Genomic DNA, 1,109,222 nt, shown 5'->3' with positions numbered 1-1,109,222 from the left:
TGGGTGCCCACGTGGGACTGCTTTGAGGTGGGTGTTAAGTAGCAGGCCTGCCCCTTTGCAGACCTTGATGCCTCTGGAAGTTCTGCCAGGAAAGAAACAGGTTTACAGACCTAGTGAGCTCTGGCTGTATGTCCACTAACAAGATAGCATCTTTTTTTGGGATACCTTCTTACCTTTTAAGAAAAATGAACTATTCAGTCTTTATATGCTGGATAATTTTTTCCTTAAAAGAAAAATAAATGTTAATCTATAACATTAAATATTTATGGATAGGGATTCATAAAATATTATGGAACTATTGATGCTGCATTTAAAATCTAAGAATTATTTAGATAAAACCTTTCTAGAATAAAGGTAATAATTTTTGTTTTTTTTTTTGCCTCAGAATATTTTGACAGTTTAAGTAGGATGGGCCTAATATACTGACTGCTTTTTGGGAAATCAAGCATCTTCTGAGTTGTTGGGGCTGTCCTACCACTAATATCCACAACAGCCAGCCAAGCACAAATAGATTCCTTCTACAGTCATTCTGAAACATACTTGGAAAAGTTTTTTAATCTGAGGGACAAAAACAACATAGTTGAGTTGGACAAAACACGTTAAATGCTTTTTGCATCTATTTAGAAGTTTATTTCTTTCCAATAAACAAGATGGCATTTTGAAAACTAGCAAACAGCTTGCAGCTTTCCTTCTGTTTTAATGTCTCAAAATTCAAGCCAGTATGAAAATAATTTCCAAAGGAAATTCATTTTTATTCTTTAATCTTATTACTTCATTAGTTAAATCAGCAATTCTTTTTCAGTCCAGTTCTTTCATGTATGATGTCACTGTGAACTCTTTGAAATCTTGCAATGGCCTCTACCTACTTTTACAAGGAAGAATTTTCATAAAGAAATCAGAACAAAGGAAATATCAAACCACCCACCTTCCATTTGGAGGAGAGAATGTAAAGTTGCCAGCAAGGAGGTGCCTGAAGGGGTCAGGGTGGCTGGGGTTGGGCCATGTGGGTCACTGTGCTGGGCACCTGTCACTTGCCGACTGCCATCCTGCTACTGAGAGGGTTTGCTCTGTTTTTTCTCCACCTGTGAGAACTATAAATTCCGTTCCTGAAGTCTTACCATGCATTGACTTGTCATAAGGGAACTCTGCAGAGTTGCTTGTTTTCAGTGAAGACAGAAGCAGGTATGGTGCCAACACCGTGGAGAGAAATTCTCTGGATTCTGTTGTTTTTGCTCATGAGTGAGGAAAATAACGACTTTTCAGTTCCAGCCTTGAGGGTCATCAGTAGTCTTCTGGAATCCGCCTGACTGGGAAGATGGTCAGGCCTCCTGCCCTCCACAGTGATAAGAGTGCTGGGAGCGAGAAGGGACAGCTGTCCATCCTGGCAGCCTGATGCAGGAGCGTCACACTCTCCAGGCTGTGGTTTGGGGACCACAGGTGCCCGGTAACCTGTGCGGCTCTTTGTGGAAAAGCAAAAGGAGAGGGGCGCCCGGCCTTGGCTGTGTCACATTCCCTTCCTTTTCCGTGAGCTCCAGAAGTGAAGTGTCGCTGGTCGGTAAATGGGTATTTTTCCACAGCAGCAAGTGTTAAACACATCAGCCTATAAACATGAAAAAAAGTCTAAAAAGAAAGTAAATTAATGTAATACCCATTTCTGAAAGTTTGTGCTTTTTTCCATGGATAAATGAAAACTGGAAAATGACTTCAACAGTTTACTAATATGAATTGGATATAACAGCACTAATTTTAAAACGTTTTGCTCTTTAGGCAGTATTAAAAGTTCAAGTATCAGTATGAAAACAGAACTTTTTGGGACTCTGATAATTGTCAAAACTACCCACCACTTAAGAGAAAAAGACTATAGTTATAACTGAGTATGGAGGTTGGGGGGGAAGCTAACAATTTTAAGTTGGCATCATTTTCTATTCATGATGGAAAAATGAAAAGATTTCACCTTTAGAGCATGAAATTGGTCATAAGTTGTGAAATTTACCATGAAAAAAGGATACAAGATGCCCCTCAGTCAGGTCTCTGCCTCCTTAAAGGGACAGGGCACCCGTGACAGCCCTGTGCAGTTTTCATTGAGGACACATGCGTGGTTAACCTAGAGAAATGCACGCCACTGTGCTGAATGTAGTTGACTTTTCCATATTTATAAAGGAAAGAGGGTGGCAAATGCTGATTTATCAACAATTATTCTAAATCAGATCATTCCTTTTTTGTTAGTAGCAGAGTTTATTCTGTAATTGCAAATGATGTTAATAGGTGGAGATAATTTGATCTGTTTAATGGATGATCTCATTTGCTGAATGATTTAAGAGTAAAATTAGCCACTGCGTGGCTTCATGTATAGTAAACGGGTTTTGTTTCACACCCTCTGTATTTGAGCCTCTTACCTGCAGTGGAAAGCAGAGCACAGAGGAGGCAACAACTGGAGATGTCTGATGAGTTAAAATATTACTCCTGCTGTTAAGTCTGTAGTTGGTCTGAATGAGACAAAACTAAGTACAAGTTAATCCATCTCAATTTAGTGTTTTAATAAATAAGACTCCGGAAATTAATGGAAATGGGTCTCAGACATGTCTACAAATATGGGTACTATTTTTATGCCCGTGTATTTTCACATTTAATAAAAATATTTATGGTCAAATGAGTACTTTTGGCCTTCAGTCTTTTGGAGGAGTCTATTTTCCAATTTTGCTTTATACATAGTCAGCAACTGAGGTGACAAAGGGCTCTGGCTTGTCATGAGCTGAAGGAAGAGCTCCAAAAGTGAAATGATTAAAATCTAGGACAGCGAGGCCTTAATGAGTGACCAGTCCTTCACTTTCAGTACCATTAAAATCTAACTTTTAGGCTGGCTTTGAGGACCTTCCCTTTTATACCGTAAGGTGTACATTTCTGTTAAAGTTCTGAAAGTGGGTGGGGTGGACACTGCTGCTTATCTCAGATTTCTAGCTGCAAACAAAAGTAGCTTTCTTTTTCATATATACCACCTGTTGCAAAAGTAGCTGATCCCCTCCCCCTCCTGCCTTCACACCCAAAGCAGGGTTTCGTGATCTATCAAGAAAAAAAAGTCACTTTAATCTTAAGGTACATAGGTCACACCCTAGAAACCTGCAAACCTCTATCCACCAAGTCGATCCTTTCTTGGGATCAAGAGATCAGCAGCAGAAGCAAGAGATGCACATTCATCTGTCACTACCTTATACTAGGGTTCAGTTTCTAAGGAGGAGGCGTCCAGGGCTTCCCTGGTGGCTCAGTGGTAAAGAATCCACCTACCAATGCAGGAGATGAGGGTTCGCTCCCTGGTCAGGGAAGGTTCCACTTGGCAAAGGAGCAACTAAGTCTATGCGCTGCAACTCCTGAAGCCCCTGCACCCTAGAACCTGTGCCCTGCAACGAGGAAGCCACCACAGTGAGAAACCCGCGCTGCGGCTAGAGAGTAGCCCCTGCTTGCCACAACTAGAGAAAAAGCCTGTGCAGCAACGGAGACCCAGCACAGCCAAAAATAAAAAATAAGGCATCCAGCTGACAACTCCGAGGTTGCGGTCTTGTTCAGAACACGTTTCCAACCTTCACTAGGGTCCGTGTACTGGGAGACGTGCCTCCTCTGATTTAGCTGTTCCAGGGACCGAGCTGCCAGATTTGGAAGGCCACTAGCAAAGCGAGTTCCAAGGTCTTCCTGAGGAAGCTGGAGTTATACATTGTTAAAAAGCACGAGGAAGAAAGCACTGCTTGCAGGATTTCTTAGGGAATTTAAGTTTGTGTTCTTTGCATGCTTCCCTGCTATTCCAGGAGATTTCTATAAGCATAGTGTCTCATTTGTATGTGTGTGTGTATCTGTGTGAAGGGTTTTTGTTTTTTTTTTTGTTATTTTTTTAAAAAGACTGGTCTTCCTAAACGGATGTGATTTTTCTCTCTGGTGTGAGAGAGTCTTTAAAGATAGCAAAGGGTAACTCTTCTAACAACCTTTCACCATCATTACAGTTTTTTAGGGTTTTATTAATACTCCTTCCTATATACCACCTGTTGCAATGTTGTATTTCCTGCAGTGTTTATGCTTTTGTTACCTCAGGTTACAAACACCTCATAAAAGTGGAAAGACTTCATTCCACAGTTGTACAGTTTTAGGGCAAACAAACCAGCTTCTCTTCCTCCTGGTGGGTCCACACGCAGGGAGCGCCTGTACCCTGCTGTCTTAGGCCGGGGAAGTTTGTTTTGGACACTGTGCAATGAAAAATGGCATCTTCAGATCCCATATAAGTCTATCTGTTCTTATCCAAGAGCTCTTCCCCAATATAGTAAGGACAGATGTTATGAATAAACGTAATATTAGGAAACATGCTGGCATAAAAATACCCCCTGAGAGATTCTGGATTAACACCAAGGAGTATGAGAGTGCTTCACTGCACGTCAGGAAAAAGTCACCAAGCCTCTCCACGTGCTTTACAACCCCTTCTGTGTGACCTTGTGTGCCAGCTCCAGTCCCCCACACCCATCTTCCTTGTCTTCAAAGGAAGAAACCTACCTCAACGCTGGCTCTGCCTGGCTTGCACTTCCTCCTCTTGCACATTGCATCCAATGTCACTTCTCCAGGCCTTCTGATGCTTTCCCTTTCCAGCATTTTCATTTGAATATTTAATGCCACTTACACTTGTAACTTCAAAAGGACATGTCAACTGTTACACAACAGGTCATTAAAAATCTGCTGGGTTTGTGCAGGTTAGGAAGACCTAGATTACTGGCCTTTAAACAAAACTGGAAACATTTTTCTGGTAGAAGCAGACCGTGGGAACACAAAGCGAAGTCTATACACCAGTGGTGGGTCTGTTGACTTGTATAAAAGGGAGTTTGAGCACAATGCTCTGAGGCTAGACACCACTGTATGGTCAGTTGTGTCTACTTCACAGTTTATCCTACTCAAGACTGGCACCAAGATTACTCCTTCTCTAGCTCTGCCCCCAGTTTTAAATTGAACATTAGGTTTACCTGGGGCCGTCTCCATTCAAACATTTGGGTTTTGAACCAGTCTTTTAGAATTTAAGGATGAAAAGTTATCCAGATTTTAAGCAAAACCTTTGATTTTAAAGTGAAACCACATATTACAACTACTGAAGCCCATGCTCCCTAGAGCCTGTGCTCCCCAAGAGAAGCCCCGACAAGGAGAAGCCCAAGCATACAGAGAGTAGCCCCCACTTGCCACAACTAGAGAAAGCATACACACAGCATCAAAGACCCCGCACAGCCAGAAATAAAATTTTTTTAAAAAGTGAAATCACATCAGACAGGATACAAACCTTATACAGTTGGGCAGGATTACATGACTAAAGTAAATAACTTAAATGCAAGTAATTATGAACTGTAGGGGACAAGATATTCTCCAAATCAAAGTTGTTAACAGCAGGTTCTAGGTAGAGACCTCACTCTAGAATTTCTCAGAAACTAGAATTTTACATTTGATACTGGGCTAATAAACTGCAAAGATAATGGGAACAGCTGTCCCATTATCTAACACTTCAAGAGTCATTTTTTGGGTGGTTACAGGGTGGGCTGGGTGCCCCTAACCGTGTGCTGCCATCACAGAGTTGCCTGCATTTTGAACGTGGATCAATCCGAGTCCTGGTCCTTTGTGCCTCAACTCTTTAACTGCCACCAAAAGTAAGATCTTAACCAATCAATTGATTATTTGGAAGAGGGTGGTTGCTGTTTAGTTGCTAAGTTGTGTTCAACTCTTTGTGGCCCCACAGACTGTAGCCCGCCAGGCTCCTTTGTCCGTGGGATTCTCAAGGCAAGAATACTAGAGTGCATTGCTGTTTGCTTCTCCAGGGGATCTTCCCAACCCAGGGATTGAACCCAGGTCTCCTGCATTGGCAGGTGGATTTTTTTACCGCTGAGCCACCAGGGAAGCCCCTTGGAAGAGGATGGACCCCCTTACTACTGAACAGAAATGGGCAAGAGGGGCTGGGGAGTGACAGATTTTGTGGCCCACTTACCACTTGCTCTGTGAACCAGGGATCTGAGACAGATGTCAGAGCCCCTCGATGAATAGTCCTTTCTGTTCTAGGGGGAAGTTAAATGCTACTATCTTCTTTGCTGCTGAATCTCAGAGATGCTTTAGTGACTGAAGACAGTCTGACTTGACATACACGTGTTGCCTTGAACGCTATTCATCTGGGTTTCTGACACCTCTCCTGGGCAGTAGCAACTGCATGTCTGGTTGTGTCCCAGGGGCTGGGCCTGGCCCTGGCCCGTAGAAGCAACCATTTCTATGGGCAGCTCCCATTTGTATCAAACTACATATTTATACAGAAAAGTCCAATTTTATCTGTAACTCCAGGCTGATGGCCTGTGGTGCTTCCTGGAAGTATTCTATTCTCTCCTTCAAGGAGCTACATTGTTCCCTGTACTTGAGCACTCCATTTCATCACAGAAAAACCCAAATAAATAACCAGGGAGGGGCGTGGTTACTGGAAAAGGGAGTGAGGTCTTGTGATCTCTTATCAGGAAGAAGGAAGCTGCGAGGAGCTGAGCAGTTATTTTCAAATGTTATGGGCTGTTATCCAATAGAGAAGGGTAGATTTGTTCAGAAGAGTTCAGAGGAACAAGCATAGACCCATGGTAGACAGCTTCTGGCTCACCATGGAACTCTGCACAGACCTGTCCAAAGACAGAGCAGTCCGGCTCTAGGAGCAGACAGTTCCATATGGCCCTGGAAGCTTCCAGGATGGCATGAGGCTCCACCTGGCAGGGCCTTGGAAGCGGGGCTGACACACTGGCTGGAGGCTAAACTCTATTAACTGGTCCTCAAACCTCACTTATCAACAGGGTCATCCGGAACAATCATGATTTCCCACACTCACCTCAGCCCCAGTGAATCAGCTTCTTCAGAGGACAGGGTCCAAAATGACACAGGTCTTCTCCTGTCCCAAGATCCTATGATTCTAGAGTAGCTGGACAGTTTTTTTGAACATTTACTATTCCTATTCATCTAATATAAAAGAGAAAAGCTGTTTATATTCTTAACTTAGTTTCTATAAAACTAACCAGTTCTTTTTTAAAAAGCATACATACATATCCCATAAGCCCACGAATATAATTTTATGAAAATAAAAATTAGAACCAGTAAAAAAAAAATATAGGATTAAAACATCATATGGTTTAAGATAAATAAACTAAGTGGTTACAGTGTGGCACTAGTTTCATTTTAAAACAAATAGTTAAGGTACAAATGGGCTTAATTTTTAAAAATACTATTCAGAGATAACCATAAGTCCTTCTTTCTCAGAAGAAAAAAACACAAAATAGGTCTCTCGAATTTAAATGCATCTTTTGAATAAAGAAATATATAAATAAATACAGCTGGAATATTCAAAGATGTAGATGGTTTGATAAATCCCCATGAGGACCAGCTAGTCAGATATGTTCAACCTGGTTATCTGGCAAAATTATCACTTTAACTGATGAAAACCCAGTGTTTTATGCAATCAGGAAAGAGGAACCATCTAATTTTAAACACTCAATGGTCATTTCTTACAATATATAACTTAAATTTATTCAATACATTAAATACATGTTACTTTTAAATAATATAATTTAAATCCAAGAATATGTCACTGATCCTTAATGAAACTTGGACAAGTCTTGGAAGTAGTTCCACATTTTCCCAGCAGGTGGCAGATTTCTTGTCATACTTTCTCATCTTCTTACACAAGCCAGGGCTAGAGTTCATCATGTGTCAAAACTGTAGGGGAGGAAAGTATATTTAGCTCTTGAAATCTTAAATATCAAATTAGCTTAAACCTCACTGAGGCATGAATTAACATAAAGTGTAGGTGCTCACTGAGGATCTTCCTGTTTGTTAGTTTAGTACCTACTCGCTTCATTAAGTGACAGTGAGAACAGCTCATAGATCTATAGATCTATAGATCCCTATTGTGGTGTGTTTAAATCGCTCAGTCGTGTCTGACTCTTTGTGATCCTGTGGACTGTAGCCCGCCAGGCTCCTCTGTCCATGGGGATTCTCCAGGAAAGAATACTGGAGAGGGTTGCTATGCCCTCCTCCAGGGGATCTTCCCGACCCAGGGATCGAACCCAGGTCAGCCGCATTGCAGGCTGATTCTTTACCAACTGAACCACCAGGGAAGCCCATGGCCTCGATCATATGGGAGCACAACTACTTGCCCTTTTACCCACCTACAAGTGAGCTCCCATGAGTCTATTAGAACAATACTTTATTCATCTTTGTTATCTCCACGACCTAGCACCCTGATGGTGAAAAATAGATTTCTCACCAGGTACAAAGTATGCTGTCATTAATGTAATGGAACAACAAAAAGCAAAAGATATATGTGGTCTTTGTCTAAGATGGGCAGGCAGAGCATTCAAACGCAGGAATAAATACTATATAACTGTGAGAATCAAAGTCAATACCAGTGAAGACTTAAGAGTTCAAAATGTTTTTTTCTCCTGAATCAATGTGCTACACATACTAACGGATTTAAGACATGTGAGAATTCAAAATGATATTTTCCAGGCAGAAATTAACTAAAACACAATTTAAACGGATCCTGTTCCACAATTCGAAATGGCAGACTTTCTCTCTCTCTCCACTAAATTCCACTGGAATTATGCAACCGATCAATCCTCTATTGTTGGACAGATTCTATGTCATTATTAAAGACAATGTTGTGACAAACATATACACACACATATTTTTGTTTAAATGTAAGTTTCTGATGAACTCATGGATCAAATGGCATGTATTTGAATTTTTATGTATATTACAAAATTTACTTAATTTATACAGCTACTATATGTATGTATATACACGCTTGTCAATACTCTTGCTAGTGCTAGGTATTGTTTATCCTTTAACTCTTTCCAATTTGATAAGAGAAACATTTCATCTCAATGTTTCATGCATTTATATTTTATTGTGAGGTAATTATGTGAGTTTTCCTTTCTTCTTTCCTTTTTTAGTTTCTTTTCTTCTCTCCCTCCGTCCTGTCTTATCTTTCTCTCCCTTTGAAAACAGTTATGCCACTTACATAATAATCTTTCTCCTGAACTGAAATGGCACCTTTATATTATTAGATTATTAAAAATACTCAGGTGTGTTTAAAATACTGAACTTCTTCGATAGCACACATTGATTTTGTTAAGGAAAACAGAGTCAATATAAAACACAATTTCATGCTTATGTGAGGAAATTCAGCCTCCCTAAAAAGTAAAGTTGAGGACAACAAGAATTATATTCTGAAATACTGGAAATTATGATGAGGATTAATTAGTCTAATCAGTGAAAGTCTTTAACATACTGACTGGAACACAACAGCAGCTCAACCCTACTTTTATTAATTTTTTTTTAAGTTTTGTATTTTTAATTTTTTTATATTTTATTATTTTTTTTAACTTTACAATATTGTATTTGTTTTGCCATATTATCAACATGAATCTGCCACAGGTATACACGTGCTCCCCATCCTGAACCCTCCCTCCTCTCTCCCTGTACCATCCCTCTGGGTCATCCCAGTGCACCAGCCCCAAGCATCCAGTATCGTGCATCGAACCTGGACTGGCGACTTGTTTCATATATGATATTATACATGTTTCAATGCCATTCTCCCTAATCATCCCACCCTCTCCCTCTCCCACAGAGTCCAAAAGACTGTTGTATACATCAGTGTCTCTTTTGCTCTCTCGTATACAGGGTTATTGTTACCATCTTTTGAAATTCCATATATATGCATTAGTATACTGTATTTGTGTTTTTCTTTCTGGCTAACACTACTTTTAAAAAGAGCAAAGAACAATAGAGACAGGTACTGACCAGGAAAGGGAATCATGAAGGAATCAAGAAGTTGATATCAGCTTTAAAAGAATATCCAACACACATTTATTGGTGTTAAGGGTTTATGTAGGGTGATAAAATGCTAAGGTAATTTCAGTTTTTTAAATCTAAGAAATGGAAACTAATTCAAACCATCCTCTGGTCTGTGATAAAGGCTACTGGAATAAGGAACCAGCTTTCTATGAGGAAACATACTATGTATGTCACTAATTAAGGAGACAGGAGGTAATACTCTATTTGGCTGTGTAAGGCTTTTATTAAACTTCGGGGCTTGGATTTTCATATTTAGGAAATTCAGTGTATCTTAGAGTGTTTCTTTTATTTATTTATTTTTTAACCTCTATCTTAGGTCAGGAGACTAATACTATACTGCTTATCTATTTGATGATATGAAGCTATATCCATAGGGGAATAGATTCTCTATCCATGTTTTAAATTTGTGAACTTAGTCCACATAAAAAGAAAATCTGTAATCATGTCACAGACTTTGGTAAAGAAATTCTGATGTAATCATTTGATAACCATTAAGAAATGATTTTGTAATCTATTCTAATTTCACTTAGTGCAACATGTGGTTCATACACAACTGCAGAACAACTCACCTGCATTTTTCTTCTTGTTCTCAAGGTGATCTAACAGTTGCCGTATCTCAGTATCATACTCCACCCATTCTGGGACAATCCTGGCAGCAGCTTTTAGTTTAGGTTCTTTTGTTTTGGGGTTATTGCACTGAAAATATAAATATTAGAATTAGTTTAATAGAGAAAGGATCAACTGAAATGACAAATTGCAGTTTATGTAAGCAGTGTTTAATGCAAACACTCAATGAGAAGTTTAAACAAAAATTTGAAGATTTTCTGATGGTTCGTAAGAAATCTGTCAAACAATTCTATAAAATATTTGGACAAAGAAGCCAATTATATGACCATTCTGTAAAAGAGTACAGCAGACTATATTAATAAATATTTTCTTGCCTTTTCTTTGGACTAAAACCTGGTTTTACATAGTTTTTTTTTCATACGTAGAACTAATTGTCAGCCTTTAGAAATGTCTCGAGTTTCTTTGGCAAAAGCATTTGTCCTCTTTCCTATGCCTCTGTTTTGATTAGAAGCTGTGGTATTAAAATCAGTTAACTGGAATTCATTTGGCAAAATACTGATAGTTGTGAAATTCAGAGTAGCCTATAAATCTCCATGCCTTAAGAATATTTAAGTAGTCTGTTTAAGAGGCACAGTGGAAAAACAATGGACAGGGAGGGATCCTCGATCCTCATGGTTCCAATTCTTACTAGCAGTTAGACTTGGACAGTCCCACTTAAACTAGTAGGGAGACCTGTAAACATCACCAAACTGTGTGTGCGCGTATGTGGGCACCAGTGGCAGAACCTGTCTTTTCACTGGCAAACGAGGAAATTAGAACAACGTTATCTCCAAGGTTCCTCTAATACTTGATCAGTTTTAATTAGCAATTGGGTCTACTATCAAGTTTCTTGGGAAATTAAGTTTAAAAGGTAAAAAGCAAAGGCAGAGTTTAAGGAGGGTCTGACTCTGGATGTATGTGAAGATACAGCTGACAGGATTAGTGCTAGTGGGCTGGATGTGAACTGTGAGAAAGAGAGGCATCAAATATGACCCCAGTGTCTTTGGCTTGAGGAACGTAAAGAAAGGTTACAGGAGGAGCACAAACTTCACAGAGCTACACAGACATCCGTCTGCTCTTCACAAAGCACACTAATAGAGCACGTGTCCTGCAGCTTACTTCTACGTGGCACTTTCTCATGGTAGCCCCAACCTGCTTCATCTTTCATGCCTTATGGGAAAGCTTATTTATGAGCCATAAGCCTGGTATCTTAATCCTTTCCTCACCAAATATTTCCAGTTCATTCCATTGTGGATTTTTTCCTACAGTAATGTATTTCTGAAGTAAGTGGGTAACAGGAACTTCTCTGTACAAATTAACTTCACAGATAATGTGTTCTATAAACAAGATAACGGATTTTCTGTGTCAGAAACAAAAAACAAAGTACTATTTTTTCCTTAGCTTATGCTACAATTGTCGATTCTTTACCTGCTAAGCCATTGGGAAGCATAATCTCTATCAGCAGTGCTTCAATGGGGCAATCATGTCCCACAGGGGAGCTGTGGCCAGGTCTGGAGGTACTTGATGGCTGTAACTGGGGGCTGGGGGGCGCTATCGCCATCTAGTGGGTAGAGACCAGGGATGCTGCTAAACATCCTATAATGCACAAGTTGGCCCTCACAACAGAGAACTATAGTTCCGAAGGTCAATAATGCTTTTTCCTCTCCATTAGGCCATTTCCTGATTTTCCTTTTTAACCTTTCCCCTAAGATGACCAAAAACAGCATGTTCTTTTTTATTTTAAATGTTTCGAAGAGATGATGTTGTCCACCAAAATCTATGCCACCCATCCATTTTCTCAGTAGACCTACTGCTAGGAAGTGGCTGCCCATCCAGGAATGATGATCCTCAGCTCTTTTTATAACTGGATGTAGACACACAACCAACTGCCACCACGGGGCCAAGGTCTTTAGGATCAGGATGCATCCTCCACCCTCCTTTCTTCTTACCCTCCAGATCAACACTACCCAACAGAAATATGATGGAAGCCACAAATGCAGTTTTACATTTTCAAACAGCCAAATTAAAAAAATGTAAAAGGAACAGGTGGAATAAATTTTAACACTGTATTTCCAAAATGTTATCTAGTCAAAATGTAATCAATATAAAAATTAGTAATGAGATATTTTTACATTTTTATTGAGTCTTCAAAATCTGATGTGTTTTATACCATAGAGCATACCTCAATTTAGACTGGCAACATTTTAAGTACTTTATGGCTGCCTGTGGGAAGTGGCTGCTATACTGGATGGATCGGCTTCAGATGGACACAGATGATGACAGGACGCTGGAGGATGAAGAAGTCCCAGGATGGATGGAGACTGGTCCCTGAGTCATGATGTACAGGGAAGCCACTCACTGACAGGACACCCACTTGGGCCTGGGTGTACGTGAAACCACAGAAATTTGGGCATTTGCTAGAGTAGCTCATGTTAATTTAAGTACTAAAAATCCCAAGGAGACTTATGTCAACTAACGGATGAGTCACATTCTTATACAACACAACCTTAACACTGTAATGTCCTTATCCACTCTTTAGAAATTTCCCTTGTTTTTTTCCTGACCGATGACCACTTGTTTCTGCTACATTCTATCACCTATGATTGCAATCTAATTATATTTTGGCATGCTACTTTCTATACATATCTGGAAAAACATCCCTTTATTTTGTTATCCAGTCTTACTTTGTTAAAAACTATGAGGTCTAAAATTTTGACAGTTTGTTCTTCCAAGAAGATCTTGTGTACAAGAAGATCTTGTACACAATTATTCTAAACTTATATCACCACAGAAAAATATGGTCAGGAAAAAAATGATAATATCTTGTACTACTAGAGAAAATATACAGTATTGGAATATAATGTCTACATATGGACAAGAAATCAACTAGTTTAAAATATTTCATGTCTGGATTTAAACTGTGTAGAATAAACTGCTTACAATGAAAACCTAAGAAAAAAATTTCTCAAAAATAATGAATAAAAAGACGTATAGGATAATTTAAGTATTGCCAGAGAAGGCAATGGCACCCCACTCCAGTACTCTTGCCTGGAAAATCCCATGGATGGAGGAGCCTGGTAGGCTGCAGTCCATGGGGTCGCTGAGTCAGGCATGACTGAGCAACTTCACTTTCACTTTTCACATTCATGCATTGGAGAAGGAAATGGCAACCCACTCCAGTGTTCTTGCCTGGAGAATCCCAGGGATGGCAGAGCTGGTGGGCTGCCGTCTATGGGGTCGCACAGAGTCGGACACGACTGAAGCGACTTAGCAGTAGCAGCAGCAAGTAGCTGGAATTATTCTGGCTGTCTTTATTTGGGGAAATTATTGGCATAAGAACTAAACTGATGATATGTTAAGATGATAACTCATCATATGTTTAGTTTATGACATTTCAGCCAGTTGATGGCCTTTCTTTGAAAAGGCCTTGTGCAGAAAAGAACACAGCAGGCTACTATTAACACAGAGGCTGCTATTCTGAGAGGCCTGTGCTTACAAGGCTGGCCCTTGGCTGGCTTCTGGGAACTTGGGTTTCAGGTGTGTTCCCACCATTCCCTGATAAGAACAGCTCACTGTGCCTAAACTGTGCAAACTTGTAATTTATGCTGACCACCTGCCTTTTTTCTAGATATGGGGAATTTTGGCACATGCCAGGCTGAGGGGTTGCTTACATGACCAGCTCCCAATAAGAATTCTGGGCACTGGCTTTCTGGTAAGCTTCCCTGATAGACCACATTTCACACGTGGTGTTGTACTTCTTTGAGCTTAAGGAATGAGGGTTGTCCCAGGTAACTTCACAGGGAGAGGACTCTTGGAGGCTTGGATCTGGTTTTCTCTGAACTTCACCCCATGCGCCTTTTCCTTCTGCTGATTTCACTTTGTATTCTCTCACTGTAATATTTCCATAGCCATGAAATATTCTGAGTCCTAAGAGTCCTCTTATCGAATCATCAAACCTGGGGTGGTCTTGGGAGCCCCTGATACAGCCCTATACCTGCCAACGTAGGTAAATAAAACAATAAATTACAGACTGAGCCACAGGGTGCCATGCCATTTGTAAAATAGAAAATACTTCTATTGGAACATTTTCATATCTGCTTATACAAAGGAAAATGCAAACACTCACCAGATCAATTGTTTTGGCTCTTTTCTTGGATTCATCATCACACCAGGTTTCACACCACAACCATTCTTGGGGAAGAGACTTGATGGCAACTTGGTAAATCATATTATTGGGAAGATCCTATTAGAAAAAGAATGATTTCAACACAGAGGAATTTCAATTAGAGTCAGAGTGGAAGAAGTTGAAGCTGTCATTTAGATTATAAATGGATTCTATAAAACATACCCAAATCTGAGATATGGTCATATTTTTAAGCTTTAAATACTTAATTTGACCCAATGGTCTCATATCTTGAATGAGCCTGTGCACTGGGAGGAAGCACACACCTGCTCTGGACTTGACTCCTGCCTTGGGGGTGAAGAGGGGGGCCCAGAACCCACCTTTGCAATTCCCTTTCTACTTCCAACTGCCTGGAAAAACACCAGGATTAATCACTTACACCGTATCTTACTGGTTATGTGGTCACCACCACACTCTCCAGATTCTGAGGTGACTTTTCAGTTCCCTATCAGGAAACTTCTGCACACTCACAGCTTTCTAAGCAAAGACTGCTGGCACCCGGGTAAAAGGATGTTTAAATGGCAAATGAACCTAGTAAGTTAAGGACAGATCTCTGGAGACATCAAGAGACCCTTTTCACAGAGGTATCTGTTTACATGTCAAGGGTTGTAGAGCCCATCCCTATGTGTCCACAGAGAGTATCCGTTTGCATTCCGGAGCAAAGGGCATGTTTCCTTTCTCTCCCAGAGGGCACCAGGGGTACGTGTGTTGGATGTCCCATCTAAGGTCCAAGATTCATCATTTTAGGGTTCTTCTCACAGCACTCCTATTAATCATAATACTCAAAGTCCTAGCCGATGCAACATGATAGGAAAAGGAAATATAAACCAGTATACAGATTGGAAAGGAAGCGATAAAACTGTCTTTGTTTGACGATGACAAGAATCAATAGCAAACTCCTGCAATGAATAAGCAATTATAACAAGGTTTCAGGATACAAGGTTAATATACAGAAAGTCAAGTGCTATATACCAGCAATGAACAAGTGGAATTTAAAATTGAAAGCATACCATCATTTACATTAGCACAATCCACCCCCCACCCCAAAACCCCACCAAACAAACCCAGGTAAAAATCTAAAAAGAATGTTCCTCTACATAAGGAAAACTAAAATTCTGATGAAAGAAACTTAGGGACATCTAAATAGATGGAGAGGTATTTCATGTTCACAGATAGAAAGTCGGACACGACTGAGCAACTTCACTTTCACGCGTTGGAGGAGGAAATGGCAACCCACTCCAGTGTTCTCGCCTGGAGAATCCCAGGGACGGCGGGGCCTGGTGGGCTGCCGTCTATGGGGTCGCACAGAGTCAGACACGACTGAAGCGACTTAGCAGCAGCAGCAGCAATATTGGTATGATGTCAGTTCTTTCCAACTCAATTTATAAATTCAACACAATCCTAATCAAAGTCCCAGAAAGTTATTTTGTGGATATCAACTGATTCTAAAGTTTACATAGAAGGCCCAGAATAGCCAACCCAAGGTTGAAGAAGAATAACAAACAGGACGATAATACTGAATTTGAAAATCTTCATATAAATTCTCTAGTTAATTAAAACATGGAGATTTGTAAAAGAATAGACAAACACAGCAATGGAACAGAATAGAGCCCAGAAATATGAGAATTCTTTGTACTTTCTACTCATTTTTTTCCCTGTAAGTCTAACACTGCTCTAAAACAGTCTTATCAATTAAAAAAAAATAAAAGTTTGACTATTCCTTCTTTGAATCCCCTTTTCCTGGAAATCCATTCTTTAAATCCTTAAAAAACCAGGTCTGTCATCTTAGCCACTTTCTCCCGTCATACTCCCACTCTCTGACTACCTCTAGATTTTCAGCTTACTCCATCAAGTACTCAGATATCAACATCCTTCGATCCCCTTTGGGACCTGATCGCACCACTGTTTCACTGTCATTTACCCTTGATGTCTTCACTCTCCTTTCTTCAATTTCCACGGTTAATCCTTATATTTAATCCCTTGAATAGATTCTCAACTGTCTTATCCTTCTCTCATTTAGTTGGATATGTTTGGCAAAATAGTCCTGGTTAAATCCAAACTCTGACCTGCCCCCATCCAACTAAACATGGCTGGCAAAACACACAGACACATACCCTACACTATTTTGCATTCTCATCAGCAGTGTATGACGGTTCCACTTTCTCCATATCCTTGCCAATGCTGTTATGGACCATCTTTTTCTTATAGCCATTCCAGTGAGTATGACGTGGTATCTTGTAGTTTTAATGTAGTACCTAGTGACCAATGATGCTGAGCATGTTTTCATGCATTTACTGGCCACTTGTGTACCTTCTGTGGAAAAATATCTATTTAAATCCTTTGAATATTTAAAAAATTGGTTGTCTTTTTGTTATTAAATTATGAATCCTTTATATGTTCTGGATACTAGTCCCTTATCAGATATATGATTTCAAGTATTTCCTTCCATTCTGTGGGTTGTCTTTTTCACTCTGTGTTCTTTCATGAACAAAGTTTTTAATTTTGATGCAGTCCTATCTGTTTTTTCCTTTAGTTGCTTATACTTGTTTCATACCTAAGAAACCATTGCCTAATCCGAAGTTAGAAAGATTTATGTCAATACTTTATAAGAGTTTTACACTTTATCCTCTCACATTCAGGCATTTGATCCATTCTGAGTTAAGTTTTTATATATGGTGTATGGTGTTAGGAAGGAGTCCAATTCATTCTTTGCAGGTAGACATCTTATTGTTCTAGCACCTTTGTTGAAAAAAACTATTGTTTCTCCTTTAAATTATCCTGGTATGCTTGTCAAAAATCTAGTGAGCATAGATACATGGACTCTCAGTTTATTTCTGGACTCTCGATTCTATACCATTGATTTATATGTCTAACCTTATGTCAGTCCACTCACTGTACATATTTAAAGGGTACAATTTGATAAGTTTCACATATTAAATATTCCTGTGACACTATGACCACAATCAAGCTCATTGAATATATACATAACCCCCAAGTGTCTTGTGCCTTTTTGCAATCCTTCTGGGCTGTCCTTTCTACATACACCTAAGCCAGTTCTTGGGCAAACATGAACTGCTTTTTGTCCAAGTGGATTGGTTTACATTTTCTAGAATTTTATATAAACAGAATCACACAATATGTATATTTTTGGCCTGGCTTGTTTAATTAGATCAGCATAATTTTTAGATTCATTGAAGTTGTTATGTGTATAATGAATAATTCCACCCTTTTTACCGTTCAGTAAATATACCTTTTTACCATTGAGAAAATCTTTTTTATTCAATCTGGTTTTGATAGATATCAGGGTTTGTGGCAGGAAGCTTCTGACATGGCCCCCAGTGATCCTTGCCTCACAGTACTCATTCTCTTGTGCAAGTATTCCTCCTAGAGTGTGGCTGGACCCACTGACTTCCTTCTAATAACAGAACATGCAAACGTAATGGCATGTCACTTTTCTGAAGAGTGTGTGGAGAACTGATATTATTTCTTTCTTTAATACTGGGTAGAATTTCATGTAAGTTTGGTAGAAATTAGAAGCTATCTGGGCCTGGAAAGTTGTGCTAAATTCAATTTCTTCAACAGATACAGTGTTCTTCAGGTTATCTATTTCATTCTGAGTGCATTTTGATAGTTTGTCTTCTATGTAATTTGTCCATTTCATCGAAGTTGTTTATTACCATCAAGTTGTTCATAACAGTTTCTCATTATTCTTTCAGTATCTATAGATATTGTGCTATCATGTCTCTCATTTCTACATTATATTAGTAATTTGTGTCTTTTATCTTTTTCCTGATCAGTCCGGCTAGCAGTTTGAGTTTTGCTAATTTTATCAAAAAACCAGCTTTTGTTTGTAAGAAAACCTACTGAAACACATAATTTTTTCCATTTTTTCATTTCATTGATTTCTGCTTTCATTGATTCCACTCCACTTATTAATTATCCCCTCTTTTTTACTCTGGTTTAAAATTTGCTTTTTCCCCCTAGTTTCTAGGTAGAAGCTGAGGTTATTTGAGACCCTTTTTCTTTTCAATATAGTACTTTGTGCTACTGCTTTTCTAAGAACTATTTTAACTACTTCAGATGATATAACTTATCATTTACTTATATACAGAAGAGAAGTAGCCTAAGGCTAAAAAATACATAAATTCATATGAAATGGTGAATGGCTTGGTTGATTGGTCAGGGGCCCAGAAAGGCAAGGACATGGGTTCAAGGGGGCAAAGTAGAAGTGACCCTGCTTATCCCTCCCAGTGAGCTTCCTGGGGAAGCTGTGCTTATTATCCTCATAACTCTGGGAGGCTCTGGGTCATATCACTAGGTTCAGGGAATCTAGGTGAAGGAACAAAGATCCAGCCCCCCTGAACAAACTGTGACAATCAAGAAAGGCCATATCAGCTTTAGAGCCCCCTGTAGGGGTTGTCTGAGGCCTTTGTTGAATTTGTAGAATTTGCCCAATTCTGCTTCCTTTCCTTCTCTAAGAGCTATTGGTCCTGAAAGCACGTCCTAATAAACTTCCTGCAAGCTAATTTAGAGTCAGTTTGTTTACTGGATAACCTAACCTGTAACAGGCAGCTCAATAGTATCTGCTGATGTACGGAATAGTGGAAGAGAAATGTAGCTTGAATTTTGATTTTTAATTTCAGAAATGTTCTGGGCATTACTGTGTCTATTTCAATAGATTTAATATATGAGTCCGGCATTCAGAGGAGAGAGAAGAGCCAAAGATTTGGGAATTCTTGATAGAAAAGCTGTGAATTAAAACCTTGAGTGTTTGTAGGAATGCTAATAGAGTGGGCACAGAATGAGAAGTGAGCCACGAGCAGAAATTTAGAGGACAGCAACATATAAATAAGAAGTAGAAAAAGAGTAGCTCTAAAATAAATTGCAGTGGGAAAGTCATGGACATCAGAGAAGCAGCAGGGAGATTTGGTATTATGAAAGCCAAGGGAGTTTCAAAAAAGGTGAGGTTGAAAACATTTGTGTTGCAAAGAAGGTAAATAAGCAAAAAGTGTTCACTGGATAAGAAGATATTATTCTGACTTCAGAGAGAAGCATTTACTGGACTGGCAGGAACAGGAGTCAAACATCAGAGAAAGGACAACTATTCCCCAAATATAGTGATGCTGTTCTGGGAGAGTTCCTGAGATGCTTGCTGAAAAACTGGTCTTTTCTTCAGTTATCCACAGGCAGATAGGGTTCCTTATGATTAACCCACCAGGGAAATGACTGAATTATAAAAATGTGGTATTCATAATCTAAATCTGGAACATCACTGGGGTTTACTGCGGACTCAACATCATTTTTTTGGTAAACTAATTGGCAATATTGCAGACACTACCTTGCATTTGCACACATACATATGGTGAGTTCTCTCAACTTTCAAGAATGATTTTTTTTTTAAATCGGTCCTTCATCACTGTGGTCTTGAATCAATCATTAGTATATTACATTTGCTTGACTTTTAAACAAAGGGCCTCAAAGTTTCTGTGTTATCTAGACCCTCTGTCACCTCTCTTCCCTTACATCAGACTATTTTCTCCCCATCTTTACTCTTCCTCAAACATGTAAGACCCACTCTCACCTTGGGACCTTTGTATTCGATAGTCTTTCTGTTTGGAATTCTTACCAGTATCTGCACAGTCAGCTCTTAAGCCTTCATTGGAATATCACCTTCATATAGGTCTACAGCCACTCAATTTACAACAGCAAACTCTAACCCTTGTTCACCATTCTGAACTCTATCATGTTTTCCTGTTTTACTTTGTCTCTGAAGTACGCATTACCTTTAAATACTGTTCATTGATTTATTTGGTTATTTTACCACTAGAATGAAAGCACCAAGAGCTAAGGATCTCTGCTTTGTTTTCTGATGTCCCAGGGCCTAGGAAAGTATCTGACACATTGTAAGTATTTAGCAGATACTTGCTGACTGAATGAACAAATATGTATGGTTCTAATAAGAACTTATATTTGCTATTCACTGGAAAGAAGGAATAGCAGAAACTAAGGACTGCAGGGTCTATTTGTTGTTGTTGTTGTTAGTTGCTAAGTCGCGTCTGACTCGTTTGTGACCCCATAGACTGTAGCCCGCCAGGCTCCTCTGTCCATGGGATTTCCCAGGCAAGAATTCCTTCTGAGGAAATTAAGGGTACCAAAGTGAGGAAATAAGAGGACATGGGAAAAAAGTATTTGTCTGTGAGGAAAAACAAAATGTAAGACAGTATCCAGGGAGGGCAAAGGATGAAGGGAATTTATCTTAGAGATCAGAGAGAATGAGAGAAAGGAAGAGAAAGGGGAAGAGTGAGGGAGGGAGACAGACACGTTTAAATGACGATGGAGGCAAGTGAGAAAAAGACAGGTAACATAGTGAAGACACACGGTGGAAAGAGGTTTAAGAATGGAAAAGTCAAGATCAAACACTCAGTTCTGACAATGCTGGGCTTAAAGTGAAAAAATATGTACAAAATTGTATAAAGGGAAGAAAGGTTGAAAATACAAGATTTAGATGTTTATAAGCAGGGGGTTACAGCAGTCTATGTGTACTGAAAATTATTCCATAAATATTTCACTTACCTGATCTAGGTTTGAAAGACTGTTTGGATCTTGACTGAGAGTTTGGTACTGGCCCCGGAGCCTGTCACCTGCAGCAATTCTCCTGAACTTCTTAAGATCCACCACGTATAAGGCGCTGCAAGAAATGTATACTCCTTGACAGCCAGTGTTGTTTATGTATATTTACTTTCCTCTAGTATCTACCCACTCCAGTACTCTTGCCTGGCAAATCCCATGGACGGAGGAGCCTTGTAGGCTGCAGTCCATGGGTCGCTAGGAGTCGGACACGACTGAGCGACTTCACTGTCACTTTTCACTTTCATGCATTGGAGAAGGAAATGGCAACCCACTCCAGTGTTCTTGCCTGGCGAATCCCAGGGACGGGGGAGCCTGGTGGGCTGCCGTCTCTGGGGTCGCACAAAGTCGGACACGACTGAAGCGACTCAGCAGCAGCAGCAGCAGTGTCTTATCTACAGTGATGGTATCAACTTTAGATGTGCTTGGGTCTAACAACAATGAATCCTTTCATAATTTTCTCCCCATGTCTAATACTATTTCCAAGGAATTTGAGGTTTGATTTGATGCTGTTAGGATCCACATCCTCTTAGGGTCACTACTAAGTTTTTCTAAGATCTCCTGAAACTCATGGCCCTACAAAACAGTAATAGCTTTTTTTTTCAAATTAAAAAAAAATTTATTTGGCTGTGCTAGGTCTCAGATGTGGCATGTGGGATCTAGTTCCCATAACAGAGATTGAACCTAGGTCCCCTGCATTGGGAGCGTGGAGTCTGAACCACTGTACTACCAGGTAAATCCTCATAATATCAGCTTTGAAGACAGTATCTTCATTCTGTTACGTGATAAACAAAGTTTAAATCTTCTGCAGTAGTTAGGAACAGACAGTAGAGTCAGGTTACTTGGGCTTAACTCCTGGCTCAGCTTTGGACTAGCAGCGTAAGCATGGGCAAGGTACAAAAATGCTATATGCCTCAGTTTTCACATCTATAAAATAGGGATGATAACAGTATCAAAAGGCTGTCATAGAGATTTTATGAGTTAATAGATTTTAAATCTTGTAAGAGTGACTGGCATGTAATAAGCACTATATAATTGGTTGCTGTTATTTTAGAATTTCAAAGAAAACTGATCCTTGTGATTCAAAAAGTTATTTACTCAAGGATAAGAGTATGAATTTTCTTACCTGATATGGTATTTCCTTCTTAGAAGATGTGATGCCCAGTAGCCTGTTTTCCAGAAGCGGTATCCATCCATTTCTGTGCGGCTATCACAGAAGGGAGTATACCCATAGGGAGCTCCACCTAGGTCAAAATCTCGAAGTTCTTTCAGGTCGTGTCTCACAATCTAAATAACAGAACAGTTTCTCTGATGAAGACTATAAAATAATAGAAGCCCTTTTAATGTGACTCTCAAGTCATTATTATCTTGTTGTAGAAAAGTCAGAGACCTGAATTTTCCCCACAGTTCCTTCATCCAGCGTGAGTTTACCAAGTTTCTACTTTTCCCCCTTATCCTCACAGGTTAAAAGAAACCTAAAATGTACTTACCTAGTCTGTATGTTAGTGGTTTTATTCATTAATAAGAATAGTTAGTTACATCATTTTTAATAAAGATATTTTAAAACTGAAGTACAGTTGATACATAATAGTATATAAGTCACAGGTATATGATAGTGACTCACAATTATTAAAGGTTATATTTCATTTATAGTTATTATAAAATATTGGTAAATCCCTCATGTTGTACAATATATTCTTGTAGCTTATTTTATACCTAAGAGCTTGTACCTCTTAATCTCCTACCCATATATTTGCCTTTTCTTCCTTCCCTCTCACCACTGATAACCACTAGTTTGTTCTCTATGAGTCTGCTTTCTGTTTTATTCACTAGTTTGTTGCACTTTTTAGATGCCACATATAAGTGATATGATACCATATCTGTGTTTCTCTGTCGGAATTATTTCACTGAGCATAATGCCCTCCAAGTCAATCCATGTTGCTGCAAATGGCAACATTCCATTCTTTTTTTATGGCTGAGTAGTAATATGTATTACATTCTGTATTCATTCATCTGTTGATGGACACTTAGATTGCTTTCATATCTTGGCAATTTTAAATAATGCTGCTATGAACATTGGGGTATATATGTCTTTTTGAATTAGTGTTTTTGTTTCTTTCAGCTATATACCCAGGACTGGGATTTCTGGGTCACATGGTTGTTCTATGGAAAGTTTTATACTATTTTCCACAGTGGCTATACCAATTTACATTCCCACCAACAGTGTAGGAGGATTTCCTTTTCTCCACATCCTCACCAATATTTGTTATTTGTGCTTTTTGATGGTAGCCATTCTGACATGTGTGAGGTGATATCTCATTGTGGTTTTGATTTAAAATCAAGGTATTCTGAACAAAACATATTTTGGCAAGGAATTAAATATATAAGTACACAGCTCTTAATTTCTCAAGGTATAGATTAATAATTCAAAACAATTTTATGGTATATATCTATTACTGTAAATATATTGGCAAATGTTAGTTTGAATCATAAAGAAAAATCTTCTGATTATTCTCAATGGCTTCAATGAAGTAGTATTAGCATGTTTGATTTTGTAACAGACTCTAGCCTGCTAGAAAAATATTACTGCATATATAATGGGAAAGAGAAATCAATTTTATGTTAGTATGTTTGAAAATACTTCATTACACTTTTGCCTACTTTCTTAGTTTTTCATTATAATTATTCACATTTATCAATTTGGAAAACAATACAAAGATAACAGAATTTAGGATATATAGATATAATATAGAAGTATATTATAAAATAGGATTTGAAAATATACTTTAGTACTAAACAATATACTAATTTGTGCATTTAACTAAAATAACACTTATATTTACATACTATTGTTTTTAGAAATTCTGTGTATTTTTAAAGGCTTTAATAAAAATTCTGTGTATTTTAAAAGTACTTATTATTATTATTTTTTACCATTCATGATTACAAAGGCAGGTAAGGAGGGAAGGGTAAAAATCATAAAAATTTCTGTTGAAAGCTGAGGACCATAATTTTTTTTGGCCAAATTAGGCTTCTTTTAAGTGCCAGAATAATGGGATTTGGTTATTGCTAATTGCCAAAGAATGTTGCTGAAGGGGGAAAAAAGAGAGGTGAATGTGTGTAATTGCTAACTTTTCCAGCAAGAAGAAACAGTTCACTTTAAACAAATTTTAGCTCATATCCACAGGAATTCATATAGCTACTTTTATTGTGATGATTTATATAAGTATTTGTTTTATTTTTAACTACCAAAAAAAAAAAAACCTACCTCAGAGGAAAAATTGCCATGTCTTAAGGAATAACTGGTACTTCTGGCAAAACTTTTGATTTTCCCCTGGAACGCAGATTATCTTTAGAAAAGATACTTTCCTTATATATCAAAATTATGTCTTATGTTTACATAGCATGGCAACAAAGACAGCAGTAAACAGCAGCAACATAAAGTGTGTCCTAGCATATTCAAAAGCAGAGACATTACTTTGCCAACAAGGTCTGTCTAGTCAAGGCTATGGTTTTTCCAGTGGTCATGTATGGATGTGAGAGTTGGACTGTGAAGAAGGCTGAGCGCCAAAGAATTGATGTTTTTGAGCTGTGGTGTTGGAAAAGACTCTTGAGAGTCCCTTGGACTCCAAGGAGATCCATCCAGTCCATTCTGAAGGAGATCAGCCCTGGGACTTCTATGGAAGGAATGATGCTAAAGCTGAAACTCCAGTACTTTGGCCACCTCATGCGAAGAGTTGACTCATTGGAAAAGACTCTGATGCTGGGAGAGATTGGGGGCAGGAGGAGAAGGGGACAACAGAGGATGAGATGGCTGGATGGCATCACCAACTCTATGGACATGAGTCTGAGTGAACTCTGGGAGTTGGTGATGGACAGGGAGGCCTGGCGTGCTGCAATTTGTGGGGTCGCAGAGTCGGATATGACTTAGAAACGGAACTGAATACTTAGAAGTGTGAAAAAGTTAAAGTACTCTTAAAAACAATAGTTAATCTTATTACCTGGTCAGCATCAACAAAAATGATTTTGTCCACTGCAAGAGGAAAAAGGACATCAAGGAAAAGAATCTTATAACCCCAAATAATCCGCTGTTTTTCTGTCTGCTGATGAAGCCACCGGGGCCACCTATACTGGACTAGTTCATATTGGAAGCCATACTTCTCAGCCATGTGCGGGATCACTTCCTAAAACACACATACAAATCAAAGAATATGTTTAAGGAACAGAAAGTAGTTTTTGTTTCATAGAAAAATGTTAACATTTTAAAAGTTAAGAGTTTACTACATATCGTTACAAATGAATTGGTAAAATGTCTTAAATGGTTGTCATCTACAACTTATACCTATTAATAAGAAATATGATGATGCTGACAAATATAAAAATATAAGTATACATGAAAAGTGAAAAAAAGTGTTAGTCACTCAGTTGTGTCTGACTCTTTGAAATCCCATGGATGTGTAGCCCGCCAGGCTTCTTTGTCCATGGGATTCTCCAGGCAAGAATACTGGAGGGGGTAGCCATTCCCTTCTCCAGGGGATCTTTCTGACCCAGGGATTGAACCCGGGTCTCCTGAGTTCCAGGTAGATTTTTTACTATCTGAGCCACCAGGGAAGCCCTTGAAAGACATTAAAAAAATAAGTACACTACATTAATTAGCAGGGTTATTAATTAAGATAACTGTTCCTCTAGTTTTACTACTAATGTCTGACCTGAAAACTTAATGACAGAAAAGAAAGCCTCTGGATCTTGGAACACCTATGAATCAAACACTTCATGCACATGTCCACATGCTGGTTGATCAGAGAGACAGAAGATGTGAAAGGTGTTAAAAAAAAAACACACACACAAATGAGTTGTAAACTGATAAATTATATTCTTGATATAAGTATCTGAGATTTATGACTATTTGCTTCAAGGATTAAAAACCCAACCCCCAATAAAAACCCTGTACACGAGGTCTGAATGGGCTTCTTTATTTAGCAACACTCCATGTATGCTGCCGCAGTTCTTCTAGGAGATGCAAGCTCTGTGCACACAACTCCACTGGGAGAGGAAAAGGAAAGCTTGGTCTGGTCTCCCCTGATTCTGTCCTATGCGTCTCTTTGCTTTGCTGATTTTAATCTGCATCCTTTTGCTGTAAAGAACTATGTAACTCTGAGTGTAACTGCTTTTCTGAGTTCTGTGAGACCTACTGGGTTCTTGAACTTAGGGGTGGTCCTGGATACCTCTCAATTGTGCAAGTCAGCTGTATAACTTCTGAGTCTTGGTTTTTCTGGGAATAGCACTTTATGCAGAGCAACTGAATAATGGAGGTAAAGTACTCAGAAATGTACCTGGCAATACCAAGGAATAAAAGCATGGTTGACTGTTTTTATTTCTGCTTTCACCACTGGTTTGGGTCTAGAAAGAGAACTCCTTTAACTGCTGTCGAAACAGACCCTAACTTGCCAGGAATCTGATTAATAGGAAGAAACAGGGCAAAAGTGTGGGGCTAAGCAAAGGGGAACAGACGTGCTAAACATAAAATGCCACAGACACTAACTGTAGTGCCCGCAGGACCACAGCAACCACGCACGGCATGCGACACCAGAGCCTTCACTCTTCTCAGCTTTATCAAACTATTTCCTGCGGTACAATTTTCATATGTTCTGGATACTACTGTTCTTGCCTTTCTTTCTAAAAATATAACAAAAATCTAAGTTTTAAAATTAACAATCTGCACATATTTTTCATTGCTAACTTTTATCATGAAAATCCACTAATCCTAATTCTGAGTTTACTTTAAACCATCTCCTGTTGTCCTTTTCATCAATGCTTTAAATAAAAGCTGCACAGAATTTTTAAGCCAGATAAAAATATTGAATACCAAGTTTTAATTGATTATATATAATAATTTGAGTAAATATACATTTCAAAACACATTCTAAAAAGAGAAATGTTATGTAAATGTTGCAATGATATAAATAACTTACTATTGAAATATTAACCACTCGATATAAAAAATTAATGTACTTACTTTAAATGTTGGTGAGAGATAATTTTTAAGAAACCAGAACTTCACTGGTGTTTTTGTGTTCCGTAAAACAGAAAGCATCATAATTCTGCATAAAACAATAAACTCACATTAATAGGGTTTCATCCTACTTCTCTTAAGGCATTTAAGTATTTAAAGATATTAACTAGTTTTTCACTATAAATTATGCAGAAATAGAGTGAAGTGTCTTCAAATACTATGGCTGCTCATCAGTATGTAACATATAAGAATATAATATAGGTGTATATATATAGATACACATACATATGTGTGTGTGTGTGTGTGTGTGTATATATACATATATATACCTGATATAGACTAAATTGATTGCTTGTTTGTTCCAGCTGACAAGAGAAAGAAGCAAGTCTGAAGCAGTATTTAGTTTAACTAAAGTCTAATCTTTAGTTAAGAGACTTAGGAGAAAAGGAGAAAAGGAAAGATATAAGCATCTGAATGCAGAGTTCCAAAGAATAGCAAGAAGAGATAAGAAAGCCTTCCTCAGCAGTCATTGCAAAGAAATAGAGGAAACAAAAGAATGGGAAAGACTAGAGATCTCTTCAAGAAAATTAGAGATCCCAAGGGAACATTCCATGCAAAGATGGGCTCGATAAAGGATAGAAATGGTAGGGACCTAACAGAAGCAGAAGATATTAAGAAGAGGTGGCAAGAATACACAGAAGAACAGTACAAAAAAGAGCTTCACGACCCAGATAATCATGATGGTGTGATGACTCACCTAAAGCCAGACATCCTGGAATGTGAAGTCAAGTGGGCCTTAGAAAGCATCACTACGAACAAAGCTAGTGGAGGTGATGGAATTCCAGTTGAGCTACTTCAAATCCTGAAAGATGATGCTGTGAAAGTGCTACACTCAATATGCCAGCAAATTTGGAAAACTCAGCAGTGGCCACAGGACTGGAAAAGGTCAGTTTTCATTCCAATCCCAAGAAAGGCAATGCCAAAGAATGCTCAAACTACTGCACAATTGCACTCATCTCACATGCTAGTAAAGTAATGCTCAAAATTGTCCAAGCCAGGCTTCAGCACTACGTGAACCGTGAACTTGCAGATGTTCAAGCTGGTTTTAGAAAAGGCAGAGGAACCAGAGACCAAATTGCCAACATCTGCTGGATCATCGAAAAAGCGAGAGAGTTCCAGAAAAACATCTATTTGTGCTTTATTGACTATGCCAAAGCCTTTGACTGTGTGGATCAGAATAAACTGTGGAAAATTCTGAAAGAGATGGGAATACCAGACCACCTGACCTGCCTTTTGAGAAATTTGTATGCACGTCAGGAAGCAACAGTTAGAACTGGACATGGAACAACAGACTGGTTCCAAATAGGAAAAGGAGTACGTCAAGGCTGTATATTGTCACCCTGCTTATTTAACTTATATGCAGAGTACATCATGAGAAACGCTGGACTGGAAGAAACACAAGCTGGAATCAAGATTGCCGGGAGAAATATCAATAACCTCAGATATGCAGATGATACCACCCTTAAGGCAGAAAGTGAAGAGGAACTAAAAAGCCTCTCGATGAAAGTGAAAGTGGAGAGTGAAAAAGTTGGTTTAAAGCTCAACATTCAGAAAACGAAGATCATGGCATCCGGTCCCATCACTTCATGGGAAATAGATGGGGAAACAGTGGAAACAGTGTCAGACTTTATGTTCTGGGGCTCGAAAATCACTGCAGATGGTGACTGCAGCCATGAAATTAAAAGACGTTTACTCCTTGGAAGAAAAGTTATGACCAACCTAGACAGCATATTCAAAAGCAGAGACATTACTTTGCCAACAAAGGGCCGTCTAGTCAAGGCTATGGTTTTTCCTGTGGTCATGTATGGATGTGAGATTTGGACTGTGAAGAAGGCTGAGCACCAAAGAATTGATGCTTTTGAACTGTGGTGTTGGAGAAGACCCTTGAGAGTCCCTTGGACTGCAAGGAGATCCAACCAGTCCATTCTGAAGGAGATGAGCCCTGGGATTTCTTTGGAAGGACTGATGCTAAAGCTGAAACTCCAGTAGTTTGGCCACCTCATGTGAAGAGTTGACTCAGTGGAAAAGACTGATGCTGGGGGTCTTTGGGGGCAGGAGGAGAAGGGGACGACAGAGGATGAGATGGCTGGATGGCATCACTGACTCGATGGACGTGAGTCTGAGTGAACTCCGGGAGTTGGTGATGGACAGGGAGGCCTGGAGTGCTGCGATTCATGGGGTCACAAAGAGTGGGACACAACTGATCGACTGAACTGAACTGAAAGTCTAATCTTGGCTCTATTACTGTGTCATTATCTCAGTCGTGTCCAACTCTTTTGCAACTCTACGGACTGTAGCCCACCAGGCTTCTCTGTCCATGGGATTTCCTGGGCAAGAATACTGGAGTGGGCTGCCATGCCCTCCTCTAGGGGATCTTTCCCGACCAGGGATTGAACCCGTGCCTCCTGCTCTGCCGGCAGATTCTTTACTGACAGCCACTGGGGAAGCCCTGTGTCATTAATAGAAGGTATATAAACCTTGAAGGCCTGAACAGCCTGTCTATCTTGATAAATTCACTGGATAGGCCATGTGTTTTGTTATTCTAGACCTCTGCTTGGAGAAGATACAGATGTATCTAAAGTACCATCTTAAAATGTCAACATCTTCAAATATTTTTGAGGCATTCTCTATGATCCTTCTATATATACAGTTAAAAAAAATAGCCCTTTGTAGTTTATAAATATTTCTCCCTCTTCTCAGACTCCTCCTCCTTTTTATAAAACAAGGTATTTCTTTACCAGAAAATTTACTATATATTCTTTTTTTCTCACATCTTACTACAAAATATGTCCGTTTTCTAACCTTAAAGAATATTGACATTTCAAATCAAGCTTAAAATATCATTGTATTTAGAAAATACACATCTCTCATAATTTTAGGTTAAAAAAAAAAAAAGCAAGGTGCAAAGCAGTATGTACTGTGTTGTTATTTCGGTAAAAGAGTTAAAAAATATACATTTGAGCTTGTCTATACATATCTTTGGCAGGTATGAAAATAATAACATTGGTTTCCTGTGAGAAAGTGAATGGGGGATCAAGGGAACAGAGGTGGGAGATTTTTTTCACTGTAATTTCTTTCCTTCTTTTAAACTTAAAAAATTTTTTTCAGACCATGTAAGTGTATTCCTTTCCAAAACATTAGATTAAAAAAATACCTACCTTAAAAAGCGTTCATATAAATGGCCAGAAGCAACTGAAAAAATGTTTAGAACATCTTTTTCCTTATTATCTTCTTGTTTATGCAGGCTCCTTGTGAAACTTGGAATAAAAAAAAAACTACTGATCATTAGTTTCTTAAACACATCTGCACACTTTACATACCTAAATAAAGTACTGAATTTGATAAGAGATAAAAAACAGGAATGCTTTTCAAAATGAATGGTTAGTACACTGAAATAAGTACTTACCCTAAAAATTATGGTTTATATTTAAACGTGACAATATAACTTGAAATTTTATGATTTTTAAAAAATGGACAACATAGAATGCAATTATATTGTAGGTTAATGAGATAATACTTTTGAATCTTTGTGAGTTACAAAAGTTATCTTAAGAGCACAGAATGAGTTGCAGCATGCTATGGCCACATGCAATGTATTGAGGCTTTTGTTACGACAGAGGTATTTTTGAAATCTTTTCTCACTGTAAACCCCCAACTAAGCTGATTCAGGGAGGGGAAGAAAAAAATCACTTGAAGTTAGGATTAAAACTAAGATATAAAAGTGAAAGCACTCTAACATACACTTATGTATCTGGAGGAGTCACCATCCCCCAAGACTCATCTTCTCTCTTTCTAACAAAGCAGTGCTTTGTTTTGGTGTCCCTTCTGCATAGTAAGTGGCTACGCCATAGTTTAACAATATCTTTATTCCTTTCTGTCTCTACCTTCTGGTTTCAATGGAAGCTAATGAACAGATACTCTGTAAAATGCCCAGATTCTAAACAAGTCTACACAGAACTCATCTCAAAAGGAGTGAGTTTGAGACTTTCTCGATCGGGAACCAGTTCAACAGCATACTGGGACAGTAACATCATTCTTCTCATCAAACAAGAAGTCAACTTACAGAAAAAGAGGCCTAAACTGGGCAAGCTCTTTCTTGTAAACATTTGTCTGAAAGTGAAGGCAGCACAGATAACAGAACTATATGTTGGAGAAAGAGTTTCTGGGCCACATCACCTGAATGCTCAAAGTCAGCTCTGCTCCTGAACTCTTTAGATGTGTGAGCCAATATATTCCTTTTCTGATTAATACAGGTCCCAACCTAACTTAAATATTTCCCATAATATTTAACATCTCAGCTAACCTGGGCTACTTCCTGTTCTGTGAGAAACATACCCAATCTTTCTGACTTCAGGTAACCAGGTACCTTCTCTCTCTGTCCATCCTTTAGAATATATCTTAGCCATGCACTCCTCCACAGTCTTTTCTGAGGTTCCTTCTCTTTTCCTATCCTGTATCAGTAACATTTATGTATTTGTCTTATCCTTTCCAGAGAAGATCTGTGCATAACTTAAATGTTTACCATGTGGAGGGCTTCCACACACTAGACTCTTGATGGGTCTATAGTTATAACATATGTTAAAACATCCATTAGTAACTACCTTTTAATGGAATCCCACATTCCTCTCTTCTTTTCACCTTTATCGGAAAGGATATCTTCCTTGATTTTATCTGGCTTTTTCCGTACCTAGATAGCATGGTAAAGAAAAACTTTAGAATTTTACAGATTTAAATATTATGCTGCATGGATAGAAATATCTTGGGCAGGTGACTCTTGTAAATCTAAGATGTGGTTTAGTCACTAAGTCATGTCTGACTCTTTGTGACTCCTTGGACAGTAGTCCACCAGGCTCTTCTGTCCATGGGATTTTCCCCACCAAGGGATCGAACCTGGGTTTCCTGCATTGCAGGTGGATTCTTTATCAACTGAGCCACCAGGGAAGCCCTAAATAGTTACAGTAAATGAAGCCAAAAAAGATTTTAGTACTTTATAGACACAATCTGGTTTCAACCATCAGTTCAGTCTCGTTTTCAGTTCTTTTGTGATAACCTCCACACTGCTAAATAATGTGCTTACACTTGCACTTACTGAGTTATCAACTGTGGATGTCATCTGCCATATATCTGACTCACAGAGTTTAAACATTACTCGTTCTTTGTAACAAAAAGACGAGTAGCTTACTTGTATCACTTTTCCCTTCCCCTCTTTGTCCGGAGGTTCTAGTACTATTATCTTTATCATTAGTTTTTCTACTGAGTATTTTTGTAACTTTAAGTAATCCTTAAATCTATATTTTTTATTCCAACAAATTCAACAGTTTCTCTTGCACATATCCTATGATACAGATACTAGCATCTCTACCTTTTCCCTTTGTCTCAACTTACATTAGCTAAACCTTTACTTTAGCATTGTAAATATGGATAAAATTTACATTTACCTTGGTCAATATAACTATCTTTTGCATTGTTTATTCTACAACTTGAAAAATCAATAAAAAGTACGTATCGTGACACTGTAAATACTGCTCAATTAAGTCTCAAAGGTTACTACATTTCCTCCACAGTTACAAAGGTATGACCACCATACTCTTCTTGGTTCACACGGATTCTGCTTTCTCACATCAATAGATAAGTATTTTTTTCTTGGAATTTTATTGTATTTTTCTTGTGGAAAGATATTTCTTATCATATACCTAATATTTTCCAGTTTATTATTCATCATCTGGAATTCCTATCTTCTTGAAGACATTTTTCTTGGGGCTTAACAATGAACTGCCTCTTTCAAGCATTCTTTGCATTGGTTTTCACATTAATTTCATCATTTCTTGAAATACCCATTTTCCTCTTTCTTGTTCTTTATTCTCTTTGTGATGGCAAACACCTTCAAGAACAGATGTGAAAGGTAATTTTTCTAAATCTTCACCCTTCAGATAATATTTGACTAAAGAATCCCAGGTTCAAAATAATTCTCCTCAAAACTCTGAAGTCTTTGTTTTGTTGTCTTGAAAAATAAAACATCGGATGCTACTGTTAAGAGTCATTCTAAGGTCACTGAAGTGACTCGTCTTTTCTCTTTGGTAGTTTCTAGGCTCTTGTGTGGGCCATTTCTCACTCATTCTGATTTGTGGAGCCCTTGATGCGAATATGTTTGCCTCTCTTTACCTGTGGAATACTCTGCCGCCTCCATTTTCTGTTCTCCCTTCCTGGAATTCCTAACTGGTGAGCTACTGGAATTCATGCGCTGACCCTTTATGTTGCTTATCTTTTCTCTTCCCTTTTTCCCATCCTTTTGTGTAATGTGGAAACACGGAAGGTGAACAGATAGAACTGTTATTAAAAAACAAGTAAAGGACCTAGATATGGTCAGGCTGTAGAACGTATGCTTCAGGCATGGCATGACTATCACCCTCAACAAAGATTTGATGACTTTGGTGAAACAGTCAGACCTGCTCTATACCAGGCAAGAATACGTAAAATTAGAGCCAATATGGAGAGTGAAAAAATTCAGCTCATCAAAAAGAAAATTTAATAATTTTTCAATGGTCAAAATTCCTCAAATTTAAAACACCTCAAGTCTCCCAGCAGAAATAATATTTTCCTTTCCTGTTTGTAGGGCTAGGATAATACTAGCTGGAATGCTGGTCCTAAAGGGCTTGGGTTGACTTGGTAACTTAAGGAGCTGCTCTGAGTTTATGGGGTTTTCATTTGAAATGATTAGAAGGAAATGTATCAAGGCCAGAATGTAAGTTTCCATTTCTGAGAAAAGAAGCCAAGGTCAATACAGGAAAAACAGTATCAAAGGTGAGTGTAATATGCCAGCAAATTTGGAAAACTCAGCAGTGGCCACAGGACTGGAAAAGGTCAGTTTTCATTCCAATCCCAAAGTAAGGCAATGCCAAAGAATGCTCAAACTACTGCACAATTGCACTCATCTCACATGCTAGTAAAGTAATGCTCAAAATTGTCCAAGCCAGGCTTCAGCACTACGTGAACCGTGAACTTCCAGATGTTTAAGCTGGTTTTAGAAAAGGCAGAGGAACCAGAGACCAAATTGCCAACATCTGCTGGATCATCGAAAAAGCAAGAGAGTTCCAGAAAAACATCTATTTCTGTTTTATTGACTATGCCAAAGCCTTTGTGTGGATCACAAGAAACTGTGGAAAATTCTGAAAGAGATGGGAATACCAGACCACCTGACCTGCCTTTTGAGAAATTTGTATGCAGGTCAGGAAGCAACAGTTAGAACTGGACATGGAACAACAGACTGGTTCCAAATAGGAAAAGGAGTACGTCAAGGCTGTATATTGTCACCCTGCTTATTTAACTCATATGCAGAGTACATCATGAGAAACACTGGGCTGGAAGAAGCACAAGCTGGAATCAAGATTGCCAGGACAAATATCAATAACCTCAGATATGCAGATGATACCACCCTTAAGGCAGAAAGTGAAGAGGAACTAAAAAGCCTCTTGATGAAGGTCAAAGTGGAGAGTGAAAAAGTTGGTTTAAAGCTCAACATTCAGAAAACAAAGATCATGGCATCCGGTCCCATCACTTCATGGGAAATAGATGGGGAAACAGTGGAAACAGTGTCAGACTTTATGTTTTGGGGCTCGAAAATCACTCTGGTGATTGCAGCCATGAAATTAAAAGACGCTTACTCCTTGGAAGAAAAGTTATGACCAACCTAGATAGCACATTCAAAAGCAGAGACATTACTTTGCCAATAAAGGGCCGTCTAGTCAAGGCTATGGTTTTTCCTGTGGTCATGTATGGATGTGAGATTTGGACTGTGAAGAAGGCTGAGCACCAATGAATTAATGCTTTTGAACTGTGGTGCTGGAGAAGACTCTTGCGAGTCCCTTGAACTGCAAGGAGATCCAACCAGTCCATTCTAAAGGATATCAGCCCTGGGATTTCTTTGGAAGGAATGATGCTAAAGCTGAAACTCCAGTACTTTGGCCACCTCATGTGAAGAGTTGACTCATTGGAAAAGACTGATGCTGGGAGGAGAAGGTGATGACAGAGGATGAGATGGCTTGATGGCATCACTGACTCGATGGACATGAGTCTGAGTGAACTCCGGGAGTTGGTGATGGACAGGGAGGCCTGGCATGCTGTGATTCATGGGGTCGCAAAGAGTCGGACACAACTGAGCAACTGAACTGAAACAACATGAATACACTGATCAAGGATAAAAAGCAGAGGTGATAAGAAATAGGTTATAATGTGGGATTCAAGGCAAATTCTGATTAATTTGGTAGTTTAAGATCTATGCAGTATATAAGTTAAGGGTTCTGGTTGCCTACTATTATGCTTCAAATAATACTTGTACCTCATTCTGTCTTTCATCACCTTCTTGAACCCCACTTAAATGGATTTTATTAAACACTCAAAAGTATTTTATAAAGCTTAATTACCTTACCCTTATAGTAGACATATAAGGAGGATTGCATTATTAACTCTGTATTATAGATAAGAAAAATGACATAGAAAGAGTTTAAGCAATCTGTCCAAGGTCACACAGCGAGCGAGTAGCAGAGCCAGGTTTAAATGTAACCCTGATGTCTTAGATTTCACACTCTGTTCTCTATGCCTTTTATATAGTTTCTGTTGTATATTCCTCTTTTTCCATGTCTCTGTTGCATATGGGATACTTCTTTTGGTCTATTTTCCAACTCACTATCTCCTGAGGCCTGTTAAAGCCAAAAACTGAATTTTCTTGTCATTGTATTGCTCAGTTCTAGAAGTTCTACTTTAAAAAAAGTCAGATATGCACTTTTTATAGTTTTTTATTCCCTGTAATTGTTTTCAAGCTTGTCTTTTATTTCTTAAACACTGTAGGCATAGTTGTTTCAGAGTCTCTGTCAATAATGCTGATATATGGAGCATTCGTATATCTGCTTTCTGTTACTCACTGTTTCTGCTGGTTTTGTGTATTTGGATATAGTCTTATTCCAGAGATATATGGATATTTCTGTCAGATGCCTGTAAAACCTTATCTATCTGGAACCATTTTAGTACAAATTCAAGGTTCAGGGTTCCCTCGATTGCTTTGTTGTTGTTATTCAAACAATAACATGTTGTTGTTGCTAAGTCATATCTGCCTTTGTAACCCCATGGGCTGCAGTGTGCCAGGCTTCCCTGTCCTTCGCCATTATTTAGATGCTATTAATTTTCCCTAAAAGACTGTGTGGTATGCTTTACTATGGTTCATCCTTCCCCTGAGCTATAGCCAGCTTATAGCAGAGAGGGTCTTCTAATAGATTACCCACTTTGTAAGGGTCAAGGGTTTTAATTTCTGTCCCCATCACCTTGCAAATTAAATCACAGTGATAGTTCAAGTGAATCAAAATGGACAAATGTTCGACGGCAACAGCAGCTTTCTTGGGTTATAAGAATCTTCTGCGCTTGCTCATTTCACTAGGCTCTCATTTTCTATTTAATTTTGGTTTTGTATTTCCTTGTTATCATTACTGTCAGCTCCTCATTGCTTTTAAAATGTTAATAAACATTTCACCCAACAAGTTTTTGTTTTTTACTGATTTCAAGTATTAAGTAGGTGGGTTCATCCAAAAGAATTAATGCTGCTATCATTAAAAATTTTACTGGTTTTTGTTTCTGTCAAGGAAAGAAAAATCACTGTTTTTCCTGTTGAAAGGGATAGCTTTTCAACATGCATTCCTAATCTCATCTCCAAAGCCTAATTTATAATATCGTGCTCACTCGCTTCAGTCATGTATGACTCTTTGTGACCCCATGGACTGTAGCCCGCCAGGCTCCTCTGTCCGTGGGATACAACAGCAAAGAATACTGGAGTGGGTTGCCGTGCCCTCCTCCAGGGAATCTTCCTGACACAAGGACTGAACCCATGTCTCCTGCATCTCAGGCGGATTCTTTACTGCTAAGCCACCAGTGAAGCACAGTTTATAACATTATTTGGCTGCAAATATAGTAGATACATCATAACTTAAAAAAATTCTTTTCTTCTATGTTTAAGTGTGCTGCTTTCCCTTCATGATTTAATTCTCTTCCTCCTTCCATTGCCAGAGTTTCAATATGACATTTTAGGTAGTAACACTGTGAAATTATTTGTAAAATAAATTGAGAACAAAAAAGATAATTCTTAATATTAAGAACAAAGTCTATGAAGTGCTTTGGCCTCACACACTTGTACTTCCAGTATTTTGCTTTTGAAGCTATTTAAAACAACGACGACATCTTCTAGGTCTGGTGGAGAGTCAGTTCCTTCATGCCTAGAAGCACAAAAACATGTAAATGTTTATGCCCAATTTAAGAAAAGACATACAATTATAATCATATAAATCACAGAATAAATTCATTCTGAAATAATCATAAGTATAATCTTATTGGTACATATGTAATATTTACTGTTTGTATAGTCAATTAAGGTATGCTGCAATATACTATAATTTTCAAAATTACCCAATTTTAACTTTTTTTTTTTTTTTTACATGTGTTCCCCACCCTGAACCCTCCTCCCTCCTCCCCCCCCATACCATCCCTCTGGGTCGTCCCAGTGCACCAGCCCCAAGCATCCAGTATCGTGCATCGAACCTGGACTGGCGACTCGTTTCATACATGATAGTATTCATGCTTCAATGCCATTCTCCCAAATCTTCCCACCCTCTCCCTCTCCCACAGAGTCCATAAGACTGTTCTATACATCAGTGTCTCTTTGCTGTCTCGTACACAGGGTTATTGTTACCATCTTTCTAAATTCCATATATATGCGTTAGTATACTGTATTGGTGTTTTTCTTTCTGGCTTACTTCACTCTGTATAATAGGCTCCAGTTTCATCCATCTCATTAGAACTGATTCAAATGTATTCTTTTAATGGCTGAGTAATACTCCATTGTGTATATGTACCATAGCTTTCTTATACACAAATAACTCACTAAATTTGATATCGCCTAACTCAGAAAAGTAGATTATAGCTTATCTTTAATACTGTATATTAAGATTATCACAAAAGTAATCTTTCATATATTACAATGATAATTAAAATATGAATATTTTCTAGACTGTCAGTTGTTTACAAAGCATAACAAAAGGAACTGCACACCATACAACTATTTTTCAGTATCTATTAGCCATTTTCAAATACCAAAATTTGAAGCACATTGTTAAACTTCTAAGACTGAAAATATGTCTCTCATGTCCATCTGCATCACTTGAAGTTATTTTATATTACACATTATGCATTTCACTGTCAGTTTTCAACACTGCATAAGTCAATCAAATATGACAACTTTGCTCAAAAAATTTTTATAGTATTTTCACTATGAACTGAAAAATGCTACTGTAAAAAACATTTACAATAAAACTGAATTTTTTCAAAGAGGGAAAACAACAGATGTCAAATTAGTAGATACTTTGCATTCAGTCAGAGTTATAATACACGCTTGAAAATTTTTCTAAAATGAAAACCTGGGGATTCTAGGGCTATGCTGACTATCATATGCCTTGACTCTCACTCCCAGTTCCTCTGATGAGGTGCCTAAACCACAGTAGGAGACACAGCCCTGCCCAGGAATATAATCACTAGGAAAAAAAAAAAAGTACTCCAACTTATGAAGTAGAAATAGCCAAAGCCACAGTGAGTGAGCTATCACCTCACTCCTGTCAGAATGGCTATCACAAAAAAAAAAGAACACAAATAACAAATGTTGGCAAGGGTATGGAGAAAAGGGAACCTTCTTACACTGTTGGTGGGACTGTAAACTGGTACAGTCACTATGGACAACAGTATGGAGATTTCTCAAAAAACTAAAAATAGAACTACCATATGACCCAGAAATTTCACTCCTGGGTATATACCTGAAAGAAACAAAAACACTAACTTGAAAAGACAGATGTTCACCCCATTGTTCATAGCAATATTACTTATAATTGCCAAGATATGGAAACAACCTAAATATCCCTCAACAGATGAACGGATAAAGAAGCCGTGGGGGTGGGGGTGGGCTGTCTGTGTGTGCAGCCATTTAATCATTAAAAAAGAATGAAAATTTGCATTTGCAGCAACACAAATGGACTTGGAGGGCATTATGTTAAGTGAGATAAGTCAGACAGAGAAAGACAAATACTGAACTATCTCTTATTTGTGACATCTAAAAAATACAACGAACTAGGGAATAAAACAAAAAAGCAGCAGACTGACTGATATAGAGAAAAAAGCAGTGGTTACCAGTGCGGAGAGGGAAGGAGGGCAGAGCACTAGAGGAATAGGGAAAAGAGTTATTATGGAATTATATGAAATTATGTGTGTGAAACTTCTGAAAATTGTAAAGCACTCGAGAATTTAAAGACTCTTTTCATTCAATAAAAAATAAAAGCACTAAAAAAGAATTGAGCATTCTCAGCTTTGTGTACTTAAATTATTAAGCATGTTTGCTGAATGACACCATGTTCTAGGCACTATAAAGAAAAGGGGAAAAACAATGGACAAAAGGCACAATAACCCCTACCCCTATATTATCCTTTTTGAGCCTACTGCGTAATAATAGGTGCTCAATGAATACTTGCTGAAATAAATGAAAAATTAAAGACATTAAGCCTGGAGAAGGAAATGGCAACCCACTCCAGTACTCTTGCCTGGAGAATCCCATGGACAGAGGAGCCTGGCGAACTACAGTCCATGGGGTCACAAGAGTTGGACACGACTTAATGACTAAACCTCCTCCTACAGATATTAAGAGGTATAAAAAAGTTTACTAGGTGTTGGCAACCCTTTCATGGATTAGAACCTTGTTGTGGAGAAGGAGCTTGCATAACTCAATGAAGCTATGAGCCATGCCCAGGAGGGTCACCCAAGACAGTCCCATGTTTTCATGGCAAACAAAAGGAGAAAAAGTGGAAACAATGGCAGGTTTTGTTTTCTTGGGCTTCAAAATTACTGCAGATGGTGACTGCAGCCATGAAATTAAAAGACGCTTGCTCCTTGGAAGGAAAGCTATGACAAACCTAGACAGTGAATTAAAAAGCAGAGACATCTCTTTGCCAACAAAGATCTGTATAGTCAAAGCTACAGTTTTTCCAGCAGTCATGTACAGATGTGAGAGTTAGACCATAAAGAAAGCTGAGTGCTAAAGAATTGATGCTTCTGAACTGTGGTGTTGGAGAAGACTCTTGAGAGTCCCTTGAAGAGCAAGGAGATCAAACCAGTCAATCCTAAAGGAAATCAACCCTGAATATCCAGTGCAAGGACTGACACTGGAGCTGAAACTCCAATACTTTGGCCACCTGATGCAAAGAGCCGACTCATTAGAAAAAACCCTAATGTTGGGAAAGAGTAAAGGCAAAAGGAGAAGGGGACAGCAGAGGGTGAGATGGTAAGCTAGCATCACTAACTCAAGGACATGAATTTGAGCAAATTCCAGGATATATTGGAGGACAGAGGAGCCTGATGTGCTGCAGTCCATGAGGCTGCAAAGAGCTGGACAAGACTTAGCGACTGAACAACAGGTGTTGGCAAACTATGGCTGGTGAGCAAAATCAAGTTGGTGGGTGAGTTTTGTATGGCCCCTGCACTAAAAATGGTTTTTACATTTTAAAATGGTTGTTGAAAAAAACAATATTGGCAAAAATCATATGTGCCCTCAAACAGTAAATATTTACTATTGGTTCCTCATAAAAAAAATATGATGATATCTGCTTTGTACTAGGCTCATTGATAAGTAGGAAATTTATTGAGACACCAATTCTTATCTATAAGAATGAAAAACTGAACATAATGAAAAGATAATGGCTTTTCTAGATAAGATATACATATTATATAATCATTAAACAATAAATATGTTTACACTGTTAACATGGAAAATTCTACAGAAAATAATAAGTAAAGGAGATGGAGTAAAGAACAACATGTATACATTAGGCATACCTTTTATATTTTTGAAATAAAACAATAAGAATAAATGTTACAGTTTTATAAGGAGTTTTTGTTTTATAATAATGATATTTGTGAATGTTTTAGCTGTTTTGATGATCTTTGTTATGTCACCCTAAAAACTTTTTTATATATAAAAACTTTAAAGTTGTTTATATAACTCACCCAACTATTTGATAAATATCTTCAGATCTTCCTTGGCGTAATTTCAGTATCCAAGCACCTGGGTTTGCTTTTAACTGAAAATATCCCTTTTAAGATGAGAAAAATATGATCACAGTTACATGAATGAAAACAACATCCAACTGTTCAAGAAATATTATTCATGAGTACTCCAACAGTATTCCATTAACTGTGGAATAATTTTCATAAATGAATTCCAAGAAAGAAGATTTTATAATAACCTATAAAAGCATTTTCTGAATGTACAACTCCCTTCATTTTTAATTACCATATTAAGGTTCTTTTCCCCTGGGAGCTATAAAACAACAGCAGGATAAAAATGATTTCATCTTATTATTAGGAAAACTTAGAGGATTTCACCGAAATTTCTCATTGAGTACGTATGTACTTACGAGATTGGCCATCACTATTGTATCTACTACAACAGGTTTATTTTTTGTGCCCAGAGTAAACTGCAGACCCCGAGGAGGTTGGTCTGTCGTTAAGTCAAAGCAATGTCCTTCGAGTAGTAGATATTCTAGTTCATATTCTGCTGTGACAGCTTTCTCAATCTAGGAGGACATAGGTCATTGTTTTGGGGTTAGTAATTCTGATAATGTAAATTCTGTAATAAATACACATGATTATTTTATTATTAGCCAAAGTATTTTCAGGGGCAGTCTCAAGTCTTCCTTGTAGCTGAGTGAACCTAACAGTTGAGTGAAATTCTTGAACACTAAAGCTTATGATTAATTTTCTTCCATTCCTGTAACACCAGCTCTACTCCACCATCATCATATATGCACCACAATCATAAAAGAGATGTGAGCACAGATGGGTGCTCGCTGAGTCCAGTTTATAGTTTTTAAGAACAAAAAATAAGTAGTTTCTTGAAAACAGTACTTGTTTCAACAACTTTAGCTGGGTTCTTAACCAGTTGTTGAATTATTACTACTCTAGCGATGAGCTTCATATACTTCATTAACCTGTATCCATAATCCCTAAAGCATTTTGTCTTTCTTTATATAACTTTATAACTTACATCTTTTAAATGAATGTTATCAAGGTCACAGTTGCTGTGTACTATTTCAACCAACCAGCCTTCAGGAGTGATCATATTGAGGGTTAGAAGGGGTGATTCAGGGATATCCAAGAATTTTGCCACTGGTCCAGTAATATCATTAACTAACATCAGTTCCGGTTCCAGAACAAAACGGTAAAAGCTGTTGGCAGAAACAGATAAAATATATACTGCAATCAAAACTGAGATTTCTTCTAAAATATTTTAAAATCGCAAATGGCTTAAAAACATGACCAGAAAATCTTAAAAAGACTAAAAACACACTATACTGAAGTTAATGCTTATGTAAGTGGTAGACAATCATTATTATTGTTTATACTATTATCTAAGACTGTGTATATTATATACCCTTGTTAATTATTTCTTAATGAATATGAATCCCTTTAAGATACACTGACTTATGCAGGTTCCAGGAATTTATGATCTGAATTCACTCACTGATCCTTCTTCAAATGTGACCACGGTCTATTTTTAGTGATTTTATTAGCTCTTAGCTCTATTAATAATATTAAGAGAAATGATAAGCAGAAAGCAAGTAAAATTTAAGCTAAAGTTCTGGTACTAATTTAAAAAGTGCAATTAAAAACAAACAGGAGTGAGTTCAAAGCAGCTGCTTATTAACAGAACTTTCAGAAGTATCAGCAATTATTGGTGTATTTTAACCTTATGTCTTATGTCTTACATAGTGTATTTTAACCTTATGTCTTACATAGTAAGAAATAGTTACATTACTAAGAACAGTGACTTTCACTATTTTGGGACTACAATCAAGGTGTCAGCTGTGCTGTGGTTATCTCAAGACTCCATGGGGGAGGAATCCACCCCCAGGCTCCTGCAGCTCCTCACTAGTCCTTGGCTGGAGACTGCACTCAGTCCTTAGCACAAGAGCATTTCCAGCAAGCTTAGCGAAGCACACAAGAGCAGGAGAGAGAGAATGCCAGCAGGACAGAAGTCACAGCCTCTTATAACCTAATTGCAGAAGAGACATTCCCTCACTTTTGCCATATCCTATTCATTAGAAGCAAATCATCGCATACAACCGGCACTCAAGGAGAATCTAGGTAGGGTGTGAATCCCCAGAGGCAGAGTCAAAAAAGAGAGAGTAAGAGGAGACGGTGAAGAGAACACAGTCCAAACCAAGTACCGGGTACTATCAAAGGCAGCAGAAATGTCATTAAGAAGTATCCTATGGATTTTGCGAGCAGCAATTTGTGAATTAGTAAAAATAATTCAGTGGCAAAGAGGATAAAGACTAACTTCAGTGGGAGGTACAAGTGAATGAGAGATGAAGAGGGGGGCTGGCCACACTTAAGAGAACCTAACATGACCAAGAATGGAGAAGAGAAGGAAGAGGCAGGGCTCTAGAGGAGAGGAAGTTAGGGGAGCAGTTTATTTTCTTTTTAAAAATTGAATAACTCTGAGACTAAAAGAAAAGGGCTACTAGAGAGGTTAGAGACATGGAACAAGAACTATGTGATAAAAGGAAGGATCTAGAAATAAATGGCGAAACACAGGATCACCTTAACGAAGAGGAAAGATGACAACTCTTCCCATACCACACAGGAAGCCTGGAAAGGTACAGGAGACAGGAGGAACTGAGAGAATTCCTGCCCATAACCTCTGTCATCTCTGAGAAGAATGAGACAGTATTTTATAAGTTAAGGTCTATGAATTGTAAAAAAAAAAAAAAGAAAAAAAGTTAATAAACAGAAACCTCACAATCAGGAGACTACACTGGGCAGTACTCACAGCCTCTGATGGTAACATAGCCCAACAGGAAGAAGAAAGACTTCTCTTCTTCCCTGGCAAGGACACAGACATGAGAAGCCATGGGCTCATTGTTTACTACAGACCCCCCTACCCCGACTTCCTTTCCTCTCTGAGTTCTCCTTCCTCTGCCTTGTGTAGAGACTTGTACATGGCACTCTGTGCTTGCTGACCATGAATTGCAACTCTCCTGATCCTAAATAAACCCATATTTTCTGGAGAAATATCTAACAATCTATTTGTTTTAGGTCAACAGAATTAATATGTCAACTAGTTTCCTTAATATATGCTACTAAGTATATAAGACTGTTGAACTCACAGGTTAAAACAAGTTCAACAGTTTTTCTCTAATGCACTGTTATTAATCACTTGCAGCATCTATCTGGTATATTAGGTGTTATTTCACTTTAGAGAAGTCAAGTTCTTTCCCTTCTAACAAACTGTGCTAGATTATGTTTAATATTCTCACTCTTTATCATATATCCCAAAGCTTTACAGAGACTTTGTGGAGAGGATTCCTACTTGTGTGAGTAAAAACTGTACTCATGGAAAGAACTCTCAATTAGTGGCTAAAATGAGATTTAGAAACACATAATAAAATCTGAAATACAAAAGAAAAATAAGTAGGAAAAATGAATGAATTACGAGGACAAAAATCTTAGTAAGGTAATAAAGTCACCTATACCTTCATTTGTGTCATATTTTGGATTCCACACATAGTGATATCATATGGTATTTGTCTTTCGACTTACTTCACTTAGTATGATAATCTCAAAGTACATCCATGTTGCTGCAACCCACTGTATACTTCTAAATAGGTACTTCTAAATCAAATTTTTAAAAATACCCATAGATGAACATAATCCATGTAAATTCTGCAATTATATTGGGTGAATTTTACTGGCTAGGTTACCTTAATTTTATATCAATAAACTATCTCTGATCTATTTCAACTAAGCATTTTGTGAAGGAAAAAACAGGTGTAGTAATTAAGTTTTTTTCCCCTTGTAGCATGTGCAAATTTTTCAAAATGAAATTATGTTCACATAGACCAACCTCTTTAAAGGGGCTTCTGAAAGTTTACTCCTGCAGTTCATGAACAACTTTAACTTCATGTTGATAATCTTTCCAAGGACCTATTGGAAAAAAAGTCCCATATTTGAAATTAATATTAATAGCTAACACTTACTGAGTATTTACTATGCACTAGGAACTATATTTGGAGAAGGCAATGCACCCCACTCCAGTACTCTTGCCTGGAAAATCCCATGGACGGAGGAGCCTGGTAGGCTGCCGTCTATGGGGTCGCTACAAGTCGGACACGACGGAAGCGACTTAGCAGCAGCAGCAGCAGCAGCAGGAACTATATTAATACTTGACATCTGTTAACTCATCTGATTCTCACAACGTCCTTCTGAGGTAGCTACTTTTATAGCTGAGGCACAGACAAATGTAGCAATTTGCCCATGATCACACAGTAAGTCAGGGCAGAGGTCAGATTTGAATCCACACAGTTGATATCATTGCCCAAAGGTTATACTGCCTACCTCTTGCCTAGTGTGATTTCCTTTCATGGCATTTAAATTTCTTCACTACTGAAGAACAAATAAAATAATTATTAGAATCTCAATCAGTTCAATTCAGTCGCTCAGTCATGTCCGACTCTTTGCGACCCCATGAATCGCAGCACGCCAGGCCTCCCTGTCCATCACCAACTCCCAGAGTCCACCCAAACCCATGTCCATCAAGTCGGTGATGCCATCCAGCCATCTCATCCTCTGTCGTCCCCTTCTCCTCCTGCCCTCAATCCCTCCCAGCATCAGGGTCTTTTCAAATGAGTCAACTCTTCACATCAGGTGGCCAAAGTACTGGAGTTTCAGCTTCAGCATCAGTCCTTCCAATGAACACCCAGGGCTAATCTCCTTTAGGATGGACTGGTTGGATCTCCTTGCAGTCCAAGGGACTCTTAAGAGTCTTCTCCAACACCACAGTTCAAAAGCATCAATTCTTCGGTGCTCAGCTTTCTTCACCGCCCAATTCTCACATCCATACACGACCACTGGAAAAACCATAGCCTTGACTAGATGGACCTTAGTTGGCAAAGTAACGTCTCTGCTTTTGAATATGCTATCTAGGTTGGTCATAACTTTCCTTCCAAGGAGTAAGTGTCTTTTAATTTCATGGCTGCAGTCACCATCTGCAGTGATTTTGGAGCCCCAAAAATAAAGACAGCCACTGTTTACACTGTTTCCCCATCTATCTGCCATGAAGTGATGGGACTGGATGCCATGATTTTAGTTTTCTGAATGTTGAGCTTTAAGCCAACTTTTTCACTCTCCTCCTTCACTTTCATCACGGGCCTTTTTAGTTCCTCTTCAGTTTCCGCCATAAGGTTGGTGTCGTCTGCATATCTGAGAGAACCTCAATGTGCAAATACAAAGTAGTGACCTCACAACTGTATGGCAAGGGTGCCCTGATCCTTACGGAATTTCATCTACGTTGTAAAAGATATAGGAAGGTCTTGGCTACATACAGATAAAATAGTCTCTTTTCATTTTCCTAGAGCATTAAAGTAGGAGAATTTTTAATTCTGATAGTCCTTACATCTATACAGGCAACAAGTCAGTGAAGATTTGAAAATATTAGACAACAAAGGACAGATGTAAAAGGAGAATAAAACAGATATATGGAACGGAAAGGATACATGTTTGAGGAGGAATTACAATATACAGACTAAGCATTTAAGAGCTCTGAATTTTAATTCCCATTCTATCATTCTTCTTATTAGCTACAATGGAGGCTGCTGAGCCATTGTTTCTCCCAAGTGTTAAATGAGACACTATCCATTTCTTCTAGTAAATTAATTTATGCTTTATAGCACAAAATTATAGCATAAAATTTCTGTATAGAATGAAATAAGGTATGTGAAGTTCTGAGCTGCTCTGAGATGAAGTATGCTACTATTACCAATGATATAAACTAGAATATAATTCCATATCTTGTATTTCTGTATAATCCATATTTCTTACTCTTAAAATCCATGTTTACATAAAAGCTTCAGAGGTAAGCAATTTTTTCTGAATAATGAGTCTCCATAGGAATAGGGAATTTATATACTAAAATGCATCATACTACCTCCATTCCTTATTAGTATGATTACTGATTTCTATTTTCCACAGAATAATATTGTGCTTTAAAGAAGTTAAAGTTTGAAGGTACAGAAATGCTGAAAGAATAAGGCAAGTAAATAAACTACAGAATTAACTTTGCCCTAGTTATACACTGAATAGGTATAATGGCAAAGGGGATCCAAAACTGCTTGTACACATTAAGAAATGCATTTATAAGAGATACCTATTACCCACTTTCCCAGTATGATTTGGTAGGGCACACCAAATTCGGAGAGAAACAGCATTTTGAAATTTTGATAGAATGTATCAGTATGATACATCAGTATGTATGATGTATACATACATCACTATGACCCAGCTTGATCATTTACTTCTTTTCCCAGACTTGATACCTAATTATTTTTGCTTGTTTCCAAAAGTAAATGGTCATAGAATAGTTTCCACTTCGAGAGTATTTTTTGATATGTCTTTTAAAAATGCACCAACTAATTTCAAACAGGAGTATCCAAAAATTTTGAACATCACTAGAAAAAATATGCCTTCCAACATAAGTAGCTTATTCAAATTTTTTTTTAATTTTATTTTTAAACTTTACAAATTGTATTAGTTTTGCCAAATATCAAAATGAATCCGCCACAGGTATACATGTGTTCCCCATTCTGAACCCTCCTCCCTCCTCCCTCCCCATACCATCCCTCTGGGTCGTCCCAGTGCACTAGCCCCAAGCATCCAGTATCATGCATCGAACCTGGACTGGCAACTCGTTTCATACATGATATTATACATATTTCAATGCCATTCTCCCAAATCTTCCCACCCTCTCCCTCTGCAACAGAGTCCATAAGACTGTTCTATACATCAGTGTCTCTTTTGCTGTCTTGTACACAGGGTTATTGTTACCATCTTTCTAAATTCCATATATATGCGTTAGTATACTATATTGGTGTTTCATGTACACCTGTGGCGGATTCTTTTCGATATTTGGCAAAACTAATACAATTTTGTAAAGTTTAAAAATAAAATAAAAAAAAAACAAAAAACAAAAAAAACAAAACAGTGATTAGATGCCACGAAGTAGGTGGCAATGCCTTAACTGTATGCGTGTTGTCAGGCCCGAGCCTCTTCCATCCTTGTCAAGGGGAGTGCTAACCTTCTCTCCTTTCATACAACACAGCTTATTCAAATTTAAGTACTGAAAGCTGCATCACAAATTGAATCTTTTAAGATTATAAGTACAGAAAAACCACAGAATGTTCTTTCAGTGTCTGCTATCTGTATTCTAATATTCACTCTCTACTTCCCACTGATGGAAACTATAGGCTTCCCTTGGGGCTCAGGAGTAAAAGAATCTGCCTGCAATGCTGAGACCAGGGTTCTATCCCTGGGTAGGGAAGATTCCCTGGAGAAGGGAATGGCAACCCACTCCAGTATTCTTGCCTGGAAAATCCCATGGACAGAAGAGCTTGGTGGGCTATAGATCATGGGGTCACAAAGAATCAGACACAACTGAGCAACTAACACACCACTTCCCAGTGAAGGAATCTTCAGGTTTACACATAGTTGTCTGCCCCCCACCCCTTGTGACTAGATGCAGCCGGCTGGCTGGCTAGTCTGGTCAATGGGATGTGACTGGATGGAAGATATTTGGGGCTGGGGTTGCATCCTTGTCTCCACTGCCTGCTGCAGTGATAGAGATGATGTTGTGATCTTAGACTGCCACAGAGAGGCTGCTTCATGAGGACAGCTGAACAGTACAGAAGGTGCCCGAGTCCCTCACACTGTTGAGCTTCCCTGGCACCTTCACACGGTTTATACTTGGAAGGTGAGATGACAGAAATCACTTCAGACTTGAAGGTACTTTGCTTTTGTTCAGTTCAGCTGCTCAGTCGTGTCCGACTCTTTGAGACCCCATTAATCGTAGCACGCCAGGCCTCTCTGTCCATCACCAACTCCTGGAGTCCACCCAAACCCATGTCCATTGAATTGGTGATGCTATCCAACCATCTCAGCCTCTGTCATCCCCTTCTCCTCCTGCCCTCAATCTTTTCCAGCATCAGGGTCTTTTCAAATGAGTCAGCTCTTCACATCAGGTGGCCAAAGTACTGGAGTTTCAGCTTCAGCATTAGTCCTTCCAATGCACACCCAGGACTGATCTCCTTTAGGATGGACTGGTTGGATCTCCTTGCAGTCCAAGGGACTCTCAAGAGTCTTCTCCAACACCACAGTTCAAAAGCATCAATTCTTCAGCACTCAGCTTTCTTCACCATCCAACTCTCACATCCATACACGACCATTATGAAAAAACCATAGCCTTGACTAGACGGGCCTTTGTTGACAAAGTAATGTCTCTGCTTTTTAATATGCACAGACTGGTTCCAAATAGGAAAAGGAGTACGTCAAGGCTGTATATTATCACCCAGCTTATTTAACTTATATGCAGAGTACATCATGAGAAACGCTGGACTGGAAGAAACACAAGCTGGAATCAAGATTGCCGGGAGAAATATCAATAACCTCAGATATGCAGATGACACCACCCTTATGGCAGAAAGTGAAGAGGAACTCAAAAGCCTCTTGATGAAAGTGAAAGTCGAGAGTGAAAAAGTTGGCTTAAAGCTCAACATTCAGAAAACGAAGATCATGGCATCCAGTCCCATCACTTCATGGGAAATAGATGGGGAAACAGTGGAAACAGTGTTAGACTTTTATTTTTTTGGGCTCCAAAATCACTGCAGATGGTGACTGCAGCCATGAAATTAAAAGACGCTTGCCCCTTGGAAGGAAAGTTATGACCAATCTAGATAGCAGAGACATTACTTTGCCAACAAAGGTCCATCTAGTCAAGGCTATGGTTTTTCCAGTGGTCATGTATGGATGTGAGAGTTGGACTGTGAAGAAGGCTGAGCGCCGAAGAATTGATGCTTTTGGACTGTGGTGTTGGAGAAGACTCTTGAGAGTTCCTTGGACTGCAAGGAGATCCAACCAGTCCATTCTGAAGGAGATCAGCCCTGGTATTTCTTTGGAGGGAATGATGCTGAAGCTGAAACTCCAGTACTTTGGCCACATCATGCGAAGAGATGACTCAATGGAAAAGACTCTGATGCTGGGAGGGATTGGGGGCAGGAGGAGAAGGGGACGACAGAGGATGAGATGGCTGGATGGCATCACTGACTCGATGGACATGAGTCTGAGTGAACTCTGGGAGTTGGTGATGGACAGGGAGGCCTGGTGTGCTGCGATTCATGGGGTCACAAGAGTCGGATACGTCTGAGCGACTGAACTGAACTGAACTGAGGTTGGTCATAACTTTCCTTCCAAGGAGTAAGTGTCTTAATTTCATGGTGCAATCACCATCTGCAGTGATTCTGGAGCCCAGAAAAATAGAGTCAGCCACTGTTTCCACTGTTTCTCCATCTATTTGCCATGAAGTGATGGGACCAGATGCCGTTATCTTTGTTTTCTGAATGTTGAGCTTTAAGCCAACTTTTTCACTCTCCTTTCACTTTCATCAAGAGGCTCTTTATTTCTTCTTTGCTTTCTGCCATAAGAGTGGTGTCATCTGCATATCTGAGGTTACTGATATTTCTCTCAGCAATCTTGATTCTAGCTTGTGTTTCTTCCAGCCCAGCGTTTCTCAAGATGTACTCTGCATACAAGTTAAATCAGCAGGGTGACAATATACAGCCTTGATGTACTCCTTTTCCTATTTGGAACCAGTCTGTTGTTCCATGTCCAGTACTAACTGTTGCTTCCTGACCTGCATACACGTTTCTCAAGAGGCAGGTCAGGTGGTCTGGTATTCCCATCTCTTTCAGAATTTTCCACAGTTTATTGTGACCACACAGTCAAAGGCTTTGGCATAGTCAATAAAGCAGAAATAGATGTTTTTCTGGAACTCTCTTGCCCTTTCGATGATCCAGCAGATGTTGGCAATTTGATGTCTGGTCCCATGCCTTTTCTAAAACCAGCCTGAACATCTGGAAGTTCACGGTTCACGTATTGCTGAAGTCTGGCTTGGAGAATTTTGAGCATTATTTACTAGTGTGTGAGATGAGTGCAACTGTGCAGTAGTTTGAGCATTCTTTGGCATTGCCTTTCTTTGGGATTGGAATGAAAACTGACCTTTTCCAGTCCTGTGGCCACTGTTGAGTTTTCCAAATTTGCTGGCATACTGAGTGCAGCACTTTCACAGCATCATCTTTCAGGATTTGGAATAGCTCAACTGGAATTCCATCACCTCCACTAGCTTTGTTTGTAGTGATGCCTCCTAAGGCCCAATGACTTCACGATCTAGGATGTCTGGCTCTAGGTCAGTGATCACACCATCGTGATTATCTGGGTTGTGAAGATCTTTTTTGTTCTTCTGTGTATTTTTGCCACCTTTCTTAATATCTTCTGCTTCTGTTAAGTCCCTACCATTTCTGTCCTTTATTAGCCCATCTTTTCATGACATGTTCCCTTGGTATCTCTAATCTTGAAGATTAGAGATAGTCTTTCCCATTTTATTGTTTTCCTCTATTTCTTTGCACTGATACCTGAGGAAGGCTTTCTTATCTCTGCTTGCTCTTCTTTGGAACTCTTTGGAACTTTGCTTTTGTTACAGTGGCCAAACCTCTTGAATTCAACTTTTTTGCTTTTTCTTCCACTAGCTTCCCCTGTATGGTCAATGTTACTTAGTACTTTCTAAACTTTTCATACTCATTAAGCTTAGACATCTGCTTCTCCAGAAGCCATTCTCCACACCAGGGGAAAGAAAGATGACCATGGGAAGACACTTGTATCAGTTAGCTCAGGCTGCCATAATAAATCACCACAGACCAGGTGGCTTGAACCACAGAAATTTATTTCATGTCAGAGTGTTGACAGACTCAGTTCCTGAAGAGGGCTCTCTTCCTGGCCTTTAGGTGGCTGCCATGTTGCAGTGTACTCACATGACCTCTTCTCTGTATATGAGGAGAGAATGATCTCTTCTCCTCTTCTTATAAGGCTATTCATCGTATTGGATTACAGCCCAACCTATAACACTTCATTTAACATTACTTACTTACCCAAGTCCCTATTTCCAAATACAGTCACATTGGAGATGAGGGTTTTGGGGTGATGGGGACAACAATTATGTCCTTATTAACATCTAATCTGGTCCTGCCATAATACTCCAGGCACAGCTCTATCATTTCATTTTTTACATTGATATACGACAATCTATTTAGAATGCTGCATGAAATAAAGAATCAAGACCAAACATTTGATTATACTTGAAAACAAACCTGAAAAGATTATGAATTTCAAAATAAAAGTAGATAATAAATATATGTATACTGTTTAATAAAATGTAAAATTATCTTACAATTAATAACTGTGCCATCTTCTGTGCTTCTCTTGTCAATGGATCAACAATAGCAATGACATCAAAGGACATATCATTCTCTACAGAATTTATCTTTATAATGCTAGAAAAATAAGATGAAAGATGATCAGTTAAGTCTACTCAATTACCGAATTAATCTTAATCTTAGCTATGTACACGGAGAAGGCAATGGCACCCCATTCCAGTACTCTTGCCTGGAGAATCCCATGGACGGAGGAGCCTGGTAGGCTGCAGTCCATGGGGTTGCTGAGTCGGACACGACTGAGCGACTTCACTTTCACTTTTCACTTTCATGCATTGGAGAAGGAAATGGCAACCCACTCCAGTGTTCTTGCCTGGAGAATCCCAGGGGCGGTGGAGCCTGGTGGGCTGCCATCTATGGGGTCACACAGAGTCGGACACGACTGAAGCGACTTAGCAGCAGCAGCAGTAGCAGCAGCTATGTACATTCTTATAAATTTCTTTCTCACTGGATTAAAAAATCCTGGCTATTTCTTCATAGAAGAAAATGCAAATTTAAAAGTTTAATGTCTGCCTTCAATAAACCAGAAAATCCAAATTAGAGAAAATGAAAGTAAGAAATTATGAATCAGATCAGATCAGATCAGTCGCTCAGTCGTGTCCGACTCTTTGTGACCCCATGAATCGAAACTCTTCAGAGAACAATACTATTTTAGTGGAAAAAACTCTGATAATTTTAAGCTCCTCAAATTCTCATGGATCATACAATGTAAAAAATAAAACAAAGATGCTTTTTTGTTAAGTTAATTGTATTTCCTTAGATTTGAGAATGATAAAATTACTCAGTACTTTTATTAAATTTAATAGTTTTTAAAACCCAACATATTATTAACAGGAAAGCTCAGGGGAAAAACACCCGAATGTATCATATTATCTTGACCTCAGTCACCCTCTCCACACTTCCTTTCCTCTGTCCTTTCCATTCAGTCTTTCACTGAAACAAGTTCCAAGACAGAAGATGAACTATACGTTAAAGTAAAAAGTTGGAAAAATTATTTAAAGTACAGAAAAGGCCAGTATGAGATAATAAATCCTACATTTAATTCAATGAAAAGTTTAAAGTATATATTTAATTCAAAGTACAGAATAGTCCAATTGAGTTACTGTTTTAACATTGTAACAACATAGGAAGTCAGGTATTTTTTTTTTTGAGAGGTATAAAATTGGAAAATAAGGAAGGAAGTGCCAGCCATTTTAAGTTTATGATAAACTAATTTGTCTCAATTTAGTTTTATAAGAGCACTGATTGGAAAAAGATAATAAAATCTATAGTCACATAATGTCTAACCGATTATTTTTTCCTATTCTCAGTGGTCCTTAAATTAAAAAAAAAATTCCAGCTGTGTACCCAGATAATTGTATGAATTTTATTTCAAATATCTTAGAGTAGAAGTATTATATAGTGCAATTATAAACTAGTTTATTATTCTAAAACAGTATTTCTCTGATGGCTGTTTTTAGAAATCTAATTTTTTAAGGAATAATAAATTTTTAACAAAGAAGTGTTCCACGAATAGTTACTCAACTGCACAGTTTACCCAAAACGAACCTTTTGTTTTCTTTTAACTACACCACATCTCATAATTGTCAATATATGGATGCACACTGAAAATCTCACTCCTCCACCCCAAAGGGTAAAGTATTCTCTAAATTTACTTGACTAGATAGGTTCTCCCTCAGAAGATATTTGTCAACATCTCAGAGTAATGTTCCATAGAACACATTCTGGGATATTCTTTTGTACATGTCTACACTTAATTAAGCAGAATTCTTTGGTAATGGAGTCTTTTATACAGTGACAACATAAAGCTATTATTATTTATAATGATTATACTGCAAAAATTTCAAATGAACTTGAGTGTGGAAGAAAGATGAGAGTAAGACAAATCATATTAGGTTTACTTACTTGAAACTTTATATCATATATATATATAATAATTTATTTACCAGAATACAATTGACTAGAATTTGTTTCCTAATCTTATCAAAAACATTTATTGTCTAACAACTTTTAATTCTACTTTAACTTTGGCTATATCATGAAGACAAATGTAACCATAACTAAGTACAGGATGCAGTGACAGAAAACACAGCACTAATATATTCTTACCTGCGACTCTCCTTAAGAAATGTGATGTCATACCGAGAGGCACGTTTAGGCAAAGAGGAAACAAGAGCATCAATTTTCATAACAAGGTCACTCAAGCTAGAGAAACAAGATAAACAATGAATGAATTTTGGGGGAAGAAAGGTCCATATTTCATCTATCATATAACACCTTAAGAAGGGGGAATTTACTGCAAAGTATCTCTAGTAGATAAACTGTATGTAAAAGACTTTTCTTCCAAACTTGTAGATTCTATCAAAAGTGCAATGACTGCTGCTTCTAAGGTCAACCTATTTTTTATCTTTGATATGATTGATAGCTAAAGCACATAAGTGATATTCCTAATAGTGCCTATAATGATATAAGAATCATTCAATTAGTCAAAATTTGCTGAGTTGCTGGTTATGTATCCAAGCACTTAAGACCCATGTAGGGAAGAAAGAAGAGCAGGCAGGAAAAACAAAAAGTAAATGGTAAGATATGTACTTTCACAGAATTTTTAATATAGCTAAGCAGCCCAGATTTCTACAGTTTCAAATTCATTCAAAAACTAAAAATGTACAAAATAAACACCTAGATTAAATATAATCAAATTCATAAATCTATGACAGAGAAAATGTGTAATTTAATGATATGCTGATATATCATTAAAATATGAAAATGTGTATGTTTAATGATAACAGAAAATGTTAGCTGAAATTTAAGTAAAAAAAAAATAAAAATAGAAAAAATAGGCATCTCCATTTTATAAACAAAGAAATTCAGAGTCAGAGTGGTTGAGAACCTTGTCAGTATTTCTCTACTGCATCATTTTTTGCTGGATATATAGTTCCTGTACACTTTATATTATTTCTATTTGTAAACCATATCTTTCACAGAGCATTGCATTTAATTGCCACTTAATAAACATAAAATAAAAGAATTAATCAAAATCATAATCTACTCCTAAACTTCCTTAAAGGTTTAGAAACTTAAGGTTAAATTAGCCACACAATCTCTAATATGTAAAATTGTAGGCACAATGGAGGAAATATTTATGGACAACATGTTCCCCATGTTTTTTAAACTGGGCTGTTTCGTACTTAGAGGAGAGGGAGACAAAAAAAAGAAAATTTTTGAGGCCACCAACAAACTTTTCCTAGATTTTCTGAATTTTCAGCTATCCAGGTCAATTTTTGTCTTTTTGAAAAGTGCTTTGAACTAAAGAGAGGAAAAGTGAACGTGTTAATCCCTTAGTCGTGTCTGACTCTTAGCAACGCTATGGACTGTATGGGATTTCCCAGGTAAGACTACTGGAATGGGTTGCCATTCCCTTTTCCAGGGAATCTTCCTGATGGAGAGATTGAACCTGCGTCTCCTGAATTGGCAGGCAGGATTCTTACCACTGAGTTACTAGGAAAGCCAGATCATAAGTACTAGGGATAAAGTTAAAAACACATGTGTAAGACTTCATGGGGGAAAAAGTGGAAGCTTCACTGAAGAATCTAAAAGGAACACTGTGCTATGCTTAGTTGCTCAGTTGTGTTCGACTCTTTGCAATCACATGAACTGTAGGCCGCCAGGTTCCTCTGTTTACTGAGATTCTCCAGGCAAGAACACTGGAGTGGGTTGCCAAGCCCTCCTCCAGGGGATCTTCCCAACCAGGGATCAAACCCAGGTCTCCTGCACTGCAGGTGGATTCTTTAGCAGCTGAGCCACCAGGGAAGCCCAAAAGGAACTCTAAAGACCCTGAATAAGTACATCTGTCTACCTACTTATCTACCTACATATATATATATGTATGTATGTATGTGTAGTTTCATATAAATAATAGATGTATATATTTAATGGGTAAGATAATACAATATCACATAAAGATGGCAACTCTTTTTAAACAATAAATTCAAATAAATTCCCATAAAAATAGCAGGAAGGTTTTCTGTAGAACTTGTTATTCTGGTCCTAATAATATTTATATGAAAATGTAGCCAAAAAAAAAAAGGTCAAGAAAATTTTGAAGAAGTAGCAGGAGTAATTTTCACTATCTGATATTGAAATTTATTATAAAGCTGTGGTAGTTAGAACGTGGGACTGCATAAGGCAAGACATCAGTGGAACAGTATAAAGATCTAAGAAGAATTAAAGACATACATCAGAAAAAAGCAAAACTGTAAAACTTTTAGAAGAGAATACCTTTATGAATTCAGACCAAGGGAAATATTTATACACCCTATACACACACACGAGTACACACCCTTCACTTGACATACAGATCACAGATTACAAAGGAAAAACCCAGAGAATATTTTGACATTAAAAAAGAACTTCTCTGTAAAAAGTTACAATTCAACAGCCAAGCCACAAACTGGAATAGTGTATTTTATTACTGATAAAAGATATATATACCACATGTTTATAAATCGCTGAAAGAAAACCCAACAAATAATTAAGCAAAAAGCATGAACATATCTTTTACAGAAGAGCAAACTAAAACAATCATGTGAGAAGATATTCAACTTTACTAGAAGACAAGGAAGTAGAATTAAAACAAGATGCACTTCCTTGTCTTCTAGAAAGGAATTGTAAATTAAAACAAGATGCATTCAAGAGGGAGGAGACATATGTATACCTATGGCTGATTCACATTGATATATGGCAGAAACTACTACAATATTTAAAGCAATTATCACTCAATTAAAAATAAATTAAAAAAATCAAGATGTAATTTCATATCCATAAGATAGGCAATGAACAGGTTGGGTAACACCAAGTATTGGTGAGGACTTCAGGAAACAAGAACTAATGCATTTCTGGTAGGAGTCTTAACTGTTCCAACTCCTTTAGCAATATCTGATAAAGCTGAAGGTATGTCTATCCTAAACCCAGTAACAACACTCCTTTAGTCTAGAGAAACTCATACATTGCACAAGGAGACATGTAAACTAAGTTCACGATAGCATTTGCATAATAGTATTTTTGGGGGCTCCAAAATCACTGCAGATGGTGACTGCAGCCATGAAATTAAAAGACACTTGCTCCTTGGAAGGAAAGTTATGACCAATCTAGATAGCATATTCAAAAGCAGAGATATTACTTTGCCAACAAAGGTCCATCTAGTCAAGGCTATGGTTTTTCCAGCGGTCATGTATCGATGTGAGAGTTGGACTGTGAATAAAGCTGAGCACTGAAGAATTGATGCTTTTGAACTGTGGTGTTGGAGAGGACTCTTGAGAGTCCCTTGGACTGCAAGGAGATCCCACCAGTCCATCCTAAAGGAGATCAGTCCTGGGTGTTCATTGGAAGGACTGATGCTAAAGCTGAAACTCCAATACTTTGGCCACCTGATGCGAAGAGTTGACTCTTTACAAGCAATAAATGCTGGAGAGGGTGTGGAGAAAGGGGAACCCTCTTGCACTGTTGGTGGGAATGCAAACTAGTACAGCCACTATGGAGAACAGTGTGGAGATTCCTTAAAAAACTGGAAATAGAACTGCCTTATGATCCAGCAATCCCACTGCTGGGCATACACACTGAGGAAACCAGAAGGGAAAGAGACACGAGTACCCCAATGTTCATCGCAGCACTGTTTATAATAGCCAGGACATGGAAGCAACCTAGATGTCCATCAGCAGATGAATGGATAAGCAAGCTGTGGTACATATACACAATGGAGTATTACTCAGCAATTAAAAAGAATTCATTTGAATCAGTTCTAATGAGATGGATGAAACTGGAGCCTATTATACAGAGTGAAGTAAGCCAGAAAGAAAAACACCAATACAGTATACTAACACATATATATGGAATTTAGAAAGATGGTAACAATAACCCTGTGTACGAGACAGCAAAAGAGACACTGATGTATAGAACAGTCTTATGGACTCTGTGGGAGAGGGAGAGGGTGGGAAGATTTGGGAGAATGGCATTGAAACATGAATACTATCATGTATGAAACGAGTCGCCAGTCCAGGTTCGATGCACGATACTGGATGCTTGGGGCTGGTGCACTGGGACGACCCAGAGGGATGGTATGGGGAGGGAGGAGGGAGGAGGGTTCAGGATGGGGGACACATGTATACCTGTGGTGGATTCATTTCGATATTTGGCAAAACCAATACAATATTGTAAAGTTTAAAAAAAAAAAAAAAAAAGGAGAGGAAAAAAAAAAAAAAGAAAAGACCCTGATGCTGGGAGGGATTGGGGGCAGGAGGAGAAGGGGACGACAGAGGATAAGATGGCTGGATGGCATCACTGACTCGATGGACATGAGTCTGAGTAAACTCCGGGAGTTGGTGATGGACAGGGAGGCCTGGCGTGCTGCTGCGATTCATGGGGTTGCAAGGAGTCGCACACGACTAAACGACTGAACTGAACTGAACTGAACTGAATGGGACCAGATGCCATTATCTTAGTTTTTTAATATTTAGTTTTAAGCCAGCTCTTTCACTCTCCTCCTTCACTCTCATCAAGAGGCTCTTTAGTTCCTCTTCGCTTTCTGCCATTAGAGTGGTATCATCCTCATATCTGAGGCTGTTGATGTTTCTCCTGCCTATCTTGATTCCATACAGGGTTCCTTGTTCCTGTCTTGTAACTCACCCAGCTGGGTATTCCTCATGATTTGCTCAGCATATAGGTTAAACACACAGGATGACAGCAGACAGCCCTGTCGTACTCCTTTTTCAATCTTGAACCAATCAGTTCTTCCATACAGGGTTCTGTTGCTTCTTGAGCCACAGTTTTCTTAGGAGACAGGTAAGATGGTCTGGTATTCCTATATCTTTAAGAGCTTTCCACAGTTCGTTATGATCCACACAGTCAAAGGCTTTAGCATAGTTGAAGAAATGGAGGTAGATGTTTTTCTGGGAATTTCCCTTGCTTTCTCTGTGATCCAGCAAATGTTGGCAATTTGATTTCCGGTTCCTCTTCCTTTTCTAAAGCCAGCTTGGACATCTGAAAGTTTTTGGTTTGTATAATGCTGAAGCCTCACATGCAAGATTTTGAACATGACCTTACTAGCATAGGAGATGAGTACAATTGTCTGATGGTTAGCACATTCTTTGTGCTACACACATAAATCAGATAGCTTTTTTTTTTTTTTTTAAAAACAAACTTACTTTGAAATAATTATAGACTCACAGGCTAGTACATAGAGGCTCTTCAACCCTCCATCTGGCTTCCTTCAAAGGAGACACTCCATATACCAACCCAGGACATCACCATTGAAACAATACTGTTTACTGGACTACAGATCATGTTCAGTTTTCGCATGGACTCGTGTGTGTGTGTGTGTGTGTGTGTGTGTGTGTGGTTTTATGCAGTTTCATTGCCTGTTTAGGTTTGTATTACCACCACGACTGCTCCATCATCACCAGGCAGTTCCCTGAGATAGGTGGATGGCATCACTGACTCGATGGACATAAGTGTGGGTAAACTCCGGGAGCTGGTGATGGACATGGAGGCCTGGCGTGCTGCGATTTATGGAGTCGCAAAGAGTCAGATACAACTGAGCGACTCAACTGAACTGAACGAACTAAAGGCAAGTTAATTGTACTTCAGTAATGGAGTATATAAATGAATTGCAATATATTCACAAAATACTAGAAAGAAATTGAAGTGAATAAGTTCATTCTATATACATGAAAATGGGAAAATGGATAAAGTTCCTACAGAGGCAGATTGCAAAAGGAGCCTAAGTATAATAGCAGATCTCTAAAAAAGTCAAGGCTTTAACACAATAAACATTAATAATAGATAATTACATATGAAGCAGAAGTATAAAGGCAAATAGAGGAATCATGCATACAACATTTGAGAAAATGGCTACCTCTTGGGGAGGGGGGAGAATGGGACAGATGGAAAGAAAACAAAAGAGATAGATCCAAGGCAAATAAAATAATAACATCTACAGTTTGGTAGTGGTGAGCAAATGGTATTTTTTATTATTTCTTTATATTCTCTATATGTCTTTTACTGTATCTTTGGTTGGTACCTGAAACAGTTTCTAATCTTAAAAAGAAATCAGAGGCAAAATACCAAACTCCAAAATGAAATGCTCTTATGATTTTAAATACTTACTTCTTTGAGTTGATTTCTGTATTTTTAACAATGTCTTCAATGTTCGCTACAAACTTGGTAAATGTTATCTTTTCCAACAAGTAAAAATCTTCTGCATAGAAGTCTTCACCTAAAGGGCCTAAGAACTTAAAAATAAAAACAATTATATTATTGTGTGTCTTCTGCTGCTGCTAAGTCGCTTCAGTCTTGTCCAACTCTGTGCGACCCCATAGACTGCAGCCCACCAGGCTCCCCCGTCCCTGGGATTCTCCAGGCAAGAACACTGGAGTGGGTTGCCATTTCCTTCTCCAATGCATGAAAGTGAAAAGTGAAAGTGAAGTCACTCAGTCGTGTTCGACTCTTAGCGACCCCATGGACTGCAGCCTACCAGGCTCCTCCGCCCATGGTATTTTCCAGGCAAGAGTACTGGAGTGGGGTGCCATTGCCTTCTCCAAGATCCTAATCTGTGACAGATATTTTCTTATCAAACAGATATTTCTTTAAACAAAAACTGATTAAACAGATAGTGGTTATTTATCCCTTCATTTTACTATATCCACTGGGAAACATGAGAAAAGTATTTCCTCACTTTGAGATTACAAGTTAACATTTGTACAAATACCAAAATCAACATGGCAAAAAAAAAAAATCAGCAAATTATTTCTACTTGAAAGTTTTACTTTGAAACATAATGCTTTCAAAAATCTAAGACTTTTCATTTTAAAGTAAATTTTTCAAATAATTATCTATATTCCATAAATCTTTTACTTTCAACATTTACTATTTAATCTCTTAGTTGTAGTCCATATTATACATATATGAATATATAAATAAGCCATAAAAGATCAAAACCAAGAGACAAATCACATAATTTTTTAATAATATCAACCATTCTTCATCTAACTGATGTATAAACTTGCTGGAGCACAGCAAGGTCATGTAGGTTAGTTTTAAATCAGTAACTGCAGAAGTGGGAAGCTGTAAACTTGCCAGACACCTAATTTCTCAGGATGTCTATTCCATCAAAACCACTCCAACTGTGCTACTATTATCATTTTTGGGGGAAGCTAATATGTGCATCATCATCATAATAGTATGACCATAATAAGCCTTGATATAGAAGGTGAGCTCTGGCACAGTCTTATGAACAATTAGACTTAAAGACAATTAGAAAACATGTCAACCAGAATTTTCTTTTTTCCCTTGGCAAAAGACCACAATGAAACAGTTGCAAGTGGACTTCCTTAATTCCCCTTCATATGCTTCTGCAATTAATATTTTATAAAAATTAATAAAGTATAGTTCTTCAATCTTTTCTCATTTGCTCATAACAAAGGTGAAATTAGCTGGAATACTGGCATCCAGCTAAACAAATACCACATTTCACTTTAAACATAAAACCTGGTCTCTTAAATGTACAAAAAATAGGTGTATAATACTAAAAGTACACATATTAACACTTCATTTCCTTAAGATGGCTGTCAATTTTAAGGTTAACTTTCCAAGCACTTTCAATGTTATATTTTTTGGACTATGGTTGGGATAGGCCTGGAAAATAGCTGAATTTTATCTATACCATTTCTAGTGACCAAGTAGTTTTTTGTTAATAACTCAAAAAAAGGAAATAAAATCTCAAATTATTTTCCTTGGGGATTAACAAGATTGGGAATCTGTACTGATTAAATTCACCAGAAAATTGGCACTATTTTACCTATGTAAGTTCAAATAGCTAGCAGAAATTCTATTTTTTCTGTGCTTTAGTTCTTCTACTTAAAGTTGAATATAATGTTTGTGGAATAAAATGTTAGTGTAAAATCACATAAGGGCCAAATTGAGAAATGGAACATTAGATTTGAAAATCATGTAATAGTACAATAAAACCTATCTGGAGCTTAAATCTTTACAACATTTTAGAAATGTGACTTCAGTTAAACAGAATAACTGCTATAACAGAAATGTACTATCTCCTTTGACAGATCATTAACATTTTTGAAAACATTTTTGAAAATCTGTTAAAATGTTCATCCACATACTGAGTAAAAATCTCTCTCTACTTGTTGAAGTTTCATCCATTGGCCCTGACTCTATACTGACTCTCAATGAACATAAAATCTGTGAAAAGTGAAAGTGAAGTCGCTCAGTTGTGTCTGACTCTTTGCGACCCCATGGACTGTAGCCTACCAGGCTTCTCCGTCCATGGGATTTTCCAGGCAAGAATACTGGAGTGGGTTGCCACTGCCTTCTCCAAGAGATCTTCCTGACCCAGGGATGGAAACCAGGTCTCCCACATTGCAGGCAAATGCTTTACCCTCTGAGCCACCAAAATCTGTTCAAGTACCCAGTATTTCTCATGATAGCCTTCAGCCATTCTATGTGTTTTTGGTATAAAAGCATATTTAATCCTCTGACAACTTTGTAAAACATACTATTACTTTTTCTATTGTCCTAATGAACAAATTTTATGACAAAGGTCATATAATTAATGGTGTAACTGGAATCTGAATCCAAACTGTCCTGCTAAACAAAAAGGCCATGCTTGTTTCCCTACTCTCTGCTGTGCCATGTCTTTCAGTAATTTGTAAATATGTGGCACAACTGTTGTTCAGTCACTCAGTCATGTCTGACTCTGCAACCTCATGGACTACAGCATGCCAGGCATCCCTGTCCTTCACCATCTCCCAGAGCTTGCTTAAATTTATGTCCACTGAGTTGGTGATGCCATCCAACCATCTTGTCCTCTGCTGTCACCTTATCCTCCTGCTCAGTCTTTCCCAGCATCAGGGTCTTTTCTAATAAGTCAGTTCTTCTCATCAGGCGGCCAAAGTATTGGAGCTTCAACATCAGTCCTTCCAATGAATATTTAGGACTGATTTCCTTTAGGACTGACTAGTTTGATCTCCTTTCAGTCCCAGGACTCTCAAGAATCTCCAACATCACAGTTCAGAAACATCAATTCTTCAGTGCTCAGCCTTCTTTATGGTCCAACTCTCACATCCACACATGACTACTGGAAAAATCACAGCTTTGACTATAAGGACCTTTGTTGGCAAATTTATTTATTTTATTATGTGGTGTAATAAGAATAAGTGTAATTATATTGGGTTAGCTACAAAGTTCATTCAGATTTTTCTATAAGATGTTATCGAGAAACCTAAACAAACTTTTTGGCCAAACCAAGAGCAACAGTATTATTTAGGGTTTTATTTAATATTAAAATAGATTTTAAATTCTTTAGCATGTCAGTAAGAAAGTATGAGATCATCAATATTCCCTAGTTTTGATCATTTATAAACAATTTTAACTTTGAATATGTTATATGTTTCAATTTTAATGTACATTTGCAAAGGTTCAAAATGAAGACTGATTCTAAAATGTCAGAATTATTTTGAACATTAAATTATCTGGTTCAGAATTATAGCTACCTGCTACAATTGCTATGATTATTGTGTTTTATAAAAGCATTACTCTTGAGACACAGTGATAAGCTAAATATTACATTATAGTTCAGAAACCACAGTACTTATTTTCAGATATATCACACTTTTCTATTCAAACCACAATCCTACAAATACAAAGATAATCAAAATTATAATTTTTCATTACTCAACATAAAAAGTCAACATATTTGACTTCCTAACTATCTCCAGTTCTGACCTCTTCCCTGAACTTAACTCATGTCCAGTTGCTGACTCAACCAGTCTACTCACAGGTCCAGGACAGAACACTGAGCTCTTACTATGTGCAGAACTAAATTCTCTATCTGATCTTCCTTTTCTTCTGAACAAGCCCACTCCTCCTGCAAGTCTTCCTTACTTTAAAACAATGCAACTTCATTCTGCTGGTCATGCAGTTCTCTCACATCCCACAGCAAATCTGTAAGCAATTCCTGTTCACCCTTCCTTCAAAATACATCTCACGTCTACTTCTCTCTATTTCCACTAGAGCCATTCTGGTCCAGGCCACCATCAGCTCTCACTTGGTCTACTGTAATAGCTCCTAACTGGCTTCCCAACCTCTACAGTCTATTCTCAATGTAATAGCCACTAATGATCCAAATAAAATGTAAGTCAGTTTATGTCAATCCCCTCTCCAGAACAATGAGCTTCTCAACTCATTCAGAGTAAAACCACATCTGATCTGGCCCCCAGCTACTTCTCTCCTGTTCTCCTCATATCTGCTATTCTTAGAACACACAGACATAAGCTCATCTCAGGACTTGGTACTCCCTGTTCCCTCTACCTAGAACATTCTTCCAGATATGCAACACAGTTTGCTCTCTCACATCTTTTGGTTCTCTGTCCAAATAACCCCGTATAAATAAGGATACTATTTGTTTTTGTTCCCTGAGCATCACAATGTAAACTCCACAAAAACATGTTTTTTCACTACTATACTCTTGGATTCCAGAAGAATGTTTGGTTCATGGAAAGATCACAGCTAAATCCTTTTGTCAATTTCAAGGAAAATGAGAAGAAAAGAGTTCTAAAAGAAATAAACTGAACATAACTATAATTTTATCACTAATATTGATAATAATATCATGGCTGAATTATATTAAGCCATGACAAAGAAAACATAGAGTAGCTTTTCCATTATGTATAACCAAAAGGCAAATTAATAGATACAGCAGGCTGTAACTTTTTCCTTTTTATCCCTTAAAATGCCTGACAAAGTCAAAGGTAGCTTTATACTTTATAAAATTGTTCTAAAAAGTTTATTTCTTCCCAAAGCAATTGCTAAAGAAAAAAAAAAGCAACACCATTTTTAGGCTTTCAAATAGCTATCAAAATTCACTAACACTTTACAGTATTGTAATCATAAATGCAATCTGTTGTCACCAATTTTACAGTAGCACTGTACACTGATGCACCTGAGTCTAACTACCTTTAGGAACTAACACAATTAGCACAAGAACTGTTACACTGAAGAAGAAATACCTAATTTGTGGATGATAGAGTCCCTCATTATTCTCCAATTTCTATTATTTACAGACTCAAATAAGAAAGAATAAAAAAGCATAATTTTAAGGGAATGATGATGTGGGAATGGAGCACAGAGGAACAGAACTCATAAAAATGTAGAAAACTGAGCTTTGATGATGACTTGCTGTTGCTGCTGCTAAGTCGCGCCAGTCGTGTCCGACTCTGTGCGACCCCATAGACGGCAGCCCACCAGGCTTCCCCGTCCCTGGGATTCTCCAAGCAAGAACACTGGAGTGGGTTGCCATTTCCTTCTCCAATGCATGAAAGTGAAAAGTGAAAGTGAAGCCGCTAAGTCGTGTCCGACTCTAGTGACCCCATGGACTACAGCCAACCAGGCTCCTCCGTCCATGGGATTTTCCAGGCACTTTACTGGAGTGGGGTGCCATGGCCTTCTCCGTTGATGATGACTTAGGGATATACAATTTGATGGTTCAAGCAGAGGTATGTCAAACATAGCTGATTTCTAGTAATACTTTTTTTTTTTTTTAAACTTTACATAATTGTATTAGTTTTGCCAAATAGCAAAATGAATCCGCCACAGGTATACATGTGTTCCCCATCCTGAACCCTCCTCCCTCCTCCCTCCCCATTCCATCCCTCTGGGTGGTCCCAGTGCACCAGCCCCAAGCATCCAGTAATACTTAAGCATCAGATTCAATTTTTAAAAACTTAAATCACACCTGTGAAAGAAAACTAGACTATCATACTAAAAATATTAATAAGTAGCTATTGTCCACTAATTTTGTATGTATATATTACAACTCCCTAATCAACTGGAAAAATATTTTTAGTATATTAAGAGAAAAAAGTGTGATTATAATTATGTATTTAAAAAACAGACAAGGCTATGCAGAGTAGAAACAAAGGATTTGAAGGTAAAACCTCGAGGGTGGGATGGTATGGGAGATAGGAGAAAGACTCAAGAGGGAGGGGACATATGTATACCTATGGCTGATTCATGTTGATGTACGGCAGAAACTAATACAATATTGCAAAGCAATTATCCTCCAATTAAAAATAAATAAATTTAAAAAAATCTTTATTAGGATGGTGGGAGTAAGAGTGACTTTCCCCACAGTTTTTAAAAATTATATTAATACATATAACTTTATACCACAACACTTACAAAGGTATTATCAATTGTAGAAAAAAGCTACAAAAAGAAAAAAGATGTTAAAATGTACTTTATACACACATTTACAACAGTGATTCTCAATTACACGTTGTAATATATACTAAACTGCTTGTTCTAATAACTTACCTTATAAAAGCTATCCCCAAAGAACATCCTCAGCCACATCCAATGTTACCACCGATGGGGGTAGGGGTGAAGACACAGGGTGTGTGCCATGAACTAGATTATCTCAGAGGTCAGTTTATTTATGCTGAGACCTGTCTGGCGTGAGCATCATCCTCTGTGTGTACTGCATCAGGTGTATTGTAATAGAAAATGTTTGAGACCTTTGTATCACAGTGTCACTGAAAAAAGTAAGTAATCGCTTTTTCTACTTACCCTCCCATTGCTGACAACACCTTTTTCTCCAGGACTCAATTTAAGTACATCTCGGCAGAACAAGTGGTGAGTTCGAAAAATATTCACTCCAATGGTATTATATTTTTTCTCAAAGGCATTTTTATCCATCCCCTAAGGCATAAGTTAAGAATGATAAAACCAATAAGAGAACAGTAAAAACACAAAATAATTTTAACATAGCTTACTTTAATAAGTCATTATAAAACTTAAAATTACATTAACTTTTGATTTGTAAAAGTACCATCTTGTTCTGAAATCACATTTTAAAAATAGAATCCTTCTTGGCAAGGCAATGACAATATTTGTAAATCCTGTTATAAGTAGATAGCTTGCTATCATTTGTTGAGAATGTGGGGTGGATTACTGATTAATAAAATGCTAGGGAACATCATTTAAAAAAATTTAACATTAAAAAATAAAATACCATGTTTATTAAATTCTGAACTCAGTACTTCCATTTTGGTGTGCTCAACTAAAAAATACTGGTTAGAATAAAAATACTCGGTCTCATTCCAATCCCACAAAACCAGTTTAGTAATAGTGCATTTAAATTCTGAAATACAAAAGTAATATTATCCATCTCAGTGTGTATCAAACATTAAGTGAAAGTCACTCAGTCATGTCCAACTCTTGCAATCCCACAGACTATACAGTTCATGGAATTGTCCTGACCAGGATGCCAAAGTGGGTAGCCTTTCCCTTCTCCAAGGCATCCTCCGAACCCAGGGATCAAACCCAGGTCTCCCTCATTGCAGGTGGATTCTTTCAAACATTAATATGTATACAAATCACTTGGGTGTCTTGTTAAAATATAGATTGTACGGGAGTAGATCCAGGGTGGGCCTTGCCTTCTGCATTTTTATCATGTTCCTGGAACACCCACAATATCAGAAAAGGTTCCCTGCCTGCCCAAGCCACAGGTGGGTACTGAGCTCTAGAAATCTGGCTAGTATGACTGAGAAATTTTCTGTAATTTTATTTAAATTTAAAACAGCCACATGAAATTGGTGGCTACAGTATCAGACAGTGCAGCCCTAGAACTTCACTTTCAGAATCTCTCAGTCAACTCCTCTCTGATCACAAGCTGCTGACCCTCCAGCTCATTCACTCCAGTGTCACCAGAACAACCATTAGTCAACCCTTCAGTCCCTTGATCCAACCACTTATTGTCTATTGTGCTTTCCATATCATAATTTTCCTCCTAACCAAGCTCTACCTCAGAGCCCTTTACCATAGCAAAAACAGTGCATACTCAGTTCCCTTGAATGCCTCCTCTCAGTTATAATTACCTGGCAAAACCTCAGCTCTGGTTAAACATAAATCTGTTTACTCTGTGACAGGATCCAAACAGTGTTAGGATGGCTAGAGAAACACGTGCAGCCAATACTGATCTCACTTTCAGTTATGGTCACTAATCTCAAGAGAGCCCTCAGAAATTTTCTTATACCACTGCTGATTCACTTTCTCACTCGCAGAACAATAGGAAAATACTTGACAGTCTCTCTTCTTCCCTCCAACCTCTAAGAGCACCTCAGTTCAGTTCAGTTGCTCAGTCGTGTCTGACTCTTTGCAACCCCATGAACCGCAGCACGCCAGGCCTCCCTGTCCATCACCAACTGCCGGAGCCTACCCAAACTCATGTCAATCAAGTCGGTGATGTCATCCAGCCATCTCATCCTCTGCCGTCCCCTTCTCCTCCTGCCCTCAATCCCTCCCAGCATGAGGGTCTTTTCCAATGAGTCCCTGCTCCCATCCTAATACTTGGCTAATGATCTGACTTTTTTTTTGAAAACAGAATCAATCAGAAGAGAAGTACTCATCTTGCTACCACCAAATAAATCTACCCTGTTCTTAAACCAATACTTACAACTTGTGCATTGGGTCCCAGCACCTCTTTTCTACTCAAGAAACATCCTCTGACTTTGCTCCCTTCTCTCCATATCATCCTTTCTCATATTTGGATGGACTGTTTTCATTAGCATACCAAAAAAGTAAAATCCTTCCCTGACCTCAAGTCCTATTCTAGCTACACAATATTTCTCTGTTCTCCGCATAGGAAAATTCCTTTAGAAAGCTATGAATACTTGCTGTCTCTCTTTTCTGATTTCCCTTTCTCTCTTGACTCTGCTGCTGCTTCTGCTAAGTCGCTTCAGTCGTGTCTGACTCTGTGCGACCCCATAGACGGTAGCCCACCAGGGATTCTCCAGGCAAGAACACTGGAGTGGGTTGCCATTTCCTTCTCCAATGCATGGAAGTGAAAAGTGAAAGTGAAGTCGCTCAGTCGTCTCCAACTCTTAGCGACCCCATGGACTGCAGCCCACCAGGCTCCTCCGTCCATGGGATTTTCCAGGCACGAGTACTGGGGTGGGGTGCCATGGCCTTCTCTTGAGTCTAGTTCACCTTTATACCTACTACTTCATTGAAACTATTCTTATCAGTCACCAACGACCACCTTAACAAATAAAATGGTCCCTCATGAAGCTTAATTTCAAGACATCTGGCATAGTTGACCATGTCCTCCTGTAAATACTTTCTTCAGATCCACTGTATTCTTGAATCTGGTACATTCCTCTTACAGACTTTCCATGGCTTGATTTCTCATTTCATTCAGAGCTTTGCCCAAACAACAGCTCTTTAGAGATGCCTTCCCTTGACCACTCCAGCTAAAAGAACATCCCTCAAACAGTATACTTTCTTATAATTTTTTTTCTAGCACCATTTACCTTTTCTTTCCCATTACAATGTAAGTCCATAAGAACAGGGATTCTATCTGCTTTGTTCACAAGTATTATCCCCATTGTCTGGGAGTCAATCGATAAATTTTTTGAATAGATTAATGATTCTTTCTTCCAGAGCATCAGCTTTTACCTTAGAATTTTTCCCTGTACTGGATCCCTTCGGTGAAATAACTGAGGATTATTCACATGTTCTTTTAACTCCCAATTCTTCACATAAATACATATCCAAACTAGAAAGCCATTAACTTTAAGATCATTGAGTAGTAGCTGAAATATCTGAAATTTGATATGTTCAGTGCTTCTATGTAAAGCCATATCATTTAATGAGGACATTTCCCACTGTAAAGCTTATGATACCCATTTGATTATACTTATTGATTTTTTGGCAACATATCTCCAAGCACACTGAAATATTTTTGAAATATGCAACAGATAGGTATCTATTACTTCAAACAAATAGCTACTAACCTCAGTAAGCAACGTTTTAATTTTATTTCCAGAGTAAATAGCTGCAGCAGTTTTTTCTTCTGCCAGTTTCCTGAGAAAGTTTCTCAAAAAGCTGTTTTTCAGAGTAAGAAAAGCTGCCAGAATTCCTCTAGAAATAGTTGTGTTTTCTTCATCTATTTTTGATGTAGGATTATAAATAACCCCCAACCGACTATGACCACTTGTTTTCTGCAAAACACATTTAAAGGTGATAAAGATCAGTATTTTACATATCCTTTTACAATGGACTTTTGTAAATTTCATAAAATTTTCCAAGACTAAAATCATACAAAGTACACTTGACCCCTGAACAATGCAGGGGTCAGACACACTGACCCCCTGAGCAGTCTTAAATCCACTTATAGTTGGTCTTCCGTATTCAAAGTTCCACATCTGTAGAGTCAGCCAACCACAGATGACATAATACTGTAGTATTTACTACTGAAAAAAATTTGTGCATAAGTGGACCCATGCTGTTCAAACCCTGCAGCTGAAAGAGCAAAAGTATATTCTTTGACTACAGTATAATTAAGTTAGAAATCAATAACCAAAAGAAAACTAGAACATCAGTCCAGTTTTTATGAGATTTGGTTTACAGCCCAGCATCTACAAATGTTTCTTAAATATTACATTCGTGCTTTGTAAGAACATATACTATGCAATGTGTATTTTTCTATCAATATTCATTTGGTAAAGTTTGGGGATTTTATTATTCAAATCATCTGTACATCCCTATTGATTTTCTGTTTACTTGTTTTACTTATTACTGAGACAGATAATGTAAAAAACTAGTACAATATGGAGGCTGGCAGACCAAGATCAGTGTGCCAGCATGGGCAGGTGCTGGTGAGGACCCTGTTCTGGTTGCATTTTCTAATTTCTCCTTGGATCCTTACATGACAGAAAGAGAGCAGGCTAGCTCTAGGACCTCGTCTTATAAGAGCACTAATCCCATTTATAAGGACTCCACCCTTATGACCTAATTACCTCCTAAAGGTCCCATCTCCAAATATCAGCATATTGAGGATTAGATTTGAACATAAAATTTTTGAAAGAAAAGAAAAAAGTGTTAGTCCCTCAGTAGTGTCCGACTCTGTGTGATCCCATGGACTGTAGCCTGCCAGGCTCTTTGGTCCATGGAATTCTCTAGGCAAGAATGCTGGAGTGCTTTGCCATTGCCTTCTCCAGGGGGATCTTCCCCACCCAGGGATCAAACCTGAGTCTTCTGCATTGCAAGAAGACTCTTTTACCATCTGAGCCACCAGGGAAGCCCTATAAATTTTTTGGGGGACACAAACATTCAGTACATACATGCTACTAGACATGTACATGTAAGTCCAACAGCAAGTACTAGGAGAGAATATACAAGTCATGAATCACAGAAGACATGCAGGGCTGTCTTTTCTGGGGCAAGGTCACTATCGTACATGCAGAAAGAATCTGAATTCCTGCCTTAGCACCATGTTCTAACCAAGTTAAGGAACTGAAAATGTTAACATGAAGGAAAATAAAGACTTAATGCACGTTTTTCATACTGCTTTCTCAAAATTACAACACATTAATTTTTGTAGAAAGTGTCCAAATACTCACCATGTGATTTAATGCATTAAAAAGCAGTTTTCTCCCAGATGGTTTGTCAAAATCAGCAACAATCCAGAAAGTAACTGAAGAAATTACATCATCATCTGAAAGTTTCAAACAGTATAAACTAATTCTTAAAATCAAAACAAAGACAGGAACATTTCCAGTTAACAAAATACATAAAAATAATAGTTTTTAAAATGAATCATTTTGAAAATAAGAAAATATTGGTAAAAATTAAACACACACAGAGTGAAATACATAGAAAATGTTAAGAGTAATTCATTTATAAACTTTGTATAAATTCAGATACCAAAAAGATAGAATAGTCACCAAGAAACACATCTATGGGATACTTCTGCCAGTAGAGAAAATTGTATTATGCTTATCAAGATTCCACTGTTGGCATGCAAAATTGCCTTCCAGCTACATATGTAAAAAAAAAGTGATATTTATGCCTTACATAATGTAAAACCACACACAATAAATTATTAGCAGATACTGGAAACGGCAATATTTTATTAGCTTATGATTCATGTATTTCAAAAATTCTGGCTATTGTTAACTTAGTCTAATTCACATCATCTTATGCCAAAAACATCAATACATTTTTTTTCCAGAAACATTTGAAAATCTGGAAGCCACAAGATGAAACAATTTTTAATTCTGCAGTCACAGTTAAATTGGTTTAATTTCATCCAACCTCAGCATATAAAATCTGAAATAATACTTGTCTGGCTATCATTGAACCTATACAAAAATTAGTCCCTTAGATCATATGACCCACTTAAAATAACTGTAGAAAGTTTGCCTCACCAAAAACTTACACCTGAATAGATGTGAAGTTACAGTTCTATCACTCTTGTTCAATCACTAAGTCGTGTCCGACTCTTTGTAACCCCATGGACTGCAGCAAGCCAGGCTTCCCTGTCCTGCACCATCTCCTGGAGTTTACTCAAACTCATATCCACTGAGTAGGTGATGCTATCATACCATACCCAGTAATATATAATTATGCAAAAGCTGGCTTTGGTTAATGAAACAAATATGCAACAAAATGGACACACTGATTCTCCTTGCAATCCTTGAGAAGCAATTTAATAGTAATGCAGTGGTGGCACATTCTTTTCAAAGAAGAAAGGTAAAGAATTCTCATGCCTTCTTAAATGTCAGCATTTTTACAATTACAAATAGTAAACTGAGAAATACTCCAAAAATGCTAAGCAAGTTTCTCCCAATTTTATATTTGTTTCAGTTCAGTTTAGTTCAGTCACTCAGTCATGTCCGACTCTTTGCAACCCCATGATCGCAACAAGCCAGCCCTCTCTGTCCATCACCAACTCCCGGGTCCACACAAACTCATGTCCATCAAGTTGGTGATGCCATCCAGCCATCTCATCCTCTGTCGTCCCCTTCTCCTCCTGCCCCTAATCCCTCCCAGCATCAGGGTCTTTTCAAAAGAGTCAACTCTTTGCATGAGGTGGCCAAAGTATTGAGTTTTAGCTTTAGCATCAGTCCTTCCAATGAACACCCAGGACTGAGCTCCTTCAGAACGGACTGGTTGGATCTCCTTGCAGTCCAAGGGACTCTCAAGTCTTCTCCAACACCACAGTTCAAAAGCATCAATTCTTCAGTGCTCAGCTTTCTTCACAGTCCAACTCTCACATCCATACACTGACCACTGGAAAAACCATAGCTTTGACTAGACGGACCTTTGTTGGCAAAGTAATGTCTCTGCTTTTGAATATGCTATCTAGGTTGGTCATAATTTTCCTTCCAAGGAGTAAGCGTCTTTTAATTTCATGGCTGCAGTCACCATCTGCAGTGATTTTGGGGCCCAAAAAAATAAAGTCTGACACTGTTTCCCCATCTATTTCCCATGAAGTGATGGGACCAGATGCCATGATCTTCGTTTTCTGAATGTTGAGCTTTAAGCCAACTTTTTCACTCTCCTCTTTCACTTTCAACAAGAGGCTTTTTAGTTCCTCTTCACTTTCTGCCATAAGAGTGGTGTCATTTGCATATCTGAGGTTATTGATATTTCTCCTGGCAATCTTGATTCCAGCTTGTGTTTCTTCCAGCCCAGTGTTTCTAATGATGTACTCTGCATATAAGTTAAATAAGCAGGGTGACAATAAAAGCCTTGACGTACTTCTTTTCCTATTTGGAACCAGTCTGTTGTTCCATGTCCAGTTCTAACTGTTGCTTCCTGACCTGCATATAGGTTTCTCAAGAGGCAGATCAGGTGGTCTGGTATTCCCATCTCTTTCAGAATTTTCCACAGTTTGTTGTGATCCACACAGTCTAAGGCTTTGGCATAGTCAATAAAGCAGAAATAGATGTTTTTCTGGAACTCTCTTGCTTTTTCTATGATCCAGCGGATGTTGGCCATTTGATCTCTGGTTCCTCTGCCTTTTCTAAAACCAGCTTGAACATCAGGAAGTTTACGGTTCACGTATTGCTGAAACCTGGCTTAGAGAATTTTGAGCATTACTTTACTAGCGTGTGAGATGAGTGCAGTTGTGCGGTAGTTTGAGCATTCTTTGGCATTGCCTTTTCTTGGGATTGGAATGAAAACTGACCTTTTCCAGTCCTGTGGCCACTGCTGAGTTTTCCAAATTTGCTGGCATATAGACTGCAGCACTTTCACAGCATCATCTTTCAGGATTTGAAATAGCTCAACTGGAATTCCATCACCTCCACTAGCTTTGTTCGTAGTGATGTTTTCTAAGGCCCACTTGACTTCACATTCCAGGATGTGTGGCTCTAGGTCAGTGATCACACCATCGTGATTATCTGGTCGTGAAGATCTTTTTTGTACAGTTCTTCTGTGTATTCCTGCCACCTCTTCTTAATATCTTCTGCTTCTGTTAGGTCCATACCATTTCTGTCCTTTATCGAGCCCATCTTTGCATGAAATGTTCCCTTGGGAACTCTAATTTTCTTGAAGAGATCTCTAGTCTTTCCCACTCTGTTGGTTTCCTCTATTTCTTTGCATTGAACGCTGAGGAAGGCTTTCTTATCTCTCCTTGCTATTCTTTGGAACTCTGCATTCAGATGCTTATATGTTTCTTTTTCTCCTTTGCTTTTTGCTTCTCTTCTTTTCATAGCTATTTAAGGCCTCCCCAGACAGCCATTTTGCTTTTTTGCATTTTTTTTCTTGGGGATGGTCTTGATCCCATAAAAATAAAGAAATAAGGTGTTTCTCAGTTAATTATTCTTTTAAATTGAAAGAGATTTAATCTAAGGGCATTAATTATAGGCTAACTTACTCTATTCTGATGCCCCGAAGCAATTTTTGAAATACAATCCAGAACCTGATAAATATACTTCTATTTTTTTATTCCCTGTTTCTCTACTTTTCCCTTCACTTGACACATTCAGGACCTTAGCCTGCCATACAATGGAACTGAATTATATTTTATTATTTGTTGAATTTCTTGTAGACAGACCACTTTATGAACATAAAATCACAGATCTGTTAGAAAGTAACTCAAAGGTGATCTGGTCCTAATTTGGATTCACCCCATAGCATTCTCAAAAACTAGCTGTCTGCTTAAATCTCTCTCATATATAAAAATTACCCCTTATTTCACAGTAATTTCATCTTTAGATCACTCATTGTCAGAAAGTTACCACTTTATATAACAACATAAAAATCAGCTTTCTTTTATGTTTCATGCATGGGTTCTCTGTGTTCTCTCCAGAACAAAGTGGGTCAAACAAAACAAAGTGAAACTCAAACCAACCAAACTCCATTATCTGAAGAATTCATGGTATCTCACAAGTCTGCAGTCATATTGCAGTTTTCCTATCTAGGCTAAATCATTATTTCCAAAGATGTTCCTGTCTTGGTCCCCCTTCCTTTGGATATGACCGCTATCCTAAGCAAAACATTCAGACACTGTTTAACCAGAATGCAGAACTAGTCTCCTCTCATCTGGGGATTACACTTTTATTCATGCCTTATAAGATTATCAGGTTACTTAATCTTGGAAGTGTTTTACCACCTTCCTAAAAAGGAGAATAACAGAATAGCTAGCTTTAAAAAAAAGGCAAAGAAATAAGATTAACCCCCTGCATATATGATTAGCTAGGACAGGCGGCATCATTTTTCTCAGCAAAATCCTTTTATCCTAACAATTTACAAATTCTCAAATTGAAAACCAGGCCTCTAATCAAATATCAACATACAAAAATGTGTTATGCAAACATTTAATAAAATTATTAACTTTTACCATTTAGGAATAAATTCAGGAAAATAAAATATGCTTATTACCTCCTTCAGTTACATAGTGCATGTTCTCTGCAATTACAGCACTCTTATCTTGTGTATCCAGGAACAAGAAAGTAGAGAAATCTTCAACATCAGCAGTTACTAAAAATTTTAATGTTAAATGTTAAATAATGAATTAATAAAATATTCACAACTCAATAAACATTTGTAGAAAAGGAAGGATTATTTTACCTGATGTAGATATCAAATTAAGGTACTGCCATTTATTGTGCAAAATCAAAGGATTTATACGGGGCACAACATTATTTTTACCCATTAGGAAGTCAACTGCATTTATTCGATCATTTAAGGTACCCTAAAATAACAAAATATTATTTAGGCAATATAGGCAATTTATATGCATATGTTTTAATATGATGCAGAGAATACATTTAAAGATTGCTTAATCTAAAATAAGTCAATTTAAGATTCTTATAATAAATTTTCCTGTAAAACTTTGGAGTTTATTTCCAATTAAGCAATTTTTAGATGTAATTATGCACAGATAAATTTAATTACTACTTTAAAAAGCACTACTAAATGATTAGAATGGAAACTTTTATGCAATTGACTTTAGCTATTAAGATAGTTCTAATACAGAAATAATTTATAAATATCATTCATCAGACATTTTCTCATACATGCTTACCTACCATAAAAACTTCCTTTTGTAAATATGCAGTTGTATCCATCATTCTGTGAAGAACAGCCATTTCTAGTTCCTTAAAATTCAGCTCTTCACGGTCAAAGGATTCACCATTATAAAGAGCTTGAGGCAAAGGACCCAAGCCAGTCATCTTATAAAAGTTTGTTCCTGCCTACTCAATTAAAAAAATACCAGAGAGTTAAACAGAATATGTCTGTTTGAAAAAGAAATACATAAAGGGACTGCAACATTTTTGTATGTCATAGAAAAATGTCAGTTTTGCTAATTTTATCTGTTCTTTGCAACACCACTTAAAGGAAGGTAATTTACCTACAGAGAACAAGTCAGAAAACTTTTTTTAAAAGGGCCAGACACATATTTTAGGTTTTGTGAGCCATCTGGTCTGTAACACAACTACTCAATAGTGATGTTACAGTGCAAACTAATGTTACAGTGTTGTGTGTTACAGTGACACACAACAAATGAATGAATGAACCTGGCTGTCTCCAACAACCTGTGTTTATAAAAACAGGTGGAAAAACAGGTGGTGGAAAGCCTGGATTTGGCTTGGGGCCTGTAGTTTTCTGGCCTTTGATAAAAGGGTATGACTTTACTTTAAAAAAATACATCTACCTGCATAAGAGGTTAATTTATCTCTATGTTCATTTGTTTAATAAACATTCATTGAATTCATGTGTTTGGATAGACTCTGTGAGTACAAAGCTAAAATATCTGCCTGAATATATACACATATATACAAGCAAAACTGAGGCCATATACCAGGTTTTATGGGAGCCCAGAAAAGAAGTGACAAAGTTTGAGTGTGGAGAGAAGGGATCATAGAAACCCTCTTCAGGGAATAACAGCAAAATCTTAAAGGACAAGTAAAAATTTGCTTGTCCTTTAAAAGTGGAGAAAGACATTCCAAGCAAAAACAGACAGCACTGCAAGGAATAGAAGGGAAAAGAGAATATGGTATATTCAGGTAATGGCAAACAGTTTCCTGTGTTTACAGTGGAAGGAGTTATTAATATGTAGGGAGAAGATATTAGGCCAGAGGGGTGGAGAGGCTAGATCATGAAGGTCTTCAGCATCTGGATTTTATCTTGTATGATACAGTATCACTAATAATTCATTCACTACTCAACACTATGTATCAATAAAATTGTCATGATAGCCAACATATTAATAATTACTCTCTGAAGCTAAGTACTATTATTATATTCACTTTATAGATGATGAAACATACAGAGTCACTTCCAATGTCATATAACTACTACATTTTGGAAACAGAATTTGTACTTACAAGTGTGTGACAAATAGTCTGAACTTGTAACCACTGAACTAGATTATCTGTGAGCTATATTACATATATATATAACTGTATATATATGCCGGGAGAAGTATCAGTAACCTCAGATATGCAGATGACACCACACCTATGGCAGAAAGCAAAGAAGAAGAGCCTCTTGATGAAAGTGAAAGAAAAGAGTGAGAAAGTTGGCTTAAAGCTCAACATTCAGAAAACTAAGATCATGGAATCTGGTCCCATCACTTCATGGCAAATAGATGGGGAAATAGTGACAGACTTTGTTTTTTTGGGCTCCAAAATCACTACAGATGGTGACTGCAGCCATGAAATTAAAAGATGCTTGCTCCTTGGAAGAAAAGTTATGACCAACCTAGACAGCATATTATTGGAGAAGGAAATGGCAACCCACTCCAGTGTTCTTGCCTGGAGAATCCCAGGGACGGGGGAGCCTGGTGGGCTGCAGTCTATGGGGTCGCACAGAGTCGGACACGACTGAAGCGACTTAGCAGCAGCAGCAGCAGACAGCATATTAAAAATCAGAGACATTACTTTGCCAACAAAGGACCATCTAGTCAAAGCTATGGTTTTTCCAATAGTCATGTATGTGAGAGCTGGACTGTGACAAATGCTGAGCTGTGGTGTTGGAGAAGACTCGAGAGATCCTTGGACTACAAGGAGATCCAACAGAGAAATATCAATAACCTCAGATATGCAGATACCACCACCCTTATGGCAGAAAGTGAAGAACTAAAGAGCCTCTTGACGAAAGTGAAAGAGGAGAGTGAAAAAGTTGGCTTAAAGCTCAACATTCAGAAAACGAAGATCATGGCATCCGGTCCCATCACTTCATGGGAAATAGATGGGGAAACAGTGAAAACAGTGGCTGACTTTCTTTTTCTGGGCTCCAAAATCACCACAGATGCTGACTGCAGCCATGAAATTAAAAGATGCTTACTCCCTGGAAGGAAAGTTATGACCAAGTTAGACAGCATATTAAAAAGCAGAGACATTACTTTGTCAACAAAGGTCCATGTGGTCAAGACTATGGTTTTCCCAGTGGTCATATATGGATGTGAGAGTTGGACTATAAAGAAAGCTGAGCGCCGAAGAATTGATGCTTTTGAACTGTGGTGTTGGAGAAGACTCTTGAGAGTCCCTTGGACTGCAAGGAGATCCAACCAGTCCATCCTAAAGGAGATCAGTCCTGGGTGTTCATTGGAAGGACTGATGTTGAGGCTGAAACTCCAATACTTTGGCCACCTGATGTGAAGAGCTGACTCACTGGAAAAGACCCTGATGCTGGGAAAGATTGAGGGCAGGAGGAGAAGGGGACAACAGAGGATGAGATGGTTGGATGGCATCATCAACTCAATGGACATGGGTTTGAGTCGACTCCAGGAGTTGGTGATGGACAGGGAGGTATGGCGTGCTGCAGTTCATGGGGTCGCAAAGAGTCAGACACGATGAGCGACTGAACTGAACTGAAGGAGATATGTATATTCACAATTATATCTTCTTGGACTGATCCATTGATCATTATATGATATCCTCCTTTGTCCCTTATTTCAGCCTTTGTTTTAAACTCTATTTCATCTGACGTAACTGGTCCCCGGATTTCTTCTGATCGCCACTGCATGAAATACCTATTTAATTCCCTCACTTCAGTCTGTGTGTATCTTCAGATCTGAAGTTAAGTCTCTTGGAGGCAGCTTATACACAAGTCTTGCTTGTTTATCCATCTGGTTACTGTCCTTTGATTGAAGCATTTAGTCCATTTACATTTAAGTAATTATTGGTGGGTATGTACATATTGCCATTTTGTTAATTGTTTTAATGATTTTCTACACTATTAGTTCTGAGAAGTAACTTTTTTGATGTCAACAGTGGTAACTTAAACACTGTATAAAACGTGTCATTCAAAGGTATAAATTTCCCTTTTTTTAACGTTTAAAATCTAAATCTGATTGTAGAGTTAGTTATATAAAGATCATTTATTCATGAGATAATAAAAGCTTCTTCACCATATTTTTAAAAATTTGCATTCCAACTTACCTTTCTTTCACCATCATATTTAGAATCAATTCCCAAAATATCCCAAATATTAGCATGAGGAAATTTATTTTGGAGAACACGCTTGACATTGTTCACAGTGAGTATTTTGTGATTCTCCACTTCTTGGTACACCTGTGAAAATAAAGATATTATGATTTTCATCTTACAGTAATTAGTTTTATTTCTTTTCCTTAGCATGAATATTTACAAAGAACTTATTTTATATTTTCTAGGTTCTAAGCATATTACATACATTCATTTATATATACACACTTACCCCCACATACAGAGATAAGCAAACTATTTTAACAATAAAATCTATCATCTTCTAACTAAAGTGGTATTGTGAATATTCTATAGCTTTCAAAATACCGCATCAAGTTTCTATGTTAGTCTATTTTGATTAAGCCAGACCCTATAATTCTTAATAAAACAATGGTTACCTTTATTTAAAAAAAAAAATCTATATTTGGGTTTCCCTGGTGGCTCAGAGGTTACAGTGTCTGCCTGCAATGCGGGAGGCCTGGGTTCAATCCCTGGGTTGGGAAGATCCCCTGGAGAAGGAAATGGCAACCCACTCCAGTATTCTTGGACAGAGGAGCCTGGTGGGCTACAGTCCACGGGGTCACACACACAAATAGTTTAAATGACTTATTTCAGAAATGCTTATTTTCATATCCAATTGTTTTTTAGTAAATATCTTAACTAGCTTTTTTTCTATACATCCATTCTTTCTCCAGTCTCAAAATACTTTAATCATACTGGCATAAAGTAAGCTGTTACCCCTTTATTTTTTTCCCCATTTCCCCTTTCACTATAGATCGTCTACCATGACCCAGACACTGTTCCACATGGGGATAACAGACAGCTCTGCCTCAAGAAAGATGGTATTTCTGAGCAGATGATTTACTGAAACATTAACGTGAACCTGAGCCAAGACATTCTGGGGAAAGAGCCTACCAAGCAGAGGGGAAAAACTAGTAAGTACAAACATCATTAGGTAGTATTTTGATATATCAAATAAGAATATTATTTTTAGTCCCAATTCACTTGAAGTATTATTGCCAGAGACAATCCTTATATTATGACTGACAGAATCTTCATATTATTCTGCAGAGTAAGGAATTAGCATTCTGCAATTTCCTTTTATCACTATAAACTGTGTAACCTATCCCTTTAAGAGGTGACAGATCTAAAAGTAGCTCTTAGACTTTGATTTTATGAGTCTCTCAGTTTATGAGGCAGTTTTCTCCTTACATTGAAGTAGAACATACTATGATCTTCAGTTCAGTTCAGTCGCTCAGTTGTGTCCAACTCTTTGCGACCCCATGAATCGCAGCACTCAAGGCCTCCCTGTCCATCACCAACTCATGGAGTTCACCCAGACTCACGTCCATCGAGTCAGTGATGCCATCCAGCCACCTCATCCTCTGTTGTCCCCTTCTCCTCCTGCCCCCAATCCCTCCCAGCATCAGTCTTTTCCAATGAGTCAACTCTTCACATGAGGTGGCAAAAGTACTGGAGTTTCAGCTTTAGCATTCCTTCCAAAGAAATCCCAGGGCTGATCTCCTTCAGAATGGACTGGTTGGATCTCCTTGCAGTCCAAGGGACTCTCAAGAGTCTTCTCCAACACCACAGTTCAAAAGCATAAATTCTTCGGCGCTCAGCATTCTTCACAGTACAACTCTCACATCCATACATGACCACTGGAAAAACAATAGCCTTGACTAGACGGCCCTTTGTTGGCAAAGTAATGTCTCTGCTTTTGAATATGCTATCTAGGTTGGTCGTAACTTTCTTTCCAAGGAGTAAGCATCTTTTAATTTCATGGCAGCAATCACCATCTGCAGTGATTTTTGGAGCCCAGAAAAATAAAGTCTGACACTGTTTCCACTGTTTCCCCATCTATTTCCCATGAAGTGGACGGACCGGATGCCATGATCTTCCTTTTCTGAATGTTGAACTTGAAGCCAACTCTTTCACTCTCCACTTTCACTTTCATCAAGAGGCTTTTGAGTTCCTCTTCACTTTCTGCCATAAGGGTGGTGTCATCTGCATATCTGAGGTTATTGATACTTCTCCCGGCAATCTTGATTCCAGCTTGTGTTTCTTCCAGTCCAGCATTTCTCATGATGTACTCTGCATAGAAGTTAAATAAACAGGGTGACAATATACAGCCTTGATGTACTCCTTTTCCTATTTGGAACCAGTCTGTTATTCCATGTCCAGTTCTAACTGTTGCTTCCTGACCTGCATACAAATTTCTCAAGAGGCAGATCAGGTGGCCTGGTATTCCCATCTCTTTCAGAATTTTCCACTATGATCTTAATAACTCAAAAAAAGGGGGAAAGTACAGCCTTCTGTAAAACATAAACTGATTAGAAAATAAGATTCTGAATAAAGCAAAAGTTATATATGAAAAGTCTTTGAGGTCAGTCATTTTACTAATTTGTTACTTTAAAAATATTAGGTATTCCTAAGGTATCTAAGTTAGCTAGAATGTCTTACATAAGCTACTTTAGATACATAGCAATTCAATCTTCTTATATATAATTTCAAAAATTTTTTTGAGGAATTTGCGATGCCATGCAATTTATTCACATTTTAGATAATATAGTTTATATGCAAATGTTTATTAAAAATGCAATCCTTTTTTAAACCAACTCTGTTCCTATGGAAAGCAAAAGACTGTGTGTAATCTAAATATATTAATACACTATGAGAATTTGAGACCTGAAATAAAAATATAAGTCCTTTCATTTTCATTAACATGTGTATGTAACATCTTGTAAGCACAAAAGAGAGATTTTCAATTTTGTGAAATTTATAATCTAGTTAGGAAGGCAAACTTGCAGATATGTAAGTACTTTAACCCAAATATTACAGACTTACACCTTTGAACATCATACATAAATTTCAAATTTTTGTGATTTAATCTCCAATTGCTTGGCTTCAGAATGTCTAAATTCTTCCCCCAAACTTTGAACTTTCTATTTTGTATTGGGCTATGGGCTTCCCTGGTGGCTCAGATGATAAAGAATCTGCCTGCAATGCAGGAGACCCAGGTTTAATCCCAGGGTTGGGAGGATGCCCTGGAGAAAGACATGGCAACCCAGTCCAGTAGTCTTGCTTTGAAAATCCCAAGGACGGAGAAGCCTGGGAAGCTATGGTTCATAGGGTTGCAAAGAGTTGGACATGACAGAAGTGACTTAGCACACATGCATAGTCTATTAACAATGTTGTGGTAGCTTCTGGTGAATAGCAAAGGGACTCAGCCATATATAATTTTAAGAAATGTTATGTAACTTGGTAAGCAAAAAAAGTATGGGACATTGTGAAGTATAACTAAAAAAACGAACCATCTCCACAAACAAACCAGATAACACTGAAAATGAACATCACTGTGGATTATAATATCAGTTCAGTTCAGTCGCTCAGTCGCGTCCGACTCTTTGCGACCCCATGAATCGCAGCACGCAAGGCCTCCCTGTCCATCACCAACTCCCTGAGTTCACTCAAACTCACATCCATCGAGTCGGTGATGCCATCCAGTCATCTCATCCTCTGTCGTCCCCTTCTCCTCCTGCCCCAAATCCCTCCCAGCATCAGTCTTTTCCAATGAGTCAACTCTTCACATGAGGTGGCCAAAGTACTGGAGTTTCAGCTTTAGCATCATTCCTTCCAAAGAACACCCAGGACTGATCTCCTTTAAGATGGACTGGTTGGATCTCCTTGCAGTCCAAGGGACTCTCAAGAGTCTTCTCCAACACCACAGTTCAAAAGCATCAATTCTTCGGCGCTCAGCTTTCTTCACAGTCCAACTCTCACATCCATACATGACTACTAGAAAAACACAGCCTTGACTAGACGGACCTTTGTTGGCAAAGGAATGTCTCTGCTTTTTAATATGTTGTTTAGGTTGGCCAAAACTTTCTTCCAGGGAGTAAGCATCTTTTAATTTCATGGCTGCAATCACCATCTGCAGTGATTTTCGAGCCCCCAAAAATAAAGTCAGCCACTGTTTCTACTGTTTCTCCATCTATTTCCCATGAAGTGATGGGACCAGATGCCATGATCTTAGTTTTCTGAATGTTGAGCTTTAAGCCAACTTTTTCACTCTCCTCTTTCACTTTCATCAAGAGGCTTTTTAGTTCCTCTTCACTTTCTGCCATAAGGGTGGTGTCAACTGCATATCTGAGGTTATTGATATTTCTCCTGGCAATCTATTGGTGAAGCACAATTTTCCTCCCAATGTCATCTCCCTCTGTTTCTCAGAAGCAAGCATCATCTTGTTTATGTTTACCATTTCCTTACCTTTTAAGTTCTAGAGTTTTATCTGAATGTATTTCCAGGCACTATGATATTTAGTTTTGTTTGCTTTTTGAGCTTTATACAGTACATGGTAATATTTCAGCCTTCTATACTTTCATTATGCCTCTAATACATCCATAATTTTAGCATATCATGATCCATCATGTGAAATGATTAAATTTTACTGATTAATATGGATTATATATATATATAGTATACCAATATACCATATATATGTAGTTTGCAGTTTGTTGCTATTGTGCATGATTCTGCTAATAGTCTCCTACAGCAACGATTTGTCTCAAAGTATGTGTGTGTGCATGTGTGTAGGGAATATGCAAATTTAACCTCAAATTTTGAAGAACTACAATTGTTTCTCAAAGTGGTTATACCAATTCATATTCTTATAGGCAGTGTAACAGCAGAAAGGAATTTCCATTGTTCTCCATTCTCATTAATGTATGATACTGTCAGCTTTCTTAATTACTGCCAAATTATAGGAGATAAGATATATCTCAGGGTAAGCTTTATTTGCATTTTTATGATTTCCGAGATACTCAGTTACCATTAATTGTAATAAACATTTACTTACTTTAATAATTTCAATACATTTTGGCTTAACATTAATGTATCCTCTAATATTTTGAAAAATCTCTTTATGTATTTTTTTCACTGGGTTTTCAATTTGCAGGAAATCTAATACATATCATGTACTGCAAATATTTCTCTTCCTTGGAACTTTTTCCTTCACTACTTTGTGATATCTGTTTTATGATATCTGATGAACAATGCACTGGGTTTCATTTGTAAGTAGCTAAATCTATCAGTATTCTCCTTCAGACTCATAATTTTTAAAATATTATTGAGGAACCTTAACTCCTTTGTGGTCCTAATTTCTTTCTAACATCTTAATGCTTTGTTTCTCACACTAAGTTTTTAAACTACCTGATATTATTTTTTACATAATGTGTGAAATCCTATCTGTTTGTACCACATTATCATTAACTGCCCAGCTACGAGCTGTTTAAGTCCATTCCAATATGATAGGAAGTTGTAATAACGGTTGACAAGCCATAGAACAATAAATATAAAAATCAATAGAAGATTTTTAAAGCTATAATCTGACTCTCTTAACACCAACAATACAGTTCTTTAATGCATTTATATTTCCATTATGAGCCATAAGAGAACCACCATTATAAAATAATCTTCTTACCTCATGTTACTTCCTTAATCAGATTCTTACCAATTTCTTAGTTTGTCAGATTCAGTATCAATCTTATCATTTATCATTCTGATACCAATTTGCTGCCGTGAAGTTTTCCTCCTTTGAAAATCTCTACGAAGTCTTATAAATTTTGCCACTTAGAACATTTAAATTTGAAATAATCTTCTCCACTCATGATTTTATTCAAAACCCAGTTCAAGAATTCTCTAATTATTTTCTATCAATATGCCTCCTCTAAATTTATGTATACAATTTATGTTCCTTTATCAGTTGGGTAAACCTAAATAAATTCAGATTTTGGCAGAGCCTCAGTTGCCTTGTTTATAAAGTGGGGACAATATTGTGTACTTAAGCTGAGAGTTGCAAGAATCAAATTCATCTTGTGCACTAATCTATCATGACAGTTTTTATAAACTAAAATGTTAAAACAAATAGTAATAATGATAACAACACAAAAACACTCTACATTCTGAAGAAACTATATGTAGTGCATTAACTCACATGTACTATGAACATAAACGCTTGTGATACACCATTCTCTTCTGCAATATAATTGAAAGCTCGCCAAAGGGCAACTCCAACATCATTTTTTCCATCAACCTCATCATCTGTATTAACAATGAACACAAAACCAATTCTAGGAAAGAAGATGAATAAGAAATGTTACAACTCCCTCTTGAACCATAACAAACCACTGATTTTAAACATTATTAGACTTCAACATCTAGATGGAGGGAATGAGTTAACAGATGGGGTAAAGAAGAGTATCACTGTTTGAAAAGGTTTGATTTGTAATGACTATTCACCAAAATTCTCATCTCTGTAGGAGTCTTCCAAAATGTAAAACTCTCTGGTAGTGACATTATCAAGTGGCTACTTTTTTTTCCAGAAAAAAAAAAAGAGGGGGGGCCGGGAAGTGTACTCTTAACACAACCATAGGAAATGGATCTATCTTGAAGCACCCAAAGTGACAAGATCATTCTCTCAGGAAGGTAATACAGTAAACAAGATTAGCAAGCAGGTGTGATTAACAGAGTCTATCATAAGGGTGTATGATTCTTCACAACATACAGCACTGAGATAACATCACTTTGAATTCCACATTAACACCCTGTGTAACACAACGTGAACATCACTGGATTTCCTTCAATTGACAGTTATAAATTGACAATTACCTAAGAGGAATTTTATGATGATAGAAAAGTTCAGCAACTTTTATAAAATCCACGGTATATTCTTGAGCAGGATCAATAAACAGAACCTAAAAAAAAGTAGACAGTCTATAATCACCATTTTAACACTTCAGAATTTTTATGAAATTGAAATTTAATATAATTTCTGTAACTAAAAGTATGAAATTCAAGGTACAATTTCTTAAAACTTTCTAGTAAAGAATTTTGAGGAATGTATATAAGAGTTTCATAGTTTATGATGAATTTCTAAAAGCTATCCACCCCAATATAATAATACATGAAATTTAATCAGATTACTCATCTTCTTTTTGAAGCACAGCTCAAAGTAAATGTTTTTGTTTTTTGTTTTTTTTGGAAGTGAAATATCTTATTCTAAGTATTCACTGGGTTTTCTGTGATAAATTTTTAAAAAAAGAAACAAATTGAATTTTGACCAAAAAAATAATGGCTTAACATCTGCTGTAGGAATTAAGATATTCACTTACTATGTGAAAAACTGTAAAAGCCCTAGATGTTTTCTCCACAGTTTAAATTTCTATAAGGTTACCTAACACTGTAATAATGAACATTTATATGCACAGATTACAAAGTAGTATTTATTTTTCCCTTAAATGTACTGAAATTTATTAATTCTTATAGAAGTAAAGTTTGATCATAAATTCCTTTTAGAAAATTTAACCATAACCCATCAACTTAATATTGGTATTATAAAGGTACATGGGGATAAAACAATAAAAGGCAGGTATAAACAATAAAACAATAAACAGGTATAAAACAATAAAAGGCCTGATAGCTTGTGAAACCTAGTCAGCCATGCCACCTCAAGCTTATTACAATTAGGCAAATACTTCCTTATTACTCAGATGCCTAATTACCAACAGCAAGGTAGTACCAAAAAACCCAGTGATATCTTTATAAAAGATGCACACAAAATTTCAAAATATAAAACTCACCAAATTATGAAAATTACGCCTTATGAAAGGTATACTTCCAGGGAATACTGGTTTCAAAAGTTCCTGGTAACTTGAAGGCCATGTTAAATACATCTCATCAGTTTCTAAGTTATTAACCCACTAGAAAAGAATCCAGAAAGCTGTGAAAGCTATATTAATACTTAAATCATTTTCAAAGCCAAATCTGACTTTATCAAATAGCAAGTGAAATATACCTAAGATTTTCTACATTTCTGATTAAGTATAAGAAGCTAGATGAATATTCTATAAGGAACAAACATTATGTGCAACAATTTTACATTCCCATAGCCTTTACATTACATTTCCTTTGAAACAACTATTTACTTGCTTGTTTTTCATATTAAAAAATTAAACTATATTAAATAGTCTTCATAAACCATTTAAGGTATAGGAGGCAATGAGGTCATTCACCTCTCTAAAATTTAAAAGCTTGGACATAAGGAAAATAAAATGACTTAGAAAAATTAAATTTTTAAAACCAACACTTAGGACATCCAGTTCTAATCAAGGTGGAATAGCTTATATTTAACTGGCCCTCTCTCCTGAAACAATAACAGGAAGAGAAAACCATTGTTTAGAGGCTTGGAGGTATGGGTCAATCAACAATCAAGAACTAAGGAGCTACAACCCTTGAAAGCAGGAGGAACATGAGGCAAGCACCACGTTCGTCTCAATTTTGTTCCTGGGGGCATTTTCACAACTGCAGTCTGAAGGAAGATAATTCAAACAGCAAATGACAGTCCTATCTGGCTCTACAATACGGAAAAGATATATGATGTGAGTATCTTATCCCTTGGTGGTGAGTTATATTTTTTTTATTTCAAGTGAGAAACCAGCATTATGCTTTATGCATCAGTCCCACTGAACTTGAATTCACGACTGGAGGTTGAGTAGCTTTTGATGTGGATCAAAACAGCTGAATGGGTTTATTTAAAATTCAGATTCCTTGGCACCACTTCAGACCTACTAAATAATTCCCATTCAAAACAAGTGCCCTACGTGATTCTTATCACAAATACTAAAGTTAGAAAACTATAGAAATGACACAATTTATGGCCATGAGTGCTGGGTGAAGCAGTTGAGGTGATATCTGGATCCGTTTTAGAGAACTACTGACAACACAGGAAATCACGTTGACTAGGTTCCCAGACACTGACTGCCCTGCCTCTAGTCTCAGGTGAGCATACACACAGAAGCAGCAACAGGAACTAGAAGGGTGCCTCACAAAGTCGTGTGCAGAACTAGCACTGACAGTCCAAAGATCTACCTCCATCTGTTCTGCTGGTCATAACTCAGGCCCTGGCTATCTACTAGGCTTCCAAGATACTGAAAAGAAGATGTTGTCATTTATTGATTAGAACCTGTAAAACAACCTCAACATCCAGGGAGTTATACAAGTCAACAAAGAATCACAGGATAGGTCAATCTGTTAGAGGCTGATACTCATTCTGAGGGAAGCAAAGACTTACAGTTCACATCTTTTGAGTTCTTTTGGGGGAGTGACATTAGCTAAAACATCTGAGTAAGAAATTCCAAAACTTCATCCTTATATAAAAGCATGGAAAAACTAGAAAATCTGTGGGAATGATCATTTTCAGAACCATGAAAATCAATCAAAATTTTACAGCAACCCTGAGAGTGTTTATTCAAGAAAAAACTCTGAATCTCAGTAAGAACACTGAGATTTGTGGTACTGTAATAATTTACCTCAATCCCATTTACTGCTACCAGCCTAAACAGTAGCCTTGAAAATGACAGCTCACATTCCAGTACCAATATTGGAAGCAGGAGAATGGGCTTTATTCTGAAAGAATTTTAAGTTTTTGTCTGAACTGTCTGGTGACTTCCTAGAAAACCTTCTGAAAAGTCTTGCCTTTACCCTGCCTCACTCATAATTTGCCTAGTATGAAAGCTGTTACTCTAATTGATGTAAAACGTTTACTGGAAAATGTTTAGACACTCCTGAAATAGAAAATCATTGGAATACACGTTGAAGTAACTACAAACCTAGTGAGGAAAGGTTGGGAAATGGGAAACAGGGCTTTGAGAGGTTCTGATGAACTCCTGGGAATGTACAAGGCCATGGACATGCTCAGGAAAGACCGAGAGAAGGCCCTACATTCTCACTTCTGGTTGACTTTCAAGCTCTATGCAAACAAGAATTGAAGGCGAATGCAGAGATGCAGACCGCCTGGTTGAATGTTCAGTGTGTGCTACTCTCCCTCCCTCCACGTGTGACACACACAAAGCACCTCTGTCAAGATGCAAAGATTGGGAGATTTTCTGGTTCCAGGTATTTAAGTAAAACCTCGGTCCAGTAGTTGGCAGATGAATAGGCTAACCTAACAGAGATTTCTGTGGCCACACATGAAAAAGAATACAGACTCTATAAAATGAGTCACTATTAAACAACAGCAAACAGCAATAATCACAAATCCCAGGGAGGGGTGAGAATCTGACTTCTAGGAAGTGCCACAGTATTCAGTACTTCAACAACAAAAAAATAAAAGGCAATGAAAAATTCTAAATTAAACATAAGGAAACAATTCCATTTATAGTAACATCAAAAAGTGTAAAATACTTAAAAATAATTTAACAACCCTGAAACTTACACTGAAAGCTGCAAAACACTGTTGAAAGAAATTATGCTAAATAAATGGAAAGGCACCTCACATTCACGGACTGGAAGATGTCTAAATAGCAACTGTAATATGTCTAAATGGCAATATTCCTTAAATAATTTATCGATTCAACAAAATCTCAATAAAAATTCCAGCTTGTCTTTTTTTTTACAGAAATGGACAAGCTCATTCCATAATTCAAAAAGAAAGGAAAAAGGTGTAAAATGCCAAGACAATCTTAAAGATGAAGAATAAAGTTGTAGGACTTTAAAAATTAAAAATTCACAATTTTTAAAGTCACTGCAAAGCTACAGTAAAAAAAATAAACAGTCTGGTGCTGGAGATGCAGATCAACAGAACTGAACTCAAAGTCCAGAAATAAACCCACATGTCTAGTCAACTGATTAACAGCATCATTATTGGACAAGGACAAGGAAATTTGCCTTTATGACTGTGGGGTGTGGTTGTCAAGTTACACTCTTAACTAAAATACAAAAATAGTTGTAAGGGTAGTTCTGCTACAATATGACCAAAGACCCCATCACTGTGGGTGGTCTGGCACCTTGAACTAAAAAGAAATTATAATCCAGAGGAGCCAAACACATAATCCTATGATAGTTTTTACTGACTCTTCACATACCTGAGGTACTATATAAAGGCTGCAAACACACAGCAATTAAAGTAGATAAAATCTAAACTGTGACTCCTGAAGTCTGAGATAGAGAAACCTGAAATGATAAGTCAGGGATGGAAGAAAACTAATAACCCTTAAGTTCTTCCTCAATTCTTAACCAGACTTTTAAGAAATAAACTGCCAACCGCTCATATTTTGAGGGGGACGGTATAAACACAGAAATCAGAAATGACTTAACTCAGAGACTCAGCTTTGTCTGTAAAGACAAAAACTAAGAAGAGAGAGATTCGGGGGGAAAACAATTTAAAGCAAAGTACTGCATTCATTCATGAATAACTTTGTTTTGACATTAAGATATTCAGCAATTTTGGGGGGGCATACTTCCTATTAAATAAGATGGTTTTTCCTGTGGTCATGTATGGATGTGAGAGTTGGACTGTGAAGAAGGCTGAGCGCCAAAGAATGGATGCTTTGGAACTGTGGTGTTGGAGAAGACTCTTGAGAGTCCCTTGGACTGCAAGGAGATCCAACCAGTCCATTCTGAAGGAGATCAGCCCTGGGATTTCTTTGGAAGGAATGATGCTAAAGCTGAAACTCCAGTACTTTGGCCACCTCATGCGAAGAGCTGACTCATTGGAAAAGACTCTGATGCTTTTGAGAGGGATTGGGGGCAGGAGGAGAAGGGGACGACAGAGGATGAGATGGCTGGATGGCATCACTGACTCAATGGACTTGAGTCTGAGTGAACTCCGGGAGTTGGTGATGGACAGGGAGGCCTGGCGTGCTGCGATTCATGGGGTTGCAAAGAGTCGGACACGACTGAGAGACTAAACTGAACTGAACCGATGTATGTTGACAGTATTTAACAAAGTCCTGGAGTGGGGGGCACTTACATTCCATTGGAAAAAGATTATAAACGAATACATATCATAATGGGTGGTAGCAAATACTATGAAGCAAAAATAAAGCTTACGTGTGAGCTAATTTTGCTGCTCTAACAGACCAAGTTGAACAGTGCTGAGACCTCAGAGCTCTGCATTTTCTGCCAGTTAATCTTTCTGGAAGTAGCTAGAGAATTAAGTCTCAGAAACAACTTTCTATTCAGACAGGCACTTTCCAAGTAGAAAAATAGAAGCATCTGAGACATAAAGCTTCCCTTAATAGTACGTAAAATAGATACTTTAAAAATTACTAGCCTAAAAAGGGATGAAATTCTTATACGTGCTACAATATGGATGAACCTTGAAAACATCATGGTGAGTGAAACAAGTCAGGCATAATTGGACAAATATCATATGACTACCCTTACATGCAGTATGGGAATAGGCAAATTCACAGAGACAAAAAGTAGAACAGAGGCTACCAGGCATTTAAGGGAGAAGGGAATGGGTGTCTATTTGAAATGATGAAGTTCTGGAAACAGATAATGGTGACAGTTGACAAGACTGTGAATATATTTAATGCCAATGAATTACAGACTTAATTACTTCCAAGAAGTTCCTTGGAAAAGAATGCCTCCTCAAAGTGTCCAAGAGCTGGGCAAGAGAGGAGTCTTTATAGCATACAGGAGGAGACTCTGTGGGCAGTGCAGGCAACGGGAACAGCATCAGGGGACTGCTCCCCCCATGTGACTGACCATCTTCCACAGCCAACCTTGGAGGATAAGGATGCTATTTCATAAATGGAGTTGGAAAGTTTCTTTACAGGTCTATTTCTTATGTTCAGAATAGCTTTGAAAATTACTTCCCTCATTTTATCTCACCCCAATTTTTGTGAAAATGGTCAAAAGCATAAATGCTTAAAATAAAAGGCACAAAGTATTAAAGTAACTATCATGGTCATTCCTCTTACTGATAAAAACATTATTAGAAAAAGATATCTGTTATTGAGTATAAAGAGATCCAAGTAAGAGTAAAATTCAGTCAGTGAGAGGACATGATCTAAACAGTAGTTAAAACAAACAAACAAACAAACAAACCTGGAGCCAACAAACAAGTAACTTATAAAACTGTCCTAGAAAATACAATGGTCCAACTAACAAATAACGGATGTAGTTTGTCTTCAGTCTGAGGTCTCTGATGTTCAGGCAACGCAGCAGTTCTTCGGTGCTGTTATCATTCCCTGATTCCTGGATGGCTGACTAACTCTATAGGTGGGAAGATTGTTCTGGCCGGAAAAGGAGGAAGTAAGCCATTTCCACCTATTAGGCCATACCATGGACTATTTTTATGCTTTAAAGAAGGAAAAGTGATGTGATCGGATATCAAAAAAATTCACTTAGGCTGTAATACATGGACCAGAACATCAGGAAGCCACCGCAAATTGTTGGGCAAGATTTTCACTATATTAAGGTGGTATTCATATATTCCTCAGGTATTAACCATTTGGTATTTTGTTGCTGCTGTTGCTTAGGCAGTTATTCTGTTGTTCTCATTTTATCTTTAAAGCTGGAAAGGAAAAAAAAAAAGAAAAAAAAAAAGCTGGAAAGGATACTGAATGAGCTGAGTAGATATTCTCCTGAGGAAGTACAGAGAATACAAGAAGGGGGAAAGGAAGATCTACGGGGGAGAAGGAATGAGTCTAGTTTTACTTTTTCTTCTCACTGAGTTTTACTTTTTCTTCTCACTCCTATAACCTCTTTCAAAATGCTTAAATTAATTCTTTTTTTTTAAATTAATTCTAAAGTCTGCCAATATCTGGTTTTAAGTCTTAAGTCTACTAAAGATTTTAAAGTGAGAAATTACAGGAGCACTTACCATGATAGAAGAATGTCTAATATCCAGTGCATAGGTATGATCCCAACTATGTGCGCTTAATTTTAAAAACTTGCTCATATCTTCTCCTTTGAGCCCAAGACTGTGAAGACCATTCATCATTTTTCCTTCCAGTTTCAGCATATCCAAAAGACTTTAGGTTTAAAGAAAAGAAATGTTTTACTTTGATTTGCCAAAATTTTTTATTGTATCCTTAAAGTTCATAGATATCTCAAAGCATTAGAAACAAGTTTCTCTGGTATTTTTATTAATATCAGAAAAACACATTATTAAACTCATTAACAAATAGGACAAGAATTTCTAATTAGTTATCTAGTGTAAACTATGCTGAGTTTTTTTTTAAGTTATAACAAAATCTTCTTTAAAGGGCAAGACATTAAGGTATATATATATTATATTCCTTCACCAAGGAAGTGAAAACATGTTCATTCCTGAGCAAGCCAAAAATGAAGGGAAAAATACAGTAGAGGTCATTCTCTTGATACAAAAAACAAGATCAAACATGACCTAAAACACAAAGTTTCATAAAAGTATGAAAGTTCACATATGTTTAGAATACATATTAAAATTTCTAATTGCATATATAATAATTTGATAGCTCTTAGTACTACTACTGTTAGAAAATATCATTGCTAAAAGTAACATTATCATCAGTAAAGGACCTTACTGACAAAGAGTCAGGGCAATTTGATACTTTAAACCACTGCTTATCAAGTTTACTCTGGATCTCATAACAACCTCAGGAAGTCTCAAGAGATGCCAATGAGACTCAGAGAGATGAAACCTCCTGCCCAGGAACTCAGCCAGTAGACTCACAGAGCTGAGACACGAAGGCCATCTGCAAAGATAGGTAAGGCTGTACAGACCATGGTAAAGCATGTTCATGTTGGGAAAGGTAAAATCTACTAGGCAAGGAGGAATTCTGATTATTACTTTTTGAAACCAAGTGTTTCTATTTATTATATTTAACCCAAGTGCTTCATTCAAAAATCCATTCATGGAAATCACTTTGCCTTTCAGAAATGAACAGAATCAGAATAAAGTGATATATGGGCTTTAGATATATATTCTTAGGGAGGACTATAGAAATCTACATTTAAAGAGAAGAGATCTAATATCTAAACTCCTAAGAAGGCTGTTTTAGAAGTATTTCAAGCTGGCCCATATGACATCAGCTCAGCATGTATTCCTAGACAGTTCTGACTGTATTACAAAGCAGACTTTTTACCATTCCCTCCAAATGTATTAGAAGATGAGTGTGATAAAAAAAGCACCAGCTTAAATATCATAAATTACCAATAATAAGATTTAGTTGGGGCTATAACACTGCACTGAGTGTAGCTTCTTAAAGTTCTTAATCCCTTTAAATTTTCTCATTTGTAAAATAAGAATTGTGGATGGCACTGCCAATGTTCTCTCCATTTAAAAAATGTTATGATGCTTATTGAAGAGATACTTTTTATGTGATAGAATTATAATACTCTTCATAGCTTCTGTAACTACCATCTTTGTTATCACAACCTAGTTTTCAAGGAAACATATCAACAGAAAAACTATATAGAGCTACATGGTGTGGTACACTGAAAAGGGCATGAGATTTCAAACCTTGAAAACACTTGCTAGTTGTGTCCCTATCTTTATGTGAGATCTGAGTCTTTGTTTCCCCATACATAAAAAGAGAACAGTAATAATCACCTGATAGAGTATTACGATTAAAGGAATTTACTACTAAGCACACAGTTGCTCTCAACACCATCAGTTTCTTCCTTGCTCTTTTCAAATATTGAATTTTGGATACAAAATAAAAAAAAAAAACAAACCTGGTTCTTGAAATATGATACGTTTATCAGGAAAACTGATCTCTGGATTGTTAAATAATAAAAACTATTTTTCATGCTTCTCTTTTAATAGTTACTAGGAAAACAATAGAATGAAAAAGACTACAGAGATCTCTTCAAGAAAATTAGAGCTACCAAGGGAATATTTCATGCAAAGATGGGCACAATAAAGGACAGAAAAGATATGGACCTAACAAAAGCACAAGATATTAAGAAGAGGTGTCAAGAATACTCAGAAGAACTATTTAAAAAAGATCTTCATGACCCAGATAATCACGATGGTGTGATCACTCACCTAGAGCCAGACATCCTGGAATGTGAAGTCAGGTGGGCCTTAGGAAGCATCACTACAAATAAAGCTAGTGGAGGTGATGGAATTCCCGTTGAGCTATTTCAAATCCTGGCAGGTGATGCTGTGAAAGTGCTGCACTCAATATGCCAGCAAATTTGGAAAACTCAGCATTGGCCCCAGGACTGGAAAAGGTCAATTTTCATTCCAATCCAAAGAAAGGCAATGCCAAACAATGCTCAAACTACTGCACAATTGCACTCATCTCACACACTAGTAAAGTGATGTTTAAAATTCTCCAAGCCAGGCTTCAACAGCATGTGAACCGTGAACTTCCAGATGTTCAGACTGGTTTTAGAAAAGGCAGAGGAACCAGAGATCAAATTGCCAACATCTGTTGGATCATTGAAAAAGCGAGAGAGTTCCAGAAAAACATCTATTTCTGCTTTATTGACTATGCCAAAGCCTTTGACTGTGTGGGCCACAAAAAATTCTGGGAAATTCTGAAAGAGATGGGAATACCAGACCACCTGACCCACCTCTTGAGAAACCTGTATGCAGGTCAGGAAGCAACAGTTAGAACTGGACATGGAACAACAGACTGGTTCCAAATTGGGAAAGGAGTATGTCAATGCTGTATATTGTCACCCTGCTTATTTAACTTATATGTAGAATACATCATGAGAAATGCTGGACTGGATGAAGCACAAGCTGGAAGCAAGATTTCTGGGAGAAATATCAATGATCTCAGATATGCAGATGACACCACTCTTATGGCAGAAAGCAAAGAGGAATTAAAAAGCCTCTTGATGAAAGTGAAAGAGGAGAGTGAAAAAGTTGGCTTAAAACTCAACATTAAGAAAACTGAGATCATGGCATCTAGTCCCATCACTTCATGGGAAATAGATGGGGAAAAAATGGAAACCGTTATAGAATTTATTTTGGGGGGCTCCAAAATCAGTGCAGATGGTGACTGCAGCCATGCAATTAAAAGACGCTTACTCCTTGGAAGAAAATTTATGACCAACCCAGACAGCATATTAAAAAGCAGAGACATTACTTTGTCAACAAAGGTCTATCCAGTCAAAGCTATGGTTTTTCAAGTAGTGTATGGATGTGAGAGTTGGACTATAAAGAAAGCTGAATGTGAAAGAATGGATGCTTTTGAACTGTGGTGTTGGAGAAGACTCTTGAGAGTCCCTTGGACTGCAAGGAGATCCAACCAGTCCATCCTAAAGGAAATAAGTCCTGAATATTCATTAGAAGGATTGATGCTGAAGCTGAAACTCCCAATACTTTGGCCACCTGATGTGAAGAACTGACTCACTGGAAAAGACCCTGATGCTGGGAAAGACTGAAGGAGGGAGGAGAAGGGGACAACAGAGGATGAGATGCTGGATGGCATCACCGACTCAATGGACATGAGTCTGAGTAAACTCCGGGAGTTGGTGATGGCCAGGGAGGCCTGGCGTGCTGCAGTCCATGGGGTCACAAAGAGTCAGACACGACTGAGCAACTGAACTCAACTGATCATTAAATTTGCTTAGAACCTTTCACTGGCTCCTCCTGCCCTCAAGATAAAAGGCCAAAATGTGAAACCTGGTTCCAATATCTGTCCACCTGTGCAACCTAAGTACCTTCCAGCTCCTCCTCACTGCATACTCTGGCCATATTAGACCATGCATTTTCTCAAATATGTCATGTTTGCACAACCTCCACTCTCTACTCTGCCTGATTCATCCTTAAATATCACTTCCTTGAAGAAAACTGATATCCACTGCCCCCATCAAGAACAAGTTTAAAATTCTCAAAGCACTACACTTTATCTTTTAGAAACCTTATCACAATATAATTATTATTAAATTTCAATTATCCTACTAGACCCTAAATTCTGTTTAAGACATTTCTGTCTTGTTCACCACTATACCCCCAATACCTAGCAGTCTCTATACCACAGAAATCATTCAGACATTAGCCAAATCGAAATTTATTATTGAACTGATTTTACCACATTGAATTTTAAAGCTGCCCGCTTTCAGTTCATTTCAGTTCAGTCGCTCAGTCATGTCCGACTCTTTGCGACCCCATGAATTACAGCACGCCAGGCCTCCCTGTCCATCACCAACTCCCGGAGTTCACTCAGACTCACGTCCATTGAGTCAGTGATGCCACCCAGCCATCTCGTCCTCTGTCGTCCCCTTCTCCTCCTGCCCCCGATCCCTCCCAGCATCAGAGTCTTTTCCAATGAGTCAACTCTTCACATGAGGTGGCCAAAGTACTGGAGTTTCAGCTTTAGCATCATTCCTTCCAAAGAAATCCCAGGGCTGATATCCTTTAGAATGGACTGGTTGGATCTCCTTGCAGTCCAAGGGACTCTCAAGAGTCTTCTCCGACACCACAGTTCCAAAGCATAAATTCTTCAGCGCTCAGCCTTCTTCACAGTCCAAATCTCACATACATACATGACCACAGGAAAATCCATAGCCTTGACTAGACGAACCTTTGTTGGCAAAGTAATGTCTCTGCTTTTGAATATGCTATCTAGGTTGGTCGTAACTTTCCTTCCAAGGAGTAAGCGTCTTTTAATTTCATGGCTGCAGTCACCATCTGCAGTGATTTTGGGGCCCAAAAAAATAAAGTCTGACACTGTTTCCACTGTTTCCCCATCTATTTCCCATGAAGTGATGGGACCAGATGCCATGATCTTCATTTTCTGAATGTTGAGCTTTAAGCCAACTTTTTCACTCTCCTCTTTCACTTTCATCAAGAGGCTTTTTGGTTCCTCTTCACTGTCTGCTATAAGGGTGGTGTCATCTGCATATCTGAGGTTATTGATATTTCTCCCAGAAATCTTGCTTCCAGCTTGTGTTTCTTCCAGTCCAGCGTTTCTCATGATGTACTCTGCATATAAGTTAAATAAGCAGGGTGACAATATACAGCCTTGATGTACTTCTTTTCCTATTTGGAACCAGTCTGTTGTTCCATGTCCAGTTCTAACTGTTGCTTCCTGACCTGCATACAGGTTTCTCAAGAGGTGGGTCAGGTGGTCTGGTATTCCCATCTCTTTCAGAATTTTCCACAGTTTATTGTGATCCACACAGTCAAAGGCTTTGGCATAGTCAATAAAGCAGAAATAGATGTTTTTCTGGAACTCTCTCACTTTTTCCATGATCCAGCAGATGTTGGCAATTTGATCTCTGGTTCCTCTGCCTTTTCTAAAACTAGCTTGAACATCAGGAAGTACATGGTTCACATGCTGTTGAAGCCTGGCTTGGAGAATTTTAAACATCACTTTACTAGCATGTGAGATGAGTGCAATTGTGCAGTAGTTTGAGCATTGTTTGGCATTGCCTTTCTTTGGGATTGGAATGAAAACTGACCTTTTCCAGTCCTGGGGCCAATGCTGAGTTTTCCAAATTTGCTGGCATATTGAGTGCAGCACTTTCACAGCATCATCTTTCAGGATTTGAAATAGGTCAACTGGAATTCCATCACCTCCACTAGCTTTGTTCATAGTGATGCTTCCTAAGGCCCATTTGACTTCGCATTCCAGGATGTCTGGCTCTAGGTGAGTGATCACACCATCGTGATTATCTTGGTCGTGAAGATCTTTTTTGTACAGTTCTTCTGTGTATTCTTGCCATCTCTTCTTAATATCTTCTGCTTCTGTTAGGTCCATACCATTTCTGTCCTTTATCAAGCCCATCTTTGCATGAAATGTTTCCTTGGTATCTCTAATTTTCTTGAAGAGATCTCTAGTCTTTCCCATTCTGTTGTTTTCCTCTATTTCTTTGCATTGATTGCTGAGGAAGGCTTTCTTATTTCTTCTTGCTATTCTTTGGAACTCTGCATTCAGATGCTTACATCTTTCCTTTTCTCCTTTGCTTTTCGCTTCTCTTCTTTGCACAGCTATTTGTAAGGCCTCCTCAGACAGCCATTTTGCTTTTTTGCATTTCTTTTCCATGGGGATGGTCTTGATCCTGTCTCCTGTACAATGTCACGAACCTCATTCTATAGTTCATCAGGCACTCTATCTATCAGATCTAGGCCCTTAAATCTATTTCTTACTTCCACTGTATAATCAATAAGGGATTTGATTTAGGTCATACCTGAATGGTCTAGTGGTTTTCCCTACTTTCCTCAAATTAAGGAAATTCCTCAAATTGCCTGAATTTGGCAATAAGGAGTTCATGATCTGAGCCACAGTCAGCTCCTGGTCTTGTTTTTGCTGACTGTATAGAGCTTCTCCATCTTTGGCTGCAAAGAATATAATCAATCTGATTTTGGTGTTGACCATCCAGGGATGTCCATGTGTAGAGTCTTCTCTTGTGTTGTTGGAAGAGGGTGTTTGCTATGATCAGTGCATTCTCTTGGCAAAACTCTATTAGTCTTTGCCCTGCTTCATTCCGTATTCCAAGGCCAAATTTGCCTGTTACTCCAGGTGTTTCTTGACATCCTACTTTTGCATTCCAGTCCCCTATCATGAAAAGGACATCTTTTTTGGGTGTTAGTTCTAAAAGGTCTTGGAGGTCTTCATAGAACTGTTCAACTTCAGCTTCTTCAGTGTTACTGGTTGGGGCATAGACTTGGATTACTGTGATATTGAATGGTTTGCCTTGGAAAGGAACAGAGATCATTCTGTCGTTTTTGAGATTGCATCCAAGTACTGCATTTCGGACTCTTTTGTTGACCATGATGGCTACTCCATTTCTTCTGAGGGATTCCTGCCCGCAGTAGTAGATATAATGGTCATCTAAATTCACCCATTCCAGTCCATTTTAGTTTGCTGATTCCTAGAATGTCAAGATTCACTATTTATCTGCCCACATTACAGATACATATTTATCCAGAGCTCAAACTCTGAGCCAGAGAACTTCACTAAGATACAGAAATAATTACACGAGTGGGACCATCAAGACACCTTTGTGACCTCTTTCTTTCTGGTCGTTATACTGTACTGATGTTAGTCAAGTCTGAACAGGCTGGCTATCAAAATAAGTAACATCCAATATGTTACCAGAGTCAATTTCTTGGGCAGTTCTACTCGACCAGACTCTGGTCACTCTGATGCTGGGGTGACTATTAAGTAGCTCTATGGTAGATGTATCTAAGGTAGATACATAAAATACATTCATGGAACTCCTCTAGTTTATTTGGTCCTATCTGCCTTCTTCCCTAGTCACTGCGCCTGTCTCCTACTGCCCTAGTCTCCCTGGGGGTGAGAGTAAGGCTTGGGTACATGCTGTGTGAACCAGTGCTGGCCTGACCCTAAGCATGGGGGCTTTGGCTCCTCTGGGATCACAGGAAGAAAGGTTGGGCTGTGGGCATGACATCAGTTCTCCACAACCCCAAAATGCAGAAGATAGGAAGAAAGAGAAAAATTATTCCTCCTTCCCTTTCATTCCCCAAATTCTACAGTACTGGTTGCACAGCACCTCTCTCCAGATCTAGGACATAACTTCAATATTAGGACATTTTCCTTCCTCTCCTCTTTCTTGCATCATTTTCTTCCATTCATCAGCCTCTTCACACTGTTTTTTATCTGACATTCTCTGATCTTTCCTGAGAACCACTTTCTTTGACTGTGATATAAATATCCTCACATATTTTCTTTTCTCTCCTTTAAGGGAATTACAGTAGTTTCAACTAGTGATCCCAACAAGAAGGAACAATAATGTATCACACATCATGCAGATCACTAATTACCAGGAGAGGACCCAAGAGGGTTCTATTTCTCAAATAATCTGTAGCCTTTCCATTGACAAATTACGTCTCCAAGTGTTCCTGCTATAAAAATTTCCCCATACAATGCCACAGAAAACTTTTCAAAATCTACGTACCAATTCTGCCCTCTTTTAAATCTATTTTCACTGTTCTTGAGCACAGATGTAATTTCTGTACTCTGAAGCTTACAGCCAGGAGCTAACAACTGCTCTTCTCTATGTGTAGTATCTATCCTTCACATCTTAGATTAGCATTTTCCCAATATTAGGGGCAAAAACTCAACTAAATAAAGATAAAAGCTCCACTTGAATCCAACTTCTCAATCTTTCCTGTGTTTTCCTATATATTTCTAAACTTGCTAAGAAAATGAAAGTTTACATTCAAAAAAGGCAAACTGAATTCAATTAAAACTAAATATTTGAAATAAAGTATATTGTGTTTACTAAATTCATCTTATAAATAATTATGAATTTTTAAAGTAGTTTTATGACTCTCAAAGGAAAATAAATTCACTTTGATTTCTCTTCTGTGGCCCATGTCTTTTCATTTACAGGTTAATGGCCAAGATAAATACAATACTTTCTAATTCTGCACTAGAGCATTTTGGGGAACTTTTTTGACCTAAAGAGACAGTATCGAGCAATCTATCATTTCCTTCTTTTGGCCACACTGTGCTGCATGGGGGATCTTAGTTCCCCAACCAGGGATCAAATCCATGCTCCCAGCACTGGGAGCATAAAGTCTTAACCACTGGACTGCCAGGGAAGTCCCTAGCAATCTAACATTTCAAGTTTACTTTCTGATGGATACAAGCACTTAAAATTCTTCCTGCTTGTTTCTTTATTCTGGGAAAACATCTCATACTCCTTTCACATCTTTTCTGAAGGGTACAACTCCCTAGCTACTCAGCTCTGGCCCAAGAAACTTTCAAGCTAATGATAGACCTACTTGTCAATCAAAGACAGTTTCAAATAATAGGACAAGAATAAGTCTAGGATTCAGAAACTTCAATTTTATCACCTGAATAAACTTCTCCAAGGTTTCTTTCAGCTCTGATATTCAAAGACACTTAAGAGAATATTCTACCAAAATAACAGAGTTGCTTAGCGAAGTCAAAAAGATATATTTGCTTTAAAGTGAATATCTGCATTTCAACAAATACTAAATTCAGAACAAAAGTGCACCTTTACACATAAACCAGAGTTTCTATCAGTAATTTAATACTTACCTAAAAGGATCAAAGGAATCCATATCAACACGAAGTCCATTTATATACAGACCAGCATCGCCTGGCTGAATATCAAATTTATCTTGAAGATGCTGGAAATAGAGAAAATAATTAACCAAATGATATAATAATAGTTGATCTGTGTCAGGAGTTGGCAAACTATTTCTATTGAGTCGGATAGTAAATATTTTTAGGCTTTACCAACTACTCAACTCCATCCTGCAGCACAAAAGCACCACAGACAATCGACAAATGAGCATGATTATGTTCCCAATAAAACTTTTATGCGTTAAGACAGGCCGCAGCCCGTATTTGGCCTTTATGTGGGTAGTACTGCCCACACTTGATGGGAATCTTATAAAAGGTTAGAGACAATACTTGAGTATTTTGATTTTGTAATATGTGATATTAATTTCCTAATGCTACAACTACTACTTACCTATTACATTTTATACTCTATGTGCATGTACACACAAACACTTAGCATTTGACAGCTGGCACATTCCTATTCTTTGATAGCCCAGAACTCAAAACTTTGGTGTATGTGTAAATATTTAGCAATCACTCTAAATTCATAAGTTTCCATGAAACAAGTGTTTCAATGTTCACTTTTAGTTAAAACTTCACTTTTATTGATATAAATATTGATGTAAAAATTCTAATATCTTATGCTTTCAAATGTTGTCAAGAATTTTTACAATTTTGATGTATTTTTTCTTCTACTTAAGAGTAAACAGGTTTTAACCTTCAAGTGAATAAACTTTTTCTGACTTTGTTACTGATTTCTAGTTTGCACTGAGACTGAGAATTTTTTCCTATTTATTCCACTTCCTGGAATTTTTACAATTACTACTTTCACTTGGTCTTCTATATCTTTACTCACTTTCTGACCATTTCATTAGTCTGAGAGAGGTAAATTATACTTCTCCTTCCATTTCCTGTAGTTTGTTTCATGATGGTGCTGCAGTGTTTTGATGTAAAGCTATCTTAAACTGCTCTATTTTCATTATGAATTGTATCCTTTAGTGTTATAAAGGGCCATTTTTGGGTCATTAATATTTTTAGAACTGAATTTGGCTTCATGGCATTTTAAGATCATACCCTTAGAACATAGTATTTGCTTGATATACCTTTGCACATCCTTTCTTTTTTGACATTTCTGAATCATGTTAAGGGTTTTTATTTCACATACAAACATTAGGTGTGTTTGTTTCACACCTAATGAAACAAACAGAAAAATTTTGCTAATATGTTAAGCTTATTTACATTTATTGATATCCTAGACTTGGTTAGCCTCAAATGGGATTCTTTCATGCTGTTTACTCTTTCAAGATGCATTTTTAAAGTTCTTTTTTTTTTCTTGTTCACTCAGCTCTCTTCATGCTTCAGAAGATTTAGACTTTTCTCTACTAGTTACTATCAAACATGCATATTTATTTAATACCCTCCATCATCTTTTTAACCAATAGCTAATGATTTGTTGCAAAAAAAATAACAGAATAAGCCTTTAAACTTTTCCTGCTGCTTTTCCTCTTGGACAATTTTACTCAATAGTTTTTAGTCATTAGTGGTTAACTATGTACTTTCTAATAATTTTAGGCTTTCACTGCTTGATTTTTCAGCTTTATATCCTTGATTCCTGTGTTTACAGTTATGGAATCAGCAAGTTTATTCTGTTTTCTACCTTTCCCCTTATATTTACCAGTAGCAATATTTTATCTTTGTCAGAATAGGTACTGTTTTCATACTACACTATTACCCTGTCCCTCACTTTTTAGTTTCAGTGTTCACACAAACATATTCAATGCCCAAAAGGCAGTTGTTCTGCCCAGGAATCTTCAGTCAGTTCTTCGCCCAAAGAAATTCCTCAGAAAGTGTTCTTGGAAGCAATATCCCCTGAATTTTTGGATGTTTAACATCTTTGTAGCTGTATATTCATATCTTCTTGAATGACAATTTTTCTTTCCTTGAATATCTTATAAGTAGAGCTTCATTGTTTCTTGACATTGAATTTGTTTTTGAGAAGTCTAACACCAATCTGATTTTCTTTCATTATAATCTTCTTAAATAAATCCATAAATAATTAATTCCCTTTATTTCCTATAAAGTTCAATAGTCTATGTTTCCATTTTGACCATTCATGGTCAACTGTACCAAGTTACACAGTGCATCTTTTAATTTGTGGATTTGTATCTTCATTTCAGAAAATTTTCTAATTGTAGTCTTAAGCACTTATTCTGTCCATTGGTTTTATTTTTCCATTTTGTGACTCTAGTATAGGTATGTTGGATTTCCTTTTCCTGCCTGTACTTTATCATTTTCTCTTGAATCCTGTTTCTTTTTTTTTTTTCTCCGCATTTATTATTTCTATCTGTCTTCTACTGTGCTTCCTATAGGGTCAGTTCTCCTTTGTGCCACTTATTATTTTAGTTTTTACTTCAGAAATGCTTTTATCTTTACTTTGTATATCTTCACAAAGTTCTTCCAGTTCTAGCCCAACTTAAACCACTTGAACAAAGACCTTCTCTAACCTAAATATTCTATCCTAACGTCCTCCTTTTGAGACACTAACAAGAGTCTATCAAGGTTGCTCTCCTTCACTGCAGCCAGTCTACTAAACTCAGCTTTGCCTGTGCAACAGTTTCTCTGCTGAGTTCTTGTTGAGGAGCTGACAGTCTATATCAACCTCTTCCTTCCCACTTGGTTTTATTTAAATACATTTCTCTAGCCCATTGTACGTTTTTCTTCTGGCAATGGGAAATACTGAAAAAAATTTTTAGAAGAAAAGTGACTAGATCAAATTTCTTAATTTCCTCAAATATCTTTCCAATCACCTATCAAGATGACTGGCAATTGAAAAATTCAGAATTCTTATTAAATTGTTCCGAAATGAGCTGTAAACCAGGGCACAAATTCTGGTTCCATCTTGTACAAATCCTGTGACCCAGAATAAATCACTGGATTTCAGTTTATACATTAGGATATTTACAACAGCTACAATATATAAAACATCTTAAAAACTACATACTGCTAAATACAGACTGTTTTATAAAGGGAAGTCACGCTCATTCATGTCCAACTCTTTGTGATCTCATGGACTGTAGCCTACCAGGCTCTTCCGTCCATGGGATTTTCCAAGCAAAAATACTGGAGTGGGTTGCCATTTCCTTTTCCAGGAGATCTTCCCTGACCCAGGGATTGAACCCGGGTCTCCCGCATTGCAGGCAGACGCTTTACCATGTGAGCCACCAGGGAAGTTGTTATAGGTAAACTAAATATTCAAAAGTTTTCAATTCAACAAATATCTCTGGTGGAATGCTCTGTGCCAGATACTATGGCCATTCAAACCTCTAGGTTCAGAGTTTTCTGATTTACTCATTTCCCCTAACTTTCATTTCCATTCTACTTTAGCAGCTAGCTTTAGCTGTCATCCTGTGATTATGTCATCAAAAGTGGTCTATCTTTGAAACCATCCCATTTGAAAGTGAAAGTTGCCTAGCCTGCCAGGCTCCTCTGTCCATGGAATTCTCCAGGCAAGAATACTGGAGTGAGTAGCCATTCCCTTCTCCAGGGGATCTTCCCAACCCAGGGATCAAACCCAGGTCTCCCGTGTTGTAGGCAGATTCTTTACCATCAGAGCCACCAGGGAAGCTCAAGAATCCCATTTGGTCTTTCCAATTATCTCTTTTACTCCCACAATATCACCTCTTAAACCTCATGAAACTCTTCAGCCTCTGGAATTAAAATCACACAGAGCAAAGCTTTGATGACCAGGAACAACCATTTTGGACTCTTAACTGAGCAAAAAATAAATTGGATTATGTGATGCCACTGATACACTGGCATTCCTTTCTTTCCCCTTCTTTCCCAATCTCTCTTCCTTATTGTAAGTGGCATTATTCAAACAAAAACAGAAATGCTTTTAAAAAATGCATTTTGCTTGAAGAATGGTGAAAGCAACTAGGAAAATTACAGAAAGGAGTAATACTTAGTTTTAAAGGATAAGCAAGAATTTGTTAGGTGGTCAGTGAAGCAAAGAATATCCCAGGTAGGGATGATGTGTTGTGGCTTCTACCACTTGGTCTCCAATGAACCGTGCATCTACTTCATTATCATCATTGTAGTTCTTCGTCATCATCAAAACAGCCTGTATTTACTAAGAGCTTACTCTGTCTTAGTGTGACAGACACTGTTAACTGGCTAACCTATCATCATCTCTAGCCCATTTCTCCTCTTATTGCCTCAATTACTAGAAAAGTAAAAGACGCTTGCTCCTTGGAAGAAAAGATATGACCAACCTAGACAACATATTAAAAAGCATAGACATTACTTTGCCAACAAAGGTCTGCCTAATCAAAGCTATGATTTTTCCAGTAGTCATGTATGGATGTGAGATTTGGATTATAAAGAAATCTGAGCGCCTAAGAACTGATGCTTTTGAACTGTGGTGTTGAAGAAGACTCTTGAGAGTCCCTTGGACTGCAAGGAGATCCAACCAGTCCATCCTAAAGGAGATCAATCCTGAATATTCATTGGAAGGACTGATGCTGAAGCTGAAACTCCCAATACTTTGGCCACCTGATGCAAAGAACTGACTCACTGGAAAAAATCCTGATGCTGGGAAAAACTGAAGGCGAGAGGAGACGGGGACGACAGAGGATGAGATGCTTGGATGGCATCACTGACTCAATGGACATGAGTTTGAGTAAGCTCCAGGAGTTGGTGATGGACAGGGAAGCCTGGCGTGCTGCAGTTCATGGGTTCGCAAAGAGTCAGACCCGACTAAGCAACTGAATAGAACGGCGCTTTACTAGTTCCCTCGTAGCTAGAAAGAACCACATTACAAAATTTTGGCCAATGAGACAGAAGTCAAAGTTGGCTGAAGTGTTCTAGGAAAGCTTTAGTCAAGATGAACATGGTTAATCTTCCTACCTCTTTCTGCTTTAAATATAGATAAGCAGTCTGGAACTGTGGCAACCTTTTTGCAACCAGAAAAGAGAAAAAAAAAAAAAAAAACATGTCTGTGGCAACCTACTTTGAGACTTCTTTTTAATGTGAGAAAAGTGAACTCCTACTGTTTAAGGCCCTGTGTGCCTGGCATTATATTACTTAAAGCCAAATTAAGTCCTATGTAATAAAGCCAGGCAGTGTTCTCAAGCACTCCCTAAGTATTTACACAATTAGGATCATTTAGAGTCTTGAGGTAGGTAATTTAAGAGACCATTTAGCAGAATCTTATCAAATTTGTGATCAACTGTATACTATATGCTATAGGATTCTAGTAACATTCCAGTGGTTTAAATTTTTCTCAATCTTCACAAGCTTTTAAGCAAAACTTTTATAGGAAACAGAAGATTTATCTCATAGCCTTTATTCTCTATTTTGTGAAGAAAACCATATAGCATGGGCAGAAAATTTGGAGTATGTAAGGTTAATTAGACAGTAAGTAGGATCTATGTCAGGAAAGATTGGCTAGAATAACAAACTGTATGCTATATAAAGCAGACAATATAAAAATGGAACAACCTGAACTGTTTTAATAATCAAAAAGTACAAGCTAATATTTTTTGTATGAAAATTAAAGACCCAAAGTCTAAAATACAGTGTTATTAGTGTAGTAAATTTCTTTAAAAAAGGAATTCAAACTAACCTTTTGATTTTCCTGTATTTCCTCCCTCATAAGCTGATTTACAGCAATTCTGGTCAGATATCTGGGAACACAAAGAGATACAATTCATTCTTCCTTAAATGTTTAGGACTCAACTATGATTCAATGCAAGATAATACTCTGGATGAGGAACTAAAACTCTAAAGGCATTATAACTGAGAAGCACACATTTCCATACAGCCTATTTGATGGATGCCACAATGGCTTTCACTTGACAAGGTATTTGATTCATGTGGAACAGAGACTGTAAAAATGTTCATGCACACCCACTGCATGCATTATATACTATCAGGGCTTCTTTACTACTAGGTATTTATTTTTCAAGTATTCTTGATTGAAAATGTTGTTTTGTGTTGTTTTGCCCATAGGGAGAAATTCTGTATGAAATTACCACTGTCATTATATGTGCTGCTGCAAATAAGAAATTTTAGAATATTTTTACATAAAGAATTTTGGTTAACCTGAGATCTAGACCAGAGTATATAAGTTCTAAAATACTGATAATATTGACTTCATATATTTACTCTTGAAGAGCTTATAACTCCTTTATAATTTAAAAACAGCACAAATGTTTTTCAAATAAGTCTATTGATTATATTTATTTGACCTAATAATGCCTAAGAATGCTTAGTTATATGTCTGCCAATCTTATGCATAGAAGAAAGATTTAAAAGTTAAAAGACTGTTAATTAAAGTTTACATTAAGTAAAACTCAAACAGAAAGGGTATCTTAAAACAATCCATAATAAGTGTGTATTATTTCCTAAAATTTGGCAGCATTTGAGATAAAACTACAACTAAAAATTTGATAATGCAAACTTTTTCATTCATTTATCAAGTATTTCATTTCAATGAACATTTCCTGGTTGTCTACAGAGTGACTTTTTTTTTTTTTTAAAGAAAAACGAAAACCTTTTATTAAGTCTGAACATAAATAGAGGCAAGATTTTTAGTCTTGGGGATTAATTATGGTTGCGCCATTGATGGGGTCTGGAGGAAACCAATGCAATCTGTTTCATCCTCAGACTGAGGAAGCATCCACAAGTTCATGGAGCAATGAATCATCAGAGTAACTGGAGAGATGTGATCAAGAGTTCCATTTTGTAGTATGTAACAACATGCATGCACAAGACAATATTTTGCTCTAGTTTAAAAAAAACCCAATATACAGAATACAGACCCTCATTCTACAAACACTATAGATACCAGAATTAACTGGCATCATTAAGTTGAATGAAATCAGCCATTTTTATAAAATTTATTTAATGGAAAGAGTTCTGGCTATCATCCAATCAATAACCTTTAATATACCTGGCTTTTATGGGGAAGTTCTGTGAAATGTCTTTCATTAATTTTATGGCATCATAAACTGGAGTGGACATTATTTGAGAAGCTGCTTGAAAACTAAGATCTGGAAGGAAAAAAAAATCATTAAAGAAACTGACATGTTAGACCATGTAATTTAAATAACCCTTCTTGCCATGTATTCATATATAGAAACATTAAAAAACACTCATACTTACCATTATTCACAACTTTTAAATGAAATGGAAAGCTATCACTTCTATCCAATTAAGATAAGTTTTACACTTACCTTTACTGATAAAATCTGAGATAGTGTAAATAACAAGTAAATGAATATAATATTATCAGAGTCCATTACCAGCTTTTGCTTTTCTCTAAACTGTTCCATACCTAGATGACTCAAATTGTTATTTAAGTCTTTCACTTTGCCTCTCAAATCCAGATTCTCATATTTAACTGTCTTCTTGGTTTTATCACTTGGATACTTCAAAAGCAACACGTTCAGTAACAAATTTGTGATATTCCTGCCCAACTTTGCCCAGATCTGGTCCTCTTTGGTCTTCTCTTTACAACAAATCCACCACTGTCCATCCAGCTGGGTAAACCATGAATCCAGCAGTTGTTCCTGGTGTCTCTTCTCCCTCACACTCCATTTCCAACACTCACAAAGGTCTTTGATACTCTCTCTAAATAACCCACCCTCAAATTTATTCCAACCCTTCATCAGACCTCTATTCAATCACCCCTTCTTGAAGAAGCCTCCTTTTTCTGTTACCCCTTCTCTGCCCCTATCTCACCACTCAGATCTTCCTGACATATGCTTTTCTTAATCTTTTGTTCCTTTATTCTGCAGCAGTTGTGATAGTGATTTTTAAACTGGTTTTTAAAATTGTTTACGTTTATCCACATCCTTTGAAGAAATGTGATGTCTGTTTTAGCTCTTTTTACCTTTGGAATATGTGTTTTCCAAAGTGTCAGTTGCAACCCATTAGTCAGTAGTGAAATCAGATTAATGGGTAATGCGAAGGTTTTTTTAATCAAATGAAACAGGGTATAATAAAAGAAAGTTTTATCAGAATTAATAAAATGTAGTATTGGGCTTCCCTGATAGCTCAGTTGGTAAAGAATCCGCCTGCAATGTAGGAGACCCCGGTTTGATTCCTGGGTAGGGAAGATCCGCTGGAGAAGGGATAGGCTTCCCACTCCAGTATCCTTGGGCTTCCCTTGTGGCTCAGCTGGTAAAGAATCCGTCCACAATGAGGGAGACCTGGGTTCTATCTCTGGGTTGGGAAGATCCCCTGGAGAAGGGAAAGGCTACCCTCTCCAGTATTCTGGCCTGGAAAATTTCAAGGACTGTATAGTCCATGGGGTCGCAAAGAGTCAGACACAACTGAGTGGCTTTCACTTTCAGTAAACATATATGGGGCTTCCCTGGTGGCTCAGATGGTAAAGAATCTGCCTGCAATGCAGGAGACCTGGGTTCGATCCCTGGGTTGGGAAGATCTCCGGGAGAAGGGAATGGCTATCTAATCCAGTATTCTTGCCTGGAAAATCCCATGGACAGAGGAACCTAGTCAGCTACAGTCCATAGGGTAGCAGAGTCGGACACGACTGAGCGACTAACACACATATACACACACACAGTAAACATACATATCTATAGTGAAGTTTTTTTTTTAAGTGTATCTATGTATTAACGCATTATACATTTGTTGTATGGTCTTGATGTAAAATATATTTCCTACTCCAGGTGTCAGCCAAAAATTATAAAGCCATGGTTATAGGGACATTACTGATTGCTAGCAGAAATTCAATAAATATTTGTTAAATCAATCAAAAAAGGAAAAGAAAAGGTCTTGATCACTTCCCTTCTCCTGAATCTATTTCCTTGGCTTCTGTGACATGCTCTTCCATCTCTCATCATCATTCCATTGTGTCTGCTTGTCCAACATAAATGAGCAGACTCTCCCTTGTGCACTAATCTGGTTACTCTGCACTTTCAGTTAGCACCTCCACCTTCAAAAAACCTCTATGCTAACATTTTCCACTTTTAAAATCTTCTCCTTTCAGTATAAGGACTTTGTATTCACCCCACCACTGGAACTGGTCATCTGGATATGTCACAATTACTTTAAGTCAATTTTTTAAACGCCAGTCTGATTATTTCTGAGCCCTGTATTCAACCCCAAGCATGTTTTATATTCTCTCTACAGAGGCTCCAAGCTGGAAATTTTAAAGTCATCTTTGAGTCTTTTAATCTCCTGAATATTTGCTAAATCCAGCCTGCCCATCTATGTCTTTACCACAGCAAAGGTTCTGTCTCTCACTATACTAATTCAATGATGTCTTAACTAGACTTCCTATTTCTAGTCCATTCAAATATACCTTACACAGACATTACGGAGGTTAATTAAAACTAAGCTAACTATGCATGTTCTCTGTTTACCAGTCTTTAAAAGCACTCTATTACTTACACTTTTCTAAATTATGGGTCCCTTGGAGAACACTTTGGGTTTCCCTGGTGGAAAGCAACAGTCTACTTTCTCCTCCAAAATGTTCTCCACCATGCCCTCCTTCAGGGGATCTTCCCAACCCAGGGACTGAACCCAGGTCTCCCGTATCGCAGGTGGATTCTTTACTGTCTGAGCCACCACCACCAACAGTGTGCATCCTTGTGCAATCACGTCCATGGGGTTGCAGAGAGTCAGACACGACTAAGCATGCACATTGGTGGTGGTGGTGGTGGCTCAGACATTAAAGAATCCACCTGCAACATGGGAGACATGGGTTCAATCTCTGGGTTGGGAAGATCCCCTGAAGGAAGGCATGGCGGAGAACATTTTGGAGAAGAAAGTAGACTGTTGCCTGTCTACAGCTGGAAGAGTTGGAGAGTCATGGAAAGTGGCTGAATATGGGTATGTTGGTTTCTTTGGGGAGGGGTGAGGAAAATACTCTAAAACTGATTGTGTGTGCTGTGCTAAGTTGCTTCAGTCATGTCTGACTCTGTGTGACCCTATGGATTGTAGCCTTCCAGACTCCTCTGTCCATGGGATTCTCCAGGCAAGAGTACTAAAGTGGGTTGCCATGCCCTTCTCCAAGGGATCTTCCCAGCTCAGGGATCAAACCCGCAGCTTCTGCACCTCCTGTACTGCAGGTGGTTCCTTTATCACTGGGCTACCAGGGAAGCCCTAAAACTGAGTATGGTGACAGTTAAAAATCTCTAAAAATATACTACACTTAATTCTACTCTTTAAATGGTGAACTGTATAATGCATCAAGTATATTTCAATTGGCTGTTGTATTAAAAGAAGTTGATGAGATATAATAAAAGTTATGGATTCCACAGAAAAAGGACATCACTATGACCCACCAAAAAGGACATCACTATGACCCACTAGAAATTATAAATAAAATAGAAAATTAAAAACTGAAAAGGAATTACAGTTTAATCCAAACTAAATTTTGGTCTCAAAATACCTGCTTATAGGATGTCAGTACAGAAACTATTTTGAGGTCATAATGAAATATGCAATGGTCTCTAAAGATGAAAATTTTAAAGAGAAGAAAACTAAGATTTAGTTCTGATTTCTCTTAACTTACTAATCAGCATTTTTAACCAGTGCTATAGATACCCTGAAACATAGTTTAATATTTGAGATGAACATACAAGATAACTCATACATACTTTAAAAATGATTAGGTAATATCAGATAACTGCACATCATATAATTTTAAATCTTACAGAGATAAAATATAACTTACTTGATAAATAACATTTAAATTAAATTTTATGTCCACAAAAAGTAATGCATATTAGTCACATAATTAGTAATTATTGCCTAAGAAATAATTTACATCATGTTATATAAAAGCATATTTAATAAAACAGAGATCAGTTACCAATATGCTATTTTAACATAGACTGAAATACTGTACCTTGTAGCTCCCAGACTTTCAAAGGCATCATTTCTTTATTACTCTCAATCAGGTATTTTTGGAATGTTGTCAGATTATCTCTAAGATCTGAATATCTTTCTCTGTATTAGAATATTAAGTAATGTTAATTATCATCACATATTATAAACCACTATTATACAAGCAGTATATTTTTGAAATTATCTCTTCCTAATACTTAAACACAAACTAATGGTTCAAGATAATAATAATGATGCAGCTATAGTGACAGAATTTAAAAATACAGAAGGAGACATGCATGTCTTCTTTTTTTCAATGTATAAAACAAAACAAAATATGGAGATATATGCTGTCATTTGTTAACATTACCTATAAGGTATCCAAGGGTGAGGACAGAATTATTAGTTTTTATGTTATACACTTTTTCTTTAACACTTTATAAATTTCAAGTCTTGCTTTTATAATTAAAAACAAACATTATTTTATAAAGACATCAATGTGTCCCATAAAATTTTAGCTTATTTCTGAAAAGTTCCATCTTTGAAACTTATAAAGAAAACTTAAATAAGATAATTTTGCCCAATTAAACATATCTACATATTCTTATAATTTGCTGATCATGATGATTCATTGGATCATGGAAAAAGCAAGAGAGTTTCAGAAAAACACCTACTTCTGCTTTATTGACCATGCCAAAGCCTTTGACTGTGTGGATCACAATAAACTGTGGAAAATTCTGAAAGAGATGGGAATACCAGACCACCTGACTTGTATCCTGAGAAATCTGTATTCAGTTCGAGAAGCAACAGTTAGAACTGGACATGGAACAACAGACTGGTTCCAAATCAGGAAAGAAGTACGTCAAGGCTATATATTTGCACCCTGATTATTTAACTTATATGCAGAATACATCATGCGAAATGTTGGGTTGGATGAAGCACAAGCTAGAATCAAGATTGCCGGGAGAAATGTCAACAACCTCAGATATGCAGATGACACCACCCTTATGGCAGAAAGCAAAGAAGAACTAAAGAGCCTCTTGATGAAAATGAAAGAGGAAAGTGAAAAAGTTGATGTAAAACTCAATATTCAGAAAACTAAGATCATGGCATCTGGTCCCACAACTTCATGGCAAATAGATGGGGAAACAGTGGAAACAGTGACAGACTTTATTTTTGGGGGCTCCAAAATCACTGCAGATGGTGACTACAGCCATGAAATTAAAAGACGCTTACTCCTTGGAAGGAAAGTTATGACCAACCTAAATAGCATATTAAAAAGCAGAGACATTACTTTGCCAACAAAGGTCCATCTAGTCAAGGCTACGGTTTTTCCAGTAATCACGTATGGATGTGAGAGTTGGACTATAAAGAAAGCTGAGCACCGAAGAATTGATGCTTTTGAACTGTGGTATAGGAGAAGACTCTTGAAGAGTCCCTTGGACAGCAAGAGATTCTACCAGTCCATCCTAAAGGAAATCAGTCCTGAATATTCATTGGAAGGACTGATGCTGAAGCTGAAACTCCAATACTTTGGCCACTTGATGAGAAGAACTGACTCTTTTGAAAAGACCATGATGCTGGGAAAGATTGAAGGCATGCGGAGAAGGGGATAACAAAGGATGAAATGGTTGGATGGCATCACTGACTCAATGGACATGGGTTTGGGTTTGGGTGGACTCCGGGAGTTGATGATGGACAGGGAGGCCTGGCGTGCTGCAGTTCATGGGGGCACAAAGAGTCGGACATGACTGAGCAACTGAACTGAACTGAGGTATTCTTAAAGACTGACAAATAATAATGCAGAAGAATGGCATTTTACCATACATGTAATAAAAATTATCATCTTATTCTCCAATCTCTCATGAACTCAACACATAGTACCACTTCCTATTATTAGAGAGAATTCTTTTCAAAAAAGTTTATCTAGCTATTGGCACAATTTATAAATAAATTTTGTATTTTCAACAGTAAGGAGAAATGAGTATTTTAAAGTGAGAGAAAAACTAAATGTACAGAACATGCATACATAAATGGAGTCATCTTATAGTTAACTGTAATACATGTACTGCAATGTTCTATGTTGAAATTTTATTCCAATGTGGGACTACATTTTAAAAACTAATCAAGACTGCTCTTACAGTGAAAAAGCAATAGAACTTCTTTGAAAAGAGGTTCATTATGAATTTACCACTCCTTTCACAATATTTTGTTACAGAGTAATATTAAGTTTGTAAGAGCTGTTGTGTTGCTTTTCATCTTTAATCATAAGCTTAATGATAATTTTCACTGGTAAAATTATGTATGTAATCCAGGCAAAAAGACATTATTCATACAATACCTCAAAGCAAAAGCTTTTTGCTTAAATCAATTATGTAAAACCTGGGTACTTCCTCTCCAAAAAAACTAATATCCCAGGGTTCCAAAGGCTTTTTGGAATACAAGCAATTTATTCCCATAAATAGTTATGTTTAAGAAAGTATGGATTCTACAATGTGAGACATAGCTGGAAATGGAATAAAAATGTTATCTACTAAATAAAAACCTTCCTTAAATCCATTTTACAAGAAGCATTAACAGATTACAAGCATAGAATTGTCCAGCAAACTACAGAAATGTAATTCAGTCATCTGTATAAAGCAATATAATGTCCAAAAATGTTGCCCTTGCTCTGTACAATTGTCTCCTCACAGAACTGATGTAAGTATCCTTTATACATATTTGTAATATTAAATAAGAACTAAAGATATTAATAAAAATGGTTCTTTATTTTTAATTAATTTTGCCTTTATAATGGAATCACAAACTTGCCCTTCTTGTTAGTAAGAAAAACCACACATAAAACTAAAATTCCCATCTGTTAACATTCAGAGAGCACTCACCATCCTATTCCTTGTCTTCATTCAATGATGCAGGAAAAGCAAAGCAGGAGAAGTTTACTTTTGGAAAGGTTACTTATATGTGTATATAAAATGAAGACCAGAAGTTAAAAGGTATTTAATATGGCAATCTTGCGACAGAAATTTAGGGAAATAAATATTTTCTCTTTTAAGACATAAAAGTGCTGATTTTTTTATGCTAAAAAGGCAATAAAAACTATGAATTGTGTAACCCATCAGAAAAGATTCTACAGGTTTTTTTTTTTTAGTTTTTGCCAGAGATAACTCTGATCATTTTCAATTTCCATTATCTCTAATCATACTCATTATCCTGTGGAATTAGTGATTATTTTTCAATTTTGAGCTTTTTTGCATTAACCCTGTGTTACTTTTGTAATAAAAACAGTAATATGTACATTCAGAATGTGAAACATATGCCAACACAACATATTGAATCTATTTCTTTAAAAACAAGTTTAATAGTATAGTAATAGTTTCATTTCTATTCAGACTTACTTTAATTTCCCAAAAAGAAATCCTTGAACTTCATTTGTTTCAGTAACATCTTCTGCAGTAGTATTAGCCACAGCTATATTTTGGAAACAAAAACATAAAATGAACATATTTCAGACTGGAAGAGGAATATGTGATAAAAAATTAGAACTCAAAATCAAATTGCATTTTTTTTACCTTCTCTTTCATGGATCAGTCTAATGATACAAGAGTGTGCTCTCTTAGTAAACAAGCTTGACTACTAAATACTTTACAACCAGCTATATGCTCTATAGATCATCTTGTAGTCAAGCTTTATTTTATACTAGAGTGATAAACCAAGAGACTGATCCAGACTTGCCCAAAGTGTCCAAGTCTCCAGCAGAGGCATGGGTTGGCCTCTGAAGGGTGGGGCGCACTGAGTGTAGCAGTGCATGCATGGGACCTTTTGAAGGAGGTCACCATTATCTTCATTACCTTCACCATAGTTTGGTCACAGGTAAATAACAAGGGTGTTTATTGGAAGGACTGATGGTGAAGCTGAAACTCCAATACTTTGGCCACCTCACGTGAAGAGCTGACTCACTGGAAAAGACCCTGATGCTGAGAGGGATTCGGGGCAGGAGGAAAAGGGGAAAACAGAGGATGAGATGGCTGGATTGCATCACCAACTCGATGGATATGAGTTTGGGTGAACTCTGGGAGTTGGTGATGGACAGGGAATCCTGGCGTGCTGTGATTCATGGGATCGCAAAGAGTTGGACATGACTGAGCACTGAACTGAACTGAAATAACAAGAAGGGAACACAGCCCCACCCATCAACAGAAAATTGGATTAAAGATTTACTGAACAAGGCTCCACCCATCAGAACAAGACCCAGTTTCCACCTCAGTCAGTCTCTCCCATCAGGAAGCTTCCATAAGCCTCTTACCCTTCTCCATCAGAGCAGACAGACTGAAAACTACAAGCACAGAAAACTAACCAATCTGATCACATGGACCAGAGCCTTGTCTAACTCAAGGAAATTATGAGCCATGCCATTTAGGGCCACCCAAGATGAACAGGTCATAGTGGAGAGTTCTGACAAAATGTGGTCCACTGGAGAAGGGAATGGCAAACCACTTCAGTAGTCTTGCCTCGAGAACCCCATGAACAGTATGAAAAGGCAAAAAAATAGGACACTGAAAGATGAACTCCCCAGGTCAGTAGATGCCTAATATGCTACTGGCGAACAGTGGAGAAATAACTTCACAAAGAATGAAGAGACAGAGCCAAGGCAAAAACACCACCCAGTTGTGAATGTGTCTGGTGACAGAAGTCAAGTCTGATACTATAAAGGGCAATACTGCATAGGAACCTGGAATGTTAGGTCCATGAATCAGGACAAATTGGAAGTGGTCAAACAGGAGATGGCAAGAATGAACATTGACATTTTAGGAAGCAGCGAACTAAAATGGACTGGAATAGATGAATTTAACTGAGTTCAGTTCAGTTCATTTGCTCAGTCATGTCCAACTTTTTGTGACCCCATGAACCGTAGCACGCCAGGCCTCCCTGTCCTTCACCAACTCCTGGAGTCCACCCAAACCCATGTCCATTGAGTCGGTGATGCCATCCAACCATCTTATCTTCTGTCATCCCCTTCTCCTCCTGCTCTCAATCTTTCCCAGCATCAGAGTCTTTTCAAATGAGTCAGCTCTTTGCATCAGATGGCCAAAGTTTTGGAGTTTCAGCTTCAACGTCAGTCCTTCCAAAGAAAACCCAGGACTCATCTCCTTTAAGATGGACTGGTTGGATCTCCTTGCAGTCCAGGGGCTCTCAAGAGTCTTCTCGAACACCACAGTTCAAAAGCATCAGCTCTTTGGTGCTCAGCTTTCTTTATAGTCCAACTCTAACACGCACACACAACTGCTTGAAAAACCATAGCCTTGACTAGATGGACCTTTGTTGGCAAAGTAATGTCTCTGCTTTTTAATACGCTGTCTAGGTTGGTCATAACTTTCCTTCCAAGGAGTAAGCGTCTTTAATTTCATGGCTGCAATCACCATCTGCAGTGATTTTGGAGCCCAGAAAACTACAGTCACTGTTTCCCCATCTATTTGCCATGAACTGACGAGACCAGATGCCATGATCTTAGTTTTCTGAATGTTGAGCTTTAAGCCAACTTTTTCACTCTCCTCTTTCACTTTCATCAAGAGGTCTTCAGTTCTTCTTCAATTTCTGCCATAAGGGTGGTGTTATCTGCATATCTGAGGTTATTGATATTTCTCCTGGCAATCTTGATTCCAGCTTGTGCTTCCTCCAGCCCAGCATTTCTCATGATGTACTCTGCATATGAGTTAAATAAGCAGGGTGACAATATATAGCCTTGGCGTACTCCTTTTCCTATTTGGAACCAGTCTGTTGTTTCATGTCCAGTTCTGTTGTTTCCTGACCTGCATACAGGTTTCTCAAGAGGCAGGTCAGGTGGTCTGGTATTCCCATCTCTTTCAGAATTTTCCACAGTATACTGTGATCCCCACAGTCAAAGGCTTTGGCATAGTAAATAAAGCAGAAATAGATGTTTTTCTGGAACTCTCTTCCTTTTTCCATAATCCAGCAGATGTTGGCAACTTGATCTCTGGTTCCCCTGCCTCTTCTAAATCCAGCTTGAACATTTGGAAATTCACTGTTCATGTATTGCTGAAGCCTGGCTTGGAGAATTTGAGCATCACTTTACTAGCGTGTGAGATGAGTGCAATTGTGCGGTAGTTTGAGCATTCTTTGGCATTGCCTTTCTTTGTGTTGGAATGAAAACCAACCTTTTCCAGTCCTGTAGCCACTGCTGAGTTTTCCAAATTTGCTGGCACATTGCATGCAGCACTTTCACAGCATCATCTTTCAGGATTTGAAATAGCTCAACTGGAATTCCATCTCCTCCACTAGCTTTTTTCGTAGTTATACTTCCTAAGGCCCACTTGACTTCACATTCCAGGATGTCTGGCTCTAGGTAAGTGATCACACCATCTTGACTGTCTGGGCCATGAAGTTTTCTTTTGTATAGTTCTTCAGTGTATTGTTGCCACCTCTTAATAACTCAGATTAACATTGTATCTACTACTGTGGGCAAGAATGCCTTTGAAGAAATGGAGTAGCCATTATAGTCAACAAAAGAGTCCAAAATGCAGTACTTGGATGCAATCTCAAAAATGACAGAATGGTCTCTGTTCATTTCCAAGGCAAGCCATTCAATATCACGGTAATCCAAGTCTATGCAGATGACACCACCTTTAAGGCAGAAAGTGAAGAAGAACTAAAGAGCCTCTTGATCAAAGTGAAAGAGGAGAGTGAAAAAGTTGGCTTAAAGCTAAACATTCAGAAAACTAAGATCATGGCTTCTCGCAGAAGCACCTCACGGCAAATAGATGGGTAAAGAGTGGAAACAGCAGATTTAATTTTTTCAGGCTCTAAAATCACAGCAGATGATGACTGCAGCCATGAAATTAAAAGATGCTTACTCTGTGGAAGGACAGTTATGAACAACCTAGACAGCATATTCAAAAGCAGAGACATTACTTTGCCAACAAAGGTCCCTCTAGTCAAGGCTATGGTTTTTCAAGTAGTCGTGTATGCATGTGAGAGTTGGACATTAAAGAAGGCTGAGCGCCAAAGAATTGATGCTTTTGAACTGAGGTGTTGGAGAAGACTCTTGAGAGTCCCTTGGACTACAAGGAGATCCAACCAGTCCATCTTAAAGGAGATCAGTCCTGAGTGTTCATTGAAAGACTGATGTTGAAGCTGAAACTCCAGTTCTTTGGCTACCTGATGCAAAGAGCTGACTCATTTGAAAAAACCCTAATGCTGGGAAAGATTGGAGGTGGGAGGAGAAGGGGACGAAAGAGGATGAGATGGTTGGATGGCATCACCGACTCAGTGGACATGAGTTTGAGTAAACTCTGGGAGTTGATGATGGACAGGGAGGCCTGGCGTGCTGCGGTCTGTGGGGTCACAAAGAGTCAGACATGACTGGGTGACTGAATTGGACTGAACTGATATTCTGACCAGTAATGCTGAAGAAGCTGAAGCTGAACGGTTCTATGAAGACCTACAAGACCTTCTAGAACTAACAACCAAAAAAGATGTCCTTTTCATTATAGCAGACTGGAATGCAAAAGTAGGAAGTCAAGAAACAGCTGGAGTAACAGGCAAATTTGGCCTTAGGGTACAGAAAGAAGCAGGGCAAAGGCTAACAGAGTTTTGCCAAGAGAACGCACTGGTCATAGCAAACACCCTCTTCCAACAACACAAGAGAAGACTCTACACATGGACATCACCAGATGGTCAATACCAAAATCAGATCAATTATATTCTTTGTAGCCAAAGATGGAGAACTTCTATACAGTCAGCAAAAACAAGACCAGGAGCTGACTATGGCATTGACCATGAACTCCTTATTGCCAAATCCAGACTTAAACTGAAGAAAGTAGGGAAAACCACTAGACGATTCAGTTATGACTTAAATCAAATCCCTTACGATTATACAGCGTAAATGAAAAATAGATTCAAGGGATTAGATCTGATAGACAGAGTGCCTGAAGAACTATGGATGGAGGTTTGTGACGCTGAACAGCAGGCAGTGATCAAGACCATCTCCAGGAAACAGAAATGTCTAAAGGCAAAATGGTTGTCTGAAGAGGCCTTACAAACAGCTATAAAAAGAAGAGAAGCAAAAGGCAAAGAGAAAAGAAAAGATATATCCATTTGAATGCAGAGTTCCATAGAATAGCAAAGAGAGATAAGAAAGCCTTCCTCAGTGATCAATGCAAAGAAATAGAGGAAAACAATAGAATGGGAAAGACTAGAGATCTCTTCAAGAAAACCAGAGATACCAAGAGAACATTTCATGCAAAGATGGGCACAATAAAGGACAGAAATGGTAGGGACCTAACAGAAGCAGAAGATATTAAGAGGAGGTGGCAAGAAGAACAAAAATCTTCATGATCCAAATAAACACAATGGTGTGATCACTCATCTAGAGCCAGACATCCTGGGATGCAAAGTCAAGTGGGCTTTAGGAAGCATCACTACAAACAAAGCTAGTGGAGGTGACTGAATTCCAGTTTACCTATTTCAAATCCTAAAACATGATGTTGTGAAAATGCCGCACTCAATATGCCAGCACATTTGGAAAACTCAGCAGTGACCACAGGACTAGAAAAGGTCAGTTTTCATTCCAATCCCAAAGAAAGGCAATGCCAGAGAATGCTCAAACTACCGCACAATTGCACTCATCTCACACGCTAGTAAAGCAATGCTCAAAATTCTCCAAGTCAAACTGAACAGTATGTGAACCGTAAACTTCCAGATAGATGTTCAAGCTGGTTTTAGAAAAGGCAGAGGAACCACAGGTCAAATCCCAACATCTGTTGGATCACTGAAAAAGCGAGCGAGTTACAGAAAAACATTTACTTCTGCTTTATTGACTATTTCAAAGGCTTTGACTGTGTGGATCACAAAAGACTGTGGAAAATTCTGAAAGTGATGGGAATACCAGACCACCTGAGCTGCCTCTTGAGAAACCTGTATGCAGGTCAGGAAGCAGCAGTTAGAACTGGACATGGAACAACAGACTGGTTCCAAACAGGGAAAGGAGTATGTCAAGGCTGTATATTGTCACCCTGCTGATTTAACTTGTATGCAGAGTACATCATGAGAAATGCTGGACTGGATGAAACACAAGCTGGAAGCAAGATTTCTGTGAGAAATATCAATAACCTCAGATATGCAGATGACACCACCCTTATGGCAGAAAGTGAAGAAGACTAAAGAGCTTCTTGAGAGGAGAGTGAAAAAGTTGGCTTAAAACTCAACATTCAGAAAACTAAGATCATGGTCTGGTCCCATTACTTCATGGCAAATAGATGGGGAAAGAGTGGAAAGTGACACTTTATTTTTGGGGGCTCCAAAATCACTGCAGAAGGTGACTGCAGCCATGCAATTAAAAGATGCTTACTCCTTGGAAGAAAAGTTATGACCAAGCTAGATAGTATATTAAAAAGCAGAGACATTACTTTGCCAACAAAGGTTCACCTAGTCAAAGCTATGGTTTTTCCCGTAGTCATGTATGGATGTGAGAGTTGGACTATAAGGAAAGCTGAGCATTGAAGAATTGATGCTTTTGAACTGTGGTGTTGGAGAAGACTCTTGAGAGTCCCTTGGACTGCAATGAGATCCAACCAGTCCATCCTAAAGGAAATCCGTCCTGAATATTCATTTGAAGGACTGATGCTGAAGCTGAAACTCCAATCCTTTGGCCACCTGATTCGAAGAACTGACTCTCTGGAAAAGACCCTGATGCTGGGAAAGATTGAAGGCACGATGAGAGAGGGACGACAGAGGAGAAGATGGTTGGAGAGCATCACTGACTCAATGGACATGAGTTTGAGTAAACTCCAGGAGTTGGTGAGGGACAGAGAGGCCTGGTGTGCTGCAGTCCATGGGGTCGCAAAGTGTCAGACTCTAATGAGCAATTGAACTAGAGTGAACTGATAAACCAAGAAGTCTGCAAGAAACCCTGGGCTTACTCTTATGCCAACAAGAAATCTAAACCCTAAAACATACAGGAGTTTTCACATATTTCTGACACCTTCAGACATAATCATGAAACCTTTAGATTGACACCAAAACTCATGGTCTCAAAGGATAAAGATATATTTTATATTCATTTCCCTTCCCCTCTCCTTTACTTACCAAATTGTTATAGTATACAGTGTAGTAAGGGTGTATTTAAGGGTACTTCAGGTTGTAAGAATCTGTGACCTTTTACAGCAAGGGGCTATGTTTCATCAGAGGGCATAAAGTACACTTTTCCTTTCTTATTCGTCTGAGAGTCTGGACTTCTAAGACCACAACTAAAAACCCTGGAATGCTTTAATCAGGTAAACATTTACTGACTGCCTTCTATAATGCCCACTGCCTGCCAGATAGACACCATGAGGAGACATGCAAAAGACACAAACCTTACTGGGTGGTAAATGAGAGAGACAAACAGACAGCTTTAACAGACTGTTTAAAACTTTTCCAAAAGGAAGGACAAAATATATGGAATACAGAAAATGGAAAAATCCTCCTCTGACAGAGCAGGAACATAGGCAGCCATCTCAGAGGTACTGACTGAGACATATAATTCTTAAAAGATGAGCAGGCCTTAGACAAGTAAGAGGTGGAAGGAAGGTTTCAGGCAGAGGAACAGCATATGCTAAGGGATGAAAGTACTCCAGAGGTCATAAAGCCTTGGCACAGAGCAACACATGGACCCATCCAGGAAACAGAAAATTGTTCTGTACAGTAGTGCAGTGTTACAGGACCACAGGGTACAAATGAGAGGTCTGAGAGGCAGTAAGAAGGCCGAAAGAGGCCAAGCTGTGGAAAGCTCCATTGTGTTACAGGACTTTAATTTATGAGGAGGTTACAAGGAACCACTAGGGTTACTTAGTTATTTAGGTAACTAAGGGTTTTTAATTGGTAGAATCACAAAGTCAGAAGTTCTGATTGAACACAGGAAGTTCAATCAGAAAGTACTGTGGATTTAGAGAAGAGCTAACACCTATCCTGCTCAAACTCTTCCAGAAAATTGCAGAGGATGGTAAACTTCCAAACTCATTCTATGAGGCCACCATCACCCTAATACCAAAACCTGACAAAGATCCCACAAAAAAAGAAAACTACAGGCCAATATCACTGATGAACATAGATGCAAAAATCCTTAACAAAATTCTAGCAATCAGAATCCAACAACACATTAAAAAGATCATACACCATGACCAAGTGGGCTTTATCCCAGGGATGCAAGGATTCTTCAATATCCGCAAATCAATCAATGTAATACACCACATTAACAAATTGAAAAATAAAAACCATATGATCATCTCAATAGATGCAGAGAAAGCCTTTGACAAAATTCAACATCCATTTATGATAAAAACTCTCCAGAGAGCAGGAATAGAAGGAACATACCTCAACATAATCAAAGCTATATATGACAAACCCACAGCAAACATTATCCTCAATGGTGAAAAATTGAAAGCATTTCCTCTAAAGTCAGGAACAAGACAAGGGTGCCCACTTTCACCATTACTATTCAACATAGTTTTGGAAGTTTTGGCCACAGCAATCAGAGCAGAAAAAGAAATAAAAGGAATCCAAATCGGAAAAGAAGTAAAACTCTCACTATTTGCAGATGACATGATCCTCTATACATAGAAAACCCTAAAGACTCCACCAGAAAATTACTAGAACTAATCAATGACTATAGTAAAGTTGCAGGATATAAAATCAACACCCAGAAATCCCTTGCATTCCTATATACTAATAATGAGAAAACAGAAAAAGAAATTAAGGAAACAATTCCATTCACCATTGCAACGGAAAGAATAAAATACTTAGGAATATATCTACTTAAAGAAACTAAAGACCTATATATAGAAAACTATAAAACACTGGTGAAAGAAATCAAAGAGGACACTAACAGATGGAGAAATATACCATGTTCATGGATTGGAAGAATCAATATAGTGAAAATGAGTATACTACCCAAAGCAATCTATAGATTCAACGCAATCCCTAACAAGCTACCAACAGTATTCTTCACAGAGCTAGAACAAATAATTTCACAATTTGTATGGAAATACAAAAAACCTCGAATAGCCAAAGCGATCTTGAGAAAGAAGAATGGAACTGGAGGAATCAACCTACCTGACTTCAGGCTCTACTACAAAGCCACAGTTATCAAGACAGTATGGTACTGGCACAAAGACAGAAATATAGATCAATGGAACAAAATAGAAAGCCCAGAGATAAATCCACGCACATATGGACACCTTATCTTTGACAAAGGAGGCAAGAATATACAATGGATTAAAGACAATCTCTTTAACAAGTGGTGCTGGGAAAACTGGTCAACCACTTGTAAAAGAATGAAACTAGAACACTTTCTAACACCATACACAAAAATAAACTCAAAATGGATTAAAGATCTAAATGTAAGACCAGGAACTATAAAACTCCTAGAGGAGAACATAGGCAAAACACTCTCTGACATACATCACAGCAGGATCCTCTATGACCCACCTCCCAGAATATTGGAAATAAAAGCAAAAATAAACAAATGGGACCTAATTAACCTTAAAAGCTTCTGCACATCAAAGGAAACTATTAGCAAGGTGAAAAGGCAGCCTTCAGAATGGGAGAAGATAATAGCAAATGAAGCAACTGACAAACAACTAATCTCAAAAATATACAAGCAACTCCTACAGCTCAACTCCAGAAAAATAAATGACCCAATCAAAAAATGGGCCAAAGAACTAAATAGACATTTCTCCAAAGAAGACATACAGATGGCTAACAAACACATGAAAAGATGCTCAACATCACTCATTATCAGAGAAATGCAAATCAAAACCACTATGAGGTACCATTTCATGCCAGTCAGAATGGCTGCGATCCAAAAGTCTGCAAGCAATAAATGCTGGAGAGGGTGTGGAGAAAAGGGAACCCTCTTGCATTGTTGGTGGGAATGCAAACTAGTACAGCCACTATGGAGAACAGTGTGGAGATTCCTTAAAAAACTGGAAATAGAACTGCCTTATGATCCAGCAATCCCACTGCTGGGCATACACACTGAGGAAACCAGAAGGGAAAGAGACACGTGTACCCCAATGTTCATCGCAGCACTGTTTATAATAGCCAGGACATGGAAGCAACCTAGATGCCCATCAGCAGATGAATGGATAAGAAAGCTGTGGTACATATACACAATGGAGTATTACTCAGCCATTAAAAAGAATACATTTGAATCAGTTCTAATGAGGTGGATGAAACTGGAGCCTATTATACAGAGTGAAGTAAGCCAGAAAGAAAAACACCAATACAGTATACTAACGCATATATATGGAATTTAGAAAGATGGTAACAATAACCCTGTGTACGAGACAGCAAAAGAGACACTGATGTATAGAACAGTCTTATGGACTCTGTGAGAGAGGGAGAGGGTGGGAAGATTTGGGAGAATGGCATTGAAGCATGTAAAATATCATGTATGAACGAGTTGCCAGTCCAGGTTCGATGCATGATACTGGATGCTTGGGGCTGGTGCACTGGGATGACCCAGAGGGATGGTATGGGGAGGGAGGAGGGAGGAGGGTTCAGGATGGGGAACACATGTATACCTGTGGCGGATTCATTTTGATATTTGGCAAAACTAATACAATTATGTAAAGTTTAAAAAATAAAATTAAAAAAAAAAAAAAAAGAAAGTACTGTGGAGAACAGATGGATTATTCTCTTTTGGAGATGAGAGGATTAAGGGTCCTGAAGAGAAGGTCAGTTGGAAGACTGATAGTCATAAGCAAAGCGGGGAAAAAAGAAGTGAACTAAAGGAGTGGCAAGTAGAATGGAGAGAAGATATATTCCAAATATATGATAAAAGTTAACCTGCAGTTTGTAATATAGGTAATATATGTAATCACATGACTTTTTTTTAATTGTTTTATTGTTGAATATCACATGACTTTTTAAAGAAACTTCTACAAGCCCAAGGACAGTTAGAAAATGCCTATGTAAAGTTTAAAAATAAAATAAAAAAAAAAAAGAAAATGCCTATGTTACTACCATGACTGTTAAATAAGATGTGTGTGTGCATGTGCGTGTTGAGTCACTTCAGTCATGTCCGACTCTTTGCAATCCTATGGACTGCAGGCCGCCAGTCTCCTCTGTCCACAGGATTCTCCAGTCAAGAGTACTGGAGTGGGTTGTCATGCTCTCCTCCAGGGGATCTTCCTGACCCAGGGATTGAACCCAAGTCTCTTATGTCTCCTGTTCTGTCAGACAGATTCTTTACCAGTGGGAAGCACTAAACAAGACACTAAATTATAAAGCACTGTAGAGCAATATACAAGCTATATGGAAATATAAAAAATCTGGGTATTACTATTTCTGCTATACTTTTTCAGTAACCAGCAGGATTTCAATTGCAATAATACAGATGTTGATCTGTAGCACACTCAGTAGGAGGGAGTAGAGCTAAGCTGTAATCAGAGCAAGGCCTCCAGGACCAGAGCTTGAATAGAAAAACAAAGTGGAAGCAGAAGCAGCATCAGAGAGCATGTAACAGAATGAATTAGAAATTCTTAACCAAGAATCAGGTATAAATACATTTCCAATGAGCCAGGTAATAAAAGATTTCCATAAGAATCTGAAAAGTTCTTTACCGTTTTTAGGTCTCCAGATTCTTTCATCTAGAGCATGCATTCAGTACACAGAACACAGATACTGGATTGGTAGATTGCAGATCTAATCAATCTAATCAAATATTCACAGGACTTTCCCATCCCATTTCAAAACAAAAACACAACACAAAACTAACTTTATTAAAAATAAATACTTCAGACCAAGCTTTGTAAAGCAGTGCTTACCAGTGAGTTTCAGGTTTACCATGACACAACCCCTTTAGATCCACAATCTTTGCCCCCAGGGGATGATTAGGTACATCACAGGCCAGTCTGAACTGGGTGAGCCCCCTCGTAGTCATAAGCAGCCTCATCTATTGCTTCTACAAATCCTATATGTAGTATCAATTTTTATATGTTGCTGAAAATGACTGGGAAGCCATTGAATATAACCAAAATAATATGCTACTTCCAAATTTTTGAAATTTCTAAGAGCATAATAACATGAAATACATTTTAGTTTAAAATTAAATTGCCTCCAGCCTCAAATTAACATGTGTAGGATTAAATGGAAGTATGTAACCCTCCAAATTTTTTCTACACAAATATAGAGAATAAACTTACTTTTGACTTGAGTATCATCCAATGCTTTGTATTCTGTACTCTTAATCGCTAGCTCCACACCATAGCCAGATAAATACATTTTCTGTGAGGATGGTTTCTGTTCAAACACATTTTTTTTTTTAAAAGAAAGAAAATATTTTGTCAAACACCTGCTTTTGAATTCAGAATGACTGTGTGTTAGGACATGAGGGTAAATCATTAATACTGAAGTTTTTAATCACTGTGAAATACTGCTATTCAGGGGATATTTATATTCTCTTTAGAGATAGTCTATCAAGGAACTAGAAACTTGTTGATGACCACTTCTTTACTTTCTAAAACCTCTGTCATGACACTAATGTTTTAATTACTCTTACAATGAAAAAAAGTATCTGATCTTTTTCTGTTATACCATGATAATTTTGCCATCCTTCCCATGAGTTAATTAACAGAGGATCCAATACAAGTGAGTTTCAACAAAACTGTACTCTTTGGGGAGAACTACACAACATTTCCTAAACCAGTAAGTGCTTTCATTTGCTAGTTGTCTTGATGGAGTGCAACTAGAATGTCCCCAAAAGCAAATACTGGAAAGTAGAGGCAAAGGAAACAAAAAAACTCAGTGCCTTGAGCACCCTATTCAGTTCTTTCTTCATGTTTCTCGATGATTAAAATATACCAAATGCCACAGGTTAGCACATATCCTTGCAGTGAGAGGTCACAATTTGCCTAAAACTGAGTTGTCTGAAGTATTTGTGATCAGAATTTGGTACCTTACTTTCTTTCACCTTATATATTAAGGGCAAACATAAAATGTACTTCTAGAAATTACCGTAAGAAGAAAAAGAAGTCATATTTTTTTAAAAAGTAAGCAACCTGGATGAATACATGTAAACTTTAGAAGATGTTTAAGGTTCTTTCTGGCTTCTAGACTGAATTCTTATCAGTTGTGCTATAATCATTACCATTTGGCATATTTTTCCATGGGTTAGAAAACCTATTTAACCTAGTACTTAGCAAATTCCTGTGAAGATGGACTGATGTTGAAGCTGAAACTCCATACTCTGGCCACCTCATGCGAAGAGTTGACTAATTGGGAAAGACCCTAATGCTGGGAAGGATTGGGGGCAGGAGGAGAAGGAGGAGACAGAGGATTAGATGGCTGGATGGCATCACCGACTTGATGGATATGGGTTTGGGTAGACTCCGGAGTTGGTGATGGACAGGGAGGCCTGGCGTGCTGTGATTCATGGGGTCGCAAAGAGTCGGACACGACTGAGTGACTGAACTGAATTATGAAGATGTTATGCCTTGGCTTAACTAAGATCTGGATGAGGGCAGTTTTCCAATCCTACACATGACAGAGGAAGAGGCAAACACCAAATGGAAAGGAAATCTTAATAGTATACTACTCTTTTAACTCTTTTCTTTATTCCCTAAACTTCCCCAAGTCTTAAAAATAAGTAAGTATATAACCTGAGTGACTATTCCTGGACTGTTTTATTTTTAAATAAGATGATGTAAGAATTAGCTTCAGATATGCAGAAAGTGTTTAACATTGCTGCCCACACTAAAATTTAATTTGCTAATTTCTCAGGCACATGCTATAATAAAAGATAGCATAAGAAAACTGGGTTGTTTATAATTAGAGTAATCTGGAAAAGTTTAAAGTCTTTTAAAGAGTTTTCAATTTCATACAGCTCAATTTAAAAATACATTTTGACTGTCCACTCAAAAGACAATTAGTTGGTGGCTATGCTCTAAATTCACATATCTTGTTATAGTTCATGAAAGAAATGCAATTTCACATAACCAATTTCTATCATCAGTTCTGGAACAGTATTAGCTCCTCAGTAATAAAGATAAATGGTCATTAATTTCATATTTACTTTCTCTATTTGAAAATGCATTAATATAAAAATCTGAATTGTAGTTTAATAACTTTGGATTTGCAAACCAAAAATTCTCACAAGCTAAATCAACTGTTGAGAGGAATCTTTCTTAATTATCCTATTTCTTCTTTCCCTACAAAAAAGGCATCTGTTCAAAAGGCAGCATGAATAACTCTGTTTTTATTAGAATTACATGTTAACTAGATTTACAGTATAAATATTTTGGATGCACAATATGTAATTAATTAAATAGGTTAAAATTTGATGCTACAAAGTACCCAGATAACTGTTGAGTATGCTTTCACAGAGGTATATTTAATGGTCACATTCTCCAAAGAACAGCCTGGGACACTGATTCTTAATAGATGAAAATGCCACCCAGCAGGAGCATATTAAAATCACTTGGGGACTTCTTTAAAAAAGATAAACATATACTGTAACCTCATATTCTTTTTCTGATATAATTGAAATATAACATTGTATTAGTTTACAGCGTATAATAAATATAATGATTTGATATCAAATCAAATCAAACCTTTGAACAACATAGGTTTGAACTGTGTAAAGTGCAATGATCAAATTATACAAGGATTTTCTTTCCAATTGTAAACTACACTATCACATAATCCTTGGTTGGTTGAACCTGCAGATTCTGAACCATGGATACAGAGGAATTGTATATTAATACTTAGCATGAATATTTTGGGAAGTGCAAATTAAAACACTCTTTCCATGTTTGGAATATAGAAATAAAAAGAAAAGTCCTTCTAAGAGCCATTTTAGTGTATGAGGTGAGCGTTTGGTTGTATGTGTGTGTTGGTGGGGGGTGGAGGTGTTAAATAAAATTTGACATAGCATAGTAGTAAGTTTTATGAAGTCATTAAAAATAGAAAATGTGGTAGAGTGTGATAGCAGTGAGAGTCGGGAGAGTGGGGGATAATACTACACATTTGATCTGAAACTTGAATAAGTAAGCAGCCTTTCAAACAGATTGGTTTGAGAGCATTCGTATACAATGCTTAGCACAATGAACTAATATATACTATCAATATATCAAGTTAGATTTCCTCATTATGGATACATTTTAATTAAAAATAACTATGTTTATTAGTCCTACCAAATATTATGCATCCTATTGTTGTATGGTTTTGTTTTTTATCCAAGTTGTAAATCTGTTCCAGATATATATATGATAAGGGAAAGAAACATAAACAGGATACTTTCCAGAAAAGACACAGAATCCCAATATATTTTTCCACATAAAATTCACATTTGATAGTTGTGTTATCAGATATAAGTATTCTAGGAGAAGTTATTATGTAAAATCTAGTAGAGAAATTATAAAAAGTAGTTATAAAAAAGTTTTTATAGCCAAAGTAATCTTGAATAAAGCAAGCATGTACCTGAATGTAATGCCGAAGAACATAAAGAATTTCCCCATTTTGAGCTTTTTCAGACAACACTGTGTGAAATTTACGAAACGCTCTTGTACCCATTTCTGCATAGAGAATAATCACTGGTAAATTCTCTTTGTCTGTAGGAAATTTGTGATCTCCTTTAAACAGATATGGTCTGGGCCTAAAATGAAAACAAAACACAAACAAGAACTGAAAGTAAAGAGCATATGAGAAATAAATCATGAAACCAAAGAGTGGTGCCTCTAATCTGCCAGTTGGTCATCTTCCAAGCAGCAGACCAGATAGGTAGGCCACTGGCAACAGCCCAGGGTCAGTAAAAATGTAGCAAGTTTCATTAGGGGTCAAGGATTCCTCAGGGATAAGAGAACTGCCTTGAATTCTGCCCATCTGCTTTTGGTTTTACATAGATGCAGCCTGGATGAGGGCTTCCCAGTTGGCATCAGTGGTAAAGAACTAGCCTCCCAATGCAGGAAATATAAGAGATGCAGGTTCAATCCCTGGGTCAGGACAATACATAAGAGAAGCAGGTTCAATACCTGGGTCAAGAAGATGCCCTGGAAGAGGGCGTGGCAACCCACTTCAGTATTCTTGCCTGGAGAATCCCATGGACAGAGGAGCCTGGCAGGCTACAGTCCATGGGGTGGCAGAGTCAGACATGACTGACACAACTTAGCACACACAGAGCCTGGATGGACAGCAGCAGAAACCCTAAGACACCATCAACTTCAAACTGAGCTGAATGTATCAATAACTTGATGCAAGCCTTAAGGGAATAACAGAACTGAGGGCCCCACTGAGTCAGAAATTTTACTTCAGGTAAGGGACTGGGGCATGTGCTTTGTCCCAAAGGAGAACTGCTGCCCCTTTACCATGTAACCCTAAGATCACAAAAGGTCAAAGCAACAGTGCTCTTGAATATACTATTTTCACTTGACCAGAGACAATTGCTGGGTCCCTTCCACCCTATTAGTCATTGAATCCTAGTTGACTTAGGCCAAAATGTAAACATCAGATAGTAGAGTTACAAGGCTTCCTGAGTCAGCAGTTCAGTTTCAACTAAAGCTTAGCAGTAGTTATCTTTTTAAAAGGGGTGTACTTGATGGCTGAGTCAGGCAGGTGGTGCTGTTGTACTCAGAAACTGCATTCTTTTGCACTCAGGCAGCCATTCAGTCTGTAACTGAAGTTGTGATTTCCTCTTCTCCTGGGATTCTATGTTGTTTCTGTTGGACCACCTGGGAATGTACTACATGTGGTAGTCTCCCAATGAGAGATTCTCCCTTTAGACTTCATAAGCATTCACATCACTCAAAGCATATACATGTACTATATCAATACCAGTTACAGATTCAGATGTGGGAACCAAAACAGTAAAAATAAAAGTACATTGAATTGGCCTAGTGTGCATGCTAAGTCGCTTCAGTCGTGTCCGACTCTTTGCAACCCCATGGACCATAGCCCACCAAGCTCCTTCGTCCATGGAATTCTCCAGGCAAGAATATTGGAGTGGGTTGTTCTCCTCCAGAGGATCTTTCCAACTCAGGGATCCAACCTACGTCCCTTACATCTCTTGCACTGGCAGAGGGGTTCTGTACCACAGCACCACCTGGGAAGCCCGAATTGGCCTACAGATCATTTTAATTCCCTTTCCCATTATGCACATATTCCAAACCACATCAGTTGAGTCTGGGTGCCTTTTCCTGAAGTAACAAAGACCTAAAACTCTGTAATGAGGAGCTACAATAGCAGGTTATCAGAAGACTGCTATCACCCAGCAGAGGCACAGGGAGTGAAGAACAGCAAGGGGAGAGAGAGGGGAGTCTCCCAAACCCAGGGTGCCCTTGTCCTTCCTTTCCCAGAAAGCCACGTTGTCTGTCAACATTCCACCCTTGTTTCTAAAACTGTCAAGAAATGTAAAAGGGCTATGGCTTGGTTTCAGCTTACTTACAAAGTAATAAGTTGGGCTTCTGTCATGCCTCATGTCTGGCAGAAGTCCCATGTCTGGTAGAAGACATGAGACTCTTGTGTCAAAGACAAAGAACTTTATTGCTCAGGACATAGCAAGCAGAATCAGCATTACACCTGCTCCCCAAGTTTCACAATAGGGTGTGTGTAACAAAATATGGACCCAAATGGATACTACACAAACACTGGGTGTACAAGGAACACCATACCTGGGAAATCATCCTTTTATAACATGCCCACCCTTCTTTCCAAAAGCAAAATTTTTAAATTTCTTCTCAAAATTAGGAATTATGTAATTCCTCAAGGTTGCTCACTACAAACACAACCATGAAAAATCGTTCAAGTAAAAAGCGGTCCAGATCTTGCCTTTTTTACTTGTCAGACCCAGCAAGAATATGCAGGAATTCACAGGGTCTATGGCAGGGTGCCTCTCCTAACAGCTTGATGTTAACCTTGTGTTAAATCTTATATTAATTTAGACTTAATATCTAAATATTAAATATTTAAATTTAATTTAATATTAGTTTCCATAAGAAAATTGAAACATCAGACATCAGAAGTCAGAAACCGATAGCAATTATAAACTAAAAGTTATCAAAATTCCCTTTATGAAATGAACTAGGGAAAAAAAAACACATTAGGGCTGACAATTTTGGAGTCAGTCTATTAATGCTTTAGAGAAATATATAATTCCTATGCTAAATTAACTTTTACAGAATAACATGGTTGCCTAATTCACTATATGAAGTTAGAATAACATTAAAATTGGCATAGTTTAAATAACAGCTAATCTCATTAAAGTAGAAAAATGAGCCTTAATAAAAGCATAAGCAATCAACAAAAATTAACACCACACAATTAACAAAGTTTTCCCTAGCAACACTATGAAGGTGTAATAGTTTAAAATATATTACACAATATGTCCAAAGAGAGAAACTTTGAATTCATCTTAATAGGTGAAAAACAGTTCATAAAATAAAACACTTATTTCTTATTCTAAAAACAGACGAGTATAAAACTTCAAAGTTTTAAAAGAAGGAGTGAACAGAAGACATATGATGTTATACACTGAGATTTGATATAGTAAACATTTAAATTCTTTAAATTAACTAATAGATTTAACATAATTCTAATTAAAACTCTACCCAGGTTTTTTAGGGAGTCAGTTTGACAGGAGAAAAAGGACTCTGGTGTTAGTTTGAAAGCATCAATGAGCGCAGAGCTAAGAACTTTTGGAGGGGGAAAAAAAGCAGCTATGAAGAGGAAATTGTCCTGTGAGACACTGAATAAATTATTAAAGCAATAAATACTAACAACAAAGCACTGTTACAAGAAACATAACAGTATAAAACAAACAGTTATAAAATAGATCATAGCATAAATATGATGACTATAACAACTGACTAGCACCTGAAGGGGGGAAAGATCTGACTGGATCCTTGCCTTCCTATGAAAATAAATTATATATATATTAAAAGTTTAAGGTAAAATAAAAACTTTAAGAAAGCTACTGGAAAATATTAGTAAAATCTCTTACTTACACAGGTTTGGAAAAAACTGTCTCAGTATAAAAACATACACACATAAAGGAAAAATCAGGCTACATAAAAGTTTCTGTACATTAAAATTAATATGAAATATAAGAAAATATTTGAAAGATTCCAACAAAATAAGTACTAATATGAATTACTAAATATACATTACTAATATATAAATAACTCTTTCAAGATTAGAGAAACAACTTTAATACTGTTTAAAGTATAAACAATCAAGCAGTAAAACACTTACTGGTGGGTACTACTCTGTAAAAATCACTACTAACTTAATAATCTCCTTCTTACTTCTCATATTAATTTGCATTAAATACTTGGAAGAAGAAAAATGTTTTGAATACTGTGTTTATAAAAAGGTAATTCTGTATTTTTGTTATTAATTTTTAATTTCCAAGGTACACATTCAATTTATATTTAAAGAGATATAGTCTAGATAAATGCACAGTTTTGTATGTTTACAGGCATACCTCGTTTTATTGGGCTTTTTGCTTCATTTATTGCACTTCACAGACAACTGCATCAATCACTGAAGGTTTGTGGCAGCTCTGTTGAATGAGTCTATGGTACTATTCTTCCAACAGCACTCGCTCACTCCCTGTCTGTGTCACATTTCTGTAATTCTCTAATTCTCGCAGTATTTCACACTCTCCTTCAGCAAAAAGATTAAGACTTGCTGAAGGCTCAGATGGTTAGCACTTTTTAGCAATAAAGTGTTTTTAAGACAAAATGTTAATTTGTGTCTTACACAAAAATGTGTAAGACACATTTTTTAGACAAATGTCATTTGTACACTCAACAGACTATGGTTTAGTGTAGACGTAACTTTCATATGCACTGGGATACCAAAAACTTCAAGTGAATTATGGCAGTATTCACTTTATTGAGGTGGAAATGAAGCCACAATATCTTTGAGGTCTGTCTGTATTTGAAAAAAATAACTTATGTATATAAAATATCTCTGTCATGTGTTTTATGGTATTTTGGTATTCTAAAATCAAAAGCTAATCAAGACAAAATATTGAAAGTACTTATATATTTTAGAGAAGGACTTAAGACTCAGATGAATATTTAGAGCACATTCTTTTTAAATACAGTCTTAGAATATTACAATTTTTATTGCAAGAAATTTCTATTTCAACCTTCATCTCTCTTTATAAACTGCTCCTTTTACTACAGGCTATCATTAATTTACCTTGAAGTAGCCTTCTTCAGCAGCTTTTTAATCTCATTAATTTTACAGGTGTATTTCTTATGGATAACCACAAATGCAGCACAGCCTTCTGGTGGGGGCTCATCAGCTGCAATCTAAGATTTCAAAGATGACACTTAGCTACAGTAGCTGGTAATTACAATATCACTTTTAAAACTCACACATTACTTTGATTAAAATAGCTTATCAACTACTATTAAGTTATTGCTAATTAAAGTAAAAATACCTATACACAGGAAAAATCTAACAATTTAACAAAATCAACTTTATAGTACAAAAATATGCTTTGAAATTATTGAAAATGTACCACTAAACGAAAATATTCTTTATAGTTAATTTCAATGGTGATTTGTCCTCATTATTTCTTTATCTCAGTTCAGTTGCTCAGTTGTGTCCAACTCTTTGTGACCCCAAGGACTGCAGCACACCAGGCTTCCCTGTCCATCACCAACTCCCAGAGATTACTCAAACTCATGTCCATTGAGTCAGTGATGCTATCCAACCATCTTTTCATCTGTGATCCCCTTCTCCTCCGGCCTTCAATCTTTCCCAGCATCAGGGTCTTTTCCAAGAGTCAGTTCTTCACATCAAGTGGCCAAAGTATTGGAGTTTCAGCTTCAGCATCAATCCTTCCAATGAATATTCAGGACTGATTTCCTTTAGGATGAACTGGTTGGATATCCTTGCAGTCCAAGGGACTCTCAAGAGTCTTCTCCAATACCACAGTTCAAAAGCATCAATTCTTCTGCGCTCAGCTTTCTTTATAGTCCAACTCTCACATCCATAATTGACTACTGGAAAAACCATACCTTTGACTAGAGGGACCTCTGTTGGCACAGTAATGTCTCTGCTTTTCAATACGCTATGTAGGTTGGTCATAATTTTTCTTCCAAGGAGTAAGCCTCTTTTAATTGCATGGCCATCTCCAGTGATTTTGGAGCCCAAAAAAATAGAGTCTGCCACTGTTTCCACTGTTTCCCCATCTATTTCCCATGAAGTGATGGGACCGGATGCCATGATCTTAATTTTCTGAATGTTGAGTTTTAAGCCAACTTTTTCACTTTCTTCTTTCACTTTCACCAAGAGGCTCTTGAATTCTTCTTTGCTTTCTGCCATAAGTATGGTATCATCTGCATATCTGAGGTGGTTGACATTTCTCCCGGCAGTCTTGATTCCAGCTTGTGCTTCATCCAGTCCAGCATTTCTCATGATGTACTCTGCACACAAGTTAAACAAGCAGGGTGTCTATATACAGCCTTGACATACTCTTTTTCCTATTTGGAACCAGTCTGTTGTTCCATGTCCAGTTCTAATTGTTGCTTTCAGACCTGCATACAGATTTCTCAAGAGGCAGGTCAGGTGTCTGGTATTCCCATCTCTTTCAGAATTTTCCACAGTTTGTTGTGATCCCCACAAAGGCTTTGGCATAGTCAATAAAGCAGAAATAGATGTTTTTCTGGAATTCTCTTGCTTTTTCAATGATCCAGCAGATGCCGGAAATTTGTTCTCGGTTGCTCTGGCTTTTGTAAATTCAGCTTGAACATCTGGAAGTTCATGGTTCACGTACTGTTGAAGCCTGACTTGGAGAATTTTGAGCATTACTTTACTAGTGTGTGAGATGAGTGCAATTGTGTGGTAGTTTGAGCATTCTTTGGCATTGCCTTTCTTTGGGATTGGAATGAAAACTGACCTTTTCCAGTCCTGTGGCCACTGCTGAGTTTTCCAAATTTGCTGGCATATTGAGTGCAGCACTTTCACAGCATCATCTTTCAGGATTTGAAATAGCTCAACTGGAATTTCATCACCTCCACTAGCTTTGTTCGTAGTGATGCTTTCAAAGGCCCACTTGACTTCACATTCTAGGATGTCTGGTTCTAGGTGAGTGATCACACCATCGATCTGGGTGGTGAAGAACCTTGTTGTATAGTTCTTCTGTGTATTCCTGCCACCTCTTCTTAATATCTTCTGCTTCTGTTAGGTCCATACCATTTCTGTCCCTTTTTGTGCCCATCTTTGCATGTAAAGTTCCCTTGGAATCTCTAATTTTCTTGAAGAGATCTCTAGTCTTTCCCATTCTATTGTTTTCCTCTATTTCTTTGCACTGATCACTGAGGAAGGCTTTCTTATCTCTCTTTGCTGTTCTTTGGAACTCTACATTGAAATGGGTATAGCTTTCCTTTTCTCCTTTGCTTTTCGCTTCTCTTCTTTTCACAGCTATTTGTAAGGCCTCCTCAGAGAACCATTTTGCCTTTTTGTATACATCAAATAACTATAAAATTACATGAAATATTTAATTATATTATAATCAATGCTAACAATGAAAATATAATCAATGATAGGCTATGGAACCAGGTTTATAAATTTGTAGATCTTTTTTAACTAAAGATATTCACATTAAGAAATTTATTTACGTTCTAGTATGCTTCTTTGTCAAATACAGTCTGGGTATTTTTACATACTTGTTGAAACATCTGAATAGTTGGAGAGTATGCCCTTATAGAGAAAGCAAACTTTAAGAGATTGATATGTAAATTGTCCAAAAATTGTCCAGCTTTCTTCAGGATTAAGTTGTTGTAAGAATAATCTGATTCTGTAAAAAGAATTCAAAAGAAAAGGATGTTAGTATTTTGTATTTCAACACATTATCACATCTCTCAGTGTACAGCTAACTAAACTAATACCATATTTTAAATTTAGAATAGAAGGTGTTACAGAAAAAGGGAAAATCAAGATCTCCATTTTATTATTTACTTCATTTGTACCTTCCAGTGAAGTCCAGGCAATCAATACAAGTCTAGATGAAAATAATCTTGCCCTTAAAATCTAAGTGGAAGACACCAACATTCACTCCCAGGTTGCAGAGTTATAATACATGGATAAGATATACTGCTGCTGCTACTGCTAAGTCTCTTCAGTGGTGTCCGACTCTGGAAGCCCACCAGGCTCCTCCATCCCTGGGATTCTCCAGGCAAGAACACTGGAGTGGGTTGCCATTTCCTTCTCCAGTGCATGAAAGTGAAAAGTGAAAGTGAAGTCGCTCAGTCGTATCCGACTCTTCGCGACTCCATGGACTGCTGCCTACCAGGCTCCTGCATCCATGGCTTTTCCAGGCAAGAGTACTGGAGTGGGGTGCCATTGCCTTCTCTGGGATAAGATATAGGCCCTACTTAAAATTTAAGAGGAGAATAAGAACAGCATAGAACTCTATACCATCTCTAGACCAATTCTTAAACTGCAATTAAAAATTATTTGTATAATTATTTGTTTAATGCTGTCCTTCCCATTAAGCTAAGCTGTTGAGGCAGGAATCTTTTCTAGTCTTTCAATTATACCTTTCTACTCTTGGCACACAAAATAGACATTTAATACATTTATGGAATTAATATTTAAGAAGTGAATAGACCTTTTCATTAAGGCCAATAATACTTTCCTAAACCTGTATTTCAAAAAGTCATCATATGAGACTCAGTGTGCTCATTCACTTCTACTTCAACAAACTACAGGTGATTTTTCAGGAAGTTATACTGAGTTTCCCTCCAACAGTCAAAAAAATAATGCAAGATTTGCTTTGGTACTAAAAGCAACAAAAAGCAACTAAAGAAGAGATATTATCTTAAAAATGGATCTTAAAAAATCCTAATTACTACAGGGTCAATAACATAGTCAAAATTTAATCACATAACAAAAATAAGACTACATCAGTCAAAATGGATTGGTTTTACATGAAAATATAGAACTGAGTCAACAGAAACAAATCTGAGTAGTACCAGGCAGAGACATCAAAATTTGTCAAGGTCACTGTTAGTTGCTCAGTCCTGTCCTACTCTCTGTGACCCCATGGACTGTGGACCGCCAGGCTCCTCTGTCCACGGGATTCTCCAAGCAAGAATACTGGGGTGGGTAGCCATGCCCTCCTCCAGGGGATCTTCCTGACCCAGGGACTGAAACCACGTCTCCTGCATTGCAGGCAGATTCTTTACCATCTGAGCCACCAAACTGTCTCTAATGTAGTAACAGATATAGGATTCAGGGGTTTACAGAAAGTAAACATGTATTTTAGGCTTAACTTGCAAGACAATCATGAATGCATTTGACTATTTTATGTTTTAGGTAATGTTTAAAAATAACTAAATCCTTGCTCACCAACAAACCTGCCAATAATGATTTTGCTCTTTCAATATTTTTCATCTTTAGTTTCACCTTTCACTCAGTTTTTTACATATTGGCATTTAATATACATAAATCACTCATTTTTTCTTTTTTTTAAGTCACAGCAGCACTTGATGAGTTAGGTACTGGCTCATCAATGGCACCCCACTCCAGTACTCTTGCCTGGAAAATCCCATGGACAGAGGAGCCCTGTAGGCTGCAGTCCATGGGGTCGCGAAGAGTCGGACACGACTGAGCAACTTCACTTTCACTTTTCACTTTCATGCATTGGAGAAGGAAATGGCAACCCACTCCAGCGTTCTTGCCTAGAGAATCCCAGGGATGGGGGAGCCTGGTGGGCTGCCGTCTATAGGGTCGCACAGAGTAGGACACGACTGAAGCGACACAGCAGCAGCAGCAGCAATCCTGGAAAATTTAACAATACTTTATCTCTAGTTCTTCAACTTACTATAGTTTTTCAATACTATACCAGTAAAACTGCTCTCAAACTCATTACTAATTTTTCTGTTGCTTAAGGTTAATATTTGTATTACTTGGTTCATCTTTAGTATTTGATAACATCTATCACTTATCACTCAACATGGCTTTCATCATACCACATTTTCTAGGTTTTTGCCTACCTCCACTGGTACTCCTTAGACTCTATCTCATGTTCTTCTCTGGTTATCTCTTAAACACTGGTGTTCTTTATCTATTTTCTTCTCATTCCATCCTTTCTCCCTATAACTGCCACTACCTTCTTGGTGTTGCTAATTTCCAAATCCTATCTTTTAGCTTAGATTTTTTAACCTAAATCTCTCACTAGTATCAGCTTACTGGATATCCTCACTTGGATATTCCACAAGCATTTCAAATGTGACACATCCAGACAGCAAACATTTTCCTACCCCAAACCTGGCTCTCAGTTATAATTAATTAAGCTAGAAATGTCATAACCTTTTCTAAAAATCTTTCCTTTAAAATATATAGACAACTTTATTTGTGTAGAAACTATTAAAATCTTTATGGACTTTCAGAATTTTTATATGCTGAGAACATGGAAAAATGAAAATAGACCGACTCTGGAGTCAGATAAACCTTGGTTGACATTTCTGATTCACCACACAAAACAACACAGGTTAGCTAACTATCTTGAGACATCAATAAATACATAACTCTATGGCAGAACCATACAAAATCATTTAAAAACAGGTAATTCAACATTTAAAAGGTTTTAATATGCTGGCACATAATGTAAACTGTCCTCATGAAATAGCAGGAAACTAGCACCTGAATTCAAAAAGTTAATGTTCAACATCTATCATTTGTTTTAGGCAAGTGTATCACTGAAATTATTCTTCAGTGAAGAGTACTTAAAAGGCCTCATGGAGATTCAACAACCTAGAAAATTATAAGTAACTAAGGGTTTTAATGTATCCTATAGAATGACTTGAAAACAAATTCAGTGAAGTCTGATAGTTTTAAACATATTTAATTCCTCATATATACCATTTATTCCTATGCCTAGCAAGATCAGCAATGAGGCAGCAATATGCATTTGACTCTCACCATTATGAACAACTTCAACAGAATTATATTTTTGTTAGTAAATCTTAATACAATTCATTTTAGCTGTTCAACCTTGAAATACATACATATCCTATGCTTAAGTTTAGGTATTCCTGAGCTTATATTCCAACTTGTTAATGACCTGCCTCCAGTCTGTCCAGACATGATGTTTCATTTAGGTATAAAATATGCTAATAAACCTAAGCAACTTAAAGGGTTCAAAATTTATAAAAGTAATTTTCAACACAGCTTCTCCAATAGAAAATGTCACCAAAGAAGTCCATAAACATGTACGGAGAAGAAAAAATTTGAGATAGGGACACTCAGGATTTTAAGTGAGAGCCAGAAAATCTGGTGTTAGTTTCTTTTTTTTAACTATCACGAAAACCTGATATATTTATTTAGCTTTTTTAAAAAAAATCTCAAATAGCAAAACTAAAATTACTATTCAGTTCAGTTGCTCAGTCACGTTTGACTCTCTGCGATCCCATGGACTGCAGCACACCAGGCCTCACTGTCCATCACCAACTCCCAGAGTTTACTCAAACTCATGTCCATTGAGTCCGTGATGCCATCCAAGCATCTCATCCTCTGTCATTCCCTTCTCCTCCCACCTTCAATCTTTTCCAGCATCAGAGTCCTTTCAAATGAGTCAGCTCTTCGCATCAGGTAGCCAAAGTATTGGAGTTTCAGCTTCAGCATCAGTCCTTCCAATGAATATTCAGGACTGATTTCCTTTAGGATGAACTGGTTAGATTTCCTTGCAGTCCAAGGGACTCTCAAGAGTCTTCTCCAACACCACAGTTCAAAAGCATCAATTCTTCGGTACTCAGCTTTTTTTATAGTCCAACTCTCACATCCATACATGACCACTGGAAAAACCATAGCCTTGATTAGACGGACCTTTGTTGGCAAAGTAATATCTCTGCTTTTTAATATGCTGTCTAGGTTGGTCATAACTTTTCTTCCAAGGAATAAGCGTCTTTTAATTGCATGGCTGCAGTCACCATCTGCAGTGATTTTGGAGCCCACAAAAATAAAGCCTGACAGTGTTTCCCCATCTATATGCTATGAAGTGATGGGACCAGATGCCATGATCTTCATTTTCTGAATGTTGAGTTTTAAGCCAACTTTTTCACTCTCCTCTTTCACTTTCATCAAGAGGCTCTTTAGTTCTTCTTTGCTTTCTGCCATAAGGGTGGTGTCATCTGCATATCTGATATTTCTGCATATTTCATCTGATATCATCTGCATATTTCTCCCAGAAATTTTGATTTCAGCTTGTGCTTCATTCAGCCGAAGTGTTTCTCATGATATACTCTGCATAGAAGTTCAATAAGCAGGGTGACAATATACAGCCTTGACATACTTCTTTTCCTATTTGGAACCAGTCTGTTGTTCCATGTCCAGTTCTAACTGCTCCTTCCTGACCTGCATACAGATTTCTCAAGAGGCAGGTCAGGTGGTCTGGTATTCCCATCTCTTTCAGAATTTTTCACAGTTTGTGGTGATCCACACAGTCAAAGGGCTTGGCATAGTCAATAAGGCATAAATAGATGTTTTTCTGGAACTCTCTTGCTTTTTCGATAATCCAACGGATGTAGGAAATTTGATCTCTGGTTCCTCTGCCTTTTTAAAACCAGCTTGAACACGTGGAAGTTCACAGTTCATGTACTGTTGAAGTCTGGCTTTGAGAATTTTGAGCATTACTTTACTAGCACGTCAGATCAGATCAGATCAGTCGCTCAGTCATGTCCGACTCTTTGCGACCCCATGAATCGCAGCACTCAAGGCCTCCCTGTCCATCACCAACTCCCCGAGTTCACCCAGACTCACATCCATCGAGTCAGTGATGCCATCCAGCCATCTCATCCTCTGTCATCCCCTTCTCCTCCTGCCCCCAATCCCTCCCAGCATCAGAGTCTTTTCCAATGAGTCAACTCTTCGCATGAGGTGGCCAAAGTACTGGAGTTTCAGCTTTAGTATCATTCCTTCCAAAGAAATCCCAGGGCTGATCTCCTGCAGAATGGCCTGGTTGCATCTCCTTGCAGTCCAAGGGACTCTCACGAGTCTTCTCCGACACCACAGTTCAAAAGCATCAATTCTTCGGCGCTCAGCCTTCTGCACAGTCCAACTCTCACATCCATACATAACCACAGGAAAATCCATAGCCTTGACTAGACGGACCTTTGTTGGCAAACTAATGTCTCTGCTTTTGAATATGCTATCTAGGTTGGTCATAACTTTCCTTCCAAGGAGTAAGCGTCTTTTAATTTCATGGCTGCAGTCACCATCTGCAGTGATTTTGGAGCCCAGAAAAATAAAGTCTGACACTGTTTCCACTGTTTCCCCATCTATTTCCCATGAAGTGGTGGGACTGGATGCCATGATCTTCGTTTTCTGAATGTTGAGCTTTAAGCCAACTTTTTCACTCTCCACTTTCATCAAGAGACTTTTGAGTTCCTCTTCACTTTCTGCCATAAGGGTGGTGTCATCTGCATATCTGAGGTTATTGATATTTCTCCCGGAAATCTTGATTCCAGTTTGTGTTTCTTCCAGTCCAGCGCTTCTCATGATGTACTCTGCATATAAGTTAAATAAACAGGGTGACAATATACAGCCTTGATGAACTCCTTTTTCTGGTTGGAACCAGTCTGTTGTTCCATGTCCAGTTCTAACTGTTGCTTCCTGACCTGACTAGCACGTCAGATGAGTACAATTGTGTGGTAGTTTGAGCATTCTTTGGCATTGCCTTTCTTTGGATTGCAATGAAAACTGACCTTTTCCAGTCCTGTGGCCAGTGCTGAGTTTTCCAAATTTGCTGGCAAATTGAGTGCAGCACTTTCATAGCACCATCTTTTAGGATTTGAAATAGCTCAACTGGTATAAATACAAAACCAACAATCTCCCATTGCTTTACAAGTAGACTTCTAAGTGGTCATAGTTTCTCCTTGCAATCTACTCCTGTTGTCTCTTCTGCTTGTTTTCCTTTCCCTATGATTTCACTAAATCCTGTCATCCAAACTCAACTCCAGCCCTTACCACTGGAAAGGTTGTCATGTTCTCTGAAATACTGACCAGGCCCCTCTTTACATATTTCCATGTTACACGTATCCATTCCTAGTAAAGCTGTGATCACTTACTAGTACATGTAGCGGTTCTGCTGTTTCCATCATATTACAGGTTTGGAGAACACAGATCACATTTATTCATGTTTGCATTCTCAGTATCTAAAGCAGTGCATACTGTCTCTCATGATTCAAATAATGATTATCGAATAATGAAGGTTTTTAGTAAGTTTTTTCAAAGAGTAAATTACTTGTTTTTGAAAATAATTTCAGTTTACAATATTAAAGGTATGTCTGTTCTCTTTATCTTAACCCTATCTTATAAAATCATAAAATTGTTGAACTTAAAGGCCACTTAAGCCAAACAAGCTCTAGTAAATGAACACTTAAAACATTCAAAACCATTGTTCATCTTACATTTACACTCAGGAATAAAATCCTAAACTACTTAATCATCCTACTATGAAGTTTTCTCTATGCTTAAAAGGTGAGAAAATTCCTCTTGAGGGTTTTAATGTTAACATCATTTATTCTATTCTCTGTAGAGACAGTAAACTAATCTTTTTCTTTAACCTTTCCTTATAACAATAATTAACCTTTCAGCCTCCACTGCTAAAATCTAATTTCAGCATCTGATATTCCCTAAGAAACACAGTAATAAACACGTGTTCATTCTAAAACTATGTATGTATGTGTATATGTGTGTGTGTGTGTGTATAGGTATAAAAAGCAGGAATGATTAACTCCATTTTCTAAATTATGAAATGAAAGTATACAGGTTATCTGACTTGTTAAGGGCAAAAATTAAAAATCTGTTTTAAGAGTTCAGGAGTAAAAGTATTATGGCAAAAAAAATTATTTCACTATTATTACATGCAAAACTAATACTATTTCAAAGAAATCTAGGTAAAAAGAAAACCATAATTCAACAATTTCTATTTCTTGATTATAATGTAATAGCCAAACGCCGCTAATTATAAAAGTTTTCTTATAATAAAGTATTAAAACCTTATACGTTTGGAAATGGATGATTGGAATAGTTTCCATTAAAATATCTTCAAAGTTAATATTCAGATTTACTAGCCTAATTAAGTATACACACTTAAACATTACCATTAAAAACAGTAAACATGTCTAACATAGGCACAAAAATATGTATCTGGAAAGCTGAAATATGTACATCACCTACCTGTTTGCTTATAAATTGCTAATTCTTGTACAGTTTCCAAAAACTGCCAAAATTTTTCATTACTTTCTTCTGCTATAAATTCACTATTAAAAATAAAAGTAATCAGTTAATAGCTAGAAAATAAAAAGTGATTTTGATACTATAAAATGTATTTCAGAGCCAAATTACAGCTTCTGGTAAAAACCAAAACTCCCAAAACTAAAGTTATCGATTTCCATCTACTATAATGCAAAAAGAAAACACATTGATGATTCTTACCTGAGTTTTCATTCTAAACTATAGGCATATAATCGTAACTAGAAAAGACTATATGACAAATTACTTTTGGTTTTTCCTCTTTATTAGGTAAAAAATGGATAACTTATTTTGTCCTCTATGTGAAATGCCCTGAGAAGTATAACTTAATGGCAATATAGGGTTTGATCCCTGGGTCAGGAAGATCCCCTGGAGAAGGAAATGGCAACCCACTACAGTATCCTTGCCTGGAAAATCTCATGGACAGAGGAGCCTGGTGGGCTATGGTCCATGGGGCTGCAAAGAGTTGGACACGACTGTACTGACTTAGCATGCACACATGTGTAATGCCCTGAGAGGTATAATTTAATGGCAATACAGACAGTGTTATATAAAAGTAAAAAAGGTAAAAAATAGCCTATTTTTCACAAACAAAACCTGGTCTTATAAACATCTTTAGAAAGCAATATTATTATTTTTATTTAGCTACGTATTTGTGTAGACAATCTTATTTCAAACAGAAAATATCTTAATCAAAAAATTAACAGAAAATTGATACACTGCATTAGGTCTTTGACCTGGAAACCCCCAAAAAACTGCCATTTATCCAAAGAGCATAGGTAAGAAAAATTAGCCAAAGCAATGTAAAGCCTTTTGGAAATAGTGAAATAAGTGAAAGGTTATTCAGTCTTGTTTAGAACAAAGTGCAAGACACCAAAAACAAGTAGATCTAACTATTTAAACTAGAAAAGATATAACCAAACAGACGGTACAGATTCTGCTATTGCCCACCTTATCTTTTTTTTAGCCTCAGTAAACCTAATGATTAATATAAATGGTAAGTATTGAGGAGATTCAAGACACATGCAAAGTTAGCTAATTCTTGTAAGTCTGAGATGATCAGTAAAGGCAGAAAAGGAGGTGAGAAAACTGATTAATTCATCAACATACTAAACATGACAGGTATATGAATTTAAAGCACTAACTTCAAGGCAACCCTTGTTATTAATGGTGTCCAACTCAATGGCATTAAAACAGGCAAACAAACACACAAAAAGGCTAAAAGGAAGGAAACTATGGGAAACACTAAATAGATGTGACCAAAAAGTGATGGTACAAAACCTTTAGAAAAGTAGAGCACAACACTTATTATTTAACTGACTTGACCAAACACTATTGACAATGCTCATATATTGTGCAACTATGGGAAAAACACTTCTTCCATATGTCAGAATTTATACATATGAGTATGATCCTTCAAAGTAATCACCTTACTAAAGTATTCCCTTACAATTACTCCTTCACTATACCACTGCTCTAACACTTTGAGAACGCTTCTTGAATTACTCTCATGGGCAATTTGCCAGTCACTACTCTTAGAGGAGAAAATATCCTTGATAGACCATCTAAATCAGCATCTCACCTTCCAAAAATGTAAGTTATTACTTTGGTCAAAATTTTTAAAAGGAAAAAAAAATTCAAAATTCTGGTATTTCCAGTTTGTTTACTTGTTTTATATAATCAGATCAGATCAGATCAGTCATTCAGTCGTGTCCGACTCTTTAGCACCAAATAACAAGGTTTCTTCCCAAAAGAATTTTATCTATTCTAACATAGATTAAAAAAAAATTCCGTAGAGGATGATTTTACACATACTAAAGAGCTGGACAGTAATTATAAGTGTTATTTCAAAAAATATTTTCAGTAAGAGCAACACCAGTGGAATAAATACAGTTTAAATTATGGTATATGTGTTGAAAAATTTAATCTCACCAGCCTATAAACATCCCTAGCAAATAGTACTAAATTATAAATGTCTTAGGGCCTCCCTGGTAGCTCAGCTGGTAAGAATCTACCTTCAATGCAGGAGACCCTGGTTTGATTCCTCGGTCAGGAAGATCCCCTGGAGTAGGGATAGGCCACCAGTATTCTTGGGCTATCCAGCATTCCTGGGCTTCCCTGGTGGCTTAGATGGTAAAGAATCTGCATGCAATGTGGGCAACCTGGGTTCCATCCCTGGGTTGGTAAGATCCCCTGGAGGGAGGCATGGCAACCCACTCCAGTATTCTATATTTCTGCCAACAGTCTCCTCAAGGCAATCTGGGCTTTTTCTACCACTAGAAAATCTAGGCTTTTTTTGCCTCTCAAAACTCTTCCAGCTTCTGTCAGATTCAACAGATAATTCTACATTTTTAGGTATTTGTTACAGCAGTACCCTACTTCAAGGTACAAAATCAAATCAGTTTCCTATTGCTGCTGTAATAAATTATCAAAAATTTGGTGACTTAAAACAACAGAAACTTATTGTCTCAGTTCTGGAGAAGTCCAAAATCAAGGTATTGGTAGGGCTACGCTCCCTCCAAAGGCTCTAGGGGAGAACCTTCCAGGTTCTGAAAGCTTAAGGTGGTCCTTGGCTTGTGGCTACATCAATCCTATCTCTGTCTCTATTCATATATCCTCCTCTTCCTGTGTCTTCTCTTATGTATCTTATAAGCGTATTGGACTTAGCACCCATCCAGATCCATAAGAATCATGTCTTAAGACCCTTAATTACATTGTCAAAGAGCCGTTTTCCAAATGAGGTAACATTCACAGGTTCCAGGGGTTAGGATGTGGACATATCTTTTTGGAAGCCATCTTTCAACCCACTACAAGTTATGGGGTTGGTACATCAGAGTGGGACTAGACTGTGAAGAACCCAGGGATGCTCCTTAGAGCATCCTATGGGAGTTCCAGTTCTCAGACTCTTGAGGCAAGTAGAAATTGAAACACTCCAACTGCCAGTCTAATACTGGAAGAAGTTAGACTGATTTGGAACTGAGTGTGAGACCATATCCATGCAAAGTATGGAAGAAACTGGGGAAAAGGTAGAGGAATAGGACATATTTTAAACTAGAATATTTTGTTTAATAAAAACTGTTTTATTGTAATTTCTATACTACATCTAAATATCTATATATTGTAACATCTATACAGATGTATCTATACCACAGAAATTTAATGGATCACAAGAGACTATGAACAATTAAACAACAACAAACTGGGCAGCCTAGAAGAAATGAATAAACTTCTAGAAACATACAACTTATCAAGACTGACCCATGAAATAGAAAAATCCAAACAGACTTATTATTAGTAAGGAGACTGAATCTGTAATCAAAAGCTTCCCAATAAACAAAAGTCCAGAACCAGATAGCTTCATTGTTGAATTCTACCAAACATGTGTGACAGAAACCAACACAATATTGTATAGCAATTATCCTTCGATTAAAAATAAACTTAAAAAATAAAATAAAGAATATCAATCCTCAAACTCTTTCAAAATAAAACACTCTCAAACTTGTTTTATAAGACCAGCATTATTCTGATACCAAAACCAGAAAAGGACACAAGAAAATTAAAGGTCAACATTCCTGCTGAACATAAATGCAAAAATCTTCAACAAAATATTAGCAAATTAAATACATTAAAAGGATCATACACCATAATCAAGCTATTCCAGGGAGGCAAGGATGGTTTAATACCCACAAATATACAAATGTGAAATACCACATTAACAAATTAAAGATAAAAATCACATGATCATCCCGATCAGATCAGATCAGATCAGTCGCTCAGTCGTGTCCAACTCTTTGCAACCCCATGAATCGCAGCACGCCAGGCCTCCCTGTCCATCACCAACTCCCAGAGTTCACTCAGACTCACGTCCATCGAGTCAATGATGCCATCCAGCCATCTCATCCTCTGTCATCCCCTTCTCCTCCTGCCCCAATCCCTCCTAGCATCAGTCTTTTCCAATGAGTCAACTCTTCGCATGAGGTGGTCAATAGACACACACAAAAAAAAGCATTTGAAAAAAATCAGTATCAAGATGAAAAAACTCAAAATGGGTATAGAGGGAATGTCCTCAACATGTGCTGTGCTTAGTTGCTCAGTCATGTCTGACCCTTTGCGAGCCCATGGACTGTAGCCTGCCAGGCTCCTCTGTCCATGGGGATTCTCCAGGCAAGAAAAGTGGAGTGGGTTGCCAAGCTCTCCTCCAGGGGATTTTCCCAAACCAGGGACTGAACCCAGGTCTTCCGCATTGCAGGCAGATTCTTTAAAGTCTAAGCCACCATGGAAGACCAAGAATACTGGAGTGGGCAGCCTCTCTCTCCTCAACATAATAAAGGCCATACACAACAACAACAGCAACAAAAAAAACCAAAGAGATGGGCTTGCCTGGTGGCTCAGTGGTAAAGAATCCATCTACCAATGCAGGAGACATCAGTTCAATCACTGATCTGGGAAGATCCCACGTGCCGCAGAGCAACTAAGCCCGTGCACTACAGCTATTAAGCCTGTGCTCTAGAGCCTAGGAACTAGAGAAAAGCCCATGCAGCAATAAAGACTTAGTAGAGCCAAAAATAAATAAAATTATATATATATATAATCATATAAATATAAAAGACAAGATAACAAGTGTGGTGAGGCTGTGGAGAAAAAGGAATCCATGTGCACCCTTGCTGGTTATGTAAACAGATAAGGCCACTATGGAAAACAGTTTGGAGGTTCATCAAAAATTTTTACAAACTCAGCCATTAAAAAGAATACATTTGAATCAGTTCTAATGAGGTGGATGAAACTGGAGCCTATTATACAGAGTGAAGTAAGCCAGAAAGAAAAACACCAATACAGTATACTAACGCATATATATGGAATTTAGAAAGATGGTAACAATAACCCTGTATATGAGACAGCAAAAGAGACACTGATGTATAGAACAGTCTTTTGGACTCTGTGGCAGAGGGAGAGGGTGGGATGATTTGGGAGAATGGCATTGAAATATGTATAATATCATATATGAAACGAGTCACCAGTCCAGGTTCGATGCACGATACTGGATGCTTGGGGCTGGTGCACTGGGAAGACCCAGAGGGAGGGTATGGGGAGGGAGGAGGGAGGAGGGTTCAGGATGGGGAACACATGTATACCTGTGGCGGATTCACTTTGATATATGGCAAAACCAATACAATATTGTAAAGTTAAAAAATAAGATAAAATTAAAAAAATTTTTTTTTTACAAACTATCATATGATCCAGCAATTCCAATTCTGGGTGAAAACACTAACTAAAATACAGGCAGTCCTATGTTCAGTGCAGCATTATTTACAATGGCCAAGATATGTTAACAACCTAAGAATCCACTGAATGATAAATGAATACAGAAAATGTAGAGACAGGAAGATGGCAGAGGAGCATGTGAACATGGAGTGCATCTCTCTCCATGGATGTATCAGGAATACCCCTTCAGACACAGAAGGTCTTGCAGAACATCAGCTGAGAGTGGGCAAGAGTCCCTGACCACTAGAAAGGAATATACAGATCCATGCAAAATTCGGCAGGATGAAAGGAGAAGTGGGAAAAAAGGAGAGTGAGCAGGACTGTACCTGCACATGGGAGGGTGGGGGACCTGAAGCAGTGGTCAGTTCCCCTTATCAGGGAAACTGTGCCGGACACTGGAGAAGCATTTGGGGCTGTTGGAGAGTGCAGAAAATGTACACACACACACAGACGAGTATTATTCAGCCATAAAGAAAGAAAATACTGCTATTTGTGAGAACTTGGACAGACCTGAGGGAATTTTGCTCAGTGAAATAAGTCAGAGACAAATACCCTATGAAATCTTAAAACAAACATAACACAGTAAGGAAACGAGCTCCTATACAGGGAACAGATTGGGTGCCGGAAGCAGGGAGGTGGGAGAAACGAGTGAAGGTGGTCAAAAGGTGCAAATTTTTGGCTACAATATAAATAATCGGTCATGGGGATGTAACGTACAGCATGGTGACTATAGTTAAAGAACTGCATATTGGAAAGCTGCCAAGAGAGATCCTAAAAGTTCTCATCACAAGAAAAGAAACCTTTGTAATTATGTGTGCTGACAGATATTAACTGGACTTATGTCCATGGTGATAATTTCACACTATGTGAACACATCATCAAATCATTATGTTGCACACCTGAAACTAATACCTTACATAAATTATAGCTCAATTAAAAAAAAATCTGTTTTCGTATCTTATATATGCAACTTCACGGAGGTGATGAAGACTCTTTGGAACCAAAAGCTATGGCTCTGGTGCAGTATTAATACAAAAGCAACTGGCATTAAAACTTCATGCCAACAAAACTTCATGCCGGTTAAAAAAGGAAAAAGAAAATTCAAATTTTGTTTAGCTACTGGAATACTAAGATTAAAATTCATTATCTCCCAGTTTTGTTTCTCCACATAAGGTACATGATACCTTATGCACTAACTCCAACTGAGGAGATTCAGAAAGAAGTCAGAGCTTTGGGACGCTCTCTTCTCCATAGAAAGCCATCGTATGAAATTAGGTGCTTCAACTACCGGTTCCTAAAAACTAGAACTGCCTCCATCAATTGCAGAGCTTGCACTAAACGCCACAGTCCACCTCCCAGTCTTCCTTTTCTCTCACGTAAATGCTAAGAAAATCCAAAGGAATTAAAAATTTTCAAACCCGTGGGTGAGGCAAAGAAGGAATGGAGGGGAAAAGGAGCCGCAAGTGAGTGCGGCGCCCAGGGTACCAAGAGGAGGAGGTGATGCTCTGAAAGTCAGGCGTCCGAGGCGTCGTCGAGGTCCCGGGGCGCCCACAGCCCCGCCGCACCCTCCCTCCGCGCGGGCTCGGCGGAGGGTCCGGCCCGCACTCCCTCACCTGGCCTCCAGCAGCAGCGGGGTCTCCGGCCACTTGGCGGCCAAGTGGGCCGTCACCGCCTTGGACGCGGAGGCCGTCCGGGCTCCGAGCAGCGAGAGCCAGAGCGCCGTGAAGCCCAGGAGCAGCCGCACTACGCCGGCGGCCTTTGCCATGGTGCGGACAGGGAAGCGCGAGCCCCTCAGACCCGGCGCCTTCAGCCCACAGCCGCCACGCTACAGCCGGCTCCTCCCGTCGCGCGACCGCCCACTTCCGGTGGGGGGAGCGCGAGTCCGTTACACGGGCCGGGGCCTGGCGGGTGCCGAGCGCATGCGCCGAGCGCTCCGCCGCTGTCCCGGGAGCCCCCGAGGGCGGACCCCTGGGCCACGTACGTGCAAGGCGGCGCCGGAGTGCGGAGCTTGGCTGGTACCCTGGCCGTCCCGCCACCGGGACCTCAGGCTCTCGGCCCGAGGATGTGGGACACCGGGAGGGGAGACTGAAGTGGGATTTTGGCCGACTAAGTGTGGCTGAAGATGGCAAAATCTGGACGCGAAGGCAGGAATCAGCGTGGAAAAAAGGCTTTCTTTACATAGGCGAAAAAGAAGGTCTTCCAAAAGTTAAATACCTCCCTCGTGGGGTTCTCAAGTTTTATTGCATATCTGAGTCACCTGGTAGAGCTTTTAGACAGCCCGTTTCCCCAGACCACAACACGCACAAGTTACAAGGGACTATCTGGGGGTGAGATTCGGTCTTCAATAAATAGTATTTTACCCGGCCTTCCTGCCAGGTGTTTCGAGTGTGTTCGAAAAACAGTGACATCACCTGGAGGGCTTGCTAAAACACAAGGTGCTGGGTCTCATCCCAGTGTTTCTGATTCAGTAGGTCTGGTGCGGGGGTCTGATAATCCGCATCTCATACCCATCAAGTTCCCAGGTAATGCTGATTCTGCTGTCTGGGAGCTGTGCAAAAGCCTTCGTCTTCAAAAGTGGTCCACATACTTGAAGCGTCAGCATCACCTGTGAGCTCATTAGAAATGCAGGATCTCAGGCCCCACCTCAACCCTATTGAATCCAAACCCCTGGCGTAACAGGAACCTCACGTGATATCTGTGCTCATTAAAGTTTTCAGAAGAGCTAGTTTAGAGAAAAAACAGGTGAAAATGCATAGAAAAGTGATAGTTGCTCTTGTCATTATCAGCCAAAATCATTATCAGCTGTGATTGAAACTCACTTTCAATCAAGGACTGTCTGACCCCCAAAACTCTTTTTTTTTTTTTTCCCCCAAAACTCTTGAATTTAGTACATCCAGTTCAATGCCAAAGCCTTGGAGCCGAGTTAACTGTTTTTCCAGTAGGTATGACTCAGTAAGTCAAAATATTCAGTTTTATTTAACTGGGCAGAGGTGGAGCCTCAAGATTCTGGCTCCTAGTCAGGAATGATCCTTTTTCTATTCAGAAGAGAGTAAATTTATTGTATATATTACAATATATGGTAAATAGAAGCAGCAGCTGGGATAACTAGTTTAGGGATTGCTCGTGGGCCATTCCTTTCTCCCCCCTTACTCTTTTGCACTATAGGGAATCTGGGTCTCTCCAAGTTACTGAAACATGATCATTCCACTTTTTCTTTTCCCCTCATCCTTGTAAACATACTGGTTCCTTGGAAGACCTTGCTCTGGAAATTCTATTCAGGTCTCACTTCCTGAGGTTAGCTTTCATTTCCTGATTTCTCCCACTTGGTATGATCTATCCCTCCTCTAAATTCCCATAAGTTCTTTATTTTAACTGCCATATACCACTTATAATTCTCACTTTAGAATTTGAATACAGTGCTTATTTATTCTCCTCCTAGAGATGATATATTCCCTGAGGGCTCATGCCTTATTCATTTTTAGCATCTCTTGCAGTACCTAGCATAGTACATGTTATTGAGGCTAAATAAATATTGAAGAGTTCCTGTTTTATGGGTCAGTAGGCAGAAATCTAAGGCAGATGAGTAAGGAACTTTATTTCTGTCCATAGAGCATAAGAAAAATATATATATTATGAACTCTTCACAAACATTTGCTTTAATTAACTCCTCATTTACTTATTTTTGGACTGAATTTTTGACCGAGATTGTGGGATAAAGGAAATAAACTATTGGCAGTGAATGTCAAATATCAGCATATCTGATGGGTTGCAAATCTTTAAGAAATGATTCCCCATATAAACAGTCACATGAAATACACTATTAAAGGATACTACTGCTACTGCTGCTGCTGCTAAGTCGCTCAGTCGTGTCTGACTATGCGACCCCAGAGATGGCAGCCCACCAGGCTCCACCGTCCCTGGGATTCTCCAGGCAAGAACACTGGAGTGGGTTGCCATTTCCTTGTCCAATGCATGAAAGTGAAAAGTCAAAGTGAAGTCGCTCAGTTGTGTCCGACTCTTCGCGACCCCATGGACTGCAGCCCACCAGACTTCTCCATCCAGGGGATTTTCCAGGCAAGAGTACTGCAGTGGGGTGCCATTGCCTTCTCCAAAGGATACTACTAAAACATATTAAACATTCCAGTACATTTGAGTTCAGGATAGTAAGGAATACTACATTTCTCTTTTAAAGAGAATGAAATTAATCAAATGCAGGGCTATTTGTTTACATAAATATTATACATTTTAGTTTTTATAGTATTTTCCTAGACACATAAATGGATTTGAAATATTCCTCAGACAGGTCATTCCTGGGCATTCCTCTACTGCAGAACAAAAGAAAGAGTAGGACTAAATGATATTTCAATGTTGGAGAAGGTCACCAAGAGGACATGACCACCAGCTGATCTTTAAGCGGGACCTGGTCAATCAGAGACACCTAACCCCTGCCCTGTCCTTGGATGTACATTTCACCCACTGTTCCCACGCTAGGAACCACTCTAAGGACGCAGCCTTGAGAAAATAATGTTATTGAGGCCATCTGGATTGTATCCATGCCTGAACCCCATTAAGGTCTCTATGAATTTTTAAGATACTAGCAGGTGGGTGCAGAGTTTGACTCATCTTATAGCTGCCCAAGACAAGCCTGGTATGTAAGTTCTCTTGCTGATAAAAACTGCCACCTACTGATCTGGAGTGGTCTTTCTAATTCTCTGGTCTCTCTTTGCCATCTGTATCTGGGGGCCAGATTCTAATTTCACCTGGGGAACTTCTGAGGTTCTGAACCAACTTTGAGGTCTCTTTCATATGTCATTTCTAAGGACACATAGAAAAACTTAAAATGCAAAAATCAAGTGACTCAAAAAGGTCACTCAAGTTAGTGGAGCAACAAAGTATTCCAACCTTTATTATCCATAATCCTTTGGCACAGATTGGCTGTAAACTGAATGCAGTTCAGGGATACAATTGTACTTTAATGTTGCTTAGCAAAATGTTATTCAAAGTTATTCACATCAGAGTACTATAAATGAAAATTGATGACATTAGCAGTTTTCATTGTACGTGGAAGAAGTGATTAATGAATGCTATATAATAAGAATATTGTGTTTCATAGAATAAATCATATTGACTTTTTTTAGACAGCATAGGCTATACTTACTTAATGAAAATAGTGGCGCTCTGTAAGGATAAAGTCACTGCCCAATCATCACATAGTAAGTAGAATAAAACTTCAATTTTTTCACCTAAATAAAGTCTCAGAGCTACAGCAGCTTTTTAAAATTATCACTCCTACGTCTTCCAGATTTCTTTTATTAAAAAAGACCCTATTCTCATTTGTTAATTTGAGTATCTTAAATACAACAATGTTCCCTTATCCTTGGTGGTTATTTTCCAAGACTTCTAGTGAATGCCTGAAACCATAGATAGTACTCCCACTATACTATATTTTTCCTATACACACACACTTAGAATAAATTAGACACAGAGATTGACAACAATAAAACATAATACAATAGAATAATTATAACAGCATACTATGATAAAAGTTATATTAAGGTGGTATCTCCTTCTCAAAATACCTTATTATACAAATATAAAGCCTTTTCCACCTTAACTATTTATCAGGCACCGTGGCCATCACTTTTGCAGCTTGAGATGTGACAGCAAAACTAGCATAAATTTCTCTTTCCTTCTTCACCGTTTCATGGACAGTAGAGTCATTCTTACCATAGATGTTAGCAGCCTCATGCTGTCAGCGGTATATGTGATTTTTTTTTCCCTTATTAGGGCAAGAACTAAAAAAAGTCAATATGATTTTTTCTATGAAACACAATATTCTTATTATATAGCATTCATTAATCACTTCTTCCACATACAATGAAAACTGCTAATGTCATCAACTTTCATTTATAGTTTGCACTGAAACAAAGCACTTTATGGTTTCTCTTTGGCATATGTGATTTGCCAGCATCACTACTCTTATGCTTTGGGGCCATTATTAAGTAATATAGAGTGTGTGTGTGTGTGTGTGTGAGTGTAAAGCACTACGATATCCCAACAGTTGATCTAATAAGCCAGACAGACACTTACTAAGTGACTAACTGGCTGGATTCACTGGACAAAAGGCTGATTCACCTCTTTCTTGGGTGGGATGGTTCAAGATTTCATCCCACTGTCGGGAATGGAGTGAGACTTAAAACTTATGAATTGGTTAGTTCTGGAATTTTCCCTTTAATGTTTTGGACACAGTTGATCACAGATAACTGAAATCTGAGGAAGGCTTTCTTATCTCTTCTTGCTATTCTTTGGAACTCTGAATTCAGATGCTTATATCTTTCCTTTTCTCCTTTGCTTTTTGCTTCTCTTCTTTTCACAGCTATTTGTAAGGCCTCCCCAGACAGCCATTTTGCTTTTTTGCATTTCTTTTCCATGGGGATGGTCTTGATCCCTGTCTCCTGTACAATGTCATGAACCTCCATGCATAGTTCATCAGGCACTCTATCTATCAGATCTAGGCCCTTAAATCTATTTCTTACTTCCACTGTATAATCAATAAGGGATTTGATTTAGGTCACACCTGAATGGTCTAGTGGTTTTCCCTACTTTCTTCAATTTAAGTCTGAATTTGGCAATAAGGAGTTCATGATCTGAGCCACAGTCAGCTCTTGTTTTTGTTGACTGTATAGAGCTTCTCCATCTTTGGCTGCAAAGAATATAATCAATCTGATTTCGGTGTTGACCATCTGGTGATGGCCATGTGTAGAGTCTTCTCTTGTGTTGTTGGAAGAGGGTGTTTGCTATGACCAGTGCATTTTCTTGACAAAACTCTATTAATCTTTGCCCTGCTTCATTCCGTATTCCAAGGCCAAATTTGCCTGTTACTCCAGGTGTTTCTTGACATCCTACTTTTGCATTCCAGTCCCCTATAATGAAAAGGACATCTTTTTGGGGTGTTAGTTCTAAAAGGTCTTGGAGGTCTTCATAGAACCGTTCAACTTCAGCTTCTTCAGCGTTACTGGTTGGGGCATAGACTTGGATTACTGTGATATTGAATGGTTTGCCTTGGAAACGAACAGAATCATTCTGTCATTTTTGAGATTGCATCCAAGTACTGCATTTCAAACTCTTTTGTTGACCATGATGGCCCCTCCATTTCTTCTGAGGGATTCCTGCCCACAGTAGTAGATATAATGGTCATCTGAGTTAAATTCACCCATTCCAGTCGTCCATTTTAGTTCGCTGATTCCTAGAATGTCGATGTTCACTCTTGCCATCTCTTGTTTGACCACTTCCAATTTCCCTTGATTCATGGACCTGACATTCCAGGTTCCTATGCAATATTGCTCTTTACAGCATTGGACCTTGCTTCTATCACCAATGGCATCCACAACTGGGTATTGTTTTTGCTTTGCTCCATCCCTTCATTCTTTCTGGAGTTATTTCTCTACTGATCTCCACTAGCATATTGGGCACCTACTAACCTGGGGAGTTCCTCTTTCATTATCCATTCATTTTGCCTTTTCATGCAAAGAAATAGAGGAAAACAATAGAATGGGAACGACTAGAGATCTCTTCAAGAAAATTAGAGATACCAAGAGAACATTTCATGCAAAGATGGGCTCGATAAAGGACAAAAATGGTATGGACCTAACAGAAGCAGAAGATATTAAGAAGAGGTGGCAAGAATACACAGAAGAACTGTACAAAAAGGATCTTCATGACCCAGATAATCACGATGGTGTGATCACTCACCTAGAGCCAGATATCCTGGAATGTGAAGTCAAGTGGGCCTTAGAAAGCATCACTATGAACAAAGCTAGTGGAGGTGATGGAATTCCAGTTGAGCTATTCCAAATCCTGAAAGATGATGCTGTGAAAGTGCTGCACTCAATATGCCAGCAAATTTGGAAAACTCAGCATTGGCCACAGGACTGGAAAAGTTCAGTTTTCATTCCAATCCCAAAGAAAGGCCACCCCAAAGAATGTTCAAACTACTGCACAAATGCACTCATCTCACACGCTAGTAAAGTAATGCTCAAAATTCTCCAAGCCAGGCTTCAGCAATACGTGAACCGTGAACTTCCTGATGTTCAAGTTGGTTTTAGAAAAGGCAGAGGAACCAGAGATCAAATGGCCAACATCTGCTGGATCATAGAAAAAGCAAGAGAGTTCCAGAAAAACAACTATTTCTGCTTTATTAACTATGCCAAAGCCTTTGACTGTGTGGATCACAATAAACTGTGGAAAATTCTTTAAGAGATGGGAATACCAGACCACCTGACCTGCCTCTTAAGAAACCTATATGCAGGTCAGGAAGCAACAGTTAGAACTGGACATGGAACAACAGACTGGTTCCAAATAGGAAAAGGAGTTCGTCAAGGCTGTATATTGTCACCCTGTTTATTTAACTTATATGCAGAGTACATCATGAGAAACACTGGGCTGGAAGAAGCACAAGCTGGAATCAAGATTGCCAGGAGAAATATCAATAACCTCAGATATGCAGATGACACCACCCTTATGGCAGAAAGTGAAGAGGAACTCAAAAGCCTCTTGATGAAGGTGAAAGAGGAGAGTGAAAATGTTGGCTTAAAACTGGACATTCAGAAAACGAAGATCATGGCATCTGGTCCCATCACTTCATGGGAAATAGATGGGGAAACAGTGTCAGACTTTATTTTGGGGGGCTCCAAAATCACTGCAAATGGTGACTGCAGCCATGAAATTAAAAGACGCTTACTCCTTGGAAGAAAAGTTATGACCAACCTGGATAGCATATTGAAAAGCAGAGACATTACTTTGCCAACAAAGGTCCGTCTAGTCAAAGCTATGGTTTTTCCAGTGGTCATGTATGGATGTGAGAGTTGGACTGTGAAGAAAGCTGAGCGCTGAAGAATTGATGCTTTTGAACTGTGGTGTTGGAGAAGACTCCTGAGAGTCCTTCGGACTGCAAGGAGATCCAACCAGTCCATTCTGAAGGAGATCAGCCCTGGGATTTCTTTGGAAGGAATGATGCTAAAGCTGAAACTCCGTACTTTGGCCACCTCATGTGAAGAGTTGACTCATTGGAAAAGACTGATGCTGGGAGGGATTGGGGGCAGGGAGGGATTGGGGGCAGGAGGAGAAGGGGACGACAGAGGATGAGATGGCTGGATGGCATCACTGACTCGATGGACGTGAGTCTGAGTGAACTCCGGGAGATGGTGATGGACAGGGAGGCCTGGCGTGCTGCAATTCATGGGGTCACAAAGAGTCAGACACAACTGAGCGACTGAAATGAACTGAACTGAAATCTTGCCCTTCGTTCCAGATGGGAAGAATTTATAGACTTAGTTACTGATTTGTTATGCTTGTCTTCCCTGAGCAAGATCACCCCCCAATCATAATCAAACTGGGCTTCCCTGGTAGCTCAACTGGTAAAGAATCCACCTGCAATGTAGGAGAACCCAGTTCGATTCCTAGGTCAGGAAGATCCCCTGGAGAAGGCATAGGCATACACACTCCAGTATTTTTAGGCATCCCTGGTGGCTCAGATGGTAAAGAATCCATCTGCAAATTGGGAGACCTGCATTTGATCCCTGGATTGAAAAGATCCCTTGGAGGAGGGCATGGCAACCCACTCCAGTATTCTTGCCTGGAGAATTCCCATGGACGGAGGACCCTGGCAGATTACAATCTATAGGGTCGCAAAGAATTGGACAGGACTGAGTGACTAAGCACCCGTACATAATCAAATTACTAATGGTTTAGTTTCCTTTAAGTATCAGCAGTAAGTTTGATCTTTACAGGTTTGTATATTTTATTTAAAATAGATTACAAATGCTTCATAAATGTGTGATTTAAGGAATGTTTGATGAAATTTTCAAACAGCAAATTAAGTATGTGAAATATGTAATTTTTAAATTAATTATTTGGGGCATGATATTAGAACTTTAAACCTGCTTTTTAGCAGCTTTCTATTCTTATATATATGGTCAGTATTTTATGATTATGTGTTCAAAGTTTGCTAAGTTTGTTTCTTCAACAAAACACTCAGGATTGAATGGTATTGGTGGAAGACAAAGAAATGTATATTCTACTTTTACATCTTCTAGTAGAAGTTTGTATAGTTATGTGCACAGAGTCATTATTTTCTTCAAGATAAATTGTATGTCATCTATGGGAAGGTAATTGCATCAAAAATTGGAAAAAATTACTGAGATAAAATGTTTAATGTCTTCCAAGGCCATAGTAAGGATACAAGAACATATATTGATATATTATTACAAAGAAAAGTTAATAAAATTTTACGAAACTCCAAAAGATACATTTTAGAGAAATCTTGTTGAACCAATAAACAAATGAACAGCTTTAGCAAATTTTCCCTTTAAAGTTATTTACTGTTTAAATCTAGCCCTTTAAGAAGCTGCACAAATTCTTTCAGTCACCAATGAAGCATCTGAAATACATTGCCATGATTTTCAACCACAAAAATAGGCATGTGTACAGCAGCTACTTTACATTTGTCATGAATATTGTCATTTGGTTAGAAAGGTATATAATAGTGCAGTACATAAAAAGTAACTAATAAGAAGTTTTATGTGACAAGATCTGAAGTTCTGGCACATTATAATAACTGACGGGAATTAAAGGAAAAGACTGTCTCAAGAAAAGCCTCACAGAATAGGAGAACACAGAACACTTTGAGGAAAGTATGGATGACTTAGATATCAGCCTTGTCACTGCAGCGAGAGTGCAACCACAGACTGTATGTAAAGAAATGGATGGGGATGTGTTCCAAAGAACTTTACTATGGACTCTGAACTCCCTATTTTCACATATCACAAAATAATCTTCTTTTGCTTTTTTAAAGATTAAAAAATATATAACTCTTGGGTTATACATATTTGGCCCATGAGCTACAGTATGTCCACCTTTGCTTTAAAGAAAGTTTTACAAGAAATTTATGCAAGGGAGTTCATAGAATTATTCTTGGTAACAACAACAAAACTGGATGCAGCTCAAATATCCATTGAAGTAGAATGATAAATTGTGGTTCATTCATTCAATGGAATACTAACAGTGACAATAGAGTCACAGCTATATAGGTGAACATAGATGAATCTCGAAAACATGTCCATGAAAAAGCAAGTCATCAAAGAATACATGTACAAAGAATCTATTACATGGGGTTCAAATTGAGATAGTACCAGATGATATAAACTTTAGGGATACATCCAAACTAATGAAAGGAAGGGAATGATTAACACAAAATTCAGTATATTTATTGTCTCTGGGTAAGAAAAAAGGTAAGATCAAAGATGAGCCCACAGAGAGCTTTTTAAAGATAATGGTAGTAGTCTAAGTCTTAGGAAAGGTGGTGGGTACATGGGTCTTACTTGTTGGTGACATGGTTCATATTTTTTACAAAGTGAAAGAAAAAGCCGCAAAATGCATTTTGTCAATGTCTTCCTTAAAAAACCTTGATGCTTCTTCATTGTCTGCAAAATTAAGATGAAATTCCTCACATATACACTGCTTGAAAGACTTTAGATTTTAAATAACTTTGGGACCACATGGGCTTCCCAGGTGGTGCTAGTGGTAAAGAACCTTCCTGCCAATGCAGGAGACATGAGATGTGGGTTCAATCCCTGGGTCAGGAAGATCCACTGGAGTCAGAAATGGCAACCCACTCTAGTATTCTTGCCAGGAGAATCCCCATGGACAGAGGAGTCTAGCGGGCTACAGTCCATAGGGTTGCAAAGAGTCGGACACAACTGAACTGACTCAGTATGCATGGACTGTAGCCTGCCAGGCCCGTCTGTCTGTGGAATTCTCCTGGCAAGAATACTGGAGTGGGTAGCTATTCTCTTCTCCAAGGGATCTTCCCAACCCAGGGATCGAACTCAGGTCTCCAGCATTGCAGGTAGATTCTTTTCCATTTGAGCCACCAGGGAATCCCATAATTGAATATTATCTATGTTTTCTCATTTCCTGGAAGATCCTCTGCTGATGTTCTAAATCCTGCCATGTTGTTTAGAAATACCCTCTCCTGGAATGGCTAAGTTTTTAGAGAATCTTTCTATAGCTATTTTATTTTCCTTGTGTTTGAAAAAAAATTGAAAAAAATTAACACTCTGATACCATTATACCCGTATATACCTTTGTTCTCAATCACATTATCATTTTCCTTATTCTTAAAATTGTTTCCCTTTTCTTAGCTTAGCAACCCATTTTATGTATTCTGTTTAATGCGAATTTTATAACTTTTAGTTGGAATTCACTTTCATTCTTTTGCCTCTAGTCTGACAGGAAAGTCCATGCTTTTTTTAATTTTACTAGAATATAATGTCTTAGTCACCATTTATCTCCAGTTTAGCTTATAATAAGTGCTCAACTAATATATATTGAATGTTAAGTGAGGAATGGAATAGAATTGTAACTTCTCTACATTCTTTCAGTTTGTCAATAATTTTCAGTGATTTCAATGAAATGCGTATCCCAAATGACTATAAAGCAATGAAATGAATTTTAAACAAACATTTCAGAATTTATCTATTGAAACAAACACCCTAGAAAGTCCCACTTCAGTGGATATGTACTTCATCAGATGCAACAACTGGCAGAAATATTTTTTTAACTGTGGTAAAATGCACATATATAAAATTTGTCATCTCAACCATTTTTAAGTGTACAGTTCAGTAATAAGTATATTCACATTGTTGTACAGCCCATCTCCAGAACTTTTTCATCTTGCAAAACTGGAAGTCTTATACCCATTAAACCACAGCTCACCCTGCTCCCCCATTCCTGGTCTTCTCAATTACCATTCTACTTTCTGTCTATATGAATCTGTCTACTCTAGAAACCTCATATAAGTGGAATTATGCAGTATTTGTCATTTTATGGCTGGCTTACTTCATTCAGCATAATGTCCTCAAGGTTCATCTGTGATGTAGAACATGTCAAAGTTTCCTATCTTTCTAAGGTGAATAATATTTCACTGTATTTATACACATTTATTTATCCTTTCATCTGTTGGATATCAGGGAGGCTTTCATCTTTTGGCTATTGTGACTAGTGCTGCTATGAACATGGGTGTCCCTTAGAGACACTGCTTTCAATTTTTCAAATTTTTGGATACATAAATATATACCCAGATATATAAATATAAATATATACCTAGAAGTGAAATTACTGGATCATATAGAAATTCATATCGGGCTTCTTCAATGGCTCAGCAGGTAATGTGGGTTTAATTGGTTGAAAAATCACTTACAAGTCAGATGGCTGTAAGTTAAGACATGAGTTTATTTCAAAAATACTATGATTCAAATGTAACAAAATATCAAAATTTAGTATGAACTGTTATCTTCAATCTGTTATATTTGAAGCTGAAAATGCTAAAAAGTCACTTTGTCTAAAATTAATTGTATCAAGTATCATAAGCCAAGAAAACTTAGGTCATTTGTGTTATTCTGGTTTAAAATTCTCCTGACCCAGCAACTGATCTTGATATAACAAATAACTGTTTTATTTCAAAAGCCAAAATGATTATTCTTGCCTAGCTAGAGGAAGACCAGGGAAATTCATTGTTCCCACTTACTTTCTCTTCTGATTCTGAGGGTGTAATTCAGCTCTAGCATTAGGGAGGAAGGATTCTGGAAAATAAAGAAGCGTGAAGGCATTTCCAGTAGCACATCAAATAGGGAATTTACGAGTATGTCACAGGGAGACGGTGAGTGAGAAACAAAGGTGGAGAGAAAGCGAGAGGGGGTTTTACAATATTGGTAAACTTTTTAGTTTCTTTTTTCGCCTACATTCCACTTTGGGGCCCCATCTCTTCTTTTTTCCCCTTCCACTGTTAATCTGATATCTCTTATTTTTAATTTAGTGTGAATGCATTTCCAAACCTAAGCTAGAGTTGCTGGGGGCAGAGGGGAGGGGCGGTTATTTGGAAGAGCTGTCTGGCATGTTTGAAGGTCATTCACTGTTCCTGCTCACAGCTACCCTGTAAGAAAAAGGGATCTGGACATGACCTGAGAGAGCACAGGTTATTCACCTTTATAGGATCCCTGCTTTATCCATTTTTGGCTTCTACACTCTTTCCCCTGTAGCTCAAGCTTCTCTCTTCACAACAGCCCCTTTTAGTTCAGTGGTCCTGCTTCCTCCTTCCAAACTATATAAACACCCAGTAGACTAGCACTTTCATCTTTTGCCCCATTTTTTTTGTTCCGAATCATTTTGCATCCAGAATGTGTGGGGCTAGAACTTCTAAAGGTAGGTGAGATGCAGATGAATGTACTTCTCTGAAACATCTCAGAGGGTGCTAAGGGTATGTGTTGGTCGCTCAGTCGTGTCTGACTCTTTGTGACACGTGGACTGTAGCCCACTGGGCTCCTCTGCCTGTGGAATTCTCCAGGCAAGAATACTATAGTGGGTTGCTATTTCCTTCTCTAGGGAATCTTTCCGACCCAGGGATTGAACCTGGGTCTCCTGCATTGTGGGCATGTTCTTTACCATCTGAGCCACCAGGAAAGCCCTCCAGAGGGTGCTAGGCAGTAGGTAAATATGAATCAGAGGGTGCATCATGGCTGGGTGGCAGTGATGTGCAGCAAAAATTTCCCAACAGTTGGCTACTGGGGATTTAGGTATTTTAGTGCATTATGTTACTATATTAACATATGTGATTATAGTAAAGATTGAACTGCCAATGTGAGCACTTTATGGATACTCAAACAATAAACAGAGTATAAGAACTCTAAGAACAATGGCACTGCGTGTTGACTTGGGAGAACTTCTCACTGTTACTTATATCATTGCAATGCACCTCAGGTCATATGCGTAAAATTTCATTAAATAAAATAAAATAATCTCTAAAGTGCCTCGTGCATGCCTAGTACATGGCAGGCACAAAAAATGCAAATACATAATTGATCATATCATCCTATTATATGTTTATCATATTATATAACAATTATATCCTGTTATAATGCAATATATCACTTTATCATTAATAGATGCTATATGAAGTTATCTTTCAGTTCCTTATTGTTATAATTTTCATATTCCTATCACAAAGTTTTCTGTTCATGCATTTCCCTAACTGGTGGGTACGTTAGTGTGGAGTTTTATTAATCCCACTGAGAATTATAAGTCATATCTTCATCTAAAATTTATGTTCCAAGTTTCTTTAATTCAAAATGTCAGAATAATTTCTGTCATTGACTCAGGAGGTATCTCATTGCCGATCAGTTTCTCTGCTGTTTTGTCTGGATTTATATTTAAGCATTTGGCTTTCATTTTTATCTCGAGTTCAGCAAGGCTGGAAGAGTAGAATAGTAATACCAGCTGGCATAGAGTTGAGCCTATATCAGCATATTGATGTTCCTGCATCAGCATATTGATGCTAGTGACACCAAAATGTCTCTCTGTCTCACAAAACTGCTGCACATCGGTATTAAGCATTATAGTGACAAAAGGCAGCAGATAGGAATCATCTCGTAGAGTGGATACACAGTTACTGTTGGAAGAGAGAATATTTCGCAGGGAGGGGCTGCATTATCACAATGACATGAAACAAATCAATAAATTCCAACTATCTGTAATAAATGAGTATGGGACTTTCTTCAGGTCATCGGTGATTAAATATTAAGAGCAGAATGCTTGGTTTTGAGTGTAATTGAAACAGAAACTCACCATGATGAAGGGGTTCATAAAAAACTGAAATTATCACTCAATCCTAATAGGAAGGTAACTGGCTAATTAATTATGTTTTAATTTAATTGACTTTTAATCGAAAGAAAATATATACAGAAAAGTGACCCCATATACTTGTATAGCTCAATGAATGTTTGCACATCTCTCATATTCATGGAAACTCTACCAGAATCACAAAATAGTACATATTGGCAGTATGCACCCCTCCCACCTCCTAACAGTCATTACCCAAGGCTTTCTCTGCAAAGGTAGCCACCAACCTGAATTTTAAAGCAGTGCATTAGTTTTATTTGTTTTTGAACATAATTCTACGCCACATTTGAGAGTGGTTTCAGGTGGAGAGTATATTATCAGACATATGTGAAAGGTTATTCTGCAGCAACACGAAGAGCAAATCCAAGCCCCAAAGTCCAGAAAAGAGATGACTGAGGGACTTCCCTGTCAGTCCAGTGGTTAGGATTCTGCACTTCCACTGCAAGGGGCATGGGTTTGATTCCTGGTCAGGGAACTAAGATCTTAGACACCCTGCAGAGCAGCCAAAATAAAAAAGAATGATTGAAATAGTTCAGTAGAGTAGGACTGGAAAAGAAAAACACAAAGGTGTCTGATTTGTATGGAATATGAGGGATCCAGATGGACATGCGGTTTCTAGGCCTGACAACTTGATGGAGGGATTTCTATTCACCTAGAAGATGGGGCAGGTTTTAGAGGAAAAAACATGAGTTCAGTATTGGACATGCTGAGTTTGAGGTGCAATGTGGTGAGGAGATGGGTAGGATTCAAGATATTAGGATGTTCGGTTCAGTTCAGCTCAGTTGCTCAGTCACGTCCAACTCTTTGCGACCCCATAAACTGCAGCACTCCAGGCCTCCCTGTCCATCATCAGCTCCCTGAGTCCATCCAAACCCACGTCCATTGAGTCGGTGATGCCATCAACCATCTCATCCTCTGTCGTCCCCTTCTCCTCCTGCCCTCAATCTTTCTCAGCATCAGGGTCTTTTCAAATGAGTCAGCTTTTCACATCAGGTGGCCAAAGTATTGGAGTTGCAGCTTCAAAATCAGTCCCACCAATGAACACCCAGGACTGATTTTCTTTTTTTTTTTTTTTTTTAATTTTATTTTATTTTTAGACTTTACATAACTGTATTAGTTTTGCCAAATATCAAAATGAATCCACCACAGGTATACACGTGTTCCCCATCCTGAACCCTCCTCCCTCCTCCCTCCCCATTCCATCCCTCTGGGTCGTCCCAGTGCACCAGCCCCAAGCATCCAGTATCGTGCATCGAACCTGGACTGGCAACTCATTTCATACATGATATTTTACATGTTTCAATGCCATTCTCCCAAATCTTCCCACCCTCTCCCTCTCTCACAGAGTCCATAAGACTGTTCTATACATCAGTGTCTCTTTTGCTGTCTCGTACACAGGGTTATTGTTACCATCTTTCTAAATTCCATATATATGCGTTAGTATACTGTATTGGTGTTTTTCTTTCTGGCTTACTTCACTCTGTATAATAGGCTCCAGTTTCATCCACCTCATTAGAACTGATTCAAATGTATTCTTTTTAATGGCTGAGTAATACTCCATTGTGTATATGTACCATAGCTTTCTTATCCATTCATCTGCTGATGGACATCTAGGTTGCTTCCATGTCCTGGCTATTATAAACAGTGCTGCGATGAACATTGGGGTACTCGTGTCTCTTTCCCTTCTGGTTTCCTCAGTGTGTATGCCCAGCAGTGGGATTGCTGGATCATAAGGCAGGTCTATTTCCAGTTTTTTAAGGAATCTCCACACTGTTCTCCATAGTGGCTATACTAGTTTGCATTCCCACCAACAGTGTAAGAGGGTTCCCTTTTGTCCACACCCTCTCCAGCATTTATTACTTGTAGACTTTTGGATCGCAGCCATTCTGACTGGTGTGAAATGGTACCTCATAGTGGTTTTGATTTGCATTTCTCTGATAATGAGTGATGTTGAGCATCTTTTCATGTGTTTTTTAGCCCTCTGATTTTCTTTAGGATGGACTGGTTGGATCTCCTTGCAGTCCAAGGGACTTTCAAGAGTCTTCTCCAACACCACAGTTCAAAAGCATCAATTCTTTGGTGCTCAGCTTTCTTTATAGTCCAACTCTCATATTCATACATGACCACTGGAAAAACCATAGCCTTGACTAGATGGACCTTTGTTGACAAAGTAATGTCTCTGCTTTTGAATATGCTGTCTAGGTTGGTCATAACTTTCCTTTTAAGGAGTAAGCGTCTTTTAATTTCATGGCTGCAATCACCATCTGCAATGATTTTGGAGCCCCCCAAAATAAAGTCAGTGACTATTTCCCCATCTATTTGCCATGAAGTGATGGGACTGGATGCCATGATCTTAGTTTTCTGAATGTTGGAATGCAAAATCTTCATTGGTTGAATGTGTAGGGAAGAATACATTAAAGAAATAACTGTGTGAGTGCTGATCCTTAGTACTCCAGCTTGGGCAAGTTGATAATCCCTGAACAGGGAGAACTGATGAGTTTTTGATATACTGAGTTTGAGGGATTTGTGAGGAATCCAAACAGAGACAGGTTATGGGTAGTTGGGTTATGGATCTGGACTCAAAACATGGATTTTTTTTGAAGATTAAAGTAAAATATTTTAAATCACTCTGAAAAATATAGAGGGCTCCAGAGACTAGCTATTATTTTTGGTTGACTCCATTTAAAAAGGCCCTGAATGTGATAGCCAACTAGTCCATGATTAATTGCTGGGAGTAAAACATCATTTGTGGTTTTGTGGAGGTAAAAGAAGACATCAGCATTTTGTCACTGATGACAATGGCATTGTGCCAGTCTTAGAAGTCATTTTAGCCAGTGTTCATCAGACATTATTCACCTGAATTTTAACTGTGAGGCAATTCAACCCTGCAATTTATTCTTTAAAATTGGTTACTATCAACTGTGGATGAGGACACTGCCTTAACCAAGTGACCACATTCAGCATCTCAGAGTGGGACAAGGGGCTTTCCAAGTGGCTCAGTGGTAAAGTATCCACCTGCCAATCAGGAGACGCAGGTTCGATCCCTGGGTTGGGAATGATTCCCTAGAGAGGAAATGGCTACTCACTCCAGGATTCTCACTTGCAGAATTCCATGGATAGAAGAGCCTGTCAGGCTACAGTCCATGTGGTTGCAAGAGTCAGATATGGCTTAGTGACTAAACAACAGAGTGAGGCAATGTGGTGTCATGTACCTTCTCATGAGGTGAAATCAGATGTTTTCAAAATCAAAGATGGAGTATATCTAGCCAAAATGTTAAGCCTGAATCTGTTAAAAACTCTCAGCCTAATTTCCACTTTAGAGGAACTATATGGAAGAGAGAAACAGGTTAAACAACGTTGTGAGAAACAACCAAACAAATTTAGGAGCTGGCTGCTGCTGCTGCTAAGTCGCTTCAGTTTTGTCCGACTCTGTGCCACCCCATAGATGGCAGCCCACCAGGCTCCCCTGTCCCTGGGATTCTCCAGGCAAGAACACTGGAGTGGGTTGCCATTTCCTTCTCCAATGCATGAAAGTGAAAAGTGAAAGTAAAATTGCTCAGTCCTATCTGACTCTTAGTGACCCCATGGACTGCAGCCTACCAGGCTCCTCCGTCCATGGGATTTTCCAGGCAAGAGTACTGGAGTGGGTTGCCATTCAGGACCTGGGGGTATCTCCAATAGAGCCAGCCTGAACTTCTGTAGGTTAATGCCTTATGGGGAAAAATGATGGGACTGTCATAGATTAAAAGAGATTCAAGAGAGGTAGCAACAAAATACAATGTCAGAGCCTTGACTGGATCCCTGTTTTTAAAAAACAAAAACTACTAATAGTTGTTAAGGACATTTTGGGAAAAACTGGGAGGAAATTTGAGCATAAGTGGGATATTTAGATACATTGTAAAACAGTTTAAATTAATTTAATTAAATAATTTTCTTAGTTGTGATAAGGAAACTGTGGTTATATAGGAGAACAGATTTATTCTTTGCAGATGCACAAAGTTTAAAATGTCTGTGACACACTTTCATATGATCAAACTATGGTGCATAGATTTGGCAAAATTATTGAAAAGAAATTGAGGGTTTATAAGAGTTCATGAAATTAAAAGATGCTTACTCCTTAGAAGGAAAGCTATGACCAACCTAGATAGCATATTAAAAAGCAGAGACAGTACTTTGCCAACAAAGGTCCGTCTAATCAAGGCTATGGTTTTTCTAGTAGTCATGTATGGATGTGAGAGTTGGACTGTTAAGAAAGCTGAGCACCGAAGAATTGATGCTTTTGAACTGTGATGTTGGAGAAGACTCCTGAGAGTCCCTTGGACTGCAAGGAGATCCAACCAGTCCATTCTAAAGGAGATCAGTCCTGGGTGTTCTTTGGAAGGAATCATGCTAAAGCTGAAACTCCAGTACTTTGGCCACTTCATGCGAAGAGTTGACTCATTGGAAAAGACTCTGATGCTGGAAGCGATTGGGGGCAGGAGGAGAAGGGGACGACAGAGGATAAGATGGCTGGATGGCATTACTGACTCGATGGACGTGAGTCTGAGTGAACTCTGGGAGTTGGTGATGGACAGGGAGGCCTGGCGTGCTGCGATTCATGGGGTTGCAAAGAGTCGGGCACGACTGAGCAACTGAACTGAACTGAACTGAAGAGTTCATTACACTATTCTTTCAAGTTTCATATATGATTAAAATTTTTCAAAATAAAAAATTTTAAATATTGTAAATTAGAAGAGAGCTTAAAATGATATTTGATCTTAGCACAATCATTTTCATGCCATTACGGTCTCATTATATTTATAAATGAACCATAACATCTATCTATACAAGTTATTTCTTGAATTCTATTTGCACAATTTAATTTCCCTGCACAAGCATACTTAATTTTTCCTTTATGGTATTGTGAATATACTATAGCTTAATGACTATGTGTGTGGGCTCTGGAGTAACTTTTCTGTTTCAGTTTCCAAATTCATGAACAAGGACTTTGTTCTTTTTACTCCTGTGTCCCCAAGGCTTAGAACACACATAGGTAATAGAAAGTGCTCAAATAATACTTCAAAAAATTTTAATTTTGAAAAATTTCCAGACTTACAAAAAAGTTACGAAAGTGGTGGAGTTCCACTTAGCCTCCACCAAGCATCTTTAAATGTTAGCCTCTTGTATAACCATAGCACAATGATCAAAACAAGGTAAATAACATTGAGAAGTGCATAATCTACATCAAATGATACTTTTCAAATGAATCTGTAGAATAAACAAATGTTAATAATAGTTGCTACCTTAAGCACATAAACCTCAGTAAGTGTTCACTATCCCTTATAATAAAAGCATCATTCTGATTACTTCAGCCCTCTAGAGTTTCTACGTAAAAGGCGCAGAGGGGCATAATCTGGTGGCAAGCTGACCTAGGGGACTTGAAGATGCATTTACAGAGCAAACATTATTTGTGTTTAGCTTTTAGTTTTTCTGGCACTGCTATCACACCTGCCCTGTCAAATTCTCTAGGTCCTGGATCACTCTAGATTAAACATAATAGGGTGTTTAACACAGCACTCCATTCTGTGCTGCAAGGATTTATTCAAAATTTATTGAACCCCCATTATAAGCCCTGAGCAAATCCATGACTGAATGATCAACCAACCAACCAAATATGTGAACAAACAGGCTAACAACCAAACCAAACAAAAGAACAAATGCAAAAGCCCTTCCCTTCAAGAAATTTTCAGTCTAGTTGGTGTAAAAGATAAACAGCCAGTGATAAAAATAATGAGTAAAGCAAATGTAATCACAGAAGTCACTTCCCCAAGACCCCAATGAATGTCTCAGGGAACCAGGAGAAAGCTGCTGACCGCAGGTAACAAAAATTACAGAGAAGCTAGCAGAATTCTGAGGAAGTTGTGCTCATGTTTCCACCAAAACAAAGCGGCACCGCCTCAGAAGGTTGGGTTTCCTCATCTTGGAAGGATCCTGCCTCAAAGATCAGATGGAGTCTTAAACAGTCCTTTACATGTTGGCTCAGGGCTTCCTGTGTCAGGTTGATGATTTACTTCCTGATTTTAGCACCCCAGACTCTTGGTGATGCCTGCTCTCCCTTGCCTGTCATCAGATCTTCTGGACTTTAGACCAGCAGGGGTGTTGGCCTGTATTACCATGACAAGGTGGTTTTAAATCCCTCCAACATCAATAAAATATCACCTGAGCCCATTCCGGGCTCCAATTCTGGGTCTGCTGGGTGACAGCGCAATGTTTCACATGTCACCATAAAGTAATATCTCTAACAGACATCCTCAGACTTTCTGGTCTTATTGTACGAGACGGTTCTTTTCTTAACTTTCTGTAGATGGCTCTCTCATGCCATGTATAAACGGAGACTACACCATACTCAAGCAAAAACAAGCAATAACATTATTCTCCATTTGCTGCTCTTCAACGCACCACTGAGATTTCTGGGTGCTGAATTTCCAGTGAGGATAAGAAAGACATATTGCACAAGTTCTGGTATTATATTCAGCTTTAGCCAAATGAGGATTGAAGCTCATGTCCCTATTAAAATCAAATCCTCATATATTTCAAATGCAGTAAAACAAAACTGGAAAATATACTGATAAGTAAGTCCAAGACATTCTCAGGCAATCAGGATATCTGATTCATGCTTTGGGAAATACAATAAATCACATTCTGATTATAGCATTTCAAATTGGTAGACTAAAGAATCCATTTTGAATTAAATATTTTCTTCTCAAAAACATTGAGTCTATATAACAACTTATGATTTTCATGATTTTAAACATAGCATTTAACTTACAGTCATTTAATCACAGAGTCCATGCAATTGCTTATTTTGAACACATCTATGGTGAACATGTAACAGTTACTTTTCAGTAACATAAATGAACATCTCATATCTTTTCCCTTTAATTTGAATATGTAAAATTTTCAACTGAGCTTATTTACATAGGGTCATGGTTATAAAACATCCAAGAAATAGCTTTAAAATCACTGCAAAATGAAAAAGGTATATAAGAATGAGTGAGAATAAAAAAACTGCAGCCATGAGCTATTAAACATGTAATTAAAATGGATTTATCACTTTTGGCTTTGATTTTTTTCCCTCTCTGTTATTGAATCATTATGGGGATCCCTTGAGTTCAATTATAATTATACACATACACATTATAATGTTTCACATATACATACAGTACATATATAGTCTTTAAAGCTGAAATAATAGAACAATATATATGCAAATTTAAATGTGTAAAATCCAGGTAATTAAAAATTATGATTCCCTAAGCAGCATTAACATACAGATAGTTATGAATCACTGCACTGTATATTAAATTTATATCACAATACATCTCGGTGGCGAGGTGGATTTATGGTGTATGTGGTGAATTCTTTAAACTTCATAACTTACATTCTTAAAGTATTAGGCATAGATAGATGTCTATGCTTAATAATTCTATTCTATATTTATAGGCTTTCTTTGTGTCCTGGACAGTCAATCACTTCCTGCACTGGATCCCCTGCCATGCAAAGTAGCCCTAGATGGTTGCATAAGTTTAAAGGGCCATAGTAACATCTCACGACCCTGTTCCCTTGGCCACAGATGAGGTAAAGGGTGGACAGGCTCCCTCCCCAGCTTTCTGCAATGAATGGACTTGTCAAAGGCCTGAGTTGTGATTAGAATTGAGAGTTTTGCACAAGAGAAGAGCAGGTAACTCATTAGAATAATCATATTCTCTGATTTTGAATGTGAGCTTCAGGGAAAGCTGAGCAGTTGGTAGGTGGAACAAAATTATTAAAAAGGTGAGAAGAAGCTGCAAGATGTCAATAGGGGGAAATTGTTAGAAGGATCCTTAAAGTTGGTGTCCCCTGAGATGGTAGCAAGGTAAGTCACTAGTCACTAGAGCTAGTTCTCCACAGTCTTCCAGGTGAGATTCTGTTCTGAGTTGAATTGTGTTCTCCCCAAAACAAATGGGCGTCCATGATAGCTCAGTTGGTAAAGAATCCTCCTGCAATGCAGGAGACCCTGATTCAATTCCTGGGTTGGGAAGATCCACTGGAGAAGGGATAGGATACCCACTCCAGTATTGTAGGGCCAAAACAAATGTTGAAGTCCAATCACCTGGTCCCTGTGATTGGGACCTTATTGGAAAAAGGGTCTTTGCAGATGTCATCAAGTTAAGATCAGGCTGTTAGGGTGCGCCCTAATTTCTTGTGACTGGTGTCCTCAAAGGAAGGGAAGAACACCATATGAAGGCAGGGAAGGAAGGGAAGAACGCCTTGAAGAATATGAAGATGGAGGCAGAAACTGAAATGCTGCAGCCGCAAGCCAAGGTATGCTAGGAATGGCCAGCAAACACCCAGGAGCTGGGAAAAGGCAAGGAAGGGTTCTCCCCTACTGGTTTAAGGCACCTTGATTTCTGACTTCAAGTCTCCAGAACCACGAGATGATACATTTCTGTTGCTTTAAGCCTCTCAGTTTGTGATACTTTGCTCTGGCGGCCCTAGGAAACCAATCTGCCTCTTTGAGTCAACTTGCCCAAGTTTCCTGTCCTCTCATGAAGGAAGATTGGTTGTCTGACTCCTAACAGTACCAGTGAAGTTGCTCAGTCATGTCTGACTCTTTGCGATCCCATGTAGCCTACCAGGCTCCTCCATCCACAGAATTTTCCAGGCAAGAGTACTGGAGTGGGTTGCCATTTCCTTCTCCAGGGGATCTTCTCGACCCAGGGATCGAACCCAGGACTCCCACATTGCAGGCAGACGCTTTACTGTCTGAGCCACCAGGGACGCCCTGTCTGACTCCTGCTGCTGCTGCTAAGTTGCTTCAGTCATGTCCGACTCTGTGCAACCCCATAGATGGCAGCCCACCAGGCTCCCCCATCCCTGGGGAGCTTTCCAGGAAGAACACTGGAGTGGGTTGCCATTTCCTTCTCCAATGCATGAAAGTGAAAAGTGAAAGTGAAGTCGCTCAGTCATGTCCGACTCTTCCCAACCCCATAGACGGCAGCCCACCAGGCTCCCCGGTCCCTGGGATTCTCCAGGCAAAAACACTGGAGTGGGTTGCCATTTCCTTCTCCACTGCATGAAAGTGAAAAGTGAAAGTGAAGTCGCTCAGTCCTGCCTGACTCTTAGCGACCCCATGGACTGCAGCCCACCAGGCTCCTCCATCCATGGGATTTTCCAGGCAAGAGTACAGGAGTGGGGTGCCATTGCCTTCTCCTCTCCGGTATGACTCCTGGATCCCATCAAATATGAAGTGAATGGACTCTACAATCCTTGCAACCAAAATATGAGTATCAGCTGGATCCAGGAGTAGGACTGTATGCAACAGAGGCTGACAGAAACTGAAAGACATGTGGAAGTGGTTATAGTGATGAAGCAGGATAATGGCAATGAGAGTTCCCTCCATATCATGGCTGATGTGCTGGTCATCTGCACTGTCTGGTGACGGAAGAATTCATTAATCCATAACATGCTGCTTCTAGATACTTATATAACATGTCCACCAAAGGTAAGTCTTAGAGGGTTTTTGTAACTCTAAAGACGAGATTCCCTGGAGAAGGAAATGGCAATCCACTCCAGTGTTCTTGCCTGGAAAGTTCCACGGACAGAGGAGGCTGGTGGGCTACAGTCCATGGGGTCGTAAAGAGTCGGACATGACTGAGCACACAAGCAGGTCCAAAAGGCCTATAGAATTGTAGGGTCAGCTAAATTCCTGATTAGTCCATATCTCCATGCAAGAATTTAGGGCATAGGTGGCAGAGTTTGGAATCCAAATAATGAGAAAATCTGGGAAATAGGGGAGGTTAAATGTTATGAGCTCAAGCTCATAACAATTTTATAGTGTGTGCATTTTACCACAATTAAAAAAAATGAATAAAAGCACTTAGCTTATTATGAGTCAGGCAAAGAGGAGTAAAGTTAGTTATTTGAAATGTGAAAGGATGTATCTAGGATTATATGTATCAACATTTAAGGCTGAAGTTGGAACAAGATCAGTGCCAAAGGCCTTGCATTCTCCACCAAATGTGATCTATTAACCAATGAAGGATTTGTCCCTGTGGAAGTTTTATTATTACAATGTGCGTGTTTTGCCGAAATGTCCTAGTGGAGAATGGAACAAAAATTTAGGATAGTCTAATCTTTATGATCTCGAAAAATGGGGAGTGTCTTATTGCATCTAATACTTTGGAAGTACTGGGGGAAATAAAATGATAAAAGACATAAAGAGGTAGTGATCAAGTACTTATTTACTTTTTAATACATTGCCTAAAAGAACTCACAGAATTCAGTTCCATAGTGTTTACCTGAAATAGGCAGTTTGTTTATCTGAAATATGGGCTTCCCTGGTGGCTCACATGGTAAAGAATCTGCCTGCAGTGTGGGAGACCTGGGTTCGATCCCTGGGTTGGGAAGATCCCCTGGAGAAGGGAATGGCTACTCAATCCAGTATTCTTGCCTGGAGAATTCTATGAACTGAGTAGCCTGGCAGGCTACAGTCCATGGGGGTCTCAAAGAGTCAGACACGACTGAGTGACTAGCACTTTACCTGAAATATGAAAGGACAATTTGACTTTTCTAGCCCATATATATCCTGTGTATCCCTGTTGCCAGTCTGTTGCTTAAACAGAGGATTCAAAACAAAGGTAAACACCTTAGTGTTGTCATGTACTGTCTTTGTCCCATTCTCTGGGTGTCCCATTCTTTTAAATATAATTGAACTTTAGACCTAAGCTTGATTCCTGAAAAAGAAGGGAAGATAAAGGATTCTTTGTTTTTCTCTCGGTAGAATAAAAATCATACTAGCCTGTAAGGTCTCTCTTTTGCCCCCACATCAAACCAACCAACCAATGAGCCAACAAATCCAAATTCTTGTACTAAAAGCTCCTTTGCTTGTCTGAGCATCTTCTCACATTATTCAGAGATTAGTCCCATTCTAAAGACAAATTTTTGACACTTCATCAAGAAAATGCACATGTTTAGAAGATGCTAATTGTCAAGGATAGGCAAGAGACGGGAAAGGGGGAACAGACATTTTTCAATGGGCAACTCTTCTTTTAAAGCTTTCAGTCTCAGCATGATGTAGGAAGGACTATCTCCATGTTACAGAAAGAAGGTGTTTACTCAGTCTAGATCGCTTAGCTAGTGAGTGACAGAGCTTGTTCTGTCTGACTCCAAGTCAGGTCAGAATATCACCCAGGCTCTCATATTAAGAGAATGTGTATTCAGGGATAAAGTGGATTTTTATTTAACAGTTTCCGTAAATATCCTGCTTTCCTCAGATTTTGCAACAGCTAAAACCTCTTTTCTTAGGATAGTTCACTAGTATCCATGCACACACAAACACACACATACACATACCCCATAAGTCATAAAAATGAAAACAATCTGCTAATTGGTGATTCCCGAGTTTCCCAAGTGTCTCTGATATTTGTAATACATCAACTTATGCCAATGAATGCCTTTTTAGGCTTAGCAGCTGGATGGTGCATATTTTGGAACAGTGATGATAACCAACAATGATAAGGCTCCCACTGAAGCTGTCTAATGTTTGATTTTATATGAAGCACTGCCTTTGAATTTAGAAAATCTTTAGTAAGCTGATCTTGGAAAAAATAGACCATTCTTTAATCAACACATATGATGCAAGCTTTGCTATTTTAACTTTACTGTATCTGCTTTCTCTTTTGCTTATTAATCAAAAGCAATTCTGTTTCTTGGCTTGGAGGAGATGATGCTAACAAAATATACTGTAATTGTTTAGAAGTGATTTTCTCCTGAGATCCAGGAAGCTTAAGTAGTTGAGTTTCCTATTACTTTCTGCCCCCTGGGTTTTACGTTAGTTCTGCACTGACTTTCTTGTCTAGTGTGTTTGTAGGAGTAAACGATTAGGCAGGGGAGGCTCCAGGGGACTGTTCTTGGCAGGAGCAGGTTGTGCTTAACTACCTTCTACTTGCATGCACCTGATGCAGTCGGTTATTAACAGGGTTTGTGGAATCAATGAGTACAATATCTCTTTGCTTAATAGGTGTACGCAAAGGAAAAAAAAGATGTAATAACATTTATCTGCAGGTGCGTCCTATGGTCTTAATCCAAGAAACAGAATTTTGTAGAGTTCTTGACAGCTGTTTTCCTTGTTCTCTGTTTTCATTGCACAGGTTGAGCCATGAATATTCAAAACATGGTCTGCCTGACTATGCCACCCATGGGAAAAATCAACAAGAAGCGATGTATATGGTAGAAAGGAATGAGCGACAAAGGGTATTGCAAATAGAGAGGTAGGAATTAAGCGTAGACAAGCTGGAATAATGGGAGAGACCATCAGGGCAGGATTTTACAAGATGATAGCTTGATACCAAGCTTTAATACCAAGTTTTAATATCAACCAGTGCTCTTGAAGGGCTTCCCTGGTGGCTTAGACGGTAAAGAATCCCCCTCAATGCTGGAGACCTGGGTTCGATCCCTGGGTTGGGAAGATCCCCTGGAGGAGGGCATGGCAACCTACTCCAGTGTTCTGGCCTGGAGAATCCCATGGACAGAGGAGCGTGGCAGGCTACAGTCCATGGGGTTGTAAAGAGCTGGACACAACTGAGCAATTAACCACACACCCAGTGCTCTTGAATACATGGAGGACCCTGACGGCCTACAATTCATCCACACTGTCTGAATGCTGGAGATGAACCCAAGTTTTATGACTGTTCACAGAAAATTTGAAGTCTAAGTATTTGTAACCTTGTTTTATCATCTTTCTAGCAAAGAAATTATTTACCTTTCCTCCCTCTCTTTTTCTTTCCTTGTTTTCCATCCTTACCTTTCTCTTCCATCTCCATCTCCTCCTCCTCTTTTTTGACTCATCTTCCTTTTCTTTTTCTGAAGCTCTGAGGCCCTCTTTGCTGCTAGTTGGGAAGAAAAATTGGAGACAATGAAAGCCACATGGGCCTTTTTTTAATTGGAGTATAACTGCTTTACAATGTTGTGTTAGTTTGTGATGTACAACAATGCGAATCAGCTATATGTATACATATATCCCCTCCCTCTTGAGGCTCCCTCCCACTCACCCCGCAACCCATCCCATCCCTCCGGGTCATCACAGAGCACCAAGCTGAGCTCTCTGTGCTATACAACAAGTGAGTCTTCATGATAAAAGGGGAGGGAGAACTTCGGAAGGAAAAATCTAGTAAAGGGGTTGAAGGCTAGAGGAGTGATTGCCCACAAGAGGCTGGGAGAGGGAAAAAGAAGTATATTCTGGTGCAGAGGACTACAGAAGTGGGCAGCTAAATGGCAGCGGGAACTTCTAGGGGGGGAAGGAAATGCGTGGTAAAGGTTGCTCTGGGATGCACGACGTAATCTCCATATCTATAGATTGTGTTAGTCACTCTGTCGTGTCTGACTCTTGTGACCACATGGACTTGTGACCACCAGGCTCCTCTGTCCATGGAATTCTCCAGGCAAGAATACTGGAGTGGGTTGCCATTTCCTCCTCTAGGGGATTTTCCTGACCCAGGGATCGAACCCGGGACTCCTACTTTGCAGGCAGATTCTTTACCATCTAAGTCACCAGGATATTTCTCCGTATCTATACTTCTAGTCGAACTACTGAATGCTGCGCGAGCGTGTGTGTGTGTGTGTGTGTGTGTGTATCTGTCATGTCAATACAGACTACTGAGCATTAGGTAAAAGCAGAACTGACCCAGTAAGACCCAAGGAAATTTTTTTCTTTAATTCCTATCCTCTGATTGCAGAAATATTATAAAAATTATTTAAAAATACGAATTACTTGGAATTTCCCTGGGGGTCCAGTGGTGAAAGCTGTGCTGCGAATGCAGGGGCTGCAGTTCGATCCCTGGTCGGGGAACTAAGATCCCGCATGCCGTGCAACATGCCCAAAAGATTTTTTAAAAAATTATTTTTTTTTAATTAAAAAAAGAGAGAAAAATAGGAACACTTTTTTGAGTGTCCTCTAAATGACCTACTACAGTCAAATGAGACTACTCACAGATTCCTGAGCTTTTTGCCCCTTCTTATCTCTGCACTTTTGTGCTTACGTTTTAACCTTAATATCCTCTGTCACTTCCTTTCCTCCAGGCCATTAAAATCCTTCTAAACTTATAGAGTTTAAATACCAACTTTTCTTTAAAGCCTTCTTTGACTCCCTGACTGGAAATTATTTTCCTCTTTAATTCCTATCCTCTGTTTGCAGCTCTTTCAACTCACTGTCCTGTATTACAGCCACACGAGTGGATGTCTCTATTCTGAGCATGTGAACCCCTGCTATGAAGATATCCTTTTCTATGCATCCCAGAGTCCAGCCTAAATCCTCAATCAGTAAGTACACTTAGCAGATGCTCAGTAAACATCTAAAGAACAATACGTGCTTGGTTCACCAACTATAGTTTTTTTTTGTTTGCATTTTCATTTAGAATTTACGGGTTATTTTTTAAAAGCTATTTTGTGGGTAAAATTTCCTTCCCAAAGTACAACCCTGAGAGGTAACTTTGGCAATAACAAATTGCAACCGTCATTAGAGTTCTAAAACAGGCAAGTTGAAAAAATAATCAAGAAATCCTTTAGAGGATACTATTTGTATTTCAATAACTAAATTATAATAGGTGCTCATCATTTGGGAAATATATTTACAAAGTAAAATTGTGTGGAAGTGAAAGGCAGCAAACGTGTCATTCTAAAGAATTTTATGAGCCTGGAAGGGGGTCCTTGCTGTTATCTATCTGTGTCTTAAATTAAAAGAAGAATTATAAAATGCAAATTACCCCTGAGTCAGAAAATGTAAGTAACCTGAGGTGATAATTAGAGGCGGTTTTCATATTTCCCCTGTGGAAAGAATGGATACTCGTGGCTGTGCACATTTCTCAGTTTTCAGATTGTCCCTGTGCCCTCTGGCAAAAAGTTAGAAGAGAAATTCTGACTTGAGACACTGCGTGGAAGAAATAATAGGCTCTCAGAAAAATGCACGACAGCTATATATATCAACACAGATGAATTTCAAAAACACATTGATTAGTGAAAAAGCAAATCACAGAAGAAAATGGACAGGATGAGTCCCTCACATAAAGTTAAAAAACAGAGCAAACAAAACAATATGTTGTTGAGAGATATACGCATAGTGTTAAACCTTAGAAAAGAGGAAATAATACAAAATTGAAGAAGTGAACTTTATACCTCTTTGAAGAGGTGGAAGGGAAGGTAAATTTAGGAGGAAATAATATGGGGCTTCAAAGATACAGATAATATTTTCTTTCTTAAGCTGGCTGGGTGGCTTTGTAAAACTATATCTGTATGTTATATACATCTTTGTGTATATGATATTATTAATGTTTAAATATAAATATAAATCATAACTCCACAGTCCCATTGCAAAATTGGTGTGTGTGTATATATATATCAGCTTGGTAAAAAGTTGTGTTAAGGGTTATGCAGGAGTATAGCGTAGATACAGCATTTGAGATGTAGCATTTTAGTCAAAGTGTTGTGGGCAAACATTTTAAAATGAAGTGAAAGTGAAAATGAAGTAGCTCAGTCGTGTCCAACTCTTCGCGACCCCATGGATTGCAGCCCACCAGGCTCCTCCGTCCTTGGGATTTTCCAGGCAAGAGTACTGGAGTGGGGTTCCGTTGCCTTCTCTGTATACTGCAATATATAATGGAATAAAACAAAGCACTTGCATGAGCTTTCTAAGATAAAATATATGTCTTGCCAAGAAAGTTGTTGTTTGCAGTGAGCCATTTTAAGCTTGACCCCACATCAGGCAAGATGTTCATTCACTGTCCTCTATGGTAATGGATGGTGCAGGGAAAGAATTTGGGAAGCAATCAGAGAAAGGTGTGTTGCCAGAGCCAACAGGGAGAGTAGATTCATGCCTTGTCTCAGAATACAGCAAAGGGGTATTTATACATACAACCCTGTAGCATATGGTGTTACATAAACTTGCTTCCTTCTTGCTATTTTAGAGAACACTGAGCAAATTCCTTTGCAGTCCCTTTGCTGAAATAGCTGTTGTTTCTGGTGCCCCCTAGAGGTTATTGGTGATACAATAATAAATTAGTCTCCAGTTCTCAAGTGACATTTGTACCAAGCCATTTCTAGCAGAGGGAGTGAGAGTTTCAGGAGAGTTTATAGGGACATATAATACACCTCAGACTGAAGAGCTATTAACAAGGAAAAGGAAACTTCGGGATGCAAGAAACAGGCATCCTTAAAATGCTGAAAGACTTTCTTACTATCCTTTGTCCAAATATGAATTGAGCTGTCTCTTGCCAAAATAAGGGATGTCAGTCTTCCTAATGTATGCACATAATGAGTGCATACAGACCAGAGTAAAAGTTGTATTTCTAGATGAGCAGGGTAAGGATATTCAGGAAGTCTAGATTCAATCATTCTGCAAATATTTATTGAGTGTTCAATATGTGCCAGTGCTGGCCAATAGTTACACTGATGAGTAAAAACATCATTACTGCCCTTTGGACAGTGATGCCCTTTACTAGACGTATGTCTAGTACAGAAGAGGAAAATAATTAACCAAATAACATGCAAATAAATATACAGTTAAAAGTAGTGAAAATGCTGTGGAATGAAGGTGCGTGGTGCTAGAAGAAGAGGTGTTGTATAAGAGAAGGATTAGATGTGGTGGTGGACTGGATCTACAACTTCTCTGAAGAAATGACGTTTAAACTGAGACCTGAAGAAGTAGAAATTAACTTTCTGCATTGGGGAAAGGTGATATTGTGTTCTAGGAGACACACCATACGTGCAAAGGTCCTGAGGCAAGATGCAATATCCATGGTAGGTCTAGAAAATGAAAGAAGACCCTTGTGCCCATAGTACAGATAGTGAGGGGGCTGAGGCAGGCATAAAGAGGGCCTTGAGGGCCGTTTTAGGGATTTAGGTCATTATCTTCACAGCAATGAGAAGCCATTGAAGCATTGTACACAGGAGAATAATACGGATCAGATATATGAGGAGAGTATTATAACTTAAGGGTAAGGAATAGATGGAAAGACACAGAATCAGGAAAAACAGGATGAATTGTGAACTAAAGCAGTGGATAATGGTAGTTCAGCTTATTATGTTCTAAGGAGTATTTAGAAGGTTAAATCTACAGGGCGAGTGCTGTCATTGGAAAAGAAGCAGTTGTCATTTGTTCTTTCTGGGAGAAGGAGGTGTTTGGTAATTGTGTGGTTGCACGGTGTTCAGGCTTGTTTATGGAGTGGTCGTGTTTTCTATCTTGTTCATAATCATGGAGTCCTCACATGATGATGATATTAGGGGAAGCTGTTTATATAAAACAGGAAAACACCCTGGCTTAGCTGGTAGCAATAAAGCCAGGTACCGGCGGACAGCTGTCAATGCTGTTCTTGTTTCTTACCAGACACGTTGGGATCAGGTCAGGGTAGGGATAACAAAATGGTCAAGGGTAGATTAGGAATGAGGAATGGAATGGGAGTTAGAAACTTGAACAGAAAAAAAAGAAAAAAGAAAAAACTAATATAAACAGACATAGTATGTCTGCTACACTTGTTCAGCTCAGAAAGGCCCATCAATCATTTTATAGAATGATTTTTCTTTATTTATTCTTTCCTTTATTCATTCTCTGAGAATTCATTTGTCCTTGAATGGACCATGATACCAACCTTTTTTCCAATTATTATATTTCTTTCTCTTTCCTTCCTCCCTTCCTTCCATAACCTCATTCATTAATTCAAACCATTTCATCCAATAACTAACCAGTCAATATTTTATTATGCATCAGGCACTGGGCTAATGCATACTTTTCTATTGCAATATAACAAATTACCGCAAACATAGTGGTCTAAAACAAATCATAATTCCGTAGGTAATAAGTCCAGGCTGGATTCTCCAATTAATTACTCACGATCACTCACTAAAATCAAACTGTCATCTGGGCCAACTTCCTGTCTGGGGTGTCAAGGAAGAATCTGCTTTCTAGCTCATTCAGGCTTTGACAGAATATGGCTCCTTCAGGCCATGTGACTGAGGTCCCTGTCTTCTCACTGGCTATTGGTCAGGGACTACTCTCAGCTCTTGGAGGCTGCCTGCTGTTCCATGCCACGTGGTCCCTCATGGACAATTCACAACATGATTATTGCTGCTTTCTCCACGTTAGCAGAAATGAATCTCTCTGATTTATTCCTCTACAATCAGCTGGAGAAAACTTTCTGCTTTCAGAGGACTCAGGTCTCACTCGAATTATCTCCTTTTTTGCCATTTAACATAACAGAATCACCACTTTGGCCCACACTGAACAGGATGGGATGAAACCAGGGTGAGGGGCATTGGGAGTCACCTTGAAACTCTGCCTGCGTGCATGCATGTGTGCCGAGCCACTTCGGTTCTGTCTGACTCTTTGTAACCCTATGGACTGTAGCTCGCTAGTCCTCACTGTCCATGGGATTCTCCAGGCAAGAATACTGGAGTGGTTACCATTTCCTTCTCCAGGGGATCCTCCCGATCCAGGGATAGAATTTGCATCTCTTGTACCTCCTGCAATGGCAGGCGGATTCTTCACTAGCACTAACTGGGAAGTCCAAAATTCTGCCTGCTGCTGCTGCTTAGTCGCTTCAGGTGTATCCAACTCTCTGTGACCCCGTGGACTGTAGCCCTCTAGGCTCCTCTGTCCATGGGGTTTCCCAGGCAAGAATACTGGAATGGGTAGCCATTCCCTCCTCCAGGGGATCTTTCTGACCTAGAGATTGAACTCAGGTCTCCTGCATTGCAGGCAGATTCTTTACCACTGAGCCACCCGGGAAACCCAAAATTCTGCCTACCTCTGCTACATAGATGCAGAGATCAGTAATCAATAGAGCCTGCCTACAAGCAGTTCACAATCTCATTTAGTAGTCAGTCATTTGAATGTAATTTAAATACAGAACGGTACTAGGGCTACATTTCATCCTCTGCCACTGTGAGGATGGGAGGGTTGGATGGCATCACCAACTCAGTGGATATGAACTTGAGCAAACTCCGGGAGATAGTGGAGGACAGGGAGGCCTGGCATGCTGCAGTCCATGGGATCTCAAAGAATCAGACACGACTTAGCGACTGAACAACAACAACTAGAGCTACATAACAGTAGTGAGGTGGAAGAGAGGAAGGGATAATTAACTTCATCTGCAACAGAAGGCTTCTGGAGTGTCCAGGTGGCTTTACAGAAGAGGAGATGTTTCAGCCGAGTGTGGAAGGGTAAGATGGATCCTGAGTGGAAGACTCCTATCGACCTATGCCAGGAATTGTGTGTGTCGGGGTGGAGAGAGGCACGGGTCTTTGTCACCAGAATGTGGCAGAGGGAGACAAGGGGACTTGACGACCCCATCTAGAGAGATAAGTATACAGGTTGGTTTGAATAAGTAGCCATTGTCTGAAGCTTGCTCTATCATTTTGTGTTTTTGACAAACAGAACTTCTTACAACAAAGACCCATTAAGACAGATGTTTCAATTTCTTTTTTTTCCCCCCAGGGGAATGAGATGTTTCTGCATTTGCTATATTAGGACATAGGACAGCACTTTAGTGTTAGATACGTAAATGATGTATCATTGTCTTATAAAATCACAAGAACAACACTTAACTAACAGTAGTTGGGAAGAATTAGCATAAAATGCTTAAGAGTGATTCACTGAGAAGAAGCATCCACAGACAGTTCCATTTGTGAAGAGAGGAAAAGGAAAGAGCAACTGTTTTGAAACAGCTTTTTCTGCAAAAAAAAGTATATTGAATTTGGGTGTCTGGAGCACAGTTAAGAATTAATTGGATGAAACCCCATGCATTTCATAGCCTGATTTTAAAAACACTTATGTTTTTAATTGAATAAAAATAGATACACGCTTCTGAGGTTGTGTGTAGGACCTTGACTTGAGTTTGAGTAGGCAGGTTTGTAGCTACATTAAACAGTTGTGGGGTTTTTGTTGTTGTTGTTCGTTTTTCACTTAGAATATGCGTTCTTGATAAAACACAAAACTAGAACAATAATGAGAAGAGTTGAAAGTTTTAAGAAAATTCTTTGAAGATAATAAGTGTTTACTGACTGCTCAGGAGTAGCCATCATGGTCAACAGAAGAGTCCGAAATGCAGTACTTGGATGCAATCTCAAAAAGGACAGAATGATCTCTGTTCAAGGCAAACCATTCAATATCACGGTAATCCAAGTCTATGCCCTGATTAGTAATGCTGAAGAAGCTGAACAGTTCTATGAAGACCTACAAGACCTTCTAGAACTAACAACCAAAAAAGATGTCCTTTTAATTATAGGGGACTGGAATACAAAAGTAGGAAGTCAAGAAACACCTGGAGTAACAGGCAAATTTGGCCTTGGAGTACAGAATGAAGCAGGGCAAAGGCTAATAGAGTTCTACCAAGAGAATGCACTAGTCATAGCAAACACCCTCTTGCAATAACACAAGAGAAGACTCTACACATGGACTTCACCAGATCGTCGACACTGAAATCAGGTTGATTATATTCTTTGCAGCCAAAGATGGAGAAGCTCTATACGGTCAGCAAAAACAAGACCGGGAGGAGACTGTGGCTCAGATCATAAACTCCTTATTGCCAAATTCGGACTGAAATTGGAGAAAGTGGAGAAAACCTCTAGACCATTCAGGTATGACCTAAATCAGATCCCTTATGACTATACAGTGGAAGTGTAGATTTATAAATAGATTTAAGGGACTAGATCTGATAGACAGAGTGCCTGATGAACAATGGACTGAGCTTCGTGACATTGTACAAGAGACAGAAATCAAGACCATCCCAAAGAAAAAGAAATGCAAAAAAAGCAAAATGGCTGTCTGAGGAGGCCTTACAAATAGCTGTGAAAAGAAGGGAAGCGAAAAGCAAAGGAGAAAAGGAAAGCTATACCCATTTGAATGCGGAGTTCCAAGAATAGCAAGGAGAGATAAGAAAGCCTTCCTCAGTGATCAATGCAAAGAAATAGAGGAAAACAATAGAATGGGAAAGACTAGAGATCTCTTCAAGATAATTAGAGATACCAAGAGAACATTTCATGCAAAGATGGGCTCAAAAGGACAGAAATGGTAGGGACCTAACAGAAGCAGAAGATATTAAGCAGAGGTGGCAAGAATACACAGAAGAACTGTACAAAAGAGATCTTCACAACCCAGATAATCACAATGGTGTGATCACTCACCTAGAGCCAGACATCCTGGAATGTGAAGACAAGTGGGCCTTAGGAAGCATCACTATGAACAAAGCTAGTGGAGGTGATGGAATTCCAGTTGAGCTATTTCAAATCCTGAAAGATGATGCTGTGAAAGTGCTGCACTCAATATGCCAGCAAATTTGGAAAACTCAGCAGTGGCCCCAGGACTGGAAAAGGTCAGTTTTCATTCCAATCCCAAAGAAAGGCAATGCTAAAGAAAGCTCAAACTACTGCACAATTGCACTCATCTCACACACTAGTAAAGTAATGCTCAAAATCCTCCAAGCCAGGCTTCAGCAATACATGAACTGTGAACTTCCAGATGTTCAAGCTGGTTTTAGAAAAGGCAGAGGAACCGGAGATAAAATTGCCAACATCCACTGGATCATTGAAAAAGCAAGAAAGTTCCAGAAAAACATCTATTTCTGCTTTATTGACTATGCCAAAGCCTTTGACTGTGTGGATCACAATAAACTGTGGAAAATTCTGAAAGAGATGGGAATACCAGACCACCTGATCTGCCTCTTGAGAAATCTGTATGCAGGTCAGGAGGCAACAGTTAGAACTGGACATGGAACAACAGACTGGTTCCAAATAGGAAAAGGAGTACGTCAAGGCTGTATATTGTCACCCTGCTTATTTAACTTATATGCAGAGTACATCATGAGAAATGCTGGGCTGGAGGAAGCACAAGGTGGAATCAAGATTGCTGGGAGAAACATCAATAACCTCAGATATGCAGATGACACCACCCTTATGGCAGACAGTGAAGAAGAACTAAAAAGCCTCTTAGTGAAAGTGAAAGAGGACAGTGAAAAAGTTGGCTTAAAGCTCAACATTCAGAAAACTAAGATCATGTCATTCGGTCCCATCACTTCATGGGAAATAGGTGGGGAAACAGTGGAAACAGTAGCTGACTTTATTTTTCTGGGCTCCAAAATCACTGCAGATGGTGATTTCAGTCATGAAGTTAAAAGATGCCTATTCCTTGGAAGGAAAATTATGCCCAACCTAGACAGCATATTAAAAAGCAGAGACATTACTTTGCCAACAAAGATCCATCTAGTCAAGGCTATGGTTTTTCCAGTGGTCATGTATGGATGTGAGAGTTGGACTATAAAGAAAGCTGAGCGCCGAAGAATTGATGCTTTTGAACTGTGGTGTTGGAGAAGACTCTTGAGAGTCCCTTGGACTGCAAGGAGATCCAACCAGTTATCCTAAAGGAGATCAGTCCTGGGTGTTCATTGGTAGGACTGATTTTGAAGCTGCAACTTCAAAACTTTGGCCACCTGATGCGAAGAGCTGACTCATTTGAAAAGACCCTGATGCTGGGAAAAATTGAGGGCAGGAGGAGAAGGGGACGACAGAGGATGAGATGGTTGGATGGCATCACTGACTCGATGGACATGGGTTTGGGTGGACTCTGGGAGTTGGTGATGGACAGGGAGGCCTGGCGTGCTGCAGTTCATGGGGTCGCAAAGAGTCGGACATGACTGAGCGACTGAACTAATTGAACTGCTCAGGGGAAAAAAGAAATAACTATAAAAGTTTTGAAGATAATCACATTCTGTATGATACCTTTTAGAAGGTGGTAAAAATAATTTTGTCTAATAGCTAATTTTGTCCTATATGCTTCCATGGCAAAGTGACAAGTCATTTTGATGAATGAATATATATATATATATATTAGAATTTAATATATATAACATATTAGAATGTTTATCTATATTAGAATTTTGCTTTTGTATGGTATAAGTTATCAGACTTTAGGAACATTGGTTGAAATAGTAGCAAAAGGTCATACTTAAAAGACTTTTATCAGTACATTTGGCTTTTGTATCTGCTCACTTCATATTTAGGGATTCAATGAATGAAAATTTGGTTGAATCTGTAGATGGGAAGCCCACAGACACCAAGGGCCAACTGTGTTCAATGTACTCTGCTGTTTTATAAAAGGGACTCTGATCGTCTGGGGGTTTTGGTGTCACTGGATAGCATGGAATGACAGTAATAGTAGGAACACAATTGAATAACTTGCCAAAGGAATGGATGCTTTTTTTTTCACCGAACATGGAGTTTGAGGCTAAGCACACATTAGGAAGGGAGTTTGTGAAAACTTATTTGCAGTTTAAAAGGGGAGCATGTTTATTTGTAACTTATTCAAAGAACATTTATTCAGATGCTTATTAAGTGTAAAGCACTGTGCTAAGTGATTTTGAACGAGTCTTACTTAAAGGCTGCCTTCAGGGAGCTTTCCCTCCACCTGTGTTTCTGTCTTGTTGGAAAATGCCATCCTAATGGAGCAAAACACAACTGCTTCCAATATCTCTTAGAGTTTGCTTTAGATATTTGATTTCTCATCAGTCATACAATAGAGATGTATCTTAGGTCTCTCTCTCTGAGGCTGAGAGACAGACACAGAGAGAGAAAGGGTGAAATTCATTGCCAATGTGGAAAAGTGGAGCAATGCATCCTGATTTATCATATGAAATGTTAGAAAAGAGAAAATAGTCTTTACAAAACATACTTCTATATAGACTTTAGTTTCCAAAGCTAATAATTAAACTAAGTTTATCTGGCTTACTGCAGAAAAATGAAAGTCTATTTTTAAAGCCGTCTTCCTTAAAATGAAATGTAAATGTTTTGAAGCTCAAACCCTTTTGAAAAATGCAAACATTTAAATTTGCTGAATGAATTAATAATTATCTACACTGATTTCATTTTCAGTCCTTTATTTGTTTCTCCTCCCATAGTAATGGTATTACTACTCATCTAGCTTTCCCCACTAGAACATCCTCACTTCTATTAAGATGGCTACTATTGAAAAAAAAAAGATAGGAAAGAACAGTGTTGGAAAGGACATAGAGAAATTGGAACCCTTCTGCACTAATGGTGGGAAAGTAAAATGGCACAACCATTCTGGGAAACAGTATGTCAGTCAGTTCCTCAAAAAATTAAAAAAAATACAATTATGTATAATCCAGCAATGCTACTTGTAGGTATAACTGAGGTCAGGATTTTTAAGAGCTTGTTATACACTCATGATTATAGTAGCATTGTTCACATTAGCTGAAATGTAGAGGAAACCCAAGTGTCCATAAGCCAAATGTGGAATATACCTATAATGGAATGTTATTCACCCTTTAAAAATAAGGAAATTCAGTAATATACTAAATAACGATGAACCTTCAGGACAGTTTAATAAATGAAATAAACTGCCAAAAAGGCAAAAAAAAAAAAAAAGTCATCCTCAATTTCCTCCTCTCTCACATCTTCAGACTTAGTCACTAGATCCTATTGATTCTGCCCTTGGAATATTTCTCAAATTTCTGCTCTTTCATTCCACTACCACTCCTTCTGTTTATGTTTCGCTTGGACTATAGTAACTGCTTACTTAGTCCTTCAGAGGTTCCTTTAACACATATTTACAGAGTACTCACTGCTATACTATTAAGAGACATTTCTAAGTATAAAGGCAGGTCAACTTAAAAACTATCAGCAGATACATGCTTGACTTTATCTTATAATCTATAGACAATACATTAGAATAACTTGATCCAAAGCTGACATCAGAATTCACCCTTCCCGAATCACCAGCCTCCCATCTGATTTCTCCTTTATACATAGCTTATCAGTAAATGACTTCCCTGGTGGCTCAGATGGTAAAGCGTCTGCCTACAATGCGGGAGACCTGGGTTCAATCCCTGGGTCAGGAAGATCCTCTGGAGAAGGAACTGGCAACCCACTCCAGTACTCTTGCCTGGAAAATCCCATGGACAGAGGAGCATAGTCCATGGGGTCACAAAGAGTTGGACATGACTGAGCGACTTCACTCTATCAGTAAATACAACTGTTAGCATCCTAGTAGCTCCAGTGAAAAACCTCAGAATTATCTCTGACTTACCCCTTGTCCCCTCCCCCTTATCCAGTCCTATTGATTTGGCTTCCAGCTTCTGTCTGGGAGAAGCTGGTTTCCCTGGTGGCTCAGATGTTAAAGCAACTACCTGCAATGCAGAAGACGGGGGTTGGGAAGATTCCCTTGAGAAGGAAATGGCAACCCACTCCAGTATTGTTGCCTGGAAAATCCCATGGATGAAGGAGCCTGGTAGGCTACAGGCCATGGGGTCGCAAAGAGTCCGACTGAGTGACTTCACTTTCTGTCTAGGATCCAGTCACTTGCTCCATCTCTGAAGCAGACCACCAGGTTCAAAATGAAGTACCATCATTTACTAGCTATGAGACCTTGGGTAATTAATGTCCGGAAGTCCTGGTTTCAAATGCAAAACCACACTAGGTATTCTATTTTTTAAAAAATTCTAACAGTGTGATTTTGCCTATTAGGAATCAAAGTCTGACTGAGTAAGGAAAAAAATGAGTGCTGATTTGGTCTCTTTATCTCCCCCAAACCGATTTATACTGATAGTGGAAAGAAATGGGAGTTACCAGAATCTTTGCATTTGAATGTAGAGTTCTAAAGCAGAGCAAGGAGAGATAAGAAAGCCTTCCTCAGTGATCAGTGCAAAGAAATAGAGGAAAACAACAGCATGGGAAAGACTAGAGATCTCTTCAAGATAATTAGAGATAACAAGGGAACATTTCAAGCAAAGATGGGCACAATAAAGGACGGAAATGGTATGGACCTAACAGAAGCAGAAGATATTAAGAAGAGGTGGCAAGAATACACAGAACTGTACAAAAAAGATCTTCACTACCCAGATAATCACAATGGTGTGATCATTCACCTAGAGCCAGACATCCTGGAATGTGAAATTAAGTGGGCCTTAGGAAGCATCACTACGAACAAAGCTAGAGGAGGTGATGGAATTCCAGTTGAGCTATTTCAAATCCTGAAAGATGATGCTGTGAAAGTGCTGCACTCAATATGCCAGCAAATTTGGAAAACTCAGCAGTGGCCACAGGACTGGAAAAGGTCAGTTTTCATTCCAGTCCCAAAGAAAGGCAATGCTAAAGAAAGCTCAAACTACTGCACAATTGCACTCATCTCACACACTAGTAAAGTAATGCTCAACATTCTCCAAGCCGGGCTTCAATAGTACACGAACTATGAAATTCCAGATGTTCAAGCTGGTTTTAGAAAAGTCAGAGGAACCAGAGATCAAATAGCCAACATCTGCTGGATCGTAAAAAAGCAAGAGATTTCCAGAAAAACAACTATTTCTGCTTTTCTAACTATGCCAAAGCCTTTGACTGTGTGGATCACAATAAACTATGGAAAATACTGAAAGAGATGGGAATACCAGACCACCTGATCTGCCTCTTGAGAAACCTGTATGCAGGTCAGGAAGCAACAGTTAGAACTGGACATGGAACAATAGACTGGTTCCAAATAGGAAAAGGAGTACGTCAAGGCTGTATATCGTCACCCTGCTTATTTAACTTATATGCAGAGTACATCATGAGAAACGCTGGGCTGGAGGAAGCACAAGGTGGAATCAAGATTGGCGGGAGAAACATCAATAACCTCAGATATGCAGATGACACCACCCTTATGGCAGAAAGTGAAGAGGATCTAAAAAGCCTCTTGATGAAAGTGAAAGAGGATAGTGAAAAAGTTGGCTTAAAGCTCAACATTCAGAAAATGAAGATCATGGCATCTGGTCCCATCACTTCATGGCAAGTAGATGGGGAAACAGAGGAAACAGTGACTGACTATTTTTGGGGGCTCCAAAATCACTGCAGATGGTAACTGCAGCCATGTAATTAAAAGACGCTTACTCCTTGGAAAGAAAGCTATGACCAGCCGAGACAGCATATTAAAAAACGGAGACGTTACTTTGCCAACAAAGGTCTGTTTAGTCAAGGCTATGGTTTTTCCAGTGGTCATGTATGAATGTGAGAGTTGGACTATAAAGAAAGCTGAGCACCAAAGAATTGATGCTTTTGAACTGTGGTGTTGGAGAAGACTCTTGAGAGTCCCTTGGACTGCAAGGAGAGCCAACTAGTCCATCCTAAAGGAAATCAGTCCAGAATATTCATTGGAAGGATTGAGGCTGAAGCCAAAATTCCAATACTTTGGCCACCTGATGCGAAGAGCTGACTCATTTGAAAAGACCCTGATGCTGGGAAAGATTGAAGGTGGGAGAAGGGGATGACAGAGGATGAGATGGTTGGATGGCATCACAGACTCAATGGGCATGAGTCTGAGTAAACTCCAGGAGTTGGTGATGGACAGGGAGGCCTGGCGTGTCACTGTCCATGGGGTTGCAAAGAGTCGGTCGCAACTGAGTGACTGAACTGAACTGAACTGAACTGAACCAGAATCAATAGGAGTGGTATTAATGCCCTGGTGGTGTCTGGGCTTCTCACAAGAATGTGGAGACTCTACTGCATTTATTTGATGGTTGCAATGAGAGAATTGTCTTGCTTCTACATGACTTTTAAATATTCCACTACATTTTGAAATCGGAGTAGCCTTGATGTATAGTATGCTTTTGAGATAGAAAGTAGATTTATTTTGAGATATTTTATATTATGGATAAGTATTTTGATCCAACATTGAAAAAGAAAATCTAGCTCATTGATGAGAATCACACTTCGTTATTTTCCTCACTCCAAAAATCTGCGATTTGTCTTGGTGTATTATTTTTGCTTCTTCTTCTTATCATATGTATATTTATAAATCAGGGCTATTCTTACTTATTCTAGCACTATTTTAAATTCTAGTATCCACCAACACCTCTGATCTTTCAAGTTCTTCTTGAAAGGGATGGCTTCTGATCTTACTTCTCTTGTATTCAAACAAGGTATTTAAGAGACAGAAGCATCTGACTACTTCTCTATGTTGTCTACTGAAGTCAGGTCTGAGCCTTTACACTTTAAAATATACAGTGTTCTACTATTAATTAATTTTTGTATCTCAACATTACAATTTGGGCTTTTTATGTTAGTTTGGTAAACTATGTGTGTAGATGTGTGTGTGTGTGTGTATGTGTTTGTTAGTCTCTCAGTTGCGTCTGACTCTTTGTAACCCCATGGACTGTAGCCCACCAGGCTCCCCTATCTGTGAGATTCTCCAGGCAAGAATCCTGGAGTGGGTTGCCAGTCCCTCCTTCAGGGGATTTTCCTGACCCAGGGATTGAACGCACATCTCCCACACTGCAGGCAGATTCTTACAGTCTGAGCCACCAGGGAAGGTGCAAGTATGTAGGTAGATTCTATTATCTATGATATTTAAAATTAGATTATTAAAGGAATTATTTTAAAACATTGGTTCAATAAAAATGAGTGCTTTGTCTGGTGGGGTTAAAAACCACTGATTTAGATGGAAGTGTGCCCTTGAGAAGAGGCCAAAGGAAAAGCCAAAGAGACTAGCAGACAGAAAGGGCCCCACAGTATGGTTGAGTAAGATGTAGATCATGTGGACATGACAACTGAGGTCATAAAAAGGCAGCAGAGGACCCAGCAGAAATCAAGACCTCCACTTGAGTCCAGGTGAGACTGACTGTACACTGTGGGGGGAAAGGCTGTGGGAATAGGATACTCCCCACAGACTGTATCTCTTTCAGGCTATGCAAAGATGCTCCGTAAACTCCCTTAGCTCAGATCACCCTAGAGGAAGGCAAAGAGAAAGAGAAGGGGGGAAGTACCAGCATCACAGTTTACTTTAAAGAGAAAGGGTAACTGAGAAGAGAGTGAGTTAAGTTGAATGCTTTCATTGTCCTCTTTCTCAGGAAATGGAATCCTGAAGGCAAAATTTCTTTCTGTTATTCGAAAATGAAAAAAATGACTTCTTTTCACACAGATTGTGGACTCATGACTGTAAATTATTTCCTCCACTGTTCATTCTCTTCCAAGTTCTCATCTTCTCTTGCTCAGAAAACTGTACTCACCTCTTAGCTGGTTTCCTGGCTTTCTCCTTCCTAATGGTAATCTATTCTTCATAGAACTGAGTGAGCCTTTAATATCCATCAGTCACATCATTCTCTTACTTTGAAGTTTCCCCGATGGCTCCTTTGCACCATTATCCTGGCTCTGAATGATATTTCCCAACCACTGTCTCTTGTGTTGTTATTCAGCTGCCAAGTCGAGTCCAACTCTTTGTGACCCCATGGACTGCACATGCCAAGCTCCTTTGTCCTTCACTATCTCTTGGAGTTTGCTCAGATTCATGTCCATTGAGTCAGTGATGCTATCTAATCATCTTATTCTCTGCTGCCCACTTCCCCTTTGCCTTCAATCTTTCCCAACATTAGGGTCTTTTCTCATAACTGTACATGACTACTGGAAAAACCATGGATTTGACTATACAGACCTTTTTTGGCAAAGTGGTGTCTCTGCTTTTTAATATGCTGTCTAGGTTTGTCATAGCTTTCCTTCCCTGATGTTGCATTTCTCCCTTGAGCCTGCCAATTGTTTTCCTGCTCCAGACCTCTGCACTTGTTGTTCTGTGTAGAAAGCTCTTCTCTAGAATGCTTGGCATGGCTGATTCCTTGTAATCATCCAGGGCTCATCCTCTTGGGCTCTGAATAACAACAGTCTTTTTTGACTGCCCAGTGGAAATGACTGTCTCCTCCTCTCCATCCCTGCCATCCATGCAGTATCACATCACCCTCCTTATTTACCCTGATAGCACTTGCAATGGTCTGTCTCAGCTGACATCCCAGTTGATGGCGACTCCATCTTTCCAATTTCGAGGGCTCCAGACCTTGGCATCATCCTTGGCTCCTCTTTCCTCCAATACCCCACATTCAATCCAACAGGAAACACTGATGGTTCTGTCCCCCTGAAAATGGGGGCAATTGACCATTTCCCAATGTCTCCTTTGCCTCCTGACTTGGTCTAAGCCATATCATCTCTCTTGGCTATGGAATACAGTTAAGTCCCCTACATGCAAAGCTTCAAGTTGCAGACTTACAAAGATGTGAACAAGGTTTCCATCAATGTCAGGCACGAGTAAAATTGCAGCTTGCCCTTCGTCTTCTACTGCTGATGATCTTTTAGTTCTACCATCTCCATCTCCCTTTCCTCTTCTAGTCCGAAACTCTTCTTGCCTGTTCTTGATGCCAGGCCCTGTATGCCAGCTGCTGTACTATACTACTGTACTTTTCAAGGTAATGTACTGTAAGGTTGAAATTGTTCTTAAAATTTTTTATGTTTGTTTTTTATGTATTATTTATGTGAAAAGTATTATAAAGCTATTATAATACAGTACAATATAGCCAATTGTGTTAGTTGGGTACCTAGGCTAACTTTGTTGGACTTATTAACAAATTGAACTTATGAAGGCACTCTCAGAATGGGAGTCATTTGTATGTAGGGGACTTACTGCACCACTTCACTGCTTTTCCTGCTTCTACGTTGGTCCTCCTACAGTCTATTCTGAACAAAACAGTTAAAATGACACTTCAAAAACTGTTCAACCTCCCCCCATTGGCTCCCTATTTCTTTTGCACTAAATGTCTTACAATAGCCCACAAAGGCCAGCTATTTTACCCTGCTTGCATTTGAACTCTTGAGGACAAAAATTGTAGTTTCTGGTGTTCACTAAAGTTTCCCAAGTACCTGGAAGTACCTGGTAACACAGTAGGGGCTCAATAAATAACCTTGGCGTAAATGGATGATTCCTGTTTCCTTTTTCATCATTTATTTTTTCCCTGTTGGAATGAAAGCTGCATGAAGGCAGGGTCCTTATTGGTCTTTTTAATGGGATATACAAAGCACCCAGAAGAGCACCTGGTGTATACTAAGTGCTTAATAACTTTTTCTTAAAGGAATGTGCATATGTTCTATGAAAATGGTATTGCATCTGCTTATGTAATACTGAGTTAATGAATATATTGTGCACACAGGTAAATAACTTCCATTCATCACTTTCAGGCACCTATCAGTGGTGGATGAAGAGTGTCATACAATAAAGCAGGAAATGAACTGTTCACATACATAGAACTTTATGGGAAACCATATGTAAGGTTGTGGTTGCCCCAAAGTTACAATCATGTAGTGAACTGGAATACATTCAGTAAACATCACCATTCTTCCTGCAATTTCCCCTATCTATACAAACTCTTCTGCTTAGCTTCCTTTGGAAAAAGAAAGCTACTGCTTTGCTGGTTATTTGCAAAACTGCTTACCCAAGAGGGCTTTCTTTCTTTTTTTGGCAGGGGGTTTGTTTACAAAAATGAAAAAAAAAAAGTGTTATTTCAGTGTATAAAAGTACTTTGTGTTCTTGAAGGAGAGATATATGATGCCAATGACTTGTATAGTCTAGTTTGTTTTTCCTCTGTATTGAAGGGCATTCATATCCATATACTCCTGTGTGCAAATGTAGGGGATCTGAAACCATTCTCTGTGATTGTTTGGATTGTTAATCTCTCCAGGGTTTCTTCAACATTCTCAAAGGCAGTTTCTCGCACCAAAGGGAAAGGGAGAAGTTGAAATGCAATTTTATCTCCCAATTGAACTTGATTAAATGGGGACTGTTCTAATCAAAAGTTTGAATCCTACGGGACTGCAGTGTTGTTAACAGGTTTGAGAATATTTGAGAAGAACCGGGAGGAAGAATACCAAAGTTAAGGTAGAGAAGACATCAGGCAAGAAAATAACTGTAAAGCTTATTAATAGGCTTAAAATTAGGTGAACAAATTGCTTCACAGATAGTGTCAAGCTCATCGTTAGACTGGCAGAGAAAGTGGAAGAAAGCTCTTTGAAAACATTATTTTTATTATTTTAATAATTTGTGTAGGAATCATAGTAGCTGCTATCTGTTAGCCAGAAACAATTGCCAGCTGGTGTCATCGTGGAGTAACTATAGCAGGCTGAATGCAAACATGTTTTCCCTTTTACCTGGAGAGCATTCAATTTTATAAAGTTTCTATTCATTTTTGCCTGAATGTGAGGCCTGCCCACGTAGATAAGGAAGCCTGTTTATTGCTCGTGATTTAAGAGCTTTGATTAGGTTCACACCAAGTTCCACAATTATAATAGAAAGAGCACACCTGAGACTGACTGTTTACACAACTAAAGTTACCTATCATTAAAAACGAATGCTTGGGTCTATGCCTGAATTATCGATGTAATTGCGTGATGCTACGGATTGTTTTTCTTGTGTCTGCCTGAAGGAAATGGTGGCACTCCATTAGTTATTCTACTGAAAGCAGAAACAGATCTTCTGGGATAAGGTTCTTTGAAAAAGGTTAAAAGTGCACTTATTTATAGAAACATACATTTTGTTAGCAACATAGCTGTTATATCTGTTTGCTGTAATATCTACTGAAATTCTCCTAGGTAACCTAACAATGACCTAATCACGTTAAAATTGTCATTGTCATTCCCTTGTTTATCTGGAAAGTCACAGACTAGGTTCCACAACAACGCAAGATGTAGAGATTGCTCAGCTTTGCCTACTAAGCCAGAGGGAGAGAGAAAAATAATTTAATTGTTCTATTGCAGTTCTGTTGTCTCTTCCTGCCTCTTGACTCAAAGGATCTCAAGAGAGGAGAATGGAAATTATGGGCTCTGTTGTTGATGTTCATCGGATTTCTTAAATGGTGATTTGAATGCATTTCAGGGATGATAGTGGTTTCTAATTCTGGTTCTGTTTTCACCTAGTTTTCCTTGGTTAAGTTTCCTCATCTCTGAAAAGGCATATTATTCAGTTGGCCTTCTGTATTCCAGGTTCCTCATCCACAGATTCAACCAACTAAGGACTGAAAATATTTGAAAAAGTCCAAATAGTTCCAAAAAGCAAAACTTGAATTTTATGTGTGTCAACAACTATTTACATAGCATTGACATTGTATTAGGTATTATAAGTAATCTAGAGTGATTTAATGGAGAAGGCAATGGCAACCCACTCCAGTACTCTTGCCTGGAAAATCCCATGGGCAGAAAAGCCTGGTAGGCTGCAGTCCATAGGGTCGCTAAGAGTCAGGCAGGACTGAGCGACTTCACTTTCACTTTTCACTTTCATGCATTGGAGAAGGAAATGGCAACCCACTCCAGTGTTCTTGCCTGGACAGTTCCAAGGACAGGGGAGACTGGTGGGCTGCCGTCTATGGGGTCGCACAGAGTTGGACACGACTGAAGCGACTTAGCAGCAGCAGCAGCAGCAGAGTGATTTAAAGGTACATGGGAAGATGTGTGTAGGTTATATATAACTACTTTGCGGCAAAAAGAAACAGCGGAAACGGGGACAGATTTTATTTTCTTGGGCTCCAAAACCACTGCAGATGGTGACTGCAGCCATGAAATTAAAAGATGCTTGCTCCCTGGAAGAAAAGTTATGACAAACCTAAACAGCGCTTTAACAAGCAGAGACATCACTTTGCTGACAAAGGTTTGTATAGTCAAAGCTATGGTTTTTCCAGTAGTCATGTATGGATGTGAGAGTTGGACTATAAAGAAGACTGAGTGCCAAAGAATTGATGCTTTTGAATTGTGGTGCTGGAGAAGATTCTTGAGAGTCCCTTGGACTGCAAAGAGATCAAACCAGTCAATCCTAAAGGAAATCAACCCTGAATACTCACTGGAAGGACTGATACTGAAGCTGAAGCTCCAATACTTTGGCCACCTGATGGGAAGAGTCGACTCACTGGAAAAGACTCTGATGCTGGGAAAGATTTGAGGGCAGGAGGAGAAGGGGGTGACAGAGGACGAAATGGTTAGATAGCATCACTGACTCAATAGACATGAATTTGAGCAAACTGCAGGAGACAGTGAAGGACAGGGAAACCTGGCTTGCTGTAGTTCATGAGGTCGCAAAGAATTGGACACGACTGAGCGACTGAACAACAACAGCACCATTTTATATAAGGGACTTGAGCATCCCAGGATTTAGGGGAGGGATCTTAATACCAACCCTTTTCCCCCCAACTATAAAGAGGGAGGGTTGTACTTCTCTTATCTCCTTGTTCCAAGGAGCAAACAAGATATGGCTAGGAAAGTGCTTTCCACTATAGAAATTGCCACCAGTACTCAGGTTTTCCATTTGGGTAGCTAATGAAGTTATATTTATCCATGTGATATCAAGTGATTTTATAGAAAACAAGAAACTTCTCAAATAAAGTAATACAACAAGGTATAACAGGTTTTTACTTTGCTAATGCAAAGACATATTTTAAAATATAAGTAACACCATTAACTAGATGCATTCAGGAAATAATTGTTGGGTTTCATTGGGATTTGTTCTATCACAGTTCCTGGCTTTGGAGAGTAGTGTGATGCCATTAATAGGATTTTAAACTTTAAGTGTGAGAAAAAGAAATGGGATCAAATAAGCTTTAAAGAAACTGATTCATCTTACCCAACACCTTTCTTACTCATGTAGTCTCATACAGTGTCAGGAAGGACACTGTGGTTGGTTTAATGGAGTTGAAAATAGGAAAGGAAGTAGCAGAGGGAAGTTCATTAGAAGAGTCCAACCTGCCTAGAACAATATAAATGGCCTCTTTTGGGCAAGTGTTAGCAACCCTGAAAGAGATCTGGATCTTAACTAATAGCTGTGATGGGGACAGTCTGACAAATGAAAGAAATCAGCACAGTGTCTCAGGAAGAGACAAATAAGGGATAGATCCATGAAGAGGCCAGGAGGGAACCCTGGTTGCTACGAAGACTGGGATGTTGGGGCTGGGAGACTAGGACTGGCAGGGCACCCAGGAGGGACACGTTGGCCTGAGCCACGGACTCAGGCTGCACTGTGTCCACCTTCAGTACACTGCCACTCTCAACTTGGCATCGAGCAAGTCCAGGCATTGGGGAGGGGCAGTTATTTCAATTTATTTTTTACTCCATTCATTATCTGAAAAAGATAAACTGTTATTAAACAAAGAATTGCTTCTCAGATAAATGCAAAATAAAGATGTTTGACAAAGAAAGTTAAAATCTGCACCTAATCAAGAGCTTTTTAGCTTGTGAAATACAGGTGGAGATCTTATCGTCCATATTGGGGTGGGGGGAGGGGCGAAACTTGCATATCGGGGAGCTCGGTGTGTGGTAGTCGGAATTTTAGGAGGAAATTTAGTGGGAATTTTAGGAGGTGACCCCTAAACTCCTCTCTGGTTGTGGGCTGGACTGTCTGGTACTGGAAGCATTGAAGTGTGCCGTGAACACAAAGCCAGATCCACAGTAGGCGCCTAATGGATAATCGATGAATAGATGCTGGTTGAATAAAGTTGTAGAATTGAACACACCGAGTCTGTACTTGTGGAAGGACCAGAATAAAACTTGAGGACCAGTTAGAACGTCTTGTGTAGAGATGAAAAGCAATCCTGAGCCAATATGCCCTGCCAGCAAGGGACCAGCCAACTTGTGCGAAGTCCTGCCTAGGTGGGTCTGCCCAGCAGTGGGCACGTGTTATTCGTGCAAATCGCCTGGCCAGATTTCTGTCCACTCTCAGATGGAGAAAGCTGTGGATTTGGAGGTCTCGGATTAGCGCCAGTGACGACCAGCTCGCATCCTCTCCTTGCTCTGCTTTTGCCTTTCTTCCGAATCTCTCCACGCTCAAGGCTGAAGGGATTCCCACCCCCAGTTGCCTGCTCGGAGCCCCGCGGAGCCACGGACTCCTCCCCTGGAAACTCCTCGGGGGCTGGGGAAGGCTTTGGCGCATGCTCCGTACCTAGGGCAGGTTTTTTTTTTTTTTTTTTTGCTGCGGGTAGCAGGGCTCCTGTCACACCGGCTGGCGGGTTGTGGCGGTGCCAGCCAGTGTGTGCGAGTGTGTCTGCGTGCCCGCGCCTGGGCGGACCGACCCGGAGCAGCAGTGCGCCTCGCCCGGGGGAGGCGGCTCCGTACCGGCGCCTCGCCCGCAGCCGCTGCGGGGGGCTCCTCTGCAAACTTGCGGCGGGCGCCGTGCGTCCTCGTGGCTCCCGCACCTGGTGATCCGAGGGCAAAGGCGCCTGGAGCGCGTGCGGATCGCGGGGCCCGCGGGCTGCCGGGTCGGCGGGGCCGCGCCGAGCCTTCGCCCTTGGCCAGCGCCCTCGAGAGCCCCATGCAGCCCCCGCGCTCGCGGCCTCAGCTGCTTGGCTGCCCGGGGCAGGTCCGGGACCCGAGCCGCGCTCCCCAGGACCTGAGCGCCGGCGGCGGGATGCCCTGCGCCGCCTGAGAGCGCGCGCCGCGCCCGGGGCGGGGAGCCGGGAGCCGGGCGCCCCCGGGAGAGCAGGGCGCCCCACGCCGCCGCCGCAGCCGTGCGCCGGCGCCCGTCTCCCCGCTCGATCCACAGGCCCGGCTCTGCCAGCCCCGGAGCGCCGGAGTGCCGCGGGGCTGCCAGCCAGCAGCTCGCCCCGGCGTCAGGGGCATGGAGGAGCGGCGAGCTCGGAGCCGCGCCCCGGAGTCCCCGAAACTTCCGAGCTGCCGCGCGTCCGCGTCTCTGCCGCTGTCGCCGCGTAGCCTGCCGGCCTGAGAGCGGGACCATGGATGAAAGGTTCAACAAGTGGCTGCTGACGCCGGTGCTCACTCTCCTCTTCGTGGTCATCATGTACCAGTACGTGTCCCCCTCCTGCTCCAGCTCCTGCGCCAACTTCGGGGAGCAGCCCCGCGCCGGAGAAGCCGGACAGCCGGCCGCCCCGAGTCCCGCCCGCCGGGCACAGGCGCCGCCCGAGGACTGGGAGCGGCGGCCCCAGCTGCCCCCGCCACCCCGGGGGCCGCCCGAGGGACCTCGGGGGGCCGCGGCGCCGGAGGACGAGGATGAGGAGCCGGGGGAACCCGAGGACGAGGAGGAGGAGGCGGAGGAGGAGGAAGAGGAACCGGACCCCGAGGCCCCCGAGAACGGCTCCTTGCCCCGGTTCGTGCCGCGCTTCAACTTCACCCCGAAGGACCTGACCCGCTTCGTGGATTTCAACATCAAGGGGCGCGACGTGATCGTCTTCCTGCACATCCAGAAGACCGGGGGCACCACGTTCGGCCGACACCTGGTGAAGAACATCCGGCTGGAGCAGCCGTGCAGCTGCAAAGCCGGCCAGAAGAAGTGCACCTGCCACCGGCCCGGCAAGAAGGAGACGTGGCTCTTCTCCCGCTTCTCCACCGGCTGGAGCTGCGGGCTGCACGCCGACTGGACGGAGCTCACCAACTGTGTGCCGGCCATCATGGAGAAGAAAGACTGTCCCCGCAACCACAGCCACACCAGGTACTGTCCCCCCGCCGCGTCGTCTCGCTTCCGGCCACCTTCCTTCCCCCTCCAGCCCACCCCGCCGCCCCCACCCCAGTTCCGACCATCCCTCCGCCCCAGGCGACCCCGCGCTCCCTCGGCTGCGCCGGGCGGGTGGTTCCCCAGCATGGTCCCGCGATGCGGGCAGAGGTTTTAGGAGAGGGAGAAGAAACCTTTGGAAAGTGTCCTGGTCTTGAACTCGCTCCTCCCCTAGCCCCCATCGCTCTCTCCCCCGCCCCAAAGGTGTCGAGAGCTGTCGTCGTTGTGTGTGTGTGTGTGTGTGTGTGTGAGAGAGAGAGAGAGAGAGAGAGAGTGAGTGAGAGAGAGAGTGAGAGAGAGACATTTCTTATGCCTAGCACGGTGTGACCTCTGTCTGTGCGTGGAACCCCTGGAATGGCCAGGAGGCCTGGGTTAGACCAGCGAGGTCGAATCTTGAACCTAAGTTCTGCTAGTGGAAACTCAAACCCGGTGAAAGGCAGAGGGAGCTGGACGTAGAGAGACAGGGTAGGAGTTTTCCAGGCAGGGCGAAGCCAGAGACGAGTCTCATCCCTCTGTAAGTGGCTCCTTGGTGGCTGTTCTCAAGGCTCTTGTTGCTGCTTTGAAGACATACGTTAGAATTTCTGCTCCACTTCCATAACCCTAATTCTAGAGATGAGCTCTGTTGCTGAGCAGCGCCAGTATCTGGACTCCTCCTGTTCTCGGCAATATTTCCACTCTTCCCCCCCAGACCAATCATTCAACTCATTCTGAAAGCATTTGTTAAAGGCTTCCTGTGTGCCTGGCAGTGTGCTCAATGCTAGATGCATACAAAGATGTCAGAAACAAATCCCTAGCTTCCTCTCCCACCTCTGTCCCCACCCACTTTAAAGTGGTAAGGCCGCTGAGAATTAGGAAAGTTTGAAATCTTAATAGCCAATGAAACGGCTTACCTTATTAACATCCTTGCAGAGAGGCACTGGGCTTGAGAATTTCAGTTTAATGTTCTTTCTGCCCATTGCAATTTGAAGATTAATCTGACATGCTTGCTCAAGGGACTAAAATATTAAAAGCTTGGAACACTGGTTTATTGAGGTTTTTTATCTCAAAGGTTTCAAACAGTTTGGTGTAAGGAAATAGGAGTTTAAAAACTCAAGCTCAATATATTGATATCAGATAGCTTTTGCCTCTGACATTATGGAAAAGCTTCATTTACTGGAAGCTACCCAGATTCTGGAATTCACCACCACTGAAGCATCTAATTCTACTTCATTTCTCCAAGAATGAGCAAAATTTCATTATGGGAGTTTTTACTCTGGCAGTTTTCAAATACTTTCTCTCCTCCCTGCTCTTTTGCCTGTTTAATGGAAATTGCTTAGAATAAGAAACTGGTTGGACTTGGAATGAAAGCACAGGTCTCCTTCCTTAGCGTATTTTAAGGTCCTTTAACTTTTCAAGATTTCTAATTGTGTAGTGTTTTAGATCCTGCCCCTGTATTTTAGCTTGCAACAGTTTTTCAGTTGATAATGACTGCCAAATTTCCTACCAAAGGAGGCTATTGTTTCAGTGAGAGACAGTCTCTGCTACATTTCATCACAAATTATACTTTTTGTATTTGTACCTTTATGTAGTAACTCCTGAATGACCCCAGAGAGTTTACTAGTGTGAATCTCAGCTTCCATTTCACTTAAACTAGAGACTAATTATCACATAGACCTAGCTAGTGATTCTTCAGTAGAGATGGGCATTATTTTCTATCAATGTCCATAAAACCTTTAGCGAATAGATGAAGCTTTTGGAGCAATTAGAGACTAGGAAATTTAAGAATACTTGGATTTTTGCTTAGTGATGACATGCTGCTGCTACTGCAGATCCTGCATAGGTTACAGCAGCGAGGTCTTACTTCTACAGGAAATACTATTTCAAGGGCTTCCCGGGTGGCTCAGATGGTAGAGGAAATACCATCTTTCTGCTGGGTAATGGAGGAGAATGCCACCTTGGCTATTTGAACATAAGGTTTCTATTGCACAGTCAAATGCTTGTCTTTGTTAATGATAGATTCTTTTCTTTCAGAATCAGAAGTTTTCAGATAAACCTGCACTGGTTTGCTTGTTAAAAAAAATTCTCTAATAATGTTTTTTGGGGGGACACCATTTTTATAATCTTTCTTTCTCTTCATCCTCACCCCCTCTCCCTTTTCCTGTTATTCTCAATTACTTTTCTCCTCTGGATGCTGTAGGGAGGAATATCTGTGGTGTATGTAAAGGACCCTGCATCAAAAGTGATAGGGAAAAAGTTGAAGAGATGTTCAGCCGCATCTTCCTCACACAGAAGATCGAATTAGTTGTCTGTCATTAGAGTATCTGTGTACAGTGTTCTACAGTCAACTAGATTAGCCTGGATAATGGAGGGTACATTTCCACAATGCAAAATGGCAGATAATCTATTGCTACATAATGGGAACAAGGTTCTACTTCAAATAGGGCTGACTCTGAGCAAAATCAAGAAGTAGATCACGTTGACTTTGGTGCCCTAGTCTCTTTGCTTTGGGTTCCTCCTCTGTACCCCCTCTCCATTGCTTACAGGGATCAATGTCCTTGTGGGTCGTGGAATACCTGTAAGAGTGAGGATTCTGGAGTCAGGTCATGTGGCTCTTGTGCTTATTAGCTGTGTAAATTAGTAAGTTGCTCTTTTTGAGCCTCAGATTCTTCATCTTATATGTGGATAATAATTGGTACTTAACCTCTTGAGGTCTTATGAGAACTAAAAGAGCAAATGCATGTAAAATGCTTCACATAGTGTTATCATAATACCTGTGCATAGTATAATATGTTGATACATAGCACCCAATACTTGCTGCTGCTGCTAAGTCACTTCAGTCGTGTCCGACTCTCAGCGACCCCATGGACGGCAGCCCACCAGGCCCCTCCGTCCATGGGATTTTCCAGGCCAAGAGTATTGGAGTCAATACTTGGTATGGAGATATATAGTAATATTTAAATATTAGTTGTTAATTGTAATAGCAGTATTTGCCCTAATCAAGGTCTTCTTCCACAAAAGGATATGAGGTCATTTCCTCAAGCAGCTTGATGCAAATGGGCCACCTTAATCTATAGATGCCATGTTATGATTATTTGTGTGGAGACAAAATCCTAAGTTCAAAACACTGATCAATAAATTGAAAATTATGAACATTTGGGCATCAGTCGTTGCAGAGTTCAGGCTGGGAAACAGGGACGGGAAAGCACACCGTGTAACTGAGTGGATTCTGTGGGTGCCAAAGACAAACTGTCTGGAATGGTGAGTGAGGAGTTGGGAACGGCTGGGACCAAAGGCCAAAGCAGGAAGCCAACTCTGGAAGGAGATTTTTGGCAGAGTGGAAGGAGCCATCCTGTGTATTTTAAGGGGCCAGAAAGGAGCAAGGCTCTGGGGCTGGCAGTTTAGGTCCAGAGGGCATTTCTGAGCATAGGAATCGGTTAGAATAAGACAGGAAGGTAATAGGAAGATGGCTTGTCTAAATGACCTCTTTTATCGTATTAGTGATGATTTCTCCCCTTTTTCTTTCTTTTCTCTATTATTTCTTTAGTAGGTTATTGTTTCTCATCTTTATGCTTCCTTCATTATCTCAGTATGTTTCACATTTTTGTCTGCCTGCCTAAGTCTTTAGAAGTCTCTTCATTACCTTTGGTGGAGTATGGATAGACTCCTAATATTTTATGGCTAAAAAAGACTGAAGAGATAATCTGGTTCCATAATTTGTGTGGTCAATGGGTTATCTAATATTAAGAAGATGTGAAATACATCTTAGGTTTCCACAGGGAACTCATGTCTTCATTTTGATCATTTATATTCAATGTTTTGCCCACCGTTTCTTCTGTTCACTTTAACAAGTATAGTGGAGGGTGTCTTAGGCACCTACTATGTGCCAGGCCCTGTGATAGGTCTCAGAATATAGTTTGAGCAAATAGTGTCAGCCCTATGAACTTAGGTGTTTAGGCAAGATAGACCTTGATCTTCTTCAGTAAGTGAGTATTGCTCTCATTCTTAAAATTATGATGGAAGGAGATTCCATCCATCCCTTTTGTAGGGTGGGATGGCAAATTTTTTCTGACTACATTCTGTTGGTCCTGTTAGACTGCTTGCAAGGTTATGAATGTTGTCTTCAATAGGACCCTCTGTGTTGCAGATGATACAAACTTGACTCAAACTCAGTTCAGACAAAGGGGAAATTCTAGCTTAATAACCAGAACACAGGAAAGACAGAGGTACACCCTGTCTTTCATATTGGACCCTTTTCCACACCCCTTTTCATATTGGACTCAATATATCAAAATGGCTTATTCCATGAAATGAGTAAATGGCTATTGAATCTAATAGATCTAGGGTTAAGAGGAAAGCAAGCCTTCTCTGAGTTCCAATTGGAAACCTTGGGGAATGACTCTGATTGGTGCAGCTTGGAACTTTTGACTGTTCTTTCAGCCAATCAGTGTGGCCAGGGAGATGAGGTTCTCTGACCCAATTTGTGTCACATGAATGGTGGTGATGGAGGTAGCGGGGTGTGTGTGTGTGTTTGTGTGTATCACAAGAAGGGGAGCTAGCATAAACACAGCTTCTGGGAAGATCACTGGGTTCTGGATAGTCATCGTGATTGTGTCAGTTATGCTTGTAAATAAATGAGAAATAACCTTCAGATCTCTTTTAAAAATTTTTTAAGAAAAATTTTGAGTCATGCTACAATTCTAGTTTATTTGCAGCATCTGGAAACCATGTCATAGGAGGAATAATTGAAGGAGCTGGTAATATTTAATATGGAGGTGGGAAAAATAGGAGAGACATAAGGATTGCTTTCAAATACTCAAAGAAGGAAGATATGGAAAGTGTAGGAGATTTGGTCTGTGTTTCGCCAAAGGATGAGATTAGGATAAGGAAGAGAGAACTGAGAGGACAAGGATTTCAACTTAGAGTAAGAAAGAACTTCATAAAGCATGTAACTGTCTACAAGAGAAGGAACTCTTTTGTGAAGTGGTGTGCTCCCCAGCAGTGAACATTTTAGCTAATTAACCACTGATGCGGAAAGGAATTTCTTTCTCGGGAAGGGCTTAACCTGTGTGGCCTTTTATTTGAAGGTTCTGTGTTCTAAGCTGAGTTCAGAGCATCTTTCGCCTCTCCTTTCTTGCCTTGTACAGAGAAAACAAAACAGCCCCCATCGCACACACAGAGGCACAAAAGGATTCTCAATGGACTAGTCAGTTCTTGAAGATTTGTAAACATTTCTACCAAGGAAACTTTTAGTACAGCATGATTTGTTGGTATAGACTATTTTACATATTCAGTGCCAAAAGAAATAATTAGGTCCTGTATATGAGGATGTCTGCTTCTTCATAATAAGTATAAAAAGGTAAGATGAGAAAATATAACACAACTTGGCACGTAAAGCCATAACTGCTTTGAAAGATCATCTGGTTATTGCTTTTCCTTTAGACAGCAATCTAAAATACACAGGAAGCAGCAGAGCTCTGTTTCAAAGGCTATCTAGAATATTATGGCCCATACTGCTTTCTAAGGGATAATCTTTTTGATGTCTCTTCTAATTAGAAACGTTGAACTGCAAAGAAGGTTAATTTTCACCATCAGGTTTGTGTGCAGTATAAAACCAAGGAGATAAGAGATTGTTCTGTCTATATGCCATATCCACTTATATGCTCATTACAGGGTCTCTTAAAGTATGGCTTCTGGTTCAAACCTCTGATATTTGCTATAAATCAGAAGGAAGTTGAATTAAACTCATTCAGTTCTTTTTTTTTTTTTTTTTGAGTTGTGAAGATAAAACTGGAAATGGTAAATGCTAAGATATGGCTTATTCTACGTTTTCCTTGCTGGTTACCTTGGGGTTTTTGAAAGGGTTGAATTCAGAGAAATATAAATGTTTGTGTAATAATTGGAAGCTAAGTAAATTTAGCCACTAGCGACGTGGATTTGCCTAATCTTAGACTGTTATAGTATTATTCCCCAAAGCTAATTATTACCGTCTCATTTTGACTAAGGACAATCAGAAGCTTATGCCATTTGAAAGTTATTTATGCTTGATAATGAATTAAACAGGTTTAATTGAGACTGGCAAATCCTAATGTGATTTTAAGAGTCATGAAATAAATTATTGGGCCAAGGAATAGGTTTAGTATGAAAACAAGTAAATGGGGAACCCAAATTAATATTTTGTATTAATCAATTATCTTATTTTCGAGTTTGTTAAATTATGGATATATTCCTGTTGATTTTAATTGGCTAATAGAACTTTGTTTTAATTATAGCTAAGCATTTAAATATGTGTTGGGAAGTGTACCAAATACTTGTTAACCTAGAGAGTCTTATTTGTTTGTATCTTCCTCTAGCAAATGCAGTAAAACATATGTGAAGTTCCCAGCACAGAGACTGACCTATAGAAGTTCAATGTTAGCTAAACATATACTCTATGTTCTAGATTACTTTTAAAAAATATCAGCATAACTTGACAAGACTTTGGTTCTTTGAAAGTTGGGATTATCAAACATTTGGCGTCCTGCCTCTCTTATTTTGTGTCATGCAAATTTGAACTGTTAATAGTTGCCTTTCATAATTAGCAAGATGTCAATTCCTCTTATTTGCCAGAGGAGTCGTCAAAGTAAGTATTCAGCCCAGGGCTTATTAGAACATTCTAGGGGGTCTCTCCCCTTAATATACCACAGATCAGAAATTCATCTGGGTACAGACAGATGGTCTTGCCTCTTGGGAAGGTTTGCCTCATCGTTCATTCTCACTGTAGGAAAAGAATGTGCCGAAACCAAGAGCATGGGAACTCTGATGTAGGATGGGTGGAGGAGAAAAGTACCAATAATGTAGACTCTGAATTATTCCTGGTTAAAGCCAGATGGTCGAGGTGGTTGCGGTTAGCAATAGTCATCTTGGAGAGCAATTAGGAAAAAAGTCCTTAGCAGAAATTGGAGAAAATCCGTGAAAAATACACTGCTGCTGCTAAGTTGCTTCAGTCGTGTCTGACTCTGTGTGACCCCATAGAATGGCAGCCCACCAGGCTCCCCCATCCCTGGGATTCTCCAGGCATGAACACTGGAGTGGGTTGCCATTTCCTTCTCCAATGCATGAAAGGAAAAGTGAAAGTGAAGTTGCTCAGTCATGTCTAACTCTTAGCGACCCCATTGGACTGCAGCCTAGCAGGCTCCTCCGTCCATGGGATTTTCCAGGCGAGAGTACTGGAGTGGGTTGCCATTGCCTTCTCCAGAAAAATACACTAGCCTCTGAATATTCCTGAAAATCATGCTGATGCCCAGCTTGTGAATGCAGTTAGGGTCATGTGTAGATTAGGGGCTGTGAAGTCAGATTAGCTCAATTTTAACCGGGTTCAAGCACTTGCTGTCACGTAATCCTGAAGAAGTCAGTTACCTGCTCTGGAAAATGGGAGGAATAATAATGATATTATCTCACGGTGAGTGCTAAGAATGCATGTGGCATTCTTCAGACAGCCTGGCACAGAAAAAGTCTCTTTTTAAAAAATTTTCTCAAACATCTGTGCTGTTCTGTGTAAAAATAAAATGATAGGTAAACCTGTATGTTGTGTTTTGAATCTGCAACTTTTCATCCTCAATGATGCAAAAATGAACTTGCAAGGTATGATGCAAGAGAAAAGCCATAAATGATAAAAGTAAGTGTTAATTCTCTGGATACCATGGGCATGCAGTGGGCACTTAATGCTGTGCTTAGAGACTTTCGTCCTTTCTTTTCTTCAGCATATCATTTTATTTTTTTATGGGATATTAATGAAATAGCAACAAAAATGTTTAAACACATACGATTAAATTCATAAATGAAGCAATCCTGCGGTGAAATTGAATTAGTTGCCCGTGGGCACATAAATATTTGTAGTTCATTGCTATTATTAATATAGCACCATGCTTTTATTGGTAAGTACTGGGTCATTTATTGTCAGAAGCTTGCCTTTAATACCACATGTTCACGGTTGCCTCTGCATTCTAGTTTCTTTATAAACAAAGGAGGGTAGAAAAGCTAACCACCTTGATGGCCTCCATATCCATCTATTATGTTTTACAGAGTATTTCTTCCAAAGAATTCAAGATTATGGATGTAAGACTGTAAACCTGGATGGCAGCTTGCGTATTTTGTGGGCTCTAGTTAGGAACCTGCAGAATTGCATAGATTTACTTAAAATGAAAACATAGACCCAGAAGAAAGAGTAACCATAACTTGAAACATCAGTATGTGGTAGCTTGGCCTGTGTGTGGAAATCTGCAGTTAGGACCCATATAACACAGTAAAGAACAAGGTGACGTGTCAAGGAAGAGAGAACAGACAGTGATAATGCAGAGTGTAAATTAGAAGGATGCTGCCGAGGAGGGTGAGGAGAGAAGGACAAAAGTAGTCAAGGCGAAGTTTGAAATCCTTAAAGAACTGAATCAGAAAGATGGTGATATTGAGAGTAGAGGTCAGAGATGCATCTTGTATGCAATGATTTGTCTCATCAGTACACTTATGGGGAGCATTAATAAGCACCTATCTAAGAGGCCATCTGACTTGCAGCCTGGTGTATTTGAATGCTGCTGCTGTTCTTGTATTTACTTACACATTCTTATTCTGTATCAGGTTGCTGTCTCAAACATGGGTAGCTGTATTGTAGGTCCTGGCAGCAAACAGGCACCCTTTCTGATTGCCAAGGGACTGTTAACAGAGGTAAGGATTGAGGAACAGTACAAACATTGGACATAAGGTTCATTGTAAGTAATAACAAGGAAAGCAGTTAACCGCTCTGGGTGTGAAGTAGCAGAGTTGGGCAGGCAGTGTCAACACTCCATGTAAGGTGTCTTACAAGAAGAGCTACAGTCTCAGCGGTAGGAAGGGCTGCCTGCCGGCATATGGAGCGGAGGCAGAGAGGAGGGGGTGAGGAGGAAATACCTCGTCTCCTTCCCCTCCCACCTGTCCTCCCACTGTCTTCCAGTGGCTGGATTTACCTGGCAGCTAAAGGACATGTGTGATTCTCATTCCACATGCTTCACCAGGCAGAGAAGGGTGGAGAATGGATTTGGGGTTGCCGAGGTAGCAGGTATGAACGTGGACAATAACTTGCACAGTGACTTAAAATAGTTGGAAGTTTCTTCTGATTCATTTTATGAATGCCCCGTTCAATCCTACACATGAGCCTGAGAACAAGTACCCTTTCCTTTAGAACCTGTAGCACATGTTTTCTATATGGACCGTTAGTCTCCAACCCAAAGAATGGTGAAAGAAGCAAAGAAAGCTCAGAGCTGTCTATGGGGCTGTCACCATAACAAGTGACTTTTCACTGAGTAATAAAAACAATTCTGAATTCGGGTGTTTTGTCCCCCTGGTGTCCCAGAATTGACTGGCAATCATGACATATTTGAGCAGTTAGATCTGTATCAGATCCAGATAATATACATCTTAAATTATATCTCTGTGTGGTACTTTATACATTTGAAGTTACATAACAATACTGGTTAAGTCACTACAAAAAAATTTGCAGAACTGGCTCCAGTTTATGAGATGAGATGCTTTCTGCTGCTTAGATTTTCTTGTAAGAACATTAAGCACATTAAAAATAATATTAATGTGACTTTAAGTCTCTGAAGGGAACAGGTGAGGGAGGAAAAAAATTATATCACACTTGAAACTATTCTAATGTTTTCAGTTTTAATTTTAAAAGGCTTTTGAAACCCTATTTCCATCTTTATTTGAGGGGGATAGGATGTACTTGGGGCTTCCTTGGTGGCTCAGTGGTAAAGAATCCACCTGCTAAGCAGGAGGCATGGGTTCATTTCCTAGGTTGGGAAGATCCTTTGGAGAAGGAAATTGCAACCCACTCCAGTATTCTTGCCTGAGACAACCCATGGACAGAAGAACCTGGTAAGTACAGTCCATGGGGTCGCAAAGAGTCAGACATGATTTGGCGACTAAACAATAGCAACAAGGATATACTTGAAAGTAAATATTCATGAAACTCTGTTTAAAAACATTATGAACCTGGAATCTCCTAATATTAGATGTGGGCTTCCCTGGTAGCTCAGTTGGTAAAGAATCCACCTGCAATGCAGGAGACCCCGGTTCAATACCTGGGTTGGGAAGATCCACTGGTGAAGGGATAGGCTACCCACTCCAGTATTCTTGGGCTTCCCTGGTAGCTCAGCTGGTAAAGAATCCGCCTGCAATGTGGGAGACTTGGGTTCGATCCCTGGGTTGGGAAAATCCCCTGGAGAAGGGAACGGCTACTGAAAAATAGTGAAGTGAAGTTGGTATCTGAGAAAACTCAGTAAAGATAAAGAAAAAGAAATCATCAGTTCCCTGCTTGAGTTTACAGAGTCATAAAGCCATGAGCAAAATGCTGTTCAACATTTGAATTTGTAGATGACAAAAGCCATTTTTAGTACAATGTCTATACCTAGAGCTTGCATTGAGATTGGTGTTAAGTTCATTTCTCTGATCTGTAGGGTGGATTTTGTGTTGCTGGGAGCACCATCCACCGTGAGGAACACACCAACCTCCATCCTCTTTCACGGCCCTTCTTATGCACAATACATTTTTGTCGTTCTCTGGGACAGCATTTTATGACAAGGTTAGAGTCAGCAATGCTCTGTAAACGCAAGGGTCATCTTCAGGCCCGTACATCTGTATGAAAGTGACTTGCCCTGAAAAAATGGGCTTAGGGCATTGTTTTCTCCTGGCTTTGAAAGCCATTAGCAGTAAGGAACCTGCATGCTGTTCAACTGGATTTAAATCCAGTCAACTGAAGGATTCTGGGAGAAGTTTCAGAGAAATTTTTCTTCTTCACATAGCTTCACTAAATTTATCATTGTGCTTTCCATATAAGATGAAAGAGGTAGATTAATGGATTGTTCTATTTCTAATATTTCTATTTATAAATATGCTATTAATACTTTTCTTGATAAATGAATATCAAAAGCATTATGTATAAAAACGTCTGGCAACACAAAGGAACTTAGCAACGTTGGAAGTGTCAAATGTATTACCTGATGCATTTTTAGTCTGGAAATATTTGTCAACTATCCTGATCCATTCTTTGTCTTTTAAATTCATACTTAAGGCTACAATCCACTACGGTAGATAAATTTCTTTGCTTTGAAAGTTTTATTCTCCTAGTTCCTTATGTGTGCTATAAGGAATAATTAATGTAATGAAAAAATCAATATCATGTATAAATTATTTAGGCTTTACTATCATTGTAATTTTCTCTTCAACACCTATTGATCAGCAACAATTCATTTGTTAATTTCTTCCTAATAGGATATTCATTGTATTAGGTCTGTAGTAGTGCTGTTCCTGCACTTTTCCAAATAAGTCATGAATTACTAATGATACACGGGACAGGTTAACTTGCCAGTGAGTGCTGTGAGGTAGAAAACAGTTGAGGGCAGTCATCTGAGATGCTGTCCTACAGAAACTCTGTGTAGCTGGACAACTGCTGATAGCTAAATGAGCAGACTCTTGCAAGACATTCATTTTGTACTTCCAAACTTAATGTGAACCTATTTTTTTTCCAGGTAAAGAAAGACCTTTACCTGGCTGATTCTGTCTCAACAGCATTTCCTAGATCCAGTAAAGCCAAGAGGCAAAGAACATCAGTTCTGAAGCCCAGATTTGGGTTTAGGCCCTGATTCTACCCACCAGGGCTTCCCTGGTGGCTCAGCCTTAACGAATATGCCTGCCAATGCAGGAGAAACAAGATACATGGGTTCCATCCTTGGGTCAGTAAGATCCCCTGGAGTAGAAAATGGCAAACCTCTCCAGTACTCTTGCCTGGAAAATTCCATGGACAGAGGAACCTGGCAAGCTACAGTCCCATGGGGTTGCAAAGAGTCAGACATGACTGAGCAACTGAGTACACAGCACACTTAGACCTGATCCTATCATGAATTACTATGTGAATTAGCTCACATTCACACACTCAATCTGTAAAACAGTGATGAAAACCTTCCTACCTGGTGTTAGTGTGGGTTTGCAACCTGGGGGACTTGCCAGGTGAAATCTGAAGGTGGCATCACACATGGTGAGCAGGGAGAGACTGAAGGAAGAGGTAGATCACTCCAGGGTAGGTGGCAGGTGTAATAAGCAAGGAAGGTCACACGTGAGGTTTGTCTTTAGTGGTAACAAGATAGGTAGACCTGTGCGCCCACCTACTAGAATCTTTATATAGAGGTTTTATATAGAAGTTTTAGTGAGGTTCATGCATGGAGGCTGTCCAGATGTTCTCAACAACACCCTACTGTCTTGAGACTGTGTCTTTGAAACAGCTTCGAGGGTGGGAACAGTGGATGGTACTTCCATTTCAAGGACCAAGGAATGGGAGAGGAGCCTCTGATTGCTTGGGTCCAGCTCTTGGGTCATCCTCTAGATGACACCCTCCAATGATTAATGATGATGAGCAAATGAGTGAAGGCACACAAACACTCACGTGTGCATATGTTACTTTTGTAATTCAGTTTTTATCTCCATGGGTCTCTTCTTTGGGGGAATATAATAGTGTCCTAAATGTGTTGGTTATTAAATGCCATTTTGACTGTTGTCCATTGGATTATTTCAAGAGAGTGGACAAAAGTCTGAGACCTTTTGGAAACCCAGTGAGATTCAAGTCCAAGGAATCAAACTGTCCACAAACTGTCTTCATGGCAAAGAGAACATTTGCATCAGTGAATCTGGACCAGGAAGGCAAAGTGGTATCCTGTAAAAAGCTCTACAGTTGGGATCAGGCAACCAGAGTTTGAATCTAGACTTCCTCATTGATTTGCTGTTTATTGTTTGGCCTTCCTGCCAAAATTTAAGTTTCCTGAAGATGGTGACTGTTTTGTTTCCTTCTGCATCCTCAGTGCCTAGACTAGTGCTGGTACATTATGGCTGTCAAGTAAATGACTGAATAAAATGAAAACAAGCATAAATAAATTTGCAGGTTTATTGGACAATTTGGATAAGACTGTATATCCTATCTTTTTTTTTAAGAGTTGTTGTGGATTAAGGAAATGACTCTGAAGGCACTTCATAAAGTATAAAGTACTATACAAATTTAAATTTATATTGACAGTGAGAATCCATTTGATATAGAATGGAGAAGGAAGGAAAGTTGAATTTTGGAAGTGCACTGCATATATAATTCAGCTTTTATAGAGAGCTTCAAAAATTGGGAATGACAAAGATGCAGTTGAAAAATATGCAAAATACACATTCAGCTCAATAACTTGTTGAAGTAATGAGCACTTTCTTTTAAAACAGGACATAATATATCTTAAAAGGCTTGTTAGAACGCATAAGTCTTTTCCTTAGACTATCAGGAAACCCTTTTTTCCCCCAGGGATTTGGCACGGATCAAGGTACAAAAGTTTCTCGATGCCCGATACTGGATGCTTGGGGCTGGTGCACTGGGACGACCCAGAGGGATGGTATGGGGAGGGAGGAGGGAGGAGGGTTCAGGATGGGGAACACATGTATACCTGTGGTGGATTCATTTTGATATATGGCAAAACCAATACAATATTGTAAAGTTAAAAAATAAAATAAAATTTAAAAAAAAAAGTTTATTTTCTCTCCCATTGCTTTACCCTTTTGAGAAAGTTATCCAGGAGTTAATATTTTAAATTTTGTATCCATTCTTTTTCATTATTTTCACATGTCAGCTATAAATTAAGGCTATTGGTTAATAATATGTCTTGCAAGTGAGCTCAGAATGTAACTTCTTCATTTGAGCTGATTTAGGATATGATAATCCACTGAGCTCTTCACTATATAACTTGGTTTTGCAACTAATTATGGAGAAAGAAAGAACATAAAATAAAATCTTCCAGAGGCTAGAGTTTGCATGATAATACACATCTATTAGGAGAATAATTTTCCTTAGTAATGAGTTAATTTTTATACATGAGGCAATGCCTGATTGCTTCCAGAGGATATACACACTTGCATGGGCAGAGACCCAGAAGCACACACAGCTCCTGACCTAGGGTGGAGTCTTGGAAGAGGTTCAGCAAACTGATGGAAAACCATGAGAGGTGTGATGCCTGTGGTAGGAGGTGATCTGGCAGAACTGATGGTGGCATGATCATTTATTGAACTCTTCGTCTTAACAGCAGCCCTCGGAGGCCCGGAGAAGTGTCCCATTTTGAAGATGAAGAATCTGTATATGTTTATTAGGATGCCATCAGCAGCATTTAGCAAAAATTCAAATTCAAATTGCCTTAATAAGACATTTTAAAATCTCATAACAAGCCCAGAGGGAAGTGATTGATTCTGTCTCAGTAGCATTTTCCAGATCCAGTTAAGTGAAGAAGATAAATTCTGGAACTCAACCCTGGGTTTAAAGCTTGACTCTAGCATGTATTCACTATGAGATTTTGCTCAAATTGCTGAATTCTTCAGGCTTCTTTCTCTTTGTGTAAAACAGTGATAAAAAACATTCCTACCAGTTATTAGTGATGAGCATCATACGATCTTTTTTAAAAATTATCTGTTTATTTTTGGCTGTCCTGGGTCTTCGTTGCTGCAGGTGGGCTTTCTCTAGTTAAGCTGAGAGGGGGCTCCTCTTCGTTGTGGTGCATGGTTCTCACTGCGGAGCTTCTCTTGTTGCAGAGCACAGGCTCTAGGCATGTGGGTTTCGGTAGTTGCAGCTTGCGGGCTCTGGAGCATGGGTTCAATAGTGGTGGCATGTGGGCTTAGTTGCTGCACAGCAGGTGGAACCCTCCTGGACCAGGGATCAAACCCATGTCCCTGGCACTGGCAGGTGGACTCTCAATCACTGGACTACCGGAAAGTCTGTATATATGAGTTAATGCACACAAATATTTAGGAGAATACCTGAAGCATAGTAAGCACTTGTTTAATGTTCAGTCAGTTCAGTTCAGTTGCTCAGTCATGTCCGACTCTTTGTGACCCCATTAATCGCAGCACGCAAGGCCTCCCTGTCCATCACCAACTCCTGGAGTTCCCTCAGACTCATGTCTATCGAGTCAGTGATGCCATTCAGCCATCTCATCCTCTGTCGTCCCCTTCTCCTCCTGCCCCCAATCCCTCCCAGCATCAGAGTCTTTTCCAATGAGTGAACTCTTCGCATGAGGTGGCCGAAATACTGGAGTTTCAGCTTTAGCATCATTCCTTCCAAAGAAATCTCAGGGCTGATCTCCTTCAGAATGGACTGGTTGGATCTCCTTGCAGTCCAAGGGACTCCCAAAAGTCTTCTCCAACACTACAGTTCCAAAGCATCAATTCTTCAGTGCTCACCCTTCTTCACAGTCCAACTCTCACATCCATACATGACCACAGGAAAAACCGTAGCCTTGACTAGACGGACCTTTGTTGGCAAAGTAATGTCTCTGCTTTTGAAAATGCTATCTAGGTTGGTCATAACTTTCCTTCCAAGGAGTAAGCGTCTTTTAATTTCATGGCTGTAGTCACCATCTGCAGTGATTTTGGAGCCCCAAAAAACAAAGTCTGACACTGTTTCCACAGTTTCCCCATGTATTTGCCATGAAGTGATGGGACCAGATGCCATGATCTTCATTTTCTGAATGTTGAGCTTTAAGCCAACTTTTTCACTCTCTTTCACCTTCATCAAGAGGCTTTTTAGTTCCTCATCACTTTCTGCCATAAGGGTGGTGTCATCTGCATATCTGAGGTTATTGATATTTCTCCCAGCAATCTTGATTCCAACTTGTGCTTCATCCAGCCCAGCATTTCTCATGATGTACTCTGCATATAAGTTAAATAAGCAGGGTGACAATATATCTCTCAAACAGACTGTTAAATGTTAGCTGGTGTTATTTTACTGAGGATCCAGGTGGTTTTCCACATCTTTACTCTGCCACCCTGAGCTTGCTGACTTGGGCCATAGGCTGCCTCCCTTGTGGTTACTAGAACGCTGTGGGAGCACGGAGAATTTCCTGGCCACATGAACAATGACTAGAGTGGAAACGGTGACATCCCCATTGGGAAACCAATTGCTGGCAATGGCTTCGGACCCTCCAGGATTTGTCCCTGAAGATGGGGCTAGGATTTCCCTCCCCTGAGTCACATGTGGACAGCAGAACAAATTGGGGGCTCTCCCAGCAAAGGAAAGGAGGGATGGATGTTGGAAAGGCTATCAATACCATCTCCATCTTGTTTTAGAGAGTCACATGGGATTAAATTGTAAAGCTAGACTTCCAGTCCAGGGCTCACTTCCAAGTTCTAGCCTGTTAAATATTCTAACCTGTGTCTGCTAAAAGTGTTGCATTTATGTGATTGGTCAAAGAACTGGGATTGTTATTATTTTAAAAAATATTTATTTATTTATCTGACTGCACTGGATATATGGGTTCCCTCATGGCTCAGATGGTAAAGAATCTGCCTTCGATGCAGGAGACTTGGGTTTGATTTCTGGGTTGGAAAGATGCCCTGGAGAAGGGAATGGCAACCCACTCCAGTATTCCTGCCTGGAGAATTCCGAGAACAGAGGAGCCTGGCAGCCTACAATCCATGATTGCAAAGAGTCAGACATGACTGAGCAACTAACATTATAAGAAGGGTTCTAATCAGTATCACCACTTGCTTACTATTTTCTTGGAGAAGGAAATGACAACACATTCCAGTATTCTTGCCTGGGGAATTCCATGGACGGAGGAGCCCAACAGGTGACAGTCCATGGAATTGCAAGTCGGACATGACTTAGCGACTAAACCACCACTGGATGTTAATTGTGGCATATGAGATCTAGTTCCCTCATGAGGGATTGAACCTGGGCCCCCTGCATTGAAACTGTGGAGTCTTAGCTGCTGGACCACCAGGGAAGTTCCGGGACAGGGGTTGTTTATTGATCTTTTTTTCTTCTATTGGTTCAGTTACCTTCAACATATATTTATTGAGTATCTACTGTGTACCAATTACATACAGTTCAAGTTAAGGGAAGTCAGAGGGAGAAGAAAAAGTGATTACTGCTGCCATTTTGACTGGTTACTCTGTTCTAGGCAAAGTGATTTATGGATATAAATACTTGCATTGCTGTTGCTGCTGCTAAGTTGCTTCGGTAGTGTCCGACTCTGTGCGACCCCAGAGACGGCAGCCCACCAGGCTCCCCCGTCCCTGGGATTCTCCAGGCAAGAACACTGGAGTGGGTTGCCATTTCCTTCTCCAATGCATGAAAGTGGAAAAGTGAAAGTGGACTCTCTCAGTCGTGTCCGACTTCTAGTGACCCCATGGACTGCAGCCTACCAGGCTCCTCCGTCCATGGGATTTGCCAGGCAAGAGTACTGGAGTGGGTTGCCATTGCCTTCTCTGAAGTACTTGCATTAGGTAGGTGGTATTATCATCTCCATTGTACAGATGGGAAAATGAAGTTCAGTGGTATTAAGTGACTTCTTCATGGTTGCAGAACTAATCACTGGGGAAGCAGTTAGGTGTTTCAACCCAGGTGTGTCTGATTTCAGGACCCCCTCCCTTATCTGAGGTTGTGCTGATACTATGTGTATTTGACTGCTATCTAGGCAAGAAGTAAGAGCACCAGCAGGAGGAAGGCAGGACCAAGGTAGACCTAGGTGGGCTACTATAATGGCCTCATTTTCTAGTTTTTGTATTTTGTGCTTTGACATCTGGGGCCTTGCTGATGCTTGAGGGATTGCTTCTACCTCAATTTGCTTCATTTTTTCAGCTAATAAATGAGCATGATTTCATATGCAAACCAACCAATCCAGAGCCCATACCCACAACTGTTTTCTTTTTCAAGCCTTTATACTCCAGGCCACTATCCCCTCTGCCCTAATCACCCAGGGCTAGGTATCAGGCAACTTGGGATGACCCTTCTTCCCCAAAGCCCACTAAAATTTTTCAGACTAGCCAGTCCTGCCTGAATCCACTCACTCTGCTTCACTTGCTCTTCCCTGGGAAACCACAGCAAAGGCTCTTGCCCACATTCCCCGCTTGCTTCCTCATCTCCTGAATGACCCTGGTGCTTCTGTCTGTGGCCCTGTGTGGCATACTGTGCCTCTTATTTCTAGATATGAAGTCATTTTCATGTCAGCTTGTCTTCAGTTCAGTTCAGTCACTCAGTCGTGCCCAACTCTTTGCGACCCCATGGACTGCTGCACGCCAGACTTCCCTGTTCATCACCAGCTCCCAGAGCTTGCTCAGACTCATGTCCATTGAGTCAGTGATGGTATCCAATGATCGCATCCTCTGTTGTCCCCTTCTCCTCCTGACTTCAATCTCTCCCAGCATCAGGGTCTTTTCCAATGTGTCGATTTTTTGGATCAGGTGGCCAAAGTGTTGGAGTTTCAGCTTCAGCATCAGTCCTTCTGATGAATATTCAACACTGATTTCCTTTAGGATGGACTGGTTGGATCTCCTTACAGTCCAAGGGACTCTCAAGAGTCTTCTCCAACACCACAGTTCAAAAGCATCAATTCTTCAGTGCTCAGCTTTCTTTATAGTCCAACTCTCACATCCATACATGACTACTGGAAAAACCATAGCTTTGACTAGATGGACCTTTGTTGGCAAAGTAATGTCTCTGCTTTTTAATATGCTATCTGGGTTAGTCATATCTTTTCTTCCAAGGAACAAGTGTCTTTTAATTTCATGGCTGCAGTCACCATCTGCAGTGATTTTGGAGCCCCCCAAAATAAAGTCTCTCACTGCATTGTTTTCCCATTTATTTGCCATGAAGTGATGGGACTAGATGCCATGATCGTCATTTTCTGAAGGTTGAGTTTTAAGTCAGCTTTTTCACTCCTCTTTCACTTTCATTAAGAGGCTTTTTAATTCCTCTTTGCTTTCTGCCAAAAGGGTGGTGTCATCTGCATATCTGAGGTTATTGATATTTCTCCCAACAGTCTTGATTTCAGCTTGTGCTTCATCCAGCCCAGTATTTCGTATGATGTACTCTGCATAGAAGTTAAATAAACAGGGTGACACTATACAACCTTGATGTACTCCTTTCTGAATTTGGAGCCAGTCAGTTGTTCCATGTCTTGTTCTAACTATTGCTTCTTGACCTGCATGCCGATTTCTCAGGAGGCAGGTTAGGTGGTCTGCTATTCCTATCTCTTGAAGAATTTTCCATAGTTTGTTGTGATCCACACAGTCAAATGGTTTGGCATAGTCAATAAAGTAGAAGTAGATGTTTTTCTGGAGCTCTCTTGCTTTTTCAATGATCCAGCGGATGTTGGCAATTTGTTTCTGGTTCCTCTTCCTTTTCTAAATCCAGCTTGAACATCTGGAAGTTCTTGGGTCACATACTTTTGAAGCCTAGTTTGGATAATTTTGAGCATTACTTTACTAGCGGGTGCTGCTGCTGCTGTTGCTAAGTTGCTTCAGTCGTGTCCGACTCTGTGCAACTCCATAGATGGCAGCCCACTTGGCTCCTCTGTCCCTGGGATTCTCCAGGCAAGAATACTGGAGTGGGTTGCCATTTCCTTCTCCAATGCATGAAAGTGAAAAGTGAAAATGAAGTTACTCAGTCGTGCCCGACTCTTAGCGGCCCCATGGACTGCAGTCTACCAGGCTCCTCTGTCCATGGGATTTGCCAGGCAAGAGTACTGGAGTGGGTTGCCATCGCCTTCTCCATTGCTAGTGGGTGAGATGAGTGCAATTGTGCCATAGTTTGAGCATTCTTTGGCATTGCCTTTCTTTTGAATTGGAATGAAAATTGACCTCTTCCAGTCCGGTGGCCACTGCTGAGTTTTCCAAATTTGCTGACATATTGGGTGCAGCGCTTGCACAGCATCATGTTTTATGATTTGAACACACTATCGTGGTTATGTGGCTCATGATCTTTTTTATATAGTTCTTCTGTATTTTCTTGCCACCTCTTAATATCTTCTGCTTCTGTTAGGTCCATACCATTTCTGTCCTTTATTGTGCCCATCTTTGCATGAAATGCTCCCTTGGTATATCCAATTTTCTCAAAGAGATCTCTATTCTTTCCCATTCTATTGTTTTCCTCTATTTCTTTGCACTGATCACTGGGGAAGGCTCTCTTATCTCTCCTTGCTTTTCTTTGGAATTCTTCATTATGATGGGTATGTATTTCCTTTTCTCCTTTGCCTTTCACTTCTCTTCTTTTCTTGGCTATTCTTAAGGCCTCCTCAGACATCTTGCCAACTTGCCTTTTTGCATTTCTTTTCTTGAGGATGGTCTTGATCACCACCTCCTGTAAAGTATCACAAACCTCTGTCCATAGTTCTGCTTGCCTTACCCTACCAGATTAAAACAAATTCCAGGTATCCTTAAAGCCATCCCCAAGATTGGAACTCAAACATAGAACAAAGAATCTACTTAATCAGAAGCACAAAAGTGATGAAAAGTGGATTCTGAATCAATGTAGAAACCAGGTGTCAGAGTACAGGTGCAAGGTCAAGTTGAGTCTGGATTCAGGATTAGAGTAATCAGCGCCCTCATATCCATGATCAGGATTGTGGATTGGTTGCAGAGATGGGAATGGGACCAGGTCTTTAAGCCAGATGGTTCTAAGCTGCAGGAGGACATAGATAGCAGAGGCAGGGAGAGAAGGGAAGGGGTATAAAGCTCAAAAGCAAGCAAAATTTGAGACAGCCCATTACTTATAATTTTAAGCAATGTTGTAAAAAACACCGACTGGTTAGCAAGAGAGATATAACATATCTAATTTTATTTTGAGGTCATTTTCTTTCTAGCTAGCTTGATTGATTGGTTGATTCATGATTGTACATAGCTAACACCAGGCACTGGAGAAGACAGATTGAGAAGAGGACTCGGTCCTGGCTCTCAAGGAGTGAAATCATAGTATATGTAAGTCATAGATAAAATGAGTTGGAAATATTTACATCACAACATTTAAATCAGTTCATGGTGTTATAATCAGAGCTAGATATAGAAATTCTGAAGAAGATGTGCTCAAAGAAAGAGGGTGAATGTGTGCAGGAGTGAAGAAGGCACATAATAAAGGCTTTGAACTGGCTGAAGAGTCAGGTGATACTGGGGTGGATGAGGGGTGGTTTATGGAGACCCCTGAATATATACTAGATTGAGGAAGTGATTCTGATTCAGTATCAAATTTAGAATAATGTTAAATTCTTAAACAGTGATGGTTTAACAAATATGTCCATAAATTCTCTGATGCTCCTCTCTTCCAGAGGTGAAGCTCTGTTCCTGTCTCCACTCTCAGTGTTGACTTCGCTAACTTGATTCTAATGAGTCAAATACAACCAGAGGGATGAGATGCCATTTCTGAGGTTGGATTATAGAAGGATTGTGGCTTCTGTTTAGGTGTTCTCTCTTTCTCTCTCTCCTTTGGATCCTTTGTCCTGGGTGAAGCTGTGCTCTGTGCAGCCTTATGGAGTGGCCCACATGGCAAGGAAATGAAACCTCCTATAAATGAGCTTGGCAGGGGGTTCCTTCAGGCCTCATCTAGTTTGCAGAGACTGCAACCTTGTCAGGGCACCTGAGCCATGTTTAAAGGCTCACAGAAATGATAAAGCAAGGACAGGTGATGGTAGGAGTGATGTTTCTAAAATGAGAGGTGATCTGATCACAGGACACAGGATCTCATCTGTTTTCTTCCCTTTTGAGCAGAAATGAAGGCAGAGCATTTGTGTACTGATACGGGAAGGCTGGTGAATTGATAGTTGAAGGATGAGGTCGTTCTAATCTGATTGCATCTCTTTTCTCTGTGAGGTATGAAGCAAGGTCATTAGCTGAGAGTGGGGAGGAGAGGAAGGAATGCTGGATATTTGAGAACAGAGAAGATATGAATAATGATCTCGGAAGTTGGGAAAACACGTTCCCTAGGGAAGTAAGCTGTCTGACAGAATTGAATTCTGTTTTCAAGTCCTGTGATTATACATTTGAAACCAGTCCATTTGGCATGTGGTTCTGGGATTTTCTTCAGCAACATTAAGCTGCTCTGGTGGAGGCATGGGCTAAGTACACAGTTGGGTTTAACCAGGATTGGGGTTTTACCAAGGAAGGAGCAGGAGGGTTATGGCTGTTTACCTAGAGGCATTTATAGTGTGGGGTCATGTCATTTGGGTTGGTTAGGAGAGAAATGGCAGAAAGTGAAGAAGAACTAAAGAGCCTCTTGATGAAAGTGAAAGAGGACAGTGAAAAAGTTGGCTTAAAGCTCAACATTCAGAAAACTAAGATCTTGGCATCTGGTCCCATCACTTCATGGCAAATAGATGGGGGAACAGTGGAAACAATGGTAGACTTTATTTTTTGGGGCTCCAAACTCACTGCAGAATGGTGATTGCAGCCATGAAATAAAAAGACACTTGCTCCTGGGAAGAAAAGTTATGACCAACACAGACAGCATATTAAAAAGCAGAGATATTACTTTGCCAACAAAGGTCCGTCTAGTCAAAGCTATGGTTTTTCCAGTGGTCATGTATGGATGTGAGAGTTGGACTATAAAGAAAGCTGAGTACTGAAGAATTGATGCTTTTGAACTGTGGTGTTGGAGAAGACTCTTGAGAGTCCCTTGGATTGCATGGAGATCCAACCAGTCCATCCTAAAGGAAATCAGTCCTAAATGTTCATCAGAATGACTGATGCTGAAGCTGAAATTCCAATACTTTGGCCACCTGATGCGAAGAGCTGACTCATTTGAAAAGGAGAAGGGGACGACAGAGGATGAAATGGTTGGATGGCATCACTGACTCAATGGACTTGAGTGTGAGTAAACTCTGGGAGTTGGTGATGGACAGGAAGGCCTGGCATGCTGCAGTCCATGGGGTTGCAAAGAATCAGACACGACTGAGTGAACTGAACTGAACTGAGGAAAGAAATGAGGATATAAGGGTGGATGATGGATAGGAAGAAAAGCGGTAGGGTTCACAGTGTGTTGATAGTAGAGGTATGTTTGCGGAGTTGTAATAGGAGAGCTGGGGTGGTGGTCTAGAAGAGATCATGGCCAGAGAACAGGGTGTTTGGAGTTGAGATGCTGGAGGGAGGGCTGTAACTTTTGTGATCCATGTGAAGGGGGCCCTGAAGTATGGGGGGAAGTGATCTTTGGAGCTGAGAAGGTGGAAGAATGGCAGGGACAAGATGTTGCATAGATTATTCATGGGAAGGTTGAAGTCAAGAATGATGACAAAAGTTGAGTAGGAGAGGAAAATTGAGAGCCTGGTGAGGAAGGTGAGGAGGTCCATGATGGGTTAAAGGTGATAAGGAATGACACGTGGGCAGGGGACCCTCAGGTCAGACTGTTAGGCTGTTGAGTTGATTCTGTGATGAATCAAGAAGGAAAGGGACAAAGGAGAGAGGAGAGAGCAGAGAATAAAAATAAGATAAGAACGAAGTAGAGATAGGAAAGTAAAAAAGAGGTGGTAGGACCCAAGTATGTCTGCAAGGAAGGGTAAAGCTCCTCCTCCTTCAGTTAGGGGCATAGAAGCTCCAGGACAGTAAGGTCAGAGGGCAGAATTCCAGGAAAGGTGAAGTCTAATGACTTCCATGATCTTTCTTGATGTCACTTAATTGCAGTGATTGAAAGACAGTTTTGGGGACTTCTCTGATGGTCCATTGGCTAAGACTCTGCACACCCAAAGCAGAGGGCCTGGGTTTGATCCTTGCTCGGTGAACTAGACCTCACACATCACAACTAAGTGTCCGTCCGGATGCTGCAACTAAAGATCCCAAATGCTGCAACTCAGATCTGGCACAGCCAATGAGTAATAAAGTCAATAAATATCTTTAAAAGAGTTTTATTAGGCATTCTCTATAGCAGAAATGTGAATAATACTAGTAAAGTTTTCTATCTAAAAACACTTTTTATTTTAAGCCTTGGTGCCAAAGGGACTGAGATTCTATTATGCCCCTTGTGGGCCTAACACAGCACAGCTCTGTCCCTATATTACTGGAATCATGAGATTTTCTAATGGACAGATGACCTCAGAGGAAATAAAGTGTGACCATGGATACGAGCTGGGCCCTAGAATCTGGAAACACGCTGTGACTCAGCAGATCCTATGGCAGTATCTGAGTAGATGGGTTTCTGAGAAATAAAGGTTTCTCGAGGAGACAACTCACATTCATAAAGGAGGGTCAGACTATTTCAAAGCACTTGTGGTTTTGATGAGATGCACCAGGAGAAGGATGCATTAAGGGGTAATTACTATGGTTTCCAACAGGTCTTGCATTGCCTATATATGGAGGCAGCCTTGTTCATAGATGGATTGGCCTGTGTTTTGTCTAAAGCTGGATTCTTTTCACATTTGGAGAGCTACTTACATTTATCCAGAATCTGATATCCTCTTGTTCTGTTGTGGAGAAGGCGTGCAGGTGGTACAAGAAGTTGCACTGGTGTTCGTGACTTTTCTATTTGGGTGTGCCAGGTCTTAGTTGCAGCATGCAGGATCTTTATTGCAGCTTGTGGGATCTAGTTCCCTGATCAGAGATTGAACCCAGGCCTCCTGAATTGGGAGCGTGGAATCTCAGCCACTGGACCAGCAAGGACGTCCTGGTGTTGGTGACTTTGAGGCATCAAAAAGGCTTAGAGGGATCAAGAAAGGGCCTAGGAATAAGATCCAAAAATGGCCCAAGAAAGCTTGAATAAGAAGGTAGTAATGACTGAGGGGGTATTTCCCTGAGGCCCCAGTGGTCAAGACTCTGTGCTTCCAATGCAGGAGCATGGGTTCGATCTCTGGTCAGGGAACTAAGATCCCACATGCTGGTTGGTGCAGTCAAAACTAAATAAAGAATTTTTAAAAATGGTGGAAAGGCACAGCACCCAGTATTTGATAAACCCTTTCCCTTGATGTTTGGTCGTATACGACAGGTTTGGGCTTGCAGAGGTGGCTAAGGCCCTGCTGATAAAAAAAACCTCTCTCTCTTAGTGGGGGACAACAGTATGAATAATTAGGATACAGTGTGAGGAGATGGAAAGTGCTAAGTACTGTGCTGGGTGCGGGAGATCAAGGGTGACTCAGACATTGTCCTCATTCTCAAGGACCTTACTGTGGACAGACTGAAAAGCGGACAATTGTAATGAAACGAGGGATGGGCTGAAATGTAGGTGAAGTGCAAACAGAGTAAAGGGGTGAAGCACAGCCTATATGGGCAGGAAAGGCTTGCCTGGAGGGAATGGAGTAATAATAAAGAGTCATCAGAACTCAGGATAAAGAGAGGAGGATTTTGTCCAAAGGTTATGGTAAAGACTTCACAAGTTACGATTCAGGATCTGCACATGACTTCACCTTGTCAAGGAACTTCTCCAAAATAATTTTCTGCCCATTCTTCACCCATTTGTGTCCAGATGTGTCTTGATGCCATGCTGTTTGCTACACTTTGACCAGTTACTATGTGGGACCATAAGTGACTTATAGCCAAAAATATTGGAAGCACCAGTTTATGAAAAATGATTTTTTTTAAAGACGAAAAAGGATCCAAGGTGACCTGTGGGATTATACTTAGGTTCTGTAATGCTTTCTTGAGTATGTTATAAAAGGGTAGATTTAGAGTGTGTCCTGAGGAAAAAGGTTGATTACTCTGTTTTTAGCATATATAATTAGGAACAGATGAACAATACTATTCAATTATCATACAGCTTAATTACTTGTGAATGTGCATATTAAGGTACACAACCTTCCTAAGCAAACTGCCTACCTCCAAAGACAATTTAAGGTGGATTACAGAATTAAAATGGGACAATTAAAAATATGGGTAAAACCAAAACCAGTTAAAAGGAACAGAAAAATGTGTGTGCCAAGCATGTAAATTTAGTTCACTTGTGTAGTTAAACATGAACTTAAGCTTTTAATATCTTGGCTTCTAGGACAAAAAGCAAAATACTTAGCTTTTGTCATTGGGTTAAGTTTGACTCAGGGGAAAAATAAACCTTTCTGACCTCTGGAAGAAATTTATTGCTTAAAAGGATATGGAATGACACTAAGAACATGTTTCCATGATAGTTTTGCAGAAGATACAGAACATTCTTCAAAAGGCTGTTACTTACGTCAACTCTATAAAACAAAGATTTTGGCATATTAGCAATAAATGACTGTAGAATATAATGAAAAGATCATACTCACTGTAATGACAAAGATATAAAATACTTGAAAGTGAAAGTGAAGTCGCTTAGTTGTGTCTGACTCTTTGTGACCCCATGGACTATAGCCTACCAGGCTCCTCTGTCCATGGGATTTTCCAGGCAATAGTACTGGAATGGGTTGCCATTTCCTTCTCTGGGGGGATCTTCCCAACCCAGGGATCGAACCCGGGTCTCCTGCATTGCAGACAGACACTTTACCCTCTGAGCTATCAGGGAAGTCATAAAATACTTAGGAATTAGCTTTATTAGGGATCCCTAATAAAGCAAACTACAGCACTTCATTGGAGATATACTTGAAGCATAAATGAACAGAGAACTGTTTCCTGAATGGAAGAATGACTATAATAAATATTGTAAATTTTTTACCAGTTAATTAATAGGTTTCAGAATAAAGAAAATCTGCTAGGTCTTTTCTTGATAAAATCATTCTAAAACATTTTGAAAAAAATAAACCTCAGCCTACCAGAAATATCATTCAAAGAGAAAAGTGAAGAGGTGCAGTTACTCCATGTTATAGTGGAGTAACCACATTAGAAAGTAAATAAGTAAAATTGCATCTACAGTCTTACACAAGCATCTGAATATAGAGCTGCTAGCATGGGTCCATGTGTCAAATTTTGCTGAAGCCTGGAAAACACTTGTGAAAAGTTGGAAAAAGGTTATGGTACCAAAACTCATGTCATTTTTGTCACCTTTTAAGCAAATATTCTATGCAGATCAATAGTCTACTTATTTATTTTTTTAAAGTACTGTTTTTTTATATTTTTTATTGGTTGTACTGGGTCTTTGTTGCTCCACGTGGGCTTTCTCTAGGTGCAGCGAGCAGAGGCTACTCTCTAGTTGAATTACATGGGCTTCTCGTTGCGGTGGCTTCTCGTTGTGGAGCACAGTCTCTAGGGCACACGGGCTTCAGTAGTTGTGATGCACGGGCTTAGCTGCCCTGCAGCTTGTGGGGTCTTCCTGGACCAGGGATTGAACCAGGATTCTCTGTGTTGGCAGGCAGATTCTTAACCACTGGATCATCAGGAAAGTCCTGCTCATTTATTTCTGAGAATGCTTTCTTTTGAATTTCCTTTCCTCTCAATGTGGTTTCAGAAACCAGTCCATTAAAAATTAATCCTTTTCATGGGGTAGAAGAATATAATATTCAGAGTGGTCAAATTCTCAGGTTCAAAGATACAATTTTTTTTTCTTTTTCTGCAAATCTTATTTTCAGCTAATTGCCTTGTGACTAATGACAATCCATTACCTTCTCTATTGTATAGTTAGATACTGCGTTGTCCACACAATATGAAACAGCATTAAAATTCTGTGTTGAAAAAATTCTAAAATGTACATTTTTTAAGTTTAAAAGTTTAAATTTATTTTACAGTAAAAATAGTAGGAAATTTGCTCCTTATAAGTTCTGAGGGATCGTTATTATATAAAATTTATAGCAATTGTGAAAAAACTATATCTATTGATGTATAGCTGGAAATTTACATAAATAGGATGGAAAAATCCAGAAATTGATAAGATTATATTTGTGAATTGAATGTATGATGTTGTAGTTATCACAGAACAATAGGAAAAGAAGTAGTCGCTTCATAACCAGTCTCCCAACAACATTTAGGACAGACTCTTTCAAGACCATATTACATATCACAGAACCAATTATTTTCCAAATGAATTTTATATTTAAGCATACAAAAGTACTATAATATAAGCTTTGAGATAATATAAAATTGGGCATATTTGAGTGCCTTGGAAAGAGTGATCCTTTCCAAAAATGAAGCAATAAAGGAAAGCACAAGAAAAAGCCTGCAAGATTTATCTCTGTTAAAAATGTGAAGCATGTACAGTGAAAACAATAGAACTGTAATAAAATGGGAAAGAAGAGGGCTGGGTTCCTGTAGGAATACCACAGATACACACCCACACCAGAAGATTAGATTTTTAGTTGGCCAAAGAGTGAGCACATAACTCAGTTCTATTTACTAGCTGTGGGGAAAGCTACTTACCATTTTTGTGTCTTAGTTTTCTCATTTATTAATTGGGGGTAATAATAGCACCTGTGTTAGACAGTTGTGAGAATTACATGAGTTTATATTTGGAATGTGTTTAGAAAAGTGCCAGGCATATGTAAAGCACTGTGTCAGTATTAGCTGTTAGTGTACTGTTGATTCTAATAAGATATAAAAGACTAGAAAAATCCTCCAATAAAATGCTGTTCTCACAAAACACCATCCCAAGGTCTAATAAATAGGCGTTGACTTCTCATAAATCTTTGTGTGGGGCTTCCTTGGAGGCTGAGTGGTGAAGAATCTGCTTGGCAATGCAGGAGACATGGGTTTGATCCCTGATCTGAGAAGATCCCACATAGGAGGAGCTCCTAAGCCAGTGTCACGACTATTGAGCCTGTGCTCTAGGGCTGGGGAGCTGCAACTGTTGAGTCCATGTGCCTCAACTACTGAAGCCTGTGAGACCTAGGGCCCGTGCTGCACGAGAGAAGCCACCGTAATGAGATGGCTGAGCACCGCAATTAGAGAGTAGCCCCCACTGTCCACAACTAGAGAAAAGCTGGTGCAGCAATGAAGACCCAGCACAGCCAAAAGTGACTAAATAAATGTGCTCTGTGCTCAGATGCTCAGTCATGTCTGACTCTCTGCAACCCCATGGACCATAGTCCGCTAGGCTTCTCTATCTGGGTGATTCTCCTGGCAAGAATCCTGGAGTGCAGTGCCATTTCCTTCTCCAGGGGATCTTCACGACCCAGGGATCCAACCTGTGTCTCTTACATCTCCTGCATTGGCAGGTAGATTCTTTGCCACTGTGCCACCTGGAAAAAATAAGCAACAAATCTTTGTGTTGAGAGCAAAGACTTTGGGGCCAGACTGTGACTTTCACTAGCACATGGACTTTAATTTTATCCATTTCTATAACATGCTGGGTCATGGCAATCAATAAGTGTTTTTTGACTGAATTGCCCAGATATGTGACTTTTTGATGATCTGGCTTAATAGTTGGGCAACCATAGGAGTTTTTCCTCTTTGAACTTGTGCCTCTTTTTTCTCCCTCCACCTCTGTGGCTTTGCTCATCCTACTAGTTTTTCAGGACTCAGTTGAGGAGTCCTCTGTTGAGGCTCGATCAAGAACTCTTTCTTGACAAACACACAGCTCTACTGATAGGTTTGTTATATCATTTATCACATTCGACTTACATTTTTGCATTAGTTGGGGCTCACCTACTTCCAAGCGACAGAAATTAATCTAACTAGCTCATACAAAAAGTGATGCTTGTTTAAGATTCTGGCAGGCCACAACAATGTTTCTGGAAAGCAGACAGTAAAGCAACAGTTTTTTTGTTGTGTGACAGGTGTCAGGAAGAGTCATTAGAATCTACATTTGGGCACCAGACAGCAGGAATCATGAAACCTAATTTTCCTTCATTGACATGGCTACATATTTTTTTCCTTGTTTTGGCTTCTTTTCTACTGCTACTACCTGACATGCTTCTCATATGCCTGTTATAAATTTTCGGCTGAGAACTCTAACTGGCCCACCTCACCTGACCCAACTAGAGTGTGTGGGTGATGGGACGGAATGACATAGCGATGAGGTACACGTGGCTGTTTCCTAATCATCAGAGATGTAGCTTGGGGCAGGTTCCTTGAGAAGGGAACAATGATACAACAAACATCTCCATACATGTTTCATGTGTCGCAATCTCCCCTCCCCACTCAATACCCAAATCACAATCATCCATGTATCTTAAACCACTGGTGTGGTCTCTGGCATGCAGAAAGTACTCAGTGTACATTTATTGAACTGAACTTTCAAATGTCTTCTAGTTCATTCTCATAGCAAGTGCTAAATTGCTATGTACATTTTCCAATGAATGCCTGCACACTACTATTTTAAACTTGATTAAAAATGAAAGCTAGAGAGGTACAGGTGCAGAACCACAGTCCTGTTGTGATTTTGGTGTGCCTGACTTGTGTTCTAATCATTTCCCTTCTGCAGATAGGCTTAGGGGAACTTGGAGGTAGGTCTTAATATATTTAGGGATCAAAGGGAGTTTATAGGAAGTCATGGGAAAAGCATAGGTTTAGGAGTATACAAATTCATTTCGAGCCTGAGCTTTATCATTTACTACATATAGGAACTTGAGAAAGTCACTAAGTTATCTGAGCCTCAATTTACTCATCTGTAAAATGAGGTAGATAATTTAATACAGTTTATAGGATTGAGTATTAAATGAGATTGTGAAATAAATTTTCTAGGATGCAGTAGGTATTAGTAATTTAATTCCTTTCCCTTTCTCTCTTCTTGCTTCCTACCTCCTTAAGTACTTTGAGAGTTCTCAGTGGAGTCCTAAGAGTCTTGATTTCTGTAGCATGAAAGAGACTGAATATTTCATAAGACAAAGACTTCCAGGAAAATGCTAAAAGGATTAACATGGTAAAATGCCCTCTGTGGTCTAAACATATCATAATAATAGCAAGAGAATTACAGAAATCATAATAAGTATCACGGAGGGAAAATAACCTTTAAAAGCAATAGACGAAAATTTAAAATAAATTTAAAAAACAACCAGATCTCACTGTGAAAAGATTTTAACACCAAAGAGGAAGAGCACATTTGTATGACCAAGTATTTGCACTGGTAGAAGTGGAAAAAATATTAAAAATGACAAAGATACAATGTTGAATGATTGTATCCACTTGAGAAGACAGAAAAGAAGGTATATTATCTATAAAAACATGTAGTGAAGATGAATGACTGCAGCACATGGAAATGCTGAAGAAATACCCAGAAAATAAGATAGGGTGCAAAGGATATGCTTAGAGTGCTGGAGTGAAGATTACATTAGTTATAAAAGGTAGCACTATGTGATTGAATTAAAAATATATAATAGGTTGCTTGAATATAGAAAATAGATTGAGATAAATCTCTAGAGAATAGGGATACTGTAATGAGCTGCCCTGTGTCTCCCCAAAATTCATATGTTGAAGTCCTAATCCTGACATCTCAAAGTGTGATTATTTTTTGAGATAGGGCCTTTAAAGATGTAATTAAGATTAAATGAGCTCATTGGGGGAGCTCTAACACAATATGATTCCTTATGAAAGAGGAAATTAGGACATAGATACACACAGAGAGCAGACAATATGAAGACAAAGAAAGAAGATGGCCATCTACAAGCTAAAGACAAATCCCATAGAGTGAAATCAACCCTACCAGTACCTTGGTCTTGGACTTCTAACCTCCAGATCTGTGAAGAAATAAATTTCTGTTGTTTAATTCACCTAGGCTATGATAGTTGATTACAGGAGCTCTAGCAAACCAAAACACGAAAAGAAAGAGTGATGATGAAAACCATAGGAAGGAAGTAGAGACTTCTTCTAGCCTGGAGAAGGAGAACTTACGAAAGGAGAACTAGGAAAAGTGTTGAACTTACCTCTATCAATACTCCTAATCAGCAGTATTAGAGATGCTTGTCACAGGACTATGAGTGGAAAAACATGAAGGACCAGCTAAATAACATATGTTACTAAGTACAGACATCATTGTATGTGTAAAAATCAGCTGAGAAAACTACTAAAAAACTGTTACAGTAATAAGAGTTCAGTACAATTATAACATAAGATAAATCCATAGTTTTTAGTACTTCATCCACCTGTGGCATCCATACACCTGTGGCAGAAAGTGAAGAGGAACTAGAGAGTCTTTTGATGAGGGTGAAAGAACAGAGTGAAAAAGCTGGCTTAAAATTCAACATTAAAAAACTGAGATCATGGCATCCAGTCCTATCACTTCATGGCAAATAGAAGGGGAAAAAGTAGAAACAATGACAGGTTTTATATTCTTGGGTTCCAGAATCCCTGAAGATGGTGACTGCAGCCATGAAATTAAAAGACACTTTCTCCTTGGAAGGAAAGCTGTGACAAATTAGGGAAGTGTATTAAAAAGCAGAGGCATCACTTTGCCGACAAAGGTCCATCTAGTCAAAGCTATAGTTTTCCCATAGTCTTACTTGGATTTGAGAGTCAGACCATAAATAAGGCTGAGTGTCGGAGAGTTTATACTTTAGAATTGTGGTACTCTTGAGAGTCCCCTGCACTGCAAGGAGATCTAACCAGTCAATCCTAAAGGAAATCAACCCTGAATATTTATTGTAAGGACTGATGCTGAAGCTCCAATACTTTGGCTACCTGATGTGAAGAGCTGACTCATTGGAAAAGACTCCAATTCTGAGAAAGATTGAAGGCAATAGGAGAAGTGGGTAGCAGAGGCTGAGGTGGTCAGAGAGCATTACTGATTCAATGGACATGAATTTGAGCAAACTCTGGGAGACAGTGGAGGACAGAGGAGGCTGGCATGCTGCAGTCCACAGGGTCACAAAGAGTTGGACATGACTTAGCAACTGAACAACACCTCTGAAATGCAGTAAAAATTAATCACTTTATAAATGTAAAATTATATAGAATAACTATCAATTTACAAGGTGTAAAAGCTATTTATTTATTTATTTTATTTATTTTTTAAATTTTATTTTATTTTTAAACTTTACATAATTGTATTAGTTTTGCCAAATATCAAAATGAATCCACCACAGGTATACATGTGTTCCCCATCCTGAACCCTCCTCCCTCCTCCCTCCCCATACCATCCCTCTGGGTCGTCCCAGTGCACCAGCCCCAAGCATCCAGTATCGTGCATCGAACCTGGACTGGCAACTCGTTTCATACATGATATTTTACATGTTTCAATGCCATTCTCCCAAATCTTCCCATATTTAAAGGAATTTAAAATAATGGGAAACATTAAAAAACTGGGAACAAGAGAATAGTATTTTACTCCAGAATGATTTTACTAAGTATACTAATGACTGTAATATATCTTTATTAAATAGAATTAAATATAATAGATATTTATGTACTTTATAAATTATAAAGATTTGGATGCTAGATATTCTTTTATCATTAGAATTTAGGATATCAAAATTGAGACTTAAGATAACTTTTAGGGGGAAGTAGATTTTAAAATGCCAACAAAGGTCTGTCTAGTCAAGGCTATGGTTTTTCCAGTGGTCATGTATGGTTGTGAGAGTTGGACTGTGAAGAAAGCTGAGCGCCGAAGAATTGATGCTTTTGAACTGTGGTGTTGGAGAAGACTCTTGAGAGTCCCTTGGACTGCAAGGAGATCCAACCAGTCCATTCTGAAGGAGATCAGCCCTAAGATTTCTTTGGAGGGAATGATGCTGAAGCTGAAACTCCAGTACTTTGGCCACCTCATGTGAAGAGTTGACTCATTGGAAAAGACTCTGATGCTGGGAGCGATTGGGGGCAGGAGGAGAAGGGGACAACGGAGGATGAGATGGCTGGATGGCATCACTGACTTGATGGACGTGAGTCTGAGTGAACTCCGGGAGATGGAGATGGACAGGGAGGCCTGGCGTGCTTCGATTCAAATGGGGTCTCAAAGAGTTGGACATGACTGAGCGACTGAACTGAACTGAGATTTTAAAATAGTCAAAAATACTTACTTGGGCTTCCCTGGTGGCTCAGTGGTAAAGAACTTGTCTGCCAGTGCAGGAGGTGCAGGAGACACGAGTTCAATCCCTGGGTCAGGAAGATCCCTTGGAAGAAGAAATGGCAACCCACTCCAGTATTCTTGCCTGGAGAATCCCATGGACAGAGTAGCCTGGCAGGCTACAGTCCATAGGTTCACAAAGAATTAGACATGACTGATCATGCATAAACTCAAAATACTTAATGATTGAGATAAATAAAGAATGCCTAATTGGTCAGTGACCAACTATTTTGAATCTTTGATTAAATGGAATCTGCCTTGCTGCTATTCCATTCCCTACTGTACAGGATGGTTAATCTCAAAGTCTATGGAACTAGAGAGCTTGGCAGCTCTTCTTGTATTTTCTGGACGCTGGTTGGCAGTTATTTGCTATTTCTGCTCAATTTTCACTCTATAAAGTGGGGATGAGGTTGTTGTGAGGACTAAAGGGCCCTGAAATAGTACATCAAGATTAACATTACTTTCACAGACTATTGTTGTTCAGTCACTAAGTGTGTCACTTTTTGTGACCCCAAGGACTGCAGCATGCCAGGCTTCCCTGTCCGTCACTATCTCTTGGAGTTTGCTCAAACTCATGGCCATTGAGTCAGTGATGTTATCTCATCCTCTGTCACTCACTTCTCCTGCCCTCAATCTTTCCCAGCATCAGGGTCTTTTCCAGTGAGAAGGCTCTTCACAGTGGTTGGCCAACATACTGGAGCTTCAACATCAGTATCAGTCCTTCCAGGGAATATTCAGATTGACTTCCTTATCTGCATTAAATATAACAGTGAAAAAAAGAAATTGTGTTCTACCATAGATGCTTTCCAGGTGGTACAGTAGTAAAGAATCTGCCTGCAAGGGCAGGAGACACAAGAGACTCAGGTTTGATCCCTGGGTTGGGAAGATCTCTGGGAGGAGGAAATGGCAACCCACTCCAGTATTCTTTTTTTTTCCAAAAGAACTTATTACTTTTATTTTTTAATAAATTTATTAATTTGAGGCTAATGACTTTACAATATTGTAGTGGTTTTGCCATACATTGCCATGAATCAGCCACGGGTATACATGTGTTTCCCATCCTGAACCTCCTCCCACATCCCTCCCCATCCCATCCCTCTGGGTCATCCCAGTGCACCAGCCCCAAGCACCCTGTCCCATGCATTGAACCTGGACTGGCGATCCATTTCACATCTGATAATACACATGTTTCAGTGCCATTCTCTCAAATCATCCTACCCTTGCCCTCTCCCCACAGAGTCCAAAAGACTGTTCTATACATCTGTGTCTCTTTTGCTGTCTCGCATAAAGGGTTATTGTTACCATTTTTCTAAATTCCATATATATGCATTGCTGCTGCTGTTGCCAAGTCACTTCAGTCGTGTCTGACTCTGTGCGACCCCATAGACGGCAGCCCACCAGGCTCCCCCGTCCCTGGGATTCTCCAGGCAAGAACACTGGAGTGGGTTGCCATTTCCTTCTCCAATGCATGAAAGTGAAAAGTCAAAGTGAAGTCGCTCAGTATTGTCCAACTCTTAGCGACCTCATGGACTGCAGCCTACCAGGCTCCTCCGTCCATGGGATTTTCCAGGCAAGAGTACTAGTGTACTGTATTGATGTTTTTTTTTTTTTTTTTTTTTTTTTCTGGCTTACTTCACTCTGTATAAAAGGCTCCAGTTTCATCCACCTCATTAGAGCTGACTCAATTGTATTCTTTTTAATGTCTGAGTAATATTCCATTGTGTATATGTACCACAGCATTCTTATCCATTCGTCTGCTGATAGACATCTAGGTTGTTCCATGTCCTAGTTATTATAAACAGTGCTGCAATGAACATTGAGGTACATGTGTCTCTTTCAATTCTGGTTTCCTCGGTGTGTATGCCCAGCAGTGGGATTGCTGGGTCATATGGCAGTTATATTTTCAGATTTTTAAGGACTCTCCACACTGTTCTCCATAGTGGCTGTATTAGTTTGCATTCCCACCAGCAGTGTAAGAAGGTTCCCTTTTCTCCACACCCTCTCCAGCATTTATTGTTTGTAGACTTTTGAATAGCAGCCATTCTGACTGGCGTGAAATGGTACCTCATTGTGGTTTTGATTTGCATTTCTCTGATAATGAGTGATGTTGAGCATCTTTTCATGTGTTTGTTAGCCATCTGTATGTCTTCTTTGGAGAAATGTCTGTTTCATTCTTTGGCCAGTTTTTTGATTGAGTCATTTATTTTTCTGGAATTGAGCTGCAGGAGTTGCTTGTATATTTTTGTATATTTTTGAGATTAATTCTTTGTCAGTTGCTTTGTTTGCTATTATTTTCTCCCATGCGGATGGCTGTCTTTTCACCTTCCTTATAGTTTTCTTCATTGTGTAAAAGGTTTTAAGTTTAATTAGGTCCCATTTGTTTATTTTTGCTTTTATTTCCATTACTCTGGGAGGTGGGTCATAGAGGATCCTGCTGTGATTTATGTCAGAGAGTGTTTTGCCTATGTTCTCCTCTAGGAGTTTTATAGTTTCTGGTCTTACGTTGAGATCTTTAATCCATTTTGAGTTTATTTTTGTGTATGGTGTAAGAATGTGTTCTAGTTTCCTTCTTTTACAAGTGGTTGACCAGTTTTCCTAGCACCACTTGTTAAAGAGATTGTCTTTAATCCATTGTATATTCTTGCCTCCTTTGTCAAAGATAAGGTGTCCATAAGTGCATGGATTTATCTCTAGGCTTTCTATTTTGTTCCATTGATATATATTTCTGTCTTTGTGCCAGTACCATACTGTCTTGATGACTGTGGCTTTGTAGTAGAGCCTGAAGTCAGGCAGGTTGATTCCTCTAGTTCCATTCTTCTTTCTCAAGATTGCTTTGGCTATTCGAGGTTTTTTTGTATTTCCATACAAATTGTGAAATTATTTGTTCTAGTTCTGTGAAAAATACTGTTGGTAGCTTGATAGGGATTGCACTGAATCTATAGATTGCTTTGGGTAGTATACTCATTTTCACTATATTGATTCTTCCAATCCATGAACAGGGTCTATTTCTCCATCTATTTGTGTCCTCTTTGATTTCTTTCATCAGTGTTTTATAGTTTTCTATATATAGGTATTTTGTTTCTTTAGGTAGATATATTCCTAAGTATTTTATTCTTTTCATTGCAATGGTGAATGGAATTGTTTCCTTAATTTCTCTTTCTGTTTTCTCATTGTTAGTGTATAGGAATGCAAGGGATTTCTGTGTATTAATTTTATATCCTGGAACTTTACTATATTCATTGATTAGCTCTAGTAATTTTCTGGTGGAGTCTTTAGGGTTTTCTATGTAGAGGATCATGTCATCTGCAAACAGTGAGAGTTTTACCTCTTCTTTTCCAATCTGGATTCCTTTTATTTCTTTTTCTGTTCTGATTGTTGTGGCCAAAACTTCCAAAACTATGTTGAATAGTCCACTCCAGTATTCTTGCCTGGAAAATCCCATGGACAGAGGAGCCTGGCGGGCTGCAGGCCAGAGATTGAAAGGAGTCAGACACGACTGAGCACTCACACATATACACACACACATGCATGTGTGCACCATAGAAGTCTTTAAAAAGTTTGAGTCCTGTCTTCTCTCCTTGAAAATATGTTGAAATACTAACCCCCAGTATCTCAAAATGTGACTTTAAGCAGGTGCAGTTGGTTAACATGAGGTCAATCTGGAGTACAGTGGGAGCCTAAGCCAGTGTAACTGGCGTCCTTACGAGAGGATGACTGTGTGAAGACAGACATACTTGTGATGGTAAAGGGAAAGATCGGAGTTATGCTGCTACAGGCCAAAGAATTCAAAGATTCTCAGCAACACCAGAAACTAAGAAGAGAGCTAAGAAGGATTTCCCTGGAGGTTTCTGAGGAATCATGATCTTGCTGACACCTTGATTGTAGATTTCCAGCCTCCAAAACTGAGAGAGAATATATTTCTATTGTTTTAAGCCACCTTAGTTTGTGGTATTTTGTTACAGCAGCCCTAGGAAACAAATTCAAGGACTCTGCTGTTTTTGAAGACATTTAAAGCAGGTTATTTTTAAAAATATGTATTTTAATAGATTTATTTAATTGATTTCAGAGAAGGCAGTGGCACCCCACTCCAGTACTCTTGTCTGGCAAATCCCATGGACGGAGGAGCCTGGTAGGCTGCAGTCCATGGGGTCGCTAGGAGTTGGACATGACTAAGCGACTTCACTTTCACTTTTCACTTTTATGCATTGGAGAAGGAAATGGCAGCCCACTCCAGTGTTCTTGCCTGGAGAATCCCAGGGACAGGGGAGCCTGGTGGACTGCTGTCTATGGGGTCACACAGAGTCGGATACGACTGAAGCACAGTGCTGGGTCTTCATTGCTACATATGGGCTTTCTCTAGTTGTGATAAGAGGGGGCTATTCTCTAGTTGCGGTGTGTGTCCTTCTCTTTGTGGTGGCTCCTCTGATTGTGGAGCATGGGCCCTAGGGCCTGTGGGCTTCAGTACCTATGTTGTGTGAGCTTAGTTGGTCCATGGGACCTTCCTGGACCAGGGATTGATCCTGTGTGCCCTGCATTGGCAGGCAGATTCTTAACCACTAGATGATCAGGGAAGCCCTAAAGCACATTCTTGAGTATTTTAAGGATATGAAAAAAATGACCACAATATATTAATCACTGAAAAGGTGGTATGTAAAATAGTCTGTATGCTCTAACTCCTATCATCTAAAAATACACAAATGGACGTAGGTATAGTCATCCAATTTGTATTCTATACATCATATTGTCAAAACTTGTTTTCTATGACAAGAAGCATTTAGGACAATTTTTTTTCATTACATTTTTTGGAATTTTTCAAAGTTTATAAGGAGGCAAAAATCTGTACATGTGAATTTCTTGAAGAAAATGTATTTTACTTGGCATTATCTTTCTGTGACTTAGGCAACTATGCTCTCTCATGAAAAATACACAACTCTAAGCAATTTTTGAAATTTAAATTTCTATGCAAGGAGCTTGGCAGAGCCATTACCAGCTCTGGCATGCAAGAGGCCTCACACTAACAAATCATTTAGAATGTATAAAATATAGGAAGCTGACATATCTGAAGAACCTGTATTACAAAGAAAAAATCGAGAAAGTTATACATTAAGACATAGCAAATCAGTCTCATCTGGAAACTGGATAAATTTGGGATGAATATGGGAGGTTCTGAAACTAATGGAGATTCATTGGCCTAAAATGAAATGGTATGGCGTGGGCTGGATAGGAAAAGCGCCTAATAAAATTTGGACACCAAGAATTTCATTTCCCAAATCCCAGACCTTTTAAAATAGAAACTGTTCAAACTGGTCACAGAGGATTTAAATTCGTTTGCACACCTATCTGAAGAATATTTTTAGTTATTTGTTAAGTGTGTTCCCAACCACCCTTTGGGGTTTTGAAGTATGCCATTTCAGAGTTACTGATTTACTAATATTTTGAATTGGGACTAATTTAATTTAGCTGGACTGAGATATATCCAAGTGGGTAGGTTTTTATGGACTTCTGGTACGGTTTATCAGAGGTTTATTAAGAAGTCAAGCAAATGCACAGAGGAGCTAGGATATGTGAAGAGAGGGTCACCCCAAGTGGTACAGAGTGCAGATGTCTGGAGAAAAGGCATACTCTGATTGCTGTTATTAAGTTACAATGTAGGTTGACATCTGTGGCCACTCTCCTTCCCTCTGGGCAGCTGGAACCTCTTGATGCCACAAGGAATGGGGAATAATGAGGCAGCAGATGGATACAATTGCTAAAGGCCCGGGCCAGGTCATAACAGCCACCTGAAGAGGGAGCTTAGTTCTCCAACTATCCAGGGTCTCTTCCTGGTGGCAATGGTTGTAGTTATGTATCAGATCAGATCAGTCGCTCAGTTGTGTCCGACTCTGCAACCCCATGAATTGCAGCACGCCAGGCCTCTCTGTCCATCACCAACTCCTGGAGTTCACTGAGACTCACGTCCATTGAGTCAGTGATGCCATCCAGCCATCTCATTCTCTGTTGTCCCCTTCTCCTCCTGCCCCCAATCCCTCCCAGCATCAGAGTCTTTTCCAATGAGTGAACTCTTTGCATGAGGTGGCCAAAGTACTGGAGTTTCAGCTGTAGCATCATTCCTTCCAAAGAAATCCCAGGGCTGATCTCCTTCAGAATGGACTGGTAGTTATGTATAGGACATTATATATTCATGAACACTTGGCTTATTTTTATTGGCTTCAGTCACTCTGTTTGGAGGAGCAGCTGGCCTTGGGGCTGCCCCCCAATTTTCCAGATGCTGGACTTCTGAATCACCTTTCACTTACCACCCAACCTCTTCCTCAGATGAACTCATTCTTTTGTCCAGTACTCAAGCTCTCCCCAAACTCATCCCAACCCTGAAGAAGAACTCACAAGACCCCTTCTTACTCTATACTGATTACTGACTCTTGCTTTGTATGGGATGCCCCAGTGGCTCAGTGGTAAAGAATCCACCTGCAATGCAGGACATGTGGGTTTTATCCCTGGGTTGGGAAGATCCCCTGGAGGAGAGTATGGCAACCCACTCCAGTATTCTTGCCTGGAGAATCCCATAGACAGAGGAACCTGGTAGGTCACAGTCCATAGGGTCACAAAAGTTGGACATGACTGATGTGACTTAGCATGAATGCACGCTTTATATGTTGTGATTTGTACTCATTACAATGGCAGTGGCGTGAGCAGAGGATCCTGTCAGTGGGAAGTAATGTTTGTGCAACTTGTCATCCAAGATTTTTTTCCTTTTGGTCATACTCTAACTTTCACTCTTTCATTTTTAATAGTTAAAAAATGTAAAGCATTCCTATGATTTGGCTATCATAAGAGATATATATGCTGGTAAACTCTTAATCATCAATATAATCCTTTCAGCTAGGGTTACTATTATTTTATTTCTATCATTGTCTCTATTTTGCAGATGTGGAATTTGAGGCACAAAGAGGAAATTTTCCTAAGATGACAAAGATAGGAAGTGGTGAAGCCAGGATTTGATCTCGGGAGCTTGTACATTTACCTCTTAATGCATTTTGCATTTGATCATAATAGCCCAGAAACTTAGCTATATGTATTTGTTTCTTTCCAATTACATCTTTGATGATCATCTTCCAATGTTACGAGATAAAGACATATTCTTATAAATCTATGATTATAGTATGTTATATTTCTATTAACATAATCTCGTGATTATACTTTTGCAAACCCTGTAACCAAATACATCACACATATTTTCTGTTTAACCTAATTCTTTCCCCACTCACATTGCTGTATGAGAAGTTACACTGTAGCCTCTCAATACAATACCCAGAGACTACTGAAAAGAAAGGCTCACAGATAAAAAAAAAAGATGACCCAATCACATGGTTTGTTAAATCAGTTTAAGATAAATAATGAGAATCAAGAGGAAAAAGGTGGGGTAAGTTCATGCATTCATGATAGTGTTCAGTTGGGGTGAAAGGAAAATCACAACCTGAATTCTAGGTTATACAGTGTTCATATATCTTACCTCTTCTTTGCTGAATCAGCCTCCAAACTGGTGCTGTGTTCATGAAGATGAGACTGTGGTTTGAGAAAGGGGTTCTGACAGACAGATGGCAGGTGTCTGGGGGCACATACTTGCTCTGTCAAAGAGATGCAAGGGCAAGCATGCCTGCCAATAGCTTTGCTTGCCAATTAGTCTGCTGAACAGCTTTGGGTTTTGTCTGTGTTCTTTTGGGGAGAACACTTTTGGCGCCAAAATGGAAGCATGTTAGACAGATTAAGGATAACATAGTTGTCAGCCCAGAATGATGTGATGTTACCTTAAAACTTGGTCCTTCTGAACCTTCCAATCCAAAAGTAATAATCCTTGTTCTGCCATACATTCCATTTATTCTATTAATATCTCTAACATGTCTTACGGGTTACTAACTTACTATTTGTATCATTATATACCTTGTCTCATAAGCTACTCATTATTTATATTTAATGCATCCTCTAAGTTTTGCCTCTTCACTTATGCTATTAGCTTACTTATTTTCTGTGCATCACATTTCTCGAGTTCCAAACATTCTGTTCATTTGGCTTGTCTTTTTTTTTTTTTAAAAATTGAGTCTTCTTAAATAATAGGGTGAACACATATTCTTCAAGTGCAATAGATTCCCTCTCTTCCCATCAGCTGGTGAGTAAAAAGTACTTAGACTGAACAGACTGAGCCTTAGACAAATGGTCTTGTAAATGAATGACATTTTTGGTAGAAATAGAAAAATTTTTAGAAAAAGAGAATTGGAGCTGATGCTTTGGCTCTTCAGATTGGTTAGTTTTTTTTGAACTGCTTTATGTCCACTCATGAAAACCTTCTGTCTCCCTTATTGAAAGCTATATGACTGTTAAAGAAAATTTTCAACTAATTTTTAAAGTTTTAATTGGAGGATAATTGTTTTACAATGCTGTGTTAGTTTCTGCTGTACACAGTGTGAATCAGCTATAAGTATACATATATCTCCTCCTTTTGAGCCTCCATCCTGCCCCTCCATCCCTCCCTTCTAGGTCATCATAAAGCATTGAGCTGAGCTCCCTAGTTTCCCACTAGCTATCTATTTTACACTAGTTTTTGTTGTTGAGGAAAAATATTCCTGGAAATCCAGCATTTAGTATAGCTAGTAAAAGTGGAAGTTTCTCAGTTGAATCTGACTCTTTGCGACTCCATGGACTATATGGTCCATGGAGTTCTCCAGGCCAGAATACTGGAGTGGCTAGTCTTTCCCTTCTCCAGGGGATCTTCCTAACCCAGGGATTGAACCCAGGTCTCCCGCATTGCAGGCAGATTCTTTACCAGCTGAACCACAAGGGACATTCAAGTATAACTAGAATATACATAAATTCTCTTTGCTTGAAGGAGTCTGGAATTATCAAATAGAGTTTATTACCAAAGGAGTTTTGGCATGATAGCTTTTGTGAAAAGGGCAAAGCCAAGGCTTTGATTACCTTTATACCTAGCTATCTGTTAATTTTCATGAGCAAAGGATGCAGATAAAAGATTTATATGATGGAAAATTCCTTTTGAAGCTTATTCCAGAGAAGCTGGTTTGAGAATTCAAAATAGTGTGGATAACAATCCTCTATTGTGCCTCCCTCATGAAAACATTATAGAAAAGGACCACCTGCTTGTTTTTTGAAAATTAAAAATGCAGAGCTTATCGAAACGTTAGTTGTTGCATACCTGGGCTGATAAGGAGGTTTGGCCAATATCATAAGGTTAAGCCTGTTGAAGATCATGGACTTAAGCTCTCGTATTTGTCATATAGGGACTGAATGATCCCAGATATTAAAAAGAAAAGAAAGTAAAACGTTCAGAAGCTTTCCTTAATAGTTTTTAGAAGTGGAGCTTATTGCTCTCTTGATGGCAATTTCTAGCCCATTGTTCCACTGAATTGCCAGGAACAGCGATTTTAGATGTGAAGTTATTAACCATCTCAAGAGGGCTATCCTTTAGGACAAGGAGACCACTGGAGACTTGAATTGGAGAACTGGTTTCAGATATTAAAGGTCCCTGTGGGAAATATCATTCAGCCAAGCATCTTTGGCAGATGGACCCCACCAGTCTGCTGCCTAACTTTGGTACTTCCCATTTCTTATTTAGTTGAATACATGTGAAAACCATTCAAATCCCCCATAGCAATGTATACAAAATAAAGATAAGCAGTGTGATGGTAGGATTTTCAATTGCAGTCTTCATAAGAAATGCAGAATCACTTAATGTGGTCATTTGTTATTGACTCATTAAAATTACTAAAATGAAATAAATGAAGTTAAAGGGAGAAAATAAAGTAGAAATTGTTTTATTCCCATTTCAATAATGAAATGTGTAAGCAACCTTTACTTAAAAGGCCTATAAGCATCTAATGGCAGGGGCGATGGGTAATCCTTTGGTATGGTATTAGGGGTTACTCTGAATTTCTACTGTTGAGCTAGAGGCCCACAGGTGACTTGCTAGAAGCTTCTTGTTGTTCGCTAAGCCAGGTCCGACTCTTTGCAACCGCTTGGACTGCAGCACATCAGGCTCCTATATCCTCCACTATCTCCCAGAGTTTGCTCAAGTTCATATTCATTGAGTCAGTGATGCAATCTAACCATCTTATCCTCTGCAACCCCTTCTCCTTTTGCCTTCAGTCTTTCCCATCATCAGGGTCTTTTCTGAGGAGTTGACTCTTTGTATCAGGTGGCCAAAGTATTGGAATTTCAATTTCAGCATCAGGCCTTCTGACGAATATTCGGGGTTGATTTCCTTTAGGATGGACTGGTTTGATCTCCTTGCAGTCCAAGGGACTGTCAAGAGACCCATGGGTTACTGGATGGCGGCATAACCAAGTAAAGACACATTTTGCTGATCTAGCGAGTCACCTGTATTAAGAGCTAGTATAAATAAGCAGTTTCCTTTCCTAACTTTCCTTACTTCCAGCTATTAAAGATTCTTCTTTTTGATGATAGGGTACAAATAAACAGTGGCAGGTAGGGTGCTGACAACAAGAAAAGTGTGCTGACAAGCAATACAACTTGTAGGTCTAACATACAGAATGTTTTCAATGATATTCCACTTGTAAAAATAAACCGATAAATGTAGTGATATGCCAAACTCACAGAGGATATTTCACCTTGTCACAGTCTGCCATGTGTAGAAAGGTAAGAGAAAAGATTTTAGAATAGGATACATTGAAAAATAATTTTTAAGGCATGAAACTAACTATGGAGATGGCAGTTTTAAGTGAAAGGTCTAGTGGCTATCAGGTCCATGTCTTTTACTTATCTTAAATTTATTCTGTTATGCTTTTTATAACTTTGTAAGTTATTCTAATCCCTCAAAGCATAAGGTACAGTATAGACAAAGATAAGCAATGTGATGGAATGATCTTCAATTGTAGTTTTTGTTATGTATGCAGAATCATTTAATGTGGTCATTTATAATTGATTATAAAGTTATACAAGTAACAGCATGTGATCAAGCTTCTGTTAGGCCATTTTGGCCAATGGCCACGACTAATTCTAGTTCTATAAATGCATATACTTCCTTCCTGCCTCAACTCTCATAATTCCACTCCCACTGTACTTGCTTCTTGACTTCAAGTAGATCATTAATCGCTTAGCTTCTCTCCTTTTCCTCCATCTACCAATCATTCCCCTCTTGATTTCTATTCCTTTCTAACTTAGTAGGGATCATGTGTTCTATCATCCAAACTATTATTTCTTCACCAGCAACTTCAGCTGTGCTATCCTTCAGTTCAGTTCAGTTCAGTCGCTCAGTCATGTCCGACTCTTTGAGACCCCATGAATTGCAGCACGCCAGGCCTCCATGTCCATCACCAACTCCCGGAGTTCACTCAGACTCACATCCATCAAGTCAGTGATGCCATCTAGCCATCTCATCCTCTGTCGTCCCCCAATCCCTCCCAGCACCAGAGTCTTTTCCAATGAGTGAACTCTTCGCATGAGGTGGCCAAAGTACTGAAGTTTCAGCTTTAGCATCATTCCTTCCAAAGAAATCCCAGGGCTGATCTCCTTCAGAATGGACTGGTTGGATCTCCTTGCAGCCCAAGGGACTCTCAAGAGTCTTCTCCAACACCACAGTTCCAAAGCATCAATTCTTCGGCGCTCAGCCTTCTTCACAGTCCAACTCTCACATCCATACATGACCACAGGAAAAACCTTAGCCTTGACTAGATGGGCCTTTGTTGGCAAAGTAATGTCTCTGCTTTTGGATATGCTATCTAGGTTGGTCATAACTTTCCTTCCAAGGAGTAAGCGTCTTTTAATTTCATGGCTGCAGTCACCATCTGCAGTGATTTTGGAGCCCAGAAAAATAAAGTCTGACACTGTTTCCACTGTTTCCCCATCTATTTCCCATGAAGTGATGGGACCAGATGCCATGATCTTCGTTTTCTGAATGTTGAGCTTTAAGCCAACTTTTTCACTCTCCACTTTCACTTTCATCAAGAGGCTTTTTAGTTCCTCTTCATTTTCTGCCATAAGGGTGGTGTCATCTGCATATCTGAGGTTATTGATATTTCTCCCAGCAATCTTGATTCCAGCTTGTGTTTCTTCCAGTCCAGCGTTTCTCATGATGTACTCTGCATATAAGTTAAATAAGCAGGGTGACAATATACAGCCTTGACGGACTCCTTTTCCTGTTTGGAACCAGTCTGTTGTTCCATGTCCAGTTCTAACTGTTGCTTCCTGACCTGCATACAGGTTTCTCAAGAGGCAGGTCAGGTGGTCTGGTATTCCCATCTCTTGAAGAATTTTCCACAGTTTATTGTGATCCACACAAACTTTGGCATAGTCAATAAAGCAGAAATAGATGTTTTTCTGGAACTCTCTTGCTTTTTCCATGATCCAGCGGATGTTGGCCATTTGATCTCTGGTTCCTCTGCCTTTTCTAAAACCAACTTGAACATCAGGAAGTTCACGGTTCACATATTGCTGAAGCCTGGCTTGGAGAATTTTGAGCATTACTTTACTAGCGTGTGAGATGAGTGCAATTGTGCGGTAGTTTGAGCATTCTTTGGCATTGCCTTCCTTTGAGATTGGACTGAAAACTAACCTTTTCCAGTCCTGTGGCCACTGCTGAGTTTTCCAAATGTGCTGGCATATTGAGTGCAGCACTTTCACAGCATTATCTTTCAGGATTTGAAATAGCTCAACTGGAATTCCATCACCCCCACTAGCTTTGTTTGTAGTGATGCTTTCTAAGGCCCACTTGACTTCACATTCCAGGATGTCTGGCTCTAGGTCAGTGATCACACCATCGTAATTATCTTGGTCGTGAAGATCTTTTTTGTACAGTTCTTCTGTGTATTCTTGCCACCTCTTCTTAATATCTTCTGCTTCTGTTAGGTCCCTACCATTTCTGTCCTTTATCAAGCCCATCTTTGCATGAAATGTTTATCCTTGGGCAAAAGGTATAAGTAGACTTAGACTTAGTCAGCTCAGCAAAATCTGGAATCAAGATTGATGCTACAATTTGTTTCTCTCCCCGTGACCGTATTTGCTGAACCCCGATGGAGAAGACCACACAACTGTGTAGGCTGCTGCCATGACCTTAGGATTCTGGCTCAGCTGAACCTCAGTGTCACCAGTTCATCCATACTTGTTGTCTCATTAATAACGAGCCCCAAGTCTTACCTGTCTCTTGAGGCTCCCCCTTTAACCTCTGCCTCTTACTGTCAACCCTTAGTATATAACATTGTGTCACTACTGCATCAAGAAAACTGGCCCATCAAGGTTATCCCCACTTCTTCCCGTGCCCAGTTATGTGTTTATAGCTAGTAGACTTGAGGCAGTCTTAGATTCTATCACATGAGGCACTAACACTATGGTGACCCAGAATATTTCAAAGACAGGGATTTTCTGAGTGTCCCATAGCTGTCCTCTCACAGACAGTATCTGACTTTGAGCAATGCTGGAACTTGTTGCACCCAGGGTTGTTGTTGTTCAGTTGCTCAGTCCTGTCTGACTCTTTGAGACCCCATGGACTGCAGTACATCAGGCTCCTCTGTCCTCTGCTGTCTCCCAGAGTTTGCTCCAAGTCATGTCTATTGAGTTGGTAATGTCATCCAACCATCTCATCCTCTGCCACCTCCTTCTTTTTTTGCTTTCAGTCTTTCCCAGAATCTTTTCCAGTGAATCAGCTATTCATAGCAGGTGGCCAAAGTATTAGAGCTTCAGCATCAGGCCTTCCAATGAATATTCAGAGTTGATTTCCTTTGGGATTAACTGGTTTGATCTCCTTGCTGTCCAAGGGACTCTCAAGCATCTTCTCCCGCACCCCAATTTGAAAGCATCAATTTTTTGGTGCTCAGCTTTCTTTGTGGTCTAACTCTTGTATCCATACATGACTGCTTGGAAAAACCATAATTTTGACTATATGGACCTTTGTTGTCAAAGTGATGTTTTTGCTTTTTAATACACTATCTAGGTTTGTCTTAGTTAAAGTACACCAGAAGAAAACTAGATGGTTATTTCCTATAACCCAGAAGTCAGCTGAGGAACTAGATGGTTATTTCCTATAACCTAGAAGTCAGCTGAGGAGCTCCATTCTCCCTGGCTCCTTCTGGAAAGCTGAATGGTTTTGCTCCACGTAGTTGCAAAGCTCAGCTCCATTCAAGCTCTCAGAGCTCCCGCTTCCTTTTGTGAGTTTACTGGTGATTTGAGGGTTCAAGTGGGAATTACATCTTGTGTCCTGCAGCCTTTCTAGTCTTCCAGTTCTCCACTTTCTCTGCTTCTCTCCCTTCTCTATCTTCCCATCATCCTGGTCCTTTTCTCTGCTAAGAGCTTTATACATTCCCTTCCTTGCTTGATGCAGGGAGCTTAATAATGATCATTTAAAAATCTGAGTGAGCTTGTGACTTTCCCTTCATCGTAAAAGATTTTTCAGATTTTTTTTTTCGTGTCCTTTTCCTAAGAGGAATTCTGGAAATAACATTTTCTCTGTCTTGCTTTCTAAGATGTCTCCTTCAAAGCTGTTTCTTAAACATGACAACTGTGATGGGCTGTAGCCAATATTGTGAGTGGTTTCTTCTGGGCACGATTGTTTTGTTTCTGCAAGAAGTTCATTTTTTACTTCTCAAGAAGCATGTTCTGGCAGGCAAGCATGTGTCCAGATAATCTAATGACTAAATTACAGACTGTAGAAGCTGCAGCATAAAGTTTTGCTTTACATAACTGGAAGTTTTATTTGTTGAAACACATTCTATTTTGATTCTTGTGATTATATTACAGTAAAGTCATTTAAAGTCTCTGGGATCTATATCTTTGCTGCTGCTGCTGCTGCTGCTAAGTTGCTTCAGTCGTGTCCGACTCTGTGCGACCCCATAGACGGCAGCCCACCAGGCTCCCCCGTCCCTGGGATTCTCCAGGCAAGAACACTGGAGTGGGTTGCCATTTCCTTCTCCAATGCATGAAAGTGAAAAGGGAAAGTGCAATCGCTCAGCCGTATCCGACTCCTAGCGACCCCATGGATTGCAGCTCACCAGACTCCTCCATCCATGGGATTTTCCAGGCAAGAGTACTGGAGTGGGGTGCCATTGCCTTCTCTGATATCTTTGCTAGTTTGTATGAAACCAAGAATGACCTGGGACCAAGCATCAAAGTTAATTTTGGAGCATTTAGTTTTATCTTCAAAAAATTCATCTGGATTAATATTATAAGTGGTAGTAATAGTCATGTATACAGATATATCTGTTGTAGTATGTGTTACAGGTTAAACTGTATCTCCCCCAAATTCAGATATTGCAAATCTTAGCCCTCAGTTAGAACTCAGAATGTGACCTTATTTAGAGATAGAATTTTTTTCCAAAGTGATAAGAGGTTTCTTTTATAAGTGAAAGTGTAAGTCACTCAGTGACTAACCCAGGGACAGAAGCCGGGTCTCCTGTATTGCAGGCAGAGTCTGTACCACCTGAGCCACCAGGGAAGCCTGAGGCTTGATTAGTTGTTGACACTCAACAACCAGGTTGCTGTGCTGTGCTGTGCTGTCCTTAGTCGCTCCGACTGTTTGCGACCCCATGGATTGTAGCCCAGCAGGCTCCTCTGTCCATGGGGATTGTCCAGGCAAGAATACTGGAGTGGGTTGCCATGCCCTTCTCCAGGGGAACTTCTAACCCAGGGATGGAACCCAGGTGTCCCTCATTGCAGGCGGATTCTTTACCATCTGAGCCACCAGGGAAGGGGTTACCACATCCTAGTTGGGCAAGGTTTTAGGGTCTATGAAACATGGGGTGAATATCATGGGGAGAAATAACTAACCAATGTTTGTGAACTTGTCTTTCTTTGATTCGTTTTTCTTGAAGTCATGCCAGAAGCAAGCATATCCCCAAATCTGCATTCATTATTGGCCCTATTGGTTAAGCCTTGGGCTTTTCAGTGAGCTCTGTAGTATTGCATTAAAAACTACTTATAAAAGGATTTACATTTAATGAATTTCTCTGCAGCTTTCTCTGAGCTCTTTATCCTATCCAATCTAGTCTGGAACTTCCTCCTTCAATTATCACTGCTCTCAGATTTTCAACCTTCTCCTCTCTAATGCCTTATTCCCTGTATTACTCAAAATGTTCAAGCTTTACCCAAACACCTCCATAGAGCCCTGCAGTCCATCTCAACTGCCTGAATTTTTAATCATTTCTTCACTTCCCTCTTTTTACCCCCAAGCAGGGTATTTGAGAAGCAGATGATGTCAGAGCTTGGGTGAGAATGTGCCATGAGAAGTGTGTTGTTTCTGATTTTTCTATGCTTTATCAGTGACCTTGGCTTTCCAATTTAAACCATCTTGAAATCCTTTGCCAGGGACTGTTATGTCTTGGAGGGTGAAATCTATACATCTGTTGCCTTTGCGCTGAAGTCAAAACACATTCTTAAATGTGTCCAAGAGACGCATGTATCTTTACTTTAGTAAAGAACATCTATTTGCTTAAACTTACTATATTCCTTAGCATTGTTTGTCTTAGTTTATTAGTCCACTTAATGCTTTTTTCTCTTTAATGCATATTTTCTCTTTAAAAATTAAAAAACTCCCTAGTTTAACTTAAAAAGCCTTCTATTTTGTTATTCTTTCATTTCTTTATCATATTAATTTTTTTGTTAATTTATTGTAGAAAGAACACTTATGAGATCTATGCTCTTAACAAATTTTAGGTGTACAATATATTATTGTGATAGCTTCCCTGGTGGCTCTGATGGTAAAGAGTCAGCCTGCAAAGTTCCTGTAGGTACAATGTTTCACAGCAGATCTGAAGAGTTTATGCCTATTATTTGATTGAAACTACTGTTGCTTGGACTTCCCCAGTAGCTCAGTTGTTAAAGAATCCACCTGCAATACAGGAGAAGCTGGTTCGAAACGTGGGTCAGGAAGATCCCCTGGAGAAAGAAATGGCAACCCACTCCAGTCTTCTTGCCTGGGAAATCCCATGAACTGAGGAGCCTGGTGGGCTGCAGTTCATGGGGTCGCAAAAGAGTTGGACAGGACTTAGCGACTAAATAATAACAACAACAAGACACCTGTTGATTAGTGACTCCACATTTCCCCTCCCCCTAGGCTCTGGAAACCACCATTCTGCTCTTTGATTCGATGAATGTGATGATTTTGGCTACCTCATGTAAATGGAGTCATGCAGTGTTTGTCTTCCTCTGACGGGCTTATTTTCACTTAGCATAATGTCCTTAAGGTTCATCCATATTGTCACATATGGATGTGAAGTGAGAGTCGCTCAGTTGTGTCCGACTCTTTGCGACCCCATGGACTATAAAGTCCATGGAATTCTCCAGGCCAGAATACTGGAGTGCATAGGCTTTCCCTTCTCCAGTGGATCTTCCCAATCCAGGGATCGAACCCAGATCTCCTACATTGCAGGCAGATTCTTTACCAGCTGAGCCACCAGGCTGAACATTATTCCATTGTCCATATCAATTTACCATATGTCTTACGTATATCCAGAGAAGACAATGGCACCTCACTCCAGTACTCTTACCTGAAAAATCCCATGAATGGAGGAGCCTAGTAGGCTGCAGTCCATGGGGTCGCTAAGAGTCGGACATGACTGAGCGACTTCACTTTCACTTTTCACTTTCCTGCATTGGAGAAGGAAATGGCAACCCACTCCAGTATTCTTGCCTGGAGAATCCCAGGGATGGGGGAGCCTGGTGGGCTGCTGTCTATGGGGTCGCACAGAGTCGGACATGACTGAAGCGACTTAGCAGCAGCAGCATATGTATATCATATGATATGTATATATATTTTGCTTTTAAAAAAATTTACTTTGTTTTAATTTAAATGTCTTTTAATCTTTTTCTTAATTATTTCAGCTAGGACTTCCAGTACTATAAGGAGGTAACAGTAGTAAGAGTTGCATTTTTCCTGATTAAGAGAAAAACTTTTCAATGTTTCACCATTGAATATAATGTTAGCTGTGGACTTGTTGTATACACCTTTATTATGTTGAAGTACATCCCTTTTATACTTAGTTTGTTGAGAGCTTATCATATTAATTTTTAAAAAGTCAAAATCTCTTATACTTATCTTAGCATATTTACATTCTTAAATGTCTCAGCTTATGGCCTCAGGTATCTTTAATATTTGAATTTCTTTTTCAAATTCTTTTAATATTCTCTATATAATTATTATTTTTCACTTGTCTTATATTCTCCCCACTTTTTTTAGTGTTGTAGTTTTTCATCTTCCTTTAATCTCTTTGATATTTTTACTTTTGCTCTTTTCCCTTGATTATTATTTTTTGCTCATTTATATTTTATCAATATAATAGGTTTTCTCTTTATTTTGAGGTTTTGAGTTTATCTATTTTATAGATTTTAATTTTAGTAATTCCTTGCATTGCAATCCTCCAAATCCTTTCACATTATTGGTCTATTTGTTGGCTTCCTATTATAGTATTTAAATTTGTTTTATTATTATTTTTTAGAAATTATAGACACCTAAGCATTTGGTTGGGGGCAAAAATTCTAAGAAATTTTTTCTTATTAATCAGTGTTTGGATGTTTTTCTCCTGACTGTCCCTAATAGTTGCTCCTTTGGCTTTCTTGAAGGGAAGTATTTCCCTTCAGTGTTGATACTCCAGGAAAAAGTAATATTATCATTGACATCTGCAGAGTTGCATATGATAAATTTATTATCCAAAGGCAGTCATGATCCTCCTGATGAAGAGGCACATTTTATATTAAAATTAGTGAGCTTTTCTTTCCTTGAATTTCATATTGGCCTATTGTTTATTGAGGGGCTGGGTATTCTCACAACCATTTTATCTGACACAAGCATTGTTCAGCAGGGTGTCGTGTTGCTCAAAAAAGAGGTCAGTAGGGGAAGAGCACCTCCATGGCCTGGCTTTGCTGAGAAAACTTTCAAAAGCCCATTCTGGAAGGAGACTTTCTGGTGAAACAACATTCATGCCCTCATGCTCCTGAAATCTGTTCTATGTCAGCCTGCTTTGTATGTTGAGTTTGACCTGTCAGCCCTCTTTGCAGGTTTATGGGAGTATCTTGGGTATGTCTGCTTCTCACATTATGGAGGACATGTGAGCTGTGATAATCATGAAGAAGTTTCCTTTTCGTTTTTGAAAACATCAAATAGAAGTGTGGATGAGGGAACATAGAACTCCGCTGCCCTGTGTTCTGATTAGACCACATATGGAATCATTAAGTCTGATCTGGACATACACTTTAAATAGAATAGTGAGGTGACTTAAAAATCATGCTGCATGAGGAATAGTTGAGGGAACTGTTTAGTTTAATTATAACAGGAACTTAAACGAGATTTGTCTACTCTTGGCAGATAGCCCTGGACTGACATGGAAGAGGGGGTTGCTAAATAGGGCGGAACTCGATGCAGTGGGTGAAATTTACAGGGAGCCAACCTCGGCTGTGTTTGTGGAAGAAAAGCAATTCAGATATGGAAACTGTTCAGCCATACACCATATTGCTTCAAAATGATCCACAACAGGCTTATTTGAGAGGGGAGTTGGAAGGTTCTGTGACTCTTTGGCCTTATGTTCATTTTTACCTGTGGCCTTAAATCAGATTGTAAATGATCGGATTAGCTTATTTCAAATAGGGTGTTTGACTTTTAAATAGGTTTGCTCATTTAATTTTAATTATTTTTTGTTAGTGAGGAGGAAGTCCTTTCTCATCAGCATCATTGGGGAAGCCCTCCCAGATGACTGAGTGGTAAAGAATCTGCCTGCCAATGCAGGAGATGCAGAAAGAAACACAGGCTCCATCTCTGGGTCGGGAAGATCCCCTGGAGGAGGAAATGGAAACCCACTTCAGTATTTTTGCCTGGGAAATCCAAAGAGTTGCGAAAGAATAGTGACTGAACATGCATGCATGTGATGAGTTTTGACCATTGTATACAACCCTGTAGCCACTTCTTGAACGTTCCTTCACATCCCTTTCTAATTGATTTCGTCTCCATCCTCACTCCTATAGATCCTACACTTTCTGACTTCTGTAGCTACAGTTTTGCCTCTTCTAGGGCTGCATATAAATGGAATCCTATAACCTTATCCATTTGTGTCTGGCTTTCTTCACTCACTGTAGTGTTTTGGAGGTTCATCATTCATGTTAATACAGGATCAGTAGTTTGTTCCTTTTTATTGTATTTCATTGTCAATTTGCTCCTCTGGAGATTTTATTTTTTTTGAAACCTAAAGGGACAATGTTGAACATTCCCAAAAGACTTTGCATTCTGTAGTTAAGCTTCTTCCTGACCTCATTACCTAGTATTGTCATATTTTTACTTCATTTTGCCTATTTTTATTGAAAGAAACAAATAAGATAGTTGTGTAATATAAATTGCGAATACAGTCTCTAGCTCAGAAAAAGTCTTCAATGAATGTGAGCTCTAGTGACAGCAATTAGCAGTTTACCTAATTTTGTCCAAATAGTTTTTAGTCCTGAACTTCAATGGTATAGTGAATAGGTTAGTAAAATGAGTTTCAGAAGAATTTAACAACATCTGTTGCAAATTGCACAGGAATTGAAATCTCTTTATCAAATCCATGAATCTGCTTTAAATATGCAAACTATTCTCTTTGAAAGAAAGTGGTGAATTATATTTGCCACTTTATTTATAATTGCTAAACATTGGAACCAACCTACTGTCCAATAGGAGAATATTACAGAAATAGTTTTATTAGCTTTATAAGCATGATTGACATATAATAACTGACTAGTTTGGTGAGTAATTGTGAAATCTGATACATTTTTACATGTTTGCACCATGAAGCTATCACCACAACTAAGATAACGAACTTATCCATCATTTCCAAAAGTTTCCCTGTGTCCCTTTTAAATTTTTCTCTCCTGCCTTTTCTCCTACCCTCAGTAACCACTGATTAGCTTTCTGTCATTATATATTAATTAGTTTTAGATAGAGTTTCAGTAGCAGATTGTTAAAATAAGTTATGGTACATTTATATTCTGTTCGAATAATAATCTTGAAGAAAATTATAGGGGAGGTATTCATAAACTAGGTGCAAAAATTGATGTAAAATTATAAATATGTAATGACTTTAAATCTACATACCCTAAGTACCTTTAACATAAATAGAAAAAAGATAAACATTCAAATCATATGTTTATTTTGGGGTTTGTGGGATTGCAGGTGATTTTATTTAATTTATACTATTTTTCTAATTTCTAAATTCAGTGTAATCAGAATACATTATTTTACAATGAGGAAAAAAAACCAAAATAAAGAAATCGATGAACGAGGTGGTCTGTGTCTCCAGTGAGCTCTTTATAATACATTTCTGCTTGACTGAGAAGCTTTCACTTAGGGATTTTAACTGTAAATAGTGAAGAATGTGTCTCTGTGTTAAAGGAAAAATTCTGATAAAGAGCATTTTCTTTTTCCTGGAAGTATTGGAGTGCCTTGCATATTAATATAATTTCTCTGAGTAATCATGTTAATAAGTATGGTATGTAAAATAATTCCTACAGTATCTGACTGCTTATCCTCCTGGAACTGAACTGAAAGCATTAAGGGAGCTCTCTTGGTAATGAAGGTCACAAATCAAAAGAAAGAATATATGAAAAAAGGATTAGAACAAAAAGAGCTAAAGCCATAACTCTACATCCCTGTTATAATGAATCCTATAATTTGACAAATGTAAGAGGGTAAAAAATGACACTTAATGAATTAAGGATGAACTGCTGTTCCTGATTGTCAATTGGGAATAAAGACTTTTTTTCCTGAAATCCTGAAAGATTCAGCAAAAAAAGCACATATAAATTAAAATAAGTTAGATATAAGCAAATTACATTTTTATAAATAATATTCATTGTAAAAAGTAATTTTCTTCTTTAGTTTTGTGTAGAACTTGTAGCATGTGTAATATAAATAAAAATAAAGTTTGTATATTTATTTTTACTTCTCTATTTAGCAAACTAGTAATTACCTATTAAGTGTTAGTAGGCTTCTCGTCAGTGCTATGAAAATTATAAAAATGAGCAACTAATATGTCTGGTCACAAGACATGTAGAGTTTAGTGCATTCTTTTAGGTGTAGTACTTAGGCTTTAAGCCAAGTATCTATTTTGAGCCAGAAGAAATGAGTATTTGCAAGTCTTATTTTCACCCATTAGTATAGCAGTCCATGGGGTCGCTAAGAGTCGGACATGACTGAGAGACTTCACTTTCACTTTTCACTTTCATGCACTGGAGAAGGAAATGGCAACACACTCCAGTGTTCTTGCCTGGAGAGTCCCAGGGACGGGGGAGCCTGGTGGGCTGCCGTCTATGGGGTCGCACAGAGTCGGACACGACTGAAGCGACTTAGCAGCAGCAGCAGCAGTGTAGTAGGAGGAAATGAAAGTGACAGCATAGATCAATACTGTTATCAATTTCCATTAAAAGTTAGGTCATTAAAAAAGAGACTGTATTCTATAAACAAATGAAAATCACAGCATTTTTTTTCTTACTTATTTTTAGTAGTAGTATTGTTTCTTTCTTTTGGATAAATCATTCTCCTGGAGAACACTTTTTGCAAAGAAGTAATAATTTATTATTTCGCATTCAAATTCCAGATTAGTGTAAGTAAAATGAGACTGAATCTGGGATCAAGTCAATAGCTGAAAGAACTGATACAGTTATTACAGTCTTCAACGAAAGTGTAAACCAAGAGTGCATGAAAGATAATATTCACCAGGAAGAGGATAATATTCAAAGGAAGAGGATGGTCCTTTGCACAATAGGGTATATATTTTACTTTCTTTTACCTGTTGTAATAAGGTATGTGAATCATGAATACAGGCAATTTGGATTTGGATGCACATGACAATGTCTTATAATAGAATTGTTCTAGAAATTTGTAAACATGGTAAAGATATATGCCAGAAACAAAGGCATATCAGGAAAGTACAGTTAATGCAATTAAACACTTTTTCCTTTCTTTGTGCTTCTGGTTTAGTTTTCTTCACAAATCCTCCCACTTCTTAATGTGAACTCATTTTCAGGGATGCATTAGAAAAATCAAGAAATAGGAATATGATATTTCAGTAATGTCTTTAAAAAGAGATATTTCTGAGTTAAAAGTGCTGATGCTCTGAGAGCTTAATTGTATTTAAAAATAAATGAAAATCTGATGACTTACATCTTTCACCTCCCCCAAACCTTCCTCTAATGTAAATGCTATTTCATATAAAACTCCTTAAGCAGAACTTGACATGTTTTAAAATCATTCACTATCATAACATAATGTAGTCTGTAAATGTTTTTCACTTCATTTGAAATGACTGTGTGGATGAACACAGACCCTATTGATAGCAGTCACTGAACGCTTCACTCTCATTGCGTCATGGAGCTACTATCACTATGAAACGAGACAATGAGCTTTCAGAATGCACAGAGCTGCCCCAAACTTTTCACAGATCAAAACAAAAACTTGGAGTAAAAATAGTGATACGTAAAGCTTTCCTCATAGCTCAGTTGGTAAAGAATCTGCCTGCAATGCAGGAGACCCTGGTTCGATTCCTGGGTAGGAAGATCCGCTGGAGAAGGGATAGGCTACCCACTCCAGGATTCTTGGGCTTCCCTGGGGCTCAGCTGGTAAAGAATCCACCTGCAGTGTGGGAGACCTGGATTTGATCCCTGGGTTGGGAAGATCTCCTGGACAAGGGAGAGGCTACCCACTCCAGTATTCTGGCCTGGAGAATATCCATGGGGTCACAAAGAGTCAGACATGACTGAGCAACTTTCATTTTCACTTTGAAATATTCATTAACCTCTTTAAGTTAATGATCCTATCTGGATGTATTAACAGGGTAGTTTCTTTCTTTTTTTTTTTTTTGACAAGGTAGAAAGTCTATTCTGACCTTAACTTTTGTCATATAATAAGCCTTTTGTGAAGGAAGTTCCTTCAATATTATACATATAGAGTTTCAACATATTTCTGGCATTTTTTGTGGAAAAGAAGTAAATTCAATGGATATTTTTCTATTAGGCTATTTCAAGATGAATAATTTCCGAGTTTCTCTGCGATTGTGGGCCTGCTACAGAGCATGTTTATCGTGAGACTGTGTCTCAGCTGCTCCTACGTATCTGCGGATGAGCGGCTTTTCTTTCTTTCTTTTTTTTTAATATAAATTTATTTATTTTAATTGGAGGCTAATCACTTTACAATATTATATTGGTTTTGCCATACATTGACATGAATCCACCATGGGTATACATGTGTTCCCCATCCTGAACCCCCCTCCCAACAGGGTAGTTTCACGAATAATCTTAAATACTTGGATATGGTTTACTGCAAGTGACTAGAATTGATTCCCTAAATTATTTAAGTTGAAGAGATGTGTAAAAAAACACTTCGTAGGATTTAAGAACTTGAGGTCATTTGTCACTTTTAAAATGAATATGGTTTACTGAAAAAATAATGAAGACTGCTTTGTATTTAAAATGAATTGTTTTGTCTTTCTAGATAGCCTCTAAACAAATCATTTAATGCAGTTTACAACTGATTGTTTGTGAGGTGCTTATCCAGTTTGTAAGATTATTCAGACCCTTTCTATTTCTCTTATTTTTCTGGCTGCTGTCTACCTTCTGTTCATATTAGTGTTTATACCATCCTAATGGCGTTGGGTGATAGAGGCGAAATGCCTAAAAAACAGAAGTTAGATGAGTCAGTGTTTTTCTTATTAACGTTAGCAAAATGTTTTTCCCAAAAGCTGTTGGTTAAAATCAAGTTTTCAGTGTACTGTTGATTTAGTTTATAGTATGTGTGTCTTTCATTAACTTAGAGGATTCTAAACTTAATTGAAAAATAACAGCAGCAAGATATAGTGAAAAGTTTTGAAATTGGACACTGCTGCTGCTGCTGCTAAGTCGCTCCAGTTGTGTCCAACTCTGTGCAATCCCATAGACAGTAGCCCACCAAGCTCCTCCGTCCCTGGGATTCTCCAGGCAAGAACACTGGAGTGGGTTGCCATTTCCTTCTCCAATGCATAAAAGTGAAAAGTGAAAGTGAAGTTGCTCAGTCATGTCCGACTCTTTGCAACCCCATGGACTGCAGCCTACCAGGCTCCTCCATCCATGGGATTTTCCAGGCAAGAGTACTGGAGTGGGGTGCCATTGCCTTCTCTGGAAATTGGACACAATGGGGTTCAAATCCCAGCGCTGCCATTACTAACTGTAGGACTTTGGAAAGGTAATTTATTTTATTAGCTTCTGTTTTTTCATCAGTTCATGGAGGATAAGATATCTGTCATAAAGAGTTATTTTGAGAATTAATAATAATATATGTTAAAATCTGGTATACAGCATTGCACAATTTTTACCTGATGTGTTTCTCAGTTTATTACAACATATTCAGTACTAGAGACTTGTTACTTGATTATATTGATTGCCAACTATATTGTGAAAAGTAGTTATCAGAAATATCATTGGTCAGAGTTTTAACACATAAATGTAATGACCCGTTACTTACATAATCCTATGAAGGTGGTGTGGAGAAGGCAATGGCACCCCACTCCAGTACTCTTGCCTGGAAAATCCCATGGATGGAGGAGCCTGCTAGGCTGCGGTCCATGGGGCCGCTGAGAGTCAGACACGACTGAGCGACTTCACTTTCACTTTTCACTTTCAAGCATTGGAGAAGGAAATGGCAACCCACTCCAGTGTTCTTGCCTGGAGAATCCCAGGGATGGGGGAGCCTGGTGGGCTGCCGTCTATGGGGTCACACAGAGTCGGACACGACTGAAGTGACTTAGCATAGCATAGCATAGCATGAAGGTGGTGGTTCTCAGTCATAGATAAGCAGTTTTACCAGTTTTATTTAAGATGTACCAGTTTTATTTAATGCACAGAGGATTTCCACGAATTAGGAGACAAACACAGAAGGGAATGTTCAAAGTGATAACTCTAGAGACCTCAGTTTTTCCTTAGGTTGTACTCGCTGTCAAATAGTCATGTATAAAAAGATATCAATTTATGTAACTTGTGGACCAGATATGATCCTGGAATTGGTTATATATAAAATTCTTTTGAAAAAGTAGAAATTTAAATATGTTAGAAGACCTTGATGTTCAAAGAAATCAGAAACTTCTGATAGATGCTCTGGAGTATATTTTTGGATTTCTTGAAAATGCCGTTATAAATCATGTCACAGAGATTACGTCTTATTCTTCTCATTCCTGCCTGGCTGTGCCTCCTAGGCCTCTCATGCTCACCTGGGAAGGAAGCAATTTCATAAACTAGTTCACATCCAGGTGCAATCACTTTGTGGAGAAATCTCTTGGAAAAATTGTTTTTCGAGTGTATTATAGTTTATTTAAAGTTATTTTTAAAAATTCAGAGCACACAGTGCCTAGTTCCTGTAACACGAAATGGCAACCCACTCCAGTATTCTTGCCTGGAGAATCCCATGGACAGGGGAGCCTGGTGGGCTACAATCCATGGGGTCACGAGAGTTGGACACGACTTAGCGACTAAAGAGAGAGAGATTGCATTAGTGAGCACTGAACTGTTAAATGGGGTGTCTCAGATAGCGCCAGTGGTAAAGAATCCACCTACCAATTAAAGAGATGCAAGAGACATGGGTTTGATTCCTGTGTTGGAAAGACTGGAGGAGGAAATGACAACCCACTCCAGTATTCTTGCCTGGGAAATCCCATGGACAGAGGAGCCTGATGGGCTAAAGTCCATGGGGTCACAAAGAGTTGGACATGACTGAACATACATGCATGCTAAGTTGCTTCAGTTGTATCCGACTCTTTGTGACCCTGTGGACCGTAGCCTTCCAGGCTCCTCTGTCCATGGGATTCTCTAGGCAAAAATACTGGAGTGAGTTGCCATGCCCTCTTCTGGGGGATCTTCCTGACCCAGGGATCAAGTCCTTATCTTTTATGTCTCCTGCATGGGCAGGCTGGTTCTTTACCATTAGCTTCACCTGGGAAATCCTAGCATGTATGCATGAACTGTTAATGGAATTGAACTGTCAGTGAGGCAGGAGGTAGTGTTGGCTGGGAGAATAGTGCTACAGGAGACGATTGCTGTACCATCTATCATCAAGACACAAGGAAAGTTCAGTGTAGTCTCCAGATAAGGAATTGAGATGCAGAGAGGCAGAAGAGCCAGTGGAGTGACTCAGTGTGGTTGAGGGACCTTTTAAAAGTACAACTTTTATTTTCTCAAAATCTGTATATATTCAATACTTTCCCAGGGCAGATGTGTTTTGTCGTTCATAATAGTGATCAACTGAGCACCTTGTGAAGGATTAGCTTGATTATTGATCACTGCAGGGAGTTTCTTTCATAAAAAAATCCACATTCATTAAAGCTGTATATTTTCCCCATTTTACCCTGTATTTTTCAGGTTACTTAGTGACCCTTTGACCAGTTTATTAGCTATCTCTCACAAATGTTGTAAAGTTTCAGCTGAATAGATAAGTCATAATGAGATTGAAGACTCATTAGCCATCAGCCTAAGTGCATATTGGACATAACTATTTATTTAACAGGGGAATTGTAGCACAGTCAATGAAGTAATGGCAGGAGAGTCTATCTGGAACATAGTCAGATAGGAACACGTCTGAGTAGGCTCTGGGGAGAGAGGTGAGACTGTGCTGTGTTTACCTCTTCTTGATTTTTGGCCTGCATACCAAAACTATTTCTTTAATGAACATCTCAGTTAATTAAGAAACTTCATATAAAGGTTGGTAGTCTTTGTGTAAACTTGAAAGAAGTGAAAACAGCAATGTTAAGAAAATGAATTTCAGGAAAGTCAACTTCAGTAAGCTTAAATAAATTATAAGAAAAGGATCTGTAAGTGGAAGAATCCATGCAAACGAGATTACTTCTGAAATCAGTGCTCATAAAGTAGCGAGAGGACAGGAAAGCAGGATGAACCCGGGGTAGGTATGCAGAGCTGCAGTTTTCAAGGGCCGCGAAGAGTAGAATTAGAAAGGAATAGTAGACCAGAAACAGGGCGTATCAGTGAGGGCAAGTGAGAATAAAACCAGGAAACACGGTGAATAGAACAGGAAGTACACCAAAATTGACAAAAAATATTCTTTAAGTATGCACGGAAGACTGAAAAAAAAAAATTCCTCTATTAGATGCAAAGAAAGAGAGATTTGGTACCAAAACAGAGAGCAGAATCCAGTTGTTCATTAAGAAAATGGAGACTTTTTGATGAAAGTGTATAATTTGGAAAATGAAATTGCAAACTATGGCTGAAGCGCAAGGTAACAAACTCAACTTGACAGGAAACTGATCAAAGATCACTTAAACAAACAGATCCTGATGACCTTCAAATTAGAATGCCAATTATTGATGATTCTGGCTCTGTGGCGCTAAAAATAACATCTTTTTGTTACAGTAGAAAACTATTCTTAGTGATTTTTACATCACCGTGAGCTGTTAGTGCCTGCTTCATTATGCTTTATGTCAAAGGACACAGAAGGAAATTTAATTTTTTATTATGAAAGTAGTTCATGATCATTTTTGTCAAGTGCCTTCATTTTTATGGCATTTTCCCTCCACAACGTAGTGTTATCTCCATTTTCCTGTATCGATGGGATATGATGGGACAAAAGCTTGCCTCATTTTAGGGTGATTTGTGTCCACAGTAAGAATTATAGATTTGTCTCAAGCAAGAAAAGCCCATCTGTGTGTCCCAAAGCATCCAGGCCATCAGAGAGGAGGGGACCAAAAGATGAACCCATGGCCGTACCCCTCTTTAAGCATATTATTTTTATTAGAGCATAGTTGGTTTATAATACTATATTTCAGATGTACAGCATCGTGTTCAGTATTTTTGCAGACTACACTTCATTATAAATTATCCCAGGATGATGGCTTACTCTCCAGTCTTATTTTCAAAAAGCAAGCATTTTATTTGGATCGATTAAAGAAAAATATATAATGTATCTATTTAAAAAAAATTATATGATCCTCCCCTGTAAAGATGGCTTTTTTTTTATGTCCATGACAGAATGCAGCGTACAACTTTATATTTTGCAATTACAGGGATTTGAAGAACCTGGCAAACTTCCATGAATAGCTTCAAAGATCCCTCACCAGCAGCCTGTGGGTGTGCTTAGTTGCTAAATCGTATCCGACTCTTTGAGACCTTGTGGACTGTAGCCCACCAGGTTACCCTGTCCATGGGAATAATGCCTACACATATAATTTAATATGTATTTGCTCTTAAGATGCCTGAGAATGAATCAGTCCCGTGGAGGATAACCTATTACCTAAAGACAGCTAGTTATCTGGAGGCATCTAGTTTTCACTAGTAGTGGAAGTTGATTGAATATATTCACTTTTTTTAAAAAAATAGAAATAAACTTCTGGTAAAGATCTACACTTTATCTAGAAGCTGTAGAGGAAGGTCCACATCATTGTTTAAAGTAGTTCTCTTGCCATAAAAACAGCATACTGAGCAGTAGCAGCAGTGGAAATAAGACTGCATTCCTATCTGAGTGGTTCTTGTGACTCTGGCCAGGACACTTCAACTCTCTGTCCTCATATTGCCCTAGGCTAGGTGCCCCTGAAAGACCCTCTGAGGCACTCGGATTCTCTTTTGAATTCTCTCTCTTTTTAAAAAATTAATTTATTTATTTTAATTGGAGGCTAATTACTTTACAATATTGTAGTGGGTTTTGCCATGCAATGACATGAATCAGCTATGGGTGTACATGTGTCCCCCATCCTGAACCCCCCTCCCACCTTCCACCCCATCCCATCCCTCAGGGTTATCCCAGTGCCCCAGCCCTGAGTGCCCTGTCTCGTGCCTTGAACCTGGACTGGTGATCTATTTCACGTATGGTAATATACATATTTCAATGCCATTCTCTCAAATCATCCCACCCTCGCCTTCTCCCACAAAGTCCAAAAGTCTGTTCTTTACATCTGTGTCTCTTTTGCTGTTTCTTCTTGAAAGTTTGTGTAAAGAATCTACATATGAGATCTAAATGGACCAGACTTTTGTGTCACTCTCTGTATGTATATACATATCTCCATATTCTTAAGGGGAAATTGAATGAGGAAATGTGGATGGCAAATCTCTTACCATTTCCTTTTGGCCTGTGGGTTAATGGCTTGAACATATTTCTAGGTAGATGCCTCCTAAATGCTAAAGATGCCCATTGGTAGGAAATTAAATTATGGGACTTCTATGTGATCCCTAGTATGCTAAGTAAAGAATATCTGGATATGAAATAATATAAACAACGCACATTCCTTTAAATAATTACACACACACACACACACATATGGTTTGGGTGGATTTATACCCAGTGTCAATAATCTTTGATGGAGGGGTTATAGGTGACTATTTTTGCACTTAGGGAAAAAAAAAACAGTAAATATTAAAAAAGCAATCACCTATTAGTTTCTTAGGGCTACTGTAACAAAGTACTGCGATTTGGGTGGCTTACAACATCAGAACTGTACTGTCCCACAGTTCTGAGGTCTGAAGTCTGAAATCGGGGTGTCCAATGGCTGTGGTATCTCTTTGGAACCTGTAGGGGAGAATCCTCCCCTGCCTCTTCTGGTTTCCTGTTGCTCTCCAGCCTTGTTGGTCCTTTCTGGGGCACCCTTCCAGTCTCTCTGCCTCTGTGTGCATGGCCATCTTCCCTCTGTGTGTCTGTGTCTCCATGTGGCTTTCTCTTCCCTGTGTGTATTTCTCTTCGTATAAGGACACCAGTGTCAGTTAATTGGGAGAGAAGTTCATCAGTTAGAGGCAGTGAGCATTTCTTTTTCAAACATAGTTTTTTGTTTGTTTGTCATTTTTTTTTTTTTGCTTCTGTAGTAGCTCAGCTGGTAAAGAATCCGCCTGCAATGCAGGAGATCCCAGTTCGATTCCTGGGTCAGGAAAATCCCCTTTAGAAGGCTACCTACTCCAGGATTCTTGGACTTCCCTGTAAGCTCAGATGGGGAAGAATCTGCCTGCAAGGTGGGAGACCTGGGTTCAATCCCTGGGTTGGGAAGATTCCCTGGAGAAGGGAACAGCTACCCACTCCAGTATCCTTGCCTGGAGAATTCCATGGATAGAGGCGCCTGGTGGGTTACTGTCCATGGGATCGCAGAGTCGGACACGATTGAATTACTTTCACTTTCATTTAGGTTAGATGTTCTCCAGTTTTCTCATAGCCCATGCTGTCTTTTTACCAACCTTGCCTGGAATGGGAAGAGGATTTTCCACCCCCCCCCCCAATTGCGGTAGTTGATACAATGGTCTTGGGTAGCAGTTTGTGCTTGCTTTTAACATTAGTGTAAGTGAAATACTGAATATAATAATGAGTCTTTTCCTGAGGCTTATAGTTTGTTTCCAGTTATGCCAAGAACAGACTAATGCATATGCATAGAAAAGACATATGTTTGGTGTTATGTGCATAGATAGATGCTCCTGGCTGATAAAATGGCTGAGAAGGCTTATAAGGTACCTTTTCTTTTTTTATTCTCTCTTGCACTGTCTACATGCAGGCACTTTGCACAGTTTGTTCTCTCAAACCTCGGTATGGCTCCCTCACAGTCAAGCATCCACCCATGTTCTTTGCAGCGAGGGAGATGTGTGAATCTGATGGGACATCGGGGTTTTGATATCAAGCCACTCATTTTTGATTTGGGGAACAGCATCCTCCCCTGAACGGCGGTCTTCCTACCAGTGGTCAGAATTCTATCACACAGCCACTCTAAGGAAACATGTTTTGTAGCCGAGGAGAACACTTAAGAAGATATTTGTGAATGGCTGATGTTGCCTGAACTCGTGCACAGAGCCTGATGAAAAGGACATTGCAGAAGGTTACATGACTGAACTCAGGATTGTGTGGCTGGTGCAAAAATAAGTCGTTTTATTAGGGGACTGACTTCATTGGGACCGATTCCCTTTCTCTGTTGTGTGTGAATCCTGGTGTCAGTCCTTGAAGGGTCATCAACTGAGAGAATATAAGATTATAATAATATAGATGACGATAGTGATCATTTGTATTTCTTTGAACTTGTTAAGAATATGAGTTTCTCATATAATGGCCCCACTCCAAAAGTATGTAACCATACTTTCAAAGGAACAAAAAAGTAACCAGTCATACTGGATTAAGGACCTACCCTTTTCCACTATGACCTTATCTTAAATAATTAATCTGCAGTGACCCTATTGCCAAATAAGAGCACAGTCTGAGGAACTGGGGGCTGGGACTGCAACATATCTTTTTCAGTAGGGGAGGCAATATGGAGATTCAACCCAGGGCAGTCACCATATTCAAATTGTATCTAATCATCTGTTTATCTCCAACACAATCTTCTCTTGAATACTTTCTTTCCATCTCTCATCAGCAAGATATAAAGTTATTTTGACTCTTTTGGGGCTTCCCTGTTGGCTCAGATGGTAAAGAATCCTCCTGCAGTGTGGGAGACCTGGATTTGATCCGTGGGTTGGGGAGATCTCCTGGAGGAGGGCACGGCAATCCACTCCAGTGTTCTTGCCTGGAGAATCCCCATGGACAGAGGAGCCTGGCAGGCTGCAGTCCATGGTCACAAAGAGTCAGACACGACTGAACGACTGAGCACATGACTCTTTTTAAAAAAGTATTTCTTTGACTGTGTTGAGTCTTAGTTGCGGCACGCAGGATCTTTCGTTGCAGTGTACTGACTCTCTAGTTGTGGTGGGTGGGTTCAGAGGTTGTGGCACTCAGGCTCCAGAATGTGGGCGTCAACAGTTACCGCCAGTGTGTGAGCTTAGTGGCTTCACAGCATGTGGGATCTTAGTTCTCTGACCAGGGATCAAACCCATGCTCCGTGCATTGCAAGGCTTATTCTTAAACACTGGACCATCAGGGAAGTCCCACTTTGACTCTTACTTTACCCCTGTATCCAGGTAATCCCACATCACCAAGACATGATGGGATAAAATGTTTCTCAAATCTCCTTTTTGTTATTATTGCCACTCCCAGTTCAGACTCTTGCTCTTCTAGCTGAGATATTAGAGTATATTTTTCATTGGCCCCTTCCCTCTTTTCCCCCATTTCCTAACACCCGTCTAGTCTATGTGCTTCTCTATGATTTCCAGTGCAATATATTCCATTTCTAAAGTGCATCTCTGTTCTTAATGTGCCCTTGCTCAAAAACCTCCACTGGCTTCTCCTAGTTAAATCTCCAGAGCATCCTTCTACAATCAAGGTCTTGCATGACCTGGCTCTCTCTGCCCTTTCCAGCCTCAGTTTTCACAATTCTCACACAGGTATTTTGTGCACTAGTCTGGCACAAATGCTTACAGATCTCCAAGAATGCTCTGCCCTTTTCCACATTCTCAGTTTAACTGGTAGTAGTGGTGTTAGTCGCTCATGTCCCACTCTTTGTGACCCCATGGACTGTAGCCTGCCAGGCTCCTCTGTTCATGGGATTCTCCAGGCAAGAATACTGGAGTGGGTAGCCATTCCCTTCTGTAGCGGATGTTCCTGACCCAGGAATTGAAGCTGGGTCTCCTGCATTGCAGGCAGATACTTTACTGTCTGAGCCACCGAGGAAGCCCCAGTTTAGCTCATACTGGTTGCTTTTATTGAAATGGCCTCCCTCTCTCCCTCCATTACCTGTTAAATTTTCAACCACTCTGCCCTGGCACCTGAACTATCATCACCTCTTGAAGTTTCTCCTGATTCCACCAGTAAGATGTTCTCTCACCTTCATTTGGGTCTCCAAGTGCATTGAGGTACTTGACTTGAGACATTTATCTTCTAAACAAGTCTTGCTCTACTCACGTCCCTGTCCAGGGTGAGAACGTGGATGCATGCATGCTTAGTTCAGTTCATTTGCTCAGTCGTGTCTAACTCTTTGAGACCTCATGGACTACAGCACACCAGGCTTCCCTGTCCATCACCAACTCCCAGAGCTTACTCAAACTCATGTCCATTGAGTCAGTGATGCCATCCAACCATCTCATCCTTTGTCGTCCCCTTCTTCCCCTGCCTTCAATCTTTCCCAGCATCAAGGTTTTTTCAAATGAGTCAGTTCTTTGCATCAGGTGGCCAAAGTATTGGAGTTTCAGCTTCAGCATCAGTCCTTCCAATGAATATTCAGGACTGATCTCCTTTAGGATTGACTGGTTGGCCCTAAATTTTAAAGCCCTTGAAGGCAGCATGTCCACTCTGTGTCTTCTGCCAGTGGCCAAGGATGCTGCCTTGATCCTGTTAGCCCTTTTCACAGGATTTGAGTTATTAGTAATTCGAGCACGTAAGAGGATGAAATAGACTTCTGAAGCATTAGTTCAATCAACAGAAATCTGAATGCAGATTACCAAACATGGCAACCAACTTATTAAATGCATTGGCTGCTGGGACTATTCTGTTGAGAGGGAGCGGCTTTGGGGAGCCACTGTAGGGGATCACACGTTGATTTCCACATGGGACATCTCCCCACCAGCTAGACTGGGCTTCTGGTACTCATCCTTTTCCCTGAGTGTGGGCAGTGGCTTGAACTTCCTCTGAAAAGGGCTAAGCAGATGTAGCAATTGGATCAATGTCCAGGACATGTAGTTTACCTGGATCCACCTAATGTTCAGTATGCCAAATATGTCAAAAACAATGTATTTAATTTGAGAAGTTGATGTTATTTACATAAGTGTTATTGCTACTATTATAACTAGTATTAAAACAGTATTAAAAATCCCTCTTTAAATTTTAGCAAGTTATATAGGCTAAACTTAAAAAAATGTTATCAGTGGTGTTGACCCTTATTAGTGAAGGAATTTCCAATCAGAATACATAGACTAAATGCATTGGATAAAATGTCTGTTTCTATAATAAGTTTCTTTTCATCTGTAGTAGTGAGTACACAGTATCACAGTGATAAGAGCTACGTGAATATAAGGCCAGATACTTAGTGGTGAGGGGAACAGGTCATGTGTTTGCATTCCACTCCAGCATCTGTTAGCTGACTGGCTTTGGCTAGGTGGTTAGCCGTTCTGAACCCACGCTTCTCAGTTGTAAAGTGGAGTGGCTAGTATCCATCTGAAAGGTTTATTTTGAGGATCAAAATAGATAATTTATCTAAGCCACTTTGCATGTTCTCTGGTGCTTAGGAATTTTTCAGTGAATGGAGGTGATTAATAATAATGCTAGTATTAAATAATGTCAGATACTTTGAGATTTAGTATAAGCATCAGTTTTAGTGTGGCAGAATCATCGGTTTTATTTGCATTAATTGAATTGTTTCAACAATGCATTAAAAGGTCAGGGGAAGGATAGAGAATGAGACAATTTGTCTTTAATTGGCTGGTGTGACATGTTTGGGGAAAAAACCCTTTATTTTAATTTCAAAGGATAAGTATAATTATAATGGGTGTCAGAGAAAGTAAAGACTTTCAAAGCCTTCAAATTGTCCCTCAAATAATGTCAGAACTAGGTGTTAAAGCATTCCTAAAATACTTTAATTTTCATTTATTAGTGACTGTGATTTCACTACTTAGCTTAGTGTAACATCAGCAAAATGTCAAGGATCCTTCTAATATTATTACCTCTAGTATTAAATAATTTTATGAGTAAAGGAGATGGCCTCATACAAATCAATGAAAAACTGAGCTTTCTAATAGATGGACAGATAAAGATAATGAATAGATGGCTCACAAAGGAAAAGTAAAACTGGAAAATAACCATAAGAAGAAAATGTTCTCTGTAATAAGGTAAGTAGAAACGAATACAGCAAAATGTCTATTTTATGTCTTGCCTATTGTGATAGGAAAATTTTTGCTACAGAGAATTGGGGTCTAGAGATACTGATTATTCACCTAGGTTATAGTAGAATTGGTGAAACTATTTTCTCTCAGTTTGAGAATTATGTGTCAAGGGCCTTGTAAATATTTGCACCTGTAGACTCTCAATTCTACCTTTGGAAGTTAAACCTAGACAATAATACAAAGATAGGGGAAGGTATATGCATGAAATGTTCATCACCATACTATTTAAAACTGTGAAGACTGGGGACTTCCCTGGTGGCTCAGTGGATAAGAATCCATCTGCCAATGCAGGGGACATGGGTTTGATCCCTGGCCCGGGAAGATCCCACGTGCTGCAGAGCAACTAAGCCAGTGCACCGCAACTACAGGGCCAGCGCTCTAGAGCCCGCCAGCTGCAACCGCTGAGCCTGAGCATTGCAGCTGCTTAAGCCCTTGCCCCTGGAGCCTGTGCTCCACAGCAAGAGGAGCCACTGCAATGAGAAGCCTGTGCACTGCAATGAAGAGCAGCCCCTGCTCGCCACAGCTAGAGAAGGCACGCACAGCAGTGAAGACCAGTTCACCCAAAAAATTACTAAAAACTTATGAGGACTGCAACAGTGTTAATGTCCACTAACCACAGTAGTGGACATTAACATTGTTATATATATATAGGCTTATAATGGCACCCCACTCCAGTACTCTTGCCTGGAAAATCCCATGGATGGAGGAGCCTGGTAGGCGGCAGTCCATGGGGTCGCTAAGAGTCGGGCACTACTGAGCGACTTCACTTTCACTTTTCACTTTCATGCATTGGAGAAGGAAATAGCAACCCACTCCAGTTTTCTTGCCTGGAGAATCCCAGGGATGGGGGAGCCTGGTGGGCTACTGTCTATGAGGTTGCACAGAGTCAGACACGACTGAAGCGACTTAGCAGCAGCAGTATATATATATATATATATATATATATATATATATATATATATATATATATATATATAGGCTTCCCTGGTGGCCCAGATGGTAAAGAATCAGCCTGCAATGCAAGAGACCTGGGTTCTATCCCTGGGTTGGGAAGATCTCCTGGAGAAGGGAATGGCTACCCATTCCAGTATTCTGGCCTGGAGAATTCCAAGGACTGTATAGTCCATGGGGTCCCAAAGAGTAAGACATGACTGGGCAAGTTTCACTCATATATATATACATACATATATATATATATATATATCTATATACACACATATATATATATATATATATCAATAATAGTGTTGAGAAAAACAGAATGTATAGCTATATATATACCACAGTTAAAGTTTTATAAAAATATATGTGATAGCAATACAGGCACACCTCAAGAAACAAGAAAAAAGTCAAATAAATAACCTAACTTTACACCTAAAGCAACTAGAAAAGGAAGAAATGAAGAACCCCAGGGTTAGTAGAAGGAAAGAAATCTTAAAACTTAGAGCAGAAATAAATGCAAAAGAAACAAAAGAGATCATAGCAAAAATCAACAAAACCAAAAGCTGGTTTTTTGAAAGGATAAATAAAATTGACAAACCATTAGCCAGACTCATCAAGAAACAAAGGGAGAAAAATCAAATCAATAAAATTAGAAATGAAAATGGAGAGATCACAACAGACAACACCGAAATACAAAGGATCATAAGAGAGTACTATCAACAATTATATGCCAATAAAATGGACAACGTGGAAGAAATGGATAAATTCTTAGAAAAGTACAACTTTCCAAAACTCGACCAGGAAGAAATAGAAAATCTTAACAGACCCATCACAAGCATGGAAATTGAAACTGTAATCAAAAATCTTCCAGCAAACAAAAGCCCGGGTCCAGACGGCTTCACAGCTGAATTCTACCAAAAATTTAGAGAAGAGCTAACACCTATCCTGCTCAAACTCTTCCAGAAAATTGCAGAGGATGGTAAACTTCCAAACTCATTCTATGAGGCCACCATCACCCTAATACCAAAACCTGAGAAAGATCCCACAAAAAAAGAAAACTACAGGCCAATATCACTGATGAACATAGATGTAAAAATCCTTAACAAAATTCTAGCAATCAGAATCCAACAACACATTAAAAAGATCATACACCATGACCAAGTGGGCTTTATCCCAGGGATGCAAGGATTCTTCAATATCCGCAAATCAATCAATGTATACACCACATTAACAAATTGAAAAATAAAAACCATATGATTATCTCAATAGATGCAGAGAAAGCCTTTGACAAAATTCAACATCCATTTATGATCAAAACTCTCCAGAAAGCAGGAATAGAAGGAACATACCTCAACATAATAAAAGCTATATATGACAAACCCACAGCAAACATTATCCTCAATGGTGAAAAAATGAAAGCATTTCCTCTAAAGTCAGGAACAAGACAAGGGTGCACACTTTCACCATTACTATTCAACATAGTTTTGGAAGTTTTGGCCACAGCAATCAGAGCAGAAAAAGAAATAAAAGGAATCCAGATTGGAAAAGAAGAGGTAAAGCTCTCACTGTTTGCAGATGACATGATCCTCTACATAGAAAACCCTAAAGACTCCACCAGAAAATTACTAGAACTAATCAATGACTATAGTAAAGTTGCAGGATATAAAATCAACACACAGAAATCCCTTGCATTCCTATACACTAATAATGAGAAAACAGAAAGAGAAATTAAGGAAACAATTCCATTCACCATTGCAACGGAAAGAATAAAATACTTAGGAATATATCTACCTAAAGAAACTAAAGACCTATATATAGAAAACTATAAAACACTGGTGAAAGAAATCAAAGAGGACACTAACAGATGGAGAAATATACCATGTTCATGGATTGGAAGAATCATTATAGTGAAAATGAGTATACTACCCAAAGCAATCTATAGATTCAATGCAATCCCTATCAAGCTACCAACAGCATTCTTCACAGAGCTAGAACAAATAATTTCACAATTTGTATGGAAATACAAAAAATCTTGAATAGCCAAAGCGATCTTGAGAAAGAAGAATGGAACTAGAGGAATCAACCTACCTGACTTCAGGCTCTACTACAAAGCCACAGTTATCAAGACAGTATGGTACTGGCACAAAGACAGAAATATAGATCAATGGAACAAAATAGAAAGCCCAGAGATAAATCCACGCACATATGGACACCTTATCTTTGACAAAGGAGGCAAGAATATACAATGGATTAAAGACAATCTCTTAACAAGTGGTGCTGGGAACTCTGGTCAACCACTTGTAAAAGAATGAAACTAGAACACTTTCTAACACCATACACAAAAATAAACTCAAAATGGATTAAAGATCTCAATGTAAGACCAGAAACTATAAAACTCCTAGAGGAGAACATAGGCAAAACACTCTCTGACATAAATCACAGCAGGATCCTCTATGACCCACCTCCCAGAATATTGGAAATAAAAGCAAAAATAAACAAATGGGACCTAATTAACCTTAAAAGCTTCTGCACAACAAAGGAAACTATTAGCAAGGTGAAAAGACAGCCTTCAGAATGGGAGAAGATAATAGCAAATGAAGCAACTGACAAACAACTAATCTCGAAAATATACAAGCAACTCCTACAGCTCAACTCCAGAAAAATAAATGACCCAATCAAAAAATGGGCCAAAGAACTAAATAGACATTTCTCCAAAGAAGACATACAGATGGCTAACAAACACATGAAAAGATGCTCAACATCACTCATTATCAGAGAAATGCAAATCAAAACCACTATGAGGTACCATTTCACGCCAGTCAGAATGGCTGCGATCCAAAAGTCTACAAGCAATAAATGCTGGAGAGGGTGTGGAGAAAAGGGAACCCTCTTACACTGTTGGTGGGAATGCAAACTAGTACAGCCACTATGGAGAACAGTGTGGAGATTCCTTAAAAAACTGGAAATAGAACTGCCTTATGATCCAGCAATCCCACTGCTGGGCATACACACTGAGGAAACCAGAAGGGAAAGAGACACGTGTACCCCAGTGTTCATCGCAGCACTGTTTATAATAGCCAGGACATGGAAGCAACCTAGATGTCCATCAGCAGACGAATGGATAAGAAAGCAGTGGTACATATACACAATGGAGTATTACTCAGCCATTAAAAAGAATACATTTGAATCAGTTCTAATGAGGTGGATGAAACTGGAGCCTATTATACAGAGTGAAGTAAGCCAGAAAGCAAAACACCAATACAGTATACTAACGCATATATATGGAATTTAGAAAGATGGTAACAATAACCCTGTGTACGAGACAGCAAAAGAGACACTGATGTATAGAACAGTCTTATGGACTCTGTGAGAGAGGGAGAGGGTGGGAAGATTTGGGAGAATGGCATTGAAACATGTAAAATATCATGTATGAAACAAGTTGCCAGTCCAGGTTCGATGCATGATACTGGATGCTTGGGGCTAGTGCACTGGGACGACCCAGAAGGGATGGAATGGGGAGGGAGGAGGGAGGAGGGTTCAGGATGGGAACACATGTATACCTGTGGCGGATTCATTTTGATATTTGGCAAAACTAATACAATTATGTAAAGTTTAAAAATAAAATAAAATTAAAAAAAAAAAAATATATGTGAAAAACTTGAAGGAAAAGCCTAAATTATACCTAATAGAGGTGTTATGCTGATTTTTTCCCCTTGTATATTCTCCAGATTTTCTTTGTTGTAGTACTTATATTTTATGCAAAATGTTTTATAAAATAAAGATTCTCTCCTCATCAAGATTATTATTGATTATTGGGCAGATAGATTCTTGCCTTGTGGACAAGTTTATCTTGGCCTCCAGGGCAAAAGCTGGATACTTAAATAGGTATTAATGAGCCCTGGATTCAGTAGTAGGAGAGGATGAAGATGTCAAAGGTTAACACAAATTTTGACTGGGTTGATTTACACAATGAAAATACATGTCCATGCTATTCTGGCAACTTTTCCTTTAAGAAGCTTGAGGATTTTTTTTTAAAGCTATAAGTGGTAGTCATTTTTAATAATGAAACATTGACAACAGAAAAAGGTTTCTGTATATACCAAGTACTACAATTTTCCATGGCCAACAATGTAAGTACAGTTAGTTTATCTTGGTCTGTAATTTATCATACTACTTTCCTGTCAAAACATAGGAGATTTAGGATTGTGTTTAATCTTCCAAAAATGTTCCCCTGAATAAATAAAGAGGAATTGTAAGCATGCTACATTGTTTGTTGAATAAGTCATCTAGTCAAGAAAACTTCTTTTAAGAACACCAAAGACCTCCCCGAAACCAAACCCAAAGTTCACTTTTTCAGTGACTGTTATGGACTGAATATTTTTATCCTCCCCAAATTCATAAATTGAAGCTCTTATTCCCAGTGTGGCTATATTTGGAGATGAGGGTTCTGAGGAATTAATGAGGTCTATAAGAGGTCCTAGAGGTGAAGTCGTGATCGGATGGATTAGTGTTATAAGGGGAGACACAGAGAGTTGGCGCGCTCTCTCCCTGCATTTATGCACTGAGGAAAGGCCATGGGAGCACTTAGAGAGAAGGTGGTCATCTTCAGTCTAAGGGGTGAGCTCTCACTAGACCCCAAATGGTGAGACTGCTGGCACTTCAGTTTTGGACTTTCCAGCCTCCAGAACTGTGAGAAAATAAATTTCAGTGTGTGTTATTTTGTTCCAGCAGCTCAAGCAGACCAATACAGTGACCTTTGAAAGGATCAGGCACCTAATTTCTTCTTCTTCTTTTAAGTATGGCTTCCCTTTAGCTTCCAGGAAGCTACATCCTCATGATTTTCCTTCTGTTTCTCTCTTCTCACAATTTGGAGTCATCTAACAATCTGTAAACGGAGAAGGTGATGGCACCCCAATCCAGTACTCTTGCCTGGAAAATCCCATGGGCGGAAGAGCCTGGTAGGCTGCAGTCCATGGGGTCGCTAAGAGTCGGACACGACTGAGCGACTTCACTTTCACTTTTCACTTTCATGCATTGGAGAAGGAAATGGCAACCCACTCCAGTGTTCTTGCCTGAGAATCCCAGGGACAGGGGAGCCTGGTGGACTGCCGTCTATGGGGTCGCACAGAGTAGGACACGGCTGAGGCGACTTAGCAGCAGCAGCAGCAGCAGCAGCAACAATCTGTAAAATATCTAGCGAATATCTAGTGAACTTTATTATGTAGATGGCACCATTCTATATAATCAGAGAAGCTGGGGTAGGCAGGCTCATCATCCCATTTTATAGACGAGTAATAAATTGAGACCCAGAGAGGATAAATGACTCGTCCAGGTCATACTGTACATGAGAGACCTGGGATTGGAATCCAGTCCCCTGGTTTCAGAGCCTGGTGCTTAACACCTGCACTCCCTGTTTCTTTCAATGCCCCCCCACCCCACCCCCACCCACCCCCAGGGGCTGAAAACCCAGAAGTGACTCATTGAGGGCAGGCTTTGCTATGAGAAACCCAGAGAGTGAATGGTACAAGATGCTCTGACTGGACAACATTATAGTAAGATGTTTTAGAACTCCTGGAAGATGCATAGGATCGAGTATAACTTGCTACAAACAAATTTCAGAATGGGAGAGCTCAATTCCTAGGGCTGTTCCCTCCCAGGCAAGGTCCTGCTGATTTAGGGCAGCACTGGCCATGCAACCATCAAAGGAGGCAGCCGCATTGGTTTTGAGAACACAGTCTGCATCACTCTCTGGGAGGTCTTGACTTTGTTTCTGAACTGTTCTAAAATTCATTTGCTTACAAGGCGATACATCATACTGCCCCATTCATAAATCATTCATGCTAAGTTGTGTCCGACTCTTTGCCACCCCATGGAGTGTAGCCTGCCAGACTCTTCTGTCCATGGGATTTTCCAGGCAAGAATACTGGAGTGGATTTCCATGCCCTCCTCCAGGGGATCTTTTGGACCCAGGGACTGAACCTGCATCTCTTAAGTCTCCTGCATTGGCGGGCAGGTTCTTTACCACAAAAATGTATGAAGGCTCTTAGCACAGTGCACAGAATAAATGCAGGCAGAGTTTAGCATTGATGTCCTCTTATGGGAATAAGGATGGTTGACTAGGAACTGCTTATCAACAAGCAGAGGACCTGCAGGCAGGTCGGATTTTTTGAGACGATTCCTTCAGGTCACTCCAACATATGGCAAAAAGGCTACCATTTATTATGTGGATAACCTTGGACAATTATTGAACCTCTCTGAACCTCAGTTTATTGATCTGTTAGACAAGGATAATGACATTTACTTTGATGGAGATGAAAGTTAGATAATAATGTCTTTAATCGCTGACTTACTTTCTTATTTCTTTAGTATTGAAGCCGTTTAGTAAATGTTATCATTGGAAAGGTCTTTGGCTGTCATTTTTTTCCAGTTTTAATTTTATGGCCATCTTACCTGGAACTCAGTTTTGTCTTTCTGCCATTCAGTGGGATCATGAAATGATAGAGATTTTAATTCCCCCAAAGTTTAGAAATGAGGGCGAGTTTATCAAAGAAATTACATCCTGAAAAATAAGAGAGGAGAAAAAGGATTATAAGACAAAATGTAAGCTGGCAGAAAGAGGTATTTCCATTGGTTTAAAATGAGGCAAAACTGAGTTGGAAAAAGCATCAGCACTGACATTTCAGAAAGCAATGAAGTATTTGCCCAGGGACCTGTGAGATAATTTGTCATTTTGGACTTTTAAAGTAAGAGTTAAGAAAGCAGGAGTGAACAGTTGGCTGACTTGGGAAACTGATTGGTGTTCTCAGAGAATCTGTTTTCTTTGTTCAGTGGGAGTAACCTTCTCTGAACAAGAACCTTAAAGGGTCATATTTTGTGACAGTGTGTTTATTTCAGGAGGAAAACAATGTTCATTACCTCTTGGATTTTTTTTTTTTTGATGTCTTATATGATGAATTATTAGAGTTCAAAGGGACTCAAAAATCCCGTAATATAAGACCTTACCCTTGAGCAGGATTATATATAAACATAACCAGATGGATGGATCAACTTAATGAAACAGACATCTTTGAAGACCTACTGTGGGCTAGGCAATTGATCCGCAATACACAAAGTACAGAGGGGAAATAACACAGTCTGTTCCTTCTAGGAACAGTGAAGACAAGATGAGGAGTGAAAGGGGACAGGACTACAAAGTTACTATAGTACCAACTGGTTAAACACTATAAATTACTGGTTTATACATAGTGCTTTGGAAACACTGAGGAGGAACTGAATATTTCTAAGAAGGATTAGAAAGCTTCACAAAGTATGTGACACATGAGCAGAAATCCGAAGGCTGAAGGCTGTATGGAGTGAATGAAACAATATGTCTAAAGGTACAAAACCTATTAGAATAAAAAAAAGAATCACATAGCATGGGTAGCAAAAATTTTGTGCCTCTCTTTTTTTCTCAGGCAAATGATGATATCAAAAGCCCAGAACAGTATCTGCTCTATTTACTGTCCTCTCTGGAAAGAACTCCAGAACCAATCTTTTGGTTCCCACACTTGTCACTCCCCTAATTGTCAAGGAGTAGAAGATGAAGAGTTGGCTAAAGCTGAAATTTGTTTGTCAGGTTGGTTCTTGACAAACACAGGCACCATTTTTCTTACAAACCTTTGTAAAGAATCATCAGGTAAGGGTCTTTAGTCCTTTCTTCATCTCTTCAACATGGAACAAGTTTGGAGATTTCTGGAGCTGTGGGAGATTGTGGAAATATTGCAATCCATGAAAACAAAAATAACTTCTTCTTATAAAAAAAAAAAAAAAGCTAGTGACTATCCAGCCTGAGGACTAGGACTCTGGTATGCCTCCATGGTTGCTTGGTTACATGAGTGATAAGAGTGAGTGATAAGAGGTGAGGATACAGAAGAAAGTGTGGAAAAGATTTCAAAATGACAGGGTGGTTTCTTTTTGGGAGATGGAGTGGATCTAGGTTGGGGCAAAAAGAAGGAGTGACTTTAAAGAGAGAAAAGCTAACATGGCTTTGAGTTGTTTGAAGTATGTATTGGGAAGAGTAAAGCAAGAAGAAAAATGAGGAGCTTGAACTCTTGGAAGGAAAGGTCAAGGAAGAAACCTGGGAAGAGAAAGTAGGAAGGGTTGGAGAGGAACGATCGTAGAGGTAGGAAGGGAACCAGGATAGTGCAGCCCGAAGGAATCACAGAGAGAGCATTTGAGAATGGAGGAGGCAGCATTAGCACAGACTAGGGGGAATTGAGTTGGATGAGAACTCAGAGTCCAGGAGGTAGGGGGTCACTGGTGACATTGCTGAGAATGAGTTTGGAGAAATGAGAGCAAGAACCAGGCTACTTTGGAATGATGAATGGGTGGAAGGTGAGCCAATGGAAGCAGAACATATTTCTTGGTTAACCCTTTGGCAGAGAAGAGAGGAGAAAGGAGGGGCAGAGAGGTCCATGGATGTTGAGTGTATGTCAATGCAGAAGAATTGAGCGTGTTTGTATTTGATCTGAGAGCTGCAGCCAGGAGGGAGGGAGCTACGGAGGATGCTGAGAGAGGGAAATTTACAGAGGAAGTTTCCAGAGGAGGTGGCAGAGGTTGGGATAAAGAGTATGAACAGGAGGATTACGTCTTGAAGAAGCAGGGCACTTTTTCCTCTAAGATAAGGAAAGACACAGGGATCAATGAAGGTGGAAAAGAGGACAGTGGATTGTATGAAAGCCTTAGTTTTTAAAGATTTACCAAAAGGCACATTTGCTCTCCATACTAGCATTTGGTAGCATTTATTTTATTTTACTCTATTCTTAAAATTGCATAGTTTTCTTTTTTCTTTTGGTTTGCATTTTAAAGGAAATGGAAATATCATACTAATAAATCCTTGCAGCTTTGCAGAAACCAGTCATTGTCTGAAGCTCTATTACAATGCTGATCTGGAAAGGGTTTTCTTAGGGGGAGATTCCCAGTCACATCTTGCCAATGTGTTTCTTATATAATCAACCTTCGATCAGAATTGGAGATTTATTTAAGGGACAGACTGGTGTTTATGTCTTATTGGTTCTACAATTTGTAATAATAACATTTTTAGGAGTCGTTAAATACATGCACTGTACAAAATAAAAAGAAAATAATACATTGGCAAGGAACCAAAAGCTGTGGATATTAATAGTAGAATAGAATATTTACATTCTACAATGGCACCCCACTCCAGTACTCTTGCCTGGAAAATCCCATGGACAGAGGAGCCTGGTGGGCTGCAGTCCATGGGGTCGCTAAGAGTCGGACACGACTGAGAGACTTCACTTTCACTTTTCACTTTCATGCAGTTGGAGAAGGAAATGGCAACCCACTCCAGTGTTCTTGCCTGGAGAGTCCCAGGGACGGGGGAGCCTGGTGGGCTGCCGTCTATGGGGTCTCACAGAGTTGGACACGACTGAAGCGACTTAGCAGCAGCAGCAGCAGCAGCATGAACCATTTGGCCATTTTTGATCTACAAAAGTAGCGGTTTCATACGGTTCCACCTGATGATAATGTTAAACTTATGAGAGTATCTGAACACATATATCCTTCCAGTGGACGCTAATGTGAGTCAGTGCCTGTAATGGGGAGAAGCCAGGACTGTGGCCCCAGAAAGGACTGAAAACTATTTTCATCTCCATCTCTTATTAGCTGAATGACCTGGGGCACGTTTCTTCATATCACTGAGCTCTTGTTTTCATTTTTAAAATGTGATAATGATAGTACCTAATGCATAATGTTTTTATGAGGAGTAAATAATTTATGCACCTTTTAGTAACATGCCTGACGTAGTAAACACTCAATAAATAGCTAATAAAATGAATAATAAGAGCAATAATAATATATATGAGGCTATATAAGATTTTAGTAGAAGTATCTTGCTTGTAGTAGAGGATATTGTGTGTAATGAAAATGCTGAATTGGTAGAAATTAACATACACTAAATCGGGTAATATTTATAGCTTTTTAAAGTCCTTCTGAACAGGTTGAATTAATATGGTTGCCCTGGGTATCTAGAACTGATGCCATGCTGATCAGTGTGTGGCTGACAACTTTGTTTGTAATGTTAATTATGTGCCAGAAGCTCTCAGAACAGAACTCTGGGGGTTACCTAAAGGTTAGTTGGTTTCCCTGGTGGCTCAGCTAGTAAAGAATCTGCCTGCAGTGCAGGAGACCTGGGTTCAATCACTGCATCAGGAAGATCCCCTGGAAAAGAGAATGGCAACCCACTCCAGTATTCTTGCCTGGAAAATTCCATGGACAGAGAAGCCTGGTAGGTTGCAACTCATGAGGTTGCAAAGAGTTGGACATGACTGAGTGACTAACATTTTTATTCACTGTGTTATTGAGGGGTATTTTAAAGAGCTTCAAATTGTCCATTTTCTTTTATTCCTGACTTATATTATATAAGAATATTTAGAAATATGGTGATTAATTTCAGGAAGACCTAAATTTCACTACCAAGTTCCTTTCTCCTGTAATCATGAGTTCATTTAACCTGAATTTACTCTGGCTATCTACCGGAATATGAGAATAACAGCTTTCCTTATAGCTTGGGACTATTCTGCAGACAAATAAGGGATGTGATATTTAAGCACTTATTTAGTCAAAGCCTTTCTATTTATGCTCTGATAAACACTGTATTTGAGTTCTGCTCTCAGAGAGGATATAATCTAGTAGGGTAGATGGATATACAGACAGTTGCACTTTGGGTAGTAAATATGCGGTGAAAGAGGCAAGAATGCAGTAGACAAGCCCAGAGGAACTGGGCTTTTTAGAAAGGGAGACAGTACTTGAGGCTGGTATAGATGTAGAATTTCAAGAAGCAAAAATTTCTTTTTCCTATAATTGAAGGCTACAATACCAAATCCTAGTTTGAATGTCTTGATTTCCTTTAATTGCTTAATTTCTTGAATTTAATTTTACGAGTATATATTTGCTACACAGCACTAGAGTCACTGGAACAAGGGTCATGTCATCTTTCCTTTGAAAAATGTTGAGTGCCTACTGTGTGCTGAACATTATGCTAGATGCTGCTTGAAATATGGAAAGAAGTGACAAATAACCTTTGCCCTTAAGAAGTTATGGCCTAGTTAGGGATTCTAATGCATTAAGGCAGAATGAGATAAGTGCAGCTACAGGGAGTCGGGTAATGTGTATAGGAGGCTGAGATAATGAAATGTCCATAGTATATGTGAGGTTTCACAGAATAGATAGTGGGAATTTATCTGGATCTTTGCAAGTGAATGGGACATGGAAGTGAAGTGAGCTTCAGCAAATGCAGGGAAGCATGAAATTGCATAGATTCTCTGAGTAGTTAGGATGGCTAGAGGGTAGTGATTTTAAAACAATGAAGTAGGGAAGTAGATTGGAAAAGGAGATGGGGCTAAAATTTAGGGGTTTTACCCTTTGTAGTCTCTGCTAAAATCTCTACTATAGAGTTCTTTTTTCTATTGAGAATGAAGGATCTAAAAATATGTTTTTAATTTTACTGTACTTCAGATGACAAAATCACACCAAACTCAATGATCCGGTCCTTAGCAGAGCCTTTAATAATAACACTGGTTGCATTGCGATTTGAACTCGTGGGAAGGAGAGGTGAATTAGGAGGGTACTGTCCAAACACTCTGAAAGGGTGATAAGTGACCTTTAATTCAAGATGGGTGAGAAAGCATATATAGAAAGCTTCTATTCCCACACATAACTCAGGGAAATATGTAAAAGAGAAGACTGTCATACAGAATGAATAAGTCAGAAAGAGAAAAGCAGACATCGTGTATTAACGCATGTATGTGGAATCTGAAAAAATTGTATGTGTGCTCAGTTGCTAAGTTGTGTCTGACTCTTTGCGACCCCATGGACTGTATAGATACTCTTATTTACAAACCAGAAATAGAGACACAGACGTAGAGAAAAACATATGGATACCAAGGGGGAAAGGAGGGGATGGGATGACTTGCGAGATTGGGATTGACATATATACACTTTTAATACTATATATAAAATGGATAACTAAGGAGAACCTACTATATGCACAGGCAACTCTACTAAGTTCTTTGTGGTGACCTAAATGGAAAAGAAATCCAAAAAAGAGGGGAAATGTGTATACATATGGCTGGTTCACTGTACTGTACAGTAGAAACGAGCATAACATTGTAAAGCACTATACTCCAATAAAAATAAAATCTTTATGCAAGAAGGCCAAAAAAACAAAACCTCCAAACAAAACCAATTGTTATATATCTCCACTAAAAGAAAGAAGTAGATGAGGTTAAGCATAAGAACACAAGCGAAAATTATCTCCCATTAAAGAAGAAGTCAATAGGGAATTATAAGGACCTGAGAAAGAATTCTATCCTGAAAGAGATCAGAATTACTTACACACACAAAGATTTGCTTGTAAGGAAACAGAGATAATTGAATAGTCTGAAAAAGAGTGTAAAATGAAAATATTGAATACTTTCAGAGTGATAAATGTCTTCACACTTATAAAATCAAGACAAGTATTTGTAATATAAGAATAGATATTTGGAGATCTTGGAAATAAACAATAAAATTATTAAAGTGAAATTATAGCTGGTAGACTATGTACTAGCTTAAGTGAAAGTTGCTCAGTGGTGTCTGACTCTTTGCGACCTCCTGGACTGTAGCCTGCCAGGCTCCACTGTCCATGGACTTCTCCAGGCAAGAATATTGGAGTGGGTAGCTGTTCCCTTCTCCAGGAGATCTTCCCAACCCAGGGATGGAACCCAGGTTGCCTGCATTGAAGGCGGGTTCTTTACCATCTGAGCCACCAGGTAAGCCCATGTGATAACTTGGACACAGCCTAACCCTAACCCTAACCCTTAATGGTTTATAGTAAACTGTTCCTTACTATTCCTTAATAGTAAACCTAAGGATTTCCCCAGAATGAAGCAGAAATAAAGATATGGAAAATGATAGAAAATTTAAACTTAAGAGATATAGAGGATGGATTCATAAATCCCAACATCCATATAATGACATGAAAGTACAGAAGGTAAAACGACAAAAGAGAAAGTGGAGAAATGGGAATACAAAAGAATGGACTGAGTTGTATTGAATGGTTGAATATGCGAGAAAGTTGGAACACTTGTCAAATGTTTGGGTCTAGGGTGTGTGTGAAGATGGAAGAGTTGAAGAGGCTTTTAAGGGAATAAATAGGTGATGATGCCACTGAATTTAGGAAGAAAAAAAAGTTGTGTGCAATGCATTTCAGTTAGGTTCTGGATTTTTTTTTTTTTTTTTTTTTTTTTGGTTTGAAAATGCAGGAAAAATAGCTATGTGGACATTCTTAAGGAAAGATATACCCATTTGAATGCAGAGTTCCAAAGAATAGCAAGGAGAGATAAGAAAGCCTTCCTCAGCAATCAATGCAAAGAAATAGAGGAAAATAATAGAATGGGAAAGTGTAGAGATCTCCTCAAGAAAATTAGAGATTTCAAGGGAATATTTCATGTGAAGATGGGCTCAATAAAGGACAGAAATGGTAGGGACCTAACAGAAGCAGAAAATATTAAGAGGTGGCAAGAATATACAGAAGAACTAAACAAAAAAGATCTTCACAACCCAGATAATCACAATGGGGTGATCACTCACCTAGAGCCAGACATCCTGGAATGCGAAGTCAAGTGGGCCTTAGGAAGCATCACTACGAACAAAGCTAGTGGAGGTGATGGAATTCCAGTGGAGCTATTTCAAATCCTGGAAGATGATGCTGTGAAAGTGCTGCACTCAATATGCCAGCAAATTTGGAAAACTCAGCAGGGGCCACAGGACTGGAAAATATCAGTTTTCATTCCGATCCCAAAGAAAGGCAATGCCAAAGAATGCTCAAACTACCACACAATTAAAATGCTCTGTGAATTTCCGGATGTTCAAGCTGGTTTTAGAAAAGGCAGAGGAACCAGAGATCAAATTGCCAACATCCACTGGATCATGGAAAAAGCAAGAGAGTTCCAGAAAAACATCTATTTCTGCTTTATTGACTATGCCAAAGCCTTTGACTGTGTGGATCACAATAAACTGTGGAAAATTCTGAAAGAGATGGGAATACCAGACCACCTGACCTGCCTCTTGAGAAATTTGTATGCAGGTCAGGAAACACCAGTTAGAACTGGACATGGAACAACAGACTGGTTCCAAATAGGAAAAGGAGTACATCAAGGCTGTATATTGTCACCCTATTTATTTAACTTATATGCAGAGTACATCAAGAGAAATGCTGGGCTGGATGAAGCACAAGCTGGAATCAAGATTGCCAGGAGAAATATCAATAACCTCAGATATGCAGATGACACCACCCTTATGGCAGAAAGTGAAGAACTAAAGAGCCTCTTGATGAAAGTGAAAGTGGAGAGTGAAAAAGTTGGCTTAAAGCTCAACATTCAGAAAACTAAGATCATGGCATCTGGTCCCACAACTTCATGGCAAATAGATGGGGAAATGGTGGAAACAGTGGCAGATTTTATTTTTGGGGGCTCCAAAATCACTGTAGATGGTGACTGCAGCCATGAAATTAAAAGATGCTTACTCCTTGGAAGGAAAGTTATGACCAACCTAGACAGCATATTCAAAAGCAGAGACATTACTTTGCCAACAAAGGTCCGTCTAGTCAAGGCTATGGTTTTATCCAGTGGTCATGTATGGATGTGAGAGTTGGAGTATAAAGAAAGCTGAGCACCAAAGAATTTATGCTTTTGAACTGTGGTGTTGGAGAAGACTCTTGAGAGTCCCTTGGACTGCAAGGAGATCCAACCAGCTATCCTAAAGGAGATCAGTCCTGAGTGTTTTTTGGAAGGACTAATGCTGAAGCTCCAATACTTTGACCACCTGATGCAAAGAGCTGACTTATTGGAAGAGACCCTGCTGCTGGGAAAGATTGAGGGCTGGGGGAGAAGGGGACGACAGAGGATGAGATGGTTGGATGGCATCACTGATTCAATGTACATGAGTTTGGATAAACTCCAGGAGTTGGTGATGGACAGGGAGGCCTGGCGTGCTGCAGTCCATGGGGTCGCAAAGAGTCAGACACGACTGAGTGACTGAACTGAACTGATTTAGAAATTAAGTCTGGCAGCACAGAGGCAAGGTAAGAAAGAGATCATGGAGGCAGTTCTTAAAGGAGTCCAAGTGCATAATCCGATGGGAAATGTGATAAAATATGGTGTGAAGAATTCTGTTTGATATACCATTGTTGTATTGTGTGGTTTTAGTTTATTAAATCAAAGTTGGTTGTGGTACAAAGAGGTCTGTCTCATTAAAAATTGATCACAGGGAAGATGAAAGGCAATGTGTTTTGTTATCTGGCAGTTCCTTTTCATATTTTATGTTTGAATTATGTTGTTTAGTTTAAGTTTGATATGTTAATTAACTATTGCCTTTGATTTTTACTAATGTTTTCCCATATAGACCATAATGTGTCTTTTCTTGTTCTACCTCACTCCTTTCCCAAAAGAAACGTGTTTAAATCATCATAGCTACTAAATTGCTCAAGTAAGAGGTCTCCTCCCCAAATCTGATATATATAACACATGAGTTTTAGTCGCTTAATCATGTAGTAGTGTCCAACTCTTTGTGACCCCAGGGACTATAGCCTGCCAGGCTCCTCTGTCCATAGGGTTCTCCAGGCAAGAATACTGGAGTGGGTTCCAATGCCCTCCTCCAGGGGATCTTCCCAACCCAGGGATCAAACCAAGGTCTCCTGCATTGCAGGCAGATTCTTTACCTTCTGAACCACCAGGGAAGCCCATATAACATATATACAACCTAATTTTATGATTTGACCCCACACTCCTAATGAGGCTCCTGCTGTTGCTGCTACTAAGTCGCTTCAGCCGTGTCCAACTCTGTGTGACCCCATAGACGGCAGCCCACCAGGCTTTGCCGTCCTTGGGATTCTCCAGGCAAGAGCACTGGAGTGGGTTGCCATTTTCTTCTCCAGTGCATGAAAGTGAAAAGTGAAAGTGAAGTTGCTCAGTGAGTGTCTGACTCTTCGTGACCCCATGGACTGCAGCCTACCAGGCTCCTCTGTGCATGGGATTTTCCAGGCAAGAGTACTGGAGTGGGTTGCTATTGCCTTCTCCACCTAATGAAGCTGGAATAATCATATTCATCAGTTCTTAAGAAAGCAGGAGAGATATTGATTTTATAAAAATGCTCTTTTGGTTTTGAAGCATGCTGTTTTCATGGGACGGTGGGTGTAAAATCATAATTTTTTTCTGTGTCGTTTTAATGCATTCGTTATGTAAATGTTTCTGATATAGTTTTTTTTTTTTTTTAAAACCAGACCAGTACACAGCTTTTTTTTTTTTTTTTTTTTTTTGGTGCCTGACCTGTTGGTGTGTTGAACTAACAGTGCTCTGTTCCAAAAATGCCTTTGAAATAATGGCAGAGGATGAATTTATAGTGTATTTAATGTATCCATAGCTTAATTAAAAAAAAAACCCTTCCCCCCTTTAGCCTTTGAATATATCATTATTAAATTACTACAGCATGGCATGAAGTACTTAGATCCCTCTGTTGTGGTAAATTCTTCTCAGCAGAAGTTCTGAATCTGCCAGTGTTGACAGTTCTTTATTTGAAAGTGTAGTTGCTAGCAGAGGTCTTTTTAAGAGAAGAGTTTAGATATATTACCCACGAGTTGTTAAATATGTATAAAACTGGGAAAACGCTTTACGGCCTTGTTGGCATTCTAAGATACATGGTTTGAGCGCTGGGGGACACAGTTCAGTCTTCAGCGGTGCCCTTGGCCGATTCCAGGTGCTTTCCTATCATTACTGCACATATTGGCACAGGGAGGCGTTGTCCCCTGGGTTTGGAGAACAGTAACTTCAACTGGGATTAGGCTCTCTGCTCACACTTGTTTTGTGAATCCAGAAAGTACCCCGGAGAGTCAGCCTGCCCGTCTGCTTCTTTGTTACAAGCACCACAACTGTGTTTCATGTGTGTGTGAAACATCTTCTTTTTTTTAAAAAAATAAATATTTATGTATTTAATTTTGGCTGCACTGGATCTTCGTTGCTGTGCGTGGGCTTTTGCTAGTTGCAGCAAGAGGGGCTGCTTTTCGTTGTGGTGCATGGACTTCTTACTGCGGTGGTTTCCTATGTTGCAGAGCGCGGGCTCTAGGCACACGGGCTTCAGGAGTTGCAGCTCCGGGACTCTGGAGCATGTGCTCAGTAGTTGTGGCGCTTGGGCTCAGTTAGTCCACGGCATGTGAGATCTTCCCAGACTAGGGATCGAACCCGTGTCCCCTGCATTGGGAAGCGGATTCTCTACCAATGGACCACCAGGGATGTCCCAAAACATATTCTTGGAACACAGGCATGCACACCTTCCAGGGGTACTAATGTATGGGTAGATTTCATGATTTGCAGTAACATGCTGCTTTCAAGATTTTCAACTTCCACACAGATTCTTTTCTAAAATTGCCTGAGAAAGTGTCTGCCTTGCACATTTCTCCTCTCACTTTACAGTGAAAGGCCATCTGATGTGTAAATATAGTACATTTGCTCCAGCATTAGAAACCTCCCATACATCAAAAGGAAAAAAAAAGGATAATTAGAAATATTAGTTTTGGAGGACGGCTCCTTTAATGATTCATCAAGGAAACTTAGGCCTGGTCGATTTCTTGCCTTTCTGTATCTTACATGTAATTCTGATAAGGATAAGCTGGTCCTTGCTGTGTAGGTTAGCGAGGTCGATTCTTTTGAACACAACACCTGTGTTTTCCGGGACTACCAAAGTTTTAAAGATACATTGGATAAAACCACAAATACATATTTCATGTGGTTTCTTTGGGATTCAGTGCAGTTTTCAATATGATAGTTAAAGCTTATTTTATCAAAGTATGTCATGAAATATTGATTTCAAAGTTGATCCTCCTCATATTTTATCTTATAAAATATTTACTATTTCATATCTCCTACTAACAAAAAACTAATTTTAAACTTATGAAAATTTGGGGGTGACAATTTAAAAATGTGTAAAAAGGGTGCATATTTTTTCTCCCCAAAATTCTTATAGGAGGAATGCAAGCAAAGTATTTTGAATAACACTGAAAAGAGGTCTCCTTAAACGTTATCTGGGATTCTCCAGAGACCTCAGTTGGTTTCTTATTCATACAAGCTTACCTTTTTTGGTGGATCATACTTGCTGCTTTTAAAGCCCTGCTGTTCACCCTGTGTTCCCTCTGGGGTATTTTATCCAGGAGGACTTCCGGAGCTTACTGCTAGTTGATGGAAAGCAGTGTCAGAGGGCATTCTTCCCAGCGACAATTGGTTTATTCCAGAGCTGCTTCTTTGTGGTGCCAAGGGTCAGAATGGGTACGTCAACAGTCAAGACTGCTGGTTGTGCTCTGGTAACAAATGACACCAACATCTTAGTGGCTTTTGACAGCCAAGATGTATTTTTTGCTTACACTGCATGTGCACATATGGGTCACCGCTGATTGTGTTCCTATCCTCTTCACTTGAGAATTCAGGAGGATGGATCCGCCTCTGGTAGAGAGGAGACGGTGCCAACTACAGGTTAGGTCCCAGACCTCTTTGCCTCGGATGGCATGGCCTTGCAGCTCACTTTTCATTGATCAGAGCGAGTTCATGGGCCAAACCTGGTTTCAGTAGAGGTGAGGAGTTATGGTCCTTTTTCAGGGAGGGTCAGCCAATATTATCAAAGCAGAATTTATGCTGACAAAGTTACACAGACAAGGAAAACTTTATTCAGGACTATTGCAATAGGAGAAAGAGACCCAGTCACAGTCTGCAGGCGATTCTGCGTGAAACAAAGGGCAGGGTTTTGATTTTTTTAAGGACTAGAGTGGGGGTTAGGGGATCATTGGCCATCTGTGTTTCCTAACTGGTCTTATCCATACAAAAGGAAACCTGAAGTTTCTCATTTTTTTGGACAGGAGGTAGTTTTACAACAGGAATGATGTACTCACAGGCTTTTTAGGCTCCTACCCTCCAACCCCCGGCAGGGCCTGGGTTGGGGCGCCCTGTCCTCTCTCATGATTATATTTCAAAAAGATGGCTCTCAGGTCCTGGAGGAAACAGTCTAGGGTTGTGAAACTGGCAGGAGGCTTTTGGAAAGGTTAACATCTCACAGGGGCAGAGAAAGAATTTATAGTTACAAGTTTTCTAAACTGAATATGTATAAGAAAGGGGAGGTCAGGAGCCTGGAGTCAGGAAGAAGCCTGTGTAAAGTTTATTCAAGCTAAGGAGACTGTAAAAGCTATCTTGGTGAACATTTGAGAACAGTAATACAGTCTGACTGTCATAGTGTAGAGTGTGTGTGTGTATATATGCACACGCATGTGTGTGTGAGTGTGTGATTTGCTTGATTGGAGACAACAGAAACCAATACTGGCTGCCATCAAAAGAAAAAGGCATATTTGTAAACTACTGGGGGCTCACGGAATTAATGTGAGTTGAAGAACCAAATTTGAAAAAACATAGATGGCAGCCCCCCACCTTTTGGCAAAGACAGTACAGCCAGGACTGTCCACTGCTGGGTAGATGTGGCTGCCACCATCCAGTACTGCAGCGGCTGTGAATACAAGCTGCCCCTCCTTCAGTTTTGGCCCAGAGCCCAAGTGTGGCTTAGAGCAGAGCCAGGGCCACACGCCCTGGGTAATGAGGAGGGGATTATCTCTCTCACATACCCTGGCCCTGGCCCTTGGGTATGGGGAAGGAGTGAGCGCTAACTTGGGCTTTGGTAATGGGCAGTTGGGTACAGCAAGTCCCCTGCATACTAGCCTTCAAGCTGTGACCTTTCAAAGATGCAAACACGTGTTCCATCAAAGTCAGGAGTGAGTGAAATTGCAGCTTGCTCTCCATCTCCCATTGCTGCCAATCTCTCAGCTCTACCATCTTCCACCTTCTCTCCCTCTTCACTCAGTAACTCTTCTTTCCTGTTCCCGCGATGCCAGCCCCTGCGTGCCAGCTGTTGTACCATACTACTGTACTTTTTAAGATACTGTACTGTAAGATTAAAAGTGTTGTCTTTTTTTTGTGTGTTTGTTTTTATGTATTATTTGTATGTAAAGTATTATGAGCCTCAGTTCAGTTCAGTCGCTCAGTCATTTTCGACTCTTTGCGACCCCATGAATTGCAGCACGCCAGGCCTCCCTGTCCATCACCAACTCCCGGAGTCCACCCAAACCCATGTCCATCGAGTCGATGATGCCATCCAACCATTTTATCCTCTGTTGTCCCCTTCTCCTCCTGCCCTCAATCTTTCCCAGCATCAGGGTCTTTTCCAGCGAGTCAGCTCTTCGCATCAGGTGGCCAAAGTGTTGGAGTTTCAGCCTCAACATCAGTCCTTCCAATGAACACTCAGAACTGATCTCCTTTAGGATGGACTGGTTGGATCTCCTTGCAGTCCAAGGGACTCTCAAAAGTCTTCTCCAACACCACAGTTCAAAAGCATCAATTCTTCGGTGCTCAGCTTTCTTTATAGTCCAACACTCACATCCATACATGACCACTGGAAAAACCATAGCCTTGACTAGATGGACCTTTGTTGGCAAAGTAATGTCTCTGCTTTTTAATTTGCTATCTAGGTTGGTCATAACTCTCCTTCCAAGGAGTAAGCGTCTTTTAACTTCATTCCTGCAATTGCCATCTGCAGTGATCTTGGAGCCCAGAAAAATAAAGTCAGCCACTGTTTCCACTGTTCCCCATCTATCTGCCATGAAGTCTATTACAGTACAATACTATATAGCTGATTAGTTGGGTACCTGTGCTAACTCTGTTGGACTTATGAACAAATTAGACTTACAAATAGGCTCTCAGAATGAAATTTGTCCGTATGTAGGGAAATAGCTATAATGAGTTCCACTAGGACTGAACATAACTGAAGATAACCTCCTTTATATCCACCCACAGGGAAGGCAATGGCACCTCATTCCAGTACTCTTGCCTGGAAAATCCCATGAACGGAGGAGCCTGGCGGGCTGCAGTCCATGGAGTTTCGAAGAGTTGGACATAACTGAGCGACTTCACTTTCACTTTTCATTTTCTTGCACTGGAGAAGGAAATGGCAACCCACTCTAGTGTTCTTGCCTGGAGAATCCCAGGGGCGGGGGAGCCTGATGGGCTGCCGTCTCTGTGGTCGCACAGAGTCGGACACGGCTGAAGCGACTTAGCAGCAGAAGAACCAGCATACCCACCCAAGGGGAAGGTTGGATGGACAAAACAAAGCAAAGCAAAGCAAAACCCAGAAGAACCATGTAACCTCTAAGGTCCACCACCTGGAGGATGGTGTGTTGTAAAGAAAGTTGGGGCAACTGTTTGCCCACTTCTTTCCTGTCTCTTGTGGGATCCCCAATGGCCAACAAACCCCTAGACTTCTCTGACCACTCAATTCCTACTGTAATTCCCTGGCTCACCAGGACAGCCTGCAGGTCTCTGAATAGTCTTCCAGTACTTCATGGAGGAAGCTCTCTCTCCTCTCAGCTCTTTGCAATAAGGTGGCATGAATGTATGTGTGAGGTTTGCAAAACCTCTTGTGTTTATCAGCTACAAATATAAAAATCTCTCGTAAGAGTACAGATTTTCCAACAGTTCCTTTAAAGAAGAAGCCAGAGCATAGTCTTTGAAGTTGCAAAAACTAGGGCTCAGATCTCTGTTCCTTTTCTACCTGAGTTCCAGGTTCCCATCAGAGAAGTGGTGTTTTCATGCATATTTTGCAGGGAGTTTTAAAGAAAGTGTCAGATAATGTCTGTAGAGTGCACAGCGCTGGCACCTAGTGGGAACATATAAATGGTAATGATTATTAGGAAAGGGACGTCTCTGACTCTTCTTCTTTCCCCTCTGCCAGAGTTATTTCCCCACAGCAATCACATTTCCAGTATTTTGTTCAGGAGGCACAGATCAGGAACACAGATCTATTTTTGAATTGGTTTCTGGGGGCTGCAGAATGCCACGTGTTCTGGCTCTGTCTTTCCTCATAGCCCGAGGATCTCCCATGCCACTCGCCTGGCCTCAATCAAACAGGACCAGAAGAGGCTGGATCTTGGGCAGAACAGATTGAAGCATTTCTGCCAGACCACTGGGTCACTTACTGAGCTGCAGTGCTTTGCAAATAAGAAGCATCTTGAGGAAGGGTTTATTAGACAGTCTTTACTGAGTCCTCACACTCAATGCTCGTTAATCATCCAAATTGTGCAAGGCCCCAAGTGGTTCATGAATAGGTAATTAATTAAAATGTTATATGCAGTGTCATGCAGTATGTGAAGGTTTTTATGGAAATTATTAACATTTCTTTGAAAATTTCTCTTTGGGCCTATTTATAAATATATGTCTAAAGATATGATATCTTTGATATATAAATATACTCTGTGTGTGTGTGTGTGTATGTGTGTATGAGTGTGTTAAGATTTTATTGGTGTGGACTTAGATTATAAAGATGCAAGTTAACACCAAAAATTTTCCCAAGTGTCATTAAAATGTAACACCATTATTTTTTCCAGTTTTAAAGAATAACTGTCTTACAAAATTGAACAAATCAGAAAGTTTTATTGGCAGTGATATTGTGTTGCTTAAACTCTGGTTGCCTTGGTTACTCTTGAAATATTAAAATAATCTGGGCTTTTAGATAGTGATGTGTAGTCTTCTACTTATTTTGGGCCCATGATGGTATTAATTAAACACTCTCTAGGGCTGGGGAAGAGGAAATTTATGAGCTGTCTAGAAGGGAGGATGGCTATGGCAGCCAGCAGTTTGGTTAATTTCTGAGCCCAAAAGACAATAACATCATTGATACGGAGGATCATTGTCGTTGAGACCAATATAAGTCCTTTTCTGAATGTTTCCGGTGCACAAAGGCACATCTCTGACCGATTATTTAAAGTTATTATTTTAGAATAGATCAGGGAGCACCCAGTGGTCCTTACCCATGTCTGTTCATTTGTTCTTTATTATCCTTCTCCACCCTCACCCCTTTCTCAGAGATAACCTGCTGAAAGTGGCGATGGTCACAGATCACTTCTGAAAAGGTAGCCGTTCCCACATGTTTATTTCAGGCCTGTTGTTGTGACTACAATGATGACTGGCCGCAGCCTTACCCCAGAATCAGAATTTCAAAGCTGAAATGAAACATAAGTGTTTGCTGAGCTCGGCCCACGTTTCTCAGATCAGGTGACCGACGATTAGAGAAGTGCATTTCAGTTCTGAATTTCAGATTTCCAGCATAGTGTTTTTGCTCTCATTCCAGTTGAGACTGAAGACAATCCTGCCTTTTCCATGTAAATCAAAGTCTCTTATTTAAATAACACCACTGTAGGAAAATTGTATGGTAGGGTTGGAGTTTTAGAAGTTGTCTTGGTAGAGTTATGAAATCACCGAGTGGAAAGGAACCTTGAACAAATATATAATCTATCACTCCAGTCCTGGATTCCAGCAGACTTCTAATACCCACATGCTCTCTTATTCCCTTCCAATGAAAAGCTCTCAAAATGTGTGGGGGAACTTCCCTGGAGGTCCAGTGGTTAAGACTCCGTGTTTCTACTGCAGGGGGCACGGGTTTGATCCCTGGTCGGGGAGCTAAGATCTCATATGCTATGTGGCACTGCCAAGAGTGAAAATAAATAAGTAAATACAACAGCAATTAAAAAAACATGTGTATGGGGTGCAATGTGAGTATAGCAGGGCTTAGAAGCAAGGGAATCTGTGTAAAGAAGCTTGTTGTGCTCATTTAGCCCATTTTTATTAACCCATCTAGTTAGAATTATTGCTTATAGTATTGCTGAAAGATGGGAGCATAGCTTTGAGGAAGAATTAGAACTTGCTTGTGATAAAAATAAAATGACCTGACTTGTATGTTAGTCTTTACATTCTTATTGTTTTATGTTCAATTCAGTTCAGTTCAGTCGCTCAGTCGTGTCCGACTCTTTGCGACCCCATGAATCGCAGCACGCCAGGCCTCCCTGTCCATCACCAACTCCCAGAGTTCACTCAGACTCACATCCATCGAGTCAGTGATGCCATCCAGCCATCTCATCCTCTGTCGTCCCCTTCTCCTCCTGCCCCCAATCCCTCCCAGCATCAGAATCTTTTCCAATGAGTCAACTCTTGGCATGAGGTGGCCAAAGTACTGGAGTTTCAGCTTCAGCGTCATTCCTTCCAAAGAAATCCCAGGGCTGATCTCCTTCAGAATGGACTGGTTGGATCTCCTTGCAGTCCAAGGGACTCTCAAGAGTCTTCTCAAACACCACAGTTCAAAAGCATCAATTCTTCAGCGCTCAACTTTCTTCACAGTCCAACTCCAACTCTCACATCCATACATGACCACTGGAAAAACCATAGCCTTGACTAGAGGGACCTTTAAACAATTGTTTTACATAATCCATCACAAAATCCATACTTATAACTTGAGTTGAATTGATTAGCAGTTAATGAATACACAATAGCAGCTAATGAATAAACAATATCAAGAGTAAACAGCCCAAGAAGGGGAAAACTGACAGTGTGTGCTGTGTTCTACCTGTGGGTCACTTATATTCCATCTTTACCCTCAGGTGAAAAAGGTATTATTGTCTTATAGATGAAGACTCTGAGAATCAGAAGGTTTCCTGTCCTTCTTAAGGTGACAAGGCTAATGAGTGATGATGGTGGAATTTGAACCTCGCCCCTTGCCTCCAGGAGAAGAAAAGATGTCAAAGGTCAGAGAAGAGCATCTTGTCATCAGCACGGTTCAGCCTACTTAGGTTTTCGTCCTTTTGCCTGAAAAATAAGTCATTTCATATGATCATCTTACTTAACTGTTCCTGCCGAAGCAAAGACGTAACCTAGGAGTTTTTTTTAAGTTTTCAGATCTCCTGAAGCTTAAAAATGGTGGGAGAGTGGATTTTATAAAAAGCTAACAGCTGGAGAAAAGCCGATGAGTAAGGAAGAACTTAGGACACAGATTGATAAAGTCCTCACTGGCACTGTCAGGGGGAACTCTGGAGGAGGAAGATGGGGGTGGAAAATGGGGATGAGAAGCTAGTGAAACTATTGAGCTGAATATCTGGTAAGTGTGGGAAGTGGCAGAAAGGAGTTTTTCTTCCGGAAGCTTAAAACCCCCAAATGATTAATCGGACGATTGACAGAAAGTAAGGCCTTGCTGTAGCACAGAAACTAGGTAGAGGGAACTCTTGAATTTCTGAAAATAGGAATGATAGACTGACTAAGGGGTTTATGTTATTTAAAACACACACAAACACATACACATACTAGGGAGGTCAATGAGATTGTATTGAAATTATTTTAAAAAAGAAAGATTGTGAGAGCTTTAATCTCAGGCCAGCTTTAATCTCAGTAATAAGAGCGGACTTTTAAGTATATATTAGATGAATATCTTTTAATGAAGAAATGTAGAACTTAGATTTTTCATTAAGCCTGCTAAATAACAATTTTAGGATCCAGTATGACAGGAAATGCCCAGATGTCAAATTAAGTATTCTTACAGAAAGTGGTTGAGGGCAAAGTTGCAATGACCATAAAATCCTGAATTTCCGAACATTTATTATGGCCTCCCTCCACCCCCAGTCACCCTCTGTTTACCTCTTCTCATCTCCCATCTCTTCTATCAGCCCTGCGTGTGTAGTTTCATAGTCTGGAGCTGGCATGGTGTGTGCAAGTGGTTTTTCTTCCTTTCTTCTGTCTTAGGGAAGCCCTGTCTGATCTGCAGGGTTTGTTCTTAGGGAACGTAAATACCCTCTGAGAGTTTCATTTATACACTCTGATTCAGCCTCCAAGCATCTTGCTCAGGCCTCTCTGCTTCCTCGAGTATCTTTTCTTTTTTTAGGGCTGCAACCTGGTACGTGAGGGATCCCAGTTCCCCAACCAGGGATCGAACCTGTGCCCCCTGCACTGGGACCATGGAGTCCTAACCACTGAACCACAGGGAAGGCCCCTCGAGTATTTTTTTTCTTTGACTGTACTCTTCTCTCAGTGGGCCTCCAGCCAATCTCACAGGACTTCTTGGCACATTAACACCTTTTGTTTTCTACATGCGATAATGTGGTTTGCTTGTAGCTCATATAGCAGAGGTTCCCAAACCTCATTGGTTCCTGGAGCCCTTAGGCAAAGACCAACCAAATAAACAAACTTAATAATTCTGCTTAAGCAGTTAGGTTCAAACAACTTAATGAGTATTTATGTCCTAGCAGTTGTGGCTATTTAAAAAATTAATGCTACCTTTCATTAGGTAGTTACTTTTTGTTAAGTGCCAAACATTTTACATGCATTATTTCATTTAATCATTCAGCAATAAACTTCATTCAGTCATTTATTCAGTAACATTCATGGAGCAGCTGCTGTGTGCCAAGCATCATTTTAAGGGCCACGGGTATATCTGTGAATGAAATAGGTGGAGCCCTATCCTCAAGGAACTTACAATCTAGTATGGGAGACAGGTAGTTAACAAAGGGAAGAAGAGAGAAATAGTAGGTAGAGATAAAGACAGTGGTTAAGGAAAACAAATCAGGGACTTTCCTCATGGTTTAGTAGCTAAGACTCCATGCTCCTGGTTGGAGAACTGGGGTCCAACATACTGCAACTAAGACCCAACACAGCCAAGTACATAAATATTAAAAAAAAAAAAAAGAAATGTAAATCAGATGAAGGGGACAGAGAATTTTGGAGATGCTATTTTAGAAAGGGTGGTCAGGGATATACTGTGAAATAGGTGGTATTATCCTCATTTTATGGAGAATGAAACTGAATCTCAGAGAAGTTAAGTTACTTGTCTCTGGCGTGCTCAGTTGCGTCCGATTCTTTGTGATGCCATGGACTGTAGCCTGTCAGGCTCCTCTGTCCATGGGATTTTCAGGTAAGAATACAGGAGTGGGTTTCTATTTCTTTCTCCAGGTATAAAGACTTTAAGTGGGATTCAAATATTTCTAATCAAGGAACTGAGGCAATGCAACCAAGTCTTGGATGAATTCAGTGATAAAATTAGGAACATTCTTACTGAAATGTGTGAGTGGATGTATCATTGTGAGTACCTGAGATTTCCTGACATTAACTCCCACCTGTAAAGAGCTGAGAACTACACGGGACTTGCCTGGATGTCCAGTGGTGAAGGCTTGGCACCTCCAATGCAGGGGGCATGAGTTTGATCCCTGGTCAAGGAGCTAAGATCTTACATACCACACAACAAGGCCAAAAAAAAAAAAAAAAAAAAAAAGAATTGAGAACTACAGAAAATCAGTCTCTTTTACATACTTATCAAGGAGATAAAACCTATTATCTTGAGGGTGGAATCACTGAAGACAAGCAAGCATTGCCTGGTGTGATAGTGCAAAGTGATTTCTCTGAGGACAAATAAGACTTGGCTTCTTTGATGAGGTAACTTCTCACGTTGGAAAAAAAAATGGAGTCTGGAGGAAAATAATATTTATTTAGTTCAAGAAGGAGAGTGCTTTTTCATGTTGATTGGTGGCTAGTAATAAGAGAAACATCAAGTGGGAATCACATTTCAAATTAAACAACTTAATTTCATTTTCTGTGAAAGTAAAGGAAAATATTCCACTCACCTGAATTTTTAAGGGATAATATAAGAAAGACCACCTACAAAGGATAGTAATGTATTTTTTACTTATTGTTTTTCTGATGAGTACAGTGGAAAAGAGAGCAGGAGAGTGATGGACAGGAGACTGAGAAAGCTCCAAGGGAGACGTGTTAGCTGTAGGTAAATCACACTTGTCACACTGTGTTTTGGGCATCAGAGTAAGTTATCACCTGTTAGCACTACTCTTGGAAGATTTTCAGCAGATAAGAATAGTCTTCTGTTCCTCCGTGCTCTGGGAAGCATATTGCTAATGAAAGCATATAAATACCAGTTCACATTTTTAATTCATTTTCATATTTTATGTTTAATTAAAGTATTATTATGAAAACATTCTAAGTATGCAGAATGGGCTTAAATGAAAAGTACACAGTTTTGCAATTCTAGTACAACTCCCCAGAGCCAACTGCTTCCAGATTTTTCAGTTAATACATTAACATTCTAGGTATATAATGGGTTATACGTTTATCCCCTACTGTATCAACCTGAGACAATATCTACTGATCCCAATAATGAAAGAGGAATTGATCTCAAACATCCTTTAGGTCATATTTTTACTTTTTTCTCACATCTCCCACATTTTAAAAGTAATTTAGTCTTTTTTTTTAAATTTGCAATAATTTTATTATAATTGAATTGGCAAGAGGCAGCCCCAAAGACTAAATACAAGGAGTTTTGAATCTGGCATTCTTTCCTTTTGTCTCTCATTAAAAAAATAATTTATTTATTTTAATTGGAGAATAATTGCTTTACAATATTGTATTGATTTCTGCCATATATGAACATGAATCAGCCATAGGTATACATGTGTCCCCTCCTTCCTGAGCCTCCCTTCTACCTCCCACCCCGTCCCACTCCTCTAGGTTGTCACAGAGCACCAGATTTGAGCTCCCTGTCTCTCTGTCTCTCTAAAGGTCACTCAGTTGTGAGCTCCTTGTGTCAGAGTAAATTTCCATTGGCTATCTAATTTTACATATGGTAAGTATATGTTTCTAAAAGCAGTTTATTCTTATTTTCTGACTGCAGTATTCACTTGATTTTCTCTGAAGACACTAGTTAGATTTTACATTAATATTATTTTCATAATATAATATTAGATTAAATTTTATATTAATATTATTTTCCATAATATTAACATTAGATTAGATTTTTAGTTAGATTTTTATATTAATATTATTTTCATAATATTACTATTACTAAGTAATAGTAATATTACTTTCACTGAAGCCAGTTTTTCTCCCTGTTCCTCAGTCTTCTTGTGTTTTTATTTTTCTCCCAAAATTTTGATGACATTTATTTCTCTGTTTGTATTTTAAAACAGAGGGATACCCACTTGTAGGAAATGACAAAGGCATGGAAATATGTATTATCCAGGCTATTGTTTACAGCACTGTTTGTAGTAGGAAAACATTGGAAATTATCCAAATGTCTGTCAGTAGGGGACTGGTTGAACAAAACAGTGAAACATCTTCAGGGTGGATCCTGTGTGATACAATAGAGAAGATGTTAAGAAGGATATATATATATATATATATATATATATATATATATATTCATGGAATGATCTATAGGATATATTGTTAGATTAAGAAAAAGGCAAGGTGGAAAAAGCATGTATAGTATGATACTATTTACTGCAAAAGGGGAGATATACATATATACACACATCCTGGTGTTTTAAGAATTGGAAGAGTGAACTATGAAATCTAAAAATATGTTAGCTTTTGGGCAGAGAGGATATAAGTCAATGCTATTTGTGAGTATGACTTTGGGACCATGTATGTGTTTTCATGACTATAATAAAAATTAAAATATAAAAGATAATCCCCCCATGTCAGTAGTAAGACAAAATCAATGAATCTGATTGTATATTCAGTTAGCAGTAGAACCAAACAGGGATGAACTATTCCAAGTGCTTTAAAGCACAGTGATCTGTATCTCCTCAGAGAGATGCATCTCAAGGAAAAAAATAATTAAAGAATATCCTAAACTGCTTCATCAATTACATTGTTGATGGCAGTCTCCAAATCTGTATTCTGAGGTTGTTTTTTGTGTCGTATACAATATAAAGTTGATTGATGGCGAGAGGAGAAGGGGATGACAGAGGATGAGATGGTTGGATGGCATCACTACTCAGTGGACATGAGTTTGGGCAAACTCTGGGAGATAGTGAAGGACAGGGAAGCCTGGTGTGCTGCAGTTCATGGGGTCACAAAGAGTCAGACCCGACTTAGTGACTGAACAACAACAGCAGTATAAAAAAGTAGTAATTATGTTCTTACGCTCTGGGACTTTTGATGTGGAGGATAAGTGTTGAGAGATATCAGATCAATGAGATGAATTAAAGCTCTGTGGTCCTGACTTTAAAGTGGCAGTGTCATCATGAACTCGTGAGGTGTTTTGTGTGTGTATGTATGTATGTGTGTTTTACTAGGTCTCTCCTCTGGAAAACTGCAGAAACAGTGACCAGTCCAGTAGTCATGAACAACCCCAGTGCCTAGCTTGTTGTTTCAAAATACTATCTCTCACTACAATGAAAGAGTTCCTTGCAAAAAAAAAAAAAAAAGTTGATTCCTGGTCAAGGGTAAGAAATGGTTTTCTTGGTGGCACAGTGGTAAAGAACCCACCTGCCAATGCGGAGATGTAAGAGATGCAGGTTTGATCCCTGGGTTGGGAAGATTCTCTGGAGGAGGAAACGGCAACCCACTCCAGTATTCTTGCCTGGAAAACTCCATGGACAGAGTAGCCTGGTGGGGCTACAGTCCATGGGGTTGCAAAGAGTTGGACACAACTGAGCACACAGACCCAAGAAATATAGAAGATGAACCAACAATATCTTGTCATTCTAGAAAGCAAGGAAGCTAGCAAAGAGCATCGAAAGGGTTCTAGGCCAACTAGTATAGGCTCCTGCTGGACAAAGCTAGGATGGTTTACACATCAAAAAGAATAAATAAAGTTAAACACATCAAATACATTTAAATCCTTGGGTTCATAATAAAACACATCTCCCCACCAGAAATCCCCCAAGTTCTATCAAAACTCATTTTTCTTTGAAGAAACTAATGGATAAAGGAAAGAATTGATTTTCACTTTCTTTTATAAAAAGTTCCCCAGGATAATCAAATATTTGATGAGAGGAAGCTTATTTTTTTTAGACATATTCCAGATAGTGAGTGAAGAAGGCATGCTAGAATAAGAATATCATCTTTATGCAATTCTAATGAATGAGTTGGTTTAAGTTATCAATGACTGCTAACTTTGTAAAAAGAGATAATCAGGCATTATATATTTCCTGTGGAAAGCATACACACTGTGTTTGAAGTGGTCTTACCGAGAAAAGAGAAAAAAGACCCAGTAACAGATCAAGCTTTCAATAAATCTATCAATGAATAAGAAATACCAACGATAAAGGAACATGTGAAGTGACTCCATGGAGAGGTGGGCAGTAAAATCCAGATTTTGAGAAACTGTACAGGACAAACAAGGTGATTTCTTCAAGAAATGTAAAAGGCAGGAAGAAAAAAATAGGAAATCTATAGACTATAAGAAACCAAGAGTCTTGTCAACCAATTATATTGTATACTCTTCCCTGATAGCTCAGATGGTAAAGAATCTGTGTATAATGCAAGAGACCTGTGTTCGACTCCTGGATCAGGAAGACCCTTGGAGAAGGGCATCACTACCCACTTCTGTATTCTTGCCTGGAGAATCCCATGGACAGAGCAGCCTGGCAGGCTACAGCCCATGGGGTTGCAAAGAGTCGGACACGACTGCTCTGCTAATACAACCACCAACCTTGTTTTCATACTGATTCAAATAAATTACATTTTTAAAAAGATCATTTTTAGAACAACCAAGGGTATGAACACTGAGTAATGTAACATCAATTTTTTTTTTTTTTGGGAAGCTGTGATTTAGATACTGTGGTCATGATTTGAAAAGGGAATCTTTGTCTTTTAGTGATACATACCTAAATTTTCATGATGGAGTAGCATAATGTCTGGAAAATTTTAAACAGTTGTGTGGATTGGGGGAGCAGGTTGGGTCATATGGAAAACAAGATTGGATATGAATTCTTGAATTAATATTTTGAAGCTGGGTTTTGGGTATATGGAGGGGTGCATTATACTATCATCTACCTTTCTTATGTTTGGAATTTTTCATAATTACAAGTATAAAAGAATAAAGAACAGAAAACCTGTTTGGGTTAAAAATAGGTAGCTAGCACAGATTTCTTTGGTAATTCAGAGGAACCTTTTTAGTCACCAGACCTTTGCACTGTGGGGAGGACTGACTTTGAGCTCCTTGTAGATGGCTGGGGAGTTTTAACTGGCAGAGTTCACTTGAGGCATATGCAAAGGCTGACAGAAGGAGGGGGGCCCCCACTCCTGCCCTGAAACTATAGTCTGCCTTGGTAAATTCCTTGCAGACAAGAGCTTAGGTTTCATTTTGGGACAGATACCCTATCTATGTGAGGGTGGGAATGTTCTAAAAATAATTCTTTCCACATGCACCCCAATGTTCATGGCAGCACCTTTCACAATAGCCATGACATGGAGACAACCTAAATGTCCATTAACAGAGGAATAGAGAAACAAGATGTGGCACATATATACAGTGGAATAGTACTCAGCTGTAAAAAGGAATGAAATTCGGTCATTTGTAGAGATGCGGATGGACCTAGAGACTGTCATACAGAGTGAAGTAAGTCAGAAAGAGAAACAAAAATACTGGATATTAAGGCATATATGTGGAGAAGGCAATGGCAACCCACTCCAGTACTCTTGCCTGGAAAATCCCATGGATGGAGGAGCTTGGTAGGCTGCAGTCCATGGGGTCTTGAAGAGTTGGACACGACTGAGTGACTTCCCTTTCACTTCTCACTTTCATGCATTGGAGAAGGAAATGGCAACCCACTCCAGTGTTCTTGCCTGGAGAATCCCAGGGACGGGGGAGCCTGATGGGCTGCCGTCTGTGGGGTCGCACAGAGTTGGACACGACTGAAGCGACTTAGTAGTAGTAGTGGAATCTAGAAAAATGATATAGATGATCTTATCTGCAAAGCAGAAATAGAGACACAGTTGTAGAGAACAGAGGTATGGACACCAAGGTAGAGAAGAGGGCGTGGGTTGAATGGGGAGATTATAACCAGTAAGAAGCTACTGTATAGCTCAGGAAACTCTACTCAATGCTCTGTGGTGACCTAAATGAAAAGGAAATCCAACAGAGAGGGAAAAAGAGGAATCAGTTACAGATTTCATTTTCTTGGGCTCCAAAATCACTGTGGATGGTGACTGCAGCCACAAAATTAAAAGACACTTATTCCATGGAAGAAAAGCTATGACAAACCTAGATAATGTATTACAAAGCAGATATATCATTTTGCTGACACAGGTTCATATAGTCAAAGCAATGGTTTTTCCAGTAGTCATATACAGATGTGAGAGTTGGGCCATAATGAAGGTGGAACACTGAAGAATTGATGCTTTCAATTCATGGTGCTGGAGAAGACTCTTCAGAGTCCCTTGGACAGCAAGCAGATAAAACTAGTTAATCCTAAAGGAAATCAATGCTGGATAATCACTCGAAGGACTGATGCTAAAGCTGAAACTCCAATACTTTGGCTACCTAATGCCAAGAGCCGACTCACTGGAAAAGACCCTGACCCTGGGAAAGATTGAGGGCAGGAGGAGAAGGGGTCGACAGAGACTGACCGCATCTCTGACTCAATGGACATGGGTTGGAGCAAACTCAGGGAGATGGTGAAGGACAGGGAGGTTTGGCATGCGGTAGTTCATGTGGTCGGAGAGTCGGATGTGACTTTGCAACTGAACAACAAGTGTTACGTATAGCTGATTCACTTTGCTGTACTGTATAAACTAGCACAACATTGTAAAGCAGCTATCCTTCAATAGAAACTAATTGGAAAAATAAAACTTTCAGTGAGTTAGCCTGATTGCCATCCTGTAGTCCACTGAGAATGCAGTCTACCTGAGATCTCATAGTTTGGAGTATTATCTCTCTGATTCCAAGCATCATTCCCATACGACAGCTAGGAAATGTTTTGCCCTTGCTCTTTTGCAGATCAGGAATACTTCTTTATGGGCAGGAGTAGAAAACAGGGAAGCCCAGGTGGCTCAGAGGTAAAGTATCTGAGCCAGTGCAGGAGACTCAAGAGATGCAGGTTCGATCCCTGGATTGGGAAGATCCCTGGAGGAGGAAATGGCAATCTAATCCAGTATTCTTGCCTGGAGAATGCCATGGACAGAGGAGCCTGGTGGGCTACAAGGGGGTTGCAGAGTTGGACACAACTTAGCAACTAAACAACAAGAGAACAGGGAAGGTTGGAATTCTCTTCTGGGAAAAGACACTGTTGCCTCATGAAGGACATGTCTGATGAAGTTAAAACTCACGCTGGATCTTTTATTTAGATTTGCAAAGTTATTGACCAGGTTTTATATAGAGGAATATTTTAAAAGCTGAATTATATTGACTTTGGGCCAAGAAATGGTGCTATTGGCTGATACTAAGGAAATACATGAGTCTTTCAGTGGATGAAGTTAGCAGATTAATAAAATATGAGTGTGGAGATTCTTAGATTTTCACAGAGGTAATCAAGAAACAGGTTTGAACAGTGGACTTTCAGATTGGGATACGGCAAACTCCACTAAGTAGTAAAATGATAAGGTGGTCAGCCTAAATGGAGAAAGTCTTGATGGGAGTGGATTGAAGAGTGTGAGTTGAGGGTGACTGTGCCCTGGGAGAAGTTATGTTTTCAAAAAAGACATCCGGACTATATTTTTAATAGTCAGAATCCTATTTTATCTGGATTCTTTCATTACACTGTAAGATGGTACTGTTGAAGATCTCATTAACTCTGTATTCTGCAAAAACATCAGCAAACTTACTGCATCAATAACTAAACCCTATCCTTTGCATTCTCCCTGTTGCAAACTAGCATCATATTTGTATTTTTCCCTGAAGTTCCTGGTAATGCTGTCTTTTCAGGGCTCATCATCTTGAAATAATTTATATATTCACTCATTTGTTCAGCATATACTTATCATTGCTTACATCTCCCAGGTTCTATGCTAGGTGCTGGGTCATTGTGGTAAATTAAGTAAACAAGGTCTCTGCACTCATGGAATTAAGAGCTTGCAGAGGTCGCCCATGATCCTTCTTCCCTCTTGGACCATTGTACAGGGATTTCTACTATGTCAGTTGCTCTCAATTTTATTGCCTTTTACTTGACATCTCTTTTATTTATACTTACCAAAGTCTGTCTTGGATTATAGTTATCTGTCCTAACCTAACCTATAGTTATCTATCCTAACCCATTAGGTTAGGAACACAATTTGTTTGTTATGTATTATTATTTGCCACCTTCCAAACTGTTATTTATATATTTTATGTTTCCTAGTTTTAGGATGCAGTTATGTGACTTCTTAACTACAGACACACACACACACACCCCCCCAAACCAGCCAACCAACAGAACCCCGTCATGCCCAGTAGCGAGAGACTCTAAAGCACACGGCCAGATGCCTTACACTACATCGTGGCTCCCTCAGCCGGCAGCTTGATGCCTTCCTCCATATTTTTCAGCCTCCTCCTACCAGGAAGAGAGTGAAAATGATGTCTATCTGCTTTCTCTGATACTGAGCCTTATTGTTAGAACACTGCCCCCTCAATTACAGTGTTCTGTTTTTCTTTAGAATGCTTTCATTCATTAAACTCTAGGGGTTCCTTCTAGAAAGACAGACACAAGAAAGGGTTAATAAATATTTATAAAGAACTTTTCAGGTGTTCTAAATGATATCAATAGAATCTTGAAAACCGTGAGATTAATTGCTTTGTAGCAAGCATCTGACACATAAATGAGAATGATTGAGGGTTTGTATGTACCTGGCACTAAGCCAAGTCCTTTCTGTGGAGTACCTTATTTAATCCTCAAAACAATTCCGTGAGGCAGGTACCTTTCCTATCTCTATTTTACTGCAGATTAAAGACATTAAATAATATGGCCATAGTTATCAAGAGGTGAGTCTGTTGTTTCAACTAACCTTAACAGTTTTATCAAAGTATCACATATAAATCTTCCTTCTTTCCTTCCTTCCTTGGCTCCTCCCTCCCTCCTTCCTTCCCTCTCTCCCTCCCTTCCTCCCCTCCTTCTGGTGTTAAGGAGAGTACATATACCATGACCTACTTAATAAAAAAAAAAAATGACATTCAGCTTAAGGTAATAATGTGTATGTTATTTGCTCAGTCATGTCCAACTCTATGTGATCCCATGGACTGTGGCCCACCAGGCTCCTCTGTCCATGGAGTTCTCCAGGCGAGAATGCTGGAGTGGGTCGTCATTTCCTTTTCCAAGGGATCTTCCTGATCCAGGGGTCGAACCCAGGTCTCCTGCATTTCAGGCAGATTCTTGACTGTTTGAGCCGCTGGGGAAGCAAAGATCCCCTGGAGAAGGGAATGGCAACCCACTCTAGTGCTCTTACCTGGAGAATTCCATGGACAGAGGAGCCTGGTTGGCTAAGGTCTATGGGGTCTCAAGAATTGGACATGATTGAGGCAACTTAATATTCTACTATCACATGCATTTATCATGTAGTGAACAGTAGTAGCTGGCTGGATTTCACTTGCTACATTTTACTCTGCATGTAGTAAAGAAACACAACTATCATCTTATTACATGAGTTACTCAATACAATTGAATTTAGAGATTTTATTTTTCTGTAATATTTTTAATAAAATTTGAAAAAAAGCCTACTCAAAATCATGATATATTACAGAATTTTTTTTTTTTAACTTGCAACTGTGGGCAGCTTTGGAAGCACATTTCCTCACAGGAGGAGCAGTTGGTCTTTGAATGTATGCCCATTTATATTTCTTACTGCAAGTCATTTACATTTCCATGTTTTAGCTATTGAGTCGTGCTCCTGAAATGTCAAATGCAATTATCATAGTTAGCAAGGGCTGGAAAAAACTTCCCTACAAATATTTTTCCTCAGGAAAGAAGAGACTATTTTTCTGCCTTGTTTGAGCTCAGCAGCCAGAAGCTTCCAGGTTGTATAGCTGTCCTCAGGCCTCCTCACAGACCTTCTCGGGCACATGATCTGCTTTTCAGAACATCTTGTGGCAATCCATGTCCCAGGAGGTGAGATATGCCCTGGAAGGCTGATTCTACATGGAGAATTTCACTTCCATTCAGAGCTCTGGAGACCACCCAACAGTCTCCTTGGACAGAATCCATGCCTCTGGACTGACCTCGGGTTCCTTCAGCCTCACAATGGTTAGAATTCCTACATTTTGAAAACTATTTTTCGAGACTGAAAACAACCTCTGAATTTGTACCCACACCTCTGACCTTCTGTGTTTCAGTTTATCTGTTTAATCTTACACAGGCTATCATATGATTTTTACTTGATCATTTTTACCCAGTAGTTATTTTTACTTAATAATCCGAAGGATTGATGCTTTTGAACTGTGGTGCTGAAGAAGACTCTTGAGAGTTCCTTGGACAGCAAGGAGATCAAACCAGTCAATCCTAAAGGAAATCAATCCTGAATATTCATTGGAAGGACTGATGCTGAAGCTCCAATTCTTTGGCTACCTGATGCGAAGAGCCAACTCATGGGAAAAGACCCTGATGCTGAGAAAGATTGAAGGCAGGAGAAGGGGACGACAAAGGATGAGATGGTTGGATGGCACCACTGACTAATGGGCATAAGTTTGAGCAAACTCCAGGAGATAGTGAAGGACAGGGAAGCCTGGTGTGCTGCAGTCCATGGGGTCGCAAAGAGTCAGACATGAACAACAACAACAGCTTTATAAGTTTAGTAATTTCTGGTTTTAAAAGCACTTACACCTACCCTATTTTGTTCTATCTGCCCCATGAGCCTGTGAGTTTGCAGAAAAAATTCTATCAAGTGAGAAACTACAGCCAGGAAGAACGTCAGGGACTAATGTAATGACATGCTTGCTGGTGAAGGAATCAGAGCATCAAGCTTAGAATTTGTAACATCAGGGTTATTGGCCCTGAGACTAGACCATGCTGTTGATATAAAACACTTTCAAAATAACAATTTTCATGAATTGATCCCTTCAATTAATTTGAGTTTCTGAGGCTTTGCTGTATTGCCAACCCCTTGACTTTTGCTGAAATGATTTCGAACTCTGCAATTCAAAATGGCTTCTAGGGCACTGTGATTCCAGCAGTTTCTTAAAGTATGCTTGGCCATAAAGACAGTGTCTTAATGATTTAAGACAAGAATCCTTTATTCCTAAAATAATTCTGCTCACTAATGTGATCAGGGAGTTCAATTTCAGTTTGACAGAGGTTTCAAAATAGAACTTCAGGAGGGAAAACTGCTATTAGATATTCATGGGTAATATTCTTAAGTTTGGGAAGTAGAATATTAATGAAGAGGGGTATCGATTTTATTTTACTTTAATTATACTACATTTGCTGTTATAGCTGCTGCAGATTGTAAAGCCCTTGATATTTTTACTTTGCCTTCTCTTCTTGTTTGGTAGCTGTTGTGAATAAAGGCACAGACTTCTTTGCACTCTGCAGCAGAAGTAACATCAAATGTAATAGACCTGTTGTGCGTAAGCAAATAAAATCCTTAACAAAATTCCTTGTACCAGTACTTATTTGCAAAATAGTGTCATAGTCTTTCCTTCTTATCTCTGAAGGCTCTCCTCTGAACTGGAGACCTCTGCCAGATTAGGAATCAAACAGAATAGCAGAAAAATAGCCAGCCCAGTCATTCAAACCTAAATTATTAGCTTCCTTTCAAAGTCTTCTGCAATTTCTTTCTTTATCCAGCATTTGGAGATTAAGGATTTCCATTTCGTGGAGGAGAGCGGTTGTCATGAGGCTCCTCCTGGGTGAATGAAGGAAGTGATAGAAATTGTTTGAGAACTGATTCTAGATGGCAACAGAGGCTCACATGGGACCTGGCCCCGTTGTTTTTCTGTTACGGAATGTTGTGGATAATAACGATCATTTTGATAACCTCCATTTTCTCAGAAAATGATTGAATTGAAAATATAAGCTTGGAAATTACAGAGTGCTATGTTAAAGCCTTTGGGGGGGAAACTTGTATAGAAGTTGGTTTTACTTTACCTTTGCTATTGACTGGTTCCAGTCGCGTGTTTGGTGGGAGAGACTAAAATAAAGCGTGTTGATTTCCTCAGGGTCTTACCCCAGTGTCAGTGACCAATAGAAACTTAGACGCTTCAGGTGGGGAAAAAAACCTTTGAATGATCTCCACCTTAGTTTGTGCAGACTCAGTGTGTCTTATGAGAAATCACTGTGGGTACCTGGAGGTGTTTTTCAATTCTCCTCCCCCATCCTGAGAGTTTATTTGCCCTCATTCTTCTTCCATTAAATTTCTGCCCAGATAGACTCTGCTCCTGGTTCATTACTCTTTCTATGCCCACATCATAAAAATATCTTCTAAAGGAAATTGTGCCACATGCTACAACATGGATGCACCTTGAGGACAGTATTCTCAGTGAAATAAGCGAGTCACAAAAGGACAAATACTGTCTGATGCCACTTCTATGCAGTACCTAGCATAGGCAAATTCATAGAGATGGAAAGTACGGTGGTGGTTTCCAGAGGGTTGGGGAGGGAGATGAGGAGTTATTGTTTTATGTATACAGACTTTCAGTTTTGCAAGATGAAGAGTTTTGAAGGTGGAGGGTGGTTGATGGTTGCATAGCAGTATGAATGTACTTAATGCCAGGGAACTGCATACTTCAAAATGGTTAAGATGATCAGTTCATTTCAGTTCAGTGGCTCAGTTGTGTCCAACTCTTTGCCACCCCATTGACTGTAGTAAGCCAGGCTTCCCTGTCCATCACTAACTCCTGGAGCTTACTCAAACTCATGTCCATCGAAAATGTTATGTGTATTTTACCACAATCAAAAATAATTTAAAAAATCTATCATGCCATCTGTTGGATCTAGAATTTCTTTCCTCAACTAGATAGACTCACCTTTTCTAATTGTTACCTACAAAATATTCACCCAGGTACTCAATGCAATTTTAGACTCCAAGTCTAAAATTAATTGCAAGTAAAAGTTAGGATTAATATAGGCTTCCCAGGTAGAGCAGTGGGAAAGAATCCATTTGCCAATGCAGGACCCTCAAGAGATGTGGGCACGAGACATGGGTTTGATCCCTGGGTCAGAAAGATCCCTTGGAGTAGGAAATGGCAACCTGCTCCAGTAAGCTTGCCTGGAAAATTCCATGGACAGAGGAGTGTGGCAGGCTGCAGTCCATGGGATCGCAAAGTGTTGTATACAACTGAGCGACTAAGCACACACAAAAGTGAAAAAGTCGAAGACTATATAATCCAAGTCAATATACCGCAGTAAAATTAATTCTCAAGGAGAATCACTGTGTTTTGTAAATTTCCTGTCTCTCATCTCATACATTCAGTGTATCCCCAAGTCTGGGTGATTTTGCTCCGTGATTTTCCTCCTGAAATAAATCTCTCTGTTCCATCCACTTTCTGTCTGTGCCACAAGGGGCCTATACTAGACACCATCCTCTCTGGGGCTCAGGAGGTTTAGCAGAGAAGATGAGATCTCTGCTCTCATGGAGCTTATATTCTTCTCACTCCTGGGCTCCTGCAACAACCTCCTAACTGGTCTCTAACTAAGTCTTTTTCAGCTTCTTCTGAGTCGCTTCTTGTACCAGAAGCAATCTTCCTCCATCGTTTCACTAGGCTGGCCTTTCAGGTCTTCTGGCAAAGATACATTTCACAGAGGACCTCTCTCACCATCTTTTCTACCTGTTCCTTCTCCCTCCCCTTCTTCCCTAGCCTCAGGTATGTTGCGCTCTTAACCCATATTTATTTTCTTCAGCACACTTACCACGTGATGTCCTTTTCCTGTTTGTTTGGTTAATTATTGGCTATCTCTTCCAGAAGGATAAAGCTCCATGAGGGCAGGGATCTCATCTTCTCTGCTAAACCTCCCGAGCCCCAGTTCAGGGTGCAGAACATGGTCAATCTTCAGTGAATTTATTGAATGAATGAACAACAATATATATATTTGTACAACTTTTTGTCTTTCACAGGTTACAGATAATTTCCTTTAATGTTTGAGATACATCGCATAGTTCATTGTGCTAGCATAGATATTCATGGACTTGAAGAAATTGTGTGTTTGTAGTTTGTTTCAAAGATATTTAATATATAAGACCTTAGTAACTAATAATTATAAAAATGAGGAATTGTGTTTTCAGAGAAGCAAAGTAGAATCAGCCAGTTGCCAGTTTGGATGTTGCAGAACATTAAGTCTGACGTGTGACTGACCACCCTGAACCTCTTTATGAAAGTTGGATAATGATAGTGTCTCATCCCGTTTAGCGTAGTTATAAAGATTATATTTTTCTCTTTCTTATTTGTAGAGTGCTTTAACATTTACAGAATGTTTTCTTATTTGTGCCTCATAGCCATGCAGTGAAGTAGGTACAATTATCTGCCTTTTATAGAAGAAGAGCTTAATTTCTGAAATTCCAGCGCTAGTGTACAGCAAGGGTGGGTTCAAGCCGAGGTCCGTTGGCTGTGTGTCTGTTATTCTGTCTTTGGTATGACAGCTGCCTGCTTTTTGTACTCAAGCTGAGCAACGGAGATCATTTGAAAGTGTTGTAAAACGATGTATCGTTAGGGTTTTTAATTGTTGTGAGTTTTGCATGTATAAGTTTGCTGCGTTTTCTTACATGTTAAATGATTAAGCACCTGGGCAGTAGACAAAAACACACAAATATATACTCTGTTCTGACTTTTTCATCAGCAATGGCTCAACTGCAAAATTATATATTTTGCTTGAATTTATAGAAAAATAAAGAGAAAATAAAGTCACCTACAGTCATTTAACTTTCTGAATTTGACTCTCTCTTTCTGTTTGCTTTTACTGCACATAGTTTTGGCCGTGTGAGGGTATTTACCATGTGATGTTTGTGATTGGAAACATTTATTCACACATACGGAGTCCATCTGCTTCTCCCCAAATGGGCAGAGATGCTACAAAATAGAGTAGGTCTTAATGAAGTCATATAATGTGTGTATGTATGTATGTGTGTTTCTATGTCTATGAGTGTGTGTATATGCATATATGTGTATATTTTTACATGTATATATTGTTTATTTAAACATTTTTTATTTTATACTGGAGTATAGTTGATTAACAATATTGTGTTAGTTTTCAGTTCAGTTCAGTTGCTCAGTCGTGTCTGACTCTTTGCGACCCCATGAACCGCAGCACACCAGGCCTCCCTGTCCATCACCAACTCCCGGAGTCCACCCAAACCCATGTCCATCGAGTCGGTGATGCCATCCAATCATCTCATCCTCTGTCGTCCCCTTCTCCTCCTGCCCTCAGTCTTTCCCAGCATCAGGGTCTTTTCAAATGAGTCAGCTCTTCACATCAGGTGGCCCAAGTATTGGAGTTTCAGCTTCCACATCAGTCCTTCCAATGAACACCCAGGACTGATCTCCTTTAGGATGGACTGGTTGGATCTCCTTGCAGTCCAAGGGATTCTCAAAAGTCTTCTCCAACACCACAGTTCAAAAGCATTAGTTCTAGGTGTTAGTTTTAGGTGTACAGCAAAGTGATTCAGTTATACATATAAACATATCTATTGTTTTTCAAATTCTTTTTAGTTATTACAGAATATTGAACAAAGTTCCCTGTGCTATACAGTAGGTACTTGCATGCATGCTAAGTCACTTCAGTCGTGTCCAACTCTTTGCAACCCTATGGACTATAGCCCACCAAGCTCCTCTGTCCATGAGATTCTCCAGGCAAGAATGCTGGAATGGGTTGCCATGCCCTCCTCCAATACAGTAGCCCCTCATTACACACATTTTATATATACATATACATATACATATATATATATATGTACACAGTAGGTCCTTGTTAGTATACATATGTATGTATATACACATACACACACACACACAATGTGGGTATATGATATATACAAATACATATATACTCATGTGTGCATATATATTTAATGTGCATATGTTGTATATATGCATATAATGTGTATACATGTATATTCACAAACACAGATACATACATGCGCATACGTACATGTGTATAGTTATATGTGCATGTATGTACGTGTATATATTTTTTTCCTCCTGACGAACAAACTAGCCTTGCTGTTTTTCTTGAGGCATCACCTTCCATCTGTGCAGTGAAAATAGAGGAGGTCCTCAAAGTATGTTCCCTCTGTGAAAAGAGAAAGAGGAAAGGTAAGCGGGCTTAGAGCACAAAGAATACAAGCTCCATCATCTCAGGGTCAAGATCTGAGGAAGGTGGAGCTCCAGGGATGTCATTGGAATTTGCTCTATCGGGTCTTCTGGAGCAGCAGGACTCCTGAGTGCGGTAGCACGCGTGGTTGTAGACAACGATCAAATGTTTCTTTCCCATGTCTCTAGTGACCTTTCTCCTGCTGAGCCGCGTGGCACACGTCCACAAGTTTAAGCTTTGACTTTACATCGTCATGCACCCAGTGGTTGTTCTGTGGATGGGTCTTGCAAGTTTGATGTGATTCAAAGTAATGCTTGGATGCCTTCCACTATGGAGACCTTTGTGTGTGGGTATAAAACACCCTAGGACTTAAAGCTTTATCTAAAGATATTTGAAAATCCAAGTAAATTGTGCACAGTTGACTATTTTCTGTCATGTTTGACTCTGCGGGCCAATATGTAAAACACTTTTCTGAGAAAAGCTACTCCCCCTGCCCCCAAATGTTCCTTTAAATATCTATTTCTAATCAGCCTCTCTGATAGATAAGTTCCCTTTCCTGTTTTATAGATCTAAGTGTGAACTCTCATAACTCTCAGTGTGTGTTCTTCACCTTTATTCACAGTGGACCGATGGAGACATTTTTTAGTTTATTGTCCTTCAAGTTCAAGGATGCTGCTGTCTGTGATGAGGCTTGTGTTGTGGGTGGATGTGACTGAAGAGGCCACTGTGATTAACCGTTTCTGCGATGTACTTTGCTATGAAAACTGTTTCTCGGCTTGTGGCACAGGGCCCTCTTGGCTATGATCAGATCTGATTTACCGGAGGTCCTGGCTTTCGTTCTCACAATCTGTCTAGCACCGCTGCTGCAAGGGAGGCATCCTAACATGTTCTGTGGCTTGGTGGTGGCGGCAGCGGCTGCTTATCAGTGGTTTGCAGGGATAAACGTGCTCTTTGAGGTTGTTCTTTAGTGTGCTTTTAAAACACTTTTCTGCTGCCTTTTGTACTTGCCTGAATTCTGTTCACCTTGCAGCAGCTTCTGCAGTATCACATTTCTATCCGATATCTGGTGAAGAGTAAGTATACTGCTGAGAACACCACTTCCAAGCTGATCAAATGATTAGGGACATAAATAACTGTCGTCTGCTGGGTACTTTCTAAATGTAGTTCTGGGCATCTTACCTACGCTATCTCATATATTCTTTGCCAGAAAGGCAAGGCATTATCCCCATTTTACAGATGAGGAAATTGAGGTTCAGTGTCAATTTGCTCAATATTTTCCAGTTTGTACATTTACACTTGCAAAATCAGTTCAGGCCCCAGGTCTGTCAAGACATCGAGGCCCAAATTTCTCCTGATGACAGTGCCCCATGGCTTATGGGTTACATAATAGGTTCTGGCACTTGGTTGTTGGCTATACGACTCTCTGTAGTTAAGCATGACCAGTTTGCAAGACTCTAACTGTGTTGTTTATGGCAGATCTCCACCACCTTGACGCACTATAGATCTGACACCAGGAAGTGCCCTTTGAACAGTAGATCAATGCCATGTTGGTGTCCTAGTCTGTCTGCCAGTCTGCTGAAGGACACATTGACATTTCTGATTTGGCTGGCTACTTCTTTATCTGTCAAGCTGCTGTCAAAGTGCTTGTTCCCCAGGTAGCAGAATTCAGGGACAATTTCTTTCTTTCCATTGATAATGAACACCTGTAAATGAGTTTACATTCTTCTAAGCAGAGGTTGGTATCTAGGCTGATTTTCTTCTGGCAACTGCCAGCTTTTAGCAATTCAAGTTCTAATCATTTCATTTGCAGAGTGTTGCTGGTTAGATAGTGAATTTCTTACCGTATATATGGTAGAAAACAAGTATATACCTATTTTCTGCTGTGCCCTCTTCCTTCTGCAGCACTGGGTCATGGGAGTTGCATCTGGCCCACATCCCTGGGATAATCATCTCTCTCAAGTGATGCTGACCATCTCTTATGTTTCATTTAACAAACTTTAGACAGTGAGACATTGTATGTTATATAGGGCTATAGTTTAGTAAGTATGGTGATCATAGTAATTTTCAGATAAAGCTGGATATCAGTCCTCGTTATAATTTATATAGAATATTGGTTTTGCTTCAAAATCAAAGTAAAATTTCTAGAAAATAAAGTAAGACTTTAGTTAAGCTTCTTAATCTTTTTCTTGAGTCATTTTCCTTAAAACAGAAATAATATATATGACTCTTATTTGCTGTGCTCACTCAGTTGTGTCCAACGCTGCAACCCCATGGACTGTAGCCTGCCAGGATCCTCTGCCTAAAGAATTTTCCAGCCAAGAATACTGGAGTCAGTCACCATTTCCAACTCTAGGGGCTCTTTCCAACCAAGGAATCAAACCCAAGTCTCTTGCTTCTCCTGTGTTGGGAGGCAGATTTTTTTTTTTTTTTTAAACCACTAGTACCACTTGGGAAGCCCTTGCTTATTTAGACACTGTTAAAGAAAGGGCTTTCCTGGTAGCTCAGCTGGTAAAGAATCTGCCAGCAATGCTGGAAACCCTGGTTCGTTTTCTGTGTTGGGAAGATCCCCTGGAGAAGGGATAGGCTACCCACCCCAGTGTCCTTGAACTTACCTGGTGGCTCAGATGGTAAAGAATCCACCTGTAATGTGGGAGACCTGGGTTCTATATCTGAGTTGGAACGATCCCCTGGAGGAGGGCTGGCAACTCTCTCAAGTATTCTTGCCTGGAGAATCCCAATGGACAGGGAAGCCTGGCGGGCTACAGTCCATGGGATCACAAAGAGTCTGACGCCAGTGAGCAACTGAGAGTTTCAGGTTTTTTTTTGTCCGCATGCTTATGGCCCTTTGTATTATTGCTTTCTACTCAAACATCACTCATACATTTTTTAAAAATCTGTTATACTTTTGGTGGAAACATATAAGTTTTACTTTCTTAGCAAATTTCAATTATACAATACTGTGTTATCAGCTGTAGTCATCATGTTTTACATTAGATCCCCAGACCGTGTTCATTGCATAGCTGAAAGTTTATATCCTTTTTCCAACCTCCCAATTTTCCCTACTTCCAGTCCCTGGCAACCATTTTTCTACTCTGTTTCGCTGACAGAGGGTGAGATGGTTGGATGGCATTATTGACTCAATGGGCATGATTTGAGCAAACTCAGGGAGATAGTGAAGGACAGGGAAGCCTGGGGTGCTGCAGTCCATGGGGTCATAAAGAGGCAGACACAACTGAGTGATTGAACAATAACAACTCCCTGTTCTACAAATTTACCTTTTTTTTTCTTTCTAAGATTCTACATATAAATGATGCCATGTAGTGTCTTTCTCTATCTGGCTTATTTCACTTAGCATTGCCATGAGGATTAAATGAGATAATGAAAGTGCTTAGAAAATTGCCTGACAATTATTACTACTATTACCATTAGTAACACTAGAGACTTGACTATTTTCACCAAGGGTTATAATGTCAATCAAATATGATAATTTTTAAAAGGCAATAGTAAATAAGTATAGGAATGTATTTAGTTTAATGACTTGAAAAGGTTGGGAAGAAGTGAAAAATGGGACAATATGTGGAAAGGTTAAAGTGTTTCTGTGCTCTCCCAGAAGTATTATGACCCTCAAGAGTCTTCAGAGAGGCGACTTCTCCAGCAGTCCAGTGGTTATGACTTCGCCTTCCAATGCAGGGGGTGTAGGTTCAATACCTGGTTGGGGAACTAAGATCCCAAATGCTGTGTGGATGCAGCCCTCCAAAAAAAAGAGTCTTCTGAAAGGCCTTGGACTTCTGCTTCCTTCAGCGCTGCTCCTCTCTCAGCAGATTGCAGAAACACGAAGTCCATTACTTCCTCCACTGCAGCCCTCTCTTTAGTACCCCTCCTGGTTCTTCTGATGTGTTTGGCTCCAGGTTTCTGTTTAGAGCTAAATAAGAGAAGTCAAGGTTGTCATGGCCCAGAGATCTTTCTTAGGTGTTAGGTGAACCCAGTGGATTTTCCCACCTCTGTCTTGTCATTAACCAAGATGCTCATGTTTTTATTGCTGGAGTAGAATCATCTAGTCAGAGCTTATGGGAATCAGAAGGAACATTGATCCACGGTTCAATTCCATTCCAGCATTTTTAAGTTCCCATTGGGTACTTGAGTCTATATTTCTTGCAGATGTCAATAAGCTAGTATAAATAACTAAGGGAGGGAATAAGTGCTTGAGTAAAAGCAGAGGTACAAAAAGTGAAGGGAGCTTTGGTGTAAGTTTTCTGAGAGAGCTGTGAAACAGGGGATGGTGATGCTAAGGATAAACAAAGGGCTGAACTCTCCAAATGGCAATCGATTGAAAGAAGTCAGAGACTGTGTTGTGGGTATGTTCAAAATGTAGGATGGTGTGGAGTATGGGCACACTTTTCAAAATTGGATATGTTACAGATTTTTAAAAGGGCGTTAGGGGAGGAGAGAGAGAGAGTTGAAAATAATAATGATCAAGCCTATGTCTTTGTGTTGGCAGTTGCTTTGGTATTACCTGAGCATGCATTGTATTGAGTGCACAGGGCATTTAGAAAGAACAGTATTGGAGTTTCTTATGGGATTTCATTAAGGCCCTTCCTAGCCATCTTATTATTTTGGAAATTGAATAAAGTCTTTCAGGACACCAAAGCTAATTAATACACTTGGTAATCTGCTACTTCATTAAGTGTAAATCCTTGAGGAGCCCCTGAAGCTTCAAAATGTGCATTCTAGGAATAATTTTGTTGCTTTTCAGTAGTAGTAACAATAGACATGAGCGATTGACATTGACAACGTGCTAGGTACTGGGCTCAGAGCTTTATACAATTCCCCATTAATCCTCACAGCAATCCTATTTGGAGAATTTCCCCAGCCTGTTTCAAAAGCCTTGTTCCCCTTATTTGCTGCCATCTTGCTACAAACATATTATAGTTGTTGCCCTGGTGTCCTCATCTCATTATGTATATGAAATTGTAAAATGAAGAGGGGACCCAAAACTCTGCTTGCAGGAAATGTATTGTGTCTGCCTAACCCAATGGCCATGAAACGAAACCAGAAAGTGAGAGGTAGAAGAGACAGAATACATCTGAAGATATTTAGTCCTGGTCTCTGAATTTTTCAGGTAATTCCTTTGATGTATTTTGTCAATTATAAACCCAGAGAAATATGGAGATCTTTATTTCCTAGGCTTATCTTTTTGCCCAGAAAATTAATTTTATTATGTTCCTCTTATTTCTGTTAATTCCCCTTAGCCTTTCTTATAACAATTATCTATCATTCCTATTAGGTAAATTGATCCCATTTCCAAACTTTAATTAACATTTTGTTATTGATCAAACTTGGAGGTCATGTGCTACTCATGGAATTAATGTGAATATTATGTGCGATGGTTATTTTAAAATGCAATTGTATCGATTTCAGATATAAAACCATTACTTCCTTCAAGAGAGCAATGTGCTGGGTGAAAAATGATGCCATCACTGCTACCAGTTCAAGATGTGTCTGCCAGTTTCAAGGATTTTCATTTTGAAATGTCAAAACTAAAAAGGGAAACAAAAATAACATTAACAGCGCCACATAGGAAATTATATTATTTGAGGATGTCAAATTGGAAGATGGAACATGTTTTTTTGCAGACTTCTCTGCTGCCTGAAAATAGCAATGAATAACAGAGAAAATCTTTAATGCCATCTTTGAGCTTCTGCTTGATAAAAAGAACTACTCTATAGCTTCGAAGGTTTAAAAAAAAAACAAAAAAAAAAAACAACTATTTGCAGAAATAGTTTATCCTTTCCAGAGCATCTTCTTGTCTCTGTGCATAAGTGCACTCCCAGTGGCATGCTTAATCCATCTTCACAGCCCTACATATCTTCAAGTGTGTGCATAAATTCTGTCAGGAAGGAACTACGACCTCATTGTGAATAACTGCAAGCTGCACCGTGTGTGGGGCTTGATGTAAAACATGGCCCCAGATGATCACTCTGTACTTAGTTTTTTAGGGTTATAAGGTTGGCTGTGAGCTCCTCGCCATGCTGGTCAACATCACTGAATGTTTGCTGTAGAGCGGATGCCTGAAAAGCATCCCTTGGTCCATTTCTATAAATTCTCCTCCACCCCCCAATGACTCCAAGTGTTCAAAGACAGCATAAGGTACTTTAACCTCTGTGCCTCAATTTCCTTCTGTGCCAAGCATGGATATTATTTTATCTCACAAATAAAGTTATTATGAGATTAGCTGAAATAAAACATGCAGAACATCCTGAACAGAGTGCATGGCACATAATAAAATATGCTCTCAAATGTTAGTTTAAGGCAGTTTTTTTTTTTTGCTTTGCTTTTAAGAACAGGCTCCTTGAGTTCATCAATCTCAGGAACAAATGATTTCTTTCTATTTTTGTGTGTGCTTTTACTTGTGTGCATTTTCCTGAAGTAGAAGGCATAATTTTGTACTCTTCCAGTAAACTTCTGAGAGCATAGATGTAAGTGAAAGTGAAGAATGATTTAGAGTACGAGTGTCACGCTGGGTCAGCACGTTAACTGCTTGCTCTCTTCAATCCATGGAAAAGGCTGAGAAAGCCACCACCGGGGCCCCACAGAATAGCCAGGGCCACCCACGCTCCCACCCTTCTGTTCAGATCTGTCCTTGTATCTGGCCTTTATTCTTCTCATCCCTTTGGTTTCTTAGCTGCTCTGTCCCTCTTTGCCTCACCTGTTTGGATTATCCATCTATCACATGCTCAGTCGTGTTTGACTCTTTGTGACCCCATGGACTGTAGCCCACCAGGCTCCTCTGTCCTTGAGATTTTCCAGGCAAGAATACTGGAGTGATTTGCCATGCCCTCCAACAGAGGATCTTCTTGACCCTGGGATCAAACCCAAGTCTTCTGTGTCTCCTGTATATTGCAGGTGGATTCTTTCCTGCTTGAGTCATCGGGAAGCCTGTTTGGATTATGGCTCGTGTATATTTATGTTGGCTGTTGGATTTTTTAAAAAAGCTTACTTAGCTGTGCTGGGTCTTAGTTGCAGCACACAGAACTCTTACCTGCAGCATTTTGGGATCCAGGTCCCTGGCGAGGGATTGAGTCTGGGTCCCCTGCATTGGGAGCACAGAGCCTTAGCCACTGGACCACCAGGGAAGTCCCTGTGTGTTAGATTTTTGACTGGATCTCCCTTTAAGCCTCCTTGGCTGTCTATTGTCAGAAAGGAGAAAGGCACTGCGTTGATCAGAATCCCCACAACAGCCTTGTGCTGTAGGCGTTTATTATCCTCTTGCACAGTTGATGCTAAACAGCATAGAGAGAATGAATAACTTCCCATGGCCATAGGACTGACGAATGACTTGCTAGGTCTTGAGGACCACAATTGAGAGTGGTTGGTGATTGGTAAACGTACAGCTCAAAGTGGGCTTCCCTTGTGGCTTAGCTGGTGAAGAATCCACCTGCAATGCAGGAGGCCTGGGTTCGATCCCCGGGTTGGGAAGATCCCCTGCAGAAGGTAAAGGCTACCCACTCCAGTATTCTGGCCTGGAGAATTCCATGGACTTTATAGTCCATGGGGTCACAAAGAGTGGGACACAACTGCGTGACTTTCACTTTCACTTTTCACAGCTTAGAGCAGGGACTTGGGAAGACAATAGTGAATGTTCCTCCCTCCCCCACCACACAGTGGTGCCGATTTAGGGAGAGCTGTCCCAGGCGGACACCAGAGATTTCCAAGGGACCTTTCTAAGAGGATCATAAGTGAAGCAGAGCTCCACAGATGTAGCAGACACAGCTGGCTTCCACCTAGTAATCATTTCTCCTTTCTTTATTACAGGACCCCAGTTTTTGGCTCCTCACATTCCTATCTGAGGGGCTTCGCAGGTGGTGCTAGTGGGAAAGAACTCGCCTGTCAATGCAGGAGACATAAGAGATGGGGGTTCAACCTCTGGGTTGGGAAGATCCTCTGGAGGAGGTCATGGCAACCCTCTTTAGTATTTTTGCCTGGAGAATCCCATGGACAGAGGAGCCTGGCAGGCTACAGTTCATGGGGTCACGAAGAGTTGGACACGACTGAAGTGACTAAGCACACACACACACACACACACACACACACATACCACCATCTGAGATCGAAGTCTTTCCTCTGGCTTCTTTGTAGCTAGATGGGGTCATGTCACAGTTTGCTTGGTGAGTTGTGAGTGAAGGGTTGTGTGAGGCAACCGAGAACATTGTCTAAAGCAGGGATCCCCAGCCTCCGGGATCTAATGCCTGATGATATGAGACGGGGCTGATGTAATAATAATAGAAATAAAATGCACAATAAATGTTGCATGAACCATCCCCAAATCATCTCCTGGTCCATGGAAAAATTGTCTTTCACAAAACCAGTCCCTAGTGCCAAAAGGGTTGGGGACTGCTGGTCTAAAGGGATCTGACTGACTAGAATGCCCTATCTCCTTTCTGACATCCCTGCTTCTGGCCTATGGCTCAGATGTGATGATCTTAAGGGTGAAAACCCTCGCGTTAGGAAACTGGGTCCCTGGTGACCCAGCACACCGTGGAGCTGTGCTACCAGCCTGGGACTGCTTCTCTGGGCTACTTTTAGGTAAGAAAGAAGGACACTTCTGTCTTTTTTGTCACTAAATTTATAAAACAAAACACAGTGAAGTCCATGTTAAGTCTACAGCTACACAAAACAGCATCTAGAAGAAAATTATAAAAATATAAGATAGGAGAGGACAGGCACAAGCTGCCACTGCTGCTGCTGAGTCACTTCAGTCGCGTCCGACTCTGTGCGACCCCATAGACGGCAGCCCACCAGGCTCCCCATCCCTGGGATTCTCTGGGCAAGAACACTGGAGTGGGTTGCCATTGCCTTCTCCAATGCATGAAAGGGAAAAGTGAAAGGGAAGTCACTCAGTTGTGTCTGACTCTTTGCGACCCCATGGACTGCAGCCCACCAGGCTCCTCTGTCCATGGGATTTTCCAGGCAGGAGTCCTGGAGTGGGTGCCAGTGCCTCCTCCACCAGGCACATGGGACAAGTGCAAAGAGGCACCAAAGGCCAGACACCAGAAAATCTTTCCAAGGACCTAGGGTCCTGAGGAATGTACCGAGGATCTCTGACCACTCAGGAGTCCTGGATGTGAAGAGGGTAGGCAAGCACTACCTGTACCCACCACCACTGGGTCAGGACACGGGAGTCAGCACTAGGCTAGACTCTCACTGATTCATTGTCTGACACCAGAGACCCCTGAGAATGACAGAACTGAGCCCAGCTGTGGGAACTGCCTGCCAGATGTGCAAACAATGTTTTGGGCAAAAGGCCCTGTGGCTTGTATGCTTGTATTTGCTCATTGCTCCCGGCTATTACTGCACTGGACACCAGGCAGATCATAGCCCAGCTTCGCACGGTAGCCACCGGGTGGGCACCCAGTGTGGGCCACAGTGGAGTCCCCTCAAGCCTGACTGTTCAGTGCTTCTGGACATGATGAAATGAAAGTGCCAGTTGTTCAGTTGTGTTTCACTCTTTGTGACCTCATGGACTGTAGCCTGCCAGGCTCCTCTGTTCTTGGAATTCTCCAGGCAAGCAATACTGAAGTAGATTGCCATGCCCTTCTTCAGGGGATCTTCCCGACCCAGGGATCAAACCTGCATCTCCTGCATTGAAGGCAGATTCTTAACATAGCCACCAGGGAAGCCCTTCTGAATGTAATGAGGCTGAGTTTATTCATGCTGCATAGTCCTATTTTCCTTTGACCAGTGGTACAAACCCAAGGCCCTCTGGTCACTCGCCACGACCAACCTATTGTCTTCGTGAGCCAACCCTGCACTCTTCTTTCTCTTTATTCCGTGTCTGTCTCTAGATGTTTTTCTCATCTCCTTGACTTGAACTGAAACCTGGCTGGTCCCCAAGGTCATGGCTTCTCTTCAGCCCTCTCAATGGTCAGCTGCCAGTCATCTCACAGCCTTTATTTCTCCGGGTTAGGAAATGCCTTCCTTGTTCTGAAACACAGCTCTCTGAGCAGTGTTTCTGTACCATCCTGAGGTTCATGTTGCTAGCTCTGTTGCTCTTTCTCTGTGTGACCTCCAGATGGATCTATATGATTCATGCAGGACAGGTTCACTGACAACAACATGACAGGTAATCTAATATATTTGATAAGTAGATGATGGACACTATCTTTGGCTTTTAGGGCCAAAGTATGTCTAAATACAAGGAATATGTAAATTAGTTTGCTTCACTGAGTTCAAATAGAGCTTTGGCTACAGGCAAATGTATTCATAGATGTTGTTGAACAATTGTAGTGAAGGTGAGATTTTGTGTACAGGGTAGTGATTGCTTTATTTGAGAAAAGAATAACCACAGAAGATCTCTGGATAGTTACATATTTTCTCTGAAGTACATTATTTTTAAAATTAATTATAAGCTCACTGGATGGGAATTAGTGGGCTGTTATGTGGCTAAGTGCCTAGTCAGCATTAATTCATTTTCATAACTGAGTGTTAGCTATAAAGAAATGAGAATCATTAAACATTTATTGATTTTTTTTTTAGCTTCTGATTTCTGCTTTGCTTCTGTGTGTATCATTTTATTTTTAATTTTAAAAGCTGGACTATAACTTGTTCAAAAGGCTGAGACTTTTGTAGATTGTAATATATGTTACCTGAAATGTAGAAGCTTGGCTTACCAGGAAAACAACCCCCTGACAGTCTTACTCAATTTTGGTAGAGAAAAGCCCAAGAATGCCCATTGGTTAGCCCTGAAGTCCAATGACATGCAGATTCTGATTTCCTCTGATTGTTTGAATAGCTTGCTAGCAGCTTGAAGGAGAATAGGATTACAATTAAACTTTCTCAAAGTAGCAGACTTCTGTGTCTGTTCTACAAGTTCAAACTGATTTCTGACACCGACAATGAATTACATTCACGTATTTCAAGTCTCCTAATAAAACATCTTTAAGAACTACAGACTATGCCTTGTTCCATGCTGTGTGTTAGTTGCTCAGTCGTGTCTGACTCTTTGCGACCCCATGGACTGTAGCCCTCCAGGCTCCTCTGTCCATGGGATTCTCCTAGCAGGAAGACTAGAGTGGGTTGCTGTTCCCTTCTCCAGAGGAGCTTCCTGACCCAGGGGTTAAACTCGCGTCTCTTGCATTGGAAGCAGATTCTTTACTGTCTGAGCCACCAGGAAAGCCCTGAAAGTGAAAGTGAAAGTCACTCAGTGGTTTCCAGCCCTTTGTGACTCCATGGACTATACAGCGCATGGAATTCTCCAGGTCAGAATACTGGAGTGGGTAGCCATTCTCTTCTCCAGGGGATCTTCCCAACCCAGGAATTGAACCCAAATCTCCTGCATTGCAGGCAGTTTCTTACCAGCTGAGCCACCAGGGAAGCCCAAGAATACTGGAGTGGGTAGCCTATCCCTTCTCCAGTGGATCTATCTGACCCAGGAATCGAACCGGGATCTCCTGCATTGCAGGTGGATTCTTTACCTACTGAGCTATCAGGGAAGCCCTTATCTTGTTGATGATAGTCTCCAAATCTGTATTCTGAGATTATTTTTTGTGTCGTATACAATATAAAGTTGATGGAGGGCAAGAGGAGAAGGGTTGACAGAGGATGAGATGGTTGGATGGCATCATCAACTCAATGGACATTAGTTTGAGGAAACTCTGGGAGATAGTGAAGGACAGGGAAGCCTGGTGTGCTGCCATCCATGGGGTCGCAAAGAGTAGAATATGACTTAGTGACTGAACAACAACAGCAATATAAAAAAGTAGTAATTATGTTGGTGTTATTAAGCACTGGGGTTTTTGATGTGGAGGATAAGTATTGAGAGATATCAGATCAATGAGATAAATTAAAGCTCTGTGGTCCTGACTTTAAAGTGAAAGTATCATCATGAACTTGTGAGGTATTTTGTGTATATATATGTATGTATTACTAGCTCTCTCCTCTGGAAAACTACAGAAACAATGACTAATCCAGTAGCCATGAACAACCCCAGTGCCTAGCTTGTTGTTTCAAAATACCATCTCTCACTAAAATGAAAGAATTTCTTGCAAGAAAAAGAAATTGATTCCTGGTCAAGAGTAAGAAATGGCTTTCCAGGTGGCACAGTGGTAAAGAATCTGCCTGCCAATGCAGGAGATGTAAGAGATGCAGGTTTGATCCCTGGGTTGGGAAGATTCCCTGGAGAAGGGCATGGCAACCCACTCCAGTATTCTTGCCTGGAAAACTCCATGAACAGAGTAGCCTGGTGGGGCTATAGTCCATGGGGTCAAAAACAGCTGGATGTGACTGAACACACAGACCCAAGAAATATAGAAGATGAACCTACAGTATCTTGTCATTCTAGAAAGCAAGGAAGCTAGCAAAGACCATCAAAAGGGTTCTGGGCCAACTTGTTTAGGTGCCTGCTGGACAAAGCTAGGATGGTTTACACATCAAAAAGAATAAATAAATTTAAACACATCAAATACATTTAAATCCATGGATTCATAATAAAACAAACAATTCTCCCCACCAGAAATCCCCCAAGTTCATGGACCATCTTTGTAGTATATAAAACTCATCTTTCTTTGAGGAAATTGTTGGATAAAAGAAAGAATTGACTTTCACTTTCTTATATAAAAAGTTCCCCAGGATAATCAAATATTAGATGTGAGGCAGCTTGTTTTTATAGACATACTCCAGATAATAAGTGAAGAAGGAATGCTAGAATAAGAATATCATCTTTACACAATTCTAATAAATGAATTGGTTTAGGTTATCAATGACTGCTAACTTTGTAAAAAGAGATAATCGGACATTATATACCTCCTGTTGAAAGCATACACACTGTGTTTGAAGTGGTCTTACCAAGAAAAAAAAAAAAGAACCAGTAACAGATCAAGCTTTCAATAATTCTATCAATGTATAAGAAATGCCAACAGTAAAGGAACATGTGAAGTGACTCCATGGAGAGGCGGGCAGTAAAATCCAGATTCTGAGAAACTGTACAGGACAAACAAGGTGATTTCTTCAAGAAATGTAAAAGGCAGGAAGAAAAAAATAGACAGGAAATCTATAGACTATAAACCAAGAGACTTATCAACCAATTATAGTGTATACTCTTCTCTGATAGTGCAGATGGTAAAGAATCCATCTATAATTCAAGGGACCTGGGTTTGATTCCTGGGTCAGGAAGACCCCTGGAGAAGGGAATGGCTACCCACTCCAGTATTCTTGCCTGGAGGATCGCATGGACAGAGGAGCCTGGCAGGCTGCAGTCCATGGGGTTGCAAAGAGCTGGACACGACTGAGCAATTGCACTTTCACTTTTTTTTCATGTTCACGTGTGCTAATTCCCTTAAGTCCTCCTTAAGTCTATGCTCAAATGTCACATTCTCATAGTTTGCCTGCCCTGACCCTGAGTCCCCAGGTGGTGCTAGTGGTAAAGATCCTGCCTCACAGTGCAGGAGATGTAAGACATGAGGGTTTGATCCTTGGGTGGGAAAGATCCCCTGGAGGAGGGCATGGCAACCCATTCCAGTATTCTTGCCTGGAGAATCCCATGGACAGAGGAGCTGGGCAGGCTACAGTCCATGGGGTCACAGAGTTGAGCACGACTAACGTGACTTAGCAGGCAGGATCTTGACTCCCCAGCCAATAGTTATAACTTGCCAACTTTCTCCTTGCTCTCCCCAAACCCTGCCACACCCAACCTTCCTCATTCTGCTTTATGATTTCATTTTGTCATGTTACTTCCCATATTACAACTATATTATTTTCCTATTTACTCTATCTCCTGCTTTTATAGTCTTCCTCAAGCTACATAAGGACAAAGATCTTTGCTCACTAATATATCTCAAGTACCTGGAGGATCACATGGTTGTGTTTACTGAATGGGTGACTACAGAGTATATGTCATGTCCCATTCACAATGCCTCCCATTTGAATTCCTCACAAGTTACCCTTTTGTTTGGTATGTGATCTGACTTTGCTTTGGACTGTGACTGTCATTCATTCCCAGCTTGATCCCACAATCCCCTTCTCGTGTGTATTCTGGGGTTACCCATGAATGGGTCTGTGAGGCCAGAAAGCCCAGGCCAAACACTTATGGCTGCAAGCTCATGGCGGGTGGCCGTGGTATTCTGCCTGGTTGTCTCTGAGATTATAGACTCAGTTGATAAATGACAACCTGCCAAGCATCTATTACCGCATCCCAGCTGTGCATGGGCTGGGGGTGCATCCCTCAGACTGCTCTATTGCAGATGCACCTGTTTCACTCTGAGTTCTGGCGTGTCTCAGAATTTTTGATGATGGCAGCTAAATAGATGGAGCGATTTGGGACCTGATGTAAGGGGCAACAATCCTTGTCTAAAAGGAAGCCTGGCCTATAAAATGGTATCATCAGAATTTCAGATGAGAGCTGATCTGCTTTCCAATTAGTTTCCCTTTCAAATTTCTAAATCCCTCGCATGGAGGAAGCCATCCTAGATTAGGCTGGTTGGAATAATGATATCTTCCACCCCAGGTTTCTGTGACTAATATTGATCTCTACTTGTGAAATCCACAAGAAATGCAACGAAATAGAAACATTTAGAAATTGATATAGAAAGTGAAAATCCATCATTTTTATGGAGAGTTGTGTTTTGGTGCCATTGCATGAATAATGCTGCATTAATGTTTAATTCCTGTTGCCACAGGATTGCTCCAGTGCTCCAGGTACATGGCTCTGTGAACTGCAGAGTACGCTGGTGTTAGCACTATTCTTGGAGTGTGAGCTTCAGATCTGAAAGGAAAGATACTAAATAATGAGCTGAGGACTCTCTGTATCACTTTCTTTTATAGCACTTGGCAAGCACCAGGTGGAAACTATATGAATGCTTTTTCATGAAATTGATGAAGGTGGGTATTTAATATTTATTAGGTAATAAGAGTAGTACAGTTTCATTTCAGGTTTCAATATAAAATAGATTTCCATCTATATATTCATTGAACTGTAAATGCACAGAAATACTTGTTTGAATATGTATATGTATGTACAAATAGATTATTTACGCCAAATACTGGATGGTTGTATCAAAGGAATTGTGACCTTCAAATTAAGAATTTGTATGTTGTGAAATAAAGTGAAGCATTTAGTTAAAATTAAAATTGTGATGAATTTAAACATCCAAACCATCTTAATATAGATCTGTTTTTAAAATAAGCCCTCTAAGATTAACACCTGCATGTTGCTGAGTTACCATGACACATTGCAGTGGCTATAAAAGATTATTTCATCCCCTAAATCCTCTTTTCAATGTCTTTTAAAAAATGAATTGATCTTACAGTAGTGAAACCTATTATAATGAATCACATCAGAGAACTACATTTTAATGCCTGATGCCCCATCACACGTTTAAAGGGGTAAAGGGGAAATGCACTTTCCTTATTCGGGTACTTCTCATATCCATCTAAATTTCTGATCAAAGGTTTTAATGCTTTCTACCTACTATCCTCTCTGCAATCTACTTCTTTTTTTTTTTTAATTTTATTTTTAAACTTTACATAATTGTATTAGTTTTGCCAAATCTTTATGTAATTGCACTGGTTTCTTCAAACGCCTCAGTCCTTATTTCCTGCGTTTATCATCTACAACCACCTACACCAGTGTCCCATCTCTAAATGATGTTCCGTGTCATCTCCTCCACCCAGTGGTACTGTGGCACCTTGCTCACTGCCTTATGATATTTTGTGCTTCAGCATTCCTGATGCAACTCTATGATATTCAGTTGGAGCAGCCATCCCCATTCATCTACCACAGCTCCTTCCAGGATTCCTCCAAGAGGCAGAGAACTGATCCGTGTAACCTTTCCATCATCTTTTCCATCCCAAGAGCTCTCAGAGAGCTTTCACCTTTCAGAATTTTAGGAACCAGTCTCAAAGGTTAGAGAGTCTAATCCTGCTTGATTTGCTGGGCGTTTAAAACTGACTTGCCCATTGAGGGAATTACTCAGGTCAACGGAATAGAAAACCTGTAACAGTTTCTGGAGACAACTCAGTTCTGCTCTTTATTGTCACACCTCTCTGACTTTTTAGAGATCTTTTTTGGCACTTGATCAGCTCCAAGGTGATAGTAGGAGGCAAAAATTCATTGTATTTAATAGGTTATGGAGAAGGCTGAAGACATGGATCAATGATAAAGCCCTCCACCCATTCATCCAATTCATTCATATTCATCCACTCCTTTATCCATTCATTTACTCTTTGTCTCTTATGGTGCCAGCCACATTTCTTCTTACACAGGCATTTGGTGCTTAATCCTTTCTTTTAATATAAGCCCCAATCCTGTTACACTATCTTAGACTAGATTTAGTCTTTTTTAAAGTTAATTCATTTCTACCATCTGCTTTCTCTACTTCCAAATTAGAGCCTCACACCCCTTCTTACTGGGATGGCTTTCTTGGAAGCTAACTTGCTGATGTGAGAATGGTGCTATAAGCCATATTCTGTATGTCAGAAACCTTCGATGATGCTTAGAGGCAAACATGGGCAGTGAATTTAGTCTTGTACATTCTTCATGAAGCTGAGTTCAAAGTAGGGTTCAAATTAAAAGTAGCTGAAAATACATAAAAGTAGGAAATACTACACAGAATTCCACCTCATTTTTGGTCTTGTATAAAGAAATGAAATAAACCAGAATCCATGTGCTGCTGCTGCTTAGTTGCTTCAGTCATATCCAACTCTGCACGACCCTCGGACTGTAGCCCTCCAGGCTCCCCTGTCCATGGGATTCTCCAGGCAAGAGTACTGGAGTAGGTTGCCATGCCCTCTTCCAGGGGATCTTCCCAACTCAGGGAATGAACCTGGGTCTCCTGCATTGCAGGTGGATTCTTTAGCACTGAGCCACCAAGGAAGCCCTATACATCCCTTTAATCCTACATCTCAGAGATTACTGTATATAGTATTTATATTCATAAATACTGTACTTAGTAATATAGTATTATGTATAATATAATATGGCATGTGGTGCTTAGTTATGTCTGACTCTTTCCAGTCTCTTGGACTGTAGCTTTCCAGGCTTCTTTTTCCATGGAATTTTCCAGGCAAGAATAGTGGAGTGGGTTACCATTTTATTCTCCAGGGGATCTTCCTGACCCAGGGATTGAACCCAAGTCTCGTGTGTCTCCTCTACTGGCAGGTGGATTCTTTCCCACTAGCACCACCTGGGAAGCCCCTTATATAATATATAGTATTTATATTCGATAAATAGTTTATTTGGCAGGCAGATTTATCTGCAAGAAAAAAATATTTATTTGCAGGCGGATTCTTTACCAGCTGAGCCACAAGGGAAACCCAAAGCTAGAGGGGGTAGCCTATCCCTTCTCCTGCAGATTGTCCCGACCCAGGAATCAAACTGGGGTCTCCTGCATTGCAGGTGGATTCTTTACCAGCTGAGCTATCAGGGAAACCCATTTATAGTCTGTAAATACTCAATATATAGTATTTATATTCATGTTGTTTAGTTGTCAAGTCACGGCCGACTCGTTTTGCAACCCCATGGACTGTAGACCACCAGGATCCTCTCTCTGTCCATGGGATTTCCCAGGCAAGAATACTGGAGTGGGTTGCCATTTCCCTCTCCAGGAAATCTTCCCAACCCAGGGATTGAATCCCCATCTCCTGCATTGGCAGTGGATTCTTTACCACTGAGCCATGAGGGGATCCCCATTTATATTCATATCCATATCTTAAAGTGTTGCATAAGATTTTAAGTCATAAAAGAAACAAGGTTAGATATTTGTATCTATCAAAAGGAACCCAGTTGAGTAAGTTTGAGTCCATTCATATAGTGAAATATTATGTGATGATTAAAAGAGGGTGGTATTGTACAAGCTACTATACCCAAAATAGATAAGCAATCAGGATTTACTGTATAACATAGGGAACAATATTCAATATCTTGTAGTAACCGATAATGGAAAATAGTCTGAAAAATACACATAACTGAATCACTTTACTGTTTATCTGGAACTAACACAATATTGTACATCAGCTCTACCTCAACAAAAAAAGTTAAATGGAAAGAAGAGGGTAGTTTTTGGCTTAAAAGTAAATTTCACATTAGTATGTGTCATAAGATTTAATTTTGGTTAAAAATGTGCATACAATACAAATCATTAAAAAAAGATAGATAATACACACCAAGTCACTGAAATAGTTTTATCTGTTGCTTTATTTTTTGAATATTTCAAAAGTATATATCACTTTTATAATTATAAAATAATAAAATATTAAAGTGCCCTCTTCCACATCTTATTTTTTATTTCCCTTCAACAGTCAGTCATGCTAAATATATTGGTCCTCAACTTGCATTTTTCATTTAATACATCATAAAAAAATCATCCTTTTCATGGCTGCCAAGGATCTAGTGTATGTATATGTCACTCCTTATTGAATCATTTTGCTATTGGTGGACTTACAGGCCACATTTAGATTTCTGCTGTCAGTTGCAATGTTGCACAGAGCATTATTGTCTAGATAGGCACATATCTACGCAGTTATTTCTGTAAGATGAATTATCAGAAATAGAGTTGCTAGAAATATACAGTTAACATTTTAATACCCTTCCTAATTTCCTAGGATTCAATTGATTCCTCAGAGACTAAGTAGTTTCAAGTCTTTTAGGAAATATTTTCTTTCCTTTTGATGATTATGCTGATTGTTGTTGGGGCCGAAGAATGAGTACTTCTATTTTTTATTTAATGTGGTTGAGTTTGAAAGGAACCGCTGTGTAAGGATAGCATATGATTTTCATTTTATGTTTAACTCAAAACACAACATTCACCAGTGTTAAATGGCAGCAATCCTTTTATTTGTTATTATTATAAATAATGTACTTTGATATCCCTCAGCTAAAAGGGTACGAGGCGAAATGAGAATTATCATGGTTCTTTTGTTTATTCTCATTATTTTGGGAATAGATGTTAATACATCTATTAAGAGTAATACATCTTATAGAGAGTAAGGCAGACGTTTTCTGTGTACAAGCATCTTCTTGGAAATACAGAATGTGTAGAGAAATTAGCAAGAACCATTTTGGGAAGTGAAGCTACTATTTTTTAAATTACTGCTTCACTGAGTGCCTTATTAAATTCATGAGTTTATGCACTCTCCAAAATCATGTAACAGATCATTTCTGATTTTTTTAGTTTGGCTTGGGATACCATACTACCATAGGCTTTCGACTGTTAACAATAGAGATGTGATGCTGAAGTCAGTATAGTAATAAAGATAGAAAGGCAGTTTAGCTATACACTTGATCTTATAAGTGAGAGAATCAAGAACATGAGATGTTAAATAGTTCTTGGAAATCCTGAGTGAGCAATGGCAGAGCTCATACTGGAACCAGGTCTCTGACTCCTAAGCCAGTGTTCTTGTCTCCCAACCATGTTGGATTTTTGGAGGGAAGGCCTGAGGTCATTGAATTAATACTACATTAGATCACCATTATGTAATATGTGTTTGATGCTTTCCAACTATTTTTTGATTGCCACAGAGATTAAAAAAATTACTTGGCTATTGTTTATCCCTAAGCTATTCCCAAAGTCCATCATCTATGATAGATAAGAATCCAGGAAAATAGATTTAGGAATAGTGAGCCTGATAGTAGTGAAAGCAATTGATATCTTTGGGGGGTATCTGTGGCAAATGAGTGACATTTGCCCATAGTGGTGTCAGCGGGCTCCTCTACAGGTTTCTGGGTGGTCCAGGCCACCTCTCTTACCTCTTCTCATGCCATTCATTCACCTAGGCTTTTATGTCCTCAAATACCCCGACTTTGATCCAGCTTAGGGATACAGTTTTGCTGTTACTGTTCCCAGATACACTCTGCCCCAGAGGCAGCATGACTGTCACCTCCACGGTATTCAGGAACTGGCTCCAATTAAAAGGGGCACTTGTGACTACCCTATATACTGTAGCAGTGGCATTTCCTCCTACCAGACTATCTTTTTCTTAAAGTCCTTTGCTGAATTATCACTGTCTAAAAATATCAGGACTTCCCTGGTGGCTCAGATGGTAAAGCGTCTACCTACAGTGCAGGAGACCTGGGTTCAATCTCTGGGTTGGGAAGATCCCCTGGAGAAGGAAATGGCAGTCGGTTCCAGTACTCTTGCCTGGAAAATCCCATGAACAGTGGAACCTGGTAGCTACAGTCCATGGGGTCACAAAGAGTCAGACACAACTAAGCGACTTCACTTTCAAAAATATCAGGTCTATTTATTTGTCACTTAATTGTCTGTCTTTTCTTAGTAGATTGTACCTCTGTGAGAGCAATGTGGATTGGTCTTGTTCATTGCTGCAGAATATAGTACGTGAAAGTGAAAAGTGAAAGTGCTAGTCGTGTCTGACTCTTTGCAACCCCATGGACTATAGCCCGCCAGGCTTTTCTGTCCATGGGATTCTCCAGGCAAGAATACTGGAGTGGCTTGCCATTCCCTTCTCCAGGGGATCTTCCCGACCCAGGGGTCGAATCCAGGTCTCCAGCAATTGCAGGCAGATTCTTTACCATCTGAGCCACCAGGGAAGCCCAGCCACCATGGAGTCTCAGTGAACTTCATTTTGGCATGTCTGGGGGTGTGTTTTTGGGTCCCAGGAGATTCACCAGTGAATATATACCCATATATACATATATACTCACATATATACCCATAGCCTTAGTAGAAGTCAAGGTGAACAAATGTTTCTTCCTGCATTTTTTTTTCTTCTATGATACCAACTTAATTGCCTATTTATATCATCATCATTATTGTTGTTATTTTGTCAGTTTTTGTTATCGTGGTTATTGTTTGGCTTGTGAGGTAAACTTCTGACCCTTAGGCTGCTGGAAACCTTATCACTATCAGTCCTCAGCCAGTCCTGTCTTCCCAACACCTACCCACTTCAAACCATGGTCCATGATCCATCTGGAGTTGGGTAACTGGTGACCACTTCTAGCAATTACATCACGGTTACAAATTCTCAGCTTGCTCTTTTACATTTGCATAAGTGTCTGTACAGCAGCTTTGCTGAATCCCAGGTCAGCAAGTACTTCGCAGGAACTGAATTAGCTACTCCAATTTTCAGAGAACAGAGTTATGAGTCCCTTGGACTGCAAGGAGATACAACCAGTCCATCCTAAAGGAGATCAGTCCTGGGTGTTCTTTGGAAGGACTGAAGCTAAAGCTGAAACTCCAATACTTTGACCACCTCATGCAAAGAGTTGACTCATTGGAAAAGACTCTGATGCTGGGAGGGATTGGGGGCAGGAGGAGAAGGGGACAACAGAGGATGAGATGGCTGGATGGCATCACCAACTCGATGGATATGAGTTTGGGTGAACTCTGGGAGCTGGTGATGGACAGGGAGGCCTGGCATGCTGCAATTCATGGGGTCACAGAGTCGGACACGACTGAGCGACTGAACTGAACTGAACTGAACTGAAATGTCTTTTATATTATGAGAATGCTGGAATCTTTTAAATATATTGTTTTCTGTTATTTTATTAGATACTTTCTTACTTCAAAAAATCTTTATTTTCTTCTCTGGTAGGAGAGGAAAAAAGATAATACAGAGGATGCTATTTTCCTGTGAAAGTACAGCTGTCTTTATATTGTGTTTCTGGGAAACTTAAAATTTTACATCCAGGTTGCATGAAACTCACCTAAATGTCTACACATTACAGTAATATACCACTGCCTTTCTTTCACTTACTCTCTTCTGGTCAAGAAAACACAAAACCTTTTATAGATATTAATTCTCTATAACCCCAGAGGATGAGATAAATGGCAACTGAGAAGAAAGCTATAGAAGAGATAGACAGTTTTCTTGACATGATAGAGTTTATCAGAAGTGAGAAAGTTCTGTTAATTTCACAATTTCTCAAACCAGAGCATTTCGTAATTAGTATTTCTAGCAATTTGGAAATATCCTACAAACTTAAAAACTGACATCAAAAGGGGCTTTTATCTGACTGGTCAATTGCTGCCAGGCACATTAATAGGAAAATATCTCTAGGGCAAAAATGAAAAGAAAGCTTTTTGTAGAATTTTGGAAATATTATAAAAGAAGAATTGAATTGAAATACTGGCATCAGTTTTAGTGCCTGCATATTATAGTAATACATACAAGAAAACATGAAGTCGTTATATTCCTAGGCATGTAGTAGGTGCTCAATACATATTTATTGTTTTGAAAATTCCTTTGAAAGCCTATTTCTATTGTGTGGTATTTCACTATTGTTTAAAAGTTGAAATCATATTTAACTTTCTTTAAAAGATAAATGTTATCCAGGATTAGTCTTTGTGTGTATCTGTGTCTCTCAGTAACAGTGTCTCCTTACAAAATTTGAGAAAATTTGGCAAATTCTCTGAATCCGTTTCTGGATCTAGCCCATGTGTGTGCAAGTTATATAAATGTAGTCGATTTTATATTTTCAGGAAAACTCAAAATGTATTTAGATTTGAAGACGGGTCGCAAATGCTACGCTGCTTTCTAGAGTTTGGATGATTTTATTCTCTTTGATTGGTTGATTCCCTTTGGGAGGGCAAAGAGGTCGAGAAGCAGGAAAGCAGGAGGACCAGGGCACAGTGCACTGAACCGCAGATGTAATACAAGTGAAGAATTTCAGTGGTGAAGAGTTCTATTACTGAACATGGGAAACTCACACGTTCGAATAATAGTATTTCATTTTTCATTGCTCGATATAGTAAGTGACTAGATTAACTATTGAAAATATATTTTCTCTCTCCAGAATCCAAAGAAAGAAGAAAATTTCACCAGCTAAATTTATTAACTTGCACTGCTAAAGCAGATGGTATGATAGGAAAATATTGATTTTTCTATACTGACAGAGCCACTGATAACTTATTTTCGGTTTGACTTAATGTATAAACTGTGAGTTAGGTCAACGGATTTTTATGCTATTTTGTACTGGCTTATCTTGGACTTTACAAATCCAAATATTGACTTTTCAAAAGGAAAAACAAATCTAATTTAACTCATTGGAGTTTTCATAACACAGCCACAGAGTTTCCTTAAAATCTTGGCCACCTTGTACATGCCCTTGTCATTTATTTCCCATAATGTAGCCATAGAAAGGGCACAATTCATTATTGGAATGTACTTCTGTGTCCACACATATTGCTCTTTCTGTGGTCCCTCTCTTCCTTTGCTCTTTTCTTTGAATTTGCTGGAGATATATGTTCATCCATTTCTCCCACCCAGACCTAAAGATTTTGTGCATTATCCTTCTGTGGGTCTCCTTTTTCCTCCCTGTGCATTGTGAAGTGAAGACCAGGGTAGGTGAATTGATGTCCCCTACTCTGGGGTCTGTCGGAGAAGACAATGGCACCCCACTCCAGTACTCTTGCCTGGAAAATCCCATGGACGGAGGAGCCTGGTAGGCTGCAGTCCATGGGGTTGCTAAGAGTCGGACACGACTGAACGACTTCACTTTCACTTTTCACTTTCATCCTTTGGAGAAGGAAATGGCAACCCACTCCAGTGTTCTTGCCTGGAAAATCCCAGGGATGGGGGAGCCTGGTGGGCTGCCATCTATGGGGTCGCACAGAGTCGGACACGACTGAAGCGACTTAGCAGCAGCAACTCTGGGGTCTGTAACTGACTCCTGCCCCAGGGCAGGACATTTGGTCCCAGAGAGCAGTGAATCTCAGTGTGTATCTGCCTTTGAAAAACAATGTCCTTTAAAAGGAACAGGAACTTGAGAAGTTCCTAGAATCGCTTTTGTATGTAGATCTAGTGTGTATGTGTTCAAGTTATGTACATGTAGTTGTTTTCCTAGAGAAGCAAAATGTGTTCATTTTTGCAGATGGGTCCCATATGTCAAGTTTGGATATTTTGATACTCAAACATTATTGCAGAGTATGTGTGTCATAGACCTTTATGGCCCTGTTTCACTCATTATACTTACCTTGATGGGTGGGGTTCTTTTGCTGATTATTATTGTGAAATATTTTATGCCTGTAAAAAAAGGTACAGAGAATAGCATAGCATTTTCCTTAAATCCCCAGTTGAAAAAATAAAATCTAACAAATACAGATGATGATCCCTGTGGATTCTTCCTGGTCTCATGATCTTTTTCCCAGATATAATCCCGAGCTCAAGTGTGGTGTGATTATTTTCTGCATATTTTATACTTGCATTACATTTGCATGCAAATATAAACAAAAATTAGATTATTTATATATTTTAAAATCTATAGAAAAGGTATCATGATGCCTACTGTACTTTCACAATTTGCTTTTTAATTTAACATTGTGTTTTAGAGCTCAATCACATTAATACATATATAGTTTAGAATCCCAGGGACAGGGGAGCCTGGTGGGCTGCCATCTATGGGGTCGCACAGAGTCAGACATGACTGAAGCGACTTAGCATAGCATAGCATGCATGCATTGTATGAATTTACGAGATTTTATTTATCCTTTCTCTTGCTGATGGGCATTTATACTTTCCCACTGTAGGCAGTTGATGCAGTGTACATTTCCATGTGCACAAGGCAGAGATTTTCTCTAGGCCATCTACCTGAGTGGGGTCATCATGTTGTAAGGTCTACATGGGGCTTCCCGGGTGGCTCAGTGGTAAAGAATCCATCTGCCAATTCAGGAGATGCAGGAGATTCAGGTTCAATCCCTGGAGAAGTTTCCTGGAGAAGGAAATGGCAACCCACTCCAGTATTTTTGCCTAGGGAACCCCATGGATAGAAAAGCCTGGTGGGCTACAGTCCATGGGGTCACAAAAGAGTTGGATTGCACTTAGTGACTGAAAACGCACGCGCGCGCGCGCGCGCGCACACACACACACACACACACACACACACACACAGAGGTAGACATATCTTTAACTTGACTGAAGTGAAGGGAAGTGAAGTCACTCAGTCGTATCTGACTCTTTGCGACCCCATGGACGTAGCCTACTAGGCTCCTCCTGTCCATGGAATTTTCCAGGCAAGAGTACTGGAGTGGGTTGCCATTTCCTTCTCAAGGGTATCTTCCCGACCCAGGGATTGAACATGGGTCTCCCACATAGCAGGCAGACACTTTACCATCTGAGCCACCTGGGAAGCCCCTCCCCCACTGAATTTGACTAGATATTGTCAAATTACTGTCCAATTTATGCTTGTGCCGGCAGTGTATAAGAGTTCCAGTTGCTCCATATTGTCATCAGCAATGGTATTGTCAAACTTTTTTTTTTGAACCCACCATTGGTGGTCTTGCTCAGCCATTGGTTGGTGCCACAGTGGGCCCTGGCCACAAGCAACCAACTGCCAATGAGGGCCTGTTAGTGAGCCCATTCAGCCAAGGGTCAGGGGAGTGATGGTCATTAGGATCGTGTAGAGAGTGAAGAGGTGGACCCCAGCCTTCTTCTGGGGGCCTCCAGCTTACCCAGCCTCAGGTCAGTAGCTGAGCTGCTGCTGCTGCTGCTAAGTCGCGTCAGTTGTGTCCGACTCTGTTCGACCCCATAGATGGCAGCCTACAGGCTCTGCCATCCCTGGGATTCTCCAGGCAAGAACACTGGAGTGGGTTGCCTTGGGGGCCCAGAAAACAGCTGGGAGTTGTGTCCTGCAGGGCTCGAGAGCCCTCACCAAGGCCACCCATTAGCCGGGCCCAGTCCCTGAGGAGGCGGTGACCCTCTCCCTGATCCTTGCCTCTTGACTTGATAGCAGCGGCAGTGAGCCTGGGTTGCAGTCTGTGGGACCCAGCCCCTCGACCTACCCCCATTTGGCTGGCCCCATCTGAAGAGCCTGAGGGCCGGTAAAGTAAGGACAGCAATGATGGCCCGCAGCATCTGGGGACCTGGCCTTGAGGGGACTGCCGGCTGAGATCTGCCTCTTCCCAGCCGTGACCTGGACCTCAGAGGGTGAAAGTGGTGCCTCAGAACCATGCCCTTTCTTGTTAGAACAGAGAATCACATTTGTTTGGTGGAGGTTAATCGGAACATGTCTGTGACCAGATGTCAAGAACAAAGGATCTGACACCAAGATGCTTACGACAGCTCACCCCACCTCTCCCTCACCTTTCCTAGAAAAGGGCTTTATTAAGATTAAAAAGCAGAGTATTACTTTGCCAACAAAGTTCCGTCTAGTCAAGGCTATGGTTTTTCCAGTGGCCATGTATGGATGTGAGAGTTGGACTGTGAAGGAGGCTGAGCACCGAAAAATTGATACTTTTGAATTGTGGTGCTGGAGAAGACTCTTCCGAGTCCCTTGGACAGCAAGGAGATCCAACCAGTCCATCCTAAAGGAGACCAGTCCTGGGTGTTCATTGGAAGGACTGATGCTGAGGCTGAAACTATTGGCCACCTGATGTGAAGAGCTGACTCATTGGAAAAGACCCTGATACTGGGAGGGATGGGGGCAGGAGGAGAAGGGGACGACAGAGGATGAGATGGCTGGATGGCATCACCGCCTCGATGCAGATGAGTTTGGGTGAACTCCAGGAGTTGGTGATGGACCTGGAGGCCTGCCGTGCTGTGATTCATGGGGTCACAAAGAGTTGGACATGACTGAGTGACTGAACTAAACTGAACTGAAGAGCTTTCAGGGAGTGTGGGGTCTTTAAGGCAGGAGCCACGCATCTCCTTGCATGGCCCTGCAGTAAACCATTCTCCGCTGCAAACTCTGATGTTTTGGTTGTTGTTTGGCCTCACTGTGCATCAAGTGCAGACTTGCATTTTGGTAATACTATTGCAATGTTTAAAAAAGCTTTATTGCTTATAGAGACTGTATTAACTAGGTTAGCTTCTAAGGTAGGCTACCTATCCCCACAAACCATTATTTTAAAGGTGTTTACTAAACACTGTGGAGGTGAATTATTGAGGGCACAGAACTGGTCAGAATATAACTGAGCCTGGAGCCCTGAGTAGATTGTGACCTGAATGTCTGTCCAGTTAGCATAAATAGGAGACCGACAAAGAATAGAAATATTTATCTCCAAAATCTTAAACAGGAAACCAGACAAAGAGGCATATATATGAAAGTAAGTGAAGAGGAGCATTATAACTTTAGGAGCAAAGTTAAGAATTTGAGGTTTAGACTCTTGAAATACAACTGAATTCTGAGAAAAAAGAGAGATGTGATGCTAGAAGGTGAGCTGGGCTATAACAGATATTTGGTGCCAGCCTGAATGTAGTTTGACAAAATTGTATCTAATCCCCATCCCTTCCCTCACCTCCACTCCACCTCATGGAAGGAGCAGGTGATCAGAGATGGAGCAAGGTTTCAGGACTGGATAAGGATGTGGTGGCTCAGATGGTAAAGAATCTGCCTGCAATGCCGGAGAGCCAGGTTCAATCCCTGGTTGGGAAGATCCCCTGGAGAAGGAATGGCTACCCACTCCAGTATTCTTGCCTGGAGAGTCCCATGGACAGAACAGCCTGATGGGCTACAATCCATGGGGGCACCAAGAGTCAGACACGACTGAAGAACTAACAGACACACACGAGGACGTAGTAAAGGCAGTTTGCTCTTCAGATCCTGCCTTTCTCTGTGACTGCATCACAACATCAGCTTATAAATATCTTGGGCCTGTTTTGTCCAATTGGTGATGCTGTGTATAAGCAGTATTCCCCAAAGAAGCAGGGCTCTGTTTTGTGATGTTTCATGTATGGCTTTCTGTTCACCCGGTGATTAGTAATTCTTGGTTCTTAATGGATAATGAGACACAACTTGGATAGCTTGGAGAGAAAATCATTGGTCATTTCATTAAATTGAATTCTAGATGCGAACTGCCGATGGCAGTCAGTTTATCCAACTGATCATATAAAGAAATGTTGCCTTTCCCAAGTGTTACCAGTCGGAATGATTTCTTGGTGACATAAAATTGTGTATGCTCTTTTATGGTAATGCAAGAAATGAATATTAAAAAAGACATAAAAGAAAGCTGTAAAATAAGTTTAAATTTTGTGTTTTTATCTAAAATGTTATATTATCGATACTTTGTAGTTTAAATTGTCTTATTGTTATAAGTAGCTTTCCTTTTGGACTTCTTTTGTTCTTTTATTTATTTTTTTATCAAGGTAATATATATACTTACTGTAGAAGATTTAGCAAATAGTGGAAAGAGGAATTAACATATAGTGTCATGATTAGGACATGAGCTACAGAGTGAGATTTGATTTCTCAGTTCTTGTGTCTTTGGGTGTATCGCTTAACCCATCTAATGCCGAGTTCTCCATCTTTTTATTGAGGTTGATATTACCTACACACAGGTTTGTTGTGAGATCAGTGCTGCCTTTAGCAGTTGGTAGGTCCTGCTATTATCAGCCAGTTTACGGGAGGTAGTGTGGCAGAGAGGTTAAGAGCATCCTCCCAGAACTGACTGCCTGGGCTCAAGTCCCATTTCTGCTGCTTGCTGGTTGTATAACCTTTGACAAATTCCTCAACTTCTCAATTTTCTCATCCATAAAATGGGGGTAATAGGAGTATTTAATCAGAGTTGTTTTGAGAAATAAATTAACATAGATAAACAACATGAAATAAAATCTATATAATAATAAGTCAATGTTTATTATTATTGTGCAATTATTGTGTATTATTGTGCAATTTCTGGGCAATCCCTACTGACATTTTAGCAAATTGTATTGTCCATGGGGTTGCAAAGAGTTGGACACGACTGAGCGACTAAGCACAGCATGTTGCATATAAATTTTTTTGCTGTACTTTTTCCATAGACCCCACAGTGCTAACTTAACTCTTCTAATGACTGCATAGTATTCCACTGAATGGGTGCACCATGATTCTCTAAGCCTTAATATTGATCACTTAAGGATTCTTTCCTTTTCCCTCACTGTTACATAATAATTAGAGACATATTATTCTGCTCACAGTTTGTTGAAAATTCTGATTCTTTTCCAAGGGTATTTTGTCTTAATGTTTACAGTACTTCATATATATCAATACAAAGAAGTACAGAAAATAATATGAGACACCTGTGACTCAACAGCGATTAACACAAGCTGAAGTTTTACTACATTTACTTTAGATTTTTCCTTTGCTAGCAAATGCTGTATCCTGATAGAGTGGAAGGCAGAGAGATAATTGGTGGGGGGAGGCAGACACAATCTGGCAACAGATCCTCTTAGAAAGATTTCAAGTTTGCCTCCATCCCCACCCTTCTTTCTCTCTCACTCTTTATTGTCCTGGCCTGAGCGTGGATGGTCTATTTTTTTTGTTGTTCTGAGGAGGATAAAACAGGTTACAGTTTTCAAAGGGGAATTGGCTTAAAATACACAAGAAGCACGAACAGCCTGATTTTCTGTCTCCCCTGGAGTCCCGTCTGCCTAACAGTCACCGGTGTCTCCACTGTGTCTTCTCTCAAATTCTGGGCTCCCCTGAACGCCAGGATGTGTTTCTGGATCCTGCCTCATCTAGTGCCCTTGCAGGGTGTCAGGGAGCAACAGTGAAGGCAGCTGTTTTCCTGGATCAGGCCAGGAGAAGCTGATTTTGAAGACTGTCTCTAGTCTAAGAAGCAAGGGGTCTGGATTAGGAAGTAAAGAGTCAGAAGAAGAGCATTTTTTGAGTGACATACTGTAGTTGGTGTTTAAGTTATGCAATCTAATTTAACTCTTACACAAACTGCAAGATCGAGTTTATTTTCTTCACTTGATGAATGCGAAAACAATCTTGAAAAAGCACCGTGCCTGGAGTCACCATAGCCTGTTTATAGTATATCCAAGACTTTTCTATTGTCTGTCCCTCTCCATCAGAAGGAAAGCTCCAGGAGACAATAAAAAATGTTTGTGTTTATTCCTGGCTTATTGAGGACTTATCACTAAGGACTTCACTTGTGTTATTTTACTCAATCCTCTCAGCAATCTAAGGAAGTAGCTCCTATTATCTATATATCTATGAAAAGACCCTGATGCTGGGAAAGACTGAAGACAGAAAAAGGGAGTGACAGAGGATGAGATGGTTGGATGGTATCATTGACTCAATGGACATGAGTCTGGGCAAACTCTGGGAGATAGTGAATGACAGGGAAGCCTGGCATGCTGCAGTCCACGGGGTTGAAAAGAATGAGACATGACTGAGTGACTGAACAACCACAATCTATGCTTTATTTTACACATGAATAAACAGAGGCACAGAGAGGTTAAGCAGATTTTCACAGGCTCTTACAGTGGTCAAGAGCAGGGCAGAACTTGGAAACCAGGTAGTTTAACTTCAGAGTTTGTACTGTTAATAACTATGCTATATTGTAGAGAAGCAGTCTGTGCACGTTTGCGTGTGTACCTATATTTGTGAATGTGTGGCTATATGAATATGTATATGCGTGTGCATATTTCTATTTCTTTGCCCATTTTATTTACCACCGAATTTCCAGCAGATATAGTAATGCCTGCCACACAGTAGATATTTAATAAATATTTGTTGAATAAATGAATACTTTTATGTAAGTCCAGGTCTCAGTAGAAAAGATATGAAGGGGATGGTGCTCTCAAAATAATTCAAGATGAATTTATGAAACAACTCATTAAAAAGGTACAGGATATGCATATGTTAATATACAATATTTATCATTCTTCACTCTGTACAATAGGCTCTAGGTTCATCCACCTCATTTCTTTTTTCAAGCTGAGTAACATTCCGTTGTATATGTGTACCACAATTTCCGTATGGATTCTAGAAGGGTAGTATGATGAACCTATTTTCTGGGCAGCAGTGGAGACGCAGACGCAGAGAACAGACGGGTAGACACAGTGTGGGAGGGAGACGGTAGGACGAATTGAGAGGGTAGCATGGAAACATACACATTACTATGTAAAATAGATCGCCGGTGGGAATTTGCTCTGTGACACAGGGAGCTCAACCCACTGCTCTGTGACAACCTAGAGGGCTGGGGTGGGGTGGGAGGTGCGAGGGAGTTTCAAGAGGGAGGGGACCTGTGTGTACCTGTGGCTAATTCATGTTGATGTATGGCAGAAACCAGCACAATCTTGTACAGCAGTTATCTTCCAATAAAAAATTAAAATAAGAAATAAAAGTGAGAGTGAAGTCGCTCAGTCGTGCCCGACTCTTTGTGACCCCATGGACTGTAGCCCACCAGGCTCCTCCGTACATGGGATTTTCCAGGCAAGAGTACTGGAGTGGGTTGCCATTGCCTTCTCCAGGGGATCTTCCCAACCCAGGGATGGATCCCAGGTCTCCTGCAACTGCAGGCAGATGCTTTACCATTTGAGCCATCAGGTAAGCCACCAAGAAATTTAAAAAAAAGCAAAAAAAAAAAAAAAGGTACAGGATAGAAGAGCCATGGATAATCTGGGGATTCAGATTATCTGAATCTGGAAGTCCCCATGCTGTTCACCATCTCTGTGTCCACTGTGATAAGAAGCTGGCGACGGAAGATGGAGGGCTGAGAAGAAAGGGTTTACTGAGATCAGAGATGTGTAAGCAGCTTGAGAGGACCAATGACTATCAGGGGAGGGACACAACAGCTCAAGGGGACCCCGCAGGAATGGGGTCAGGAGAATAAATCCCCAGACCTCTCTCTGCTCCCCTTTCCCTAGTGTCCCTCCAGGGCTCCCCACCTGCCAAGTCCAAGTGGGAGCCAGGGGAAGGGTGCTTCATACTGTAGTCCACACAGGTGAGCCTCCAGGACAGAGGGCAAGGTGGAGAGACCTGGAAGGATCTGGAAGGACCAAGGAACGAGACGTGGCCAAGGATAACTTTGTAGGATGTCTTTTTCTCTACTAACCTGGCTATTTCTAGGACCTCACATTTCCTCTGGGAACATGCCAGTTTTTCTGAATATTAGATACCCTGATCATTTGTTGCCTTGCGGGGAGACAACGGGCATTAGGAGTATGTTTAAAAGCATTAATCAGGAACTGGCCAGTGATGGAGACTGCAAGGAAGAAAGGCAGCCTGGTCCCACTTCATTAGGAAGGCAAGGAAAGGACTGTGACTTCAGGAGCTTCTGAGTGCTTTTGTCTTGTGCTGTCTGGTGTTATTTGCTGCTGTCCATCACTTGACAGATGGTGCTAAACCAAGCTTGAATATGCACCCTTCTTTCTTCATCTCAGTTCTGGCTCTCTTGGCAGGAACAGTGGTGGTGGTGGTGAAGTCACTGAGTCACGTCCGGCTCCGCGCGACCCCCTGGACTGTAGCCCACCAGGCTCCTCTGTCCATGGGATTCTCCAGGCAAGAATACTGGAACAGGTGACATGCCCTCCTCCAGGGAATCTCTCTGAGCCAGGGATCGAGCCTGGGTCTCTTGCACTGAAGGCAGATTCTTTATCACCGAGTCACCAGGCAAGCCCGGCAGGAACAGTCTTTGTCACGAGTTTTGTTTTTCCCTCCAGTCCCCAGCCCATGCTACTTCACAGGAGATAATTTTAGTGAAGAGCCTAGAACTGTTGCTCATGGTTGAGTCTGGTGCGCCATTTTCTTTTCCCAAAAATGCCCCAGTGACTCCCCAAGCTTTCACCTTAAGGGCTGCCGCTTTTCACACGAAGGTGCCCTGGGGACCAGCCATGAGCCCTGGAAGGTTCCTGTATACCCCCTTCCCCTTGAGTAGTCTGCCTACACTAAAATCGTTACATAAAAGTGTATGTTTTCAGATCTCAGATGCTTCACCTGGCTCACAGGTGGTCTTATTTTCTTTTACCTCTGCTTAAGGTTCCCACCTTGGATAATTGTCCTGTTGGATTCTTGGCATTATTCCTTCCTTCTCTCTTATCCATTTTAACTTCCAGTGTAGTTTTATCATCCTTGTGACCGTATTTTAAAGGTAGAACATCATCTAAATAACATGAAAGAAGCGCTGTGTGTGATAGAGGTTGTGTTTCCTGAGAACACAACTTTGTGGTCATTATTTCCTGCAATTATAATTTGAACTCTGTTCTTCCAACATGGCGTGTTGATGAAATATGCCAGAGTGAATAGTGGAGGCAGATGTGAATAGTGGAGGCAGCTCATATTAGCATAGGTAAGATCCTTAAATTCCAGTAGCATCATTCATACATTCATTTATTCATTCCAAAAACATTTATTGATGCCACTTAAGTGCCATACACTTTTTTTTTATTAGATTCTGGCAAATTAGAGATAGACAAAGCAGACTGCAGATGACTTCATGAGATAAAAAAATAATGTCTATCTGGGAGGGTGGTTGTTTGGATGAAACGATGTATATAAAGCAGCCACATAGTGGTTGCTTAATAAATCTCATTTGTCATCCTTTTCCTTCAGATACTAAACATGATAATAAATATATTTTTAAGATTCTTGCAAAAGATCATCTGAAAGGAAAATACTTTGAAAGACCTTTTTAAGTAGATGATTTTAAAGCATCACTAAAGCTTTAAATTTTCTAGTTTGTTTTCTTAGCTTTTAAGTTGTAAAGTAAGATGCATTTCGTAAGGGTGCAAGGTAGAGGAGTTCTCTTTCAGGCATCTAAAGTCACCTTTCTTTTTTTCTGCCTCTCAAACAGCTTTAATTAGAAACAGTGGTGATTTTCTCTTCCTCTAAACCGTCGGCTTATTCCAGCTAGTGAGGTTGTTTGTGACAATCTGCTCTATGCAGACACTTTATCTTAAAGAAAATAGCTTCATTGAAACTTTATTTTAACTTCTTTCCCTTCTCGTGATTTTATATCCCCTAATAAACCTGTGACATTTCATCTAGCCCAGGGATTCTGTAAATTCATGTATTAGAAAACTAAGTCATATGATGTAAAACTTTAAGGCTGTTACACTGAATTCATGAATTTAATCTTGTAATTGTCAACGTTAATGTGGTCTGACAATGTCATGATTTTCCTATTTTTCATGCCTCAGGGTTGAAGCCTTCTGTTCAGGGTAAACGTATTGTTACTATAACCATGACAGTTCACTACAAACCACTAGTCTTATGAAAAGAAATCAAACATCAAAAAAATAATCTTAAAACTATAATAATACTAGAGTATAAGCGAGCATTTGTTTTGTCAACTCCTTTAAAAGTTTTGGCTTAGCCATTAATGATATTTACAAACTAGCCAAAAAAATTTGAGGAAGCCTTCTATCTTTAAGTAGCTAAAAGAAACTCAATACAGAATACGTGAGCAATAAGATATTATCTGAGTGAATCATTTAAGTATCAACCAGCCCATTCTTTGACTGATGCTGTTGATAACTTTTAATTTATAAAACCCATCTGTGCACACTGAGTCTTGTCTGCTTGCCTCTCAAAGTCTCCTGCCTGCCTTTTTCCACCTGCTTAGTCTTGGTGCATTAGTCATCTTGGGCTGCTTAGCAAAATAAAATAGACTGAGTGGGGTAAACAACAGAGATTTATTTTCTCACAGTTCTGGAGTCCGAAAAGTCCAAGATCAGGGTCCAGCAGGGTTTGGTGTTGGGTAGGAGCTCTTTTCCTAGCTTGTGGATGGCAGCCTTCTTGATGTGTGTTCATATGACCTTTTTTTGGTGCATGTGTGTGGAGAGAGCCCAAACTCTCTAGTGTTTCCTCTCATAAGAGCATTAATGCCATAGTGAGGACACTGCTCTCAACCTCATGCAATGCTACTTATTTCCCCAAGACCCCATCTCCAAATGCCATCACATTGGGAGTTAGGGCTTCACATATGGATTAGGGTGGGGACATACATCTGGTCCATGACACCTGGGAAGCTGACCTGTGCATCCCACATCAAGCTGTTCCTTGCCTCTGGCTTACTGATGAATCTGGCCAGTGGGGAGTATCAGGAAGAGATGGAGAAGGGAGAACAGTGAAGTCAAGGGTTGTCATGGACTGCCCGTGCCCCTTAACCCAAGGCCATATTGCCCGTCAGTCAGCCAGCTCCATGCTTCCTTTCACTCCAGTGGCCGTAACCAATGCGTCTCCTTCCCTTCAATCTAGTGGAGGTGACAGCCCAGAAGTTATGGGTCTCAGGACACTGCAGTCCCTGTGCCCTGTGCCTTCTCTGTTCCGTCTCCTGCCTCATCTCTGTAAGAAATCCCTTTCCTCAGCCTCCCTCACATCACTGGACCTGAGGGCTTCTTCTAGTGCCTGCTACAATCCTGACCCATACGCTTAATTTAAAATATTTTAACATTGCTGCTGCTGCTGCTAAGTCACTTCATTCGTATCTGACTCTATGAGACCCCATAGATGGCAGCCCACCAGGCTCCCCCGTCCCTGGGATTCTCCAGGCAAGAACACTGGAGTGGGTTGCCATTTCCTTCTCCAATGCATGAAAGGGAAAAGTGAAAGTGAAGTCGTTCAGTCGTGTCCAATTCTTAGCTACCCCATGGACTGCAGCCTACCAAGCTCCTCCGTCCATGGGATTCTCCAGGCAAGAGTACTGGAGTGGGGTGCCATTGCCTTCTCCGATTTTAACACTGGAATGTTTTAAATATTATTATATGTTAGACTGAAATAAACACACAGCAATAGCTAATAAGAAACTTTGCCTTGCCTGTGTCTCAAATCCTCCTCCTGCCCTCCCCAACCATAAAACAAAGCAAAAACTTCTTATTTTTTAAATGGACGAAAATAGGTGCTGCTTCTTTCATGGGAAAGCAGTTAGTGACACCCTTCCCTTTTGATTGATTGGAAAGAAGCTGGGGTCAGGGAAAGCGTTTGGGGGAAATAATAATCAAATTACCTTCTCTTTGTGTGGGGCAAATATGACCCTTACTCAGATCGTGGTCAGGGCAAAGTGGTATCAATCCTGGAACCTTGCTAGGTGATCACTACTCGCTGAAATTGTCACTTGTTAGTTTCATTGCTCATGGTTTAGTCCCATCTATAGAGTTCAAGATAGGAATTGTGATGGTCTTAAATAGTACAGTGTTCCAGACACAAAGAACAATGCTCATGACAGCTACCAATAAATTCAATTTGTCAAGTGAATTTGTTATCCACATTCCATTGAACCGCAGTATTATGGTGGGGGTTAGAATTTGGAGGAACGGACTCAGGTGAATGCACTAAACAAAATTCATTTAGCAAGCAGCAGTCGAGGAGATATGGTGCTGTTAGCGAGAAGTGGCCTGGGTAACTGTGGCTCAGGGTCTAGCAAGGTAAGAGGTGGTTCCAAAAATCTCATGGGCCAGAGGGAAAGTGACCATAGACATCTACTTGCTTAGAACTCCAGATAGCTGGAGATTTTATCAACAGGTTGTAAGATGTAAGCAACTTGGCAGATTGGAGGTACTGGGGGTGATGGATACAAAGATGATTTGACACAGTCCCTTGTATTCAGTTATTTGTCTGTTTAGCATGGATGATTGAAAACAGTGATTACAGTTGACCCTTGAACCTGAGGGATTAAGACTGCCGACTCTCCACACAGTCAAAATTCTTGAGTATAACTTCATGTTGGGTCTTGGTATCTGCGATTCCTCGTATCTGTCCCTTATCCACAGATTCCACCAACTATGGATCATGTGGTACTCTAGTATTTACTAGTGAAAAAATTCACATCTAAGTGTATCTGTGCAGTTCAAACCTGTGTTTCTCCCTCAAGATGGAAAAAAAGACACATGAGTTATAATATGAAATTTTCCTTTTAGGATAATAAATTGTTATTCTAATTTTATAATTGATTCTAGATGGTTGCACAGTAAACTGTAGCACATTGACTTTAAAATTCCTCAAATTCTGAAATACAGATGGTGAAATTGACAGCATGATGGGATAAAATCAAGATTATTTTTCCATGGGCAACTGTAAAACACCAATCTCAATTCCTTATTTGAAACTTCCTAAGACAATCTGGAGATGCTGAAGTAAATATGATTTTCCTCTTAGCACTTTATGATGTAACAGGGAATAAATTGATTTCCATTCTAACAAGGCACAAATCACCTAAGACAAAGGAGTAATGGTCTTGAAATGCACTTTAATAACTTCCCGGCCTTAGAAGATGCTACAGATGTCGGTGTGGAAAGGTGATGAGCAACATTTCTTATGGTACATCAGCTTCATTTTCCCTGGGCTGAAGATTAATAACACAGGAAATTAAAGCACGTATTGTAGTAAAGCTCAGAGAAAACCAGAGGCAAAATAGCTGAAGCAAGGTCAATATCTAAGCCAGAAGTTAACAAGATCAATGATAGCTGACACCTGTGCCTAGGTATTTTTAATGAAAATTGCCCACTGAACTCCTACCAGGTAAACGGGCTTAGTTATTTTTTCCTCATTCCTGGGGGATTTCATTCTTCGAGCACTCACGTTTAAACAGAAGTGTATTATTCAGGCCTAACAACTAGTAAGTGTCCCAATGACTGAATCAGTAATGGAATAATCAAAATGAATGTATTTATAGAGAACTGTTGTGTGTGTTAGTGAATTTTACATGAATAATTAGGCAGCTTAAAACTTGAGACCTCATATCATGGTTTTCTATCCATTCTTTTCAGAAATTTCTCATTTATCTGAAAGCATGTTTTAGCTTACACACTATTTTTTTTATTAAGTTTATTTTTAATTGGAGGATAATTGCTTTACAATATTGTGTTGGTTTCTGTCATATATCAACATGAATCACTTGTTGGTATACACGGTATGTATATGTCCCCTCCCACTTAAGCCTCCCTTCCATCTCTCACCCATCCCACCCCTCTGCTGCTGCTGCTGCTAAGTCGCTTCAGTCGTGTCCGACTCTGTGTGACCCCATAGACGGCATCACAAAGCCTTGGATTGAGCTCCCTACATTATACAGCAAATTCCCACTGGATATCTATTTTACATATGGTAATGTATGTTTTTCAATGTTACTCTCTCAATTTGTCCCACCCTCTCCTTCCCCCACCACCCCGTCTCCACAAGTCTCTTCTCTACATCTGCATCTCTACAGCTGCCCTACAAATAGGTTCATCAGTACCATTTTTCTAGATTCCATGTATATGTGTTAATATACAACGTCTGTTTTTCTCTTTCTGACATTTCGTTCTATGTAACAGGCTCTAGTTTCATCCACCTCACTAGAATAAACTCACATCCATTCCTTTTTATGGCTGAGTAATATTCCATTGTGTCTATGCACCAAAGCTTCTTTATCCCTTCATCTGTCAATGGACATCTAGGTTGCTTCCACGTTCTAACTATGGTAAATAGTGCTGCAGCCAACACCAGGGTGCATGTGTCTATTAGAATTGTGGTTTTCTCAGGGCAGTGTGCCCACCAGTGGGATTGCTGAGTCATATATGATAGTTTTATTTCTAGGTTTTTAAAGGAATCTCTATACTGTTCTCCATAGTGGCTGTATCAGTTTATATTCCCACCAACAGTGTAAGAGGGTTCCCTTTTCTCCACAACCTCTACAGCACTTACTGTTTGTAGATTTTTTGATGGTGGCCCCTCTGACTTGTGTAGCTCACACAACTTAATGTTAGAAATCTTTTGCAGAGGGGACATCTCTTCCTGTAGTTCTTCCTGTGTATCTGTTTCAGTAGGTTTATGGATATGAATTTGGTAAAAGGTGTCAACCCTCCTCAAAAAGGAGCTTCTGTGACACTGTTACATCTTGAAATGGCAGAATTGAAGGTGTGTTGTGTTTTGGTTTAGAAATAGAATGTAACCAGGTAGTATTCCCTGTATTTGTCCATGATCTGTAGCATGTTTTTACATGTTAAGTAGCCACTTATTGTTGTAAGCTAGAATTGTTTTGAAATGTTTATTTCTTCAAAGAAAAAAAATGTGTTTTCCTGGTTGAATTTTTTGTGTTAGTATGTTAGGTATGAAATCCAGCCAGGACAAGAATGAGATGAATCATGAGTGAAGTTGGAGAAGAGAAGTAGCAATGGAGAGAATGTCACCTTTCTTTTGTCATCAAAAGTGGCTGTTCAGCAGATGCCCTGTTGCCCAGGTGATGGAGTATAGGCATCCTTAATACACTGCTCAGAACAGCACCCAACTTTAGAACAAGACAATCTATTCCAATTCCTTTTGCAATAGGGCTGGCCGTACAGTGGCTCAAACCCACCCCCAACACCATTCAGTTAATTTCCATGTTGGTGCTGGCAGGTGGAAGTACATGGAACATCTTTCTGATGCCTCATTTGGGGCCTGAATCCCAGAATCATCTCCAGTCTTGACATTTATGAATGGACCCAGAGCAATTGCTTTCAGGATGAAATACCTATAATTTGTGGTGTCACAAAATAACCCCTTGGATGTTCTTTCTGGAATGAATTCAGGGGGAAAAACCTTTAAATTAAAAAAAAAGAAAATTTAAGTTATTCCTTTATTTGTGTCTAACTTGGGAATGGTTAAAGAGGGAAGAAGGTGGCTCATATGTTACAATAACATATACACTACAATAGTGTATGCTGCTGCTGCTGCTAAGTCGCTTCAGTCGTGTCCGACTCTGTGCAACCCCATAGATGGCAGCCCACCAGGCTCCCCTGTCCCTGGGATTCTCCAGGCAAGAACACTGGAGTGGGTTGCCATTTCCTTCTCCAACGCATGAACGTGAAAAGTAAAAGCAAAGTCGTTCAGTCGTGTCTGACTCTTCATGACCCCATGGACTGCAGCCTAACAGGCTCCTCCATCCATGGGATTTTCCAGGCAAGAGTACTGGAGTGAGGTGCCATTGCCTTCTCCGACAACAGTGTATATGTAATGGATATATGGGTAATAGTTATATAACTGACCTTAATAGCTGCTACCATAGAAGGTTAAAAAAAAAAAATGCTACCTTTGGATATCTAGTCTAAAGACTCCAGTCTGTCTTTCAGATGGAAGCTAGTTCCCTATATGAGCTTCCCTGATGTTCAGACGGTAAAGAATCTGCTTGCAATATGGGAGACCTGGGTTCAATCCCTGGGTCGGGAAGATCCCCTGGAGAAGGGAATGGCTACCTACTCCAGTGTACTTGCCTGGAGAATTCCATGGACAGAGAAGCATGGATGGCTACAGTCCACGGGGTTGCAAAGAGTTGGGCACGACTGAGTGACTAACACATTTCCTTTCCCTATATAATCTCAAGCAGAATAGTCCAATTATTTTCATTCTTCTTTATTTTCCCCTCCCTTCTCTCTTCTCCCCGCCCCACCCTTTTTTTTTTCAGAGTATAAATTAACTGAATACCTAAGAGCATGACTCAGCCCAACAGCAGCAAGCTGTGTATCCTAGAGACACACTCATTAGCTCCTTTTACATGTTACCTGTGGGTTTTCAAGATGTTCTGATTTCCATGTCAGGATATTGGCTTCTATGGTGCTTTCAGTTACGCTGTGATTCTGAAGGCTAACGGTGGCAAATGAGACTCCAGAGCCCCATAACTGTGAGCACTGCTGGTTTGGACAAGGAAGAGTAAAATTTGAGGCTTGCACTAAATTTTAACATGAGAAACCTGAGATTAAATGTTTGGCATATTTTAGAAATTAAGAAGAAAAGTTTGCATTTTTATATATGTTCACAGTCTTATGTTCTAGGTGGAATATAAATTATCTTTGTTTTAGAATAAAAGAATACAGATTTAGAGATAGCCAGATAGGATTAGCTTAGCCCAAGGTTGCAGAGCCAGGTAATTGTTTCACAAAACAATTTCCCTAGACTAGTGATCTTCCTACAGGGTTCTTCTGGTGAGAATCTTATACTTCCTAGAGATGAATATCTCCATCATCCAGTCATCCATTACTTAGATTTCTTTTAGGCCATTCTTAAATAATTTGGGCAAACTTTTATGTTTGTTTAAGTGGAGCATGTTTGCCTTATTACTGGAAGTGCATTTAATTTTTTCTAAAGGGTAATTGAATTATTCTGAAGTTGAATGCATGGTTTATGCACTGCAATATATTAGCTTGTAAGTCTGCAATTGAGGGAGTCACTAGGAATAAAACATTTCCTCCAAGCATCATAAGTATGAGCTTACAATGTGAATTTTGATCACAGGCATCCTGTGTAGACAGGAGATTTAATTGCTTGTACCTGACAAGTATACCCATACACAAGGCCGTTTAAGAAGTAAACGGGCACTCAATCGAGTTTGGCCTAATTAAATCATCCTGGGGACTTACCTGGTGGGAATACCGATGCTGTCATTACAGATTATCTCCACTAGGAGGTGCAAACAATGAGTTTATTCTGGGACTTGAAATTCTCTTTTTGAATTATCTAATAATTTCCAAAGTCCACAAATTAAAAATAGCAGACTTAACATTCTAAAAGTCACGTTTCTTCCAAAAGTGGCACATTTTTACTGGAAATGAACATCAGTACTTTTTAATGCTTTCCTCACTGCCTAGATAGGACTATTTTCAATAATTATGTTAGATGTGTCCACCTTTAATTTTTTAATGCAAGAAGTGATATTGGAAAAGGCAAAGCAATATATCTTAAAGTTCTTACACATCCGTTCCTAGTTGCATGAGTACATCATTGATAGAACATTTCATTAAAATAACTTCATTTTCCTGTTTTTAATTAGTGATCAGCTTATAAATTGATTGGTTTGTTTCTTTCTTATTAGCTCTTTGCCTGGAAATTCTATTTACCCAGTTTTTTGTTTGTTTGTTTTCATGTCTTTGTGAACAACCGAAATTATTATTGTGTCATTTTTATTTATACATTATTTTTACATTTTAAATTATTTTACTTACATATTTACTTATATGTTAGTTATATATTATTGTGATACTGTTATTATTATTAAGTGACTATCAAGTATCTTGGACTTCCCTGGTGGCTCAGCTGGTAAAGAATCTGCCTGCAATGCGGGAGACCTGGGTTTGATCCCTAGGTTGGGAAAATCCCCTGGAGAAGGGAAAGGCCACCACTCCAATATTCTGGCCTGAAGTATTCCATGGACTGTATAGTCCACGGGGTCACAAAGAGTTGGACATGACTGAGTGACTTTCACTTTCATCAAGTATCTTAAAATTTAAGAAATAAGAGAAAATGTATTTCAGCTGGGGAAAAATTAAAAGAGCAAAGAAGTACTTTATAAGCATGGAATCATTAATTGTGGCTAATCCTGAGATAATGTCTTATAAAATTTATCTTGCCTCTACTGGGCTGATCTTGGAAAGTCATTTTTGGTTGAGTCTCTGGGCTTCTGTTTCACCCTCACTCGGCCTGGGCGTGAGGTTTAAGTGAAGACACAACCAGAAGTGTCACTTTGGTGAAGGATGAATTGATGCTTTTGAACTGTGGTGTTGGAGAAGACTCTTGAGAGTCCCTTGGACTGCAAGGAGATCCAACCAGTCCATCTAAAGGACATCAGTCTTGGGTGTTCATTGGAAGGACTGATGTTGAAGCTGAAACTCCAATACTTTGGCCACCTGATGCAAAGAGCTGACTCATTTGAAAAGACCCTGATGCTGGGAAAGATTGAGGGCAGGAGGAGAAGGGGATGACAGAGGATGAGATGGTTGGATGGTATCACTGACTCAATGGACATGGGTTTGGTGGACTCTGGAAATTGGTGATGGACAGAGAGACCTGGTGTGCTGCGGTTTATGGGGTCACAAAGAGTTGGACATGACTGAGCAACTGAGCTGAACTGAAGAGGGAATGAAACACTAAAAAATGGATTTCATGGGCTAACTTAAAGATTTTCAAGCATTTAAAAACAAGTAACAGCTGGCTTTTATGTCTGTTTCAGAGGGGAACTACCTTGAACAGTTTCAGAATTTAGATGAAGAAATGAAGACATTACATTATCTTTCATTTTGTTGTTGTGATTTTTATTTTGGTCAAAAAAAAAAAGTGAACTCTCTCTTGAAAATGTACCATTTAAATGAAACAACACATGTTATAGTTACAATATTTGTCATATAGAGGGCCTTTTCCTACTTAAGAGAAATACAATGGCACAGTTATGTGCTTGGAGGCCGTAATCTATGGTACACACCTTGGTATGAATGCATATTTATGGCACATGCAGAGAGTAAAATGAAATATTAAGCTAAGATGGGAAATGATATCTTTGCCAGGTACATCACAGGTAAAGCCTTTTAACAATGGATGTTACTGTAGAAACCAACTCATCTTGACATCATTTAGATTAATTGATTAATCTGTAAACAGTCAGTGGCTTCCTGGTGCCCCATTGTGACTTTATCTGGCTAGTGTGCTACATAAATATTTTTATTATATTTAACATTGTGTTTAGTTAAATCCCTGGTTGTTGGGATTAGTCCCTTTACCTTGATATAAACCAGGAATGTTTTTAGCCAATCTCTTTGAAAGAAAAGCTGCGAAACATTGATTTTTCAGAATCCCACGTTTTGCAGGTTCAGTGCAAGAGTAAAAATACGGCTTTCCTCTTAAAGTATGGATGTTCTTCACGTATCAGATATATTTTTTTCTTGTCAACATACTGTATTTACTACCATCTTTGGGATAAATATTTACCCATCTTTTGCTCTAAAAATAGGTACTTAACAGCATTTGCGGAGATCCAGCCCGAACAACAGTAATCAATTTGATCCGGCCTCCAAAACAGGTGTCATTTTGATAAATGGTCCTAATTAAGCTGAGACTTCAGGTAGGAAGCCGATTGAGTTAGTGTGTTGGCACCTATGTGGCCATGGCTGGACAAGTACAGATGTTACAGCGGGGTAAAGGCAGCACTTTATTAACTACTGAGTCAAGTCTCCAAGTTTTGCATTTCCCATCATTTGATCAAAGTATCTCTGTGCCTTAACGGTGGTGCAAAGACACCACTGGCTTTAACTTTCATTTATTCATAGTGTTGCAGGAGAAAGAGGCAGCTATGGAAATTTCCATTGTTTTGGGTCATTTTTCCCACCACCCCTCCCCACTGATCTCTATGCTGCAGTCAGAGACAAGTGCATAAAAATGATTAATTAGAAAAGAAGCCTCATTGTTTCCAATCCATGATTCATATTCCTTCTGTACAACATGGGTTTCAACAGCTGGAAACACAGCTCTTTTATGTCTTCTTGCATTAATTTCAGTATGGATTGTCTAGGTAAAGAATATGGAGGGTACTCTCACCGCTTCCCAAAGGGAGACTTTGGTGCAAAATGATCCAGGGACATGACCTTCTTTCCTGAGTTCAGATTGCTTTGTGATCTCACAGTATCAGATTATGTCATGGACAGTGTTGCAACTGGGGACTCTAAGAGAAGACATCATTTCTTTTTCTTTTTTTCTTTACTTATTTTTGAGGTTTTTTGGTGTTTTTTTTTTGGTGTGATTTTTGTTTTGTTTTGAGGGGGAGATATTTGGGATGAATATTTCAATAATCCAGTGAATTTAATTCAGTTGCTTCAACTTTCTAATGCAGAGATCAGCAAACTTTCTATAAAGAGTCAAATAGTAAATATTTCGAGCTTTGCTGGCCATATGGTTCCTATTTCAACTACATTCTTAACTTCTGTTGTGATGTGAAAACAACTATAGACAATACACACGTGAATAAGCATGGCTGTGTGCCAATGTAACTTTATTTATGAGATGCTAAAGCTTAAATTTCATATAATTTCACAGGTCATGAATATTCTTCTTTTCTTTTTTTTCCCTTGCAATCAATTAGAAATATATAAAAAATATATATATATCCTTAGCTGTGCATACATGCTCAGTCACACAGTCTTGTCCTACTCTTTGCAACCCCATGGACTGTAGCCCACCAGGCTCCTCTATCCATGAGATTTCCCAGGCAAAAATACTGGTGTGGGTTGCTCTGGCTTCCTCCAGAGGATCTTCCCAACCCAGGGATCAAACCGGTGTTTCCTGCATCTCCTGCATTGGCAGGTGGATTCTTTATCACTGGACCACCTGGTTCATTCGTTATCACAACCACCTCTTAGCTTGTGAGTCCTTTGCAAACAGGCAGTGTGCCAGTTTTGGTCTGTGGCCCATTTGTTGACCCTGTTTTAATACATTTCATGAAACACTGTGCTACACACAGAGAATAAAATGTGTTTAATGATGGAATGGACGCATCAAAAATATGAAGTATTATTCTTGCCTTCAAGGAACTTTTCATTCAGATGGAGAAAAAGTCAACTGCTTAATATCAATGTTATAAAAGACAGTGTAATTTAAGACTACACCCCAAACCACAGCAGTAAGGGTAAAGGTGCAAGAGTAAGAGGGGAATGCCAGTGTTCTGAAGTCTGAACTCACAGAGTGGGATGATGGAGGTGGGTAGCCTGAGAGATAACAGTATCCAACAGTGGCTGTCAGTGAGAGGGTAACAGGCAGGAAGGTCAGGGATCTCCAAAGGGAGGAAATAGCCTGCAAGTGTCAGACATTTTTATATCTCTTAAGCGGCAGGAGGAAACAAACTAGCGATATTTTTTTTCTTCTCTATACAAATTTAAAAGGAGTTTTCTCTTAAAATACTGTGTTGCCATAATGACACCTGGTTTCACCTGAAGTTAACTATTCTCAAACCTTGAGATAACCAATGCATTTTTCTTATGGAAATGTTTGTCTTAAGCTGTGCTGATGTACTATGCATTTACCCCAAACTCTGTCTTCAAGTCGGTTCTGCCTAATGGCTCAGAACCTACTTGACAAACCAGTATGTTATACTCAGATATTGTTTCTCTAATCTAAGTAAACGAAACTATTTGTATGGTAATCTGTCCTTCTACAAGATTCAAGTTAATCATTTTATGGCCCAGGATGAACCATTTGGTGCCAAGATTATCCCAAAATGCATCTTATGGGTGAGGGGCCTGGTGCCATTCTGAGTTTTAAGACATTCCTTTCTTTCATTAACAGACTGCTAGTGACTGTATAACTTCCAGCTGAAGACTAACAGGGGGGTACTCTTTCTGTCCCCTTCTGATGCCTATGTCAGAAGCTTTCTCTATCTCCTTTATACTTTAATAAAACTTTATTACACAAAAGCTCTGAGCAATCAAGCCTCGTCTCTGGCCCCAGATTGAATTCTTCTCCTCTGGGGGCCAAGAATCCCAGCGTCTTTTCGTTCAACAACAACCTTTCATCAGGATGGGTTGTCAGAGAAGCGTTCAGACAGATGGCAAAGCTGCGAACTAGAGAAAGATGGATGCCAACACCCTCATCAGCTGTGAGATTGATCACAGGATCACAGTAATGAGGTGATGGGGCTGGGATGGGATAGGCAGATGCCACGTGCCTCTGAGAAGAAGTGTGGGAAAGGGTGGAGAAGTCATGGTTCAGAAATGGCAGAGAAATCTCTACTAAAGAATGCTTGTGGATGGGTGTGAGAAAATGAGAAGGCTCCCACTAAATAGGGAAAACAAATCCTCAGAAAGCAGGGTCTATTTAAGGTAAGGAAGAATCAACACCCTAACATGAGCTTGAGAAGACAGGAATGTGAGTGTGTGGCAAGGAGCAGGGTGTTTCCAAAGGGCCCAGAGGAAAGGATTGGATGGGCATTGGCTATGGGAAGAATCAGTAGGAACGAGAAGGAAGGAATGAGCCTTAAGAAGATGAGAATGAGAGAAGTGATTGGTGCCTAAAGATGTTTAGCTGGGGGCAGTGCTGAAAGATGACAGCAAGGGAAAGGGGCAGAGATGCTGCTGACTGGTCTTGGGGTTCTGACTGAGACTAGAGGTAAAAAAAGATACTTGGAAGGGAATCCGCAAACCTGTTCCCAAGGCAGATGTGTTGGGGTATTTAGGTCCCATATCTTCCGTACCGTATAAGGTCTTGGTTGGACAAAGAAGAGGCCTATTTATTTTATGCATAAAAAACAAAAAAATTGTAAAGAATAAAGTCCATAATTTTGATAAACATATTATGCACTTTTTGAATGATAAAGCAAAATAACTTATTGCTTGATGGATACATCTGTTTTCCCTTATTAAAGTAGTAGGGTTTTTGTTTGTTTGTTTTTAGGTAATATGTTATCCTCGAATTGTGCCATGGAAATATTTCTTTTTCCTACAAATTGGAAAAGAGAAAATTACAATAGATGAAGTTCTAACTTCCCAAGTGGGGCCACTGTCAGGCTTTCAGGAATAAAACCCCATCCAGAGATAGACCCCTTTCTTTTGAAGCTATAAAACATACCACATGCAAAAGGCTTGCCATGTCTCCAGAATGGTTAGGATATTACAATTTGCAGTATTGGTTCTTTGTTCTTTTTATTCCTGTGTTTTGTGTAGTAATACTATCCTACTGAAAGCAATAGCCAGTGGGGAAAGTTATTTTTGAACTTGACAAATATAGAGCATTCCCTTTATTATCCAGGGTTTGAAATAACTAGGAAAGAAACTATAGTTTGAAGAACTTTAGCACAATAAATCTGAAATGGAAAGAGATTCAGTGATGAGGTCTGGAAAAAATACCTGACAAATCAAAGTGATACCAGTTATGAGGAAGAGGGAAGAGACAGAGGAAATTGGGAAAACAATAAAAGAGATAATGAGAAACAATAGAAGAAGATGAAATGACAGAAATTTGTGTTTACCTGGGAGCTTTAATCCAGAAATTAAATTTGACAGGACTGGGGTATTTGGAGAGCTTGGGAAGCAAGCTAAACATGACTTAGATCTAGGAGGTTAGAGATAGGGTCTAAGCAAGTCAATAAACAGGAAATAAAAATTGTGAAGGCATTTAAATTTAATCCAGGGAGCTTTGGGGGGATTTTGTGCAAAGTTAAAAAGACATCAGGGAAGATAATTAGCATTCAGGGTACAGGAGCAGGAAGAAGCTAGAGAAAGGCATGGTAGGGTGAGTACAGGAGATGTTCCCTACTCTGTGTTGGAATGGAAAGTCACGTCAGCCTCCCAGGTTCTGGAATGGAGACTGACTTATGAACAAGATCCTTCCTTTTGGGTCCTTACATATTGATCTGCTAAAATAAAGAAACGTATCATGTATTTGTCTTTCCCTCTCTGGCTTAGTATGATAATTTCTAGGTCCATCCATGTTGCTACAGATGGCATTATTTCATTCTTATTTATGGTTGAATAGGGTTCCATTGCATATATGTATCATGTCTTCTTTATTCATTCATAACCTAAGTGTCACTGGACACTTAGGTTGCTTCCGTTTCCTGGCTATTGTAAGTAGCTCGGCAATGAATGTAGGAGTGCATGTATATTTTCAAATTATGTTTTTCTTCAGATATATGCCCCCATACTCTTCTCCATTGTGTAGGAGGGTTCCTTTTTTCTCTGCGCTCTCTCTAGTATTTATTATTTGTAGACTTTTTGATGGTGGCTGTTCTAACTGGTGTGAGGTGGTAGCTCATTATAGTTTTGATTTACATTTCTCATGTCGAATGTCTTTTCATATGCCTTTTGTTCATCTGTGTATACTCTTTGGAGAAATGTCTATTTAGGTCTTCTACCCATTTTTTAAGCCTTTTTTTTTTGTAGTGAGCTATATGAGCTGTTCGTATATTTTGGAGATTAATCCCTTGTCAGTCACATTATTTGCAAATATTTTTTACCATTCTGTAGGCTTTTTGTTTTGTTTATGGTTTCCTTTGCTGTGCAAAAGCTTATGATATTGCTTATATGTGGAATCTAAAAAAAGGACACAAATACGCTTATTTATAAAACAGAATTAGACTCATAGACAAGAAAACAAATTTATAGTTACTAAAGGGTGGGAGGGAGAGGGGTAAATTAAGTTTGGGATTAAAATATACACACTACTATATATAAGACAGATAATAAAGACCTACTATATAGCACAGGGAACTACACTCAGTATCTTGTTATAACCTATAATAGAAGAGAATGTAAAATAAGAATATATATATATATATATATATAACTGAATCACTTTACTGTATACCTGAAACTAACACAACATTGTAAATCAACTGTATTTCAATAAAAATTTTAAAATACATATTACAGAAAAATAAAAAATAGAAAGAAAGAATACAAATAATATTGACAAGCTTGGCAAGGTACAAGGGAAGCCCTAGATGCTACTTGTACAAACTTTCTTTGAAGATGATTGGATGATATGTCTCAAAAACCCCGAAAGCATCCATTTTCTGTTACTACATTATACTACTTCAAGGGATTGATTATAGACAATGATAATTAGAGATGTCTTCAAAGATTTATGCCTATAGGTGTTTATTACAGCTTTATTTATTATATCAAATTTGGAAACAACCTAGACATATAATGAAAGCACATTGCTTAACTAAATCTCAGCTGATTTATCCAACGTAATACAATGCATTTGTTAATATTCTGTTGTAGAAAAGATTTAATGTTGTTGGAAAATCTTTATGATAGGCTACCAAGTGGAAAAGACGTAGTTTCCTAAACCCAACTGTTGGTACAATACGGCAAGAAATATTTATATGAATGTGTGGATGGATATTGGATATTTTATCATTATGTTTACTAAGAGAAAAATGTATAGTAAAGGAAGGACTGTCTGGAAATCTGCCTTTTAAGAAGTCCTGTGGTTGATCTACAAGATAAGAATTCATCCTGTGTAGGGTACACAGTCATTTGATGTCTGAAGGTGGTCTATTATAGCCCCATCAAGCGGAAATTGCTTTTTCACTCATAGGCCAAGTACCTCAAATATAGGAGAGATAGCTTTGGGGCCAAACATAGAATCAGGAAAGAGAAGGCCATGTCCTGATTCCAGCAGAGGTATGGTAGGATCATCCTTTGTGGCAAATAAATTCCTGTTTCTATACAAAGACCAAAACAGTTTTTTTTTTAAAGAAAGGCATGGGGAGGCATGGGCTGTTTTCCCCTTGTTCTGGCTTACTGTTTTTAGACTGAGCCTTCCCTTTCCCAACATTAAAACCCCTGATCCTTTGAGTGTTACACCAAATAGACAGACTGCTTTCACCCCAAGTCTGTGCTGTCGTCTGTTACTGATCTTCTGGTCACCCATCTTCATTCATTGGAAGTTTTAGCTCCTAATTTTCATAGTCTTATTCCTCTCCCTGAACCGTGTCAGTATTATTTCCTCAGTCTCTGTAACATCCATCCATTCATCCAGCTTGGTTCCTCTACCTTTTGAAGCAAGCATCTCTTGTTTGAATACATTCTCACAGTCCACCCATCACCTCCAATGTACTCTCTTCATTTTCCTCCTTATCCAGTTGAGGGTCCATGGCTGTGTACCCAATTACCTTTCCTGAAAAATCCCTCAACTTTTTTTACCTTTCTCCCTCTGTTATTCATCTCGAGAAAAATTCTGATCCTATGACTATGCTATTCACTGTCTCCTTCCCCGTGTCCAAGCAGTTGAATATTCCTAGATTAAAAAAACACGTAGGAGGGCAGCCTGGTATAACTTTATTTTTAAATGCATGATCACAAACCTCAAATAGTCCATCGCTGCTCCACTGCTCTCTTACTGTATTTCTCTAGCAGACTCACTTTCCCACTTTCTGAATGGCTGTTTCCTACCACCTGCCCTCCTCAAATCTCTTAGAACATTTCATGCATCTTTTGTGGTTGGTGACCCTGCTTCTAACCTCATTGAGAAGACAGAAGCCATCAGGGAGACACTTATTTGTCTTCGTACTACCAAATCTGTACACTCACTTACATATGTCTTTCTTAGTATTATAGGGGAAATAATCTCCTTCTGGGGCTTCCCAGGTGGTGCAGTGGTAAAGAATCCACGGGCTAATGCAGGAGATGCAGAAGATACGGGTTCAACCCCTAGGTTGGGAAGATCCCCTGGAGGAGGAAACGGCAACCCACTCCAGTATTCTTGCCTGGAGAATTCCATGGGCAGAGAAGCCTGGCAGGCTACCATACATGGAGTCTCAAAGAGACTCCGAGTCCCCAAGAGTCTCCACAACTACACACAGCACACAGCATCCCTCCTTCTGTCAACTCCAGTGCTTTTACTTTCCACTGGACTCTAGCTCTAATTTTCTTCCTTCTGCAGGCCTTTCTTCTCTGCCTTCTCCCTTCACCTTGCCTCATTAATATTTTCCTCACTTCCCGATCAGTGGGTAAAATCAGACTGAAAAGTTTGGGTCCCCTATTCTTCTCAATCATTTGCTCCTTTCCTGTTTTCTTGATAATCACCCTCCTTTAAAATAATTGTCTACACAAATTCTAACGCTTCACCTCCACTCTTGTTTAACTGAACACTCAGCTGAAACTGCTCTTCTCAAGGTCACAAATGACCTTCAATTGGCCCAATTCAGTGGCCTCATCTTTGCTCTCTTTGATCTGAGAGTTCACTCAGCACTGGATTCTCTGGAGCACTCCCTTCCTGAAATACAATCTCATTTTGATTTCTTTAACTTTGGACTTTTTTTTTTTCTGGCTTTTTCCTTCTCTCCCTTGATGATTTTTCACTCCTCTGTTACAAAATTTTGGTGTTCCTGCCCATTAAATGTGGGACTCTCTCCCCTCTTCCTTCCCTACACTTTCTCTCTTACGGATTTCACTCTGTCACCATGAGTTTAACATTGTCTCAAACTGCCATCTTGACATCTCCAGTTGATTGTCTTACAGGCTTGTCAAGTATCTCATGTCTGAAATACAATCTTGAATTTTGTCTTCCTCCAAATTTGTCCCTCTTTCAGTCTGCCTTATCTCCATGAGGACCACCATATACCCAATTGTTTGAGAAAAACACTGAGAGTCATCCTTACGTTGTCCCTTTCACCTTTCACATCCAATTTATCACCCAGATCTATAGCTTTCACTTTCTATATATCTCAGAACCATCTATTACTGTCATCTGTTTTCTAAGCCACATCACACAGTCTCTAACTTGAATGACTGCCGCAGTCCCCAGACTGACCCCGCTCCCACTCTTGCCCCCTTTCATTCATTCTTCAGCCAAAAGTGCTTGCTTTTTTAAAGTTAAATCTCATTTTGCTGCTTGGATGAACTGTGGCCTCTTTACTATGGGCAAGAAGGTTCTTTGGTCTGTCATCCCTACCTCATTGTGTGCCTCTATCTAGTTTGCTACTGAGATTTCATTTTTTTAGATCTCAGATTAAATGTAGTTAATTCCAAGAGGCTTTCCTCTAACCTTCTGACAAGAGTTGATCTTCTTGTCATTATTATTCTCCAGCCCAGAACTATTTCAGTTTTCTTAATAACACTTATAATCTCTAATTATATATATTTGTGTATTTGTTCGGTGTCTTGTCTGCTAGGCTGGAAGCTCTCAAGGATAAAACCAAAGCCTCCTCTGGGCCGTGTTTTACCCTGTTCCTGGCACAGTGCTTGTGCATAGTACATAGTGTGTTTTCAATAGGTATTTGTGAACAGAATGAATAGATGACTGTTTGCCAAGTGTTGATTCTATTTGGTGTCGATGATGTGAAAAGAAAGGATAAAAATGATCCAGATTGTAAGATGATTACTGTGATGCCTGGGTGACACAGGATAAGTGGTAAGGATTGGCAGCACGATATGGGAAACGGAAAATGTAACAGTGAGGTTTAGAACTTGAAAAATGACAAAATGATTATATCTTTGCGGGTATGAGGAAAGAGGGCAATGGAAAGGTCTGGGGAAAAAATGCCAGGAGCTCAGTATTCTCTAACTTTTGTGGGAGATCTTATACTTAAAAAATCTTTTGGGCAACCTGACTCAAAAATAGAATTCACAAAACTACCTAGGAGAGAGTATAGTACAGAAAACACGAAGGCATTAAACTTGAGAAAGGTTGTATAGATATTAGGTCCTCGGTAACTACATACCAAGTGAGTCCATGAGTACACACCAAGGAAGTGGTTAAGAGGAAGGTTATTTTCATGACATGCTTATTGATTATCAGAGAATTCCCCTGATGACTGTCTTATGCCTTACAGTTTTCATATGAAAGACATCCCTTCATCTGGCTACATAAATGAAATCAATCATTTAGTAGCAGTTGGCTTATCATATTGCACTACTTTATATGAAAGATGCTATCCATAAAGGCAATCATAATGGGTGGTTTAATAAGGCAAACACTGTTAAAGAATGCAATTTAACTGTATTCTTAGCAAACACAATACTTTTTGCAGTGCACTCATTTGTTTTATTAAAGCCAATTATACATTTGTTTTGGCTTGTTTTTACTGTACAAAAGAAATTTGAAATACTTAATAGTCAATTACTGTGAGTGTGCAGATAAAAATAATGAATGTTATCACACAAGACTTTATATATAGGAGGCAAGGCAGACATGAGTATAGCATATGGAAATTTGTCAGAAATTAATAACTTCTGTTTTAAGCCTTGGTAGAGCATTCAAGGAAGAAAAACCTTTAAATCAATAATATTCCTACCCGGGTCTGTGTTGATGAATGACATGATTATATCTAAATGGGATAATGGTGAAAGCTACAATCAGGGTCCTTTCAAGAATACTGGCTTTTTCCCTAACGGCATCTTTGACACAATAGACAGGTAAATTCTTGGTGCTCAGATCTCTATATTTAGTCACTTTGGAATATTTGATGCTTTTTTTGAGTCATCAGAAAGGAACTCTGAACTTGCCTTCATGAGATAAAGGAGAATTACATACAAATAATTGGGTCAAGGACTGATGACTATACCTATAATAAAATTATGGTTATGAATTAATAAGTAGATGTCTTATTGACCAACCATTTATGTAGCACTCATAATATTTCAGGCACAGTACTAGATATAGAAGATATTTCAGGGTTAGTACTAGGTATATAAAGTAGATACAGTTCTTGCAGTATAAAGTTGAAAATTTCAAGGTGAAACGAAGCATTGAACAGGTTGCTCCAATGACATGTGGTATATGTAGCTTAGAGGAATTAAGAGTACGGAGAGCATTCATCTATGCAGGTTCTACCTCATGGAGATCAGGGAAGGCCTCTTGGAGAAAGTTACAATTAAAACTAAGCTTTCATTTAAGTAGGAGTCAGGCAAAGAGGTGGAGAAGGCAATGGCACCCCACTCCAGTACTCTTGCCTGGAAAATCCCATGGACAGAGGAGCCTGGTAGGCTGCAGTCCAGGGGGTTGCGAAGAGTCTGGACACAACTGAGCGACTTCACTTTCACTTTTCAGTTTCATGCATTGGAGAAGGAAATGGCAACCCACTCCAGTGTTCTTGCTGGAGAATCCCAGGGATGGGGAACTTGGTGGGCTGCAGTCTCTGGGGTCGCACAGAGTCGGACATGACTGAAGCGACTTAGCAGCAGCAGCAGCAGCAGGCAAAGAGGACAGAGGAAAGAGCATGTGTGTAGTTTTAGGTCCTGGCGCCTTTGGAAAATGGAAACTGGCTCCAGACTGGCTGGAGCTTGGAGTGTTAGGAAAAGTGGCAGAGATATGCCCAGGAGATGGATTGAGAATGGGTTTGAATTACTTTATGCATAATAACAAAGGAGTTTGTTCAATTCAGTCACTCAGTCATGTCTGACTCTTTGCAACCCCATGGACTGCAGCACGCCAGGCCTCCCTGTCCATCACCAACTCCTGGAGCTTGCTCAAATTCACATCCATCGAGTCAGTGATGTGCCCCCTTCTCCTCCTACCTTCAGTCTTTCCCAGCGTTTGTGCTTGAATCTAAATGCTGGGATGCCTCTAAAGATTTTAAGGAGGGTCAGAATATGGTCCAGTTTTTTTTTTATCCTTTTAACCAGTGGTTCCCAACCTTTTTGGCCCTAGGGAACCGATTTATGGAAGACAATTTTTCCAGGGACTGGGGGTGGGGGGGTGGCCTTGGGATATAATTCAAGCACATTACATTTATTGTGCATTCTGTTTCTATTATTATTACATCAGCTGCGCCTCAGATCATCAGGCATTAGATCCCGGAGGTTGACAACCCCTGCTTTGAACTATTCTAGCTATAGTGTGGAGAATGAGTGAGAAGGAAATAAACCTGGATGCAGGGAGATGAGGGAGGGAGGGTGTTAATACAGCATCCAGGTAAGAAAGCGTGGTGGCTTTCTTGGGCAAGGATGGGGGTGGGTGTTGGGGATAAAGGCAAGTGGATAGGGTTAGGAAGTGCTGATGAGGTAGAATGGCCAGTAGGTCAGTAGGTGGGTGGTTCTGAATCTCAAGAAAGTAGACTAACCAGAGGTATGTTTGAAAGTTATCAGCATTTAGACATATTGTAGGTGAAGTTATGGGAATCAGTGAAAGGCCTACAGCTGTAGGTACTGAAGGTACCTCTTCTAACTGAGGTACCTGTGCTGCGTAAAGACTCCAAGGTTTCTGTGGGCACACAAATAGTGTAATTTTAAGCGAATCCAGTTGTTAGGTCCTCAAGTTCCATATGTTGTCTTCCTAAGATCAGTGTTCCTGAATAGCCTTCTGTGGTCAAGTAGATTCTTCTTACATCCATCTCCTTTCACAGGGTTCTCCCGTTGACAAAAGAAGGGGAGACCTGCAATTCATTCTTCATCCTCACTCTTCCTGGTTCCTCTGTGAGCCCCATGTAAAAGCAAGAGCATTTATATGGAGAAAGTGACTAACCCAAATGGGTAAAAAAGGGTATGAATTCTTTTGTAACTCCAGTAATTTTTTTTTTTTTTTTTTTGCCTTTCATGAAATGAAAGGAATGTCTAATAGAAATGTCAGCTGATAGATTATCAAAAATCATTTTGAATGCTAGGTGACTATTTGGTTTTTGGCATTTAACTCAGGAGTTTAAAAAATTGAGTGACATTGCTGTAATAAAATCCTTGCATTTCTATCTACCTATTTATGTAAAGAATGTTCTAGGCACATCCATGAAAAATGAAAAACAAACCTGATGTAGAACATTGTCTAATTCTGGCAATAAGTTATATTACCCATGGACCCATGGAATAATTGAAAAAAAACCTCATTTTAATTAATTAATAGTTCCATATAAATGCTCTTTGATATAATTAATAAATATGTCAAAATATAAAATATGTTACATTGTGTTTATCAATTGCACGTAATGGTAATTTAATGAGAATTCAATCCAGAAGAAAAATGTTATCACTTACAAACTTATGGTTCCAGGAGATTAAAAAAATTAAATTTACCAACATATTTTTTTGTAGAGATGTATGATAAGGTGATCAATAAAAGACTTTCAAGCATAAAATATATCACATCAGACTGAAATTTTGCTGGCACAATAGAACAGAATAATAAGTTCCAAGACTGAAAAGAATGATATAACAATTTCTGATGTTAAAGAAGAGCTTATTCATGTATTTGTTTAACTGGATGAAGGTGGGAATAAAATCACTAGTGATTTCACACATTTTAAACATTGGACATATTTAAAAGAATGAAGTACCTGTTGTATTTTTTAACGTGGCTACAAAATTTACAAAGCAGAGGCAATTATATCCTTTGCCAATGATATCTAGTACCCAATTAGATGGTAATTTTTGGATGTCAACTTAAAAATATTAGAAAGATTTTTCAAAATCATTTTAGCAGGTACATGACAATAAACGTTTTAGAACTACTGGCTTAGGATGAAAAGAGAAAGGAGGTTAGGTCTCCAGAAGCGTCATTATTCAAAGGTCTTGGTATCAGTACCTTCACCAGCGTAACGAAGAAAGGAAGCAAAAAAAGGCTTGCTAAATGTAGGTTTGTCGGTTGTCTCTATGGGACCGGAATTAAGCCATTTATGAGAGGGCAGGTGGAGTCGGGAAGAATATCCAAAGAGAGTTTAATGTTTAAACTAGCTGCTATGGAGATGGGAGCTTCAACCAGTGGCTGGGAAGTTTGTCTGCAGATTGGCTGACCATGATCCTAGAGTAGTATCAATCTCTTTGGTATGTGAGAGTCTTCACATGTTTATTGGAAGGAAATTCTCCAAGTCAATAGATAGCATTGACCTTAAAAATTCTAGAAATTACATAATATTAAGGGACCATAGGGTAATTTGAGGCAGAGATGATATATCATTTACCAAAGATTACTTTCAGGAATGGCAGATGGAACTTTAACTTATTGCTTTTCCATTGAAGATGCTATAAACTTACCTTGTACTTCCCTGTGGTGTCTCTCACACTGAGTTTGTAAAGCAGAAGTGAGATGAGAAGTTAGGAAAAGTGTGTGTGTCCCCCCCTGCCTGACTTCAGAACTTTATTTCAACTCAAATGTCCAAACCCCACAAATGTGCTTCCAGGCCAATCTCTCCTCTGCCCCTAGCATTTAATATTCCAGCATCTTTCTGGCACATGTCTTTCTCTCCTCCTAATTCCATCTTCAGAGTCCTCTGGATCCTTTAAAGGTCAGCCACTCTGTGAATTTTTCACACAAGTACCAGTATGCCACTTGTCCTCTATACCAGCCATGTCCAGGAGAAAAAGAACACCAATGACAAATGCAAGTCACTTAGGTAATTTTTATTTTTCTAGTAGCTACATTAACAAAAGTAAAACAAAAAGTTGGAATTAATGTTACTATGCTTTATTTAAATCATTTTATCTAAGATATTATCTTTCTAATCTGTGATCAATACAAAAATTATTAAAGAGATATTTTATATCCTGGGTGTTTTGGGGTACTGTCTTCAAAACCCAGTGTGTATATTACATTAATAGCACATCTTAATTTGAACTGGGTGCATTTCAAGTGCTAATAGCCATATGTAGCTAGTAGCTACCGTATTGGACAGTGAAAATCTGTATGATAATTGTTAGTGGTAAAAGTTCCATTTTTTCTGGCTGATTGTTTCTTGAATGTGATCCTAAAAGGCATTTCATTGATGTGCTTAAGGTGCTGGGCCGTTAATGCTCAGCCATTGTATGGTATCTCCATCTACCACGTGCTGAATTATTTTGATTAATGAAACTTTTTGTTAAACTGCTTTGGTGATACCAGTCTGTTGACTGGCCTTTTGGGAATAGGATAGCCCTTTTTGGAACAACAAAGCTGTCAGACTTTTAAATAATTGACAAGGCTGCTAATAGCTGTTGCTTGTTTAATTAGACAATCATTTAAATTTGTGAGCATCATGAGGGTGGGACTGTGGAGTCTTTTCAGCTACATCCAGTCACAATAGCTTTTATTTTAAGTATGAGCATCTTTCCATACAGATTAATAGTTCTTTGGAAGATATTAGAGGCTCTTTAAAAAAATTATGAGTGTAAATTTTCCCCAGGGTACTTGTCAAGTTGGTTAATATTATCATGCTTATATTTGACTTCTCTGAGAACCTAGGTTTAAAAATAAATTGGCTTAGCTGTACCAATCAGTCCCTTAAAAAGTTTTCATGTTTCTTAGGGGAGGCAGAGAAGAGAAGTTTGCCTAGATTCTGAAAATGTCATTATCTCCTTCCTATAAGCCTTTATATGAAAGTTATGGCCTTCAGGATAAACAAAGTGAAAAAGGGCCCCTTGAGAATCTTAATTTGTTCAAACTCAAATGAATGTAGGGAGATAATAAAGTGGGTTTAAAAAGCTGGTCTGAACTTTAGCACAGTATTTTAAACAATTCCTTTGGGGAAATTACATCACTCTTACATGCAGGGTCAATGAAAAAACAGTAATTATTCTGAGTGGTAGGAATTTTTTTTTTTTAGCCTCCATCATTATGATTGCAGTGATATGAATTCAATCTTGCAAATTCTTAAACTGCAGCTCTGTGACATTAGAAACCTTTGAGGTGTACTGAATAGGGAGGAGGGTTGACAGAGTGATCACTTTGTTCTAATAACTTTATGCTAAAATGAATTTATGATATCAGAATCAGTTCTGTAATACAAATCCTTGGAGCAATTGCAGAGTGCAGGGATTTAAAAAAAAAATTATGACCACTATGTTAAAGCAATCAGGGTGTGCTGATTTACTTTTAACTGATGCAGTTGATTTCCTAAAAGTTTTACCCAGGCGTTGGCAGCGGGTGGGGAGGTGGGGGCAGCAATAGGAGGTGTCATTGTAATGAATCAGAAATGCTTATTCCTATCACAATACAAAGCAAATTGAGTTGTTAAATATTCTATTTTGGTATTAATCAAAGGGAAAAAAATGAAGTGTGTTCTTAATCTTGTTCTAGGTAATTTACAGGTGGGAAAAGGATTATAAGCTAGTTTTAAATTTTTACTAGAAGAAATGGAATTGAAATTTGAAGCCTCTGGTGCTAATTATTGAGGTGCATTCTGCTAGGGATTGAAGTCTATGGGTGGCTCGTAACAGAAGTCTGCCAAATATGGTATATTCTGTACATTGATAATGAACTGTTGTCAGTTTCCCTCAAGGGAAATCTGGATATATTGCATTTTCTCTCTAAGGTAGATATAGCTGTGTTTGAAAATAAAATTGTTGTTGCTGCTAATACCTATTAACTTGAAATGTTATTCACTTGTCTATGCTAGGAAGTCACAGCATGTACTGAACATTAATTTTAATCTCTTCCAGCAGTGGTGAAATTTTACTCCATAAGCCACTTAGATGAATGAGATCAGCTACTGTGGTGCTAATTTTGTGTGTTATTGCTAAATCATCTCAGATGATTGAAATAGAGCTTTCAGTCATGGTTTGCAATCAACACATGACATTGCAAACAATGAAGTAATTTTTGGACTTGACTTAGAGCCAGCTCCTTGGTCATCATGTCTAGTTTGGACCTTACTACTTATGCAAGATTCAGAGAATTGAATCAGTCAGAAAAGTGTATAAATGGTATGGCATTAAGACCCAAGCCTTAGGGCCTCCAACAGATGTAACTTAATTTTTTCCCTTTCAAGTCTTTTGACAATTCAGGGTAATAGCTGTCAATCCAAAGTTTCCCCAGTTAGTCTATGGTTTCTGCTTTTTCATATGTTCCAACTAATTTCTAGGGACCTTGCAGATGCCAAGACATGAAGGTCCATTCTGGTCCTCTCCATGGACCATATGTGTTGGTCCCTGCGGTTTACGCCAAATCTTCTTTGTTTGATTATAAGGATTAGGGGTCTAGGTCCCCCACTTCCTCATCTATCCCGTGAACCCTGGACTTATCTAGGGTTCCTAGACAGCCTGTGCAAATTGTAGTAGTCTCCTGGTTGGTTTGGAAAACAGCGTATTCTTTTCTCAAGTAGGTCTCTTATGCATGCTAGCTCCTTGGCTTTTTAGATGCAAAAGTCCAAGAATTTGCTTCTTTGACTCTCTCCAAAAGTCTACCTGTCTCCTAGATTGCAATAATGTGGGAGTGGAAGAATGTCCTGGGCTAATAAGAAATACAGCTGAACCTGGAAAGCAGGGTTTGGGGAAGAGTATAGGGGTGCTGACCCTCTACACAGTTAAAAATCCACGTGCGACTTATAGCCAATCTCCTTATCTATGGTTCCTGTGTATTTCTTGGGATTCTGCATCCCTGGATCCAGCCAACAGGGAATTGTGTGGTGCTGTTGTATTTACTATTGAAAAAAAAAATCTGGATATAAGTGGAACCACACAATTCAAATTCCTGTGGTTGAAGGATCAACTGATTAGACAGAAAAACTGCATCAGTTAATATGTCAAAAATACTGCTCTCTATAAGAACAAACACACTGAATAGAATTTAGGAAATATTAAAAAAGAATTAGGGTTAGTCAATCTAAGTAAAGGAAAGCTCTCTAAAATATGATTTATATATATCATAATACATATATGAATGACTTTTGTTTGGCTTGTACAAGCCAGTTAGTTACTCTCTCTCAGAGCAGTACCATATCTTTAAATGCAATCTAGTCCAGTAATTTCTTTTAATAGTTGGGAAACAGAGACCCACAGCTTGCATGAAGTCACACAGCAAATATAGAATATAGTCAGTCCTCTGACTCAGAATCTTTTCTCATTTCTTTTCTCCTTGCCTGAGAATGATATTATTTTGCAATTGAAGAAAATTGGGTTAGCTATCAGGATGAACTTTTTTGATCCTAATAGGTTGAAACATTGAAATACATTATCAAGGACATTTGCGGTGGTTATTTTAGAAAATGGTTAGGCAGCTACCTTTTTGCTGTGGCTTGGGGGCAGTCCTGTGGAATGAGAGATGATATGGCTTATTGATGTCAATTTCTGTACCCTGGTTTTTAGATTACATGATTTTAAGGCAGATACTTCAGAAAAGATTTACAAATATAGACTTGATTGAAATATTTACTATAGAAGCTGCCCCTGTAGTTTATCTAAACTCACTGTTATTTCTCGTGTGTGTGTGTATGTGTGTGTAGGGAACTTTAATCTGCCCTTTTAAGCAAATGTAAGGAATTTTCAAGATATTTAAAAACAGAAGAGTGAAATTGTATTTGGATCCCCGGAGAAGAGTGAGCTGCACAGAACTTGAGCTTCTTCCTTACGATGGAATGGATTTCTATTGGGAGAGGATTTATAACTTTATGGGCCAGATAGTGTGAAAGATGTGACAGGCTTCAAAAACAATTTTTCAGTGGGACTATTTCTTGGCAATGGTAATTGATTTTGCTTAGTGTCTGCTAAAAACCAACCTGGAGGCCTGGGTTGCATAAAAAAGAAAAATCTAGAGCAAAGTATTCCCATTTTTGTGAGGATGTGTAGAGATTTAGACAGATTTTAGAGAGATTACTCTGTCTTTCATTACTCCCTGGTGGAGAAAGCTACATTTTGGAAAACGAATCAGACACTTCTTTTTCCTATATCTTAACTTCTAAGAAAAATTTTGCAGAAGAACTTTTCTTTCTCGTTCTGCACCCAGGTCGCCTCCCCAGTTCTTGGGTTCTTTCCTTTTGGTGGCAGGGTGTCTGCTTACCAGGACTTTCTGGGGGAAACACCTGCTTGAATGCAGCTAACCCCACCCCGCCCCCGCCTCCCACCCTTCCTACTTTCCTTCCTCTTTTGAAGTGAATGACGTTGAACTGCCAACATCAAGTAGGTGTTATCAGATGATAACATAACATGACCTATTCCCCTCCCCAGCTTTACTGACATACAAATGACATAGGACATTTTGTAAGTTTAAGGTATACAATGGGATGATTTGATGCACATAAATATTGCAGAATGATTATTGACAATAAGGTTAGTTCACATCACCTCACATGCGTGCGTGCATGCTCGGTTGCTTCAGTCGTGCCCGACTCTTTGCGACCCTATGAATCATAGACCACCAGGATTCTCTATCCATGGGATTCTCCAGGCAAGAATACTGAAGTGGATTACCATGCCCTCCTCCAGGGGATTGTCCCGACACAAGGATCTAACCTGTGTCTCCTGCATTGCAGGCGAATTCTTTACCACTGAGCCACCAGAGAAGCTCTCACCTCACATAATTATCTTTTTTTTGGTGGTGAAAACATTTAAGATCTGCCCTCTTAGTAGCTTTCAAGTATACAATACAGTACTGTTAAACATAGTTACCATGCTGTATATTACATCCTAGGACTTATTCAACTTATACCTGGAAGTCTGTACCCTTTGATCAACATCTCTCCTGTTTCCCCCACCCGCAAGCCCTTGACAACCACCATTCTACTCTCTCTTTCTAAAAATTCAGCTTTTTCTAGATTCTACCTGTAAGTGGTGAGATCATATAGTATTTACCTTTCTCTGTTTGACTTACTTCACTTAGCATAATGCCCTCAAGGTCCATCCATGTTGTTGCAAATACCAGGATTTCCTTCTTTCTTATGGCTGAATAATGTTCCAGTGTATGTGTGTGTGTGCACACATGTGTGCATCACATTTCTTTTATCAATTCATCTGTAACAGAGCATATTTTAATATGATTGAAGCTGAGAATCTATGGTATATAATTTTATTGAATTTGGGAATCTAAACTACATACTACGGCTTAATATTTCAGTATATTTAGTGAATTTGAGGAAGCTTTTAATTTTATGTAATCCCTTTAGGTATAATAATAGGGTTAGTTGTGTTTCCAACATACCTTCCAGCTGTGTTCTCACTTTATGTCAACTCTGTAACATTAATCCCTTAGAGAGAAAAGCCTAAAATGTGGATTTAATTCAGAATTGATATAACACGAGAATAGTTAAGGTTATCTAATTCTCTAGAGTCTTGTTTTCCCTTTGAAGTACACAGGTGTATGTAAGCTTCCATTATTCAAATATTTGCCATAAGGATTTGTAGTCCTTTTTTCCCCTAAACTCACCGTCTGAATCAACATCTCACCGTAATCAATGTGCCTTACGTGTAAAAGAAAACCATTTGTTGTTGTTGAGATCAGGCCAGAGGATGTAGAGTGAGGGGGCTGTAGTCTTTGCGCAGGTTGTTGAAAGGTGTCGGCAGGACTTCCCTGGTGGTCCAGTGGTTAAGAGTCCATGCTCCTAATGGACATAGACCGGGTTTGATCCCTGATCAGAAAACTACATCCGGTATGCTGCAACTAAACATCCCAAAGGCTGCAACCAAGACCCAGCATAGCCAAAAAATTCTTTTGCATTTTTCTCTAAGGATCTTCCTCACCCTTTTGCCGGAGTATTGGCCCCTTCCTGAATCTGAGTTCCTTTCTGCCAGCATCTGGGAGCATTTCCAACCAGGGTCTAATGTAGATACGATCTTTAGTATTTCTAACATATTATGTCATGTCTACTTACATTACAGTATGTATTCCTTGCACATGTAAAAGTGAAACATAATTCCCATTTGTTAGTATAAGAAGGGATTTCTTATGTACTGCATGCAGACATGTCCTCCAAACACTTCATTATGTGTTAAAGAATTGGGTAATTGGTGTTTGAAATGATCTAATTTATATCATTCAGAAATCTTAGGTGGACTTGGATTGCTATATGCATGTTTGCAGGTGTTTTATTGATATTTGGGGAAACTGGATGGGTGTTTGGATGAGGTGGGAACATGTTAATTTTCCCAATTAAAATAACAGTGTGATAGGCTTGCATCCCGCCAAAAATTGCTGTGTAACATATTTTCAGAAAAGAATTGATTCAGGTGAGGGCTGCCTATATTTCTGTTCCAAGCACACACACATGTATATTTTCTATAGCAGGCTATAGTAGTAGTTATCTTGAAATCTTTGGCAAGACTCATCCTAACATTTGTCATCCAGTTTAATTGATGTAGCTACCTATTCTTTTTTTTTTTTTAATTTTATTTTATTTTTAAACTTTACATAATTGTATTAGTTTTGCCAAATACCAAAATGAATCCGCCACAGGTATACATATGTGCCCCACCCTGAACCCTCCTCCCTCCTCCCTCCCCATACTATCCCTCTGGGTTGTCCCAGTGCACTAGCCCCAAGCATCCAGTATCGTGCATCGAACCTGGACTGGCAACTCGTTTCATACATGATATTTTACATGTTTCAATGCCATTCTCCCAAATCTTCCCACCCTCTCCCTCTCCCACAGAGTCCATAAGACTGTTCTATACATCAGTGTCTCTTTTGCTGTCTCGTACACAGGGTTATTGTTACCATCTTTCTAAATTCCATTTATAACCTTTTGTGTATTTCTTGAAAATTTTCTTGATTTCTGGCTGCATTCCTTCCACCTGTGTTCTAAAGGGTCAGCGCCCTTGCGTCTTCTCTCTCCTTTCTGCCCTGAAGACAACTTTTGATCTCATTGCTCTGCTGATCTCTTCATCTTAAACTCTGTTCTCTATCTCATCCCGCTGCCTCCCATTTTCAACTAGCAGCTTTTGTACACTTGTGTCCCAATGCCATTTCAAATATAACATAGCAGGGAGGAAATATATGATCTTAACAGCGGACCCCAGAAATTCCATTTGGGAGGCAGTGGATTTTGTCTATAAAAATGCCCTGTAAAGCCAATTGATGCTGCAAATTGAGACCCTGAGAGAAAAGGATGACAGATGACAAGGTGAGAAAAGGTAACTGAGTCCCCCTAAATATCTCAGGTGGTGCAAAAGTCATGTTGGTTTTGCATTGTTGAACTTTGCTGTTTGATATTGGAATACATACATAAATGTGGTTATGTTATACATCATTTAAATGTGCATTTCTCACTTTATTTTTTTTTTTTTTGCTAATGACTTATTACTTGCTGTGTATTTTATATTTATTTTAGACTCAGGGAAATGATGTTAGACAAAAAGCAAATTTGAGTGATTTTCTTATTTGAGTTCAAAATGGATCATAAAGCAGAAGAGACAACTCGCAACATCAGCAATGCATTTAGCTCAGGAACTGTTAACAAGCGGTGCAAGTGGTGGTTCAAAAAGTTTTCAAAGGAGATGAGAGCCTTGAAGATGAAGAGCATGGTGGCTGGCCATCGAAAGTTGACAATGAACATCTGAGAGGATCATTGAAGCTGATCCTCTTACAACTACATGAGAAGTTGCGAAGGACTCAGCGTCAACCATTCCATGGTTGTTCAGCATTTGAAACAAATTGGAAAGGTTAAAAAGCTTGATAAATTGTTGCCACATGAGCTGATGGAAAATCAAAGAATTGTTGTTTTGAAGTGCTGTTCTCTCTTATTCTACACAACAACAAGGAACCATTTCTCAATTGAATTGTGACATGCGATAAAAAGTGGATTTCATATGACAACCAGCAATGACCAGCTCTGTGGTTGGACCAGGAAGAAGCTCCAAAGCACTTCCCAAAGCTAAACTTGCATCAAACAAAGGTCGTGGTCACTATTTGGTGGTCTGATGCCCATCTGATCCACTGCTGCTGCTGCTGCTGCTAAGTCGCTTCAGTCGTGTCCGACTCGGTGCAACCCCATAGACGGCAGCCCACCAGGCTCCTCTGTCCCTGGGATTCTCCAGACAAGAATACTGGAGTGGGTTGCCATTTCCTTCTCCAATGCATGAAAGTGAAAAGTGAAAGTGAAGTCGCTCAGTCGTGTCCGACTCCTAGCAACCCCATGGACTGCAGCCTGCCAGGCTCCTCCGTCCATGGGATTTTCCAGGCAGGTTTCTAAATCCCAGCAAAACCTCTACATCTGAGGAATATGCTCAGCAAATCAATGAGATATACTGAAAATTGCAACTCCTGCAGCCGGTACTGGTCAACAGAAAGGGCTTAATTCTTTTGCACAACTACTCCTGATGGCATGTCACCATAACCAAGGCTTCAAAAGTTGAATGAATTGGGCTACAAAGTTTTGTCTCATCCATCATATTCACCTGACCTCAGGCCAACTGATTACCACTTCTTCAAGCATCTCAACAATGTTTTGCAGGGAAAACACTTCCACAGCCAGCAGGAGGCAGAAAACGCTTTTCAAGAGTTGGTCAAATCCCGAAGCATGGATTTTTATGCTACAGGAATAAATAAGCTTATTTCTCGTTGGCAAAAATGTGTTGATTGTAATGGTTTCTATTTTGATTAATAAACATGTATTTGAGCCTGGTTATAATGATTTAAAATTGACTCCTAAACCACAGTTACATTTGCACCAACCTAATACAATGACCAGGGATTTGAAGTTAGGAGGGAATGGCAGAAAAGGAAGAGGAGGAGAGAGGAGAGGGAAAGGCTGGAAAACTTACAAAGTAATAGCGAGGCCCGCATTTAATTTATCCCTGTAGCTCTGGTCTCTAGGGCCATGTGTGTGCGCTCAGCCATGTCTAACTCTTTGCATCTCTTGTGTCTCCTGCATTGGCAGGTGGATTTTTTTTTTTTTTACCACTGAGCCACCTGGGAAACCTGGTCTCTAGGGCAGGGCCTTCATAAAGAAAACATCACATACTGGAAAAGCCTAATCATCCTTCTTTTTTGTTTTAAATGCAAAAGTGTGTTTATTATTAAAATTTCAATCATTGTTTACTTTTAGAAAGGGAAGAGGGCAAGTCTTGCCCATAATTCCATCATTCGGAATGTATCCTCCCATTTTCTGGATGTATATAAGTTACTATAAATATATTTTTTCTACAAAAGGGCATATTAGTCTGTGGTGTACTTTTTCCTTTTAAGTACACCATGGACAGCTCTCCTGATTAGTCCTATGGGTCTACCTTATGATTTCCAGAAAGCCTGGCTCTTTGAAATTTGTAGTTAATCTTCACAGTTTCTGCCGGAAGAACAAAGCTGGGGTCTGTCTAAGAAAGTGATGTCATCTGGGGCCTCTAAGGTATAAGAAGTGGAAAGCCTCAAAGGGATGGACAGACTCCAGAGAGAAGCTCAGAAACTGTTTAGCTTGGAGGAACCAAAGAAAGGAGGCTCTTTTTGCCTCAAAGGAAAAGAAAAATTGCTTTTAGAAGAAGGGACTTCAAGTTGTTCTAGAAAAGCGAAGGCTGTGTATTCTGAAGACCCAAAGAAAAAAGCTGACTAGGTTAAATCCTGACCTTGTAGCTTTCTCCGTAGAGTGAATAAGAAAGCCAACTTTCAGCAAGAATTGTAAGTGGATCTCAGCAGTTTAAAAACCAACTGCAGGAAGAGTGAGAGTAAATGGTGAAAGTTAGGTTAGAAAAGACATCCTATGATTCTTGCTTTTGTAAAGATCCTTAACTTTTTAGACTATTTTAAAAATTTATTCAGGAGGCAATTAATAAGTTGCCACCCAGCTAGAACAGGTGAGGCACTGGAACAGGCTGAGAGATAAGTGAATCTCTACCCACAGGGAGCTATGGTCAAAATTAGGGCAGCGGGACCTCCTCTACCACAGGATTGCTGAGAAAGCAAACAATTTTCACTTCATTTTATCTTATTACAGAAAGTCTTGTTGAAAACATGAATGGAAGTCATGTTAAAAAGTTGAGTAACACAGACTGGCAAGTTAAGAGTAGGGAGTTGTGGAGAGTAATCCCACAGAAGTGAAAATGTTGTAAAATCCTAACTATGGCATCATGTATGGTATATGGGTTTTCTTTTTAAATTTTACAATGTATATGTGTCTAACATACAAAAATTATTTTAATATTGACTACATGTATGTGCATGTATTTAAGATATACTTTTCTACCTGAGGCTTTGGGTCTCTCAATTTACTTGGCATGACCTTAGAAGAGAGAGGAAATGTATTTTAACAGTGGGGCAGGTTTTTTGGTTGTAATTTGTTGAGGGATTCAGCAGGCAATTATGATGGTGCCTTGACTGTGGACTTACCAACTTTTATACAAAATTTGCTCAGAGAAGGTTAAAACTAGTCTTTTTCTTCCCTTTATAAGAAATTTGTAGAAAACTGTATCCATATCAACAGCTCTAACAATTTCTGAATCACTTAAATGCTTTCCTGATATTGATCTGTAATCCACAAATTTATGAATATCACCATTTTCTTTACCTCACACCTCAAATTGTAGACACAGTGTTTGACCTAATTTCCATCATGTCTTGGATGTCATGGAATAATGCTATTTCCTTCACAAATAAGCTCATAATTGACCAGCTTATGTGTCATGAGCTTTTGATGTCTTGCTTTTGGCTTGCTTAATGACAAGACACATTTTATAAATTGTATTGGTGCCACAATCAGCATTTTCATTTTTCTGTCTTCTATTCTTCTGGATAAAAACAGAAAAGAAGAAAGCAACTAAGTATGCAAACACAGAAATGCTCCTGTACACACAATATTGTTGCCATCAGGCCATATTGTAGCCTGGTGTTTCACCAGGTGATCTCTATGTGGAATAGGTGGTAGAGAGGGAATGGAGTTTCACTGTATAATAAATGAAAGGAGAGGGTGGTATGGATCTCAAAGACTTTGCCATGTGTATATTAAAACATTCTATCATCTCAAAAGTGCAGTAGTAATGGAACCTAGAAATTCCATGTTATTTCAGCTGTGTCCAAATTATTAATTTACTTTATCAGTTCAACAGTGACCTCTGAGCCTCAGTTTTTCTCTTTTTCTAAAAAGAGAGTGCTGATTGTTATCTCACAGAGCTGCTTTGAGGATTGAGTGGTGTGCTTACACGGTTTAGACAGTGTGGGCTGAGCCAGCGATGGCACTTCAGCCACTTCTCAACCAGAGGCTGGCACACACCTGGAGAGCAGGGGCCATGACGTTCCTCCCTTTATGGGTCTTTGTACAGGTTGTTAAGAAGTACTTTTTATTATTATTTTCCCTGGTCAGGATATGTACAAGTGATTTAGCAGTTGAATGGAATTTTAGATGAGTCATGAGACAGATACAGTTTAAGTTTAGGGATTTTTATGTACGCTGTATATGTTCAACAGCAGAGATAATTCTGGTCTGGATGTGTTGAGTTACATCCAACCCTTGGTTATGCTTGGTGAGGGTTGCAACATGTTTTAACACTCTAACCATTATGCTTTTCAGAGAGAAAGAATGCACTATGAATGTTTGCTCCCAAACCACAGTTGGGAGAATCTGGAATTGTCCCAGAAGAACAGATAGATGGTCACTCTATTCGTGGCTGATGTTTATCATTTGGGATCTGGTTTAAGGTGGAGTGGTTCTCAAAAACACTTCCTGTTTCTGTTGAATTAATGTCATAACTACATTCTAAGCATGAGTGGACATCTTCCTGAGGACGGTCTTTCTCTCAAGTGTTGGTGATCTTACTGGAGGTGAATGCTTGGCATCACTTGGCCGTCCTTAACTGAGCAATGGTACTAGGACCTTGAGATTAGTAGATTCATCAAGAGACCAGAGGATTCCCCTCTCCTAATCTAATCTCCCTGGTTTCTGAAGAGCCTTCCCCATCTACATCCTCTGTATCCACTAGAGATGTCTATTAGTCTTACAGTAGCCCCTGGAATATAAAGCTCTCTGATTCAAAGCCAAAGATTATTCAGATACTATTTACAGTTTCCCAGTGATCCATATTAATATTCCTTTCCAGGATTGCTACATGGATTAGCATATTTATCTGAGAGATAGACCAGCTTGGTGTTTAGAGCCAAGACTGTAGCTGCCAGATGGCCTGGGTTGGAATCCTTGCTCTGCCCACATCAGTTTTGTGTCCCTGGGCAAGTGACTTAATTTTTCCCCTTCAGTTTATTCATTAATGATATGGAGATAATCATAGTACCTACCTCATAGCTATGTTGCAAGGGTTAAATTAATTAATACAGGTAAAATGTTTGCAACAGTGTGATACTGAGCAAGAACTATGTAAATATTTGTAAGCAAAAATGTAAGTAAAACTTCTACATATTATCTGGTGCTAGTGATATTAAGCTTGAAATGCTCACAGGCATACATGTAAGAGTAAAGGAAAGAACAAAAGAAGGGAGACCGGTAGATAGCACTGGGGCGATAGAGAGAAGAACAGTAGGAAATACATTCCTTAGGAGATTTAAAGAAGAAATCTCTCTCTTGCAAGATCCAGTATTTTATCAGGTATAAAGAATGCAAGAGACAAACGTAATTTTTCTTTGCTTTATTCTTTGAGCGCTATTGAGTTTTTCAGGGATGCTGCTGCAATCATTTCTGTTATTTTTAGTATTGCATTGCTATCATCAATATTTTAATCGGTTATAATATAGTAAACTTTGTTTTTGGCAGTCTACTATATCATTTAAATACAGTGGTCTAACCTCAGGACCCAGAGGTTTTGAATGATAGTTCTTTATTGAAGTCTGGATGAGACTATTGTGGGTGGGTGTGTGTGTGTGTGCGCGTGCACGTGTTTGTGTGTGCTCAGATACTTCAGTCGTGTCCTCCTCTTTATGACCCCATGGATGTGCCAGCCTCCTCTGTCCATGGGATTCTACAGGCGAGAATACTGGAGTGGGTTGCCATGCCCTCCTCCAGGGGATCTTCATGATTCAGGGATTGAATCTGCATCTCCTGTGTCTCCTGCCTTGCAAGCAGATTCTTTACCTGCTGAGCTCCAGTATGTCTATTGTTGAGTTCTCTGACTGAAGCAGGAAAATGGAAACATTCATAGAATTGAAGGGACAGCACAGAATCTGGCAGCAACAGCTCCTAAATCCTGGAGAGAGTGGTCTCATTGCTTCAGGGTGGGATGAACAAGGTCATGTTATTATCAAATTTCTGGTTATCATGTCAAATTTTAAAAAGTCAACAACAAAGAACCCAAGAAGTTTAAATGTTAGAAAAATAAAAAGACACAGAAGAAAAGAGATGTGGGCATTGGAATGAGGTAGAACTGTATTCAGACTCTGGGATTGATTATATGAGCCTTGTTAAGCTCTCAGAGCCTGTCTCTGAAATGGAACTGATACCTCCTCATATAGTCTCAGGTGGTAAAGAATATGCCTGCAGTGCAGGAGACCCTGGTTCTATTCTGGGGTTGGAAAGATCCCCTGAGGAAGGGAAAGGCTACCCACTCCAGTATTTTAACCTAGAAAATTCACAGTCCATGGAATTGCAAAGAGTCGGATTCACACAGCGACTTTCACTTTCACTTTTTTCATATACTCAGAGTAAGGATTAAATGAAATCATTTATGTCAAAGCAGCTGTTCTTAGTGGCACTTGGTGTAGGCATTTTCCTTTTCCCTACGATTCACTGGACTATCTTTGTCACGGAGATCATGCCTTTTTAAAGTACATCTCCCAACATCCCACACAATGTCTGACATACAGCAGGTCTTAAATATATATTTATTCAGTGTTGAATGAATGATGGTCTAACTAAATCCATTAATTTATCAACCATTAATTGAATAACCATTCTATGTTAGTTACTGTGCTAAGAACTTGGGAAACAGGGATGGACGTGATGTGGTCTCCTACCCACAGGGGCTTCTAGACTGGAAAGAGAGAATCTACATGGTCATGAGTGCATTGTAGAGTCTGTACAAAACACTGTGGGTACATGAATGAGGAAGCACTCTGCTAAAACGGGGAATCTGTTTAACAGAAGGTGAGATATTTGAGCTAAGCCCACCAAGTAGATATACAAGGGGGAGGGCGCTCTATACTCTCTGGAGCCGCAGTGGCTTTGGGAAGAGGATTGAGGTAGGATTCTAAAGATCTTAGGATAGACGAATAAGAGAACGTTGGGACTGATTGGGTGTAAAGTCTAGAGAAATCCAGTTGTGGTTTGAACTGTACAAAGGGATTCTTCTATACTTTAAGAATGATGGAAAATATTTTATATTGAAGACTTTCTAATTTAATTATGAAGATAGTGTTTTAGTGCCTGAAAACAACCACTGTAACATTTTCTGTATTAAATGTGTATGAATATGAGAAAACACAGTGGTTTTAAGTTGAGGGCAAGGAGATGGCATGATGAGGTGGAAAAAGCGCAGAAGAGTGTTTTCCTCAGTTCTAGGAGCTGAATGATTTTTGCATGAGTCACTTGTGTTGTTTAGGGCTACTTTCCTTTTAATTTTCCTTTGGTTCTTTCTAGCTCATGTTTTTATAGAGTAGCGTGGTCCACGCTACTCTCAACTTTGATCATTTAATTTTTGTATTTTTCCATCCATCTCCTTTTTCTACCTGCAGTTGTTTAATTGGGAGTAATAATCAATGACTAGCCTCTCTGTCAGAGAGTAGTCATAGAGAGGGGAGATAAATTTTTGTTTCCTGTTTATTAGTTCCAATAACATTTATATTACAGTATAAAGTTTAAGCTGATGGCTGTATTAAACCATGATTTGGATATGTAGCGATATTTTCCATAATATTATCGTCTATGTGGTGCCTTCACTTGGTGATGGCTATATTATATTGCCTCCATCTGAGCCCTCTACATACACGAAAAGAGTCAAGAATCTGAGCCTTTTATTTTATTTTTTTAAATATTTTATTTATTTATTTAGTTGTGCCAGGTCTTAGTTGCAGCACGAGGGATCTAGTTTCCCGACCAGAGAGCGAACCTGGGCCCCTGGCACTGGGCGCGTGGACAAACCAAAGCAGATCCTTTACTACTACTGTGTGTGAATATTCTTTGATGTTCTTACTTAAATCACTTGATTGCTACTTTGCTAGGATCTCAGCTTGAATGACTTTTTAAATATTTTCTTTTCATTGAGTGAATTTTCTAAGACTTTAGTCTGTTTGCCTCTTATTTTAATCCCATTTACAATGGGTGACATCCTGGGCTTTACAGTAAAAGCCAAATGGGATTTAATTGTAAGAACAGAAATTCATATATTTGGGCATATTATGATGGCCTTGCAGTTTGTTTGATTTAACAAGTTCATTACTTTCAAAATGTCTTTGAGTTGTGTATCCTAAAAATTTTATACTCAGTTTCACAGAAATTTGTTAGTAAATACCAATAAGTTTTAATAAAATATAGCAGAAATTGATTCTTTGTTTAGTAGTTGGAAAGCTAATATAAACACTTTAAAGTAGTGCATTTTAGGTATATATTTGTAAGTAATGGTAGGCTTCAAACTGGGGCTAAAATAGCATATAGGAGAGTCCCAGTTGAAGAAAAAAGGTGAGAGGGCCTGTGAATGAAAAAAGAAAATTGGGTATATGCTACTGTTTTTAAAATGTTAGTAAATACCCTTGATAATAGCTTTTCTGTATGAAATGTGCACAAATAAAAGAAGACACAGTGGTTCTAAGTTGAGGGTAAGGAGATGGCATGGGGAAGTGGAAAAAGCACAGAAGGGTGTTTTCCTGAGCTCTGGCAGCTGAATGGTTTTGCACGAGTTGCTCAAGCTGTTAAGGACTACCTTTCTTGTCTGTGAAACCAGGAGAATGAAATAGTTCAATTCTGAGGTCTTTAGAAATGTTGTTCTTCGAAGCTCAGTAAGTGGTGTGCAGATAGAAATATGTATAGGCTGTGGATCTATAGGGAAAACACGTCCTTGGAGTTTTTCAATGTTGAAATAAAGAGGGGTTTTTTGGTATTAGACTCATGCACTTCAGCCAGGGCTGGTGAACATGTTAGAAATTCACACCAAGTACACAGGACACCTGAACCAAATTTCTCATAGAAGAAATTGAGAGAAGGATCAACTGCATTTATGAAGCTTTATTGGAAGTCCTAGAATCATCTTAAAAAGTAAGTGTACTTAACCATGACAGTGAGGAGATTTATTCCTTGTGGTGTTTATTTGGGGTGAGTGCAGGTCATCAGAACAGCGAAGCATAGCTGTAATCCAAGCATGTTTTAGAAGTAAGATGTCAGCATCACCACTAGGTACCTGCGTTCCCAGGACATTAGGGCCGTTTACCTGTTTGACTCTACTGAGTGAAGGTAGGGAGAAAAAGGTAAGTTTTTAGTTGCTGAAGAATAGAAATAAAAATAGGATGAACAGAAGGCAAATGTCTTTTGTTTTGTTTTAATTCTTGGGGGCAGAGGGACTTTTTGTCTTAATCTGGAATTTTGGGCTTAACAGTCAGACAGAGGCTTTTAAGTGTCTACTGCTACTGCTAAGTCACTTCAATTGTGTCCGACTCTGTGCAACCCCATGGACTGTAACCCAGCAGGCTTCTCTGTCCATAGGGTTCTTCAGTCAAGAATACTGGAGTGGGTTGACATTTCCTTCTACATTTAAATGTCTGGTGAAGTCTGAAACCCATGAGGATTCTAGTTACATATTTCTGCCTCTGTGGCTTCTGTGACTGAGGGTAACAGGTGATTTGTTTGGGAAAAATCAAGGAAATTATGACCAAACCTTGATTATAATTGTTCCTTACACAGTAAGTAATTTTTTTTAAATTTTATTTTATTTTAAACTTTACATAATTGTACTAGTTTTGCCAAATATCAAAATGAATCTGCCACAGGTATACATGTGTTCCCCATCCTGAACCCTCCTCCCTCCTCCCTCCCTGTACCAGCCCTCTGGGTCGTCCCAGTGCGGAATGAAAAATCAGGCAACAAAGAATATAAGAAAAGACTCTCGGCAAGCAGTGTCTGCAGACTGGCCAGCAGGATGGTAAGTTATGTGTTCCTTTACCCATCGTGGGTTTTGCTAAGTCACTTCAGTCATGTCCGACTCTGTGTGACCCCAGAGACGGCAGCCCACCAGGCTCCCCCTCCCTGGGATTCTCCAGGCAAGAACACTGGAGTGGGTTGCCATTTCCTTCTCCAATGCATGGAAGTGAAAAGTGAAAGTGAAGTCGCTCAGTCATCTCCGACTCTTCGCGACCCCATGGACTGCAGCCCACCAGGCTCCTCTGTACATGGAATTTTCCAGGCAAGAGTACTGGAGTGGGGTGCCATCACCTTCTCTGATCAGAGCAGAAATGTAACCTTCTCTAGCCCACCCAATATTGTACCATGCATAGACCAGAGAGTTGGGAGGGTCTCTTTTTCTTCAACTTTCAAGAGAGAATACCTCTGAAAATCAGTAGAACTAGTGAGAATTGAAATCTGCAATTAACTCAAAATAGGTCCCATGGTATTATTGTTTATTTAAACGTTTGAGCATAGAAACTTTTTTGTGTATTAGCTCCCTGCATTTATTAATATTATTAAATATGAATGTCTACCAGTATTCTTAACCTGTTCTACACCTCAGGTCTCTGTATTGGTCTATAGAAGCCTGCAGTGACTTCTCAGAATAATGTTTTCAAATACATAAAATAAACTACAGAGGATAACAAAAGAAATCCTTATGTATTGAAAAATTATTTTTAAAATTGTACAAAGTGAGCAACTAAATTTAATAATACTGAAGTGAATATTTGTAAGTTGCTAAGAGAGTAGATCTTAAAGTTCTCATCACATGGAAATAATTTGTGATTAGGTGTAGTGATGGATGTTAACTAGATATAACTTTTATCTATATAAACATATCAAATCATTATATTGTACACCCAAAACTAACAAGTTACATGCCAATTATACCTTAACAAAATGTAAATTTAAAAATTATTTTTATAAATTATTAAATTCTAAAAAAAAGCTAAGCTAAAAAAAGCTTAAAAATTATACAAAATAAAAATATGTTATGGGGTAGATGTCTTTTAAGTACCATGAATTTGAAATAATGATGAATATAATTGATATTGTGAGACAGATGTTACAACCTAATGTGTTATGAAAATATATGCAGATTCTATGGGTGACTCAGCCACAGGATTGACTAATACTGTGATGATGTGTTGTCTATATTCATAATTGAAATAAATGTTAAATTTTCACTGGAGGTAGAGAAAAAGATGTTTTTTCGCCTATCCAAACCAGTGTACTTCCTGGTTTCCATCCCTGGACCCCTTGAGAGTTCAAGGACCTCAGGTTCAGAATTGTTAGTCTAGAAGTTTCCCCAGTCCACACTCTACAGTTGTCTTAACTTTCACAGAGAGAGGCAAAATGGATATAAATTCCCACATTAATAAAAAAAGTGGAAAATAAATCAATTCTTTAATATATAACCAGAATACTATATCCTGATAGAAAATGTTGATGTGTTTTGGTATACCTGTCTTCTCCTAGCTTTCTCCTTAAGATATAAGACTATTAATATATCTCAAGTTATTAAAAAAAAAACTGTGAGCTTTCAGAAAATGAGGATTATTTTTTGTACATTTGTTGGCTAGTTCTTAATATTTAATGAATCACAAAAGACTTGATGTAGATTATAGATGGCAGGAGCCAAGATCAGACATTAACTACATGGAATCAACTATTGGCTTACAAATCACAGATCTGGACAACAGAGCAGCCACTGACCCAGGGCCAGGTCTGGATATTTCATTCTTTTTTTTTTTTTTTTAAGATTGTTTGATGTGGACCATTTTTAAAGTGTTTATTGAATTCGTTACAATATTGTAACAAAAAAAGAAACAAAATGTAACAAAAATGTAACCAAAAATTCTGTTTTACAATTTGTTATTTTTGGCCCTGAGGCATGTGGGGTCTTAGCTCCCTGAACAGGATTGGAACCCATACCCCGTGCATTGGAAGGAGAAGTCTTAACCACTGAGCTGCCAGGGAAATCCCCGGATATTTCATTATGATTTACAGTATTGCCTTGTTGAAGACATTCCCAAGAGGAAAAACAGCTTCTTTGACAAAGAGCTCATATTTAGTGAGGGGTCAGGGAATTCACTGTGGTGACAGCCACATGTCAGGGCTCAGGATGGAGCCTGGTTTCCCGAGGAATGAAAACCACTTTGTGGGTCACCTCATGGGTCTGGGAGCCTGCCAGGGTAGAAGATACATCTTCATCCTCCTCCTCACCTCTAGCTGGATGTTGGGAAGTTAGTGGCTTCATCTAGGTGATCAGATGGGATGTAGCTGAGTGGACATCATACCTGGAACACAAAGTATGTGTTTTACGATAATTTTTTAAAACCTCAAATAATGCAGTTTCTCCTAGTAAAAAATATTAGGAATCATCTTCCACATTCGTACAGATATCACTATGGCTCCATGGACTGCAAATACTGGAAGAGGTGTGGAGGTGAGGAGATGGTGAGGTCTCCAGAATAAAGATCATGGAAGGAAATAGTGCCTTTTGTTCATGCACAGCCATTTTTTAAAACTCACAACAGAAAGGAGCTCCCAAGGCTGTACATCAAAGTGCCAGCTTCTCCCTAGTTACCAAAACCCCTCAGATTCCTAGGGAAGTGTTTCAAATAGTCCTAGCTTGTCCACACCTGAGGGATAATTCACATGGTGCATGGACCACAACCAATTAGATTACTTCTGTTTCTGGCCCCAACAAATAATGAATGACTGGTCTCTCTTTAAAGATGCCCTGCCTATAAAGTAGAGCTTGACCCTCCCAGATGGCTGGCAACAGAAAGTAAACTGATGGACTCTGAGCTCACACCTATGGAACTCCAGTTCAAGCCCTTTTCTCAGCTTTAATTTAGAGTACAGTGAAGTGAGCTCTGGGGAGATGAGAGGCATTCCAGTTCTCCAAAGCCACCCAGTGTCACCACGGGTTATTTCTAAAAGGTGAAGTTATAAGGCTTAGTTTGCACAGCTTCAAAAAAAATATTTGCAAGCGTTACAAGTTGACATTTCAAAATGCTGAAATTTGAAAATAACTTTTAAAAAGTTCTAATTAAGCAATAATAAGTGAGAATTGACATTTTCTACTATTCACTGAGAAGTTACTTAGCTAATAACCCCCTCTTTTCAAGTTCCCAACCCAAAGCCACTATATAAATATAGAATGACATTGTGGTGCTGGGTAGGAAACTGGGGTCTCAACATCTAACCTATTCCCATTCCTCTCTCAGTCCCCCTGCAAATCACTATTGATATCACCCTAAATAGAAAAAAAAAAGTTTACTGTTGCTTGGAAATTTTGAATAGAAATTGACTTTCTTTCAACAATTCTAATTAGCGCACCATAACACTATTGACTCTAATTCACTTAGGGTTCCTTGAAACACTCCAGATCCTTTTATATAGTATGCAGTGTAAAAAATTCTACCTAGGAATCTTAAGAATTACAGACACATAGACTGATCCAAAAGTAGAGATTTCTGACGGAATGATTAAGATTATGGGGAACTTGCAGACATGCTCTCTTGGAGGAAAGATCCAGGGAAAGGACCAGGGTGATCTTCCTCCAGCTTTGCCCAGGACAGAGCCAGCTGAGCTTGTTGCCATGGTTCTTTCATCCTCAAGGAGCGTCTTCACGTGGCTGATGGGATAGATGGTCATCCCATTTAATCGTTCAGTGAATTCCGGGGTTTCTCAAGATTATAGTAGAAGGAGAACTGAAATAGAATCAAACTACTTGGCTTCCAGTCTCTAACTGAGGAACATGAGGCAGTTTGCTTAACTTCTCAGTGGTGTTTTCTTTATCTCTAAAATGGAGGTAAAAATCCCTACTTCACAGAATAGTATGGAAATTTACAAAATAAGCATGTATTGGAGAATACCACAGTAATGTTCGGCTAATATTTGAGACTAAGTATTTTAGTTTGGTTGATCTGAATCTACTGCCAATTACTGGGACTCATGGCACTCTTTTTTTTTTTTTTTTTAAAGGCACTCATATGTTGATTGATCTGATATGCTAGGGAAAATACAAGTTGTTAATTCTTATTCTTTGGACAGAGTTCCTGGTTGTTTAATTTACACAGCTTAGGACTGGAGACTCAAGTTTCCAGTCTGTTCTATCTCCCTGTTTGACTAAAGGCACATCACTTGAGATTTCTAAGATCTTTCTCAGTTTCAATAGTTACGAGGATTGGCTAAAATGGATACAGTATAACTAGCATATTTGACCTCAGATTTTGATTAGGCTTTCATTCATTCGACAAATATTTATTGTATGTCTGTTCAATAGATGTCTAACTGACACACACATTTCCATTACTGATAAATCAGAAGTGAATCAGAAGTGAACAAAATAAGTACGGCGCCTGCCTCAAAGGAATTGTCAGTCTCACTTCCTGAGTTGTGTTTTCTAAGCATTCCTGATAGACAGGCATCTCTCTTCTTATCCATCAACAGGGTATCTTAGATTTCTTCATCTAATCCTATATAACATTTTCTAAATCTTTAAATCTAACTAAACCTCCTCTGGTTTCTACTTAAGTATTTTCCTTTCTGCTTTTTTCTCAGCAGGAAAGAAGAAAATCTGCCCTTCTGACTACCTGAATATCTTTATGTTAGTAAAAATCTGTCGGGCTTTGTCAATGCTCTGCACTGTGTAATACCATGGGATTGGCTCTAGTACCATGATGAACTCAACTATTAGGTTGCATCTTTTAATTTTCTTCATGCTAATATAAATAGTTTTGTAAAATTCAGAATATGAGACTGATTTTGTGAATGCTGTATTGTAACATTTGCAAGATGGTTCCAGTTGAGGTGAGAACTTGTGTAGGCTGAAGCATCAAGAATTGAATGTGTGTGTGTAACTCTGCTAGGAGATTGGTTACTTTTGCAGTGATTGTATGAGGACCTTACTTACAGGAAGGAATGGAGATGCAGCAGATTCTGGGTATTTAGGCCATGAAAGAGCTCAAAGGAATGGGACAGTTTGGGAGAAGAGAGAAAATCAGGCTTTGAGACAGTAACCAGGTAGAGTTGGTTTCTTACCATTCACCTAAGATCACAGTCTAGTTGCCCTTGGCTGCACTTTGATAAATCTTGCTGGGAGGAAGGGATTGTGTGCAGGGAGTCAGAGACCAAGAAGGCTTATCAAGTGATTCTGAGTGGCTGAGGTAGTTGATTAGAGCAGAGGGGGTAGACACAACAAAAGATAAAATCTAACATAGCTACATTTTGAACTGCCAAGAATTACCTTCATTTATCAGACTGCAGAGGACATCAGATCATCTCACTTATCCTCTTGCTTCTTGGCAAAATTGCGCATTAGTGAATCTGGAAGGAGGTGTGTCTCAAATATCAAATGACTTTAGAACAAAAGCTCAGCTAGAGTTAAAGACAACTTTCCTTTGGGTCTAGTATTTCTGATGCTATTTTGTCAATTCCTTCCTGGTGCTACTTCAAGGAAATAGACACAATTTTTCTATTACAGATTATTTAAATAATCGCAGAGATGTACATTTCTGAACAGGCAGGTACAAATGTTTCATGAAAAGAGGCATAATGACTTCCCCCTGCCCCGTATTTGGGTTAACAAGATATCCATGCTTCTCAGTTGTATGCATGAGGCAGTCACATTTTATGTGAGGAATAGGTTCATAAAGACATTGCATTGTTTGAAACACACATAATTCAAAACTAATTTTCCTATTGTAATAAATTGTAATGGAGGGGATGCATTCCCAGACTTCATAAATCTACCACATTTCTAGTGTAATTTTACTTTTAAATATACTTTTTATGTATATCAAATAACATAAAAATAACACATGCATAAATAAACCTTGACCCTTTTCATAGCTTTTAATCACATTTAATTTCACTCCATGGTGTTTGATTTGAGGGGTGCGTTTAACAGCCTCACCATTCAATGCATGATACTGTTATGGGATATAAAACCAATTACAAGTTATAATATCACTGAACAGTAAAAGAATAGGACAATAGTCACAAAATAAATCCAGGAATGTTCCCAGGCTTTAAAGCCAAGTGTGGTACACGGGGTACTTTTATTTCTGATATTTCTGCTTACCAGCCAAAGTACCGCTGGCTTGTTGGAATGAAAGAAATGCTGTTTGTGGTCAGTCTGCTCAGCTGGAGCTTTGAAGGGACATGTTTCATGGATGACTTTTAAAGTGTGTATGTGTATGTTTGTGTGTGTGTGTGTAGGGTTGTATTACTTCAAAATTTTTGTGTTATATATAATATAAAATATGTACTATTAGTATATATAAAGTAAAAACTAAATCATGAATTTCAAGTTGGTATATTTCTGTTTTGTGTAAGAGAGAATGTCATATCTCTATACAGTGATGGCTATCATGATTACTGATGTAATTTTAGAAATGATTTATTTCTATTCTTGGACCAAAAATCTGATATATGTTCTTATATTATGTCCCTCCACACCCCCCAATATCCACATGTTGATGTCCTACCCACCATGTGACTATTGGAAAGAGGGCCTTTAAGAAGGTGATTAAGATTAGATGAGATTGTGAGGGTGAAGCCGTGACCCAATGGACAGGGCTGGCTTTCTTATAAAAGAGGATGAGATACCAGAGATCTCTCTCTTTCTCTGCTTGTGCACAAAGAAGAGGTTATATGAGCCCATGGTGAGAAGGTGGCTGCCTACAAGCCAAGAGGCCTCAAAATGAAAGCTACCTTCCAGCACTTGATCTTGGACTTTCCAGCCTCCTGAACTGTGAGAAGTAAATTTATGGTCGATGGTATTTTGTGATGGCAGTCCAAGCAGACCAATATACATGTCATCCTTTAACACTGAATATCTTTAAGTTATTCATTCAGTTTTAATTTTTCTAACTTATAAATAATTAGTACTTATATAGATTTGATTGTCTTTTTTCATCTAAAACCTATTTTTGGTTTAATTTAAAAAGTTGAATTATGAATTTTGTCTTCATTTCTGGGAACTTAAGCTATTCATGTTTGCTGAATTTAACATTATGAGAATTCATCGGGTTACTCATTTAGAAATATGCTCGGAGGATGGAAGAAACTGAGGTAGGCACCTGGCAAGGGAAAGATGAAGACGTGGTCTCTGTCTTCACCAGAATTATCTGCTGGGCAACAGGGAAAAAGAAATGCAGACATAAAAGCATAGTAAGGCAGACCACGGTGACTGGCAGGAAAGCAAGTCTGGACAGAATGAAGCTAAATAACAGGCTCTGTCTCTTTGAGGTCTCTCCCTATCAACTTTTTAGCCATTTGCCAGGACCCAAATCTTTCCTTCCTTAGAGTTCACTCATGCTTTTCCTTTCCCTAGAATTTTCTTCTCCATCCATTCCAGTGCTAGAGCTCAACTCAAGTATTACTTCCTTGTGGACATTTCCTTGAAACCCCTGGTTATGGAAAAGTCTTCCAGTTCTAGGCTAATATGTACTTATATTTCTGGTACTTATCACAGTTACTTGTGGTGTTTTGGTAAATGTTTAACAACCAGCTCTGTTGGATAGGAGATACTTTGATTTGTAGTGTTTGCTCATTTCAATGATGTAAATGTTCTCGGTTCAGTGGTATCAAGCTACCACTGTGATGTCATGGCAAGTAGAGTTGAGAAGATGTACAGTAGCAAGTCATGATGTAGAATTTCCACCATAAAGGTGAAAATACATATTTAAGTAGTTTCAAGAGTGTAGAAAACAGTAAATTAGTTAGAACATGGTGAGCTTAAGGTATTTATTCCTTTTGTTTTTCATAGAATTAATTAAAAGTTTATATGGTTTCATTTTTAATATTGCCTGTTTCATGACTGGCTTGCACAATTCTAAAAATTCAGCCAAGAGCTCTGACAACCTGCACACCTTACCATTACATAATTATGAATGTGGTCGGTTGTTGCATGACTGTCTTCATGAGAATGTAAGCGTGTAAAGGCAAGGACTGTGTTTGCCTTTCCCTATCACTCATTTATTTTTCTGGGCTCCAAAATCACTGCAGATGGTGACTGCAGCCATGAAATTAAAAGACGCTTACTCCTTGGAAGGAAAGTTATGACCAACCTAGATAGCATATTCAAAAGCAGAGACATTACTTTGCCAACAAAGGTTCGTCTAGTCAAGGCTATGGTTTTTCCTGTGGTCATGTATGGATGTGAGAGTTGGACTGTGAAGAAGGCTGAGCGCCGAAGAATGGATGCTTTTGAACTGTGGTGTTGGAGAAGACGCTTGAGAGTCCTTTGGACTGCAAGGAGATCCAACCAGTCCATTCTGAAGGAGATCAGCCCTGGGATTTCTTTGGAAGGAATGATGCTACAGCTGAAACTCCAGTACTTTGACCACCTCATGCGAAGAGTTGACTCATTGGAAAAGACTCTGATGCTGGGAGGGATTGGGGGAGAGAGGAGAAGGGGACGACAGAGGATGAGATGGCTGGATGGCATCACTGACTCGATGGACGTGAGTCTGAGTGAACTCTGGGAGTTGGTAATGGACAGGGAGGCCTGGCGTGCTGCAATTCATGGGGTCGCAAAGAGTCGGACACGACTGAGCGACTGATCTGATCTGATCTGATCACTCATTTGCAGTAGGGACAACAAAAACCACCTAGTTATCCAAATAGGAGGGCCTTACACAAGGAACTAGAGGCTTACCATACCTTGGAAAGAAAACAGATGGTTGGGTGCAGTTGACTTTCAGGAACCAAAAAGAAACTGTCTCTGATTCTCCCAGTCTCATTGGGAACTGCTACTGCTGATCTTAGAGGTTCTCAGAAACTAGCCTTTGCCCATGAGTCTTCCTGTAGCTGTCACCAAAGATGTCCACATCTCATGTGAGCATCTCCTATTGGATGTAACCTATTGGATGTAACCTAGTACCATGCTGGGAAGGGCTGAAGAGTCTGGCTCAGAGGCTGTCCTCTGCAATGCAGAGAATCCACAGAAAGGAGCAGAGAGGGTGTCAAGTTGCTCTCTCTCTCTCTTGCTCACTGCATACACCAGCACCTAGAATATTCTCTTAAGCATAGGAGCTATTCAGTATGTGTTAGTTAAATGATTGACTCCTAGGTGTTGAAAGTATATAACACAACCATGATAAAGAGTGCTCAACTTCACAGCAGAGGCTTTATTTGGCCATTGCATTCAATTCAATTATCCTCCCTAGTACCTGTAGCATTCAGATAAACCAACTTATGAAATAGTACTCTGAAAGTTAATGTACAACTAACTTGCTTGAAATTTAAAACATATTTCTGCTTATAAATGGTGTTGAGGTCTCTAGACTGGTCCATGAAAACCCATTTCACCCATAATGTTGCTGAAATGTAACAGCGATAATATAATAGCTCACTATCTTATAGAATATTCTGCAAGAAAATGGACTTCAAGTTCCAGTTGTGGTTCCAAACCCACATTTTCTGCTTTTGCATCTCTGGCAAGAAGTATAGGAATTCCTCCTCTCCAATTCCTGTTTAAACTTTAAGTAACAGGAATAGGAACATCTTTAGTCATGATAAGGAAAGTTAAGTTCTGAGTTCTCTAGTAGTTGGAGATAGAAATTCAGTGTAGGGAGGGAGTTCTACTGGCTATAATGAAAAATAAATTCTATCTAAGAGGCTTTACATACAATCCATGATATTATTAAAGCAACTGTTTTATGTTAGTATTTTCTGTATTATGCTTGTTTAATTAAAATCAGAGTTTTCACTGCAAAAGAATATAAGCTATACAGTTAAAGTTAAATTGGAAGAATAAGCTATGTCAAATTTGCATAGGGATTTTCTATAGTAGGTCTTACCAGATGAGTGAACCATACCTTGGGGACATTAACTCTGGCAGTTCTTAAAAGAATCAGTTAGTAAATTACTGGTACAATGAACTAAAAGATACTCTAAAGAATACTAAAAAGTGCTTTAAGTTTCTGGGGGCAGGGATCATGTCTTAATCATTGTGTTATCCTTCAACAATTAGCACTGTGTTTAACTAACTGACATCCCATGATTGTCAAATAAAATAGTGCACATTGTCGAAGAGATGCATTTAGACAAGGAAGCACAAACAAACATAATCTGATCTAATCTCAGGACTCGCATAACAGACCATTAGAAAAATGAGTAAGAATTATAGATTTACAAATAGGAAACTGATATACAGTAAGGACAGAGTTAGAGTTTGGATGTATTGTAATCAATACTCTTCACCAACTAATTTGCATTCTTGGCCTCAAGCTATGAGGTGCAGCTGTGACCAGCTCTGGCCAATAAGTTGTTAGGAGACATGATACTTTTAGTCTGGAGCATTTAATTGCAAGTTTAAGATACTAGGCATTTCTTTTCCTTCTACTATGTCGTGTTCCAGAGAGTGATCATTGTGTCGGCCTGAGTCTCTGTGATGGATGGGTAAAATGAGTGAGAAGTACATAATGTGACCACACAATTTTTCATTCAAACCAGATCACTGTTGACACTTAGAGGAGGCTTTGTTAATAATTTGGCTGAGGCAAGACGCATAAACCAGGACTGTTCTAAGCAAATGAAGACACATGATCACATACAACTAATTCTCTGTTATCTTCAGCTCCTGAGATTGGGGTTCTTTGTTCTGCAGCATAACCTCCTATTTAGATTGACACATGGAGTCAGTGCCAGAACTGAAAATGATATTCTTATTTTTGATTTATTGCCTTTAAGTGAGTATATATGTATTATTTGGATTGCAAGTCTCAGACACTCAAACTCACTGAGGCAAAGCAAAGGAATTTTGTAGCATTTGGAATCCAAGAAAAGCTAAAAAATAAAACAGTTCTAGGCCACAGATGGAGCTGAGCATCAGCCACAACCAGAGTGGAGTGGGATGGAATGCTGTCAGGCCCTTCACATCCACCTTCTGTTTCTACTTCTATTTTTGTGGAGCCTACCTGCTTTTCATTAAGGCCAAATTTCCTCCGTAGCAGGGCAAACCATGGCCCACCAGCAGCTCCTAAATCTAAATCTGACTGTGTGTGTGTTAGTCATTCAATCCTGTCTGACTCTTTGTGACCGCATGGACTGTAGCTCACCAGGCTCTGCTGTCCATGGGATTCTCCAGGCAAGAATACTGGAGTAGGTAGCCATTGCCTTCTCCCAAATCTGACTGCTTCCATCATTAAGAATGACAGACTTATAGATGTTCTTTGAATCCAGTTTCAAAAATCCCAGGCAAGGATTTCCATTTGGCTCAGATCTGGAAAGATGTCAACTTCTTAATCAGCTGGCTGAGACCAGGAGATTGGGTCATAATATAGACCAGGGCAGTATCCCTGGAACTACACTGGGGTAAGGAGAAGAATAGCTTTGAGGAGAAGAGTAGGGTGCTAGCAAGACAAAACACACTAGATATTTACTTCATATGTACTCACGGAACTGGATGGAAACCACTGGAAAGTCATGTGCTTAGAGCCTTCCTAGAGTTATTGCTGAAATTTTTTTGAAAAAGTAATGTTGACATTTCTTTACCCACTCCCAACTCTCTTTTGTGACTCCTTTTAGATAAAAGCCTCATATTTGAAAATAACTGGATGGAAAAATGAGCTGTGAAGCCAAGAGACTGAGTAAAGTCAACTGACCCACCTGGGCATTGAACCAGAAATTCTGCTCTTTGTAGAGATACATTCTAATCAACTAAGCTGAGCTGTGGGAACATAAATGACATAATGACATTCAAAGTGACTTTTTAAAACTGATCTTAAATGTCCATCTGCAATTAGTTACCTTAGTCCTTAAAAAAAAAAAAAAACAAAAAAAACAAAAAACTAAAGAATTAGACTACATCATCGTAAGTCTGCCTTCAAAGGTCAAATTGTGGGGTTTATGATTCAGCTGAAGCTCCAGCACTAGGTTTAAGACCTACTATTCTCCTCTTCTGCCTCATATGAGCAGTGAAATTTGTGTTTTCAATGTAAATTTGAGGGGTATAGTAGAAAGGCTATTCCCAACAAAGTTACCAGCCAAGGTCTCCTATAGCTCTGAAGGTACCTATGATTAAGGTCTGTGTCTTGATGAAAATAATTGCTTTAATTAGCTATTAAACAGGCTTTGGGGTCAGCATGACAATGGGTTTCTCTCTGTGTTTGATTTAGTGGAAGCAGTTAATGATTTTGTTTTTATTATCTTTACCCCCTGCTTCAGAATTATTTACTTACGCACACGGAAGGCAACAGATATTTGTTATTATAAAATCAATTTCATGCCTGACTAGACCATCTCTTCCACCTTTGTCATTACTCTTTGAGCTTTGGGTGTTATCTTGGGCTCATTTATGTTTACACAACTAGATGGCAATGGACCCTACCAATAATTATTTGGGGAATTTGAATCATACAGCAAAAGACAGTGCATTTTCATTCTCATTTTCAGAGTGTTTTTGTGTATTCATGTTCCCCCATTCCTATTAACATTTCTTTTTTTTCTTATTAACATTACTGATGAACAGAATAATGTTTCTCAAGGAAAGTATCACATTGTACTTTCTCTAGTTTTCTACATGATGTTAAGAATGGATTATATATCTAGAGTAAAAAATATGTAAAAGGACTGCATCCATAAGCTATCATTTTTAAAAGCATTCTTCTTTGAAATCTTTGTTTACTGAAGTCATGTTCCTTTGTTTTCCCTAGCTTTTATGTAAGGCTCAAGGTGACAATCATAGCTTTTCTGAAATGTCAGTAGCTGTGAAGTTAAATAATCTAAATGCCAGTAACATTCTCCTTCTTCTTCTTCTTCTTTTTTTTTTTTTTTGTGGTGGTGGTTCTGAATTAATTCCCAAACACACATAAAATTAGATCTGTAAAGTCTCTTTGTGCCCGTTAAACACAGCCTAGATACAGCTTTGTGGGTGCGGGGTAGGAGTGAGCTGGCCTGGTTCTGATGGGATCTGCCCACTGGTTCCATCATGCCTTGATGCCCTCAGTTGCTGGCAGGACCCAGAAGAGTACCCTGTCTGGTACCTACCCTACTCCCAACAGGCCAGCTGCCAGGAACCATAATGCCACTTTCTAATTCCATCACCTAATTTTCCACTGATTGGCTCTGACCTTCCACATCCAGCAAATATTTATTGAGCATGTACCCAAACCTGCCTGTTTGATGCTTAGCAAATTAAACCTTCGTTTTCATATTTAGAAAATGGGACTAATATAAACAGTTACCTTATCTAACTCATAACAGATGTTGTAAGGATTCATAACAGTAAACCATGTGAAAATGTGTAACTTGCGATAGTTGCTGTGTAGAGGTTAGTTATTTTGTTTCGTTGGATGTACACATCTGGATATATGTTGAAAACTAGTCTCTGTAAACCTGATCAGCTATTTTCTCCTGGAAAATTCTATGGCTCTTCATATTTCCAGGCTCCACACAACTTCAGCCTACCCAGAGAAGCCTTGCTTCAGTAGCTCCAGGAATCTAGCTTCCCCGTGAAGTCTCAGTTGAGTTTTATCCTCTGCTTTTGTCTCATCTGCTGTTATTATAAATTGATTGTAATCAGGGACCATGTGTTAGCCTTTTGGGTACTTCATACCACTTCTGTTATAATGTGGAGCCTCCATTAGGTGCTTGGCAAACACCATCTTTCAAAAAAACAGAAGTCTTCAGAAAGGTGACAGATTTTACAAGTGTCCTGGGAAAAGAGTGATGATTAAGTATATTGTGCTAATTAAATGGAATATATGCATTCATTAAAATTATGACTATGATGATTATATATTAACATGAAAATGTCACAGATTCTATTTTAATTCTAAGTGAAGAATATAGAATATAATTAAAATTATATTTATACTACAATTACAGCTATGGAAAAACGTGAATCAAAGCTGGGAGAGAATGTGAATATGAAGACAGTAATATTTAGGTGATAGATTAATGGCAAATTACTTTCTTTTAATACAAGGATGCTATTTTCATAACTAAAAAACATACGGTAATAATTTGGATTGTGGTCAACTAAGGGAAAAAAAGTACTCAGTTTCTGGAAATGGAAAATAAAATGAGTTCTATAGACTTCACAAGCCTTCAAGGCATGAACTGATTCTGATAGCCTTTTGCTTTAGCTTTTATCTTGAACAAAAATGAACACTCTTTTAATAAAGGGGATACTTTAAGAACAAGGCTACCATGTCTTTGGAGATCCATCTTGGAATACTGCTACTTATCTAATAAGCTCCAATTTCAATTTCCCCCCAAAATAGCAATGCCAGTAAGATATGGGAAATTCAAGACCTATGCCAGTCTTAATTCCTTAAACTTCTTTTGTTCAAGATCCCCATCTTTTGGGGACTCTTGTATCTTGTTTGTGTGACAAGAAACAGTTTCCGGTGTTTGAATCACCATGTTCTTTCCCCACATAACAATGTCCTATGGGGTTTTCATCAGGGAAAAAAAGGCAGCACGCTGGAGTAAGATTTTGCTATGATTATCTCATCATCTCTTTTCATGTGCGGTGCCACTGGCAAAACTCTTTTTTAAAGAAGATTCAGAAAAATGATTGGCACTTGGTAAGTGGTTGATATTGAATAGGAAAAGCCATGAGCTAATTTGAAGTCTTTATATAATGTTCTTTGTTTAAAAAAAAAAAAATGAAGAGGAAAAAAATCCAAAATTAGAATACTAAGAACTAGAGCAGTCTTACACTGTACTGTTTTAATTGGCTGTTGCTCATGAGAAGAATCAATAATTTCTTTTGAAGTTTCACATCGACGACTTAATTTTGATCAAGTCTTATAATTAATCAACTGTGAATAAAATGAATCAACTGTAATTTTAACCTTAGGTTTTTTAATAGCTACAATGATGTGAGTAATAGGTTATCTAACCTTATTCAAATCCTTGTATATGCTTTAACTGTATTTTGGAGGAGCTACTACTTACCAATTTACTCATGAGTTTCAGCTGTCACATTTTCAGAACCTTTGCAGAACATGTTTATTGAAATGTTAATGTAATTTCGTGTTTTTCAGGTATTTTACCTGTTTTATCTTAACCATCAAGGAATAGTAGAGTGAAAGTGAAAGCGACCGTGACTCAGTCATGTCCAACTCTTTGTGACCCATGGACTGTAGTGGGCCAGACTCCTCCGCCCATGGTATTTTCCCGTCAAGAATACTGGAGTGGGTTGCCATTTCCTTCTCCAGGAGATCTTCCTGACCCAGGGATTGAACCTGGGTCTCCTGCATTACAGGCAGACTCTTTACCGTCTGAGCCACCAGGGAATCCCTGGTTTTATCTTAACCATCAAGTAATCGTATAGTAGTACCCAGTATATTTCCAGGTACCATGGAGGCAGAGAAGTGAGTCAAAAGCATCAGAGGGTATGGATACTATTCTCAAAGACCTTAGGATATAAATGGAGGAACAGACATGCTGGACACAAACAAAACAATCAGAGAATAATTGACTTTCAAACTGTCATGTTAATTGTAGATAAAGTGACTCAGAAAAGTAAGGAAGGTGGAATAGTCTTTGAGCTATTTGGGGGACATGGAACTTGAGTGGATATTTGAGTGATAGTGCGGCTGAGACTGCTAGTTTTCCCCAATATTTGCCTTTCCTATTAGATAGGAAGAGAACCTAGCTGGCCAACTGGGGGATATACTTCTCAGGCTTTTTGCATCTACATGTGACTGTGGATCTAAATTCTGTATGATGGATTGTAAGCAGGATGGTGTGTAAATTCCAGATCATGCCATTAACGCAAGAAGTATGTTCACCCCTTACTGCTTTTTGTCCGTCTTACTGGGAGGAACACAGATAAAACAGCTAGGGGCTGGAGGAACCGGCTTGGGTCATGATATTAGAGTCACGTGAACACGGCAGAGAACAAAATAGAAGGAGCCTGAGCCCCTGTCACCCTCAGCAAACAAAGTTGTCGTGTAAACTGAGAATTCAGGATTGGGAAGACGTGTACACCGGTGGCGGATTCATGTTGATGTATGGCAAAACCAATACAATATTGTAAAGTAATTAGCCTCTAATTAAAATAAATAAATTTAAATTAAACAAAAAGAGAAATAAATGAATATCTTGTTTAAGCACGTCTCACTCTCTTTTTATTGAAAATTGAACAATTTATATAATATAATGTGGCAAATCAGGAAATCAGATTCCCTCCCTCTTCCTTTGGATTTGTTGTTTTTACTGTTTGTCGTAATAGTTGTTGGTTTAGTGATTTTTCTGAAGGAATTCTGTAAGCTCTGTATTTTTTGTCATGTGCCTTTTCTTGAATTTCTACCTAGTTAGCTTTGTCATCAGCAAATGATAGGTCAGAGATTGCCTTAAATTCCTGGAATGAATGAGCCTCCCAGTTTTTGCCTAGGTGGTCTGTATGCCTGTTGGGGTATGCCTTCACCACTCAGCTAGGCAGTTTATATCTCTGCCTTACTCTTCACTTCCTGCTTGCCTAGAGATCAGCTGGAACTGAGAACTTCCTGTGCGTTTCCTGAGCACACATTCAACCCTGGACATATGCACAGCCCTACACATGTACTTGGCCTTCTAGTTTTTCAGGAATATGTTGGAGCTTTTCAAATTCCCTGTGGGCATCTCTTTCCCCAGATTATCCTTTTAGTTTTTTATTAGCAAAAAGCTAAAATCCTTTTAGTGTTTTTTTTTTAGTAAAAATCTAAAATCCTTTTAGTTTTTTTGTTAGCATATTATTTTCCCCAGTTGTTGCCCACCACTTCAGGCAGCCACAAAGTTGAACAATTTTCTGTAATTGCTACTGAAAAACATTCTGAAAAGAAAAGAATCTGGGGAAGGAGTTTTTTTGCTCTGAGTGGGCTTTGAGTCAGATCAAATACCGGAGGCAGACTTTCTAGTGAGTTTTCCAGGGAAGTGCCATCCCAGGTGAATAAGGACAACTCTTTGGGAATGAGGCGTTGAAAGAGCTCCAGCTTTCCTCTGGTGTGCACCAAGCTGCTGATTTTCAGCCCAAATCTGACCTGGGGGGCAGAGGATGGCAAGTAAAATGCCACAAATTTTTTAATGATACTCAGCTGTTCTTCTTCAAGAAATACTTTTCACTTTTTTGTGAACATTTGGGTAATTTGCAGAGTTCTGAGAAATTTATTTTTGACATTTTTGCCAATTTTCTCATCACTTTTATGGAAGAGAGAATTTTTGGAGGTCTTTGACATCTTTTGACATTTTTGCTGCATTCTCATCCACTTTCATAGCTTTTTCTAGGTATTATTTATTATTGTTTGGGAACATTGAGGTAATTTTTCACAACTTATTTGATATCTCAGTGGGGGATTTTGCTTTTACTCTTTACAATTATATGGGGTAGAACATGTCATGTTGGTAGGAGTGGTCTGTCATACTTGGGAATACCAAATTGGGTTTCATAGTTAACGTTTTTAAAAGTTCATTTTGTATTGTTTACAAACAAGTATATCTTATTAACATTAAAATATAATTACTTAACTAATACTCATGTATATGGCTATTTACTTTTCTAATCACGTTACAAATATTAATGTCTTTAATTCTCATAACCTGTAAGGAAAATAACATTATTAACTTCATTTGCATTAAGGAAACAAACTCACAGATAGATTAAGAAACTTTCCAAGGTTCATATAAATAGTAAATGAAAGAAACAGAATTTAAATCCAGGCAGTCAGGCTCCAGAATTTTTGCTGTTAATCATTATGTTATGCTGCCTCTCTGAATAGTTACAATAATAATTCATTACTTCTAATATAAATATATATATAACATTATATATATATATATATATATATAATATTTTATTTATCCATGCATCCACTGATGGACACTTAGGTTACTTCCATATCTTGCCTATTGTAAATAATGCTTCAATGGGCAAAACAAAATGGAAACACACTCACAGTTCTAGAGAACAACTGGGATTGCCAGAGGGGAGGGGAGTGGAGGCTTGGGTGAAATAGATGAATAAGATTAAGAGGTGCAGTTTCCCGGTTATAAAATGAATGTCACAGGGGCATGAGATATAGGATAAGGAATATAGTCAATAATACTGTAATAACATTGCATGCTGCCAGATGGTTACTGGACTCATGGTGGACCTTTCATCACGTATTTAAATGTCGAACCACCATGTTGTACACCTGAAACTGACAAAGTGCTATATAATTCAATTTAAAAGAGCATAGTAGTTGGCATTCAATCAATATATTTCTTTCATTTTGTGTTGGCCACAATTTGGCAGTGGTTGGAAATTCTCAATTGTGTCTACAGTTGTTTTGGTGCTTAGGGGTTTCTTCTCGGTGTCACCTCACTAATATTGTTGTGCTACTTTAATTTTAATTTTAAAAAATTATTTGTATTTCCCTCTTATAAGAGATCTAATGGGCTTCCCAGGTGACTCAGTGGTAAAGAATCTGCCTGCCAAGTAGGAGATGAGAGTTTGATCCCTGGGTTGGGAAGATCCCCCGGAGAAGGAAATGGCAACCCACTCCGGTACTCTTGCTTGGGAAATGCCACGGATGGAGGATCCTGGCAGACTGCAGCCCTTAGGGTCGCAAAGAGTCAGACATGACTTAGGGACTAAACAACAGCAAGAGAGCTAATATATTTTGGAAAAAATGGTTAAATTGTATAACAAATGGTAGGGAATTACAACTCCGTAAAACGTGTATTTTTGCTCTTGTGGCTTTAATTGTAAGAGGGCAAAGCTTCTGGGTCTGTCAGTTCTTTGACTTGGCCTTGTGAGTTGCTTGCAGCATGTTACAGTGGTGGTTGCCTTTTTTCTGTCAACACAAAGCTTGTTTTGTGCAGTGTTTGCTCCTGCATGGTTCTGCAAAAGGAATGTGTCACAGGAATTTCCTTTTTTGACATGTCTCTTACCTGGTGGTTAATGGCTGTGATGAAATATGTTTTCCTCAAGAAATGAACCATTTCTTCTTGGCTATATATTCTAGTCTTTGATGATATATTTGCCAAAAATTGCCAATGAAACCTTCTTTATATTCTATTCATTTAAAAAATATCTACTATTTCTCCATTCCAGGTTTATTATTCCCATCAGTGAAGTGATGTGTAGCTGTAATTTATCAGGTAGTATATTGTAAACCAATTGATCGATTACCTTCAACATAAGGGACTTAGTGTAGAGAAAGAAGAGACGACAATTCAGGATGTGTTCCATTCAATGACTAGTGAAATAGAAAGTGGGTTTCTACTAAATTGTGTGAACAATCAGAGAGCCATGGGAGAGTATGTATTTTGTAATCAATATAGAGTAAATTATGTTTTTCATCTGTCTTGTATCATATAACACAAAACCTGCTGGATGTATTTTTAGCTGGAGTGTAATATAAAGGATAGGTCTGTTATAGCTTATCTTCAAAGAAGCTTTGTTTCCTAAACAAAATTTATCCTGTTGTACTGCAAGACGATAGTCATTTTCTGAAGCAACAGCTAGTATTGAGGTGGAATTGAGGTAGTATTGAGGTAGAATAAGAGGTCTACGTGACTGACATTCCAGAGAGGCAAAACACACATATTCAGACACCATATCTTTATACAACAAATGATGGTTTCAATATAAGATTCCGGTCTTCTTGAATTAAAGATATTGGTTTCTGATAGTACTGCTTCTCCTAAGGGCAGCTCTATTTAACATACTCCAGTGTAGGAACAGAAATTTATATCTTTAAGGATGGTTCATGCCTTGAGCTCTGAGAAGAAAACCAGCCAGTTTCCCATAAATCTGAGTATTGCATGTGTGAGGAATAAACACAGAGGTGCATGATTTTTTTCAGTACTAACAGAAACAAATAGGGAAAATAGCCACAAGAGTAATTTAGAGAACTGTGAGGAAAAAGACCAGCAATAAGGTCACTCTAGCACTACAATAGAATTCTGAGGGCCGTTGTGGAAGTTGTGTCCTAATGGTGTTAAAGACAACATAGTGCCACCAGGCTAAAGTGATTAAATTGCTTGCATTCAGATGGATTTATTAGACATCATGAAATGACTGGAATTCATTTTTGGATGAGACCTAGATTCTACTTCTGGTTTTGATAGCCGTTATAGGATTGTAGGTATATTTCCAAAAATGGAAAGCAAGGGAGATATATTGGATTCTCTCCAAGGTTAATTAGATCTGTGAGTTCTTTTGGATTTCCCTCATGAAGCATGGGGCTTCCCTTGTGGCTCAGCTGGTAAAGAATCCGCCTGCAATGCAGGAGACCTGGGTTCAATCCCTGGGTTGGGAAGATCCCCTGGAGAAGGGAAAGGCTACCCACTCCAGTATTCTGGCCTGGAGAATTCCAGGGACTCTGTAGTCCACAGGGTCACAAAGAGTCAGACATGACTGTGTGACTTTCATTTCACTTCTTCATGAAGCATCAGATAAGTCTGATCTTTTGTCTTTTGCTTGCACAACAATTAAAATGATATCTAATCAATGCTCCAGGAAAAACTTAAGAAAATTTGCAATAAGAATCCTCCACTTGGTGACATATCTGGACTTCAGGCCTCTGGTCATGATAATACTTATGTGAAGTTCCAAATTTCTGTCATAGTTAGGAAGATAATTTCAATAAATTTTATGAATTCTGTGGACAGGTTAACCTCTGTTGTATTTTAAATCTCTTATTCTCAGTGACTATTTTAAATTTTTCAAAATGCCTTCACACCTAGTATCTTCTTCAGTCTGCCCAAGTGAGTCTAGGGGTAAAACTTGCCATGAGTCTTCACCTGGAGCCGGTTCTACCAAGTCACAGGGTAGTGGGGAGCTCTCACAAGGGGGGAGTCTCAGTAGAGGTGGGAGGATGAGGGCAGTCTTCTGGAGTCAGTCTCCCACGAAAAGAAAGCAGTGGGGAAGTCCAGCCAAGGTCAGAAGTCCAGAAGGAGTCCAGCTGGGTCTGCTTTGGCAGAAGCACAAGCAAACAGTAGTAAAGGTCAAGGTCAATATCCTAGAGATTAAGAAATAATGAAGCAGGTGAAGTTCAGAAAAGACACTTCAGGAGATACTGATTGGCCAAAAAGTTCGTTAGATTATTTTTCATAAGATGTTACAGAAAAAACACAAATGAAATTTTTGGCCAACCCAGTACATCTATGCCTATTAACTATGGGATCCATGTGTTCAAAAAAAGCTTGCTTTACTCAGTTAACCAGGGAGGAACACATGAGGGTCAGTGGGGTCAACCAGCTTACCTAAGGATGTTCTTCCCCATGCCACGGGATGCCAAGAATTAAACCTACATCTTTTTAATGCAAATCTACTTAGTTTCTATTTAGTTCAAGAATATGTAAATTCTCGTGTAAAGTTTCTTGAGAAACATGGGATCCATGGTTGGAAGATTCACTTTCTTGTGAGGCACCGGAGTTGGAAGCAGTGTTGTGAAGCAGTGTGCAGGTTAGGAGGGGTACATGAAAATCTGAGGCTACATGTTTGCTTCTTCAGGTTGCTTGCCTTGCAAGCATAGTGTTAAAATTCAGGGTTGTTATGAGCATGAATTTTTTAAATGTGTTATTGTTTAACGCAAGATTGCAAACAAGGAACACATGCCTGGTTACCTGAGGGCATCGTTGTTGGCTGGAAAAATCCACTCACTTCACAGCTGTCCCTGGTTCCCAAAGCCCCTGATGGATAACCTGGCTCAGCATCTCTTGAATATCTCTTCCTGACTGTGCTCCAAGCATCTGCTGTCCCAGACATACCATTTGCTTCTCGTTTCAGAGAGATGTTAGTGATGGATGGTGGGCTTCTTTTAAAAATTTTTTTTCAGATAAATACAAATGAATATTTGATCTGTTTATTTATGTTATTACCTTTTCATTCTTAATTAATAAAGCATTCCTAATTACTCACCTGGATTAAATCATTGTTCTTGCTTCATAATGCCCTACAACGCTGCTAGGTCCTTTTCAATTCCCCATATACCTGGCCTGTGCAAAAGCTGCTATTTTATGACTACAAAGCATGACCTTCATTCTAGTTGAGGTTATGTTTCCTCACTTTAAGAAGTGTTTATTGTGTAATATTTGAATATACAAAATATATACAGTGAAGTGAAAGTCACTCAGTCATGTCCAGCTCTTTGCAATCCCATGGACTCTACTGCTCATGGAATTCTCCAGGCCAGAATACTGGATTGGTTTGCCTTTTCCTTCTCCAGGGGTTCTTCCCATCCCAGGGATCGAACCCAGGTCTCCCACATTGCAGGTGGATTCTTTACCAGCTGAGCCACAAGGGAAGTCCAAGAATACTGGAGTAGGTAGCCTATCCCTTCTCCACCAGATCTTCCCGACCCAGGAATCGAACCGGGGTCTCCTGCATTGCAGGTGGATTTTTTTTTTTTACCAACTGAGCTATTAGGGATATGCAGCTATCAAATATATATAGCCTAATTATAAAAAAACACCCATATATCCACCCTTTCAATTATGAACTAGAAATGACTCTCTTTTGCCTTATCTTGTCCACCTTTCCTACTCCTCCTCTGTATCTCTTCTACCTCCAGAGGCGGCCAGTGTCCTAAATTGCTTTGTAATTTATTTTTTTTAATTGCTTAAGTCTGAATCTTTAAACAATATACCATTTAGTTTCTTTAATTTTGTAATCTCAGAATGGATATTGTTGCATCCAATTTCTATCATCTGCTTTTTTTTTTAACAAAATTATATTTTGAAGAAGCCTCCATGATTTGCTTCGTTTACAGCAGGGCTTTTTAAACTTTCTGTGCACACAGGTCACCTGAGAGCATGCAAGCATCTGGATCCTGATTCAGTACATTCATAGTGGGACCTGAACTGTGTATTGCTAGCAGGGTCCCAGGTCTTCTTGTTCATGTTTCTGGTTTGTGTCACCCTTTGATCAACGAAGGTATAGAGGGTACAGAGTATTCTGAATATTCCCAATTAATAGATTGTGACTTACCTTAAAATAAATAAGCTCAGGCATGCATGCGTGTGTGCTCAGTCATGTCCACTTCCTTGCAACCCTGTGGACTGTAGCCACCAGGCTCCTCTGTCCATGGGATTTCCCAGGTAAGAATACTGGAGTGGGTTATCATTTCCTACTCCAGGGAATTTTCCCGACTCAGGGATTGAACCCAGGTCTCCTGCGTTGGCAGGTGGGTTCTTTACCACTGCACCACCTTGGAAGCATACCTTCCTGAAAATATACATTTTCATTGCATTTATTTCTGCCCCAAACCTGATGAAAAGATGGAGATTGTGGAAAGAATTATGAGGCTGACTCCTTTTGACTTAAGAATGATGATGAGCCATGTCCTTGTCTAAAAAATGCTCAGGTAACAGTCAACCCATCTCCCCCCCTGTGATTGCTTTCTTGGATGCTTTTCTATCACGGTTCCTGTAGGGAGAATTCTGGGCATATTTTGTGGAAAGCTGGGATTTTCAGGCAATGATGATGTGCGTTGGCTGTGTATGGCTTGATACATGAGGCTTCTAAGACCAAAGGTGTGTTTTTACTTGCCGGTCATGCACTCCATCAGCAAATGAATCTTTGCCTTTGGTGAGGTCCTAATAGTATAAGATAATCAGCGGGGAAGGGAAGAGCAGGGAGCTGTGTGACAGAACTTTGAGTCACTCTTCAATGTGATTCAGATGAAAGATCCACAGCACTGATAGGTAGATGATTTATCATTCTTGTATTCCCCAGTGCATCAATTTCAAGGAGCAGCTGACATTTCTGATCCTCTTAAAGATATACAATTTCGCGATAGTTTTACATTCAGAGAGATTAAAAGATACTTGTTACTTAGTGCTATTTATTCTGCTTCTGAATTCACAATGTCAGGCTGTAAAATTACAATCACCTTCCAATTTCAGAAGGGCCATTGAGCCTTTGAGAAATGAAAATGTGGCCACATATTCCATGTTACTTAATAACACGGTCTAGAATGGGGAATTGTGCTCTTTGGCTCTAATGGGTGTTTACCTTTGTGAGAGACATTAGTGTTTGGAGGAAAAAGTTGTGAATTACTTCACACAATATTTACAATTATTCTAAGAACTGATGAATTTGAGAGGTATGTTGTAGTTTTGGGAGTCTCTCTAGCTTGTTCAGAGATACAAGAGTGGAAGTTTAATTAAAGACAAGGTGCTATTTTGTTGCAAGTGACAGAAACCCATTTCACATATAAAGCCAAAAGGGAAATGTCTGTGCTCATATGATTGGCAAATTCCTCTGGTTCTCTAGCTTCAGGCATGGGTAGATCCAGGGCTTAATCAAGTTATCAACTCTCTCTCTCTCTCTGTGCAACTCAGTTCTGTTTTCCTTGGTGATGGCTTCATTCTTTTAAGGGAGTGGCCAAGCTGGCCATCTACAGCTTGAGGTTGACATTGTCTGCTAAATGTCAATCTCAGAGAGTGGAATGAGCTATTTTCTGAGTAGCTGAACCACTTAGTGCTTTCTGTCTTATCCTTTATTGTATCCTCTTCTCTTCTCCTCCTTTAACTATTTAACTCTTAATCCTTTAACTCTTAAATCACTCTTATTTGTCAATACAATGTATTCCTATTTCAGTCCTTAATTACTCCCTGTCTTTCTCTGTGTACCTAAGATGGTTGGAAGTTCAGAAAGTGTGCGTGGGTAGGGAAAGATAGTGTATGTTGATGTAGCCAGTGAAAATGCTATTATTTAACAGTTAATATAATGTAAAACTGTTCAGAATTTATTAAGTGAAAGAGCTGATTCCCAAATAGCCATTGACTAATGATAACTTTTAAAACACAAGTAGAATATCTAGGTGGTTAGGTATAATGATATATATGTGCATGCTCAGTTGCTCAGTCGTGTCTGACTCTTTGAGACCCCTTGGACTGTAGCCCACCAGGCTCCTCTCTACATGAAGTCTCCAGGGAAGAATACTGGAGTGGGTTGCCTTTTCCATCTCCAGGGGATCTTCCTGACCCAGGGATCAAACCTGGGTCTCTTGCATTGCAGGCAGATTCTTTACTGTCTGAGCCACCAGGGAAGCCCTGGGAAGCTATCAGATCAGATCAGATCAGATCAGTCGCTCAGTCATGTCCGACTCTTTGCAACCCCATGAATCACAGCACGCCAGGCCACCCTGTCCATCACCAACTCCCGGAGTTCACCCAGACTCACGTCCATCGAGTCAGTGATGCCATCCAGCCATCTCATCCTCTGTCGTCCCCTTCTTCTCCTGCCCCCAATCCCTCCCAGCATCAGAGTCTTTTCCAATGAGTCAACTCTTCACAAGAGGTGGCCAAAGTACTGGAGTTTCAGCTGTAGCATCATTCCTTCCAAAGAAATCCCAGGGCTGATCTCCTTCAGAATGGAGTGGTTGGATCTCCTTGCAGTCCAAGGGACTCTCAAGAGTCTTCTCCAACACCATAGTTCAAAAGCATCAATTCTTCCGCGGTCAGCCTTCTTTACAGTCCAACTCTCACATCCATACATGACCACAGGAAAAACCATAGCCTTGACTAGATGGACCTTTGTTGGCAAAGTAATGTCTCTGCTTTTGAATATATATAAATAACAGCAAAGATATCCAGGACTCTAAAGAGCTAACTGATCATAGCCAAGAAGGGAAGCCTGGTGTGCTGAAGTCCATGGGGTCGCAAAGAGTCACACGACTGAGTGACTGAACCGAAGTGAACTGATAGCCAAGAAAATGCTAATTCCAAAAGTTACCTTAGTATCCTTAAGGTTTTTCTCTTGAACAGTTTACGCTTTCCAGAAAAGGTCTCTTCATTCTCTTAATGGAAGATAGGTTTGTATATTTCTCTCCATTACCCTAGGAGCTGAGTGAAGAGGAAGACTGGGAATTTTAATACTGGCTAAAGAATCCGCCTACAATGTGGGAGACCTGGGTTCCATCCCTGGGTTGGGAAGATCCCCTGGAGAAGGGAAAGGCTACCCACTCCAGTATTCTGGCCTGGAGAATTCCATGGACTGTATAGGCCTTGGGGTCGCAAACAGTTGGATGACTGAGCAACTTTCACTTTCACTATGTAAACTTTTGCTTAATACTGCTGATTTCAGGATGGTACAAGCACATGCCCTTAACTATGCCTGAGGAGAGATGGATTGTGTGCGTGCATGTGTCATTGGGAAGAGGTGCCAGGCTGAGCTGTGCAAAGCAGGGAAAGAGATCTGGGAGAGAAATCAAATTCCCTAGCCCCCGTGGCAGCACCACCGGGCTAAGCTCTTCTCTGGAGGACCTCAGACCACAAAGAGGTCTTTGTTGCCAAAGCACAGCATCGTCAAAACGGACTCCAAAAGTCATATTCCCTAATCCCCAATGTTTTCTCATAAAAGTAAATCAGATGTGCTTCTATATAACATCCTACAAGTCCCTGTCCAATTCCTAATTAAAAACCTAAATGAATCTCTTTTATTAAGGTGTACTTCCAAATGTTTAATATCTAGGAAATAAATCCAATTTATTTCAAGTAGTTTCGACCATAAAAATATACAGGAGATTTTTATATAATAGCGTGAAATATTTGAATTTTTGGCTATTTTAAGATCCTTAAGGAGCATTATCTCCTTAGAGATATTTTAAGATCATTAAAGAACGTTATCCACATATAGCTCTATATTAAGTCATTACTTAATATCGAGCTATGTGTGAAAAGTAATTTAGTGAATATTTCAAAATGGAATAATACCTAACATCAAATTTAAAGTAACATTGATGATTTATTTTATTTTCCTTTACACAGAATTTAAAAGTCAGTGGCTGAAAGTCATTACAATACTTATTATCCTCAGTTCATACAGGGATGAATATTCCATCTCTTCTTAATTCTTTTGCCATTAATTTTGTATGTTCGATATTGACATAAAATGGCAGCAGTAAACAGGTATTAGGTGTGGTGTTTGTCTGCCTTCTTAGCAGCTACTGCTGCTGCTAAGTCACTTGAGCCGTGTCCGACTCTGTGCGACCCCATAGATGGCAGCCCATCAGGTTCCCCATCCCTGGAGCTTAGAACTCGAGGCTTTAAACTTTGAAGCATCAACCTAACATCTGATAACCAGCATTCCTCATCACTACGTGAATCAAATAAACAACCTGGTGTACACAAAGGATGAAAACAGAGCCTGCTGCTGCTGCTAAGTCGCTTCAGTCTTGTCTGACTCTGTGTGACCCCATGGACTGCAGCCTACCAGGCTCCTCTGTCCATGGGATTTTCCAGGCAAGAGTACTGGAGTGGGTTGCCATTGCCTAGCACTTGGTAAACATTAAATAAATGTTAGTTTTTGCTATTTTTCACTGGGTTCTCAAAATGTAGTCCTCAGACCAGCAGCATCAATATCACTTAGGAGCTTATTAGAGATGCAGATTCTTAGGCGTCACCCTAGATTTACAGAATGAGAAACTCTGGGGAGTGGGACCTGCCAATCTGTATTTTAACACATCCTTCCAGTAATTTTCAGCCACGCCTAAGTTTGAGGGGCTTTCCAGGTGGCTCAGATGGTAAAGAATCTGCCTGCAATGTAGGAGACCCTGGTTTGATCCCTGGGTTGGGACGATCTCCTGGAGAAGGCAACGGCTACTCAATCCAGTGTTCTTGCCCTGAGAATCTCCCATGGACAGGGGAGACTGCTGGGCTACAGTTCTTGGGGTTGCATAGAGTTGGACAGGATTGAACAACTAACACTTTTGCTTTCACTTTAAGTTTGAGAACCTCTCACATAATTCGTCTCTTAACTTGATTTGAAAATTGTGTTCTTGTTGTTGATTTTAACCTTTTTATAAGTATACACATTTGTATTTATTCCTGTAGGGTTTACACTTTATTTTGCCTCTTAAGTTATGGAAAACTCTTGGATTTAAATAACTTCCATATAGTTTACCCCTGTGATTATTTAAGAAAATATATTATACTCGTGGACTAGATTACTCAAAATGTTACCAGCTAGAAATCAGCAATGCAGTATAATGTATTTTTAAAAATATGCACTATGGCCAACTATGGTTATTTTGAGGAATATAAGGATGGCTCAATATCTAGGAAACTATTAATATAATTTACTGCATTAATAAGCTAAAGGAGAAAAATGCATACATGCTGTGAAAAAGTTTTTGACAAATTTAGCAGTCATTCCTCATAAAAAATTAAGCAAAATAGGAATAAAGCAAAAATACTACAGTATGATAAAGATTATTTACTAAGCCCAATAGCAAACATCATCCTAAATGGTAAAACACTAAATCCACATGCACTGAAATCAGGAAAGAGAGAAAAATATCTTCTATTGCTGCTATCATTTAACGTTGCTTTGTAGGTTGAAGTAAATGCAAGATGTCAGGAAAAGAAAATAATAGCTACAAAGAAAAAAAATGTCTTTTTGCTGAAGATATTTTTTCTTAGCCTAGAATCCCTAACATATTCTAGTAAACATGACTAGAATTGATAAGGGAACTTTATAAAGAGTTTAGTTTTAAGAAAATTAATTAAAAACTTATATACTACTAATAGCCATTTAAAAATGGAAATAGTTAAAAAAAAAAAAAAGAAGTTATTAAAGGACTTCCCTGGTGAAAAAAAAGTGGAAATAGTGGAAGTATCTCAGTCACAGGAATGACAAAAAATGTAAAGTATGCCGGGAGCCAGTGTGAGGAACTCTGCCCGTGGCAAAGGTCATGAGGAAGGAGGCTCGGCATACGCAAAGGTGGGATCAAGCCTCAGGAGTCCCCCTGGAAATTCTCAAGCATCTACCCCCAAAACCAGAGTCTGTCTACTTTCTGCTTTGTGCTCTCACCTACACCTCTGACTTTACGGGGGGCTGTCCCCCACCACCCTCTCTGAAAAAGAGTTAACTTATAGCTCCAGTATATAAAGTTCCTGGGCGTGACAAGAGTGTTTTAGTTCACAAACTCCTTTGGGAGTTCTCTAGCCTGCCTGAACAGGTTCTTCCGGCCACATGTGATTGTTCAGAGCCTCCCAACCGTGAGAGGCATGAGATGTTCTAAACTGTCTAAATACAGATTCCTTTGAGCAGTTAAAAGATTGATTAGAAATTGTATTGGTGAAGGGTTTTTCACTTGTTGGGCCAATGTTTGCTGCTAAGTTTCCATATCCCTTACCTACTGTGTCCCTGGGAGTGTATTGATGAATATAATTGGTGTATAGGAATATAAGTTAGCTTTACTGTTTGTAACCTTGGACCCTTGAGTTAATTTTTTTCTTGTTATAGCCCACCACACCTTTGTCCTATAGGAATGTAACTTTATCTAATGCTTTCAGAGGGTGGTGCCTGACTTTAGAATAATCACCTTTAGAGAAAAATAAGTTTTCTGAAGAAAGGGTCATAAAATGTTAATAGGCCTCCTGGCCAGAAGATGATGTAAATCACCTAAACTTTTGCATATGATAAGTTTGCAGGAAGAAAGCCTGGCTTCGATTGCTGACCTTGCATGACTCTACCCCTTCCCCCATGATCCTCTATGCACAACTTAAGGTATAAAAACTACTTTGGAAAATAAAGTGCGGGCCTTGCTCACCAAAGCTGGGTCTCCCCATGTCGTTCTTTCTCTCACCTTCTGGCTGAATTCCCATCTGGAGCGTGGAGGCTTGCCAAGCCTACTGATTATGCCTGGGCTTCTAAGATCTGACCGGGGAGGCCTTAGTGTCTCCTCTCCTTTGGGAGAATGGGAGGACGCCTGCGGCCTACGTAGGTGGTGCAAATTCCTTGTCTTGGAATTTTATTGGTTTTCCACGTAAACCAAAGTATTCAGCCTCTTTTCTTTACTGAATTTCTTCACTGAGCTATCCTTATTTAACCACTCTTTATATCTTTAATTCTATCGTATCCTGATCGCCGAAGCCATCTCCCCTTTGAATTCCCTGGATCCACCAGGGCTGGACCCTGGTAAAAGTATTTTTTTTTTAACCAGAAAGTCACAAAATTTGTATGAATAAAATTATAAGGTGGTAGCTCAGACGTCTGCCTACAGTGCAGGAGACCCGGATTCAATCGCTGCGTCGGGAAGATCTCCTGGAGAAGGCAATGGCAACCCACTCCAGTATTCTTGCCCCCCACCCCAAAAAAAAGGGTCTCAAAGAAATATTTTAGGCTTCCCTGGTGGCTCAGAGGTTAAAGCATCTGCCTGCAATGTGGGAGACCTGGGTTGATCCCTGGGTCAGGAAGATCCCCTGGAAAAGGAAGGGGCAACCCACTCCAGTATTCTTGCCTGGAGAATCCCATGGATGGAGGAGCCTGGTGGGCTACAGTCCATGGGGTCGCAAAGAGTCGGACACGATTGAGTGACTTCACTTTCACTGAAGTATATAAAAAAAGATAAAAATAAATAGAAGGACTAATATCTTGATCATAATATATAAACCTGATGGAATTTCATTTAAAATCTCAAGTTATTTTTGGAATTTAATTTCAAAATTTAAGGTTACAAAAAATGAATATCTGAGAAAGATTAGAACGTGAAAAGGAATAATGAAGATCTGTTTTTCATATCAGATACCAAAATATACTACAAAATAACCTTAATAAGAAATATGTGGGGTGGGAATTGATGGGGAAACTTAATATGTGATAAAGCTGAATTTTATTTCATTATGAAAACTATTATTTACTTAATAAATTGTGCTCACATAACTGGAAATCACAATAAATGGCTACCACTACTTAATATATAAATTAATTTCAGCTGAGTAAAATATTTGAATTTAAAAATAAAATTCTAGAACAAAATTAATATTCATGTAGTAATGTATAGGTTGTAAAGACATTTCTAACCAAGGCAAGAAATCTAGAAGCTCCTGAAGAGTGTTAGGCTACATAAAGATGACAAGTTTGAGTACTGCAGATGCTACAAAGGCAATAGACAGACCATAGCTTGAGATGTTATTTCCAATGTGTATGACAAGTGAACAATAATCATATTAATAATCAAAGAAGTCTGGCATGGTGATTCTGACAGGGTTGGTTTTGTGAGGAGCTTGAATGATCACCCCTGACTTCTCAGCATCCCTCGTGTGATCCATGTTTTGCGATATGATAGGAGCTATTACTTTGTACTATTATCTTACCCTTGGACTGCTGCTCCTGCTGCTGCTGCTGCTAAGTCGCTTCAGTCGTGTCTGACTCTGTGCGACCCCATAGACAGCAGCCCACCAGGCTCCCCCGTCCCTGGGATTCTCCAAGCAAGAACACTGGAGTGGGTTGCCATTTCCTTCTGCAATGCATGAAAGTGAAAAGTGAAAGTGAAGTCGCTCAGTCATGTCCGACTCTTCGTGACCCCATGGACTGCAGCCTACCAGGCTCCTCCGTCCATGGGATTTTCTAGGCAAGAGTACTGGAGTGGGGTGCCATCGCTTTCTCCGCTTGGACTGCAGGGAGATCACATCAGTCAATCTTAAAGGAAATCAACCCTGAGTATTCATTGGAAGGACTGTTGATGAAGCTGAAGCTCCAATACTTTGGCTACCTGATGTGAATAGCCGACTTATTGGAAAAGACCCTGGTACTGGGAAATATGGAAGGCAAAAGGAGAAGAGGGTGGCAGAGGATGAGATGGTTAGATAGCATCACCGACTCAATCGACATGAATTTCAGCAAACCCTGGGAGATAGTGGAGATAGAGAACCCTGGTGTGCTACAGTCCATGAAGTTGCAAAGAGCTGGACTTGACTCAGTGACCAAACAATAGCAACAAACTATCTTCTGGATATGAAACAAGGAAAATTTATGCATTGGGAAAAGGTGGGGAAAATTTTCTTGGGAAGATAAAGTGTCTGATTGGGAAGTAGTTTGATAATAAACTTTTGTTTTTAATAAAAATATTGATACTGACAAGTGAATAACAAATATATTTATTAAAAAAATAAATTCTCTGAAGAGAAAAACTTTCTTGATCTGATGATATGAAGAGTGATGGAAATATAGTTTTGTGCTATGTCTGAGTTTTCTGTTAAAGACTTAACACTGGAAAGAGAAGTGCTGCTGGCAAAACGAAAAACAAAAACAGGATTGATTTTGGAAAGCTCATCTAGGTAGGATTCCAGTCCAATGAAATTCATGTGAAATAATGATCAGATTCAGTATCTAGGAAGATGCCAACGATTGTTTGTGTGTTTGTTTTTGGGGGGAGGTTTTTGCAAAAAAAGCACATTCTTGTTCCTGTGGTAGAGTATTGAGTACATACCCTTTGTCTCATTTGTCAAACTGCTATTCTGTGGCAAATTCAGTTCAGTTCAGTTCAGTTCAGTCACTCGGTCGTGTCCAACTCTTTGCGACCCCATGAATCGCAGCACGCCAGGCCTCCCTGTCCATCACAAACTCCCAGAGTTCATTCAAACACACGACCATTGAGTCAGTGATGCCATCCAGCCATCTGATCCTCTGTCGTCCCCTTCTCCTCCTGCCCCAATCCCTCCCAGCATCAGAGTGTTTTCCAATGAGTCACCTCTTCGCATGAGGTGGCCAAAGTACTGGAGTTTCAGCTTTAGCATCATTCCCTCCAAAGAAATCCCAGGGCTGATCTCCTTCAGAATGGTTGGATCTCCTTGCAGTCCAAGGGACTCTCCAGAGTCTTCTCCAACACCACAGTTCAAAAGCATCCATTCTTCGGCGCTCAGCCTTCTTCACAGTCCAACTCTCACATCCATACATGACCACAGGAAAAACAAAAGCCTTGACTAGACGGACCTTTGTTGGCAAAGTAATGTCTCTGCTTTTGAATATGCTATCTAGGTTGGTCATAACTTTCCTTCCAAGGAGGAAGCGTCTTATAATTTCATGGCTGCAGTCACCATCTGCAGTGATTTTGGAGCCCAGAAAAATAAATTCTGACACTGTTTCCACTGTTTCCCCATCTATTTCCCATGAAGTGATGGGACCAGATGCCATGATCTTCGTTTTCTGAATGTTGAGCTTTAAGCCAACTTTTTCACTCTCCACTTTCACGTTCATCAAGAGGCTTTTTAGTTCCTCTTCACTTTCTGCCATAAGGGTGGTGTCATCTGCATATCTGAGGTTATTGATATTTCTCCTGGCAATCTTGATTCCAGCTTGTGTTTCTTCCAGCCCAGCATTTCTCATGATGTACTCTGCATATAAGTTAAATAAGCAGGGTGACAATATACAACCTTGACGTACTCCTTTTCCTATTTGGAACCAGTCTGTTGTTTCATGTCCAGTTCTAGCTGTTGCTTCCTGACCTGCATACAGGTTTCTCAAGAGGCAGGTCAGGTGGTCTGGTATTCCCGTCTCTCAGAATTTTCCACAGTTTATTGTGATCCACACAGTCAAAGGCTTTGGCATAGTCAATAAAGCAGAAATAGATGTTTTTCTGGAACTGTCTTCTTTTTCCATGATCCAGTGGATGTTAGCAATTTGATCTCTGGTTCCTCTGCCTTTTCTAAAACCAGCTTGAACATCAGGAAGTTCACGGTTCATGTATTGCTGAAGCCTGGCTTGGAGAATTTTGAGCATTACTTTACTAGCGTGTGAGATGAGTGCAATTGTGCAGTAGTTTGAGCATTCTTTAGCATTGCCTTTCTTTGGGATTGGAATGAAAACTGACCTTTTCCAGTCCTGTGGCCACTGCTGAGTTTTCCAAATGTGCTGGCATATTGAGTGCAGCACTTTCACAGCATCATCTTTCAGGATTTGAAATAGCTCAACTGGAGTTCCATCACCTCCACTAGCTTTGTTCGTAGTGATGCTTTCTAAGGCCCACTTGACTTTACATTCCAGGATGTCTGGCTCTAGGTGAGTGATCACACCATCGTGATTATCAGGGTCATGAAGATCTTTTTTGTACAGTTCTTCTGTGTATTCTTGCCACCTCTTCTTAATAGCTTCTGCTTCTGTTAGGTCCATACCATTTCTGTCCTTTATTGAGCCCATCTTTGCATGAAATGTTCCCTTGGTATCTCTAATTTTCTTGAAGAGATCTCTAGTCTTTCCCATTCTGTTGTTTTCCTCTATTTCTTTGCAATGACTGCTGAGGAAGGCTTTCTTATCTCTTCTTGCTATTCTTTGGAACTCTGCATTCAGATGCTTATGTCTTTCCTTTTCTCCTTTGCTTTTCGCTTCTCTTCTTTTCACAGCTATTTGTAATGCCTCCCCAGACAGCCATTTTGCTTTTTTGCATTTCTTTTCCATGGGGATGGTCTTGGTCCCTGTCTCCTATACAATGTCATGAACCTCATTCCATAGTTCATCAGGCACTCTATGTATCAGATCTAGGCCCTTAAATCTATTTCTCACTTCCACTGTATAATCATAAGGGATTTGATTTTGGTCATACCTGAATAGTCTAGTGGTTTTCCCTACTTTCTTCAATTTCAGTCTGAATTTGGCAATGAGTTCATGATCTGAGCCACAGTCAGCTCCTGGTCTTGTTTTTGCTGACTGTATAGAGCTTCTCCATCTTTGGCTGCAAAGAACATAATCAATCTGATTTTGGTGTTGACCATTTGGTGATGTCCATGTGTAGAGTCTTCTCTTGTGTTGTTGGAAGAGGGTGTTTGCTATGACCAGTGCATTTTCTTGGCAAAACTCTATTAGTCTTTGCCCTGCTTCATTCCGTATTCCAAGGCCAAATTTGCCTGTTACTCCAGGTGTTTCTTGACTTCCTACTTTTGCATTCCAGTCCCTTATAATGAAAAGGACATCTTTTTGGGGTGTTAGTTCTAAAAGGTCTTGTAGGTCTTCATAGAACCGTTCAACTTCAGCTTCTTTAGTGTTACTGGTCGGGGCATAGACTTGGATTACTATGATATTGAATGGTTTGCCTTGGACACGAACAGAGATCATTCTGTCATTTTTGAGATTGCATCCAAGTACTTCATTTCGGACTCTTTTGTTGACCATGATGGCCCCTCCATTTCTTCTGAGGGATTCCTGCCTGCAGTAGTAGATATAATGGTCATTTGAGTTAAATTCACCCATTCCAGTCCATTTCAGTTCGCTGATTCCTAGAATGTCAACATTCACTCTTGCCCTCTCTTGTTTGACCACTTCCAATTTGCCTTGATTCATGGACCTGACATTCCAGGTTCCTATGCAATATTGCTCTTTACAGCATTGGACCTTGCTTCTATCACCAGTCACATCCACACCTGGGTATTCTTTTTGTTTTGGCTCCATCCCTTCATTCTTTCTGGAGTTATTTCTCCGCTGATCTCCAGTAGCATATTGGGCACCTACTGAGCTGGGGAGTTCCTCTTTCAGTATCCTATCATTTTGCCTTTTCATACTGTTCATGGGGTTCTCAAGGCAAGAATACTGAAGTGGTTTGCCATTCCCTTCTCCAGTGGACCACATTCTGTCAGATCTCTCTACCATGACCTGCCCGTCTTGGGTTTGTGGAAAATTACAGTAGGCTGAAAGTTCAGTTCAGTTCAGCCACTCAGTCATGTCCAGCTCTTTGTGACCACATGGACTGCAGCTCGCCAGGCCTCTCTGTCCATCACCAACTCCCGGAGTTTACTCAAACTCATGTCGTTGATGCCATCCAACCATCTCATCCTCTGTCATCCCCTTCTCCTCCTGCCTTCAATCTTTACCAGCATCAGGGTCTTTTCAAATGAGTCATTTCTTCGCATCAGGTGGCCAAAATTTTGGAGTTTCAGCTTCAGCATCAGTCCTTCTAATGAATATTCAGGACTGATTTCCTTTAGGATGGACTGGTTGGATCTCCTTGCAGACCAAGGGACTCTCAAGAGTCTTATCCAACACCACAGTTCAAAAGCATCAATTTTCAGTGCTCCACTTTCTTTATAGTCCAACTCTCACATCCATACATGACCACTGGAAAAACCATAGCCTTGACTAGATGGATCTTTGTTGGCAACGGAATGTCTCTGCTTTTTAATATGCTGTCTAGGTTGGTCATAACTTTTCTTCCAAGGAGCAAGCGTCTTTTAATTTCATGGCTGCAGTCACCATCTGCAGTGATTTTGGAGCCCAAAAAGATAGTCTGACACTGTTTCCACTATCTCCCCATGTATTTGCCATGAAGTGATGGGACCAGATGCCATGATCTTCGTTTTCTGAATGTTGAGCTTTAAGCCAACTTTTCCACTCTCCTCCTTCACTTTCATCAAGAGGCTGTTTAGTTCTTCTTCACTTTCTGCCATAAGGGTGGTGTCATCTGCATATCTGAGGTTATTGATGTTTTTCCCTGCAATCTTGATTCCAGCTTGTGTTTCATCCAGCCCAGCATTTCTCATGATGTACTCTGCAGATAAGTTAAATAAGCAGGGTGACAATATACAGCCTTGATGTACTCCTTTCCTGATTTAGAACCAGTTTGTTGTTTAATGTCCGATTCTAACTGTTGCTGCCTAACCTGCATGCAGATTTTTCTGAGATTATATATGTTTAGAAAATTTTTACTTCTGAGATTGAACTGAGAGGGGTTTTGGTATATGTTATAATTCTCATATCACGGTACACTTTTGTTATATAACACCACTTATTTGAGAATGGTGTTCTATGCAAGTCAGTTTAGGATCATTCTACCCAAAAGACAGAGGTAGTCTGATCACTTTATTTTGGCAAACTAAGTTTTGGTAAAGTAATTTTAGTTTTCTTCAATGATTCATCATGGATTGAGTGGGGGAGGGCTATGTCTCTTCAAATGTTATTTAGGAAAGGCCATTTAAATGAAAAATGCTTTATTAAAGCCAAACCACTATTCATTATTCAGGTCATTTTTTGATCTATGAAAAGAAATGGATGTATTTGAAATTCTTAATTTCAGTTATGTTTATGCTAACAATACAAAACTATGTATACAGTGAAAGTGAAGTCGCTCAGTCGTGTCCAACTCTTTGCCATCCATGGACTGTAGCCCACCAAGCTCCTCCGTCCATGGGATTCTCCAGGCAAGAATTCTGGAGTGGGTTGCCATTTCCTTCTCCAGGGGATCTTCCCGACCCAGGGATCGAACCCAGGTCTCCCACACTGCAGGCAGATGCTTTAACCTCTGCGCCACCAGGGAAGCCATGTATACAGTACTTCAACTAAATAGTCAATGGAGTGACGAATATTTACTGAGGTTGCCAAATATTTACTGTGGTACCATATAGGCACTGGGAGGAAGAAAAAGTCTCACTCCAAGGTGAATTCATTCTAATGCAGAATTCATCTTGGTGAGTAAATAGCAAGATTATTAGAATAACTTTAATCTTCTTCCTAATTATTAATGACAACAGAAAACAAGTTTTCTGTTTTGTTCCATTTCAAATGATTTCAAATTTTAAAACGAAAATTCCAAATTACTTAAAATGTTTCTTAGACAAAATAATTTATGTGAAACACAGGTTGTGGCTTTTATATGCTGTATTATCATGTCCTAATTTTCAAGTCACAGATTTATTTTGCAGCTAATGGATGATGACCTTCAGTAATAATGAATCCTGCAGTTTCTCTCTAGAACTAAAAGAATGTAGAGCTATGAAGGAGGTATGAAACTATCCTCTCTAGTCAAGATTATATTAATAATGAGAGGCAATGCAGGTATTTGTGAAACAATAGCAACTTGAAATGGAGCAAGAACAACTTGTAAAATTATAAAATAATCATATTTAATTAGGAGCTTCACAATTTACTATGTTTGGGGAATTTAACAATTATTGACATATTTTCAGAAAACAACAGCAACTCTAATAACAAGTTTGTAAAGGGCTACTGATGGTCTTCTACTCCAGTATTGGCGCTTTTAGAGCTTGTCTATAGTTTTATGCATTATTTTTGAAGCTCAGAACAAAGGTCATTATAGATTTTAGCACTTAACAGTTTGGCGTATCTGACTTACCTTTTCAGGGACCCTTTCAGGTAGAGAGAGAGAGCATCATGTTTTCATATAGTGATCTGAGGTGAACTGATCCCTAGATGACTTTTATAAAAACTTTTCATATGTCTGCACAGATACATAAACACATATAATGGATATAAGCTCATATCAGCCACTAACACACATACACATATACATATTCACTCCCCACTCAACATGTGTACCTATTTCCAGAGTCACTATTTTGTCATTCATGTCATACTTAATGAATATTGAATGTTTTACCTTTAACAATGTTATGGCAACATGATTCTCAGATATTTAGGTCACAACTGGCTCTTAAGCAGTTAAGGGTTAATTTTGATATCACCTCTGGAGAATATTGGTAATAAAAATAAACTGGAAGCTGTCCAGAAACTGCCGCTTCCATGAAGCAGAAAGGAGAAAGCTGAGATGGAAAGTGTTCACAGGAAAGTGATACTCACAGCATCTCCACTACCGATTCTCCAGATTGAGGAAAAAGGGCGATAGAGGGTATTGCTTGTCCATGAGCTTCTCTTGACATTTTCAGGAGTCTTGAGGTGGCTAGGTGGGGCAGTATCTTTTAATTATAGTTCAAGACAGAAGACCTATTGTGACTTAGGGAGCCAGTAATGGGACTAGTAATGTCTAGGGAAGAGGCATTACCTTTTTTGGGTTTTCACAGTTGGATGGATTTGGGAATGCTGTTTTGGCATTTTGTGCTGCTTTTCTGTAGGCAAGATTCTACACAGTGCAAATTCGATCTGGGGAATTACTTATATACTTACATTGTTTTAATGCGAATGGTTATTTAGGGAGCTGGTATTATGATCATTTTTTGTTACTGACATAGCATTTAAGTTAGTTCCAGAATAGTTCCTATGTCTTTTGAGCTCCTTCTGTTGATATTTCAGGCAATATGTTTGTGCATTTATATTCCTAATTTGTTATATAAAGTAATAATTCAATGTGGCTGAAGTGACTACATTTTTTGGTTCACAAGCAATATTTTAAGTTGGAAGAAAAAAAGAATGACTGTTTTCTTGCCCCAGTGGAATGAACCTAAATAGAATACAATAGGTGGGTGAAGAAATTGGTAGCAATAGTATTCAAATTAGAGTTTGTGAAAAAAAAAAAAAAAAAGACTGCAATTATAAGCTTAGACTCATATAAAATGGCCTAAATGAAGTTAATTTATTCTGTGACCATTTTAGGGTAATATTACTCTTGAGATTGTTGAAAAATGTACTGTTTGTTTTAGGTTGTGAAAATATGGATGTTGATAATGAAACTGAGGTTTTATTTTTTTCTGAATGAGGAATGTGAATTTATATAAATACCACGTAAGAATGAAGGTATGTGATAGAAACCCTGCCTGGTTTTTAATAGCATTGCTCTAGTTCTATATTATTTAGAATTTTCTTTGTTAGTTGGATGAATAGAATGAAACTTATTTTAAAGGAGTCCTAGCAAGAAAGAAAGCAATTGGATTTTAATAATCAATTTAAAAATAAACAACTAGTATGTGGTTAAACTAGGGCTGTGGTAACAATCACAGGAGGATGATCAATGGATAGGTTTTAGTCTCCAGCTGCCTCACCAGATGGTCACAGCCGGGTGCTTTGTACCTTTTAAACAGGTTACATGTAATAGAATGAAAATACTTCCACTTAGACCTTATTCTTTTGATGATAATATCTCAAATATTTTCCTTTTTTCATTTTTAACAGTGATAATAGATCTTAAGTGTTTAATAGGTTAACACTCACCAAATTTATTGTTTCCACAAAGAAAAATACTCAAGTTAAGAAAGTAGCATTTTCCTTTGCTTTTTCTCCCAGGTGTCAGTGTGATTTAGAAGTAATTGCTGAAGAGAAGCCACGTTAACATAACAACAGTTGATGCAGTTGCAAATCTGTCCATTTTAAGGCCCAGGGTTGTCCCCAAGGAGTGATCCTGACCCACTGCAGATGTTGAATTCTCGTTTTAAAAAAATAGTGCTGAGCCTGATACAGATGTTCCCACATTGCCCAGTCCTTTTGATTAACCTTTTATGAAGTATCTGCCTACCGAAATCTCGATTAGGATGTTCCCATGTGTCTTATTAAAAGGCTGCCAGGCTTTATTGAACCTTGTGTTTATACTTTGTGTTCTGTGGACAGTTTTGGTGCCGAGTAAGTGGAAAATAGAAAGCATTAGCGTACACTAACAAGGATGTCTGATGTTTGATGCTGAGTTGAGTTTGAAATGGGAAACGTCATGGTTTGATTCGCTGATTGTCATGAAAGAATAACCGTAGTTACACAAATAAGGGGCTTCCCTTGTGGCTCAAGCTGGGAAAGAATCCACCTGCAATGTGGGAGACCTGGGTTCAATCCCTTGGTTGGGAAGATTCCCTGGAGAAGGGAAAGGCTGTCCTCTCTAGTATTCTGGCCTGGAGAATTCCATGGACTATACAGTCCATGGGGTTGCAAAGAGTCGGACATGACTGAGTGACTTTCACAGGAATAAGAGGGACCCTGATTTCCCATAAACGAGGTGCTGATGAAAGACCTACTTTGCTTCATTGCTGTGCCTGTGTGCTTAGTCGTGTCCCATTCTTTGCCATCCTTTGGACTGTAGCTCGCCAGGCTCCTCTGTTCACCTGAGACACATGTTAATAGAATTTTTTGCTATTATCAAATTATTGGGATTGGGTTTCCAAGTGTGTATCCACACTCTGGAGAAGGCAATGGCACCCCACTCCAGTACTGTTGCCGGAAAATCCCGTGGATGGAGGAGCCTGGTAGGCTGCAGTCCATGGGATTGCTAAGAGTCAGACATGACTGAGCAACTTCACTTTCACTTTCCACTTTTCATGCACTGGAGAAGGAAATGGCAACCCACTCCAGTGTTCTTGCCTGGAGAATCCCATGGACGGAGAAGCCTGGTAGGCTGCAGTCCATGGGGTCACACAGAGTCGGACACGACTGAAGCAACTTGGCAGCAGCAGCAGCATCCACACTCTAGTCTAGCTCTGAGCCTTCTATACAGGACCGACTGGCCAAAAGTAATTCTTTAAATTTAAGTAAAAATTTAATAAAATTCAGAATTCAGTTTCTTAGTCACGTTGGTCACATTTCAAGTACTCAGTAAGTACCTATGGCAAATGGCTATTGTATTGGTAATGTAAATATAGAACATTTCCATCATTGTAGAAAATTCTACTGAATGATGTTGTGCTGACCGTTAAACACCTGACAGACCCATATGCTTACAGAATTTCCATTTATACACTGTATCCTTAAAAAGACTTCTTCAATGGCTTTGTGATTCCTATGAATTTATAGTAGTAAAATCAAAAGTATCAAATTTTCCCAAGAGGAATGATCAGCTCCTATTTCTTTTAGCTTATTATTTCAACCCTTGGATGAGAGTTCATACTAAGAGATTTAAGAATGAATCCTTGGAACAGCTAACATTTTTAGATATTTGGACAGTCCTCAACAAGAGACTCCTGAGGTTATGGTGATCTACTTATCTTTGTGAACTACAAAACTATGGGGAGAAAAGCTGGTATAAAACTCCCAGTGTTTAGAATTTTCCAGGCTTTTTTTTTTTTTTTGGTATGTTATTTAATTAATACTTTTTAATTTACATAGCTATTAAAATGACTGAAATTGGTGAGATCGTGATCACTTTATCCTGAAATCCCTTTTTATAATCTACTTTGAGTGAATAGGTTCAAATATTTTCCAGTTTACCAGCTTGCATATTTTTCATAATATGAAATACCTTTTCAAGTTATACAGTTTCATTAAAATGTTTTACAAGGAACACTTTCACTTCTTGTGCTAGATCTACTCTTCTCCATATTCTGAATTGATTATGATTTGGTTTTTTTAACACAATTAATTGAATAGCCTTGTCTCTCACCTGGGCTTCCCTTGTAGCTCAGCTGGTAAGAACTTTGCCTGCAATGTGGGAGACCCGGGTTTGATCCCTGGAAGATCCCCTGGAGAAGGGAAAGGCTACCCAGTCCAGTATTCTGGCCTGGAGAATTCCGTGGACTGTATAGTCAATGGAGTCACACAGTCGGACACGACTGAGCGACTTTCACATTCACTCACCTAGTTTGTTGTACTAGCCTATAAAGTGGTTTGTTATCCCTGATTTATCCCCTCTCATGTGGATCCCCAATGATGCTCCTAGGATTGTCTTCCTAAAACACACATTTGATCATGCTCTGTATTCCTGGCTTGCTGAATTAGAGTCAGAATCCTTAGCACTTGTCCAGTGGCCTGTAACAGCCTGGCTCTCATTTACTTTCCAACTACGTTTCCAACAAACTTTTATTTAAAACCTTCCCTCCTATTCTATTTCTAATAAATCCATAGTCTTTATAAACTTCTCCTTTTTTGCATAGGTTCTCAACCTCATCTGTATCTATTTGTTCTTTGCAATGAGTATTTTATTTTATTGTATAAATTGAGCTGGTTTTCTTGACTTCCTTCTTTTCTACATTTTCATACATTTTGCCTGTTTTCTTTTCCTTTCACTCTTCTCAGAGGAAGAAATATCTCTTCTTTTATCAAAATAACTGAACTAAGGCCAAACAGTGAAGCCTCACTTCAGTGGTTCCCGCATAGAGTGTAGATTAAAGTGAATGAAGGTCTTTGCTGGGCATTCAAGGTGTGCCATGATTTGGTTCAAACCTACTCTGCAAGTGTTAGTCCTCACGGTGGTCCATGCAGATGGAATTAATTCTCTGTGCCTTGCTTTGCTTACTCTCTTGCCTTGTCTGATGCTCTTCCTTCTAAACGTCATGTTCTCTTCCCTCATCTGTAATGATTTTTTAAGCATCCAGACAAAAGCTATGTCCAGATGAAGGCATTTCTAATTCCCCTAGTGTGCAATGCTCTCACCTATCTGCGTTCCTACAACACTTTATCATCATGTCCACTGGTGTTCATAATCTTGCCTACTGGAGGGGGAACTCCTTGGTAACAATTTATTACTGATTCAGTTTTTCTCGTTCCCCATAATGCCCACTACATAATCTGGTATTCAGTTCATGCTCAAAAACATATTTTTAGTGAATAAATGAATTATATCACTTATTTCCAAGACCAAACATTTTATTAAGTTTTATTTATAAAACTATACCTGTTTTAAATGAAAATTTCTTGGATAAACCTGCTATTTTGGCTGCTCCATTGATGAACTCTGAGTTAGGATGGGAAGATGATTAATTTCTGGCTTTAGCTGATTGGATATGGTGTGTTTAGATTACTGAAATGCTCAAGTTTGTTGGATTTAAACATAGGGAGATATCTTGTTTTAACCATGGTTATGTCATGAATTCTTTGATGTGCTTAAATGCTAAGGTGTCAGAATTAATCATGAGGTAAATAGAGATGTGTTTGCACTTGTATGACTGTGGTTTTTGCATGTACACAGACAAAACGCATGGAGCAGATGGAAGGAAAGAAATAGAGAAATGGGGAAGACATTCAAAATATAGTTATAGGTAATTAAATATAGTTATAGGTAATTAGAAAGCTTGGTATTAAGATGAGTACTAAGAGGTAAGTTTTCTCATTTACTCTAGTACTCTTGCCTGGAAAATCCCATGGATGGAGGAGCATGGTAGGGTACAGTCCATGGGGTCGCAAAGAGTCGGACACAACTGAGTGACTTCTTCACTTCACTTTCTCATTAGGTTCATTGGCAAAGAACACTAGTTCTGAGAGTGAATGCATGGGTTTGTATTTGTTCATTTCACAGGGGATTCTCTCAGGTTGGGTGCTTTGCCCTTTTTTGCACATTCTTTGAATCCAGAGCCATCTCTGATAGTCTGCTACCTAAATCAAGATAAAGCAGCATCCAAATTGTTCTATGGCGATTGCAAAAATTTTTTTATTACTGAACTCCATTTCAACTTTATAGATATTAATTGATCCATCACAAAGAATGAGGTTACAGGGATTGACCTTTTTATCTTCTTCCTATTTTAATGGCAGGAACTAACAGCTCAGCACAAGTGAGGCTCAGTACCTAAACTTTGTTGGGGTAGCTTTCACTCCTATCAAACACTTGAAATTAAGTAGAGGTAATTTCATATTGCAGGCAAAAAATAAAGTTTAGCAATATCTATTGGACATGAGGGGAAAACAATATATCTTTACAACCTGCAAGTTCAATAGTGGTAGAGAAAAGTTTAGTTTGAAATATTTAATTTTTAAAGTAAGCTCAAAATTTCAGTACACTTAATTGATTGAACTCTCCAGTTTTACTGATTGTTTCTGAATATGTTACCCTAGAAAAATTGGAAATCCAAGATGTCATGCTTCTTTGGGCTATTTCTCATGATAGGTCAAAATCCTACTAAATTCCAAGCCTTAATTCAGATCTTGGGAAATCCAAAGACAAATAAGACAGTCTCTACTTACATGTAATTTGCAATCTATTGGCTAAGATAGCCAAGTAAAGCAACTCTGAGAATATGGCGACATAATGTAAACTTTGGATGTAAAACTGCATAAAGGCAGAATGGTGTGGTGTTCATTGCTGCATTCCTTGGCATATAGCACAATGACTTGTACGTGGCAGAAGCTGAATAAATATGTGAGATATTTGGGGGGATTTTGCAGAGAAAGAACTTGGAGAAGTGATACTTGATTCACGCATACTTAGGTTTGCACTGAAGAAAAAAATCACTGTGACATTGATATTTTGAAGGAAGATGGTGGTGGAAATTGGAGACCAGACAAATAAAATGTTGTAAATTGTGATATGAAGAAGTCTTACCTACAAATATAAAATTTCCAGATTTCCTAAATCAGTGGAACAGATTAGTTTTTCTTTCATGAAAGAAAAGCTTAGAGAAGATAAATGCAGTCTTTTTAACAAGTGGTCTTTTTCACAAGTCGCTTTATGGTGTTATAGCTTGTATACATATATACACACACACCTCAATATGTTCACAAAATTGTCATATTTGCTCTAGTAGGTGGTAAAACTAAAAACTATTTAATGATAATGCATCATTTAATTTACTTTTAAGGGTTTTTAATAGTAATAAAGCTATAATGACTTCAGGAGAAATTTTTTTTTTTTAGAAAGATGACTGGACTACACTTTGCATAGATATTGAAAAATACCAGAAACACTATTAGATAGAATTCCTTTAAGCCTGGTGTTCTTGAAGAAGGAGACACTTCTGTACTATGCAGTGGTTCCCAAGTACACCTGTGATTACCATCTTTTTCCAAAGGAGAAATTTTTGAAAGTGAGAGAAGATCCTGTTAATTGTTATTCTGGATAAGAGGTGTTAATTGAGGTAGTTCCTGGCCAAACCAAGATATATGATCATATCTAAGAACAACTCACTTAGCTTTGGAAACATATTGTATAGTATCTTTGTCATTCACAATGTTAGATTTTAATCCTTCAGCAATATACAATAAACAAAACAAAATATTAAGCAACACACTATATAATTTGCCACTATATAATTTTTCCAAAGGAGAAATTTTTGAAAGTGAGAGAAGATCCTGTTAATTGTTATTCTGGATAAGAGGTGTTAATTGAGGTAGTTCCTCGAGGAACCAAGATACATGATCATATCTAAGAACAACTCACTTAGCTTTGGAAACATATTATATAGTATCTTTGTCATTCACAATGTTAGATTTTAATCCTTCAGCAATATACAATAAACAAAACAAAATATTAAGCAACACACTATATAATTTGCCTTTTCACATCAAGGTCCAGTAAGACCTTGATGTGAAATACTTTGGCAAGAGGAAAGAACAAAGGAAACAGAAAGTTGATTGGTTGTGTTGCACTTAAACTCTCTCAGTAATAAAATGAACCAAAAGTAACTTTTGAGCCTAATTAGACTGATGCACATGTGCAGGTTATAGATGGGTAATGTGGGAGGAGCAGAGGCCGTGAAAAGGGTTCTCTCTAACTTTGTGACCATGAGACAACACATAACCTCTTTGAACCTCCGCATCTTCTTGTCTTTCAAATGAGTGCTGAAATTCACAGAGTAAGAAAATCATTTTTCAAAAAATGCTGAGTCTTTTCACTAATAAGAGAAATGCATGTTGGATTAGTGATAGCCTTTTAAGGTCATCGAAGTGGCAAATAGAAAGGAGAACATCACTAGACTGCACGGCAGGAGGTAGTGCAGTATACTGATGATGGAGGTGTAAACTGATAAGTCCGCTCAGGGGAGGCAATTTGGCAATATGTATCAGAAGTCTCAGAATTTAAAAAAAAGAAAAAAGTTTTCATGCTCTTTGATTCTGAACTCCCTTTCTAGGAATTTGCCATAGGGAAGTTATCAGATTGTCATACTGAGATTTATGCACAACAAGATCCATTGTCTAGTTATTTATACTAGCATAGCAACTGGAAAGAAATGTCTAGTATTGTGGGACTGATTAAATAGCTTATAGCATATGCAGCTGATGAGAAAATGACGTAGCCTTTTCAAATTATACTCTTGAAAATTATTTAAGGATATGAGTAAATGCTTATGTAAAGTTGTTAAATAGATAAATGGTTCACAAAATTGCATGTGTAGTATGATAATTGCTTTGTAAGAAATTACATATAGAATATGAAAAATATGAAATTTATTTATATATATGAGATTTATACATAATGACTAGAAGAAAAAACACCAAAATGTTAACAATAGCTACCTCAGTGTCATGAGCGTAGAGGTAACTTTTGCTTTCCTCTTTATTCCTTTCATTTAGAAATTTTTTAAAATGTTGTTTATGTGTTTTACAAAGGACAATACCTGTTATATAGCAATTTTGACTACAAAGAAGTTGCTAAGCTAGATGATTTATAATTCTAAGTCTTTTTTAAAAAAATTCTACCTGTTTCTTGCTACCAACCCATCTCCCTCCACCCCCCTCAGGTGTGCCTGCTGAAGTCATGTGACCCCCATGGACTGTAGCTTGCCAGGCTCTTCTGTCCATGGAATTTGCCAGGCAAGAATACTAGGTGCTAGTGGGTTGCCATTTCCTTCTCCTATAGTGCTAGTTCTTGTTCTCAGGTTCTACGGTCCTATAATTTTGTTTCAGAATAGGTATTGGAAAACTATTACCTCAGACTTGCTACTTGATTTTGTAAATAAAGTTTTATTGGAACATGACCATGCCCATGTATTTACATATTACATATGATTATTTCCCTGTTACATTGCAATTGAGTTGTTCTGATAGAGATATGACCCACTGGTGGCTGAGATGGTTAAGAATGTGCCTGCAGTGCAGGAGACCTGGGTTCGATCCCTGGATTGGGAAGATCCCCTGGAGAAGGAAATGGCACCCCACTCCAGTATTCTTGCCTGGAAAATCCCATGGGAAGATGAGCCTGGCTGGCTACCGTCCACTGGGTTGCAAAAGAGTTGGGTACAACTAAGCACACAAACATACACACACACACACACACGACCCACAAAGCCTAAAATGTTCATTTTCTGACCCTTTACAGAAAGCTTTCTAACCCCTTCTCTACAGTGTTGAATTAGAGATTTCCATCATTTGGAAAACTCTAATTCAGTTAAAATACAGTTTCAGTTCAGTTCAGTTCAGTTGCTCAGTCGTGTCCGACTCTTTGCAACCCCATTAATCACAGCATGCCAGGCCTCCCTGTCCATCACCAACTCCTGGAGTTCACTCATACTCACATCCATCGAGTCGGTGATGCCATCCAACCATCTCATCCTCTGTCAACCCCTTCTCCTCCTGCCCCAATCCCTCCTGGCATCAGAATTTTTTCCAATGAGTCACTCTTCGCATGAGGTGGCCAAAGTACTGGAGTTTCAGCTTTAGCATCATTCCTTCCAAAGAAATCCCAGGGCTGATCTCCTTCAGAATGGACTGGTTGGATCTCCTTGCAGTCCAAGGGACTCTCAAGAGTCTTCTCCAACACCACAGTTCAAAAGCATCAATTCTTCGGCACTCAGCCTTCTTCACAGTCCAACTCTCACATCCATACATGACCACTGGAGAAACCATAGCCTTGACTAGACGGACCTTTGTTGGCAAAGTAATGACTCTGCTTTTTAATATGTTATCTAGGTTGGTCATAACTTTCCTTCCAAGGAATAAGTGTCTTTTAATTTCATGGCTGCAGTCATCATCTGCAGTGATTTTGGAGCCCCCAAAAATAAAGTCTGACACTGTTTCCACTGTTTCCCCATCTATTTCCCATGAAGTGATGGGACCAGATGCCATGATCTTCATTTTCTGAATGTTGAGCTTTAAGCCAACTTTTTCACTCTCCTCTTTCACTTTCCTTAAGAGGCTTTTTAGTTCCTCTTTGCTTTCTGCCATAAGTGTGGTGTCATCTGCATATCTGAGGTTATTGATATTTCTCCCGGCAATCTTGATTCCAGCTTGTGCTTCTTCCGGCCCAGCGTTTTTCATGATGTACTCTACATATAAGTTAAATAAGCAGGGTGACAATATACAGCCTTGACGTACTCCTTTTCCTATTTGGAACCAGTAATATTATTATTTCAGATAAATATTGATATGTAAAAATTCTATAAAGATCTATATGTTGTTTTAATAATTTTAGGACTGTTAAATTCACAAGGCCAGGAAAGGTCAAGATCCAACTTGACTCATACTGAGGAGTCAGAGAAGTTTAGATGTCATTAGACCTAAGGAACATGAATTTATTTGTTAAACATTAGTGACAATGTCAGATCAGGTGACTGTCTATTGGAGAGCTGCCTTAGTTACTGGCAATGATGGTGATGGGAGAGTGGAGGGTTGGTTAGTTTGGAGCAGGAGATGTCTTTGGAGGGCACTGTGAACTCACTGATGGCCTGGAGAAGAACAGAGAGAATAACGTGTTTACAGTGTATACGCTTGAAGGCGTCAAAGCTCAACCATGTGAGTGTCACTATTGGATGTCTTCATAATAATTTTCCTGCTTTGAGTATTCCATGTTTCCATCCTTACAAGAGAACAGGGGCTTCTAATAATTCTTCTGAAATCCATTCCTACATCTAGATTGTGGGAATTGTGTACCTGGATCTTATTATGGCAAGAAAACCTAATGACATTTTTATTTGCAAGAAATAAATTTATAGGAACACTATTGACAATGATAAAGTTAGTTCTCAAATATCATTCATATTTGCTTGATATATGTATAAATATTTCTAAATTATTCATATTTATCTCCTAAGCAAATATTTAGTTTTAAAGTACTTCATAAATGCTTTAATTTTATATTCCTTGATAGACAAGATACTTTGATAGTAAATTTTTCTTGAACCACAAAGAACATATAAAATGCATCATTTATGGAATTTCCTAACTTGTATTAGTGTTTATTCTTGTCAAATTTTAGACAGTTCAGTATTTATATAAATTATACAATTTATCCTTTAGAATCTGTACAGATTCTACTGTGTAAATATATATATTGCATATAAAATTTTCAGTATGCATGAAAATTTTACATAAGTTCTTCACATTATCATATTTATATAAAATGATATCTACTTTTAGCAACTAATACCAAGTCCCATGTAAATCATTAATAGTTTAATATCCTTAGCAATTTTTGTACATAAAAATAATTATCAGTGATTTATAATGCAATCTATATGTATTCCACAAGAATATATAAAATATACCTTGGACATGCAAACTAAGTCAAGACTGGTTACTTGTCTTCATATAAATTGTTGTCTGGTTCATGGTTTACTGATCCCCTTAGTTAAAATGAGCCCACATTATTTTTGCTTCAAATCATCTATATGAAGATGAGTTAAATATAGTCCCTCTTAGAATGAAAGTCCTCTTTAGTAGTTTTTATTTCTCAGGAGGAGCAGAGGAGCCCTGTTGACTGAGTCAGTTTCTCTGATCAGAAAGACTAACCACTACAATATTGTAAAGTAATTAGCCTCCAATCAAAGTAAATAAATTTTAAAAAAATAAATAAATAAGAAAGACTGGGTGCTTGCTGTGCACATATGCCCTTCTTGCTTCAGTGTGCAAGTTGATTGCTCCCTTTCTGTGTTCCAGGACTTCCATCTGGAAGTGTTTAACCCCATTAAATAATCTTTTAACTTTTAAAAGAAAAATGCACCTCCTTCCTTATAAAACTGGCTTCTAGATGATAAGAATTCTTGATTCTAACACATAATCTTTTGTCATCTTTTATACCAAGCAGCCTTCGAAAGTGCCTTATCTGGAGCGGGTCCTGGGTTGGGTGCTGAGTCGATGGACGACATTGATCCAAGTAAATACAAGGAAGATGCAGACCGCTCAACCAATGTTAAAATTAAAAAAATGTGTACATCAAATAGATAACTTAATAGCATTATAATTCCCAGGGGAATAATTATATATGAAAGGGTGGTAGTAAGCCATGAAATTTCTGTTAGTCTTCTACATTCAATTAGTCTAGGGAAGCTATAAGAAAGAGGAGGGATTTTAAGATATGTTTCAGTGAAAGAATGTGCCTTCTCTAATATCCTATCTTGGGTAGCAAATTCCTATTTTGGTGTTTTTCTTGCATTCATCATCATGGGCAGTTATTTAGACATGTAGACATAGTGAATCTTCAAAACAGTGGGAGTTATACCCATACATTTCTGCAAATAATAGGAATAATTATTAAATGTAGCTTCCTGGAAAAATTGCAAAAAATCTTATCTCACTAGAAGTTGATAATATTCTACTTCTGGACTTGGAACACTATGGATAGTTTTTAAAAATTGCTACATTTTATTTTCTACATGCGTGTGAGGAGTCTAAAAAATGAACTGCCAAGGTGTGCTTATTAATATAATTCATTAGATATGCTTGAGATTATTCCTGAGGATGAGGTGTCCATTAATTATGTTCCTTTGCTTGATGTATTGTGGCATAGGAAATATTGTAATTTATTGTATACTGAATTATTTAAAATTCCTAATAATAAGATAGCTCCTTCGATGGGCAGTATATATAATATGAATATGAATTCATGATACAGAGTGAGATTTAATAATATAAAATTTATCATGGAGAACCAACTCCTACTTCATATACATTTTTTTCTTAATACACTTTGTATGTGCTGCTGCAAGAATGCTGTGATTTGCCTTTTGAAATTACAGCTCTCCAGAGTGAGAGGGAAGCTTGATTTGATTAATTATGCTTACAAGCTGTTGGGTGGGGGGGGAGGGTAGAAAATGGTTTTGACTTTAGTTTTTGCATAATTGCTGCTTTTTGGATTTACATCACTTCCATCAGTTGTTGAGAGATGAAGAAGTAATTTATTTTAAAGAGAGAGATAAGATGAAGAGTCGAGGGCATCACTATGGAGCAGTGATGACATTTAACTCCTGCTCTAATGTGGTGATCAGTAAGATGAGAGAAGGCATTTATTAAAATGTTAGTATTGCACTTTGTGGGTGTTTTTCAAGCTTTAAGAAAATAGTCATTCTTCTATTTAGAGGATGGTTTTTTAGATGATTTGCATTTTACTTAACTGACAACATTAGACATTACATTAAAAGGAACACAATGGATTCCTTATGTACAGCTTTCTTGAAAGCATTTGCGATGATCTTTGAATTTGGTATTCATTATCCTACTTAGAAGTGTAATTGAGATTCATTTCAGTTCTTCTTAGTCAAATAATCATAATGAGATAGAAAATATTTATTGCTGGGAACAAGACAATGGTGTAGATGTGAAGCATTAGGAAAACAGAAAATATAAGCACCACCACAATAATAATAATAAAAAAACCAACCCTCAGTCTAAAAATTAGATATAAAGGTCATTAAAATAATAAACATTATTTCCTTTTTCCTATAATTAATTTGTAGGTATTGCATCAGCAGGGCTTATGTTATTAACTGTGTTATTCACTCTGAGAAATTAGGGGTGAAAGTAATTTCTGATGTGCCATTTTAATTCTTGTTTCCATTTCCATTCCATTCTTATTCTTTTCTTCCGGTACAGTCTTCATTCTGGCATCCAACAAGAACCCTTCTCAAGAGCCATGTGTGGCTAAGATTATCTTTTTCTGTTCAAGTTCACAGCTTCATAAATATGCATGTCATTCTGGGGAGCAAAGATTCTGTCCATGATAATTTGCTGTCTTGTGGCATGCACGTTATAGCCTGTTACAATGGGGAAATTGCATACACGTGTTGACGGAAGAGAGTTTTACTGGTAGGACTTTAAGAATTTCCTGGGAAGATTAGGAAAATTAACCTTTGTCTAGAGGGAAAGAAAGAAAAATTATATTTGGCATGTTTCTCCTATATTTGTACAAAATATTTACACAGTCATCCACTGTGGAAAAACACTAATTTAAAATATTTTCTATGTGAATTTTCTGATCAAATATAGAATTAGCACAGTTTGCAAGTATTTATTTTCCTCCAATTTTATTCTTACATTGTTCTCAATTAGGCACTTGGATGGCATTATACTCTTAAATTAGCATTTATCACTTTCTGGTTTCTATTATTTATTTTTCCCACTTAGTCACACATTTTTGAGGGAGGGGGCATTTAGTTTAGCATCTGCTTGGTTCCATGCTGATCATGGCACATAGATGGTGCTCGAGAGGTACCATTTAATTGAAAGATGATAGTCAACATCAATGATGATCAAAATGACAGGAAACTTTATTTTTACTGTGACAAGAATGTAAATATAATGTTTTAAGAGGTTGGTGCTAATTTGTTTATTAGATATATTTAATTGAATTCCTCTTCTGAGTAAGGTTAGTTTCTTTAGCAGCAAAAGTTTCACAAATATTAGGGTACTTCAACCAAGTTCTGTAGTCCACTGGGGCTCTACAGATGGGTTTAATATTAATAGAAATAATTTGCAAATGTTGCACTCCTGTCTATTTTTCTGCAAAGAGAATCAAAACTTTTATTAGATTCTTAAAGAAGTCTGTGACTTAACCAAGATTAAAAAATGACTGAGTTAACAGAGTCGTTGTTTTGGTGAACATTCCAGATTTTGTTAGTTGTCACATGTTCTCTCTTTGCTTTGTCATTTGAATTAAGTTTTGATAAAAAATTAAGAACATATGTTCCTGTTCAACACTACATTCTATGTTTTAAAGTTTAAGAACACATTAATGTCCTTACTTTTAACCATAAGAAGAGACTTTAAATGAGAGGAATATTGGTAGAGAAAATCAGTAACTAAAAATATTAAGTGGGAAAGTATGTTACAAAACTTATGTACAGTAGATATACAGTATATAATTAAATATACTTCACATAAGTACATATCTAAACACATAAAGACAAGGGAGATATCCTCAAAAGATCTGTAGTGATTATTCCTGGGTGGTGAATCTTATATATTTAATTTTTTTCCTTTTAGCTATTAAAATCTGTACTTTAAAATCTGTTCTTCAAATCTTATTTAAAAATATACCCCTTCTACCATCTAAGGACATAGAGAGAAGTCATCAGTCTGTAACCAGAAAGAGGGCTTTTACCAGAACTGCCTATGCTGGCCCTCTGACCTTGAATTTCCACCCTCTAGAATTGTGAGAAATAAATTTCTTTGTTTATAAGTTCCTTCCTATCAAAAAAAAATATATATATAGTAAATAGAACTTAGAAGGTCTTTGTCTTAGAAGTTGTTCTTTGCAGTTTGTCCTGCTGATTATCTTTCTTTAAACATTTGATATAAACACAAGCATGTACATGTACACAAACATGTGTTGCTGTTGTTGTTTGTTGCTAAGTAGTGTTTGACTCTTTGCAACCCCCATGGACTTTAGCTCACCAGGCTCCTCTGCCCATGGAATTTCCCAGGCAAGAATACTGGAGTGGGTTGCCGTTTCCTTCTCCAGGGGATCTTCCCGACCCAGGAATTGAACTTGTATTTCCTGCATTGCGGGTGGATTCTTTACCACTGTGAAGCCACTGTGAAGAAGCACCAGAGAAGCCCATACAAACTTGTATACATGTACATATATACATGTACATATAACAAAAGAGAGAAAGCAGTCTTCATGAGTGACATTAGAACAATTTAAACATCATTGAAACAAAATTTTATTTACCACTGTGTTTTGATGCTTCCATTGTCAATGAATCTATCCTTTGCTTAAAAGTTCTAGGTTTGCAGCAGGCTGAGGGGATATCTCAACTTTTGGGGCACAGGTTAAAAGTTGGAAGGATTCAGAAAATAGATGGACTAGAGAAAGTAAGTCAATTCTACCAGCCAATGATGAAATGGGAGATTCCTGTATTATCCATACAATTAGCAAGGATACTCTCCACATCCTTTAACATTGCATGAACACTTTTTTGAGTTCTTTCTGTCTTTTATCCCTTACAGAGTTACCCTGGATATTCATCGAACTATAGTTTAATTATAAAAATATTTCTATTTTTTTGAAAGCTAGAGAGTTCCCGGCAAATATTATGTTGCTGTGTTGAATGGATCCTTCTGACCATGCCCACCAAAACAAAAAAAAAACAAAGAAGCTTTTCTCAAAATCATGGAATCCGATTCAAAAATATTATTACCTTGGGTCCAGATAACTCTAATGAAACCAAGAAGACAAATGAACAAAAACTATCCTAAGAGTGAATTTTATCATATTTTCTTGTTTGACAAACTGTAAAATGCCACCACATTAGGTACCATATTCACAAGAGGAATCCAAGTATCTCCATGACCAGGTAAGTGCTCGGTGGAACTCCACCCCATTGTCAGGGTGTCATCAAGGAAGACAGATTTCTGAGGCTTAATGAAGTACCTCAGCAATGTTGATGTCCTGTGGGCTCTTTCTTTTCTGTCCTCTCATTTCACTGCTCAGACCTTTTGGAACTGTGGAGCAGAAGCATGTGTGTGTGTATATATATATATATATATATATATATAAAGTGATCAAAGCATACGGAATTTAAACCTTGGCACTTGGCTGGGGGAACACTTTGCAAAGTCTTAACTGAAGAGGGCCAGTTGGAGATGGGGTCAGCCAGACTTGAGCGGCCTTGGGTCCACCCCTTCTCTGACTCGACTACCAGGCTTGTCCCAGGAATCATCGGAGGAGAACAGGTTGAAATGAGTGTTCAGTGTTTCGGCTGGGAATTATTCATCCCTCAGCTTGTAAACCTGCAGAAGGCAATGGCAACCCACTCTAGTGCTCTTGCCTGGAAAATCCCATGGACAGAGGAGCCTGGTAGGTTACGGTCCATGGGGTTGCAAAGAGTTGGACACGACTGAGTGACTTCACTTTCCTTTCCTTTTCATCTTGTAAAGGTAAACTAGGTTTCCTTTGAGAAACCAGATTCTTCTGCACATATGTCATATATTTGAGGTGGACATGATTTGAGGCCTGCACAAATAGAACATTTTGCAGTGTCCTATGCAGAGAAATTGATTCAGAGAGGGCATGAAGATGCAATGTGGTTTTCATGGGGATGGGTAAATCCAAGGATAATGCTAGTCTGCAGCTCCTGGCAACTATCCAGCCACCAAGAGGAACTTTAGAATAAAACCAATATGGAGAAGGGTGGGCTTCAGGATAGGCTAGTAGGCTTCAGTTCTGAAGTAAATCGGTTAACTTTTTCTTTTCACAGCCACTGAGTTCCTTTTTTGTTTAATCCACTTTAAGCTTTTTTTTTTTTTATCATCTACAACAGTAAGATTCCTAACTGATACAGTATGATACAGTACCTGTTCCTTCCTGAAAAGCACACAGACTCTTAATAGCTGGAGTAGAATAGAGTAGCATCATTAGAATCAGCATAGAGTAGAATCAGCACCACAGAATCTGACCCAACTTTTCAGTTTCTTGGGATTTTTTCTGGTAAGCTTCTGCATTCTAAGATTGGATGCTTAGCCCAATAGTATTCAGCCCTTCAGTTTTCCCAGGTGGCACTAATGGTAAAGAACCTGCCTGCCAATGTAGGAGACGTAAGAGACACCGGTTTGATCCCTGGGGTGAGAAGATCCCCTGGAGGAAGGCATGGCAACCCTCTCCAGTATTCTTATCTGGAGAACCCCATGGACAGAGGAGCCTGGTGGGTTACAGTCCCTGGGGTCTCAAAAGAGTTGAATATGACTGAAGAGACTTAGCACGTACGCACACATTCAGGTCTTCTCTTCATACCTTTAAGGTTATACATTTCTTTCTAAGTAATGAATTAGTTGAACTTCCCAGGCTTTGATATATAATAGTTTCCAATTTCCATTATGGATCATTATTTGACCCATGAGCTATTTATATATTTTTTAAAAATCATGCTATTTTAACCTAATTGTCTTTATTTTTGGTTTCTCACTTGATTTCATCATTACAGTCAGAGAATGTGATATGTGTGAAATCTGTCACTTGAAACATGTGTGGACTTGTTTATGGTTTGCTATATGGTCAATATTCATAAATGTTCCAGATGATGTGTATAAATTATAGTTGATGTTTTTTGTTAATTCCATTCAAGTTGTTTTATATCTCTTTTGGTTTATATACTGCTATTGTTGTCCTGTGTCATCAGTTAGTTACTGAAAGATACCTACTTATAATCTCCAAATATCATAGTGAATCTTTCAAGCTTGCTTGTTAGTTCTGTCAGATTTTGCTTTATTTCTTTGGAATTTCTGTTATTAGCTATATGCAAGTTTAGAATTATTACATCTTCCTGAAGGAATGAAACTTTTAGCAGTATGTATTTATATTCTTTTTTGCTAAAAATTCTCATTGCCTTCAAATGTAAATGCATTTTAAGTTAATATAATTAGCAATATCACTTTCCTTTTGGGTAGTATTTGCCTATAGATTGCTTTCTATCTAGGTTCCCAGCAATGGGCAAGTGCCTTTGTATAGTTGCTGAATTGAGAGCCTTCTTGCCACCTTGGATTCTTGTACTAGCTTTCTGTTATTTTTAAGGGTTTCCTTTATTTTCTTATCATCTTGCAAGGTCAGCTTGCACTAGAACTGATTTTTAAAAAATATTTGTATTTACACCCATGTCTGATCCATGTCAATATATGGTAAACAACCACAACAATATTGTAAAGTAATTAGCCTCCAATTAAAATAAGAGATTAAAAAATACTTGTATTTAACATTTTTGGGGAGTTTGTTTAATCTGGTATCTTGGACTTCCCTCATAGCTCAGTTGGTAAAGAATCTACCAGCAAAGTAGAAGACCTGGGTTTGATTCCTGGGTTGGGAAGACCCCCTGGAGAAGGAAATGGCAACCCACTCCAAGATTCTTGCCTGGAGAATCCCATGAAAAGAAGAGCCTGGTGGGCTACAGTCCATGGGGGTCACAAGAGTTGGACACGACTTAGTGACTAAACCATCGACTTGTGATAAAAATTCTCCTCTACTGTCTGCCCATTTAAATCCTTATAATTCTTAAACTCTCTAAAGTTTCCTCTTTAGAGAGATTTTCAGTGTCAGACAAAATTAACCATCCTTCCTCTAAATTTCCTTATATTATTTATACTTTCATTTAGCACTGATTTCATTCAGTCCTAGTCAGTTCTCATTTATATGTCTTAGCTCATCGCTCCAACAAGGTCTCCTCTCTTCCTGCCCATCTTCCTAATGCCATAGGTTCTTCCCAGGGTGGTACACATTTCATGTCCCATGTGATAGTTACAAACATTCTACTGCTTGCCGATGTATTTCATTTCTGCACTCCTATTACTGTCTTCCCGTATGTCACAGAAACACAACATTATGGTTCATAATCTTATTTTGTCCTCTAATTTTATGATATCCCCAGATAGAAACCAGAAAGAGGTTAACATATTCGTATCCTACCCCATCAGGTGGCTGGAGTCTCTTTGCCTCCTGAATTCCGGCTAAGATGGACTTGCATCACCACTGCCCACTGAGCATACATCCCAAACCCTTCCTGGGCTGGAGCAGAGTTGTGGTGCCCCGGTTCACCTCTGTCTTCAATCTCCTGTTCTCACAGGTTTAGCTGTTTATGGATCATATTCACATGCCATCCTTGCTATTTTGTTCTTACCACATCAATCCAGATATGAAATTCATTTTCTTAATTTCCACAAGGAAACTCACTCACATAAGGCAGTTATTGTTTACAAAAATGTTTTGCTAGAGATTTATATCCAGCAAGGCAAGGCAACTTAACTAGATTATTTTAGCATTCTTTTAAAGATAAAGTAAGTTAAATAAGTTAAATGTTATTATTTTCCATATCTTTTCTTAAAAATTATTCATCTACCCCATCATCAGAAATCATTTTTCTGATTACCTGCACCCCAACTTTTGCTCTAGGCTTACATCAACATTCTGGCTTCTCTCTTTTCCCCAACTCTCCTCTTAATTCCCCAAATTTCTGATTATTTCTAGGGCTAAACAATAGGAAAAAAAAATCCCACTTCACTTCAGTAGATCCACAGTCTCAGGTTCTAACTAATCCATCGAGTAACCTATCAAGATATTTTCCTAAACTGAAACCTCTATTAAGACAACGGCATTTCATTTACTTCTGCCCTAACTCAAACCTATCTTCTTATAGCAGCTCGAGGCCAGCTTTATGCTTTCTTTCAAGCCCTCCTTTAGCGATGTGGTCACTAGGAGGTAAGAACCCAGATGGAAAAATACAGCTGTTGCTAGCTATTTCTGGAGGCATGGTTGAGCAGGAGGAAAGAACTATGCAGCAAAAATGTTACCAGCATTTCCTCAGTTGACTCCACCTGTTTTCCGAATATTGGTGCTGTACCTTTAAATTTTTTTTTCTTCTTCTAAATTTTCCAAGATAAGAAAATCTAGAATAGCTCTGCAAAAAATGGCCTGTTTTGGGGGTGTGTGGGGAGAAGGTAAGGGTGGGGTGTAGAGGAAGAGGAGAAAGAAAGAAATGTAGAATTATATACATCACATCTTTGAAATTATGTAACTCAACAGACTGCGCCCATTCAGCTAATGCTTATTCTATTTGAAAGAGGCAAATCAGTCTATATGTCTTTGGAAAAGGTAGATATTTGTTTGAAAAATAAGCCAGCGTCAGGAACAATAGCTACACTCATCAACATGGATGACTTTCAAAAATATACCTTGAAAGAAACATATCTCAGAAGAGAATATAGTTAGTATTATTCAATTTAAATAAAGTAGAAAAACAGGTAAAACCAAACTATGAATTGTTTAAGGTTATATACGAAAGTAGTAAATATAATTTGGAGATGTATGGGCATATTCTACTTATTGGTCTGAGAATCAGATGCAAGTATTTTATTTTATTACTGTTCCTTAAACTATGCAATTACATTTATATCCTTCATACTGTTTTGTATGTATGCTATACTTCAAAGTATAATAAATACATCCATTAGACAACAAAAGCAAAAAGAAAATACATCAACCTACCAATATCAACAAAGCAGAGTGTATCAGAAATGCTTAAATTCCAATTTAATTCCTGGCATTAGGCCTATCTGTGAATGAACAAATCTCACCTAAATGTATTTGACCTTGGGGAAAAAATAAAGTACAATTGCTACTAAACATAAAGCTTTTCTTATTGCTGAATATATCAACTGTAAAGGAGAAAATCAGTGACTCATGTCATACTACACCCAGTGTCTGCACAAAGGATTTAGATTAATTATTCTTGCGAAGTTCAGACATATTTCTCTAAGATCTTGACAACTGATATTGGTTGGTTATGACCCAAGCCATTATAAAGAAACAGACCATCATCATTTCTGTGCAAATAGAAAAGTTAAAATATAGCCAATTATTATTAATAGTTGCAGAAGAAATAAAGATAAACATAACACATTATTTAACCTGATACCTAGGAATCTGTTACTTGAAGTACAAAAATTTGCCTTTAAACACTCTCTTTACATTCAGAACAATAACTGCCACTATTTACTTTTAGATTTTTGATAATATCTCCTTTTAGAGATGAAAAATGAGAAAAATTCAACAGCTCTTTCTATACAGAATGTGTCAAAGCTCATGGTGAAATTACAGCTTTATATAATTTAGAATGTAATTTCCCCGTTTGTATGCATTAATATCTTTTCTTTTTACTTGATTCTCCTTGTCAACCAATATAACAAATGAAAATGCCATTTTGTTTATAAAAGACTGTGTTAATCATACAATTATGTGTATTTTCACAGACTTGGTACCTTTTCAGCTGAGGATATTCTTTTCCTCTGTATTTTCAATAGCAAGCTTGCAAGTCCTCTGAATAGGTGACATAGATACCCAAAAGAGATGTGACTTTTTCCAACTTGTGTATGAAGTCAGTGGGTTTTCTTTATAGTAAGACCATGTTCCCTTTTTTTTCCTTTTGTGAGAAAAACAAGAGTTGACATTATCGAGGAGCAAACCAGACATAACTTCAGCACTTGGCTTCTTTCCAGAACCCTGGAGTGCTTGCTTCTGGTTGTATATTTTTAAATTATCATCATTGTGTTAATATTTACAGTTTGTATTGAACACATATTTGGAGCACATATTTGTAGGAAGTGCTGTTTTGTTTTCTTAAATCAGTACTTGTGGACTGCTGTAGCTGTGAGATTATACACACACACACACACACACACACACACACACATTACATATGGGTGTCTGTAGTGTGTATGCAGCAGCAGTGTGTATGTGTGTGTGTATATAATCTTATACCTATAGTAGTCCATAAATGGGTATATGTAGTCCACATACAGATGTATGTAGTGTGTGTGTGTGTGTGTGTGTGTGTGTGTGTAAGTGTGAATGCATGTGAAAGTACCTGTGGCGGATTCATTTTGATATTTGGCAAAACTAATACAATTTTGTAAAGTTTAAAAATAAAATAAAATTTAAAAAAAAAAGAAAGAAAAAAAAAAGAACGAAAGAACAGTCAAATAAAGAAAAATGCCATAATTCTCTAGGTTCTGAGCATTCCCAAGATGCTCATTTCCATCGCCTCCTTGAGTTTTCTCCATATAAACTTACTGATCATGGATTTGGAGGACTTGGGAAGAAGTACAATTCCATCAATGGTCTTTATCCATCTAATACCATAAGGCCACCCTGCAAGGGAGAAGATCACTATCCTCAAGTTACCATTTGGCCCCTTCTCTCCTAAATGATGAGAAAATTGCAAGTCACTTCTAGTTTGTTAGTTTTATTTCAATTATGATAATTTTAGTTGAAAGCTAAATTAGGGCTTAATTTTAGTCACAGGCAGCAGGAGCAGATGCTACTTTTCTGGCTCCTGGACATTTCTTCTCCTAAGAACAAACATGCCATCCCCCTTCTCTTTTTTCACAACTTTATATATTATACATAAAGCAACATGGAAAAAATGGACAGGCACCCTTAAATCATGAAGAATCACTTTTTAGATATTGGTCATCTGTGAATTCCACATCAGAAAGAGCAAAACAAATGTTGTATATTGATGCATATGTGTGGAATCTAGAAAAACAATACAGATGAACTTATTTGCAAAGCAGAAATAGAGACATAGACATAGAGAACAAACATATGGATACCAAGGGGGAAGGATGGGAGGGATGGATTGGTAGGTGAGGACTGTCATATATATATATGTCTCTCTCTATATATATTACTCTGTGCTATGCTGTGCTGTGCTTAGTCACTCAGTCATGTCCGACTCTCTGCGACCCCATGGACTGTAGCCCACCAAGCTCTTCTGTCCATGGGGGTCTCCAGGCAAGAATACTGGAATGGTTGCCATGCCCTCCTCCAGGGATCTTCCCAACCGAGGGATCAAACCCAGGTCTCCTGCATTGCAGGCGGATTCTTTACCATCTGAGCCACCAGGGAAGCCCATGTATATATAAATAAAACTAAGTATAAAATAGATAACTAATGAGAACCTACTGGATAGCACTGGGAACTCTACTCAGTGCTCTGTGGTGAACTAAATGGGAAGCAAATCCAAAGAAGAGGGGATATATGTATATGTGGGACTGATCCACCTTAATGTACAGCAGTAACTAGTACAACATTGTAAGGCAACCATACTCCAGTTAAAAAAACAAAAGAACAAATTAAAATAAATGGACATATATAATAGAAAAGCAATATTTGGCATATTCATAAAGGTAAATGTTAATTCTGGCTTAATATTTGTCCTCAGCTTTTCAAAATAATAGTTTTAATGAGATATAATTCACAGTCCATCCATTTCAAGTTTACGACTCAATTATTTTTAGTATATTCACAAGAGTTTTACAATAATAATTACAAATGGAATATTTTCATCAACCCATTATAGTCACTTCCAATTTTCCCCAACCGCCCCTAGCACCTGGCAACCTCCAATCCACTTTGTGTCTGTATAGATTTGCCAGTTCTGGACATCTCATATGAATGGAATAAAAATCTGTAATTTTTGAGAACTGTCTTCTTTAATTTATCAGTGCTTTCAAGGTTCATCCATGTTGTAGCATATAATATTGCTCTGTATGGATATACCAGTTTTTTTAACCATTCATTTGTTGGTAGACATTTAGGTTGTTTCCATGTCTTTGGCCATTATGAATAATGCTGCTGTGATCATTTATGTACAAGTTTTCATGAAATGTATGTTTTCATTGGCCTTCCCAGATGACACAGTGGTAAAGAATCCCCCTGAGAATGTAGGAGTTACTCAAGAGACAGGGGTTCGATCTCTGGGTTGGGAGGATCCCCTGGAGAAGGAAGTGGCAACCCACTCCAGTATTCTTGCCTGGAAAATTCCATGGACAAAGGAGCCTGGTTCTATGGGGTTGCAAAGAGTCAGACACGACTGAGCACGCACGCACATATTTTCATTACTCTTGGGTCTATACCAAGTAATCAAATTGCTGAGTCACATGGTAATTCTATGTGTAAACTTTCAAGGAACTACCAACGGTCTCCCAAGGCTGGTGCCCCATTTTCCCTTCCCAGAAGCAGTGTATCAGGGTTCCAGTGTCTCCCTGTCCTGAGCTTTTCATTCGTTTTTGTTGTTGAGCCACATTAATATAAAAATCTATACTTAGCCTCAACAATACATTGTCAACACCACAACCAATATTTATCAAACTTGTTAGGACATTATCAGGTACAGTTTAAGATTTGACTGCATATAACTTGAGAGTGGTCTTTCTAGAGCTCTTTATTAGGAGTCAGAAAATTTACCAGTTCTAGAGCTCTCTTAATACTGGGAAAGCAAGTTTGTATCCCAGAAATTGTTTTTTTTGTTCTCCAAGGACATTACATAGGAGCCTCTGGTTATGGCTTCTGATGAGATTTGCCCCTGAGTGCTTCAAAATGGCAGTGAGGTTTTCAGTTACTCCTCAAATGACTCCTTTCAAAACAGAAACAGAAAAAAAAAAGACTACCAGAACACTCCCTGACATAGTATCTTGGGGTTGTGTGTGTGTGTGCTCAGTCATGTCTGACTCTTTGCAACCCCATGGACTGTAACCCTCCAGGCTTCCTTTGTCCATGGAGTTTTTCAGGCAAGAATTCTGCAGCGGTTTGCCATTTCCACCTGCAGGGGATCTTCGGGACCCAGGGATCGAAGCTGCATCTCCTATGTCTCCTGCATTGTCAGGGGGATTCTTTACCAGTGCGCCACCTGGGGCCATATATTGGAGACTGAATATTCAACTTCACATGTTTTCCTTCTTCCTTTGTCCTGAAAAGTCATTCTTATGCCGAAGTGAGCGCTTGGATCTTTTACTCACTGTTTTCTTAGCAAGATAGTTGTCTAATGCTCTTCCCCTTCAGATTCTGAAATTGTTGTTTACTTCTTCATTCAAAGCCTGAAGCATATCTGAGTGTGTTTCTTGACCTGAAAGGGAACTGTTGGAGGAAGAGAGCACAAACCTTCACAAGCGCCTGTTCTGTATTGTCTCTCACCCTGAAGTTTTCATTGAGATTGTGAGAACATTCAATTTTAATATGTTTTCCTCACTCTTTTGCAATTGTGCATAGCAGTGTTGTTATGGAAATAGACTGTGTTGAGGCATCAATGTGTACAGAAAACTAACAGAGAAACACAAAAGGTTTGAAAGTGAGCCTTGTTGAAATTGAAATTGGGGTGAGATTCATCACATGCTATTTCCCATTTGAAGTTTTCTCTGACACAAGAGTGGGTCATATTTATTTCTGATCGGGACAACATTTAGTTAACTTCAACACTGCCAGTGGCCAGCAGCCCCATGGGCCCGCAGCTGGTTGGAGGGCTTCCGGATGGCCTTCAGCATCCCCAACTCAGGGAACAGATGCCAAGACCTCAATTTCTCAGAGTGAGTGGGATCTTGGATCAATCTGGTCTCAAACCTTTGAAGCTTTGGTGAGTCTGCTTCCTTTCTGTGCCAAGGCCGTGTGGTAAGTCATTGACGGTCATCCAGATCAGACTGACTTGCCTCATGTTTTTGGATTTTATAATGTGGATTTCTGACCCTTGCCTAGGGCTGGGCTATGGAGCAAGGCTAATTTCCTTGGTCCAGGTCCTATTTTGTTTTCCACAATTACTTTTTTCATCCCTTCTGGCTGTGATGAATAATCAGTATATTTTCTTTTTGACTCTAATAAAATTGACTTTTAAGAAAAGAAACATCGGTCTATCTTCTTTTGGCTTTCTTATTTAATAAGTGGAATACTGAGGGGAAAATGTTCTCTAACTCCTCTACTTTGAATCTGATTCTCTTGGATTAAAAAATGTATGATCTCTCCATGTTGGAGTCTCCCTACCCTCAGATCATTTCTCCTGGATCCTTGAAGATTGAGCCTCTACCTCACTGTCTCTCTTTCAAAACTACTCGTGTCATATTTTCTGGTGAAGTCTATAACCATGAGGATGATGCTGTCTTTATTCTTGCCTCTGATTTCCTTGGTCCTCCAAGGAAATGATTATGATTATGTTATGGTTATGAGTTTTTTCCTCTAGTCTTCTTCCACTGGTCCACCCTGGATGTCATTATTACTGTTAATTTCAACTCCTCCACATCTTAATTTTAAAAATACCATTTTCTTACCACCATGTCCTATGTTTCCAACATTTTCTTCTCTGTAGCATGACTCCAGAAAGTTTTCAACTTCTCTGGAATTACACTGTCTCTTGCCCCTCTCCCCTTATGCTCTTTCTTTCCTCCAATACACTAAGTAAATTCCATGATTAATGATTGTGTTTTTTTCCCTTGTCTTTTGCCTCAGTGTCTGACTCCTGTATTACTTCTTTGTACTTGCCTGGTGAAACCACAACCCTAGGTATATTCACTTCTCTGCATCTGTACACACGCAGATGAATGTGACCAGAACAAAATAGACAATCATACTGAGAAGTTTCATTTTAAGTCATGACCATGAATCTCAAATGTGCCCATACCATGCTTCCTTAGTCCACTCAATTTCAGCTTTCCTGCTCACTCTCATACCTTTCCCCCCAGACTCCTAGTACATTTTTTCCCATCCTCATTATCAGCTGATGACTTTATTTCTACTTAACTAAAAAAAAAAATGGCAGTGATCAGAAAAGAACTTCTAGATTCTCATCATTTCATCAACCTGTACACTCTGCTTTTATAACAATGACCACAGACAAACTTTTCAGCACCTAAAACAAACCAGTTTCTCAACCTATTTAGTAATTTCTACTGCTTTGTCTCTTCAAGAACTCCAGGAATTTCTGACTTGCATGAGCAATTTCCCTTTCTATTTGGTCCTCTCCCTCAGCAGATAAAAGTGCTGTTTATCTCCCCTGTTGAAAAAAAGACTCTGCCTTGACTCAATATCTCTTTCAAGTTCTGCTCTCCTTCTCTACTCTACTTCGTAACAAAACTCCTAAAAAGTATTTCCTGAATTTACTGTCTCCATTCCACTCCTTGCTTTCTTTCATGAAGCTACTATAGTCAGGCTTTCTTCCTACCACTCCTTTGAAATTGCTTTGTTAAGACCATTGGTGACCTCTCTTTAGGTAGATCCAGCAGTCAATTGCAGTTCTCTGGCCATATCTGTGCATTTGACATAGTCAATCACTTCCTTCATTTTGAATGAGTCTTCACTTGGCTTCCTGGACACCATGCTCTCCGGGCTTTCCTCCTGCCTTGTAGTTGATTCTCAGTCCCACCTGCTAGTCCCCCTTCACCTCTTCAACTTCCCTTTATTGGCACATTACAAGGCTAGGTTTTGGATATCTCCTCCATCCCTCTCATTGGTAGTTTCATTCAGGCTCATGACTTTATTTTTATTTACTTACTTTTTTGAACTGAATTGCGAACTTTCCTACTCAGAGTTCATAGAGTTTGTTTGTTTGTTTTTTGGCCATGCTGTACAGCATGTGGGACCTGAGTTCCCCAACTAGGGATTGAACCCACGCCCACTGCAGTGGAAATGCGGAATCAACCACTGGACCATCAGGGAAGTCTCCAGGCTCATGACTCTAAATACTACCTATGAATTATGGGTCTAAATCAGCATCACCAGCCCGCACATCTTTCCGTCACTCCTCATGAGAGAGGCTGGGACCTGGGACCCTTTCTCAGGGTGCTTGCCCTTGCACCAGGACAAACAATTCCTTGAGCAACAAAACACAGAGAAACTGTGAGTGAGTGAGTGAGTGAAGTCGCTAAGTCGTGTCCGACTCTTTGCAACCCCATGGACTGTAGCCTACCAGGCTTCTCCATCCATGGGATTCTCCAGGCAAGAATACTGGAGTGGGTAACCATTTCCTTCTCCAGGGTATCTTCCTGACCCAGGGATCGAACACGGGTCTCCCGCATTGGAGGCAGACGCTTTAACCTCTGAGCCTAAGGCACTAAAAATAACTGCACACATACGCAGTTGGGGCAAATTATGAACAATAAGATACAAAAAGGCCCCAAACCAACTGCCACTTCTGAGGGAGGTGCCAGGAACAAATGCAGGGTACTGCCCTTGATCCTTGCACAGAGCAGCACCAAGGGAGTGGGCAGACCACCCAAGCCACCCTCTGGCCTGACCCACTAATCTGCCTCTAGCTTCACTCCACTTAAAGAACCATCTCCCCCTTCCTGGGAGCTAGCGAGGACACCTGTTACTTGTTTTTGCTACCTTATTCTCCATACCCCTTCCTTTCTTTACACGGCTTCATATTCTCTGAAGAACCTATTTAAAGTTGCAATCTGCTGCCTTCTGGCACTTTCTATTTTCCTTTCTTCTCTATTTTGTATAACATTTATAACCATCCAACGTGCTGTCTATTTTACATCTTGTTTATTTTTTACTCCCTCCGTTAGTAGAAAATAAGCTTCATAAAGGGCAGGGATTTTTGTCCATTTCCTTCAATGCCAAGAACAGTGCCTGGCATAAAAAGAACTCAATAAATATTTGCTACATGCATACCATGTGAATTTAAATTGGACTTTCTTTCTTATTATAACTTAGTAATTTCACAAATGATGCGAGGAGACAAGTCTCCTTTAAATGAACCACACTGAGGAACTGAAGGCTACTTTACCAGTCCCCTGTGCCTCTGTGCTTGTCACGGGGATTTGCAGCACTAGAGGGTAGAAAACTAGCTTCCAGGAGGAAATTGATAGAGGCAGCTGCTAAGCACAAATGGGCTGGCAGAAGTTGCTGAAACTTTCTTACTCTACATCTTCAAAAACTTTACTGTACAATTAACAGTTCACCAGTAGGGTTGAGGGCCTCATAAACAGCTTCAGGATAGGGGCATAAAGTATCCTTCTTCTTTACTAATTTTAATTGTAGTAAAGTAAAACATTTGAGGGCTTCCCCGGTGGCTCAGTGGTAAAGAATCTGCCCGCAAGGCAGGAGCTGCAGGAGACATGCATTGAATCCCTGGATCAGGAAGATCTCTTGGGGAAGGTAATGGCAACCCATTCCAGTGATCTTGCCTGGAGAATTCTATGGACAGGAGTCTGGTGGTCTATAGTCCATAGGGTCTCAGAGTCAGACATGACTGAGTGACGTAGCTTGCACACACAAAAGACTTGAAGGTAGATGCTTGCCAAAGCTAAGGAATTTCACAACAGTTAGTATCTGATGTAGGTGGAATGTTGCCCCCTCTCAAAGAATATACTGGAGTCTTGATCCCCAGTTCCTGTGAATGCAACCTTATTTGGAGATATAGTGGGTTTTTTTTTTTTTTTGCAGATACTTAACCTGAGATGAAACATCAGAACTATGTTCTTATAGAAGGGGGAAATGTGACAAATAGAGAGGGGTGATGTTATGAAGACACAGACAGAACATCATCTACAAGCCAAGGACTGCTGAGGTCACCAGAAACTAGGAGAAGGGTTGGAGCAGATTCTCCCTCAGCCCTCAGGAGGGAGTAACCCTGCCAACACCTTTGTTTCAGATTTCTAGCCTCTGGGACTCTAAGACAATACATTTCTGTGATTTAAGCCACCTAGTTGTGGTGCTTTGTTACACAGACCTAGGAAACTAGTTCATTATTTTACTTTTATACTGCATATAGCGTGGACATATTATTTTAGGACAGATAATTTATTTAAGCCCCAGAGCTTTAGATTTTAATTATCTAGAGGAAATTTCTGTCCATCACTCACTCACTAGTAGAATCATAGCATGGATGATAACATTCTCAGACATCTAATGAAAAGAAGTATAATTTTACTTGCTTTTTTAATGTATCATTTATAAGGCTGACTTTACAAATAAAAGGACAAATTATGTGTAACCATTTAATGCTAGATGTGAAGAAGTATTTTTAAGAAATATTGCTTTACAAGTGCAATTCATAAAAACATGATACCCCCTCTGAGCTTCCTGAGGCCAGATAATGTTTTCACATTATCTTAAACATTTAACATTAACTCCTGGGACTATGAATGGAGTCTGGAAGTAAGGGTTACTCTTGAGGGGCTAAATTTTGTCATTTAAGTCAGATTAGAAAGTTTTTAGGACACTGTGAAGTTCATTTAAATTGACAGACTTTCATGTTAGTAGGAAGTGGTTTTCTATGTTAAAATCTTTTCCCTCCTGTATTCATTATGCATCTTAAGATATGGTAATATATACACAGAACTATGTTTTTTAAATACTTAATTTAGTTGAAAATTATTGTAAGAAAGAAAAGATCTAAGAAGAGAACAGTGGCTTTAAAAATTCCGTAGTGATAATGAACTTGGAGGGAATCCTTGTATACTAAGTAAATTGTAGGCTAGAGACAATGGGAAAAATATACTCAAGTAATAATACTGAATATTATCCAATTGGCTCTATTTGTGAGATCCATAATTTTAAACATATCTGATATATTCTATTACTTTCTTTCATGTTTCATGTTTCTTTCCTCCAATTTTTATATCACAGTTTTAAATTTTGTTACACTTAAAGATACTTGACAGTTTTGTATAATACATAAAAACCCTGAAGGTCAGGGCATCTATGACTCTTGCAGGCCTAGTAAAGTTTGGATCTCAGTTCTAGCTTTAGCTTTGCTACCAACTAACTGGTGACCTTGAGAAAGTCTCTTCACCTTTTTGATTTCGTTTTTGACATCTATAAAACTTTAACAGTCTGTTTAATTTGCCTCTTGATGTCTTTGTGGAGCCTGACAAAATTTAGATATGTGGTTCTTTCTCCCAAGAATTTAGAGTCTGCATGGAACTGTTTGAAAATTTCTCTTGGTTTAGGTGGGGTGTCTTGGTTTCTAACTGGCTTTAGTGTCCTTTCCTCAGTAAAGACCCTCTTAGGACATCTTATTTGAAAAAGTACTACATGATCTGTGAGAATTTCGAGAGGGTTGTTGTGCCTTAAAGGATGGAAAAGAAACAAACTTGAAAGTCTTTCATATTTTGCACAAATGATTTCTTAGTGTCTAAATATCCACTGACCTGCAAAGTACCTATTTAAATGTTTCATCAGTGAAAGTGAAAGTCCATCAGTCGTGTCCGACTCTCTGTGACCTCATGGACTGTACAATCTATGGAATTCTCCAGGCCAGAATATTGGAGTGGGTTGCCTTTCCCTTCTGCAGAGGATCTTCCCAACCCAAGGATTGAACGCAGGTCTCCCACATTACAGGCAGATTCTTTACCAGCTGAGCCACCAGGGAAGCCCAAGAATACTGGAGTGGTTAGCCTATCCCTTCTCAAGGGGATCTTCCTAATCCGGAAATTGAACCGGGGTCTCCTGCATTGCAGGTGGATTCTTTACCAGCTGAGCTACATGGGAAGGCCTGAACCTATTTAAATGTTCCATCAGTAACAAGATGTAAACTTGCCTTTGGCAATATCTGCTTGTGGAAAGGCAATGGAAGTGCAGACTCATTGCACGTATTGGGTCATAAGCTGAGATTTAAGACCATAACTGCATGTATGACAGCTAAGCTGGGTTCTCTGCATGTTCTCTGCAAAGATTCCATGTTTATAATTCAGGGTCCAGAGTATAGAGCGATTTCCAACCTTATGTCCTTCTTCAGCAGGTCACTAAACTAAAGTGATAAGTCTTCAGAGTTCTGTGTATTAGGACTTTTGGTAAAGGTCAAGTACTGACAAAGGAAAGGTGATGGGGCTGGCAGAAGGGTGGCAGTTTGAGCATCATGTCCCTTCTCTCTTTTTGGAGTCTCACGGGGCTGGATGGTCCTGGGAGCTCTGGGAAAGCTTGTAGCATCCTCCAGCTGCTGATAAGCTTTTGGAGTAACAGTGGTTCTGGGATTTGCAGGAGAAATTGACAAGGGTGGAAGCCCTAGTTGTGTCCAGAGTAGAAAGATGCAGTGTGTCATTATAAACAAATGCTGCAAATATGGATTTTGGGGGTAGGTGCTTTATAAAATTTAAAGTTTCTGTTGATGGCAGGATACAGCACATCGACCCTTGGATAGATGAAGGCAGAGCTCTTTGTTGCTTGTAGCTCCCAACAAGGGCAGGCTATCAGGCAAGGCCACAGGGAAGGTTGTTCCCATGGACAGGATAACAGCAGGTTGGAACTGCAGGAGGTAGCTTGTGTAGGCAAGTGGGTTAGCTAGGTGTCATGGGTTCTCTGTGGATTCGATGTTTTGAATAATTCTGCAGGCTCCAGGGCATAGGGTCTGTCCTTAGTGGTCCAGTAACTGGCCCGGGGACAATTAGAACAGGTGCATTGGAGCCCATGGTGTGAGAGCCTGATAAAAGAAATGGGAAGGGTGTGGACTCAATTAGCTGGGCGGGAATGAGAACTGACTGGCCCCTAGCCATGACCTCAAAAGTGGATCAAGATGGCATTTAAAACAAAGAAGCTATATTACAGCAGATATAGATTTATAATTGCTTAAGTACCTAAATGATGCTTCTCAATTCTGCCAATGGTTAGTGGATGGCAGGGGAGGACAGATATTCAGGGAACTAAAAGACCTTAGAGAGCACCACCCAACACCACTCAAAGCTTGTGTGTAAATTGGCCATTGGGCATCTCGCTGTCCCATGGAGGCTGAAGGTCTTGGTGGTATGGGAGGGGGCTGGTTGTTGCTAATAGGGAGTGGCTGGTGCAGGAGGTGTCATGTCCTTATTGAGGGCCATCCCCATAAGCAAAAGAGCCTTGGGACCATGCCAATGGATAAAGTAGAAAGCACAGTCAGGGTTAGTTGTTGCTGGAACACTTGTAGGCTGAAAGGGGTTGAAAAGTCTCTAGATTCACCCAAGCCTTTTCTTGATCAAAAGCATGTCCCAAGTGATGATGTATTTAACATAAACATTAAACCAGTCATTCAATGGTTTTCACAGACCTCAGTGAGCAGCCTAAGTGGTATTGTGGCCCCAGTGACATGCTTGACTGCTGGCTTTGCCAACTGAGCTGTACAGAAGCTTGTCCTAAGCTGGCCTCCATTTTTATGCCTTGTGTCTTTGGGTCTCTGGTACCACTGTAAGTAGGACTCTACTCAGTGCCTACATCGACTATCCTTTAGAGGTAGCTGGGGTAAATGTTTCCATGGTGATTCTAACTTTTGGAATAAGGCATGTAGGAGGGGGAAGCTTGGGCTGGTCCTCATGGCTCCAGTTGACTAAGTTGCTACCTATGGAGCATAGTTTTGCAAATCACATGGGGACTGGTATAATGCTCTTCTCTAGATTTATTTCCTTCAGCCTCTTGGATAGAGTCTTATTTGATAAGGTATTAATGGCCTGCATAATTCACTCTTTTGTTGTTGTTTTTTTTTTTTTTCCCAAGGATGTACAGAAAACAAAGAAAAGCACTCCTTGTGGGTGTCAGTGGTAGACTAATCTCTTCTGTGATTAGGCTCACAATGTCTTATAAATGTGGCCTTTCTTTAGTTTATTGGTGCCTGGGAAGTAATAAACCCACGTTTGACATTTTAAAACACTGTGAATTCTGGTTAGTTTATCACCATTTTTCTTAGTTATTTAGGCTCTAAATGTCATAAATTGTTGCACCCTCAAGCATCTGGTTGGAGAAGGCAATGGCACCCCACTCCAGTACACTTGCCTGGAAAATCCCATGGACGGAGGAGCCTGGTAGGCTGCAGTCCGTGGGGTGGCTAGGAGTCGGACACGACTGAGCGACTTCACTTTCACTTTTCACTTTCATGCATTGGAGAAGGAAATGGCATCCCTCTTTGGTATTCTTGCTTGGAGAATCCTAGGGACGGGGGATCTTGGTGGGCTGCTGTCTCTGAGGTCACACAGAGTCGGACACGACTGAAGCAACTTAGCAGCAGCAGCAAGCATCTGGTAATACACTGAAAGTTTTGACTATTTGGCCATGGTATTTATTATCTATACTTTCATAATTATTTTATATTAAAAAACTCTGATTTGTTTATTTTTATTGTATTTGAATAGTGCTTCAAAAAAAGACAATTAGATGTACAAGACTTAAAACAGGAAAGTTTCTTTCTATTCTCTGTCCACCTTACTCTGCAGAGACAGCTACTTTATTTGAACTTCTACTATTTACTTTCATATTTCTAATAACATAATTTTTCAGTTTTAGATTATTCTACTGACCTATGGGTTATTTGGGGATGAATTATGCCCTTTTGGGCTTCCCTTGTAGCTCAGCTTGTAAAGAATCTGCCTGCAGTGCAGGAGCCCTGGGTTCGATCCCTGGGTTGGGGAGATCCCTTGGAGAAGGGAAAGGCTACCCACTCCAGTATTCTGGTCTGAAGAATTCGTGGTCTGTATCGTCCACAGGTCACAAAGTCGGACACAACCAAGTGACTTTCACTATGCCCTTTCAAAATTCATGTATAGAAACCCTAGCCCCTAGTCCCTCAGAGTGTGACTGTATTTAGAGGTAGGGTCTTTGAAGAAGTAATTAAGTTAAAATGAAGTCATTAGGATGGGCTGTAACTCAGTCTGACTGGTGTCCTTATAGATTAGGGCATGAACTTTCACAGGGGGTAGAGCCTGTGAAGACATTCGAAGAAGACGGCCATCTATAAGGATTCAGGAACTGGTGATCTTGCTATGTGTTTGCAAAGTTAGTCAAACTGCTGCCTGCTCCTGAAGGTATAGATGTTGTGTCTATTAAGTCAGCGTTTTAGAGGAATGGGGCTTCCCCAGTGGCTTAGATGGTAAAGCATCTGCCTACAATGCAGGAGACCCAGGTTCAATCCCTGGGTCGGGAAGATCCCCTGGAGAAGGAAATGGTAACCCACTCCAGTATTCTTGCCTGGAAAATCCCATGGACGGAAGAGCTTGGTAGGCTACAGTCCATGGGGTCGCAAAGAGTCGGACACGACTGAGAGACTTTCTTTCTTTCTTTTAGAGGACTAGTAGGGAAAGTTCAGATTGTGCTGTATGCTGGCTCCTCTGTGAAACCTTTGGTGATATCCTATAAGAAAGACAAAAGGTTGAACTGAAAATGGTCTATTTTTTAAAAAATAGAGCTACAAGAATAATTAGTTTTTCTAAAAGACATTGACTTTGGCTATGGTCTGAAATCTGTGTCAGTTGATTAAAAAGGCAAATTCTGTCCCTAAAACAAGCAGAGGCAGAGAGGTGGATGCTTAACAGGAGATGAAATGGGTCCCAAAAAAATGAGCCTGAGCTGTCAGGAGCTCCCATATTCCTCTGACTCTTTTGTACCTGCAAAGTGATCAGGCCTGAGGGGAAAGAATGCATAATGGGTGGTATTTCCTTGCTCAAGGCTCTGGTTTCTCACTGCCCGGAGGCAGAGGCCTTCTGCTCACCATTCTGTGACAGTCTGGATGGGAAGGGAATTTGAGGGAGAATGGATACATGTACATGTACGACTGAGTCCCTTTGCTGTCCACTTAAAACTATTACAGCATTGTTAATTGGCTATATTCTGATATAAAATAAAAGGTTTTTTTTTTTTTTAAGAAAGCCAAGGGCTGGACAGGGCCCAGAGATCTGGAGCAGGGACACTGCAGTTTCCAGAAGTAAAACTATCAGAAAGCATAGAGACCATATTTATTAAGTAATTGAAGAAGTGATTACCAAAGAAACTCAGATTAGTGGATTACATATAGCCTATGAATGTTGATCTCTTAAAACAATCCTCTGCCGTCCCCTCACGACCCCTCCTCAAACTGAACTGACAATGGGTTACTATTGCTATTAGAAAAGACCCCTATTCTGGGAAAGATTGAAGGCAGGAGGAGAAGAAGAGGACAGAGGACAAGATGTTTGGGTGGCATCACTGACTCAATGGACATGAGTTTGAGCAAGCTCCGGGAGATGGTGAAGGACAGGGAAGCCTGGCATGCTGCAGTCCGTGGGGTCTCAAAGAGTCAGACCCGACTGAGCAACTGAACAACAGCAACATCTATTGTTATTCAAATCTTGAGAAGGGGTTTCTTTTTTTGTGGTTTGTTTGTTTGTTTTTTCACTTTATTTTACTGAAGGATAGTTGATTTACAATGTGTCAATTTCTGCTGTATGGCAAAGTGATTCAATGATACATATTCACATAGTCTTTTTCATATTCTTTTCTATTATAGTTTATTCCTGGATATTGAATATAGTTCCTTGTGCTATACAGCAGGACGTTGTTGTTTATTCATTCTATGTAAACATCCCTCCTCCTTGGCAAGAAGTCTGTTCTCTGTATTTGTGAGTTTATTTCTATACAGTAGATAAGTTCATTGTGTCATATTTTCGATTGCACCTATAAGTGATATCATATGTCGGGGGAGTTTGTGATTTCCTTGGTTCTGTCTCCTCACAACAAAAATTTGAAGTGACGGACCAGTGTTACAGCTCCATGTTACAGCTCAGTTTTATTTAGAAAGTAAAGGAAAATACATCCTTGAGCCGTGAAGACAGGCCGACCCAAAAGACACAAAGAGAAAAGAGGCCTCCACGCCCAATTTTGGCTCCTCTTTTTATATGTGTTTTCCCCTCCCCCTGGGCCTGCCCTGTGTAAATGGGGCCAGCCTGGAGTGCTGTTTGTTTTACCTGAGGTCCTCACTCCAGACCTTGGACCTTCCTTTGTTCTATTCTTGCGGGCTTTTCCCTTCCTTGTCTTTTAGCCCCCACCATTCTTGACTCCTTTTTCCTATTCTAACTATCTAACAATATGATATTTCTCTTTCTCTTTCTGACTTACTTTGCTTAGTATGGTAATCTCTAGGTCCATCCATGTTGCTGCGAATGGCATTATTTCATTCTTTTATTGGCTGAGTAGTATTCCATTGTGTATATATTCTTTTGTGTAAATTTTCTTTATCCATTCTTCTGTTGTTGGACATTTAGGTAGTTTCTATGTCTTGGCTATTGTGAATAGTGCTGCTATGAATATAGGGGGTGCATGTATCTTTTTGAATTCGAGTTTTCTTCCACGATATGCCCAGGAGTGGGATTGCTGGATCATATAACAACTCTATTTTTAGCTTTTTGAGGAACCTCTCTGCTGTTTTCCATAGAAGCTGCATTAATTTACATTCCACTAACAGTATAGGCAAGGTAGGAGAAGGAATTTCTTGAGCATCATCTGTGTGTAGATTTGGGGGACAATGGAAAAGGATGGCATTCTTTGTGGGTATAACCACAGATTCTGGAAGACAGGGATCCAAGAAAGTCTCTCCAGAGAGTAGAATAGATTTTGACAAGTTTGCTGATGAAGAACTAGTTCTCTCATTCAGGACAGAGTCCTGGCTCTTTTTGTCCAACTGGGTGTGGTTTATAATGTGAACCAGGAAGCCCAGGGCAGTGTTTCCCAGTCCCCCTTTTTTTTCTGAATTACTTTGTTTTTTTAATTGCAGTTTTTGGGTTTTTACTGACTGTTATATATGAGCTGTGTTGGTATGTGAGGTGTGGTTGAATTGCAGAGATCTCTTTCATGGTCTAAGAAGTGGATAACATGTCGCTCAAAGGTCCTGGACTTGGAGCAGGTGGAAGAAACTAATTCAATGTAGGAAAACAAAGAGAAGCACAACCCAAACATCACCTCCACAGCAGGGGCAGTTAGTGGTTGATTTAGCACCGAGGATTTGGAGATAGATGAACCAGGGTGCAAACCTAACCTGTCATTTACACCCTTAGGCACATCAACCTCTCCACAGTGCATTTTTTTTTTCCCAATATAAAGGGGATGATCATAATCCCTACCTCCCAGGGTTAGTGTTAAGATGCCATAAAGTAGTGTATATGAAGCATTTAGTAGCCTGTCTGGGAGAGAGGGAGCACACAGCTCCCTCTGTCAGCTACGTCCATCCGATTGGCTTCTGACCACAATCAAACTGAGGTAGGCACGATGCTGTGCCTCTAGGTACTGAGATAGCAAAACGAGGTGCATTTGCTTGCAGGGGGTGATCCTCAGGAATCAGTCTAAGGTTTCCTAAGCACGCCAGCTCTTCTGCCATGATGTCCTTTCCTGTCTGCTCTGTTTCTCTTGTCCAGCCCTACACCCTGCCTGGGCAGCACCAGACATCTTATAGTTCTATAGTCTTTGGGCCAAATACCGTGCTATATAACACATGTTCAGTAAATGGTTTCTGAATGAATATCTACTTATCATTAATTCCATTCTTAAGTCAACATTTGTAAAAACAATGTTTTAGGTTTTCTTCACTTCCAGCTTATTTTTTTAGAGAAATGTTGGATATTTTACTTTTTCAGCTGTAATGGGCAAACTAGCAAAATAAGAAAGGTCTTTGAAATTAAACCTTTACGGGGGATATGTGGAAAAATAAGTCATTTATTCCTGAGTAAGCTACTATAGTCTTGGGGACATGGCAGTTATTTTCTATGGAATAAAAATAATCTATAAAATGTTCTTTTTATTTAGATCTGTGTGCAGAATTTGGCCTGTTATCAAATGGGGAAGAGAATCTGAAGCATTGCTTTGAAAAACATTTTCTATGTTTAAAAAGTGGTTTGAAATAGAAGTGGTTATTAATTTTTAGATGGCATTTTCAATGTACAGGTTAAAGCAATAAAATAAATTTTTAAATGTAAACCAGTTAAAAATCACTTTTTGTTAAACTTGAGGCATATTTTCCTTGAACATATTTGTCTGCTATTGGGACGGACTTTTATTTCATTCTGTAGAACTAGTTTTTCTTAATGTGGCTGATCTTGCACTAAGTGAATCTTGAGGAATTTCTAAATATGTGTGTGTATACATATGGATAGTTTTCAATTTTTGCATGTAGTCCATACATAAAATTATTATACTTTGTAAATTATGTGATGTACAAATTCCTTCCTATGAAGAGATAACTCAGCCAGTTCTTTGTGGTGCATTTCAAACTGAGATACTCTTACCTTGGGGATATATAGTAATATCCTGGGTTGCTGTGAAGCCCTAGGGTAAATATGATTCTTGGCACATCGACCTGAGGTGTCAGCTTCACTGCAACTTTTTTTTTTTGAGAGATATGAGGCTGAGAAATGGAGTTGAAGCTATATTATTTCTTAAACGGTAAGTAATATTTTTACAATAAAAAGTGGATACATTGTGGAATTGGATGAAAATTTCTATGCACTTTTAAAACTAAAAATGGAGACTTAGAGACTACATCTTGCTTGCTAAGAGTAGGGCTCCCAAACTCTACACGATGCATCTTCATTCTCCTCTACCATTATTGAAAATTTTTAATCAATTTTGCGTGTCTATTTTAATTACCATATGTGGAAGTGATTTGTAGGTTGGCAGATATTTGATCCTGTTCAAAATGTCCAAAAGACATTTGGTTCAGGCCAAAAGGCCCTTGAAATTTGATCTTATCCAAGATATCCATGAGTATATCTGGTCCATACCAAATGGTTTTGGAGCAAATATCAAAGGCCTTTTGGTGTGGACTAAGTGTCTCCATGGATGTTTTGGATAGGACCAAATATGACCAAATATCAAGGACATTTTGGAGTGGACCAAATGTTTTATGAACGTTTTGGACGAGACCAAATGGTCCTGCAAATATCAAGGACCTTTTAGTGTGGACCAGATGTCTTATGGGCATTTTGGACAGGACTAAATGTCCTGCAAGGGATTTGTAATTTACATATCTTGGTTGATATATTTTGCTGTAAATCAGGAGTTCAGATGAACCCCCTGAAACTGAATGTATTCATGTGTGAGTACGTTTATGTTCATTACCCTCTCTTCACCCCTGAACTTTCCTTTTATTCAAAGGGAATTAGGTACCAATAGGAGTTTCTTACTCTTTAGCATCAATGCCAACCAGACTCCTTAGTCTTCCTCCCAAAGAAAGGTCCATGATTTTCATCAGATTTATGAATCAATTGATGGTAAAAATAATATTTTGGTTAGCCAAATTTTCCATGGAAAAAAGACCCCATACAAACTTTTTGGCCAACCTGAGAACGTATTGATTGAAAAACATTTTTTTTAACTTTGTCATTCATAGGATGGGGCTTCTATAAGCAAACGGTTACTTTTCATGTTTTGACTCATTGAGATCCAGTGGCAGTTTATATTTCTCTGCATATTGTTATAGTTTAGCTCCTTGTTTACCACCCACATCTCCTTCCTTTAGACTATGAATTTTGTGAAGGTAAGGACTGTGTCTTATTAGTTTTAAAGTCTAACCATTTAATACTATGCCTAGCTCAACAGTAGGTGTTGGGTTGAACTGAATAACAAACACATTCATATAGTTCCCCTGAAGCCACCCTTGTAACCAACAGAACATTCTGTTGCACATTAGTTTGAACTTAAATGATTTAATTATCATGTTTACTTGCTAATGCCATCCTATCAATTGTGTTTTTAACTTGAATGTTTTGAAGAATAGCTTCTCCTTAACAAGACAGAATCCAGACAAAGCAATAATCTGTCTTTACTCAACCCAGACCTAATATGTTAATTCTGATTTAATTTAATTTTCCTATGCTCATGGCACTGAAATTTTCAAATGGTTCATTTGATGCTTAATTATCAGCTAAATTTTTTACCCTATGTAGAGAGAAGCCATGCTGTGTCAAGTGAAGCTCATTTATCTGGGCACATTTCTGTTCTCACTATTGTTGGGGTTTGTGTTATTCAAAAAGAAATGCTTCCATCTGTGACTCTAGTTTAGAGAAAATGGATATATTTCAGAAAGGGTTTCTAAGTATTCGGGGATAAATACCATGCCTTCTCTCTCCATATCTGTATTCTGTACTCAATATTGTACTGTTTCTTTCTTCTCTTAAAGGGACCTGTCACAATAGCCAAACTAACCAAAGATTCATGGAAACTTTCCTTTCATCTGAAAGGAATTATGTCCTAATAGAAGGAGTTTCCTTCTGTTCAGCATCAATAGCAACCAGACTCATTAGTCTGTTTCTTTTCTATCTGAAAGGTATGCTATCTTTGCCCCACAATTCCTATGTCAATTTCCTATTGCTGCCGTACAAAATTACTACAGACTTAATGGCTTAAAACAGAACAGGTCAAAAGTCCAATATTTGTCTTTCTGGGCTAAAATTGAGGTCTTAGCAAGTCTGCACTCTTTTATTGGCGCTCGAGAAGAGAGTCCTTTTTTTTTTTTTTTTTTTGGTCTTTTCCAGCTTCTAGAAATTCTCTGCATTCTTTGGCTTATGGCTCCCTTCCATCTTCAAAGCCAGCAAAGGAAGGGCCAATTCTCACACTGCATGACTTAAACCTCCTCTAATGCCTCTTTCTTCCAGTTTAAGGACCCTTGTGGTTACATTGGACCCACCTGGATAATCCAGAATAATCTCTGTTATAAGGTCAGCTGATTAGCAATCTTCATTTTCCTTTGCCACATCACATAACATACCCATAGGTTCTGGAGACAGGACCTTGACACCTTGTGCTGGGGCTGTGGGCAAAAATATTATCCTCATGACTGTAACTTTCATTCTTTTTTTCTTCTAATTCTTCAACTTTTAATTATCCTTCTACTCCCCTTATTTCTTTCTTGTCACTCCTTATTCATAGTAGCCTTTATTCATCCACTTGTTATGTTTTATTTATTTTTGGTTTATTTAACATATACTTGTATATGTAGATGCCAGATGAAGCATTTAAAAAAATATTAACATTTTAATTTTCATAAAGACTCTACAAAGCTGTCCTAAAATAGGCACTATTTTCATCTTTGTTTTACAGATGAGGACATTGAGGCTTAAAGAAAATAGTTTGTCTCACAGATTCTTTAATAATCTATATAATCCTTTCTTATTTATGCCTTTTACTTATGATGAAAAGAAACTGAAAAATCCGTAGACTAATCAGTAAGAAAGAGATGCTTCAGAGAGGTAGGTATAATTGTCATTTCCTAGAGTGATTCTCAAAATTAAGACTTGCCCAAGGTCAGACAGTTGGTAGTTGATAGATACTTGGGATGCCAAGCATATGAGTTTTGTGTCATATGACACTGTGCTACCTAATGAATATTTATAGATTTGGTTATGCATTGCCACCCCTCTTTCTCTCTGTTATTGATTGGCTACTTTTTAAACATGGTGAGTAGGCATATTGCATTTGGGTATGTTTATTGAATTTGTACTCTCTCCCGTGGTGGTTAGTAACACACACTGACCTTGAACTATCCTCTACTACAAAAAAGTGTTTGGCTTGTATTTCACGTCCTCTTTTTGAAGTTACTTTCATACTGGATATTTTTGTTTAGTGAAGGTCATTGCTTGTGAATAATGTCATTGGTGTTCTAGACCACCCGCCTAAGAATCAGTGTACTGAGCCTGCTGATTCAGGTCTTATGCAAACACCTGTGTTGCCCTTAGGTAGATGAGGAATATTATGACATGATCTTCTGTCTTGCTTTCTTATTATTTGATTGTCTGCATGCAAATAATAAGGACAGGAAAATTCTCTTTCAGTTGTGTGCAGATTTGAACCAAAGTAATACAACAGAGCTACGTTTTCTAGGCAAATTATCTTCAGGTTTCATGTTGAAGAAACATTTGGGTTAGTAATAATCTCACCCCACAGCATGGATTAAGGCAGAATTTGAGAAATGCCCTAGAATGAGGGTTACTGAGGGACACTTTGCTGTTTGTTTTCTTTTAGAGATATATTTGCATTGAATTAGGCAGCCTTTGGGAAAAATCTTCCTCAAAGTGAGCTTACAGTGCCTTGTTTTTCAGAAGGCTACCATCAATCCTTGAGAAATGCAATTACTTAGAAAACAAAATATAGCCTCTAGCAATTTACCTGAAATATTCCTATTCATATTGTTGTTTCAGAGTTTTGTTGTTATCGGGCTAGACAGCTTTTTTTCTAAAGAAGGTTTGTCTTAGTGACTAGATTAATTTTTAAGTGTGTGTGCATATATCTAGTGTACAGTATTATTTACTGGAACAATCTGAGGATATGTTGCCAATGGATTTCAAAAACCACTAGGTGTGAAAGAATTTTATTTGGCTAGTAGAATATATCTTGGCCACACCCAAAATACATATTTATCATTTGTCTTTCCTTTGTTTCTTTCATGTCTACTGGAGGACAGTGTTTACATGTCATTCATTTGTGTCGTATATGGAAAGAGTAGATAATTTTGATTCCTTATCTATATATAATACAGTTTTCTGCTGGAACCAGCTATGCTTGTTACCATCCTCAATATTGCTTTAAAAAGTAAAGCCAAGAAAAACAGACACTTGTTTGCATTTTATTGCTAGAAAATTGGAAATGTACTAAAATTTGAGCACATTTCACACTGATCAAAATCATACCAGAACGGACCACCAATCAGCTTGTAAAGCAGACAGCCTTTCAGATGGCCCGCAGTGACCCCAGCCTCCTGGTATCAGTGGCTTCAGATAATCCCCTCCCTTTGAGTTACTTTCTTTTAACTTACAGAATATGGTAATATTGAAGAACTGTCACTTTTAAGAGCTCACGACTTCTATCTTTTTTTTTCAAGTTTTTATTGGATTTAGTTTTTATTAGAATTATAGTGTGTGCCAGTTCAGTTTCAGATATACAACAAAGTGAATCTGCCATACAGATACATTGTTGTTCAGTCGCTCAGTCATGTCCGACTCATTGCGACCCCATGGTCTGCAGCATGCCAGGCTTTCCTGTCCTTCACCAACTCCCAGAGCTTGCTCAAACGCATGTGCATTGAGTCGGTGATGCCATCCAACTATCTTATCCTCTGTCATCCCCTTCTCCTCCTACCTTCAATCTTTCCCAACACCAGGGTCTTTTCTAATGAGTCAAAACTTCACATCAGGCCAAAGTACTGGAGCTTCAGTTTCAGCATCAGTCTTTCTAATAAATATTCAGGGTTGATTTCCTTTGAAATTGACTGGTTTGATCTCCTTGCAGTCCAAGGGATTATCAAGAATCTTCTCTAACACCACAGTTCAAGAGCATCAATACTTGAGTGCTCAGCCTTCTTTATAGTCCAACTCTCACATCCATACAAGACTACTGAAAGAGCCATAGCTCTGACTATACAGACCTTTATGGGCAAAGTAATGTCTCTGCTTTTTTTATACACTGTCTAGGTTTTTCATAGCTTTTCTTCCAAGGAGCAAATGTCTTTTAATTTCATGGCTGCAGTCATGATCTGCAGTGATTTTGGAACCCAAGAAAATAAAGTCTGCTGCTGTTTCTATTGTTTCTCCATCTATTTACCATGCAGTGATGGGACTGAGTGCCATGATCTTCATTTTCTGAATGTTGAGTTTTAAGCCATCTTTTTCACTCTCCTCTTTAACCCTCATCAAGAGCTCTTTAGTTCCTCTTTGCTTTCTGCCATAAGGGTGTTGTCATCTACATATCTGAGTTATTAATATTTCTTCTGGCAATCTTGATTCCAGCTTGTGCCTCATCCAGCCCAGAATTTTGCATGATGCAATCTGCATATAAATTAAATAAGCAGGATGACAATATACAGCCTTGACGTACTCCTTTACCAATTTTGAACCGATCTGTTGTTCCATGTCTGGTTCTAACTTGCTTCTGGATCTGCATACAGGTTTACCAGGAGGCAGGTAAGGTGGTCTGCTGTTTTTATCTCTAAGAATTTTCCACAGTTGTGATCCACACAGTCAAAGGCTTTATCTTAGTCAAAGATGCAGAAGTAGATGTTTTTCTGGAATTCTCTTGTTTTTCTATGATCCAGTGGATGTTGACAATTTGATCTCTGGCTCCTTGCCTTTTCTAAGTCCAGCTTCTTCATCTGGTAGTTCTTGGGTCACGTACTAGTGAAGTCTAGCTTGAAAGATTTTTGAGTATTACTTTGCTAGCATGGGAAATGAGTGTAATTGTGCAGTAGTTTGAACATTCTTTGGCATTGCCTTTCTTTAGGATTGGAATGAAAACTGACCTTTTCCAGTCCTGTGGCCACTGCTGAGTTTTCCAAATTTGCTGGCATATTGAGTGAAGCACTTTCACAACATCATCTTTATTCCAGTTGAAATAGCTCAACTGGAATTCCATCACTCCAGTAGCTTTGTTGGTAGTGGTGCTTCCTAAGGACCACTTGACTTCGCATTCCAGGATGTCTGGCTCTAGGTGAGTGATCACACCATTGTGGTTATCTGGGTCATTAACATCTTTTTTGTATAGTTCTTCTGTGTATTCTTGCCACCTCTTCTGCTCCATATTTGTTTACCATATAGGCCATTACAGAGTACTGAGCAGACTTTCCTGTGCTATACAGTAGGCCCTTATTATCTATTTTATATGTAGTAATGTGTATGTCCATATAGTTAAGGCTATGGTCTTCCCAGTAGTTGTGAGACCACTTCACATACGGTTGTGAGAGCTGGACGTAAAGAAAGCAGAATGCCAAAGAATTGATGCCTTCAAACTGTGGTACTGGAGAAGACTCCTGAAAGTCTCTTGAACAACAAGGAGATCAAACCAGTCAATCTTAAGGGAGATCAACGCTAAATATTCACTGGAAGGACTGATGCTGAAGCTCCAGTAGTTTGGCCATTTGATGTGAACAGACAACTCAGTGGAATAGTCTTTGATGCTGGGAAAGATTGAGGACAGGAGGAGAAGGGGGTGTCAGAGGATGAGATGGTTGGATGGCATCACCTAAGTAATGAACATGAACTTGGGCAAACTCTGGGAGATGATGAGGGACAGGGAGGCATGGCCTGCTGCAGTCCATGGAGTCTCAGAGAGTTGGACACAACTGGGCGACTGAAGAACAACAGCAGCAACAATGTGTATGTATGATTTCTATCCTGATAGTGAACTCTATTGGCTTCTTGGCTTGTATGTTTTGATGAAACAAGGTGTCATGGTGGAGAAGCTCCCATGGTAAGGAACTGAGGGTGACTGCTATCCAACAACCAGTGAAGAACTGAGTCCTGTAAACAACCACATAAACTTGAAGTAGGTTCTGAAGTCAAGGCTATAGATGAGATTCAACTTTGATGCCTTCATTACAGCTTTCTAATGATCCTGAAGCCTAGGACCCAGACAAGCTGTGCCTGAATTTGTGATCCACAGAAGCTATGAGAGAATAAGTGTGCACTGTTGTTTTAAGCTATTAAGTTTTATGGTAATTTTTGTATAGACATCGATAACTGGTATAGCCTGCGTCCGTGAATTTTTCTGCCCGCACTTCCATTCTGTCATGAAATGTATGATGGGATTGCCAACACAGCATGTAATGGTTGGCCACACATCCCAACTGTATTCATGCCTCATTATGCTCTTTTGCTGTCTCTTTTCCTAATATTCAGGCTTGAGGAAATTATCTTTATCAGTCATTGTTAAGAAAATTTAATTTCATCAGTGAAACTGGCAGCCTGATCCAAGCAGTAGCCTTGTGTATATATTCCATCTTGGCAATTTGTGGGAATTTAAGAATTTTGTGTTGCAGGATTGCCTACTGTTTGGAATCCATAATAATTTCTTCCTTCTGATTAGACCATAGTTAACATTAATAGAAATTCATAGTACAAATGGAATAGATGTTGGGCAGTGATATCACATTGTTTTTGGCCTTGGAATTCAGAGGATCAGAGTATATGATACATATTCTGTGATTAGGAAAAATTCCACTCCTATCTTCTGCCTCCTTTTCCTATCTCTTTTTCCAATCATCTTTTGCATGCTAAGTTGCTTCCGTTGTGTCTGACTCTGTGTGACCCTATGGACTGTAGCCCATCAGGCTCCTCTGTCCATGGGATTCTCCAGGCAAGAATACTGGAGTGGGTTGCCGTGCCCTTCTCCAGGGGATCTTCCTGACCCAGGGATCAAACCTGCATCTCTTTGTATCCTGCATTTGGCAGGCAGGTTCTTTACCACTAGCACCACCTGGAAATGACACTTTTTCTAGATACTTTCCCAGACTCCCTTATTCACTTCCCCTTCCTCCTGACTAGACCGAGTGCCCCCACTTTGGCTTTCTAAAGTGCTCTTACTGAAGAGCTATTGTTTAATTATTGGTATTTCCCAATTGGCTTCAGGCCCCATGAGGCAAGGTGCATAGATCTCTTATCCATCCCATATCTCTAGCCCTTCTCATTTTCTCTGGTATAGAGTAAGCACTCAGTAAGTATTTGTTGAAGAAATAAACTTAAGCTGTCTATATATTATGCAGTCAGAGAATACTTACCAATGGCATCAGCAAAAATGTAGGAGGAGGTGCTTGCCCTAGAAAATCTACAGGTTGTGGAGAGCCACTAACATTTGCTTTTCTTCAGTATTACAGCGGCATTCTACTGGAAAAGTCAGGAGTGTTGGGTATGGATTCTGCAAAGAGAAAGCCATCTAGGGAGGTATAACATGCAAAATCCATTAGAGTCACTTTGAGGACCTGTTACTGTGGTTCCAATTACCCAGCATCAGGAGGTGTTGGCTATTCATGTAACCCTAAAAGCTGTGGATTGTATCACATTTAGAGGATCTGAGCAATATGCCTGGGAAAGTACTTCAGCTTTTTGAAATCGTGCTAATCAATGACTAACCACATAAGATGAAATGTAACTCTGATTGTGACATAATTGGCAAATATGCCTTCCGTAACATTTTTTTTTTCCTAAAAGACAATTTGTCAAGATTATTGAAACCAACATGTATACTTGTGGATTCAATGAACAATGGCTAAATGTTGTGTTGTGAAATGTTGTCTCACAGAGGGACCTTGACTTGTCTTTATGACTGCAGACATCTGTTTTGTCATCCAGAGACCCTGCATCCAGCACAGTCAGGATACTCCAGCTTCACAAAGGTCTTAACTGCTTTCCCAAGGCACTCTTCATAGTGGTAGGCACTTACAGGAACAGCCAATCTCCTCATGTCTAGATCTCTTTCGGCCACACATGCTCTTGAAGATTAGAGTTGTTTTCTCAGAGAGGAATAAAAGTGAAGAAAAGCCTGATAACTAATCAGAGTGTCCTTTGTTATATGTGGCAGCTGGTTTTTACTGATGATGTTGCAGGTAAAAGTTAGGGATATTTTGAATACAGGCAACCAACAGGAAAAGAGGGTAAACAAATTAAGCTTTTACAAAATTAAAATTTCATGACAATCTATATCCTGCAACAATTTGTCCTTAACTGATTCCTGATACCCTAAGTATTCTGTTCCCTATGCATAGAAATTTGTAAACCTAAATGAAAGATTTGATTTCACATTCAGTCCAGTGTTTGATTTTAATTTTCTTCTGAAGTTGCAATAATCTTAAAGTATTAGTGAGATATTCACTTGTTTTCTGTTATTGATGGGCATTGGTCTGCTAAATTTAAAAAGTAAAGCAATCTATCCACAGGATTTTAGCTTTTCTCCATATTTTAAATAAATAAGTCAATTCAGGTGTGCTTGTGTATTCTGTATTAGGTTTTTAAGGAACTTATTGTGGTGATGATTGCACTTGAATCGTATTTTTCTTTGATTAAGTTTATTTCTCTCTCTTTCCAAACAGCTCTCTCCAAAAGTGCTGTATATTATTTTCAAAAATTTAAATGGAATGTCACACCTCCTGAAAAAGTAAATATCCAGGGGTATTGTATCTGAACCCCATGAAGATTGAGATTCACTCCACTTCTAATAGTATATTGATGATGTAGCTTAGTGCAAGTTTTAGCTTGCCAGTCATCTTTCTATACAGCAAGCTTAGTTTTCAAATACGTGTTATAGGACTTTATTGCAACACAAGACAAATGTTTAAACCATTTTTTTCATTTCAGTTCAGTAGAATTAAGAGAGGAAGAGAAAATTTTACAAATAAAATGTGGTTGAATTTTTAATGCCAAGACCTTGATGTGTTTATTTAGCAAAGATTAATGAGAATATGGTTTTTCCAGTGTCATGTATGGATGTGAGAGTTGGACTGTGAAGAAAGCTGAGCAAAGAAGAATTGATGCTTTTGAACTGTGGTGTTGGAGAAGACTCTTGAGAGTCCCTTGGACTGCAAGGAGATCCAACCAGTCCACTCTGAAGATCAGCCCTGGGATTTCTTTGGAAGGAATGATGCTAAAGCTGAAACTCTAGTACTTTGGCCACCTCATGCAAAGAGTTGACTCATTGGAAAAGACTCTGATGCTGGGAGGGATTGGGGGCAGGAGGAGAAGGGGACGACAGAGGATGAGATGGCTGGATGGCATCACTGACTCGATGGACATGAGTCTGAGTGAACTCTGGGAGTTGGTGATGGATAGGGAGGCCTGGCGTGCTGTGATTTATGGGGTCACGAAGAGTCGGACATGACTGATCGACTGAACTGAACTGAAGGAGAATCTATGCTTCCCTGATAGCTCAATAGTTAAATAATCCACTTTCCCTAGTTTGATTCCTGGGTCGGGAAGATCTGCTGGAGAAGGGATAGGCTACCCACTCCAGCATTCTTGGGCTTCCCTTGTGGCTCAGCTGGTAAAAAATCTGCCTGTGATGTGGGAGATGTGTGTTCAGTCCCTGGGTTGGGACGATCCCCTGGAGAAGGGAAAGGCTATCTACTCCAGTGTTCTAGCCTGGAGAATTCCATGGACTGTATAGTCCATGGGGTTGCAAAGAGTTGGACACAAGAGAGTGACTTTCGATTCAGTTATATATAAAAACTAAATGTTGTTGGTGTAAATGTTGGCTGGAGTTGTGCAAAGGGGTACAGAAAATCAACAAATTATTTCAAGAGAAATCATATAATCCTGGTTCAGATGGTACAAGAAGTAAAAAATGAAACCCTCTCCCCTTAGTTATTGACTAAGGTTTTGCAACAAATCTTACACCAGGCTTCTTAAGGGAGTATTTGAAATACTGTTCTGCAGCCTCCTAAGAGGAGGATCCAAATCTGCAGAGTCCCCCAAAACCCTAATTTCCTTGTCTGGATTAAATAGTCTTTCTTGTTCTCGTCATTATTCATGTCAATCCTGTAGCTACATTGACTCAGCCCACTGAAATTAGTATTGAAATAAATCCAATTTCCCAAGTCTATTGTTTTTCATCATGCTCACAACAGATGTTAAGACTTGAAAAGGTTGGAGCTGAACACGTCTGCCGTTCCAAGTTAAGCACAGAAAAAGCCAGCTTACATGTTACCGTCACGGTCTGTACTCTTGTAAATCCTGTAATGTTTGGTGTGAGATGATTCTGCTAGTGTTGATCAAACCTGCTTATCAATCTGGCATTGTGATAAGTCACTTTGGAAAGTCTTGGCATCACATCCGTCTGAAAAGCACAGAAAAAGGTCTTCTGGAGCAGAATTATGATTTATATGTGAGATACTGTTTCTAGAATTAGAATCTGTAAAATGCAGGCTCTCCAACGCTAAACTTATATGTTCATTTTGCCTTCTGAATAAATTGCTAGACGTTCTTCTGCTGGACACAGATAAGGAAAAAAAAAATTGACGCTAACCGACTCTAGGTAATAACAAACTTTTCCTTACCTAGGTGTTATTTTAGCTTTCCTTTCCTTCACTTGGATAGACTAATGAAATGGAAAATCCTTGGCAGGTGTTTTAATACCTGCTAGTGTATTCTCTTAGAGCAGCACAGTGAAGAGAGAGGGTTTGCAAGGTTTTAACATTATTAAAAGTCAATTTATCAGTAACCTTGTAGAGTTCTCATCTTCCTGGGTATCAAAAATACTCCCCACTGCTTCCTCCCTACTTGTTTAATCTTGAAATTTTTTTTTTAGCTTATGTATTTCAAAAATTGCATTACTTTTGAATGTTATTAAAAGAAGATTTTGTTTGAGAAGGTTTTATTTTCCTAAGCAGTATCAAGATGCTGTTCCTTCTCGATGTTAAACTGTCATTTAGGAACATGTTTTTATTTATTTATGTAGTTTACATTTCAACTTTCCTTGGGTTAGGAAGATAATTAAGTCTTATGGTTAAGGTCAAGGAAGGTCAAGGAAGATAATTAAGTCTTTTGTTTAAAGGTCAAGTAGGATTAAAGTTGGAGAAGGCAATGGCACCCCACTCTAACACTCTTGCCTGGAAAATCCCATGGACGGAGGAGCCTGGTAGGCTGCAGTCCACGACTGAGAGACTTCACTTTCACTTTTCGCTTTCACGCATTGGAGGAGGAAATGGCAACCCACTCCAGTGTTCTTACCTGGAGAATCCCAGGGGGAGCCTGGTGGGCTGCCGTCTCTGGGGTCGCATAGAGTTGGACACGACTGAAGCGACTTAGCAGCCTTAGCAGGATTAAAGATAGTAAATGAAAGATAGTGAACCATGACAACAGTGACTGTCACCTTTTAGTCATCTTTTTACATTTTTTGTCATATTGCTAAAATCTTGAAAACAAGGTTTGATTTGGTATAACTTAAAAATTAATTGTTAAATGTTTCTATTGAAAATGAGATTTTATAGACTAAAATTGATAACCATTTCAGCCAAACTGGGGCATCTATCAGTCTTTAATTACAGTAATATTCAGAATAATAGAAGAAATCAAACTGATAAATATTGCTGATATATAAAGTATCTTCAGCCATCATATGTTTTTAAAACTAATATTTATTCCATAGCCATTGCAATTACAAAATAATAGCTACAAAATAATAATAGCTAGAGAGAAATGATAGCTGTAAAAAGGAAAATATGAGGCAAAATTATCATTGTTTGTAGATGATATAATTGCACAACTGAAAAATCCAAACAGTCAGTTGTCTGACTACTAGTAAAATGATGATATTCAGCAAATAGGCTGGTTACAAAGTTAATAGAAGGGTAACAGCATTAAAATTGACAGTATCAGTACAATTTAGAATATAAAATAGAAGGAAGGCAACAAAATTAATAAGAGAAATGTGCCAGACATAGATGACTAAGACTTAATTTTGGACTCCATGGAAGGAAAGAAGTTCCACATCAGTAGAAATGTCCAATATTATGAAGAAGTCTATTCTCTATAAACTAGTCTATAAATTCAATGCCTTCCCAATAAAATTGCCAGTCAGAAGATATATTACTGCTGCATAACAAATTTAATGACTTAAAACAACAGTAAATGTTTATTAATTCACACAGTTTCTGTGTGTCAGGAATTTGGGAGCAGCTCAGCTGGATGGTTTGGGATTGGAGTCTTTCATGAACTACTGTTGATTTTGAGTTGATTTTGAGGACCGAGAGAAAGGGTTTTGTATAGAAGGAAAACATAATTTCACTGTATTTCACCTTGTCCTTTTAAACTTTTCTTTTTGGTCTTGTCTAAATTATTCTTATAATAAAAATTTATTAATAATTTAAAATTTTCATCTGGGATAGGGTTTAGTTTTATGATGTATGATGTGAAACTCCATACATCTTCAGTTTCTGTTTGGTTCCTATGAAAAAGTAAATAATTTTACTGTTTTTTTCTTTTTAGCAGATAACAACAAATAATAATACAACTATTGTTATTATAATATAAAATGCAAAGAGGTGACAAAATGGAAAAGAAAAAGTAATATAGTGATTGTGAAATTCTGGTTAAATTTTAATTTTTAATACCACTTTACTTAGATGGCAAGAGTGAATGTCGACATTCTAGGAATCAGCGAACTGAAATGGACTGGAATGGGTGAATTTAACTCAGATGATGGTTTTTCCTGTGGTCATGTATGGATGTGAGAGTTGGACTGTGAAGAAGGCTGAGAGCTGAAGAATTGATGCTTTTGAACTGTGGTGTTGGAGAAGACTCTTGAGAGTGCCTTGGACTGCAAGGAGATCCAACCAGTCCATTCTAAAGGAGATCAGCCCTGGGATTTCTTTGGAAGGAATGATGCTGAAGCTGTAACTCCAGTACTTCGTTCATGCGAAGAGTTGACTCATTGGAAAAGATTCTGATGCTGGGAGGGATTGGGGGCAGGAGGAGAAGGGGACGACAGAGGATGAGATGGCTGGATGGCATCACCGACTCGATGGACATGAGTCTCAGTGAACTCTGGGAGTTGGTGATGGACAAGGAGGCCTGGCGTGCTGCGATTCATGGGGTCTCAAAGAGTCGGACACGACTGAGTGACTGATCTGATCTGATTAGTATTTGTAGTTTTATTTATATAAAGTAGTCTGAAATAAACCCCATTAAAATGGGATTAAAGAACTATTTGCTATCAAATATACAACCATATTGTATGTCAATATTCCAAGTGTACTAAACCAGACTACAGTCAATCCTCTGTACCTGAGGGTTGAATCTGCAGATTCAATCAATAGAAGAAGAGGAGTAAAAATATTTGGCAAAAAATTCCAGAAAACTCCAGAAATCAAAATTTGAATTTTCCATGCATTGACAACTATTTTTATTCCATAGTATTTACATCGTATTAGACATTATAAGTAATCTGAAGATGATTTAAAGTATATCAGAGAATATGTATAGTTTATATACAAATATTGTGCCATTTTATATTAGGGATTTGGGCACCCTTGAACATTGGTATCTGTGGAGTGTCTTGGAACCAATATCTTCTGATTCAAGCTAACTTTAGATGATCAATAATTTACCCACCTACCTAATCTATGTAAATAATTTCTCATAGAAAATATAAAAATCCATTAAAATGAGAGTCCATCGAAAAATTTAAGCAACTCAACAAAACACTAATCAAAATGAGAAGGTGTCTGCCTCTGGGAACTGGGATGAAGTAGATAAAACTGGCTAAATTCATACAGTATGAACATCAAAACAATTGTAATAGTGAATCATAACACATTAAAAAGAAAGTAAAAGCATAAGTCCACAGCGATATATATGCTTATGTGTATTATTTACATATATAGTATATAAAGAGAGATCCATTTTTAACAGAAGAATGATAATGAATAATTATAGAGGAGACAGAGGAAGAAAATCAATGTGACAACCTTTAATTCAGTGACTGATCAGTTGAGGATCATCAGTGGATACTAAACCTTTTGGAGGAAGATGGTATTCACAGGATAATTACCTGATCTCAAAGTCTCTGTTCTCAGATTACTTATCTCTTACAGAGTGAAAAATACATCTGTACAGTGAAAGCTACCTTATCCATGTGATCAAACCTAATATTGCCAGTGGTGGAACAATCTGACATTGTATGTCTCCTGATTTGATGTTAATATCACCTAGGTAATATTCATGCCAAATATGTTAAGCTGAATCTAATCATGAAGAAACAATTTGACAAATCCAGAAAGAGGGAGATTGTGACAGACAGCTAGCCTGGATTCTTTAAATAGTTAATATTATGATTCATAAAAAAAAGCTGAGGGAATATTTAAATTAAAAAGATTTAGAAAGACCTAATGCATTCCATGAAATTTAGATGCTGGATTAAAAATAAAGAGGAGGGGAAATGACAAAAAACTATTTGGGGGCTTTGAGAACAATTGGTACAATATGAATATAGCCTGTATGCTGCTGCTGCTGCTGCTAAGTTGCTTCAGTCGTGTCCGACTCTGTGTGACCCCATAGATGACAGCCCACCAGGCTCCCCCATCCCTGGGATTCTCCAGGCGAGAACACTGGAGTGGGTTGCCATTTCCTTCTCCAGGGGATCTTCCCACCTAGGGATCGAACCTGTGTCTCTGGAGTCTCCTGAATTGGCAGGCAGATTCTTTACATCTAGCACCGTCTGGGAAGCCCTTAATCTGGCTTTATAAGCTTTTCATGAATGAAACTGACAGGTCCCCTCATTGACACATAGGTGTCAGAAACGGCCACCAGTGGACCTGCTGCTGTGCAGAGGGACGTCACACAGATTTTGGGATTCTTTATACCGTTGGTCTGAACATGCCGAAAGCCCTAAAAAATTCTGGGAGATTTGGTGTAATTAGGTAGAGCTGCAGGAAGTGGATTGATACCTCTGAAGATATTAGGTTGCAAAATGATTCTACCATGATTAGTCCCAGCAGGGGTCGGTGAAGCCCCTCCAGCCTTGGCCAAGGGAAGATTTACCAGATGAGTATCCAGGTAAGGGAGGAGTGGGCTTAGGGTGGAAGAGATGGGACACACGAGAGCCAGCCCATCCCAGCACTGGGCAGGGGCCTGGGAGAGGGACCTCGGCTGGGTCCTCCAGAGAGCACGTGAGGACACACTTCAGGAGGACGGGACGGAGGTGGACTGTAGAGTGAGCCTGGCCGCTCAGGGTGGGGCCTGAGCAAACAGTCTGGTAAAGTAGAGGCTGGGCCCATTGTTGAAGGACTGGGTGCTGGCACGATCCAAGCAAAGCAGCAGCTGTGGCTCTTCCTGGGGAGGTAAAAATAGACTCGGCTTTGAAGTTAAAAGAAGTTTGATGTTTCAGGTTAAAAGAGACTCCATTCTGCAGGGACTTGAAGACCCCGGGGACACTAGTTTCTGGGCCAAACTTGGGTGCCTTTTGGATATTTTGTAGGACATACTGAGATGAATAGGGGAGGGGAGAATGTCTCAGTGCTTCTTTGTTGGGTGTAGGACAAATGGGATTCATGTTGAATCCCTCTTGGGCTTTGGGAAAGACTAGACCTTCATCTGCTTTGGGGAAAGGAGCAGAGAACAAGGCAAGTCTCCAATACTAGCACAGGGAGGAGCCAGGGAGGGCGCCGAGAAACAACCCCATGGGCTGTAGCCCGGCAGGCTCCTCTGTCCATGGAACTTTCCAGGCAAGAATACTGGAGTGGGTTGCCATTTCCAGAGAGTGGCTAATATCCTGTCAGGCTTGGTTCCTATTGATAACAAAGTTGCTTCATAGCCAAGTAGTAAAGAATCCACTTGCCAGTGCAGGAGACACAAGAGATGTGGGTTCAGTAGCGGGGTTGGGAAAATCCCCTGAAGAAGGAAATGGCAACCCACTCCAATTCTTGCCTGGAAAATTCCATGGACAGAGGAGCCTGTAGGACTACAGTCTGTGGAAATGCAAAGGTTCGGACTTGACTGAGCACACACATGCATGATTTACGATGTTTTTTTATAATTTAAAAATACAAGAGGAAGCAAAAGGACACTTATATACCAGATATTCATGAGAGCTTAACCTGGAGCCTAAAATATTATTGGAAACACTATGTGAGAATGGTATATTAAATAAAAGCAGATGATATGAATAATTAGGCTATTAATAGCTAATGAACTGATTATCCCAGTTGAGAGAGTGCTTTGATGTACAGTATCAGATGTGGTATACCTGAGAGTAGTAAGGGGTACGCTTTTATCTCCATAATGTGAATGAAGAGGTTCAGGCTAACAGTAATTAAATTCACGACTCATTGGAAGAAGATTATGATTGCAGTCTAATCTTCTGATGCCTTACTTTATCATAAGGCTCTGCTGATCCTACTGTGAAAATGTTTTTGGCTCGTTTTGAATGACTTTCTTTATTTCCTCTTATTCTGAATAATGTGGAATAGAAAAAAATGTTAGTAAGAAATTTTTGAAGATTTCCTTTTAAAAAAATGTTAGGAAAAGCTAAGATCGTCTCATCCTCCTGTGTCTGACTTTGGATCCTAAATCATATCCTTGTGAAGTAACACCTCACTAGCCTTTTCCCATCTGACAGTCTCAATTACAGTTGATCCTTAACAACAGGGCTTTGAACTTCGAGTCCATTCAAACAGGGATTTTTTTTCCCCCCAATAATAAATACTATAGTACTAGGCTTCCCAGGTGGCGCTAGCGGAAAAGAACCTGCCTGCCAATGCAGGAGACGTAAGAGAGAAGAGTTTGATCCTCGGGTTGAGAAGATCTCCTGGAGAAGGGCATGGCAACCCACTCCAGTATTCTTGCCTGGAAAATCCCATGGACAGAGGAGCCTGGAGGACTACAGTCCATGGGGTTGCAAAGAGTCGGATATGACTGAATGACAGCTCATACCATCTGAAGTTGGTTAAATCCCCAGATGAGGAGTCTTGGATACAAAGGAACCTTGTTTGAGTGGAGGGTTCCTTATAAGTTATAAGAGTTTTCCAGTGTACTGAAGGGTCAGTACATTGTTCAAGGGCCAACTGTGCTTGAAAACCATGTAAGGATAAGGCTAAAAACAGGAGTGAGGCTCCTGGCTTATTTGGATGTAGAGGAATTTCTTACTTTGGGAAGTTGTTCAGCTAGAATACCTTTACAAACTGACTGCCAAGTCCATGAGGAGCTGAAAGTAAGTGAAAAACAAAACAAACAGAAAAGCCCAGTTCCTCTGAAGGCAAAGTAGGTGAGACAAAGTCTGGCTGCTTAATGCAACTTCCACACTCCTTAGAGACACACTTACCTAGCCTTGCAGGGTCTTGCTGCTCTTTTTGGAAAAGGGGCTGTTGTCATACTAAATGAGATAAATTACAAAGATATCCTTCCGATTCACTAATATACTTTAAAGAGGCATTCTCTTTACTATGCTTATTTTAAAATGACCTTACGTACTACTGAATTAGTTTTGCTCCTTCTCTAGGGAGGGGATGAAAGGAATGGATGATATTGAATTTTGTTGTACATTTGAATATCTTTGAACCTTTCTCAAGTACATATGAATCAGAAACTTTTTTTTTCATATTTTAGTTATTGTGTTAAAGATTCACCTGGGTCCTTGAATTTCAGAGTCCATGAGCAGATATTCTTCTTTAGTGAGTCTAGGGTAGTAGGTCTCAATCTTGAATGCACATCAAAATCACCTAGGGAGTTTTGAAAATTCCCCACACCCAGGCTATTTCCCAGACCCGTGATGCCAGAATTCTAGGGCTAAAACCCAGGGATCCGTACCCCACATGCTTCTGGCCTGGGTGGTCCAAGAACCATCACCAAAGAAATGTGGATTTAAACAATAAGTTTGTAAAGTGACCTTCAAATAATTACAATTTGTATTTTCCTGTTGTGTAAAATAAATAGTTCTTATGACAGATGTAATAGCAATGTTTAAAAATACTTTTAAAAGAAGAGCTGAAGTAAATCTAATTCTGTATGGCAAAACTTTATATAACTCTAAGATTATATTCTTAGACAGCAGTGATATTTTAAAAGCACTCTTTATTGAGAAATGAATAATGAAAAGATTTGCATTTTAAAATCTTTTGGTGATTGGGTGATAGGGTTCAAATATATTTTTGCATATCTGATATCTACATGTTTTATTCCCTGTACTTAATGTATTTAATTAAATATTGATCCACACTTTACTAAAATCATAGTTCTTGATTCTGGTTCTGGTACAATCTTACTCTGCTTATACTCTGAGATAAACTCCTAAATTTCTGCTTCTCAGTTCTTACTGGCTCTTTCCCCTATTTTTTAAGACCTGTCTACTTCTTAGATCTTAACAATGATGAAAATGAAAGGGATGTAAATGAGAGAACATTAAAGCTCTATGCAAAATTTAAGAACAAAACCACATCACTCATTATTATTGTTGATGCAAACAACTCAGAAGTTTCTAGGACTCAGTCACATTGAAGTTCCCGGAAAAGGAGAAGCTGGCTTGATAACAGGTCTTGTTTTGAGATCTTGTTTTGTGATCTCTCCCTTTACCACTGGCCCACTGCCTTCTTTTATTTTCCCCTAATAACTGTTTTGACTCTACATCCATACTGAGCAAATTTCTATTGATAATTCATTGAAATGTGTCACGATTTTTAGTTGTTTCCCCCTGTAAATGTATGAGGTCAAAGAGAGAGTGCACAGAGCACAGTATTTCACTCCGAAAACCTACATTTCCCAGATTTTGTTCACCATCCCCTGCATGCCCCCTCCACTCTGTATTGCTTGTTACTTTTCCCCTTTCCTTAGACACGCTGAGATTTCTCCCATTTATTATGCATGTGTGTGTGTGTGTGTGTGTGTGTTAATCGCTCAGTTGTGTCTGACTCTTTGCCTCCCCATGGACTGTAGCTCACCAGGCTCCTCTGTCCCTGGACTTCTCCAGGCAAGAATGCTGAAGTGGGTAGCCATTTCCTTCTCCAGGGGATCTTTCCAAGCCAGGGATAAAACCCCAGTCTCTGCACTGCAGGTAGATTCTTTCCCGTCTGAGCCACCATGTAATCGTTCATTAAATCGAGATTCTCCTTCTACACTTTCAAGTTGAAACCTAGAACTGACTCCAAAACTCAGGGCTCTCCAGTTAGAGGGCTACCCTCTTTGGCTTAATGATGGAATGCTTGTAAATAAAAAATTATTCAGAACTCAGTAAGAAGAGAATGGCTGCTTTGTATTAAAGAATGTTATATGTCAATGTCTATTATATTAATCTTTATTTGAAGAAGATGTGTTTGCAATCTAGCTGGTAGACATGTTCCAATGAAAAAAGGATGCCTCTCACCATAAGCATTAATCCATACTTGAGCCAGAAAGCCTGATGTTGTTCAGAGCTTTTAAAAAACCATAATTTTCTCCTTTGTTTTAAATTACATGGTATAGTTCAGGATCTACAGTATAATTCTTCATTTTAACAGAAACATAATAAAACTGAGTCAAAATTCGATATTTTGCAAGTTATATTTATTTATGCATTTGCTCTTCTAAGTCAACTATCAATTATTTAGACTTTGTCTGTTTTGGGTTTTACTCCATCCATTTTCCTCTTTCTCTCTTATTTTTGAGTTTAGACAAAACATTCTATATTCGCCAGGGAAATGAAAGGAGACTAAATAATAAGTAAGTTGTGATATTGTAAAGGTTGCATAAAGGTTCAAAAGCAGGATGGGTTAAAACTGTTGACACATGCCAATATTTGTTACTAACGATCCAAGTCTTTGTAATCTTCCTAATTCTGTTTCTTGGTGAACATGTGTAAATGATACTTTTCACCCTCAGGAAGCATTTATCTTTGTACCACTGGGATCTAGGAGAAGCTGCAATTCCATTAGAGTGTACTGTGTTTGGATTTAGGAGGATTAAGTCTGTGAAAGAAAAATGACCTCCATGAGGTTGTGCTTTTGGGGCAGGGAGGTGTGTGTCGGGGGTGTGTGTCATTTATAACCATGAAGGATAAGGACCCAGGGGGTTTCAACCCGGCTCTCCCTTCCCCCTGGAGCCCCAAACCCCAAACCCTCCATTAGTGGGGCTAAACCTCTTGCAGCATAGTAGAGACAGGCACCGAAATTTCTTTGAGCAAAATTACCACGCAGTGACTAGCTAACTCCAGGTCAGAACCAACCGCAGGAGAGTGGGCAGAAGGCTATTTGGTTATTGAATCAAAAGATAAACCCCTCCTTGCCCAGTTTTCTGCACAGTGAAGCAGAAAGCAGACGCCTTCACATCCCCAGTTGCCTCAGGTCTTGTTAACAGATGTCTGATGACTCCGCGTGAGGATAATCTGGGATCCCGCGATATGGCCATCGAGTGAGCTGCCACAGAAACCTTTCTGGGCAAAGCCCGGGGAAAGAAGATGCGGAAAGTTATTTTTGTAATCTATGCTCCTTCCAGCCAGCCTTGCACATCTATCAGGACCTCACTGGCCTCTGTCATCTGGACAGCGGATGCACAAAAAGACGAATGAACACGGGGGTTGAGGCTGTTAGACCCCTCTTCGGGGTGATTTCTAGGGCTTCGCTGCCCTTCAATAAGTACAAAGTGGAGCAAAGGACATAAAGCAGGGTGGGTTTCCCGCCACCCATCATGAGAGAAGGAAAAAGATGAGGCTTTAAATAATTTTTGCCTGGAGAAAATGTGTGGGGAGAGCTAGGATGCCAGAGGACTGGTGACTATTTTCAGAATGAGATTTTTTTTTTTAAATGTTATCCTCTTTCCACCTCTTAATTTTTTTTTTTTAGAATTTTGGTAAAAATCTGACAGTATAATTCTGTTTGATGAGTTAGTGGATGACTTGAAACTTGGGGTTTTGCTAATACTAATGTAGCAAGTCACTTCTCTCTGATCTCCACTCCTCAACAGGAAATAGGAGGCTTGGTTTACATCAGAGATCTATCCTCCAGGCTGCACCTTAGAATCATCTGACAAATGGTGAAGGCAAGCACAAAAGAAAACTAACAATCTTATGACTGGTTTCTAGCCCTGTACACTACGATTTGCTTGATCTCGGATGAGGTCCAGGCATTGATCTTTTTTGAAAACCTCCACCAACCCAAGTGATGCTCATGTGTATCTAGGGTTGCAAACCAAAGATCTATACTTAGAGTTATTTTCAACTGCAGTATTCTGCAATTGTTTATTTGCAATCTTTCATTCTCCCCTTAGAGTAATGCAATTTGTCAGTTCTTCTGTTTATTCCAACTTTTTCTTTAAAATTTTTTCTAGCTACTATTTGTAAAATATTATATGTAACATATGTGAAAGTTGCAAAACATAACAACAGTCATGAAAACCCATGAACTGTATATGAAATCTAGAAAGATGATACTGATGATTCTGTTTTCAGGGCAGCAAAGGAGACACAGATATAAAGGATAGACTTTTAGATACAGTCTGGGAAGGAGAAGGTGGGATGATTGAAGAGAGTAGCATTGAAACATATACATTATCATATGTAAAATAGACAGTCAGAGGGAATTTGCTGTCTAACACAGGGAACACAAAGCTGTGATAACACAGAGGGGTAGGATGGGGAGGGAGGTTCCAGAGGGAGGGGACATATGTATACCTATGGCTGATTCATGCTGATGTGTGGCAGAAACCATTACAATATTGTAAAGTAATTATCCTCCAAATAAAAATAAAAAAAGAGAACCCATGAACTTAAAAATAGAGCCCCACCATTAGTGTTGAACTTGCTTATATGTTCCTCTGAATTCTTATATCTCCTGGTTCCCTCAAGGGTAGTCAAGGTTATGAACTTTGCCTTCATTATTTCTGTTTTTAAAATGTTCATTATGGTCACTCTGTGCATGTGTTTCTAAACAATATGTACCTGGTTGACTTTTGCTGGATTTTGAGCATGATAAAAATAATATACTCTGTGCTACCTTATACAGTTCTTTTTCACTGAAAGTTGTTTTTGAGTTATTCTTGCGCACAGCTGTATTTCACTTGTTTTCTTTGCAGTATAATGTTCCATTTTTGGTGAACATAGCACAGTTTGATGGATCATCCTGCTGACTATGAATATTGGCTAACATGTCACCTTACTCCACTCCACATCATGGACACCGATATCGTAAGCCTTTAGAATTTTTGCCACTCTGATGTGTATAAATTGGTATTTCAGGGTGGTCTTAATTTGCATTTCCCTGATTACTAAACATTTTTAACATGTTTACTTACTATATGAATTTTCATTTCAATGAAAGGCCAGTTCAAGATTTTTTGCCCGTGTTTTAATAGCGATTGTTTTTATTTCCTTATCAACATGTATTACTTCTTTACCCATTTCTTTATTTTTTTTAGATTTTGGAAACTTTTTCTCTTGGCTGTGCTCGATCTTCGTTGCTTTGTGCAGACTTTCTCGAGTTGCAGTGAACAGGGGCTCCCCTTCGTTCTGGTGTGTGGGCTTCTCATTGCGGTGGCTTATCTTGTTGCTGAGCACAGGCTCCAGACGTGTGGGCTCAGTGGTTGCAGCTTGGAGGCTCTAGAACACAGGATCAGTATTTCTGGCACATGGGCTTAGTTGCTCTGTAGCATGTGGAATCTTCCCAGACCAGGGATCGAACCTGTGTCCCTGCACTGGCACATGAATGCTTATCCACTGCATCAGCAGGGAAGTCCCTCTTTACCCACTTCTGATATTAATTCCTAGCAAGGCTTATAGGTGGAAGTATCAATTTTATGTGTTGCAAATATCATTCTATGTTATCTTGATGAGAAATGATTCCTCTTAATTGGCAAAATCATTATTCTTTTTTACCTCTGCATTCTGTACTTTAATTGTTCTGTACCCTGATATCCAAGATCCAGCCATCTTGCTAAATTCGTTGAGTCTAATAATTTGTAGGTATTTGGGGGCTTTTTTATATAGTCATATCACTTGCAAATTATCTTAGTCATTTATTTTTCCCTTATATTTTTGTGTGTTTTCTCCTTGTCCTTTAGTGCTTTTTGGACTGCTGGTATGATGTTAAGTAGAAGTGGTGACATGTCGGATCCTTTTCTTGTCACCAGTTTTAAAGGAAAAGCTTCTAACATTTCACCAGTGAAGCATGATATTTGCTGTAAAGTTTTGAGAGATGCCTTCTGTTAAATCAGGGAAGTTCCTTTCCATTTCTAGTTTGCTAAGAGTGCTGTTCCTTCTTTGGTAATCTGATTTATCATCTTTTCATGTTTATAAAACATGCCGGCCATGTCTTATCAGTGTACCTTTTGGCTGTGATATAAGCCAAAAGCCCATATAATTTTTCATGTTTACTGCAGCATTCCTGAGACCTGAAATGGTGCCTAGTACTTAGCGGTTGCTCAAGAAATACTTGGGTGATTGACTAATGGTTCTCTGTTCATGAATCAAGCAATATGCATATATTTTTTTGCATCAAAATATCTAGGACTATGAGTACAGCAGAAACTCACTTATTAGTAATATAAGAGTCATCACAGATCTTTAAAACTTGCGGAATATTTAAGTACTATGTGATGTATTAAATCAGTGGAATTTACACAGAACTAAAATACATTTGAAGGCCGTTATAGACACAATGAAAATACTTGTAATGTTCAGTGAATAAAGGACAATAAAATATCATGTGCTCAGTTTTAGTGCAACAAAGTAAGTATATTGACAAAGGGTCAACAGGAGTATGCCAAAGTCAAAATATCTGTTAATTAGATTATTGAGCATATAGATGATTTGTCTTGACTTCTGGTCAAACCTTTCTTTAATACTGCAATAGTACTTTTATAGTCATTAAGAAAAAGAACAGAAAGATGTTGTATGAGTTTTCTAGAGCTGCTATAATAAGTTACATCAAACTTGGTGGCTTAAAACAAAAGAATTTATTCTCTCTCAGTTGGTTCTGAAGTCCAAAAGTCCAAAACCAAGGTGTTGTAGGGCTGTGTTCCCTCTGAAGGCTCCGAAGTGGGGAGGAATCTCCCCCACTTCTTTCGGCTTCTGGTGGCTCCAAGTGTTCTTTGGCTTCTGGCTGCTTCACTCCATTCTCTGTCTCCCTCTTCCCATGGCCTTCTCTTCTCTGCATATTTTACTTATATGTGTTTTCTTGTTTTTATATAATGACATTTATCATTGCATTTAGGTCCCATTTGAATAATACAAGATGATCTTATCCTGAGATCCTTACCTTAATTATGTCTGCAAAGGTATTTTTCCCAATAGGATCATATTTACTGGTTCCCGGAGGTTAGGATATAGACATATTGTTTTTAGGGTCACCATTCAATCCACTCAAGACACATACTTTCCTGAAGCAAAAGTACAATATCTTCAAATGCTCCAGTATTTGGAGACCATGCACAGTCAGTTCAATAACTCAGTCGTGTCTGACTCTTTGCGACCCCATGGACTGTAGCATGCCAGGCTTCCCTGTCCATCACCAATTCCTGGAGCTTGCTTGAATTCATGGCCATCGAGTTGGTGATGCCATCCAACCATCTTACCCTCTGTTGTCCCCTTCTTCTCCTGCCTTCAATATTTCCCATCACATTGTACACATAAATTAAATAGCACTATCTATACACTACTTCTGCTTCATTGACTAAGCTTAAGCCTTTGACTTTGTGAAAATGAAAGTTGCTCAGTCGTGTCTGACCCTGTGTGATCCCATGGACTACACAGACCATGGAATTCTCCCGGCCAGAATACTAGAGTGGGTAGCCTTTCCATTCTTCAGGGGATCTTTGCAACCCAGGGATTGAACCCAGGTCTCCCACATTGCAGGCAGATTCTTTACCAGTTGAGCCACAAGGGAAGCCCAAGAATACCGGTGTGGGTAGTCTATCCCTTCTCCAGCAGATCTTCCCAACCCAGGAATTAACCCGAGGTCTCCTGCATTGCAGGCAGATTCTTTACCAACTAAGCTATCAGGGAAGCCCTGTGTGGATCTGAAGCCCTGTGTGTATCACAATAAACCGGAAAATTCTTAAAGAGATGGGAATACCAGACCACCTGAACTGCCTCTTGAGAAACCTGTATGCAGGTCAAGAAGCAGTAGTTAGAATCAAACCTGGAACAACAGACTGGTTCTAAATTGGGAAAGGAGTACGTCAAGACTGTATATTGTCACCCTGTTTATTTAACTTTGTGCAGAATACATCATGCGAAATGCCAGGCTGGATGAAGCACAAGCTGAAATCAAGATTGCTGGGAGAAATATCAACAACCTCAGGTATATCACTCTAATGGCAGAAATAGAAGAGGAACTAAAGGGCCTCATGATGAGGGTTAAAGAGGAGAGTGAAAAAGCTGGCTTAAAAAAAAACAAAAAAAAACTCAACATTCAAAAAGTGAAGATCATGGCATTCAGACCCATCACTTCATAGCAAATAGATGGGGAAACAATGAAACAGAGGCAGATTTTATTTTCTTGGGCTCCAGAATCGCTGCAGATGGTGATTGCAGCCATGAAATTAAAAGATGCTTACTCCCTGGAAGAAAAGTTATGGCCAACCTAAACAACATATTAAAAAGCAGAGACATTCCTTTGCCAACAAAGGTCTGTCTAGTCAAGGTTATGGTTTTTCCAGTAGTCATGTATGGATGTGAGAGTTGGACTGTGAAGAAAGCTGAGTACAGAAGAATTGATGCTTTTGAACTGTGGTGTTGGAGAAGACTCTTGAGAGTCCCTTGGACTGCAAGGAGATCCAACCAGTCCATCCTAAAGGAAATCAGTCCTGAATATTCATTGGAAGGACTGATGTTGAAGCTGAAACTCCAATACTTTGGCCACCTGATGCAAAGAACAGACTCATTTGAAAAAAACCCTGATGCTGGGAAAAATTGAGGGCAGGAGAAGGAGGTGACAGAGAATTAAATGGTTGGATAGCATCACCAACTCAATGGACATGAGTTTGTGTAAACTCCAGGAGTTGATGATCGATAGAGAGGCCTGGCAGAGAAGGCAATGGCACCCAACTCCAGTACTCTTGCCTGGAAAATCCATGGACGGAGGAGCCTGGTAGGCTGCAGTCCATGGGGTCGCTAAGGGTCGGACACGACTGAGGGACTTCACTTTCACTTTTCACTTTCATGCATTGGAGAAGGAAATGACAACCCACTCCAGTATTCTTGCCTGGAGAATCCCAGGGACAGGGAAGCCTGGTGGGTTGCCATCTATGGGGTCTCACAGAGTCGGACACGACTGAAGCGACTTAGCAGAGAGGCCTGGCATGCTGTGGTCTGTGGGGTCAAAAAAAGTTGGACATAACTGAGTGACTGAACTGAACAGAACTGAGAATCACTGTGGACAGTGACTGTAGACGTGAAATTAAAAGATGCTTGCTCCTTGGAATAAAAGCTATGACAAACCTAGAGAGTATATTATGAAGCAGAGACATCACTTTGCCAACAAAGGTCCATATAGTCAAAGCTATGGTTTTTCCAGTAGTCATTTACGAATGTGAGAGATGGTATGGGGAGGGAGGAGGGAGGAGGGTTCAGGATGGGGAACACATGTATACCTGTGGTGGATTCATTTTGATATTTGGCAAAAGCAATACAATATTGTAAAGTTTAAGAATAAAATAAAATTAAAAAAAAAAAGAAGAAGGCTGAGCAGTGAAGAACTGATGCTTTCAAACTGTGGTGCAGGAGAAGACTCTTGAGAGTTCCTTAGAGTGCAAGGAGATCAAACCAGTCAATCCTAAAGGAAATCAGCCCTGAATATTCATTGGAAGGATTGATGCTGAAGCTGAAGCTCCAGTACTTTGGCCACCTGATATGAAGAGCCAACTCATTGGAAAAGGCCTGATGCTGGGAAAATTGAGGGCAGGAGAAGGAGGTGACAGAGAATTAGATGGTTGGATGGCATCACCGACTCTATGAACATGAGTTTGAGCAAACTCTGGGAGCTAGTGAAGGACAGGGAAACCTGGTGTGCTGCAGTCCGTGGGGTTGCAATGAATCAGACAGGAGTTAAGGCCTGGACAACAACATATTTAAAAAAGGAATTTGGCTGTGTATTATTTTTATTAAAAGGACAAGAATGGGTAAACTTATTGATTGTGGCTTAAATAATTTATAAGTCCAACACTGATATGAAGGATAAGCTTTCTGTTTTGTCTCTTAACTTACATTCCTCATGAGTTTGGATTTTTGTTCATGTTGTTAACAAATATGTGATTTAAGGAGATGTAAGAGAAGCTTCACTTTTATGTGAAGCTGTGAATGTTAAGCAGAATCTTCCTCAAGCATCCTCTGCTTATTTCAATCATGTCTGTTCTCATCAATTTGATTGGAATAAGTGGCAGGGTTTTTCCCAGTGTAATCCCCGGGGGTCTACAAATCACAGTTTGCCTGACACACTTATCGACATTAAAAACACTGCCGCGTCTATCACAACTTCTAAGCTACAGTTATCTTATTTTGTCATGATGTTAGTTTAAATCTGCTTTCCTTCTGTCTCACAGAATTAAAAACATTAAAAATTTTTATTGTGGTAATGTTGGCTTGCAACATTATTTAAGTTTCATGTATGCAATGTTGTATTTCTACCTTCGTATACACTGGAGTGTGTTCAACACCCAAACCTTAGTTTCCCTTTGTCACCATACAATCGACTCCTTTACCCATTTCACGCTCCCCTTCCCCTCTGGTAACCATCAATCAGTTCTCTGTCTCTAAATGTTTGCTTTTGTTTGGTTTGTTCATTGATTTTGTTGTGGAGTTTGCTTTTTATAATCCACATAGGGAAAAGTCAAAGTGTTGGTTGTTCAGTCATGCCCGACTCTGGTACCCCATGGACTGTGGCCCGTCAGGCTCCTCTGTCCATGGAGTTCTCCAGGCAGGAATACTAGAATGGATTGCCATTTCCTCCTCCAGGGAGTCTTCAAACCAAGGGCCTGAACTCAGGTCCCCTGCATTGCAAGCAGATTCTTTACCATTTGAACCAGCAGGTCTTTGTCTATATGACTTATGTGACTAGTGTAATATCCTTAAGGTCCACCGTGTCATCTCAAATGCAAGATTTCATATATTTTTATGGCTGAACAGTATTGCACTTTGTGTGTGTGTTTGTGTGTGTATTCTTCAGAAGTAGAATAGCTGGACCACATGACGGTTCTGCGCTTCGTTTTTGAGGAATCTTCATACTGTTTTCCATAGTGGCTTCATCAGTTTACATTCCTACCAACAGTGCATGGAGAGTTCCCTTTTCTCCACATCTCATTGAATTTTGACCCTGTTGATCATGCTGTGCATTTAGAGAGAACAAAATGACTCATTTTTTTTTTTTTTTTTTTTTAGGGGAGCATTAGTTACAAAATTATTTGTCTATTTTTCTTCCTCCAAGCAGTCAAACACGTTGACCAGGCCAGTCCAACCTCTGTTTCTCCAGAAAGATAGGACCTGTCTTAACCATTATTAGTTTATTCCTCAAGAAAATATCCTATCATATGTCCTTGTATGATTATATTATCATTTTGCTCTGTACAGTATTTTTGTTTATTTATATTTGTTAGTTAAAAAAAAAAAGGAAGTGAAAAGAATTTTAAAATACGTTGGTGGTACTTCCCTGGTGATCCAAGCCTGAAAATTCAGTAGACACGAGTTTGACCCCCGATCCTGGAAGATCTCATCTGCCGTGGGACAACTAAGGCCAAACTTTGCAGCTGCTGAAGCCCTTGTGTCCTAGAGCCAGAACTCTGCAAAAAGAGAAGCCACCACAATGAGAAGCCCGCACACCGCAATGAGAGCAAGCCTGTGTGGGCAGCAAAGAAGACCCAGTGCAGGCAAAGACCAGTAAATTAATAAATGCATCAGGAGAGAATCTGATCTAACAAGCATTCAATAATTGGATATTTTTTTAAATACTGAATTTTTAAGGTTATTATTTAATGTTTTTTTTTGTTGTTGTCATTCTTTACTTCTCTGGCAAACTTCGTGTCCTTTCCAGCTTTCCATCTTGGTATCTGCTACTTCACACTGTTTCACCTTGTGGGATTTCCCATTCTCTGGTCATTTCATTCGTTTTCTCCTTCTTTTGGCATTTGTTGAATCTTTGTCCCCGTCTCTTTCTATAGATGCCATTCAAAGCTGTAGTCTGTCTAAGAAAGAGCAATCACCAGGGCCTTCAAGACACTCCTGTAGACAGGCAGGAATGCTCTCTTGTTCTTTTTAATTTCCATCCTCAGAGAAAAAATTCAGTAGCTTTGTTCTCCACCAGATGTTTGCTAGGGAAAAAGGGCTAGGACAGAGCCTCTGGAATCTTAAGGAGTAATACCCATAGCCTGTGGGCGTCATGAAAAGGTCACTAGACATCAGAGAACAAGGAGTTCTGACTCCCTTTTTCATTGACCTCACAGGGTCTCCTGGTCAATATCTATGAAACAAAGGCGTGGAATAGATAATCTACTAACTGTCCTCCAATTCTAAATTTTATTATTATTTTCTTCTTACTCACTAGCTGGCCCAGGTAGACTGCATTAATTTCATTTATGAAGCAGGTTCCAAGGGCCTGTTACTTATCTCAACCATTTCTGCATTTTCCTGTCACACCAGGAAGCTCTGCCCCCCCGCCCACCTCTCCCACCTCATCACAGCCAAACTCATCCTTGCTCATCTCACTGTAATCCCACAGACACATGTTCTTTTCTTTTAACACAGTAAGACCCTGAAATGCTGCAGAATCTTTGCACTTGCTCTTTCCAATGCTCCACACATGGTTCTTTGACTACTATCGTTCTTTTTCTTCTCATTCTGCTAATACAGGACTTGGCATATACGCCGCCTTCTTTGTAGTTATTGCTTGCTCCCTCTGTAAAGATCTACCCTTTCAACCTCACCTCTGGCTCCTAGCTGCTTCCCATCACTTTGCTAATTTTATTTCTTTTTTAAAAAAAGGTTTAAAAATTTTTATTTTGGGTGTGCTTGGTCTTCATTTCTCTGGTTGTGATGCGAGGGCTCAGTTGTCCCATGGCATGTGGGATCTTAGTTCCCTGACCCGGGATTGCGTCCCCTGCATTGGTAGGAAGATTCTTAACCACTGGACCACCACAAGTCCCACTAATTTTCCTCACAGCTTTTATCATAATCTGTAATGATCTTACTTCCTTGTCCTAAGTTGCTTCGGTCGTGTCCAACTCTTGTGACCCTATGGACCATAGTGCTCCAGGCTCCTCTGTGCATGGGACTCTCCAAGCAAGAATACTGGCATGGCTAGTCATTCCCTTCTCCAGGGTATCTTGTGACCCTGGGATCAAATCCCTGTCTCTTACATTGCCTGCATTGGCAAGTGGGTTCCTTACCGTTAGTGCCACCTGCTTCCTTATTTCCTTTTGATTAACTACTCCTAGTCTGCATGTAAGTACTTTAAGGGTAGAAATCTTCTCTGGGTTATTTCTGCTGTATCTCAATGCTTAGAAAAATAGATAGATAGATATCCAAAAACCTTCACTGAATAAATAAATTTTCCTGAGTAGATCAAATTGCTCTTGAATAAAGCACATTTAATAAATTACCATGATCCCTCGAAGAATCTCTATCTTCAAGCTGGTGACCTGGGTCAATGTGTATAGCAGGGTGCTTATTTTGGTTCTCAATTATTTGTCTTTATTGCTTAGTAATATGTCTCAACACGAGATAAAAGCCAATTAACATGTGCCACCCAAACTCTAGAAAATTGTAATATACTGACTACACTTGACCTTGAATGAAAATTGAATGTTCTTATTTACTTGATGTGGAAAATACATCCTATGGATTTAATCAACTTAAATGTTACTGGTGAAGATTTTTTAATGAATAGTGCTGTTTTTTGCAGTAGCATCTAATTAGTGATGCCAGAGGCCTTGGAAAGATAAAGCTTCCTCTCTGTGTGTATATTTTTAAGGCTATATTTCAGTGACAATTTCAGCCAACATTTCTCTCTGGATTTATTTACATATTTTGTATTCAGTATTTTGAGTTCCTGGCATGTAAGTTCCTTAATACTCTGTTTTCTGAGCTTTGCAAGTCAGACAATATGGTAACCATGCCCTCAGAAGCATATGGAACCCCAAATGATCAACATAATCTAAGCTTCCACCAAGTAGGTGGTGTGACTCGAGTCATAAGAGCAGATGGAGTTAAAAAGGGTGGATAATAATATCCTAGAGACTAAGCTAAATAAAGAAAAATAAACTTGTCTCCATAGCCTAGCTAAGATACAAGCGTATTTTATCTTTTATAGAACATATGTGCAAACACACTACAACTACCATTTGTGCTTTTTCTGGGTTGATATCTAAAATTGCTTTTGGGTTGTTAACAACAGAAGCTAGTATGTTACTGTTGTCTTCTGTAAGAGACTCTTGGTAAACAGACAAATGCTTAGGAACCGTCGTGTTACCCTTCACGTCAAGGGTCAGATAACACTGATTTAACCCAGAGATAAATTGGTTCTTTAGGGTTACGTTCACATGACACTGATATGTCGTACTTTCAAAATGGACTGTAATGTTTTGTTCGGGAAAGTTGCATTGCTTCAAAAATGTCTGAGCCTGGTAGCATAACAAGAGCCTGACATATCAGGGATTGAATTCCTGATCTGCCTTTTGCCAACATCTTCAACACATGGTTTATGACATCTATTATTTTCAGCAAGTTCTATAGCCCTTATGAAATTCCTCATCTATAAAATAGGAAGAACATCACAAAATTATTGTGAGAATATTTTGAGAAGTATTCTAAATTCCTGGCATATAGTGAATAAATGATGATTTGTTCCCTCTTTTCTCCTTTTCCTTTCCCTAGCAACTTTGACTTTTGAAAGTTAGGGATTTATTCTTCCTAAGAAAATGAAGCTTAATTTTACAAGCAAAAAAAAAAATGCACACACTTACATATATATTGTAATTACTGGTGGTAGCTTTTAGGTATTTTTGCTATCTTTAATGAGATCTCCTAGGCATAGAGTATGAGCACTAACAAATATTCCTATAAAAGGAATGAAAGCAGTGGTTCTTGAGATTTTTTTCTCAATAAAGAAGCAACACAGTTTATTATGGATGTACAATCTATAAAATAATAAACCAAATGACATATTAAGGCACAGACTTAGCATACAGGTGCTGACATCTGTGCTGTTTCTGTCTGATGCACACCTTCAGTAAAACAATTTTAAGTAATGTTATAAAAAGAATAAAGAAATCAAATGACTGTGCCAAGAAAGCAACGTCTTTAAAGAGTGAGAGAAAATCCAGAACTGGTATACAAAGGAACATGTTACAGGACCAGAGGTAGTCAACAGCGGACAAACTTTTTCTTACAGAATAACACACAACTTGGGTAAACAGAGAAGCTCAGTGAAATGCCTGGTAGAATTTATCCTTCTTCATAACTGGGAAATCTCCAAGGCAAGCCTGTTTTCCTTTATTTGTTGAGTTTTGATGTGCTCGATAGACTGAATTGTTACTTATATAATTAGTCTTGTTCATACTATTTTACAGTATTGGAGAAGGTTAGGAAAACCTCAAATCATGTTTCCAAAAATGGGGTGAAGAATATTACTGAAGAATGGACTTTAGGAATTCTTATAACCTTGACTAGGTGCTGTCCAAGGTGCTAGATATACAGCCGTGAATGAGACACCATCCCGGACCTCTTAGTGAGACTTACCTGTAGCTACTACAGTGCATCCTACATCAAAGACGCTTCCCCCTAAATTCATCCTTGGGTCCTTGTCTCAGGAATATCTGACCTCTATTAGATGAGGTGAAAAGGGTTTCCATGAGACTTTAGGGGGCCTTTTCAGTAAACAATTCTAGAAGAATTCATCATGCATGTAGCATCTCATCCATCAATTCACAATTCCTGGGAAATGTTCCCTCCAATGACTTTACTATCCATTCCCAAGGTCACATCCTGAGTCTTGTTAGTGTCTTTCTGGGCACATTATGATTTGCATGAGGGATGAGTGGGAGCTGAAATCCAGTCTTTGTTATTATTCTCCAACTGTGGGTCCTGGCACAGGGCTATGTCTGCTCATGGACAGAAGCACCTTCTAATTTGCCCAAAGGAGTCTTCCACTTACCACGATGCACCCAGAGGTATACTTCTACATAGACAGTGAGGACTTTTTCTAATTTTTACAAAGATACTGTATGAACTGGCAAAATGCCCGCTGGCTTGCACAAGTTCCAATTCTGACTCAGAATCTGGTGATAAGAAACTATCTCAGTGGCACCTCCAGCTCTTGCATCTCCAGAGCGTGAGTTCTAGAACTTAACTTGTTCTTCACTGTTCCTGCTCTCTCACGCCAACCCTCTCCACCACAGTATGCCTAACTATTGACTCACCAAGTCTTCTTGATTTAGTGAATATTGAATCTCTTAAATATTATTCTTACCATCCCATTTCCATTCTATGCTTTTTCCCAACCCCACATAAACTTCCTTCTGGGTTATTGTAATAGATTTTCTTGATTGCAGCTTCTTTCCCCTGAAATCATTCCCCACATCACCATAAAATCCTGAATTTAAGGTTGCTGTTTGAACTGACTTCACATTTTCTAAAGCAATGTTTTTCCAAGTGTAGTTGATGCAACCCTCCACGCCCCACCACCCATCAGACAGTACCTGACAAAAATGCAGATTTCTTCACCATATTCAGATCTACTGAATTACAGTCTCTGGTATGAGGTATGTTGGGGGTTGGGATGGGATTTAGGATCTGCATTTTAATAACTTCCTTAGGGGATTCTTACAAACTTAGGTTAATTATTGCCTAAAATGAGTCTGTACTTTATTAAACAGTTTGTAAGGAAAGTTTCTAGAATTTGGACATAGCCTAGTACATAAAAGAACAATTTATTTTTTTTGAGCAGAGAATGAATGGGAAAGAAGTAAAGTATTCTAATATCAGTTTATATTAGAATAATGAGATGTTTGTGGTTTCTTTGAAAATCAGTCTTGTGATTCAAACTGTTTTGAGAGGATTTGATTCAATCTTTACTCAGGCATAAATTTTGTTTTCCACACCCTTGATGAGTAGTCATGAAGCACTTTATTTTCAGTGAGGAATCTAGTGCTTCTTGGATGATTGTGTTCCAGTGTTGGTCATCCATAGTTTGACCATGCATGTGGATATGTTCATGTGTTCGTGTTCATAAATGGCATATGAATGGCATAACAAATATTAGTTCCAAATTATCACACTTTTTAAAAAGATGACAAGCTTTCAAAAATTATTTTTAGGGAACTATTTTACCACTTTGTACAAAAATGGTAAATTCTACTCAAAACATTTGTCAAAATGTTCATAAAAAAATCTAACCTTCAAGTGAAGAACTAGTTTTGGACAAAATAAAGGAGCTACTAACATCTTGACATTTTCAAAAATAAATGTGTCCTTGCAAGACTATATTTACTTTTATATTCATGCATTTGTTTATTTAAAAAAGATCATTGAGGGATTGAGGTAGATTTTGGCTGTGTAAAAAAGAATGAGTAAGACTTTGTTACTGCTCACAAACAGATCGTAGTCTACAAGGGAAGAAAGATATGGGCACAATGAAGCATGGCTCAGATGGTAAAGCATCTGTCTGCAATGCAGGAGACCCAGGTTTGATCCCTGGGTTGGGAAGATCCCCTGGAGAAGGAAATGGCAGCCTACTTCAGTACTCTTGCCTGGAAAATCCCATGAACCGGGGAGCCTGGTAGGCTACAGTCCATGGGGTCGCAAAGAGTCAGACATGACTGAGTGACTTCACTTTCACTTTCTTTCAAGTTATCCTGAGATGTTCATCAGGTAAATGGAAGCATAGAATCTGGGTCAGGAAATCTGAGCAGAGGTAGCTTGTTGTAGAGATGTTATTGTATATAATTATATTTGTGTCTGAAAAATGAGTATATTGTTGGAAAAAGATAGGACCTAAGATAGTATTTTCAAATATTTTATATAAATTATGACTATAGAGGATAATCATATTTGGTGTGCTGCTTCCATGTTTGAGGCAAACTTTTTCTTCAGTTTTTACACTCAATTCATATGTTGTGTATTAGTTGCTCAGTTGTGTCCAAATCTTTGCAACTCCATGGACTGTTGCCCTCCTCTGTCCATGGAATTCTCCAGACAAGAATACTGGAGTGGGCTGCCATTTCCTTCTCCAGGGGATCTTCCGGACCCAGGGATCAAACCCAGGTCTCCTGCATTGCAGACAGATGCTTTACTATCTGAGCCACCAGGGAGATGTGTACGCTCAACAGATACCACTGTTTATTAATTGTTAACAGAACTGAAATCAGAGGAACCTTTGTAAACTCAGCTTTCTCTTCATAGCTTACATTTTTCAACTGTTTTCATCTGATGATAATGTTTTTATAAAATCTATTTACCAGAGGATTCATTCATTCTGAGGCCAGGAGTTCTTTGGCAGTGGGTTTGGGATTTCTTTGGGATCTCAGCTCCATCCCTCACAAGCTAGTTACTCTGCTCTTTGTGCTTCAGCCTTACCATCTGTAAAATAGGATGAATAATATAGTACCTACCTCGCAGGATAGTTGTTAAACTTAGATGAGGTAGTACATGTAAAAGGCCAAGAAAGAGCATGGCGCATAGAAATTTCTCCCAAAGTGCTAATTGTCATCATAAGGCAGTGGAAGAGCAGTGGTTGTGGAGTCAGAAAGCCGGACTTGGAGCATCCTCTCTGCAATGTGCTTGCTCTGTGTTTTGATCACCTCTGCGTCACTGTGTTGGTGCCTGAAGGATCCCTCAACCAGGGTTGTTGGCAGGGCTGAACCAGGACACCTCACACTAGACAGATGAGATAGAGAGGAGTTCTTTAGTTACAAGTACTCACAGCCCGAGGAGGAAGATAGTCCATTGTGTAGAGTCACATGGATTTACTCTTGGGAACAGAATCAACAGTCAGGAACTCTGGGAGGCAGGCTTTGTAGTATCAACAGGGTGGGGTGTCTCCTAGCTCTCATGGAAGGATAGAGTCGTCCTGTGTGAATAGTTTTGTGGGTTGACAAGGAACTAAAACCAGCTACTCAGAAAAAAATCAAGAACTGCGCTTGATCCCTTTGATAAGGAGGACTGTTTGGCTAAAGGAAGTGTTCTATGGATGCAGAGAGGAGAGGGGGAACGTGCAGTGAAACCACTCATAGGGACCCCATGGACTGCAGCCCACCAGACTCCTCTGTCCATGGGATTTTCCAGGCAAGAGTACCAGAGTGAGTTGCCATTGCCTTCTCTGAAACCACTCAGGACCCCGCTAATTTTACCAGATGTCAAGGCAGCATGAGATTGAACCTTAGCTTTGGGTCTTACATTACACTCTGACTCTGAGTAATTCAGCTTCATCTTGTTGTAACTATGTTTCTCTCTCTGTAAAAGAGATATGACTTAAAATGAATGTGTCTTATTAGTTACATACTCCACAAATATGCAGAGTTATTAAATAAGGTATTGCTGAATATGATTTGGAAATTACTGCCTGTATTCTGATTATAGTGCTGTGGAAAAAATACTTTGGTAAACTCCACTGTATAAGTTAAGATTTTTCTCACATTCTTACTGAAACTTCTTTTCTTTCTTTTAAAGTCAAGGATTATGTTTCAATATGGAAAATTAATGAGTTTTAGTAAGATTCGTGATAATATAACTAACATAGCTGTCAAGCTTAGCCATATCACTTTAGTAATTACAGCTCAAGGGCCATGAACTTCTAGAAAAGGGTGAGTTTAATGACATTTACCTGTAGATAGCAAACATCAGTTAATGTTTCTGGCTGATCATGCTGGTTTACTTCTCAGATCAATATTTGCAACTGACAAATTATGTCAAAGTTATGAAGACTTCTGTAATTAAGGACATTTCTTGTCTCTACTTATCTACCTCCCTTAAACTAAGATTAATTTATAATTTGAATTTTTGCTTTTTTGGTACATTTTATTAATGGGAATGAATAATCAGATGAAAGTGAGATAATACATACATATATTTTTAAATTTTTTGCCCTGTGTATTTGAGTGTCTGAGCATGTTACAAATAGCATATCCTTGATGACTCTACAGACTGGGTATGGAAGGCCAACAGTCCACTTCCCACTGTGATGTAAATTAGTACCCACTGATTGGTGGGCTCAGGGGCCCACATAGAGGCAAGTCTGAGAAGTGATGGATGAAGTGAGGATGGGAGAAAGGGACTCAACAGAAGTACAAAGGATATTATAAGAATCCATCGTGGGGGAAGAATTTCCTGGAGCAATGAGTCATACTGGACAACTGAGTTTGAAGGTCAGAGGGGAGTCGTGTTTCTGGGTCAGGTGTGAGGTTACTGACTGATCCTGCTCTTTGTCAGGCCCATGATAGTTTGTGTACAACCAACACAAAGCCCTGTTGATGAACCCCTAACTAGGAGTGAACAGCTATGGATGGAAAACCTTAGAGGACCGAATCCTGGGAGCCAAACCGCTCTGTGGCACAACGTCTCAGGGAGAGGGGGACCTGGAGAAAAGGGAGCCGCTGGCCGAGAGAGATGGACACGAAGTAGTGGAGAGCAGCCAGCTGGCCACGAGGTGAATGCAAGTAGGCAGATAGCATCTGACGGAGATCACGAGACAAGATGAAGTCCTGGCTTCAGGGGGAATGTTAGTGGACAGCTAGCAGCTGAGGGAGGCCAGGGGTCAGGATGAAGTCCAAGAGCCTCATAAGGCAGGTCAGTGTGGCCTGTGCTTGGTTGCTCAGTCATGTCCTGAGAAGGCAGCAACAACCTGGGAAATGTTCTGGTGCCCCAGGCAGCCTGGGAAGAAACGCTGGTGGAAGGAAGACGGTCTAGGGCAGATGGTGGCGTTGAGACAGCTCCCGAGGGACATCGGACCACATGGCGATTTCCTCTTGAGAACTCCTAAAGCCAGCAAAGGCAGAAGTGAACCATGAAAGGGGGAGGCTATTTGACACCTTGAAGTTATATGTTTGGAAAGGGTTCAGGCCATCACTGAGTTTATTAATATAACCTTCCATGGTATTACATTGAGTTGTCCTTAGTCTTTCAGCCCATGACTATAAGTAAAGTTAAATTTATTGTGATTTTCAAATTATATTAATAACCCTGAGCTCCTTCCTTGCTTGCAGTTAAGTCTAATGTTGCTTTTCCCAGAAATTCTTCCAATGTTACATCCAAGATGGCAGGGGTGGTAACTGAAAACCAAAGGGCATTCTTCACTAATCTTGTCTTGAATGATATCCGGGAAGTTGGGAGTATTGCTTCCTTTGCCAATGAGGGTTTTTGCTGTTGCTAAGTAGTGTCTGTGGCTGTGGATGAGAAAGGCCCTTCCTTACACTGGTCTTGGGCCTTGCCAGAGGTGCTCCTTCTTATGCTGAATTTGATCTTTTCCAACTTGGCCTTAGTCAAGGCTCACTAGACAGGGTTCAACAACATTGAGCATCAGAGAGAAGGCTTAATACCTTCATCCTAGAAGAACCCCAAGATGTAAATACCTACAACCCCTTGCCAAAAACCTAGTCTCACCTTCATACACCAAAGGCTGTGTGTGAGGGACAAATCGATTTCATGCACTTCATAACTCAAGCTCAGATTCTCCTTAGGTTTAAGTCTAGTTGTAGACCCTAAAGATAAACATTGGTAACTTGCTTTGGATACATATAATTAAGAAGCGCTCTTAAGGTGATTCTTTCAAGGTTAAAATGTTGTCCCTCAGGACAGGAGATGAGTGGCCGGTGAGCGAGTGAAGCTTCATCTGTTGCTCCCTAGTGCTCCCTATCTCTAGAATTACCACCTGAACCATCCGCCCCCCCACCTCCTGTCCATGGAAAAATTGTCTTCCATGAGACCGGTCCTTGCGCCAAAAAGTTGGGGACCACTGCCTAGGGAGAAACTCTAGCTCTGAAACAGAATATGTGCTGATCATTGTCAAAAGACATTTCACTAACCTTGAAAAAATAAAGTCTTCTGCTCCAGCAACTATTTCATGTCCACAAGACTTCAGTTAACATGCCTCTTTGCTCCCTTGTTCACACTGGAGCACAGCATTCGTTGTAGGAATGTGTAGGAATCAGTGAACATTGATAGTTAATTCCAGCTCTTAACCGGCCAGATAGCATTGTGAAGAAGTGGTTAAGGCACTCACTGTCTTGGAAGACAGAAAACCTTGGGTGGACTGAATCCTACTGCTTATAAGCTGTGTGACTACAGAGAAGTTACTTCATCTCTATGGACATTAATGGAATTAGAGGGTTTGGACAATGGTCCTCAAAATTTATTCTTTGAAATTCTTTTCCATGTCTTAATTTGTAAAGGTGCAGCAATGGTATTGTTGGTCACAGATTATTATCTTACATAGTAAAGTAGATTTAATACTAAGGACAACTATAGTAATGATTTTTTAAATTGAATTACAGTGTTTATGAGGTATATGTTGGTGTATCCGTTTTATGAAATTTAAGTCACTTGTCTTTAACAGGAAGTTAAGTAAATTAAATCGTGTATCTAGTAGGTAGCTCTTTTTATGTACAGAGAGTGCATGCAGAAAAATACACAAACCAAAGTTCTAGCATGATTTGGACATAAAGAAACTGAAATCTAAATAAAAATGAATTAGGTAATAAGAGAAGAACAGGAATAAATTGGGTAGAAATAGAAAAAAAAAAAAAAAGATCCATAGGTGAAAAATCCCTGGAAAGTTGTTTTATGGTGACAGATGGATGAATGCCTTCAGGGACAAAGCAACGAAATTGATTCTTGAGAATAAATATTGATTTGACAGGAAGTCAGACAAACTAATTATGTGAGTAAGTATATCTAGTGTATTTTAAGTAAAGTGGTGCCAAAAACAAGCTGGGAAGAAAACTTACTGCAGGTAGTTGCTGATGTAACTTGGGGTTTCTCCAGTCCACGGAGATACTCTTATAACCTGGAGAAGGACACCTTCTCTCCCAGAAGTTCTCCCACATGTCTCCATTTCTCTCAGGTTTCATGTTGGAAATCTCACAGGCATTTTGACCCACTTCTCTCCTTTGGTTCCTCTTTATCACTTTCCTTTTTGCTCTTGTGTAAATGCTGAGCATCAGTTGAACAAGAGAAACACAGACCTTGTCTCCTGAAGCTTGCTTTTTTTATCAGGGGTTACTTCTGGCTGAGGCTACGAATGCTGTGAGAATGATCTTAGCGGAGTGGGGTCTGGTTATGGTCAAATTTTGGTAGAATCACTGCCTTATTAATTTTTCTGATGTATAAAAGTCACTGTTTTACCTTTTATACATTCTTTTAAAAACTATCCTTTTCCATTATTACAGGATAGTGAAGAGAGGGCCCTGTGCTATACATTAGAACCTTATTGTTTATCTAGCCACTGTTTTACTTTTAAACTAGAGACTATTGTGTATTCTGTGTCCCTATTGTTTTTCCAAGTCAAGGCCAAGTTCCTGATTTCATAATTCGAAGATCTCTATCGGTTGTTTACTCCTTCCCTATTCACAGATCTTAGCCCCAGTTCCATCACTTTGTACTGCCATCCATCCACCTAATCTATTCCCATCTGACTCATAATTTCTCTCCCCACAACTATTTATTTCACGAGATTCACCAAAGCCACATTTGCTTTATCTCTCTCTTCCGGGGTGTGTGTTTATTTATAGATTTGTTTCTTCTTTTTTTTTAGTGAACCATTTGAGACTAAATTGCAGACATGATACATCACCTCTAAATACCTCAGCTGCATCTCTTAAAAATAAGGATGTTCTCCTACACAACCATTATCACATCTAAGAATTCAGCACTGATTTATAATATTATCTAAAATACAGTATATATTCATATTTCTCCAATGTTGGGTGGAAAAAGTCATTTCTCTTTCTTTCCAGAATCCAATCAAAAAACTATATTGTGTTAGGCTGTTAGTCTCTTTAATATAGGACACTCCTGGACGATGTTTTGTGACACTGGTATTTTTGAAGAATATACATGAAGTGTTTTGTAGAATATCCTTCTATTTTGATTTGTCTGATAGTTTCCTTATGATTATGTTCTAGTTAAACCTTTTAGCAAAAATACTGTATAGGTAATATGCTGACTTGTTAACCTTTTCTTTCTTCACGTTGCTCTCTTGGCTTGAAAGTTCTCTACTTCTGTTTTGCAAATCCATTTTAGTTAAATTCATTGTTATGTGACCCTCTTACTGTACTAGGTGATCTGGTTGTATGACGGGAACATGAAGGGTATCTCTCCAGGGAAGCTTTATGATACACACCCTCCAAGGAATCTTTGATTAATACTGTTTCCAGTGATCTTGTCTGCCTGAATTTCTATAGCACCAGCAGTGGCCTATTAACTGTAAGATGACTTTGACTACTTATGTTCAACCTTGTAATATGGTATAATGTGTTAGTATATAATATGTTAGTGTATATGAATGTATTGAACAAGTTTCCTTGTCTAGTAAGACTCTAAGTTCCCTTTAGGCAGATGTATGCTTTTTCCCATTTTTTTCTCTTGTTGGTTACAGAACTCAGTACTGTGATAGACCAAAGGCAGTGTTTAAGAAACATTTTTTGAGTTGATTCTGGTAATGTCTTCTTCATTTGAAGTAATTCTTAACAGTCTTCTGCACTGAAAAGAAGCTGTAGCATAGATAATACAATAATATATAGCTTTGGAATGCATTACATGACTCTTGAAAAATCATCCTTTTATGTCATCCTTATTATGTTTGCCTAAGACCATGATCACTTTGTGTTCCTTGAGTATACATTTGAACACTGTGGAAAGATAATCAGAAGTGTGTTGAGTGATTCAGATTTTTAAATTAACCATGGGTGATCATCAAAGCAAATAATCCACACCTGCAAAATTAATCATTTAAACCCTTTGTCTACATGTAAGATTAGATGGTTGAACCGTTATGCTATTCGGTACAGGAATCATTTTTCTCATGGAGCTATTTATCATCTGTCTGTGCATGTTGGTTAACACATTTTCCTTTGGAAATAAAAAAGACAGCACAGAATGCAGAGAATTATAATATCATCACATCCATGTTGAACAGAATAGAGTGGGGAGGCTGGTATTTCTCTAAAAGGTTCTTAAATTTTGCATTGTGCTTTATTATTCTACATTGGGGGAAAAACATGGTTATAGTCATGGGCCAACTGGATCACTCCAGTTTCCCAAAAGCCCTGATATCGTCTGCCCCATGCAGAACTAATCAATTACTAAAAAGTGAAACTTTGATGCTTTATTGTTTGCCTGTTTATTCATTCATTTATTTATTTAGTTTGGATCCACCAATGCACAGAAGCTTTGCATGATGCTCTGAACAGGGAGTTCCATAAAGCCTGTATTTTCTCCCACTTTGTGCATTAGGGGCCATTGTAGGTTACTGTGCCAGGTCTCTTGATTGCTGGCCATCTGGTACAGCCATGGCCTCTTAGAGCCATAGAGCCCCCAGCATGAATTTACCACCCATTCTGGTATAAAACAACCATTTGGCTAACTTTGATGATTTTTAAACTGTCAACTACCCCCTGGTCTGCCTTGACTGTCACAAATTCATCTGTGGTTTGGTCACTGGAAAATAAGCTTCAAGGTATTTAATCATATGCTTCTGGTTACATCCAAACAGTATGTGTTGCATTTGAATTTCTGGAGCTTAATCAAGGAGCAAGTGTGAAAATATTCTATATGGATATTCAGAATGGGTCAAAATAGCCTTGTTGAGTTATTTTAGTAATAAGTTAGATGTGGTTTTAAGAACAGTGAGTCCATGGATTGTAATTAGAAGAGTTTAGTATTCACAAGGATGGAGTGTCATAGTTTCTAAAGGATTGCCATCATACTTATGCCTAATAAACATATTTTCCATAAATATGTTAAGGCAATATTAATTTACTAAACAAGATGGTGATTATAAACAACAATTAATTAAAATGATTTCAAAGACTTTTGCAAACAAAGCACATTGTATAAACAAACCTTTGAATTAGAATGGGCCATAGGCCTAGATATCTCAAAAAATGTGATCATATCTAAAATTTCTGACACTAGAAAAAGAAAAATATCATTCATCTTAAACCTTTTTAAAGCCTCTAAAACTTCTTGCCATTGGGTACCATCCTTTTTTCCCCAGTTCCATTGAGATATAGTTAACATACATCATTGTATGATTTTTAAGTATACAGCATAAAGGTTTGACTCATATATATATATATGTATTATGTACATAGTGAAATTATTACCCCAATACATTTGACTAACATGGTCTCTAAAGATACAATACGAAGAAATAGAAGAAAGAAGGGAAAACATTTTCTCCTTGTAATGAGAACTCTTAGGATTTACTCTCTTAACATCTCTCATACACAACAGTGTGTGTGTGTGTGTGTGTGTTAGTCGCTTAGGCATGTCTGACTCTTTGTGACTCCATGGACTGTAGCCTGCCAGGCTCTTCTGTCCATGGAATTCTCCAGGCAAGAATACTGGTGTGGGTTGGCATTTCCTTTTCCAGGGGATCTTCCTGACCCGGGGGTTGAACCTTGGTCTCCTGCATTATAGGCAGATATTCTTTACTATACAACAGTGATAATTATAATTATCATCTTGTACATTACATCTCTAGTACTTATTTATCTTTTATTGGAAGTTTGTATCTCTTGACCACCTTCTTCCAATTCCTTCTCCTTCTACCCCCATCTCTGATAACCACAAATCTGATCTTTTTTTCATAATTGGCTGAATCCTTACCCTAATAAAATCTGAGAAAGATTTATGGAAATCTTATGGATTTGTCAAATATTCTGCAAATTTATAGGTTAGAAATAAACACATATACCAAACTGATATAAATAACTGTGAATTATTTTAAAAATCTACCTGGGGGATATATATAGAATTTTTTTCCTTTCTATGGGGCACACTGATATGGATGCTTAGCATTAAAAATATGTATTCAGGCATTTATTATGTGAGGTAATTAGTGAATTTTAGTTCCCTAAACTCACCTTTTTCTCTACAAAAAGTACTATGTATGAGAATTTGAGTATATAATATTTAAGCTACTTTAAGTAGCACAAAGACTGTTAAAAATGGAAGAAATCTTCAAAAGCAACTGGCAGAAAGTCTTTATTTTATAGGTGAGGAAACTCAGACTCAGTAGCTGAAAGAATTTGTCCAAGATTTTAACAGAGATAGAGTCGAGATTTGAACTACAGTTAGACTTCCCTGGAGGCTCAGGAGGTAAAGAATCTGCCTGCAATGCAGGAGACCTGGGTTCGATCCCCTGGATTGGGAAGATTCCATGGAGAAGGGAATGCAGCCCACTCCAGTATTCTTGACTGGAGAATCCCATGGACAGAGGAGCCTGACAGGCTACAGTCCATGGGATGGCAAGGGTTAGATGTGACTGAGTGACTAACACTTTGACTTTTGACTTCCTATTTCTTATTATTCTTCCCACATTCCAAGAGAAAGCAGAATATTTTAAATAATGTTGTGCTTACTGAGGACTACCTCAGCAAGGAGACAAGTAAGAGGTTACCAAAACCAAGCTGTCACTTTCGAACTTAGCTTATAATATCTTTTCTTGCTTCCTACCCTTTGTTGTAGTATTGATAACAGTATTTCTTCAGGCTTGAAATAATTTATTTTTCTTTGTTATTTTAAAATCAGTGGAATGTAAGAATGTATTTATTATTGATACAAACTTTTTATCTAAAGATTTGTTTATAGTTATCTGTAACTTTAATATTAGTCAAAATACTGCAAAGGATATTTAATTCATTCCAATATGGATGTGAGAGTTGGACTGTGAAGAAAGCTGAGCACCAAAGAATAGATGCTTTTGAACTGTGGTGTTGGAGAAGACTCTGGAGAGTCCCTTGGACTGCAAGGAGATCCAACCAGTCCATTCTAAAGGAGATCAGCCCTGGGATTTCTTTGGAAGGAATGATGCTAAAGCTGAAACTCCAGTACTTTGGCCACCTCATGCGAAGAGTTGGCTCATTGGAAAAGACTCTGATGCTGGGAGGGATTGGGGGCAGGGGGAGAAGGGGACCACAGAGGATGAGATGGCTGGATGGCTTCACTGACTCGATGGACGTGAGTCTGAGTGAACTCTGGGAGTTGGTGATGGACAGGGAGGCCTGGCGTGCTGCAATTCATGGGGTTGCAAAGAGTCGGATATGACTGAGCGACTGAACTGAACTGAAGGATGAATTGAATGATCTTCCTCTTTGAGATGCTTGTGTGTTAGTTGCTCAGTCGTATCTGACTCTTTGTGACCCCATGGACTGTAGCCCTTCAGACTCCTCTCTGTCCATGGAATTCTCCAGGCAAGAATACTTGAGTGGGTTGCCATTTCCTTCTCCAATGGGAAGCTTGCCATCTACTTATAAATAGATATTAAACATATTTGTAAATGGCAATAAGTTTAGATCATTCTTCCCTTTCTCTCATCAACCACACTCAATCTGTCACCAAACTCTGTTGATTTTTACCTCTTAACGTATGTGGAAATATATACCCTCCTCCTTCCCCTACCTGCTGCTGCTGCTGCTAAGTCGCTTCAGTCGTGTCTGACTCTGTGCGACCCCAGAGACGGCAGCGCAGCAGGCTCCCCTGTCCCTGGGATTCTCCAGGCAAGTGGGGAACACATATATACCTGTGGCAGATACATTTTGATATTTGGCAAAACTAATACAATTATGTAAAGTTTAAAAATAAAAGAAAATTTAAAAAAATTAAAAAAAAAACACACACACACACACACACAAAAAAAAAGAAAAGAAAAAAATCAGACAAAGAAAGAAAGAAAAAAAAAGAACACTGGAGTGGGTTGCCATTTCCTCCTCCAATGCATGAAAGTGAAAAGTGAAAGTGAAGTCACTCAGTCGTGTCCGACTCCTAGGGACCCCATGGACTGCAGCCTACCAGGCTCCTCCATCCATGGGATTTTCCAGGCAAGAGTACTGGAGTGGGGTGCCATTGCCTTCTCCCGCTACCTGCTAAACTGCTCTAATTCAGGCTGTATCACCTCTGGGCTGACTTTTGCAACAACTTTTTAACTGTCCACCAATCTCTTTCCTCCTCTCTTAATCCCATGCAGTCCAGCTTCTTACCATCGTCAAATTATTTTTTTTTTTTTAATTTCCAGTCACTGCACGGCTTAAAATCTGTCATTTGCTCCCATTGTTGAGTGGCTGAAGTTCTAGCTCCACTGCATCACTCACAGCATCCTTTGCTTCTTTATCTCCCTGTTCTACCTTTCCCCCCAATCTTATCCTCAATACCCAACACCATGCTGCACACTCCATGTCTCTGTTCCTGTGACCTTTTGGACTTTCTTTCCAATTCCACCTCCTCCTCAGTCCCAACCAAGGAGGCCAGCAAATGCCTTCATCTTCAAGATGTGTATTTTCTCTCTCCTCCCTTGATAGATTGCCTTCTTATTTGTTACATTTGATTCTCAGTATGAATAAATTCAGGAACATGTTTTTTTGGCCATGTATCCTCATCATCTTGTATTTGGAGAAGCTCAAATACAGTGGGTCTTCATTATTCATGGATTCCTTTTTGAGAATTCGCCTACTCACTAGAATTTATTTGAAACTGCAAAACAAATGCTTTCGTGATCATTCACAGATATGCACAGAATGGGAAGATTCTGAGTTGTTTGAAGTACACTTTCCCAGCTGGTTTGACATTGCCTTCTTGTTTCAGTTCTCATACTGTAAACTCATGTCCTTTTAACAGTCTATTTAGTGCCATCCTTTTCATATTTTTGTGCATTTCATTGACAATTCTGCTTTTTAAAATGCACCCCCCAAAACATAATGATAAAGTACCTCATGGGGAAAATATGTATATTAAAAAAGTTCAAACAGGGTCTATAATACTGTTGGCTGTGAATTCATATCTTAATAAATCAAGAATATAAATGAAAATGAGGTGGCTTTAAACAGAAACACACATAAACCAAAGTTATGTGTTGATTGGTTGAAAATGTTGTGCCCAGGAGCTGGCAGGAACTTAACCCTATATTTTACCTAGCAGCAGTGATTGAATATACATGATTTCAGTGTTTGCAATGACTGAATAACAGAACTACTGTGAATAATGAGAGCTCTCTGTAGATATTTGGTGGAAGGTGAGATGAGTAAGTGAGAACCGTTCATAGCTCTCCTCCCTTCCAGTTTAGTGGTTCATGAGAAGATCAGTTTCATTCTAACAGTCTCAATGAGGAAACCTGCTGAAACTCCTTTTTGCAAATATTGATAATCATTTTACTCTTTTCTCAGATTGAGTAACACAACACACTTGTGAATTAACATGGTGCAAAGAGAAAGGAACCAGGCATTGAAGATCTGGTTTAAGCCCTGCATCTCTTCCCTTGGATAAATCATTCTGTAAGATTATTTGATCATTCATAAGTCGATGTGAATAATATCTGCCCTACCCTGCTTACCCTATTGTGGAGAAGAAAGGAGTCAAGAATGAGATAACTGATACAATTATGTAAAGTTTAAAAATAAAATAAAATTTAAAAAAAAAGAATGAGATAACTGATGTGTAATTTCAACTATGCTGCATAAACTTGAAGATACATAATTACCATATATTCACTGCTTGACAGGAATGAATAAGGCCCAGTCTTTGCTGCAGCAACTGCTTTTCTAACTTTGCCCACCCCCCACCCCACTTTGTCATTCTTTTTTCCTGGCATCTTGGTTTTTTTTTTTTTTTTTGGCTATGTTGTGCAAGCATGCAAGCTCTTAGTTCCCTGACCAGGGATCAAACTCATGCCCCCCACTCCTTTGGAAGTATGGAATCTTAACCACTGGACTGCCAGGGATGTCCCCTTTCTGGCGTTGTTATTCACACTCTCTACTTAAGAAGAAAGACTGCCTTCATAGAAACAGTACTTCATTAAGCATTTTGTGCAGTATAAACAATATACTTCAGTTCATACTTACAGGCCGACTTTGCCTTACAAATTTCCACTGGGGCACTCCTGTTAACTTATCCTTTGACCTGGGTCCAGCCACACAAGAAAGGACAGACTGGTTCACTAATTCATTCAATTAGTAGTTATTGAGCATCTCCGCTGTGCCAGGCACGATGATCAGAGATGGATTTGGAATGATGAGCAGGGAGAGAGTGATGCCGCTGTCCTAATCCACCATAGGGGTGGACTCTCAATAATTAGCCGTGATAATAAAACAAATGGGAAGTGAAGGAGAGGAATGACACCTACCTAGAGATGGGCTTGAAGGAAGTAGTGGTGTCCTAAAGAAGTGATCCATGATCTGACATCCAAAGTATTTAGTGGGAACTAACTTGATGAATGAAGTGGGAATGGAGAGAGGCGAGAGTTTTAAGTGTCTCAGATGAGTGTACAGCCTGTGCCAAGGCCCAGTGACAGAATGGAATGTGACATATTTAAGGAACTGAAAGTAACTTGTACAGCCAAAGAGCAATAAGGACATGGGAGCTCGGTAGGTGGAGAAGAAGCTGCAGATAAGGGAGCAAGCAGATCCTCAGGGTCTCAAAGGCAGGCTTTGGTCCTTATCTTACAAGCTATAGGAAGCCATTCAGGAGATTTAAACATGGGACCTCCATAAATGTATTTGGATTCTGAAAGGATCACTCAGCCTCCAGATGAAGAATGGATCTTAGAGGGGTAGAAGTAACCTAGAGGTGACCTAGGTAGACTCACATAGGAAGTTATTGTAATTATCTGGGAAACTACTAAATGTATGAAGATTTACTTTAAAACTTATAATAATTTAAGAAGCAAATGGTTCAAATAAAGTTAAATTTCTTGCCTTTATTTTGAAAAGCTGAGTTAATAATTATTACCTTCATACTGATGGCATAAATTTTTAAATAATGCTCATAGCCAAATAAGTATATTTGGTAACACCTTACGTATATAATGATACTGTATATAAAGACTCTGATGCTGGGAGGGATTGGGGGCAGGAGGAGAAGGGGATGACAGAGGATGAGATGGCTGGATGGCATCACCGACTCGAGGGATGAGTCTGGGTGAACTCCAGGAGTTGGTGATGGACAGGGAGGCCTGGCGTGCTGCGATTCATGGGGTTGCAAAGAGTTGGACACGACTGAGCGACTGAACTAACTAAAGTATATAAAAAACATTGCTTGCTTGCCAGTAAAATTCTTGAAGTGAAGTGAAAGTTGTTCAGTCGTGTCCTACTCTTTGCGACCCCATGGGCTTCACTTTTTAAAGATAGAAAAGGTAAGCACTTAAGAATTTAAAATGGGGGGGGCTCCGCTTGGTTGTGATAGTGAACATTTGAAGTTACTCTTTTGGAAAAAGAACTCAGGCTGCAGAACCTGTGGTCAAGAAGGGCTTGTTTAGAGAAACAGCAAGAATCAAATTTCTTGTCATCTCATAAAATGTTAGTAGTGAACTTCCAAGTTAAAAATAATTTTTTAGGGTTGAGTTGAGGAAAATGAGCCAGCCAGAGTTTTAAACAGACCAAGATATCTTCTTAGTGGATGAAGAAGCAGGTTAGCATTCCAGATGCTGGTAACTGTTTTGAGCCCCTGATGCCAGAAAATTGTTCAGTAAAGAAATAATTGTGGGGAAGGAATGATCTCAGTCCTATGTCCTATGAAATTTGCTGTTGTTGTTTAGTCACTAAGTCGTGTCCGACTCATTGTGACCCCATGGACTGTAGCCCTCCAGGTGCCTCTGTCCATGGGATTTCTTAGGCAAGAATACTGAAGTGGGTTGCCATTTCCTTCTCCTGGGGATCTTCCCAACCCCAGGATTGAACTCATGTCTTGTGCTTGGCAGGTGGATTCTTTACCACTGAGCCACCTGAGAAGCCCATGAAATTTTTTATAATGTATCCATTTTAAATGATTGAGCAAATAAAGAGAAACGTGCTTTTTCCCACTATTTTCAGCCTCTCTTGGCAGATTGCAATCTCTGTGCTCTCTTAGCTTCCTCTCTCTACTGTCTACACAGAGGAAGCAGGGTAAATCAGATGTCTGGTTGTAGCTGTGGATCCTTTACTGCTTGCACTTCTCCACAGCTCTTCTTGTGGTCCTTAATGCCTACTGAGACGAGTGCTTTAGTTGAAGACAGGCTGAGCCTAGATTTCTTCTAGAATGCAGTGGTCACAGCTGTTAATGAGGAGTTCAGTAGTGTTTAGGGCTCGAAGTCTTGGAATAAGGGGCTATAGCCCCTCTTTCAGGATCTACTAAGGGATTAAGCTTCTCTTCCAGTCTTAACTCCTATCTTGCTCTCATTTTAACTATCTTGACAAGGGAGGGGCTCTTCTGTCTTTGTAGCCTCAGTTTTAAATCAGCATGGTGTCATCTTTGTAAAGCTACGCCTGAAGTTTGATAAATTAACTTTAAAGGTGACACCATGCATATCTGGTAGAAATATGGTTTTGTAGAAAGTTGTATAATCCTCACTGTTAGACATGAAGAAAGGGATGAATATAGCTCTTTGCCAATAATTGTTGTAATAAAGAGCTTAGAGTGTGATCCTATTATTTGAATTTTCCTTGCCTTATTGTGCATTGTTTAGTACTGCGCTACAGAATATTATGAGAATACTGCAAGCTCAAACTCATGTTTGTACAAAGAGAGGCTTAGATCTTTGGAAGAAAAAACATACATCAAGGTGAGAGAACTGTAATATCAAACACTCAGAATCGTTCAGTATTATATACTGTGTGAAAACTAGGACCTATTTTATTATTTTGTTTTGCTAACTGTAGAAAAAAAATTAAGTGGTGGATGTGACAAAAACATTAAAATATCACTTTGTCTTCCTAGTTATACTAAGATCTTTCTATTATGTCTTCCTTTGTTCATTTATTGCTTTGTGGTCTTCTCAAAAAGAAAGATTTTGGCTAATGTACTCATATAATTTGGAAGATTTCTGTTTGTTCCAGAGGATATTGGAGAGACTCTATTCCTTTTTCCAGCATCTGACTTTAAAGATAAATTGTGTTTTTATAATAATAACAGTATTGTAGAATTTTTATAGTACTTCTGGAGAACAACAAAGAGGGGTGTTTATTAGCATCCCTGTGAAGCTTCTAGCAACTGTAATCATTCCCTCTTTTGTAAAAAGAAACAAACTAGTTAGGTCAGATTTATCTCTAACAGCAGACTAAAATCCATTCTCATTTCTAAGTAGGTGGCCTCGTGCTGAGTCTGCTCTCATAATATGAATATGTTTTCTTTGTCTCTTTGGGGTCCCATATGACTCTTTCCTTCCAGCGTGTGTCAAACTACCCTCATCAAAGCAGTAACAGAAAGCATTTAGGGATCAGACTTCCTATACTGACTTAGGTAGTGACTCCCGCCTCCTGGGCTTTACCCCAGTGTGCCTGTTCACACTGCTATCATGGCACCTACCTCATTCAAACCACATTTTCTATCTGTCTTGACCCCTGCTCTTCCCAGGTCTCAATAGTGTTGACTCCTTGAAGACAAGATTTTTAAAAGATTTGCTTGTTTACTTGTAGTATTTTTTAAAAGTCTCTTCTCTAGGCACACTGTCTTGGAGACAGTAAACGCTGGATGAATGTCTAGTGAAGGAGGGCCATAAAGGAGAGAAGGAAAAAGAGAGGGAAAGAGAGAAGGGAAGGAGAAAGAAAGGAAGAAAAGTAGGGAAAAGGTATGGAAGGGACAAAAGCATGGACTAGTCTGCCGCTTACTAGCTATGGGGTTGTTTGCCTGAGCCTCTATTTTCCTATCTGTAGAATGGGGGTAATGATACTATCTACCTCTTGTGGTTGATCGGGGAATACGTGCAAGAACCTTTGTAGAATATGCAGTATGGTTCATTATTGTCTTTCCAAACTTTCCCTTTGAAAAATCCTATACTTCCTCTAGAAGTTTTTCCAAATGTGTCCCACCCAGTCCAGTTTGGAAATTCCAAGACTTCAGCATGTAGATACATAGGTTACACATTAGACTAAATCTGATGTTCTCTTAATGGTGTCCTTCTGATCTTTCCAAGAGGGCCATGTGGTATGCTGGAGCCACCTTTTCCAATCTCCTGAACAGTGACATCCTGTTGGTAAATTGAAATTGGCTTAGAAACTGACCAATGTTTTCCTCCCAGACACAGGATGTTAGACACTTGCCAGCACAGCACTGCCCTAATCCTTCCTGCCTCTGTCTTACAGGTGGTCCTTGGGCACGGGCAATGGGTGTCCTATTTGTGACTATCTCGTATGGTAATTCAATACATGTAATTGTTGCCAGCAATGATCTGACAGTAACAATTAAAAATGATATAAATGTATGGCAAAGATAGAGCCAAGGAATTCAAGGAGAAATATGTTGCCCCAAGTCTCAGAAATATTTGCCTTTTTAGACTGGACAATGAATGATATAGGTATTGAATTTTTAAGCATGTTGTAGAGTTATTAAGGGAACCTGTAATACTATTACTGTATTATTAAATATTTCTCAATATCTTGATTTTTTCATCCCCTCATTCTCTTGAATAATCCATTTTTGTCTATCTTAGTACTTTACATTTTAACAAAGGCTAACTCAACTATTGTTAAAACGCATGTGATCAGTTCATGTTTTTGACCCACCAAAATGAATTGTTAAAAAACATCTTTTACATTTCAATTTATTTGTGGATAAGAGAGTTTTGTTGCTTCTCCTACAGAAAGATAGATGGATTGTTTATTCCTTTTTATCCCTTGAGGGCCTTTCAACCATAGAAAAGTAGTGGGCTGATTGCTAAAGAATCCTGAAAATTTCCTGCCAATTGAAACAAACAAATAAAACATAAAAAATCCATTAAATTCATTGTCCTTATACATATAATAAGTTAGGGTTTACATAGGGCCTACAACAGAACTGCAATGATACCACATGTTAATCACTTAGCAAGTGCCAGTTTTTGAGCAAAGGCTTTACATATTCTATTATCATTTTATCCTCACAACAAGCTTGGGAGAGTTCTACAGCAGGTATCATTATCTCCCCCATTTTACAGATGAGAAACTGAGGCTTATGGCTATTATCATTTGCTAAGAAATCTAGTTACTAGATTTACAAAATTATTAGACATTCCCTTTGCTGCTGTACATGGAACTGAATTATGGGTTCTGAGCATTCTCTGATTCTTTCCAATTGTGTGGACGTGAGCAAGCTGCTATGCCTATCTTTCACTTTTCTTACTGTGTGATGAGGCTAATCTACCTGGTGAACTTATGTGACTGTTGAATGTAACACCATGTGTGCAAAGCTCATTACTTAGAAGTGTTGCACATGTGCTTTCTACTCCAGTTCTTCTCATGGCTGCTATGATAAGAAAGCTTTCTAAGAGTGGCCTTCCTTTCTCATTTAGGTTCTTAACTATTCATTTTTTTAAAAGTTTTAATTAATAGGAAGAAAGTCAGGCTGCTATAGTAATGTTGTTGTGTTGTGTTCCACATTTTGGAAACACACCCTAAGGTGAGCCCCAGGGAATCTATGCCCTTGTAAAATCCACCAGCCTTGAACAGTGAATAGAAGTTGTGAATTGCTTCTAGCAAAAAAAGATTTGACAAAGGTGATGAGTTATCCCTCCTGTGGAGATGTTTTGTTACAGAATTCTTTGTCTCAGTGGATAAGAATATCAGATTCTCCGGCTGGCCCAGAGAGAGTAAGGTGTTGTGTAGTGAGAGGCCAACAGAGAAGTTCATGTGGCATGGAGCTGCAGACAGCCTCTAGGGCATGATGGTGACTTCCAGATGACATCCAGAAAGTACTGGCTATTCCCACTGCCATTTGAGCTTGGGCGAGGACTCCAAGCTCCAGAAAGGCATACCGACTGGCTGATACCATGCTTACCGCCTTGTGAAAATTTGAGCAAAGGACCCAACAGCCGGTACCAAAACCGTGTTATTTTAAGCCACATCTGTTACTGTATTTGTGGTACTTTGTTATGTAGCAGTTGATAAGAAATATATACATCTGTTCAAGTTTCTGAATACCTGGCAAACTGTGATTCATTTTTGCCACTTTAGCATTAGACCTTAAATTATATCTTAAATTTTATTTGTAATTGGAGCAAAATAAAAGCTAGTTTTTAAATTGTCAAAGGGCTAGTAAATTTTCAATACTGATATTTAAATTGACCTAGAACAGAAACTTTTCAGCTCAAAGAGATGTTAGTCTAAACCTTTTCTTTTGTAGATGAGAAAACTGAATCACCTTTACACTGCATTCCATTGCCTCTGTGCATTTTGAAGTTTTCACTGAGTTTTTTTTATAATAACCTTTATTGTTTATTTATAGAAATGAAGAAATGCCCAGAGTTGCATTGTACAAATACAAGGAACTTTAACGTTAGCTCTCCCCATTATAGACAATCACTGAAGGTTGTCAGAGTGGGGGTAAGCAGAGACATATCTGAGGATCATCCATATTCGCCGCCTGGTGCCAGTGGTCACATTCCTCTTCTCATGAGCTATCAGTACATCAGCTTCTGATTTAGGATTGGGAGACCAACGAATAATAAGTTTGTCTGGTGTGTACTGCAGAGGATGCAATGTTTAGTTGAGCCGTTGACTCCTTATGCCTGTAGAATAAGAACTCTACACCTTGCTCTGTAAGGTTTTTTTTCACTTTCTTTCCAAGGAATACTGGCCTTAAAATATCCACCTCTGGGTTTTGTTCACTCAACTCACTACAAGTTTAAACTCTGATTTTCCTTGAGACAGGGAAGCTCGAGTCCTTCATTGCTGGGTCTGCTCATCTCAGCACACTGGCATGTTCCATTTGATTTGGTAGTGCTGAAATCAAACAACCACACACACACATACACACACACACGCACTTTTTACTCTTGGCTCCCGAAATAGACTATAAATGTCTCAGGTTTAGAGAAGAGTGTCATACACCAGTTTTTATCCCCCACAGGATCTAGTAATGTGACTTCATAGGTATTAATTCGATGTTTGTTAACTGATTAATTAATTAATTGGTTAGTGTGGATAGGAAGTGGGTAATGGATATAATTAGAGGGCTGATAACAGGAACGCATCACAGTTGACGGGAAGTAGGAAGTTGCTAATAGCTGTAATTAGAGACCTAATAACAGGAGCATATCAGGAAGGGATGCAATAAGGAGATGAGGCCACAGGGAAGAACAGACAAGGGAAGAGACATTGAGGCTGAAGGGCTGAAGAAATATCCCATCAGTGGTGCAGGGCTTTGTTATTTTGGAATTTGGAGAGTACCATAATTCTCTCAAAATAATGCTCAGAATTCTCCAAGCCAGGCTTCAGCAATATGTGAACCGTGAACTTCCAGATGTTCAAGCTGGTTTTAGAAAAGACAGAGGAACCAGAGATCAAATTGCCAACATCTGCTGGATCATGGAAAAAGCAAGAGAGTTCCAGAAAAACATCTATTTCTGCTTTATTGACTATGCCAAAGCCTTTTACTGTGTGGATCACAATAAACTGTGGAAAATTCTGAAAGAGATGGGAATACCAGACCACCTGACCTGCCTCTTGAGAAATCTGTATGCAGGTCAGGAAGCAAGAGTTAGGACTGGACATGAAACAACAGACTGGTTCCAAATAGGAAAAGGAGTTCGTCAAGGCTGTATATTGTCACCCTGCTTATTTAACTTATATGCAGAGTACATCATGAGAAACGCTGGGCTGGAAGAAGCACAAGCTGGAATCAAGATTGCTAGGAGAAATATCAATAACCTCAGACATGCAGATGACACCACCCTTATGGCAGAAAGTGAAGAGGAACTAAAAAGCCTCTTGATGAAAGTGAAAGTGGAAAGTGAAAAAGTTGGCTTAAAGCTCGACATTCAGAAAACGGAGATCATGGCATCCGGTCCCATCACTTCATGGGAAATAGATGGGGAAACAGTGTCAGACTTAATTTTTTGGGGCTCCAAAATCACTGCAGATGGTGACTGCAGCCATGAAATTAAAAGACGCTTCCTCCTTGGAAGGAAAGTTATGACCAGCCTAGATAGCATGTTGAAAAGCAGAGACATTACTTTGCCAACAAAGGTCCATCTAGTTAGGGCTATGGTTTTTCCAGTGGTCATGTATGGATGTGAGAGTTGGACCGTGAAGAAGGCTGAGCACCGAAGAATTGATGCTTTTGAACTGTGGTATGAGAAGACTCTTGAGAGTCCCTTGGACTGCAAGGAGATCCAACCCATCCATTCTGAAGGAGATCAGCCCTGGGATTTCTTTGGAAGGAATGATGCTAAAGCTGAACCTCCAGTACTTTGGCCACCTAACACGAAGAGTTGACTCATTGGAAAAGACTCTGATGCTGGGAGGGATTGGGGGCAGGAGGAGAAGGGGACGACTGAGGATGAGATGGCTGGATGGCATCACTGACTCAATGGACGTGCGTTTGAGTGAACTCTGGGAGTTGGTGATGGACAGGGAGGCCTGGCGTGCTGCGATACATGGGGTTGCAAAGAGTCGGACACGACTGAGCGACTGAACTGAACTGATAATTCTCTCACAATCTCTGGAGCAGAAAAGATATGTTGTGGTTTACATCTGATTTATTTCTTCCCTCACATCTATCTACATGCATTTATGTATCTAGATATGTACCATTGGGTTGAAAGAGTCAGACATGACTTAGAGACTAAACCACCACGACATTTACCTATGTATCTGTCTATTTATCACCGTAATGACTTTGCTTCTTGGAAGGAAAGTTATGACAAAACTAGACGGTGTATTAAAAAGCAAAGAACATCACTTTGCTGACAAAGTTTCAGTTCAGTTCAGTTACTCAGTCATGTCCAACTCTTTGCGACCCCATGAATCCCAGCACACCAGGCCTCCCTGTCCATCACCAACTCTCGGTGTTTACCCAAACTCACGTCCATTGAGTCAGTGATGCCATCCAGCCATCTCATCCTCTGTCGTCCCCTTCTCCTCCTGCCCCCAATCCCTCCCAGCATCAGGGTCTTTTCCAAAGAGTCAACTTTTTGCATGAGGTGGCCAAAGTATTGGAGTTTCAGCTTCAGCGTGAGTCCTTCCAATGAACACCCAGGACTGATCACCTTTAGGATGGACTGATTACCTTTAGGATGGACTGATTGGATCTCCTTGCACTCCAAGGGACTCTCAAGAGTCTTCTCCAACACCACAGTTCAAAAGCATCAGTTTTTCGGCTCTCAGCTTTCTTCACAGGTACATATAGTCAAAACTATGGTTTTTCCAGTAGTCATGTGTGCGTATGAGAGTTGGGCCCTAAAGAAGGCTGAGCACCGAAGAATTGATGGTTTTGAACTGTGGTGTTGGAGAAGACTCTTGAGAGTCCCTTGGACTGCAAGAAGGTCAAGCCAGTCAATCCTAAAGGAAATCAACCTGCTATACATTGCAAGGACTGATGCTGAAGCTGAAGCTCCAATACTTTGGCCATCTGATGCAAATAGTTGACTCATTGGGAAGACTCTGATGCTGGGAAAGATGAAGGCAAAAGAAGAGGCTGGCAAAGGATATGATGGTTAGATAACACCACTGATTCAATGGATATGAGTTTGAGCAAACTCTATGAAATAGTGAAAGACGGGTAAGCCTGGCATGCTGTTGTCCATGGGGTTGCAAAGAGTTGGATGCTACTTAGTGACTGAACAACAACAATAAATAATGTGCTGGAGATATGCTCCATCAAGATTATAGAGCAGTTTTTTTCTTCCTCCTAAGAGTAAACTTAACCCCTGGTTTCTAGACCCAGAGTGTTGATTTGAAGATAATGAAGGGAGAAACGGACAGTGTAAAGAGCTAAAATATATTTTAAAAATTTATTTAAAGCATAACTTTCTGGGATGAAAATATTTGAATGTGAGACTGGGTATTTCCAACTTAAAATATGTTGATTATTGGATTGATCCTTTGATCATTATGTAGTGACGTTCTTTGTCTCTTTTCATAGCCTTTGTTTTAAAGTCTATTTTATCTGATATGAGTATTGCTACTCCTGCTTTCTTTTGGTCCCTATTTGTTTTAAACAAGTATAGAGAAGACAGCAAAGTAATTAAAATGCTGTGGATACTGGTAGAGTACACAAGAGACTGAAAACTCCTAGTAATGGAAATCTTCAACAGAAGATTGTCCTTGTCTTTTGCACTTTTTTCCTTTCTTTTCATAATTGGAAAGATCTATCTTTGTTACTATTGAACATCATTCTGTTTTTAAGTCCGACTTATAAGAGTTGTTTGAAACTGTGTCTGACAATTTAAGTCCTCAAGTTGGAGGTCAGTATAACATTAATAAGCATTCTTTGTTTTCTCATCACCCAAGTCATCCTTCAAAACCCTCAATCAGGCCCCAGAACCCCCTCATTGGATGTCCCTTCAATTCAGTTCAGTCTCTCAGTCTGACTCTTCGCAACCCCAGGCTGTAGCACGCCAGGCTTCCCTGTCCATCACCAACTCCCGGAGCTTGCTCAAACTCATGTCCATTGAGTCAGTGACGCCATTCAACCATCTCATCCTCTTTCGTCCCCTTCTCCTCCTGCCTTCAATCTTTCCCAGCACCAGGGTCTTTTCTATTAACCAGTTCTTCAAATCAGGTGGCCAAAGTGTTGGAGCTTCAGCTTCAGCATCAGTCCTTCCAGTGAATATTCAGGACTGATTTCCTTTAGGATTGACTGGTTTGATCTCCTTGCAATCCAAGGGACTCTCAAGAGAAAACTGATAACTTGCCCAGAACTGTGTCCATCTGTGCTGCCCCTACAAGTTGATAGTGCCTGAATGTACTCAATGAATCTTGATAAAAATTATCCTCAGTTTCCTATATCTTTATTTGTTAAGTATTATAGTTGTCATGGGGCTACCTAGGTGGCTCAGTGGTAAAGAATCTGCCTGCCAGTGCAAGAGACGCAGGCGACTTGGGTCCTCCCTGGGTCAGGAGGATCCTCTGGAGGAGGAAATGGTAACCCACTCCAGTATTCTTGCCTGGGAAATCCCATGAACAGAGGAGCCTTGTGGGCTACAGCCCACGGATGTACAAAGAGTCCAGCAGGACTGAGGGAGCAAGCATGCACACAGGCACATCGTTGTCATATGCATAAGCATTCATGAATCAGAGACCCTCCATAATGACCTTTTTATTTACCATATAACCTTGTGTAAAAATTATTCAGTAGTTCATGAATTAAAGAGCTCATTGACCCAGACTCTGAACTGTTTAGGAGTCTTTAGAGCTGATGCAGGGTATGTTTAGACTTATTGTCTGTATAAGATGTGACGGATGTGCCACCTCCTTGGTCCTTTGGGTTATCATCAATGTAATGGGGATACCAATAGCATTTACCTCTTAAGATTGTTAGGTGGATTAAGTAAGATAATGTATGTAAGCTGCTTTGAACAGACTGGGATGTATTCATTCTATGTAAGTTTTTGTTGTTGTTTTTGTTCAGTCGCTCAGTCATGTCTGACTCTTTGCGACCTCATGGACTGCAGCACATCAGGCTTCCCTGTCCTTCCCTATATCCCAAAGTTTGCAAACTCATGTCCATTGAATTGGTGATGCCATCCAACCATCTCATCCCCTTCTCTTCCTGCCTTCGGTCTTCCCCAGTGTCAGGGTCTTTTCCAGTGAGTTGGCTATTTGTATCAGGTAGCCAAAGTATTGGAACTTCAGCAGCAGTCCTTCTAATGAATATTCAGGGTTGATTTCCTTTAGGATTGACTGGTTTGAGCTCCTTGCAATCCAAGGGACTCGCAAGAGTTTTCTCCAGCACCACAATTCAAAAGCATCAATTCTTTGGTGCTCAGCATTCTTTATGGTCCAGTTCTCGCATCTGGGCATGACTACTGGAAAAACCATAGCTTTGACTATGCTTTTATCATTAGGTGACTTGACATGGTCAGTGTAACTGTGACATCATTTTTAGATCTGTATTTGTTTACTGAGGAATACTTTACACTGATAAAACAGATAATTTTATATGTGCAGTTTGATGACTTTTGACAACTGTGTGCACACGTGTGTTCAGTTGGTCAGTCCTGTCCAACTCTTTGTGACCCCTTGGACTGTAGCCCACCAGGTTACTTTTATCCCTGGGATTTTTCCAGGTGAGAATACTGGAGTGGGTTGTCATTTCCTACTCTGGTTGACAACTGTGTACATTCATGTATTCATAGTCTAATTAAGATATAGAATTTATATCATTCCAGAAAGTTCCTTGTGGACCCTTTGCAGATAATCACATCTCCAGAAAACAACGTCATTCTAATTTCTATTAGCTTTCTCTGTCATAGCACATCAAATGAGTGGAGTCATAGAATATGTACTCCTTTGTGTCTTGCTTTTTGCATTATATATATTTTTGGATTTTTCTGGGCTGTTTTATTTTATTTATTTATTTATAGTTGACTTGTAATATTAAATTAGTTTCAGGTATACAGCATAGTGATTCAGTATTTTTACAGGTTATTCTCCATGAAAATTTATTACAAGATATATTGTATAGCACAGAGAATTATAGCCATTATCTTACATTACATTTTTGACATTCACCCATGTCGTTTCATATACTGAGTGGCATTTCTTTATATGAAGATATAATTTGTCTATCCATTCTTCTATTGATGAATATTTGAGTTTCCAGTTTGAGGGCTCTTAATGAAGTTTAAAGAGTTGGACACGACTGAGCGACTTCACTTTCACTTTTCACTTTCATGCATTGGAGAAGGAAATAGCAACCCAGTCCAGTGTTCTTGCCTGGAGAATCCCAGGGACAGGGGAGCCTGGTGGGCTGCCATCTATGGGGTTGCACAGAGTTGGACATGACTGAAGCGACTTAGCAGCAGCAGCAGCAGCAATGAAGTTTCAGTGTATATTCTTATATGCATCTTTTGTGGATATATGTTCATATATTCATATATCACATGTTCTTTCAAGAGATATCTTCATTTCTCTTATAACACCTAGGAATGGAATCACTGAATTGCAGGGGAGACACATGTGAGCTCTTAAAGAAACTAACCTTTTCTAAAATGGTTTTTTACCATTTTCATATTCTTAGTAGAAGTGTGTGATTCCTAGTTGTTCCAAGTCTTTACTGACCTCCGTCTGTCATTTCAGCCATTCTCATGGCTGTGAAGAGGCTCTCATTATAGTTTTCTTTTTCATAAATTAATTTGAATTGGAGTACAGCTGGTTTACAATGCTGTTTCTACTGTACAGTAAAGTGAGTCAGCTATGTGTATACATAGATCCCCTCTTCTTTGGAATTCCTTTCCATTTAGGTCATCACAAAGCATCCAGTGGAGCTCTCTGAGCTATACACTATGTTCTCATTAGTTGTCTAATTTATACATAATATCAGCACTGTGTAGCCAGTCCCAATCTCCCAGTTTATCTCACCCCATCTTCCTCCTTGGTATGCATACATTTGTTCTCTTCATCTATGTATAGTTTTCGTTTCTGCTGTTTCCCTATTGACTGGTGAAGAAGGATTTTGCATGTGCTTGTCGGCCATTCATACATCTAACTTTGTGAAGTGTCTATTCACGTCTTTTGTCAATGTTTAATTTGTTTGTTTTTGTTATTAATTATTTTAATGTAATTTGAACACTTACTTATGTTACAAATTATTTTATATGGACAGCACATTTATTATATATTTAATCCGTTTGTCAATGGGAGGAAATCCCTGCCAGAGTGGTTTACTTATCCTCAAATAGACTCAGTTAAGTTTCAGTACCTTTGCTGCCGAGTTTCACACCAAAACCAGAGCCAAAGCAGGTGTTGCTACCATCTGAGAGTGATAATCATTCACAGATGCTACATATGGTATCTCTAGGAACTCGAAGTCTACGTAATGTAGTTCTCTGCATTCTTACACTTTTGTGACTTAATCATCCCCTTCCTACACTTGTTTTAATTTATCTGTTAAAGGTGAAAAAAAATCCCTGTGAGAATATGAGAGTAATTAATTTCTATGAATTGAGTATTTAAATCGTATCTTTTTTTAGATGAGAGAGCGACTGTCTCTTTTTTGTAGGGGCCATTACATTCTATGGGAGCTTCCCAGGTGGCGCTAGTGGTAAAGAACCCGCCTGCCAGTGCTGGAGATATAAGAGACCTGGGTTCGATCCCTGGGTTGGGAAGATCCCCTGGAGGAGGGCATGACAACTCACTCCAGTGTTCTTTCCTGGAGAATCCCATGAAAAGAGGAGTCTGGTGGGCTACAGTCCATAGGGTCACACACAGTTGGTCATGACTGAAGCTACTTAGCACACATGCATTACATTATGTGGGCTTCCCAGGTGGCTCAGTGGCAAATAATCCACCTGCCAATGCAGGAGACATGGGTTTGAGCCCTGGTCCAGGAAGATCTCCTAGAGAAGAAAATGGCAACCCACTCCAGTATTCTTGCCTGGGAAATTCCATGGACAGAGAAGCCTGCCAGGGTCACAGAAAAATTGGATATGACTTAATGACTAAACAGCAACATTACTTTCTATGTACAGTAATGTAGCTGTGCAATTTGAATGCTTTCATTAGCCTGTATCAGGCTCGTTACAATAGTGAAAGCTAAGGAATGTTAATACCTACTTCCAAAATGTGTTTGTTAATGGTTCTCAGGCAAAGACTGTGACAGAGCTGCCCCTAATTCCATAAACACAAGGCATATTAATCCCTTCAGTTGACAGGTGCTTAAATGGGCAGATTGGATGAATAATTGGGTTGTTCTCCTAATCCTTAGCTTTGAATATAAATAAGAAATATACCGATATTTTTATTTATCTTCAGTAACGTCTTCTAATTGATTTATTTTAAAATAAACTGTTTCTGCAGAATAGTGTTTTTTTCAACATCTGTTGTTCACATGAAAAAGGTTGTAATCATAAAACATTTTTTAAAAGCTCATACCTTTTAACACTCAACTCTCTTTCCATATCCCATATGAAGGACTGGAGAAGTCATCCTCCAATGATTTCATTTTAAATAACATTAATTTTTAAAGGATAAAAAAAAAAAAAAAAAACAACTATTCCCCAGGAAGAAGCTGAATTCCTTTGGAGGATGTTCTCTGCCTTATATGCCCCCAGGATACAATTTAGTGTTCTGCTGTGACCCAAAAATTTTCAGGTAGTTTCCAGAAGAGCCTAATATACTCTCAGGAGGCAGCACTTGTCCTGGAAAGACCCAGCTCAATATTTCTCTTTACTTGACGACAGTGAAAGAATTACTTAACATTTTAAAGAGTGGGCTGATATATTTCTGAACCTTTTGTTGCTGTCTCTCATCTGTCAGTGTGATGAAGGATTGGGAAAAAAATTTAGAGTAAGTGAGAATTGTGGCAGGAGAGACATGGGAGACATTTTAAAGAGCAATATCGGAAGAAAAGTTTGGGAGAAAAAAAACTTGGGGAGTTCTTCAGTACCAAATGAAACCAACAACAAGCCAAGAAGCTCCCAAAAGGTCAGCACCTTAAAAACTGACAATGCAGCCAATATCTCACACTAAAGCCATAATGAATGAGAGAAGGACGGTGGGAGACGGGGGACAAGGAGGTCAGGTTATGAAATGTGGTACCGTGTCCAGAGGGATCCCAGGGCAGGGAACATCTGAATAGCTAAATTATGTGTGTGTACGTATATATATACACACATATGTGTGTGTGTGCTAGGTTGCTTTAGCCATATCTGACTTCTTGAGACCCCATGGACTATGGCCCACCAGGCTCCTCTATCCGTGGGTTGCTGCACCCTCTTCTAGGAGATCTTCCCAATTTAGGGATTGAACCCGCATCTCTTACATCTCCTGAACTGGCAGCCAGGTTCTTTACCACCTGGAAAGTGGTAAAGTGCCTCCTGGAAAGCATGTATATTTATATCCACCAGGTTTAGGGCTGATGACTGGAAAAAAAAAAAAAGCATAACTTAAAAGTTGAGAATTGTGTCTAATTAGGTGGACTTACTGAGGACGTAAGGCCAGGAGACGGCCTCTCAGATAGCTCTGTGGGACTGTTCTAAAAAGATAAGGGAGGAGCCAGCATATATAGGAATTTTTGCAAAAAAAAAAAAAAAAAATCAAACATGTAGTTGAACAGCAAAAGATTATTGCTAATTGAAGAAAAAACAGACATTTCAAGATACTAAATTTAGCACTTTTCTATGTATGGGAAGATGTAGGAACCTGGGTTTAATGAGATCATTTCTTTGGTATGCACCTTGACTCTCTAGGGCCAGGATCCTGTTTTTCTCCATCCTGAATCCCCTCAGGGTGTACCTTTGGGGGTGGCTGCAGAGGCTGATGGCTTGATGACTCAATGTTTACTGAAATGGCAGGTGACACTGTCCACAGGCTCTTTCTAAATCTCATGTCCAGGCTTCCCAGATGGCTCAGTGTTGAAGAATCCACCTGCCAATGCAGAAGATGGGGATTTTCGGTCCCTGATCCAGGAAGATCCCCTATGCCTCCGAGCAACTAAGCCTGTGCGCTACAACTATTGAGCCGTGTTCCAGAGCCTGGGAGCTGCAGCTGCTGAGCCCATGTGCTGTAACTACTGAAGCCTGCGCACCCTGGACCTTGTGCACCACGTTGAGGAGCCTGCACAGTGTAACTAGAGAGTAGCCCCTGCTTGCCACAACTGGAGAAAAGCCCATGCAGCAACAAAGCCCCAGCATAGCCAAAGACAAATGAAATTATTTTTTAAATGTATCAGTTTTATGCCCATACATACCATCATTTGTCTAAGCATTTGAAAACTTAGACAGCTATGCAAAATTTTAATTGATTAGCATTTATAATGTTAACAAATGGATTCAAGTGAATTTTATATTTTATTTGGAAAAATGATGTGACCATGTTTGGTCATGATTGATGGGAATGTCTAGAAGGAAGGAGACATAGCTCTTCATTTTCCTACCTTCTGGGGCTGACACAATCCTTGTTTCTAGATACATGAGGAACATCAGTGGATGGAGTAAATTCGGATTCAAGAGCTTTCTACCTGACTTGGCTACTTCATGATAATGGCCTTTCTTTTCTTTTTTCATCTGAGAAATAATTGACAGATACCACTGTATAGGTTGAAGGTGCACAGTATAATGATTTGATGGAGATACACTGTAAAATGATGACCACAATAACTTTAGTGAACATCTCTCATCTCATATGTAAACAAAAAAATATATATATATTTTTTCATTGTAATGAGAACTCAGTAATTTTTGTATATAATGTATAGCAGTATTAATTACTTTAATCATGCTGTACATTATATCTATAGTACTTATTATAATGATAGTATTATATTTTACTATAATTATTATATTCATAGTTATAATATTTATAAGTATAAAGTTATGATATTTTAATTATAATTATTATTAATAGTGATTTTTCTTGATAGAGTGCAGTAAGCCCTTTTTCTGAAATAGAAGCGCATCTACAGGGTTGCCAATTTCCTACCTTCTTTGCTGCTGTAAATTGCCTTTCTAATGCAAAAAGATTACCTGTGGCATAGCAAGACAAGAATCCTTGGAATGATTGTTTCCACTCACTGGTATTAAAAGGCCTGGCTGTACAGAAAGGGACGCTAGGAAGAAAAATAGGATTTCAGAGTATTGCTTACATTTTCTTTTAAGTGCCTTTGGTGGACTTCCCTGGTGGCTCAGATGGTAAAGAATCTGCCATCAATGTGGGACACCTGGGTTCAATTCCTTGCTCGGGAAGATCTCCTGGAGAAGGAAATGGCAACCCACTCCAGGTTTCTTGCCTGGAAAATCCTAAGGACAGAGGAACCTGGCAGGCTTCAGGCCATGGGATCGCAGAGTCGGACACAACTGGACAACTAACACTTTCACACTTTTTGGTGTACTTTTCAAAGAATCAATTTACCTTTATAAACTCTCAGGGGTGAGTTTTGAGCCAATTTACTTTTCCAGCAAGAAAGGAAATCTCCCAACTTGGAAAACTTAAAAACAATAAAAATAAAAGTATAACTGAATCACTTTGCTGCACACTTGAAATTAATACAACATTGTAAATCAACTATATGCCAATTTTACAAAGACAAGAAAAAAACAATAGAAAATAAAATTTTCAATCCAACTCATAAGACCGGGAAATGTTTTTCCAGTTCACTTTTACCTATGTGATAAGTTTAGGTTTCTTGAAATTAGTAATCCTTTTATGTTAGGTTCCACAACTGTTTAAAGAGCTGGAATACTAATGTCATTAAACTGTTGTGTTTATTTTGGATTAGTTCAGTTCAATTATAATCTCAGCCTTTTCTAATCTGTTTTATATTTTTATGCAAACATTAATCTGGTATCACACACAGATAATTATGACAGCTCCTTAATACAGAAAAAACGAAAATATTCGACTAGTACTCTGAAGCATGTAAGACTTTGTACCATAATTCTGTGACACAGTGATACTGATTTCTTTATTCTCAAATACTAGTGAATACAACCATTGCTAATTCATATACATTTTGCTTAGGTTCGTGAAATTATAGTACTTTGTTTTCATATTGGTGAAAATACCACTGCTGTTCATTAGCTATAAACTTGAAGAGGAAAATGCAATGTGGATCCATCCAGCTTTGGAAGTTTGGAATCAGAATATTTCAGCTATCATTTGTGGTCTTCCTTGGTGGCTCAGTCAGTAAAGATTCTGCCTGCAATGCAGGAGGCCCAGGTTCAATCCCTGGGTTGGGAAGATCCTCTGGAGAAGGAAATGGCTACCCATTCTAGTATTCTTGCCTGGGAAATCCCATGGACAGAGGAGTCTGGTGGGCTACTGTCCATGGAGTCACAAAGAGTCAGACATGACTGAGTGTACTTTATAGCTAGAGAGATTTTCAACCTACTCAAATCTAACAGGGAGGTAGGCACTGGCTCTATACTTATTCTCAGTTTTCCTTGGAATGGCTTGAGATTTTAAGAAGCATGTGTTCTTTTCAGGTAAAAGAACTGCAAAATGTAAGAGGAACACTACAACCTGTTTAAGTCTAGCATGTCTTCCCACATCAGCGGGTGGGGACAATGCAGATCTCGCAGTCAGGTGAAAGTGTATCTCAGGTATTTAGAATCTTCATTGTCAGAGGATACTCTAAGATCGGCTTTTGGTCTGGACCATCCATACTGTTTTCTTGGGATACTGTGGAGGAGAGACAAAAGTGGATAGGAAGTCCCCTGTGTTTTCATATTGACTCATTACATCTGCAATCATTAAGCCTTTTCTGTAGACAAGATACATATACAGCTGTACATTGAAATAGAGTTTTCTTGTTCTCAAGGGACGTTGTATCCTATAATTATTCTCTACATCAGCCTCTGGATATTTGTATTAACATTCTACAATGTAGTGATTTTAAAAACTGATGTTATTTGTAAGTGTTTGACTTTAAGTTTAGGGAATGTCTTTGAACTGAATGTATTTGTTAATACTGAAACTTACTGCGATAATTTGTTACTGCTGAAGCAAAATATTTTTTGTAAAATTTTAAACATAGGGAAAAGCTGTTTTTAAAGGGTCTAACAATTTCATCTGATGAAAAAATAGCCCAGATTTATCTCTTCAATGATAAATCCTCATATACTTCTATAGGGAGTATAGCTCTTGGATAGATTGGGATCATATCTTTACTCAGCTATTCACTGCCTGTTTAAGTTTAGGCAGATTTATTAAGGGCTTCCTTGGTGGCTCAGATGGTGAAGAATCCAGCTACAATGCAGGAGACCAGGATTCAATGCCTGGATTGGGAAGATCCCCTGGAGAAGGGAATGGCTACCCACTCCAGTATTCTTGCCTGAAGAGCCACATGGACAGAGGAAGACTGGAGTCCATGGAGTTGCAGCAAAGAGTCAGATATGACTGAGTGACTAAGTATGCATGCACAGCTTTATTAAACCTTGTTTTTTTTTAATCTGGTGAAATGGGAATTATAATAATATTCACCTGAGAGAGTTGTGATGGTTAAATGCATAGGACCATGTGAAGTGCCCTGCATCAAGCACATATTAGGAGCTCAATAGACATTCATATTTTATATCCCACACTTAGTACAGTGTCTTGAACATGCTTAAATTATTTATTGAATAAATAAGTCAGTCCTTTGGGGCTCTGAGAACAAAATTGATTCTGAAACACATGGCTGGATAGGTTATACTCATTTTGGTAATCTGTTAAATGTATTCCTGAGTTAAGTCCTAATTAGTTGAATCAATAAATAAGATTTTTGATGACCTAGAAAGATCAAGACACCATGAGGCATGTACAGCAGAATAAGAAGCTGTCCCTGTCTGTAAGGAACTTACATTACTCTCTAGGTGGGGGTGATAAGACCTGAACATTGGAAAAGCTCAAGAATAATATTGAATTAAATAACAGCTAAAATACCTTAATAAAGCTGCCTAAACTTAAACAGGCAGTGATTAATTAATGAAAATAATTTTTTAAATGATTCTAGTAAGTGATGGAGATAATAAGAATCTTAGGAGCTAAATGAAATTTCAAGCCTCAGAATTCAGGGGAGATTTAGTTACACCTCAGAACTTCAATGGGCTTCCCTGATAACTCAGCTGGTTAAGAATCTGCCTGCAATGTGGGAGACCTGGGTTCGATTCCTGGATTGGGAAGATTCCCTGGAGGAGGGCATGGTAACCCACTCCAGTATTTTAGCCTGTAGAATCCCCATGGACAGAGGAGCCTGGCAGACTATACAGTCCATGGGGTCACAAAGAGTTGGACACGACTGAGTGACTAAGCACAGCACAGAATTTCAATATGGGTAACATTTGGGATTTTATGCACTTTTGCTACTGATATTCTGTTTTTCCTCCATATTCATATTTTGAAGTTGTTGTTGTTCAGTTGTAAGGTTCTGTCTGATTCTTTGTGACCCCATGGACTGCAGCATGCCAGGCTCTTCTGTCCTGCACTGTCTCCCAGATTTTGCTCAAATTTATGTCCATTGGATCAGTGATGCCATCCAACCATCTCATCTTCTGCTGTCCCCTTCTCCTTTTGCCTTCAGTCTTTCCTGGCATCAGGGTACTTTCCAATGAGTTGGCTCTTAGCATCAGGTGGCCAAAGTATAAATACATATTTTACATATAAATATACATTATGTATAAACTTTGTATAAACATATATAAGTATGAAATATCTATAGTAAATATATATTTTTATACAAAGTATACATTTAGAAGTGTATAATATATAAATAAAGTACAATATTTATGGTTTACTGCTTGAGGACTAACATGACCTACTAGATAAACAAAAATGAATGGAAAATATCCATAACCTTGAGCATATTGTACAAATATGCACTTAACAATGAGATATAATATGTGACCCCATGGAATTCTCCAGGCCACAATACTGGAATGCATAGCCTTTCCCTTCTCCAGGGGATCTTCCCAACCCAGGGATCAAACCCAGGTCTCCCACATTTCAGGCAGATTCTTTACCAGCTGAGCCACAAGGAAAGCCCAAGAATACTGGAGTGGGTAGCCTATTCCTTCTCCAGCAGATCTTCCCCACCCAGGAATTGAACCAGGGTCTCCTGCATTGCAGGCAGATTCTTTACCAACTGAGCTATCAGGAAAGCCCCTATAATATGATAAGTTCATTCAACCAGCATGTTCTACATGGGGAAAGAAACTGAACATCGTTTACATGTTCTTATTACTAAATGGGCAATGTGTTTGCTAGGGCTGCAAAGGTGAAAAAGATATAAATCCGACATTGAGGAGAGGAGAGTCCAAAAGTGGATGAGTGACAGACAGGCATACAGATAAACACAGCAGCAGTATGAAACAGCTGGAACAGATGTTCTAGGAAGCCAGAGGAATGTGATACGTGAGAGTCCATTTAAGAGAAACAGGAGGATTCTGAGTAAACAGAATGACCTCTCATGGAGAAATCAGGGAGGACTTCATGAAGGAGAAGGTATTTGAGTTGAACTTTGTTGGGAGATTATCTCAATAAATTCCCCAAACTGGAGATATTTGTTCACATCTGATATGTGCGGATTTATGTGGGGAATCCTGCACAGAATACTCTATGTTTTAGTATTCAGCCCCAGCATTGTGTCTGCTCATAGCAGAGGCTAATAAATATTTGGGTGAATCAAAAATATTGCATTTACATTGTGCATTAACAGAAGGATACTGAGGTTAAAAAATTGCTGAATGGCATTCCTGGTTCTCGTTTATCTTTGTATCCCCTACAGTGCCTAATACAGTGTCTTGCATCCTGTATGTGCCAAAATAGTTGTTAAATTTATGACTTCTGGGTAGAGGTTGTTGATAATTAGGCTTGTGTGGTAAGTAAACATGTTTCCCCATGCTGATGTGTCAGAGCACGTGGTAAACTTCAAAATGTGTTTGTCATTGTGGTACTGGTACAAGATGAGATATAGATCTCAACTAAAAATAATAATGAACAGGAACTTGTATTTATTGAGTGCTTCTAATTTCTGTATGCTTGTGATAAGCATTTCACATGAATCATTTCTGATCTTTAAAATGAGCTGCAAGTAGATCTAGCTCTGTTTGGCAGATAACGGAATTAGACATCGAAGTGAACGGAGTGGGACTTCCCTGGCAGTTCAGTGGCTGAGACTCTGCACTTCCAGTGCAGGGGGCGCAGGTTCAATCCCTGGGCAGGGAACTAGGATCCTACATGCTGCATGGTATGGTCAAAAAAGAAAAACAGAAAAGAAAAAAAAGGTACCAGAAGTGAACTGACTTAATCAAGGACACAAAATTAGTAAGACCTGAAAATGAGTCTAGAAGCAGAAAACTCCTAAAAGGATTCATTACACAGCATAAAATAGTCTATGGTAATATAGTCTTTAAAACATATGTAAAAATAAAAGTTTACTCAATAAATAAGAATAAGGTTAATTTTAGTGGGGAAAAATTTCCATTTTTACCTTAAACAGTATTTCAGTGTAAATTCCAGATGTATTATAGAGTTAAATGTAAACAAAAGGATAAAAGGGAAAAAATCATAAAAGCACCATAAGGTTAATATTTTGTCATATTCCTCTGTAGAAAGATATTCTGTATATAAATATCAGTAAAAGAAACAGCAATAAAAATAAAGATTGATTTGACTATGTAAATATTTATAGCTTCTATAAATCAAAAGAATCAAAATTTGAAAAGCAAATGACAAGTTGTGAAAAGCACAAAATAAGCATTAGTAGGTTAAGATTCATGATAATATAAGTGTCATAAATCAATAAAAATTAGAACTTCTTAATTAAAAATAGGCAGAAGAAATGAACAAGCAATTTTCCAAAGAAACACAAATTGACAATACATATGTAAAAACATGTACAACCTCATTGATATTCAAAAATTAAAGCCATAAGGAGATGTCTCATATTATCTACCAAATTGTTAAAGATTTAAAAAACAGAACTTTGTCCTGGGGAGAAATTGTGAATATAACACTCGAATAAAGTATTGGATATTTGTTGCAGTGTTATCTCTAAGAGTGAAAAAATTTAAAAATATTAAATGTGTAATAGGAAAGGGTTAAATTATGATTTCTTAATCATAATTATTAATCAAATTATTCCAGTTATATCCCATGGAATATTAGTTAGCCACATTATAGATAATATTTAATGATACAGAAAGTGCCATCTAACATTCTCTTAAATAGCACAAACATAGAGAATGTCTTTTGAAAATTTTGGATCTTGCTGCTGTCTAGCATTTGACTTAAAAATCCATGATAGAATTCCTTTCCTCTAACAGCTAGCTTTTGATGAGATGAAAAACAGACTGTTAGAGCTTAGGGTTAAATTATGAATGCATATCATGTTTGCAATTATGTTAAACACAGCAACAAAGTGTTACATAAATTAAACTGGACAATAGCCAAATTTCCTTCAGAGGATGGCAAAGTCAAAAAATAAGAATGAGATTTTCAATGTCTCTTTGAACCCACATGGTGAGTCTTACTCCTTTTGTTACAGTTCTAATTCTCCATGAATGGCCATGTTTAATCTTAGACCTACCCTTAAGAAATGAGGTATTTTAATAATGTGTATTAAGGAGATAAAATTTTTAAAAATGTTCACATAGAACACTTTTTTCAGAGAGAAGATTTATTCCATTGTGATTTACTGTGTTAAATTAAGACATCATTTTTAATCATTTTTGTCTGTAGTTGATTAGAATAGTGGAATTTTAGAGTCTGAAGGGATCTTAATGTCATTTAGTTTGGGCTTTGAATTTGTGTACACAAAATATGGGGCCCCCAAAGCCAAATTTTACCTAGTTTCTTGATTTCAACTACAACTCAAATTCTTTGATTCATGTTTCAGTAGTCTTTCTTAACCCAGTGCTCCTTCTTGCAGAGTAAATATGGGCTTGTTTTCATTTTGCACAAAATCGAATCTCAGGTGTTCAAAGAAAATGATATGTTTTATAAGAAATAATGGAGTCTTTCTTAGAACCCTGTGATATTTGAGCGAGAAATTAAACTTCACCTCACTTAAAAAAAAATACACACACAACCCCAAACATCACTTGGGGATTCAACAGATTTTATTTTCCTTAACAGAGTTATCATAGTTATAATAATTAACTACATTAAAAAAATCTACATCAAAAATGTAGATTTAAAAATAGAATATTTTATGTATAACTGAAAAACTTCCAGCTGGGTATTTCTGCCTTCCAATTATGGTTCTTTAAGGGAATGGGGTGACCTGCTCATCCATTTTGCATCTTGTCACAGCGTAACATTAATCAGAAAATTACAGTTCCGGAGGGAAGTTGTCTGGGAACAGGGTGTTCAGTACAGATGGGGTGGGAGCACAGGAGGAAGGAGAGGAAGAATCAGCGGGCTCCTTCACCTGGGAAATCTCAGGACTTGGTGAGGAGTCCTCAAGTCGTGTGGATGGAAAGGACACAGTCCAACACAAGTCTTAAGCCTCTCAGAGCCCAGTGATGCATTTCTGTTATCTTGCTAAGCTACAGCAATTTTCATTGCCTTTTAAAGGGAAGAAAAAAAAAGGAGTGCTCTGCTTTTATTTGGAATCAAGGGCACACCATTTCCCGAACACTGTCTTTGCTGGTTCTGCCTAATGAAGCAGTTTAGGTACCACGTGACTGGAATAGCTGGAGTTGGGGGAAATAAGACCAGCTTGCAGAGCCGTCGAGACGCGCATATGGGCTCAGAAGACCTCTGATTGGCTTTAGAAAATAATGGTTGATGTTCTCTATGGATCTTGCAGGAGAATCTTACTGAAAAAAGACATGTATCATTTATGCCACTTCCTTCTGTTACTGGCAGCCCTGCAAACGATCTGGAACAGGTGGGCATACCAATAAGCAAAGGATGTGCTTTATAGTCTGTCATACTCCACTTAGCTTATTTTGATGAAGATATATAAAGGGAAGATCGCATTTGCACTTGATCTTGTGTTAGGAATCTGTAAAGCCCTAACAAAATAAAAGGGACGATTTCTCTTTGCTAAGTCAGTTGACTATTAAAATTGAGAATAATTTTCTTGCAATTTCACAGGGCAGGGTTTCATCGATGGCAGTCATCATTTGGGGCAGGAGGGGGAGATGCAGTCTATCAAAAACAGATAAAGAAAAGCCACACCACAGCCTGCTGTTTCTGCTATTTTGGATGATCGAGCTCATGCGCAAATGAAATCATGACAGATTCATTTATATGAAATGGCCATTGCTGATCTCCTTGCCAGAAACTAGATTGCTTTTTTATTTAGGAGATTTGCAGAGCAGTCCTTGGCTTTTTTAGTTAGTGACAAAATGGCTCCTGGCCAAACTGCCTCTTCTCATCCAGTTGGTGTTGCCAAGATCTTGGGATGCACACATTAAAATACATTTGCAGTCAGCTGAAAAAAATATTTTCTGTTGAGATGTTTAGATCATTTGCAGAGTTGGGTTGGGGGAATACCCCCTTTAACATAATATTAAGATTAATAGCTGAAATGGTATAAAATTTGCAGTCAATAACCAGAGGGTTATGAATGAAAAAAACAACAAAAACAACTTATGTGTGGGTTTTTTTTTTTTTTTCCCCCATTAATGACATTTACTATTATTGATCATCTCTGAAGTGCTTGAAGTATTTTCATTGCTGGTTATACAGGCCAAATTTATTGAGCAATTGAACTCAATAAATAGATTGGAGAACAAAAAGGTATTAGGTAGTCACAAAGAAGAATCTTTTACAGGAGTAAACTCTTAAAGCTTGTTTCTGGAAAGCTCATTTTCTGCTGTCCACCATCCCTTAGAGCTGCTTCTAAGTCACTTCAGTCATGTCCGACTCTGTGCGACCCCATAGACGGCAGCCCACCAGGCTCCCCTGTCCCTGGGATTCTCCAGGCAAGAACACTGGAGTGGGTTGCCGTTTCCTTCTCCACCCTTTAGAGCAGGGTTCCCCGGCCTCCGGGATCTAATGCCTGATGATCTGAGGTGTCGCTGATGTAACAATAATAGAAACCAAGTGCACAGTAAGTATAATGTGCTGGAGTCATCCAGAAACCTGCTCCCTGAAAAAACTGTCTTCCATGAAATGGGTCTCTCAGGCCCAAAATGCTGGGGACTACTGCCTTAGAGAGACAGGCTGCTTGCTTATTTGCAGAGACATGGGGGGACTCTTCTTGTGCCAGCTCACCTTCATAAATTCTTAGCAAGGAGGCAGGACTTAGTAGAATTATTATCAGATATGTGAATACATTTCCTAGTTTTATTTTGCAGTTTGCATCTTACAGGCACCAGTTGTTGATATGTTTGGTAAACTGATAATATTCATTTATTGAGTGACCACTGTTTACAAGGCCTTCCCTGATAGCTCATTTGGTAAAGAATCCACCTGCACTGCAGGAGATCCTGGTTCAATTCCTGGGTTGAGAAGATCCACTGGAGAAGGGATAGGCTACCCAATCCAGTATTCCTGGGCTTCCCTGGTGGCTCAGCTGGTAAAGAATCAGCCTGCAATGCGGAAGGCCTGGGTTCAATCCCTGGGTTGGGAAGATCCCCTGAAGAGAAAGGCTACCCACTCCTGTATTCCAGCCTAGAGAATTCCATGGACTGTATAGTCCATGGGGTCACCAAGAGTTGGACAAGACTAAATGACTTTCACGTTCACTTTTCACTGTGTACGCGATGCCTATGTTAGGAGCTGGAGATTGAGCACAAAATGAACAAAGATTCTTGCTACATTGAACTTACATCCCAAAGCACACTCTTCTTCCTTGCCCTCTCTCATAAGCCAGTTGAGAGAGAGAGAGATCAAATAGTAAAGATAAACACATGAACTTGTACTACTGATGAGGTGATTAGTGAACGTGCCTTTCAATTTGGCAGCCCAAAGGGCTTTGCTAATTAATATTTGACTCCTTGATTAGACTTTAAGGTGCATGAGAGATGAAGCCATATCTGTTTTGTTGGCCACCATCTATATAGGGTGGAGAAGGCTATGGCACCCCACTCCAGTACTCTTGCCTGGAAAATCCCATGGACGGAGGAGCCTGGTGGGCTGCAGTCCATGGGGTTGCTAAGAGTCGGACACAACTGAGTGATTTCACGTTCACTTTTTACTTTCATGCATTGGAGAAGGAAATGGCAACCCATTGCTTGGAGAATCCCAGGGATGGAGGATGGAGGAGCCTGGTGGGCTGCCATCTATGGGGTCGCACAGAGTCGGACACGACTAAAGTGACTTAGCAGCAGCAGCATCTATATAGAGAAAAGCATAGTGAAATAACGTGACATAACATAACCTATATATGATGTAATGTATAACAGTATAAATACACAAACATGTAAGTATGTTAATGTGTGTATATAGAGTCAGTTTTACATAGGTACAGGTGCATATATATAGAGAGAGTCTATTCTCATTGTTTGTGGCAGTTACATTTTATAAAGTGACTGTGAACACTGAATTAATGAGTGCTAATTGTTCCTAGAATTAGTGGATACTAATTGCAAGTTTGGATGCCTGCAAATCTCTGGTCACAGCATTTTCATCAAGTAATCAATACACAGTGTTGTTTTATGTAAGTTTCTGTTTAAAGACACCTTATTTAATGTCTATTGTCGATTCCTTAACATTGAGCTCACGGCCAACAGTTCTATAACTCATACCTGAAAGGACATTTATTTAACACATGTATTTTCTCCAAAAGGCACATTAACAGCTTTCTCGTGTCTCTAGTGCTTAGGACACTATACAGCACTTCAGCTCTACTTGGGGACCATTTTAAGCAGCAAAATTACCAAGAAAAAAGCACAAAATTGTAAAAAACCCATGGCACTAAATAGAGCACGAAAAAGATGCTTGTTTGCAGTATGAGAGCTGAAATAAAAAGGCAGAATGTTGCCTATTCAACCTCACTTGGGAACATGCCCATTGGGTGACTCAAAATTTTTGCTGCTCTGAGCATTTGGTCTGAATGATCTCAAGAGCGCAGGAAGTATTGATTTTGGCATTACAAATAAATTTTAGCAAGTGGATGATTTTGCAAATATGGAATCTGCAAATAATGAGGATTGATTGTATAAAGAGATAAACATTAAACTGCACCTTCTGCCTTTCTCAGTGAGTTCTGAGCTGTAGATTTAGCTCTGGATGGATTGTAATCCAAAGCTGGGGATGCAGTTTCAAGCTCAGAGGAGGAAGGACAGATAAGCTCCTCTCTGTCCAAGTACAGGGCTCAGCACTCTAGACCTCTTCCCTCTCCTCAGTAAGCGACACAAGAGATGCAAATGGTTCAGTGACTCCAGCAGCCCACGCGCATGCCTGGACCACTTCCCAGGAGCCCTGAATACTGAACTGGAGAAGAAATGGCTGGAGGAGAGGATGCAAGCAGTGACTGCATGGAAACTCTCATGCGGCAGCACGACCTTGCTCTCTGGGGTCAGATTCCTGTTTCTCAGCTGTAACTCCAGGCTTCACTGAGTCATCACACATTTCAGAATCCTGCTGGCCCAGCCTCCTGGAGACCAAGCTCTTCCCAGCTGACTGGCAATCCTTTCAAGGCAGGAGTGACCTGACCTACCTGCACATCTCTGGAAGCCCAAAGCTTAGTAACAGGGCGTGGAGAACCCCCACAAATGCCTTCTTGATGGGTTAACTGTCTTGAGGCTTTTCTCAAATTTTAAAATCAGACTTTTTTCCCTAAGTGTCCATTGAATAGGCAGATGCTGTAATTCTTTTATTGAGGAGAAAAGGCTTTCATTCTGTAATTACAGAGGCAAGGCAAAGATCATAAGAATATTCAGTTGTAACAATTTAGTATGAATGCTTCTCAGTTAAAATGTAATTAATCAACAAATGTAAATTACTAATTATGAGTTCTTTTTCTATTTCAGTGTGGAATCATCCTTCAAGTGTTGGTAGCACGAGGAGACTAAAATTGCATAAATGTGTAGGGAGAAAAATGGAACAACTAATTTAGAATAAAAGTAAATTTGATCAATTTGTCCTGGATTGAGCCTGGACAGAGACTAGCTGGATTCTGTGGTGGAGTATTTACAAAACACCAGCTCTACTTGGCATGCTATTTTGATGATGGGAGAAAGATAAATATGTAGAGAGAGATAAATCACTAGATACATGATTTTGTATAAGAGGATGTATTAGTTCCCTAATGTTTCTCAAACAGGTACCACAAACTGAAACACTTAAAACAACAGAAGTTTATTATCTCACAGGCCTGGAGTACTGATGTCTAAAGTCAGGGTTTCAGCAGGGCCAGGCTCCCTTTGAGATGTGTAGGAGAGAATCCTTCCCTGTCTCCCTTAGCTTCTGATGTTTGCCAACAATCCTTGGCGCTCCTGTCTGGTAAAGGCATCGCTCCATTATCCGCCTCATTGTCTCATGCCTGTTTTTGCTTCTTGTGTCTCTGTGCCCATGTGGCATTTTCCTCTTATGGCACCAGTCCTGTTGGATAAGTGCTAAAGTTGCTTCAGTCATGCCCAACTCTTTGCGACACTATGGACTGTAACCTCTCAGACTTCTCTGTCCATGGGATTCTCCAGGCAAGAATACTGGAGTGGGTTGTCATGCTCTCCTCCAGGGGATCTTTTCAACCCAGGGTTCAAACCCGAGCTACTTATGATTTGATTAGGGTCCCCTCTAATGATTTCATCTTAACTTCATGACATCTGTAAAGACCCTATTTCCAAGTGAGGTCATATTCATATGTAGGAGTTAAGGGTTAGGATGTCAATATATCTTCTGGTGAACACAAATCAACCTATAATTGAGGGGCTGCTCCCTGGTGGCTCAGGAGTTAAAGAATCTGCCTGCAATGCAGGACATGTAGGTTTGACCCCTGGGTTGGGAAGATCCCCTGGAGAAGAAAATGGCAACCCTTTCCAGTATTCTGGCTTGGAGAATTCCATGGACAGAGGAGCCTGGCAGGCTAGAGTCCATGGAGTTGCAAAGAGTCAGATATGACTGAACGACTTTCACTTTCACTTTATATGGTTCATGAAAATCTTGTGTATAATTTTGGGGTACAACCCTGCAGTCACAGTTTGTCTGTGGCCTGCTTCTCTGTTCCTCTGCTACTGGGGGTTTTCCACTTCTCCAGCCACCAGCAGCAATTCACACACAGCTGACAATTCACACACATCTACCTGCCCTGGAACTTTATCCTCTCATCCTCTTCATTCTGTCTGGACGGGGGGACGGTGCTGGGATTACCTGATGAGTGCTTACATTTATGTAAAGGAATTCATGATGCATCTTCTGTTGTTCATTCGGTAAATCGTGTCCAACTCTTTGCGACCCTGTGGACGGCAGCATGCCAGGTTTCCCTGTCCTTCACTATCTCCCAGAGCTTGCACAAACTCTTGTCCATTGAGTCAGTGATGCTAGCCAACCTTCTCATCCTCTGTCACCCCCTTCTCTTCCTGTCCTCAATCTTTCCCAGCATCAGGGTCTTTTTCAGTGATTTGGCTCTTCGCATCAAGTGACCAAAGTATTGGAGATTCAGCTTCAGCATCAGTTCTTCCAATAAATATTCATGAGGCATCTTTAAGAGAAAAAGAAAGCCAAGTTTTGATATTTGAAATGGTCCCTATGTTATGTGTACTTTTATGGGGAACTTTGTATATTTTCTTCTTCCTTATCCCTCATCTGGTCTCTTTATCAGAGTCATGAGAAATTTACTGAATGCATTGTGAGATGACACTTGGAAGGATTCTGCTGGATAAGGAATTTTACTTGAAATTTTTATTTCTTTTGGCAGTAGGTTAACATTTGAAGAAGAGCTATCTTTAAACCAACAAATATACATCTTAAATACTTAAAAATAGCTCACCCTTGATGATCAAATATACTAGTGTAGGATTTATGACTGTTTCATCACATCAGAGCCCATGTTCGCCCTTTTAATGTCACCTTATGTCCTATAGACAGATATAATAAGCAGATCTTCATAACCTAGACTCAGTTCAGTTCAGTTCAGTCGCTCAGTCCTGTCCGACTCTTTGCAACCCCATGAATGGCAGCACACCAGGCCTCCCTGTCCATTACAAACTCCCGGAGTTCACTCAGACTCATGTCCATCGAGTCAGTGATGCCATCCAGCCATCTCCTCCTCTGTCGTCCCCTTCTCCTCCTGCCCCCAACCCCTCCCAGCATCAGAGTCTTTTCCAATGAGTCAACTCTTCGCATGAGGTGGCCAAAGTACTGGAGTTTCCGCTTCAGCATCATTCCTTCCAAAGAAATCCCAGGGCTGATCTCCTTTAGAATGGACTGGTTGGATCTCCTTGCTGTCCAAGGGACTCTCAAGAGTCTTCTGCAACACCACAGGTCAAAAGCATCAATTCTTCGGCGCTCAGCCTTCTTCACAGTCCAACTCTCACATCCATACATGACTACTGGAAAAACCATAGCCTTGACTAGATGGACCTTTGTTGGCAAAGTAATGTCTCTGCTTTTGAATATGTTATCTAGGTTGGTCATAACTTTCCTTCCAAGGAGTAAGCATCTCTTAATTTCATGGCTGCAATCACCATCTGCAGTGATTTTGGAGCCCCAAAAAGTAAAGTCTGACACTGTTTCCTCTGTTTCCCCATCTATTTCCCATGAAGTGATGGGACCAGATGCCATGATCTTCATTTTCTCAATGTTGAGCTTTAAGCCAACTTTTTCACTCTCCACTTTCACGTTCATCAAGAGGCTTTTGAGTTCCTCTTCACTTTCTGCCATAAGGGTGGTGTCATCTGCATATCTGAGGTTATTGATATTTCTCCCAGCAATCTTCATTCCAGCTTGTGTTTCTTCCAGCCCAGCATTTCTCATGATGTACTCTGCATATAAGTTAAATAAGCAGGGTGACAGTATACAGCCTTGACGTCCTCCTTTTCCTATTTGGAACCAGTCTGTTGTTCCATGTCCAGTTCTAACTGTTGCTTCCTGACCTGCATACAGATTTCTCAAGAGGCAGGTCAGGTGGTCTGGTATTCCCATCTCTTTCAGAATTTTCCACAGTTTATTGTGATCCACACAGTCAAAGGCTTTGGCATAGTCAATAAAACAGAAATAGATGTTTTTCTGGAACTCTCTTGCTTTTTCCATGATCCAGCAGATTTTGGCAATTTGATTTCTGGTTCCTCTGCCTTTTCTAAAACCAGCTTGAACATCAGTAAGTTCACGGTTCACATATTGCTGAAGCCTGGCTTGGAGAATTTTGAGCATTACTTTACTAGCGTGTGAGATGAGTGCAATTGTGCAATAGTTTGAACATTCTTTGGCATTGCCTTTCTTTGGGATTGGAATGAAAACTGACCTTTTCCAGTCCTGTGGCCACTGCTGAGTTTTCCAAATTTGCTGGCATATTGAGTGCAGCACTTTCACAGCATCATCTTTCAGGATTTGAGCTAGTTCAACTGGAATGCCATCACCTCCACTAGCTTTGTTCATAGTGATGCTTTCTAAGGCCCACTTGACTTCACATTCCAGGATGTCTGGCTCTAGGTGAAGGCTATATAGATCTGTATCTGGTGCTTTTGACTTACCTGCATGGTTTTCCTTTGGTTTGGGAAACAGTTCTGCATAGTCGGATAGTAGTACTGTTATCCTCATTTTGGCTGGATGTTGAGTCAGTGTAAACCCTTCGTTGAGGTTTCCACAGTTAGTGAATGAGACTGTGCTCTTAACCTCAGTAATTTTAATTCCAGTTTTACCTTCTTTCTACCCCACTGCCACCTTTTATGCAATTTAACTCTTGTTTTTCTGCCATTTTTAAGGAAATTTCACCACATATAATTTACTTTTTTTGATGTTTTACTGAGAGTTCCTGACAGATGCTAGACTTACACTGACTGCCCTGGAGGTTATTCATGGGTGGAATTTAGAGTCGCATCAGAAAGCTAATCAGTTCAGTTCAGTTGCTCAGTCGTGTCCGACTCTTTGTGATCCCATAAATCACAAATGTTAATTACCACTGAATTATTAAAACCTTGTTTTTTTTGGATTATTTTACAAAACACCTTTTGTTTAGGCTACCTATAAAATTAGGATTGCTTTGTTACCATGGGTAGAAGAGAACAGAGATTTGTAAAATACTAAGTCATCCATTCACTCATGACTTCCTTGCTCCTTGGTGGAGAACTTTAGGATACTATCAGTGTCCTAATTTCTCAGTGAAAGGAAAAAGATTATAACTGCTCTATTGTTGTTTTTCAGTTGCTCAGTCTTGTCCAGCTCATTCCAGTCCATTTTAGTTCGCTGATTCCTAGAATGTCGACGTTCACTCTTGCCATCTCCTGTTTGACCACTTCCAATTTGCCCTGATTCATGGACCCAGCATTCCAGGTTCCTATGCAATATTGCTCTTTACAGCATCGGACCTTGCTTCTATCACCAGTCGCATCCACAACTGGGTATTGTTTTTGCTTTGGCTCCATCCCTTCTTTCTTTCTGGAGTTATTTCTCCACTCTTCTCCAGTAGCATATTGGGTACTTACCAACCTGGGGAGTTCGTCTTTCAGTGTTTTATCTTTTTGCCTTTTTGTACTGTTCTTGGGGTTATCAAGGCAAGAATACTGAAGTGGTTTGCCATTCCCTTCTCCAATGGACTACGTTTTTTGGCACATGCCCTTTGGCACATGGATAAGTAAATATTTATTGAATGAATTCATGTTTTCATGCCTTGGCTCATTTTCTCCACAATTCAGTTTTTCATATCTTTACATAATTTGCTTCATCATTTGTGAAATAATTATCACCTTCATCTGAATATATCAGATGTTTCATGCTTCCCCATCTAACATTGATTTCTTATAACACTATTTATCTTAAAAATATTTTTGTGATTAAAACAAAGTTACAGCACACTCTCAGTGTGTGCTCTTTGCCATGTACTCTGAGAGCTATGAACCGTGGTGCTGGAGAAGACTCTTGAGAGTCCCTTGGACTGCAAGGAGATCAAACCAGTCAATCCTGAAGGAAATCAGTCCTGAATATTCATTGTAAGGACTGACACTGAAGCTGAAGCTCCAATACTTTGGCCACCTGATACGAAGAACTGACTCAATGGAAAAGACCCTGAGGCTTGTAAAGATTGAAGGCAGGAGGAGAAGGGGATGACAGAGAATGAGATGGTTAGATGGTATCACCGACTCAATGGACATGAGTTTGGGAAAACTCCAGGAGATGGTGATGGACCGGGAAGCCTGGAGTGCTGCAGTCCATGGCGTCACAAAGAGTAAGACATGACTGAGTGACTGAGCAATAAGAATGGAGAACTTTGGCAGACTGTCTCGCATGCTTCTGGCCTGGCTGCCTCAGCACATCGCACTAAAAATTCTCCTAACCAATAAGCCCGCTGGGCCGTTCTGAGTTGAGTGGGTTCTGCAACATGTGAACTTTGGTCCGTAGCATTCTCTCTCTGTGTCACTTGTTTTTATAAGACTTTGATGAACTTTTCTTCAAAACAAGAGTTTCCTTTTAAATGTTGAAATGTGGGCTTTATAAAAGTGGTGTGAAAGTTCCTCAAATGATGTTCTAGACAATAGAAGATAATATTGATCAGGAAATTAGGGATTGGTGGAAGTCCTTTGACATTATGAAGAGTACGCATACATCCCTGTCAACCCAAGTTGATGGTTTGCAGTGATTGTATATGGTCAGGATCAGTTAAGAATGACATCTGGAGGAGTCTATAGAGGAAGGTGTTCCATGGTTCCACGAGATTTTTGAGGAGGTTGAAGGAGGAACTGGCTCTGTGTGAGGGATGTCCATGGGGACTTCTTGTCAAGTGACTTGCCTTAGTGATAATTTTCTTAGAGCACTATCTAGGAATGCACACACCATCCCCCACTCTTATCCTCTAAATGAGTTGTGTGCATACTCTTGGAATCAAATGCAAGCTTGGGAAGAACATGATTGGAGGGATCCAAAATAACAAACTGGCAGGAAGCCATAATAGAAAGTAACACTCTCATTTATCTTTTATTTTTAAAGCATTTTTGGCTTTTTTCCTTTTTTCCTTGCTTTCTTAAGCATCTGGTCCTATCACTTAGCTTATACAATATTATCATAACATCATAGGTAATATACTTCTAATGTGGACATTAAGAGAAGCATACGTATGTAACAACAGTAAATAATAACACTAAGATGAAATGAATGTATAATTGACACAAAAATCATCAATGAGTAATAGAAGAAATACACAAAACCTCCTTTACTTATATTTTAGGAACCCATATATTTCCCCCAGGCTTTATAGGTTTTTGAAAAGTGAGCATCCATATAGAATCTATTTGCAAACTCTGCTTTCTTTTAAGATGTTGGCCCCATCTTTATTCTAATTCTGGGGAAAGTGAAAGTGGCTCAGTTGTGTCTAACTCTTTGCAACCCCATGGACAGTCCATGGAATTCTCCAGGCCAGAATACTGGAGTGAGTAGCCTTTCCCTTCTCCAAGGGATTTTCCCAACCCAGGGATTGAATCCAGGTCTCCCGCATTGCAGGTGGATTGTTTACCAGCTGAGCCACAAGGGAAGCCCCTAATTCTGGTATCCTGGATTCAGATTAAAGTCCTTGCTCTCAGTGGATTTATTGGTATTCTGGGTCCTGGATCCAGATTAAAGTCCTTGCTCTCAGCGAATTTATTTCCTAGTGGAAAAGGTAGGAAACAAACAATGCCCTCAAGTAGTGAAAAGTAAGTGAGAAATTGAATGGGTTAACTTCGTGGAGAGTGTGCTGGGGTGGGTGAAGGTGACTCTGAGATGGGGGAACAGCAAGGCCTCAAGGAGTGACATTTGAACACCCACATGAAGTGAGAGTCCAGCCATTTGAAACTCCTTGGAAAAAGCATTCCAGGCAGAAGGAACAGCAGGTGCAGAGGCTCTGTGATTGAAGCCCATGTCGCCAGGGTGAGGACCAATGACAAAGAGGTCAGTGTAGCTGGAGCAGAAAGGAGCTGGACCTTGTTGGCCATAGTCAGGATTTTATACTGTGTTCTGGTGGTGCTGGACACTACAGGAGAGTAACTTGTGTTTTACTGGCTGTTGTGCGGAGAGTCAGCTACAGAGGGTGAACAGTGTGGAATGAGGGAGACCAATTAGGAGGCTGCTGTCGCTCTCCAGGTGACTGAATGATAACAGAGCCTGTGGCCTTCCAAACCTACTTCATTCCCAAACATGCACTTGTATCTTAGCAGTGATAATCCAGATTATTCACATGCATTGCATACTCTAAGCCTGTTATTCCAGTTTTACACTTCATGAAGACAGGGTTCGAAGCTACCACAAGGACTATTCATGCTCTGATTACAAGAGTATGTTTCTCATAAAGCATAATCATTCTCCAGCCAGTCCAGTATCATGAAATCCAATTGCACTGATCACATTTATCACAGGTACATTTTACCCAATGTTGACATTACCCAGCCAATTACAGAGCAATGGAATATTTCCAATGAAAATGAAGACAACTCAGATTATTTCTTTTTAAAGATTTTTTTTGATGTGGATCATTTTTAAAGACTTTACTAAATTTGTTACAGTATTGCTTCTGTTTCATGTTTTAGTTTTTTGGCACCAAGGCATGTGAGATCTTAGTTCCCTGACCAGGGATCCAACCTGCATCCCCTTGATTGGAAGATGAAATCTTAACCACTGGACTGCCGGGGAGGTCCCAAGATGTCTCACAGTGTATTTAATGGGTGTATTTTATGGGTATATTCAATGGGTATATTTTATGTTCAATGGGTAAAACATGTTGATGTTCAGTATCTCAGTTGTGTCCAACCCTTTGCAACCCCATGGAGTGTAGCACACCAGCCTTCCCTGTTCTTCATGATCTCCCAGATTTTGCTCAGACTCTTGTCCATTGAGTTGGTGATGCCATCCAACCATCTCATCCTTTGTTGTCCCCTTCTCCTCCTGTCCTCAATCTTTTCCAGCATCAGGGTCTTTTCTAATGAGTTGGCTCTTCGCATCAGGTGGCCAAAGTATTGTAGCTTCAGCTTCAGTGTCAGTCCTTCAGTGAGTGTTCAGGGTTGATTTTCTTTAGGATTGACTGGTTTGATCTCTTCACTGTCCAAGAGACTCTCAAGAGTCTTCTCTAGCACCATAGTTTGAAGGCATGATTCTTTGACACTCAGTCCTTTTTATTGTCCAGCTCTCACATCCGTACATGTCTACTGGAAAACTCATAGCTTTGACTATATGGACCTTTGTAGGCAAAGTAATGTCCTTGCTTTTTAATACACTGTTTAGGTTTGTTGTTGATTTTCTTCCAAGGAGTAACCATCTTTTAATTTCATGGCTGCAGTCACCGTCCACAGTGATTTTGGAGCCCAAGAAAATAAAGTCTCTCGCTGTTTCCATCGTTTCCCCTTCTATTTGCCATGAAGTGATGGGACCGGATACCATGATCTTCGTTTTTTGATTGTTGAGTTTTAAGTCAGCCTTGTCACTCTCCTCTTTCACCTTTATCAAGAGGCTCTTTAATGTCTCTTCACTTTCTGTCATAAAGGTGGTGTCATCTGCATAATTGAGATTATTGATATTTCTCTCCACAATCTTGTTTGCAGTTTATGCTTCATCCAGTGCAAGAATTGAAATAAACCAACTCCAGTGCTCTTGCCTGGAAAATCCCATGGATGGAGGAGCCTGTTAGGCTGCAATCCATGGGGTCGCTAAGAGTCGGACACGACTGAGCAACTTCCCTTTCACTTTTCACTTTCATGCATTGGAGAAGGAAATGGCAACCCACTCTAGTGTTCTTGCCTGGAGAAATCCCAGGGACGGGGGAGCCTGGTGGGCTGCCGTCTATGGGGTCGCACAGAGTTGGACACGACTGAAGTGACTTAGCATAGCATAGCATAGCAATTCTTATTTAATGATTGTACTTATAAATGATTTCAGTTAATCAGTTTCCAAACACAAAGCAATAAAAAATTTTAATAAATTGCAATACCTGCAAATCCTGAAGTTGTTTGCTAGCATTTCATGTAGACACATAGTGCAAAAGCATTGGCTACATCCTGTTTTCGCCCAGCATTCTTTCACACCATGACCTTGCAATCAACTTTGAATTGATAAACGTAATAAAAGAAACTTTTGTGTGCCTCTTTGGAAGATTAATGCCTCTCATTTTTTTCCATTGAGCTAAACTTAAGGTAGGTGGTAATAAACTAATATATGCATCAAGATAGTGCACAGTTGGGCTATATGAGTCTGGTATGTTGTTGTGGATACACTGCAGCAGGTTGACTGGCGTGAGCTACCCAGGTGAGAACAGGTGAGTGGTGAGTCTGACCACTTGTTCTGGGGAGAGGCTGCCTTGGCAGAGCCCAAGTTTGTCTTTTAAGAAGCATGTGGTAGGCGTCCCTGGTGGCCTAGTGGTCAAGAATTCACCTGCCAACACAGGAAACATGAGTTCTATCCCTGGTCCAGGAAGAGCCCCTGTGCCATGGAGCAGTTGAGCCCATGTGCCACAGCTGGAGCTTGAGTGCCATACAGCCCATGCTCTGCAACGAGAGAAGCCATCATAATGAGAAGCCCTTGTACTGCAACCAGAGAATAGCCCCTGCTCATCACAAGTTGAGAAAAGCCCACGCACAGTGATGAAGACCCAGGGCAGCCAAAAATGAAAGGGCTGGTGCACTGGGACGACCCAGAGGGATGGTATGGGGAGGGAGGAGGGAGGAGGGTTCAGGATGGGGAACACATGTATACCTGTGGCGGATTCATTTTGATATTTGGCAAAACTAATACAATTATGTAAAGTTTAAAAATAAAATAAAATTAAAAAAAATAAATCTTAAAAAATAGAGAGGCATGTGGTTTGGGGAAAATAACCTATTGCCGCCTCTCACATCTCTACTAAATGGAATAAACATGGTACCAGCCTCTTAAGATTATTGTGAGGATTAAATAAGTGATATGTTTAAAGCATTAGAACAGCAAACACGACAAGCCCAAAACAAATGTGAGCTTTTAGTATTCTATCCTGCAGTTTGCTGCCCGAAGCCTTGAAGAACTTTGCAGTTCTGCTTTTGAATGAAACCTCCTAGGTAAATCTCCCTTTGGCATATATGAGAAAAATCTTCCAAGCTCATATTTGACTTTTCAAATATAAAATGTTTGTGTGACATATGAGTTCATACAGAGGTTTTCATTACTAAAAAAAATAAATAAATAACAAAAACAAAATTAATTTGTGCCTTGCTTGTGAATTGCTCTTTTTTTGTTTGTTTGTTTGTTTCCTGAGATTCTTTTTTTCTTACATCTAAAAAAAGAAAAGTCAATTATTAACCTTTGTTAAGTTATGGATATGTAATGTTGGTAATTACAAGCCTTCTTTTATATATGGATGTATGTGAGAGAGAGACAGAGAGAGTGAGAGAGAAACTATCGTAACCGAATTCCAAAGCTTTGCACAAAAAAATCAGGAGGGACAGTAAATAACCATTCTCTATCAACCCCAGACAGTCAGCTGATTTGCCGGTGCAATTTGGTACCCAGGCCAATTACCAGAATGAAATTTTATTTGGCCTATATATCATAAATAGTGGTTTCCAGAGCTTTTCAATCGCTTAGATTTTAGAAAATACAGCTTTTCTCTAGAGTATGTGAGATCTTTTCATTTATTGCAACATGCCTTTCCTAAGTCAGCAGGCTTTGTGGTTGGTTGGTGCTGTGGATGTTTGAAAGGTTCTAGAAAAACAAGTCCATACCCCTGAAAAATCCAAGGGAGTTGAAGGAGATCTTCATACTCTCACTCAGAATATGGAATTGCCATTTTCACAGGTCAAATATTGGCAGTCCCATAAGATTGACCCTAAATTATACTTTTAAAAATACAAAAATTCTGCTAACATGAAAAGCTGGCACCCTTGCTCTAAGACCCCATAGTGAAGAGGAGAGGAACTGTGTTTCAGGCTGGGGTCTCTTCAACCTGTCACAGCTGTGTAATTATGTACAGCTAATAAGCTTCATAACCTCATTTCAGGGTTACTATTGTTTGCATTGCCTCTATTTGTGTTTTTAGAATCCAGCTCGTAAACCCTATAATTAGGAAGAAGTATCAAAGTGCCTACTTACACACTTTTTATTTGTTTTTTTTTGAGGTTGTAATTGTCTATAAGCATTTGCATGGCTGACAATTCGGCAAACGGAATGGTTTCCAAACACCCTCATTGCAGCCTTCTTGATGGTGCATTCCCGTTTCATTCCTCACCTTGAAGCTATTCATTTTTTTCCCAGCTTTAATTCCGCTCAAAAGTAGGAAAATGTTTATTTTCATTTAGAGTCTTACATAGCTTGATAGTCTCCCTTTGCCATCTTAAAGGGATCTGAGGAAATTAAAATCAAAGACATAAGTCATTTGACTTCTACTAGTCAAAAGATTACTGCTTTCTCCTCTGTTATGGGAAGAGTTTGGAGATTTCTCCCTTACGTCAGCTGACTCTAAATTCTTGGTGCTATGTGCAATTAGCTGATGGCAGTCCTTCTACAACTGGTCTCTGTCTTTTAAAGAGTTTCTTCTCCTCTTGTTGTTTGCATAAGGAATATGTTGTACAAATCGAAGTGAACTGATTTTGGTGATACTTGCTTATTCCCAGACACATAACAGATTTGTTATTGTTCCGTTGCTCAGTCATGTCCGACTTCTTGCGACTCCATGGACTGCAGCATGCCAAGCTTCCCTGTCCTTCACTATCTTCTGAAGCTAGCTCAAATTCAGTCCGTTGAGTTGGTGATGCCACCCAACCATCTCACCCTCTCTTGTCCCCTTCTCCTCCTGCCCTCAATCTTTCCCAGTAGCTCTTTGCATCAGGTGGTCAAAGTAATAGATCTGACTGCCCTATCTTTGGGAAGGTTTTAGTTCTGTTTTGTATGACCTTAACATTGAAAAACCAGTAGGGTTATTCTTCTCTACCTGTTGAATCATCTGGGAAGATTTTTAAAATCCTGAGATCAGGTTGAAATCCAAAACAATTAAATCAGAATCTTCTGGGGTGGGATCTGGGCCTCACGAGTTTTTATATCTCCCCTGGTGATTCTAACAGCAGCCAAGAATGGGAAGCATGGAGTTAGATAATTAGATAAATGTTTAGTGGGTAAGGCTATATAAATTATTGCTTAATCCTTAGGACAAACATCGTGCATTGGATTTAAATGGACTTGGATCTGAAATCCAGGTCTCTCACTTGGTATGTGACCTTGGATGAGTTACTCAAATGCTTCTGAGCTCCTGTTTTATCAGTTGTCACATTTCACAGATGACAGTGTTGTTGTGATAATTAAAATCCAACAGATCTCCATGAATTTCAGCTCGTTTCTCTTCCCTTCTTTAATATAGAGTATTTCAAAGGATACTTCAGTGATTAAATATGTGGTTTTTCTTGCCTGGTGGTTATTAAGTGGTTCATATATTTTATTTATTTATATTGTCATGTGTAATATGTATCATTCTATAATATATTTATAACATAAATTTATAAAATGTTTAAATTATGAAGCATTATAATTTGCCTTTATGATATGAAATATTGTGATTTGCCTTTATGATATATTGTTTATTATCATGCATTTATTATTATTTTGCTTTTAATTTTAAAACAATTTTAGGATTGCAAAAATAGTACACAGATAGAACTGAGCATTTTCATAACCCTTTACCTGGCTTTCCCTAATGTTAATTTTGTACAACAGTCATACCTCTATTAAAAGTAACAAGTCCACATAGATACAATGAATGCTATTAACTAGAGGACAGGCTTTATTGTGACTTCACCAGTTTTCCACTAACATCCTTTTTCTCTCCCAAGATCCAGTCCAGGATCCCACATTGCATTTAGTTGTCATATTTCCTTACTTCTCCCCATTCTGTTACATTCTGTGGCAATTCTTGATCTATCCTTGTTTTAAGGTTTTGACATTTTGAAAAGCACTGGTCAGTTATTTTGGAGAATGCCACATATTTTAAGATTTTTTTTAATGCCTATTTATGGGTAAAGTTGATATATTTTTGACATGAATACTGCCAAAGTGATATATACCCTGTTCAGTATTAGGTAAATGATATTGATATGTATAGGGCTGTTTAAATAATTAATATTATATTTAGTGAATACAATTTATATTCACTAAATTTATAGAGAGCTCTATTAGTTTTGTAGGGCTGTCATAGTAAATACCACGGACAAGACGGTTTAAACAACAAAAATTTGCTTCACAATTCTGGGTGCTAGAAGTCTGAGATTGAGGTGTTGGCAGGGTTGAGTTCAACTACTTCTCCTTGACTCGTAGGTGGCTTTTTTTTTTTTTTTTACTGTTTTCACATGGTCTTGACTCGATACATTTCTGTATTCTAATCTCTTCCCATAAGGAAACCAGTCATATTAAATTAGAGCCCATCCCACTGACTTTGTTTAACCTTAGTTACCTTTAAATGTTCTAATTCCAAACACAGTCACTGTGGATTAGGATTTCAACATATGGATTTTCCGAGATGAGGGGAATGACCCAGCTTAGCCCATCACAGATGCCTCTCAAGCAGGGACATACACTGAAATGGAAGTGGCAAAGGATTTCGCCGGGATGATGAGTGATCTTCAATACTGGGAAACAGAAGCAGCTTCTTGGAAAATTGGTGGGAATGATCACAACAATCATAATGAAATTCACTGAGGACAAAATGCTCAATGGAGAACCAAGCTGCTTCAGCATTAAATATAAGATAGTTGGTTAAAGAACATGATGGGGATGGGAGGAAGGCTTATGCTATGCTAAGTCACTTCAGTCGTGTCCGACTCTGTGTGACCCCATAGAAGGCAGCCCACCAGGCTCCCCCGTCCCTGGGATTCTCCAGGCAAGAACACTGGAGTGGGTTGCCATTTCCTTCTCCAATGCATGAAAATGAAGAGTGAAAGGGAAGTCGCTCAGTCGTGTCTGACTCTTAGCGACCCCATGGATTGCAGCCTAACAGGCTCCTTCATCCATGGGATTTTCCAAGCAAGAGTACTGGAGTGGGGTGCCATTGCCTTCTCCGGGAGGAAGGCTTGGTCCTTGAAATTACTTGTTGTTCAGTTGCTAAGTCGTGTCCTACTCTTTGCAACCCCATGGACTGCAGCACTCCAGGCTCCTCCGTCCTCCACTGTCTCCTGGAGTTTGTGTAGATTCATGTCCATTGAGTCGATGATGCCTTGGAATTTTAAATGAGTCTAAAAAAAAACTGTGTGCCAGTACTCCATCTGTAAAAGTCAGCATGATATGGGATGCTGCAGGATATTTAAAGGGACAGAAATCTTTTTAAAGAAACACTGAAAAGGGCTTATTCAGCCAAAAAAAGAAATTGCTGATTGGGGATTTAATTATATCGGAGGACTGAGTGTGTGAGGGAGTTCTTAAACCGAGGAGTGACCAGCTGTTTCAAAACTTTACAAGAACAGATTTCAAGTGAACAGACTTAAATGGCAGTGAATGAGATTTAGAGTAGAATAGAATAACAATTTTCAGACATAAAATTTTGATGGTTAAATACCAGTTCAATAACAGATGGAAGAAGCATGATTTTGTAAGAACACGGGTGTTGGGGTTAGGTACCTCTGTTTTAGCTACCAGCTCCCCCTTTTAGCTGTATGATCTTGGACCCAGAACTTAAACCCTAGACTCATTATTTTTAAGGCTGAAATGAGCTACTATAAATAATTTTAGCAGATTTAATGTAAATTTAGCAGATGGAGAAGAGAACTTGCCACTCAGTAATTGTTAGTTTGATTGATTGTTACTCCCTTGTATAATTTCATTTCTTAGATGTGTCTAAAAGATGCAGCCAGTATGCTCTGCTCAACCTAAACTGGCGTATGTGATATTATTTGAAGTTCAAAGAAATTATATTTCCAGTCTTTTTAGCTCTGAAGACTTTACATTTTCTATCACAAAGTGATTTTGGGGCTTAAATGCCTAACCTTCTGAGAATCCAGGTAAAACAGATAGGCTGTCAGTTCAATGCAAAATTATAGGGACTAGGTAAAACTCTTTTTGCTGTCAGAATAATGCAGGGGCTTGTGTTTGGGGAAAAGCCTGAATTATTTGACAAATAATAGTTTATAAAATTCAGCTACGGTTAACCACCGTGTATTACTGGATTTCACAGAAATATTTTTCTATTGTAGATTTAAACTCCTTAACAGATAATAAACCCTGACAGAAAGGCATGTAAAATCTAGGGGCTCATTCATGGAATCCAAACTGACGTTGATCACTATGCCTTCAGAAATTGCTGTAGTTTGCCTGCTGGGTATTCACTCCCTGAGACAACATTGCAGCCAGTGTCTCTGCTTAGCTTTGGGCTCTAATTTGGGGTATTACACTTTTAAGTTTGAGAAAATCTCACAGTCTTTCAATTTCCCATGGATAAATTTAAAGTAGCCCTAATTTCTGGCTTCATGGGGGTTATTGATTTTAAGTGTATGCAGATGTATCCTAGACCTCACCAGCATGAGGAATACAAATGGTGTCACATTTAAATTAAATTCAAACTGCTCCCTTTGCCTGGTACACTATAGTACATGAAATTTCTTCCTTCTGGATTCTTCAGGATGACCTCCTTTCGCTAATGTTTTTCCAGGACAGTGCCTGCGTGAGCCTGTGCTGCCAGGCTGGGTACTGCCTGGCCTTTGTTCCACTAAAGAGAGCTGACTTCAGGGTTTCCCTGGCCTACGGTTCCTGTTCCTCAGTGTTGCCATGATTAAAGCCTCCGTCCCAAATATCTGCTTTTGTTGCCACCTGGGCTTCTGCTGCCCTCTTTGCTGGCCTCAGAGGGCCCTGATCTTCTCTTTACCACCATGGAGATCCAGTCACTCCCTAGTGCAGCAGCTCAGAAATGACCCAGGAGAAGTACACCACCCAGACAGACTTCTCATTGGTCACTCACTTATGGCTCCTCTCAGGCTTCCCAGGTGGCTCAGTGATAAAGAATCTGCTTGCCAATGCGGGAGATATGGGTTTGATCCCTGGGAGGGGAAGATCCCCTGGAAGAGGAAACAGCAGCCCACTCCAGTGAGATCCCATGAGCAGAGGAATCTGGTGGACTATAGTCCTTGGAGTCGCAAAGAGTCGGACGCAACCGAGGACACGGGCACACACTCTTGGCTCCTATCACAGGTCACGAGTCCATCCAGTCATTCCACCCGATGTTGCTTCCTTGCTCAGTCATATCATTCCACCCTTCCTGATCACAGGGTGCTCTTTGGCCAGACCCCTGCCTGTCTCTATCTTTCAGAGGCATATTTCTGCCACTATTTTTGTCTACCTTTGAGGAATCTTCCTTGGGGTCCAGACTAAGAAAATAATACCAAGAGAAAAGGTGGAGTTCCTGTCTTCCCAGTTTATTTCCACCTCCAAGTCTCAAGGTCTTTGTCTCCAAGGTGATTGACAGTGAAGACACCCAATCCCTTCAGGTCCCATCCTCTACTCAGGGGCGTCACTTTAACCTTTCTCTCCCCAAAGACAGTCACACTCCAGAAAGCTGTAGTCCTGCAGTACTAAACTTTTCCCTTATCTTTTCTTTTGAATTACAAGAACAAAGACAGATCCTTTAATTAAGAAATTCCTCAGTGTCTGTGGATTTCATTTTTTACCTAACACTGAGCACAGAACTTCTAGGCTGAGTTTTGTCAAGCCTAGTTCAGTTCCTTTTCAGAGATTTTCTACCATCTGAATGATCTTGGGCTCTGCTTACTTGGGAGCAAACAGCTTGAATAAAACATATACTTACCCAGAAGACCAAGCAATACTTGCCAAGCACTATTTCTCCAATTAGAAGACTATGTGTGGAGATACAACTCTTGTACTTTACAAACTGCCTCGTGTGGGTCAGCTTTGTTCCTTAAAGCCCCAGCTTCTCAAACTTTTGAATGTGCAGTATGTCCTTTGTTTTATATTTGCATAAATTAATGATCTACACCTGTGTCTTTTTAGAACAAAAGCAGGGTCAGCACTAAGGTATGTTCCACTCTTTGAATTTCATCTCCCAATGGTACAAGCTTTGAAATTAGTGGGCTTTTCCCCCTCGTAAGACTCCAGATTCTAATCCCTTAACCCAGAAGGGAACATTACTCTGTCCCCACCATAGCATATGGCCGGGAAATAGGACTTTCCATTTCTCTTTGCCTTTTCCCCTTTACATTTGGGACTAAAATATTTGCCCAAATGATACCTTATCCCTACCTTGGGCCAGCTAGTATGCTCTCTTATGTAAGAATTAATAGATCCACAAAGTCCTTCAAAATTATAGTTAATGAAGTCAGTAGAAACACGCAAATTCCCTTAGTGGGCATAGATTATATTTACTACATATTTTAAATTGCTGACCTGATCTTAGAAACTTTATTATATTATACTTAATGATGTATGTTATCACATTTTTAACAAATAATGAGAAATTTTATTTTTCCTCTTACCCCTTTGTTCTTTTCTTTTAAATAATATCTTCTCTAGTAATTGTTAATAAAAGAGAAAACCATTGTATTGAATTATGGTTCATTGGCTAAAAGGCTCCATATTATTTGAATTATTTACTGTTTTGTAGCATTTGCATTCTCCTCCAAATTTAGCAGTTTATTTGTAATGCAGCAATATTATAATCAGGCTTACTCTGAAAAAGCTAATGAAGCTAGAAAATAAGTTTCACCAGCCTCACTCAGTCAGGATGAAATCATCAGTTTCTTCATACTAAATGTTCTTTAGCAAAAGGTCAGCAAACTCATCTTCATTCTTATAAAACATATGCAGAAATGAGAAGAATGTGAAAGACAAAAATGAGAGAATCAAAATTACTTATAATTATATCTCTATGCAGTAATAATAACTTTATTACTATGTTGCATATGTGGCTTGACATTCTAAATGAGCTGTATGAAATTAATACCAATAAAACTATAAAGACAATTACTGCCAATTGTGTAAAATAAAAGGTCTTTAAGCTCTTTTTAAAATATTGAAAGCCATAAGTGAAGAGTGCATGGCAGTTTTCCTTCCTTTTTTTGACTTTAAATCTTAAGTCAAAAAAAAATCCTAAGTCTTATTTAGCTAATAAATGGTGAGAAAAATGAATTTGGTAACTGGCCAAGGTCATGGTCTATTTAACTTTTCTTAAAAGCATTTTCCACGAATTTGTGTTCTGTCTTTATTTGAGGTGAAATAATTGGATGATGATAAAATTCTCAGTTCTGATAAGAAAAAGTCTATAACAATGTTGTACTTAGCATTCCAGTTCCTCAATTGAGCAAGGGTGTCATCTTTGTAGTGGAGAATGTAGTCATCTGAATATTTCTATATTTTCCAAAGCTAGGCAAGTATGCCTATGATTATTAAGAAATTTTAACTAATATTGCCTAATCCCAAGAACCTTAGAATGTGGTTGAAGATTAAATTAAATTAAAATAAGGTTTTTAGGGTGGGCCTTAATCCAATGTGACTGGTGTCCTTATAAGAAGAGAAAATTTGAACACACACATACTCAGAGGCAAGATGGTGTGAGGGTCCAGAGAGAAGGTGGCCATCCACAGTCCAAGGAGTCAGAAGAAACCAACCCTACAACCTTGATCTTTGCCTTTTAGCCTCCAGAATTGTGAGAAAGTGAATTTTTGTTGTTTAGGCCCCCCAGTCGGTGGGACTTCCTACGGCAGCCCTAAGAAACTGCTCCATCACCCAGCCTTTTCTTCCTCTTACTTTGCTACATGTCAATCCTAACCATCATAGCAGTTGCCTTGGTTCCTTACCTTGACTGGTGGCTGCCTCAGTCAAGGTAGGTGGGGCTTGGGCTTAGCTGTTGGAATGACTCCCTAGAGCACACTTGCCCCCTAGTCAGATGACCCATTGACCTCCAAATAGAGGTCAAGTTCCCCAGACTTGAGAGCTAGCTCTGAAGGATCCCAGGGAGTGTTCCAGTTGGCTCCATATCACAGTCCTTTCTCCTGCTGTGGGTGGCCCTGCCTCTAACCTTAATAGGTCTTGGCCTTACCAGCTTTACCAAGATCCCTTATTCTCCTCTCCCCAAGCTTCCCACACTTCCTCTTGAGCTTTTTCTGGATGATCTGGTCTCTAGATAGAATTAACTTTAATTTGATTGCTTTTATGAGGACTGAACATTCCTTATTTTTTATGTCCGTGTTGTTCAGTCACATCTCTTTGAGATGCCATGGACTGCAACATGCCAGGCTTCCCTGTCCTTCACTATCTCCCAGAGTTTGCTCAAATTAGTGTCCATTAAGTCAGAGATGCTATCTAACCATCTCATCTTCTGCCACTCTCTTCTTCTTTTGCCTTCAATCTTTCCCAGCATCAGGTGTTTCTCAGGTCTTTATGTACTTATATCCCAATTTCTACACCAGTATTTTTTGCTTATGTTTTATCTCCTCTGTAAGATTATTAGCCTTAACTAATTCTCTTTATAAATTATAAAAAGTTAATTAAAAGAATTCTGGATTCAATGCCTTCCTTCTTGATCAAATAATTCCATTTTACACCTATAATTGAGCTTTTTATCTTGATGGACAGAACCATTTTTGTCTGCTTGTCTTGCCTTTTTTTTTTTTTTCCTTTCTTTATAGGTAAATTCTAAAAACTACCCTCAACCCAATCCATCTTATGTTCTCGGTTTCTGAGAGTATCAATATTTGCTGGTAGACAATGCCTTGAAACACTTCAATAGTTTTAAAAGTGAAAATTCAAAATGTGGAGGTAAGGGAATTCCTTGGCAGTCCATTGGTTAGGACTCCACATTCTACTGCTGGGGCCCTGGTTCAATCCCTGGTCAGGGAACAAAGATCCCACTTTAAAAAAAGTGGTGGTTAAATATGACCAACAGCTAATGTTGTTTAAGAAGACAACGGATGAAATGGTGGTCCTCGGTTTCCCTCCATTCATTCTCAAAACTTGACCATATGGAGTTCCACATTCTCTTTTGTCTTTTCTCTCCAAGAGAGAAGTATCTCCATTCCTTTCCAAGGTGGGCCCCTCCTGGGAGTCTGTCTGTATTTTCTATGACTCTGATTTTGCACAAACTCTTCTGTGTGAAATGTCTCCTCTCTTGTGTTAGCCTGACACATTGGCCATCCAGCCAACTTTCCTTTTCCAAAAAATCTTCTCAGACTCCTGACTGGCACTTAGATTCTCCTTTTTCTGTGTCTTCTTCAAAGTTTGACTTTTGGCCACGGAGACACATAACTCTGGGTAACTGTATCCCAGCTAATTCCACAACTTCCAAAAGCAGAGAATGATAAACGGAGTGCTAGGATTTCTCACACATGGGTTCCAGCCATACAAGGAGAATTCCTTCCTCCTTTGATCTCTTAAACCCCACTTCTAAGCAGAGCCTTTTCCTTAAACTTGCAAATGAACTCTGGTTTCATCTTTGAAAATTAAAAAAGGAAAAAAAAAAATAAAATAAAATAAAAAAAGCAAAAAAAAAAAAAGAAGAAAAAAAGAAAAACTCCTTTTGTCCAATTTTCCCCTAAACCACCACCATATTTCTCCAGTGGTCAGATTTTTAAAAAAGAAGACAGGTATAAAAAAAAGAAATCACGAATTTTCTATACTTTATTTCCCACTTGCTTCTCAGTTCATTAAATCTGCCTTTAACTGTCTCTACTTTACTGGCATTGCTCCTCTGAAGGTCATGAGTGAACTCCAAAGTGCAATGGTAATAGAGTCTTCCCGGGCATTATTTGTTTGATCTGTTCACAGCAGTGGACTCTAGGCTGACTTCCTCTTCTTACACTTTCTATTTTCTTTGCTTCTAAAATGTAGTTCTTTCCTAAGTTCTCTCTTTTCTCTTTATCATTCTCTTTGGATGCCTTTTCTTTCTTGAACCAGACTCCAGAATGCCCAAGTCTCAATCTGTGGCTCTTTCTACTACATTACTCACTCCTGCCCTGCATTCTTCTAGGGCACAGTCATTTTACCAAAAAGCCTGACCCCCAAATGTAGCTAATCAGATATTTTATCAGTCCAAAGGAAGGGAAATCAAGGGTCAACATTATCATTTTCTGGTTTAAATTTGTAACTCCCATGTCTTGCAAAATTTTGGAGTTTAATTGTTCAAGCTGCATTTATCTGTACTTTTGTATTAATCTGTATTTTTAAATGACATATCACTTATGTCTATGACCATCTTATACTGTGTTACAGTACAGTGGATAGTTATCAGTGTAATATATCTTATGATCGAAACAGTTAAAAATATTTGTAAGTTATACATGTTTTTGGCTGAGTTGTTTTTCCCTAAATTCCTATGTTGGAGCCCTAAGCCCCAGTATTTAAGAATGTGACTGTACTTGGAGATGGGGTCTTTAAAGAGCCCTTTAGGATGGGCCCTAATTCAATCAGACTGGGATCCTTATAAGAAGAGGAAATTTAGACACGCAATTACTAGGCGTGTGTGCTCAGAGAGGAAAGGCCACATGAGGACACAACGAGAAGGTGGCCATCTGCAAACCCAGGAGAGGGTCCTCAGGAAAAACTAACCTACTGACACCTTTATCGTGGACTTCCAGCCTTCAGAATTGTGAGAAAATAAGTTTCTGCTGTTGAAGCCTCTCAGTCTGTTGTACTCTGTTAGTAACAAACTACTAACAACCCAGTCGCAAAAGTAAGCACTCAAATATATTGTATTTATTGATAGAGTTGGAGAATATTAAAGGGGGTAAGGGGCCTCCCTTTTTCTCTTTTAGCCATTCTAATTATCCTCATATTTTTTTGTGGGAACAGTCCTCAGGGTAGTGGTTTAGAAGGCCAAGTTAGTTAGTCCTCAGTCGTGGTCTGACTCTTTGCAACCCCATGAACTGTAGCCCACCAGGCTCTTCTGTCCATGGGATTCCCAGGCAAGAATACTTAAGTAGATTGCCATGCCCTCCTCCAGGGGATCTTCCCAACCCAGGGATTGAACCCAGGTCTCCTGCATTGCAGGCAGATTCTCTACTGTCTGAGCCATCAGGAAAGCCCATAGACCATGGTTGTTACCAAATAGGGTATGTGTGTGTTCTTCAAATAACCTAAACCACTCTGTGGTCCATTCCCTCTTTGTCTCTTTACTGCTGCAGCTGCTTCTGCTAAGTCCTTTAGTCGTGTCCGACTCTGTGCAACCCCATACACGGCAGCCCACCAGGCTCCCCCGTCCCTGAGATTCTCCAGGCAAGAACACTGGCGAGGGTTGCCATTTCCTTCTCCAATGCATGAAAGTGAAAAGTGAAAGTGAAGTCGCTCAGTTGTGTCTGACTCTTAGCGACCCCATGGACTGCAGACCACAAGGCTCCTCTGTCCATGGGATTTTCCAGGCAAGAGTACTGGAGTGGGTTGCCATTGCCTTCTCCGGTCTCTTTACTAATGTAATCTTAGTTCTGCTCTTTGAGTTCTGAATTTCCCAACTCAAGTTGCCTCCCTCCTTTTTCACACATATGCAAACCAGGCCCATTCACCTGCAGGATGTTAATTTAACCCTTCTTCCTGGAGATCACCCTGACTACTCAGGCTGCACTGATCTCTTGCTTTTCAGCCTCAGTCCCTTGTTCATGTTCTTCACTGAGGTTGCTCCTCGGTGGCTGAATATCATTGTCAGTTTCATTTCTTTGCTCAACCACTTCAATGCTTTGTCTACTTTGCTTCAAAGATTTTTTATATTCTGGAGGCGAGGGAAGTGGCATCACTTCTTTTTCATTTTTCCTCTTCTCCCACCATCTCTGCCACATCCTCATCCCTAAGGAGCTATTGTACCACTGAACACATGGCGACGCTTGATTCTCTTTAACATATTTTTATTTTATATTGGAATATAGTTGATTAACAATATTGTGTTAGTTTTAGGTATACAGCAAAGTGATTCCATTATACACATACATGTATCCTTTTTCAAATTCTTTTCCCATGTAGGTTATCATGGAGTATTGAGCAGAGTTCCCTGTGTTATACAGGAGGTCCTTATTGGTTATCTATTAAAAAATTTTTTTTTTTAATTCCACTGCAAGATTGTGGAGTTATCTACCCTTTCTTTATTTTTTTTTAAATTTTATTATTATTTTATTATTATTTATTTATTTTTTTACTTCACAATTTTGTATTGGTTTTGCCATACATCAACATGCATCTGCCACGGGTGTACACGTGTTCCCCATCCTGAACCCCTCTCCCACCTCCCTCCCCATACCATCCCTCTGGGTCATCCCAGTGCACCAGCCCCAAGCTTCCTGTATTCTGCATCTTGAATTAAGTTCAGAGGATTTGACAACTCTGATTCCTTATGACTATTTAAAGTAGAAACAAGGGATTAGAAACAGGGCTGGTAGGAAGTATCAACATGTAAGAAATGAATAGACTGTTTGAATGCAGAGAAAGATTTATTATGTGACACTACACTTTTGCCTTTTCTTGCTCAGGGTCTTTTTTTGCTGTAGTCAGTTCATGATATGCTAGGGGAAACAGAACTACTGTTGACGGTTCAATGCATCTGATGAAAAGGTACTTAAATTATTTAAGGGGAACTTTTGTTTTCCCAGTAACTCTGGTGGGGATACTTCTCATGTTAAAAAGTATGAGAATGGGTCTCTTTTCTAATTTTTCTTTCTTGCTTGTGTAAATGCACAATAAATTCCTTTGACAGTCAGAGGCACAGACAGATGTTATTGGAAATCTCCAACCCATCTTAGGGAGGAGTAACACTTTTAACAGTGAACTCGCTGGGGGACATCTGTTATGATGTCATGACTTTTTACTCTTTACAAATGTCAGCAACATTCGTCTTTTAAGAGTTTCATTGCTCTAAACGTCTATTTCTCGCCTTTTGTTCATTCATTCAATACATGCTCTGTTGTATCGAGGGACTGATGTCTGTTTTCACTTCAAGCTGGTTCTTGTGTCTATTTATTCTATAATAATTCAATTTCCTTCCTCCTCCACCTTAGGTATATAAAACAAGTACATTTTTAGATTTAACATATGCATAAATTTTAACCATGTTCTGACAAAGATCTTGGCATGTAACTTGGTATTTCATCATGCTGCTTTTTCTCATGTAGAATTCTTATTTTACAGATAAGATCCAGAAAGGTGAAGTGCCCTATTTAAGGTCTCATTTCATAGGGGTAGAACTAGAATCCATATCCAGATCTCGTAACTTCTAGTCTTGTGGTTTTTCTCTCTCTTTTTTCCTTATTTGGCTCTTTCTTGTTTGACCCACTTTAGCTCACTATAGAGTAGTTACTTGGCCATTCCAATGTTATTCCTATGTCTTAATCAGAGGCATTGGCTTACTATAAACACCACTTCACTAAAAGTATATTGACTCCATTCAAAGACCTCCTGGTTGTTCCAGACCAGTAATGCCTGCAGGTTATGCTAATGAAACTTCTCAAGAATCTTGAGAAATTATCTATATGGTCCAGTGGTTCTGAACCCTGTTGTCTTTCATGATGTAAACTATTATGACTATATGTGGCCTCTGGAGCAGTGGAGGAAACAGTGGTTCCACCTGAAGAACCCCAGCAAGACTCGCTGTGGAGACTTTGAGAGGAAGGGGTATGGCGAAGGTTCTAAGACTTGGGATAGTTTTTGAATGAGAATTCAAAGTGACTCACTGACTTGCACAATTCTTCTGAGATGGTGAAGCAATTCATTTCCATCAATACTGAGCCAGGAGTCAGGGTCGAATTCACCACTGCAGATGCTCAAATCAATCTGTTTAATAAATCAGTAATCTGTTGTTAAAAAAAAAAAAAGTATGGAAAAGTTTTGAGGAAAACATGTGCCAATGTGAAGCAAACTAGAATGTTAGCTAATTTTGAGCAATCATGAACTGTTAAAAAGAAGGAATAACTTTGTAAATGTTTTCTTTCAAAAATCACAAAGCACAGCAGGGGGACTATGACACCAATTTCCATTTAAAATTGTGTTATTTAGTTGTTTGCTTGTTTAACGTTCTTCCTTACTAGAATGCAAGCACCATGATGGTCTAGTTCATTGCTGTGTTCCCAGCAGGTAGAAGAGTGTCTTGCCCATAGTAAGGAGTGAAGCTTAGACAAGGAAGAAAGCAATCTCCCCATAGTTATAATAGAGTAAGTGCTCTTTCCTAGTGTTCAGCTTCCAGAGTCAACATGTAGGCAAAGACTTAATTCTAGTTATAGTACAGAATATAATTGTGGTAGGTCTTGATAGTTGCAGTTCTGATAATGAAATGTAATCATCACAGATTTTATTTATACTGTGTGTGCTATGATCCCGACCCTCTAAGAAGTGACATATATGGACTCATTTACCCCTCACTCTGAACTAGTTGCACTCTAGTTTTTCCCACATTACAGATTTCCATACCAACTGGAAGAAACAGACGAGGAGAGGTGGAGAAAAGTATAGAGTGTGGGGCAGGGGTCTCTTCTTTTGACTGTAGACCCTTCTGAGCAGGTTGCTTTTTAAGTCATGGGCATGTGCGCTTTGATTGAAGGTAAAAGTGAGTTTCCTAATGCAGCCTGGATATGGGGTTGGGGTGTATAAAGGGAACCACTGTACACTTTCATGCAGTTCAACCATATACATATGCTTTCTTGGGAATGACCAAAGTGATAGCCTATATCACAAGGCATGTAAATTTCAGAACCCTAACCAGTTATTCTGGAATGGACCCTAATATGGGAATAAGCCAAAAAGAAAGTTGTATTATAATGAGGGCTTTCTACTAATGGACATTACATGTTTAATTAAAATTGACTTAAACAGTGAGGTCTCACTCTTATTTCTGTGAGGTAAATGAAATTTAAGCATCAAGAACAGCTTAATGATTCAGTAATCAATATTAATTTCTTAATACTAAAATCTTGAAATTCTAGTTTTCTTAGTCAATACAAATGGGTTTGTATGCAAGCGACATTTTATACTGTGCTTTCTGGGTTCAGTATGATACCTGAATGATATGGCTTCTTATGTAGGAATATATTTAGTAGACTTCACCTTTTTATGGGCAATAAAAGGATTTGAGCATGATCAAGTACACAATTATATGGTATATAAAACAGATATTGTTACCCTGCTATTTATATATGTGACATCTCTTAGAATAGTGATGCAAGACCAAGGGTTTCATCTGGTAATTTCTTATAAATAGACTGAATGGATGGTGTCCGCTGAAACAGCATTTTAAATAATTTTTTCCTCTCATTTCAAACTGCACTTGAAGCTTGTAAACGCATTCTTTGACGATCACAAGATTTAGAGCATACTATACTCAGTCTAAATAAAAACGTAATCTAAATGTAAGGAGAAGCTGTAAAAAAACATGGGGTATCAAATGTAGTGAATGACCTCAGCGTTGTTAGGGGTCAACTGTGGAGTCAGAAATGAATCACCGTGCATTAGGGATGCTGGATGCTACAATACGTTGTGAAAATTGGAAAGAAATAGGTAAAAACAATAGGTCAAACCTATTACATGGGCCTTTTTCTTTGGCGTAATTTTGTACTGAAAAGCACTGAACCAGGTATCACCCAGTGTTTACTGAAGAAGAAAATGCTGAAGCTATTATGTTTTTATTTTTATGAAATATAACAATCGGTTGGGCAAAATGTATGTCAGAGGGATTCTTGACATCAGTGTTGGTAACCAGAGTTTATGACTACCAAAAAAGTTTTGTTCACTTATAGTTAACGTTTATGGTTTTTTAAAAAATAATTTGAAATCATGGGTTATATTTTATGAAACCTAAAGTGCCTTTTTCAAAGAGCAAATAATATCCATTATTACCAAAACATTACTTATTAAAGACTGAAAATCAGCCTTGTGAGAGTACCCTGTATTATATATTTTCCATTATATCACTTTGGTAGAAACAATAATTTAAAATTATGATGTTAGGGTTTTTAATTTATAAAGTTTTATTTATGGACTTCTTTGCAAGATAGCTATCAATCTTAAATCTATATCTTTGATAAAAAATGAGTTCCAGAGGAAGTTAATCTTTTTTTTTAAGGTATAGGATTTCTTTTTAGACCACTGAACTGAAACTAAATTAAATCAGCCACATCTTATTATGCATATTGACCTACCCAATAGTAACACCTTCAAATATGTATGCTTTTGTGTTATAACTGCTATTTAATAGTAAAAGAATCCTGTATGTGAGAGAAGACTGGTGAAGGGTTACAAGTGGGAGTATTTTTCTCCTCTCATAATGATAACAGAATATGATTGACAAGGTCTTTAGTGTGACCTCCCTCTTAAAAAGGAATACTTGGCACTCCCAGCTGCCTAGAACTGGGCTTCATTATTCCTATTCCGCGGATTTCTTTTTTACTGAATTCATGCACAGCTTTGGTAGTGAAAAAGACTAAGAATGTTACTGGGCCCCTGAGAGCTGTGTGCGTGAGATCTGTTATTTGAAAGCAGAATGTTCTTGATGAATTCTTATTTGCAGAGACAGCCAACACTGGTGCGGGCATTAGCATCCACTAGGATCATGCTGTTATTCCATAGACATGGAAGGGCAACCAAGATCCAGAAAGGCAAGCAGTTTGCCCTCTGGACATGGTCCTTCTGCCTTGCTTAGTCCAGTTTGTGAGGCTAGCATCTTATCCATGAAGAAACCTGGAATTCCTTTGTCATTTCCATACCTCTTTTTCTAGGTGTTTCCCCAAGTCCTCTTTTCTTCTGCCTCTTTCATCTCCAACTCACCCATATCCTCTCTACAACCCTCAGTATCTGGACCATTGCAGTAGTGTTCTCCATACTCCGGACTCCATGATGGGCCTTCCCCAGACCCTATATAAGGATGCTAAACTTCTGCTTTAGTCCCATTCAAATTTACCAGCTGAAGGAGACCTGGAGGTATCACTGACATAGCAAGGTCCTCAGCTTTCTCAAATTCTCCTCAACTGCAACTGCCAAAGCCCGTTTCCTCTTCCACCTCTTCTTTCTCTCCCATTCTTCTCTTTTGTGTCTCAGCCCCCAGAAGTCCTTCCCTGGTGCACTCCTGTCTCCAGAGAACTTTCTTCATTTCCACCTAACAGCCCTCTGAGGAGGGGGTGCTCTTCCTGAAGATGCAGTCTCCGGTGCCCACTGTGGAACTGTCCATGGTACCTTGCTCTTCCCACATCCTCTTCCGTTCTGGCCTAAAAACTTGAGGATGATAGAACTTATTTTTCTCTCTTGGCTCAAAGCTTCTGGGTTATCTTTACAAATCAGCTCACTAAATAATCTTAAATTCTGTACTTATTTTATATCAATGGACCTACTTACTCCTATGTATTTCTTAAATAATCAGCCATTGTCACCATCCCCATATGTGCCACCAAAATGTCTCTTTCCAATGCAAATATGATCATATTTCCCCTTTGCTTACAATTTGTCATTTTTTTAAATCATCTACACTAAAGACCAAAATATTTAAAATGGCATCTAGTGCTTGTCCTAGTGTGTCTCTGGCTTAACTTTCAGTCCTTATTTCACATAGGTCTCTTGAGCACAACTTTGTTCAGGATATTTCCATGTCTGTTGCAGGGCATGGTACCTAAGAAATACTAAAAAGAGTTCTTATCTGTCCCATCACTTGTGCTTCTAAGGAATCATGTTCTTTTTCGCTCCTGTGGCTTTTCCCTCCATCTAATGCTCCTGCAGCTTTTCTTCCTTCCCATCTTCTTGACTTTCTAGATTTTACTGTGGAGGGCCTCTCCTAGGGAGCCTTTCCACCCAATGCCCAAGCCCTCCCCAAAAAGGTGCTCTTCCACGTTATTTCCGTAACTCCCCTGTAGCACTTACTCTGTATTACAGTTCAGTTTAATTGCCTGTCTCTGTTAAATTATGAGAATATTTGTTTTTTCCATCTTTACATGCCATGTCTAGCAATTTAGCAGGTACAGAATGAGCATAATTTTTGGATGAGGTACAATTTTATATCTTTTTCCCCTTACTTTTTAGGATGAACAGGTATAGTCTGGAAACCTCAGAGCAGTCATGCTGAGTATGAACTATTGTCTAAAAAACATTCTCTTTCCCCTCCCAGCCCAGGAAGACACTGCTAATGCTGTCTATGACATCTACCATGATAAACCAGGAGAAACAAAAATTATGCCTTTGCTATGAGTCTGCATGATCCCAGTTCCTGTAGAGTTTCTATGAGACAGGATGCTTCTTCTGACTCAGTCTTCTGGCTCCCTTACTCAACTTTACCTCATGGTCAATGGCTCTGTTGTTACCAAATACCACTACTAAACAGACCTCTCTATAGACTAGGGCCATGTTAAATCTGAAACAGACAAATAAGTAAATACGCATGCATGCCTAGATTTATCTTCAGAAGACCCTACTCCTGTGTGTGTATAATATATAAAAACGTTTCTAACATTTATCTATCTACCCACCTCCATATATGTAAATATTCACAACACTATAGTGATCTAGTTGTCTTTTAGTAAAGAGAATGCAGGTAGCAGGCTGTCCAGCTAATTATTACAATAGGTTTACTTCTTAAGAACACGTTCAAAAACAATGAACACCATCAGGTCCTTCTGCTGCGCTTCTCCAATATAAAAAGAGATCATGGGATTTCAAAGAATTTTGTACAAATAAAAGGTGTTATACATTATATTATAGTAAGTGTTAGTTGTTCAGTCATGCCCAACTCTTTGCAACCCCATGGACTGCAGCCCATCAGGCTCCTCTGTCCATGAGATTTTTGGAGTGGGTTGCCATTTCCTTCTCCAGGGGATCTTCCCAACCCAGGGATTGAACCCTGGTCTCCTGCACTGCAGGCAGTTTCTTTGCCAACTGAGCTACAAGGGAAGCCCCACATTATATTATATTACTTGCTAAAACTCTAATTGGACTTAAGAAAACTATACAACAAATGCATAGCTTGGATTTTTAAAAAACGCATTGTGGAGCAGCCCCAGGTTAGCAAGACCTTTTTATGCCTTCTTCTCCCAGAGACCCCACTGGTCTTCCATGTGGTGCCTACTTTCCTCTGACCTCAAACAAATGTTTTGCTCAGTGAGTCTGAAACTCACTCTGAGAGATAGGTGGTTCTCATAAATGAGTTGGCTTGAACAAAATCATATTTTTGGGGTCATGCTATTGGCATTTTATCAGTTTTATGAGCCTTTTTGATAGGCTGTTACTTTCTTGTTTTCCCCCTGGTATTTGCCATAGGAACTTTTACGATTTGTTTTGAGACTCATTTAAAAACTTGTCTATTCATCTCAACAGAACATTGATGTTTGTGAACTATCTCACCATTGTTGACTATTTATAGAATTGTTGTGAGATCTGCTTATTTTTAGATAAAGATGCCTTTGAACATTTGGTGTTGAATAGAGACTCCTGCCTGCCTATCTCTAAGCTATTTTTTTTTTTCCTGGCTAGATTGGTATAACTATTGAGTGTTCTTTCCATGCCCTGGAGGCTAGCCATCCATCTTTTATTCTTCAGTACAAATATTTACCAGTCCCTCAAGAAGTTGAGATGATTGTCTTGAGAATACAAATTTCCCAAGAGGTTTCTGGCTAACTTGTCCTTAGAAACAGTGCCTATGATTAATAAGAAATTATGCTCTGGTGATATTTTCTCTGCTGAGGGAAAGGCAGTAACTGTTCTTGTTCATTATGAAATAGATGTGGCCGAAAGTGCAGTTGTAGACTGTCATACAGCATGTGGCAGCTCTGCTAAAGAGGTAAAATTATGTTATTGGCAAAACAGCCTGGGCGGCTATCAAGTATGCTGGCGTTAGACTAACATTTGGTTGTGACTTGTGAAATCATAATGGAGACTCTTGAAACCCCTGTGTGAAGACCCCAGCTGGAACCAATAGCTGATTTTTGCCATGTCAAAATACCCACCAAAATTATGGAAGGAGATTTATTCTCTTATGGCTGCAGCTATACTTGTGCAGTTTTATTTCTGGCTCTTTTTCAAGTTTCATAGAACACGATTTCCTCCAACATAGCAAAAATCACATGATGTTAGAGCAGGAAAAAGAGATAGATGGTAGTCATATTGCTCGTTTTTCTACAATTAAAAAGAAAACCCCTCAATGATGTTGACGTAGATAACATAATTTTAACCTAGACAGCATATTAAAAAGCAGAGACATTACTTTGCTGACAAAGGTCCATCTAGTCAAGGATATGGTTTTTCAAGTAGTCATGTATGCGTGTGAGAGTTGGACTATAAAGAAAGCTGAGCACTGAAGAATTGATGCTTTTGAACTGTGGTGTTGGAGAAAACTCTTGAGAGTCCCTTGGACTGCAAGGAGATCCAACCAGTCAAACCTAAAGGAAATCAGTCCTGAATATTCATTTGAAGGACTGATGCTGAAGCTGAAACTGCAATACTTTGGCCATCTGAAGCAAAAACCTGACTCCTTGGAAAAGACTCTAGTGCTGGGAAAGGTTGAAGGCAAAAGGAGAAGGGGACGATAGAGGATAAGATGGTTGGATGGCATCACTGACTCAATGGACATGAGTCTGAGCAAGCTCTGGGAGTTGGCGATGGACAGGGAAGCCTGGCGTGCTGAAGTCTATAGGCTTGCAAAGATCCGGACACAACTGAGCAACTGAACTGAACTGACCCTTATTTTAAGAGGCAAAATACCTTTTAAATTTTTCAATTTCCAAATTAATCAAGATGGTTTTATATCTGTTTGCATTTTAATTTTGTTCTAGTCTAAAAGGTAACAAACATGGTCCTGTTATCCAGCCCTGAGTGTTTGTCTAGAAAATGTGGAAACACCTTATCTTAGCTTTCCAAGCAATGATATTAGTTTAATTCAGATGCTGCACTTTGAAATTTTAGCTAAATATTGAAGTTTGAATTCTCTGCTCATGTTTCATTAGTGGTAATTAGGTAACACAAATGCATCTCTGATTTATGCATGTCTAAAAACGATTCTGAAAAGCCATCGTGTTCAGGGTTGATTGTTCTTGTGTACGATTTTGTCCTGCGAGGCTATCTTCTTCAAACACTCTGATCAAGGAGGCCACCTTTGAGAGATAACACTGGCAGACTACATGTACTCTTCAAAGTAACATTATAGAAGCAGTTCTAGAAATTGAGAAGACAGATATTTTTGTGATAATGAGAGGCTGGGACTAAATTTATAGAAAACAGATTTACACTAAGACAGTTTTTTTTTAAAGATACATTTCTAAATTAATTTCTGACATTTGGGAGTATTTTGACAGTACTTCATTTGTATAAAGCGTTATGTGTAGCAGCCTCATTGACTTGTTTTTGTTTAGTCTGGTTTTTATGTGATCGTTTTTACCTCTGTTGATTTGGTGAAAAATAATTTAACTTTTTTTTTTTTTTGAGGCTCTAGCTGGCATGAGAAAACTCTGAATCCAGCCAGGGATTTTTGTATGCCCTAATTTGTGCATTGCAATGAGCATAAAATTTGCATCTAGTTTTATTTTTCAATCTCTTTACTGGTATTTGTGTAATGCAAAATTAAATGTTGCAGAGCATTAATTAACCAAGGAGAACTATAATCATCAACAGAATCTATATAGGAAACCTGTGAAATTCGTAGAGGCTCAGAACTTGAGAGTAAAATAGCCATGTTTTGAAACAGTATCATTGAGTTTGCGCTGCAATCAAATGACACGGTTGAGCAGAAGAGACCCAAGTGTTGAAGGAGACATTTTTTCATATTCCAGGGAATTATAAGTTTCCCTTTTTCATCTCAAAATATTGACCAAAAATAGAAACAGAAAAATGACTGAACTTAAGGTTAATATTTTGTGGGAAGGCTGCCTTAATATATAGGGCCATAAAAAGTCTGATTTCAATGCTATTGAAGTTTTATTTTTAAAAATGAGTATTAAGAAGATTTTGTTTTCTGAATGTGTCTTAATTTTCTTTGAATTCCCTACTATTCTAATTCTATCAGGAATCAAAAATTAAGCCTTGTGTCTTAAAAAGTGATCTTTTTTTTTTTTTTTCTAATAAGCAATAAAGGGAATTGTTAGAGTATTTGAAGCAGGCAATGTGACTGTCTCTCAGGTCTTGGAGAAGTTCTTAACCTGGCTTTTTATTCTCCCTTTACTACCAGAACTGCCTATGCTGGGGCAAGACACACTCCTGTATTTTTTTCCCAGGGGGATTGGAGAATCCATAGCAATTTCCTACCTTGATACCTGGGAGGATGATCCTATTTTCCCAGGGGTAAGATTTTACTCCTTGTAGGGAAGAGATTGTACTCTGCTTGTAAGCTATCATGCAAGCCTCCCACAGTTTCAGGGATGCTGGCCAAAGATATGAGACCCTTGGCTCAGAGACAAAGGACTTTATTACTCACAGCACAACAAGCAGCATGAGTGTCATGGTTGCTTTGGTTCTCTTCTCTGTTTCCCCCTTGCTTGCCCTTTGCCCCCACCCACCTCTCCTGCCCCAAGTCACCCCATGGAGGTGGGGTGCTGGGTACACAGCGGATTTGTGGCACAGCTGAGGATCTCTGAGTATAAGAGATCCGATGTTTTATGATGGACTGTGTGTAAACCAGACCAACCTTTACCTTGGAAGGAAACACTATTTTTATCTTCTAAGGATATTTGCCATCCAAACACCCTTGAAAAGATAGGCCAAACAAAAGCTGGAATAGCATGTGGAGAAACACCTTGGAGAATTGTGTCATGTATGGATGTGAGAGTTGGACTATAAATAAAGCTGAGCACCGAACAATTGATGCTTTTGAACTGTGGTGTTGAAGAAGACTCTTGAGAGTCCCGTGGACTGCAAGGAGATCCAACCAGTCAATCCTAAAGAAAATCAGTCCTGAATATTCATTGGAAGGACTGATGCTGAAGCTGAAACTCCAATACTTTGGCTATCTGATGTGAAGAACCGACTCATTGAAAAAGACCCTGATGCTGGGAAAGATTGAAGGCAGGAGGAGAAGGGGACAATAGAGGGTGAGATGGTTGGATGGCATCACTGACTCAATGGACATGAGCTTGAGCAAGCTCCGGGAGTTGTTGATGGACAGGGAGGCCTGGCGTGCTGCAGTCTAGGGGGTTGCAAAGAGTCGGACACGACTGAGTGACTGAACTGAACTAAACCGCTAAGTGAAAATATCTGGACTCTGCCTGCATCCACTTCTCCACAAATAGTGTATCGGGTGCTCTTTCAGTGGCACATGGAAGTAGAACTAAACTGGTTCTAGTATACAGTTTTTATTACAGTCACAAGTTCATCGTTGGTGCCTGGTTCCTTTGATCATGCAAAAGTCATCGCACACCTGGAAATCAACCACAGGAAACTACAATTTGCCATAGCACCTCCTAACACCTGAAACTCCTTTCCACCCCCATCTCGGAATAGTCTGGTAATTTTGAATATTTCCTGGCCAACTTTTGCTGACTATTGTTGAGTCAGGTTTGATCAAAATATTAATAGAGAAATGGGTGTCTTAAAGATAACTGCACTTCCATTTCTGGGCCTCCTCCCCTGTATGTTATTCTCTTTATCTTACCCTGTTGGTTATTATTGGAAAGAATTGTATGAGATCTTTGAAAATGTGGTGATAGGAAAGGAGAAGAGTCTCATCTTTAGTCTAACCTCTAATCTCTGACCTTCAGCCAGCTTGCTTTCGACCTCCTGAACTCAGGCTTTTTGCCCTGCTTCCTCAGAGCTGGTGAAATTTCCAACCTGAGTGGCTGTAGATGGATATGCCGGGGTGTTTGGCCAGTAGTGATGTCAAAAGTTGACTATATTACACTAGGTGCTTTCAAGGAGAATCAAGGGTCTGGAGATTAGGGCGTATCTTAGGGACTCAGCTGTGGGCCATGAAAGATATCATAGTGGAGTCTGTGTTAATGCAGAGTGGAGATGTCCCCATAGATGCTACTGCTGCTTCTGCTCAGTCCTGTCTAACTCTTTGCCACCCCATGGACTGTAGCCCACCAGGCTCTTCTGTCCATGGGATTCTTCAGGCAGGTATAGTGGAGTGGGTTAACATTTCCTCCTCCAGGGAATATTCCTGACCCAGGGATCAAACCTGCATCTCCTCCATGTCCTGCATTGGTAGGCAGACTCTTTACCAACAGCACCACCTGGGAAAGCGTTAGTCACTCAGTCGTGTCCGACTCTTTGTGATCCCATGGACTATAACTTACCAGGCTCCTCTGTCCATGGAATTCTCCAAGCAAGAATACTGGAGTGGGTTGCCATTTCCTTCTCCAGGGACCACCTGGGAGGCCCCACTATATATGATAACAGTCACTGATTTTGGGGGTAATTCAATGAAAAGTGTAGTACCATGAAAATTTGATTTTGCTGTGTAAACCTAATATTAATTTTAGTAGTTTATGTGAACAACTTAACATTTATCCCTAATTACCAGGCAGCACAATGATTATTCATAATACTAAATATGTGTCAGATCAATGTTTTTAAGTTGCATTGATGATTACACTAAAATCTGCCCTGCACGATGCTTCATCTTCATTTGGATGGGCATCTGCTAAAGTAGCAGGGCTTTCTGCTTACAGCCTAATATGTTTGGGGTTTTTTCATGGATGGAGAGATTCACTTGCATTGCAAAAGATAAATTTGTAGGCAGGCTGACTGTGGGTCACTATGAACAGTAGAATCCTTGCATCTTGAGGAATGCATGCGTGCTCAGTCGCTTAATGGTGCCTGACTCTTTGAGACGCCATGGACAGTAGCCCACCAGGCTCCTCTGTCCAAGGAATTTTCCAGGCAAGACTAGTGGGTTGCCATTTCCTACTCCAGGGGATCTTCCTGACCAGAGATTGAACCCTTGTCTCCAGCATCTCCTGTGTTGGCAGGCAGATTCTTTACCACTGTGCCACCTGGAGAATGGTTAGGAATAGTAGGAAAGCTGTCATTTTAAGACTTTAAGCCTAATGGCTAATTACCTAATCCTCCTCTTGTTTGGGGGCTTCCCAGTTGGTGCTAGTGGTAAAGTTCCTGCTTGCCAACACTCAGGATACCTGGGTGTGATCCCTGGGTTGGGATGATCCCCTGGAGGAGGGCATGGCAACCCAGTCCAGTATTCTTGCCTGGAGAATCCCATAGACAGAGGAGCCAGGCAAAAAGCCCATGGGGTCGCAAAGAGCTGGACACAACTGAAGTGACTTAGTACGCATACCTCTTATCTCTGCCCCTTCTATTCTTACCAAGGAATGATATTACAGAACCCTAGAAAATATGATGTGTACCTTCAGGCCACCCAGGCAGAGGAGTATACAATATCCTTGATATGCTGAAATAAATGGAAGTTCAAGGAATTAACTGAGTGGGGGACGATGAGTGCTATAAATTCCTCTTTTTCCTGCTTTCTGAGTCAGGACTTAGCCTGCCCCTTTATATTTTTGTCAGTCTGACTACTAATTTTACCAATGTGTATTACCCAAGACCACTTTGCTTTAAAGTTTATTAGTGTGGCATCAAGTTAGAATGAAGAGAAACACAGTAAGGTGTCTTAATACAGTAAGAGGGGTCCCATTAGGTATTTTCTCCAAAGAATAGTGTTTTCACTGGAAGGGGATGACTGGGCATCGGTCTCTTAATTACTGAGTGTTGAATGTGCGGACCACACATTTCACTCCCCAGAACTGGATAGAGGAAACAAGATGGAAAGAAATCAGGTGTTTGTGGGGATGGAACTCAAATCACTGTCTCCTTTTGGTACTTTTAGTATAGTTTTGAAATAAGATTTTAGTGGTTAGGTCGTTTTGAACTTTGTCTTTATTATAAAGCAGTGTGAACTGTTTATCCATGGTCAAGTTATCCCTTGGTTTTAGGTTAGTTTAAAACTCTTTAATGGTGATTTTATAGTGGAAACAGAAATCCTGTACTTCTGTGAAGCAGAAGTAAGCAGGCCAGTGGAATTACTGTAGAAAAATACCTTTTTAAAAACTGCTAGCTTAACTTTGGCCTCTTGAGTTAGGTATAGCCTCTAAGTTGTTCCAGCCAGAGTAATGAGATTGTGTTATCTTTTATGGAAGTGTCAACTTCATTGAATGCTTTTTATTATGTGTATGCTCAGTTGGATTCTGAGCCTTGGTTGTTCTAGGTAAATTTTTGAAAGAACAAATTCATTTTCTTCCTTATTATCTGGATGTGTTGGGATAAATGTGGTAAAGATAACATGTATATAGTAACTATATAATCAGTATTTTTAACCTTTTGTTATGATTACCACCATATGAGACTGAAGATACTAGGATTGATGTAGTTATATAATCACCATTTTGACCCTTTGTTATAAATTGTTTCTGCTGTGAAAAACTTGAAATGAGTAGATTAATCAGAACATGTCATGTTCTATAGTCGGTTTATCCATTTGTAGTCGGTTTGCAGATGAGGCAAGTGGCCCGCTATATCCAGATTTGAATGTCCAACAGCCCTCTACTTCAGTTACACACATTATTGATATGTAAATACATTTTTGTAAGTAATAAGTGAGTGTATTGTTCTTGGTAATGAGTTATACAATATGTAATCTTATTTATATATTCTGTATATATTTGTTTTATATATCTGCTATACATGTCCTTAATTTTATATGCTACGATGAATTTAGATTCTAAGTTCCTAGGAGAAACTCACTTCTGTCTCATTTATCTTAAAGTCATCTGAGAAAGTGACAATTGGAGGCTTAGAAAGGCTTCTTTTTGCCTTAGTGATGGTATTTAAACTGAGGTTTTCTTAGGTTAGGGAGAAGGGAATGGCAATCCACTCTAGTATTCTTTCATGGAGAATCCCATGGACAGAGGAGCCTGGTGGGCTACAGTCCATAGAGTCGCAGAGCCGTACATGACTGAGTGACTAACACTTTCTTAGATTAATCTGAATTAATCTTTCTTAGATTAAGTTCCCTATAACTTAGTTTATATAAAATTGTAAAATTTACTTATGCTGCTGCTGCTGCTGCTAAGTCACTTCAGTCGTGTCCGACTCTGTGCAACCCCATAGACAGCAGCTCACCAGGCTCTGCCATCCCTGGGGTTCTCCAGGCAAGAACACTGGAGTGGGTTGCCATTTCCTTCTCCAGTGCATGAAAGTGAAAAGTGAAAGGGAAGTTGCTCAGTTACTTATATTTACAACTAATTTTTTGGTATAAATCATAGATTTTACTGTACAGTCCTGATTTTAATATTATTTTTCAGTCTGAGGTCAAGTACTAGGATGCTGTCTAGAGTTTTCTCTTTGAAAAATGTAGCTACTGTTTATAATTATAATGTTTGCATATTTATGAAATAAATTAATCTTTTTGAATTATTACCATAGCTACCCATAGTGTATGCAAATAATTTCTCATCTTTAGTATTTATGGATGCAATATTTTAATAAAGTAGCAAAATAATAGGCAAAAAATGTTGATATGTTTGAACTCTAACAATTTCATGGAGACTGAATACAATTAGTTTAATGGCCCTGGTTAGAATCTCCTCTTATTTTGTCCTTGTTCGGATGTATACTTCAAGGGTCAAACACATATTTATCCTTTTAATGGAAAATTTCTGTCATTTGAATGTGGCAAGATTGAGATTTATCTTTAAAACACTTGATGGAAACACTTAGCTTAAGTTGCAAAAATGCTTAACATCACAAGCTTAATAATCCCAGGTTGGGTCTCTTTAAAAGAATCTCAAACTGCAAACCATATAAAATGATTTCCCTTAACTTTCAACTTCTGGCAGTATAGGTGGTACAAACAGAAAATAGTTATTTGCTTGGTGACAATGTGGCAGTTCTATAAATGTGATGTACAAAGTGAACATGTAAATAGTATTTCAGAAACAGAGAACCATCTAAGACTCTGTTGATTATAGTATAGGTGCTGGACATTTTAATGGGATTGCTTCTTAATTACCAAACTCTTTTAGATAGCCATGAAAAAAAATTGAATTGGACAGTATTGATTCCAAGCACTTCTGTTCCTCTTTAGGGATATTCTGAGCTGGCAAAACACATACAGATGGGCAGACAAGACTGCTTAGTTTGCCCTCTGCTGAATTTGATCAATAGGAACCTATTTCTGCATCAGGGAGAAGTAGCTCTGTTAATTTAGGCCTGGAAATCTCATCATTAGATACTCCTGAGTAAGAAGATTTCAAACGTTTTAGTTAAGATATAAATTCCAGGTAGGCATTTTTAACAGTAAATTTTTTATCTTTTTTGTTTTTGACATGTCAGGTGTTTCTTTGAGGATTATTTTTTTCTGAATAAAAATGCTGAGAGGGCCTTAGCTAGTGTACCATACCCCTGTTCTACTCTATGCTGCTATAGTGGAAACATTTTTTCCATAGTATTGCATGTAGTTTTAGGAACTGGGAAAACATAGAATTTTGAAATAAAAGAACTATTTGACCAATAGAAAGGTAGTGTTTTTTTCTTTTATTGTAATTCAGCTAATCCACTTCTGTTTTGTAGTCTGTATTCCTGTACTGCCATCTTACCCTTATGCATTCAAAACCCATTTACTGAACTTTGCTATGCTCAGGAGTACCTGGTTGATAACTTGGAATCAAGAATACATTGTGGGACTTCCCAGGTGGTCCAGGGGTTAAGACTTCGCCTTCCAATGCAGGGAATGAAGGTTCAATCCCTGTTTAGGGAGCTAAGACCCCACATACTTCTTGGCCAGAAAACCAAAGCATGAAACAGAAGCCACATTGTAACAAATTCAATAAAGACTTTAAAAATGGTCCACATTAAAAAAAAATCTTTTTTTTTAAATGGAATATATAGCACATTGCTGCTGCTGCTGCTAAGTCGCTTCAGTCGTGTCCAGCTCTGCGTGACCCCATAGATGACAGCCCACCAGGCTCCTCCGTCCATGGGATTCTCCAGGCAAGAACACTGGAGTGGGTTGCCATTTCCTTCTCCAATGCATGAAAGTGAAAAGTGAAGGTGAAGTCAGTCAGTGGTTTTCTACTCTTAGCGACCCCATGAACTGCAGCCTACCAGGCTCCTCCGCCCATGGGATTTTCCAGGCAAGAGTACTGGAGTGGGTTGCCATTGCCTTCTCCAACATAGCACATTAGGATTGCCAAATTATATTTTTCTATTTTACACGTTTATTCATAAAATTGTAGTAACAAAATTATATAAGGTTTATGGATTGGCTCTAATTTATGATACTTTCATCTTCTAAGAAAACACCCAAAGAAGTTTTCCTAGATGTTGTCTGCTCAGTTCTTCTAATGGAACCATTTCTCTAAGTGCTGAGATAGGCTCACTCAAAGGAGTAGGGATAATCAAAAGGGACAAAGCCTTGGCAAACAGCTGTGTTTCAGACTCAAGGTGCTCTGGTTCTGATTTGACTTCCTTTTTTAACATTTGAAATAGATTCTAAGAGACTGTTCTCCCTAATCTGTTACATTTGTCAGGTTCTCAAGACAAAAAAAAAAAAAAAAGATGATTTTTGAATTGCAGCTTGAGAGTTAAAATTCCCAGATCATATTTCTATTTCCTCCTCTACGTATTCTGTGACATTATTAAAATCATCAGGGAAGTAGAGACTGCAGTAGACACAGTGTGTCTACTCCAATATCTTGACAGGAGGGACACTGGAATCCTTGCAGTCAGTGCTCTTTGAGATTATAATTCATACCCATTCAGTTTTTATGAATTTTATCATAAATAATGAAGGAAAAAAACCCAAATGGATTTCTCTAGTAGTCATCAGGCAAAGGAAGAAAGACATATACATGTTATCTTGTTCTGAGCCTGACAGACATGGATGATTTAAAAAAAAAAAGGGATGTCAAGATCATCATCCAGTTGCTGATAATGAAGACAGTCTTGGTCATTGCATTGGAGATGTTGAACAAACTGTGGAAGTCATACTGGTTTCAGGGTAGCATATAAAGGATAAACCCTGGCTATATCTGAAAGTGAGTGAAAGTCACTCAGTTATGTCTGACTTTGCAACCTCATGGATTGTAGCCCGCCAGGTTCCTCTGTCCATGGAATTCTTCAGGCAAGAATACTGGAGTGGGTTGCCATTTCCTTCTCCAGGGATCGAACCCAGGTCTCCCGCATTGCAGACAGATTCTTTACCATCTGAGCCACAAGCGAAGTCTACAGTTCTAAATAGAGCAACCCTTACAGTTCTAAGTAGGTCAGTTTATATCCCTGATATCAGGACTAAGCTAAGCTAAGTCACTTCAGTCGTGTCCGACTCTGTGCGACCCCATAGACGGCAGCCCACCAGGCTCCCCCGTCCCTGGGATTCTCCAGGCAAGAACACTGGAGTGGGTTGCCATTTCCTTCTCCAATGCATGAAAGTGAAAAGTGAAAGTGAAGTCGCTCAGTCGTGTCCGACCCTCAGCGACCCCATGGACTGCAGCCTTCCAGTTTCCTCCATCCATGGGATTTTCCAGGCAAGAGTACTGGAGTGGGGTGCCATTGCCTTCTTCAATATCAGGACTAGGCATGTAGTTTTGGAATAAAGATGAATTCTGATGTGTCCATGGTTGTAGTGTTGCACTGTGTTCCTTCTTGCTTATTAACTGGGCTAAATTGTCTTCCTGTTTTCAACAGTTCTTGATAGGACCGCATAGCCTGTTCTTTCCCTGGCTTTAGGCACACAAATGACAATAAATTCTTTCTGGAGAATGATGCCCTGCCAGCGGTAAAGAGATTGATCGGTGTTCACATTTGCTTTTGTAACTTAAAAATGATAAATTGATAATGTCATCATTAAGATCTGCTTTAACTAACTGGTAATAGTCGGTGCATATTTGTAAAGAACCCTCTACAATTCAATGCTTGAAAATTGCTGGAGTGATTTGAAGTTTGGCCCTAGAAACATTTTGAAAGGTTATTTGCTTGATTCTCTTTGTAACTATAATGATGATTAATGAGCAAATTGGTTTATTTTAACTACTTTTGAGTAGCTAAATTCACTATATTGCAATTATGAAAGGCAAGAGTTTCAGTAGATTCTTTTACTTGGAGTTCAAGGTTTTGTATAAGACACCACAGCCAAAGAAATAATTTCTGTGAAAGGATGCTGTTTTCCCCAGGATTGAACCATTCTTCTGTGGGTTTTTAACCAGGTCACTGTGCCATTATTAGTCTGTGGGAGCAGAAAGCAAACCCAACAATGAACAGAGAAGTCTGGCTTTCAACAATCAGACATCTACCAGGAACTTAAACAAGTGAAAGGAGTTTAACTATGAAAGTGAATTGATTTGTTTGCAATTCTTTCACTCGTTATTTAAGTTGTTGATTGTTTTATATACAGGAAACAAGTTTCTTTGAATTTGGTAACTAAGCATCATCCTAGAGCACTTTCCTTCTCGGTGCTCATAAGTTTTTCTGTAAGACTCCATAATGTTTTGTAAAGGTATATTTAGTTATTTTATATTCTCTGAACTTCAGGTTAGGAAACAGGCTGCTGTCTTCCAGCTTTGAATGCAGCAGAGTCTATCAGCCATTGACCTGGTCTCTACACTCTTTGAGACTGAATACTGTTAGTTATTGCAGGAACATTGGCTCTTCTTCAGAGAACTATCTGTGCATTGGTATTGATTTTTCATGTATCTATACTTAGTGGTAAACTGTAGGAGGTCATTACTTCACATAAGAGACGCTTTAAGAATTAGACAGCTCATATGACTCTAAATTTTATTTGCAGGTAGTTTTCAGTTAAGGAAATAGGTCTGGCAGCATGCCTGCATTGCACCATGTACTTGTATCCCTTCTCTTTCAGTGATGAGGTTCAGAGCATCTTGTCAAGAAGTATAACTTATGTTCATATAATGCATCTAGACTGGACATCTTCTGCCAAAAGCAAGCTGCCTGGGGGCAAAAAACAAAAAGCATCCTGAGTGCTATTGAACAGCTCACTGTAGGCTTTTAATTATCTGAAATTTACATGAGCAACTCCATGAAATGGGAGATACACCCAATTAAATGACAGTACATTTACTTTGCTGCAGAAATCGATGATTTATATCTTGGTTTCCCTGCATTGCATTAATTACCTATTTGTTAGCATATTAAAAAGCATCTGGGTAAAGTTTAACCTACATATATTCAAATTAACTACAGTGATTGATTTGTCTGTATACTTATTCACTCGTTTATTCAGTAAATTTATGTGCTAGACTCTGGGGATAAGAAGACATATAAACAGATATAAACAGCTTCATATTCTTCAAAAACTGACAGTTCTGCTTGTGTGATAAACATATAAGTAAAAATTATAATGTCTTGAGAAAAGGGCAATAACAAAATACGTAGAATGCAGTTAAGATATTCATTTGCTCATTTAATAAATATTACCTGAACCTCTACTATATGTAAGAGTAGACATGGCGTATAGTAGGTGGCCTTGAGTATATCTGGTCTGAGAAGTAAGGACAGGTCAAATCCTATTAGAAGATCATTGGTGTTTCCATTTCTGATGTTATCAAAGATCACTTGATTAAAATAATCACAAGCTAGTGAAAAATAATTTAAAAATCTTTTACAAATGCATCGCCGAGCTCATACAATCTGAACAAATCTGAAGAGACCCAAACTCAAGTGAGATCTGGAATTCTGGAAGTTGGGTGAACTCCAAAGCTAGCTTCCACCTCAGGGGTTTCTGCCAAGTCCATGAGACCTTGAACTTTCTCATCAGGGCCAAGTGTTTCCAGATAGTCAGGGTACAGGTAATATCAATGTTACATGAACTCTTTCTGAGAAGAAGGAAGAAAGAGGGCAATCTGAAACCTCTTATATGGGGCAAGCAGATCCTTGATACAGAAACCTGGCAAAAAGGCAAGTAGGTTAGAAGAAAAATTTTAGCTATTCTCCTCATGAAATTAGGTGCAAATGTATAAAGTTGTAGCAGATGGAATCCAGATAACATCAAAAAAGATAGTATATAGTGTTATCCCAAGAATACAAAGTTTATTTAATGTTAACAAATTGATTAACCTCTGGAAAATCCCATGGATGGAGGAGCCTGGTAGGCTGCAGTCCATGGGGTTGCTAGGAGTTGGACACAACTGAGCGGCTTCACTTTCACTTCTCACTTTCATGCATTGGAGAAGGAAATGGCAACCCACTCCAGTATTCTTGCCTGGAGAATCCCAGGGACGGGGGAGCCTGGTGGACTGCCGTCTATGGGGTCGCACACAGTCGGACACGACTGAAGTGACTTAGCAGTAATCTATCACACAAAACACAATAATCTTTTTAAACTTCCAATGGATTCAGGAGAAAAAGAATTTTATAAAATTCAGCATCTATTTATGACTTCAGAAAAGTATGAAAGTCTGATGAAAGGAATCTATACCAAAGATTACAGCAAACATTCACTTAACGGTGACATACTAAAAGCTTTTTAAGGCCAAGAGTGGCCACTACTTCTGTTCAATATTGTACTGGAGGTTTGTGCTGAAGTAATAAGACAAAAAAACAAACAAACAAACAAACAAAAAAACCAACAACTAAGAATTGGCAAGAAGAAGCAAAACTGTCATTGTTCAAAACTTATCTATGTAGGAACCACAAAAAGATATGTAAATATGTTACTAGAATTAATAAGACAGTTTATCAGGTAGCTGGATATAAAATCAATGTCTAAAAGTGAGTTTCATTTCTATAGGCGAACCCTGAGAAGTTAGTGTAACAACATATGAAAGTAGTAAGAAATAATGAATAAATCTGATAGAAGTTTTATAATACTGTATTCCTATTTAAATAATGTGTACAGTTAGGCAAATAGAATGCAGGAAAAAATGTAGAAGATTATAAATTTTATTGCAAAGAAATTAAAGAAAATCTCAAAAAATGGGGAGCCATATGTCAGAGTCTTAGATCAGATGTTATTTTTTTCCTAGTTGATTTATAAATTAAATGCCAATTCAGTAAAAAGCTCAACATCGTGGTAGGTATTTTTATAACTAGATATGCTTTAAAAAGTTACTTGAATAAACAAAGTCCAAGGAATATCCAGGACACCCTTGAAGAAGAATAGATGAGGCATATTCTTTTAAATCTGTATTTAAGTCTATATTTCATTGTCCATATTTAGACAATGTACAGAGTTGAATGTGTAGAACTCTGGAGTAAAATGCAGAGAGGTATGTATGAAAACTTTATAAAGATAGCATTACAGAACGGGGGTAAATATAAAAAGTAATGGACAAGTGATTAGTTAATTGTATGGTAAGATTGAAGTTTGGTGCCTATTCAGTTCAGTTCAGTTCAGTCACTCAGTTGTGTCCGACTCTTTGCGACCCCCATGAATCACAGCACGCCAGGCCTCCCTGTCCATCACCAACTCCTGGAGTTCACTCAGACTCACGTCCATCGAGTCGGTGATGCCAGCCAGCCATCTCATCCTCTGTCGTCCCCTTCTCCTCTTGCCCCCAATCCCTCCCAGCATCAGAGTCTTTTCCAATGAGTCAACTCTTCGCACGAGGTGGCCAAAGTACTGGAGTTTCAGCTTTAACATCATTCCTTCCAAAGAACACCCAGGGCTGATCTCCTTTAGAATGGACTGGTTGGATCTCCTTGCAGTCCAAGGGACTCTCAAGAGTCTTCTCCAACACCACAGTTCAAAAGCATCAATTCTTCGGCGCTCAGCTTTCTTCGCAGCCCAACTCTCATTATATCCTTATATCCTTATAAAAAGTAAGTTAAAGTGACTAAAATTTTGCAAGTGAAAGAGAAAATTATAAAACATTTAGAAGAAAATATAGGAGTATGTTTTCACGACCACAGGATAGAAAGAGATTTCTTCAACAAAGACACAAATCATGCAAGACCCCAAAATGCAAATCATTAAGGGAGGATTTAATTTCATCATATTAAAATTAAGATATTCTTTATCAAAAGGCACTGGTAAACAGAGTGAAAATACAGTCCACAAACTGGCAACACATACAACTGGCAAACAACTAGTACCCGGATAACAAACAGAACCTCCTCAATTTGGTGAGAAAAAGACAATCCAATACAAAATAAAAAAATCCCCAAGATTTAAAAAAGAAAGGAAAAATTATAAGACTCACAGACACATGACAATGTGTTAAATAACATTATTCAGAGAAATGAAAATTAAACACACAATGAAATGCCATTACCCACTCTCTCAGTTCAGTTCAGTCACTCAGTCATGTCCGACTCTTTGTGATCCCATGGACTGCAGCATGCTAGGCTTCCCTGTCCATCACCAACTCCCGGGGCTTACTCAAACTCATGTCCATCGAGTCAGTGATGCCATCCAACCATCTCATGCTCTGTCATCCCCTTTTCCTCCTGCCCCCAATCCCTCCCAGCATCAGGGTCTTTTCCAATGAGTCAATTCTTCGCATCAGGTGGTCAAAGTATTGGAGTTTCAGCTTCAGCATCAGTCCTTCCAATGAACACTCAGGACTGATCTCCTTTAGAATGAACTGGTTGGATCTCCTTGCAGTCCAAGGGACTCTCAAGAGTCTTCTCCAACACCACAGTTCAAAAGCATCAATTCTTCCATCAAGTTGGTGATGCCATCCAACAATCTCATCATCTTCTGTCGTCCCCTTCTCCTCCTGCCTTCAATCTTTCCCAGCATCAGGGTCTTTTCCAATGAGTTCTTTGAATCAGGTAGCCAAAGCACTGGAGCTTCAGCTTCAGCATCGGTCCTTCCAATCAATATTCAGGACTGATTTCCTTGAGGATTGACTGGTTTGATCTCTTTGCAGTCCAAAAGACTCGCAAGAGTCATTTCTAACTCCAGGCCAGAATACTAGAATGGGTAGCCTTTCCTTTCTCCAGGAGATCTTCCCAATCCAGGGGTTGAACCCAGGTCACCCGCATTGCAGGCAGATTCTTTACCAGCTAAGCCACAAGGGGAGCCCAAGAGTACTGGAGTGGGTAGCCTAGTTCAATTCCAGGGGATTTTCCCGATCCAGGAATTGAACCGGGGTCTCCTGCATTGCACGCAGATTCTTTACCAGCTGAGCCACAAGGGGAGCCCAAGAGTACTGGAGTGGATAGCCTAGTTCAATTCCAGGGAATTTTCCCGACCCAGGAATTGAACCGGGGTCTCCGGCATTGCAGGTGGATTCTTTACAAACTGAGTTATCAGGGAAGCCCTACCGACTCACTAAGGCTACCAAGAAAAGAGTTTTATGAGGTTGGAATAGCAGTGGAGAACCCTCATTCACTTTTGGAATTTCTTAGTAATTAAAACATTCACACACTCCCATATTCCTAAACACCACTTTAATATACATCATAGAGAAATGCTTATACACATTGTACAAAAATGTTTCTAACACTGTAGATCATAACAGCTATTCTGGAGACAAGAGTGGAGCTTATAAATAAGTATGTCTGCATGCTAGGTCACTTCAGTCATGTCCAACTCTTTGTGACCCTATGGGCTTTAGCTCACCAAGCTCCACTGTCCATGGGATTTACCAGGCAAAAATACTGGAGTGGGTTGCCATGCCCTCCTCCAGCGGATCTTCCCAACCCAGGGATTGAACCCAAGTCTCTTCTGTCTCCTGCATTGGCCGGCGGGTTCTTTACCATTAGCGCCACCTGGAAAGCCCCCAAAATAAGTATGCTTATATATTAAGAGTCGGGCACGACTGAGTGACTTCACTTTCACTTTTCACTTTCATGCATTGGAGAAGGAAATGGCAACCCACTCCAGTGTTCTTGCCTGGAGAATCCCAGGGACGGGGGAGCCTAGTGGGCTGCCGTCTATGGGGTCGCACAGAGTCGGACATGACTGAAGCGACTTAGCAACAGCAGCAGCATATATTTATATCATGGAAAGAGAGGAACCATAGGTTTCTTGGAACTAACTACACAATTTAGATGTAGTCTCAATAGAATTTGATCACCTACTGGAAGATAGTAGAGACTCTACCTTCTGGAAGGAAGATAGGGTAATGGAAAAAAGAGGTAGAGTGATTTCCACTACTAGTTTGAACAATTATGTCAATAGTGGTGCTATTGACCATGATAGTTTCTCTAATCATTTCTGTATTTATTTTAAGTTTTAAAGCCATAAAAGACAGAGAAGTACTTCCTATCTCTCTTAATTTGAAAACAGCATGTCTGTAGTATCCATTATAACCATATTATGATATTGGCAAGACATTTCACACACTTGTGCACACTCACAGAAACACTCAGAGAGAAACTCAAAATGGCAGAGCTGATAGGAAAAGAGGCTCCAACTCAATAAGTTGGAGTATTTAAATGACACATACCCTCCAGACTGGTAAAAGCTAAGAAGTTGGATGAGACTAAGTGTTAGGTTGCAGATGGGGACTCTCATCCACTTCTTTGGGAGTAGAAATTGGTATAACTACTTGGGAAAACATTTTGGTATTACTGAGGAAATCTGAATCTGCATATAACCTTTAAACCCTGCGTACTTGTTATTAAGTGGAAACTCGCATGAATGCTTGCAAATTTTCACTGGGACACATGCATAAAAATAACCTTAGCATCAAAACATAGAAACAACCCAAATGACCATCAGTATTAGAATCAAAATCTACATGAGGTCTTACTCTGTGGACTACTACACAGCTATAAAAATAACTGAAATGTAGCTTGTGCCTTAATTTGGATGAGTTTTGCACAGACATAATGATGAATGAAAAGAAGCAAGCCTCTGATAATACACAGTGTATAATTTCACTTCTGTCAAGTTAAGAAACAAAAGTTTTACTTTGCTTTTTATTTTATTTAAATATAATTGATTCACAATATTATATTAGTTTCTGGCATACAGAGTATGTGTAGTGATTCAGTATTTTTACAGATTACCATCACATATTACTACAAGTTAATGGCTATGATTCCCTCTGTTGTACAATTTATCTTTAACAAATGAAACTTTTAACACATTATTTAGAGATGCAACCCACAGGTGTCAAAAGAAGTGTTAGGCTCAGGAAGAGAGGATAGGGGTGATGAGGAAGTGTGGGGTGACTGGGGTTGGAGCAATAAGGGACTTCTAAAGGATGGTACAGTTTTATACTTTTGAATCTGGGTGGTGCTTACACGGGTGCTTCAATTCAGTTCACTTCAGTCACTCAGTCGTGTCTGACTGTGACCCCATGGACTGCAGCACACCAGGGCTCCCTGTCCATCACTAGCTCCCGGAGTTGACTCAAACTCATGTCCATTGAGTCCGTGATGCCATCCAACCATCTCATCCGCTATCGTCCCCTTCTCCTCCTGCCTTCAATCTTTCCCAGCATCAGGGTCTTTTCCAATGAGTCGGTTCTTTGCATCAGGTGGCCAAAGTATTGGACTTTCAGCTTCAACATCAGTCCTTCCAATGAATATTCAGGACTGATTTCTTTTAGGATGGACTGGATGGATACGGGTGCTTACTTTGTTATAATTTTTAAAAATCTTCATATGTTTTCTCCATGTGATCATGCCATGGTCAATTTTACAATAATAAAAATGTAAAAATGAAATATGAAAGCAAACTATGAGGATAACTCTCCCTTTGAGCCATTGAATTACAGATAATTTTGATTTGTTTCTTTTTCTTAATATTTTTCAAGTGAAAATGATAGTCGAAAAGAAATGACACGGCTTCCCAGGAGGCGCTAGTGGTAAAGAACCTCCCTGCCAATGTAGGAGACATAAGAGATGCAGGTTCTATCCCTGGGTTGGGAAGATGCCCTGGAGGAGGGCATGGCAACCCACTCCAGCATTCTGCCTGGAGAATCCCCGTGGACAGAGGAGCCTGGCAGGCCAAGGTCCATAGGGTTGCAAAGAGTTGGACACGACTGAAACAACTTGGCAAACATGCATGTTAGCATTTTTAAATTGGAAAAACTTTCTTTGATGAGAGGGGACACTTGCATCACTCATGAAAAATCCTTGGTCATAGATTAAAATTATTGGTGCCCCTGAGAATTTTATTTTTCTTAGCAAGACCCATTAGGGGAAATGGTTAGAAAAAATATGCAGTGTCACTTGAAGCTAGTTTCCTTGACTTCAATTGTTTCGCCTTTACATGTATGTCTCCAGTTTCTTCTTTCTTCCTCCCATTTGCAAGTTAAGTGGAATACATGCTTATTGAACTGAGAGGGAGATCGTTTTTTTTGGTTTTTTGCTTTTTCTCCCTCAACATGACATCATGAACTGCTTTTCATTTTGGGTGGGTGGGCATTAAGTAGTCTGTCTAAGGAATCCTTCGCACATTAGTGGTTGTACTTACCAACTTGCCTTCTAATTCTAAGTCCTCCATGCTGGCTATAATTCAATGCATCACATATATGGATCTCATTGTGTACAGGGTTTCAAAACGTGAAAGCGCTTCCAACTCTCCTTGTGTACTTATTTGCGTTTCAGCGGAGAGGTCTTTCTCAAGCATGGTCGTCTAATACGATGTGAGGAAAAATGATGGCAGGACTACATGCAGGAGGGCCATCAGAACAGTTGGTACCATCATCTGCTTAAATCTGTCCGTAGTCCCGTTTCCTTTTAATTAGTCTTATGGGAAAAGAGAAGCAAGATCATGCTGCAAAATGGGATATTTTTGGAATTCTCATTATTCTTTTATAATTGTGCCTCTAGTCATTTTTATCTTTACCTCAGGAGCTGCTGCTGCTGCTGCTAAGTCACTTTAGTCTTGTCCAACTCTGTGCGACCCCATAGACGGCAGCCCACCAAGCTCCCCCGTCCCTGGAATTCTCCAGGCAAGAACACTGGAGTGGGTTGCCATTTCCTTCTCCAATGCATGAAAGTGAAAAGTGAAGTCACTCAGTCCTGTCCGACTCTTAGCGACCCCATGGAATGCAGCCCATCAGGCTCCTCTGTCCATGGGATTTCCCAGGCAAGAGTACCGGAGTGGGCTGCCATTGCAAAAACCAGAGACTGGATAGGTTATGGAGCACCCACCTTATACAAGGCATTGTTCAAGCTGTACAAATATACAGGGCCTGCTCTTTTCCCTTATGATCAAAAGGGACAGACAACCATGTTAATAATAGTACTTCATGTGAATAATTCTGCAATGAACTTGGGAGCACAAGATCTTTCTTTGAGGTATTGACGTCATTTCCTTTGGGTATATACCCAGAAGTGGGATTCCTGGATCATTTGGTGGTTCTAATTTTAATTTTTTGAGGCAACTCCATACTGTTTCTCATAGTGACTGCCCCAGTTTACATTCCCACCAACAGTGCCCAGTGGTTCCCTCTTCTTCATAACCTTGGAAGAGCCAGCGTTTGTCACCTGTGAGATTTGGACTATAAAGAAAGCTGAGCACCGAAGAGTTGATGCTTTTGAACTGTGGTGTTGGAGAAGACGCTTGAGAGTCCCTTGGGCTGTAAGAAGACCCAACCAGTCCATCCTAAAGGAGATCAGTCCTAGGTGTTCATTGGAAGGACTGATGTTGAAGCTGAAACTCCAATACTTTGGCCACCTGATGGGAAGAGCTGACTCATCAGAAAAGACCCTGATACTGGGAAAGATTGAGGGCAGGAGGAGAAGGGAACGACAGAGGATGAGATGGTTGGATGGCATCACTGACTCAATGGACATAGGTTTGGATGGACTCTGGGAGTTGGTGATGGACAGGGAGGCCTGGTATGCTGCAGTTCATGGGGTCACAAACAGTTGGACACGACTGAGGGACTGAACTGAACTGAACTCTTCGTAATAGCCATTTTCAGAGGTGTGAGGTGGTATCTCATTGTGGTTTTTATTTGCATGTACCTGTTGGCCATTTGTATATCTTCTTTGGAAAAATGTTTAATCAAGACCATTGCCAATTTTTAAATTTGAGGTGTTTTTTTGGCTGCTGAGTTATAGGGGTTCCTTATATATTTGGATACATATTTTGAATTAACCTTTTTTTTAATCAGATATTAGGTTTGCAAATATTTTCTCCCAATTCATCCATTTGTTTTTCACTTCATTGATTGTTTCCTTTGCTGGGCAGAAGTTTTTGCTTTTGAACTGTGGTGTTGGAGAAGACTCTTGAGAGTCCCTTGGGCTGTAAGAAGACCCAACCAGTCCATCCTAAAGGAGATCAGTCCTGGGTGTTCACTGGAAAGACTGATGTTGAAGCTGAAACTCCAATACTTTGGCCACCTGATGGGAAGAGCTGGCTTTAGTTTGACGTAGTCCTGATTGTTTATTTTTGCTTTTTTTGCCTGAGCTTTTAGTACTATTGCAGCATTTGTCACAATAGCCAAAGTTATTATGACTATATTATGTGTATGTTTATCAAAACATCATGCTAGACCCTTCAAGCATATACAATATTTAAAGTAATGATAATTATTATTATAAGTGATGGTAATAACAACCACAGAATTAATTCAGCATTTTCTATATAAGCAGCCTTTATATATTAAGTCATCTAATATTCATACAACTGCATCACATGGCTGTTATTTGATACCATTTTGCAGATGAGGGAATTGAGACTGAGACATCACATCATGTGCCCAAGTTATAGTTCTACTGAAGGGTACGGTCAGAATTTAAAACTACTGACAGTCAGCATTTTGAATATGCATTTCTCGTAAATTATAAGAAAGCATGGAAAGCGAGAAATTGGATATACTGAGAAAAGTGTAAGAACATAGAAACTGAACTGATGGAACATTTATTTAGTTTCATGGTCAGGTAGCCTGACTTAGACCCACTGTTTGAACCCACTACATATATGGTGTTCAAGTTCACTGCAAAATAAAGCTGAAAATAAGGTTGGTGCAAAGACTAGGTATGGACTGAGAGTAGTACTAGTCAGGGTCAAGACACCAAATGAAACCCGGGAATTTGAAACTGACTTCATTAAAGACCCATTCCTGGTGTAATGTAGTCAGTGTTGGTCAGTCCTGTGCTTTTTTATGTTGACATTCAAGCTCTGTGTCTTCCTAATGATTAAAACTTCTGTTTTCTTTATGTATATCTAAATGTTGACTTTTCTCAGAGACTGTTTATACTTCAAAATGTCAGAAATTGCTACACACAATCCTTCGTGCCTTAAGTTTAAGAAAATGAGGAGTCAGACTTAGAAGCAAGCGTGCAAACAATGTATGGCCTGATGCACTAGGCATCTTGAATGGGTTTTCCTCATGAATGATGAGAAAGCACAGAAAGCATGAGAAAGATGAGAAAGAAACTGCATCTTTAAATTGAAAAAAGGTTGAGTAAGAGCATAGAAATTGAACTGATGAAGAATTTATTTGGTTTTGTGGTCATTTGAATATATTTTGTGTGGTCATTTGAATTTTAATAGACTACACCACCCCACCCCACCCCCATTATGTGGTTAATCAGATGTCTTTTTTCTGCAAGGAAAATAGGGACACTGAAAGTAAAATCCATGCTAATCCATCTGAAAGTAAAATCCATGCTAATCCATAACTGTGTTTGAGTGATTTTTTCCCACTGAAAGTTTAAGTCTACCCAACACACTCATGCTGAGTCAAGGTGTCACCATTTAAACAAAAAGACGAATCTACTGTGCATATATTATGGAGCTCTGTTTATAGAGGCTATGAAGTGATCATTTAGAATTTTAGATGTTTTTAAGACATAAAATATTTATCCTGGATCTTGGGGCACTGAATGTAAAATACAGTAATTCACAAGAAGAGCTGCCTTCACCAAGCTCCTCTCTTTGACAAGACCTAAAAACGTCCATTTTCGATTACTGTTCCATATTGATCTCCTTCAAGGAGACTAGTGAGTAATTTCAGCACCACTGTTTTCTTGTTGTTTATTCATGTCTTTTAGGAGAGAAAAGAAATATTTGCTAATGGAAGAAACAAAACAACATATTTGCACCATGCTGTGCCTTTCTTTTGACAAGGGCAGATGTGGTAAGGAAGCTTTTCCCCTTCATAAAATTGTTTACAGGAAACAGTGGGAAAGAGCAAAAGAAAACAGTGTTTCTTTAGCAGCTGGAGGTTATCTGAATGGAGTCTTCAATTCCCGTGCATGTTTTATAATGCAGATTTCTTTGAAAATGGTCTTGCCAGTGCACCTTAAATACATTTTGGAATTATTTTACCATGAAATTAGTTTTCTCCATCATTGGCTTAGTTGAATTCCCCTCCCCCCCACTTTTTTTTTTTTGATCAATGCTGCGACATTAAAAATAAAGCCCTGGCTGCACATGCTACTTTTAGAAGTTCCTATCACAAATCCATCCATGTGTGTTGAAAACCAGGTCATTGTTGCAGCCTTGTTACTTGGTACTTGCTCCTCCACCTCTTGCCCCGAGCCTTCATTCTGCACTTCTGCCCCTGGTGCTGGCCTACATTTGTCTATTGATTATCGTTTATTATACAAATTAGAGAAGGAAAGGAGAAGGAAGCGGCAACTCACTCTGTATTCTCGCCTGGAGAATCCCATGGACAGAGGAGCCTGGGAGGCTACAGTCCATGGGGTTGCAAGAGTCAGGCTCGACTTAGCGACTAAACCACCACCGCCAGAGAATGAAAGGAGCTTCGGGAGACAAAGGGGCACAGAAATGTTTTGCAACTGGACGAGCCCTATCAGAAATTACTGATCCAAATAGCAACTCATGGTTCAGAAATTATAGTGGGAAACCAGCTAACGGTGATGATTTATTGGTAGAGGGGATGATGGTAAGGGTGATGGAGGCGGTCGTAGGAATGGTAGTCGAGATGGTTGATGGTAGCGATGGTGAGAGTGGAGGTGGTGATGGTGGTGTTAGTGATGGTGATGATGATGGTGGTGTTGCTAAGTAATGGCAGTGCTCGTGGTGGTACCAGGGGTACGGCAATGACCTAAACAGCATCAAAATCAGTTGAGGTTCTAAGAAATATGGTTGGTGCAACACTTTCTCTCTGTGCTGCTCAATTTACAACAGGTGGTCCTCTTTCTATAGTAATGTTTTTCTGTATTTACAAATACAATTAATTTCACAAGGGAAGTCTTTATCAAACATGCTACATACATTTAGAAGATACTTCAAAGTCAGCAAAACACATTTTCAATGATTTGTTGGGCACACATTCAGTACCCTTGGGGAATGAGAGTTATAAAAAGAAAATTAACCCTGTAAATGAAGTCGTGTTAAAAATCTCCCCATATTCACTTTTCCAACTGCGTTTATACCTGGGATTATGGTCTCTGTGTCATTGCTAGCTGGCACATTTTTTTCCATTCCACACTTTGAAATATGAATCTATTACAGAAGGATCATGTTGGTAAGGTATTGGGGATGAATAAGTTACGAACAGTAATTAGTTTTCAGACACTCCATTTGAGTATGGCAATGCATTTTTCCACCCAAAATAATCTCCTCCCAAGCAGTTGGTTTATAATAAGAAGAGTTTAGTTTGACTAAACTCGCATATTCAGAGTGGGCTGTCTTTATCTTCTTGACACATCATTTTCCAATCTCACTGTATTGTTCCTTCTGTTCATTGTTTCCCACAAAAGATTTCCTCTTCTGGAGAGGTGACCTGTAACACCTATTCCTCACATCTTTCCTGTTAGACAACAACAGGAAAAAATAATTTTTCAACCCAGCCCATGTCCCCTCCACCTGAAGCCCTGCCTCTTCCATTGTCCTGGTTCTCAGAAGTGTTTGAAGAGTTGTCTCCCCTTGTTTATACTTTCTCATCTTCTCTTCAGCCCGCTGCAGTCTGGATTCTGTCCTGATTACTCGGCAAATTTCCCCTCAACATTAGCCAATGACCATATTTGCTCATAACTTTTCTTCCAAGGAGTGTCGTTAATTTCATGGCTGCAGTCACCATCTGCAGTGATTTTGGAGCCCCCCTAAAATAAAGTCAGCCACTGTTTCCACTGTTTCCCCATTTATTTGCCATGAAGTGATGGGACCAGATGCCATGATCTTAGTTTTCTAAATGTTGAACTTGAAGCCAACTTTTTCACTCTCCTCTTTCACTTTCATCAAGAGACTCTTGAGTTCTTCTTCATTTTCTGCCATAAGTGTGGTATCATCTGCGGTTATCTGAGGTTATTGATATTTCTCCCAGCAATCTTGATTCCAGCTCATGCTTCATCCAGCCCAGTGTTTCTCATGATGTACTACTCCACCTGTAAGTTAAATAAGCAGGGTGACAATATACAGCCTTGACGTATTCCTTTTCCTATTTGGAACCAGTCTGTTGTTCCATGTCCAGTTCTAACTGTTGCTTCCTGACCTGCATACAGGTTTCTCAAGAAGCCCGTCAGGTGGTCTGGTGCTCTCATCTCTTTCAGAATTTTCCACAGTTTATTGTGATCCACACAGTCAAAGGCTTTGGTATAGTCAGTAAAGCAGAAATAGATATTTTCGGTTCACAAATTGTTGAAGCCTTGCTTGGAGGATTTTGAGAATTACTTTACTAGCGTGTGACAAACTCAGCATATTAAAAGGCAGAGACATTACTTTGCCAACAAAGGCCTGTCTAATCAAAGCTCTGATTTTTCCAGTAGTCATGTATGGATGTCAGAGTTGGACTATAAAGAAAGCTGAGTGCCGAAGAATTGATGCTTTTGAACTGTGATGTTGATGAAGACTCTTGAGGGTCCCTGGGACTGCAAGGAGATTTAACCAGTCCATCCTAAAGGAAATCCGTCCTGAATATTCATTGGAAGGACTGATGCTGAAGCTGAAACTCCCAATACTTTGGCCACCGGATACAAAGAGTGACTCATTTGAAAAGACCCTGATGCTGGGAAAGATTGAGGGCAGGAGGAGAAGGAGACAACAGAGGATGAGATGGTTGGATGGCATCACTGACTCAATGGATATGAGTTTGAGTAAACTCCGGGAGCTGGTGATGGACAGGGAGGCCTCTCGTGCTGCATTTCATGGGTTCGAAAAGAACTGGACATGACTGAGCAACTGAACTGAACTGATTTTTGCTCAACCAAGAGCCCATTCCTCAGACTCTTCCTGGTCATCTAGATGGCATTCGACCTTGTTGAGTATACCCTCTCTGATAAACTGTTAGACCGATAGCCAGCTTCTGGACTTGTCCAAGTCTGGGGAGGTTATTCCAGAGCATCTGTGTTTATATCACAACTTTGAACTGTTGGCCAAAATCTATTCATTTATCTGTCCTGCCTCTTTTGTACCCCTCATGCCTAGCACATATATGACTGTTTTCCTCAAATTTCTTTCAATTTTGAGTAGCACCTCTTTTCTTGAGCTTAAGCAAATGAAGGTGCTGCCCTGGTAGCTCAGACAGTAAAGAATTTTCCTGAGATGAGGGAGACCTCGGTTCAATCCCTGGGGTGGGAAGATCCCCTGGAGAAAGCAATGGCAACCCACTCCAGTATTTTGGCCTGGGAGAATCCCATGGACAGAGGAGCCTGGCGGACTGTCCACGGGGTCACAAAGAGTCAGACACGACTGAGCGATAACACTACTTGACTAGGCAAATGGAGGATTTATTACTGTGATTCAGTGTTACATCTCAGATCAAAAAGCAGGAAGTACTGCCAGGCCTTGTGGGGACTGAAAACAGGAAGAGGCATGTCTGGGAACCAAGACAGTTGATCTTGGATGTACTCTGCCCTCTGGAGCCGAAGAACTATGAACTCCCGCTTCCTTGTCTGTTTCGCCCCCATTTTTTTTTCTTTCTACAGACCAGCTTTCCCTGCTTATCAGCTTCCCTTTTGCTCCCCTGGGTTTACACGTCCTCAGAGCCCGTTGTCTGTGCCAGGGGATCAGGGACGAGTGATAGAGACCCCCAGAAGGTCTGTGGTCTGCTCACAGGAGATGGGGAGGCAGGCCAACATGACCATTTCAGCAGGCTCTTAAAAATCTGGTGAATGACTGAGCATCTCTCTCCCATCTTCTCTCATTTCCTTAAGCAATCTAAACTCTCAAAACACTAATATTTCTCACTGACAAGAAAGTGATTTTAGCCAGCAGAGCTTCAACCTTCCTCTCCACTCCCCTTAGTCCCACAGTGGGATATATTGTCCTTATCAAAAGAGCTATTTTTATCTGAAATGAGTTCCTTCTGGAGTCTGAGTAGACCATCGTCTTCTTATTTTGGTTTAGAAAAAGTGGAAGAAATGGATTCAGTACTTCTATGAGTCAGTTATTGCTACAGAAATACAGTGTGATGAACAGTGACCCAAATCTTGGGGCTGACAAGCACAGGTATATGTTTTTCTTGCTCTGGGATCTGCAGGAGCTGAGGTCTGGCTGATTCTGACTGAACGTGATGCAGCCAGGTGTGGGTCCGATCATTTCAGGACCTGGGCTGAAGGGCCAGGGGCTCTGTGGGGTTTGCTCCTCCTGGGCAGAATCCTGAGTGGAAATAGGGGTTGCTTCTGCAGACTTGGATACAGACTTGGCAACTGTCCTATTGTTTATAAAGTCAGAAACACAGCATTCGACGACCATAGTCCTCAATCACTTAAAAGATTTCAGTGGATTTTCAGTTTTTAAGGGAAGTTCCAATTTCTTAGCTCTGCATGCTAAGCTGCTAAGTCTGTAACTGCCTCGGGCTGATGTCATGAGCCTGGTTTCCCTCTCGTTTGACCTCATGTGTGAACAGTGTGACTGAGGCCAGTTAGGATCACTGTTGAACCTGCCATGTTTCACACTGTCTCAGGCTGTTCTTTTGGGCTTTCCTCCCCTTCCATATGTAACGAACTCCCATTTAAAACTAAGGTCAAGGAAACACTTCCTCCTAGAAGCCACCCATGATTGCCTTAAGCTGGCCCTGATGCCCTTCCTCTGTGCTTCTTAGTGTCTGGCGTTTCCCTCTCTCATTGTATTTACCCCATGTGCCATATCATTGCTGTAACTCTGTTCCTCCGGACAGAACTGAAAGTTTCTCAAGGACTATAGTAACGCCTAATCAACTTGAATCCCTAGGGACTAACACAGTGCCTGAAACTTACAGGCATCCGGTCAGCGTTGTGAAAGGAAAGGAGAAGAATGAAAAGGCCAGATGGCAGAGGGGGAGGGGAAAAATAGGGGAAGAGAAGATGATGGCTGGTTACTTGTAGTACTGCTCATTCACTGGGTTCATCTGGGGAGCTTATGTAGGAATACCTTAATTTTTATAGTTGAGAGATGCTGGATCTTAACCAATGTAGCATGGTTAGCTCAATTTAGCGGGCACTGTTCTCCCATTGAGAGTATCGAGACATTTAGTGGTCTTTTCAGGCAGCTCAATCCACTTGCCATTACAGGGGAGGTAGGGGCTGAGCTTTCGATCCCTGGGTTAGGAAGATCCCCTGGAAGAGGAAATAGCAACCCATCCCAGTATTCTTGCCTGGAGAATCCCATGGACAGAGGAATAGTTCTCCAAGTACATGCCTAAACCACCAGTCTCTTCCCAAAGCCAAGTTTGTGCCCTTCTCACTTTCCTGTAAGTATTTTGTGACTCCCACCTTGTCTGCATGAACGTGGGTGAGTTGACTAACACGGAGTGCTCTTGCTTTGTTATTGACTGACAGGTAGTTACATGCATGGTCTTGAGTACCCCTGGTGGTATGTGGAATGGTAATAAGGAAATGGGGACTTAGTTGTTCTTAGATCATTTTCTTTATTGGATAAACAAAAGGGGAAGAATGTAGCCAGGGCTGGGTTCTTCCACATTCTTGGCTTGTATCAAAAGGAGTTTAATCTTTATCTGAACTTCTCTAGAGCCTAAGTGACTGCATGCCAACTCATGGTAGATAACTCCTTCAAAAAGTACATGCTGACTTGTTTTCGAATGCATGTGCTATTTAAAAATAGGTAGGGAGTTTGACACACACCTGAGGGCCTCGGAGATGGCAGCTGAGGTCTGGCCTTGCAGCCTCTTCTGGAAGAAGAGGAAACGCTTTCTCCTCACCTCACCTCTTGTCTCCAGCTGCTGGCGGCACTTGGCTCACACAGGCAATGTCCAGCTACTCAGAATCCCTGCCCCTTCTCTTGGCAGGATCTTAAGCTGCTTGGCTTTCACAAATGATGGATGACCCTTTTTGTAGAGTGCAATTTCTCTAGAATGCTAGGAGCTTGAGTCCGGAAGAGGGTAGGTCTCTGCTCTCATAGGAAAGCCTAACTGAGAACATGGCCACATAAAGTCAAGAGGCCACCGAGTGAAGGTCCTGATGTGATTTCATCAGAATCCAGCGAGGACAGTGCTGCTCATTAACGTGTTGGCTGCAGTTTACTCTTCAGTAAGAAACTGTAGTTATTTCTCTGTGAGAATTTTCTTTCCAGTGTGGTGTTATACCTCAGTGGAATGGGAAGGGCCTGGCCAAGTGTTGTGAATGCTCCCGTAGCCTTGCGTGGCCTCCCCAGAAACTCCAAGATGAATGAAAAGTTGCAGAGATGGCTGTCAACACACAATGAGCGGTGAAAATCAATGAGAGGAAAATGGTCCATTTTTGCTTCATCGATTTTTGCTAGTCAATGAATCCTCTTCATTTTATATACACCCCCCCTTCAATACTTTTTCCCTCTTGGGGACACATCTTAATGTCACTGCCCTGCATCAAGCATGGTACTGAGACTGCCAGTTTCTTGGGCCACAGGAAGTTGTTAGGGATGCAATATGCTCAGTCTGCTGAGGAGCACAGTGAGATGAAGCTGAGGCTTGGATATGGTGATGCTTGCTTTCTCATTAGAGAACATCTGATACAATGGATGGATGGGGACCATGGTATTAGGATTCGTTAGGTTAGCTTCAAGACTGGATGGATCATGTTCAAATGGATAGGAAGCATTTAAAACAAACAAAATCAAGGACACTGGTAATAGGTCCTATAGATGAAGAACAGAATGAGTACAGGGCCCAGGGAAGTGAGTAATGTCAAATCCATATGGGGCCAGTTGTTGGACCTAGAGGGCTTCCCAGGTGGCACTAGTGTTAAAGAACCCACCTGTCAGTGCAGGAGACATGAGATACGGGTTCAATCCCTGGGTTGGGAAGATCCGCTGGAGGAGGGCATGACAACCCACTCCAGTATTTGTGCTTGGAGAATCCCATAGACAGAGAAGCCTGGCAGGCTATACAGTCCATGGGGTCACAAAGAGTGGGACATGACTGAAGCGACTTAGCATGCACCCATGCATAGGACTTAGAATGCATCTTTGGCTTAACACAATGTTACTGCATTGATGGTTTTGTGAGAATGCAAAAAAAAAAAAAAAGCATTTAGTCTACAGTAGTATAAATTTAATATATTAAGTTATTTATTTGGAGTTATTGGCATGTTTTTCATCACTATACTATGGGGAAGAATCAATTTCTCATAATGAAGAGAAATTAGAAGCTCAGAAATCATGATCTCTTGGAGTGTTTGCCCAAGGGAGGCTTGTTCAAATTAATACAAACAGGATAAAATAAAAATTGTAGTAAGTACAGCAAGTATTGTCTCTAGCTAAAACTTGTTTTAGTTATTTTTAACTCTCAGATGAGAAACTGAGGCACAGGATTTTGTTTTTTTAATCACATACTATCAAATGGAAGCTAAATGCAAGAACTTCTTAGAGAAGAACTCAAAACCCTAAACATTTTATGTATTGATTGGCTATTGAAACACATTACCTTCTAGGGACATAGTCAACAGTTATTGGAATTTTCCCAAGTTGGGAAAAGCAAGATTCAAAGCTAAAATGCAACTCTCTTCTCACCAATGAGGCTATTTATTTTGTTTCTATCAGTTCAGTTCAGTCGCTCAGTCATGTCTGACTCTTTGCAACCCTATGAATCGCAGCACGCCAGGCCTCCCTGTCCATCACCAACTCCCGGAGTTCACTCAGACTCATGTCCATCGAGTCAGTGATGCCATCCAGCCATCTCATCCTCTGTCTTTCATTAGGAAACTCTTGCTCTGATAACTAGTACCAAAGTGTCATGAATATTCTTGGGTTTAGAACATGTTTAATTCTCTGAGCTCTTGTTCCTCTTCAGTGTTATACATTTTGCTTTTGGACCAAAACGGTGGGTGGTGACTTAAAGGTCGGCTCCTGGGTCTCAGCAATGCCTTTCCACATTGCTTATGTGGCTCTGGACACACGACACAGGGATGATGGGAGGTTGATAGCAGTTGTTAAAATAGGTTCCACGTTTTTTAAGACCTGGGACACTAATACAACCTAATAGTTCAGTTGCTTGATAATAAATGTATAATGTGTTCTTCAGGTGGGTTTTCACAAGTTTCCTTTTATTTCCCTGGAAACCTCTATCCTCTCCTTGACCATCAGCAGTCTGTTAAGGCACGTATGAGCAGACGTGATTTGGCTAGAATATTGCCTTGAGAAAATAGTGGCATTACCCATCAGCAAGTATTACACAGAAAAAATAAAAAACCTCCTGAATTTGTTTTGCTAATGGTATGCACTAGTTAATGAGGGACTTTACTCATCCAACTATAGTCACAGGGGGAAGAAAATCACATAAAATCATTCTAACTTTGTCCCTCAGTAAACCTGGTAAGGCACAAAGACATCTGTGGTCATATTGCAAAATGAGGAATACAGAAGTCGAAAATGGCCCTTAATGACAATTAGATTAACCTCATCTAAATTTCCTCATCCACAAAAGGAACGAAGAACCATGAAATGAACAAAGAAACCTCACTCTGGTCTTCTCAGCCCTAATATTTGAACTGCTTTAGAAGAACATAATTTTACCTGCAGAGATGCACAGTGACCTAGGCAGCTGGTAGATTTTTACTTGAGCAACCACCATCTGAAAACAGCTAGAACTATCCTTTTGTTGAAAGGAATGAGTGGTGCTTTGTCATAACTAGTGAAAACTCTTAAATGTAAGGAGTAACTCTGACATGGACATGATAAGAAGAGTCTGTCTTCATCTTTGCTGGAGCCGTAGTACTCCAAGAACACAGATAATTAGGCTAATTTTCTTCCACAGCTACTCAGGATCCCTAGATAAATCTGATGGATGGGTTGCCCAAGGAGGCAGAGAACTAAGACGTGAATCATTCCTTGAAAGTATTTACTACCCGTGGTGACATTAGATCTTGTGGATGTTGCCAAATGTGGTTCACTAGGATGGGGTCTATTTGTGGTGAAGTATCTTCATTCGTAGGAAGAGAAATATATTTGTGCAGAAGGTGATGGGAAACCAGTATTTAAGCAAGAGTTCATTTCAAAGGATGGTGAATTGGAGCTTACAATGACAACAGCTTGCTTTGATAGTGTCTTTGAGTCCCCCTGAATAATTTAGAGTATTTCACACATACTGAGGGTTGGAAGAAGTTGTAAGAAGGAATTTCATGAATTTCATATTGGACATGAGTTACTAAGAAAGGTTGGTAACTCACCAACTTCCATTGTGGGTTGTTGTTGTTGCTTTAAATCAACCAGTTTTGGCAAAACTTTGATCACGTGGCATTTCTTTTCATTTTCTTCATGAGGACCCTGAGACTAACAGTGGCCTATTTTTTCCCCCACAAATCATGCTCTAATTAGCAGTACAGGAAGGTAAACCTTTGGAATTCTGGACCAGCATACTCTCCAGGATGCTATTGCTTCATTTAGTTTGCACAGAAGGCAGTGTGATGGGGGACAGGGGGAGAGGAGAGGGATATATGGGGATGAAGAGAGCAGTATAACCTGACTTTTTGTTTTAGTCATCAGACCTCAAGTGACAGTCTCAAGTTCCACAAAGTGAGAAGTTAAAAAAAATTATCAGGTCCCTACTTAGTGATTATCATACTGAGTGAAGCAAGTCAGACAAAGATAAATATCATATGATATCACTTATATGTGAAATCTAAAAATAAAATGGTACAAATGAACTTACTTTAAAAACAGAAATAGACTCATAGACATAGAAAACAAACTTAGAGTTACCAAAGGGGAAAGGGGAGTAGGAAGGATAAATTAGGAGTTTGAGATTCACAGAATTACACTACTAGAAAAGACCCTGATGCTGAGTAAGATAGAATGCAGGAAAAGAAGGGGATGACAGAGGATGAGATGCATCACCAGTTCGATGAACGTGAGTTTGAGCAAGCTCCAGGAGATGGTGAAGGACATGGAAGCCTGGCATGCTGCAGTCCATGGTGCTGCAAAGAGTCAGACGCGACTGAGCGACTGAACAACAACATACAAAATGGATATACAACAAGGACCTACTGTATAGAACTGTAAAGCACAGTATCTAGTGATACCCTATAATGGAAAATAATCTTAAAACTAATGTATGTGTATAACTGTATCACTTTGCTGTAGTTCTAAAGCTAACACAGCATTGTAAATCAACCATTTTGTTGTTGCTGTTGTTTAGTTGCTAAGTTATGTCTAACTCTTTGCAATGCCATGGGCTGCAGCCTGCCGGGCTCCTCTGTTCATGGGATTTTCCAGGCAAGAATACTGGAGTGGGTTGCTATTTCCTTCTCCAAGGGTTCTTCCCGATCCAGGGATCCAACTTGCATCTCCTGAATTGCAGGCAAATAGTTATTTAAATAGAAAAGATAAGAAATTAAGTAGTTTCCATAGGGTCAAACAACAAATTAGGAAATAGACGTTCACCTCTGTTTAATTAAGTGGGCCAACCATAAATTTTAAAACTTCATTGACTAAGTTAACCAGAGGCCACTATTGGAAAAATCAGACTTTTACATTTGAAAATTTTAATAAGAATCTGTGGTAGCATACACACACACACCCCTAAATTAATTACTAAAGCATAGGAACTATGCTTCAATTGGGCTTCCCTGGTAGCTTAGAGGTTAAAGCCTCTGCCTGCAATGAGGGAGACCTGGGTTCAATCCCTGGGTTAGGAAGATCCCCTGGAGAAGGGAATGGCAACCCACTCCAGTATTCTTGCCTGGAGAATCCCATGGACGGAGGAGCCTGGTGGGCTACAGTCCACGGGGTTGAAAAGAGTCGGACATGACTGAGCAACTTCACTTTCACTTTCATTCTTCAATTTAAAAAATTTAAAAAGTAAATGAAATTAATTTTAAATAATACATTTTACCCAATATACCCAAATATTATTTCAAAATATACAAAGCAATATAATACCTAAAAATATTATCATGGGCTTTAATATATGACAGTGTTCTATACTTCTCTCCCGGTAGATCAATGGTAAAGAATCTGCCTACAATGCAGACTTGCAGGACACATAAGCTCACTTAGTCTCTAGGTTGGGAGGATCCCCTGGAGAAGGAAATGGCAACCCACTCCAGTGATCTTGCCTGGAAAATCCCACATACAGAGGAGCCTGGCGGGCTGCAGTGCATAATGTTGCAAAGAGTCGGACATGCATGCAAGTCCTTATACCTTTGGTTCAACCAAATGAATGCCTAATTTTCACGAATAATTGCCTATTTTCACATATACAAAAATGAAATATCATGTGTACTACCATTTGCTACATGATTTATTCAAAACAACAACAATAACAAAATAAACCCCCTCTGTCTGGGTATGAAGGAGGCCTCAGTGTAGAAGGGGACTGGCTTTTCTCCAAGAAATTTTATTCTAATTATATGTGGCCAGTAGTCTGTAGCTAATTAATATTTGTTTAGAGAAGAAAGAAGCACCTAGCTCAGGGCCCCAGGCCTCGCTCTATAGGTATTCAAGCAACGTGTGCGAAATGACTGATATGGACTTTTGAAGACCTGGGATTAAGATGTAGTATTTTAAGTCAGGAGGGATTGGTCAGTCCTACTTATGCTCATTGACAGTCTGCTTCCTCTTGGTCAGGGCTATCAAAAAGGAAATTTGCGGAGAGGAGTTTTAAAGATGACAGGGGACAAGAACATGGAGAATGCAGGGGCTAATGACAGGAATCCTAAGAGGCAAGAAAGGAAAGAACATTGGGAGTAGCTTAAAAAGGTAATGTATTTAGAAAACTATAAAGGATGAGGAGGACAGAGGAGGCTGGCAGGGTTGCTGAGAAGAGGTCCATTATCTCCCATATAGTTCCCTGGATTCATTTCCAGTCTAATTGTTTATTCTTTGTTCCTGCTTGAAATAAAAGTTCATCTCATTTCCAAGTAAGTGCATTTCCACCGCTGCCTTTGGACTAGTTTTTATGTGATCAATAATAACAAGAATAATATTATCCCACTTTGTGCCTGTCACTCTGTGGCTGTTCTGTGTTCATGACTCCAAGTTTTACAACTCCATAATGGAGATGTGATTACTCCATGGAAACGTGATTACATTTCCCAAATGGAGATTTGGGGGCTAAGAAAGATTAAGTTGTTTGCCTGAGGTCACACAGTTTGCAAGTGGTGGAAGAAGAATTTGAAGCCAGATTGATCAGACTTGAAGTCTTTCCTCTTTCCTTTTTTTTTTTTTTTTTAATGCCTGAAATAACTGGGAAGGAAAGCTGGGAGAGAGGCTTCTTAGATTTAAGTCTTCATTCATTCATTTGTCATTTGACAAATACTCCTTAAAGGTTTACTGTGTGCTAACCCTGAGGATGGAATAACAACTAGAAAACAGTCCCTATGTCAAGGTTCCCCTACTCTAGCAGAGAAGTGTCAAGCAGAGAGACAATTATATGTCCCAAAGAAATGATCACTAATAGGGCTGAGCAGAGGTTGACTCTGGAACATTCAATCCAGCCTTAAGACCACAAGAAAGGAGGTGTTACCTGAATAGGTTTCTAAGGGATTAACTGAAAAAGTTGGGCACGGTGGACAACCGTGTTCTAGGAAGAAGAAACAATGATCCTACATGTTGGTAGTTCCAGGGAGGTCAGATGGTTATGGAACTGAAGCAGAGAGAGAGAGATGTCAGGAGACCAGCCTGGAGAAGTAAACAGAGGTCTCATTACTGAGAGCTTTGAAGGAACACTATATTAAGGAACTCTTGTTCCATTGGGAACAATGGGGAACCATTGTTTGGTTTTAGATAAAGTCCGAGCACTTTAGAATGATGACTCTGGCTATATAGAAAATGGATTAGAAAGGATCCAGATGAGAGGTAGGGAGACCTGTTCCATTAAGACAGCCAAGAAATGATAACCTGATGTAAGGTAGTGACAGTGGTTAGTTAGTGGGTGGATTTGAGAAATACTGATGAGATGAAATCAAGAGAACTTGGTGATTGATAATTTGGAAAAGTGGACTGAATCAGTTAGGTTAAACTAAGTTACATTGCTATAAAAAGCAGCATCCAGGTCTCCTTAGCATAACAATAGCTTATCTCTTTTTCATACAGAGTCCCTTGTAGCTCTAGGCGACTATTCAGGTAGTTGTCCCACATACCCAGTGATCCAGCGTGTAGATTTTGGCAGCTTTCACAAATTTGGCTGCTTTGTTTTGATGATGATTGATATTTATTTGAGGGCCCATTACTGTATCCTTGAGGCTTTGGGGGCTCTGGTCTCCACCTCGCTACTCCACAAATCCACTCCCACCCAGCTGCCATCTTGGTGTAAGTGTTCCTTAAAAATGATTTATGGGGAAGTTTAATGTAATACTGGATCATCTTCGCTTCTCAGCCTTTGTGTGAACTACCCCAGACTGTGGATTCGAGTGTGGTCACAGTCTGCTTAGGAGCCCGCAGTGCCCTATGCTTGAGAAATGTTTAATCGCACTTGAAAAGGGCATCGTACTGTAGAAAAACTAAATGATTTAGACAGTTTTTTGTTTAGATTCATTCTAAGCCATAAAGAAGATCGATTAATCATACCAATATCTTCTCCACCTAAAAACTCTTATTTTCTACTTTAAAACATGATTTAGGGTTTTAGTAGGAATTAGAATTTCTTTATTTCCTTTGCATAAAGCATTTCAAGATATGCGTCATCCAAATATATCATGCACATCTCAGTCCTATGCTTAGATACTGGTTAAGTTGAAGTCAGATGAACTTTCTGAAATCCGAGAGCACATGATCTAGGATTCTTGTCAAGGCTCTCAAGAAAAGCTGAGGATGGAAAGTGAGAATCTAAATGTGTCTGTTGATTACAAAAGGCAATCATGACAAGAACTGTGTTTCTTGCTTTTCCTCTTGTGTAAGCAGAGAAGAAAGTGGTGTGTTCCTTTCAGGGAAGATTCAGGATCCATTTTTCTCTAGAGTAGGTTTGGAGTAAACGTTGGTAGAATCAGTTAAAAGTAGAAAAATGAGATTTAAAGGATTTCTCCTTTTCTAGAGGCATCTTTGCTTAACCCCCAGACTAGTATAGTACCAGCAGTTACCCAGGCTCCTGCTCTGAAAGTGTTAGTTGCTCAGTTGTGTCCGACTCTTTGTGACCCCATGGAGGGATCGGACCCCAGTCTCCTGTATTGCAGGCAGATTCTTTACCATTGAGCTGCCAGGGAAGCCCAGGTTCATGCTCTGCCAACCTCAAAATATGGAGTTTCTTTGTCCCCCCGCCCTCAGAGATGAGTTCTGCTGTCAGAAACAGAGCAGATCCATCCCACTCCTCCACTCGCTGGTTCTGAGACTTCAGGTAACTTACATCCTCTCCGAGCCTCAGGTAATCAGCTGAAAAAGAACCAGGGTGGTGATCCCTGCCCAGTCTGTCTCACAGGCTTAACATGAGGCAGGATAAAGTGGTGTGTATGAAGTGCTTTGGAAACTGGAAAGCACTCTGCCACAAGCTCTAAAGAGAAACTAATTGTTTGTCAAATTTCTCTTTCTCTGCCCGTGCTCTCACCCTGCTCACCTTTGTTTCTTCCTTCCTTTCTCTGTTCTCTCTGTGTCCTACTCACCCCTGTTCTCTTCACAACAAGCTCACTTCCTTGCTCTTAGATCCTCACCCTGTGTACTTCATCAACTCCCCAACTGAAAGAATATGAATGGGGGAAAAGATCTGTTACTACTGTTGAAAGCTTCAGCACAATGCTCTTTCCTATTTTCCCCTTCTTGTCCTCAAGTATATTATTCACAGGGCTTCTCATACACTGTAGAGGCTTTATAAATATTCCTATTCATAATAACCCAGAGAGTGATCTATTTCTGCATCAGCGATGGTATTTACTAGTTACCTATATCACTGATCTTCAGGGGCTTTTCTCCTGGGGCAAATGCAAGCTCATTATGGTGCTCTGTTAATCTGCTTTCTTTCCTGTACTTCCCGGTGGAGACTGATTGGAGGCTGAGGTTGCTTGGGAGGTTATGATACTGAGTTTCAAATCTGACTCCTTGAAACCAAACAGAATGTATTTTCTGCTCTTGCGACAATATTTTTCAATATCATAAGATTCACATTCCTGCTTTTTTTTTTATTTTCCATAAAGCTCAGCTTGGATATAATACTGTCTATCCTATGGAGACTAACTTTTTATTTGGTCTCCTTGCTGGCACTGTTAGAAGCCAGTAACATCCAGTGACTTGATTAAGGTCATTTCCTGGGCTGAGACAGCTTAGGCTGTCTAGATCCTGAGCAGCTTTCAAAATGACTTTCCTTCAATCCTAGATAGCACTTGTCTCGCCCCACTTCAAGTGCAATCAGACATTGCATATAAGGAAGTAGCTGAAATAGAAATCTGTAGGAAAGTATAAAACTAGACAGATTAGTCCACGTGCACATGTTCCCTTTGGTTGTTAATACCATTATATTCAAAGGAGACCCTAAGCAAAATTGTTAAATAGAAAAGATAATTTACAGATATGGCCATGCCTTAAATGCTGAGTACTTTTTTTTTTCTGACTTCTATGTGTCCCAACAAATGTTGTTTTTTTCCTGTAGTTTTGCTTTAAGCATGTGTGTGTGCTCAGTCGTGTCTGACTCTTTACGACCCTATGGACTGTAGCCCACCAGGGTCCTATACCTATGTGATTCTCCAGGCATGAATACTGGAATGGATTGCTGTTTTCTCCTGCAGGGAATCATCCTGACCCAGGATCGAACCTACATTTTTGGTGTCTCTTACGTTGCAGGCAGGTTCTTTACCACTGAACCACCTGGGAAGTCTACTTTAAGTATGCCATAGACTAACTAATGTCTTAATTTATCAACAGATTTGATAATAAGGAGTGTTTTCTGAGCACTTATATTGTGCCAGATACTAGCATTGAAGATAAGATTAATGAGCCAAAGCAGATGTAATCTCCATTTGACAGACCTTACAGTCATTAAGGAGTTAATTGTGCTCATAAAACTATGAAAGCAAACAGAGATCTGAAGGAAAGGAATCTGGTTTTATGAACGCATTTAACCATGGCAATGACCAGATTTTTGAGGGTATGGCAATCAGAGAAGTGATCCTAGAGATGTGAAGGGTGAATAAGAATTACCCAGATGAAAGCTGTAGCTTGTCAGGAGAGAATTCCTCCAAGAGAGGACAGCAAGTGCAAAGGCCCAGTGGGGGGCCTTTGAGGTGCATCTTTGAGGAACTGAAAGCAGGACATTGTGATTAGAGCTCAGAGAACAAGGCAGGCAGTGGTTTGGGATGAGGTGAGAGAGGTTGATAAAGCTAGGAATCTGAGGACAGGTGGACTATCCATGGAGAGGGATCATGGGAATTGTCTAAAGCACTTTAAATAGGACTATGACACAATCTGATTTTTAATTTTAAAAGAAACATTTATAGTGAAAGAAGTATAGAGTGTGCTCTCAGAATTAGGAATTATATTCATTTTGAGAAATTTGCAGCATATGGTTCTTTGGTTCACCATTCTTAATCATTTATCACATTATATTATCATGTATCTTTGTGACTCTCTCACTCAACAGATGAACATCGAGAGAGAAGGATTTTTTATCCTCACATCTTTTTATACATTAGCACTTAACACACAATGCCTAGAACACATTGGGGGATTATTAAATTGTTGAGTACATGAATGGATGAGGGAGAGATTTGAATGAATGAATGAACCTTAGTGTTATGAACAGGTATGGAATTGTTTGGCCAGATCAGATAGTCTAAGATACTTTATAGCTCTCAAATTCCTTTCAGAAGTAAATGAACTTCCTTGTGAATTCTCTATTATTTAGTAGGAGCCCTTGAATAGATACATTAGATATACAGAGTGATTGAAATCAGTGACTGCGAGCCTGGACTTAGAGCAGCCCTCACCTGATAAATGACATTGCAAATATAAAGGCAGTAAACTGGGATAGCTGGTGTTTTTCAGTAGCAAAGATGCCACTGGATCAGACTCCACAAGTAGACAGAATTTCTAGTTTAGGGAATGCAAATTCTGGCAAAAGTTGAGTAAAGGGACAGGGTGTCTGGGAACTTAAGAGGTGAAACATTACTTGGAAAGGATCCATACAAGATGGATAAGGATAAGATGGATACGTTTGAACCCTGTTGATTAAGATCAGTTTGTTATGAAGTATTTTAAACCCAAAGGAGTTGCATCCAGTTTGTTCTTAAAGGAAGAGCTGACTTTTTTCATGTGGATTTTCCTTTTTGACTCTTCCCAAATAACATAAAATAGTTAAGGACAAAAGTAGACAATTCTAGTAGAACTATGTTTAAAGGTAAAACTGATGGGATGCTTGAGATTTCCTTGAGCACTGTTGAGATGATGTTGGTTTGGGATTGTGAGTGGTGCCTCAGTGCCTAAGAGGTTGATCAGTGACCACTAAATAATCTTGGAATATCTCCATGCTTAAATTTCAGTTCCAAATATGCTATCCTTGCAAGGTAAAAAATGAATCTTAACAGGGACTAATGCTTATTGGCAGGGCTAGTATCAGGGAACCTTTTCAGTGATGTCAAATCCAGAACTCATGGATGGTCTCCAGTTACTACTATTTATATGATATGAAAGTCATGTTCATGTAGAATATTAGGTCAATCAAAGCACCAAATTTCCCAACAGCATTGGCTCATTTTGCCTGTGTCAGATTTTGGTAATTCTCCCAATATTTCTAACTTTTTCATTATCGTATTTGTTATGGTTTATGATCAGTGATCTTGGATGGTACTGTTGCAAAATGATCATGGCTCACTGATGGCTCAGATGATGGTTAGTGTTTTTAATCAATAAAGTATTTTTAATTAAGATAAGCACATTGTTTTTTAGACATAATGTTATTGCACACTTAATAGACTGTGTGTGTGCTAAGTCGCTTCAGTTGTGTCTGACTCTTTGCGACGTTATGGACTATAGCAGCCAGGCTCCTTGTCCATGGGAATAAACATGGCTTTTCTATGCACTGGGAAACAAACAAAAAAATGTTTGACTCACTTTATTGTGATATTTGCTTTATGCTGTGGTCTGGAACCTAACATGCCAGGTCTCTGATGTATGGCTGTATTCACATCAGATTCAGAATCCATTTTCATTGTGATTTTGAACATGACTGCAGAGTTTCTGCAGCTGATATATGACATTGATATCATTAGTGTTTTTGCTAGAGTTTTCTGTATTGTAGAATTATGTTCCAAATATGACACCAGTCCTGTACTTTTCTCCCTGTGAGTAGGCACAGCTGGGAGTGTCTGGAGTAAGAGATCAGCCACATTACAGACAAATTACTTGGCAGAAAAAAATAATTTAACTGAACAAATCCATGCAATCAGATGCCATTGAAGGAGAATGGTTTTCTTTGCAAAATGTTTCATTTTTATTGTTAGCCCACCCTTTAATGTTACCCCAAATGATCTTTTTCTTCTTTTCTCTTTTTTCTTCCCTCTTCGACTTTCTCTCTGGATGTACACATCTGGATGGACACTACAAACTTGACTTCTTCTCTCCTGTAACAGGTAAAAAGGACAATTTGCTTATATTTTCTTCTGTGCTTCAGTTAATTTTAGTGCAAAAGATGATGTATCCCTTCCATTTGCTGTATTTTAATGTGGTGAGAATATCTTCCTACGCTTGAAAGCTGATGACTCTGAGGATGCCTCTAAGATGAAATCTTTCAATTATTGATGCTATACACTATCCAATGTTATTAGGTCATATGTTGGTATTTGTACATTAAGGTGTTTTTAGTAAGAGGGATGGGTTCCTGAAAATTAGACTGGGAGTTGATTCATCATCCGCACTGACTTCTACTGTCGTGTCTGACTGAATGCCCATTGGCCATGCTTACTTATGTTTTCAAAGCTGAGCTTCTTTGTTCTCTAGCTTTATCTTCATCAAGTAATGGCTACTTATAAAGAGCAGAAAAAGGGCATTTGGTGAGTAAGAATGTGACCATAAAAAGTTGTGTTCATCAGATCATCTTTGATACAGTGAATAATCCCCAACATCTGTATAGTTGCTTTCCTTTTTCAAGTAGAACACACATGTAATTAAAATAATATTCTTGGTTATTTTGAATGCTTCCATATCAGTCTTACTTTTGATACATGTGAATATATTTCATACCACTTCCCCCTAAATTTTGGAATCTTAAAAAAGCATGTTTTTCTTTACTTCTTGGGGAAAATACATACAAAAAGATTTCAAGAGAATATGTGTAATGGGCTATACGTGTAATACAGTATGTGTGCTCTCTGAGGGGCATGTGGTTTATTTACTAAGGAGACACAAACTTAACAAAGTTTGTGATACTCAGAAACATTCATGAAAAATAGTAAATTATATTACAGTAGGTATGTTAACCAAACCATTCCTTTACGTGCTTTAAGATATATCTTTATATTATCAACATAAAGGAAATAGTGTTTCTAGACTCTATTAGCTTTTTGTCCCCAAAGAACTGCCTTTGAAGTTATGATTTAATGTTACACTTTCAGCCTTTATCCAGATTTTTTTTTTGTTTTGCAAAATGACTACTTAGAGAACAAGCTAAAGTTAGTAAATAGCACTTCATATTACTCAATGACTCTTAATTCATCAAGACACACAATAAACTCACAAGATTTTGTGCCAGGAAATTTTTTTCTGAATATATAAACATATATATTATTTCTCAAATTAGTAAAAGATACAAACAAAACATTGTGTTTCTATTTTCAACTACCAACTAAGAAACATAGAATTAAATTTTATTCTTAATTATAGTAACTAGCTCATTGCTGGAGAAGGCAATGGCACCCCACTCCAGGACTCTTGCCTGGAAAATCCCAGGGATGGAGGAGCCTGGTAGGCTGTAGTCCATGGGGTCGCACAGAGTCAGACACGACTGAGCGACTTCACTTTCACTTTTCACTTTCATGCATTGGAGAAGGAAATGGCAACCCACTCCAGTGTTCTTGCCTGGAGAATCCCAGGGACGGGGGAGCCTGGTGGGCTTCCGTCTATGGGGTCGCACAGAGTCAGACACGGCTGAAGCGACTTAGCAGCAGCAGCAGCAGCTCATTGCAGTTGCTGGCGAGATTTTTTTTTTTTTAATCCTGAATATTTTCCCATGTTTTCTTAAAAAAAAACTCATTCTTCAACAGCGTTGCAGTTGTACTGTAGTATTTGTGTTGCTGTCTTTAGGCAACATTGTAAGTGGTAGATGATGTTACTATGAATCATAAGAACTAATGTTCTTTAAGAGTTTCCCAAGTGCCAGATATGTGTCAACTTGTTTAAATTGCACCTCCACGCACATACTCCAATGGTTCTTATATGATTGGAGCAGATTCTGTTAATGTTTAGGAGGAAGAATACATTTATATCATGGAATGTCAAATAATACTTTTCTTAAAATTGCCTCCTCCATGCAGCTTGACCAGTCATTTTTCTGTCTTCTCACTTCTGCTCCTTTCTTCACATAAACAAAAATACATTTCATTATGTTTTCTTGTATAGAGCAAATTGATTCCATCCTGTTCTTCCCCTCACTCTCAGCTCTGAGCCTTCCTTTGCATGTTAAAGAAACTTAGCGATGCATTCAATCGTTTCATATAGGGGCAAATATATTAAATTTCTAGAAGTAGGTCTTTTAGTTATATAGGCAATAATTATAATCAATCGTACAATTTCATGGAATTAGAGCCTTTAAAACATATTTGGATTTAGCTGCAGCTGAGCTTAATTCAAGAGGAAAACATCCATAATTAGTTTAGACCCAGAATCCTAATTCTAGAACTGTTGCATGTTTATGGTATACAACAGAAGAAGGGCATCTTTGCATGGTAGCATCCTAAAAAGGAAAGTAGAAACGTGTGTACATGAGTGTAAATCTCAGAGAATGAACTGAAGTAAGAATTGTCATAAGTTGTTCAACCATGAACAAATATGTTTAATGTATTTTTGAGGGTCATAAGTAAAAACAAAAATGCAGGGCAGACTTTTAAGGGTATTAGCATGATTCAAATGAAAGCAGTCTTATAATGCTGAAAGATTTATGAAAGGACTAGTTTGCATTGACCAGACTACAAACTCATCTAAAATATTAATACATGTAATATAGCTGAAAGTGCTGAGGATATTTAAATGACATGGTCTTTTCAAATACCAAACAATTGCATTTCATGGTCATGATGTCACTTGAGAGACATATTTTATTGGCTCTTCTGAATCATCTGGTCTATAAATAGAACTCCCCAGAATGTCTACAGAGTGGTAAATTATTAAATATAGCTCTTCTCAGAGCATCCGCAGAGTTGGTAGGCAAGCTTGTTGATCGCCCCACGCTCTGTTTCTATTATTGTATTGACACAGCCGGGCTGTGCTGCTTCCAGTCATGTTGCGCTATTTGTTGTCCTAGCAGCCAATGTTGAGTCACATCTGGACAGCCGGGGGGATCCACATATGCTGAGCCACACAAGGGCTCTTGTTGCTACTGTGTATTTAGGACACGAGTGTGTAACTGGTGACTGCGAGCCATCCTGAGTACTTCCATAAGGACTTACTTCATAATCAGGCTAGGGGACCATAAGGTATCAGTCAGTTCTTAGCGTAATTTACTTTCTTGCACCAGTTCTGAAGAAGACCCACATTAATTGGAGTGTTATGCTGTAACTAGTGAAGTTCAAGGGAGAGATTTCATTTATTTGAGGGAATTATTATTTTTTGCTAAACACATTTTGAAAAGCTAAAACAAAAATCAAAACAAAACCAAAAAAGAAACCAAAGTAACTATGCTGAAATTTGTTCCCAAAGCCATATGCATAACATTTGGTATTTCTTCTCATGGTTATTGCTTCAGTACTCTGTGCGGGCTGGAGGGACTCAGGGATGCATTTCTCAGTATAATTAATGAAAGATCAGGAAACAGAGAGAAACACTATGTTTTCAGAGGGAGGAAGGGAATTGTCCTAGTATAGAGTTATCACTAACTGTGTAATTGTAGTGTTCTTGTGCATAAGACCCCCAGAACAGTGCAGCTGTGTGGTTATGAGACTCTGAAAAGAATGTAGTGAAACTGGGAGTTCCCAGCTGTCTGCCCTGGAATGTGACATCATTTGTAAATGGATACTCGGCCACTGTCTGCTTGGATACTAGTATGTATGTGAGCCCATCTGGGGCTGTTCGGACAATGTTATACCTTGGCTGTCAGTGTTATTTCCTATTAGCCAACCTATACACATATGGTCTCTTCTGGACTCATCATAAACCCTTCAGTGAGACCACGGTCATGGAGCCTGTGCTCATTTTTGCCCTCACTTTCAGATCTTTCAGTTCCAGCCAGCCACTTTTGCTGATAGATGTGTCTCAAAGACCACTTTGTTATCATTTGTTTATTGTTTCCCCACACCCAGAGAATTAATTTATTGTACAATATGAGTCATAATTAATGTTTATTAATAAATCCTTCCATGCCACTCCCCCAACTAGTCTCCTTACCCAGGTAATCAATATAAACAAATACACATCTTACATTTCTTTAATCATGCCTCATTCTAACTTCTCTCCAATAATTGGCTATTTGGTTCAACATTCACCTGAGTTACAGTCTCCCCTTGACTTTCTTCCTTGTCTATGCCTCCTGTGGAAGTACTTGGTCCATAATTAGTTTTGTACGCCTGGCACATAAAAATGAATTGACTCCCAAAGGTGTTCAACTGAATTGAAAAATCTCACACATTTTCTTGTCCAGCGCTAGAAATCTCACCCCTCTTGATAACTGTAATTAGATACGCTTGTACTGCTCTTCTGCTTTCTTGATAGTTTGTGAGTTCGTGTGTAATCCATAGAGACTTGACTGTCCATTGCTATATTTAGTATGTATCTCATTAAAGCAGTCTGGCTACCTGATACTGGGAAGGCCTGGCCTTGGAAATGAAGGCTACCGTCTCGTCGGGTCCATCTATGTTAATCTTCACAAGAGCTCAGTAGATGTTATCATCACCAGTGATTTATCTCTCTCAGCTAAGGCACCTTTATTATGAAACTCTGATTTCCTAAGTCTATACCAAATGGACTGCTTTGGAAGAGACCCTGATGCTGGGAAAGATTGAAGGCAGAAGGAGAAGGGGGCGGCAGAGGATAAAATGGTTGGATGGAATCACTGACTCAATGGACATGAGTTGAGCAAACTCCTGGAGATAGTGAAGGACAGAGAAGCGTGCTGTGATGCAGTCCCTGGGATCAGAAAGAGTCGGACACGGCTTAGTGACTGAGCAACAACAAATATTAAACAAAAATTAAAAGCTGGTGGAAGAATGAGTGGGAAGATCTAATCTCAACCCATATTTTGTTACTAGTACTTCAGTTCTGGCTCCCATTATGAGAATGTTTTCCTTAATAACTCTGGGGCTTCTATTTGGATTGGCAAGAAATTTCATTTGGGTTTGCAGTAAGATGTTATAAACCCAAAGTTTTTGGCCAATTCTATACATTTATCCTCTTCAAGGGTGTATCTATATTCTAGAGGATAAACCACCTGTTTTTTCTCCTCCTGTGAATCGTGCATGGGTCAGGTTGCTTTTGATGGTGGTGTTCTGCCCACTCCCACCGTGACACCCCAACTGCTGCATCGCAGATGCTACCATTTTGTTATTTAGTCCACATTCTCCAGGGACTTGGCTCATTTTCACTGCCTTTGCTGCTAAATCCACACATTCCCAGGCAGTGACACTCTTTCTACAGTAACTGGGCAAGATCTCAGTTCTCTTGGCCAACTTTAGAGAGGCTAGCTTCTCGTTTTATTTCAAAACTTGTTCTATCATGGAACCTCCACCAGCTGTCCAGGGGCTGGGCATAGGGCTATTGCGTGAGACTACTCAGTCTGAGGTTCATCTCTTCCCTGGTCCTGACCTGCTCTGACGCTGGGGGGAATGCCCTTCAAATGCTCCTTAGTAACTTGAGTACTTTGCCTTGCTGAGCATTCTGTACCTCTTTTCTTCCTTGTAGGGTCTTAGTCTTAGCATCTACAGGTCAATCCTAAGATATCAGCACCATTTCTAATGTTTCCTTTTTTAAAAAAGAAGAATGGCCTTTAGTGAGACCCAATGTATATATAAATATATATGTGAGTAGATAACTGAGTACTCCTCCATGACTTTTCAACACAAATTAAAATTAATCTGAGTCTTCTGGTATATTGATCAGAAGTGCAGTAGTTACCCACTGGGGGAGCCTCTCTCTCTTAAAATTTCCATGAAACCTGAGGGCTTTTCCAATTCAAATAGGGACTGAAAGTTCAGCTCAATTTCCAGTGTAAGAGTGGAGAGATTGAATCCTCTTCAGTTTGCTAATGCTATTGCTTGCGGCTGCCAAGTTGGGTGGCTGTTGACAAAACCCTGCTCCCTGCTCTGACAGATGCTGCTAATTCACATCTCTACACTGGCCAAGGGCACTCTGCCAGTGTTGACTTTTGAGCGAGGGCAACTTTAATTTCTCAGAGCCACGCTCAACAAGGTTGCCCTTTACTTGGCTTCCCAAGGTCATGGTTCTTGCTATTCGGTTAATTTCATCCCTTTTCAGAACTAGAACCGGTTATTTTCTTACTGCCCCTGGAGACCTCTACCTGGAAGTTGGGCAGCTTTTCTCTTTTTGTTCTTAAAACACAAAAGGTCTGTCTATACCCATTTTCCAGTCAGTTCACTATTCTGAGGGAGGTTACGTACAGGACTCTGTATGTCCCTCTAGTCACTCTCCTCAAGGTTTTCCTCAAAGAATTCAAAATTATTCTTTGATTCATTTTCTTGATAGAATACATATGTAAGAATCACAGTAGAGCACTTTGCTACATATATACCTAATAATGATCATCACTTAAATTTTAGAATGTTTTACAGGGTTTACCATTATTAATTAATGACTCATTATTTTATTCTTCACAACCATTCTCAAAATCAATGTTACGGTGTTTCTTTGTGATGGTGTGTGGCACAGTATGGAGTAATTTTTCTCTCTGGGCCTATAGTTTACGTAAAATTGTTACCCTCTTGAATTTTATATATCATGGGGGAAAAGTTAGCATGCCAGCATATGAACTGAACTACATTGTTTCCTCAGTAGCAAAACATGAAATGCATTCTGGATTTGCTTTGTCAAAACCTCTGACAAAAGGGTAAGTTTTCTCTTTGTTGTTGTTGCTTATTTTTTCTTATGGTTGTGTCTTTTAAACTTCAAATGCCGTGTGCTAGAAATGACAGAGAAGTAGAATGATAAAAAGAGATAGGTATTCAAAATTAGGGCTTCCCTGATAGCTCAGTTGGTTAAGAATCCACCTGCAATGCAGGAGACTCCCATTCGATTCCCGGGTTGGGAAGATCCCTTGGAGAAGGGAAAGGCTACCCACTCCAGTATTCTTGGGCTTCCTTTGTGGCTCAGCTGGTAAAGAATTTACCTGCAATGTGGGAGACCTAGGTTCGATCCATGGATTGGGAAGATCCCCTGGAGAAGGGAAAGGCTACCCACTCCAGTATTCCAGCATGGAGAATTCTATGGACTGTATAGTCCATGGGGTCTCAAAGAGACTGAGCAATTTTCACTTTCACTTTCATAAAAAATTATGAGATAAATAGCATGATTTATTGAAATGTCAATATCTCACATATTTAACATAAGGACTAAATATTATTATAAATCTTGCATAGTAATTGATTACCTAAGAACTCATGGTCTTAGGTAGTTTCTTAAAAGTTGTTAGTTCAAAGTCAGGACTCAAGTAGAATATCCTTAATCTCTGTTCAAGTCTTTCTACCATGCTGGTAAGTTTTAGTCTGATGTGTCAGAACATCCTCTGGAGCTTATTATGATTAGAAATGCCAGGAATTGCCACATATTTAGTAAATTACTATCTCTGAAGGTGGAGTCTAGGAATTAGTACTTTTATCAAACTCAATTGGAAGTTTTGCAGTATCAAATTTCAAATCACCAAAACACATACACACCCACTAAGAAAGGGCTAAGAAGAAGAGAAGTGTGCCTTTGAGCACAAATATTGGAGGAACCCATTAGTGTGGGGTTTTAACAAAGGGGTAATGACATGACTGATTTCTATATTGTTACTGGTCCTGCAAGTAACCTACGCTTCCTTGTGACTAGTATTGTCCAGACACCTTGCTTTGAGCCCTCTCTTTGATGCATGTCAAAGAATGTAGCAATATGAAGAATAATTAGGAATATTTTTGCTGTAAGAACAAATAGAGTTTGACTGCTTACAGTGATGGGCCCAGTTATTTTACTCTCAGTTCCGTGCAGTTGCTCAGTCGTGTCCGACTCCTTGAGACCCCATGAACTGCAGCACGCCAGGCCACCTGTCTTGTAAAGGCATCACTCCATTCTCTGCCTCATTGTCTCATGGCTGTCTTTGCTTCTTGTGTCTCTGTGCACACGTGCATTTTCCTCTTATGGCACCAGTCTTGTTGGATTAGTGATAAAGTTGCTTCAGTTCAGTTCAGTTCAGTTCAGCTGCTCAGTCATGTCTGACTATTTGTGACCCCATGGACCGCAGCACACCAGGCCTCCCTGTCCATCACCAACTCCTGGAGTTTACTCAAGCTCATGTCCATTGAGTCGGTGATGCCATCTAACCATCTCATCCTCTGTCATCCCCTTCTCTTCCCACCTTCAATTTTTCCCAGCATCAGGGTCTTTTCAAATGAGTCAGTTCTTCGCATCAGGTGGCCAAAGTATTCGAGTTTCAGCTTTAGCATCAGTCCTTCCAATGAATATTCAGGACTGATTTCCTTTAGGATGGACTAGTTAGATCTCCTTGCAGTCCAAGGAACTCTCAAAAGTCTTCTCCAACACCACAGTTCAAAAGCATCAATTCTTCAGCACTCAGATTTCTTTATCGTCCAACTCTCACATCCATACATGACTACTGGAAAAACCATAGCCTTGACTACACAGGCCTTTGTTGGCAAAGTAATGTTTCTTTTAATATGCTGTCTAGGTTGGTTATAACTTCTCTTCCAAGGAGAAAGTGTCTTTTAATTTCATGGCTGCAGTCACCATCTGCAGTCATTTTGGAGCCCTCCAAAATAAAATCTGTCACTGTTTCCATTGTTTCCCCATCTATTTGCCATGAAGTGATGGGACCGGATGCCATTATCTTAGTTTTCTGAATATTGAGTTTTAAACCAACATTTTTGCTCTCCTCTTTCATTATCATCAAGAAGCTCTTTAGTTCTTCACTTTCTGTGGTGTCAACTGCATATCTCAGATTATTGATATTTCTCCAAGCAATCTTGATTCCAGCTTGTGCTTCATGCAGTCCAGCATTTCTCATGATGTACTCTGCACAGAAGTTAAATAATCAGGGTGACAATATATAGCCTTGACATACTCCTTTCCCGATTTGCAACCAGTCTGTTGTTCCATGTCCAGTTCTAATTGTTCTTCTAGCTGTTGCTTCTTGACCTGCATACAGATTTCTCAGGAGGCAGGTCAGGTGGTCTGGTATTCCCATCTCAAAGAATTTTCCACAGTTTATTGTGATCTACACAAAGGCTTTGGCATAGTCAATAAAGCAGAAATAGATGTTTTTCTGGAACTCTCTTGCTTTTTCAATGATCCAGTGGATGTTGGCAATTTGATCTCTGGTTCTTCTGCCTTTTCTAAATCCAACTTGAATGTCTGGAAGTTCACGGTTCATGTACTGTTGAAGCCTGGCTTGGAGAATTTTGAGCATTACTTTGCTAGTGTGTGAGATGAGTGCAATTATGCAGTCATTTGAACATGCTTTGGCATTGCTTTTCTTTGGGATTGGAATGAAAATTGGCCTTTTCTAGTCCTGTGGCCACTGCTGAGTTTTCCCAATTTGCTGGCTTGTTGAGTGCAGCACTTTCACAGCATCATCTTTTAGGATTTGAAATAGCTCAACTGGAATTACATCACCTCCACTAGCTTTGTTCGTCATGATGCTTCCTAAGGCCCACTTAACTTCACATTCCAGGATATCTGGCTCTAGGTGATAACACCATCATGATTATCTGGGTTGTGAAGATCTTTTTTGTATAGTTCTTCTGTGTATTCTTGCCACCTCTTCTTAATATCTTCTGCTTCTGTTAGATCCATGCCATTTCTTTCCTTTTTGTGCCCATCTTTGCATGAAATGTCCCCTTGGTATCTCTAATTTTCCTGAAGAGATCTCTAGTCTTTCCCATTCTATTGTTTTCTTCTATTTCTTTGCACTGATCACTGAGGAAGGCTTTCTTATCTCTCCTTGCTATTCTTTGGAACTCTGCATTCAAATGGGTACATCTTTCCTTTTCTTCTTTGTCTTTCGCTTCTCTTCTTTTCACAGTTATTTGTAAGGCCTCCTTAGACAACAAAGGTCCATCTAGTCAAGGCTATGGTTTTTCCAGTGGTCATGTATGGCTGTGAGAGTTGGACTATAAAGAAAGCTGAGCACCGAAGAATTGATGCTTTTGAACTGTGGTGTTGGAGAAGACTCTTGAGAGTCCCTTGGACTGCAAGGAGATCCAACCAGTCCACCCTAAAAGAAATAAGTCCTGGGTGTTCATTGGAAGGACTGATGTTGAAGCTGAAACTCCAATACTTTGGCCACCTAATGTGAAGAGCTGACTCATTTGAAAAGACCCTGATGCTGGGAAAGATTGAGGGCAGGAGGAAAAGGGGACAACAGAGGATGAGATTGTTGGATGGCATCACCGACTCGATGGACATGGGTTTGGATGGACTCTGGGAGTTGGTGATGGACAGGGAAGCCTGGTGTGCTGTGGTTCATGGGGTTTCAGAGTCGGACACGACTGAGCGACTAAACTGAACTGAACTGAACTTAGACAACCATTTTGCCTTTTTGCTTTTATTTTTCTTGAGGATGGTCTTGATCCCTGCCTCCTGTAGAATGTCTTGAACCTCTGTCCATAATTCTTCAGGCACTTGGTCTATCAGATATAATCCCTTGAATCTTTATTTCTCACTTCCACTGTATAATCATAAGGGAATTTATTTAGGTCATACCTGAATGGTCTAGTGGTTTTCCCTACTTTCTTCTATTTAAGTCTGAATTTGTCAATAAGGAGTTCATGATCTGAGCCACAGTCAGCTCCCAGTGTTGTTTTTGCTGACTGTATAGAGCTTCTCCATCTTATTTTACTCTAACCTTTCCTTTTCTCTGGTGGCTCAGATGGTAAATCATCTGCCTACAATGCAGGAGACCCAGGTTCAATCCCTGGATCAGGAAGATCTCCTGGAGAAGGAAATGGCAACCCACTCCAGTATTCTGCCTGGAAAATCCCATCGATGGAAGAGCCTGGTAATCTACAATTCATGGGGTCACAAAGAGTTGGACAGACTGAACAACTTCACTTTCTTTCTTTCTTTCCTCTTCTTATGTTTTCACTCTCCTTCTTGGCTTTTCCCAGCTGGCCTCTTGTTGGGCCTTAGTTGTGGCACAGGGAATCTTTTAGTTGCTGCATGTGGGATCTAGTTCCATGGCCAGGGATCGAACTTGTGCCCCTGCATTGGGAGTGCAGAGTCTTAGCCACTGGACCACCAGGGAAGTCTCCTGCTTTTCTTCTTTTTCTGTTTTTATCTTTCTTTCTCTCCTCCTTACTGATGTTATATTGTTTTCTTTTCCACAATCACCTTGGGGGGATATGTTTTTCCATATCCCATTTATGATACCCAGTGCTTGTTTTCCATGGATTCAAGAATTTATTGGTGCAGAGTGTGTTAATTCTCTCATTTCTCATTCCTTCTCTTTCAGTACTAGCATGGAGGATGCTATACCATGAGGATTTTCATTTTGAGAGCTATAGCTACCTCTAAGAAATACCCATCCCTTCTTGTTTTTAGTTTTATTTTTTGGCTAGTTAGCAGTTCCCATATTGCCCATATTTTATACTAGGCTTTATTAAGAGAAAATGGCTTTACCATTACCTGCTTAGGATTTTAACAGCGCCTTCAACCCTGAAAACTTGTGGTTTTCCATCTTAGGTAGAACCATGGGTGAGGAAAATACTCAGAGAATATGTGCAGAGATTATTTTTGTTTTGTTGATGGCTTCTTTTAGTGATTTCTTTAGTCCTGTTCAAGCTAACATTATTAATAGCTTAATCAAAAGAACATATTGCCTCTTTGCTTAAAGAGCCATTTAAGGAAGACTCGAATATCACTCCAGCTAAGGGCAGCGGAGGCGTTATTGATATGAATTCATAGGGTCACACATTGTTAGTTGTGTACATTGTGGTAAAGATCTGAATTCTTAGTAATTTTGAATATCACCCTTTGTATAGTTCTAATACTAGATTAGTAGAAAATATACATACAGAACAAAGCATACTTTTATTTAAAAATCTCATTAAAGTTTGGACTTCTCATATTCCTGCTACTCTCATGAACCATCAGTGGTTCCTTTCTTCCCTTCAGGATGAGGCTGGACACAGGTTACATGTGAGCTGGCTGATCTGGTCCAAGACATCCTTGGCTTAAGCTCCCAGGTTAAGAAGAGGGTGAGAAGAAAGGACAATGAGTTCGAAGGAAATTTTCCAAAGAAAGTTGCAAAGACAGGTGCCAGGGTTAGGCTCCAACCTCATTTAACCTAAAATCCATTTTATCCTATTCCTAGATGTAAGACCCCAGATTCCATCATCCCCATTTTATCCCTGGGTAATTCATTTCACCTTTGACTATAGGCAGATTTCATTCTTCCTGGGAATGGAGTTGAAGACTGTGGGGAGAGAACCTTTGAAATTCCTAGAAATTACCCTGAAGCTTTGGGAGCTTCTGTCCAAAGATGCTGCCATCAACTCCTCCCCCCTTGAACACTTACACTGCTTTACCCTCAGAAAGTCGGGGGCAGGTCTGTACTCCCTCTCCTTGAAAGGGCCAGCCTTTGATTGACCACTAGAATATGGCAGATGTGACAGTCTGGGTATTTTTCTTCTTGGAAGCTAGCTGTCAGGTGAGAAATCTGATTACTTGAGACTGTGATGCTCAAATAAGTCTCATGGAAAAGCCATGGAGGAAGAGATATGCCTTCTCCAACAGCCAACTTCTTCTTCTGCCAACTCCCACAGCCTTCTCCAACTTTTCTAAACTTCCCAGGTGAGATACCAGACACATGAATAAAAACCCAGCATGGACTCAACTGGGTTGTGCATTTCCTGTTCCATGAGGTGTCTTCTGGTGTTGAATGTGTCAATGCTGCTGCTGCTGCTGCTGCTAAGTCGCTTCAGTCGTGTCTGACACTGTGCGACCCCATAGACGGCAGCCCACCAGGCTCCCCTGTCCCTGGGATTCTCTAGGCAAGAACACTGGAGTGGGTTGCCATTTCCTTCTCCAATGCATGAAAGTGAAAAGTGAAGTCGCTCGATTGTGTCCGACTCTTAGTGACCTCATGGACTGCAGCCCACCAGGCTCCTCCGTCCATGGGATTTTCCAGGCAAGAGTACTGGAGTGGGGTGCCATTCTGGATGTTCCATACAAATGGAATCATACATCATATAGTCCTATGTGTCTGGATTCTTTCACTTATCATCTGTGTTGTAGATTTTCAGGGTCCATCCACATTTTAGCGTATATCAGTACTTCATTTCTTTTATTGTCAAACCCATGGACAGAGGAGCCTCGTGGGTAAAGTCCATGGGTCACAAAGAGTCAGACATGACTTTGCAACTAAATGGCAACAGTAATTTCATTGTAAGGGTATACTGTAGTTTGTTTAACCATTCATCAGTTGATGAATATTTGGGTTGTTTTAACCTTTTGGTTATTATGAATAATTCTGTGAACATCCATGTACAAGTTTTTGAATGAAAGTATGTTTTGTTTTCTTAGATACACACCTGTAAGCCTAATGACTTCTCTTTTAAAAATATCACTCTATCTACTTTGTTGAGAATAGACTAAAGGGATTCAAAGGTAAAGGTTGTCATAGTAATCAGATGAAAGAGGATGGTGACTGCAGGATAAACTTGTTAACAAACCACAAGTCCTAGGATAAGGCTGATCCATGGACACCTAGTGACAGCCTCTGCTCAGGATGAATGTCATCCCAGCACATCAACAAGTCTGCCTGCCATCCTGGAAATGGCATGAAAAGGCCCATAGTTAATGGACTAACACTCTGTAGCTTTCTAGAGAGATTTGTTGTTGTTGTTGTTCAATGATACTGTACTGAACCAACATGAAATGTATTAAAATACAATTGTGCAGTAAGACTAGAACCATAAAACGTAACTGTGGTTGGCTTGCAAAGAATAAATTTCTGGCTGTTTTTATATGCTTTTGCCAATTGTAGTCTTCTTCAGCTATGAAATGCATTACAGCTTATGACACATCTGGGCAATGTCTATTTTTCTTTAGTAAACTGAAAGTTTGAGTGGAAGGAATTATGAGAGGAGATGGAGAGATATAGGAAAATAATAAAATTGACACATCTTTCTGATGATAAAATGTCTTCTGAAGGTGATTAGAGAGAAGGGGGGAGAGAGATCACAACCCACATCTGTTGAGTTCCAATGCCTGAGCCTGGTGGATCTTTAGTATGCTATATTGCTGTTTTTAGTATGCTATGCTGCTGTATTCAGCTGGTAAGTAATCCGCCTGCAATGCAAGAGACTCTAGTTTGATTCCTGGGTGGAGAAGATCCCCTGGAGAAGGGATAGGCTACCCACTACAGTATTCTTGGGCTTCCCTCATGGCTCAATGGGTAAAGAATCCACCTACAATGTGGGAGATCCTGCAGTGTGGGAGATCTGGGTTCGATTCCTGGATTGGGAAGATCCCCAGAAGGAGGGCATGGCAACCTACTCCAGTATTCTTGCCTGGAGAGCTATCATGGACAGAGAAGTCTGGTGGGTTACAGTCCATGGGGTCACAAAGAGTCAGAAATGACTGAGCAATGAAGCACAGCACATGCTGCTGTTTACAACCTAACTACCTGCTTTGCAGAATCGTGTCTATTCTTTGAGCATGCACAGTGTATACAGTTGGCTTTTACATAAGAAAAGTGGAGTAAAATGTATTGAGTGCCTACTAATTTATTTGCTTTTCCCACACTAGCCTTCGTTGCATCCTCTGGGCAGATGCTGTGGTTAAGAGAAAGGATTCTGGGGCCAAACTGCCCAGTTTGAAATTCCACTTAATAGCTGCTGTCCTTGGGCACATTATATAACTGTGTTATCCTCTGTTTCCTTATCTACTACTTTATTGAAAGTGAAAGTGTCAGTCGCTCAGTTGTGCCTGACTCTTTGCAACCCCATAGAATATAGCCCACTAGGCTCCTCTGTCCATGAAATTCTCCAGGAGAGAATACCAGAGTGGGTAGCCATTTCCTTTTCCAGGAGCTCTTCCTGACCCAGGGATCGAACCTGGGTCTTCCATATTGCAGGCAGATTCTATACTCTCTGAGCCACCAGGGAAGCCCCACTACTTTTTTTGGTAATACTAACAACCTACCACACAGGGCAGTTTTGAGGATTAATATGATCAAAAAACTTAAAGTAGGACCTGGCTCATAGTGAGGGCTCCATGAACCAGAATATGAACCAAGTTCTGCCTAGGAGCCTAGGTTCTTTCCACCCAGCTCTCATGCTTCCTCTTCCCACACATCGAAGAACAACACATTATGTATGATTTATTGCTTTCCTAATTCATCCGTTACACTCCTGATATGCTAAGAAGTCCTGATGAAGGTAGGAATATACAGTCTATAAAGCATCAAATAAGCCTTGTTGGATTTGTTGCTTGATAAGCCAGTTTGTGAACTTGACCTTTGACATATACCACAAAACTTTTATAATCTAGTATAAAATTGTAATGGTGAATGAAGCAACATTTCAAGGAAAATGAGACTTAATTCTTGCTACTCCTCATCCTCTTGCTTATATTTGTCCAATCCTTCCCTTCTCTCCTTAGACCTATAACCAAACACATGGGCAGTAAATCAGGACTGTTTGTTCAGGCTCTGCATGACAGATACCTAACTTCTCCCCCTCAAGGAAAGTTGGACTCATAAATAACAATGTTCTAGCAGCCCTCAGGTACCCTAACCTCACTGTGTAGACTGTTGTCTTCAGTTCACTTTCTATTCCTGACCAGATTGGAGATTTATTTTAGGAGAGATCTGAAATGCCAGTCTCTGATATCTTGCAGTTTCACGGTTCTGGGCACCTAGCAGACATTCAGTAAATATTGGTTGATTGATTGATTGATTTGATTTTCACACCTTTCTGGTTAGGAAAGTGCCAGAGTATCTTACATTGTCCATGTTGGTCAACATTTATATCACATTCTTTTTTTTATTTGACAGTGTTGGACACTCTCAGAGGGAATGGGTCAGAATAAGTTTCAACATGTATAGGCAAGCAGTTCAAAGTACTGATTTCTTCCTTACATATTCTCACAAATGAGCTTTTAAATATTATTAAAGAACCTATTTATTAGCAAACAGGGACAAAGCAGATACACATTCTGACCTTGACAGAAATAGTCACTGGAGTCAGATATAGAGTATTCCGAAGTCAGGATACCATGGAAATTTCTGTAGGTGGCTTTTTGCAGCTGGAGGTCTTCTGATGCCAGGTCTGGAAACAGGAGCAGACACCAGTCCTCACAGCACAGATAATGAGGCTCCATACTTTTTATACCTTATTCAGTCAAGGATGTTGTTCAAAACAAAAGTTTTGTGGTATATGTCAAAGGTCAAGTTCACAAACTGGCTCATCAAGCAACAAACCCAATGAGACTTATTTGATGTTTTGTTGACTGTATATTCCTACCTTCATCAGGATTTCTTAGCATATCAGGAGTGTAACAGATGAATTAGGAAAGCAATAAATCATACATAATGTGTTGTTCTTCGATGTGTGGGAAGAGGAAGCATGTGAGATGGGTGGAAAGAACTCAGGGTCCTAGGCAGAACTTGGTTCATATTCTGGGTCATGGAGCACCCTTGAACAACATGGGTTTGAACTGCCTGGATCCACTTACCAGTAGGTAATAGGCATGCATGCTCAGTCATTTTCAACTCTTTGCCACCCCATGAACTGTAGCCCATCAGCCTCCTCTGTCCATGGGCTTCTTCAGGCAAGAATACTGGAGAGGGTTGCCATTTCCTTCTCCAGGGGATCTTCCCAACCCAGGGATCGAACCGGCATCTTCTGCATTGACATGTGGATTCTTTACCACTGTACCACCTGGGAAGCCAGTGGGTCCAATTATACATGGATATTTTTCAACAGTAAAATGTTACAATGCTTCACAGTCCACATTTAATTGAATCTGTAAATGTGGAGGAACTGGAGGTCTAACTGTAAATTATATGAGGATTAACCCCCAAGCTGTTAAGTGTATTTCTAAAATATTTTAAACAAACCCATATCTTAAACACCAAGGAGAACAGTTCTAACATCCTTAACGTGGATGACCAAACCATGAATTTCACCAATGAAAACTTGTTTCTGACATTCATCATACCAACTAGCCAAGTTTCTGCTATTGACTCAGGCTCTGATAACAGAATCCCCTGTATAGGGTGGTAAGACTAGTATGTGAGCTATCATCCCTGGGCTGAGAATTCCTGATTAGGGCAGTTGGTTACAACTGAGTGTAACGTAACTAAATGGCATCCATTCTATCCAGGTACTATTTATGCTGTGAGAAAAGAGCTTTTTATAGTAAATGGGCTTTCAGTGAGGTTCATTTTGTGTGATGATTAGAACTCCTCCTGCATGGACAGGTTGTTTTCTAAATGCTAAGACTGAATGAAATGAAAGAGAAAATTTGGAAAGCTTCTTTTTTGTGGTTAAATGCACAGCAAACTCATCTAGAATGTTCACAAAGGAGCAAAGCGACACCTGTTTGGGACTACCCTTAGGTAAGGGTTGGTTTCCCTGGTGGCCCAGACAGTAAAGAATCTGCCTGCAATGCAAGAGAGCCAGGTTCAATCCCTGGGTTAAGAAGATCCCCTGGAGAAGGGAATGGCTACCCACTCCAGTGTTCTTGCCTGGAGAATTCCATGGACAGAGGAGCCCGACAAGCTACAGTCCATGGGGTTGCAAAGAGGCAGACATGACTGATTGACTAAGTGCACGCACACGCACACACACGCAGGTCAGGGCAGTGACTTTGTTGGCACGTAGTTATGACGATAATAAGAATACATGGAAAACACTATGAAAACTATGTGCAAAAGTTTCTAATTCACAATGAAAGAGTGTAAATGATACAGAAGGTGCATGTGGAGATCGCTGAGATATCTAAGGTCAGCTCATGGCAGAGGTGAGCCTATCAGGAAAGGTAGGATTTGTAATTGGAAGGATGTGGGAAGGCATTCCAGCCTGGTGAGATGAGTGCCCACTCTTGGGGAAGACGTGATCTTGTATGTGAACATGGTGTGTTCTACAATAACAAGTAAATTGAAGGGGTTGTAGGGGGGTTTGGACTAATGATAATAGCTCACATTTATTGAGCACTCATGTGTCCTGCCACGTGCTGAATACTGTATCTCTGAGTACACTTAGTGATTCCAAAACTTTATGAAGTAGTCGCTACCGTTATTTCCACTTAACGGAACATGAACCAAGGCCTGGAAAAGTTCAGTAACTTGCCCAAAGGTTGCATCACTGCTAAGTGATGGAGGTGAGTTTGGAACCCAAGCAGCGTGACTCTGAACAGACCTGTGACGGCCACCTCATTTTGCCCCTCTGGTGGCCAGTGGCTGTGGCAACTGGCATTCTTGTAGGGAGTCTTGGAAACCTCAGATATCTGAAGTGGATTCTGAACACGTGTTAGCAGCTGCTCAGCAATGCATGTTGCCAGCGGAGTTCAGCAAGTCTTAGGAGGTAGACAGGAAAAGGAGACACCCAGGGACAGAAGGAGACAGAGGCAGAAATAAGGAGGCACACAAAGAAAATACGGCAACAGAGAGAAAAAGAGGGGAAAGGGTGGTTACGCTCCAGAGTGACAGGGTGGAGCACACCTTCCCTGCAGTGACAGTCAGTGGCATCCTTGTTCTCTGTGGCTTTGACATCGTCAAAAAGTATCTAATATAATTAAATATGACCTTTCCCCCTTAGAAGATTGGCTCAATTTGCAACAGCATGGATGGACTTGAATGGTATTAAGTGAAATAAGTCAGACAGAGAAAGACAAATACTACATGATTTCACTTATAGGCGGGATATAAAAAAAAAATACAACAAACCAGTGAATATAACAAAAAGGAAACAGACTCACAGATATAGAAAACAAACTTGTGGTTATCAGTAGGGAGAGGGATAGAGGGAGGGGCAGAGTAACAGGTACAAACTATTAGGTATAAGATAAGCTACAAGGCTATGTTGTACAACATGGAGAATATAGACAATATTTTATAATAACAATAAAGAATCTCCTGCCAATGCAGGAGACTCAGGTATGATTCCTAGGTTGGGAAGATCTCCTGGAGGAGGAAATGGCAACCCACTCTAGTATTCTTGCCTGGAAAATTCCATGAACAGAATTCCATGGACAGGACCTGGAGGCTACAGTTCATGGGGCTGCAAAGAGTTGGACATACTGAGCATGCGCACAGATATAAATGGAGTATAACTTTCAAAGCTTTGAATTACTTTATTGTACACCTGTAAGTTATACAATATTGTACAGCAATTATACTTAGATGAGAAAAAAAGAAAATGGGGTTCATTTTTAGTTTTTGCTTTCAATGTGTTTCTTAGGAGAATGTTGTAACGTCAGAGCAAAACGTCAAAGTTCAGTTACGATAGAATGGCTTACAAAAATGTATAGAATGTGTAAATTCTGTTGTCTAACTCTTATGCAACAGTAATACTAGAATATCAAGGTGAAAATGGTACTAGAATATTCAATAAAATAATACTAGAACTTCAAGCTGAAACTTTGAAATGTACAGATAAAATTCAAAATAACAAATGACCGAAAGTCTAGCTTTTCTGCCTGCTGTTTGGGAAAATATATCCCCAAAAAAGAAAGTTCTGACCCAAAGTATTCTAATATATACTCAAGTACTAAGTTTTGGTGACATCCTCCTTATAAGGGTGTAAATAATGCTTATCCAACATGATAGAAACGTTTCCAAAACTTTCTAAATGATTTCTCCAAGCAGCTGAAAATATCTTTACTATGGGACAAGTTTATTCCTTTGTAACTGCTACTTTATATCCCATGTAATCATGTGGGAGAATTCCCCAAAGATGGGAATCTACTGTTTAGAACTATCAAAACAATGTGAGAAAATATGAGCAGGCTGACTTCCATTAGAATGAAAAACACAGTCAGAACAGCAAGTGCACCATGAAAGGGGGCCCCTTTGTAGGACTGCTCTTCCCAGTAAAAAGCCTTTTCAGGTGGAACTTTGTATTTGAAAGACATTTCTAAGACTTTTCACAGTGTAGCTCAGGCTAGTTACAACGTTCCATGGCATAGGACTGAGTGTTGTTTAGTTGGTGCCATGGAGCTGTCCTGCTTATTTAACTTATATGCAGAATATATCATGCGAACTGCCAGGCTGGATGAATCACAGCCGGGAATCAAGATTACCAGTAGAAATATCAACAACCTCAGATATGCTGGTGATACCACTCTAATGGCAGAAAGTGAAGCAGAACTAAAGAGCCTCTAGATGAGGGTGAAAGAGGAGAGTAAAAAAGCTCAGCGTTCAAAAATTAAGATCATGGCATCCAATGCCATCACTTTATGGCAAGTAAAAGGGGAAAAAGTGGAAACAGTGACAGGTTTTATTTTCTTGGGCTCCAAAATCACTGCAGATGCTGACTGCAGCCTTGAAATTAAAAGACGTTTGCTCCTTGAAAGAAGACCTATGACAAACCTAGACAACGTATTAAAAAGTAGAGACATCACTTTGCCAACAAAGGTTCATATAATCAAAGGTATGATTTTTCCAGTAGTTATGTACGGATATGAGAGTTGGACTATAAAGAAGGCTGAGCACTGAAGATTTGATGCTTTTGAACTGTGGTGTTGGAGAAGACTCTTGAGAGTCCCTTGGACTGCAAGGAAATCAACCCAGTCAATCCTAAAGGAAATCAACCCTGAATATTCATTGTAAGGACTGATGCTGAAGCTGAAGCTCTGATATTTTGGCCACCTGATGTAAAGAGCCTGCTCACTGGAAAAATCTCTGATGCTTGGAAAGATGGAGATCAGGAGGAGAAGGGGGCAATAGAGGGTGAGATGGTTGGATAACATAAGTGACTCAATGGACATGAGTTTTAAGCAAACTCCAGGAGATAGTGAAGGACAGGGAAGCATGGTGTGCTGAAGTCAGTGGAGTTGTAAAGAGTTGGACATGACTTAGGGACTGAACAACAACAAGTGGAGCTGTCCAGCCTAAACATGCCTTTTGTCCAACAACCCTCTCCATCACCCAGAGAATACTGGCATATGTAGATTTCTCTGGAAACTATTGGGTTTTAATGAATTGAAGGAAATGTATTTGCAGGAAAATATTTACTTGGGTTCATCTGCTCTAAATATACATTGCAAATCAAGACAACTTTGCCTGATTAGACCTCCAGTTATTCAATGAAGAAATTTTGGGAACTCTTAAAAATCCTTTCCTAAGGACACAGAAAAATTGCATACATAGAAGTACGCCTCTTTTGTTTACTCTCAGTAAAATATCTGTCACTTCAAGAAATATGACCTGGGAAAGGCCGAAAAAAAGTGGTTTTGCATATTCCTTTTGCAAAGGTATAAGGTTTTTGCTGGACTAGTGCTTTTAATTGGATTTTTTTTTTTAATTTAAAAGCTGCTGGTTCAGACTTTTTCTGATATTAATGGTTCTGTTTCCTTTGTCGCTGTGTTTGGAATGTTGTGCACAGAATCAATATTTCTTTCTTTACCTGCTCTGTCATTATGTGACCTTGAGGATGTTTCTTATTCTTTTCAGGCCTCAGTTTACCCACCTCTAATAGGGAGCTATTAATAAATAATGCAGGATTTTAAAATAAGATTTGAATAATAGACGTCTGAAAAAGCTTTTAGATTTAGGATTTGAAACCACTCTGCAGTTGGTGGTGATAATAATATTAATAGCTTAGATTAACAGAGAACTTTTCTTCCAAAAGTTCTAACCACTTTGATATTATTTTTCCATTTGTCCTCAAAATACCCGTTAGAGGTAAGAATGAAAAAGTGCCAGCTTCCACACTTTGCAGGTGAAAAAATGAAGCAGAGACATGTTGGAATGAGTATTAATTTTCAAAAACAGTATTTCTGATTCCAAGAGTTTTTCTTGATTGTATACAGTAAGTCCCCAACCTGTGAACCCTCAAGAGGTGAACTTTCAAAGACGCGAACAAGCGTTCTCACATCCAATCATGTAAGTGAGTTCTTGTGTCTGGCACACAATGTCAGAGTCATGCGCCCTCTGCAAATGGCTGTGCTTTTGTGTACTTTACTGCAGTGTGCTGTGTAGACTGTATACAGTACCTACGGCTACAGTCCATAGGGTCACAAAGAGTCAGCCAAGACTGAAGCGGCTTAGCACATACGCACTGTAAGATTAAAAATGGGTTTTTTTGATCTTTTTGTTTGTTTGTTTTTTAATGTAGTATTTGTGTGACAAACATTATAAACTTATTACCGTACTGTACTATATAGCCAATCGTGTTAGTTGTGTGCACGCCTGCATGCTAACTTGCTTCAGTCGTGTCCAACTCTTTGCAACTCTGTGGACCATTGGAGCCCATCAGCCTCCTTTGTCCTATGGGATTCTCCAGGCAAGAATACTGGAGCGGGTTGTCATGCCCTCCTCCAGGGGATCTTCCCAACCCAGGGATCGAACCCACGTCTCCTGCAGCTCCTGCATCGCAAGCTGATTATTTGCCACTGAGCCATTGGAGAAGCCCCACCTCGGCTAGCTCTGTTGAACTTAGAAACAAATTGGATTTACAAATGTGCTCTAGGAACAGGACGTGTTCTTATGTAGGGGATGTACTGTAATGGCCAACCCTCTTCCAACCCAAACTCTAGAGGAGTCGGGAAATTTCCCATAAAGATTGTCTCTACAAGTGGTGTCTTTCATTAATTCATTTCAATAGGATCAGTATTTTTCATTGCATTTATCACTGATTTTCCTGTTAAATTCTGCCACCAATTTCATTTAGATGATGTTCATTTTTTCAGTGCTCAATGCAGTCAGTGAATAGAGTAATCCATATTATTTCTGCCACCTGTGCAACTGATCAGATAGTTATAGCCCTGGATAAGCCTTTGTAAAGGACGTACAAATGTCATTATCTTGCTACATAACTTATCCACATGCAGGCATTATGATTTTCAGATGGTTTTCACCTGTAGCCATGTGTAACCAAAAACCAATCACTCCTCTCCCGAGAACATCACCGTTTCTGCTGCTGAAATGGAAATTGACAGGAGGAGTTAGATACAGCTGTACCTGATCATCGAGGGATAAATTATTTTGTGTAATTGTTAGAGCCTTGCAAAGACCTAATGGAATGAACATGTTGTTTTCCACACCCGTGGGTACAGATAGTCTTAGCAAATATTGTGTGCTCGGATTTAAAGATGTGGGAGACTGTCAGCCAGTTGACAATGAGAAAAATTAATTTGAACTGCTGATAAGGAAGGAAAACATACGCAATGAATTAAATTTAATAGACTGAAAAAAAAATGTTTCTCCTTACTATTTCCATGTGGGAATATGTCAGACTTCATTTAACTCAAATAACTGTGGATATTAAGGATGACTACAGGGCAGCCTGTGTTGGAGAATTCTGTGTGGCAATTTGGTGCACCAGTCCTGGGAGCTCTTCTGGTTAACCTTCTAATGTAAAATGTGATGGTGTGTATCCTGAGAAGAATAGAAAGTGGTTGGTTGTCAGTGACAAATTTGACATCATTTCTGTTCACTGTCCTTTGTGATTGTGCCTCTCCAGTCATGAACAGTAGAGTAAGATCAGACTCTGTTTGTGATATGCCTTTCTGCAATCCTAAGATGGATCTTATTTCTGGAGGGGGAGTAGAATTTAACAACTAAGATCTCATGCAAAATAACATTCTTGCTTCCAATTCTCTGCAATTAATACATGGGGTGAAAAAATCTTGACACATAGTGTGTGATTCTCTTTCCATCTATATAATAATTTTATAATCTAACAGCTAATAAGAGGGCTTTCCTGGTGGCTCAGATGGTAAAAGAATCTGCCTTCAAAGCAGGAGACTCAGGTTCGATCCCTGGGTTGGGAAGATCCCGTGGAGAAGGGAAGGGCAACCCACTCCAGTATTCTTGCCTGGAGAAGTCTGTGAACAGAGTGGCCTGGCAGGCTGCAATCCATGGGGTTGCAAAGAATCAGACACGACCGAGGAACCAACACTTTAAGAAGGGTTCTAGTCATTATCACCACTTGCTCACTATTTTTCTCTATTTTATTAATAATAACTATTATTCCTGTAAAAATGAAGTCAACGAAATGAACATAAACTTTCAGATATAATTAATAATTACCAACATTTGGTGAGCATCATCCCAGATCCTCTCCTAAGCAGACAGACTGAAAAGAATAAAACTGAAATAACTTTAGAATGTATTTTACCATATATACAAGTTTAATATTAACTCTGAAGTTGAATTTTATGTGAAGTTAACAAAAGAAGCTAAATTCACCTACAGGAATTGAAATTCAGGCAAATCCTTTGAAAGGAACATTGGAACCTGAAGGCATCCAAAGTTAAGAAGAGTTAATAAAGAACTGAATAACTTTTAGTTGAAATTACAATGATTATTAGACCATGTGTGAAATTTGGACTTTATCTGTATACTCCCTGCTATGAACGATAAGGAAATTAGCCCACTTTTGCCCTTTTATCCCCACCACCCACTATTTTTATTAGTTACATGATTAGGTTTTATGTTATCGAAGTTTGTAACATTTATCTTTTGCTGGGTAATAGTAATCCCCATGGTTTCATAATTTTAAGGGGATATTTAAATTAATAGAATGCTTACCTTGAGCCTTTCTACTACTGAGTTTTAATCTTTTGCTTTGATTCATTCCATAACTGGCTGAATCTGTTAAGCTGTAGCCACCCTCCCACTGCTGTTATTTTAGATCTTAGTTTGAGGTTGAGTTAACCGCATTTTTAAGTTCATGGGACTCAATCCCTCTTTTTCAAAATTATTATCATTATTTTATTATTGTTGTCACTATTATTTATTCTCTTTTAGTCGATAATTTCATTCTGTTCACCCTACCCCATAGATAATCATTCTGATATGTTTGATAAATACCCCACGTGTCTGATGCATAGGAGTTTTTACTTCCTCATCAAACAGGCACTGTTGTAGTAGTAATTAAAATAGTGTTAGTTGCTTAGAAGTGTCCGACTCTTTGCAACCCCATGGACTGTAGCCCACCAGGCTCCTCTACCCATGGAATTGTCCAGGCAAGAACACTGGAGTGGGTTGCCATGCCCTCTTCCAGAGGATCTTCCCGACCCAGGGATCAAACTGAGATCTCCCACATTGTGAGCAGATTCTTTACTGTCTGAGCGATCAGGAAAGCCCCTTGCACTGTTGTATTTTTCGTTATTTATGTATATTTTGCGATTTTATGTGTATTTTACACATTTTGTGTATTTTACTTAACTTTTATGTATTTTATATTTTACATATATGTGTTTTACATATATTGTGCTAACCTCACTGAATTACCTTCATCACTTGTGATATTTTTAGGTTCTATCCATGTTTCTGTGAGCATGATCCAGTTAGTTGCTTTCATCTCTGCATAGGATTAGGAATAATTTATTTTTCAAAATGGGACACCTCTGAGGTGAAAAAGGGCCCTATTCAAGACAATAGACACACAGTGGGATTGATCCAGGCTCCTGAGAGGCATGGTCACTTTATCCTTAGTGGACCTTCTGCACATTTTAAACTTTCAGAGTTGTGTCCATGGAAACTTAGATTGTGTCCATCCAGCTTTCTGCCGCCACAAACCATGCTGAGATGAATATGCTTGTGTACGTCCCTCATGCAACCGTATGAGAATTTCTTAGAAATTACACCTAGGGGTGGCTGGGTGAGAGGTTTACGTATGACTGCTATTCCTGACTCACCAGTGTGTGCTCCAGAATGCCTGCAGCTCTGTAAGCTATCAGAGGTGCAGTATTCTCAGATTCCTACATCTGTCCAACAGCTGACATCCTGAAGCTTCCTGGTTTTTATCAATCTGATGGCTTTAAAGTAATGGCTCAATGTTACTTTATGTTGAATTTCTCTAAATACAAATGAGTTTGAGTTTCTCAGCCTTTGAATTTCTTCCTCCGTTGAATTGCCTACACATCTGCACAGCCCATTTTTTATTGTGTTTTTTTTTTTGTTTGATTTTGATTCATTTGGTGTTCTCAATATGATTCCCTTACTGATGTTTGATTGCACTCATCTCCCAGTATATCATTTTGTTGTCGTTAACTTTGTACACAATGTCCTTAGTTGAACAGAAATTCTCAGTTTTTATTTAATCAAGCCCATCACTGTTTCTTTATGTCAGTGCTTTGGGGCTTTTTCTTAAGGATTCTTTCTGCATCCTTAGGTTATAACAGTTCTCTTCCACTTCATTGACTATTAACTTTATTGCTTTAATTCCCACATTTTGGTTTGAAAACACTGTTAGATGAGAATATAGTTTTTTTTCATATAGTGAATCAATTTTCTCAACATTACTGACTATGCAGACTAACATTCACCAACTTTATCTTATACAAAAATATATAAATATACAGTTAGTCTCTTTTTCTTGCCTCAGTATCATATTGTATTTATTACTATTACTTTTGTGTGTTTAAAAAATTCTCCTTATGGCAAGTCCCCCATCTCTGATTTTCTTTTGCAATGTTAAACTGACTTGAAAGTTCTTGGACCTTTCACTGAAATTTTCAAAAAAAATTTTTAGATTGAGTTTATCAAAATCTTCCAAAAGATCAGCTGGAATTTTTATTTTAATTGCACTGAATTTTATTTTATTTTATTTTATTTTATTTTTAAACTTTACATAACTGTATTAGTTTTGCCAAATATCAAAATGAATCCGCCACAGGTATACATGTGTTCCCCATCCTGAACCCTCCTCCCTCCTCCCTCCCCATTCCATCCCTCTGGGTCGTCCCAGTGCACCAGCCCCAAGCATCCAGTATCGCGCATCGAACCTGGACTGGCAACTCGTTTCATACATGATATTTTACATGTTTCAATGCCATTCTCCCAAATCTTCCCACCCTCTCCCTCTCCCACAGAGTCCATAAGACTGTTCTATACATCAGTGTCTCTTTTGCTTTCTCTTACACAGGGTTATTGTTACCATCTTTCTAAATTTCATATATATGCATTAGTATACTGTATTGGTGTTGAATTTTAGATTGATTAAGAAAAGATTGACTTCTTCAAATTTTTTTTTATTTTTTTAAAGTTTTTTTTAATGTGGACTATTTTTAAAGTTTTTGTTCAATTTGCTACAATATTGCTTCCCTTTTTTTTTTTTCTTTGCTTTTTTGGCTGTGAGGCATGTGGAATTTTATTTCCCCAACAGGGATCGAACTCACTTCATACCCCCTCTATAGGAAGGTGAGGTTTTAACCACCGGGCCACTAGGAAAGTCCCTGACTCCTTGTTAATATTAACTTTTTCCATTCAAGAGTATGAACTCTCTATCTGTTATGCCTTCTCTAAGTTCTTCAGTATATTTAACATTTTTCTATATAAAGGACTTATGAATTCTTTTAAAATTCCTAGACACTTCATAAGTTTATTTTTATTATGAATATCTTGATTCTTAACTATATTTTCTAGTAATTCATTGTAAAAAATGCTACAGATTTTGTAAAGCTGATCTTGTTTCTGTCAACCTCAGAGAACCCTCTTATTACTTCTAGCAGTTTGATTGCTCTATGTGGGCAGTCACATCCTCTATAAATAATGTATCATTTTCTCTTGATCTCATTTTTCTGATCTTTAACCTTTTATTTCTTTTCTTTTTTTGGTTTCTTAGAGTATGGGTAGATCTTCCACCAGAAACAGTGATAGTACTACTCAGTGGTTTTAGGAAAAGCTTCATGGAAATTGTTTTTCCTTTGTTCTGGTAAGCTTGGACTATCTTCCTGCTACTCCAATTGAATGATTCTAACATTATGGTAAAACCTTTTTTCCCCTTGAAATTCTGTGGACTGCTATCACACAGCAGTGCCTGTTGCTTTGGATAAATCTAAGATCAAACTGTATTTTTCCCCTGTCAAATATATTCTCCCCCCAACATGGTTTATTGGATATAATAATATCTCTCCTTATTCTTGAAGTACAAAGACTTTTCACAATATATATTGGACTTGATATTTCTGTATTTTTTTTTCTGGGATAAGATCTAAATATTCAAGTTTTTATTTTAGCAATTTATTTTCCTAATGTATCACAGAACACTTCAGTTTTCATTTATTTTTGCCCTGTTCTGTTCTTTCTAAATATTAAGAATACTCATTTGGAGTTTGTTTTCATGTCTATCAACATTTAAATATCGTTGCTAATGTCTATTTTGTTTTCTGTGTTTTTCACCATGATCCTGACTTTATGTGTAGGAACCCTCATTTTTGTGTTTGAATTTTTATGTTTCTTTCCCTTGCACTTCTTGTCTGAGCTCTGCCAGCTTATTTTATTTTCTTATGTTGTCTTAAATATTCTTTGAACTCTTGTATCGCTTTCTTGAGCTCTTTTCTTTAGAGCCATCACACTGTCAATACTCTATTTGAGGAAGCAGAGAGCTATCTGAACTTTGCTTGTGTTTCCTTGGGTACTGCCTCTTGTTATGTATACGCCTGTTTCTTTATTCCTCTGTTCTCCCAGGTTTTATGCGTAATTGTGTTACTGGAGCCTTTCAACTGGTTGCTTCTGTAGTAACAGGGACTGATATTTACTGTATAAAGCACATGTGGACCATGAAAGCCGGATGTTTTAAGGAGATGAAATAATCTGAAAACTCTTGTCACTCAGTCTCACTAGGCACTCCTCTTAGATATGGTGTTCAAGAGGCCGCCATGGCTCAGAGCAACACTCTTTAGGTCACGATGTCTTACTATTGTCATGTGGCTTTTGCATGTTTCTCTTCTTCATCTCCTCTGCTTTGTAGACCAGTGTCTCTCTGAAGAAAAGCTAGATGATGAACAATAGAAACAAATGCATGTCATGGTTTCTCCTTTAGCAATCTTTGCCTGATTTTCCAAAGTCTTCAATGGTGATTTAAAAATCTTCACCCACCTTTCATGTGTATGGCTGTGACTCTAAATCTCACTCATGACTTTAATCCAAGGATCCCTGAATATTCCTTTCAAGACTGTACAGGCATATTGGAGAACATCTGTGTCCTGCCTGTGGTTTGAGGAGGTATGCATCTGCGTCTTGGGTAGGGTTTCACATTATTGATGTGTTCATAAAATATGCAAATACTTGCATACTTTACGTGAATGACATGTAAATAAGGATATTTTTGTGTGCAGGTATTAAGGATTATTCATTTTTGCTAAGAGTTTGTTCATTACTGGTGAGCACAGTGGTTCTCAAACATTTTATCTGTTTATGTGGTCCATGCTCCCAGGTTTTATTTTCCAGTGGCAACATAACAAAAATACAATGATAAGGTATAAGCAAGTTTGTAGTGTTAAGCTGGCATCTTTAGTGTAGGTTTGAGGAAGTGGATGGTTTACATTTGTATCATAGCCCACAGATATCTTCAAGTCTAGTCACTGGAAAATTACAGGTTAAAATAATGTCGATGCAATATGTATCATCACGTATTATAAGATGAACCAATAAACCATAACAACCAAATCCATTAGTTTATCCAAGATATATTACTTAAATCGATAGTATAGTCTAAGTCCTCTTCTAGGTAGAGGGAATATAGTGGGGGAAAGAAGGAAGTAGAGATAGGGGTAGAGGGAAAGAGGAAGGAGAAACTTCATGCCTTATAAAGCTTTCATTCTCATGGGGATAGATAAATAATAAACACATACATGAACATATATATATATATATATACACACACACATATATATACACATATATATATATATCAAGTTACTATGGAAAAAGTACTATGTTGCAAACTAAGGCATGCAGATATTTTCAACATGGTGAAGAGGGACGTGATCTCTTAAGGGAATGTCTTTGAGCAGAGACCTGAAATGAGTGAGATAAAATGAGAAACAGGGCCACGTGACTATCTAGGGGTAAGATTCCCAAGCAGAGGGACAAGCAAGTACAAAGACCACGAGACAGGAATGTTCTTAAAGTGTGCAGGGGAGAGAAAGGAGAACAGTGTGTTTGTATTTAGGTGAGTGAATAGACAAGGGGAGGAGATGCGGTTGGCATGGTAATCAGGAGTTTGCTCATAAACCTATGGGACTTGGTTAGGATTGGATTTTATTTTCAGTGGGATGGAAAGCCAGTGTGCATCTGAATAGAGGGGTGATAGGACATAACTTGTTTTTCAATGGGTCACTCTGGCTGCTGTGAAGAGAATAGATTTGGAGAGGGCAGGGGTGGAATGAAGGGAGGGGGGCACATATAGGAAGCAATTGTAATAATTTTGAGACTAGAAGACACCTAGTTCACTATATTGATGAGACTGGAGCAGGGTAGAATTTACTGGATTTGGGCTTTATATTGAAGGTAGAGCCAGAGGATTTGGTGATAAATTCAGTGTGAGATATAAAAAGTGTGAAAGGAGTCCGCTTTCAAGGTCTTTCTTGGCCTGGTTACTGGAGTGAATGGTGATGCAGTTTACCACCATAGGTAACTGCTATGGGCTTTCCAAGTGGCACCAGTGGTAAAGAACCCGCCTGCCAATGCAGGAGAGGTAAGAAACACAGGTTTGATCCCTGGGTCAGGAAGATCTCCTGGAGGAGGGCATGGCAACCCACTCTAGTATTCTTACCTGGAGAATCCCATGGACAGAGCAGCCTGGGAGGCTACAGTCCATAGGGTCACAAAGAGTCAGACATGACTGAAAGTGACTTGGCACTCACACAAGCAACTGCTATGGACAGACTGTATATTAGTTGCTCAGTCATGTCTGACTGTTTGGACTCCTGTGGACTGTAGCCCTCCAGGCTACTCTGTCCATGAAATTCTCCAGGCAAGAGCACAGGAGTGGGTTGCCATTTCCTGCTCCAATGGACAGATTATGTCTTCCCAAAATTTATCTGTTGAAACCCTAACCCCAACAAACTGTATTTGCAGCTGGGGCCTTTAGGATCTATCAAACTTAAGGGAAGTCTTAAAGGTGGGGCCCTAATATGAAAAAATTGGTGGTTTTAGAAGGGGAGGAAGAGAAAGCGATCTCTGTCTCTCTCACTCACTCTACTGGAACATAAGATAAGAAGTCATGTGAGCACAGGAGCACATGGTGGCCACTGAAAAGCCAAGAAAAGAGGCCTCAGGAAGAAATCAACCCTGGTGACACCTAGATTTTGAACTCTCAGGCCCCAGATATGTGAGAAGTAAATTTCTGCTTTGTAAGCCACCCTGTCTGTGAAGTTTTTGTTTTGGCAGCCAGAGTAGACTAATGAGGTAACTCTGAATGACGTCCTTTTTATTAATTTACTTAGGCATTTTTGCGGTAGTGTTGTTAATCAAAATATTCGATTTTGGCAGGTTAAATTTGAGATTCTATTAGACATGCAAGTGATGTTGTCTAGTAGCAAGCAGTTCAGGGGAAGTGTTAATAATGATGAAGGTAAACTATCAGTAATTTATAGCAAAAAAAAAACCTGAGAACAGCGATTGAAAGAGCTACCTCAAGGCAACACAGATTGTGCACAAAAAACAAAGAATTCTTTCTGAAATTAGTAAGAATTCTATCTATTTTTATGTGCACTTCAGTCTTCGAGGAAGAAGCTCCGTAGCTGGTGTGGCGGCTGGCCTCCTTGCTGTACTTCTTGAGTTGGGTTCCTATTAACTAGAAATAATAGAGTGTTTGTTTATGAATACCAAATATTGGTAAACTTGAATAAATGACTAACATGCAGCTCTAATAAAAAAGAAGATCTGTAGAATTTCTTACTCCTCTATAAGAATTGAAAAAGGCATTTCTATTCATTGAATGAGTATGCGGCCCAGGAGGAAGGTTCCATTAGTCCAAACTGTGGGGTTCAGACTATCACTGAGGCATTGAGCTTGTGATGTCCTTGCTAATGGTAGCCCTGAAGGAATGGCCTTATTTACCTTTTTATAGTAGAGTCACTTCTGCCTTATTCATCCTACATATGCTGAGTACATCCCTCTTTTGTGCCTTTGTATGTTCTAAAATGCCTTTTTACTGCTCTTGAATTTGCAGACTCTCAGGCATCTTCCTACTTTCACCTTAAGTGCTGCCTCCTCAAGACTATCAAATCCCTTAAAGCAGTAGAGGCTGTATGTGCGCTATACTTGCATTTCAGCTGTGCAGAGTTCTATTTAGGAGTTATTGTATTGCATTATAATTATAACATATGTTGTTGTTTGTCTAGATGGTGATGATGAAGCTAGTAAGAGTATTAATATTTATGACATACTTACTATGTGACTGTCAATACTCTATTTACTTAACCTGTATTTCTCACCTGTGTATTCTTGTCTGTTGCTGCTTTTGCTGCTAAGTCGCTTCAGTCGTGTCCAACTCTGTGCGACCCCATAGACAGCAGCCCACCAGGCTTCCCGTCCCTGGGATTCTCCAGGCAAGAACACTGGAGTGGGTTGCCATTTCCTTCTCCAATGCATGAAAGTGAAAAGTGAAAGTGAAGTCGCTCAGTCGTGTCCGACTCTTAGCGACCCCATGGACTGCAGCCTACCAGGCTCCTCCGTCCATGGGATTTTCCAGGCAAGAGTACTGGAGTGGGGTGCCATTGCATTCTCTGGATTCATGTCTGTTGAGCACTTAATAAATGCTCAATGAATACCTAACCAATAGCAAAATATTTTCCATCCCTAATATATTTTGATGAAATGTAAATATTCTCTAATTTGCATATTTTGGAATAAAGATTTAATTTGTATTTTTTCTATGCCCAGGAAAATATCAAAAAACCCTTATTTTGTTCAGTACAATCATTTCTATTAGGACCTCAATGAACACATTGAAAACAATTGCATTTATTCTAGTCTAGTGAAGAGTTGGACACAACTGAGAGACTTCACTTTCACTTTTCACTTCATGCATTGGAGAAGGAAATGGCAACCCACTCCAGTGTTCTTGCCTGGAGAATCCCAGGGATGGGGGAGCCTGGTGGGCTGCCGTCTATGGGGTCGCACTGAGTCGGACACGACTGAAGCGACTTAGCAGCAGCAGCAGTCTTTCCAGAAGGGCAAGAAGTCTTGCTCTGAACTGGCATATCATCACTTCCTCCTACATTCCATTGATCAAACCAATCTTATGGCCAGCCCAACAACAGTGGGGCAGAGAAGTATATGGTTGGGGCTGGGGTTGCAGACCAGAACAGAGGGGCCATAATCAAATCTACCACATTGGACTTGTAAATTTTCCTTAATGTAGAAATTTATTAGTTTTTAAATATTAAAAAAATGGCGGCACCGGGGTTTTGTTGCAGTGTGGGCTCTTCACTGCAGTGCATAGACTGTGTCTAGTTGTGGTGTGCAGGATTTTCTTACTGTGGAGCACGGGCTCCCGAAACATGGGTTCTGTGGTTGCAGTGCATGGGCTTAGTTGCCCCACAGCATGTGGGATGTTAGTCCCCTAACCTGTGTCTTTGCAATTGGAAGACAGATTTTTAACCACTGGGCCACCAGGGAAGTTCCAGAAATTTAGACAATTGGTGTGACCCATTCACCCTTATTAAAGCCTCTGCTTTCTCTGCTCATTTTGGGTTTCCTTGAAATGCTTTGTTTTCCATAATGGAGACACCATCACCTAAACAGATTTGTATTGAAGGAAAAGCAATAAGACATAGACCATCATGAATTTCTTTCTGATTAAGACTATTCAAATATTAATTAAATGTCCTATATGAGGCAGTGGGCATGACTGCAAATTAATTCTTATTTCCTCTTTTATGGTAAGAAATTAGCATACTACTAGTTAACTCAATTGCTTAGAGTATATTGAGAAAAGCAGTACTGTTTATTTAATCTATGTAGTATATATTGGGTATGTTATATAGCAATTTTGGAAATTATTTATAAAAAGTATTACAGAAGAATTTTATCCTGTGTATGTCACCATTACCTCTCCTCCCCCTCACATGGTAAAAGTAAATTCTGCAAATGTTCTTTTCTATTACTTCTTGGTGTAAGTAGCTATTTATCTTAAATGAGTAGTTAACTAGATATTTAAGTTGTTAAAATTGGAATGTCTCCATTAAGGCAGCATAATATAATTATTTATCTATATTGTATTCCTATTAAAAGAAACTGTCTTTGAAAAGGAAATGTCTAATAGCATTTTTGAACTTACTTATTAGGCTGCATTTTATAATGCCTATCCTTCATTCAAAGTCATCTTACAGTTTTCAGGTTGTTTTATGAAGCGGCAGTCCTGCTCAAATCATTTCACTTATTTCTAAAAAGGACAGGCTTCTGAGTTCTGGAACATTATTCCTATCCTTCCTATGTACAAGCCTTTAGAAAACATTTATTTTCACATCTTGACTGAAAATGACTTTAGAATAGAGGGTTTATGATCCCAATACGTGCATTGTTTTATTTTTTATTGGTAAGTTGTCTACAGTGATAAAACACTTGTTTAAAAGCTATTTACTTAGCACAAAGTAATGGAGTTCATTCTCCCTGGCTTTTAGAAGATGTGATCTTAGTGGACAGGGCAGAGAAAACCTGGAAACTCTTCCAGGGCTTAAGTGTGGTTAATGCTGCATTTGAATCGCTTTGTTAATGGCTGGTGGCCTCAGTTCTCCTTAAACTGTTGGTGTTAATGACTATGCCTAGTGGGCTGGTAGGAAATTGGTAGTGTTTGATAGTCTGCTTGCTAGATAAGAACTGTGGCTTCCCTCAGTGACCTATATACTCCACATAAATTGTAGGACAGAAATTGGCTGTTTTGAGATGGCTCCTGTGCCTGGCCTTTGAATGATTGTGTCTAGATTGAACTCTTACCTGTGCTGACCTACCAGTGGAGACAAAGGAGCAAAGGAATGGATATTTCTGGACAGGGTCTGAACGGTGGAGGTTTATTGGGTTCCAGCAATGGGTTCAGTAGTGAGCTGGCCACAGAAGGGTGTATAAAAATGAGTAGCAAATAGTTCTGCCCTTGGGCAGTGTACACTTACTTGGGGAGACAACATTGATTTGTCAATATATAGCTTAGGAGGCAGGCAGTATGGTGTAATGGACACAGGCATAGCTTTGGAATCTGGCCAAATGAGTTTATATCCCACTTATGTGTTATTAGCCGTGAAACTTTAAACCTCTTCCTAAATCTACTTTATATCTCAAGACAGTCGCCTAAGGTCTATCTACCCACCCCCAGCACCCCCACTCGTGTGGATGGGCTTCTCTCCAGGTCAGCAGTCCAGGATCATGCAGAGAGCCTCTTTCACTGATATGCTGGGTAATGTCTCCTGTTTTCAGGAATCCTTGTTCTTATTTTACTTCACATTTTTTGGAAGTTTTACTTTGTTTTTATATTTATTCAACAGTACTTTTGAGCACAGGTATAGTAAATAGACAAAATCCCTATCTTTGTGGAACATCCACTGTAGCCAGGAAAATGGAAAATAAACAATTAAAAAAGGTAAATTATATAGATATGTTAGAATCACTGCCAACGGTGACTGTAGCCATGAAATTAAAAGACAATCCTTGGAAGAATTGCTATAGCAAACCTAGACAGCATATTAAACAGAGACATTACGTAGCTGACAAAGGTGCGTATAATCAAAGCTATGGTTTTTTCAGTAGTCATGTATGGATGTGAGAGTTAGACCATGAAAAAGGCTGAGCACAGAAGAACTGATGCTTTTGAACTGTGTATGGTGTTGGAGAAGACACTTGAGAGTCCCTTGGACTGCAAGGAGATCAAACCAGTCAATCCTAAGGGAAATCAACCCTGAATATTCATTGGGAGGACTGATGCTGAAGCTGAAGCTCCAATACTTTGACCACCTGATGTGAAAAGCCACCTCATTGGAAAAGACCCTGATTCTGGGAAGGATTGAAGGCAGGATGAGAAGGGGACGACAGAGGATGAAATGGTTGGATGGCATCACCGACTCAATGGATGTGAGTTTGAACATACTCTGGGAGATGGTGAAGAATAGGGAAGCCCTGTGTGCTGCAGTCCACAGGGTCACAAAGAGTCGGACTCGACTGAGCAACTGAAGAACAGCAAAAGGTGATGAGTGTGATAGAAAGAAAATAGGAAGTGTAAATCAAGGTAAAGGAGACTAGAAGGTGGGTGAAGAGCAGCGTTGTCATTTATTGTTTTATTTAGCAGACTTTATTTTTAGGTTTGTAGAAAAACTGAGCAGAAAGTAGAGAGAGTTCCCATATACCACCTCCCACTATGGTTTCCCTAATTACTATTATCTTGTATTAACTAGTGTTAAGTTGATGAATGAGTATTTATATATTATTATTAACTAAAGTCCTTAGTTTACATTAAGGTTCCCTCTTCATTCAGTTGGTTTTCATAAACATATGGTGTTCTGAGTTCATCATTAAAGTATCACGTGGTTTCACTACGTAAAAAATTCCCTGTGCTCCCCTATTTATCCTCCCTTGCTTGTCCCAAATCCACAGAGACTACCATCTCTGAAGTTTTGCCTTTTCTAGAATGTTCTATAGTTGGAATCATGCAGTATGTATCCTTTCCATCAGAACTGTGCATTTAAGGTTCCTCTATGTCTTTTTGTAGATTGATGACTCATTTATGTTTATGGAAGTTTGCAATTTGTAATCAAGCATGCAATGCAGGTCACTTTATTGGAGCATGTACACTAATAACTTCCTATGAAATGGTCCCTGAGAGAGAGGCTTTCTGAGTTCCTGAGTACCCAAGCATGTGAGGGTTTTATCCCCGTCTGTAACAGACGATTTGGGTTGGCCTAGCTCTCTTGGATAATGGAATGTCCCCCTAGTGTTTCTGTTGCCCTGTTCCATTGCCTTTTAGCATCGAGTGTTGATAGTGAGAAGTCTAAATACTTTGAATACACTGAATACTTTGAATAAATACACTGAATACTTTGGAGATCATCTTCATGTTGCATTTTCCTCTGGACACTCAGGATTTTCTGCTGATTTTGACTGTTCTGAAATTTCATAAGGATGTGCTGGGGTGAAGAATCTTTTTATTTTTATTCTGGTCTTAAATATTTTCTTCTGTCATTTATTTGATTGTACCCTTCTCTCTATTTTTGTGTGTTCTCTCTTTTTGGAATTCCCACTGGCTCAATATTGACTCTCCTAGATTGAATCTTTTTCTCTCTTAAGTGTTATATTTCTTCTTTGTTCTAGAAGATTTCCTAAAAAAATTTTTTTAACTCTTTATTTGGATTTTGTGATAATTATTAAATAATAAAATAAGATAATTATATTCTATTTCTTTTCACATATAATTCTTTCTTATAGCATCCTGTTTTTATTTTATGATAACAACATTTCCTTAAATATATGAGAGAATCATATTCATTTTTTTTAAAGATGTCTTTTGTTTTCTGAATTGTGTTTCTTGAGCATTAATTAGAGAGTGTTTGGGTGTGAAATAGGCAAGCAAATTGAACCTCAATCCCTTTCTCAACCCATACTTGTTTTCCACAGGAAAATTATTTACTTTCAGCCAAAAATAAGGTCTTTATTGTTTTGCTTTGAGGTGAATTCTGAGCTGCCCACTATCAGCACCTGTGTGGGTGGAGATGGGAGATTAGAGATTAATGTATTTTGTTAATTATGTGTATCATTTTCTGTTTCACTCCCCACCCCTCCTGGTCATCAGTGGACTCTGAACCTGGGGTTTCACCAGGAAGGTTGGCTCTTGCCTCTACAGCCAATGGGGCATACCAGCTACTGAAAATACTCTAGTGCAAAAGCTTGAAACATATTTCTAATGTGTCAGTACTAAAACACATATACTCACACACACACACACAGACACAGACACACACACACACACACACACACACATCCCAAACTCAATTTTGGATCTTCAATGATCTGTTTTACTGTCAATGATTTCATATAATCTGTGACTTTGAAAGAACTTCAGTCGGAATTATTATTCTGCCTACGTTTTTATTTCATTATCAATTTTCTTTTGTCATATACCTATTATAAGTGTGGTGAGAACCTGTAAATGACAGCAAGTCTAAACATGTTAATTCACTTGTTCTACAACTCTGTGTTGTGTAAGTGATGAATCAGGCTCTGTGTTAGGCTCCGGTGACAAAGCCATGAAAGGTACCATTCTTCAGCTCGAGGATTTTGTGCTTCAGTCAGCAAGATGTTCAAGCAGATCCACAGTTATAGCGCTGTGTGTGTGCTGATGCCGAGGGTTCCCAGGACACCGTGTAAACACAGGGACCCATGATTAGATAACCTGGGGGATGACAAAAGGTTTTTGGTAAATTGTTGAGCTGAATTAGAAGGAGTTTTAGAGTTCGCCAAGAAAAGGGAAGACAGAATATAATCTGGGCAAACATTGTAGCTCAGCAAAAGACACAGAGGATCCTGTGTCTTTGAAGACCTGCCATCTGTTTGATGTAGTGAAAGTGTGTGATGCAGATGCGAAGGTCAAGATGAAAGGGGATGAAGGGCTGGGGAGGACACAGGAGCTCAAGTCGAGTGAGCTTGTGAGATGCATTGACAAGCTTGGAACCTCTCCAGAGGATGAGGTGTGCAACTGAAGGATTTAAAATTGGTGAGCGTCGTGATCAGGACTGCATTTTAGAAAGGTCACTCTGGATGCCGTGTGGAGCCTTAGAATTCTGCCCTCGAATCAATGTGGTGCTGTGGAGAATGTATTTTATTTCTGCTGAGATCTGGAAGGGAGAGTTAAGGGCTGGGCTGCCTGTTCACCTCTTCCTTCTAATTCTCTCCTAAACAGGAGGTTTTAGTGAAAATTCTCAACAAATTGGTAATTCATCTTTTCTGCCTGGCTCCATTTCTGGGAGTTGAGGTGGGGATGGATAGAAGTGTGGAAGCTGCCAAATGTTTGTCTCAACCATAGCCACAATTTTTGTAAAATTCATGGTATGAAGGACTCTTCCTTTACCTGATTGCTTCTCTAATTATTATTATTATTAGTTGCTACTGTTGACTTTTCTTTATTCCATTAGGTTTGGAAGAAAAAAAAATACTTTGGTTTAGTTTTTCCCCATCTTTCCTTAGACAGTGCTTTCTTCTACAGGAGTCTGTAGTGACGAGTGGCTAATTATCTCTTAAAATGTAACTAATCTGAATTTTGGAAACATTCTGTAAATGTACAGTATACACCAGAATTCAAAGTTTTAGTGAGAAAAATAAGAAAGTAGAACATATTAATAATTTTTATATTGATTACATGTTTATATCATAAGATTTTAATGTATTAGGTTAAACATAATAGATTATTAAATTATTTCCATCTGTTTCTTTTTACCTCTTTAATGTGGCTTCCAGAAAGTGCAAAATTATATCTGTGACTCATATTTTTGTTAGGCAGCACTGACTTAGAAGACTCTCCTTTATTCACTGAAAAATAACATAGGGAGAACATTTAAGGGATCTTTTAAAGTGTAAATTAGTCTGTTCATCAAGCAAGTGTTTGTTGCTTGTGACATGTTCAACATTTTTCTAGGCATTATGGCTGTAGTGGTGAATAATACAAAGTCCTTGCTCTCATGGGACTTATAATTTAGTTGGGGAGGCAGACAAGCAGTAAGTAAGCAAGTAGGTGCATGATGGAATTCTAACTAGTGATGAGTGGTATGAAGAACTTGAGCAGGGTGAGGGGCTAAGATAACTTCTTGAGGCTCTGTTGAGGAAGATGGAGCTGCTCATGGATAGGAAAATCAAGAAAAGCATCTTGGAAGGAACTGTCACTTAAACAGAAACCATAAGTGAAGGAGGAGCCAGCTGGATAAACCACAGGTAGGCGTATCGCCAGCAGAGAAAATAGCAAATGTAGAAGCCCTGAGACAGAAACAAGCTCTGAGTGTTCAAGAAATAGCAAGAAAGCCTGTGCAGCTGGGGCTGAATGAGGTGGGAGAGTGACAAAGAGATACCCTGGAGAAGTAGGCTGGGTTGTTCTCAAAGTGTGATTCATAGACCCCTGGGGATCCGAGGACCATTCAGGGGCTTCTGTAAGGTCAAAACTATTTACTGTGTTACTATTTGTACTCCTGATGGAAAGGCAGCGGCGATGCCCTTGTATCTATCAAGGCAGGAGCACTGAACTGTACCAGCCACTGTATTCTTCATTGCCATTCAAGACCAGTACACATGATGTCAAGTTCACTTAAGAATGACCTTGTTAAAGCAGTGCAATTATTAATTGCATTGAGCTGTGAGTACACATCTCTTTAACATTCTTTATCATGAGATGGGAAGTACACTTTAAACACTTCTGCCATAGATCCAAACGATGATGATTGTCCCAAGAAAAAGCACTGGTGCTGTTGATGGTGAGCTGAACTGGCAAGGTTTTTCATGGAACATCATTTTTTACTTGAAATAATGTCGTACAACTTAACGATTATGCTGACATGGGTATTTGGCAGACATTTTCTCAAGAATGAACCTATCACTTTGAAAGTAAGGCTATCATTTGAAAAGAAATAAAATCTTTATATGGTGTTAATGATAAACTTTGAGGTCTCAAGAGAAAATTAGATGTTTTGGAAAATCTGTATCAGTTTCCAAGGCAGCTGCTGCTGTACCCAATATTCCAAAGACTTTCAAGACTTTACTGATGAGATTGGTAGTAATATTAACAAATGTGATTTTTTAAAATATCATGTAATGAATTATATTAAGATTTGGAAGTTCTCCATAACTCGATGAACTGATAGTTTACAGTGACAAATGCATAATAAAAAAAACATGCCTGAGTAAGATTCATTCAAAGTGCAAGACAGACACATGTATTTTACAATGATACCTTACAAAAGTTCATTGATAAAGCTTTGTATTCCACATTGTAACTAACTTGAAGACACTACCACTCATCAAGTTTGCACCAAAGATAAATGTCCACAGTCATCTGAAAATGACATTAAAATATTCCTCCCTTGTCCAACTATGTATTTTTTGAAAGCCAGATTTTCTCATATCTTTCAACGAAAATCAGATATCAAAACAGATCAAATGAAGAAGCAGATATGAGTCTAACTGTCATCTTTTAAGCCAGACATTTAAAAGATTTGCAAAATAGAAAACAATCGCTTTCTTCTCACTGATTTTTTTGTGAGGATGATATTATCACTTTTTTATATAAAAATACATTATTTATGTAAACATGCAATGGATTTGTTATTGATATTTATAAACAAATTAGTATATTAAGATTTTAATATTTTTCAGTTTTAATATAAAATATAGCAGAGATCAATAGGTATAACCCACATAAACAAAAACTCTTTGAAGTACTGAATAATTTTTAAGAATTTAATTGATGCTAGTGATATATTTTGAGCTCCTAAGGCTTATTTGAGAAGAGGTGACCCAGAGTTAGAAATGTGGATTATATTCAAAGTGTGATGGACCATCATAGGTAGAATTTAGGTGTAGGATATGGCTTCCCTGATAGTTCAGTTGGTAAAGAATCCACCTGCAATGCAGGAGATCCGGTTCAATTCCTGGGTCGGGAAGATCCGCTGGAGAAGGGATAGATTACCCACTCCAGTATTCTTGGGCTTCCCTGGTGGCTCAGCTGGTAAAGAATCCATCTGCAATGTGGGAAACCTGGGTTGGATTCCTGGGTTTGGAAGATCCCCTGGAGAAGGGAATGCTACCCACTCCAGTATTCTGGCCTGGAGAATTCCATGGACTGTATAGTCCATGGGGTCTCAAAGAGTTGGATATGACTGAGTGACTTTCACTATAACAAGATCTAATTTAAAAGTAAAATAGTACTGTAGCTACTGGAGATCAGAATGGATTGCAAGAGAGAGTATAGAGATTAACTGGGAGAGATGAACACTTGGACTAGAGTAGTGATGGTAGATGTGGTAAGAATACATTGAATTCAGAGTATATTTTGAAGCTAGAGCCTATGACATTTAGTGATGATTCAGATATTTATAATTCTCCACCTCATCCTTATTTATCCATATGCCTTACTACTTTTTAATCCTATGTATACATGAATTTGGGCTTCCCAGGTGGCACAGTGGTAAAAAATCCTCCTGACAATTCAGGAGACATAAGAGACATGGGTTCGATTACTGGCTCAGGAAGTTCCCCAGGAGGAGGAAATGGCAACCCACTCCAGTATTCTTGCCTGGGAAATCCCATAAACAGAGGACCCTGGCAGGCTGCAGTCCATGGGGTCACAAAGAGATGGACTCGACTTAGTGACTAAGCATCAGCAGTGGAGTGGGGTGGAAAAATGCAACTTGGACAGGAGGTCAAGGTTTCATCCTTTTTGCTTTTCTCCTGAATTAAACATATCAGCCTCCCAATGAGCCAGACAAGTGACTGCAGTCCGTTCCAGAAACCCCAGCCCCAGCTGGATTGAAAGAACAGCCAGCCTTCTCACTCAGTCACCTCGTCTCTGTGGAAGGGTGGCAATGACGGGAAAGCTGATAGCTGGCTCCCCAGGACTTCTGAGAAAGAAGCCCTATTCCTATTTGATGTGTCACGAGGGTTAACTAACAAGGGAAAAAATGATTTCTTCTACACATACGTTATTCCATCTAATAATTGCACTGCAGTTATTGCCACTGCGCTTTAATAAGCATATTATTTTCCCAATGAGAGATGCAACGGTTATAGAGCTTAAGAAACTTGCCCAAGTCCTTTCAGCTAGTATGGATCCTCAAGTGTACTGCACGCTTTCAACGCTTTAGTAATATGAAAAGTATGAGGTCCTTGGGTTCTGGCAGCAAATGTATTTCAGGACGTGGTTGTATTTCAGGAGAGGGGTGGTTAGCAAGGAGTCAGTTTAAAAGCAGAGTGTTGATGGAGGCCCAGATGTTCAAGAAGGGCTCACAGAAGTGTGAGAAAATGCTTGGCTGGAATTTCAGTAAGTTAAAAAGTACTGAAAGTGCAGATTAGGTACAAGGATTCTCTAAGTGTTAGTCGCCCAGTCATGTCTGACTCTTTGCAACCCCATGGACTGTAGCCCACCAAGCTCCTTGGCCGTGGGATTCTCCAGGCGAGAATACTGGAGTGGGTAGCCATTCCCTTTTCCAGGGGATCTTCCTGAACCAGGGATTGAACCCAGGCTTCCCACATTGCAGGCAGATTCTTTACCATCTGAGCCACCAGGGAAGCCATGAAAGTGCAAAGGTCTGTATGAAAATAGGCTGGAGGGGGAAGGATAACTAAGAGGACCTTTCCGAGTATTCCATGGAACCCAGGTTTTATACTTACCCCACTGATTGGGAAAAAAAAAATTATTAATCATGCTTTCTGCCACTTCTGCTGGCCTGATGAGACAGCCCTCCCCAGCATTCCACTCCCCCCAACCCCCTAAAGTGGAAGCTTCTTCCAGGAGGTGGTCTGAACTCAGCGCTTCTAGGCAGGAGGTTAAAAGCTCTAACATAAGATGCACACTTAATGTGATTTTCTGCTTCATTCTCCTTTAAAGATAAACTGGGGAGCTAAAGTGTCAATGTTTGTAGCTTCATTCTCTATTGTAATTGGATGATGTTGTTTGCATTTGAAATGGGAGCCAAGTGAAGTGAAACTAAAAACTTCTTAAATGGTGCTGTGATTCTTCAGAGAAGAGGGGCCACAGAGACTGATGAGCTATTTGGCCCTTCCTAGGAAAGTCCCCTGGAGAAGGAAATGGCAACCCACTCCAGTATTCTTGCCTGGAGAATCCCATGGCCAGAGGAGCCTGGCAGGCTACAGTCCATAGGGTTGCACAGAGCTGGACACGACTAAAGCTACTTAGCATGCATGCACGCAGAAAAAACCCTGGACACTGTCAAGCCCTCCGTGTTTATTTACTTAAAAACAAACTTCCCATTCCTCAAGAGTTTCCAAAATGATCCTGTGTGTTATTGACAAATAATAATTTAATGGGCAGCCTGATTAGATGGGCACCATGAATTAGCTGTCGGTCTGACAGCCATGTAAGCATTATGTTCTGTATCTGTTTACTCAGCACTAGGTGAAATGCAGAAGTCTATTGAAAATCAGATTTCCATGCTGCTTTGTCAAAGCAAATTTAATCACAGCCAGAACATGTGGCATCCATCATTTCCACTTCAGAAGACATCACCCAGGACAGATCAGCGACAAGGAGCCTGGCTGCCATGTCTGTCCTCCACTCACAGGAAAATTAAATTTAACTATAGATCCTTGATAAATGAGGCCACCAAAGCCATCAAACATGATGACTAAGTGCTCAGTATTAAAGTAATCCCAGAGGCCCCCAAACTAGAAAGAAGCACAGTCTCATTTGATCTGGCCTTGAGGTCTTTGCACACTTTCACACCCTTGCAACGGACAGATAAATATGGGCTTAAGCACACTGCCCCAGGGGGCCAGAGATGATTTTTCTAGAAATCTTTGCTTGGCCTTTGCTTTTCCAGAAGTTTCTATCACAGCTCTCCCTCTCACATACTCTGTCTTTTCCTTATACATCTCTTTCCTTTCTCTTTATTCTTTACCTTATGAGACATTGATCATCCAAGCCCTAGAATGACTTTGGTACCTTGATTGCTTTTAAACTGTTCCTTCTCCCACATTTCACAGTATGCTTGCCCCAGCTCCAACTCATGGAAAATAAGACTAGAAATGTTGTTTTGTGGAATGCCCAAAATTGTGAGCTGTTTGAGGGCAGGGACTATATTTCATTTTTTTATCCTTAGAATTTAGAAGTTAGCATATGGCACATGGAGGTAACTTGATTAATGTCTATTGCATGAATGAGTGAATAGTAAATAAATGCTTATGAAAGTCAGCCGAGGGCTCTAAGAGCCATATATTTCTGAGTTTGATGGAGATGTATACATTGACTGTATTGTTAAATGTCTCAAGAATAATTGTGTATCCCTCTCTCTTTGAAATTGTTTAACTGTCTAGCTAATCAAGCTGACCTTTGTATGCCTCTGTTTGCTGATGTTTAAATGGTGTATTTAACCATATCTATTCCATGTGTTTATTAGGAGATTTAAATGCAATAATGTATTGACGTTGAGTAGCACATTGCTTGCCATGTAAACAAAGAATCAATATGTATTAGTTGCCATCATAGTCAGTCGTCCTCACTTATAATTAGTTACATGCTCTTTGCTCAGCAGCAGTATTTGTGTTGTAGAGGAGGTAAGAAACTTACTAAATTTTCTCTTTTCTTAGAAGGAATTTCTAACTGCCTGAGAAGACAAAAAATGAAAAAACAAAACAAACACATACAAGAACAACATACCAAGGAAATGCAGAACAACCCTAAAAATGCACAAAATTTCAGTTTTGGGCCTGCTCAGATGTGTGAGTATAGGGAACCCTGCGTTAGTGGGAGAGAATCTAGGTGGTAGAGGCTAAGTCGTTGCAGCAGAGAGTCCTGAAGGACATGGAGAACAGGGGTGTGCCTGGAACTGGGTGGGCCCAGGAGAATATTAAGGAGACCAGCCTAACTTGAGTAGATGGTTTGACTGGGGATTAGTAGAAAGTTAAATTATATAGATGTGGGTGGAGCTAAATTTTGGAGAACCTTGAGAGTGAGATAGGGTCTAAACTTGGGGCCTAATAGGTGTGCATAGAGATCTGTTTTAGGTTCTTTACCAGAGATCATTTAGAAAAATGAGGTTCTGGAAAGAGTAATGCCTATGGATTGGGAGCGAGAGGTAGTGTTTGCAGCAGAAACCAGAATTGAGATAAAAGAAGACAAGTGAGGGACAAATGTGAGCCTCTCTCTGCATTTCTCGAGGAAGAATCGATGGGTTTGGGTGACTCTTTCTATTGCCAAAGCAAACTCCCTTTCATAAAGCCAGTAAGAGAGAAGGGCAAGATGAGTTCCCCTCACTCCAAATTGATTGACTTGCTGGAATAATTTGAAGTGTTAGTAATTGAGAATAACTTCAGAGCCTAAGAGCACTTTGCACATGGAGGTATATTTATAACTCTTTTTAACCTCATCAAATGCCAATTTAAAGACTTATAGTCAATAATCAAGCACATCTTAACTCCCCTGAAAAAATTATGGTGCACTTAAGTATACCCCTGCACTTAAATTTTCAGCATCAGGCATTCAAAAAGCATTTGGACTAAGTAAATGTACCGTCTACCTTCTTAGCAGATTTACATAGAAATTTTTCAAAGTTGTTATGAAATTGTTAAAGCATTTTTCCTGGTATCTCTTGGAAACACTTAGAAGCTTTGGCAGAAATTGTTGTCTTTGGTCTAATCACATATTTCCAAAGGCAGTTTACAAACATGTTATTTTGCTATTTACTAATTATATTTATTTGATACACCAATCACTTAATAGCCTCTGGCTGCATTTACAAATAGTATTGAAAAAGCTCCTGCTGTTACACTTATAATTTATTATAGACAACGTGAAAACAAGATGCTCCCTCTCTACATGCATAATACACACAGGGATGCGTTGAGAAAAAAAATCGGTACCTATCTTGAATGATCAAATATAAAGGGCATTCTTAGCTGAGGGCATTAGTTTCTTTCTAGACAGCTGGAAATTGTGGCTCTTCTCCATCTGTCCCTGGGGGGAGGAAAGGCAAGGAGGTGCCTCCAGTGCTGTCTTTGGTTGGCTGAACAAGATGGAAAACTATGGTATCCAAGGGACAGATTGGTACTTGCTATCCTCCTTTAGGAAAATCTGAAACAGCCAGGTAAAATATGGTCCTTGGGGCTCTCAGAGAGTCTATGATGACTGCTACATTTAAAATGGATAACCAACAAGACCTCCTGTATAGCACAGGGAACTCTGCTCAATGTATGTGGCAGCCTGGATGGGAGGGGAGTTTGGGGGAGAATGGCACCTGTATGTGTGTGTCTGAGTCCCTTTGCTGTTCACCTGAAACTTTCACAACATTGCTGATCGTCTATGTGTGCGTTCAGTCACTCGGTTGTGCCCGACTCTTGCGACCCCATGGACTGTAGCCTGCCAGGCGATTCTCCAGTCAAAGAATGCTAGAGTGGGTTGTCATTTCCTCCTCCAGGGAATCTTCCAGACCCAGGGATCAAATCCGCATTGCCTGCATTGGCAGGTGGATTCTTTACCACTGAACCACCTGGGAAGCAGCTATACTCTAATACAAAATAAAAAGTTAAAAAAAAAAAGATTCTGTGATGAGCAATACTTTCTCCATGAATGATTTATGCAAAAACATCCATCCCACATGGATGCTACCTAAGTTATGTGGTTTCAGAAGAATGCCAATAGCCTGCTTTGGGGGAGAGACTCTTCCATTTACCTATACCTGATTGTAGCCTCTTCTCACTTAAAGATTTATTCTCTAAATATTTATAGTCCCTTTGCTCTGTATATAATGTGAGACTCTTTTGAGAAGTTTATACCCTGGAAGTTGGACTAAAGTACTTCTCTCTTGCCTCCAAGACTTGAGTAAGACTTTATCACAGACCATGATGAAAAGAGACCCCCATCCCTGGTTCCATATTCATCCTGTATTGAATATTTATTTCTCTGTGCTAGTCCCTCACTCAAACCATTCATTCCATTGTTTATACACATGTGTTTCTTTCCCTATAGACATAAGTTCACAAGCTTTTCTTAGGATAGGGGACGTGTTTCATGCACCTGACTTATCTAATGACCTGTAGGATGCTATTCACATCATTAAATGTTAACTATATACAACAGAAAAAAAATCATTTTAGCCTGATTCAGTTAATTTCATTAATATGTCTCAAGCCAGGATACTAGTAAATAAACCAATGCTAAGACTGATACATGTTTAAACATTTATTTCATTGAAGTATAGTTGATTTATAATGTTGTATTAGTTTCTGCTGTACAGCAAAGTGATTCAGTGACATATATAATATATATGTCCCAAAAGTCCTATATAATGCAGTAGGACATTCATAGGTCCTATCCATCCTATACATAATAGTTTGATATTATATATAGGATGTTTACTTATCCTGTATATAGGATAGTTGTTTATCCATCCTACATATAATAGTTTGCCTCTGCTAATTCCAGACTCCCAATCTATCCCTCTTTACCCCTCCCACTTGCCAACCACAAGTTTATTCTTTATGTCTGTGAGTTTCTTTATGCTTCATAGTTAATTTGTCATATTTTAGATTCCACATGTAAGTGATATCATATGGTATTTGTCTTTCTCTTTCTGACTTACTTAATATGATAATCTCTAGGTAAGACTGAGACATTTTTATAGTATAGGATGTTGGATGTTAGATATCTACTTTATAAAGGAGCAAGAGAAAGAGGTTTGTTTCCATTGTAGAAGTTTAAGATCTGTGTATGACATGGTGGGAGGAGTGGGTGAGTAGTGATGTTTTCAGATGGGAAAGAGGGTACCAGAAGCAAGTGGAGGGAATAAGATAAACAGACTCTTCCCCTCAACCTCACAATTCTGCCGAAGGCTTGGCATACCTTACAGCTTATGCTCCGGGTATAACAGGTGCAGATGAAACAGATGCTAATTCAAGTGTGAAGCTCACAGTCTGGACTTCAAAATAGGAAGAACCAAGCACTAATCATCGCTCGAGGTGCCTTGACTTACGTGCTGTCAAAACAACATTTTGAGGGAATTTTACTACATACTCCAAATAAGTGAGGTGATTTATGTAGAAAGAGATGCTGTTTTATTATTCTAGTACAGCATGTGAATAATTTATGAGGTAATTCTAATCACACTTTGAAGGAAAAGAAAAAAAAACACAATGGCCATGCCTTTCTCCATGCCTTATATATTAATTACAGAGATCATTTGCATTATAAATTTGTTAACAATTTGAGAGGAAAATAGTTTTGGTTTAAAACATTATGAGATGTCCTAGGGAAATAGTTGAGTGCGTGGAAATAGATTTCAGCAGTATTGGGAGCATTTAAAAGCTGAAGACAAATTATCAAAAAATCTCTAAATTTTATCAGTTCTATATTTGCAGTAGACTTTTTAAAACTCAGTTCACTGTTTCTTGGTGAAGGTGGGTTACAGAGAAGTTGGAACAGAGGAGATCCTCCATCTTCAGCTGGTCTATAAATTCCATTTGGGAAGGTCTCTTGTTCTGTGTTTTTTGCAAATCTTAACATCTTGCCTTCCCCAGTGTCTCTTTGCATGCATGCCAAGCGCTTCAGTTGTGTCCAACACTTAGCAACCCTATGGACTATAGCCCACCAGGCTCCTCTGTCCACGGGATTCTCCAGGAAAAAATACCAGAGTGGGTGGCCATGCCCTCCTCCAAGGGATCTCCCGGGGCCAGGCATCTAACCTGGGTCTCATGTCTCCTGCATTGGCGGTCAGGTTCTTTACCACTAGCACCACCTGGGAAGCATGGTGTAATAATATCAAGGGATGAGAGTGGCTTCTTCCTTTGAGGTTTCTCAATAGGTCTTTCTCAACAGAGAATGATCCCAGGACATCTGGGGGAAAAAAAGTGGTTGACACAACATAGATGCTTTATACGTTGGGCAAAGGGGTTGGGAAATAGGGAAATCATACACTTCAAAATGTCCTGTTCTAGTATTCATTGTATTGGTTTACTAGTTTTCTCTACAAACTTTAATCTGAGCCCACATTTGTATCTGTCTCATGACTATAAAGACTGTAAAAGGCAGTCCAAGGAAGAAGGCATTTGCCCAACTTGGCTTGAGTGCTCATTTGAAAGTCTGTTTTCTGGTGGTTCTTCATTGTTATCCTCACAATTTAATATGTCACTGAAATTGTAAAGGGAAACCCTCAGCTCATTGTCTGATTAATAAGAGATGTTGAGTTCCCTCATGTCACTGCTCTGAGGTTCAGAAAGCCACAGTGGCTCCCTGTTGTATCGTAACACATCTGCTTGTCCTCCAGGTTCCCTGGGTAATATCCTTAACTAGTGCTGTGAGTTTACACTGCCCAATCCCCCACCCATCCAATGGACCTCTCCTTTGTGGCTTATACCAAAATGTGCTTGATATTTTCCTATACTCCATGCACTGAAACTTCTCCATATGAGAATCTTGTTTATTCCTTCCCTCCCAAGGATTCTCTCATGGATAAAAAGAGCAGAGTATTGACTATAGGTCATTGATGAGCCAGATGAGGGGGCCATGGCTGTTGGGTCAGACCCAATGGCTGTGCAGAATTCCTTTATGGAGACATAACATTGAAAACTAACTTTGGGACATCCAGGCAGAATTGTTAAATCTTCCGTCAGGTTGGGTCTTGCTATGTGGTGAGCACTGCTGTAGACCTTAGTACATTAATACAATGGACTCTGATGAGTTCAACCTGATTGTATTGCTTTGCAGATACTTTCCAATGTATGATTTGTATTTATTCCTTCAGAAAAGCACGTGTGTGTGTGTTCAGTCATGTCCAACACTTTGCAACCCCATGGACTATAGCCCACCAGCTCCTCTGTCCATGGGGTTTTCCAGGCAAGAATACTAGAGTGGGTAGCCATGTCTTTATCCCGGGGATCTTCTCAGCTTAGGGATCAAACTCACAACTCTTGTGTCTTCTGCATTGGCAGGTGGGTTCTTTACCAGCTGAGCCACTGGGGAAGCCCATGTATTCTTTCAAATCACTTTCCAAAACAAATTCTAACTTTCTCTGAATGCTCATCCTAAGGTTGTCACAGTACTTGGGTATAAAGCTTGTTCATGATTTCCCAACTATTTATCATGTGCTGTCAGTTCTACATTTCTCTTTTTCTTTTTTATAATGTGTCCCTTCACTTACGTGTTTGATTCATTTTATCTGCTAAATTCGAAGCATGTGAAGGGCAAGCAGCATTAAGGAACATTCTGACCCTAACTATCTAACCCAGTGTCCCCAGTGCCTCCTCAGCAAAGGGGCCTCATCAACATTGTTTAAATTTGGCTAATGGATTCCTCTCTGAGGATAATCCCTTAAATTGACATTTTAAGCTATGCCATTAGTTACTAACATGCTCTTGTAACTAAATGCCATTCCCTCACTTCGTTCTGCAAACCATTTTTGTTCTAAAATAAATCTTGTGAAGGAATCACTTCTCTTTGCTTAGCTTGGGACATCTAAATTAGCCCTAGGCATTCCTATTTATTTCTGGTTCTGAGGGCCTTAAGGAATTAGATTTGACATAGAGTCCTCCACAGGGAGCTGTCAGCTGGCAAGTACCAGGATGGATGATGCACTTAAAGAGAGCCGAGTAAGAGTCACCCCAGGAACAGATTAATCCATATCTATGCACAGATGTATGTCAGATACATCTTCCTGAGAGTGCTGATATACAAAACCAGAAAATCTTAGAGCTGAAGAGGATATCAGAGGCTATTTAGTCCAATCCTTCTAGTTTATCCATGGGAAGACTGAGATCTAGAAATCAGAAGTGACTTTGCTTAGTTACAGAGATGATTAGTAGAAAATCTGGTATTAGAACCCAGGTCTCCCGATTCCTAAGAACATACACTGTTTGAGCGCTTAGGAGTTTCAGTTCTTTTCACTGATTCTAGGGCTTTGCACATAAGGAGACCTGAGAGTTAACTAGCAAAATTGAAATGACTATAATAAATTAACAATGTCTAGTGCCTGGGAGCTATGATTACAGGGGCTCTGAAAATGCAAAATGTAATAGGAATGATAACTGAGAAAACTCTGAAAATGGGATGATATGATGTTTGCCCAGGGCCAGCTGGGAGGAGCCTCTTCAAATCAACTGATGCTCTGTGACCTCATTGAACCTCTGGGGATGTTTGCCTGTTAGTCATGGCTTGTAACTGTGATGCCCAAAATAGTCACCCAAGAGCCCCACATATAAGGTATCATTGTCACTGCTGAATTATTCATGAGAATGATTTTCTTGGTAAACCATAACTCATTGTATTCTTTGATTTAGATGTGTTTCCACAATTGTCCCAGTGTTCTTCTGTCAATTGAGATCCAGTATAACACTATAGGAATTTGATGTAGTGTACATTTCCTGAGAGTTTTTTGTTTTCACTTTTTCTCTCAGTTTATTGGATCAAAATATTTTTACCTCCTGTGGATTAGTTATGCATATTTTTAGACCCAAAACCTTTTTGATTCATGGATCCCCAGGGACACAAAACTCCCTGGGACAAATACTTAACAAATAATGTTTGAATAATTACATAAGGAAAAGATAGTTCCTGGCTCATGAAGAACAGGACACAACAAAGTTACTTTCTCACATTTGTGGGTAGGATTACTGGACTGGGCAGAAAGAGGAAAAAAGTATAAACCATAGATACAGTATATCTTCATTTTTTATTGTGATATCCAGCTGCTTTTCTACTGGTATGGATATGCTCGTGATGAGTAGGGATAAACTGATAACAGTTTATCAGTTACATTTAGTTATCATGATAACAGAGTCAAATGGACTCTGACTAAACACCTGTATGTAAATATTAGGTGCATGTCACCTGCAAGGTGATCTGTAGTCCCATTTGGTGCTTTTTATTCATGATTATGTAGACATATAATTAAGCAAAGTGCTTCCCACACGTTCAACGGTCCACTTTAGGCATATTTGGGAAAGAGGAGCTTGGCCTCATATTCCTAATGCTGTCAGAGCATTCGCTTCATTCCTGGTGCCTTTCTGACCTCCTGACCACAGTCCCCTGTATTTGCTGTATCTTCCCATGAATTTAGCAGAGTGGTAAACATAGAGGTAACTGCATTCACCTCTGCCAGTCTATCCCTTTACTGTTCACGTGACCTTTTCAGGTGTGCACTAAGGGGAAAAGGACTAATGAGGTTAAACTTTAATGGGGATTTTCACTTAGGGACACAGTCTAGGTCCTTGCTCTGCTAATTTCAGGTCCCACTCGGTTGCAGTCTGTCTTTCAAAATGTCCCTCCCTGTAGCCTCATATAGTCATTGAGAGTCTCTCTAGTTACTGTTCCAGATGCTCAGACACAAATGCAAAAATGTGGTGGATAACCCTCCTCAAAAAAGATCATATAAACAACATGCTTTCAGTTAGGAAGTAGCACTATGAAAAAAAAAGACAATATGGTTTTTAATTCTTTACATGGCCTGTTCATATCTTCACACATCCATAGTTTGGCTCCTTATGGGGAATGCAGCCCTTACTGAGAGACAGGATTCTATCTCTCTGTCCATCTTCCCTTCAGACTGTCTGGGGTTGGCATACTTAGCAGTGCATTACTCAATATCTGATTTATTCGGCATAGAGTAACTCCCTGGGAGACTTCAGTTACTCTTCTCTCCAGGTCTGGTTGGCTTAAGGTCTCCTTGCCAGCATGTGGTCCACTTATCATGGTAGTCATTCATTGGGTAACGGCACCCAACCTCAAGAACTGTTCTCAGAGACAAGAAAAAACACATGTTGAAAAAGAGAAGCATAACTTTCACAGTTGCCTCTGCCCATGAGAGATCATTATTGATTTGCAGATATTTGTTCTTTACACTGAAATCTGTAGTGATATTAAAAAAACGGCCCACCTATTCCCTATGGGCCAACTCTTAACTCTTAGTTACATAAACATTGAGCAAAAACTTTGTAATTAATATAGCTTCCCTTAAATTTAGATCCAGGCCAATTTCTTGACCAGGACATTTCCTATAATCATTGTATAAAAGGAATCAATTTCAGAATCTATTCTTTTTCTAAGTAGCATTTCAGGCAAGTGTGGATAAATTGTGCTTCAGTTACACATAGAAAACACACTTCTGAATTTTGTGTAAGACACAAAATATGAAGGATGGCAAATACACTTTAAAACATATGTTCATAGTAGTTATTTAGAGAAAAACATTGAACAGGCCAAGGCCAAGAATACATGACAGAATCAAACTGCTTTCTTAACAGGATGGAATGATGTGTTTCAACCCAGATATGAAATATGACAGGAATAAATATAAAACACTCAATTTGAAACCTTATCTGTAGAAGTTCAGGGTGGGTGGGACATGACCTAACAATAGTTGATGTTAACATAGATGCTGAGGGCTTCAGGAGACTGTGAACTTACCCGATGCCCACAGCATGGTATTGCAACAAAAGGGCAAATGCTTAGAACAGGGGAGGATGTATTCCCATAGACATCAGCCCCAGTAAACTCAAATCTGAAATATTATGCCTAATTCAGAGAGTAACTCATGGCCAGTCACAAGCTGTAATTAAGACTGTTGGGAGAAATATTGATAACCTCTGATATGCAGATGATACCACTTTAATGGCAGAAAGTGAGGAGGAACTGAAGAGCCTCTTGATGAGGGTGAAAAAGCTGGCTTAAAACTCAACATTCAAAAAACGAAGATCATGTCATCCAGCCCCACCACTTCATGGCAAATAGATGGGGAAAAAGTGAAAACAATGACAGATTTTACTTTCTTGGGTTCCAAAGTCACTTGGACAGTGACTGTAGCCACAAAAGTAAAAATGCTCAGAAGCAAGCACTTCCAAGGTGCTTGGTCCTTGAAAGAAAAACCATGACCAAACTAGATAAGGCATTAAAAAGCAGGGGCATCACTTTGCCAACAAAGGTCCATATAGTCAAAGCTATGATTTTTCCAGTAGTTATGTACAGATGTGAGAATTGGAGCATAAGGAAGCCTGAGCACCAAAGAACTGATGCTTTTGAATTGTGGTGTTGGAGAAGACTCTTGAAAGTTCCTTGGACAGTAAGGAGATCAAACCTATCAAATCCTAAAGGAACTCAACTCTGAATATGCATTGGAAGGACTGAGGCTGAAGCTGAAGCTCCAATACTTTGGCCACCTGATGTGAAGAAAAGACTGATGTTGGGAAAGACTGAAGGCAAGAGAAGAAGGGAACGCGACAAAGGATGAGATGGTGGATGGCGTCACCAACTCAAAGGAAGTAAGTTTGAGCAAACTCCAGAAGATAGTGAAGGACAAGGAAGACTTTTGTGCTGCAGCTCACGGGGTCACAAAGAGTCAGACACAACTTAGCAAGTGAACAATGAACAACAACTCCTGGACAGGAATAATTACAGACCACAGAGCATTCAAAATGGTGTAAATCCAATGGAAGGACATCTGAAGCTGTATAATGTAGTGAACTGTTTTGGGAACTGAGGAATTGAACTCAGAAAGAAAAGGCTTATAGTAAAAATGGTAAGTGCCTTTAAATACTTACATGGCTGGCTTATGGCAGAACAAATAGATAGAAACTGTGTTGCACTAGAGTCCTGATGATGGATAGATGGAATTCTTCACTGAAATAGTCTAACAGTGGAACAAGCTCCCTAAGGAAGTGGTGAGCTCTTTGTCCCTGAAAATGTTCAAACAGGGGCTTGAGCAGATGTAAGTCCCTTTTAGTTATCTCTGTTTTGTTCTGGTTTCCACCTTCAAGACTATGTTCTGTTAGTTTTCCTTGACCCACAAGATGGGAAAATCTAAAATATGAATATTTTCTAGCTTTGAGTCCCTCATATCTCTGCCTTTTTGTGCATGCATGATGTTTATATCAAATTCTGCGCTGCAGTCTTAGCTCGTGGGTGTCTGATAGATGAGTGGGCCCCTACCGGCCTGAAAGGCTCAGCAATCTACCAGGGAGCGACTTGGGCTCATTATACTATTTAAAAATGAACCTTGTTAAAAATTCACACATGTATTGCTTTGAAATGAAGCTTGTACTGGAAGGAATATCTGGAAATTATAACAATGAAGAAACTTCTTTCAAAATTGGTATTTTAGAGAAAGTCAAATGAATCTCTGATAATTAAAAAATGGGGGCGTCCCTGGTGGCTCAGTGGGGAAGGATCCGCCTGCCAGTGCAGGGGACACGGTTCGATCCCTGATCCAGGAAGATCCCACATGCCGCGGAGCAACTAAGGCCGCGCACCACAACTACTGAGCCTGTGCTCTAGAGCCCGGGAGACACAATCCTGAGTCCATGAGCTGCAACTGCTGAAGCCCACGCGCCTGGAGCCCGTGGTTGGCAGCAAGGGAACCCACCGCAGTGAAAAGCCCGCACGTCGCCAGCAGAGAGGAGCCCCGCTCTCTGAAACCAGGGAAAGCCCGAGCAGCAACGAAGACGCAGCACAGCCAAAAATAAAAATAAACAGATAAAAAATAAACGAAATTATAAAATAAATAAATAAATAATGGGAAATGCTTTCCTTGTCTGGTGAGTATGTAATAAAAATGTTTTAGAACATCTCTGGATACTGCTGTTTCAGTCTCACTAGCCTTATTAATGCAGCTGTAAAGATAGTTGTAGTGGACTCTAGGCAGGACTGAAATACGTCTTACTTTTGAATCAATTCCTGCTGAAAATTCTCTTCCATGTTGGATTGTGGGATTGTGAGTTTGGTAACTCACCTCGTTGTGCTCCTGTTCTCCCATTAAAAATGAAGAAATAATTTCAGCTCACCTCATCTAACCATTTGTGAGCAGAATTCTCAGATGAACATAGTCAAGAGAAATTGAATGACATTCCATTAATGCTGTTGGCATATTTACTGTCCAGTGATCCCTTTATAGCTCAAACAACTCTTTGGAAAAGCTTAGCAAATATTTTAGAATATATTTAAAATTATATTCAAGCCCACATCAGTAATCACAGGAAGAAAAAGAGTGATATAGTTCAATACCAGACTTCTGGTGGAAACCAGTCTTCTTATCAAGAGTGGGAAGTTCAGTTGTGCTTCTCTTATAAATGTCACAACAGAGGATCAAAACATCATAAAGAGATAATGTTTCCTATTTGTCTTTTGGTGATTTCTGAAAAGGTGATTAGTTTCAAGGTTATTTTATGTGTTTTTATTGCTGTTATAAACATATACGAGTTCACTAGCTTTCATGTGTATTCATTAGAAATTTAAAAACAGAAGTTTCAAAAGGAAAAATCCAATACCTACTTGAAGAATCATCTGATACACTTTAAATATCAATAACAGGTAAAACATTAGCTGGAATACAGGAAGTAAAAAATGCTGCCCACAGACATCTGCTGAACTCTATGCTCTGTGAAGACAGGGCACATCTGCCTTATTTATTCTTGTATCTCCAGGACCTTCCACAGTGCCTGGCTCATAGTAGGTGCCCAGGAAATATTTGGTGAGCTTGCTATAATCAATTGCAGGGTAAATTAGAAATAGAGCAACCTTATAGTGTGGCCTCTAAATTAACTCAAGTCATTTCACAGGGGGCTTTAAATTCCATGTAGTAGCTTTGCCTCATATTCTTAAAATTTTTGAATGTAGTAAATCTCAATCTGGACTATTTATTAGCCTCACCTGGGACCTTTTAAAAATCTCGATGCCCCAGGCTACACACCAAGCCAATTAAAGCAGACCCTTTGGGAGTGGAGCCCAGGTTTCAGTATTTTTTAGGGCTCACCAGGAAATTCTACCATGCAGCCAAGTTTGAAAAATCATTATGGGAGTATGGTGCACATGCAGATGTGTGTGTGTGTGTGTGTGTGTGTGTGTGTGTGTGCATGTGCGTGTGTACAGGTATGTTAGAGAGTTTAAGCATCATATTGTGAATTTTGCCTGATACTATTTCTCCCATATGGCAAGGGCAGGGATTGGGGTCTGGAGGGGAGGAACTTGTACCATCTACAGAAGATATATAAATATGTATGGAGAAAGAGTTGGTGCCATAAATCATTTCACTATTAATTATGCCATGGCCTGTTTTTATGTTCACTCTTCTTTATAAATGAGATGAAATAGCTTTACAATGTGCCTAACATCGTTTTAAAATGCCACATAAATTCACTCCTGTTTTTATGGGGTTGAAAAATTTTAACACAAAAATAATTTGCCTAGCTTGAAGAATTTGCATAAAACCATCGTAGGGGTGTGTTAAAAATTACTCTTCTTTCCTTTAAATGTAAAAGCGCGAGACAGGATGGAAGATAGATTTCATTCTTATGGTGCCCCAGGTGAATCTTACATTTGCATATTAAGGATTCAATTTAAAATAAACTCCCAAGTCACAATGGGCATTTACCCTAGAATACATATTTCAGCATCGGCCTGGGACCAGGGAGGGAAAATTCCTAGAGGGCCAGCAATGTCCACAGTTATTCCAGCCTATTCATTTATAGGTAATAGCAGGAGGAACATATGATCTGGATATCCCATTGCTGATGCCAGAGGGAAAATAGTAAGTTCAGGAGTGAAAAGGTATGATGCTCTGGGTTCTTAGAGCCTTTTGCATTGTTGTCTCTGGCAAGAGTTGGGCTACTTGATGGGAGTAAGGTGGATGAAAGCTTGCTGTTACTATCAAGCTCAGTGGGAGCTGAGTAGAACTGAGGAGATACTAGGGAGAGCTCCTATCAGTAGGGGTTCCATAAATATCTTCTAGAAGAAACTAACCCTGGAGAGAATCACTGGGGGTACAGAGCATGGGCGAAGTTTCAGGCTGTGTGTTAGCTGCTCAGTTGTGTCCAACTCTTTGTGACCCTATGGACTGGGGCCCACCAGGCTCCTCTGTCCATGGGATTCTCCAGGAAGGAATACTGGAGTGGGTAGCCATTCCCTTCTCCAGGGGATCTTCCCAATCCAGGGATCGAACCCAGGTCTCCCACTTTGCAGGTGGATTCTTTACCATCTGAGTCACCAGGGAAGCCCCTGGTATGATTCAGGCAGCTATTTACATCAGGATGTCAACTTGATGCCCAAATTAGCTCATAGTAAATCCACCAGCAATTCTAGGGTCTCTGTCCTCCTTTTGGGGTTTGCCCAACCCATCCGTCTAGTATTTTTCATTCCTTACAAGCCACTGGAGAGAGAGCTGTACCATCAGTAGAAACCTTTCATTTGAGACAAACTAAAGGTATTATATTAACGAGATGTTTATTACTTCTTTAGAATTGCTTTTGTAACTTAAATATAGTAGAGCAGTTTTCCTTAAGATTAACCTTAGTTGCTCCCTTGTTGTCAAAAAAGTGAAAGGCAGAGAGAGAAAGAGAAAAAGAGAGAAGGGGGAGAAAGAATGCAACTTAGGCAATTTTAATCAATTCTACCCTTTATATGGGCTTCCCACATGGCACTCATGGTAAAAAACCTGCCTGCCAATATAGGAGAAGCGGTTCTATGTCTGGGTAGGGAAGATCCCCTGGAGGAGGGCATGGCAACCCACTCTAGTATTCTTGCCTGGAGAATCCCATGGACAGAGGAGCCTGGCAGGCTGCAGTTCATAGGATCACAGAGTCAAACACAACTGAAGTGACTTAGCACACACCCTTTAGTGTGCCTCAGTGTGTGGTCTGCACCATGATTGTTTCTGCCTCATCTTCATCTGTAGTCTGGGTTGTTTGGGAATTGTCCAGTGTTTCCTGTGAGTAGTTGAGTAGTTGTGTTTACCTGTTGCCACGGGGACAGTTCCAGTTTTTGGTCTCAGTGTTGCTTGGTCTAAAGTTAACTTTTGGTTTAAAAGACTTACAGTGTGATTGGGGGTGCTGTAAGGCCTATGAATCCTTTTTTATCCTATTGATTTGTTTGAAAGATGAAGCTGTCACAGAGGCACCCAAGGAAGTCATGACAAGTCTCTTCCACTGTGAAGCTTTATTTAGGAAAAATGGCAGAAAAGTGCAAACGTTGCAAAAATGTAATTTTTAGAGAAGGACAAGCCCAGACTTCTTATATTTTGTTCAACAATTTTGTTTTAATTGCATGGTGGCTTCCCCTCCTCAGTCTAACTAACCTAATTTTTTTTTAATTTTATTTTTAAACTTTACATAATTGTCTAATTTTTAACTGAAAGTATTTTTCAGTCCTTTTGGTTGAAAACTAGGTTTCTGTAGAGGAGCTCTCTCTTCCTCAGTGTGTAACTAGACACAAGGCCTCTGGACGTGTCCTCCTTCAGGAGGTTATGCCCTGTATCCAGACACATCTTCCTGAAACACTGTGCTAATTATATCCCTGTCCCACTCAAAAGACATCTGGTGATGTGGACACTTGCAGGAATCAAGCCTATGGCTCCAATTGAACTGTTCCATCTTCTTCCCCACAATGCCTTTATGAGAACTCTACTCATATAAACTGACATATCCACTGTCACCCACAAATGTCTTATGCTTTCTTAACTTCTGTTTTCTCATGCTAGTCCCCCTTCACTACTACTTCCTATACTAGTCAGGGTTCTCCAGAGAAGCAGAACCAGTGGGAGATATGTCTGTATCTCTGTAAGTGCTTAGTCACTTGGTCATGTCCGACTCTTTGTAACTACATGGACCATAGCCAGCCAGGCTCCTCTGTCCATGGGATTTTCTGGAGTGGGTTGTTATTTCCTTCTCTCAGGGCATCTTCCTGACCCAGGAGTTGAACCTGTGTTTCTTATGTCTCCTGCATTGGCAGCAGGATTCTTTACCACTGTGCCACCTGGGAAGTCCCTTATTTCTCTGTATCTATCTACCTACGTAGATTTATTTATAAGCAATTGGCTCACATGATTATGGATACTGTCATGTCTAAAATCTGCAGAGTTGATATACCAGCTTAAGTCCAAAGCTGAAAGATGCTATAGATTCAGGAATAACATATATTCAGTAGGGAGGATATCAGACAGGAAAAGTCTCTCTTAATTTGGTGATGGTCAGTATTGTGTTCTATTCAGACCTTCAACTGATTGGATGAGACCCACCCAAACAAGGAAGAGCAATCTGCTTTACTCATGCTACTGATTTGAATGCTAATCTCATCCAAAACCCATTTATAAAAACACCCAGAATAATGTTTGAGCAAATAAATTTCTGAGCACTCCCTGGCCCAGTGAAGCTAACACCTAAAATTAACCATCACACTTTCCCTACATCATTTGAGGACCGTTCATTATTCCTGTCAATGTATAATTCTTCAACCTAAATACCCTAGACCTCCAGTCATTCCTGTTACAACTGAGTTTCAGATACACTAGCTCCCAGGTTACCCTCCTGTGACTTGCACTATGCCTTGCCCCCCCCTCCCTCATCCCCACAGTCCTATCCCAAAGGACCAGAGCTATTTTTCCTTCTCCATTTCTCCAAGGATGACCAGACCTCACTTACCTTTTCAGCTTTATTCTCCTAAGGCACTCAGGAGAATTTATTCCTGGGTGTGCACATAAAATAAAGAACTCCTTCAGCCTCCAGGAATCACCATTTATTTGTGATATTATTGGTTGAATGCATGTATTAATTTATTTGTGTTTTTCAATACACAGTTGAGATAGTTATCAGACTAGGGGAAATGGCAGTGTGGGGCTTGGGGTTTCACTGCTGGCTTGTTCAGAGTATAGAAGATTAGAATATTAAATCCTCATTGTATCAGGAACAACTGCAGCTCTGAGTCGATTCCAGGCATTATGAAAACCATTGAACTATGTTTCTGAAAGTCATCAAAATCACTAATATTCGAAAAGAAAACTCAAACTTTGCAAATGGTATAGTGAAAGGGTCTTTATCCTTTGATTAAATAATTATAAGAAATCAACTTTAGTCCATTTATAATTTTTCATGTCAATTACTTGCAGAGGCATTGTTTTCGCTTAGATAACAGTTTATAAGGAAACCTGAGAAAAATCCTGATAATGTCCATAGCACTCTTGAAGTTTCTTTGTTAGCTGTAATAAAACTTTGTGGGTTTAGAGTATGCTATGTTTTGTTTTGTTTTGTTTTGTGTTTTTCCTGTTCCCATGCCGTTCTTTCTGCCTGGAGCATCCTCTCATGCTTGGTGTGCCAACTGGGCTTCAGCTCAACAGTATCTATTTCTCTGCCTTCTGCAGGCCAACTAAGGAAGAATATTGAGGCAATAAAGTTCCCTGTGCATTCTTTTATTATCTCGCTTGTCACATTGTATGTTGTTCTGTTTTCACATCTGTCTTTCTGTCTGCACCAACACCTTGGAAAACATCACACAGAAACACATACTTTTGTATACTCCTGGCATTAGAGATTCAGTGTTGAGCAGCACAGACTAGCTCCTGCCCTCATGAAGCTTCCAGCCTCATGTAAACTTAAGCCGTATCGTCTTTGTAAATACCAATGCTTATGAAATCAACAAATAAAAACTGACTCCCCCACTAGACTCCTCAAGAATAAGGACAGTGTCTTATGGATTTGTTTTTGTTTGTTTTGCATTTGCCAAAACTTAGCATAGTAAACAACACAAACCAAGCATTCAGTAATTATGTGTTGAGTTAGTGAAGGAATGATTAATTTAAGTAATTTCATTTTTGACTTTCAACTTTATATGAGCAAGTAGCTTTTCAGAAAAAACTCATTTAAAGGTTTATGTTAATTTCTTTTCATAAATGCTGTTTTGAAGCTGATAATTCAAAGGGTAATGAAAACCCAAAAGTCAGGTCATCTCTCAGGAGGATGAATCAGAATCATATGACACTTTTTACTAACACAAGGTATTTAGACAATTCTAATCATAGTTTCCATAATTATAGAATTATTAATATCAACTGTCAGTTATATTTAGACTTCCAAGGTAGAATTTAACCTTTAACTCTGTCCAAGTCTGTCATGTAAACAAGCTAAATTAACTATCCTTTAGATCAAAAACTAATATCTTACAAGGATTTACTCAGAGTGTGCTAATTCTTTGAAGCTTCCTGGAAACCAAATTCAAATTCAAGACAATTAAATGTTAATAAGTTTCTAGTGATCAGAGTGATAAATACAAGGAAGATTAATATTCTTTCTCAGCTTCAGTGACAGGCTTTCAAAGTGATAAAATATAATGTTACCTTTGAAAGTGACACCTTAAATTATAGTGCTTGTATGGTCCTTATATATTTAGTGAACAAGCAAATTTTTTTTTGGGGGGGGGGGAGGCATTGAATAGGTGCTGAGGTTGGTGAGATGCAGGAGATGTGATTTCGATCCCTGGATCAGAAGATCCCCTGGAGAAGGAAATGGCAACCCCCCTCCAGTATTCTTGCCTGGGAAATCCCATGGACAGAGGAGCCTGGTGGGCTATAGTCCATGGGGTTGCAAGAGTCGGACACAATTTAGCGACTAAACCACCACAGTAAGAATAAAAATATATTCATTCAACAGATTTTTATAAAGAAACAAACATGTCAGGCTTTATTTTCTGCACTCAGAAATCTTGTCCTGTGCAGCTTACTGCTGGTGGGTGACGGAATGCAAGTATCTAAGGAAAAAAACACAAAATAATTGCAAAATAAAGACAAGATAATTTGCAAATACTCCAGAGAGCATTATATTTCACAATTCATATTTTGACTTATCTTTGGGAAGAGATTTAGCAGAGCCTAGAGTTGGGGATTTACCTGCAAATGTTTATTCAGGATGAAGAGTTTGCTCAGAGCCCCAGAGCCAAGGCCCATCCCTGCTCTCTGGCTCAGCCCACAACTCCACCCCCTCAATCACATTTTCTCACTTTAGGGAAAAAAAGCTAATGTAGGAGATGTCTAACTGCAGCTCTCTGCCAGCTCTGTATTGACCTTGTATGTTCAGCTCTGTAATTTTAAGACTTCATAAATATAAAAAAATACTTACTTTTTATCTTCAGTTTGGCTTTAATTTCTCTTCTCTGTGAGAACTGTAAACCTGCCAACTTTAAAGTTAGTTGATCTATTTATTCTTAGCCATAGGAATACAGAACAAGTCGGTTATTTTTTTTTTTAAGTTAGAGCCATCTTAACTGATATCCTAGGGGAAAAGTTTATTGCATGCATTAAAAATGAAATTTGGTTTATTTCAAGGGTTTTGGAGCAATTCAAAGTGCTTGTATTTATTGCTTCAATACATGCTATATACCTATTGCAGAAATAGAGCGGCTTGCGATGGTATTTTCAATGTCTTTCCTCTTAAAAATGTCTCCCTTTTCTGAAGTAGGTTCCTTTGTGTTTTTCTGACCACAGCCTTACAGGGTCACCTAAGAGCAGACACAGCTAGAGGCAATAGCTGATCCCAAGTGCCCTAAAGGTGGCATGGGGTTTCTGCTGTATGTTTCTAGGTTCTCTGCTGCTGGCTCCTGTCATCTTGTCACATCTGAGGTCAGAGCCAGGTCAACTAGAGCTGGAAGTCCCTGAGAGCAAGGGTCCAGGCACATAACTCAGACCTTCTCACTTGGGTACTGTGGGCCCTCTGGATGTAATATCAAGTTGCCTGTTCTTAGAGAATATCTAAGGGAGCTAAAAGGGAAATATCTAAGCCAGCAAGAGCCAGCGCCAGGGGGAGAGGGCAGAGTAAGGACCAGTGGGGGCAAGTGGACCAGTACCTGGAGTGTGGCAGTGGCCTTGGAGGAGGCAAGCGCTGGGTATTAAGAGCTCTTTGAAGCAGATAGGTGGCACCTGGGTGAGGTTCACGTGTTAAGAGTTTGTGCTGGAGGAGATGTGAAGATGGTACTGAGAAACACAAACCAGAATCCAAAACTCATGGCACCAGGAAGATTAGCAAGGGATAGCCATAGCATGGGGTTTCCCTGGTGGCTCAGATGGTAAAGAATCTGCCTGCAACACAGGAGACTCGGGTTCAACCTTGGGTCAGGAAGATTCCCTGGAGAAGGGAATGGCTACCCACTCCAGTGTTCTTGCCTGGAGAATCCCATGGACAGAGAAACCTGGCGAGCTATAGTCCATGTGATTGCAGAGTCGGACACAACTGACCGACCAACACTTTAACAGCCATAGCATAAAGCAAAGCAATCCAGCTGCCCGACTGGTGTACTAGGTGGAAGAAGCAGTAAGCCCAGTTTTAATGGCCGGAAAAAAGATTTAGAGCAGAATTTCCAGGGAAGGCCCGTGGAGTCTGGTAGATGTTTGTGTTGTTCAGCTACAAGGACAGGAGTGAGGGAGGGGCTGGGAAAGGACCTCCTGACATTAGGGATCAGTGATGGATGTGGACACTGGGGTCACTGTAGGTATCAGACTTCATAAAACTCAAAGCACATTCAAAAGGGTCCATGCAGCTCCCACACATGCAGTTTATTTTCCTTATTTCCAGTCATTTCTATGTAGTGACACTTCTGTTTCTTGGTTTATAGCACCTCTTTCCTCTACATGGGAGCTCAAATATCCCTTGTTCAGAATTCAACATTTTCTTCCCTACTGTGATCAAGTCCATGTGTTGGATGCCCTGGGAGCTGCTGTGGTTAATATGGCACAGTGTCAAGAAGCTGACCCTCCAGTGGTGAGTTAGGACAAGGAAGCACATGAGGACAAGCCAAGGTGCCACTTGTAGATGTGGTCAGAGTGGTCTGCAGTACGGCAGTTCAGGGACAGAGAAAGATGTGCCCAAGAGTAGGCGCAGAAGGCTTCTCAGAGGAACTTTCTTTTGAGCTAAGGTTTGGAAGAGGGTAACATTCAGTAGCTGTAGGTGAAGGAAATAAGACTGAGAAAAAAGTGGATGTTCTGATAGGTAGACATCCTCTAGACTTGTTGGTGTTTAGAACAGGACATGAAAGGTTAGAGTGGAAACATACCCTTGCACAGACATGTCTCAGGGCTACCCTTGGTAGGGTCTTAAATGGCAGATTATAGACAGATCTACTAGATATTGTGGGTTCCAGACCATTGCAATGAAGGGAATATGACCATAAAGTGAATCACAGGAATCTTGGGGTTTTCTAGTTCATTGGAAAGTTATATTTATACTATACTAAAGCTGGAATCAAGACTGCTGGGAGAAATATCAATAACCTTAGATATGCAGATGACACCACCCTTATGGCAGAAAGTGAAGAGGAACTAAAAAGCCTCCTGATGAAAGTGAAAGAGGGGAGTGAAAAAGTTGGCTTAAAGCTCAACATTCAGAAATCGAAGATCATGGCCTCTGGTCCCATCACTTCATGGGAAATAGATGGGGAAACAGTGGAAACGGTGTCAGATTTTATTTTGGGGAGCTCCAAAATCACTGCAGATGGTGATTGCAGCCATGAAATTAAAAGATGCTTACTCCTTGGAAGGAAAGTTATGACTAACCTAGATAGCATATTCAAAAGCAGAGACATTACTTTGCCAACAAAGGTCTGTCTAGTCAAGGCTATGGTTTTTCCAGTAGTCATGTATGGATGTGAGAATTGGACTGTGAAGAAGGCTGAATGCCGAAGAATTGATGCTTTTGAACTGTGGTGTTGGAGAAGACTCTTGAGAGTCCCTTGGACTGCAAGGAGATCCAACCAGTCCATTCTAAAGGAGATCAGTCCTGGGATTTCTTTGGAAGGACTGATGCTAGAGCTGAAACTCCAATTCTTTGGCCACCTCATGTGAAGAGTTGATTCATTGGAAAAGACTCTGATGCTGGGAGGGATTGGGGGCAAGAGGAGAAGGGGATGACAGAGGATGAGATAGCTGGATGGTGTCACCGACTAGATGGACATGAGTTTGAGTGAACTCTGGGAGTTGGTGATGGACAGGGAGGCCTGGCATGCTGCGATTCATGGGGTCACAAAGAGTCAGACACAACTGAACGACTGAACTGAACAGTCTGTTAAGTGTGCAATAACATTATGTCTAAAAAATGTACATATCTTAATTAAAAATATTGCTAAAAAATGCTAACCATCATCTGAGCCTTCAGCTAGAGATAGTCTTTGGTTGTCAGAGGGTCTGACCTCGATCTTGATGGCAGCTGACTAATCAGGGTGGTGGTTGCTGAAGAGTGGGCTGGCTGTGGCAGTTTATTAAAATAAGATGGATTCAAGTTTGCTGGACTGATTGATTCTTCCTTTCACTGGAACATGTGGAAGTCATTGTAGGACTATTAATTGGCCTAATTTCAATATTGTTGTGTCTCAGATAACAGAGAGGCTCCAGGAGAGGGAGAGAGACAGGTGAGTGGCCAGTCTGTGGAGCAGTCAGAAAACACACATTAAGTGTGCCATCTTATACTCTCCCCAGTTACAATAGTAAAGTCAGAGGTCACTATTACAAATAATAATGAAAAAGTTTGAAATCTTATGAGAATTACCAAAATGCGACTGAGAGACAAGAAGTGAGCAAATACCATTTGAAAAATAATGCCAATATACTTTCTCAACACAGGGTTACCAAAAACTTCAATTTGTGAAAACCTCAGTATATGTGAAGCGCCATAAAGTGGATTCAATAAAGTGAATTCTGCATGTAATTCCACTAAATTACATTGAAGCTTCATGCAGTCATCCCAGAGTATTTTATGCATAAGATTAATACAATCAAAGAGGTGTTTGGTTTTATCCAGAGTAAATTAAATGGTGACTCAAAGAAGAAAGCCATGTCAGAAAGCTTGTGCTACTGTGGTCACGTCATGAAGTGCCCGTGATAGCAATTTCGTGATGGAGAGAAAAGAATCAGGAATGGTGCAGGTCTGAATCTGACTGGCTCAGAATATTGGTGCAATAAATAGCATTAGGGAAATTAGGAGGAGGAGTTGGTCCTGTGTGTGTGCGTGCGTGTGTGTGTGTGTGTGTGTGTGGTGTGCACTTGACTAGGCTAGGGAATGAATGCTGAGAACTGAAATACAAACATCCTGATTAGGCAGTTAGCTGGAAATAGATGTGATCACATTCAGTAATTAGAATGCAGCGCCGCCACTCAGGGGATGTGTTAGGGATTAAGAGAGAGGAGAGGTCAGAACCTTGGCGTCTCATACTCATTTAAAAGACAGAAGAAAAATGAGGGAGAAGAGAAAGAAACAGAGAAAGGACCATTCAGAATGGATGAGAACAAGAGCATATCAGTGTCACGAAGCCAAGAAATAAAGAGTTTCATGGAGAAGGTATCATAACTTGCTCTCCATAGAAAGAATTGTAAAATATGTTTGGGTACATTAACTACAGTGCGAGTACAGACAGAACAGTAAAAGTCAACAACTAAGATGAATAAGAGTATTGTAGCCAAACAAGTACATATATCCATTAATATCCACTTTCAGATGTAAATAGCTAAAAAAAAAAAAAAAGCCGACCAGAGTCCCCTGTCTCTGCAACAACAAAACCAGCATTCACTGCACAAATTACTCTTTGTTTGGGTTCTCTGGGGAAGAGTCTGGACACAGTCTCCTTATACGTGGACCCCAGGTCAAGGAAGGAACCATGTAGGGTGGCTGCAAAGCCCTTTCTCACCTGCTGCTAGGCATATGAGCCCTCCATCTTTCAACAGCCTGTGTCCCCCTGAAGGCATGTGGCTGGGCATCGAAGCCCCAGCCTCGCTTGGGTATTTCCAGTCATGAGCTAGGAGAAGGCACTGTGGAATTTGATGGTGCGTAGCGGTTGCAAAGTTTTACGATCTGCAGAATAAACTGAGATGCTGTGTGCATATTTGTAAACAAACAGTATTACGCCTAATTCTCCTTTTGCTCTTCAGAACACCACCAGAAACCAGGCCAGCGATCTGTTGGTTCACAATGAAGAGATAATGGTCAGAGAGCAAACTTCCTGGGAAACGTATGCCTTAAGCTTCAAGTCAAATGTGTTATTTTTAAAGAAAACAAGGAGATAAGATGGAGATGTAGAATGAGAGTCAAATTGCAGCCTTCCTACAGGGTTCATTAGACCTGAGGGAAAGTCCAGCTGCACTGTGATCCCTGATATCAGAGCTTGCCCACCGGTGATCTCAGTGTTAACAAGCATGGCTTCCATGATGTATGAGTTACTTGGGTGCATATGTAAATACCACCTCTATATATTTAGATTCTCATGTTAGGTTCTGCCTAGAGCTCTATGAACGATTTGTTATTAGAAAATTTATGATCTCTAATTTGTAGACATGTCAAAAAATACACCAAAACGAATTAATAAGGTAATTTTAAACAGATGGTTCTTAAAAAAAAAAAAGTCCTGAATGGAATACAGTGCACTGAACTGAAGCGAGATGTGGAGACAATACATTCTTGTCTGAAAATCTTCACAGATGTCAATGGCAATAAATGCCAAACAGAGACAATAAATTCTCAATTTTTAAGCGGGAAAATTGCTTCAGACAATTTAATTGCCCAACATCTCAGCCACCTTAAGTTAGTACCATAGATTATTATATTTTTATCTCCTGTATATACAAATTGAAGAGAAGTAGAAAATTTCAGGAAGGGTCTGAAAGTCAAGGTGGCTCTATGCCTTTATCCCTTGAATCTAGGCCATTCTTATTAATAGTACAATGGAAATGGATTTTTGATCAATCACTACTGACCATGTTCCCTCCCTAGACTATTCTTAAATTTAGAGAGATATCTGGGATTTCAAATATTAGACTAGGAGTGACCTGGTTGCTCATAAAGTAATAGGAATGCTTTAGGTTTTCATGTCCCTATATGTATAATGCTTTTAAAAATGACACTGGACTTGGAGGAAAGAGATTTTGGTTTTAATGCTAGTTTTTCTACTAACTAAGTATGTAACTAGGTCGTTTGAGTTATGGCCTCCATTTCGTTAGCTTTAAAATAAAGTTCCTTTCCAACATAAGAATATTTTATTTAAATTTTGCCATTTTTACTTATCTATTCCTAGAAATTGAAATCTAAATGGGCATCTTCAAATTTCCATAATCACCCTCAGATTTGGCCAGAACTCATTGTCCCTAAATTTGTCAACTGGAATTACCCCAGTTAAAAAAAAAGAAAAATTCTACTTGGGTGTCCTTTTGGGCTAATTGAGAAAATTATTTGCTTTGAAACTATGAGCGTATTTTAAGAGGATTGGGCTATGCAATACAAGTGCAGCTTTTATCCTGTTTCTGATACCAACTCTTTTGTGTGTTCCAAACCATCCACTTCTATGAGAAGAGCTAACAATAGTAACTGCATCCCAGGCATGGGTGAGTCACTACTCATAAAAATGACAGAAAAGCAGTTTTCCAATGCTAAAAGTGACATTAATGATATATAATCATGGCTCAAGATCTTTAGGCTGCACACATTTATGTCGGTAGCAGCGGCCACAGCAAAGCACCCCTGGGGGGTGTGTGGAAAAGAGGTGCCCTGTCTCTGATGTCACATCCAATTCCTTAAACTACTTAATGCAGGTGATTTATAGATCATCTTTAAAGTTGAGATGGATTCACCAACAGTGAGAGTCTAGAAACAGTTCAGCCATTCATAAGTAATATTTGCTACTGACATCCAGATTTAGTCAATATTTATGGAACACCAGATTGCTTTCACACGTGTCATCTCATTGCACCTTTGCACCTTCCCTGGGTGTTAGATCCTGTTGTACGCCTTTTTGGAGATGGAGATGTCCTTCTGGGGGTTAAATGTCAAGGAGGTTAAATGTCACACAGATGTCAAAGAGGTTAAATGTCCTCCTGTTGTACCAGCAATGGTGCAGCCTGGCCTGAACTGGTTCTAACTGCAGAGATGGTACTGAAGGGCTTCAGCTGATAGGGTCTGTGTGGCAAAGGCAGGTAGTGGGCTTATAGGCAGCAGCTGACAGGTAAGCGGAAGTTGATGTGTTTATGAGTAAGGAGGGCAGGGAATGGCCTCAGAGCAGCCCTGAGGCTGTTAACGCTGAGGTAGAAGCCTGGCCGACTGTGCAGACCTCCCTGAGCTTTCAGGGCAAGGGCAGCCCTCACTAGCTCAACATTGGATTGCTGGGAGCATTTAGCATTTTTCAGCCACATCCACTCGATGTAGGAGATCCCTCGACAACCTTGGCAAGTGTTTGAAGAACACTGTCTGCTTTGTCTCATCATCCCAAGTTCCTAGGGACCTGCTGCATTGGGCCAGGTCTGTCCAAACCATGGCGCACCCAGGTGGTTTCTGCCGTTGACCCAGATGTCCTGTGGTTGACTACTTGAATGTTTTCAGTATCCAATCTACCCCTCTGCTGCTTTTGATTCCTCGTATAGGCCAGGAGCAGAACAGCGTGGAATAAGAGCACAGTCTTTGGAGTCAAAGAACTAGGGTTTGAATCTCAGCTGTGTGACCTTGGGTAAGATACCTAACCTCTCTGTTCCTCAATTTACTCTACTGTAAAATGGGGACAATAATTATAACAGTTATCTCATAGAGTTAATGGGAGGATGTAGTAAGTATCTAAGTACTCTGTCTGCTTTGGGTCATGCAGTTATGTGCATGACCCACATATCCATAGGCTGATATGTGCATGGGTGTAGGTATCATTTTTCTTGAAATCCTTTTTATTCTCTCAGCTTTTTAATCTCTTTGCTCTTGTCCTATCTCTTCCCAACACTCTTTTATTTCCTATTTTACAGATGAGCAAACCATCCAGTCCACTCTGCACTTATTTAACCCACAACAGCTCCATTTTTGAAAAGGAAAAAAACTGCATTCACAGCTTTAATTATCATGTAGGTTCTGATAATGCTCAAACTGAGATGCATATTAAATAGGCTTTGCAAACTCACCATGTGCCGAGTTCTATGAGACTTCCTCTGACATGCTATTTTGTTGATTTCTCTCAAAGGCAAGTATGTTATTATTTTGATATTAAGAACAGAAAGTTAAGTTTCAGAGAGATTTACTAACTTGCCTTAAGCCTCACAGCAGGCAGATAACAGTTATCAGTGCCTGCTGCCTGCTGAGCATAAGAGGTTCATTTTTCACAAACCATTTACAGATTCATTTACAAAGCATATAATAATGTTCTGGAGAATTTGGGCTGTATGGCAAGTGCCAGGTAAGGGGAAATTTTTCACTGAAAAAAGATCACATCCTATGAAGAGCCCAGGGCCAGTTGGAAGTTCTGGCTCGGAATTCTCTTTTAGCCATTTAAGATCAATGTCATCTCAGGCCAGTCATGTCATCTTTTTGAGCCTCAATTTCCTCATCTGGAAAATGGGAATCACTATTGTTAATGTGAGAATTTATAAATGGAAACAGACATGAAAATTATAGATTTTATGTCATGATAAAAATGTTAAGTTTTATTAATCTTATTATCATTTTTCAGACCAGTAGGTTCCACCTGTAACTGAAGAGGTAGATTGGGGAATAATGTATAACTCTTGGACAAGATGCCTTCTGAACACCTGATATACTTTTAGCCAAGAGCAGATGAACAATGGTAGGCTTATGCCTTTTGAAAAGCTTGAAAGTGAAAGTGTTATTCGTCACTTGTGTCCGACTTTTTGTGACCCCATGGACTGTAGACCTCCAGGCTCCTCTGTCCATGGAATTCTCCGGGCAAGAATATCGGAGTGGTTAACCTTTTCCTTCTCCAGTTTGAGAAGCACGTTCTGACCTTAAAAGGAAGCTCTATTAGCATCAAACTGAATTTGAGGGGCATTTTGACCAATTTCTAAGTGATAATATAGATAGTCAATTAAATTTTATTGGTCAATAAAGCTATGTGTCTCTCTGTTCCTCTTTCCCCAGCCTAGTTTATTGCACTGATATCTAACTGGTTTTTGAAGACTTTCATCTTAATGAAACTAGACATAGGAAGATGTGTATGGATTATATCTTTGGTTCATTTAATGGGCCAGGCAAAGGGTATGTAGTTCTCTCTTTAATCAGCAGACCTTAGGCTGTTTCAATGAGAATAACCCAGGTGCTGATCACCTTAATGACAACACTATTTTAAAAAGCATTTTAAACACATTATACTGTAGATTATTCTATTTTTTCCCCCTAATGGAGCTGTCCTTGAAGGACCATTATGCCATTTCTTTCAGATGTTTAATAAAGCACGAGATTATAATGATCATGCTTGAGAATAGGTTTTGTGCAGCTGGGAATTGCAGTATAGCAATTTTCTATTAAATCATCAAGATGCTAAAATGTATCTTTAGTGGAGTGGTGATGCAGATTTTATTAAATTGGTCTAATCAGTATTCCCTATGATCATTCATATAATTTTATTTTTAATTATTATCATCCTAATCAAAAAGCATGTATTCAAGATGCCTTTGTGCATGCTCTTGGGTTGAGATCTGTGAGAGTTTCAGCTCAGGCCCTCCACAGGCTTATAGTTGGAAACAACCCTGACGCTTATCTGACCTACTAAATGAAGGACAGGTACACTGTTCACTGTAGAAGGCGAAGTGAGAGGTTTGAGTGTGGGCTGCTGAGTGTTCTTGGTTGAATTCAAAGATGTACAATGAACTTATTAGTGGCTACCTGTTAGACATGTTATTTAATCACCTCTGAGGATAATGTGACCTTGTGAAAATAAAATACAATGATTTGTATTAAGTAAACCCTTAGCATCGAGCTCTTCACTAGTGCCTAATAAATTGTATCTCTTTAAAAAAGATGCTGAACACTAGAGATCATACGTAACTAGTAAATTTAGATTTGTTTCCCACACAATTTCTAAATCAGTTCAGTTCAGTTCAGTCCTTCAGTCGTGTCCGACTCTTTGCAACCCCATGAACCACAGCACGCCAGGCCTCCCTGTCCACCACCAACTCCTGGAGTCCACCCAAACCCATGTCCATTGAGTCGGCGATGCCATCCAACCATCTCATCCTCTGTCGTCCCCTTCTCCTGCCCTCAATCTTTCCCAGCATCAGGGTCTTTTCTAATGAGTCAGCTCTTCACATCAGGTGGCCAAAGTATTGGAGTCCTAGCTTCAACATCAGTCCTTCCAATGAACACCCAGGGCTGATCTCCTTTAGGATGGACTGGTTGGATCTCCTTGCAGTCCAAGGGATTCTAAGAGTCTTCTCCAACACCACAGTTCAAAAGCATCAGTTCTTCTGTGCTCAGCTTTCTTTATAGTCCAACTCTCACATCCATACATGACCACTGGAAAAACCAAATTATTCTTGACATTCAGATTCTTTAAAATATAGAGTCAAAGATCTGACTGAGTGAGTTGAATTTCTTTCTTTCAGAATTACAACAGAAAAAAACAAAAACTTGCCTTGCAAATGAATTTCAGTAAAATAATTTTTATTCATTTTGGAAAAATGATTTACTTTCTTCCCAATATTATTCCAAATACATGTTTTACAGGAAAGGGCTTTTGTGGGTTGTGTTGCATTATGTACCTGCCACAGGCAGAAGGACAGCATGACTTTCACCCAGAGGGAAGGAACTAGGCGCCCTCCATGTAGTATGAGGTATTAGGTAAAAGGCTTCAGAGATCTTAGTGTTCTGGAAGCTCCAAGAAGTGCCTTGTTTGGGGTTCACAAATGGTCAAGAGGGGAGCACACAGAGAAATCCACAAAAGCAGTGCTCTGGGATCCAGATGGAAACTCTCAGGTTTCCTGGTTAAGAAAGAGAAAGCAGGAGCTAGGCTGAGCAATGGATTCAACGAGAAGAAATAAAAAAGGAGCCTCAGGATGGAAAGCTAGTCAGCCACTCAACTGATAAAATGTTTTCTTTTGATCTCAGTTTAATTTTTCTAATAAATCAAACTTGTAATGATCTACAGAGATTTTAATTTGAAAAAAAAATGATCCCATGACACAGGTCTGGCAGTGGTTTAGCAAAGACATTTCTTTCTGTCACATTGTTTCAGACCCGTTCCTGATGAAAGGTTGAACCTATCACACATACATGTATTATAAAGGACTGAAAAAAAAAAACCTTAACAAGAAATCAAACCCCAGGTGTCTTAGATGGTGACAGAGCCAACAGCATTTGTTTGGCTTTGAAAATTAGTATTATATTTGATCCCTACTCTTTTAGAATGAACACCCATTAGTCTTAGAAAAAAAATTTTTTTAAGCTGTCCCGTTTTCAGATATTTACTTTTATCCTTGAAGAAGCCTTAAAATAGTGGGAAGAAACACTTCAAGTTACATTTGGGAGAAGGAATCAGAAGTATGTAAGAGAGGGAAAGGAGGGCGGGTCACAATCTACAGACCTCACTGGGAGATGCACCAGGACAGCAGTCCCCAACCTCTGGCAGCAGGGATAGGTTTTAAGGAAGACCATTTTTCCATGAACCAGGGGTGGAGGGATGGTTTGGGAATGATTCAAGTGCGTTACATTTATTGTGCACTTTATTTCTACTGTTATTACATCAGCTCCACCTGAGATCATTGGACATTAGATCCCAGAGGGTGGGGGCCCCTGCGCTGGAGGGTGTAGAGTGTAGGGGCCTCTGACTGTCCCACAGAATCACTTCACTGTATGTAGTCGCTCAATGTGCCCCGATCTTTAGTGCGGCATCCCATTACAGCATATGAAAGGAGGGATTTGAAAGAACTCTTGTGCCTCTATTAAGTGCAATGCATTTTGCTGCTCGTGGTTCATGGATCGTATCTCTTAGACTTCATGGAGTCCCTCCCAAGTATGTATTATCGTACCTTTTTCTCATATAAGTTTAAGTGACTTGCTAATGTTGTGTTTTGGACAGCCGTGCATGCATATATGTGCACTTGTGCCTGACTCTTTGTGACCCCATGGACTGTAGCCCACCAGGCTCCTCTGTCCGTGGGATTTCCCAGGCAAGAATACGGGAGTAGGTTGCCATTTCCTTCTCCATGCCTGATGCCCAAATTCATCCTCGTCCTTTATGATACAGCCTTCTTCTGAGAGGATGGGCTTTTGTAAGAGAAGTAAACCCAAGTGCAAGTAATCTTTCGTGTGCACCCCTCACCCACTCAGTTCCCAAGTGTGAGGTCTGTGCCATCTCCACAGGCCAGCCTGTGTACAAGCAACATCTTGACTTTTCTCCTACCTCTATTTATTGCCCTGCAGATAACACACAAAAAACTAATCTAATTGGCTGTGGCCTCTTCAGATATAAATGGTAATGATACATATCTGGTTTATGACCTTACTCATTTTTCACCACCCAGAAATAGGGAAAAGAAACAACTCTGTTGTTTCTTGCAGTTGAAAATAAACTAACAAGTTCGGCGAATGGTATGAACTGCATTGTGAAAGTTTCTTTACAGCATGAGTAATTGGGCAATTTAGCACAGTACTTCTGGTTGATGCATTTTATAGAACTTTTCTTCTACCTATTCAGGAATTCTTTGTTTGGGAAAAACTCAGACTGCATGTAGTTTATGTGTTTTTAAGTGAAGAAAGTGCATCCTTGCTATTCTTTTGTCTTATAAAATTACTTGAGATTATTTTTTCCCCTTTATGATGAACTGCCATAATCTGTCTTAGATAGTCCTTTCAAAAAACTGAAGATGAAGTTCTGTTTCCTTCACAGATCATTGAGCGCTTTGCTTTAGCACCTTGCATAATGAATGTCTCATTGGCATACTGCTTAAGCATCATGAAACCAGAGCAGATTCCCTATTAAACTAGGAGGGCCTCTTTAACATCATAACAAATAAACATGGAAGTAACAGGAAAAGAAAGCACAAGGCCAGGAGAATTTGTGCGGAGATGCACTCTCCATGAGAAGATCTGGGCAAATCTAAAATAAAGAGCTCTTAATTAAATTCACAGAAATGAAAGACTATCTCATTACACTGAATCTTCCCCCATCCCCATCCTTAGTTTTAAAATAAGCTAGCTATTCCTTGGAGCTTCCCTCCTGGCTCAGTGGGTAAAGTATTCACCTTCAATGCGTTAGACACAGGAGACACAGGTTCAATCCCTGGGTCAGGAAGATCTCTTGAAGGAGGGCATGGCAACCCACTCCAGTATTCTTGCCTGAAGAATTCCATGGAGAGAAGAGTCTGGCGGGCTACAGTCCATGGGGTTGCAAAGAGTGAGATACAACTGAAGTGACTGATCACCCATGCACAGCTATTGCTCATGGACCTAAATAATTACACAATTAACCTCTGGGATAGTGCTCAAACATATCAAGAATAAACAAATAAAAAGAGAGTAAAAGAAAAAATGCTGAGAACGATTGAAGACCAGAGGACAAGGGGGTGACAGAGGATGAGATGGTTGGATAGCATCACCGACTCAACCCAATGAACATGAGTTTAAGCAAACTTCGGAACATAGTGAAGGACAGGGAAGCCTGGTGTGCTGCAGTCCATGGGGTCACTGGACATGGACAGGACTTGGTAACTGAACTATAAAAACAAAGGAATAAAAGAAGCATTAACACACAAGCACCAACACATATAGGAAAAACTTAATGTCGATATGAAATAGAAAGCATTCCAGTAGAAAAATGAGCAAACAGAACAAATAGGCACTTTTCATAAGAAGAAAGGCTTATCATAGCTAATGAACACGGAAGAAAATGTTTAAGTTTAATCTCATTGGGAATCTGAGAAGTGCAAATGAGGGAAAAAAATGAGATGCCTTTTCTCGCCCACCAGATTGGTAAAAATTAAAGTGTCTTATCATATTGTGTGTTTATGAGAATTTAGTGAAGCAAAAGCTCTCATATACAGCTGGTGGGAATTAGTACAACCATTGTGGAAGTCGTTCGGCAGCATTCATGAAAATGAAAAATGTGCATACTCTATGGCCCAGGAGGAGTTCTCCTACCGGGTCTCCAGTGCAGGGAAACTGTCACTCCTATGCTCCAGAAGGCAGCGCTACACATTGTTGGAAATATAAAATAGGGACATGGTTAGATATTCTATAATATATTCACACTATAGTGCTTTAAACACACACTACCATTTGACTCTGCAAATCTCTACATTTAAGACCTGGATATTATGATTACTATTCCATTACACAGTCCAACTTTAGACCATAGTATAATATTTACCAATACAAAACAGCATATAGCTGAGAACAATGGTTTGGAAATGCACTATACATACCATATGTCATATATTTTCATCTAGAGCAGCTACGATCATGCTTGCGTGGGTACTAAGTCGCTTCAGTCGTATCTGACTCTTTATGACCCCATGGACTGTAACCAAGCAGGCTCTTCTGTTCCTGGGGATTTTCCAGGCAAGCATACTGGAATGGGTTGCCTTGCCCTCCTCCAGGGGATCTTTCCAACCCAGGGACTGAACCCACGTCTCTTATGTCTCCTTCATTGACAGGTGGGTTCTTTACCACTAGCACCACCTGACTATGCTTACTCTTGCTGAAATCTTATTCTAAACATCTCACATAACCCTTGGTTGCAATCTGAAATGTGTTCTGCATTTCTCAACTTTGGTCACTTCAAAAGTAACGCCAGTGTAGTCTATGGTAATAAATTCTTTTGAAAAATCATCTTTGAGTACAGTGTTTACAAGTATGGAATTCATTCTCTTCAGAAGTAAGAATTGGGTCACACTGTCTAACCACATATGGAGCGTCACCCAGGGCAGGGTTAACCTCGTGGCAAGAGTATCTCTGTCCTGCTTTAAATTTCTAAAACAGATTTACAGTTGATTCACTGTATCCATGGATTCTGCATCCATGAATTCAACCAAACTCAGATGGAAAATATGCACACACACACACACACACACACAAAAAAAAATTCCAGAAAGTTCCAAAAAGCAAAATTTGAATTTTCTATGCTGCCAGCTATATACATATCAATTATATTAGGTATTGTAAGTAATCTAGGAGTGATTTAAAGTATATGGAGGACGTGCAAAGGTTGCACATAAATGCTATGCTATTTTATATAAGGGACTTGATCATCATCAGATTTTGGTACCCAAGTAGCGGTCCTAGAACCAATCCCCACAGATACTGAGGGGAAACTGTACTTCATTATCTGAACTAGTCATGATCCCACAATGAAAGACTGAATGGCTTTTCCTTTATACTTTTTAAAATCGTATCATGAACAATCCTGGCATCATCTGTCTGTGTTAGTTGCTTAGTCATGTCAAACTCTTTGTGACCCTATGGGCTGTAGCTCACCAGGCTCCTCTATCCATGGAATTCTCCAGGCAAGATTACTGTAATGGGTTGCTATTCCCTTCTCCAGGGGATCTTCCCAACCCAGAGATCGAACCCAGGTCTTCTGCATTGCAGGCAGATTCTTTCCCGTCTAAGTCACCAGGGAAGCCTCCTGGCATCATACTGATGTTCAGTAGTTACTTCTCAAGCTCATAGTATGGCAGAAAGAAGATGCTTTGCTGAGCTTTTGGTTTTTAGCTTAGAGGAGAATGACGACATCTTCCCAGGAGATTTGACTTTATGAGTTTGGTCTTCATATTCTCCGCTGTACCCTAGGACAAGCACCTTGCTATAAGTCTGAAGAGGAAGCTGACACCCAGGAAGTCGGAGCAGAAAGATGGGGAAGAACCCGGTTCCCTGATAATATCTTTCACTCTGCCCTGAGCCCATTCACTTTCTGAATATCCTCCTTTTGAGATAATACTCTTGTGTGAAGTTAGACTTTCTATTATTTGAGACTGGAAGCATCAGAATGGATAACATTTTAAAATAAGCTAAACTGCAGCTACCAAATATGCTTAAAAATTGCATATGTTTTATCATACTACCAATATTTTCCTCTAAGAGAAAAGTAAGAGCAGCAATAAATAAACCATAGAAATAGGAATGATTGACTATTCAAATTGAAAGGACAAAGGACAAAGAATCTAGCCCCATTCTTTAAATAGAGAGTGTTAGGCCCAAAGAAATACAAGCCTTGTTCAGGGTCACTCAGCAATTATAGGGTTGGATTGACCACTTCATACTGTCTCTATATGGTGTTAGTGTCAGAGAGAGAGAGAGTGTGTGTGTGTGTAAACAAGGGAGGTATTAACACAACAGATTCCATTTCTGGGTGGTCATCAGTGCTTGCCCACCTAAAACTTCACAGAGTCCCATTTTGATTTTCCATTAACTTGAAGGGACTGTATAAAATTGAGGCATTATTATTTTATGTTTCATTTTATAGGAATATACAGTGTCAACACTTCCAATGATGTTTATACATAATTAATAATTATAGGCACTTCAGGGATTTGAGGATTTTTTTAAGCAATAGATGTGCCTCTGGTTTGGTTTATATCCTTTCTGATTAACGCAGAAGAACCTGTGGCACTTGTTCATTTCATCCTGTTTTAATTGTGAGATATTGTAGCCTTCATTTTGGCCCTGAGCTTTCACGGAACACAGTTCCTTCACTCATACCTCTTTGCCTAGTTAATGTTAATGTCATTTGCATTCTTACATCTCTGGATATTAAGCTACAGAAAGGTTTTTCTGTGATATAAATTATAGCTTCCATCAAAAGTGCTGGTGGAATTAATATCCCAGATTAATGTAAGCCTGAAATCTAAGTGGATAGCACATTAAAAGGATGAACAAAGATTCATACACTCTGGTTCACAACCTAAATGAAAGGTCAAGGAGTTGAGACTTTGGGTCAACACATCATGTTTAGGAGGGTTTCATCATACACAAATCTAACGACCCATTAGATCCCAACTATCCACTGGCTGCTCCCACTCTAGTTCAGACAATAAACATTTATAGAACTTACTCTATGCTCATCAGCCTGCAAGACACTGGGGAACCTGTTGGCAGGTATAAGGGGCACGTGACCAAGGAGTAGCAGAAATAATGACAATCCTGGCCATGAAGAATGTGCAATCTAATGGGTAAGGTAATAACTAATCAAGTAATTATGGCACATTATGGTCAGTGATACAGGAATGACTTGACCAAAGTACTTTTGAGTATAGATGAGTATACAGTAGACTTTCCGTATCCATGAGTTCTATATCTGTGGATTCAACCAACTACGGATTGAAAATATTTGAAAAAAATATCAGAAAGTTCCAAAAAGCAAAATTTAAGTTTACCGCAAGCTGAAAACTGTTTACACAGCATTTATATTGTATTTACAGCGCATTTACATTATATTAGGTATTATAAATAATCTAGAGACAATTTAAAGTATACAGGAGGATGTGCAGAGATAATATGCAAATACTATGCCATTTTATATAAGGAATTCGTGCATCTGTGGATTTTGGTCTCCTCGGGGGTCCCTGCAGATACCAAGAGACCACCGTATGCTTAATTAGAGCTTCTCTGAGAAAGTGAAAAATAAACTGGGTATTTAAAGATGAGTAGAATTCTGTAGGTGGAGAAGAGAAAGGAGAAAGGGGCTATTTCAGGCAAGAAAACAGGATTTGCGAAGGAATACTGGCAAGAAAATTGTTGTTGAAGCAACCGTGAGTAAGTAGTTTAGGAGGCCCGGGGGTGGAGCATATGCATGGTGAGAAATCAACCTGAATATTCTAGATGCTAAATTACTGATAGAGTGATGTCAGGAATGCTCACTTGATCTGTTCACAGAGTTATTTAAATCTCAAGGCTTCTTTCCTCCTGTCCGTCTATGTTGCTCAACTCTATATGTTGATCAGTTACAAGTCATCTGGTCATTCTAATCTGTTGTCACTGGGCAATTATATGTGTGCACATACATCAATCAAACACTATCTCTCCTTTATCATACACAAAGACTAAGAGGTGACAATCCACCAGTAAGAATCTCCAAACTGAGCTGTCAACACAGCTCAGTATTTATAGCAATGTTAGTAAACTCAATAATAGACATGATATTGGCATACATGTAGGATAAGGTGAAAGAATCTACAGTTGAACATACATGTATGTTTATTTCTGCTTCCTCTTTATTAATAACTTAGCAGCATAAAAGCATTTACCATGCATATATTTCTCTATTTAACAAAATAATCTCCAAGATCCTTTCTTTTGGCATCTCTTCTCTCCCCGCCAAAGTGGGATTCACAGAAATTGTTGCCTGAGAAGAGATTGTCCATGAGTTTAGGTCTTGGTAATGTTAATGGTAGATAGATAAGAAGCTATCATTTTTCTTTGCCATTAAAATGACTAAGAGATATTTGACTCAGTTTCATTTATAAATTAAACCTAGTGTTCAGGAGAAAGAATCAGAAGAATCAGAAATAGTTTGAATATTTATGCTCATCTCATATCAAGGATTAAGGATTTAAGGATTTATTGAATTCAGGTACTGATCCATGAAATACTGAAATAAGCCATGGAAGAGAATCCCTGAAGAGAATCCCTGGAACCCAGTGAGTTGAAGCCCCAATTGCACATTTGTGTAATGTGTATCTTTCTCTTTGAGGTCATAGCGCACATAAAACCATAGAAATAGAGACCTAGAGAGTGAAAGAAAAATGACATCAGAGCCCATTGAGTCTAACCCAGAACTCTGTGCTCTTCATGGAGAGCAAGTGGAAGAGTGAAAAGTACATATCAGGGTCAGAGGACCCCTGGAAGCTGGTACAGGATGTAGAACTTAGATGCTACCTTGAGAAAGTTCCTTCACCTCTATTCACCCTCAGAGCACAAAGGTCTGTTGGGCACAAAGTAGAAAATTACATATAGGCTCCCTTTGAGGCCTGGAAATAAATTATTATCACTATCACTTCTGATAGTAGTAAGAGCTACTTATAGTATTTACTTCCTGGTGGCTCAGACGGTAAAGCGCCTGTCTACAATGCGGGAGACCCAGGTTTGATCCCTGGGTCGGGAAGATCCCCTGGAAAGGAAATGGCAATCCACTCCAGTATTATTGCCTGGAAAATCCCATGGACAGAGGAGCCTGGTAGGCTACAGTCCATGGGGTCGCAAAGAGTCAGACACGACTGAGCGACTTCACTTTCACTTTCTTTTCTTTCATAGTATTTACTATGAGCTACTCACAGTATTTTTTTGCGGGGGGAGGGGGCTGTATGATATGGTTTGCAGGATCTTAGTTCCCTGACCAGGGACTGAACCCATGCCCCCTGCATTGAAAGCTCGGAGTCTTAACCACAGGACTGTCAGGAAAGTCCCACTATGAATATTCTTGATCATTTAACTAGAATTGGACTAAAATTTACCTCTCTACTCTGTAGGGAAATGTTTTCCATGCAAAATTTGGGATAAATGAGATTTGATGGCACATTTTTTGATGAGCTATATTTTTCAAATGCTTTCTGATGCCATTTGCATGTAGACAGTTTATCTGCTAATTACAGATAAGTTATTCAGTTATTAAAATAAGCCTTACAAGACTTATATTTGGCAGTATTTAAGTAGTTACTTTTACTTACTTCAAAATAATTGTCATGGACTTCTCCAAACATATTTAATTTCTGACTTTGTTTTTTTATTGATTTGCTTGCCCCTACCGTGTATGCCACTCCCCACAAAATGGATGAATTAATGAAGTTTTAGGGCACTAATTCAGCCAATGCCTGACACAACTCTGAATTCTAAAATCTGTGAGTTGTTGGTAGTGCCTGGGTCCTGTTTGCCTGTGATGAACATTATAGACACATGAGCAATACCCCAAGGCAATAACTGTTTAGCCATTCTATTTACAAGGAGCATAATAGATATGTTGAACAACACCAAATAATCAAAAAGTCATTTATGTGGATTTTGGAGTGTGGTGTTTACATTTACATGTAATACGATTATCTTGCTTGAAGAAGAATTCCTTTTCAATGTTATAGTGAAGACTCACCCTGAAGACACAACTCAAGGACAAGCTGCAGAGAAAAGAACCCTAGACTGTGTGGGTACTGAGTTCCGTCCCCTTCATGCCATCAGCTAGCTGTGTAACACAGAGCAAGCCTCATCACCTCTCTGGACCTTGCTCTGCTCATAGATAAGGTTGAAAGTGAGACTCTCATAGATTCGCTTTCCAAGCTTATCTCCCAGACTATTCTTGGTGAAAGTGAAAGTGTTAGTCACTCAGTCCTGTCCGACTCTTTGCGACTCCATGGACTGTAGCCCACTAGGCTCCTCTAGAGGTCCATGGAATTCTCCAGGAAAGTAGCTGTTCCCTTCTCCAGGAGATCTTTCTGACCCAGGGATTGAACCTGGGTCTCCTGCTTTGCAGGCAGATTCTTTACCATCTGAGCGACCATATCCCTGATCAAAGAGCCTTTTACACCTTTCTTGAACTTTCTTACAATAGATAGAATAGGCTCTCATATAAACAAATAAAGAAACCAACAGTCTAACAACAAGCAAGATCTCAGCAAGGCAAATAATAAACTCAGCTAATTCAAAAAATATTAGTATTTTTTCAAAAGCAAGAAGCCCACGTTTTAGCCCTTCCTCTGTCACTAGCAAATTGATCAACCTTGCACAAATCACTATAAGGAGTTTCCCTGGTGGTATTTCTAACTACAGGTCTTAGACACTCATTAAGATTGCAAGTGCTAAAGTGATATAATGCTATGCAAATATTCTGATATCAGTAAGTCAGGTGCTGGGTAAGGAACAATATAATCTTTTTTGGATAATTGAAGACTGCTATCTTACATTTGAGTTGATAATGAATTTTCCCTGTCTTGTGATTTTTCATGTTTTTTTTTTCAACTTTGATTCACTATATGGTATAACAGAATTAGAAATTAATGTCCTTAATGTATTTTTTCCTTCCAAATTCCTCTTTACTGCCTCCAAAGATTCAATTTGATTGGGAATTTTTTTTCTTATTTGTTAATGCATAAGCATCTTCCAAGCTATATATATATATGTTTATGAATAATGCAACCCATATTTCACAAAGCATGTTAACCTATGAGCCTTTTCTAAGAGATCTGTCTATAATGTTATTATTTTCATCTTCACTAACTGGCTGGCTATAATGGAAGCAGTTAATCCATGTTTGCTACTTTATTCATCACTTTAAACTGTGTGTGTGTGTGTGTGTGTGTGTGTGTGCATATGAAATGGTTGTACCTTGTGGATTAGTTCTCGGCAGTAAGCCCATTTAAATTTGTCATGCCTTGTGATCCTGACAAAACATCAAGAGGAGCTGATTTAGGAAAACATAGATTGTTTGCTAATTCCTACTGTGAGTGGATTTCTTACTAATTATTTTTTTTTCCTTTTAACCTTCTTAAATTATTTTTTAAAGGTAATTATCATGTGGAAAGAATTTTTTAAATTGAGGAAATATTAGGTTTTGGGCTCACTTTAAATCTTATTCTTTTTAAGGTATGTGACTAAAGTAAATTACTTAAAACTCACTGTTTTTTTGCAAAGACATTTAAATAGGTTTTGGTATCTGCTCATATAACTAGAAATTTTTTCTTAGAATTCAGGCTTCCCATCTATTTCCTTAAGTCTTAATAGATCCATGCAAACCCAGAGAATAATTTATTCCTTCATTTCAAGCCTTTAACATTTAAGTAATCAGCCTTCTTAAAACGATGGAAAATTAGGTCTTTGAGTTTTAATAATCTCATAAGAAGTAAGAACAAAATGAGTGAAATTTTTAGTTTTTATTGGTCATAGAATCAAATATATCTATGAAATAAAATGAGATAGTGTGGTTTAATAAAGGAACTTTATTAAATTACTTTAAAGAGAATTTTAAAGTTCTTGCTTAGTTTCTATTCCTTACATGCTATTTTTTTTAAATAGTAGATTTTAGAAAAAATAACCAGTTTCAAAGCATACTAGTGTACCCTCCAAAATAAAGGAATGTATTCAGGTACATTTTTCTTCATATATGTTGATTAGATGGTAGTAGTCATTTCGTGCAACCCCCTAATGTTTTAATGCTTTTGAGATGCCCGGAACTGCTAAAATACGTATCAAGGGAGCTAGCAGAGTAGTCTTGATGAGATAAGACAAGCACCTACAAATACCTAGGCAATATATGCATGGGGCTTCCCCGGGGGCTTAGCAGTAAAGAATCTGCCTGCAATGCAGGAGATGTGATTTCAGTCCCTGGGTAGGGAAGATCCCCTGGAGAAGGAAATGGCAACTCACTCCAGTATTCTTGCCTGGAGAATCCCACGGACAGAGGAGCTATGGCAGGCTTCAAAAGAATCAGATAGGACTGTGCAACTAAACAACACCAACAAAATATCTGTGTGTCAATTATCAGGAGGGAAATCAAGGTGATGAACAATGTTGGTGATTTAAATAAAATGTTAAGCCAAAGGAAAAACAATCTGGATTAAAGAAGAGAAAATGTGGTGAAGGAGCGTGAAACAAAAGCTATTGGAGCTGAAGGAGCAGGAAACAAAATGAGATTTTGGGGCTATCGGACTGAAGTGGGGAACAGGGGAAGAGCTTTGAGAGATCTCCTATTTGCGATAGAGGCATATGGGTATAATCCAGTTTTGGTCACAGGGTCAGATGTTAATCAAGTCACCTAAGCAGGTGAGGACTTACATACTCTATATAAAGAAGAAAGTTTCTTTTCAACTCCAACTGTTACAGCCTAGAGTAAATGCAGACCCAGTTGGCCAGATCTTTAGATCTTTCAAACGCAGCTTGCTGCTGCTGCTGCTAAATCTCTTCAGTCGTGTCCGACTCTGTGCAACCGCGTAGACGGCAGCCCACCAGGCTCCCCTGTCACTGGGATTCTCCAGGCAAGAGCACTGGAGTGGGTTGCCATTTCCTTCTCCAATGCATGAAAGTGAAAAGTGAAAGTAAAACTGCTCAGTCGTGTCTGACTCGCAGTGACCCCAGGGACTGCAGCCTACCAGGCTCCTCCGTCCATGGGAGTTTCCAGGCAATAGTTCTGGAGTGGGTTGCCATTGCCTTCTCCTTCAAATGCAGCTTAGACATCCAGAATTGAAAGAAAATGCTCTTAACCTTAAATATTGACTCTTTTTTTTACTACTGTGTGAGCCAAATTAAAGATACCTGTTAGTCTGACACAGCCTAAGAATTACCAGTCTGCAATTCTTTGCAATGATAAATAACCCTGGAAGGTTTAAACCTGAGAGTGCTAGTGAACTCAGGTCCTGTAGAAAATCAATACCCAAGAGGCAGTTTTGGGTATTAATAGAAAAGTAGGTTGCTTTTAATCAGAGTGCCAGCAATCTGGAGAGATGGTGGACTCAGCATCCCCCCAAAACCATCTCAGGAAGATTCTGCTTGGCCATGAAGGGTTTTAAAGGGAAAAGGGGGAATAATCTCAGTTAGTCATTGAGAGAGGGGGTTAGAGTTGCTGCCTTCCCCCATGGTGTTTGGACTTCTCGTCTTCCCGTGATCTTTCCTTAGATGCTCTCTTGTTCACACAGTTTGTTAGCGAGATTACAGAAGAGGTGTCTGGGGAAGAGATCTGTTCTCTATTAATTACTTATTCTTCATTTCTACTTCTTTGATCTATGGAAAGAACCAACAGGTTAGGCAAAGTATTTGAAAGGTGTGCTGGGCTGGAGATGAGGAGAGCATGGGTGGGGTGGGGGTTGGTTTAAGGTTACTGACAAGACAAAAGGGGCCCCCTGAGGAGAGCTCTTTCCTGCCAAAAGCTGCTTATACTACAAGTCCCCACTTGTCAGAATATCATTCTGTTTCTGTGGGATAATGGGCAAGGGTCCGTCTTCATGCTGACATGGGGCACTGTGTTCTTAGAAAGGACGATGACAACATGGGTCTGTTGCATTTCTTTGCTGACAGTTGTAGTTGCCTGTTTACATATATGAGCAGAACAAGCCGCAATTATTTTGATGTCCACAATGATATAGATTAATAGTAATCGTGTTGATCCCATTCTCTTAAGGCCAGTTCTTGGAGTTGTGCTAACCATAGCACTGCTCAAGATGGAGCGGCTTATGTCATGCTTGCAGTCTGGTCATCATGCGGTTAGTGTTTTCCCTCTGGTGGCAGTTACAGTATTTATAAAACAACTCAGGAATGTGCATCAGACCCTGAGTCTGTGGCATGCCTGCTGCTCAGTCGCTCAGTCGTGTCCGACTCTTTGTGACCCTTTGGGCTATAGCCCACCGGGCTCTTTTGTCTGTGGGATTTTTTAGGCAAGAATACTGGAGTGGATTGCCATTTCCTTCTCCAGGGGATCTTCCCGACCCAGGGATTGAACCTATATCTCCTGTATTGCAGGCGTGTTCTTTTCCTGCTGAGCCACTGGGAATCAGGTTGTTGTGTGAGTCTGTGGCTCTGTTGATCTAAACATTAGCTGCTTGAGCTTACTCTTTTGTGACTCAGGGAGGCTTGGGAGACTTCAGCTTTTCTATAAGCAAAAGGCAGGTACAAGGGGGGGACTTCATACTTAGGGGGTGCCTGCAGGGTTCTGCCCAGTTCCAATCCCCTCTTTTCTTTGATGCTTCTAAGGAGACAAAGGATGAGATGATTGGATGGCATCATCGACCCAATGGACGTGAGTTTGAGCAAGCTCTGGGAGATGGTGAAGGACAGGGAAGCCTGGAGTGCTACAGCCCATGGGGTTACAAAGAGTAGGACAGCACTGAGTGACTGAACAACAACAAGGGGAGTCTAGCTTAAGAGAAATGCAAAATAATTAACAGGACTTATACATTTTGTTAATTCACATTTGAAAATAAAAGTCATGCAAGAATCCTATGCCAGGGTTTTAAGTTTGGGGTTCCCAGTTGATGGGGACGGAAAACAGCTTAGGGAACAATGAGAATCAATTTATTACATATGGTTTCACTTTCAGTAAGATACTAGAGGGATAACCTGAAGTTAGTTGGAGATTTTAAACTAATGAATGGGAGATATAAATGTCAAGATTGATTAGGCACTTAATTGATCTCCTGTATAAGCAGTATATATTTGAACACACGCCTCTTTCACATACAGAAATCATTCATGCACAACCTTGTAGTTTTCCATTTGAGAAAAATACCCAGTTGGCTCATTTCCTGGGTATGTATTATTCTGTGTTTACCTATGCAGATATTTGTCCTTTCATGCATGCATAGAGTTTCCAGATTTTACAAATAAAAATAAAGGATGCCGAGTTAAATTTGGATTTCGGATAAACAATAAATACTTTTTTGATTAACTATGTCCCAAATATTGCATGGTACTTATAAAAAATTGAATCTTTGTTTATTTGAAAGCCAAATTTAGCATGATTGCCTGTATTTTATTTGACAACTCTCCCCATGCATACATCCAGGTCATCATCTTATTTCTGTTGGACAAGGGCTATAGTCTTCTTACTCATCCCATTCGTCTCACTTTGGCCTTCTACAGTTCATTCTACACACAGTAGGCAGGACATTTTCTAAAAATCTGATTATGTCAGGGCCTTCTTTTAAACATTTTAGGAGTTTCCCTTGGTACTTAGAATAAAACTCAAACTCCTTACCATGACTCGTAAGGACCTAAATGAGCCTTACCTTGGCCCTTGCCTCCTGTCCAGTGTTATTTTGAATGTACCATGACCTACCCAAACTCTTTTTGATGGTACTGTTCTTCCCCCGGGCTAAGTTGAGACCCTTGGAAAGTGAAAATGAAAGTCGCTCAGTTGTGCCCAACTCTTTGCGACCCCATGGGCTATACAGCCCATGGAATTCTCTAGGCCAGAAATACTGGAGTAGGTAGCCTTTCCCTTCTCCAGGGGATCTTCCCAACCCAGGGATAGAACCCAGATCTCTCACATTGCAGGTGGATTCTTTGCCAGCTGAGCCACAAGGGAAGCCCAAGAATACTGGAGTGGGTAGTCTATCCCTTCTCCAGCAGATCTTTCTGACTCAGGAATTGAACCAGGGTCTCTTGCATTGCATGCAGATTCTTTATCAATGGAGCTAGCCCCTTTACTCCTTATTTTTTCAAGACACCCAAACTGGCTTTTGAACTCACTGTTCCCTTGACTTGAAAGCCCTTTCTTCAAAGTTTTGCTTACCTGGATTTCTCTATCATCATTCAGGTAGTGACTCCAATGGGACCTCCTCAGGGACTCCTCCCTCATCTCCATCTACTAGAGTTTCTCAGTCTTGGTACCATTGACATTTAGGGTTGGATAATTCTTTGTGGAGAGGAGTTGCCCTATGTATTGTAAGATGTTCAGTAGCATCCTTAGCTCTGCCCTCCTCAGCTGTGACAATTGCAAATGTCTTATCCAATGTCCCCAGAGGCAAAATCACCCCTGGTTGAGACCCCCTGAAGTAACCAGTCCCCTTTCAATTGGTTTCTATATCATCTTATTTTTCCTAACTTCTTAGCACTTAGCACTATGCTATTTTTTCTCTTTGTGTTTATTACTTGTTAATCATCTCTTTCTCTCTCACTAGAAGAGATTTAACGTGTGCAAGATTTGGTTTGCTTTATCCATCACTCCATCCCTATTGTTGAGAACCATGCCTCACACATGAAGGTGCTCATGAACATTTATCGAATACATGCCTAATAACTTCAAATGACCTTTTCCGAAAAGGTAACATGCCCAGGCACTGCTAGGTTTAGGTGGAATAGCAATGAACGGGACATTATTACTGGTCTCTTGTCTTAGAAGCCCAGTCGTCCTGTGAGAACTATAGACCCTACAGGCTACGGGCATCTGGGATTCAGGTTCAAGGAAGCTAACCATGTGAGAGTGCCTGGGTCAATTGGTGAGCCCCACACAGCAAAGAATTGTCCTGCCCCACTGAGAACATTGTACATGAGAGAAACTCTGGCTTGAGCCATCCATGGCTCACCAGTAGAACTGGGGAGAGTGCCATGGGACACCGGCCACGTGGAGGAGAATTGGGGAAAGGATTTTCACAAATGAAAGGACGTTCCTCAGAAGGAGGAAGGTTCAGCATTTATGAGAACCATATCCATCTTCTGTAACAGCGGAAAGGTGTCAATGTGAAAGTGTGAATATGGAGATTGGAGAATTTTATGAAAATAGTGTTTGGATATATTTGTTGTACTATATCACTTGGGTTAACTGATACAATGTAATTCTTGCTGTTCATTATGGTCTAATTTCTTTAGTACCCTTAGCACTGATAAAAGGGCTTTTTTCTTTCTTCATTGTGTTTGTCTTCTATGTTAAGCTTTAAAAATGATAGTCTATCATACTTACTAAGAAGTTCACAAATCGTAAGTATGCAGTGCAGGAAAGAGAACACGAGCAGCACTCAAACTACCCTTGCCTGACTCAGTCAGTGTTCCCCACGTTTCCTCCAATGCGGCCACTCTGCTGATTTCTGTCATCACAGTGATTTTTGTCAACTTTTGACATTCCCATAAGTGGAGCTGCACGGTACCCGCTCTTGTGTCTGCCTTCTTTCACTCAGCTTTACGCTTTTAGCATTCACTCCTGTTGTTTTATAGCAGAAGTTTGTTGATTTCCATTGTCTATTATGCCATTGTATAAATATGTCACAATTTGTTTACTGATTTTATCTCAGTTGTTTTCTTGTTACAAATAGTGCATCTATGAATGTTTATGGCAGTGTCTTTGTGGGTCTATGTATGCGTTTCTGTTGGGTTTATACCTCGGAGTGGCATTGTTGGTCATAGAGTGTGTATATGTTCCGCTGTAATAGATGCAGTCAAGCAGTTTTCCAAAGTGGTTAATTCCATTTACTTATATGAGAGTCCCATATGCTCGACATGAGGATAAAATTTTTTCAAAGGCAGTAACTTATAGGATTAGGATATAATGAAAAAATAAAGTATCGCCTTAAGAGAAACACTGCCTACTCTGTAATTATTTTATGCATGCTTGGCACACTTCAGCATTTATAACAAAGATGATCACTTCCTTTTGTGAAATTTTACCCATGGGCCTACTTGAACCTACTTCAAACCAGATAATCATAGCAAGGATCTACTGAGTCCAGGAAATTCAAATTATCCCCAGAATACTGAGGCTATGGGAGAAACTTACTTTGTAAATGTATAGCATTCCTTTAAGTAAATTGTAAAAATCATGGCTGTCTTATATGAAAAGTTTATGAGGTCACATGAATGCTTGCTTACTGTGCATATGGTGAGAGCTGTGTGCATTTCAAGTTAAATATAGGAGCAGTTCTGGCTGTAAAGAAGTAGTTTAAGAAATCAAGAGAACTATAAATGGCCATCTGCTCTTCTCCATTTTTATTTGCTGAATTAACCCAGTGAAATATTTTAATGAATAATGGGTTGATATTCCATCTGTTCATTAATTTTTTCAAATATACAATAATCCATCATTTTTACTGAGTGGAAACAATTTGCTGCTTTGTAAAAATATTTTTAAAAATAGAGGCAGTGGGTGTAATCAACTTTCCATTAATTTCCAATGTGTTTTAGAAATGGAGCTACTGAGAGCATCTTTGGAGTCAGGGTTCTGGGGAAAGAATTTCAGTGCTTTGGGATGACAAAGCATGTTGGGTGACGTATACCTTTGTTGTATTAGCTATGTATGTTTGGGCTTATTTGAAAAGAATATGAAGAGAACTTTTCTCTGTAAGGGCAAAGGTCACAGAGATATAAATGGCACCAATGATAATATAACACTTTGGCAAAAAGAGTATAAGGATGAGTTCTTTAAAAATAATGTGAAACATATGTCACTATCAGAGCAGCTCTTATGGCATTCCAATTCTGTACCAGTGCTATGAATCTAAAGCAAGTGGAACATATGAGTGTGTATATACGTGTGTATGAGCACACACCAGTGCACACCTTTAAATTCAAATTTCATTTAAGTATACTTTAAATTCATTTCTTTTCTTTTTCTTTCTTTTTTTTTTTTTTTTTTTTGCTTTTTATTTCTCTTTAGTTGGCATGGCACATTATCTTTCAGGCCATTTAAGGTTCACGTGTCCAGGAGCAGATGTCAGCTTAATGGCATCTTTAATGCCTGCTGTGCCAAGTCCACAAGTATATTCCCTGAAACAGGATTTGGCCACAGGGTTCAAGCTGACATTTGGAGAACTGATGGATAAGGGGAGAGGTGGGAAGAGCAGGGAAGGGGCTTTAAAGTATTCCAGCATTGACGGGTTTTAAGATTTCTACCTCATTTAGTAAATATTTTCTCTTCTGGTGGTTTCCTAGCTCAGTCAATTTTAAATAATTTATCAACAGATTTTTTTAAAAGCCTCCACTCCAGTTCTTATATGTTTTGGGACCTGAGAGTAATCTTTCCTATCAGTGGAGATCTATTATTCCCTTTAAAGATAAGGGATATGTTGTACAGAAGAAATGGAAAATAATTAGTTAACAATGTCCCTGTGGATTATAGGAGCCTCTTCTACATTAATCTTATTTTGAAATAATGACTAAATTCTGAAAAATATAACAATTCACTAATCATCGGGTCTGAAGTAGATGAACCATCTTAGAAGCACACATTTTGATCCCATCATATTTCACTTATAACTTCTTTCTATTGGACAGAATGAATTAAAGTGATAGCTTTTTATTTACTCCTTAGGGTTTGTCTAAGAGATATTACCTACTTATATTTTCTTAAGTCTCTTGAGCCTCATAAATTGCTCATGTTACCTCCCACAACCAATACTAACCAGAGTATCTAGTAAAATTGAAATGATTCTACCCCAATGCATAAAGTGAATGATATATATTATACATTTTATTCAAAAGAAGTTTCCATTAAAATTTGAAGACTGGGCAAAAAGGAAGCAAAAATAAAATGAGTCAATATTTAAATGGTCCAAAATGAGAAGAAAATTTCTGTTTGGATGACTATGAACATAAAAATGTCTCAACTGCACCAAACTGCAAAGAGAGGATTTCTCTGTGGGTTATACCTTGGAGGACTTTTATTTTTTCATTTTCTACCTCCTTGTAAAATTTAGTTTCAAAATAGGAATATGGATGTTTTGAGAACCTGTGGTCACAGAGATGACAGCGCAATATGTTTCTATGAGCTGCAAAGCATAAATAATAGATGGGTGTTTATTGACAACAGTCCATTAGAATACAAATGCCTGTGATGTGCATCTGATAGCTAGCTGGGAACTGAGTGCACATGGTGATTGCCTGGACCAGTACTCAGCTGACACTGCCTCGCAATGTATGTTTGTAGATTCTTCTGAAGGCCCTGTCAGACACTGTTCTACATTTTCAAGATCATAGGGACATTTTCTTCAATTAACAAAAGTGGGACTAGAATGGGAAAAATCATTATATTCTATGAAAATTTCCCGTAAATTTAATAGAAATAATTCCATTCAAACATACTTTACTTTGAAATAGACAGTACTTTAATGTTTCTAATAAAATAAGTTGATGGAAAATATTCTAGCACGGAAAATAGGGCCCTCTCCTTACATCTTCAGGAAAGCATAGAAGCCCTTTTCCTTTCCCTGTGACAGAGCTGTAAGGTAAGCCGCATGACAGCAGATTTTATGCTCGCCTTCACCAACACATCTGTAGTGACAGCAGAGTGCAGGCCACACAGGCACAAGGTGGGTCTCAGGACACAGACAGTAACGTACAGAAGTAACTCTGGGCGTGGATGCCGGCATCTGATACCCTGGGTTCAAACCCCAGCTCCTACAATTAATGGCATCTGCAGCCTTGGTGAAGTGACTTAATCTCTCCAAGCTTCAATCTGTGCTTTTGGGGATAAAATGAACAACCTCCCAGGTTATTATGAAAATTAAGATTTTTGTATATAAAATATTTGGTTCCACGTGTGGCAGAGTTTGTGGTTAAAAAAAAAAAGAAGAAGATAATTGTCTGCTCTTCCTGCCCCAGCTAGAATTATTTATTTTTAAGCATAAATTGGGGATGGATAATGATGCGCATGCATGAATATAAAAATGCTAGAGAATCTCAGGCCATTAGTGGTTTCCAGTGCCCTCAATAGGATTTAGTGTATTCAGTTCTCAGAACTATCAGGGACTGACATTATTCCCTTGTGAAGTCAATCACTAATAGCTGCTTTTTAAGTTAATGTTGGGTTCTTCCTTTGTCTTAATTGTGTACCAAGGTGTCCAGAAAGGAGAATCACACCAGAAACTTGAAATCCCTCTGAGAGTAAAGTATGTTTATCAAAATCCATAAAAATGTTCGATTATGCAATCTGTTCCAATGAAAAAGCCTGTGTTGATTATCATGTTAATTAGAATACCTTCTACTCTACTGAAATGTCCTATACAATCAATGTTTTCCTTCCTCATGTCTCAAAGCGCATAATTTGTAGTTTTTTGAAATGGAAGAGGCAGACAGTACCAAATCTTTGTGTTATAGCCAGTTCCCCAGAGAAGCTTGTAGCTGTGCTAAAAAGAAAAAAAAAAGAAAGAAAGAAAAAATAAAATCTTAAGGCATATTGACTGAACTATATACTTAGAGATCATAGAGACATTTTTAACCTTATCATGTAAAACTCGAGGGTATTACCCTCATAATCAGCCAAAGAAATGTGTCAGCTTTAAAAACAAAGCGAAGAACCTGAGACACATCAATTCTCCCTTTCTCTTTTTAAATTAGTTTATTTATTTTAATTGGAGGCTAATTACTTTACAATATTGTGCTGGTTTTTGCCATACATCAGCATGAATCAGCCAGGGATATACATGTGGCCCCTCATCCTGAACCCCCGCCCACCTCCCTCCCCAGCCCATCCCATCCCTCTGGATTGTTCCAGAGAACCAACTTTGAGTGCCCTGCTTCATGTATCGAACTTGCACTGGACATCTGTTTTACATATGGTAACATACATGTTTCAATGCTGTTCTCTCATATCTTCCCATCCCTGCTTTCTCCCACATAGTCCAAAAGTCTGTTCTTTACATCTGTCTCTTTTGCTATCTTACATATAGGGATTCTCCCTTTCATTATAACTTTCTTTTCTGTTTCAATTTATCTGTCAACATTTTATAAATGAAGAAAAATTTTAAATAGACCTTTATTTGAAGGAATGAAAAATAACAAAATTACAAAATTAACATGTTTTAAAGAGAGCACTTGGTTGTTTTACATTCAAGGTATTTGAAAAGATACATTAGTTTTATTTTGATAGAAATGTGTTTGTTTAATGCAAGTAGTGTGTTAAGAACTATAGACCTACTGACATAAATAAGATATGATCTCTACCTGCTAAGAGCTTTTAGTCTGTTTGATGAGACAACTATGTAAAATAATTTAAGGTAAAATGGAGTATGTGTGACAAAAGTACAAAGCCTAAAGTCTCCTGCCAAGAAGTATCAGAGAGGCTGCATCAGAGAAGTGGAAATCCAAGTTAATCACTTGGATTTAGTGATCTTTTCCTAAGCACACAAGAGGAAGAAAGGCATCCAGAGAAAAGAACATCATGAAAAAGTCATCCAGTCGTGAAGGCTTGGGGACCAGCAAAAGGGTCAAGCTTGGCTGGAGCAGAAACAGCTTGGACCAAGTGGGTATAGTGTCAACAGGACCTCGAATGGAAGACCCAGGGGCTGGACTTACTTTGCAAAGTAAGCAGGGCTCACTGAGGACTTCTGGAGAGGAAGATGACCTGATCTATGATGAATAAAACTTTCTCTTGGTTTGCACATCTCAACTGATGGCAGCTTTATCACTGCAGAACCCTGGACCCAAAGCTCTGGAGTCATCCTGGACTCCTCTCGCCCACCTTCCATCCCTTGGTCAGGAAACTGAGGACTAACCTAGGCCACATCTCGTGTTCCTTCCGTCTTCATCAAAGATACATCATCTCTCACCTAGACTGTTGTTTCCTCACTGATCTTCCTATTCTCACTCTTGGCTCACCCCTTAGAGTCTTCTCCACACAAGCAGCCATGGTGATTCTTTCATCACAAAAATCCAGTAACATGACCCTTCTGTTCTAAATCTTCCTGTGGTTTCTCATTAAAATGCACAGTCCTTCCTGTGAGCTGCAAGGCTCTGCGGGGCCCCTCTCTCCGTTCCTGCTCTGACCTGGCCCCTGGCCATTCTCCTCCTCCCTGGCTTTGCTTCAGCACCTCGCCCTAATCTCCGTGTGGTTCTGTCAACGCGCCAAGCTGTCTCCCTCCTCAGAGCCTGTTCACCTGGTTCCTCTGCCTGTGACAGTCTCCCAAGATTTCCAGAGTTCCTTCCTCACTTATTAAGGTTTCCGCTTAGAAGTCACATTATCAGAGAGGCATTCTGGGGGAGACCACCTTGTGTGAAAGAAAGACCACCCCAGCAGCCTCTCTTCCCTCGCCGCTCTTAGTATCTTGATAGCAGTCATCACCACACAACCAATTACCTATGGATGTGTTTTGTGTCTGTCTCTTTTTGGTAGAATTAACCACCTTGAAATGTCATCAAGCATTTATTTATATCATACGTTCCAGGTGTTCTTTAAAGAACTTTGCAAGTATTGACTCAGTGAATACTCATAACAACCCATGACATAAATAATATTATTCCCATTTTATAGACTAGGAAATTGCAACCCGGAGAGATTAAGTAATTTACAAAAGATGTCACAGCTTGTATGTGGTAGAGCTTGAACCTAAACCCAGGTTGTCTTCCTCACGACTACTAAGTCGTTCTATCTTTTGAAAGCAGGGGACTTTTGTTCATTGTTGTGTTGCTTCCCCAGCCCTCGGATGTGACCTGGTTCAGTATTTAGTGAAGAAATAAACTTGGACCATGTTACTTTGGAAGTTTGTTCGTATTCAATCACCATGTACTATTTCTTTTGAGAATATCACGTAGCTTTCCAAGTTTTTTATCTGCCTGCATGATGCCATTTTCTATTAAAACACTGTTAGTGTAAACTCAGCAGTAAATACTAAATATTAAATACTTGACTGATTTTTTATGGTCATGTGCTGAGTTGAGCAAATTAATCAAAAGAGTGCTTGTCTCGAAAACTTCCTCTTTTTAATTGCGCTGCGGGAAGTAACCGATAAAAAGATATTTGATGAGAAAGGTTAGCTTTATCAAACTGAGTGAGCTTATTTGATCATCAGAAGTGCCATGCATGGTGCTTACTGCAAGTACACAGCCCTGTAAGGTACCCCTACATCTTCGGAGTTCAAAGTCTAGGAGGCGAAGATAGACTAGTAAGTACAAAGATTATTACCAGCGGGCAGCAGGAACATAGAGCTATGTGTTTGGAGAACTGGGTAAAGCCAGAGAGATGACAGGAAAGGCTTGATAGAGGAGAGGCAGTTAGGTGTCTTAAGAGGTTAGTGAGTATTTGCAAGGCTGACTTGGGGCTGGGAGTCAAGCTGGAAGGGGCTTTTGGCGGTGGCGGTGGGTTACAGGCTTTCTTCAGTTCAGTTCAGTCGCTCAGTCGTGTCCGACTCTTTGTGACCCCATGGACTGCAGCACGCCAGGCCTCCCTGACCATCACCAACTCCCAGAGTTTCTGCTTTCTAGGCAGTAAAAAAGCAGCATGAAGAATAGAAACTTTCTATGTTATGAACCTTTGTTCAAGTTGGTCTTTCACGGAGAAAAAAGTCTCAATTTGTGAGAATCCAATTTCTTATGAGCTCTATAAATAGTTTTAAGACTACTGCAGGCTCAGAATTGTGTTATGGATGAAAGTTGCTGACAGGAAATAATGTTATCATTTTATAGGCAGTTGAAAATGTATTTCCTTTTAATTATGAAAATCTGGAATTAATGGTTTTATTTTAACTTCTTCCCCTTAGAACTGACAGTTTGTTACAGTTTTACAAAGCAATCAAATTTTTACAAATACTGGTTAAATTTTTGCTGAGTTTCGGGTTTGTTTCCATCTCAGATACATTTTTGTAATAAGATTATTCTTAACATTTGTTTATATCTTTAAAATGCATCCAATCATTTTATTTGCGGGGACAATTTGTCACAGATGTGTTGTGGTACCCCATACATCTTTGGCTAGACATCTAGGTTTTCCTATACAAAACTTTCTCAGAACAATATCTTAGGTTTTATGATCTTGTAAATTCCTTATCGTATTTGTATCATGCTTTATGGTGGACAAAGCCTGTTACTTTATCACTTTACCTCTGTTATATTAGTTGATCCTAGTTCTGTTCTGTGGGTTAGATAAAGGGTAGCTGGTTCAGAAGTCCATGTACAAATTCCTGCTTCTCTTTTTACTGGCTCTTCAAAATGCAGTGCACTCAAATCGCTGTTGAGAGCATGTAATTCCAAAGAAGGTGTCAGGGCTCCGTGAGGATCATTGATCAAGTGCCACAGTGAGAGCCATGTCGATGGCCAGCGAGTCACGTGATGAGGGTTTCAATCAAGCTGGGCTCTTTCATCACCCACATGTAGACACTGGACATAGCAGGGGACTTTCCTGGGTCTCCGTTAATCACACCTGAAGATGTTTTGGAAGTGAAGAGACTAAAGCATGTTCGAGGTCTTCTTCTAGTTTAGAGTTCAGAGACTTGCTGTGGACTTGAAAGTAAAAGAAGCAGAATAAACACAACCATTAGAGGAATCGGTTACAAGATTTTGGTGAAGCATGAAGGTCTTAAGACCTTGTGACACCTCTGAAGTGCGTTTGGACATGTCATCTTGGGCATCCTGCAAATGGGCAGCACCTGTTCAGATAGAATGTACTGGAAAATGGTTTCCTATTGGCCTTGGCACCTTTTGATATATGTGCCCTGAACTTTACTTGGTGAGGTAGTCACATTGTTCAAGCGATCTGCTTCTAATAGGATTTTTTATTTCCCTAATTTTACTACAGAGCTTTTCTGCTAACAGTGTTAGGAGAGGATTATTTTCAGATAGTGTAGATTAATGGAAACAGTTGATACTGGTGAGAAAAAGTGATTTTTTTGTTCTGAGGTTGTTTTTTATTATTATTATTTTGCTAAAGTGTATTTTTTAAACCATCTGCCTATGAAAGGTAGAGTGAAAAATAAATTTATAGAAGTCATTTCTAGAAAAGAAGAGTGGAATTAAATGTTGATATTATAGAACATATATTTATTTTCTTAGGAAATCTTGTATGTGAAGTTATCTGTATCCCATAATAATTGTTGGGAATTCATTGTTTTCGTGTACACTGATCCATAAACTAGATAATTGACAGGAGGTCAGAGCTAAGATTTATTGCCAGTGGTGGTACATTTTCTAAAACAAGGCAGAGCTTTCTTTTATATCATTTTAGATCAAAGGCTAAATTTTATTACCAGTTCCCCAGAAAATCATTGGTTCTTTTCCTGAAAATCTGTGATCCTATTTGGAAAAACTTAATTTCCTCTCATTCTAAGCCTTGTCACTAATTCCTACGCTTTAAACAATTCCTATGTGGACATCAATGCACACAAACCCTGCCCAAGAACCTTGCTTCTAGAAGCAGAAAATATTATAACGAGGGGCCCATATTCACATTCTTTCTTAGAAATTAGTCTTTTTTTTCCCCCCAATATAAAGATCACTGTGTGGGAAAACTATGGATCTCTGACCATGTATTCCTTTAGGTTGCACACCTATCAGAAGAAAAATTCCATTAACCCAAAGTTCAAATTATGTTTCTTTCTCTGAGATGACTTACTGGATAGTTATATTAATTCTATTTCCTTTCTTCAGATACAATAGAATGATGGTAACGTCGTTGGCTAATTCTTTGAATTGCTATCTTATTAATTTGTGTAACCTTGGCACCTAATATGTTGCTGAAAAAACAAAGAGTTGCATAGGCTTCCAACCAACCAGCAAATACCCACTATGTTTACTACAGAATAATCCATGAGATACTTACTAATGGCAAAGTATTACCTCTTCTCTCCATAAACATATTCAAGAATTATTAAGAGTTCAGAGTGGACTAAAGTCTTTTGAACCTTAATGTACTTAGTGCTGACATCTTAAACTAATTTATGGATGTGACTTTTGTAGTATGTCAGAGAGATAATTTGTCTACAATCATTTCATAAGCATCTCTGAATAGCTTTCATGTAATAAAAATTCATCATCATTATATTGAATCTCACTTAAATACAGAATGTAAGTTGTACTGTATAGTAGAATGCATTTAAATACCTTGATTAAACCCTACTAACTCAATTTCAAATGACATTTCATGCCCTTAGTCTGTTAATTATTTTTCCCTCTACCTGGTGATTCTCTTTCCTTGGTTTCTCACCATATTCATTGATTCTATTTTTCTATTAATTTACAGAAAAATTAGAGTACTTATGTGGGTTTACATTAACTACAGTTACTTAGCAATTTTAAATTGGGCTAAAGTGAAAGTGAAAGTGAAGTCGCTCAGTCGTGCCCGACTCTTAGCGACCCCATGGACTGCAGCCTACCAGGCTCCTTCCTCCATGGGATTTTCCAGGCAAGAGTACTGGAGTGGGGTGCCATTGCCTTCTCTGCAGTTGGGCCATAGTGAGGCTAATTTAAATATATTGAGTTTATCATTGTTGAATTGCATTTTAATAATGTCTGTTCTTCCAACCTAATTCTTCAGTAATGTTTTTTCTTCTCAGCATTCTTTGGATTCTAACTATTGTTAATCCAGCCCAACTCGTTCACAAAGGGATGGGTTTAGCTTCATTTTAGCTGAGCTGGTTAAAGTACCCTTGAGCCATAGTGATTGTGCTTTCACTGGGGAAAGGCAACAGATGGACAGAGTGTTGGGATTAGCTTAGTTTCTCTAGGTCAGTGGCTGAATGTGAGGCGCTGGACTGGTAGTGTCCGCGTCACCGGGGAAATTCGCAGACCCCATCCAGACCTACTGAATGGGAAATCCTGGAGGCGGGGTCCGCAGTCTGTGGCTTCACAAGCCCTCTAGGTGTCTCTGATTCATACTCAAGCCTTCCCATGCTGTGGAGAATTCTCTGGGGCCTAAAACCCCATCTCAGGGAACTCCAGATCACACACCCCAAACCTCAATCAACTTAAAACTGAAACGCAAGAGTATGCATGGATTTCAAAGCAGACAAACTTGAGCTTGCATCTCAACGAACAGATTCCTAACTCAGTCCTCTGGGGCAACCCATCTGAACCTCAGCTTCCTAGTCTGAAGAATAATGCTGACCTTACTGGACTTGTGTGAGGATCAGAAATGATATGGAAAGAGTACGATCCGGGAATACTTTTACCTTGTCGCTAATGAGACTGAAGTGTCTGGCCTTCACTTGTACAAGGACCTACTAAATAATATTAAGCTTTGAAATTTGTATTTTTTGTTTTTTAAGGAGAACTTCTAAGTGAATCAGCTTCAAGCCGCAAACCCTCCTGGCAAAGGGCAATGCTTGGAATGTGCCAGGGGCATCATGGATGTCGGTTATTTGAGGATTGAGTCTAGTCACTATTTATGCCACTTTCTGTCATTTACATTTGAATTCTGAATTGTATTCTAGATTGACTTGTCAGCCTAGCACCTACGCCAGGTGATGGGTGCATGGTACACTTTTCTGGATGACGATGAGGCTGAAATGTATTTAGGAAACTTCAGTGGTGCCAAGGAGTATGATCTCTCCCAGAGCAAGAGTCCGCTTGCTTGTCAGATCCAGTAAAGATCCCAGCCTCTCTGCTTACATTTATCTAACGCATCACAAACCAAGTGTATGGAGAGTTGAATTTAAGATAAAACTCTTTTTAAACCAATGGGAAGTTGCTTAAGATTCAAATGACAGTTCTCTGAAAGTCAGCTTGTATTCTTTGCCCTCTCTTTGATGATGATTATAGTAATTGAACAGAATATAGTCTTCTCCATTGAAGTGTACGAATGTAGACACTTAAGGTTATATTTCCAAAGTAGCATGTATAGACTTAGCCATGTGTCTCTTCTTAATACCAATGATGTCTTTCAAGGAGGTACTTTTGCTCACTGGCTAGAAAATGTACCCCATGATGTTGAAGCAAGTATCCTTCAGCATCACCACTTATCGCATTTCTATGACTTCTTCTCAATTAATTTCATTCCAGAATGCAGAGTTTTCTGAGCAGTGATTTTTTTTTTTTTTTGGTTTAATGGTAGGAGTACTAGCAGTTTCAGTATTTATCAAGTGCTGACTGGATCTTTTGGGTTGAAGAGTTGGTTAGGAAAATGACTGTCAAGCTCACTCACCACCATAGTAACCGAATTTTAATACCTTCTGGGGATACAGACATTTATATAATCTAACTCTATGGCACTGAGGTACAGTGTACGTAGTGTATTTATGATTGAACAGAAAGTTTCAAACAGCAGCCTGTGAAATTGGATTTTAGATGTAATGTACCATAAATAAGTGCTATAAAGATTGCTTTTAATGCTATAAATCACATTTTATTGGTTTCAGCTATCTCATTCTGGTTATTATATTACCCACAAAATCAGAGGAAATCAAAGAGCTGGAATATTTTTTATTTTAATATCCCATATTCTACAGTAATGGCACATGCACCCTTACAGCTTCCTTTTGGGGGAGGTTGGACAAAGTTGACAGGTGGCAGGCCCCGGCAACTTATCAGCGGCAGGATCAGTATAAACAACCAAACTTCGGGACTTGAAACCTTTTCAAATTTCCTGTCTGTGAAATATACAAGGTAGGTGAATTGGCAGATCTCTTTCCTTTCTGAGATGCTAGTTGTCATGTTTTCGTGCAAGGCTGACACCTGTAGAGATTGGCAGGTGAGGTGCGCTTTGCACCTTCTGCAAAGTTGATGGAGTTTGGTGATGACGGTTTTCCACTGGGGAGAGAGGGTATCCATGCATGACCTATCTGAGTTATTTAAAAATGCCCCAAACTGTTGCTATAAAACAAAGTTGTGTCCTCATACAATCTTTCAGTGTTCAATTTAGAATCAACACTCCTTTCTCCCAACACACACACACACACACTTTATGATGCTTTTTATTCAGTATGCTTTTAGCCAAGAAAATCAACATATTTGGCATTAAAAATTGCTTAGAAAAGCAGACACATGGACTGGGAGAGCCCAGGAGGCTGCAGTAATCTAAAGCTGAACTAGTTAGGGGTAGAGCAGTTTCCAAGCTATTAAAAATGCAGTTGTGCTTGGTTTTTGTATAGTTTTCCTCCATATTTACTCACATAAATGCTCTGAGTTTGAGACACTCATAATAGCCTTCCCAGGCTTTGTGGGGATGACCTTCATTCTTCAAGGTTGGAGGGATAGGACCTAAAGAAGGCAAGAGAGATAGCAGGGGTTTCTTGAAATACAGGCTGCCAGGGAGCTACATCAATGCGATCCTTCACTTTTTAAATTTATTTTTACTTAGGTATTATACCAGATCAGAGAAGGCAATGGCACCCCACTCCAGTACTCTTGCCTGGAAAATCCCATGGTTGGAGGAGCCTGGTAGGCTGCCGTCCCTGGGGTCGCTGAGAGTTGGACACGACTGAGTGACTTCACTTTCACTTTTCACTTTCATGTATTGGAGAAGGAAATGGCAACCCACTCCAGTGTTCTTGCTTGGAGAATCCCAGGGACGGGGGAGCCTGCTGGGCTGCTGTCTATGGGGTCACACAGAGTCGGACACGACTGAAGTGACTTAGCATAGCATAGCATAGCATACCAGATATGTTCTCCTTAGTTCCCTCACCTGAAAAATAACCATCCTTAGCAATCAGAGAAAATATACCAAAACATTGTTTTTTGCCTTGATTACCAAGAATCTTATTCCCACAAATGCTGGAGTTATCTTGAACCTACTGGAGATAAAAGCCAGATAGAACATAAACACTGCTAATCTTATGTCGAGCCAAGTTCAGCAAATTTTTTTTTTCCTCCAAATAGGAAATCTTGTTGATGCCACCTTTCCTCGCTGTGAACTAAGCTGGAAGAGCTAAGGGGATTATGCTGATCAGGGCTTGACATTTATGACTGCCAATTCACTGCTGCAAATACAGCCCAGAAGCTCAGCCCGAGACCTGGGAGGCAGTTGCATCCCAGAGTGTGTTTTGGCACTTGTTTTAGGCGCCGCTCAGTTTTCTGGGTGCCCCGTGGGCTGCCAGCATGGAACAAGGACCTGTCCCTGTCTGGAAGGGTACGTGCAGTGGCAACCAGAAGAAAGGCTGCTTTTTTTTTCTTTTTCTTTTTTCTTTTAGCACTTCTGCCATTTGTTCCATGTTCTTAATGGAACACAAAGGAAGTTCTTTCTCTCTCTTCAAGGCTGCCCTTCTCCAAGAATCTGTCAATGCAATCTCTCTCTAGTTTCAGTCCAACCAAATGATGCTAACTAGCATTTACCTCTTTTCTATTCCTCTCTCCATGACTCTCTTTAGCCAAATGCTAAAAATATAATTTTATATGTGGTTTCTTTAGTTCGTTTACTCTGCCTCCTGTCCTTGCTTAATCAGCCTAAGATCACCAGAAATGACCTTTTATTCAGCAGAGTCAGGTATATGGCACCATTCCAACGAGGGAGACTGCATTCCAGGAAAACTGAGGGACATCGCACCTAACAAAGGAAAAGATAGAGGTTCTTATGGGACTTCGAGGGATAATGGAGTTTAGGCTAAACTTAAATAAAGAAGTATTTGGATAGGCTCAGAGGAAAGCAGGGCTGTGTGTAAAGGCTTTAATATCAAGTCTGGACTGTGAAGTGGATCTAAGGTCCTGTTTCCTTGGAAACGACAAACTTAAGATAGATGTGGGATGTTGTGTCCAGAAACCCCTTATTTGAAGCTCTGCACTTGGTTGGAAATTGAGGTTGCCTCTGTGTCAGAGGGGCTTAGATCCTCTAGGCAAGAATGGGGTGTTTCATTTTTACTGATATAATTTTCAACAAACAAAGTTTTTGAGAGTTAATGATTTTAGAAACCAAAGCATCTTAGTGAGTTAAAATAGCAGTAGTCACTCAAAGAAAGGGATTTTTATGATACTTTACAGGTGCATTATGGCGGGGAGGTGGGCGGGGAGAAGTATTGTTTTGTGTTAACTTTCTATTATTCTAGATGTTTAATGGCCAGTTACATTTTTTTAAACTTTCTTAGTCTAATTTTAATTTTCTTATTTCTAATATCAGGAAACCTTAACTTGCAAAGAACAAAATACTCGACATAAATGAGGTCAAATAACTAAGGGGTGTGTAGGTTAACAACATAAAAACTGAGTTATGGAAAGGGTTTCAGGCAAGATTTGATCAAGTGTCTTCCAAAAATCACTAAATATCTTATTTCTCTTTCTTCCCAGGAGTCTCTATATTGTCTGCTTTGCCCACATCTTAAATATATAGCTCTTTTGGAACTCATAATGAATAAATGTTGGCCATCATAGTATGTCTTTCATGACTCTTTCATATTTTATACTTTTTTTTAGTCCTGCTTTTTTAATAATTTTATTATCTCTATATTTTAGTTCACTGATTCTGTCGTCATCTCGGTCTTATTTAGCTGTGAATCTGTCTTTTGGGTTTTATATTTCAATTATTTTATTCCTGGAAATTCCAAGTAGTAATTTTTCAAGTCTCTCTGGCTTTGTGACAGGGCTCATAATTTTAAGATATTTTTAATTTCTTTTTATGTCCTCAATAATTTAAATTATACTTAATTTTTTATTTTATATCTTATAGTTCTATTATCTGAAATCTGTTTTTAGACATCTGTTTCTACTTGTCTATTGGCTTTCACATGATGAATTTTAGGGGGATTATTTGACCATTTTGGGTGGTGAACTTATTTTTCTTGGGGCTTTATTCATTAAAGTCTCATGCAGTCTGGGTGGGGCATTAGGGTGGAGAGAAGCAGCAGGAATCTCAGGAATATTACTGGCAAGAATATTTTATGTTAAATTTTCAGATTGTAGATTCTTGTATTATGCTGTAATAAAGATTGCTACTCCAAATCTATGTGAGAGCGTATTTGTGAGTATAAATTCTTGGGGAAAACTTTTATAAACTCTGTATAAACTTTTATTCACCAGTATATCACCTTGTGCTACTGAGATGTTTTATGTAAGTCTAAAATTGTTATACCTAACTGATAAGTTAAACTTCTTATCATTAGGATAAAAAGGATCATTTATCTCTGCACATACTTTTTTCACCTTAACTTCTATCCCCTTTGTGATATTTTCAGTTAGTATGTGACATAAATGAGCCTTTTCCAACCTTTAAGAATGTCTAGGTGTGGATATATATTTACTTAGTCTGCTCAGAAATTTTTGAGTTTTTTGGCATGAATTTAGTGTCTTTCCTAATTGTTGAGAATATTTTTGAGAATATAATTGTTATTATATTTTTCAATAGTTCCTTCTCCCAATTTTATTCAGTAGTTCCTATGAAACTCCATTTAGATGCTGCTGTGAGCTTTTCAACATTTTCTACTCAAAATATTTTTTTCCCTTGATTGATTACTTCAGATTTATCTTTAAGTTTATTATTTCTCTCTTCAGCGCTAATTTATCTTACTGAGTTTTAGATTTCATTAAAAATATATCCAATGTATTCTTTTAAACATTCATTTGTTTTTAAAAATGTCTTATCTTTCATGTTTTTGAGTCTTTTATTTCTTAGATGATAGTAAACATAATTCTTTTATATTAATAATATTAAGTGTCCAGTATCTGAAATCTTTGTAGTGACGGATGATTCTGCCGTCTCACATTCTTGGTGTGCTTCTTGTGTGTGGTGGTCTTTTTTATTGTGATTGCCTTGTTTTTCTTAGAATTATCAGTGGAGACTATTAGAGCTCCAACTTGATGCTGAGTTCCTCTAGAGAAGATGTCCAAGCTTACTGTCAATGGTTTATCAATACATCCGGAAAGTATGAGCATGGGTCACAAATTCCACAGTGTCTATAAGGATTGCCTTTTGATTACTAATTCTCAGGGGGATTTAGTTTTCCTCATACCTAGTGTCCAGTTATGACAGGTACCGTCATGTAAGTTCCCTTCCTCCCCTTTCTTGGGTTGAGGATTGTTTTATTATTTACTCATCCACTCTGGAATCTCAGCTTTATTTAGAACTCTATTAAGTTTCTGACTCTGAGAAGACACTTACTCTTACCTCTTACCTGCTATGCCCTGACAATCTATCCTAAAAGTGAGTCAAGGTCCCAAGATTTGGCCTGTACCCTTAGGACAGTCAAGGTTTTGATGGGGTCTTACTTCTCTGGGGTCCGGCTTTTACTTCATTTTGCAGACTTGATTAATCTGGAATTTCTTTATTACTCACGACTTCCAGTGAAGTGTTACTCACTTTGTTGTGTCCAACTCTTTGCAAACCCATGGACTGTAGCCCAACCAGGCTCCTCTGTCCATGGAATTCTCCAGGCAAGAATACTGAAGTGGGTTGCCATTCCCTTCTCCAGGGGATCTTCCCAACTCAGGGATCAAACCCAGGTCTCCTGCATTGCAGGCAGATTCTTTACCATCGGAGCCACCAGGGAAGCCCCATGACTTCCAAGATGGCTTTGAAAAGCTATGCTTTAAAAATGACTTTATTCATTCGTTTTGGGAACTTTCAAAGGGAAACAGAAAATTTAGCCTACCATATACTTTTAGAAATGGGAAGTCCTCTCTAGACGGGCTTTAAAAAAAAATGTGCCCATTGAAATAAGGGATGTAAATGAAATTCATGTTATTGGGTTTTACTTTTTTTTTTATAAATGCAGCTCTAATTATAACCATTATAATTAGAAATCAATGGTTTTCAGTTACTCTTAAATGTAAATTCAAGGCAGAGACATTTCAAATGTGAGAATGCAAATGCAGATGAAATAGGGCTTGTTGTTAATTTCCTACAGGAATTAATGGTCTACAGAACTGGGTTGTAATCCAGAGAACTGTGAGGTGGAGGTAATATTTCAGGCAACCCCTTTAGTTTCAAGGGCAGGGTCAGGCATGTACAGAACAGCTCATCTTTTCTCAAATATTTCTTCAGAGTGTCTTTTTTATAGCACAGATTACGAACCTTTCCCTTCCTTTGTGCCTGGGTGTCATTTTTCAATTCCCCTCTATTTCCAAAAATAAAAGTTTAGCATCCCATGACTCTGTTTAGATCAAAAGGCATAGCAATAATAAATTTTTTGTCATGAAATGACAGCTATGAATGCTATAAATTTCATTCTTAAAAGACTGATAACATTAGACACTGATTTTGTCCAACAGTCTTAAAATTTAATGAGGTAAATAAGAAAGTTCTAAGAGTAAAAAATATTTATTTGGAAAAAGAAATAGCTACTTATTCCATTTTTCTTTTTCTCTGCATCAACCCTTACTACCAGTAATTCTATTGGGAGATTTTGTTATTATTAAGGACTGGTTTTCAGCTCCAGTCTGTAACATCTTAGTTATCTATTGATATCCCAGACATGTTGCAGAGTTCCTAATATGCAATTAACATCAGTATTCTTGGGTTGTTCATTGTATTTCTTAAACATCAACTCAAGGTTTTTTTCTAGGTATATCCAGATAATATTGCAAACTTCTCGAAGAGCCAATTAATTTTAATTTGCATTGGTAGAGATGTCACATATTTCTTAAACATCTCTAGCAATGATAGGATGTCAGAATCAGTTCTTTGGGGCTCATGAAAATCTCCTTGAAACAAAACCAAGGAACTCTGCATGCCCAAGCAGAGTGGAAAGGACTGCCATTTGGTAAATCCCATGGAGACATATCTGAAAATCCATGCAAGTTAGAGCTCAGGTTTATTAAGACAGGAGTGAGGGACTGATCCATTGATTGGACCTAATTGAGAGTTCATTGAATTATAGAATATCACCTGGTGGACAATTATTTCTTTGGGGCCTCAGAATATCAGTAAAACTTTGGGGTCTCAGAATATCATCTAGTAAAACTTCAAATGCACTTTGTTTTCTGCAATTCGATTTTTTAAAATAACCCTTGCAAAGCAATTCCAAAGCACCACCTTTGGAAACAGCAGGGAAATTAGGTGACTGTGAAGATGCTTAAATTTATGGTGTCAGCAAAAGAAGAGGGCCTCCTTGATTTTGCCATTTAGTCAGCGCCAAGGGGGCTCTGAGAATAGTATATAACATAAAGAGGATTCCTGCCCTTAGCAGCTTCCATACTGAAAGCGAATCACTGTTTTGCAGCAGCAATACCATTTCTTTTTATTGTTAGTGTTGGTGGTGGAACTTTGATGGTTCAGGCTGTACACTACACTAAGGATTAAGGAAAACATTGCCTCTGTCCATATGGTGCATCATGTGAGTACACCAGGCAAGACATTAGTAGATGTAAAAATCTGGGACTATATGAAGGCGATGCGCCTGTTGACGGTAAAATCAGCCAGGTCATTTATTTGTGTTTCTCTTCTCACTGTGCTGCGAGCCACACTTATAATCAGAGCCTCTTCTAAGTCTTTTCTTGCTCCTTCATCTCGCTTTCCTGTCACTCTTGGAACACAGGAAGCTACAAAGATGGCGGTGTGCCTCCTCCCTGCAGTGAGTCGAAGTATGGAGGAGCGGATTTTGGTACTCTTCCATGGATCAGTCAGCATGGGTGTGCTCATTGGCGGGGACCAGCGTTTCTCAGACTTCCAGAGAGAAAGGCAGGAATATAAAGTGAAGGCATAGTACAAACACAACAGGGAAAGCAGAAATGAAGAGCAACTGCAGAAAGCAAAATAAATCTCAGCTTGGTTCAGGAACAAACAGCAAACAGCTCTGTTTGCTTAAGAATAAAACTTTTCCTCTCAAAGAACTGAATTGGAGGCCACCGTCTTTGTTGAGTACTTACAGAGTGAATCTAGGAGGCTCTGAAGGCATTCGAGAGTGAAGACTCTAGAAAAACTTTTAAGTGGAAGAAAATTTAGAAATCCATTAGTCTATTACCTCAAATTAGGCAACAGGCTGCTCCAGGAAAGGGCTGGTTTTAAAACTCTGACCCTGTGGCATCTAGTTCTCCAGGTCAATATATCTGCTGACCTGTGACCCCAAATGTACATGTAAATGTGCAAGTGGGTCCTATTTGTGACAAATGATAAAGGATCCCTGGATTCTGTATTTTCACCTTAGGACTTGCTTCATCTATCATTGTTAATATGCATGGCCAAGGGTATGGAGAAGGAAAGTCAGTAAGAAAAGGCTTGAGATAGAATGACTTGTTTTGTGTCATTAAATCTAATTAAGGATTCATAAAGCTAGAGATTTGGGGTCCTTTGAAAATCAACCTTCACCCAACAAATTAAGCCTCACTTTTTATATCCTAAAGTCTCTAAAGACTTGGTTTTATCCATTCATTCATTTGTATATTTATTAAACAATATGCATGTGTGTGTCTGCCACAGAGAAGGACTTCAAAGACTTCCTTATTGCCTAAGTTATCGGATATCACTCTAGATTGACTTTACCACAATGGGGCATTGACACTATTCTCTGCCTTTTCTATAAAAATCTTTACATATTTTGCAAGTCCCTGAGGCTCTAAGACCTCACACTCTTTTTGTCTCACATGCAAGTTTCTGGAAATGTCTCCTCATCACCTTCAGGGGCACCTGTTCCCCAGATTACCCCTAAATCATAGTTTCCTGCCCCTCCCCCACGCCAGATTCCCAGCTGCTGCAGCTCTCTTTGAACAAGAATTCTTCATGGGACATCTCATCTCTTCTCAAGGATAATTTCAGCTCCTATAAAATTAGGAGTCACATACGTTAATTTTAATCCCTGACACTTCTCTGAACTTCAGGCTCATATATGTCAAGGTCTAACAAGACCATCAAGCTACTCACTTCCTTCCTCTAATCCAACGCAATATCCTTCCCATTCTGCCTTGTCAATATTTCTTATGTAGCCTTCCTCTCAGCCCTAATAACACCTCCAATACAGGCTCCCCTGATCTTTCACCAAGACAATTAAAATTGCTTCCCAGTTGAGCTCCCTGTTTTCAGTCTTGCACAAATAAAACCAGTCCCTTTATTAAGTTGCCACTTTGAACAGTTTAAAGCATAGATATGAGCCCATTTCCCTTAGAGTTGAAAATTTTCAGTGTCTATCTTTCTCAAAAATAAGATTTAAAAGCGTTCTTGGTTACCTGGATACAGCCCACCTCTGCAGTCTTCGTGGCCTGCTGTTCCTAGCCTCCTGCTTGAAATTTGCAGGGCACACTGCATGGTGTTCTGTTCCCTTTTGCCTTTGTTCCTGCTGCTGCCCATGCCTGGAACTCCCTGTCTACTAATTCTTGACTTAATTCATATTTATTTTCAGGACTCAGCTCTGGCATAGTCTTCTCCCAGCGGTCTTCTTGATCCTACCAACCAGGATTACGAATCCATCTGCTGTGTTCCTTTGGCATCTTGGTCAAACCCTATGTCATTTCTAGTTGCCTTGTGGGTAAATGTTATGCTGATGCATCCATGGACTGACTAGACAGTAAGTTCCTCAAGGGAAGGACATCCCATCCCTGGGAGGAGACTTGGTGCCTAGCACAGAGTAGGTGGACAGGAAATGCATCTTGATCTGACTGCTGGACTCTTTGCTCTAGGTCAAAAATATCAGTTGGTTGGGGCCTCCTAGAGGTCTCGTGGTTAAGACTTTGCCTTACAAGGCAGGGGTTGCCGGTTCAAATCCTGGTTGGGAAGCTAAGATCACACATACCTTATGGCCAAAAAACTAAAATAGAAAAATGGAAACAATATCATAAATTCAATAAATATTTTTTAAATAGTCCATTAAAAAAAAATCTTTAAAAATACCCCACAAAACCACAATATTGGCTCTGCCTCAGAAAGCCCACATCAAACAGTGCCTAGCAAGTCTCACTCCCACAGAGTAAGATAAAAGATGCACTTGGGGTGTGGAAACTGCCCACTTAACCTAAGGGGGGCAGACTAGAGAGGTGGATCCCAAAATACTTCTCAAATGAGGCAAACCTTGAATGCTTTTCTTCACTTACCCTCTTCTGCACTTTCACTTCTTCAATTAAGGAAATACAATTCCTCGAAAACCTGACTGAGAGGTGGAGGACCACTTCATCTACAGGTTGATGAAATCCGAAGCTTTCCCAGGGAGCTGTTCCTTTCATCTGGCTTCCGCAAGTGTGGAAGCCAAGAAGAAAGTACACTTGTGTTTGCCAGGGACTTGCAAAATGTGCTCCTGACTGGTAAAACACAAAAAGCTTTAAAAAGTGAGGAAACTGTGTGGCAAGCGCTGCCGTCTGAGAGGAGCAAACAGGTTCATGTTTGTGCAGAAACTGGTAGAAAGGCACTTTACCGCATGGTAAGTATGCAGCCCATAAGAGAACTCAGTAGCCCCACTGCCAAATGTCAGTGTTAGAGAAGTGCTTGTACACCTTTGTGACTTTGGATAAAGTTGCCTACATGGAGCTGAGGGGAGAATTTGGCTCAGAGTGAGCCATTTGGCCATGACTGCAGCTCTGAATATGGAGAAAACAGCAGCATGCCGTTGGAGGTAGGATCCTGGGCATATCAACTGGATTTCTCGTCCTATCTCTTGGGCCTCCTTGTGCCTGGAACACAGTGTGTGTCATTTTATTTACTTCTGATGCTTTGCGATGCCAGTATCTCAGCAGCCTAGCCCCAGAGGGAAGCTCAGCATATTTTTCTGAGAGTTCTTATTGCTAGAAACTTAGAATGGAGTTGACACAAATCTAATGAAATGAAAGAGCTCTCTTCCTGTCTCCTGAATCCCAGAAAGCAGTGGCATTTGGAAAATTGTGTTCTAAATGAGTTGACAAGAGCAGGAGTTCAACAGAAGCCTGCTATAAATTTATATATATTTGAAGATTTCTGCCCTCCTTCCTCTCTGCTGTTTGAAGACAAGTTGTATTCAGCTTTAGGGAACTTAGTTTAAATAGCGTGCATGCACACCTGAGGATTCTCTTTAAAAAAGAAGAAGAAAAAAAGAGAGGTTTTAGAGTCATGTTGGTTATGGACAATAAAGTAAGAAATAAACTAATGAATGAAAGTGGGATTTTTGGTTACCTCTGAGAAATTAGAAGAAAAAAACTTTTGGCAAGGTTTGTGGATTCAAAATTTGCCACAGCTTAATGAATTCAGAGGTCATGATTATAACTACTGTAGCCCTACGTAACTGTGTGTGAATTTGAATTTTGTTCATTGAAGAAGGGCTTGGCTGGTACCACCTTTATGTCAGGTATGAAAATATTTAGCTTACCAGATTCATATGATAAACAATAGTAGAGGCTCTATAAGTGGTCTCTATAAGGAACATTTATCAATCACTTGATATTTCTTATTTTACATTGTATGAACACAGAAATAGTTCTTGCTGGGATTTGAACAAATTCTTTCATTTTTTTAATCCTCAGTTCCTTCATCTGGAAAATGGGGATGACTACCTCAAAAGCTTATTCTGTCAGTTTATTAGAATGACATCATGCCTACATGCTATGTGAGTAGTTCATACTATTAGTTTATATTTATATTAAGGCAGGAAAATTTAAGTATTAAATCAAGGATTGCAATAGATGATGATAAAGAGCGAGGCCTTAGAAGTTATTATTCGTGGTCATTGCTTCCAATATTTATTGAATATTCACCAGGTGCCAGGCATTTGCTAGATACTAAATGTTAGTGAACAAAAATGTGAATCTCCTGCTCTTACAGAGTAAAGAGCTTAGGGAAGAAGCAGAATAAACAAGTAAAAAAACAATAATGTATTCACCCTTCCTTCCAAAATGGTAGTGCTTTCTTGGAGAGTCTCTTTTTTTCAAAGGCTGGGTTAAAAATCCCATCTTTGTTTAGTTTCTACATGGTGTTTCCGTGGTAACTGAGAAGGGCGACTTGTAGTGGGTAGACACAGAGACCCTCCTGAGGTTTATAAGACGCTTAGGGTTGTCAGGGAAGGAAGGTTGACTGCAACGCTGTCTCCTAGGTGATGATGGCTCTTATGACTTATGACGTGAACACCTAGTTGTCTGGCATCAGTGAGCTAAGACTTGTAGCTTAGTTATTCCTTCGTGTGACCAATACTCTGATTTTCTCAGGACTGAGAGAACTCCCAGCACTTGGGACTATCAGTGTCAACCCTTGGGAAGTCTCAGGCAAACCAGGACAAGTTGTTCACAGTATTTATATTATCTGCTTTTCTATCTTCAGACCCAGGACTATAATTTCATGTTATGAAAAGTCCTATGAAGAAAGAAAAGAGGATGCTGTCTGTCAGAGTGCATTCTGATTCACCAACCACTGATTTTTAATTCATTGCATTTTAGTAATAGATATTTAAGATTATTGAGGCTTGCCTTTGGCCTAACATATGACATATCCTGGAGAATGTTCCATGTGCAGTTGAGAATAGTCTTGTACTGAGTAGAGTGTTCAATAAGTGTCTACTGGGTCTAGTTGTTTTATAGTGCTGTCCAGGATTTGCATTTCCTTGTGATCATCTACCAGTTGTTTTATCCATCATTGAAAATGGGTTATTGATATTTCCATCTATTATTACTGAATGTTCTGCCTCTCTCTTCAGTTCTGTCAGTTTTTGCTACATGTATTTTGGGACTGTTTTGTTAGGTGCAGAGATTGCTGGAGGGCATCACCGACTCAACGTACAAGAGTTTGAGCAAACTCTGGGAGATAGAGAAGGACCAGGAAGCCTGGCGTGCTGCAGTCCATGGTGTCACAACTGGGCATGACTTAGTGACTGAACAACAACAGCAAGGTTTATAATGACCATATCTTTTTGATGGATTTATGGATGAGATGGTTAGATGGATGGATGGTTAGATGGCATCACTGACTCAATGCACATGAATTTGAGCAAACTCTGGGATATGGTAAAGGACAGGGAAGACTGCCATGCTGCAGTCTGTGGGGTAGTAAGGAGTTGGACTCAACTTAGTAACTGAACAACAACAACAACCCTTTTATCATTATAAAATGATAATTTTTTAAATTATAACAATTTATAAATTTATAAAAATTATAAAAAATTGTAAAAATTTTCCCTAGACTAGGTAATCTCACTTGATCTACAAGTTCACCTATCTTTAATTCTTCTTGCTCAAAACTGCTGTTGAACTCTTGTAGTGAATTTTTCATTTCACTTATTGTACTTTTAATCTCCAGAATGTCTATTTGGATTTTTTATAATTTCTATCTTTTTATTCATGTACTCTATTTGATGAAACATTATTTCACAATTTTTCCTGTAGATCTTTAGACATGTTCCTTTAGTTCCTTGACCATATTTGAAATAACTAATTTAAACTCATTATTGTTAAGTCCCAATGTTTGGCCAGCCTCAGGACCAGTTTTCTATTGATTGTGGGTATAGGCCATCCTTTCTTGTTTCTTTGTATTTCTCCTATTTTTTGTTGAAAACTAAACATTTTGCCTCATATAATATGGCAGCTCTGGAAATCAGATTCTCCCTCTTGCCCAGGGTTTGTTGCTGTTGCTGTTTGATGTTTATTTAGCGACTTCTCTGAACAAATTCTATAGGGTCTGTATTCTTTTATGTGTGTAGCCAGGGAAGTCTCTGCTCAATTATCCTAATGGTCAGCTAATGCTTCCACAAAGACTTCCTTAAAAGCCTGGAACTGCTTAGTCCCCCAGTCTTTGCCTAGGGCTATGTATGCTTGTGTGTGTGTGTGTGTGTGTGTGTGTGTATGTATGTATGTACTAGATAACACCTTTAGCACTCAGCTGGGCTGCGGCTTCTTAGCCTTCTTTTTCTGCTTGCACAGAACCTCAGGTCTAGCCAGAGGTTACCCACTCCAGTGCTCTTGCCTGGAGAATCCCAGGGATGGGGGAGCCTGGTGGGCTTCCATCTATGGGGTCGCACATAGGCTTCTAAATTCCCAGGAACATATTAGGGATTTCCAAAGCCTCCTATGGACATCTCATTCTCCATCTTTTCCTTTTAAGCTTTTATTAAGCTATTGTCTCAACTGTTAGCCACTGCTTCAGGGAGTTGCACTAAACAATCGTTATATATATATATATATATATATATATATATATATATTCAAATACCCCTGGAAAAAAGGCTTCTGGCATTGGGTGAGCTTCTAGTTACAACATTTAAAGACAGTTTTGCAAGTGTGATCTTTTAGGAAACCACAAAACAGGTCAAACAGTGGCCAGCTCTCTGGGAATGAAGCTTTGAAGATACTCCAAGCTTGTTATTCCTTTTCCAAAGGCTGCCAAACTGCTGGCTTTAGCTGTGGTTGTGGTTGTTGGTTTTCAAGGGCACTAAAATTTTCGGGGTGGGGGTGGGAATAGGGCAATTTAAAGCACTGTAAAGCTTGCTCTTCTTAATGACATTTATCCTTTTTTAAAATGCCCTATGAATTGCTGCAAGCTTATAGCAAATTTTCAGTTATAAAAATGTCAGTTCTGACAATTTTTACCAGTGTTCTCACTGTCTTTATAGAGGAGAGGCTTTTTGAATGTCCTTAACAAAATTTTCCACTACAAAGGTCTGTCTAGTCAAGGCTATGGTTTTTCCAGTGGTCATGTATGGATGTGAGAGTTGGACTGTGAAGAAGGCTGAGCACTGAAGAATTGATGCTTTTGAACTGTGGTGTTGGAGAAGACTCTTGAGAGTCCCTTGGACTGCAAGGAGATCCAGCCAGTCCATTCTAAAGGAGATCAGTCCTGGGTGTTCTTTGGAAGGAATGATGCTAAAGCTGAAACTCCAGTACTTTGGCCACCTCATACAAAGAGCTAACTCATTGGAAAAGACCCTGATGCTGGGAGGGATTGGGGGCAGGAGGAAAAGGGGATGACAGAGGATGAGATGGCTGGGTGGCATCACCGACTTGATGGACGTGAGTTTGAGTGAACTCCGGGAGTTGGTGATGGACAGGGAGGCCTGGCGTGCTGCAATTCATGGGGTCGCAAAGAGATGGACACCACTGAGTGACTGAACTGAACTGAACCAAAATTTTCATGATGTTACTTCTCACTATTGAAAGACTCAGTTAATGGTGTTTATCGTTCTCAATTAGCTCAACAACCTGATAATATGAATATCATTATTATTCTATTACAAATTATTATGAAGTAAAATATTTGGTGTCTTCCACCTCCTTTGTCTCTACTATTCCCAATTCACTTGCTGGAAGGGCTCCTCATTCATGTCTGTCCTCAGAAAGGGATTTTATATTAATCAATTATGTCAGGTTAATCAGTTATATGGATTTCAGGTCATATATTTTCTCTCCAAAGAAGATGTATACTGAGTCAAACTGTCTTTATTTTTTTAATGGAGTTTGAAGTATCAGTGCAAAAAGTGGACTTTTGATTTTAAGGCAGGGAAGGCCTTGAGATGCCTGAAAGAGCATCACGTGGACAGGAGATGTTAGTCTTTTTAGTGGGTCTAGTTTGGAGTTCGCCATTGCCCGTGGGCTTGGTGAGCTGCCAGGGCTTGTGTGGGATGATTTAGGGGACTGCCTCAGGGGGTGGTGTGCAAAGAGAGGAAGCAGCCTAGAAAGCTGATTGACATTCCTGCTTGGATGTGATGAGGACTGGCTTTATAACATGCGGCTGGCCAACTCCTAATAGGATATGAAAATCAATAGCAGAAAGCCATGGCTGTACCTTGGGATCAGTAATGTCGTAAGAGCATCTTACTCAAGAAAACAAAATTTTCAAACATCTCGTTTGCTTGTTGATACAGCAAATAGACAAACCGTGTTTCAGAAAAGAAATCCCTGGAATTGATTTCCCTCTGTGGCTCCTTCTGCAGAGATGACATACTATGCTTCCATAAATGACAATCATTTGAAGGATGATCTCAAAGAAGATTCTGTTTTAGGTAGAGGAAAGATTCTGCCTTATATGCTGGATCAGTCCTATACCAGATGTACTAACTGCTCAATTCTAATATAGGTGCTTCAGTCACTAGAGATAAAATGTAAAGAGATTCAGAAAATTGAGACTTTTTTTTAAGAAAAGAAATGTATTGTTTAATAGGATTCAAGCATCTTTGGCACAACAGAGCATGGTTTAATAACTCTGTAGCACTTCTCACTGCTGCTAAATACTCTCACTGTGCTTGGGAGAGTAGTATCACCAAGATGAAAAATTCAGCACCACCTTCGGTATCAACTAAGGCCAGCTGTGTTCTTTCTGCCTTTTCTGTCTTTGTTTGTTTGTTGTTGTTGTTGTTGAGTTGGTTGGTTTTGATTTTGTGTGTGTTTGTGTATTTGTTTGGCTTGGCTTTGCTTTGTTTTGGTTTAGGAGAAAACAGCAAAAGCCTGATATTAATCTGGCATTGGACATGCGCCTATAGAATCATCTGACTTCAGATAAAGTTTCATGAATGAGGAAACTAACGCCCAGGGAGTTTGGGTGACTGTCTACTGGAATTCATGAATCAGAGAGCTGGACCTTAACCCCATACCCATGTTCCCCTTTGTCCAATGTTCGTTTCATGTTACTGCTCTACCTCACATATTCCATTTAGGTGAAATATAATATTAAGGTGAGAATACCTGAACATGTGTGAAAATATCCACAGGTGTGTTTGTCCTTATTATATGCACTTTAGTTATAGGATTCATGTTATGTGAAAAAATTCAAGCCCATTTAATATAGAAATCACTTAGTGTGAACACTCTGTTGATACCAATGCAATACGTGTCGAATACACTCCTTTAGTTCATAAATTAATATATTGAAAAATGATGATTCACCTTGATTGTTGGTTTTAAAATTAACTCCAATTCAGGCAAGAGAATTTGGATTCCATTTGCCTGCCTAAAAGGGATGAAATGCCAGGCAAATTGCTAAGAGAAGTTCTGGAGTTTGATGTACTTGCATATAGTTTAAAAACAAACATTTAGTTTATTTCTCTTCTAGTTTATTTTGTATGATGGTCTACGTGGAACAGGCTTCCCTGGTGGCTCAGACGGTAGAGTCTACCTGCAAGGTGGGAGACCCAGGTTTGATCCCTGGGTCAGGAAAGATTCCCTGTAGAAGGAAATGGCTACCCACTCCAGTATTCTTGCCTAGAAAATCCCATGGACAGAGTCTCCTGGTCGACCACAGTCCATGGGTTCACAACGAGTCAGCCACAGCTAAGCAGCTTTCACTTTCACTACTTGGAACAAAGTGACCTTTCAGATTTTTCAAAATCTGTGATTCTTGATGGAATGTCATTTCAAAAAGGACTTGTTACTAACAGCCGAGGTAAAAGTCAACAAGCTCAGAAAGATGATCTCATAGCAGATAAAAGTTAGAGTTTTCAATGATGCAAAGGATGACACAGAGAAACAATTGTAAAATGCCGTAGAGAGTAAAAAATAAGTAATGTAACCATGTTATACATTGTGATTATAAACTGCTGAATTGGCTTTTACTGTGACAAGAGTCTCCAATTTATTGGATGCATGTCACTGGAATTTGCCCTTTCTATTTATGTGTCTTTCCATGAGTACTGGTGCTGCAAGATGAAGAGCTCTTACCTTTTTCATACTTTGCAGAGTGCTCGCAAACTTCCCAACAGATGCTTCTGTAATTTTTGCCTCAAGGTCACCGGAGGGGACAGAGTCATTCAAACAAGGTCACTGACTTTATTGAAAGTTAATAGTTGTTTCTTGAAAAGAGAAGTCAGAGAAAACTTAGGGCGACACAGATACAATTACTAGAAGATGGAAAATGGAGTAAGAGAATATTTTCCTCTAATAATGAAATTCATGTAAAATAAAGTGTGATAAATAGTGCTTGGACAACTAAGGTCATTTGGTCTGCTCTCAGTAATTCAATTAGGAGAAATCTGAAAGCAGTGAGTGTATGGTAGGTGGGAGCTGTAAAAGCACTGGACTGTTAATAATCTGAGGCTTTCTCATCCCTTTATGTGGATGAAAGTGGATCAATTATGTGAACGCGTATTGTCCTCATTTCATGTATGGGCCCTGAGGGACATTGCTCAAGGACCCCAAACGGTGAGGAAATGATCTTTTCTTTTGCAAGAGGGTCACTGTCTTCAACTTGATTTTTCAAACCAGGAAAAATACAATAACAGATTTTTTGTTGCTTTTTTTTCCTTTTTAAGTCATAATTTCAATGTTCTGAGAACATAGAACCCTTTTGAATCAGAGCTTCTGTTAAGAACTAGGATAGAAATTCAATGGTGATTTGAGAAAACGTTTAGCACGATCATAAGCGGAGCCATCCTAAGAGTGCAGACCCAGAGAGCATGTGGGCCAGGTTTCTGATAGGTTTTCCACTACAGAGTGGAATTCTTAGATTTGGGTAGGCTTCTCCACCCTTTGGCAGACACTGGGGGTGGAACCTAAATTTAATTTTACCCAAAGCAGATCTGCTAACAGTGTTAATGTTTTTCAAATGAAAAAAATTAGAATACATGGGTTGACAATTACAAATACATTTATGAGGACAGTAAGACTGTCCTGAAAATTTTTAGAAACAGGATTAGTACACATATGCTGTACCCCAAAGCTAAATAGAGCTTTTAAAAAGTTGTCTCATACATCTGATTGTTATAACAAATGTCTAGTTATCCACAGCATGATTCATATCTAAATAATTAAAAATTAACAATCACTTGATTCTGTTCTTTAATGAAGTTAATTGCACACACACAAACTAAATTATCTAGATATCACCTTTTTTTCTAGTGGCTTTTCTTAGTGTTTATCAGTGCAACAGGCCTGTTGGCTATTCAGTGCAATGTCTCATAGCAAATGTCAAATGACCTTTAAAAAGCTGCTTTTGAGCACATCGAGGAAACCACATTAACCATTTGGAAAGTCTAAATAATGTATGTGTTGGAGTATTTAGATGTCTTGATGACATTCATTTTAAGGAAAGCTGAAAGTGGTATATTTTTTTCTTAGATAAGTTCAAACTGAAATCCTTATATAGGTATGGTGAAGAACTTGTGTCTATTCTACGAGAGGCTAAAAAGAAAAATTCTTGTCTGCATCTGATATACTTTCACCTATCAGGGAAAATATGTAGAGAGAAAGGGGAAAAAGCTACTTTGTAACAGTAGCAAAATGATGCTAGCTTGAAAAATTAATCTAGAATATAGCTTCTTATTTACTGACTTACTTACGTCTGTGCCGGGTCTTCGTTACTGCTCACGGGCTTTCTCTAGTTGCTGCGAGTGGCGGCTGCTCTTCGTTGCAGCGGCTTCTCTTGGTGCAGAGCCCAGGCACGTGGGCTTCAGTCGTCGTGGTGCACAGGCTGCATCGCCCTGCAGCATGTGGGATCTTCCCAGACCAGGGACTGAACCCACGTCCTGCATTGGCAGGTGAATTCTTAACCACCGGACCACCAGGGAAATCCCTAGAATTTAGCTTCTTATTCTGCTTTCTTCACTTGAAACTCTCCTGAGCCCCTTAATATGGACATTTTCCTACATCTTGGCTCTAGTTTTCTCCTGTTTCTCCTCTGAAGATTTCTTTCTTTCCTATGACTTTAATTTCCCTTCACTAGAGATGATGTCACAAAATTTAAAAGTTTAAAAAATATTTTATTGACGAATGGTGATCTCCTAAATCTGTGTCCACAAATTCCAAAACTCACAACACTCTGTATACTTTAAAATATTCATTTTTTTTTTTTTTTACCAACATCAGATGCTATTATATGGAACAGAAAGCAAAACAAAACCCTAGTAGGCCAAATAACTGGTAGGATGTCCAGAATATTGTACAAGAGAAGAAAAACATTCAAAGACATTTAATAAATTGTTGTTTGGAGTCTTAGCCCCGTGTTTCCAGCTGCCACTTCCGGTTGGTAGCTTACAATCGGCCATGATGGGAATATTTACACTGGAGAATTTGGCAAATGCTGCAAATTACACTCCCCTCTGCTGGAGTCAGTTGTTAAATATTTATCAGCACATCATTAGCGGTCACCTGAATTTCGAAGTTCAGCTTAAACACAGCACGTACAAAATGAAACTCATTTATTGAATTGGCCATGTCTCATAACACTGAGGCTTTCTCTTATGCCCTCAGGGACAGCACCATTATTCTGCTCAATCTCTTGGTGTTGACTGCCTCTGATCCCTGTCCTTGGTCCTCTGCTTTTCACTTATTCCTTTGGTAATTTCATCCTGTCTCATGATTTTCTATGCAGCTTATATGTGAGCATGTTCCAATTTATACCTCCAACTCAGACCCCTCTGTAGACCTCTACATCCAACTGCTTTTTGAACATCTCCTTTGGTATCTATTAGACATCTTTTGCTCCACATGTGCTGAGCTGCAGTCCCAGTTATCAGCACAAATCTGCTCCAGCCACTCTCTTCTCTACCTCAGTTTTTATAGCAATTTCATCTTTTAATTGTTTGGGCAACAAAACCCTTTCACTCTCTGTCCATTCCCTCTCTCTATCCAACTCATCAGAAAGACATGAAATACATCTCAATTCTGCTCACAGCTCACAGTCTCTATTGCTGTTCCTGATGTGACCGTTGTCATGTCTCACTTGGGTGGCTGCAGAAGCCTCCTCACTGATCTCTCTGTTTCTGTTCACAGTTTGTTCCTTTTTTTCTTCAATGCACAATCAGAGTAATCCCTAAAAATATCAGGCAGGTCAGGTTACTTGACTCAAATGTGCCAATGGTGCCTAGTGAAAACCAAAGTCCTCATAATGGCTTATAAAAACCTACAAGATTGTCTCCAGATTTACTATGATTTCGTGTCCTGTAAGACTCTCTTTTACTTACCATGAAGGAGATATCCTGGTGTCCTTGCTGTTTGCAGAACTCACTAAACATGTTCCTATTATTCCTACCTGGAATGCTCTTCCCCTAGATACTTTCTTGGCCAGTTACCTCCATCTTCTATCCAGTCTTGGCTTATTGTTCCCCTCCTCAATGAGGGCTGCCAGCCTGACTCAATGTCGCATCCTACTGGCCCACTTCTTCTGCCTTTAGTACTGACTCCCCCATACCCAGCTCCACTTTTCCCATAGCACTTAGCATCTTCCAACAGGCTCCATCTTTTATATATATTATCACATTTCTCACGAATTGATTCGCTCCCCCACTTAGAAATCAAGTTACGCAAGAGAATGAATGTTGGTTGTTTTGTTCTCTGCTTAGCATTAAGCATGAAGAGCCATGATTGGCTTATAGTGGAAGCTCTATAAATATCTACAACGGAATGACCTGCCATATAAAACACTTGATTTTTGACTTTTATTTCCTTCCCACATCTAATCTATACAGAAGTCCTCCTCTACTAACTCCTTCCTTGGTGGATCTAACTTCAGGGGGCTCAAGAAATAGGGTAGGTTCTGAACAAGTAGGCCACCTTTGGGGTTTGGGTCCAAAGGCTGAGGCTGGGATGAGGCATTCACTTATGTGAAGTAACAAGGAACAGAAAGAATACAAAAATGAATGCTGAATCACAAATTGGGGAAGTAGAACTTATTTTAAGTCCAAGAGAGATGTAGAAACGTGCCTGGAAACAGGCAACTGAGCTAATAGGGCAGAAGACCAAAATATGAGAATGATGCTAGAGGGGAAATGAAGTGTACAGACCTAAACCATGGCCAAAATACACCTAAAGAGCTTGCGGTATATATTTAGAGGCTTGCAAAACTGTGTTCTTGTGGGTGGGTAAGTCTGGGAAAGCTATGTAATAGCAGTAGATAGCTCTACCTTTCTGATGTTTTCAAAGTCATTCTATCTATTTATTTCCTACTGTTACCTAAATCCCTGTTAATTTGAGTCTGTGGTATAGTGATAAGCTATTCTTTCTGCTGCTACTGCTAAGTCACTTCAGTCATGTCCGACTCTGTGCGACCCCATAGATGGCAGCCCACCAGGCTCCGCCGTCCCTGGGATTCTCCAGGCAAGAACACTGGAGTGGGTTGCCATTTCCTTCTCCAATGCATGAAAGTGAAAGTGAAGTTGTGTCCGACTCTCTGAGACCCCATGGACTGCAGCCCACCAGGCTCCTCCATCCATGGGATTTTCCAGGCAAGAGTACTGGAGTGGGGTGCCATTGCCTTCTCCGATTCTTTCTGCTACTTCTTATCTAATCCATCCTTTATGTCAATTCTGGACTCACAGTGCTGGTCCTGTCGCTTTTGCCTTTGAAAATCCTTCAGCCCCTCCTCACTGGTGACTGGGGCTTCCCCGGTGGCACTAGTGGTAGAGAACCTACCTGTCAATGCAGGAGATGCAAGAGATGTGGGTTCCATTACTGGATCCAGAAGATCTGCCGGAGGAGGAAATGGCAGCCCACTCCAGTATTCTTGCCTGGAGAATCCCATGGACAGAGGAGCCTGGTGGGCTACAGTCTGTGAGGTGGCAAAGAGCCAGGCACAACTGAGTGGCTTTCACTTTCATTTCACTAGCATGTGCCAGGAATGAGCAAAGTTTCCTATCCTAAGTATACATTCACCATTCACTGAGTCCACAATATGTTCTTATCTACACTCATTTCCTAATGCCATCCTGTTCTTCTGTAATGTTTTTTTTTTTCCATCCCACTTCTGACTATAGAAGCCATATTTATTGTTTAATACTTAGTTAAAATGCCTTGTCTTCCCCATTGTCATCCCTGACCGAATCAGTAATTGCACATCTTCTGACCTAGATTCAGCATGGTGTCTACATCATAGACCACCTTGTCCCTGGCATGGCTTCCTTGCTGCACCCTCCTCTCCACATGGGTGAACCTCCATGCGATTCCTTGGAATGGTGTCCCCTCCTTCTGGCAGGGCCCTGCTCACATTTTTCTACTGGCTTGCAGAACTCTTACTCCTTCTCCAACTGTTAAAATGAACTCTAAAACATCCCCTTCAAGAAACATTTCCTTGTGCCCTTCCACCCCGAGACCATACAATAAAAATCCCTTCTTTCTTTAGTTCTTCTCAGCCTCAGGTTTTATCTGTATCAGGACACTGGCTTCATACTGTTCAGTGCTCAATGAGTTGTTTACATGACTTTTCCTTAATGCAGTTTGAAACTAATTTGAACTGTGCAAACCATATTCTCCTTGACCCTCTTATCTCTTCAGTATGTGGTTCAATTCTTTGCTCATAACAAAATCTTTAGTAAAATTTTGTGGAATGAATGAATGCACTCATAATTCATATTTGTCATGACATACAATGCCATACATTGCTGTCATGACACGTATCAGATATGTAGAAGCTCAATACCTTGTATCTAGTCTCAGACATATATATATATATGTGTATATATATATAGTTATATATATATCACCAACTCAATGGACATGAGTTTGAGCAAACTCCTGGAGATAGTGAAGGACAGGGAAGCCTGATGAGCTGCAGTCCATGGGGTCACAAAGAGTTGGACGTGGCTTAGTGACTGAACAACAAAAAATAATTATGTATATAATTAAGTTCTACTATTATATATATCTATATCTATATCTATATCTATAAATTCATTTGTATGTATGTAAGTGGTATATATATATATATGTAATATATACATGCTTATTTGTATGTATGTGTGTATATATGTGTGTCTGTCTGTATATATATTTGTCCCTGGAGTAGGAAATGGCAACCCATTCCAGTGCTCTTGCCTGGAAAATCCCATGGACAGAGGAGCCTGGTGGACTACAGTCCATAGTGTTGCAAAGAGTTGGACACCACTGAACAACTGTATTCATATATATTTGTATGTGTGCATATATGTATATACACACACTTATATAAAGTAGACAATTTTATATTTGGCATGCAGTCCAATATATATAGAAAATTTGATATACAGTCCAATAATAGAGGCTTACTATTACCTTCCCTTGAGCTGGATATATCAAGAAAGCCCTCATGTTAAGTAGCAGGAAGGACAGACAAGATGGTGTCATGGCTGTGGACCACGTGAGTGAAAGCAGTAACGTGCGAGTGGTGTGGGCACAGGAACAACACGCTGTGAGCTGAGAGTCTCCCGTATTTCTCTCCCACGGGGACCAATATGGCATTTTCCCAGCTGTTGACTCCATCCCTTGGTCACAGATGTTCCGACACTGTGCCTATTGGGCCAGCCCCCTTATTCATCCCTAACTCTTTTCATCTTGGGCAGCAGCTGTCTTTCCAGGAAGAGACTAGACCCTTTGGAGCATTGGGAAAGGTAGTGCTGGGACATGCTGGATACTCTTCTGTGTGTAAATATAATCTCCCTCATTCAAACTCAGATGATCCGCTCCCTGCCAGTCAGTCTTCAAATCGTCCTCTCCATCTATGGTCTCCACATCTATGGAAGAGAGACTCAAACACACTTTTTGTTTCTTTGCCTTTCTCTCTATTCCTTCTCTTCTCTACCTGTTTCTCTCCCTCCCTTCCCTCCTGTCCTTCTCTCTCTTCCTTCCCCCTTCTGTTTGTCTATCTTTTGCTTCCTCATTCTTCATCTTTAAGATATGACTCTGCTTTGATGTACTTGGTACACACAGTGAAAGAAGCTGATGGGTAAAATAGCCATCATCACTTCGTATTGAATTGTTGATATATAGCCTTATGGATTGAAAGCATCTCACCTGTTTGTTCTTGATTGTACAGTGCATTAGGACAAATTGTTCTGTATCTTTCTTTGAAGGGAAGACTAAATTCAGTCAAAGAGATGCTTAGTAACCTTTGATGTGAATTATGCCTCCAGTCTTTGAGGAACTGTGGGTGCACAGTTTCTGGAAATATTGCTGCAGTCAGCAATAACACTCGTAATTACTCTAAAACTGTACATTTAAAAAGGCATTGCAGGGCCATCTCCATCCTCCTATTTGGTTGTTTTTAAGAAATGCCTCTTTAAAAAAAAGCAACACTGGTAAAGGAAATGGGACAGATTTTCTTACAGTGTCACAAAATTCCAGTCACATCAGGGTAATTGTCAATGAATTGATGACCAGACTCTGATGGTTGGCTGTTTGCTCTGCAAGAAAATAGAAATGCTTTGAGCAAGTTTTTTAAATGTCAGTACTATTTGGGATCTTGCATTTGCTAAAATATTTCCTGAGGTGAATGCAAAGGCAGGGGATCTTCACTTTTTTACTCACATGGATCTTGAACCAAGAGTTTTAGAAAACCCAATTGTCTGTTCACTGTGGATTTAGTTCTTATCTTTCATTCTTTCCCATTTAACAGAGACTAGATAGTAGGTTATGGATAAAGCCTTTTACAATTTGTGTTTGTAAAAATGCCACTTGCAAAAAAGAAATATCCTAATCGAAACAAATCAAATCTGTAGGAACTAGCCTCTCTGTGGCTTATTTTTAATCATTAGTATAAAAACATGCATCTCATCTTTATCTTTTACACATGCTTAGATATGCCTACTCTGAAAACCATCATTATTAGGAAAAAAAAATAGAGTTAACCTGTGTGAAGTGATTATTTAATTTGACAAGGTTAGAATCAGTTTTTTTTTTTTCCCATCAGGAGTTGAAGGAAATTTTTTGCTGTCTTGGCTGGCTTACCAGCAATTTTTGTTATTTTTTGAGGTGTTTATCAGTGGAGGGCAAATATCACCTGAGCCCTTAGGACATTGTTAAGTTTATATTTTTTTCTCTGCCAGTATCTGACAGGAAAAAATAAAATGACCATCTTACTTCCTTACTTTGTGCTTTTCAGTTCAACCCAATTTCTCAACAACAACAGCAAAAAAAACACACATTCATGATGGCAGGGACTCGAGAAACCATAAGCCCACCCCTGACGTGGGTGGGTGGTCACTTTGTCTTAAGGAGACTAAATCAGGGGACATTTCATATATGTTAGAAAATGAGTTTCAAAGTCAAGTTCAATGGGGGATACAAAAGTGCTTGAAATGCACATGATTATGGCTTATGTGCAGAAGGATAAATGCAAAATAGAAAACATCATCATTTTAAATTCTTAGTCAAAACTCATGTCAAAGGGAGGGGAGCTATCAAAGGGAGGACTACTGATTTTTACTTCGGTTTATTCATTTGTATCTATTCCCCAATAATCAGTCTTCTTGGAAGCCTGTACAAGAGAACTACTACTTCGTGTAGAAGATGGTTCAAAGACCCTCTGTGGTGAGCCATCCCCACGAAGAAAATTCTGCTTGTATGCTGAGTATTACTAGAGCCAGTGCCGTGGGAGGTGAGGCATTGGTGATAAAGAGTAAAATGAAACTCTGCCAAAAACCTGTAGATCTTTCTCCTTCCATATTCACTGGATGTGCATTTTGTCTCTGGAAGTTGGGTACGAATGGCTGGGGGAAAAAGACAAGAAAATTAGGCCACAGTATGACAGAGTGGAGATGTGTCTCCTGACCTTGTTTACTTGTCAATCTTCTATCAGGCTGCTCAAGTCTCTTTATATCTTCTGAGAGGAGAACTCGCATCTCAAGAACAAAGGAATGAGCCGAACATAGTTTTTGGTAGTAAAAGATCTCACTCATTTTCACTGTTACGATAATAAGTCTTTGGTTTAATGATAATTCAGAATCATTGGTTGCCAAGAGAAATTCAGATAATGTATGAAACATATCTATAGGTATAATTCCCTGAAGAGCTTCCAAATTAGACTAATATTTCTGTCTTTGTTCATAAACTAAGGGAACGGTGAAGCTTGTCTTTGAACCTCTGAGGGAAGCATTGTTAAGAGTTATTGTTTAGTCTCTAAGTCATGTCTGATTCTTTTGCTACCCCATGGACTTGTAGCCCACCAGGTTCCTCTGTCCATGGGATTTCCCAGGCAAGAATGCTGGAATGGGTTGCCATTTCCTTCTCCAGGGGATCTTCCAAGTCCAGGGATTGAACCTGAGTCACTTGCATCTCCTGCATTGGCAGACAGATTCTTTACCGCTGAGCTACCAGGTCATGTGATATTTTTTCAAATGCAAGAAAAGTAAATTATGGTCATGGACCTAGATGCCAGGTACAGTTTAAAGTTATATACTGGATAAATTGATTTTTGTTCTTCCAAAAAAAAAAGTAATATGCAAAGCAGAACATTAATGAAATTAGTAATTTATTCTCCAGTAATGTTTCCCACCCATGATTTCTCAAGATGATGTACAATAGCCCAATTACATCACACCATAAATAAATGCTTTTCCTACTGAATTTTTGGTACCTTTGTCATAAAGCAATTTACTCTACATGTGTGCATCCATCTCTGAACTATCTGTTTACACAGTCTTGGGTAAATTTTTTCTGCTTACATATTGTTGTTATATTCTCATGATAATAGGTATTCTACATAGTACTTTTTAATGAGTAGGATTTAATTTATAGATGCACCACAATTTACTTAATTCCCTAATGGCCTATGAACTCAATTACTAAATTTATTTTTTCTTACATATACGGAAATATATGTACCCTTGTTCCATACACATGTGGTAAGACTAGCAAGGAAATTAAATTTTTAATGAAGAGACCTCTGTTGTATAGTGTGAAATATATTATTCAATACAACATCAGAAGAACTGAATTCCAATCAAGATTCTTCCCCTTAATAACTGTGCAGAATGAGTCTCAGCTGTAATTTGTGTATAATAACACTTACCTCCCAGAATTATTAAAAGAATAAAGCCTATTAATGGACATGGGAATGCTTTCAAAAATGTGAACCATTATAAAATATTTTTGCTATAGATAAGTAATAAATGTTTGACAAACAAAATCCTTCCAGCTTATTTGACAGACATAAAATCATTTTTGCATGTTTATTAAAAAATAGACTTATCTGACACAAGCCTCTAATTCAGAAGATACTTCCAGTCTTCAGGTACTTTAAATTGTAGCAACCTTTTATATATTAAATACTTGCCCTATCTCCAAAATTGGAGCCCCCCTAAATCTGTAACTATTAGGTTAACCAGATAAGTTATTTTAAAGTTTCAAGAGGAACTGCCCCTGTGTTCCTTGTCATCTACCTTATGAAGCATGGTAGGTACACTTGTTAGCCTAGATTGCAAAAATTAATAAAGGTGTCTCAGACATAAATTCGGAGAAGGCAATGGCAACCCACTCCAGTACTCTTGCCTGGAAGATCCCATGGATGGAGGAGCCTGGTAGGCTGCAGTCCATGGGGTCGTTAAGAGTTGGACATAACTGAGTGACTTCACTTTCCCTTTTTACTTTCATGCATTGGAGAAGGAAATGGCAACCCACTCCATTGTTCTTGCCTGGAGAATCCCAGGGATGATGGAGCCTGGTGGGCTGCCGTCTATGGGGTCGCACAGAGTCGGACACGACTGAAGCGACTTAGCAGCAGTAGCAGCAGACATAAATTCAAAGACCTGGGGATATGTTAAGAATAAAACAGTCCTTTAGTTTACCACAGTTGGAGTCAAATAATTTTGCATTACTTGGACACTAGCAATTTCAGCGATGACATTGCAGACGAATGGTCCTCTTAGACATTCTAGAATTGTCTGTAGGAGACACGATGACTTTGCCATCTTGAGCCTACCCAAGGTGGAAATCAACAAAGATGTGTCTACCTTTGTTCATTCCAAAATGTTGCTCCTCACACTTAACTCATTGGATAGTTCTCATTCCTATCTTCCTGAGGTTCACAGAAAGATGGACTTATTCCAAACACTACTTCCAGCTCTGGGACATTTTAGTCAACACAGTGTCCTGTTGTTGTATGTTGGTCCATGGAAATAATAACCTAAGTGACATGGAGACAGTGTATTTTCTAAATATTAAATGATGGGAATTGGATGCAAGTGGATTCTCAGAGAATGCAATATATTGTTCTATGTGTTTTGAAGGGCAGACTTTGGGAGAAGCGTGTGTGTTATTGGGAACGAGAAGAAGATGGAGTGTCTACATGTAGTGGCTGAAAAGCGGCAGTGAATCTTAACTGGCAGGTGCAGTGCCCAACAGAGTCATAAAATTGTTGAGGTTAAAAACTGAAGCACCTGCTCTGTTGGCATCAGTCACTTACCTGGTTGATGATATTGTGAGCAATAAGAAAAGCTGCCTTCTTGAAGGAATATTAAGATATAAATAGTGAAATGTTTTAAAGTTTTCCTTGTATCCTTAGAACTAATAGGATATCTGAAGTCATCAAGACCACAGAAAAGAAGACAAGAAGTGACTAGAAACTCAGATAAGCCATATCTGATCTCCAGGAAGAGTTAAACACTTATTTCCAAATTGAAAAGTTACCTAAAAGAAAAAGTATGCAAATTTTCCTAAGAATACAGTGCTAAAACTGTGTCTCATTACCTAACCTTACAATTGCTTGTTTAGGGTAGATGGTGTCTTTACTGGCTTTGTAATTTAAACCTGTAAGGTGCTAATTAAGGAGAAAAAAAAATCAAGTTTTTTTTTTTTTTCTGTTTTGTGATGTCTGTATGCTATCTAGAAGAGATGCAGACATAAATAGCTTGAAAGTAAAGATTGGAAAAGGAATACCATGAAACAATAATGATTATGGGTCTGGAGTAGTTATATTAATATCAAACAAATTTTAATATAGTAATATTATAGAAACAAAGAAGACATTTCATAATGTCAAAAGAGTCAATACATCAGAAAGATATCACAATTATAAATGTATATGCACCTAATAATAGAAACTCAAATGCTTGAAGCAAAAACCAACAGAACTGAAAGGAGAAATAGACAATTAAAGAAGTAGTAGTTGGGGGTTTCAATAATCCACTTCAATAACTGATATAAGAAGTAACTCAACAGGCTATATGCTGAGCCATTCAATAATTCTCAGTACAATTTTTAACTTAAATTATGCAATGTCTGTTTTCTGACCATAAAATAAATTGCAGATCTAAAACAGAAAGAAATCTGTGCCAAATATTTGGATACTAACATACTTCTAAATAACCCATTGGTCAAAGAAGAAACCAAAAAGGAATAAAAAAAAATATTTGGAATTGAATGAAGACTAAAACAAAACAGATGTAAATTATGGAATGCAACCAAAGCACTGCATAGAGGAAAATTTACAACTCTAAATGCTTATAACACCAAAAAAGAAAGTTTTCAATTCCAATGTAACCTGAGCTTTCACCTTAAAATACTAGAAAAGAAAATAGCAAGCCAAATTGAAAGTAAGCAGAAGGAAGGGAACAATAAAGATCAGAACAGAAATAAAATTCTGTTTACAAATTACCAAAATGGATTCAAGAAAAAATAGAGAATCAGAAAAGACCAGAACAAGTAAAGAAATTTAATTAGTAATTTAAAATCGTCCCACAAACAAAAGTCCAACCCCTCATGTCTTAATTAGTGCATTCTATCAAATATTTAAAGAAGAAATATCAGTTTTGACAAACAGAAAATGGATGAAAATGGAACACTTCTTATCTCATTTTTTTCAGGCCAGATTTACCCTGATGCCAAAGTCAGATAAAAACATCACGGGAAAAGAAAACTATAGACCAACATCCCTTATAAACATAGATGCAAACTCCTTAACAAATATTAACAAATTCAGCAGCATATAAAAAGGATTATTACCATGAGCCTGTGAGATTTATCTTAGGAATGCAAGTTGGTTTACATCTGAAAATCAGTCAGTATAATAACCACATAAAGAGAAGAAACAACAGAAAGCATATGACCATCTCAGTAGACACAGAAACACATTTGACACCTACATTCGGGTGGGAATACACAGTGATACATCTACTTTGAAAATCATTTTGGCAGTTTCCTAAAAATGTACATAACCTTACCACACACCCTTGTAATTCCAAATGCCACTTCTAGGAATCTACACAAGAGGAATAAAAATATATGCCCACACAAAGAATTCTACATAAATGTTCACAGCAGCATTATTCATAATAGTCCCAAACTGAAAACAATTAAAATGCCTATGAATTTTAAAATGTGGTATAGCCATTAATTAAATTCTATTCAGCAATATAAAAAGGAACAAAATACCGATACATTGTACAGCTTGAATGAACCACAAAAGCATTATCCTAAGTGAAAGAAGCCACACAAAAAAACAAATCTTTGTATTCTTTGATTCCATTTATATGAGATGTCCAGAAAAGGCAGATTTATTGAGACAGATAGTGCATCCGTGGTTGCCTGGGTTTGGGGGCTAAAGCAGAATTGAGTGCAAACAGGCTCAAGGGAATTTTTGGGAGTGATGGAAATGGTCTAAAACTGTCTTGCGGTGATGGCTGCCAACTGTAAAAATTTATAAAAATTATTTAATTCTGCATATGCAATGGGTGGATTTTATGGCATGTAAAAATATACCTTAATGTGTGCATATGCAATCACTCAGTCATGTCTGACTGTTTGGGACCCCCCTGCCAGGCTCCTTTGTCCAAGGAATTTTCCAGGCAAGGATGCTGGAATGGGTTGCCATTCCCTTCTCCAGTGGATCTTCCTGACCCTGGGATCCTACCCAGGTCTCCTGCATTGCAGGTGTATTATCATCAATTCATTGAACTACATTAATTCATGCTGATTTGTTTCTTTTTAAATTAATTTTTATTGGATCATAGTTACTTTGCAATGTTATGTTGGGTTCTACTGTACAGCAAAATGAATCAACTATATATATACATATATCTCCTTTTTTGGATTTCCTTCCCATTTAGATCAACACAGGGAACTGAGTAGAGTTCCCTGAGCTATACAATAGGGTCTCATTATATATCTATTTTATATCTTGATTTTTTTCTAATACTATTTATTTCCAATATTTTTATTAAATTAAGATTTTAATACAGATCAGTTCAGTGCAGTTCAGTGGCTCAATCGTGTCCGACTCTTTGTGATCCCATGAATCACAGCACCCCAGGCCTCCCTGTCCATCACCAACTCCCGGAGTTCACTCAGACGCACATCCATCGAGTCGGTGATGCCATCCAGCCATCTCATCCTCTGTTGTCCCCTTCTCCTCCTGCCCCCAATCCCTCCCAGCATCAGAGTCTTTTCCAATGAGTCACCTCTTCGCATGAGGTGGCCAAAATACTGGAGTTTCAGCCTTAGCATCATTCCTCCCAAAGAAATCCCAGGGCTGTTCTCCTTCAGAATGGACTGGTTGGATCTCCTTGCAGTCCAAGGGACTCTCAAGAGTCTTCTCCAACACCACAGTTCAAAAGCATCAATTCTTCGGTGCTCAGCCTTCTTCACAGTCCAACTCTCACATCCATACATGACCACAGGAAAAACCATAGCCTTGACTAGATGGACCTTTGTTGGCAAAGGAATGTCTCTGCTTTTGAATATGCTATCTAGGTTGGTCATAACTTTCCTTCCAAGGAGTAAGTGTCTTCTAATTTCATGGCTGCAATCACCAACTGCAGTGATTTTGGAGCCCAGAAAAATAAAGTCTGATACTGTTTCCACTGTTTCCCCATCTATTTCCCATGAAGTGATGGGACCAGATGCCATGATCTTCGTTTTCTGAATGTTGAGTTTTAAACCAACTTTTTCACTCTCCTCCTTCACCTTCATCAAGAGGCTTTTTAGTTCCTCTTCACTTTCTGCCATAAAGGTGGTGTCATCTGCATATGTGAGGTTATTGATATTTCTCCCGGAAATCTTGATTCCAGCTTGTACTTCTTCCAGCCCAGCATTTCTCATGATGTACTCTGCATATAAATTAAATAAGCAGGGTGACAGTATACAGCCTTGACGTACTCCTTTTCCTATTTGGAGCCAGTCTGTTGTTCCATGTCCAATTCTAACTGTTGCTTCCTGACCTGCATACAAATTTCTCACGAGGCAGGTCAGGTGGTCTGGTATTCCCATCTCTTTCAGGATTATCCACAGTTTATTGTGATCCATACAGTCAAAGGCTTTGGCATAGTCAATAAAGCAGAAATAGATGTTTTTCTGGAACTCTCTTGCTTTTTCCATGATCCAGCAGATGTTGGCAATTTGGTCTCTGGTTCCTCTGCCTTTTCTAAAACCAGCTTGAACATCAGGAAGTTCATGGTTCACATATTGCTGAAGCCTGGCTTGGAAAATTCTGAGCATTACTTTACTAGCGTGTGAGATGAGTGCAATTGTGGGGTAGTTTGATCATTCTTTGGCATTGCCTTTCTTTGGGATTGGAACGAAAACTGACCTTTTCCAGTCCTGTGGCCACTGCTGAGTTTTCCAAATTTGCTGGCAAATTGAGTGCAGCACTTTCACAGCATCATCCTTCAGGATTTGAAATAGCTCAACTGGAATTCCATCACCTCCACTAGCCTCGTTCGTAGTGATGCTTTCTAAGGCCCACTTGCCTTCACATTCCAGGATGTCTGGCTACAGGTCAGTGATCACACCATCATGATTATCTGGGTCGTGAAGATCTTTTTTGTACAGTTCTTCTGTGTATTCTTGCCACCTCTTCTTAATATCTTCTGCTTCTGTTAGGTCTATACCATTTCTGTCCTTTATTGAGCCCATCTTTGCATGAAATGTTCCCTTGGTATCTCTAATTTTCCTGAAGAGATCTCTAGTCTTTTCCATTCTGTTGTTTTCCTCTATTTCTTTGCATTGATCGCTGAGGAAGGCTTTCTTATCTCTTCTTGCTATTCTTTGGAACTCTGCATTCAGATGCTTATATCTTTCCTTTTCTCCTTTGCTTTTCACCTCTCTTCTTTTCACAGCTATTTGTAAGGCCTCCTCAGACAGCCATTTTGCTTTTTTGCATTTCTTTTCCATGGGGATGGTCTTGATCCCTGTCTCCTGTACAATGTCACGAACCTCATTCCATAGTTCATCAGGCACTCTATCTATCAGATCTAGGCCCTTAAATCTATTTCTCACTTCCACTGTATAATCATAAGGGATTTGATTTAGGTCATACCTGAATGGTCTAGTGGTTTTCCCTACTTTCTTCAATTTAAGTCTGAATTTGGCAATAAGGAGTTCATGATCTGAGCCACAGTCAGCTCCTGGTCTTGTTTTTGCTGACTGTATAGAGCTTCTCCATCTTTGGCTGCAAAGAATATAATCAGTCTGATTTTGGTGTTGACCATCTGGGGATGTCCATGTGTAGAGTCTTCTCTTGTGTTGTAGGAAGAGGGTGTTTGCTATGACCAGTGCATTTTCTTGGCAAAACTCTATTAGTCTTTGCGCTGCTTCATTCCATATTCCAAGGCCAAATTTGCCTATTACTCCAGGTGTTTCTTGACTTCCTACTTTTGCATTCCAGTCCCCTATAATGAAAAGGACATCTTTTTTGGGTGTTAGTTCTAAAAGGTCTTGTAGGTCTTCATAGAACCGTTCAACTTCAGCTTTTTCAGCATTACTGGTTGGGGCATAGACTTGGATTACTGTGATATTGAATGGTTTGCCTTGGAAACGAACAGAGATCATTCTGTCGTTTTTGAGATTGCATCCAAGTACTGCATTTCGGACTCTTGTTGACCATGATGCTACTCCATTTCTTCTGAGGGATTCCTGCCCACAGTAGTAGATATAATGGTCATCTGAGTTAAATTCACCCATTCCAGTCCATTTGAGTTCGCTGATTCCTAGAATGTCGACATTCACTCTTGCCATCTCCTGTTTAACCACTTCCAATTTGCCTTGATTCATGGACCTGACATTCCAGGTTCCTATGCAATATTGCTCTTTACAGCATCAGACCTTGCTTCTATCACCAGTCACATCCACAACTGGGTATTGTTTTTGCTTTGGCTCCATCCCTTCATTCTTTCTGGAGTCATTTCTCCACTGATCTCCAGTAGCATTTTGAGCACTTACTGACCTGGGAAGTTCCTCTTTCAGTATCCTATCATTTTGTTTTTTCATACTGTTCATGGGATTCTCAAGGCAAGAATACTGAAGTGGTTAGCCATTCCCTTTTCCAGTGGACCACATTCTGTCAGACCTCTCCACCATGACCCGCCCATCTTGGGTGGCCCTACAGGCATGGCTTAGTTTCATTGAGTTAGACAAGGCTGTGGTAAGATTTTAATACAGTTATAGTAAAGTAATTAGCCTCCAATTAAAATAAATAAATTTAAAAAATAGTTATAGCTAATTTTCAAAGGGCTGAAGATATTTTCATTTTTTTCTTTACCATTGCTGTTATTTAATACCATGGTTAGAATGTTACAATATTTTTAACTTCAGCTTCCTTGTTTCCACAATAAGGAATTTGAACTAGATAACTACTATGGTCATTTCCATTTCTAACAGGCTGTGGATGCACATTTCTGATCTTTCTGTGTAAGTTAATTTTCAGAATTTTACTTTTTATCAAATAGTAGCTATATTTTATGCCTTGATGAAAATAAGTAAATGAAAGTAATTCATATAAATATTTCATCCTGTTTCAAGATGTGTAATTTGTAGAGAAGACAGTGCATCTAGTTCAGTGGCTTTTTTATGTAGAATAAATTTGAGTCAAAACATTCAAAATTCACACTAAAAGACATTTAAATTGTCTTAATGTTTATATTAATACATTTTAATTATATCATGTCATCTACGATGAATTACACCAGTGTATTTGCCAGTTTTTGTGTTTTTTTCTTATGTAGATGTCAACTCATCATGGAATCAAAAATGTCTTTCTCCTACTAAGAGGGTTTTTAAACCACGATAAACATCAAATTCCCACTTTTATTTGTTTTATTTATGATCCTCATAAAATAGTATGACTATGGATCGTGCATAAAGCAATTTGTATTTTGCTAAAGCCCAAATCCATCAATGGTATTGAATATGAAGTAAAAGCGTGTTTGTAAGGCAATATTTAAACAGTCAAATAGTAAATAGAAAGTAACAGACAACTCCAGGTAGATTTTTCTATTCTCTTAGTATCCAACTTTAACTTGTAACAAAATCTTCTGAAAGGGTCAGTATCCAATTATACTCTTGTACTGAATGTTGAATACAGAAGCAGTTGCTTCTTTACAGGAAATACGCCTTCTGGAAACTTCTATAATGCATGTCAACTTTTTGAGGATAAAAAAGCACATTTGTTATCGTGGTTCAGAGATAATTGCTTGCCATTGGGCTGGCTGGAACGTAAATTATACTCATTTCTGTCAGCTAGTGCATCAACTTCCTAAACTCTATCTCCATCTGCCCCTCTAGTGACAAGCTGAACATCATTTTGCCTTCCACCGAAATGATAATGACTCATAAATGTAAATTTCACTGAAATCACACGTGTGGAAACATTTATTAACTTTTCTATTTTTTTTTTAGGAATAGAGAAATCAGATGGGTTATCTTGGTTAAGCAACATTATTATTAAAAAAAAAAAAATCCCATCCAAACTCATTTGCTTTTTTTCTTACAATAGTGTAAACATATTATTTACTTTCAACTTTTTTTTTCTGTTTTTTTTTTTTTTTTTTCCTTCTCTCTCTCTGTTTCAAGAACTCTATATGCATTTGGCAGTCAGGGCCTTAGACATGCGTGTCACAGAAGAGGTACTTGCTATGCCTTCCTCTAGAATGGGGTGGGGGTGGCGAAACCAGCCACCTGCACGTTTCCTTGTGCCAGGATTCTCGTCTCTAAGCCCAGAAGCCACATTTTCGCACCACAGACTGTGACTTTAGGGAAAAGCCTTTAATAAAAATAGCTGTGGTCTCCAAAGTACCTACTGTGTTTTTTCTTAATGTTCACCAAGGCTTTACTATTTGTCAGGCTCTGTTTTAAGCTCTTTATAGGTATGAACTCATTCTAAGTTTTACAAGAACCCTTGCTATGATGGGGCTCTTATAAAAAGATAAGATGCTGTTATGATGCCCGTTTTGTAGATGAGAAAACCTAGGCACAGAGAGGTTCATACATATTCACAGACCAGGAGAGAGGAAGCCAGGATTTGAACCCAGGAAGTGTGGACCATTGGATGTTACCCTGTTAATCACAATATGTGTTTATTCTGTAGCATACAACCTTATTCAGTCCTGAGAAAAACCTGATCGGGCGGGTTGAGAAAACAGATGCTCAGAAAGGTAAGCTAGTGCCCTCAGTGGAACAGCTAAAGCAACTAGTAGAGTGGCAGAGCATGCCTGTCTGAGGCTAGCGCATGCTCAGAGTGCTCTGTGATATCATAAGATCCATGCCTGCCTGTCGATTCCCTACAAGGCACTGATCTGCTGAAGGTGGTGAGGTAGGAAAAGGTCACAGTGCTGCTGCTACACTCCATCCATTCCTGGCAAAATCCTTTCAGGACTGGGCTGGGCACATTTAACTACTGTGTCACACCAGTTCTAGGGGGGAAAAGAAGACAATGGAGGGAGCTAAGCGCATCATTGGGCTTCCCAGGTGGCTCAGCAGTAAGAATCTGCCTGCAACGTAGGAGACAGGGGTTCCATCCCTGGTTTGGGAAGATCCCCTGGAGGAGTGCATGGCAACCCACTCCAGTATTCTTGCCTGGAGAATCCCATGGACAGAGGAGCCTGGCATATTACTGTCCATAGGGTCACAAAGAACTGGACATGACTAAAGTGACTGAACATGCATGCACCCACGCAAGCACACCATTACAAATCATCTCTTTTTTTGGTATTAGGTACATTTGGTATAATGCACATTTAACTTGTTCATCTAGATTTTCACAGAAAAAAAAAAAGGCAATGTGGTTTTCTTATAAAGATATGAGGTACTGGCACATTAGTCTTACATTTACCCTTGAGGATAAGAATTCTTCCTGATAAGAAGTGAGCAATAAAATATGGATACCATGTCTCTAGTATTTAAGGATAAAGCGATAAACATGCAGATGGGGCCATTAATGAACATTAATTGCTTTAAATTAGGTTTTATTGTGCAGCGGGTAAATTGGAAAGTACACATTTGCATTGGTAATAGAAAATTAATTTAAATGCTTCAGGAAGCAAAATATCACCTGATGTGCTAAAACCTGTTATTTGCGGTAGACTTCAAAGGAAACTTGAAGGGCACTATGTATTAAAATAAAATAAAGTAAAATAAAATAAAATAAGCTATGCTGGAGGCACACAGATGTGAACACCTCCTTGAGTGTACACCCTGATGGCTACTGAGTTTGCCTAGGCCAGGATAGCTCCAGATGGGAATTGGTTTAATGTTATGTGTTTATTGCACTGTGTCGCCAAAGCATGGTGGTAATGTAATGATGCACGTGAATCCGAGTGGAGCCCTCAGGAGATCATTGGATCCCTGCTTCTCCCTGCAGGAAGGACATGTTGTCTTGACATCTTCCAGAACAAAATGCTGCCTACCCAGTCTTGTAAATGCTTGGAGGGACAATGTGTCTCCCTGTTCTAGTGGCCCATTTCTAGCTGGGACCCATCTGGGCTCACATCAAGAAATCTCTCTCTCATGCCTCCCTTAGTCTCTGCAGAGGTGGTTTAAGCCTATACCTTCTTTAGTTTCCGAAGAGTTGGTAACCAGAGGATATGCGTGATTTGATGGTTCTCCAAGTTTCCTATGTTACAGAAGTAACCTTTTGTCTTCTCTTTAACACTTAAAAATTTCTTTTCATATCACTATTTTTCTCTGAATGCTGCTCTGAAAATGATATTATTTTAAAATATTAAAAATTCTCTAATAAGGGAGGTACATTATAAAGACCTGTCGTTTTAAGAAAAAAATAGTAGGAAATTGTCATTATAGCTATTCTATTGACTCAGCCCATGGTTGCAGCTCCTTAAAATAGGGGAGAGGAATAGGGTTGGGAGGAGGAGCAGAAAATTGAGCCTTAAGTAGCATAGAATACACCATTGTGGGGTTGGGAAGACAAATTGAAGCTGGAAACTTACATTTGAAAGTCATCACTTTATAGATTATTTTCAAAGCTATGGGATTGTATGAGATCAGCTAAGGAGTAAATGTGGAAAATGAAGTTACTATAGAAAGAACTGAGCCCTTGGAGCAGTTTGGCATTTTGAGGTCTAAAAAGAAGGGGAGGACTCAGTAAAGAAGACTTAGAAGAAGTGAGGCCAGAGATGAAATAGAAAAATTGGGAGAATGTGGTGTCCTGGAAACCAAATAAAGAAAATGCTTTAAGAACATGGAAGCAGCCAGCCGTGTTTGATGTTGCTAAGAGGTCGAGTCAGAGGAGGTTCTTGTTGACCTTGGCTAAGTCATTTTTAGTGGTGTAATAGGGACAAAATCTATTTGAGATAATTTCAAGGGAGGTTGGTGGATCTAAGGCAGAGCTAGTGAATATAGACATCTTTTCCCCAGGAGTTTAGTATAAAGAGAAATGGATAGGGTGAGAGCAGAAGGGACTAAGAGATCAAGAGTAAATTCTCTTAAGCCAATGAGATCTTACAGCAAGAATGTGTTCTAGTGGAAATAATGCAGTAGAAGAGAGAAATGAGAGAAATAGTGGTTCTAGAGAGAAAGGAACTTTCAGTCAGAGAACAGTATCCAATACACAAGTGGAGTATTGTTCCTATATCCACCCAGGGAGAGTTGTCTGTTGTTATTGGATAGAAGTCACATATGGACTTCCCAGGTGGCACTAAATGGTAAAGAATCCACCTGCAATGCAGATGTAAAAGATATGGTTTCGATCACTAGATCAGGAAGATCCCCTGAAGGAGGGCATGGCAGCCCACACCAGTATTCTTGCCTGGAGAATCCCAGGACAGAGGAGCCTGGTGGGCTACAGTCCCTGGGGTCGCAAAGAGTCAGACATGACTGAGGTGACTTAACACATGGAAGTCACATATACTGGTACAGATGGAGGATGTTTAGAGATTTGGCTCATTAAATAAAATACTGAACTGCTCTTTTTATATATTTGAGTCAGATTTTGTTTCAGGTAATCAGATATTTTCCCAGGGCTTTGATTAATCCACTGATGCTTGAAAAACTGTTGTGTCAAATGAGTAATGAGCAGCTAACAGAAATGGAAAATGTCGTGCTGTTCGTGCAGCCAAAAGATCTTGTAAGTGCTTTCTGCCGAGCATAGCTGCCTGCCTTGGGGGTCTCCCCACTGATGTTCCACTCTGACTGTCCCTTGGTCAGGCCTTCTGAAACTTGGGATCAGACCTCCCAGTGCAACAGAAGCAGCCAGGAACTTCAGGAGGAGTTTACGGAACACTTAGGGAGAATGAAAGTACACCACTCGAGAGTAGGTTGTTCACTTATACTGGACTTAGGAGTCCTGGGTTCAAATGCCATCATACCCACTCTCCCAAATCCTTTAGAACTCAGACCAGAAGGAAGTCTTTTCTCCCTTATGTATTTAAAGAGCTGCTCATTTTCTGCACCAGGGTTTACCCTCTTCCCAAGCTGACTGACAGTGGCAATTCCCTTCAGCCGAATCTCTGCTAACTGCAAGGACGTGTCCTTGACCCGTGCCCTAGACGGAACAGTCACCGTGACACAGTTCCCATGTTGGGGCTGCCATAACAAAGAACCCCAGATTGAGCAGCTTAAACAACAGGAATTCACTTCTGATTAGTTCCGGGGTTACTTCTTATCCGTCATTTTGCTTTGTAGGCGCTTTGTAGGCAACTTAATCTAGAAACTCGTGTCCTTTATTTCAAGGATATTTTCCTTATTGATTTTCGAATGTATCATTTTCTCTTGTGCTTTCTGTTTCTTGAACTTTTTGTTTCAGTTTCTGAGAGATTTCTTAAACTTACCTTGTGCCTGCTGATCCTCATGTTGATATTCGTTTCTGATATTAAAATTTTAATATCCAATACCATGTTCTTCCTTGCAATAGCATCCAATTCTTGGTTCATGATCACGATATTTTCTCACCCCTTAGGATTTTTTTTTAAATTTTATTTTATTTTTAAATTTTACATAATTGTATTAGTTTTGCCAAATATCAAAATGAATCCGCCACAGGTATACATGTGTTCCCCATCCCGAACCCTCCTCCCTCCTCCCTCCCCACACCATCCCTCTGGGTCATCCCAGTGCACCAGCCCCAAGCATCCAGTATCGTGCATCGAACCTGGACTGGTAACTCCTGTTTTAAACTTCTTTGTCTTCCAAATGCTTTAAAAATAATGGTCTGTTTTTACCTTTTTTATGCAGGGAGGTTTTTTTCAAGTGTCTGAATAATTGCTAATATTATTAGTAAGTAATAAAATCTTATAAGAAGATCATCAAATATGTCAGCTTTTTTTTTTTTTTTTGGCTGGGTGACTTCCAAGTGTCAATTTCTTTTCTTTTCTTCATATTGGTGGTTCTTTTTCTTAGAGAGATACCCTCTAGCATCCTCCTGAAGGGGTTGAACTAGCTAACATTGTGGGAGTTCGGTAGGAGAGGGCCAGGCTTCTCAGCACTCCAGCAGCAAACATTCATGACTTCTACATTCAGCCTGTCTTCCATGACCCTCAAATGGACTTACGGTTCTCGAGTTCACATGCTGATTTAGCCTCAGCAGAAATAAACAGTCCTTCAGGATGAGAGCCTTGGCAGCACATGGCACTTCCAGTTTCTGAGTCTGGGGTCAGCAGTGTTCACTGGCTGACTTCTTCTTAACCCAGCCCCCAGCTCGATGCCTCCCTTTCCGTCTCCATGCCTCCCCTCCTCCCATGCACTGTAGACTGATATTTCAGCTCCGCTTTAAACATTTTTGTCGATGTCTCTTACTTGATTTGGTCTCCTCTCCCATTCTCAAGAGAAATATCCCTGTGACTTTACACCCTTTTTATTCTTTACTATTTTTTTTTTAATTAAAAAGTCACGCTTCAGGAGAAGGCAGAGATAAATGCAAGGTTTCCACTTACCCTGTTTAACCTTAGCGTGAAATAGCGGGAAATGTAGCATCTGAATAATCCCTTCCAGCTTTGGCTGCACCGTCCAGCCTTTCTTCCAGGGTAAGATGGAGAGAAGTCCAGGCCTGCATCCTTTACTGCAGGATTTCAGTCTCCATTCCTGATCTTGGAGAAGCCAGTGCTTGGACAAGAATGCAAACAGAAGACCAACACACATACACACTGATATAAATTGAAACTTTAAGTGTACTTGTAATTCTATAAATTTAGCTCTTCCTAAAGAGCTAAAGTTAAACCCATATTTGATAAAAATCAAGAGCTATATTTCCCGACTTTGAGGAACAATAATTCATCACTATATTATAAATATATATATATATGTTACTGTAAATAAATAAATATTATACATATATTATTTTTCAGCTGTAAGATGAATAAGGTCTGAGGATCAAGGGTATGACATGGTGGCTACAGTGAATAACATTGTATTGTATAATTAAAATATAATTATACTCAATTTCCAGTACTAAAAGATATATTTTTGTTTCACTCTAAAAAAAGGACATTTTGGTTATTTCACTGAGTATAAGAGTTCCTCAAGAATAAAGTGGTTAAGTGTGCAGGAACTTTTTCATATTTGCAGAATGAAAAAGGTCCCACTTTTTGGAAGAGAGAAAAGATTTCTTCTCAAATAAAAGATGGTCTCTTCCAAAACTAAATCTCATTTTCAATTTGTATGCTTCTCCTTCTATCATTTGGAACAACAGTTTTGTCCCATTTCAAAACAGTGTAAGATCAAGTGTTTCAGGACATGTAATTACTTAAGTGTTTTAAGAAAAGGTGTTAAACATCACTAATCATCAGGAAAATGAGTGAGATATCATCTCACAGCTGTTAGGATGACTGTTGTTGAAAAGATAAGCGATTAATCCCAGTGAGGATGTGGAGGAAAGAGAACCACAGTGCACTGCTGATGGGAGTATGAGCTGGTACAGCCACTATGGAAAACAGTGTTGAGGTTCCTCAAAAAGTTAGAAGTAGAAGTAGCCTATGAACCAGCAACGCCCCTTTTAGGTAGACCTCCAAAAGAAACGAAATCACTATTGAGAAGCAGTATCTATCTGCGCTCTCGTGTTCACTGCACTGTTATCCACAATAGCCAAGACATGGAAACAACCTAAGTGAATGTGGTATATTTATATACATTGGAATATAGTCAGCTGTCATGAAGAAAGAAATCTGCCATTGGTGACAACATAGATGCCGTGATGCTGAGTGAAATAAATCAGAGAAAAACAAATACTGTACAGTCTCACTTATATGTGAAATTAAAAAAAAAAACAGACTCATAGAAATAGCGAATAGAATGAGAGGTTGCCAAGATCTATGGAGGTGGTGGGGGAGATAGGGCAGGGTGGGTCAAGGGGCACAGATTTTCAGCTCCGAGATAAATAAGTTCTGAAGATCAAGGTGGCATGGTGACTATCGTGAATAACATTGAATTGTATAATTAAAGTATAATTTTATTATAATTATATAAACTAAGAGAGTAGAACTCAAGTATTCTCACCATAAAATAAATAAATAAAATATATAAAGTGATTTTTTTTAGAAAAAGGGAAAGTGAAGAAGGGGAGATCTAGCAGAGCTAACTGTAAGGTTAAACGAGGTTTGGAATTGAACTTGGAAATCAGCCTGAGGCAGCTTGAAGGAGGACCCTCTCTCCAGTTTTCACTGAGAGCCCACATGGTCCCTCCCCGTGCTGTCGCTTTTCTCCATGTGCAGCTGTACCTTCTTTATATTTTGACTCTGAGTCTGCCGTAGCCACGCATGAACACTGGTACACACCAGTCTGGTTGGGCAGCTCAGTCACTGTTCAACTGAGCATTCAGCTGTGCCCTCGGCCACCCCACAGGGTCAGTCAGCCTAAACATGAGTTACCTTTGTGTCACTTGCTAAGCCCTGGTCCAGTAAGAGCCACCTGTGCACCCCAGGGACCCCAGAGCTGCATCTTGGCACAGGACTTGGTATTAGTTTGCTGGGGCTGCTGTAATAAAGTTCCAGGCTGCATGGCTTAAATGACAGACATTTATCTCCTCACAGTTGTAGAGACTAGAAGTCCAAGATCCAGGTGCTGGTAGGGTTAGTTCCCTCTGAGAACTATAAGGAAAGGATCTATTCCAGTCCTCTCTCCTTAGCTTGTCTCAATAGATGACTGACTTCTCCCTGCGCTTTCATATCATTTTCCCTTTGTTTGTGTCTGAGTTTGAATTTTCTAGAAGGACAGCAGTCATACTGGGTTAGAGTGCACTTCATTTTACTTTAATTACCTCTTAATGACTCGTATCTCCAAAATATAGTCACATTCTTAGCTACTGGAGGCCAGGAATTCAAATTTTGAACTTTTGAGGGGACAGAATTCAACTCCTCATAGGCTCTATGGGGTAGAGCTGCCTGAACCAGAAACCAACTCCTAAGGTACAAGCATCATAACTGACATGCTCAGTGTGATGTTCAGCTTTGTTACATTTCAATGAAACAAACTGAATTAAATGAAGTTGAATGATCCAAGAGTCCCTCCTATCAATTGTAGGTAGTGCCAGACTCAAGATGTTTCCCTGATAAATTGCTTTACGTTTCCCATGCCTTCCTTAAGAGACACAGACAACTAAGTTTTTCAAGTTCCACATTTCCAGATTGTGGTTGTCTAGCTCAAAGTTTTTGAGGTCTAAGTCATAATTTTCTAAATTATTTATGATTGTGCTCTTCAAAAAAGACCGAGAAAATCTGACAAGTCTTGTGAAGTCAAGATAAATGACACCTTTGGTTGCCTTTCATCTGTAAGATCCATTACTCTGTCAGGAGAGTAATTTAGATGGCTGTGATTTGTTTCCCCAAAAGTTATTTTGGTTCTTCCAGCACCTTCTCATTGGGTGTGGTCATCAGCATGTTCTTTAGTTAGAAAATCTCTCCAAGTGAACTAGAAACAGCAGAGGGATCATGATCATAGTCAGTGGAAATGAGGTGGCTTTCTATTTTACTTTGTTCAGTCGCTCAGTTGTGTCCAACTCTTTGCGACCCCATGGACTGCAGCACGCCAGGCTTCCCTGTCCTTCACTATCTCCCAGAGTTTGCTCAAACTAATGTCCCTCAAGTCAGTGATGCCATCCAGCCATCTCAAGTCCCTGTTGTATATGCCTTCTGTCAATACTACATCATGATATGTGCAGGAGATCTCTGAGACAGAGCAAGGGTCATCTTTATGGATGGTCAGGGAAATTTTCAGATTAAAGGAAAATCATCACATGATATTGAGTCTTAGATTACATTATATGGGGTTAAGTACAAGAACATCTATGCTGTTGTCTTGAGGCTCAGAGTTTTCTATATTAAAGCAAGTTGATTAGATTGGTTTGTACTTTGACAGTGTATCTGTTCTCTGTCAATAAAGATGAAATAAATTATAAGATGAGACATATCATTAAAAGAGGAGGTGAGTGAGTCAGATTTCGTTGATTACATTTTGGCTAGCTTCGTCTCTCCTCCTCTTTTTGTCGGCAGATGTGGCATCTGGATGTATGGAAAACCTCTCTATTAAATAGGACATGAATGAGCTGGTCTTCCTACAATGGTCATGAGTGTTTCTTGGCATTTTAAATTTCACTTAGGCATGTACATGTACGTGTACGTGTGTGTGTGTGTGCATGTGTGTGTACATATTGAGCATTTTTTTTATTCAAAAAATTAAAATGAAAGAGAAGATTACAGATCATTTTCATTCCCTGTGCTGTATTTCTTTTTTAAAGAAATTTATTTTCAAGATATTATTAGCAACTCTGTGCCTGTATCACTTTGTGCTCAACTCTCTTATATGTCTTATGACATTGTGTTGTAAATATTTGATTACATCTCTTTTCTCCTCTTAAGAACTTGAGTCATACTAGACTCACATAAATCTCATTTCAAATTTAAGTGAACATTGTATGCAATCAAAACTTTTATTTATTTATTGTTTCATACTGAGTTCTTTTTTTTTTTTCATACTGAGTCCTTTAACATAGAGAAATATTTTTTAGGACTTGGGCCTACAATACTTCGTAATGCTCCTATTTTAATACATTATTATCACTTTCTGGCTAATACTTAAAACCGGATAAAAGCAAGATTGGTCTTCTGAAACTCACAAGCAATGTGAAGAATTGATGATAATTCTGAATCGAGCCACTTTGATTCAGATTCTAATTTACCTCATTAACTGTGCACCTACTAATTACCACACTATGCATGTCATCATTTATTTATTTTTATTATCAGTTCAGCACTTCATGCAGCCTGCACAGCATGAGGAAAAGAGAACGAAGAAAGCAGAACTTCAAATGGATGCTTTTGTTATTTATAAAACAATTGGTTAAAATGTCAACCCCAAGCTCAAGCTCACCCTGAGTATGGAGATGATGGGAAAATTACATCTCTTTCCTTGACTGGTCAAAGAACAAAGAAGTCACTCCTGTAGGGACCAAGAGAGTCAATGCAATGCCCTCATCCATCTAGCAAGTTCCACTGTGCTTGTTATTTCACTTCCTTAAGGCTATATGACCCTTCAGATACCAACCTGTTCCCATAGTAGACTATTGAGTAGGACCAGCACTTATGTTAGGAGCCCCTGGTGGCTCAGATGGTAAAGAGTCTACCTGGGTTCAATCTCTGTGTTAAGGACGATCCCCTGGAGAAGGAAATGGCAACCCACTCCAGTATTCTCACCTGGAGAATCCCACGGACAGAGGAACCTAGCAGGCTCCATGGGGTCGCAAAGAGTTAGATGTGACTGAGCAACTTCACTTGAACACTTATGTTTGGGTTCTGAGCATCTTCACATTATCCACAAGAAGCTCACATCCCAGCATCTTAACAGTCAAAAGTTGACTGATGGTTCAACTGGTTAACTAATTGGCTCATTGATAAGGAGAATCGTGAGCATCTCCTTAGAAAACTCTGAGCAGGCTTGTTTAAGGCCCACAGCAGCATCTCCAACTGCCTCACCCCAAGAGACAGGTAGGACCAGAGACTCTTCACTACCCTGCAAGCCCAGAAACCGCACAAATTCTTACTATAAAACAATTGCACAGACACACCCACGTGTATATCTGAGTACCTTTAAGATGTAGAAGAGAATTGAGCACAAAGTGATACAGACAATGATTGCTGAAGGTTCTAGTAGACCTCGGTGGTGGGTGGGATGAAGAATGAGGGAGTACATAAAGGTACTTAAATGTCCATGTGGATGTGTCTGCTCTTCCCTAGATTCCTGTGTCCACAGACACCTTTCATGGAGGTCAACCCCTGGTTACTGTGGCAACCATACTGTATGCAGCAGATTGGTTTTTGCCATTTCTTTCTTTGAGGCAGACGTCAGACGTTCATTCATCAAACATGTAAGGATCTGGTATTTGCTGAGATCCAGGAATGGGATCAAAAGTTCCAAAAGACCAGTCCTGGCCTTGAAAGCGCTAGAATTCATCGGGAAAGTGTGGGTGTAATAAGAAATGGGGTTCCTGAAACTCCAAAGTCCCTATTCTTGACTTACAAGCAGAGGTGGTAGAAACATGAGGAAGGAGGGCAAGAAAGGGAAATAGACTGCAGAGCTGGGATAATAGGCTCTGTTTTGTAGATTCTCCACAATTTTGGTTCCAACAAGAATAATAGAACTTAGTCATATAAATTTTGTTTGGATTGATTATATGCATGTATATTCTAAATAAAACTAGGCACAAAAAGCAAGGTTTATGCTGTCCAAGGTAAGAATATTTTGTGAAATAGGAAATTATGACACCTGTTTTCAACCAGTCACCTTTGTCAAATCTGAGATATCAGTGTCAACTTTTCTTTCATCCTCATACTCAGATGCTTGACTGTACTTTCTCTCCATCCTAATTTCCTTTGCTCTGAACTCTCATGGATCTCTTAGCTTCTGTCATGATACCCGCCCTGAGAACTACTACACTTACCTCCCAAGAAAGCAAACTGAAACTGTCACTAACCCAATTACAGCATTCGTTGGCCACATTGTCCAAGATTAAAGTCCAAACCCGTTGGATGGTCATGCAAGGCCCTTCATTAACCTAGATTCTTTTTAGTATTGCCACCTGTTCATCCCACTGTGGATCATATGCCTTTAATGAATTAATTTTCAAATATATTTTTCTTAGTAGCAGACTACTTCTTCAAAGGAAATCCAATTTCAGTATGGCAAAAACCACTACAATATTGTAAAGTAATTAGCCTCCAACTAAAATAAATAAATTTTAAAAAAAGAAAAATGAATGAAATGGGGCTGCTGCAGTTCAGCTGTGGATAGGGAATCAGGAGTCCTCAACACTCATTCTTCAATTTCTTCCACTTCGCCTTCCCTTCTGCACCAAGAGGTTCCTTGTAGGCCACTTTTTAAATCATTGTCTCAGTTTAGGCTTGCTGACTTGTGGCCATTTACTGAATAATCCTATTCTTATGCCTCATCTAGAAATCTGCTAGTTTCAATGCTTCCTCATCCATTAGTACAGTATTCTGTTTGGTATCCCCTTCTGCAAAGTCTGATGACTACTCAAGCAAAATCAAGGATTTATTTAATGTAATTGTTTGGATATATTCCATAGACTGAGCAATTGGAGACCAATGACATGTATTATTTAGCTTTGTGTCTGTACCAAAGAGGGTACTTCATACATATTTGTAGTGCATGCTTCAGTATTTGGGGAACTCAAAAAGTAATTTCATGAGAAAGTGGAAGTGTTAGTCGCTAAGTTGTGTCCGACCCTTTGCGCCCCCATGGACTGTAGCCCACCAGGCTGCTCTGTCCATGAGATTCTCCAGGCAAGAATACTGGAGGGTGATGCCATTCCCTTATCCAAGGGATGTTCCTGACCCAGGGATCAAACCCAAGTCTCCTGCATTGCAGGCAGGTTCTTTACTGTCTGTGCCACTATACCTAACAATTATCTTTCCTCTCAAGAAAACATTAATTAATACACAGGGCTTAGGCTAGCTGTTAAGACTACCTGTCCATAAGCAGACACATATGTGAATATATAACCTCTTCATATTCACAAATACATATTAAACTCACTGAAATTGTGAGTTTAATTGCATAAATTAAACTCATAAATATTGCATAAATATTTAGGTGGTATGTGAAGTGAAAGTCACTCAGTCATGTCCGACTTTTTGTGACCCCATGGACTATACAGCCCATGGAATTCTCCAGGCCAGAATACTGGAGTGGGTAGCCTTTCCCTTCTCCAGGGGATCTTCCCAACTAAGGGATTGAACCCAGGTCTCCCACATTACAGGCGGATTCTTTACCAGCTGAGCCACAAGGGAAGCCCTTGTGGGTTTTATTAGGTGGCATAATAATTTTTAATGCATCCAACCTTCATATCATTTATATTCTCTTTGTATTGACCGTGTTCAGGGACACCTTGCCTTCTATAGCTAAATGCTTTATTCCTCTTCTAGGTTTAGTTTATCCTTTGTTCTTATGTCATTATGGATGAAGACTTGTAGAAACACAATGATGCTTTGATGCATGCTGAATTATCAGAGGACCTCCAGATAGAAACTGGGCAAATGGAAGAGAATAACTTTAACTGCAGAGACCACCAGTGACTCTTGGAGAACTGAATACAGTGGATCATGCGTAGATACTGGAGCTGCAGTTCCTGGATGCTAGACTTGATACAAAAGAGACTTTATAATAGCAAATTCCATTCATTAAGCTAAAGTGGTTCAGGTGAATTCATGGTGGAAAGCTCATTAAAGGCCAATAAAGGAAGAAGCTCTTATATTGATGTTTTAAAATAAATGATGGGTTTATTTCTTTTGTCTTGATCATGATGCAACCTTGCATTAGCTGATGGATTTTTCCCATGCCTTTTGTTAGCACAAAATGAAAATAATTCCAGGAAAGGACCTTATTAGCGATATTTAAAAAAAAAAAAATCCTTGACACATTTTCAGAAGAAACTTTATGTCCTCCCATTCCTTTTTATAAACATGAGATTAGCTTTAGGAGTTCTTTGTGAGGCTTTTTTCTTTTTAACAGAAGACCCTGCAGGCATTGAATGAAATTGGTTTCACAAAAGTTGGTCTGATGCACCAGTGTTTTTGTAAGGTTTATTTGCATCACTTGTGCTATTTTCTGTGCCTTGTGTATTTAACATATCTGCTTATCCTTCTTAGTATTGACAGTGCATTAGTGAGGGAAGCGTAGAAAGTATCGTTTATGATATTTAAATGTCAAACCCCGTTCACCCAGCTACAGTCCAGCTGTATGTAACTGCTCTAAAAAATTAAATCTGTTTTATCTGTGCCTCAGTTGGAAATGTCAATTAAAGAAGAATCTAATCTCATTAGAAAAGCTTAGTGACAATGCCATGATATTCACATTTATCTGTCAAATTGTGTTCCTCCCTTACATTTTGATGTTTTAATTAAATCTTGGTGTGCCTTGGCACAACTTTTACTGATAGAGACAATCCTCTAAAGCAGTCTCCTTTTTATTGCATGTTCATTAAAGACATCGTAAGAGCATGAATTCTAGCAGATATGATTTCATCATTGGTTTAATACGTGCGTAATTCATTTATTGTCATCATTTGTTCGAAGCAAGTGCTAGCTGAAGCACTGTGGAGACAAGGTTGTTAGCCATTTGTACTAATAGATGTTGATTCATTTGGCCAAGTCATTGCATTGTTGTTAAACCATCTTCAGTTTGGGGGAAATGCCCTCTTATTATATGTATAATTCCTTTATTATTATTACTATTTTGTTTATTTTTATTTTTGTCTACACTGGATCTTCATTGCTACGTGTGGACTTTCCCTAGTTGCGACAGTGGGGATACTCTCTAGTCGTGGTGCTCGGGCTTCTCACTGAGGTGACTTCCCTAGTTGCAGAGCACAGGCTCTAGGCCATGCCAGCTCAGCAGTTGTGGCTCATGAGCTTAGTTGCTCTATGGCATAAGGAATCTTCTGGGACCAGGGGTCTAATTCGTGTTCCTTGCATTGGCAGCCAGGTTCTTAAACTCTGAATCACCAGGGAAGTCCCATATGTATAAATTCTATTGGTATTACTGGACTATTACTTGCTTGCACCAGAAAGAGTCCTAACATTTTTCTGTAGGGAAAACACCTTCAGTAACAATAATAGCAAAACCTAAACAATGCCAGGTTATTTAGCATAATAGAACACAATTACTGCTATCTTCAATTTATAGAAACTTTGTGGTATAAGAATTACCAACCACACAGAATCTGGAAGCAACTGAAATGTGGGTGGATGAATTTGAAGCCTAATGTTTGTTTTTCAATAGAAGTAGGGCTTTCTGTGCCAAGTTACCCTACATACCTCTCTAACTGAAAAGATCTTTGTATACGGGGAAATCTGAAAGGTTAAGTGGAGAGCTAAGTCACTTTCTACACACCCATTAATATTCACTTACCTAGAAATTGTTAAGCAGCTGTAACTTTGGAGATAATAGGTTTGAGTAGCCCAGGTTAAACACTGAATTCACACATACATTCATTGCCCTAATAACTAAACTGTTTTGCTCAGAGTAAAAAGTTCTGTATTTTCTATGATATAAAATTTCTAGGAACCCAGGTAAAATAATTATCTTTTTAGCTTGATTGTTTTTCCTTAACATACCTTTTGTTTGTTTGTTTGTTTGTACATGGATACTCCAAACAGTGGTCTGTTTTAAACTGCATTTCTGTATATCTGAACTTCCCCAGTGGCTCAGCAGGTAAAGAATCTGCCTGCAACTCAAGAGACACACAGGAGATGCAGGGTCAATCCCTGAGTTGGGAAGACCCCCTGGAGTAGGAAATGGCAAGCCCCTCCAGTATTCTTGCTTGGAAAATGCTATGGACAGAAGGGCCTGGTGGGCTACAGTCTTAGGGTCACAAAGAATCGGACACGACTGAGCAAAGCTCATTAACTGTCTGTGTATACAGAGACACCATGTGCAGAATCAATTAGGAAATGTCTAACTTTTGATCTGCCTTAAGTAGTTAATTAAATGTTGCTATATTGTTGATATCAGCCAATACTTTTGAAATGATGTCTTCACTTACAGTCAGAAATATAGGTGGAAAGAGGATTGGTAGACTTGTGTGTATAATTTTAAAGGCTTCTCCAAAACTCAAGACTGAGAACAAAGTTCTCAGTCTGCACATACTGGCTAGAAGCATGAAGAGGGCCAGCTGATGCTACAAATAGATTCTCCTGCAAAGGTAGCCTGTTGCTTGAGAGAGGCTCATACTTTCGAGTGACTCCTGGATTTGCAGTATTCGCAATGTGTTGTCATCTCTGCATTTAATATCTTTTATACTCTTGACACTTGAACTGACAGCCCTAACCTGTTATCATTTGATAGTGCAGCCCCGTGACATGAAATGTACAGCTAATTACAATGCACTCTGCAGTCACACATGACAGCAAGGATGCCCACAGAAGACCCAGCCAAGCAAGAAGTTACTAGGTGCATTTCAGAGCTGCTCACCAGAAGAGTCACCGTAGAAAAATGCTTTGTGTGTGTGTGTATGTATGTGTGTGTATGTGTAAAAATGTGTGTGTGTGTGTAGTATACACATATGCAACAAAATCATATTTATACAGCATTTTTATTTGGTTCTTTAGCTTGCAACAAAAACACATTGCTGAAAAAATGATCAATACATAAAATAAGCATTCAGCACACTGCACATGAAAGCGATCTATTTGGCAGTGGGCTGGTTCTCTTAATTTGACAGTCTTCTATTTTTAATAGAGAAATGTCATTTAACTATTATTCTCTCTGTCTTGATTCCAAAGCAAACCAATGAAAAGATAATGCAGGTCAAACCTATCACTTTGGCACTAAGTAGACCAGAAATTGATTTTACTTAGATCAATAGGATTTATACGCAGATAGTTTATTTCTCATTACTGCATTCTTATTTTTTGGTCATAAAAAAAAGATGGAAATGGGACAACTGTTTGTAGAAAGAGTGTTAATTCTTAAATATCTGGCATAAGATTATGGAAGAAGAAAGGCCATATTGTATTTTGTGATTTTACTCCAATTTACATCACAAGCACAAGTTTATGTTTCTAATCATTTACCTAGTGAGCTCCAAAACAGCAGTAAGAAGTATTCGAGTTGAATTCTGCAGAGAGAATAAACATGATATTTATTCACTAATTCAATCAATGAATGCTGAGCATCAGTGATATTTGAGATACTATTATGTAGTTGAAATCGCCTGTTCTGTAGGTGGTGTGTCATGTATGAATTATGGCCCTCAATAGCCTCTTGATGAAAGTGAAAGAGGAGAGTGAAAAAGTTGGCTTAAAGGTCAACATTCAGAAAACAAAGATCATGGCATTCGGTCCAGTCACTTCATGGCAAATAGATTGGGAAACAGTGGAAACAGGGAGAGGCTTTATTTTTTTCTGGGCTCCAAAATCACTGCAGATGGTGACTGCAACCATGAAATTAAAAGACGCTTGCTCCTTGGAAGGAAAGCTATGATCAACCTAGACAGCATATTAAAAAGTGGAGACATTACTTTGCCAACAAAAGTCGGTCTAGTCAAAGCTATGGTTTTTCCAGTGGTCATGTATGGATGTGACAGTTGGACCATAAAGAAATCAGAGCATCGAAGAATTGATGCTTTTGAACTGTGGTGTTGGAGAAGACTCTTGAGAGTCCCTTGGACTACAAGGAGATCCAACCAGTCCATCCTAAAGGAGATCAGTCCTGAATATTTATTGGAAGGACTGATGCTGAAGCTGAAACTCCAATACTTTGGCCACCTGATGGGAAGAACTGACTCACTAGAAAAATCCCTGAGGCTGGTAAAGATTGAAGGCAGGAGGAGAAAGGGCTGACAGAGGAGGAGATGATTGGATGGCATCACTGACTCGATGGACACGAGTTTGAGTAAGCTCTGGGAGTTGGTGATGGACAGGGAGGTCTGGCATGCTGCGGTCCATGGGGTCACAAAGAGTCAGACAAGACTGAGTGACTGAACTGAACCTAATCTTACAGCCCCAAGTACCCTTGTGGCTCAGCTTGTAAAGAATCCACCTGCAATGTGGGAGACCTGTGTTGGAAAGATCCCCTGGAGAAGGGAAAGGCTACCCACTCCAGTATTCTGGCCTGGAGAATTCCATGGACCATACAGTCCATGGTATTGCAAAGAGTTGAACACGACTGAGTGACTTTCACTTCACAATCTAATAGTATTTAACTCAGCTGGTAAAGAATCTGCCTGCAATGCTGGAGACCTGGGTTCAATTCCTGGGTTGGGAAGATCCCCTGGAGGAGGGCATGGCAACCCATTCCACTGTTCTTGCTTGGAGAATCCCATGGACAGAGGAGCCTTGTGGGCTACAGTTCATAGGGTTGCAAAGAGTCGGACACGACTGAGTGACTAAGCACACATCTTACAGTACACTTGCCCCATGACAAGATTAAGAGGGAGAAGAAGTAGAATTACCCCTCAAGAAGATAAAATATCACCTCTTACATACAGACCAGGGGAAAGACGGCAACTACTGCATTTCATTCCTGTTTTCTTTCCTTTACCCACAATAATTTCCAAGACTTCTGAGGAATTGAGTGACGTGATCCACATCCATGTCATGTTATCTACTGCTACTGCTACTGCTAAGTCACTTCAGTCATTTCTGACTCTGTGCGACCCCAGAGATGGCAGCCCACAAGGCTCCGCTGTCCCTGGGATTCTCCAGGCGAGAGTACTGGAGTGAGGTGCCATTGCCTTCTCCGTCATGTTATCTAACTTCTGCCAAATCCAGAGAGTGATTCAGAGCATGACATGTTCATTTTAGATGCTCAGTTAATGACTGTGGCAGACGAAATTACAGGTATATGGCATTGGTGTTATATTTTAAAACTGAAAATAATTTCATTTTTGGCGTGTACAACTTTGCTCACCTAAGTTATTATTTTCCCATTGGAAAAGTAACCCATCATTAAATTTTCATACAAGGAGGAAGGTGTTTGCCTGCACTTAGACACAACTCATCATCACACTTTCTCATTACCATACATGTCTCCTCCAATTTGGGGTCTCATTTTCCTTACAAACGCAGCTTGAAAGGCTTCCTCTTTGCCTATTTATTCAAGCAAATGATGACCTTTAGAGCCCAGAAAAGAACTGTCACAAGTGAAAAGGTGTTTTTATTGATGTAAAGACCAGATTGTGGTCTAGCCTGCAGCTCTGCATTTCTTCCCCTTTAATAATTATAGTTTATTACCTGTGTAAATAGTGCTGAAATGGTCCTTAGTACATCCAGCTCAGAGGCCAAAGCCATCGAAAAAATGTCTTGAGTTATTGTAGTTTTCAACTGAATGCAAGGTAACTGAACCTATTCAGGTTTAATGTTCTATCTTATGTTGGCTAGGCACGTCTTAGAAGGATTGATAGTCATTTTTTTATTGCTGTTGTTGTTGTTTTAATTTAGTACATCTAATAACTTCCATTCCTGAGACACTGAACACTCAAGACAGCCCCTTCCATCAAGAAGCTCATGATCTGTGCAACTAAATAGCGAAAAAGAAAAGACTCCTTGATAAAGCAAGCACGCTTACAGCCAAGGAAAGTTAAAATGCCATATGTTTGTTCCAGTCTTCTAATCGTTGTCCCTATGTAAAATTATAGCTCCCGCACTTAATGTTTCCATTGCGGAAACTGACTCAGAAGATAACTCCGTATAACATTGGTGTTGAGGAATGGAATTCATGGCCATATGTTACAGAGGCATTTAATTTGGCATCTATTGTCTATAGGTACTTTTCAACACTATTCCCCATTGTGGAGTCCAAGGCATGTGATAATAAGCTATATTAAAATGTGGGTTTTGGTATTTAATATTCACCAGAGATAGAAGTGCAATTTAATTTATGCATGCTTACCGCTTTCTTTCCTCCAGGCTCTTTTCTCCTTTTCGTTAAAGAAACACGGAGCAAATACCAAATATATTCTGAAACAGCCAGAAGAGGCTTTATTTATCCATTTTTTTTACACACATGATGGCAAAATGTTCCTTTTGTGAATATTTTCAGTCTAACAAATAGACAAAATAATTCTGTTAAAAAATAATCTGTGCAGTGAGGCAAATTTATACCCTCCACCCCCAGTGAATACCTTATTTTTATCCACAGTAGAATACGTGTGTGATTTCAAGGCAGACTATTAAAAGTTTCCTTTGGGGTGGAAAGTTCTGAGTTTAGGGTGGGTTTTTGTGGTGTAACACATGGCCTGTTCTTTTTTTATGATTTGGTCACAGTTGGCTGAAAGTCAATTACTTTGAATTTGGGCAACTTATGTTTGTAACACATCTAGACAGGGTGAATTTTAAAAATGACTACAATATGCAGAGCGTCTCTAAACACACTCACAGTTGAACTCACTTTGGTATTTCAGATTTGCAGGAAATGAAGGGCAGAAATGATTATATATTTCCAACTCACATATCAGCCAATCTCTGAAAAATGTGAAGCACTTTCTATCTCTGAAATGATCTAGTACTGTGCATGCCAATCCAAGAGGCGCTTCACACAATGGCTGGATGTATCTAAATATTATCTTGGACGAGGACAGGCATGTTGATGGGTGGCAAAGGGCATAACATAGTAAAAGGTTAGGAGATCTGGGAAGGATGGAGGCTCAGGGTCTTTTTAGGGACATGGGCAATGGAGGAAGGAGAAAAAACCAGTGAGGCACCGTGACCAACACAGTGCAATTTCCCACTAAAAGATTGGCTAACGCAATGAATGAGACAATCGAATACCTGGTTAGTCCTTATTTGTGCCATTTGGATAATAGGTCCCTGAAAGGAATTGACTCTTCTGGCTCCAATTTTGTCAACAAAAACCTTTCAAACCTCCCCCTGCTGGTACTAAGCAAGGCTGTGGAGCTCAGCTGGATGCTGCGCTTTTATATGCAAGTAAAATTTGCTTTTATTTTTAATGGATTTTGTGATTTGTGATTGATGTGACTTCCTCCAGCTGCTGGCATGAAGAGGTACAGTTAGTTTGGTGTAGATCCAAAGGCTGGTAGATCGAAGGTACTCTTTCTTCCTAATCGCTGCCCCCAACTTTTCAGGTCTTGAAGAGTATGGCTGAAGGAATAACAGAAGAGATGCTCACTTGAAAGAGAGGTTTATTCTGACTGTGTCCACTGCCAAATTCACAACCTCAGAATTTAAGTGTATTTTTCTTAATGAGTTTTTTCTTAAATCTATGAATCTGCAGGTTGTATACTAACTGAACTCTCTCTCATCTACAGTTACCTATTTAGTGTGATAAATATGCTTATAATCTGCATTCAATAAGTTGCCCATCACCATGCAAATGGCCCCACTAGTTCCAGGCATGTATCTTTCACCTAGCCCCAGCGGTTGGTTTAGGACCTACCAAAAGTGCTTCACCAATCTTTATTTATTCAAGACCCCCCATTCTTCAAAGCTTTTTATTTTGTACTGGGGCATAGCCAATTAGCAAACAATGTTGTGATAGTTTCACATAAACAGCAAAGGGACTCAGCCATATATATATACGCGTATCCATTCTCCCCCAAACTCCCTTCCCATCCAAGCTGCCACATAACATTGAGCCGAGTTCCACGCACTGCATAGTAGATCCTTGTTAGTTATCCATCTTAAACATAGGTGTGTGTACCTTTCCATCCCCAGTTCCCTATTTATCCCTTCCCCATCCCCACCTGCCATAACCATAAGTTCGTTCTCTGAGTCTCTTTCTGTTTCTAAATAAGCTCATTTGTTTCATTTATTTTTACATTCCTCATAAAAGGGATTTCATGTTGTAGTATAGTTGATTTATAGTGTTGTGTTGGTTTCGCATGTACAGCAAAGTGAATTAGTTATTCTTTCCCCATAGAGACCATTACAGAATGTTGAGTAGAGTTCCCTACGCTATACAGTATGTCCTTACTAGCAGGACTCCCCCCATTTTGAGCAGCTTCCTATTGCTGCCTACTTATTTGAATCTTACTTATGCTTCAAAGTCCAGCAGGTGCTGTCTAAATGGTGAGCCACAGAGCTACCATTTAGAGACCATCTGTTATCTTAAGGCTTTCCTGGAGGCTCAGACATTAAAGAATTTACTTGCCAATGCAGGAGACCCGGGTTCAATCCCTGGGTGAGGGAGATCCCCTCTAGAAAGAAAGGGCAACCCACTGCAGTATTCATTTGCCTGAAAAGTCCCATGGACAGAGGAGCCTGGCAGGCCACAGTCCATGGGGTCGCGAAGAGTAGGACATGACTGAGTGCCTTAACACTTTCGCTTACTTTCACTTTTCAATGTTATCTGTATCTGTGCTAGGTCCTTGCAGTCCCTGCAGGAAAGCTGCTGAGAGACAGAGTCCAGCTATGTTCTGCGGTTATCAGTTGTGTCATCTGGGAGAGTTATTTACTTTCTCTGAGTCCTAGTTTCATCTTCTGTAAAATAATCAAAGTACAACCCTTTAGAACTGCTCTGAGGGTTAAATCAAATGGCATCTGTAAGGTTAGCTCAGTACCCATAGTCAGCACCAGGCACCTGATCACCACTCATCCTGAGAGAGGTCACAGAAGGTAGGAATCACCACTCTGGCACCTAGTAAGTGGAGGAACTGGAAAACAGATACAAACTTATTGAGACATAAAATCCAGACTCTTCTTTATTTCCCGTATTTTCCCCTCATCTGAGTTCCTAAAATACTGATCTGTAGCATATTTGCTTTTATCCTAAACTACATTCTGGTGTCATTTATGTGCACACCCTACATCCCCATCTGTACTGCCAGTCATGTAAGAATAGGCACCATTTCGTAATTTATACTTAATAAAATGGTCTCCAAAATGAATTAATTTGTTGCTTAGTCAGCATGATTTGTGTTTGTGGGTTTTTTTTTTCTTTCTTGATAATTGTGTGGTTGACTGACATATAGAAATAAATACATAATACCCCTTACTTTATGGCTTCCCCCAATGGCTCAGCTGGTAAAGAATCTGCCTGCCATTGTAGGAGATATAAGAAATACAAGCTCCATCCCTGGGTTGGGAAGATGCCCTGGAGAAAGAAATGGCAATCCACTCCAGTATTCTTGCCTGGAAAGTTCCATGGACAGAGCAGCCTATGAAGGAAATGCAGTGCAAATTTTGGTTCATCTTCCTCCTAGAAAGAGAAAGGCTGCTTCCTTGGTTATACTTCTTTTTAAAAAAATAATTAATTTTTGGCTGCACTGGATCTTCATTGCTGTACTGGGGCTCTCTAGTTGCCGTGAGTATGGGGTCACTCTCTAGTTGGGATGCGTTGCTGTGACTTCTCGGGTTAGGGAGTGCAGGCTCTCAGTGCATGGGCTTCAGTAGCTGCAGCTTCTGTGCTCAGTAGTTGTGGTCTGCGGGCTTAGTTGCCCCTCAGCAGATGGAATCCTCCTGAACCAGGGATCAAATGCATATCCCCTTCATTGGCAGTTGGATTCTTAACCACTGGACCACCAGGAATGTCCAGTTATACTTCTTTCTAGAAGCATCTAGAAATTTCTGTCGGTAGATCTTAATTGAGAAATACATAATACCGCTCAGATCATGCTGTCCACAGGCATCTTCTTTCTTATTAAGAATATGAAACTTCCAGTCTTGATTTTATTTCAGTGTTAATAATTTAGCCAAATCATAGACTGACTGATATGTTGGAGAGAGGGTATAAGTGGGGGAAAGTGGCCCATTTTGAGAAAGGCTCTGAGTGTCCTTTAATTACTCATGTTTTGAATTACAGTGAAGAAAGCCTATGGTGGATACTATGGATAGAAATCACCTGCCTGCTACACCAGAGATTTGAGATTCTGACTCAGTCCTTACAAAGGGAGTTCATACCATCCCATCTTAAACTATTAGATTTAAAAGCATGAATGAACCTTTGAATTAAATGAAATAGAAACTAAAAGGAGAGAATTATCCTTAAAAAAGCCTGAAAACAAAGAGTAGACAAACTCCAAACATAAGACAAAAGTACAAGAATCCTAGAGCATTTGGATTCATTACTTGGGTTATAATTTATATGCAGACAGTATGCTGTGTACGGTTTACTATTCAAAATGCAATCAAGTCATCTTTGTTTGATAGATTGGTATTTTGAGTTTTCATAACAAAAGCTTTTTTAGACACTGTTGCATGGCTCCCTTCCGACTTGGTATTTGAAACCAGAGAGTGGGATATCTTATAAATACAACACAGACATCTCTCGTGTGTTCCCTCGGACTTTCATGGATCATCTGAAATGAAAATCATCTCCCGGGCCAGGAGGGAATGCAGAAGAAATACTCTGGGCTTTGGCACCCTATGTTGTTTTCCTCCATCTACCAGATAGAGATTACCCTTCAAGCACTGTCAAGGGCTTCTGAAATTGTGGAAATGCATTTTTGGATCATTTTTCAAGGTGTCTCTATGCAGAGATCGCTGCTCTGCACAGAAACTAGGAATAGGGAAACAAGAAAAATCCATTCAGAACACATGAAAGGGTCATGTTTCTTGTGAAATGAATGCCCACAAGAGATATAGGGGAAAAACCTGAATAAGGTTTTTATTCTTATTGTCACTGCTCAACTATGCTAGGTTTCAAATGTTTCAACTGCTAAACTGAGAAGAAGTTATACCTACCTAATACATTGTTGTTGTTGTTGTCCCTAAGCCCTGTCTGACTCTTTGTGACCCCATGGACTATAGCCTGCCAGGCTCCTCTGTCCATGGGATTCTCCAGGCAGGAAATACTAGAATGGGTTGCCATTTCCTTCTCCAGGGGATCTTTCCAACCCAGGGATCGAACCCGGGTCTCCTGCATTGCAGGCAGATTCTTTACCATCTGAGCCACCAGGATAGCCTAATAGATAATTATAGGGAAATAAAACAATAAAGTGTCCACCACCATCCTTGGCACACAGCAGACCTTCTATAATTTGCAGCTCCTGTGCTGTCCTATGGAAAATCCATTGCACTGGTCAATGGATACTGCGTCTGCACAACAGCAAATACCACATCAGAAAGTAATGATGCCAAACACATGACTAGTAGCCTTTAATGGATCTGCTTCATTTCACATCCCAGCAAAATGTTTATTTCAAATGAATGTGTCCTGACATAAGGACGGGGTGTTTTCAGCCAAAATATTTAATTTGCAGCTGTCTCATGATTGACGCATTGTCAGAGGGCCCACGTGTAAACGATTGCTCTGGTGATAGGCTACCGAAGATACAGAATTTAACGTGGACTGTTAAATCTAAGAGTGGTAGCCAGCTTTCCTATGCACCTACCCTTGCTCATTTGATCTCTATAATCTCTCAAATTGTTAGCCAGTGAAAGAAGCCCATTGTATCTTTTCTTAATACTGGTAGTTATATAGGGAGGACTGAAGAAAGAAACAATTGGTTGGTATTTGAATGAACTTATTATAGTGAAATTTTTGACTTTATAGGATGACACATTTGGTCTTTTGAGAGTTTGCTATTCAGTTCAGGCAACTGTGCTTAGTTTTTCTTTTTCTTTTCTTTCCTTTTCTTTTCTCTCATCCTATATCTTTGGAACAACCTGAACGCTAACTCAGCAGAGAGAAGAGTTTAAAGAAATATAGCAAATTCAGTGGATATGTGCCCTAAAGAAATTCAGTTCCGTTCAGTTCAGTTGTTCAGTCATGTCTGACTCTTTGCAACCCCATGGACTGTAGCACGCCAGGCCTCCCTGTCCATTACCAACTCCCAGAGTTTACTCAAACTCATGTCCATTGAGTCAGTGATGCCATCCAATCATCTCATCCTCTATCATCCCCTTCTCCTCCCACCTTCAGCATTTCCCAGCATCAGGGTCTTTTCCAATGAGTTGGTTCTTCACATTAAGTGGCCAAAATATTGGAGTTTCAGCTTCAGTATCAGTCCTTCCAATGAATATTCAAGTCTGATTTCCTTTAGGATGGACTGGTTGGATCTCCTTGCAGTCCAAGGGACTCTCAAGAGTCTTCTCCAACACCACAGTTCAAAAGCATCAATTCTTCAGTACTCAGCTTTCTTTATAGTCCAGCTCTCACATCCATACATGACTACTAAAGAAATTACCTCTTAACTAGCTCTTAAAGCATTGTTCCATCTCATGTAACTCTTAGCTCAGTTAATCACCATTGTTGTTGTCGTTCAGTCGCAAAGTCACTCTTTTCGACCACATGGACTATAGCATGGCAGACTCCTCTGTCATCCACTTTCTCCTGGAGTTTGCTCAGATTTATGTCAGTTGAGTCAGTGATGATATCTGTCTCATCCTCTGCCACCCACTTCTCCCTTTGCCTTCAGTCTTTCCCAGCATCAAGATTTTTCCAAAGAATTGTCTGTTCATACAGGTGGCCAAAGTATTAGAGCTTCAGCTTCAGCATGAGTCCTTCTCATGAATATTCAGTGTTGATTTCCTTTAGGACTGACTGGTTTAATCTCTTTGCAGTCTAAGGGACTCTCAAGAGGCTTCTCCAGCACCACAACTCAAAAGCATCATTTCTTCGGTGCTCAACCTTCTTTACAGACCAGCTCTCACATCCATACATGACTACTGGAAAAACCATAACTTTGACTATACTGACCTTTGTGGGCAATGTAATGTTTCTGCTTTTTAATATGCTGTCTAAGTTAATGGCTTTTCTTTCAAGGACCAAGCATCTTTTAATTTCATGGCTGCAGTCACCATATGCAGTGATTTTGAAGCCCAATAAAGTAAAATCTGTTACTGCTTCCACTTTCCCCCCTTCTTTTTGCCATGAAGTCATGGGACCAGATGACATGATCTTAGTTTTTTGAATATTTTAAGTTTCTTGAGTTTTGAGCCAGCTTTTTCACTCTCTTCTTTCACCTTCATTGAGAGGCTCTTTAGTTCCTCTTCACTTTCTGCCATTAGAGTGGTCTCATCTACATATCTGAGGTTGTTTGATATTTCTCTTGACAATCTTGATTCCAGCTTGTGGTTCATGCAGTCCAGCATTTCACATGATGTACTCTGCGTATAAGTTAAATAAGCTGGGTGATATTATGCATCCTTGATAAACTCCTTTCCCAATTTTAAACCAGTCCATTGTTCCATATCCAGTTCTAATTGTTGCTTCTTGACCTGCAGTCAGGTTTCTCAGGAGACAAGTGGGGTAGTCTAGTACTTCCATCTCTTTATGATTTTCCCATAGTTTGTTGTGATCACACAGTCAAAGGCTTTAACATAGTCAATGAAGCAGAAATAGTTGTTTTTCTGGAACTTCCTTGCTTTCTCCATGATGCAACAAATGTTGGTGATTTGATCTCTAGTTCCTATACCTTTTCTAAACCCAGCTCGTACATCTGGAAGTTCTCTGTTCACATAGTGTAGCTTGAGTCTAGTTTGAAGGATTTTGAGCATAACCTTGCTAGCATGTGAAATGAGCACAAATGTAGGGTAGTTTGGACATTCTTTGGCATTGCCTTTCTTTGGGATTGAAATGAAAACTGAACTCTGTCCTGTGGCCACTGCTGAATTTTCCAAATTTGCTGATATATTGAGTGCAACACTTTAACAGCATCATCTTTAGGATTTCAAAAAGCTCAGCTGGAATTCTATCATTTCCACAAGGTTTGTTTAAATAAAGCTTCCTAAGGCCCACTTGACTTCATACTCCCAGATGTCCAGCTCTAGGTGAGTGACCACACCATCATGGTTATCTGTGTCATTAAGACCTTTCTTGTATAGTTCTTGTGTGTATTCTTTGCCACTCTTCTTAATCTCTTCTGCTTCTGTTAGGTCCTTACCTTTTCTGTCCTTTATCATGCCTATCCTTGCATGAAATGTTCCCTTGATATCTCCAATTTTCTTAAAGATATCTCTAGTCTTTCCCATTCTATTGTTTTCCTCTATCTTTTTGCATTGTTCATTTAAGGAGGCCTTCTCATCTCTCCTTAGTATTCTTCCTTTACAGAACAAAAAAAACAATGGCAGAAGTTAAGCAACGTACACTCAAGGTCATGCTATTACCATGTGGGAGAAATAGCACTCCAACTTGAGCCTAAGCTGAAGTACAGTGCCCTTTTACCACAACCGCCCTGATTGAACTAAACAGTTTAGTATGAGGATGAAAAAGACTAACATTTAGAATGCTGAAAATTGATCATTCAGTCATCAGCTCAGATTGAAATTTTCTGATTCATTCAAACAACAAATATTTCTGGGAAATAATTTCTTCATTTGTTCAGAATTATGTAGCCTTGGGGACCTCACTAATTTCCTAGTACTTTCAAGGACACTTGCCAGTATTAGGGCAGCTACAGATTCCCGAATCTGCTGGGAACTTTAATCACAGATTGCTTTCAGGGAGCTTGTACAAATCCTGAAGATGAAAATAATTAAACTACATTAAGATTCCACATTCAATGATTCAGCAGTATCTATTTCTATACAAATATTAATAATGTTTCATGGAATAACAGATGTTCATTTTTCACATCTTTTCTTTTTCTGGCATAGCTATTATTGGTCAAATTAGTAAACAAAAAATGTATATTTTCCTCTCACTTATTTACTAATTTTGGTCTCCTGTTAATGCTTTGGGCTTTCCAGGTGGTACTAGTGATAAAGAACCCGCCTGCCAATACAGGATACATAAGAGACATGGGTTCAATCCCTGGGTCTGGAAGACCCCCTAAAGAAAGAAATGGCAACCCACACCAGTATTCTTGCCTGGAGAATTCCATGGACAGAGGAGCCTGATGGGCTGTAGTCCATAGGGTCGCATAGAGTTGGATATGACTGAAGCAACTTAGCACACAATAATCCTTTGTTTTATCTACCTATACCTTGTGTTCAGAATTATACAAATCTGATTACTATTCTCAAAATTCACTATGTAAGAGGAAATATGTGCCTTTGGGGGACATAATCTGGTCTGTGTTTTATCAAGCTCATCTTGGAATTTTTGCTTGAAAAGGGCATTGTGGCCAAAGGATAATTTCTATTGGAAAAAATGTTTCACACTCAGCTGCAGTGACTCCCAAGGGTTGGTGTCCACCTATAATCCCAAATTCTTGGTTTCATTTTAGTTCTGTAAGATAGAATTCACCCTTCAGGTATTATCTACCTTTATATAGGTAACACTGCTTTCTCTACAGGCAAGAGATGAAAAAGCTTATTGTCCTGTTTCCCCTGTTTTTAGTAAAAATATGAAAACAGATTCCAGCCCCCTTATTGAATATAGAGCAACCTTCTCTAATGTCAGATATATGTGACTTTGTTATGCCATTTAAAAATGTTTAGCTAAATTCTTTAGAGTTGCATTGGAGTTACTGCATAACCCAATGTGTTTCAGCTATTCTCCTAGTAAAATGATTATTGGCTATAAGCACAGTTTGGGGGGGAGTTTCCCACATGCCTGAGTGGTAAAGAATCCACCTATACCAAAGTACGAGACTCGGGAGATGTAGATTCAATCCCTGAGTTAGAAGATCCCCTGGAGGAGGAAATGGCAATCCACTCCAGTATTCTTGCCTGGAAAATTCCATGGACAGAGGAACTTGGTGGGCTGCAGTCCACGGGGTTGCAAAGAGTCGGACACAACTGAGCAGGCACGCACAAGGCGCAAGCAGAGCTAGTGTGAGACCATCCCCGGCGAAGCTTAAAGCCAGGAGGGATGGCTTTCATATTCACATTCTTAATCCGGGAACATCTTTCATTTGGAAATTCACTCTAGCCCTGTAAAAGAGACTCCTCTTTGAATTAAACAGCCCAGATTTGACCCTTAAATTCATGTTGCTCTCAGCAACCGATTGTAACCTACAGACCTAAAACCCTAAAAGCAACTGAATTTAAGCAGTAATGTGCCTGGAGAATCCCAGGGATGGGGAAGCCTGGTGGGCTGCCATCTATGGGGTCGCACAGAGTCGGACACGACTGAAGCGACTTAGCAGCAGCAGTGCTTCTCACCTCTGCAGGCAGTCATGTCGTCTTTCCCTGTCCATAGTATTAAATCTTATGAGAATAAAACCACCTTGATGTATCAAAATAAGGGACACACACACATACACACAGTTGCTCAGAAACACAGACACCTTAGAGACTCTGGGTTGAAAGTATCCTTAAAAATCTTCTGGTTCAAAGTCCTAGACATGTGGTGATTGATAGTAATAGCTAAATGCTTAAACAAGACAGGTGATGAGAAAACCCGTTTCAGTGAAGGGTACTGTATAGTTCTTTCTCTTTTTCTTTAAAGTCTTTATTGAATTTGTTACACTACTGCTTCTGTTTTGTTTTGGTCTTTTGGCTGCCAGGCATGTGGGATCTTAGTTCCCCAACCAGGGATTGAACTCAACTGCCAGGGAAGTCCCTGTAGTTCTTTTTAAATTAAAAAAAAAAAAAAAAGTTTTTAAATATATTTTGATTTAATGTTCTTTCTTATGCTGGCCAGAAAAAAACAAAAATAAAAACTTTCTCTTCTTAGATTCTACTCGTTGGTCCTAGTTTATGCCTTTGAGGCAAAATAATGAAAACTGTTCCATACCATTTGAGTCTTCTCTAGGGTCAACCATCCCTAGTTCTCCTGATTATAGGACAATTTCTGATCCTCTGCCTTCATAACAGACAGTCTCATTTGAAGGGTTTCCAGTCCAATGGCCTCTTGGAAATTTTGATAGTCACTCAGACATATTACAAGCAGGATTGGAAAATAGGCTTAAAATTCCTGGAGGACAATTTGGCAATATATAACCAAAGGATTTTACAACATAATTACTCTTTGACTCAGCAGTTTCTCTTGTAGGAGCTTAGTGTACAAAAGCTTTGAGATATATAAGGTTCACACATGATATGCAACACAACATCAATAATAATATTAATAATGAAAACTTGGAAAAACTGAATTATCCAAAATTAATGAGTGAATTAAATCATCAGAGCCTTCTGTCATCAAGTGATAGACTAAGACTATATATTCACATCTTTTTCCTTCATAATAATTTATTTAAATATAGTTTTATAAATCCATAACAGTAAGCAGAACTATACTGGGGAAGGAGTCTCTGAATGGTTGAGAGAGCTCAACAAATTTCTAAAAGTATCCACCAGCATCCAGCCAGAGAAATAGTAGGACATATATATTAATAGGAGCTTTAGTACAAGGAATTGGCTTACATGACTGTCCTGGCTCCTTGAAAGTGAAAATGTTAGTCCCTCAATCTTATTCAACTTTCTCTGACCCCATGGACAGCAGCCCACCAGGCTCATCTGTCCACAGAATTCTCCAGGTGAGAATACTGGAGTGGGTTGCCATTCCCTTCTCCAGGGGATCTTCCCAGACCCAGAGATCCTGGCTCCTTAGGCAACTCCAGAATCCACAGGTCAGGCTGTCAGGAGAGCTGATGGCAGGGGCTGAAGCAGCTATTAACAAATAGAATGCCTTCTTTCTCAAAGAAGCTCCAGCTTTACCCTAAGGACTTTTGACTAAATGAATCAGGACCACCCAGATTATCTAGGATAATCTCCCATATTTAAAGTCAACTGATTGGGAACTTTAAATCTCATCTACAAATAGCTGTAGAGCAGCTGCTGGATTAGTGTTTGATAACTGGGAACTGTAGCCTCAGTTCAGTTCAGTTCAGTCGCTCAGTTGTGTACGACTCTCTGCGACCCCATGAACCGCAACACACCAGGCCTCCCTGGCCATCACCATCTCCCAGAGTTCACTCAGACTCACGTCCATCGAGTCGGTGATGCCATCCAGCCATCTCATCCTCTGTCTTCCCTTTCTCCTCCTGCCCCCAATTCCTCCCAGCATCAGAGTCTTTTCCAACATGTCATCTCTTTGCATGAGGTGACCAAAGTACTGGAGTTTCAGCTTTAGCATCATTCCTTCCAAAGAAATCCCAGGGCTGATCTCCTTCAGAATGGACTGGTTGGATCTCCTTGCAGTCCAAGGGACTCTCAAGAGTCTTCTCCAACACCACAGTTCAAAAGCATCCATTCTTCGGCGCTCAGCCTTCTTCACAGTCCAACTCTCACATCCATACATGACCACTGGAAAAACCATAGCCTTGACTAGACAGACCTTTGTTGGTAAAGTAATGTCTCTGCTTTTGAATATGCTATCTAGGTTGGTCATAACTTTTCTTCCAAGGAGTAAGCATTTTTTAATTTCATGGCTGCAGTCACCATCTGCAGTGATTTTGGAGCCCAAAAAGATCAAGTCTGACACTGTTTCCACTGTTTCCCCATCTATTTCCCATGAAGTAATGGGACCAGATGCCATGATCTTCGTTTTCTGAATGTTGAGCTTTAAGCCAACTTTTTCACTCTCCTCTTTTACTTTCATCAAGAGGCTCTTTAGTTCCTCTTCACTTTCTGCCATAAGGGTGGTGTCATCTGCATATCTGAGGTTGTTGATATTTCTCCCAGCAATCTTGATTCCAGCTTGTGCGTCTTCCAGCCCAGCGTTTCTCATGATGTACTCTGCATATAAATTAAATATGCAGGGTGACAATATACAGCCTTGACGAACTCCTTTTCCTATTTGGAACCAGTCTGTTGTTCCCTGTCCAGTTCTAACTGTTGCTTCCTGACCTGCATACAGATTTCTCAAGAGGCAGGTCAGGTGGTCTGGTATTCCCATCTCTTTCAGAATTTTCCACAGTTTATTGTGATCCACACAGTCTAAGGCTTTGGCATAGTCAATAAAGCAGAAATAGATGTTTTTCTGGAACTCTCTTGCTTTTTCCATGATCCAGCGGATGTTGGCCATTTGATCTCTGGTTCCTCGGCCTTTTCTAAAACCAGCTTGAACATCTCAAAGTTCACGGTTCACATATTGCTGAAGCCTGGCTTGGAGAATTTTGAGCATTACTTTACTAGCGTATGAGATGAGTGCAATTGTGCGGTAGTTTGATCATTCTTTGGCATTGCCTTTCTTTGGGATTGGAATGAAAACTGAATTTTCCAGTCCTGTGGCCACTGCTGAGTTTTCCAAATTTGCTGGCATATTGAGTGCAGCACTTTCACAGCATCATCTTTCAGGATTTGAAATAGCTCAACTGGAATTCCATCACCTCCACTAGCTTTGTTTGTAGTGATGCTCTCTAAGGCCCACTTGACTTCACATTCCAGGATGTCTGGCTCTAGGTGAGTGATCACACCATCGTGATTATCTGGGTTGTGAAGATCTTTTTTGTACAGTTCTTCTGTGTATTCTTGCCACCTCTTCTTAATATCTTCTGCTTCTGTTAGGTCCATACCATTTCTGTCCTTTATCAAGCCCATCTTTGCATGAAATGTTCCCTTGGATCTCTAATTTTCTTGAAGAGATCTCTAGTCTTTCCCATTCTGTTGTTTTCCTCTAGTTCTTTGCATTGATCACTGAGAAAGGCTTTGAACTGTAGCCTAGTATAGTCAAACTGACCCATGAAACTGACTATCACACCAGAAGATAGACACAGCAATGCAGAAAGTGTTTGGATCGATCAGAGAGGAGGAAGTCCCAGCATACATAATACTTTAACGGGACCACAGCAGAGCAGGGAGCCTGGCAGAGCCCCAGGGACAATTTTTAGGGAGGACTGGGAAGTGAAGCAGAAAAGTAGGTATTTGCTGAAGGTCAGTTGATTTTTCCACATCTTTCTTACTTGTGCTCTTGTACAGTATCATGCAACTAACCTTTAAACCTGAGTGAAAAATTTGAGAGCTTTTCTCCAAGGAAGCAGAACTAACATCTGGGAAGAATTAGGGTGACCAACATGGGTATTGACAGATGAAAGTAAGGCCTGCATCATTTGGCGTCGAGAAGAGGCCAAGAATGCAACATTTAAAGAAAAAAAGAAAGAAAAAGCCCAATGACAAGACTGCCAGAAAATAACAGAATGTTCAAGAAACAGAAAATAACACACAATAACTGCAACTATTATATTCAGGGCTATTTGAGAAGATGATACATTCATAAAACAAGAACAAGATGACATGAACAAGATAATGAGACCAAAAAAAGTCCCTCAGAAATGAATATGTGTGTATGTGTGTATGTGTGCAGAAAAGAGAAAAGTATATTGCAACAATAGTAAAAATAATAATAATAGGAAAACATGAGCAAAAATATTAGAGACATTAAAATCAACCCATGCATTCCAACATATGACAATTAAAAGTTTCACCAAAAGAGTGGAGACAATACAGCCAGAAAAACTAGAAAAGAACCAACGCAAGAACATTTTTGGAGCAAATAGAAGACAAGATTCTTCCATTTAACAGTTTCCAGTGAGTGAGAAGGCAATGGCACTCCACTCCAGGAGTCTTGCCTGGAAAATCCCATGGACGGAGGAGCCTGGTGGGCTACAGTCCATGGTGTCGCTAAGAGTTGGACACGACTGAGCGACTTCACTTTCACTTTTCACTTTCATGCATTGGAGAAGGAAATGGCAACCCACTCCAGTGTTCTTGCCTGAAGAATCCCAGGGACGGGGGAGCCTGGTGGGCTGCCGTCTATGGGGTCGCACAGAATCGGACACCACTGAAGCGACTTAGCAGTAGCAGCAGCAGTGAGTGTTGACTAGGACAAGTGAGTTAAAACCAGAATTAGAAATATCCATGTGAAATTGAGAAAATACCCTTAAAGTTTCCAGAAGAGAAAATTTAGACAAAATAAAGCTGACCCCTGAAGGAGGTATCATCAGCAGCAGTGCATGCTTGAAGACATTGATATGGTGCATTTACAGTAAAAGTGTAAGGGGAAATAGTTTTGATCCCAGAATTCTAACAGCCAGCGGTTATTTTTGAATGGTGGAGTGATGGGTTATTTCATTTTCTCTGGGGGGGGGGGGGGCGGATATTTTTCTATTCTACTCTAATTTTCTCCAGAGACTGATGCATTTTTATACTTTCAAAAATGTGAATTATTTTTAAATAAAGCAAACACAAAATACCAAATACAGCCTAATCAGTGATTAATCCTGCAGGTTTATTACATAATTCCTTTCAGGTACTTCATTTCTACTGAGCAGTGGACCAAGATTATATTAGCTTTTTTTGGTGACAATAGTTTTTGCTGCATCCTGTTAAACTTATTGACTTTTTCAGACCTTAAACTATTTTTCATTTCCATGTCCTTAAAAAGTATCTGCCCTGCTCAGGACCTCAGCAGACCTTCTTTTTTTCGTGTTTGTAGTTGTGTCCAAAGCTTTGCATTATCCTTTTTTCAATTCTTTGTGCTCGAGCAAGCCCATCATGTACATTGTCAGCATTTTTGTGAATACTGGTTTTTATCTTAACATATTAAACCTAAACTAATAAATCTGTTATTTCTAAAGCCAAGGAAACAACTCGAATCTTTTGCTTGTCATCCTATTATATCTGGGCCTGTGGAGGAGAGGAGGAAATATTATCCCCTGTAAGGAAGAAGAGGCCTTAATTTCCCCCTGGCTTCAAAGGGACTGCTTGTCACACTGGAAAAGGTCATTTGCAAAATCGTTTCTTTTTGGCCTAAAATAGATGACACACTTCCCCTAGAGCGAATGATTCACTCTTATTTCATTGGGTTTAATCGTTAGGCTAGATAATGACTTAATGAGTGTAAACTGGTTCCTTCTTTATGGCAAGGGCATTGGGACATCCGAGTTCCATTTAGTTCATCCAGAGAAGTAATCCCTCGGGTGGAAATTCACCTCCTGGAATGACATGGTCATGATTTACGGGGGAATGGTTTACTCACAGTGTTGTTTTGATCATCATAATAAGCAGAACAATTTTATTTAGCTGATTTGGAGAGAAGAAACCTGTTGGATAATAATAAGCTATTTTAAATAGCTGGGTTGATCGATCAATCAAAATTACCATTGAACAAAAGAAGTACTATACTTCTTTTGTCAATTAAATGCTGGAGCCTCAGTTACCAAAGTCACAGTGTTTCCATTATGACAGCTGGCATGGCATGTTATTAAAGCCAGCGTTTCACTTTGTTTTCATTTCATCTACAATACTTGTGCAATTTGAGACAGGTGAAATATTAATTACTAGTCTGAAGATATAGAGAATGATTAATCAAGTAGTGTGGTAGCTCATTGAGATTCCACATTATGTATAGACAAATCCAAATTATGGAGTTTAAGAATAAAACTAGATGAGGCTGGATTTTAAATAACTTTTGGAAATAGTTAAATAAACATATTTAACTTGCCTTAGATTTCTTTTTTCTGGGCACAAAAATAAAATCCAACAGTACAGAACTCACAGAGCTGGGAAGAAAAGTCAGTCAAAATTTAATATTCAGAGCATGTTCCTATATTCCGGGTACTTGGTGGACTTAAAAAGGAGTCTCCATGATCCAGTTGTTTATAATTTAATGAGAAAGACAAGAAAAATGTAAGAATTACCTGTAAGCAAAGGGAGGTGAAGAAGCAATACGTAGCATAGACAATGGATAGAAGAAGAGCTGGATCAGGTGATGATTAGAATTCACAGAGGACAGAAAGAGGGAGATGAGAGGAACAGGAACAGGCATGGCTGCACAGAATCTATGAAATTCAGTATCCCAGTGAAGTTAATTAGAGGCAGTACTGGTTGTTCGCTCCACGTGATTTGTGAGGAAGAATCAAGAGTTGCAGATGAGACCATTAAAGAACGTGTAGTCCTTTCCTTTTAGGTTAAACGCTGTCTGCAGTCATTCCAGTGTGTGCTCAGTTGCATTGGACTCTTTGTGACCCCATGGACTGTAGCCTGCCAAGCTCCTCTGTCCTTGGGATTTTTCAGCTAAGAATACCAGAGTGGGTTGCCATTTCATACTCCAGGGAATCTCCCCAACCAAGGGATCAGATCAAGTTTCCTATGTTTCCTGCGTTGCAGGTGGATTCTTTACCTGCTGAACCATCTCCTGCTGAACCATCAGGGAAGTCCAGTGAGATGACGCACAAGGCATCTGATAGGGATTTTTCTTCCTTTAGTCATAGTTTTTGGGCTTAAAGAATCTGCCTGTAATGCAGGAGACCCCAGTTCGATTCCTGGGTTGGGAAGATCCACTAGAGAAGGGATAGGATACTCACTCCAGTATTCTGGCATGGAGAATTCCACTGACTGCATAGTCCATGGGGTTGCAAAGAGTCAGACACACCTGAGTGACTTTCACTTAGGGTCTTTTAGACAGAACTTTCTATAACTCTGATCTATCTTGAGACCTCTTACTTTGGCAGCTAAAATGATTGAGCTAGAGAATCTTCAAGGTCCAGTCTCTTCCACGTTTAAAACATTCATGTGTATTAGGCATATTTGCTCTCTGAATTGCTTCCATTAACGTGAAATTCAAATACTGAGCATAGGCTCTGTTACCAGGAAGTTTCTGCTTCCAAATAGCAAACCATGTGTATCTTATGAGATAGCTTCCACTAAAGACTAACTTTCCTACATGATCTGTTGATACTGGCATTGCCTATCATCAAGGCTTTCCCTGGGCTTAAGAACTGTATTTAACAAATGGCACTCAGAATTTTAGCTTTAACCCGCCAAGCAGCTCTCCTCATCTGCATTTGTTAAGGTTGTGAGAAGAGTAACCAACCTGTAATTTTCTGGTGCATCCTAATTAAAAATGGAGAATGAAAATAATGTTATGCTCTCATCAGAGGCACTTACCCTGATTGAGCGCTTGCTTTTTGTTCAGCATAAAATTGCTGCAAATATTTTTGTATGACTAAAGTGGGGATAACAAAGAAAACGTTGCAAATTCATAGGCATCAATGTTACCACTACTTACTGATAATCACTCTCTTATGTTCTGTTTGCTGGATTTGTTTGGATTTCTTCCTTCACTACTGGGGCACTTCACAAAGGATGCGAAATGTCTCTTGTTATTAAAGCAAACAAAAAAACTTGACTTGAACATGTTGGCCCCAGTCCTTGTCCTCACAGTAGTTCTCAGAAGGCACTTCCAATTAGCCCTGAATATCTCAGGCAACTCCACGGTCTGTCCTAAAGCACATCAAGGTTTTCTTGTTGTTGTTGTTTAGTTGTTGTTTAGTCACTAAGTTGTGCTGTACTCTTTTGCAACCCCAAAGACTGTCATGGGATTTCTCAGGCAAGAACGCTGGAGTGGGTTGCCATTTCCTTCTCCAGGGAATCTTCCCCACACAGGGATCCAGCCCATGTCTCCTGCATTGCAGGTGGCTTCTTTACCACTGACCTGCAAAATAGAGGTTAGTGGGTTATAATATCAGCTGGAAAAATAGAAGGCAAGAGGAGAAGGGGGCCGCAGAGGATGTGATGGTTAGAGAGCATCACGGACTCAATGGACATGAGTTTGAGCAAACTCTGGGAGACAGTGAAGGACAGAGGAGCCTGGCGTGCTATGGCAGGCCAAGAGTCGATCACAACTTAGTGACTGAACAACAACAACAAATACCAGCACACAGCAAGCTCAGTCTCTGGTCAACACCACACAAATCAGATGGGATTCCACACCAGGTATTTTCAAGACTAAACCCTAACCTGAAAGCTTTTTTGGTTCTCCATGCATATATCATGGAGTTTATAGGACTCATTCCCAAGCTCGCCTGTCCTAACCATCTTGCTGAAGACAGACATCAGTAGTTAGACAGGGCAAATTGATGTGGAAGTCTCAAGTGGAAAGATAATTATAGATTAATGCTATTATTTGATCCAGAGCAAAGACCAGAAGTTAAAATGATTGAATTTATTTAGAAAGAGTAAGTCTTAATTGAGGCTTCCCTGGTAGCTCTGTCGGTAAAGAATCTGCCTACAATGCGGGAGACCTGGGTTCGATTCCTGGGTCAGAAGACCCCCTGGAGAAGGAAAGGCAAGTATTCTTGTCTGGAAAATCCTATGGACAGAGGAGCCTGGCAGGCTATAGTCCAAGAGGTTACAAAGAGTCAGACACCACTGAGCAAGTAACACACACACACACGAGTCTAAATTCCTATGTTGGAATTAAGATGTTCATGAGTTGAGAGCTCCAGGGACTGGTCTTACAGGCAGGCTGAGTAGGAAACCAGGTCCAGACCATCTGAAGAGTCAACCTCATGGGCCTTAGCAGAAAAGCAGCCAGGTATGTGGGAGCAGGATGAAAACTCAGAGAACTGGGACACCAGGTGTCAGGGAGCTTTGGTCGCAGGACTGGAGGAATGAAAAATCCCCCCAAGTTCCTAAATATCCGAACCTGCAACTCAGCTTGAGAGGGCACCCTGAGGTCTCTATAAGGGATGAGAGGGGAGTGCTAGGTGTCCAAATTGCCTGGAATCACATACAGGTCCCATTGGACAATTTTTTTTTCCAGAAACTATTAAAGCAAATTAATTTGTTAAAAAGACTCTAATGGGGCATTGAAAAATAGACGTTATTTTTAAAAGCAACTTTCTGTTTACCAAAAATTGAGTGGAAAGTACAAAGATTGCCCATATACTCTTTGGCCCCACGTGGCTCCCTCCACTATCAACATCCCCCACCGGGCTGATCCATTTATTACAACTGATGAATTTACACTGGTACATCATTATCCCCTCAAGTCCATAGTTTATGTTAGGCTTCCCTCTTGGTGTGGTACCTTCCATGAATTTGGACAAATGTATCATGTCATGTATCCATGTATGCATGTATTACAGTATTGTACAGAATAGTCTTATTGCTTTGCCTGTTTATCCCTCCTTCCCTTGCTAACTTCTTAGGATTTTTTTAAATTGCATACAAACCAATGTAAGTATAACCTTTAGAAAGACAGAAGTTGCCAAAATAATGACTTGGGTTAACTCATCTGTTGGTGTGATTTTGTACTCAGGTTCTTCCAGGTGATATCATTCATGGAATACTATGCAGCTTAGCAAATTTTCCTTGTCTAGAATCAGGAGTTCCATCAGGGTGCTGCCAAAAGATGCTAGAGCCCACTCAGTCCTCCCAGGCTATCCCAGCTCCTTCCTCGCACCCACACCCAGATGTTGATGGCCCTTCTACAGCCCACATCTGATACTTGAAAGTGGGTGGCTTCCAGCTCCACCCTTGTGGTCCTTTCCATGACTCACATCCTCAGGAACTCACTCTGTGCATTATCTCCCCAAAGCAAGCCTTTGCCTGTAACACACGAGGAATCTGATAAGGGGGGGGGGGGGGGGGGAGCAGCCTGCATAGGCTACAACAATCACTCCAGCCCCTCTGTCTCCTTATGCTGGTGCTCTGCACACCTACCCAGCTGGCCACGATTCATCAAATCTCCAGCTGGAATTTTTTTTTCTGAATAACCCTTTGGTTCCTTTTCTTGTGGCACTTCCCACGAAATATAATGAGTCATGTGTGAGTGCTAAGTCACTTCAAACATGTTCCACTGTTTGCAACCCTATGGATTGTTGCCCACCAGGCTCCTCTGTCCATGGGATTCTCCAGACAAGAATACTGGAGTGGGTAGCTATTCCCTTCTCCAGAGGATCTTCCTGACCCAGGGATGGAACCCAGGTCTTTAGCATTGCACGTAGATTCTTTACCACCTGAACCCCCGGGAAACCCTGGTATCTGGTTAGTTCTGTACTTTTATTACAAGAGTTTGCCAGATCCAGACTCATCCAGAAATCTCTCTCTTTTTTTTTTTCAGAATAATCCTTTGGTTCCTTTTCTCATGTCACTTCCCACGAAATATAGTGAGTCGTCTTTTTTACTCTTTATAAATAAGGAAATTTACTTCCTTTTAGTACATCTGTCCCCAAAGAGCAGAAAGGAAATGATCATGTTTCTCTTTTTCCAGAATCATCCCCCACAGAAAGTGAGCAGGTGGCCCCTGGAAGCTCTGTTGTGGCTGTGTTTACACCCAGAGCTGGACTGAGGGGGTGGAGAGTGCTGTTAGTAACCTGGGTCTTAAATCAAAAAGGCATGAGAAAAAAAAAATCTCTGAGAGCTAAAATATGAGTGCAAACACAACAGCAAGGAAAATCTTATATTTACCAGGCAAAGTACTCTGTAGGTTAAAGAGCATAGATGTTGGTTAGATGGGGTGATATTGAGGCAGGTTTTGGCAACAACTAGTGATCAAGTAAATTTCTTCTCAGGACAGTGGGTCTATTTGGTTGAAGGGCTTTTATTTTCCAAGGGTGGGAGCATGGGGAGTGCTATGTGTTTGGCACCAGAGTTGAAGCCTCAGAAGGACAGAGATGTTTAGACTCACAACTGTTTGTAAAAATCTGTTGTCTTCCACCATTCTGTATGCAACATTCTGCCTCTCCCACAAACACATATTTCCAAAAATTTATTTATTTGAAATGAAACTAAGATGAATATGTTTAATGATAAAAGATACAATTCAAAAAGATGATAGACATTGTAAACCATTAGACACCTAACAACAAAGAAACAAGATACATAAAGCAAGAAGAAATATAAGGAAAGAAAAATATATATAATCATAGTGAGACATATTAACATTTCTCTGAGAATATTTTATCAAGTGCAGAAAAAAATAAGAATAGGAGCATCTTGAATGATGTCATTAATAAGTTAAATATAATAGATATATAGTTAATTTATATTGATCTTATAGCTTACACAAATATATTAAAAATTTTGTATCTCATACATTGTTATTAGACGTTCATAGAACATTCAGAAAAACTGGCAAAAAATTACTAAATTTCAAAAAGTAGAATTCTTTTTCATGTGTCATTTCAATTCAGTTGCTCACTCATGCCCAACTCTTTGTGACCCCATGGACTGCAGCACGCCAGGCTTCCCTGTCCATCACCAACTTTCAGAACTTGCTCAGACTTATGTCCATCGCATTAGTGATGCCATCCAACCATCTCATCCTCTGTCGTCCCCTACTCCTCCTGCCGTCAATCTTTCCCAGCATCAGGGTCTTTTCCAATGAGTCAGTTCTTCCCATCAGGTGGTCAAAATATTGGAGTTTCAGCTTCAGCATCAGTCCTTCCAATGAATATTCAGGACTGATTTCCTTTAGGATGGACTGGTTGGATCTCCTTGCAGTCCAAGGGATTCTCAAGAGCCTTCTTCAACACCACAGTTTAAAAGCATCAATTCTTTGGCACTCAGCTTTCTTTATGGTCCAACTCTCACATCCATACACAACTCCTGGAAAAACCATAGCTTTGACTAGACAGACCTTGGTCACCTAAGTAATGTCTCTGCTTTTTAATAATTGATTTAATTATTTTAATTAATTTTTAAATTTTTTTCATGTGTACAAACACCTATATTTAAAAAGTTTTTCAACACTATTAGTTTAGAGGAAATACTAGTTTATAGGACTGACAGCTTGTTAACCTACTCACAACTGCCCCATGGCTGAGTACTTCTGGCAGCATCAACAGATAATCTTCCTTCTCTCTCCCACCCTTGCCACTTATAGGCTGTGGAGAGATGCTGAAAGTTTCCCTCAACAGCAGTTCTCAAACTTGACTTTGCATTAGAATCACCAGGGTAGCTTTAAAAAAAAAAAGATTCCTGAGTTCCACTTCAGTTCTACTGTATCAGGATCTCTAGAGGTGTGACCCAGGAATCTACAATTGTCAAACCTTTCCATGACACCATGATGCATCCAGCCAGGCTGAACCAAAGAGCTGACACTGGAGAGCTACTGTAGCGGGCTGTATGTAGTTCATGCCAGTGGTTCATACTGGCCATGTTTCCTCTGGCTTCTACATACGTACACCGGGAGCCAGACCCCCTGGATACTTCTTTGCACTCTGTGTGCTCAGGCTCATAAAAGGTCTCTGAAAGTCCCAGGGCTGGTGTCCACATAGGAAGGATGTAGGGACGATCCAGGATTTATTTCACTCTCCTCTCCTTTTCCCAACAGAGAGACAAGCTAAGCAGGCAGCGAAACACAAAGGAAAGTCCTCTGAATGAAAGGTCCTCTGAATGCAAAGCAGTTAATAGTGAACCATCTCAGACCCTCTATTGACCATTAATGATCTAAATGAAGCAGTGGAGTTAGTAAGGTTTGCTGATGGCATAATCAGTGTCAGTCAATAAGAGTAGCAAAGGAATAAGGGCATTGCACATGGGTTTGAAAGTTAGGAAATCTAATGAAATAACTCCTGGGGATATTGGATTTGTGAACCTTTCAGGCAGCCTGCAGAAAAACACTAAGTGCTGGTGTCATGAGTTCAAGAAAACAGCGATCAGAAATCACTCCAGGACTCTTGTTTACCTGTCCCCTACTTCACAGTATGTTTGTGGAAAATAAAAAGTGTTGTACTTAGAAGTCACTTTACATTTTTTTTCCCCATAATTATCTGAGACCAGCTAGTGACTGCATTAAGTTTCTGAAAATTATGAGACCGCGTGAAAGTCAGACCTCATATTTGCAGAGTGTAACAGGCAATTTTCAGTAATAGTATTCTGACTTCCCAAGGCACGGTCAGTCTAATCTGAGCATGCACCAGTCCCTTTCTCTGGCCTCTGTTAGGCTGTTTCACTGAGAAAGGTCAGAAAAGTACTGATGCAGTAATATTCAATTTGCTAATATTTGCTAAAATTCAATTAGCTAATATTGCTAATACCCTTCACTTATTTTCTTATCACCAATAATAATGTCCTCTCTCTTTTCCTTCTTCATATGGCCCCTGCCCTCTCTACAAATAGTTCAGGTTTTTTAACTGAGTAGCCTTCATACACAACCCAGACACTGATTGTCTCTAGGGAAAAAATGGCCCAGTGGTGCGGGACCCAAGGGTCCTGACTATACCTCATTGCTGCTGCTGCTGCTAAGTCACTTCAGTCGTGTCCGACTCTGTGAGACCCCATAGACGGCAGCCCACCAGGCACCCCCATCCCTGGGATTCTTCAGGCAAGAACACTGGAGTGGGTTTCCATTTCCTTCTCCAATGCATGGAAGTGAAAAGTGAAAGTGAAGTCGCTCAGTCATATCTGACTCTTAGCAACCCCATGGACTGCAGCCTACCAGGCTCCTCCATCCATGGGGTTTTCCAGGCAAAAGTACTGGAGTGGGGCGCCATTGCCTTCTCCGATACCACATTGACTGAGCTGGAATTAGGTGAGTATTCCTTCCACTCATCTGTAGAGCAGTTTAGCATTGCAACGAAGATGCAAAATGATAAGCCTGTCAATGAGGAACAAGGAAATGGAAAGGCAATGTTACCAAGTAAATCCTCTTCGGTTGTTGATAGAATGAAAGATAGGATAAGAGAAAAAATAATGTTTGACTACCCATTCCCCACCCTATTCCTAAATACCATCTTTTTTCTATCCCCACCCCTACCTTCCTCATGTCTCCCTCTAACTTTCTCCTTTTTTCCATCTCATACATAGAAGCATATGTGCATATGACTACTGTTGCTTTCAGTGAAGGCATTGTATCTTTTATTTTATTTTTAATGGGATATAATTGCTTTACAATGCTGTGTTAGTTTTGGCTGTATAATGTATCTTATTCAGCTTTGTATCCCTGGAGCCTTTTCCAGTGTAAGTGCTACAGGCTAAATGTTTGTGATACCCCGAGTTTGTTTGTTGAGGCCTTAGCCCCCAGTGTGTTGGTATTTGGAGAGAGGACCTCTGGGAGTTAATTTAGGTCATGAGGGTGAAAACCTCAAGAATGGGATTTGGGCCCTTGAAAGAAGAGAAAAGAGAGAGATGGATTTCATGTAAGGATACAGCAAGAAGGCGTCAATTTGTCCACTATGAAGAGGGTCCTTGCAAAGATCCTGCTGGCACCCTGATCTCACATTTTCAGGCTCCAGAATGTTAAGAAGTAAATGTTTGTTGTTTAGGCCACCTGGCCTATGGTACTTAGTGGTAGCAGCCTGAGCTAAGAGAGCAAGCAATCAATAAGTGTCAGATTGATGGCTCAAGGTGAAGCACTTAGAGACACTGTTTAATTTTAATATCTATGTGAAGTGGCAAATTGAAATAGCTGCATCTTCCTTATTATGATTACTATTTTGTAATGTGAAGAAGATGTAAAGAAAATAACTTAGAATTCAAGCAAAGGGCTCCAAGTAGCAGAGCTATATTTGAACCTGCATCTACAGTCCATGTCCTTAAATGCCACTCTGAGCCCTTTCTCAGTCAGTGGGACATGTAAGGGAGGCATGGTAGCTAAACCAATTCTGTTCATAGTAAGTAATTGCTTTGTGCTATTAATGTCTATTGCAATGACTATTATTCTAATGTTCCCACTATATATAATTAGCCTACTAAATGTACAGTTTAACATTTTGAAAAAGCCTAAAAAGACAGCCAAAAGAAATAGGATGAAGTATTAGGCAGTGTCATTCAACAATAAATTTAGAAATTAAACCATAGTGCGGTGCCCAAGCTGAGCCGGCTACTTTCATTTGGGGGCCTGACTCAGCAGAGGTCTGTCTGCAGGCAGCTGGCCCTGGGGTACCCAGAACCCCACACCCACCAGCAAGACTAAGGCAGCACAGCCCACCCAGAGTTGGCTGCTTCAGGTCCCAGAGGTGAAAGCGATAATACTGAGCCATGTGAAGTGTTGGCTCTTTCTAGGAGAGTGCAAAGAACAATGGAGACTCTCTCTGTGAACAAATGCAGAGATTAGGCGGATAACTCATTCTTTCATTTGTTATGTAACACGTGTTTATTAAATACCTACTAAGCCAGGCACAGCCCCAGCCCCCAGGTTCCTTTTGCCAGGCTGACCCCACTGCAGTGGGACCCCCCCTCCCCCATTATCCCTCCATCTCCTGGCAGGTGCTGCCTCCTAGGCAACCTCCCCCTCCAAATCCAAACCAAGAGACCCCTGATGAGGCACCAGAAGTTCTCTGTGTGCAGAGAAACGCTTCCTCCATCTGGGAGAAGACCTACTGGAGAATTCCAGATGGAAGCTGAGCCTACCTGTGCCCTGGGAAACCAGGCCTAGTGAACCATCCCAACCCTTGAAGATGAAACAAGGGCTATCTCAGAGTGCACGTAGCCTGCTGGATCTGGGTGGACCATGCGGGTCTCAGAACAGCACGTTTCTCTCAGACTTCTCAGCAGTTTAATACTTTGACTAGTCTTTTGCTGGTCTCTTCAACACAACTATGACTTTTGTCCTGAGTCTGCCCTATATCTTAACCTGCTTTACCTGTAACCTTCCCAGTCCAAAGGGAGGCGAGCAGACTGTGGAAACTAAGCTTTTACATACTCAGCTTGGGCATCTTTCTTCGACATTTAGCTGTACCAGCCAGTAACCTTAGGCTAACCTGTTTTCCCCTTGCTTGGCCTCAACCTATATGCCCTCCTAACCCAGCCTGAATGAACTACTCTCAAGTTTTCAGAGCCTGACCAGCCAAAACATCCATCAGTCATATAATGACATGGTGAAAACAAAGTAGCTGGGCACTCGAATGACATATAATGCAGAAATCCCTGAACATATGCACAATTTATTAATAAAGTAATAAGTAGTAATAGAATAATAATAAATAAACACTTTAACATTGAGATGAATCATTTTTATATGGTAAAGATACGTTTATTAAGTAATTCTCTCTATGAAAATGGAATCTGAGCAGTTATGACAAGATGGTCCTCATCTTTGCCTGTCTTCATTCTCTCTGGCTGTTGTTACTTCATGTCCTTCTATGAACCTTTTAGTTTCTATTTTGCATACATATATTTTTTTCTCCGAACTTCTAAGGATGTCTCCTTATTAAGCTACCATCTAAAGCATCAATTAAGCACCTGCACATCCATAGGCCTTTTTTCAGGGACTGCCTTCCCACATATTTTCTATTTATGTGTCATTGCGTGTCTCCTTCCAGACTTCCCATGTGTTTCCCTGTATATTTTGTGCCACACTCTCTCTGTGGGTTTTCTTTATGACTTCATACTTTTTTATATCCCTACCTTGTGATTTTATAATCCAGATTGTGCTCAATCTGAATTTTTTATAGTCTCAGGGATATCCCATATAAAGCATGGTTTCTAATAGTTGCAATAGATTGAGTAGATCGATGAGTATTCTATCTGTGAAGTTAAGATTTCTTATTCTGATTCTCTGTCCTAGTAGAATAGAAAATATATGACTTGTTAGAACTCCAGTTTTATGGAATAACAGATGCATCACTTACTCTTCTACGGCACATTTGTCCAAAGATGCCAGCCAGGAATGGTCTGATTTCATTTCTTTTCTATTGTGTGAACCAGTCCCGATTTTTCTCTTGTGAACTCTTGGCCGAGGGATTGTGTCAAGGCTGCCTAGATTTGTGAAAAAATGGCTAAATTGAACTGAATTGAACTAAGGTAAATGCTAGAGAGAATTAAACACAGTTTTAGGGCATGAACACTAAGAGATACAGATTATCTGTTTCTTGACACCAATATCTCTGTAGATACCTCCTGATGTGACATCCTTGTAAGAACTTAGAACACCAATAAAAGATGAAACAGGTGAATTAGGTATCACTCAATGATTTGGAGCTATGGAAATTTGAGTTTCATGGTGATAGACTCTGTTAGATTAGAATTCCATATGTTGAACTCAATGATATCTCAAACTCACCCAAGCAAAAGTCGACAGTTTCTATTAATCCAGGCTGAGGGCTGAGGTATTGTGTGTAGTCAGACAATGAAAGAAGGAACTAGCCACCAGGACTGCACCTAATCCTCTGGGGATGTCAAGTAGCCATTTTTCCAGAGTATGAAATGTTGGTTTACCATCCAAATAAGTCAAGGTGACATGTTGATAAGCATTTAATATGTTGATAAGCAATTGTTGGGTAGCTTCCAAATGTCCCCCACATTTTCTGACACTAGTCAATAAAGGCTTTCCAAGAATCTGGTTCTGGGACCTCCTCTCCCTCTCGACACTCCCAGTGCACTGAAAGAATTCAGTAGGTGTGATGCAAACAATACAATGGAAATGTAAGTGACTCTAAAGAGAGAAGAGAAAGGAAATAGAAACCAAGGCTGGTGCAAACTAAATCAAATGAGATTTTTAAAAAGAGTAAAGCTTCAAAGCTTATTTTTAGGAGAAATTGTCTTCAAAATGACTCCTACCGAGTAACATGAAATGAAAATCCAATTGAGGATATAAAAAGGATGAGCCAGCTTTTCTTGTTTGGTACCACAACTTCACTATTGTGAAATGTCGTCTCTTTCTGTGCTAAATTTTCTTGGCCTTTTTTGGGTGTGATGTTAATGGCATATTTTCAAAGTTCCACATCTGCCCCAAGCTACAAAGAAGCATTTATAACCATAAGCTCGTAGGCCTGCTTGTTATAGAAGTTTTAAATATGGACTCTAAATATTCTACATCTTTCAAAACCATTGATTGCCATTGATCAAATAGAATTAAACTGCTTTTGAGTCTCTTTGGATCCCCTGCATAAATACATATTGAGGGGCTGTTTTAAATGCCCATTAGATCTTAAGGTTTCTCTTTGGAGCCATTACCATTTATCATATGACTGTAAATATAGATTCAGGGATGTTTAAAATACACATTATTTACCTGGCAAGGCTTAATGGCTCCAAAAGATGCATTAGAGCCCATTTATAACTCCTCTCCAAGAATAGATCCTGAATACCTCCCATATATGAATTTTATTTTATATCAAGAGAGGAGATTACATGGCTGAGTAATTTATCCAGTGTTTTAAATAAAATAGATTTTCCAAAGCATGTGCTTTGGAACAATTTTGTGACTATTTGTAAAAGTAATTTGCTTTGATAGAAGCAGCCATCCATGGTTTTACTGAAAGTTCTTTAAAAGTAATAGAGGCTCAAAGAAAAGGAAAAATTCTCTACTTTTGTGGTAAAAAAAATTATTAGATTTTCTATTTTTATTAATACTTATTATTTTGAAGTTAATATACATATATGGTTAAAATAAATGTTTTGAAAAATCTGATAGTGAAACATACATGACTCCGGGAACAGAACATAACTCCTTAGAAAGTTCCTGTACATGTATGGAAATGTAGTATAACAAGGTAACATATACAAGTGGATAAAGAATGGGCAAGTCAGTAAGTGATACTAGGATAACTTGTTATCCACAAGGACAAAATTATACCCTTACCTTACATTAGGCTCAAAGCAGCTTCTATGTGGACTGAAGAATTAAATGTGAAAATGAAAAAGCTAAATAATTTAGAAGAAAATCTCAGAGAATATATTATGACCTCTTGGTAGAGAGAGATTTCTTAAGGTACAAATCCCCACAAACTTTAAAGCAAAAGATTGATAAATTAAGCTATATTAAAATGTGTAACATCTATATACAAATGTATCATATATCAAGTGGAAAGACAATCTAGAAAAAGATATCTGTAAGGTATAACAGAGGATTAGTATCCTGAATATATATCAGTTCCGTTCAGTTCAGTCATGTCCGACTCTTTGCGACCTCATGGACTCCAGCACGCCAGGCCTCCCTGTCCATCACCAACTCCCAGAGTTCACTCAGACTCATGTCCATCGAGTCAGTGATGCCATCCAACCATCTCATCCTCTGTTGTCCCCTTTTCCTCCTGCTTTCAATCTTTCCCAGCATCAGGGTCTTTTCAAATGAGTCAATTCTTCACATTAGGTGGCCAAAGCATTGGAGTTTCAGCTTTAGCATCAGTCCTTCCAATGAATATTCAGTACTGATACCCTTTAGGATGGACTGGTTGGATCTGCTTGCAGTCCAAGGGACTCTCAAGAGTCTCCTCCAACACCAGAGTTCAAAAGCATCAATTCTTCAGTGCTTAGCTTTCTCTATTGTCCAGCTCTCACATCCATACATGACTACTGGAAAATCCATAGTCTTGACTAGATGGAGCTTTGTTGACAAAGTAATATCTTTTAGCTTTTTAATAAGCTATCTAGATTGGTCATAACTTTTTTCCCAAGGAGCAAGCATCTAAGAATTTCATGGCTGCAGTCACCATCTGTAGTGATTTTGGAGCCCCCAAAAATTAAGTCTATGGCTGTTTCCACTGTTTCCCCATCTATTTGCCATGAAGTGATGGGACCAGATGCCATGATCTTAGTTTTCTGAATGTTGAGTTTTAAGTCAACTTTTTCACTCTCCTCTTTCACTTTCATCAAGAGGCTTTTTAGTTCCTCTTCACTTTCTGCCATAAGGGTGGTGTCATCTGCATATCTGAGGTTATTGATATTTCTCCCAGCAATCTTGATTCCAGCTTGTGCTTCATCCAGCCCAGCATTTCTCATGATGGACTCTGCATATAAGTTAAAAAAGCAGGGTGACAATATACAGCCTTGACATATTCCTGTCCCAATTTGGAACCAGTCTGTTTTTGTCCAGTTCTAACTGTTGTTTCTTGACCTACATACAGATTTCTCAGGAGTCAGGTGAGGTGGTCTGGCAATCCCATCTCGAAGAATTTTCCACAGTTTGTTGTGATCCCCAAAGTCAAAGGCTTTGGCATAGTTAATAAAGCAGAAGTAGACATTTTTCTGGAATTCTGTTGCTTTTGTGATGATCCAACAGATGTTGGCAATTTGATCTCTGGCTCCTCTGACTTTTCTAAATCCAGCTTGAACATTTGGAGGTTCACAATTCACATACTGTTGAAGCCTGGCTTGGAGAATTTTGAGCATTACTTTGCTATTGTGTGAGATGAGTACAATTGTGTGGTAGTTTGAGCATTCTTTGGCATTGCCTTTCTTTGGGATTGGAGTGAAAACTGACCTTTTCCAGTCCTGTGGCCACTGTTGAGTTTTCCAGATTTGCTGGCATATTGAGTGCAGCACCTTCACAGCATCATCTTTTAGGATTTGAAATAGCTCAACTGGAATTCCATCACCTCCACTAGCTTTGTTTGTAGTGATGCTTCATGAGGCCCACTTGACTTCGCATTCCAGGATGTCTGGCTCTAGGTGAGTGATCACACCATCATGATTATCTGGGTCATAAAGATCTTTGTACAGTTCTTCTGTGTATTTTTGCCACCTCTTCTTAGTATCTTCTTCTTCTGTTAGGTCCATACCGTTTCTGTTCTTTATTGAGCCCATCTTTGCGTGAAAAGTTCCCTTGGTATCTCGAATTTTCTTGAAGAGATCTCTAGTCTTTCCCATTCTATTGTTTCTCTCTATTTGCACTGATCACTGAGGAAGTCTTTCTTATCTCTCCTTGCTATTCTTTGGAACTCTGCATTCAAATGGGTATATCTTTCCTTTTCTCCTTTGCCTTTCACTTCTCTTCTTTTCACAGCTATTTGTAAGGCCTCCTCAGACAACCATTTTGCCTTTTTGCATTTCTTTTTCTTGGGGATGGTCTTGATCACTGCCTCCTGTACAGTGTCACAAACCTCTGTCCATAGTTCTTCTGGTACTCTGTCTATAAGATCTAATCCCTTGAATCTATTTGTCACTTCCACTGTATAATCATTAGGGATTTGATTTAGGTCATACCTGAATGGTCTAGTGGTTTTCCCTACTTTCTTCAATTTAAGTCTGAATTTGGCAATAAGGAGTTCATGATCTGAGCCACAGTCAGCTCCCGGTCTTGTTTTTGCTGACTGTATAGAGCTTCTCCATCTTTGGCTGCAAAGAATATAACCAATCTGATTTCAGTGTTGACCATCTGGTGATGTCCATATATAGAATCTTCTCTTGTGTTGTTGGAAGAGGGTGTTTGTTATGACTGGTGCGTTCTCTTGGCAAAACTCTGTTAGCCTTTGCCCTGCATCATTGTGTACTCCAAGACCAAATTTACCTGTTATTTGTATTTGTAACCAAATACCTGTTACTCCAGGTATTTCTTGACTTCCTACTTTTGCATTCCAGTCCCTTATAATGAAAAGGACATCTTTTGGGGGTGTTTGTCCTAGAAGGTCTTTTAGGTCTTCATAGAACCATTCAACTTCAGCTTCGTCAGTGTTACTGGTTGGGGCATAGACTTGGATTACTGTGATATTGAATGGTTTGCCTTGGAAATGAACAGAGATCATTTTGTCGTTTTTGAGATTGCATCCAAGTACTGCATTTCGGACTCTTTTGTTGACCATGATGCTACTCCATTTCTTCTAAGGAATTCCTGCCCACAGTAGTAGATATATTGGTCATCTGAGTTAAATTCACCCATTCCAGTACATTTTAGTTCACTGATTCCCAAAATGTCAATGTTCACTCTTGCCATCTCCTGTTTGACCACTTCCAATTTGCCTAGATTCATGGACCTGACATTCCAGGTACTATGCAATATTGTTATTTACAGCTTGGACTTTACTTCCATCACCAGTCACATCCACAACTGGGTGTTGTTTTTGCTTTTGCTCTATCTCTTCATTCTTTCTGGGGTTATTTCTCCACTGATCTCTAGTAGCATATTGGGCACCTACTGACCTGGTGAGATCACCTTTCAGTGTCCTTTCTTTTTGCCTTTTCATACTGTTCATGGGGTTATCAAGGCAAGAATACTGAAGTGGTTTGCCATTCCCTTCTCCAGTGGACCACATTTTGTCAGAACTTTCCATTATGACCTGTTCGTCTTGGGTGGCCCTAGATAGCATGGCTCATAGTTTCATTGAGCTAGACAAGACTGTGGTCCATGTGATTAGATTGGTTAGTTTTCAGTGATTGTGGTTTTCAACCTGTCTGCCCTCTGATGGAGAAGGGTAAGAGGCTTATGGAAGCTTCCTGATGGGAGAGACTGACTGAGGGGTAAACTGTGTCTTGTCCTGATGGGCTGGTCTATGCTCAGTAAATCTTTAATCCAATTTTCTGTTGATGGGCAGGGCTGTGTTTCATCACTATTATTTGACCTGAAGCCAAACTCTGGTGCAGGTAATGAAGATAATGGCAACCTCCTTCAAAAGACCCCATGCAGGCACTGCTGCACTCAGTGCCTCCAACCCTGCAGCAGGCCACTGCTGACCCACGCCTCCCCAGAGACTCCTGGACACTCACAGCAAGCCTGGGTCAGTCTCTTGTGGGTCACTGCTCCTTTCTCCTGGGTCCTGGTGCACACCAAGTTCTATTTGTGCCCTCCAAGAGTCTGTTTCCCCAGTCCTGTGTAAGTTCTGGTGGCTCTATGGTGGGTTAATGGCAACCTTCTCCAAGAGCACTTATGCCAGGGTTGGCTGAAAGTTCATTTGGGTCTTTTTGTAACATGTTATGGAAATACCCAAATGAACTTTTGGTCAACCAAATAGATCACTTCTACATATTACCAAGGAAAAAAAAAGTAATTGAAATGTTAAGGTAGAATACTCACAAAAGAGGAAACCCAATGTCTGACAGACATGCGAAAATATGCTGCCTCTCACTAATGACCAGGCAAAGGCAAAATGAAGCAAAGCAATGGCATTTCACTTTATCAAGCACACAAAATTAAAATGTTTGAAAATGCCATGAGTTGGAAAGATTATGGAGCAATAGGAACATTCATGCATTGCAGGTGGAAATTTTAATCAGCATCATTCGATGTATTAATTTGACAAGAGGTGATAATGTTGAGGAAGTGCATTCCCTCTACTCTCTAGGGACTCACTTTGAGTTACACAGCCCAGAACAGCCCTCACATGTGTGCATCAACACACAGGTGGATTTACAAGGATATTCATGATTGCTCCTAATGGTAAGGATTTGGAAACAGACCGACAAGCGGTCCATTGGTGAAAGGATTAATTTAAAAACTGTACAACAGTCATAAAATGCAAAGAGTCATTTGATAAATATACTAAATAGCAAAACCAAACATCTAGAATGGTGTAGATCATGGAAAACATGGGTACATCTTTAAGAAGTAATGTTGAAGAAAAAATGGTAAGCTGGAAATTTAAAGTTTACATGCATGCAAAAGAGCACTGAGTATGCTATGGATTTATTCATATGAAGGGAAAAACAAAACATTCAGGGGAATAAAATGCTAACCTCCAATTAGTTTTTAACTCTAGGGAGGGAGGGTAGATGATGGGTTAGGGATGTCCATCAGGTTCTTTGATTGTATTTTATTTCTTTTTTATTAAACACTTTCCAAACACTTTTTAAATAAGAAATCTGAAGCACATGTGGGAATATACTAACTTTGATAAAACTGGGTTTACCGTGATGTTTATTCTATTATTATCTATGTGTTCTTTGAATTATTGAGCTATTTATAATTAAAACACACACACAATTGTTCTCTTCCAGATTTCCTTCCATGCCTTGTGCCTCTTCCCAAAGGCAACCGTTATTAACTACCTTTAGCTATTTCTTTTAGCCATTACTGCTCTATCTCTTGTTAACATGACAATCCTATCAGTTGAAACATTACCTATTTCCCATCATGAAAGTTAATGATTGTACTAACTTATACCACTTCCTACCTTCCTTCCACAATTTTTAAATATATATCAAGCTGTATAGTTTCTTCATTAGTTCATACTGAGTTTTAAGAAATAACATTATATTTAAATCTTACATTTCTATTGCATCAATTACAGGTAGTGTTTCTTGCTCTGCTTTCTAAGATGGATTCTTCTTACTGTTTTCCTCCCCTTCCACCTTTTGAGTCTTTATCTTTTGTGCTTTAACATTATTCAGATTGATAACATCTGCATTCTTTTTCATAATCATAATTAAATCTCCATGTTTTGTCTCTGAGCTAATTCTAAAAGGTCAAAATCAATAATAAATATTTTTATTATTATGATTATTTTATGTGGTTTAAAATAGATCCAAACAGTGAATCATAGTTTTATTTCCCATCTCAGATTGCTTTTTGCTTTTTCTGGAAATTTTAATTGCCTTTATTTCTTGAATTAGCTACTGTTATTATGTCTGTAAATTATTCAAATGTTCCATAATATCAAGCATTCCACTTGAGGGGCTGATATGACTTGGAAAGATTTTTTAAGGAAAGGGGAATCTGGACAGATGACTAAAATAGCCTGCTGCTGCTGCTGCGAAGTTGCTTCAGTCATGTCCAACTCTGTGCAACCCCATAGACGGCAGTCCATCAGGCTCCTCTGTCCCTGGGATTCTCCAGGCAAGAATACTGGAGTGGGTTGCCATTTCCTTCTCCAATGCATGAAGGTGAAAGTGAAAGTGAAGTCGCTCAGGCTAAAATAGCCTACTAGATATCTAAAGCCTACTACTTGAAAGCATAACCCATAATTGTTAAATGACATGTTAAATGAATTCTTGAATCTTTGACTTTATATTAAACTGAGGTTAAAATCTTTCTGGAAGAAATAGCAACCAAGAACATAATGTAAATTCTGTATCTAGTAATAACCAGAGGCTGTACTTGACCTAGTGTGTGTGTGTGTGTGTGTGTGTGTGTGTGTGTTAGTCGCTCAGTCATGTCTGACTCTTTGTGACTCCAAAGACTGCAGCCCACCAGTCTCCTCTGTCCATGGGATTCACCAGGCAAGAATAACTGGAGTGGTTTGCCATTCCCTTCTCCAGGGGACCTTCCTGACCCAGGGATCAAGCCCTGGTCTCCTGCATTGCAGGCATGTTCTTTACAGTCTGAGCCACCAGGGAAGCACTGCACTTGATCTAGACTTATCACCAAATAATCCTTCTATGCCAGTTCACTGAGTAACTTTAACTCTCTATTGAAATATTTTAACTAATGCAGTATACTGGCAGTGATATCTGTCTGTCTATCTGTCTGCATTATTTTGATATTACTGCAAAACAAATTACCACAAATTTAGCTCATGGCTTTATTGGTCAGAATTATGGGGTGGACTTAGACGGGTTGTCAGCTAGGGTTTCACAAGACCTAAATCAGGATGTTAGCTGGGCTGGGTTGTTGTCCAGAGGCTCTGAGAAAGAATCTGCTTCCAAACCATTGAGATAGTCAACAGAATTTTTTTCTAGTGGTTTTAATAATGAAATCCCATTTCCTTGCTGGTTGTCAGCCAAGATTGCTCTCTGTGACTAGTGACTGCCTGCCTTTTTGCTTGCATGGCCCACTTCATCTTCCAACTTCGAATTGCTGACTTCTACCATCAGCTAAAGAAAGCTCTCTGCTTTGAAGAGCTTCAGTGATGAGATCAGACCCACCTGGGGCTTTAATTACATCTGTAAAAATTCCTTCAAAGCAGCACCTAGATTAGTGCTTGATTGAATAAACAAGGTTTGAAGAAACTTGGAGATGGGGGCACCTTGAGAATTCTGTCCACAGTTCTGTCACCTTCCTTCCTGTCTATCTGTCTACCATCTAGCTCTCATTTATCTGCCTACTTACCTACCTACCTAATCTATTCCTCATCTATCTGTCCAGCACTTATCTAGCCATCCATCTATCCAAATATATGCCTATATCTATGCCATTTATTTCTGTTCCTGGGGTTTTCAGACTTTTAAAAAACAGCAATCTAGAAAGATGGTACTGACGAACCTTTTTGCAGGGCAGCAGTGGAGATGCAGACATGGAGAACAGATCTGTGGACACAGCAGAGGGAAGGAGAGGGTGGGATGAAGGTAGAGAGTAACATGGAAACATACACACTACCATATGTAAAATAGATAAGCCAGTGGGATTTGCTGTGTGACTCAAGGAGCTCAAACCAGTGTTCTGTGACAACCTAGAGGGGTGGGAGGGAAGTTCTAGAGTGAGGGGACATATGTTTACCTGTGGCTGATTCATGTCGATGTATGGCAGAAACCAACATGATATTGTAAAGAGACTATCCTTCAATTAAATTAAATCAAGTAAATTTAAAAAGTATTTTAAAATGATGAAAACAGCATACAGTAAAAATCAAAGCAAAAGAAGAAAAACACGGGTAAAGATAGCATATGCTCTTGCCTTTTCCATTAATGCAGGTAAGTGGGCAACATAGAAGAGCAACCATTAGCTTGTAAGGTAGTAAACTAAATGCCAAACGGTGATGGAAGAACACCTGATGTCACTTTCCTCCTTCTGGGTGAGCCAGACGTTGAGGTCCAGCCACAAATCACAGAGTCTGAAGTGTGGAGCTCTGCTGGGAAATTGCACAGAAGCGCCACAGCCTGAGAAGCTCTGGGCCTTGTGTCTGGGATGGCAGTAAACTTCCAGGAGTAATTTGTAAACAGCGTACATCAGTTTTTTTTTTCCCAAACCCATAAATCTAAAAGAGAGGTAGTCAAGAAAGGGAAAGAAAGTATAGTTTTAGAGAGTAGGGACACTCATGTGGCAGATCATATGATTTTGCTGTCCACGTGCATGAAGCCAATCTCCACTATGGCACCCCAGGGGCTAGTGTTTAGGTAGGTAACCAGGAACCTATTGGCCTTTCTGTAACTGATAGATTATGTGCTGAGAGGGAGCAGGTTCTGGGAAGAATAACCAAGAAAGTGTGAAGTACCATATTTCTCAGGCTTTTTCCAGTTTTCTTTTTCCTTCCTAATACTTTTTGAGACTTGGAGAAGGAAATGGCAACCCACTCCAGTACTCTGGTCTGGAGAGTCTCATGGACAGAGGAGCCTGGTTGGCTACAGTTCATGGTGTCGCAAAGAGTTGGACACAACTGAGCACACACTTTTTGAGAGTATACATATACTGCCTGCTTCCACATACAGCATGACATTTAATCCTCACATTAACGCTGACAAGCATGGATCCTCATTCCTGTTTTGCAGAGGGAAGGAGGGCATGGCAACCCACTCCAGTATTCTGGCCTGGAGAATCCGCAGGGATAGAGCCGCCTGGCAGGCTACAGTCCATGGGGTTGCAAAGAGTCAGACATGACTGACTAAGCACAGCAAATAAGAGAGAGATAAGGAAATGGATATTAATGTGTGATATGTGGCTATTAGTTACTAAGGACTGTTCAAGGGGGCCTTCATATTTAAATTCACTTATTCTTCACGTCTCCTTAAGGTAGGTCTATTGCTTTCATGTCACAGGTAAGGAAATCAACACTCAGAAATGAGACAGAAGTTGCCAGATATCAATCTAGAGGTGGTGAACTTGAATTTTATCTTGGCCATGTGTCCCCAAAACTTCTCTGATTGGAGAGCGGCACAAGCATCCCAGAGAGGTGCTTCCTAGGTTCCATTTGTGTGTGGGGGGCAGATTTTATGTTTTAAATGTGTCATTTAGTTGGATCTTAAAAATATAATAAAATACACTCAGAGGTGTGATGGAACGAACGAACGTGGAACGTGAAGTCGCTCAGTCATGTCCTACTCTTTGCGACCCCATGGACTGTAGCCTACCAGGCTCCTCTGTCCATGGGATTTTCCAGGCGTGATATCCACATTTTAACACATTGGAGATCACCTTGTATGACTCCCCCCACCCGGCAAAATGAGAGTAACAAATCCGCCCCACTTTGGAGTTCCCTGACTCAGTTGCCACTCAGGAGTCCTAAGCATTTCCATCTTTGCAGCCTTCCACACCCAACCAGTCCTCCTGCCCTGAGATTTCCTGGATCACAGTCTGAGTCAACATTCTAGCCACATACTCCAATAGCACTCTGTAGCATTTATTATAATGATTATTAAATAATGACTTGCATAATTAATTTTGTTTAATGTCTGTCTCCCCTGCCAGATTTAAATTTCACAAAGGAAGGCAATGGCACCCCACTCCAGTACTCTTGCCTGGAAAATCCCATGGACGGAGGAGCCTGGTAGGCTGCAGTCCATGGGGTCGCTAGAGTCGGACATGACTGAGCGATTTCACTTTCACTTTTCACTTTCATTCATTGGAGAAGGAAATGGCAACCCACTCCAGTGTTCTTGCCTGGAGAATCCCAGGGACAGGGAAGACTGGTGGGCTGCCGTCTATGGGGTCGCACAGAGTCGGACACGACTGAAGCGACTTAGCAGCAGCAGCAGCAGCAGCAAGGTAATCAAGATAGCTTCTCACCACTATATCTCTAGCAGTGACTTATTGAGTCTATAAATAAATACCAGGTTAAATCATTTTTGTGCAGACCTCAGATCAAAGCTTTTCTTTCATCGCTATTTAATTGAAGAGGACCCTGAAATGACAGGACATGCTATCATGCTGTTAAGGAAGTCTTACCAACTGTGACTCCTTTCTGGCATGAATCAAGATTTTTATGGAATCCACAACAACAAAAAGGGAAGGGCAAAAAATAAATTGGACACTGACTGCGCTAACTACCAGTGTCAAACTTGGAGGCTTATCAAAATAGCCATATTGTTTGGTGATTGACCATAGCAAATAAAGATTATAAACGAGGGACTTCCCTGGTGGCCCAGCAGTTGAGACTCTGCATTTCCAATGCAGAGGGTGCAGGTTCAATCCCTGGTTGGGGAACTAAAATCCCAAATTTTGTTTGGCTCAGCCAAAAGCTAATAATTACTTAAAAGTCTTTAAATAGATTATAACCTTGAGTTCATGACATACAATCTAGCTTCATAAGATACCTCTTTAATATATCTTATATAATAGATGTAATATAAGATTTAATTTGAAAATAAAACTGAATTACTACTAAAAAAAAAAATGATATAACTTCCAAAAATTAGCGCTGATAACTGAGTTCAGTTCAGTTCAGTTCAGTGGCTCAGTCGTGTCCGACTCTTTGCAACCCCATGAATCGCAGCAACTGAAGAGGCCCTAATTAAAATCTGTTAAGTGAGACAATGAATGAATGAATACTATATTTGACTTTATGGACTGAATATCTGTGTATCCTCTAAAATTCAAATGTTGAAACTCATCCCTCAATGCGATGGTATTGGGAGGTGGAGCCTTTGGGAGGTTAGATGAGATCATGAGGGTGCAGCCCTAATGAATGGGATTAGTGCCCTTAGAAGTGTGCAGAGCTTGCTTCCTCTCTGCTCTCTATGGTTGGAGGACATAAGGAGTAGGATCAGCAAGCTGCAACTCAGAAGACCTTCATTAGACCTGATCCTGACCTTGGACTCCAGCCTCCAAATCTATGATAAGAAGGTGTCTGTTGTCTATAAGCCACTCAGTCTACACTGGTTTGTTATAACAACCCAGATGGACTAAGCATTTGGTAAATACCCACATTAGCCATTGTGGCCACGTATTTCCATTTCATTCATCAGCCATCTCTGCCCCTCCTCTCTCACTTTTTGTCCCTTCTTTCCTCTTACCTATAACAACTTTCTTTAATAAAGCTTTTTGGTTAAAAAAAAAAAAAACTTTAGTAAAGGTGCACCTTTATAAAGATTGTTCCTTTAGAAATAACCCAGACATCCAAATTTCTCTATGAAATAATTTCTTTGAAATGGCAAATAAGCACCTCCTACTTGAAAAAGCCAGAAAATGTGAGACCAATATTAATTCTTGGCTTAAAGACAGCAGAAAAAAGCAACAGAGAGGCTGTTTTATTTTATGAGGTTGGTTTTTTTCTGGTAATGTTTGTGTTTTGACTTTTAAAATTATTAGGATTTTCATAAATATTTGAACCCTGTGGAAATAATCTCATCAACATTCTATTTCTAGTCTATAAAGCAATTACAAGCTTGAAAGTGCTATTTTATTGTAATAAAAAGGAGAGTATTGGTGATATGTGGTTTGTGGTTTATTAAAGCCAGCTTGCTTAGACTTTAAAATGAGTAATTGCCAGCATAATTACTGTTTTACATTATGCAATCTGCACTCAGCTTTTTCAGTGAATCAAGTCTTTCCACAGGTTTATTGGTGCTCCTGCTTGCCGGACTAAAGAAAATGTGGTTAAATAATTTAGCACCTAAGTGGTTACCTATAATTGTGAATCGAGCTTTCACAAAGTGGTCCTAGAGATTCTTTGAGTTAAGCCCAGAAAAAGAATACCTACACAACTCTCACTGCCTCAAGAACCTAGGCTTCCTAACATCCTCTCTGTCAATTCCTTCTCCCCTCTCTGCTGCTGGCCTCGTACCTGAAAGTCAGTCACATTTCTCTCTGGATTCAAGGGGACACTCTCTCACCCTCACTGACGAGGTGCTGACAAATTGGAGGTGTGTGTCTTTGGGGCCCCAGATGCTGAGCATCTATTCTGGATCACCCTTCTCCTCACCCTTTCTTCCTGCTCACTTCTTTAGGTCACCAGAACACTGGAAAGAGTGATAAGAAGTCATTTGGCTTCTGTATGTGTATGCTAAGTCACTTCAGTCATGTCTGACTCTGTGACCCTGTGGACTGTAGCCCACCAGGCTCCTCTGTCCATGGGGATTCTCCAGGCAAGAATACTGGAGTGGGCTATGCCCTCCTCCAGGGGATCTTCCCCACCCAGGGATTGAAACCACATCTCCTGACCCAGGGATCAAATCCACATCTCTATGTCTCCTGTACTGGCAGGCAGGTTCTTTACCACTAGGCCACCTGGGAAGCCCTGACTTCTGGAAAAATCCTAAATAATCTCTCTCACCTCTAAGTGCCTAGAGTGTTTATTGGTTCTAAAACCTAGGTGTCACCTATGGGTGCTGTCTTTGATAAAATTTGTTTTCTTCTTGTACTTTTATCACAGAAAGATAGATTACTAGCTCCAGAAGTTCAAGCCGGTCTTCCCCCCTTTTGTATTACTTGTCGTGTATAGTAGGTGGTAATGACATTCAGAAAGGAGAGACTAAGCCTGCAGATGCCTCTGCTTGGTCTGATGCAGGCTGGAGAGGACCTGTCCATTCTCCTATCTTCTGAGCATTTGACACTAGCTTTCTTTTGCCTCGTGACATTTAGGGAGGTCAGGAAAAGAATGAACTAAGAGAGCTTTTCAGTGACCTTGTCTTCTGTGTTCTCACTAATTGACTATTATCAGCAACTTTTCTCTTTAATATTATTTTTAAATTTGTATTGGGATGGTTGACTTCTGGGTGAGCTAACATGGCTAGTTAGCTATGGTTCTCGAGCCTGATTAAGCCACCGCTATCTTGTTTTGTTGCTGTTTCACTGTCCTTTGTTTTTATCCTCATTCTGAAACAGTTAAAAGAAAAGAAGGCAATGTGTGCTACAAAAGGCAATCTCTCCTATTGACAAAAAGCCATATGGAAATAAAGATTTTTCTCTTTTTGTTTATAATCCCAGGACCTTGATAGGCCTCTGGCTCCTAAGATGTTGACGTGGATGTGTGTTTTGTGGTATCTGGAGGTTCACTGCTCACTTCGGAAACAGTGTTTTATGTCATTCATCTCTCATGTTTAAGGGTGTCATTAAAAGAACAATCCACATTAGCACACCGTCCTGTTCTGTCTTCATCGCTTCTCTTCAGAGGTGCTCAGTGCAAGACAACATAATGATAACCACTGCGGAAACTGAAGAAAAATCACACCATTTGTGGAAAGACACATGGTGAGCGGATAGTGGAGACCAAGAAGCTGTGAATTAACGAGCCAACTGCAGCCAAGTTTTAAAGACTTCAAAACTCGCTCAAGCTGATTACCTGTATTCTGAGGCTCATGGTAATTCCTCTTCTTGAAGAACAAGCTGTTTATGTGTTTTTATGGTGATATCACCTGAGTGCGAGCTGCTCAGACATATTATTTTAGAACAAGACACAGCGTTTTTATATCTTTATCGACTTAATGACCTCATATTTGCCTCTCCGGCTGATTTGTGTTCCAGTCAGGAGTCTTCGGGGATTAACCACACATAAAGTGTTGTCTCTGAGGAGGATTTTTTCCACAACCAAATTGAACGGGGCTAATTGGAATGTTAGCGTAAATCACAATATTTATCTAATAATAATAATGTCTAAGAAATATATATTCAAGGTAAATATACACACACATTCTTTTTTATGGAGGAAAATAAAACCTCAGGTATTGACTTGCTGAGCCAAAGGTAAATGAGCCAATCTGGCCACAGACTAATAATAACATATTACACGTTCATGAATTTCTCAAGTCTTTCCCATGCACTTTCACAGATATTACTTTATCTGATTTTCAATAGTTAGAAAGCTTTTTGTTATAGAATCTACATTTCCTATCTGAACCCTAGGAGCCAGGTATACTACTTTTACAAAAGTATCAGGGTTTTAAAGGTAAGATTGTTCAATTCAGTTCATTTCAATCACTCAGTAGTGTCTGACTCTTTGAGACCCCATGAACTGCAGCATACCAGGCCTCCCTGTCCATCACCAACTCCTGGAGTTCACCCAAACCCATGTTCATTGAGTTGGTGATGCCATCCAACCATTTCATCCTCTGTCGTCCCCTTCTCCTCCTGCCCTGAATCTTTCCCAGCGTCAGGGTCTTTTCAAGTGAGTCAGCTCTTCCCATCAGGTGGCCAAAGTATTAGAGTTTCAGCTTCAACATCAGTCCTTCCAATGAACACCCAGGACTGATCTCCTTTAGGATGGACTGGTTGGATCTCCTTGCAGTCCAAGGGACTCTCAAGAGTCTTCTCAAACACCACAGTTCAAAAGCATCAATTCTTCAGCACTCAGCTTTCTTTATAGTCCAACTCTCACATCCATTCATGAGCACTGGAAAAACCATAGCCTTGACTAGACAGACCTTTGTTGACAAAGTAATTTCTCTGCTTTTTAATACGCTATCTAGGTTGGTCATAACTTTCCTTCCAAGGAGTAAGTGTCTTTTAATTTCATGGCTGCAATCACCATCTGCAGTGATTTTGGAGCCCAGAAAAATAAAGTCAGCTACTGTTTCCACTGTTTCCCCATCTATTTGTCATGAAGTGATGGTTCCAAATGCCATGATCTTAGCTGTCTGAATGTTAAGCTTTAAGCCAACTTTTTCACTCTCCTCTTTCACTTTCATCAAGAGGCTCTTTAGTTCTTCTTCACTTTCTGCTGTAAGGGTGGTGTCATCTGCATATGTGAGGTTATTGATATTTCTCCCAGCAATCTTGATTCCAGCCTGTGCTTCCTCCAGCCCAGCATGTCTCATGATGCACTCTGCATATAAGTTAAAAAAGCAGGGTGACAATATACAGCCTTGACGTACTCCTTTTCCTATTTGCACATATATCATTATTCCTCAGCACCCAGGGGTTGTATAGCAGTCTATAGTCAAGTTCATTGACCTGCAGGAAAACTTACCCATAGTCACACAAAATAAGTTAAGTAACAAATATAAAGCATCTCACATTAGTTTACATCAGGTTTTGCCAATAAATGGGGAAAGATGTTTGGCTTTCAGAGATTGAGGATTTGGCAAATATATTAGAGATTGTGAAGGTATACAAGATATATGTTAAAGGCCCAAGTTTTCACACACAAAAAAAAAACAAAAAAGTTTCCATAGGCATCAATTTCTTATTTTAAAAAATCTCCCCAAATTATCAATACATTGTTCTGTCTTTAAAATTTTAATCATTCTGCCTGGGTCTCCTGCCTCATTTTTGTCTTTACATTTATGCTGTTCCTAAGAATCTCGCCCCCAGAGTCATGACTCTTAAATTTCCCATTTTTAATCATGAAAAAAAAAATGTATGTTTTTAAGTCAGATCTAGATTTTAATCCTATGTAACTTTTTATAATTTACTGAACTCTTGATACCTCATTTTATTCAGCTCTAAAGTGGGAGTAATAATATTTATCTTGTAGGATTTATGTTAGACTTAAAAAATACATGTGTGTAAAAGTGCTAAGCCTAAAGGACTTTGTGATAAAAGCTTCTAATTATGTTCGCAGTCCTTGTTCTCATCTTGCTTAATGACAGAACCTTAATATTTAGCTGGTTTAGGGCCGCTGTAAATAATGACTCCATCTCCCAGCCTTCCTTGTGCTGAGTAGAGTCATGACACAGAATTGCAGCCAATAAAGTAAAAGCAGAAGTGCTGGGTGGCACCCTCCAGGAGACGCAGGGAACAGCCAGTATGTACCTTTTGCTCTTTGTCCTTTGTTCCTTCCTCTACCCTGGAATCTGAAAAAGGTGCCTCCAGAAAGCATGCCTGAGCCATGATAGAGGGCTCCTCCTTCGGGCTGGTGGAGTAACGAGCATACCTGGGAAGCATCTTACAACTCTCTGGAGCAAGCTTCAGTGCTGCACAGCCTACCTTTGCATCCAAGGTCCATCTCGTTAAGTCACTGTTATTGTGGGGTTTCTGACACACCTGAACCTAATTCTAACTGTTAAAGCTTTCAATATATGTTGGTTCTCTTGAGTTGTACTCACAATCCGCTTTTTATTGGCACTCATAAACTCTCTTTGCAGGTGTTCAGAACCTTCCAGTTTGGGCTTATTGGTTAATTCCAAAGGTGCATTCACAGCTGGGCTGTGGGTACATCCTCCCCATTCCTTGGCCTGGCAGGTACCATCTTTCTCCCAGCCCTTCAACATGATCCCAAATTAACCAGTAGTTTGTTACATAAAGCATTTTCCATTACTTTTCTGCTTTATCCTACTTTCCTTTCCTGCGCCTCTTAAAGAGCTCTAATGGTTTCATCTTAAATTTCTTTAATTCCTATTTTATGATGCTAGAACTCTTTTGATATCTCATTGTGAAATACTGTTTTAGGCTTTCTCTTTGTCTCCTCTCTTCCAACAACTTTTCATCAGATTTTTTTTTTTTCAGTCTCATTTTTCCATTTCAGAAAAAGTTTTCTCTTCATTTCTTTATTTCCCTCTTAGGATTATAGTGGCTTCTTCCCAGAAGGCAGTACAACTTCAGAAGGGAAGCTCCTATATCCTTCACAGCACTCTGGAGAGATTAAAGCCAATAAAACATAGTGTGTATTTATATTAACATTTATGTGCATTTGAAACACACAAAACAGTACTATACATTGTACACAACAATGTAGAAAAAGTAAGAAAAATGCACTGAGTAGATAACAAATTGACTTTAATTTGTTAATTTGCTTAATTGATTATGTGGGAGCAGGGAGGGGAATAAGGTAAAATAGGAGATTTGGGCTCTATCTGTACATTTTTAGGCAGTTTTACTGAGATATAATTGACATACAATAAACTCTCTCTATATATATTCTTAAATCCAAAGTTCTTTTGGCTGTTCTAGGTGTCTGCATTACCATATGAATTTTAGAACCGCTTTAAAAGTTCTACAAAAATGTCTGGGATTTTCATTGGAATTGCTTTAAATCTATAGATCAATTGGAAGAGAATGGAAATCTTAATCATATTGATTATTCCTGTCCATGAACTCAATGATACTCTGCTCATTTAAAAAGAAAAAAAAAAAAAAGGATTTCTCTCTTTGTTTCATTTGGATAGTTTCCACGATTATACCCCCCAGTTTGCTAATTCTTATTTTTTTCTTGGCCATCTCTAGTCTATGGTTAGTTCCATCCAGTGTCATCAAGTAAATTGTTTTCATGTTAAAAAGATTATTTTCAGTTATTTCTATAATTTCAAAGTCTCTCCTTAAGTTTTTGAACATGTTAAATACAGTTAGAGTGTCCTGAATATAGTTTTAGTATCCTGTGTGCGTGCTAAGTCACTTCAGTCGTGTCCAACTCTGTGTGACCCTATGGACTGTAGCCTGCCAGGCTCCTCTGTCCATGGGATTCTTCAGGTGAGAATACTGGAGTGGGTTGCCATGCCCTCCTCCAGGGGATCTTGGATCTGAAATGAAAACTTTTAGTACACTTATCTGCTAATTCTAATGTCTGGGTTAGTATTGGTCTGTTTGATTGATGGTTTCCCTCATTATGGATAGCATTTTGTCACTTCTTTGCATGTCTGATAATTTTTGAGTGGCTTCCAGGCATTGTCATTTTTATTTTGTTGGGATGGATATTTTTGTATTCCTATAAATATTCATAAACTTTCTACCTGGATTCAGGTAATTTTCTTGGAAATAGATTCTTTAAGTCTAGCATCTATTCTTTTTCAAGGTGGGATCACGTAATATTACTTTATTCAGGAACCTATGAATTTTGAGTTTACCTAGTTTAATTAATGGGAACAAGTACAATTTCCAGACCTGAGTGACAAGCCAAATGATGTTTTCTCTTATACTCTAAAATGGTTCTTTCCCTAATCTTGCACAGTTTCTTTACATATATTTTCCTCTCCAGAACACCAGTTTTGTAACTGTCTATCTCCTTGTTCGTCTTGTCCACTGATCATGAATTTCCTGAAGGCAAAACCAGTCCCACATGGCCTGACAGAATGGGCCCACTCAATAAATACTATTGATTAAATAAAATAGAAAGGACAAGGACATCAATACAAGGTAAATAACTGAGATATACTTTCAGTAAATAAGTTCAGAAATGAGATATATTACTTCTGATTTCTGCTTAGTAAATATTTACTGAAAGAATACAGAAGCCCAATGTTATATTCATTTACCAAATTTGTGTTCAGATCAGATCAGTCGCTCAGTCGTGTCTGACTTTTTGCGACCCCATGAATTGTAGCATGCCAGGCCTCTCTGTCCATCACCAACTCCCAGAGTTCACTGAGACTCACGTCCATTGAGTCAGTGATGCCATCCAGCCATCTCATCCTCTGTCTTCCCCTTCTCCTCCTGCCCCCAATCCCTCCCAGCATCAGAGTCTTTTCCAATGAGTCAACTCTTCTCATGAGGTAGCCAAAGTACTGGAGTTTCAGCTTTAGCATCATTCCTTCCAAAGAAATCCCAGGGCTGATCTCCTTCCGAATGGACTGGTTGGATCTCCTTGCAGTCCAAGGGACTCTCAAGAGTCTTCTCCAACACCACAGTTCAAAAGCATCAATTCTTCAGCACTCAGCCTTCTTCACAGTCCAACTCTCACATCCATACATGACCACAGGAAAAACCATAGCCTTGACTAGACGAACCTTTGTTGGCAAAGTAATGTCTCTGCTTTTGAATATGCTATCTAGGTTGGTCATAACTTTCCTTCCAAGGAGTAAGCGTCTTTTAATTTCATGGCTGCAGTCATGTGTTATTTCATGGCTGCAAATTTGTGTTAGCCTTATCTAAAACTTGGATTCGGGTTTCTATGGCATTGTTTTGTATCCTAAAATATAGATAAAACAGAAAGATACCCTAGAAGTGAGATTAAACATAACTTGGCAAAAGCCTTAAATATTTATAAAGACAGTGTTCTTTTTTCTGATATTTAACATGTCTTCTCCTGGAAGGAGGAGGCCACCCACTGCTTGGATATTTTTCTATCTGTTGAATTATGCTGAATAAAATCTAATAGTCCTTTTCATTGTTATAGAGTCGATGACTTCATCCTTTTTTGTCACCATTTTTACAATATAACAGGCTGAAATGTTGAAAAGTTTTATCTGGTAACCTTATGAAACTGGTACCTTCCCACAATCATAATTTTAATCAACCACTCCTGGTCCAATACATGAAAAATAATCATATTCAAGGAAGAGCGACATGTTTTTTCTGGGTCTTATTAAAAGAAGTGCTTTCCAAAAATGGAGTTGGTGATCTTTATGTCATGGAATTGTTATGGGGCATAAAAGAGCTAATGCGTGCCAGTGGTCTGGCATATAGTTATTGCCAAATGAACTAGTCTTGCTTTCTGAAACAGTATTTTGTACTATTTAACCTAAAACCAAACTATGAAACCGAGTAATAATGGTAATAGAAGTTATTTCCTCCATCTGGTATAAGTATGAAGGAGAGAAAGCAAAAGAACCAGACATTTGCTTAATACCAGATTGCAAGTTTTCATCTGTAGGTGAGTAATCCATGCCTTATCAAGCACCATAAATCGTCTATGAGATTGCACATTGGGTGCTTGAGAAGTGAGATCTGAAGTCTCCTTTCATTGTCTAATCCCAGGACAACCTTAGATAAAATTAGTATATCTAAGAAAGAGAAGGAGATGAAAAGAGGGGATTTCTAGTTGCAGTAATTAATGGCAGAGTCCCTGGTGGGATGCCCTGGGGAGGGCATCTCTCCTCTGGGGTAATAAATAGAATGCCCGGTCTGAGCTGGAATCCCAACGTCCAGAGGTGCTTTAAACACAGAACCTTCACTGACTTAAAAAAGTAGTGCTCTTCCATCATTTCAGCCAGCAGTTTGCCAAAAGAGGCTCTGCCTTCAAAGGGGTAGAGAGCTGTCCTGCACTCTGAACTAGAGAAAAACAGAGGAAGGAGACAGAAACTACATGGTATAAGATGTTCCAGCCAATAACCTATTTCAGTCTTGCCTTCTGTTTCACTGCTTGTTTGAGGCTTTTAAAAATGGTTTATACTTTCTATATGCAAAACATTGCAAAATATTTTTAGTCCATTTGGTTAGCAATTGGTTTTCCAACTTCCTTCATTTTCTGTATATATAACACCTTGGTCTCCTTGGATTTTATTATTTTACTTGTCTCTCTCACCTCTGGTATATTCTCAATCCAATTAACCTTTATTTATTTTTTTGAATCTTTGTTCTTTATGTCGAATACAGTGGTTCTTAATGTAGAATGCCATGCAGTTATAGCTTTTCTGTATGCCTAACCTTTATTTCTTGCTATTATTAGCCTTTACACATAATATTCTTTCTCTGTTTTCACTGGTGTGTTTGACAATTCCCTATTTAGCATCATCTGGAAATTTCATTAATGTACGCCTTCTTCCAGATCATTAATAAAGTTGTAGCTCAAACTGCAGCTGACATTCATTCCCCTGGCTCCTTCTGGTCATCTTTTTGCAGTTCATCACATTGCCCTTTATCATCTTTTTTTTTTTTTTTTTTTTGAGGATTTGCCAGCCACTTTCCAATCCTCCAGATATTGCTTACACTCAGTCATTTTTAATTAATTTTGTGACTGTGTTTCAGAATCTTATAGAGTACCTTGCATAAAATAAGCACTAGATAAACATTAGTAGAACCAAATTGGGTCACTAGACCAGATATTTGATTTATTCAGTGTATTTGGGTCTCCCCAAGAAGGAGGAGAAGGGGATGACAGAGGATGAGGTGGTTGGATGGCATCACTGACTTGATGGACATGAGTCTGAGCAAGCTCCGGGAGTTGGTGATGGGCAGGGATGCCTAGGGTGCTGCGATTCATGGGGTCGCAGAGAGTCAAACATGACTGAGCAACAGTGAAGTGAACTGAATGCTACCAAAAAAAAAAAAAGAATACAAATCTCTTTTTTTTTTTTTGGATAGACTTTTTAAGACAGTTTTTAGCACTTTCTCTAGTCCTTTTGGGGCTTCCCTGGTAGCTCAGACGGTAAAGCGTCTGTCTAAAATGCGGGAGACCCAGGTTCGATCCCTGGGTCGGGAAGATCCCCTGGAGAAGAAAATGGCAACCCACTCCAGTACTCTTGCCTGGAAAATCCCATGGAAGGAGGAGCCTGGTAGGCTACAGTCCATGGGGTCACAAAGAGTCGGACATGACTGAGCGACTCACTTCACTTCTAGTCCTTTTAAATGATTAAGGGTGCTCCATATCTTTTTACAGTTTAGACGCTGTCTTAATCCAGGTACTGGTATAGATAATAAGCAAGATATCCAAATACCATGTGTGTGTGTGTGTGTGTGTGTGTGTGTGTGTGCGCGTGCGCGTGTGTGCGCATGTATTCTAGTAACTTTACCATTCATCAGTTTTTAAAATGTCCTGGTAACCCTACCAAATGCCTAACTGGATTTAAGATATCTTATAATAAATACGTATTTACAATAAGACCAAAACAAGCCATCATAGGACAAAAGAGAACACAAGAAAGAAAGAAAGGAAAGCAACATATCTTTAAATTCCTAAACCATGGCAAGAGTGGCATGAGGGAGAAGAAAGTGGGAGTTTAGAAGCTAGAATAAGGTTGAATTTTGACTCTATTGCTCATGAGATAAATGACTTCAAGCAAATTTTGTGACCTCTTTCAGTTTCTCCATTAATGATATAGAATGATCATCTTTAACTGATCATTCCAGATAGCTAGAGTAGGTAAGGCACTAACATAGCTAGTGTAGGTAAGACAACCAGGAGCACTCTTGGCTTATGATGTGCTCTGGACCTATCCCTGCCAGCGTTCCCTGCCTGCAGGAAGTGGTCCCTCTGCCCCATGGCACAAGCATGAAATTTAGAAGAAACATGCGATTCGCTTCCTTTCACCTCCGCGTCCAAACAATAGCAAGCACCACTGCCACTTTCTCAGATTCACCCACTGCCACCCCTGGATGCGGTCCTTGATTGCTGCAATGGACTTGAAGTCTCTCTGCTTCAGCTCAACTTTCCTTTATTTCACTGCCTGCAGAACAGCTGCATCTAACCTTTTCAGAGTTAGAGCCTGACACTCCATTGCTTAAACCTTGCAGGGACTTCTCACTGACTTGAAATAAAAATCCTACCTCCTCGTTTCCTTATGATCTGACCTGCTTCCCTCAGACCACAAGCTTGAACAGGAGAGGGACCAATCCGTCACTCAACACATACCTGGCACTGTCTGACATGTTACCTAATACATGGGAAAGTGAAGGTAAAAGTGTCAGTCACTCAGTCGTGTCTGACTCTTTGTGACCCCTTGGACTGCAGCCCATCAGGCTCCTCTGTCCATGGAATTCTTCAGGCAAGAATACTGGAGTGGTTAGCCATTCCCTTCTCCAGGGGATCTTTCTGACCCAAGGATCGAACCCAGTTCTCTTGCATTGCAGGCAGATTCTTTACCTTCTGAGCCACCAGGGAAACGTTTGCAAATATTTGCTGGATGAAGGAATACTGTACACTATTGCTGCAAGGGAAAAAAGCTTTTCTCCCAACTTGATCATATACTTCCCTTCTAAGTCAGTGTTCTAAAACTGCTCATAGCCATCCAGCAGTGAGAAATAGTGAAACTAGGATTGCTCCTACATTGCTTCCACCTTCATTACCCAGACACTGACATTTAATAATCATTGAGTATTCAAGAATGCAGTTCTTATAGATGAAAGTAACTATTTGTTAAAGAGGAGGGGACTGGAATAAAAATGGAGAATCTTTTGATGAACATTACATTCAAATCATTAGAATTTCATATAGATGTAATTGCTCCCTCAGAAATAGATTAAATATACACAGCATTTTAAATGACATTTTTACATTGTTAAAGTGCAGTTGATTATAAATTGTGAGTATTTTAAACCGGGCATGCTTCCTCTCCATCAATCAGTGTTATCATGACCATCTTTTTAATAAGATTATTTGCTAATGGAAAACTAAAATGTTCAATGCCTGCAGCAGCATTAACACAGAGAATGAGCAAGTGACAGCCCACCCAGCATTTGTTCTCTCTTCAGCATGCGATGTCTGGAGAGATTCCTTTTCCTTCATTCACACACACACCAGTGCAGCTTCTGCTAATGGGTATTTTCTTCTGATGAGGAGTAGTGAGTGCCTTCAAGCTTTGAGGTGCTAATCATTAGCAGTTAAGAAGTATCTTAGAGAACAAACTCTGGCATTCTCCCCAAAAGCTGAAGGTTGAGATGCTGCAGGGCTATTTAGAATACAGGATTTTGACATTTATACTCACTCAAATTAGGAAGATAATATATTAAGTTGACAAAGAAAGTAAAATCATCGGGCTTTCAATTGTACAACTCAGTAGACTGCTCAGCTGGATGCATTTCATTAGCTGAGAAGTTCTAACGTGTTATTTACCTGCATGATTTTTTTTTAAGAGCTCAGGATGATGCATGATGAAAATCACCTTCCAAAAAAAGGAAAACAAAAAGCAGAGGAGCACACAGAATCTCTAATGGAAAATTCATTTTTATTTAAAAAAAAATCAGACATTTTTTTTAATGTGTTAGCTTATGTGTTTTGTGTGTTGGAGGTAGGACATGGCCATGGGAAGGAAGGAATCATTGGAAAGCAATCAGGAAACATGTTGATAACTCATTATAGGTGTTACCTATGTGTGTGCATGCTCAATTGCTTCAGTCATGTCTTTCAACTCTTTGCAACTCTATGGACCGTAGGCTGCCAGGCTCCTCTGTTCACAGGATTCACCAGCAAAAATACAGAAGTGGGTTGCCGTGTGCTCCTCCAGAGGTCTTCCTGACTCAGGGATCAAACCTGTGTCTCCTTCATCTCCTGAATTGCAGGCAGATTCATTACCGCTGAGCCACCTTGGAAGCCCAGTGGCTTCTATACTATACTTCTATATCGATACTAATTGCTAATTAAATAATTCTTATTCATTACAAGAATTCACTATAAAAGAAGCATTGACATACATTGAGGAAGGATATTAAACTCAAAGTGTGAAAACTTGTTCAAAACATAGAAAGGATATTGGGTCAGAACACTGCTTTGTATCTGAAGAGCAAATAGTAGAGAAAACCGAGACCTTCATTTCTGGCCTTTAAGTGTATCCCTTTCTCCAGACTTTCTAAATTCTCTGCATTGAATAAATACATGGAACCTGTGCTCTCTCCTATCATATTTTGAGTAACTTTTTTTAAAAAAAGTATAAGCAATAAATGATGAAATAATTATATCTATCATATAATTAAGTTTAAACTGGTCAAACTCACCTCAGAGACTCTCAGAAATGCAATAAAGAACCCACCTATATTCTATAGAAAAGGAGTCTGAGTGACCCCCAAGGGGAGGGAGTCACAGGATAAACAAGGTCAGCCCAGGCAGATGTGAACAAAAATAAAGCATTGACATCTGTGTTCATATCAGATGAATTTTAATCTGGGGAGAATCTAGATAGAGAATGGCACTTTATAAGGCTATAGAGTACAGCCCACAATGAAGCTCAAACCAGGTGACTACCCAGTCATGAAATAAAACAACCCCAACATCATTATAAAAATCACTAGAAATATAATGCAGAATTGGAGACTTTAAGCTACAATCATCAGTAAAACAAATGAACAAAAAACAACTAAGGCATTAAGAGTACAGAAAGCCTAGATAACCATTTTTAAGATGATATATATACGTGGAATATATATATGTATATGTATATACACAGGGGCTTCCCTGGTGGCTCAGATGGTAAAAAATCTGCCTGCTATGTGGGAGACCCAGGTTCGATCTCTGGGTTGGGAAGATTGTCTGGAGAAGGAAAGGCAACCCACTCCAGTATCCTTGCCTGGAGAATCCCATGGACAAAGGAGCCTGGCAGGCTATAGTCCATGGGGTCAGAAGAGTCAGACATGACTGAGCGACTAACACTTTCACATATAAATACATATGGAATATATATATATATATATATATATATATATATATACATACATATTAGACCTACTACCTGAGAACAGAGAATACTTCTTTTAGATGCTCAGGAAATTTAATTACTTTAATTTTACCAAAAAAAATTACATATTGGCCATAAATAAAACTTCAGCAAGTTCATCAAAGCTGAAATAGGATCAAAGCATTTTTGATCAATTGCAATAAAAGGAGAAATTTGAAAATATAACTATTTAAAAACAAAAAAAATGTCGTGTGGAAATTTCAAAATTTTCCCTTAATCCTTGAGGCATAAGGAAATCAAAACTTTAATTGTAATACATCTAGAAGGATTGATGAAAGCATGCCATGCCAGAACCTAAGTGTATATCTCAAGTCATGCTCAGAGAAAGTCATAGCACTAAATAATTTAATAATGAACAAGAAAAATAATTTAAACTTATAACTTAGAAAAACAAGACTAATGAGAATGATAAAAACAGATCTTAATGAATGGGAAAATTGAAAAGTTACAGAACCAATAAGTAAATCTAAAAGCTAGGTAACAGGAAAAAAAGATAAATTATCAGCTGACTTAGAGAAAAAAGAGGAAGCAAAATAAAAATAAAAATTGAAAATAAACAAATGCTGTAAAAAATGAGTCATAGGAGTCTATTTTGCTCAGCTCTATAGAAACATAATAAATAATATAGATGAGGAGAGTAAATTTGTAAATAAAATAGAGTATTTAGAAAACTTATACAGACCAACTTCTGTAACACAGATCATTTCAAAGCACACTTCTACTGAAATGTAAAATAATAGGTACTACCAATGCTGTTCTTTTCAGAGTATAGAAAAATGAAGGAAAGTTTCTATGTTATTTTAATGAAGCTCTCATCTCTGGGGGAAAACATGTTTCCTTGCCTTTCTATTTTCTACAGGAATTCATTTTGTCTGGTGGCCCCTTCATCTTCAAAGTCACGAATCACATCACTTGCCTCTGCTTTGCTGACATCTCTGCAGACACTTGCTCTGACTCCCTTGCTTCTTTCCTTCACTTGTAAGGACCCCTGTGATTATATGTTGTTGTTGATGCTATCGTTAGTCACTAAGTCATGTCCAACTCTTTGGCGACACCATGGATTGTAGCCCGCCACTCTCCTCTGTCCATAGCATTTTCCAGGCAAGAATACTGGAGTGGGTTACCATTTCTTTCTCCAGATCTTCCCGACCCAGAGATCAAATCCATGGCAGGTGGATTCTTTACCACAGAGCCACGTGGGAGGCCCTGAGATTACGTGAGACCCACACAAATACTCCGAAGTAATCTCCCCATTTTAAGATCCTTAAATTAATCACAAAATCACCTTTGCCATGTAAGGTAATATAGTCACAGGTTCTGTGGATTAATATGTAGACATCTTTGGGAGGCAACTATTCTGCCTTCCGCACCATATTGCCAAAGATTAACATGTTTGACAGCACCATATGTTGACTGGTGGTGGGTCAAAGGCATGCTCAGACAATGCTGAAGGTTGGTAAAACCTTTATAAACAGCCATTTGGATTATCCTTAAGATGACAGTTGCCCTTTCAGAAATTTCCCTTATGGATTTGCCTACACACAGTAAAGAAGATAGTTTATATTAGGGTACTCACTGCAGCATTTTTGTAACATCAAAGAATTAAACAGAAATAAATCATCACCAAAAAGAAGTGGCTAAATAAGCTAAGGTAGATTGATAAAATGGAATATTCTTCAGGCTTTCATGAAAATAATTCAATTTCTTTGAATTGAGATGGAGAAAAACACCAAGATGCAGATCATATGTCTTTGTATATAAGAGATTTTTTTTTCTTTTACATTTTAACATTTCTGAAATCAGGATGTGTCTTTCAAATAATGGCCTGTCGTATTTAAGTGGCAGAATATTTTTTTCTTTCAGAGCGGTAAGATAATAATGGTGTGTCTTCTGGCCAGTGAAAAGTTGAACTTGATGGAGTACTGTCATTAAGTGGGGGAAAAAATTCAGATTAGTATGTAACTATCATATGTACAACAGAATGAATATGTGTAAACACACACACTTCCCCTCATTATTAGATCATTAGCATCAGCATTCAGACAAGCTTTTGTTTCTCCTATTAAAAAAGTAAATCTCCTTTTGATCACATTTCTCCCTCTAGTTTTTACCTCTCTTCTTGGCTTCCTTTTACAGCAAAACTCCTCAAGAGACTTAATCTATACACATTTCTCAAGTTTCTCTTCTGCTTCTAAGGCCTAAATCCATTCTAATTCATTTTGGTCCCACTAAAATGCTTCTCATCAATTTTACCATTGACCTTGGTCTTGATAAATCGTTTAGCAGCATGAAGTACAATTGGCGTGCCTCCTCTTGAAATATGTTCCTTCCTTTGGCTTCTTGGACATCTCACACTGCTTTCCTCCTCTCTCTTGCTGCTCCTTGCCAGTCTTCTGGGTTTTTCCTCATCGTTTTCACTAGTAACGGTGGCAGAATCCCAGGGCTCCACCCTACTCCCTTCTTCCCTACATTCACTTCTGTCGGAGTCTCTTCTGAACTCACAGCTTTGAACACCATCGATTTGCCTATAAGTGTCTAATTTGTATCTCCAGCTCAGATCTGGCCTGTGAATTCATATTCATATATCCAACTGTTTGCTTAGCATCTCCAATGTGCTGTCTAATGAGCATCTTGGGCTTAGGATAGCTGAGACTGAACTTGTCCTTTTCCCCTCAAAGCTTCTTTGGGTTTCCTATTTCAGTAATGACACTGCTCTCAGTGGTTCCAGCTAAAATCCCTAGAGGTGCTCTCAATACTTGACTTTGTTTCTAAGCCCACTTTGAACCCATAGTCTATTCTTGTTAATTCTGCCTTCAAAAAATCTATCCAGAATCTGACCTCTGCTTACTGCCTCCATTGCTGCCTTCTGGTCCAAGCCACGGGTCATCATCTTTTAACTGTATTCTTGCCATGTCCTTCTTAGTGCTCACCCAAGTCTTCAGGCTCTTCTTAACAGAGCATCCAGGATATCCTGCTCAAATGTAAGTCAGATCATGTCATTGCTGTTGTTGAGTTCCTCAGTCATGCCCAACTCTTTGTGATCCTATGGACTGCAGCAAAACAGTCTTCCCTATCCTTCACTGTCTCCCAGAGTTTGCTCAAACTCAAGTTTGCACTGACTCCACTGAGTCAGTGATCCTATCCAACTATCTTATCCTCTGTCACCTCCTTCTCCTCCTGCCCTCAGTCTTTCCCAGCATCCAGGTTTATTCCAATGAATTGGCTCTTCACATCAGGTGGCCAAAGTATTGGAGCTTCAGCATCAGTCCTTTCAATGAATATTCAGGGTTGATTTTCTTTAGGATTGACTGATCTCCTTGCAGTCCAAGGGATCCTCAAGAGTCTTCTCCAGCACCACAGTTCAAAAGCATCAGTTCTTCAGTGCTCAACCTTGTTTATGGTCCAACTCTCACATCGTTACATGACTACTGGAAAAACCATAGCTTTGGCCCTCATAATCAAAGCCAAGTTTGTTATAGTAACACAGCTCAACCCAACTCGGTCCACTGTGTATCTTGCCCTTGTTTCTCATCCTTTACTCTCAGACTCTTCCTGGATGCTCTTCCTTGATGTCCACAGAACTCTCTATTTGCCCTCTTTCTAGTCTGTTAAAGTGTCACTTTGTTTGTAAGCCTTCATTCTGGCCACTCTTAAATTTTGCCACCCATTTCTACATCTTCCCAAGACTTACTTCCCCCATTCCCTGTTTGAATTTTCTCCATAGAATGATTATATTCTAATAGGCTACAGAGTTATCACATTTATTGTATTTGATTGCCTAGAATATAGACTCCTTGAATGCAAGGAATATTGACTCTTTTGTTCATTGATACATGCGCCATACTCAATGCCTGACACATTGATGAAAGGGTTATCAATTCTTTATCGGAGCATAGCACAGTTCTGGAAGGATACCCAAGAGAATGATGGCAAGGACTCTCTGTGCGTTAGAACTGGGTTTCTGGGGAACAAATGGACAATCTATGTAGTTTCAAACTTTGAATTTTATGCCATATTATGTATTTAAAACAATCAAATTAGATCATTTGCAAACAATTTTAAAATATTAAATAAAGGCTCTAACCTCACCTGCAAGTTGGGATGGAGTATCAGATTTTGAGCCAAGAGTGTGAAATATTCTTTACCTGCTTGGAGTCACTCATTATTCTTTTCACTCTGGACCTCTCTGCTAGTCATATGGTACTTTAATAGAAGTCAGTAAGGAGGAATGGAGGTGATTTTCTCCATCACTAGTTCCTTCTTTCTTATTCCTTTGACCCACTTTTTAAAGAGAATTTACAGAAATCTAATGTCCAGATGGCCAGGGCTCTTGAGATCAGAGTCAAATTAGCTCTGGAACCACAGCAAAATGATTTCTTCTTCCCTTCTAAAAGGAAAGCAAAGGCCAACCTTTGGCTGGCAGATGGATAATTGCTTGCAAAATGGATTCACCCAGTGTCTCTGGCAACAAGACTGGAGCAGAAACAATACTTGATTAAATAATTGCTATATACCAGCTGGTACATAATTGTGAAGAGTTAGAAGTATAGGTTATGATGTTGTGAAGCAAAGGCAAATGGTGAAAAATTCTTAAAGAGATGAGAACTCTGTATACAGGTCAAGAAGCAACAGTTAGAATAGGACATGGAACAAAAGACTGGTTCCAAACTGGGAAAAGAGTACGTCAAGGCTATATATTGTCACCCTACTTATTTAACTTACATGCAAAGTACATCATGCAAAATCCTGGGCTGGATGAAGCACAAACTGGAATCAAGACTGCTGGGAGAAATACCAATAACCTCAGATATGCAGATGACACCACCCTTATGGCAGAAAGCAAAGAGGAACTGAAAAGCCTCGTGATGAAAGTGAAAGAGGAGAGTGAAAATGCTGGTTCAAAACTCAACATTCAAAAACGGAAGATCATGGCATCCGGTCCCACCACTTCATGGCAAATAGATGGGGAAACAGTGAGAGGCTTTATTTTCTTGGGCTCCAAAATCACTGCAGATGGTGACTGCAGCCATGAAATTAAAAGACACTTGCTCCTTGGAAGAAAAGTTATGACCAACCTAGACAGCATATATAAAAAGCAGAGACGTTACTTTGCCGACAAAGGTCCATCTAGTCAAAGCTATGATTTTTTCAGTAGTCATGTATGAATGTGAGAATTGGACAAAATTGATGCTTTTGAACTGTGGTGTTGGAGAAGACTCTTGAGAGTCCCTTGAACTGCAAGGAGATCAGGATTCTTCCCTGGATAATCCCTTGAACAGAGGAGAATGTCAAGTTACAGTCCATGGGGTCACAAAGAGTCAGACATGACTTCAGTGACTGAGCACAACAGAGCCTAAAGGAAATCAGTCCTAAATATTCATTGGAAGGACTGATGCTGAAGCTGAAACCCCAATACTTTGCCCACCTGATGCAAAGAACTGACTCATTGGAAAAGACCCTGAAGCTGGGAAAGACTGAAGGCAGGAGGAGAAGGGGATGACAGAGGATGAGATCGTTAGATGGCATAACCTACTCGATGGACATGAGTTTTAGCAAGCTCCAGGAGTTGATGATGGACAAGGTAGCCTGCAATGCTGCAGTCCATGGGGTTGCAAAGAGTGGGACATGGCTGAGCAAGAGAATCAAGATAGGCAGGAGAAACATCAACAACCTCACATATGCAGATGATACCACTCTAATGGCAGAAAGTAAAGAGGAACTAAACAGCCTCTTGATGAGGGTGAAGGAGGAGAGTGAAACAGCCAGCTTAAGACTAAATATTAATAAAAATTAAGATCCTGGCCTCCAACCCCGTTACTGCATGGCAGATAGAAGGGGAAACGGCGGAAGTAGTGACAGATTTCCTCTTCTTAGACTCCAAAATCACTGCAGATGGTGACTGCAGTCATGAGATCAGAAGACGATTGCTTCTTGGCAGGAAAACAATTACAAACCTAGACAGTATGTTGAAAAGCAGAGACATTACTCTGCCGACAAAGGCCCGTATAGTCAAAGCTATGGTCTTCCCAGTGGTCATGTACGGTTGTGAGAACTGGACTGCAAAGAAGGCAGAATGCCAAAGAATTGATGCCTTTGAACTGTGGTGCTGGAGAAGACACATGAAAGTCCTTTGGATAGCAAGGAAATCAGACCAGTCAATCTTAAGGGATATCAACTCTGAGTATTCACTGGAAGGACTGATACCGAAGCTGAAACTCCAGTATTTTGGTCATCTGATCCACACAGATAACTTATTGCAAAAGTCGCTGATGCTGGGAAAGGTTGAGGGTAGAAGAAGTGGGCAGCAGAGGATGAGATGACTGGATGGCATCACCAATGCAATGAACATGAACTTGGGCAAACTCCAGGAGATGGTGAGGGACAGAGCAGCCTGGTGTGCTGCAGTCCGTGGGATCGCAAAGGGTCGGACATGACTGGGCGACTGAACAACAGCAACAGAGCAAAGGTACCTTGTTGACATTAAGCGTTTCCCACTTCCACTGAAATACAAACTAACAAAGAGAAAAACTCCATTCTTGATTATTTCTCACGTTAACTTTCAGTCTGGAAGACAATTGACTACCACCAGAAATATGTCTTCTTTTAGAAAAATGTATAATTGGCTGCCATTTGACATTGTGTGGCATTATTAAAGTCTTGAAATTCTCTTAAAGTCAATTTTTTCTGGCCACTGGACAACACGTTTGCAATCCCAAAGATTCCTTTGCTGTCTTAATCAGCCTCATCTATTTTGAGAGCTTCTCAGCCAGAGATGATTTTGAATGAGTCAAGTTCTTGATACAGCTTTAGAGAATGAAATGGGTCAGACTAATATAAAGATAAAATGTAACCATGATTATTGCTACTTCTGATTAACTTTTATTCTGTACAGCACACTATCAAGACCTTGTCAATTAATATCGGAATTACTGGTTTATACAAATGTTTCCACCCCGCTCCTCCCATTCTAGTGCCATGGTCTACCTCACTGTGGCAGAGACTTAACACATCACCACCAAGTGCAGAATTGACTGGACAGACCATGTGATTGTGCTTCATCTCCGTCTGATAAAGTACTTGTTTAAAATGCAGATCCCCAGGTCTCCCTCATGACTGTCAAACATCCCCCTGTGATTCTGCTGCTCACTGAGGTTTGAGAACCACTGAATGAAAGGATGGAAAATAAATTGAAAACCATGTCTTTGTTCCTTTGAAATGCACAATATAGCCAGTGAAGACAAACTCCTTATATATAAAGCCATTTGATTTTATTATCAAGTAGTATACCAAGAGTATGAGGGCATGCAACAAAAAATCTGCTCTTTGAATACATGGCTGAGTGGATGAATGAATTCAGCCCAGACTAAGCATGGGAGCGTGATGGATATACTTGCTTTTCTCCTGTGCTGCTCTGTCTTCATGTGATTCTGTGGTTTCACAAGTTTAACAAAATATACCATGCCTCTGTAAGCAAGGTTGGGTTGTGTCAGCTTTGAAGTTACACCAGCATCCTGCTGAGAGAGGGGGTATGAAGCCAGTAGTTATGATGATATGAAAAACTACAAAGGGCTTCACTTACTCTGAATGAATCCTCATTAGTGTAAGTGGCCACTAAAGAATTAGAAAGAGTATGTCACATCCTAGCCAGTGGCAGAAGGCAGAGGAGTGGAATTTGAAAATTTGTTTCAAAAATATGATGGAAAAGAGAGTAAAATAAACCTAGATAAAATCAGTACAAATGGGAACAATAAAGTAAGATGATTGGAAGTCATTCCGAAGGTATCAGTGATCTCACTTCATATAAGAGGAACAAACTCTTTCGTTTAAAAGCAGAGAGATTAGTTTGAATTAAAAAAACTGAAATTCACAATATTCTGTTTATCAGTGACACATAAAATGATGCAGAGAGAACATAAGGGGAAAGAAAGACTGAAAGTGAAAAGAGGAGAAGGATATACCTGGCTTTTAACAATAAATGTGTTTGAGGCCACTGCAGTCATATAATATAACTGTAAGATTTCCAGATCCTAGACATTCTAAAGGAATAATAACACATAATTAAATACCACAATTTCAGGTCCTTGATATTCAGGTCCAAGCTGGATAGTCAGGTCCAAGCTGGATATTCAGGCCCAAGCTGAATATTCAGGCTTGTTTTCAATTCTGAAGTTATTATTTTTTTTCCTAGAAAACGCCAATGTCTAAGCCTATGTTCATAAACTAGAATTACATTCCTGTGTCTGCCAATGTTCATTTCATTTTCATGTTACAATGCTCTAGATGGAGAAGATACATTCTATATGAAACTGATTTCAGGAGGAACTGGTATCCTGCTTTGCTAATGGAGGGAATGCTGGGGACCGGCAGCTTCCTTGATAAAACCCAGTTCAGATTGCCAGGGTTGGGGTGGAGCGGAATCTCCTTGAGAAACATGTAGGTCCCCTTTCACCTTTTCGTTATTCTTCAAGACTTACAGACAAAGGGGCTGGTTTTTTATGTGGTAATACATTTCTTCCTGGGGGTGAGGTAATGAGTGTGAGACCTCGGAAGAGACCTCCAATCCTTCCCATGCTTCACTGACAACGTCAGACGATCAGGTCTGATTTCATTAATCCTGCAGGAGGTGATTCATTTCCTTAGGATCCAACCAGTGGTTAAGTTATGCCGTGTCTCAAGTCAGTCTTTGTTCTGAGTGATTCATCAGGCGAGTCTCAAAAGAAAGGTATTTACTGTGGAAAAAGTGAGTTTGAAAAAAGTGGAGAGACTCAAAATTTATGCTTTAAAAATATCAAGAGAAGATCGAACAGTCACTCGGGCGACTCTGATACTGACTGGCCTCTTTGGCAGTCTTTGGATCGAACATTTGTACTGGGAGGGAGAGCTTCTGTGATGACCCAGCCTTCCCTGGAGAACGTGGCCATTAAACACCCTCTATTCTTCTCTTGAAGGAGTGCTACACACTGTGAGCGAAATCCCATAATGACAGTGGAAATCCTGCTCAGTGAATAGCTGATCTTTCTATTCTTTTTGAAGTGAGGAAACGGGGGCTTGTTTCTTTATAGTCTTTCTAGAGCTCTTAGTCCTTGTGTTGTAGGAAATAAAACCAAAACGCAGCATGTGGTCCTGTCTTTGTTAGTTTGACAATGAGGGTGTTGTGAATCAGGAGATTTCAAGGGAGTTCTCAGTTGTAATATACATTTGAGGGTAGGGACTAATTTTTGAAGATTTATCAATCTGGTGCTTGAAGAGGCATATCACAAGAAATGTTTTGTGCCTTACAACTCTTTTTCCTGGCTATGATTTATTAGACCGTGGTACTATAAATCATGCTTTCTGATTCCCTCTTCTCTTTCTGAAATAAGTGACTCATTCTGTAGGGCCAAGCTTGCTCCTTTTTATTCCTTTTATTTTTCATTTTCACTGAAAACCTTGTTTTCATCTATCCCAGTTGTGTTCATGTCATTTTTCGTGTTAATTCTCTCACTATCTGGGAGTGCTCATTTAAAGAATATTTCTATAAAAGTCATAGCTCATCTAAGAAATACAAGAAGTAAAAAAACTGAATATATGTGAGTCCTTAAGAAAAATGCATAGGTTTTAGTATATAAGCCATATTATTGCTGGGAAGCATGATATAAGTGAAATTTTATCTTATTTTGATTTTTTTCTCTTTCTCTAAAGGGTGTAATTTTCACTGGGCTTGGAGAATGTGAATTCAAATTACAAGTCAGGTCATAAACAATGTTTATCTCTTTAAGCCAAACTTCTAGAAAACTACAAAGAAAATAATCCTATTTTTTTTTTTTTACAACACTGCAGGTGAACACCAAACATATTTAGGAGCTAGGAGAGTTTTAAAGTGAATAACGGGGTAAATCAATAACTCCCACATGGAGGGAAGAAATGATTTTCTATTCAGGGTATCAAACAAAACTAACGTGATATTAATGGCTGAATGAACAGGCTTCCCATTTGCACTTGCATGAGGGGGAGGTTGAGGATTGGCAGTTGCTCATATAAATCAAGTCTGGTAAGAACTGTATGAATAAGTGTTTGACATTTTCAGTTGGAAAGGAGCAGCTTGTCTTCAGTTCTAAAAAGTCTTACCCTTGTGACAGTCATCTTTTTTCCTCTTTTGATGAACCAGATTTTTAATATCAACTTCGCATAAGCAAATGCACTCTAGTCCAGAGAACAGAATTTTCTGAGGCAGCAAGGTAGCCAAGATGACGGGGGAAAACAAGACCGTATTTGCCCATCAAAACCAAAGCTGTTGCCCAAGCACTTGCCAATACATTTCACTTAAGCTCTTTCCACTTGTGCTATGTTTTACAATTCTCACATCTAAAGAAACAGGGAGAAAATGGTGACACATAAATCAGATTTTCTACTTTACATCAGCTTCACAGAGGAATCTAGTTACTGATCAAATGTCGTACATAGCAATTACTTGTTAAACAGTGACTTATCCAACACCTATAGTTGAAGCCCTACTAAGTGTCCAGCAGGTTATATGATTTGTATCCAAGAGCAAATGTGTTGTGTCAGAAGAACAAAAGAGAACTCGAGACATCTTGAGTTCTACTCCTGTGTCTACTATTTGTCATATGATCCCTGCAAGTCACCTGACCACCCCCAACCTTTGTAAAAATGAGGAAATTTAAATAAATATTTTCTAATGCACTTTCTAGCTCAAGCATTATGTCCTTGATTATCTTAACTGAACCTGCATTCCTACCTCTAGAGACAGTATGAAGTGATCAAAAGGCAAACACAGAACAAATAAAGTCCTAAAGAGTGGTAGTGACCAAGGGGCTAGGATTTAAGGCAGTAACCAACCGAGTGGTAAAAGTGAAGACCTCATCTCACAAAATATACATGACTCTAACCCTTTCAAAAAAAATAAGTCAAATCTCTCTAGGAGCTGAGTGTCAGAGCAGGACTGGAGACAGCTATGTTTTGGCAAGGCACAAGTCATCTTCGTTCCTTCAGTGAACTGACTTCAGCTCAGAAGCAGAGGTCAAGGCCACCTCCTCATGGAGAACAGAGTTGCCTGTGTTGGTCAATTACAGTTGGTGGTGGTGGTGGTGATTTGGTCACTAAGTCGTGTCCGACTCTTGCGGCCCCATGGACTGTAGCCTGCCAGGCTCCTCTGTCCATGGGATTCTCCAGGCAAGAATACTGGAGTGGGTTTGCCATTTTCTTCTCCAAGGAATCTTCCCAAGCCAGGAATCGAACCCAGGTCTCCTGCAGAGCAGGCAGATTCTTTACGGACTGAGCTACGAGGGAAGCCAATTACAGTTAGTGTTAATATTTAATCTCTCAGAACCAATTTCAGTGCATTCAATTAGTTAGGCCTCTGGCTTAACCCAACTTGAGGTCATTGCATGCACACCCTTGGACCATTCTTCTTTGCCTCTTGCAGCCACCTGGCAGCTGGCCCAGTGCAGAAGCAAACTTCTCCTGAAATTCTGCTTCTACTCCTTTGGCCTTGGTCCTTCAGCCTTTGCCACTCCTGCAGAAAGACAGAGCCCAAGCAGTGCACTGAGCAGCAATTTCTGACTGAATTGGCTTTCTTCACAGCCATAAATTGTTAGCTCTAGAAAAATGTAGGGAGTCAGTCCTCTGGTATTAGGACTAGACTCAAGCAATGCATTAGACTCATTGAAGAGGCAAGAAACTCCACTTGAAAATTATCCAGTCCCTTACTCTCTCTTTAAAGAGACAGTAGACTTTCTTGCTGAGACTGAGGGACAGTAAGGGGACTAATCCAGGCACTTTTATATAATTACGTATCTAATCTTCTTAATAATATTTAACATTATTTGATATCATTCCAATTTTGCATTGAGGAATTGAAGGTTTAAAAGGTTAAGTAAACTGTGTAAGGTCAAAAACTTAGTACGTCGTAGAATTGGATTAAAACCTTTGACCTCAAAATTCTACTTTTTTTCCTCACTGGGCTCTTTTTGCAAGTACATAGAATGATAATTATCTTGGTTCCTCTCACATTCTAAAAATCAAAAAATAAAATGTTAGTAAGTGAAAGATAGACGTGAGGAAGATAGAGTGTAGTAACTATATAGAGGCTCCTCCGTCCATGGGATTTTCCAGGCAAGAGTACTGGAGTGGGGTGCCATTCCCTTCTCCAAACTATATAGAGGTGACTCCTTAAAGTAGTCACTTCCAATGCTTTGGGTAAAATATTTAAACTGATCACTTCCTATGGAAGAGTGGACTTCTACCTTTTTTGCATCACAAGAATAACGTGATATGAGCTTCTATATTGATCTCATAGGAAATTATGAGTCATTAACATTAATGTTTGATTCATGAATATGATCTTTTTTATTAAAGATATAAAATTTAAACACTCTGTAATTAAATGTAATTTTGAAAATTCCTTTTCAGGTCAAGATTTCCCCTGAAACTGCAATCTAATTCATGGTATTATATCATGATTTTTAAAATGATTTGGGAAATTCATCTGTAAGAGATTCATACCAATAGTCCTGCAAGGTGTAACCTCATTGATAAAAAGTAAACAGCTAGACAACGAGTGAACACGGCTGAAGAGCGAAAGGTTCTTGTGCCATTGATTTGTGCCGTGGTACTAATAGATGTTTTGGGTTTGATGTCAGTTGTTTGTCAAGGAGTTATAATAATATTTTTCAAAAAGCTTTGCTTTGACTCCTATTACACTGCAAGACTATTTTTTCCCCCAACCTCCCTACCATCTGTCCTGATTCTGCATTGGAAAATCTCCCTGATACTCCATCCAGAAGGGCTAAGCAAAATCAATATGGCAACAGCAGACTGCTGATGCATTCCAGCTTTTAAGTGGGATGTTGTTATGATTAACTATGGCCCAGCTCCTTACCTCTCTATTATCCCAGTGCTATCTCAAAACACTTCAGTCGCTCATCACATTCAATTAACTCTATATGCTTCCTAAAAATGCAGCATAAGGCTGAAAGAAATATGAAAGGGAAAAAAAAAAGATCAATTACACTTAGCTTTCAGCAAGATTGGAATAATACGGTTTTCCCTTTTTGTCTATTTTGGTTAAAGACCAATCGATATATAAGAATATCTTGTGTTTTAAAATAGGGGCTGTGAAAATCATTTACATGATCTATTCTTAAGTGCCATATGCTTAGCTAGAAATTATATAGAACCCTTGAACTTTTTTCCATATTACTACCCCAAAGAGGAAAGGATCTTTTTAAAAACTTTATAACACCTAATTATATTAAGCAATCTGTCACTGTTGATTTTTCATAATCCAGCTACTAATGAATATGTGTATCTCTCTAATTATTAGAGGATAGCAGGAGAAGGCAATGGCACCCCACTCCAGTACTCTTGCCTGGAAAATCCCATGGACGGAGGAGCCTGGTAGGCTGCAGTTCATGGGGTCGCTAAGAGTCGGACATGCCTGAGCGACTTCACTTTCACTTTTCACTTTCATGCATTGGAGAAGGAAATGGCAACCCACTCCAGTGTTCTTGCCTGGAGAATCCCAGGGACGGGGGAGCCTGGTGGGCTGCCATCTATGGGGTCGCACAGAGTTGGACACAACTGACGTGACTTAGCAGCAGCAGCCCTTCATAGTGTGGCAGTTTTGACAAGGGTCCAATGGTGTTTGAAGTAGATTGAGATTTAGGGTCACGGAGACAGTATACTCAAAAAATGGTGGTGCTAGGGCATCGCATGAATCATTCACATATGAAAGTCTCTTAGGAGCAGGGTAGATATTAGGAAGATATATTCAGGAGGCATTTGATTGTAAGTGTCAAAAAATTTTAACTAATGTAAAAAACAAATTCATTCATGGAAGGCTGGAGGAGAATCTCACCTCATACGTGTAGGTCATTTTTCTTGATCTATCTCTCAGTTTGTCTCTTTCATTCTTATGTTTACTTCATCCTCTGTGTTGCAAACAAGAGCTTTCCATCTGGCATGAAAGATGGTTATGGATATCCCCAGATTTCCAGCTTCCTTGTTGAGCAAAGAAGTATAAAGAGAACTGTGTCTTACAAAGCCCATGTACAACTTTCAGGACAAGGTTTCCTGAAGCCATGCTTAGATCCTTTCTTGGACCAGTCACTGTGGATGGAGAAACAGAGATCCAATGCTTGCTTGGACCAAGGCCATGTTCCCCGGTGATCTGGGAGTTTGAGATCCTAGAAAAATGGAAGTCATTGGGACAAAACCTTTTAATACAGTTGGAAAGGAACAACACCAGCCAAAATTAAAAGTTCTTAATTTATATGGAGGAGAAGCTTTGGGTTCTGGTAAATTAATTAATCATAACTAATCCAAATGTAGAATCGATCAATGTAACTCCTGCTGCCCTATTTATTCAGCTATATCATAGCTAAGCTAGCTTGAAAGGGTCTCATGTGCGATCCTTACGTTCTCTCCATGGACGACTTCTTTTCATAAATGTTTTTACCTGATCTCATCCATTACAGTGGACAATTTCAAGCTTCATTAAGTGACTGTATCTTGCCAATTTCTCTGCCTGGTTTATAGTAGAACCTCAAAAATGTCTGTGAAGAATAATAATCATGCATTTTTCTTCCCTTTGTAGAGAGACTGGTAGAGACTCTTTGAAATTAGGTGCTCTACAACAGTGTAAGTTCTTGCTGTTTTCAAATTGTCTTCATTTGAGTTGGCACTTGGTGTGTGTATCAGTCATTCAGTTGTATCTGACTCTGCGAATCCATGGCCTGCAGCCTACCAGACTCCTCTGTCCATGGAATTCTCCAGGCAAGAATACTGGAGTGGGTTGCCATTTCCTCCTCCCGGGGATCTTCCCAACCCAGGGATTGAACCCAGGTCTCCCGCACTGCCGGCAGATTCTTTACTGTCTGAGCCACCAGAAAAGCCCTTGGTATTCTCCCTCAAATTCCTGGTCTCTCCTACCCCTGGCTCCCTCATTGCCCTTTAGTTTAGGCAATAGATAGCCCAGACATAGAACTACTTTTAGTTCACCAGATCTTTAGAATTACCTCTCATTGTCCACCTTCTCTTTCTGCCATGTTATTCTCACTAAAATAGAAAATTAACAGTAGATTTCATAGTTACTTGGTGAGTTACTGAAACTAGCATAGAATGTGTAACTGTCAGATGTTTGTTTTTTTTGCCTAATATCACTGCAAATAGGCTCTGTGATAAATATGAGTAAATTAGTTCCTTATTTTGCCTTAACATGGTGATTGCAATGGAATACTATGCAACTGACAAAGTAACCTTGTTGAGGATAAGAAATCAAGATTTTTTTAACAAGATTTTAAGTGAAAAAACACAATATATATAATCTAATGTCTTGTTATTAATATATATGTAACTATATATAACTACACATACATGCAAATAATGTGTATAAATGCATGTGTTCATTACTTTTCTAATATGCCTCTGGATTTGTTAATATTTTATTGGAGATTCTTGCATTTAGATCATTTATAATGATATTAACTTTAGGTGTGTGTATATATGTATTTGCACTCTCCTTGTCCAGTTTTGGGTCAATATTATATGAACATTGTAGAATGAGCATGAAACTTTTGATCTTTTTCTAAGTTCTGGCATTGTTTAAATAAGACAGTTATTCTTCATTACCACCATTTTCTTTTTTGCTATTCCCTTGTAAAATAATCTGGGTTGTACTTTAGCTATAGAGATTTAAGTAAATTTTAATTTCATCTATGGTCATCTGCCCATTGAAGCATTTTAAATTTTGGGGGGCCAATTTTGGTAACTTATATGTTCATTAAAAATTGCCCCTCTCATGGATATTTTCAACTGTACTTAGTACACTCACATAACTTTTCATTTTTTATTAATTATTTATTTTTGATGCAGACCATTTTTCAAGTCTTTATTGAATTTCTAACCATACTGCTTCTGTTTTATGTTTTATTTTTTGACTACAAGGCATGTGGAATCTTAGCTCCTTGACCAGGGATTGAACCTAAACCCCCTGCATTAGAAGGCAAATCTTAACCAGTGGACTGCCAGGGAAGTCCCTTAGATAATTTTTAGAATCATCTTATGTGTCTGCAGAAATGCCACTTTTCTAATATTATTTATATTTCCTTTTTTATCATATTGGTCAAAACTTTATATATTTCACACTTTTATTTACTCAGCTCTATAGTCTCTTGCCTGGAGAATCCTGTGGACGGAGGATCCTGGTGGGCTACAGTCCATAGGGTTGCACAGAGTCGGACACAACTGAAGCAACTTAGCATGCATGCATGCATTGGAGAAGGAAATGACAACCCACTTCAGTATTCTTGCCTGGAGAATCCCAGGGACGGAGGAGCCTGGTGGGCTGCCGTCTATGGGGTCACACAGAGTCAGACACGACTAAAGCGACTTAGCAGCAGCAGCATAGTCTCTTAGTTTTCTAGTTAATTAATTTCTAATTTTATTTTTCATAAGTTTACCTCTATGCTCTCCTCAGCTTTATTCTGCTGCATTTATCATTTAATTCAAAATATCCCTCAGTATCATAATCCAGAGTTAATAAATAAATGAATTTATCAATTACCCTATGCCATGGGCCTAAGAACAAATCAAGCTTAAAATTCTTGGCTCTCACTCTATTATGCTATAATTAAATTGAAGAAGAAATTATTTTGTGTAAAGAGTCCTTAATAACAGTGGAAATCTCCCACAAATGTTTTGCCTATAACAACTGGAAGACATAGTAATCATATGTTCCAAATTCCCTCATTTACATATTTAAATTACTCTAGTACCATTGCTTCCCTGGTGGCTCAGTGGTAAAGAATCCACCTGCCAATGCAGGAGACATTGGGTCTCCTGCAGACATGATCCGTGGATTGGGAAGATCCCTTGGAGAAGGAAATGGCAACCTACTCCAGTATTTTTGCCTGGAAAATCTCATGGACAGAGGAGCCTGGTGGGCTACATTCCATGGGATTACAACAATAACATCATTGAAGAGACCTGCACCAAGTTAACAAGCATTACAAGACAGGCAGTTGATAAAAAATATTAATAACAGTGACAGTTACATGGCATAACTAAAACTACCATCTTTAGAAATTGCTTCTGTACATGCTGTCTAGTCCTGTACAACCCCAGGAAAAAAACAGGGATTATAAGAGACGCAATATCCTACAGCAGCAGCCTGTACAGGAATTGGTACCTTGACCTTGGGTCCAGTCCTTGACCTCCCCTTCATCACTAGAAAGCCACATCCCATCTTCAACACGCCTGTCTTTGACAGTGAAGTAAAGATAAAGGTACCTGCCGCATACCTCCTCCCTGCAATTCTTTCATTATATCAACAGGAGTGTTATTGTTAATGAGATAATGCTTTCAAAATGCTTTGTATGTCTTTGACCAAAAAAAAAAAAAAAAAGAAAGACAGAAAGAAGCTCTTTTTAAAAGAAGAATTGTCCTCTGGCCTTGATCTCAGATCTGAGTCTGACCCATGTGCCTTCTGTTGAGAAAAAGCAATTAACCATGAAGAAATTCAAGAAAGACTGGACACTTTGCCCAACAGGCAAGACACTAGGCATGACGTAGCATACTGCGAAATATCATCAGCTTCCTTTATGATTCTACCAGCCTAAGTTGAAATGTTGGTGAAGCTTTTAAACTATAAAAAAGAAACATGTCAATAGCATTTTAGTTCCAAAGTGAAAAGAGCATCATTTTTTGTTTATAAAAAATTATAGGTTCATTGAAACACCTTTTCAAACAATGTAGAAAAATGCAAAATTAAAATTTCCTGTTTTCTTCCACCCAGAGAGAATCATAATCTAGCCCATATCTCTTTCAGACATCTATCTTTGTGTGTTTGTATTAAGGAAATAATACAACTATTTTCCCCTCATCACATATATGAATATTTTCTCAGATTTGTAAATAATGTTTAAAATACAGTTTATGTGGATATACCTACTGTCATGGGTTGAATGATGCCCCTTCTCACAAGATATCCATTGGAACGTACCACTATGACTTTATTTGGAAATAATGTTCTTTGCAGAAAGAAGGCAGCAGAGGATGAGATGATTAGATAGCATCATGGACTCAATGGACATGAATCTGAGCAAACACCAGGAGATGGTGAAGGACAGGGAAGTCTGGCATGCTGCAGTCTATGAAGCTGCAAAGAGTGGGACATGACTAATTGACTGAACAACAACAAAAGATGTAATTAAGTTAAAGATGTTGAGATGAAATCATCCCAGCTTATCCGAGTGGGCCATAAATCCAATTTTGTCATTATACCAGGAAGGCAGAGGGAAATGACACAGAGGAGAGCGCTGGGTGAGAAAGAGGCAGAGATTGGAGTGATGTAACCCAGGAAATCTGGAAGAGGAAAGGAAGCCCCTGGAAACTGAAGAGGGAGGGGACAAAACCTCCCCAGAGTCTCTAGAAGGAGCACAGACCTGGTGCCATCTTGATTTCGGGCTCTGGCCTCCAGAGCTTTTATTTTAGGCAAAAAATTGTGGTAATTTGTTATGACGGCCCTAGAAAATGAATACACGTGTACACATGTGGAAATTGATACAAGTGGATACATTCTTAAGTGAAACCTCCATTTCCAATATGTTCAAAAGGAGTAAATATATAACTAACTAATCATAGCTAATAAAGTGATTTCTCTTGAATATTATCTTTAAAAGAACAAAAGCTGATTTCTAGGACAGAGGTAAATATGGTATATATAACATATATATATATGTATAAATATATACATATAGTATACTGCAACTCCACTCTTTAAAAAATTGTGCAATGGATATACTCATGTAAAAGGAAATTAGTCCTGAATATTCATTGGAAGGACTGATGCTGAAGCTGAAACTCCAATACTTTGGCCAACTGATGTGAAGAACCGTCTCACTGGAAAAGACTCTGATGCTGGGAAAGATTGAAGGCAGGAGGAAAAGGAGATGACAGAGGATGAGATGGCTGGATGGCATCACCGACTCGATGGACATGAGTTTGAGCAAATTCCGGGAGTTGGTAATGGACAGGGAAGACTGGCGTGTTGCAATCCATGGGGTAGCAAAGAGCTGGACACGACTGAGCAACTGAACTGAACATGTATAATGCATATAATATATACATATACACACATAATCTAAGATATATAGAGAACTATATAGAATTATTTCAGTTCAGTTCAGTCGCTCAGCCGTGTCCGACTCTTTGCGACCCCATGAATCACAGCACGCCAGGCCTCCCTGTCCATGACAAACTCCCGGAGTTCACTCAGACTCACATCCATCAAGTCAGTGATGCCATCCAGCCATCTCATCCTCTGTCGCCCCCTTCTCCACCTGCCCCCAATCCCTCCCAGCATCAGAGTCTTTTCCAATGAGTCAGCTTTTCGCATGAGGTGGCCAAAGTACTGGAGTTTCAGCTTCAGCATCATTCCCTCCAAAGAATTATTTAGGTTACACTTATTTTCATGGGCTTCCCTGATGACTCAGATGGTAAAGAATCTATCTGCTTCAAATACAGGAGACGGGTGTTCAATCCCTGGGTCAGGAAGATCTCCTGGAGAATGGCTACCCATTCCAGTATTCTTGGCTGGAGAATTCCATGGAGAGAGGAGTCTGGTGGGCTACAGCCCATAAGATCACAAAGTATGGGACTTGACTAAGCGGTTTTCACTTTCACTTTATTTGCATAATTTGCAAATAGAAATGTTTTTTCTTTTAATTTTTGACTGCACCAGATGTCCTGCGGGACCTTAGTTCCCCAACCAGGGATTGAACCCAGGCGTCAGCAGTGAAAGCACTGAGACCTAATCATTGGACTGCCAGGGAATTCTAGGGAATAGAAAAATTTTAAGCAAATAATTTAAAAAGCAAAGACTCATGAATTGATCACCAGATTTAAGAACAGGATTATTACTAATACTGATGAAGCTACGTATGTGGTCTTGTTCCTACATACTCTGGAATATCCTTCAGATGTAACTACTCTGACTTAAAAAAAAAATCATTTATTGTTTTTAAAATTTTTATACCCAGGTTTCTCTAAATACTATATTGCTTTTCTTTTGAGTTTCTGTAATGGTATCACAGTCAATGTATTCATTTCAGAGATGCTTTCATCACTGAGTGAATATTTCTACGATTGATCCATGGTCTACTTTTACTGTTGTGTTTCTTGTTTTCTACTGATGGATATTGGAGTTATTTGCAGCATTTGCTAGTGTTTGCTACTAACATGCCTGGGCCTGTCCCATTGTGTACCGGACTTGCACATTCTCAGGACGTACACAAGTCTAGGTGTAGAAAATGATGCCAAATGGTTTTTTCGATGTGTTGACACCAATTAACACTCCTGCTGGCGGTGTAGGAACATTTTCTGTTGCTCCACATACTTTCCAAAACTTGGTAGTGTAAGAACCTTATTTTACCAGTCTCGTAAGTGCAAAATGGGATCTTGCGATTTTAGTTTGCATTTTTCTGATTGATAATTGAGTTGAACATTTTAAAATGTTTTAAGACCATTTGTGTTTCCCACTGTATGAGGTACTTATTCGTGTCTTTTGATCATTTTTCTACTGAATCGTGTCTTTTCATGTTGATATTTAAGATTTCTATGCCTATTCTAGATATCTTGTCAGTTACATATGTTATAAATATATTCTCTCAGTTTGCACCTTATCTTTCATCATTTTTACAATATCCCTTGATGAAAGTTTAATTTAATGGAATTAAATTCACCTATCATTTTTTAAAATTTTTGTTTGTGTCTTTTGAAAACTGTTTCCAACTTCTAGGAGTATATTTTCTTCTAAAAGCTGCAAAATGCTGCCTATAAAGTTAAAACATTTGGTGGCGATATTTGAGAATTGTCCCAGGGCATATTCTTGAAGAGGCATTTGTTTTCCTAGAGATTCGTATTGCCATGTCTGTCATAAATCTGTTCTCTCAATTCAGTTTTATTGGCTCTCCCCACCCCGAATCTATCCCTATAATTACCCTACAGTGTTTTAATTGCTGGAGCCTTAAATTGATCTTGTAGGCAAGTCTTCACAACCTATTTGTCTTTTTCAGCAGCCTTTACCATTTTGCTTTTAAATATACATGTTGAATCACCTGGGTAAGTTTCTTAAAAGCAAACAAAAAACAACCCCAATGGGATTTGGATCTTTAGATAAATTTGGAGAGGAATGTACCTTTTATGATAGTAAGTCTTCCTTCCTCCAAACATGCTAAATCTCTTTATTTAGTTATGACTTCTTTACTTTCTTTCCATAACATTGTAAAATTATGTCCATAATGGTCTTCTACATCTTTTGCTAGATTTTTAGGGAGTTTCCCAGGTGACGCTAGTGGTAAAGAACCCACCTGCCAAGGAAGAGGACGTAAGGATGCAGGTTCAATCCCTGGGTTGGGAGGATCCCCTTGAGGAGGGCATGGCAACCCACTTCAGTGTTCTTGCCTGGAGAATCCCATGGACAGAGGAGCCTGGTGGGCTACGGTCCATAGGGTCACAAAGAATCAGACACGACTGAAGCACTTAGCAAACATGTAGTAGGTATGTCCATAATGGTCTTCGATGTCTTTTGTTAGATTTTTAGATACTTTATATTTCTGTTGCTATTTTAAATACTATCTTTAAAAAAAATGTACATTTTAAAATTGTTATCGATGGTATATTGATTGTGGGTTAATCTTATTTCTAGCCTGATTGCTAAACTTTGATTAATTTAGTAATTAGATTTTCTGTGTAGGTAATTATATTATCTGTGAATAATGACATATTTTTTCCATTCTAGTTCTTATATTGTAAACTTTAGTTTTCATGTGTTACTACACAGCAAGAACCCATAATGTAAGTTGTATAGAAGCAGATAGTGGACATAGTTTTATTGATATTTGTTTTAAAGTTATTGCTTCTAACATTTTAATGTTAAGAATGTTTTGGATTTTGGTTTTTGAAACTATTTTTTATTGGACTCAAGAAGTTCCCTTTTATCTCCAGCTTACTAATTGCATTAATTTTATCATGAATTTTTCTTCATGCATTGAGAAGATATATAATTTTTTTCTTCTTCTTTTACTTATTAATGTGCTGAATTGTATTATAGATTTCTACTGTCAAACCACCTTTGTAACTTTGGGAACTTTTAAATGATAAATGGTTTTAAATACTGTTCATTTTTTTCTTTAACTATTGAGATAATTTTTCTTCTTCCTTTAGTGAACATAGTGAATTATACTGATTCATTTTCATATAGTAACCAAATCTTCCATTCCCTGACAAACTGTGTGTGTCCGTGACATATTATCATTTTTATATTTATATTATAGAATCACTATCACTTATATGTGGAATCTAAACCTAACAAAAAATAAAAAGAAACAAAAAAAAAACAAACAAAAAAACTGCAAAAAAAACAACCACAACAACTCACAGAAAAAGGTCAGATTTCTGTTTACTAAAGGTGGAGTATGTGTGAAGGGGAATTGGGGAAATGGAGTAAAAGAAATTGTTGCTCAGTCGTGTCGGACTCTTTGAGACCCCATGGACTGTAGCCCGCCAGGCTCCTCTGTCCATGGGATTCTCCAGGCAAGAATACTGGAGTGGGTAGCCATGCCCTTCTCCAGGGGATCTCCCCGACCCAGGGATTGAACCCAGGTCTCCCACATTGCAGAGGGATTCCCTACCATCTGAGCCACAGGAAAGGTGAACACTGGAGTGGTTTAAAGGTACAAATTTCCAGTTAGAAGATAAATAAGTATTAGGGATGCAATGTACAACACAATGACTGTAATTAACCCTGCTGTGTAATATGTACAAAAGCTGTTAAGATAGGAAACTCTTAAGAGTTATCATCACAAGGAAAAATAATTGTTTCGTCTTTTTTTTTCCTTTTTTATTGCATCTATATGAGATTATGGATGCTATGTAAACTTGTGGTAATCATTTCACAATATACGCAAGTTAAACCATTATGCTATACACCTTAAACTTATACAGAGATGTGTATCAGTTACATCTGAATAAAACTGGAAACAATGAGGTGTGTGTGTGTGAGATTGTCAAGTTCCTTGCAATTGAAACATGTAGCTATTTAGATATATACCATCAAACAAGAGTGGGAGAGTTATTTTAAAATGTTCTAAATGTTGAGAGTTGTTAGGACACAAATTTTAAACCTTTTACATTGCATATACTCAACAATAAAAGGTGATTTTATAGTTGTGTTCATCTCTCTTGCAGGCTGGCTCTATATGGACTCCAACTGGAACCTTATTCTCTCCTTTCAGGTTGTTCTTGTCGCCCTGCGAATAAAATTAACAAAGAATTATTCATTGGCTCAACGGCCTTATTCAAGACTGCTTCTTTTTAGGAGAATGAGATATTTTTATCTGAAGTCCAACCTGTTCTTTAACTGCTCAAGTCACTGATTCTAAATAATTAGCACTTACTAAATTTATCTTGTGAGAACTGAGCATTTTATAAGCCTTGGCAAAGTTGAAAGGTATTGCATTCTTCCTTCATTCCCTTATTCCTTTCACTGTTCTTTTTCCTCTTTTACTTATCCCTTCTACCTCTTTCTTTTTCATTAGACTGCCTTCTCTATATTTCAGTCCTTTAATTTTTAGAAAAAAATACAATAAAATTTTAAAAAGAAAAAAAAGTTACTGGAACCAATCTTCTCCCCTAATATGGCCCTTGTACAAGGGTGGTTTAGTCTTTTTTGAGAGAAATGATTTGCAAATGTGAAATGATGTAGCACATTGCCCATTTAGATTCTTTGGAAGTCTGAGGAAAGAGGGCATAGGTAAGGAGCAGTGGAAAGAAAAGCTTGACCTACTAAGAAGTTTTCCAAGACAGTTAATTTTACCAAGGTTAGTCAAAAATTTGACATAGGTGTATACCTCAAACGAATTAACATTGCCTAAAGGTTGGGTAGCTCAGCTGGTAAAGAATTTGCCTGCAATGCAGGAGACCCCAGTTCCATTCCTGAGTTGGGAAGTTCCCCTGGAGAAGAGATAGGCTACCCACTCCAGTATTCTTGGGCTTCCCTGGCGACTCAGACAGTAAAGGATCCACCCACAATGTGGAAGACCTGGGTTCGGTCCCTGGGTTGGAAAGATCCCCTGAAGGAAGACATGGCAACCCACTCCAGTATTCTTGCCTAGAGAATCCCCATGGACAGAGGGGCCTAGTGGGCTACAGTCCCTGGGGTCACAAAGAGTCAGAAATGACTGAGCCACTAAGCGCAGCACAGCACAAAGGTTAAGAGACCCAGACTGGGTGGGTTCAAACCCTGGCTCCACCTTTAGAAGCTACACAGCTTGGACAAGATTCTCAACCTCCTTTTGCATTCTCCTCTATAAATTGGAGGTTACTGTGGTTCCTACTTTCAAACATTGTTGATTAAATGAGACAATATTTGTAAAGCACTTCGAATAATGTTGGACATATAGCTAGCACTATTGAGTTTCCTAAATAGATAAAAGTTAAATAAATGGGGAAAAATTGGACAAGAGAGTTAGTTACAAGTCTTATTGCATTGAAGTGCTTTTCAAAGATAATTATTCTTGGATAACCTTGAAGATAGAAAATAATTTTCAAAGGAAAATGTGGTGTGCAAGAAAATAGTAGAAATGAAAGAAATTACAATGACTTGCAGCTGTGCCTACAGAATCACAACCTTTTGTACTTTAATTAAAAATAGTTCATAGTGTAAGAACAACATTTACTCACACCCACTTTAGATTCTAGGGACTTCCTCACATGGTCTTGCTCCTTCCTTAAATATTTTAAAGCCTTTTCTATTGAGTACACGAACAACACTAATTTTAGCTCCAATTGTTATATTTTGAAAGAAGCTAAAAAAAAGTGTTAAGCCTGACTGTGTTCAAAGAGGGTTTCTATAACAAGAAACTAGGACTGTTAGTTTGAAAGTGATTGGTCTTATTAACTGGAGAGAGAAGTATGGCCTGATGGAAAAGGAAAAAAGAGCAAGTAATGATTATATCTTACACTTCCATCCTAGGCTTCCCAAAGTACTTGAAACCAAGCCTCATTATCATTTCTTTAAATAGATGAAGCAAGAGAGATAGCCAGTTAAGTGCGGCTTCCCAAGGTCATACTCCAGCTTGCCAACATAGCGATAAAAATCCAATACACTTGATTAGTGTCCGCTGCCTACGCACCCTCTCAGCATTGATTTCACGCACGATGAGGAGAGGAGACGGGCAGGGTGATCTTCTCCGTCTTTCCAGCCCCGCCATCTTGCTCAGTGGCTTCCCTTTTATTCTTCACTGATTGCATCTGAGCAAGCTTTCCTTCACACCATTTTTGTTCAGGCAGGATTCTTGCCAGTTAAGAGGTCATAATGACAAGTGTATTCCTGCCTGTTCTCCTTTTTTTTTGGAGTAGATATAGTTCTATATATAGTTCTAATCCAGTGCTATACCGTAGGTCCTTGTTCATTATTTTATATATAGTAGCGTCTATATTTTAACCCACTTATTTCACTTGCTGCTGCTGCTGCTAAGTCACTTTAGTCGTGTCCGACTCTGCCCCCCATGGATGACAGCCCTTATGTATCTTTAAATTTGGCAAAGAAAAGTTTGTTTTATTGGAATATACTTGCTTTGCAATGTTATGTTAGTTTCTGCTGTACAGCAAAATGAACCAGCCATGCATGTACATATATCCTCTCTTCCCTGAATTTCCTTCCCATTTAGGTCACCCCAGAGCACTGAGCAGAGTTCCCTGTGCTGTGCAGTCAGTTCTCATTAGTTATACGTAGGAGTGTATGTGCCAATCCTGATCTCCCAATCTGTCTCCCCCTCCCTTTGATATCCATACATTTGTTCTCTATGTCTGTGTCTCTGTTTCTGCTTTGCAAATAAATGTGCAATCTAGCAAAATGGTCTAGATGAACTTACCTGCCTCTTTTCTTGTGCCACTTTCACTCTTTCTCATTTTTTCAGCTCATGAGGAAGACTTGAAGTCCACACAAGTGTTTTGGTTTTCGTAGGTCTTTGTTTCATGGGTCACTTTTGCCTGAAATGCCTGCCATGTTTGTGGTTGACCAGAAACCTTTGGGGATTTCATTCATTGTAAATGACTTTGTCTTTTTCATTCAAATTTTAACTAATTGGCCATGTCTTTATTTTTTTTTTTAATTTTATTTTATTTAACTTTACAATATTGTATTGGTTTTGCCATATATCAAAATGAATCTGCCACAGGTATACATGTGTGTCCCCATCCTGAACCCTCCTCCCTCCTCCCTCCCCATACCATCCCTCTGGGTCGTCCCAGTGCACCAGCCCCAAGCATCCAGTATCGTGCATCGAACCTGGACTGGCGACTTGTTTCATATATGATATTATACATATTTCAATGCCATTCTCCCAAATCATCCCACCCTCTCCCTCTCCCACAGAGTCCAAAAGACTGTTCTATGCATCATTGTCTCTTTTGCTGTCTTGTATACAGGGTTATTGTTACCATCTTTCTAAATTCCATATATATGCGTTAGTATACTGTATTGGTGTTTTGCTTTCTGGCTTACTTCACTCTGTATAATAGGCTCCAGTTTCATCCACCTCATTAGAACTAATTCAAATGTATTCTTTTTAATGGCTGAGTAATACTCCATTGTGTATATGTACCACAGCTTTCTTATCCATTCATCTGCTGATGGACATCTAGGTTGCTTCCATGTCCTGGCTATTATAAACAGTGCTGCAATGAACATTGGGGTACACATGTCTCTTTCAATTCTGGTTTCCTCAGTGTGTATGCCCAGCAGTGGGATTGCTGGATCATAAGGCAGTTCTATTTCCAGTTTTTTAATGTAAGGGTTCAGTTCAGTTCAGTCGCTCAGTTATGTCCAACTCATTGCGACCCCATGGACTGCAGCATGCCAGGCCTCCCTGTCCATCACCAACTCCCAGAGTTTGCTCAAACTCATGTCCATTGAGTTGGTGATGCCATCCAACCATCTCATTCTCTGTCGTCCCCTTCTCCTCCCACCTTCAATCTTTCACAGCATCAGGATCTTTTCAAATGAGTCAGTTCTTCACATCAGATGGCCAAAGGATTGGAGTTGTAGCTTCAACATCATTCCTTCCAAAGAAATCCCAGGGCTGATCTCCTTCAGAATGGACTGGTTGGATCTCCTTGCAGTCCAAGGGACTCTCAAGAGTCTTCTCCAAAACCACAGTTCAAAAGCATCAATTCTTCAGCGCTCTGCTTTCTATATAGTAATGGTGGAGAAAGATAAAGGAATAGCCACTACAGAGTCACTCAGTAGGGGTGGTCACTAGTCATAAGAGCCTACTGAAGCTGGAACTCATGGTAAATAAAATTAAAAATTCAGTCCCTGAGTTGCACTAGCCTTATTTCAAGCAGTCAGTAGCCATGCCTTCTCTCTTTCAGTTTCAGCCTCAGCCTTTGCATCTCTAGAGTGGAAAGTTTGGATTAAATGACTGTAAGATCACTCTGGCACTAGCGTCCTGTGATTTTTTTTTTTCCCAAGGACTTTTCTTGGGTTTGGCAATACTACCTTGGATTCTGTGAGCAGAGGCTCTCCTCCCCCACAATCTCTCTCTCTCCATCTAGCAAAAGGTACCTCTCATATATTCACCTTGTATGTTGGAACCAAGTGCTTGACAAAGAATATGGTAATATATTCAACAAAAGCTTTGTGTACTAAATATAGCCTCCGAGTTTTAAAGAGCATTTTTTTTCTTTTATGAGTGTTGGCAGCTGTTTTACTATGAAATAGGTCTCAGAAAGAGATGAAGACATATTCTATTTTGAGATAAAAGCTTCATTTGAGATGTGGGAATGACACTGTAATAAATGCTATTACAGTTAATGAAATCAGGGTAGCACCTGATTTTTATTTGATTGTATGAGGCAAATTCTTCCAAATTTCCATGTATACATTCTGAGCATAAACTAGCAGTAGAGCCTGTTGCTGATGAATCCGAACCGTAAGTTGGTCCCTGTTCCATTTTTCTTTGCCATCCTGAGGTAGTAAGGGGGGAAAAAAGGCAAGAAAAATAGAGGTTAAAATGGTGGAGATTGGAATCTCCCTTTCTTTCCCCCAGTGTCCACATGAAAGGGCAACAACTAATTATCCAGCAAGAAACATTTATGAAACTCAGTTTACAAACTAAAACAAATGCTTAAAAAATCATATAATGCAAAATTTCTGTTTCAATCCCTTTGAAAAGTAAATGTGACAATATGGTGTTAGTCATCTTAAAAGCGGGAATTTTGAAACCTTGAATGCAGCCAATTTCCGACATTCGGATGACATGTGCTAATTGTCTTTTGCTTATTTCTACCTCTTAACTAGGAAGATTCTTTAGCATATGTCTATTCCCCCCTCCTCCTTTCTTCAGGCAGAAATTCCCTTGGGAGGGAGTTGCCTAAGAAAATCATTAAGTCGAAGTTTTATGAGCCTAGGTGGGATAACATTTGGAGGTGACTGATTACATGATTGCAGCTAATTGTTCATGGGACTCAGAGAGTCTCTAGCATCTTTAAGAGAAAATCTTTCCACATGCAAGCCAGCAGGAATATTACAGCTTTCTGTAAGGGGTGTCACGGAGAAATATTTTGGAGGTAACCTTGCATCAGCATCACTCTTTTCATTTTCTGATGAAAATACCACCGCCCTCCACCCCAGGCTTTGTCACTGAAATATAATATATAGCTATAAGGCCATCCCTGGCTAGGATGTTTGCCCTTCGACAAGATTATCTGACATTTCTTCTGGTTCATGCAAGAAACTACATACTAGCTTTGTTCTATTAGATCTGAAAGGATTAATGTTCTTAAGAGATTCACTTCAGAGATAGCTTGCTTTTAAAAAAGTATTGTTATGAATAGCATGTATTTATTTATATATATTTGTTTATTATGGTAAGGACACTTAACATGAGATCTACTCTCTTAGCAAATTAAATGTGCAACGCCATATTGTCCATTCTAGATACAATGTTGTATAAGAGATCTCTTACTTTTGAATTGAGCCAGTCTCTGAGTGTCTCAAGTGTTTGTAACGTTAGTGTATTTTTATTGGGAACTTCCCTGGTGCCTCAGACGGTAAAGAATCAGCCTGCAATGCCAGAAACCCGGGTTCTATCCCTGGATTGGGAAGACACCCTGGAGAAGGGGACTTTAGTGTAATTTTTTATTTTATTTATTTAGTGTATTTTTTATTTTAGTGTATTTCTGTGCAGAGTGCAACTATTACCTGCTATTTTTTAGCAGCATATTCATTGAACTCTTTGAATACATTCTTTCCCACATTATAGTTAATAAATAACCATTAATTATGAGACTACAGTGAATCCATCATGCCTGGAATCCTCAAATGCACATAAAAATCCTCTCTGTGGCTTTTTTGTTTTGTAGCTACAGTACAGTGCTAGTTATATGGCAAGTATTTAATAATTATTTTCAATTATTTGTTCAACTGCTATGTTGCTTCAGTTGTGTCCGACCCTGTGCAACCCCAGAGACGGCAGCCCACCAGGCTCCCCCGTCCCTGGGATTGTCCAGGCAAGAACACTGGAGTGGGTTGCCATTTCCTTCTCCAGTGCATGAAAGTGAAAAGTGAAAGTGAAGTCGCTCAGTCATGTCCGACTCTTAGTGACCCCATGGACTGCAGCCTACCAGGCTCCTCCGTCCATGGGATTTTCCAGGCAAGAGTACTGGAGTGGGGTGCCATTGCCTTCTCCGATTTGTTCAACAACATTTACGAAATACCTCCTATATGTGATGCACTATGACGAACACACACATACATGTGCATTTGTATACACTAACACACATGCATATATGTACACACTAACACATGTGCATATAAGTGCACACTAGCACACTTGCACCCCACCCTAAGGTTTAGGAAGATGAAGGTCAGATAGGTCTCAGTCTGTTGTGATACTGAGAAATTATAACTTTGGGAGGAAATGGAGGTGTGGGTGCAAAAACACAAAACATGTTGCCTGTTTGTGTAACCTGTTATGTATCTTGTACACTGATTTCATTTGTTTAAGAAACTCCTGAATTGAAGCCCTGAAATAACGCTGGGTGTATGCATGTGGTGGCAGATAGGATTTTGACGAAATTTCTGCTCTTGGGAGGTTTGGATGATATCTGGTGATAAATTGTGCCTGAAGCCATGTGAAATAGATCAGGATGAAGAAATTAGTCTGGGAATTGAAGAATGCAGGCCAAGGCATGAAGCCAGTGAGATTCACATATTGCCCAAACCTCAATCAGCCTAGAAATTAATTATTAAGTGTTCAAAAAATTGGGTATGCCCTGGATTAAAAGTGAAAAAGAAATGAAGCATCAATACAACTTTATTGAATGAGATACTCATCACCCTGGCCTGGCTGAAGACCTGGTACTCTTTGTTTCCCTGGAAGGAGCTAATATTAAAATCAGGTCAATTCCAAATCTTCTGCTCTCATTGGAAGCCACAGTAGCTTTGCTTTCTCATTCTAGCTAAGAAGAATCTTATTTGCAAAAGGAAAATAGAGACACAGACATAGAGAATAAACAATGTGTAGACACCGAGGGGGGGATGGGAGGGCGCTGGGATGAACTGGGGGGTTGGGAATGACATATGTACACTGTTGATACTATTTACAAAGTAGATAACTAATGAGAACCTACTGTATAGCTCTGGGAACTCTCCTCAATGCTCTGTGAAGACCTAAATGGGAAGGAAATCCAAATGAGTGGATATATGCATGTGTATAGCTGATCCACTTTGCTGTCCAGCAGAAACTAACACAGCATTGTAGAGCAACTATATTCCAATAACAATTAATTAAAACAAGAAAAGGAATGGAGCTAGGGAGTGGAAAGGAAAACATCCTTGAGGTCTTCTTATACCTTGTTTTCTTTTTTCACTTCTCATTCAGGCAGACCCAGTAGAGTCTCAGGGACTCACTTTCTTTCCAAGGGCCTAGGAAGAATGCTTTCATTATTTTTCCAATCACCAGTGGCAGCTTCCTCCTCTCTTTGTTTACCTTGCTTATGCTTGGAAGGTAGGTCACACTGGCTCAGCTTATAGGCACAACTCTTAACTGCTTTTAACAGCAGATTAAAGGGAAAAGGATCTGAACCCTGTCTATGCCAGAGGGAGCTGCTTAGCATTACTCCCTCAGCTAGTTGACCATGTAGCAAAGTAATTGACAACAGTGATTTGGGGCGGACCAGCTGCAGGCACAGCATTTAAGTGCATACACATAAGCGTTTCTGAGCAAATGATCACGAACTCCGGCTATGTCCATTTTGCATCCTTCTCTAGCTTTTCCTTCATTTCTCCTCCGACACATTTGTTTGAGGGGCTAGAATTTTAACGTGAATACTCAAACTCCATTTCTTGTACTCTGAAGTAGGATTCAACTGAGAAAAGATTCTTTCCTGCCATGTAAGCCACCCTGCAGGTGGGGAAAAAAGATTCTCAATACCACTTTTTGGGATCCCATAAACATGCCTTTCATAAAAAGCAATATCCAAACTCTTCAGTCAGTGTACAAGCAATGCCATTGATCCAATGGGCCATTTATACAAAATCTAAAATGCCAGCAAGCACATTATTTAGTTGCTGATCTCTGCTTGTTTATACCCCCTTTATTCACAGTGCAGGAAAATTCTAGATCGATACTTCAGAAACTCGAGTGAGCAAATGCATCACCCGCAGAGCTTGTAAATACAGATTCCTGGGCTCTGCTCCAGAAATGCAGTAGGTCGGCCATGGGAGGGGCCTGGGAATTTTCAGCTTGAACAATTCCTGACGTTCACGCTGGCCCACGAACCGTTTGGGGGAGCACTGCTCCAGGCCAAAGGGCCCACAGTGAGAACCCTTTACTGGTACCTAGGTACCTAAGGCAACACACACACACACACACACACACACACACACACACACAATCTGCTTTTATTTAAGGCAGAGGATTTGGTAGGTTCATTTCAGGATAGACTGGTAACACATCTTCTTTACAAGACATTTCAACTACCTTCGAGGAAATAGCAGAGAGAGTTAAAGGGACATTAGGAAAGACCGTTGAACACATCCCTGACTTTAAAACCCCGAACAGAGGAGAAGCCATTAATGCAGACATTCATTCTGTGTTTCGTCGAACACAGCATTGCTGACATGTTGCTTTAGAAGGGCCATTTAAAACCTCTCACCAGTTGGTCATTATTAATATTTATTACCACTCTGATGAAACCCCAGGCATATATTTACTTTCTAAAGGTTTGTAATAAAAGCCCTTAGACTGATAAACAATTAGTCATCTGCGGGACTTTCTCCCTGTTTAATTTGTTTCTCACTGCTATCCCCATATAGATAGATAAATGATAGATAGATATAGTCTTGAATAAAATATATATTAGACTAGAATATATATGGAATATATGTCCTTACATATAGTTTTTAAAATATATAATATATATATATTCTAGTTTTGTCAGCTGAGTTATGAGGAAGAAATAAATTACTATCACTTCTCTACCCCTTTCTTTGGGAGCCACACAATTATATCATTAAGTTAATTACACCAGCGATTAAAAAGGATCTAGTTATTTGGGAACAGTTATTCAGAATGAATGGCTCCTTAATGCATGTACACAGGATTGTTTTGATGGGAGAACAGGAAGCCTGTAGGTCAGTACAATATTTCTTGTTGCATTTTGCTGTCAGAGGCTTTCATTCTTGCCCTTGAAAGGCTCAGAAGTCCTGGATAAACCGCATTATACCAGCCCTTATCTTTCTTATGGGTATTAGGGACAGATATTCTCATTAACTCTCAGCCTGTGAATTATGGGCCAGCCGTTTACTGTACAGAATAATAAATTGTCCAGAACTTTGTGTGCACACAGCTATTGGCTCTAAATATTGGCTTCCTTGCCCAATGCAGTTAAGTTATTTGTAGATGCCAGACTGGAGTTCCCGTGGATGAACTGAATTGAAAATGGATCCTGTTTGTGGTTTTTGCCATTTAGCAATTCTTCAACAGTTTCTCTTGACTGTAATTTTAATGCTGATATGTTCTCACCCTTTAAATGACTGGAAACTTAGGCAAATATAAGTGAGGCCTAACACCTTCATGTTTAACTTACATGCCTGCCTTATAGAACCAAATTAGTCTTAACTGAATATTATACATATCACATGAATAGTGGTTTTGTAAGGCAAAAATTTGCTTACTGCAATATATTGAAAACTATGGTGCAAAACAAAAAATACTTGATATTCTTGAGGGAGGATGATGAAATAAAAGGAGATGTTAGGGAAAAAAAGTAGATTTTATGGCACAATGAGTACTCAATAGATTGGTATTAAATTATGGATTGATTAATTATTGGGTAGTAATTATCAGAAGTCAACAAAAGAGTTAAAAACATTACTCACGTTTATCAAGTTTGAATTGGGATCTAAGATCTGTGGTCATCCTTTTGGGGTGTTGGGGTGTTGGGCTTTTGGGGTGTTTAGGATGCCCTATGGAAAGTAGTCTTGATGAAGTTACACATGTCTCATCTGTTATTGTCTCTGAAAGGAGGGTGGTGCTATAGTAGATGGTTACTCCGTTGGCAGAATGACTCTTGTTGGATCAGAAAAATTGATGATATACCGAAAGCAAGAGTCATCTTTTGAAAGAATTCAGGAAGCATTCTGATGATGTAATTGCTCGACTATTCATGGAACTACAATATAAGCAGGTCACAAATGGCTGAGGGGTTGAGGGAGGAGAAGCCTAATCATTCCAGTCCCGAGTTGAGAGAACATATGTACATTTCAGGAAAGTTGCAGTAAACAAATGTTCATTGTTTCCTCTGCCAAGCTGCCAAGCCTTCCAAGATTTTGGCAGCTTTTTCCCTGTTACACAGCAGGCGTTCCATTCTCTCCCAGACAGTTAGAGAAGATCTTGGCATGGCTGATTTTGATATTCATAATCACATCCTGATGGAAAAAAAACCCTCAACTGATTAGGCATCAACTTGAGGCAAGACTACCAGGAAGTACTAAATATATACAGTGTTTTTCAAGGAGACCATCTTCCCATCACTTTTAACAGGGATGAGCAGCGGATAGTGACAGTGAAATACTAGCTTTGAAATATTACAATTCTATGTGTGTGATATAATCATGACTTCATGACTGAGTTTGCCCTTCTTATTCTTTCTTTGTTGTATTTCTGTTTTCCTTTCATATTTCATGAAGCCTTTTTTTTTTTTAATTCCACTGTGGTCCAGCTTTGCCAAGGAATAACAAGGAAAGATATTTGGCTTCGTGCATAGGCCAGCATTTCATATGGACAGTAGCACACACCTGGCAGCCAAGATGTTGGTGCAGCTCATACTAACCAAGGTGGGGGAGACACAAGGGGGAAGTGAAACTCAGCAAGACTGGCAGAACTGGGGCTACTGAGACTACCAGGTGCTGCTGGCCTCCTGCCAAGCCCCAATTTGGAGATTCACCTTCCACAGGTAAAGTGTTAGTTGCTCAGTCATGTCTGACTCTTTGCGACCCCAAGGACTGTAGCCCACTGGGCTCCTCTGTTCATGGGGTTCTCCAGGCAAGAACACTGGAGTGGGTTGCCATGTCCTCCTTCAGGGAATCTTCCCGACCCAGGGATCAAACCCATGTCTCCTACATGACAGGCAGATTCTTTACCATCTGAGCCCCCAAGGAAGCCAAAAAATTTGTGATATACCTAATTTCAACAGGAACATGGATGGTCAACTCCAGCACTCCTCTATGCTCTTAAGCATATCCAGTTAAAGAGAAACAAAAAGAGCAATTTTATGTTGGACAGAGCAAGCAAATGGACACGAGAACAAAAAAGCCGTGTTGTCATTGGGCTGTGGTCATCGAATACTCAGAATTTGTATTATAAATATGTTTATAATAAACATTATATAGGGAGATAGACTAAAGTTAAATATTTCTTGTCCTCAGGGCACAGATATGAGGAAATAAAACTATTTATTAAGCATCTTCCCTGACACATACCTAGTGGGCTTCAGTCTGTAGGGTTGCAAAGAGTCAGATAGGACTGAACTTGGCATGAAAATGGTTTGTATATCCAGAGACACCATGTGCAGGACCAGTTCAGATTATATGGTACACTTTACCTCGTTATTGTTGTTGGTTAGTGACTCTGTTGTGTCCAGCTCTTTGCAACCCCATGGACTGTAGCCTTCCATGCTCCTCTGTCCATGGGGGTTTCCAGGCAAGAATACTGGAGTGAGTTGCCATTTCCTTCTTCAGGGGATCTTCCCAACCCAGGGAGCGAACTTGAGTGTCCTGCATTGGCGGGCAGACTCTTTACCGCTGAGCCACCTGGGAAGCCCTTACCTTGCTACATACACATTATTACACCTAATTGACTGATAATGAAACTGAGCTAGAAGGAGTTAATTTTGACTTATCCAGAGGCAGAAAACTATGTCTTTCTGACTTTGAGGAATTCTTGCTTCCCTATCTCCAATTCCTGAATCTTGCTTGTGGAGACAGTCTCTTCCTTCTGGCCTTTATGAAGCAAAAATTAATCTTAACATTTTGAGTTTTCATATTCAGTGTCAGCTGCCAAGCTAAATAAGGACCTCTACTAGCACGTAAATGCCTCTGTGAAAATTAGTAAAAGGCCCTCCTTCCTCCAGGTGGAGGCAGCCCAGTGCCAGGGCACATGGCTGAACAAGGAGAGTGTGGGCCAAATTTCAGTCCACTTACCCCTTGGCTAGATGCCCTTGTTCAGTGAACAACCTGCCCAACTCTACATAGCCTCCTGAAGCCTTTTTTTTTTTCAAAATGCTATCAGAGGTGGGGAGAGCCAAGGACAAAGCCTTATTCTCAAGAAAGGCCGTAGTGTATTCATGGCAGTTTCTTAGTGATCTTGATATTCAGTAGCTGTATCTTCTTAAATAAATTGCTCTGGAAGTTTACTCTTTTGAAAAAGCATGTACTATAAAAATGGAAAGATAAAACTCTCAACAGGAAACCAGGGCAGATCATAACTCTGCTGCAGTTCAGCAAATGAAAATATATCAATAATGAGATGAAGCCCAATTCAAAACAACTTAGGCTGTCTTTGGGCCTCAAGAATAATCTCTTTTCCATTATTAGGGAAAACGTGAGCCCTTTTTTCATTTCTTGTGAATCCAAATCTTGTTTGCAAGGGATGATCATGTTTAGCTAAAATTGCTTCTACTTAGCTATTATGGTGAAATGACAAACATGTTATTGTTGGTGTTTATTGGTATTATTATTAGTTAGTTGTCAAACCTTGAAGGAAAAATCACAGGCTAAAACCCTGAAAAAGTAATCTTATTTTCATAAATATTCCCAAATAATTATCTCATGTCTAGTAGCCCCTTAGCCTTAATATAAACTTTTCATGTGAAACAGCAATGGTTGCAGATAACTTGGAAATCTGTTAGGAACGTACATAGAAATGATAAGGCATATTTTGTGATGTATTAGCATCCATATTGATTATGAAATTTCACACTTGTCTCAGCTACTTTCTCTTTTCTCCCAGAGTCTGAGGCTTTTCTTCAGAGAATATAATCAATTTACCCATTCAACTCTGCTGCTGCCCCCAATTTCCACAGGTTATATATGTTAATGGTCAAGCCAAAGAAAGCCATTGAATTATTTAGGAAACTGAAGGCAGTAAAATTATCCCAGAATTAAAGATTGCCAGTTTTCTCCATAGTCTCCAGAGTGGTTGTCATGAACACATCAGATCATTGCCAAATAAAATAAATTTTCTTTGTTCCTGTTCAGCTTTCGTGTCATTTCTTGCACGTAGACTTGTGGCATTTTATTTCAAACCATGTGATCGAAGGAAGGCAAAATAGAGCATATTATTTATTGGAGGAACAGAGTCTTAGGAATGAAGAGTCTTAGCTGGGGAACATGGATGTTGTTGAGGCAATCTGAGAGCAGGTTGGAAAAGAATTTCCAGATACAGAGTATTGTAGAAAGAAGTGAGTTTATTAAGAACGAAGAGCAGAGATAAAGTGGGTGTAGTGAGCGTAGCAGGCTGACAATGCCTGGCAGGCCAGGACGAGTCAACAGTTTTCATGAGATATTAGCCGATTTTTATAGCCTCATGACAAAGAAAATTCCTGCCAGAACATTGGTGTCAGGTGATTGGTTAGGGCACTATAGGGTGACTACTGGAATGGACATCTTTGCCTAATTTGGAGTCAGGAAGTTTGTTAGTGATGCTTAAGGGGCTTTTGGCAACAGTTACAAAGGAGTTCAGTCCACTTTGGAGGTAATCTTGGTTTTGGGCTCCACTTCTGTAGCCTTGGTACAGGGCTCGCATCTGTGACCTTGGGGGCAGAACTCAACAGACATGACCCCCAAAATATAAAAACATATATGGCACAGCACTTAATGAGCCCTTACACTCAGTGCACAAAGGCTGTGTCTGGGCCATTACTTAGGCGTCAGCAGCTTTAGCTGGTCTTTGTACGCCTGAGCTTGGCTGATTTGTAGCCATAGTGGGTCGTGACTCTGCCTTCTTTACTTCTTGTCCCATTAGGGCATTAACACCCTACCAACTAAACATCAAGAAGGCTGGCTGAATTTATTTTTTATTCAATGTTTTAGCATCCCACAGGCTGTAGCAAAATCTGGTATTTTCCCCCCGCCTATCTCCTTTTCTGTCTCTGAGTTTGAAATTCAAAGTCGTTTATATTTTCTACTAATAAAATGTGAATTCTGCTACCACCACATAACTATGGGGTATTAGAAAAATAAAGATATTTCTTCCTTCTTATGAAAGGAAGATAATCTTCCAGGGTCTTAGGCATCAGTACCTCAACTTATGGTCAGGATGAAACCAATGAAGTTTTGCCAGACAATTTGAGACAATATAAACCAATTCCTTTTACTGGGAGATGAGCAGTACAGTTTTCTGCACTAGAAACTCTTGAAGAGGAACATGACATGTAATCAGAAGAAGCCTGGCAGCAATGTAAGAACTCTGCATCAGGAGATCGCATCAAAGTTGTTATTGATTGGGTTGAGAAGAGGATGCCTTAAAACCATCATATTTACTGCATCATTGATCTTCAGAAGCTCCCACCATGCTGCTTCCTCGCGTTTACCAATGAGCTTAATGGCAACACCCCGAAGAAAGACTCAGTAGAAGGAGCGAGTGGAGGACAGCCAGACCCTGAGGGCTTCTCTTCATCTTGATATTTTCAAGTTCTTCCTGCTATAGCCTTTTGATTCATCACTATTTGGAGACTAGAGACTGAGGCTGGAATTCACTTTCTGCTGAGAAGAAAGGGGATTTGATACAAATAAATAAGTTGCATGTTTTTTGTATCAATATCTGCATTATCTCCTCATGAGGATCTGGGGAAAGATTAACAGTGGGAATGAAAACCCTCCGGAAATTAAGATGACCTGTGTAACTGACCAGTCTGGTGAAAGCCAGTGCTTCAAACAGTGGAGTTAGCAGATGCAACAAAGAAGAGGAGAAGAGGGAAGGAGTGGCAATCTGCTATTTAGGATATGAGCTCGTAGAGTTTGTAACTTTAAAGTTTTTATCTATTTATTTTTGTCAAGGGAAAGGCAGAGAGCTAGATAAAATGACATATGCTGAAATCTAATATGATGCACACACATAATGTTGTAGGACCCTATTCAGGTAAGGAGTCATAATGTCATTCTCACCTGAAGACAGATAAAATGACTTGGCTTTGCTTAAAAAGCAGTGGAGAATGGATTTCTATTTCAAACAAAAATTAGCTTAAAAATCATTGTGCAAAATGTATTTTACAGACGTTACATTTCTTCCTCAAGGAATTATAAATTGGGTGCCTCAAATTGAACATGCAAACTAGAATTTTATCAACTGATTGTATTTGTTAGACTTGATTTTCTAATTTCACTGTACCTTTTATTAGGGTCATCCTCAAGGAAGTGATGGAAAGGACGTTTTGGGCAATGAAGCCGTGAAGTTTGCCTGGTAAAAAGATAGCAAGGATTGAACGCTTCGAATATAGAAGGCAGTGCTTGCGAAGGCTCTTTGTATATTAATGTCGTGACTCGGTAAAGAGAATCCAGCAAGCTATTGGTCACCAGGCAGTGAGACAGAGAGAAGGATACTCACTTATACTAGTGAGAAAAGGTGTTTCTTTGATGAAAATGGGTGTGAATAGAATTGCAAAATTTAGGACAGCAATGGGTCTCAAAAACCGTCTAATTTCTAGTAGATGAAGAAACAATTCGGAACAGTGATGGTCCCGTTTACGTGTGCTATGAAGCTGAATCACGTAAAACTGGCTCACCCTAATTTAATCAGTTGTGATCTACCGAATAGCTGTTTCATACAGTGCAACCAAACAGAATCAGAGCTGCCTGTCTCCCAGTCCACTCTCACAAGTGTGCAGTGGCAGCACAAACCAGAGGCTTTGCCTGTGCCTGTGCTGGAGGTCAGAAAGAATAAGTAAAAGATGGAACGGCAGGAAAAAAGAGACAGAACTGAGAGGTTCACACACAAACATAAAAGCAATAAAAGGACACAAACACAATGGAAGAAGAGAAACTCAAACTTTATTAAGTACCTGATATAACATGCACAATTCTAGACACCAATGTATATAATTCTCACATTTTGCTCAGTGTGTGATTATTCCCGCTTGGCATCTGTGGAGACTGAGATGCAAAGTTAAAAGAATTTTCCAAAGGTCACATTGTAATATAGACAAGATCATGGTCACTCCCTTGCTTTAAAGCAGAAATAAAAAACAGAACACAAGAAAAACCAGTGGCTTCCCATTGCCCTTAAAAGCGACCAGACCGTATGCCATGGCTTACCGCCCTCTGTGATGTGACTGCTTCATCTCTTCCTTTTTGCCCATCACAACACTCCAGGCTCATCAGCATCTTTGTTGTTCCCAGAATGCACCAGCCCTGTCTTACCGCTGCTCCTTTATTCTTGCTGTTCCCTGTAACAGCCATGCCTCTTCTCCTGGTCCTTGGCATGAGCGGTTTATCGTCATCCTGCAAATCTCAAGTGTCCCCTCTGCCCTCCTTCATCCTGCTGTAGCTCCTCACCCTGTTTATTTTCTGGATAGCACTCCCCACAGCCTATAATCATCTGTAGTTACCCATTCTAGTGATTGTCTGTTTACTGTTCATTTCTCTCACAAGATTGTAAATTCCTTGCTGTCTAAACCTCTGTTTTCTTTATCCTTCAATTCCAAGAAACTGATACATACATGGCATATAGTGCTGCTGCTGCTAAGTCACTTCAGTCATGTCCAACTCTGTACGACCCCATAGACAGCAGCCCATCAGGCTCCCCCATCCCTGGGATTCTCCAGGCAAGAACACTGGAGTGGGTTGCCATTTCCTTCTCCAATGCATGAAAGTGAAAAGTGAAAGTGAAGCCGCTCAGTCGTGTCCGACTCTTAGCGACCCCATGGACTGCAGCCTACCAGGCTCCTCCGCACATGGGATTTTCCAGGCAAGAGTACTGGAGAAGGGTGCCATTGCCTTCTCCGACATATAGTAGGTGCTCAATATATATGGATAAAGTTGGGGGGCAAGAATTTAAATTCAGATTTGCCCCCGAAGCATGTGCTCCTTCCAACAGACTAAAAGGATCTCCTATTGATGGGTATGTACATAGAGAGTTACACACAGAGGCAAAACACAATAGAATGCACACTTTTGCATGAGAACATTATGAACAGGAACATTTAACATATGATCAAAAGAGAATTTTTTTTAATTTATATACTGTAAAATTAACTTTTTTCAGATGTGCAATGAGTTTTAGCTTATGAGCAGATTTTTGTTAGCAATCTCTACAACTAGGGCACAGAACCAAAATGTCCTCATGGCACTCACTTTTGTTTAAATCCTCCCCTACTTCAACCACTCATCTATGCTCCATCACTGGGATTTTGTCTTTTCAGAGTGTCATAAATGGAATCACACAATACATAACCTTTTGAGATGGACTTTTTATTCATTAGCATAATTTCATGGCGAGCCAGACAACTTGTTGTATGTACTGATTCTTCTGTGTTGTTAATGAGGACTATGCCACTGTTTAACTATAACACAGTTTATCTCTTTACCTGTTGATGACATTGGGTTGTTTCCAAATTTTTTTGACAATTATAGATTGAGCAACTATAGACATTGAGCACGGTTTTCTTCATGAAGATAAATTTTCGTTTCTCTGGCATAAATACCCAGCAGTAGGATGGCTGGGTCAGATCATTCTTATCACAAGAGTGAAAAATGCATGTTTAGGAACTGCCAAGGTGTATCCCAGAGTGACTGTACCAGTTTGCATTCTCCACAACAGTGTATGAGAATCACTAGTCGTTCCCCATTTTTACCAGCTCTTGGCTTTGTTGTTTATTCATGGCAATCCATACTCATTTATACTAATTTGTTTGAGCCATTCTACTATACGTAGTGGTATCACATTTGGTTTTAATTTGCATTTCCTCAATGGGTAATAATGTTGAGAATCTTTTCATATGTTTATTTTCATCTGTATATCTTCTTCACTGAAATGTCTGTTCAAATATTTTTGCCTATTTAAAAAATGAGTTATTTGTCTTATTACTATATTGTAAGAGTTCTTTGTATATTTTGTAATCAAGTTTTTTATGACACGTAATTTGCAAATATTTTCTCCCAGCTCGCGGCTTGTCTGTTCTTTCTCTTGGCAGTATTGTTAGCACTGTCAACATTTTTCAATTTTGATGATGTCCAATTTATCCAATTTTCTCTTATGGATTGTGCTTTTGGTGATTTATCTGAGAATTCTTTGCCTAACCCAACATCATGAAAGTTTCTATGTTTTCTCCTATAAGATGTCTAGCTTTACATTTATATTTAGGTTGATGATCCATTTTTAATTTTTGTCAGGTTGAGGTCAAGATTCTTTTTATGCCTATGGATATCCAATCGCTCTGCCATCATTTCTTGAAAACATTCTTCCTCCTTTGAAATGCTTTTGCAGCTTCGTCAAAAATCAGTTTAGTGTACTTGAAAGTGAAAGTGTTAGTCACTCAGTTGTGTCTGACACTTTGTGACCCCATGGACAGTAGCCCACCAGGCTCCTCTGACCCTGGGATTCTCCAGGCAAGAATACTGGAGTGGGTTGCCATTTCCTTCTCCAAATATAGCTTTGTAGTAAGTCTTAAAATCAAGTAGAGTGATTCCTCCAGCATTAATTTTTTCCAAATTTTTTTGGTTACACTATTTTGCCTTTCCATTAGAATCTGCTTGCCTATATCTATAAGACAACCTCTTGGAATCTTGATTGAAATTATAGTAAATGCATAGATCAATTTGAGGAGGACTCGTATCTTAGCTACATTGAGTCATCTAATCTATGAACATGGTATATCAGGTCAATTATTAGTTCTTGGTTTTCTCTCATCAGCCTTTTGTAGTTTTCACATATAGTTTTGCTGCTCTTTTTGGAGTGTTCTTTAAATGTCACTTAGATCCATGGGTTGATGACATTGTACAGTTTTACTCAAAAGAGGTTAATTGTGGCTTGTCCATTTTTCCTTTTAGTTCTATCAGTTTTCACTTCATGATTTTTGAAGTTCTATTGTTCGGTGCATATACATTTAAGATTGTTATATATTCTTAATGAATTGACCCTGGGGTCATTTTGTAATTCCTTTTTTATCCCTGGTAATATTTAAAGTAGATCATTTTAGACAGAATATAATTGAGTCTTTTATTTTTGGCTGTTCTGATAATCTTCTACTTTTAATTGCTGTGTGGACTGTTTACATTTGATGTAATTATTGATATGCTTGGATTTAGGTCTACTGTTTTTATTGTTTTTTTTTCCCTTGGTTTTACATTCTTCTATTTCCCATTCTCTTGCCTTCTTCTAGATTGTTTGCATTTTTTTATAATTCCAGTTTAGTTTGTCTATGGAATTTGAAAGTATTTCTATTTGCATTAGCACTTAGCACTTGGCTGGAGATTACAATATACATACTTCACTTTTTGTAGTCTAGTTATAATGAATATTTTATCACTTCTAGTGAAATGTGGAAATTTTTACAACTATAGCAGTCCTTTAGCCCTTCTCCTTCTATGTTATCATCTTCATCATTCATTTCATTTTAGTTGTAATCTCTACACATTTAAGTCCCAGTCAGATAATAGTATAATTTTTACCTTCAACCATCATTCACATTTGAAGACTAATATGAGAAAAAGTCTACAATATTAATCAGATATCCACCATTTCTCTTTTGCTCCTGAAGTTGCAAGTTTCCCACTGATATCATCTCTCTTTTTCTTGAAGAACTTTTGTTCTTTAGAGTAGATCTGTTGCTGCTGGATTCTCTTATTTTTCTTTCTGAGAATGTCTTCATCTTACCTTTATTCCTGAAGCATAATTTTGCTTCATACAAAAAACTGCATTGGTAGTTCTTTACTTTAAATGTTAAATTTTTAAAAAATGCACCGCCTTTTGGCTTCCTTGGTTTCTGATGAGAAACTTGGTCATTTGAGTCATCCTTCCTTTGTATATAGTACAACACTTTCACCTGTTTTGCCTTTAGTTTTTTGCAGTTTGATTATGATGTATCTGGGTATGGACTTTTTTGAATTTGTCTTGTTTGGGATTTATGAACTTATTAAATCTGTAAGTTTATCTTCTACCAAATCTGGGACGTGTCAGGATTTCTTGAGGATATAATAAAGCACACAATCCTCCATCCCATGCACTGAGATTTGTATAATACAGCCCATTCGCTGTCTCGATGGTGGTTTTGGTGCCCCCCCTTGATTCAGAGTGACTTTGGGTATCTCATGAATAAATTCCGTCAAGAAATTCTGATAAATGGTTATTTAACTTTCCCCGGAACGTACCATTCCAAGATGCTCTATTATGTATCATATACATTGCCTGCATGTGAGTTCAGTCGTGTCTGACTCTGTGACTCCATGGACTGAAGCCTGCTAGGCTCCTCTGTCCCTGGGATTTCCCAGGCAAGAATACTGGAAGGTTGCCATTTCCACCTCCAAGGGATCTTTCCAACCCAGGGATGAAACCCATATCTCCTGTGTCTCTTGCATTGGCAGGTGTATTCTTTACCACTGAGCCACCTGGGGAGCCCCTAAGTCTAAAGTGAAAAATAGATTGCCATTCCACTACAAGTTCAAGGAAATGGGAGCATTAAAAATGATCTTTTGTGGACAAGGGGATTAGATACTCTGTTTTCTAAGCACTTAACTATCTCTGTGAGGAGAGCTGGCCCAAATTTTCACAGCAAACTAGTGTTCACTGATAGATTTACACATATGAGCTGTAGAATGAAAATACACGTTGATCCCTGAATCTGAAACACAAGCTATGGCTCAGATGGCTCCCTGAGAGCTCACAGCGCTGGCCCATTTTGACGTTCTGGGAGGAACTAAATTCTGAATTGGCCATGTGTGTTCCTGTCTGGTTTCCACGGAACACTTGCTACGTCTGTCACCATCATCTTCATATTTTGTGTAGCTGCCCTGTGAAACTGCTGATCTCTGCAGCCCCCTGATTTCCAATTTTGAGGACAGTCTCTGAAATAGTCCCTTACTTGGATTCAGGCATTAACTTAGAGGACAGGAGGCTGTTTTGGTCCATATGAGCGCAGACTGCCAGTTGAGGGGAAATTTTATAACCTATGTTTTGGCCTGGGAAGAGAGACCTCTGGTCCAAGTTCACTGTTTCCAGAAAGAAAGGGGACTATTTACCTTGGGCATAAAATATTCCAGGTGCAGGAAGGGCAGTTTTTCCTATCCAAGCTGGCATGGCTTTGTTTATCTGGAGAGATTTAGCTCTGTGGCAGCCTGGCAATTTGACTTGAAAATTTTGCTTCTCCATTATCACGCATCTTGTAATGAGAGACTTGCCAATGACATATGTTTATTAATCTTAGTTAAAAGACACCTGCCTGGATGGTTTATGGCAGGAAAACACTTGCCGTCATCAATCCTTCTCTAATCAGCAAGTTTTCCTTCCCTCCTGGCACCACACCAGTGTGCGGCCATGGCCAAGAGCTGCCTCTCTCCCATCATGCGTGGTCCATGCCTTGTGCATGAGCGGGATAGAGGGAAATGAAATGCACTGCTTAATCTGCAAAGGAAGTGAGTTTGTGTCTCACCTGACCTTTAGGTGAAAGGATTCATTTCACATTACTCTTTACCTTGCAGCCTGAAAGTCGTGGTAATGAGGTGCCCTCTGGGTACCCACCCCCTCCAACAGGCTGTACTGAAAAGTACAGGTGCGCACAGCAGGGTTCTAATCACCACTCCTCCGTGGATGGTGAGGACTGACAGGGCGTAGAAGTGGAGGCTGGTTTTTGATTGGGGAGGTGCTCTGCCTCATTCCAGCATCAGTTATCACTGCTGCCCTGGAAACTCCTGGGTATTTTTGCTTGCCACAGAAGCTAAGCTTCCATAAACCAGAAGCATGATTCTGGGTGAAATTAGCCAATGTACGAAATTGCTCCATGTGATGGCAAGCAAACGTGGGAGCTGGGAGACTGAGGAGAAGCCGCCATCATCCATGAGATGCAAAAGAGCCCAGACGTTAGCGAAGGAGAGCTGGTGAGTTGTGAGCCTGCCAGCGGTAACATGGTATTTCCCTGAATCCCATTATGTCAACAGAGAATTTACTGGATTTTTACCTCATGCGTCCTTCCGGCCTGTGGGCATGAGAATTGCAGTGTGTTTCTTGATCATTTAAACAGCCGTCATTAGACAATGCACATTTGATGTCTAATTAAATCTCTCCGACCACAAAAGCACAACCACGTTCCACCATCCGGGTATCTTTACAGTCCGCTCTATACCATAGAACAAGCAACGGTATATAAACCTGCAATCAATTCTCAGAAGGCCAGGGTGCTAGGAATTTATTTCCACTACGGTGTTCTGCGATTTGTATGCTAGTTTTAAGGAACCCCTGGAGAGGGAATAAGGATATTATTATGGTTGTAAGAATTACCTCCCACCTAAAATACTGTTTAAAGGTAATAATGCATTCTGTTTTAGGTTTTCATCATCACCCAAATGTTTTCTTATTGACTGGATACAATGACATGCCAAGAAAAAGCAGGATTCTTAAGGAAGATTTAGGTATGCCTTTACTGGGCTACTTGTGTTTCTACTGATTTTGCAATTATGACATCTTCCACTCAGAAAGATGCCAGTGATTCTTTTTCTGAGGAGACCGGACACTTCAGTGTCATTCTTTATTTGCCAATTTGCTTGTTTCAATCCCTGATGACAGATTAAACAGTAAAACTTTTGACACTTCCTTCAATGTAAAAACATATAGCCCCGAACTTGTAATTTGGTAAATGAGTTATTTTTACTTTATGCAAAATTTTCTGATAAATACTCCATGCAGATTATAGTTCCAGAAAACTGTGTAATGAAGGGTTAGATTTGATGCCAGAAATTTACAATCTATAAAATATAGACATATTTTAAAAATGAAGATCTTTCTAACATTTAGATTTTCTGAATACTTATGGTTAAAGTTCCCCCTCAAAAATGTATTTAAGCTATGCTTACATAATTTCAGTGTTCTGAAAACAAAAATGAATCTTTCTATTTGAAAAATTACTTTGTCTGCAAAGAAGATATTTGACCATTTTTTTTTTCCCGCTTATTTTTGGGGCTTATTAAGTGGACAGCTATTTTTGGATTCTTGATGTTGATTTCTGACGAGAACTTCAAAGGTGAAGAAAGGCAACAGGGTACATTGTGGCAGATTTTGGTCACTGTACCATCCTCTGAAAAAAAATAAACAAGGATGAAGAGTGTCGTTTCAGCCTGCAATTCTTGATTTGATGTATAAGGTCATCAGAGGAAACATGAAGTAGAGATGGGCTTTCCAGCCAGCTGCGTATCTTGGTTCCAGCTGACTGACAGTACAAAGAAAATGTGTCAGTCATGAATATTAAGTTTCTTTCTGGCATTTTCCTTCCAGATGGAAGCAGCATGCACATTGTAACAATGCTTCTTCCAGTTGATGAATTTTCTTGTTTATATTTTTGGCAAAGCATATTGATTTTCATCTGTGATTTCCACCTTAGTAACCTAGTTTTGAAAAATGTGCTGTTTAGTTTCTTTTAAAATAGCCCACCCTCCAAAAAAAATAAATCTATTTATAGCAAAGTCATCACAGCCCAAGTTCTTCTATTGTCTCTCAAACCCTCACTCTTTTTCATCCACTTTATTAGCTTTGGAAGTGCATATTCTAAAGCTCCATTTTTAACTGATTGATGACATTATTTCCTAGTCTTGTCATCACATACTGTAATGATATTAATAATCAATTTTAATATTAAAACCTACTATTTTTAATGTTGTCTTTGTGGCAGGTACTTGAAATATGCTTGATATTCATTATGGCTCTTAAGTCTTCCAACAGCTCTGTAAGTAAAACATAATTTCCATCACATAGTAGAAGAGACTAAAGATGAAAGGAGTTGAGGACAACCTCCAAAGCCATATAACTAACATGTGGTAGAAGCAATATTTGAAGCTGGTCTTTTTGAATCCCAGTCTCATTCTCTTGACTACTCAGCTATTGGAATTGTATAAACTCAATGCTTCTCTTCTTCATTCATTTGTATCTGCCTTAGATTTTTCAAACAAAAAAATGCAGTAGAAATGTAACTATTTTTAAGTTGTTACATTTAAAATATCTAAAATTTTTTTTAAAGGTTATGCTTTTACTCATTCAACTTTCTGACTTTTTTGAAAATTATGTTCAGCTTGGCCCCCAGAGAACCCAAAGAGGATCCTATCTAAAGGGAAGGGTTTTATGTTGGGAGACCCGTTTTCATTGTAAAGCTCTTTTCCTAACCCTTATCCCCAGGCCAGCAAACATCTAACTGAATTCTCCTATGCAGTCTCCATCAAATGGCAGGAAACTGGATATCCTCAGATTGCTTGTTGGAGATGAGGCATAGTGGTCCAGCCCAGTGGTGCTCACTGTCCATGTCCATTTGTGGTCTTTGCTTCCTTGATACATCTGTTGACAGCTTTGAGATGGTGGAAAGGAAAAAGCACCACAAACCCAAATTACCATTATCACGATCCTTGATGTCACCATTAGTATTGATAGAAGATCTGTTTTTAGTCTGTTACCTTTCAGAAGTAACAAGATTCACAAATTTTAGGCAACAGTCACCACATCTAAATCATCTGGCATTTATTCAGTCTTTCGTTTATCTAAGTCAATCACTGAACATGAAATCTTGCCTTTTGATTTGTTGCTGGCCCTTATTTAAATGGGGAAAGGGAAACTTCAGATTTGAACATCTCAAGCCTCGTCGTATTTTCCTTTTCCAGATGACAGCAATAAACAGATCTGGGCAAAATCTCAGATGCAAAAGAAATTTTTTAAATGAAACACACTGTCATTTCTTTTGAGTGATATGGCAATAAACCAATAATTCAAAGGATCGCTGAACATCTAGGCTTCTAAAACAGGAGAACGGCTCAGACTCTTGGTGCAAGAAAGCACCATTCAACTTAGTGAATTTTCAAAAAGTAACTTTTTAAAGAAAAGTCATATTTGGGAAGTATCAGTGATGATTGACCGAGGGAAGCTTAATAGAGTGAAAAGACATGAGCTTTGGAGATGGAGAGAGTTTCAGACACTTTATAATTATGAGGCCTTGGATATGTTACTTAAATTTGCCAAGTTTTAGTCTTCTAAATAATGAGAGAGAAGCATTAATAATAATTGGCACCTTGCCAAGTTATGATAAGAAATAAGACTGAGGTGTGTTAGAATAGGGAAAAAATGCTCTATCATATATTAATTGCTCAGGAAACTAGCTATGACTGTTTTTGTCTCTCTGTTATTTTCATGGCATTATTGCTTGTCTGTGTATGAGGAGTTCTAAGTGGATGACTATTTCTTCAGCAGGGGACCATGAAACAGGGAATAATGCAGAATACACTATCTGTTTAACACTGTGCCTAGAAAGGTGTGTCCTTATGAACCTAAGGACCCTGAATACAACTTACGAGACATGAAGCTATGCAAATCCATAGGCTGAAGGCATCTGCAACCTCCCACAGCTCTCCTGCTTTAAAAAATCCATTTATGAGTGGGAGAGAGTTGGCCCTCCAAGGAAGGATCGTCTGAGCATGAGATCCAGTTGGCTAAGCCTTTTAATTACATGCACTGACCCTTCCACTGGATGTCACCCAGTGCCCAGGTGTGGAGGCACAGGGAGATGCGAAGCTCCACTTGGAACGGAAGTAAAACGCAGCAGTAGAACAGACAGCACAGATGTTTACAAAGCCACAGGCCCCAGGTTGCTCTGACTCAGGTGCCATCTGATGGCAGCTCGGTCCCACCCAGAGTTCTGATCCAAGCACCTCATGGCAGAACTGGCATGCTGCAACCCCCTGGCGTGATCCAGCTGAGATGCGAACAAAGGCCGAGGGAATAAACAATCTGCTTAATTGAGTTTGAGTGATAGAATTGCAACAAGGGGCCAATAAAAGGCGCAGTAAGAAGGATGTTTAAAAATTCTAATAAACCTTGGAGAGACAGTGGTGTTGGACCTCTGAAAATAATGACAGGGGAAAAAAAACTATGAAATCATAGCGTATAAGCTAGAGATCTCAGTATGGTTATAAGAAATAGATAAATTAATTTTTTTTAATTTCTGTTTCTATGACTTCAATTTTTACAATTGCCTTTTAGAGGGATCCTATCGTCAATATGCACTTGGTAAGAAATTACCTGACATATGTGACCTTGAGGAAGTCCCCTAATCTCTCTAAGTCTCATCATTTATTTTCTTAATTTATTTTATTGATGTACAGTTGATTTACGGTGTGTTAATTCCTGCTGTACAGCAAAGGGATTCAGTTATACATATATAAACAGTCTCTTCCATATTCTCTTCTATTATGGCTTAACGTGGAATATTCAGTGTCTTCACTTATAATAAAATGAGGATAATAATATTTACTTTGTAGAGGTAAGGAGAGATTATACACACGTATATCTCTATCTATCTACCCTATGTATTATTATACATATATGTGTATGTATTATACATACATATATCTCCATCTATCTATACTGTGTATTCCTAGGGCTACTATAACAAAATACCACAGACGAGATGGCTTAAACAGCAGAAATTAATTTTCTCACGGTTGCGGAGGCTGGAAGCTCAAGATCAAGATGTCAGGAGGCTGACTTCTCCCGAGGCCCTTCTCCTTGGCTTGCAGACGGCCACCTTTTCACTGTGTCCTCATGACTTTTTCTCTGTGTGTGTGCACCATTGGCATATCTCCGTGTGTCCAAATTTTCTATTCTTATAAGAACACCATTCAGATTGGACAGATGGAATTTGGGCTCACCCTAACAGCCTCATTTTAACTTAATCACCTCTGTAAAAACTTTATGTCCAAATGCAGTCGTCTTCTGAGACACTGGGCAATAGGTTGTTAACAAATAAATCTGAGGGTGTATGATTTAGCCCATAACAATATACAGAAAGTAGAGTTTAGAATTATTGCATCATACTAGACTTCCCTGGTGGCTCAGACGGTAAAGCATCTGCCTACAATGTGGGAGACCTGGGTTCAATCCCTGGGTCGGGAAGATCTCCTGGAGAAGGAAATGGCAACCCACTCCAGTATTCTTGCCTGGAAAATCCCATGGATGGAGGAGCCTGGTAGGCTACAGTTCATGGGGTCGCAAAGAGTCAGACACGGCTGAGTGACTTCACTCACTCACTCAGGTGCCCAATTAGTAATAGTCCCTGTTGCTGTTAGGGACGTTCTTCATAGTATTCCCATATACTTTGATGTCCATGTCAAATGTTATTTAGTCACTAAGTCGTGTCCAACTTTTTTGTGACCCTAAGGACTGTAGCCCTCCAGGCTCCCCTGTCCATGGCATTCTCCAGGCAAGAACACTAGAGTGGGTTGCCATTTCCTATTCCAGGGGATCTTCCCAACTCAGGGATGGAACCCATGTCTCCTGCCCTGGCAGGTGAATTCTTTACCACTGAGCCACCTATGAAGCCTCATATCAAATACATTAGCATAATAATTTAAATGCAAATTATCATAAAAATAATCATCTATGTAGTTAGAGAAACTGAAGTGAAGAGAAGGTAAAATAGTGGCCCAATAACATTTGATATGTGCCAGATTTAACCCTGAGAGTGCACCTCATTTCTTCTGACCCAAAATCATTTTCTTTCTACTACATTGGTCTGCCACCAATTGGATAGTAGTCAGAGAAATCGTTTTCCTATTAAATTCATGGCTACCTGTCCCAAAGCATTTATGCTCTACTTACTCCAGAGGAGCCCTTCATCCAGGCAGCTCAGTGTCTGAACCATCAGAGTAGTCTCTAGTTAGAGGCGAATTCTGTTCTTCTTTCTCAGAATTCTGAACTTTTAACCGAAGGTCGAAACTTTGAAATCCACAACAAGATGAATGTGTAAGACTTTCCCGTTTCTGGGAAATTCTTTAACTTTTGACTTTTATGTCGTGTTGTCTGTTGTCCAAGATAGAAGTCAACAGATGGAAATCTGCTTGCCTTTCCAAACCCACCAAAGTATCTGCATCCGTCTGCACACACCGTACCTTCCATCTTATTAAATGAAGAAAGTTTCCCAGCTCCTACCTAAGGCCAGATTTATCATCATTATCTCGCCTCGAGAACTTTACTCTTGTGATCATCTCTCTCTCTGCTCTGTCACTTTCTCCCTTAGTGTATCATTTGCATCAACATTCAGACATGTCCTAGCATCTCTCATTTTAAAAGGAAGGAAGGAAGGAAAAAACACCTTCAGCAACCTGCAGTTACTGCCCTGTTTCTTTTTATCCTGCCCTAGTAGAATATGAAAGGTAGGTATAGTCATTGTCTCCAATCTATTAACCCTCATTTACTGTTCAACCCACTCCAGTCATCTTTCGATCACCTTCCTCCATGGAAATCCCTGTGTTCCCATCTCTATTCTTGCTATACTTGGTCCTCTTAGCAGCATTCGACAGTGTTTTCCACTCTATCTTTCAAAAACACTTTATTCTCTTGGCTTCTGCATCAGTATATTCAATTTTATTTTATTTTATTTTTTCCCTACCTACACCACCGGCTTCTCCATCTCATCCTCATTATGCGATCCTTCTCTGATAATCTCAAAGCCCTAAAACATCGAGTACTTAACTTCTCAGATCCTGGGTTCCTCAGGGATCCTCCCCTCAGATGCTAAGTTCTTAAGAGATCAGAAGAAAATAGAAATATTTTTGTACTTTGTCTTGCATGAAGTGTAAAAAAAAAAAAAAAAATAGGCTTTAAGTCCTATACTCAAATGTTGTCCAGGATGCCGTATGCCTTTCTAGTTTTATTTATCCTGCTGCTTGAATGGTGTTTGTTTTCTCACTTGATTTGCTTCCTATTTGAAAACAGCTGCCGGAGTTGCCTTTAGAGTGTATGTGTGTTTGTATTTTGGTTACTATTTACCAAGTACACTTTGCATGCCTTCTCTTACAGAATCTTTCCACATGCCCTGTAAAGTAGTGGCTATTGTCCCTTTATTGACAGAAACTTGAGGCTTAGAGTTTAAGTGGCTTATCCAAGTTCATACAGTCCCTGGCAGAGTCTGAATTATCCAGATTCCTGTGTCTGACTGTTGCTGGTGTTCTTTATACATGTGTCATGTTGCATTTCTAGAGCAAACAGGAATTTGGGGTCAGGAGGTGGCCATTTCTTTGAGCTTTGTATAATGTCTTTGGCTGTAGGCAACAGAGAAAGGTCAACTGGAAGAAATAATGGAATTCATCACCTCGGTGAACTTATCATTACTTAAGTCACAGTCAGATCAGAAGCTCAGAAGTGTCCTCAAGCTTCTAAGCTCCTTCCAGCTCTTTGTTTTGCTGTTGGTCTCTGTTGGTTTCATCTTAAGGCTGTTTTTCCTTATAATTGCAAGATGGTTGAAGTACTTACAGAAGTACACCAACATAGAACACCATCCAGCTACAGAAAAGGAGATAGTTTTTACCTATGAAACTTTATATAAAGGAAAACTTTCAAAAGCACCAGTATACATCTTCTCAAATCTTGCTGACAGAACTGGCTACATGTGTGCCTATAGACTACTCATCTTGGCAGCGATAGAGCCATCCCTAATGGCTTAGACTCATCCAGGCCTGATTCATGAGTAAGGAGATTGGATTGCAAATGAGAAGATCTGGGTTTGGGCATCATGAAAGAGGGCTCTTGCACAGACGAGCGACTCTGCCTCTCAAGGAATGTTTCAGGCACAGTATCTGTGACTGCACATTGGTGTTAGCATAGATTCCATTTTTAAGCCTTTTTCCCCTTCTACACAGCTTCACTTTGTTAAGAACAACTTTTCAATTGTTCTTTGTACATTACTTTTGTTTCAAAAGTCTAATGAGCTACGTTGTTGGCAAGAGCCTTAAATAAAACATGCTTCCCGTGGTACCAGGAATGCTTAATTATCTGTCATTTGGTCTGTGACTGTTCTGTGTAGGATTTCCAATTTTTCAAAATGAACTGGTATGCAGAGGGATTGAACACATTCCCAAATCATCCAGAGGCTCATGCAATTTTAAAGTTTTCTCCTCAGAAACAAGTCACCTGAGCTATATCATCTCTGATCACAACTAACCATTGGAACATCTTCCAGTGACTTTCCTTTGTTAATAGTATCTGTGACTCAGATGCCCTGTACCGATTTCACCTCATTCTTATATATACAATATTCACATTTTCAAATACTTTCCCCTTGTTCTTTTCTTTGGCTTTGAAGTAAAGCGTATTTTCAAGTGGCACCATAAAGCCTCTGTATAAAGTACCTCACCATTCTACGTATCCAGTTATGTTGCAGATCAGACCTTGCTTCAGTTGACACATCACTACATAACCTCTGTCTCACTCAAAAGCATCGAAGCTGACAATTATTCTGCTACCCTTTAGGAATTTGGATTTGTATATGATGGATGCCAGTCTTTTTCCAACCCCTCTGGATCATATACCCATAGGATGTAATTAATGGTGTCACCGGCTCTCTCCCCGAGTAGAGGCTGGACAAGAGTTTGTGGTGCGCCACGATCATCCAGCCTCTTTCAAATCCTCTCAACATCTGCTCCCTCTACTTGTTAATCCTCAAGAATTTAATAAAGTGCAAAATAACAATACTTCGCATCTTTGCAGAGTTGACAATTAACTAATTAGCCCATTAACTCATTGAGCCAGATTTGTCCCAGTAAGTTAAGGGCTTTGGGAGGTACATTAATCCTTTAAGGCCACCGGAGCAACATTTGCAGCTAATGGGCCCATATCCCTAACTTACTACCAGGGAGGGACTGGGGTATTGTTAGGAAATAGAAGTTGTTAATCCTTACTGTACCCAGAGGGGCAGGTGAGAATGACTTGGCACAAATTGATGAGGAAATGTGTTTTGTTTTGTTTTTCTTCCTAAAGACCAAAAAGAGACTCTAGAGTTAAAACCAAGATTGGAACTCAGTATTTTCTGGCATACAGCCTATATTCAGATCTGAGCTCTTGACAGAATTTATTTGTGTACATATTAAGATCCTGTACTGAGAGTGAGTAGACAAGAAGTTTTGTGAGGGGAGGGGTGAGGGAAGGGGTCACAGGGGTGTTTATTCTACTATCTGGAGTCATTGACAATAGGAGTGGAAAATTGTGATTTTGCTTCTGTTCTATAATCTGCTTAAATAAGCACTTATTAAGCCATGTGGACTATAACTCTAGATGGCTTTGCATGGGGGAGAATGTACCCCCCAGAAAAGACATTTTAACAAGATTCCAGCTCTGCAGAACCTATAGATAGCGGGAACAAAGTGGGTCCTGCCTTCAAAAGGCTGCAGCTTATCTGAAGGAAGCCTATCTAGGACCCATCTCTCCCTCTGTCTCCGCAGGATGCTGGACATGCTTATTGACAAATCCTGGGGACCTGGGATGCTTGAAGGCCAAGATGTGCTCTTATAAACATGAAGGTTGAGCAGTGGCAGAACTGCTTGTGTCAGCATTCCACAAGGGGTTTCTGGTTCTCTGTGCCAAGGCAAATATTTGACTAAAATGTTCGTCTGGGTTTTTCCATTGCATCTTATGGAAAAATCCGAATGACACTTATTGGCCAACCCAATACTTTGGAATCAAGTTACCAAAACCAAATGGAGAAAATATGAGCAAAAAAGCCAGAGATGGGAGAGGTAGTGGTGGACGCAGGAAAGATATGCAGCTAAAGTGCTCAGAACAGAGAAAAGACTCAATCCTGGTAGAGCAAATGTAGGGCAGGTGGCAGCCCCCAGCATCCTTTAGGTGGCTCCCGAGGCTGTGTGGTATCAAGCGTGAAGCAGGCGATGCCTTATGTATTGAAGGGTAGAGCTTGGGGCTTACAAATGTTATTTATAAACTTACATGCATCAAAAGCACGTTGCTGTAAATCCTCAAGGGCTCTGTGACTGGCTGGATTAATATTAATAATATAAAAATCCCTGCTTATATCAGTTCGCTAGTTGATATTGAGGTTACCTAGGCAGTACACAACACTCCAGGAACACTTCCTTCTTCCTTCCTTTCCAACTACTGTGATTTGTTGCCTTAGGGTCCTTCCCTCCCTCAAGGTGCCAAATAAGAAGGAAAGCTTTTTCATTTTCAACAATAAGTAGCATGGAATGTGGCAAAAAACCACATCAAACTCTTTGAAGGGATTGCGTAGACATTCAGTCAAAGAAACCCTTCAGTGGCTTTCTAGACAAAAAGTGCCTGAAGCTAAGATTTCAAATTCTTCCCCCTTTGCTACTTTGCATCAAGCCATCTCACCTCTCTGTGGCCCATCTTTGCCCTTTGAAAACAACTGTGTGCCTCTGTAATACTAAAGCCTCAGTTTGTTCCATAAAGATTGTAAGCCAGTAGCTAAGAGTTTGAACAAACATGCACTTAGAAATTTGTAAATGAAAAAAATTGGCTCAAGGGAAAAGTTAAGACTAGGAAGCCTGAAGGTGAACTTAAGGTTATTTTGTCCATCAAGTAAATTTCACTTGGTTGAGACAGTCAGGAACATCCCTTTGTGCTTTCCAATCATAAATGCCAAGAAAGTAGTGAAGGTGTCATGATGATGGTGATGATGACCTTGATGATGGTGATGATGCTTACTAATTGTTTAACATGCACCCAGCACTGGGCTAAGTAAGCGTTTTGTTGGTGTTACCCCATTTTATCTTGTCCCAAACAGTAACTCAGCTGGTGAAGAATCCGCCTGCAATGCAGGAGCTCCCAGTTCGATTCCTGGGTCAGGAAGAGCCACTGGAGAAGGGATAGGCTACCTACTCCAGTATTCTTGGGCTTCCCTAATAGCTCAGCTGGTAAAGAATCTTCCTGCAATGAGGGAGACCTGAGTTAGATCCCTGGGTTGGGAAGATCTCCTGGAGAAGGGAAAGGCTACCCACTCCAGTATTCTGGTCTGGAGAATTCCATGGACTGTATAGTCCATAGGGTCACAAACAGTCAGACATGACTGAGCAACTTTCACTTCACTTCAAACACTCTGAGGTGGATACTATTATTCTCCTCATTTTTCAGGTAAGGAACCCAATTCTTGATGATATGATAAAAATAAACGGATTTTCCAAAGGAAGTAGAATATGGAACTTGATACTGCTCCATGGATCACCGGCAGGAAGTTGCAGTGAACTACAGTGGCCAGTTTCCTCAACTACCTTCTCCTGAAAGTGAAAGTTGCTCAGTCGTGTCCAACTCTTTGCAACTCCAAGGACAGTCCATGGAATTCTCCAGGCCAGAATACTGGAGTAGGTAGCCTTTCCCTTCTCCAGGGGATCTTCCCAACCCAGGGATCGAACCCAAGTCTCCTGCATTGCAGGTGGATTCTTTACCAGCTGAGCCACCAGGGAAGCCCAAGAATACTGGAGTGGGTAGCCTATCCCTTCTCCAGCTGATCTGCCCAACCCAGGAATCAAACCAGGGTCTCCTGCATTGTAGGCAGATTCTTTACCAACTGAGCTATGAAGGAGGCCCCAGTCTTCTCCTGGTGAATCTAATTGAATTCGATAGCATCAGAAAAACTATCAAGTTGTTACAGTGTTACATTTATCCAAGTGAAGTTTGTTGAAATTCTGTAAGAATCTATACACTTCTGTTCTAGGTATTCAGGGCTTCAGTGGTTTTGCTTAATCCAAGGATATATTTTAGGGCACCTAGAAACAAGAATAGTCCTAGCACCAAAGCAATGTTCCACATATTCTCTTTCAGAGCTTTTAAAACTATCAGTTCAGTTCAATTCAGTCACTCAGCCATGTCCCACTCTTTGTGACCCCATGGAGGGCAGCACGTCAGGCTTCTCTGTCCATCACCAACTCCCAGAGTTTGCTCAAACTCAAGTCCATTGAGTTGGTGATGCCATCCAGCCATCTCATCCTCTGTCATTCCCTTCTCCTCCTGCCTTCAATCTTTCCCAGCACCAGGGTCTTTTCAAATGAGTCAGTTCTTCGCATCAGGTGGCCAAAGTATTGGAGTTGCAGCTTCAGCATCAGTCCTTCCAATGAATATTCAGGACTTATTTTTTTTAGGATGGACTGGTTTGATCTCCTTGCAGTCCAAGAGACTCTCAAGAGTCTTCTCCAACACCACAGTTCAAAAGCATCAATTCTTCGGTGCTCAGCTTTCTTTATAGTCCAACTCTCACATCCATACATGTCTACTGGAAAAACCATAGCTTTGACTAGATGGACCTTTGTTGGCAAAGTAATGTCTTTGCTTTTTAATATGCTGTCTAGGTTGGTCATAGCTTTTCTTCCAAGGAGCAAGCATCTTTTAATTAAGTGGCGGATTAATTTTGATATTTGGCAAATCTAATACAGTTATGTAAAGTTTAAAAATAAAATAAAATTAAAAAAAAAAAAAAAGAAAAAAAAAAAAAAGAAAATAAAATTAAAAAAAAATAAAATAAAATAAAACTATGCTCCCTGACAAATACCTAGACTTGTAGACATCTTCAATACTTGCCATTCTCTTCTCCAGAGAGCTTACCAGCCCAGGGATTGAATCTGGGTCTCCTCCAACCCAGCCCATAGCTAGAGGTGGGATTGATTCCATCTTATAAATGTGGTGAAGATAAACAAGAGCACATAAGCAAACAGGTTACTGTAAATTCACCCAGATAACATCCTTGGATGGAAACAATACACACCACATAAAACAACTTTGAAATGTTTCTAAGTCCCAGAACAAAGTGCCAGATATTAGAGGTGTCATGGAAACAAAATAGATCCAGTCTCTCTCATCACTGAGTGTACAGTCAACTAAGAGATACTGATGGCTAAAAAAGTAATTAAAGTAAAGCCTATTAGAACCATGATCTGATGGATTTATGGTACACAAACAGGATTAAGAGGTGTCTGCTTTATTGTGGGAAAGAAGATTTTTCTGAAAAAAAAAAAAAAAAGGCATTTCAGTTGAAATTTAAAAGAGTATTACCATTCAATCAGGTTATGGGCACACAATTTCAGTTTAGAAAAAAAACATATTAAAGTAAATATTATGAAATCTTCCCTAAAACAATAACCAGTGCCAGGGAAGCACCTGCGATGCCTTCAGTCTTCCTGGTTATCAGAGTGTAAAGTATAGTCTTAACCGAGTGGATTGATGTACACGTACAATAAAATAACTATGAATCAGGTTAAATGTTGACACTTCAATCGCAGATGAGATTCATATATAGATTTGGACAGATTCCAGAATGCCCAAGCTTTTTCTAAGCCAGATATTTTCCAAATCTGTTTCTTCACCAGATACAACTGCCCATTAGATCCCCCTCTTACATGGACTTCCCTGCAGAAGGAATGTCATAAAGGTTAAGAGCAAGGGTTCTGCATCAGAAATATGTGGGTCCAAAGTCAACCTCTGCTCCTAATTAGCTGTGTGACCTTGTCCAAGTGACTTAACCTCTCTGTGACTTCTTTTCTAACCCTCTGGAAAGTAGAAATATTCATTTTAATCATCTGTTAAGAATTACTTGGGCTTCTATGGTGGCCTAGTTGGTAAGGAATCTGCCTACAATACAGTTGGTAAGGAATTCGCCTACAACGCAGGAGACTCAGGTTCAATCCCTGGGCCAGGAAGATCTCTGGAGAAGAAAATGGCAAGCCACTCTGGTATTCTTGCCTGGGAAATGCCATGGACAGAGAAGCCTGGCAGGCTACAGTCCATGGGGTTGCAAGAGTCAGACACAGCTTAATGACTAAACCACCATCACCACCAAGAATCACTTACAAAGAATCAGTGAGCTGAAGCACATGAAGAGATGAATAATATTCTTGACACACAGCAAGCCCTTAAAAAGATGATAGCCATTATTGCAATTACATCACAAAGTGAGCTCTCTGTTTTCCCCCATGTATCTTCCTAAATTCCTTAATTGTCCCCTAAAAATCCATATATTGCAATCCTAACTCCCAGTGCCCCAGAATGTGACTTACTTGGAACTAGATTCTTTGCAGATGTAATTAGTTTAATGAAGTCATCTGGAGCAGAGGAGGCTCCTAAATCAGTGTAACTGCTGTCCTTATAAAAAGGAGAAATCTGGGTGCACACACAAACACACACACACACAGGGAGGGCTTCCTTGGTGGCTCAGACGGTAAAGAATCTGTCTGCAATGCGGGAGACCTGTGTTCAATCCATGAGTTGGGGAGATCCCCGGAGGAGGAAATGGCACCCCACTCCAGTGTTCTTGCCTGGAGAACCCCCATGGACAGAGGAGCCTGGTGGTCTGTATCCCATGGAGTCGCAGAGTTGGACACAACTGAGCGACTCAGCACACAGCACGCACACACACACAAGGAAAATGCCTTATGCACTGAAGGCAGAGATCAATAGAGGTGATGCATCCAGAAGGTGGGAGCGTGACCAGCTGATACCTCAATCTCAAACTTTTGGCTTCCAAACTATGAGACAATAAATTTCTTTTGTTTAAGTCTCTCAGTTTGGGATAGCTTGTTATAGCATCCCTAGGAAACTAATACATGCCAGCTCCCCACCAAGACAGAAATCTGGGAGTCAGCCCCCTTTGCCCTCTCCCTCTTTCCTCAGCAAGCACATGGGATCGCCCTGCCCCGCCATCCCAGGCACTATTGTTCTGCACCTTTGCTGACATCTCCCCTCCTTCCAAATGCATTTGGCTAAGGGGAGCTCAGCTGAAGCATACAGACCAATCAAGATTCAGAGAAGCACAGCCACTGTGCCTGAAGGAATTTATTGAGGAATTTCTGCAGTTGTGGGAGGAGCTGAAAAGTAAGGATCTGAAAAGGAGAATTTTTTTTAAAAATTTAATAAAGTATAGTTGATTTTAAATTTTGTGTTGTTTCTGCTGTACAGCAAAGTGAATCAGTTATACATATACATATGTCCACTCTTTTATTTTTAGGTTATTTTTATTTTCTATTGATTTATAGAAACATATACATACATAAATAGAGACTGATTCCAGAATTCCAAATTTAAAATAACTGTAAAAGTGAAAGGAAAAATGAATAAAAATCAGAATGCACTATGAAAAGTATTGAACGTTAAGGAAAGTACTGATAGATTATTTTAAAACACACCATAATGAGAAACAGTGGAATACTATGCATTTTATTTGGTAGCATTTGATTGGAATTGAATAATATATATGTAAATTAATTTGGAGAGATTGGAAATCTTTATAATATTGAGTCTATTAGCTACAATACTGGAGAAGGAGACGGCAACCCACTGCAGTATTCCTACCTGGAAAATTCCATGGACAAAGGAGCCTGGCGGGCTAGTCCCTGGGATTGCAAAAAGTTGGACATGACTGAGTGATTATCACTCACTCGGCCACAATATGGTGTATTACTCCATATGCTTAAGTTATCTTTAATTTTTCTCAGTAGGGTGTTGCTGTTTTCAGTATAGATTATTCTGATTTCATAAAGAGTTGAAAATTTCTTCTCTCTTTTTGTGTCCTTTAGAAGACTTTGTGTAAGATTGTTGTATTCTGTTTCCTAAGAGATGAAAGAATTCACCAGTGAAGAAATCTATGTCTGGGATTTATTTTGTGAAAGGATTTAATTATGGACTCAATGTTGAAACTATATAGTGGATTATTTAGAACTGTTTTTCTTTTCTTTTTTTTTTTTTTTTACTTTCTCAGCCTTGACAGGTTGCATTGTTGAGAAAATATTTATTATACCAAAATGCCAACTATATTGACTTAAAATTGTGCCTAATTTCCTTTCATCATCTTTTTGATGAGGACATGATCTGTTCTATTGCTTTCCATCACTTCTTATATTTGGAACTTGTCTTCTTTTTTTAAAAAGTTTATTGGTGTACAGTTTCTTTACTATATTATGTTAGTTTCTGCTATACTGCAAAGTGAATCAGCTATACATATACATGTACTTAATTGCTCAATCATGTCTGACTCTTTGCTACCCTTTTGGCTGTAACCCACCAGGCTCCTCTGTCCATGGGATTCTCCAGGCAAGAATACTGGAATGGGTTGCCACTTCCTTCTCCAGGGGATCTTCCCAACTCAGGGATCTAACCAGTGTCTCCTGCATTGCAGGCAGATTCTTTACCCACTGAGCCATCAAGGAATTTTGGATTTCCTTCCCATTTAGGTCACCACAGAGCACTGAGTAGAATTCCCTGTGCTGTACATTAGGTTCTTATTAGTAGTCTATTTTGTATATAGTAGTGTGTCTACGTCAATCCCAATCTCCCAGTTTATCCTTCCCTTCTTCCCCTTTGGTAACCATAAGTCTGTTTCCTATGTCTGTTACTCTATTTCTGTTTTGTAAATAAGTTCCTCTGTACCATTTTGAAAGGGATAATTTTTAAATCTAAGAAACTTCATTGCTGAGCACTGGTGTAGAGAAAGAGTCGAAGCTTGCAAGGAGGTCTTGAAGGCACAGACAAGTCACTGGCATAATGGGGCCAGGAGGTGTGTGTTGTATAGCCTATGGAGGGTTCTGGACTGCTCATGGCTTGTTGGCTTTTGCTGGCACAGGGTGTAGTGTGGGTCTGTATGCATTGGAGGTCAGCGGGGCCAGATGTTGAGACTGAGATATAGTTGGTACAGAGCAGGTACGAGGGAACCCTGTGGGAACCACATCTCTGCACACATCTTAGCTTCTCCCCAGTGATGACTTCAGAGTGTAAGGGGTGCTTCCAGGCTTCCACACCCCAAATCTCACCTATCTTCATGCTTGGGAATTCTAACCTAGAGCCATACAGAGGAAGGGATTCCGAGCGACATGGTTCCAAAATTGACAATACAACACTATTAGATGTAACAAATTACCACATGCTTGGTGACTTAAAATGAAGGAAATGTATTCTCTGGCAGATATGGAGGCCAGACATCTGAAATCAGTGTCCCTGGAGACATGGGCACGAGCCCTGAGTTGGCAACATCCTCTGGAGAAGGAAATGGCAACCCACTCCAGTATTCTTGCCTGGAGACTCCCATGGACAGAAGAGCCTGGTGGGCTATAGTCCGCAGGGTCTCAAAGAGTTGGATACAACTGAAGCGACTTAGCACACAAGCACAGGCCAAAATCAAGATGTTGGCAGGGCTGTGCTCCCATTAGAAACTTTAGGGCACAATCTGTTCCTTGTGTCTTCCAGCTTCTGGTGGCCACCAACATTCCTTGACTTGTGGCCACACCACACTGCATTGTAATTTTCTGTTTACTTTTTGCCACTCCTCTGAAAATCTGAGCTCCTCATGTGTGTGGATCTGTCTTCTCTGCCGTGACTACTCAGTTTGGCCCATGTGTGCATGCGTGCATGCTCAGTCCCTTCAGGTCTGTCTGACTCTTTGCAACCCCGTGGACTTAGCCCACTAGGCTCCTCTGTCCATGGGATTCTCCAGGCAAGAATACTGGAGTGGGTTGCCATTTCTTCATCCTGGGGTTCTTCCTGACTCCAGGATGGAACCCACATCTCCTGCATTGGCAGGTGGATTCTTTAGCAGGGAGCTACCAGGGAAGCCCCAGAAGGTTGTATGATAATGATCATTTTCTACATGTTCCTTAGCATGAAAGAAGTTGGGAGTAGTGTTCTCACTGAAGAAAGCCTGGTTTGATCTTTTATAAATAAACTTTTTATCTTGCCTGGATTCTAATATAGATTGACATATAGTCTTAAGTGGAGAAGGAAATGACAACCCACTCCAGTGTTCTTGCCTGGAGAATCCGAGGCACAGAGGAGCCTGGGGGGCTGCCGTCTATGGGGTCACAGAGTCGGACACGATTAAAGCGACTTAGCAGCAGCAGCATAGTCTTAAGCAGTAAAATGGACACAGTGTCTAGTTAGAGGAAGACTGAAGTTTAGGCTCTGCCTTCACTAGTTTATTTTGCTGTTGTTCTGGTCAGGCAACCTCCCAAAGACTCAGTGTTCCCACCGTGAAACAAGAGCAGCAGTTCTCCCCACTCCTAAGGGATTGTTTGTATAGAAACACTTTCTGCACTCTTGTATCTGATACAAGGGTTGTTTATAGTTTTCTGTTTCTCCTTATTGTTGATTTGCAATGTTGTGTTTGTTTCAGATTTTGCTGTAAACCTGAAACAAACACAACGTTGTAAATATACATATATATATACACACACACATATATATATACATTCTTTTTCAGATTCTTTCCCATTATGTTATTACAAAATACAGACTATAGTTCCCTGTGCTCTACAGTAAGTACTTGCTCGTTCTCTATTTTATATATGGCAGTCTGATGATCGTGGTTTTTTGATTTGTGGTCAGGAATGCCAATCCAGCTCATGGGGTCTAATTAACCCCACATAACTGTATTGGAAATTTGCCATTTTGGTTCATTTTCTGCTCTTTTTATCATCTCTCCCAAGATGAGAGAGAGGCAGGACCCTGTCTTGCCTAATTGAGCATCTGTAGCACAAACATGTACAGAGGTTGCACCAGGCTTGTACCAGGCCCTCCGTTCTCGAGGATGTGGCTCACAGGTCCAAGGTGAGTGGAAGATGGACAGAGGGTCACAGCAGAGTGTCCAGTCCAGCAGCAGTGGAGCCAGGGGACAGTGGGAAGGGCACCAGGGCTGGCTTCCTCAGCCAACTTCCTGCTGTGGGACTGCAGCTGGGTCTTGCTGCTTTAAACCCTGCTTTTCCTTTCTGAACTGATTATTTAACTGGCTCATCAACTGTTCAGGCTCTCCTTTACCTCCTCCCTTCAACCCTCTGCCCATAAAAATTCCTTTTCTGCCCATGTTAACTAAGCTGGCTTCTCTCGATTGCCATCAAGAACCCAGCTCAAAAAAGAAACTTAATTTTGTTTAAGAATACTATCCTGGGGGCTTCCGTGGTGGCTCAGATGGTAAAGAATCTGCCTGCAACATAAGAATACTATCCTGCATTATCTGCCAGACTTCCCTAAACTTGCATCAATTTCTTTATCTGTAAAATGAAGATAGTTTCTTATCAGATCATTTTGAACACAGAATGAATTATTCAATGAGATATTTGTTGGGCGATTATTATTTTTCCAGCACTATCCTATGTGCTTAGGCTAGAACACAAAACATTAAAAAATATTTAATAACTATTCAATAAAATATCAGTGCTTGATAAAACAACTAAGGGAATAGTATTTGAAATGATTATCCTAAAAATTAAACTGATTAAACAAAGAGTTCAAAGTTCTAATGGGCTTTCTCAACGGCTCAGTTGGTAAAGAATCTGCCTGCAATGCAGGAGACATGGAGACGTGGGTTTGATTCCTAGGTTGGAAAGATCCCCTGGAGGAGAAAATGGCAACCTATTCCATTATGCTTGCCTGAAAAAAATCCCATGGACAGAGGAGCCTGGTGGGCTACAGTCCATGGGGTCACAAAGAGTTGGACACTACTGGGCAACAAAACACACAAAAATCCGAGTATAATGTGATACATGCTGTATTTTAAATGTAATTTGAAAAGGTAATCAATACCTCAACAAGCTACTAAACATCTATTAAGTGCTCTTAACTGTGGAAGTTCAGGTGAATGATTTCCAAAATGACAAGGTTTCTGGTCTCAGAGGAGAAAAGACATAAATGCTTGAAATAATAACTTAAAATACATTTAAATATGACAGCATTAAATGAATGGAACAGAAAGTAAAAGTTCCAGGAGTGAAGGGAAAAAGACACCACTGCCATCCATCTGGGCTCTGTGTGAAAAGCAACAGAGAGGTTTGAACTCAGCCCTTATTACTGATAGAATATGAACCAGTACTTTCATGAATGCTATTTACCACTATTTTTTCCCATTTGAGTCACTGGTGGAATTGCACATTCTGAGTCTAATGGGTCAGGTCATGTGGCTAATTCTGATGACTGAGTGGACAGTGAAAGTGACATGTGTCACTTCCAGGTCAAAGCATTTAATTGCCTGTCTGAGTCTCAGCGAGCCGTTTTCATTCTCTGATATGGCAATCAGCAATGTCCAAAATGGCTACTTCATCCCTTGAGTCTGTTGTGGGAAAGATGAGGCCAGCCCCTGTGCCAGCTTATAACAGACATGTGACCTAAGCAAAAAATAACCCTTTGTTGTTCTGAGCCACTGAGAGTCAGGGGCTGTTTTGTTACTACAGATAACCAGGCCTATTCTTACTGATTCAGCACTTGTAGGAGAAAAGGCAAAAGAGGGAGCACAGATATGGGAATGTAGAATCTTAAGTAGGTCAGCCCATTGAAAAAACTTAATTTTGAAAAGAAGTGAATTCTAAAAAAAAAAAAAAAAAGAGGGAGCCCAGATTGCGGAGAACTTTGCATGTCAGAGTAAGAAGCGGGGACTTCTTTCAGGAGTCTATTACTGGTTTTGAATAGAAGCTAGATGTGAGAAGTTAATTTGATGATTCATAGGAAGGCAATAGTCCATGGGAATTAAAGAAGGGAGCTCAGTCAGACTACTGCAGAGTACAGATGAGACGTGAGAAGATAAAAGTTTTACAAATTGGTGGCGTTACTCTCCTTCAAAAAAGAACAAAACAAAATATGTGCTAATCTGGGGAGAATTTATAGATTCACCTGTAACTTTTTGAGCTACTAGCTTAATATTTTAGAATCAAGGCAAGAGCTCTTGGACTTACGATTTTGCATTCATCACATTTGAGTAATGGCTCTTGTTAGCCCTTTAATAATGTCCTCTTTTTTCTAAAGTGAAGCCCAGTAATAAAAGTTTTATTGTAATCCAATGCTAACATGATTCTTCCTAAGAATTATGTTTGGTGGATTCAAGCAACTCTAGGAAAATATTCCAGCTAAGATTTTAGATATATTTGACAAAAAGAAAACTGTTATGGATGAATGTTTTAGGAGGATTTCCTGAGAATATGTTGCATCTTATTCTGTCTTGTCTCTTAGCTTTTAAACTTGAAACTAGTTTTCAGCTTTTAATTAAGAATCATCTCAAAAAGAAAAAGTAAAAGGGTTTCCTGGTGGATCAGATGGTAAAGAATCTGCCTGCCCAATGCAGGACACCCGAGTTCGATCCCTGAGTTGGGAAAATCCCCTGGAGAAGGGAATGGCTACCCACTCCAGTATTCTTGCCTGGAGAATCCCATGGACAGAGGAGCCTGGCAGGCTACAGTCCACGGGGTCACAAAGAGTCAGACATGACTGAGCGACTAACACTTTCACTTTCTTTTTTCATGCCCACCTCAGAAGGATTCTGATTCAGCATAACTAGGGGAAGACTAAATAGCTGAGTCTTGCCAAATTCTTTTGTTGAATTCCTAATCTTGAATGGGATGGTATTAAAAGGTGAAGCCTTTGGGAGGTGATCAGGTCATAAGGGTGGAGCGTTCATGAATGGGATTAGTGCCCTCATAGGAGAGACTACAGAGAGCTCTCTCCTTCCTTCTACCTTGTTTGGACTCAGCAAGCAGGTGGCCCTCTAAATCAGGAAGTGGGTCCTCACCAGACCCCAAATCTGCCAGTGCCTTTATCTTGGGTGTCCCAGCCTCCAAAACAGTGAAAAATAAATGAGTGTTTAAGCCACCAAGTCTATGCTTTTTCCTGCCGTTGGTTTGTTGTTGTTGTTCATTTGTTTAGCTTTTGTTGCTGTTGTTGTAGCATGCCTAATATCTAAGACAAGGGGGCTAAGAAGTAGCCCGGGTCTTTCTTGTGTGCAGGACATCTGCAGGTGCCACTTGGAGGGACACAGTACTGACCCTGTGCCTCCAGATTCTACCACAAACTCTGTGAACAGAGGCACCATTTTCATTATCTTGGTATCTCCGAACTTATTGTAATTCCTTGCACATTCAGGGCAGAGCTATATAAGACTTACAGACGCCAGCTTTGCAACTGGAAAGACCTGGATTTACATGCTGGCTCCAAGAGTTATTAGCTCTGGGACAGGGTTTGTAACCTCTCTAGACCTGGCTGGGTCCTCTGAAAGTGGAATATAATGACACCTTCCTCCCTAAGGATTATGGAGCTTAAGTGAGGTTGTACTTCCATGGAGCTTGGCGTAGGGCCAGGGGGCAAGGATTTTGAGTAGGATCTTAGTACTGAAATGATGGTATTATGACCAGCACACAAAAATGCTACCATTCAGGTTCCTGACTAAGGAAGCACTGTCAAGTAGAGTCAGAGTTCCCCTTGATGAAGAGCTGAGACTGCGTCCAATACACTGCAAGGCTGAATTCAAGTCAAGGCTAATTTGGAAAATGTGGTATAGACCTGGAGGACCCAGTGAGGAATCCTGGCTCCCTAACATGAGAGAAGCAAGTATAAGGTGGTCTTACCATGGAGGCTCACTTTGAAGATTTGGTAGCTCTTCCTATCAAAATAAAAGTAATAAACTCCATCACTTTCTAGACTCTATCCAAAATTATTAGAATTCCTTCTTCCCCCTTCAGTGAGGAAGGCAGACAAAGAGGAAAAGAGGAAGCAAACTGGTCTCCTCTTCTTACCAAGGGCAATGGAAGAGCCCCATAAAAGGTATTTGTTGGGTTATTATCATTTATTATTATTTTTATCATGAAACTTTGTAAAGGATGAGAGTAGCTGATCTTGCGTGGGTGCTCAGTCCCTTCAGTCCTGTTGGACTCTTTGCGACCCCATGGACTGTAGCCCTCCAGGCTCCTCTGTCCATGGGATTTTCCCAGCAAGAATACTGGAGTGGGTGGCCATGCCCTCCTCCAAGACATCTTTCTGACCCAAGGATCGAATCCATGTCTCCTGCATTGCAGGCAGATTCTTTACCTCTGAGCCAACCCGGGAAGCCCAACTGATCTTTATTTAGTACTTGTAAGCTGGTCAATGGGAGCCTCCCTGGTGGCTCAGTAGTAAAGAATCTGCCTGCTAACACAGGAGACACAGGTTTGATTCCTGGATCAGGAATATCCCCCATAGAAGGAAATGGCAACCCACTCCAGTATTCTGGCCTGACAAATCCCATGGACAGAGGAGGCTGGCAGGCTACATTCCATGGGGTTGCAAAGGAGTCAAACACTATTTAGCAACTTAACAACAACATGTGGTCAACTCTGCTAAGATTTCTTCCTACTGTATCTCACCAAATCCTCACCGGAAACCCTGTGAGGTTGGTACTATTTTTATCACCATTTAGACACACAAAAAAATAGAGCTTAGAGAGGTTAAATAATTTTTTTCAAGTAAGTGGTGTCAAAGTTTGAATCCTGTCTAATGAGCAGTGTTAAATATGGATTAGTGGTTAAATTGAAATGAGGGGAAAACCTGAGTTGCCCTGAGTTTGGGAAATTTGCTCCCAACTTAAAGCTTGGGTGTACGTCTTGGGGTGAAAAAATCTGCTTTGCCTTCGTCCAGTGAAAAACTGACCATGAGACACAAAACAAAACAGCAAAAAAAAAAAAAAAAAAAAAAATGTAACTGAAGAGCTTAGGTAATTTTTCTATGACCTTTGTTACTCAAAAAGAAGAAATTACGATTCAAGTTTTTCTGCAGCTTAATTATAGCCCTCTCTGTACTGTGCACAGTATGCTAAGTATTAGTAATAGGGGCCATCCGAAACCAAATTCTCCACGGATCTCCCAACTCCCTCAGGTCTGTTTAGGACAAGTGATAAGGAAACAACGTTCTATATGAAGAAGCAGCAGGCTCCTAGATGGTGTGAATCTTTTTTTGTTGTTAATGAGGTAAAATGAGCAGTTTTACTCATGTAAAACCAACAGCAGAAATGAAAAGCCATTTTTGTTACTGACCTCGGGGCTGTGGAAGAAATATCTATTCAGTGTGTAAGCTAGGAAGTGATAAGTCCCCGTCAGGAGACTTGCCCTGTGCTGCTTTGGCAGAGAGACCAAGGAGAAATGGGCCTATTTTTAAACGGCTTTTCTACTTCTGATAGGATGTGGGCCCTTTGCCTAAATCATCTTTGAATCAGAATAGCAATTCTTTTTCTCCCACTTGGCTGGAGTGTGAAAGAATCTTTGGAAAATGTTCAATAAGTGTCTTGAGCTTTATGTAAATAGGAAAAAATGCAGCTATATGTAAAAAGGATATCAAAGAAAAGGCCAATATTATTCAACTTTTTATATACTGGGAAGCAAATACATTGAGTGTACAAAATGGTGGGATTACTTCACAGAATAGAACATACAGGGACAGCAACATAGTAGGCTTGTAAGTATCTGTTGAAGGAATTAGTGAATAAAAACATAAGCACAAGAGACCTCATTAAAAGCAAATTAGAAATTTGAAAACCTGTAATAAATAACTATGTGTGCCTACTTTTGTAATTTAGTCTTTTACCACCAAAAGAAAGCCTTGTTGAAAATACAAAGAATATTGAGACTTGAAATTCAAGACGGATGTATGAAAGAACCAGAAATACGTGGGTCTCAAGCCCAAGTCAGTAACAAATTCAGTTTTTATTAGATCAGAAAGAACATGTTCAAAACAGACTTAGGTAATAGAGGAGTCTTGACCAGAGAGTGCATGTACTTGGGAGGTGAGGCTGGGGTTGACTAGATGGGCTGGGGTCTTAGAATTGGAAATGGGGTTTGTGGGACAGCCAGGAGCACAGATATCCTTCCCCAATTTACTGTGACCAGTGAGGAATTCATTTCTTTTCAAGGTCACCGTTTGCTGACAGCCTGAATGTCAGCAAATCTTCAGTGAGATTTCAACTCTGTCACAGATCAAAAATTCAACCTCTTTTCCTAGATTGCCTCAGTCTCCCCCCCCCCCCAATGCAAGATGTTAGATTAACAGACTACTGATGGTTTGGGGTGCCAAACAGGACTTCCAAGACAGAATCACAGAAATAAATTTAAACACAGAGAGAATGGACATGTGGCCCAGGGTGGGAAGAGGAGGGTGGGACAAATTGGGAGGTTAGGATTGTCATATGTACACTGTTGCTGCTGCTGCTAAGTCGCTTCAGTCATGTCCGAATCTGTGCGACCCCATAGACAGCAGCCCACCAGGCTCCCCCGTCCCTGGGATTCTCCAGGCAAGAACACTGGAGTGGGTTGCCATTTCCTTCTCCAATGCATGAAAGTGAAAAGTGAAAGTGAAGTTTCTCAGTCATGTCCGACTCAGCGACCCCATGGACTGCAGCCTACCAGGCTCCTCCGTCCATGGGATTTTCCAGGCAAGAGTACTGGAGTGGGGTGCCATTGCCTTCTACTGAGTGTAAAATAGGAAGCTAGTGGAAAGCTGCTGCCTAGCACAGGGAGCTCAGTTTGGTGCTCTGTGATGACCTAGAGGGGTGGGATGGGGAGGGTGGGAGTGATGTCCAAGAGGGAGGGGATACATGTATATGTATAACTGACTCACTTTATTGTACAGCAGAAACTAACACAGCGTTGGAAAGCAGTTATACTCCAATTAAAAAAAAAAAAATCAGTCATCTCTGTTTTGCAAGTCTTTCCACCACTCTGTCTCCAGAAGCTGCCTGCTGGTTAATATTTCCCCTCCTACCTCCATCGTAATGCTTGGCCTAACATTGTTTTACTCTTCCTTGAAACTTCTTTTTCCTTCTTACTTCCCTTCACTCCAAATTCATATTAGCTTCTTCTCGAAAGTGTCTGTGTCCTCACTATTCCAGCCCCTCCATGCTGAGCACTGGCGCTTTTGCTCTATAAACACATACACACACCAATGTAGGTAAGTTACTCAGCAAACTCAGTTCTTCTCCTGCAAAGAATTCTGAAGTTGACTCTTAAGATAACCTTCTGTTTCCCTTCCTCATTAGCACATGGGGACAATGAAGAGCTACACAGAGGGGCAGGTTTTGCTATAACAATGGTTAGTTTGCTAACCATTCCATTTTATTCTTCAAGCTTTGAGATATTGATTACTCCAACAATTGGTTGAAGCTCTGATCATCATAGGGAAGACCTCCTGGAGAAGGGAATGGCACCCCACTTGAGTATTCTTGCCTGGAGAATCCCATTCACAGAGGAATCTGGCAGGCTTCGATCCATGGGGTCACAAAGAGTCAGACACAACTGAGCAACTTTCACTGATCATTATAAAGTTGTTAACCAATCATGGTGTCTTTTCTTCTGAATATGATGAATGATCTTTGTATTTAAAATTGAACACACACACACACACACACACACACACACACACACACCCTGTAGGCATTGGTGTTAGACACTGGAGACGTGTCTTTGATACCTGACTTAGAGTTTGCTGGAAGGTTCTGTGTTGTCAGTGACTCCTGCAGATTTGAGCCTGAAGGAATCTGATATAGGGTTATCAGCTTTTTAGGATTCAGGTGATGGTGAGACCTGATTCCTTCTGTTCCTCTTCTCTGATCTCAGTACCTGTGAGATCAGCTCTGCCAGCTCTCTTATCTTATTTCTGGTCTGGCAGAGGAGCTATATATAAACCCTTTGCTTCTGAGGCTAGTTGGGTCTCAAGATAAATTTTTGCAGTTTTCTTCCAGGAAGATAGTAGTGTCAATGCAGGTTTACCTGCCTCACAGCTATTCTAGGATCTGACAAAAAGGAATAAAAGCAAAACCAGGAAAGAAAGTGTTAAAAATAGATAAAAGGGGTATGGTATGAACTCCACATTCAGCTTTAGGAAAGTCTGTCCCATAGAATGTAATTTGGACTGAAGGCAAAGGTAGTAAAAAGCATCAACTTGCAACTTTGCATCTCGAGAAGGATCTATTCCATTTTCTCTGTCACGGGTATTGTCACTGTCCAATCAGGAGGACCTGGACCACACCTTAGCATGCTGCTTCTACTCTTGCCTCCGTAGGGGTCAGCACGTACTTGCATTCAAGGAATAAATGCCTTGTTTGCTTCTCCATCACCCAGAGATGTCTTGACTCCTTATTACGGAAAATGAGGAAATTCAGGCACATTATGTTCCCTCCCACCCCCATCAATCCACTTCACCCTTAGCCTCTGTTGGCCTCACCTTCATCCTGTAAGGCTTTTGTGAACTTGCACTCTCAGTTCACTTCAGTTCAGTGGCTCAGTGGTGTCCGACTTTTTGCAACCCCATGGACTGCAGCACACCAGGCCTCTCTGTCCATCGTCAACTCCAGGAGTCTACTCAAACTCATGTCCATCGAGTCGATGATGCCATCCAACCATCTCATCCTCTGTCGTCCCCTTCTCCTCCCGCCTTCAATCTTTCCCAGCATCAGGGTCTTTTCCAATGAGTCAGTTCTTTGCATCAGGTGGCCAAAGTATTGGAGTTGCAGCTTCAGCATAAGTCCTTCCAAAGAATATTCAGGACTGATTTCCTTTTGGATAGACTAGTTGAGTCTCCTTGCAGTCCACGGGACTCTCAAGCGTCTTCTACAACACCACAATTCAAATTTGCACTCTATCCTCCAATGCAACATAGACTTCTGGACTTGTTGTATAGGATGATTCTAAAAACGAAAAATTAAGACAGCAGTAAACAAGATGCTTAATGTGACTGTGTAAAATATCCACTATTGTGAACAGATTTACAAAAAAAAAAAGGAAATGCACACTGATTCCTCCAACCTCCACTGAAGTCAGGTGGATTCTCCTCTCATACATTCCATTCCATTTAGTCCTTAAAATTATGTCTTGTTTTGGCTTGCTTTGCATCTGGTTGTGACTTTCTCTTTCAGCTTTGTGTTTTGCTTAGAATTTCGATTGCCTTTCTTTCATCCTGTGGAGAGAACAATTCTATGCCTCTTTCATATTTATTATCTAAAATATTCAATCCTAGAATCCTAGTGTTTGTTGAAAGAGAACCCCTTTTCCCTTATATACCTTGGAGATGCCTGACTTGTCATCACTGTAAATCTTTCCTTTAAAGACATTAAAATAAGTATGTTAGAGTCCATCATTATTTCCTGAGTTCCTTTTTACTTACATTGGGATAGTTTCTCAAATACCGTTCTCTTTTTCCAGAAAGTGTAGAGGAGTGAAATTTTCTGGGCATATGGGTATCTTTTTCATTCTACATTTAATTGATAATTTGACTAGATAGAAAATTCAATATTTAAAATCATTTTCCCTCAGAAGTTCAATGGCACTGACCCAATGTTTTTAGCCTTTGGAGTTCTGATTTAAAAATTGTTGGCAATTTGCTTTTTATTCCATCTTAATTCTTTCTAGGTCCTTCCTTTCTGGAAGCTTTCTGGATCTTTATATTTAGACTTCTAAAATTTTATTTATACCATTTGAATTCCACAGACCTTTTCAGTTTGAAAATTTATGTATTTTCAGGCTTAGGAGATACCCTATTTTTACTTTTACTATTTTCCCTTTTGCTTTCTTGTTTTTCTTTCCTTTCTATTGGGAATCTTTTCTAGATGAGCATTAAATTGGTAGAATCTATCTCTTTTTGTCCTAATTAAATTTCTCTTATTTCCCACATCCTCCTCCTCCCTGTCATATCTGGCAGGTTTATTCTGACTATTGATTATTTTCAGGCCCAACATGTAAATTAATTTCTAAGAAATCTTTTGTGCTTTGTTTCCTCCTATCCTATTCTTATGCAATGGTGCAGTCACTTCTCTCGATAGTCATAATAATATTTTTGTTTCTTAAATTACCAATTTCTTCTAGACAGTTATTCTGTTTGCTCATTTTTTTCCTCAAATGTTTAATCATCCTTAATGATCCATTCATATGTATAAATAAAAACCAGTTTTAATGAATGCAGGTAGTGAGAATTCCTCTGCCATTATGTCTGTTCATCTGTTTCTCCAATAAAAATCTCCCTTTGCATTAGTTTTGTGACTGTAGTTAAAAGTACTACAAGCTTAAATAACAGAAATTTATTCTCTCCCAGCGGTGGAGGTTAGAAGTCCACAACGAGGTGCAGGCAAGGTTGGTTCTTCTGAGGCTTGGAGCGACTATCTGTCTCATGCTCTCTCCTAGCTTTTGGTAGCCTCAGACATTCTTTGGCTTATAGATGGCCAGCTTCTCCTTAGGTCTTCACATTGTCTTCCTTCTTAACGTTGTCTATCTCTGTGTCCAAGTTTCCTCTCCGTATAAGGACATTGGGGCTTACTAGGTGGTGCTAGTGGTAAAGAATTCGCCTGCCAATTCAGGAGATGTTAGAGACATGAGTTCAATCCCTGGGTCGGGAAGAGCCCCTGGAGGAGAGTATGGCAACCCACTCCAGTATTCTTGCCTGGAGAATCCCATAGACAGAGGAGCCTGGCAGGCTACAGTCCATAAGATTGCTGAGTCAGACCCACTGAAGCAACTTAGCAGGCATATAAGGACACCAGTTGTATTGAATCAGAGCCGACCCTAATGACTTCATCTTTACCTGGTTCTCTACAAAGATCCAATTTCCTAATGAAGTCCCAGTCACAGGTACTGGGAGCTAAGATTTCACCATCTTTTGAGGAAACAATTCAACCCAAAACATTTTTTTTTTTTTTTTTTTTTGGTGAAGAATCAATGATGGGATTTGTGTTGATTAGTAAAGACTGGCAGTTGGGCTAGTGATATCTAAATTGAGAAAGACAAGTCCTCCGAGCCTCACTCCCAAACTATTTCATTGCAATGGATTGTTTAGTCATTTAATTTCTTTAGAGATCTGGTGTTAGTGTGGTCACATACTACTGGTCTCCTCTGTGAGAGGAGAAGCCTAATGGAGAAAGAATTCCCTTATTTTCTCTAGAACACCCACCTTTGCTCTAATAATCAGTTCCGATGTTACAAGATACCACATACTGGGTGGCTAAACAACAGGAATGTATTTCTCATAGGTCTGGGGTCTGGGAAGCTCAAGGTCAGGATGCCAGCAGATTCCATGTGTGGTGAGGGACTTCTTCCTGGTTTGCAGACCACTGTCCTCTTGTTTCCTCACATGGCAGAAAGAGTAAGGTCTGGTCTCTTTTTCTTCTTGTGAAAACACTGATCCCAACATGGGGCTCTGCCCTCATGACCTCATCCAAACTTAATCCCCTCCTTTGGGACTCATGTCCTAGTACCATCCATTAGGAGTTAGAGTTTCAACATATGAATTTTAGGGGGACACAAACATGTAGCCTGTAATATTTGGCCTCCTCTTGGGGGGGGGTGGAATTCTCTATCTTTATGACCTTGAGTTATTTGAAGCACAGAGATCAAAAAGTATTGCAAAGATACATTCTTAAACTTGACTGGATGTGCTTTGTCCAAAACCAAAGTGCCCTACGATCTATGAAGGATCTGGATGTTTCTACCTGATTGATGGGATTTCCCCTCTATCATAGGGTCTGTCTCAGTCCCACCTGCCACTCTGGAAGGGCAGGACTCTGAGTCAGGACCAGCTGAAGGCTCTTGTCTGTGCACACAATCCCTAGAGTAGATGTCAATCCGAGGTCAGGCCGAAATGCTTTAACAAGGTTTGTGCCACCAAAAGGGCAACATTCCAAGGCTGCGTCAATGAGGAAAAGTATACATGGCGGATGGGATAAATGCGGGAAAACACGAAAGGAACTCTCACAGTGTCAATGAGGAAGGATTTCAACGGAATCTGGATTAGATCTGAAAAATACATCATACTTCCTAGAAGGCACTTTTTGGAATTCTAAAAGAGAAGGATTAAGGCAAATTAAGAGGGATTACTGCTCTTCAAACTGGAAATTAAACTTGGGGAACCACCAACTCCGAAAAGTATTAGCTAAAAACATCCACATAGTTTACACTGTGGTTGGGTTCCATTTGTATTGGGGGCACATGCCAAGCAGTGTAAGATTTCCTAAGACAGAACTTTGTTCCTCCAGAACACCTCTCTTGAGTGCCCAAGTCAGAGGCAGAACGCTAACCTTCTTGAACTAGGAATTTACTCTATGATAATTCTTAATTTCACAGATGAGTGAATGCAAGAGCACGAGGTGTGGGCACTCTGATCAGGAGTGACACAGTGGCCCGAGCCAGTGCCCCCCTGTGTTCCTCAGCCCTCCACCTGGTGCCAAGGTCCAGGACTGCAGGCTGGCCAGAAAAACCACATCTCTACAATGCCAGGGAAGCACTCCTGCCCTCTGACTATAGAACTGCTACCCATCCTTACCCGTCTTTAAGATCATTTTACCATTAGAGAAAAGGCCATCAGCAAAGAGTCATGGACAGAGGAGTCACAAAGAGGCGGACACGACTGAGCGACTAAGCACAGAAGAGTCCTTTCATGTCCAAGGGGCTTTCTGAGTTTGCACCCGGTGATTTTGATATTTTAACTAACCCGATGGGATGTTCTGTTCAGTCTCCCTGTGTTGGGGTGACAGATGGTATTCTGTCTTCTGCTGGACCTTTGAAAAAGCTATGTTTCTAGTCTGTCCTTATTTGCTGAAACCTCCCATTCTTCCCATGTGCAGCATTATCTATTATGCTATATTCTATTCTGCCCTACCTTTCAGCTTGAACAGAAAATTAAAATCCCTTCTGTCTTCCACGTGTCTTTTGTGGTGCAGGCTGTAAACACCATCAGCGGCATCAAGCTCACAGCGGGAGTTGAAAACCTCCAAAACTAATGGCTCCAGAAACTTCTCACTGCCCCAGGAGAGGGTCACTGCATTTTAACTTTGGTGTGTCAGCCTCCATGGCTGTTTGGGGAATGCAAGATGTGGCAAAAAGAGGCGGAATAGCCTTTAAAATCCACTGGAGGTCAATGTATTCCATTATATACACAGTGCTTCAAATTCAGTTTTAACCTTTGATGAAATTTGCAGTGTTGGGAATTTTCATGCTAGAGCAGACACAGGAAATCACAGGTGCAACTCATTTCTGGTTTTGACTTACAATCACTGCGGGCCCCGAGAATTTTTATAAGAAAAGTCTCTCTTTAACTTGAGCATAGAGTGTCAGAAGTCAGAAGCTTGTCTCTATAACGGACATTAATAGGTAATATTGATTTGTGTTAATTAATTACTAGGAAAACATCTCTCAGCACTTAACCTTGCATTTGGAAAGATTTGAGAGCCCTCTTGTGGCTGTCATAAACCTAACCTGAAAACTGGATGAAAAGCTTTGAGCTGGTTTATTGTTGCCGTTTTTCATTCATTCTTCCCCCCTCTTTCTTCTCGGTTACCTTTGTTAGCTTGCTCTAGAGTTTGGAAATTTTTTTGAGATTAATGTTAGCATATTCCATATCATTTCAACAGAGGATGCAGAGATGGTAGCTGGTGTCAACGTTAAAAGTACAGGCTACTTCTTTATGATTCTTAAACTCCGATTCTTATCACCAAGAGAAATAATAAATGCAGAGGCGATATGTTTGGGGAAGTTCCCAAAGCAAGGGAGTTGCAGTTGTGTTATTCCATTTCTTAAAGGATACTTCCTCTGATTTTTAATCCAGGGATTGATTGCACAAAGGTAGAAGCCATCTCTAGCACAGCTCTAAGCTACATTATTTTGAACATCTTATAGCTTATTATCCCTGACTTACATATAGCAGAGGAAGGTGGGAAAATAAGCATCCTTGTTTGAGTGTTTTAAAATCTCTAAGAAATGAACACTGAAAGTTATTTCCTGTCTGAGGCTTCAATCATGCCTGAAGAAAAAATATTTGCAGTTTCAGGCCACTGTTCTCCGCACTTGAATTGATGAAGGGTCACCCCAGGCAAAGTTTAGACAGAGCCAACTGATTTTTTTCTGGGAGGTTTAAATGTGCCTGCATGTATTTTTTTCTGCATTTCTGTCTTTGTGTTATTAATTAGGCAGAATTACAGCCATGCTTTGGAATGCACCGTGGCTGAGTAGCTGAAAGATGCCACTGAGTGTCCATGCGGTCAGTTGGGCTTCTGGAAGGAACTCAGGCTCTTATCATGAATAAGTGGATTTGGGAGAGAACCTCATTAGGGCTCTGCTTTATTTCCTGCAGCATCATTTGGTTTCTCCTAGATTAGCGTATATCGTGACACTAGCATCTGATCACAAATGAGTCACTTGCCCTGCCTTTTGTTCCAAGCGCCAAGGAAAATGCCATACATGTGAGCTTAAGAAGAAAAATGAAAGAGAAAACCCCTGTTGTTCAGGTCTCGATAGGACATATGAAAGTTAAAGGTGGCATCTGATCCATGTCCCCTTCAATGCATAGGTGTAATGAACACAAATTGCAGTTACCTGGCTTGCTGGGGAGTGAAAAAAGGAGACTGTGGTGTGCAGGTAATACTGGCCAGGATGAGATGCTGAGCAGAAACCATTCCATTCCTAAGGGCCTGCAGAAAATGTCCATCTCTAACACCATCTTTCTTGATCTTTGGTGCAAGGTCCTTGAAGAAAACACATACATGGCTACAGGCAGGGGTTGCACCCAGGGGGTTCAGGTTGCATCTTTCATAAGTTTCTACTGATCAAAAATTAGATAATTTGAACATCAGTAAGAATAATGACTTCAGTGTACTGAAACTCATTTAATATGTTTAGATTCATGAGCTCATAATGATATGAAAACAAACAAGCAGCATCAACAAAAAGCCCTTTTGAAGGATTCTAGGCAAGCAAGCTATTTTGCAAACCAGTACACAGAATGAGTCAAACATTCATCTACCTTGGAGGATCCCATAATTTACGGAGGTTGGGAGAATTTGCCTTTATAGAAGCATGGCAGCTAATATTTGAATAAAAAGGTATCAGATTATATTATCACTGTTTTGCAGTCCTCTAACACAGCCGTCCTCACAGTTGATCTCAAGGAAGACAATGTTTCCACAGACTGGGGGGCAGGGGGCAAGGAGATGGTTTGGGGATGATTCAAGTCCATTGCACTTATCCTGCACTTTATTTCCATTATTACATTGTGATGTATAAGGAAATAATTATACAACCGGCCAGAATGCCCTTGTGGATCTGAAAGGAGGCAGAGCTCAGGCAGTATTGTGAGCGATGAGGAATATCAGTAAATATAGACAAAGTTTCGCTCACTTGCCCGCCACTCAGGTCCTGCTGTGTGGCCAGGTTCCTAATAGTCCATGGACCCCTGCTCTAACCAATGATCATCAGTGGCTATGGCTCCCCAAAAGGACAAACCACCACAGATTAGTGCCTCCAAACAGAAGTCCACAAAACTGCCTACATAGAAACAATAATTTATTATTCCAGAATGACTTTTTCCCCACAGCTTCAAATATTACCTGAAGGTGTATCCGGGTTTCCCTGGTAGCTCAATGGTAAAGAATCCACCGGTAATGCAGAAGACGCAGGAGATGCAAGTTTGATCCCTGGATCGGGAAGATCCCCCGGAGGGAGGAAATGGCAACCCAGTCTATTACTCTTGCCTGGGAAGTCCCATGGACAGAGGAGCCTGGCGGGCTACAGTCCATGGAGTCATAAAAATTAGACACGACCGAGCATGCCCGCACAAAGCCATCCATATCCTAGTATTTCCTCTGGTTCTCCATTTTCAGTGGCTTTTCAAAGAGAACATGAGCTAATGTACAAACCAGTGGAATCCTCAAACATAGAATAATGAGCTAATATCATAATTTCTCTCTAACCCTTAACTACACTTGTGCAAAATAAGACAACTTCACAGTTAGCTATTGCGGTCAGGCTGCGTCTTGTGGACCATTGTACCCCAAGAATCTAACACAGTGTTTAGCATCAAATACATAATCAACAAATACTTTTAGGTAAGTAAATAAACTCATCTCATAGCTGCAGAAGAAAAAGAAAAGTCTCAGCTCCACTGGTTGTTTGATCTTGGGAACATCCTTTCATATCTGCGAGCATCAGTTCCCTCATCTGTAAATTCTGCCTCTGACATAATTTTGTACTGAGAATCAAGTGAAATAATGGATGAGGGAAGTGTTTGGAAAACCCTAAGTATGTTATACAAATAGAAAAGCACTATCAGCTATTTTTTTAATTATTAATGCAGCTTGTTTAATATTTAAAATTTCACTGTATTGGGTAGTTTCTGAAGCTCTGATATCCACGGGAGAAGGGAAGCTTTTGAAGCGGAGAGTGTGGACTTAAGTTGAGGGTCTGCTGTGCAGCAGCTACTGCTGGACCTTCTATAGTCATTATTTTAATCATTAATTCCCTCAACCCTATGAGGTAAGCATTTATACCCTGGCTCTTTAGATGAGAACACTAAGCCTCCTAGAGGTCATATACGCTGACCAGCTCACATCAAATGTGAAGTGGACCTGACATTGAAACCCATATCTTGCTAACTTCAAACCTATTTTCTTTCCATGGCACCTTAGGTGATGTTCCCAACATGTTTGAAATTGTTTGCTAATGTTCCATCCGAATGGTTGAGCTTGACTTGTATTTTCCTTGAATCTTCTCTTCCTGAATAAAGGTGTCAGAACAGCCAGCGTCAGGATCCCAGAATGTTTTTTGAACACCTTTGCAGCATTGTGTTTCAAAAGACCTATTTTAAAAACAGAAAAAGAACTATGGCATCGCGGGAGCTTTGGCTTCATCTGAATTCTCTTGCATGGCTATTTCTAACCACGCAGTGTTGTCCTGAGATGACTACAGCTTTTGTCTTCCAGGTTACTTGGGAGTGATAGAGGGAACTGTATTCAATATCTTACGATCAACCATAATGGAAAAGAATATAAAAAAAGAATGTATATATCTGTTTAACTGAATCACTTTGCTGTTCAGCAGAAACTAACACAACATTGTGAATGAACTAGAAGTTAATAGAAAAAAAACAATGGTAAAAGAAGGGGAAAAAAATGAACGGAACTGCAGTAAATCCCCCCTTGTCTCTAATATCCTTTACTCAAGTGTGAATTCTTTACGCAGTTGAGAGGGTGTGCTGAACTCAGGAAAACTGTGTTTAGGACTGCTCCTAAGCTCGGAGTAGCTGACCTCTGACCCTGAGAGGAGCCTGGCGCCCCTGTCTCCCTGGCCCCTGCAGTGTGCCGCCTCAGCCCCATCTACCCGCAGGCAAACACAGATCCCTCACTGTGAGATGCTGATTCTGCTTCTGGAGCCTTGACTTCAACAAAAGCCCAGACCATCGATGCATTAAGTCACAAAGCATCTCTACGACAGCCTGACACAAGATGATGGAGGAGACTGTCGGAACTCCCATCATTTTATGAAATGTCAGACATCATCTAAAAGCCTATGTAACTCAAAAGGTTGAGTTGCATGATCAATGCATGCACGCATGCTAAGGCGCTTCAGTGTCCTACTCTTTGTGACCCCATGGACTGTAGGCCACCAGGCTTCTCTGTTCATGGGATTCTCCAGGCAAGAATACTGGAGTGGGTTGCCATGCCCTCCTCCAAGGAATCTTCCCAGCCCAGGGATGAACCCACGTCTCTTACGTCTTCTGCATTGGAAGGCAGTTTCTTTAGTGCCACTTGGGATTAATAGAAGTACTTAGAAATATTCTTAGACATAGTGTGCACTCAATAAATGTTGTCCATTATTATGATGGCTATTAGTACCAATTTTGTTTCAATAAATACATTAGATTTTAAAATTCAATAAAAATTTTGATTTTCATTTTAATAAATAAAGCATATAGAACTGTACTTTGATATAATGGGCTTCCCTTATGGCTCAGCTGGTAAAGAATCCACTTGTAATGTGGGAGACCTGGGTTCTATCCCTGGGTTGGGAAGATCATCTGGAGAACAAAGAGAAAGGCTATCCACTCCAGTATTTTGGCCTGCAGAATGGACTGTATAGTCCATGCGGTCTCAAAGAGTAGGACATGACTGATACTCAGTAAATGTCTTCCCTGGTGGCTCAGACAGTAAAACATCTGCCTGCAGTGTGGGAGACCCTGGGTCAATCTCTGGGTTGGGAAGATCCCCTGGAGAAGGAAATGGCAACCCACTCCAGTATTCTTGCCTGGAAAATTCCACAGACTAAGGAGCCTGGTAGGCTACAGTCCATGGGGTCTCAAAGAGTTGGACATGACTGAGCGACTTCACTTCACCTTCACTTCAATAAATGTTATCCATTATTATTATTGCTATTAATAACAATTTTTGTTTCACATGGAACTTTCCATGTTTTCCATTTAGTTTGCTTTTAATCATTGCCTGGAGGGGGCACTTCCCCGGTGGTCCAGTGGTTAAGACTTTGCTTTACAATTTGGGAGGGTGGGGTGGGAGGGTGCAAGTTCAATCCCTGGTTAGAGAGCTAAGATCCCATATCCCTCATGGTCAGAAAACAAAACATAAAATGGAAATAATGTTGTAATAAATTCAATAGGCTTTAAAAATGGTCCACATCAAAAAAGTCTTTTTAAAAAAATTGTTGCCTGGGGGATGACCTTCAAGGCATTCTTTCTTTGAGAACTGGCAGGGGAAGGAATCAGGTGGCGCTCTCTTAAGTATTTTGTTAAATATGTTAAAAATTATTGCCCAGACCTGATACCAGAATCTAGGAAAATGCTAACACGAAAGACTCTTTCATGGAAGAACATAGCAAAATCTGGACACAGGTGATTTAATTTTTGGTTCTTGCAATGTTTAGGAAAACCTGCACCCAAGCTGTGAGCTATAAACCTAAATATCAAAACGCACGCCTTGACCTTGAAGGAATACCCTGATTGACTTCTTTTCTCTTTTCCAAATCAGCTGCTAAAAAACAATGACAATGAAGACACCGCCTTGCTGCTACCGGGAAATTCCCTCATTCCCTAAAAGCAGTGCCTGAGAAATTAACTAAAGAGCGAGCACGACTGAACACGCATGGCCTAATAACACAATCTGAGTGTACTATCTGGTGTTCTGCGTTGCCCAGCTGGGGATTAGAGCTGCGCCTGAGATTGAATTGGGCCTTATCTCACTCCGGGGCTGCTCCAGGCTTCAGGTGGATGCCCGCATGCATAAACCACAGCTTTGCAGAGCAGAGCACAGCGCCTAGAGAACTCCTCCTGCCCAAGCCCCAGTGCGGCAGAGCAAAGCAGGGCGCCTCTGAACCAAATAATCACAGAAGTCCCTGAATAATGCATGAGAGCAGGACCCTCCCTGGCACATCTGAAACTGTACTGGGAGGAACTGTACTCAGCAAGATAGCAGAAACACGTCCCTGGAACATGCATTCCCTGAAATTTATTCTTGCAGTGGCCACTTGGGGGAAACTGAAAGCAAATATGACAAGCACCTGAAAATCATGGCATTTTCATGAGTCTGAGGCTCCCAGGATTTGTGTCAATACAAAGAAGCCATGTGACAAGCTTTAAAATGAAATCATACTGAGAAATTCTACCTTCTTTCTTCTGGTCAACTGGGTGGGGGTGTTGACTATTCCTCTTAGAGAAATGACCAATGACCGGTATCTTCCAAAAATCTCTTATTTCGTGCTTTTGTTTGGTTGGTTTAGTGACATGTGCAGTTTCCCATTATTAAAGTTAGCTGTTAGCTGTGCTGTGTGCTTAATCGCTCCAGTTGGGTCCAACTGTTTGTAACCCTGTGGACCGTAACCCACCAGGCTCCTCTGTCCCTGGGATTCTCCTGGCAAGAATCCTGGGATGGGTTGCCATGCCCTCCTCCAGAGGATCTTCCCAACCCAGGGATTGAACCCATGTCTCTTATGTCTCCTGTGTTGGCAAGTGGGTTCTTTACCACTAGCGCCACCTGGGAAGCCCTGTTGATACCTAGACTTGCAGAAAAGCTCCATCACAAGAGGAAGGCTGTGTCTAGAAGTACTGGTACTGAATATAATCGGGTGAGGAACTTCCCTCTTTCTGATCTAGATGTCGGCTTTAATATAGCTGCAGTGTTGATGAGTGGGATTTGATTCCACAAATGTTTAGCCTCTAATTTGATATTCCAGCTGCTCATTAAGTGTAAAATAAACAAATCTTTTTGGAAGAATGTTTCCTCAGCACCACATCACAAACCCCACTTGGCTGTCCTAGGATGTCCATCTTTTAGGCTTAGGATCTGAACAGGGCATCTTTCCTGGCCCAGCTGGGAGAGGGCAGAGCCAGGAGTCTGTTTCATGGCTTTTCCTCTACTTTCAAATGAACTTGTCCCTAAACACCCCATGATGTCAGGTCACACAGAATGGCTCTGTCCTTGCCTCTGCTGACTGTGGTTGGCTATACTTCAGCATTTTGATTATGAAAAGTGAATGAAAGTGAAAGTCCCTCAGTTGTGTCCTACTCTTTGCAACCCCATGGACTATACAGCCCATGGAATTCTCCAGGCCAGTATACTGGAGTGGGTAGCCTTTCCGTTCTCCAGGGGATCTTCCCAACCCAGGGATAGAACCCAGGTCTCCTGCATTGCAGGCAGATTCTTTACCAGCTGAGCCACAATGGAAGCCCAAGAACACTGGAGTGGGTAGCCTATCCCTTCTCCAGCAGATCTTCTAGACCCAGGAATTAAAACAGGGTGTACCACATTGCAGGCAGATTCTTTACCAACTGAGTTATCAGGGAAGCCAACGGGGGCCATTTTCTTGACTCAGAAATTCTGCATGCTAAATCGCTTCAGTCGTGTCTGACTCTTTGCAACCCTATGGACCGTATCCCACTAGGCTCCTCTGTCCATGGGATTCTCTAGGCAAGAACACTAGAGTGGGTTTGCATTTCCTTCTCCAGGGGATCTTTGTGACCCAGTGATCGAACCGGAGTCTCCATTGTCTACTGCATTGGCAGGAAGGTTCTTTGCCACTGAAGCCACCTAGGAAGCCAGTCAGAAATTCTAGCCATTTATTCTCTGCCCAAATATTTATGGTTTAAGAAGTTCATCAGATTATTGTCTCTAGTAGCCCCTACTCCAAATAGAATCAGCTAATTTGTCCAAAACTGGGAGCTTGGTCACATAAATTATGGTACATCCATAATTGGAACACTATGCTCCTATGGAAGAACATTAAATAAAATGGAAAATACATTCCCCTCATATTTTTAAGGTTTTTCTCAGTTGTTCAGTTGTGTCCAACTCTTTGCAACCCATGGACTGTAGCCCTCCAGGCTCCTCTGCCCATGGGATTTCCCAGGCAAGAATACTGGAGTTGGTTGTCATTTCCTCCTCCAGGGAATCTTCCCAACCCAGGGATCAAAACTGTGTCTCCTGCATCAGCAGGAAGATTCGTTACCACTGAACCACCTGGGAAGCCCTTTTAAGTTTTAAATACTTATTAAAAATACAACATACAGTATGATCTCAAATCTGCAAAAGAAATATATATTTAACTGTGGTTATATCCTAGTGATGTGATTCTAAGTAATTTTCATTCTCTTCTCTTGTTTTTATTGTTTTTCATTGCTCGTATTTTCCATAATGGCAATGTACTGCATTTCTAACTGGGGTTAGGCATGGGGATCAATGATTAAAAAAAAAAAGAAAGACCAGCTACCTCCAAAGTATTCTCCCTTTAATGTTATCAAGTACCCTGGGAAAAAGAGGACACAGAGCCTTCTCCATTGGAGGGAAGCACTATGGGCTTTCCTCTCCCTAACATCCTCCCAACTAAAAAGAGTCAAGATCTTTGGGTAATAAGTCAGATAAAAATTCCTCAGTCAAAAGGGTCTGGCTGCTTTGTAAGTAAGTCACCGTCAGGGAGGAGGTGACAGCAGCCGGGTGGGGGGACGCGTGGTTTCTGTGTGGGGCAAGATAAGGATAAGCGAATGTTCCCATTTTCTCATCACAATGCCGGACATCCTTAAAACCAATGGCTCTGACAGACGCCATTGTCAGCCCCCGAGAGTTCTTTAGTACAATATTTAACAATCATCGTTCCCAATTTCCCATTTGCTTAGAACATCATTCTTAAATCCCTTAATTTGTTTTCAAGACTGGAATAAAAGGCCTTTTCATCACTGTGTCAAAGGGCATTCTGATTGCCAAGCTCTAAGTGCTGTGATTCCCCCTATCAGATACAGAACAGTGCAGATAATACTCCACTGAGATAATGAAGAATGGGCGGTCCATAATGAGCGTGCAGCTCTAAAGAGAGTCAAGAAATTAATTCCATTCTGAGCGTTTGGAAAATGACTCCTGCTCACAGCACAGCGGGGTGGGAGACCTAAGTTTCACTTTTTAAAAATGCACACATTGTTAACGCAAGTTCACGTGCCCAAAGTACAGTGAGGCCAAACAAACTGAAATGAAGGAGTCTGGAGCAAAGAAAGGTTTATCACAGGGCCCTGCAAAGGGATGAGGCGGGTGACTCCTGACCCAAAAAGCTCCAGATTCCCCAAAGCGTTTCGGCAAAGGATTTTTAGGGTGGCTCAGCAGTGAAGAACCCCCACCTGCCAATGCAGGAGACATAAAAGACACAACTTCAATCCCTGGGTTGGGAAGATTCCCTGGAGGGCATGGCAACCCACTCCAGTATTCTTGTCTGGAGAATCCCATAGACAGAGGAGCCTGGAGGGCTACAGTCCGTAGGGTTGCAAAGAGTTGGACATAACTGAAGCAACTTGGCATGCAAAGGACTTTTAAAAGCCAGGTGAGGAGGTAAGGTGGGTCACAGGGTCTGTGATCAGCTGGTGCACAGCTCTCTGATTGGCTGATGGTGAGGCAGCAGGGTGGGGTCACAGGGGTTAACTTTATCAGTCTTTAGATTCCAGAAGGCCTGGGGCTATGTACCTAAGGTCATCAAAGTGAATTCGCTCAGTCGTGTCTTTGTGACCTCATGGACTGTAGCCTACCAGTCTCCTCCCTCCATGGGATTCTCCAGGCAAGAGTACTGGAGTGGGTTGCCACTGCCTTCTCCAGGGAATCTTCCCAACCCAGGGATCAAACCCTGGTCTCCTGCATTCCAGGCAGATGCTTTAACCTCTGAGCCACCAGGGAAGCCTGTTAAGGTCATCAAGTAGTTAGCATCTTCCACTGGTTGGAGAAGGGGAAGTTGTTTACATCTGCAAAACACACAGGAAATGTGCATCAAATACTATTATCAAATTCTCTGGACAGAGGCGCCTGGCGGGCTACAGTCCATGGGGTCTCAATAGTCAGACACGACTTAGCAAGTAAACAACACAGGTACTTCAGAGAGGAGCTAAAGCAGGGGATGTAGGGGAAGCCCTGTCCCCCACGCCCGAAGGTCCCATGGGGTCCCAGTCAGTTACAATGTCAGCTTGTGTTTAGGATGGACTGGTCATCTGTGCTTGCTCCCTGCTGAGGACCAAAGAGCTCCTTCAATGTCCTCAAGGCCACCTTATAAGGAGGGGAACCAGGCTCAACCAGGAGGGGATATATATATATATGTATAATTATGGCTGATTCACGTTGTTGTGCAGCAGAAATGAACACAACATTGGAAAAATTAAAACAGAAAACATAGGACAATAGGTTTCAAAATGAAAGTCTGTAGGACAAGAGGAAGGAAGAGGAATTGATTGTTTCTCATAGATTTCATAAGGTCTAGGCTAAGAGAATTCATTAGCGTGGGCTACTTCTGCAGGTTAAGGCACCAACAAGTTCAGTTTCCTGGTGACAATCACCATCAGAATTCCTAAAATGGTGGCTGATAAAATGTCTCTGTTTATTAATTCCATCAACATTGAACAGCTGAACACCCATGATGTACAAGGTCATGTATCAGATGCTCTGAAGGCTGAAGGATGAGTGATGTATAATGCCAGCTCAAGGGATAAGACATTCCCTGGCCACCAGAATGCAGATAAAAGCTTGAGCAGCACAGGTTTCCAGGGGTCGGGTTGGCGGAGGGGATACCTTCTGCTGAGGACATCACAGGAGGTTGAAGGGAGGAGTATCTGGTTGAGCTGGATTCTATGACTGCTTTGAACTGTGGATTGTGGCGATATTAACTGTTTTGCTCGATTTTACAAGCATTAAGCTGGTAGTGGAAGGAATATGCTTATTAACCCTCACTGTTAGTTCAGTCGTGTCCAACTCTTTTCGACCCCATGGACTGCAGCATGCCAGGCCTCCCTGTCCATCACCAACTCCTGGAACTTACTCAAACTCATGTCCATCGAGTCAATGATACCATCCAACCATCTCATCCTCTGTCGTCCCCTTCTCCTCCTACCTTCAGTCTTGAACCTGGCATTTTGTAGGTTCCTTCAAATGTCTTCTTATTGGATAGGCATGTCATAAGGTCATGAAAGGGAATATTTTTTAATCAGCACAGGCACAGTGATTCCAGGGCCTTCTTCTCCTCACTTCACCATTTCTGGGTGCATACCTGTGGTGCCTCTTTTCCAACACAGAACTGAAATGAATTAGAAGGATTAGATAGAAGGGAAGAAGGGCATACGAAGGAGGAAAAGGTGGTTTAGAGAAGGCTGACAGTGAGGAAGGGGAACGAATGGTGAAGGTGGAGCATATGATAGTTTTATAATTCATCCTTGATTCTTTCTCTTCAGTACCCATAGTTCTGGGTTCTTCCTTGCTGGTTTCTCTCCAGGGCTGTCCAATGTCTTTCCTGGTCTCTGCCTACTTTTGTCCCTCGTAAACTCTGTTGCTCAATGAAGCTTCCCACATCAACACTTTTCCTATTTTAGCAATTCATAGGTGCATGCAGAACTCATGACAAACTGGCCTCAGCATCCTGTTCCAGTTTGCCTGCATGGGTGCTAAGTCGCTTCAGTCATGTCCGACACTGTGCGACCCCGTGGACTGTAGCCCCCCAGGCTCCTCAGTCCATGAGGATTTCCAGGCAAGAAGACTGGAGTGGGTTGCCATACCCTCCTCCAGAGGATCTTCCTGACCCAGGGAACAAAATCGTGGGTTATTTACCATTAGCGCCACCTAGGAAGCCCCCTGTTCTGGTTTGTTGTTGTTGCTCAGTCGCCAATTCATGTCTGACTTTTTGAGACCCCATGAACTGCAGCACACCAGGCTTCGCTGTTCCTTACCGTCTCCTGGAGTTTGTTCAAACTCATGTCCATTCAGTGATGCCATCCCACCATCTCAGCCTCTGCTGCCCTCTTCTTCTGCCTTCAATCTTTCTCAGCATCAGGGTCTTTTCCAATAAATTGGAGCTTACGTCCGTCTTTTCATTCATTCATTTATTGGCAAATGTTCAGTGAAATGCACACCATGAACTTGCTGGTCTCATTAGGCCACTCTGCTCTCTGTACCTACTGAAATATTCCCTTAAGTATTCTTTGTCCACTCCTTACCTCCATGACTTGCTAATCAAGGGCTCTTTTTTTTTTTTTTTTTCTAATTTACCACTCCTAAACTTATAACACTTTGAGGCCATTTTATTCTTTTTTTATTCTCTACGTTTCCTAGAGCAGCTCCTTACACACACACACACTCACACACATACACACAAACCCTCAATAAGCCATATGTTAATTAAATGACTTGCTAATTAAAGAAATGAGCAATTATAAATACAATAAACTGCTTGGTGAAATACAGGTTCTTAAAGCAGAAGGGAAGAAAACTACTAAGTTTAGCATTTAAAAAATCTCATTTCTAATAATTATCTGGTATATGAAATATTCTGCCTTTTACCTAAAGTCTCTCATGACTCTCTCTGCATATTAACCATCGTGATTGAATGATGGATGAATTAGAAGATTTTATGTCTTTTAACTCTGTTCACATATTTTGGGCATTCAAAAATAGTATCAGATTAGTTTTTACGGGGAAAAAAGAAGGGCCTATTTGTCAAAGGCAATATTAACCTTAGTCATTAGAATACACTTATCTCCTTTGAAGGTCATTTCTTTTCCAGCATCATTTATTGAATATCTGCAGTGAGCAGGACTTTGTGGAGGTGCTGTGGGGCACCAGGCCTAAGGTCCAGTTATCAAAAAGGAACTTAAAGGGGAGATATGAACAGGACTTTCATACGCATGTTAAAAGCGCAGTAAGTGATACAGTAAACCCTCAAGGCTCGAAAAGTCGGGGGAGATGGAGATGAGGCTTGAGCTGGGCCAGGAAAGATGAGCAGGATGCAAATGAGCAAAGGTAAAGTCAAAGACTGAGGGAAGGCAGTTATGTCCTTGTGCTGGGTTTTGAATTTTTTAACAGGATTACCTTATAGCCGAGCAAGAGACTGAAAAAAGCACATGTTCCTAGTCTTTGCACTATAGTAAGCCATGCTGCTGCTGCTGCTAAGTCGCTTCATTCGTGTCGGACTCTGTGCGACCCCATGGATGGCAGCCCACCAGGCTCCCCCGCCCCTGGGATTCTCCAGGCAAGAGTACTGGAGAGGGGTGCCGTTGCCTTCTCCAATAGTAAGCCGTGATGGTCCCTATAACAATCATCAGCTGAAACGACCACTGAACTAACCAAAGAGCCCTAAGTTTCCTGAGTACACAAGGCTATGCCATCTTTACCTTGGGCTCACAAGAATAATTATTCTAAAGAGCTGTAATTGCTTTTCAGACATTCTTACATGAATTTGTCCAAACTCTCAAAGAGGCAGGTGGCAAACAGGAAATCTGCAGGCAGCAAGCTGTCATTAAGACAAAGTCTCTGTCCTCGGGATCTTTCTGATCCAGGGAGACTGGCAGAACAGTCCCTTAACTTGGTAGTTAGCATCTGTCCCACTTTACCAAAATCCCTGGGTACCTGAGATCTCCTTGAGGTCCATGTCTTGGTGATCTTGGGGTCCCTGCTGCCTAGCCCCGTGCACACGTGTGTGCTAAGTCAATTCAATCGTGTCTGACTCTTTGCAAGTCTGTGGACCGTAGCCCGCCAGATGCTCCTCTGTCCATGGGATCCTCTAGGCAAGAATACTGGAGTGGATGGCCATGCCCTCTCCAGGGGATCTTCCTGACCCAGGAATTGAACCCGTGTCTCTTATGTATCCTGCATTAACAGGCAGGTTCTTTACCACTAGCACCACCTGGGAAGCCAGTGCTTGGCAAATACTTGGGGGCTCAATTAATGTTTGGAGGATTCCTAGGTGAGTGAATGGATGGGTAAAGGGAGAAAATAATAGTTTACTTGTTAATGTTTCCAAAATCTGAGGAGAGTTTAACTGAAAAGTGTTTAACAGTTCAAATAGTGTTTAAGTGTTTGAACAGATGGAGCTCTGCCTCTGTTTAGGGGACTAAGTCAAAAGGGACTGGGTTCTGTGAGGACCTGTGCACGTGGCCACACGGCCTTTCCTGGGGAGCTTGCTCGTCCTTCTCTGGTCTCTGTTTTGCCCTCCATTGTGCTGTTGAACAAGGAAGGCTTGAAAAGGAAAGTTGCAGATTTCAGGGTATTTTTAAGAATTTTCCTTAGATTGGGATAGATTGGGAATTTGGGATTGACATGTGCACACTGCTATATTTAAAATAGATTATCAACACAGACCTAATGAATGGCACAGAGAACTCTGCTCAGTGTTCCGTAATAGCCTAAATGGGAAAAGAATTTTAAAAAGAGTAAATACATGTTTATGCATAACTGAATCATCTTGCTGTGTGCCTAAAACTAGGACAACATTGGTAGCCCACTATACTTTAATATAAAATAAAAATTTTTAAAATAAAATATTCAGTTTGTTTTTTATTAAGAATTTTCTTTAGAAACTGAATTGGGCAGGAGCAGAAGAAAATGAGTTTCCCTCATTTGGGAGTGGGGAGGAGATTCATGAAACTGGAGTGAAGCTTATACATATGAGGCTGGACCTGTGGCCTGGAGGTGAACGTCATTTCATCAGTGACCTTGAAGTTTTCTGGCTGAGAGTAGAAAAGCAAACGAAAGTACAGAAAAAAATAGAAATGAGAAAAAATGATTTGATGAATCAAATTGTGATTTTTTTTTTTTCCCTTCAATAGTTGGACGTTCTTCGATCCTATTGTTTTTAGCTTTCTATCGTGACAGCTTTGCAGGATTGAACGAAACAAAGCATACAGGAGAATATGTCTGGCTTTAATATCCAAACGCTTTCAGGCACTTGGCTCCAGAACCGTGGAGCGGACAACTCTGTACTTTATCAGTATGAATGTCGCACTAATACACTTTTGTGTCTTGATGTCAGAGTTAGTCTTACTTACAAATGGACCCCTGACCTATTTGGCTGGTAGAACCTGCAGACATTTGAGAACGATTTTACTTGTATAAACATCACCCTACAATTTGGCTAATCGTTGTTTCAACGTAGTGTTACATTGAATAAAATTTGAAGCCAAGACCATTTTAAGTGTAAGCTAGTTTCAGTCAGCTTGGAGACCGTGTGCATTTCCGATGGAGCAAAGACACTGGGAATTCTTTGGCAAGTTTTCCAAAGTGAGACAACGGCTTCTCAGATTCCAGCAGCTGGTTCCAGTTAACCCTTTATGCCACAAACATCTGTCATTCTCAGCCCTAAAATCTCACAGCTTTTACGATTATTTTAAAAATTTGGATTGTGTATAAATTTGGGACACATAAAGGGGGCTAAGTCTTGTCAATTGATTGTCATCTTTTTCATTTAAATCCTTTTTTGTGCATTTTCCATTTTATCCAACTAACCAGAAAAATTAGAAATTTCCCATTTGTGATCTTATTTGTCAAAGCAAAGATCTCTCTGATTTAAGGTATTCTGTCCTGATGAGTCTGTGTTCCTTAACTCACCCAAGTTACATTATAACCACTATCATTATCATTGTGTTTATATATTTATTATATAATTGTCAAATGAAAATAAGTCTCTGCTTGTAGACCTGAAATGTGAACAAGTTTCAACATAGGACCAAAACAGGATTAATAATGACATGTCATATAACATTCAACCATATAATATCCTGAAAATCTTTATTGTCAGCATTTCCTTGTGGAGCCCAGAAATGATGTCAGTCATTTTCAACTTTCCCTTCAGATCTTTTGGGAAATTTTCCCCTACTGATGGAATTGTCAATCTGTCACCAGGAAAGACAACAGAGTAATGTAAAAGTGGTGATTGGCAAAGCAGGGCTCAGGCTGGCCCTTCTGTGGTGGTTTCAGTACATTCTTCTTCCTGATTTAAAGGGATGAGAGTATTACTTAAGATTTTGGATTTTCTTTCAGTTCAGTTCAGTCACTCAGTCATGTCCAACTCTGTGACCCCCATGGACTGCAGCACACCAGGCTTCCCTGTCCATCACCAACTCCCAGAGCTTGTTCAAACTCATGTCCATCAAGTCAGTGATGCTATCCAACCATCTTATCCTCTGTCGTCCCCTTCTCCTCCTGCCTTCAATCTTTCCCAGCATCAGGGTCTTTTCCAATGAGTCATTTCTTCGCATCAGGTGCCCAAAGTATTGGAGCTTTAGCTTCAGCATCAGTCCTTCCAATGAATATTCAGGACTGATCTCCTTTAGGACGGACTGGTTTGATCTCCTTGCAGTCCAAGGAATTCTCAAGAGTCTTCTCCAGCACCATAGTTTCTTTAGCACATTTCAAAACTGTCTGGCTAGACGTTCAAAATAACTGAATACAATAAATGTATTGTTTTAAATATACCTCATAAATTCCTTTTTTAAAAGCAGCATAAAAAAGAGTGCAGAGTGCCAGCTTCCCTGGTGGCTTATGGTAAAGAATCAGCCTGCAATGTGGGAGACATGGGTTCAATCCCTGGATTGGGAGGGACCCATGGAGAAGGGATAGGCTACCCACTCCAGTACTCTTTCCTGGAGAATTCCATGGACAGAGGAGCCTGCCGGGCTACAGTCCATGGGGGTCGCAAAGAGTCAGACGTAACTGAGTGGCTAACACTTCAATTCCTTATTTTTGTCACTGCTTTTACTAGCTATAATTTTTTTTTTAGTACAGTTTAGATTGTCAGGGGAAGCAATGTTCTTTTCAGAACTTTTCAGAGCTGTTTTTGTCTGCCCAGGGCAAACCCTGAGTGTCACTCCTGGTGACAGAGGTGGGGTGGGCAGCCCACTCCATTGGCAGCTGCTCAAATGATGAGAAGGATTTTCCTGACTTGGAATCAATATTTGCTTTTCTCTAATGCCTACCGCTGTGTCTTTATCTGTCGATTTTCCAAATCCCTTCTGGCCTCTTCACATCGCTCTTGTCCTTTTGAGCCAGTTGTACCCTGATCTTTACCTAATCATTCTGAAGCTAACCCTTTATAAAATGTATCTCTTCTCTGTGTTCCATTAGGTGCCATTAGATGAAATGACACCTGTGATTGTAGGAACCATAGTACCTGACAATTAATAAGCATTCAGTAAAAATTAGTTACATTTTTTGTTTTTAAAATTTGCTGCCCAAGAAAGCACAGAAGCTTTGAAATCAAATAGGCCTAAATTTTATCACAGTTCAAGTATTCATTTGCTCTAGAATCTTGGGCTGTATTTTTCACCTCTGTGTTCTCAGGTGTTTTTTGTTTTTTTTTTTTAAGTCATGATAGAACCCATTTTACAAGTTATGTTGAAGGTTATCTATGCCAGTACTCACAAAGCACCTAGTCCAGTTTCCAGCACATAATAAGTGCTCAGTAAATATTAGTCTCCACACAACACATCTTTCGCCTACCCCACCAACCTCTTAACCCAGAAAAGACTAAGGAGACTTGCTTTCCGCTTTGCTCTTTCTAGTCTCCTGACTTTGGATAAATCATTTTAGCCGCCTTGCACGTTTCCCTATCAAATAGTCCCCAATATTTACTACAAAAGTACCTTTTAGGGATCAGATAAAATACCATTTGGGTGATAACTTTCAATAATCATGGTGAGTTTTCTTAAAGTAAGGTGGTGTTATTGCTGGTGGTAATTTATCAGTGAATAATTACTGCATGAAGGCATCAACTATTTCTCCCAACCCCAGCCCTCCCCACACTGTGAGTGAGCGAAAGTCACTCAATCCTGTCGAACTCTTTGCCAACCCCGTGGACTGTAGCCCACCAGGCTTCTCTGTCCATGGAATTCTTCTGGCGAAGAATACCGGAGTAGGCTGCCCACACTGTAGCCGAAAGAGAAAAAACGCAGCAAATGGTACTATAGAAGCATGCACAGAGAGGAACACTGGCCTAAAAGCCTCTCACGGGAGCACCGGCAGGACATTCTCAGGTGACCATTTGGCCGCCAAGTCCATTGACTCAGTGCTGATATAAAGGCTACTGAGGCCCGAGTTCCCAGGGTTGTAGTTCTGGAGAACTGACGCTCTCCCCCTCATCTCTTCCAGGAATTTCTATTACATCACCATGTTGCGGGATCCAGTGTCCCGATACCTGAGCGAGTGGAAACACGTCCAGAGAGGGGCCACGTGGAAAACCTCCCTCCACATGTGCGACGGGAGGAGCCCCACCCCGGACGAGCTGCCTACCTGCTACCCGGGGGACGACTGGTCCGGGGTCAGCCTGCGGGAGTTCATGGACTGCACCTACAACCTGGCCAACAACCGCCAGGTGCGCATGCTGGCCGACCTCAGCCTGGTGGGCTGCTACAACTTGACTTTCATGAACGAGAGCGAGAGGAACGCGATCTTGCTGCAGAGCGCCAAGAGCAACCTCAAGAACATGGCATTCTTCGGCCTCACGGAGTTCCAGCGCAAGACGCAGTTTCTCTTTGAGAGGACATTCAACCTCAAGTTCATCTCCCCCTTCACGCAGTTCAACATCACGCGGGCTTCCAACGTGGAGATCAATGAGGGCTCCCGCCGGCGCATCGAGGAGCTCAACTTTCTCGACGTGCAGCTCTACGAGTATGCCAAGGATCTCTTCCAGCAGCGCTACCACCGCACCAAGCAGCTGGAGCGCCAGAGGGACCGGCAGAGGAGACGCGGGGAGCGCAGGCTACAGCGAGATCACAGGGGCCACCGCTGGCCCAAACAGGAGGGGAACCCTGAGGGGGCCGTCACGGAGGACTACAACAGCCAGGTGGTGAGATGGTGACCTGCCCTCTCCTCCCGGAAGGGGGGAGCTGAGCCAGCCCTCTGACCTCACCTTGGAGAATGTGGGACCCCGCCGAGGACGTCTGGCCCGTAGGTGGCTTGCTTGGGACCCGCCCCACCCCGGCTTCCTCTCTGTCTTTACCTTTTTCCAGCCAGAGATGATCCATCTGGTTCTTTTTATTTATTTTTTTTTCTGATATTTGTTAATCTGTGATATTAAGTAGGGTAAGGAATGCACCCAACGGGGATAGACCTTTTAGAAGGTCAAGGGGCAAAGCACCAACAAAGGAAAGAGTCCTTGGGATATTTTTTTTGCGGCAGCAGCAGCCCAGGTTGTAGTTTGGGCAACTGGAACCTACCCAAGTACACATGAAAAGCCAAATTATGGCTTGGATGTTCTGCTGAAACTGATCAGTTCATATTGTCTCTTTAATGGAAATACTGCTGTTGAAAGAGAGAGGAAGAGAAGGCTTTTTCAGCCTTCCCATGGGGTTTAACACCAACACTCTCAGATGTTGGCTCTCATCTTTGAACTCTATTTGAATGTGGTTTAAATCATAAGTAGTGTAAAGTGTTTTGTTGTTATGGTTGTTTTTCAACACGATTACCCTGCTACTGACCATCACTGCGGACTCACATCCTCTGCATCTTATCCCTGAGCCATGCTTCTCCCCCGTCTTTTAAGGAAAGGCTAGTAGATTCAGGAGATGTGTGCCTGTGGCCCCAGAGAAAGGAACATGGGTAAGGCCATTCGGGAGAGAACATGCTTATTAGCAAATACCTAAGGAGAACACGCTTTACCGGTTTTTATTTTCAGTGTAAGGAATAAAAGATAAATTAAGAAGGGAGAAAAGCAGGAGGATAACTACCTATCCACCATTTCCAATATGACTGCAGAACCTTAGTTTTTTTAATGAGGACTATTTCAGAGTTTTTCCTATTCGGAGCAGGCCTCTTACCTGATACAGTACTGCCAGGTTTGAATCTCTACTATCATAGAGGAAAAGACACTTAAAAGGAATTTGGCCTTTAGTATAGGAGCTCAGCTAGCATGTATGCAAAATAAAGTCAAGATCACTAACTTGAAAAATAACTCTGACTTAGGCCATGAGGCATGGAACGCAGTGCCTGTTTTCTCCAGGAGTTTAGAAGGACTCTACTTCCCAACGTTTGAGTATCTATAGCCTGGTAATCTTTTTTTCTCCGTGCATGATCTCTACCTGTTGTGAGAGCGTGGTCCGAAAAAATATGCTGCGTTGCCAAGTGCTTCTTATTTTCACCTCTTCCCAGCCACAGCTACAACACAATGTCTTTGAATAATAAGGGGAGAAATATGGCAGAGGGAGTGGAAAGCCTTTGCCTAGCATTTAGTAGGGGATCAGAGTGAGTAGAAAGTTTCACAACAGACTGATCTGATCAATCCTTTCAAGGAGCTGAAGGCAAAATGAGTGAACCCCCTAAATCAGATTGAAAAGCCTATTTCATTGATATCCAACATGTTTGATGTTTAAGCCAGCTTTACATAAGCTGCGTCTCAGCCTCCAGAATACTCTCTCCGGGGTTGAGAGTTAATCAACCCACATTCATGGAGCACTCGCCTGCACAGAGGGGAGCCTGGTGTCTCCATCAAAGAGAGTTCTAGAGAAGAGGCTTAGATATTTCTGATACTACCCTCGGCTTCATCTCTCATGGGAGGAAAGGCATTACTGGGACCTCCCTTGTGCCAGGCACTTTGAGAGGCCCTTTTCATAACTCAGATCTATTCACAAGAAGGTAGATGCTGTTTGTCCCAATTTCACGATGTGGAAAGTGAGAGTCACAGACAATAAGTAGCTTCCTCATGGGTTGTGAGCTAGATTTGGCTGACTGCAGAGGGCAGACTCTTTTTTTGTCTCCATAATGTTTTCCATATGGGATAAAAGCTTCTTGCCAATCGTGCTAGAATCCACCCGTTATTGTCCAGAAGGGTTTGCGGCTAACCCACCTGAGTATGATAGCTCCAAGCCATCAGGGACCCAGTGCCAGGTTGCCTTGGGTGAGTCCAAGCTCCTCCAAATCACTCATCCATCAAGGAGGTGAGAGACTGATGGCTTTATAGGCAGTTGTACTTCTTAACCCATAGATGGGGTGGGTTAAAGGGGCCGAAAATATAGCTTGTTAGCTGATAGAGATTAGGCTCACAAAATATTAGCATCTCCCTTCCTGATGATTTGTTCCTAAGGTAGTGAGAAAGAAGGCTTGCTACTGGGATTAATGAGCAGCTTTCTCTCTGTCTTCCCATTTCAGTGCTAAGATCTAATGCTCTGTAGAATGGCAGAGCTGCAAATTATTGTTCTGCCTGTTGCTGTGAATCACTCACACACACACACACACACACTCACACACATGCTAACAATCCAATGTTTTGTCATGTGGAAAATCAAAACAAGTTAGAAAGCATTCAGATTGTATCTTTTAAACTCACTTTACATTTTTGGCAGAGAATTCGTGCCTAGCTGAGGCTTGAAGGCAGCCTCTGCTAACTTCACACCGTTCCTCAGGCGCCTCAGGGTTTCTATCAAAAAGCTTTCCATGGCCTCGCTGCTGAAGGCATGATGTATGAGGCTCCGCTGGAGACCCAGTATCAGGATGTTCAGAGGAGAAACCATCTCTCTGTATTGGCCTGAGGCCAGTGCTGAGCAAATTAAAAAGACCGACATGAACTTCCTCCTTCGTATCATTTCATTCTAAAGCGGCACATTCGTCATCTCCCTGCGGTCCTCTGTTGATAGAAATGAAGAGGTGAGGATGCAGTTTGTTCTCTCAAAATTGACGGTGCACCTACATGCCCAGTGATCCTCAGCTCAGGGAAAGGATGTCAGCAGAAGGCATCTGGGTCTAAGGATCCATGGGTAGCCAGCAGCTTAAATTGCTGTTGTTCAGTTGCTAAGTCATGTCCAACTCTTTGCGACCCCTGTGGGCTGCAGCACGCCAGGCTTCCCCGTCCTTCACTCTCTCCCAGAGTTTGCTCAAACTCATGTGCATTGAGTCAATGATGCCATCCAACCATCCCATCCTCTCTCACCCCCTTCTCCTCCTGCCCTCAATCTTTCCCAGGATCAGGGTCTTTTCCAATGAGTTGGCTCTCTGCATCAGGTGGCCAAAGTATTAGAAATTCAGCTTCAGCACTGTACCAGCCAATGAATATTAAAACCCAAAACTAACTCATTCCAGATACATCTGTGTTAAAAGCCCAGCAGAAGCAAAAAAAAAAGAAAAAGAAAAATCCCTAAGGAGTTCCACATCCTGTTGACTCCTACAATTCCCAGGTAGACCTTCCTTTCATTCTCTGGCAATGGCAACATCAGTAACCAGACTGGGATAAACTATCTATGTATGTGTGTGTTTAAATTATTATTAAGGAATAAGATACGTACTATATATTCTGTCTCCTTTTAACTTTTCAGCTACCTACTCTCAACAATAGAGAAAACCTGCCCTGAGAATTATTTGAATACTCTTTCTAATGATTGCTAACATTAACAATCAGTGTTAGGCAACAGTTAAGGTTATCACATGTGTTATTAAAAAATTATAAAAATATGCTTCTTATCATCAAAAGGAGGTAACTTTATCAGAAATAGTTTGGCCAAAGGTTTGAAATGAGGACTTGTTCAAAAATCTGACAATATGAATGAGAGGGGATCAAGGAGGTGAGCAAAGATCATTAAAATATAAATACAAGTCCATTAGGTAGGATTCCTATTTGGCTGCTTTAACAGAGAAACTGAAAACTATAGTGACCTCAAAAGATTGAAGCAATTGCTGTCTCAGTTAGAAGACAAACTAGCCTGCCATGTGATAGTACGAGAATCCCAGACCCTCTCTTGCTCTTTCATCCTAACACACAGCTTTCAACCCATGGTCCAAGATGACCGCTTCAGCTCCTGCCATCTCATTTTTATTTCAGATAGCTTAGAAGAAGCGGAGAGAAGTTGCACATATCAATTCCAGTCACATCTCACAGGCTAACACCTAGCTATTAGCTACATCTAGCTGCTAAGAAGACCAGGAAATGTCATCATTATTGGTTGCCTTGTGCCTTGATAAATATATAGGTTCTGTTATTAAAGAAACAATGTGAAAATCAATACTGATCAAAACTATCAGTCTCTGACACAAAAAGGAATTGAAAAACTATTTCAAGTACTTTTCAATGTCATCTATTTCGTCACCCATTTTTGCTAAGGCTAAGATTAAAATTTTGTGATTTTGTATAGTATTTCATGCTTTTCAAAACATTTTTAATCTAGTATCTCATTTGATCTTCACCACAGTCTTGTATGTAAAATAGCTCATTAATCCCATTCGATAGTTTGACATGGAGATTCAGTGATGTTGAAAGATTTCCTAAAGATTCTAGTTTATTAACAAGACAGGTACTCACAGCCCCAGTCTTTTGACTTCATATTTTTCTGCTACTTTATGCTACTCATCATCAGTATTGGGACTGAGAATTGCAAGAATATGAAATCTCAATCTTGATTGATTTATAGCTTCCCTTGCCTTCTCACAGAACTGCAGAGACTCAAAAAACGCCGAGGAGAGGAGCAGAGTTGGCTCTCAACTCCCTGCCTCCAGGGAGGAAGTCTCTTATTAAGAGTGAAATGGCCAAGAGATGGGTAGTGTTACAGGGAAATCTTGAAGCATCACCACTCAAACACCTCTCATTGGACGTCCACCCCATCCAGTCCAAAAACTATTCAAGATGAAGCCCAAGGGAATGTACATACTCCTTAGGGAAGCTTGGTGGTAGAAATATTTTGAATCAGTGGCAGCCTGAATAGAGATGCTTTACAGAGGCACAAGAGAACCCCTGGTTGAAAAATCTCCCTTCCTCTCTACTTCTTCCCTCAGTCCCTGGAATTTTATCAGCGACATACTGCTTTGGTTCTTAAAATTTTTATTTGCTATTAAATGAATCCCTTTGCACATTTGCCAGGGAGAGGGAACGCTTTCAGTTGTCATAAGCCAGTACCTTCCCACCAAGGATTTACCTGACTCCTCTCCAACTCAGACTTCTAGCTGAGAGCAGAGCCTGTAGGAAGGGATCATCCTCATGGGCTCAGACGTGGGGATTGGGAGAGAAAGGGTAGCTGCAGAGAAAAGTAGGGCTTTTAAAAGCAGGCAGGTCTTTAAAAGGGGGGAAGATGTGCCAGGTAATAGGGAAACATAGGTAAGTGAGTCGGGGACAGCTCCCATCCTCAGTGTCAAGGGCAGTCTGGAGCCATTTGGATTCTTTTGGCCACTGCAAAGAGCAAGAAAAGGCTTGAGGCTTGTGAGACAGGATCAGAGCATTCGGGATAATTTTAAGGACTGAACTGGAGCTGGATCAGAGAGAAAGCTGGGGTGGACTTTGGCAAAGGGTACTGTGATCTGATCACAGCTGTGTCTCTAAGGTCTTTCTTTTTTGTCGTTACTGTGCCTCCTCGGGTCAGCAGAACTCCAGCTCAAAGTCTGCAGGTGGGTATTGGGACTGGCTGAGTCCAATGACCTTACCCATTTATGTCATCTCTGGGCAGCATGCAAAGGTTCTTTCTCCAAGGCACTTTCAGCTTTTCTTCCACCCCGCTCCCTCCATCTCTACTGGACATAAGCGTGCTTTCTCTCGCCACATCCACCTAGACACACCTGAACTAACTCCCTTATTAGCCCCTCTGGGCAAATGGGCAGGGTTCTGAGACCTGTGTGTTTTGTAGCCTAATGGACAGACTGCATACGGACCCCCCCCTCGCAACACACCTGCAGAACCAACCTACCTTGCAGAGGTGCTGAGATTTCCAGAGGACTGGCCTCACTATGAACACCAGCAACATCTGCAAGACAAAAGCCCCTGAACTTCCAAGCCAGGACTGGAGGTACCCTAACAGAACCGCGGATCTGAGGACACGGGAGCACAGATGTTTTTGAGCCTGTGTTCTAGGTCATCGATGGACAAGAGTACAGCTGTCATGCTTTGGCACATTAAATGGAGCCTCCGTGGGTTACAAGTTCGGTTGTAGTTTGTGGGGATTTATCAAAGGGCCAGATGTCAGTGCTGAGAGGCTTCAGTTCTTTCTGGGGAAACTGAGGGAGCAGCATCTGTCATGGTCATTGTGACGATGACTGTGTGATGTAGTCATTGTCCCATTTATTTCCACCAGCTTGTCATTTTTTTTAATCATGTGACCATCGTTTCTTTTCCTTCCCTCTCCACACCTCCCTCCCCAAAAAGACCTTCTGGGTTTTGCTTGTATTATTTTTCATTTCACAAATCCACAGTGAAAAATGGTGGAAAGAAGAATCTGGACTTGTGTCTGGTGCCCCATTTTAGATGTAAAGATAGTTATCCAATAGATAGTAAGTGATTTCTCCTAAGATATTTCTTTCTGTTTCTGTGCAATACTATGTATGAACTCGGGTACTAGGAGATTGTATTGTGAGATTATCAACCTTTATTGCTATTTAAAAATGATAGTTTGTAGAACTGAGAATTCCCATTGATGTGAAGCACAATTTAATGAATAAGTTAACATATTAAACTGTTGTGATGTCAAGAACAACTGTCTCCCTCTGTGATTTTGTTAGACATTGTTGCAAAAGGAGAAGAGCTGGTTAAATACTTTAAGGGATTTGTGGAAATTGAATACAGGGGATGAGCTTTGTCAAATTCTAAAAATCCATGCTTTGGATACAAATGTGGTTATTGGATGTGAGACTTTAAAAGCATAAAAGACAAAGAAAATATAGATTGAAGCAATTTCAAATCTCTGAGGCCAGGGAGGGTTTCACAGACTCTCAAGCATGTGAACTTCTAAAACCATGGCTCTTGGTGAGGCTCCCCAGTTCAGTGCCCACTCAGCACACTGACATTCACAGCGAAATGCAGAAAGCAACCCGCAGACTTAAAGGAGGAGGCAAAGGTCTGAGAAAGAATGATGGAGGAGGAACAGCAGGGATTAAAGGAAAGGAGTTTGGAATTCAAGCTAAAAGAAAGGAAAGAAAGAAGAGGAATGGAGGAAAGAGGAGGAGAGAAAAAGAGAGGAAGAAAACCCAAACAGTAATGAAATCCATTATGGGTCCCTCCAGTTTCTGTGCGTATGGTTTGCCAGATTTTATTTATTTATTTTTTTTTAATGACTAGTTCCTCTAATACAAAGAAACAAAATTAACTTCTAGGAGAGAAAAATTTCCTTCATTCAAAAATCCCTTGAGTGATACAATTTATCATTTTCTTTTTGTTCTATCTGGAGAAGGAAATGGCAACCCACTCCAGTATTCTTGCCTGGAAAATCCCATGGACAGAGGAACCTGGTGGCTACAGTCCATGGGGTCTCAAAGAGTCGAACACGACTGAGCAACTTCACTTTCACTTTCACTTTTTGTTCTATAGGGGTGGGAGTTGTGAACCTCCTCCTTGCTTGCTTGTTAGTTCGATTTGGAGCCTTAGAAAAATGTCCTTCAGCCAGGTTCCTCCATCTAGTGAGAATCATATGCAAAGGGACATTGACTCTAGAGCAACTGCAGTAGCTTATAAAAAAGACTCCAAAAAATGGAAGTTAAATACACATCTACACACACACACAGACATTTGGGGGACTTTTGTCTTTCAAGAAAAACCTCAGACAAGTTAAGAGAAGGACTAAGAAACATTTGAGATTTACTACTTTGTCTCATTCACCTTGAAAATAGTGTTAAAAACAAGATTGAAAAAAATGTCAAATATATTATTGAAAATATGCTTTCAATATGGTACTGTTTCACAGATCATTTTTCATATCAAATATATATTTGAAAATTAATGGAGTAAACTAATTCAATATAATTATTTCTTCATGTTGTAAATAATTTGTTTTTTATGATATTAAAGTAATATATGAACTTAGATAATTTGGAAAATACAAGGCATTAAAAGGTTCATAAGTTATAGAGCCAAACTCAGACATTATTTTGATCTATTTTCTTTCCTATTATGTAATGCATTAGCAATTAGAGTAACATTTAGATAATAAATGTTTTAAGAAATTAAAACCATACAGTCTATGCAATGTAAATGCATATGTTAATATCTTAGCACCCATTCTTTGAAAACATTATTTTAATAGCTGCATATAATTTTACCATTCCCATATTTTGGAGCATTCTGGTTATTTTCAGTTTTTTCCACTAATATAAATAACACTGAAATGAATATATTTGTACACAAGCAGCATCTTTGTATCCCCCTTGGAGAGAAGACAATGGATGAATTATTTGTATCTTCCCAACGACTCCAAAGGACAAAAATATTCAAAATAATATTCAAAAATTATTCAAAATAGGTCAAAATTACTTAAATGGAGCAGGATGGGGAACACATGTATACCTATGGCGGATTCATGTTGATATATGGCAAGACCAATACAATATTGTAAAGTTAAAAAATAAAATAAATAAAAATAAAATTTAAAAAAAAGAAAAGTTACTCATAGAATCAAAGAAAAATATCTGTATGTCTCCAGAACCACACTCCTGGCCCTAGATTGAAGCTCTCATTCCCAAAGATGCTGGGGGTGCTGGCTGCAGGCTGATAGCTCCCCGCTGAGTCTCTCAGGGACCTGGCCTCCCCGAAGGTCATGCCACCTTTTGGGGAAAGGTCATATAGAATGACTCTGCAGAGGAGCTGAGGGTCAGGTCTTTTGACTGGCGGCATCTCAGCTGCAATGCACCCTGTAGGCTCAGCTGAGGACTGCGTGGCCAAGTATCTCGGGTCACTGTCTGTTTCCACCCCATCCTGCTGCCGACAGGTGTGACCCCAATCAGCTCTGGACACACACCTCACATGGACTCTGCTCTTCGGGAAGGAAGACCTGCCGTGGACCTCCGAGTACTAGCCTCCGCAGCCTTCTGCCACGTGGTGTCTTTGTTCTAGCACCTGCAGACTTCCTATCTTTTGAGCTCAGCTGTCTTGAAACATTATTATGGCATATTTGGTCCAACATTTCTACTTGTTTGTAGATGTAAGAGGAATCTGTGTTGGCTCAGCTTGTCAAGTTCCTAGAAACAAGTCTGCTTTTAAATGTTGAAATCTCCTTTGAGTTTATGCTTCTACAGCTTTTCCATTATTTGGCCCTTCATCACATGTTCTATTTTGAGACTCCAGATTTTCACAATTAACTTTCCCTCCTTTTCTACTTTGAAGGGCTTTTCCCTCTGTTTGCTTATCTTTTCCAAAACCTGCCTGTTTGTATTCTTTCCCTCAATGATATTTCTATTTTCCCACCTACACGTGTTGTATATATTTTACTTTACATTTCCACCTCTTAATTTTTGTTTTCAGTTTTTAATCTTATATTTATGCTTGGGTTTTTCATTTTAATTTTATTTTTATTTTAAAAAAAAATTGTTTTCAAGCCTTTGTTTTATTGGTCTAGCTTTTTATCTTTTATTAATCTTTTTATCTTTTATTAATCTCACCAATTTTATCTGTCTCTTAATGCTTAACTTCTTATTTTTATAGATAGTTTGTTGTTATACTCAATTTTCTATCAAGTGTAAAAATGTTAGTCACTCAGTTGTATCCAACTCTTTGCGACCGCATGGACTATAGCCACGAGGCTCCTCCACCCATGGGATTTTCCAGGCAAGAATACTGGAGTGGGTTGCCATTTCCTTCTCCAGGGGATCTTCCCGACCCAGGGATCAAACCCAGGTCTCCCTCATTGCAGGCAGATTCTTTACCATCTGAGCCACCAGGGAAGTGCATTTTCTATCAAAGTTTCTTTCGGTTTCTCCCTGTTGGTTATAATGGTCCCTTTTCTTTATTTTGAAACAAACATTTTATTCCTGCTATTTTAAGTCAACATGTGGTCAGGTAATTCTGCCTGCACAATTTCTACTTTCTGAACTATACTGAGGTTCTTTGGGGGCTTTGTATGTACTCAGTTTTTGTAAAAATTTCATGGATACCTGAAAAGAATATGTATTGCATTATTAAATTATATATCTAGAGAAATTTCTCTATGTATAATATAAACACATATGTAAGGTATACTGTAACTATCATTGCATATATAGCATTGTATATAATCATTATATGTGTACATAGACATATATGTGCATACATATATATGTATATATATATAAATACATAATTTATCAAAGACACAGTGCCTACTAAAATCTCCCAGTATAACTGTACTTGGATCCTTCCATAATAGTTTATAGCTCGTATATTTTGGGGACGTGTTATTTATTGTTTATGACTTCCATTTTGCTTTGATGAGGATGTCATTTCCCATATAAAATGATCTCCTTTGTATCATTTAATATTTTCTGCTTTAAATTCTCCTTTCATTTTAACATTATTTTCAACTTTTTGTAATTTGCAGTGTACACACACTTTAATTTTTCTTCACATGGTCTGAGCCTGTGTCTTTTAGTTTGAGAGTTGTTATGACTTTTAGGTTGCTATCCTCTGATATTCTCTTGTTTTATGATTTCACTACTTATACTTCTCCTCTATTTTATGTTCTGTTATCCGGATAAGCTCTGATTTTTTTGGAACCAATATTAAAAATCCAACCATATTTATTTGACATTCCTTTGTGTGACTTGAAGATGTTTACATTTACATGCTTCTCTCATCCTGTTTCCAATTGTTGGTTTTAATTACCTAATGTAAGAACCCAGGATTAGATGCAATCTGGGACTTGAGATGGACAGTTATTCCTGCTGTTATAGTTTTACTACAGTTACCATTATAACTGTATCAAAAAGAGATAAGAGAATGTAAATTGAGCACACTGTTGTTCTTATCCTAGTCTGGAAATTCTGAGCTATTTCAAACTCAAAGTCATCACACTTCTGGGTGCTGTTCGCATATCTGATCATTTAAATAATTCATACAGTTGTTGCATGTGGAATAAGAAGATATGAGGATAAAGAGGAAATCGGGACCTCTCATACTGGTGTTTGAAAGCCATGGGGACAGCTGGCTTTCAGGATGTCATCAGTCCCTGTGAATAATGTGTTTGCTCAATGAGGAAAAAAAAAAAAATTAAAGGAGTGAAAATTTTCTCAGAACTCTAGAAGCACAATTGTTTTCAAGTTTAATTTATGACTAACTAAATCCATAATATACACAAAAGAGGTGAGAGGGGACAAAACAATCTTCTGTAGTTAGTAACAGAAGTTTTGAAATTTAAGAATAGAATTTTAAAATATTTCTGAGGAAGAACAGTGAGTGTTAATATCAAAGTAACAGCTAGAGAATAAATGTAACATAAGGATTCTTTTCTGGAAAGGAAAGACAGTGCCTTCACAAATCTGTGATGCTCACTTGATCTGGGGCACGATTTTGTTCAGTCACTGTCATGTCCAACTCTTTGTGACCCCATGGGCTGCAGCACACTAGCCTCTTCTGTCCTCCGCTTTCTCCCGGAGTTGTACTAATACCCTCTTGTCTCTGTACCCACAGGTGTTAAATGACAAGAAGTCATTAAATCCGTGCCAATCAGGGCATCATGCCCAAGAGCTCTGCCAGGATGCCTGCCAGTTAAGTCTTAAGCAGAAGTATATGTATCACTGTTCTAAGAAGCCGTTCCTGAAGGTTTCTGTCCACACATGCAGCTGTAGGTCACGGCCACTCACCCCCAGCTACCCCGTCACTGCTCCCCACGTGAAGGTGGAAACCACTAAGGATGATACATTATCTCAATCACCACTGAAGAGTCATGGTCTTCTGCTAATGCCACTTTCTTTGCTCTCTAGGAGACAAAGCCACCCCTAGGTGAGATTCTGAAATTTAGAAAAGGTACACAATTAACTCATAGAATTATGATGTCCCCCATCCTGGAGTTACTAATGACCAATTTTACTCAAAGTCGTTGGAGCACGCTTTCATTAATTTTCAACAGTCCCCAAACTCAGATTAGCAAGGGTTTTGTCCCCCATAGTAATTTCTGTGACTCCATATAAGGTTAGTGGAGATTCTGCAATATCTTTGCTGCTGCTGCTAAGTCGCTTCAGCCGTGTCCAACTCTGTGCGACACCATAGACGGCAGCCCACCAGGCTCCTCCGTCGCTGGGATTCTCCAGGCAAAAACACTGAAGTGGGTTGCCATTTCCTTCTCCAATGCATGCAAGTGAAAAGTGAAAGTGAAGTCGCTCAGTCATGTCCCACTCTTTGCGACCCCATGGACTGCAGCCTACCAGGCTCCTCAGTCCATGGGATTTTCCAGGCAAGAGTACTAGAGTGGGGTGCCATCGCCTTCTCTGGCAGTATCTTTATTACCATCTAAATCAGAGCCCAGAATGATGATAATTTAAATCTTTCCAGGACTTCCCTAGTGGTCCAGTGGTTAACACTTCACCTTCCAAAGCAGAAAGTGCGGGTCTGATTGCTGGTCAGGGAGCTGAGACCCCCACATGCTTCAGGGCCAAAACAACCAGAACATAAACAACAGAAGCAATATTGTAACAAACACAGTAAAGACTTTAAAAATGGTTCACATTTTTAAAACTCTTTAAAAGGAAAATTTAACTCTTTCTGATCTTTCTTTCCTTCTTTTCTTTTTATTATTCCTTTTTTCTTTCCATTCAAAAAACAGTCACTGAGTGTGTTCTAACAAGCACGATGCCAGGTACCAAAGTTAAAAGAATAGGGTCCTTCTGTTACAAAACACTAATTTCTGATTGTTTTCAGCGATCCCTTTATCATCTACAGTCAAGTGGCAGGTTCCCCAGAAAAGACTCTTGCCTTGCCCCTGCTCCCCAGAAATACCTCAGAGAATTTCTTCATCCTCAACCATCTGAACCTGCTTATCCCACCTCTCTGGTCCGCTGTTGTACCTACTTTAGTCCAGATCAGCATTTTCCTCTGTTCTCAGACACTCTTTGCCTAGACAGTCTTCCCTCCTCCTGTGCCATGACCCACAGCCACAGACCGGTGCTACCCCACTCCGTGCCCTGCTCAATATCCTGGCATCCAGCCCACACACAGGCTTGGTGTCCTGGCCACCCAGGACTAAAGGGCAGGGGCATCCGTGGCCACCTCAGATCCTCTGCCTTGGGACAGGATAGGTTTCTGAGGCTCAGGGACAACTTCCCTGGGTTGGCCACTGTTTAACATCACTGAGCATGGCTCACAGGGGACACCCAGGGTATGTTTGATGAATGGGTGAGTAGCTGAAAGAATCAACGAGACGATGAATCCTGCTTGTCCTCTTGGCAAGCCAAGCACCTTCCGTCCTGACCACAAGGACCTCCATTCTGATGGGTCTTAAACAGACAGCGCTCTCTAGATAGCTCTATTTCTGTGAACTAATCACCTGCTGCTGCTACTGCTGCTAAATTGCTTCAGTCGTGTCCGACTCTGTGTGACCCCATAGACAGCAGCCCACCAGGCTCCCCTGTCCCTGGGATTCTCCAGGCAAGAACACCGGAGTGGGTTGCCATTTCCTTCTCCAATGCATGAAAGTGAAAGTGAAAGTGAAGTCACTCAGTCGTGTCCGACTCTTTGCGACCCCATGGACTGCAGCCCACCAGGCTCCTCCGCCCATGGGATTTTCCGGGCAAGAGGACTGGAGTGGGGTGCCATCGCCACTGGTGCCTAAATGGCCTCCACTCACGCCTCAATTTAACTATCCAAAAGAAACTTATTATCTGCTTTTTTTTCATTTGAAAAAAAAAAATCTGTTCTTCTTCTGTCCTTTGTTAACCCACACTCAGCCATGAACTATAGGACACTTGGGGGTCACTGAAGGTCAAAGTCCTAGCCACCCTCAAATCCCATTCTGGTGATGCTGTCGGAAAACCTATCTCCTCTCCCACCACTGCCCTGGTTTAGATCAGCCTCCTATCTCATCCTTTATGCCAATGGGAAGTCCTTATACCTATTTAATCTTCATAGTAATACTGTGAGGCTTATGACTTTTTCTAATTAGAAATTGAAGATCAGAAAAACTGAATTAAAAAAAACACCTAATGGATATATAGTTGATAAGTGTTAGCACTAGGATGTGAAGTCAACTATGGGCTTCCCTGATGGCTCAGTTTGTAAAGAATCCGCCTGCAATGCAGGAGACCCCAGTTCAATTCTTGGATTAGAAAGATCCCCTGGAGAAGGGGAAGGCTACCTGCTCCCGTATTCTGGCCTGGAGAATTCCATGGACTGTATAGTCCAGTTCAGTTCAGTTCAGTTCAGTCAGTCAGTCATGTCCAACTCTTTGTGACCCCATGAACCACAGCACGCCAGGCCTCCCTGTCCATCACCAACTCCCAGAGTCCACCCAAACCCATGTCCTTTGAGTCAGTGATGCCATCCAACCATGTCATCCTCTGTTTTCCCCTTCTCCTCCTGCCCTGCCCAAGGGGTCTCAAAGAGTTGGACACGACTGAGTGACTTTCACTTTCACTTGCCTCAGCCCAAAGCCCCAAGTTCTGTGTGCAAGAATTTTCTCCCCACCTCCAAAACCTTTCCTCTCGGCCTGATATTCTGGCTTTTCAAACACCTGGTCATGTCCTCCTCCCTATTCAATCTTGTTAATGGTGGCCAGTTGACCTTTGGATCAAGTGAACACTCTGCAGCAGGGCCTTTAGGACCCATCATCCCACCACATACCCTCTGATGTCATCTTGCTCTCTACTAAATCTGTCTCTACTAAATCTGTTATGCTAGTCATGCAGATTCCTGGAGAATTCTCCCAAGTTGTCTGGGGGAAAAATGAATACCTAAGGGGATCATCAGATGGGGCTTCCCAGGTGGCTCTCTTGGTAAAAAATCCACCTGCCAATGCAGGAGACATGGGTTTGATCCCTAGGTTAGGAAGATCCCCTGGTGTAGGAAACGGCAACCTGCTCCAGTATTTTTGCCTGGAAAATTCCATGGACAGAGGAGCCTGGTAGGCTATAGTCCATGGGGCCACAGAGTCGGACAGATTGAGCAACTGAACATATACACGTGTCATCAGATGGGTAAGGATGGAGTTAAACAAGAAGGGGAGTTAAATGACAGCAGGGACTTGGACCTTCTTTAGGTGGAGGACCTCACGTAGCAAGAGGGCCATTTTGACTGAGTTGCCAACTATTATTCTATACTCAGTGCAGAAGAGAGAGGGGAGAAGAATGAAATTCTCTAATTAAAGGGAATTTTTTAGCGACTGCCACACTAGATAATTGTTGAGAAGAGTCCAATCTGATATTGAGGCACCACCACGGCAATGAAACCATGAACTGTGTGCAGGAGGCCATACCTGTAGGGACATGACTGACTCTCCCTAAGGAAAAGTTCTTTTGGGTCTGTCTTTGGTCATAACAACAAGGGGACCACTGAAGGTCTCTTGACCTACTTCTACTTCTGGTGGCTCAGACAGTAAAAAATCTGCTGGGAATGCAGAAGACCCAGGTTCAGTCCGTGGGTCGAGAAGATTCCCTGGAGAATGGAATAGCTACCCGTTCCAGTATTCTTGCCTGAAGAGTTCCATGGACAGAAGAGCCTTGCAGGCCACAGTCCATGGTGCTGCAAACAGTTGGACATGGCTGAGCAACTAACACACTTCTACTTCTTAGCCAGTCTTTGGAGGAGACCCTAAGATCATATGCTGATGCTGCTACTGCTAAGTCGCTTCAGTCATGTCCGACTCTGTGCAGCCCCATAGACGGCAGCCCACCAGGCTTCCCTGTCCCTGGGATTCTCCAGGCAAGAACACTGGAGTGGGTTGCCATTTCCTTCTCCAATGCATGAAAGTGAAAAGTGAAAGTGAAGTCGCTCAGTCGTGTCCGACTCTTAGCGACCCCATGGACTGCAGCCTACCAGGCTCCTCCATCCATGGGATTTGCCAGACAAGAGTACTGGAGTGGGGTGCCATCGCCATTTCAAAAAAAGAAAAAGAAAGAAAGCTGGGGGTAGGGTAGGAGATAAGGAAAGCAACCTGTCAAAATTACTGAGTCAGTGACAAAACAGAGATGCACTGAGTATAATTTTAATATTGTCCTATTTAATTCTTTGAGGGCAGGTAATTCTAGCTTATCATTTAGTTAATCAGAATATTTGTGTTTCCCATGATACTGCTATCCGCAGATTCCTTAGCCTGAACAAGTGGGAGTTTATCATGAAGCAATATCTTTTAGTTTGAGTTTGGCTTTTATAGTTTGTTTTCCTGCTTTAGGACTCACTATCTTGTTAGCATGTGGTTCCTGGACTGTCTACGGATTTCTCTGATGAAAGCCTCCAGGTAAATTGGTTTGCTTTACCTCCTGAGATAGTAATTTAGATAGACAAGAAGAATCAGACTCTTGAACACTTTCATTGGCCCTTCATGATCAAATCTTCCTGTAAACAATCAGAAATAGGTAACAGTGGTGAATTAACTCCTTGATGGTAGAAGGAAACCCGTTCTAGATTTGGGATCTTCCTGCCTCCAACCTTCGCTCAGCCATCACCCTCCAGATTGCCCAATCATGAGGTCATCCCCACATTTGAGGACCAGCACGAGCATTCCAATAGAGGATCTGCTCAGCTGACCGGTTCCCTCTGCTTCCCACTCCTTGTTCCATCCCAGTCTGGGAGGGGGATGGTCTCAAGTCCCTGGACATCTCAGGCCAGAAGCCCAATTTGTGGCCACCTCTCCCTGCCACACTCACCCCTTGGGTGGACTCCCACCAGAGCACATGGGACCTTGAGGAGTGGTTTGTCCAGCATGCTGTTTGTTTGGGCAGATAGTCTGAGGCACTGGGTACCCAGCACATGGAGTTGAATGAGGGAGGGTCACAGGTGTCAGCTGACACATCCCTCCTGGACCTGGAATCCTTTCCCCACCAGGAAGGGGCAGGACTGAAGGAGGACCAGGGTGGTCCCTCTAAGCCTGGGAGTCCTGGTGGCCTGAGCCAAGGGTTGGTTGTTTTTTTTTTTTTTAATTGTTAAAAATTTTTATTTATTTTTATATTTTTGGCTGTGCTGGGTTTTCACTGCTGCATGGGCTTGTCTCTAGTTGTGGTGAGCGAGGGCTACTTTAGCTGCGGTGCTCAGGCTTCACATTGCGGCGGCTTCTCATGTCGCAGAGCACAGGCTGTAGTCCACACAGGCTTCAGCAGTTGCAGCATGGACTCAGTAGCTGCTGTTCCCAGGCTCTAAAGCGCAGGCTCAGTAGCTGTGGTGACGGACTTAGCTGCTGCGTGACATGTGGGATCCTCACAGATCAGAGATCAAACCTGTGACTCGTGCACTGGCGGGCACATTCTTTACCACTGAGCCACCAGGGAAGCCCTAGGCCAAGGGTTTTCATGCCCAGACTTTCTGTCCTATTCATCTCTGCACTTCCTGGCTCTGATAGCTAGCCAATACCTTAACTTTAGATAAATGTAATTGAACAAAAACCCCTGGATCAAGTCCTATCTTTAGGTCTTCCCAGTCAACATCTGAGCACAGAGGTGGATCAGACTTTCTTTCCCCAAGAAAGGTAGCTGGGAGGCCTGGCAGGGCCAGAATGGAGAAAGATCTGTGGACACTGTTGATGGGTGGGCTGGCACTAAGATGTTATTGCACCCCTATCCTAGTCATCAAGCTTCCCTGGTGGCTCAGTCGGTAAAGAATCTGCCTGCAGTGCAGGAGACCCGGGTTTGATCCCTAGGTTGGGAAGATCCCCTGGAGAAAGGAATGGCAACCCACTCTAGTATTCTTGCCTGGAAAATGCCATGGACACAAGAGCTTGGTGGACTGCAGTCCATGGGGTCACAAGAGTTGAACATGACTTAGCAAATAAACACCATCCTAGTCATCCATCAGCCTCGCATGGGCCTCCAGACCAGGGGACAGGTAGTGCCAACGAAGCCAGAAAGGACAGCCCTCCAAGTGACACTTCACCCACATAATCACCTGGACTGTCGGCGGCACCAACCTCCCAAGGAGGCCAATGTTGGCCTTAGGTGCCTCGGCGCCCAGAACCTACGGAGGCAAGTCAGTGCTCAACGGGCTGGCAGCGGTCCCGGGATGTGGGAACCTCTTCTCTGCTCCCACCCTGCAGTTTCTGCTCTGGTTTCCATTCTGGCTGTCCTATTTCACATGAAGTTTACAGCTGACCCTGGCCCAAATCCTTCTAGAAGTAGGTGAAGTAGGTGAAGTATGAAGTCTAAATCAGTAGGTTGATATTTATCCATATAGAAGAGGCTGCATGAACCAGAAGGAGAATCTGCAGGGTTTTATTTGTTGTTGCAAACAAGCCAGTTTTATAGGATGAAGAGGAACCATGCACTGCAGATACAAATGGTGAGGCCAAGTGGCCTGTCCTGGTAGAACTCCGGCCCTGGAGAACCCAGCCGCTCGCCTTTGCTTGGGGTCCCTGGCCGTCTTCTGTGTGGCAATACTGAACACCCCAGAAAGGCTGTTTCTGTTGTTCTTGGCGGGGAGGGGAAATGTGGCCTTTATCACTAGCAAGTTGCTTAGTGCTTTTTTTTTTTTTCCGGCAAACAAACAAAAATGTAGAACATTGTTGAGAAAGACTTAAACCTTTGCCTGAGGCTCTGAATCACTCTCATATCTGGAACAGTGATTGACTCCCTGTGGGAAGAGGCCCGAGGTGGGAACATAGAACCTACTGTGTCTCCTTTTAAAGTTGCTAAGAAGTTAACTTTCAGTCCAAGATCTAAACATGTTATTGATAGTCAAGCTCAGACATCACCTTCTGATTTATCTCCTTCAAAGTAAACGCTATTGTGGCTATATTTCCTGGGTCTCTGCTTTCAAAAGAGGACAGGAAGAGGGGTCCACAGTCCTCTGTCTAGTCTCTAATCATTATCCAAGGTGAGTGGACCATCCCCAGCCTCTCCTCATTCCAACAGCACCCAGGAGTTGAGACAAAGAACAATGGGGTGGGTGATAGACTGTGTCACCGCTCAGCAGTGTCCAACCCTCACACTTCAAGGTCACACCTCCCTGTCCTGCTGAACTCAAGCCTGGCCACTGAGATGTGAATGAGGTGAAAGGTGTCACTTTCAGGCCGATGCTTTAGGAACAAGCAAGTGCTTAAGCCCTGGAGAAGGAAATGCCAACTCACTCCAGTGTTTATTGCCAGGAGAATCTTTTGGACAGAGGAGCCTGGTGGGCTAGAGTCTATAAGGTTGCAAAGAGTCAGCTAGGACTTAGCTACTAAACAGCCACCACCCATGTGCTTAAGACCACCTGACTTTTCCTCTGTGCCCGCTGTTAGCAATGCTCCTAAGACTGCCTTTTCCAACAGCCTGGGCCTCAGAGTTCAAACCATTACAGGCTTGACTGAGCAAGGAGGACCCCAACTAACCTGGGATGGATATGTTTATTTCTCCTGGGAGAGAAATAAACCTGGTGTGTTTAAGGCCACTGAGATTATCCTAACCTGCCTGGCAGGCTACCGCCCATGAGGTCGTAAAGAGTCAGACATGACTGAGTGACTGAGCATGCATGCTTCCTGAGTGATACAGAGTCTAATATTGGCTATTTCCTGAAGAATGGGAAGTATATTCCAGCTTTTCCTGGGAATATCTGGCTTGTAGTTCTGCCTCTCCCTAAAAGTTAGATTTTTGCCAAGTTTGAGGATCTCTGCCCAGCCTATCAATTTCACTGTGTCTTTGGAAAGAACAAAGTTCTGATAGCAAGATGATTCTGCTCTATGGAGACAGATGCTAGCACCAATGAGGGTTCCCCCTGCTCCTGAAGGAGCAAGAATTCGGGTTCTTTCACTCCCCAAGTCAGTCCAAGGACTCTTCCTTGTTAGAGGAAGTGTTCACCCTTCCTTGTTAGGGGCAGTGGGGGAACAGGAGGTGTCCAACTCCCATGGGATCATCGGTCCCACTGAGGACTGATGGTTGGAAGATGACAAACACAGAGAAGGAATGGGACCTGCCCTTAGAGGGCTGGCTTCTGGAAGAAATAGCACAGACTGCCCAGGACAAGGTCTTCAGGACCACCCTCCAGGTAACGCTGAACGGCGGGGCAAAGGGTGGACCATTGTAAACAGGTCCCACATCCGTGAGGGGCGGGTTGCAAAAGCGATGCTGGAGAGGCAGGCAGTCCATCAAGGCAGGTGTGTTGGGCCATGAGAAGATGGAAAGGGAGTTTTTTCCCGTGTGATCTGAACCCTCTGCCACCAACTTGCCCACATATACACACATCATCTCACACAACATTCCATGGGGTCATTGTCATTATCTTCATGTTTTTCAGTGAGAAACCAGCCTTTGAGTGCTGGAATAACATCACTAGAATGAGGATCCCGTCACAGGCCTGTGTGACTTCAAAACCCCGGTCTCTCCGTCATGCTGCACGTCTGCCTTTTCGGGTACCACTTCGAGTGATGGTCCCATCAGCGATGGGCCTGGAAGTGCCAGTGGCATTAAAGCCCGTGCCCTGGATCCTTCCCTCCCAAATTAGGCGGTTTAATTTTCTCTTCAAGGAACCTTTGGCAGCTTCCTCTGCCTGCAGGGCCTAATTGAGCAGGAATCTCCTGGGGGCTCCACTCTGCTATTTCCTGATGAGCAAGGGGAGAAGGGAGCAGAGAATGCGACCACGCTCATTAATGAGGGGCCCCCATTTGTCATTCTTCTTTTCGGCATTATCACTATTTTAATTAACCATCTTTGCTGTCGGGACTGCAAATAATGGTTCTCTGCATTGTTCAAATGGCTAGGATGGGTACCTTTAAAGGTGAAGCCTTCTCACTCCTTTGGCCGTTGCTAATTAGAGCAGGAGAAGCTTTAACTTTCGGAGAAGGCCTGCAAGTCAGGTAGGAAGCGACCCTCATTAACACAGGCAGGATTACAAGCCCTGCTGCCATTTTCCAGGTCTGGGTCCCCCTTCTGAAAGTCACCACTTGCTAAGAGGGAATGTTGATCTGCTGTAGTTTGGCCTGACAGAGCAAAGTTACAAGATAATTTTTTATTCTAACAACAGGAGAAGAGAGCATTTACCTTCCTAGGTGGAGGGTAATTTTCAAGTTAAACAGCAGGCAAAAAGGCAAATCTAAAAGGAAAAATAAAATGAATCTCTTCAAAGTCTGACTGTGAGAAAAGATAGTATTAAAAGGAGTTCAACAAAGACAGTTACACTGCAACTCAGGATCACGGAGGTGAAGACTCTCCGGGGGACTGGTACTAAAATATAAAGAAAAAAACCTGGAGTGTAAGAGTCCATTTTAATGCTAGCTCTATGGAGAGAAGTGTGACAGAGAGCAAAGAAAACTGCATAAAAAGACTATGAAGTGTATTGTAGAAATGGCTTTGCAAACCTGGTTTCAGACCCAGGTAATGAAAGGAAAATCAGGTGTGGCTAAAACGTGGTCACAAGGTACTTGAATTAGACTAGTGACTTGTCATGAGTCCAGATTTCTGAAGCAATGTTATGGACAAAGCTTTTTCTGTGTTATTCATTGTGGATTTATCTGTAAGTCTGTGAAAAAGCAGTAGGATCCCTCGATCCTTTCCCCTTCTGGGTCTACAGATGTCTGAAGTCCATTTGTGGAATCCCCTCAATTTAGTTCAAGCACCCCATTTCCTTATAACTACTTTTCTTTCTGTGAGACTGAATATACAAATTAACCATGTGCCAGGCAAGAATACTCTGATGGGTTGCCATGCCCTCCTCCAGGGGATCTTCCTGACCCAGGGATCGAACCTATGTCTCTTATGTCTCCTGCTTTGGCAGGTGGGGTTGTTTTTTTTTTTTTTTTTTTTTTTTAACACTAGGACCACCTGGGAAGCCCAAAATGGACCATGGCTAGACCATACATATAAAACTCTGACCCGCAAGGTGCAGCAACCAGCCCATGATCTAAGCTAAGCAGCCCCAGAGGCTGGCCAACTCAAAGTCAGACTCGTAGAAAGTACGACTACATCTCCAGCAACAATTCAAGAAGACAAATAATAATCCTGAGAACTGCTGCTGCTGCTGCTAAGTTGCTTCAGTCATGTCCAACTCTGCGACCCCACAGACAGCAGCCCACCAGGCTCCCCTGTCCCTGGGATTCTCCAGGCAAGAACACTGGAGTGGGTTGCCATTGCCTTCTCCAATGCATGAAAGTGAAAAGTGAAAGTGAAGTCGCTCAGTTGTGTCCGACTCTTAGCAACCCCATGGACTGCAGCCTACCAGGCTCCTCCGCCCATGGGATTTTCCAGGCAAGAGTACTGGAGTCGGGTCCATTGCCTTCTCCTGCCCGCCCTTGAGTTTCTATCAAATTCAAGTCACAGTGGCTGCCTGCCTGCTACAGCAAGTGCTGAAGGTATAGCCCTTGTTTATCTCATTTGATTGACCTTTGTTTATGTCTACCTTTCTCTCTCTCTCTCTCTCTCTCTACTTTCTGCCGTAGTTCTTCTTGGAGCCTTTTTTCCCCTTTTTCTTCCCATATCAGGGTCACGTTTTACAGCTTTGCAGTTTCTTTACATCAGACGCTTTGTTTCTTTTCCTCCAGAACCATTCCAGGTTATCCTGGGTTAATTGGTGAACTGCTTACCTTTTATGTAAGAAATTATCCCACATTTTATCAGCTTAGTAGAATACCCACTTATTATCTTAATCATTTTTGTGTATCTGGGCATGGCTGATCTGGTGCTTCTGCCTAGATCTCTCACAAGGCTATCAACAACGTCTCTCCTGGGAGTGGAGTTACCTCCAGGCTCATCTGGGTCAGGATCTGCTTCTAAGCTCACTCAATAGTTGTAGGCAGACTTCATCAAAGTGAGCAAGTGAGGTGAGAAAGTGCCAGCAAGATAGAAGTCACAGCTTTTTACAGCCTCATCTCAGGAGTGACGTCCCATCACTTTGGCCAGCTCTTGGCATTGGAAGTAAGTCACCATCCAATCAACAATCAAGACCATGAAGATCAGAAGACAGGGACTGTGGGAAGGCATTGTAGGTGGCCACCTGTCACAATTAGCCAGGCATGCTCTTTCTGTGAATCTATTTGTGTTTCCCTCTGGGAATCAAGGGCTTTCCAGGTGCCACACTGGTAGAGTCCTCCTGCCAATGCAGGAGACACAGGAGACTCAGGTTCAATCCCTGGGTCAGGTAGATCCCCTGGAGTAGGAAATGGCAACCCATTTATTCTTGCCAGGATAATCCCCTGGACAGAGAAGCCTGGTGGGCTGTAGTCCATGGGGCTGTGAAAGAGTCAAATATGACTGAGTGACTGAGCGCACACACACACTGGGCACAAAACTTTCCCTATTCTTCAGCAAGTTCCAACCTCCTTTACCTCCCAAGTATTCTCAGCAAAGTCTTCTTCTTTCCCACTTTGAGACGATATCAAAGGACTCTGTCCCTTTTCAGATGATTTTGGATCTGCTTTCTCACATTGCCCTCAGTCTCATCCTGTGAGTGAGACAGAGTGGCCCTACTGATCACAGACTCTGCCAAGATTATTGTGCTTGAGGCCCTTGGGGACAGAGCCAGGACTGAAGTTCACATTCCCTTTCCTTCCCCCAGATCCTCAAGTCACCAGTACACACTGCAGTTCTGCCCATGTTCCAACTTCAGAGTCCTGGGGGATCACATGGGTCAACCATGTGAAAGCTTTCAAATGGGTAGAGATGCTTATCTTAGGGCTGCCAAAGTTAATGATATCTCCCTTTCTGGGCTAGAGTGGCTTTGGTTCTTTTAATTATATTATGATGCAAATTTCAGTACTTAGATATGATGTACAGTTTTCAGATCTCTAACAAAAGTAAACTTCTTGGATATTTTAAACTGATGGGGACTCCAGAGCTGGTGTAGCTAAATGCCCAGGAGGGCATAAAGGGATTTTGGCTCCAACCAACCATCACACCACTGTGAGTAATGATGGGTAATTCTTCCCACAAGCTGAGCGGATGTCCTGATCTTTTTAAATAACCTTTCCTGGAGCAAAGATTGATGCCCACAAGGAAATCTATTAATAATCTCCCCCGTGGCTTAATCCTATAAGGCTCACAGCAACTTTCCATTAGATGTTTTTTTCGCACTCATTTGGGAAACAAGGGACAAGTCTGTATGCAAATTAAGGAGACAAACTTCTCAAACAAAGAAACTTCAGAGAAAGAAGTTTATATATATTATTCATTTATCTCCAGTGTAAACTTAAAGACATTTGCTAGGAAAAGGGGCACAGACTTTTGGCCTGCCTTGACCAAGAAAACATTTTAAATATTAATAATAGCCTCTGAACCTATAAGCACAATGGGAAAAAATAATGCCATATGGCTCATACTTCAAAGCCCATTTGGGGATTTCCCCAAGGCTCTCCATTTCATGCTTTAGAAACAAAAAGACAAAGAAATGATACAAGTGAATATTTACAAAACAGACTCACAGACTTAGAGAACAAATTTATGGTTACCAGAGGGGGATGAATGGGGGGAAGGGATAGTTAGGTAGTGTAGGACTGACATGTACACACTCCTATATTTAAAACAGATAACCAACAAGGACCCACTGCAGAGCACAAGGAACTCTGTTCCATATTATGTAACAACTTAAATGGGGAAAGAATTTGAAAAAGAATAGATACCTGCATATGTGCAACTGAGCCACTTTACTGTATACCTGAAACTATCACAACATTGTTAATCGACTATACTCCAATATAAAATGGAAAGGTAAAACAAAAAAAAACCTGGATGAAATTTGAAAAATGCAAAGACAATTTATGAGTGTGTTTATTACACTTAAGACAAAACTCACAGGTTATGAAGTCTGCTTATAGGGCTGGGCCATTTCAAGGAGGCTGGGGGATTTCTCTCATCCCACACTATCCTCTCCACTCATCACTGACATCCTGCTGGATGGTTCTATCTCCAGGCATTTCCTAAGCTCCCCTGATGCATAAATTCAGAAATACGAGCAACCTGTGTTGTAGTAATCACTATTTTTGGCAACATCTAAAATTAGCATTGATGCTTTTGAACTGCGGTGTTGGAGAAGACTCTTGAGAGTCCCTTGGACTGCAAGGAGATCCAACCAGTCAATCCTAAAGGAAATCAGACCTGAATATTCATTGGAAGGACTGATGCTGAAGCTGAAACTTCAATATGTTGGTCACCTGATGCAACGACTAACTCATTGGAAAAGACCCTGAGGCTAGGAAAGATTGAAGGTGGAAGAAGGGGACGACAGAGGATGAGATGGTTGGATGGCATCACCGATGCCATCATCAATGGATATGAGTTTGAGTAAGCTCCAGAAGTCGGTGATGGACAGGGAGGCCTGGCGTGCTGCGATTCATGGGGTTGCAAAGAGTCAGACAGGACTGAGCAACTGAACTGAAAATTAGCATGTGAGATCCCAAATCACTGGTTGTCTTTACCACTTCCCAGTCATGTCCTCCTTGCCAAAAAGTAGAGCAAAACTGCTCATGGTCTTTTAATGACTGCTCAACCAAGGGTCACAGACCTCTCAAGGTCAAGAAGTCAAAGCCAAACTCACCATCTCTTCTACCATGATGATTTCCATCATGCACCAACCACACCCAACACATTTAGTTTGTCACCAAATTCTGCACCTTATTCTTCCAGAGCTTCTCTCATCATGATTCTTTCTTTGGAATTCACAGACCCAGTCTTAGTCAACCTTTCTTATCTCTTGCCTGGCTTGTTATAATAACCTTCTGCCTGCCTTCCAGCTGAAAACCAGAAAGATTTCACCAAAGTGTAGATCGAGTCATGCCATTGTAGCAATTTCTAGAATGAGGCCCCAGAGCTTCAGCTTCCTTCTTTCCTTCATGCCCTGTATCCACCCTTTTAACAAATTCAAAAGACAAAATCAACTCTACCATTTTGAATTAATGCCACCGCCATTGCCTCCACCCAGGCCCAAGCTGCCATGGTCTCTTGCCTGGATCTTTGCAGCAGTCTCTTCTCCGGTCCCATATCATCTGCTCTTAGTCCCTACGTGCTGTTCTCATCACAATGCTCAGAGTGACACCTTTAAAACAAAAATCAGATCATGTAACTCCGACTTAAAACCCTCCAGTGTTTTTCCTTCTCACTCAGAATAAAAGCGAAAACTCCATAAGATGGCCTAGAGAACCCTTTGTGACCAAGGCCCCCTCCTCTCTGCCTCCCATCACCTTCTTAACCTCACCCTTCCACCACTCTCTCCTATACACCTCCCTCTAGCTGACCGCCTCTGTATCTCAGAGGCACCAAACAAACCCCACGCTCAGTAGAATAGACGTGCATTCAACGTTTGTTGCAATCTCCATTACATCAAGTAAGAGGAAGAAAGGAGCTTTTGAGGTTGTTTCTTATACTGTGAGCTACAGACCCTAACACAGTCCTAGGCACACAAATTATAGGCTTCCAAAGCACCCACAGAATGTTTAATCCAGCATTTCCCACACTTGCCTGCTTATAATATGTTACCCAGCGACTTCTCAAAAATACAGATTCATAGGATCCACCCAGACTGACCAGATCAGAATCTCTAGCAGACAATTCAGAAAACCTAGATCATTAACAGATACCGTGATAGAATCCTATGACCAAGCATGTTTACAGAAACCCTGGATAAATCCACTGCAACCACTATAATGGCTTAGAACACCTGTGAACTTTCATTCTGTTACGTCACTTAGTTTCTTTAGATGTTTTGGTGGATAAGTATGGGTTAAAAGTTTCCCTTCGTGCTTAGTCACTCAGTCATGTCCGACTGTGACATGGACTGTAACCCACCAGGCTCCTCTGTCCATGGGGATTCTCCAGGCAAGAATACTGGGGTGGGTTGCCGTTTCCTCCTCCTGGGGATCTTCCCAACCCAGGGATAGAACCCAGGTCTCCCGCATTGTAGGCAGATTCTTTACCATCTAAGCCTTCAGGTAAGCCCAAAAGTTTTCCTAACCACATGGAATCTTGGTTCCTTCCTTAAAAATTCTAGAGCCCTTGCTCTGGGCTGGTTGGAGCTAAAGTATAGAGGAGCAGAAGAACCACGGAGTTTCCTTAATGCTTTCTTACAAATTCCTGAGTTAACTTTCAGAGACTTCTCTTCTGTTGGCCTCAGTTCACCCATCTGTAAAATGAATATGATGCCGCCTCCTCATAAGGGTATTGGAAGGTTTAATTATATTTTGAAATCCTCTGCATCTGTCAAAGTATGAAGACTCGCAAGGTCTAATTACGAGCGATGCGTCAGTTTTCCTGGGTTATCACGCCGTTAATGTCAAGTCTGCATTTAAACTCAGAGAATAAAGAGCTCTGGGTTTTCATTTTAAATAACTCCTTTCTCTTCTTGCTTCCCATTGTGCACAGAGCCCGACTGTGGAGTCCCTTTCAGGTCTAAGGTGCCTCAGCCGTAGAATTTCTCCATCATTTCTGGAATCTTTTGTGACTCAGCTAAAGTAGCAGCCCTCAGCCAACTGGGCTCCCATCTGCCCTCTGACACTGGGAAGTTTTTTCAGCTTCATTTGCTTCTTTTGAGGTTTACTAATATTATCATGCTGATGATTCATAATATTACTAAACAAAACATACTGTCTTCTTGGAATCTCTTCACCTTCCTTCCTGAGATCCCTTCCAATTCCTATTCCTACTCTTTGAAGTGAAGTGAAAGTATTAGTCCCTCAGTCATGTCTGACTCTTTGTGACCCCGTGGACTATAGCCTGCCAGGCTCCTCTGCCCTTGGGATTCTACAGGCAAGAATACTGGAATGGGTAGCTGTTCTCTTCTCCAGGGGATCTTACTGACCCAGGGATGGAACCCAGGTCTCTTCAATTGTAGGCAAATTCTTTACCATCTGAGCTACCCTGGAAGCCTGTTTCCTACTCTTTGGACGTCCCTTCTCTGCCCCAGACCCTCAGGGCTTGTGATTATCAGAATAGGACTCCATTTTCAGGAGTATTATGTGTCTCTTTTCAAGGTTCAATGCCCAGGTAGCTAATCTGAGCAATTTGCCAAGTTAAAGTCTGAATAGGGCTTCCCTGGTGGTTCAGGCGGTAATGAATCTGCCTGCAGTGCAGGAGACTCAGGTTGGATCTCTGGGTCAGGAAGATCCCCTGGAGATGGGAATGGCAACCCACTCTAGTATTCTTGCCTAGAGAATTCCATGGACAGAGCCTGGTGGGCTTGGAAAGAGTTGAACATGACTGAGTAACTAACACACACAGTGGCCTAATAGAGAAAGATCTTCTATGGCCTTCTGTAGGTAATGTTATCCCTCTCGGTGACTCTCCAACACAAATTTGCAGGCTGACTTGTAGACCTAGGGGCAAACAGAGGAGGGGCCATGTCTTCAGACTGGCCATCTTTTGGCACCTCTATGATCACACCTCCTGGGACCCAGCATGTTCCCCTTTTGCTTTAAGAGTGAGATGCTAGTATTAGTCAAAGTTCTCCAGAGAAACAGAACTGATACAAGATGATTTGCAACAAATGTAGTTGTTACAGTCTAGGGTCCAAACGTGCAGAGCAGCAGGCTATGCACTCTGGTAGGGCAGGGCTTTAGGCTGCAGTATTAGAATTCCTTCTTCTTTGGAAAGCCTCGGTCTTCACTCTTAAGGCCTCCAACTGACTGGATGGGGCTCACCCACATTATAGAGAGTGATCTGATTTACTCAAAGTCTACTATGACCTTGTGATTTATAATAAGAAATATATATTTGGTTTTTAACCCCTTCCTGGCATGGGGTTCCTATAACCCTTGAGATTCCTGTAAGTGATGAGAGCAATAAAGGTACCTTTTGCTATGTTGAAGAAGTGGCTATTTAAATGCTACCTAATGATGAGAGCTTGTCACTAGAGGAAACAACCACGTGATTAGAGGGTTGAAACTTTCAGTCCCACTTCCTGACTTCCCAGGTGGTTGAGTGGGTAAAGAATCCACCTGCAATGCAGGAGACATAAGAGATGTGGGTTCTATCCCTGGATTGGGAAGATCCCCTGGAGGAGGGCATGACAACCCGCTCCAATATTCTTGCTTGGAAAATCCCATGGACAGAGGAGCCTGGAAGGTTACAGTCCAGAGGCTTGCTAAGAGTAGGACATGACTGAAGCAACTGAACACACATGCACCCTGACTTCTGGTGGAGAGAGAAGTGTTAGAGATTGAGTTCAACTACCAGTGGCCAATGGTTTAATCAATCCTGCCTGTGTCATGAAGCCTCCTTAGAAACACAAAAGGGCGTGGTTCTGAGAGCCTCTGGGTTGGTGAACTCATGGAGATTTGAGGAGCCCTTTCCCAGGGGCCAGGGTGCACCAGGGGAGGGTATGGGAGCTCTCCACTCCTTCCCACCTCCCTGGTCTTCATCTCTTCTCCAACTGGCTGTTTCAGAATTATATCCTTCTAAAATAAGCCCATAATCTAGTAAGTAAAATGTTGCTCTGAGTTCTATGAGCTGCTCTAACAAATGTATTCTAGGAGAAGATTGTGGGAACTTCCAGTCTATACCCAGGTGATCAGAGGCACAGACAAGGATCTGGACTTGCCGTTGACCTCTGGGGGGAGAAGCAGTCTTGTGGGACTAAGCCCTTACCCTATGGGATCTGACTCTATCTCCAGGTAGATAATATCAGAATTGAGTTAAATTGTAGGACATTCAGCTGGTACCAGGGAATTGCTTGGTGGTGCTGGAAAACTCACACACTGAAATTGGTGTCAGTTAAATCAATTCACATTGATTTAAATGTGAATCACGTTGAAGGAAAATATCTTTACTGCAAACATCTAGATAGGTCTTGGAGCCAACAAATGGAACCATACGCTAGTCAAGCTGACACAATATTGCCCATCATAGTGCTCGTTTCCATTCTTATGCCACCAGCCTGCAGGGGTGAAAACCAACAGCTTCCTCTTCTTCCTCTTAGTTTTCTAGACTCTGCTTCTATTCAGTCAGAGTATGACTGCAAGAGCAAGCATACAAACAGACCAAGGAAGGGATGCAGGGCATTCGAGCAATTAGTCAAATCTACTGACTCCAAGTCGTGCTTTTAAAATATCAGCAATTTTTTTTTTCATTCTCAAATTTGGCTAATTCAATGTCTGTTTCCATCCCCCACCTTCAGTCCTTTACACTTAGAACAAATTGTCTGAAAAGAACTGGAGAAATTGTGGTCCCTTCCTCAAGGGAACATCTAAAATAATGTTTTAAATGTGGCAAAGGATAAAAATTGGAATCCAGATGAAAAGCAGGCAGACTTTGGCACACAGTAAAAGTCCTGCTCCCTAAGCATCTTGCCCAACTCCTTGTTAGGTAACAGCACCACCCAGGCCGGAGAAGAACAGTTCTCTTATCTTCTCAGGCCAGCTGGTTCATGGTGCTCTCCAGGCAATAGATCAGAGAGAATTATTTCCAGCTCTCAGCTTCCAACCAGCAACCCAAGGGCCTTCCTACCTCCCTGCTGCCCGCCTTGCTAATTCTGCTTATTCCACAGCCAGTTTCCAAGATGGGCAATGCTGAAATGATGGCTGGGGAGAGGGGAAGTGGGTGCTCATCCCCATTTTGCAGTTGAAGATATGAAGCACGGTCATGAGTCACTCTTCAACCACAGGACCAGAAACAGCCTTCATCATAGCCGGTCTCTTCAACTGATTAACGCCTCTGGTCAGGCTGCTGAACTAAGCCAGCTAGAAGGAAACTAAATTCAAGTTCCCTGCTATCCAGATTGCAACCAGCAGTAACTGCTGATTCATTGGGTTCACAGCACTTGGCTACTTTCTGGCTGTTGGGATGGAAACAGTGATGACAATAATGAATAAGATGGTACCACTCACCAGGCTGCTAATCTGTGGGGCACATACACTAACTCACTAACTTGTCAAGCTAGGAACTTTAACCTGTTTCATAAATGAGGAAACTGAAGTTCATGGTCACTCCCTAAACAAGAGTAGCAGACGTGGGTTCAGACTCTGACCTGACTCTCCTCTGCTCTCATAAGATCTCTGAAACCATTTTGGATGAGGTGGTTCCCTCAGGCACTCTGACTCAATTGCTTTAGAATCTCTGCGGGCAAACTGTACAAGTTCAGCCAGTAGGAAAATGAAGGTTGATTGACCTGATTTTGAATCTACCACATTAGAAATTTCTTTCGCACAACCTTTAACTTCAGACTTGAGGGGTTTTCAAGCTAGAATGTGACATCATTATTGATACAGGTGAAGCATGGTATTACAGTCCAGCTTCATTTTATACAAAAAGTACCCAAACGTACAGAGGAGAGGGAGAAGTCAGAGTCTCACTGGAATGTATTCCCTGATTGAGTACAGAGAATGCTAAGACTGGGAAACGTGTGCAAATATCAAGGTGGGAATGACAGCAGCCAGAAAGCAAACTCTAGCTGTCACAGGTCCTATAGCCCCTAGTAAGTCTCGAAGCTGATCACCCCCCATCTTGTACCTTTTCCCACTAAAAGACTTTTCTTAACTCTCATTTATTGTAGGACTTTTTCTTGTGAAAACATCCATTTAGCTTCTGAGAGTTCTGATAGGAAAATAGATTTCCTTTTACTAAAGCAATTGCTTTAGACTTGTCTTTACTGGAATGTATGTATTCTGTTAAGTGATAGATACGGAGATATCTTGGTGGGCTTGGAAATTAATTTCCTTTATATTTTGTGGCCTCGCAAACTGGTTCCCACTGTTGACTGTACCTCATATATCATTCTCTCCAATTATGAACACTGCTTGAGAAAAACTGGCTGGAGGAAACATAAAAGTAGATCAATCATAATATGTATACCTCCTGGGAAGAAACTCTGTCTATTTTCCAGGTCCACAAATACAGTATTAAATGAACTTTTCTCTAATTTATCAAATGAAAGTATTTTTTTTTTCATGCATTCAACAAATATTTATTGTCCACTACATATCAAACACTGTTGAAGCAACCAGAGACAGGAAGAATAAATGATCAGTTAAGAAGCCCTGTCTTCATGGAACTTACATTCTAGCAATGCACACACACATACTTAAACATACTCTGTTCAATTTAGAGGTAAATTGGTTATAACCACATGTTTAGACCTGAAGGGTTAAATTTGTTGTTTGCTGCTGCTGCTGCTAAGTCGCTTTAGTCGTGTCCGACTCTGTGCGACCCCTTAGATGGCAGATTTATTAATATTTGTTAGAATTCCATAGCCTTAATACTTTCAAGTAAATTTCTTGGTGAAGTATAACATACTTACAAAGAAGTATACAAATCATGAGTGTATATTCAATGAATTTTCTCAAGAACACATCATTGAAATCATCACTGAATAAATAAAACACTACTAGCATCCCGGTAGCACCCCACTCTTTGTCTCGTCCGATAACTAACCCCTCTCCCTAAAGATAGCCACCATCCTAACTTCTTTTTTTTTTGGTTTTAAATTGATTTATTTTTAATTGAAGGATAATTGCTTGCTCTGCTATGCTTAGTCGTGTCTGACTCTTTGTGACCCCATGGACTGCAGCCCTCCAGGCTCCTCGGTCCATGGGGATTCGCCAGGCAAGAATACTGGAGTGGGTTGCCATGCCCTCCTCCAGGGGATCTTCCCAACCCAGGTATTGAACCCAGGTCTCCTGCATTGCAGGCAGATTCTTTACCAGCTGAGCTACCAGGGAAGCCTCTTGCTTTACGTATTGTGTTGATTTCTACCAAACATCAGCATGAATCAGCCATAGGTCTAACTTCTAATATCATATATTTGTTTGTTTGTTTTAGAATTATATAAATTGAACCAGTCAGTGCTACTATTTTATGAATCTGGCTTATTTCATTACAGATTTTTTTTGAAATTTCTCCACATTGCTGTATATAACAATAGTTCATTCATTTCTATTGCTATTTTATAGTATTTCATTGTAGGATAAACAGTTTGTCATAATTTATTCATTCATTATACTGTTGGAATTTGAATTCTTTCTAGTTTATTCTATTAATGATAATGCTGATACAAACAGTCTTATACACACCTTTTGGGGCATATGCTGCTGCTGCTGCTAAGTCGCTTCAGTCATGTCCGACTCTGTGCGACCCCAGAGACGGCAGCCCACCAGGCTCCCCCGTCCCTGGGATTCTCCAGGCAAGAACACTGGAGTGGGTTGCCATTTCCTTCTCCAATGCATGAAAGTGAAAAGTGAAAGTGTGGTCACTCAGTCGTGTCCAACCCTCAGCGACCCCATGGACTGCAGCTTACCAGGCTCCTCTGTCCATGGGATTTTTCCAGGCAAGAGTACTGGAGTGGGGTGCCATTGCCTTCTCTGTTTGGGGCATATACCTATGAATAAAAATCTGGAAGTGAAATTTACATGTCATAGGGCATACACAGGATCAGTTTTAGTACATACTATTGAACAATTTTCCAAAATAGTTCTTTCCATGTACCCTTCAATCTGTAGTATACGAGTCCCAATTGCTATGCATACTCACCAGCACTCAATATTTTGCATCTTATTTAAACTTTTTATTTTATATTGGAGTAAAGCCAACTAAGAATGTTGTGATCATTTCAAGCAGACAACAAAAGAACTCAGCCATACATATACATGTATCCATTCTTTCCCAAATTTGCCTCTCATCCAGGCTACCACGTGACATTGAACAGAGTTCCCTGTGCTATACAGGAGGATCTTGCTGGTTATCCATTTTAAATACAGCAGTGTGTACACATTGCATCTTTTTTTTTAGCCATTCTGGTCAGGTATATAAAGGATTTTAATGTGGTTAACAATTAAATGTATCTGGTGACTAGTGATGTTGAACATCTTTTTATTTGGAGCATTTGGAAATTATGCTTTCTAAGGTATCTGCAAGTCTTTTGTCCAATTGTCTATTGTACTGTCTGATATTTTCTTGTTGAGTTGCAGGAATTTTTGTACATTCTGGATATGGCTCCTTTGTATGGTTGCAACTATCTTTTCTTGCCAAAGCTTGCATTTTCCTCTTTCAATATGTTTTTTGACTAAAGAAATTCTTCATCCTAAAGTAGTCTAATTTTTTGATAATGTTTATAGTATATCCTTTTCATGTCCTTCTTAAAATCTTTTTTGCCTTACCACACAGTACTGAAGACATTTTTCTTCATTCTCCTCTAGATTTATGAAGAGACTTTATTATTTATAGCTATAATTTACCTGGAATTAATTTTTGTATATTATATTAATATGCTTCAAAATTCATTTTTTGGCACATGAATATTTTGTGTAGATGATTTTTGAGAAAAGTTTAAGAGAAGCAGCTTAAAATATTAATATTTAATAACAAAAGGAAATCATTTATATTGATTTTATTATGTGCAAATATTGCCTTGGACCACTTTACATGTCTCAGTTCATATTATCTAGATATGATTCGTATATTCCCATTTTACAAATGAACAAATTGAGGCTCAAAGAGGTCAAGCAATTTGCCTGAGGCCGCACAGCTAAGAAGTGGCAAAGCTAACACTTGAATTCAGGCTGTTGCCTGTCCATAGATCTTACATTGTTTGCAGGCAATTGAAAAGTGGGGTTATAATGTCTAAATTTGGACATGCTATTTACACAGTGCAAAGTGTATGATTTTAGAGAAATCAAACCCTAGAAGAGCAATGTGGAGTCGAAGGATTTCAAGCTGTGTTCTTCTTCCCACCACCCTCCCATTTTGTCCTGATTTTAGTGCCTCTTGCTTAAGTTTTAGGCAGACAGAACTACTCCGGGAGCACTTTTCTTTTTTTCAATTTCAAAGAGTGCGTCACTGCCTTAGTCTTCAGGACACCGGCCAAGCTAAAAATGAAGCATTTTTGTCCACGTTCTCATTACAGACCTCTCCCTCCCCGATGGCGGCGATTTAACCAACAGCAAGTTTCCACCTCAACCCTCTTTGCTTCTATGGCTGGAAGCCAGCCCTTTAAAATCAATTTCACTTGCCCTTGACTCCTGTGGCTGAATTTCTATTTGATTTCTTTTTCTCATTCTTTCTTTTATTTAAACCCTGGCTTCCATCCAAAATGGGAGGAGAAATGGGCTTTAACCTTGAAGATCGTTAGCGCCAGCGGACTGCTAGGGTATCAGAGCCCTGCATGGTGACCTGGGACCTTCCCAAAGTCTGTCTCCAGTCACTGAGGCTGGTGTGAGCAAGCCATTCCATCTTGTGCATTCTGAGATGCAATCAATGCACAGCCTGGGGAGGCGAGTGCAGCCGGCACTCCACAAGCAATGACGAGCCTGCCTCGGAGGGAAGAGTTGCCAGGTTTGGGGCCACCAGGCCGTAATACACAGCTCTAATTAGGTTCCCGATCCAGTGGCCCATATGACTAAATGGTTTATAAATAGAACCTCAGATATAGAAAACAGAAGCACAAAGCCTAAGTCACGACTGACTGAGTTGGATTTAATTAAAAGTCATTTGAGGTGGTGTATGTAGGGGGGAGAGGGAGGACTCAGCTCAGGCACCTGGGGAGACAACTGTTAGGACTGACTTGGAAGCAGAAACTTCAAAATGTGCTGCTGGAAAAATATCCCTATACTGAGTGGTGGGGGGATGGGAGGAGCCATGGCAAAGTTCCAGGAAATATCTGTATGCCAAGGGGAAATGCGAAACCCGGAACACATTTTTCATTAAGAATACTAAGAATGTTCAACTTTTTTGTGTGGGGTCAAAGGTTGGAAGGTGTTTCAGGGCCCTGTCATCTGTGCGGGCCTACCGTCTCTACCCCTCAAGGAAGGAAGGTCATTTGAAAAGATCCTGCTTTGAGTCAGCCTTTCAATGTTCCATGCGACCCTGAGAAAGCCATGATTGCTTTTTCTCTGATGGTACCAGCTTCTCAAGGACAAGGGGCATGCCTTGGTAAACATCATCTCTAGCTGTGGACACACCATCAAAAAAAGTAATGAAGAATGAAAGCATATCTAAGCTGCCTTTTGTTCTTAATACTCTGTGTTTCTATGGGCCTCCCACATGGCACAGTGGTAAAGAATCTTTACCACTCAACATAGTGGTAAAGAATCTTTACCACTCAACATAGTGGTAAAGAATCTATCTGCTAATGCAGGAGATGCACAAGATGTGGGTTCAATCCCTGGGTCGGGAGGATCCCCTGGAGAAGGAAATGGCAAAGCACTCCAGTATTCTTGCCTGGAAAAATCCCACGGACAGAGGACCTTCATGGGCTACAAGTCCATGGGGTCCCAAAGAGTTGGACACAATGCACACATTCTATGTTTCTACATTTAAAAATAGTTTACAGTAAGCTTTATAGGAACAGGCTAAACATAGTCATATATTAACACTCAGGACAATGGTTTGATTTGCCCTGGCGGGGATGAGTATTTTAACATTGACATGGTTGAGAATTGCAGGTACATGTTGATAAACTATTTACTGACTTTATATTGATTTTACTATAGTTTTAAAATTATGTTGTGACAATGCACCTACTTTCTGGCAGCTCCCACTGCCCTGTGTTGCCCACACCCCTGACTCCAGCTTCTCATTTTTCTTATCAAAATCACAAACGAGTCAAGTTGTTTTCACGGTAGCTTTCCTCTGAAGAGAGTCAACTAGATGAGATAAGAGGAAGCCAATGAAATGATTTCTAGTGAGCTGGTAAGGCCCACTACGGGTATTCACTGAAAAGAGTCACAAACATATTAACAAAACACACACATGCCAAGTGGCTCCTTCCCTGAGGGTTTAGTGGAAGAGATAAAGTACAAGATCTCTAGACGCTCACAGAACCAAAGTGTGCTGTGGGCAGCAGCAGTAATAATGCTCAGGGAAATGGGAGTACATTAGACCTCAAAGTTTAGGTTAAATAAAGTAACCTTCACTCTGGGCTTCCCCAGTGGCTCAGTGGCAAAGAATCTGCCTGCCAATGCAGAAGAAGCCAGAGACACGGGATTGATCCCTGGGTTGGGTAGGTCTCCTGGAGGAGGAAATGGCAACCCACTCCAGTAGTCTTGCCTGGGGAATCCCGTGGACGGAGGAGACTGGTGGGCTACAGTCCATGGGGTTGCAAAGAGTCAGACACAACTGTTGTGGGTGCTAGGAATGCAGACTCTAATGACCCAGCTCACACCCAGACACTTCCAGTCCCACCGCCATCAGCTACATGCCACACAGGGTTCTGAAGTCACCTTCAGATCAATCAGACATTTTTCAGAGAGAGCTCATACGAGGAGAAAAATTGAAGTCTTTCAGTTGACTCTGGATTTGCATAGGAAAGTATATTTCTGATTCAACGGTTGCATTTCCTCCATTGCCTTTCCCTACTGCCTGTCTCTGTTCCCCATCTCAGAAAGATGCTGCCAGAGACTAATAGTTCCCAACACCTTCCACAGCCTGTCTTGGGTGGCAGAGCCACAGCTGTGTGCTGAGCAGTAGGCAGTTTTCTTTGCCTCCTGGTCGCCACAGTCCTCCAGAAACCAGTGAGTCACTGTTCATCAAATACTTTTCTCAAGCTCCTCCCTGCCTCCATCTCAGAGAGGCCACCTACTTATTTCAAAGGCGAAATTAGGTTAAATGCATTGGTTTCTGAATGATACATCTACTCTCTGAAGGACAGAGGTTCTGTGGCCGCAAGACTGATATGCCCATGAGAGAGTCATTTCCTAGGCAGGTTGATAGGGAGTCTAGGGGTCCCCAAGGAGAGAGGGGTCTGGAATTCTCAAGGAGGAAGAAAGGACAAACTTTTTTTCTTTCTCCACATTCCTTAGGATTATATAACAATAATGTATCCTGCCTAAAGACAGTCTTTGGATTCAACCTTCTGTTATCTTAAAATGTTAATTATGGGAGTAGACCTGGTCTTTACAAGGATGTGTCTTGCCTGAGGACAGTGTTATCTTAAAATGTAAATTATGGGAGTAGGTCTGATGAGGTCTTTTCAACCTCCAGATATTCTTTGGATTATATAACTTCATTTTTAACACTAACAAGCGGGTACTCTTTTTGCCCCCTTCTGATGCCTATGTCAGAAGCTTTCTCTATCTCCTTTATACTTTAATAAAACTTTATTACACAAAAGCTCTGAGCAATCAAGCCTCGTCCTGGCCCGAGATTGAATTCTTCCCCTCTGGGGGCCAAGAATCCCGGTGTATTCGCGTGATTCAACAACAACCTTTCACCCACAGGCATTGATTGACAGGAGTTTCTCTGGTGAGATGATTGGATCCATGTTCATGAAGAGGCTTCCGCAAGCAAATATGTTCTGCCTCACAGACACACACACACACACACACACACACACATACACACACACACACACTATTATTATGAAACTAGTACATCTGGTGGCTCAGACAGTAAAAGCGTCTGCCTACGATGTGGGAAACCCGGGTTCGATCCCTGGTTTGGGAAGATCCCCTGGAGAAGGAAATGGCAACCCACTCCAGTACTCTTGCCTGAAAAATCCCATGGACGTAGGAGCCTGGCAGGGTACAGGCCATGGGGTTGCAAAGAGTCGGACATGACTGAGCAACTTCACGTCACTTCACTTCAATACATCTGTAGGCTTCTCCAGTGGCTCAGTGATAAAGAATCCCCCTGACAATGTAGGAGAAGTGGGTTCAATCCCTGGGTTGGGAAGATCCCTTGGAGAAGGAAATGAAAACCCACTCCAGTATTCTTGTGTGGAGAATCTCATGGACAGAGGAGCCTGGTGGGCTACTGTCCATGGGGTCGCAAAAAGAGTCGGACTCAGTTTAGTGACTAAAGAACAGCAATGCATTTGTACTGAGGGTGAGACATATCCCTTGGCAGAGGCACTTCCACCTAAGTGCATTGCGTTGGTATGCCTTGCACCTGAGGTACTCTGTTCGGCCCTGAGCCTTTGACAAGTGGCCTAGAGCAGTGAGACTAACGGCATGAGCAAGCTGAGCTAGCTCAGAGAAGGAGGGATTCTGCCCAGGAACACTTGTTATGCTCCCCAGAAAGGTAATAGAGTCTTGAGGAAGTGCGTGGTTATAGTGGGAATGCATTTACTCCCATTCTTGATGAGCCTTTTACTACCTGCTGTCACTCTGTGGAGTCCCAAGCTAAAGGCATATGAGATACATGAGATTTCCTGAGAGGATGAAATTGAGAGAAGGATTTTCCTTGAACCCACTCACAGCCTCTGTGGGATGGAATGCGGAGGAAAAAGTCTCAAAAGCAATTTCATAATATATGAAGTATTGGCTTGGGCCAAGCTTTATGGAAATACATTTCTTTACATGACAAGGCTTGAGTGCTTCCTGAAAGAGACAGTCCAGGTTGTTCTGTATGGAATTCATGATTTCAATTTTATGAACTCTACCTCTCTATTTAAAAAAAAAAAAAAGAATGTTGTCTTTCTGACTTACTTCACTCTCTATGACACTCTCCAGGTCCATCCATGTCCCTGCAAATGACACAATTTCATTCCTTTTCTGGCTGAGTAATATTCCGTTGTATATATGTACCACATCTTCTTTATCCATTGCTCTGCTGATGGACATTTACATGGTTTCCATGCCTTGGCTATTGTAAATAGTGTTGCAATGAACACTGAGGGGCACGTATCTTTTGGAATTATGTTTTTCTCTGGGTATATGCCTAGGAGTGGGATTGCTGGGTCATATGGTAGTTCTATTTTCAGTTTTTAAGGAACCTCCACACTGTTCTCCATAGTGGCTGTATCACTTTACATTCCCAGCTACAGTGTAAGAGACACAGACTTAGAGAACAAATGTATGGACACCAAGGGAGGAGGGAGGGGTGGGATCAACTAGGAGACAGGGATTTACATATATAGAGTCACTATGTATAAACAGATAACTGATGAGAACCTACTGCATAGCACGGCAGGGAAGAAGGTACAGTCTGTTTGTAGGACATACATTGAAAAAGTGAAAGTGTTCATTGCTCACTCACATCTGACTCTTTGTGATCCCATGGATTATAGCCCGCCAGGTTCCTCTGTCCATGGGATTCTCCAGGCAAGAATACTGGAGTGGGTAATCATTCCCTTCTCCAGGGGATCTTCCTGACCCCGGATCAAACCCAGGTTTCCCACATCTGAGCCACCAGGGAAGCCCCAGGACATATATTAAGTTAATCTTAAAAATGCATTCCAATATACATTAGGTGCAGACAAATACTGTTTGATTCCTCTTATACAAGATACTTAGAATAGTCAAATTTGGAGTCAGAAAGTACAGTGGTAGATCCTAGGAGTCAGGGTGTGGAGGCCTGGGGAGGAGAAATGGGGAGTGAGTGTTTAACAGAAACAGAGTTTCAGTTTAAGAAAGTGAAACATTCTTTGCTGCTGCTAAGTCACTTCAGTCATGTCAGACTCTGTGTGACCCCATAGATGGCAGCCCACCAGGCTCCCCCGTCTGTGGGATTCTCCAGGCAAGAACACTAGAGTGGGTTGCTATTTCCTTCTCCAGGGCATGAAAGTGAAAAGTGAAAGTGAAGTCGCTCAGTCGTGTCTGACTCCTAGCGACCCCATGGACTGCAGCCCACCAGGCTCCTCCATCCATGGGATTTTCCAGGCAAGAGTACTGGAGTGGGGTTCCGTTGCCTTCTCCGGAAACATTCTTTAAGAAGGTGAAGTTGCACAGCAACACAAATGCACTTAATGCAACTGAACTGTGCAGTTAAATAGGGTTAAAAATAGCATGTTTTATATTATGTGAGTTTTACCACAATAAAAAAAAGTTAAATTTTTTTGAGGTGAAATCCACACAAAATATAATGAACCATTTAAAATGAACACTTAGGTGGTATTAGCATATTCACCATATGGTGCAGTCACCACCTCTACCTATTTCCAAAATGTGGTCATCCCTCCAAAGGAAACCTCATGCCCAGTAAACAGTTATGTCCTAATCTCCTGTCCCCCAAGCCCCAGGCAACTACCAAACTGTTTTCTGCTTCTATGGATTCACCTATTCTGAAAATTTGATATAAAGGGAATCACACAATATGTAACCTTTTGTGCCCAAGTTATTTCACTTAGCATAATGTGCTCAAGATTCATCCATATTACAGCCTATGTCCGTATTTCATTTCTTTTCATTTTTTTAACTTTTTATTTTGTATTGGGGTATAGCAAATTAACCATATTATGCTAGTTTCAGGAGAATAGTGAAGGGACTCAGCCATACATATACATGTACATGTATCCATTCCTTTTTATGATTGACTAATATCCTCTTTTATGTATATACCACCTTTTTTTTAATCCATTCATCCACTGAATTTGGGTTGTTTCCCAAATTTTGGGCTACTTTTGGCTACTGTGAATAGTGCTGCTATGAGTGTGCATCCACCTGTATCTGTTTATCTGTTTTTAATTCTTTTAGCTATATACCTAGGAGTGAAATTGCTGGGTCATCTGATAAGTCTATGGTTAACTTTTTGAGGAGGCACCAAATTGCTTTCCACAGCAACTGGACCATTTTACATTCCTAGCAGCAATGAACAAGGATTCCAGTGTCTTCACATTCTCATTGACAGTTGTTACTGTCTTGGTTTTTGATTTTAGCCATCCTAGTGAATGAAAAGTGGTATCTCTTTGTGGTTTTGATTTTAATATACCTAATGAGTAATGTTGTTGAGCAGCTTTTCACATGCTTACTGGCCATCTGGATCGCTTCTTTTGAGAAATGTCTATTCAAGTTCTTTGGCCATTTAAAAAAATTAGCTTGTTTATCTTCTTCCTGTTGAGTTGTAAAGTATTTTTTATATATTCTGCATATCTAGACCTTTATCAAATACATTATTTGCAAATATTTTTTCCCACATGTAGTTTGTCTTCACTTTCTTGATAATGTCCTTTGATGTAAAAGTTTCCAATTTTGGTGAAGTCTAATTTACTTATTTTTTTCTCTTTTTGTGTGTGCTTTTGGTATCATATCTTAGAAAGTGAAAAAGTGAAAGTGAAAGTTGCTCAGTAGTGTGCAACTCTTCACAACCCCATGGACATAGTCCATGGAATTCTCCAGGCCAGAAATATTAGAGTGGGTAGCCTTTCCTTCTCCAGGGGATCTTCCCAACCCAGGTCTCCCGCATTGCAGGTGGATATTTTACCAGCTGCCACCAGCTAAATCCAAGGTCACAAAGATTTACACCTATTTTTTTTTAAGAGTTTTAGCTCTTCTATCTAGGACATTTATCCATTTGAAGTTAACGTTTGCATATAACATGAGATAAGTGTTCAAATCCATTTTTTTCCATGTAGGTATTTGGCTGTCCCAGCACCATTTCTTAAAGAGACTATTTTTTCCTTGCTGAATGGTCTTGGCACCCTTGTTAAAGTCAATCGGCCATGGATGTAAAGATCTATTTTTCACTCTCTATTCTTACACACTTCTATATTTATAGAACTTTCATGACGAACATTTCAGCTACAATCAGTTCCATTTTGTTTATTTCTCTTAGATACTAGATTTCTGAGGGATTTTCAAACCATATAATTATGACTTTATATTTTTTCCTCTCTCATTCATTTAAGCATTTCTTGGCCTCTTTTCTGCTGGTGCTACCCAACAATACAATAAGACTGGAAAACCATTTTGAGTAATTTTTAAATAATAAATTTGGCCCCTGTGATGATGTAGCACTTGCAATGCAAACTCCAGGATGAATGGAGGCCCTCACACTTTCTTCCATTCATCCCTCTGAGTTCTCTTGAAAACAGTCAGCTCCTCTTCTGATGAAGGTTTATTCTCAGAAATGTCACTTCTGTCGCTTTCCTCTTAAATTGACTCTATACATGACATCTTGTGTCTTGCTCCACATTTGTCATTTTTTGGCCCAAGATCTCTGACTGATTACTCACTATTGACTCTTTGAGGCCACAGTTGCTCCTGGCAGAATTACCTCTGAGCCCCCAACAGGCCAATTTCTGAACTTATCCAATTGAAAAGGACAAGCGGTTATGTTTAATTTTGAAACCTCTGTGGAAAACTGAAGGGGGCAGACTTGAACAAATAAATTCATATGCTGCTACTGCTGCTGCTAAGTCGCTTCAGTCGTGTCCGACTCTGTGCGACCCCAGAGACGGCAGCCCACCAGGCTCCCCTGTCCCTGGGATTCTCCAGGCAAGAACACTGGAGTGGGTTGCCATTTCCTTCTCCAATGCATGAAAGTGAAAAGTGAAAGTGAAGTCGCTCAGTTGTGTCCGACTCCTAGCAACCCCATGGACTGCAGCCCACCAGGCTCCTCCGTCTATGGGATTTTCCAAGCAAGAGTACTGGAGTGGGTTGCCATTGCCTTCTCCAAAATTCATATGAGCTTGCCACAAAACTCACTGAAAACTGTCATGGGAGGAAAGAAGAGGCATCTGACACCAAAAAACAAAGAGAGGTCCTTGGTGTTCCTATGATAGCATCAAGTTTGACATCATGGGGATAGGAGAAAGGTTGAGTTATTTATCCCTTAAATCTCCCACAGGCCTGGTCCAGAGAAGAGCTCTCAGTTTATTGCTGATCCAAAGAAGATGAGTTACTGATGTATGATGCCTTAGAGATACTGATGCTGAAATGCGCAACGGATCCTGTTTTCTGTAGGATGTTCAAGAGCATTTTGCAGTCAAAAAGCTTCTGGACGTCTTGACCACAAAGAAGCCTTGATTGGAAGGTTGTCTTTCATCTGAAGCCAAGTCCCTGTACTGCTGCGAGAGAAGAAACACACCCATGCCGTGTCGTCAGATGCTGGGACCGCAGTGAAGTCACCAGCGTTCTCACATCCTTCCTATGGACAGTAGGGGAGGGACCCAGGTTCAGCGCTGTGAGGACTGAGAGCAAGACCACTCTCAAATGCTCCCTGGTGGCCTTGGGAAGAAGTTGACTCTTTTGCATCCCCTACATTTTGTCTCTTGGAATTCATAGGGAAAATTATAGGAAAGAAACATTGTTAAATGTCACAGAGGAAGTCACAGAATACTTAAACTACTCTTTATAATAATCTAGATTCAAGTTAAGAAATACCAGGTTGCCTTCCAGTATTTCTTCGCCTCCCTTTACTATAGCCTCTTTTATAAAATCATGTGTCCCCGTTGCCTTTTTCTCCTCAAACAAACCTGCATTCTTAGGGTGTCATCCTGGCTCCATCTTCTCTTGAGTCATCTTAAACTTCCTTCTGCACTTACCTCTGCTCATCCCTTTCTGAAACACTTGCCTCCTTTGAGTTCCAAGGCATCCATCTCTCCTGCTTCTCCTGTTACTTCTTTGATTAATCTTTCTCGCTCCTTTGTTAATTTCTTGCCTTTTGATGCTGAAGATATGTTTCCTCCAAAGTTCCGAGCTTCCTGTTCTCCTCTTCTCACCATCCGTATTCTCTCAGGATGACTCCATCTCTACCTGTGGCTTCTATTATCACGTATATTCTGATGTCTCTCAACTCTGTAGTTACCACCGGTCTCCCACACTCCAGGCACATTTCCAACTGCCTTCTGGACACCACCAAGGAATATCTTATAAGATGCGCATACTTAGGATGTCTGAAAGTGAAAGTCGCTCAGTTGTGTCCGACTCTTTGTGACCCCATGGACTATACAGTCCATGGAATTCTCCTGGCCAGAATACTCAAGTGGGTGGCCTTTCCCTTCTCCAGGGGATTTTCCCAACCCAGGGACCGAACCCAGGTCTCCTCCATTGCAGGTGGATTCTTTACCAGCTGAACCACATGACATTTATAGAAAGCTTTGTAATTCTCTGAATTTTACCTTGGTTAAAATTAGTCAATTATATTATCACCTTCTCTAAGTTTCTACATTTTGTTTATGGCACTTCCAAAATATCTTCCTTATTTATTTTGACTGTCATTGCCCCATTTAAAACCACAAGTCCACAGTATTCCATCCAATAGCCCTTAAACTCTGTGGGGTCAGGAATTTTTGTCCATTCTGTTCACTATTTCAGTGCTTAGCATAGTACCTGGCAGATTCTAGGCCATTTATAAGTATTTGCTTAATTAGCAAAACTATTATTTTCCTAGATTATCTCCCTTTAATTCATTCTACACAACCATCAGAAGTAACCAACAAAGACACAATCATATCATTAATTGTCCAGAAACTTTTCATGGTCACCTTCCATTTGCTGCAGAAAGAAAGTCACTGTGTCTAATTGAAACACTCAGGACCTCTCAGGCATGACCTTCATGTACTTCTGAGAACTCATTTCCCACCACTATCTGCCAGGACCCTACTCACTGCAGAGGTTAGACTGTTTCCATGCCTTCAATGTACTATGTACATTTCCATCTCTTTTTCTTTATTCTGTCTGTTCTCTCTGCCAAAAATACCTTCTCTCCTTTGTATCTGAGCTGGGATGGTCCTGTGGTCCTTGAAGTAGTCAAATTTGGAGGGGGGAAAGAGTCAAGAATTAAAAATAGGCAAATAAAGGTAATATAACTTGGGGTGTAATTAAAGGTTAGGAAAAGACCAAAAGGCTGCCTTTTAGAATCTCTTTCTTTAAAATGACCCTTCAGCGTCCTGCATTTTTAGGACCCATAGTTCCCTCACAACTACCTCCACCAAAACAACAGCAGAAACAAAGGGAAAGGGGAATAGAGTGACTTACAGCTCACTCCAAGTTTTCTGAGACCAAGGAGAAACAGTGAGGGAAGGCCAGCCTGAGAGTGCTGGAGGTCAAGACTCCAGGGGATGGAGGGACTTAAAGAAAGAAAGTAGGTTTAGGGCCAGAGCCATGAGCGGGGAGAGAGAGTCAAATGGTTACTCTCTGGAGTCTGGAAGGGAGAGAAGGCCCACAGCTGGTCTGCTGGTGGCGGCAGCAGGATGGCGGGTCAGGGAGGCCCTGGATTAGGGCTTGCAGAGACCTGAACTGTGCCTGAGAATCTCCCCGCCAGACTCCTACTTGTCTCCTGCTCTGTACAGTGCCACTCCTCTACTGAGAACTGAGAGCAAAGTTCTTCACCTTTTCTGGAGTGTGTGTGTGTGTGTGTGTGCGCATGCACAAGCACCATGGACCATGGACTATCTAAAGGATGGAGAACAGACACCCCCCTTTCCAATCCCTTGTAAATCACCTACAGGCACTTGAGATCACTCACCATAAACAAAGAGAACTCCAGAGAGCAAAGCAGGGGCTTCACCCAACCAGCTCACCAGAAGAACCAATTTCACTGACCGCCTCTGGGAACCCGAACCCTGAGTCCCGAAGAAACAAAGGCTGGTGACTCAGCTACACGCCTATCAATTTCCTTCTCACACTCCATCAGGTGTTGCCTCCCCATACAGAATTGACGCCCTGTGCTCTGGCTTCCACCAGCTTTTACAGGTCCGTCTGTTCCACTCAACTAGATCCTGTCTCCTCAAGATCCCGAGTTCTCCAGGAGCTGCTTCGGCATCCTTCAGATCTTCACTGGGACTCTTGAGCCTTGTGGCCAATCAGTAAATACTATGGACTTGCTCTTTACAGACACTGTCGCCAAGGCCCAAAGCAGCTAGATGGCTTTGCCTGTGCTCCCCAGCTTGTCAGTGACTAAGCCAGGACTGGACGGCAGTTTTCTTTCAGAGGGAAAACACTGCTTTCAATCTAAGATTTTCAATTTTTTGCATATATTGGCTTAAAATAAAACCAGAGAATGTGCACAGTTTATTTTCTTCAACCATATTATAGCCGAAACTAGTTTCAAATCAGAGGCAGCATCATCCAGTGACAACTATAGGCACAGGCTGCTAAGTCAGAGAGATCTTCTGATTAGAAGCTGGATGCAAGTGCCTGTATCTCCAGAGCTCACTTTTCTCATCCATGACAAGAGGATATTGGTACCCACAGCCCAAGGATGCTGCAGAATTAAACAAGGTGGAGGGAGTTAGAACAGTTAGCTATTTCTCAAGCCTATCATTTGGGGATGGACTTCTCTGGTGGCTCAGAAACCGCCTGAAATGTGGGAGACCTGGGTTCGATCCCTGGGTTGGGAAGATCCCCTGGAGGAGGGCATGGCAACCCACCCCAGTATTGTTGCCTGGAGAGTCCCCATGGATGGAAGAGTCTGTTGGGCTACACTCCATGGGGTCACGAAGAGTTTGCCATAACTGAGCAACTAAGCACACACATACATCATTTGGGTAACAACTATATCAGCTACTTGTTGGCTCTATCTAGGTTTTTTTTTTTTTAATTAAAATTTATTCAAAATGAGACATCACAACAAATTATAAAATGTAACCTCAAACATCACAAAAATCAGGAAAAAATAATGCAATATTGTTATTAACTTCCTGACAAAACTTTGTAACACATTTTTTTACATATTTTACCCACATGCTTCAAAATTTATTTTTATTGTGGTAAAACCGACCCCGTGGACTGTAGCCTACCAGGCTCCTCTGTCCGTGGGATTTTCCAGGCAATAGTCCTGGAGTGGATTGCCATTTCCTTCTCCAAAATATATATAATGTAAAATTCACCATTTTAACTATTTTAAGTGTACAATTTAATGACATTAATTATATTCAAAATATACAATCATCACCACTGTCTATTTCTACAACTTGGTGTGGACCACATATGCTCATGAACATTTTGGACAGGACCAAATATCAAAGACCTTTGGGCGTGGACCAAATGTCCTGCAAGCCTTGTCTTACTGTACACTCATGACTATTTTCCAAATCATCTCCAAACTGAGACCTGAAAAGCTCTAGCTCATTTTGCTTTAGACTTTTCATGAGTGACACTCAGATCTATTTAGTGTAAATTAAAGACTTGCATTTCTTTTTTTGCAAAGTATCTGCCTATTTCCTTGTTCAACTTCTCTAAGCTATTTGTATTGTATCACTGATTTACAAGGGTTTATATGCATAGTATTTATATTATATTGTTTTCTTCATCTGTGGAGTATTGGTGATCATTCTATTAGTTAGAAAGATGACAGCTGTTTTGGGGCTTGTCTTCTGCAAATGCCAAAGAACACTGGATTGTAAGAATGCTGCCAGCACACTGCAAGAGTAAGAAAAGTAGCTGCAAGCAAAGGATAAGCTGCAGAGAATGCAGCACTGGAGCCCCAGGACTCTGCACGCTGGTTGCCTTGTCTCCCCTCTCTATCTCCTCTCAGCCAGGAGGCCTGGAGAATTCCCTCTACTCTACATCTCAGCTCATTTCTCCATCTTACCTCTGCCTGGGTTTGACTCCCATTAACTACAGAACTTAGGAGACTCATTGACTACAGAAGGCCCAGGGTCGCGGAGGCAAAGCTGGGATAATGAGGATTCAATACATTTGACCTTTAGGACAAAGTCTGTAGGGAAATGCAATATTTTCTTAATATCTGTTTTTATTGCGATGCTAAAGCTGAAACTCCAGTACTTTGGCCACCTCACGCGAAGAGCTGACTCATTGGAAAAGACTCTGATGCTGGGAGGGATTGGGGGCAGGAGGAGAAGGGGACGACAGAGGATGAGATGGCTGGATGGCATCACTGACTCGATGGACGTGAGTCTGAGTGAACTCCGGGAGTTGGTGATAGACAGGGAGGCCTGGCATGCTGTGATTCATGGGGTCACAAAGAGTCAGATATGACTGAGCGACTGATCTGATCTGATCTGACAGGTCATTCTGTTCTACATAGTGACCAAATCCGATCTGTTCTTCCATAAACATCTATTTGTGATTCTCGAGTATTTAATAACACAACACCTTGTTCTGGACTGAAAACCACTGCATTAGCCTCCAGAGAACTACTGAGAATCGGTGGCTGGTTCGCACTTCAGGCTGGACACCTGTACAACTGATCATGGAACCATGTAACTATCAGGCTGCAAAAATCCAACCTGTCTCTATTTTGCTTCAGGGATATCTTACCCTTTCTCCTGAGAGAAGAGGGTGGTCATTTAGCCAATACTTGTAGGCTAAATGGCTGCAGAATGTTTATCTCATCTAAGAAGTGCTCTGCATTTCGTTTCTCATCAAACCCTCAGCTGGGCACATGTCTGCCCAGCCCCAAGCCCTTCTTTCTTGGATTCAATGTGTAGAACCTATACATGAGAGCCTCTAGAAACTTTAAAAAGTTTCAGTGTTTCCCACTGGGCAATAATTAGTAATGTCCACGACTTCTGTGCCTTTTCTTATATGTAGCAGAGAAGAGATAGTCACATGCCCTAAATAACTAGACAGGATAATTGTTGATTTTGTGTCTATGAGCCTGATTCACACTCATCATGTTCCTCTTGTACCTTTGTTTCAAGTTCACGATCCTATGATTGTATGTCCTCATTGGTTGGGGGGAGGGGGGAGTTTCTTTAAAAAAAATTTTTTAATTACAGAGGTATTAAAAAAGTACACAATAAAATGCACAGCTTTTAAATGTAGTTTTGTCATTAAACCCAAATTTGTGTGCCTGGTGCACAGTGAGCCCAAACAGAATGAAAATGCCAGAGTTTGCAGCAGAGAATGGTTTATTGCAAGGGCCAAGCAGGGAGAATAGGTGGCTCATGCTCAAAAGACTCAAACTTTCTGGTAGGTTTCAGGGAAGATCTTATAAGCAAAATTTGGGAGGAGGGCTTTAGAGTGTGTAACATTCCTCTGGTTGGTGGTGAGGTAGCAGGCTGATATTCCTGGAATCTCAATCATCAGCTTTCAGCCTGAAATAAACTACTTCCAGAAGCAGAATTGGAGAATTTCAAAAGATAACAAGAGAGGATATAAAGAATAGGTGTGGTTGGATGTGATGTGTGGGAAAGAAGAGAGTAAAGAAGCATCCAAGGCTTCTGGCTTAGACACTTCTGGGGGAAACTGCAGGACCATGGATTGAGTATTGAGCATAGATAGAAAAATAGATTTGAATAATTCATAATGGATTTAATTTGGACTAAACTGAGTTTGAGCTGGCTGTGGATACCCACCTGAAGATGACCACAGATAATTAGATACTTATGTCTGGAACTCAGGAGAGCCCTCCAAGCTTGAACTATCATATATTTGAGAGTCACAGCACACTGATGGTCATTGGAGTATGGGGGAATTTTGGTGTCTAGGGTATTGAGGATGAGACTCTGAGAAATGCTGACATTTTAAGGGATTGACAAAGAAAGATGAGCCAGCAAGAGGGACTGTGATGTAGCAGCTCATGAGGTAGGAAGAAAACCAAGACAACACAGTGCCCGGAGAATGGGGAGCTGAAACACACAACCACTTGCAGAGTAGGTCACCGATGTTAAGTCATGATGAAAAGTCAGGTGAGATGAAGCCTGTTGAGGCCATTGCAATGACCATAGAGGAAGCCAACCATCATTCTTAACGAGAACAGTTTCAGTGATACTATGAGAAAGGCAACCAGGTTGCACCGAGTTGAGCCAAGAGGAGACAGCAATGCAGAGAGCTGACGTAGGCTGTGAGGTAGGAAAGTGCAAGGGCAAAGCTGATGTGGGTGTGAGGTCATGGGAAGCTTGTGTTGTTGCACTTGTTTCTTGAGCTGGGAGAGCAGTGAACTTGTTTACATGATGATTGGAAAGAGTTGGTATGGATGGAGCAATTGTAGCTATTGAAAATAGAAAAGGTGCCTGTGTTTCTCAAGAGACAGGAATGGTTGGTTGTATGTCAAAAATAGCTGTGGAAGGAGTAGCCACGTGGAAGAGAAACAGAACTTCTGAAACAATGGGGGCAGGATGCCCATTATGGATTAACTTGCATCTCCTTAAAATTCTTATGTTGAAGTCCTAACCCTCCCCAGTACTTCAGAATGTGAAATAATTTGGAAATAGAGATCATTGTGAATGTAATTAGTTAAGATGAGGTCTCACTGGAGTACAGTGGGCACCTAATCCAGTATGTCTGGCGTCCTTATAAAAAAGGTGGATTTGGACACAGACACGCATGTACAAAGACTGCAGTATATGAAGATGGAGCCAGGGATCAAGGTGATGCAGCTGAGGCCATCAAAGATTGCCAGCAAACCGCCAGGAGTCAGGAGTGAAGCCTAGACCAGATCCTTCACTAGCAACTTCAGAAAGAACCCACCCTTGATCGTGAACTTTGGCCCTCCAGCACTGCAAGATAATACATTTCTGTTGTCAAAGCACTCAGTTTGAGGTGCTTTGTTATCACAGCCCTAACTGACTAATAAGGTTCAAGTGGCAGTAAATTTGCACATGGCAGGCAAGATATCAAAGGAGTTCTGACATGATGGTTGTTACTTTTTACGATGAACTTGGACCCAATGTCATCTCTGGGGCATCTGTCAGGAGAGGCATGGGGTGCTTGGAGATAAGTAGAGAAACCTTGAAATAGCCATTCTGAACAAAGAAAGATAGCAGTTTAAAAGAAAAAAAACTGAGAAGCCTGCTGGATGGTACTGAGATCCCAACTGAGTTTGGATCTCAGTAATTTACAATTTAAAAAAAAAATTAGTCCCTTCCAGTGGCACACCACTGCCCAGTGCAATTATTTTGAGAATACATTTTCCACCAGTGAAGTCACAGCCCACTATCTTTCTCTGCTCTGCCTGCCTTTTCTTAAGCCCCTGTCCTTAGCGAAGGTACAAAGTAATAAAACTATTTCATTCATAGGAAAGGTCATTAAAATTGCTCATCACTCTGTTTGCCCATGTGCTTCTCACAGTCTTCCACCACCAAGAACTAATCCCCAGGGTTTAGCTTATAAAATCCATGACTAAAAAATGTTTTTGTCTTTCATCATCAGCTTTCTCATAGATCTGGTGTCTCTGAGCTGTACTCTGGAGCTGAAATGTCTCCTCAAGGCATTTTTCTTCACTCTTAAGTTCAAGAATGTCTTAAGAGGCTTGTTTTCTCTTCCCATGAATATGAATCACGGCTCAGCAGGGTCTGTAACTAACCAGTCCCGTGGAAGTGCAGTAACGTGGTCGATATAGGAAAAGCTTCCATGGAAAACTTGGAATGCATGGTTTTTTATTCCCCATGCGCAGCACCAATTTCTTCAGGTAAAATATGGCAACTCATGTGAATCGCATGAAACTCATGTGAAATACAACAGAGAAAATGGGACTTTGATTTTTATGAAATTTGTATTATTCCCACTGCTAAGTAAGCCAGTTTTATTTTAGATCCTATCCTCTGAGTAAGCAGCAAAGTTCAAAGCCTGCCAGAAAAAGGTGATGCATTTCTTAGAGATATTGCAGGAGAATTGCAACAGCCGGCAATACTCATTAGGGACACAGAGAAGGCTGGAGCTGGGGACACCTCCAGAAGGAAAAAGATCTGGAGAAGTGAGCAGAGCAGGAAAAAGTAGCATTTGGGCTGATTGTTTATGCTGGCCTCAGAAAGTCCCATCCAATACCTGAGACAACATCCCATCAGTACCCTCCCCTCACTGAAGGAATCAATGTCTCAGGTTCTGATGGTCTGGTCTGTCTGCCAAAGCTCCAAGAGCCTTTAAGGAGGAAGCCATCCAATTAGATGGTACTTGGTGATAGATTTGAAGTCTAACTCTAGCCCCAGGGAAAGTAGGTCCAAGCCTGGGTTAGGTCTTACCTCCTACTGCTGTATGTAAAATGTTTTCTTTTAGGAGCAGAAGGTGACATGATATTCTTTTTTATGTGTTTTTTATTGAAGTATAGTTGATTTACAATATTATATTAGTTTCAGGTGTATCACATAGTGATTCAATGTCTTTATAGATTATACACCATTTGAAGTTATTACAAAATAATGGCTATATTCTTGATTCATTCTTCACCAGTGACCCTGTGTGCTTATACATAGGCTGCAAACTCTACCCATCCCATCTTATTCACACCACTTTCTCTAAACCCTAGTTTGACCATAATAATGAAATCTCAGAGCACACATATCATAGAATCATAGAATCACAGAATAATAAAGTTTCAGCATAATTTAGAGGTAATCTAGCCAACAGCCTCCCATCTCTCTCTCCCTCTATTTATGTCATCACCAACATGATCATCATCACTGTTTTATAGGAAAGAAAATAAAAACCGAAGTCCAGTTTAAGTAATTTGATTACATGCCATATTACTGGCAAACAAGTATTAATCTGAATACTTTTCCTTTGTATTCACAGATCTTCCCACTGCATCGCTCAAATGGGTTCAGAGCATAGATATCAGATGGTCAAAAAGAAAGATCCACTAGAGCAGACTCAGTAAACACCGATTTCATGAAAACAGCTCTGATCTGCATGCTAAGAGGGATTAAAAAAAAAAAAAAGATTTATCATGGTCTCTTCTTATCTAATCAGTTCCTGTGCCGTGCTGTGCTCAGTTGCTAGGTTGTGTCCAACTCTTTTGTGACCCCACGGACTGTAGCCCACCAGGCACCTCTGTTCATGGGATTTCCCAGGCAAGGATACTGGAGTGGGTTGCCATTTCCTCCTCCAGGGGATCTTCTCGACCAGGGATCAAACCCACATCTCCTGCATTGGCAGGGGGATTCTTTATCACTGAGCCATCAATCAGTTCCTATTAACAAGTATTTCAGTCAGTTCAGTTGCTCAGTCACACCTGACTCTTTGCAACCCCATGGACTATAGCATGCAGTATTTACCAAGTACTTAATAATATGGATTTCATTTTATCTATACTTCATAATTGGAGAAGGCAATGGCACACCACTCCAGTACTTCTGCCTGGAGAATCCCAGGGACTGGTGGGGGTCTGGTGGGCTGCCGTCTATGGGGTCGCACAGAGTTGGACACGACTGAAGTGACTTAGCAGCATACTTCATAATTGGAGAAGGCAATGGCACCCTACTCCAGTACTCTTGCCTGGAAAATCCCATGGATGGAGGAGCCTGGTGGGCTGCAGTCCATTTATTTCAAACCTTTTTCCACATTGAATTTCATTTAATTCTTACAACAAACCTGTGAGATAGAGAGAAAGAACAATCCAGTAGTTTGGGGTATCGGTAGCTCCACTTTGAGATAAGGAAAGTGAAGATCCAGAGAAAAGTGATGGACCCACCTTCACAAGGCCCATAATTATTAGAAGTGAGATTGGATCCCTGCATTTTAGCGACTTCGCTACTTTAGTGACTGGTTAAATATTTTCTCTCTATTCAACAAACACTTATTAAACTCTCACTGTCTCTCAGGAACTATACCAGAGCCTAGTGCATTTGAGATCTCACTAGAAAATGTCTGATTTCAAGGACTTGAAAGCCTGATAGGAAATTAGGTTAATAAACAATTGAATTATGTTCAGTGAAATGAAAATTATTAACTTGTGTCCACCAAAGAAGTCATTTAACTACTCTGAGCCTCTCTTTCTTCATCTGGAATAATAATGCCCTTGCTGTGTTCTGTGGAATATATGTAATGCTCTTTAAAGTTTCATTTATATACACACAAGACTATAAAGTTGCTCAGAGAGCAGGCATAAGATGCTGACATTTGGGGGTGGGGAGTGAAAGTTCCAGGCAAAATTGCTCTGACAAAAACAGAAATTTGTTTCACTGAACTTAGGAGAACCAACTTCCTACTGATTCACACAATGCCCTCTTAGGCCCTGTGATCTTTGGGGTAGGGACTGAAGCTAGCAGGATGCCCACTCCTCGTATAATAGATCTTGGAGAGATCTATTCTAATTTGAAATTGGTTCACATGCTGAATGAATAAGCATAAATTGCTTACTTTCTCTGATTCTGGGCCCCTGAGGGGTAGAAAATCATAATTATCCCCGTAAATAATATAGCATTATAAGTCAATAATGGGATGGCATCTTCCTGGCAGCTAGACTGTAATCGCCTGAATTCAGACCTTGAGTTTGCCGAGGTGCTTGTTACTGCAGGGTTGCTATCGGCTTATTATATTCTTTTGGTCTTGAAAATGGCTGTCTTGGCAGCTGAGTTCATTAGGTAAACAGCTGGGGTAATTGATAGTGTGAATACCATTTCATTTCCTGCTGCTCTAAAAGAATTTGCTCTGAGGTGGAAGAAAATGACCGGTTCTGCCACCGTGAATTCTGGCCAGTTTTCCTTGAGAAGCCTGCTGCAGGCTGAGCGTCTGCAAATTGTCTTCTTTCCTGTAAGAGCAAAGACCATGGGAGGGACCTATTGACTTGGTTTTCTCTCTTTCTCATGGCGGGGCTGGAGTTCCAAGTTCAGCTCTCATTCGGCTATGAAGATTTTTACAGAGAGCTCCAAGTCCTCACTGGAAAGCCTTGGCAATGCCAGAAGGATGGTGAGGGTGGCCAGGAAGGATAAAGATGAGCCTTTTCTCTGCTGTCAGCCCCAGGCCTGAGATTTCCAAATGTCAGAGGAAGGGTGTGACCTGGTTTTGTGAGGCTTAAAATAGGGGACGATGCTCTAGGAGAGGAAAAATAAAAGGGTGGCGGGGAGGATATGCAAGTCTATTGTATGGGAAGAAATATTTTTCTACAAGTTTTGATGTTCAGTCATTAAATCATGTCTGACTCTTTACAACTTCATGAACTGCAGCATGCCAAGCTTCCCTATCCTTCACTACCTTCCTGAGTTTACTCAAACTCATGTTCACCGAGTCGGTGATGTCATCCAACCATCCTATCCTCTGTTGCCTCTTTTTCCGCTTGCCCTCAATCTTTCCCAGCATCAGGATCTTTTCCAAAAGTTAATTCGTAAATTTAAAGCTATTCCAATAAAAATCCCAGAAGAACTTAGTTTGACAAAATACTCCTACAGAGTATCCAAAAGAAGGATACAGTAATAGTCAAATTTTACATAATCAGAATAATAAGAGGTGGCTTGCACTTGCAGAAAATAAAATACATACCAAGTAGTGGTTATTAAACATTATGTTTCTGGGACCAAAACAGACACACATATCATTGGAAATGAATGATTCAAATGCAAGGAAACCCAAATTCATTTGGGAAACGCAGTGCAAAATAACATTATATTACATCAGGAATAGTTGTCAACAACTTACCCCTTAGTGGGTAAAGAGATTGGGAGAGACAGCAGCAGAAATGGTGTAATTTATCTGTGTGTGTGCATGCACTCAGTCATGTCTGACTCTTTTTTTTAATATAAATTTATTTATTTTAATTGGAGGCTAATTACTTTACAATATTGTAGTGGTTTTGCCATACATTGACATGGATCCACCACAGGTGTACATGTGTTCCCCATCCTGAAACCCCCTCCCACCTCCCTCCCCATCCCATCCCTCTGGGTCATCCCAATGCACCAGCCCCGAGCAGGAGCATGTCTGACTCTTTGTGACTCCATGGAGTAGAGTCAGGCAAACTCCTCTGTCCGTGGCATTTTCCAGGCAAGAATATTGGAATGGGTCACCATTTCATGCTCCAGGAGATCTTCCTTACCCAAGGATCAAACCTGTATCTCTTGCATCTCCTGCATTGGCAGGCAGATTCTTTACCAACTGTGCCACCTGGGAACCCCTATATAACTCACACCAGTGAAGTGAGCAACACAATATCTACTTAAAAGTACAGAGTGCCTGGAAGAGACTTTGGAATTTCTTTTTTCTTTTCATATGTTTTTCCTCTTTATCCAAGTAAAGGAAATATTTTTAAGAATTATATTAAAGGCAAGTTATAAATGGAAAGATTCTTTGGTCTATAGAAAAATAGAAAAATCTAAATTTCAATTAAAAAGTATATGTTAAACTGGGAAAACTATTTTTAACATATATTAAAGAATTAATACCCATAGGATAGGAAGCGGAGAAGGCAATGGCACCCCACTCCAGTACTTTTGCCTGGAAAATCCTATGGATGGAGGGTCCTGGTAGGCTGCAGTCCATGGGGTCTCTAAGAGTCAGACACAACTGAGTGACTTCACTTTCACTTTTCACTTTCATGCCCTGGAGAAGGAAATGGCAACCCACTCCAGTGTTCTTGCCTGGAGAATCCCAGGGATGGGGGAGCCTGGTGGGCTGCCGTCTATGGGGTCACACAGAGTCGGACATGACTGAAGTAACTTAGCAGCAGCAGCAGCAGCAGGATAGGAAGAGCCCAACAGAACAATCAGGAATATAAATACTCTAATTTTGAAAATGGGCATGTGACCTACAAAGGTAGTTTACAGAAAAAGATATAAAAGCACCAGTTCAGTTCAGCTCAGTCGCTCAGTGGTGTTCAACTCTGCAAACCCATGGACTGCAGCAAGCCAGGCTTCCCTGTCCATCACCAACTCCAGGAGATTGCTCAAACTCATGTCTATTGAGTCGGTGATGCCATCCAACCATCTTATCCTCTGTCATCCTCATAAAAGCACCAATGTTCACAGAAAAAATGTGTTAACTTCATGAAGCAGTACCAAGGAAACAATGACATTGTTTTTGCTTAACAAGTTGGCAAGCTTAAAATACACTTTTAATAATCATTGAAGAATCAGCAAAATGTATGTGTATATGTGGTGTATATGATAAAATGAGGTGTATATGATAAAAATCATAAGTTGATACAACATTTGTGGATAGCCAATAGTGGAATTTGGAAAATGTTCATGTCTTTTAACACAGCAAGTTTTCTGCTTGGCGTTTCTCCTGTGGCTATCATTGTAGATGGTCACAAAGATTTATATGTAAGTATTTTAAACACTGTGTTCATAATTTAGAAACAATTAAAAGGCCTATCAGTATGAGACTGGTTGAAAAATAGAAACATACAATGGAAAACTATGCAACTATTGAAAAGCATGGTGTAGAAGTACATTTAATGATATGGAAAATACTCTTTAGTAAATTACTTGGAAAAAAGTTTACACACCTACATGATTACAATGATTTTCTCTTGGTGAGATTACTGTAATTTTTTCTCTATTTTATGCCTTCCTGCACTTTCTAAAATTTCGACAATGGACATTTAGTGAATTAAAATTTTTGAAACCATGATGTCCTATTATATTTGCTTTCTAGAAACCTAATGCAGAAAAACCCTAAGTGCTTTACAGTGCAAGCCTGAGGTAGCTATCTGTTGGTTTTGAGACAGTAGTGGTGACTATTTGTGGCTGCCTACAGCTATAACATAGACTGCATATTAAAAAGCAGAGACAGCACTTTGCCTATAAAGATCTATACATAGTCAAACTATGTTTTTTTCCAGTGGTCATGTATGGATGTGAGAGTTGGTCCATAAAGAAGATGGAGTGCCCAAGGATTGATGCTTTCGAATTGTGGTGTTGGAGAAGACTCTTGAGAGTCCCTTGGACTGCAAGGAGACCAAATGAGTTAACCCTAAAGGAAATCAACCCTGAATATTCACTGGAAGGACTGATGCTGATGCTGAAGCTCTAATACTTTGCCCACCTGATGTGAAGAGCCGACTCATTGGAAAAGACCCTGATGCTGTGAAAGATTGAAGGCAAAAGGAGAAAGGGGTGGCAGAGGATGAGATGAGATCAGCATCACTGACTAAATAGACATAAACCTGAGCAAACTCTGGGAGATAGTGGAGGACAGGGGAGCCTGGCGTGCTACAGTCCATGAGTTTGCAAAGAGTAGGACACTACTTAGAGACTCAGCAACAACAACAATAGCTGTTCCTTATTTTCCCTGTAAAGAACCATCTTCTGCACACTGGTGTTCAGTCCCAGGACCATAGGGTACTTCATGGCAAGATATTCCAGTTGCAGCCAGTAGGATGGACTGAGGCCTATGATCTAGGCCTGGACTGTCAGAGTATACCTTCTCCTGGCCAAGTAGAGAAGTCATGGCTAAACAGGGGACACCACCCCAATCTTCAGGTCCTATCAGGCCAATCCCAGAATCTTTGAGTGACCAGAAAGAAGACATTCTCTTTTTTCTTCTACTGGACTTAGAGCTGTGAACTCTCTCCAGGAGCCACTGAAAGAAATCCTGCCCAACACAGGAGGATACAGAACAGAGGGATGGAAAGAAACTCAGTCCTCATGATATCACTAGGTCCCTGGATCAAATCACACCTGAAACTGGTTGATTTCTCTTCTAAGAAAAATACAGCTAAGTGAGGAAAAAAAACAGCATTTTTAACCATCTTGAGTCAAAAGTTTCTTGAGTCAGCTTCTATTGTTTGCAAATGAAAGAGAAAGAGTCAACATAGAACTCAGAACTTATAGCTGATCACCCAGAAATGCAGCAGGAAAACTTATAAGATTCAGAGAAGGAGGTGTCCAAAGTAGGAACTTCTTACTCCTACCTTCTACCTCTTTTGAGCTAAAACATTTAACCAAGCTGAAGGGACTTCAGTAGGTCCCCCACTTAACTAAGTTCCCCACTTAACTAATCCCCACTGTCCCCACTTAACTAATTCTAATAAAGCAAATAAAGAGCATTCACCAACAGCTACCAGAGACCTCCACCATTCCCTAGGGCACTGACTGAAAAGTACATACTTCATTCAGATAACCCTCTAAGGGGTGGGGCCAGTGGGCTTGCTGAAAATGGATAATTTGTAGTGTTTCTAATTAATCATGTGTGCAACCTAGACTAGGGTTTCCCAAACTGTATCCTTAATGAGTGTGCCATGGAGGAAGCAGAACCACCATAAATAATATGTAGCAAGCAGTTTAGTCTAGGAAATGAATCTGTTCTAATCATGAGAGGAACTGGGATGTAAGTCCAGTAAGTACGTTGGGAAGAATCAAAGAAGTCACTAAGGAAACTTCCTGAGGCTTTGGCCATTGTGGACAAGTTGGAGCTTTCAGAAAAATCCCAGAAACCAGTGGGAAGGAGAAGGGATCCTGCTGAGGACTGTGGAGACGGTTGCCTCCTGTTGGGATATGAACTTAGTTTCTTAGATTAGCAGGGCTGACAGAAAAGGTAATTTAAATTTTTTTTTAATCTTTTCTTAGAACTACATGAAAGGAGCCTATGGAGACCACTGGCCTGTACTTGAGATTGGATACTTGGGCTTATCTTTGATCCACTTAGTTCTTTACCACCTGGCATCGCATCAGCTCTCTGTAGGGGGCTGGTCACCATCTTTCCTCCTCTCATTAAGCCCAACAAGGCCGGAATGCACCTCCTCTTAGCTCCGCAAGCGATCTTCCTCCCGCATTTCATCAGCTTGCTTCTTTCTGAGACACTGCACCACATTTTGATTTGTGGAGCCCATGACCAAGTGACAAATGAGGGCACAGAGATCAGATTATGCAAGAGATGAGTTATGGAAGTAATAAGCACGTGTAAATAGCATTTACATATTTAATGATCATTTTATTCTATGGCAATTTTGCATTAAATATTCAGAAATTATGTTCTCTTTACTCATGTAAAAGCCTTTCCTCAAATGCATTATTATTATTCTGGGGAAAGAAACTCTATTAGGCCATTTAGGTGCATGACACGCAATGGTGTTTAAGCTCTCATTTCCATGTCAGTCACCTGTAAGTCCTCAGTTCCCCCAGCCTATGGGGGCCCCTTTTACTGCGGTAGTGAAATGAGGTGACTGGAGCTCCACCCACACAGAAGGAAGGAACTTCATTCTTGATCCCTCCATCCCCCACCTGCCAAGGGCCAAGGGTGATTTCAAGGGCATTTGTTTCTTCTTGTCTCTTTTTGCTTCCGGGTTTTATTTCAGTTTCATTCTTAATTTCCCCTGAAGCTCCCATTCTGTGATGGTTCATTTCATTTCCCTTTCACCCCGCTGTATTTGAGACCCCACACAGAATATGAACCCTTCTGGTTTTGCTGTGCTTTTCCTTCAAGGCACCATTGGTGGAAGCCAGTTTAGAGATTTTTTGCTGATAACGCTGGTGTTGGAACAAGTGAGGCCAAGTCTGTAGGTGACAGTGAAGCCCAGTGCAGCAGATTAATTGTCAACAGAGCATCAGACAGCCCAATTTGAGAGTGAGTTTCTGCCTGGCAGGTTTCTCTCCCCAGGCCCTGCATCCCCTCGCCCCGAGTCAGCCTTCCCTATCGCGTCTCCTTTCATCTCCACTCTCCAGCGAGGGCATCTCATCCATCATGGCGACTTCAGACGCTCGCAGCATCTCCCACTGGAGAAGGCAGAGCAAGGTGGGTCCCTCCGGTTTGCCCTTGCTTATCAAAGCCACGAACAGTTTGTCAAGGTATCTTCATACAAACAACACCACCAAATGCCCTCATCCCAGTAGGAAGGAAGTCTGCCAGTAGGGGATATACCAATAGTTGTTGGGGTCCTTTTTTTTTTTTTTTTTTTTTATTCTTTTCTGCTACCTAGTCCTCTCAGGAAAATCTTTGCGGCCCCTGAAAGAGCATCTAATTCTCAGATTCTGGCCCTGATGTGATGTATGGGAATGGAGGAAAGAAAGGAAACATATTTGTTCCAGGAACTTGAATAACTGTTTTCACTGATCCCCAAAAGAAAATGATTACACACATCAAGCCATGTGTGTACAATGCTCATATATTGTAGACCGTAAGCAACAACTTTAAGCATAACTAGGAAGTGAATTCCTCAACCACCCCCAACCAAGATTTTCTCTATTGTAGCTTTTATTCTTTCTTTCTTAGGAGTTCTGGTTTCATCCAGAAGGGGAATTCCCAGCAGATTTTTCAGGAGGGAAGGGTGGGTGTTCAACCTCCACTTGGAGGTGGAGCTGGGAGCCAAGGGCACTCCTCACACAGAGCATGGGCAGCTGCCTTCTCTACAGGAAGCTCTCCTTGCCTCCCACTGAAAGCAGAACAATTCTCAGTAATCTGTGTGCTCTGTCCAGCCAATCTGCCCCATTCAGAATTCTGAATGGTCTCTCCACACCTGGAGCCCTCACCAGCCCACGCTGGAGCCACACTGAGTCCACAAGCTTCGGGTAGCCCTGTCCCCGTGCTTCTGCACATCTTTTTCTTTTTTTTTTAATTAAACTTTTTATTTTGCAGTGAAAGTAATAGTTGCTGAGTCATGTCTTACTCTTTGTGACTGCATAGACTGCAGCCTGCCAGGCTCCTCTGTCCATGGGGTTCTCCAGACAAGAATAACGGAGTGCTTTGCCATTTCTTTCTCCAGAGGATCTTCCCAACCCAGAGATTAAATCCAGGTCTCCTGCATTACAGGCTGATTCTTTATTCTCTGAGCCACCAGGGAAGCACTGGGTTATAGTCAATTAACAATGTCGTGATAGTTTCAGATGGACAACAAAGGGACTCAGCCATAAATATGCAGATACCATTCTCCCGCCAACTCCCCTCCCATCCAGGCTGCCACATAACATTTAGCAGAGTTCGCTGTGCTCTGCAGTGGGTCCTTGTTGGTGATCCATTTTAGATACAGCAGTGTGTACCTATTTTGGGGTGGACAGGTGCACAGTTTTCTACTCTGTTCACTTGGGTTCCTAAATAGGAGAGGAGGATGCACCCATGAGTTATAGCTATCCTGTTCACTGGGCACACACCTCTGGCAGACCGTGGGCAGTGCCCTGGCTGGAGGTCAAGATTCCCATAGTACCCCTTCCCTCGGTGTCTGGAATACAGTCTCCTGTCACTGAATTTTACCCGCAGTGACCGCCCTTTGGCTGCTTTGGACTTTTAGTGATGACTGCTGTTTTGGATTTTTTTCTAAAAGCAGCCGATAGTGAAAGTGAAACAGAGAAGGCAATGGCACCCCACTCCAGTGCTCTTGCCTGGAAAAAACATGGACGGAGGAGCCTGGTAGGCTGCAGTCCATGGGGTCGCGAAGAGTCGGACATGACTGAGCGACTTCACTTTCACTTTTCACTTTCATGCATTGGAGAAGGAAATGGCAACCCACTCCAGTGTTCTTGCATGGAGAATCTCAGGGACAGGGAAGCCTGGTGGGCTGCCGTCTCTGGGGTTGCACAAAGCCAGACACGACTGAAGCAACTTAGCAGCAGCAGCAGCAGTCAAAGTGAAAAAGTAAAAGTGTTAGTCACTCAGTCATGTGTGTGACTCTTTAAGACCCCATTAAGCCCACCGTTCTCCTCTGTCCATGGAATTCTCTAGGCAAAAATACTGGAGTGCGTAGCCATTCCTTCCTCCAGGGGATCTTCCGGACCCAGAGGTGGAATACTGCCTCCCTAATTCCCTCATCCTAGTTTAACTTCACTGGCAAGAATACTTCAGGAATCCCTGTAAATCACTTGTGTCACCCTAGTTCATTAATTTCAAAAGGTTTCACATAAAATATCCTAATTCTCACCCATCTTTAGTTCCATTTCTATATATGACAGCCCTGTTGTATTTCCCTTTGCAATGATCTCTCTGATATGTGTATATATCAGAGGATTTTTTTCTTTATACTTTTGGTCATATAGTCAAAGTTTGTGTGTATACAACCTATTAAATGATCAAAATTAATGCTAGAATCCATGATGAACATAATATATTTTAATTTAATTTTTCGTTGAAGTATAGTTGATTTATAATGTGCCAATCTTTGCTGTACAGCTAAATCACTCAGTTTTATACATATAGACATTCTTTTTCAAGTTTTAAATAAAGGGAGGATTTACTGTTTTTGGATTTGATTTTTACTTTTGCCTCAAGTGCTGGTATGGTTAAAGTGTTGATTTTTTATCATAGTCTTTTTTTTTTTTAACTTTCATTTTGATTTTTTTAATATGGCATTAAAATAGTATTTATCTTGATTACTGAGTATTATGGCACCTAAAGTGAGTACCACATTCACTTTGCCCTAATCTAAGCTCTGGTCCCTATAGTCAGAACTATGGATTTTCCCAGTAGTCTTGTACAAACATGAGAGTTGGACCATAAAGAAGGCTGTGTGCCAAAGAATTGATGCTTTCAAACTGTGGTGCTGGAGAAGGGTGCTGGAGGGTCCTTTGGATTGCAAGGAGATCAAACCAGTCAATCCTAAAGGAAATCAACCCTGCATATTCATTGGAAGGACTGACATTGAAGCTCCAATACTTTGGCCACCTGATGCAAAGAGCTGACTCATTAGAAAAGACCCTGATGCTGGGAAAGATTGCGGACAGGAGGAGAAGGGGACAACAGAGGATGAGACGGTTGGATGGTATCACCGACTCGATGGACATGAGTTTGAGCAAACTCTGGAAGTTAGTGATGGACAGGGAAGCCTGGCGTGCTGCAGTCCATGGGGTCACCAGGGGTCAGACATGACTTAGAGACTGAATAACAACAACATAGCTCTGGTCCATCATCCTTTTGGGTGGTACCTGGAAGGCCGGCCCAGTCCTGGCTCCGGCCAACTGAACTGCGGACTCTTTCTCAGGAGTAGCCATTCCTTGAGGCTTGAGAGTAGCAGCGAGGTATGGCATTGAAGTGAAACAGAAAACTCAATAGTCTTGATTCACACCAGAGGACTTCTCACTCTTCCTCATGTCCCACAGGCTGACCTTCTGTGTTCTTTCTCCCCTCGTCTTGTGGATGACTTTGGTCGCCTTCTTTCCATTACCAAAATGGCAGACGAAGGAATCTAGCTCGCCAGGAGGAATTAAACAATCAATACTTAAGCACATTTTTTTTTCTCAATGGCACATTAACTTAGCACAAGTCTGTGTCTGCCCACTAGTGACAGGCACTAGTAATACAGAAACAAGCAGAACTCATGACATCTGGCCTTGAGAAGCTGACGCAGTCTCTCTGATCCCCAGGCAGATCTTGCTGATCCAGACCCAATGAGACTGAAACTCTGAGTCAGTGACTGGGCATCTGTATTGTGCTAAGCTTCCCAGCTGCTGCTGAAGCATAACGAAGAAGGAAAACCACTCTTGTAGCTGAAGAGCAGGCACAAAGACGTGCCCAAGAGGACGCTGTGTTCTAACAAAAGGCGGCATGGAAAGCAAACAAAGGAAAAGGAGGATTAGTTCTGCCTGGAGGGGTTGTGAAGGTTTTCATAGAGGATGCGACACTTGAGAGAGACCTTGAAAGATGACAAGAAATTTCTCATTGTGCTACCACAGAGCACTATGAACACTGCAACCGTGTTTGCTTAGTTCTGGCAGAGCAGAGAGACAACGTGAGTCAGAACCAGACTTCCTCAACAGAACCCGGACCATACGGGATACTGGGGGTACGTGTGGGGGCGGGTAGGGCTGCCAGGGGAGAGATGTTATCAGAGCCTGAGATATCGTGAAAAACCTGCATATTTATTTCCCTTCTGGGCCATTCACAGTCTGTGTTAGCATACATACTTAAGGCTCCAAGGACCCGTATAGTGACAGGTTCAATAGCAAATGGATTTAACATGCATTTGGTCAAAACCTTTTCTTATTTTGCTTTGTATGGTTTTCATGGGATGCCTTAACATCCCAGACCTGACTAGTGTACCATGAAACATACCCAGGTGGCACTGTCAGAGACCAGATAGTCCCAGCTGCTTCCCTGTAGAGCAGCTGCTCCAGAATTAGCCTACACGGTAACCACACAGGACAAATAAAACAGCAAAGAAAGGTCAACCAAACATCCAACAACAACTGCTGATAAATATTTTCATTTTGGCTTTTTCTTTTCTCATCTTGCTCCATATTAATACCTTTAACATTTTGCAACCATAATAAAGGTAGTATTTTGTGTTTTTATTTTCTCACTGAAACTTAACTGTAAATCCTTTCTCGGACTGTCACATGGCTTTAATAATTATTGCAGTCAATGATCTATCAGGGAAGCAGCACAGTTTCCACGGCATTCCCCTTGTACGATCTTAATGTTGAACCCAATGGTCCTGGTCCTGCAATGATAAACAATTTGCTACAAAGAGCAGGCAAAATTATATTTTCTTGCCTAGAATTAGTCCTTTAAATTCCCAGAAGTGTGATAACACAGTTATGGAATATAAAGATTATTACCCTGATGGAAATATTTAGTCTTGATGGAATTAATAAGTTTGTGTCTCTGGGGTAAAGTTAGAGAATGGATGAGAAAGAGTTGTCAAGATACTTCCTACTCAATTTATCTGCTAAAATCAGATTTCCCAGTGGACAGGCTTGTGATATATAAAGAGTCCTTCTACTCAGAGAGAATAGGGCCCTTCCAGCACTCCTTCTTGTACCATTGCATCTACAAGGACAGAAAGTTGCATATTTCAGTTCAGTTCAGTCGCTCAGTTGTGTCCAACTCTTTGCGACCCCATGAATTGCAGCATGCCAGGCCTCCCTGTCCATCACCAACTCCCGGAGTTCACTCAAACTCCACATCCATTGATTCTGTGATGCCATCCAGCCATCTCATCCTCTGTCATCCCCTTTTCCTCCTTCCTCCAATCCCTCCCAGCATCAGAGTCTTTTCCAACTCTTCGCATGAGGTGGCCAAAGTACTGGAGTTTCAGCTTTAGCATCATTCCTTCCAAAGAAATCCCAGGGCTGATCTCCTTTAGAATGGACTTGTTGGATCTCCTTGCAGTCCAAGGGACTCAAGAGTCTTCTCCAACACCACAGTTCAAAAGCATCAATTTTTCAGCACTCAGCTTTCTTCACAGTCCAACTCTCACAGCCATACATGACCACTGGAAAAACCAAAGCCTCGACTAGACGAACTGCCGAGGTCCAGCCCCGGCTGATCCAGGGTATTCAAAGGGGAGATGGAGTAGGCGACCTATTTATTTATTTATTTATTCAGAGATATAAAGAATAATAGAATGAGGATAGCTCAGTAGGAAATTTCAGTGGAGAAAAGAAGCTGAGTAGCTTGGTTTACGCGGGAGACCAATAAAACTTCAAGACAAGAAGTTTGCACCACTTACGTAGGCCGCAGGCGTCCTTCCGTTCTCCCGAAGGAGAGGAGACACTGAGGCCTCCCTGGTCGGATCTTAGAAGCCCAGGCATAATTAGTAAGCATGGTGGGTTCTGCGCTCCAGATGGAGACTCAGCTGGAAGTTAAAGGGAAAAATGACATGGGGAGACCAAGCGTTGGTGAGCAAGGCCCATAGCTTTATTTTTAACAGGGGCTTATATACCCTAAGTTACACATAGAGGATAATAGGGGATGCAAAGTCAGCAGTCTTTGATGCTTATCAAAAACCAGGGTTTCTTTCCTGCAAATTTATCGTATACAAATGGTTTAGGTGATTTACATCATCTCCTGGCCAGAAGGCCTATTAACATTTTATGACTCTTGACAAGCACTTATCAACAAAGACTTATTTTCTCTAAGAGTAATTATTTTAAGGTTTGGCGCCATCTTTCGAAGATAAAATTACATTCCTATAGGGCGGATGTGTAATGGGTTTACAAAGGAAAGAATTTATTACCTTAAGGGTCTAAAGTTACTAACACCAAGGCCACTACTTATTTTTTTTACATAGCAACTATATTAATTAATACACATTCAAGGACACAATTCAGGGGATGTGGAAACTTGGCAACAAACATTGGCTCATCAATGAAATCTTTTACTAATTTTATTCTGACAGTTTCTAACTCTCTGAGAGGCTCTAAGTTATTTGAATATCTTAAGCTTCCTGTGCCTCTCGAGGCTGGGAGACTGTAAACAATCGTATGTATAGCTGTAGGTGTCCGGGTAAACTTGTCAGGCGAGTTAGAGAGCCATCTGAGGGGTTTGGATTTAAACACTCCTAATTGCCCAGGAACTTTATTAATTGGAGCTGTAAGTTAACTCTTTGACAGAGAGGTAACAGTGCGATGGTGGTGGGGGACAGCCCTCAGTAAAGTCAGAGGTGAGAGCACAAAGCAATAAAGTAGGCAGACTCTGGTTTTTGGGGGTAGATGCTCGAGAATATCCGGGGGCACTCCCGAGGCTCGATCCCGCCTTTGCATATGCCGAGCCTCCTTCCTCATGACCTTTGTCACGAGTGGAATGTCTCTCGCCGGCTCCCGGCAACGAACCTTTATTGGCAAAGTAATATCTCTGCTTTTTAATATGCTATCTAGGTTGGTCATAACTTTCCTTCCAAGGAGTAAGCGTCTTTTAATTTCATGGCTGCAGTCACCATCTGCAGTATTTAGGACTCCATAAATCTCAGCCAAACTGCTAATCTCTGTTGTTGATCTCCCCTGGCCTTTTTGACCCAAGGAACCCTTTGTTTTTGGCAAAGGGGCACATCCATGCTGCCACCAACTCCCCTAATTCTAGAACTGGAAATAAATATCAATTAGGAATATATCTATTAAGTAGGGAAGAGCCTATTCTATTAAAACAAAAAAGCTTTAGAATTTTCTGCTCTATGACTATGAAATTTCATATCTTAATACCCAAAAAGAAAACAAAAACTAAAAAAAAATTTCCTTGTGAAAATTAATCTCATTAGGTACAGAAATATGGGTACAATTAGACTTGGAGCTTGAGATTCTAAAAAGTGTTTGATAGCAACGGATAATTCTAAACGGTCTCTCTGATCCTCTGGAGTTGGCAAAAGTGAAGCACCCTGCTCATATTTCTGGAAGTGAACAGAAGGATCATGATGGTACATTTTGTCCCTCTGATAGGTGGATTATCTACAGTCTGAACCTAGGTTTTGAAGGTGGTACTGTTGGGCTTTTTTCACTATTTGGCTATAAGGATTGTGTCCGTCTTTTATTTGAGGATTCAGTGACAATTCACTTCTTTCCTGAAACTTCTGGTTGAATCAGAATCTTAAGTAGGATAAGACCTTGAACATGGGCCACGAGAGCCATTGTTTATCTCAGTGTATGTCCAGATAGCTGAGTGCCAAGCAGAAGGGTGAGTTGCCTTGGGATAGAATCACCTTTCTGCTGACTTGCCAAAGAAGTATGGAAGTCTTGTCTGCTTCTGCCCTCTGGGGTTCCTGGGACTTCCATGGTGGTCTTGTGGCTAAGACTCCACACTCTCAGCACTGAGGGACTGGATTATATCCCTTGTCAAGGAACTAGATCCCACATACTACAATTAAGAGTTCACATGCTGTGACAAAAATATATATATATGTACATCCTGCATGCTGCAACTAAGACCCAGTGCAGCCAAATAAATAAATAAAGTAATTTTTAAAAAGAATTTGAGAACCTTTGAGGGTTTGCTATTCATTTTCTTTATTTATTTTGCAGCTGACAATAATGAAGTCCAAAAGGAAAATCCAACCACAGATAACCAGTGGCAGAACCAAAGCAGAAATCTGTTTCTCTGCCTTCTTCTTGTGGTCTTTTTCTTTGAATGCCATCTTCAAGGACTCAAAACTTCTTCTAATTCCATTTTGTTATCCCTTGCTTGTTTCTTGTATATCCCTAGAGAAATTTCCCACAGATCCCTATATTTAGAAAGGTACTTACATAGTATGTAATTATCCTTCTAGAAAATGATTTCAAACTACATCTTGAATAGGTTTAAAAAAAAAAAAGATCACATACAACTGTGTTTTTGTTTGTTAGAATAGTGGCAACAAAAAATGACTCAAGTAGATAAGGAATAGTCACTCACCCACAACCTCGCTACCAGAATCTAAAGAGGGTATGTCATAAATGCCAATCCACCTGCAAGACAGTTCTTAAATCAACATTAAGCAAAGAGGCAAGCATGCACGAAATATTCATAAGGTCAGTGAAGTGCCAGCTTTCAGTTTCAAGTCTTCTGGCCTTACTTTGCAATAAGCCAATCACAACAGCATTGCAGAGACAGTATTCTGGGCCCTGGAATCAGACATTCAGAAACCCTCCTAACCAATGACTGGACCAAGGGACATTTAGGGACCACAGGTGCTTTGCCTACACAAGCAGGCTATAGCCCTTGCTAGCTTTTATGGCTGTGTGAGAGGTAGGCGGAGTAGGTGGGAGGGATGTCTCTAAATATTTCTAATATATCTTAGAAACTTTTATTTTACCAATGAGATCCCATTTCTAACAGTCCTTACACTAGTCAACAAATCACTATTTCTCACCAATAAACACCCATTTCTGACATTCAGTATGCAACTGAACACAAGGTAGCTCGACTGAGGTTTGGCTATTAGAAATCCATGTAGTGGTTCCTTCTGAAATGTGTCATCTTTCAAATAAAGCCAACTGACCGCCTGCAGACTGTGTATTCTTTGATAAAGCAATCAGTTGCACCTGGAGTTAAAACGATGGTTGCTAGCAGACCTAGGTCCAGGTTTCTTTTCCCAAAGTCAGAACATGGACTTCCCTTTAGAACATAGCCCTAGAAAAGCCAACTCAAGACTCGTTGATAGTCAACTCCTTTGGGAATGTGCTCCTAGGAACTAGCATAGGTTCTTCAGAGGTGGGATGTTAGAATTTTTAACTTTTTATCAAGCTTCTAACTAAGTTCTTTTCATTATGATCCAGGTTGGCAGCTCTTTGCTCCTAATATTGCATCATAAGCAGGAAACTGAGCCAAAGCAGAATGTAGTGGCCACAGTGGGGCATGTGGTCTAAAAAGAATTGTCTGTATTATTAAATCCAAGTGGACACTAACCTACTATGCTGTGCTGTGCTTAGTCACTCAGTCGTGTTCCACTCTTTGTGACCCCATGGATGGTAGCCCACCAGGCTCCTCTGTCCATGGGGATTCTCTATGCTATGTGTGGTAAATTGTAGCTCAATACTGTTTGACTTCAGCCAGCCACGCTGAAGCAAGTGCCTCCACCACAGGCTAACTGCTGTTGAATCACACAACCAATAATAGATTCTTCAACTTTAACTCTTACCATGACTTGAATGGAGGTTTCCCAGGTGGTGCAGTGGTAAATAATCCACCTGCCAATGCAGGAGACGCAAGAGATGCAGGTTCAATCCCTGGGTCGGGAAGATCCCCTGGAGTAGGAAACAGCAACCCGACTCCAGTATTCTTGCCTGGAAGATTCCGTGGACAGAGGAGTCGGGCAGCATACAATCCATGGAGTAGCCAAGAGTTGGATGCAACTGAGCAACTGAACACAAACGATTTGAATGCAACTCTCCATCCTCGACAAAGCCTATCTCCTCCATTGATCGACTCTCTAATTTCAAATGCTTCTAATGGAGAAGATAGAGAGACTTTGTGGAGGGTAAGGAGCTGGACAGAAGACAAGCTCTATGCCTCTCAAATCAAACTTTGTATTTGCCTATTTGCTCTGCTTGCTTGCAAGATTTGCACTGATAAGGAAACAGAACCAAATCCTCTTACTCTGACATATCCAAATAACCTTGTGATAAGAGATCAAAAAGAGTTCAGCTAGATTTGTACACCACAGGTATAATATTCGCCTTGTCTGATTTATCATCAAGCACAAACAGTGGCTATTACATTTATGGCCAGGGCAAGGGCAGAAGCCAAAGCTCTGGCAGAGAGTAAATAACGTATTCCTCAGTGACAGAAGAAGACATTAAAAGCTCATAAGCAAGGAGTCACCGTGTGCAGAACCCATCCTTGAGGTTTACAGCATTAGCACTTGCCACGCATAGCCCTGCCCTATAATTGGAAGCTGGTCCTTCTTAAAATAGAAAAATTGTGGTAGCTTTGCAGGCTTTATTGGGATCGACTGTGTGTGAAAGTACACATTTGAAAGAAAGAAGCATGGAAAAATGGTACTTCTGGGACATCACGTTCAAGAGTGTGTTTATCGGCAGTTGGCCCAAGACTTCTGCCTTAGAGGCAGCCTCATGCAGGGCCCAGGGGACTGGAAGGACCAATTCAGACTGCTCCCTGCAGGCTCCACAGCTGCTACCCAGTAGACCTGTCCACTCATCACAACGGAGCTCAGGAGTTTGTCTAACCACTAAGCTCAGGTGTGGAACGGGTCCTTCTCTGCCATCCTGCAGGGGTCCAAGAAACTGTGTGTGAAGACCAAATATATACGAGAAACATACTTTGGCCATCTAAACAACCATATGTATGTATCTATAGCTATATTTGGATATCTTATAAATTGCAATCTTCCTGAAAATTTGAGTCACTACCTGTTTTGTATCAGATAAAGCTTTAATTTCACTCCGTGTTTCTGCTTCTGAATAAAATTCATCAAGAAGCCCAACTATTGAATTACCCCTACTTTCTTGTAGTGCCCTATCCAGAGTATATCTTTGTTTCCTTAAATTTCCCCAAATCACTTCACAGGAGCCCAAATCCTAACACTCTTGCTGAGATGGCCTTGATGCTCCACAGTGTGGGTCCCACTTGCTACACCAAGCACCCATAAACAACTTTGAATACAGATGCATTCCAGATGAAGAGTTGAATTAAGAGTCTCAATATCCTCCAAAACTAAACTTCAAGTCATTCTGACTAAAATATATATGTGTGTGTGTATGAGAACAGAACACCTAGTTCCCACTTCCTTTGAGAGTTGGATGGTTCAGTCTATAGCAGTTCAATTATAGGATCTCCACTTTCTAGAGGGGAGGGAAAAGGTGCTTCAGATTTATCTTTTGCCTTTGGGAATGTCACCATCACCACTCTACCACCATTTTGCTATGCTATGCTAAGTCGCTTCAGTCGTGTCCGACTCTGTGTGACCCCAGAGATGGCAGCACACCAGGCTCCCCCGTCCCTGGGATTCTCCAGGCAAGAACACTGGAGCGGGTTGCCATTTCCTCTCCAATGCATGAAAGTGAAAAGAGAAAGTGAAGTCGCTCAGTCGTGTCCGACTCCTAGCGACCCCATGGACTGCAGCCCACCAGGCTCCTCCATCCATGGGATTTTCCAGGCAAGTGTACTGGAGTGGGATGCCATTGCCTTCTCCAACCATTTTGCTAAGAAAGGCAAAAGAGTCTTAAGCGACTCACTGGAAAAACCTAAGGAAATTGAATTTCTCTTTCACCCTGTTGTGGTGACTGATTTTCCTATGGATTTTTCAAGTATATAGATCTGGATTTATCATTTGTACCTAGTATCTTTAAAAGCATTTGACTAAGTCATTTGTAGATACAAACCCAAAATGCAATACAACATAATGTGTCATGATAAACATGAACTCAGACAACTAAGGCGCACACAGAAAGGGAATCTTTGTTGACACCAAGAGGTTAAGAAAGATTTCCCAGATAAGGTTATGCTTTTGCAAAGTTGCTGCTGCTGCTGCATCACTTCAGTCGTGTCCGACTCTATGTGACCCCATAGATGGCAGCCCACCAGGCTCCCCCGTCCCTGGGATTCTCCAGGCAAGAACACTGGAGTGGGTTGCCATTTCCTGCTTTAATGCTTGAAAGTGAAAAGTGAAAGTGAAGTCGCTCAGTCGTGTCCAACCCTCAGCGACCCCATGGACTGCAGCCCACCAGGCTCCTCCGTCCATGGGATTTTCCAGGCAAGAGTACTGGAGTGGGGTGCCATTGCCTTCTCTTGCAAAGTTGAGTAGTCATTAACCAGGCATGTGACTTGCAAGGCATTCTGGGTAGAGGAAGCCATATTGGTAAAGGAAAAGAGGTCAAACTCCTTGGGAGAAACTTTTATAGATCACTTTGGCTCCCTTAAGAAACCTTCCCAAAGCCTCCAGTCTCAGTTGGTCTGTTCTCACTTTTAGGAAACACATGATCTATTTACATACTGGAGTCTGTATGTACAATGTACCAGTATTATTTTCTATGTATCTCTCTCTTGCCTTGGAGGGAATGTTCTGGAACATTCCTGATAGCAGTACAGTGTATGAGACTGAGAATAGGGCTTTAGTGTCAGATAGAACTAGAACTGCCATTTATCCATCATGCAACCTAGGCAAGCATCCAGCAGCACATGTTAGGTGCTCAGAAATGTTTTTTGAATGAATGTGTGCATGTGTGCCAACTCGCTTCAGTCGTGTCTGACTCTGTACAACCCTATGGATGGTAGCCCCCCAGGCTCTTCTGTCCTTGGGGATTCTCCAGGCAAGAATACTGGAGTGGGTTGCCAAGCCCTCCTCTAGGGGATCTTCCTGACCCAGAGATCAAACCCACGTCTCTTATGTCTCCTACATTGGCAGGTGGGTTCTTTACCACTAATGCCTCCTGGAAAGCCCTTTGAAATATGTAAAGTTATTTCACCCCTTTGAGATTTAGTTTCCTCATGCTTAAAATAAAGATAATACCTACATGGAAACAGGGAGACCATTGAGGGACTAATGGAACAATCCAGAAAATTATTGAATTCATTAATGATAATGAATTGCTACACAGATAGCAATCAGAGAAGCAGATTGATTCAGGATGTCTTTTAGAGGAAGAGTCCTCAGAACCTTCTAAGGGATTATGTATGAGGGATGAGGGAAAAGAGAAAACAAAAAGGACTCCATTCCCTTTGGACTTTCAATTTCTAGTGTCACTTATTGATGTGGGAAAGATTAGGAGGTATGTTGCTAAGTAAAGGTATTTAATAATCAGTTATATATGAGTCTGGCATATTTACAAACGTGATACTTTTCAGCCTATTGATGACAATTAAGTGAGACACGAGGAACTACCGAGGGAGAGTGTATATTGAGAGGAGAAGGAATCCCAGGACATATCCCTGGGAACATTCGAACATGTAAGAGCTAAGCAGAAGGGCAAGAGTTAACAGAAGAGGCTAGGAGTAAAAAAAAAAAAAAAGAAGAAGAAGAAGAAGAGGCTAGGACTGGATGGGTATGAGTGAGTGGTCCCAGTGAAATAAATGGAAAATCAGGAGAAATTGATATCACAGGAGCCAAGGAGGAAATGTGTTTGAAGAAGGAAAGAATGTCCATCTGCACAAAATACAACCTAGAGATCAGGTAAGGCAACAACAGAAAAGGAATTCGGACAAGTGAGGGTCACTGGAAACTTTGATGAGCAGTGTTAGCTGGATGTCAAGATGCAGTGAAAATATGAACTTAGGACAACTCGTCAAGGATGTTTGCTTGGGGAGGGTAAGGAAGAGTAAGGAATCGGTAGCTATGGGGAAATTGTCAAGAGAGGTCTTTGTGGTTCTGTTTTGGTTTTATTAAAGACTGGAGGCACTTTTGTTTTACATTGGAATGATCTGGTACAAAACAGAAACCAAAGACACCGGAGAAAAGGAACACGTATATGAGTGAAGGTCTTACTGAGGAAGAAAAAGAGGATGGTTAATATGTGATTGATAGAAGCAGGAATAGATTATTCACCCAACTGAATGGAAGGCGAAGAGGATAGGTTGATATCCTATAGGTTGATGAATTTAGTAGAGGAAAAGGGGAAGGAATTCTTATTTCATTGCACGTAATTTCTCTCCGAATTTTAGGGCAAGGTGATCTGTCAACAGTGAAAAGGGTACAAAGGAAGCAAGATGTTTGAGCAGAGAGGGCAAGGTGTTGAAAAGTCACCTTAGGAAATGGGAAAGGGAATGCTGGGAATATATAATGAGATTAGCAAGCAGCATTGTATGCCCACTGGAAATGTATGAGCATGTATTACAGTGAGACAACACATGCAATTGTGTGCTCTGCTAACCCAATGTTTGGCTACTCAGCTGCAGAAACAAAATAAGTAGATATTGGGTTTCTCCAGGATTGGTACTGACCAGGCTGGTATGGAGGAGCAAGGGAAATTAAAGGTGTTTGCACAAAAAGCGGGAACATGAAGGGGAAAATGGTTAGGGCTGAAGAAATATCTAATCAATGAATGAATGACTTAGGACGGTGAAAACTTCACCAGTGGAAACACACATCCTTACTGGGTTCCTTTCCAGCTCTCCATAAATGTCTTTTCTGCAGCGATGACTATCGCATGTGGGTAGCTTACACCCTGTTGCCCAAAGCTTGGAGTTCTCAACCGCCTCCTCTCTGCGTGTCCCTGTGAAAGATGCACATGTCATCTGGATGGGTTGAAGTAACCAAGGAGACCAAAATGATTCTTGCAAAAACCTTGAATGACATTTTCAGAGAGGCAATCCTGGCTTCTTCCTAAAATGGCTTTATATAGGTTTCCATGGTCAGGAAGCCCATCACGAAAAGGTCTCAGAGGCAGAGTGTGAGAGTGGGGACTGAGCCATGTAAGAGGATAAAACATACAGAAGGAACCAGAATGGCTTACCCTTCTCACCCCAGCTTCACTTCTCCTTGCTGTCTGAACTCCCAAAGGCAAGTTCGTCTGCTGCTCTTCCCAAGTTTTCTGGCTCCTTTCCTTGGTCCCGTGGCCCAGAAACAGTGGTTTAACAACAGCTCCCTTTCTGATAACAGCTCCTTATGTGAAATGAGGGAGACTCCAGATTCCTGTTGATTCTAAAAATCATCAGAAACCTTTCATTGCTCTCAACTGATCATTTCGCTTTCCTTCCCCAACAGATGTTTGTGCTTAGTCAGTCATGTCCGACTCTCTGCAACCCTTTGGACTGTAGCCCGTCAGGCTCCTCTGTCCATGAGACTCTCCAGGTAAGAATACTTAAGTGGGTTGCCATGCCCTCCTCCAGGGGATCTTCCCAACCCAGGGATCAAACCTGAAACTCCTATGTCTCCTGGATTGGCAGGTTTATTTATTTTTAAATGCTCTTCAGCAGACAGAAGCCTCAAAAACAAAAATAGCAAACACAGACATCTGTGTCTCCGTTTAGAAGCATCATGAGCGCAAGGAGGGTGCCTGTTGCCTGGGGCCCCTTTTCTTTCCACTTAGCCTGACTACTGAACTGGCAAGCCCAGGTAACAGCTTCTTCTCAGAGCCTCTGAGCACCGTAGCTGTGCAATGACAGGTGCGGTTGGAGGGCCCAAAGCCGCCGCACTGATATGTCTGCTGTTCCTGAGGACATGCCATGTGAATTGGGTTTTTTGAGTCCACGAAAGAGAAGGCTGAAAAGTGCTTTAATTTACAGTCTTCCAGTATCTGAGAGTGTTTTTTTTTTTTTCTCCTCCTAAAGAGAGGGATAGCTTTGAATGCCTACAACAAAACTTGAAGCATAAAACTAGAGCAAGAAATCTTCCCAGCAGCCATGAGAAAGCATTCATACGTACTGTCATTCAGCCATGTCTGACTCTGCGACCCTATGGACTGTAGTTTGCCAGGCTCCTCTGTCCGTGGGGATTCTCAAGGCAAGAATACTGGAGTGGGTTGCCATGCCCTCCTCCAGGGGAATCTTCCCAATCCAGGGATCAAACCTTCGTCTCTTGTGTCTCCTGCGTTGGCAGGCAGGTTTCTCTACCACTAGCACGACCTGGGAAGCCCTGAGAAACATCTCCTGTTTCCCCTGCAGAAACACTCAGATGTGCTCCTGAGGAGATCGGCCCTGTCTTTGTCTCTGGATCTGCCATGTCTAGGCGTTCAGTGAGCCTTGCTCTCCACCTGTCTGTGTGCGGGGGGCAGGGTCACACACTGTCTGCAGCCTCTGTTCAGTGCCTGCTTCCCGGGACAGGTACCGTGTGGAGTGGCATTAAGTTACAACTTGCTTGCCTGCTCCTTGCGGAATGTTTGTCATCCCCCCTACGGAGAGGGAGAGAACGGGGACCAGTATGTATTAAACACCTACTGTCTACAAGGCCCTGCAGATGAGAAAACTGAGATTCAGAGCCGTGACATAATTGGCTCCAGGCCTCTAGCCTGTCTGACTCCAAACATTGTAAAATTTGCGTCCTCTTCTTTCTCAGAGGCTCTCTCTGCCTGGCCTATTTGTTCAAGTGATAATAGAAGAACTCTGCTGTTTCGTGAAGAGCTAATCCAAGCCCTGTGTGGATACTACTCTTTTAGGTTGAGCGGTTTATCACTCTGGATGGTAAGAAGTAGATTATTATTCTGAAAATCCAAAGTCTTCCTTTCATTTTTGTGTTAGAGACAGACACTGCAGGACTTCCCTGGTGGTCCAGTGGTTAAGACTCTGAGCTTCTGCAGCAGAGGGCATGGCTTTGATCCCTAGTTAGGGAGCTAAGACCTCACATGCCTTGAAGTGTGGCCAAATTTTTTTTTAAGATTTTTTTTTAATTAAAAAATATGCTGTTAAAAAGAGGAGACACTGTATATTTATTTTTTGGAGGCCACAGAAGGAACTCTTAGGTAAGATGAGCAGGACCATTTCCCAACTCCTTTCTTCACTACTGGCTGTGCTTAGCCACTCAGTTGTGTCACTTTGAGGAAGTCACTTGCAATTGTTGGAACTGGTTAGTTTTCCTTTCATTTGATCTTTTAAAGGGGTTACAGGGTGACCAACTATCCCATTTCCCCCACCTGGGATTCTCCCAGTTTTAAAACTGAAAAGTCCTGTATGCCAGAAAAAACATCAGTCCTGAGCAAACCAAAAGGTTAGTAACCTTGATTAAAACCTTAGCAGGAAGAAGTGATAGACAAAAAGAGCTGGTAAACAAGAATTCAAGCAGAAGTTTGTTAAAAATTGGTTTCCTTTTCCTAGGCATTTGAAATCACTCTTTTATTTTTCATGGTGACAGTATGGGATCTTCTGAAGGCCCAGGAAAATAACCTAGAAATCCATTAAATGGGACTAGTTAGATAAAATTTGGAAACAAAATCACTAGAATATAACTGAGACTTAAAAAATTAAGACAGTAAATACGTGTGTGTGTGTTTGTGTGTGTGTGTGCGTGCGTGCGTGCCTGCGCTTAGTTGCTCAGTCATGTCTGACTCTCTGCTGTCCCATAAACTGTCGCCTGCCAGACTTCTCTGTCCATGGAATTTTCCAGGCAAGAATACTGCAGTGGCTTGCCACTTTCTACTCCAGGGTATCTTCCTGAGCCAGTGATCAAACTCACGTCTCTTTTGTCTCCTGCATTGGAAGGCAGACTCTTTACCACTAACACCACCTGGGAAGCCATATATACATAAAACCATGTTGAATAATTTCTAAGACTGGAGAAAGAAAGTATAAGTCTTTTACATATGTACGCTATTTATGGACAAGTAGTGTGTTAATTTTCTGTCACTGTGTAACAGTGTTACACACTTAGTGATTAGAACAATGCACACTTTTCACCTCACAGTTTTTGTGGGTTAGGAATCAGGGCTTGGCTTTGCTAGGCTGTCTCCAAAGTTGCCACCCAGGTGGCAGGCAGGGCTGTGTTCTCATCTGCAGGTGTGACTGGAGAAGGATCTGCTTGCAAATTCACGTGGTTGTGGGCAGAATTCGCTTGCTGCGGTTGTAGGACTGAGGGCTTTACTTTCTCACTTTCTGTTGGAGCTTGTGGAGAGGGAGGCACCCTCAGCTCCTAGAGGCTGCCTGCAGTGTTTTTGCCACATGGGGTTCTGTAGCAAAGGATGCCAATCCCATTTGTGGTAGAAACTCCAAACTCACAGATACATGGACACTGGGATATGCTAAGAAGCTGCCTGGAAAACAATTCCACAAACTCCCGAGGTGGTCCACAGCCTAGTAACATTGGCATCACCTTGGGACTTGCTGGAAACGCACAATGTCTATTCCCACCAAATACCTACTGCATCAGAATCTGCGTTTTTTAAAGAGTTAAGTGCATATTAAGGGTTGAGAAGGTGTGGAGATGGAAAAGATCTACTCTACACTAGAGCCCACCCAGAAAAACTCACCCACATTTCCACAGGAAATATCTACAGAGAAATGCTTCTTGCAGTACTGTTTATAAAATGAGTGGAAAATAAAACTAACTGATCATCCGTAGGGAGTTGAAAAACAAGTTGCTGTATGTTTATCAAAGGAATACTATAAGACGTTAAAATGAACATACAATAGCTATATGTATCACAGCTATATAAATAGATCCTAAAAAGCTAATGATGAGCCCAAACAAAACAGAAATAACATGACCAAGGAAGAAATATATAATATAAGATCATTTATGTAAAGTTCAAGATTTGGTGTACAGATATATACATGATGTGATGTGTGTGTCCTCAGTTTTGTCCGATTCTTTGCAGCCGGTGGACTGTAACCCACAAGGTTCCTCTGTCCATGGAATTTTCCAGGCAGGAATACTGGAGTGGGTTGTTTCCTACTCCAGGGGATCTTACCAACCCAGGCATCTAACCTGCCTCTCTTCTTTACCACTAGTGCCACCTGGGAAGCCCTCGTCTTTTCTAGATGATGCCAAGTCCCGCTTCAAAATACATTTTGACTACTCTTCTGACAAGCATGCGTGGGGGTTCCCATTACTCCATGTCCTCATCCAATCTCTGTTGGTCAGACCTGTAGTTTTTGTCAATCTGCCAGGCTGGTGAGAGATGGCATAACATTGCTGTCTAATCCTCCTTTCTTCCCTATAAATGAGATGTGCTTATTGACCACTGGCTTTCCTGTCCTGTGAATTGGAACTTCACATCCCTCACACATTTTTTTCTAATTCATTTGCTTTTCTTCATTGATTTGTAAGAAACACTAATTAAGAGCACTAAGAATGCAAGTTGATGTCCTTTTTCTGTTTAGGTTAGAGCAAAGGCTGGTAGGAGATGTAGAATTCTGGAAGCAAACTGGGCCACTTCTGAGGTTTACCATCCAGTGTCTTATGGTATCCCCATATAAATGTCACTCTTCTTGCATTAAAAAATATAATTAAAGCAATTAGTTAACCAAACTAAATGCATAAGATTAGCCACTCTATATATGTTTCTCCATGGTAACTTTTATTTTATCTTTCAGAGCTTCACAATTTTACTTATTATTGCTGCCATTTTTAGAGGGAAAAAAAGAGAGACAATGGTGGCATAAATTAGCAAACTTTGAGATTTTCCCAATTAGCTAAAATTTGTATTAGTCTTTTTCTGTTTGTTTTGCCTTTAAGAAAATGACAATCTTTGGAAATTACTTAATGGAAGAAATGCCTTTATGTGTTTGATATTTACTTCTGTAGCTGTCACTGTTCGTATTTTTAAAAAGATACACTTACTGATTTAAACTTAGAAGAATTAGCTTCTTTAGAATGCTGGGAATTCTTTGTGCATAACTGATTAGGAAATCTCATTTACATGATGGAAGGGCCTTAGAAAAATTTTGGTAACAGCCCAAAGAGAACTGCAGTTCCATTTATAATGAGAAAGGTGCTATCAGGTTGGTGAGTGAGGCTTATTGCTTTAAGTAATAATGTGCTTTCTCTTAGACCTATAATGTAAACAAAATTTTTAAGCATTGCAAAACAGAAACCACATAGACATGCTATACTGCTTAAATCTGAGGTGTATCCAGGAGCTGACTATTTGCTCTAAGAGTTTACATATGGCTGAAACTTTCAAGGAATTTTGGTCATTAGACCAGTCATTCTCATCCCCCAGTGCTGACCAGTGATGAATTTGTTTTGTTGGTTTGCATATTGTTTTGTTTCTGGTTTTGTTGTGAATTCATGTATTTAAACATGTTTGTAGTTTGTTAAAGACTGATCATGTTTCCCCATCATTCTTATCTTAAAATCCTACTCCCCAGTATGATAGTATTACGGGGTGAGACCAGGCTTCCCCAGTGGCTCAGTGCCAACACAGGAGACAGAGGTTCAATCCCTGGTCCGGGAAGTTCCCACATGCCTTAGAGCAAGTAATCCTGTGCACCACAGTTGTTGAGCCTGTGCTCCAGAACCCAGGAGCCACAGCCACTGAGCCCATGTGCAGCAATTACTGAAGCCCAAGTGCCCTAGAGCTCCTGCTCTGCAACAAGAGAAGCCACCACAGTGAGAAGCCCACACACTGCAACGAAGAGCAGCCCCTGCTCACCGCAACTGGAGAAAAGCCCAGCCAGCGATGAAGACCCGACACAGCCAAAAAGAAAAAAAAGAAAAAAAAAATTTTTTAAGGGTGGGGCCTTTGGAAGGTAATTAGGATAACATAAGGTCATGAGGGTGGAACCCTAATGGATGGGATTAGTGCCCTTTTAAGACTCGCCAGAGAGCTTGCTTCTCTCTCTGCTGTCCACCATGTAAAGACACAGGAGAAGTTAGCAGCCTGCAACCTAGAAGAGGGTCTCCACACCTGGCCATGGGGCACTCTAATTTTGGATTTCCAGCCTCCAGAGCTGTGAAAAATTTCAATTGTTTATAAGCTGCCGAGTCTATGTCTATATTCCTGTTATAGCAACCCAAACTAAGATATGTGTTTTAATCCATCATACTTATTTATTAATGGAAGTTTTCTCATCTTTGGCTGATGGGAGCTAATTCAGACAGGCTCTTTTAGTGTGAAAAGATACTCCAGGCTCATTTTGTAAACATTGTGCATTAGACCTAGGATAATTTATTCTCAAGAGATCTCTGATCCCCTTCAGTATTTATAGATAACATTCTGTGCACTAATTGTATCATGGCAAATGAGTTGGCCATTGTTTCTAACATTTTCAGTGGACACAGTAGAAAATAATATATTTTTCTTAAATAAATATAAACAATATAAATAATATAATCAATAGATTGTATAACAATACAATACAATAATATAAATAATATATATTTATTTATATAAATGTAAATAAATACATCTATATAAATAATATATATTTATTTATATAAATGTAAATAAATACATCTATATAAATAATATATATTTATTTATATAAATGTAAATAAATACATCTATATAAATAAATATTATAATATTCATTTATATAAAATCAGTGAGGTTAGGTGAAAATTTATAGGCTTGGATTTGAACTATAAATTTATGCTACTTTTTTGTGCAGAACATAATATTTAATAAATATAAATATGTATATTTATATTTAAATATATATTAAAATTAAATATATATATTAAAATTAAAAATATATAATAAATATAAATATATGTAAATAAATAAATATTATGTTCTGCACAAAAAAGTAGCATAATTTTATAGTTCAAATCCAAGCCTATAAATTTTCACCTAACCTCATCAATTTTATATCTCCTTTTAATTCTGCTGAAAAGCTCATGTAACTACTGGTTTGATATTGTTCACAAAACACACAGAAAAATCTTAGAATAATCACATTAATATTTCCTGTAATAAAACAATTGCTGAAAACAGTATAGGAATGTTTTTCCACAGTACTTTTGCCTCTGTATCTATCTCACCAGAGTCAGACAATCAATTTGTTTTTTAAAGTCATTTGGAATAACTCTTCTTCATGTGGTTTTGTCACCAAATAGATACATAGTTAAGGTCATCCATTTTATTTTAGATTCAACTCTAAGTGATTACTTAATTTATTTAAATGTTGTTGAAACACACTATTAACATGGCTTCAAAGTAAAAACTACAATGTGGGGTATGTTCAAAGCCATCTCACTTATATTTTCCCTCTGCTCCCATTCTCCTAAAATCAGTCTGGACCTTGTACTCAGAATGGTCTCTTCAAAATGCAGATCCCGTCACCTGGCCCCTTTCCCTTCTTGATTGAAAACATTTGCTCACTGCTCCAGCCATTTCACTATAGGCAACTGGCCTCTGCATGAGAAAGACTTTGCCCACCTCTCCAGCCTCATGCTTTATCCTTATTCTTGATGCTCCAACTAAAAGGGCATTCAAGCAGAGCCAGTACCAAACTCAGTAACACTGTTGGTTTTTTGCCACTTTCATTCCTTCCCGTTGCCCACAGTCTGCATGTGGGCCTGTTTAAATCCTAGTTACCTCCTGGTGTCAGCCTATTGGCTACCTTCTCCAGGGAGCCTCTACCTGGATCAGAATCCACGTGAGTGTGCCCACAGCACTCCACAAACATAACATCAACACACTCATATATATAATTGCCTACTAATCTGTCTGCATCCTCCGCTGAAATGTAAGCTCTATTAGGAGAGAGACTGTCTTTTGGGGTTATCATTTTATCCCGAGAGCCAAAAACCTTTCCTAACTCTGGATGCACGGTTCCTTTGTGAGTTGTTGTTTAGTTGTTAAATCATGTCCAACTCTTTGTGACTTGATGGACTGTGACCCCCTCAGGTTCCTCTGTCCATGGAATTTCCCAGGCAAGAATACTGGAGTGGGTTGCCATTTCCTTCTCCGGAGAATCTTCCCAACACAGGGATCAAACCTGTGTCTCCTGCATTGCCAGGCAGATTCTTTATTACTGAGCCACCAAGGAAACCCTTTCTTTGTGTGTAGCCAGGTGATTTTGTTCAGTCTGCACATTGCACGAACATCCAGAGCAGCCTTGCCAGGCACAAAGTATTTGCTCACTAAATGTCTGTTGAATTAATATTAATTGTCCCTAGTTTTGATGTTTACTTACTAGTAGTTTTATTGCTAATCCTCTTTTTTGCTTTAAAATTTCTTTTTTACCATTTTAGAGCATCCTCTAACAATGAAATTCCCTGAAGATGTTTGCAGTGCTATTTTCCAAACAAATTCAGGCTTGCTGAATTACTTCATTTGGGAAAGCACAGTTTCCTCCACCTCACCAAGATGGTCCTGATCTATCAAAAGAGGACTGTGTGCTTTTTATTCGAAATCTGACTCCTGTTCTTAGATCTTTGAAGGGATAAGTGGGTAGTATAGGAGAGGACACAGCTGGAACCATTACTCTTTGTTGGACAGATGGCAGGTCCTGAACTTCCACCTACTCCAAAGCATGGGGGAATTTGGAAGAACGAAGCTTACAATCACAGCCATGCAGTTTGATCTCCATTGTTCCTTTTATTCAAGCAGGTCCTTGAGGCTAATCTGCCTGGTGGAACTCAGGACTGCCTCCTCCAAAGAAAGTGCCCAAGGGCTCCCCTCATGGGGGTGGGGAGGGGGGAGGTGGGAGAAGACCTCTTCACAGGCAGAGAACCTTTAAAATAATTAAGGAACTAAGTCATTTGAACATAAAGTCTCCCCCGCCCCTCCACATTGTTGAAAGAATTGGTCAAATATCACCTTTAGCATAATTAAGGCTCTTTAAAAATCACAAGATAATCATTCTGAAAGCTCCCTCCTGCATTCCATTGCAGTATAGCCTTGCACAATGACAATGAAAGTCAGACGCCCTTCACATACCACATGTTACAGAAAGGGTAGCTATTCTTTCAGCCCCCAGTAGGGCTTGCTTTAGGCCCTTTACAGAAGACACTTCAAGTCTGGAGAGATTGCACTGATGAAGTATCTTTTTTTTTTTTTTAAACTGTGTTTAAAAAATAGGAAGAAAGAATTGAAGGGTTGTATGGTGTTGTATGGAGAGAAAGTGTGTTAGTTGCTCAGTTGTGTCTGACTCTTTGTGACCCCATGGACTGGCCGCCAGACTCCTCTGTCCATGGAATTCACCAGGCAAGAATACTGGAGTGGGTAGCCATTCCCTTCTCCAGGAGATCTTCCCGACCCAGGGAATCAAAACTGGGTCTCCCACATTGCAGGCAGATTCTTTACCATGTGAGCCACCAGAGTACAGAGCGAATCTAGATTTAAATCTATCACCTCTTAAAAAATTCTTTCAGAGGCTCCTTGTATTTCTTCCTAAACTATTTATATGAGCAAATATCTTGACTTATCACAAAGAAAGTCTGGGATGACAGAGTCAAACAAATTCATGTCTAAAAGAAGATAAAAAACTCCCAGTGGATACTAAGGTGGCCAGCTGCCATTTAACATTTAGATCTGTTAACTGCAGTAAGTAAATATTAGTGAAAGCAGGGTTTTTTTTTTCATTGACTTCAAGAACTGGACAAATACATGTTCATGGAAATAATTCTCTGAAGAGCAGATTTAAAGATTTGTGTTGAGAAAGACTAAAAGTGACTCTTTCACATAGTACCAAAAGCAGGAACAAAGCTTTCGGATTCCCCAGAAAATTTACTTTTCCTTTTCTGAACTTAGAAGGTCTTGTTAAAAAAACAATTTTAAACCGTATAATTGATATACAATATCAACTGTATAATTGATATACAGCTACATATTTAATGTCTATGACTTGATGAATTTGACATACATATATACCTGTGAAAAAGCTGGCTTAAAACTTAATACTCAAAACACTAAGATCATGACATCCGGTCCCATCACGTCATGGCAAATAGATGGAGAAAAAGTGGAATCAGTGGAAGATTTTATTTTCTTGGGCTCCAAAATCACTGCAAATGGTGACTGCAGCCATGAAATTAAAAGAGATTTGTTCCTTGGAAGAAAAGCTATGACAAACCTAGAACCTGCGTCTCCAGTGTCTCCTGCATTGGCAGATGGATTCTCTACCACTGGTGCCACTTGGGAAGCCCATTGTGTAAATATAAGCCACGTTTTTTGCGTCCATTCACGTGTTGACGGGAATGTGGGCTATTTCCAAAAGCTGGCTGCTGTGAACAGTACTGCAGTGACCGGAGCAGGCAGGTGTTGCCTGGAGATCCTGACTTCAATTCTTTTCGGTATAAACCCTAAATGGAGATGCTGGGTCCTATGGTAGTTCTATTTTTAACTGGTTGAAGATAAAGATGTCCCAGAGGAAGTGAAGCTGGCCAAAAGGCTTCACGTTAAAAGAATACCCAGCAACGTTTCATGACACTGGAGGCACCAAGAACAGGATGTTGAACAGTGACTCAGGCTTAGAAAAGAGTATGACAATTCATCTGCACATGGGAAAGATGCTTCTTCCACGCAGGTTTTAAGTTCTACAATGCGAAGAAAGTAGAGTGAAAGAAAGAAGTGAAAGTGTAGATCACTCAGTCGTGTCCGACTCTTTGTGACCCCATGAACTATAGCCCACTGGCTTCTCTGTCCATGGGATTCTCCAGGCAAAAATACTCGAGTGGGTTGCCATGCCCTCCTCCAGGGGATCTTCCAAACCCAGGGGCTGAACCCAGGTCTCCTGCATTGCAGGAAGATTCTTTACCGTTTGAGCCATGAGGGAAGCCCTATGCTCTGCTCAAACTACTCTCGATACTTTTTTACAAAAAAAATGAAGCACTTTCACTCTCAATGTCTTAGTGTTTTAAATTTTAGTATATTAAGTTCACATTGTTTTACTATTTTCATTATTTCCCTTTATGTTTACAACTGACTTAGAGAGGTTTTAATGTTTCAGCATAAAGTTAAAGATCAAGAAGCAAACATAATTTCCCAAATTGATTATTAAAATCACTTTTCATGGTTTCAGTTTGCATCTGCAAAATAAGGACTGCTGCTGCTGCTAAGTCGCTTCAGTCGTGTCCGACTCTGTGCGACCCCATAGACGGCAGCCCACCAGGCCCCGCCGTCCCTGGGATTCTCCAGGCAAGAACACTGGAGTGGGTTGCCATTTCCTCCTCCAATGCATGAAAGTGAAAAGTGAAAGGGAAGTCACTCAGTCGTGTCCGACTCTTAGCGACCCCATGGACTGCAGCCTACCAGGCTCCTCCGCCCATGGGATTTTCCAGGCAAGAGTACTGGAGTGGGGTGCCATTGCCTTCTCCCACTACCTGTATTCAAAGGGGGGCTTCCCAGGTGGCGCTAGTGGTAAAGAATCTGCCTGCCAATGATGGAGACAAAAGGGATGCAGGTTTGATCCCTGGGTAGGGAAGATCCCCTGGAGCAGGGCATGGCTACCCACGCCAGTATTCTTGCCAGGAGAATTTCATAAACAGAGGATCCTGGCGGGCTACAGTCCAAGGGGTCACAAAGAGTCAAACACTACTGAAGCGACTTAGCCCTCATGTATTCATGTATTCAAAGAAATTTCAAGTGTGAATGAATGAGTAGTAAGAATACTTCAACTATAAAGCCTAAACTTAGATTGATTCAAAGTGTTAGATATCTTTCTTTCAATGGATGTCAAAGAAAAGGCTTTCAGACTCTAACTAGCCTACAAGTCCCACAGGGAAAACCTGATGGCATAAGAACAGGAATATACAAGAAGAACGCTAGCTTTGGAAAACCAAGAAGATGAACTAAATATTGGCAGTTTAGCTTACTAAGTCTCTAGTGCTGAGCACTCATTCAATAGCTGAGGTTGTTGAAATTGAACATGAAAAATATTGTTCAGGGTGCCTGGCAGAGACTTGGGACCCAACAAACTGTTGCTATACTTTACAAAAGCACATGAGATCAAAACTAGCAAAAGTAAAAAAATCCGGTGGGGGTAGTAGAGCCCTTTCCCCACCCAAAACAAGGGCAGGAGGTTAGCACTTATTAGAGCCTCGGTAGATGTAAAGGATTTGGACAGACACATCAGTACAACAGCATAGCAAGGCATAGCATATCCATGACTGTGGACCTCCCTGTACAAGACATACCCAGATCTGGGTGATGAAGGTTAGGCTAACGGTTAGGTTAATCTATGGGGCATCTTGAATTTTCTAATAAAAATTTCAGATATCCTAGAAAGAATTTTCAAACCCTAGGGCTTTTTTTTTTAACATCTAATTATTTCTCTAATTCTACATTCATAGAAAACGTACCTTAGCATCTCTGCTTCTCATTTTGTTTGAATATACTACAAAGGGAATCAAATTTTAATAACTACTGTTATTATGTGTTTACATATAATGAGGCTATTTCCATGTTCCAACAGATGGCCAGAAATAACTAAACGTTATTACAACCCATTCTTGTAAATGTGGAATGTTGCTATGAGTTTCTTTGATCTCTATCAATACAATACTATTATTTTGATATTCATTTTCATAACAAACTTTATACTATGCTGGAAATTTACTAGAATCTTAATTCATTCATGTTTTTTCCAGAGGGGCATGGGAGAGAGACATTGGTGGTGGAATGCTCCCTCCTAGGAGTTGGAAAAATAGATTTGTTAGTTAGCCAAGACCTAAAAGAGTTGAGTAGATGCAAAGTTGACCTTGGAAATAGTCTTGGCACCTATTCATCTCCTCAGATTGTCTCCTATCACTCCACACATTTTTACTCTGTCCTGAGTTTACAATCCATTGTCCTAATGTATCATGTTCTCACTTGCATCTGTACCTCAAAATAGCCCAAGAAAAAGGTGTGGCAGCCTGGACTCAGGTGGATGGAGTGGATGGAAAGTAAGTATGAGTAGTGAAGGGGTTCAAGAACCAGAGGAACAGATCTTGGTACCCATCTAAATACTTATAAGAGACCCTGTCTTCTCCTACGTCATCTCCCAGTGCCATCGGAACTGTGAAATCCCTCCGTGCCCTCAGTGGGCCTCTGATTCTATAGGTATCCACCTCCAGGTAGCTCTATTTGCCTAGTACACTTTCCTCCCCAACCTTGCCTCCTTAGTTTTCCAGGACAAACGTTGCCTTACCTGACCTACCCTAATGGAATGAAGTGCTTTCATCTAATTGTTCAAAAGGCCCTTTAAACATATTTCTGTTGTGATAGAACTGTTTTTATTTTTTTTTTTTTTAAGTATTATTGCCTTGTTGTTGGCGGAGTTTCTGTTAGGGAAAGAAGTGTTTTTCTTTAGGAAAATGCACGGAGAAGCTGAAGCTCACAGAAAGGAAGGTGCCTGAGGGGACAGGTTAGCAAGAGCAACACAGTGACTCCGAAAAGGTATGTACACACTGGAGATATCTGGTGAGAGAAGTCAAGGAATGGGCTGAAGAGATAAAAGGAGCACAGTGGGAGGTGGGAACGTACCTCTCCAGAGTCCAGTCGGCAGAGGAGGCTGTCATGAAAAGAGGAATCTTAGATTCAATTTCAATGTATCTACCATGTGGTCAGGAGACGCAATTTCACCATCGCATCTCCCACTTCTCCCCAAAGAAAGCCTCCTTCCTGTGGTGATAGCAGTGAACGACGGGAGCTTTCAGAGTGTGAAGGAGACAGATCTGTGACCCAGGCTTCAGTTGACGCCAAGACCGAACAAGAGGGATGGAGATCAAAGAAAACAGAGCAAGAAAAAAAAATTCCAAAGAAAATGAGTTGTCGGCGCTGGCAAGGAAATTTAGAAAAAGAAATAGAAATAGCATCCTTCCCCCATTCTAGATCCTTGCCTCTCTTCCCCACTGTGAACCATATATCAGGAGTTTCCCCACCAGTAAAATTAGGGGGATAAATTAGGTGGTCCCTCAGGGACCCTCAGTTTTAATATTTTAGGAATCTAAGCATATCATCAAGCCTAGGGAAACTAATAGAAGTTGTGTCCTATTGTGGAAAAATATTTCATGCTGTAAATGAACTTGATTAGGCTCTGGAGACGACGCAATTAATGACAGTCGTTTAACACCTAAGGGGAGGGGGGGAAAGCAAATTAAGAGAAGTATGCTCATGGCACCAAACGATGGCTTGTTTTGATTCTTCTGGCAGTTGTGGCACATCTGTTCTAAAAAATATGATGTGTTTTGAAATTATTACTTGGGTGTGTATACAATGTGTGCAGACACTTGAATAATTATGTTATTAGAAAAGAGAAGTCTCCAGCAATCTGTGGACACAAACATGCTGATGTAAGCAAAAATATCAACATCCCATTCTCTCCACACCTGGCAGTTTAGAAGTGGTCAACATAAGGTGCAGAGAAGGCAATGGCACCCCACTCCAGTACGCTTGCCTGGAAAATCCATGGACGGAGGAGCCTGGTAGGCTACAGTCCATGGGGTCGCAAAGAGTCGGACACGACTGAGCGACTTCACTTTCACTTTTCACTTTCATGCATTAGAGAAGGAAATGGCAACCCACTCCAGTGTTCTTGCCTAGAGAATCCCAGGGATGGCAGAGCCTGGTGGGCTGCCGTCTATGGGGTCACACAGAGTCGGACATGACTGACATGACTTAGCAGCAGCAGCAGCAGCATCAACATAAGGTGGGCTTCCCAGGTGGCGCTAGTGGTAAAGAACCTGCCTGCTAATGCAGGAGATGTAAGAAACATGGGTTCGATCCCTGGGTTGGGAAGATCCCCTGGAGAGCATGGCAACCCACTCCGGTATTCTTGCCTGGAGAATCCCATGGACAGAGGAGCCTGGCAGGCTACATACAGGCCTTGGGGCAGCAAACAGTTGTATATGACTGAGGCTACTTAGCAAGAAACAGGCTGTCGAGTAGCAATTGACTATGAGGACTCAGTTCCGTCAATTAATTAAAATGCAATTATTTGGAAGGAAAATATTAGATTGTTTCTGTTTCTCCTAGAGGGAATTATCTAATTGCATTTAAGAAACTGCAGTCACAAAGAGCAATCATTTGAAAGAATGGGATTGGGTTGGTTGGTTCAACCCTACTTAAAGATGGCAGGTCTGTTTGTTCTGCACTGGGGGAAGAAGGCAGTGTTGTCTTTTCTAAAATGAGCAAATATTGATGCAATTAGGTCAATTTGCTATTAGTCATATATTAACAAGGTGCACCCAGAACCGGCAGAGTCCTGGACAGAGGTCCCTAGGCGCCATCAGAGAATCTTTGGCACCATTTGTAGAAGGTAAGCCCCACAGAATCTGAGTTCAAGTCCTGACTCCAACATGTACTGATTGTGTGATTTTAATTGCTACCTGTGCTTCAGTTTATTAATGTGAAAATTATGTATAAAATATATCAGATATAGCTCCTAATTTGGGGGGTTGATGTGGGGATTACATGAATTTGTATAGATGAAGTATGTAGATCCATGCCTAGCACATAGCAAGCACTACATAAATGTAAGTTATAATTTTTGTTAGACAATTTTGTCATGAGGAGAAATTTAAAAAGAGTATTGACTAGGAAAGAGAAAACAGGTGTTCTTTGTTACACAGTTGGGAGAGAAATAAAGGATTTACCGGTAATAAGATGTCATGGAGAGTGAACACAAGGCACCTGGGTAAACGGAGGGAGCGTCTACATATTTCTTGTCTACTATAGGCACATTACCTGTGACAATTCATACAAACTTTTTAGCAGTCAGAGAAGTAGTCGTTACTATTTTCTGCACCTTACGAAGAAGCCATAAGGGGATCAGGGATGCTGAGCCACTTAGCTGAGAGCTCAGAGCTCAGAAATGGGTAAGTCACAACGGGCCTCAGGTCTGCAGACTCCATCCTGTGGTCGTTGCGTTACAACACGGCACCTAACATGTCTGTAGTTCTTGCCGTGATAATGAGGCGATCTCCTTAACCAGGGATCCAAGTAGCTGGCCTGGGACCCCTGAATGACATGGATGTACAGCCGACTACACTCCTATGTTTCATTCATGCAATCATAAGTGATAGTGGACAGTAAAAATTTCTAACCTACCTTACAGTTTAGATCACCCCGAAGATACCAGTGTCTTTTGGGGGAAAAAAAATTCATCCTGAAAGGTCTTTTATGAAAAGTAATACAGTGGCTATTAAGATTAAAGCCTTGTTGGCTCACAAAACCAACACTTTCCTGACCTGCTCTGCTTAGAAAAGATTTCAGAGGCCACTTGAACTGAAGAGATGGGGCCCAGTGTGTGGAGATTTTGTTTGGGAAATATGATCCTCTCTTTTAGTGGACAATAAAGTAATATAATAGTAGAATGCAATGATACAGTAAAATAAAATAAGGAGCAATAAAAATGCTAGCAAAGTGTATTTATCCATTAGAGAAGACGTTCGACCAGTGGTTAACATTGTAGATTCTGAGATAAATTGAGTCCAACTCCATTTCCCCTGTCTACTACTTCTCTGACCTTGTGCCCGTCTCCTAATCTCAGTGCTTCAGTTCCATCTATAAAATGGGGACATTAATAATAATCACTAACTCACGGGGTTATTGGAAGAATTAAATGAGCTAATATGTGTAAGGTGCAGACAGGAGTTTGAGCAAACTCTGGGAGACAGTGAAGGACAGGGAAGCTTGGCATGCTGCAGTCCACGGGGTTGCTAAGGGTCAGACATGACTGAGCGATTAAACAACAAATGTAAGGTGCTTACAAACAAGCACTACAAAGAATTTGCTCTCATCATCACCTGCATCATCACTGTTGCCATATCCTGATCCCATGGCTTAGTGGTTTCTCTTCATTCTGAATTGGAACGTCTCCACTGTAGCACACACCAAGCCAAGTATACAGAAAATAATTAAGCACCAGGACTGCCTTTTAAGGAGAGAGCTTAATTCTTACAATTTCTATTCACTTGGGGTCCCTCTAACACCCCAGGGAGTTTTAGATGAGATGCTATTAAATTATTTGGTCTGGAAACTATACCTATTTCTAGGGCTTCCCTGGTGGCTCAGATCATAAAGAATCTGCCTGCAATGCAGGAGACCCAGCTTTGATCCCTCAGTTGGGAAGATCGCCTGGAGGATGGAATGGCTACCTACTCCAGTATTCCTGCCTGGGAAAATTCCATGGGCAGAGGAGCCTGGCGGGCTATGGTCCATGGCATCGCAAAGAGTCGCACACAACTGAGTCCTTTATATTAGACATGAGAGTGTCACCCAAAAGTTCCCGTTTGCCCTTCATCCACAATGCTCTTCCCAAAGACAAAGTGAACAGAAGTCTCCATATCAACATATGCTCTATTATAATGAATTAATCTCATTTGGCTCATTTTTCACTCTTTCTTTTCCTTCTAATCTGCCAGGAACTCCATTTAACCAAATAACTCACAAGATAATTTTTTACTCTTTCTTGACAATTTCTCCCTTGACTTCTATTCTTCCTGCAGGTTTAAAACTAATGACTGTCTGTTGGAATAAACAAAACTTCCCTCAGTGTCTCCTTCCAGTGCATGGCCTCTGCTCCATCCTTTCCCAGGCAGGTGCAGAACCAGGAAAGGCTCTCATCTTCCTTGAGCATCAGTGTTTATTAAGAGTTAGCTAGTAACTCCCAGTGGTTTTGGTAATAAGGAGATAATTTGACTTCAGCAGACACAAGAGGAAATAGGGTTGCAAGTGAAGTCATAGCATGACTACCAATCCATTTTCATGACAAAGTAGGATTCCAAGGCTGATATGCATTTCTTACTTTCTGGAGAAAGAGGCATACGCAGATGGAGATGAATATCACCAGCTACTACCTTCAACTGCATCAGTGCAAACCAGGGCCATAAACCAGTCAAAGGGATTAGCCAGCAGCGTGATTATCGCCTTATAGTCCGGTGAGCTCAGGGTACGATCAAATTCCTAAAAGAGAAGATCATACTATTTCCCAAACAAAATCTCCACACTAGGCCCCATCTCTTCAGTTCAAGTGACCTCTGAAATCTTTTCTAAGCAGAGCAAGTCAGGAAAGTGTCGGTTTTGTGAGCCAACAAGGCTGTAATCTTTAATAGCCACTGTATTACTTTTCATAAAAGACCTTTCAGGATGAATTTTTTTTTTTTTTTCAAAAGACACTGGTATCTTCAGGCTAATCTAAACTGTAAGGTAGGTTAGAAATTGCTTCACATCAATGGCAAAAGAGGCACATGAACTAATTTTACCTATTTCATTCATATTCCAAAAGGAGAATCAGGCTTTACAGGAAGCAATTGCATTTAAAAAAATAATGCCCCCTCTCTCCCTCCCTTTTTCTTTTCCAGCAGTATTTGGCTTAGAGAACATTTTATGGGTTTCAGTTTTTCAGGCGCTAATGGTTTTCTCTGGGGCACTTTTATTTCTAATAAGGTTTCCTATGCCCTCTAGTGGTTACTGTTTCGTTCCTGGCATTGGAAGCAAGGTCATGTACAATTGGCAAAGTTCACCTGAGGGAGACTGCTGTGTACTCACGTAGTATTGGAAGTGGTTTCTGGGGTGTCTTCTCTGAGTGGTGGAAGGGGGCGGATTCTAGGAGGACTTCACCACCCGTTCCACAAGGACAGATTCAGACTTTGCTTTATTTTTCTAACCTATTTTCCTGTGCTCACCAGCATGGGGTTGTTTGAAATTCTGCTTCAGACTACTTGATAACTCATTATAAAGATTGGTTTTTTTGTTGTTTAGTCGCTAAGTTGTGTCTGACTCTTTGCGACCCCACGGAGTGTAGCCCTCCAGGTTCCTCTGTCCAGGGGATTCTCCAGGCAAGAATACTGGAGTGGGTTGCTATGTCCTCCTCCAGGGGATCTTGCCAATCTGCCCAGGGATCGCACCTGCATCTCTTACATCTCCAGCATTGTTAGGCAAGTTCTTTACCACTGGTGCCTCTTGGGAAGCCCCATGAGGATTGGTTACTTCCATTCAAAAGTTAACAGAGAGGAGCCTATTTCTGTCATTAAATTCAAGATTCTGGAGATGAAGCTTCAGAATACGCTTCTCTGAGAAATAGATTTGTGTCCGTTTTTAAGGCCACTGGGTAGACATGCCCATATGGCATTTTGTGGGGCCCTTCTTCCTGTTTTCAGGTGCACTGAACTTTGTAGGAATCAGGCTATTCTCATGGTTGGACTTTTCAAAAAGCTAAGGTGATTCGAAAAATACATTCTGAGATGTAACAGCTGTGGCTGCGTGGTTCTGGGCAGATTCATTTTGGTACACCTGCCAGCCCCTCTTTGTGCCTTCTGTAAATTCTGATCCCTATTAATTATTGGAAATGACACCAACTCTTCTTAATTAACCCCTCTGACATCACCAGACGGTAGGTGTCCTCCCTGAGCTTCCTCATAGGATGGTGTGTAGGGATGGAAAAGACTTCGATGCTCTGCCCTCTCACCCCTTTATTCACCAATCCTCAAGAGAGTCAAGTGATGAAGTGGATTTGTTCAGACTGGCATGTCACATCAATCAAAGAATCATGCTACCCACTGCTTATGCGGTGATGGAACCAAGGACCAGTTCCAAACAGGTGGGCAGGAGGAAAAAGCAGGATGATATGTTACAAAATGTTTCCAATGTAATTAAGCTGGGGCCACCAAGACCATGTTTTCCATAATTCTTAAAGTGCAATTTTAAAAGTTTATTGTCTTATACATTTTTTTTAATTTGTATAATTTTTGCTGCATTGGGTCGTCTCTTTATTCGGGCTTCTCTAGTTGTGGCAAGTGGGGGCTACTCTCTAGGTGTGGCGTGTGGAGCTCTCGTTGCGGAGGCTTCTCTTGCTGTGTAACACAGGCTCTGTGTGCACGGGCTTCCGTAGTTCTGCACGTGGGCTCAGTAGTTGCCGCTCCTGGGCTCCAGAACACAGGCTCAGTGGTTGTGGTACATGGACTCAGTTGACACGTGGCATGTGGGATCTTCCCGGACCAGGAATCAAACCTGTGTCCCCTGGCAGGTGGATTCTTAACCACCTGACCACCGGGGAAACCCCAAGATTATTGTTTTAAATGTTTAATTGTGAAATAGATCACACACAAACATAATTTACTATAGAATAATGAAAAAGCAAATACCCTTTTGCCCACCCCCTTTAAGAGGTTTTACAAATTAGTGTATAAATGTCCTTTCCTGACAGTCCTATAAGATAATTCACTTCACTACATCTCCTCACCAGTACTTATTATCCAATTTTTAAACACTTACCCATCTGACAGAAGGAACAAGGAATGGCAGCCTGCTGCAGTTCAGCTTTGCTTTTCTCTGAATTCCAATGAGTTAAACAGCTTTCCACATATCTGTTGGCTGCTCATGTTGCTTCTTCTGGAACTATCTGTCTATGTATTTTTATTTAATGTTTCTACTGAGTTACCTATTTTTTCACTTTTAAGAGTTTTTAATATACTCTAGATATGTAGGTAATATAGCCAAAGTCTTTGGCAGACAGCCTTCAGAGACAGACTTGTCTTTTTGTACTCTTTATGGTGTATTTTGATGAACAGAAGCTCTTAATTTTTTTAAATTAATTGGAGTAAAGTTGCTTTACAATGTTGTGTTAATCTCTTGTTGTTGCTTAGCTGCTAAGTTGTGTCCAACTCTTTTTCGACCCCCGTGGACTGCAGCATGCCAGGCTTCCCTGCCCTTCACTATCTCCCAGAGCTTGCTCAAACTCATGTCCATTGAGTTGGTGATGCCATCCAACTATCTGATCCTCTGTCACCCCCCTTCTCCTCCTGCCCACAAAATTTCTAAGCATTAGGATCTTTTCCAATTTCTACTGTACAGCAAAGTGAATCAGATATTCATATACATATATCCTCTTTAATGGATTTCCTTCTCATTTAGGTCACTGCAGAGCATTGAATAGAGCTCCCTGCGCTATACAGAATGTTCTCATTGTTATCTATTTTATACGTGGTGTCAGTAGTGTATATATGTCAGTCCCAATCTCCCAATTCATCCCACTCTCCCCTCCCCCACCTTGGATCCATAAATTTGTTCTCTACATCTGTGTCTCTCTGCTGAGCAAATAAGTTCGTGTATACCCTTTCTCTAGACTTCACATAAAAGTGTTAATATACGGTTTGTTTTTGTCTTTCTGACTTAACTCACTCTGTATAGCATTAATTTTTTATGTAGTTGAATTTATGAACACTTTCTTTATGATTTGTAATTTTTGTGGCTTATTTAAAGATCCTTTCCTTCCCCGGGCTTAAAAAGGGGCTCCTATCCCTTCTACAGTATTACTGAATTGTCTTTCATATTTCAAAGAAAGCTAATAGCTAACCAAGGTCTCATGCCCCTGCCCTTTGCCAAGGAATAGGATTGTTGTTGGGAAGCAGCTGCTCAGTCAGCAAAGAGGTAATCCATCTCTGCATTTAGATGGAGCCATATGACTGGTTCTTGCCAATGGACTATGTGTAGAAGTGATGTGGTGCCTACAGAAGTAGCGTGGGCCTTCTATTTCCTCATCGACAAAGATGCAAGGACTCTGAATGTGGCGACGTTACAGATGGAAGAAACAGAGATGCGTGAATCACTGCCCGCAGATAAATAGCCTGCCAACCAGGAACCCCTATGTTGGACAGTCACTCGAGGAAGAAAAGGACTTCTATTGTGTTAGCCACTAAATTGGAGGGCTATTTTGTTTCATCAGCTAGTATTAACCCTAACCAACGTGGAAATTGGCATCTTGACATGGGAAGCTGCCTTAACAAATTTGAAAATGTGCAAATTTGGCATGGTGGGTGGCTGGCAGGCAGCAAGAAAAATAAAGCAAGACATAAGTACAGTGCTTTGTTATCTGGCGGCATAAAATTTGGCCTGCTGAAATTTTTAAAGCAGATCAAGCGCCTAGCAGATGTGTAGCTCGGCAAGAAGCAGTTGAAAGGAGTTAGAAATGTTAGTGCATATGTGGGTTTCTACTCACTTCTTATAGCAAGGTGTAAAGAGGAAAAATGAGTCCCAGCAAGAAGTGGTTGGCTTGAGAGCAGAGATGGAAAGAGTCCAGAAATTTAGAGTTTCAAGGTATGGTAAAGCTGACTGTTTCTGCACTCTAAACCAGGATTTAAGAATTAGAATGGAAAGAACTTTGAGCAACAAAGGTCTTTGAGGAATTCTCAGCTACAGGAAGGGATGAGACCTTGTGCCAAAGATCAGATTAAGATTACTTTTTTCCAATGCAAGGTTATTTTATGAGATGGCCCCAAGGTACCTGCCAATGTAGTGAAAGAGGCAACCAGGGGAGGTGGGAATAGAAAGCAAAAGTATGAATCAAAGTGAAAATTGTGTCAGGGGAAGCACTAATGTGGTTATCCATACATGGGGTTTACTGGAAGCAAATAGATGTGAAGCCTGCTAAGTACTTGTGAGAACTGTGTTGCTAAATAAACTACAATCTGATATATCAAGCTAACCTTTAATGCATTCCAGTATCCATTAGTGAAAGTGAAAGTCACTCAGTCGTGTCTGACTCTTTGCGACCCCATGGACTGTAGCCCACCAGGCTCCTCCATCCATGGGATTCTCCAGGCAAGAGTACTAGAGTGGGGTGCCATTTCCTTCTCCAGGGGATCTTCCCAACCCAGGGATCGAAGCCGGGTCTCCCACATTCCAGGCAGACGCTTTAACCTCTGAGCCACCAGGGAAGCCCAATATCCATTAGGTGCATGCAAATACTGTTTGATTCCACTTACATGAGGTACCTGTGTGTGTGCTCAGGTGTGTCCGACTCTTTGCCACGCCATGGACTGTAACCCATCAGCCTCCTCCATCCATGGGAATCTCCAGGCAAGAATACTGGAGTGGGTTGTCATTTCCTTTTCCAAGATATCTTCCAGTGATTGAACTGGTGTCTCTTGCATTGCAGGTAGATTCTTTACCACTGAGCCATCAGGGCTTCCCATATAAGGTACCTGCTGCTGCTGCTAAGTCACTTCAGTCGTGTCCCATTCTGTGCGACCACATAGATGGCAGCCTACCAGGCTCCCCCGTCCCTGGGATTCTCCAGGCAAGAACACTGGAGTGGGTTGCCATTTCCTTCTCCAATGCATGAAAGTGAAAAGTGAAAGTGAAGTCGCTCAGTCGTGTCCGATTCTTAGCGACCCCATGGACTGCAGCCTACCAGGCTCCTCTGCCCATGGGATTTTCCAGGCAAGAGTACTGGAGTAAGGTACCTAGAATAGTCAAATTCATAGAGACAGAAAGTATGTGGGTAAATGCCAGGGGCCAAAAGGTGGGGTCAGTAGGGAGAGAGTTTCAGCTGAGGAAGGTGAAAAATCCAGGAGATGGATGATGGTGAGAATTGCATAACAATGTGAATGTACTTAGTGCCATTGAAACGTACGGTTTAATATGGCTAGAATAGTGTGTTTTATATGATGTAACTTTTAACACAATAAAAAAATTTTTTTCAATTAAAAACTGCAGTCTGCTTTTAAAAGCCTGTGACTATAAGATTGCCCTCATGAGTCCAAACTTGCCCCAGTAGGAAGCTGGTAGTGAAAATGGTGTGCCCTTGAAGAGGATATATTCCTCGAGCCCATTTCAGATGGAGCCTTAGGACAATGGTTCTCTCAAAGTGTGTTCCCTAAACCATAAGCCTCACCATCACCCAGGAACTTGTTAGAAATGCAAACTCTCCAGAAACTCTATCCAAAACTCTCAGGAGGGTGCCCATCAATCTGTGTTGTAACAAGCCCTCCAGGGGATTCTGATGCTTGCTAGGACTTGAAACCACTGCCTCAGAGGAGAGAGAATTAAGGAGAATCTCCAGGACAGTGGGGAACAGTGCAAAGGAAGTTTCTTCTAAAGAATAGAATTGAGTTTAATCCAGAAACTTCAAGGACTTCCCCGGTGGTCCAGTGGCTAAGACTTCCCCTTCCAATGCAGGGGACACAGGTTCAATCCCTGGTTGGGGAGCTAAGATCCCACATGCCTCACAGCCAATAAAATCAAAACATAAAAAACAAAAGCAATATTGTCACAAATTCAATAAAGACTTGAAAAATGGCCCACATCAAAAAAAAATCTTAAAAAAAGAATGAAAGTGTCTACTGACACCTTGACTTTGGAGTTCTCAGTATCAAAAATTGTAAGAAATAAATGTTTTTTAAAAAGAGAAACTTCCACCACAGCTCAGGCTCAGTGGTCTTCATGATGCCTACATGGTAGGATTTCAAAATTCTTGTCTCAATCCTTTCCTTTTTCTGAAGGAGCTTTTATATGACAGTTATCTGTGATCTGCTCTGCCTTTATGTATTATGATTGGGACAGTTGCCATAAAATTAGCCTTTTAATACCTAAATTGTCAGATAATGAGGATCTACAACCAGGCCATTTGGAGAGATCTGTGATCAGTTACTGCCAATGGACTGTGAGAAAGGTGGTTAAGAAAAGGGGAGGGATTAAGAAGATTCCAAGGCTCTAGGGAGTAGAGAAAGAAGTCATGAATTGAAAGGCATTTGGGTCCCTGAATATGTGAACAACAGCTACCATCTGCCCAGGAACACTGGCACTGATTATTTAATGAGTAGTAAGATTATATTGTGTTGAGAAAATTTCTAATGCTTTCAATACTCTAAGCGTGTTTCTTTTATTTATTTATTGTTTAGTTAGTAAGTTGTTTTGCATTTTAGATGTGTCTCTTTGAGAGAGTATTTTTGTTATTGTTATTCAGTCACTAAGTTATAAGCTTCATCATGCGTATGAGCTAAGTTGCTTCAGTAGTGTCAGACTCTTTGCAACCCCATGGACTGTACCCTGCCAGGGTCCTCTGTCCATGGGATTCTCCACGCAAGAATACTGGAGTGGGTTGCCATTCCTTCTTCAAGGGAACCTTTAACACAAGTTATATGAAAATGTAATCTGAAAATCTACACTTTTTTTTTTACTTTTATTTTCAAATTTTGACAAATGTCCACTGGAGAAGGGAATGGCAAACCACTTCAGTATTCTTGCCTTGAGAACCTCATGAACAGTATGAAAAGGCAAAATGATAGGATACTGAAAGAGGAACTCCCCAGGTCGGTAAGTGCCCAATATGCTACTGGAGATCAATGGAGAAATAACTCCAGAAAGAATGAAGGGATGGAGCCAAAGCAAAAACAATACCCAGTTGTGAATGTGACTGGTGATGGAATCAAGTCTGATGCTGTAAAGAGCAATATTGCATAGGAACCTGGAATGTTAGGTCCATGAATCAAGGCAAACTGGAAGTGGTCAAACAGGAGATGGCAAGAGTGAACATCAGTCCTGGATGTTCATTGAAAGGACTAATGCTAAAGCTGAAACTCCAATACTTTGGCCACCTCATGCAAAGAGTTGACTCATTGGAAAAGACCCTGATGCTGGGAGGGGTTGGGGGCAGGAGGAGAAGGGGACAAAAGAGGATGAGATGGCTGGATGGCATCACCAACTCAATGGACATGAGTTTGAGTGAACTCTGGGAGTTGGTAATGGACAGGAAGGCCTGGCATGCTGCAATTCATGGGGTCGCAAAGAGTCGGACACAACTGAGCAACTGAACTGAACCATAGTTATATAAGATGTTAACAGTAGGAGTAACAAAGTAAGAAGGGCTTCCCAGGTGGCTCAGTGGTAAAGAATCCGGTTGCTAGTGCAAGAGACGTGGGTTCAATCCCTGAGTCAGGAAGATCCCCTGGAGAAGGATATGGCAACCCGCTCCAGTATTCTTGCCTGGGAAATCCCATGTACAGAGTAGCCTGGCAGGCTCCAGTCCATAGGGTCCCAAAAGACGCAGACGGGACTTATCGGCTGTACAACAACAACCACCAAGTAAGGAATATATATGAATTCTTTGCACTATCTTTGCACCATTTTATAAAATTAAAATCATTCAAAACAAAAGCAAACAAGTTTTGACTCGGTGCGTGTGTGCTCAGTGGCTCAGTCGTGTCTGACACTTTGTGACCCCATGGACTGAAGCCTTCCAGGCTCCTCCGTCCATGGGGTTTTCCCATGTTAGAAAATAGCTTGACCATATAATGTCACTCTGCTTACAAACTATTGCATTCATGGATCTGTCTATCTTTAGGCCAGTTCAACACTGTTTTTCTTATTGTAGCTGAAAATCTAGACTTTAGATTGGACTATTTAGTCATCACATTTATTGTGATCACTGACATACTTGTATTCATTCTTCCATCTTATTTTATGGCCTCATATGGCCCACTTCTCTGTTTCTTTTTTCCCTCTTATTTCTTGACTTCACTTGAATTAATTGATTTTCTATCTCTTATAACTCCCAGTAAACAGAACTGAATTAATCATATCCTTAGTTTAGGACAGATTTTCATCACTGTTCTATATAAAACCTTTCTATAATCCATTTGCTTGCTTGTTAATTAATACAGTAAATACTTGTGACCTAATTACTGAACTGTTTTTTTCCCCAGTCTCTTTTTTTATCTCCTTCTAAAAATCTGCTCAGATACATACTGGGCCTTCTCACTTTCTCCTCAAGGCAGAACTCTTTCAAATTTTTCATTTTCTTGTTTCTTTGGGTTGCATTCCAGAGAATTATTCATTTCATTTTCAATTTTTCAATTTTCTTTTTCAGAGTTAGGTCTCCTGTTTTTACCTATCAAAATTTTTATTTTAATTTATTATGTCTGTTAGTGCGAGAAGTCTGAGGGGCTTTTGCTTCCTAATATTCTAGTCTCACTTTCATCGCTCTTCTTCTCAAGACTCAGTTTGTAAATAAATAAATGGTTTTCTTAAGCTGCTCAGTTTGGGGGTGTCTTTTATTTTATTCATTTTTTTATTTTGGCTGAGCCATGTGGCATGCTAGATCTTAGGCCCCCAACTAGGGGTTGAACCCATGCCCCATGTGTTGAAAGCTCAGAGTCCTAACCACTGGACCACCAGGAAAGTCCCAAGACTCAATTTTGGCAATTTGCTGCATGACTCAGGGAACTTAAACCAGGGCTCTGTAACAACCTAGAGGGGTGGGATGGGGAGGGAGGCGGGAGGGAGGTTCAAGCGGGAGCCATATGTATACCTATGGCTGATTCATGTTGATGTTTGGCAGAAACCAACACAATTCTGTAAAGCAATTATTCTTCAATTAAAAAATAAATTTTAAAAAACCTCAATGTTTAAAATAAACCTTCTATTTTGCAATCAGTGTCTGATATTTCTCACGTATGAACTCTTTGACAATTTCTTTCTTCTATTCTCTAATCTTGATGTATTTCACCCATTGGGCCCTTCTGATGACACTTCTGATTTGTTTTTAGACGTGTTTCTCATTTTCCTTGAAAATTTTACCAGTAGGAATTCTCGGAGACTGAGGTTAAAGCCCTGTTCCCTCAGAGAGGTCTTGCATATGTTTTCTGCCAGCTCCCTGGTAGTCCTATCCATCTGGAAATCACTTTAAATTCAATTCTCCACTTGAACTTCAATTTTAACATGCAGGTAACAACAAATTTACATGAGAGTTTGATGCTGACAATGATTTCTCAGGGGCAAATTCATTTTCCTTCCATCCAGTGTCAAAGTAAATGCAGGCTATTTTGCATGCTGTTCCTTTCTGCTTTGTAGTCTTATTTAATATTCCCTCTAACATTGACGGGCCGAGTTTTGCAAAGATCTATTAGAACTCCTACCTTTTTGAGTTCCATACATTACGTCCTATCTCTTATACTTAAGATGAGCATGTATCATTCCATATGCTTTTAAGAATAAAAGTGGGTGCAATTAATAACTACACCAGGGAACAGACATTAACTAGTACTGTCCTGGATAAATCAGGAGGTATGATCACCTTATTCTTCCCAACACAGGTATCTTGGGCTCAAAAACTTAGGCTCAAAACCACCATGATTTTGCAGCTCCTGTTTGGAAAACGGCTGCTTCTGCTGTCTGCTGATTCTAGCTTCCCATTTTCATATTTATTTTTTCCCTTTGTGGATTCTTTAGTTTCTTACCAGCTCAGTGAGCATTTTTATAGGTGTTTATGAAAATATTTTATTTTAGCCATTTTCACTGGTTCCAATTGGAAGGTTGTAGAGTAAATTTAATCTAGCCTGTTACCAAAATCAGAAGGCAATCCAAAGATTCAATTTAAGCATGAATCCCCTATACCCAGAAGTTGGGAGAGTAAGAATTGGGATTAAAAAAGCAGGTATTCCTCATTCTATAAGAGGCTCACATCTTTTATTGTTCTATATATCACACCTTCTAGCATATTGCCAAGAGCTGGAAATATCACATGACCATGTGTCGGAGGAGCTAAAAATCTCACTGGGGAGAAAAGAAATACATGGATTCGGAAGAGTGATAATCCAAGACCTGTAAGATAAAGTGCCCAAAGTGCTTCATAAATAAGAAAAAGAATTTGTAGAACTGGCTATCTTCAGCTGAGGGGTTAGAGAAAATTTCACAAAAGCTGAAGAAGGTATGAATAGTTTATTTATACAAAGAAGATCATTTGTGGTAAACTGTAGATTTTTTCTTGACTTCTGTGATGTGAGATACAGATATTTATAATGTGGCCTCTGATAATGGGATAATAATAAGCATTTAATACCAAATACTGCGGTGGTGTTCATCTTCTAGGTGGATTTAAACAGATAAATGGGGCATTTAATCATGTACAATTAGCACCCTTGGAAATTTCTGTGGATTTACCACCTAGGGTTATTGGTGAGAGGGATTGAGATAATTATTTGTGTTCATGAAATGGCCCTTTGGATTGATTTTTTTAGATATAACTAGAATAATAATAAACTGAAATGGTGAAAAGAACTTGATAACATTTTATTGAGATTTGACTACAGGACAATATAAAGACTCAACCTAAAAGGCACACATGTATAATACAATTAGTTTGCAAGACTGTAGTATCTTTGAAAGCAAAATTGGTTACTATTAGGGTTTATGTCTCCAGGGTATAACATAGTACTTTGCATACAGTAGAAGTTTAGAAGATGCTGGTGTTAGTTAACCTGAACAGAAATTTAAAATGATATAGGAATTCTAAACATGTAGGTATTCCTCTGTTCTTTAAAACCCTGTATTCCATAAGCAAAGATATAAACAGAATAAAGAATGTTTATGCACCTTTATTTATTTTTCAAATGTTTCTGGAAGGAATTGTGATTAATCCAAAAAGCATCGTTTAGAGGCATGAAAGTACTGTTAACGAGCATTTCCAAAAAGAAAAACAATATGATCAGGCTAGGGGCACATTTTCAAATCATGGAGAACAAATTAAATGCTGCCACATTATCATGTACCATATACTCCTATATCATATAATATGGAATCATAGAGACAAAATAAAAATAAGGAAACCGAGCAACTGCAAGAAACTCGGTGGTTTCGGTGCACTTTGAAAAGTCCCACTGTTCCAAAACCTCAAATGTACACAAAAGAACAAAAGTCAGAGGGAGCTTCACCCGCACTGAGATCAGGAAACACCACTGGCATCATACTACCAGCCCCTAAGACTTTCTTCTAGATATCAAACAGTTAGGGTAAATAGAAATAAGATGTCAGAAATATGCCCAACTGCGGGGTGCAGAGGTACAAAGGACATATCAAGTCACAGGCAGGGAGTGGAGGGCGTTTGACACAACCTCACTAATCTCCTCCAACTTAGTATCCCAGAGTTCTTCTTTGTTCTTTGAATGATCATTTCCTTTTGAACTCCTGTCTGTTTCAAGCAGGCTTCTGAGGGTATTAATTATAGGTTTCAAAAAATTGTCCTCAAGTCAAGAATCTTTCTGGTTCAACCTCAAAAGCTGAGCAGTCTCTTGGTGTGAAAGAAACAGGAAGTGTTCCACGTAGGTCCTGCTCACTCACCTGCCATAGACTACAGTAGAACAAAGAGAGCCTCTCCTCAGTTCAGTTCAGTCGCTCAGTCATGTCTGACTCTTTGCGACCCCATGGACTGCAACATGCCAGACTTCCCTGTCCATCACCAACTCCTGGAGTTTACTCAAACTCAGGTCCATTGAGTCAGTGATGCCATCCAACCATCTCATCCTCTGTCATCCCCTTCTCTTCCCGCCATCAATCTTTCCCAGCATCAGGGTCTTTTCCAATGGGTTGGTTCTTCACATCAGGTGGCCAAAGTATTGGAGTTTCAGCTTCAGCATTAGTCCTTCCAATGAATAAAACTGGGCAGAGTGTCTGGTGGCTCAGTGGTTAAGAATCTGCCTGCCAGTTCAGGAGACATGGGTTTGATCCCTGGTCCAGGAAGATCCTACGTGCTGATCCTGGAAGATCCCACATGCCTCAGGGCAACCAAGCCCATATGTCACAGCTACTGAGCCTGTGCTCTAGAGCCGGGAGCCACAACAACTGAGCCCGTGTGCCACAACTATTGAGGCCTGAGCACCCGAGACCCGTGCTCCACAACAAGAGAAGCCACCACAATGAGAAGCCTTCATACCACAACTAGAGAGGAGCCCCCACTCCTCGAAACTAGAGAGAAGGCCACGCAGCAGCAAAGACCCAGCACAGCTAAAAATAATAAATAAATAAAGTTACTAGAAAAATGAGTATCTCATGACTGAGCAACATGTGAAACAACAACGTGTAAAATTAGGAAAAAAAAAAACTGGGCAAAATATGTGAATCCAAGGCTTTCAGGCATGGGAGAGCAGACAAGGCAAGACTGTGAGCCTCACATTCACCCCAGCTCGCTGTTTAGGCATAATTTCCTGATCATGGCACAGAGTTCTGGAGTCTAACCAGAGCCCAGAAATCCCACTGAGCCAAGGAGCCAGAGGTTAGAGTTTAACACTGTTGATATATCTAAAATGTTTGAAGCACAGCACCAATGATGGAGAGAGAAGGGGCAGAAATACATGGAGATATCTTGTGACTCCTGGGCCAAGGGCCATGTTTTCATGGACAGACTACTTGAAATTAACCACCAAGAGGTTGTTATGGCATCAGAGACACTTCTGGTCAACACTGGTGTTTGCACCCACGTAGAGAGGAAAAGCCTCCTTAACACCTCGTTAACTCATTTTTCAAAGAGAAACAGAAACCTGTCCCTTAGGAGTAAAGACCATGCCCTAGAGTAAGGGCTGTCTGTTCTAGACATGCTTTAAGAAAAAGCCTAAAACCAAGTCTGGACTGCTATGCTATGCTAAGTCACTTCAGTCATGTCCGACTCTGTGTGACCCCATAGACGGCAGCCCACCAGGCTCCCGCGTCCCTGGGATTCTCCAGGCAAGAACACCGGAGCAGGTTGCCATTTCCTTCTCCAATGCATGAAAGTGAAAAGAGAAAGTTAAGTCGCTCAGTCGTGTCCGACTCTTAGCGACCCCATGGACTGCAGCCTACCAGGCTCCTCCGTCCATGGGATTTTCCAGGAAGAGTACTGGAGTGGGGTGCCATTGCCTTCTCCAAGTCTGGACTAAACCGTAGGAAAAACAGAATTTGGCAGTTGGGTCCTGCTTCTTAGAAGGGCTTGGAAAACATCTCGGGCTTTTCACAAAAATCTGTTGTTAAATTGTAAAACCAAGTCAATGCAATTTCCAGGTGCTTAGCAAGTAATTGATGTGTCTATCAGAGGAAAATAATAGAATAAAGGACAATAATAGAGTCTAGTGTCTCTACAATGGTTTATTCACAATACCCAGTATTCAATAAAACATCAAGACACACAAAATAGAAGAATGTGTTCCACAGCCAAAGAAAGCAATTAAAAATTGACCTCTAGGTCACTTTATGTTGTTATTAGTATTGCTTTAACTGGTTGTCCTTTAAGAAACCACTGTGATAGGCTGCATGTTAACCTTTCCAAAATGTCCTCATACTAATCCCCAGAACCTGTAAACATTTACCTATGTGCTTAGTCACTCAGTTGTGTCTGACTCTTTGTGACCCATGGATGGTAGCCCGCCAGGCTCCTCTGTTCATGGGATTCTCCAAGCAAGAATACTGGAGTGAGTTGCCATTTCCTTCTCCAGGGGATCTTCCTGACCCAGGTATCAAACCTGGGTCTCCTGCATTACAGGTGGATTCTTTACCCTCTGAGCCACCAGGAAAGCCCAAAACACAGATGGAAGGGTGTGGGATCTTAGTTCCCTGACCAGGGATCAAACCCTGGCCCCCTGCATTGGGAGCATGGACTCTGAACCACTGGACCACCAGGGACGTCCCAAACATATTACTTTACATAGAAAAATAGACTTTGCAGGTAGGATTTAATGACAGATTTTGAGATGAAGAGATTACCCTGAATTATCTGCAGAATTGCAAGAGTTACCAAAAAATGAAGTCAGGAGAGTCAGAGTCAGACATGGTAGATATTCACATAGAAGCCCAAGTCAGAGAGATTTGAAGATGACACATGGTTGGTTTTGACGAGGAAGGAGGGGCCATGAGCCCAGGAATGCAGGTGGCGCATATGAGCTGGAACATGCCAAAGAATGACTTCCCCCCAGAGCTCCCAGAAGTAAGGCAGGACCGCCAACTCCCCGACATCAGCCCAGTGAAACTTGGTTCAGATTTCTGGCCTCCAAAGAGAGTTGTTGTTCAGTCGCTCAGTCACGTGCAACTCCTTGTGACCCCCAGACTGCAGCACTCCAGGTTTCCCTGTCCTTCCCTAGCTCCCGGGGTTTGCTCAAACTGAAAGAGCGTAGGTTTGTGTTGTTTGAAGCCACTAAATTTGTCATAACTGTTTCAGCATCCAGGGGAAAGGGATACAAGCCAGATGCTGGATTTAATAGACAATGATGTTAAAGCAGCTATTTAAACATGTTTAAATAGCTAAAGAAAAAAGGTATTTATTCAGTGAATGAGACCAGTGAAACTTTCAGAGAGCAATGGAGATCAACAGAAATTTTACAATTGAAAAGTAAAATAACTGAAACAAAAACCTCTCAGGAAAGCCTGATTCTTTCACAGGCAATTTCATTCATTCAATCAAAAATAAATAGACATGCAAGGAGACAGAATCATGTGGTTAATAAAAATGAGGAAGATAGCAGTCAATGGAAGCAGACCCAAAGGTAACCCAGATATGGAAACATAAGAACTTTAAAATAACCATGATTATTCAGTTCTAGAAAATATGGGGAAAGGAGGACAAAATAGATTAAAAGACAAAGAAATTCACTGACATGGTAGAGTTCATTAAAAGAAACAAATGTACCTCCTATAAATGAAAAAGATATAGTATCTGGTATTAGGAATTCAATAGATACGCTTAATAGCAAGTTGCATAGAATACAAGGCACAATCAATAGAAAATATTCAGACAGAAGCATAACAAAGGAAACAGAATTGAAAAAAAAAAAAAAAAGCACCAGTGTGTACTAGGATCTAATTTCTTCCTGGGAACTCAGTAACAGAAGTGGTTCTCACCCTTCAGTCATTTTTACATTATTGCTCTTCTATCATTTGATATAATTTGAGCTAATTGTATAACATCAGATAGATTATATTGAATAGTGCTGGGTAGAATTTAAGAATAAAATTAGAACAGGAAATAATTTTGACCCTAAGTGTTACATGGCCTTGTAGTTATGAATGATGTCTTATTCTGCTTCTCATTAGAACCTCTAGGGGGAAAACAAATTGGCCTCCACTGGCCCAAAAGGATACACAAAGGCAATAAGGTGGGTTTGGAGGAGAAACCTGGCAGCAGTAAGAAAGCTCTTCTGATGAGCTCCTTTCCCAAGAGCACAGTTCCAACTCTATGGATCACAGGCTTGGCTGTGATCAGTAAATCTCAAAGAGTTAAAGAACAAACAACTGACAAACAACTAATCTCGAGAATATACAAGCAACTCCTACAGCTCAACTCCAGAAAAATAAATGACCCAATCAAAAAATGGGCCAAAGAACTAAATAGACATTTCTCCAAAGAAGACATACAGATGGCTAACAAACACATGAAAAGATGCTCAACATCACTCATTATCAGAGAAATGCAAATCAAAACCACTATGAGGTACCATTTCACACCAGTCAGAATGGCTGCGATCCAAAAGTCTACAAGTAATAAATGCTGGAGAGGGTGTGGAGAAAAGGGAACCCTCTTACACTGTTGGTGGGAATGCAAACTAGTACAGCCACTATGGAGAACAGTGTGGAGATTCCTTAAAAAACTGGAAATAGACCTGCCTTATGATCCAGCAATCCCACTGCTGGGCATACACACTGAGGAAACCAGAAGGGAAAGAGACACGAGTACCCCAATGTTCATCGCAGCACTGTTTATAATAGCCAGGACATGGAAGCAACCTAGATGTCCATCAGCAGATGAATGGATAAGAAAGCTGTGGTACATATACACAATGGAGTATTATTCAGCCATTAAAAAGAATACATTTGAATCAGTTCTAATGAGGTGGATGAAACTGGAGCCTATTATACAGAGTGAAGTAAGCCAGAAAGAAAAACACCAATACAGTATACTAACGCATATATATGGAATTTAGAAAGATGGTAACAATAACCCTGTGTGCGAGACAGCAAAAGAGACACTGATGTATAGAACAGTCTTATGGACTCTGTGAGAGAGGGAGAGGGTGGGAAGATTTGGGAGAATGGCATTGAAACATGTAAAATACCATGTATGAAACGAGTGCCAGTCCAGGTTCGATGCACGATACTGGATGCGTGGGGCTGGTGCACTGGGACGACCCAGAGGGATGGAATGGGGAGGGAGGAGGGAGGAGGGTTCAGGATGGGGAACACATGTATACCTGTGGCGGATTTATTTTGATATTTGGCAAAACTAATACAGTTATGTAAAGTCTAAAAATAAAATAAAATTTAAAAAAAAATGTAAAAAAAAAAAAGCAAATGCTAGAACTAAAACCTTGTGACAATAACATGCTAAGTAATTGCTAGCCATAGAATTTATATGTATATCTTTTAAATTTGTCACCAAGTAAAATATTAAAGTAAAAAAAAAAATCTATCTCATAGAAAGCCATAATTCAAAGAGACACATGTACCCCAATAGTCACTGAAGCGATATTTACTATAACAAGGACACGGAAGCCACTAAATGTCCATTAATGGAGAAATGGATAAAGGAGATGTGGTACATATACACAATGGAATATTACTCAGCCACAAAAAGGAATGAAGTTGAGTCATTAGTAGAGACATGGATGGAGTGTCATACAGAGTGAAGTGAGTCAGAAAGAGGAAAACAATATCATGTTTTAATACTCACACATGGAATCTAGAAAAATTGTGTAGATGGTCTTATTTGCAAAACAGAAATAGAAATACAGACCTAGAGAACAAATGTTTGGATTCCAAGGAGGGGGAGAAAGGGTGGGATGAATTAGGAGATTGGGATTGACATATAAACGCTATTGATAGCACTGGGAATCCTAGTCAGTGCTCTGTGGTGACCTAAATGGGAAGGAAATTCAAAAAAGAGGGGACATATGTATACATGTAGCTGGCTCACTTGGCTGTACAGTAGAAACTAACATAATATTGTAAAGCAATTGTACTCCATTGAAACTTAAAATTCATGATCAAAAAAATTTTTTCTCATATGGAAGAGAAATTCTATCAACACTTACACTCTCTTGGAGGAAATACTGGAGAGGAAGCTTCCATATCGCTTTTTATTCCTTCCTCATGTCTTTCCACAGGTGGAGGAATAGCTAAACCTGATCAGTGAGAGATGTGTTCAGAGTGGAAGGGGTAAAGGCAGTTGAGGCATCAAAGATCTTTACAGGAAAGCCATGACTAACAAAGGCAGAAGAATGTTTGAATTTTAAAGTAACCATGGTGAAAGGATTATGACACCAATAAGCAATGACTAGAAAACTAGTTTTATGATTGAAGGACCATGCTGATATATCCTGAAACCCTGCTCAATCACCACATTACAAGTTAGTCAGACATCACACACCTCCTCTGGTGGATTAGAGCGTCTGAAAAAGAAAGGAAAGAGGGACTTCCCTGGTTCAGTGGTTAAGAATCTGCCTTGCAGTGCAAGGGATGTGGGCTCGATCCCTAGTTGGGGAACTATGATCCCACATGCTGTGGAGCAACTAAGCCTGCCCCTCAACTAGAGATTCCATGCACCACAATGAAGATCCTGAGTGCTGTAACTGAGACCCAATACAAATAAATAAATAGATATTGTTTTAAAAAGTAGAAGAGGGAAAGAGAGAAGGAGGGAGGAAGTGACGGAAGGAAGCAGGGTGGTAAGAAGGGAAGAACGAACCTGTATCTAATTCTACCTCTAGTTCTACCTTCCAACTTAAAACAAATACAAGGCATGGAGGACTGTTGATAAATAACAAAAAGGACTTCAAACAATCAAATTCACAATGTGGAAAATTTCCAAGAACAAATGACAGGACTTGTTTATAAATAAAGGGAGAGGTAACTCTAATAGACTAAAAGAAATTTAACAGATATATCAACCCAGTGTAACACATGCGCCTTGTTCGGAACCTGATTTGGGAAAAAAAAAAAAAAAAAACTACGAGAGGACACATTGAGGCAACTGCTGCTGCTGCTGCTGCTGCTGCTGCTGCGTCGCTTCAGTTGTGTCCGACTCTGTGCGACCCAATAGATGGCAGCCCACTAGGCTCCTCTGTCCCTGGGATTCTCCAGGCAAGAACACTGGAGTGGGTTGCCATTTCCTTCTTCAATGCATGAAAGTGAAAAGTGAAATCACTCAGTCGTGCCCAACTCTTAGCGACCCCATGGACTGTATGCAGCCCACCAGGCTCCTCCAGTGGGAAATCCCTGGAAAATGGGATTTTCCAGGCAAGAGTACTGGAGTGGGTTGCCATTGCCTTCTCCAATTTGAGGCAACTAGGGGAGAGAAAATATGGATCAGATATTAGATAATGTGAAGTGATCATTTTTTATTTTGTTTTGGTATCACGTGTTTTGAACAAGATCAATGTGGAAGAATTTATTGGTGAAAGTGAAGTCACTCAGTCGTGTCTGACTCTTTGCGACCCCCATGGACTGTAGCCCACCAGGCTCTTCCATCCATGGAATTTTCTAGGCAAGAGTACTGGAGTGGGTTGCCATTTCCTTCTCCGGGGGATCTTCCTGACCCGGGGATCGAACCTGGGTCTCCCGCATTGTGGGCAGACGCTTTACCGTCTGAGCCACCAGGGAAGCCTACTATGTTTTCTAGGATTAGCTGTTGGATGTTCTAGAAAAAAAAAAAAAATCTATGGGAAAGGATACATGAAACAAGGATGGTAGATTGCTGATTCTTGGTGAAATTAAGGCATGGCTATGTGAGGTCACTTGCTAATTTCTCTAATTTTTGTGATCATTTGAAGCCTTACCTGGTGGTGCTATTGGTAAAGAACCTGCCTGCCAAGGCCAGAGATGCAAGAGACATGGGTTTGATTCCTGGGTTGGGAAAATCCCCTGGAGAAGGAAATAGCAACCCTTTCCAATATTCTTGCCTGGAAAATCCCATGGACGAGAAGCCTGGTGCTCTACAGTCCAACTCACAAAGAGTTGGACACGACTGAGCACACACCCACACATGTTAAAGATGAAGTGGAGGGGTTACTGTCTCCTGAGTTCAGAGCAGGTGTGTCTGGATGCAGAGTCCGATCCCTAGGCTGTGGGAAGACCAGCCAGCTCCCTTCCAGGCAGACAGCCAGAGCTCTGCTCTTTTGTTCTTACCGTTTCTCTGCCTACAACTGGGAGAACTGGGCAAAGGGCATTCAGGTCCCATTCTAGTCTCAGAAGTATCATCAATCTCTTTTTTGGCTTCAGTTCCAAACTGCATCCTCTGGCACAATTTGTGCACAACTCTTTACTTGGGAAAAGAAAAGTGACCCTTTGAATCTAATTTAGCTAGTATCATCGTGATTACATTCTATCAGCAGAACCCTGGAGGGCAGCGAGTCATCTGTACCTGACCCACGACTGCAGGGAATCGGTCAGATAAGAGAATGACAGAACTGCTGAATCAAGCGAAGGAATTCTGAGGATAAAGGACAATGATGCATGTTCCTCAGCTAAGGTCAACTCGTCGGGGTAATCAAGATGTTAAAAATATGAGAAAGTGGGATTGAGTGTTGGCGCAAGTCCCTAAGAGAGCAGAATAAGGGCCAAAGACACAGTGGGAGGAATCGGCATCAGAAAGAGAGATGATTTGTTGTTCTGTACATTTGTGGGAAGAAGAAAAAGGATAAAAGAAGCTACGGTAACAAGTTGAGATTGAGATGAAGGAGACTGAGGTGGGTTTTCTCTGGTGGGTGAAACCTTTGGAATAAGAAATAGAAAGGCAAGGGGCTTGAGCCCAGAGCTAGAATAACAATGATGGTAGAAAGGCTGATCTATCTGGTCACGCTTTGGTGATGGCCCAGGAGAGGAGCTGCGTATCCCTGGGTGGGGCTTATAGGGAGGACAGATACTGAACTTCCAGGTTCCCAGGGGACATTTGAACGCAACTCAAGCTTCCTGAATGTCACAGGGGTAAAGAAGCTGCCTGCAATACAGGAGATATGGGTTTGATTCCTGGGTCAGGAAGATCCCCTGGAGAAGGAAATGGCAACCCACTCCAGTGTTCTTGCCTGGAAAATCCCATCGACAGAGCCTGGCAGGCTACACTCCATGGGGTATCAAAAGAAGCAGACATGAGTGAGCAACTAAACAACAGCAACAACAACAAAAATCACACTGTATGGCTACTCAGATGGAAAAGTCGGGCCTCAAGTGAAAGGGCTTTTAAAAAAAATTTTATTGGAGTATAGTTGCTTTACAGTGTTATTAGTTTCTACTGCACAGCAAAGTGAGCCAACTAAGAGTATACATATACTCCCTCCTTTTTGGATTTCCATCCCATTTAGGTCACCGTAGAGCACAGAGAAGGAAATGGCAATCCACTCCAGTATTCTTGCCTGGAAAATCCTATGGACGGAGGAGCCTGGCGGGCTACAGTCCATGGGGTCGCAAGAGTCGAACACGACTTAGTGACTAAACCACCACCACCACCAGAGCACTGAGTAGAGTTCCCTGTGCTGTACAGCATGTTCTCCTTACTTAGCTATTTCATGAAAAGTGAAAGTGGGCTTGCAAAGAGTCGGACACGAGTTGACAAAGTGTCCAACTCTTTGCAACCCCATGGACTGGAGCCTACCAGGCTCCTCCGCCCATGGAATTTTCCAGGCAAGAGTACTGGAGAGCGTTGCCATTTCCTTCTCCAGGGGATCTTCCTGACCCAGGGATCGAACCTGGGTCTTCTGCATTGCAGGCAGACACTTGACCATCTGAGCCACTTGGGAAGCCCCTACCTATTCCATACATAGGATCAATAGTGTATATATGTCAATCCCCATCTTCTGATTCATCCCACCTCCCTCTCCCCCCCACCATACCTTTGTTCTCTATGTCTGTGTCTCCATCTGCTTTGCAAATAATATCGTCTATACCAATTTTTTTTTCAGATTCCACATATATGTGTTAATATACAGCATTTGTTTCTCTCCTTCTGACTTACTTCACTCTGTATGACAGTCTCTAGGTCCATCCACGTCTCTACAAATGACCCAATTTTGTTCCTTTTTATGGCTGAGTAATAAACTGTCTATGGGGTCACACAGAGTCAGACACGACTGAAGCGACTTAGCAGCAGCAGCAGCAGCAATATTCCTTTGCATATATGTACCACATCTTCTCCATCCATTCTTCTATTGATGTACATTTAGGTTGCTTCCATGTCCTGGCTATTGTAAATCACTCCACATGGTATTTACAAAACAACAACAGCAACTCAGGATAGGACTGCAAGTTTCTACTGTTGAGGGCCTGAGTTTGATCCTGGTCAGGGAACTAAGATCCCAAAAGCCCAGGACAAGATGGCTCAGAAGGTTCTGTGTGGAGAGGCACCATCATTCAGAGAAGCTCATGTGCAGAGGTGCTGGCCTTCCTCTTTCTCCCCTCCTTGCCTGGAGCATCCCAACAAGCATCCTCACTTAGGTCTGAGTCAGATGGCAAGTTCTAGAAGATCCCGAAAATCACAAAGTGTTCCTCTGGTATACTCTGCTTTGTTTAAATCATATGCTCCAGCCTTATTCCATAACTGGTTCTTATTTTTGTACCATAAACATGGAGAACATAAGCTTCAAATAAATAGAATGGTGGTAAGGCTGCATTTTCACAGAAAACTATTATCAGCCTATTCAGCGATTTTAAATTAGTTTATTAATTGTATCAACACATTTACCAGGGTTTTGAGTATCCAGACTAGGCATTTTCTTAAATATTTACATTTAGTGCTAATTAAGTACACACAATTCAGACATTGCTTCAGCTGTTACAACAGAGAACATATTTTCAACAGAGACACAAAAGAAAAGGTATCTGAGGAGAATCAGTATTTCCTAGAATATTTTCTCACAGAAATCAAAACAGTGTTCAGTTCAGTTCCGTTCAGTCGCTCAGTCGTGTCCGACTCTTTGTGACCCTGTGAACCACAGCATGCCAGGCCTCCCTGTGCATCACCAATTCCCAGAGTTTACCCAAACTCATGTCCATTGAGTCGGTGATGCCAACCAGCCATCTCATCCTGTTTTCCCCTTCTAATACTCAATATATACATGGGGCTTCCCTGATGGCTCAGCCTGCAATACAGGAGACACAGGAGATTTGGTTTTGATTCCTGGGTGGGGAAGATCCCCTGGAGGAGGAAATGTATACTTCAGTATTCTTGCCTGAAAAGTCCCATGGACAGAGAAGCCTGGCCGGCTATATCCAAAGGGACACAAAGGGACACATGACTGAACGAGAAAAAAAAATGAAAAAATATACATTATGTTTTAAAGTACTTCTATTACCCCTAAAGTGCTTCTTCCTTCTCCAAGAAATGTTGATAATTACTAGTTCAGCTTAAAAAAATTTTATAAATTCAATAAGAATTTTTATTTTTTTAATTATTAAAAAAATTTTTTTTTGGTCATGCTGGGCAGCACTCAGGATCTTAGTTCCCCAACCAAGGATCAAATTTGTGCCCTCTACAGTGGACGCATGGAGTCTTAACCACTGAACCACCAGAGAAGGCCCTCAAAAACCATGTTTTAAATGATCTACAACAATAAAAACATAATTCCCCAAATATCTTGCAAGTATTCGTTTCAGCTATTTGCATGGAGATCTTTGATCACACTGAGTTGTTTTCATCTACAAAACTGACTAAAGCCTAGTGAAAACCAGTTTAGTAATTTCAGAGCAAATTTTGAGAAAAATTTAAAGACATGAGGTTTTAAAAAAGTGAATATTAAGAAAGACACAAATAAGGCTTTGAGTAGTTTAGGTGCTCATGATAAACAGACTTGAGCAAAAAAAAAAAAGCCAAAAAAAGTAAGTGAGAAGATTGGCTTTCTCTTATTATGGCATTAAATCTACGGCAAGTAGGTGAACTTCAATTTTTATATATATACTGCTGGCTCAGTGGTAAAGAATTTGCCTGCCAATGCAGGAGATGCAGGTTTGATCCCTGGGTCAAGAAGATCCCCTGGAGAAGGAAATGGCAACCCATTCCAGTATTCTTGCCTGGGAAATCCCATGGAAAGAGGAGCCTGGTGGGAGTTCGTGGAGTTGCAGAAGAGTTGAACACAACTTAGCAACTAAACAACATCAACAACAATGTGCAAATATGTGTGTGTGTGTGTGTAATTTTATATAAAGCTGGTGAGACTAGATGTCCTCCCAGAGGGCCCTGAGTCCCCATGGTTCCAACTCGGCATCTGAATACTTTACTTATATGTGTGTATCCCATTTTTATACCTACCCAAGGGGAGATCTCAATAAACAGATGGCAAAGAACTCACAGCAGCCCCGCCATGGCTTTGGGACATGATGACCTGAGTGCACAATATTGACTGAGAATCCCACTGAGGGAGACAGTCCGGATTTCTTAGAAGTTATTATTAAAGTATCAGCATTTCAATTTGGCTGAGGATATGGAGTGTTTCAAGGGTTGTTTTTTTGACTGACTTTCTTTCCCTGCTCCAGGTCCCCACCTGCTCTGCATCTTACCATGGAGCAGACGGCCTGCTGGAAGTTGCTGCTGACTACCACATACAATAACAGGTTACCAAAGGTGTTCAGGGCAGCTAGCGGTCTTGAAACGATGTATGCTTCATGGATCTGATGCTCAGTGGAGCAGCTAATGGAAAGCAGGCGAGATTCGATCCTAATGACCCTCAAGATATGGAAGGGCAAAAAGCATATATAAAACACGAGAAGCAGCAGAATGGTGAGCCTGCGCACTTTCTGCTTCAGGCAGCTGTGCGTCTGAGGTCCTTGCATTAGGGTGTAGATAATCATTGTATAGCAGAGCGTCACTATCACCAAGGGGAGGCAGAAAGTGGTGGTGGTCAAAATTAGATTGTACCTTTTGATGGTTGTGAGGTCATCCGAGCTGGTGAGGTCAAGGCAGGTGGATCTATTGGTGCTGGTGGTAGCTGTGATCAGGAAGGTCATGGGTATGACGGCCACCAGCGACACGATCCACACCACCGCACAGGCCACCACGGCCCATCGCTTTTTGTGGACCGAGAAGCAGCTCGTGGGGTGAATGATGACAAAGTAGCGGAAGATGCTGAAGCAGGTGAGGAAGAGGATGCTGCTGTACAGGTTGAAGTGGAAGCCGAAGCGGATGAACTTGCACATGAAGTCCCCGAAGACCCAGTGGTCTCCGCCGGCATAGTAATGAATCAGGAAGGGAAGGCTGGTGAGATACAGCAGGTCGGTGCAGGCCAGGTTCAGCATGATGATGGTGCTGCTCCTCCAGGGCCGCATTTTGAAGATGTACGTGGAGATGGCTATCACATTTCCAGGAAAACCCACCAGGAAGATGATGCTATAAATAACAGGGAGGTAGTGCGTCTTGAGTGGGATATTTTCACTGGTGCAATTTTCAAGAGCAGCTGCATAATCAGGGAAATCAGAGGCATTTGCAAAATCATCTAGTGGCTCATTCATGGCTGTCTCCTTTCATCTCGCAAGAAGACAAGAGAGTTCAGTTTGGCAATACAGACCAAGAGAAAGTAACTCGCTGCTAAAGGAAAATAGAAAACATTAATGGTAGGGTAATGAAAACAATGATCCACTTTTAAACAAAAACTGCTTGAACAGCCTCAATTGGCCACTTCTTTCTCTTTAATCTCCAAAGAGAAGAAATTGAATTTCTAAGAAAATGACTGTAAGGCAAGTTACTAAAGACATCTAACAACGATATAAAAGTTAAATGCTGTGAGAATTAAAAGGGCTTCCCTGGTGGCTCAGCTGGCCAAGAATCCACCTGCATTGCAGAAGAGCTGGGTTCAATCCCTGGCTTGAGAAGGTCCCCTGGAGAAGGAAACAGCTACCCACTCCAGTATTCTGGCCTGGAGAATTCCACAGACTGTATTGTTCATGGGATTGCAAAGAGTCAGACACGACTGAGAGACTTTCACTTCACTTCATAAGAATTAAAATGAAGGATTTGGGTGGAAAACCCATGTGTAGCTGTGAAAAACAGCTTAGCCAGGCTGCTACCGGGACAAGCTATAAGGTATCACCATTAGAGACTTACCCACAACAAGATCCACCATTAGTCATGCATAAGGCTATCTATTTTAAATATAGCAGTGTGCACATGTCAATTCTGGGCTTTCCTGATGGCTTAGCGGGTAAAGAATCCACCTGCAATGCAGGAGACTCAGGTTCAATCCCTGGGTTGGGAAGATGCCCTGGAGGAGGAAATGACAACCCACTCAAGTATTCTTGCCTGAAAAATTCCACGGACAGTGAAGCCTGGTGGCCTATAGTCCAAAGGGTCACAAAGAGTTGGACACAATTGAGCGACTGAGCACCCCCCGAACATGTCAATCCCAAACTCTTAATCGATCCTCCCCCCTCAACCCCAAGGACCTACTGTATAACACAGAGAACTCGGAACAATATTCTGTAATAACCTGAATGGGAAAAGAATTTGATAAAGAATAGATACATGTATATGTACAACAGAATCACTTAGCTGTACACCTGAAACTAACACATTATTAATCAACTATGCTCCAATATAAAATAAAAATTAAAAAAAGATTTAGTCACCAAAACAAAATAATCACCCATGAGGCACTTCACCACAGTATTACCTCTAAACTTGACAAAAGGCTGAGAAATATTTCTTATTATCTCTATTTTACAGAAGAGACTAAAACTGCAACCTATTCCTGATAACATCTAGTGGCACAGGTGGGATTCGAACCTCCGTTTGTCTGACTTAGAATGCATTCTCTTTCCAAACTGCCTCACTCTGCACCTTTCAGTCTGGATGGCCCTAAATGAGGGGTGCGATAGGAAGGGGTACGACTGAATACTGGACATTTTTAAGCGTAGATTTCATGCATTCCAACTTGATGTGTCTGGTGGATTTCATTTTCAAATTTCATCTCTTCCAACTCATTTAATGTAATTTGTTCATGTTGTGTGTGGGGGGAGGGGGGCACGCAGCATTTGAAGGGGAAGAAGGAACAGCAGTTCCATTCAGTGTTAAGAGCTAGACTGCAATAAACCAGAGGGCCTGACCTTGACTCTGTTCAGTCAAAGAGGAGTTGTGTGTCCCTAAGCAAGTTGCTTACACTCTCCAGTACTGGGAAGGAGGGGGAGTTGTACGTTAACTTTCTTCTTCTTGCTTATCAGTGTTTGATAAAATTTTGACTGTGTATTTCAGCATGAAGTTCATTTAAAAGAAGAATTACTTACAATTAGCTTATTATTCAGATGTAAATAGCTGTTGGTAAAGTGTATCCACTTACATATTTATGCAGTGCCCACTGTGTATTAATTAGGCACTCTGCCAGATCCTAGAGATACCAAATGAATAACATGCACAGATGTACAAGCCACCATCACAGCCTACTTGGGGAGATGGACAGAAAAATTATTTTAACAAAGTACAACTCTGCCTCACAGAACTGTCAATATACCACCACCACCACCACCACCACCCAAAAGCCAAGAAAAGCACTTGGACACCACTGGACACATAATTAGTGCTCAATAAATGGTAGCTGTTCATTGCTAGGGGCTTCCCTGATAGCTCAGTTGGTAAAGAATCTGCCTGTAATGCAGGAGACCCCGGTTTGATTCCTGGGTTGGGAAGATCTGCTGAAGAAGGGATAGGCTACCCACTCCAGTATTCTTGGATTTCTCTTGTGGCTCAGCTGGTAAAGAATCCGCCTGCATTGCAGGAGACCTGGGTTCAATCCCTTGGTTGGGAAGATCCCCTGGAGAAGCAAAAGGCTACCCATTCCAGTATTCTGGCCTGGAGAATTCCATGGACTGTATAGTGCATGGGGTCACAAAGAGTCAGACATGACTGAGCAACTTTCACATGTTAATTGCTAAGTCCTTTGATAGATGAATAGAACAAGGCTGTACAATAGTACTGATATAACAAGGGCTTCCCTGGTGACTCAGATGGTAAAGAATCTGCTTCCAAAGCAGGAGTCCTGGGTTCGATCTCTGGTTTGGGAAGATCCCCTGGAAAAGGAAATGGCAACCCACTCCAGTATTCTTGCCTGGAGTATTCTGCGGACAGAGGAGTCTGGAGGGCTACAGTCTATGGGGTTGCAAAGAGTTGGATGCAACTGAGTGACTAACACTTTCACTTTCACTATATTACAAAGAAGAAAGGGATTAGCTACCTGGGAACAGGACAGGTCACTAAAGGAACAGCATTTAGAAGGGAACATTTCAGCTTTTCAGGAAACAGGCAAGAGGAGAGGAAGGCATTCTAGGCAAGGAAAACAGCATGTGCAAAGGCACTGAGGTCTGACAGAGTTCAAGGGATTTCAAGAGAAACCTCAGAATACATTTAAATATCTATCACTTTTATTTTGAATGAACTGGGGCAAGAATAGCTCAAGGATAGGAAACCTGCCAGAGTTGGGGAGGGCAGTTGTCAGAATCCTCACACGAGAAGCCAGCGCTCCCTAAAAGTGAAAGTGTCAGTCACTCAGTCGTGTCCAACTCTGACAACCCCATGGACTGTAGCCTTCCATGCTCTTCTATCCATGGGATTCTCCAGGCAGGAAGACTGGAGTGGGTTGCCATTCTCTTCTCCAAGGGATCTTCCTGACCCAGGGACTGAACCTGTGTCTCCTGCACTGCAGGCAGATTCTTTACCATCTGAGCCACCAGAGAAGCCTGAGTGCTCCCTGGGACCATGTATTCCTGATCCAAAGTGAATGTGTTTCTCCTGGTCCAGTTGGTTTACCCTCGGGGATGATGTTATTGGCAGAACTATCACGGACACAGCACTCGGGGTGATAGGAGTCGGTGCTGCTGACTCCAGCAAGGATGCTGTGAAGCCAGAAGACCACAGCCTGTCCCTTGGCAAAAGCCATAATGCGCTCATGCACAGATAGAAGGCAGTCATTTAAATCCCAAGGAAAACAGGGAGTCCCCGAAGCAGCACTTCCTGAAATCTGTTCTTAGCAAGTCCAGATTCAAGACCTCATCGCCTATCTGTCGACTCCTTGAAAGCAGAAACAAGAAGTCACCCCCTACCCCAGGGGCTGACACACAGAGGGCCTCAATAAACACATCTGTGAATAAAAAAATCATGAGTAACATTAGCTAAATTTATCTTGTGCTGAAAAGCTAGTGAAGCAGCAACTGTTATTGAAAAAAAAAAAGTTTGGTTCTTTTAATGGCTTTAAAGTAAGGAGCAAAATTAATTTCTCTCATTGCAAATAAACCCCTGCCATGTTAATGGGGCCATTTTAAAGCATAATCATATCAGGAAAAGGCAGGCTGTAGGTAGAAACAACCACCTCATTGTTTTGAAAAACAACAGTGCAGTGTGGGATTTACTGAAGAGTGACTGACTGAGAAATGTCACCTCCATCCCTTAAACCTCAATGAAGGAATGGTTTGAGTTTACCAAACATGTGTGAACAAGAGGCGAAAACTAGTTGGGACCGTGAACCAAGCAGAACGAGGCAGTTTCTTTCCTCATCAGTCCTAGAGTCCTGTGCGATTCACAGCTGCTACCAGAGCACCAGGCTGCCACAAAGGAGCCATGTCCATTCAAAGGACATTGTGGAATAATGCAGTCTATTTCCTACCCTTGGTCACAACAGTGGATCTCAATCGTAGGGAGGTCACAGACACCTAGGACTATCAGACTCTCTATAAACTACAGATAATAATCTATCACGCTTCAACAAAACCAGACAGATATATTTCAACTAAACTAGACAGCACACAAATAAAAGCCAGCACCAAAGATTTGGGAATTTTTTCATAATGGAAAAACCCCATCATTTTAGCCTCTACTTTTCTTTCTCTGAAAGTGGGAAGAGATTGCAAGGGTTTAAGGCTAGCTGCAGGATGTCAGTGTTTTGAAAACACGCAACTCAGGACCTCCAGCCCAAGACCAGCCTGCCCATGAACCTCACATGTTTTTGTGGATAAAGAGGGCAGGACCAGACATGGTGTCTACTCACAGGGCCGCATATACTGCTTTACATCCACGGAGGACTCTTGCCCACTTGGAGAGAACAAATCCAGTGGGATGAATGATGCAGTGTGATTTTTCTCGGGTAGCTGAGAATTTTGCAGTAAACTCCTATCCAACCCTCCCCCAACCCACTCCTCTGCAGCACCACCCCCCCCAGCACACCCTGGGTTTTCCTAGTGCTACTCTAAGGCTAAGCTACCACCCATTCTCTCCTCCTTTCCCCAAGTTGCCAGCTGACCAGGGAGACACAGACTTGGAACCCTGGCCCTCTCACCCTCCCTTGGAGTCCTCCGAAACCCTGCAGCTGGGGTTGCATGTGGTTACCAAGAGAAACCTTGGATACACCTTTCATTCACAAAGATTCATCCTGGATTCCTTATCTGTGTGTGCCTGTCTTCATGCTAAGTCACTTCAGTTGTAGCCAACTCTTCGAGACCGTATGGATGGGCTCCTCTGTCCATGGGATTCTCCAGACAGGAATACTGGAGTGGGTTGCTATTTCCTCCTCTGGGGGATCTTTCCAACCCAGGGATCGAACCCCGGTCTCTCGTGTCTCCTGCATTGGCAGGCGGGTTCTTTTACCGCTAGTGGCACCTGGAAAGCCCCCGTTTCCTCGTCTACATATTTATAAACTAGTTGAACCTTGTACAGAGCAACTCTTAGCCCTCCTTTGTGATGAGGGTGAATGTTGTCCACCCTGGACCCTGAAGGAACCCCCTCTCCCCAACTCTTCCCACAAACCAAAAATTTCAGACAAGAATCTGCAAGTCCAGTACCCTGAGGACCCTCAGGACCTGTCTTGCTGATGGAGCCCAAAGATGCGATTTTAGCTATTTGATCATCGATATATCCCAATTAAAGAAAATCTATGGAAATGCCCATAAAGACACACACAAGTTTTGCATACAATCTGGAGCTTTAGAGATTGTATTAGTTACCTTAATCTATAGCAAGGAAACAAAACAAGATATAATAAAAGCATTTCAGGGGGAAATGTGTTTGTCCCCTTGTTTGTGGTGGGGTTTGCCAGACAGCATCTTTGGACTTTGTTAACACGATAAAGCCCAAAAACACACAGTGTGAGCTAAGAAGGCATCCGGAGCGGGGAACCAATCGATGTCAGAGAGGAACTCCCTGCCCCCAGAGTCCCCACGCTTGGTCTCGAAAAGGGTAAGAGGAAACCCACAGTCAGGAACTTCTCTAGGTCTCCCTGAGACAAATCTCCGCCATTCTAGGCTTTAACTGCCCCCAGGTGCGTCCCTCCTCCATGCCACAACGCGGGGTGCTACACCTGCGGTTAAGCTGGGGGCCCGGGACTCCCACCTTCGCTGGGTCCTGCAGCAGAGACTGGCCAGGAGGCTCTCTTCTCTCTGGGTGAGGGCATCCCGCATCCCAGGTCCTCATTCCCGGATGAGCGCGGGTTCCCGCCACACCCGGCTCCCTCCCGCCCCGAGCCCAGCTCGCCCAGGTCGCGGCTCACCTGGTACCCCAGGCGCGGCCGCCGTGCGCCCCTGTGGCCGTCGGAGCGCGGCTGCGCCCTGGCGGCGGGACAGTCCCAGCAGAGGCCCGGGCCGCCGCGTCCCTCCCACCGCGGGAGCCCGCGCCGCAGGTGCGCGCCCGGGTCCCGCCCAGCCCGCCGCGGACAGCACCCTCCGTCGTCCACTTTCATGGACAACGCGGAGACATCAGCTTCTGCTCCCGGGGATCTCTGGACAGCCTCCACGCCTATTTTACGCGAAACTGCCCAGAGGGCTATTTACAAGGGAGCAAACACAGCCTTTTCATACTGTATTTATACTGTAGGCTCCCGGAGTAGGCATCCCGGAGTGGAGTTCGTGATGGACAGGGAAGCCTGGCGTGCTGCAGTCCATAGGGTCGCAAAGAGTCGGACACGACTGAGCGACTGAACTGAACTGAACTGAACAGAAACATAGCCTGGCAGGAGGGTTCTCGCCCCAGATCCATTGTAAGAGAAAGATGACTAGAAGCTTTCCCAAGTAAAAGATGCTTGGGCATTTTCTCTTGGTGATCAGAATGTCCGGGTAAAGAGGAAATGGCTTAACGGGATTATTTTAAAACAGGTTTTGGGTCCTAGAAATTTAGGTGTGGAAAGGACATTTACAAATATCCAGTCCTGGGAATGTACACCGGTGCAGTTGCTGTGGAAAACAGCATGATGGTTTCTCAAAAAAATTAAAAATAAAATGACCACGTGATCCAGCAGTTCCATTCTGGATATATTCCCCCAAAGAATCAAAAATAGAATTTCAAAGAGATATGGGTACACACACGTTCATAGCAGCGTTATTTACAGTAGCCAAAATGTGGAAGCAGCTCAAATGTCCACAGTAAAAGTAGTATAGATAAGTAAAAAGTAGTATGTGCATAAGAGAAGGCAATGGCACCCTACTCCAGTACTCTTGCCTGGAAAATCCCATGGACGGAGGAGCCTGGTGGGCTGCAGTCCATGGGGTCAGGAAGAGTCGGACACGACTGAGCGACTTCACTTTCACTTTTCACTTTCATGCATTGGAGAAGGAAATGGCAACCCACTCCAATGTTCTTGCCTGGAGAATCCCAGGGACGGGGGAGCCTGGTGGGCTGCCGTCTATGGTGTTGCACAGAGTCTGACACGACTTAGCAGCAGCAGTAGCAGCAGTATGTGCATCCAAAACTCTTATACAGGCTTAGAGAGGAAGGAAATTCTGACACATGCTACGACATGGATGAACCTTGCAGACATTACATTCAGTGAAATATGCCAGTCTAGATAAGATAAATGTATGATTCTGCTTACATGAGATGTGTAGAATAGTCCAATTCATAGAGACAGAAAATGTCAATACAGTGGTGGTTGCCAGGGTCTGGAAGTAGAAGGGACGGGATGTGTTTGTTTAATGGGTACAGAGTTCAGATTTGAAAGATGAAAACAGTTCTGGAGGTGGACCGCGCTAATGGTACCACGACAGTGTGAATATATTTGATGTCCCTCAGCCATACACTTGAAAGTGATTAAGAGAGTAAATTTTATGCCATATGTATTTTACCACAATTTTTAAAATTCTGTTAAAAACCCCGTTTTTATGGTCTCTGTTTACAAAGGAGATAACAGAGAATTAGAGAGGTCCAAGTGACAAGCCTGAGAACAAGGCCAGGGAGGCCTGAGTTAAACTAAGGCATCCGTTCTCTGTTCTGACTGCACTTGCTGGGTGTAGCTGGGCCATTTGCTGGGAGCCATTGTTCTCTCAGATACCAATGTGCTAGGACTTCCTTGACCTCCCATGATTAAGACTCCAAGCTTCCAATGCTGGGGAGCAGGTTCAATCCCTAGTCGTAGAACTAAGATCCCACATGTTGTTGGTGGTCGCCAACTCGTGTCCAGCTCTTTGGAGACCCCTTGGAGTGTAGTCTGCCGGGCTCCTCTGTCCATGGGATTTCCCAGGCAAGAATACTTTAGTGGGTTGCCATTGCCTTCTCCAAGGGATCTTCCTGACCCAGGGATCGAACCTGTGTGTCCTGCATTGGCAGGCAGATTCCTTACCACTGAGTCACCTGGGAAGTCTGTAAGATCCCACACGCTGCATGGCAAAAAGAAAAAGAAGACCATGTGCAGTAACCCAACACTATAGATAACATTAAAAGATAAAAAGTCAATGATTTTACGAACGATTGACTTTTTATCTTTTAATGTTATCTATAAATATTTCTTTTTACTACAACTTGAAATCCTCATGAATAAAGTAGTCATTTCAAGGAAAATAGAAAATAAAATAAAATACTAACCAATAGACCTTAAACATCTCTGACTAAAGACAATCCTATAATTTATATATCTTGAAAGCAACTTGCCTTGGACAAATGATGTCACTAATTTAGACTATGTTTTAAACTTAAAATTTGGGATCTTGAAGTAGTCTTTTGCTAACCCAAAGTCAAAGACACATATATGGGTAAAAGTCAACTTTCCTTTAAAATTGGTCTCTTGCCCACATTCAGATATGTGTTTTCTTCTTTAAAATGAGCACCCAATAGAAGAGGATTCCAGCATTTGGATTCGCAGCTATTTGAGCAGTACAGGTACCACCTGTACTGCACTGCAATTGCTCCTCTGAAGCAGGGCATGGAGTTTAGCTCCACAATTATCTGGCTACTCAGAGTTTCTCTGATTAGGAAGCACTGACATCTTAAAGCATCCTGCTCCAAAAAGCCGTATGAGACTCTACAGAGAAGGCAGACTCAAGTAGCATCCTCCAAAGGCAGGAGGAAGGAGGACTAACATATTAATACAGATTACAACTAGTCTCCTGGCTTCCCTGGTGGCTCAGATGATAAAGAATGCAGGAGATGTGGGTTCAATCCCAGGATGGGCAGATCCCCTAGAGTAGGAAGTGGCAACCCACTCCAATATTCTTGCCTGGGGAATTCCATGGACAGAAGAGTCTGGCAAGCTACAGTCCTTGGGGTCACAAGAGTCGGACATGACTTAGTGACTAAACACGCATGCATAGCTAGTCTCCTGTTCAGAGTGAAGTGAGAAAAGAACAAATAATTGGTGATAACATTGACCCTACAATTTCACTCTCCCCTGGTTATCATTCCCCATCATTCCCAATCATTTGTATTACCCATCTCTGTTCTATTCCATATTCTGATGCTTTGACACCTGGGACTTTGTCAACCAGGGAGAGACTGCCTCTCCCAGAGTTGGCCAATTCCTATAATAAACTCATCCAAGAGTATACTTTTTTTTTTATGGAGTATAATCACTTTATAATGTTGTGATAGTTTCTGCCGTACAACAAAGTGAGTCAGCTATATGTGGACATATAGCCACATCCTCTTGGACCACCCTCCTTCCCATCCCATCCCTCTAAGTCATCACGGAGCACCTAACTGAGCTCCCTGTGCTACACAGCAGCTTCCCACTGGTATCTGTTTCACACGTGATAATATATATGTCAGTCCTAATCTCCCAGTTCATCCCACGCTCACCTTCCCCGCCATGTCCATATGTCTATTGTCTGTTTCTGTATGTCTATTCCTGCTCTGAGAATAGATCCTTATGTACCATTTTTCTAGATTTCACATATATGCATTAATATATGATATTAGATGCCCATCAACAGAGGAATGGATAAAGAAGCTGTGGTACATATATACAATGGAATATTGCTCAGCCATAAAAAAGGAATGGAATTGGGTCATTTCTAGAGATGTGGGCAGACCTAGAATCTGTCATACAGAGTGAAGTAAACTGAGAGTGTGCTGTCAAATGTACACTGAACAATACAGAGCTCATCTTCCTTACGGGGCTCTCACACTCTGGCCCACCATCCCTAATCATCTGAGGACCAAGTACCAGACTACTAGGGTTTGCCCCAGTGCCCACTGAAATTATTCCAACTAGCCAGTCGTAAGCCTGATTCCCCGCCTTGCCTGGTCTTTTCCACAGAAGCCACAGTAAAGGCTCCTGCTGTAGTTGCCCCTTTTCTTCTACCCCCTGACCAGTACTGGTGCTCCCCTATGTGACCTCCCGAGGTGGAGAGTGCCCCTTCTCTTGAGATCTGTGAGTGTAACACACTGCCTTTCCAATGGCAGTTGTCTCCTGGTGTGTTGATTTCACCACCACTGAATGATAGTAAAGCCTATATATGTGAAGCCCTGTTTATGGTTTTGTCAGGCTCTCCTGTAACTCTTCTGATATGTCTTGGTAGGATAGCAGTACTTTCATGAAATGAATTGTCTGGATTTTTTTTTCTTAGAAAATGGTTAACGTTTTTGTAATGCCTTTAAAATGGATTGCTCGGTGAAGATGCATTGTTTCAATGAAGCAAGGTTTTGATCTGTATTCTACTAGGCAACTATTGCAGTGCCTTCCAGATTCCTACAATATTTCTTCAGTGAGGAGGAAGACATTATGGTACAGCTGAGAGTCACGGAAATTTGAGGCCTGAATGGTAGTGTTTGGAAAGCAACTGTATTAGCTGAGAGAGGAAATTCCCTCCCTAGGGTTCCATCTAGGACAAGCAGAGGTTGGACAAGTCACTCTCCAAGGTGGGTTCCAGATTAAAGGGATCTCACTTGTATAAACTTAAGAGAAACTCGAAGCTTAGTTTCTTAGAAGAGTAGATGTGATACTGCTGTGGCAAAGTGAGTCCCCCACTATGCTGCTTTTATTTTTATTTCTTTTTTTAAATAAATTAAAAAATAAAATTAATTTTGGAGTATAGTTCAGTTCAGTTCAGTTGCTCAGTCATGTCCAACTCTCTGTGACGCCATGGACTGCAGCATGCCAGGCCTACCTGTGCATCGCCAGCTCCCAGAGTTTACTCAGACTCATGTCCACTGAGTCAGTGATGCCATCCAACCATCTCATCCTCTGCCATCCCCTTCTCCTCCTGCCTTCAGTCTTTCCCAGCACCAGTGACTCCTTGGAAAAGGAGTCAGTTCTTCCCATCAGGTGGCCAAAGTATTGGAGTTTCAGCTTCAGCATCAGTCCTTCCAATAAATATTCAGGACTAATTTCCCTTAGGATGGACTGGTTGGATCTCCTTGCAGTCCAAAGGACTCTCAAGAGTCTTCTCCAACACCACAGTTCAAAAGCATCAATTCTTCGGTGCTCAGCTTTCTTCACAGTCCAACTCTCACATCCATACATGACCACTGGAAAAACCATAGCCTTGACTAGACGAACCTTTGTTGGCAAAGTAATGTCTCTGCTTTTCAATATGCTATCTAGGTTGGTCATAACTTTCCTTCCAGGGAGTAAGCATCTTTTAATTTCATGGCTGCAATCACCATCTGCAGGGATTTTGGAGCTCCCAAAAATAAAGTCTGTCACTGTTTCCACTATCTCCCCATCTATTTGCCATGATGTGATAGGACCAGATGCCATGATCTTAGTTTTCTGAATGTTGAGCCTCAAGTCAACTTTTTCACTTTCCCCTTTCACTGTCATCAAGAGGCTCTTTAGTTCTTCTTTGCTTTCTGCCATAAGGGTGGTGTCATCTGCATATCTGGTTATTGATATTTCTCCCAGCAATCTTGATTCCAGCTTGTGCTCCATCCTGCCCAGCATTTCTCATGATGTACTCTGCGTATAAGTTAAATAAGCAGGGTGACAATATACAGCTGCTTTGCAATGTTGTGTTAGTTTCTGCTGTACAGCAAAGTGAATCACCTACAAGTACACATATATCCCTTCCCTCTTGGGCCTCTCTCCTACCCCTGCTATGCTTCCATGTGAACACTCTTTGATGATTTTTAAATGTTTTCAAAATGCTGTGTTCTTTGAAAAGAGGCTCTTCTGGGGTTAGAGAGCTGTTAGGAAAGAGATAGACTAGATTGTCCATCCTGAGATCCAAATCCAGTATAATCTGGGAGACAGCACGCATCTTCTAGGTGGACAAAGAGCTGGGCACTAGCAGAGCTAGAGTGGATGGGCACAGCTAAGGATGGGATAAGTACTCCACCAGTAATGCAGGAGTCTCAGGAGGCTCAGTTGCCATCCCTGGGAAGATCCCCTAGAGGGGAAATGGCAACCCAACCCACTCCAGCATTCTTGCCTGGAGGATCCCATGGACAGAGGGCTATCCCCACAGTCTTTAGGGTCGCAGAGTCAGACGCAACTGAAGCAACTTAGAATGCATGTACATGGTGACCAGTGGAAGCAGGGAGACATGCAGATTGGAGACTAAAGAAAATGTGGTATAGAAAAGCCATGGCCCATGCCCTCATATCCTGTTTTAGCTCCTCTCTGAAGTACCTAGATAATAGTATTTGATGCAGATTTCCTGAGTTGTTTTGCAGATGTTAAAATCCCCTTCTTTTCCAACAAATGGAAGAGGTTAACTATCTGACCAAGAGCACATACCCCCAGGACTCCTGGAGCTTAAGGACTGATAATATTAACCCCTGTGACACCACCCTGCTGCCGCACCATCAGCCAATCAGAGATTTGTGCACAAGCTGATCACAGATCCTGCGACCCCTCCTCCCTCACTTGGCCTTTAAAAATGCTTTGAGGAGTCCTTCAGGGTTTTTTAGGGCATTAGTTACCCATCTCTTTGCACAGTGTTGCGATTAACCTTTCTCTGCTCCAAACTCCGATGTTCCAGTTCGTTTGGTCACTTTGTGGTCCGGCACACAAACTTGCATTAACAAAACCATCATCAAGAAAAAGAGCTCTTTGCCTTTGCTGGTGGAGGGCCACCTGCTTGGAACACCCTTCCCATCCCATCTTTCCATCTTTCTGGCTTGAATTTTAGAATTTCTTGAAGACTTACCAAAACACTAGTCTATGGTTATATTTTCCCAGAAGCATTTCCTCTTCTCTGAATACTTACTATACTTGTAGTTTGAACCATGCAGTCCAGCATTTATTCACTTTGAAACTGTTAATAGAATTATAAGGGCTTCCCTGGTGGCTCAGATTAAGGTAAAGAATCCTCCTGCAATGCAGGAGACCCAGATTTGATCCCTGGGTTGGGAAGAATCCCTCAAGAAGGGAATGGCAACCCACTCCAGATTCCTGGAGAATCCCATGGACAGAGGACCCTGGCAGGCTATAGCCCATGGGGTCACAGAGTCGGACATGACTGAGTGACTGAGTAAACACAAAGATTTTAAAACTTGAGTCTTACCTAATCAACAAAACTATCTATATCCCGAGAGAGGAGTTTATAATCTCCTCTTTGAAACTTACAGAGCCATCGATCTGTACACAGTAGGCTATTACGACTGCCTACTGTTGTTAGGCAATAATCACTATAACCATAAATCTGGTTCCTCGTTTGGTCTTTATTGTTGTTCAGTCACTAAGTCATGTCCAGCTTTTGCAATGATGCCATCCAACCATCTCATCCTCTGTCACCCTCTTCTCCTTCTGCCTTCAATCTTTGCCAGCATTAGGGTTTTTCCCAATGAGTCCACTCTTCACATAGATGGCTTAAATATTGAAGCTTCAGCATTGGTCTTGATTAATTGGTCTTGGCTCATACTGTTATTTCAGTTAGAGTTGAGACTAAGCTGTCTACCACTGGCATGTGTCCAGTAAGTTGGGCATATGAAAAAGAATGTGGGGGAAAAGTGGTTGAGAATTTACAGAAGGAAAACTAAGCTGAAAGATTGACTGGGGCAATTAGGAAATCCTTGCTGACCTCAAAACCACTCAGTCACATGGCAGGCACCTGAGACTAGTTTGTGCAATGGATGGAGAGTAAAATGGGAATCACAAGTAGTTAGGAGTGATGGGAAGAAAGAAATAAAGATATAGCTCAAAGATGACAGGTTTAAAGGAAAGATTTTTATTTTTATTTATTTTAGGATAGAGAAAACCTAAGCATTATTGTAGATGAAGGGGAAGAAAAAAAGCCAACAAAGAAGAAAAGACTGAAGAGGTATAATTAATGGACAGGGCATGTCCATTTAGTCTTGACATGACATGATAATAAGAGTTGGAGTCTATGACTCAGCAAATGATAAACGTGTTTGACTTCTGGCACCTACCTTTATAAGCTGTAGAACTTCTCTTTCTAAACCTTATTTTGTTCATTTATCACACTGGGATAAATGACTGTTGTAAAACTTAAATAATATATAGGAAGTCACTGGCATATTACATAGTAAGTGTTGCTAAAATAGTAGCTATGATTAGGCCAGGAGCACAAATGGAAAAGTGAAAGGCCGCCAACTCCTCTGAGACAGGAGAGAAGGTTGGGAGAAGATCTACACAAACTTGAGATGAAATTTCATTATCTCCGAGGCTAGTTCAGAGACTCTCAATGCTGGCAGAATATTAGAATCAATTGGGGAGCTTTCAAAAATGCCAATACTTGGCTCTCACCCCAGACCAATTATATCAGAACCTGTGAAAGTGGGCATGAATACTGGTACTTCTTGAAGCTCTTCTGGTTAACACTCTATAGAAAGTTGAAAATGATTTGGATACGTTTTGATTCTCAAACCTGACTACACATTGTAACTACTTCCAAAAGTTTAAAGAATACTCCTGCCAACCATGGATGGTTTCAAAAGTGTGACATTGAGCAAAAAGAAAAAGAGAGCCAAAAGCAATGAAACCTACTTTGTATGATTCCATTTTGACTCCATCAAGGTCAGACAAAAGAAAAAAAAAATTTTTATGAGGTTAAAAACTAGAGCAGTGGTTTCTTCTGGAAAGAGAGGAGGGTTAGCCCAAATGGGCAAGAGGAAACGTTCCAGGTTGGTACTGGAACTGATATAAATACTCAGTATCTGGGGCTTCATTCAAATACTGATATAAAAACAAGATATCAATACTGTATATCGTGATTAGGATGCTGGTTATTGAGATGAACATGTTTGTTGAAACTTGTTGAACTGTATATTTAAATTCTGTGTATAAATACTGTATTTATACCTTGATTTAAAAATAATTAACCCCAAAGGAAGATTTCATGTAATTGGTATGGGAAGTAGGCTGGCAATTGGGATTTTTATAAGCTTCCCTGGTGGTTATAATATAAAGAAAAGTTTGAGAACCACTCAGCTAAATCACCTACTGAGATTGAGACTGAGATTGTGAAGAAGCAAACTTGAGAAATTTGAGAAAGATTTGAAATTAGAAAATGGGGTCGAATAGGTACAACCTTTTTTCTCAGAGTATCTGCATCAGAGACCCCTATGGTGCTTGAAAAAAAATGTTCATTCCTGGGACCCAGAATAGATGTACTGTTATACACTGTGGGAGTGAGTTCCAGGAATGTGCATATTAACGAGATTTCTTCAGGTGATTTTCATAAAGTTAGAGCACTTCCTGAATAAACAGAGCAATTGAAGATGAGAACCAAGTGTTTCATTGGAGAGAGGAAGGGTGTATGGAGAACAATTCCTAGCAGGGAAGGGCAGCTCTAACTTGGAGCAGAGAAAGTATCAGTATTTGGAAAACCAATCACATGACAGCCTGGACTGCCAGGCATCTAGATAAAACTGAGAAGGTGACGTGGAACATCACAAGACAAACCTGGAAAGTCAAGGGAAAGAAAAGGAGTAATAGAGGGTGAACTAGTTCTGGAGTCTGAACCTCAACCCTTGGACCAATGATCTTCAGGCAGCAGCCAGTGCTCCTTAAAGTTGATTCCTCTGAAATGAATCAAAAGTAGATGGCAGGATTGCCAATTGTCATGGGAAGTATTAGCAAAATATTACATTTCAGAAAGGCATACAGCACACCTTTGAGATGGACTCTGGGTGGGATTTAGACAGAGGTAGATGTAAGGGCAGAAAGCGAAGAGGCTATTGGTGAGGGTGAAGGAGGAGAGTGAAAGAGCCGACTTAAGACTAAATATTAAAAAAATCTAAGATCATGGTATCCAGCTGCATTACTGCATGGCAAATAGAAGGGGAAATGGTGGAAGTAGTGACAGATTTCCTCTTCTTGGGCTCCAAAATCACTGCAGACAGTCACTGCAGCCATGAAATCAGCATGAAATAAGACGATTGCTTCTTGGCAGGAAAGCAATGACAAACCTAAACAGTGTGTTGAAAAGCAGAGATACTGCTCTGCCGACAAAGGCCATATAGTCAAGGCTGTGGTCTTCCCGGGGGTCACATGTGGCTGTGAGAGCTGGACCGTAAAAAAGATGGAGTGCCCAAGGGTTGATGTCTTCAAACTGTGGTACTGGAGAAGACTCTCGAGAGTCCCTTGGACAGCAAGGAGATCACACCAGTCAATCCAGTCAATCTTAAGGGAAATAAACCCTGAATATTCACTGGAAGGACTATGCTGAAGCTGAAGCTCCAATATTTTGATCATTTGATGCAGACGACTCATTGGAAAAGTCTCTGATGCTGGGAAAGATGGAGGGCAGAAGGAGAAGAGGGCATCAGAGGATGAGTTGGCTGGATGGCATCACCGATGCAATGGACATGAACTTGGGCAGCCTCCTGGAGATGATAAGGGACAGGGAAGCCTGGCGTGCTGCAGTCCATGGGGTCACAAAGAGTTGGACACGACTGGGCAACTGAACAGCAGCAGGATGCCAGGGAGTCCCCTGGTGGTCTCGTGGCTCGGATCCAGTGCCTTCACTGTCATGCCTCTGATCTGGGGCACTGAGATCCCACAAGCCCCAAAAAAGAAAAATACAGACAAAGGTAGATGTTTTAAGGAGTATTTTCAGGACTTTATGTAAAAATACGGAGGCCAAGGATTTGAAGGAAGTGTTCAGTTAATACATGAGGTCCAGTTGGGCTGGAATGTTAAAGAAAAAGTACATCTAGAAGAGTAGTTCTGGGGATGGGTAAGTCCTAAAATGTAGAATGGGGTCACATTGTGGAGAGACTAAATTCCCTTTCTCCAATGCCCCCTCTGAAGAAGCAAGCCACCATGGATCATGAATTCTGTAGCCAACAAGGAGACCATTTCTGCTAACAGCCCAGGAAGAGTGGAAGTGGATCTTTCCACACAGCCTCTGACAAGAACTGAGGTCTGGACCACAGCTCAACAGCAGCTTGCTGAGACCCCAAGCAGAGGACCAGCTAAGCTGTGCTTGGACTCCCAACCTTGGACCCACAGAAACTGTAAGATAATAAATACATGTGTTCCTCAGCCACTGAGGTGTGGTTATTTATGTAGCAATAGGTAACAAATGCAAATTTAATTACAAATGCAGTGGGGAGCCAAGTGTTTGAGCTGTGATGTGTAATAAGTGAAGTGAAGTGAAAGTTGCTCAGTCGTGTCTAACTCTTTGCGACCCCAGGGACTGGGTCCATGGACTTCTCCAGGCCAGAATACTGGAGTGTGTATCCTTTTCCTTTTCCAAGGGATCTTCCCAACCCAGGTATCAAACCAGGTCTCCCTCATTGCAGGTGGATTCTTTACCAGCTGATCAGTTTAAATCATTCAGCAAGATTCCACCAAGTCAAAAAAGATATCCCAGAAAAGTATTTGAAAAGAAGAACCAACTTTGTGGGTTTCATTCTTGTTTTTACTTTAAAGAATTAGTTGCTCATATTTCTCATTTACTTATATATCAAGTTATATTTATTTTATATTTTGCTTATGTTTTTAGGTTTCATCTTTTGGTGTTTGGGCTTCCCTAGTGACTCAGAGGTAAAGAATCTACCTGTAAGTCAGGAGACACAGGCAGGAGATGAAGGTTTGATCCCTGGGTCGGGAAGATCCCTTAGAGAAGGAAATGGCCACCCACTCCAGTATTTTTGCCTGAAAAGTCCCAATCTATGGGGTCGCAGAAGAGTTGGACACAACTGGGCAACTAAACTGGTGTTTACTCTTGTGGTTAAGGTTCTATTTCCTCATTTTTTTCTCTTGAAACTTTGAAGCTATAAAAAGAATGTTGGGAGACTTCCCTGGCAGTCCAGTGGTTAAGACTCTGCTATTCCACTGCAGAGGGTGCAGGTTGGATCCCTGGTTGAGGAACTGAGATCTTACAGACCTCTAGCACAGCCACAAAATTAAAAAAAAAAAAGAATGTTGGACCAGAATCCCATGGTTCCTTAAGCTATCTTCTTGTGTTTTGAAAGACGAGTAGATTCAGGGGTCAGTGCCAGTCTCTTGCCAGCAGAAGGGAAACTTTACTATACCAGCTTGTCACACGGCATTATCCTCTTTAAATCGTGAAGGAATGCACAGTCTCCATCCCCACCATGCACACATATAGCCATTCACCATATAAAGATACCTCCACTCCCTCTCCTTTGCTGAGGGTCCCTTAATGCAACTTGGGATTTTACGAATGCCAATGGCATTACTAACAACAGCACAGGACGGTTAAGTTTGTTCCAGCGTCTCCCTCAACTCCTGTACCCCACATTATCCTAGTCACCATGGGAACAGAACACTAATCACTCCTACGTGCTAATGGAAGTTCAGAGATTCAGATTCTTCGGTGCTGAAATAAGTTGTTTGCATTTTCTGTAGCACTCAGTACTGATTGCATTCATATCATCTAACACTTTAAAAAAAAAACATTCCTTGTCAGGGATCCCTTTCCCTCCCACCCTCTGATAGGATTTCTCCTCTTTCTTTACTCTCCTTAGAGAACACTAGGTGATCATGAGCTACTGAAATCTGTTTCCCCACCCTTCCAGTGTCTTTTGTCACTTTTCACTTTCAGCAACCACATTGAGCAATACCGTCATATTTTATTTGTCATGCTTCTGTGTTTGAATTAAAATGCCTCTAAATTAAAAAAAAAAAAACCAACCCCACCATAACAGGCTCTGTAATTTCTTTATTATAGCATTTTCTACTTCTTCCTTTGACCTTTTGGTATTGCTTTCATGATTAATTTTTTTCCAGGGCCCTGTTGACACAACAGACCACTATACTCACCTATTAACCTTTGAAAAATCAAAGTTGAAATCTGATTTGAGTAAGGAAACCAAAATAATTTTCAGCTAGTCTGAGCTTTATGAACAATAAGCTAGACAAGTTCATCTCTGTGATGGACAGGCTCTGCGTGTGGAGGAGTTGGTGTGAATAAAAGGAGATTGAAACGCACAGCAACGCAACTAAGATGGAAAGATAGCATCGTGTCTAATCTTAGAGTGGCTTGTCTGAGTGCTCATTTTCAGGGAAAAATGAAAACACAAGAAATTTAATTATAGCAGCTATTTCTTCCTTTCTTCCATTTTTCATAGACAGTCCTCAAGAGTCCTCTGTTTGTGATTTTTAGTTAAAATCACTAAGCTGTTTATTGTTCCTCCCTATTATACCAAATTGATATTTCATTAAATTGAACATTTTTAAATCCTCTTTAATTATAGCTCCTGCTTTAATCACAAATGTAAGTTTAACTGTACCCAGACTTTTGTGAAATCGTTACATTTGTCCAGTGATAATAGAAGAGACAATTCAAACTCTATTTGGGTCACCAATAGTTCTAAAAAAGTGACTCACTCACTCACCTCCATCCTGTCTTCAAAGGTGGTTTATCCCTGGCCTTTGCAAGACTCCCATAACCCTCCTCCCCATATCAAAACATATTGATCGCTGATTCTGTGGTTTTAGATGTCCTCTGAGTCCTTATATCTGAGCTTTCTGTTTTAACTGGAGGCAAATTGTTCAGTTGCTAAGTCATGTCCAACTCTTTGCAGCCCCATGGCTTGCAACACACCAGGCTTCCCTGTCCTTCACTATCTCCTGGAGTTTGCTCAAACTCATGTCCATTGAGTCGGTGATGCCATCCAACCATCTCATCCTCTGTCGTCCCCTTCTCCTTCTGCCTTCAATCTTTCCCAGCAGCAGAGTCTTTTTCAATGAGTCGGTTCTCTGCATCAGGTGGCCAAAATATTAGAGCTTCAGCTTTAGCATCAGTTCTTCCAATGAATATTCAGGGCTGATTTCCTTTAGGATTGACTGCTTTGATCCCCAAGGGACTCTCAAGAGTCTTCTCCAACACCAAAGTTTCAAAGTATCGATTCTTCATCTCTCAGCCTTCTTTGTGGTCCAGCTCTCACATCTGTACATGATTACTAGAAAAACCATAGATGGACAAAATCTCGAAGTGACATTCTTTGAAGAAATACATCTGTATTTGATTGTCACGCATTTATTTGAAAAATAAACATTGCCAGTTCGATTCCTTCATATAACTGCCTTTCAACCTGATTTTCTTTGGTCTTTGTGGTCACAGCCCAGTGACGCCCAGGTGGGTGGAAAGCAGGGGGAGTGAGAGTGTGTGAGGTGGAAGTGAATGCATGTAGACCTTCTCCCTGAAGGCCACCTTGCAGGCCAATCGTGGCACAAGACTGCCTACACTTTCTCACACAGGTACCCGGGGATTTTGCTCACTTGCCCTTTAAAAGCTGAATTCCTGAAGTGTTCCCTCCTGATAACATCACCTGGACTGGACACTAAATGCAGCCTCCTTTTGCATGGTGGACCTATTTAATTATTAGGCCTTGAGCAGGGCCAGCTCTATAATTTGCAAGGTCATTACACAGGGAAAATGTGGGCCTCCTTGCTTAAAAAGCGGGAGAGAAGTGCCTTTGTGTGCGTGCTAAGTTGCTTCAGTTGTGTCCACCTATTTGTGTCTCTATGGACTGTAGCACCCTAGGCCCCTCTGTCCATGGGATTTCTCAGGCAAGAATACTGGAGTGGGTTGCCATGCCTTCCTCCAGGGGATCTTCCTGACCCAGGGATCGAACTCAAGTCCCTCACATCTCCTGTGCTGGCAGGCGAGTTCTTTACCAGTAGCGCCACCTGGGAGGCTCTCTGTTCTACATAGCAAATTAATTTCATAATCTATGAATGTGCTGGATTATCTCTAGCTCCTGGAAGAGTTTTATGTCTGAATGACTGCTTGCCCCTAAGCGTCTCACCTCACAGAGTCTCAAGGTGCAGAACCCCCCACCTCTGGTTTATTCTGGGTCATTCCAGCTCAGGGCCTCTTGAGTGATGCTGTCTTTTGGACATGGCATTTGTACATGTGTGATGTATTAGAGGCTTTTAGTGAATGGCCTTCATCCACAAAGGGGATAATATGTAGATAATAATGCCTTGAGAGACAAAATGTGGGGCTGTGGAGAAAGACTTTGCAAACTCGCCCCAAAGAAGCCATGCAGCATTGAGTACACACACATACATACATACACATCTACACACATACACACCCCTATACACACACACCTACAAGAGGAGGAAATAATAACATGGTGTCCCTCCTCAAGGACTGAAATAGCAAGCTGTTTGTAAGTAACATTTTTAAGCTGGCTCTTATTGGAGAAGGCAATGGCACCCCACTCCAGTACTCTTGCCTGGAAAATCCCATGGACGGAGGAGCCTGGTAGGCTGCAGACCATGGGGTCTCGAAGAGTCGGACACGACTGAGCGACTTCACTTTTCCCTTTCATGCACTGGAGAAGGAAATGGCAACCCACTCTAGTGTTCTTGCCTGGAGAATCCCAGGGACGGGGGAGCCTGGTGGGCCGCCGTCAGTGGGGTCGCACAGAGTCGGACACGACTGAAGCGACTTAGCAGCAGCAGCAGCAGCAGCATGCACGGTTCAAGCTTTTATCTTATAAAATTACTGGAGACAAAGACGCTGCCAATAACCTGGACTCCTCAGGCATAGAAGGAAAATTGCCAACCATTCCTTGTTTCTTTAACTTATTTCGGAGAATGAACTTGCCTATCAACAGAAATAACAAAACAACCCTGGGGCCAGATGCCGCTGTTTCTCTGGGAAGCAGCATTCCAGCCACATTTTTCTCTGTGGAAGAAGAGTGAGTCTGCCTTCACGGGCATGGGGCGCTGGGTTCCAAGGTCTGAGCAGTAGGGGACCCTCCTTGCCCTCCCTGCCCTTGAGCGCTGGCCTTCAGCCCCACGTGTGTGCAGGGTAAACAAAGACCAGATTGGCTTTGCCTCCACTCTTGCTGCCGTCTCCCTCTCTCTGCCGCCTCTCCTCCCTTCGGCTGGAGCAGGTGCCAAGGGCATCATGCCTGAAGCTGAGGAAATCAGGTGGACGGAGCTGAATATATGTGTGTTCAGTTGCTAAATCATGTCCGACTCTTTGCATCTTCACATGGACTGCAGCATGCCAAGCCTCCCTGTCCTTCACTATCTCATGGAGTAGGTTCAAACTCATGTCCATTGAGTCGGTCATGGGCTGAGTTTAGAATGTGCTAGAACGGCGCTGCACTCTCAGTGTCTTGCACATCTTCTTTGTGAGACCACCCCAGGTGCCCAGCATTCCCTGTCACCCACGACCCCATCCATCAACCACACCCAGCCACAGACATTAGCAGGGAGCACCGTAAAAATGATCCCAGTGCCCTAGATAGGACAGCAACTGAGTTTGAAATAGCAACCTCCATCGTTCAGAGTTTGGCTCTGGATATTTTTAACTGGATGAGCTTAGACAAGTTATTTAATTCTGGAGGCTAGTTTTCCCAATAATAAATTAGAGATGAAACTATCTCCTTGACTACCTCACAGTTCATGGGAAAATTGAACAAGTTTTAAAACTGCACATCTAGTAAGATGCCATAAAGGAAACTGTTAAGGACTATCGAACAGTCAGGCTTCACCAGCAAATGCCTAATGCCATGCCAGGCAGTGTGGAATAGCTAAGATGTCAGGCCTATCAGAAAGAAACCCACAATATAGCTGGGAAGAAAGATTGTGTACATTTAGATCTCCACATTATATATAGCTAATAACAAACTACACTTCACCCTATAAATTTGGTTCTATTAATCTTCCCGTTACCTATGAGATAATGAAATGCAGGGCTTCCCTGGGGACTCAGTGGTAAAGAAGCCGTCTGCCAGTGCAGAAGACCCAAGTTCTCACCCTGGCTCAAGAAGATCACTCAGTCGCTCATGCAGAAATGGCAACCCACTCCAGTATTCTTGCCTGGGAAATCCCATGGCCAGAGGTTGAAACGAGTAGGACACAGCTGAGCAACGGAGCACACACACAACGAAATGCAATGACCTGGAATGATTCTGTACGTCATGAAGCCACAGGAAAATGGGAAAATGGCAGGTCCAAAACATGAAACCCATCTGGACAAAACTCTAATTCAAAAAGATACATGTGCCCCTCTGTGCATAGCAGAACTATTCACAGTAATCAAGACAAGGAAGCAAACTAAATGTTGATCAACAGATGAATGGATAAAGTTGTACATTTATACAATGGAGTATTGCTGCTAGATTACTCAGTCATAAAAAAGAAAGAATGCCATCTGCAACAACATGGATGGACCTAGAGATTATCATACTAAGTAAAGTAATTCAGAAAGAGAGACGAATACCCTGAATGTGGAATACAAAATATGACACAAATTAACCTATCTATAAAACAGAAACAGGCTCACAGACATACAGAACAGACTTGTGATTGCCAAGGGGAGAGGGGATGGATTGGGAGTTTGGAGTTATATAGAATGGATGAGCAACGAAGTCCTACTGTATAGCATAGGGCACTCTATTCAGTATCCTATGATAAACCAGAATGGGAAAACATATAAAAAATAACGTATACATATGTATAACTGAATCACTTTGCTATACTGCAGAAATGAACACATTGTAAATCAACTACATTTCAATTTTAAAAATACAAAGAAACCCCAAAATATGAAGTCCAACAGTTCTTTGCTTAGTCACTCAGTCGTGTCCAACTCTTTACAGCCCCATGGATTGTATCCCGCCAGGCTCCTCTATCCATGGGATGCTCCAGGCAAGAATACTGGAATAGGTTGCCATTTTCTTCTCCAGGGGATCTTTCGACCCAGGGATCGAACCTGCATCTCCTACATTGGCAGACAGATTCTTTACCGCTGAACCACCAGTAGCGACTTTCTTTAGCAAAACAGCAGTGAAGTCTTCTCATTGCCGGGCTCTCCCTCTAAGAAGCGCTGTGTGCAGACACAGGTGGAAACCCACTCACTTAAGTATAAAACCTTTGCTTTACAGAGGAAGGAAGAAAAGCATACTCCGAGTAGCATGGCAGTGTAGGGCACCTGAGTCATATTCTTTAAGTGGTAGTGTAGTGAAAATCACTCAGTCATGTCAACTCTTTGTGACCCCATAGACTATACGGTCCATGGAATTCTCTAGGCCAGAATACTGAAGTGGGTAGCCTTTCCCTTCTCCAGGGGATCTTCCCAACCCAGGGATCAAACCCAGATCTCCCGTATTGCAGGTGGATTCTTCACCAGCTGAGCCACCAGGGAAGCCCAAGAATACTGGAGTCGGTAGTCTATCCCTTCTCCAGGGGAACTTCCTGACCCAGGAATCGAACCAGGATATCCTGTATTGCAGGCAGATTCTTCACCAGCTGAGCTACCCAGGAAGCCCCCACCAAAAAAAATAAATAAATAAACTCCACAATATGAAACCCATGAAGTCTAACTTCAGAGCCCAAATTTCACCTTGATATCATGTCATTTCCTTTTATTGGCACCAAATATTTAGTACAGACTGGAGTAGGAAATGGCAACCCACTCCAGTATTCCTGCCTGGAAAATTCCATGCACAGGAAAGCCTGGAGGGTTATAGTTCATGGGTCACCAAGGAGTCGGACACAACTGAGCATGGGCACCCCCATTATTACAGACAGTAGCTGTGGAATGTTACACAGAATTAGTTATGGAAGAGATCAATATGGTAATCCTTTCAAAGATCCTCTGTGAGTATCTTTCCCTCGGAGCCCTATTTTTAGCTTTATGAAAAGCCTTAGTAATAGCCTAAACATAAAAACTAAGCCTTCTTAATGCGCTCCCTCCCCCCTCCACCCTGAAGCTCTCAAAATCTGTGAGCCTATTTAAACTGCAGAGTTCCTTCTGGGGGACTTTATGGAACACTCAGGACAGGAGACATGGATGCCTGAGGGAGAAGGCATCTTCCAGGAAATCTCAAAGCCTGTCCTGTGTATGCCAATAGCTCTGCTCACACATGGGGCTGTTTCTGCCAAGGACACCATACTTTCTGGTATATTTTCTGTCTCTTTTTCATCATGCCCCCTTGCTCTAAAGTACTGAGCTTTGCATTCATTCCTTTGAAACAATGCTGGTCCCATGCATAATGAAACAGAATCCAATAGCGTTTCTGGCTCTCACGGGGTCAAAAGTATATGTCCAATGATAAAGAGCAATTTGAACACATCAAGGGGGTGTACAACTGGGGGCAGGGGGGAGAAGAGGTCTTAGTGAGAAGGCTGCTCTGTGGAAGAAAATGACAAACATCCCTTTTTCAAATCTGATAGAATTCACTGGTTCCTGCATCTTCACTTATAGCTTCCGACACCTCCATGTAAAAATAATAGAATTTTAACATGCCTGCCCATAATTCTGCCTCTGCTAATGACTATCTGGTATTCATTTCAGCAGACTCCTCACACAGCCACATGTTTTAAGAGCTTGAGGTTGTTGAGGTTCAGTTGCTAAGTCATGTCCAACTCTTTGCAACACCATGGATTGTAGCATGCCAGGCCAGGATCCTCTGGCCTTTACTATGTCCCAGCTGCTGCTGCTGCTAAGTCGCTTCAGTCGTGTCCAACTCTGTGCGACCCCATAGATGGCAGCCCACCAGGCTCCACCACCCCTGGGATTCTCCAGGCAAGAACACTGGAGTGGGTTGCCATTTCCTTCTCCAATGCATGAAAGTGAAAAGTGAAAGTGAAGTCACTCAGTCATGTCCGACCCTCAGCGACCCCATGGACTGCAGCCCACCAGGCTCCACCACCCTTGGGATTCTTCAGGCAAGAACACTGGAGTGGGTTGCCAATTCCTTCTCCAATGCATGAAAGTGAAAAGTGAAAGTGAAGTTGCTCAGTCATGTCCGACCCTCAGCGACCCCATGGACTGCAGCCCACCAGGCTCCACCACCCTTGGGATTCTCCAGGCAAGAACACTGGAGTGGGTTGCCAATTCCTTCTCCAATGCATGAAAGTGAAAAGTGAAAGTGAAGTTGCTCAGTCATGTCCGACCCTCAGCGACCCCATGGACTGCAGCCTACCAGGATCCTCCGTCCATGGAATTTTCCAGGCAAGAATACTGGAGTGGGTTGCCATTGCCTTCTCCAACTATGTTCCAGAGTTTGCTCAAATTCACGTCCATTGAGTCAGTGATGCTATCTAACCGTCTCATCCTCTGCTGCCCACTTCTCCTCTTGCCTTTAATCTTCCTCAGCATCAAGGTCAATTCCAATAAGTCAGCTCTTTGAATCAGGTGGCCAAAGTATTGGAGCTTCAGCTTCAGCATCAGTACTTCCAATGAATACTCGGGGTTGGTTTCCTTTAGGATTGACTGGTTTGATTTTCTTGCTGTCTAAGAGACTCTCAACAGTCTTCTCCAGTACCTCAGTTCAAAGGCACCAATTCTTTGGTCCTCAGCCTTCTCTATGGTCCAACTCTCACATCCATACATGACTACAGGAAAACCATAGCTTTGACTATATGGACTGCTTTTAATATACTGTCTAGGTTTGTCATAGCTTTCCTTCCAAGGAGCAAGCATCTTTGAGTTTCACGGCCGCAGTCAACCATCTGCAGTGATTTTTGAGCCCAAGAAAATAAAGTCTATCACTACTTCCACTTCTTCCTTGAGACAGTAACGCTGAAACTTTTCAGATCTCTTCTTGATATGAGAAAAATGGGGTATTTCTCTGAGTGGCTTTTTTCATGAGTTTATTCATGAGTTTTCAGTGAATGTTTCAGTGCTGATGAGTGAGTGGTCTGTTTGATCAGGGTCCTAGTGCTCTTCATTGAACACAAATCCTGTGCAGATGAACTTGGGGCTTGGGTAGCCACTTGTTAGTGGATGTTTGCCCTTAGGCAACTGAGAGATCCCTGAGAGGTTTTTGCCTTTGGCAGAGTGCTCTTAGAACCCCAGGGCACCACAGCAGGGGGGAACTCAAAATCAGAGGTTTGCCAAGCACTTTCTTGGGTGAATTTCTAATAGCTTTGGAGCAACTGGACACTTGAGATCCAGCCAGGGATTTGGCCCGAGAGCCCCTGGAGGATGGCAGAAGCCAGACACTGCAGTGTTTAGCCATGCTCAGTCTTGGATGTTTGTTCAAAAAAACAAGTTTGGGCTAAGCAAAACCCTTAAATCAGGGGTCCCCAGTCTCCAGGATCTAGTGCCTAATGATCTGAAGTGAAGCTTATGTAATAATTATAGAAAAGTAAAATGAACAATAAGTATAACACACTTAAATCATCCTGAAGCCATTTCCCACTTGCCCGGTCCGTGGAAAAAATGTCTTCCATGAAACTGGTCCCTGGTGCCAAAAATGTTGAGGACCACTGCCTTAAAGCATCTAAGGATGACCTGAACACAAGTGCTTTCCAGAAGTCTTAAAGAATCATTACACGTGTAATTACTGGTCAGGGTCTGTCTTCTCCACTAGGCTCCAAGTCTGTTTTCATCTGTTTTCCTTATGCCTGATACGGGGTATGATGCATGGCAGCCACTGAACAAGTCAGAGCTACTATTTGAAGGGCTGGGAAGTGGGGATTGAGCTGTGGGGTCTGACCTAGGGAGGCATCATCAGGACCCAACAATTGCCCTGTAATATATGCAGGACATTTGCAGACCCAAAATATTCATGCTGCCCCTCTCCTTGGAGTCAATTCTTGTGAATTCTGAGGGTGAACATGCTTAAGGAAAACAGAGATGAATCTGTATTTCTGTAACCTCCTTTTAAGTTGTTCTCTTGAAAAGACCCTGATCCTGGGAAAGATTGAAGGCAGGAGAAGGGGATGACAGAGGATGAGATGGTTGCATGGTATCACCGACTCAATGGTCATGAGTTTGAGTAAACTCCAGGAGTTGGTGATGGACAGGGAAGCCTGACTTGCTACGGGTCATGGGGTTGCAAAGAGTAGGACACGACTGAGCTACTGAACTGAACTGAACTTGAGCAAACTTGCTCCAGCTGTCTCCTAGAATATGTCCAAATTTATTTTCATCTTTTAATTTTTCATTTTAAAGCTTAGCTTGTTATCATAACTGGAAAAGAATGAAATGGATTCAGCAATGACCCTTTCAGTTCAGTTCAGTTCAGTTCATTTGCTCAGTCGTGTCTGACTCTTTGTGACCCCATGAATTGCAGCACGCCAGGCCTCTCTGTCCATCACCAACTCCTGGAATTTACCCAAACTCATGTCCATCAACTTGGTGATGCCATCCAGCCATCTCATCCTCTGTTGTCCCCTTCTCCTCCTGCCCCCAATCCCTCCCAGCATCAGAGTCTTTTTCAATGAGTCAACTCTTCGCATGAGGTGGCCAAAGTACTGGAGTTTCAGCTTCAGCATCAGTCCTTCCAATGAACACCCAGGACTAATCTCCTCTAGAATGGACTGGTTGGATCTCCTTGCAGTCCAAGGGACTCTCAAGAGTCTTCTCCAACACCACAGTTCAAAAGCATCAATTCTTCGGTGCTCAGCTTTCTTCACAGTCCAACTCTCACATCCATACATGATCACTGGAAAAACCATAGCCTTGACTAGACGAACCTTTGTTGGCAAAGTAATGTCTCTGCTTTTCAATATGCTATCTAGGTTGGTCATAACTTTCCTTCCAAGGAGTAAGCGTCTTTTAATTTCATGGCTGCAGTCACCATCTGCAGTGATTTTGGAGCCCAAAAAAATAAAGTCTGACGCTGTTTCCACTGTTTCCCCATATATTTCCCATGAACTGATGGGACCAGATGCCATGATCTTCGTTTTCTGAATGTTGAGCTTTAAGCCAACTTTTTCACTCTTCTCTTTCACTTTCATCAAGAGGCTCTTTAGTTCCTCTTCACTTTCTGCCATAAGAGTGGTGTCATCTGCATATCTGAGGTTATTGATATTTCTCCCGGCAATCTTGACTCCAGTTTGTGCTTCATCCAGCCCAGCGTTTCTCATGATGTACTCTGCATAGAAGTTAAATAAGCAGGATGACAATATACAGCCTTGACGTACTCCTTTTCCTATTTGGAACCAGGCTGTTGTTCCATGTTCAGTTCTAACTGTTGCTTCCCGACCTGCATATAGGTTTCTCAAGAGGCAGGTCAGGTGGTCTGGTATTCCCATCTCTTTCAGAATTTTCCACAGTTTATTGTGATCCACACAGTCAAAGGCTTTGGCATAGTCAATAAAGCAGAAATAGATGTTTTTCTGGAATTCTTTTGCTTTTTTGATGGTCCAGCAGATGTTTGCTTTGTAGAAAATGTGCTGTGTGACCAGGAGCAATAAAAATTTCCAACCCATACAAGTTAGAGGCAGCAGAAGGCACCTTCTTGAAAAACTAAAGCAGTCCAGTGTTTTTGGTATCGGCATTGTTGATACTTGTTATATGACATTTAAAAAACTGACTGCTCTGTTTTCCCCCTCAGGTTCAGTTTGTTAGTAGAAATGCTGAAAGGATTAAGGATTTATGGAACTCAGATATTTGGAATGTGATTTCCAAGTAGCATCTTCTGGCCTGGTAGATTTGTTACATATGTGTCCTCTCCCATTTCCGAATGCAGAGGGTTTTTTAATTGTCATGAGAGTTGACATTTTGTCCTGCTGTTATTTCCCACCCAAAGTATGGTGGGCATGCCATAAATTTGCTCAGGAAATAAAGCACTTTTTTCCTCCAGTTTCAACTCATGTTAAAGATTTTCAGTATGTGAAGAAGTATCTTATTAAGCACTTTCTTTTCACAAGTACTAAACTAAGTCAACTATGTGCATTTATTCTCACAACACCCTTATAAGGACCCCATAGCATTATTCTCCCTGGTTTATACATGGAGAGACTGAATATTCTAGAAGTTTTTCAACTTATCTACAATCTCAGAGACTGTATTAGCTATTATTTGCATTACTTGGCTCATGCTTTCTTATCCTGCTTTGCAAGCATGGGTCTCCACAAACCTCATTTCTCCTTTGCCTGCCAACAGGTATCCCTGGAGGGGAGCAGCAAGGCTGTGAGAGGCAGGAGGGACTTCTGTGAGTTACATAGGACTGTCTTAAGCAAGTCCTTCAAATAGGGTGGCTCAACACAGCGGAAAAGCAGTCTCTTGCACTTTCAGTGCCTAAAAGTCTGAAATGAAGGGGTTGGCACGGCCCACTCTCACTGAAGCCAGTCGAAGACAACCTGTCCCACGCCTTTCTCTTGGCTTCTGGTGTTGCCGGCAGACCCTGGCACGTCTGGGCTTATAGATGCATTGCCCCTATCTCTGTCTTCATCATGGCCTGGCCATCTTCCTGCTGTATGTCCGTGTCTTCATGTGGCATGTACTCTTTGGGTACATCTGACTCTGTGTCCCTTCTCTTCTCTAACACCAGTCCTATTGGAATAAGGGGCCACCCTAGTCCAGCAGGACCTCAGCTACTCTTACACCTTAATTAATCTGCAGAAACCCTATTTCCCAAAAAGGTCATTGGCACAGGAGCCAGTGGTTAGGACTGTAAAACATCTGTTATTCGTTGTTCAGTCTCTAAGTCATGTCTGATTCTTTGAGACCCCATGGACTGCAGCACACCAGGCTTCTCTCACCTTCACTGTCTCCCAGAATTTGCTCAAAAACTCTTGTCCACTGAGTTGGTGATATTATCTAACCATCTCATCCTCTGTCAACCACTTCTCCTCCTCCTTCAGTTTTTCCCAGCATCGGGGTCTTTTCAAATGAGTCTGCCCTTTACATCAGGTGGCCAAAGTATTGGAGCTTCAGCATCAGTCCTTATTAAATATGTTGATAATTCTGACCTTATTCTTTTTTATTATGTTTGCTCAACATTTTACAAATTTTTATTTTATATTGTAAATATAGTTGATTTACAATGTTGTGTTGGTTTCAGACGTATAGCAAAGTCATTTAGATATATGTATATATTTTTACATATATATCCATTCTTTTTCAGATTCTTTTCCAATATAGGTTATTACAGAATATTGAATAGACTTCCCTGTGGTATACAGTCAAAGCCTGGCATGTGCTTTTCCCCAATCTTCCCAGGATTCCAAAGTACAACACATTTGGTTTTGATTCAAATGCCACCTCCTCCAGGAAGTCTTCCCATACCACTCTATCTAACCTTCCACCCAAGCCCAGTAAATCTCATTACCCTGTTTCTTTTCTATATTTGATTTGTATATGAAACTCTGCTATTAGCTACTTGGTTGTCTTCTTCCATTAGAATACGAATTCCATAAAAGCAAGGACCTTGTCTCTCATGTTCATTCGTTTCTCCCTGGCATCTTGAACTCCATCTAGTCTATAGCTGGCCAAATAAAAGATTGTGGGATGAGTGAGTAAATGTTTATAACTTCAAAAGCATTTTAATGGATAGTAATAGCACAGTACTATCTCACACATCTAGATGAATTAGGGCCAAGGGCAGTTCTACAAAAAGAAAGTTGCCTGGTTCAGACGATATTTTAGCACACGTCTTTTGTGGGCACAGCTGTAAGTGGTTGAGCTGATGTGTTTTATATCAAAGGCCACTTGAAAATAGTCTGTATTGATCCACCTATGAATTAGCAAGAACTCAGCCCACAGTGCCAAGGTTTCACTAGTGAACTGTGAAAGTTAGACTGAGCTGGTATAGTGCATACGAGCTGTTTATCAAAATAATTAAGATTCCATAAAACCCTCCTGTTAAGAAACTTCTCAGCATGTCTGTCTGTAGATCAATAACCGAGCCTGAATAAAACTGGATAGATGCAGAAAGTTGTAGTCTCGTCTATCGGCTTTAAACTGGGTCGGTAGCTCAACTCAGCGAGTGGCCAGTCCTTCAAATAGATCAAGACTGAATAAAGGAGACATAATCCAGGCTGGTGGTAGGCCCTCTGATATGGTCCATCAGTCAGACACTAAGAGACCAGTTGTAGAGAAAATTGAGATAATCCTTCAATGAAAGTTATAATTTATACGTTTGTGATTTCTAGGGACTTCCCTGGTTGCCCAGTGGTTAGGACTCACACTTCCACTGCAGGGGAACAACCAAATTGTTGATATCGCTTTGTTTTCTTTCGAGTCTGTGTCCCTCCAAAATAGTTCTGGCCCTAGAAGGTGTGCAAACCTCTGTTTTAAAACAATATAGAGATATAGGCTGAATGTGTATTGACCACAGGGCAACTCTTTCTGTTATTGTTGTGGTCATCATCATTTTTTGTTTTTTTTTTAGGGGGGGGGCAGGCAGCGGTTTGCCACATGGCATGTGGGGTCCTTGTTCTCTGCTCAGGTTTCAAACCCATTGCCCCATGCACTGGGAGAGTGGGGTCTTAACCACTGGACCACCAGGCAAGTCCCTGGGCAAAATACTCTTGATCAAGAAACACTCTCATAGTGCTTGTTTGTCTTAGGAAAATTTCAATTAATGCTACTCAAATAATGCCATGTATTAATAATATGCTAGTCTTGGGGATCTGCTTATATTTAATTTAGGATTTAATATCCATGAATACATAAAGTACAAAGCAATTTTTAACTGATAAGACTATTCATTTGGAATTTTAAAAGCAAGTGAACTCTATTTTAATGCAAAGGTAATTTTCTATTTTGTCTCGACTTTTTTTTTTCAATATATTCAATGACTAGTGAAAATAAAACAATTTGTAAAACTTTTAGAACAGCAAACATGTTCTTGTTTTAAAGTTTCAAGAAGGTTTGTAAATTTTTGGATCATCTGACAGATTCATTTTGCCTTCATGTTGATTTTGATAAAATATCTGACATATCTGAAGCTGTTTTATTTCTTTCACTCCCAACTCTTCTGCAGATTATCATTCAAGACTAATATGAATGAAGCCTTTAATAACACTACTTAAATTGCATAATAATCCTTAAAACTCAGAGTTCTTACTATATTCCAGGGACCACATTTACTCATATTTGTACATACTAGCTCAGGACTACCTCCCATGAGGTAGCTTTTATTATCTTTCTTCTCACTTTATAGATCAGAAAACTGAGCCACAGAGAAATTCAATTACTTGCCCAAGGTTATAGCTGTTAGTGTCAGATCTGGGATTGGAACCCAGGCTCTGTAGCTCTCAAAGTCATATATCTAATTACCATTTCATATCATCCTGGGTGAGTGGGACACAAGTTTGAGGTCCATTTGGGTATTGTCTTTGTAGAACTGGAGGTAGAAACTCGCTGCACAGAGTTCCAAAACAGCTGGTAAATTAGTATTTTTAAATGTTAAAAAAAAAATCCTAGAATTTCGAGGTCTTCTAGACTATTCCCTTACCTGTTCACCCATTTAGGTTAGAATCTCCTATAGTTACTTAAATAGTAAATATCATATACTCATCATTAAAAATACACAGAACAGCACTTTAAAAAGAAACTATTTCTGGCTAGTCAGATATTGGACCTGTTTGTCTTGGCCAGGGTTGTCTCACATGCGTTGTGTGCCCGTGCTGTGTTGTGTCTGAGTCTTTGCGGCCCCGTGGACTGTAGCCTGCCATGGCTTCTCTGTCCATGGGATTTCCCGGGCAAGAATACTGGAGTGGGTTGCCATTTCCTTCTCCAGGGGATCTTCTCAACCCAGGGATCGAACCGGCATCTCCTGTGTCTCCTGTATTGCAGGCAGATTCTTTCCCGGCTGAGCTACCAGGGTTATCTTGGCCAGACTACAAAGTTTCATAAACTCTGGAAAAAAAAAAAAAGGTGTAGCTGAAAATGTTTCATTTCACCAGCAGATGTCACTGTGACCTCTTAGCACAGAATGTTTACCATCCAAACTTGATGGAAGGGATGAGAGCTATTTTACTAAAATCTCTAAGTCTTTGGTACAAGCCAATACTGCTTTGGCATGAAGACAAAGAAGCATACCAAGGATATAGAGAGTGTGTTTCCCCACTTGCACAGAGAGCCCGGTGGGTTTCAGATGACCTGGTGGCCCTCTGCTACCTGGGGTGGCAGGACCTGGAGGGAGGCTGGGGATGCGTGGAAGGAATTCCTGGAGGTCAGTACACAGCCTTTCTCCTTCCACATGGCCAGGAGGAGCAGAGGGATAGAAAACAAAGCCAGAACCATGGGGAGGCAGTGAACAGAGCTTGCTGGTGAGCAAGGCACTCTCTAGCAATGCCTAGAAATAACTGGGAGGGAATTTGCAAAGGCTGAATGTTCTGTATTGGCGGGGGGCGGGGGGGCTCCCAAAATCAATGGAAATGAGACTCACATAAAGCATTCCGAGCACCTCTGCTGGGGCTGGGTTTGCTGAGGCAACCACACGCTGTTCTAGACCCTGCCTTCACCCTGAAGGCAGCAGCAGCAAGGTACAAGGAATCCTGGCCAACCAGAAAAGACAGCTGTGATCTTTATACATTCCTCCCCACCCACCCAAATATCCTACTACTCTGAAAAACTGACATGATCATTACTTTCAGTAACATTAGGGTAAAGTCATTAACTATTCTGAACGGTTCTATAATCAAGTAATAGGATATCTTTAAATTATAATTGTCTACAGATGATTGCTCAGTTGGTAAAGAATCTGCCTGCAATGCAGGAGATTCTGGTTCAATTCCTGGGGCGGGAAAATCTGCCAGAGAAGGGATAGGCTACCCACTCCAGTATTCTTGGGCTTCCCTTATGGCTCAGCTGGTAAAGAATCTGTCCGCAATGCGGGAGACCTAGGTTTCTCTGGGTTGGAAGAACACCTGGAGAAGCAAAAGGCTACCCACTCCAGTATTCTGGCCTGGAGAATTCCACGGACTGTGTAGTCCATGGGGTCACAAAGAGTCTGACAGGACTAAGCGACTTTCACTTTCACAGGTGTATCAATTATTTGGGGGTGCTAAAGATATCTGCTTTTCAAAAAGGTTTACTTATACAGGTGACCCTTGAACAACTTGGAGGTTAGAGGTACCGACTTCCCATGCGGTTCAAAATCCAGGTACTGCCTTCTCTGCCTCAAAAACCAAGGAATTGATAAATGACTCACCCAAAGGCAGGAAGCTGAAACAGTTTGGATAGAATCAGGACTCAAAGACTTCCCTTGTGGCACAGAAGATAAGAACCCACCTGCCAATGCAAGGGACACGGGTTTGATCCCTGGTCCAGGAAGATCCCACATGCTAGGGACTACTGAGCCCATGTGCCACACCTACTGAGCCCACAAGCCACAAGTACTGAAGCCTACAGTCCTGGAGCCTGTGCTCTGCAATGAAAGCCCAGGCAATGAGAAGCCCACTCACTTCAACAAAGAGTAGCCCCCACTTGCCGTAAGTAGAAAAATCCTGTGTGCAGCAACGAAGACCCAGCACGGCCATGAATAAATAAGCAAATGAAATTATTTTTTAAAAAAGAATCAGGACTCAAACCCCAGTTCCTTTGCACCAACATATTATGATCACTAATCAAACATAAACTTTTCCCTACGACTACTACTACTACTAAGTCGCTTCAGTCGTGTCCGACTCTGTGCGACCCCATAGACGGCAGCCCACCAGGCTCCCCCATCCCTGGGATTCTCCAGGCAAGAACACTGGAGTGGGTTGCCATTTCCTTCTCCAATGCATGAAAGTGAAAAGTGAAAGTGAAGCTGCTCAGTCGTGTCCGACTCTTAGCGACCCCAGGGACTGTAGCCCACCAGGCTCCTCCATCCATGGGATTTTCCAGGCAAGAGTACTGGAGTGGGGTGCCATTGCCTTCTCCAATACACTTAGTTAATTTAAAACTCTGTAAAATTAAAATACAGGTACTGTATGTAATGAAAAATATCTGTGTGTATGTGGACCTGTGCCATTCAAAGCCATGTTGTTCAAGAGTCAGCTATATTCCAGTAAATTCTGTTGCCTATGGTAGTTAAGAAATACATTCTAGCTAAATTTTATGCTGCTGTTTTAGGGTTCATTAGGGAAAACTTTTCTACCATCAATCAGCTACTTTTCTATCTTGGTCCATTGATTTCAGAAGGTCACTAACAAAAAGAGTATGATGTCAGTCTTTGCTTCTGAATATGGGTTATGTTTTGGTCAAGTTGACTGGTAATGGGAGGACAGCTGGGCTTCCCAGGTGGTACTCATGGTAAAGAACCCACCTGCCAATGCAGGAGACATAAGAGACCCTGCTTTGATCCCTAAGTTGGGAAGATTCCCTGGAGGAGGAGATGGCAACCCACTCCAGTATTCTTGCCTGGAGAATCCCATGGACAGAGGAGCCTGGTGGGATATAGTCCATGGGGTTGCACAGAGTCAGACATGACTAAAGTGACTTAGCACGCATGCACAGGAGAAGACAACTAAAGAATGACCCTCAGTGCTATGAGGGAATCAAAAGGACCCCTTCATCTCAAGCAGGTATTCACAATTATATCTCCTAAGGAACACTAATGTCTAGGTCACAAATAGTTTGAAATGGGATGGTGATGCCCACTTTGTGAAATGATTCTCTGGCAAAATTTTAAAACTCACTGTGACTGCCTTGCCTTGGTCTTTAGATCTTTCTCTCGACTATCCAACCCATACATTTCAATTGTCTCAAGAACTTTCTTGCTTAAATATCTCCAGGCATCCTGAACTCATAGGATCACCAGATATGTCAAGTGAAAATACAGAATGCCAGTTAAAATTGGATTTCAGATAAACAAAGAATACTTTTTTTTTGCTATAAGCATGTAATTTCATGGACTTCCCAGGTGGCTGGGTGGTAAAGAATCCACCTGCCAATGCAGGAGATGCAGGTTAAATCCCTGGGTAGGGAAGATCTCCTGGAGAAGGAAATAGCAACCCACTTCAGTATTCTTGCCTGGAGAATCCCATGAATGAAAAAGCCTGGCGGGCTACAGTCCATGAGATTGTAACGAGTCAGACACGACTTAGCAACTGAACTACAACCACATTATATATAAGGGCTTGAGCACACTAGAATTTTTGTACCCTCAAGAGTCCTAGAGCCAATCCCCTGGACTGTCCTGGGATCTCCACTCTTTAGGTACTATTTCACTAGTGTGTTTTGCTCTTATGAACGCACATAAAATGTATAGCTGTCAGTGTTTTTAATTGAATTGAGTAAACATATACAGCAAAGCTGTCCTTTGTTTCTTTTTTATTTTAATAAATTGACAAGTCTTTTGCTTTGTTTTCTGTCTTTTTTTTTGTTGTTTCCTCATCAGATCTGCAAAAAATTATTTATCAATCCCATATCTGGAAGACTCAATCACATAAGTAGTCTTTTCTGCCCCCTAGTGGCACGCCTTGTGAATATTCGTACGCAGGCTTTTTGATGAAGGCTGTCACACATTGGGGGCTTCCCTGGTGGCTCAGACAGTAAAGTTTCACAATGTGAAACTCCTGAGCGTTTCAATCACCAAGCTCTGAGCCTTATTTCACGCCTCATCTTTACCCTATATAAAGAGGAAATTCACTTTCCTCCTTATCAATGTTTGAATTTGTTTATGCCTGTGTGCATGCTAAGTCACATCAGTCATGTCCAACTCTTTGCAGCCCTACAGACGGTGGTCGGCCAGGCTCCTCTGTCCATGGGATTCTCCAGGCAAAAATACTGGAGTGGGTTGCCATGGTCTCCTCCAGGGGTTTCTCCCAACCCTTAAGAGACGAACTGTCATCTCTTATGTCTCCTGCATTGGCAGGCGGGTTCTTTACCATTAGTGCCACCTGGGAAGCCTGTATTTGTTTATACTGCTGCTGCTGCTGCTGCTAAGTCGCTTCAGTCGTGTCCAGCTCTGTGCGACCCCATAGACGGCAGCCCACCAGGCTCCGCCGTCCCTGGGATTCTCCAGGCAAGAACACCGGAGTGGGTTGCCATTTCCTTCTCCAGTGCATGAAAGTGAAAAGTGAAAGTGAAGTCACTCAGTCGGGTCCGACTCTTAGCGACCCCATGGACCGGAGCCCACCAGGCTCCTCCATCCGTGGGATTTTCCAGGCAAGAGTACTGGAGTGGGATGCCATTGCCTTCTCCTTGTTTATACTAAGTACTTATAATCTTCATTGTGAAAAAACAAAATGGAAAATATTTCTTAAAATAACTTTTTATAGCAGCTTTGGTCTTAAGGGGGTCTGTCCCACAAAATCATTGCCATATATGAGTTTTAAGACTTAAAATTATAACATGTCAAAACACAGAGGAAGCCATGTAAACATTAAATTATATCTTGGGCAGTTTGAAAATATGAATAGAGGTCATTTTTATTGTCCAATAGCACTTTTTGTACCTGGCACCAACCCACTCTTCTAATATCTATCCAATCTAATGAAAATTTTAAATAGGGAACCTAAAGTAAGCAGAAGGTCTCCCATGCTTAGACAAGTATTTCATTTTAGTTTTAATCCTTGGCTCAATTTGATAAACAGGAATATCTCAGCATCTTTGCTCCTTCCTAGAGATTCACAGCTGCCATCCAGAAAGTTTCCATCCAAGCTTTACGGTCTCTACTTTGACAAAACAACAATTTCCTTTTTCTTTTTTAAATACAAAACTGCTTTGATTATTATCTTGCCTACCACTGACCCTCCCTACTTCCACACAATCTAAGGCATATCATTCATGTTGATTTAAAATGATAGTTTTATTATCTATAAATCTCTCTGCTTTTGCTGATCTCAAAAGGTGCTATGACTGATTCTAATCACAATAATCCGCACATTCTTGGGTATCATGAATGATATGCATCTCAAAACCTCTGACATCTCTCTCAAACAGTCTATACTGTTTGTTTTTATTCAGTATATCGATCAATGAGCTTGGTAGACACGTGACTACAGCCTTTATGACTTGTCTGCCTGATGGTGCCTGACCCTCTGTGGTTTCCATCCCCACCCTGGTGATGGTGTGAGGCTCAGAGATGACAAAGTTTGCATAAGGGGTTCCATTTGCACAGTAGTCGATCAATGCTGAAGAGTTCAGGATTTAAATTTATGTTATCCTGTGCATGACTCCCTATAAGGAATTTCGCATTAAATCAGAGATTCAGCTTTTGAGAAGGTGAAAGTTTGAAATACTCCATAACTCAACTGGATAAATCCTAAGCTTTCAAAAACAGGAAATTTGTGGGTGGGGGAGGTGAGGGAAAATGGCGAGGGCGTGGAAATCTGTGGAGAAGAGGAGTTCCTTAAAGTTAGTTTTTGAATTTTATCTTCCAAATTGCAATCTGCTTGAGGTATAAATATTAGCCAACTGAAAACTGGGAAAGTTATAAATAGGTGAGATCATTAATGAGGAATAAGATTCTTTGTGTGTGTGTGTGTGTGTGTGTGTGTGTGTGTGTGTGTGAACATGTGGTGTAGGGTATGCCTGAAGTGGGTTCTGGTGATAGGGGATGATTTAGATGATGCATTTTTAGGTGAACTCAATGGAGAAACTATATACCTCCCACATGAATTTGAGCTCTTTATGCCTCATGGTACATATTACAGCCACAAGGTGGGGATGTAACACAATCTTCCTTTCTCATGTTTGTTACAAGTATAAACTCGAATGAGACGAGGTTTTCAAGTGAGATGACTATTTCCAGACTCACAAGAGGTCTCCTCCCTCTTTTCCCTTCTAATTTAATGGTAACTTTGGCTACATATCCAGTCAGAAAATATGCTTGTCAAAGAAAGTGTATGTTTTTGAAAATCACTATATACAATAACCAAGACACGAAATCAACCTAAATGTCCATAAACAAATGAATGAAAAAAGAAAATTTGGTACATATAGATATATACCACATCATACATATATATATATATATAAATATATATATAATGGAATACTATGCAGCCATGAAAAGAATGAAATAATGCCATCTGCAGCAACGTGGATGGATCTAGAGACCATCACACTAAGAGAACTAAGCCATGCAGGGAAACACAAATATAATATGATACTGCTTATATGTGAACCCTAGAAAATGATATAAATGAGCTTTATACAAAATGGAAGTAGACCCACAGACATAGAAAATAAGGTAATGGTTACCAAAGGGGAACGGGGGAAGGGATAAATTGGAAGTTTGGGATTAACATATACACACCATAATATATAAAATAGATAAACAATATGGACCTACTGTATAGCACAGGGAACTATACTGAATATTTTATAATAACCTATAAGGGAAAAGAATCTGAAAAAGAATAGATAGACACACATATATATGTATGTATCTGCATCACTTTGCTGTACACTGAAATGAATACAACATCATAAATCAACCATCAGTTCAGTCACTCAGTCGTGTCTGAATCTGCAACCCCATGGACACTCCAGCACTCCAGGCTTCCCTGTCCATCACCAACTCCCAGAGCTGGCTCAAACTTATGTCCATCGAGTGGGTGATGCCATCCAACCATCGCATCCTCTGTCATCCCCTTCTCCTCCCGCCTTCAATCTTTCCCAGCATCAGGGTCTTTTCCAGTGAGTTAGTTCTTCGCATCAGGGGGCCAAAGTATTGGAGCTTCAGTTTCAGCATCAGTTCTTCCAATGAATATTCAGGACTGACCTCCTTTAGAATGGACTGGTTTAATCTCCTTACTGTCCAAGGGACTCTCAAGAGTCTTCTCTAGCACCACAGTTCAAAAGCACAAAATGAATACAACATTGTAAACCAACTATACTTCAGTGAAAAATAACAGCAACATGAGATAAATTCCTAAAAAGTGGGCGGGGGGAGCTATAAGATTTTTAAATGAAGCAGAAAATATGGACAGAAAAGCTCTATTTTCTCATACTGGAAATTTTAACTTTTAAAAGCATGTGTGTGCTTTATTTTGGTATCAGTTAAACTAAAATACATATTTATCCATAAAAAATTGAAGAAAGCATTAAAATAGAACTTCTCTAGCTGCAATAAAGCAAAAATGTTTTAGTGAATATTTGTTTTTATTTGCTTGTTTCCATGGTTTTTGAGAAAATATTTCTGCACAGTTTGAAATGGGCCCATTAAAATCCAGTATAAAACTAGGTGTTCAAAACATGAGAAAGGTTTCTGACAGGAGAATTTAACTATCAGAAGAGAAGAATCTGCTGGTGTTTTCTTATTTATGCTCAGTCATGTCCAACTCTTTGTGACCCCATGGACTATACCCCACTAGACTTCTCTGTCTATGGAATTTTCCAGGCAAGAATACTGGAGTGGGTTGCTGTTTCCTACCCCAGGGGAATCTTCCTGACCCAGGAATCTAACCCAAGCCTGTTGTGTCTTCTGTGTTGGCAAGAGGATTCTTTACCCACTGCCCCACCTACTGTAAGCTTTCTTCTTTGGAGTACAAAATTATAACTTCTCAATTAAAGAAAAACTTTCACCTAAAGGATGATCTTCACTCTTGTGTAATTCTTTAATGATTTGTCAGTAATAATTCTATAAATGTCATGAGACCGCATAATGAAATACGTTTTTCTGAGGGAAAGGTTCTTCATGGAAATTTACATATGGCATTGAAATATAATGATCATTTTTTATAATACAATAATATTGAAATTATGAGGTTATGATAGAGCTTATGGTCATATTTTAAAATAACATAATATTTCTAAAAAGGAATTGAGTGTTTATATATGCATGTATGTATGTGTTTGGGGGTAGATAATGATGAATATATATGTGAACAAGAAAAATAATTTTAAAGCTGCTCTTTCAACTTTAGTGAAATGAAAAACCTCGTATATTAAGATACCAGGGTAAGGTACCATGTAAGTCCAAATTTCTCTTATAGAAAATTTTTATTTTGAATCAAATCATGTATACACTCTCCCTGCTTCTCTTTCTTCCTTCCTTTTCAGGGCTTCCCTGGTAGATTAGAATCTGCCTGCAATACAGGAGACCCTGGTTTAATCCCTGGGTTGGGAAGATCCCCTGGAGAAGGGAATGGCTACCTACTCCAGTACTCTTGCCTGGAGAATTCCATGGACAGAGGAGTGTAAGTCAGAATTTTTCTTATAGAAAATTTTTGTTTTGAATCAGTTTATGCATACTCCTTCCCTCCCTCTCTTTCTTCCTTCTTTTTACCCTCTTGCAAGTCAAACGTTTACTCCACAGAGAGGGTAATAGGGTCATGAAGTTACCAACTATATTAATTATATATATATTAACTATATTAATTATCTCAGTTAATCACCTTAATAAACAATGGTTGATAATCCTGGCTGTATCTCTCTTAGAGAAGTAATTCCTGGTTCAAAATAAAATAAACCTTATTAGGATACATCCCAATAAACCAGATTCCCCCTGAAGTGTTAGTCGCTCAGTCATGTCCAACTCCTGTGTCTTCATGGACTGTAGCCCACCAGGCTCCTCTGCCAATGGGATTTTCGAGGCAAGAATACTGGAGTGGGTTGCCTTTTCCTTCTCCAGGGGATCTTCCCAACCCGGGGATCCAACCCAGATCTCCTACATTGCAGGCAGATTCTTTACCATATGAGCCACCAGGGAAGCCCCCAAGCATAGCTTTATTTAAGAATCTTGTATCTTTGCATGACTTGTCTCTTTGTCTGGGACAGTTTTCTTCCTAGTTTAGCAAATCTTAATCTTTTAAATTTGGCTTTGATCTCAGTTCATCTGATATTAGATAGTCTGCCTTAAGAGTCTCACTTCCTAGCTTTTCATATTAACTAGCATGCCCCTGGCTCTGTAAAATGCCCACAGCGTACCCAAGGCTGCCTTCTTTAAGGCTGTTCTTTTATGCTCCAGCTGGTTTCTCCCATCAGCTCAGCACGTGCTCACCACGTTTGGTTTAGTCGCTAAGTCATTTCTCACTCTTGTGACCCCATGGACTTTAGCCTGCCAGGCTCCTCTGTCCATGGGATTCTCCACGCAAGAATACTGGAGAGGGTTGCTGTTTCCTTCTCCAGGGGATCTTCCCAACCCAGGGATCAAACCCAGGTCTCCTACACTCACTACAGGCAAATTCTTTACCAACTGAGCTACAAGGGAAGCCCTATCCCAAGATCAGCTACCCACAGATGGGAGGAGTATCATAACTGTAGAGGGACATCCCAAGAACAGTGGGTATGAACCACACATTAGGCTCCATAGACTGGGGAACCTTCACAAAGAAGATGAACACATAGAACACTTGAGTTCGAAAGCTGAAAGAGCTTACTTTGAGGAGAGCTGGAGAACTATAGGACACAAAGTCCACTGTTAAAGGGCACATCGTCCCCAAGAGTCATTTCAAACCACTTGTACCAGCGGTGTGGATTATTATAATCACGTAACTTAATTAGAGCTTACACAAACCAAGAAATGTGCATGAGAAAAGGATAGATTTCTCTGAAAAATGATTTCAATGTCCTGTTGAGAGGCCTCCTTGAAGGTAAGTCTTCAGAAATGCAAAAAGTATGCAAAAACAAATAGGCAAAACAAGTGTGAAATTAGTGGAAAACATGAAAAAATCTAGAAGGATAGGGAATTTGGGTCTTCCAGATGAGTTATTTTGGATTCATTGTTCTGTAAATACACTGAAACTGGAAATCAGCCAAGATTCTCCAGAAACATGGTATACACAAGAAGTTTTCCCAAGTGTGGGCATGCAAAAAGGCTTGACCCTTCCTTAGAGGATTGACCAAAAGCAAACAAAAAAATCCCCCAAATGATGTTTCATTTCAAATAAAATGTTTTGTTAGATACTCTTTTTAATACCTACTTAATCCAAACTTTTTGATTAACCAACAGTCCTTGACAACATCTGACCAAAAAAAAAAAAAAAAGAGCTTTTAGCATAACCACTTCCTCTTCTATAGTACTTTTGTTCATTAAAATAAGACACTCATGTAGTATAGTCAATGCATTAAGATAAGTTCTGAGAGTGTAGCTGTGAAAAACGTAAGATAGTCCTTATGGGGCTTAAACGTCTTCATAGTTGTCTTTTACCACCTTACTGAACTTTACATGTATGTTTACATAACTCTTTTCCTCACTATTTGACAATCAGTATAAGGTAGGAAATGTAATTTTCATGTTTGTGTCGTCCGTGCCTTACAAAGTATCTGGGACTCAGTAAACACCAAATAAAAGTTGGTTGAACTGAATTAATAAAACCCAAAACTTTTTTATCTAAAAGTTCTAAGATCTATGAGCTTGTAGCAATCAATATTGTGACTCATAAGTTGTAGATTTGTCTGCCTTAAACCAATGGATGGAATTGGAACATAAGTATATCTGATATTATTAACAAAAATAATGGCATCAGGATTGCCCAATTACTTACTAAGTGAAGTGAAGTTGTTCAGTCATGTCAGACTCTTTGCAACCCCATGGACTGTAGCCTACCGGATTCCTCAGTCCATGGAATTTTCCAGGCAAGAGTACTGCAGTGGGTTGCCATTTCCTTCTCCAAATTACTTACTAACTGGGGTATTATTTACCAATGAAGTACTTAGCCAGCACTACTTTCAGAAATGTGCACCATCCTCAGTACTCAGCAGAGAAGGCAATGGCACCCCACTCCAGTGCTCCTGCCTGGAGGGTCCCATGAGCAGAGGAGCCTGGTAGGCTGCAGTCCATGGGGCCCCTAAGAGTCAGACACGACTGAGCAACTTCACTTTCACTTTTCACTTTCATGCATTGGAGAAGGAAATGGCAACCCACTCCAGTGTTCTTGCCTGGAGAATCCCAGGGTTGGGGGAGCCTGGTGGGCTGCCGTCTCTGGGGTCACACAGAGTCGGACACGACTGAAGCAACTTAGCAGCAGCAGCAGCAATACTCAGCAGATCTCCAGCTCAAAAGTTCAGCAAAGAAATAAACTTCCTGTCATGCAAGTGCCTTTGCATGCATTTATCTGCATAAAGGTGAGTCACAGAAACAATTCATTTCTAGTTGGGGGGGAGGTGATGAGCTTAAGCTGTGATTTTTCAAATGATGCTGGGTTCCTCCCCACATTTTAACACTTTAATCCTGTAATAAACGACTGGAATAGACCTAAGGATTCCTTGGAACAGCTTGCACTTTTAACAAGTTTAATTCAACTAAAACAAACAACAAAAAAATCTCTTCAGTCCTACCCAGCAGTGAAATTAATGAAAAGTCATAAATGAAACCTTAATATCACTGATAATTTCATCTTGAAGATCTAAGTGCTCCTTGTGAAGGAATCTGAGTTTTGTTTCCAGGATTGTTGCCCAAATGGTTACAGTTGTCCAAACGTCCTCAACTCTATCTGCTCTGTCATCTGGCATAAACGTCAGTCTTTGATGTTTCCTTGCTTTTCATGGATGTCAAACTTTCTTGAACAGATGGTGGAGTTTCACACTTCCTGTTTCTCAATATAACTGGAGCAGATATCTGGGTAACATGCAACCATCATTTACTAAAAGTACAGCCCCCTTTTTGTGCTGTTTTTCTTGAGAAATTTAAAACTATAGAAAAGTACAAATAACACTTATCAAGTATCCATGAACCTACCACCCAGCTATTGAAAGTTGTTCACATTTTTTGACATATTTTATTCAAATCATTTTAAAAAAAGTAAATATAATAAAGCATTATGGGTTACATTGAAGTCACTTTGCTCTCTATTCCCAGTCTGAATTCTCTCCTTTCCAAAGGTATATCTTCCCATCTATCAAAAACAAAAATTCTTTTAAGCTTCCAGGAACCACACATTGATTTGTGTGGGATTCTTTTTATTACTGTAAATGACATTATATTCTTTTATATTGAAAATTACATATTAAATTCCTTTCAATGATTTTATGGCATTCTATTGAATCAATATTCCACCATCCACTTATTCATCCACTACTGATAATTAGATGGTTTCTAGTTTTTCAGCATCATAAACTACTGTAATCGTTTATGATATTTCTTTGTGTACATGGTCAAGTTTCCCCAGACTGGTGCTACTTAAAACGTGTCCACAACCTGGGTGCTCATTCACAAATTTTTATAGTCCTTGGCAAGATAGGGATTCTGTGACAGAAAAGGTAAGCTATGAAGCAAAGCACACTTTTCATTTCACCTGACATTTCACAGCAAAACTTTTCAGGGAAAGGAAGTGATGCACTTATTTACATTCTGGTGCAAGCTCTTTATCTCATGGATTGAGTAGTGCTGCTGCAGATCATATCCATGAAAGTGGAGTTCCTGAGTCACAGAGGATGTGATTTTTCATTTTACTGTTGCTGCTGCTAAGTCGCTTCAGTCGTGTCCAACTCTGTGCGACCCCATAGACGGCAGCCCACCAGGCTCCCCCGTCCCTGGGATTCTCCAGGCAAGAACACTGGAGTGGGTTGCCATATGTGCTACTAAACTGCTTTCCCGTAATGACTGTCCCAATTCACTCATCCATAGCATCTGAAACTTCTCATTTTATCCACATCCTTAAACACTCTTTTTTGGTATTTGTTTATTACATCTTTACTGAGACATAATTTATATACCATACAATTCACCCATTTAAACTATACAAGTCAGTGGTTTCTACTATATTTACAGAGTTATGCAACCATCACCACAATCCATTTTAGAACATTTTCATCACCATCCCCCAAAACACCCATACCCTTTAGCTATCACCCCACCCCCACCCAACCCTCACATCCCCCAATCCCTAGGCACCCACTAATCTACTTCCTGTAGAGAGCTGCCTGTTCTGGACGCTTCATACACACAGACTCATACATATATCACATGCATATATGTCATCTTTTGTGACTGCCCTTCTTTCACTTGGTGTATTATCTGTAAGTCATCCGTGTCATAGTATGTGTCATTACTTCACTCCTTTTTATGGTCAAATAATATTTCACTGGGAGATGAGCTTTTCCCACCCACCCACCCCAGGGCTGCTTTCCTGCTGCAGCTGCTGGTCTGGGTGAACCGGTACCCTGGGCTGGAGGCCACACTGCATAGCCGCCAGGGTGACATTGAACTGGGGGACCCCAGGAGGGGCCTACCTTCCTGGGCTGGCTGCGTCCTGGGGGACCTGGAGTCCCTGAGAGTCCTCTACCCTTTACAGAATCAGGCTGGTCTGCCCACCCCCTAGCAAGCCCAACGCTGAGACTCCCGAAGCAGAGAAAAGGTTGTTCACAAGCCAGCGTCTCTGCACGTGGCTTGCCGCTGCCACCATCTTGAATTGCGGTGCCAGGCTCAATGGTTCTGTGCTGGGAACCTAACCTGACCCATTAGGTGCCAGGCCTCTGCACACAGTCCTCTTTAGGTAAGTGAAACTACACAAAGCACAAAAGAAGAGGTTCGACCTTATCACCTAGATTCCATCTTACTTCCCACCCCTCTTCTGGTTCCTGGGCTTCCCAGCTAAGGATAGTGGTAAAGAACCCACCTGCCAAGGTAGGAGACGCAAGGGACACAGATTCGATCCCTGGGTTGGGAAGATCCCCTGGAGGAGGGCATGGTAACCCACTCAAGTATTCTTGCTTGGAATGTTCCAGGGACAGAGGAGCCTTGTGGGCTACACTCCATAGGGTAGCAAAGAGTCGGACACGACTGAAATAACTTAGCACACGTGCATGCTTCTGATTCCTAGTGGGCTTTGCTGGTGACACCATGGAGTAAACTAAGGATTACCCTCTGTTTCAGCTGGACACAGTGCCCATGTGGTTGGGCCATCCAGTAGGAGGCGGTCAGCCCTGGGAACCCTGAGATGCCTCATCTAGTGCTCCAGTAAGGGGACTCACAAGACCACCCAGAGGCTGGCAGGAATTCCAGAACTGCTTATAGACTCTTCCAGGCCCTGGATTCTAGGAAGAGACGAAGCGTAAGTTCACCAGCTGGGTGTCCCTCCTGTCAGTGATGTGCCCAGTGACGTGGATCATGGGATGCGAGTCTGCAAGGGGACTCTAGTCTCCTGGGCTCTGAGCACGTGACCGGGCAGCTCAACTTGAGAAGCTTCTTCTTCAAGGGCCAGGGGGAAAAAGCCTGGTGAATGGAAGTGACCACGACCCAGCCGGCCATGGGCACAGGGAGGCTGGGGCGTGGCCTGGCAGGAGTCGGAAGCGGAAATGCTGTTCGTGGCCCTGCAGCCCAGAGAGGAGCTTGTGGCCAGGGGCCTCACCACTCCCAGCGGCTCCACTCAACCGGACACGCACAGTGCAGCCTTCCAGAGGTCAGTTGGGGTCCCGCCACACCCAGGGAGGTGCCCTTGAGGCTCCTGGGTCCACCCAGCGGGTGATGGGACAGCACTGCAGACCTGGTCTCACCCAGACAGTTTCCTGGGGTACCTTCAAGCCCCCCCAAGGCCCATCTATACTGGCAGCTATTGTTCTGGGGAGGAGCCTAGGTCAGGGTGTCTCCAGTTTCTCGACTTTTGACCTCACTTGTTTTCTTATAAGGATTTAGGCTGTGGTTTGGGGTCCCCAGTTGACTTCTCAGGAGCATGGCTGTTTCTGGGCCAAGTGTGGCCTAGGAATCTGGCACTTTCTCTGACAACATATGCTACAGTTCCAATTACGGACTTAAGAAAACAGATTTTTTTTAACTTTTATTGAAATATAATTTCATATGCCATACAGTTCACCTCTTTAATGTATACAAATCAATGTTTTTTAGTTTATTCACAGATATGCAACCATAACCACAGTCAATTTTAGAACATTTCCATTGTTTCAAAAAGAAAACCCAGGGACTTCCCTGGCAGCCCAGAGGTTAAGACTTCGCCTTCCAATGCAGGGGATTCAGGTTCGATACCTGGTCGGGGAGCTCAGATCCCACATGCCTGGCAGCCAAAAAAACAAAACCTAAAACAGAAATCCTTTTGTAAAAAATTCAATAAAGACTTTTAAAATTGGTCCTCTTCAAAATAATCTTAAAGAAAGAAACTCCACACCCTTTAGCCTACCATCCCCTCATCCCCTCATCCCCTCCCCCAGCCCTATGCAATGACTAATCTACCATCTACAGATTTCCTATTCTGGATTTCTGTATGAATAGAATTATACAATACATAGTCTTTTGTGACTGGCATCATGGTTTCAGGGTTCATTCAAGTAGTAGCATACAAATACTTTCTTCCTTTTTATGGCCAAATCCATTGTATGAATATGCCACATTTTGCTTATTCATTTCATCCATTAATAGTTGTTTGAATTGTTTCCACTTTTGATATTATAAGCAATGCTGCTATAAGCATTAGTGTGCGTTGCTCAGTCATGTCTGACTTTTTATAACCCCATGAACCCACCAGGCTCCCATGGTATTCTCCAAGCAAGAATACTGGAGTGGGTTGCCATGTCCTCCTCCAGGGGATCTTCCCGATCCAGGGGTCAAACTCACATCTTCTATGACTCCCACATTGGCAGGCAGATTCTTTACCACTGAGCCACCTGGGAACCCCGTAAGCATTAGTGTGCATGCGTGCTCAGTCGCTTTACTCTGTCTGACTCTTTGCGACCCTGTGGACTGTAGCCCATCAGGCCCCTCTTGTCCATGAGATTCTCCAGGCAAGAATACTAGAGTGGGGTTGCCATGACTTCCTCCAGGGGATCTTCCTGACCCAAGAATCGAACCTGCATCTCCTGCGATTCTTTACCCACTGAGCCACCTGAGAAGCCCAAGAATTAGCGCACCCCAAAACAATTCAATTATATTGGTGTACCACAGTTTGTTCATCTTATTCATTAGCTGATGGACATTTGAGTGTTTCTACCTTCTTGGATATTATTAATAATGCCGCTCTGAACATAGTATACAAGACAATTTTGTGTGAACATATGTTTCCCTTTCTCTTGGGTATATATACAGGAATGGAATTGCGGGGTCAAATGATAGACTGTCTTTAGCCTTTTGGGGAACTGCCAGACTGTTTTTCAAAGTGTCTACAGCATTTTACATTCCCACAAGCAGTGTATAAAGTATAAGCCCACAAGTTTTGTTCTGATTTCTCTACATCCTCACCAATACTTGTTACTACTTAACTTTTTAATATATCCATCCTAGAGGGTGTGAAGTGGTATCTCAATATGGTTTTGATTTTCTTTTTCCTAGTGACCAATAATGCTGAATATTTTTCATGTGCTTATTGGTTATTTGCATTTTTTCTTTAAAGAAATGGCTATTCAGCTCCTTTTTCCATTTTTTAGTTGGGTTATCTTTTTATTACTGTGTTATGAGTTCTTTGTATAATCTAGATACAAATCCCTTAAGAGATATAGACTTCACAATTTTTTCAATTAATTTGTATTACTTATATTTTTATAACTATAAATGAGGCATAATACACATCGGTAAGCTCAATTAAGCTATAAAAATTTAATATATAAAATTGTGTGCTATTGATACATACATATATATGTACATATATATAATTCATTACTGCATTTGATTTTCTGTTATTTTTAAAGCCTTCGCGACTACTTTCATGAGGAATATTAGTCTGTAGTTTTCTTAAAAAGCTCTTTGGGTTTATGCTAGTATGTCTCATAAAGTGGGTCTTTTTTTCTAAAGCATCTGTGAAGTTTCAGTATTATTTTTTCCTTAAATAATTGACAGAATTCAACAGTGAAGCCATTTCTATGGGGAGAATTTAATTACAAGGTGCTTTTTTATTGAATTCTGAGCATAGTGGATTTTATATTGCTGAGTTCCAGGTTTTGTTAGTTGCCTGTAGAGAATTTTGGACTTTGCTTAAGTTGCTTGTGGACCAACTGATGATTTTGAGACTTTTGCATTTTGTTGGGGTGCATTTAAAGCAGTCTTCTTTTCTTGGTCTAGCTAAGTCCTACCACCAAGGCTTAATTCCTCTGGTGTCTTTATTGAATACCTGGGTGTGCAGCTTTCCACCCTGGCTGTTTGGCTCTGGAATTTTCCTTACTCTGTATGAGCTCTGAGACTTGTTCAGATTAAAGCTCTCTGAATTCTTTGGTCAATTTGTAGCATTTCCTATACCTCCCAAACTTCAGACTCCAGTGGAAACCTCTGCACAAGCTTTTGTTCCATGTAGCATTTTCTTCTTATTTTCCCCACAAATTCTGGATACTTCATCTTTCCCAAACTCCCATCTCTGTTGCCTACCTCAGGGAGCCCCCTGCACTCTTGTTTAGACCTTGGCTATCACTGCAGATGGTGGCTGCAGCCATGAAATTAAAAGACGCTTACTCCTTAGAAGGAAGTTATGACCAATCTAGATAGCATATTCAAAAGCAGAGACATTACTTTGCCAACAAAGGTCCGTCTAGTCAAGGCTATGGTATTTCCAGTGGTCATGTATGTATGTGAGATTTGGACTGTGAAGAAAGCTGAGTGCCAAAGAATTGATGCTTTTGAACTGTGGTGTTGGAGAAGACTCCTGAGAGTCCCTTGGACTGCAAGGAGATCCAACCAGTCCATTCTGAAGGAGCTCAGTCCTGGGATTTCTTTGGAAGGAATGATGCTAAAGCTGAAACTCCAGTACTTTGGCCACCTCATGCGAAGAGTTGACTCATTGGAAAAGATTCTGATGCTGGGAGGGATTGGGGGCAGAAGGAGAAGGGGACGACAGAGGATGAGATGGCTGGATGGCATCACCAACTCGATGGACATGAGTTGGGTGAACTCCAGGAGTTGGTGATGGACAGGGAGGCCTGGCGTGTTGCAATTTATGGGGTTGCAAAGAGTCGGACAAGACTGAGCAACTGAACTAACTAACTAAAGAATCTTCCTGCAATGCAGACATGGATTCAATCCCTGGGTCAGGAAGATCCCTGGAGAAGAGAATGGCAACCCACTCCAGTATTCCTGCCTGGAGAATCTCATGGACAGGAGAGCCTGCTCGGCTTACAGTCCACGGGGTCATAAAGAGTCGGCTGAGCGACTAAACAACAACCCAATCCCCACTTCTGCATTGTTATCCAGAAAGTCTTTCCAAACAGAAAGCTGAGGCTCACCTCATTTGTTTCCCTAATCACAGGCCTGTTGTCCAGTCTCTGAACATAATTGCCTTGTTCATTTTGTGTGGTTTTCTACTTTGTTTTGCTGGGAAGGCAAGTTCATTTCCAGTTGCTATATATGGCCAAAGCAGATGTCTTCACAGAAAATTCAAATTAATAAGAATACCAGCCTCTGTCCAACGGATCAAGAGAGATCCATTCTTTTTTTCCCCGGGATCCCCTTCTTGTAATACTTTGGGACTCTTATTCAGCCCAGAGGCCTCAGTACTGACTCCCATCATCTGAGATAGAAAGAACCAGAATGTGTTCAGTGCCTCGAGGACTTTTCTCCCCCACTCTGTTTCTCTGCTGTTGCTGTAATTTCTCTGTCATATCACCATTTTAACAGGGGTTTCAGTATCAGGCAAGTGTTTCACACTGAGACAGCTTCCTTTTGACCAACCCATCTCTGTACTACAAAATTATATTTAGTAATAATCATGAAGAAAAATATATAGATTTCAGATGTGAAATAAGATGCTATCTTTCCAAATCAAGATATTACACCTTTCAGAGAGTTCTCTATTTTGCACAGTTTTAAATCCAAAGAAAAAAAATTTTTAAGTTCTCATGATTGATAGAATTGAAATAACCTGTTTCGTGTCTTCATAATCATTGTACTATCATTGTTGTTCCGTCACCCAGTCGTGTCCGACTCTTTGAGACCCATGGACTGCAGCACCCAGGCCAACCTGTCCCTCACCATCTCCCAGATTTGCCCAAGTTCATGTCCATTGCATCGGTGATGCCATACAGCCATCTCGTCCTCTGATGCCCTCTTCTCCTTCTGCCTTCAATCTTTCCCAGCATCAGGGTCTTTTCCAATGAGTCGGCTGTTCACATCAGGTCCTATCATTATTTATTTCTAATTAAAGCATAGGGATATGTACCAGTACTGAGGTTGCTGACACAAATTGTTCCCCAAGCAAGATCAAAATTTCCAAGCCATTGCACACTTACTCTTAAAAAAGTCCTAGGTAGCTAATTCTGCATGCTTACGGCTGACCGTATAACTTGGAGATCTCAGACTTAAATTCCGTGTAAAGTGCCATGTTTATTAAATGAAGGATAATTAAAATGTACATATGTATAAAATTAGTTCCGAAAGGAACTGATTTTTTTCACCGAGGAGCGTTTTATCACTGACATTGTGTAGAACTGAAAACACATGGTGATAATGAAAAGCAGACTAACCTGCAACTGTAGCTGTTTTCATTACAGTTTTTTTAAAACCATCTGCAGGCAAGGCACTCTGTTCTGTGCCTGTGCTCTGGGTGGACCTCTCCCACCACCTCCCTTGATTTCCCACTTTCAGGAACCCTGGGTGGTATCCCCGCTCCCAAGAAGCATTGTGATCTTTAAAACCCCACAGTTTGAATCCAATCAGTCCAGTCTAGGTTCTGCCCATCTCTGAGACTTCTTCGTTGCCCATGGCTCCCCGTATCCCTCAGTCCAACCGAGGTTCTTCAGGGTGTCGGAGTGTGGGGCAGAAAACACCTCCATCACAGCACTTTCGGGCAAAAGGGGGCTTCAGTCTCACTGTCCAACTTTTTGGTGACATGCTGGTCAGTTACACACATGCACACGTGGACGTACAGATTGGAAGGGGTCCAGTCTACTGGAAATATTTTATGTAGCATTGTTATATTAATTTACATTCAAAGCAATTTGCATTTATATTCATAATGATTGCTAGGTAGCTTTTTGTAATGAATCGTCTTGTTTTGTTGCCAGTGATGTATTGTAGAACAAGTCAGAAATTTTCTAGCTGTCTGTGCTTTAAAACAACCTGCATATAGAAACATTGTTTCTTGAAGCTTTAGACCTTACTGATAAAATCCTCTGGCCTGGAGACTTTTGTTCGGAGGATATTGGACTAAAATTTTTTTTTAATAAAATAAAAGCAAATTAGGTTCTGTTTACACATGATGCAAAGAATTCAGTTATTGCAGAAAAGGCAAAAATTAAAGTAAAATATTTATACCCCATCATCTATGAATAATCATTAACACTTGGACTTTAATAAAAATAACATTATATTGCTCAATAAACTGTATTAAATGTAATTCATCTGAATTTAATAGAAGAAAAATGAACAAAATAGATGAGATTCCCTTAAACTTTATATACATGTTTCTTCACTCCATGAGATATTTCCCTACCAAAGTTCCCTCTAAAATTAAGGAAAGATACAAAAAAAAAAGCTTGAGAATGTGGAGTCATTATGTCTCATTAAATACATAATACGATTTTAGGCAGTATCAGCTGATTACCTGCAGGGATAGATAAGTGCATTAGCAATTTCCTCCTTCCTCTAATTGTCAAATATTTATATTCTGTAACTATAATTCCCAAAGTTGTTTACTGTTTGTTTTACATAAAGATAAATTCAGTACTCACCACCAGTGAAGTCTCTTCATTTCTGAGTTCTTTGTTTTACTTCACTCTGGATTTTTGTCATCAAATAATTTTCTGAAGAGGGCTCTCACTGTGCTTTGTATGTATTGAGTGTTTTCTTTATACTGGAAAGCAGGGCCAGCTTTATCAGTGTGCAATCTGTGCTACTGTACAGGTCCCACTGAGAAGGAACTTGTGCTTGACTTAATGCTCTGCTGTTAGTCTTGAAATTCCCAATTCTTTTAAATAAGAGCTTCCACATTTTCATTTTGCTTTGCCCCCTCCCACAAATTATGTAGCTAGTGGCTTGAAAGACAGGGTTTGGGGTGTGCTACTTCTTTTTTATATGTAATTTTATTCTATTTATTTATTTTTGGCTGTGCTGAGTCTTCACTGTTGCCTGGGCTTTTCTCTAGTTGCACTGAGCCGGGGCTACTCTCTAGTTGCCGTGTGTGGGCTTCTCATCGCAGTGGCTTCTCTTCATTTGGACCACAGGCCCTAGGGAGCGCTCGTTTCAGTAGTGGCGGAACATGGGCTCAGTGGGTGCGGCTCCCAGGCTCTAGTGAAAGTGAAAGTCACTCAGTCATGCCTGACTCTTTGCGACCTCAGGGACTATACAGTCCGTGGAATTCTCCAGGCCAGAATACTGGAGTGGGTAGCCTATCCCTTCTCCAGGGGATCTTCCCAACCCAGGGATTGAACCCAGGTCTCCTGCATTGTCAGTGGATTCTTTACCAGCTGAGCCACAAGGGAAGCCCAAGAATACTGGAGCGGGTCCTTTCTCCAGCCAATCTTCCCAACCTGGGAATCAAACCGGGGTCTCCTGCATTGCAGGCAGATTCTTTACCAACTGAGCTATCAGGGAAGTCCAGGCTTAATAGCTGTGGCTCACCAGGGGCTTAGTTGCTCCACAGAGTGTGGGATCTTCCCAGATCCGGGATCAAACCTGTGTCTCCTGCTTTGGCAGGCAGATTCTTTACCACTGAGCCACCCGGGGAATCCCAATGCTAGTTCTTAGTCTCTCTTTCCTTGAGAACACAGCCCTGTAGTCAGCAGCAGCATCACAGAGAGCTGGAGGCCAGCCTGACAACTTTCTCTATTTCCGTGATACGATACTGCTGTCTGGATACCTGCAGAAGTCTTTCATCTTTGAAGTTCAACCACTTCACCAGGATATGCCTCTGTGTTAAGCTTTCAGAATTTACAGATTTTTGGAACGCAGGGTGCTGCTGCTTCAATCTTTGCAGACTTGTTTCAGAGAATGATCCTTATATGTTTAGATTTTATTTTTTAGAAAGTCAAGAAACAGACCTGGACCACCATATGCTCTTTATTAAGTTGCTCTCCCTTTGGACCCCAACTTCCAGCAGCCATGAAGAGCAGTCTCAGAACCTCTTCTTCCAGGAGCAAGGGGAGAGATTCCCTTAAAAAAGCAAAAGCAAACCAAACCCTGACCCCAAATCCCTCTCCAAATAATTATGGTAAAACTGCTTGAAAAAGCTCTCTATTATTACTGACCCCAGCTTGGCGTGGTGGTGGCTTCCTACTGCTGCTAATCTCTTGGCTCAAGAACACCCATCTGTCATTGCAACTCGCCCATCACATGTGTTACCAATTTCTTGCACTAAATCCCCTCACCCCTGTTTTAAAGATTTAACATGGCTTCTCTTTTCTTGATTGGCTCCCGACTGACAGATAGTGAAAGTGAAAGTCACTCAGTTGTGTCCAACTCTTTGCGATCCCATGGACGATACAGTCCATGGGATTCTCCAGGCCAGAATACTGGAGTGGGTAGCCTTTCCCTTCTCCAGGGGATCTTCCCAACTGAGGGATTGAACCCAGGTCTCCTGCACTGCTGAGTGCAGGAGCTGAGCCACAAGAGAAGCCCGACTGACAGATACGTGGGTGAGTATTTTAGTAATATCAAAATATCTACTAGATTGCGCTTACTAATTGTATTGTTTAAATCCTGTGTACTTTTTCTGATTTTCTTTTCTTGGTCTGTGGTCTATTCAAGAGTTGGAAAGTTTTCCATTGTTTTGGCAAGGCTTTTGAATTTCTCCTGACAAATTTGTCTTTTTTTATTATTTATTTTTTATTAGTTCTTTAAATTGTATTACTACACATTATTCAATGCATACAAGGTTAAATTTGTTGTTATTTTTCAGTTTGGAACTCAAAGTCAACTTTTTACACTACGAATTGTGTGAGCCCTTCCAAGTTTAAGTGGCCCAAGGGCATCAATGGGGGAAAGTGTGGTTTTAGTCCATACATTGCTTTTCCTTGTGTGGTATTTTTCTTCCTCTGGTTTTTATACCCTTCCGATCCAGTCTGCTTTTTCTTCCAAATATTTTTCAGTATTTCTGGTTCTCTAGTTTCATACTTCTTTCCCCGCAAGGTGATAGATGCATTCTCTTTTATAGTGTGTGTGTATGTGTGTATGTGTGTGTTTAACACACACATATGCATTTCTGTTTCAATGGAATGAATAAGGTTCTTTTATAGGTTTTTCCCTTCCCTCAACTGTTTTTATGATTTTGAAATCATCTGTTTAAAAGTATTGGCTGCAAAAATCATCAGGGCTTATAGTCTGTTTGGAGAAGTAATTCTTTGATAAGTTTTTCATTTTTTAGAGTTATTATTTTTCCAGGTTTTCTATTTTTTCTCAAGTCATTTTGATCATTTGTATTTTCTGTAACACTGAACTTTTACCAAGATTTGCAATTCTATTAGCATTATTTGAGTCTAATGCTAATTTAATTTAAATAATTAAAAACCCCTCATTAGTAATCACAGATATGCCTCCTCATTTTAATTTATGGTTTCTCCTGCCTAACTAAAGAGACCAGTGGTGTATTAATTTTATTGCTACTTTTATCTTCTATAAATAAATAAATAAATTGAAATTAAATTTTATAAAACACTTTTTAGTTTATTTTAAACACATTAGCAAAACATGTTTATTTTATGTTTCACGTAAAAAATACAGGATGCATAAAGAAAAAGTTAATACCATTCTCTGCATTCCCTGCCTTTACTGCCCTAAGATAATAATAACAGCTTGGTGCTATCGTATTTCAACTCTATTCTGCACGTTTATGCAAACACAAATTTGTCAGCTTTTGGTTCTTAGAAGAAAAGGATACACTAAACACGTTAGTCTTTAATTTCCTTTATTCAGTATTTAAATATACTGGACACCCTTCAAGTTACTAATCTTTGTTTAGGTATGAGTGCTAGTACTATCGACTGAGTTCAATGTAAATAAATCAGTAACAGATATTAAAATAAGATGTCCTTAGACAGAAACACACATAAAACAGTTACATATTAATCACTTGACAAAAATGTTACCAGAAGCTAAAAGGAACCTAACCCTGTACTTCTCCTAGGAGCAATGATTCAGTATTCACCAGTATTTACGCTACTTTGTAAATCATAACTATCATAAAACAAGAATTGACTGTATTTCAGGCAGGTGTGGATTTTGAGGACAAATGCTTGACTGTCAAGCCACGTTTAGCTTTTTTCATACAAAACAGATAAAATAAGAAAATACTTTCCTCAAAATCACACGCACCCACACTCGCCCACTGGTAACCAAATTGGTGTTTTTAATATTTAGCTACAAACCTTCTTTCTGTCTCTTTACCTGATCAATTCTGGAAGGAGAGTACTGAGCTCTTGAAGACATATTTTCAATTGAAACAGTGAGGACAGTGTCTTAGAGTTTGGAAGTTATTAAAGATACCCTTCTCAATTTTTTTTGCTTTCTGCAGATAACCAGACAAAGTGGAATCCGTATCACGAATTATTCTTTCTATGATATTGATGTTGACTGTAAAGCACAAATAATCAAAAAAGATACTTTGAGATCTATTTTTTGTTGAGCAGGCAATGTATTTTTAAAAAGACAAATAATCCAGCACATTAACACAGAATAAAATCCTTACTTTTGGAGTAGGAAGAGGATTATTAGCTGTGGTTGCATGAACATTGAAGTCACAGTCATAATTAAGAACCTGGACCCAGCTACCCAAAGCTCTGCTCTGTTCTTTTGAAAGAACACAACTTCTGTTACTTTAGAAGGCATTTAGTAGAACACTGCGGGGTGGGGGGTGGCGGCAGGAAGATGATCTGTACTGTCCCCAGATCAGATCAAAATGTAGCTGCTCTCTTCCAAATTATAATAATGATGACTTAAAAGATGCAATAGATAATTGATAAGGTATTTATCAATTGATAATTGATAAAATGATAAGGTTTCATATGACAGCTAGGCTTGGGCTTTGTTTTTACACTTAGATTTCTCTCTACTATTATAAGAATGAAATTCTTAGCTATATCAGATGTATACTCTACATTTTCTATTAGTTATAGAAGATTGATGGTTTTCCCTGGTGGCTCAGGGATAAAGAGTCTACCTGCCAATGAAGGCAATGCAGGTTTGATCCACGTGTGGGGAAGATCCCCTGGAGAAGGAAATGGAAACCCAATCCAGTATTCTTGCCTGGGAAATCCCATGGACAGAGGAGCCTGGTGAGCTATAGTGCATGGGGTTGCAAAAGAGTCAGACACGACATGTGCTCACTTGCCTCCAACTCATTGGGACCCCCTGGACTGTAGCCCACCAGGCTCTTCTGTCCATGGAATTTTCCAGGGAGAATACTGGAATGGGTTGCCATTTCCTGTTCCAAAGGATCTTCCTGACCCAGGGATCAAACCCAAGTCTCTGATGTCTCCTGCATTGGCAAGCAGATTCTTTACCATTGCACCCCCTGGGAAGCCCAACAACAACAATCAGTTCAGTTCAGTTCAGTCTCTTAGTCATGTCCAACTCTTTGCAACCCCATGGACTGCATCAGGCCAGGCTTCCCTGTCCATCACCAACTCCCAGAGCTTACTCAAACTCATGTGCATCAAGTCGGTGATACCATCCAACCATCTCATCCTCTGTCGTCCCCTTCTCCTCCCGCCTTCAATCCCGCCCAGCATCAGTATTTTCCAATGAGTCAGTTCTTCCCATAGAGGACAATAATTTAATGAAGACTCATTAATGGTCTTCAGCAGAATAATCTCAGTCTTGACTCTCTTTACCACCCTTCTAATCTCTTACAGTTCATTCCACCTTTCATCCCCTTTCTCATTCTTCCTCCCACCACCACCCATTATCCAGGTTTCTTTGGATTTCACCTTATCATGGGCTTCTCTTGTAGCTCAGCTTGTAAAGAATCCACCTGCAATGCAGGAGACCCTGGTTCGATTTCTGAGTCAGGAGGATCTCCTGGAGAAGGGATAGGCTACCCACTGCAGTATTCTTGGGCTTCCCTGGTGGCTCAGCTGGGAAAGAATCTGCCTGCAATGCGGGAGACCTGGGTTCAATCCCTGGGTTGGGAAGATCCCCTGAAGAAGGGAATAGCTACACATTCCAGTATTCTGGCCTGGAGAATCCATGGACTGTCCATGGGATTGAAAATAGTCAGATTGTGAGCAACTTTCACTTTCTCATTACCTTACCTGGAATGCCTTCCTCTTATATTACCTTTCTAAATCCCATCTACTTCTTAAAGTATCCTAGAAGCCAACTGAAAATATTTTCTCCCTTTCTTGACTATCAGATTATACACGTAATTTGTCTATACATTTTTAAAAAATAGCAATTCACTTTACATATGTGTGTGTTTAATATACCTATAGTCATTTCATCTTGTAGATCCTATCTGCCCAGTAATACACTTTTGAAAATAGGCTTTTTGTCATATATTTTTCTTCTGTTTTTCAGAGCAATAAAGCACACAAGTTTTCCACTATCTCCTATAATTTAAATTGTATTTCTTAATGGATGTAACCACAAATCAAATACGGGAGAATTAGTCTAAAGTTTCAAGGAGATTTTCCAGGAGGATTTTGAGAATGAGACCAGGGATTAAAGGCAAGAATTTTTCTTAGATTACTTTATTTATTTTGGCTGTGTTGGGTCTTAGCTGTGGCACGTGGGATCTTTAGGTTGTGGCCCACAGACTCTCTAGTTGTGGTGCTCAGACTTAGCTTCTCCAAGGCATGTGGGATCTTAGTTCCCTGATCAGGAATTGAACCTGTGTCCTCTGCATTGCAAGGCAGATTCTTAACCACTGGACCACCAGGTAAGTTCCTTTAAATTATTTTTTAAGCATAATACTTTGATCCCTTTTATAATCATCTCTCTTAACTTTCCTACTTATCGCCAACGCTACAGCCAAACTGGACACTGCCCCCAAACACTCTTTCTTCCCTCCCTGCCTTTTCATGATCTTGGCCTTTTACATAGTCACACTGAGCTGGTTCAATCCCCATTGCACTACCAAAGACCTGCGTGATCTCCAACCTGTTACAACATGTTATTTATTCTCTCCAACCCCAGTTTCCTCATCAGGGATAATACTGGTACCCAGCATAGGATTTCTGAAAATATCTGTTGATATTTATCCTTTGGCCACTTGATGCAAAGAGCCGACATTAGAAAAGACCCTGAGTCTGGGAAAGATTGAAGGCAGGAGAAGAAGGAGATGACAGAGGATGAGATGGTTGGATGACATCACCAACTCAATGGACATGAGTTTGAGCAAGCTCCGGGAGTTGGTGATGGACAGGGAGGCCTGGCGTGCTGCAGTCCATGGGATCACAAAGAGTTGGACACGACTGAGTGACTAAAGATCAAGATTAATCATACAAAGTACCCGGACCCCTGCTATTCATTAAGGCAGTGTTTAGCAAATTGTTGACAATAATTGGGCTGTGAAATAAACTTCATGGGTTCCAATCATGTTTGGGGGCTAAACAAGAGCAAATGGAGAACAGTAAAATAGAGGCGAGTAGGACATAACAGACTATTTTGACCCACAACAAGAAAAAATATTTTTGTGAAATTTTTATTCAAATATATTGATATATATGAGTATGTGTGCTACACTGTGACATGAAATGTATTTCTCACTGAGGGTTCAGGATGAAATCGTTTGAAAACCACTTCTAGCATCAGTTTAAATTGCATGTCATTTATGAAGCCTTCCCAGATTTTGTCATCAGGAAATAAAGTTTTCCTCTTTGATCTTCTTGGATTGCTGTCTTGTAGCCACATTCTAGGCAGTACCAGAGTTGTCTTTGTGATGAGTATCTCATTTCTACAGCATTTTCAGAGTCTCTTTGAGCATTTAGAACGTGCCTTGTTCATCTCTGCATACTTGGCAGCGCTCTCAGCATATTTGTTTTCACATTATAAATGCTAAATACATATTTTGTT

The 1,109,222-nt window shown here is 40.0% G+C and overlaps 3 protein-coding genes and 2 non-coding genes across 7 annotated transcripts; 2 read left to right on the top strand and 3 right to left on the bottom strand.

Annotated features, from left to right (window-relative positions):
* Positions 1-7,525: 7,525 nt before the first annotated feature.
* UGGT2 (UDP-glucose glycoprotein glucosyltransferase 2) lies at positions 7,526-154,562 on the bottom strand. Of its 3 annotated transcripts, none has more exons than XM_025262666.3 (39): positions 154,406-154,562; positions 147,456-147,538; positions 139,940-140,070; positions 137,463-137,575; positions 132,741-132,915; positions 129,467-129,563; positions 117,662-117,734; positions 114,289-114,389; positions 110,359-110,458; positions 109,030-109,090; positions 103,380-103,471; positions 94,283-94,433; positions 88,251-88,370; positions 87,280-87,365; positions 86,606-86,741; positions 80,566-80,697; positions 77,209-77,373; positions 76,748-76,871; positions 76,559-76,657; positions 72,289-72,383; positions 70,681-70,887; positions 67,454-67,585; positions 60,980-61,104; positions 54,929-55,024; positions 52,777-52,879; positions 45,355-45,434; positions 42,493-42,673; positions 41,864-42,022; positions 41,454-41,539; positions 37,546-37,630; positions 31,976-32,061; positions 30,533-30,649; positions 27,318-27,402; positions 25,303-25,485; positions 22,428-22,588; positions 21,248-21,362; positions 14,618-14,734; positions 10,455-10,581; positions 7,526-7,743 (listed from the first exon to the last, which is right to left on the bottom strand). In XM_025262666.3, exons 1-39 carry the CDS (start codon positions 154,555-154,557, stop codon positions 7,721-7,723), a joined length of 4,554 nt encoding a protein of 1,517 aa, XP_025118451.2. In that variant the 5' UTR covers positions 154,558-154,562; the 3' UTR covers positions 7,526-7,720. The 3 variants fall into 3 exon arrangements, with proteins under 3 accessions (XP_025118451.2, XP_006074346.2, XP_025118452.2); XM_006074284.4 differs by having other exon boundaries at positions 30,533-30,631; XM_025262667.3 differs by lacking the exon at positions 147,456-147,538 and having other exon boundaries at positions 154,406-154,544.
* LOC112578603 lies at positions 48,478-48,601 on the bottom strand. Its single transcript, XR_003102941.2, has one exon. It is a non-coding gene; the product is annotated as a U6atac minor spliceosomal RNA (small nuclear RNA).
* Positions 154,563-204,960: 50,398 nt separating the features above from the next.
* On the top strand, positions 204,961-932,446 carry HS6ST3 (heparan sulfate 6-O-sulfotransferase 3). Its single transcript, XM_025262665.3, has 2 exons — positions 204,961-205,800; positions 928,735-932,446. The coding sequence occupies exons 1-2, from the start codon at positions 205,088-205,090 to the stop codon at positions 929,441-929,443; spliced, it is 1,422 nt and encodes a 473-aa protein (XP_025118450.3). The 5' UTR covers positions 204,961-205,087; the 3' UTR covers positions 929,444-932,446.
* TRNAC-ACA lies at positions 466,646-466,717 on the top strand. The gene has a single exon. It is a non-coding gene; the product is annotated as a tRNA-Cys (tRNA).
* A 113,993-nt stretch (positions 932,447-1,046,439) lies between the features above and the next one.
* On the bottom strand, positions 1,046,440-1,048,046 carry OXGR1 (oxoglutarate receptor 1). The gene has a single exon (XM_025262664.3). It carries the CDS (start codon positions 1,047,770-1,047,772, stop codon positions 1,046,759-1,046,761), a length of 1,014 nt encoding a protein of 337 aa, XP_025118449.3. The 5' UTR covers positions 1,047,773-1,048,046; the 3' UTR covers positions 1,046,440-1,046,758.
* Between the last annotated feature and the right edge of the window lie 61,176 nt (positions 1,048,047-1,109,222).

This window comes from Bubalus bubalis, chromosome 13 (genome assembly GCF_019923935.1).
Source record: "Bubalus bubalis isolate 160015118507 breed Murrah chromosome 13, NDDB_SH_1, whole genome shotgun sequence".
Lineage (NCBI taxonomy): Eukaryota > Metazoa > Chordata > Mammalia > Artiodactyla > Bovidae > Bubalus > Bubalus bubalis.
Note: the sequence above shows the minus strand (reverse complement) of the source record. Positions and strands in the feature narration are given on the sequence as shown.

Bases quoted from the DNA above. Each gene is read 5' to 3' on its own strand.
- UGGT2 (XM_025262666.3), bottom strand. From the start codon at position 154,557: ATGGCAAAGGCCGCCGGCGTAGTGCGGCTGCTCCTGGGCTTCACGGCG. The intron at 77,374-80,565 runs GTAAGTTGGAAT...TTAATTGAGTAG, and splicing joins AATATGATGGTGAAAGAAAG to GCAGGAACAAACTTTTATAA. The intron at 7,744-10,454 runs GTGAGTTGTTCT...CCTCCCCTACAG, and splicing joins GAACAAGAAGAAAAATGCAG to TTTTGACACATGATGAACTC.
- HS6ST3 (XM_025262665.3), top strand. From the start codon at position 205,088: ATGGATGAAAGGTTCAACAAGTGGCTGCTGACGCCGGTGCTCACTCTC. The intron at 205,801-928,734 runs GTACTGTCCCCC...CATCTCTTCCAG, and splicing joins CGCAACCACAGCCACACCAG to GAATTTCTATTACATCACCA.
- OXGR1 (XM_025262664.3), bottom strand. From the start codon at position 1,047,772: ATGAATGAGCCACTAGATGATTTTGCAAATGCCTCTGATTTCCCTGAT.